Here is a 1,153,433-nt window from a genome sequence, read left to right on the forward strand (position 1 = left end):
CTCTAGGTGGTCACAAAGCACCAAGCTGATCTCCCTGTGCTAAGCGGCTGCTTCCCACTAGCTATCTATTTTACATTTGGTAGTGTATACATGTCCACGCCACTCTGTCACTTCGTCCCAGCTTAGCCTTCCCCCTCCCCGTGTCCTCAAGTCCATTCTCTATGTCTGCGTCTTTACTTCTGTCCTGTCCCTAGGTTCTTCAGAACCATGTTTTTGTTTTTGTTTTTAGATTCCATATATATGTGTTAGCATATGGTATTTGTTTTTCTTTCTGACTTACTTCACTCTATATGACAGATTCTAGATCAACTATGGCTAAGTAATATTCCACTGTATAGATGTGGCACATATATACAATGGAATATTACTCAGCCATAACTGATTTTTAAAAATAAACAATGAGATGGAAGCTTTTGAATACCAGGGAATGGAGTTCCATTAAAGGGATTTGTCAACTTATACTTTTCAGTACCTACTAAGGCAATTCAGGATACCATTCCACCATCTGCCTGTCTCAAATCTTTGAGCAAACACCAAGTAACTATGTTAGTCTAGGTTCTCTGAGAAGTAGATATCAAGGTGGGATTAAATGTACACAGAGTGTAATATAAGAAATAAGTGCCTATGTGAAAAAATAGAGAGGGAGTTGGAAAAGTCTGGGAGAAACTAAGGTGGAAGTCTGACTTCAGGTGAAGGAGAGAACCCACTTTTCTCCAGCCTGCCAGATACCACCCCCCACTCTGGAAATAGGAATATCTGGTTCTAGATCCCACTAATCTAGATCCCACTAACTCCACTCCGCTAATTAAAAGTTGTGTGACTGTGAACAAGTGACGCTTCTCTAAAACTTAGTTTGTTTGGCAGTTGAACAGGAATACTAAGAGTGTTCCCCTGCTAGAGCTGTGCTAGTAAATGAAATAATGACTACAATTCAGTGTTTGGCATATGCAAAACTTTCAATGAATACAGCTATTGCCACTATAGCTTGATTAGCTCACTTCTAGGTAAAAAGAAAATGGGTTCAAAATAGTATTTCTCTTTTGAGATGCAGCATAGGATAGTGAAAGGTGACATAAAGATATTTTAAAAACATGGGCCTTGGGCTTCCCTGGTGGCGCAGTGGTTGAGAACCTGCCTGCCAATGCAGGGGACATGGGTTCATGCCCTGGTCTGGGAAGATCCCACATGCCGCAGGGCAACTGGGCCCGTGAGCCACAACTACTGAGCCTGTGCGTCTGGAGCCTGTGCTCCGCAACAAGAGAGGCCGCGATAATGAGAGACCTGTGCACCGCAAGGAAGAGTAGCCCCCGCTCGCCGCAACTAGAGAAAGCCCTCGCACAGAAACGAAGACCCAACACAGCCAAAATAATTAATTAATTAATTAATTAATTAGAAAAAAAAAAATGAGCCTTACAATCCTAGAGACCAGAGTTTGAATCACATTTCAGCCCCTCAAAGCTTACCGACACATTGCAGTAAAATGTCTGAGACCTTCCTCATCTGTAAAATAAGGGTGATAGTAATATCTATAGCACATGGTTGTTACAAGGATTAAATGAGATAATAAATGTATTCAAAATGCCTACCCAGTGCCTAGCACTTAGTAAGAACTCAACAAATGTTAGTTATCAACAATTATTATTCTCTATTATATAATATGTAATATAATATACTTTGATGCCTGATGAGTTAAGAAGGGTCATCAAATTCAAAGCTAGGCACTACAATTATTACCCTCAAGGTTTTAATCATCCCTTTTAAAAATGTTTTTCAATCTCTTGTTGTTATTCGTCACTCATGTACTCAGGAGTCATATTTGGCATCCCCGCCAGTGACAATGTGACCATTGTAGGGCCTTTGTTCCTTCTGCTTAGATTTTGCTTCTAATCTGCTAGGTGCTTGGTAACTAGAGATTCAAATTTAACCCAATACTGTATAAAACAAGAATAAATATACTGTGATGAGAGTCTGGGAGATTTTCCTTATGGAGTGTTCAGCTTGCATTCCAAGACTTCAATGAGAAGCATGTTACCTTCCAAAGGCCATCTTCACATGCCTCCTGACTGCACTATTTCCCCATCAGAACTGAGTCTCAGGCAGGTTGCAGTTGCTAACTGCAGTCCTGTGTACATAAAAGATGCCAATAAATGGTCATTAATTGAATGAAATGGATTAAGCTGAAATTCAGTAACATTACACCCCTTCTTCCAGTGTAAGAGTGTTAGAGACTAAATGGTCTATAAATGTCCACATTGTTTTATTTCTATCAATCACTTCATATATCTGGTCATGTGCCTTTAGTAACTTTGATTTTCTACCTTTTATACCAACAGAAGAATGAAAACTGTGCTAGTCCTGGCACTTCCTCTGTGAGGACCCATTCCTGTGTCTGATTAGACAAGTACTGGCATATGAACCTGCCTTTAGTCACAGCAAACATTCAATATCTCTCTGCTTATTTGGCTTTAAAAAGTTTATGAAGTGTATGTCTGGGTATCCTCAGCACTTCATTTTCCTTCTTTTCCAAGTGGCATTTAATACTAAACAAAAACTGATCAGAGGTTTAGAATTATCCTTGGCCCACTGTGTTTCCATGGTTACGGGTCTGTGTTGTTCATCTTCCGAATTCAGCCTCAATGACTTACATTGCCTTTGTGACCCATGCTTATTAAATCTTGATTACTATGTTCTCTGTGTCGGCCTCTTACTTATACACTACAATTGCTTTTAAAGGAGGCAGTCTTCCCACATTGTGATTGAAGCACCTGAACACAAACAACGCTTTTTCAATATTTCTCACCTCTCATGACAAAATCCACACTAAAATAACTGGCCCCTTTTCAAGTTACTCTCTGAGGAAAGCAACATTTTTAAAAATCTCTTTTAACGATGTTATTCCTTCCCTATTTTCTCCAATGGATGATTAACCACCCATTGTTCTACTTTCTCACTTAGCAAAACTGTTTGTTTGTTTACCAGGGTAATGAATGGATTAATGTAAAACAGAAAACAATGAGATCGTGCTACCAAATTAGTAGAATATTACAACACTAATTAATAGAAAAATTTAAAAATAAAAATGTATTGATAATTCGACTCATTTGGAGTGCCTGCCATCTTTTGTATGTTTTAGAAAAATCTTAGATCAGAAATATAAGTAAAATAGAGAAAATTGAAGAAGATTGTCAAAGGAAGGTAATTGAAAAGCAGTCTGTGTCAGAATTAGGCACAGTTGCATACAGCAGTCGTTAACAAAAATAAGAAGAAAAATAATATCATCTTAAGGAAAATAGAAGTTTATGTTGCTCACAAAAGGATTCTAAAAGTAGGCAGTCCCTGGAAATGATAGCAGCTCCACGGCCATCAGAGACTTAGGCTTCTTTTACCTTGCTGCCTCAGAAGCCTTAGTGGGCTGATTTATGATCCAGTGTGGTTGCTGGAGCTCCAGCTCTCATATCCACATTCCAAGCAACAAGATGGGGAAAGGGGAGGACTCCTTGATACTCCACACATCATGTGGGCTTACAACGCTTTGGCCAGAACTTAGTTACCCGGTTACATGTAGTTGCAAAGGAGTCTGGGAAATGTAGTCTTTCAAATAGAAACAGTGGTCCCCAACCTTTTTGGCACCAGGGACCAGTTTGGTAGAAGACAATTCTTCCACGGATGGGGGTGAGGTGGGGGATGATTCAGGCAGTAATGCGAGCGATGAGCAGCAATGGGGAGCGGCAGATGAAGCTTCGCTTGCTCGCCCGCCACTTACCTCCTGCTGTGCGTCCTGGTTCCTAACAGGCTGAGGACCGGTACTGGTCCGCAGCCAAGAGGTTGGGGACCCCTGGACTACAAGGTAACCAGCTAAAAATCAAGATTCTGTTACTACAGAGGAAGAGGGAAATGGATACTGAGAGCAACTAGCAGTCTTTACCACAAATTCCAAATAATACAGCATTAAAAACATAAAGAATACAGTGGACAGTAGGCACTACTGACATAAATCATATTAACATAAGCTCTGTAGCACCACACACACACAAACGACTGCAAATTCCTTAAAACAAAAGAATATTTGAAAAATTAAATTTAAAACTTTTTCCCCTTCTCATCTCTCACAGTGTCACGGTATCCTTAGTAGACCATTGACAGTAAAGATAATTGATATTTATTGAGCATTTACTAAGTACTAGGCAATGAACTAAATTCTTCACATGGGCTTTTTTTAAACCCTCAAGCCAACCTTTTGATGTGGCTATAACTGTCTTCCCATTTTATAGGAAACAAATTTAAGGAGGTATGTAATTTGGCCAAAGTCACAGAACTATTAAGAGGGGAAGCCAAGACTTTAACCCAGTCAATCTGACCAGGGAATTCTGTTCTCATTACACTATGGCATTCTTCACTTACTGTTAGTTATCATTTGTCTCTTTTGCTACTTCTATTTACAATTCTTATTTCCCTTACCTTCTGCTTTTTACATCCAATTACCTTTTCCTGCTCATTTTCTAACCAACATTCAGTAAATAACCTAAACTTTCTGCTTAGAAGCAATCTGGGATGAGTTAGTGTGTTCACTGTCTAATCCAACCTCCATACTGCCTAATACAGTCCCTTGCAGAAAGAAGGAGACACTAAATAATTAGGGGCAGAGTAATACAAAGTAATGGATGATATACTTGTGAGTGGTTTCAGGCAAATGGTGAAGAAAGAAATAGATCATAAAGTGTGAACAGAAATAGAAAACAGAAATTGGGCAAGTCTACACCCTGGAGTTTTGCTTTAAAACATTAGGGGTTGAAAAAAGGCTATGAGGATTAGCAGGATTTTGTACAATTTTGATTCTGATTGTTTAGATTTTGTTTGTTTTGATTTTGTCACCTGGGAATATTGAGAATGTTTGAGGGTATAAAAAGCCTGAGAAGACAGAAAGATAATATTGGTAAGGGAGAGGACAAAATGTGAAAATAACTCCAAAGGAAGTGGGACAGGATGAGATGAAGGGGTAATGTGAGGAGCAGAGTCCCAGCAAGGAGAGAAAAATCCATTTCCCTGAAGGATAGAGACATAGGATCAATGAAAAATCTCCTTTACAAAGACTTGGTTAAGCGCTACTGTCAGTTGAGGAATCGAGAGTAGGAGGGGAAATTAGATAGGAAGGAGGGAAAATGTTGGTGTTGAGCCATGAAGTGACCCAAGACCTAGACATGGGAGCTTAGGCACAGAAAAATCGTCAAAGAACATTATTACAGATGGGCAAGTCAGGATGGTGGCAAGAGCAATACTGAAGGGCTGATGAAGAAGTCACCAGAGAAAAAGGAGCAAGTGAAATTGGATGAAAATAAAGGGTACTGAAAACCAACCCCAACTGGGGCAGGGTATCTGGAGGAAAAGACTGAGGTATGTCGGGGAGGTGAGAGATAAGTAGACTTTTCCTCTGATAAACATTCTCTAGTCAGGTCATTGCATTCCAAGGTAATTTAAAAAAATGTGCTATTTTAGCACATGACAACAGAAAAGGAAAAGAACATCCTGTACATATCTAATCTTTGAGGATATTCAAAGCAACAGCATATTGTTTATTATCATATTTCATAATCACAGAGCTACTGTACCCAACTGACATTTTTCTCAAGTACTCCTTTTATTTTCCTCACCACCTCTCCATTTGACTTCTGATACTGTTTACAAATTTATCCCTTTGGTGAAATGAAATCTTGGACTATTGCTCCATGAAATAATTAATGAAACAGTACATTCTCCAGACACAAGGCCAAACTGCCACCAGTGGCAACTTTTAGCTGTGTAAATGCAGATGCTAGATTTCTCCATGAAGAGACCCCTATGGTTTCAATACCATTATAGCATTCGTGTTGAATTATTTCCCCAACATGAGATGTACTTCCAATCCACATTCCTTCATCTGGTCCTCTTTGTTATAATGAGCAAAATATTCTCAAGAAGTTAGGAATAGCTTTAGAAAAGCTTAGAGTAGCATTAGCAAAAATCAAAAAGTCTTTCAAGAAAATATTCACTGGGCTTATTTTGGTCCCGCCACTGTTGTGGGCACTGGGGATACAGCAGTGCTCAAAACAAAGTTTTTGCAATCATGACGCTTACATTCTGGTGCAGAGAGCAGACTCTAAACAAATAATTTAGTACATGGTATATCAGTTGGGAAGAAATGCCATGAGAAAAAAGGGAGGAGGAGAGGATAAGACCAGTGACATAGGGCTAGGGAAGGAGAAAATGCAATCTTAAATAAAGGATAAAAGAAAGTCTCCTTGTGAAGGTGTATTTGAGCAAAGACCAGAAGGGATTGAGACAATAAACTAGATATCTGGGAGAAGAAGTTAAGTGAGACTGGGAATAATAATGAAAAGACCCCAAGAGACTCTGCAGTTGGAGCCTGCATAGTCAGAGAAATGATGGGGTTGGAGAAAGGAAGATCTTGTACGGTCTGGTAGACCATTATAATATGAGAAGCTATTGGAGGATTTCATGCAGAGGAGTAACACGGTAGGGCTTATACTTTTATGTTTATTTTTTTTAAACATCTTTATTGGAGGATAATTGCTTTACAATGGTGTGTTAGTTTCTGCTTTATAACATAGTGAATCAGCTATACGTATACATATATCCCCACATCCCCTCCCTCTTGCGTCTCCCTCCCTCCCACCCTCCCTATCCCACCCCTCTAAGTGGTCACAAAGCACCGAGCTGATCTCCCTGTGCTATGCAGCTGCTCCCCACTAGCTGTCTATTTTACATTTGGGAGTGTATCTCTGGACACTGTGTTGAGAATAAATAGTGGATGGCAACAGTGGAGTCCGATAGATGGTAGAAAGGCTACTGCAATATTCTCGAGGTCAGGAACAATGGCAGCTCGCTCCAGGATATTAGTAGCAGAGGTAATAAGAAGTGATAGGTTTTGAAAACCTGTATTTGTTAATGGATGGGATTTGGGATATGAAAGAAAGGAGTCAGCAGCGACTCCAATATTTTCGTCATGAGCAACTGAAAAGCTGGCATTGTCATTTGGAGCCATGGAGGTGACTGTAGGAGGAGCAGGCTTGTTGCTTCTCTATGGCTGTTGGATCTAGGAGGTTCAAAGATGATAAATTGGAACATAAGAAATGCCATTAATTCTTCCAGATGGCTGGATTGGCTAGAGGAATGAGGAGGGGGTTGAGGATCGTTTATCGCAGTCCAGGTAAACTGAATAGTCATCAAACCCAGACTCTTGAAGCAAAGGCCAATTCATTTTGCTCCAAAGAGCAAAGTAGGAGGGAGAGGCACCAGCCCGTATCTCCCGGTACCTGTCACTTGTGAGAGGTTCCTCTCTCACCCAGGGCGTCCTCCCTCAGGCTGGGAGATAGGGGGGTGGGGGGAGCAATGGCTATAAGGCTAATTGATCCTCTTGCCATGGGGTTTGATTAATGGTGAGGTCCAGCAACATTTTCATAGCAACAGTGGATGGGTAATAACCAAAACTTGGAACTGGCGCTTAAATTTTTATTGAAACAAGGATGATGCACAGGTCTTCGAGTAGGACTCAGGGTTTCTTATGATCTTTTTTTTCTCCTGCCTCAACCTCAGGAGTAAGAATCTGCACCATGCCAGGCCCGTTCACCATCATCCTCCATCCAAGGGTGTTCCATCTGTAGCAGGGGCTCACTTCTAATTTGTTTATTGATTCCCAAGAAAAATCCAATCATTATGGATAACTTTTTTTATTGGATCAACTAAATTCTCATACTCAATGAAGCAAAGTTAAATGATTCTCAAAACATTTGTTGCTGTGTAAAAGGTGTTATCAACTTTTCTTTATCTCAGATACTATATTACTACCATAAATATCTTTTTTTTTTTCCAGTTTTATATTTCCCCATTTTCTGAGGCAAAACAAAATTTTAAATGTCAAAAAAAAAAAAAAATCTCAGCCTTCATGTTCACTCTCTCTGTTCTGTTTCCTTTTTTCTCACCTTTACTCCAATTGCAGAGTATTATAAGGGAGAATTGTTGGGTCAAGCAAAAGCCTGAAGGCTCTGATCTGGATTTTGATTCCTCAGAAACCCTGTGTATGCTACCATGAGAATAAACCCTGTGTATGCTACCATGAGAATAATTTTTTGTTTATAAATTACTAAATGACCAGCTAGTTGACCTATGTCACACATTTTTATTCCTCATATGTCCAGAAAGGCACTTTCTCGTGTTTACCTAGATTCAAAGGAAAGAAATAAGCTGATGCATCATATCCAAAATAATAAATTACATCGTGAAAAACTGGGAAGGGATATTGAAACTGGCATGCTGTATGTTTTAACATAATGTCACTATCTTACATATACATGATAATATTTGAATTCATGTGAGTCTTTCTGTGCCCACTATCTTTCTCTGGAAGGAGATTAAAGGAAGATCTAAGAGACTAAGTTGAAAATATACATATATGTGAAAATGAGAGAGAATACAAATAAGTGAAAATGTAAGCAACAGACTAATCGTCAGAATATGTTATTTATTGGATACAGTCTCCACTGACTTATGTTCTACTTGCTTCGTTTTCTCTTTGTTAATAGAAATAGTATAGGATTTACAAGCAAACCAAAGATTGCAAATTACAGTTGGGAAATTTTGCCCTCAAAATTTTATTAGACATTGTATAAGTCTTTCTTTTACTAACCAGATAGAGGTTGAAAGGCTAGTTTGCATATCACTAGCATGCTCCTGGCTGGGCCCTTTGCTAACTGTAAGAATTGGCTAGCTCTGGTAGGGCCAGTCTCTCCCCAGCCAGAAAAGTTTTTCAAGATGTCAAAACATCATAATATACAGAAATTGTATTGTATAGAAATACTGTGTAAAATATACACAATATACACACAAAATAAATTCCTAAATCCATCAAATGAGAACGTCCCAGGAAGGGGAGGGAAGAGACAAACAAAATACTTTTTCTTGAGGTGAGCAAGTTAAAAAGCTTATGTGGCCTCTTAAGCATGATTTCTTCTTAACAGTAAAAAGAATTTTTAAATATCTAGAGGATCCCAGGAAAAACATAAAAGCCTTCTATCTCTTAAGCTCATTCCCCACATGGTTAAAACAAGACCAAGGAATTACATGCACCAAAACAAAAATAAAAACAAAAAAAGAAAGTCATTTGTTACAAGTAAATCTCATTTCATAAAACAGTAATTTGTGGTATGTCAACAAATGAGTATTCTCTAGATAAGTTGCATGTTAGAGCTTTTAACTTTCCTTTTTTTTTAACTTTCAATTATGAAGGTCTAAAATGAGCAAGGATACTACCATAACAAAAATAAGAAAAAATTTCAGATACTTAGGGTTACCCAAAATGCTGGGGTTTTTTGTTGTTGTGCAAACATATGTTTTCTTTCTCCTGGGTAAATAAATACCTAGGAATGAAATAGCCATATCATATGGTAGGTGTATGTTTAACTTTTAAAGAAACCACCTAACTGTTTTCCAAGTGTCCCAGCATTTCACATTTCCACCAATAATACAGACGAGCTCCAATTTCTCCATATCGTTGCCAGCACTGGATCTGGTCAGTCAGCTAAAGATGAAATCTTTCAGCTTTCATATGCCTGAAAAAGTATTTATCCGACCTGAATTTCTGAAAGATATTTTTGTGGTTATAGAATTTAAGGTTGAAAGTTTAAAATTTTTCTTTCAGTGTACTAAAATTTTGCCCCACTACCTTCTGGCTTTCATTGTTTCCTACAAGAAGTCTTCTATCATACTTATTTTTCTTCTGTATCTAATGCATCTTTGTTCTCTGGCTACTTATAAGATTTTCTCATTAGCATTGGTTTCAAGTAATTTTGTTATTATATGCTTTGGCATAATTTTCTTCATGTTTCTTGTGTTTGGAGTTTATCGAGATTCTTGGATCCGTAAGTTTATAATTTTCATGAATTTGGAAATTTTTCCGACCATTCTTTTTTTAAATAGATTTTTCTTTTAGAGGAGTTTTAGGTTTCACAGCAAAATTGAACGGAGAGCACAGAGAGTTCCCACATACCTCCTGTCACTCCCCCCCATCCCCCCACACACAGCTTCCCCCCCCCACCCCATCAACATCCTGCTCCAGAGTAATACATTTGTTACAATCGGTGAATCTACATTGACACATTATTGCCACCACCCAAAGTCCATAGGTTACATCAAGGTTGACTTCTGGTGATGTATATTCCCTGGGTTTTGCCAAATGTACAATGACATGTATCTACCATTACAGTATCATACGGAATAGTTTCATTGCCCTAAAAATCCTCCATACTCCCCCAACTCCTAATAACCACTGATCTTCCATAATTCTGCCTTTTTCAGAATATCATACAATTGGAATTATAGACTATGTAGGTTTTTCAAATTAATTTCTTTCACTTAGTAATATTCATTGAAGGTTCCTCGATTTATTTCATGACTTTATAGCTCATTTATTTTTAGCAGTGAATAATATTTCATTGTTTGGATGTATTATGCTTTATTTTTCTATTTTTCTACAGAGACTACCTTATTTTTTTGAAACATATCTTCAAATGTTTCTCTGTTCCTTCCCTTCTCCCCATCTCATCTCCTTCAGGGACTCCAGTTGCATATATATTAGGCTACTTGAAGCTGTTCTACAGCAGTGTTCTCTCTCTCTCTTCCTCTCTCTCTCTCTATCTCTCTCGCCCTCTCCCTCTCCCTGGCTTAGCTTTTTTTCTCTCTGAGTTTGGTTTCATATACATTCTATTGTTATTTCTTCAAGTTCACTGATCTCTTCATCTGCAGAGTCTAGTCTGTTATTTTTTCCAGCCTTACTGAGATATTATAAACATATACTTAAGTTTAAGGTGTACAACATGATGATTTGATACATGTATATACTGCAAAATGATTACCACAATAAGGTTAGTTAACACCTCCATCCCCTCACATAATTACCATTCTTTCTGTGGTGATAACATTTAAGATCTACTCTCTTAACAACTTTCAAGTATGTTAGATCCCCAGAACTTATCCATTCTATAGCTGGAATTTTATCTCCTATGACCAACATAACCCCATTTTCCTCACCCCTCAATCCCTGGCAACCACCATTTTATCCTTATTTCTATGAATTTGGCTTTTTTAGATTTCACATTTGTTATACTGTATTTGTCTTGCTCTGACTATTTCACCACTAGTGAAATCTTTAGCAACCAGGCTACCATACTGTGCCAGGGACAATCTGCGCCCTAAATAACCCTCGTATTGAGGTCCTCTTTGCCTGCTGGGATATGAGTTTGTCAGTCCAAACCCCACCTGATCACCTGTTTCTCAGACCACTCCTGGTATCACTTATGTTTGTTCAGACTTCCAAAAAGCAGACACCAAAATAGTATTAGATATGCAAGAGATTTATTGGAGAAATGTCTGTGAAAAAAAAAGAGGATGAAGCTGGAGAAGACAAAGATAGAATCCAGACTGAGATGAGACTTGACCTCTATGAGGGGGTGGAGGGAAGCAAGAGGGTCAGGTAGGAAGATTCCTGAGCTGCAGTGCAGTTTTAAGAAAGTCCTGGCCTGAATGAAGAGTGTCCTTGAGTCAAAGTCACAGTTGACGAGTCCCCCATCTCACAGGAATGAATCAGCATTATTCCTCCTTCTACCTCTGCCATGCTCAGTCACTAGGTGAGCCCAGCCCATGGGAAGCATGGCTCTTATTGCAAATGTGCTTGTGGATCCAGAAGCTTGGCTCACCAGTTACATTCCCAGCAGCAGGCAATCTGAGCAGCACATTTTCATAGCCATAGCCGACACAGCTCCTTGCTGACTAGTCTATGCAAATACTGCCCTCTAGAGTTCTGCGAAGCACAACCCCGAGACGTCTTTGTCTCCTAAATATCTACTGCGCAAACTCACCCCTGTCTTTAAATTCCAATATTCCCATCGTTTCCTCATTCTCAACTCATGGAACCCTGTTTCCCACCTCACTGAAAAAACACGCGTAAGAAAGGAACTTCTACATGTTATCACCACATGTATGCTTCTTTTCCTCCTGCTACTAGGGGAAAAAAATCCTTGCATGCAGCAAAGGCCAACTCCTCTACCTGACTGAGTCCTACCACCTCTTGCTTACTAAAGACAACGCTCCCGGAAGTTAGTTTCCTCCCTCTCTCTCTCTCCTGCATCATCAGTTTCCCCTCCTCTACTAGATCATTTGCACCATCCAAAAACATGCTGTTACTTATCTTTTAAAAATGTATGTATTTATGGGTAGGAAGGTTTGGGGAAAGGTGGCTGGACCTAGACTAGCAGGATAGTCACATGTGGTTTATCCTTGAGAAATGACTGTTTTCAAACTCCAGGGACATAGTCCCTGAAGAGCCTTTCTTGCCTCTACAAAGAGGGTTTAGGCAGCCCATGAACAACTCCAAATTCTGAGATGGGACAAAGACCAGGAGGTTTGAGAATGCTTGTCCTCTTTCTCTTCAATTCTTACTTTTTTCTTCATCATCTCTTTCTATCCTGCTGTTTGCACTTTCCCTGTTCTGTTTTTTTCCTATGCAAATGCTTTGGTGGTACAGAGGTATCCAAGTCATCCCTTGGATGCACACAGTGGGCACCACTGTGTGCACCCAGCACTGGCTGATGAGTTAGTGACCTTGTAGTTGAGAAACATACAGAAGGTAACCAAGCGAAGATTTCGCACAGCTTTTCCATAGCCAACCTCTCACTCCCCATCACCACATATTTTTAGTAAAGATTTATTCCAAAATCCCTCTTTTCAACATCTGAAAATTTTATTCTGCCCCAAAACTAGAACAAAGAAATTTTCATAGTAGGACATCATTTATTAAAAACAAAACCAAAGATCTCACTTCTTTTATATGTTGAGAAAGTCTCAGCTTGGGCCAAAGTTGGGCCTTCCATTGGAGACTGATACATCTATTTAAACTGGAGCTTCCTGAGGAGTGGCCACAGGGTAGCCTGTATGTACAAGGACCTGAGTCCTCCCCAGGCTAGAAGGAACCAGATATGACGTGTTTCAATCAACGATTTTCAAACTGAATCAAGCATCAAAATCACCTAGAAACCTGGTTAAAATTCAGATTGTTGGGTCTCACTCCCAGAATCTCTGATTCAGTAGGTGTGGGTAGGGCTCAAGAATTTGCATTTCTAACTACTCTCCAGGAGATGCTGATGCTGTTAATCCATAGGAATCACAGCTTTAGACACTGCAAGAGAGGAGTGTCTCTGAGGGTGGTGTTTATCATTCAATTGCCTTAACCCCACCCAACCTCATGGACTTGTGCTATGTCCTAGGGAGAGACACAAAGTAAACATCTCTGAGGCTCTGGAGTATGTTTGTGGCTTTATTTTTCCCCCCTCTAACTGAATATAACAGGAGAGGGGGAGTGTTATTCTCCTCCATGTTATCTCAGATCACCAGAGGCTCTGCACCTTGAGTGTTGAAACGTTCTAAGGCAGCAGGGCCAGTGCCTGGGAAGAGTGATGAGAACAGAGGCAGTGCTGAACAGAGTTCTGTCTGTCACCTGAATCACAGTTGTTTTGCTGTTGATGGTGGGGGTGGTCTTTAACTCCTTTTGGCCAGAATTTTGCCTAAGGCCTTTGGATGGCATCACTTTAGTATTAAATTATAGTTCTTGTATTTTCTACAATTTGCAATTTGCCAATTGACTGGGTACATGCTCCCAGGGTTTCAGTGATGCGTACATTCAATAAATTGGAGACTAAACAAATTAATGCTATGATTCTTATTTAAAGAATGAGATAAAAAGCAAGAAAAAAATGAACTTGCTTCAGGCTGCACAGGTTGATGGCAGAATTAAAAATAGAAGAGAGAATGAGTTTGGATGGTGTGCTTGGACCACATTAGTTACTATTAGATATTCTTTTCAAATGCTGACCCTTTGGGAGCCATTGCCACATGAAAAAGATCGATTCTGACTGTTACAGAATTCCAGTAACACAAGGAAGAAAATGTGTTTGGCTAACTGGGAAACATCTGATTCCACTATTTCTTGGTCAAATTTGGGATTGCTTTAACAAGGGTCAAAGGCAAAACTCCACGACAAGCCTGTGGGAAAAAGAGTTCTATTTTTCAGGAAAGGGAATTATAAAGGGGAAGGCAGGTAAACAAAGTGTGTTCTTCATTTTAAGGTGAGGATGAAATCATTTTTCCCACAACCTTCAAGGATGAATGCCATTTTCCTCCACAGAACAAATATATCCTGAAAAAATTAGACTAAGCACAGACTGAAAAGAAGCTTCCTGTGGATTACTTGGCTCATGACTCTGATCTGTTCCATTGTATCATCTCCTTCTCTGATTCTCACCCTCCTGCCTCCTCTTATAAAGACCTTTGTAATTACATTGGGCCCACCCAGGTTTCCCAGGATAATCTCCCCACTGAAGGTCCTTAATCACAACTGCACAGTCCCTTTTGCCACATACAGTAACATATTCACAGGTTTGGGGCATTAGGATGTCAATATTCTGGAAGGGGGACATTAATGATGTAAATAAACTATCACGTTATATTAACAATTGTTGAAGTCACATTGTTGAGTTCGTATTATACTAACTTGGGGTCCATTTGCCAGCCCCACTGGTCCAAACACTGATCAATAAATGCACATTCACAGCAGTGCAGATCATGGGAACCACTCTCCACAATGTCACATATGATGTATAAGAACTTATAATCACCATTTGTCTCATTCAATTTTGAAGCATTTGTTCAGATTAAATGCCCAAGCCAGAAGCTTTTCCCTAAAAAATTGTTAATTTGGGCACACTTATATTTTAGCATCTTTGTCAGTTTCAATTATTTGAATGACATAAGAGTATAATCACATGTGTGCATTTCTCTATTATGCTAGGAGGCTAGTTTTATGATTTTCAAGGCCCTTACACTTGTGATATAGTAGGACACATGGTCTGCTCTCCTTGTACTCATCATTCATTCAACAGCTATTTTCAAGTACCTACTAGGGGCTGTTGTGTTCTAGTTGCTGCATCAAGGGACCCCAGAGATTGCTCTGCAGGATTCACATGCCCACACAAGAAAAGAGCCAGCCTTTGAACTCCTAACCCCAGGGAACATCAACCAACAGTTAGGGACTCACTTTGTATGTCTCACATTCAAACTTTCACAAAGAGAATCTGGGTTATTCGATTGGTCACTATCATTATGGAGAGTGCCCCTGTGGAGTGCAGTAGAGCCAGGCCTTGAGGGTTCTCAGAATGAGGCAGTGAATACAGGAGGCAACATGCCTAGTGTGTCCAGGACAAAAGGCAGGTGTTAATGCTATTACTGCATATTTCACGTCACATGATTTCTTATCTTTCTCCCTTCTTATACCTGGATACATCTCAACCAATTCACCTTTTAATTGAAAACTAAAAGGTGCCATCTCCCTTTTAAAATTTCCTGATTCTTGCATTTTGTTGAGAATGCAGATCAGATGCGTTCTAATATTGTTTCCTAGTGTAATTTTTAAGTGTGGTTTACCTTTGCACCGTGAGTTCAGTGGTTTCTTGTTTTACTTTCAAGGATTCTATGACTTTCACTTTGTCTCCCTCATCAACTAGTAATTATCAGAATTATCCTCTCAATTTTGAAGGCACTAATTAAATATTTGGTGTCTATCTGGTATCGTTTTCCAGAACTAATTTCCTGAATTCATTTTCTGGTCTGCATATATAGCTCTGGGTTCCTAAATACTGAGATATTTAGAAGTAATGTGTAGTTTGTCCCTTGTCTAAAACAGCAATGAAAGTCTACAAAATCACAAGCATCCTGCTTATAGGGATCTTTTTGTCTCTGAGGCTTTCAATTACCATCTTCATATTCCAAGGTACCACACACCACCACGCATTCACTTCCACACCAGCGACATTGGATACTTGGAACTGTGGTCCCAGAATCGAGATAGAAAAAGGGCTTGCTTCAAGAGGGTGCTATTGTAGTTGTTTGGGCAACTGCACATCAAATTTGCCTCTAGTGAGATTACAAAGAATAGAAGGACTAAGGGTTAAGCTTCCAAGTTTCCTCAAACAGCTCAGAGTGTGAATACTGGGCTGCTTCCCCACAGACATGTGGCTGCTCAGCTCAGCCTCAGGGCCCACGGGGTGGAGCTCGGAGCAGCAGGAGCACAGACGGGGGACGGTGCAGCCCAGGCCAGGCTACACATCTGGACAGGGAAGCAGCTGCCAAGCGCCTATCCTCAGCAGGCGCCTGACAGACCAGCCCATTCCACATTCACTGGGGTCAGACTTGCTTGTGAGCCCTCATGAGACACTTCCAGAAATACCTAGTGGGGACTTTACAGAGGGCTACAATTTTACAGAGCCAGATTACAGCAGGGCCAGGGACATCGAAGTTACCATCAACAGCGATTACCTTTGTCTCCACAGGCTGGTTAGAGAAGGGAAAGCTCAAAGACAATAATACATAAACAAACAAACAAAGAGAGCAAGGCTTCAACGCTTCTCTATTCAGTAGACCCCATGTTTCAAAATGGTTTTACTAGTGGTAAGAGGGCCCTCTTTCAATTCATCTTGAGCAATGCGAGCGGTGACAAACAGAGCCTCGCCATATAAGGGGGGAAAAAAAATGGTGATGATAATGGAACAAGAACATTTCCCAAACATATATAAAGCAGGAGCTCAAGGTACAGGAGTCGGCAGAACAATAGCCAAGGAGGCCACACCTCAATTGTAGGGAGAGCACTGGGGGCACCGTGCAGCGATTTCTCTGAGGTGAGGAATTCAATGGGCAGTAAAGAAAGTGGCCCGTCTTGGATTGGGATACTTGAAGGTCTCAGCTTCCAGCAATTTCGTCGGTGGAATCTCAGAGCAAAGATTTTCTTTACTGTTTTTTCTATGTACTCAAACTTTGATTGTAGCATCCACGCCCAGCTGCTGTAGAAGCTGGGGACACGGGTTTCTGAAGTTGACATTGTTACAGCACTCAGTGAGCAGAAATGTTACCCAGGATGTGAATGGACAGTGAAGGATTTATCTATCCTGTGGTTCAAATTTTAGGTTGAAAGACTGAGGATATTCTATTAAAAAGATGGGGAAATAAGCTAAAGACACCTCAGGCAGATAAAGAAGAAATAAACAGCATGGTTATGAAATAGGGATGCTTTTTATGGGAATAATCAAATCACCTCAGGAGCAAGAATCCACATTCAAACATTTCCCTGCATCCAGGCCTGATAACAAACCAGCAAGCAAAGCATAAGCAAATCCTGCAGATAGGAAAATGGGAAAGTCAAAAATAAGCCCAGAAAAATGTGCATCCAGAGGGAGATATTTTCTTGTGTGAAACACTAGTGGGGCCAGGAATCTGGTCCCTACCTGGAAATTGTTGCAGAGATTCTGAGTCTGTGCCCAGGAAGTTTCTTTGGAATAGAAGGATGATAACCATCCAACTCTCCGTCTTCTTCATGATCATCTATATATGCTCAAGTTCTTGACAATAACTGCACAGAGCAGCTTAACTGCTGTAGTGCTGGGCACAGAGTGGGTGAGTTTCCAAAGGCTGTCACCAGTGGAAATGATTCTCACCAGCCTGGGTGTCTGCTGCTTCTGTCAACTGTGGTCATCGATGCTGTACAACTTTTGCTCCCACTTCCACCCTAGTTATGAATTTTGGTACTTCAGGATCGTCTGGGAATTTACTAACATTCTTTCATTCTGGTTGACCAGCTTGCTTGCTGTCTTCTACTGTGTCAAAGTCTCCTCCTTCAGCCACCCCACCTTCTGGCTGAAGTGGAGAATTGTGAGGTTGGTTCCTCGGCTGTTGCTGGGTTCTCTGCTGATTTCTTGTGTGTCTATCATCTTTGCAGCTGTTGGGCATTACAGCAAGATTCAATTAATCTCCAAGAGGCATTTCCCTAGAAACAGCACCACGACTGAGAGACTTGAGATATTCCTGTGGGATTTTTCCATGTGCCAGCAAGTGGTTGTGTTGATTATTCCTTTCCTCCTGTTCCTGGCCTCCACCGTCTTGCTCATGGCCTTATTATTCCAACACCTGAGGCAGATGAAAGATCATCACACCAGCCACTCCAACTCCAGCCTGGAAGCTCACTCTACTGCCCTGAGGTCTCTTGCCATCTTCCTCATTTTCTTCACCTCTTATTCTCTGACCCTACTAATCTCCATCTGGGGTGTCCTTTTTAATAAGGGGTCCTGGTTCTGGGCCTGGGAAGCTATCATCTATGCTCTAGTCTCTATTCATTTGACTTCACTGATGCTGAGCAGCCCTAAATTGAAAAGGGTTTTAAAGGTAAGGTATTGGGACCTAGAGGCTGCCTGAGGCACAGGGGACAAGAAGACCCCTGGGCAAATGGGTGTTTGCACTGATACAACTAATATCAATAACCTAACCGGCAGGACTCTTGACAATCCCCTGTGTGATAGTGACGCACCATAAATGCAAGCCTCACTCTCTTTCCCTACAGCCATCTATCTCCAAACAAGCAATCCCCTCTAATCTATGCCACTCCTTTCTTTTCCTTTCCACTGTCCCCAGGCTGGCCCCAACTTTCTCATGACATCTCCATCTCTCCTTAGTCCTCTCTACCTCTGAAATCTTTCTCCAAGTATATTCAACACAAGAGACCCAAAGTTACGGTATCTGCATTTTGTTTTTATTTGATCCATTCCATGACTGCCAATTCTTCATACTAATATGAATCCCTTCCCCACAAGAATTTATTGCCCACATCCTGAATGTTCTCCATGCTAAGCCCTTGATTTACTTTCCATATTTTAGTCAAGAAAAGATCTTGTATCTCTCTCTCCATTGCTTCTGTACTTTTATTCAGTAATATGATTTTCCTTATTTGTGTCTCTTCCAAATACTGTGCCTTTATGCTTTTAATATTCAAGTCAAATTTTAACTCTTCTTTTTCTTGCCAAGACATTACTTTCCCCAGAAAAGCAGATGACTTACCCAATCTAGGGTCATCCTGGAACCTCTTCAAATATTGGCAATTTAATTTGACCAACTGCACACAGTTTCCACTGGCTGGATTCTTGCCTCTTCATTGTAGCACAGGTCGGAATGGACTTTCTAGAAATAGTCCCAGATTGAGGCTTAGCTCACTTTCTTCCATACATAACCCAGATGTGAGCTGGGAACTCTTCTTTGTAAAATCTGAGTGACACTGGCTTAAGTTTTCTATAATTTTCTATTCTGTGCTCCCTGACAATCCAAAGTCCTTCCCAAATGGATAAGAATACAGGAACCACACAGGAATCAAATTAAAATCACGTACAGGACTTTCCTGTTCTTTAGAAGTCCTTTCAACCTCCCAATCCCACAGGTTTCTCTCATACTCTTTTCCTTATAGGGCTAAGTCCTACCTTATCCCCGTGGCATCTCTCTCCTTATTTCTCTCCTCTTCACCCTCACCCACTAGCAACAAAGTGTCTTAGTAATTGCCAACCTCTGGACCTTTGAGTCTCAGCTTCCATCTGCTCCAGGCACTTGTCAAGGTATTTTTCCTAAGGACAGCTTCATCTCTTAAAGCATTCTGATGCCAGAGTTTATGAATATAATTGTTTTCACCTTTTATATATATGGGGTATGTCTGATGAACTGAACTTCTGGTTCTGCCATGAGAAGGCTCAAACACCTCCTGAGGAAAAAACCATCCTACAGGAAAAAGAATGCAGGTATCTCAAGTTTTGACCACAAAAGAAAGCTTAGTCCTGGAAGGGAATGGAAATTCTGATCTGGTCTTGGGTCTATCACTCTGACTTGTCTCTCAATCAAGTCATCCCTTGAATTCATATTTGAAATTGAGGGTGTGAAATGTAAGTACAAACTGAAAAAACTTTTTCCAAAGACTCTGTTCCATTTGATATATCTCAGCAGCATTTCTACTGTTACATAGAAAGGGGAGTAAAGCGTATTTTCCCACTTCACAGTAGCACCCCATGCAGCCTTAGCATTTCCCAAGCTCCAATGGTTCAACTGGAGTAGAAGGTGGGACAGAGCCTGGTGAATGCAATAATGTCTGGGGAGCAGAGTCATAACCAGATGAAATGGGACTGGGTAAATAAAGGAAAATAAAACGTAGATATCAACCTTGTGTTATCTGACCAGATAATCCCAGGAATGCTTAGGAAGCTGGTGGGGTAGTAGGTTGCAAGAGTTTGGGAGCCTACCAGAATAGGTGAGACAAAAAAGCAACTGAAATTTGAATTATTGCTATTGGTCATTTGTATCCACATATTGCATGTTCTAAAAATCTCAGAAAGCTGAAAGAAACAGAAACTGTATTCCACACGTATGTGTAAATAGAGAAGAGAGACAAAAGAAAAACCTTCCCCCTCTGCTCCCAACTATCAAATATACAGATACTCTTCCAGAAGTTGTTAAATATGTGTAATACTCTCGCTGTCTTATTTTGAGTAAAGTGCAATGGAAAAGGTATCCAGGAAGGATATGCATGAGGTAGGGATGTTAGAGCCAGTGGAAGGTATCCAGAATTTAATAAAATAAAATGTAGAAACAGAAATAATAACTGCCTCATATCATTGTGGTATCTAATAGTTCACAAAGAGCTTCCACGTACATTTAATCATTTTCAACTGGACAAGTTAGGTCATGATCATCCAATCCTGGAAAACAGACCGACAAAAGTCATGTGAATTACCTAAGTTCATACTGTTTGTTAATACCAGACCTAAGAAGCAAAGGAAAAGGAAAGGAAACGAAGAGATAAATTTTAAAGGAGTGAAGAGTTTTTTTTGGTTTTTTTTTTTTTTTTTAGATTATACATCTTTTTTTATTAAAGTATGTTGATTCAATCTCAAGTGTTTTCAAATGGATGCCTTTGTGGCCCAGGAAATTGCCTTTTGGAACTTATGGCCTGCATAAGCAAAGTCAAATATGGTATTACACACTAGTGTAGGGAAAATAATTATTAAAATAGTGGTTATGCACTCACAAGTTTGTTGTAGGTAGACAGAATTATCAAAAACCCAGATGCTTATAAAAAAGCTTGCATTATTTAGAATTTCTTCCTTAGGAATCAAAGCAGTTGCTTTCTGGAACTACATTTTTCAGAACTGCTCAAAGCATCTCATCTAGATGAGTGTTTTTTAAAAATATATATAAAAAGTCTACCATGAGACTTCAAACATCACATATTTCACCTTTTATAGGCTTTTTATCATGTATCCCTTCCTTTAAAGTCCTTCAGAATAAAATAAACTCTCACATTCCATTAGAAAAAAATGGAAACATTCATGGTCTGAAAATTTTCTGCATTCCCCAAATCTTGGGTACTATGTGCAATTTCCTCATATACAAGTTTTGAAGAAACCCCTGATCATCTATTATTGAATATTCAGCTAATGGACATGCCATGGAAAGTTGACATTAAAAGTAGTAAACAGATTAAAATCTACTCCATAAAATAAAAATGTTCTAAGATTAGAAGTGAAAAGTTTTAATTTGGATTAAATTAAATTTGGTTAGGATTTAAAAGGAAGATACTTTAGAAAGAATAACAGAGATGTTTGGGCTAAGAACAAGGAAATTCTTTTGAGAGCTTGAGTTAGGTAGATATGAGATTCAGGCACCAAGGGCCTATATACCTGTATTATCCAACTTGTAAGCAGTCTACCCTATATAACTCTCATTATTCATAGCATTTATTGAGATGATCATTTGAATTTTATCTTTCATTCTATTCATGTGGTGTATCACATTTATTGATTTGTGTATGTTGAATCATCCTTGCATCCCAGGGATAAAGTCCTCTTGATCGTGGTGTATGAGTCATTTAATGTACTGATGAACTTGATTTGCTTGTATTTTGTTGAGGATTTTTACATCTATGTTTATCAGTATTCTTGTCTAGCTTTGGTATCAGGATAAGCTGGTTTCATAAAATTAATTTGAAAGTGTTCCCTCCTCTTCAATTTTTGGAAGAGTTCAAGAAGGATTATTGTTAATTCTTCTTTAAATGTTTGGTAAAATTCACTAGTAAAATCATCTGGTCTTGGGCTTTTTTTGTTAAGAGGTTTTTGATCACTGATTCAATCTTCTTAATCATTGTTGATCTGTTTATATTTTCTATTTCTTCATGATTCAGTCTTAGATACTTTTATGTTTCTAGGAATTTATCCATTTCTTCTAGGTTACCTAATTTTCGGCATGTAATTGTTCATAGTAGTCTCTTATGATCTATGTGTTTCTGTGGTGTCAGTTATGTCTCCTCTTTCATTTCTGATTTTATTTGTGTCTTCTTTTTTCCTCAGGTTTGTCAACTTTATCTTTTAAAAAGCAGCTAATAGTTTCACTGATCTTTTATCTTTCTAGTCTCTATTTCATTTATTTCCATGCTGATCTTTGTTATGATCTTCTTTCTGCTTACTTTGAGCTTAGTTTGTTCTTTTGTTTCTAGTTCTTTGAAGTGTAAAGTTATGTTGTTTATTTGACATCTTTCTCTTTTCTTAACATATACATTTATCACTATGAACTTCCCTTTACGAACTGCTGTTGCAGCATCCCATAGGTTTTGGTTATTGTGTTTTCATTTTCATTTATTTTGAGATATATTTAAATTTCTCTTTCGATCCCTTCTTTGACCCATTGGTTGTTCAGGAGTATGTTGTTTAGTTCCCTCATGCTTCTAAATTTTCCAGCTTTCCTCTTGTTTATTTATAGTTTCATACTATAAATCAAAAGGGAACTATTCGTAGAAACCTGTGGAATCTATAATACCCACAAGAGGTGGGAAATGATGATCTCTAGAACATGTTTGAAGGCAGAAGTTGGAGAAAAACTTGTTTCTTTGGAGCTCAGTCTATTCAATAAAATTTTTACAGGAGATGTAAAAGTCAATAAGATGTTAAATGTGCCTACATTTTCTCTGAGATTGCTTGTCAGGTACTGTGCATTACATTCTCCTTATAAATAGACCCTGAGATAAATTCCTTTCCCAGAAGGAACCAAACCAAAGGCCAAGGTAAAGGTTTAACCTCTGATGATCCTTAGTCTTCCTGCCACCACAAACTTCACAATTCCCTCTACTTGAATCCAGATAGAGTAGCCTTAAAGTTTGGACTTGATCACAATAACTTCCAGTGCCTGGTAAATCTTGAGCAGAACACTGAGTTCTGCTCTTTTTCCTGTTTTGGTGTTTTTGTTTATATTTTGTTAATGGTGTTACTGTTCTTGTGTTAATGGCCCACATTGTTCTTGTATTTGTATTGTAAACTATGGCAAGTTCTTTCCAAAATTGGTCTTGCTAAAGATAAAGAGCCAAAAGAGAGAGAAAGGCTACCAAGGATAATAGTATGAGTAGTATTGTAGCAAAAAAGCAATCATAACACACCTACAATTGTAAACCTTTTAAAAAAATTATCCAGACTTACTTTAATTCCAGAAATGCATATTAAAGGAGAGATTTTGGGGAACTCTTTCTTATAAAGCCTAGAGGAGCATCTACAGTATATTTTACAATCAGTATAAAATAACTTATTCCTGTGACTATTCATAATGTCAAAATGCTTCCTAATAAGAGGGGGAAAGGCATCTTCTTTGATTTTTCTAGACAGAGTTTTTAATAGAATCCTTGAGACTCATTCACCATCTTTTAGCCATGTCTCAAACTCCCCAGAGATTTAAGATGATGTTCTATATTTAATAAAACTTACAAAATTGATCCTAAGTGTGAATTGACTTTTTGCTAGTTTTGGTGGCAAACATACAGTTGTATTAACTATATTGCCATGCCAAGTTTCTTCAAATAATTTTTTTAGATAGAATATATCAAAAATGACAGGTCATACTGGTTAGAGATAAATCCTATATCATGACTGAAGTTTTTCTTTAAATTTTAAACTAAATACTAGATTTTTAAAAATTAACTTTTATTAAAATATGCTAGATGTAAGCAACTGAAACACAGCCAAGATACAGTCAAAATGACTGGGAATAATCACTTGCATTTGCAGGAAAAAATAGATCTTAAAATTTAAGTTTAAAATTAGAGGGAAGATAAGTTTCACAAGCCTTCATTCTTAAAGTCTAAAGATAGACTGTGTAGGTAGATATTTCTTGAGAATATTGGCAGACTGGTGTTGTCAGTATTTGATGGTTTGAATGAGATCCACTCCAAGAATTTGGAAATAAGACTGTCTTCTGAAGGGTAAATCAAGAAATCAACTTTTCTCCCTACCTCTGCTCTAAATGTAGTAACCTAAGAATTAATCAGAAAAAGGGTGGGTAGAATGTACTCCAATCAAATCTCAAGATGTATGTCTAGACAGACTCCAGACTGTAACATATTATACAGAAAGAGAGGTAAAACATGTCTTAAAATAAACTAATAAACACACACACAAAAAGGTAAGAAATTTGAATTTCATGATGTTCATCCAGGTCTGCCCATGGTAGGCGGATGTTTGGTCAACCAACTTGAAGCTTTCTAGTCCTACTGACAAGTCCTTCAAGCTATTATCTGAGAGGTTTGTCACAAGGTCATATAAATCCCTCCAGTTTTTGCTCTATATTCTCTCACTCACTCATTATGATTTGGCATTTCATGTTGATAGTCTATGACCATGCCTCTAAGTGGACATAAAAGGAAAATTCCTAGGTCCTAAAATGTGGGTACAAGTAAGAGGAGAATCCATGACATACATGAGTATAGCATGGCAAGACTTCAGGACAGTTCCTGGATATTAGGACAAGTGTCTGATACCCCACACTGACTGCTCTGCCACCTTTGCCACCACCCTGAGAGCATCCCCTGAGAAACAGAAGAGAGACTCTGCAAAGCTATTGTGCAGCTGATGTTATCATCATGTTTTTGATACTTGATAAATATTAACATATTGGTTTCTGTGAGGTTCATTTCTGCCATCTTCTTACTCAGTCCCAGTTTTCTTTACCCATACTTAAGATCATATATTATAGCTTGTGTTTAGGCAGAAATTTCCCTGACATCTTGACTGTTTAATTACCATGCATGCTTATGCCCACCTCAGTATCATTTGTCTTCATATCAGTTGCAGTAGTATGAGTCTGTTTTTCTTTTTTTTTTTTTAATTGAAGTATAGTTGACTTACAATGTTGTATTAGTTTCAGGTGTACAGCACAGTGTCTTATATATACACACACACACACACACACACACACACACACACACACACACATATACATATTGAGTGTAGTTCCCTGTTCTGTACAGTAGGTCTTTGTTGGTTATCTATTTTATATATTGTAGTGTGTATATGTTAAGCCCAACCTCCTAATTTATCGTTCCCCCCCTTTCCCCTTTGTTAACCGTAAGTTTGTTTTCTATGTCTGTCTCTGTCTGTTCTGTAAATAAGTTCAATTATATCTTTTTTTTTTTTTTTTAAGATTCCACATAAGTGATATCATATGACATCTGCCTTTCTCTGTCTGGCTTACTTCACTTAGTATGATAATCTCTAGGTCCATCCATGTTGTTGCAAATAGCATTATTTCATTCTTTTTAATGCCTGAGCAATATTCCATTGTATATATGTACCACAACTTCTTTATCCACTCATCTGTCAATGGACATTTAGGTTGCTTCCATGTCTTGTAAATAGTGCTGCTATGAACACTGGGGTGCATGTATCTTTTCAAATTACAGTTTTCTCCAGATATATGCCCAGAAGTGGGATTGCAGGATCATATGGTAACAGTATGAGTCCATTTCTGAAACTGACTACCTCAGAGAACTGACAGGGATGGGTCTCTGGACCCACAAAGTTAAGGAGCAGAACCTAGAATGTGGTAACCTCACTGAGATATTATTTTGAGAATAATCCTGCCATACTTAGATTTATTACTGTCACTGACTGGGTCACTGTTCTTAGTTGCAGGCAATGAAATCCACTCTAGATAGTTTGAGGAGGGAGGGATTTACTGCAAGTTTTTAGGCAGGATATAGTTTCAGGGAGCACTTCAAAAATAGAAACCATGCAACCAGAAGAAATGCCCAACCATACTACAGGGTTTTTCCTGCAGCAGCATCTGCCAATTGGCATCCAGGACGTTAGGGAACAGGCAACAGAACTTGTGTTACAGCTGCCCAAGAGGCTTGGACACCTCTGACCCAAGATTAAATCTTTTTTTTTTTTTTAATTTTTATTGGAGTAGAGTTGATTTACAATGTTGTGTTAGTTTCTGCTGTACAGCCAAGTGAATCAGTTATACATATCATTACAGAGTAATGAGTGGAGTTCCCTGTGCTGTACAGCAGGTCCTTATCAGTTATCTATTTTACATATGGCAGTATGTATATGTCAATCCCAGTCCCCCAATTTATCCCTCTCCCGCTTTCCCCCTGTGTGACTCTGGTGGGTGCCTCGGCTTGACTGAACCTGGATCACACAGAGAGTCCTGGCTACAAACAGTCTGGAAAAGGTCAAATTCAGTTTCCAGCCTTCACTGAAGGCTCACAGGAAGGGAACTAGAGGGGGAGCAGAGTGAGACAAAGTAGTCTCTTCACAACTTTCTCACGCAAATACCTACAATCTGTAATTTACAGGCCTCACACATCTATCGCCATTTTTCACTAATAAAAAATTAGGTAAGTATCACCAAAAATGTTTTCATACCTGGAATGGATAGAAAGTTTTCAAGCAATTGATGCCAGAAAAATATATCAAAAATAGAGAAGGATAATTAAATATGGCTACCTTGGCATTTGTTAAAATCAAGGGTCCCAAAATGTCAGGGCTGGTAGCACACATATGTGAAATACGTGTAAGACAATGGTAAGCTTGGCAATACATACTTACCCCCTCTCCATGTGGTTTGCATTCTATTTCAATGGGGGAAGAAAAACATCTTAAACTTAATGGCAGAAAAGGGGAAGAAGAGATTATTAGCTGTAGTAGATGGTCTTTATTTCCTTCCCTGATCCACTTTACCAAGACAGTGACTTATCTCCTAGCTGTTGTCAGTGTGGACTGCTAACAGCTCACAGGTGCTCCCTTCCGGAGAGAATTGCCAACAAGCAACAGAAACAGCCTCACTCAGAAGACTATTTCCAGCCCACAGATTGCAGCCTACAGCTAATTACTAAGTGATATGGAGCATGAAAGTCCAAGCCCCTTGGGCCAGACTCACTCTATGGCATAATTCATGTTCAAAACTCCCCCTGGGCTCCCACATCCTTACCTGGTTGAAGCTTTCCCCCCCTTGCCCTATCCAGCACCCGTCACTTGTTTTCTCCTCAAAACATTCCTTCAATACATCACTTGAACAAGAAGCTGCTCAAGTTTTGTATCCAGGGAATGAATATGAACTAAGAAACTAGCTAATTTCAATATTGTTACAGAAAAAACTAGAAAATGGTGAAGAAAAAAAATGACAAACAACGAATTAGTAAAGAGAAATATATGACACATAAACAGTACAAAAATATGGTAGATATATGTCAAACTCTAACATTAGAGAATATATTTTCTTAACTGTACATGTAACATGTTATGAAAATTGACTACATATAAAACCAAAAAAAGAAAAAGTCCATAAATACCAAAATGGAAATAATACTAACAGCATTATTTGACACAATGTAATAAACCTAGAAATTAATAATAAAAAATTTTTAGGGCTTCCCTGGTGGCGCAGTGGTTGAGAGTCTGCCTGCCAATGCAGGGGACACGGGTTCGAGCCCTGGTCTGGGAAGATCCCACATGCCGCGGAGCAACTAGGCCCGTGAGCCACAATTACTGGGCCTGCACGTCTGGAGCCTGTGCTCCACAACAAGAGAGGCCGCGATAGTGAGAGGCCCGCACACCGCAATGAAGACTGGCCCCCGCTTGCCGCAGCTGGGGGAAGCCCTTGCACAGAAACGAAGACCCAACACAGCCATAAATAAATAAATAAATAAAAATTAAAAAAAAAAATTTTAAAGGATCTTTTTACATAAAAATTGAAAAACATGCTAATAAAACAACTCTTGGGTCAACAGAAAACACAAATCAAGATTTCAAAAATGTATTAACAACCATGAAAATATAACATATCAAATCTATGTGATACAACTAAAGCAGTTTTAGTGTTAAGTGCCGATAGAAATACAAATACAAAAGGAAAATTAATTAAGCACCCAACTTACAAAGCTATAAAAGGAAAACAAAGGAAAGCCAGAGGAAATTAACAAGTATAAAAGCAAAAATTAATGGATTCAAAAAGAGAAAGAGTTAAACTAATAAAATCGAAAAGTGTCAGTTGAAAATTTTAACACAGTAGACAGATCACTAGCTAACTTAATCTAGAAACAAAAGGGAAAAGCAAAATTATACAAAATTATAAATGGCAAAAAAGAAATAACCACTAAAACAGAAGGACTTTTAAAAAAAAATCATGAGACTATTTTGCAAAATTCTAAGCAGTTTTAAAATATAGGTGAAATAAATCATTTTCTAGAATAATACAACAGGGACTACTAGTTTTCTCTTCCATATATAAGGAGCTTGAAAGTTGCCACTCTGTCCCAACAGCAAGTAAAAAGCTAAACAGCTAAACTGAACCCTGGCAAATATTACCTAGGCCAGATGATCAAGGCTAACCTCATCAATGATAAGTCATGTTGATAGCATGGGAGCTTGGTATGAAGTAATGAGAACAGCACTTTAACTCTGTGGTCTTCCTCCTAAAAATCTAGTTTAACCATGAGAAAAACATCAGATAGACAAGCCCAAATCCAGGGACAGTCTACAAAATATCCAACCAGTACTCCTGAAAACTGTCCAGTTTATCAAAAAGTTGGAGAAACTGTCACAGACCAGAGGCGGCTAAGGCAGCATAATGACTAAATGCAACATGACTTTGTGGGTAAGATCCTGGAACAGAAAAAGGACATTAAGGAAAATCTAGTGAAATCTGAATAAACTTCAGAAGTTAGTTAATAGTAATGTATCATCAATGTTAGAACCTTAATTCTGACAAGTGCACACATGTTCCCTATGTATCCTAATTAACAATCAGGGAAACCAGGTATTAGCACTCTTTGTTCCATCTTTGCAACTCTTTTGTAAATCTAAAAGTATTTTTAAATCAAAGTTTATTGTTAAAGAGCAATTAAAATTCCCTAATACTTATAACATTTTGGGTCATTTCTTTGTCTCTTGAGAATGATTTCATTATTCTTGTGTGTTTTGTAATTTTTTATTGAATGCCACGCATTTTGCATAGACTTGTAGAAGCTGAGGTAAATAATATTTGTGTCTAAAGACTGGCATGCCATTTCTTCTGTCAGGGTGTAAGTATGGTGGCTGGCATCTCTTCCTGCCTTGCTCTACATAGCTGATCCATTCCACACGTTCCTTCTCTTCTTGGAGGAGGTTGTCCCTCCATCAATTTAGATTATTCCGTTCCCTTGCGTCGTTAGTTCTCTGATGGATTCAGGGAAAGTTGTAATTTTGTCATTTATCCAGCTCTTTCTCATTGATAGATGGGAGCATGTTTTTTGGTTTTTTGTTTGTTTGTTTTTCAGCTTTCTACATTCTAGGAGTAAACAGAACTCCAGGGTTTTTTCTCAAGTCTGTGTACACTACAATCAAACATGCATGTAGGAGGAATGAAATTGAGCACAGTGATCAGAATAATATTTTTTAAGGCAAGAGATTCTGAATGTTTGACAAATCACAGACTTTAACATTGGAAGGAATGTATTAGAAGGCATCCACCCTAGTTTTAAAATCTTTTGAATCATGTCTTCTTTTGTTAAAATTAAATTTTCACTTCTCATATTTCCTCCAGGAGGAGATTGCTTCTAGTTAAAAATTACTATGTCTTCTGCATATCTCCATCAGTCAAAAAATACCTGTTGCAATTTTTTCAGCTGATATGAAAAGCATAGAAATAATTTTTTTATTTTACAAATAAAAATTATATTCTAATATTGAGAATGTTTTCAAATTGTGTACCCCTTTCCTGATTCTGGTTAAAAACACCATATGGAATCTTCCCCCTCCTCGGTTTGAAAATATTTTACTGTACCAAACACTCACCAAACAAATATTTTTCTTCTGTATATGTGCCTAGAGAGAGAAGTGTATTATACATCAAATTCTTTATACTGACACATTGGTATAGTAGACACAAGGATGGGGATCTATAAAATGGGCAGAGTGGGGGAGGTCAGGGCTATCCTTTTTTGCAAGGAAGTTAAAAGATGGGCTGTATAAAACTGGGCTGCCCCATCTAAGGACTCAGCGCATCTAAGCCAAACGTGGTTAAGCACCGAACAGCCAAAGAACTGAGGTGATGGAACAGATTCAAACCAAGCATCTCTATTCTTTTACCAGAGGCAGAAATCTATGAGAAGAATAAATCAGAAGCATCCACAATGTGATGCCTAAAGAACACAGCACCTCTTCTTTTTCTGTAATTCCTAAATGTTAAAGAAAAAAGCCTGTAATGTTGACAATTGATCAGGAAAATCTAACCTTGTAGCAATGTCCTCTAACCTTTCTTGATCTAAAAAATGACCTGGCTTCTTATTAAAAATAAAGATTTCTGGGAACCATTCCAGATTAACAAATCAGAATCTCTAGAAGAGGCTCCTCAGAACGTGCACTTTTAACTAAAGTTCATGGGATTCCTCAGATCAGAATTATTAGGGAAACGGTGTTACAATATACTCTCTTCACAATTTCTTACCCTAAACAGCATTTTTGTATTACTAGCTAATCACTTCTGATGATCAAGGCGTGATAATCCTCATGCTTAACACTAAAATATTAAATACTAGGAGCGCTTGTGTGCTTGTTAAATTATGATTTCCTTTCTGGAGGTATGAACAGAAGAAACTCAATACTGAATCCACCTTATAGTAAATTTTAGCGAGAAGCTGGCAGCAAACAAGTATTTTATTTATTTTTTGCCTGGATAATTTCCTTTAGAAAATTATTCAAGGATAAGAGATAACCTTTTTAAATTTTAATTTAAAATAACCTTTTCATTTTTAAATGAATTATTCCAATGCATGTAAAATTATATGAGCAGGAACAAATCAAAATTTATTCATGAACACATGACTGACACAGGGTAGAATCATCGCTGCAAACCTCTTGAGAGTACATCTCAGACTAAACCTACTTTGAGAAGCTCTTTGTGAAATATCCAGGGCTGTATACTTCAGTGGAAATGTATTTGTTTTACACAAAAGGGAGAGTTTCTAATGAGGACAACTTTGTCTTTTGTAGGAAAGACAAAAAGCATTGAGGCTTGGTTTTAATTTGGGGGAAAGGGATGAAAAGACTGCAGAGAGCTCTTTGAATTTTCCTGCAAACTACCTCTTGAGCTTTTATCGGTGACCCTTAGGCAGTGTTACTTAATGTTTGGCTCAAGACTATCTGAGTCAGAACTATTTGATGAAAGTGTTTAAAATGCTAATTCCTAGGCCTCTGCAGATTTACTGAATTAACATTTCAAGGATGGAACCCAGGAAGCTACATTTTTAAAAAAGTATTCCAAATGATTTAGAAGAACATTGAGGTTGGAAAATTAGTGCCCTGAAGCAGAGGTCAGCAAATCTTTTCTGGAAAAAATCCAAATACTAACTATTTTATTTTCTTTTTAAACCACTTTTTTTGAGGTGCGACTGACATGTAAAAAGTGGTACATGGGCTTCCCTGGTGGCGCAGTGGTTGAGAATCTGCCTGCCAATGCAGGGGACACTGGTTCAAGCCCTGGTCTGGGAAAATCCCACATGCCGCGGAGCAACTAGGCCCGTGCACCACAACTATTGAGCCTGCGCGTCTGGAGCCTGTGCTCCGCAACAGGAGGGGCCGCGACAGTGAGAGGCCCGCGCACCACGAGGAAGAGTGGTCCCCGCTTGCCGCAACTAGAGAAAGCCCTTGCACAGAAACGAAGACCCAACACAGCCAAAAATAAATAAAAATAAATTAATTAATTAAAAAATTTTTTAAAAGTGGTACATATTTAATGTATACAGCTCGGTTAGTTTGAGGGTAAGTATACACCCCTGAAATCATCACTACCATCAAGGACATAAACATATCCATATTCAACCTCCCAAAGTTTCCCCCGTCACCTTTATTATTATTATCATTGTTTTTGGGTGTGTGATAAGAACACAACATAAGATCGATCCTCACAGCAAATTCTGTGTATAAAACAGTATTGATAGCTTTAGGCACATCTTATTTACCTTGCTTAACTGAAACTTTGTACCTTTGACCATCACCTCCCCCATTTTCCTCTCCCCCTAGCTCCTGGCAACCACCTTTCTATTTTCTGCTTCCTGAGTTTGGTTATTTTAGATTTCACATGTAAATGAGACCATATAGTATTTGTCTTTCTGTGTCTGGCTTATTTCACTTAGCATAATGTCCCCGAGGTCTGTCCATGTTATCACAAATGTCAGGCTTTCCTTTTTTTTTTTTTAAGACTGAATAATATTTTATTGTAAGTATATAACACATTTCGTTTATCCATTCATCTGCAGACAGACACTTAGGTTGTTTCCATATCTTGGCTATTGTGAATAATGAACATGGGAGTGCAGATAATCTCTTCAAGATCCTAATTTCAATTCTTTTGTATAAATATCCAGAAGTGGGATTGCTGGATCATATAGTAGTTCTATTTTTTAATTTTTTGTGGAGACAATATAGTTTTAGAATGCATTTAGCTAGAGGGATAAACCAAACTATACTTTTATTCAGAATGTCTTTGTGTTGTCTACTTTTAAAAAAAATCTTAATAACTAATTGCATTTTTAATAAGAAAACTCAGAAATGCTAGGCATAATTAAGTGCCTCTTTTTCTTTTTGCTTATTTAGAAAATGACTATGACTTTTGTAGCTCTGGGGACAACGTATAATTCCCCCCATTGAAATCTTCACCAATAACTTTTTGGCTTAATGTCTTTTCACCTTATTCTTTTAACATTGTTAAATGAGAGACAGATTAATGTACTTTGATGTTTACAAAATTTATTTCATACCAAATTTCTATAATTTTCTAGATCCAATATCAAACTTTAGCATCAGCTTTATTTTTATTTCATAGTGAAAACTCACTATGTCCAAAAGGCATAAAGTTCTTTTCAAAGATAAACTTCCCTGCCAAAGGTATTCCTGGATACGGCAGGTTCCCAGCCATCATCTGTTTTCTTCCTGCCTTCACTATTCCCACACCCTAATCCCCGTATCCACCACGTGTACGTACACATGCTCAAACACACGCTCACACTGACGCGCTGTACATCCTCCCTTTTGCTACAAACACCTCAACACTGTTGTTTTGCCTATTTCCCAACAGAATGCTTGCATAGGAGAAAATGTGACTGATGATAACAGAGAAATAGAAGGAGAATGAAAAGGAATGGAGAAAATGTTGTTTGGGGGTAGCAATGAAATGAAGTAACTGCCTGAAAAAAAAGGGAGCTGCATATATATCTCTGTCTTCATGATCTTGAAATAATCTGACAACAGGTATCAGCTGATACAGAATTGGAGAGCTAGAAGAGAACTTTGAGTCCTCTAGTACAAAGCCCTTAGTCAGCAGATGAAGAAAAAAATAAATAAATAGGAGTAGACAGTAGGCGACTTGCCTCAGGAATTTAAGTAGTTGGTAAGGAGCCTAGAATTAGAAACTGTATCTTCCAGGTTTTCAACTGAGATGCTATTCTTTTCTATTCATACCTTCTGAACAGAACATACTCACCTTAACCACGTAAGGCAAGACTGACATTTTCAAACTCTCTCTTTCAGGATCGTTCTCATCACAGTAATAGTGGCAGGGTATTCCCCACTGCTCAGGATTATAAGGACCTAGTTCTTTCCAAATTGCACAAGGAACAGAACTAGGATTAGCTTATGCTGTTGAATCTGGGTTTATTGGATAGATATAAAGGAAGCAAATTAAATAGTAAATGGTATCAACTATCCCATAAAGAGGCTTCACAGAGCACTGGAATGTTAGTACAAAGCAATTTTTTCATTTTCAACCAGCAGCAGACATCCCTTGTTCCCTACTCCAGTGTTCTGATATGATGTTGGCTCAGTTAATCTCTATATTTGATGCTCTTGTTTTTACTAGTAATAGATTCCTTTTTCTGTGTGTGTGACTAACACAAATACCTTAGAAAAATGGCAGTCATCATTCAATATGGAAAACACATATAAGATAGAGCACTTGTGTGTGGCCATTTCAAAGGTCACAACTTAACCCAAAGATTTGGTTACTTTGGATCAGAAGCTCATCCCTACTTCAATCAGCTCTGGCCGTGGTGGTGAAGAATCCACCTGCCAATGCAGGGGACACGGGTTCGAGCCCTGCTCTGGGAAGATCCCACATGCCGCAGAGCAACTAAGTCCACGTGCCACAACTACTGAGCCCACGTGCCACAACTACTGAAGCCCGTGTGCCTAGAGCCCGTGCTCCGCAGCAAGAGAAGCCACTGCAATGAGAAGCCCGCGCACCGCAACGGAGAGTAGCCCCCTCTCGCCGCAACTAGAGAAAGCCCACGTGCAGCAACAAAGACCCAACGCAGCCAAAAATAAATAAATAAATAAATTTATTTTAAAAAAAAGATTCCTCACTAAGGCCATAGGTATAGCAGCACTATGGTTTCCAGAAGGGCTGTGGTACTGCAAACACTTCACGTGACCCAGTCTGTGCCGAAACCCAAACTTTGAAAAAATAAACATGCAAAATGAATTAATATATAGTATACATGTGTAACATGCATAAAGCAGTGAGATTTCTGGTTGAACCTGCATGTACACAGTAGTAACTCCTGAAACACATTAATGATGATGATGATGAAGGAGGAGGGGTGGGGGTGACAGCAGGGAATAAATCTATACAGACAAAGAGAAAGGGAGAGGAGAGAACAGAAAGATTTTGGAAGCTGGAAAGCAGATGTTTGGTAAGCGACTCAGCATTACTGGGAAAGCTGACTCCTAAACTGGTAATATGGAAAGCCAAGAAGCAAACCAATTTACACCACATAACCCATGAAAGAAATTAAGGCACCAGTCACCTTGGAAACGGGAGTGAAAGTGGAGTAAGAACAAGAGAGTCTGCTAAAGTCTATTGAAGAGAGCAATGGAATCCACAGTTCCTCTGCCGGCCCTGGCAAAGCCTGTAAGTTTATTCTCTAAAGAGGATCAAACAGGGGGTACCTGAAACAGGGGCCACTGGCATAGCCGAGATACTAAAAGCAGCCTTGTATCAGGACCCAGGATAAAGAACCGCAGGAGCCAAGTTTATACCTTCCAGGCAGGAGATTAGACACATTTTCCTGGGGAATTTGATGATGAGGGGTTCCCCAAACAAATGGCCCAGCTAGATCACCAAGTAGCGAACCCCCCATTCAACACACCCCAATCCTGTGCGCAGAGCTTCCCGTCAGTGTTTTAGTGCCATGTCCTTTCATACGATTGAATAGCATCTCCAGATATTTGAAAGATCTCTAAATATTTGAAGAAAGCTTCTAATAGGATAATCAGAGAAACAAGAACACAGGGAACAGTAACTTGGTGGGAACCAAAATTAAAAATGACTTTGTGGTGAACACACCCCTAATAAATCACAGCTCTTCGTGGCCATGCTCTTTGCAAGGATGTATTGCTCATTCTCACATCAGTGTTAAAGTTCATTTCTCCACCCCCTTGAATCTGGGCTGGCTTGTGATGTGCTTTGACCAATAGGCCAACGGTGGGGTGAGAGTATGTTTAGGAAGCCTAGAAGCCTCTGCTCTTGCCTTCTTAGAACTCAGGAACTGCCCAACCTACCCAGGGAATCATGAAAAACAGTGTATTGAATTGTTTTTTTAAACCACTAAGTCTGACGTGCTCACTTTAAGACTGCATGAGATTCATGGCATTACCTTTTTAAAAAGTATACTTTAGCAACAGCCAGGTCCTCTCCTCACCTTTCTCAAGGCAAGAGATAATGCCTAAAACTGGAAAAGAGAAAGAACGGCAAAATAGCATGTTACTTAGAAATGAAGGTTAGTATAAAAAAAATCCATTAAAACTTGAAAATTCTGCTTTTCCCAAAAAGCTTTGCAGAACACTTCTTCTCTTAAAGCCTTATGCATGCATAACTTAGATAAAAACTGAAACTATACTTCAAAATATAAAAGCCAAAGAAAAAAGATTAGGAAGAAAATGCACCAAAATATTCATGATGTTATTGGTTGTCTGAATGGTAGATTGCAAGTGATTTTTATTCTACATGCTATATATCTATTTTCCAAATATTCAAAAATGAGTACATATTGCTTATATAATCAGAAAGAAAAAAAGAACTTGGAGAGACAGAAAAAAAATAATAAAGGAAACATGGAGATGACCATATTTCATCCCCAGACTGTCCCATGCCCCATAGCCCTTCTTATTCTCTTTCAGTTCACTGAATGGTTTCCATCTCTTTCCTGCTCTCATACATGATGAGAAAACACAATCAGCTCTTCTAGACCAGTTCAACTCATTCTAGGTCCTCGGTTCCTCCTGAACACAAAGCTTCTCTGAAAAATAAACTGGCATGTATATTTTAGCTTTCTTTGATTTCTAACAATCCTCTGCATTTCCCCATAACATTTTTTTAGATGGCTTATTTATTTATCATTTAAATTTTTTATTGAAGAACAGTCGGGGCTTCCCTGGTGGCGCAGTGGTTGAGAGTCTGCCTGCCAATGCAGGGGACACTGGCTCGAGCCCTGGTCTGGGAAGATCCCACATGCCGCGGAGCAACTAGGCCCGTGAGCCACAATTACTGAGCCTGCACGTCTGGAGCCTGTGCTCCGCAACAAGAGAGGCCGTGATACTGAGAGGCCCGCACACCGCGATGAAGAGTGGCCCCTGCTTGCCACAACTAGAGAAAGCCCTCGCACAGAAACGAAGACCCAACGCAGCCATAAATAAATAAATAAATAAATAAATAAATAAATAAATAAAAAGACACTAGTCATATTAAAAAAAAAAAAAAGAATAGTCGACTTACAATGTTGTGTTAGTTTCTGGTATATAGCAAAGTGATTCAGTTTTATACCTATTATATATATATATATATCCTTTTTCATATTTTCATATTCTTTTCCATTATGGTTTATTACAGGATATTGAATATAGTTCCCTGTGCTATACAGTAGGACCTTGTTGTTTATCTATTTTATATATAGTAGTTTGTATCTGATAATCTCAAACTCCTAATTTATCCCTCCCCCACCCTGCATCCCCTTTGGTAACCATAAATTTGTTTTCTATGTCTGTGAGTCTGTGTCTGTTTTGTAAATAAGTTCATTTGTATCATTATTTTAGATTCCACATATAAGTGATATTATACAATATTTGTCTTTCTCTTTCTGACTTACTTCACTTAGTAGGATAATCTCTAGGTCCATCCATTTTGCTGCAAATGACATTATTCCATTCTTTTTTATGGCTGAGTAGTATTCCATAGTACGTATATATACCACAACTTCTTTACCATTTATCTGTTGATGGACATTTAGGTTGCTTCCATATCTTGGCTATTGTAAATAGTGCTGCTATGAACACTGGGGTGCATGTATCTTTTCAAATTATAGTTTTCTCCAAATATATGCCCAGGAGTGGGATTGCTGGATCATATCGCAACTCTATTTTTAGTTTTTTAAGGAACCTCCATGCTGTTTTCCATATGCTGCACCAACTTACATTCCCACCAACAGTGTAGGAGGGTTCCCTTTTCTCCACACCCTCTCCAGTATTTGTTACTTGTAGACTTTTTAATGATGGCCATTCTGACCTGTGAGAAGTGATACCTCACTGTAGTTTTGATTTGCATTTCTCTAATAATTAGTGATGTTAAGCATCTTTTCATGTACCTACTGGTCATCTGTATGTCTTCTTCTCCGTAACTTTTTGTCTCTACCCTATCCTACCCCCTAAGACTACTGGTTCTGTCTACCCATTCTATCCTCCCCTCCCCCATCAGGACATACAAACTCTGATCCTCATATCAATGATCTGATTAGCAGTTTAAACACTGATTCAACATATCTGTGTTGAATTACAATCCATTTTCCCAGTCTATTCTCCTCACAATCTGATCCAGTGTTGGCCAGAGGAGTAACAGAAGTTTCATGGTCTCTGGTTCCACTCCCTGTGAGCTCTTTCCAAGGGGAGCTGTGACACAATGTCTTCTGTCGGTCACCTTATAATAGCACAGACCAGGCTGTCTGCACTGTTGCCCAGGTTACCGGTTGATTTGCATGAGACACATATAATCTCCATGAATGGAAGGATCCTGCAGAGCTGATCATTTCAGGAGACAAACCATATAAGAAGGGTTTTTGTAGAGTGCTCATTCTTTCATTCTTAGAGGAAAAGCTAATTTCACAGCTAAAACATCGTGGAGACAGTGGAAGCCAGGAGGAAAGCACAGATAAGAATTTACCATTCACTAAAACATAAATATTTTATATGTGAAAACTGAGATTAACTTTCGCTCTGGTGTTTGGATTTTATTCTCCGGCTAGAATTTGTTTTTTCAAAGTGTAGCAGGAAGATTATAATACAACAGCATTTCCTAACATTGTCACTGTGCTGCACTCAACTTCGTGGCTCACCTCTTTAGATTTTGCTTCAGATTACACACAGAAGTCATTATTAATACTTCAGATATGTGCTTTATAAATTATGTTCAATATTTGTATTCTGAGTGGAAAGAAGTCTCCCTAGTCCTCTTTCCCCATCTACATGGGGGAGGGGTGGGATTGGAGAAAATGATTATAAACTAAAGGCAGGACCATGAATAAAGTATTCACCCATCTAAAAATATATATTTCAGTCATTTTGAATAAACAACTCTAAAAGCATGAAAAGGTCCTTGTGTTTACACGGAGTACAGCTTGTACTTATATGCAATGTAATGCCTCAGTATATAAACACTAGAAGTTGTGTTAATACCTACTAGGTATAGGTAATAATACCTAGTAGGTAATAATACCTACCTCCTTTGTGCTGAGGGCCTAGGAAGCTCTTTACTGTGTCAGGGAGAAATCATCCAAGGGGAAGGAAGGAAGGAAGGAAGGAAGGAAGGGAGGAAGGGAGGGAGGGAGGGAGGGAGGGAGGGAGGGAGGGAGGGAAGGAAAGGAGGGAAGGAGGAAGGATAGAATAAGGAAGGAACCCTACTTGTTTAAACTGGATTAACCAACTCGAAGCCACAGCTTAGATTAAGAAAAACATTTTTAGCTTACTATGAAGAGAGCAGGAGAAAGCAAACATAAGATGTCTGGTCACATCAAAAAGAGAATATTAAGTTCTGTCTTATGAAACTGTGAGCAATAACAATCTGTAATTGAGACTTTGTTTAAAGGTACTACAGAAAATAAAAAGACTGAAAAGAAAATTAAGTTTATATTATATCTCCCTGCGTCTGTGGACACAGCCTGCTGTGCATGGAGTAGTAGGGGGTACTGGAGTAGATGGGCACCAGTCACAGCATACTTGATTTTAGAGAGCTTTTGAAAGAGGACAATCTGTTTTTTTGTTGGTGTGTGTGTGTGTGTGTGCGCGCACGCCTGTGTGTGTTTTCTTAGGGTATACTGAAGTTTTTTAATTTTATAAAATAAAGAAAAAGAAGTCAGAGAGATAGAAAAATGAATGTGATAGAAACTAAAATACTAAAAGAAAATCTACAAAGAATGGAGATGGGAAAGATGCGTTGCTTACCAACTTCCATTCCAACTCTTCTGCCTACATTTTATCAGAACTTTTGGATCTCACTTTAAACACAAACTTTATGTTTTCCTGTAGCCCCATTCCAAATTTTCCTTCCCTTCCCTCCAACTTTCCATATCTATCCCTCCACGCTTCTTGATTCTCTTCACTTCTTTTCTCCCTTATCTTGTCTTTCTTCCTCCAGTTCCTATTTTTCTTCCCCTAATCACCAGAAATATGTGATGTACAAAACAATGGAAGGACCATTTTTAATGATGATGGAAAAATTTACACACACATACAGAACATTTGGGAGGTTAGTTCAATTCTGCTTCTCCTCTCCTCTGCAAAAGCAGGACAAAGAAGAAAAAAGTGGGGAAGGAGGTGAAGGAAGATGAGGAGGAGGAGGAAGAGGAAGGGGAGAGGGAAGAATAGGAAGGGAGAGGAAGGAGGAGGAGGAGGAGAAGGAGAAGGGAACTTCCACAAAAAATATCCAGTAACCTTTGGGGGCAATTGGACCCAAGCTTGAAGCACTAAAAAGTGATGAAGACAAAACGTGGGAGATCAACAGAGAAAAATAAGAGAGGGTGCCAATGAAGAGGGCAGAGATTAGGATTAGTGGTGAATACAAACAGGAAAATGTGTAAATTGGATTGTTAAAATATATATTCAATGCTTCGAGTGGTTAAAGCAAATACGATAATCCATTATAAAGGCTTTTGTTCTAATAGTATCAAATGGCATACCAATTATGAAGTGAAACTGTGGCTAAGGTACGTTGCTTTAAAAATATATTAGTAACACTTAAATGTACAGCATATATAAATTCTTATTACTGCCCACTCAAAACTATGAATAACTCAGTTTAATATGTAGCTGCTAGTTCAGACAAATGGTTTCAGCATATTTATTTAAATAATGAAAGACCTCATTAATTATGAAGGTTAGTGGTGGGATAGAAAGGCATTCAGATTGGTTTCTTTCTATGATATGTTCTTATAGGGGATGCTAAAATCCTCTAAGTTTAAGCAAAACTGAGATTTGCAGCCTGTTAGAACACCAAAAACTAAGGGCTGTAATACTGCTAAATATTTATTTGTACTCAATATAATACCATACTGTAAGACTTTATCTTTTTTTAAATTTGATGATTATACCCAACAGATTGTGTGATTGTTATATGTCCAATTATCTTGTGAAATTTTTAAAGAATAAATTTTCAGGTAAGTGGTAATATAACCGGGTAAATTTTTTTCATTAAATAAAACATACTTCAGGATACATAGAGAGGTTAGCAGTAAATTTAATTTTTATTAATAGGACAACTATGTTAGCATGAACTAATTCAATAATTTGTAAAGAGTAAATGTGTTTTAAATATATATTATCTAATTTAATTCAGTCAAAATTGCTGATCATCTACTGTTTGTTCAAGACCCTGTATTAGGCACTAAGGTAGACCAAATATTTTAGGTGAGAAACAAAAATACAAATAATTATAAAACCACATTTGCTTTTATGTAGTTCAACAGTACAGTGGGAGAAAAGATGTAGGAGAAATGAGAATAATAGGAGGAGGATCTGGAAAATCCTATGGATTAATGAGAATAATGCAGCACCTCCAGCAGATATCACAGGATTAGGAAGTTTCAAGAAGGTGAAAAACAAGAGCTAAGACCCAGAGGTAGGCATGCTTTTACTTTTGAAGCTTCTTCACTGTATCAAGTTGAAATCAGTCCCCCTGTGATTTCAACCCACTGGTATTTCTCCTGTCTCTGGGGTCACACACATTAAAACTATTCATTGTGCTAACAGAAAGCTTTTAATAATTACTGATTGTGTCTGAGTCTTCTGTAAGTAAAGACCTTCTGTTCCTTTTTAAATGACATTTTTAAAGTGTTTCTTAACTGTCAAAGTTTTGAATCACTTTATTATCTCCCTTGTTTTCTTCTACATAAGTTCTAGATTGATAATACTATTTCAAAAGTGTTGTCAAAAGTCTTTTTAATGGTGACAAAGAAAAACTGGATTGCAAGATCTCCTGCTCCCAAATGCAAGTTAAACAATAATCAAAAATGACAAATATATTACAATTAAAGAAAAAATAGAAAATTCTGGGGGTTTTGTATGTATCTCCTAACTCCCAATAAGTATTACTGAGTTTGTTCCAGAAAAAGTAAATTGATGAAATCCTAAGAATTCTCACTAATACGGTTAATGTGGAGAGAGATGTACTACAAAGTGAGTGGCAACAGAAGAAAGCTTTGAAAGTAGAAGCCACTATAATTGACATCAGGCTCTCAGAAGCTCAGGAGAGGCAGAAAATATTGTTAAGGAGCATACTGTCTAGGGGTTAATTCCAAAACAAGGGAACAATCTAAAGCCTGAAACCACTGTCTCTTGAAAATATAACATACCTTGGACTGGATAATGTACACTCTACAAAGACAGGAGTGGGTGATGAACAAAATACTAAACAAGAACTCAGCTCTCAAGTCCTGTGAAGAAGGCTCCAGCTCTCAGATATATTTCAAGTTTCAGAAAGGAGATAAAATACAGTTCCCAGTTTTCAAGCAGAGGATAAATCAGTCTTAGGTAAAGTGTTAAGGCTGCCAAAAAGAATCCAACCACTTTACATAAAAACACTGAGAATCTGGATAAAACTGCCCACATTAAATATGAGTAAGCTGAGGAAAAGAGGCAAAAAACAACCACAAAGAAAAAACAAGCAAAGATATTAGGGAGAGAATGAGGAGGAAGAGAGGATGAGAACAAAGCATGTAAAGACAGATGAAGAACCCTATATGGAAGAAAACATCATCCAAGGTAAAGAAAAGTCCCCAAAAGTGTTTTGAACCATAGAAAAATAAAACCTGAACAGTAATTCAATAAAACATAAACTCAAAAAGAAGATGATAAAGCAACTATATAAACAGCTTGAGAAACAACATTATTTCAGAACTAATCACTAACTTGGAATCAGCAAGGAACAAAACTGACATGGTTGAAAATCTATTAATTATGCAGAGGAAACGCTTGAGGTAATCCCAATAAATGCAGAAGATACAAAATGGATTAAAATAATTAGCTAAAACATAATACATATATTACATTAGTAAAAATAAAAACCTGAAGAATAATTTCCCTGAAATGAAAATGCAAGTACATAGATCAAATGGGTATGTTGTAATCTAAGAAAAATGAATGTAGGATTATCTATATAAATATGTCCTACTTAAATTGCTATACTTCAAAAATAGAGATTTCTTTATGTATGCATGGTGGCAGGAAGTATATGGGAGATCTCTTTACCTTCTTTTTAATTTTGCTACAAATCTAAAACTGCTCTAAAAAAAATAAAGTCTTAAAAAACGAGTTCTTCAGTTACTACACACACACACACACACACACACACACACACACTCAAAGTCACCATAAAGGGAAAAAAATTATTCAGTAACAAGTCAGTGAAGTTCTACAAAGTTCTGAAATAAGATATATATAATCACAAATTTTATGCTCAGCTTAACTGCCTGCCTTCAGGTATATGAAATTTTTTCCACATAATTTTCTATGAATCTATCCTTTCATAAATCCTTTAATCCTGAAGTCATCTTTTTTTCCTAGTTACCTGTGTACTGTTTGGAGTGATATTCACCTAAAGTTAAAATGGTGACTTCTGAGTTGTGAGTAAAGATAATTTTTTGCTTTTTTCTTTGTACTTCTCTGTATTCCTTGAATAGTTTTAAATTAGCATGTATCTTCAAATAAAGATCCCACCTGAGATCTGATCAATGATATGTAATTATTATCTACATCACTCCAGGCCCTATACTTCTAATAATGTGGCCTAGAATGACCTACCATTTTGAGGTTGTCGAATCACACTGTTCCTTCATTTTCAGCTAATGCTGCAAAGAGGGGACAGCCTAGAATCCATCAGCATCTCGCTGTCACTGCATAACCACCGTGATCTTCAGAGAGAAATGACCACTGCTTCACTTTTGCCTTTCAAACCTTGTACAGATTCATCCTTTGCCCAACTCTAACCATTGAACCCGTACAGTGAATGGAGATTCTGGGAAAAGTAGTTCCCACTTAACCAAGTTGATATGGTTTGTAAACCACCTCGTGAGTAGCCTACTGAGTCAATCAGAGGAAATAATGAACACTACAGTGAGAGAGTACAGAAGGCCGAATAATGGCCACCCAAGAATATCAGGTCTATTGGTAATTGCAATCATTGTTGCTTTTGTTGTGGTCATCCATGTACAATGCTTGGTGTCAGTCTATCTATCTCTTGTAAAAATAAAATACAGTGTGTGTGTGTGGGAAAAAAAAAAAAAAAAAAAAAAAAAAAGACACACAGGCAAAGGACATGAATAGATAGTTCACAAAAAAAGAATTACAAATGTCCATGAAACATATGAAAAGATGCTTGATTTTATTCACAAAAGAAATGCAATTTACAAATATACTAGAAAAAAAGTCTGAGAAACCATTTCACACATATCAGAGGGGCAAAATGCAAAAGTTGGCAACAACCTGGTTATCTAGTTAGTGGGTAAACAGCCTTATTCAGCTGCTGGCTGGTGGAAGTATGGAATGATATAACCCCCAAGCAAGGCATTTTCCCAGGAGTCACCAAAATTACAAGCCCTTATCCTGTGACTCAGCCATCCCACTTCTGGGAATTTATTCTATAGAAATACCTATACACATAAATATGAGGTATGTACAATATGGTCATTGCAGCATTGTTTATAACAGCAAGTTAATGGAAACAAGCTAAGTGTCCATCTGTAGAAGAATATTTAAGTAATCTACAGTCCACGCCCCTAACATAATGTTCTGCTGTCGTATGAAGGGATGTTGGAGGCGACACAGGAGGGTCTCCAGCATACACTAGGAGTGAAATAAGCAAGGTGTGAAATATTCACAACGCCACCTTTTGAGTAAGGACAGCAAAATACATATATGAATGTTTGCTTGCATCTGCTTACACAAAAGCTGGAAAGGTAAATAAGAAACTAACACAAGTGGTGAGGGGTCAGGGAGGAGTCGGGTAGAGGGCACAGAAGGGGGTGCAATGTTTTCAGTGTCTTCCTCTTTTAAGTTTTGAATTGTTTGAACACATTAGTTATCTAAAACAAACAATAAATAAAATTTAAAGAGGATTTAAGGTAAATCACCCAGTATTTTAAGTGTTTTAGAGTGAGAACTTTTCCATAATGTTTCGTCCGCCATATTGCCATAAGTGGAAGATCTCATTTACATTTGCAGGCAACAATGTCGAATTTGCTGGCTATTAAATGCGGACAGAAATAGAAAGAACTAATTGAAATAAACAATCCTCTAAGCTAAAAAAAAAAAAAAAAAAAAAAAAGAATATCAGGTCTAAATCCTTGGAACCTGCAAGTATTACCTGAGAAGGAAAAAGGGTCTTTGCCGTTGTGATTAAGGATCTTGACGTGGGGAGATTTTCCTGGCTTGTCCATTGGGCCCTAAATCTACTCATAAATGTCCATATAAGAGAAAGGGAGGGGGAGATTTGACACACACAGTAGAGGAGGAGGGAAAAGGAGGAAGGAGGCAGAGGCTGAAGTGACGCTGCCAGGGGTGAGGGAATGCTCGCGGCCGCCAGAAGCTAGAAGAGGCAAGGGAAAGATTCTCCCAGGAGCCTCCAGAAGGAGGACAGCCCTGCTGACACCCTGATTTCAGTTCAGTGGAACTCATTTCAGACCTCTGGCCTCCAGAACTCTGAGAGAATACATTTTTGGTCTTTTAAGCCACCAAATTTGTGGTCATTCGTTAAGCAGCCCCAAGAAAATAATACAGAGAGAAATGACTGCTGCTTCATTTTCGCCTTCCAAACCCTGCAGAAGTTCCTCTTTTGTCTGGCTCTAAACCGAAATGAGAGGAAAGGGGATTCTGGGAAAAACAGTTCCAACTTTACCAGGCTGATGTGGTTGGCACACCAACACATTCGCAGCCTGCTGAGCCAACCAGAGAGAGAATGTGTTATGAGGATTATAGTGAGAAACTAATAAGCAAGGAATGGGGCCAATTTTTATGTTTTATTTATTATGTGCCAGGTAACGTTCTAAGAATATTAATATTAATTCACTTAATTTCAACTATAAGGTAAGCATTATTTTTATCCAAATTTTACAGATTGGGCAACTGAGACACACAAAAGATCATACAATTAGTTAATGGTGGAGCCAGGATTTGAACGCAGGAAGACTGGCCTCATTCCACATTTTTAACATTTACACTACATACTAAAGAGAATACTTCATTCACTGGGCATCCTATTTATCTATTGCTGTGAAACAAATTACGGCAAAATTTAGCTGCTTAAAACAACCATCATTTTCTGTCATATCTCATGATTTTGTGGGTCACAAATCCAAGTGGGGCTCAGCTGGGGAATTCTCTCAATTTGTGGTTTTCAGCTGACAAATGAGCTGATCTGAGGAGTCCAAGCTGGCTTTACTCACAGGTCTGGCACTCACAGGGGTGGTGGGAAAGCTGAGCTCAGCTGGAGCCGTTGGCTTGGAGGCCCTACACGTGACCATTAGAGCCGGCAGGCTGAGGGTAGCCAAACTACTTAAGTGAAAACTCAAAGAGAGTGTTCCAAAAGAACCTAGTGGAAACTTCAAGGATTTTTATAACCTAATCTTAGAAATCCCCTCTGCTATATTCTCTCGGTCAAACAACTTGAAAAGGCCAGCCCAACTCAAGAGGAGGAGATTTAGACTCTACTTCTCAATGGAGGAGTAGCTAAGAATTTGAGACCATTCTTCATCTACTTTTATTTTAATCTACAGATACTGACTTGCCTAAAGTCCAGAACTAGTTCCTTGAACTTTATAGCTCGTAATTATCTTCATGCATTTCAGAATAAAACTGCTTTTAATGACCTATAAATATGAATTACCTCAACCATGAGTTAGGGGACCTAGTTTATAGTCCTCATTTAATAATTAAGTAATTTTGAGCAAATCACTTAAACACACCAAGTCTCAATTTTTTTCACCTATAAAGGAAGAATGTTGGGCTATTTTAATTGAGTCTTTTCTCTGGAAATCTTAAGATTGTTGCCTGGAGGGATGCTGTTGCTGAAGTCCTGGAGCAGTGTGTGGAGTGGGCACTGCTCTCCTTCCTGCCCATCTGGAGCAGCAAGGGGACTGTGTGTTGCCTGGGCCACGAGAGCATCTCTCGAGTAGGTGCCTGGGTCACTAGGTCACTAGGTCACTAGGTCACTAGGTCTGTTTCAGCTTTAAAACTATCATCTGTTATCTGGTACTTTTGATCATATCAAGCTGCATTCATTTAGGGATTACTTCAAAAAATCAGTGGATTAACACAATAAAAGTATATTTCTTACTCACAGTAAGTCCAATCAGCAGGGCCTGGGGGCAGGGGCTAATGTGCTCCATGAAGTCAGTCAGGAACATAGGCTCTTTACATACTATACTCCCACCATCTGTTAGGAACTCATACACCTCCACTGAGTTCTCCAAAGCCATTTGGCTGACAGAAGGAAAGAGAGAAAACAGGGAAAAATCACACAATAGCCCCTTCTGCACTAGCCTGAAAATGGCATATAACCCTTCTGCATTCCATTGGCTAGAACTCCATTGTATCCACTACACTTAAGAACTGGAAATAAGATCTATCTGTGAGGCCAGAAGAAAACGGAAATCGATAATGGTGAATACACAGCTGTCTGACACAGCTAGCTAATCTTTGAAGCAGGGATACACCATGGTGTTACGCAAATCCAGATGAATTCATCCAGCTGTATTTTAGTATGAAAAGAGAATGATTTTTTTCTAGTTTCCTGCCTAAGGGATACCTAATATCAAGTGCTAAATGACAACCTGAACAAATGAGACTCTACTTGTTTGATAAGCACTATGAAAAAAAAGACTTTTTTGTGTGAATGTAGAGGTTTGAATTACAACTAGAAACGTTCTTCAGCTGTACTATGGATGATGAAAATGCTTCAGAACATGCTAAAGTTCCTGTTAATGGCAAATTTATGCCAGTAAAATTATCAACCCTTTCTCCATGACCCAGCGCATAAGAGAATTCCTGTTGGGAAGCTCCTATAGCGTCTGCCCACACTGCACTTTGCTTTCATAGGCAGCACTCTTAAGCTGCCACTTCTGTAGGCAGCACATTTACACACCATTTCATCAGAAATGCATCATTGTGCGCTCACAGTTTTCAAACAAGAACCTCAAAGATTGCTCTGTAATCAGAAGCCATTCAAATTAAACAAATCTATATTTGCTTATAAAATGACCCACTCCCTTTTCATCTTGTTCTTTAGTGAAGCTTATTATTTTCATGTCCAAGGTTAAACATCCATTCGGGCCTAAACAGTTTGCTCCTGATGTTCATTTCAGATCTGGACCTCAGTGAGGTCACGATTTCACTCTTGGGATCACATATTGGTAAACTGAAGTTACTTTTTAAAAGTATTTAATGCTGGGGCTTCCCTGGTGGCGCAGTGGTTAAGAATCCGTCTGCCAATGCAGGGGACACGGGTTCGAGCCCTGGTCCGGGAAGATCCAACATGCCGCGGAGCAACAAAGCCCGTGTGCCACAACTACTGAGCCTGTGCTCTAGAGCCTGTGAGCCACAACTACTATTGAGGCCCGCGCGCCTAGAGCCCGTGCTCTGCAACAAGAGAAGCCACCGCAATGAGAAGCCTGCACACAACAATGAAGAGTAGCCCCCGCTCACCACAACTAGAGAAAAGCCCGCACACAGGAATGAAGACCCAACGCAGCCAAAAATAAATAATATAATAATTTTTAAAAAGTATCTAATGCCTAGCTCAAAAGCAAAAATATGAGATGATGTAACAAGTAGCAAGGACTTTGAGTCTTTGAGTAGTTGGCTGTCTTCTTATTTACTTTCAGAGCAAAGAGACTGACATAGAAAGAGAGAAACTATATTACATACTGGAATATACCTGATACCCCACCACCCAACGTTTTGTCTGATCATTGCTATATTTTATTTATTGATAAGAAACAGAATCAGAGAGCATTTTCTGAAGTGCAAGAATGACTGCACTTGATTGTACTCTTGAATGATTTTGTTTCATGCAGCATTCTATAAAATTTAGTCACATAGAGATAAAGATTTTCCCTTTTCAATTCTCTTTCAATTAATTATACCAAACAGAAAGTTTCAAGTTCTTGCTAGTGTGTCTTAAACATACCTCTAAATCTAACTGATCTCTTTTAATAAATAAGGATCAGGTCTCAGGTCCAGGGCCTTTGGTAGGTAATAATATTTTCCTATAATTTTTTTAATGCAGTTATTTTTGTAATTACCCTCTACTGACTCTAAGTCACACCAATTTCCATTTATATCAGTTATAAAAAGTCAATTTAAACAAAATGTTAAATAATTAATATTAAAAGTGGACATGAATATGGCAAGTATTATGAAGGTGGTACAAGAATGAATGAACTTTGGGAAACAGTGTATGGGGAAATTATGCAACATACATTCAACCATATCTATGGCTGTCACTGCCATAAATAACACGCAAAAAGAGGCAATACCATCAGAGGTCACTTTTTTTGTACTAAAGCTATTATATTTATACTTTGTATTGTTCTTCACAGGGGACATTCATTGCTAAGGAATAGTTATTTACACATGTAAAACCAGGTTGAATTATCTATGATATAAATTCAGCTGCTATTACTGGTCACCATATTAAAAGTGGCTCAGATAGGGTAGAGTTTCTTTCTTTCTCCTCTAACAGTCATATTGCAAGTAGTCCAGGAGGTTCCCATATTTCTTTTTGTTCCTCTTGCATCCCTGGAGCAGCTACAGGTGCAAAGATGCCTCACCACCCTGTCTACATCCCATGTAGCAGGATGAAGCAAGAGACCAAAAGAGGGAAAGCTCCTTTTCTTTAAGCTCTATATCATTGTAGAGACTAACTCATAATGGCCACATTTAAATATAAAGAAAGCTAGTTGGTTGGCCATATGGTTCACTGAAAATTCCATTCAGATAGAAGAAGAAGAAGAAGATGTTGATGGACAAATAGTCCGTTTAAAGATCCAAGGGATTTCTCAGGACAGAAAAGATGAAATTACATTCAGTACTATTTTATCAATGCAGCATTTTATAGTATTTTACTGTTCCATTTCATACCAAATTACATAGAAACTCCTTGGCCTAAAGTTCAAGACGCTTCACAGTTGTCTACAATATAAAAATATGGCATTAAGCTGCAAAAACTGTTTGAAATGGCAATAAGTTAGAGCTGCTTCTTTTTAAAAAACTATACAATGTGACTGACTTTATCTGGGTGAATCTGATAGTTAAGCAAGATGGGAATTTGAGCATTTAACAGCACATATATAGGATTTATTTCTTAAAGATAGTAACTGACACTAAAGCCTGGAAAGGTATTTTTATATTTTTAGCACTGCTAAACGACCAGCAGGTCACAGAAGGTAAACTTAAGACTCCCACAGAAGAGGCTGACATTGACAAATGAAAATGAGGTTAAACAGAATCTTTATAAAAATCCCTCTGGTAAAACTTCAGAAAAACTGAAGTTAAAGCCAGATGCTTCTGTTACCCAGCTCATCCAATTTAAGTCTACATGAGACTCTAAAAAGCTCGATTCTGAGACCTCATAGCAATTGCTCAAGGTTTGGGGAGCAGCAGGAGGCTTGGTTAGCATTTGCCAACACTGGGGAATTTTGTATGAGGCCCCAAAATCATATAACTTAATTTATGGGAAATCCCTAAAATCTGTCCTAGAGATAAGAATTAAATAATATTCATTATCATGATACCACCATTGGGAAAATAACTTCCAAACTCTCAATATCCTGGAAATAATTGTGACGTGTGATAAGCAGAAAGGTTAGCCAAATTCTCCAAAGAGCAGCATAGCTTTCATTTCAATATAAAAATGAACATAGCATGGAAACAATGTTTAATAAAATAGAGTTACATTATTTCTCATTGCTCAAATGGTATCTGAATATAAGAATGTACTTAAAATTGGTATAGTCACTATGGAAAACAGTAAGGAGGTGCCTCAAAAAATTAAAAATAGAACTACAATATGACCCAGCAATTTCATTTCTGGGTATTTTTCCAAAAAAGTAAAAATAAAAACAAGAACACTAATTCAAAAAGATATATGCATCCCTATGTTCACTGAGCATTATTTACAATAGTCAAGATATGGAAGCAACCCAAGTTCCCATCAATAAACCAATAGATAAAGAAGATGTAGTGCATATATTTCAATGGAATATTACTCAGCCAGAAAAAGGAGTAATATCTTGCCATTTGTAACAACATGGATGGATCTAGAGGGTATTATGCTAAATGAAATAAGTCAAATAGAGGAAGACAAATAAGATTTCACTTATGTGTAGAATCTAAAAAACAAAACAAATGAACAAACATAACAAAACAGAAATAGACTCATAGATACAGAGAACCAACTGTTGGTTGCTATAGGGGAGAGGGATGGAGAGATGAGTAAAATAGGTGAGGGAGATTAAGAAGTACAGACTTCAAGTTACAAAATAAATAAGTCACAGGCATGTAATGTACAACACAGGGAATATAGTCAATAATATTGTAATAACTTTGTGTGATGACAGACAGTAACCAGACTTATTGCGGTGATCATTTTGTAATGTATAAAAATTTCAAATCACTATGTTGTACACCTGAAACTAAAAGAATATTGTAAGTCAACTATACTTAAAAGATAACTAAGTACTAGGGATGTAATGTACAACTTGATGACTATAGCTAACACTGCTGTCTGACATATAGGAAAGCTGCTAAGAGAGTAAATTCTAAGAGATCTCATCACAAGGAGAATTTCTTTTTCCTTTTCTTGTTTTCTTTCCTTCCTTTTCATTGTATCTATATGAGAAGATGGAGGTTAGCTGAACCTATGTGGTAATCATTTCACAATATATGTAAATCAAACCATCATGTTGTAGACCTTAAACTTATACTGTGATATATATCAATTATTTCTCAGTAAAACTGGGGAAAAAAAGAATTCACTTATATATCAGGACAGAACATGTTCTCATTCAAATGTATGTGACTTAACACCATTTAACTTTCAAATGTAAAGAACTGTGTCTATCCATACTTAAAAGTAATGCTGAAAAGAAGATGTGGTACATATACACAATGGAATATTACTCAGTCATAAAAAAGAGCAAAATAATGCCATTTGCAGCAACATAGATGGACCTAGAGATTATCATACTAAGTGAAGTTAGTCAGACAGAGAAAGACAAATACCATATGCTATCACTTACATGTGGAATCTAAAATATGGGTACAAATGAACTTATTTACAAAACAGAAACAGACTCACAGATTTCAAAAACAAACTTCGGGTTACCAAAGGGGAAACGTGGTGGGGAGGGATAAATTAGGAGCTTGGGATTAACGTACACACCCTACTATATATAAAATAGACAACCAACAAGGACCTGCTGTATGGCACAGGAAACTCTACTCAATATTCTGTAATAACCTATATTGCAAAAGAATCTGAAAAAGAATGAATATATGTATATGTATAACTGAATCACTTTGAGGTACACCTATAACTAACACAACATTGTAAGTCAACTATACTCCAATAAAATTTAAAAAAAATAATAGTTTAACTGGTATGAGGTATAGCTCTGAACATAATTGCAGAGCAAGCAGAGCCTCCGTCTTCACTTCCAGCCTAGCTGTTCTGCAATTTCCTCTTCTTGCTGGTCTCTTCTGCTAATCTTTCAAGTTCCTGGTCTTCTTACATTCTTGTCTACTCTACCCCTTCCCAGCCTCTGACCTGCTCCATTCTAGTTTTGCTCTGAGAAGGATCTTCTAAATAATGGCAATAGTACATTACATTTTATATTCAACTTTGGAGAGAAAAGACCAACTATGGACAGGGTGGCCAGATATTTGTTTATGCTTCCATCCCTACCCTCTCCCATCAACAGTACCCTGGTTTCCCATGGAAGAATTAACTCCCACTCATTCCTGGTCATGCAGTTTGGTTTGGATAACCTCATCCCCAGCTCTAGGGGTGAGCCATGAGATCACCTCTTGTCATCTGGAATCCAGTGTCTACAGAAGCCAGGTTTTTAGTGAAAATAAATAGTATAACGACTGTGGGGTTGGTTGATTGCTTCTTTAAAAACTTGAAAAAGGAAAATGATGAGCTTAGAGCTTTAAATTCCCAGCTCAACGTCAAAGGAATGAACCAGAAAGCTTCCTTAGGTCCTATAGCTAAATGGTTGATATTTCTGAAAACAAACCCAAAGTCCAGTCCTGCAGGCAGCTAAATGATAATATGCATGGAATTCACAACCACAGATTCTCTTACGTTAAAGTTGAAGCATTAATTGGAAAAGAGTGAGAACCATGAAAATGGGAATGGGAGCAACTGGCTAGATTCTAGAGAAGCTGGGGACCATGAACCTCCAAATTCTGCTTTGCCACATTTGCCAGTGGAAGCAGCCCATTCTTGCTGTCTAAGGAGGTTCGACTCTCCTTGCCTAAAGAACCAGTAATGATCTTTCCAAGAGAGAAAATTTTAATCTTCTTCTTCTTGTTACTCCAGACCTATAATTATATTAAAATCCAGGATATCAGGCACCAAGTATGACCTGGGAGAATGTGGCATACACAATATTGCAAGACTTTGCCAATATACATTAACTAAAAGCTGGGGAATATTTATCATAATGCATTCTAAGGGGCTGGAATCTGGTAGAAGGAATGTAATATTGGATGAAGCCAAATATATTGATGCAGGAGGATTAAGCATAAATTTTGAATTTAATGCATTAACTAAAGTAACTTGAATTGGCTGGTTTGATTGCTTGGCTAAAATTTGGAATCATATATGGTTTATGCTAACTGGGGTTGAAAAATCAGAGCTAACCTAGCGTTAGGGTATCAAATGTTTAAGGAAATTGGAATGTTTTAGTGACTTTATCATCATCTGTCTTCTGATTATGTCCCTAGGGAAGCTCTGGAGGCTACCTCTTTTATAAAGGCTTTGAGAAGCACAGTAGGGCCTGGGAGCACCAGCATCCTGAAGGCCTCTGTAACAGCTATTCTCTGGAGGCCAGGAGTAACAGAGTGGCAAATGCTGCTATTAAAATAGATTCTCTGCATTCAGTGTGGTATACAAGTGTTGAACATGTGACTGTCTTTTTTCTCTATACTTGATAGAAAACATCAAGAATAGCTTGCTTTCAGCTCTCCATCACTGTTATACTTAGTTTGCAGGGACTTTGATACCCTATCTATCCCATAGCATATAATACTGATCTAATGTAATATTATCGCATTGATTGGACCTTTCTGGTAAACAGGAAGTAGAAACCTTTGTATGTCACATGAGGATCAGAGGGTAGGAAATATCCCCCAGGAAAATTCAGGGGTCTGACACCTCAGTGAAATTCATAGGAGTCCAATAGTCTGGGGCATGTTGAAATAGCCCTCCATGGTTAAAAGTCCTCTTCAGCTACTAAGAAAGGGGCTTATTGGCTTCTCCGTAATTTGGAGGCATCATATACTTTATTGGAGTGTACTGCTCCAAGTCATCTACTGAGAAACCAGAAAGGCTGCAAGTTTTAAGTGGGCCCAAAGCAAAAGATAGCTCACCAATAGTTCCAGGCTGCTGTGCAAGTTGCTCTGCCACTTGGGTCATACAACCCACCAGATCCCGATATGTTTGAAATGTCTGTAGCAGATAGGAGTGCTGTATGGAGTCTTTGGCCAGACCCTATAGGTAAAATACATCACAGACCTTTCAGATTTTAGGGCAAAGCTAAGTTATCATCTGCTGATAACTATTTTCCTTTTGAAAAACATCTTATGACCTACCAGTGAGGGTAAATGGAGACTGAATGCTTGATCATTGGCCCTCAAGTTGCCATATTTTCTAAGCTGCCCATGATGAAGGGGGAGTTGTCTGACCCCGAGCCAGAAAGTTGAATGTTGACAGCAACAACCTTCATCAGGAAAAGTAGTATAAGTGAGATGAGAATTAGGTAGGTCCCAAGACACAACAGCAAATGGCTCAGATTCCCATAACTCCTACTGGAGCTACATCTTCTTTTTTCTCTCATCCTGCACCAATATCTCATGGGAAGTTCACAACGACCAGTTAAATGATGAAGACAATATTCAGACGATTTTGCACAATATTCTGGCTCCACCCATCTGAAGAGTTGTAGCACTGCAGCCCCATTCCATGGGTAGCCCTGAAGGACAATGGTGAAAGGAGGTTCTCCCTGTTGGCAGAATTTAGAACAGTACTTCTGATTTTTCTTTTTGCCTGGAAAAAGAAATGTTTTAATGTGTGTGTCTACATTGATGTATAGGCAATGATAATGCTTTGGCTAGCTGTCAAAAATTTGGAAGAAACATAATTAGAAAATTGATGACAAGAAGGTCTGGGGATGAGACAGTGACCTCTCTGAATGAGCACAGAGTGTAAGGATATTTATATCACATGTAAATACACGCCAATGAGTAACTTCAGCTGAAAAGGAACTTAATGATCAAATGCAGCAGATAATTCATTACGTAGGTGTCAGTCAGCCTCTTTTGAAAACCACTCCATCCTTGGCAATGTGTTCACGCATAAAGAGGTCATGACAGCAGGAATAGAGGTTATGCTTTCACTCGGTATCATGGACTTCCAATCACCAAAGCCAATCTGTCTATACTACTTCTGAGTTCCCAGCCTGCCAACAGCAGAAACCAAGACTGATTCCCTGAAATAGCATAATTCCCTGGGAGATAAGTGGCACCACTCCCTTATGAAAAAGGAAGCATTTTGTTCTCACTGGAATAGACACCTATTCTGGATATGCATTTGCCTTCCCTACATGCAATGTTTTGATCAAAACACCATCCAAAGATTTACAGGGACTTCCCTGGTGTAAAGAATTGGACTTCCAATTGTAAAGAATCCGCCTTCCAATGCAGGAGACATGGGTTCAATCCCTGGTCTGGGAACTAAGATCCCACATGCCGCGGGGCCACTAAGCCCAAGCATCACAACTACTGAGCTCGCGCGCCTCAACTACAGAGCCCTCGTGTCACAAACTACAGAGCCCACGTGCCCTGGAGCCCATGCGCCACAACTAGAGAGAAGCCTGGGTGCCACCACGAAGAGCCCATGTGCTGCACCAAAAAGATCCCGCATGCCTCAACGAAGATCCCCCAGGCCGCAACTAAGACCTGACGCAGCCAAAAAAATAAAGGAAATAAACAAATAAAATAACAAAGATTTACGGAAAACTTATTCATCACTGTGGTATTCCGCACAGCACTGCTCCTGACCGAGGAACTCATTGTAGAGCAAACAATTTCATCAATGGCTTACGCTAATGGAATCCACTGAGTTGGCCTCATACTACAATGCAATGGCCTTCTGAAGACTCAGTTAGTTACAGTGCCACCTAGGGGACAAAACATTGTGCGCATGGCTAATATCCACCAGCATGAGGTAATGCTCTAAACGGCAATCAATATATGGTGATGATTTTCTTATAGCAAGGATTCCTGGGTCCAGGAATCACTATGTGGAAATGAGAATGGTTCCTCTCACTATTACCCTTAAGGATCCTCAGAAAAAGTTTTGCTTTTCATCACCACAACTTTGTAGTCTGATAGTTTAGTGGTCTTAGTTCACAAAATATGAGTGCTTCCACAAGGAGACACAACAATTGTTCCATTAAATTGGAAGGTAAGAGTGCCACCTGACCGTGTTAGACTACTTATACAGCTGAACCAACAGGCAACAAAGGTTACAGCTCCATCTGGAGTTATTAATCCTACCTGTTGAGGACAATTTGGGAGTCTTTTTGTTTGTTTGTTTGTTTTTTATACAACGCAACAGGTAAGGATGCAGGAGATCTTTAGGGTATGGGTCAGTTTCAATCATTCGAAAAGCATATACTAATACAGTTAGAAATGCAAAAGAATTAAAGAGGGTATTCCTTGAGAAAACTTAAGGAGAAAGGAAGCAGGAATAGGCAAGGAAAGCCTTCAGACCATAATTCAGATCTGATATCTGTGAGTAGAGACTGGTAAATCCAGCCTCTGACTGTGAGACAGCCTGAAAAAGTCCTGGTTAGTCCCATAAGGATCTTGAGCCAAAGGTTTCCCATAGAGAAGTCCCTTATTAGGCCAAATAGTCAGGCCCTAGTACCCGCAGGATGCTCAGTTATTGGCTGGGCGCTCCCTGAAAGAGCATGACCTCAGTCTGAACGCTGTAGCAGACCCTGAAGGTGCCACCACTGTCAGCTCGCTGCACTACTTTTGGCAGGGTGTCTCTTGAAGGAGATCAGAGTGGTGCACCCCCATAACTGACACAGTCCACCCATTATACTGTGCACACTCATTTCTTCATACACATTCAAGAGGAGATCTTCTATGGTTCTGGTGAGCCTCTCCCCTTGAGAGGAAATTTATTAGAGGGATGAACTGTAGCGCCCATCACTGAAGTTGGCCTTGGGTCTGCAGCTGGTACTCAATATCTTCTGTCCCCACTGTGTATTCTAAATTCTTTTCACTCTTCGCCATCACCTGGACAGTTCTCTTATTTACCTGGTGATATGACCTATACCTCCTTCCTAAGACTTTTGGGCCCCTGTTCGCATATGCTTTTCAGGCATAGATTGCTTCATTTGCCCATTTGTAATCCAAATGGCAGGAGACATCCAAGTGGAACACCTAAATTACATAATTATTCCTACCTGCCCCCACTGTGTAACTGCAGTCCTCCTTCCTCCTTCTTCCTTCTGATCAGGGTCAATTATCTGTGCTAAGATGTTAGCAACTCTTCTCTACTTGTCCATACACACAAGGAATCCAAAGTGATCAAGTGGTAGCCACGGTTATAGCTCAATGAGACCTTTGTTTTGTCTCATAGAAACAGTGAGCATCCTTTGGGGACCAGGACTTCTGACCTTGTAGAGCCCAGAGTTGGGATGGGAGGCAGAAAGTCTCCCAGCAGGTCACTGTGTTAGTAAGTGCAGCCAATCCTGCCTCTATCTCTTGGTTTCTAGACCTATGTGTTCATATTATTCAACTCCTATGCCAACAGGAGACAACCGGACCCCCCAAAAACTTTACAGTGTGTCAAGTTCCTTAATCTTCATAGGACTTACCTCCTACACTCTGGAGGGTATGTGTCTTATTAATGCTCCTGGCAAGCTAGCCCCTTCTTGCTCATTCTGTCCAACCAGCATGATGTCATCAATGTAACAGATCAATGTGCTATTTTATAGGATGTCCGGATGGTCCACATTTCTGCCTGGGAAGAGTTGGAGTCTCTCACATGGCCTCCACTGACACCACAGGAGGGGTAACCTCAATAGCAACGAGCAGTGGTGAAAGTCATTACTGTCCACTAGGCCTCCTCTAACACTATCCCAGGAAGAGATGCCTCTTTACTGCTGGGTGGTATGGAATCTATTTTCCCCATGAGGTCTTCACTGACACCTTGGGGTGGGAGGTCTCATTACTCCCAGTGGGAATAAAGGTCCTGGCTCCCTGCTTGGCCTTCTCTAACACTATCCCAGCAAGGGCATTGGAATGCCTCCTTACAGCCTGGCAATGGTAGAATTCTAGGCCTTTGCTGTTGTGAGAGTGGGGGGGGATGAAACCATAGCTTTTTTTTCCGTGGTGTTTAGTCAGAGTAGAACAGTTATTGTCTAAAACTTTTCTGTCTTGCTAGCATACCCCTTTCCTGGTCCTTTAACTAGAAGGAACAGGCTTTTGTTGGAGCTATTATTGTACGTGCCTGTTGGCATTTCCGGGTTGTGGATTCTTTAAGTTTGGGATACCTGGGGCAAATATAAAACCCAGAGAATTCACCACCATGTTATTCCTTGAGTACCAAGGTCCCTGGACAGTTGGCTTTCTCTCCACCTTTCAGAGTCTTCCTATGTTTATTTTACATATAAAGGTCAGGAATTTTTAGTTATTAGCTGAAGGAATAGAAAAAAAGCACATCTGCTCCATCTTCCTGGAAGAGGAAGTGCCGTTGGTGTCTTTTAAATTTTAGGTCTGATCGTAACACTCAATGCATTAAACTCTCCAATAACCTCCCTTAATATCTAGAGTAAAACCCAAAGTCCTGATAATGGCCAACTAGGTCCTATACGAATTAGCTACCTGTTTGCCTAATATTTTCCTCCTTACTCAGTCTCCAGTACCTAGAAGAGGACTGGCCCCAAATAGGTAATCAATAAATACTTTTTAATTAATGAATTGAGTAAGGTATCTCTTTTTAATACTGAAAACAATCAATCGAGCACCCACATGCCCAGAGAGACAAGTCTCTTGTGCCTCTTTGGGCCTGCATTCCTTGAATTATCCAAGAATCCAAGAGGCTTGCTCATTCCAAAGGGGCTGTAGTAGAAAGAATTATAAAAATGTCCCCCCGAGATTTCTTGCCCTAATGCCAGGGAATGTGAGTATGATAAAATATCAGGCCCATGAATACATCATGCTGCATGGCAGAAGGGACTTTGCCAATGTAATTAAGGCTACTAATTAGTTGACCTTAGGTTGTTAATTAGTTAATTGACCTCAAGACAGAAAGAGTGTTCTGGATTACCCAGCTGGGCCTAATGTAATTACATCAGCCCTTTAAAAGCAGAAGAGGAAGGCAAAGAGATGGGAAGCATGAGAAAGACTTGACATGCCATTACTGGTATGAAGATGGGGGGGGGGCCACATGAGAAAAAGGGTGAATTAAGGAGTTGAAAGAGCCCCCCTGGTCAATAGCTAGCAAAGAAACACGAACTCAGTCCTACAGCCGCAAGGCACTGAATTCTGCCAGCAACTCTAATGAGGCTGGAAGCAGATTCTTCCCCAGAACCTCCAGATGAGAGCCCAGCCTGGTCAACACCTAGATTTCTGTCTCTGAGACCCTGAGCAGAGAATCCACCCATGCTGCACTCAGACTTCTGACCTACAGTACAGTGAGCTAATAAATGGATATGGCTTAAACCTCTATATTTGTGGTGATTTGTTACACAGAAATAGAAAAACATATAGGGGCCATCCCTGTGTCCAAATGCCAAAAACCAGAGAAAGTGCTAGAGGAGCTAATTAGTTCCTTATTTCCTCTACACATATTAGTTTTCTGCTGCCATTGCTTCTGTTAATATGTTTACACTATTGCTGTTGAAAAAAACTCATCTTGCACGGTTAACACATCCTTGCCCACCACTGTGGTGAAGCATATGTTGTCCAGCTCTCAGAACAGTGTTATTATTCCTAAAGGAAGCTTGGGTTCACAAGCTTACCACTAAAGAATTACAACCAAAGATTGTACTTACTGGCTCAGTCGTTGCTTTTCAAAGAATGCTGCTTACACCACGGTGGCTTGGTCCAGGAGTCCTTGTAGCTGCAGCCATGACTGTGCTGGAATCAGCCTTCCTCAAGAACAGCCTAGGCCAGTGATAAGAAAATATTGGTCACACAGGAGGCAGAATGGTTTTGATTTGCCATCACACTTAAACATCGTTTAATATGAATGGCAAGTATTGAATTGTGTTCCCCCCGCCCTCCCCGAATCCATATGTTAGAGTCCTAATGATTGGTACCTCAGAATGTGACCTCCTTTGGAGATAGGGTCTTTCTAGAAGTAAGTTATGGTCATTAGGTTGGACCCCAATGCAATATGACTCGTGTCCCTTATTGTACTAGGCAAGGCCGGGGCGGGAACGCAGCCACTAGCTCGCGGCTGTTCCTGGGAGGTCTTTCTCTGGAGACCGTTATCGCGAGACTATTAGCGCGTGATCATTACCGCGAGACCGCGAGACCGCGAGACCGCGAGACCGCGAGACCGCGAGACCGCGAGACCTGCAGACCTGCAGACCATTAGCGAACAATTAACTCACAGTGTTCCTCGGGGCAGAGAGTGTGGAGAGAGGCAGGTGGCTGCCTTCTCCCCGGGGCCCTCCAGGCCCTCAGTGCTCAGGCCGGCGGGTGAGCTGGAGGGTCCGGGGACAGGCTAAGGGCTGTGTCCCGCAGGGCTCCAGAGCCCTCGCCACGGCCGCCCAGTGGCCGGGCCCAGGCCTTGGAGCAGCAGCATACTAATTCTTTACTAAGCTCTCTGAGGTTGCAAGGAAAAGACAAGCCAAGTTAGATGATGTTAGGTTATTATAAAGATACCCTAGAAAATAAAGAAGCATGGAAACCCATCACAGCAGCTATATTTATTCAGAAGTGCATCATGACATTGAGGTCCATGAAGAACCAGAACAAAGGCCCATTTTCACCCAGTATGTTTCAGACCGAGGCCTAGAAACCCACCTCCTATTGGGGCAGCCACCCATTAGTGAGACTATCCAATATGGAACACCCCAATTGGGCTGGATTTTGCAGCGAGCTATCTCAGTAGCAGATGACATACCGTTATGTCCATACCATATAAATTTACATTATGCAGGGCACCTAACCATGGCTGGATCCCTGGGTGCTGTATCTATTTCATTTTATGCACCTGGAATAAACCATGGTGTCTTAGATGCTCATTTCCTTACAAAGGGTCTGAAAGCTGTACTTGTCTACTATTCCTGTCTGGTATCACTGCTTCTGGAGGTAGGTGCTATCTGAATAACAAAACGTTGGTTCTCAAACATGAGTTTGTAATATTAACCTGTGATGTTTATTTAAAGTGTAGATGTCAATCCACAGTGCCTAGATGTTTTGACTGGATAGATCTAGAGGGAGACCAGTACGTCCATTTTTAAAAAACACCTTCAGTGTTTCTGATGAAGATAGTAGAGGATCACACTTTGAGGAATTCCATATAGAGAAAACCCAGGAATTGATGTTTTCTCAGTGTACTTTGCTTTGTCCAGAGTCACTTGAAGTTATTCAGAGTTTAATCTGGTCATATAATCTTGCACTAAGTTTCTTTAAAGTGTGACATTTCAGAATAGGGCCAAGATACCCATAGAATGAGAAGAGAGCTCCCAAGAGGGAAAAAAAAGGGTTTTAGATGTTACCTATCACATCAAAATTAGAAAAAAATCTGTGTCAGAAATGATTCTGTGCAAAGTGGCCATAATTCACAATCATCAGCGCCTCTACGCTGTTAGACGCCATTAGAATGGGGGCCATTAGAAGACTCCACCCAGCTGGACTTGGAAACTTGATGAGATTGTAGCCCAGTGACAGATGGTAGCAGGGAAAATAATGCAAAACACAACTCAATGATAGCTGGAAATGAGGGTGCATATTGAGAGGTAGCACACCATAATCTTTAACTAATGAGAAATTAAGTTCATTTAACTAAGCTTGTCTAAGCCCTCAGTATTAGGTTGTGTGAGATTTTAGGAAAAAAAACTTTGCCAGACAAGAATAGACCATTTCTTTAATAGAGAACTTAAACATAATCATTGGTCTTCTTATATTGATTGTTAGATATTTCCATTACCAAGCTTTCTTTGAAATACTTTTTAATTGATTACTTCTAGGTTTAATAGGTAAGTGTTTATAAAGTATCAGTGGGAAATTTTGCTGCTAGGTAGCAATGTAAAACTTATGAATCATTTGTTAGGAAGCAATAGAGGTGATCTCTCCTCTACATGTAACTCCTGAAAATATTATGGAAGATTTAATTAAAACTACATGATTCAGCATATAGGATTTGGAGAAGCAGTGTCTGTCAGCAAGAATGGGAAGATGGGCTCTGGAAAACAGATCAGAAAGGCTAAGCATGAAAGAAGCTAGGGTCGGTTAAGAGCTAAGACAGCACAAAGGACCCCAAAACAGTGGTTGAGAGAATACGTCATATTTCTCTCTTTCTCTTTTTTTCCCCCCAAGTTTATAATCCTAACAAACTCTTCTCTATCTGTTAAGCAGGGATAATAACAATATCTGTTTCACAGGACTGCTGCAAATCGTCAGTGAGTTAACACAGGTAAAGGACTTCGGACAGTGCCTGACCCATAGTAAGTTTCAAGTAGCTCTTGGCTCTTATTATTAACAGGAGATCCATGCTACTCTAAGACAGAGGGTTTAAATAATAAAACCTTCCCCATAAGCAAGCCAGATCCCTTCTTCTCTTTCAGTTTAAACTCATATTCTCTTATTCTGTCATTATGGCAATAGGGGCTAGCCGGACACTTTTCTCTGCATGATGACCCTTCACACTCTGAATGATTTCATGTAATCAGAAACATTTGTGGATGTAGAGCTCTTCAGGGAAAAGTGTGTCCCAATCTAATTTCACAAAGTAGTGTCAGGAAGGAAACAATCAATGAGGTTACTGCAAATCAAAGCACTTTAGGGAAACTCTTTTAATCCATCTTTAGGCCAGTAAAGCATGGAGAGAGAATCACTGATGTGCAAAAGATGTGTAAGAAAGGTGTTCTTACAGCTATATTTTTTACTATATGTTGAGCTAAAATTAAACGTGGGGAAAGGTCTAATCTTTTAAATCAAAATAATTTAGGGTCTGTTTCCGTATTAAGATATCAGAGTATTTGTTTTGAATCTTGGATTTTATAATACATGATTGTAGTTTTTTCTAATCTTGGTTTTAGTCTTCTGTTTTAAGTAACAACTTGAAGGCAGAGGACAACACTTACACATATTTAGATTCTCACAAACCCAGGAAATCTTCTACCTATTATAAGTGTTCATTAAACATCAGTCCTCTATGCGTCCATAGTAGTCAAATTAGAAATTTAGGAACTAACTTAATTATTTCTGAGCTGTTTATTGAAAATAATGGCAACTGGTGAACATCACACAGTAATATAAATGTCCCATAAATATGTTTCTTCAAACCATGAAGACAGATAGTAAATAATATGTAAACCACATTTTTTTTTAACATCTTTATTGGAGTATAATTGCTTTACATTGTTATGTTAGTTGCTGCTGTATAACAAAGTGAATCAGCTACACGTATACATATATCCCCATATCCCCTCCCTCTTGAGCCTAAAATATGGAACGCTTCACGAATTTGTGTGTCATCCTTGCGCAGGGGCCATGCTAATCTTCTCTGTATCGTTCCAGTTTTAGTATATGTGCTGCCAAAGTGTGCGCCACATTTTCTTTAATAGGCACTGAGAGTGCTCATGGGCCAGTTGGGGGATCCGTGGGCGAGGCTTCCCAGTGCCTCATGGGTGGGGTTCCTGGTGGAGTCCGTGATGCATTTAGTAGGACCCGAGTCCCTTTACTGCCCTCTTCGAGTCCTCTCTCTTCGCCTCCCTCTTCCCTCTAGTCCTGCAGCTCCTGACTCAGTACTCTGTAGGGGACGAGAGAGAAATGTGCCTCTTTGGCAACGTCCCACACAGGGGGGAAGCTAAGTTCTGACTCATGCACTCACTTTCCCTCATGGGAGAAATCACAGGCCAGAAAGTTCCCACTTGGCACTAAGCTGTGCCCCTTTTTTTGGGGGGGGGGGTGACACAGGTAAAGTTCCTCTTAACCTCTATAATGCATCCTGACTTGTATTGTTTGGCTCCAGTGGTGTGCTGAACTTCTCCACTGGAAACCTGGAAAAGAAAGGCTCTCTCATCCACGGGTGATTGTCTAAGACACTGTTCTCCCGGGACTCCCAAGCTGCAGCCAAGAGAGGCTGGAGCCGGTTCACAGGCCACTGCTGAGTCCGTAGACAAAGGCACTTTTGCCTGTGAATTGATGTCAAGTTGTTGTTGTTAAGATGGGGGATACGACAAAGGACGTCTTATTAGCGATGACGCTGAGGTCACCCTTGAACATATACTTAACTCATACAGATTCCTCCCTAATGGAGCAATGTGCTTTGTTCCCTGTGTTATATTGTCACATCACCTGTCTCCCTGGAATCAATACCAGCCTCAGGCCTTCCCAGACTTCTTTTCATTGTCATTGAGTTCTGAGGTCGTTTCATTAGACTACTCAAATCCCTGTAAGAAATAAATCAGAGCCTTTGACACTACAGACCCAGTGTTCTTTCTTTCAAGTAGTATCAGGATAAGTTTTACATATTAAACATTAATATGTGTAATTCTTCTGCTGTTTCCCACAACACAGAATTGAAAGATATATAACAAAAGAGAATCAGAATGTTTCAGGGTGATTTTTTTCCTAAGAAGTCTAGAATATTTAAAAAAAAATTTTTATCATTCATGTCTTCTCGCCCATATGTACTTGGGAAATGGTAAAAGTGCTGCAAATTACAGGAGATCATGTGATGTGAATCTAAATATTAGAATCCAATGAGTACAAACTGTGAACTATAACTTTGCAATACTCTTCCAGTAATTGTATGAGATTAAATGTTTCCCTTGCATTTTGAATTCTTTTTTTTTTTTTTTAATGAGCTTATTTATTTGTTTATTTTTATTTTTGGCTGTGTTGGGTCTTCGTTTCTGTGCGAGGGCTTTCTCCAGTTGTGGCAAGCGGGGGCCACTCTTCATCGCGGTGCGCGGACCTCTCACTATCGCCGCCTCTCTTGTTGCAGAGCACAGGCTCCAGACGCGCAGGCTCAGTAGTTGTGGCTCACGGGCCTAGTTGCTCCGCGGCATGTGGGATCTTCCCAGACCAGGGCTCGAACCCGTGTGCCCTGCATTGGCAGGCAGTTTCTCAACCGCTGCGCCACGAGGGAAGCCCCTTGAATTCTTTGAACTGTAAGGTTAATCTGTTATTTCATGTTCTATAGAATTTTACTTTGCTTTTGCTCATGTTTGTTTTCATCTTCTATGTTTATAGTTTAGGCAGTTCCTTACTGAATTGTCATCTGCAGGTGAGGTTGGTGAATAACTGCTGGTATCATTTAAACTGTGGACAATATATAAGCGCCCCAAATATTCCTTACTTACTGAACTTTCCACTCTTTTAAAATTAAAACATTTCATGTCCATTAATCTCCTATTAAAATTCAGATGTGATACTTGGAATAAATAATGTTTTAAGTCATTATCATTCACTAACACATCTTGTAATCAACTTAGTAAATATACATAGTTCATTGAATCTTAAGTAGATAAGTTTTATAAATAATTCAATTACTCTTTTCGTGGATTTATTATTTTTAGTGCTATCTATTTAAAAACTGTATTTTAACTTTTGACCAAATTAGAGCAGTTTAATATACAATTCCTGATAGGTTAATGAATACTTATTTCAGTGATAGACTTTTTTTTTTTAGTAAAATAAGAGATTGAGGTGAGGAGGCAGAGATATTAGCTTAAACTTCAGTGGTACTTACAATATAAGTGTAATATGAACTTAAGAAGTTTATAGGTCCAAGAATCAAACACTAAAACCTAAAATGGAAGTTTAATAAACTCTTTTCAACTGTTACAAATTAAAGAACAACTCTATAGAAAGGAAACGACTCACACACACACGACCAACAAATGTTAAAAATCTTCCAATAAATATTTAAAACTAAAGTGTACATTAAAATAATAATGTGATATCAGACGTTTTTACCTCTCAATTTGTCATACTTTAAAAGTTGATAACAACGATTGTACCGAGAAAAAAACAGGTAATCCCTTACATTGATGGAGGCAACGTTAATTGATACAGCCTTCTTGGCAATTGGATGAGAGGTACACAAACTTTCTGGCAATTAAAAGATACATACCAAATGTCTTGAAATACATGTTTATCAAGTCAGAAATACCTCTGCTAAAAAGTTGTTCTGAGAAAATAATGTATCTGCAAAAATTTAGCTGTATAATTAAAGGCTGTAAGTGTCCAATAATCTGAGTGAAGGAAGTAACTGTGTTTCTTAAATTATTGGCTAATCTTTTAAAATGATGTTCTAGAAACATGTTTATTGATGTAAAATTATTTAAAATTATTGCTTATGTGAAAACCCATTTCTTGAAAAGAATATAAATATCAATGCATGTAAATATATTCCCCAAATTACATACCTATGTGGTGGGAATTTGTGTAATATCTATATTTTTTACATTGGTTCATCTATATTTATAATTTTGTTCAGTGAATATGTACTTAAAGTTTTTTTAAGTAATCTAATAATTATTATATACAAATGGAATATGCCGTAAGTATATCATCCAAAAAAAGAAAACCTCCTTAAGCAGTGATCCTTTCTAATGAAGGAAAATCAGAAAATGTATCAGAAACTCTTCGAGCCATACACTCAGGACAATGTCCTCATCTCCGACAAATATTTTTCTTCACCCCAGTGGTAGAGCCCATAGCTGTATTTATAATGGCTAATGCTGGTGGTACGAAGTCCGTACATTTGTGCAAACAAAGCCACTCAGGGTCTCTTCCTCTTCTGGAACTGGAATTCATACTGATCCCAGAGCCAAAGGTAGAGAAAATAGGTTTACCGAGAGAGCTAGAAAGAAGGTGAAGAAAGAGTAGAGAAGATGGGAGACCATAGAGTACCAGAAAGACAAAAAGGACTAATCTTAGTTTCAGGCTGTTTTCTAAAGCTGACCAGGCCTGATTGTACTTCCTGTCCCAGGATTCCAGGAGAAACCTATATGGTCTGTTTTGTTCTTAACCAGTTTAAGTAAGTTTCTGTTATTTGCAAAGAAAAAGCATAGATTAAGAAATGGTCTATCACTTAAGAAAAAATAGAAATCACACCAACTATTTTAACAAGAGAATGTAATAGAAAAGAGTTGATTTAGATCCTGGAGAGCTGAAAAGACAAAAGAGAGAACACTGAAGTACGGTAGAGGAAGCTACCACCCCTAGGGCTGGGATAATAAAGAGAAGAGAGTGGGAATACTAGAAGAAATAGTTTGAGGACAGATTGCCTGGCTGGGGCTTGTAACTCAAAATCCTAGAGGATAGGTGTCAGGGAGCTGGGACTCAGATATGTGAGGAAAGGATACCAGCCAACTGGTGCTGGTCTCTCTGAGAAGACAAAATGAGACAGGTTTTTTAAATTTTGGGAGGAGAAGTGGAAACTAGAACCAACTGCTACTGTACCTACTGCCCAGGTGAAAAATCATTGCTCAGATGATGTTGACAGTCACAGGAAGCAAAACAGGAAAGAACATGTCCCTTTTTCCTTCTCCAGGCCTCCAGTCTTTCTTTAGAATTCTCTATTGTCAAAGTCTAACAGGGAGACAACTGGCAAAACAGAAACGTGATTTGCAGAGTCCCAGCCCTAGTAAGACAAGGCAGAATATAAAAGAGTCGGTTTGAAACAGAAAGAAAATGGCTTAATAACAAGTAAATATGGTAAAAGTAAATTTTATGTTACTTCTAAATTTTATGTTTATGCCAAATACACAGTCTAAAAATACTTTCAAAATGAATGAAAGCACTATAGAGAAATCGTAGGAACCACTCAGTAGATAAATGAACAAATTCAGGGGAAATTTGCTATTTTGGCAGCCTGTGTCCTACTAAAAAGTCTTTTAATTAGCTTTGTTTAGCCCTAAATATAATTTAGTTTGTGAATTTAGAAGCAATTTTGTATGTTTCAGTTGAACAAAAATGAAAAATTAAGTTGGTAACATTTTTGTTCAAACACATTGAATTTCAACAGTACCAAAATGAAATATAAGACCAGAAAGTCAAAAATAAATGGTAACTACGTGAGGTGATGGATATGTTAATTGGCTTGATTGTGGTAATCATTTCACAGTGTATGCATATAACAAAACATCCATTGTATTCCTTAGATACATGCAATTATTTGTTAAAAAAAACAGAAAAAATTAAATACTCCTAAATCTATTGAAGAAATTGAATCAATTATTTAATTATTTTTATAAAACAAAGAAAAGCACATTCTTCAAAAGCTTCACCAGAGAAAATTTCCATACATTTAGGTAAGAAATAATGCCAATTTTATTCTAAGAGCTTTTTATGCTTTTTTTTGGGGGGAGGGGCAGGCGGCCACACTGCGGTATGCAGGATCTTAGTTCCCCAACCAGGGATCGAACCCATGCCCCCTGCAGTGGAAGCATGGATTCTTAACCACTGGACTGCCAGGGAAGTCACCAATTTTAGATAAACTCTTTAAAAGAGTAGAAGAAGAGTAAATACTTCCCATTTCACTTTATGCCAACATAGATATTACAAGAAAGAGAAATTATAGACCACTCTCTTGCAAATATAGATGCAAAAATCCTTTTAAAAATTGTTAAATCAAATATAGGCATATATGAGAAGAATAAGGCATCATAACTAACTGGGGTTTATCCCAGGAGTGCAAAGTTGGGTAAACATTAAAAATTAATCAGTGTAATTTTCTACATTAATAGAATGAAAGAGAAAAGATGATCATTTTAAGAGGTGTCAAAAAGGTATCTGATAAAATTCAATACCTACTCATGATTTTAAAAAGCTCTTAGCATACTGGGACTAGAAAGGAATGTTCTTAATCTTATAATGGTTGTCTATGAAAAACCCATAGCTAACATTGTACTTGATGATGAAAGAGTAAATGCTTTCACCCTGAAGCCAGGAATAAGATTCAAATGCCCGCTCTCACCACGTCTATTCAACATTGTACTAGAGGTCCTGGCATGTGTAATAAGACAAGTAAAAGAAATAAAAGGTACAAAGGTCAAAAAAGAGAAAGCAAAACTTTATTTGCACATGACATGTGTGTGTATGTTTTTTTAATCCAGAAAAAATATACAGGAAAACTATTAGAACTAATAAATGGGTTTGGCAAAATTGCAGGATTAACAAGGTTAATACACAAAAATCAAGTTTTTTCTGTATACTGACAATAAATCAGTAGAAAGTAAAATATTAAATGAACATCATTTGCAACAGTATCAAATACCTAAAATTAAATCTAATAGAAAATACAAAAATTCTCTACAATGAAAATTTCAAAACTTTATTAAGAAAAATCAAGTAATTAAATATAGCATTCACCACATTTATAGTTTGGGAGCCTTAATATTTTTAGGACATCAGTTATCCCCAAATCAACCATGGTTTCAATGCAATCCTGACCAAAAATCCAGAAAGGTGTGTGAGTGTTTGTCAGAGTGTAAACTGGCAAGATGCTCCTAAGAGTTATATAAAAATTCAAAGAAACTTGAATAGACAAGACAAACTTGAAGAAAAACAAATTTGGAGGACTTAGACTATAATATTTTAACATTTATTATCATGCCACAATAATTAAAACTCTGGCATTGGTGCAAGGACAAATAAATGGAACAAGGGAATCAAATAGCCAAGGCACCACAGCAATTCAGTGGGAAATGAATAGCTTTTCAGGAAATGGTTCTGCAGTAATTGGATATCTGTATAAATTTTTTAAAGGACCTTGACTCCCTACTTCATACACTATACAAAAATTAAATTGAGATTTGTCAAGGGCAAATGTGAAAGGTAAATAAATAAAGCAAATAGAAAAAAATAGACAGTATCTTTAGTAAATATTTTGGGATAGGCAACTATTTCTTACACAGGACACAAAGAGCAGTAGCAATTAAAAATGGATTTGTTGGACTGCTTTAAAATTAAGAACTTGGCGATCATCAGAAGACACCATTATAGGATATGAAAACATTACTGGGAAATGATATTTGCAGTTTATATAACTGTCAGGGGCTTGTATCCAAGATATTTAAGAACTCAAACAAATCCATAAAAAAAAAAGACAGACAACCCAAGAAAATATTGAGCCATAAACTGAAACAGGCATTACAAAAAGAGGAAATGGAAATGGCTAATAAATGTATAAAAATGTGTTCAATTTTATTGCACTACCAACTCCATGAAAATGTCAACATGAAAAGAACAAAGATGACAAGGATGTGGAACAATTGGAACTGTCATACACTGCAGTAGACATTTACATTGATATTATCACTTTGAAAAATTGTTTGGCAATACCTACTAATGTGGAATTTACACACACGTTGTCAAGCTTCTATTCCTAGATATGTTCCCACAATGTTTTAAATGTTAATATGAAGAACATATACAAGAACATTCATAGCAATGCTGTTTTAATAGCCCTAAACTGGATAAATATAAATGTCTATTTGCAGTAAAATTGATAAATAAATTGTGGTATATTTTTTTAAAAGGAACACTACAGAGCAATGACAATGATCAAACTACAATTTCATGCAACAGCACAAATATACTGTTGAAAGAAAGAAGCCATAACCAAAAGAGAATATATGCTAAGATCCTATTCATAGAAAGTCAAACAACAGACAAAACTAACCAATTCTATTAAGTCAGGATACTGGTTGCCCTTAGAATGGGAAGAGGGGCTGGATGGGGCATAAAGAGGCCTCCTGAGGTGCTGGTAATGTGCAGGGTAAGTGGGTGTGTTCACTTTGTGAAAACACATTAAGCCACTCTTATGATTTGTGTATTTTTAAAATGTATGTTATAATCCAATCATATTTACATTAGCAAACCTGAATGGAAGGACTAAGTAGCTAATTAAACAGAAATGAGGAATAATGTGATAACTGGAAGACAGATCCAAAGAAATGTTGATAAAATCAGAAGAAAAAGATGAGGGATTAAAAGATGCAGGAGGTAGAATGACACGTGCTAATATATAAAAAATAGTATTCCAGAAGGATAGAATGGAGAGAATCAGGGAGAACTAACATTGGAAAAGGTAACGGTTAATCATTTACTAAAACTGATGAAAAACTAGAATGTTCAGTTTGAAGAATCACAAGAAATCCAAATGAGGATAAATAAAAACCAATACACACTAAAGTGTAGTGAAACACAAAATACCAACACACCACACATACACATATACTCAAAATTTAAGCAGCAAGAGAAAGAAAAATGATCTAAAAAAGGAATGACAATTATCCTGGAAGCCAGAAAACCGTGGAAAATATCTTCAATCTAGACTTGTATACTGCATGCCTGTACCCTAGATGAAAGTAAATCTGGATATGTGAATTTACTTGCTTCTTGGGAGGGCTTAATTTACAGTGTTGAAAATTACCAAAAAGTAAGAAGAATGTTCAAAGATGTTGGACAGCTCCATCTGATGAATATCCTCTAAATCCCATCCTTGGATTGCCCACCAACAGCATGCTAAGCATCCAAATATTAATTCTCTCACCCCAGAAGAAGAATGTTGCTTCAATAAAGGCAAAGCAAAATAAAATATGTTCATTTGCTCCCTAAAGGGGTTCAGAATGAGCCTCCCCATAAAGTGCCACATTGGCATGTGGAATATTTTGAGCTAAAGGCAACTGAGACCCCATGGGCTCAAGCGAAACTTCTGTTCCTCCCTTAACTACCTAGAAGAATTTAAATTGGGGGTCTTTCCCAGAATGAGAATTATTACCAGAGATAAATTTTATCTGAGTGACCCATCTGTATTTCAGGGCAAACATCAGATTACTATACATCTGCTCTTCTTATTGTCCTGTGAATTGCCTTCCTCCCCTTTGAAACCCTAGGCCCTTTTCCCATTCCTTGACTCAGGATAGCATACATCCCTCATTTAACTCTTCTGTCTTGAAATAAAATAATTTTTTTTTCCTGTTAATCTGTTTCATGTCAATTGATTATTAGACCAGCCAAAAGAACCTTTTAAGGGCAGAGGAAAATTCTTTCTCCCCTACACTCCCTGAAAAGGAACGATCCATAAATTTCATCAGTTACTGCATCCAACTCCAATTTCTATATTCCTAGGTCACATGCTCTCCTCCCCTGGATTACTCACAATGCTGGTTTTGTTTTTTAAATTTTTTTAAATTAAGATATAACTAACGTATAACATTATATTAGTTTCAGGTATACAACATAATTTATATTTGTATATATTGCATAATGAACAACGCAGTAAGTCTAGCTAGTATCCATCACCAGCCATAGTTACAATGCTGATTTGATATTCTATAATTTATCAGCTAAATTCTAAAAATAACCACCAGCCACAAACCCTATATAAAATACTAGACGAAGTGGGGGAAATAAAACTTGATTAATACTTTAAATACCATTTTCATTTCTACACATAATCACTAGACCATAGTTGGTGTAAATGACTTCCTTCCATCCTTCCACACTATTCATTCAGTATTTCCTTTGTCCTCAGCCACCTCAGCTCATTAACACTTTTTGACTGGCAAGGAGAACCAAACTTCATTCATTAGAGAAGTGAACGTGTGATGATCCTGCCTGGATGGATATGCTGTAGTGTTCCATTAATTCTAATGAATGTGATAGTACAAGAGGACACTAGGGGATCCCAGGGTTCCATCTTACTCCTTCCAGTCCTTATTGTTTACTTTTGTGCAAAATGCCTTCTGCTGCTTTTTAGTATCTTGAGAATAACTACCATTTGTTTGGCACTGCAGCTGGGAATCTTTGGGAAACTTGAGGCCAAAAATACATATACACACCCCAAATTATCTTTAGACAGCATAAATAATATGCCTTCTCCATCTATGTATTGCTATTTTTATAATGTGTACATGCATTGCTGATTAATAAAGTACAGTTTATTTCATTATTTCACACATTTAACTTTTATTGAGGGGATTCGGTCCATCTCATCACATGAACCAAGAGTAGGGGTGGAATGGGTGCCCCCAGGAAAAATTTATTCTGTTACCAGAAGAAAGGTCATACCTTTTGAGCAGGGAAAAGCAGCAAATAGTCACCACACGTTTTATTTTCAAAAAGCTATATAAGCATGGAAAAATGGGGATGAGAATCGAAGTTTTGAAAATTTGCTAATTCTTATCTCTTCCACTTGAAGCTCTGTATGCAAATACAATGAAGAAAATGACCACCATGATATAATAAAGTGTCAAAAATCTTAGATTTGGTCTTGCAATATCACAACAAAATTATTTAATATCGGGACTTCCCTGGTGGCACAGTGGTTAAGAATCTGCCTGCAATGCAGGGGACACGGGTTCGATCCCTGGTCCGGGAAGATCCCGCATGCCGCAAAGCAACTAAGCCTGTGTGCCACAACTACTGAGCCCACGTGCCACAACTACTGAAGCCCACGCGCCTAGAGCCCATGCTCCGCAACAAGAGAAGCCACCGCAATGAGAAGTCCGTGCACTGCAAAGAAGAGTAGCCCCCGCTCACCGCAACTAGAGAAAGCCTGTGCATAACAACAAAGACCCAACACAGCCAAAAATTTAAAAAAAAATAAAATAAAATTATTTAATATCTATGGACATGAGTTTTCTTGTTCTAAAAATGTGGGGGAAGGTCAGGGAGAGAAAGAATTGAATAAGATGAGCTCTAAAGTATCAAAAGCTCTATCACTACCAAAATTCTATGTTTCTTGATCTCTCAAGATTCTTGATTGGAAAAACCTCATTTTTCCTTTTTCTGTTTAAGAAATTGGTATTTTTAGTATGTCATGCTTCCCAATTATTATTCAGATATGCCATGGGAATAATCTTATTGTCTGGTATTAGGGTTTGAATGAAAACAGAGCTGCACTATCTAATGACAAATATATAACGAAAATTTTTTTATGGAAGTCTGGTTACATATTTTGTTGGGATTGTTTCTCTGATCTGACTAACACATGATTTGGATGCTTTTGCAAGAAAAGGATGGTGTGTTAGGAATAGATTAGAGCTCATCATTAACACGTGTTGCACTAACACAAGGTACAGAAATCATGCACTTGACTCCAGGAGAATAGTGCCAAACAAATTATAATTGTCATTTTTTCAGTGAACCCTAAACAGGATGCTATAGAATCCTGGATAGAAAGATAATAATCACTATCCTTTATTGAACATCTGCTATGTGACAGCTGTTTTGTATGTTTTCTGTAACACTCTATTATAAACCATATTGAAGTGTTGTATGTAGTGACCACCAGGTAAAATATATGTATGAGGAAATGATGAGATTAGGGCTCAAAGAGATTAATAACATAGGTAAACTCACAGATATGATAATTGGCAGACATGGATCCATTCTCAGGTCTCTTGGATTTTATGAGACCCTTGTTTTTTCCACTTTGAGACCATGACCTTTTGTAATCTCCAAAAAGGGAACGCTATGTTCCCTGTGAAACATCTCTGCCACATTTGAATCTCAGCAAATACACACCAAATGAGGGAAAGTTTATAAAAATGCAGAAATAATATTGAGGGGTTGTGGCTTTTTAAGAATTGTTATTTATTATCTGGTGGAGCATATGAAATCTTGACATGAAAAAAGAGCGAACTGGCTCTCATTTCTAAATCCATAAGTGCAGTTGATAGTGATCTTGTAGAAGCTGCCTTACTAGAATATCTAGCAGAAATATGACATTTGGTTACTAATTTTGGAGCTGTTTAAGGATAGCAGTTTAATTTCTCTTTGTTTTCCATGGTATCCAAAATAAATGATCTTATTTGGAGGAAGATGCCTCAGAAGCAAGAAGCACGACTAACTCGGCAGCTGGAAGTTTCTTACTCTTAAGAATGGTGATTGTTCCTTATTAAATCAATGGACACGAATCAGCAGAGCTGCCTCCAAAGGTAATTTTGGACGAATCAAACCCTAAGGGAACTAAGGCAAAGGTTTCATGTTAATCTGAGTATGCCTCGCAGTGCCAAAGGCAATAACAGAACCCACAGCAATGAACGTGTTAATAAAGTAGCTGGATGTACAAATTGGAAAAGAAAAGACGAATAAGTCATTAGTCCTAGTTCAACCTCAAGATTTTTTTCTATTCTGGATTTTCACAACAAAGTGATTATAGAAGCACAGGTAAATCTCAGGAGGTTGAATAAATGATTCACAAGCCAATTGGAATGTTTCCATTTTAGATATGGTCATTGTTTTGATAATGTCACTGATTGCTTAATTCTGCCGGTTTCTTTAACAGCAAAGGGAAATGGAAACCATTCCTGTAATTGCTAGTCCCCAGCTTAATACAGAAACCAGTTGAACTGGAATGAAAGCAATGCCAGCCTTTCAGTTAATGAGGTTTCTCAATCAATCAGCAATAGTTGCTGAGCGCCTGCTCCGGGAATACTACTCCAGGTAAACTCTGATTGTTACATTTTCTATGTAGAGCTACAACGAGTGCCTCTCAAAAACTTGGAAGAAGGGGAAATGAGTTTGCTTTAAGAGCCAAACTTTGAAATCAATGTATTAAGCAGCAATCAGCAAATTTGTCTCAAAGAGGCAAATGGCTCCCCTGGCTACTTGTAACCTGGTTGAATGACATAGCAAGGTATTTAAAAGAAGAATGTATTAATGAATGGAGAAATGAGTTTGCTGGCAGGGAGGTGGAGGAAGCAAAGTTAGGAAGTGAAAATCCAAGCATCTAGAGGAAAAGGAATCTGGCCAAAACAAGTCTGATGCAAATTAAACATTGGAATATTGTACCTCTAAGGACAAATACAAATTAAAAATAAGAGGCCTCATTCTTCCTGTTGTAAATAAGAGAACTTCTTCCTTCCTTCCTTTTTCTTAGGGTATTTACTCTACAAAGTCTGTAAGTTCTTTCTCTCCTCTTCAAAATGTAGAATTTTTCTAATTTTTAAAAAACTTAGATATAATTGACATATAACATTATAGTAGTTTCAGGTGTATAGCATAATTGTTTGATATTTGCATATACAGTCTACCGTCCATATCCACGGGTTCCACATTTCTGAGTAACGAAAATATTTGAAAAAACATTCCAGAAATTTCCAAAAAGCAAAACTTAAATTTGCCACACTCTGCCAACAATTTATGTATTTTCAATTATTTATAGAGCATTTACATTGTATTATGTATTATAAGTAATCTATAGGTGATTTAAAGTATACAGGAAGATGTGTGTAGGTTATATGCAAATACTATGCCATTTTATGTAAGGAACTTGAACATTCCTGGATTTTGCAATCCACAGAGTTCCTGGAACCAGTCCCCAGGATACCCAAGGACGACTGTATTGCAAAATTATCACCACAATAAGTCTAGGTAACATCCATCACCGTTCATAGTTACAAAATACATGTCTTTTTTCCCGAGTTTTATTGAGATATAATTACATACAGCACTCTATAAGTTTAAGGCATACAGCATAATGGTTTGACTTATACATACATTATGAAATAATTACCACAATAGGTTTAGTGAACATCTCTCATCTCATATAGATACATTAAAGCAATACAAAAGTTTTTATTTCCTTGTGGTGAGAACTCTTAAGATATACTCTCTTAATAATTTTCATTTACAATGTACAGCAGTGTTAATTATCTTTATCATATTATACATTACTCCCTAGTACTTATTTATCTTTTAACTGGAAGTTTGTATCTTTTGACTGCCTTCATCTAATTCCCCTTCCCCCCACATTCCCACCCACCCAGCCCCAGCTCTGGTAGCCACAAATCTGATCTCTTTTTCTATGTTTGTTTGTTTTTGAGGTATAATTGACCTACAGCACTATGTTAGTTCCTATTACACAGCATAGTGATTCGATATTTCTCTACATTTTGACAGGTATGATCATGGTCACTATGGTAAAGTCTAGTTGTCTTCTGTCATCATACCAAGATATTATATAATTATTGGCTGTATTTCCAACACTGTACACTTTTTCCCTGTGAATCATTTATTTTGTAACTGAAAGTTTGTACCTCTTAATCTCCCTCACCTATTTCTCTCCTCCCTCCACCCCCTCCCCTCTGGTAACCATCTGTTTGTTCTCTGTGTCTATTACTCTGTTTCTGTTTGGTTATGTTTGTTCATTTGTTTTTTAGATTCTACATATAAGTGAAATCATACAGTATTTATCTTTGTCTGTCTGACATTTCACCTAGCATAATACCCTCTAGCTCCATCCATGTTGTCATAAATGGCAAAATTTCATTCTTTCTATGGCTGAATAGTATTCCACTCTGTGTAGACACACACACACACATGTATTCATCTGTATGATAGGCACCATTCATCTATTGATGGGCACTTAGGTTGCTTCCGTATTTTGGCTACTGTAAGTAATGCTCAATGAACATAGGTGTACATATATCTTTTTGAATTAATGTTTTTATTTTTGTTGGATAAATACCCAGGAGGGGAATGGCTGGATCATATGGTAGTTCTAGTTTTAGTTTCTTGAGGACTCTCCACACTTTTTTTCATAATGGCTGCACCAATTTACATTCCCACCAACAGTGTACATGGGTTCCCTTTTCTCCACATCCTCAGCAACACTTTTTATTTGTTGTCTTTTTGATAATAGCCATTCTGACAGGTGTGAGGTGATATCACATTGTGGTTTTGGTTTGCATTTTCCTGATGATTAGAGATGTTGAGCATCTTTTCATGTACCTGTTGGCCATCTGTATGTCTTCTTTGGAAAAATGTCTATTCAGGTTCTCTGCCCATTTTTTAATTAGGTTGTTTGTTTTCTTTGATGTTGAATTGTATGAGTTCTTTGCATAATTTAGATATAAACACTTGTCAGATATATTGTTTCCAAATATCTTCTCCCATTCAGTAGGAGCCTTTTTCATTTTATTGACAGTTCCCTTTGCTGTGCAAAAAGCTTTTTCGTTTGATGTAGTCCCATTTGTTTACTTTTGCTTTTGCTTCCCTTACCTGAGGAGACATATCCAAAAAAATATTGCTAATATCAATATCAAAGAGCATACTGCCTATGTTTTCTCCTAGACGTTTTATGGTTTCAGGTCTTACATGTAAGTCTTTAATTCATTTTGAGTTTATTTTTGTATATGATTTGAGAAAATAATCCAGTTTGATTCTTTTGCATGTAGCTGTCTAGTTTCCCCAATACCATTTATTGAAGAGGCTGTGTTTTCCTCATTGTATATTCTTGTCTCCTTTGTCATAGATTAATTGCCTGTATAAGTGTGAGTTCATTTCTAGGCTCTCTGATCTGTTCTGTTGATCTGTGTGTCTGTTTCTGTGCCAGTACCATATTGCTTTGATTATTGTAGCTTTGTAGTATGGTTTGAAATCAGGGAGCATGATACCTCCTGTTTCGTTCTTCCCCCTTAAGATCGTTTTGGTTACTTGGGGTCTTCTGTGTTTCCATACAGATTTTAAAATTATGTGTTCTGGTTCTGTGAAAAATGCTATTGGTATTGTGATAGGGGTTGCACTGAATCTGTAGATTTCATTGGGTAGTATGGTCATTTTAACAATATAAATTCTTCCAATCTATGAACACGGTGAATCTTTCCATTTGTTTGTGTCATCTACAATTTCTTTCATCAATGTTTTATAGTTTTCCCAGTACAGGTCACCAGAACTACACGCTTTAGTGGTGTCCTCTCTGTGGGCTGCGTGGGCCCTTCTGTTGTGGTGGTCTGACTACTGTGTGAGATCTGGTAAGTGTTGTTGGCCCCTGGTCTGCTTTGTTGTCATGCAATGCCTTGTGTGAAGGCTGCCAGCCATTGGTGGGCAGAGTTGTGTCCTGGCACATCTGGCTGCATGGCCAGGGGAGTCTGAGTCCTGGTGCCAGCCCTCAGGTGAGTGGAGCCAGGTAATGAGGTGACTAGTATATAGCCCCAGGGTTTTCTGGGGCTACTGCTGGCCTGCTTGTGGGCAGAGCTCTTTCCTGGGGTGGCTGGCTATGGTGTCCGGGGTGACCCAGAGCTGGTGATATACCACTGGTGGTGGGGCCAGATCCTGAAATGGCTGACTGAGGGGCCCAGGGTGTCCCAGCGCTGGTGTTGGCCTGCTGTTGGGTGGGGCCAGGGCCCAGGGCGTCCTGGAGCGGTTCGCACCTACCAGTGAACGAGGCCACGTCCTGGGGCTAGTGCCAGTCCACTGATGGGAAGACCAGATCCTGGGGTTTCTGGCTGCAAGGGGAGGGGTTCCAGAGCTGGTGTCAACCCACTTGTCAGCAGTTTTGGGGCTCAGGGGGACCAAAGCCTAGTGTTGGCCTACTGATGGGCAACTGGTCCCAGGGTCTCTGGCTGTGGGGCCCTGGGGGGGTCCCAGTTTTGATATCAGCTAGCAGGTGGGTGAAGCCAAGATCCAGGGGATCCAAGGGCTAGTGCTGGCCCCTTGTTAGGCAGAACTGGGTCCAACGGCTAGCTGCAGGCAGCCCCAGGAGTCCTGGGGTTAATGCCAGCCCACTTTTGGGTGGTGCTGGGTGCTGGGTGCTGGGCCTTTTGGTGGGTGGGGCCAGGCCCCCAGGAAGCTATGGGCTCAGGGGGTCCTAGGGCAGCTGGCCTGCTGATGGGTGAGGCTGTGTCCCTGCCTAGCTAGCTGCCTGGCTTAGGGCATCCCAGGACTGGTGCCCACATGCTGGTAGGCAGGGCCAATCCTGGCACTAATAAGCTAGAGAAAGGATTTCAAAATGGTGCTTACCAGCTCCAGTGCCCTTGTGGTGGGATGAGCTCTCCAAACTAGCTATTGCCAGAGTCTGCATCCCCAGGGTGAGTTTCAATTGCCTCCTGCCTCTCCTGGAGGCTCTCCAAGATCAACAAGTGGGTCTGATCCATGTTCCTTTCGAAGTTCCTTTCATGGTTTCTGCCATGGGTCTCAGAGTGTGTGAGATTTTGTGTGTACCCTTTAAGAGTAGGGTCTCCATTTCCCACCACCCTCTTGCTCCCCTGAAAGTAAGTTCCACTGGCTTTCAAAGCCAAATGCTCTGGGGGCTCAAATTCCTGCTGCAGAACCCAATGTGGGCTTGGATTCCTTTATTCCTTGGGGAGAACCTCTATAATTGTAATTATTCTCCTGTTTATAGATAAGCTACCTGGTGGTATGGGTCTTGACTGTACTATGTCTTCACCCCTCCTACTCCATCTCGTGGTGGTCCCTTCTTTATATCTTTAGCTGTGGAAGATCCTTTCTGCTAGTCTTCAGATTGCTATCATGGATAGTTGCTCTGTAAATGGTTGCAATTTTGGTGTACCCATGGGAAGAGGTGAGCTCAGGGTCTTCTTGCTTCGCCATCTTGGCCACACCCCACCCCCCCCTACATAAGTCTTTTCAGAAGTTAAATTAGCCTCTTACCAGCTTAAAGACCCAAGAATGTCTTTCTCAAGGACCTGGGGATGATCTCTTGGAAATGTACTAATCAAGGAAGACATCACCCTATCTCCCAGTTTCTGTGGGAGAATCGTGGCCTAACTTCAGTGGGAGCCCCACTCCAAGTTGCCTAACTACCTCCTGCCATAAAGATGTAAGAAGACATAAGTTTATTTTTCTTTTGGATAAGGCCAATTAGCTAACACTGCCGGTCACCCCAATTACCAGGTGAACTGAGGATGAACTATGCGTGACAAATGGTGCTAAGTTATTTTACTTCTTAAGAACTTGTCACTGTACATCTTGAGAACAAGTATGTAATGGATTTTACCTGCTTGGCTATATAAAACAGTGAGTTTTGTTGTTTTTTTTTTTGTATTTGCATTCTCTTTAGCAGATTGTCTGTGATGTGCATCACATTGTTGATTAATGCTTATTCAATAGTAAAATTGTTTTCTTTCTCTTCTACCTTTGTGGTGAGGTTTACTGAGTCGGGAGGATTTTGTTTCTAATTATATTTTTCTGACACAAATCCCTTTGCTCTGATTCCATGCTCATTCCAAATTCTTGGTTATAAATGGTTTTCCCTAAAAAGTCTGAGTTTAGTGCCTTAAATAGGTGCAAGAATGTTGATTTGCAAGATTATTCTTCTCATTATAAAATAATAAGCATTTGATTATACACATCAGTCTCTATGAGTTTGATTATTGTCAGCACTCTCTAAAAGAAGAGTCCATTCTTAATACTCTATCAAGATTTTAGATTTGTAAATCTGAGACCCAACCTCAAATTCCTGATGAATTGCCAAGATTAATGCTATTCTGTGAGGACTTTTAACAAACAGCCAACAGGCCTTCCCTAGTGAATTCCTTTAGACATGCAAAATTTCTTCAGAAAGAAGCAGATATTAGATTGGAAAAAATTGTCTCCCTAGCAAAAATTGCTAAATGTTAAAATAAATGTTGTCTGTTCAGGTCTTGCTCTTGACTTAAAAGAGGTACCTATTAGGAAGGCTTCAAATTTGTTTCTGTGATAGCCAATTGAATTCATCAAAGCAGAAAGAAACAGGTATTCAATTCAGGAATTAAGAAAACGACAACAACATTATGTTACAGTGTCCCTATCCTAACATCTCTCACATACAGCTGTCTAGCCGATGGAGGACACCAAGCAACCCTCTTTATTTTGACCTTAGCATGAGGGTTCACTGCTTCCCATATACAACAGTGTAGAGATTTCATTTTTGTTCTTTAAGTCAACAACTCCACCATTTGGAGAACCTGATACTCTGATTTATAGAGATTATATTGTAGGTATCTCTGGAAATCTTTTTAGTTCTTGAAAATTATTGTTGAATATTTATATTCTTAGGAAGCATTGAAATAGAAACAATTTTCTGGGAAATTTCAAAATACCATTGATTATCTGGAGTTGACCTTTTACCTAGATAACATATCTGGATCCCTTTTCCTTTGCTTGAAGTTCTAATAACAAAGTCTAATTTCTATCTGCTCATTTTGTCATCCAACCTCTTAATATGCCAGCACATTTTCTCAGAGCAGTTCATCTTCAGTATATCAGCTTTTCTCTGGGCTATGTATAACCTAACACTATGGATGTATTTCACCAGGCTATACCCAGGCCGGACATCTGTAAATTGCTTAAGATATATAATCACTGAGATTTATGATCACTTGAAGTTTGAGGTACTTAATTTTGATTCTAGATAACCTTACTCTCCAGTTTTTCAGTCATTGTTTGTTTTCTAAGAAACCTTTTAGTTTTTGAGTCCCTGATTTTGAGGTTAGCTTGAATTTTGATTATGATACATTTTGGTGGTATGCCCTTGACTAAATTTTATTATTCAAAAGATGAATATTCAATTATTCACCTCAATCTCATCCAAAAACTAAAAATATTTATGAACATAGCAGCTGGTTACATTTTAATCTCATCCCTAGTTCCCATGTTTTGTAAGAAAAACAGTATTAGATGAGTAGGATACTAATCTGAAAGCCTTATTCCAACTTCAGTCTCAAAGTGTGTAAAACATATAATCATTGTCTGTCATACTCATCAAAAGTGAAGAACAACAAATGTAGAAAAAAATGGGCATTTGATAATGACAAGAATAATTAATTCATAGACTTTTTTCAAAATCTTCCAAATATTTTTTAATGGAAATTAGGCAGAGAGAATGAAGGGAAATAAATATTAAGAACTCAATTATATATTTCAAGATACAACTTAAACAGCACTTCTAAACCTAACTATCAATACATATATCACATGCACACATATATAGACATATACATGCGTATACACACAATATGATTTATCATTAATTTTCTGAATTCCCCATAATATTTTGTACTCCTCTTAGGATTGAGATCAATATCTGAAGTTTTCTACCTACAGTTTTTTTTTTAAAAGCCGTACTAATATTGTTTTTCACTTGTTCAAAAATGTCCTATTTCATCCTATGTTACACATAGTTGGTTACTAAGCCAGCTTTTTGCTTCACTATAAAATTTCATATCCCCACCTCCACTTCCAAACAAGCCCAGCCGATTTTTAGTTATTCTTCAAGTGTAAGAACTTGTAATAATGGCCTTAATCATCTATTTTGTATTACCCTTTTCAGTGCTAATCAAGCAAATTATATACAGAGAACATCATTCTTTCCGGTAAAATAAGATATTTACATTATTACATCATAAGAAACATGATTTCTTCAAAAAAAAGTATAATAAAACTTTATGATTTAAATAGGTAATTATATTTAGCAGTTAAAATGTCATTTCATTTCATATTGTTTTAGAGGGTGTTGAAATGCTATATTCAAACATCAAGACAGGAGGAGAAATTTGGGTTTAAACCGATAAACAGCAAGATTCTGACAAATAGCAAGGTTCACTAGCACTCAGTAGAACCTGACCTGCCATGAAAACTAAAATATCAAATTATTTTCTTCTCTTGTCTTAGTAAACCTGATTCTGAGTCACAAAGAATTCAGATAATCATGTCTGATTACCTCAGTTCTTTTCCAGGCTGGCTGAGTATAGTCAGAAAAAGTTCACTGAAATAAACAGGAGCACTGATGGTGTCTCTCTCGGGGCCGGGGCCTCTGGTTGGTCATGCCCAGTGCCAGGGAGTGTCATTCACATTCATAATTGCTCTGGACTTGTGTGTTTATCACCATAGTTGTCTGTCAGGTGGCTGTACTTGTCTCAAGGAAGAGAAGGTTTTCTCCTAATATGAACAGAAACACCATTCAGGCTGCGGCAAGGCTAGTCTCTGACTAAATACACACTGAAAAGTGGTAACACGATAAGCCAGAATCTCTATCTGATTACATTACAGCTTTGACCAAACTTGTATCCTTTGTGAAAATATGTGGAAATTCAAATGTAATATTTCCTTAGGAAAACTAGGGACTTTAATGAGGATACCCTATTCTGAAATAAAATAATAAAAATGATTAGCTTTTATGGTGTAAATATAAATAGAAATCTAATGAACATATTATTGGTTCCTCCCTGTTGCGGTCAATAGTTCTAGTTTATTTCATTTGAAAAATGCCTAAGAACTTTGGACATCATGATTTGAAGTGGAATATAATTAGGAAATATATTGGGAAAATGTTAATGAACTACATATTTAAAAATAATATAAGAAAGAAAATGAAAACAAAATTATAATGAGAAAAATAATGGTACATTAAAATACTTAAGACTATTACAGACAAGGAAGTAGTTGCCTATTAAATGTTATTAAAAATAATAATGTAGCAAATAGCATGCTCTTGAAAGCAATATGTTAATATAAAGCTAAGAGGGAAATAATTCCATGCATTAACACTTATGCTCTGGTTTAGAAAATACAAGGAAATAACACTTGTAATAAACTCCACAAAATAGGAGATCAAAAATTAATATGGAAGAACAGTTATAGGAGCTTGTAATAGAATCAAATAGATGGGGAAGAGACCTTGGATGACAGAAAACTAGTGGAAAACTGTCCCATGGTCAGGAGATCTTCAGGGAGCTCACAGCAAGAGGAGAGTAATAAAGACATCAGAATAAACCCAGAAGTAAGAAGAAAGGAAAGAGTGGGCAGAAAGAAAAAAGAGTAGCTCTCAAAGTGAGGAGGAAAATATTCCATGAGGCAGTAGGTATAATCTAGAATAAGAATAACATCTCCAAAGCCTAATGGCTTGGATTTTATCCCAGCTCTGCTATTCAACTAGCTATGTGACCTTGGGCAAGGTAGTAATCTCTCTAAGGATTAAATATGTATATGTGTGATTATTATGGTTTTTGTCATAATAATGTACAGTATTCCATCCATCCATCATGAATGTATATATATTGAGAGAGAGAGAGAGAGTTTTTATATATAGTGTATTATTGTGGAAAAAACCAATGGGAGAAAATTTAAATGTGGCAACCAGTTATAGTGGTCAAAAGAATTTTAATTTGAGCCTGCAAGTTCCTAGATATAGAAGAAACAGAACATCCTTCTTACCACACTATTAATAATATTATTAATTATGATTCCTTTTCATTGCTATACTGTGCAGAGAGGGAGCCGTTCAGAGCTCTCTGTTGACTATACCTACACTTTCCCTTCTTGGGAGCTAGCGTTTCCACCAATTTCCTCAAAATGTCACTAAATATTTAGTTTGTTATATTGATGGTTTTGTAGTTGACGATGGTTGCTTGTCCCTACCATGCGGCCCTTTTTCTCCCTTCCTAATAGAAGTTCATCTTTGATCATATGACTATTCCTTCTCACAGCTCAGGTACCTCAGGAGAAGCTGGCTTTTCCCCCAGCTCCAAGAGTTGGCCTGATTGGTCTAAGAATGCAGGTGAATTGTAATGTATAAAAACATCTAATCACTATGTTGTACACCTGAAACTAATATAATATTATAAGTCAATTATACTTCAGTGAAAGAAAACAATAAAGATGAATTCCAGTGATTGGTTCAGGGATCCAGGCTTAAGCCAATCAGAACATGGCATGTCTCTGGCTACAAGATTCAGTCGCAAATGGGTAGGTAAACAAATTCTGGCTAATTGGGAGAGCTTTGCTGAAGGCTTCTGGGGAAAAGAGGTCTTTGATATTTTAAGATGTCCCCCTGAATCCTTTCTACCTTTCCATGGTATGGAGAGAGGTGATGTGCTATAGCATTTTTGCTACCTTGCGGGGAGCAGCCTGAGGAAAACCCCAATACTCAGAGGAAGGCACAAGACAGGAAGCTGAAGAAACAGAACTAGCATTACTGAATTAAACAGACCTAAAGTCTGTTGGCCTCTGGACTCGCAGTCACATAAACCTATACATTTTCGTACTGTTTAAGCCAGTTTGAACTGAATTTTGAGATACTTGTGTTTTAATTGAGTATACATATCCAAAGAGCTTTTGTTCATTCTCCTATCAGGGTGCCCTTGATCCAGTTTGGTTAGCTTCATAAAATACTGTATTTTAGCCAGAAAGACTTTTAGCCGTAAAATCTTGAGGAATCTCCTGTTCAATCACAGTCCTACCGTAGCGGGGTTGGAGACTGTACCGAAAGATTCAAAACTTCTTAAAGACCATTCTCTTAGGAAAATCTTCCACTTGTTTGCACTAATTTGTCCTTTTTCTTTTTTTCCAGATTAACTACTGAAAACATTAGATTTATTTCTCATGCTTTCTTTTGCTAGTGTAGGTAAAGCTTGAATGTGGTACAACGCCAAGAGATGTACCCAGTGATTTTCACAAGTCCTTCATCTTTTAGATTTGTGTATGGCTAACATAGAATTTCCATTCAGAACTGTCATTCATAGGAAGCAAGGGGCTGAGAGATAAAACAGATGATTCTGACCTAAGACAGTTTTGTCTAAATTTAAAAATATGACAAATAAAAATTAAATTAAAATGAATACATTATGAAATTTATATTACTTTTTAAATGAATAGAGATGGTACATGTTGTATGTCATGTTAAATATTCTGAAATTCTTACCATTTGAATAATACAAAATAATATTTGAAATTAATGTATACTATAGGAAAAATAATTCAGAATTAATGTGTATTTTCGAGTCAGACTCATCATTTTTTTGTTTGTCTTTGATCTTCAAATCACTATCCTTTCAAAATGTATTTGATTTCCAATCCTTGTAAATACTACAGTCAGCCTTCGTATCGTGGGCTTCACATCTGCGAATTCAACCAAATGTGGATTGAAAATATTCGGGGGAAAATATTCCAGAAAATTCCAAAAATCAAAATTTGAATTTGCCACCCTCAGCAACTGTTTCCATAACATTTAAGTAGTATTTATAGTTATTTACATAGCACTTACATTGTAGTAGCTATTACAAGTAACCTAGAGATGATTTAAAGTATACATAGGTTATATGCAAATACTACACCATTTTATGTAAGGGACTTGAGCATGTATGGATTTTGGTATCATTGGTTGTCCTTGAACTAATCCCCCACAGATGCCGAAGAATGACTATACTCCTTTTCTTTTACTTTAGTGGGATTTTTTTCTTATTATTTGTTCACCAGTACTTAGTTAATTTACTCTCCAGAAATAAACTTTAGGGGAAAACATTAACAAATTCCAGACTACTAAGAATTTACTTAGTTGCTGTGCCACTGAACCATGGGTTTGATATTAGAACCAAAGGCTCTGCTTACTAGTAATCTTTTGCCTCTGTTTTATTTCTTGTTTCACGGGTGTCTGTTCACATCTTAAATATTATTTGCCACGAAAATCATTCACTGATGAATGCTGAGTTCAGATATTACCTCTTCTGGGAAGGCTGTATGGATTTCCCTATCACCACTCAGCCTTCCCCTCCTCTGTGCTCCCCTAGTGCTCTCTTCATACCTCTATTGACATTGCATTTACCAATTTTCTTTTATTTAATTTTTTATATAGCTGTCTCCTTCACTAATCTGTGCTATCTTTGACAGTAGACTCCTAGCTTTATAGAATTTTGGACCTCAATGCCTGCCACGAAAGCTGCCACAGGTGCAATCAATATATTTCTTGTACCCCTGATTACGTTTATGTCTTCTAAGGAATGTACCTAGTTTCTGTCATTCTACTTAAAGATTAGAGACAGTTACCTTTCACCTCCTCTGTAAATTGCAACTATCTGCAGTTCATAGTGGCTAAGAGACTGTGTTCTGGAGTAGACTATCTACATTCAAAATCCAGCTCAGCTGTTTACTAGCTGAACAACCTTGAAGAAGTTACTTAACATCTCCAAGTCTCAATTTCTGCAGCTGCAATGTTGATATAATAAGAGAAACTACTTCATGGGGGTTTGTACAAATTCAGTGAGAAAATTTATATCAAGGTCTTAGCAAAATGCTGGCTTATAACACATTTTCACCTTTATGTAGATGGCAATGCTTCTGGGTGTAACTTCAGCTGTTATTATTACTGTTGTTATTATTAGCTCCTTAAATTTTTTACTTCCAGTGTGATTAGATATTACATTTCCAATAATAATGGAATTTTGTTATGGGAAGGAAGGCTATGGACTTGTTAGCTTTGGAAATATTCCAGGTCATTTTACAGCTGAAAATTAACAGTATCAACAAGAAGCATTCATGCCAGGATTGTACTTTTATTGTTCACAGGCCGTCTGTTTGCAGGAAAGCAAGTTTTATATTTCCAGTTGGTCTTCAACCCATCATTTGAATTCCCTGGTGTCTATTTTCAGGGTATTAGCAAGTGGTTATATGATTACACAAACTCTAAAATTCAAATAAACAGTTGGCAGTGATAGGGAAAAAACGTTAATAGTATTTTGCTGTATATTCAAAATACTGCAAACTTCCCCATATTTCCATGCATGATATATCATTGTGGATAAGTCAGGATTGTGAAAGATTTAGAAAATTGATCTTTAACAAAAAATGCTGATTATTTAGTATTGTCCCACTAACTTTAATTTTTTCTTCCCAGTTCCAGCTCTGGAAAATTTGTGAGTGTGATGGAAATATGTGTAGGTGTATGTTTGTCAGAGGAAAATGTATTTATATAAATTGCAATGCTTCTAGATAAAAAGAAAATCCCCAGATATGCAGATCCCATTAGAATTCCAAAGAATCTCACTTGACTATGTTTATAGTTCTTTAGCATTAGACCTCTGAAATCAAGTTGAGAAAATTAAATTAGTTGGAACTTATAGAGACTGTCCTGTTAAAAAAGAAGCTTAACTGGGACTTTTGGTTGGACTACAGAAAAATTGAGTTTACTTTGGAAATGGACCCATAAACTCTACTCTGTTCTTTGTAAATGTCATATTTAGGAAAGAAAAAGCAAATGTAAGATCAACTTGCAGATTCAAGTGTGCCAATTGTGAGGGGATAGCAGCTAAAAACCAGCAACTGCCTCCTCAGAGATGCACTAAATTAGGTCTGAATTTCATGAGCTTTGGTAAGCACTTATACTGTACCCTGACTGGGGAGTACTTTCCCTGAATTCTGGAGACTGCATATGAAATACTTAATTCATTTTTTTTTTGTCAGTACTTCCAATTGCTTTAATGGGAGTACATGTACTACCGCTAGTATTTTATTTTTACACTCGAAAATTCTCACTCCTCCCCCAAATTAACACTTTTGTGTAATTAGCATTGCCTAAAATAATAGATCTTTTTTCAACATGGGAAGAAGAGGGGGATAAGGAGAGAGAGGGAAAGAAGAAGGGAAAGCAATGTCCATCTGTTCAGCTAAAAGTGGGGCGTAGAGATGAGGCAGGAGGAAGAATTCATAGACTCAGAAAATAGGATAAAAAAAATTTTATATTTGATTCTGTGACCCTCCATCTTCTGTGCAATGTTGATTTTTTAAGCACTAAAGAATTTTTTTCAAGTGTTCAGCAGTATTACTTTTTTTCTATTTTGTGATAAATTATCTGCCAATAAAATGTTAATTCTCTATAGGTCATTTCATCCCATGCCTTTTGGAAAACTTTTATTTTTAAAATCAACTTTATGGAGATATAATTTACAAACAATGAACTACCTACTAACTATAAAATTTTTGAGTTTTGACATATATATATATATATATATATATATATATATATATATATATATATATATATACCTGAGAAACTACTGCTACAAATCAAGATATGGACTGCTTTCATAACCCTCCAAATATTCCCCATGGCCCCATACAATTCATTTTGCTCTCTGCTCCTGGCTCCAGGCAACCATTGATCTGTCTTTTGTACTGATAGATTAGTTTGCAATTTCTAAAATTTTAATGAAATAGAATGATATGTACTTTTTGTGGCTGGCTTCTTTCACTCATCATGATATTTTTGAGGTTGATCCATGTTGCATGTATCAGTAGTTCATTCCTTTTTATGACTAAGGAGTATTCAATTATATCAATTTACCACTTTTTAAAAAATCCATTCACCTGCTGATGAACAGTTGGATAGCTTCCAGGTTTTAACTTTGTGAATAATGCTGATCTGAGCACTCATATACAAATCTTTGGGTGGACATAGGTTCTCATTCTTCTAGGGTAACAAAATACTTAGGAGTGGAATTGCTGGGTCATATGGTAATTATATGTCTAACTGTATTAGAAACGGCCAAATAATTTTTCAAAGTGGTTACACCATTTTACATTCCAATGAAGTGTAAGCTCCATGAGTTCCACATCCTCACCAAGCACTGGTATTGTTAGTCTTTTTAACTTTAATTCAAATGGGTATATAATACTATCTCACTGGGGTTTTAATCTGCATTTTCCTTAATGGCTAATGATGTAGAGCATCTTTTCATGTGCTCACTTGCCATTTGTATATCTTCTTCTGTGAAGTATCTGTTCAAATCTCTTGCCTATCTTTATGTTGGGTTATTTGACTTCTTATTAATGAGTTGTGCAAGTTCATTATATACTCTGGGAACAAGTCCTTTGCCAGATATGTGTGTTTTTGCTAAATTTTTTTCCAATCTGAAGCTTGCCTTCTCACTTTCTTAATAGTGTCTTTTTATGGAAAAAAATGGTTTTAATTTTAGTAAAAACCTATTTATCATTTTTTTCTTTTATGATTTACTTTTTTTTTTTGCATCTAATCTAAGAAATCGTTGCATAACTCAAGGTCAGAAAGATTTTCTCCTATTTTTCCTTCTAGAGATTTTATAGATTTAGCTTCTCTCTTAGGTCTACCATCAATGTGAGTTAATGTTTGTGTATGACAGGAGATGATGGTTGATATTTATTTTTTGTATGGGTATCCAGTTATTCTAGCACCATTTGTTGAAAAGATTATTTTTGTGCTACCTTTCCTATTCTGTCCAATGCTGATTTTCTAGTACTAGCCAAAGCTCATTTTTTAAAGTATTCAGCAATATTATTTTATACCCATTTTATAATAAGTATCATTATCTGCCAGTAAATGGTTGATACTCCATAGGGCATTTATCCTTTGTCTTTTGGGAATCTTTTTTTCAAAAATCAACTTTACTGAGGTATAGTTTACAAACAGCAGACTGTATCTTTTAGTGAATATCACTTTTGAAAGTGGGTCAGAAGTGAAATCAGCGATCTTTTGCTAGGTTCCATTGCTGGCTTCTCCCTAATTCTATCTAGTGAAAATTATGGATCATTTACCTGTGTCATGTACTGCATTAGGAAAGAGACAAGAATAAGAAACCATTTTCTAGAAGACTTCATTTTGGGAACTAGGAATAAAAGCATGTCACATAGGATCCAGTCACTGCTGTAATAAAGGTTAAGAAAAAAATATTGACAATCCCAGAGGAAAGAGGAGAAGTTAGAGAAAACTTCACAGAGGTGGTATAGCTTGAATTAGGTTATCTTTATTATAATTCCTTTTGCCTTCTTTTGAAAAAGAAACATTCATCACAGAAAATTTAGAAAATATAAATAAGGATATTTACCTCATTAATCTGGATTTTGGATGTTAGCAGTCTCATCTGGATCAGAAAGCTCAGAGATGAGGTGTGCCTTAAATAAAGAAGGGAAACCTGTATAGAGATCTTCCCTATAGAGGAGTCATTTATTGATATGGTTACTAAAGCTAGCTGCACCTAAGTGCAAACTGTTTGCCTTGAGCTAAACAAATGTGCTTCCTTGAAGAAAAGGAATGGATGCGAGAGGAAATGGGATAGCTGTAAGAGGCCTGGAGGTGGGATTCCATTAAATGAAAAGAGCCATATAGAAATAGCAGTGTCTATGTTCCCTAGCACTCACCGTTTGCTAAGCATCCTAAGTGCTTTACTGAATTCTCACAGCAACCTTAGGAAAGATTTACAAAGAGAGAAATTAAGGCAAGAAATGTTAAGGTCTCCGTGGTAGATTATTGTTCAAAAGTATTCACCCTCCCTTACCATCACTTCCCCATCTTACTGATCCTTGGTTTGGTCATGTGACTGGCTTTGGTCTCATGGTGGACAGAGTGTACTTCATTGTCCCTTTACTTAGACTTTGGGCCTGGCCATGTGATTTTCTTTAGCCAATGGGATGCTAACAGATATAACACCAGCAGAGGCTTGAAATATGCATGTGTGGAGGGCCTCTCCTCTTATGTCTCTGCCATCACTATGAGATGAACATGCCCTAGGATAGCCTACTGGTCCAAAGAGGATGAAAGACAGGTGGAATGGACTTGGAACCAACCTGTAATTTGGAGCACAGCCCAGCCTGGATCAGGCAACCCACAGATGGTGAGAGAGAATAGTTGATTGTTGTTTATTCCACTGAGTTTTATGGTGGTTTGTTATTCAGCCACCTAATTAAGTGGCAGAAAGAATTTGAACACTGACAATATGGGTACAGAGTCTGTATCATACTGCTACTTGTACAGGAAATAATGAGTTCTTTTCAAATGTCTAGGTAAAGATAATCAGTTGAAGGATGAAGCAAAGGTCTATAACTCAGGAGAAAGTAATGGGTTTGGAATTAAGAGAATATTTCATCAATTAAAGAATAAACCTTGGCAAATCATTTAATCTCTCTGTACTTTCCTTAAAAGACTATTGTGAAAAATAAAGTACTAGCTGTCAAAGCTCTTTAAAATGTTAAAAGTGTTATGGAAATTCTAGTTTTTCCTTTAAGTCTATTTTGTTTCCTTCTGTATCTCAGTGCCCGGTGTGTCATAGGTACTAAGTACATATTTGTTAAAATAAATTGAAGTGAATTATTTTCAAACAGTATTCTTAGTTCATAAATAACAAAAACACAAAGCATATTTATCATTAGGAAAGTAATTAATTTCTGTTCTTGACAAGAGTAGGAAAAAATGTCAAGGAAGCCCCTTCCTCTTACAGCAGTAGACTGGTATGGAATATACGGAGGATGCTCGTTTCTTATCTCTACTACCCAAATAATGGTACCCAGACTGATGTTCTGCAAATCCTAACACTAATGAGAATGTTGCTGCAGTCTTCTAACAGGATACTTTCTGCCCCAAAGAGTGTTTTGTTAGTGGGAAAATATTTGAATTTAATATTTGTTCTGCAGTTTAAAAAATTAAGTTTTATTTATAAAATACAGATAATTCAGAAAACAACCAAATGAGCTTGGGAATTCCAAAGTTAGGTCACTATGGTAGGAAGAAAATGTTCATTTGTCCTTTTTCCTTCTCTGTTTACTATAAAGCAAGATATAGCCAAATAAGATGTCTCCCTTTTAATACATTTTGCATTTAATTAATTTAGGATTCTGGCCAAGGTTATGGTTAGTTTGGGTTCAGGTTAGGGGGCAAGTTTGTTCCTCACATCAAATCACAGAGACATTAAAGGATTAGAGGTGTTATATAGGTTGTTCTACTTTTTATTATAACTTATCCCAAAACTTCTCCCATGATATCCTGAAAAAAATTTTGGTGGTGTAGATAAGGATTACATCAGCTCTAAACTTTCCTGTTAAAATATTAAATGGGAACATTTGAACAGTATTGCATCACCAATGTGAAACTGACTAACAGTCTGGAAGCAGTAAATTTTACTTAAGTATATTTCATTGTAGTGAGTGCTTCATCCTGTGACAGATATTCTCCAGTGAGGATTTTGGGTGAAGACTTTCTGTCCCAGCTAAAGTCTTTTAATAGCTACTCCTAATCCTGAACCAGTTCTGGCCTCCTGTTCACATGTGTTAGGAATGTAATTAAATCTATCAGTGTCATTGTTATATTAAGAGTTATAGACTAACCCTAGTATTGAAAGAAAGGAAGGAAAAGATCAATCTTCTCATTATTTTTGCTGCAGATTTTCATCATAATGATTTCTTTGTTTTATTTATTGTAAATCTATTGTATCTGTGCAAAGACCATATGTTTGCAATTCTTGACTTGGAAATGCCGGAAGATAAAGTAGGGAAATAAACTTCAGAAATACAAATATAACTGGTATCCTAGATTCCTTGACAGGATCCAGGGTATTAAAGCTGGTTTTACCCTACTCACAAAAGTTTATCTAACTTTATCGTCCCCACACTCCAGATGAAATAGATATTAAATAGGAAGAATTTAGCACTCTAGTAGGGTCTTAAATCTTTTAAAAGAGACAAAAAGGATTGAAATGCTCAAGATTTCATGGTATAAGAATGATACCAAGACAAAAATGTTACTTTTGAAATCTAAAATTCAAAAAAAAAATTCAATTAAAAGAATTTCTTAAGCCCAGTGTTGCACAAACTACAAGATTTGGGAAACCTTAACATCTTCCTCTCATTTTTGCCTAATATCTATTTGTTCAAGTTATTTCAGTTGTACCTCCTATATTTCTTTCCAATCACTTCCTTTCTAACATTTCCATCGCCCTCAACTATTTTGCCATTTTCTAATCTCAACCTGGATGATTTTTATTGTAAAAAATAAAATATGTGACTCTAACTCTGGTGCCTAACACCCATCATTGCTCTTAGGATAAAGGCCAGCACCTTTAGGAAGGTCTACAGAGCTATTTCCTGTCTGGCTTCAGTTCTCTGCATTCCGGCCACCCCGGCCTTCTTTCCAAGGTTTAGAACAAACCAAATTCCTCCTTGCCTCAGGATCTTCAAATATGTTCCTCCTTCTGCCTGAAATACTATATAATAAATATATGTGTTTATTACCTATGAATATATAAAGTCTTTCTTATTGAAATTATCAAACATACTCGTATTAATAACACATGTCTAATCCTATTTCGTCTGTGGTACCACCCACCTTACCTCCACCCCAGATAACTTTGAAGCAAATCCCAGGCATGTAATGAAAGACTCTTTCTAACTCACGCTTATCCTCAAGATCTCTGCTCAAGCGCCACCTGTTTCCCCCATCCCTCTGCCATCTAGGTCATACTGCCTGGTCATAGGGTCTCATTGTACCCAGTGCTTCTACTTTAAGAAATCATTTCAGTATGTAATTATATATTTATGTGTATGGTTTTTGTATTAGTGTCTATCTTCATCCTATACTTCATGTCCCGTGAGGGAGAAATGGTGTCTTTTTTGCCCATCATTCTACCTCCTCTACTTATCAGAGTGCCTGGCTCAGAGTGAATTCTTAATAAATATCCATGAATTAAGCTGTGGGGATTTTCATAATAGAACCCTGCCCATTGCTGCCTTCTTAGCGTTCTTCGTGGTCTTTTAATATCAAAAGATTTCCTGCATATAGCCCCTGGCCTGTGGTACCTTTAGTCTCTCCAAATAGAGACTTCTATCCTCTCTTTGATTTCTTCTGAAGCACTTGATCAGGTATTATTTTACCAACAGGTGCAGTTGGTCCTATTTTCAAAATGAATGTGCAGGCAAAACTTATAATTAATATTTATCTTCTCGATGTTTTTAATAATCATTAGCTATTTCTTTTACATCCTAATACTATTTTCTCCCCACTAAATACAAAACAACATTGTCATAGAAAGCAGTCTGTGGGAAGGTGCGATCAACATAAACGTTTATTATGTATCGTTGTATACCAACACTATGGTCAAGTGAATGGAAAAATATTTCAGTGAAAGGCTGATAGATTATCTTAATGAAAATGGTTTTCAACAGCATTACTTGATTTTAGTTTCTTAATTTTAATTTTTAATTTTAAATCACACAGATATAAGTTTGGCTGTATTTTATTTACATAAACCCCAATATTATTTAGAGTTTCTATTTCAGTATGAGAAAAAAATATATATTAAGAAAAATTAAGAAAGTTAAATTCTGGGAAATTTTTGAGAAGGTGAAAATGTCCCCACAAATCTGGTATCACATATTTCTTAGAGTTATTTTATAACTTTTTAAGATAGCAGTATATTTTGATATTTTGTTGACAGAAAATTTTAGCCTAAATATATAAGTTCTTAATAACTGGTCACTAGGTTTTGCTACTTTGCAATATAATGTTATATAGGATTCTGTTTATCACTACTTCATAATGACTACTAATCTAGTCAAAGTTTTCTGCAAAATTACAGCATCAGCTTGGATTAAGAGATGTAATGATTGGGACTTTCCTGGTGGCACAGTGGTTAAGACTCCGCACTCCCAGGGCAGGGGGCCCAGGCTTGATCCCTGGTCATGGAACTAGATCCCACATGCATGCCACAACTAAGAGTTCGCATACCACAACTAAGGAGCCGTCAAGTTGCATCTAAGGAGCCCGCAAGCCACAACTAAGGAGCCCATGAACCTCAACTAAGACCTGGCGCAACCAAATAAATAAATAAATAAATATTTAAAAAGAGAGAGATGTAATGATGGTGTAATTCAGAAGATTACACTGTTCAAAGGAAGAGAAAATTATGAGCAATTGCTAGGAAAGCAAATCTATAAAATTAAATATGTCCCCAAATCATAGCAGTAAATTTTTTATTTGAGATTTTCATGTGGTTATGTGATGAGGACTTGGTTCCTGTCTTGGGTACACCCATATGTTGGTATTATCAACCTTCATGACTCCATATATTTCCTTTCATGAACACATTTTCCCTGGTCACCTTGTCACCTCCACTGCAATGGCTTCTATTCCTTTGGCATAAGATTGTTCATCTTAAAAATAAAAGATCCTATAACCAATTTTAAGCACTCTATTAAATCTGTTTATAAGTGATAATTAAATGGGATATGAAATATTACTTCTCCTAACTGCATCTCCCTGAATCAGAAATACATTATATAATTAGCATGTCTTAAATTACTTTTCCCTCACTAGGTAAATAAACTTACTAGAGAAAATTATTGAGTTAATTCCTCTACAGTTCTTTAGCATTTGAAAGGAAGTGCTTAAATGCAATGTCATTTCTAATTTCCATCAAATTGGATGTTTCAAAGGACTTTTAAAGACTATTATTGACCTTGGTAGAAATTGATACTGTATATAATTCAACTGCTTCATTTGTCATACGTGGTATGTGCAAAGTGGCTATTATTCAGAAAATGTCAGTTGAAATGAGAATTTCAATTATTTTTTTCACCTATAGTTGGCAACTAAATCTGGGGCAAAGATGCTTTAATAATCTGTGATATATGAAAAATAAGTTATTCAAAGATTCTGATTATACTTATACTGACATCTTTACAGCATAAGACTTTTTAGAGATTAAACTCTAACCTAGTCTCTTAACCACATGTGTAATAGATATATTTTAACGTTCAAGTATCTGACCAAATTAAATTAAAGATACAGCACCATCTTATGGATATTTCTATATCTGTAAAATTTATAAATATAAAAATCTTTTTGAGTTTGGGAAGAGAAAAGCTTTATCAGTTAAAAAAAATATATAGGAGGAGAATATTTTACTGTAACAAGGAAAAATGTTGCAATATTGAATAACTTGAATGTGTATGTGTGCATGCATGTATGAATGTGTGTGTTTGTGATGGCAAGGTAAATAAAGAGATTTGTAATTTTTTCCCTTCAAAATTAAGAATTTGAAGAAGACAAATAAACAAAAGTTATTACAATACAAATTCATAACTTTGTGAAATAAGACATGTAGCTCAGAATACTGTCAGTCTCTAAATGACTCTGGGACATCACCGATTATCACCTGGCAAAGAAGTGTTCTTATAAGACATGAACCACACTTTCTAGAGAGTGATGAGAAATTTAGGTATGATAATAAACCTATTTAACTATCTGCTGATACTATAGAACTGGTAATCAAGTCTCCTTATATTTATCTAGCATTTAAATGTTTTCATAAGTGATTTATGCCCATTATTTTGTTCTGATTTTAGGTACAGATATTTTTGAATAAACACTTCTTAATAATCTTTCTTATTATTTTAATATAAAACACATAGCCAATTTAAGGAGATTATAGAAAAATTGATGAACAAAACTCCACAATTAATTATTAAGGTGTAGTTACATGGGTGTGGTTCATATCCTTCATGTTTAGCTAACTTTAGTTATATATAGACCTGAAGCTCTACATGATTTACCCAGTTTATATGGTGTAAAATTATCCCACTTCTAACCAAAGCACAGATTCAGTACTTCTTAACTTTTTAGTGTCTTGAACTCCATGATAAAAGCTTTGGAACCTCTCTTTTAAAAAAAGTCCATAGATACAATACATTTTGCACATAATTTTAGGGGCTTCTGGACTCCCTGGAGCTCATCCATGCTCTATGATTTTAAATAGTATTCTCCTTATTTTAACATTTATTTCCTTAGGATGTGATATTGACAAGTAAAAGCCGGGAGCTTTATCACAAAAATGCAAGGTCTTCTTGTGGTAGAAGTGATCCATAGTTTTTACACACACACACACACACACACACACACACACACTCCTATTTGGCTTTAACTCATGTTCTCCCACAACTAAATTATATTAAAAGACCAGTGTAAATAAAGGGGTTCTTATTAGTTTATTTTTATACAGATTTTATTTTCATGTTATTTACAGTGAGATGTAAAAATATGACATTGACTACAAACAATATAGAATTTTTGGCTTTATCCTCACAGCATACTACAGGTTCTAATAATGTCCTATTATGAATAGTTTTCTATATCATGTAGACTTGACTCTAAATTTCTAAATTTTGTTTCAAATGTAAACTTGTAACTGATTTAATAAAATTAAGTTATTCCTAGATGTCCATATTAATAGAAAAAATACAACATAAAGTTGAAAAATTCTAAGCATACCATATACATGTTTTTATGTTTACTTCTGAGATGTGGATAGGTATTTTATAGCTTAATAAGAAATCCAGGGATATTTAATAGATTTATAATAGTAGCATTATGTTTAAATGCAGATCCAAGACACTATATTAGATGTTAACCTAATTTTTCATGTTATCAAATGCAGAATTATCATAATGTAAAAATTATTTTATTGATACTCTAGAACAATCTTGGTAATTTAATAAGATGCTTTAAGTTGTAAGGGCAGATTCCATAAAAATTCATGAAAAATTTAGATATCTGATCATTTAAAACGGTAATGAAAATATTGCCACCACCTATACCTTTAACTGTAATACGATCCACGGGATGGATATATCTGCTCTACGTAGTGTAATACTTACTTTGTCCTTAAATTGGGAGGAAAGTAAAACAATGAATTAGCCCTGCCCCAATCGGCACCCCGCCCCCACCCCGAAGTCCCAGGAAGCGCAAGGGGGCTCTAGTCGCTGGGCTGCTCTGCGGACCACGTGCTGTGCTCCCACCTCCCGCTCCTTCGCAGCTGCCCCAGCTCAGGGCCAGGGCCACGTGGCGCCGCCCAGGGACCCCGGGTCATCCTGCATGTGGGAGGGGGTCCTCAGGAAGCAGGGGCCTGCGGGTCCCCAGGTGCGGTGGGGGAGGTGAGTGCCGTGCGGGCACTAGCTGGTGGGTCGGGCGAGGAGGCCACCATCTTCAGGGTGAGGGTTGTGCGGCAAGGCGCGGCCCTGGAGGAGGGAGAGGTGGCGGGGATCGGGGAGGAGTTGGGGCTGCTGGTGGAAGACATCATGCAAGTGGTGGAGGCGGGGGCGGAGGAGGAGCAGGAGGAGGTGCAGGCGGAGGAGCGGGAGGAGAAGCCCCAGCAGCAGGGGCAGGAAGAGCCAGGGCGGGGACCTGGCACCCACGACCCCCCGGCCCCTGCTGGAGGCGCTTGCGGCCCTGCAGTTAGAGCTGAGTGCTCTGAATGCCCAAGCCAGCAGGGCCTACACTTGGCTTAAGCGCATGATCGGTCAGAGGCGGAAGCCTCACTTGGATGGAAGAAGGGCCGTCATCTGGGGCATCCCTGGCTTCTGGGCCAGAGCCATCATGAACCAACCCCAGATGTCAGCCATGATCAGTGACCAAGATGAAGACATGCTTAGCTACATGATCAGTTTGGAGGTGCAGGAACTGGGCCATCCCAGGCACCGCTGCAAGTTGATGTTTTTCTTTCGGAACAACTCCTACTTCTGGAACGACATGATCATTAAGGAGTATCACCTTAGCATCGCTGGATATAGGGCGTCTCGTTCCACTCCAGTTCAGTGGTTCTGGGATTATGAACAAGGTGCCCCCAGCTGCAGCAGGACACCACCAGCCTTAACTTCCTCAACTGGTTGTCTGACCACAACTGCCCAGGGTCTAACAGGATTGCTGAGATCATCGGCGAGGGCCTATGGCCCAATCCCGTGCACTACTACCCCAGGGAGGAAGGCCCACCAGGACAGACCCAGAGATGAAGGCGCTGGGGGAGCTTCAGAGTTTGGCCAAATAGCACAAGAGGCAGGAGGCGTCTACAGATGCAGGGGACGGGTGGATGTATCTACCTACGTGGTTCTGGTGCCCAGGGGGGAAACGAGGAAAGGATGGCCAGTGAAGGTTCCAGAGAGCAGAGCCCCACGTGCCAGGAATGACGCCCAGAGAGACATAAACAAGTTAACAAGTGAAAAAAAAAAAAAAAGAATTAGTGATGCAATGGTAAAATTAGAGGCCTAACCTTGAAAACTAGGGATTCTCAAAATATGGTCCTCAAACCCCTGGTTGGGGGGGTTCCCTGAAACCCTATCAGGGAGGTCTGTGAGGTTGAAACTATTTTTATAGGAATACTAAGATCTTCTTTGTCTTCTTCACTGTGTTGATATTGCGTAGATGGTGCAGTAACAATGGTGGATTCATGCTGGAGCTTTAGCATGAATCAAGGCAACGGCACCAAAATCACTAGTAATCATTGTGTTCACAGGCACATACTCACAGAAAAAAATAAGCCAGATTCACTTATGAATATTTCTGATTAAGCAGTAAAAAATATTTATTTTTAAAAATCTCAACCCTTGGGTACACATTTAAAAAATAATGTGAAGTGAAATGGGAAGTATACATAAAACACTTCTGCTGCATAACGAAGTACAATGATTGGAGAACTGTCTGAGTTGCAAGCTGAACTATCTGCTTTTTCATAGAACACCATTTTTACTTGAGAGAGCAACTCGACAAACAAATTATAGTTACTCATACTTAGATATTTGGCAGACATTTTCTCAAACGTGAGTGAAGTGAGCTTGTCACTTTAAGGAAAACAACTGACAGTTTTGTTGTGCCAGTGATAAATTCAAGCTTTCAGGTGAAAATTAGAATTTTGTAAAACGTTATCTGCCAAAGTAAACGATAGTTTTCCAGTACTTAATGATTTTTTGATGAAATTATTGACAAATGTAATTTGTTGGATACTATATAATAAAATAAAATGTGTCAACTTTTGGACAATCTACATTACCCAATGAACCAGTGTTTTCCAAATGACCAATGAATGACATTATGAAATCATGAATCAGTAAAAGATCCATTCAAAGTTCAAGATAGACTAATGGATTTTTTAAAATCACAGAGTAAGAAAAATTTACTGATGTGGTTATAGATTCCACATTGCAACTAACCTTAAAGAAACTACCACTCATTGAGTTTTGGTTTAATATCAAAGAAGGATATCCATAATTATGTGAAAGGCTATTAAAATACTCCTTCCTTTTTCAACCACATGTCTATATAAGGTTGGATTTTCTTCATCTGTTATCAAACAAAACAATGTATTGCAACAGACTGAAGTAGAAGCAGATATGAGAATGTAGAAGCACATGAATTCTACTAAGCCAGACATTAAAGAGATTTGTATAGTGTAAAATAGTACAACTCTTCCCACTCAACTTTTTCTTTTGGAAATACAGGTTTTTTTTCATAAACATATATAACATGTTATATAGTAGGTTATTATTATTATTAAATGAATTAATAGTCATTTCTAAATTTCCTTAGTTTTATCTTTCTAATATTAGAAATGCTAATAAATATAACCCACATAACCAAGAGAACTTTGGGGTCCTTAATAAATTTTAAGAGGGTAAATAGGCCCCGAGAACAAGTGTGTTAATCACTGCTACAGACCAGGGTAATAGCAAATAATTAATAAAGACATATCTTCATTTTCCCCACTTAATATCATTTGACTATCCCTTATAATTTTCTCTGATAAAAACTCTATTTCAATTTAATTTCAGTTTACTTTTCTATTTCAGTTTAATTTTCTTGAGCATTATTGTTGAAATGGTCTAGTTTTTTTTTTTTTTTTTTTTTTAATAGGAGTAGAATTCTCATCTCTTGAGACATTGGTTGAATTCCTGGTCAATCAATGCAATGCTCTCTTTACAGTGTCCTAGTATAGTTCTTAATATAGACTAGGCACTCAATAAATGTTATTGACTGGCAGAACATGTGTTAAACAGCAAAGTCAATAAAAGTGCAAAACAACTGTGAAAGCTAGAGGGAAAAAACTCCATTTACTGCTTTATCCATTTATGAGCATAATTAGTAGATTTTAATCCATTCCCACAAAAAGCACTGTTTGTGTCTCTATTGCCATTTAAAACACAAACAAAAAGTGCAGTTTGTGTCTCTATTACCATTTAAAACACAAACAGGTTCTTGTAGGTTAAGTACCTTCTTCTCTAGGAGACCATAATTATCATCTCGTATATTGTACATCTTGAATTAAGGCAAGGCACTTTTCTCATGAAATTTTAGGCTCAGAGGTCACAGTATGCTTTCACCTTTCTTTACTCCCTGTACTTTACAACAAACTCATTTCCGTTACCTTCTCCAAATTTCTTACAAAATGGAAATTAAAAAATGGAACTGTAATCAATCATTTATGAATGCTGACAGATTGAATAGGAACAGAAGGAAAGTAGCTTCTTATTGTGGGTTCAAACCATCTTATAAAAATTATGAAATCTTTAAGGTTTTAATAAAACACCTTACATATTTGGGAGTTCTTTCAGGCTGGCTGTTTCAAGGAAAATAATTTAGAAATACAAATTATAAGCTATGTAAAAATCAATAAATAAATGCATTGAACCATTTACTAGTTTATCTACAATTTATTTCTATAGTTCTACAGTTAAAAGTGAGCTACATAATAAAACAATTACAATAACAATAAAATACTTGGCATTTACTGAGAATTTACTCTATACCAGACAATCTTTTAGTACTTGAATGCAGTATTTTATTTAATCTTCACAATAAACCTTTGACTGTATCTTGTGTGGGTATCAGTGTGGGTTACTCATTTTTCTGGTCAATTTGTGCTGATCATCTGCATATATTTTTACCCTTTATCTGTAAAAGGTGGGGTCACAGAATGATTCTTTCTAGGATTCAAATTCTAACTTGAGAGGCGAAAAAGAAAAAGCTGAGCAAAGTAAGGAGAGGGATTTAAATAAGGTTGCCAGGAGGATTATTGCCTCATAAGATATAAATACTCATCTTAAAGTTTCAAAAAATTGGTTTTTATCTTACTTTTGCAAATGCATACCCTTTTATTAGCTGGGCTTGTGAGTTGACATTTTTCTCATACATATTTGCAAAACTGGTCCTTCCATTTGACCTGAAAAAGATTCCTCTCTCTGTTGTTATATAATTTTAGCTATAACTACAAAAAATAATAGACTCCCAAAACACTTAAGGGATATTTTGTGAATGTTTTTCTCTATGACCACAAGAGCATATATTACCATAACTTCTTATTTTGCTCATGTTTGTTTCATATACGTCCCCTCAGCGACTAAATTCTACTGTTTCTATCTACTCAGAATAGTGCATAGCCTAGAGTGGGTGCCCCAAAAAGTGTCTGTTCAATGAAAGAATGATTTCATCTGTGACTTGAAAGAGTTAATACCTTCCTTTCCGGTCAAATGCGCAAATCAATTCTCAACCAGAAAACAGACCACCTATAGCTATTCAGGTCACACACCTGTTTCCTTAAATATCATTGCCAAAACACATTTTATATTCGATTTTATTATTGTGCATCCATCTTTCCCTAGCATTAGAGGTGTTTCATTAAAAAGCAGTATAACTTCGATTTGTTTTTATGCTCACCTTGACGAAAATAAAAATGAATCACTGAATAAATTCAAGTGTATTTTATGTATTTTTGAAATGGTACAAACCAATCATAGTCTTATGTTGGGCATCATTTACTCAATTATCCCAGAGCATCAGCTGAAGTTATAATTACCTGAAAAGGTAATATTTAAGGTAGAAATTTGGCAAGAACATTAGTATAAGCACAAAGTTGAAAATGTTAATTAATAATTATTAGGGCACAGTTAATGTTTAATGATCGGGTTTTCCTTTCAGATTCCTTTTCTTCAAACCATCTCTTTTTGGAGGAGAGGAAGGGAGGGTTCCTCAGAGACACATCATTGGCCCTCTTCTCAGTCTGAAACATGTTTTATGGACCTCATTATCCATATCTGTCTGTAGCTTCAACTACCACCAATATGCTGACGATTCCTTTACCCAGATGTGAGTTAACAGGTTTGCATTTCCAAATGGGTCTAGGAGCACTCTGATAAGCTCCTCAAAACTTGATGCTTCTCTATAGCTACATGTCCTCTAGAAGTTCATATTTCATCTGTTCTCAGTCAAGTTACCCTGTCCTGGGAATCATATTCTACCCTTGACCCTCTTCTTCAGCTCCTCGTACATGTTCTATTAATTCCTTTGTCCACCTCTTAAGCTTTCTTCCCCCCACTCCCACCCCTTGTCCCCATCTTAAATTCAAGCCCTCATTGTTTCTCTCCCAGATTTCCTTAGTAATCTCATTGGTATCTTGCATCTGGTTTCACTGCCCTTACATTGCTCCAGATTGACTCTTCAGAGTTATAGGTCACCTTATGTTGTACCTTACTTAAACCTTTAATGTGTATCCCCATTTTCTTCAGGACATAGTTTGAATTCCAAAGCGTGGCATACAAGGCCATGGACACCTGCCCACTGCCCTTCTGCTCAAGGCTGAATTTGACTCTGTTCTCTAGCCTCATCTTCCCCATCTTCATATGTAGCCTTTATTTCAGGCATGCCAAGTTTACTTGCAGTTCTCCAAATGTGGCAAACAATTTCATACCTTTGCAAATGTGGTTCCTCTGGCCTATAGTGCCCTCACCCAAACAGCTATGAATCATTCTTCAAAACATATGTCAAGCATCCTGGAAGCCTTCTCTTACTCTATCTTGAATAAGCTACTTTTTCTCTGTATAACCATTATCTCCCAGGTTATTAGACCGATCATCAGATTGCAATACCAATATTTATTTTGTTTGTTTTTAATAAGTGTTTTTCTCATCTTTCATTCTTTAACCTGTAATCTCCTAAAGGTCAGAGACTATATCTTGTTCTTCTAAATATACCCTGCATAGTTTTAACAATGTTAGTTTCTTAACCAATGTATGTTTAACTAATGAAATCCTTAAACATTCTCTTTGTTGTTTTGGATACTTCTTTAATTTATGCCCCTTAACCATTTTCATCTTTATAGACAAAACACTGTATATGTTATTCTACAAATTATTAGATGTTTTCCAGTGGGATTCCCAAGGCTTGGAGAATCTTTGATAGCCATTTTTTAATAGGAAGAGAATAATAAGCTATCACATCAAGCAATTTTAACTAATTAATAAAGGAAGCTGAAAAGATACCTTTCCTTGACAAGAAAAGGAAGGGCAATAAAGCTGCTGTATATAAATTATACTTTTATGTGCCTAGGAATTAAATTCTTATTTTAGGTATCAGTTTAATAAACATCATACATTTAATATACTGATTTATAATCAAACAAATTGTAATAGTAAAAGCTACTATTTGGAACTAGAGAGGATTCAGTGTGTTGCGTCCTTGTTCTATTAGTTGTTCCTTCTGTAGGAAAGAGGATTCCCTAAGTCTCAGGTTCCTTATCTGTACAATGGAACTAAAAATAAATGGGATAATGTATGTAAAGGGCTTAGTGCAGTACCGGGTAGAAAGCATGTAAATGGTAATCATCATCATTATCATCATCATCACTACCTGTCTCAAAAGGTTACTTTGGTGACATTATTCGACACATTTACAAAACTTTGCAAAATGTAGCGTGCTATGTATATAGCATTAGATACTATAACTTAAATGAATAAGCTTGTTATTTATGGTTTACCTTGCCAAAAAATTGAAAAATATTGCCTTTAAACACATCAGTTTTTGAGATTTGTGTTCCTTGGCAGTTGGAGATCAGCCAGCAGTCACGCCCTCAGTGAACACCTTTTATCACTGTGGGCACCGTTAAGGATTGATAAATAGGCAAGTTTCCCCAGGAGTAAATGCTTCTTTGTCTTTCTACATCTAGGGAGACTATGAGTAAATGGAGAAGAAAAGCCTCCCTCATGTGTACCTAACTGCGGAAGTGGCTTGAAAAAGCTACAGCTGCTATTTGGCCACGGGGTAGACGAGCTCAGAGCCGGTAGTTTTACCTGCCGGGTGATATTTGCACTGAGCTTCCATCGCCTCCCTGCCAGTTTGGCCACTGCACACTGCACCTTATGTTGAATGCACTATTTTCCCTATTTCCTCCTCTGTCCAGATTAAGAATACCGGAAAAAACACAGAAAGAAACTCCTAGGTGGTTCTGGCTTTGGGACTGAGAAATCTGCGCAGATAAGACAGGCTTCGGATGCAGCTACGAGACGCCCACTTGAGGCCGGAACCAATAGTGACCAAGTGTGTGTCCCAGGGCGCTGCGGGCTCGTCCAAACGCTAACAGTGCTGGACACCGGGCGTGTGCTCAAAAATTTGCTGCATGTCTACACTGCACAACCTGTCTTGAGTCAACCGCATCCCAACCCAGAACATAATCAAGCTATGTGTGAGCTGAAACAGAGTGCCATTTCGCAGATAGAAAACCGGTCTTACTCATGCATCTACAGGAATAAAGACAGTTTAAAAAGAAAGCCTCGTGTATTTTGTTTTGTTTTTGGTTTTCTTTTCAAGAATGTTCCTCTGACTTTTACAATTTGGACTGCAGCATAGCGTCAAACAGCAGCAGAGCAGAGCGAGAGACTTTTTAAAGTCTCTTTTCCACCTTATTTGGCGGTAAACGGCTCTGGCTCCACTTTTCCGTGCTGGGGTTCAACCCTGGGTATCAAATTCGGGTCGGAGACGCACGTTCTGGCTGTTCCGCTCACCCGGGGAGGTGGAGGGGACCAGCTCTCCTGCCCCCCGTTCGCCTGTGCCTCAGGAAGCTTGCGGGAGAAAAGGGGATAGGTGGTGGTGGTGGTGGTGGTGGTGTCACGGCAGTCCAAGCATCCCGGGTGGGCGCACACAGAGCCACTGCGCTCAACGCTCCGCATCTTTGCAAACTACGCGCCTGACACCCGGGCGCTCGGCCAGGGTCGCGGCGGCGGCGGCGCGCGCACGCGCACTCCGCGACCCCGCGCCCGCTCCTCAACCTTCCATTCCACGTGCTGCTTGTTGTAGGCGCCACAGGTTCCCCACCTGCGCCCGGGCGCTCGGGCGGCTCCGCCTCGGCCGGCGGACGTCGGAGGACTACGGGGCTGGCGGGGCCCGGGCCAGCCGAGCAGTTCACCAGGCGCTCGGGCTCACCCCCGACGCTAACTCCGCCTATTTAATCCCGGCGGCTTCCTCCCCCCCCGCCGCGCTCCCGGTCCTCCTCCCGGCTCCCGCCCGCCCCTTTCGCCCTGGTGGTAGGAAACACTCCTGGGTCTAACTCGACGTGTCCGGAAAGCCTCGGCCAGTTTCCCTTTCGTTCTGCGGCCGCTGCTGCCAGCCGCGCGGCTCCCGCAGACCCGCGGGCGCAGCGGCAGGGGGTGAGGCGCCTGGGGGCCGCGGGCCGAGCGGCGGGGTGCCCCGAGCACTATGCTGGACCCGTCTTCCAGCGAAGAGGAGTCGGACGAGGGGCTCGAAGAGGAGAGCCGTGATGTGCTAGTGGCGGCCGGCGGCTCGCAGCGAGCGCCGCCGGCCCCGGCTCGGGAAGGGCGGCGGGACGCGGCGGGGCGCGCGGGCGGCGGCGGCGGCGGCGCAGCCAGACCCGTGAGCCCGAGCCCCTCGGTGCTCAGCGAGGGGCGAGACGAGCCCGAACGGCCGCTGGACGAGGAGCAGGAGCGGAGGATCCGCCTGCAGCTCTACGTCTTCGTTGTGAGATGCATCGCGTACCCCTTCAACGCCAAGCAGCCCACCGACATGGCCCGGAGGCAGCAGAAGGTGAGTTGCCAGCAGGACCGGGCGTCTCCAGCCCCACTTCTTCCGCCCTGGGCTTTTCTCCCGGGAGAGCTCTGAGGCGCCTGCCCGCTGTCCTCCTGCAGGACACTGTATTTTTGTTAGTCTTGGAGGGCAAGGGAATCTTTGGAGGGAGGACGGTGCTTTAGCCCGCTGGGTATCAGGTTGCAAAAGACGCATCTTCTCCCCCGCGGTTGGCAGAAGCTATCAGCTTGGTCGGGACCGAGACCGACCCGACAGCCCGGCGGTGCGGCGGTTACACCCGGCAGGGTCGGCCCCGGCCGGGTTAGAACGCAGCTCCCATCAACTTTAATTTTGAAGGGTAGTGGTGCATTCCTGTCCGCTTGGCCCTCCTGGAGCTGGGCTTTACCATGGGTCTGAATGAGTGTGGAATCTGAACACTTCTGCTGGCTAGAGAGAAGTCTTTTCTGGGGAGAAGGTGTAGAAATGTTCCACGAAACAAAGCTAACTGGACAAGTTTTCCTGTACTGCTGTGTAACTAGGACATCACATCCTAAGGAGGGAAGGTGTGCAGCTTTGGTGAGTTGCTGTGGGTTAGTAATTACCGGTCTCGGCAGGCCTAAGGAAACACGCTATTGATGAAAAATAAAGGATTGGTTCATAACCACTTCATCACGAAAGCGCTTTTGTCCCCATCCCCAAAGAGCTAAAGACTTTCAGGTGAAATGTTTGCCAACTTTAGTTTTAAAACAAGACCCCAGGGTCTAATAGTCTGTAGCAGACAAAAGTGATGACTCAAAATTGCCCGAATTGGGTGAACGTTTTCAATAGAAACTAAGAAATCTTCTTAATAGAATGTTGAACCTAGACGATTCACCAGAAATCTGCACTAGCCTCCTTAGTTTGGGACAGGATGTGGAGACCCAGAGAGATTGTATTGTAATTTGTCCAAAGCATACCTAGTTGCACAGATATTTGTTAGTTTTCTGAACCATTATCTTCAGAATGTGAGGCATTTCTTAGAAATTTGGAGCACTTCTGAATTGACTTGTGAGAAGCTGGTATTTCAGAGTAAATGCAGTCTTCCCATCACCCTCCCACCCCCAATTACCCAACCTCTTAAAACAGGCCTAAACCAAGCAGCTGTTTTGAATTGCTCCCTGGGCGTACTTAGGGGATGATTCTCTACAGCTGGTGGCTAATTACACAGAGCCTTCAAATGCCTAACCCGCTAGGTAACTCAGTCCCAGAATGCTAGAGCTGGAAAAGACCTTGGGATCCAGGCAGGCCCTTCATTTTGGAGGAGAGGATTTCTGAGTAATATTTTCTATACCCTGACCAATTGGTATGATTGAAGCCACCATTTGTGAGGTCAGTTTCGAGTGCCCTGTGGAGTTTTTGTGAGCCTTCCATTCTGTTCCTAGGTGAGTACCACGCTGTGTCATCCTTTGCTTGCATTGGGTTGCATTGCAGTCACCCAGTGCCTCTTAACTCTGTAGGTCAAGACTTTCATCTTCAGTAGTCACTCTTAAACTAAGTAATTTTGTGTGTAGTATGTAGTCGTATAAGTTTATGAATATCATCCAGTTTCCAGTTTTAATATTCATATTGCATTTAAATTTATTTTCGGTGTGTTAAAGTATAAAAATAACGTTTGGTGAAACTAAGGCTATTCCTGTCTGGAATATGATCACCGAAGGTGCTTTTGCAAAGAGTCGCTGACTGGTAGCTGATTCTTACTGTGCATACTTGTTGCATTTTGTTAATGAAACAAACTCTCGCTTGTTCAAATAGTGCAGATTTCTCTGACTCCTGTTGTTTAAATAGAATGTTTCTCCAGAAATTATTTGAATAGGCACACAGGTGCATTCACAATACCACTGAGGAGACCACTGTTATAACCTCCTTCAGACATCACCCAAAATAATTCCAAACTGCAAAAAAGAAGCAAAACAGTGCGTATGTTCTGTGCAAAAATACTTAGACTGCTTGGAAATTTCTATTTTCTGAATATTGAGAGCATTAAATGTTGTGAGATGAAATTTTGTGAATTATTCTTATATTTTAAGGGGGAGGCCCCCAAACAACTTAAGTGTTTCCCTTATTCAAACTTATTCAAAAGGCCCCCCACTTTTTTTTTTTTTAACAAGTTGCTTGTTAAAGGGAGCTGGAGCAATTCTTGGCAGTCGGGTTTCCTCCCAGGACAAAATGAAATGGGAATTTAACTATATTCCTCCGAATTTGATGCACAAGCCAATAATTAATGACAAAAACTTTGTCTTGAATTATACAGTTGGGTTATATAAAAGAAGTAACAGGATAATTGAAAAATCACTAATCCATTGTATATTTTCTGTATCTTCAAGTAGACATCTAGTAAAAGGATTTAATAGCTTAAATTGTAATTGAAATGCATATTGCTGCTTACTCACGTCTAACTTTAAGAATTTAGAAACTCAGAAATTGAGATTTGAAAGGGTCCTCATCTTATAAATGAAGAAAATTAATCACAGGAAGATAAAAGCCTTATCCTGGCAGTCAAAGCCCTCTCACTATTAGGGTTGGTGGGTTTCTGTGAACCAACTGAGCTGCACTGTTTTTTGTTTTCCCACTTGGCTAAGATGGCCCACAAAGCTAGTAGGAGGTTGTATCCATGAGTAGAAAAAGCTTAATAGCATTAAACTCAGTTGACTAAAACATGTCTGTCTTTGCTTTTGGCTGGAAAATTTCAGCTTAGAAGAATAATGGTGGTGAGCTTATGCCAGTCTGATAACTTAAGGCTTTACAGAAAACTCTGGGAGGAGTGTAGACCAGACACTGACAAAGCCTTGTACCGTGTGGTCACACCACCTAAATGGTTCACACATGCTACCAATGTGGAGTAACAAACGGCCAATGGCAAAAATGACTTCAGTTGTGAATAATGCTTAAGCCTCTGATGCTTATTTACGTTGATTACCTTTGCACCATCAGTTAACAGTGATAATGATGACCCTTGGATGATTCTAGGTCATTGGTTAAAGGTGGGATCAGCGTTGAAACTAGGAAACAACAATGATGCAGATAAAGCTAATCAGTTGTTGCTTAATAAAGGCAATTTGTCTGTCCAACCTTTGGAAAACATTGAGACGCTAAAGGAAAAATAAAGTCCATGGTGGTTAGAAGGTAGGGAGAATCTGAGAAACGTAATGACTACCATAGAAGAGGTTAAGTATGTTCCATAGATGTGGGTTTACAGATTGCAGGTCTCAGTTTATAACTGTTTCAGGTGTGCATGACTTGAAGTGCTAACAGTTTTGGTTGGCCAGTCTCTAGGTTTCTAGTCAGTAGTTGCTTTGTTCATTATTTGTTTTATTAAATTTAGTAAGTCAGATGTTGAAGCCAACTATCTTAAACTAGAAATAATGAAGAGGGAATCAAAAAGACTAAAATGGTATCTAATAACTTAACATCTGATTCATCTACCCTTGTTCTTTGCATTTTTATGTGTCACTGTAATCTCACTAAACTGCCTTAAACCTGCTTATATAATCACTCCCACCACTTTGCATAATTTTCCACACTAAGTTTGAGAAATGTATACAAATAATGTGAAATTGCAGATGGTGGGGAAGTAATCTCCTTTGGTAAAACCGATCAGGAAGAGAGCACTGTGGGGAAATAGTATTGGGTGAAATAATACACAGTGGGTTCTACACTTGGCGCGTCTGAATGTTTATACTGCAGTAAAGTGGCCACTTTTATCTCTCTTTGGAAATGGCAGTACTTTCTGTAGCTTAAAAAAAAAAAAATCTTCTCACTGCTTAGGTGATCCCTGGGCTCAGAAAAAGACAATTTTATGAAAAAATGAGCTAGATTTACGAAGACCGGGAATCACTTACCTTATGCTAGGGGTCATTGTTCCTTAGTGCTATGTTGTGCCGTCTTTGGGGCCTAAGACAAGACTGTGGCCTGATGTATTCTCAGCATAGTGCATGATGTATGAGAACCTAGTAAATGCTTGTTGGATAGGAAGTGTCAGATTTAGTCCCAGTCTCGAAGAACTAGTGAGGTATAAGGTGGAGGAAAGAATATAAAGGCAAAGAGTCAACCTCTCTTCCCTGGAAATTAATGTTCCTAAACATGTTTTGAGACCACCAGGACTCACCCCACCCTCTGTAAAGAAAGCCATAAAAATGGTAATACCTGTTGGTATAGAACTAATGACTTCCAAGGGAAGACTTTTCCCAATGCCACAACCAAATCCGAGAGACAAGCAGTGTAGAAGCCCCACAGCATGCCTTGCTCTCTTGCTTGCAGGTTTCCAGGAGCTGTGGTGATAGTCTAAAAAGCCCACCCTCTCAGGGAGTTAGGATAATTCATGCTTTGCTCCTTGCGCTTTGGTACTTTATGGTGCAGAAGGGATGGGTTATGTTGTTTGCTGCTTTTAATAGGGAGTACATTGTCCTGTGGGGAGTGAGTTGGAAACCACACATTAGAGTGAAACCTCAGACTGGACTTTATCTCAGAGAAAAAAATGCTGCTTGTTTCAACTGATTCATCTATCCCTCCGCAGGGTGTCTTGAGACTGCGGCACTTAATTTGGTGGAATGAGTTGTGCTAATGAGAACTCAAATGGATTAGCGATATTGGAGTTCGCTTCTTTCAAAAATGAAATCAGCTGTGATTTTGGTGTACATTGACTGCTTATAAAGTGAAATAAAATATTGTAATTCTGTGTGTTCCCTCTTTTAAATGGAAGCAGTTCCCTTCATTTCTACCCTCACAAGATAAATGGCATAGTTTGTAAAGTCATTAAAGACCTTCAAAACAAAATTAAGAAACCCAATTGTCAGGCTGTTAAGTATGGGAATTCTGAATGGAAAATTCTACCAGTTATTGTTTTCTAGTGAGGCAGGCCTCTTTTGAGTTATTGTGCTACTTTTTATGCATTTCAAATTAGACCTTTCTTTGGGAAAGAGGGTGGGTTGCACAGTCGTGTGTTATTGCTGTTTCAGTTTTTAGGCCAGGAAAAAAACTCTAATGATTGTAAATAGAATATCATTGGAACAAATGACATTGTTCCAAAGCTTTAAGAGTAGTCAAGAATCTAATCATGGAACGGTCCCAAATCTGTAACATGTCACCTTAGGACCAGTGTTTAAGTTGCCTAAGGATTTGGATATGATTTCCTTTTTATAAAAAAAAAAAAAAAAAACCCTGGGATTCTTATCCTTAACTGCACATTAGAATCACCTGGAGAGCTTTTAAAAATTAGAGTGAAGTAAGAAGTAAGTCAGAAAGAGAAAAATATCGTGTGTTAACGCATATATGTAGAACCTAGAAAAATGGTACAGATGAACCGGTTTGTAAGGCAGAAATAGAGACACAGTTGTAGAGAACAAACGTATGGACACCAAGGGGGGGAAGTGGGGGGGGTGGTGGTGGGATGAATTGGGAGATTGGGATTGATATATATATATACTAATATGTATAAAATGGTTAAAAAGAACCTGCTGTTTAAAAAATCAAATAAAATTCAAAAATTCAAAAAAAAATCCCATTATCCAGGTTGTATCCCAGACTAATTAAACCAATCTCTGGGGTTAGAGTCGTAAAGCTTCCCAGGTGATACCAGTGTACATCAGACTTGATAATCCCTGTTTTAAAGGGAAACTACAGGAAAATGACTTACAGTTTATGGCTTAGTTTCACCTAGGCAAGGTGAAAGTATAATATTTGCAATAATGAGTGAGATTACTGAGTAATCAAACCCGTATTACATATTGAGGAAAAGGTAATAGGGGTGCTCTAGGCAAGGAACAAAAAACATCTAAATATTTTAGACTCTATTGAACCAATACAGTGGGAGGACAGTGCGTATTTAGACTTTTAAAAGGTCTTTAATTTGGTGATATGCTGGAGGCTATTGAACTACATTATCAGTTGTGTAATTTATTCATTACAAAACCACGGATAGATCACAGTGTTCGCAACGGGAAATATAGGAGGGTAAGCCTGAGTGTTTACCATTACAAAATGAACTGGAAAGGAGAATCTAGTGAAATCTCAAAGTTGGAGTTGACCCTGAGTAATGCCTAACTGAAGAGTGAATTTCACAGTGGTCTGGTCTTTACAAGATCATTAGCGGGTGGAATGTTTTTTCAGTGTGTGCAGTAGGAATGCATCTGGGTTTTTCAAAAAGTAAACCTTAGAAGTCATTCTCAAGTAATTGTTTTAAGTGAAGTAATTAAAAACTAAGGACTTACCTAAGAGTGTCTTTATTTTTATGCTATTTCCAAAACACTAATGTTAGGTTAAGCAGTAAGGAAAGCCTCTGTTTTCCTCGGATTGCATAATGGGTTAAGTCCTTGGTTTGTATTTGGGAGCCTTCTACTTTGTAGAGCATCATTGATGCTTTGCTTTGCTTCTTGAAATTTTATCACATCGCTTTGTAAACTTTATGGTTTGAATATTTTCATTTTATAACCTTCGAGTTAGTAGTGAATTTTTGTGATGAAAATGTTACTGGGGCAAAGGGTGTGAATAATTAAAAGGCTATCCTTCTCAGTCTGATAGCTGAGGTGGTATTTAATTTGCTCATTTCTGATTGCTTGGGAGGATGAATGTATATGATCTAATATCCTATTCCTACTTCTCTATTGAGATTTAGGTGTCACTTATTAATGTGTCCCCTTCCTCGCTATGCTGAAGGTAGCATTCCTTTGTGGAGGGTGTTTCTATAGTCTGCCTTTCTGCCTTTCATTTGGTTTTTTAAATATAATTCAGTTGATCTTAAAAACTTATTTCTTATTTATATTCTTGGATAATCAGTTTCCCATCTTGAATTAAAATTTGAATCAAGGAGTTGGCTTTTTTCCCCCAAATAGCTAAGCAATTCTTGAAGCCTAACTTTTGATTAAGCTCTACTTTCATTAGTAAGGTGTTAGACCAAATCATTTATATTCTTTCGTTCATTAATTCATTGATCAAATATTTATTGAGCCCCTAGTATGTGAGTTTAACCACAAAATGTTCTGAGACTAGAGAATAAAACAAGCAGAAAATTTCTCATGGGATAATGTTCAATGATGTATAGATTATTTGTATGTATTTCTCTTTATATCTGTTTCTAGGCTACCTATTCTGATTCATTAATCTACTACTTTTTCCTACTGCTAATACCATAATTATGATCTTATCATATTTTAATATCTGATGGAAATCACTCTTTGGCTTCAGAGGGCCTGGGCTTCATTATTTTCTATTCATTCACTGTGTGAGCAAGGCATTTCATGTCTCTGGGCCCTGGGTTTTTCATTTGTAAAATGCGGATATAATGACCTCATAGAATTCCTGTTCTGATGAAATGAAGTGATGCATATAAAGTGCTTAGTATAGTGCCTACTGCATGGATGTGTTCCAAATTAGGTGCTATCATTTTTAATTTAATCTTGTTTAGGAAACAATATTTTATTACATTCAGTCTTCTAGGAACATAGCATATCTCTTTAGTTAAGCTTCTTATGTCTTTGTGATGTTTTGCATTTTCATTATATAGAACCTTTGCATTTATAATTAAGGTTATTTTTAAGCATTTTATAATTTTTGTTTTTACTGTGACATCCTTCCCTGTTTTATTATGGATAAATGTAAAACTCTAATTTTTGTTACAGCTGGTTATATTACAGTACACTGCTGACTGAGTAAATAGTACTTTATTCTTCTAGATTTTCTAAGTAGGTGGTTGAATCATCTGCTGATAGTTATAACTTTTGTCTGGTCCAGTAGCTGTACCTCTTGTGTTTCACAGGGCAACTGTCCTAATACAATGTCCAGAAGAGTATGTGTACTTGTTGCCAATACCTTAGGCTTGGTCCAGGCTTTCCTGGGAATGCTTTTGGTATTCCACCAGTGAATATAGTGTTGGTTAGTATTTTAGGATAATTCTGTTTTTATTACATTAAGAGGATAAAATGTCAGGAATGGACTCTGAATGTTATCAGATTTCTTTTACACATCAATTGAGGTGCTTGACTAGTTTTACTTTACTGATGTGACAGATTTCTAGGTTCTTATTAAACCATATTTGCATTGCTAGGGGAACCCCTATTATACTTGAACTTTTGAAACAATTGACTTATGAAATGAACTACATCCAGAACCTATTTTTGATTTTTTCCTTTCCTTAGCCTATTAGATTTTTCTTCTTATTCCAGATTCAATTGTGATGATTGCATAATTTCAGAAAATTGGCCATTTCTAGATTTTTATGTATATTAACATAGAGTTGGGCATATTTCTCACTTATTTTCTTAATCTTTAATGTTAGTTTTAAGTCTTCAGATTTTAGCCTCCCTTAAAAAAAAAAAATTCATGGGAAGACCTTCAAGATTGTGGAGGAGTAAGACATGGAGATCACCTTCCTCCCCACAAATACATCAGAAATACATGTACCTGTGGAACAACTCCTACAGAACACCTACTGAACGCTGGCAGAAGACTACAGACCTCCCAAAAGGCAAGAAACTCCCCACGTACCTGGGTAGGGCAAAAGAAAAAAGAAAAAACAGAGACAATAGAATAGGGATGGGACCTGCACCTCTGGGAGGGAGCCGTGAAGGAGGAAAGGTTTCCACACACTAGGAAGCCCCTTCACTGGTGGAGACTGGGCGTCGGGGTTGGGGGGAACCTTTGGAGCCACGGAGGAGAGCGCAGCCACAGGGGTGCAGAGGGCAAAGCGGAGAGATTCCCGCACAGAGGATTGGTGCCGACCAGCACTCACCAGCCCGAGAGGCTTGTCTGCTCACCCGCCAGGGCGGGCGGGGGGCTGGGAGCTGAGGCTCGGGCTTCGGAGGTCAGATCCCCGGGAGAGGACTGGGATTGGCGGCGTGAACACAGCCTGAAGGGGGCTAGTGTGCCACGGCTAGCCGGGAGGGGGTCTGGGAAAAAGTCTGGACTTGCCTAAGAGGCAAGAGGCCATTGTTTTGGGTGCGTGAGGAGAGGGGATTCAGAGCACTGCCTAAACGAGCTCCAGAGACGGGCGTGAGCCACGGCTATCAGCACGGACCCCAGAGACAGGCATGAGACGCTAAGGCTGCTGCTGCCGCCACCAAGAATCCTGTGTGCGAGCACAGGTCACTCTCCACACCTCCCCTCCCAGGAGCCTGTGCAGCCCACCACTGCCAGGGTCCCGTGATCCAGGGACAACTTACCCAGGAGAACACACAGGGCGCCCCAGGCTGCTGCAATGTCACGCCGGCCTCTGCTGCCTCAGGGTCACCCTGCATCGTACCCCTCCCTCCCCCCGGCCTGAGTGAACCAGAGCCCCCGAATCAGCTGCTCCTTTAACCCCGTCCTGTCTGAGCGAAGAACAGATGCCCTCAGGCGACCTACATGTGGAGGTGGAGCCAAATCCAAAGCTGAACCTCGGGAGCTGTGCGAACAAAGAAGAGAAGGGGAAATCTCTCCCAGCAGCCTCAGGAGCAGTGGATTAAATCTCCACAATTAACTTGATGTACCTGCATCTGTGGAATACCTAGATAGACAACGAATCATCCCAAAATTGAGGCAGTGGACTTTGGGAGCAACTGTAGACTTGGGGATTGCTTTCTGCATCTAATTTGTTTTTGGTTTTTGTTTATTTTAGTTTAGTATTTAGTTTATTATCATTGGTAGATTTGTTTATTGATTTGGTTGCTCTCTTCCTTTTTTTAATATATAGATTATATATTTTTTCCTTTTTTCTCTTCTTGTGTGTATGTGTATGCTTCTTTGTGTGATTCTGTCTGTATAGCTTTACTTTTACCATTTGTCCTAGAGTTCTGTCTGTCCTTTTTTTTTTTTTTTAGTATAGTTTTTAGTGCTGGTTATCATTGGTGGATTTGTTTTTTGGTTTGGTTGCTCTCTTCTTTCTTTTATTACTTTTAAATTTTTTTAATTTTTATTTTTTAAAATTTTAATAACATTATTTTATTTATTTTTTTCTTTCTTTTTTTCTCCCTTTTCTTCTGAGCTTGACAGGGCTGACAGGGTGACTGACAGGGTCTTGATGCTCCGGCCAGGTGTCAGGCCTATGCCTCTGAGGTGGGAGAACTGAGTTTAGGACATTGGTCCACCAGAGACCTCTCAGGTCCACATAATATCAAATGGCTAGAGCTCTCCCAGAGCTCTCCATCTCAGTGCTAAGACCCAGCTCCACGACCAGCAAGCTACAGTGCTGGACACCCTATGCCAAACAACTAGCAAGACAGGAACACAACCCCACCCATTAGCCGAGAGGCTACCTAAAATCATAATAAGGTCACAGACACCCCAGAACACACCACTGAATGTGGACCTGCCCACCAGAAAGACAAGATCCAGCCTCATCCACCAGAACACAGGCACTAGTCCCCTCCACCAGGAAGCCTGCACAGCCACTGAACCAACCTTAGCCACTGGAGGCAGACACCAAAAACAACAGGAACTACGAACCTGCAGCCTGTGAAAAGGAGACCCCAAACACAGTAAGTTAAAGAAAAATGAGAAGACAGAGAAACACACAGCAGATGAAGGAGCAAGGTAAGAACCCACCAGACCAAACAAATGAAGAGGAAATAGGCAGTCTACCTGAAAAAGAATTCAGAATAATGATAGTAAAGATGATCCCAAATCTTGGAAATAGAATGAAGAAAATACAAGAAACGTTTAACAAGGACCTAGAAGAAGTAAAGAGCAAACAAACAATGATGAACAACACAATACATGAAACTCAGAATTCTCCAGAAGGAATCAATAGCAGAATAACTGAAGCAGAAGAACGGACAAGTGACCTGGAAGATAAAATAGTGGACATAACTACTGCAGAGCAGAATAAAGAAAAAAGAATGAAAAGAATTGAGGACATTCTCAGACCTCTGGGAAGACATTAAATGTACCAACATTCGGATTTTAGGGGTCCCAGAAGAAGAGAAAAAGATAGGGACTGAGAAAATATTGGAGGAGATTATAGTTGAAAACTTCCCTAATATGGGAAAGGAAATAGTCAATCAAGTCCAGGAAGCACAGAGAGTCCCATACAGGATAAATCCAAGGAGAAACACGCCAAGACACATATTAATCAAACTATCAAAAATTAAATACAAAGAAAAAATATTAAAAGCAGCAAGGGAAAAACAAATAACATACAAGGGAATCCCATAAGGTTAACAGCTAATCATTCAGCAGAAACTCTGCAAGCCAGAAGGGAGTGGTAGGACATATTTAAAGTGATAAAAAGGAAAAACCTACAACCAAGATCACTCTACCCAGCAAGGATCTCATTCAGATTTGATGGAGAAATTAAAACCTCTACAGACAAGCAAAAGCTAAGAGAATTCAGCACCACCAAACCAGTTTTACAACAAATGCTAAAGGAACTTCTTTAGGTAGGAAACACAAGAGAAGGAAAAGACCTACAGTAACAAACCCAAAACAATTAAGAAAATGGTAACAGCAACATACATATCAATAATTACCTTAAATGTAAATGGATTAAATGCTCCAACCAAAAGACATAGACTGGCTGAATGGATATAAAAACAAGACCCATATATATGCTGTCTACAGGAGACCCACTTCAGACCTAAAGGTCGGTGCTTTGTGACCACCTAGAGGGGTGGGATAAGGAGGGTGGGAGGGAGATGCAAGAGGGAGGAGATATGGGGATATATGTATATGTATATCTGATTCACTTTTTTATAAAGCAGGAACTAACACACCATTGTAAAGCAATTATACTCCAATAAAGATGTTTAAAAAAATTCATATCCCCAATTATTCTTGTTTTTACAACTATACACTTTAACTTTATAAATTCTATTTTTATAAATCATTAATTTGTTTTAAAGTTTGTTAAGCGGGCTGGGAGGCATAAGGGAGTACTTTCATTTGGCTTCTTAATTAGGATTACTTTCTGCTTTGCAGTAAGAATTAAAGTATACAAAGCTATGAATTTATCTCTAGATACAGTTTGGGAACAATTTGGGATCAGTTTGTTACATAATGAAATTTTATTTTTTGCCAAATCTGTTATTTCAGATCTTAGTTTTTCCTTGAGCCAGTACTTAGAAGAGTATGTAAAAATTTCAAGTGTTGAAGTTTTGTTTTCTTCTTAGTAGTAGATTTCTAATTTTATGCTGTCAGAGTGTGGTTCACTGAACTATTTCATTGTATGTAACTAGTATTTTTACATCACAAATTAGTATATACATGTTCTGACTTTAGGATTAAAGGTGTTATATCTAAATCAGCATTATTGTAGTAATCATTCCTATCTTGTCATCCTTATAGTGACTAAATTATCCAGCTATACTTATATGAACAGTTGACCCTTGAGCAGCATGGGTTTGAACTGTGCTCGGCCCACCTGTATGCACATCTTTTTCAATAGTAAGTACTGCAGTACTACCTGACTTATGGTTGGCCTATGCAGAACCTCAGATATGGAGGAACCGGGTAGTTGGAGTGCCAACTGTAAGTTATATGTGGATTTTCAACTGCGCCAAGGGTCAATGCCCCTAACCCCAGCATTGTTCAAGAGTCGACTGTATTTTTAATTTATCTTGCATTTCTAGAAGTATTCATGAATTTTGATTCCAGGTTCTTTATAAATATATACTTATGAGTCTTTATACTATTATCGGTGAAAAATAACTCCCTTTGACTCATAGTGTGTTGAATGATGATTCTACTTTGTCCAATTTTAACGCTGAAAATACTTTCTTTGGGGGAGTTTATCAGATATGTTGACAGGTATCCATAATACATCTACATCTATGCTCATATGTTCACCTATATACACTTATAAACGTGTAAGTATATATACACTGTCTGCATATGTATGTGTGTATGCACACATTTTGGGGTTATTTTGTATTGAAAATTATTACAACAGTTTTTGCCTAGTCTTTGCTTTTCTAAGAGTTTGAAACATTTTTAGTCTTCGCTGATATGATTAATCTTATTTTTCATTTTCAGTGTTTTGTTTCCTTTGCTCTTTGTTTTGTCTTTGCTGTATGGCATTTCTGCTCTCCCATTCTGGAGCCAGGGACAGGTAGAGTGACATGATATAAATCTTCCTTTGCCTTCCTCATGGTTGTGCTTACTGTTTTGATTCACTGGGCAGAGCACACTTGCTTTAAGATGCTGTGTCTCCAATTTTTTTCATGGATTTTGAAGTCAGTGGACATTCCTCTGGAAAGTAGGCTTTCGTTTTACCTTTAGTCTGCAGTGTTTAAAATTTTTATGGATCTGTATGAGCATGTTTTATTGGAAAATGGGAAAAATTAAATTCTGCCATGAAACCTGTATTCTTACTATTTTAACAAATTTAGGGAAATATATTCCAAATCTTATTTGAGATGAGAATCTTATTTTAATTTAGTTCTCTAGAAAAATATCTAAAACCCCAAATGCTGCTGTAGTCAAAAGGCTTACAAAATGCTGAATATCATCAGGAGCAATTCTGAAATATAACAAGAATACTCTACCCTACATATGTGAAGCTCTGGTTTTCTTAACCAGAAGGGTTGTATGTGTTCTCGAGCAGTGGTTAAGTAGGGAGACTGAGATAAAGCACATTCTTATTCTCCCATCTCTGCTTCAACTAGGGCCACTCTGCTTTTATTGGGTTAGCCAAAAAGTTCGTTCAGTTTTAAGTAAAATACATTTTTCATTTTCACCAAGAACTTTATTGAATGATGTATTCATCAACCAAACGAACTTTTTGGCCAACCCAATACATGTTAGAACAACATATCTAAAATGACAGAAGGGGAGGATGAACTGTCTAATTATGAAAAATTAATGTGATTCGAGTGTAAAATCCCATAAGAATTTCCAGAGTTTGATTACCACATCCTAGAATCCTAGGCTTTAGACTTTATTTTTCCTTTTTATTCCCTTACAGATATTTGAGATAAGTGATGTAGGGGATATACAATTTAATCCAGCACAAATCTAATAGGTGAGATGTTGAATTTGTGGTCCTTCAAATAAGTAGAGATCAAAGGACAGTTGTCTGGAGCTCAGGGGAGAGATTTGGGTACAAGTGGTAAATTTGAGAATTGTCATGTGGATTGTAATCAAAGCCATGGGTGTGACTGTGGTGGAAATAGAATCCAGCAAAGAGGAGGTTTTAATGACTTAGTATTAAATAACTTGAGGATTTAAAAGACAAGAGGGAAGATTGAACTGGCAAAGGAAATGGAGAAGGAACAGCCAGGTCTTTAAGAAGGAAGTTAGCATGGCCTTTGTCGCAGAAACTAAAAGAAGAGCCATTTCAATAGAAAGAGGTAGAAAATGATGTCAGGTGCTGAGAGGTCAAGTAAGATAAGGATTGAAAATGTTAATTGGATTTATCAATATGGAGATAACTGCAACCTTGCAACTCATAAGTTGAATTTCACAGCCTACTTTTTCAAATGTTGATATCTCAACTGCATGTGGTATGCTGAATTCAGCTTTTCTTACACCTGAACAGCTTGAGTTATAACACGGTGACTTTGCCACCCAACCAGTAAGCTTTAGTGCAGCTTTGTATAGACTGTTTTGTGGGGAACACTGTATAGATATAAATGTATATATATATACATGCATATGTATTTGTGCTTCTGTTTTATAAAAGTGAAATAAAAATTATTAGCGATAAACCTAGATTTCACATAGGGTGCATTTGAGACATAGATCACGAAGTATGCTACAACTAGCAGATCTGACATTAATTGGGTACTTATTAAGTTAAACTGTTCATTTCCATTTTGAACAAAACAATCTCAAAGAACTTGTGCAAATGCTGGGATACATAAATCAAAGTGGGATGAAACCAGGTTGGTAATATTTTTAGCTTGATGGTAATGTATCTCTCCTCCACTGTCCCCTTGCTGTTTGTTTCACTTTCCCACTTCCGGTGTTCTATCATGTTTATGGGAACCCTATCCGAGAAGAATGAGGTTCAGCCCTTTCTTGCCCTTTCTAAATTGCTGTCTCCTCATCTGTAAAATGACTCATACTTGCTTCAGTAAGATGCTGTGAAGATTATGTAAAATTTCTGAAAAGTAACTAGCACAGTGCCTGGCATGGAGTAAGTAGATCGAGAGTTTCCTTTATTTTCTCGTGATTTTCATGCAGGAAGGAACTTTCATTCCATAACGCATATTGCATTTAGTTGTCACATATTGAGGCAATATTTGAACAGATATTGTGTGCTGGGCAGTACTTTAGGCATCGAGAGTATACGTGTGGACAGGACAGCCCCCACTGAGGCTTGTATTCTAGTAGAGGAGACGGATAGTTAACATATATGCACATACATATTAAGGGTTAGCGACTGTGGGGAGGGGGGTCGGCCTTGGCAGCTATTTCAGGTAGGGTAGTCCGGGAAAGCCTCTCTGAGCAGCCGGTAGTGGTTGAGCAAAACTTGAATTAAGTGAAGGACTGAGCCACTGGATGGTGGGGTGAGGGGGAAGGGCACCCCCGATGGCATTAACTGCAAGTGCAAAGAGCCTTGTGGTGGAATAAAACGAGCTTGTCTTATGAAGAACAGCAATGAGGTCTAGGGTGGCTAGAGTGGGGTTGAGAGAGGGCGAGTAGGAAGTGATGAGTCTGGAGAGGTAGGCACGGGCTAGCTTAGGTAAGTTCTTTAGGCCATGGGAAGGTCAGACTTTAAGCGGGGTGGGGAGCTATTGAGTATTGAGCAGGTTCAAAAAGTGATCTGATTAAGATGCTAAAACAGTCTGTACCTGAGAAGATCCAGTGCCACTACGTGGCACAACTCCAGGGGCCACCATTTACGTGGAATTTAGGGCAACGCCTCAAGCATCGTCCAGCCTTGAGAATAGATTGTCAAGGCAAGAGTGGAAGCCGGAAGACCAATTGGGGGATTGTGGCAGTGGTTCCGGTTTGGAGAGGGTGGTAGCCTCAGGGGTAGTGTAGGATAGAGGTAGTATTTTCTCACTGTTTAAGTTTGTGAATATATTATAATGAACCATATGGTAATAGTGTTATTTTGAAGATGATAATGTGCTAAATCTATTTATGGTATTACATAAAACATATTCATGTGGTTAAAAATCGAAGCCTTGCAGAACTTGGAATAAAAAGCTGTCTCCTGTCCTGTTTCTCCCCAACCCCAGTTACATTTCCTGAGGGAACCCTTTTCACTCTTCACTATGTTTTTAATTCTTCCGGCGAATCCTTTGTACATTGAAATAAGATGCACAAACCACTTTTCGTCCTCGGTCCTCCTCAGACTCCAGCCACTGCTTCCTGTAGAAGGGGCAGGGTGGGGAGATCAAGCTCACACAAGCATCTGGCTCCTTTCTTCTACTTGGAATGTGGTTATTTACCATTATTAGTCTGCTAGTTGACCCCAATATGTTCTCCCCTCCTTACAAGCAACAGACTTTTTAGTTGGGAGCATGGCTACCTTTTCTCATCTTCTCCCCTTTTTTTTTGTTAACCGCGGGACTGGGTATGCTTGTCTGCAGAGAATGTGGGTCAAGAGCACAACCCAGGGGGACGTCGACTTTATTTCTCGCACATGAGAACAGGACTGGGTCTGTTCTCACGACGAATTGAACAGGTAATGTCTCTGTTCTTAAAGAATTCAAGAAGACAGGCTACAGGTGGCTGAGATTTTGCTGAGAAGAGCAGAAAGTGAGCCTTGCCAGACTAGGAGCAAGTATGTGGCAGACAAACTGTTGCCCCAGATTGTTCTCCTGATGGCTATTAACAATATGTAACAATCGGGGTCTGTTGTCTTTTCCAGCTTCTTGTGGCTGGATAGAGCTAAAAGACTAAGTTCAGGCAAGTGGGGTGTGAATGGAAGTGCCCTGTGCAAACCTTATGGGCCATTCCTTGAAAAGAGGAGCACATCATCCCTTTTCCCACTGGCTGGAATCCCCATGTCAGTCATTAGAGCAGCCATTCGGATGAGGACGGGTTGCTACCTGTTGAGGAGAGCAGAACAACATGTCTGAAGGAGCCCGGGGCCCTGATAGCCTTGCAGGGGAGAGCTGCCACGTGCTCAGATCTCAGAGAAATGAACTTCTGTCATGTTTATGCTAATTTTAAGTGATTTTAATTATAATCTGTTATATCCACGTCATACCTACACTTAGCTTTTTAATTTACGTAATATACTCACCCCTTTTATTTCTCAGTTTTTCCTCTATAGACCTTATAGTTGTACTGTTTCCGCTATTAGTGTTAATTACCTGATGCTGATTTCCCGTCCTCCTCTTTGCTAAGTTTCCAGCTCTAGCTTCCCTGGCAGCTATGGGGGGCATGTGTCGTACGTTCTGGTGTATGAGACAGGAGACAGTCATCTTGTGACTGAGGAAGATACTAAGGGACTTAGAGGTGCTGGGTCAGACACACTTGATTCTGAAACCATCGCCCGTCGCACCTGCATCCAGACATTTTTGTGAGGAAAATACCCTCCCAAGGTTGCTAATCTACTTTATGTTTAAGAATCATTAAGTAAGAATGATTCTTATGGTAAGAATCGTTAAGTTCTCTGCTCTTTGAGTAGTTGCTTCTAGAAATTCAAGACTATTTAATGGAGTTTACATCAAGACTATTTTTCACTGCAAACCCACACAATGTACTTGGTTGCATTTCTTAAAATTTTATTTTTCTTGGGGTCTTTTTTTTTCTTCTCTACCCATCTTGTCTCCCTTCATTGCTTCCTTAAGTTGTCCAAAATTATAAACCGGTGCCTATCAACGGGGATGGTAATAACCCCTAGCAGACATTTAAAAAAGTATGGGGTGTTTTTGGTTTTCTCGGTTGATTGGGGGCTTGCCACTGGTATTTAGTGGGTGGGATCCAGGGATTCTAGAAATCCTGGAATGCATGCTGTATTGTCCATCACACATGGCATTTGAATGCCCTGTTGGACATTTCTGTAGTTAAAGCCGGTTTATAATTATTGGAGCCTAGAGCATAACTCTTCATCTACAAAATGCAAAGTTTTTTTTGCATGGGTTTACTAAGTTATTTTTCTAGAACGACAGCTTCTGGGTAAATTGAAGGAAGATTGAACTTTGTCAGGAACTTTCCTGAGAATTGCTCACTATTTTGAAAAATGTCACCACCAGCACCAGTGATGCTTCTGATACTGTGTTACCAATACAAGTTGCTTGTGTCAGCCTTCATTTTCAGTTGTCACATTCTCCTTGATTTTATGGGCACATGTATAAAAACTTCTTAGCCCTCATTTCAAAATGTCAGCACTCTGTTTTTGACAACTTTCAGTTAAATATCGCCTAACTTCCCTTAAGTTCTGACTTCTTCATTATATAAGACTAGATGCATACATCCACTGTCTTGTAGACCAGCTACGCCTAAGCATTTACATACTAATATACATGTTATTTCAGTTACTTTGTTTCTGTTCCCATTAGGATGTTATATTTTTGAAAACGTCTGTGCAGATAATATACCTAGGGATAAATGTCATTGCTGCATAGCAAAAGGGTTATTGTTCTGTTTTTTTGCAATTATAGGGGGTTTATCAGTTAGGGCCCAGTAGGAGATAGCCTGTTACACTCCAAGGGACAGTTCACAAATGAGAGGGTCAGGCACGTTTAATGGGATGGTGAAGCGTTCTAAGAGCTGGCTACAGAGGGAAACCCTTACTACCCTTGCGCCTCCAAGAGCGGGAGGAGGGAGCTGTGGTCTGAACTGGGCGGGAGAAAGGCTGCCTGACAGAGGCTGTGGAGAGTCTAGTCACTGAGACTGTGCACGGCAGGGAGGGAGCGAAGGGCGTGACTCTGCTGGCTTTGTCTTCCTTCCCTCCGATTCCTCTGATGCTGGCCCTTCACCAGAAGGGAAACCCAGAGAGAAGCTGGAGAGCGGAAGTGCTTGCTGTTCTAAGTCATTAGTCCCCCAAGGCACAGAACAGGGTAGACAACAGGGGAAAAGTAGATCTGGAGGGCAAAGGGGAATAGCCAGCACAGGGGATGTCGTGTCTGATTAGGGTTGAGAGTCACTATTCCAAAGGATGGCATTCATCTCTCTCTCTACCTTTCCCCCCTCACGTAGCCTTGCTCAGGCGTAACTCTAACCTGAACTGGTGTTTGGACAGCAGGCTGAGGTGTCATTCTCCCTTCTTAGTTCTTTTGAGTTGGCAACACTTTTTTTTTTTCTTCTTGTTTGAACCTTTGCACATGCACCTTTGTAAGAAAGAGTGTGATAAATTTCCCAAATCCATGTAAGTCTGTAGTTATCTTTATTTTGGTAGAGAATGGGCTGGCCATAGACGTCTGGGTTGAAATCATTTTCCCTCAGACCTTTGAAGGCATTGCTTCACAAGTGTTGCTAATGAAAAGTTTGAAGTCTGGTGTCATTTTTATATGACCCATTTTTTTCCTGTCTCATATGCTTTTACTGTTCTTTATTTTTAGGGGGTTCTAAAATGTTACAACAATCCTTTTGGCTTTTAAAAAATTTTAAGAGCCAGAACAGTTTTTGTTGTGCTAGGCACTTACTTACACTCAATATGGCTGTAGGAGTGTGTCTTTCAGCTCTTGGAAATTCTTGTATTTTTGTGAACTTGAAATGGAGGGAGGCTGGGCAGTAAAGGGTGGTATTTGCTTTTCTTTAGGGTGAGACAGCTTCTTGAAATCATCCTACTGTCTTTATTAGAACATTTAAGGATCTTGGAACGTTCTATTTGGATGAATTTTCTAATCATAATCTTCAGGTTGATTGTCATTAACAAACAAGTGTTTTCCTTTCATCTGCCTCTTGGCTTTACTTTAGGAACACAGAGTAATGTAAAATTCAGGAGAATCAAAGGATATAACAGTGTATTCATATTATGTGCATATTCCCTATTATGTTATAATTTTCTATGACTTAGTTTTATGTTTGACTCCCCTGTGCATTAATGAAGCTATTAACTGGAATAAGACCCATAGATCCTAAAATGACCTTGATATGATGGAATATAAACATCTGGCTGGAGAAAGGAATTTCAAAAGAAAAGTGCTTGTTCAGCATTTTTGCCTCTAGGCATTAACCAGTAATGATAAAGGTAAGAATAAAATTAAAGGTTCTCATCTAATTAGTTATCCATCTCTTTTCAATCTGTGTGTGTGTGTGTGTGTGTGTGTGTATGTGTATGTATGACTCCTATGTCCATGAAATTTTATGAGTCTGTTGGGCTATTTAATGTAAAATAGTATAAACTTTCAATTAAATAAAACCCAGGTAAGTTGAATATTTTAAGCAGTTTTAGGAGGAAACAAATAAGGGAGTAATGAGGGGAATCAATTTGTGAGGTATGTGTTAAGGTCAGAGAGAGACCTGAATTCCATTAGTAACTCTTTGGCAAAAGTTACTTGATTCTTTTTAGTGCAAGGCCCTCAGGCCCTGCTCCCTGAGCATATCAATAGATAATGGCTTCAGTAGGTAGTACCCTCTGTGTCTTTCCCCCACCAAGAGTCAAGTGCCTGACAATGAGAACATTTTAACTTTTTACAAAGCAACTTCTTTTATTCTCATTAAAGACTGTTCTCTTCAGCAGTATTTGCTTAAATACTGCACTTTTGACTTGGGTTTTTTCTCACTGGGGACCTTTCTAGGCCCCCAATGTTTTCATTAATTTCAGAATTACGTATTGCTGTTCAGAGGCCTCACAACAGAATAGTCTGTACCTTCACAAAAATATATAGTCTAAAATGTCAACTATACATAATGTGCCTGAAATATTAATGTTTACCAGGTTCTGAGATGTTCTTCAGAGCATGAAGGTTAAAGAGGGATAAAATGCACGATGGCTTTTAAAAGAAATGAGACGGATTAAATGACATTTTTAAGTCTTTGAAGTTTGAGCTTATCTTATTTCTATTTCTGTATTTGCTCAGAGAATGTAAGCAATCTGCTTAAGGTCATTCAGTTTGTAAATGATGGCGTTTGAGTTCTAACTCAGATCTCTGTGCCTCCAAACCCTTGGATCTTTAATTCAGGTGCTTCCCGAGGTGTCTTTTTTTTTTTTTTCTTGCAAGATTAGGACTACTTTGTTTCTGGTATAAGAGCTCTTATTTAAAATTGTTTTATTAGATTATACTGAAGTCAGGAGTATGTGGGTATATTGCAGGACAAATCACGTGCCCCTAAAGCATTACTACCTACAATTAAAGCTGACAGAAGGTAACTTGAGTATTTTTGTGGTCTTCAGCAGTGGCTTTATAAAGGGAGTTAGTTGGGATTGTATGGGAAACTGTCTGAATAGGAAATCTTAAAATGTCAGGGCCTCATAATTGGAATTCTGAATTCTCAAACTGTAAAAGAGTCTGTCAAACTGCTAAGGAGGTTATTTATTTATTTTTAAAATTAATTAATTTATTATTTTTGGCTGTGTTGGGTCTTCGTTTCTGTGCGAGGGCTTTCTCTAATTGCGGCGAGTGGGGGCCACTCTTCATCGCGGTGCGCGGGCCTCTCACTATCGCGGCCTCTCTTGTTGCGGAGCACAGGCTCCAGACGCGCAGGCTCAGTAGTTGTGGCTCACGGGCCCAGTTGCTCCGCGGCATGTGGGATCTTCCCAGACTAGGGCTCGAACCTGTGTCTCCTGCATTGGCAGGCAGATTCTCAACCACTGCGCCACCAGGGAAGCCCCTAAGGAGGTTATTGATCTTGATCCCAGGTGCCTGCTCTTGGGGCACCTATGCTCAGGGCTTCTCATTCTGGATCTGGCTAGGGAAAGTTGTCATTTAAAATAGTTCAACCCAATTTTCTCTTTTACTATTTCAGTTTTTACTATCTTTTTCTCTATTACTCATCAATCTCCAGAATTCTTTATATTCTGAATATAGAAATAGTATGTGCTTATAATGAAGTCCAGAAACATAGAGAAATTGGAGGGAAGTACTTATGCTCTAACCAGAGGGTAACGACGGTGAGTGCTGAACAATTCATCCTTCTCGTTTCCATTTCTATCTTCCCCTGGTGATTATGCTATAAACACAATTTGGTATCTTGCCTTTTTTTTCCCCCCCCCACTTAGCACTGTATCCTGAAAATTTTCCTATTCAAAACACTCTTCCTGATACTTTTTAATGGTTGTATACTCTTTCCTCATATATACATATCATAACATTTATGCTCTGATGAGCATCTGAGTATGTCTTATGGGATGAGGGATGGATTTCACATTTCTAGGCTGAGTATAAAGAATGTGTACATATTGAGATTTGTAATATGTATTGAATAATTCTTGAACAAATGTACATACATATGCCTATGAATAGTTTGTAACAAATATACTTATCTCACTGTGTCCTTGCTAACTTTGAACATTGTCTTTAAGTTGGTTTTTTATTTTTTAACAGACATCTGGTCCTTACTATTGCTCCATAGCTAGACAGCTTGTATATTTGACACACATGGTATGTTGTTTTACTTTTTAAAATGCTAACTTTAGTTAAAATGCTAACTTTTCACGTGTTTTTTAGCTATCTTTGAGCCCCATACTGTGAAGGCTCTTGAAGCAGGCTAGGAGCCAAGAACTCGTGTTGGTGTGTCTGAAAAGCCTGTAAGTAGAGCTTTGTGTGTCTAAGAAGATTGGCGGCTTGGTGACAGGGAGAGGAGTTTGGTGGCATTTCAGTAGTGTAGGAGAGCATGAATGAAGGTGGTGAATGTAGAGATGATGGAGAAACAAGACAAGGGCTGTAAGAGATGTGTAAGAAATAGAATGAGAAGCAAACAGGGGCTGATTGAATGAGGAGGATGTAAAGATTATTCTTAGGATCTTGCTGATGCCATGTGTGGGATGAGGAACCATTACCAAGATGGGAAACATGAGAAAGATTTGGGTATATTCCAGTGAGCATTATGTGGGCTCTGAACAGAAAGCCTAATAGCTTAAACCACTGGGCTTTATTTATCTCACTTTACAAGATGCATTGGCTGGGATGGTGGCTCAGTGATGCCATCGTAATGCAGCCTTCTCCTGTTTGTAGCTGTTCCATCCCTGGCATGCAGCTTTTGCTTTCATGGTTGCAGCTACCTGCAGGTCAGGTATTTGTTCCAGGTAGAAGGAAAGGAGAAGGAGCTGTGGAGAGACTTTATTCTGGAATGCAGTGTCCCTCCCCACCTCGACTTCTTTCTGTACCTTATTGCCAAACTATAGCTGTAAATAAGGCTAGGATAGTAGTTTTTTCTTACTGGTCTCTGTGCTGGAGGAAAGCAAAGGAGAAAGGGATTTGGAATGAGAGTTAGTTAAGCCACTGACAATTTGGTAACAAGAGGGCAGAATATAAATATAAATTTTGGCCATGTTTGTAGAAGAAGCTTTTATGCAGTGGAAAATAGCATGTAGATTTCAGAAGTTCTCGGGATTTGAGGACAGATCTAGATGCAGTCTACATTTGCTTCATATTCAGTCTTGTAACTGAAGGACTTCAGATTCCTGTTTCTAGGTTTTTTTCTTCCTGAGGACCACACCCTGTACCTTCCAGCTATAAGGCCAGACTCCCCATGACATCCCATCATTTTGGTTCCATTTACTGTTACTTCATCAGGTGCCCTCAGAATTCTCTTGGGTGTGCTTATAGTGTCAATGGTGGAGTCCTTTGTCCATGTTTGGAATTTGAATTCCAGTCTGTAATTTATCAGATATGACAATAACCACATTTTTCAACCCCTCTCTATATACCTTTTCTTATCTGAAGAAATGGATTGTTAGGACTAAATAAATGTATCTACTAACTCACAGTCACTTCCCATGATTGTTCCCTTCCTGTCTCCCCCTCCACAATTTTGAAAAGAGGACTAGTGTCCAGGCAGAATACTGCTAAGGAATACTAGTAATGCCAATAAGGAAGTGATCCCTCCATGAAATTAGCAACCCCTTTTTCTAGCATCATGCTTGTTTTCCCATCAGTCTTCCTCTCTTGCAGATGGGGATCAAAGTCACATTTTAAAAAGCTTTCAGACTCCACCACAAACTACATCCCCTCCAGGGAGAAAGGCTTTTAAGTAATTCAAAGGTTTTATGGGTTATATTTTCATATATAACAAGTCAATAAACATTATCTAATTTTTTTAGATCTTATGTAAATATAGTGATGTCCCTTTTATATTATGATTTTCAAGGACATGATTCCCTTTTGAATTAAACCAAGTGGTGACTAACAGCTGTAGTGCTGAAGCCATTTTCTCTGTTCACGGAGGGTCTTCCTCGGGTTCAATTCAGCATCCCCTCATACCAAACAGTTATGCAACACAATATAATCTTAAGTGTCTTTCTGTAGAACTTGTTGCTCTCTGCACATACTCGAAGCCAAATTTTCTGCCGTGGTTGATGCATAACGTTTATCGCAGTGATAATAAGCGTTAGCCCTGAGGTTGCTCATGGGAGTTCTCAGCCCTTGCATGTGTGGAGCACGCCTTGTTCCAGCACAGCTAAGCACAGTGGTGGTGTGGGGTGTCTTGTTTGGCGATGTTCTATAGCAAACGTGAGTGGCATCGTTGTCTTGACGCCTTAATGGCTTGAACTTCTCTCCACTGACTTTTCTGTGGATACGTGTCCTCTTCTGACTTTCTAATTATTACATGCTGCGTGCAAGTACGGAGCTGGTGAAAGCAAGACCCTCGTTTCTGGAAGTTCCTAGAACATTGCTTAGGAGTGCCTGCAGCCTGGTTGTGTTGACTGCTAGCAGCAGGCTCTCCAGAAGGACGGGGATGGGGTTTTCTACAGGAGTTGTATGCCAGGAGGCATCTCTGGGGCTTTTGCCTTGGGCTGCAGAGAAAATGTTTGCAAAGCACTGCAGCTGGCACACAGTGCATGCCCTCCACCTCTTCTCCTCCCACCCTCCCCCCACCCCGTGTCCCCTTGTCTCCCGCCTCTCCCTTTTCTTCCTTCTCCCCTGCCATCCCTCCAACCTGATTTCCCTGGGAAGGATTTGATATGAATAGTGTGGATCATACAGGATGATATAGGCTATTGTCAAGGTTATAACACCATAGGAACATTCGTGTATCTTTCGATGTAGGAGTTTATTAGTCAGGATCTAGTCAGAAAAGCAACTATCACAAAGTGGTTTAATAGAGGGAATTGAATATAGGGAACTAATTATGAAGGTATTGGAGAGCCAGAGAGCAAGTGTGGATCTGTCATGCAATGCAGAGGTTCCCAACTTCAGGAAGCTGCTATCATCCCTTGGGCTAAAGGGATACAGGAAGGAATGGGTGTTTTCACAGCCAGGGAGGGGAGCTGCCTGGTGAGAGCAGAACCCAGGACGTAGGGCTGCCCACATAGGAGCTGGAATAATGAAGGAGATGTGGTGACCGCTGGAGGTGCCACCTGAAGTAGAGGAGGTAGGGGGAGAAATACCCTGAACTTCTCCCCCTTACGATGTCCATTCTCCTTCTAGACTCTCACCAGCCTAAGACACCAACAGCCAATCTGTCAAGGAAGCCTGAGCGCTGAAGTTTGTGGGGTTCAGTCATGTGAAGGGGAAAGCTGGGGAGTCTATGAGAGAGCAAACAGTCAGAGGACTGGCACAAAGGCCACGGCCTTTTCCTTAGGTGTGGTTGCAATGACCGTTGTCATGCCTTATTTTTCTAGCATAAGACACATCCCTATTGCACCTTCCATCATTTCCATTTTAGATTCTTTAATTCACAAAACTTAATTTGTGGGATTTCTTTTTTTTAAAATAAATTTATTTATTTATTTATTTGTTTATTTTTGGCTGCATTGGGTCTTCGTTGGTGCGCGCGGGCTTTCTCTAGTTGTGGCGAGCAGGGGCTACTCTTTGTTGCGGTGCGCAGGCTTCTCATTGTGGTGGCTTCTCTTGTTGTGGAGCATGGGCTCTAGGCACGTGGGCTTCAGTAGTTGTGGCACGTGGGCTCAATAGTTGTGCACGGGCTTAGTTGCTCTGCAGCATGTGGGATCTTCCCGGACCAGGGCTCGAACCCGTGTCCCCTGCATTGGCAGGCAGATTCTCAACCACTGCGTCACCAGGGAAGCCCCCTAATTTCTTATTGAGCTTTTTGGAGTGGAGATTGCAAAACAGTCTGCATGCAGGATTCTGCAGTAGCCTTCTAAACTTGTTTTCCAGCTTCCAGCCTTACCACTCACAACTCTTTACAAACAGTCAGAGATTCCTTTACAACACAGGTTAGATTGTTTCTCTGTTCAAGACCCGCAGTGGGTTCCATGCATTCCCAGTACAGGTGAGAGTCTTTCCAGGGGCCCTCGAGGCCCTGCGTGGTCTGCCCACCTCATCTCCTGCTCCTCCCCCTGGCACTTTCCCCACTAGCTAAACTCACCTCCTTGCTGTTCGTGGAGCATGTTCGCATGTTGCTACCTCTGCCCCTGTGTTCTTCCTGTTCCCTGAACCTTGAATGCTCTTCCTCCAGCTATCCTTCCCTCCTCTCCTTCACTCTTGCTTAATCATCAACTCAGCAAGGCTTTTCTTGACTTCCCTGTTTAAAATCGCCCCTTCTTTCTACTTATTCACAAGTTTCCTACTTTCCTTCCCTGTTTTACTTTTCCCTGTTGCACTGATCACCTCCTAATATACTATATAACATATTCATTATCCACCCCTTTCTCTGTAGTGTAAGCTCTGTGAGGGCAGGGACTGTTCTTGTCAGTTTTGTTCATAGAATGCCTGGCACACATGCTGTCATGGAATGAATAGCTAGAGCCTTCCTAGATTTTCTAGTTTTCTTTCATCTTTTTCAGTTATGTTAATTACACTTAATGTGACAGTAGTTTACCAACATTTTAATGAGTTTCTCCAAAGTGTTTAACTTAATTTAAAAGAAAAAAATAACCGCCTTTTCACTCACGTTTTGGAGGGAGTAAGGACTTCTGGATTCAAATTGCAGTCCTGACGCTTACTGGTTGTTTGATCTTGGACAGTGACTTGTGCCTCAGCTTCCTTGTCTGTATAGAGATGATGATAGTACCGTACCACATGGTTGTAAGTACTAAGGCGTAAAAAACTCTTTAGTCTACAGAGTCGATGCTCACTAAATCTTAACTATTGTAAGTCTGGTTTACATGCTGAGATGACCAGGAAAATGGACCCCTCAGATCTCCTTCTGTGGAGCGTAACTTGCTGATAGCCCAGCTGCTGCCCCTTTGCTTCCACCCTCACCGTGAAGTCGTGTTTTCTGCGGGCCTCTTCTAGCCAATGACTGGGCACAGAAGGGATAGTAAGGCAGGTACATTCTTCTGCGTTGTGGGACTGTGCTAGTGGGTGACTTTTGCTCGAGGACTCCCCATTGGCCTGGTTGAGTCTTTCTTGGACCCTTGTTATAAGTTCAGTCCTCTGTCCTTCCCCCTTCCATAGGTATCACACCTGTATCTTGTATGAGGATGCTCCCTTTCTCCTCCTGCTCCCTACTTGTTATGGACTAAATGTTTGTATCTCCCCAAAATTCATAAGTTGAAATCTTAACCCTCAAGGTGATGGTATTAGGAAGTGGGGCCTTTAGGAGGTGATTAGGTCATGAGGGTGGAGCCCTCATGAATGGGATTAGTGCACTTATAAAAGGGACCCCAGAGAGTTCTCACTGCTTTTTGCCATGTGAGGACACAGCAAGATGGCCATCTGTGAACCTGGAAGTAGGCTCTCATCACACTGAATCTACTTGTGCCTTGATCTTAGACTTCCCAGCCTCCAGAACTATGAGAAATAAATGTTTGTGGTTTGTCACCGAGTCTACGGTACTTGTGTTTATAGCAGCCTGAAGGTATTGAGACATTACCCTGATGTGTCTTTTGCATGTCTGACCTTATTTTAGTGTCTTCTTGGTGGACCCAAACTAATGCACATAATATTGAAATAACAAAAACAATTACAACAGTAAGTAAAACTGACATGGTTGAATTGAGAAATAAACACAACTATCTTTTTGTAGACAAACAGCTAGTCCTAGTAAGAGCAGAAGTGCTTGAGTGGCCAGTGAGAAGTCAGGTAGCTACGATATGCCCATGGCTAAGAATGTTGCCAAGGTGAATGGAGAGCATCTAGTAAGTGTCTTCACTGGCTATTGTTGGAGCACCTGACATTATTAGCTTTCTGAATTGAAAGCTCCTTGAAGGCAAAGGCTCAGTCAAATGCTGCTTTTACACCAGCCACAGCAGCTACCTCTAGCAGTAAACATAAAATGCTTTATAAAAACTTGGTAAATTGAATAGACATTCGTTAATCAACAGACTATTTTCACTTTGCCTGGGATGTGAGTAGGGAATAAAGATGCTGCTGGCAGCTGGGGAGGGCAGGCAGAGCTTGATGAGCTCTGGAGTTTATGAAATCTGAGACTTTTACCAGGGAACTTCCCTGGAAATCTATAGCAATGGCATTTCTGCTCTCTTGAATACAAATAGTCAAGCTGTAAGAATTCATCTATGCTGTAAATATGCTTTAAAAGAGGCTTGGTAAAATGCAAACTTAAACTGTTTTAGATGATTTTTGACTAAGCAGATTAAATGTAGTGAAAACAAGTTTTCCCCCAGATATTTTACAGATTGAGGAGAATCTCAGAATGCACTAATGTACTTTGTAAATAGAGCTTTTCAAAATTTTGATAAACACAAGCTAGATTTTGTGCTAATGACAAATAGTGGGCAACGAACACACTTATTAATCACTGATAGAAATGTGAATTTCTGCATTGTCTCTAGATAGCTTAGTAAGGGAGACTAAGTTTAGACTGAATTTCTTTCTTAGCCTTCAAATGAAAACTAGATGCAGAAGGCTGAAAGTTTTAATAATAATTCATTAACCTGCCTGGGACTTTGGAAAGCAGACTCTATGCTCTTGCATTGAAACTTTTAATAGAACATGAAAAGCTGTTCCAAGATGCTTCAGCAGAAGCATCTTTTTTCCTTGTGAAGTCCTCAGAAAGATAGTGTAGGGGAGGAAAAATAACTTTCCTTCTACCTTTCTAGGTTCTTGCTGAGACGTTCCAGACATCTGTCTGTAATAAAGGACAGATTAACAGGAGAAAAACAAATAGAAGTTTTAGTATCATATATACTTCCTATATAAATGGGAGAGACCCCGGAAAACTCCCTGAGTAACTCCCTGAAATGGCCCAAGCTGCCATCATAAATACCATTTCCAGCTAAAGACAAAAGATGTTCAGCGGGAGGGAAGCCAGTTATGGGAGGTTTTTAGGCAAAGCACAGTAAACAAGGGGATGGTTGTTACACAGATTTAAGTCACCTGCCTTATCCATTGATGAGTTTCTAGAAACTTGGTCCCCTCCTTCTTCCTGGAACAGAGAGGGAGACACCCTTGCAAATGGAGATTTCCCTTATAAAGGTAAATGTCTTTCCGAAGGGTAACTTCTACTTGGTTTTCAGAGATTCTGCTATCTCTGCTATTTCTTAAAAAAATCAGCTCAAGATAATCCTTATGCCAAAGAAGCATATCTTGGGGTGATATATTCTCCCCCTCAATAACTTTTGTGTGTAAATCTCCAGGTTTCCTAGATCTGTTTTCTTTGCCACCATCCACTGCTTCTGAGTTTGTTTGGTGTGAGTTGCTTGAAGCTGCTCGTTGCCTTGGTGTTGAAACTCGTGAGGGAAAAGTCAGAGCATCGCATTTTACACACCAAAGCAAAGTATCAAGATGACCCACTAACTTGGAAATATTTTAACTTGTGGTTGAGACAGGAAGGGGGCAGGGCACAGCCTTTAAAAGAATGACAGCCATTGAAGACACGACATGAACTGGTCAGAACCAACTACGTCCAAGGTGGCAGACGATTGACTGCCACTGGACCCTGAGCCTCAGTATATTCTCATTGTAATACATCAGCAAGCTAAATGACGTACCCACAGGTGCCATGACGGTTCCAAGGCTGACCGTAGAAGGTCAAAAAGTGGGCGGTTAATTCCTGGAAATCCCCAACCCTTCCCCAACATAGTTAGAATAATCCTCCCACTCATTAGCCTGTGAAATTATCCACCCCTACAAAAACTGACAACCCCTAGGCTGACACCTTTCGCCTTGCGAGATGGCTCACACTCTGCGGAGTGTATCTCCCTGAGTAAACCTTCTTTACTCTGGCTCGCTCTTGAATTCTTTCCTGCATGAAGCCAAGAACCCACACTTGGTGGCCGTCCCAGGGACTCCCCTGAGACCTGGGACGTGACCATCCTCTCACACCCCACTTTCTTCCCTGCAGCACAGTGACCTCAGAGTGAAACAAAATGCGGTGGGGGAATAAAGGGCACTAGCGGCATTGGTGTCTGTTGGAAGTGGCAGAGATTGATTCCTGCATCCGATCGTGAGCCTTGGCTCCTCCTCCGAGGAAAACACAGCATAGACCTGGCGCATGGTAGCCTGTAGACACAGGGTCTCCTCTCTCTGAGGTTGCACAGGTGTTTACCAGCTCGAGGGGAGACTTTTTTCCTTTTGCCTCCTTCCTTGTAAATTGAGGAGAGATTTCAGATTCCCTTGTCCTCTCTGTCCTGGCAGTGGCTTGGCATCTGTGGGCTCTGTCTAAGAAGGGGCTTGTCCTCCTGGAACTCAACCTCAGTGGGGACTTCTGTCTTAGTCATGCTAGCTACTGGGCTGGAGAGTAAAGGCTCTTATCAGGGGTGTCTATAAAAACAAGAGCTTAGCTATAGGCCAATACTGAGTATACTGATGAGATCATCTCATGGCAAATTATCCTGTAGCTGCTGTACAACAGTAGGTACCTTCTGTTCCCACCTAGTACTTCTGTCATTTAGGCACCTTTCAATCATTGGCATTAACCAGCACTTTAATACCTTTACCACTCACTGCAACTACTCCTGTTCCATGCCACGAACACTTTCTTTGCTTCCTTTCTATACTGGGAAGCAAACTTTGCTTCAAGGAGATTAAAGTTTAAGTAAGTAATATCTAAGAGCAATAACTGATAAGGCTGTCTGGGTTTGAATAGCAACTTTACTAATTTCTAGCAGTGTGAGCTGAAGCAAAATTACTTTCGAAAATGTTTTCCCATGTGTCAAATGGGCATAATAAGAATACTATCTTTCCTATAAGGCTGTTGTTAATGATTAAATGGAGAAGAAAAAAATCTGAGTTAAGTAGATACAGCAGGGGCTTAGTATGTGTTGGCTGTTTTTCAACAAACAAGTGGAATGTTGTAAGAACAGTAAATACAATAAAATGGGAAAAGATAGAGCTGTACACATAATTATTGAAGAAAGTAAAAGACCCATCAGAGTTTGAAAGGAGTTTATCACAGAAGCCTTCTGGTAGGAGGTGAGTGAACTAGATTAGAAGAGATGAATATGAGGAATAACGGAGAAGAGGGACTTAAATTCTGGTTTTGAGAACAGTGGTTCTCAAACTGTAGCATGCATTACACACCCGAAGAGTCCTTTAAAATGCACATTCCTGGGCCTACTCCAGGCATTGTGGGTCAGCAGATGTGGGATGGGGCACAGGAACTTTCATTTTAACAAGCACCCCAGTTATGGCTACTGGGCCCACTAAGCTACTTGTGGTAGGGGGTTGCTGCGAGGTCATGCATAGCCTGGCATACTGCTAGATGGGAGTGGATGCCAACTTTGAGGGTCTCCCCGTGAAGTGGGAGAGAGCTTTGGTTGACTTTGTCACACAATCAGCTGTATTAGGATTCCCCAGAGAGGTGGAACCAATTGGTTGTCGTATGTGCATGTGGGTATCTCTCTTGCTCTCTCTATATAAATATAGAGAGATTGAGAGGGAAGAGAAAAGATTAATTACAGGAAGGCTGACATGATTGAGGCCAGAAGTCCCACAGTTTGCCGTGTGAAACCCGGAGAGCCAGGCAAAGCTGGGGATGTAATTCAGTCTGAGTCCAAAGGCCTCAGAATTGAGGGCCCTAATAATGGTGTGAGTCTGAGTCTGAAAGTTCAAGAACCAAGAGCTCTGATGTCCGAAGGCAGGAAAAGGATGGATATCCCAGCACAAGCAAAAAGCACATTTGCTTTCTGCACCTTCTTTATTCTCTTTGGATCCTCAGTGGATTGGATGATGCCCACCAGCATTGGTGAGGACAGTCTTTGCCCCGTTTCCTGATTCAAATGCTCATCTCTTTGGGAAACACCCTCACAGACACACCCAGAAATAGTCTTCCTTGGCCCAGTCAAGTTGACACGTAAAATTAACCATCACATCAGCTTTAGTATTTTTTATGTTTTGTTTCCTGGAAGCTCATTTTTGACTGTGTTCAGCCTATGTGATCTTGCTTGTTCCTTACCAAGATGTAAGTCGTCACTGGTCTGCCTCTTCCTTTAATTTTTGGCTCTATATTCGGAGGGTTACCAACATAACCTGTTTCATAACTTATGTCACAATTCCTTTATTTCTATAATACTCATGCTGAATTTCTGAATATACATAGTTCATTTAAAAATTTCAGGTGGCATTTCAAACCCCTGATTTAGATTTCCTGTTAGACCCCTTTTGCATGTAACTAAACTCAGTTTACTTTTGAGATTTACAAAGCATACTCATCAGGATTCTCAAATTTATAAAATATTTACTGTAATTTTCTTGGTATTTAAGAGATTTATACCTTTTGCTTTGGCCTACAATTTAGTAAACAATCTTTTTAGCATAGGAAGCAATTTTTCTTCCACAGGGCTGTTAACTCAATTTTATATCTTTTTATTCCTTAGAGTAGGGATGAATAAACTTTGCTTACTAGATTTTATAGGACCTTTATCACTTAATATTTGAACACCCTCAGAGCTTTAATATGACTAAATGGAATATGTAAGATGCAGTGCTTACCATTTATTACCTTGCATTACAATAAATGTCCCAAAAACTTAATCATGAAATTCCTGCAGATAAACAGCTAGAACTCACCATATTTCCTTACTCCTGACTTTTTTAGAATAGGTATATGCTCGAGTTTTCTCCTTTGGTATTTTAACCACGGTGTTGATGTCCAATACTCAACTTTGTTTCCTTCTGTCTCTTCAAACGTTTGAATTTTTTTAAGCCTTTCTCCTTGAATAGACTCCTGGGTACCATGACTTTTCCTGAATAATAACTTGTGTAATATATGAGATCCTCCTGTGGGCTCTAGTCCCATAAAGTTCATTTCAGCAATTAATGTTTATTCCTGTGTCATAAGCAAAACCCCAAGCTTCGTTTAAAGTTGAAGATTCTCCCCTGTCCGTGAGGGCCTGCTTCAGGCTGAAGCCAGCAGTAGGGTGGCTGATGCCGTCGGCTCTTTCTCTCCCCGGCCGGCTGGCCTGATGTCTGACTCCCAAAGGGGAGAATAACTTACAAATAAAACATGAGGACTCTTCTGTTATTTAAACAAAAAAGGGGAGGGGGGTGGAATAAAGCATGGGACACCTTTGCAAGAGGGCTAATTTTTTTTTTTTTAATTAATTTATTTATTTATATTTTGGGTGTGTTGGGTCTTCGTTTCTGTGCGAGGGCTTTCTCCAGTTCCGGCGAGTGGGGACCACTCTTCATCGCGGTGCGCGGGCCTCTCACTATCGTGGCCTCTCCCGTTGCGGAGCACAGGCTTCAGACGCGCAGGCTCAGTAGTCGTGGCTCACGGGCCCAGCCGCTCCGCGGCATGTGGGATCTTCCCAGACCAGAGCTCGAACCCGTGTCCCCTGCATTAGCAGGCAGGTTCTCAACCACTGCGCCACCAGGGAAGCCCAAGAGGGCTAATTTTAATTGGGGTCCTTAGAAAAGGCACCAAGGAGATCAGTGGCATTTGAACTAGTTCATAAGACTTGAACAAAAGGGACAAGTTCAAAGGAGTGGTAGTGGTGGCAGGTAGGTTGGGAGGACTTTGTCCAATCTGGTGAGATTTGCAGCATAATAGACATTGTGTGTGTGTGGGGGTGTTGGAGAGGGGGGATAAAGTAAAGTTGGAAAGGTCAAACTGTGGATGTCCCCGAGTGCCATGCAAAGAAGTCGGGACTTTATGAAGATAATGCTTAGGTGTGACGTGCACTGCTTTACAACTGTCGAGAGGGCTGAGATGGAGCACAGTCTTTGAAGATATGTGATATGGGTTCCAGTGATCAACTCAAGTTTGACTGGCAATGTACCTCTTCTTCCCCATTCCTGAGATACGTGGTGAATGGAGGATATTTATCATATCAGTGGGGAAACAGTGAAAAGCCTTATCTTGAAGTTCAGATCTCTCAGCATTACTTTGATCTTGTGCCTGGTATGAGCTTACGGGATGATAAGCTAGAAAAAAATACATACATATATATATATATATATATATATATATATATACACACACACACACAGATGCATATATATATAGACTTGGCAACAAACAAGCCTTAGAATTAAAATGATTTTGTTAACATCTCTTGATTTAGATGCTTTTGCTTTAGGCCACGTCTATCTTTATATCCAAGCTTTGCTCAGTCTCTTAAAACTGCCATATGTGAATCTTCCCCCTTTTGTCTCTTAAACTCAAATATTGACCTTTCTAACCACATCATATTTCCCGGAAATCTTTTATTTGTGACTTTGGATAAACCTTTGATTGTATGCCTTATACCTGAGCCCCTGGCCACAAACTATGTAACTTAGGATACATCACTATAGATGTATACAAAAGAGGTATTTTCTACTTAATTTATTACCTTCCATCCTAGTATTTGAGTGCCAGTCTTCTAACATGCTTCCTATGCAGGATATCCAAGAATATTTTAAAATTCTTCTTATTCATATTGAGCATGCTTTGATTGTATCTGCATTATTATGGCATGTTCTTTGAGATGGGAACTCTTAGAAATAAATCACCCAAAGACATTCCTTCACTTTATCTATTAGAAATCAGGGATTTGTTAGGTTGAAATTAGTTTCCTTTATCTTTGAGTATCCCTTTTCGAGAAAAGGGCAAGCAGGGTATTTTTTCTAGCTTTAAAGCTATGAAAGTTTACCACTGATTTTAGATGAATTCTAATATGAATGTGAAATGCAAGTTGTGTCTGGATTGTGTTTCTACTCAACTAGTTCTCTTGTATTTGTGATACTTAACCCCAACTTGAAGGTTCAGCCTTGCCCCTCAAGCAGGGCTATTTCTGTCCCTAGTGGGGCCTCCATATAAGGAGCTGGAAGCAGAAAGCCATAGACTCAGCTTTGGATTGGGCTTGTGTTCAGTCCTGTTCTCATCTTGGTGCCCCAGTTGCCTGGAAACTGGGTTCCTGCCTTACTCATCTGTGATCACTTCTCTGCTGGGTATCCCAGTTTCCTTTCATAGACAACGTACTCACCTTGAATTCCTTGTTCGCCTTTTGGTAAGACCTCTTGGCTCATACCTTCCAACGTGCCTTCCACCTGGATCCTGTTTTCACTTTCAACTTCTGGCTTTTGAATGGTCCCCCTCCCCCACACCTGCCCTTTCATGCTGTAAACTCATCTTCCCACTTCAGATCTGCTGTTAGACCTAGGTCCTTTTTACTCTCTCTTCATTAACTGACCCTTTTTTCTTTCTCTTGTATTCTGATCCATGTGGAATTTCAAGTCAAGCCTTCCATAGTCTGTCATGTCAGATTGCTTAATTTTATGGCGAAATTACTTTTCCTTTGTCAGATGTCATTATCTGGCATGATAGCATAATTCCTCAAGGAAGTTAATTCTCTGTTAGGGATATAACTCATGCTTTGTTTGCTGTGCATCTAAAAATACTATCCTTTGTATAAGCACCAACTTTGTCTCCTTCAGTGTTTCCCTCTCCAAAAGGAAGACAACTTGTCTTATTATTTATTATCCGGAGACAACTTGTCTCATGATTTTAGACCAAGGTATGTATATATATACCAGGTCTGTAGCTCTTCTAAGAGTTTAGCCAAGGACACATTTGAAAGCCAGAGATGAAACTAAGACCACGTGTCCCAGCCCCCGCTAATCCTTGATTCATGTAGCCCTCTCTAGGAAGAATCTTTCAAAAAAAAAAAAAAAACAACTAAAGTTTTTGGAAATTACTTTCGGTTATTTGGTGCTAAAGCAAAACCCATTAAAGTGGGGTGGTGGGTAAGCCGATCATCTTCATTCCCTATCCTTTTGTCTTTTGCCTCCCAGGAAGCATCTCTGTAGCTACAGAAGCTATGACCCGATTCTCATGATAGCTTTCTTCTCCTGTGACTGAGAAGTGACTTTATTTGCCATGGGGCTATTGTAATTGCTGTTTGGAGGCTTAGGGGCCCTGGGATATAGGGAAATGATGAGAATTCTTCTTGAGCCATGAGAGTAGAAGGAAATAACTTTCAAATATGTGAATGACCAAAACCTAAATCTCCAAGGAAAGTAACTAAAAAGTAATGTTGGAGAACTAGTATGCAAACTTAACTATTTTTTAAAAAACATGCACTTAAAATCAAAATGAGGACACGGAATCACTTACAAAGTCCTTCAGGACCAGAGCTCCCTTTTTAAGTGTAAAATATGATTATGTAATCAGTGTGATGCCCTATCTATAGCATAAGGAAGTAAAAATAACTTCAGTAAAGTAATACCTACCAAAATTTAATTACTTGGGCACAACTACCCTGAAGATATCATTTAAAATGCATGCACTCATATTTAAATAAAATCACTGAGTGTGGCAATCACCAGTGCAGACTGATAGAAGTATGTGCGCCTTTTGATTCCAACGCCATGGCCAGCAACATGATTTTCCAAACTAGCAAACAACCATTGATAAATTCTCTAGTAAAACAGAATACTGTCTTTCCTGGGTTTGTATAGTGGTTGTATTTCTAAACTGTGTATTAAAACCATGCAAAAATACATTATTTATATAAACTCGACTTAGTGTTAGTCTCAAACTACATGTGGGTTTTCTATTATGTGGATTTCCTGGAGGATGTTTAAAGCCCAGGACTGTCCTTCATGTAGCAGATCATCTAGTATCACTAGCTCCTGCTCATATGATGCCAACTGTGCCCCTGGTCATTTGGACAACCACAAACAGCCCCATAGGTTTTCAAAATGACTCTCAGTGAGGGTGGGTCATGGCCACCTTAGAGACCCTCTACTTCTGTCTTTTGGCTGGTGGTGCTCACCTGTGGCGGAGCTGCCATGGGGCAGCAAAGAGGTGGGTGAGGATGACCCCTGTGATTCCCCCCCACCCCCCCAGAGAGCTTCCCTGAAGCCAGATGACTCAGAGGGCCTGTCACTCACACTTGTCTGCTTCTCTCAAGTAAGCATTGTGTTCTTGGAAATGGTAGAGAGTTCTGTTGTAGAAGTGTAAACTTGACCTTCAGTCGTTGACATTTGAGCTAAAATCTGGATAAGCTAGGTTATTTCTTGCATTAGAAGCACTCACTTCTAGTGAGTGTGAGGCAGTGACTTCTAGAAAGGAGGAAGAGGCTAGCATTTCCAGGACAGGGCACGTGTGTGTAACTCTTCATTCTTTTTTTTTTTTTTTTTTTTAAATTAATTAATTAATTAATTTATTTTTGGCTGTGTTGGATCTTCGTTTCTGTGCGAGGGCTTTCTCTAGTTGCGGCAAGCGGGGGCCACTCTTCATCGCGGTGCACGGGCCTCTCACTATCGCGGCCTCTCTTGTTGCGGAGCACAGGCTCCAGACGCGCAGGCTCAGTAGTTGTGGCTCACGGGCCCAGTTGCTCCGCGGCATGTGGGATCTTCCCAGACCAGGGCTCGAACCCGTGTCCCCTGCATTGGCAGGCAGATTCTCAACCACTGCGCCACCAGGGAAGCCCTAACTCTTCATTCTTATGCATGAATTGACTTACAACTAGATGACCACTGTAGATTGAGGCCGTTTTCGTTCTTTTTTTTCCTTTTTTCTTTTAAACACACACAATCACACTTACGGCACCCATGCGCTGGGGAAGTTCCTTCTCCAGCGCACGCTGGCTTTGACCGATAGGATTTTACCAAACAATCCAGTCACAGCTTGAGTTGATCCAGACCAGAAAAACTGCCCAGTTGATCCATAAAATTATGAGAAATAATATTTCTTGTTTAAAGCCCTTAAGTTTTAGAGCAATTTATAACACAACCAGAGCTGACTAGTACGTGAATCAATCCAGGCACGAACAGCAGAACCATCCAGCTGCCCATATTGTCAGTCCACAGAATTGTGAGCTGTTACAGGATTGTTTTTTAGCTACTGTTTTGAGGCAACTTGTAACACAGTAAAAGTTAATCGATACATGTCTGTTTACAATAGAAGCTTAGTTCTGACTCCCCTTCTATACCCAGTCTTCTTAGTTGCCATAACTATGGCCATCTCCCTAATCCCTGTCCCTTGAGGTATAAAATCTTACAGTTCCTTTCCTTCTCTTGCCATATGTGATACTTTTAGTAACATCTTTATAGTCTGTTGCTGCTTTCAGTTCCCATAAACAATAGGCCCTGTTTAGAGCTATCTGGCCAAGCATGACAACTGCACTACAGACTTTGTTACAGCTCACTATGTGACCACCATAATCACACGTGTAACTTCACAGTGGGGCTTTACTATGAGACAGATGTCATAGTGGAATGAATATTAAACTTAAAGTCAGAATACTGGAGTATAAACTCTGGCTAACTATTAGTTGTGACCATAAGAAGGTTCTCTAACCTCTTCAAAATCTGCATCTTCAGCTCTTTTCACATGTAGCTTATTTTCTATTTCAACTGTTGGCTTTATTCTCTTCATTTCCATAACGTTACTGTGTTTAACAACGCAGGCCTTTCTCTGCTTCTGTCTCCTCTTAACTTGCAGCTCCAGATTCATAGATAAAATTTGTAGTTTTGAGCAGGGTCCTTCCTGATTTATGCCAGGCTTGTGGCCGTTCATCATCTCTTTGATTCTGCCCAGTACTATATTCAGGAGATCAAGTTGGACTAAAAGTTCCCTGGTCAAGACTCTTTTAGCTGTGAGTAATAAAACCTACTTGAGGGAGCTAAGAAAAAAAGGGGTGGTTGATGTCATTAGAAGGCAAGTGTCTCGTAGTACTCAAGGGCACAGTAATCAGCCAGGCCCCTTGAAGGCCTTGACTTGGGAACTGGAAACTCTTACGAACAAAGACAGCCAGACTTTATTTTTCTGTCTGGGGCTGTACGACCTCTCCCCATTTGTCTCTGGTCTCATTCTTGGCACTGCAGTCTTGTACACTCAGTTTTTCATGTGTGTGACAATTATACAGCCTTGGACTTGACATGTTCTTACACTAGCTACCAAAGGACTTCCTAGAAAGAGTGGTTATGGATCCCTAGGAGAGAGCAAAACTCTGACCTAGCTTAGGGCAAGTGTGCTGAGAAGTGGTAGTAGGTTCACGTGTACACACGGGGTTGCCTCTGGCTGGGACAAAGAAATTCTCACAAGGACCTCTGATGAATAGGACAGACACCCCATGTACGTTGCATTTTTCTTCTGAATAGGCTGATTTTTGCCTCTCCTGCCCTCAATTTACGAGGCCAAAGTTAGCAATGGAATCTGTAGGGCTTGTGGGTGAAGAGAATGTTTTCTCAATATCTTCTCTCAGCCTTTGTTTATGCCTGATGGTAAACAATAGAACTCTCCTTGGATACCTACACTGTTGCAACCTGTCTTAGTGGTCCTGTAGAACACCCATGACTGCAGGTGGCAAGATTCTGGTAGCTGAACCAGGAAGAATGGTATCTGAAGTACTTCTGGCAAGAAGGGCTGCAAAATACCCTTCTATTTAGTAGCTCTCAGCCCTTCAGTTTAAGTTAGAAGGTGTGGTTCAAATGCTGAGATGTAGTCAGTGTGAGAAATGGATGTGGCTTCCTTCCTCTCCCACTCAAGGACAGGGCTGGAGAAGGAGATGGGCTTTTTCTCTGGCCCCATGGTTCACAACCATGGTTGCACTTTAGAGTCGTTTGATAAGCCTTTAAGATAAGCCCCATCCAGACCAAGCGAAACAGAACTCTGGAGCTTGGCCTGGGTATTGATTTTCTTTTCCGAGCTCTCTATATGATTCTAATGTCGGTCACAATGAGGGATAACTTCTCTATCCCCTTCTTGTTCCAGTTCTAGGCTGGCCCATTGTCCAGTCTTTTACGTTCTGGTAAGATTTGTGACTAATCTATGTACCTAAAATGTGCTGATTTTATGGAGAAAAAGGTTTTATTCATTTGTTAAGCAAGTACAAGAGATAAAACTTGGCAGATAAGTGGGAACTGGATGTGCAGAGCCTTTTGCAGGACTTTGGGCTTTTTTCTGTAAAATGAGATCTAGTGAAGGGTTTTATAGAGGGAAGTGTAGTAGGATCAGGTGAGTGCTTTTAGAAAGACTCTTCTGGGCAACCCTAAGGAGGATAGGTTAGAGGAAGGCAAGGTGAGTATCTGGGAAAGTCCTGGCAAAAACATGACAACCTGAACTAAGGTAGTAGCTGATTAGGTAAAGAGGTACTGTGTTGACAGGATCAGTGGCATTTGATCATGGATTGGATGAGTGTGAGGAAAAGGTAGGGATTTATGATGACTTCCGCCTTTTGAATTGAGTGGCGGTGGATGGTGGTGGATTTCCTCAAGATTGGGAATGCGGAAGTGTTAGGGTTGAGTTTAAGTGACTGTCATCCAGGCACTTTGATGGGACTCACTGGCTCTTGAGGTCTAGGCTGGTTCAGACTAAGGCCCTAGGAAGGGTCAGAAGGTAATAGTGTTGTAAGCAGAGGTTTTAAAGAAATTTTTATTTTACGTTGGAGTATAGTTGATTTACAGTGCTGTATTAGTTTTGGGTGTACAGCAAAGTGATTCAGTTATACAAATACACATATCTATTCCTTTTCAGATTCTTTTCCCATTTAGGTTATTACAGAATATTGAGTAGAGTTCCCTTGCTATACAGTAGGTCCTTGCTTATCTATTTTATATATAGTAGTGTGTATATGGCAATCCCAAACTCGTAATTTATCCTTCCCCACCACCTTTCCCCTTGGTAACCGTACGTTTAAGTCTGAGAGTCTGTTTGTTTCATAAATAAGTTCATTTGTATCATTTTTTTTTTTTTTTAGATTCCACATATAAGTGATAGCCTTTGGTATTTGTCTTTCTCCCACTTACTTCACTTAGTATATATGATACTCTAGGTTCATCTGTGTTGCTGCAAATAGCATTATTTCATTTTTAAGGCTGAGTAATATTCTGTTGTATATATGTACCACATCTTCTTTATCCATTACTCTGTCGATGGACATTTAGGTTGCTTCCATGTCCTGGCTATTGTAAATAGTGCTGCAATAAACATTGGGGGTGCATGTATCTTTACGAATTATGGTTTTCTCCAGATATATGCCCAGGAGTGGGATTACTGGATCATATGGTTAAAAAATAGTTAAATAAGGAACTTCCTGGAGGTCGCACCAGATTTCTTTCGTTTGCTCCTCCAGACCCACCTTCCACTCTTCTCCACCCTGCTCTATGCCCCAGGGGCTGACCTGTGTGGACTCTTGTCCGTTAGCTTCTGGTTGAGTTTGGCCCATGGGAACCTGGCAGAAGGTAGAGGAAGGAAAGAAGTCAAAGTATTGATTCCGTCTCCACTTTTTTTTTTTTTAATAAATTTATTTATTTATTTATATTTTATTTTTGGCTGTGTTGGGTCTTCGTTTCCGTGCGAGGGCTTTCTCCAGTTGCGGCAAGCGGGGGCCACTCTTCATCGCGGTGCGCGGGCCTCTCACTATCGCGGCCTCTCTTGTTGCGGAGCACAGGCTCCAGACGCGCAGGCTCAGTAGTTGTGGTGCACGGGCCCAGTTGCTCTGTGGCATGTGGGATCTTCCCAGACCAGGGCTCGAACCCGTGTCCCCTGCATTGGCAGGCAGATTCTCAACCACTGCACCACCAGGGAAGCCCCGTCTCCACTTTTAAGGTCACCTGGAGGAGGTTGTATTCCTTAGCCAGAACTCACTGGTCCCCACAAAGTAACCAACTGTACGACTGTTTCTTGGGTTGCAGAAACTGCTCCTTCACCTCTCCCTTCTCAGCCTAGGAGAGGTGACAGCTCAGCTGCTGCTCGTGCAGGCCAAGGTACCATCCCTTGGTGCCCTTATACCCACTCCTTATAAGTCACCCTTTTGGAAATAAACCCTCCTCATATTATCTCATTCTGAGTGTCCCATGTCTTTCCTCTTGGCCTTGACTGATATATTGGTCATGCTGGATAGTTTGCTTAGAGAGGAAGAAAATTCTGGGTACCATACTTAATAGGAATTAGACTCTTTAAATTTGGGTTTAGCTGACTCTGGCTGAAGTTCTTCAGTTCTTCCTTAGGATGGTTTTAGAAGGAATAGGTGGGAATCCAAGTCAGTTTTTCTTCGGCTCGTTTATGGTGTGCAGAGGTTAGTGTTTTTTTTTTTTTTTTTGCACAATCAGATCTTTGGATCTTCTCTATTGTGAGTGTTTTCTCCAGCTGCTTACAGCAAAACTTGAAGGAAATTAATATCCCTACAGAAACCTAATAAATACTCAATTTTCATTTCTACCTCTACTTTCTACCTCTACATTTCTACCTCTACTTATGGTAACTATAGCATGTTTTATGCTATAAGGTGTAGATTTAAATGGGAAGTTTTCTATGGTGGTATCTAGTTAATCAAGTAATTCTTCCCAACCCTTTAGTTTGATATCAAACTTATCATATTAAATTTCATATAATTAGATCTGCTTTTCTAATTTTATGGTAATAAACTTGGGTTTTAATGATTGTTACTTTGTAATAAATGTATCAAGTAGGGCTAAACTGCCTTGTCTCTTCCATGTTTCTCTTTTAGAGTATTAGGCAACGTTTATTCTTTCAAATTAAGTTTTGATTCATTTCATTAATTTTTACTGATAGTTGATTAATAGTCCAGAAAATACAAGAATTAACTGAAATAATTGACACTTTGGAATATTTAGCTTTTTCATAAAGGAACATGCATTCTTCATTTGAGTTATTTCTTACATTACAATAATGGTACATAATTTTGCTTATTACAAACCTACGAGATGTGCCCTGTTGGCCCTTTGACTTCATGTCTTAGGTATCTCTGCCTCTTTCCTTTGCTGGGAAGAGCAAAGGAAAGAGGCAGAGATACCTTTCCACTCACCACGGGCCTCTTTGTACTGCCTCCCACGTGTCAGTGCCTGAAATGCTCTTCCCCAGATATGTGCCTGGCTCCCTTCGTAACCTCCTTCAAGGTCTGGCTCAGGTGTGACCTTTTCTCTGAGACCAACCTAACCATTCTTTGCAAAATGGATTTGTTGATTTTTTTTTTTTTTTCCCCCAGATTTCCCTGTACATTATCAAGTTAGCTAATAGGGAAACTTGGGTTTGTGCTTGTCTCCTTTGGAAAAGGTAAACTGCAAAATCTGCAAGGTATCTCAGCTTGCCCTTCCTGTGGGCACTGAATTCTTGAATGTCTTTACCACGAAATCCGTTGGCGTCTTCTCAGTTGGTGGTTTCCTGCCCCTTTGTGGCTTCTTAAAACTGTCTCCTCACTAAATCTAGGTAATTCCACCCTACCCTAAGTTCCGTTCTTAATGCTTCGATGGCTCTTCTGTTTTTCTTTTTTAGCACTTTGGATTCTTCAGCTCTTTAGGGGAATTTCCCAAGGGTTAGACCTTGATTTTTCAGTTATCTGTTCAGTATTTTTATGTCAAATATCTCACCTCTTCCTATCATATTGCTGTCATCTCTGCTCTTCTAGGCCTATCTTGGGTGTTATCTTCAAGGGCACACTTTCCTGAATAGTTTATAAGTGTTTTTTAGCCAAACCTGTTTGTCAGGTTATTCTCTGCCTCCTGGATGTCTTTTTTTTTTTTTTTTTTCCCAACTGGTTTAAACCTTACCTGTTCTTTAAGAACCAGCTTAAATCTGTTTCCCATCTGAAATCTTCCCAGAGCACTCTAATCCGCTATTTCTTGAATTCTTACAGCAATTCTTAAATCATGTAAATTTAAGTCCATGAATTAATCAAGGACTTATTGTTAACTTGAACTATTCTTTAAAAAAAAAATCCTTATTGCTATTGAAGTAAATTTTTTAAGGGAAATGTCTTTAGGTACAAGTTAAATATTGAGAAGTGGAAATACTTTTAATATTTTGTTACTTAAAACCATTTTTTAAAATTTTAGTATTTAAACATAAAGCATGATACATATCAATTGTTCCTTGAATTCACAATAATTTAATTTTAGTGTGGTGGAAAATGGTCAATTTCAGTAGGAGTTAACACAGTGCAAAAACCAGATGACATTTTCATCTGTTAAATTAGCAAAGCTTTTGAATCCTGTAATGGCCTGTCATTTTGCTTTTAAAGTAGTATCTCATGATCACAAGTAGGTAAAATAAAAGTGTTATGGACAGAACAAAAGGCTGGAAGGAAATAAATGAAAATGTTACTAGTAGTTGTGCATGGGCAGTGAGGCTCTTTTTCCTTCCCTAGATTGTTTCCCCAATTTTTTGGTAGGAAATAGATGTCGAAGTACCATACTGCCATTCTGTAGTTAAAGAGGAGCTGTGTATTCACATAAGCTAAGGGAAACAAAAGTGAAGAGAAATGCATTATTTCACTATCATTAAACTGTTTTGTTTTTAGATAAAGACTTCATTTTTTTTTTTTTTTTTTTTTAGAGTAGTGTTAAGTTCACAGCAAAACTGAGGTGAGGGGAAGGTACAGAGATTTCCTGAATACCCTCTGCCCACACATATGCCTCACCATTAGAGTGGTACATTTGTTAACTGTGAACCTACATTGACACATAATCATCGCAAGCCCATAATTTACCATAGGGTTCCCTCTTGGTATTGTACATTCTATGGGTTTAGACAAATGTGTAGTGACATATCCACCATTACTGTATCACACTGAGTATCTTCATTGCCCAAATTGTCTTTTTAAAAATCCAGCAGTCATCCTCATTATCAAAAATGCTTAGTTTCATGGCAAAGGGGACTTTCGTGCTTTATGGTCTCAAATATATTATGGCAGTTTCCATACTGTACTGCGATTTCTTCTACAGTTTAGCCAGCCGTGGTTTTGAATTACTCTTACTATATATATATATAGCAGCTTTTTAACATCTGTTCTTTTACATATGTGGTGATTCCCTCACTTGTCTTTAAATGGCAGCTGGAACCAGACAATAATACTGCTGTCCACTCCCATGGATATGCTGGTAGATTTCTAGTAACACAGGCAGAAGAGGTCTATTTATGTTCCATCACCCCTTAATGCAGATGGAAGACTAGACTCAGGGAAATATGCACTTACATCTCCAAATGACTTCGTTACATTCGTGGTAGGATAAGATTAACTTATGGGTAAACAGGCTTTGACAATCTGTATGTCACATTTTTCTTGAGCAAGTGGTACAAGCAAAGGGCCACCTACAAGACCAGATTTCCATATGCTAGTGATTCAGGATTCTTTTGCAAGTTTACACTTTTCTTTAGTATTGCGTGTATGCATACTTATGTGATTTTTTTACACTCTTTTTATATTAGTTTATCGAACTGTTGTACTTACGACCATGATTTTGCAAATGGTGGCTTTGCCAGAGATTTTTAAGAAAGTGACTTGCTGATGTTTTTGAGGGAATTACATTATTTGTTTACATGTCGTCCTCCACTGGACTAGACTAGAATTCCATGAAAGACAGAACCGACATTTCATGTATATATTTTAACAGTGCTTGGCACATAGTGTAAGTACTTATTTTTGAATGACTTCAGAGTGAATGAAATACACATGTACATAAACAACCCTATACACTTACAGTGAAAGTATTTTATAGCATAGTTTGTTGCATTCGTAGTCTCTAACCAGAATGGAACCATTCTCTTATCTTTGGAGTGATGAAATACAGCTTATACTCTGATAGCATTTCCCTTTTTCTAGACACATTTTATTAGTTTTGAAAGGGAAAGGTTATCATTTATTACAAACTTCAGTCTATTTTATATTTGAGAGCTAAAGTGGTAATCCTAGTGTATGCTTTTCTTCTCTGTGGTGTCCTCTTATCAACATCTTTGTGCAGCACTCAGTAAAAAGGGATCTCCAATGTTTGGCAAAATTGCTTTAGTGTGACAGTGAGTTTCTTCACAAGTTCAGGCTTTGGCCTGTGCTGATGGAAAGTTTGGAGTGAAGTTTGTGATTGAAATTTTACTGGCAGCAATTCCAGGGACTTAATGTAAAACAACAACCGTCCCCATCCACACCACAGCAGGAACTGTTGAGGTATTGATACTTCCCCATTTGGGAATATAACTCCCAGATCTGAAGTCCTTTGAAAAAGGAGCTTTATTTGTATATATCCCATTGAAATACAAATGTGATCTTCAGTTACAGATTTTCATCAAAACTTAAGATACTGATGCTTTTGAAGACTGGAATGTTTGTTTTTCAGGTATGAATGACATAGTTACACTTCTATTTTACTGGGTGGGGGGACCCAAAATCACACCAGTAAGGCATCATCATATTTTTTTGCTTGAGGTGATGATGTAATATAGGTCTGAGTTGTTTAAATCTTACTTAATGGTGTAATATTGAACTTGGTTTCCCTTTTGCAGTCAGGAGAGGAGCCGAATAACAGCCCCAATTGATCCTACTCAAGGGGCGGGAAGGAGAGGGAGGAAGCCTACTTTCTACTTCTTATTAGGACATTGAGTTTTGCCTGGTACTTCCTCCAGCTTCTAAATTTCTCGTGGAGTAGATTAATAGAATGGCCCTCGAATGTTTAATTTCGCCATTAAAAAAAAAAAAACTTTCTAAAAACTTTCTGATGTTGGATTTTTCTTCCTATTTCCACTTAAATCTTCTGGTTTTTTCTTTTTTTTAAATACTGTTCAGTGAAAGTCCAGATTGCTTTCTTTTAATGATGACGTTTTAGAAGCACCTTCTTTTGAGTTTCATGGTTTTATAGCTGGAATTTATAAATGGAAAACATCAAATGACTTTTTAAAATTAAATACAGTAGAACGAAGTTATTTTATAGCTGAAGGGGGCTATTTAGTTATTGAACTTGGAACTATCTTTAACCTTCTGCTTTTGCTGTCTACAAATTGTTTGCCTTGTGATCTTTTAGCTTTTCTTGTTCTTTTTTCTGAATAACCTATTAAATAAAAATGGAAGATTCCCCAGTGTCCAGATGGAAATTTTTTTGCAGTTATTACAAATTGAAAAGTCAACTTATTGAAAAAATATCTATTAAGCCTGTTTTTTCTGTTTGTCCTCTGCTAATGCACTGTATATGGGAGCAGTTATACTTGTTTTTAGTTTGTTTTGGTACTTACTGCTTACTTATTTTTAAATAGTTGCATATTATTCTGGATTGTTATCTTTGCAGGCCTTTTGAAATCAGTGGGATTTGCATCCTTTGATTTTAGCAGCATCAGAATAAGAAAGTTTAACTGATTTCATGCTATTTCTGTAGCACTGTCGGTAAATGGAATGCTATTTATCCTTATTTCACTTAGAATAGAATCTTATAGACCTTATATTTACTTTACCTTTTTAAAAAGAATTTATTTATTTATTTATTTATGGCTGTGTTGGGTCTTCGTTTCTGTGCGAGGGCTTTCTCTAGTTGAGGCAAGCGGGGGCCACTCACTATCGCGGCCTCTCTTGCTGCGGAGCACAGGCTCCTGACGTGCAGGCTCAGTAGTTGTGGCTCACGGGCCTAGTTGCTCCGCGGCATGTAGGATCCCCCCAGACCAGGGCTCGAACCGTGTCCCCTGCATTAGCAGGCAGACTCTCAACCACTGCGCCACCAGGGAAGCCCCTACTTTACCTTTTTAATCTTGCAATAGACATGCTCCTTTGGTGATTTCCCAGGACTGGAGTGTCTCTGCAGCGTAGTGTTAGGTTAGGAGCCAGGGACTCTGAAGACAGACCGCCTGGATTTGAATGGTCATCTGCCTCTTACTAGCTGTGTGGCCTTGAGCAAGCTAGTTAAACTTTGTGTCTAAAGTATTCTCGCTTTGAAATAGGGATAATAGTTCCTATCTGTACTATTTTATACTATTGTGATCACTGCTATGAAGTATAATGGATAGTTATATAGTATGCCTTGTTTTATAAATTCATAAGTATTCTTTACTCTGTGTCACAGTTTTCACACATTTGAAAAGGTGGCTGTTCTTGTGCTATTTTGAGTGAGCTTGGCCTAAATGAATTATAATTATTTTATTGGCAACTTCTGAATTATAAAGCCATCTTTGAGGCCCCGTAGACGATTTCTGTTGTTGAAGATTTTTATAAACATAAGCTTTATCTTTTCTGCTGGGCTCATTGTTTTAAGACTTTCAAGTTATATATATATATTTTTTTTCCTTTTTTTAAAAAAGATTTATTTATTTATTTATTTTTGGCTGTGTTAGGTCTTCGTTTCTGTGCGAGGGCTTTCTCTAGTTGTGGCAAGCGGGGGCCACTCTTCATCGCGGTGCGCGGGCCTCTCACTATCGCGGCCTCTCTTGTTGCGGAGCACAGGCTCCAGACGCGCAGACTCAGCAGTTGTGGCTCACGGGCCCAGTTGCTCTGCGGCGTGTGGGATCTTCCCAGACCAGGGCTCGAACCCGTGTCCCCTGCATTAGCAGGCAGATTCTCAACCACTGCGCCACCAGGGAAGCCCCTCAAGTTATATTTTTAAAGTGGTTCTAAAATACATTTAATACATGAAATGACAAAAGCTGATTGGCTTGGGCTTCCCTGGTGGTGCACTGGTTAAGAATCTGCCTGCCAATGCAGGGGACACGGGTTCGAGTCCTGGTTCGGGAAGATCCCACATGCAGCAGAGCAGCTAAGCTCGTGCTCCACAACTACTGAGCCTGTGCTGTAGAGCCCTCAAGCCACAACTACTGAAGCCCGTGCTCCACAACAAGAGAAGCCACTGCAATGAGAAGCCCGCACACAGCAACGAAGACCCAATGCAGCCAAAAATAAATAAATAAAATAAATAAATTTATATTAAAAAAAAGCTGATGGCTTAAGGTTATTTATTAGTGAAGTAGACCATTTAAATAACTGAACAAATTTATAAGCTTTTCCTTCAAAACTTACATAATGTCTTCTTCACATAAGATATAAAAAATAGCTTATTCTGTCTACCAGTTTGACAATCATTCTTCATTCCATAGGATAGTTTAAAAAGTTGTTTTCAGTGTGGCTTTTGCATGCAGGGGTAGGAATCTGGGAGGCTCATTTCGTAATGCTGTTCACAAGATTTCTCTTGTCTTGAAAAACATTTGTCAACAAATTTGATGTAGTATCTCTTCCTTTAAAATGTGGAAGGAAGAAGATTTAAGCTTTGCTTTTGGATTTCCTGCTTCACGCTTGTGTTGAAGAAAAATAAAACACGTTAAAATTGATTAGTGCAAGTAGTATAAATTGCATACATAACCTTAAACTGTGGGTAAAATCAATCAGGTTGGAGAGAGTGGAGGACAGTGCTCTTTGACCAAGAGAATACCTAGGTGTTAACTACGCTGACCTCAGGCTGAGCCCTCAAGGTCGTAATGGCCCTGTTATTTCTTGAGGAAGGACACAATAACACCATTACCATATTTTTGCTGTTAAAATGGTGGTTTGGAGATGGACACTTAAAAACTATTTAAAACTTTTATACATTTTAGTTCCAGAAAAAATGGTGTAGGAGACAACCAAAGGAGAACTCTAAACTGTGATAAGGTGAGCAAGATTGGAACAGCAGAGTGGCAGGGTGTCTTGTGTCCCCGGCACCCAACAGAAGACCACCCACACTTAGCATTTCTTGACTTGCAGCCTGGAATATTTTCAAGTGCTAGTAGAACAGAACTATCAACTACAAGTTTTATGTTCAGGGAAACTATCCTTCAGGAAAGAAAGGGCAATAAAAAGCTTTTCAGATGAAGGAAAACAAAGAACTAGTTGCTTAACAGACTTTTGCTCAAAGATTGGCTAAAGTTCTTCAAACAGAAAGGAAATAATGTAAGCAGAAATCTTGATGCATCAGGAAGGAAGAAGAAACAGCATAAATGAGCGTGTACAAGAGACTAAGCTTGTTTTCATGACTTTAATAAATAATACTTGATTGAAACAAATCATAATATCAATATGCAAAACAATGATATTTATAAGTGGGGGAGGTAAAAGGATCTAAATGAAAGTGAGTTCTCCACACTTGAGGTGTTAAAATGGAATCAGTAAATTGTTATAATTCATATATATAATACCCACAGCATCTATTACAAAACTATACAGAGAGATACACCGAAATACTAAAGAAATCAAGGAGTTCTAAAAAAAAAAAAAAAAAAAGTTCAAGTAACCTGAAGGAAGAGAAACGGGATGAGATCCAGAGGAACGAAGAAAACAAATAGAAAACAAATAATAACATGAATAACATGGTAGACTTAAGCACTAACATATCAATTACTTTAAAATTAAGTTCTAAATGCACCGACCATTTGCAGAGATTGGCATAGTGGATAAAAAAAGAAAAAAAAAAACAATTATATTCTGCTTATGCGAAACTCACTTCAAATTCAGTACCAGTGGGTAAGTTGAAAGTAGAAGGATGGAAAAATTATACCCTGCTAACATTAATAAAAAATAATAGAAATGGCTATATCAATACCTGATGAGTTAGATTCCAGAATGGAAGAAAGTTATTAGTGATAAGAGGGTAAGTCCACCAGAAATATATCATGTGTACATACCAAACAACAGTGTGTACATACCAAACAAGTGTCTCACAATGTGTACATACCAAACAACAGTGTCTAAATGTGTACATACCAAATGTGTACATACCAAACAACAGTGTCTCACAATAAAGCAAAAATTGGTAGAACTGAAAGGAGAAAGAAATCTACAATTTCAGTTGGGAATGTAAACACCCCACTCTCAGCCATTGGTAGAACTACTAAACAGAAATCAACACAGTTATAGAAGATCTGAACAACACAATCCACCATTGAATGTTGAACTGTTTGCATCCTTGAAATTTACCCCACCTGATCATAGTACATACTTTCTATGTATTTCTGAATGCTATGTAATATTTTACGGATTTTTGTACCTGTAGTATAAATATTTTTTGTTCTTTGATATTGGCGTCAAGGTAATGCCAGCTTCATTTTAAAATGGGAAACATTCTCTTATTTTCTGGAAGAGATTGTATAGAACTGTGGTTAATTCTTCTCTAAACATTTGCTAGAATTCTCCGGTGAAACCATCTAGGCTGGGAGACTGCTTTTTTTTTTTTTTTTTTAACCTGTTCTTAAATACAAATTCAATTTCCTTGATAGTCATAGGGCTATTAAGATGATCTGTTTCATGTTGGGTGACTTGTGGCAGGTTGTGTTTTTTGATGAATTGGTGCTTTATTTTTGGTAAGCTGTCAAACTTACAAAGTTTTTCATAGTATTCCCTCATATTTTTAATGGCTGCAGACTCTCTAGTGATATCTTCTGTTTCATTCTTGACATTGGTAATTTGTCTTTTTTCACTTTATTATTGCTAGAAGTTTATCAATTTTATTTTTCTCCCAAGAATTAGCTTTTTTCATTGATTTTCTTTCTCTGTAGATTTCCTATTTTCAATTTTATTGTTTTTTTTTTTAAATTTTCATTTCCTTCTTACATTGAGTTAACTTTTTTCTAGGCTCTCGAAGTGAGAACTTAAGATTTTTAAAATCTATACATTTAGTTCTATAGCTTCTCTCAGCAATGGTTTAGCTATGTCCCTCAAATCTAGATATATTGTATGTTTTAATTCAGTTAGATGTTTTTTTAAAGTGTGTTGCATAGTTTTCAGATGTCTGGAGATTTTTGTGTCACCTTTGTTACTTATTTGTAGTTTGATTCTTTGTGGTCAGAGAACATATTCTGTATGATATAAATTCTTTTAAAGTTCTTGATGTTTGTTTTGTGGCCCACGATGTGTTCTATCTTAATGTGTGCTCTCATGACACTTGAAATGAATGGGTATTCTGCTGTTGGGTAGGGTGTTCACAGATCCTGTTAGTTGTTGGTGTTATTCTTTTATATCCTTGCCTATTTTGTGTTTTTGCTGTAGTAACTGTTGAGAGAGGAGTGTTGAAGTCTCCAACTGTAGATTTGTATATTACTTAGTTTTATGAGTTTTGCTTTACATATTTTGCAGCTCTGTTTTTTTGGTGCATACACATTTGGGTTGGCTATGTTGTCATAGTGGATTGACTCTTTATTATTATATAATGTCCCTCTCTGTCTCTAGTAATTTTCTTTGCTCTGATATTGATATCACTCCTGATTTCCTTTAATATTTGCCTGGTCTTTTTCCTTACATTTACTTTCAATTGCCTGTATAATTATATTTGAATTGAGTTTATTGTAAGCAGCATATAGTTGGATCATATTTTTTAATCTACTTTGCCAGTCTGTCTTTCATTGATATATTTAAACCACTTACATTCAATATAACCATTTATCTGTTAAGGCTTAAGTTTGCCATGTTTTGTTTTCTGTTATCTCATTTCATTTGTTTTCTTTGTCTTGCCTTTAATGTTTTTCAGAGTTCTGATTTATCTATAGTGAATATATCTTTGTATAGCTTTTTCTTTTTTTTTTGAGGTTGTTCTAGGTATCACCTAAATACACATAAATTATCACAATCTACTGGTATCATCCCTTTACCAGTTCATTTGAAGAATAGAAATCTTATCTTCCTTTAGGTGTTAATACTCTCTTTAAAATATTGTTTTAGATATTTCATTTAAACCACATGAGACATTTAGAAGCACGTGGGACAATGTTAAAATTTTTGCTTTAGACTTCAAACATAGTTTAGAAAACATACAAAAGAAAGCTTACTGTATTTACCCATATTTTAGTTTATTCTTTCTTGCTTCCTGATGTTCCACGGGTTTTTTTTCGTGGGGGGTGAGAGGGGTGTTCTTTTCTGTTTAGAAAACACTTAAGCCATTATCTTAGAGTAGGTTTGCTTGTGAAAAATTTTTCTAGCTTTTCTTTGAGAGTGCCTTGATTTCACCCTTTATTTCCTAAAGCTATTGTGCTGGCTGTGGGATTGTAGGCTGACAGTTTCTTTGTTTCAACACTTGAATAACATTGTGCCACTTCTGGCTTCCTTGTTTTCTGATAAGAAATCAATTTTTTTCTATAGGTAAGGTGCCATTTTTCTCAGCTGCTTTAAAAATTATTTTCTTAATGTTAGATTTCAGAATTCTAATTATGTTGTGTCTTGGCATGGGTTTCCCTGGGGTTATTCTGTTTGGGGTCTTCTCAGCTTCTTGAATCTGTAGATTTGTCTCATGGAAAATTTGGAGAGTTTTTAGCCATTATTTTTTTCAGTATTTTTTCAGACTCACCCTTGTTTCTCTTCCTCCTGTGACTCCAATGACATGAAAGTTAGATTGTTACCATCGCACGGGTCGCTGAGGCTGTGTTCATTTTTTTTTTTTTTCCAGTATTTCCTTTGTTGGTTTTCTAGTCTGTTTCCCAGCTCACAGATTCTTTCTCTGTCCACTCCATTCTGCCATTGAGCCCATACATTGAGTTTTAAACTTTGGTTATTATATATTTCATTTCTAAAATTTGTTTGTTTTTCCTTTATATCTTCTATTTCTGTGCTGAAACTTCCCATTTTTTTGAGGCTTTCTATTTTTTTCCATGGGTTTTAAATATATTCATAAATGTTCCTTGAAGTACTTTTATGATGGCTGCTTTAAAAATCTTTGTTAGATAAATCTAACATGTCATTTCAGTATTGGTGTCTGCTGATTGTCCCTTTTTAGTTTGAGATCTTCCTGGTTTTTGTTTATGATGAGTGATTTTTCTATTGAAACTTAGATATTTTTGTATCATGTTATGAGAGACTCTGGGTGTTGTTCAAATTTTGTTTTAACTGGCTGTTTCTGAAGCTGTTCTGGCAGGAGAGAGGGATACTGCCTCATTCCTGCCAGTGGAGATAGAAGTCCAGGTTCCTCACTCAGCCGCAGTTGACACGGAGGAGGGGGATCTTAATCACTGCTGGGTGTGGTGGGATTTCTGCCCTCCTTCTCCCTCACCACGGACCCATGGTGTTCCCACTGGATGATGGTAAAAGTCTGTAGTCTCCACTAGGCCTCCTCTGCCTCCACCTCTGAGGGGGAGGGGGCCGTCTTGCTGTTTGGGGGCTGAAGTGCAGGCCCCCCACATTGTCTCCGCTGACATACAAGGAGGGCATGCCATTGCTGCCCAGTGGGCATAACAATCTCCACTCCCTGCTTGGCCTTCTCGGGCAGCACCCAGGCAGGGGTACTAGGAGCCTTGTTAGTCTCAAGAGGGTAGAATTCTAGGGTTGCCTTTGTCCTTTGCTGGCACGAGGGGGGATAGTGGTAAAGGCTTTCTGTGGTGACTGGTGGAATAGAGTGGCTGTTGCCTAAATGTTTTCTTTTTTGTTAGGTTGCCCGTTTCCTGGTCCTTTGGCAACATAGAGAAGGCTTTTTTCGGGGCTTTTTTCCTTTTTTTTTTTGGCTTGGGCCTGTTGGTGTTTCTAGGTTTCCTACATCTTCATCTCCAAGTCAGGGATTATATGAGGTGGCAGATACAACCACCATGTCCTTCCTTGGTTCCCACAGCTTCTAGCCTGTCTACCTTTTTTCTCTTTGCCAGTCTTATGCTTGTTTTACATGATATCCAGTGTTTTCAGTGTACTTAACGACGCGAATAGTGAAAAGTATGTCTAGTCAGTCTTCCCAGAAGCAAAAGTACTGTACAGCATTTTTGAAATGACACAATTTTAGAAATCAAGGACAGATTAGTGTTTGTAAGGAGGTTAGGGACCAGGTGAGGGGTGGCAGGAAGGATATGGGTGGTATATAAAAGGGCAACTTGAAAAATCCTTATGGATTTTGTGTCTGTAGAGTGGATATAGGAACCTTAACAGGTGATAAAATTATATGCAACTTACTATGAGCACACAAGGAATACAGATAAAGCTGGCAAAACTAAATAAGATAGACGGGTTGTCTGTTACAACCCTGGTGGTGATATCATACTCTAGTTTTGCAAAATGTTTCCATTGAAGCAAACTGGCAAAGTGAACGTTAGATCTCTCCATATTGTTTCTTACAACTGTGTGATTCTGCACTTAACCTCGGCAAAAATTTTAATTAAAAATAAGTTAATGATTTAAAATAGAAATTTTGTTTCCAAAGCTTAAACTACATAGTAAGGCATAGTCACAGAAATCTTGTTTCCAACCCTGTGCCCTCTCTCTCTCTGTAGGTAACCATATTAATAGTTTGTTTTATCCTTCTGTTGTTTCTTTGGGAAACATTTTCTATTAATTTTGCAACCCCCCCCCCCCCCGGGTGCCCCCTCATGAAGAATGATGAAACATTATTCTGCACCATGCTTTTCATTTAGTGGTTTTTGTTGAGATCACTCTCCATATAGACTAGTCTCTGTAGGGAGCTCAGATCTTCATCAGTGCATTGCATGGATGAACCATAGTTTGTTTGCTCTTACAAGTAATGAGACAATATCCTTGTGCTTGAGTTATTTTGTATTCTTGCCAGTGTATTTTAGAATACACTAGAGACAGGATTTTTGGATTAAGTGTGAACATATTTGTAATTTTGCCAGAATTAATTCTAGAGAGGTTATAAAACATTTAATATCTGCTATGGCTGGACTGCCTTCCTCTTTATGCAATTACTGTGCTTTTTCTGGCTATTCTTGCTATTTATTTTTCCACCTTGAACTTTTAAATCAACCGTTAAAGGGCATCTTGACTGTTTAGTTTTTGGCTATTGGATTGCATCTACATTATTTTGTTTTATTTGTCAAAATTTAGTATATGAAAAAGATGGCATATCAAATCAGTGAGGAAGAGATAGACTTTAATAAATAGTGTTGGAACAACTGGATAGCCATATGGAAATATAAAATTAGATTTGTTCCTCACATAATACACAAGAATAAATTCCAAATTCAGAATAACTTCTAAATACTGAAAATGAAATAGTACAAGCACATAGGAGTGGTGAAAACGTTCCAATACAAGATTCAAACCCCAGAAATGGTTAAAAGAAGACATTAATACATTTACATGACCAAAGACATCATAAGCAAAGTCAAAATACTCAAACTAAGAATTTTTGCTACGTGTCAGACACAGAATAAGGACTAATCTTGATTTTTAAAGAGCTACTAACTGAAAAGAAAGGGAATAAAACCCATTAGAAAAAAAAAGACAAAAGAGAAAAGTGCAAATGGTCTTTAAACAGTTGCAAGTATATGTCATCCTTAATTAGAAGGGTCATTTCTTCACTATCAGAGGAGCAAAATTCAAAAGTTTAACATTTCTTTGCTGGCAAAGCTTTGAGAAAGACAGTACTCAAGGACATTGCCTGTGAGTTCAAATTCACCAGTCCTGGGCAAGAGTTGTTTCGGGGTGTGGTGAAGAGCATGGGCATCGTAACTAGATGGGCCTCAGCTCTGTGACCGTGCACAAACTTCTTATCCTCCCTAAGTGTTAGTCTTCTTGTCAATGAAGTGGGGATGGTAAAAAATATTTATCTTGGGTGGTTGCTGTGAGAGTTAAATGATACATGGAAACACTCAGTTTTTATCCCTGTTTCCTAACTTTTAGGTTAAACAGTGGGTATTAATCATTAAGGGACCAGGAAAGTTAAGAGTAATTCATTTAGCTGAAGAACAAGGAGCAAGAGGGTACTTCGAGGTTGAGATTCGGTAATTGCAAGCCAGTGCCTTTTGCCTGAGCATGTTACGTGCTCTGCTGAGGGAGGTCCAGCAGAACTCCCAGAGAGCTTTTTAAAAACATACAAGCACCACCACCTCCACCCTTAGTCTGATACTCACCTACTGGAGTAGGTGGTGAGGGACCTGGGTAGAAGAGGAGAAAGAGGAGAGTGGACCCAGGTGCATAATGGGAAAGACACTTTCCTAGAGGCCCAGCTCCAGAGTTAGGTCTCTTCCAGGTTATGCTTTAAGTTTCTGGAGTGGACTCGGCGGAGTCTCTGTTCCTTGCAACCAAAATAGCCCTTCTAATTGCAGGCAATCTCCATCCATATTCAGTTACAGAGCCCTGCTACTTAAAGACCATGGACATGCAGGACCAGTATCATCCAAGCTTGTTGGAAATTCAGAATTGCTAGCCCCACCACAAGCCTCCTGAATTGGAATCGGCATTTTAGCAAGATCTCCAGAAGATTATATGCATATTAGCTTCAGAAGCACTGTCTAATGGATACTTCTACAGTAAAGCTATCAGAAACTCTCTATCTAATTTAAATTTTTATTGCGTGACTTGGCTACCTTCTCATTCTCAGTATTGAGACACAGGTATATCAGAAATGATCTGTTAATCATATAATAGGCTAAGGTTGTGTTAAATACTGTATACACATTGTCATTTAATACTTCAAACTTAGGAGTTAGGTTCTAGTCTACCCATTTTGTGGAGGGGGGGAAACTGAGGTAAGGAGTTTTTTTCCCCCTAAAATGGAATGGCATTGTGCAAATAAGAAATTTGAGATGAGCATCAGATGTTTCTCTACTTCATAAGGATTGTATTTTTGGGGCACACACTCCTTGACATGAAATTTCTTAAATTTAAATTTTAACCTTTGTGAAAGTAGAACTTCATCTTTTCTTTCTGCTAGCAATAACTCAGTTAATTTCTAAGCAAAATAATTTCAATTGGAGCTGCTTTGAGAGTTAAAAGGAAACATTTTTCTATCAATGGCTACTAGTTTAGAGGTAATAACTGAAAGTTTTATAATCATGTGGGAACTCGTACAAGCTTATTTTGTATTAACCTCATCAAGGTCTAAGGATCCTCTGGAACAAACCATGAAATGTTGGGTAATCTTCATGATTAGCCATGCCTGTTTTTTTTTTCTTCACGTTTATTTGTTGTATTTCTCCACATTTCCACCCTCCTATACACTTCTTGCTTGAGCCCAAGACAGGGAATAACTTTTAGAATTGCATATTTTCATTGACTTCTAAATGAGGGTTAATGTTTTGATCTTTTGTTACAAATTGCAGTTTTCTGGGGTACAGCTTTGTGAAATTAGCTATTATCAGTTTTTCTGCATGTGAGGTCAAAGCATAATCATTTGAACACCTTTATTAGTTTGGGCATTACTCGGGACCTTGGGCACATTTCTTGCTAGAAGGGAATTAGCTAGCATTTTGGGTTAGTTAGGAGAGCATCTGCAGTAGGTGAGCTTTTGCAGATCGATGCAATTACAGTTTTGATTAGGGAAAGCAAACCATATGTTCTGTGTAGGATAACTTAATGAGCTGCAGGAGTAACATACTCAAACCACTTTCTTTATTGTAGTTGTGTCGCAAACTCTGTGCAGAACAGGCTCTTTATTTAGCCTCCTTTACGTCTTAACTGCGTCTTGGCTTGTGCCTATAAAACTGCTTCAATTTTTTTTTTCCCTTCGTGCTTTACAATTTGAGTTTTGAGCTTTGAGTAAATGCTCTGTGGGACTGACCTAGGAAGAATTTGCACCCAGCCTTTTACAGTACGCAGACCTTGAAACGAAAGTGTCTGAAGGAGGTTTTTGGTTAACCAAAATATGACAAACTTAGTAAAACGACAGTTCTATTTGATGGTTGACATAGTTTCTTGATTCACAGTAATTTCTTTTACTATAAAAATGTGTTTTTATTTTAGATTCCATATATATGTGTTAGCATACGGTATTTGTTTTTCTCTTTCTGACTTCCTTCACTCTGTATGACAGTCTAGGTCCATCCACCTCACTGCAAATAACTCAATTTTGTTTCTTTTTATGGCTGAGTAATATTCCGTTGTATATATGTGCCACATCTTCTTTATCCATTCATCTGTCGATGGACACTTAGGTTGCTTCCATGTCCTGGTTATTGTAAATAGAGCTGCAGTGAACATTGTGGTACATGACTCTTTTTGAATTATGGTTTTCTCAGGGTATATGCCCAGTAGTGGGATTGCTGGGTCATATGGTAGCTCTATTTTTAGTTTTTTAAGGAACCTCCATACTGTTCTCCATAGTAGCTGTATCACTTTACATTCCCACCAACAGTGCAAGAGGGTTCTGAATAACCTAGGGGCAGGACAGGAATAAAGACTTAGATGTAGAGAATGGACTTGAGGATATGGGGAAGGGGTGAGCTGGGACGAAGTGAGAGAGTGGCATGGACATATATACACTACCAAATGTAAAGTAGATAGCTAGTGGGAAGCAGCCACATAGCAGAGGGAGATCAGCTCGATGCTTTGTGTCCACCTAGAGGGGTGGGATAGGGAGGGTGGGAGGGAGACGCAAGAGGGAGGAGAAGTGGGGATAAATGTATATGTATAGCTGATTCACGTTGTTATACAGGAGAAACTAACACACCATTGTAAAGCAATTATACTCCAATAAAGATGTTAAAAACAAAACAAAACAAAATGTTGGCAATTTTCAAAACCATACAATAAAATAATAGATTCAATTTGTATTAGTATGTGTACATAGTAAATATTTTAGGCTTTGTGGGCCATGGTGTCTCTGTATCAGCGACTTTTGTGTTGTGCAAAAACATTCATAGTGCATGAAAGAATGGACATGGCAGTGTTCAATAAAGCTGTTTAGACTAAAATTTTAATTTCACATAATTCTGACATGTCATGAATAATATACTTCTGATTTTTAACCATTTATATGGGAGAATATCATTCTTAACTCACAGGACATGAAAAATGTTTGCTAACCCCCCCATATTACAGAGTTTATGGTTTTTACTGACACTGTTACAGTTATAGTTATGCAATTAAGATGGTTATTCGAGTATTCGTTTCAAAAAGTCTACCTTTGTTTCGGGCTTCACTGTGTTGAGAAGGTTTCATGTTATTTTGCTTATATGATCTGCTTAGTATATGTCTCCTTATTTCTGTTTAGGATTTTGCTAATCATGGTACTACCACCCCAAATATTCTCTGCTAGATTTTTTTCCCCAAAAATATTAGAAAGATATCAGTCGGGAGGCAGAGTAGCTTGGTGTAGTTAGACATTGAAGTCAGATTCCATATGCTAGCTGTGTGGTTTGTTTCCATTTACTTAACTTTTCCTCAGCCTCATCTTTTTTTTTTTTTTTTAAACATCTTTATTGGAGTATAATTGCTTTACAATGGTGTGTTAGTTTCTGCTTTATAACAAAGTGAATCAGTTATACATATACATATGTTCCCATATCTCTTCCCTCTTGCGTCTCCCTCCCTCCCACCCTCCCTATCCCACCCCTCTAGGTGGTCACAAAGCACCGAGCTGATCTCCCTGTGCTATGCGGCTGCTTCCCACTAGCTACCTATTTCACGTTTGGTAGTGTGTATATGTCCATGCCACTCTCTCACTTTGTCCCAGCTTACCCTTCCCCCTCCCCATATCCTCAAGTCCATTCTCTAGTAGGTCTATGTCTCCTCAGCCTCATCTTATTCAGCTTTACAACGGTAATTACATGACCAGCTTCACCCCCGTGTCCCTATACACACATTAATTATATTAATGTGATTTTATGAACAAACAAGCTGGGGGAAATGCAAATTAAAACAACCATGGAATCCCATTACACACCTATTAGAATAGCTAAAATTTAGAACACATGACAACGCCAGATGCTTGTGGAGGACGTGGAGCAGCGGGAACTCTCATTTGTTGCTAGTGGGAATATATAATGGTACAGCCACTTTGGAAGACAGTTTGGCAGTTTCTTACAAAACTAAACATACTCTTACCATACAGTTGAGCAGTTGTTCTCCTTGATATTTACCCAAAGTGGTTGAAACTTAAGTTCACACAGAAACTTGCATATGGATGTTTCTGGCAGCTGTATTCATAATTTCCAAAACTTGGAAGCAAGCAAGATGGCCTTAGTAGGTGAATGGGTAAATAAACTCTGGTACATCCAGACAATGGAATATTATTCAGTGCTAAAAAAGTGAAATACCAAGCTATGAGAAGACAAGATGGAACCTTAAATGCCTATTACTAAGTGAAAGAAGCCTATCTGAAAAGGCTTCTGTATGCTTCCAACCATGACGTTCTGTAAAAGGCAAAACTATGGAGAAAGTAAAAGGATCAGTGGTTGTCAGGGGTGAGGGGAGGGGAGAAAAATCAGTAGGCAGAGAGCAGGGGATTTTTAGGGCAGTGAAAAATCTCTATGATATCATAATGATACATGTCATTACACATTTGTCCAAACCCAGAGACAACACCAAGAGTGAACCCTAAGGTAATAATCACCCTGGACTTTGGGTGATTATGATGTGGCAGTATAGGTTTATCATTTGTAACAAATGTTACTGCTCTGGAGGATGTTGATACTGGTGCTGTACATATATTGGGAGTGGAGTATATGGAAGATCTCTGTACCTTCCCCTCAATCTTGTGAATCTAAAACTGCTCTAAAAATATTAATTAAAAGCTAGCATGGATAGGAAATACTACCTTTAAAACTTTGAGTCAGATCTCATTCTCCCTAGCTCCCATTTTTATGGGTCATATTCATTTTCAGCATTAATTTAAGGGAAGGTCTTTAAAAAAAAAAAAAAGGAAAGTTAATACATCTGTAACTTGAAACACTATTCCTTAAGTATTTCCTAATACCCACTCTCTTTTTTGTGCTATACTAAAAATGGTGTTACCAGTTAAAGCACGAAAAAGTAATTGAAACAAGGTTGTTCTTCAGAATTGTATGGTTTTTTAATTTTTATTTTTTTTAACATATTTATTGGAGTATAATTGCTTTACAAGGGTGTGTTAGTTTCTGCTGTATAACAAAGTGAATCAAAGACAAAAATTCACAGCAAAAGTCCACATTATGTCAGCTTTCTCATATTGAGAGCTCTGCTATGCCACTGTTGAATTTTTCCCAAGATTTTTTTCTTCCCCTCTCAAACTCTGCTTCCTTGGGCAGATTTGGCAATAGCTTTGTAAGTGATGTGGACATTATTGCCTACAATAATGAAAACCTACCAGGAATTTTTTTTATTTTTCATTTCCCCTTAGGCATACTTAGTCTTGTTTTCCCCCAGGCAGATCATTCTGAGTGTGCGAGTGTGTGTGCACATGTTACAAAGACAACAAAGTGAAACAAAGCTATACATATACATATATCCCCATATCTCCTCCCTCTTGTGTCTCCCTCCCACCCTCCCTATCCCACCCCTCCAGGTGGACACAAAGCCCTGAGCTGATCTCCCTGTGCTATGCGGCTGCTTCCCACTAGCTATCTATTTTACATTTGGTAGTGTATATATGTCCATGCCACTCTCTCACTTTGTCCCAGCTTACCCTTCCCCCTCCCCATGTCCTCAAGTCCATTCTTTACGTCTGCGTATTTTTTTTTCTCTTCTTTTTTTTTTAACCATCTTTATTGGAGTATAATTGCTTTACAATGGTGTGTTAGTTTCTGCTTTATAACAAAGTGAATCAGTTATACATATACATATGTTCCCATATCTCTTCCCTCTTGCGTCTCCCTCCCGACGTCTGCATCTTTATTCCTGTCCTGCCCCTAGGTTCTTTAGAACCATTTTTCTTTTGTTTTTTTTTTTGTTTAGATTCCATATATATGTGTTAGCACACGGTATTTGTTTTTCTCTTTCTGACTTACTTCACTCTGTATGACAAACTCTAGGTCCATTCACCTCACTACAAATAACTCAATTTCTTTTCTTTTCATGGCTGAGTAATATTCCATTGTATATACGTGCCACATCTTCTTTATCCATTCATTTGTCAGTGGACAGTTAAGTTGCTTCCATGTCCTGGCTATTGTAAATAGAGCTGCAGTGAACATTGTGGTACACGACTCTTTTTAAATTATGGTTTTCTCAGGGTATATGCCCAGTAGTGGAATTGCTGGGTCGTATGGTAGTTCTGTTTTTAGTTTTTTAAGGAACCTCCTTACTGTTCTCCGTAGTGGCTGCATCAATTTACATTCCCACCAGCAGTGCAGGAGGGTTCCCTTTTCTCCACACCCTCTCCAGCATTTATTGTTTGTAGATTTTTTGATGATGGCCATTCTGAAACTACCTCATTGTAGTTTCACAGCAAGATCCTTTTCGACCCACCTCCTAGAGAAATGTAAATAAAAACAAAAATAAACAAGTGGGACCTAATGAAACTTAAAAGCTTTTGCATAGCAAAGGAAAACATAAACAAGACGAAAAGACAACCCTCAGAATGGGAGAAGATATTTGCAAATGAAGCAACTGACAAAGGATTAATCTCCAAAATTTACAAGCAGCTCATGCAGCTCAATATCCAAAAAACAACCCAATCCAAAAATGGGCAGAAGACCTAAAGAGACATTTCTCCAAAGAAGATATACAGATTGCCAACAAACACATGAAAGGATGCTCAACATCACTAATCATTAGAGAAATGCAAATCGAATTTTATGGTTTTAGTGCAGTGATATTGTCAGAATGCCCCTTTGAGGCCTCCATGCATTTCCAGGCATTTACTTAAGTCCAGCTTTTTGATAAAATTTAGTTTTTAAGAGAATTTCTGCACCTTGATAAGGCGTAAGTAAGCAAGGTAATTTACAAGTGATGGTGCTTCAAACTGTTTTTTGACTAGAGAAGTATAAACACTCCATTTATGTTTAATAAATTGAAATGATGAGTTATATAATTTCACAATAACACTGGCAAAAAGACTTAAATGTAATCATTACAAATTAGCATAATTAAGCATTATAATTCTTATAGGCGTTATATAATTAAGTCTAAAAATTGGACTCGTATAGAAAATGAAAGTGTTTCATGATTTTGCTTTAAGTGTGTCTTTAAATTGGGAGTGGGAAGAATATAAAAATACATAAATGCAGGTACTGACTTACATCTTGCAGGGAGGGGCAAAAGGGACTTGGTACAGATAAAGACATAATTAGCTTGCATGTTTCTCTAAGATAGTAAATAACGTTGACTTTTAAAGTCTTTTCTGGCCTATGTTGCTTTGAAATCTATGTGGACAAAGAAGAATGGGCAGTGGTAGGTCCTTGCCCCTTGGTCCTTTTATCATAGCTTTTCCTGCTCCATTCCACATTGTATATAACCTCCCGAAGAATTTGAATCCTAGCTTTATGACAAACAGTACATTGAGAGCCAACTGAAAATAGGTTTTCAGTGTGCATTAACAAGCAATAGCATTGCCTCTGTAACTTCATAGTTAGGCACTATATCAATACTTAAAAAATGACTATAGTAATAGAACTAGGTTTTATTTTTAGCATCTAATTTACTGTAATACCTGGAAGGTAGTAAAGACTGAAATACTTACTGAATGAATAAATACTATGTGCTGGGTGCTGTGGAGAGATTCTGAAGGTAGGGCCAATGCCTTATTATAAAAATAACTCCTCACCCCTACCCATACAGTGTTTTAACTTGTAATTCCCATGTTAGAAAGTTCTTTTATTACTAGTTTTCTTTTTTGTTTTCTACAACATTTATCACCTAACAGACTTCTTGCTTTTAGCATCTGTTCTAGGTTTTACATCTATAGCTCACTAGAAGTAAATGCTACTTATGTTTTTTGAAGTTCTGTTTTGTATCAATGCCATGAAAATCCTTCAGAATAATGATTTTTCAACACATATAACCTCCATGCATATATCATTTCCATCTTATAGATGAAGAATTGATTTGCTTAAGAAACCACTGAGCAAGATACTGTTACAAGCAGAATATGTAGTCTTTTGGGACTTCAGTTTCTAAGTTCCTTGAAAGGAAGTATACAAGAGGGAAAGAAATCAGTGAAATCTCCAATTAACTGGGGACCAAGAATACTGGACTCTTAGGAGAGGAAAAAGTAACAGCATATGATTTAAATGACTGAGTAGGTAAATAAAAGATGAGTTTAGCACATTATCTCCCTAATCAGTAGTTAGTCCTGCTTATTAGCACAGTGTAACGTAATAAAATGTTCTTAGAAAAAATTATCTTGCTGTGTAAAAAGCCACTTAGTAATACACATTTAAGGTTTCTCCATGTCTTTTTATGGCTTGACAGTTCATATGTGGATATTTTAAAATACCATATTACAAAGCTGTTTTATACTAGGATGTGAAGGAGCATATTTTTATCTCAAAATATGCTATCTTTTTAATGTTGCAATTTTAGTTATTTAAAAACACTTTTTAACGATATGGAACAACATATTTAATATACATACAGAAAACCATATGAAACAAATATAGAGCTTAATGAGTTATTAAAAGCAAGTGTCCCTGTTTTGGTGACAAGGTGATGGGGCCTTGCCAGGTACCCAGAAACCAGCCAGTGTCCTCTCCTACTAAGAAGATAAGCAACTGTAGTCCTAAAGTTAAATTGGAATTATCAGTATGAACTTCCATATATATGTACACATATACATACCTATATATCTGTCTATATGAAATTAAAGGTAAGCCCATATTTTCTACTTTTTCCTCTTTCTACTGAAAATGCATAGAAACAATAACCTAGTAATAGTATGCCTAGTGCCAGGACTGAGGTCTTGAAATACTGCTTTCCATAAACTCATCCAGTATCTTAATGTTATTGACATGTAGAACATTATTGTGGCAAATGCTGGAGCTTCAGAGTGTCAGGTGGATAGTTTGCCTCTGTTCAGAGCTATCTGAATTTGGCTTGCTTTATCTTTATGATAAAAACTTCAGTTTGGATCTAAAAAGTTAGTTTGACATCTCAGTCTTAGTATGCCTTAAAGCGACACTTAACATATCTGCATGGGTCTGCTCTAATATCAAGGAAGTGGTTACAGGTATCTTGTCAGTTTAGTGGTACTTTAAGTGGCTTTTACCCAGTTTCTTAGTGTTGTACCACAGGACCTCATGGTCTTGATCAGTAAAGTTGTCATGGTGGTTAAGAGTAATTAAGTGCAGAGAATTCAACAGAATTGTACTGTAATTCTGCGAAGCGACGTTTTACTTTAATTCTAAATCAATAAAGGTACAAAACTACAGGAATGCTGAAGTTACAAAAATGTGAACTTAGAATGTGAGGGGGTTCCCAGTTCAAACAACACAACTGCACCATCACTGTGTATCAGAAGGCAGAAACCACAAAGTAATTTGAAGAAAAATTTAATAAAAAGGCAACTGTAACGGGATTACCCACAAAGGGGTAAAAAGAACTTGAAACAGTGTCTTCACTGGATGAGTGAGAGTACCTGAGAGATATGGGCCTCATTGTGTCTGTACTTTCCCAAGTTCATATGTGGAAATCTTCATCCGAAGGACCTCAGGATGTGACTACTTGGAGATAAGATCTTTAAAGAGGTGATTAAGGTAGAATGAGGCTGTTTGGCTGGGCTCAGATCCAATGTGACCAGTGTCCTGACAAAAGGAGATGAGGACATAGAGCCAGGGACGTGTACACACAGAGGAAAAACCATGTGAGGACACGGCGTGAGGCTGGCCATCTGTAAGGCAAGGAGGGAGGCCTGAGAAGAAACTGAACTTTCTGACACCTTGATCTGTGAACTTCTAGCTTCTGGAACTGAGAAAATGAATTTGGTGTTTAAGCCACCTAGGTTAAATTCTCCCTGTTTCCTATAAACTAACAGTCTGTAAAATTCTTTGGGAATCATTAAAAAAAAAAACAAACTTCCAGCTGACTTACTTTGGTTCTAATATTCCCCATCTTCAGATCATAGGCTAAGCTAACAGATTTCTAGACTTGAATGCAATTATGAATACCACAGAGGGAAGGATTACGTAGGTGGTAGGTTTGGCAAAAATCCTTAGTGCTAATCTAAGTAACTCATGGTTCGATCATTATTATGTTCACTGAGATTGCCATATTAGAGTATTTCAGGCTACTTTATGGTAAGCTGTGGGAGAAAGATAAAATCATTAGGGTCGCTAATGATGAGAGTCTAATGACAAGACTCTGGATGATCAATTTGTTTATCTAGACACATTAAGTTATTTAAGTCAGTGTTAAAGTAGCATTTATAAATCCACTAACTGTCCTTGCCAGTGTAGTGAAGTTACTAGAGAAGGAATTAATTGGGCCATAAATTCTAGATCCTGGCCTTTATTTCCCAATCAGAACATTGTTAGATGTGTCCTTTTTTAGTTTGGGTGCAGGAGAAGGGAAAAAATAACAGGTCAAACTATTTTTTATTGCCAGTTCTAAACAACTTTGTTTCAGTGTAGACCTGAGACCACCACAAAAATGATTCATTCATTCAAGAGAGAACACTAATATTCTACAGCCTCAGAAATAAGAAAACACTTATGTAGAATCAATTTTTACAGTTTTAATATAATTTTGTAAATTTACCTACATTACGAATAGCTTCTGACAGCACAAGTCTCAGACCTGGTGGCTCTGCCACAGCAAAAATATCCAAAAACCTGAAGATGCTAAGGTTAGTACCTTATATTGCTACTTTTAGAAGTGATCATGCAGCAAAGCTTTGCATTTCCAGAGCACTAATATAAATATTAATATAGTCAAAAAGGCATGACTCCTACTTCAGTGAGAAAGTACTGTTTTGTTGGAGAAGTCACTTTAAAAACTATATAAAACATCCATCAGGAGCTAGCGTCTTAGGTCAGTGTGCCTCCTTTTATCACCCTATTGAAGTTTAAGCACTGGTAGGAAATTAGTAGTGTCTGTGCACATTTTCTCCCTTTTCCTCTGTTGTTGGCGGAGGGGTTTCTTTGAGTTACAGGGCACACATTTCCTGGTAACTGCTGTGTGTTGTAATGTTATCACCGTCACTCTTGGCCTCTCACCAGCCCTTCATGGTTCTGAGAACCTCAGTTGTGGCTTCTCCTGATACTTGTCCTGGTTACCAATCTAATTGCTTGAATTATAACCGGGAAAGATGTTTATGTGTCATGTCAGGGTAAATAGAAGCACTACAACTTACCTTGCAAGCTAGTAAATATGGAGGGTTTTGATCTTTGCTTCCACTGTTGACTCATCTGGACCTAAACTATCTAAAATATAAAGGAAGTAAACAATAAGTATGAGAATTCTTTCATTGTTAAGCAAAGCACTCTGCTGGGTGGTAGCTTTGGGAATACAAGGAGGTGTACTGTGTGGCTTTTGCCCTCAAGGAACTTGTAGTTAATAATGGAAGATAAGACACAGCTAATATTAAATGGGTAACCTATTGCTAACAGTAGGTATAACACAGCTTGTGATGGATAAGAATGCTCCTTTCTAATCCCCGAAGTTTATTCATTGTTTCACATATGGTTCTAACAAACTCACTTACCTAATATCAGTGTATGATATTAATAATATCAAATAGGTGAGGATAAGAGATTCTATAGGCAGCAATAGTGATTAGAATGAAAAATGATGGTTGACTTCAAGGCAGGACCTAGAGAACTTAAAAATGTGTCAATCTAGAAAATCTAGGGAACAATCCAGGAACTCTAGGGAAACAGACCCTTTATGGTATATTGTGTCCTGAGGGCATCTCTATAATGATTTAGAGTAATAATTGCCATTCATAATAATTAAGAAGTTTAAGAAAGGGTTAAGTATTTTCTGCTTCATTGCCTTGGTACCATATACTCTGGTTATACCAAATTCCTTGGCATTTCCTTAGAATGCCATCGAAGAGAATATTCTATGAAAATAGTAAACTAAATGATCTTTTGTCTTTAAACACAACTCTCAGTGATTCTAAAATTGTCATTCACTTGCACAGTATTTCAGAGACACTAGATGTTTTATTTGATCAAAACTATTTTCCTAAAAGAGTAAAGGTAACTAGTACATAGTTTATACCTGTGGTTGTGAAAATCCAACATGATAGTCTTCCGTGGTTGTGAATACTTATATCTAAATCACAATTTATATAGATAGGTCTTGTTTTGGCTTCTAAGAAGTCACTTAAAAACAAGCTCACCAGTTTTCCCTTCTTTGAGGAACACTGATTATGCCGATGGCCTGGCACTGATGTGGGGAAAGGAAACTGCAGGGGTCAGGATTAAAGCTTTGCCCTAAACTTGTCCAAACAAACCAGAGTTGAGGTCCAGTCCCCTCTTCTGTCAGGGACCACAGAGGGAGGAGAATTGATGGCTGGGAATGAACGACCACAGTGGATTACCGTTCCCAGGCACTGACCCAAGTGTGGCTGTCAGTTACTGGAAGCAGTAAGCCTCAGTGCAAGCCTGGCAGTGGTTCCTTCCATTTAAGATGGGTTAAAAAAACACCAGTACAGGTGGGAAGTCAAAACTAGAAAGCCTAAGTATAAGAATTCTCACTTTAAGTAATCCATCCTCCAGCCCCACTTAAATTTGAGTATAAGTGTATACTAGAAAAACCAGGACTTCAGCGTGTCATTTTGGTTATTCTAAAGCAGCGGTCCCCAGCCTTTTTTGGCACCAGGGACCGGTTTCGTGGAAGACAATTTTTCTAAGGACAGGTGGCAGGGGCGGGGTGGGGGGCACGGCAGACGAAGCTTTGCTAACTTGCTGCTCACCTCCTGCTGTGCCGCCTGGTTCCTAACAGGCCACCGACCAGTACCGGTTCGCGGCCCGGGGATTAGGGACCCCTGTTCTAAAGAGTGTTTTGATAGCTGAGTTTGAACTGTATAATGCTCAGTTGCAAATTACTTGTTAACTAATTAAACCATTAAAGTTTTTATTTATTTATTTACTTATTTATTGAAATTAATTTATGTATTTATTTTTGGCTGCGTTGGGTCTTCGTTGCGGTGCGCGGGCTTCTCATTGCGGTGGCTTCTCTTGTTGCGGAACACAGGCTCTAGGCGCACGGGCTTCAGTAGCTGTGGCTCGCGGGGTCCAGAGCGCAGGCTCAGTAGTTGTAGCGCATGGGCTTGGTTGCTCCGTGGCATGTGGGATCTTCCCGGACCAGGGCGCGAACCCTTGTCTCCTGCATTGGCAGGTGGATTCTTAACCACTGCGCCACCAGGGAAGCCCCCATTAAAGTTTTAAGATGAATTGAGTGTCTAATTTTTCTCTTTGGTTGATGATGTCAGAGGCAAGAGAGACCAAGACACAAGATCACCATCTAGTGGTGAAAGGCTACTGTGAATTAGGGTTTGTGTCAGATTTTTGTACGTTTCCAATAGGAAACACTGTGGAAAATGACAAACTTTGTGCTACAGTGGTAGCAATCTAACATTCTTCTAGATCCAAAAATGAGAGATTCCGTAACAACAAAACCCTTTCTCCCCTGCTCTTCTTTGTACATGACCAGGGCGGGAATTCAGAGGTTTTGTTCTTGTTCCTACCTTGAAAGGGAAGAACTGTATCTTCCTGAATTGTGATTACCCTTTACAGAACAAATACTGGCAATATTTACTTTTTTTCACTTACAACTTGAAGTTTTTTAAAGCAGCAAGGTACAGGAGGATTAAGTGGATTTCTGTAAACAGCACCGAGCTCTGTGGTATAATTAAGCTCACTGGTGTAATTGTCTTTAAGATTTTTTCTTAGTTACATACATTGGGACAAGGGTAATAAGGGAGTTGGGAAGTAAAGAGGTCTGTTTCTTAAACATACATATTTACGCATACAGTAACACACCTATATTAGTTTTTTCTTGTTAAAAATCATGGTTACTTTAGAAAACATAAAAAAAAATTAAAATTAAAAATACAAAAAAACACTTAATGTTACTAACCTGAGGTTAGTTGTTGTAAGAACTGTGTGCATCCTTGTTCACATGAATTTGATTACAAAAATGGGATTTTGCTCTACATTCTGTTTTATATACTTTGACTAACAGTCATCCTTATTCACCAACATCATTTTAATGGTTGTATATTATTCCATTGTACACATGTGGAATTATTTAACCAACCACTTAGACATTGTGATAGTTGATAATAGTGCAAAATGAGACACTGTGTTTTGAGGAACATGCTCAAAATTTTTTTTTAAAGAACAGTAAGCGTGAATGTCAGGTATTATGCCAGTCCCTGGAGACGACAGGAGAGACACGATTGCTGTGCTGATGGAGCTTATGTTCTAATGGGAGTGCCAAACAGTAGGCAGGTGGATGGGATGACATGGTTATGGTTTGAGATACATAATGGGATAGACCTACACTGGGGGTTCCTGTGGGCACGTGTGCGTATCTACATTAGATAAAATCAGAAGGCATTTCTGAGCTGAGGTCCAATGAGTGAGAAGACTTGAGTTACAACATTTGAGACGAAGGGAGTGGGATGTGCAAAGACTGAGGCAGGGACGTACTCAGCTTGTTAGAGAAAGGGAAAGATCTTTTATCGTCTCTATTTTTTTCCTCTTTGAACATGAATTGTAGATTCAGTGTCAGTCTTAAAAAGCTGGGGTTTTTTTTTGTTGTTGTTGCATTTGTAGGGTAATTTGGGAGATATCTGACATATTCACAGTATAGATTCTTCCATAATAGAAACACAAATTTTCACTCCATATATTCAGGTTATTATTATGTCCTTCAAGAATTTCTTTAAAAGATGGATTTTTCCCATGTTGTGATAATTTTTAGACTTTTAAAGATTTTTTCTAGAGATTTAAAATATTTTTAGTTAATTGTATGTTTTATATTTGAATACTTACTGAAGTCTTGTTAATTACAGTAGTTTAAAAAAAAATTGATTCTCTTAGCTTTTACATGTAGACAGTTATACAGTTTCCAGTAAAGACAACTAAAATTTTTCTTCCTTTCCTATGTATATTTTTTGAATAGCATTTTCACTTTATTGCATTTACTTAGTGTCTAGTATGTGTCTTAATAGCAGCAGTGATAATAGATGTCCTTGTCTTTTTCCTGATCTAATGAGAGTATATCTAATATTTTACTATTAACTATTATGTGTGGGGTTTTATGCTAGATATACTTTGACACACTTTACTAAATGAAGAACCTACCTTGAATACTGTTCCTTGCTTGCTAGTATTTTTTGTTAGCAGAGGGTGATGAAATATCTGGATCAAATCTTTTCAGGCATTAACATTATCACATGGCTTTTGTCCTTTAATCTGCTAATGTAACAGATTATTAGGACATCTTTTCCATGTTGGACCACCTATGCATTCCTGGCATAAACCTTAGTGGATTTAGGCAGCATCATTATCATCTGGAAGCTTATTAGAAGTGCAGACTCTCAGGTCCCATCTGTGTCTACTGAAGCAGAATCTGAATGACTCCCAGATGAGTCCTATGAATGTTCAAGTTCCAAGAATCACTGCTCTGGAACTTGATCGGTGTTTGTAAAGGTTACATGGGTGTTTTGGGGGAAAAAAAGCATTATCTGTGAGGTAAAATTTTCTAATTTATTTTGACAAGTTGTTAGGTTGAACACTGCACTCTTTATTTTGATACTCCTGAGATGTGTTAAATTTCCAACGTGACTACATTTATCAAAATTTTTCTCATAAATAATATATTGTGAATCAAATATCTAGTAGGAATAAAACTAGTACTAGGACTCGATGTGTTCGCTTATTCATTTACTGAATGCATAATATTTCCTAGTTACTGACCTTGACAGTAGATAAAAACCTTCCGTGTAAATGCCATTTATGGACCACCATTTGCATATGATGTTGTATACCTCCCGGGATAACTGACTGACAGGGCTTACACTTCTTCTGATGAGGAGCTAGATGCAGCCTTTCTGAAGTCTTCCTAAAGCTTCTAAATGACACAACCAAGATGTCAACTCTCCTCCTGATTCTGTGGTTCAGTAACTTTTCTCCTACAATCAGCAAATGTGTTGACTGAAAGAGGTATGACTACGGTCAGGCTTTGAACCAAATCCTCCATAGGAGAAAGTGAACAGCTGACTATTCAAGTTTCAGTTTGTTAGTATATATTCACTAATTGGATGGTCAGTGTTAACATCTTCATCTCCTTGTCCAGACTCTTTTTGGCACTTACATAGATTTTGTCCTACAATTTGGTTCCATTTTTAATTCTTTAGGTTAATTATATATTGTATATTAATGAGCTGCACTCATTTATAACATGCTTCTCTCTTAATCTAAAAAAAGAATATTGTTTTGTGTTTGGTTTCTTGCATTATTTAGTTACCACATTTTACAGGTAAAACATCTCAAAGCTGGCATTTAAAGGGAAAGTGCAGTATTCTTGAATGGTAGGAATATAACAAATGTGAATCTAAGATTTTGTATATAAAGCCATTTATAATTTATGTACCCTGTGACTGTGTGAACATGTGAATAGCATTTTCACAATGGAAGACCACTTTTCTTTTAATAAATTTATTTATTTATTTTTGGCTGCATTGGGTCTTTGTTGCTGCACACGGGCTTTCTCTAGTTGTGGCGAGCGGGGGCTACTCTTCATTGTGGTGCACAGGCTTCTCATTGTGGTGGCTTCTCGTTGCGGAGCATGGGCTCTAGGCGCTCGGGCTTCAGTAGTTGTAGCATGCGGGCTCAGTAGTTGTGGCTTGCGGGCTCTAGAGTGCAGGCTCAGTAGTTGTGGCGCACGGGCTTAGTTGCTCTGCGGCCTGTGGGATCTTCCCGGACCAGGGCTCGAACCTGTGTCCTCTGCATTGGCAGGCGGATTCTTAACCACTGCACCACCAGGGAAGCCTGGAAGACCACTTTCTAAATGTGAGGTACACCTGGACAGGTGATGCATCTGTCCTCCTTGCCATGCATAGAGGCTGTCTTTTGATTGGATCACACCTAGCTGTCCACAGTAACTGTTAACAAATGCCTTCTGCAAAGGGAGATTTCTCCCCCTCCGCACTACCTGCCTTGGAAAAATTGAGTGGATCAGGCAAATTTGCATAAATAATCTTCTGTGAGCTCAGGAAGCCTTAAACATTCCACCCATAGTATAGTGCTTTTATTTTCCTCCTGGGACAGCACTTCATGAAGTAGAGTTTGTAATAAAACAGAAGTCTCTCTATAATTGAGTTTACACAAAAGGTCTGTGATGGAAGCAATGGTAAAGTTTCCTGTAGTGATTTCAATAAGATCTTTGTGAAGTTTTTAGTCAAAGATTCTTCTGTATTATTAAACATTGAGACTAAAATAAAATCAGGCTTTGTGAAGACTAATCTTTGGTTGGCTTTGCATTATTTGGGATAATAGAGGACATGTATATGGGTTGATGTAGACAAAGAAGCAATAAGCAAATATCCTCTAACTATTGATAGCTGTGTTTCCAGTTTAAATAAAAAAATTTATCATTGTTTCAACTAATACTTCACACTTTAGATAACTTAGTCTGTGGGGAAGTTGATATGCTTATTTTGGCTTTTCATCAACGAGGGTAGCGTTTTTACGGTGACCCAGGGCCTGGGTGAGCTGTAGCCCTGGGCAGGCAGTGATGGTTGGGTCAAGTAGGAAGACAGTGTGTTTGGGGAGTTCCGCAGCATTTTTTTTTTTTTTTCCTTGGTAATTGAAATAAGTAATTGGGGAAGGAAAGAGAACTCTTTGGTTAGAGCTTCTCCATGGTGTTAGAGTGGTTTTATAGACATACTTGAAGAAGGGGTTGTGAAAATGAGAATTCTGTGTTTGAGCTTCAAAGAATAATGTTCAAAGGGCAGGGGTTGGAGGGATGGACTGAGGAGTTTTAATCAATGGAAGTGGAAATGAGGGAAAATTTGTGAAATCATAAAGGCCTTGAGGGCTTTTTTTTTTAAAGGGAGGATTTTAGCGCATGTAACGGTATGGCTGAAAGGTACAGCTTTTTATATTTCTTCATTTGCACTCAGTATTCTTTGAAAAACAATCCAATAGGAATATAATAGTTTCTACATGAATTATATTAGAACTGCACAAATCCTCTCCGTGATGTATTGGACTAGAAGTTAACGTAAGCATGGTGCTGTTAGGTAAACAGTTGATCTTGAGAAACCAGATGCTTTGCTGTTAGTTGTTTCCTGGCCTGGAATGAGCCGTTTACATGTATTCACTCTGTTCGTGTTTAAAACAGAACATCTTGTAGCTGGTTCGCTTTCTTTGCTTTGCTTTGTAAAGAGAATAGACTGTTTGAAAGATCATCAAATCTAATTCACTTAAAATTCAAAATGCCATGCTGTTAAATACTTACGAGAATCTTAAGGGTGCTTCTTTTAAAGACTTGCATTTTTAATGAAGTTAGTTTAAAATGGTATATTTTTTATACACTAGCTTTTTTTTTTTTTTTTTTCCCAATGGTAGTATGTTACCAGAATAATCATCTCTGTTCACCAGAGGGTGTGCTTGAAAAGTACATTTTGCTTGGTATAGTATGTTGGTTTGATTGGCAGGAACTGAGTCTGCCTTTTGTTTTAGGTTTCTTCCTTTTTAGTATTCAACACAGAAAGCTAATGTGATATGTGGGAATTGGTCCATTGTTTACAGACTGACTTAGCCATTTGATTTAGTTACCTTTAAGGCATCAACATTAATATAAAATGTATTTTCTTTCCCAGTGATGATTTTGAGACAATTAGATGCATATAAATCATTTAATTTAATGACAGTTGAGATAAAGATGCATTTGTCATTTAATCAACCTATTTGGTAATCTTAATACTCATGCCTTTAACTTTGAACAAACATTTTAGGATTATAATTAGATCAAGTACATTTGGATTATAATTAGATTGAGTACATTTAAAAATATTTTAAAATTTACTCTGAAATTGAAAAACTTCCAAGATAGACTGTTTTTTTTTATAAAAATTCTTTCATCCTGTCTTGCTATCTTAGAAAAATTAAATAACAATGAAATAAAAATGTTTAAGTCAGTAAATCACAATTTATTTGTTAATGGCATCCTGTGTAGTCTTCAGATAGTTTGAAAAGCTGCTGTTAATCTAGCAGCTGCTATCAATTGCTATGCTGCTGCATTTCGCTATGTGCTCAGTTCAGCCTTTGCCCAGTTCAGAACAATCTCAAGTTTTAGTTCACATTCAGAGTCAAAGGAAATGACCCAAGGAAGACTAGAATGTTTGAAAGAAGAACCAAGAATAGTTAAGGTTTAAGAATTGATTTGTATGTGTGTGTGTGTGTGTGTGTGTGTGTGTGTGTGTGTCTCCAAAAAGAGCCTCATCTCGTCTCTGATTTCCCCAGTGTTTCTTTCTGTAGTATAAAGTCTAAAAGTTAGACAGTATTTGCTGCTTGAGAGAGAATTTCTTGTATAAGACAAGTTAAGAAGTTTAGCATCTGAACCTCATACATTACGGATTGGTCATTTGTATTCTTTCTTTCCCCATCGGCACAGTCTCATACAGCTTTGTATTTTGCTCTGGTCAGCATGGTCTACAGTGTTTAAGAAAATTCAGACATCTGGGAGAATTGATGTACCTGTATATACACTGTGGGCACACTGCATATTGAACTCTGAATTAAATTGCTTGCTTTCTTATTTTAGGTGCTACTATTTCCTTATGTACTTACTCATAGTTAATATTCCTAAATTTTTTAGTGTTAAGACTTGATGGCAAGGAAACGTTATAAAGACGGACTCTTGGGAGAGCTTGGCTCCACTAAAGGCTTGGATTATATGCCTGTGAATTTTCAAGTATTGGATCAATTAGGCAGAACTAGTCATGCATTTGAGTACCTGTAAGAGCCATCTTGAAACAAATTTCAGACCTGGGTGGTGTTCATGAGCTATAATTTGAAGAATGACTGAGGGATGTGAGTACTACATTTAGATACTTATTTTAAAAAACAATTTCCGATGGATTAAGTTGGATGTTTTATTCATAAGAGCTAGTTTATTGATCTTTATATGCCTTGGTATTTTAAAGTCTTATAGTTCCTCTTTTGAATTTATTTCTATACAGAGTCTTCATTTGCAGAAGTTAAGTTGGACAAAGAGGGGGGTAGTATTTTCTTGGGTTTTAAGAACTTTAATAAAGTCTGATTTGAGAGGGAACTCACCCCCGGTGGCAGTGGTGTTTTTCTGTTTTTAATCCACAACTTTATCATTGCAAAGTTAGATACAGTGACCTGTGTTTCTCTCCTCAAACCGGCCCACTACGCGAACATGTAGAATTTGTCTTCATTCAGCACTCTACCTTCAACTGTAGTTTATTTTTCCAAGAAAATGGATAAGTGCCATTTCTGTTTCCTGTGAACTGCTCTATGTTAAGGAAAATACTTCTTTACTTCCTTCCTAGCACTGCAGATATTTCCCCACACATTTTTGCCTTTTTAAGTGGTATTTTTGTTTTTGTCTTCATACACAAGTTTTAAAGTTTTATGTAGTCAAATTATCCATGTTTTCCTTTTGGCCTCTGGGTTTTATGTGCAAATAACTTTTAAAGGCATTTGTTGAATGTACACATTTATCTCTAGATATTTTTAGCCGTAAGCTAACTTCTTAAAGCATGTTGTTATGACAGTTTTGTTGCCGCGGGAGGGGAAGGATTTGTATTGATATCCTCTGGGTTTGAGGACTAAAGATGTTTTGACGAAATGGAGTTATTTGTAGTGAGGTGGATGGAGTTAGAGTCTGTCATACAGAGTGAAGTAAGTCAGAAAGAGAAAAACAAATACCGTATGCTAACACATATATATGGAATCTAAAAAAAAAAAAAAGGTCATGAAGAGCCTAGTGGCAAGATGGGAATAAAGACACAGACCTACTAGAGAATGGACTTGAGGATATGGGGAGGGGGAAGGGTGGGATGTGACAAAGTGAGAGAGTGGCGTGGACATATATACACTACCAAACGTAAAATAGATAGCTAGTGGGAAGCAACCGCACAGCACAGGGAGATCAGCTCTGTGCTTTGTGACCACCTAGAGGGGTGGGATAGGGAGGGTGGGAGGGAGGGAGATGTAAGAGGGAAGAGATATGGGAACATATGTATATGTATAACTGATTCACTTTGTTATAAAGCAGAAACTAACACCATTGTAAAGCAATTATACTCCAATAAAGATGTCTAAAAAAAAAAAAAAGATGTTTTGAGGTTAGGATGTAATGCTTCTAGTAAGTGGCTGAGCTTTTTGTATTCCTTAGCAGGTATGCCCTGAAAGACCCTTTTCCTTTTGAGTGTTTTCCGAAGTCAAGATAAAGTGGCTGAGGCAATTAAATGGGAGCTCTCGCTGCTAATTACTGGGGCTTTGGAGTCAGTGAACCAATGAGAGGCTAAACCTTCCTTGAAATGTTTGGGCCTTGGGGAAGTTGGGTAGTAGAGCAATAAGCCTTCCTTTCTGACAGGTAAGAAAGGGGTTATAAAAACACTAAGCCCTGAATACACTCTGGTGCTGCTGTAGTTGGCATTTCTTCCAGTCTGAATGATACACTAATAATAATGAAATCTACTCCTCCTCCACCTCCTCATCCTTCTCCCTCACACGGGATCCAGTGCAGCCAAGCTGAGGACCAAGAGAAACCATTATCATTGCCTCTGCCATCTGACACTTTCCATCTCTGAGGACATATGGATTCTGAGCTTCTGGGATCAAGAGTTGGAGAGGGCAAGTACTGTTTCCTCCTTTGTGGTCAATGTCTGATAGGAGCCAGGGTGTTCTGAGTGTTGAAACCAATAAGGGTTAGTGAAAGGGAAGTACTGAACTGTTTCTACTGCTGAAGCAGATAATTACTCAATCCTAGCGACTGGCTGAGGACCTATGTCCTGGGGAGGACAAGGCCACTTAAGCCTGATTGAACACAGGTGACAAAGTAGAGCCCTGTCATCTCAGGAGACTGGTTTTATTGCATAAGGCTTATGCTTGAGTCTAAACTCATCTTGAATCATGGAAAGGGCGGTTACCAGACGACTTCTTAAAAGTCTTGCTGTAGCCCAATCAGCCTAAGATCATCTGGGACAAAGCTGTAGTCCAACAAGATCACGTTTATTGACTCATTGCAGTGAGGGTGACCACACACCAGAGGAACCGTTCATTGGACTTCTCACCAATGAAAGGAAAATACAGAGTTGTTACAGGATTTTGGAGAAACAGCAAAGTTTCTGATTGTTTGAATTTAGAGAACTAAGCTTCTCCATGAGTAACAAAGCAGTAGACACTCAAAGGGGTTATCATGACACTTCACAGTAGCAGAATGTCCTTGAGAAGAGTATAGCTTCCTGTTTGACGCTGGTTCTGTCTGCGTCTGTTATTCCAGCCTGATGAATGGCTGGGCAGATTTTTCCTTTGAGTTAATATTTACTTCTCAGTCTCCTGTAGCATGCTGTGTCCTGTTGGGGACATTTATGTTATCTAGTCTTATACTATTTGTCAGGGACCCTTTTCTCTAATTTGATCATTTAAGTACTGCACAACTATCTCTCCAGTTTAAGCTGGTGTTGGACCTTGGGAGGTGTCTTGTTGTGAGGGTAGGGGATCAGATGTTTGGTAATACTTTGCCTCATTCCCTGAGCAACATGAGTTTTTGCCTGTGATTAAAGATACTGTGGAAGGTTGCCCTACCTGCTAGTGCCAGAAGATTTCCTGGAGTGCAGTTACTTCGCTAGGTTTGTATTTACTTCCCAGACACATAACTGGGAGCCTGCAATGAGCTGTGCAGTGTACTAGGCGCTTAAATTAATTACTAATGTGAATACAATGTTGATTCTCTTCTTCGAGGAGCCGGTCTCTACTGGGGGAGATGGATATGGAAGCAGATTGTTGCAGTGTACTGTGATTAGTATCAAAGATGAACCACCTGTACTGGGGACACAAAGCTGGTGGTGATTAATTGCCCATTTCCAAATGTCCATTCGAACTTTAATCTTCAGTCATCTGGAATTTGGGCTTCACATTGGAATGTATCTGGGCTCAAAGACGAGAGTTACTGTCAATTTACAGTGTGTGCGCCGTTCAGAAAGTTGTGTAATAACAAGTAAATAGCTGATAGGCCTCTGGTTTTTATAGTCCTTTCTGCTGTGCCTCCAAGGAAGTGTATGTACAAGTTCATGATACTTTATTCTGCTGTCAGATGCTGTCAAATGGCATGAAACACAGGTGACCAAACTTTCAGATCTTTTTTGAGGGTGCAGGCACCTTGTAAAACCCTCATGAAATGCAGGGAGTTGAGATATCTTGTCTCAAATCACTCGTCTGGGAAGAGCGTGACCTTTTCCTTGTGCTTAAAGTTTTATTCTTTGTGGAATGGCTTACCCAGAGACTACTTACACAAAGGAGTCAGGAATGATGGTTTCCAAATAGTCCTTCATATTCTTAGGGGGTTTAGTTCTTAAATATTAGACAGGGCCTACTTTCTCTAGCAATGGGGATGTAGCTTTGAGAAATATAAAGGCTTCATTATCCTGGAGCTTGGTTTCTAGTGGGGAGATGCTTAGGGCTGGGAGCATTGGGTCATAAGCCGGCTTCTGTTTGCCAGTGTGAGCTTTTATTTAAATCCCTTTGGGAAAAAAAATGGTGGGCAAAACAAGTTTGAAAACCACTTTTATAGAAGAAAAGAATGGAATCTGGTGATGCTTTATTGCCCTTTACTTTTCTTATAATGGAGAGAGCTCTGAAAGTAGTATTTGCAATCCTTTCTTGAATATGGGACTCACAATATTAGTAAAACCGCTCACATCTGAAAATTGGAAGGCAACATTATTCACAGAAGTTGTGCTATGTATTTCTTACCTAGTGGGTACCATGCACTCACTGTTAAATCTATGAATATCAAAACTTCTTGATAAATTCTTATAAGCAAAATTTCCCAAGATTGACAAATAATAGAAGAGATACAAGAGTGTCACTGCCCATTCACTCACCTCTGGCTGAACATCTTTGTTGTATAAACCTAATCTATAAATGTGCTGCTTATCTATTTGTCTAGATCTGTGTATCATGTTGACTTTGCTTCAGGCGTTATCAGTCCTTTCTCCCAGTCTCTTGACTGCTTAATCCTCCTCCCTTTTGAAATTTGCTGTTGGCATTCTAATGCTCATTATTAGCTGACTTACCATTTTCCCTCTCACCCACCACCCAGTGATGCTAATTTGCTGTGTACAGCAACAAAAACTGTATTTAGATGTTGACTATAGACATGGAAACATAAAAGATCAAAGTCGATCTGATCCCTCCTAAGAGGTATAGTTTGAAGATCTGTGTATGGTTTATTTCTTCTAGAACCTTGTTGCTTGGCTCTTCTGACCAACCCAGGAGGATCTAGAGGCAACTGGGTTAAGTGAGACCTTGTGCCAGGTGGGGACTTCAAGGAAGGGAAATAGTTCATGTGTTTGGGGGAGGGGGGCTTGCTGTAAATGGTGTGAACCTCGCTGGAAGAACAGTGTTGGAACCCCAGGATAAAGAGCTTTAAAGAGGCAGATCCTGGGGAAAACAACCTGGTCTCAGACATCCTGGCAGTAGGGGTATGAAGGTGTGCTGGATTTATTATTTGTAGACTTTTTGATGATGGCCATTCTGACTGGTGTGAGGTGAGACCTCGTTGTAGTTTTGATTTGCATTTCTCTGATAATTAGTGATGTCGAGCATCTTTTCATGAGCCTTTTGGACATCTGTATGTCGTCTTTGGAGAAATGTCTATGTATTGTAGATCTTCTGCCCATTTTATGATTGGGTCTTTTTTTTTGTTGATATTGAGCTGTATGAGCTGTTTATTTTGGAGATTAATCCCTTGTCGGTTGCAAATATCTTCTCCTATTCTTTGGGTTGTCTTTTCATTTTGCTTATGGTTTCCTTTGCTGTGTAAAAGCTTTTAAGTTTAATTAGGTCCCATTTGTTTATTTTTGTTTTTATTTCCATTACTCTAGCGACGGATCTAAAAAGATATTGCTGTGATTTATGTCAAAGAGTGTCCTGCCTATGTTTTTCTCTAGGAGTTTTATAGTATCCGGTCTTACATTTAGGTCTTTAATCCATTTTGAGTTTATTTTTGTGTATGGTGTTAGGGAGCATTCTAATTTCATTCTTTTACACGTAGCTGTCCAGTTTTCCCAGCACCACTTATTGAAGAGACTGTCTTTTCTCCATTGTATGTCCTTGCCTCCTTTGTCATAGATTAATTGACCATAGGAGCGTGAGTTTATTTCTGGGCTTTCTTTCCTGTGGAGGATGTGGAGAAAAGGGAACCCTCCTACACTGTTGGTGGGAATGTAAATTGGTACAGCCACTATGGAGAACAGTATGGAGGTTCCTTAAAAAAACTAAAAATAGAGCTACTGTATGATCCTGCAATCCCAATCCTGGGCACATATCCAGAGAAAATCATAATTCGAAAAGATACATGCACCGCAATGTTCATTGCACCATTATTTACAATAGCCAAGACATGGAAGCCACCTAAATGTCCATCGACAGATGAATGGATAAAGAAGATGTGTTATTTCTATATATATATATATATATATATATATATATATACATACACACACACACATACGTATATATGTATATACACACAATGGAATACTACTCATCCATAAAAAAGAATGAAATAATGCCATTTGCAGCAACATGGATGGACCTAGAGATGATCATAAGTCAGACAGAGAAAGACAAATACATGATTATCACTTATATGTGGAATCTAAAAAAAACATACAAATGAACTTGTTTACAACACAGGAACAGACTCACAGACGTAGAAAATAAACTTATGGTTACCCAAGGGGAAAGGTCGGGGGGAGGGATAAATTAGGAATTTGGGGGTAAAATGTACACACTACTATATATAATAGATAAACAGCAAGGACCTACTGTATAGCACAGGGAACTATACTCAAGATTTTGTAATAACCTATATGGGAAAAGAATCTGAAAAAGTATATACATATATACTGTGTATATATATATATATAAATGTGTATATATATATGTGTGTGTGTGTGTGTATATATATATATATATATATATATAAAATGTATAACAGAATCACTTTGCTGTGCACCTGAAACTAACACAACACTGTAAATCATCTATACTTCAATTAAAAAAAAAAGGGTGCTGGATATTTGACTCTCTGAAAATCCAAGAGGAAGCTGAATGGCTAGACTGAATCACCTGTGCTCCTGAGCCCAAGAGAGGACAGGTAGACCTGAGAACAAAGAGGCTTCCCTTTGCAGAGACAGCAACAGGCCGGAATGGGTGAGGTTCAGAACAGCATTAGGGCTTTAGTCTCTTAGCTTGACTTACCTGGGGAATTTACATAAGTACTGATGCCTGAGTACTTCCTTCAGTTCTCATTTTATAGGCCCTAGGCATTAGGAGTTTTAAACTTCCCACTACCCAGGTGAATCTAATGTGCAACATCAGACTGGAGCCAAGATAGCAGTCTACATAAAACCTGTAGCTGGAGAGAGGAAAATCAAAGCAAATGAAGTGAGGCAGAAACGTTGGAGGAGACATGTTAAACACTAGGGAGAAAAAAGTGTGCCTATGAAGATTTAATTGTGGCACCTAAAAAATCTTAAGCATGAATTCCCAATTAAAAAGTTTCTGTATAAAGGGGAGGAAGGTTGGTCATTGTTGAGACCTGATTTAGTGTCCTGGAAGATTAAGTGCAAAAAATATATCATAGAGCAAAAATATGAAAAGATAAGATAGAAATCATGAGGAGAAAAATGTGAGTTGGAGAGCAGATTTGAGACCTGAAATGAAAATAACTGGAGTTAGTGATGTGCGTAAAGGGCATAAATAGGAAAGGTGATAATTATACAATAGGAGACAATCTTTCTGACCTGAGCTAAAGAAAGAACTGGGCCTGCAAATTGAAAGGGCTCAGTAAGGTCTAGGCTCACCTGATGAGAAAGCTCCACAGTCTAGATATATTCTGGCAAAATTCTTCATTCTCTAACCATATAGATCCAAGAAGAAAAAAAAAATTAATTTTAAGAAAATGGTGGGAGGTGGGATCCGGCTGGCCTTGGTTTTCTCATCTGCCAGTAAGTCAGAAAGAGATGAGATGGGGGTATCCACACATTATATAGAGAAATGGACCTCAATCCAAGAATTTTACTTCCAGCCTACATCATTTACCTGCCTAGGTTGAAAGAAACATATTTGAGGCTATGCAGGAATTCAGAGCATCACCCACATACCCCATCTATGGACGGATGCTAACCAAATAGTAAATGAACTAGAACAGACTTCAAGATGGGAAAAGATAAAGAAGTATTCACAGTAAACCTTAACATTATTGGTTCATAGCTATTTAGACATTAAACCTAAATGGATGGAGATAGCTGTCTGGGGATTTGTAATTTAAGTGCAAAATAAGGACACAGTAAGCATCCCTAAAAATGTTAAAAGTAAACTTTATCAGACAGCCTAACTGTTGGAAGTGGTAAGCAGAGAAGAAGCATTCTAAAAAGATTTTAGGGAGGAGAGTGAGAGGAGAAATTTAAAAAAAATAATTATAGAAGAGTGAGCTTACTAGGGGATACAAGAGGGTAAATAGAGGGTCATAGTTGGAAAACTCAGTTTCTTAAGCAGAGTAGTTGTATTCTTGTTTTCAAAGAATAGTCATCTGATTATGAGAACAGGGAAAAGGAAGATGGCTACTAATGGAATGGAAGAGTGTAGCAGAATTTCTAAACTAATGAGGGGGAAAATAACTTGATCAGCCCCTCAAAAATAATGAAATGGAACAAAAATAGCAATACAAAATTACTAAAACACAAAGTAAGATGGAAGGAATAAAATGACTAAAATACCAGTCATTATATTAAGCATGAACAGATTAAATTATAAAATCAAAAGCCAGGTATGAAACTGGGTTAGAAAAGTAAACCCAGCTATATGCTGTGTTCATTGCTTTGCTGATAGTATGTTTATAAGAATGTTTGAAATACAGAGATGCATTAAAACGATACTAGGAAATGCAAAATATGTCAGTAGAGCAGTATTAATATTAAAGAAGGAGACTCTAGGACAAAGAGATATAGAGTGAAAATGTAAGTTTATCTTGAAGAGAAATTAAAAATGTAAATGCACCAAAAAAAAATCAGTTAAAACATAAAACAAAAAAAATAAAGATGTGAACAGAACAGAAAACTCATACACATAATTGATTACATTAGCACATTTGGTGCAGATGACCAAATACAAAAGGTAATATGAAAAGCATCTATTGATGGGTGGTAACTTCATCAGTCATTTCCAATGAAAACTAAGTAAAATAGGAATAGAAAGAAACTTAAAACCAATCTTCAAAATTTAGAATAAATAGTTGCTGCTAGTGTTGTTTCAATACCAACCAAGTTATCTAGTCATGCTATATTTAACATGTTCTTGAAGATTTTAGTAAATGTTAGTAGTAAAATAGCCTGCAAAGGCATTGAAAGAGAAGATTATCCCTAATACTAATAGATGTTATTTTTTACCTGGAAAACCCAAGAGTCTAGTTAAAAAAAAAAAAAAGACAATTTGATAAGGTTGCTAGATATAAAGTAAATGCACCAAAATCAGTAGCTTTTCTTTACACTAAACATCTAGAAATACAAATTTAATTTAGAAGAATGACAAAACTAAATTTAGTAGTAAAGTCAACAAGATAAACCTAAGACATGTGAGAAGAAAACTACAATTTTTCTGACATAAAATCAAATCCGAACAAGTAGATGGACATTTCTTGTCCTTAGATGGAAGGTTCAGTAACTTGTAAATATCAAGTCATTCAAAATACACAGAGTTAAAGACTTTTCATTTCAGATCCTATCCTGGTTTTTTTAATTGGATGGAATAATTATAAAGCTTATAGAGAAGAATAAGGGCTTGAGAATAGACAACTTATTGAGGAGGAAACTGGCTACTCAAGTTGAAATATTCTCTAAATCCAATACTATAAATTCATTATAATCAATATGGTATTAAGAATAGTTAAGTCAGTGGTACAAAGTGAAATCTAGAAATATATTTTAGCGAATTCAGCATATGATAGTGATAGTTCATTACAAAAACAGGAGAGGATAGATTATTGAATGGTACAGGCGTAGTTGAAGGAAATGTGAATTCTCTTGTGTATTAAAATAAAATAAAGCACAAAGGGGATAAGATATAATATAAAAAATAAAAGCCTAGAAGTAGAGGAGACCTCCTTAACCAAGAAAAGAAATACAGAAACTATAAAAGAACATTTGACTTCATGAAATCTCTTGATTAGCAGAGGATACCATAAACAACGTCAAAAGTCTCCCCCCCGGCAAATATGGTATAGATGATGAAGTATCTATAGCAATTCTATGGAGAAACTTCTTACTAAAAGACAAGGAAGACAACAGGATAATGGGTAAAGAAATGAATAGACACTTCAGAGAAGACCAAATTAAAATGAACACATTTATGAAAAGATGCAAATTAAAGTGGCAAACATGTTGCTTTCTATCACTGCTTTGTCTTTGTCTCTCATGGATGTGGCAGGAAGGGTAGTCTTTTTTTTTTTTTTTTTTTAATTATTTATTTATTTATTTATTTATTTATTTATTTATTTTTGGCTGTGTTGGGTCTTCGGTTCGTGCGAGGGCTTTCTCCAGTTGCGGCAAGCGGGGGCCACTCTTCATCGCGGTGCGGGGACCGCTCTTCATCGCGGTGCGCGGGCCTTTCTCTATCGCGGCCCCTCCCGTTGCGGGGCACAGGCTCCAGACGCGCAGGCTCAGCAATTGTGGCTCACGGGCCCAGCTGCTCCGTGGCATGTGGGATCTTCCCAGACCAGGGCTCGAACCCGTGTCCCCTGCATTAGCAGGCAGATTCTCAACCACTGCGCCACCAGGGAAGCCCCTGGAAGGGTAGTCTTATATATAAAACTTTTTAGAGTGATCTGTCAAAATCTATTAAAATTAAACGTACCTTTTAACTCAGCATTCCCACATATGAGAGTCTACCCGGTAGAGTAAAAGCACTGTTAAGTAAGGGTATATGCATAAGAATGGTTTTTGGTGTATTATTTATAATGTCATAAAGCTGAAAAGAATGTAAATGCTGTCAGAGGGGGAATGGGGGTATGAATTGTGGTGCAGCTGTATATCATGGACTGTTACGGAGCCCCTAAAAAATGGCTCAGAGCTAAACCAGATTACTTGGAGGAGGGGAGGTTTCCCTGGAGGTACAGTTGAATGAGAAATGCAGCCTACCAAAAACTATACAATTTCCCATTTTTGTAAAACCAAAACAATAACCATGATTTAAAATACCTCTGTGTGCATTTCATGTAGTTGTGTGCATATTTGTATCTGTAGTATGATGAGTGTAGGGTAAAATAGTCAAAGTTTTATCAGTTGTTCTCACTTGGGGGTGGGGTAGCATGCAGATGGTGTTCAGAGGTTGTTTATAAGTCAGTATATAAAGAGAAGTCTGGTGAAGCAGTAGTGTGGAATTAGGCAGAAAAGAAAAATAAAAATGATTGTGATATTCATGTATTTATGTAAAATTATGTAATGTATGAAGAAATAGATTAAAATTATCATAGTCTCTCTTTTGGACTTCTGATGTCAAGATAAGTTGAGCCTACACACTTCCCTCCTAAAAATGTTGAAAGGACCAACAAATACATAAAAATTAAAAAACTTGGCAGTAGTGCTAGAAAACATGGAAGAATGCCACCAAGTAGCCTGAGAAGTTGAGGAATTTGTAGCAGTTCTGCAGCAGACGGGATCAGATAGAGAGAAATGCTGACTGGCCCTTGAGTCAACACATGGAACAGATGGGACTGCCTAGCAAGTAACCAGTAAATGGATGGGTTTCACCCCAAACGCTTTAGTCAGTCTGTAGTTTCAGAGTAGCGGGGTATTGGAGCATCATGGGAAGGGGATGAGGTCGTGCATAGGGTGACAAAATGAAGGCTTTGGACACGTATCAACAAATTCTGCGCACGTGACTCCTGACTTTGCTTACTGAAGACTGTTGACAAAATAAATGGGAGATTTGCTGCAGTGGGCTTTGCTTTCCTTGACCCTCGAATCTTGAAGACCTTGAAGGACTAGTTACTGGAGCCAGGGGAGGGGAAGGGGAAAGACTTGACCAAGGAGTCTAGACTCGGTTGTATATTGTAGATGAGTGTCATTTAGGTTGTCCGGCAAATGCTCACCTTGGGCAGAGTGTAGTCCTACCCCTTCACTTAAGCTGGGCCTTTTGACGTGTTTTAGCCCATGGAGTATGTGTGGGTATAATGTGAGCAGAGGCTTGAAATGTGCTGTCGAGCTGGGGTTGGCCCCCTACGAGCTGCTGACCTCCACCATGGGAAGACTGTATCTTCTGCTCCTTGAACCTGGTCCCGGAATGAGACCAGTGGAACAGTCACCCTGGTCTACCTGCAGCCTGAGCAGAGCTGCTCCAGCTGAAGACCAGTGAGCGTAAGAATAAATGCTTATTGTGTGCACTGCGTCTATGGCTGGTTGTCACATAGCAGTAGCTGAATGAGACAGTTCCAACAGGCGGAAATTATTGTTGTTTTACAGGCCTGGGAACTATCAATATATGCTCATCTAACTTCAGTAGGAAAAAAAATTTTGAACTTGTAAAAGTACCCAAGTGAAAAAAAGAATCAGGGCTTCCCCGGTGGCGCAGTGGTTAGGAATCCGCCTGCCAATGCAGGGGACACGGGTTCGTGCCCTGGTCCGGGAAGATCCCACGTGCCGCGGAGCGGCTAGGCCCGTGAGCCACAACTACTGAGCCTGCGCGTCTGGAGCCTGTGCTCCGCAACGGGAGAGGCCCCGACAGTGAGAGGCCCGCGCACCGCGATGAAGAGTCGCCCCCACTCGCCGCAACTGGAGAAAGCCCTTGCACAGAAACGAAGACCCAACACAGCCAAAAATAAATAAATAAATAAATTTATTAAAAAAAAAAAAGAATCATAATGAGGCACAGGAAAGAAGTGGAATGGAAAAAGTAGCAGTGAACACTGAAACTAGTAAAACATGATTAAGTTTAAATAACCATTCATAAGAAGGTTGTGAATCTTAATGCAGTTAGGAAAAGAGTTTCAAAATGCATGGGCTGTCCTATTGGGAAGAACATCGGGAATTTAATGTCAATAAAGTTGATGTTGGCCTGGAAGAGAGATTAAAAGTTTGTTTACTGTTGTGTTTTATTAGGGGAAAACATCATATGTGGTGTTTAATTCTTTTTTTTAAATAAATTTATTTACTTTTTAATTTATATTTTTGGCTGCGTAGGGTCTTCGTTGCTGTGCGCGGGCTTTCTCTAGTTGCGGCGATGGGGGGCTACTCTTTGTTGCAGTCTGTAGGGCTCTCATTGCGGTGGCCTCTCATTTCAGAGCACGGGCGGGCTCTAGGTGCACGGGCTTCAGTAGTTGTGGCACGCGGGCTCAGTAGTTGTGGCTTGCAGGCTCTAGAGCTCAGGCTCAGTAGTTGTGGCGCACGGGCTTAGTTGCTCTGCGGCATGTGGGATCTTCCTGGACCAGGACTCGAACCCATGTCCCCTGCATTGGCAGGCAGCTTCTGAACCACTGTGCCACCAGGGAAACCCTATAGTGTTTAATTCTTGATGGTGATAAGCAAATATGGGTTCAAATATGCTAAATTAAAGGAAACCACTTGTGAGAAAGACATACAGTATTTAAAAAAAAGATACAGTATCTCTTTCTGGCACAGAGGGCTGGTTTGTTTCCTAACTGGGGTAATAGGTTGCCTCCCTCTGGGACAAAGTTTGGGTAGATGTGCTTAGTAGCACCTTTAAAAACAAAGAGAAAGTGGCATTCCCTCAACGCCACTGTTCTTCAGCTGTAACGCAAACCTACCGTGTGTGCAGCATCCCGCTGAGCCACTTTGCGTCACCCTTTGGGGCCTGGGGCCAAGGAGAACCCATGAAAACATGAAGCTAACGCTGCCGTCTGTGTTGTGCCTAATAATATCCTTTATCTTTGATCCAGGAGTCTCATGTCTTGCTCCAGTATCTGTAAAGCAGTGGCAGGCTAATTTGTTAGCTTGCAATTAAGTGAAATCTCACTCTTCACAGACATCATGCTGTACTGTTTGTTAAATTTTTTTCATATCACACCTGGATAAAAGGTACAGTATACCGAGAGCAAGAATAATTGTCCTAAAACTTTTATAATGCAAAACAGCGCAGTAACTGAAATACATAAAACTGAAACTTCTAGAAGTAGGTTATTTTGTATTTTAAGTCATAGTTGAGAGACTTCAACCAGTTCTTTCAAAATTTAACAACTAGTCAAATCTCCCAAAATTTATATTTGTCTCTTGCCCTCAAAAAGCTTGAGTGAGTATATATATTGAATACTTATCAATACATCTGCACTGTATTTAAAAAGTAATGTAAATTAAGTGCCCGTGAAACAGTTTAAAATATTAGATATAGTTGGTTTCAAAGAAAATTTCAATAAAAGAGTAGAAACAATTCAGTCTTTTTTTGCTTGCCTAAATCCATTTAACTTAGGAATTTGAAACAAATAAAAATTCTAACAGAAATTAAACATTCTTCTGAATCACTTGGGGATCAAAGAGGATATCAAACATGAAGTTAGACTGTGGAAATGATAAGAGACATGCTCTGTTGCAAAGGTTATGGTAAGTGGATAAACTATAGTTGGTAGAAGATCTCTACGATGAGGTCTCACCTCACACCAGTCAGAATGGCCATTATAAAAAAATCTAGAAACAATAAATACTGGAGAGGGTGTGGAGAAAAGGGAACCCTCTTGCACTGTTGGTGGGAATGTAAATTGATACAACCACTATGGAGAACAGTATGGAGGTTCCTTAAAAAACTAAAAATGGAACTACCATATGACCCAGCAATCCCACTACTGGGCATATACCCTGAGGAAACGATAATTCAAAAAGAGTCATGTACCACAATGCTCACTGCAGCTCTATTTACAATAGCCAGGACATGGAAGCAACCTAAGTGTCCATCGACAGATGAATGGATATAACCTATGCTTTTATTAAACAAAATGACCTGAAAATAAATGAATTCAGGTCTAGAAACCAGGGAGTCTGCACTAACTTTTCCTTGGAAATGGTTCTGATTCTTATTGCTAAATATAAGCCTGTGCTAACACATTGTTCCATTTTTGGAAAAGAAGAAAATATAGCTCTTTCACTTTGAAGGAAATAAATTGGCTTGAGATGACTTTTTTGTCAGTAAGTATGTTTCCAATGTGTATTTTTTTTCCAAAAAAAAATTTAGCAGGTTAATTTCTTATGTTCACAAAACAACTTTCAGTAACTCAAACCTACTGTTAGGGATGAATACTTATGTCGATATGCAGTGGTTGAAATTAAATGAAATTGAAAAGTTATGTTTTTCTCCTTTAAAATCTTAAAATGCTAACAAGACTTTAATTCAGTATCTGTGAACTACATTGATTTTTTCTGGCTGTTTCTGCTTTTTTACAGCCTATTACTAATAAAAAATTGACCTATAATATGCATAGTTTACACAAGACAGAAAACTAAGCAGACATAAGTTTATAATCTATATAGCATGCAGAGCAAACAGGGTTTCAGAAAATGTGAACGCTAAACATCAGAGCAAAACTGGTGGGATCTAGCTGTCTTCATTGCTTTAAAATGTAAAAAGTAATTTAAGGAAAGCTTCATAAGAAAAGTGGGATGAGAATTTGAAGTGCAGTCATAGAAAAATAGTTTGGTTTGCTACAAGTAGAAAAGAATGTTAAATGTTTTGTTTGCCAGTCTTTTGCTGACATTAAAGCAATGCCAGTAAAAGTAATACTTGTTCACTGTATAGCATTTAGCATGTGTCTAAACATATAAAAATGTTTTCCTAGCAGAAGCCTTTCCCAAACTTTTTGTCTGGATTCTGTTTGTTCTTTTTGTGTCCAAGGCACCCTCTTCATTCTTCTTTCATGGTTTAATGCACAGTAATAAAGTTCTGCGTTTATCTTTTCCTATTAACATAGATAGCCTTAAAGTTTAAGCAGTCTTCTTTTTTTTTTTTAATATTAGTGACTTAGTGCTGTCACTAATATCACTCAGTAAATGAGCATTGATTTTTGAATTATTGGGACTGATTTATTACAGAAGAGAAGTTGCATAAGTAGAATAAACCTGTGAGCCTAGGCCAACTAGCTTTTCAGAAATGCTCTGCCAGTTTTCATGCTCATGAAAAACGTTTGAAAGTTCCCATTCCACCAGGTCCTTTCCAGCATTGAACAACACAATTTTGAAGTTGTTAATCTAATCAATAAAATCTTATTGTTTAGTGTGCTTTTCATACTAGAGCAGTTGAACACTTAAAAGTTTTCATTCATATGAATTGTTCATGTCTTTTGTTCAGTGCTAATTCTAAAAGTTAACTTTTGCCCATTTCATATGGTGCAGTTTTCTTCCAGTTTGTTTGCTTTTTAGTTTTCCTTGGGATCTGTTTTGACATAGAAAATTTTGTACATTTAAAAGCATTGATTCTTATTTCCTTTGCTTGGCAAGTTCTTCCCTATCAAGAGCCTTGATTTTTATGTTTACTTTCTTATACCTTTTATGGTGTGAGTATCTTGTCTAGAGAGTCCAGTGTAGTTACTGGATTTCTATTAACTATGCATGCGGATTTGTGAAGAACTGACATCCAGCTTCCCATCCAGAAACATATGGTATGTTTCTCCAATTATTTAAGCTTTCCTTTAAATCTCTTAGTAAAAACTTGGGTTCTCTATATAGATCTTTGAACCTCGCATTTTTTTTTCCTATTTTAGTTTGATTAAATTTTCCAGTGGAATTTTCTATTACATTAAAAAATTACTTTTGCTATTCAGGAAGCTCCTTTTTTTTTTTTTTTTTTTTGGCAAGTTTCACTTCCATCCATTGGATTTCCTGAACTCCCTTATTTACTATTTAATTTAGCTATTCAATTAATTCAGGTTTTCAAGATGGAAAGTAGTATCAAAGTATATTCTTATGTTATGAGTGATATATATATATTTTAAAATTATTTATTTATTTATTTATATTTATTTTTGTCTGTGTTGGGTCTTCGTTTCTGTACGAGGGCTTTCTCCAGTTGCGGTGAGCGGGGGCCACTCTTCATCGCGGTGCGCGGGCCTCTCACTGTCGCGGCCTCTCTTGTGGAGCACAGGCTCCAGACGCGCAGGCTCAGTAGTTGTGGCTCACGGGCCCAGTTGCTCCGCGGCATGTGGGATCTTCCCAGACCAGGGCTCGAACCTGTGTCCCCTGCATTGGCAGACAGATTCTCAACCACTGCGCCACCAGGGAAGCCCATATTTTTTTGTTATGACTTTTAATGGGTAGTCTCAATTTTTCACAAAAGGAATACACTTTGGTTTGAGAGAAAGGTTGTAATGTGACTCCTAAGATTTATTTGTTTAATTAAAAAAATCAAGAATCCGTATTGAATTTGACAGTACCTTCTTAGCATGTGTTAAGATCACTTTATGGTTTCCAAAAGTTTGACCTATTGAAGTGACATATTAATAAAATTTATATCTTAAACCATTCTTGAAGTATGACCTAATATTCATGGATAACTATTTTACTGTATCTTTGAAATTGATTCACTTTTATTTTCCAGAATATAGAGTACAGGCATCTTTTTCTGGCATTTTCATGGACTACTCATGTTCCACATTCTGCTTGTTTTTCTGTTCTCATCTTTCCAAGTGGTTTCATGCTGTCACTCTAACTTAAGTCTAAACTCTTGTTTCTTTCAATCCTCCATATCAAGTGGATCAGCTCAGTACCAGTTCTACCCCTAAATAAGCAGAATTCCCCCCCCCCCCCCCGCCCGACCCCTCCTCCCAGAGCTCTGCTGGTCCTCACTGATCTTCACCTGGTTTATTGGAATGGCCTCCTGACTGGTCTTCCTATCTGCCTTTCTTCCATCTTTTCCTTGCTGTCAGACTGCATTTTTCCCCTGAAACATACACCTGATCACGTCAGCTCAATTTGTAAAGCCAGCTGGTCGTGTCCCACTGCCTTCACCGTGAAGCTAAAACTCTTTAGCTGGGCCATTTCTAACTTTGACGACCTTCAGGTTCCCACGGTTGCCCTTTTTCCAGCCTCACTGCATCACTTAATTCTACAGAAGCCTGATATGAGGTTCTCACAGCCTAGAATGATCTACTGCCTTGCTTGCCTGGCGAGTCCTGCAGCTTCCCGCCTAGGCCTGGAATCCGCTTCATCTTGGAAGTTTTTTACGATACCTCAGCTATTCACAGTACATTTAGACGTTCCTCCTCTCTTCTCCTGTTGTATCCTTCGCATTTGTATTCTACTTAATGCACAATATTTTAATTTTCTTGCCTCTTTCTCTACTGGGAACTTCTTGAGAGCAAGAGCTGGTGAGCCTTATTCATCTTATTTGTTGTGCCTGCTAAGTAATAGAGGCTCAGGTATTTACTGGGTGAGTGGGTGGATGGATGCAGTCTCCCCATAGCCTAGACTGTAGCAGGCCCTGGTCATTTCTTCCTCCCTGCTACCAGTGTCCTTTCTAAAAGATAAGTCTACTTCTTTTACAACAGCAAAGTAAATTCTTTCATTAAAGAATTTAACAACACCCACATGCTAAAGTACTTGAGGCAGTGTTTCGCCAGACTTTAACCATCCAAGGCTGTGGTTCTCAACACCTGGTGCAGGTAAGGATCTCCTGGGGAGCTTTGAAGAATCAATCTGATGTGTGGGCTCTGCCCCAGACCAATTACATTAATTCCTGGGGTTGGGCCTCAGCACAGATATTTTCAAAACTCCCTAATTCTAATGTGCAGAAAGAATATTCGCCCTGCCCACAACTTCAGAATTTCCAGCCTCTGCCACATTCAGTCCATGGCATGGGACCAGTGGCCCTGTGGGTTAGATACTGTGTGTGTGAGGATTCGCCTCTGAGGGGGTTGCTTTGTCACTTGCCAAAATGATTCACCTGATTCTCTTCCTTAAAGGTGAGCTTTTTAAAAAAAAAAAAAAAAATTTAGGGGGCCCTCTTAGTTTCTCATATTTTAAGTAAACCTTTTTCTATAACACTATTTTCTTTTCCCACTTAAGTTATTATATTCATTGCATGATCTGCATGATGTAAGGTAAGTTAGAGATGGGATAGAAAAGAAGGAAAAGAAATGAGCATCTCTTTGTGTGGCTGGCATCGTATGAACGGACTTGTTACCCGTGGCGTTCTCAGTAAGTGAGGCAAGGCACTCTGTGGGTTCAGAGTTATGCAGACAAACCTGAGTTCCACTTCCTGACTCATCAATTCTATGCCTCAGTTTTCTGATTTCTAAAACGGATACTAGTTTCCATTTCCTGGGTAGTCTTGTGGATTAAGAGAGTTAATTATGTAAGTGCTTAGAATACCTGACATATAGACGTGCTTAATAAATGTTAGCTCTAACAATAATTAGGACAATTATAATAATTTCACCCGCAAAACAGCCATTTGAGATTTCTGTTGCCATCCCTATTTTAGAAGAGGAATAAACAGCCTCTGATGTTAAATCACTTGTTCCAGGTTACCCAGTTAACAACTGTAAGATTCGGATCCACATCTGTCTCACTCTGAAGCCCACACCTTTTATGTTATACCATACTGTCCCTGAAAAAAGATGAGGGTATTGAAACCATTAGTATTTTGAAGTCTTTAATTAGGAAGTTTATAGTTTTATTTTTTCCAAGAGACCATTGAGGATATTGACTTCTGGCAGAGGGATTGATAGCGTTTCAAGAAAAACAGGCTCCATGTATAAAATAAGTTAGATGAGGAAGGGGCTTTTGTAGGGCAGAGAATTGGCAATGGTGAGGTATGAAGGATTTTGAATGAACAAAGTGATGGAGCCAAGGAATCGCACAGACGCTGTGGCCTGGAGATGTGAAGGAATCCTCAGAATTTTGCCCTTGCAAGCTGTGGATCCAAGGGCTACTTTCCCAAGGCATGGAGAGCTCTGCCGTGTTATGAATTTGGAGGCAACAGAAATGCTGCCAAAGCCCTGTCAAAGGGAGAGGATGAGATTTGGACTCTATAGTTTATAGCTATGAATTTTAAAACCACGTGTTGGCAGAAGAATAGAGCTAAGTGCCGTCTATCCAGTAATCATATAACTAAGCTGAATTGTCTGGAGGGCAGTGCTAATCAAAAAGCAGAAAGTCACATTAATGTCTCACTCAGTTACTTACTGAGGTCTCCAGCTCTTGTGGTATGTATCTCATTAAATGTAGACTCACCTTGACAGTACAGTTTGAATGGCAGCCTTGCTGTGATCTGGAAATATATACTTATGGCAGCTGTGACTTTTTTTTTGATATTGGCACTTAGCAGCATATGCTGTCTTTCAGGTTATCTACATTTTTTCCATCATAAGCTCTGTGTTTTGCAACTTGGTTGTTATTCCTCATTTGGGTTTTCTTTTTAGAATAAAATATATCTTCTATGCTCTTGTGACTTTATATGCACGAGATCTTTGGCCTATTCAGTACTGAAATACAAGACATAAAAGGGAAAATATTTGCTTATAAGTATAAACATATGGCTTCCAAAGGAACTGTTATTACTTATATAATTATCCACAATATGATTTTCTTCACATCTAAGCAGAAACTTTAAAAATAGCATACATTTTCTTTTTGCAAAACTGAAAACATTATTTTGTCCTCTTTAGGCATTTTGTTTTCAGCTCAAGCAATCGCAATTCTTTGTGACTGATATAGTTTTAAAGATCACTAGTGAATGTCCAGTGGGTTAACTAATGTGACATTTCTGAAACCTTTCAGGTTCCTCTTTTATTTGACCTTAGGATTAAGTAACCATCTACTGAGCTCCTATATTTGCTTTTAAAATATTTTAAATAATTATGGGAACAAAGTAGGAATTAAAAGAAAAAAATCCTGTTTTCCTGACAGTATGGTCTGTCTTAGATTTATAATGACTTTGTTGTATGTTTCAGATATGGGCAACTAAATGGCTCATGTTACCTTCACCCTCACTACTCAAGCACACTAGAGCCGTAAAGAGCAAATGAAGGTCATAACCCTGGATTTGGGCTTGCCAATATAAACTGTTTTCTATGACTAATATGTCAAATGCTTGTCTCACTCAGCCAAGTTGGCAATTACAGACACTGGAAGGTGCCTGCTTTAAGCCCTTCTTTATTAAGGGACAAGTTTGGCTTTAATTATCACATTTCCCTTTGCTAATTTGTGATTGACAGCTGGCTGCAGACTATAATAAAAGCTGTATATAAGGCCAGAAACTCATTTTAGCTATCTCTTCCACCCAATCTTTACCTATTTTCTAGATGTGTGAATAAAAAAGAATGCGAGCTTATTGTCTCCGCAGTGAAATAACAAAATGAGAGGCAACAGGTCAGTTACAGTACAACTATCAGAATTCCAGAAGCTTAACTTTGCAGTATAGATTATCTAAGTTCCATTATGAAATACTTCCTTCACCCTTTTTAACTATAGTCTCATGAATAGACTGAAAACCTGGGGGTTCTTCCAATCCGTGATAGCTTCCACTGTCATATTGTCCTAAAGGTACTTGGAGTTAGATTATTTGGAACGTCAGTAAGGGACTAATTTACAGTTACTAGAATTGTTGACACACCACACTGTCTCTAGGGGTAAGGCAGAAGGAATAAGAAAAAGGCACAAGGGGTGTACCAGCTGTGTAGAATTTAAGCCTCTGTTGGTCTAACTGCATGCCTTTGAATGTGTCTCTCAACTATTGACTTTTCCTTTTAGAAATAACCATACAGTAATCCCTCTCCAACTGGGAAGCTAAACTTTCTTGAAAAGCACCATGGGTGGCACAGCCATGGGCTCTGAGGAGATAGAGGGTTAGGGTAACACGACATTTAAAAACATAGACTTCGGAATCAAACAGACCTGAGTTTGGAATCCCGGCTCTATCATCTGTCTGCATGGGCAGTTGCCTTCACTTCTGAGTCCACATTTTCTTGTCTGTAAAATGGGGGTTATAACATCTTCCTCACAAGAGTCATGAAGATAAGATGAGAAAAATGTTTAGTGTGGAGACCTAGGAAACATTCAATCCAGGAAGATGTCTTAACTTTCTAGCAAAGAAGTTAAAATGACGTTAAGTGCATATTTAAACTCACTAAATAAAATTTCTAAAAGTGTCTGCTTGAAAACAGTCTATGTTTGATAAGCACTGAAAATCTGCTTTGGTAGGCAGCCTTTTCCTGACTCTTTTCTTACATTGCCTAGGGAATAATGATTTTTAATTAAGTAGTTAATAAGTACTATACATTTGTCTTTTATATTTGGCTTTTTTACTTTACATGTATTAGTTTACTTCATTATTATGTCAGTCCTGTGAAGTAGGTGCTATTATTATCTCCACTTTCCAGATATGAAAGGGAGCTGTAGAGCATATGAGAATGAGTTACTTTCCCGGTAGCTAGCAAATGGTGGAGCTGGGATTTAACTTCAGCTCCATCAATAGGGCCTGAGTTGTTCCCTGTCACTCCTTATCTTGTAAGCTAGGATATCATCTGCTGACTCACCTTCTGCCACATTTCTGTGTTCTGAAAAGCCATTTTAAAAGCTTTTAAATTGCCCTTACTTGCTTGAGATTTATTGTCTCTTGCACTGGCATATACCCTTGCTAACACTTTTTCTTGGGTGTTAGCAAGATAGCTTTTCAAAATTATCCTGGTGTTAAGGGACATGTTTTTCTTAGCTGAATCTGTCTGTATACTGAAAGGGAAAGGAATGAATAGTTCGCCTTGTTTCCCTACCCTGTGGTCCAATGAGCATGGTCTTCGGGACATGTAACAGTAATTATTGGCTTTGGCTTTGTTTGAGGAGAGTGAACCAAATGGCATATTGGTAAAATGATCAGTTACAAGAATATTCTTAAATCAGTGTAAGATATTTCTAAATTACAGCTGGCTAACCAGCACTCTTTTTGTATTCACATGACAGTGGTTCAAATAATTTTTAAAAATCTTCATATTGTTTATCTTTCACAAGAGATAAACAGGCGCCCAGAAAACAAACACCTGGGATTAGCTCCACCATCGTCCAGCTCTGTGGTTACCCTTGGAGACATCATCTGCCTGGAGTATGTCTTTCTCAGCTGTAAGACATAATAAAGGTTACCCTATAGGTTTGTTTGGCTGAGCAAATGGGTTTGCATTTCAGCAAGCAGAGCACATTCTGTGCTCTCGATTGACAGCTGCTCCTTCCACTATGAGAGTTTTTGTTATTTGATACCTTTCTTTACAGAGAGGACACGTTATATCCCAAACAAAGAGTATTTGCCCTTAGTTTTAGGGATATTATAGACAGCTTTATTTTTGAATAGACGTTGAAGTGGGTGCTGTAGGAAGATGGTCTGGTCACTAGCGATCCATGGCTTCCTAACGGCTGCTGCCCTCTCCCAGTGAGTAATTGGTCAGTCACTCATCTGCGCTTATCAGATACTTAGATCTTACATCTTCTGTGCACTGTGCTGGGTGCTGCCCGCCCTTCGCTGCCAGGGTTTGTTTATTTTTTACACAGGTCAGAAGTAAGCAGTGTAAGATGACCAGAATTCTTTGGCCATATTAATTGGTTGTCTTCCATAAGGAGGAAGAATTGTGTAGACTTTTAGCCTTGACCTTAAAAATCCTTGATTTAGAGATATTGAGGTTACTTGATACCATTCAAACTTGAGCCCTGACTTCTCACTGGAGTGGAATCCACCTGTGAGCCTTCTAAATCGTGATCTGGCCAAAGCAGTCTTTGGAGCGTATGAACTCTGTTACATGCCAGAATATGTAGCCTTCAGTTGGTGTAATCCATCAGTGTCAGATGAACCCCTCCATTTGGATTAACTTCATGAGAGAAAGAGTCAGGGAGTGACTCTGTAAGTCTCAGAAAGCCAGCGCACTTGGCCACCCATCTGCCCCAAGCTGAGTGGTGGTCGGAGGTGCAGAAGCAGTGAAGCCAGGTAGTGATGCCTAGACTGCAAGTGGTGCTTTTAGTTTAATAGACTCCAGGTTGTGTAGATGGGGGAGATAAGGCTTACAGAGGTGAAATTATTCCATGCAAACTATTTAACCAGTGAGCGGCATGCCTGCCTGGAATGCATCAGGTACATTGCCTTTTCTGGGCCTTGGTGTTTGGCGGTTTCCTCTACCTGGAATAGTCTTCCCGTTGATTTGAGTGACTCACTCTCTCACTTAGCTCTCCAGCTTAATCCTTAAAGAATTCTTCCTTCTGTCACCATTCTAAAATAGGACTCTTTCCTATCCCTCTGTATCCTTTGACCCTGCTTTATAACACTCAGCACCGTCTTCCATTGTGTTTTTTTTTTTTAATTTTATTTATTTATTTATTTATGGCTGTGTTGGGTCTTCGTTTCTGCGTGAGGGCTTTCTCTAGTTGCGGCAAGTGGGGGCCACTCTTCATCGCAGTGTGCGGGCCTCTCACTATCGCGGCCTCTCTTGTTGCGGAGCACAGGCTCCAGACGCGCAGGCTCAGTAGTTGTGGCTCACGGGCCTAGTTGCTCCGCGGCATGTGGGATCTTCCCAGACCAGGGCTCGAACCCGTGTCCCCTGCGTTGGCAGGCAGATTCTCAACCACTGCGCCACCAGGGAAGCCCTTCCATTGTGTTTTATACAAATATTATACGTATATACAGCCAGCCCTCTGAATCCAAGGATATGGAGGGCTGACTGAACTATATACCATTTTATATAAGGAACTTGAGCATCTGCAGATTTTGGTATCTGTGGGGTTCCTGGAACCAGTCCTCCACAGGTACCAAGGAACCACTGTATTTGTGTCGTTCCTGTCTCTCCATTTAGAATGTAAGCTCCACAATGGTAGACGATTTGTTCTTTTTACAATTTTATTCGCAATGCTTAGAAAATGCCTGACACATAGTAGGTGCTAAGTAAATATTACTTAAATTAATGAACAAACGTATTTGTTAATTAGACATTTATGTGATTACCAAGTGTTACGCGGGTTGCCGAGGATACAATTATAAGTAGGATACAGTTACTCTGATCAAGATCTTATTTTCTAGTGGAAGAGAGTCAAAACCAGGAAAACTTAGTGTGTTCTATTCTGTGGTAGGGATGTGAACAGGGTTCTGTGGGAACACCTAGGATAGGGTCTCCTGCCTTAGGGATCAGAGAAGGTATCCTGGAGAGGTGTGGAAACTTACCGAGTCTTAGAAGCAGCTGAGGAGAAGCAGCTTGAATGAAGCAAACGTGTGGGAAGGGTAATAGGGGAGGCAAACCAGGCAGAGGGAATTCTGAATGGAAGTGTCAGGAGAAGGAGAGCTCAGAACATTTTAGAAGTTATGTGCCTGAAGGAGTGGATCTTAAAGGTTTTCGGCCGAGTTGAATATATAAATTTTTAGATATACTGATGAAATAAATATATACTCATAATACTTACTTGGCTACACTAAATCCCATATCATATAAAACAATATATTGAAAATCCTGCTTTTCCTGCTTCAATAATTATCATTTATACCTTTAATGTGTATTTTCCACGTCAGTATTGTCATAAATAGAACCCCTTTGGTGTTTTCTAACAAAGTTCGCCAGAGCTTGTCATATTTACCTTGCTAGGGCCATTTGTGTATTCATTGAGTAATAAGCATTATAGAACAACTCCTTTATACCAGGCACAGTGAATAAAAATGGACAAAACCCCTTATTCTCAAGGATGGAGTTTACATTTTGCATCTTGGCGATACAGTGCTTTTTGAATATGGATACGGTGTTACAGTGTTATCTCCATCTACTTGCATAACATTAAGAACGATTTTTGTTCTTTCCTCTTCTGACAATTACTCATGCCCATATTTCTAAATAATGCCCATATACTGGTGTATTGATCAGTTTTAGCCATTATCTGCTGACTTCCTATTATCATGGTTTAGGATTTAGTGTTGTTATCCCACAGTTTCCTTTGCTTCCCTTCCTTCTCTTCATTATTCTCATAGAGTTGTGTTAAATTTTTTCTCAAATCACTATATTATTATGTATATGCAAATACTATTCAACTGGGAATTGTGTGGTATGATTATATTTCCTTTTCTTTCTCCTGAAGCTAACGGCGACTTGTTTGCTTAGGTTTCACTGTACCAATTGCAGATTTCCCCCCATGATCCAAAAGCCTCTCAACACAGCCCTCTGCAAGGTGGTCCATGTTCAGGAACACATCTTTTAACTCAGTTTTTGTGGTTTCATCTCTCTGGAGACCTCCATGTAACTAGCTGTACTGGTTGCTCTGTAGGCAGCCTCCTAGGTCTTCCTTCCTAAAACTTTTCCTTTGCTGCTATTCTAGATACTCCCTTTGCCTCTTCTCTGAGTTATTTTTCCTGTTACCTAGATTTCCTACCTTTTTCTTCGTCTTTCCTTTGTTAGGGAGGGACACATTCTCTCATGGCTTCATCAGATTAAAAAGAAGGTATGACAGCAAAGTGCACTGTGGTGACAACCCTTAACAAATCTGCCTTTTAACTCTCAGTGCTTCAGTTTGGGCAGGGTAGCCCTCTGGGGCTGGTGCATATCTCTCATCCTAAGATTTCCCCATCTTCTTAGTTGAAACTTCTGTTTCTACGACCTTGTCCTTCTCTTTCTCGGGAGAGTATCTCATATTGTTGAAGCACATCCTCCAAAAGCTTCCCCAGAGATGGTGTTGCATGGGAGGAATATTTTTAAAATTCTTGAACATTGAAAAATGTCCCTTTTACTCACCCACTCAGTTGATAGGATGACTGGGTAAAGAATTTTAAGTACAAATCAGTGTCCCCCCCAATTTTCGAAGCCATTGCTCAGTTGTCTTAGTTGCCAGTGAAGAGTCTGAAGCCATTCTAATTCTTCATCTGTTTATTACAGTGATGTGCTGGATTCATGTTTATTTTACCCTTTGTGCTGGGAACTCAACGTTAATCTGGAAATTCACAAGTTTGCTTTCTGGGAGATTTTCTTGAATTAAAAATGATCTGTTAATGATTTGCTTTTCAATTTGCTCTGTTCCTTTTTTGGATTTCCAATTAGCCTGATTGCCTAGCTCGTCCTCCAGTTTGTTTTCACTTTTGTATTCTGTACTCTTTTTTTTTTTTCTCTGCTTTCTGGGGGATTTCTTGAACTTTATCTTCCAACCTCACTATGGAGTACTTCATTTCTGCTGTCATATTTTTCAAGAGCATTTTTTGTTTGTTGAATATTTTTCATAGCTTTATGTTCTTTCATGTTATATCTTTTATTTTTTAGATAGTATTAGGGATAGATTTGTTACGGTCTTTCTGCATAGTCTGTTTCTTCCAAATTGCCTTTTTCTATTTGTTTTTATTTTCTTTTATATTAGAGGCTTTTCTCACCTCTCTGGCATTCCTTGGTTGAGTATATGTAATTATATATTATCCAAATATATATATGCATTTACAGATATTCACAACTGAGAATTGTTGTGCAATAATTATATTTCCTTTTTCCCGAAGCTAATGATGACTTGTTTGCTTAAGTATACAGTACTTAATAATACCTTGATATATACTGTTGATTAGTTAATTATACAGTTTCATAATTATACAGCATATATATATACCTGTAAATACCTACATATACAGTATGCATATACATACTGATTCTATTACATTCTCTGTATGAATTTAGTCACTGTACATATGTACCTATATTCATATATTTGCCAAATGTATACATATATACACACACAAATTAAACTTGTGACTGAAATTCTGAATTAGTTGGATAAAGATTCATATGAGCTATCTTCTGTTTTATATGCTCACTTAAGGAATTAATCGTATTTAGATTTTGATTTTTCATTTGCTACTAGCTTTAAACGCTTGCCATATAATTTGAATAGAATTAGACAAAGTAATACTAAAATCAAATCACAAAGATAAGTAGCTTTCTTCAGAAATGGTGACAATTGGATTAATAGCAAAGGTCTAGGCAAGAAGGAATTTTGCATTCCTTCAGTCTCATTTCTGAATAATCAGTTAATCCATTAAAATCATTAAAGTCCTCTATAAATCAGTTTAATGGCTGTGTAGTCTAATGAAATTAATCTCTTCTACAGAATTCAGAAGTTTCAAAAGGCTTTTTGCAATGAAACCCCAAATTTCTGAGAATTCAGAAGCAATACCCCTATCATTTTCCTTTAATTTACAATGTGATTTGCTTAATGAAATGTACCAAGGTAATAATTCTTTTCTATTTGTACTTTTGAAAAATTAGAAATGTAACTTTATTAAAATGGTATTTCATTTTCTTTTCTAACTTTTGCATTTCGATCCATCCTTTGTCTTGTGTTTTAATTCTGCTTTTTGTCCACTGACATCTGCTTTATCACTTACAGTGTATGCCTTTTAAATAAAATAACTTACTCAATAAGAACCCTAATTAATTATATCATTAGATCTTTATTTTCAGACAGTAACCAAACCTAAATAAGACAAGCTCCACATTGGTTTTGGCAGTGCCTCTGGAGACTACAGACTGTGATAATCCGTAGGGTGGGAAAATAGTGAATTTTTTGTCTTCATGGAAGTATGGTTTCCTCCTCTGGATTCCTGGATTCCTCAGCCTCCTATTTTTCCTTTAAAGTCTCCTGGATTTTTTTTTCCCCCTGAGATCAGTCCTTAGAAACTATTCTTAGTTTGTTAAGTAAAAATTTCCCTTCTAATCAAAAGCACTCTTTAAATGTATTAACCTTAGTGCCTTTTTTTTTTTTTCTTTCTGGCCATTCCCCCACCCCAACTCTGTTGATAAAGATTGGCTTAAGAAACATTGATGGTTAGTAGCTATCACTTTTTTTAATCCCAAAGGCTTTCATGGTAGAAAAAGAAATAATTGAACCCCTTTCTAATTCTGAAAGGTGGCTTAGCATCAGCTGTGAAGACTGCTTAGCAAAAGGTCAGTCAACATATGCAAATCCCACCTTCCTTTGAATTTACGAAGTTTTTGCCCCACGTCCCTGCATGTCTGATTTCATACGCTGTTTTAAGAATGATAGAGATGATTTGATACAATGTGCCTTTTAAAAAAGTGGCATAACTTACTATATTTTGAGTAGGAAATCTTTTTAAGAGACATAGGCACTAAAATTCATGTCATCTGTAGTCAAATCAGGCTCTTAATTTTAGTACTTGGGATACATCACAAAAATATTATTTTACAGCCCTTGTGCTTTACATCCAGTAGAAGAGGCTTTCAAAATCGGATGTGAGATGGCATTTACTGTTTCACCTCTGTGGTGATTAAAGTATGTAGGAAAATGTTTATGAGTCTTAATGTGAATGCTCAGAAAGATTTTTATTATATTTTACTTCATCCTCTAAAAAATTTGCTTCATTTGCAGCCTGACCCTTTCCTTCTGAGGTTGGGTGTATAACTCCAGAAGGAGTGAGAAATTCATTAATTTGAGAGCCGACAAACACTATAAAAATGAATAAGCCCTGGCTGTTTTCAAACAAAAGCAACTCCTAATTTCATGGATGTGGGGTGGTTATATGTGCACCTAAATGACTAAGATTATAATCCAAGTGTATAAACACTACAAGGAAGTTGTTAACAAAATATAAAGGGAAGCAAGCTTATCTTTTTTGGGTCCCATTTGCTTGTAATAATAGAGTTTAATGCTTCTCTGTTAGGAAAATATTCGGTTGTGAGTGTCCTCATGTCATGGTTTTTTTTAAACTTTAAATTTTGCATTTTAGGTAGGAGAAACAATTATTTTGGGAAATCGTGGCTATATTTGTGTGGTTATCTCATACTTCTGTCGATCTAAATTTTTCTCTGAATTATGTGAATATACTCAGGAAAATGGGCAGAGTAATGGGATCTGGCCTAGATAAGCCCTTTCTTAACTTTTTTTTTTTTGAATTTTATTTGTTTATTTTTATACAGCAGGTTCTTATTAGTTATGTTTTATACATATTAGTGTATGTATGTCAATCCCAATCTCCCAATTCATCCCACACCCGCCACCCCCTGCTTTCCCCCCTTGGTGTCCATACGTTTGTTCTCTACATCTGTGTCTCTATTTCTGCCCTGCAAAACAGTTCGTCTGTACCATTTTTCTAGATTCCACATATACGTGTTAATATATGATATTTGTTTTTCTCTTTCTGACTTACTTCACTCTGTATGAGAGTCTCTAGGTCCATCCACGTCTCTACAAATGACCCAATTTCGTTCCCTTTTATGGCTGAGTAATATTCCATTGTATATATGTGCCACATCTTCTTTATCCATTCGTCTGTCGATGGGCATTTAGGTTGCTCCCATCACCTGGCTATTGTAAATAGTGCTGCAATGAACATTGGGGTGCATGTGTCTTTTTGAATTATGGTTTTCTCAGGGTATATGCCCAGTAGTGGGATTGCTGGGTCATATGGTAATTCTATTTTTAGTTTTTAAAAGAACCTCCATACTGTTCTCCATAGTGGCTGTATCAGTTTACATTCCCACCAACAGTGCAAGAGGGTTCCCTTTTCTCCACACCATCCCCAGAATTTGTTGTTTGTAGGTTTTCTGATGATGCCCATTCTAACTGGTGTGAGGGGATACCTCACTGTAGTTCTGATTTGCATTTCTCTAATAATTAGTGATGTTGAGCAGCTTTTCATGTGCTTCTTGGACATCTGTATGTCTTCTTTGGAGAAATGTCTCTTCAGGTCTTCTTCCCATTTTTGGATTGGGTTGTTTGTTTTTTTAATATTGAGCTGCATGAGCTGTTTATATATTTTGGAGATTAATCCTTTGTCCGTTGATTCGTTTGCAAATATTTTCTCGCATTCTGAGGGTTGTCTTTTCATCTTGTTTATGGTTTCCTTTACTGTGCAAAAGCTTTGAAGTTTCATTAGGTCCCATTTGTTTATTTTTGTTTTGATTTCCATTACTCTAGGAGGTGAATCAAAAAAGATCTTGCTGTGATTTATGTCAAAGAGTGTTCTTCCTATGTTTTCCTCTAAGAGTTTTATAGTGTCCGGTCTTACAGTTAGGTCTCGATTCCATTTTGAGTTTATTTTTGTGTATGGTGTTAGGGAGTATTCTAATTTCATTCTTTTACATGTAGCTGTCCAGTTTTCCTAGCACCACTTATTGAAGAGACTGTCTTTTCTCCATTGTATATCTTTGCCTCCTTTGTCATAGATTAGTTGACCATAGGTGCATGGGTTTATCTCTGGGCTTTCTATCTTGTTCCATTGATCTATGTTTCTGTTTTTGTGCCAGTACCATATTGTCTTCATTACTGTAGCTTTGTAGTATAGTCTGAAGTCAGGGAGTCTGATTCCTCCAGCTCTGTTTTTTCCCCTCAAGACCGCTTTGGCTATTCGGGGTCTTCTCTGTCTCCATACAAATTTTAAGTTTTTTTCTTTCTAGTTCTGTAGAAAATGCCATTGGTAATTTGAATAGGGATTGCATTGAATCTGTAGATTGCTTCGGGTGGTATAGTCATTTTCACAGTATTGATTCTTCCAATCCAAGAACATGGTCTATCTCTCCATCTGTTTGTATCATCTTTAATTTCTTTCATCAGTGTCTTAGTTTTCTGCATACAGGTCTTTTGTCTCCCTAGGTAGGTTTATTCCTAGGTATTTTATTCTTTTTGTTGCAGTGGTAAATGGGAGTGTTTCCTTAATTTCTCTTTCAGATTTTTCATCATTAGTGTATAGGAATGCAAGAGATTTCTGGGCATTAATTTTGTATCCTGCAACTTTACCAAATTCATTGATTAGCTCTAGTAGTTTTCTGGTGGCATCTTATCTATGTATAGTATCATGTCATGTGCAAGCAGTGACAGTTTTACTTCTTCTTTTCAAATTTGGATTCCTTTTATTTCTTTTTCTTCTCTGATTGCCATGGCTAGGACTTCCAAAACTATGTTGAACAATAGTGGTGAGAGTGGACATCCTTGTCTTGTTCCTGATCTTAGAGGAAATGCTTTCAGTTTTTCACCATTGAGAATGATGTTTGCTGTGGGTTTGTCATATATGGCCTTTATTATGTTGAGGTAGGTTGCCTCTATGCCCACTTTCTGGAGAGTTTTTATCATAAATGGTTGAATTTTGTCAAAACTTTTTCTGCATCTATTGAGATGATCATATGGTTTTTATTCTTCAGTTTGTCAATATGGTGTATCACATTGATTGATTTACATATATTGAAGAATCCTTGCATCCCTGGGGTAAATCCCACTTGATCCTGGTGTACGATCCTTTTAATGTGTTGTTGGATTCTGATTGCTAGTATTTTGTTGAGGATTTTTACATCTATATTCATCAGTGATATTGGTCTGTAATTTTCTTTTTTTGTAGTGTCTTTGTCTGCTTTTGGTATCAGGATGATGGTGGCCTCACAGAATGAGTTTGGGAGTGTTCCTTCCTCTGCAATTTTTTGGAAGAGTTTGAGAAGGATGGGTGTTAGCTCTTCTCTAAATGTTTGGCAGAATTCACCTGTGAAGCCATTTGGTCCTGGATTTTGTTTGTTGGAAGATTTTTAAACAGTTTCAATTTTATTACTTTTGATTGGTCTGTTCATATTTTCTGTTTCTTCCTGGTTCAGTCTTGGAAGGTTATGCCTTTCTAAGAATTTGTCCATTTCTTCCAGGTTGTCCATTTTATTGGCATAGAGTTGCTTGTAGTAGTCTGTTAGGATGCTTTGTATTTCTGCATTGTCTGTTGTAACTTCTCCTTTTTCATTTCTAATTTTGTTGATTTGAGTCCTCTCCCTCTTTTTCTTGATGAGTCTGACTAATGGTTTATCAATTTTTTTTATCTTCTCAAAGAACCAGCTTTTTGTTTTATTGATCTTTGCTATTGTTTTCTTTGTTTCTATTTCATTTATTTCTGCTCTGATCTTTGTGATTTCTTTCCTTCTACTAACTTTGGGTTTTGTTTGTTTTTCTTTCTCTAGTTCCTTTAGGTGTAAGGTTTGATTGTTTATTTGAGATTTTTCTTGTTTCTTGAGGTAGGCTTGTATTGCTATAAACTTCCCTCTTAGAACTTCTTTTGCTGCATCCCATAGGTTTTGGATCATCGAGTTTTCATTGTAATTTGTCTCTAGGTATATTTTTTGATTTCCTCTTTGATTTCTTCAGTGATCTCTTGGTTATTTAGTAACATATTGTTTAGCCTCCATGTGTTTGTGTTTTTTATGTTCTTTTCCCCTGAAATTGATTTCTAATCTCATAGTGTTGTGGTAAGAAAAGATGCTTGATATGATTTCAGTTTTCTTTAAATTTTCCGAGGCTTGATTTGTGACCCAAGATGTGATCTATCCTGCAGAATGTTCTGTGTGCACTTGAGAAGAAAGTGTAATCTGCTGTTTTTGAATGGAATGTCCTATAAATATCAATTAAATCTATCTGGTCTATTGTGTTTTAAAGCTTTTGTTTCCTTATTAACTTTCTGTTTGGATGATCTGTCCATTGGTGTAAGTGAGGTGTTCAAGTCCCCCACTATTATTGTGTTACTGTCGATTTCCTCTTTTATAGCTGTTAGCAGTTGCCTTATGTATTGAGGTGATCCTGTGTTGGGTGCATGTATATTTATAATTTTTATATCTTCTTCTTGGATTGATCCCTTGATCATTATGTAGTGTCCTTCCTTGTCTCTTGTAACATTCTTTATTTTAAAGTCTATTTTATCTTATATGAGTATTGCTACTCCAGCTTTCTTTTGATTTCCATTTGCATGGAATGTCTTTTTCCATCCGCTCACTTTCAGCCTCTCTGTGTCCCTAGGTCTGAAGTGGGTCTCTTGTAGACAGCATATATATATGGGTCTTGTTTTTGTATCCATTCAGCAAGCCTGTGTCTTTTGGTTGGAGCATTTCACCCATTCACATTTAAGGTAATTATTGATATGTATGTTTCTGTTACCATTTTCTTAATTGTTTTGGGTTTGTTTTTGTAGGTTGTTTCCTTCTCTTGTGTTTCCCACTTAGCGAAGTTCCTTTAGCATTTGTTGTAGAGCTGGTTTGGTGGTGCTGAATTCTCTTAGCTTTTGCTTGTCTGTAAAGCTTTTGATTTCTCTGTCAAATCTGAATGAGATCCTTGCCAGGTAGAGTAATCTTGGTTGTAGGTTCTTCCCTTTCATCAGTTTAAATATGTCCTGCCACTCCCTTCTGGCTTGCAGAGTGTGCTGAAAATCAGCTTTAACCTTATGGGAGTTCCCTTGTATGTTATTTGTCGTTTTTCCCTTGTTGCTTTCAATAATTTTTCTTTGTCTTTAGTTTTTGTCACTTTGATTACTCTGTGTCTCGGTGTGTTTCTCCTTGGATTTATCCTGCCTGGGACTCTCTGTGCTTCCTGGAGTTGGATGGCTATTTCATTTCCCATGTTAGGGAAGTTTTTGACTATAATCTCTTCAAATATTTTCTTTGGTCCTTTGTCTCTTCTCCTTCTGAGACCCCTGTAATGTGAATGTTGTTGTGTTTTATGTTGTCCCAGAGGACTCTTAGACTGTCCTCATTTCTTTCCATTCTTTTTTCTTTATTCTGTTCCGCGGCAGTAATTTCCACCAGTCTCTCTTCCAGTTACTTATCGGTTCTGCCTCAGTTATTCTGCTATTGATTCCTTCTAGTGTATTTTTCATTTCAGTTATTGTATTGTTCATCTCTGTTTGTTTGTTCTTTAATTCTTCTAGGTGTTTGTTCTTTCATTCTTGTAGGTCTTTGTTAAACATTTCTTGCATGTTCTCGATCTTTGCCTCCGTTCTTTTTCTGAGGTCCTGGATCATCTTCACTATCATCATTCTGAATTCTTTTTCCGGAAGGTTGCCTACCTCCAGTTCATTTAGTTGTTTTTCTGGGGTTTTATCTTGTTCCTTCATCTGGTACTTAGCCCTCTGCCTTTTCATTTTGTCTGTCTTTCTGTGAATGTGGTTTTCGTTCCACAGGCTGCAGACTTGTAGTTTTCTTCCTTCTGCTGTCTACCCTCTGGTGGATGAGGCTATTTAAGAGGCTTGTGCAAGCTTCCTGATGGGAGGGACTGGTGGTGAATAGAGCTGGGTGTTGCTCTGGTGAGCAGAGCTCAGTAAAACTTTAATCCGCTTGACTGTTGATGGGTGGGGCTGAGTTCCCTCCCTGTTGGTTGTTTGGCCTGAGGTGACCCAGCACTGAAGGCTCCAGGCTCTTTGGCGGGGCTAATGGTGGACTCCAGGCAGAGTCATGCCAAGGAGTACTTCCTAGAACTTCTGCTGCCAGTGTCCTTGTCCCTGTGGTGAGCCACAGCCACCCACCGCCTCTGCAGGAGACCCTCCAACACTAGCAGGTAGGTCTGGTTCAGTCTCCTGTGGGCTCACTGCTCCTTCCCCGTGGGTCCTGGTGCACACACTACTTTGTGTGTGCCCTCCAAGAGTGGAGTCTCTGTTTTCCCCAGCCCTGTCGAAGTCCTGCAATCAAATCTCACTAGCCTTCAAATTCTGACTCTCTGGGAATTCCTCCTCCCGTTGCCAGACCCCCAGGTTGGGAAGCCTGTCGTGGGGCTCAGAACCTTCACTCCAGTGGGTGGACTTCTGTGGTATTACTGTTCTCCAGTTTGTGAGTCACCCACCCAGCGGTTATGGGATTTGATTTTATTGTGGTTGCTCCCCTCCTACCCTCTTACTGTGGCTTCTCTTTTGTCTTTGGATCTGGCGTATCTTTTTTGTGAGTTCCAGTGTCTTCCTGTTGATGATTGTTCAGCAGTTAGTTGTGATTCTGGTGCTCTCGCAAGAGGGAATGAGCGCATGTCCTTCTACTCCGCCATCTTGATCCAATCTCTCCATAAGCCTTTTCATAACTTTTAAAATGTTTTTCTGTTTCTGTAAACAGTATCATGTGGGTAATGGCTACTGTGAGTTTTTTTTTACTTCAGTTAATTATAATTTCTTTTTCTCCTAATCTGTAAGTATTTAATAGTTGCTACTTGTTTTTAAAACATTCAACTAGAGATTGAATCCAAAGAAGAGTGTTACTATAAGATGATTGTTCAGTACTTTCAAATTTCAGCCAATTTTTGGTGACAGGTATGTCAAGAATGTCTAGAATTGTAACAGAAATTACTACAGAGCATGTAGACCAGGAACAGGAATTCTGAGTTTGGACAGGTGGGCCACAACCAGAGGCATTACCATCCCCTTCCTGTGTTGCCACATAGAGGTCAGGGATGCCAGATGGTAGTCCAGAGAGCACTTTGAAAAATAATTGTTTAACTTATGTTAACAGAAGCTGAACAGCAGTGTTTCAAAACATTGCTCCTTGGCCATGTTTCAGAACTTTCCCACCAGTGTGCTGGAACACACTGAAAAGGGACATTTATAATACATACATATATATAAATATATAGAGAGAGGGAGAAAGGGGAAAGGGGGAGGGCTGCTTTGCAGCACAATTCCAGGAAGTACCGTTCACATTTATTCCATACAAAGGATGCTCCCCGGAGGTTTGGAATATGGCGATACTGTCTGTACTGCACTATGAGGCACAAAGTAGAGGGGATTGCGACACCGGAATTGGGTTTGAGGAAAGAATTCACGACTTGATAATATATGATTATGACATGGGAAAATATCTGTGTGTTTGGAAATTCAGTTACATATTAAAGGTATAAATATTTTGAAACCTAATCTTTTGTTAACAAATGTGCAGATTTCTTTTGTAATATGAATGAACTTTCTCATATCAAGATTTCAAAATGACTCTATAAGCATACATAGGTGCTGTTTTACAATGTTAGGATACAAATGATAACAGCAGCTGAACAGGGCTTAGTGACTTGGTTTAACCTCCCTTTCTGACTTTGAATTTTTATTTTGAATCCCTTAGCTGTGTCAGTATGTGTTAATATATATTTATGGAGTCCTTGTAATTTTCAGTTTGTTCATTCTGGTGCTGTCATGTCAATTAAGTTAGCCACCTTTTGAAGCCAGTAATAATCCAATAGCAGAGCTGCAAGGTGGAAATAAAGTATTAACAATTTTCTTAAAAAAACCTTTAGCTTATAAACTTTTTATTAAACTTTTTTGTACCATCAGTATGCTGCGGTAGGAAACAATAAATGATGCTCTGATCCTGTTTCTTCACATAAAAGCTGAAAACAGATGGGACAGTAGCAGCTTGGATTATATTATACTCACTATTTTGTTAACATAACTTAGTGTGGAATTCAGGCAAACTTCTTTAGGAAGCCTTCTTTGGAAGAAAACTATGTGTTAATTGCAATGTTTTCAGAATAAACTCTTGGTGTCAAAGCCTTTACATATTCCTGTCAGTGCAGAACATAAACATAGGCCCTGTTTGAATAATGTCTTATTGGTTTCCTGGTTTTCTTCTACCACACAGACTATCTCATCCTCAGTAGTTTGGATATTTCCCTACAAAACAAGTAGCGTTATTCCAAGCATTACTTTCCAGTGATTTAATTTTTTTTAAAAATAAAATATATATATATATTTAAATTTATTTATTTATTTATTTATTCATTTATTTATGGCTGTGTTGGATCTTCGTTTCTGTACGAGGGCTTCCTCTAGTTGCGGCGAGCGGGGGCCACTCTTCATTGCGGTGTGCGGGCCTCTCATTATCGCGGCCTCTCTTGTTGCAGAGCACAGGCTCCAGACACGCAGGCTCAGTAATTGTGGCTCACGGGCCTAGTTGCTCCGCGGCATGTGGGATCTTCCCAGACCAGGGCTCGAACCCGTGTCCCCTGAATTGGCAGGCAGATTCTCAACCACTGCGCCACCAGGGAAGCCCTAAAATATTTTTAACAGCTGGGGATTCATTAATATGCAATGGAAACTCTTTTGATTTAATAGTTTGAATTAGTGTTGTCTCTGTCATCTGATTTCTTTGTCTCTACTAAAAGTTTTGACAACTGACGCCTTTCCAGTATCCTTTGCTTTGTTGGTCCCATCTGCAAAACAATGTCCATAATATCACATAAGCTGATAAAGTAAGTGACTTTGCAGTGTATGTGAGAGATTTTGGTTTTAGCTCTTAATTGCATGACCTTGAGTTCTTGAGTTCAGTATGATACTCTTGTAACCTAACTCGTGAAACAATTGTCAAGCTATTTAAATTCGTAGTTTTTTAATATTTAAGATGGATGTATTATAGGAAGGTATCAGCCTGGTTTGCTTGGTACTTTTGCTCAAATTGATAATGTTTACATGAAATGAGACATTTTGTTTGCAGAAAATTGTTGGAATACACAAGTCTAGATTTTGTATCGTCCTCATATTGCCTAATTAGTGGCAAAACTTTATTTGTGACTGTCATCGGAAGACATTCTGGATTAAAAAGAAAAGTTGTGCATTTTAGTGGAAAGAGATCTGTAAAAATTAAATCATTTTAGATAAAAACTTCTGAAGGAGACTGAGCTGTTAGGAATTTAGAAACTTGATTTAAAAAAATTAAACCTGTTTTCTTAAGAATGTGTAAATAGAGACTTCAAAAAATTAAAAATAGCATTAGGAAATACTGAGGTATGAATTTGATCTAATTCAATAGTTAAAATTTAGAAATTCACATGATATAGATATTACAATCATGAGATTAAAAAATTGAAATATATATTTCAAAATTCTAAAGACCCTTTACTTAATCCTTTTAATTAAATTGCATTAATTATTTTAGAAGCAAACATTTTTCCAAGTTATCAAATTCCTTGGAGTCACTTTGTTTTTGTTTTATTAACCAATTGTAGATAAATTAATAGTTGATAAAATTCACACAGTCCTATTCAACTTACAAATACTAATATAAGAAGGTAATGACAATAACAAAATAATAATAGTGATAGTAGTAATGGTAACTTCTTTCTATGTTAGAAGGAAGAATTGTGAAAAGCAGAAGCAAATTAAATGGAATGAGAACTAAGTACTTCACATGTGTATGCTAAAAAAATGTTTTGATTATAAAGGAATTGTGACAAAACCTTTCCTACTGACAGATTTGGCCAGAGGTCAGGGAGAGATGAGATTTGTGTAGCCCTGCACCTCACTTGGTGGGGGCACTGATCTACATCAAGTTTTATTTGCCAAAATGACAATTACCTCATTAAGAAAGTTCATGGAGGGAGCTACTTAAATAATATTTAAATGTTATTCAATGGTTTTAAATTTTTGCATAGTGGTTAAAAATTAAACAAATTTTTTTTTTATTCATGACCTGCAGACATTGGTTGGAAAGCTCCTCCCTGTAAAATATTACCCCCAGTAGGTGGGTAGGGGAGTATATATGCCCGCAAGTACATGCAAGCATTTGCGTGTGTGTATATACACAACTGAGTGTGCTTTAAATTACTCATATTATTTTTGACAGCCATTGCTGTTGGCTAACGTGTACTATATTATAAACCAAGATCATAGGAAGGAAAAATTTTGCTTTCTTCAATCATAACTGTATTTGAACACTCCATTCAAAGTATCAGGTTATTCTACAAAGTATTCGAAAATTAGGATATTTTCCCCCAAAATATCACTAAACATTTATTTGAAGGTAGGCTTATTTCTTTGTCTTTCCCATCCCTATCACAGTACTTGGAATGTAGTAGGCTCTCAATAAATACTTGTTGAATTGCTCATTTGCTGAATATTTGAAGAAACGTTAAAAGCAACATAGCCTTTCTGAATAAAAGTTGAGACAGTGAATGCTTCATAAGTATGTAGCATAAAGTGCATCTTTTTCCTGGAAAAGTTCTTCGACTTAATTATACCCTATCAAATTTTATTTCAAAAACATGCTTATAAGATGTATTAATAAGAATCTAACTTATAGATACTAATTGAGTTTAGTGACAAGTAATCTCTTACCTGAGGACTACTGATGAACTTGCTGTACTACAGGACTATCCACTGGGTACTTTCTCCAGATGTCTCTCTTCCGAGAGTGGAAGTGCCAGTCTCAGCATACCAGGCACTCCCATTCATCTTCCCTCCTCCTCTTGCTTCCTTCCTTCCGCCAGCCATCCCTTCTCTTCTTCCTCCTCTTCCTTTTCCTCTACCTCCCTCGATTCCCGATCAGCAGGGAAATTTTTTATTTGATGTGCTGTACCCTTTTAGGAGCAGGTTGTGTCAGCTTAGTCAACTAATGTTAAGCTGCTTTTGTGTTGTAAAGGACTGATGGGTTTGCATACTAACCTGTCGAAGGAATCTTAACAAGGAAGGGGTCCTGGAAAGAGTACAATACCCCAAAGAGTTTGCCTACCAAAATGTCTGGCATTCTATAATGACAAAGGTAGGGTGTGTGACTAACATTTGGAAAATAAATCACAAAACTGTCACGTGGAAGCTTTTGAAATTGTAAAACCCATTTTTTTCACTTTACCTCATGTAATTTCTTGTGATATACTAATGATTTTGGTGCTAAATTATATTCGTGATTGTTAACATATTGCTCTATATTGATCCCTATATTGATGTTATAATTATTCACCTCCCCTTGTAGCCAAATTTCTCCATGATATCCAGGTACATTTCAGGAATTTGCAATACTCAGGACTTCGGAAAGCTTGTCCAAAAGTATAGAATGTGCTCTTCTTTGCTACAAAAAAAATTGGCGGTTGTTCTGTAACTTAGCAATTTAAATAGATATAGGATAAGTGGGGTTTGTTAACAGAATTTTTGTGAGAGAAATTAACTGAAAAGAAACTAACACTAGAATAATGTCTTCAGTATGAAAAATTTTCAGATCTGCTGTAGCACAAAATATTTAAGTTTTCTGTTCTGTATATTCACATCCTATAATATCTTTCAGTTTTTGGCATCTTGAATCCCTTTTGAGTTTTTTTGGACATCTGTTTTGTGAATTTAAGTTTTCTCCTACGAAATGGAGCTGATAGTATTTCTAAATATTAATGAATTAAGTAGCGACTCTCCTTTCAAGCTGGTTTGGCTTGGTGTCTCCCACTAGGTGGGCAGCAGGTGGAGTTGAACCAAAGGGACCCCTTGCACCAGTAGACAGGGTGTTAGGACCAAAATGCATATACCATGGCCAGAGTTACACAGCATTTCACTGTTTCACAAGCCTTTATTTATGCATATTTAGTATAGTGTAGGTTTCCTCTCTAGACCAGTGCTATACATGGGACCTCTGGTCAACAGTGAGTGGCACTGCAGTGGTCCTTCTCCACCTTTGTTGTATTTGGAGGTTTATTCTGTTTGTGTAGCCAGAGGCTTTCCATGTTTATTTGAATTGCTTTAATTTCTTAGGGTATGGCCAGGATATTAGGGTATTTTTAAAAAATAATAATAATAAAAGTTAAAATAAGAAAAAAGCTTGTGGGTTTAGTGTAAAGTCACCACTTTTTGTAAGATCCAGACAAGTGAAGGTTAGGTTGTTCCTAATTAGAAATTTGCTTCAGATGTAAGCATTTCTAGGTTTTCCTAGCAGACAAGATATAACATGTCAGAAGTACTTACGTCTTAAAATATGATTTATAATTATACTAAGCAGAAGATGAATCTGCTCTTATTTCTTTGTCATGAGTAAAAGCCTAATTTAATAATTGGTTTTAGTCCTATCCTGTGTATCATGTGTATCTGTCATTCCACTTCAGGTTGGTCAAAAATTAAAATTCTGGAGGTACAGCCAAGTATTATGGTGTGAAAATCTAAATCAATTCATTGATACCTCCCTACCCTTTGATTTAGTTGGGTGGATTTCTTTTAACTAACGAATACCAGACCCAGCAAATCCCCTAACCTAGCTGAACATCAGACCTCCAGGAACTTAAAAATTGAATAGCTTTCCGGGCCACTCTATTCAGAATTCAGAAGTAGTAGGTATAGGTAAGGTATTCGGTATGTACATTTTTGAAAAAGCTTTTCAAAGTTTGTGATTAGCCAGATTTGGGAAACTTGTTGGTTTTTTATTATAGAAAAATGATCAGACTTTCCTCTTCGTGGCATCTCATCTGTTTGCCTGGATTTAGTCTTACACAGCAGGTTGAGCTCTGCTGTGGAAATTTCCTTTGAGCTTCCTTTTCAGGCAGCACTGAAAAGATTAAGGAGTTGGACGTGACTGGGACTCTGAGACAGTATCAAGTCTGAAGAGGCAAAGATAAACTAGGCAGAAACAGACAGTGCAATGAATGAAAGAATGATGTTATCAAAGAGTTAGCCTGAAGGTCGAAAGCTATAATACAAATGAAATATAGGATGACGAGTTACATTTTAATCTTAGGTAAATAATGGATAATTTTTACTACAAGTATGTCCCAAATATTTCATGAAATACACTTAGAGTAAAAAGATCTCAAATTTTTAAAGTAAATATTTTATCATTACCTATTTATCTGAAATTGAAATTTAATGGGACATCCAGTATATAATTTGGCAGCCCTACTTTGGAAGTCCATTAGTGTGGAAGGAGGATATGGCATACTGCTTAGATGTGGCAGTGTACCACAAAACAGCCTTTCAGCTTAACTAGCCCCAGAAGCAGGCTTTATTTTAAAATACCTGTTTTTTAATCTAAAATGAAAATGCTACATTTTTATTGAAGTATACTTAATTTATAATATATTCAGGTGTGCAATGCAGTGATTCTAAGTTTTTAGACTTTATACTCCAGAAATTGGCTATATTCCCTGAGCTGTATAATATATTTCATTGAAGCTTATTTTACAAATAGTAGTTTGTACCTCTTAGTCCCCTACCCATCCTTCCCCTCTCCACTTTCCTCTCCCACTGGTAACCACTAGTTTTTTCTCTATATCTGTAAGTCTGTTTCTTTTTTGTTATATTCATTAGTTTTGTTTTTTAGATTCCACATATAAGTGATAACATACAGTATTTGTCTGACTTATTTCACTAGCATAATACTCTCTAGGCCTGCCCATGTTGTTGCAAATGGCAAAATTTCATTTTTATGGCTGAGTAGTATTCCATTGTATATATGCACCACATCTTCTTTATCCATTCCTCTGTCAATGGACATTTAGGTTGCTTCCATGTCTTAGCTGTTGTAAACAGCGCTGCAGTGAACACTGGGGTGCATGCGTCCTTTTGAGCCATGTTTTTTTCCATATGTATGCCTGGGAGTGGATTTGCTGGATCATATGGTAGCTCTAATTTTAGTTTCTTAAGGAACCTCCATACTGTTCTCTATAGTGGCTGTACCAATTTACCTTCCCACCAACAGTGTTGGAGTGTTCCCTTTTCTCCACACCCTCTCTAGCATTTATTATTTATAAACTTTTTGATGTTGGCTATTCTGACTGGTGTGAGATGATATCTCATTGTAGTTTTGATTTGCATTTCTATAATAGTTAGTGATGTTGAGCACCTTTTCATGTGTCTCTTGGCCATCTGTATGTCTTCTTTGGAGAAATGTCTATTTAGGTCTTCTGTCCGTCTTTTGATTGGGTTGTGTGTTTTTTTTTTTTTGATATTGAGCAGCATGAGCTGTTTATAAATTTTGGAGGTTAATCCCTTGTGGGTTGCATCATTTGCAAATATTTTCTCCCATTCTGAGGGTTGTCTTTTTGTTCATGGTTTCCTTTGCTGTGCAAAACCTTTTGAGTTTAATTAGGTCCCATTTAAAAAAATCTTCTTATTTCCATTACTCTAGGAGACAGATGCAAAAAGATATTGCTGCGATTTATGTCAGTGTTTTGCCTATGTTTTCCTCCAGGAGTTTTATAGTATCCATCTGGTTTTACATTTAGGTCTTTAATCCATTTTGAGTTTATTTTTGTGTATGGTGTTAAAGAATGTTCTAATTTTTTTTTTTTTTTTAACATGTGGCTGTCCAGTTTTTCCAGCACCATTTATTGAAGAGACTGTCTTTTCTCCATTGTATAGACTTGCCTCCTTTGTTGTAGATTAATTGACCATAGGTGCATGAGTTTATTTCTGGGCTTTCTATCCTGTTCCATTAACCTATATTTCTGTTTTTGTTCCAGTACCTTACTGTTTTGATGACTGTAGATTTGTAGTATAATCTGAAGTCAGGGTCCTCCAGCTCTGTTTTTCTTTCTCAAAATTGCTTTGGCTATTTGGGGTCTTTTGTGTCTCCATACAAATTTTAAGATTTTTTGTTCTACTTCTGTGAAAAATGCCATTGGTAATTTGATAAGGAGTGCATTGAATCTGTAGATTGCTTTGGGTAGCACAGTCATTTTCACAATATTGATTCTTCCAAAACAATATCATATATCTTTCCATCTGACTGTGTCATCTTTGATTTCTTTCATCAGCATCTTATAGTTTTCTGAGTACAGGTCTTTTGCCTCCTTAGGTAGGTTTATTTCTAGGTAGTTTATTCTTTCTTATGTGATGGTAAATGGGATTGTTTCTTTAATTTCTCTTTCTGATCTTTCATTGTTAGTGTAAGGCCAGTGTTGCCTTAATGACTTTCTGTCTGGATGATCAGTCCATTGATGTCAGTGGGGTGTTAAAGTCCCCTAGTATTATTGTGTTACTGTGGATTTCTCCCTTTTGTCTGTTAATATTTTCTTTATATATTTAGGTGGTCCTGTGTTGGGTGCATATATATTTATAATTATTATATTTTCTTCTTGGATTGATCCCTTAATCATTATGTAATGTCCTTCTTTGTCTCTTGTAACAGTCTTTGTTTTAAAGTCTATTTTGTTTGATATAAGTATTGCTACCCTGGCTTTCTTCTGATTTCCATTTGTATGGAATCCCTTTTTCCACCCCCTAACCTTCATTCTGCATGTGTCCTTAGATCTGAAGTGAGTCTCTTGTTAGCAGCATATGTGTCTTGCTTTTGTATTGATTCAGCCACTCTCTTTTGACTGGAGTATTTAATCCATTTACATTTAAAATGATTATTGATATGTATGTACTTACTGGCATTTGGTTAATTGTTTTGGGGTTGTTTTTGTAGTTCTTTTTTGTTCTTCTCCTTCTGTTCTCTTCCCTTGTGATTTGATGACCATCTTTAGTGTTTGGATCCTTTCTCTTTTTTTTTTTAAATTTATTTATTATTTATTTATTATTTATTTTTGGCTGTGTTGGGTCTTCGTTTCTGTGCCAGGGCTTTCTCCAGTTGCGGCAAGTGGGGGCCACTCTTCATCGCGGTGCGCGGGCCTCTCACTGTCGCGGCCTCTCTTGTTGCGGAGCACAGGCTCCAGACGCGCAGGCTCAGTAGTTGTGGCTTACGGGCCTAGTTGCTCCGTGGCATGTGGGATCTTCCCAGACCAGGGCTCGAACCCGTGTCCCCTGCATTGGCAGGCAGATTCTCAACCACTGTGCCACCAGGGAAGCCCCCTTTCTCTTTTTTGTGTATCTATGACAGAATTTTGGTTTTTGGTTAACATGAGGTTTATATATAGCAATCTATAGATATGTATCTCTTAATTTCAAATGTATTTTAACAACCCTCCATTTTAAATTCTCTTCCTTTCACAATTACTATTTTTGTTTACATCTGTTTTGTGTATGCCTTGATTGCTTATTATGGATATAGTGATTTTATTACTTTTTAAAAAAACTTTCCTGTGCTAGTATTGTACATAGTTGACTTACTACCTTTACTGCATATTTGCCTTTACTGGTGAGACTTTCCCTTTTGTAACTTTTATGTTTATAGTTTTGGCCTTTTCTTTTTCACCTACAGAAATCCTTTTAACATTCCTTGTGAAGCAGTTCAGGTGGTGCTGAACTCTTTTAGCTTTTGCTTGGCTGTATACTTTTGATCTCTCAATCAAATCTGAATGAGGGCCTTGCTGGGTAGAGTAATCTTGGTTTTAGGTTTTTCCTTTTCATCACTTTAAATATTTAGTGTCGATCCCTTCTGGCATGCAGAGTTTCTGCTGAAAAGTCAGTTGATAGCCTTATGGGGGGGGTTCTTTTTTAAATCTAATGTTGTTTTTCCCTTGCTACTTTTAATATTTTCTTTTTCTTTAATATTTGCTGTGTTAATTACAGTGCATTTTGGTGTGGCCCTCTTTGGGTTGATCCTGTTTGGGACTCTGTGCTTTGTTTCCTTTCCCAAGTTAGGGAAATTTTCAGCTATTATGTCTTTAAATATGTTCTCTGCCCCTTTCTCTCTTGCTTCTCCTTCTAGAACCCCTATAACCTGAATGTTGGAACATTTGATGTTGTCCTGGAGGTCTCCAATTGCCTTCGTCTTTTTTTTTTCCCTAGTTTTCTTTTTTTTTGGCTGCACCACATGGCATGTGGGATCTTAGTTCCCTGACCAGGGATCGAACTCATGCCCCCTGTATTGGAAGCACGGAGTCTCAACCACTGGACCGCCAGGAAAGTCCTGCCCTCATTTCTTTTTCCTTTTTCTTTTTTCTTTTATTCTGTTCAGCTTCAGTGATTTCCATGACTGTCCTGCAGCTCAGTGATCTATTCCTCTGTGTCACTTAGTTTACTGTTAATTCCATCTAGTGTATTTTCCATGTCACTTATTATATTCTTCATCTGTTTGGTTGTCCTTTATATTTTTCCTTTGTTAAAAAAAAAAATTCTAACTTTCTTGCCCTGCTCATCCAGTCTTCTTCTCCTGTCATCTTCGATCATCTTTACACCATTACCTTGAACTCTTTCTTGGGTAAATTGCTTATCTCCACCTCACTTAGTTCTTGTTCCTTCATTTGGAACTTGTTCCTCTGTTGCCTCATTTTGCCTAACTTGTTGTTTTTTATTTCTAGGTATCTGGTAAGTTAGTTACATTTCCCAACCTTGGAGAAGTAACGGTTTGTTGGAGACATCCTATGTATCCTAGCAGTGCATTCCCCTCTAGTCACTAGAGCTATATGCTCTAGGATTGCCCTCCAAGTGGGCTGTGTGGATCCTTTGGTTGTGACAGGCTGACTACTATGGGTGGTCTGGTAGGCATGGCCAGCTCCTGGTTTGGTTGGCTGCCAGCTCCTGCCTTCTTCTGAGGCTGCCAACTGCTGATTGGCGGGTTGGTTCATGAGGTGGCTGGCTGGGGAACCCTCGGGGTTCCTGGGGCTAGTGCTGGCTCACTGGAGGGCGGAGTTGGGGTCCAGGTGATCCTGAGGTTGGTACCTGCCCACTAGTGAGCAGAGCCATGTCCTGTGGTCTGGCTGCAGGGCCCAGATGTCCCAGAGCTGGTGTCGGACCACTGGTAGGTGGAGCCGCCCCCTAGTTGTTCTGTAAATGGTTGTAATTTTGGCGTGTCTGTGAGAGGAGGTGAGCTCAGGGTCCTTCTACTCTGCCATCCTTGAAACTCCCTCTACCTGTTTGTTTTTTATCTTGTTTATCACTTGAAAACTAGCTTCGTAAGTAGTAGAATAGACCCTCATTTTGTTTTTCTCTCTTAATCAGAAAATCATTATATATTCTCCTTATTTGACCTCACTTGGTGAACAAATGTGCTAAGCATTTGCCTTTATTTATCAGCAGTCTTCTGTACTTGAATTCAGAATTGGTTTTAGAATCCAAAAGTCTAAAGCAAGTATTTATATCATGCTAGTCTAGGTGTTCAGTTCTTTTAATGTTGCTCTTGAAGAGGATTTTTATCTGTTTAATCTTCACAAATCCTTGAGTTTGCCAACATATATGATGTCTTAGAGGTAGTATAACATTTTTTTGCTGGATAAATTTTGTAAAGTTAAAGAAGGAAATAAATACGAAATAATTTTCATTGTTAAGGGAGCAATGTGACCCTGGCATTTTTGTCCCTAAGTATGTAGATATAAATGCAGTAATCAATATGATTTAACTTATTTTGAAATTTTTAAAGTTGTTGCAGCTAAGATTTCTGTTCTAGGTAGAGGTAGAATTTTGTTATTTCTTAGGGAATTTGTGTTAGACATAAGGAGATATTAGTCTTGATATTTTGAGTGTGGTTTTCCAGTTCAGGCCTCCTTATTGGACAGGTCAGGACAGAACAGCAGTGCGTTGCCCACACAGTAGCCATCCTCTAGCTACTCTTCTTCCTTAACAGGCCTTTGGTTTTATTCAGATATATAGTCCGTATTTTTATACAGGAGTGGCTGGATTCTTCTTGCCTCTGGGTGACTTTTCATTGGTCAGTCATGATATTTCCTTTACTTTCCCTCAGTGGTTTCTTTAGGAATGGATGCATGAATCATTTCTGGCCAGTGACCTGTGGGGGAAGATCTGCTGGAGGGTGTGCTGTTTCTGGGAAAGTTTTCTCCTCCCTCTTTCCATTTTTCAGAATGAAAATATTTTCTTCAATCCTTGGTTATTGTTGTGAGGATGCTTTGCATAGAGTTAATATGGACGACTTTGGAGACAGTAAATCTGAGAACAAGCCAACATATGGAGGATATAGACTTACTGATAAGGCTTGGGCCCTTGGTGACTTCATCGAGTGACCAAGTTAACTGACTCTGGAACCCTCTTACCTTTGGACTTGTTGAGAAATGTGATAATCAGCCTTTTTATTGTTTAACAGACTATTTTGAGTTGGGGCTTCTGCAACTTTCAGTCAAATGCACCCTCACTAAATTAAAGGAGTAAGGTAGACTTAATGCTTTTCTTATTAGATTGTACCACTGTGTGTGTCAGAAGGATGGGTCCACAAAGATGGCAAGCTGAAAGTTCCTTACCTTCCTTCCTATTCTTCTGTTTTTCCTTTATAGCGAGACATTTCTCCTCCATGACATACCTACTTTAGAAAGAAAGTAAAAACTTCAAACACTTCTTTGGAAAGCAAATTTATATCATGTTTTCTTCTTTCAAAAGGAACTATTTCGAACTGCTTACTATCTACTGGAAAAGGCCGTTGTGTGGCTTGGAGCTGGTCAGTGTGTCTGAGCTTTTAGGCCAGCATGTGTCTACTGCTGAGCCTGTCTGAATTCCTTATAATGAATATAAAATCACTGTTTCTTGCAAATATGTTTTCAGCATACGGAACTTTGTCATGAAATACCAGATGGTTCTGAGGCACAAAGTTCTTCCTCCCTGAGAACAATATCATCTGCATAACAGAGCCACTCACACTGCAGCTCAACTGAGAAATCCTTTGCTTTTTCTGCAGGCCTCACCAAGTCTGGCCAGGAACTTATTATTTGGACAACACATAAGCTATCTTGGAATTCTTTTCTAAGACTGTTTGTTCCCTATTCCTCCCTCAATTATATCACTGCTAGTGTCTTTTGTCAATGGCTGTGACAGGATACATTCCCAGAAAAGCAGTAGTGAATGGTGATATTGTCTTCCACTCTGGATTTTCTTCACCAATAGATAAATTCACAATCAACAAACATTGTACTAAGTGGGGAAGGGGGATACAGAGATGACTGGCATTGCTGTTTAAGGGGTCTGTACCCTAGTAAGGAGAAAGCCACATTCAGCAAATGATAGATGAATGTATGAGGTGCAGAAGTGACAGAGAGGTTGGGATGACTTAATTTGGGGGGAGCTGAAGGAAGATGATTTCTAGGAGGTTTCATCTGAGTTATGTTCCTAAAGGATGAAAGGATATTCCAGGCAGGGGGAAGTGTTTGCAAAGGCTCAGTAATGTGGATGAGAATGAGATGATGTTTTGGAGGTAAATGGGAAGAAGGGGAGCTTTTACTTGCCTCTTCAGTCCGATCAAATCCCATGTCCCGCTTTCCTAGGCTCTGGTAGCCCCGTGTCTTTACCTGGGTATGGAGATGTGATTTGGGGAGTTCCAGAAGAAACCCCAAGGGTAGCCAGTGGCTAAGAGCATGCTGGTAGGTGTACCTGTCCCTGCCCCCAAATCGCATGAACTGGACCACTTTTAATTTCTCTGGGTCTTCGCTTCCTCCTATTTGAAACAAAAAATCCACCTTATAGGAAGTTTGAAATAATACTTGTAATGAGGTTAGAAATGTGCTTCTTATGTAGTAAGTTGTCAATTAGTATAACCTATTGGGTATTAGTATAAGCTACTGGGTATTAAATTACACATTAAATTTAGTCAAGGGGAAATTATATTGTCTCAAAAGGGCAGTTCCCTCATGATGTACCTTGACATAATTCACTAGTGTTATTTGTAGGAAACCATTGACTAGAGTTTGAAAGATGGCTCATGACGACAGACTCTTCTGACTTTGTAGGACTATAAGGTAGAAAAGCTTGTCCTGAACTATCTCCTATTCCTGCCTTTTTTCCATAGTAAACTTCCCAGACTACTTGGTTGAGGAAGGCTTATTGATTTTTGTCAGACCTTAATGGGGGAAGGAGTGACTTTTGGTTGTAGTAAGAAGTTCTCAGAGTAGCTCCTAAGGTTTGTTTCTCTTCGAAACTTCTACCCTGCCCCCGACTCCCAGCCCCCAGTTATCTCTGAATTGCTAGATTGCTAAGGCTGTTATTATTTTTGGTGATTGGTGTATTAGTCAGGGTTCTCTAGAGATAGAAGCCCAATAGGAGATTATATATATAAACATCATATAGGAATTGGCTCATGCAGTATGGAGGCCAAAAAGTCCCACAGTCTGCCCTCTGCAAGCTGGAGAAGCCAGGAAAGCTTGTGATATACTTCAGTCTGAGTCGAAAGGCCCCAAGAAGCAGGAGCTCTGATGTCCCCGGGCCAGAAAAGATTGACCTCCCAGCTCAAGGAAAGAGAGAGAATTTGCCATTCTTTAACCTTTTTTGTTGTATTCAGCTGTCAGTGAATTATGTGATGCCTGCCCACGTTGGTGAGGGTGGATCTCTTTACTCGGTCTACTGAATCAAATGCTAATCTCTTCTAGAAACACCATGATAGACACACTCAGAAATAACTTTTTACCAGCTTTCTGGGTATCCCCTTGTTCAGTCAAGTTGACACATAAAATTAACCATCACAATTGGTTTTGCTTTTGATGAGGTTATGTTATTAATGGGGACGATTAGAAGTTATTGTCATAGATCTGTTTCACTCTGGTGGGTGAAACAGATGCTAATGAAAAAGCAGGTTTGGGGAGGATAATCAGCAACAAGACTTGCCAGTTTTCTCTCTTACCTACCTATCGCCATGTTCAGGAATATGAGACAGTCCTGTTGAATAACTCCTCAGCACTTAGCTTGATTGTCTTTTGTAAGACTAGGCTGAATGAAGACTCAGTCATATAAGGACATGCCAATGGGATGGGGGCACGCAGGGTTGGGTAAAAAATGTGGGCTTGGATTCAGGAGAGACCTAGGTTAGGGTCCTAGTTCTATGAGCGAACTGATTTTGTATCTTAACCTCTCTGTTTTCTTATCCATAACATGGGACTAATAACACCTACTTCACTCTCTGACAGTGAAAAATGCTAGGCAAATACCTAGGTTTTGCATTTTGGCCTTTGTTCAGTTTCTCTTCAATCACTTATACCACAGACTTCGTCACAAGATTTATACTGTGGGGCCTGCTGCTGTGAGTGAGGCCACCCATGTTTTGCATGGTGCAGCGAGGCCTCGTTCACTTGTGTCTTCAAGGGGCATTTCACCATCTTGCACATTTCTCTATACTGGTGCTGTTCAATTGAAATATAGCGGGAGCCACATAGGTACTTCAGATTTTTCTAGTAGCAATATTAAAACATTATTAAAATGATAAAGGTCATGTTAATAATTTATTTTACCCCATGTATCCAAAACATTTTTTCAACATGTAACCACTATGCAAGTGTTAGTGAGATGTTTCATAATCTTCTTTTTCTTGTGTAGAGTATTTGAATCCAGTATGTGTTTCGACATAGAGCATGTGTTGACTTGGGCTAGCAACATTTCAAGTGCTCAGTAGCCACGTGTGGTTAATGGCTCCTAGATGGGACAACCCAGCTCTGGACAGTCTATTGTTGATTGTTCATCTGCATCCATCTTTTTTTTTTTTTAATTTAATTTAATTGATTTATTTTTTAGACAGCAGGTTCTTATTAGTTATCTGTTTTATACATATTAGCGTATATATGTCAATCCCCAAATCCCAATTCATCCCACCACCCCCCACCCCGACTTACCCCCTTTGGTGTCCATACATTTGTTCTCTACATCTGTGTCTCTATTTCTGCCTTGCAAACCTGTTCACTTGTACCATTTTTCTAGATTCCACATATATGTGTTAATATACAACATTTGTTTTTCTCTTTCTGACTTACTTCACTCTCTGTGACAGTCTCTAGACCCATCCACGTCTCTACGAATGACCCAATTTCGTTCCCTTTTATGGCTGAGTAATATTCCACTGTATATATGTACCACATCTTCTTTATCCATTCGTCTGTCGATGGGCATTTAGGTTGCTTCCATGACCTGGCTGTTGTAAATAGTGCTGCAATGACATTGGGGTGCATGTGTCTTTTTGAATTACGGTTTTCTCTGGGTATATGCCCAGTAGTGGGATTGCTGGGTCATATGGCAATTCTATTTTTAGTTTTTTAAGGAACCTCCGTACTGGTCTCCATAGTGGCTGTATCAATTTACATTCCCACCAACAGTGCAAGAGGGTTCCCTTTTCTCCACACCCTCTCCAGCATTTGTTGTTTGTAGATTTTCTGATGATGCCCATTCTAACTGGTGTGAGGTGATACCTCGTTGTAGTTTTGATTTGCATTTCTCTAATAATTAGTGATGTTGAGCAGCTTTTCATGTGCTTCTTGGACATCTGTATGTCTTCTTTGGAGAAATGTCTATTTAGGTCTTCTGCCCATTTCTGGATTGGGTTGTTTGTTTTTTTAATATTGAGCTGCATGAGCTGTTATGTATATTTTGGAGATTAATCCTTTGTTGATTCATTTGCAAATATTTTCTCCCATTCTGAGGGTTGTCTTTTCATCTTGTTTGTAGTTTCCTTTGCTGTGCAAAAGCTTTGAAGTTTCATTAGGTCCCATTTGTTATTTTGTTATTTTTGTTTTTATTTCTATTACTCTAGGAGGTGGATCAAAAAAATGGAGGCCATTTCATTTAGTTGTTTTTCTGGGGTGTTACCTTGTTCCTTCATCTGGTACATAGTCCTCTGCCTTTTCATTTTGTCTGTGTTTCTGTGAATGTGGTTTTTGTTCCACAGGCTGCAGGAATTGTAGTTCTTTTTGCTTCTGCTCTCTGCCCTCTGGTGGATGAGACTATCTGAGAGGCTTTTACCTGCATCCATGTTAAGATTCAGCATTGTCTGCTGCTTCTTTAGTTGTTGAAATAACATCACCGTGTGTTTCTTTTTAAGAATTTTTTTGATGTGGACCATTTTTAAAGTCTGTTGAATTTGTTACAGTATTGCTTCTGTGTTTTGTTTCTTTGGCCACGAGGCATGTGGGGTCTTAGCTCCCCAACCACGCATCAGACCCTCACCCCCTCCATTGGAAGGTGAAATCTCAACCATTGTACCGCCAGGAAAGTCCACACCACATGTTTCTGACAACAACCCTACTAAATGTGCATTATTAGTCTCCTCGTTGTCTAGGTGAACAACTTGAGGTTAAGTGACCCGTGGAAGACCCTACAAATTTTGGGTGGATCCTGGATACAGACAGTAGTCTTAAACCAGAGCCTGTGCTCTTACTCACTCTAATGCCCTGTTAGTCATATATAACCTTGTTAAATAATGAAATGAGTAAAGATATCTATGATAGGCTGTTTTCTCATCCACTGTAGTGGTTTGAGGCACTATTTTAGAATGGGATTAGTGCTGTGAGGTACAATCAAGTTCTTATCCTAAAGTTAGTTTTATTGTAGTGGGGGGACTTAAATAAGCAAATACATGCAGGAATTACACACCTCTTATTGAAAAAAAAAATGTGGCTGTGAGGGAAACAGAATAATATGGAGGTTGGAAAGAATATAGGCTTTAGATCAGGATACTGGTTGAGATTCTGCCCTTGTCACTTCCTAGATGTGACATTAGGTGAGATGCTTAACTTCCTCATTTGTGAAATGAGGATGAACTTTCTAGAAGATTTAGGGAGATTTAATGAGACATGCGTGAAATGTGCTCAGTACAATGCAGCAAGGAAATTCATAGAATCATGGATTTAACTTCCCTAGTTTCAGTGTTCACCAGGAGCTCCCCTCCCCCAAGCCAGTCCCCTGTAATGACTTGTAATTTTGCTGAGGCTTTAATTCAACTAGGAGGTCAGTGAGAGTGTGGATAGAAGTCACACTTAGCAGCTGGGCAAGCCTAGCCTGGGAGCCATTTGTCCACAGTGCAATGGGATTTTTCTGCTCTGTACTCATCATTTAGTATACCTTTTATTATAAAATATGTTAAAGCAGTATTTGCAAATTTGGGGCTTTCTAAAATTTCCCCTTTTCCATACTGTGGGACAATAGAACTCTGTCAAACAAACTTTATTTTTAGTCTACCTCAGGCACTTAGAATCTGGTGTTCCCTGTTCATTGGGGCAAGTTCACTGGATAAGGAGTTTTTCCATATAAGATAACATATGGAAAGAAGATTTTGTTTTAGAGTAAATTGAGATAAACCTACTAGCCAGGGATGGTAGTGCTGTGGCATTTTCTCCCTGACGGGGTATCTCATTGGGATTTCTATCAGTTAGGATTTGGTTCCGTCACATATGACCAGTGAGCCCAAGCCCCTCCCTCCCCCCCAAGAGTGATCTGTACCTGTAGATGCTTATCTCTCTCTCACATAAAGGAAGTTGGGAGGGAGGTGGCAGTCCGGTGTTGTAATGGCTGCTTCACATTTGGGAGAGTCTCAGGCTCTCATTTTGTTGCTTCACCATCTTCATGGGCCAAGCTGATATTCCCAGCTAGCACATCAAATTCCAGCCAGTGGCAAAAGAAGAAAGAGAAAGAGGCAAAAAGTGCTTGCTTTAGCTATTGTTTATGGTTTCCTGCAAGTCACATATACTTTTGCCTACATCTTGTTGGCTTTAACTTAGTCACTTGACCATGTCCACTGTCAAGTGAGGCTGGTATTTGTAGTCTTAGATGGGCATATTCACTGTCCCAAGTATCTGCACCTGTAGAAGAGAGTGAGAAATTATTTGGATAGGAAATTGTTAATAGCAGTGACTCCCACAGGGTATTATAACGTGTGAAATGGGCCAGAGGCTCTTTGTTGTTCTCTTCCGACGTGCAGTTTGGGGAGGTCTGTTTCAGAAAGGCTCTGATGATTTTGCCCCAGTGGTTTTATGCAGATCTTTCTGGTAGAGTGTCCATAGGAAGGGAAAAAGAAAACAATACCTATCCTATAGTCTTTTCCTGCTAATGTCTTTTGCTGTATCTCATTAACGGGTGTTAAAGTTATGCCTTTGTGCATTTCAGAGACCATCTGTGCCTGGAATAAATCCTTTTACGTCCTTGAGAAGTGCCTGTCTTTCTACTTTCTTTAAAGTATGTGCGCACACCGACACCCACCCTCCCGGAGGAGGTACGTACCCACTGGTCACCTGCCACTGTGCTATAGAGTCTGACCTTGGCCTCCTTCACTTACCAGGAGGTAATGCAGCCCCACCATGAGTGTTCCGACTCATGACGGGGCTGCAGGGCAAGGCAGGCTCTGCACAGCAGTGGTTGCCAGGTTCCTGAGTAGCATAATGGGTGGTCTTCTGCTGCAGTCAAGATCCAGGCATAAGGCTTCAGCTGATCATGACTTAGAATGAAAAGGCTAGGATATGATTTGAACAGGGACAAAAAACCCCTCCAAAAACAAAAAACACTCTAGGTTGCATAAGACATCTCTGAACTCAAGAAATTAAGCATTTTTTCTGAGGCCACTATTATTATGGGTAAATTATCACTGCCAGCCAAGATTTATGAAACTTAGCTTTTACTGTCAGTATTTGAAATGTTCTTTTTATAAGGTAAATCTCTTGGTGGTATTTAGATGTTTGCAAGGATATTTATGTTCTAGTTAAGGTTTTGCAATTTGGTTTCATATAAAAAGCTCTTCTTAAAATTCCCATTAGATAATTTCTGGTGGTCCGTTTTTTTACTTTTGAAAAATATTTTATTCATTCAATAGTAAATATACTAGGGTGAAGACAGTATATGGGCAAAACTAAAATATAGGCTGACTAATAAAACCAGCTGCCCTCCAAAATGTTAATTGGTTGTGTCAGACAGGAGGTATGCATATGACAGGTTTCCCTCTTGCTTAATCCTGAATTGATGAATATTTTTATAATGATCTGGATGAAGAATATGGATAGCGCATTATTATGTTAGTGGTATAACAAAACTAGGAGGGTTCTTTGGTCGTAGGGTGAAGGAATCAGAATTCTAAAGAAAAAAATGAATCACCTGGAACAATGGACCAAATAAATCTAGCCAGGATGGAAACATGGCTCAATGAAGCACATGTAAGAATGTTTTAGAATTTTTGTTGATCATAAGCACGATGTGAGTCAGTTGATGTGACTGCCAAGAAGAGTTAATTTGTTTTTAGTTTGAATTAATAGACATAGAGTACTTAGAATGTGAGAAGTGGCCCTCCCACTTGTCTCTGTGTTGGCCACATGATCCTAGGAGAATCATCTTCAGTCTGTTGAGTATATTTTGGAAGGGACATGGCTGTTGTAATGAGTTTCATGATGTTATAGCTTTCAAAGTACTTTCTTATATTTAGTTTTATGTAAATAAGTTTTATTTAACTGTGTAATGCTTTATTTATGGGCAAACTGGAGCGTACTCTTAGGATGCTGGGAGAACTGGTAAAGTTTATTCTAGGAAAGAGAAGACTCAAATAATCTAGTACTTGTCTCCAACTTCCTGAGTTGCTATGTTGAAGAAGCAAAGTAACGTTTAGTTTGTTTGGTCGTAGGTAGTATAGAACTAGGATTTATGGAAGGCATAAGGAAGCAGGTTTCAATCCTTTATAGTTGTCTAAAATTAAAGTAGGCTTCATTGCAAGGTATAAAGGTAGGGTGTGTATGTCTGTGTGTATTTTAGTTTTATGGAGACCGAGAGACCACTTGGTATGGATTTTGTAAAGATTAATGCATTGATTAGAATGTTGAATAGCATGATTATTATGGTTCTTTTCTGACTCTTTCTGTTTCTTTGAAATCCTCAACCTTGAAATGTTAAAAAAAAAAAAAAAAGGGGGGGGGGCGGTGTGGATATACAGTCAAGTTCAAATCTTATACCTGAAAGGAGAAATAAAAAAAAGTCAGTTGGTTTGTTCAGTCTTTCTGCAGGATGATCAGATTTAAACTATCTGCAATGAGTCATAATTGTTCTGAGTTTAAAAATGTGTAAAGTGGCTATTAAAGCTTAATTTAAATGTAAATTAAAATTTGAGTATGTAAGAAGGGTCCTGTGATTTAAAACTTAAAATGAATAAAGTGATATAGGTTGAAAGATCTTTTTCATCCTTATTTTCCATCTGTCCAGTGTCCAAGGCCATCCTTCTTCCATAGTTTGTCTGTGTTTGGAAGCAAATACATGTTCTGATTTTTGTCCCTTTTCTGTGGAAGTGGTGGCTTATTTTAAATACTGTTCTATACTGTTTCCTTCCCCGAGATATTTTGAGGACATTTTTACATCAGTACATAAGAGAACTTTGTCATACTATTTTATAAAGCTAATAGTATTACCACTGTTTGGATGTAGTATTATTTACTCCTTTATTTATGAAAAGTTAAGGTGGTCGGCATTTTTTGGTTTTGTTTTGTTTTTTGCTAATGTGGGGCTTGAGGGGTGGGAAGTGCTACTGTGCAGAGGTGAAATTGATTAGAGTTAACTGCAGTTTCCAGTCAAGCCTTCCCTTTCATGTTGCAAGCCTTTAAATATACTCCAGAGTTCCAACATATTTACATCAGACACATACTGCCGATGCAGTTGTTGTCTAGGGTGGGAGACAGATTTCTGGTGTTTCCTGCTCCACCATCTTCCCAGGATCCTTCCACTCTCAGGTAGACTTCATTCGGAAAAGAAAAATGTAAAGTAAGTTAGGCATGCTTTCATAGCTTGAGTCATTTCTCTGAGTGCATCTATGTTGTCTGTCTTTCTGTTGGCTTATAGGTTAGACTCTTGTCAATTTCTAGGATCTATATGTTTGAAAACTAGCTCTTTAGGGTATGAGTTGCAAGTATTTTTTTTTTTTTCTGGTACGTCTTTTTTTCCAATGATTTTATTTATGGTATGTTTTGCCATGCTAAATTTATTTATTTTTTAAAAAAAGGATATAATTGACATAACATTGTATAAGTTTAAGGAGTATAATGTGATGATTTGATACACATATATTGCAAAATGATTACTACAATACCAAATTTATTTTTAATGTTTAGGCAGCTAAATTTATGACCTGTAGATGTTGATTCATGCTTAAAAAGATCTTTCTAATGCCCGTGTTTAAAGGAATTCTCCCATTTCTTCTAATAACTTTACAGTTTGGTCTTTTTTACATGAGAAGTTTTAATTCATTTGGGCTGTAACCATGTGTTATGGTCCAATTTAATATTTTTCTCCATGGCTACCCAGTTATTCTAAGATCGATTGAAGAAACCATCTTTTACTACTGATTTGAGGTGCAATAAAGGTATTTTATAGTACACTTCTGGTTGTATTTGGATCTATTTTTTGGGTCTATTACATTGGTCTCTATCTGTTGATGTATAGCATAGTTTATTTTGATAATGCCAGTAGCTTTTAGGAAATTCTTTCTGACTGCTTTCCCACTGCTAGATTTTAAATTGCCTTTTTTCCTTCCTATCTCTTTTATGTGGAATTGTAGACCTTTTCTCTGTACTAATAAGAGTATCCATTTATTGACTGTTTGTATATCGTTATGATATGGCTGTCATTTTATGTCTTAAATGTAACTGCAGTAATTTTTATTCATAAAAAAGTTGAAGCCTGATACTTAGCCAGGTGCCTCTGGCATGTTTTGTGAACTACACCACCATTGTTAGAGTTTCCAAGAAGATGGTTTGTGCACATCTCCTTCTCTTGATTCATATGCATGAATTTTCCACACCATAATCACCAAAACATAACTCACTGACACAATGGCTAAACTTAAACACTGGCAAACTAGAAATTGCAAAGATTTAGAGGAGTTCTTAAAGAACAAAATGCCTCTGAAAGAAGAAAATTGAAGGAAGATATCCCTAGGTTCTAGTTTTTGAACAATATTTATTTTATTTATCGAATGAGGGAGTTGGGGCAGATGATCATTAAGGTCCCCTCCAGGTCATTGTCATTCCCCCGTGTACATTTCCATTTACATTATTTTACCTGGACAGTTGGTTTGCAAGTTGAAGCCCTTCTTGGCGGTTCCCAGGGCTTGGCAACTAGAGTGCTCTCAGCCATTTCATTCTCAGCAATTGCTGTCCTACTTCCATCTGGTCCCTTTTGTGAACCAAGTTTAGAGAGCTAAAGGCCTGGGCTTAATTTGCCTTGCTAGTACACATACACAAAAGGTTCCTGCTTTCATTCTCTTCATATTATAGAAATGGAGAGTGTAATATAGTGGTGACATTCCTGCTTTTCAGCTTCGTTTAGCTTTCCCTAAAATGAAGAAGATAACCTTACTAAAGAAATGGAATGGTCTTCTCTATCCACTGCTCGGGGCAAGGGTTTTTTTACACTGCAGCACGATAGGGCACTTCTTTATCAGTCTGTTACTACCAGCAGCAGTTTCTTTATAGGCTGTCTTGTTTATTAGACTCCTAAATCAAACCCGTGTTTTGAAAGAGCTTGTCTCATATTTGAATGGCATTTTAGTAAGCCTTTTGAACAGTTTTAAACTTACTTCACATCAGCCTTCTTTGGGAAGCCAAATCATACCAGTTTGTTTAGTCTTTCTAATCCTTTAATCATTTTATCCTCCGCATGTTTCCAAATGCTTCACATCTCTCTGTAGAATCCAGAACTGGGCTGAGTTCTTTAACAGTCTGATGAGGATGACTGAAATGGAAAGATCACTCCTTCCTGTTCCTTATATAGCTCAGGATTTGTTGTTTTATCTGCAAGACTACGCTCTGTCTCCAGTTAAGCGTTAAACAAATATGCTTCTGCTTGACCCGATGCACCCTGCCTCTAGTGAAGTGGATACCTCCGTAGTCGGTGCTGGCTTCGTGCGGGTGAACCTGTGCAGCCACGTGGCGCTCCTGCTTAGAAGGGGCCCGTGCTTGGTTTAATGCTCTTTTGCTGCTGTATTGAAATTAATGTTTTCAACGAGGAGCTCCTCGTTCTCGTTTTGTAGTGAGCCCTGCAAATGAAGTAGCTGCCTCTTCTTGTAGCTGATAACTAGAGGACATGGTTAGTAAGTCATGGTTGGTGTCTAACCCACCCTGCGTAACTGTGATGGGTAGACCCAGGGTGAACAAACCTGGTTGTGAACTTCCACTCTACTCCCTGAGTCACAGCCTTCCCCTAGCCTGCCTGCAGATGCGCTCACTGCCCCCCATCGCCTCTCTCTTCTCCTCCTTATCGTTCCTTTATCTCAGCTCAGGCACTGAGGTGTGTTTGTTCATGGAATCCAAGCTTTTGGCGTACAACAGATGTCTTTTCCAGAGGATTCTTTCTCTGGGTCCCTCTGTCTTTCTTGTCACCTTTTGTCCAGAGCTGATGGTTGTCCACTCACCTCCAAGAGTGCTTGTCCCTTCTGTTCTCTCTATTCAGGACAGCTGGCAGTTAGTTTCTCATTCGAATTTTAGATTTTTTTTTTTTTTTCCTGTCTCTACAAAGGGATTAGAGTGTAGTAATCACGGGAATTCTGTTTGGGGCAGAAATTTGGATTGCATTGCAATAGCAGGTATCGCAGAGTATGTGGGGCAGTGACTTACATTTTTTAAATGACCCGTAAGTTAATTCTAGGTATCAAATCTTAGATACAAGTAGCAAGTGTAACTTTTAAAAGTCATTATGTTTCATGGATTGGCTAGTTTTTGATCTGATTCCCTCTTTTTCTTGCAGCTTAACAAGCAGCAATTGCAGTTACTGAAAGAACGGTTCCAGGCCTTCCTCAATGGGGAAACCCAGATTGTAGCTGATGAAGCATTTTGCAATGCAGTTCGGAGTTACTATGAGGTAAGTTTGAAGAGTCTGATGCCATTTAAAAGACATTTTTAATGGCTTTCCCATTTTAAGAAGCTCACTGGTATGATAGGATGGCTGTGAGTTTGCCACCTTCCTTGAAAGCATTGTCAATTCTATTTTGCAATTTAAAAACTGATTCCACAGCCTGGTTTTGAGAGATAAACAGAATTGGAAATTGTTCACATCTTTTGAGGGAGAAGTAAGCTGTTTAGAAAAATCTTCTGGCAGTGATTGATATAGCTGAGTGTAGCTGTCTCTGGGTCCACATGTCTAATTTATCCTTTTTAATCAGGATTTCAATAGTAAATTGCTATCTTGTGCCATTCTGTTCACTAAACTTTATAATAATTAAGGCCAGTAACTAATTTCATGAGGAAAATTGAATTCTTTTCTTCCCGGGGAGATAATACTACAATACCACCTTTCTCTTTCTTCTGATTTGAGTTCGTGAGTCATCAGGAATTCTCTGTGGACTTCCTATGGGCACCAGTTTTCACACAGGGTCATTAACTGCTTCAGTGAGTGGCCAGTAGATGTTAAGAGAGTTCCCTTTTTTCTTGAGGACTTTTAAAGTCATTTGGTGCATGGATTCCTTCCACTGTGAAGATACTCTACGTCTCTCAGCTGAAGAACAACATACAAAGGTGTATTAGACTAGTACAAACTAAAAATGTAGAGATGCAGTGTGTCTGAAGTTTTCTGAGGCAGGGAAATATCTTTGCAAGAGTAACACAGTAACTGGATGTACAGATACTTGGTTGGATTAGTAATTAATTGATGGTGTGTATGCATCAGAAGTGGCTTAATGCAACCCGAGGGAGGTGTGTGTTACCCCGAGCCTAGGCCTGTCAAACAAGATGAAAGTATAGAAGTCTTACTCACCAGATGTGTGTGTGGCAAGAATCTAGCGGCAATAGTGGATGCTGTCTAACTGAACCTTGACTCAGAATATCTTTTTTTTTTTTTTTTAATTAATTTATTTATTTTTGTCTGCGTTGGGTCTTTGCTGTGCGTGGGCTTTCTCTAGTTGCAGCGAGCGGGGGCTACTCTTCGTTGCGGTGCGCGGGCTTCTCATTGCGGTGGCTTCACTTGTTGCGGAGCGCGGGCTCTAGGTGCGCGGGCTTCAGTAGTTGTGGCTCTTGGGCTTACTTGCTCTGCAGCATGTGGGATCTTCCCCGACCAGGGCTCAAACCTGTGTCCCCTGCATTGGCAGGCGGATTCTTAACCACTGCGCCACCATGGAAGCCCGACTCACAGTATCTTAACAAGTATAGGGTATTACATTTCATCTTGTAAAACTCAAAGCTTGAGTCTTTGAGTCAAAGTCTTGCAAGATGAAATCTTGCCCTGAATCTTAATAGATGAAATGTAAGGGCCTATACTTGCATCATGTAATAAAAGAAAAGCCAAACGTCTGTGTTCAGGAGGAAAGAAATGGGTTAAGTAATTTGTGTAAAAAGATGTAATTAAGCAAACTCATTTTTGGTTCAGTACTATGGTATTGTACATGTTAACATTAGGAAAAGAAACCGGGTGAGGGGGGCATGGGGGCTCTTTTGTACTACACGTGCCACTTTTGTGTAAACCTAAAATTACTCCAAAATAAATATATTCCAAAGTAGGTGTTTTTCATAAGGGTATTACAAAGAAGTAAAGCATAATATGTTGTTGTCAGTTTAGTAAAAGGCACACTTAAGCTGTGTTAATGAGAATATTTTTCCTGTAATAAAGGAGTATCACCATTGGTTTCTAAACGAGGATGGTGTGCTCTTCTGGGTACAAACTATAAATGAAAAGATGTGGATAAGTTTAGTGATAACAGGTTTGAAACATATCATAATATAGATCGCTTGAAGGGCCTAAAGACACATTAGGCTTGTGTTGTGTGTGGCCCCAAGGGTAAAACTAGAATTAATATGGAAACTGCAGTGGGGAAGATTTCAACCTAATGCTATTGGAGTTTGGTTGCGCTGCCCAGAGACAGAGTGGGCTGGAGAGTGCAGCATCCCTGGAGGCCAGATTCCCGCTCGCTTCACAATCGCTTGGGAAGCATTTTGCACAGAGGGGTCCCAGAGCTCTGCCCTGGCCTTACTGAATCAGAATTTCAGAATCTATATTTTTAAAAGCTTTCCAGGTGATTCGCTTACAACTGGTAGATCGCCGACCAATGGAATTAGATGATTGCTTGCTGGGATTGTTACAGAAAGAGATTAAGTACTGAAGAGTGTTCAGAATGGCAGCTGGGAAACGACGGTGGCTTATTAGAAAGTCAGGAAATGTGGCTTCACATTGAACTCAGATGCTTACCAAATACATAACAGACAAGTCATTGAACCTCTGTGAGCTTCAGTGTTTCTATTTATGTAATTGGTGGGTAGTAATGTTTAAGTATTGGGCTAGGTGATCCAGGGTTTTCTATTCTTTGGGTAGTATTTCCAGCAATTGTTGGCTTGTGAGACTGTAGCTAACTTGTCTTTGTGAAGTTCTCAAAGGGGTTAAGATTTATATTAATGTCTGTGGAGTCTGTATTCCTGATTTACATCTGGGGAGTTACCATTTCCCAGGTGGCACACATTCAGTACTCAAACTCTTGAATAGATAAGTAAATTTTGTTGGAAAAATAAGGTAAAAAATTGCTTCTCAATTTTTCCTACAAAAGTCTTTACCCTCTTTTTTAAAGGGTTATATTTTTGTCTACTTTGCTATGACTAACAATGCTGGTAGTCTCAAGTGAAGTAAGTAAGAAAGAGAAAGACAAATACCATATGATAATCACTTATATGTGGAATCTAAACTATGACACAAATGAACATAACTACGAAACAAAAACAGACTCACAGACATAGAGAACAGACTTGTCATTGCTAAGGGGAAGGTGGGTTGGAGGGAAGGACTGGGAGTCTGGGGTTAGCAGATGCAAACCATTATATATAGAATGGCTAAACAACAAGGTCCTACAGTATAGCACAGAGAGCTATATTCAATATCCTGTGATGGACCATAATGGGAAAGAATATGAAAAGAATGTATGTATAACTGAGTCACTTTGCTGTACAGCAGGAATTAAAACATTGTAAATCAACTATACTTCAATAAAATTTAAAAAACCTGCTGGTAGCCTCTACTATAATCACCTCTGTGGTATTTCTTACAGCTTACCAAATATATCTGTTTTTTCTTCTTCCAGTATCTTTGTGGTAAACAGTGAAAATATTACTACCCACAAATTACATAAATAGAAACTGAAGCTCACAGAGGTTTCAATGACTTGTCCACTGTTGTATATTTGGGAAGCATCTGAGTTCAGTGTGAATCCAGATTTTCTGACTTTCACGGTGCCATTTTGAATACACCTGTGAAACGTACTGTGCAAAACACTTCGAAAATGTTTTTATTCTTCAGAATAAACCTTTTAAACAGAATTACTCCCATCTTAGAGACAAAGTTAAGTGACTAGTGTCCAAAGCTGCATAGCTAATTAATAGCAGAGCCAAAACCTCACTCTTTCCACTAAAGCTTATTAAAACCAGATCTTGGGTTCTACCCAATACCTATTGAATCATAATTCCTTGGGATGGAGCATCTGAATTTTGAACTTGCACCTGGATGACTTTGGTTCAGTCTATATTTTGAGAAACATGTCGACCTAGATCTTAATGACTTCTTGAATGTATGTTCCATGAAGGAACCATTTCTGCCCTGGTTATCATCTTATTCCACAAATGTAGCAAGTATTTTGTGGCACACAAATGCTTTCAACAAAAGCTTGTTGACTAAGTGGATGAGTATTGGAGCACTTATTAATCTGCGTAAAATTGTATATTTTGGTTTTTTTCTCCATAATTTTTAAATTAAGGTATCACTTCAGTAGTGCCATGGAATTTCTTTCGATTATGATATCCATTTCACGGCTTTGTGCTTCCTCAAAGATGGCAGATGCTTCAGAAGCATGGTTGGGCTTTATGTTCTTTCTAACCTAGTATTCTATGATTTTATGATCTTTTTTGGCTTATGTATTTCAAGGTCTGCCTTTTCAGGGATGTTACATGTTGTTTCCTGTATACAGCTGTTTTCAACAATTAATCCATCAGTAGTGATTTTCCAATATATTAGATTTTTGGTAGCCTTTAGCTGTGATGGACATTTCTAACCATGGCGATATATGTATGTGTATGTGAATATATCCATATATGTGAAAAACCCTAGTAAACGTGTATCACCAATTAAATTGAAAATACATCTTTATACTTAGGGCTTACAAGTTCTCCAAAGTCTGTTTGCTATTAATTTTTTTAGCTTCATAAATGGTACTCCTTCAGTGATTTTATGAATAGTCTTTTCCATCTTGGTTGTATGTCTGTTTTATATAGACAATTAAGAATTATCTGTCTTTTTTAAGCTAAACTTTATTATTATTATTATTTTTTGGCCATGTGGCATGTGGGATCTTAGTTCCCCGACCAGAGATCGAACCCGCACCCCCTGCATTGAAAGCTTGGAATCTTAACCACTGGACCACCAGGGAAGTCCCTATCTGTCTCTTCTTAAACTGGTTGTACCTTTGGATATTTGGTTTACTTTACCTCTCTTTAATACCTGGGATCTTGGTGTGCTACTCAAGATATTTCTTTTTCTCCACAGTATTTGACCAAAAGCATTTCTTCAAAGTACGTTCATTATTTTAAAAAGTAAATAATTTCTTTCATCTAGGTCATGACAGGATTGAATCTTTCTGGGTTTTTAAAATGTGGTGCCTTCTTGGGTGTGTGTTCATATGTCTTTGTATATCTATATCTATGTCAGTATTAAATATTTACCGTGAATATTATTCAATATGTTATATATTGTAGAAGCATATACTGTGAAGATAATTTTTATATGACAATGCTACTTCTATCTCATTCATTTTTACAAGATAACTTTGGTTTAAATATTGGCCTATAAAATAATAATAATAAACAAGAAATCTGTTTTTGAAATTACATCAGTCTTTTTCCTCATGAAGTTAGCATAATTAGGGGAAAAAGAATGGACCCAAGTGCTAAACCACCTAACTAGGCAGACTTGATGGTACAGAAGAACCATAACAGGAAAAGAAGAAAGAAATGGTAGATAGCATACACAGCTATTGATACTAAATAAAAGTTAGCAGTTGCAATCTTGATAATTTCATGGTTGCTAATTGCTGTTAGATTCTGCAGTACCTTCATCTTTGTTTTTCTTTCATTGAAGTTTTCTTCTTCCCCTTCCCGCTCCCCCTGTCTGGAGGAAGACATAAAAATGGACAGTAGTCCTACAAGTATCTGCTATATCTTTCTAGCCATATCTTTTTTGCTTGTTCTGTTTTTCAATTTAGGAGACTTCAGCTGATTCTGTGGATGGGTAAACATAGGTTTATTGTAGTATGTTACTTTCCAAGTTGTCCTTCCCATCCGATATTGGCTTCTGTTCACAAAGTTCAGGTGGACTTCATCCAAATACAACCAATGGCAGTGTGATTTATAACAGATATGTGGAAAAGAAAATGGCCTTTTTTTGGAGATGTCCAAAAGACGGTATATAATTGCTTACTAGCTGCTTTCAGCGTAACAAACATTCAGGTTCTGTTATTGTGCAAAAAAATGGATGTTGGAGTCTTTCTTCCCCTTTTTGGTGGGTTGGCTTTGTTCACAACTTTTCGGAAAGGATGTGTATTTTTCTTATTACCTCCATTTGTTTATGTTCTCTTCTGGTTCCTGAGAATGGATGAGGTGAGAGTTAGAAGTTTTTAATCTTTAAAAATTATCAAAGAAGGACTAAAATAAATCTTGCCCCACCATCACCACCAAAACCACTTGCTTTTCAGATTTTCTACTTGTATAATGATACAAATGGGAATTCCTTCAATAAAGAAAAACTGCCTTCAGTGTGAATTTACAGATTTCATACTAAAGGAAAAATTACTCATTTTCATCTCAAAATATTGAGCTCCAATTTTCGCCCTTTTATTGCATACTTTTATTTAAAGTGCGTTATTCTGGGATTCAGAAGTTTTCTACTTTGATATTACTTTAAGAACACTTTAATAGAAGTATAGTATGACTGTTAGAGAGTTTTTAAAATATTAAAGAGGAAAAACTTCTGTAATCTGAAAACTGCTCTAAAAATAAAACATTAAAGAGGAAGTTAAATATCCCCTATAATTCCAACGCCTATAGACAACTGTAACAGTTTGGTGTTTCTCTTTTGTGTATATGAACTGGAATTATTTTAATTTTTTTACATATGTCATGAACATTCTTTAATATTAACTATTTTTCAAGAGTGTGGTTTTAAATAGCTGTGTAATAGACCATTGTCTGCCTGTATCTAAATTTTATTCAGTTTCCTTATTTTCAGACGCTTAAGTTTTCTCCATTCTTAACTGTTAAAGTAAGTGCTGAGATGATCATTTATATTCTTAAATAGGTTCATTTTTAAATTTCTGCAAGTGGTATTACTGTATGATAGAAGATAAACATCGTTTAAGCTCTTATAATACAGATTACCAAATTGTCCTCAAAAGTACTAAAATTTATGCTACCATAACAGTATATGAGAGTGTTATTTTTTTTCCCTTCACACTTGGTATTATCATAAAATAAATGCCAACTGATAGGTTCACTTGTTTTTATTTTACTGTTAGCGAAGTTCAACATTTCCATACTGGCCATTCATATTTCTTTCTTTCTGAGTTACCTGTTCATGCCCTTTGTCCATTTTTCCATTTGGATTTTGGATGTTCATCTTTTAAATACTGATTTATAAGTGTTCTTTATACACTAAGATGACTATTAACCCCTTTTTATGCTGCAATTATTTTCAGGGGTTTTTTTTGTTTTTTTTTTTGTTTTTTCATTTTGCAATTTTAAGTTTCCTTACCTCTGATACTCATTTATTTCCTGTTCTGATAGAATGAAAGACATATTCTCATTCCAAGTAGAGACTGCACCATGTTTTATTTCCTTTGAATTTTCTTTTCTTGTTCATAAGTTATTCGTGCCAGTGGTTTGCATCATACCTTTCCCTCCTCTCCTCATTCCAGCTACGACCCTTTTTGGATTAGTAGCTCTCTGAGTAGAGTATGTTGGTGTAACTCAGGTGTTTGCTGTGGGCCTGTTTCCCCACCCGTTGAAGGGGGAAGAGGATTTCTAAAGCTCCCTCCCTTTGTGCAAGCCTCTGAGAGTTAATTTGATTCTTTATATTGCTGTTTCTTCTTTTCCTTGCCCTATGTGCTCTCACAGCTCCCAAATGTAAAGAATAAAAAAAAGCATGGCTTGATACTATAGCTCTAGGACTAATCTCCAGGCCATGGTGTTTGAATTTTTATACACATTTATGTTGGAAAAAATCTATATATCTTCCTAGTCCAGAGCATCAGGAAACTTGACTTTAGCTGTCAGTTTCTTCCAGGGAAATTGGGAATGTCTGCCTCGGCTTCCCACTGCCAGCAATCAGTTTGGTATCATTCCTTTTCTTTTACCTACTTTCTTTCCCTGACATTATATCCTGACCTTTAATATTTATTTAAAAAATAAGTACAGTTGTTTAATGGTTGATTTGTGAAAACTGAGAGACTTTTAAGGCTTTTTTGATTTGTTTTATAAAATTAGCTTTTTTAGAATTAAAAGGCACCACCCAAGTGTTGTGTGTGTGTGTGTGTGTGTGTGTGTGTGCGCGCGCGCGCGCGCGCGCGTGCAAGCTAGAGGGAGAAGGGCTGGCAGATCTGCATTTAAATATTTTGATGTCAGTTTCTTGATAGCACTTTACTTTGGGATGGAAGGATTTACTGTTCGTATTCCAAGGGATGTTTGACCTGTCAGAATCTCTTAAACTTTGAAATAATACCATGGAAAAGGCCTATTTTTTCATAGTGAATTGATGATCACTAAGTAAACCAGGATTGGCATCCTGTGTCAGGAGGGTATGAAAAATGTCAGCATATTCATAGATGAAATCCAGTAACCAGTAATGAGAAGTGAGGTTTTAAATTTTCATTGAGCTCTGCAGATCACATGGTATTTGTTATTTTTGATATTAGCCATTTTCTTTCACATCACATTTTCTTAAATTCTAAGTATGGCATTTTAAATTAAGTATTCGAAGATAAAAGGGCTACAGATTTCCAATATCAAAAAAGCAAACAACCCAATCCAAAAATGGGCAGAAGACCTACATAGACATTTCTTCCAAGAAGATACACAGATTGCCAGCAGACACATGAAAGGATGTTCAACATCACTAATCATTAGAGAAATGCAAATCAAAACTACAATGAGGTATCACCTCACAACAGTCAGAATGACCATCATCAAAAAATCTAGAAACAATAAATGCTGGAGAGGGTGTGGAGAAAAGGGAACCCTCTTGCACTGTTGGTGGGAATGTAAATTGATACAGTCACTATGGAGAACAGTATGGAGGTTCCTTAAAAAACTAAAAATGGAACTACCGTTCTTTCCACTTTGACATGGTTTGTACATGCTTCTATTTTTAAAATTACAACAAATAATTGTAGAGAGGAAATTTTTCTTTCTCCAGTTGCCTTTAATCTCTACATGTTTTGATGAAGCAGTAAGTGATGATTTTCTGCTTTTGTGATGTTTTTGTCCCACTGGAATATATTTAATCCTTTATATACTGCTGAGATTGAGATTTTAGCTTGACTGCTAAATTCTGTGATCTAAAAGTTTCTGTCACATAGAGGAATTTAATTTCCTTCTTAGCTTACCTTCATTTCTTACAAAATCATGTGCACATCTATAGTGTAGCATGGACAGAAGGTGTTAAGCTAGTGATTACAAGTGGTTATGAAGGGTCCTTCAAAAGGTAAGATATTAAATATACTTAACTTTTGTTCCATGCATGTTGTGAGGAAAGGAGACCAGCCTTCCCTCTTTCTTCCTGTGCCGGTAGCCTTTGTTTTTTAAACTGGCTCCGTTTCATGCTGTAGTGCACTCACAGATGATAGGCGTGATGTGCACCTGGCCTTCTTTCCTTAGCAGGATAGCCAGAGAAGGTAGATGTTTCTAGCAAGCTAGGGAACAGAGAGGAGGGCTGCAGTAGGGGACTTGCAGCTTGCTCCCCTCCATGCAGAGCTCCACATACGAGTCAGGCTGGCCCCTTCTCGCTCCCAGCCCCTTGTCCCTTCTCTTGCATTTGCTTCCCTTTCCTCCTTTCCCTTCATCCTTCTCCCTGTCTTTGCAGAGCTCTCTGCACAGTCAGGCTGGCCCATCAGGGCCCTGTGAAGTGACCGGTGGTTGGAGGTTGTCTCCTCACACACTTGAATCCTGACTTGCCCATGGCTAGCAAGAATACAAAGGGAGTTGAGTCTATATAACTTTGAGAGATTTATATTTTGCCTTTTCCTTTACATGGCTCTTCCGAATTGTGTACATTTATAATGGCATAAGGTAGCAGTCCCTAAAAGTTTTATTATTGAAATAGTAAGTGGCCAGTGAGCATAACGGAAATGCAGCAGCATTGGGGAGAGCAGGATAGAGTCTGCCGTGACCTTAGATTGTTACCCTGTGGTTGAGAAACAGGTTCATTTCATTGCTTCCGTTCCCTGTTACACCAGACCAGCTGACAGAGTTCTTGGCTTCCCACAGTGTCTCTGAGAAGTAGTCCGCGGTCACTGTGTCAGCTTCTCTGCTCTACAGCGTTGTCTCCTTAAGTGTTGTATTGTGTCCGTTCCTTGCCAGCTCTTACACCTTTATGTCTGAGTCCATTCAGGCTGCTTTAACAAACCATCGGACTGGGTGACTTATAAGAAACAGAAATTTTGCAGTTCTGGATTCTGGGAAGTTCAAGATCATGGTTCTGGCAGAGTCAGTGTGGTGACTGGCAAGGACCTACTTCCTGGTTCATAGAAGGTACTATCCCACCGTGTCCTGACACGGCAGAAGGGCTCTGGAGCTCTGTGGAGTCTGTTTTTATAAGAGCTCTGACTCCATTCGTGAGGGCTCTACTCTCATGACTTAAGCACCTCCCGAAGACCTCACCTTCTGATCTCTCACATTGGGGGTTAGGATATCAGCCTATGAATTCTGGAAGTACACAAACATATTATAGCACCTGATTTCACTGAACTTCCTCATGCATACTTGACTGGTGAGTGATGGGGAGCAAATGTGATTACCTGAATATAATGTACACATCTTGCTTTTCATTACCCTGTGACCTGTTTAAAAGGTTCCTGCCACCCTTATCTACCCAGAGAACTCTCTCTGTCCTGAAAGACTGAGCTCCCCGGTTACATCTCTAGATAGCTTTCCCTGGTCCCCCAGCTTCCTCTCTCCTCCTCTCCCTCCCTCTTCCCCCACCCTCCTCTCTCCTTCTACACCCCCCTCCCTCCTCCTTCCTTCTTTTCCCCTCCCTCCCCTCCTTTCCTTCTCCCCTTACTCCCTCCCATGATTTTTCCGTGTCAAAAAATGTCTAGCTATGTAGGAATATAATGGAGAATGTTGATATAAAATGCTTTGAGTAGTCAGATTAAAAGGTAATGGTTGAATTGCTTAACGACGGTCACATAAACTACACATACAAAGTTTCTACTTAGCAAACTCTAAATATGTCTTTTTTTAAAGTAAAGAAGGCAGGATATACTATGTTGTGCTGAGATAATTAAGTAGTATTTCAGTATTTTCTGCCCGGTAATTTTACTATGTGGGGAAAATGATTATACCCTCTTCAGGGTACATTCTTAAATTTAAGGCCTATTAAGCCAAAAGATGGAAGGGTTGGAAAGACTGCAGTTGCTAAATGTTGTGTAAGATTTTCTCCAGTAGGGTGTTGTTTCCTCTCCCTAATCTTAAGCCACTTCTTTATTACTATTAACTTTTGGGTGTGAAAGTTATTACCTTTTCACTTCCAAGACATCTTCCAAGTGGAAAATCTAAGCAGTATTATCTGTAAGCTGTTTGTAGCCAATATTTATTGGGAGAAAAAGGCTCTGCTTTTTTAATGTTAATGTACCTTATTTTTGTAAAAAATTTTACATGGTCTTCTCCATTTAATATATTGTTTATTCAAAATTTTAAAAAATCTTGTCAACAAGAACTATTTATGGTCTGTTTTTTATGCCTTCCTACCTTCAATTTACACATTTTTGAAGTTGCCAGGCTATTCAGGCATTCTGCTACGTATCTGTCATTCTTGCTTGTTTGGTGGGACCAAACTGAGAAGAGGAGAAAACTTTGTAATTGGGTTCTGACAAGCCTATTTGGGAAATTAATGCAAAATGGTAAAAAGTGATAGGTAATGCCAAATATGAGAATAAGGTAGGATCAGTCATATCCTGAATTCAAAAGTATGAATATACAGAGTAGATAATATTGGGAAAGATTATTTATACTGCAAAGTGAGTCTTTGTTTTGCCTTTTAGTTAGTTATAAAGTTTCCTTAAGCTGCAAATTTTGTTGGCATATTGAAAATCAGATATGATACATGTGTTGCAGAGATTGTCAACATTTGAAGTGTTATTTTCTGTTGTAGTACAGTGAAAGGTATGTTCATATTCCAAGTAAAGACTAAACTCCATTTTACTTCCTTTGAGCACTAAGTGACTATAAATAGACTCACACTACTTCAAGTCAAGTTTCTGCCCCCAAATGAGTTTGCTGCAAACTTATGAAAAACAAAAAATTCTTAGGGGTTTTCATGTTGAATTGTGTGTAAAAGACTATGGCCCTTAGTAAAATCTAGGGGAACACAATCATATGTTTTTGTCAGTGTTCTGTTAGGACCAGGGCAGACTTGAAGCTTTGATGGTACCTTACTTAAGAGCAGAACATGTGGGACTTGACTTTAGAGCTTTGCACTGTGTTTCGTTTTTATAATTGTACAACTTGCTTTCTTTCTCTCACAGATTATGTTCATTTTTAAGCCTTATATGCTGGAGAATTTTGACCATGGCAGATGATTATAGCTGGTTTTGTCCATGGGAAAGCAGCCCTTGTTTTAAATGTAGGACCAGTACTACACTCCAGACCTTACTCAAAGGAGCATGAACTCAGTTTGAACTGCAGGTGGGCCATGCAGTTAGCCTTGGTACACAGGCCTGGAATGACACTGGTATTTTCCTAGGAATAGGTGTACGGAAGAGAATCTTTTCATATCCTTTAGGTGTAGGCGGAACCATATCTGTTGCTTTGAAATTGCAAGGAACAGAAATCCTGTGTGGCTTATAGAGGAGCGAAACTTGGATTCATGTGGCTTGTCCAGAGGCTCAAATCGCTCCCCACCAGTTTGGCTCAGGAAGGAGATACCTTCTCCAGGAGGAAGGGTTGTGAGCACTGACCAATCCTAACTAGAAGCAGTGGGCAGTCCAATAACGTTCACTCACTTAAGAGTAGTGTCCTGTCACTAGAGAGAACTCCCATGCCGTTCAGTACTGCAGAGATGTAAGGTTAAGAGGTTTGGAATATGGTGGAAGAGATCAAGAACCTCACATAAAACCTGAAAACAGGGGCAGTCATCCTTGTAAGGAAGGAAGCGCAGTCTCATGCTATTTCAGAGGAGATTGTGTGTATCGGTGGGTTCTTCCACCACCCAGACTTGGTAAATTCATAGTGCCAAAATTAGCCTCTTGATGGGAGTGTTTAGGTTCATAGGTCATGGATTCAGAACAATCCTGTGGACTGACTAGCATCTTGGCAAAGCTAAAAGCAAGGCTGTTTACCTTTTTAAACTTATACTCTTCAGTCTTTGCTGTAGTGTTTGCTGAATATACTGTTGTCTGAGATAACTGAACTATTGCTGTCTGAGCCTGGGAATTCACAAACTTACGAGAAGTGGAAAGAAACATGCTAAAAACAAACATAAAATAGAAATTTTAAAATAATAAAGAAACAATTACTTAAAGAATTAGTTACATGAGAAGACTTAATGAGACAAATGCAACCAAGATTGATGAAAACATGCACAAATAAATGCAATTAGGAATATAAAAATGAGATTTAAATAAAGATAGAATAATTTAAACATCGTAAAATTACTTTGAACAGTGTTATGCCATTAAATTATGAAACTTAAATGAAGTGATACTTTTGTTGAAAAACAAGATTGACCCAAGAAGAAATAGAAAACCTGAACTGTTGTCCATTAGGACAGTGAAGTGATCATCCAGACTATTCTACCAAAAGAGACTAAGCTCAAATAGTTTTACCGAACCTTTAAGGAAAGATAATTTCTAAGAACTGTCTCAGAAGTTAGAAGGAGAAAGCTTGTTTGAGGCTAGTATATCTTTGCAAATAACCAAATTGGGAAAATGTAAGAATAGAAAACTAAGGACCAGTCTCATTTTACATGGATGCAGAAACCCTTAATAAAATATTAAATTTCAGTGATATACATCAAGATGAAGTATGTCTTATCCTATGAATATGTGAATGATTCAATTTTAGAAAAACTATTAATATCACCTACCACATTAAGAGGTGAAAGAGAAAAATCATGTGATTACATTAATGTAACAGAAATGGCATTTAATAAAATTCAGTATCTTTTCAGGATGAACAAATCTATTCAAGATAAAAGAGCACTTCTAGAAACTTCTTAAACATCAGAAACGTACAGGAAATATCACTTAATGGGGAGTGAAGATTTTGAAGTTTTTGAAAAATCAGGAGTAAGACAAGGATGGCTGTCATCACTTACTATTACACACAGGCATACCTCCTTTTATTGTGCTTCACTTTATTGCTCTTTACAGATATTTACATTTTTATAAACTGAAGGTTTGTGGCAATCCTGTTTGGAGCAAGTCTTTTAGTGCCATTTTTCCAACATCTGTTGCTCACTTCGTGTCTCTGTCACATTTTTGTAATTCTTGTAATATCTCAGACTTTCATTATTACATTTGTTATGGTGGTCTGTGATCAGTGATCTTTGTTACAATTGTAATTGTCTTGGGTGCCACAAGTCATGACTGTATAAGATGGTGTGTGTGTTCTCACCGTTTCACCTACTGGCTGTTCCTGGTCTTTTTTTCCCTCTCCTTGGGCCTCCCTGTTCCCTGGGACACACCAATATTGAAATTAGGCCAATTAGTAACCATGCAGTGGTCTCTAAATAGTCAAGTGAAAGGAAGAGTTGCGCATCTCTCACTTTAAATCAAAAGCTACGTGTGATTAAGCTTAGTGAGGAAGGCAGGTTGAAAGCCACGGGAGGCCAAAAGCTGGGCTTCTTGCACCAGTTAGCTAAGTTGTGAATTCAAAGAAAAAGTTCTTGAAATAAAAAGTGCTACTACAGTGAATCACTCCTGCTTGTGAATGATAAGAAAGCAAAACAGGCTTGCTGCTGATAAGGAGAAAGTTTGAGTGGTATGGATAGAAGATCAAACTACCCACAACGTCCCCTTAAGCCAAAACCTAATCCAGAACAAAGCCCTAACTCTCTTCAATTCAATGAAGAGGTGAGGAAGTTGCAGAAGAAAAGTTTGAAGCTAGCAGAGGTTGGTTCATGAGGTTAAAGGAAAGAAGCCATCTCCATAACATAACAGTGCAAGCTGAAAGCAGCAAGTGCTGACGTAGCAGCTACAGCAGATTCATTCATTATCCTAGCTAGATACAGAGGATCTCGCTAAGATAATGAAAGTGGCTACAGTAAACAACAGATTTTCAATATAGACAAAACAGCCTTAAATCGGAAGATGTTGCAGTCTAGGACTTGCATAGCTGCAGAGGGGAGAAGTCAATGCCTGGCTTCAGAGAACAGGCTGGCTGTCTTGTTAGGGGCTAATGCGGCTGGTGACTTTCGGTTGAAGCTAATGTTCATTTACCGTTCTGAAAATCCTGGGTCGTTGAGAATGATGCTAAATCTACTCCGCCTGTGCTCCACAAATGGAACAACAAAGCCTGGATGACAGCACATCTGTTTACAACGTGGTTTACTGAATATTTCAAGCCTACTATTGAGAGCTACTGCTCAGAAAATTCCTTTCAAAATATTACTGCTCATTGACAATGTACCTGATCACCCAGGAGCTCTGAAGATGTACTGCAAAATGTTTTCATGCTTGCTGACACAACATCCATTCTTCAGCCCATGGATCAAGGAGTAAGTTTGACTTTCAAGTCTTACTATTTAATAAAAACATTTCATAAGGCTATAGCTGCCATAGATAGTGGTTCTTCTGAGAGAGCGGGGCAAAGCCAATTAGAAATCTTCTGGAAAGGATTCACCATTCTAGATGCCAGTAAGAACATTCGTAATTCATGGGAAGAGGTCAAAATATCAACATTAACTGGAATTGTTCTTTTTGTTTTTGTTTTTTTTGGAGTATAGTTGACTTACAGTTATTTCAGGAATTTGGAAGAAGTTGATTCCAACTCTCATGGATGATTTGGAAAGGTTCAGAATTTCAGAGGAGGAAGTAACTCAGACAGATGTGGTAGAAGTAGCAAGAGAACTAGAATTAGAAGTAGAGCCTGAAGATGTGATTGAATTGCTGCAGTCTCACGATCAAACTTTAATTGGTGAGGAGTTGCTTCTTATGGATGAGCAAAGAAAGTGTTTCTTGAGATGGAATCTACTCCTGCCGAAGCAGCTGTGAAGATTTTTGAAGTGACAACAAAGAATTTAGAATATTACATAAACGTCATTGAGAAAGCAGTGGGAAGGTTTGAGAGGACTGACTGCAACTTTGAAAGAAGTTCTATTGTGGGTAGAATGCTATCAAACAGCACTGCATGAGCCAGAGAAATCGTTTGAGAGAAAGAGTCGATTGATGTGGCAGACTTCATTTAAGAACTGGCCACAGCGACCTCAGTTGTCAGCGACAAACACCCTGATCAGTCAGCAGCAAAAGAAAACACATTGAGGAAGACCCTCCATCAGCAAAAAGACTGTAACTCGCTGAAGGCTCAGCCGATGGTTAGCATTTTTTAGCAATAAAGTGTTTTTAAATGAAGGTACATACATTTTCTGATGTAATGCTGCTGCACACTTACTAGGCTACAGTATACTGTAACCATAACCTGTATGCATTGGGAAACCCTCCAAAATTGGTATGACTCGCTTTATTGCGGTGATCTGGGACCAAACCCACAGTATCTCCAAGGTATGCCTGTATTGTAATGGAGTAAGAAAAAGAGCATCGTTAAACTTGTAATGGTAAAGTTATACCATCTGCAAATATGGAGAGTTTATTTTCTATGTAGACAATTTTAAGGGGACCTATAGAGAAACTAGAAAAAGTAATGACTTCAGGAAGATTATCTAGTTTTTACCCAGCAGACATACAGAAATCGGTAGCACTTTTATTTTTTTAACAAATAAAATATATGTTTTTAATGGGCTTCCCTGGTGGCGCAGTGGTTGAGAATCTGCCTGCCAATGCAGGGGACACGGGTTCGAGCCCTGGTCTGGGAAGAGCCCACATGCTGTGGAGCAACTAGGCCCGTGAGCCACAATTACTGAGCCTGCGCGTCTGGAGCCTGTGCTCCGCAACAAGAGAGGCCGCGACAGTGAGAGGCCCGCGCACCGCGATGAACAGTGGCCCCCACTTGCCGCAACTAGAGAAAGCCCTCGCACAGAAACGAAGACCCAACACAGCCATAAATAAATAAATAAATAATTAAAAATTAAAAACAAAAAACAAAATATATGTTTTTAAAACAAAATTACAATACTGAAAATAAAGTTTATCTTGCTTTTTCACTTACCAAGAGAATTTTCTTAGGTCGGTAGATAAACTTTATAAATTTAATTTTATAGAGAGATTATTTTATTTTGAAAATACATCATAATTTACTTAACTGTTCACATATTTTGGGCTAATTAGATTATTTCCATTTTCATTATTATAAATAACATTGAAATCAGCATCTATAAACAACCCTTTTTAATTCCTTAAGCTAGATCAGAGAGGTAGAATTTCTGGTTCAAAAAAAAACTTTTTGAAGTTTTTTTTTTTTTTTTAACATCTTTATTGGAGTATAACTGCTTTACAATGGTTTGTTAGTTTCTGCTGTATAACAGAGTGAATCAGCTATACGTATACATATATCCCCATATCCCCTCCCTCTTGCATCTCCCTCCCACCCTCCCTATCCCACCCCTTTAGGTGGACACAAAGCACCGAGCTGATCTCCCTGTGCTATGCAGCTGCTTTCCACTAGCTATTTATTTCACATTTGGTAGTGTATATATGTCCATGCTACTCTCACTTCGTCCCAGCTTACCCTTCCCCCTCCTCGTGTCCTCAAGTCTATCCTCTACGTCTGCGTCTTTATTCCTGTCCCACCCCTAGGTTCTTCAGAACCATTTTTGTTTTTGTTTTTGTTTTTAGATTCCATATATCTGGGTTAGCATATGGTATTTGTTTTTCTCTTTCTGACTTACTTCACTCTGTATGACAGTCTCTAGGTCCATCCATCTCACTACAAATAACTCAGTTTCGTTTCTTTTTATGGCTGAGGAATATTCCATTGTATATATGTGTCACATCTTCTTTATCCATTCATCTGTCGATGGACACTTAGGTTGCTTGCATGTCCTGGCTATTGAGATAGAGCTGCAGTGAACATTGTGGTACATGAATCGTTTTGAATTATGGTTTTCTCAGGGTGTATGCCCAATAGTGGGATTGCTGGGTCGTATGATAGTTCTATTTTTAGTTTTTTAAGGAATCTCCATACTGTTCTCCTGTATCAATTTACATTCCCACCAACAGTGCAAGAGGGTTCCCTTTTCTCCACACCCTCTCCAGCATTTGTTGTTTGTAAATTTTTTGATGATGGCCCTTCTGACTGGTGTGAGGTGATACCTCATTGTGGTTTTGATTTGCATTTCTCTAATGATTAATGACGTTGAGCATTCTTTCATGTGTTTGTTGGCAATCTGTATATCTTCTTTGGAGAACTGTCTATTTAGGTCTTCTGCCCATTTTTGGATTGGGTTGTTTGTTTTTTTGATATTGGAAATCTGTAGCACTTTTATTAAATAACAATAACTTACTAGAAGATGGCAGGAAAAATAATTCATTCTCAAAAGCATCAACACATAAAGTACCTCTTAAATACAAATCCCACCCTAATACTGCAAGGCCCCTGGGGAGAAATATTATAAAATATTACTGAAGAACATAAAAGAAATATATCATGTTTTTGAACGGGAAGAGTCAATTTCATAAAGATAGCATTTATCCTCAATTTCGTCAATAAGTCATTACAATTACAACCCCCTAACAGAGTTTTGCTTTACGTCACTTGATGATACTGAAATTTATATGGGAAAGCAGAAGGTCAGCAATAGCCAAGACTATATAGAAAAGGAGGAGGAGTGACAAGGGGCGATTTGCCCTACCAGCGTTCCAAGTTATTGTAATTGAGATAGACTGGTATTAGTAGAGGGGCAGGTCAGAAATAAACCCACACATGGATATAAACTTGATATGCTTTACAGGTGGCATTATACGTTTTTCGGAAAGTATCAATAGACTGATGAATAAACGTTGCTAGGATAATTGGCTACCCATATGGAATTAAAGATAATACTGGAGTCTCTCTTCGCATTGTGCACAAATATATTCTAAATATATTAAATACAGAAATGGGAAAAGCAAAAATTTAGAAGAAAACATGAGAACATGTAAAGAATAGAACAGGATTTTTTTTTAAAGCCGAAGAAAATACAAATGATATGAAAGATTGAAAAATTCTCCTAAACTAAAGCTGAAATATTTCATGATAAGCAAAACAAAGTGAGAAGATAATAAGACTGAGATGATATCACAATGCCTATAGTTAATATAGGCTTGATATCTAAAATGTATACAGAGCTCCTATATAACTGTGTGAAAAGGCAAACAATTCTTGAACAAATAAAGGATAAATAATTCAAAGAATAGGAAACCTGAATGGCCAACTGTTAGTTTCATGTAGCTGCTGTAACAAATTTCAGCAAACTGGGTGGCTTAAAACAAACCTATTCTCTCACAGTTTGTGAGGCCAAGCATCTGAAATCAAGGTGTAAGCAGGGCTGCACTCCCTCTGAAGGCGCTAGGGGAGGATCCTTTGAAGCCTCTTGCAGGTTTGGCTGTTGGCATTCTTTGACTTCCTTGCCTTAGGACCACATCACTCCGGTGCCTGCCTTTGTCTTTACATTGCCTCCTTCTCTTCTGCCTGCCAGATCTTCCCTGTGTCTCTTATCAGGACATTTGTCCTTGGATTTGGACCCAGCTGATAATCTAGGATGATCTTTTCATGTCAGGATCCTTAATTTCACCTGCAAAGACTTTTTCCAAATAACATGCACAGGCTCTAGGAATTTGACATGGACATATATTCTGGGGAGTCATCCCTGAACTTGGTACAGGGTAAAGAGATGGTTAACATCCCTTGTGATCAAGGATATTCAGAGTCAGATCCTGAAATACCATTTGTCTTCTTTCAGTTTTACAAGTTTGGAAACATTAAACTTGAATAAGGGGTATAGAGGGGTAAGTACTTCCGTGCTTCTGGCCAAAGTGTAAATCTTCGCAAACACTTTGGACAGTACTTTGGTGCTGTCTGTTTAGCTTGAAGATGCCTAGCACCTCCACCCTGTGACCTAGGAAGTGAACTTCCAGGAGTATACTCTAGAGAAATTCTAGCACAAGGAAACCTTATTCAGGAATGTCCACTGAAGCATTGTTCAAAATATAAAAAAAGTGAAAACAGCTCAAATATCCATCAACAGATGAGTGAATAAATATACAGTGTGACATATTCATAAGATAGAATGCTATAAACGAGTGAATCTCAAAAACAATGAGCAAGAGAGAAAAGTTGCAGAATGATTGGTACAGTTCTATTTATATAGAGTTTTATAACATGCAGCGTAAATTTTCTCTATTGGTTTTGAATACATGCACATGGAACTTTAATGGAATTAATGCCGTATCCTGGATAGGGTTTATCTCTGGGGATTCTGGAAGGATTATTGGTTTGGGGATTGGTGTATAAGGACCTTCAACTATATCTGTAATTTTCCTTAAAAAAAAAAAAAAAAAAGTCCTCCCCAGAACCTTAGAATGTGACTTTGTTTGGAAATAAGATTGATGCAGATGTAATTAGTTAAGCTAAGGTGAGGGTGAGTATCTAATCTAATCGGATGAGTATCCTCATATGGAGGAGACTGAGACACAGGGGAGAACACCCTGTGAAGATGAAGATGGAGGCAGATGTGCAGCGACTCATCTGCAAGCCAAGGGGCGCCGAGGATTTCTGGGAACCGCCAGAATGTAGTGCAGAAGCATGGAACAGATTCCCTGAGCCTGTGGTAGGATCCAGCCCTGCCGGCATCTTGAATTTTCGATTTCTTGTCTCTGGAACTGTGGGGAGGGGCGGGATGGGGGATCCCTGTCGTTTCAAGTCGTCCGGTTTGTTTGTTACAACAGCCCTAGGAACCGAATACATATCCAGAATATTCAGATTTTAAGTTGGATGATGAGCACTGGCGTGTTACAGTATTCTCTGTATTTTTCTTTTTTATATTGTGTCTTGAAAATATTTAGGAGCAAACAAACCCACACGAATCTGAATTTTTGTAATTAACCTTTCTGATGGAGTTAAAGAGTAAAATAGATGTGTGAGTAATTGGCAAAATGAGCAATGCTCTGTATATTACAGATGGAATCAGAGATGACACCTGTTACAAAACCCGAACAGTGTGTTTCCTAGGGTCAGTTAATGGTCTTAAATTAGAGTGGGGGACTAACTCAGCATTGAAAGAGCTGCTCTTGTCCAGTATCCACTATGGAAAATAAGTATGTCTGGACCTAGTTATAAAAACAAAAAACAAAGGTAATTGGGCTATGAGACATCAAACATTGGGGTAATATCCTGGTTCAGCTACTTAATAGGTTACTTGCTTAGCTTCAATTTTTTAATTTATAAAACAGAGATTCTCATAGTGTCTACTTCATTGCATTATTGTGGTTATCAAATGAGCTAGTACATAAAGTGCTAAACACCAAGCATTCAGTAAAGACTCAGATTGAAGCTTGCATTGTCAATAGTAATAGCATTGTAAGTTACTATAATTCAAATTATAAAAGTACTACACTTGAAATATCAGCTAGGGTAGTTTGTAAGGACACTGCACTAATCACCTTGGGAGTAGTTTTATTCCTGTGTATGGCAGTGGGTTTTGTTCTAGTTTGCTCCCAATCTGCGCCCCACACCTAGTAGTCCATTTTGCATATATGTATTTTTGTTGAGACATAAACATAAACCAAATTTTGTGTAGTTCAGTCTCTCCAGTTTACTATGGATTCTTTCTGTAATTGTGTCACCTATGGCCCTATGAATGAATGTTTGATTTGATTAAATTTTTGATGAGAGAAAAGTATTAAAGAAAAAAATTTACCAAAGAAATTAAAATGACATGTAGAAAATCAAGTTAAAAATTTAAGATATCTAGTCTAGAAACAATTCAAAAGTTGTAGAGAGGGTGGGAAGAGTAAATTCCATGTCCACTTTATATACTTGTAGGTTAAGAGACTGTCGCATGTATTTTTGGGTTAACTGTATGACTTTTCCTCTTGATTTATGTAGAATATCGGTCATTTAGTTTTCCTACCTGCATAATCTTTGTTAGTGTAATCTCGATCAAATGGACATTAGGACAACAGTAATTGAGTTCTAGGTCTTGCCCAGAACCTAGTGGATATTACAAACACTTTTGCTTTCTCACATGATAACCTTTTTGTCTTAAGTCTCAAATTAAACCTTGAGTCATTGGTGGCATAAATGTTCTTCTTGCAGTTTGACATGGATTACTAATATAACAATTACTTTGTGAAACAAGGCTCTTTTTCAATGTATTGAAAAATATTATGCCAGGAGAGCTAATCAAAAGCTTTACTTTGCTTTGCTCTTGTTTTCATGGGAGGTCTGTGGGTGTGAAGGAACAAAAAGGACCTGTTTTTTGAAGTTGGCATATAGATGAAGAAGATAATATTCATAATAAGCAAGCTGTATTATCATGCATCCTTTATGAATCATGAAATACTTTATCTAATGGGCAATCACTTACTGTTTAGCTGCAGATGTTAACAGGCATTTATGCAGTACATCAGTAGTTATGTATGTTATATATGGAAAAGTGATACTAAATGTTTTATGTCAATATAGAGACTTCCTTAGAATTAAAGGATTGAGAAAGTCCCTTAAAGACCCTGACATCACTCTTATCTAGTAAAATAAGTGAATAAGACTATAAAGATGATGATAGTGGTGGTAACATATATCGGTCTGTGTATGAGCCAAACAGTGTTCTAAATGCTTTAGATACCGTACATTTTTTTGCTTAATCCTCATAAGAGTTCTAAAAGTTTGGTACTGCTAATTTCCCCATTTTACAGGTAAAGAAACCAGGGCATGTAAGTTCAAGTAAGCTGCCCAAGGTTGCAGAGCTAGTGTGAATACAGGATTCAAACCCAGGCAGAATTAATTAAACCTGTGGAATTTAAATAATTCCTATTCCTGTTAAAACTAATGAGACCTACTGTGTGAAACATGATATGAAACAAAGATTTGTTTTTAAATATAGAAATTTAACAGCTCCATGAGCTTCATGAACCTGAGTCAAGGAAGCTTTGTGATCAGATGTACTGTTTGGCCTGCTTTATTGTAAACTGCATGAAACATACCAGTGACTGAGGTACCTTAGCTTAGGGTATCCGGACTGTGTGTGAATTAACTGCTCCATCTTAGGGCAGGATTTACCCTTTCCTACCGCTCTGCCATTTACTTCACATTACTTATTTATCACATCAGAGTTCTTGGGTGAGATACAACCTTGACCTCATCTTTGAATCCCCAGGTACACAGAAAGATTGATTCATGAATATAGAAAATTGGTTTTTTGACCACTGCTCTAGCCTCAGCACTGAGAACTGTGCACATAGTAGGTTCTTGATAAATATTTGCATGAATGAGTGAGAGAATAGTGTAGGTATTGAGTAGGTGGTTCTTGGATTGTCCTCCTGGAGCGTATGTGAAAAATAGGACATGCCAAGTTATTTGTGTCAGAGAATCACTTTTATTATGAAAAATCAAATAAGTAATTGATTTTACACAAATCAGTGTACTAAGCTCTATAGGAAGACAAAGGAATATAACAAAATCCTACCCCCCAAGAACTTATAATTGAGAATCAAAAAAGCCTTTATTAGAATGAAAAGTAAATTAACGTTGTTTCAACACCTGTGGAAAACTATCACCAGGTAGTATATAATTTCCTAAGAAAGGATGTGGGAAAATGAAGAATAGAGTTTTTTTTCTTAAAAATGTACATAGTACTTGATTTATTTTTATTTTAAAATGTATATATATGATATATACTGTTTTTACTCTAAAGTATAAGGACAAGTTTTTTTAATGATAAAAGATTAGAGACAGTTCATAGTAGAAAGAACATGATTTGTACCAGGTTAGTCAGATGGTTTCTAGGGGTTGCAGGATTTGAGTGTGTCTTGGGCTGGGAATAGAAGGCCTCATGGGTTGTTGAGAAAGTTAGTTGCTTTAACTGTTACTGCTCATATGATGATAGGGCTTTCTTTGAGGCACTGAAATGAACAAAATTATTCTGATACTTTTCTCTGGATAATGACTATTTGGTTTATGACTTGATACATATCTATATAGGTGTGTGTGTGTATATATATATGTATATAAATATCTTGATATATAAAAGATAAAGGAGCATTTTAAATTTTGTAGACTCTAGTTGCTTATATATTAGAAATAGTTGTTAGTTTATGGCTGTATGTTACTCAATTTTTATATCATTTTTCAGATACAGAGATGTGGACGGAATTCTTGACTTTTAGAGAGAAAATGTGAGACACATGGCCTCTGATCCTGTGATATTAAATAAACCTTTTTCTGGACAACTGCTGTCAAAGTAATTCTTAGCTGAGGGAAGACATGTCAAATCATTGCCTGTTCTATTTTTTTTAAATGGATGACTGTATAATGCAGAGGTTGCCAAAAGCTGCTGCTATGTTTTGATATTTTGAAGAATAAGTGCTTGAAAAGTCACACATTTGTTGAGGACCCTGAGCAAATTTTATTGTGCTGGAGACAAGGGGAGGAAACAGGATTTACAGAAATAAGATGACACTGCTCCTTCCAAGACATTCTAAATCAAACAAAAGTACAGCCAGACATATAAGCGTCTAACTACACTATATAATATATGGCAAAACTAAATGACTGTCAAATTGATAGAAAAAAAATAGGAGCACGTTGTTTTGACTGGGATGATTGCAAAAGGGAGATGGGGATCTGCCTTGAAGGATGAGAAAATATTATTAGGTGGAAAACAGGAAAGAGCCTTCATATAATTGGAAGGGGGAAAGGGCCCCTTTACTGAGCCCCTGCCCTGCTAGCCGTGTGCTTAGTGAATTACAAAGAGATGTGAAATAGGTCATCTGATACTCACCGCGTACCAGAGAGGCAAGCATTACTTCCCCATTTTACAAATGAGAAAACTGAGGCTCAGTGTGACTTACCGCACACAGCTAGCACGTGGCAGAGACTGGGTTTCATGGCAGGTCTGTCGCGCATAACTTTGTGCTTCAGTACAGTTTCTGCTAGTGTGATGACTCCATATTCCTGTTTTTTTCTTCTCTGCTGCCTCCCAGGAGGGATTAAATTACCTAGTAAATGAGTAAGGTTTTTTGACCTGTGAATCGGAAAAAAAAAGTAAGGGATCTAAGTGGGAAAATCTTCATCACCACTGCCCTGCTATTTCTGACTGCTAAGAGCTCACTCAGAGTTAACCGCCCTCCAGGGGACTGGTGTTAGGAAGACAAAGCTTATAAAAACCTTCAGTGACCCCGATTGTGGCTTAAGAAGGTCTAGAATCTAAGGGTTTTAGGACAACTTTGATATGACGGAGCTCCAAAAGTAGGCTCCGCATCCTCGGTGGTTCTTAACTACAGGAGCAAAATGGTCTGTTCAGAGAACAGGGTAAGTTCTGGTGGTTATTCAAAAGATTCTGCTTTTATTTATTTATTTTTTCCTTTTTTGAGTATATTGCCTTTTCTCCGCTCTTTCGAACAAAAATCCAGTCTAAATGATTGAGTTAATATTAAGATGTATTTTGTCCTGGGCTCAAAGAAAGATAACAATACCATCAGTTACCGTCCTTAATCTTTAATCTTGTGTTTGCTGAAGAATGTTCAGCTACTTTCTGTCCTCTTAATGCACAGGCTGTGGTGTGAGGTTTTTCCCCCATTACCTTCCAGACTACTAGTAATGTGTTTCTACTCTGTTGATTGCCGTTCTGTCTTCTAACTTGGCAGATTGAATGAGAAGAAAAAGTTGTTTTCAATTTAGTGTTAAAGTTTTGTAGACCTTGACTTGAATTCAGAATGTGGAAGAGAGTGTAATTTATGTAGTTTGATTTATACCCATTAAAGTTTAAGAGAATTTGGTCATATTCCAAGTGCTCATTTATCTTAGCATTCAAGTACAGCTGTAAGAAATTCAGTTTTATGAGTATTAAATCTGTGGAAGAATTAAAGGTTAAACTTATTATGTATATTTAACTATTGCTCTAACTAAAATGATCACCCTTATGAAGATAAAATTAAATAGATGCATTATTGCATGAGTAATATTACAGGTTAGAATTTGGAGGATAAGACACTATCAATTTAATTAACCTTCATTGAGAACTTAACGATGTGCTGGAAACTGAGTATTGAAAGAATAAGATTTAGTCCCAGACCTGGAGATTAATAGAGTAGATCATTTTGTAGGGGGAGCTATATCAGCTGCTGTATAAAAACTGAATATAAGGGCAGTATTCTTTTATAAACTACTTTTTAAAAGGTCAGTATCTGTCACTGCTCAAGAGCCTAGATAGGCTAAGCAACTGAGGTCTCAGCCGTACTGAGTCATGAATGTGTGGTCACCTCAGGATTATGGAGACATCTCTGCTCATCTTGGGTGCTTGCATATGTTTGCCCATCTGTAGGTTGACCTAGGGTAGCCTCAGCTGGGGCACCTGCGTCCTTCTCTGTCAGGCTGGCCTTATTTGTTGGAGGACGGTGGGGGCCCAAGAGTGAGGGGAGGAGTGCAAGGCCTCCTGAGGCTTAGGCTCGGAACTCGCACATCATCACCTCCGTGCCAGTCTGTTCACCAGCTTGAGTTATCAGGCCGTCCGAAATCAAGGGGTATAGAGGTAAATCCCACCTCCTGATGGAAGGACCTGCTAAGTCACATTGCAAAGGGCATCACTGGGAGAGAAGTAATTGGGCCATTTTGTAATTAGTGTTCCTACCGTAGGGACAGAGTTTTGTAAAAGGAACAAAGCCTGTCTAAGGTCTTATATAGTGACTGCTGCAATAGGAGCACAGGAAACTATAAGCCCTTTGAATTGAAGAAGCATACAGTTCAGGACTGATAACAGTAGAAAATGAGACTGGATTGAAGGAAAGAGGACCAGGTTGGAGAGGCTTATATTTGCATTTCTAGAAGCTTGGGTGTTACCCTTTGGATAGAGGGAGCCATCTAAAGTTTTAGGCAAATAGGAATGCCATTGTAAATTTCATTTTTTTTCTGTAGGTTGCTCTGGCAACAGTGAATTAAAGGTGAGCGAAACACTGATGGAAGATTAGATGCTGTTGCAAAACTCTAGATTGTGGAAAGATCATGAAGGCCAGACTAAAGCAGTGGAAAGTATTCAAGTGTGGTAAACCTGACCATGTTAATCATTCATTCAGACAAACTCCTTTGAGCCAGGTGCTGTGTTAGGTGTTTGAGAACCGTCAGTGAGAATTCCCCTTTTTTAATGTTGCAGAGGCTTCTTGGAGCTTTGGACTTCTGGAGCTCTTACACAAGTTACCCTTTCCTCATGCATCCCACTGTTAGGCGTGCTGATAAATAGAGAGGAATAGTAATCCTGGCTTACCTAGCGAAGAAATCGTGGCTAGTGATACGGTGATTTAAAATGTCTGTCTTGGCTATTTTTTCTTTCTAGTATACTTAGTTACCAGAGATTTTAGTGATACTGAAAGTTATTTTATTGGTTAATATAAAGAAGAATGAATAGGAGCCTGAGTAAATTTTGTGACTTTTACACATCTGTACCTGCCTCTAGTATAGTATGTGACTGTGAAAGTAATTTAAAGATTCATATATTAGTTTTTTAATTTCCTGTATTTCATTTTAGCATATTCAGAACACTTTCCTGGGTTCAGAAATATTAAGTGGAGAAAAGTGTATTTGTATGTGGAGAATAATTTTTTATTGCATATGTCTGGGAGAATATGTGGGAGTAGAGACTAATTTACGGGAGAAATTGAGAAGAAATTTTTATAAGGATTCACCAATTTGCAATCGAAGATAATAACATTTTAAAGTAAGTTATGCCTTTAAAAATCTTTAGAAATAAAGATATCTCTTTCAGAGAATATTTATCATTAGCATTACTTGCTATTTTGTTGTTCTCAGTAAACTAGAGTCAGTATTCTTTTCCTGTCAAATCCCATTATGATGCATTTAATTACTCACAGAAACGCTATACAGTTAGTTGTTTTCTCAAGATTAAATGCAAATCCAGTGTGTTTTGTGGATTCCTAGAGATCTCTAATAATATCATAGCCCTGGATACGGTGACTTGTGAGGTAATTTATTGAAGTCTCTTCAGTATTCCCTGCATTTAGAGATACAATTACAAAGTATTGCCCAGATAGTTTTTGGCTATTTTTCTTCTCAAAGTAGAGATTTCTGGACGTTTGAGCATTCTTAACAGAGGTTGATGAATAGCGAAGGGATAGAGATCAGCTGATTCCTCCCCCCACCCGCCAAGCTAATGAAAATGGTAACCTTCTTGAATTTTAATTAGAACCTAGAAGTTAAGATATATATATATATGGATGTACCTAATTGGTGTATAACTCTCTTCTTCTACCTAGATGATGACCCCTGAGAGCAGGGCCGTGCTGTGTCCCTGGTAACACAGGCTCCGGCTCATATCAGTACCTTGTGTGTAGTGAATATTATGTGTTTGTTGTGGCTGATGGTTATTTAAGTATCATTCCTTTGGGTAAACCTCAGGAGCTTTGTTTACCCACTCACCTTCCAGTTCATACCTGTTCCCTTTGGGGGCAGGGCACTGATTACCTTCATGTTCCCTCCGGCCATGTGCTCAGTCAGGGAAGCGGTTTTCCATAGCAGGATAAATCGTGGTTAACCTTAGCTGATCATGGTAATTCTACTCTGATTTCCAGGGGTTCCATTAAGCATGGGTCTCTAAAGCACTGCTAGCCAGAGAGACATTGAAGGAAGTCTAGTAGGTTTCTGGAAAAGAAAATTGCCTTGCTCTTATATAGAGAGATGGGAGAAGAAAAGTCTCTTTGTGCTTCTGAATGGGGTCTGCCTGGAACAGCAGTAGCCACCTTGGGGGATAATGAAATGAGCCTATATAAGAGAAAAATCAACATACTGTCCTTAAAGAGGCAGAGTGGCAAGGTGGAACAGGCAGGGGTTTTTGAATGTGATCAGCCAACCTTAGTATATTTCAGTCTCCTTTGGTTGAACCTGGCAAGTAGGCTAATGAAAACCTCTTTAATACTTGGCTGTTAAAAAGATAGAAAGTCTATATATTGAATAAATGATCTAAAAGTCACAGATTAGAGTAACATCAGTTATCCATTTTCCATTCCTCCTCCCACCCCCACTGCCCACTTCCCTCCTTTCCTGTTCAGACATCCTGGCCCCAGCACAGAAGACTCTTGGATATGGTCCTGATCAAATGGATGCAATTTTTAATCAGGCTTCATGGACTAATAGGCACTTGTGCTGGTGTCCACTGTTTCTATTTCAAAGAAAACAGGAAGCGGAGACTGGTTGAGGAATCCTCCTTGATGGATGTATTGCCAGTTATAAACTTTGTGATAGGAGCTCAGGCCTCATTTCTCAGGGACAAGTGAGTTTTGGGATGGTTCCTCCCTCCCAAAGCTATTATCGACATTTTGGGTCAGAAAATTACTTATTGCACAGGGCTGTTTCGTGCATTATAGAATATTTATCAGTATCCCTTACCTCTACCCACTAGATGCCAGTAGTACTCCCCCATTGTGACAATAAAAATGTCTCCAGAAATAGCCAACTATTTCTTGGGAGGCAAAAATATCCCCCACTTGAGAACCACTACGTTAGAGATAAAGGATTGTTTTTTATAGGTGCGTTTGTCCTAAGACTCAGGCAAAAGAGAGGGGGGAAGTTCTAACTGCCATTGCCTTAACCGCTTCCTCGTATGGTGAGAAGATACAATGAATTACTAAGTTTTTCAAACTGGTCTTTTCAACCATATGAAGAACCTTTAGATTTGAGATGTTTTGAGCTAACATATAGTTACTGCTTAAACTCCTTCAACCTTGAAAATCAGCAAACTAAAAGAGCAAAGTTAGGATTTAAAAACTAATGTAATTCTATCTTCAAATGTTAAATAATCGTATATTTAACAAACAGCCTCTGATATGATGATAACTGTCTTTGTGGTAAGGCTTCACTTTGCTAATAAATAAGCCAGGATTTCACATTCTGTTTGAACTTGGGAAAAGTCTACATGTAAAGACAGTTCAGATGTGAGCTGAAATGTTGCCTGCATAAAATTCTGTGCATGGGGCAAGTTGATTGGTTCCAATTTTATTTTTAACGGCAAATGTTAACTAAAATATTACAGACCAGGGAGTACAGTAATTCCTTTTGTGAAAATGACAGCATTCTTAACATGCCTCTGATTTAAATGTTGCTGTCTATTTCACACACAAGCAAACGGAGGCTGTCTTTTCTTTCTGCATCCCCAGGGCTTTATAGTATGCCTGGTACATGCATAGCATGTGCCCTGTGTATAGTAAACAATGTTTGAATGAGTGTTGCCAATCTGTTGATTCCTTGAGTGAAGTCAGGTGAAGATATAAAATAAACGCAAACAAGCATTAAAGCAACTTTAAAGCAGTAAAGAGTCTACAGTTTGCATCAACTAAGTAATGTAGTGACTTGTGATAGCTGCTGTGGTCATCCTTTGCTCTGCCCACTACTGCCCTTCCGGTTACCACGTATGTTAATTCAACCTTTACAGTAACTTGATTTGTCTGTCTCTACATCCTTACTGCTATTTCAGGAGTCCCAGCCACTGTCTTCTTTTGCCTAAAAGAAGACACTCATCAATTTATTCTCCTCTTCTTCCAATCCATTTTCCACTTCAGGAAGCCAAAGTGCACTTTTAAAAAAGTGAACATTTTGAAACACTTAAGTCACCTCCCCAGGTTGAAACCCTTCAGTGTGTTTCTCTGGTCCTTCGGACATAATCCAAAATCCTTAGTCTATGGTTCATGATCCTGAACCTCTGACTGCTGTTGGCCTTGCCTTCCCTCATCACCTTAACTTTTGCCTCTCTTGCTTTGCCAAACTCATGTTCCTTCAGATCCTGTAACTTGCCATGTTCCTTGCTATCTTAGGGTCTTGAAACTGCTGATTCCTCTGCCCGGAATCTTCTCAGCTCATACTTTGCTTGGATAATGCTGATGTATCTTTCCAGCCTCAGACTGACTATCACTTTCTTAGAGAGCAATGCTCTGGGCCTCTGGCCTCGAATCAAAGTTTGGGTCCCCTTTACATTTGTTCTTTCTTTTGATACTCTGTTTTCCTTTCAGAGCTCTTATCACAACTTGCAGTTACACATTTGTGTTTTTGTTTAAAATCTGCCCTCACCAGATAATCTCCACAAAGTAGGTGTATGTGTCTTCTCCAATATATGACCCATACTTAGTACTTGCCCAGCACATAGTATAGGTTCTTGGTAGTGATTTTAGTGAACAAAGTTGAATTCGCCTTGCAAGATGGCAATATATCAGACTAACAGTATAAGTTTATATTACATTACCCTCATGTTGAATCTTTAGGCCTGGGGTAAGCATTTAATGTTGGAAGAGAGAGGGAATGATTTGTTCCTGCTTCGCATAGAATGGCATATTGGGTAGCACAGAACCATAACTAAGAACTGGTGACCGAACAGGGACATAAACTCATACATGAATGATTTCTCCTTTGCCTTATAGATAGGAAAACAAGGAGTAAAAAGTGTTTCGGCAGCTTTTCAGCCTATCCAGAAGTAGAAAAGAAACTCAAAGTATTTAAAAAAATTATTTATTTTTTTGCTTTAGAGTTTATTCAGATTAGTACATATCATGAGTCATTGCTGCCTAGCTTTTTGGCCAATAGGATTTCAGTATGCACTGCACTAGTATAAACTCTTGGATTGGCTTAACTACCTCTGATGTCACAATTTCCCCATTAGGAAGTCACAATTTTCTTGAAATAACATTGTACTAATAACAAATCTTGTTATTCTGTTTCATTATGAGAAAGATAATCTACCAAAAATAAAAATGCTGGAAGGAGCAAGATATCTTTGATCCACGCAGACCTTTTCCATTTACGTGCTTTAATTATCTACTGCCAACACTTGAAGATAGCTTCTTTACTTTCTTTTACAACGGTTGTTATTTTTTTCTTCATGTTTGTCAGTTAATAGGCAAATGGAGGAATGAGCGTACTTAGAATTACTCCTTCAATTCACAGTTCTGTTTCATCTCGACTGTTGAGGCTTAGCATCTTTCTACTACTTAGCCTTCCTGACTCAAAAGGAAAAGCCATTTGGACAGCCCACCTGAATATAACGTTTCAGGTGGGAAATCAGATTATATCAGAATTAGGAGAGAGTGGAGTGTTCGGGAATCATTCTCCTCTGGAAAGAGTGTCTGGTGTGGTGGTACTTCCTGAAGGATGGAATCAGAACGCTTGTAATCCTATGACCAATTTCAGCAGGCCTGAGCGAGCAGACTCTTGGCTGGCCCTCATTGAACGGGGAGGCTGTACTTTCACACACAAAATCAACGTGGCAGCAGAGAAGGGAGCAAATGGGGTGATCATCTATAACTATCCAGGTACGGGCAACAAAGTATTTCCCATGTCTCACCAGGGAACGGAAAATATGGTCGCAGTGATGATAGGCAACCTGAAAGGCATGGAACTTTTGCACTTGATTCAGAAAGGATTCTATGTGACGATCATCATTGAAGTGGGGAGAATGCACATGCCCTGGCTGAGCCATTATGTCATGTCTCTGTTTACCTTTCTGGCTGCCACAGTGGCCTACCTGTTCCTGTACTGTGCCTGGAGACCTCGAGTGCGCAATTCTTCCACCAGGAGGCGAAGACAGATAAAGGCAGATGTGAAGAAAGCTATTGGGCAGCTTCAACTGCAAGTGCTCAAAGAAGGGGATAAGGAACTAGATCCAGATGAAAACAATTGTGTTGTTTGCTTTGACATATACAAGCCTCAAGATGTAGTACGTATTTTAACTTGCAAACATTTTTTCCATAAGGCATGCATTGACCCCTGGCTTTTAGCCCATAGGACATGCCCCATGTGCAAGTGTGACATTCTGAAAACTTAAGAAACCCGGAGAATCTCCTGAAGATGTAACTGAGTCTTACCAAAGATTACAGTTAAGATGAATTCTCTTTTAGCACTTTATGTAGAGAGAAAATTCAACTGCAGCTTGTCTATGCAAGTACTAAAGAGGGTGAAATTTGTGTGCTTTAAAAATAAAACTCCATATCGTGTGCATCTATTTGAACTTGCTGTTTTTCTAGTGTTTTGTTATACATTTTTGCCTTTATCTAAATAAGGACATTAGTATACATTAAAAGCAAATTAGCCTTGATTTTCAAATTACAATGATTGTGACATTGATGCCACAGAGAATTAGTCATAATATTTTAAAGTTTCTTTATACTAATTTTTATACTTTGCTTCCATATGTTTAATTTTTGATATCTAATAATACTTCTGTTCAGTAAACTTCATTATAGGTTTAGATCTTGATTTAATTTTCCGTGGTTAATTTTATTAATACCCAGAAAATCTGGTTGCCAAAGCTATTGACTGGGTAGGTAATGTGTTCCAAATAATTATTTTAGATGGTAGCACTTCTGGTTATGTATCTAAAAATATTTTAAATTACTATAGGCCTAATTTAGGGCAGCATTATAAAAAAAAAAAAAACAACAAATCACCTTTGTTTGCCAGAGCCCTTTAAATCCTAGCATAGTGAATCGGCTATGATTGCAAATTTTCCTTCTAGAATTGACTCTAGTAAATGCTCCTCTTAAGATGGTGGTATGTCTCTATTTGGGACATTTTGATAATATAGACCTAGAGCAGAACTGCAATTTTGTTCATTTGCCTTTCCAAATTGTATCTCTTGCCTTATTTTGCCTCTTCCTTTTTTCTGGTAGATAAACACCTGTATCTGTATAACAATGAGAGGCCTGAAGATGTGGGTTTTGTTGTTTTGATGAAAATCTCTCTGGATAATATGCTAAAGCATTGATGTCCAACTCAAATGGCAATTTGTGAGTCAACACACTGTGTGCCTCACTGTCTTTTTTAAAGAGTGGGTGTGTGGAAATCAGATTAATGGTCTTTGGGAAAGAAAATCGACCACTGTGAGCCCCGAAGGTGTCACATCAATGTTCTTTTCTTTTAATGCCACTTTTTGTTGGGCCTTTAGGGACCATTTCTCCTTCCTCTTTTCTACTTTGAGCTGTCATGTTGTTGACTGATATTTCATAAGAATACACTAGCCCCCGTAGTCCTGGTGAGACCCAACCTAAAGTGTCTCTTAGTACCCTATGCGTAGAGGTCAGAGACATTTATGTCCAAGGTCAAAATCCTTGGCTTTGGTTTCCTAGCTGGTGAATAAGAACCACTGAGAGATACCCCTGAGAAAGTGTATGGCAGTGCCAGTGACTGCCCGTATTTGTTAGTTCACATGTCATTCTTTGGCTTTGAAGTCATATTGTGCCATTGGCCGAAGTGTAGCAAGCATATAGGCAGAACTGACAGTGTATGCGGGGTCTTCCACCAACGACATTTGTTGATTTTGGCAAGCATTTTGTTAAAAGCATCTATGACCTTTAACCATCACTGCTGTCAGTGGTTAAATTTAAGTGAGGACCTTGAAGTTTTTCTTTTTAAAATCTATAGCTACATTTTTGTTCAAAGTAAATTGTGCTAAACTAATATTGCTATATATAATCTTTTCCCCTACACCCGTCCTCTTCCCTCAAAATATTGTGAGATTACTAACAGATGTCAAGGTCTGCAGAGAAGTGAGATTAGTCTTTTCTGTCTTTACTGCTGTCATCCCTACATATAATCAATGTAAGAGTGAGGGTAGTGGGCTTCCCTGATGGCGCAGTGGTTGAGAATCTATCTGCCAATGCAGGGGACATGGGTTCGAGCCCTGGTCTGGGAAGATCCCACATGCCGCGGAGCAGCTGGGCCCGTGAGCCACAACTACTGAGCCTGCGCGTCTGGAGCCTGTGCTCCGCAACAAGAGAGGCCGCGATAGTGAGAGGCCCGCGCATCGCGATGAAGAGTGGCCCCCGCTTGCCGCAACTAGAAAAAGCCCTCGCACAGAAATGAAGACCCAACACAGCCATAAATAAATAAATAATTAATTAATTAAAAAAAAAAAGTGAGGGTAGTGAGGCTGAAGTAGTTTAACGGGATGCCCTACTTTTTTTTTAATAGCTACTTTATTTATTTATTTTTAGCTGTGTTGGGTCTTCGTTTCGTGCGAGGGCTTTCTCTAGTTGCGGCAAGCGGGGGCCACTCTTCATCGCGGTGCGCGGGCCTCTCACTATCGCGGCCTCTCTTGTTGCGGAGCACAGGCTCCAGACGCGCAGGCTCAGTAGTTGTGGCTCACGGGCCTAGTTGCTCCGCGGCATGTGGGATCTTCCCAGACCAGGGCTCGAACCCGTGTCCCCTGCATTGACAGGCAGAGTCTCAACCACTGCGCCACCAGGGAAGCCCCCTACTTTTAAAAGTTAAATCAAAACCAAACCTGTCCAACAAATTTCTGAGCAAGCTTTATTAAATAAATTCAGTTCAAATATTTACGTGATAGATAAAAAATTTGCACTGTGACCAAATGTGAGTTAAAGACAGTGTTACTTACCACTTTTATCCCATATCTGGTTATAGTGCTAATTTTTAATTATCATTCATGGTTTTAAAACTTGCCATTTTGATACAGATATTTACTTCACTATGAAGGAAAGTGTTAATCGTATGGCCTTTCTTGCATATGCTTTCAGATTTTAAAATGCCTGCATTATATAATTTTTAATATTCTTCAGTTTAACGTGATACCAGGTAACATTACATGTAGTAGCTCAAGGATTGAATCCATCCTGTAACAACACTGAGGTTACCCATAACAACATTTGAAACAGGCCAGTAAGTGTACAGCATGCTCTAAGCTCTTACCTAATTGGCCGTGTTGTCTTTTATGTCATAATCATGCCACCCAACAGTAAGCAGTATGTAGAGTTACAGTAGTGAGACTGGGATTTTTTTTTTTTTTTTTCAATCTAAAGTTTTTCTCTTTCTCTCAAAAAAACATCTGAAACTCATAAGACATCTTTAAGAATTTCTTACAGAAACATGCTGGAAGACAGTGGAACTTGTTTTCACCCAGAAGATTTTTTTCATTTTAATATTTTCTGTTGATTGTCAGCAGATGTGGAAGCCACATCTTTTTGTTGGGTTAGTCCTTCAGTCACTAAGAGAGAGATGCGTCTACTCAAGATTGGCGCTCGGAGAAACCACACTGCCTCTTCCTGGCTCATGAAATTCAGTTTCCTTTGGCTGCTTAGCCAGCACTGTTGCAGAGCCAGCGCCGTTTGGACTGCTTACATGAACATATCATTTCATGTTGGGAATCGCATGTTGTCAGAGTTGGGGGAGACTGGAGTGTTTGGAAGAAGCTCTGCTCTGAAGAGAGTGGCGGGAGTTATCGTGCCTCCAGAGGGAAAAATGCAAAATGCATGTAAACCCAGTACCAGTTTCAGCAGATCGAAGAACTCGGAGACATGGCTCGCACTTGTTGAACGGGGAGGCTGTACCTTCACGCAGAAGATCAAGGTGGCCGTGGAGAAGGGAGCCAGCGGAGTGATCATCTATAACTTTCCAGGAACTGGCAATCAGGTTTTTCCCATGTCTCATCAGGCGTTTGAAGACATCGTTGTGGTGATGATTGGTAACTTGAAAGGCATGGAGGTTTTGCATTTAATTCAGAAGGGAGTTCACGTTACAGTCATGATTGAGGTGGGAAGAAAACACATCATCTGGATGAATCACTATTTTGTCTCTTTTGTGATCGTCACAACCGCTACACTAGCGTATTTCATCTTTTATCATATTAGAAGACTTTGGGTAGCAAGGATTCAGAACAGGAGATGGCAGCGGTTAACAACTGATCTCAGGAAAGCATGTGGCCAGCTTCAACTTCGGGTACTTAAAGAGGGGGACACGGAAGTATGTCCAAATGGAGATAGCTGTGTAGTTTGCTTTGAACTCTATAAGCCTAATGATACAGTTCGTATTCTGACTTGTAAACATTTTTTCCACCAGAACTGCATTGACCCCTGGATTCTAGCCCATGGGACATGCCCCATGTGCAAATGTGACATTCTTAAAGCTTTGGGGATTCAGGTGGATGTTGAAGATGGACCAGAATCTTTGCAAGTTCTAACGTTGAATGAATTGCCTGGTACCCTCTCACCTCGTGAAGAGGGCACAAATAATGAACTTCCTCCTGCAGGAAGGTCAAATAAAGTGACCCACGTGGAGGAGGAGAAGCACCCTACTTCTCAGAACGATGGCCCGTCTAATTCAGTAGCAGCAGACGTTCATCCTCTACCTTGACAGCATGACCTTTGAGGAAGTGGATTAAACCTGTCTGTGAAATCAGGTCCTAAGTACTAACAAGCAGTTTGTCTGAAGTGTGGTTTTTGTGTCTTTTTTTTTTTTTTTGTTACTTCGGTAGTTTTCTACATTCTTTGTCAAGTCTCGGAGACAGAAAAAAAGTAACTAGCAGGATTATTTTTCCCCATTTTTCACCTTTGCTAAATGTAACTTTTTGTCAGTGTGTGTTACTCCTGTGAGTATATGTGTTTATTTCTGTATGCACATGAATGTTAAACCAAGGGCGAACTTTGCTTTTTATTTTTTTGGCCGCAACGTGCAGCTTATGGGATCTTAGTTCCCCGACCAGGGATCGAACCCAGGCCCCCGCAGTGAAAGTGCCAGGTCTTAACCTCTGGACCGTCAGGGAATTCCCAACCAAGGACAAACTTTATTCCCTAAAAATTTTTTTTTTGTGTATATATATATATATATATATATATATATATATATATATATATATGGCTTTATTTTGGTAAGAGAATTGTTAACATATTTACACGTTCCTTATATTACAGAAACTATCAATGAAGTTTGAAAAACAAATTACCTTTTATATACTAGGAAGAATAAAATTTATCTTCTGATATTTATAGTACACTATACTAATTTTGAAGTCATTGTGCTGTGTTTTCTTCATTCTTAGCATGAAAATTTTGCTGTATAGAATTTTAGTGTTTTGACAAATAGTTCTGTTCAGCCATTAGTACATCTTATGTGATCTGCGTATATATAATGATAGAAATTTTAAAGGTAAAATACTAGCACTCCTTAAGTGAATAGGAGATATTTCAGTGCCCAGTATTGCTTATCATAATTGTTACATGTTCATAATGTATAGAAAGACTTAAATGAAGAATTCCTATATTTAGTAATAGTGTATTTATTTCCCATGTGTCCCAGCCTACTCCCTAGTTTATTTTTTGCAATTAGATAAGACACTTTAACTATGTCATATTATTTTGTAGATAAGTACCACAATGTAGAAGTTATTATGACATATTGGGATTGTTTGTTTTGTTCACTGTATTCCCAGGATGTAGCACAGTGCCAGACCCTCAAATATTTGAGTAAATGAATAATTATTATCTTTTAAATAATGTAACTATTATGTGTTAATCTGAAAAACTGGACAGTTTTATCCCAGTCATACAAAATAATGGGGACATAATCCTGAAAATTTTCATCCCAGATCGCTTTGAAAAAATAGAAAATTACAATTTTTAGCCCAGAATTCAGTATTACAATTTAGCATGTGTAATTTTAACAAAGGGCTTTGAACTCTCCAGGGCTGACACAGGGATTTGATTTCTTGTGCAACCCTAGAGAGAGCTTTATTAAGAGGAATTTCGTGAGTTGCTCAGTGCTAACAATACTGGAATCCAGAGACCGGCAGGAGGGCAGTAGTTGATTCTAACTGCAATGCCGAAGAAGACTATTTAAAGGAGGAAGGACATTCCTCGAAGGCCAGGGAGAACTGAGACGCAGCACAAACTAGGCAGATGGCCAGATGGGGGTGATGCCTTGCTTGGTACATACAGTCTTTTTTTTTTTTTTATACCCAGCCATGGAGAGGTGTTTCGATGAAATGAATCCCAAGAGCTGCTCTTTGAAGGACTTGCATAGCACCAAGGCTGCTGAAGGGTTTAGCAGGAACACTGTTTCACGTGTCTTTCTGAGTTTATCTTCAGAGTAGAGTCCTTTCCTGAAGGTCCACAGATCACGCTGAAGAGACAGGACACTGAGGACCCCATGGGAGCCACATCTGGTAGGATTCCTGAGCCAGAATAAGCTGTCGTTCTCAGACTGGCCACTGCTGGCATCTCTGCCACGAGGGGCTGGCAGCTTATAGGGGTGGCTAGACTGACTTTCTCTGGTTACCTGCTGGAATCATTGGAGCCCTGGAAATGAATGCATCTGGTAATGCTGGCAGTCCCCAAGCCCAGGGTTCTCAGGTTATTATAGTTCTGTGTACTTTCAGCAAATTCATGTGGGGTACATGTTCCGAGATAGACCTAACACTTGAGGAATTTGTTATTTGCTTTTCACACTGATGCCAACATTGTTCTTTCCATCCTTCCTCTGCACTCTCGTTGCTTTCTCCTTTCTTTTCTTTCCCTCCTTTTCCTCCACTTTGTTCATCATTGTCAATCTTAGACCTGACTTACCCTCATGTGTAAAAAATTCGCATGTAAAGTCTCTCGTTAATGTGAACATCAAACATTTAACACAGTGTGCTTGTGGTCTTGATTTGAGAATTTTCAACAGATGTTCTTTAAAGGATAGTTAGAATCTGTGTTTGAAATGGGGAAGGAAAGGTCACATCAGTGAACTTGGGAACTGTCATTGCTGAGTGCCTACCAAGTAGCAGGCAGTGGACTAAATTCTTTCCATAGCTGTTTCTTATGTCAGAACAAAACAGCAGTTTTAATCCTTGTCTTTAGAATGCTGTAAACAGATCAGTAAACCACTTTCACTCTGGGTTTAATAACTAGAACCTGGGAATAGCACTGCTATGTCAAATGTTAGGTATTATTCATTGTAATAGATTTTTACCCTATGTTGTGGGCTGCGCCGTTTTCTCTTGTACCTAGTAATGCAAATGTATTTTGCTGTAATGGCATGGGGCTATAATATGAATTATTTTGCCCCCAATACCAGTGTCATAATGGAGTTCCCTTGCATTTCTCCTTTGTATATATTTTTGCATTTCTCTGGTAATTGATTCCCCCTGCTCACCTCGCTAGGTAGGGGTTTGATACTCCTTATAAGAATTAAACTTTTTTCCTTATAACTGGGATAAATTGGATTTATTATCTACTGAAGTGAAAATGATTCTAAAGCACTTGACCACTGATTGGGCGATGCCGTAGGTGAATTTACCTATATAGTTCCTCGTATTATGTGACACTACACTGATCGTATACCTGTCTCTTGCTATAGAATTGTTATAACGCAGTTGTCCTGTAGAGATGTTGGTCAGCCATAATATTTACAATAATGTATTTCAAAGGATTTAGTGAGCCAGGATCTGGCATTTCTGATGGTATTTAAGCTTAGTATATACAGTTAAAGTGTTTTCTCCTTCTGCAAAACTCACTGGTTTTTGGAGCAGCATGCAGGAATCAAGTGGGAGAAAGGATCAGAATTTGAAGATGCATTGAAGTACAGAGGAAGCCTTCACACGGTGATACTGCGAAGGAGTCCATTTAATGGCAACTCCATGTTCCCGCTCCATCATTTACTGGGAGCCCTGGGTTTGTTTTTTTAGAATTTATTTGGTTTTGTACTTCATTTAAAAAAATGTTTAGTGCTTAGTAATGAAAAATAAGGATTATGGCTTATGACAATTACTGATACAGAAATATGTTAAGATACATACCTGGTTTCCTAAACTGTAAGAACTGTTTTTGGGGGGAGTGGGTAATGTACTTTAAGTTAGAGAGATGATCTGGTCCCTGGGCACAGGTGTTAAGAGTTATTCCACCACAATTTCTCCAAAAAACGTCCCTTTTTTAAATAGCTACACCACAGTTTATAACACCTCCCTCTGCAACTATGCTGTCATCTTTGTCAGACCTCCAAGATATGTGTTCTTTGATTTCAGCTGCTGATAGGAATTTTCTTCATCACTGTTGATAAGCAGGGTAACCCTGATCTGGAAACTTCCCTACGTCTGTAACATTCGTTGCTGCCATAGAAGTTCTGTCATCTTTGAAAACCTCCCAACTTACAGCGCCTCTTTCAGAATTCCTTCTCTGAATTCACTTGACCTCATTTCCACCACTTGCTCTTGGTTCTCATTCCAAGCCTAGTTTCCCTTAACCATCCTTTCCAAGCCCATCTCATCTTCTCCAACTTCAGCCTACAGCCAGTTGTAAGCCGTTTTAGTACTACTCTATCTATGAAGTGCTGCTGAATTCCTTGACTTCAAGACTTCTTTTCTGCAGTACCATTTGCCTACCCTGAGTCATCTCTACTGATTTCCACCAGATCTTTACTTCTATTTAAGAATCCTTTATTAATCTCAACTCTTTTTTTATATTCCCCAATAGAGCAGTACTTCTCAGCATTGGTTGCATGTCAGAATCTACCTGAAGGGCTTTGAAAATGCTCAGTGCCCTTGCTGCACCCAAGACTTCTGGGGTGGGGCCCAGGTACCTGGTACCCAGGTGTTTCCAATGTGCAGACAAGATTGAGAACCACTGCCATAGGGCTCTTCCAAAGAGTGTTTACATTAGTCAAGTTCTAGTTTTATCCTCTGATTCCTTCAGATTTACTTGTTTTCACTTTCCTGAAAAATATAGGTAAAAATCTAAATATCAAGTTATAAAGGGTTACATTTCATGGAGAGGAATTGTTAAAGGCTTCTGGGAGTATGAAGGAGTGGATTGCAACTGGAAAAGCAAGGAACACTTAAATAAGAAAATAACATTTGAAATGGAACTACTGGGTTGGGACGGAGGGCATTCTCATGGAGGGAACAGTGAATAACAGTGTTTTTTTTTTTTTTTTTTTTTTTAAGGATTTTCTTATTTATTTATTTATTTATTTATTTTTGGCTGTGTTGGGTCCTCGGTTCGTGCGAGGGCTCTCTCCAGTTGTGGCAAGCGGGGGCCACTCCCCATCGCGGTGCGGGGACCGCTCTTCATCGCGGTGCGCGGGCCCTTCTCCATCGCGGCCCCTCCCGTCGCGGGGCACAGGCTCCAGACGCGCAGGCTCAGCAACTGTGGCCCACGGGCCCAGCCGCTCCGTGGCATGTGGGATCCTCCCAGACCAGGGCTCGAACTCGTGTCCCCTGCATTAGCAGGCAGACTCTCAACCACTGCGCCACCAGGGAAGCCCAACAGTGTTTTTTTAAAGAAGTTTTGAGTGTCATGTAGAATTTTGGTTTAGGAAAATGAAGACCGGGAATTTTGCAGGTAGTTGCAATAATCCAGGAGTTGATAAGATGAAAATATGAATGAAAACAGTGGCAGGTGAATTGGGTGAGATGAATAGAAGGTGGGTCATGTCCAGGATAATGTTCTTTGATCTCATTTTCTGATAGGAGTTTTCTACTTCATTTCTTACTGACAGTCACAGTGGTTTCAAAACTTGCCTATACCTGTAGCTTTCATCTTCGGTTTAGCAACACATAGTGGATACAGAAGAGAAGGGTATGGGTCAGAAGGAGTTGAGAAAAAGAGTCAAGGATGACTCCTTGGTTTCTGACCTGGGCCAATAGGAGGTGATGATGTCCTTCATTGAGGTCGAAAATACAGTTAGATGAAGCAAGTTTAGGGTGGAAGGGAAGTTCAAATTTTTAGTATGCCGAATCTGAGGAACCCAAAGAACTTATAGGTGCTGTTCATTACACAGCTGAAAGTATAGGTCTGTGCTAATTAAATGAGATACTTGGAACAATATAGCAAAAGGCAATACTTAGTTGTTGTAATTTATTAACAAGACAATTCACATTAACTGTAATTTACTATTATGTGAAATTTAATGTTACTATTTTGGACCCGTATCTCCAATTACAAAGTTGTATGGCTTTTTCTCTCAAATGTGTAGCAGCCTGAGTGAGGCTGATGGCTGTGAAAGTGGCGATGAGGTAGTTGTGAAAATAGCAGCTACAATATACCAGGGTACCGTTACATGCACTTAACAGGTAGAAAGCCACTTAATCCTAACAGTAACTCTGAGGTAGATGTTATTAGTACCCCCATTCTTTAGATGAGGAAACTGAGACCCAGCCAGGCTAAGTAACTTGCCCAAAGTTAAACAGCCAGTATGTGGCAAAGCCTGTATCTGAACTTGGTCTGGTTCCACAGCTCCTGGTCTTAACCACTAGACTACAGGTAGCTTGAAAAGCTACTTTTTAAGTAAAGGAGAAAGTGTTTAGGTAAGTCTAGTGTTGAGGACTTTAAGGATGGGGCCTTGGAAGAAAAATCCCAGCTAGAGGCATTGAGAGTGCTAGCAGCAGGGTGGTTAAAGTGATAACTTGTGAGATCTCAAAATAAATAATTAGGAAAGAGGAGTGTGGGCAGGGGAGGGTGTGGGTAGGGTATGTCTGACTGAGTGAAGAAGGACACTTAGGCTCTAGGAAAGGATACTTCCATTTAGGAGGTACTGATTCTGGAATTGGTAGTTCTTTTGTGTAAAAACTTTAGTCAGAGGGGTTTTATAGAGCCTTCCTTTCCTCTGAAGTTGGAAAGGGGCAAAAAGTAATTTTTATAATTCTCTTAATAATGGCAGTTTGTTTTAAAAGTTCAGGCCTAGGAAGCACAGTTGCCTATTGAAAAGAACACCAAGCCTTTACATCAGGTGGCCTGCACATTCATATCCTTGCCCCGGGGCAGAGCATCTGGGAACAGTGATCCCCAGACCGGCAGCGTCAGCATCACCTGGACTTGCTGGAACTGCACATTCTTAGACCCCACCGCAGACCTGTGGAGTCAGGAACTCTGGAGGACCCAAAAGTCTGTTTTAACAAGTCTTCTAGCTGATTCTGCTGGACCTTCCAGTTTAAGAACCTCTTCTGTCGCAGAGGGTCAGTTCACTTTCACGGAAGGATGCATCATACAGTTGTAATCAGAAATAGCGTAAATGAAAATAATTGTGAATTTTAAAGCATGACACAAATAATAGTTGCTGTTAAGTTTTCTAGAGACACATGTAGGCATATTTCAGGTATCCAGCTGCTCTGATTTATGCATGGCTTGTGCATTAATGCTTGCTCCTTTTCTCTCCCAGCTCTGGTTTCTCTGCCACCGCTATCACATTGCCAAGGGAGTTGTGAGGAAATGAATAGATTTTAGATGGTTTATGAATTTCAAAGTAGAAAGATAGAAAAAAACCTGAGAAGCAGAAACAGCTTAGGGCAATCCATGCACTGGACTGAGTAGTCCGCACTGGAAAAGGATAGTGTTTAATACCACCTGTTCACTAAAGGTCTGAAAATAACATACTAAAACAGAGAGCTGTAGATGAAATTCAAAAAAGAATCATGTAAATTCCTCGGTTTGGATCCATAAAACCAGCTTCACAAATACTGGAGGGAGACTCAGTTTAGTATCTTTAACATTGTAGCTGAAAGTAAGTGCAAGAGGAGCACCATTGAGCATCTAAGCAGGCCATCTTAAGGTGTGTGGCCTTTCCTACTGCATTAATAGCAGCGTTGCTTCTGTAACTGGAATTGCTGTCCTTTTCTTCACATTAATGGTGCGATTTTACTTATGTGGCAAATTCACTGATGAATCATTTCATGCATTCATTCATTAAATATTGGTTTGCCCTGGAAATACAGGGGTGGATAAACCCAGTGCCCTCATGGAGCTTACTTTCTACTTTCTAGTGGAAAGAAATTATAAAAAAAAATAAATTTAATTTATTGGATAGTTATAAGTGCTGTGTAGAAAAACAAAACAGGATGGGAACTTGTCAGAGGCAGAGTTGCAGGTTTGTTTTTTTTGTTTGTTTGTTTGTTTTTAAAATTTATTTATTTATGGCTGTGTTGGGTCTTCATTTCTGTGCGAGGGCTTTTTCTAGTTGTGGCAAGTGGGGGCCACTCTTCATCACGGTGCGCGGGCCTCTCACTGTTGTGGCCTCTCTTGTTGCGGAGCACAGGCTCCAGACGCGCAAGCTCGGTAATTGTGGCTCACGGGCCCAGTTGCTCCGCGGCATGTGGGATCTTCCCAGACCAGGGCTCGAACCCGTGTCCCCTGCATTGGCAGGCAGACTCTCAACCACTGCGCCACCAGGGAAGCCCAGAGTTGCAGTTTTAAATAGAGAAGGCTTTGTCAAGAAGATGAACAACTGGACAAAGGCCTGAAAGGAGCGAGGGCCCTGTGCTAGAACACAGAGAAAAACTGGGGCATGTGCCAGGAGAGCCCTCACTCTTCTGATTGGTGAGGGGGCCCTGTCATCTGAGGAGTGTTTAACCTGGAAGGTTGAAGACAGTGTTAGCTGACTTGAACACCTGAAGAATGGCCTGGGGAGAATTTAGATGGTCTCTTCTCTTACAAGGGTTACAAGTAGGTAAGAGAGTGACAGCTAAAAGGAGAGTGTTGCCCCCTGTAAACAAAGAACTTTCAGGTAGTGGGTCCTGCCCATAGACAGGCCATTGCCCCCGAGAGCCAAGAGTTTCTCTTCCCTAAAGGAGTTTGGTGGTTTGGGTGTCGTTTTGATGGTGGTGGCAGTGGCGGTGGTGAGGGAATTCAAGCTCTGGAAGGGTGACTGGATTTATACCTTTGAAGTCTTGCACAATCCTGAAAATCACATGTTGAGATTAAAATCATTGTTATTCCACCCATAGTTGCCATCTGGTGGAAAAACAAATAACTGCAAGGTATCGTTCAACAGATATTTAGCGAGAGTCATTATATGCCAGGGAAATGTAGTTCAAAAGGTTTGGGGTTCATTTTTCTTTGACTTAACAGAATGTTTGCTTTTAAGATTGATTTACTTTCCAAAAATTCTTTTTTCATTTTGGAACTTTGTCTGCTTGTAGGCTCTTGGCTTATCAGGAGCAAATCACTCGCAATCCTCAAGATTCATGTTTTATAAACCTTCCATATCTGAAAGGACAGTAGCTCATTCTCTGGTATGCTGATAGTGTTGTGGAAAGTATAATTTGGTTTTTAGAAATATCTTCTCCCAATTTCTGTGTCAACGTTAGGACATCATCCATCTTCTCAAAAAAAAAAAAAAAAAAGTTTGAGATGATGTATCGGCAGCAAAGGACCTGTATTATTTTCAATCCATCGTGTATTATTTTGTAAAAACACAAGATCATGCATTTCACTCATTCTGAAATGTATAATGAAAATAATTTGGACTGAGGGAGGGGACGGATAGTTATGTGAAAGAAAAACTTGAGTAAAATATTATTTGTGGAATCTAGGTGGAAGGTAAATGTCGGAACAAAAGAGATCGTTTGCTGTGGGTTTTAGCTTAATGATTTCTTCACATTTGATAAAGGAATAGGATCAGTTAAGTCAGTGATTTTCAAACCACTACAGACTTTTTTCAGCTTTTCTGTATGTTTGGACATTTTCATAACAAAATGTTGGTACAAAATCATGTATTGGGATGTCATGGCAATGCCACGTCACTGCAAGTTTCTACAGACATACTCTCTGTACTTGTTGGGGGACAGGTAACAATCCATGGCATTGGTCCACGGATCACACTTCGCATAACTGATTAAAAGCTTATTTTACTGTATTATTTCATATAATACTCAAAACACTGTTTGAAAAAAGGGATATAATTCCTATTCCACCAGTGGCGAAACTGACTGAGAACAGTTGAGTCTCTCAGCTTGTGTCACACCTTGAACACTCAGGTCTGATTTCCTTCCAGGTTTTGGTACATTCTTTCCTCGTTGAGAGGAGAGCAGTGCAGCAGACGTGAGGGTGAGGTGAACTGCATTACGCAACCGGGGTTGGAATATTGTAAAGATGGCAACAGCCCATTTTCTTCTATACAATAAAGATAAATGATTTTAGGGATTTACTGAACATTAGGTAGTATAAGACTGTAAATGTAATATACATTTTAAAAATTTACTTTCTATATCATTATAATGAGGGCAAACCGCCCCCCCCCCCCAAAACAGACAAACAAAAAACCTCTTCATAGAATAGGCAGAACAAGGCAGCCCAACCCAGGAGCTTTCAGAGTTTTCTAAAATTTTCTATAATACCATGAAACATCGAATGAAACAGGGGAAGGGTAAGGGGATGGATTAGGAGGGGGTGATGCCTTCTTTCACTGTATGTATGCATATAGAAATTGACTTCACAAATTTACATTTATCATGGTCCCTTTTCCACTGTGAACATGATCTTTTTTTCCCATTAAGACTTTCAGTCTCTGCAGATTGGAAGCCCAGCTAGTGCTCAGTGATTGTGCTTCTCTGTTTATATTTGTGCTCGGAGTGAGTGGTTTGGTAAATTCTTCACTTTCTGGCTCTGTAGTTACAGGGTTAAGGAGAATTTGCCATCGGCTTAGGGAGATTTAAGCTAATCATTGAGTTGGAAGATATCTATAAAGGAAGACTAAAGGATCTGCTATGAGCTAATATTAGAAGAAAAAAGTTTTATAAAAACCTTGTAATATTGATGATGGGAAGAGCATGTGTATTTTTTTTCCCCCAAAAATAGTCTTATACTTCTCAAATCACATTTATGTTCATTTGGATGTAAACTTGCCTCAATTCCTACCTGCAGACAGTGCGAGAAGCCTTTGGTAGTTTAGGGGGTTTAGATTTGCTTTAAGGGCTTTAGAGTTGATATAAGGGATTTAGATAAGTTATAAGGCAGGGTCTTTTGTGAGCACCTGCTTCCTAGTTTACAGATAAAGGTCTAGACATATCACTTACCTATATGTTTTTTTAAAAGATTGCTATCAGTTTTAAGGTATGATTTCTTAACATTTGAAAAGGGAATGGGATTGGTTAACTCAGTGGTTTCTAAACCTTGGGAATTCATGGATAAAAAAAAAAACACCAATGTCAAATATAGCCTCTTATTTTTTTGCCAAGAAAGATCATTAACCACTACAACAAAAAAACTAACCCACAATCTATTGTTAATAACATTGTATTGCATAGAAGTGACTTGTACTTATGATTTCTACTGTTAAAATATGGAGGAAATTTAGCTTTATTAGAATTACTTTGTAATCTTTATGTTCATTTCTTTACATTGAATCAGTGAAAACCTCATTCCACACTGGTCAAAACTCCCCCCCTTTCGGATTTAATAACTTTCCAAAATCCATTATGACTATAAGGACCTCATTATTTTCTGTAAAATTTGAATATCGAATGATACCAGACCCTGCAGAGGCTTTAAAGGTGCAGTTCTAATGCAGTTCATGGTCTAAGCAGGGGAGAGATGCATTGATGCTGTACAGAATTTGCTTGCTTGAGGACAGGTATATTTCATACCTTCAGAGAGGACGGGAAGTGCTAAGAAGGCACAGGATGAAGACCTGGCATAAGCTGGGGAAAGCGTCACAAAGGAGCAGAGGATACCAGGAGTACATTCTACCTCCTCGTTCTCTTCATTCTATCGGCTCCTTGCTCTATCCCTCTCAGTTTAATGAGCCATAAGTTGATCAATCACCACACTTGATTGCATGGTCTGGGCTTAGATTTTCACTCCTTTACAATCTGGCTATGTGACCTCGGACAAGTGTCTTTACCTCTCTATGCTTTTGTTTCTTACCTTTAAAACAGATACTAACACCTACCTTATGTGTTTGAGGGTTAATATATATAAAGCCCCTAGAGTAAATTTTAGCTGTTTTCAAAATGCAGTCTTGATCATGTGACTCCCTGACAAATATTTGGATGGCATTCCCTGCTCTGGGGATAAAGACCAGATACCTTTCCAAGGCTTATAAAGCCTGTCCCTTCTCTCCAGTCTCTTCTCATACCTCTACAGCCTCATTCCCTTCACTGAAGCCCGCTGAGACCAGCTGTCTCCCACCCCACCACATGGTCCCTTGGTCTCCCCTCATTTCCCAACTGATTCCTCTTGGTCTTCATACCTCCATTCACCTCCTCAGGGAAGCCTCTGTGACCTCCTCAAATAGATTCAAAGTCTTGCTACAACCGCATAGCACAGGGAGATCAGCTCTGTGCTTTGTGACCACCTAGAGGGGTGGGATAGGGAGGGTGGGAGGGAGGGAGATGCAAGAGGGAAGAGATATGGGAACATATGTATATGTATAACTGATTCACTTTGTTATAAAGCAGAAACTAACACACCATTGTAAAGCAATTATACTCCAATAAAGATGTTAAAAAAAAAAAAAAAAAGTCTTGCTACAGACTCTTATGGTGCCAGAAATGCTCAGTAGTATACATCAAGCTGCAGTCATTTTAGTTCGTGTAGTTTGTTTCTTCCACTATAAGTTCTGTGAAGGCAGCAAACCCATGTCATTTTGCTCACCAGTAAATCCCCAGCACTGAGCACATTGCCCAGCAGGGAGTATGTTTTGATAAATATTTATGGAACAAGTGGATGAGGTACGGTAAGGGGGAGGAAGCTTGTAGAGAATGTCAAAGGCTAAACAAGCGGTTCCCTTTATTGGAAGAGAAAATATGTTCTCAGGAACAGTGGAAGAGAAGGCTGGAAAGGTAGGTTGAGGGAGACTTGGATGGGTGAAGAGACTGGCACAACAGGGTGCCAACAGGGAATAATCCATTGACTGGCTTTAGGCGTGAGAAGTGACCAATAGGAAATACTGGTATTTATGCTGGAAAACTGGGAATTATTTGATATCTAGTAAAATCAAATTCATCAGTGTTACAAAAAAATTGATCATGAATTGATAACACCTGAAAAATAGTTTAAGTAACTGTTTCTGGGCTTCCCTGGTGGTGCAGTGGTTGAGAATCTGCCTGCCAATGCAGGGGACACGGGTTCAAGCCCTGGTCTGGGACGATCCCACATGCCACGGAGCAACTAGGCCCGTGAGCCACAACTACTGAGCCTGCGCGTCTGGAGCCTGTGCTCTGCAACAAGAGAGGCTGCGATAATGAGAGGCCCGTGCACCGTGATGAAGAGTGGCCCCCGCTTGCCACAACTAGAGAAAGCCCTCGCACAGAAACGAAGACCCAGCACAGCCAAAATAAATAAATAAATAAATAAATAAATAAAAAATTAAACTTAAAAAAAAAAACTGTTTCTCCATGGGCCACATAGATTATTAGAATTATTAGACAATATTTTATTTGTCATTATTAAGGAGAAAAAGGCACCTCTTTGAAGTGGGGCTCTTGTACTTTCTCAGCGTTTTCCTGGCTGAACACACATTGGCAGCCTTCCCAGGAACCATCTCATAGATGACCACAATGATTTGGCAAGCAGATAATATTTTTCTCATCGTTATACAATCCTTTTGAGTCAAAGAAGCAATGCATGTTTCAGATCAAAAGCAGTTATGTGAACAATAAGTACTTTTGTAGAAAAGTGTATTTGAGGTTTTATTTGGACAGCTGAGCAGACTTACCCTCTGCAGACACAGCTGCTTGTTGTGGTATCACCACATTTCAATTTTGTTATTAGTTCACCATGACTTTAAGATATTCAGTAACTTCTTTGGTCTCTAAGCTGAGCAGGTGAATGGGAAGGGTGGCAGTTGGTGGTTCTCAGAGGGCCCTGTACAAGTTAAAGCCCAGTAAAATGTGGAGAAAGGTAGCATATGTGGTATATTATTTTTCTGATGTCTGGATCAGAACACCCCACCCTCACCCTGCCACGCCAGTTGTGTATTCAATTGCTTGTGTATTCAGTGGCCTTTTCACAAGGAGGTCACTGATTGGTAATTCCACATGTGTTGGCCAGCACCCAGCAAAATATATGGTGTGCAGGGGTGAACCCTTGGTAGGAGTGGGGTATAGTGGGGTGGAAGAGTGGGTAAGAGGAATAAAGAAATGTTGCTTTTGGATTCCAAAGGCAGGGATTCAGTCTCTGTTCTCCCAATAACTTTGTGATCTTGAGCTGGTCACTTCTCAGCCTGACCACTTCATCTGTAAAAGAGAATGATAATGGAGAAAGAGACAGGGTGATGATGAGGATGAAAGGAGATAATATATGAAGAGCTCTAGGGAGACAGAATATCTGCTCATTGGTGGGTGTGTGGATACACTAAGTTCCCGTGGCCGCTTCTGCACCAGGATGGCCCCCTGCTATGTGTTCCCCGGACAGAAGTTCATTGAGGATCCTGGGGCCTAGAGCGGAAAGCTGGCGTATGTGCACGCTCGGCTTGGAGAGCAGCATCTAGGACTAGCCTTTGCACGTGGTCACACTTTACCTGCCTTTAACTTGATAACTGTTCTTATGAAAGGACACAGGATTAAGATAGCTGATATCTAATGAGACTAAATCCATCATTGTTACAGTTTCATAACTGATAACATCTGAAAAATTTAAAACTGTCATTTCTGCAAGAACAGCACAGATGGAGAATTAGACAATATTATGTTTTTGGACAATAAACATCTTATTTTTCTCACAAAACTAGTTCTCTGTGGCATCACTCATTGTGCCTCCTTCCCTCTGAGATATCTTTCCCTCTCCCGTTCATATGGACAAGGTTCGTGTCCTATACTTTCTTCTGTAAGCATGTAGCTGAAACTCAGTAAACCGTACTGGTTAATTGTTTAAAGTATGCAGTTGCATGGAGGTGGAGATACAGTGGTGAATGAAACAGTCTTTGGCTTCATGGAGCTTACTGTCTAGTGAGTAAAAAGTAAGATGGTTGGGGCTTCCCTGGTGGCGCAGTGGTTGAGAATCTGCCTGCCAATGCAGGGCACACGGGTTCGAGCCCTGGTCTGGGAAGGTCCCACGTGCCGCGGAGCAACTGGGCCCATGAGCCACAACTACTGAGCCTGCGCATCTGGAGCCTGTGCTCCACAGCAAGAGAGGCCGCAACAGTGAGAGGCCCGCTCACCGCAATGAAGAGTGGTCCGCACTCGCCGCAACTAGAGAAAGCCCTCGCACAGAAACGAAGACCCAACACAGCCAAAAATAAATATAAATAAATAAATTAATTAATTTAAAAAAAGAAAAGTAAGACGGTAATAGAATTTGCAGTTAAGTATTACAGTTACAAAGTGACTTTAAAGGAAAAAGAAAGGGTGCTAGGATTGCATACAAACAACATAGGATATGGCTGATTCAAGGTGATTCAGGGAATCACTGAGGGTCAACTGAGCAGGGATCTGAATAGTTGCTAGGAGGTAAGTTGGTGGTGGTGAGATGGACAGTGTGAAATTTTTGAAGGAAGGATGGTGGAGGTCGGGGCATGGACATTCAGTGAGAGAGAGATTTGTGATGAAGCCAGAGTGATAGGTAGTTAGGAGCCAGTTGAAGTGTAGGGCCTCAGAGGCCTTGCTGATGACTTTTGGTGGAAAGTCAGCAAAGAATTTTTAAGCTGGAGAAGAATTTAAACGGCCAGATTTAAAAAAAAAAAAAAAAAAAGATTAACTTGATACCAGTGAAGAGGATAAGTTGGGGAAAATGAGAGTAGAGTGGCTATCAGGAAAATTTCTAAGGCAGGAAGACCATTTGAGAGGCTGTTGTTCTTAGCCAGTTGAGTCACAGTGAGGGGCAGGAACAGCTTCCGTGGAGTGTGAAGAAGTGAGGAAGGATTTCAGAGGAATTTCAGGGTGAGCAGGATCAGCTTAGTGACAAGGTTTAGTGACAAGTTGTATGTTGGGAAATAAACATGGAGGAGATGGTGGAGTTGAGAATGGTTTCCAGGTCTCTCCAGGAGGGAAATAGGTATTGATACTCATTGAAGCAGGTAAGCAGGAGGTCGAGCAAATAATGGGAGAAGTCATGAATCCCATTTGAAATTTGTTAGGTTTAGGGTGTCAGTGGGACGTGTCAGGAGAGCCGATGGGTGGTATTGGAGATGCAAGTCTGAAGCTGAAGTGAGATGAGGAAGGGTTGGTGGATCACCCTTTGTGATGGTGTTGGGATTGGGAACATGTGCAAAGTGGAGCACCTCAGACCTAACGATGGATGGGATGGAACCTTAGCGAGGACACAGGGAGGAACAGCCTGCTGATGATGGTAGACCTTCCTTTCTCCTCCACATCTAGGGCCAGGAGGGCTGTTCCTCATTCCTGCTTTCAGATCATTGCTCTTCCTCCCTCAGGCGAAATCTCTTTTGCCTTCTGGAGTGCATTCCTGTTCACTATTACCACTTACTACACTTTCAGTTTTTCGGTGTTTATCCATCTCCTGGTTCCTCTCCCATGGGCATCCGTATCTTAGGAAGCCTGTGATCCAGGTGCCTATCTAAATTCTCTTCTTTAGCCTTAGAGGATTCAGTGTCTATAGATAGTCATCACTTTTTTCAACAAACCTTCATTGAACTCTTACTCTAGGCAGGCACTGTGTTAGGCACTGGGTTCACTAGAAAACAAGACAAAGTCACTGCTCTGGTGGCTCTTATATTTTGGGGAGACATACAGTAAATACATATCTGGTAGTGCTGTGTGCTAACAAGAAAAACAGATCAAGATAAAAGGGTGTGATGATGAATAGGGGGAAGGGGTGGGGCTTCCTCTGAGGAAATGATGGTACTGACACCCACGTGAAGTAAGGGCGTAAACCATGTGGATATATGACGTGAATAGGATAGAATACAGTGTAAACCATGTATTATCTATTGCTGTGTAACAATTTATCCCGAAACATAGCAGTTTAAAACAGTAAATGCGTGTTATCTCACATGCATTTCTCAGGATTAGGAATCTTGAGAGAGGCTTAGCTGGATGTTTCTGCTCCGGGTCTCTCGTGAAGTTGCAATCAGGCTGTCTGCTGAGATCACACTCGTGGCTCAATTAGTCATGAATTTGCATTCCAGTCCATTCCCGTGGTTCTGGGCTGACCTCAGTTCATTGAGGGCTGTTAGACCGAGGGCTTCAGTACCTTGCGTCACAGCGACTTGCAGCCCCCGGGCATGTGATGGGAGAGCGCACTGCAGGCTTCCATAAACTAATCTCAGAAGTGACGTACCATCACTATTTTCTGTTATCCATACCTTAAGCTGCCTCTTTTTCCTGACTTGTCTCCCGCATTGTCTACATGTCGTTTCCCAGTTCAGCTTTTTGCCTTCCTCTCATTTCCCTTTTCATCCAAGCTTTCTAGAAGGACAGTTTATATTGAGTTGGCCGTTCATTTGGGTTTTTCCATAAGACGTTACGGAACATCTTATGTAACGTCTTATGGGAAAACCCAAACGAACTTTTTGGCCAACCCAATGTTTGCTGTCTTAACTTTATTACAACTTGTCCTTTTCTCCTTCTGCAGATCAGTTCCTACTCTTTACCACTCTACTATCTTCTCTGCCAAAGGTGACCAGATGGTGGTAGAGGCAATCAAATTTCTGCTGATTTGAGCTGATTTCCCTTGTGGTACTTGATTCTCTCTCTCTCAGGACTCTCTCCCCTCTTGATTGCTAATGTGTCGTATTTCTCCTTCTGCTTCTGACATTACCAGCCTCCCCTGGATCCAGTTTTTCTGCCAGCTTTGTAAATATAGGTATTTCATGGAGTTCTGTTCCTCACTCTGTTTTTACTATACTTGGTCTTCAAAGCTGACCTCTACCAAAACTAAACTAGTAATCCAGGACCATGCCCCCCATATACCCACCACCATTTACAAACAACACACACACACACACACACACGTTGTTCCACCTGTATTTTTTAATTATTTTTAGCTAGTGGAATCCAGACACCCCAGTAAAAACTGTGAATCATATTCTCCCTGCCTTTACACATTCTGTAACTCACCAGGATATGTTGATTGTCTCCCAGCTGTCTCTCCTCTGCCTCTCTCTCTTTAGCCCATGAGGTGCCCTAGATCAGGCCCTTACTGCTTTTCACCTGGTCTCCAGATAACTGATCCCAATCTCTGTTCTGGTCAGTTGTCATCTACCCTTGATGCTGCCACCGGTTACTTGTCTAAATCGTGCTTCTCAGTATGTCAGCACCGAGGTTACCTAGCCATCATCACCTCCTGACCCACCGGCAGAGCTCAGACTCCTTGCTTGGCACACGCTGCATTTGGCCATCTGGTCTCTGTTGGTCTGATTGGCACAACTTGTGTTCCATTCACCCTTATATTTGATGCTCCTGAAGTGTAAAAATTCTTACGTTTCCTTCAAAAGGTCATGCGATTTTATGCTTCATGCTTTTTCCCTCTTTTATTTTCCTGAAACGTATTTTCTTCTCCCTTTTCCCCTTACTCAACCCACAGGTCATTCAAATCACAGGTCCTTTGTCCTGTTCCCCTCTCCTCCCCAACCGTGCCCCCCAGATAACAGAGTTAATAACTTCCTTTTCTTTCCCCCCACCTTTGCATAGGTCTCTGTGATTGCTCCCGCCCTCTGTTTTACTGTGTATCCTGTCTCTCTCAGGCAGTGTGAGCTGTTTGAGGGCAGGGTCTTTGGCTTATTTGTCTTTATGTCTCCAACACCTAGCAGAATGCCTGACATGTTGTTACCACTTTGTAAATGTTGATTAAATAGCATGCAATTGGACTGAGTTAGTATGGCTTTAGGTATGGTTTTACAGAGGAAATTAAGTCTCCAAAAACCTAAGTTCATCAGCACCCTTGCTTCAAAAACAGTTCGGTTATTTGGTAGAATTTAGCACTGACAGACAGGAGAGGTTGAAAAAAATGAAATGCCTCCTAACTTAGAGTATTAGATATCAAGCAATTAAAAGGTTTTCTGAAGCCAATTGTAAGGCATTTATGTTGTGCTTTAAAAATATCTTGCCATTCCAGCTTTATACAATTACCAAATTTTTAAAAGTTGTTTCAATTTCAAATATTTTCTCTTAGATATAATGTCCCATGCAGCATTTCAGTATTTCTGTATCACGGTGCAATCTGGAGACAGAAACCACATGATAATTGATCAGGGAAAATTTGTTATAAACAATGAGGGGTTGGCTACAATGGGCAAGGGAAACTAAAGAATATAGGAGTAGCAGGTACAGGGAGCAGAGCACTCAAGGAAGGAGCAAACCTGGAAAAGGCTGGGGTCCAGACCTCATTGGAGAAGATGTGGTGTATCCTACCGGATGGCAGGCAAGTTCACTGCAGTGCCGCGCCGGTAGGACTCACGGGAGCCTGCCTTCTGCAGTGCTGCACTGCACAACTGCCCGGGAATCTGCCAGTGTGGGCGCGCCCTGCGAAGCCATCCTTGGGGTCTGAAGAGAAGCTGCCCCGGGGATTGGTGCCACGTGCCTCCAGGTATAAGAAGAGAACCGGGAACCAGGGCCCTTCCTCCTCCAATGTCCCTCCAGCACCCTCTAAAACTGTACCAGTGGCAAGGCCACAGGAAGACAGCCCTGGAAAGCAGTGGATTGACGACTGGCGCAGCCCGCCCCCTCTGACTACTGGGCCTCCGTACGTTCCCATTTAACAAGATACAGCTGTAACGGAAATTAGAAAAATTATGTCCGTATAACATTTATCTTGAAGTCTAGTGCCCAACAAGAGTAGTGCAATTAGATGAGGCTGAGAAAGAAGATGGAGAGAGACCCCTGTGTGTTTAGAGGTAGTTAAATAGCATTTTTAGATAAAATATTAAATATCTAAATTTTATTTTCCTTCATCTAAATAAATTAAAGACACTATTCTTATACTTGGGGCTTAAGAATTAGTTTTGGCTTAGAAACGTAAAAAATAAGAGTCTTTTTGACTGTAATTGAGCCACAGCTAGTAAAAAGAGAGGAAGCACTGTGTGTATATGTCATGCATCTTTGCCTAGTGTAAAATTCACCACTCCTAATTCAGTACGTTAGTTAACCAAAATATTCAAGAGTCAGAAATCCTCTCTGGCCATTGAGCAAAGATAGGAAACAATATTTTGTACGAATGGTCTGAAAAGAGGAGAAATTAAGTGGGGAAAAGGTTTGGGACCTGGTAGCTGAGATGCCAGTCACTGGGACAAATGAGGCTGCTTTGCACAGACCACACATGCTGTTTGCCCACATGCAGACAGACATGGTAGTAGCATTAGAGCAAATAGTGGGGTCATAATTTGGGAGTACCTCAGTATCATGAGTCAGTTCTTAGGGAAAAGATTGACATGAATTTTTGTTCCATAAGCCATAACAACAGATATAACTCATGGGGGCTGCATTAAATAGTCCTACAGGTTCTTTGGAAGAAGTTTTTGTTATTATAGGAAGAAAACAGGAATAAAATCAGTCTCATATGACCCATAGAGGATTCTTAGGAATATTGATGACAGAATAGATGTTTCATGAATCTTGGCTGATACTTGTTGATATTTGGGTCTGTGACTTAGAAGAAAGGAGAGATTCGAGGCCAAGTCTGATGTCCCTTGCACAGTATGACCTTATTACTTATTACCCATCTCTTCCTACCCATTTCAAAACTGTCTCTCTCCCTGGTTGTCATCGTTTGTGTTTTATTTCTTACTTGATATTAGTGGACAGCTAAAAGTTTTAGAGTTTGCTTTCTCATCATCGATTTTTCCCAGCTATGAGAAGTGTGTGAGGAGTTGGGGAGCTAGTGAAGTCAGGGGTAGGGACAGGTGTGTACCCCCAGCTGTGGAGTAGTTTTGATTAACAGTTATACCCGGAGGGTATTGACTTGGATACTAGACTTACCACACTTTTGGCCTTCAGATTTTCAAACAATAAGGGACCTTCTCCTTGCTGAAGAACTAACCAGAACTCCCAAGTACACATTGGGAAGTTGGGTTCATATCTCCAATTACCTTTTCAATCAACTCTTAAGGGTTTCAGTTGTAGAGATCCCCATGACCTTCAGGTGGGGAGCGTGTAGGTCAAGGTTGGATCATCTTACAAGTTCCTCAAGACTCATTATTTTCTCTCCTAAACATTTCAACATTTTAAGAGAGATGATTTGGAGCCTCCAGTTTGTCATTAGTTAGTGCATATTATGAAACATTTGAACCGTTGTGGAATGTTTGGTGTGATAACTCTTGGATTCCTAAAAGCAGTTGGTGTTAGTGTCCATGCCTAATTGTAAGTGGGTTTTTGTTCTCTTTTGTTTTTTGTTTTGTTTTCAGGTTTTTCTGAAGAGTGATCGAGTGGCCAGAATGGTTCAGAGTGGAGGGTGTTCTGCTAATGACTTCAGAGAGGTGTTTAAGAAAAACATAGAAAAACGTGTGCGGAGTTTGCCAGAAATTGATGGCTTGAGCAAAGAGACGGTGCTGAGCTCCTGGATAGCCAAATATGATGCCATTTGCAGGGGTGAAGAGGACTTGTGTAAACAGCCAAACAGAATGGCCCTAAGCGCTGTTTCTGAACTTATTCTGAGCAAGGAACAACTCTATGAAATGTTTCAGCAGATTTTGGGGATTAAAAAACTAGAACACCAGCTTCTTTATAATGCGTGTCAGGTAAGTGATCTTGATATTTCCTATTCCCCTGACTCACAGAATGAACACCAAGTCTTTACAAGCCTATGAAGATGTACTTTACTTTCTCTAATCACTTTGTTTGAAAAGGTGAGTGAAATCGAATTTTAATATGTCAAATAATGACATTTGGAAGAAGCTTTGAAAGAATTATTTGATAGGAGAAGAATATCTGTGCATTTTATTCAGTAAGTAATTGTTCCATGTGCCCTATTTTAGGACATCAGATTTGTACCTATTGGGTGTATGTGTGTGGGGCATGCCCTGAATAGTAAAGTGAAAATCGTCTCTTATCTGAAGAAGCTTGGCAATTTATAATAAACAGGTATTCCTCACTGCAGAATAATTTTTCATAAAGGTATGATACTCATCTTCAGAGTTTTATGGAAGTGACTGAAATTTCAAAATTTTTTTCTTTAACTCAGCCAGATAGAAATGAATTGAAGAAGATTGCTAAACTAGGTAATTTAGAGGTGACAGAGTAAATAATCTATTTTCTCTTCAGTTGTTATTTTAATCATACATATGAAAAACTGAATAAAATATCATGTTTGTTCCATGTCTTTCATCTTTAGATCCTATGATTTGTCTAAATGCATTCCTTCCTTAGTTGTATTTTGTTTGCTTATTTTAGAGCTATAAATTATTTAACTATGCCCTAATATACAATTTAAATTGACAAAATTCTGGCATTTTAAAATTCCTGTGTTCATTAAGAGTCACACTTCTATAATGTACATATGTTTACATTTATTTTAAATCTTTTTGCTAATCTACTTCTCAATTTCTGTATTCTATGTGTATCATTTACTTTGCATTACTAATTTGTGAATCATTTCCAATGAATAAATTAGCAGATTTAATTAATGGAAAAGCAATGTGGAACCTTAACCCTGTGAACAATTCATGCTTTCACTATAATTGTTTTTAGTGTATTATTAAACCAGGTGGTGGTTTTGATAATATTGGAGGATGACTGTACAGCCAAAATCTTCCATTGTAAAAGAAACACAACTGGGACTTTGTATTTTTAATGCAGCAGTAGCTCACTTGTATAGTTAAATATTGATGAACATAATTTATTAGTAAAATTCAGATTCAGACATTGAGTAGATGTTTACTGAGTATTCAAGCCAAAAACTTTGCTAGGTGTTGGGGAAACCAACCTTAACTAAATAAAATATTTGTTCTCTATGTGCTGAAGTCTTAATAGAGCAGGTAGACCTCTAAAATAAGTTATTACAAATGCAGTAGAATTTATCCTGAATGCTACAGGGTCATAACATAAATTCCTGTGGACCTACGAGTTTGTTTATTTACTCAAAATGTACTAAAATTAATCTTTTGTTTACTTTTAAAGATCACTTCTACAGTAAGGGTTTTGACCTCCTGGTTTCTGTCCTCTGTGATTTGGAACATACTGGGTTGGCCAAAAGGTTCATTCGATGTTTTCTGTCAGATGGCTCTAGTAGTGCTTAGTTGTCTTTAACTTCATTCAAAACAGTTTTGTTAGATTGTATTGTGACAGCTGTCATAGCAGCATGCATTTAAAAAAAAACTTATCAAAATTGGTGAATTTTTGTGTAGCCATTTTAATATTGAAGATGGAAGAAAAACACATTTTCGGCATATTATGCTTTATTATTTCAAGAAAGGTAAAAAAGCAACTAAAATGCAAAAAAAGATTTGTGGAGTGTATGGAGAAGGTGCTGTGATTGAATGTGTCAAAAGTGGTTTGCAAAGTTTTTTGCTGGGGATTTCTCGCTGGACGTTGCTCCACAGTCAGGTAGATCAGTTGAAGTTGATAGCGATCAAATCAAGACATTAATTGAGAACAATCAATGTTATACCACATGGGAGGTAGCCGACATACTCAAAATATCCAAATCAAGCGTTGAAAATCATTTACACCTGCTTGGGTATGTTCATTGCTTTGATGTTTGGGTTCCACATAAGCGAAAAAAACCTTCTTGACCATATGCCCGCATGCGAGTCTCTACTTAAACGTAACAAAAACATTTTGTTTTTAAAACAAATTGTGACGGGTGATGAAAAGTGGATACTGTACAATAATGTGGAACGGAAGAGATCGTGGGGCAAGCGAAGTGAACCACTACCAACCACACCAAAGGCTGGTCTTCTGTGTATATGGTGGGATTGGAAGGGAGTTCTCTATTATGAGCTCCTTCCAGCAAACCAAACGATTAATTCTCAACAAGTACTGCTCCCAATTAGACCAACTGAAAGTGGCACTCGACGAAAAGCATCCAGAAATAGTCAACAGAAAACACATAATCTTCCATCAGGATAATGCAAGACCACATGTTTCTTTGATGACCAGGCAAAAACTGTTACAGCTTGGCTGGGAAATTCTTTTTTTTTTTTTTAGATTTTTTTGATGTGGACCATTTTTAAAGTCTTTATTGAATTTGTTACAATATTACTTCTGTTTTATGTTTTGGTTTTTTGGCTTCAAGGCATGTGGGATCTTAGCTCCCCGACCAGGGATCGAACCCACACCCTCTGAATTGGAAGGCGGAGTCTTAACCACTGGACCATGAGGGAAGTCCCTTGGCTGGGATGTTCTGATTCCTCCACCATATTCACCAGACATTGCACCTTTGGATTTCCATTTATTTCGGTCTTTACAGGATTCTCTTAATGGAAAAAATTTCGATTCCCTGGAAGATTGTAAAAGGCATCTGGTACAGTTCTTTGCTCAAAAAGATAAAAGGTTTTGGGAAGATAGAATTATGAAGTTGCCTGAAAAATGGCAGAAGGTAGTGGAACAAAAACAGTGAATATGTTGTTCAATAAAGTTCTTGGTGAAAATGAAAAACATATCTTTTATTTTTACTTAAAAACCAAAAGAACCTTTTGGCCAACCCAATACTTCTAGTTCAAATCTCTATCTGTAATAATGGGTTTATTTTTACCTTCAGTTCTATCAGTATTTGCCTCATGTTTCTTGATGCTTTGTTAGGTTCATACACATTTAGCATTGTTATGTCTTTTTGTGGAATTAACCCCTTTATATAAAGTCCCTCTTTGTCCCTGATAATCTTTTTTTTTTTTTTTTGAAGTCTACTTTGTCTCAAACTAATATGGCTATTTCAGCTTTCTTTTGATTAGGGTTAGCATGGTGTATCTTTCTCCATCTGTTTATTTTTAACCTGTCTGATTCTTTGTTTAAAGTGGGTTTCTTGTAGACAGCACATATTACCTCTGGTTTTTGTTTTTGTTTTTGTTTTTAATCCAGTCTGGCAATTTCTGTCTTTTAATGGGTGTGTTTAGACCATTTGTATATAAAGTGATGTAGTTGGATCACATTCTGCAGTCTTTTTAAGTGTTGACTCTTTTTTGCATTTGTTCTTTGTCTCCCCTCCTTTTTCTGCCTTCTTTAATTTTAATTGAACATTTATATGATTCCATTTTATATTCTCTTTTGATGTACTACTTATCTTTTTAAAAAGTGTGTTTAGTAATTGCCCTAGGGCTTACAATATGTATTTTAAAATAATCTAAGCTTACCTTCAAATAACACCATAAGGCTTCAAGTGTAGTACAGCTCTCCCATAATAGAGAATTCTCAATTCCTTCCTCCCATCCCTTGTGAAATTTCTGTCATTCATTTCACCTATAATATGCTCTATTCACCAAACATATTGTTACTACTCTTGCTTTAAACAGATAATTTTTAGATCAATTAATAAGAAAAATAAAAGATATATATATGTGTGTGTGTGTGTGTGTGTGTGTGTATATATATATATATATATATATATATATATAATTTCACCTTCATTTATTCTTTCTCTGACACTTTTCTTTCTTCATGTAGATCCAAGTTTCTGACCTACATCATTTTCCTTATCTGAAAAACTTCTTTGAACATTTTTTGAAAGGCAGGACTACTGATAATGAACTCCCCCAGTTATTGTATATCTGATAAATTCTCTGTTTCTTCTTTATCTTTGAAGGATAATTTCATTAGATATAGAATTAGCTTTTTTTTCTCTTTTAACATTCTAAAGATTTCACTCCATTTTCTTGCTTGTGTGGTTTCTGATGAGTAGTCCGATCAAGCTCTTATCCTCGATTCTCTGTAAGATGTTTTATTTGTTTTTTTGTCCTCTGGCTTCCTTTAATAATTTCTCCTTGGCTTAGTTTTCTGCAGTTTAAATATGATATGCCTGGGTATGAGTTTTTTTGATATTCTCCTGCTCAGTATTTTCTGAGCTTCCTGAATTTAGGGGTTGGTGTGTGTCATTACATTTGGAAAATTCTCAGCCATTATTAATTCAAACGTTCCTTATATCCTATTCTCACCTTCTCCTGCCAGTATTTTAGTTATATTTGTTATGTCTAGTTATGTTACTCGCCACAGTTCTGGGATGTTCTTTTCGGTTTTTTGTTTGCTTTTTAGTTCTCTTTCTCTTTGCATTTCAGAGAGGGAAGTTTCGGCTGACCTTCAAGTGTCCTGATTCTTTCCTCAGAATCAGCAAGTCTGCTGATAAGCCCATCGAAGGCATTGTTCCTGTCTGTTAGTGTTTTTGATTTCTAGCATTTCCTTTGATTCTTTCTTAAGAGTTTCCACCTCCCTGCTTATATTATCCATCTGTTCTTGCCTGTTTTCAACTTTTTCCATTACAGCCCTTAATATATTATTAACGGTTACTTAAATTCCTTGTTAGTTAACTATGTCTGTGTGACATCTTAATCTGGTTTGGATGCATGATTTGTCTCCGCAGACTGTGTTCCTTTTTCTTTTTTTGGCTTTTGGCATGCTTTGTAACTTTTTGTTGAGAGCCAGGCATGTTGTATCAGGTAAGAGAAACTGTGGTATATTTACCTTTAGTGTGAGGATTTACGTTAATCTGACTGGGAGGTTGGCTGTGTTTAATGTTTGTTGTAGCCACAGGCACAAGAAGCTTCACATTCTTCTAGTGTCCTTGTCTTTTTCTCCTGTCTTGACTTTGGGCTTCCCTAAGTATTCCTCTTCAGAGAGTCTGTATCTGCGGCTCTTTAACCGCGATCGGCTGTTCTTCTGGAGCGATGCTGGTGTTGTGGTAAGGTGCCAGGGAGAAGGGAGTGTTCATTCTACCATTTGGTAAAGTCTCAGTCTTTCCGTGGGCCTGTGTCTCAGGGCTGTAACTTGCAGAAGTGTTTCTAACCTTTGTCCCCGAGTATTGTTTTCCTTCTCACCCACATCCCTTATTTCCTTCCCTGGCTAAAGCATCCCCCATTTGTTTCCTTGAAGCCTTGTCTCCTGTTCATGCTGGGTTTTTTGTTATTATTATTATTTTTCAAATAGACAAGACAGGAAGGCTGCAAAGGACTGCAGAGGGCAGCCTTCTCCTCCTCCAGCTGGAATAAGTTTTCAGCGTTTTCTTCTAACAAAGTCTTTTCCCCTTTGTTAGGGAGAAGACTCTGGGAGGTGTAACAGTGGCTCTTCTTCCCCTCTTCCTGCCGGGTTCACATGGGGAACCTTCTTGGATCCTTACCATGAGAACTTGGTGGGGTTACTGGAAGAAAGCCCAGGAAAGTGTGGAAGCCCCTTTATGATTACAACCCCAGGAGTTTCTCACTCTCTGCACTCAGCTTCCAGTAGTTTGTCCAAATTACTAGTCAAATAAGTGGTTCTATATTTCTGGCACCCACTGATTTCTGCTTTAAATGTAGTAACTCTCTGTTTTTCCTGTGTCTCCAGATATTGGGTTAGTGGTTTGCCCTGAAAGCTCAGTTCTCTCATAAGTGAAGAAAAGTCATTGATTTTCAGCTTGTCCAGCTGTTTATTGTGAAGACAGGAGGCATGACTTCTCCTAAGCTCTTTACGTATCTGAGCTGAAACTAGAGTTCTCTTCAGCTCTGAGATTTGAAAGAAAAGCTTAAAGATTTTTTGATTAACTTAAAGAAATTACAAAAATACTCATAAGTAAGGGAAGAGCTTTCCTTTGGAATAAGAATCATTTTACAGAAATTAAGAAAATGGATTGTTGAGAAAAATAGCTGAGGTTCTTTTTTTCCCCTCGAGGACCTGTCTATCTTGTTTGTTCTTTTGTTGTCTTTCAACAGAGTTTAAAAAAGAAAAGGCTATAGAAATCACAGAAGATAGCCTGCCCTTTACAGGGAAGGAATGGTGTGAGGAGAGGAATTAGTAGAGCAGGGGTCGGGGAAGCAGCTTGGTTTAAAGCTAGCCAAGCTGCGGGCACCTGGCTCCAGGTACATGTTGGTGGAATTTACTCCACTTTCCCTGTGTCTCAGGAAAGGCTTTGAGGCTCTTGCTCACTGTAAAATTCTTGCTTCTGTATTTATTTACCCTGTCTGGTCCCTTGTTTTTGCCAACAGTGTTCTCCTAGGAAATCTCAAAGATGTTTTGTTGCTTCAGGGTCAGAAGCTCAGGATAGGAAGCTGCTCTGCTGAGATGTGCAGATTGGCAACGGACAGACAGCCCTTGGGGACTCGGAAAGGAAAGGACGTGAATGAGGAGGGAGCAGTGCCAGGGCTGCCACCTGAAGCTGGCAGGAGCCTCACATGGTTTTGTAGCCCTTGTCCCAGAGCTGTAGGTTTAGCATCCAGAATGGAAAAACAGGAAGCCGTCTTCTGAAGAAGCATAGGTGTTTGTATTACTTCCAGTCAGAGCCAAGAACTTATTAATTTCAAAATTAAGGCATTTAAGAGTTTCCTTTAGGAAACTCTTAAAAGCACTAATTTAGAAGATAGCATGTATAACAATTAAGTTATGAAACCAGGGATAATTGAAAGAAAAATTATTTGCATATTATCAGAAAAACAAGTACAACCCACATATATCATGGATTAGTTCTTGTGCTATTGAAACTGCCTGTCAGATTTTGGATTCTTTGCTTTGAGAATATTGTGTTTGCATTGGTGCACATTCACAGAACAAAATACTAAGAAAAAAGATGAAAAAAAGAGCGCAAACTGTACATTCTACAATGAGTAACATAACAATACCAGAATCTGAAATTGCTAACCATCATTTACTTGAATCAGGATATTAAATTAACATGGGTGAAAGAAGCCCAGTCTGTCAGAAGAGAGTTTAATTTCAGAATAACTTGAAGGAAATGCAGTGAATTTCAAATAAATACAATCATACTTTTAGAGAAATGAAGTTAGTTGATATTAAAGCTATGTGTTTTATAGTCTTAAGAATAATTTTTATCTCACATATTTTTGAATTAAAATATTGTTACTTAAGTGGTACCAGTAATGAATCAGCTTTCCTTGAACAGAAATGAAATGTTTTTTAAAGATTATTTTAAAATATGACAAAGCGTGGTACACTATGTTTAAATCAGTTCATTAGCCCATTCTCTGTAATCATGTAGAGAATACAGATGGTAACATAGAAAGGAGATCTAGTTATTTGCTAGCTTTAATTTTTTTCAAAGGAAGCACTCTTGTAAATGCCACAGTGGCGTGGTAAGTCCCTGGCGCTACCTTCTTGAGGTTGAGGCGAATGCAGTATTGGGGAGAATTGTGTAATCTTCAGGTGTGTCATGAAGAGGGTTACCAGGATGAGAAGATGCTAAGTATTCTGTGGGGGGGGAGGGGTGAGCATGTGCTGATGCCGAGATGTGAAGCAGCCCCTGGCGTCTGGGGGGAGCTGCTAGTATAAGGAGGGCTGGGTTGGGGCTGTGGTTTGAGGTGACATTAGCACATGTGGGTGTGGCTCTTGTAGATTGCAGAGACACACAATCCTAAATGACCAGAGTCTGAGTAGTGGAATACATAGTACCGTATATACTGTCATTCTCCTCCTTCTACCTTTTAAGAGGACTGATTAACTGAATTTTACAGCCATCTAGATCCTAATCTTTTCTGCCGAAAGCAATCTTCATTAATCTTTCATAGTCTCCTTCCATTAACGGAAGAAAGTTTCACCCATGTTTACCCAAGAGTCAAAGCAAAGTTACCTGGAACCTTCCTCTCTAAATACCGCTCCCCCTGCCCTCACCAAATTCCTTATATTCTGAAGACTGTAAGAACTGTGTTAAGTAATATTACAGAACTGGTTGTGTGTTTGTAAGGAATAAGCAGGAATATTTATGAATGGTTAAAAAGTATAGTGTTCAGGTTTATGATTCCCTTCCCCTAGAAATCTCAAGCTTTGGAGATTAAGCACTTGAGGTCTAGGAATTTTTAAAAAAATCAACAGAGGCAGTTGCTGTGCTTCTTGCCCCTCTCACTGTGAAAGTCTTCCCCCGGAAGTGCAGGAACCATGAGGCATTCTGTTCTGAAGACCCCCTTTCACGGTGTGTAAAGGGAAAATAAGAGAGACATGTGAATCGCTCAGAGGAAATTGGTGTCTGCCTTTCACTGCTGTCATCTTTTTTCTCAACTAGTATCATGTGATTGATAATACATTTTAACATAATTTGTCTACTTTGGCAGAAATATAAAAGCACATTCTACAGAGACAGTTACATTTGATAACAAAAATCACTTGCAAATCAGAGAAATAAAGCTGAGGAAATGATTGTTAGCAAGGTATATCTTTCCTGTGAGTGTAATTTTAAATCTCAAAATGTTTGAGGGAAGTATTCAAGTGAATGTCATTAAATGGCAATGGTAATGTTTTAGGAAACAGCAAGGAGCAACTGAAGACCTTAAGACTGATTGGATCGTATAATACCTGACTTTTGAAATTCTGGAGTTAATAATTAGCTATAATATTTATATACATATTCACTTCTATTTTTTAAAATAAATGTATCATGATATATAATTGATGAATCTGATTTCAGTTAAATAAATTTGAATCTGATTAGTAATATTGAATCAGTTTCCTCTCTAAAAATTTTTATTTTTTAAAAATATCTTTATTGGAGTATAATTGCTGTACATTGGTGTGTTAGTTTCTGCTGTATAACAAAGTGAATCAGCTATACGTATACATATATCCCCATATCCCCTCCCTCTCACCCTCCCTATCCCACCCCTCCAGGTGGTCACAAAGCTGATCTCCCTGTGCTATGTGGCTGCTTCCCACTAGCTATCTATTTTACATTTGGTAGTGTATATATGTCCATGCCACTCTCTCACTTCGTCCCAGCTTACCCTTCCTCCTCCCTGTGTCCTCAAGTGCATTCTCTATGTCTGTGTCTTTATTCCTGCCCTGCCCCTAGGTTCTTCAGAACCTTTTTTTTTTTTAGATTCCATGTATAAGTGTTAGCGTACCATATTTGTTTTTCTCTTTCTGACTTACTTCACTCTGTATGACAGACTCTAGGTCCATCCACCTCACTACAGATAACTCAATTTTGTTTTTTTTTTTTTATGGCTGGTCATATTCCATTGTATATATGTGCCACATCTTCTTTATCCATTCATCTGTCGATGGACACTTAGGTTGCTTCCATGTCCTGGCTATTGTAAATAGTGCTGCAGTGAACATTGTGGTACATGACTCTTTTTGAATTATGGTTTTCTCAGGGTATATGCCCAGTAGCGGGATTGCTACGTCGTATGGCAGTTCTATTTTTAGTTTTTTGAGGAACCTCCATACTGTTCTCTATAGTGGCTGTATCAATTTACATTCCCACCAACAGTGCATGAGGGTTCCCTTTTCTCCACACCCTCTCCAGCATTTATTGTTTGTAGACTTTTTGATGATGGCCATTCTGACTGGTGTGAAGTGATACCTCATTGTAGTTTTGATTTGCATTTCTCTAGTGATTAGTGATGTTGAGCATCCTTTCATGTGTTTGTTGGCCATCTGTATGTCTTCTTTGGAGAAATGTCTATTTAGTTCTTCTGCCCATTTTTGGATTGGGTGTTTGTTTTTCTGATATTGAGCTGCATGAGCTGCTTGTATATTTTGGAGATTAATCCTTTGTCAGTTGCTTCGTTTGTAAACATTTTCTCCCATTCTGAGGGTTGTCTTTTCATGTTGTTTATGGTTTCCTTTGCTGTGCAAAAGCTTTTAAGTTTCATCAGGTCCCATTTGTTTATTTTTGTTTTTATTTCCATTTCTGTAAGAGGTGGGTCAAAAAGGATCTTGCTGTGATTTATGTCATAGAGTGTTCTCCCTGTGTTTTCCTCTAAGAGTTTTATAGTGTCTAGCCTTACATTTAGGTCTTTAATCCATAAAAATTGTTTGTATAATTGTGAATATAGCTGTATTATATTCTTAAATCAAGTTATAACCTTTATCAGTGTTGCTTCATTTGACTATGCATTATTATTATTTTTTTTTACCTTTGGCCTACGTGTAGAGGAACTACATAAAAATATTTCTAAGTAAGGTTTCTTCTAAAGATGTTTTAACTTATTTCTGCTTTCTCCCAAATCTCATCAGATAAAAATATAGGCTACAGTCAGATATTCCATGCATTTATTTTTAGACTTTTCTTCTTTACTTAGATCTAGCCTATAGAAATTAGGGTTTTATCCTGGCATGTCCACATTTTTTTTTTTTTTTTAATGATAAGAGAACACAAATCTTCAGAGATCAGGCATTTTTGTAATAGTAATGGAAGGGAAAAGTGTATTTGCCAATGCACTTTATGACCTGTTTTCATCTATTAATGAATAAAAGATTATATGAATCTACTGTTCCAACTATAATAATATGAATATTGTTCTTAGTTTTTCATAGTTGTTAATGAAAATATTCTATCAAAATTAAAATGAAATATATGTGATAAATATATTTTATACATTGAAAAATGCTTATTGAATACCTTCTAAAAATATCAGTTACTGGGTGAAGCAATGAAAATACAAAAATGACAAGATTTTATTCTTTCCTTTAAGGTGTTTGCATGTGGTCAGGAGACAGGTATGTAAATAAAATGTGATGAATGGTATACTTAATCAGTGTGTCTCTGAGGGTGTGTATAGGGCATAATGTAAGCACGTGGATGACAGTCTCTTAATTTGATACTGGATAGTTTGCGTGGATTTCTTTAATGCTCCACCCTGGCTCCACATTAGAATGACCTGAGGAGCTTTAAAAACCACTGGCTACCTGGGCCCCACGTCAGACTAAGTGAAACAGTCTTTGGATGTGGGGCCTAAGTGTCTATTTTTTAAAAGCTTCCTATGTGATGCTGAGGCTTAAGGACCCCTGGCCTGACAGTTCATCTGAGGTCTTCATGCCATGGTCATATCTAAGTATAGAGGAGGCTGGGAAACAGTCTAGCTCTGTGCCCAGAAGAAGAAATGATTTGGAAGTCTGGAGACTCAATCCTCTGTTGGAACTTTAACGAAGGTTCTAACAAGGACAATTCCTGAATTTTGGAAGATGCGTAGAAGTTCAGCGGACTGTAGGAAAACAACACTTACAAAGGCACGAGGAGAATGAAATGGCTTGGAATCTACGGGAGATTCATCGTGTGTTTTGGTGGAGTAGCAGATGAGGCTACAGAGTTAGGAAAGGACTTGAATGTTAAGGGCCTCACATGCTAGCTGGAAGGGCTTGGAACTCTCACGAGATAGGGAACACTGTTGTCTGTGAGACAAGGAATGACAGGAACAGGTTGGGGTTCTGGAAAGATCACTCTCTGTGGTCTAAAGAATGGATTGCATGTGGCCCATCCCCTGCCTCAGCCCACCTGTGGGCGTGGCCCAGCATTATTAAAAAAGAAGTGGAACAGGACCTGCATGTTAATGTTTTGAGTAGTCATGAGGCTCTGCTCCTTGCCCTACTGTGGTCCTGTTTTCCTGTGTTGCCTGTGAAGTTCCTAGACTACTGGATTTCACCTGGGTGTCTCTTCACATCCTCTTGGATCCGTGCCCTGTATTGTGCTTCGGAATTCCTCTGTGCTCCCACGCTTGGGAACTTTGGCCTGAGTCAGAACACTAGACCACCTACTTGCCTTAAAAGGGACATGATGAAAGCCCAGGAATTCAAGCAGAAAAAGGGATCAGCTGGAGTCTGTAGTTTAAGACATACCATTCTCTAGAACTATGAGTAACATCCACCCATTCCTCTCACTCACGTTTTATAGAAAAGATAGTATCCTTTGATGGCTGTCTCCCATTTACATTTCCAGCATTTATCTGATGCAGCATTTCTGTTAATTGTGGTCTGATGGGGCATCTCTGCTGAGGGTGTTCTTTCAATATAGCACCTACTCTGGTCAGCCACTGATCAAGGCTCTCCATATATTGTGGTCCCTCTTCTCATGGAGCAGTATTTTGGGGCAGGGGCATATGTGGCAGGGGGCGGAGGGAATCAAAAGGTCTGTTGTGTACCTGATGAAATAAGAATGTTAGATGTCCATGTGATGGCAGGTGGTAGCTGAATATACAAGTCTGAAATTCCAGTGAGAGGTCAGAGTTGGAGATAAAGATTTGGAAATCATATTGATAATGTTAGTATTTTAATTTAAGTCATGAGACATAATGAAATGATACTGGGAGAGTCTGGGGCTCAAGAAGAAAAAGGGCCCATGACAGAGAGGCCTGGGAATGCCAGGATTTAGAAGCTGCACAAAGGCAAAAGAGCCAGCGAGGAGGGAGGAAACCAGAAAGTGTGGTGTCAGGAAAGCCATGGGAAGACATTGCAAGGAGAGAGTTTACCTGTGCCACACAACAACGAAGTGACCCTTGAATCTGTTAAGTGGAAGCCACTGTTGGCTTTGGCAAGGGAGGACTTTATGGAGTGGTTGGGAGTGAACCTGATTGGAGTGGGTTAAGAGAAGAACCAAGAAAGTAAGAAAGTGGTGTTAATAGGAAAACTTCAGGGAATCAGCTAATATGAAGAATATTATATAGTCAAGAAATTCCTTCTATTTAGTATATCGAATCATTTTAGTTTAAAAAAAATTATTGAGCCCTTACCTTACTATGTGTCAGGCTCACAGTATCAGACTTGGTTCTTAATTGTTTATTGCTTTTGGACTTTTAGAAATGTATGGCCCACAAATCCCGATTTCTTCTGGTAGGTGGTCAGAACAACATTTTACAAAGCACTTTTAAAAAAAAGCAATTTGAAAGGGCTGAATAAAAAGGACTGTATGCTTACGAAGAGTATCCTGTGAATTTGACACTTTAAGATGATTATTGGGGTCATAATATCCTGAACCCTCTTTGTTTAAGACCAGAAAAAAGTATTTCTTTTTTCCATTTTCCCTAATTACCTTAGATAGAGCAGGTCCAATTGATCATTGTCTTAGTAAGATTTTACTTGTGTAATGGGTGGCAGTGATGATTCTAGTTATTTGTTACAAACTGATAGAAAGGCCTCTCTTGTTAAATGTTTTTAAATGATGTCATTTCCTGTTTGCAAAGTGTTTTCCCTTATTTGTTACAAACTGGTAGAAAGGCCTCTCTTGTTAAATGTTTTTAAATGATGTCATTTCCTGTTTGCAAAGTGTTTTCATGATTCTTATGTGAAGGTCTCCAGGTGAACGAGGCTGACATCTTGTTTTACGAAGCCTCATCAGAAGTTTGTGCACTCGCTATGTACATGGTATGGTACCAAGAGGAATAGTATTTGAAAAATATAGATAGGTTTGCTGCCCTGGTTTGTTTGAGAAATCGGATGCTATTAGGATTGTTGCATTGAAAAATACTGCAGTGATAAAAACACAGATTCACTATGCTTATTTTGAGTTTCCCTGTCTTTCAGCCTTTTCACGTAGGTCAGCTCTTCTTTCCACTCTACATCCATGGCAAACTGCTGAATCTGAAACTTCTCAAACTCAACAGGTTCAAAGTGCTATTTTTTTCTCATCTCAAACCTGCTTCTATTTATGTATGTTCAGCTTTCTGACTCATCACCAGGAGCCATTCGTGTTTATTGCCTTCCCAGTCCAAACAGTAATCTGGTACTGCTACTTTCTCCATTATATTGCAGTGTCTGCCCTTGTCTTCCACAACCATCTGCGTAGCTGGAAACTTCAGTACCTCTCATATGGAGCATGAGAGGAACCTCTCACCTGCTTCCTCCCTTCTAATCCTACATGTTTTTATTGCCAGATTAATATTATTGAAGCACCATCCTGTTCTCATCATGACCCAACTTTGAACAGGGAAAAAAAAATATGGCTCCTCTGTCAACAGAATGAAGTTCATAGCCCTTGGCTAGGCTTTCAACACCTGTGGCATTCAGCTTGGCCCCCACCTGCCTTTCTATGTTCTTTCCCATATTCTTCCCCATGTGACGATTCTTTACACACCCCTCTGTGCCAGGTGAGCCGAAGCACTCCCTGTTCCTCATCTACACCCTGTATTTTCTTGAATTTTAATTTTGTCTCACTTTATTCTCTTAACTTGGAATCCCCCTTCTCTGTTCTTAAAGAATCAAGAGAAATTCCTCCTCCACAAAGCCTGCTCTGCTCCTGCCTTCACTCATTTTTCTTAAGTATGGTGGGAGAGGGGGAAATCCGTGAGGAATGTATAATTCCCTAGCATACCCAAAAGCTTGTGATATTCTACTTTGTATTATAGATACTTATACATGCCTCTCTTATTGCATTGTAACAACTTGAACATAGGATAAATATTTAAATCCTTTTACTGTAAATTGTCCAGTAATATTTAACGTGTTTCCTGTAGTGGGCACTAATGGCAAGTGACTGACAGGATGAAAACTGAGGGTGAGGTGTCGTGAAGGAGTGGGAGGTGTGGTTACGTTGAACCCTGGGGTCAAACTATAGGATTCAGACCCTGGCCCTGCAGAGTATGAACTGTGTGACCTTGACCCTGGAAAACTGTTTAAACCTGTCTGTGCTTTAGATTTTTCATTACTAACCTTGGATGATGGTAAGAACTCTTCCATATGGTTGCTCTCAGGTTTAAATGTAATAATGTTTACAAACACTTAGAACGGTTCCTGACATACAGTGCTGTATAAATTTACCTCTTACTAGTCCTGATGAGGCTAAAGTTCTAATCTGCTCTGACAGAGTCCTCTAAAGTCGCTGATAGTGTCTGTGTTATTTTACTTAGTGCTAAAATCTCTCCGTTTCATCGTTATTAATGTGAATGTATATTCAATTATTTTATTGAGGGAAGTATAGTTAGTAAATAATTGCTTGAAAATGTTAGCTCATGACTTCTGTCTAGAAGATAAAATGTTAATACCAAATGGAATCCTAAGGGAAATTTCATGATGTGCAAAAATTTGCAAAGTTATGCCTACCGCTTTAGGCAATATGTATGCATAGTCTCCAGGCTATCGAAGTCCCCTGGCTTTTATATTTGAGGTTAAAGTTCTTACGTTCTTACTTTTGAACATTTTGATCCATTACTTAATATAGTTTAGTTCAGTTCACATAGGCTAATTTTTTTTTAATTAATTAATTAATTTATATTTGGCTGTGTTGGTTCTTCGTTTCTGTGCGAGGGCTTTCTCTAGTTGTGGCAAGTGGGGGCCACTCTTCATCGCGGTGCACGGGCCTCTCACTGTCGTGGCCTCTCGTTGCGGAGCACAGGCTCCAGATGCGCAGGCTCAGTAGTTGCAGCGCACAGGCTTAGCTGCTCCGCGGCATGTGGGATCCTCCCAGACCTGGGCTCGAACCCGTGTCCCGTGCATCGGCAGGCAGACTCTCAACCACTGCGCCACTAGGGAAGCCCCCACATAGGCTAATTTTATATCTCATTAACTCGTTCATCTTTTTCCTACTTTTAAGTAGTATTCAACGGGAAGTGTGGTTTGGGAAATGCAATTTTAAGACTCTCAGAACTGTTCTCCGAGAAGCTGCGGCAGAACTGCTCTTTCCGAGCCAGGTTTCTTATGCACAGTTTAGCAAGTAGACGTGAGAGTGATCTTTACACGCTCTGCCTTTAGCAGCCGAGCGCTCCCTGACTCAGACGTAACGGCATCCAAGCAATGTGTCGCCCTTGAGAATACGGGAATCACTTCACTCCCTTGTGCTCTTTGTGTTGACGAAATTGCAAAAAGAGTTTTAGTTACCTTGGAGTTGCTGGCTAATTGTCAGTGATCAGATAGCGGGGAGGAAGGACTTTTCTGTTTCTGTTTTTGAGGGAGGTTGCCTCATGGAAGATGGGTCAGTCTGGAGGGATGTTAGGGTCCAAAAACCTTTCAAATACAGGTGGAATTATTCCTTGCATTTACATTAAAACTGGGACTGGTTACGGGAATCCCACCATTGGAGATGGATTGGTTTAGGCCTCTTGTTAGGGTGGTAGGGTGAGCTAACAAGGGTCATATGTTGCGGTGTGAGGTAGGGGTCATAAATATCTGAGAAGTTGAATAATGAGAAGACTACTATGAAAGATATGTCATCAGATAGTACCTGCTTTGTTACCCAATAGATAGGCAGGTAGTCTTCTCAGAAGATTTGGAGATTGATCTGGACAATGAAGGTAGGTAAGAAAAGCATCCCAGGCAGGAGAAACACAAACAAGATATATGATGGGGGAAATGTAATATGTTTTGTATATAATGAGCAAACTAATTTGTATAAATAATGAAAATATCCAAGAGGTTAAAAAGTGAGATTGGTACGAAATAGGGTGGACCTGAAAACTAAGTTGAGATGTTTGGGTATCATTCTTTCTCATTCATATCCACTTATTTTCATTCACTTCCACCCATCCTTCCATCCCCCTGCCCTTTACTCCTCCTCCTCTTCTAAGATGTTAGCCTGATCAAGGGTAGTGAGAATCATGTGTAGAAACAGGGCAGCCATGAAGAAGAGTGGATTGTAAAAAAGGACACTTCAGTCTTAGCTGAGGCCATTGTTGGATGCCTGAAAGGAAAGACCTTGCCTTCAACTGGAGATAGAGAACTGGGACTCAGGAGAGAAGCCAGAGCTATGTGCTGAGTTATGACATTGTACTGTATGTTATGACATCATATACAACAGCAGACACTGTCTAGAACAGCCAAGGACCAACTGTGTGTGCTTATGGGCTGAGAGAATAAGGGGGGTCGGCACAGAAAACAGAACAGGAACAATCAGTAGGGTAGAGTTGCACTCTATCTTCACGATAAATAATTTGATTCAAGTGATGGTAGAAAATTAAATTTATTGATGAAGTAAATGAATTTGCTAATACTACAGCTTTTGATCAGGGTTTTTAGGCTATGTTGCAAAATCCATGCATATTTGGCACTGTCAAGTCAAACACTGGGCTATGAGAAAATTATAATGTTGGGTGGAGTGTTCTTTTGGAATTGGGGTTAGGTTTGTGCAAATTCCTTCTCATGATGTATTATCTCTAGATCACCAGATTTATAGATGATATAAACAGAATAACCAGCAAATGAATTAGTCTCAGGGAAATCACTATGTAACAGTGCAAATCCTAGTCTACTTGTATATTTCATACTAAAAGATAAAGGTGAATGTTATAAGAAAGTAACAGAATATAATTTGTTTGAAAAGAGATAATTGGACTGGGGACTCAGAAAAGAACTAATTTTTTTTCAGTGGAAGAAGGGCACAATTGACTAGGGTTAGCGCAAACAAAGGCATCATTATGGAAAAACACAGCTATTAATTCCCATTTTTAGTGATTGACAATATTAACGTGAAGACAATTATCCTGGTTCTAGAAAATAGATTAATCATAGAGGGCAATGATGCTAAACAGTGCTATGAAAAGTGCTTTTTAGAAGACTTTTTTTTTTCTTGAAGATATGAGCAAATTTAATGAATTTGAGTATTTGATGTTTGTAGTTTTTAAAGCATTAGAAGAATGATATCAGATGCTATAAAATGAAGCTGTTGGGTAAAACTTGGTAAGGTTGTTCTTATGCTGTTTAAAATTTTCTTACCTGTAGGATAGTTGGCCATCAGTGAAGTCTTTGGGTCTTCCCAAGGACTTCTGCAAAGGGAGATTTCTGAGACCTTCTCTTCTCAGAACTGTTTCCACAGAACTTGAGAGGACTGGGGCCCAGAGAGCCCAGGGTTTGAGATTTGCAAGTCAAGACTAATAGATGCGGCATCAGATCAGTATTTTCTCTATTTCTCAAAGTCCATTTTTAAATATTTCCATTTTAGCAAATTCATCCTGATACTATCAACCAGGAAAAACATCTCTTCCATCACTGACTTCCCACACTCCTTGATCAGTAGCTTTCTGGTGGCAATTCTGTTCTAAATACTGTTTTTACTGTTTTCTGTATGAAATGTGAACTCGTGGAAGGCCACTACTTCTGCAGCTACCAAAGAGCTTTCAGTAGTGCTTGCTGTACAGTAGGTGTAGAAAAAACATAGAGTTAGTAAAGTAATTGTGGGCCATTCAGTCAACATTGTTCAGAGCCTATGTCTTAGTGTCCTTTTATGAAGAATTTAACAAATCTTCGAAAGGGTAAGGTTGATGATATGTAGGCCTGAGGTGGCCATTTGTCATTGCTTATCTTTGAAAAGCCAGACAGCCTCTTCTAGAAGAAATGAATAGAGACTTCTATAAAGAAGATTCTCCTAGAGCCATGGTTCTTTACCTGTTTTGAGTTAACCACCCCTTTGGGTAAGCTATGAAATTCAAACAATTCCTCAAGGAGAAAAGTGCATATCTCTCCAAATTTTGCTCCCAACTTGAATGGTTCAGACTCCTGAAAGTCCAGGTTAAGAACTTTATAGCCAAGAGAATTCTGAATTTGGAAACAGCAATCCCTGTGTAATGAACAGGAGGAAAATAAAAGTACTGAATATTTGTCAAGACGTTGAAATATTTTGATAATTAAAGTGATAAAATGTTCTGTATAATAGATACTCAAGGCATTGCAGAGAATAAAGATACATTTGGGCATCTGTTATGGTCAGGGTTGAATGACCCTCTTTAAAAGACCTGGAAAATATTCTGTGCCAGGAAAGGATATCTGTGAGGTATAAGTAATCTATTGTCATATAAAGTGTTGTAATCAGGAATTTAAAGTAAAAGAAAATGAAATTAAAAGATGTCCTTGTGGAGTGAGGACTTGTCTCTGGCCTCTACCACCAACTCCACTGTCCCCAAATTATCCCCATTGTCTTTATCTCACAGCCCAAATCAGGCACTAGAAATGGATACATCACCAACATTTTAGCCTGATGTCCCACATCTATTAAACCATCCATTTGGGCTTTTTTCTACTTTTTTTTTTTTTTTTTTTGAGGGGAAGGAGGAGAGGAGGTAGTGTGCAAAACCAAGTTTTCAGAAAAGAAAAAAATATTTTCACCATAATGATGTATACAACTGTATTGGCAAAGTGAAATGCACTTCAAGGGGCTAGAGATACACTACACCACGCAAAAAAAGAGTCTTGGCCAAGGACTCAGAGTACCTGGATGTGGTCTGCCTTCAACTATGTGATTCTGGGTTTCACTGCATAACTCTAATTGGATTGGTTGTGGGCTGTGAAAGAAAGAGGTCAAAGGTGAGACCTAGGCTTTGGGCTTGAACAGATGGTAAATAGGTGTGCCATTTATATGACGTGGCATTACTCACGGAAGGAGTGATTGAGGTGGGGAGATGGAAATCAAAATTGCATTTGGCGCATGTTAAATGCAATGTGCCTTGTCTTCATGCAGGTTGAAATGGTAGGTAGGCAGTTGAAAATAACAGACTGGCCCTCTGGTGAGAGGTTGGAGCCATAAATACATACTTGGGAGTTATCAGTGAATAGATGCTGTTTATGGCCATGGGCTTCGAGGAAAGCACCTAGGCAGTGAATGTGTAGATTAAAGAGGTCTGTGGCCCCAATCCAGTGTTTATAAATGTTAATCTCTCGTGCATGGGAGCACATCTCCAATTTAATAATGGAAATTAAAAGAAAATCTATTTGCTTTATTAAATTTATTTTTAAACATTCTGAAAATGAGGTACGTTGTATAAAACTAACCAGCTGGGGATTGGGTGGAGGAGGTGGGTGTGGTGATAAAAGGGCAACATATGGTGTTAAAACTGTTCAGTGTCTTGACTGTGGTGACTGAATGAACCTAGACAGATAATAAATTGTGTAGAAGTCCATACAAATGAGTGTGCATAAAACTAAGGAAATTGGAATAAGATGGATGACTGTATCAATCAGTATTCTGGTTGTACATGATGGTCTAGTTTTGTAAGATGTTACCATTGAGGGAAACTGGGCAGTGTACAATGGATATCTCTCAATTATTTCTTACAACTGCATGTGAAACTGCAATTATCTCAATTGAGAAGTCAACCTTTAAGAAAGCATTCATAATCCTAAAGATGCTACCAGAAAACTACTAGAGCTAATCAATGAATTTGGTAAAGTAGCAGGATACAAAATTAATGCACAGAAATCTCTTGCATTCCTATACACTAATGATGAAAAATCTGAAAGTGAAATTAAGAAAACACTCCCATTTCCCATTGCAACAAAAAGAATAAAATATCTAGGAATAAACCTAACTAAGGAGACAAAAGACCTGTATGCAGAAAACTATAAGATACTGATGAAAGAAATTAAAGATGATACAAACAGATGGAGAGATATGCCATGTTCTTGGATTGGAATAATCAACATTGTGAAAATGACTATACTACCCAAAGCAATCTACAGATTCAATGCAATCCCTATCAAACTACCACTGGCATTTTTCACAGAACTAGAACAAAAAATTTCACAATTTGTATGGAAACACAAAAGACCCCGAATAGCCAAAGCAGTTTTGAGAAAGAAAAACAGAGCTGGAGGAATCAGGCTCCCTGACTTCAGACTATACTACAAAGATACAGTCATTAAGACAGTATGGTACTGGCACAAAAACAGAAATACAGATCAATGGAACAGGATAGAAAGCCCAGAGATAAACCCACGCACATATGGTCACCTTATCTTTGATAAAGGAGGCAAGAATATACAGTGGAGAAAAGACAGCCCCTTCAATAAGTGGTGCTGGGAAAACTGGACAGCTACATGTAAAAGAATGAAATTAGAACACTCCCTAACACCATACACAAAAATAAACTCAGAATGGATTAAAGACCTAAATGCAAGGCCAGACACTATCAAACTCTTAGAGGAAAACATAGGCAGAACACTCTATGACATAAATCACAGCAAGATCCTTTTTGACCCACCTCCTACAGAAATGGAAATAAAAACAAAAATAAACACATGGGACCTGATGAAACTTAAAAGCTTTTGCACAGCAAAGGAAACCATAAACAAGACAAAAAGACAACCCTCAGAATGGGGGAAAATATTTGCAAATGAAGCAACTGACAAAGGATTAATCTCTAAAATTTACAAGCAGCTCATGCAGCTCAATATCAGAAAAACAAACAACGCAATCCAAAAATGGGCAGAAGACGTAAATAGACATTTCTCCAGAGAAGATATACAGATTGCCAACAAACACATGACAGAATGCTGAACATCATTAATCATTAGAGAAATGCAAATCAAAACTACAATGAGATATCATCTCACAGCAGTGAGAATGGCCATCATCAAAAAATCTACAAACAGTAAATGCTGGAGAGGGTGTGGACAAAAGGGAACCCTCTTGCACTGTTGGTGGGAATGTAAATTGATAACAGCCACTATGGAGAACAGTATGGAGGTTCCTTAAAAAACTAAAAATAGAACTACCATATGACCCAGCAATCCCACTACTGGGCATATACCCTGAGAAAACCATAATTCAAAAAGAGTCATGTACCAAAATGTTCATTGCAGTTCTATTTACAATAGCCAGGACATGGAAGCAACCTAAGTGTCCATCGACAGATGAATGGATAAAGAAGATGTGGCACATATATACAATGGACTATTACTCAGCCATAAAAAGAAACGAAATTGAGTTATTTGTAGTGAGGTAGATGGACCTAGAATCTGTCATACAAAGTGAAGTAAGTCAGAAAGAGAAAAAGAAATACTGTATCCTAACACATGTATATGGAATCTAAAAAAAAAAAAAAAAAAAGGTTATGAAGAACCTAGGGGTAAGACGGAATAAAGACACAGACCTACTAGAGAATGGACTTGAGGACACGGGGAGGGGGAAGGGTAAGCTGGGAAGAAGTGAGAGAGTGGCATGGACATATATACACTACCAAATGTAAAACCAATAGCTAGTGGGAAGCAGCCGCATAGCACAGGGAGATCAGCTCGGTGCTTTGTGACCACCTAGAGGGGTGGGATAGGGAGGGTGGGAGGGAGTGAGACCCAAGAGGGAGGAGATATGGGGCTATATGTATATGTATCGCTGATTCACTTTGTTATAAAGCAGAAACTAACACACCATTGTAAAGCAATTATACTCCAATAAAGATGTTAAAAAAAAGAAAAGCATTCATAAAAATTATATAAACTTTCAACTGTGTTTGAGTTTGGTAATACTCAAAAGAAAACAAAACATATGGCACATGGAATGGTAAACTAAAATTCTTACTTATAGTTAACCAGCTGATTTACCTCCTTGAATTCTATCTAGCATTACATAAAACAAAGACAACCAATAAATGTTTGATTGGTTGTCTTTATTATATTAGCTTTTCCTCTTTTTTTGGTAAACATGTTTGGAAGTATGCTTTTCTAGTTTCACAAAAATGACACTGTAGTCATCAGTAACATTTCAGTCTCTGATTGCTATTAACAGTTTAGTACAGTAATGCTCTGCTTTTCTTTGTATTTTTTCAGACAAATGCAGTTAAGGCATTAATATTTTTTAAAAGTAGTAGAAAACTCTGAGAAAGAAAACACTTGCAGACCGCAGAAGTGACTCAAACAATTCCATTTAAAATTAAATAAGAACTGTTAATATGAAGATACAAATAGTTAAAGATGTTAAATAATATTTTGTGGTGAAATATGAAGGAGAATTTTTAAGGTTTTAAGATGTTAAATGCTATTTCTTGGAACTGTAACTCTTCACTGCAAGTAACCATTTTATTTTTATTTTTTGTGGAAAAATATTTATCAGCATTTAAGCAAAATGAGAAGATATCCCATATTACGTTTACTGTATTTGATGTATTGTAGTTAGTGTTCTTACACATAATTTTTGTTTTTAGGACCTTGATTTCAGTTACCTGGAATAGGCATTTATCACCTCTTTTTTTCCTTAATAATTTTGCTAGTTTTTAATGTAAGTCATTTTGATTTCAGACGCAGTGAAGAGAGACTTGTTTCTGTTTGATTTTGAATATGAATCAATTAGAATAAAAAGTGTATTTTTTTGAGATGACATAGCAACTCCTTTACAACAAGGATTTAGTTTAAGAAAATCTTGCCTATTTAAAAACTTGTTTTTAAATAAACTTGATGTTTTAAAATAAATTTGGAAACATATTTTTTGGAAAGGTGACCTTAGATCTGTCAAACAAACAGATAGATGGATTGATATAGATGGACAGGTAGACTTCCTTATGTCCCTCTTAACCTGTTTGTGATGGAGACAGACACAGTGACCTTTCCAAAGTCCTGCTTAAAACCTCTTGGTGAAATCCCGGTGCTATAGGAAGCAATTCCAAGCTCCCTAATTCGCCTGTGAAGAGTAGGCTTATAAGGTAGCCCCACCTCTCTCTCCAGCCCCATCTCTCATGAACCTTCCCTTCTCCCCCCTCTCCCCCCATTCCATTCCCCAAACCACTGTCTGCTCTCACCTCCAGACGTTTGGTGCCCTCTTACTGGAGCATCTACCTTTCTTCTTGACCCTTCGTATACATTCTGACACCACCATCCTACTGACCTGCTTTGCCCCTACTCATCTTTTTCAGAATTTTTCTTATTAAGGCTATTTTTTTTAAGTGTAACATGGTAAATTTGTAGTTCTTCAGCAAATGGACAAGTTAATCTGTATTCTCCTGGGTGTTTAATGTTGTACTCAGTACTAATCCAATTTTTAGATGGACTTTTACTAAAGTATGGTTGTATTGTGTGGTCTAGGCTTCTTAATGAGGGAAGTGGGAGAGGGGAAGGAATTAAAGAGAAACATTGGCCTTGTTCACATCTGTAACCCACCCAGTACAGCCCACACTGTGCATGGCTCATAGAACTGCCTCGATTTAAGAGGTCTTAATGAACTAATACAGGGAGATAGAAGGACTCATGAGGAAAAGTTAAAAGAAGTTATAGAAAAAGTTAAGGATTATGTCAGTGGAGAAGTTAAAGTAATATTCCATGTAGATGGAAATATCTTTAAAAATGAGGATAGCATGCTAAGCTTTCAATCAAATTTAGAACAAGGGAATGGAATTCTAATGTGCCGGTCTGTGAAAGGAGTTCTTGGCAGTATGAGCCTGTTGGTACTAGAATGAGGGGCATATGAAGGCTTAAATGGTAGAAAGTTATAGCAATCAGTCAAATAGTGCTTTGATAGTTTAGCACGAGTAAAAACTTTTTGTAAAAATGAAGGAAATATTTTTTGAAAGAGCAAGGAAAAAAATGAAACATTACTCAGTATCTCATTATCCAGAAATGCATTTTGGGAATTTGAAAGAACAAAACAAGAGATTTATCTATTTTGAACTATTTAGGACTGACCTTAATGAAGGCGGAAGGGTGGCCTGAATAAACTTAATGACAGCTTAATGCATCCTCAAGGAAACAAGGACTTCTTGGTTTAGCTTTGTTGTGGACAGTTTGGGCAAAGAATTATTATAATTAGATTTTTTTGGTAAGCTGAGCTATTAACCTTAGAGACTTATTACCTTTTTTTGTGAGCAAACCACAATGAAAAGTGCCCAAGAAATTTAATTAGACTATCCATCTAATTAAACAACTTTCTGTGTCCTCAGTAAGTAGTTGAGAGAATTTATAAAGTTTTTTCGGAGTCACTTTGTCTTTGCTTTAATCTGTAGGTCACTGCCATTAAGTAATCATGTATGTGTGATTTCTGTTTTATTTTTAAGTTGGATAATGCAGATGAACAAGCAGCCCAGATCAGAAGGGAACTTGATGGTCGTTTGCAATTGGCAGAGAAAATGGCAAAGGTAAATTGTTAACTTTGATATACTGTACCGCATTTCTTTCTGTACTTAGATTTCTGTGAGCTGAAAGAGTTTTGTATAGTTAAAGCCAGAATAATTTTACTTTCTCATCTCCATGCATACCTCTTAAGCCCAGGTACCTGAATGCATATTATCTAAAATGGAGCATATTAGCTATTTTACATATCCTTATATAAGATGTTTAAATTCAGTGATAACTTTTGTAGATTATTCTTAAAGCAATGCCTGAATTTCTCAAACTGCCAGACTTAGAAGAATTTTAATATTGCACTAAGTATAATATAATCAGAGAGAAAACCATCGTGCCTGCAAAATCATACAGTGTATTCCGAAGTATCTAGCACAGTGCTTGGCACACGGTGGTGTCAACTAATATTTGAATGGATGAAAAATATAATTTGAAGTTTCTAGTACAGAGTCTCGTAGGGCATATTGAATACAATATTTTATTTACTTTTATTTATACAATCATTGTGTGAACAGAAATAGATTTCAAACAAAAGCCACGAGTTTCTTTTTAATTCTGAGGACTCTTTGTCTAAATCATTCTCTAGTAAATTGATGCATTAACTTATTTCAGTGGTAAAAATAAAATTTTAGTCTCTTAAAATAGACTTGAGGTTATAATGCTGTTGATCTGAGAATAAGATTTTTTTCCTTTTGCTAAATGAAAAATTTGAGTATTTGATAGACTCTCCCTCTCCTTTTCTCCCTCCCTCCCTCTGTGTCTGTCTCTGTCTCTGTCCCTGTCCCTGTCTCTCTGAAGAATCCTCTCTATTGGGGATTTTTCTTCATTTTAAAAACTTTAGGCATAACATGTATATAGCAAAGTGCACAGATCTTAAGTTTACAGCTTGATGAACGTGTATACACCCTGTATTAACCACCACCCAAATCAAGACAGTGAACTTTTCCAGCACTTTAAGGAGATATATCCCATACTGCATTTGACTGTTGAAGTTATGTGTTTTTCAAAGAAAAATGTATTTATGAATATGTAAGTTTTAAGACTAGTACTGTGTTTATCTCAATGTGTATTAAATTTAAAAATAGCAAAGTTGTTGAGAAATGGAGATAAATAGAAATACATAGAAAATTGAGAGAAATTGGGTAACAGAGATGACCGTAAGTTGTGAGAACCAAGCCAAGGGCAGAGGGTGAAAAGACAACACACCTTGTTACCACCCTCTGAAGAGGTACTACATCATTCTAGAGATTCAGATGTGGAATTCGCAGGCTAGGAATCGAGTATTAGCTTGAGGCTTTTGGAAGCTTTAGAGAGAGAAGTGCATTCCCCCAAATCCTAACCTGAGTTGGAAGCTGTCTGTGTCTGGAAAGGCACTGCTTTTCTTGAAGCCCTGAGGCTAAGAGAGAATCCAGAGAGATGTGCCCGGCACTGTGGGCAGGACTCTGGACCTGTGATCAGCATTTCTCAGTTGCCTACTTGTATTTAGATTGTACCTGAGCTGTACACAGTGTCATAAGTTGAACTTCTTCAAGGGCCTGGCTGAATATGTGATAGTTGAGATGAATTTCTAGAGGGTTACAGAATAGGATGGAAAGCCTTGGGTGTGTTCCCGAGTTCATGTCTGTGGAGGAGAATGTGTGGTGTGTGTGTAACCTCTGGACTGAGTGAGAGGAGCAGGGTCAGTGCTGCACAAACAGCAGCTTCTCTTTGAGAGGACCTTGATGATTTCATCAGAAGTGTTGATAAAGTAGAAGAAGCGTGGATACAGCTTTCTGGTAACTGACTATACTGCTGAACTGAATGAATAAGCATTTTCAGAACTCTAATGAAAAACCGATGAACTCATAAAAGTGCTAACAAAAGATCAAGATGAAAAAAAAATTAATTACATGGGACTGAGTGACTGATGAGGATGATTATAATTTTTGTGACTTTCTGTTTGAATTTAAAAAAGAAAACAAAATCCCACAAGGACTCTCAGAGGCAAAAAATATACAAATCAATTTTCACTGCAAAGTAAAGGAGCTGTTAACAGTGGAGGATTACTGGACTGAATGTCAATATTATGACATAGTATGAGTGTGTTTCATGTTTGGTAATTGCAATCATTGTTGCTTTTGTTGTGGTCATCCATTTACAATGCTTGGTGTCAGTTTATCTCTTGTAAAAATAAAATACAGTGTGTGTGTGTGAAAAAAAAAAGAAAAAGCATGGAGAAGGAAGGAATTGAAGTTGATGGGATTGGAACAACAACAGCAGCAAAAAACCACCCCAAAATACAATGCCTTTCGGCAAATATATTGACATAGCAGATAAAGCATGTTTAATTGCCTTCTACTTCAGTTTCACCAAATTTAAGCCACCTTCATAAAATATAAGGCTAATTATAACTTGCTGACCTTGTTGTCTTAGATCTCTACAATAATCCTATGAACCCACAAGGGCAGATGATACAATGAATTTATTTTATAGACAAGGAGACTGAGGTTTAGGGAAGATTACTTAATAAATCAAAAGACCTCAAACGCTGGTCTTTGGACTCCAGAGCTTAGGTTTGCTCTCTTAGGCCCTGATACCTCTTCAATCTCATAAATCCAGAAGTGTGGTTTATTCATAGTTTATAGTTTGCAGTCAACTATTAGTAACACCTGTCACGCTTCACAACACAGTATAATAACACTGAAACCACAGGGCAGAAGTCTGTTTCAAGGGATGTGAACATTGACTTTAATATTTTAGCCAAGGCATAATTAGGAAGTAGTAGTAGAAAAAAATGTGAGTGGACTGGGCCAGAAAGACCCGTGGGCCAGATCCATGATTGCTGTTTCCTCGATATAGGCAACTTATTTAACCTTTTGGAGCCTGAATTTTTCTATTCATAAATTCAATGAATAAATATTTCTTGAACACCTATTAAGATTACCAGGCCCTATTTTAGGCACTTGGGATACATCCAGACAAATGTAGTTCTCTTAGTATAAAACCAGACAAAAATATTCCTGCCATGCCCTCAGGGAGCTTACATTTTATTTGGGAGAGACTTACAATAAGGAATAAACTTGCTGTGTAACTGAATTATGGAAAGTGATCATTTGCTACTTAGAAAATAAAGCAGAGAAGGTGGAATCAGGAATGCAGGAGGGAAGGAGAGTGTTGACAATTTCCAGTCAAGTGGTCGGGGTAGGCCAGTTCTTGGTAGTACTATCTTTCTAGTACATCAGGCTCAGAAACTTGGAGTCATCTTTGACTCCTTTTTGCCTCATGCCACATTTATCAGGAAATCCATTTGTATCTGTCTTCAAAGTATTTCCACGATCTGACAGTTGTCACCACGTTCATCCTACCACTCTGGTCCATGCTTCATCTACTGGAAAGTTAAGAACTCTTACAGTGACTAAATTTGAATAATGGAAATTTTATGGAGCAAATTTTTTTCAATGTATATAGTGTGTTAGGGCTGCTAATGGGCTAAGCTGTACAGAGGACTAAATTAGAACGTTGAAACTGTGGTTTATAGGAACAACTCACAGGTAAACTACAGAATAACCCAATTTCTGATGCTGTTCTAATTTAAAAGATCAAATTTAATATGTACATTTGTTGTACAGTTGGTTTTGTTTCCAAGAAAGAGGCAACATAAGCAGGCTAAATAAAATTTATGAAATACTATCGACAAACCTCAGAGCTTTAAGAGAGAGTTGTTGGGGTTTTTTTCCCCAGAGAGAAAAAGAAAATCTAGTGTAGTCTATTTCCTGAAAAGTTTGAAAATGCTGATGAAACAGTCAATTTGGGTGATTCCTGCCAATCTCCTCCTTGAAAAATGATAATGGTTGAAGTGTTTTTAATGAAAGCTAAGTAAGAATAGATTTTTTTTTCATGTGCTAATGCTAAGTTTTCCATTAAAAAACACCTTAAAAATTTGGAGAAAATAACTGGTACATCCAGACTTTCAAACATGTGATATATTTGCCTTTTGCTTTGCTAAAATATTTCTAAAAGGCAAAACTGTGACTGTTACACGAATATAAAATGAACAAACAATAATGATTGTACTCAGTGTATAATTAATGAGCAAACTAGTTAGATGTTAAAACTAGTCTAAGGGGCATTTGAAAAGTAGGTGTTTTTAGGCAAAGTTAAAATAAGATTCAAGTATTAGATATAAAAGTGGTTAAAAAAAAAACAGTGGTTAATTTCCAACAGGGATTTAAACTATAACCATTGGATTATTTTAGTCACCAGACACACATTATTTATATCTTTACCAGACAAAATTCTACAAAGTAACGTGTGACTTCACTTGTAAACAGGATCTTTAATCAATGTAAACAGTAAATTGAACTAGGTACATTTCCCCCACATGATCCTTGGATGGCCTTTGCTCACATATGACGTTGGAAGGACCTATTCCCTCACCTTTTTGCCTTATATCTGAGTTTTGGATGCTTTTTATGACAGCTTTTAAAATTAGTCCACAAATGTAAAAATGTTTTTATGCTTTATTTTATCTTTTTCCTTTTTTGCATGTATTGAAAAACTATCCAAAACATTATTCCCTCCATCCCCAAAGGAAACCAAGTTATTATATAACTGAGTACTTATGTGTTTTTTTCTGAGGATGCAAACTTACTGTGTGGGAATGTTGCTTCAAGCTATAGAGGAATATTAAAAGGATACTTAAGAACCTTCCTTGGGAAAGTTAATTATGGATGTAGATATTTAATCACTCTGTGATATAAATATGCAATTTTATTATTGATTATATGTAAATTATTTTAAAAGAAATATGTCAAGATTATATTGAGGGAAAAGAAAAACAAGTGGTCCAAGACTCTGGGACTGATTCATAAGGTGATGCCAGATGTTCCTTTCCAGCCCATGAACAAACTGGTGCAAGTGAGTCAGACCAGGTGCGGGTTGATGAACGCACTGTGGATGTATTCCATTCACCCTGGAGATGGGGATTTCTTAGGTTACAGTTTGAATGATGCCAAAGGAAACAGTAGTAAAGGCATTGATTTTTCTGGAGCCTTAGGCAGTCATTCATTTGAATGATGGCAGCTTTAGGCTGTCATCCCCCAGCCAGTTTTATACAGCTGTCATTACATTACATCGCATTTCCCATCATAAAGCTGTATGCCCTCTACCTTTCAGAGAGAAGACCTAAGTGCCAGGCTGTCAGAGGTTAAAGAAAGAGCCAAGAGTGTGAGGAAACCTCACTTGCTATTTGTGGGAATGTAAATGGGTATAACCTTCTCTAAGGGTAGTTTGGCAATAGCTGTTAATATCTATCTAAGTATCAGTACTTGGAATGTCCTTTTAACTGAGTGAAAGAAACAGAAGTCTGATTTCAGAGATCTGAGAACTGAATGGCAACACTCATGTAATTTGGGAAGAAAATTGAATCTCCTAAATTGATATTATTACTTTTTCATGTACAGCTTTTATCATAAATTTACCTTAGTCTTTAAACTTAAGTTTTTCTAAACCTTTACTAAAAAACTGAATTTATGGCAATAAGGGATCTTGATACATTTGTATGACATAAAAGTTAACTAATTTTAGAAGTATGGCCATACTGCTATGTAATAGTAAAGGTTTTTCAATTTGAATGCCTAACACATCTGTGGTATGAAAGAGGGATACTGTTAAAATGTTTGTTTCTTAACAGTCAGAGCAGTATATACTGAACATTCTTCTTATAGACCAGTTATTCCAAGTATTTCAAAGATATCAGTGGCTAATTAAGATTCATCTATACACTAAAACTTTTTACATGTATGTTTTTTAGAGTTGGTTTTTCCCTTAAATAAATACCATCTCAAAAATAAAGTTAATCTGAAAATGTATATCATGTTATTCATTTTTTATGATAATGATCCTCCGTAAGGTAGATAAGGTACAGTTAAATATAATCAAAACTGCCAAAGCCTGAGGCTTTCAAAGCGTAGAGACTGAAGTATCAGGTAAATGCATTATACTGAGCATCACAATTCCTAAGACAGTCAAGTATATATACATCATGTAATCTTTTACGATAAAATTGAAATATGACTTGTGTAACATTATTATTTTAAAAATTATTTTCAAGGAAAGAAAATTCCCCAGATTTATAGCAAAAGAGATGGAGAATATGTATATAGAAGAGTTGCGGTCTTCAGTGAATTTGCTAATGGCCAATTTGGAGAGTCTTCCAGTTTCGAAAGGTGGTCCAGAATTTAAATTACAAAAATTAAAGCGTTCACAGAATTCTGCCTTTTTGGACATAGGAGATGAGAATGAGATTCAGCTGTCAAAGTCCGACGTGGTGCTGTCATTCACCTTAGAGGTAAGTGGCTTTATCCCGTGTTTGCTTCTGGCAGCGTAAATGAGGCTACAGGGTCATTTCCGCTGACCTTGGTGGTAACATTTCAAATTTAAAGCAGTGTAATATATTTTGAAGAAGTTAAATTATTCTTCATTTGCTAGACAATCAGAGTGTGAATGCAAATTAACGCAAATTGTCCTTTAAACATAACAGTGGTGTTAGGGTTAAATAATAAAATAATACAAGTTTTGAGGCAAGTGTTCTTGGCGCCACCTAGGCTGGTGGAAATTTATTGGTAGAGTAAGCACTGAAACACGCTTGAGTGGAAATAGGATTTAAACACATAACTGAATTCTCTGTAATTTGGAAACTCCTTTCAAGCTTTTGGTTATTCTTGTTTTTCATCTGCTTTAACTACGAGATCATCTTTGTAGAATCAAATCGCATAAACCAGCTGTAATGTACAGTATTGGGTACTATAGATGATGAGAAGTAAAGACTTCTTCCTTTCTAGGACTTGCCGTTTCATTACAGGTACAGTAAATATCATTAAAAAGAAACGAGAATAAATGTTGTGCATTTAAAATTGTGTTCCCCAAGACTTCAGAGTTTCATCCCTTTTATACAAATCACTGGAAACCAAAGACATTGATCACTGACCCCTACTACTGCTCCCTGTGGATATTTTTCATGATGGCATTTCCTCACTGCTCAACTCTGTATATGGGCTGATCCATGTATATGTATATGGGTTTATACCCAACACCCACACATATGCTCGCAATATCCAGCTTAAATTTTTAGCCTCTCAAAAATTAAAGCTTGTAACTCCTTTCTTGCATTGTTATGTACTCTCTCTGCTAGGTCCCAGTACTGCTGTTTGAGTTTGCTCGTTGACAAAGCAAAATATGTGGAGTCTTAGGAGGTACAGCTTTAGATTTTTTTGTTGATACCTCTTACACTTGGCTTGCTTCGTTTATGGCAGAAAAAGCAAATGTCTGCTTCTGTTCTTTCCTCCACTTATTCAACTCTAAGAGAAATTCAAGCTTGAGGATAAGACAACTGCCTCTCTTTCTTCCCTTCCAGGCTAACATTTTCTTTGTAGGTTAATAGATTCAATTCAGTGTCAGGGTAGAAATAGGAGATTTTCTTCTGACTCCATACCCAGTTCAGGGATTAGCTAATAACTTTGCTAAGTGGCTTTGTTCCTGGGTTTCTTCTCAATCTCTTTAACCTCATAACCTCAGGATGTTTAATTTGAAACTACATAGTATCTCAGGTGTAGAATTTCCCAATCATTCCTGCGTCAGGTTTCCTGCCAACTAAAATGAAAAGTGCCAACTCTTTTTTTCTTAAGGTTTTGTACAAAACAAAATCAGTTATTTAATTACAGTCTAAATTTTTCTAACAAGAGTTTGGCATTTAAATTCATTAATAATAAATAATTTGGGAAGCAAATGATTTGTGTAATGTTTAAACTTACCATTATCTCTATAAGCATGAAGAACTGAAAACAGTTCAAAACACTTTCTCTTTTCTCTATTGTTTAAAAATCTTACACCATTGTTAAGTAATTAGCTTTTATGAATTCTCTTTCCCTTTTGAAAACAAAATTATGCTCATGAGTTAGTTTTTCGGTGAAACTATGAATTGTTATTCTGTGCTTCATTGCCAGTATGTTTAAACAGGGTTGTTCAGTTAGCAATAAAAGGGTGTTAGGAGGATGAAATGAGTTAAAACTTCATTTTGCCATGGTCTGAGAAGCTTCCATATTTTTACAATTGTTTTGACATCCTCTGTTACTAGGTCTATATAAGGCAGATATTTTCCTATCATGGCATAGTACAGATCTGTTCCATGTTGCCTACAGTATTTTAAAGAGGAGTTGTGTCTCACAACAAAATGAAGTCTCTTTCAGGGCAGACTACACAGTGCTTGTCTATGGGACACCTGAGGGAATGGACCAGGTACCTCCTCCAGCCCCAAGGCCTCTGACCTCAGTCTAGCTAAACTGAATAATTATCTCTCGCCAATTATCCAGGCCTCGCTCATCAGACACCAGATTTCAGCCTAAGAAAACTCTGAAGGGCAAGCAGTTAAGCCATTTTAAGGGTTTCACATTTCATCATCAGGCTTAGAGCTGGTCCAGCAGAGAAGGAGTTTTTCTAGGATCTGAAGTCTGAGTCAAATGAATAAGTGCAGATTTGAAACACTGCTAAAATTTTATCATTTCTTTAAAATTTCTACCCACTCCTCCCTTCTTGCACCACACCACCTAACATATAAATCAGTTATTTATTATATTTATTATTCATTATCTGGCTTTCTTTACTAGAATGTAAGCTTTAGGAAGTTAAAGTCTTTTTTTTTTCTCTTTTGTTTACTGAGGTATCCCAGGAGCCTAAAACAGTGCCAACAGCCTAAAACAGTTGACTCGATAATTGTTTATTGAATTAGGAACTTTGATGGTATCAAAACGCAGCAGTTAGCCTCACAAGATTACTCTTATGTCTCTTCATTTATGAAGCCTTCAGAGAGAATTATAAAGCAAGAGACAAGCTAACTCACAAAACACTAAGCCAAACAATGGTATGTTAAAATTTAATATTCAAGTAAGATTAGGAAAACGTTCATCCATGAAGTTATGAGTCTGTTGTAAGGGGAATGGTGTCAGTGGCATGAATGTAGTTGATGTTCACACTGAGTGTTTTAGGCTGGCAGACCCTGTGACCTCCTCTGTGTTTGGAGGTACGTGTGTGGTCCCCCTATTCACCATACTGCTCAGCTGCCTTTTCACACAACCCGCACATGCCTGAGTGCCATGTAACTCTGTGGGCGGACAATGCATTATTCAGAAGCGTGTTTATCTAGTTTCATATTTTGTACATGCCTCCCTTCTTTATGCTTCTAGAATAACTTTGTCTATTTTATCCTGATTACATCAGTTATCCAGAGATCTGGGAAGAAAAGACAGAACACAGATCAGTTTTATTTTCTGTAGTTTCATTATCAAGTTTTGCTGGCAATTAGTTGAAACAGTTACCTAAGATAACTTAGGTTAGTTGATGGTCCATGGAATTCTTAGCCGCCTTTATCATTAATGATTGAGACTAGTTGCACTTTTCAAATTCTTTTTGGAAGTCAGATCTGTAGAACTGTGTTTTATTTACTTATATGTGTGGATTCATAACAGAAGTTACATCTTTTGAAAGTGGCAATTCTGCAGGATAGAACATTCCCGGCACAGATGGGAGCATTGTTTTGAGGGACAAAAAACTGTTTCACAACTCGTATGTTTTAGGAGGTCCTGTTTATAGTAGCTTGTAGTAGAGGTAACAGAAATAGTGTTAAGCAGATGCTTCCTTTCTTCTCTCTTGCACTTTGGCTATTAAACACTCTACAGAAAGAGATGCAGGACAAACAGTCATATCCCATATAGGAACCAGTGCCGTCAAGATTTCTAGATTTATCTTGTGTACTCAATTCTGTTTCATGTTTAGTACTTCACCTAAACTTCCTTGAGTATTAGAGCAACTGTGAAAACTGTTACTATTATCTATTAATTCTCATAGTCTGTTGTCTGTTGTCTTCATTTTTATTCATATGTTGGTATGCATTTCAGTGTGACAAAATGACAAAAGCCTTGATTGAGGGAGGAAAATGGTTCTGAATTTGACCCGTATTTTTTCGTGATCAGTTTCCCATATGTTTTTATGAAAAAATGCAACAAAAATAGTAGGCATTTGTATTTACAAAAAAAGCTGTTGTACCAGAACTGAAAGGAAGAAAAGTTCTTTTAAGATGGTTTGTTCCTTTGAGACTTTTTGCCTTAACTTTCATATCAGAGCTCTATGAAGAGTGTAATGATTTTCATAATGTATTAAAAGATCAATAAATGACACATATGTTTTTAGTGGATATTTTGGTAGCTACATGGCATGAATGATGCTATTAATCTTGTTTATACATATACAACAGGAGATCAATACATGTGCATGTATAAAAAGGTCATTGAATATATTTTATTAATTTTGAGAATTTAGGAAACTTCATGATGCAAGTTTTGATTTAAAAAAACTATTATAAATGATATTCAGTAGTAGTCATATTTTATGTGTACATCCAGTAAGAATGTTAGTTTACCATATTTTAAGATTGGCAGTCTTTTATACAGACATAAAAAGCACACTTGAAAACTATGTTTCCCTTTCCCCCAGGAGTTACAAATATATAAGGTAATATCAGTCTTTCTACCCTTTTCCAGTAGACTGCATCAAATTGGTATATACCTTTAATGGATGGGGAAAATTGTTTTCCTTGTCAAGTTAATAGTAAGATATTCATTGCCAAGTTATATTTTCCATATTTTCATAAGGTAAACAGTGGCTCTGAAGAAAATTCTTTTATAAATGCTAGTAGTCATATAAAATAAGTGAATATAGAAATTTTCTGATGTCATGTATTGATGTCAGTGAATTGGTGTGATGGTGACAGTGTCTTCCAGTCACCTTATGTGGAATTCAACCTGTATCCTTTTAACACATTCACTGAATTTTCATTAATAATTCTGCTTTGCCTCATGCAGACCTGCCATAATTTTTTTTAAGGCTCTGAGTTTATATCTGACTTACTTCATTATGGCTCCTATTTAGAGACTTTAATCTTTCATAGCTGGCAGGAGATGCGTCTTCAGATACCAGACTTTCTCAAAATGTTATTTACCTTCCATAAATAAAGGTGGATTATAAAGAAGATAAAATACCATGATATTGCCAGATAATTTTATCAATTGGTCTTCCTAATTGTATGTAGTTCATACCGCTGTCTCTATTGCTAGTGTTGTCAGCTTGACGAATCAGTGAAACGTTTTTCTTATCTTTAGATTGTCATAATGGAAGTGCAAGGTTTGAAGTCAGTCGCTCCCAATCGAATTGTTTACTGTACAATGGAAGTGGAAGGAGGAGAAAAACTGCAGACGGATCAGGCCGAAGCCTCAAGGCCACAGTAAGCCAGTTGAAAAAAATGTGTTTTTCTTCCCTCTTGAAGACATGTGCTTTATCTCTTTGAAGAATCGTATGGTTTTACACTCTGAAACTGTTATTTGGCTAGCTTTGTCTCTACTGCGTTAGAATCAGTGTGTGCCTTTCTGGGTAATGAGGCTATAATTAGAGCTATGCAGAATCCCTGTGTAGCACAAACAGAAAATCCAACATGCAAATGTGAAGCTAATTATTGGGCAATTAAATGTTTGTAAGTCATTTGTAAGGAATGCATGTGTTGTTATGTATTATTTAAAAGGCAGTGCTTGATCCTATTTCAGTTACTAGAAATGTAATCTGCAGCTTTTCCATTTCTGTGTATTATAGCTCTGCGGTGGTGCTGAGGTAGATATGTTAGACAATGTCTTGGGATACTTTAGTGAGTAGGCTTGAGTTAGAGAACCAGTTAATGACTACCGTGCAGTAACTGGAGGTGCTAAAACTGTTCTTTGCTGGCAGTTTTATGTTTCATATTCTGAGGGTGAGTTTAATTAAGTCTGGAAGATGTTCTTTTTAACAGATTCAAACTTGGGAAACATCACAGTCTCTGGTAGAAATAACCAGGTGGGCCAGGGGAATTTAAATGAAAATTGCCTGGCCTTCATTTGCACACTGCCTTTCGATAACATTTTTTCTTCCATTTAAACTTTATTTAGAATTTCTTACAGGCCTTAGGATTTTTGCCTTATAATGGTGTCAATATGTGGATTCTTCATTCAGGAAACCTCCATCTCTGAGATTCTGGCTGAGCACTGGCTAGATAGAGATGAACGAGAAACTTTGATTTTCTTTAGGGCAGACAAAGTCTAAGGAGGTATACAGAGAATTAAGTGTAACGGGACAGATGTGCACAGAGTATTATGGGATTGAGAAGAAGCAAACTGAAACTTCTCACCCTGCCTTACAAAGCCCTACAGGTCTGCCCCTGACCAGCCTCTCATTACCTCTGGGACCTCACCTTGTCTCTCTGTTCCCCTGGTCAGTTACTATTCCGCCTCCCTGGACCTCATGAAGTTCCTATCAGCCTTCTCTCATCATTGCACTTGCTTTTCCCTCTGCCTGCAGTTGCTCTGCCTCTTACCTTTTTATAGCTGGATCCTTAGTATTGAGAAACTTAAACATCACTTGCTGAGAACAACCCCTTCCTTTAGACAACCCAATGCTAAGTGGATATTTTCTGGCTCATCACTTTATAACTTTTAGATGAATGGGTTCCTCGTCTGTGTATCTTGTACTGTTTCCCTTCCTCTGTCCTTCTGAATAGAGCTCTTGTCCTGTTGATCTTATATCTTAGCACCTAGTAGGTACTCAGTCAGAATTTACTAATTCACGGTGAAGTGAAAATAATGAGGATAAACAGCTCTTTCAGAGGTTAAAACCTCTCAAGAGGAGGCTTGAGAGGAGACAGAGAAACTGGGACCATTTCTAGCAAGGTACATGGAGTCAAGGGGGAGGGGTTTGGTGTCTGTTTTAAACATTAGCTGTTTTAGTATATTCACGGTGTTATGCAACCATCATCGATTTTAGAACATACCTGTCACCTCAGAGAGAAACTCTTTACCTGTTACGTATCAGCCTCAAATCACCTCAGCCCTAAGCAACTACTCATTGACTTTCTGTCTCTGTGGATTTGCCTGTTTGGGACATTTCATATAAAAGGAATCATATATATCGATAATATGTGCTCTTTTGTGACTGGCTTCTTTCACTTAGCATATTTTCAAGGTTCATCCATCTTGTGGCATGTGTCAGGACTTCATTCCTTTTTATGGCTGAATGATATTCCATTGTATGTATATACCACGTTTTGTTTATTCATCTAGGCTAATGAGACTTGGGTTGTTTCTACCTTTTGGCTACTGTGAATGATGCTGCAGTTAAGGCTGGTATACAAATACCCATCTGAGTACCTGTTTTCAGTTGTTTTGGGTATATAGCTAGGAGTGAAATTGCTGAATGATACGGTCATTCTATGTTCAGCTTTTTGATAATCCATCAAAATGCTTTTTCACAATGCACCATTTTACTTTCCCACCAGCAATGTATGTGAGTTAAATTTCTTCATATTCTCATCAATGCTTGTTGTTTGACTTTTAAAAAAATATATAAATATATAGCCATCCTAGTAAGAGTAAAGTGATATCTTGTGGTTTTGATTTGCTCTTCTCTAATGACTAATGATGTTGATCATCTTTTCATATGCTATAGAAGCCATTCATATATCTTCTTTAGAGAAAGAAATGTCTATTCAAGTTTTTTGCCTATTTTTTATTTGAGTTGTTTGCCTTTTGGTTGTTAAGTTGAAAGAACTATTTATATATTCTAGATACTAGACCCTTATCATATATATGATTTGCAAATGTTTTCTTCCATTCTGTGTATTATCTTTTCACTTTATTGATACTGTCTTTTGAAGCACAAAAGTTTTACAACTTTAAGTCCAGTTTACCTAGTTTTTGTTTGTTGCTGTGCTTTTGGTGTCATATCTAAGAATCCAGTGCCAAATCCAAGGTCACAAAGATTTACCCCCGTGTTTTCTCCTAACACTGTCATAATTTCAGCTCTTACGTTTAGGTGATTGACCCATTTTAATTTTTGTACATGGTATGATGTAGGGTGCAACTTCCTTCTTTTGTGTATGATAGTCCAGTTGTCCCAACAACATTTATTGAAGAAACTACTCCTTGTCCATTAAATGTTCCTGGTACCCTTCTGAAAATCATTTGATGATAGATACATGGGTTTATTTAGGGACTGTCAGTTTCATTTCATTGACATATCTATATGTCTATCCTTATGCTAGTACCACATTATCTTAATTACCATTGCTTAGTATTGAGTTTTAAGATCAGGTGTGTGAGTCTTCCAAATATGTTCTTTTTCAAGATTATTTTGGCTATTCTGGTTTTCCGTCTGAATTTTAGGATCACTTTGTCAATTTCTGCAAAAATTTTGTAAATATCACCAGCTTGGATTCTGATAGGAATTGTATTGAATCTGGGGTCAGTTTGGAGAGTATTGCCAACTTAACAATATTAAGTCTTCCTACCCAGGAACGTGGGATATCTTTCCGTGTATCTAAATCTTTAATTTCTTTCAACAATGTTTTGTAGTTTTCAAAGTATGTTTTTTACTTCTTTGGTTAAGTTTATTTCTAGTATTTTATTCTTTTTGATGCTATTATTAATGGAATTGTTCTTTTAAATTCACTTTTGGATTGTTCATTGCCAGTGTATAGAAATACAGTTGATTTTTTGTATATTAATTCCACATGCTGCACCCTTGCTGAACTTGTTTATTCTAATAGTACTTTTTTTTACTGGATTTCTTAGACTTCTTTCTATATAATACGTCATTTGCAAATAGTGATCGTTTTATTTCTTACTGTCCAATCTGAATGCTTTTTATTTCATTTTTTGCCTAATTGCCCTGACTAGCTCCTCCAGTACAATGTGAAATAGAAGTGGCAAGAAAAGACATCCTTGTATTCCTGATTTTAGAGGAAAAGTATAGGCTTTCGTTGTTAAACATGATGTTAGCTGTGCCTTTTTCATAGATGCCCCTTATCAGTTTGAGGAAATTCCTCTCTATTCGTAGTTTGAGTGGGTTTTTTTTTTCATGAAAGGGTGTTGGATTTTGTCAAATGTTTTCTCTGCATCTATTGAGATGACCGTATGGTATTTGCCTTTTATTCTATCAATATGGTACATTACATTATATGCTTTTTGGGGGAGGGGTGTTAAATCAACCTTGCATTCCTGGCATAATTGCCACTTGACCGTGATGTATATAATTATTTTTCTTACTGGATTATTTTCTCTAGTATTTTGTTGAGGATTTTTTAAATCTATATTCATAAGAGATTGGTCTGTAATATCCTTTTTTTGTTGGCATCTGTCTGATTTTTATATTGACCTCATAAAATTCTTCTACTTTTTGGAAGGGTATGAAGAATTGGTATTAATTATTTTTTACGTGTTTGGTAGAATTACCAGTGGAACCATCTGGGGATGGATTTTTCTTTGTGGGTATTTTCTGGTTACTAATCCGTATTACATAGTGAACCATAATAGCCCTGCTAGGTTGGGTTCTTGGTGAGAGCCCTCTTCCTGCCCTACAGATGGCTGCCTTCTTGCTGTGTCGTCACATGGTAGAGAGACAGATCTCATTTCTCTTCATCCCATAACAAGGACACCAATATTCTCATGGGTCTCCAGTCCCATGACCTCATCTGAGCCCACTTACCTCCCAAAGGCCCCGCCTCCAAATACCATCACATTGGGGATTAGGGCCTCAACATATTAATTGGGGGGGGGGGTGGTGATCACAAACACTACCCTACTCTAGTACTCTGTGAGTTCTCGAGGGAGTGCAAATGCCCTTAGAATCTCAATGCCATGATGTTTTCACAGAATCTTTTCTTAAAGTTTTACTGAGGTATAGTTTATATAGCATAAAATTCTTTTATTGAAATTTAGATGATTTTTAATAAATTTATACACTTGTGCACTATCATCACAATTCAGTTTCAAAACACATTATTTCACAAAGTTGCCTCATTCCCATTTGCAATCTTACTCAGTTCCAGGAAAACACTCGTATGCCTTCTAGCTCTGTAATTTTTTTTCTGAACATTTCATATAAATGATATGCAAAATGTAGTCTTTTGTATCTGGCTTTTTTTCACTTAGCATAATCTCTACAAAGTCTTTTACTTAATTGATACTTAAATATTTGGTCAATCAAATGAGTTAATTTTTATATAAATAGTTATTTTAACAATAATTTTTTCCAAAAATAGCAAAAGTTTTCACAGAATACGTCTCATTTTATTTCTAATAAACTCAGAATGTATTCATAAAGAGATGCTATAATAGGGAACATATACATGGATAATTTAAATGAATTAAAATACTTATGAGTTAGAGAGAAAATATTACAGTTAAGCCTCCAATACACTTTTGATTACTCTTTTCACAAGGAAATTTGGCTAAAATATCTTACCTGTTTCTTCACGAAGATTGAGTTAACTTTTAAAAAGAATTAAAAGATTTGTGTTTATCATTGTATCCCAGGGGCAGATTTCCTTAAAAATGTATCTCCTGAATGCTGACCAACTGCAGCTTTTCAGCAGTGTGGTCACTTTTATCTTGAACTCATCTTGCACAACAGGAAAGAGATTCATCTCCTCCATCATCATAGTGAATTATGCCTCGGACACGTTTTCTAAATCTTATTGCTTCAACAGTTTGTGCTTTATTGGAGATCAATTCATTCTTCTGTCTGATACTAATTAAAGTGCCTTATTTAGTCCATATTTCCAATAAATGTAATCAAGATTTCTAGCCATTGCCTATTTCATTCTTGTAATTCAGATTTCCTGCCGGCAATTAGGTGGAAAACAGCATGTGAGGTTGGTACATGACTTAGAATATGGAACCTGGGATCTAATAAAAGTGGTGTTTAGAGACAAGTTTGATTTGTGAAGCGTGGTAGTGAGGTCGTCTATTAAAGTTTTGTTTTTAATTTTGATTTTTTAATATAGGGAAGGGAATGTAGACAAGTGGTATTTTCAGTGGAGAAAATTCTATTACTTAACGAATTTTTAAGTCATCGTTTCATAGTCTCTCAGTCAACCAGGGAAAGTTTTGTTCTCTATGAATGAGGTACAGAAGCATTGTTGCTCCACTTTTATAGCTTTCTACCATTTCCAGACATTTCATTATTTCAGTTTTAGCCCATACCCTTAACGATACCAGCTGAAAGGAAGTGGAGGGGTAGTCAGACGACAGCTGAAGCTGAAAGGGGTAGGGAGTGATTTGTCATGGTCATGTAGTGGCCACCAATCTCCTGATACGTAGTGATCTTAAAGCACTTTCCCTGCAGATGATGAGCATCCTTTGAGTGCCTAAAAGCATAAAAGCTAATAATACCCTATGGAGGGCCAAGATAGACCTTGCTTCTGGGGAAGTAGAAGGAAGGAAATTCGTTGTTAAAAACAAATCAGGAACTTGGGGGAGCAGGGAATGGGGAGTTGCTATTTGAGGAGCTTAAAGTTTCAGTCAGGCAAGATGACTAAATTCTAGAGAGCTGCTGTGCAACATCACACCTATAGTTAACAATGCTGCATCATACTCTTAAAAATTCTTGAAGAGGGTAGATCGCATGTTAAATGTTCTTGCCACACACACAAAAAGATCCTGGGAAGCAGCACTGTGTTTTGCTATACCCTCTATCTCGTTCATCCCATAATGCTGTCTTTTTTTTTTTAATTAATTAATTAATTAATTAATTTATTTATTTATAGCTGTGTTGGGTCTTTGTTTCTGTGTGAGGGCTTTCTCCAGTTGTGGCAAGCGGGGGCCATTCTTCATCATGGTGCGCGGGCCTCTCACTATCGCAGCCTCTCTTGTTGCGGAGCACAGGCTCCAGACGCGCAGGCTCAGTAATTGTGGCTCACGGGCCTAGTTGCTCCGCGGCATGTGGGATCTTCCCAGACCAGGGCTCGAACCCGTGTCCCCTGCATTGGCAGGCGGATTCTCAACCACTGCGCCACCAGGGAAGCCCCATAATGCTGTCTTATTAAAGACCTTTGAAGGTTAATTGGTCTCTGTCCCCAACCCCTCTTCAAAGTAATAAAACAGAAAGGCAAGGAGCAGTAAGAAAAACTGATGAGTTGCATCATTAGAGAAATATATTTATGGTTTTTAGGATAGAACATTCTTCTACCTCATGAAAATGACGGGAAACACAGGCTTCAGTACCCGTTTCTGGAAACTTTAAATTCTGAACCATAATTGTAATAATCTGTCAAACTATTGAAAGAATACTGCCGCTATAAATGGAAAGCTTATCAGAATGACAAGCTACTAGGACAAGTGTTTAAGAGAGATTAAATACAGATTGCAAATAAACCAATAGAAAGGTAACTGTGCTTTTTAAAAACATAGTAGTTTTCATTTTAATTTACTAATGCCAGAATTAGTTTTGAAGTGTAATTCATTAGCCAGCTACTCTTGCTGATGAGAGAGAGAATACACTACATTTTTAAATGATCTATCAAAAAGTATGCCTGTTTTTAATGAATCAAAAGGAAAACACTCAAACAGCACACAAGTTTCATCTTTTATCATTTCCATCTTTAAAAATATGAGATTCCTTCCTCTTACATAAATTCACCAGAAATAAGATTTCTCTAAAACTCATACTACTGGTGCAGAAGAAAATGAGGCCTAAAGAGACAAACACTGGCCAAATACAGAAACTACATTCATTGAGAGTTTGTTTGCAAGTAAAGGAAGCTAATGCGTGGATCCTCATAATTCGTGGCATCTGAATTAGAGGGGAAAGTATGATCGATTAAGATTCCAGATGCTTGCTAAAAAACACTAATGGAAAACAGCAGTGAGAGAGCTTGGGAGAAAGTGTATAAAACTATGATTATCAACATCTCGAGGATGGATTTACAGCTTGTAAATAACTTCCCCTTATAATCCGTGACTTTTTTCCAGAGCAGTGTTTTGGAGTTGCTTTCATCATGATTTTATTTGATCTGTGTAGCCAATTTACTGCACGGGATAAATTTGGCCAAGTGTAAGTAGCAAAAAACTTAACTTCTCTTCTGGTACTGCTCTCAGATGTGCTCCAGGATCACCCTCTCCTGCCCTTGGGAGAGATCTTGGCAGAAACTATAGCTTTGCTGCCCATTTTCAGGTATTAAATAACATGTTCAGGTATTAAAATTTCAGACCACTTTAAGTCAGAACCTACCCATTTCAAAAGGGTAGGGTTTTCCTTTCCTTCCTCCCAGCTTTCCCAGAAACCTACCTAGGGGAAAGGGTACTGCTGTCTGTTCCTCACGTGCTTCTTGTTTTGCCTGCTCGTATGCTCTTTCTATCACTTTTGGGTAGGGTGGAGGTGGGGATGAGGGGAAGAGGTGAAGGGGCAAAATGTCTTTGTATGTAGGTACTCTTTGTAGGCCTCTCTTGGTTAGCAAATGCCTTCTGTCATGGGGAATGTACACATTTAACTTTTCTCTGGTGCACTTCCTTGGAGACACACCTCGTGCTGCCCGGAACTTCTGACATCACACCCTTCCGTCCTAGAACGATGCATCCTGTAGCTGCCTTCCTTCTGCTTCCCCTGAGCTACTGCTTTAATAATATCACCCACATATCCTCTTCCTGCTTGAATTTAACTTTCTTAGCAGATGGCTCAAGTAAATTGGAAGCTCCTTAAAGACAAAGGCTCTATATTATACCTCCTGGTTCCTGTCTAGCACCAGCCACAAGTAATATGGCTCACTGGTGGTCTATAATTAAAATTCTTTTCTCTACTATTTAGAGTATTAAAAAATACAGTCTCTCAGTCGGTGTCAGGCTGTGACACTTGAGCCAGTACCTACCCTGACTAACAGGATGTTTAGTTCTCATTCTCACACCCCAAGCTCCCATTTTTCTAGAAATTCCTTGGAAAGCATATTCACTTTAAAGGGCCATTTCTTCTGCTTCTGTGTGGTGACTTGAGGCTGAGATTCAGGATCTCTTCCAGATCCTTGCTATGCTGACTGCCCTGAGATGGGGGACCACCTGCGTAAACAAGACGACTTGCCAAGGGCTAGACAGGCACAAGTTCAGTTTTAATAGAATTGATATATGATTCCTGCAGTTCATAAGTACTCTCCCCTAAAGCCCGTCTTTCTAGGAAAGAACCTGCTAAATGCAAGTTCTCTCTCAAGCCACTTTCAGTCTCCCTTCCTTGACTTTACAAAAAAAGGTACACCTCTAACCCAGCGTGAGTCTTAACCACGCTGTGTTCGTTCTGGAGTGGAAAAAACCTCCACATCACCTTTCAAAAGGAAAAATTTTAATGTTCCTGTTAGTTTTGAGAAAGCAATTTACCAATGATGTAATAAATCCTCCTGTAAATTAGATGGCTTCTATTTCTCTGCTTTCAACAAAGCTGATGAAGGATTTATTCAAGTTTTCAACTGCTGAATGATGGAAAAATAGATTTTGCTTATCAATCACTGTATTATTTTGGGACAATCAAATAGGAAGGAAACAAATTGATAGACATTGCTATAATAATGTCCCATCTACTTATTTTCTTAGAGCTTAAGAACAGAAAGAATGAAATTCTGGGTTAAAATTGATGCTGAACTGTCTCAATGTTATCAATAGAATTAAGCTATGGTCACCCGTGGATATGTGTAGGCTTAAGCCTTTTTTAACTGAAAGTTTGTACCCTTTGATCAATATCTTTCCTTTTCCTCCACCCCCAAGGCTCTGGTAACCACCATTCTACTCTGTTATTATGAGTTTGACTTTTTTGTTTTAGATTCCACATATAAGTGAGATCATGCAATATTTGTCTTTCTGTGTCTGGCTTATTTCACTTAATGTAATGTCTTCCAAGTACTTCCATGCTGTTGCAAATGACAGGACTTCCTTCTTTTGTAAGGCTGTGTAATATTATATTGTATGCATATACATTTCCTTTCTACAGATGGATATTTAATTTGTTTCCCTATGCTGACTACTGCGAATAATACTGCAATGAACATAGGAGTACAGATGTCTCTTCCAGATGAGGATTTTATGTCCCTGAGTGTATACCCAGAACGGGGATTGCTGGATGGTTTGGTAGATCTACTTTTAATTTTTTGACAAACCTGAGTACTGTTCTCCATGGCAACTGCACCATTTTATATTCCTACCAACAGTGTTACCAGGGTTCCAATTTTTCCAAATCCTTACCAGCACTTGTTATCTTTTATTATTTAGATAATAGCCATCCTTACGTGTGTGATGTGACTTCTCATTGTGGTTTTGATTTACATTTCCCTGATAATTACTGATGTTGAGTATCTTTTCATATATCTGTTGGCCATTTGTATATCTTCTTTGGAGAAATCTCTATGTCCTTTGCCTATTTTCTAATTGGGTTTTTTGTTTGTTTGTTTGTTTGCTATTGAGTTGTATGAGTTCCTTATATATTTTGGATATAAACTCATTATCAGAGATACAGCTTGCAAATATTTTCTCCCATTGCATAGGTTGCCTTTTCACTCTGTTGATTGTTTCCTTTGCTGTGCGGACACTTTCTAATTTGATGTAGTCCTGCTTGGATATTTTTGCTTTTGTAGCTTGTGCGTTTAGTGTCATATCCAAGAAATCATTGCCTACACAAATGTCAAGGAGATTTTCCACTATATTTTCTTTTAGGAGTTTTATGGTTTTATGTCTTATGTTTAAGTCTTTAATCCATTTTAGTTGATTTTTGTGTGTGGTGTAAGATACACCATCTGCATATGGATATCCAGTTTTCCCAGCACCATTTATTGACGAGATCATGTCATGTGCCAACAGACAATTTTACTTTTTCCTTTGGGTTTGGATGCTTTTTATTCTTCTTGCCTAGTTGTTTTGGCCAGGACTTCCATTATTATGTTGGATAAAAGTGGTAAGTTTGGCACCCTTGTCTAATTCCTGAACTTAGAGGAAATCTTTCAGTTTTTTGCTGCTGAGTATGATACCTGTGGGCTTGTCATATACGACTATTATAATGTTGAGGTATATTCCAGAAGGAAATATATGTATTCCCTCCCTCTCTCTTCCTTACTCTCCACCCCCCATGTTGAGCCTTACGATCAGATTTTAAAAATATATAAAAAACATGGTCAGGCATTAAAATATAGTAGGCTAAAATTCTAAATTTGTGAGGGGTAAGTAGAATCAAAGTATAAGTTCAGGGCAAAAAATAGTGTCAAATTTCTGTTAAAGAGGAGTTGTACAGGTGTGTTTTTTTTTTTTAAATGGTTGATGGTGGAATCATTTTGCTATGATAAATTCCCTTGGATCCACTTAAGAATGATATCACTGTTTCAAATTAAATGTCAATGTTTCCAGCACACCAGAAATTATACCCTTTGCAACTCTTTAAATTTATATTTAAAATTTCTAGATGTCAATTTAAAAAATGTGTGAAGAGGGTACATAATTTTTCAAAATTATTTTAGGAAGTTTATGAGAAAAAGGTTGAAGGCCGCTTTTCTAGGACATGTAGTGTTTTGGTGCCAGACCAAGTCCTGTGGTCAAAAGACTTTACTGTTGCTGTGTTTCAGATGCAGACTGCTTAGCCCAGACAGTCAGAAGAAATGCCTTTATTCTTAGCTGCTCCTGTCCTTAAACCTAGAGTACCGACCAGCAGCCAAAGAGATATCTTTGGGGCTCACCCCCACTAGTGCACATCTTCACCCAGACCAGGTCAGCACCTGGTGGGGGGCAACGAAGGACCTATGTTCTCTTGAGACACGTGCACAGTAATCACTACTTAGAGCATTGCTGTGAAGAGAGAGTGGCAGTCGTACATGTAAAGGATTTTCCAGGATCCTCAGAACAGTCAAGGAATGAGAAGAATGATAATATTAATAAGTAGGAAAGACATTTTATGAAATCTGTATAGCATTTGGTGTGAGTTGGTAAAATAAGTTCATATTTTCAGAATATAAGCAGAATTTATAATATTCAAAAATAGAAAGAAATACATTAGAAATGAAATAAGTTGGAAAGGAAGTAAGATATTTTAAAATTCAGATTTCAAGATTTTAAAATGTTAATTTCAGGGTGATGATAGTGGATATGTAACATGGCTCGAAGCCAAAGAATGAGACAAATCAGAGGGTAAATCTCAACTTCACCCCAGATTACCCATGTTGTCATGTGTGTGTTTCCTCATTGGTAAAATAGGGACAGTAGTGCCTCTATCAAGGAGTATATTGTGAATTAATTGACATAATGTATGCAGGAACACTCGACCATGTTCTTCTGCTTTTACCTCTCCCCATATACTCACTAATTTTTGTTTTAGCCTTTGCTTTGTGTGCTGTGCTTGTTTTCAATTTTTTTAATCTTGTGTTCATTTTCTACTTTCTTTAAACCTTTTCTCGTAGCACCCTGCTTTAAAGTTGAGAATTTTCAGGAGGGGGCTCATAGTTGAAGAAAGATTCAATGCTGCTGACAACATGAAAGAACATTTTATGGAGTGAAATTTGCTTTTGTCTCCTGAGTCCCGTCTGAGATTTTTGGCTTGGGTGTTTTCGTTGTCATGCAATATTTATTTGGTAAGAACCCCATGACCATTTTTTTTTTAAGATTTGAGAGTTAGTTTCAATCAAAAGGAGGTCGTTTTCAACATGAATAATGCTCCAGTGTCAGTTTGAAGGGACAGCATTCTTCGGTTGTCATCTATTTACTATCAACATTGGTTTTGGTTCTCAGTTGATGTCATTGAAGATTCATATCTGCTCTGGTAAAATGCAGCTGTCAAAGGATCACTAGCTCTGAGCAGCAGAGTGTTTTGCCATTGTTGACAGTAACTTTGCAGCCGCGTCTCCCATGTTGGCACCGTGTTAATACATTATGTGCAGGGCACTCAACCGTGACCCGTGCTAGAGCTGTGGAACAGAAACGCAGCTGGGGACTCCCATTACAACTGACGTGTGCATCAGTAAAAGAAAGGAGAATCCTAAATTCAATGCAACTTATATAACTGGGATTGTTTCAGATATAGGGAAATCTAGAACAGTTGGTAAAAATATCCTGCAACCCTTTGCAGGCCCTCCCTGGAATGAAGGGAATACAGAAGGTAGTTTCTGCAAATCAGAATATTCAAATGGCCTTGGTGACTGGGAGATGCACGCAGAGTCAGGGTCAAAAATGCGGTATGGTCATGCCTCTGTACGTGAGAGCAGGGTGCTTCCCCTTGCCTTTCTCTGCCCAAGAAATGTGAATAATGTTCTGCCCAAGAAATGTGAATAATGTTCTGCCCAAGACCAGTTCAACTTGGTGCAGGTTTTGCACCCAGGTTGATCTCAGCACACTCTCTTTTTACGAGCACTTTTTACTTAAACATAGTATGATATAATACATAAACATAGTATAAATATATAAACATAATACCACATATAGTAATGTATTTTATTTTTTACGTTCATCCTAATGGCTGGTTATATATTCCTTCATAGGAAAACTCATTTTGGGGTAATATCCATAATATGTATGTTTATGTACATATACATTATTATATAGAGTTTTTTTAAGTTAGGTAACTGTATGAAATATAATTGCAGTAGTTGTAATGAGATCAATCAAGACTGACATTCTTTGCAAGTAAAAATTATTTTTTATTGTAAGAATACACACACAAAAAAACATGAGATCTCTCCCTTTAATAAATTTTTGAGGGCCCAATACAGTACTGTTGACTATAGGCAAAATGTCATACAGCTGATCTGTAGAATTTATACTGAACTGAAAATGTATACCTGTTGAACAGCAACTCCTTTTTCCCTTCCCTCCAGTCCCTGGCAACTACCATTCTACTCCCCGTTTCTATGTATTTGACCATGTTAGATAACTCATATAAGTGGAATCATGCACTATTTGTCCTTCTGTGACTTAGCTAATTTTACTTATAATGCCTTCAAGGTTCATCCATATTGCCACATATGGCAGGATTTCATTCTTTTTTAAGGTGGAATAATATTCCATTGTACATACATAAAACATCTTTATCCATTCATCCATTGATATACATTTAGGTTGTTCCATATCTTAACTATTGTGAATAATGCTGCAGTGAACATGGGAGTATATCTCTTTGAAATCCTGATTTCGGTTCTTTCATATATATATATATATATATATATATATATATATATATATATATATACACACACACACACACACACACACACCCACCCACCCACCCAGAAGTGGGATTGTGTTGGGTCATATAGTAATTCTGTTTTTAATTTTTTGAGGAACCTCCATACTGTTTTCCATAGCAACTGCACCATTTTTTATTCCCACCAGCAGTGTTCCAAGGGCTCCAATTTCTCCACATCCTCGCCAGCACTTGTTATCTTTTGTTTTTTTTTAGATGATAGCCATCCTAACAGGTGTGAGGTGATGTCTCATTGTGGTTTTGATTTGTATTTCCCTGATGATTACTGATGTTGAGCAAATTTTTATATACCTGTTGGCCACTTGTATACATTCCTTCAAGAAATGGCTGTTTATGTCCTTTGCCCATTTTATAATCAAGTTACTTCATTTCTTTCCTACTGAGTTGTATGAGTTCCTTATATGTTTTGGGTATTAATGCATTATCGGATATACTGTCTGCAAATATTTTCTTCCATTCCATAGGTTGCCTTTTCACTCTGTTGATTGTTTCCTTTGCTTTATAGGAGCTTTTTCAGTTTGATGTAGTCCTAGTTGGCTCTTTTTGCTTTGTTTTTTATACTTTTAGTCTCATATCCAATAAATCATTACCTAGACTAATGTCATGAAACTTCTTCCTATGTTTTCTTCTAGGAGCTGTTTAAATTCAGACCTTACATTTAAGTCCTTAATCCATTTTCACTTGATTTTTGTGTGTAGTGTAAGGTAAGGGTCCAGTTTTATTCTTCTGCATGTGATCCAGTTTCCCCAGCACTATTTGTTGAAGAGACTACCTTTTCTGCATTACGTATTCTTGACCCCCTTGTGGAAGATCAGTTGATCATACAATATATGTATGGGTTTATTTTTGTTCTTGCCATTCTGTTCCAGTGGTCTATATTTCTGTTTTTATGCCAGTACCATACTGTTTTTTTGTTTTTTTGTTTTTTTCATACTGTTTTAATTACTGTAGCTTTGTTATGTGTTTTGAAATCAAGATGTGATGCCTCCAGCTTTTTTCTTCTTTCTCAAGATTGCTTTGGCTATTCAAGGTCTTTTGTGGTTCCATTTGAATTTTAGGATTTTTTTCTATTTCTGTTCAGAAAAATGCCACTGGAATTTTGATAGGGATTGCATTGAATTTGTAGATTGCTTTGGGTAGTATGAACATTTTAACAATATTGATTCCTCCAACCCGTGACCATGGGATATCTTCCCATTTATTTGTGCTGTCTTTAAATTCTTTCATCAGTTTTATATCATTATCATTCTGTAAGTCTTTCACATCCTTGGTTAAGTTTATTCCTAAATATTTTGTTCTTCTTGACACTATTGTGAATGGGATTGTTTTCTTAATTTTTTCTGTGGGTAGTTGTTAGTGTACAGAAATGCAATTGGTTTTTGTGTATGTTGATAATGTATTCTGCAGATTTATTGAATTTATTAGTTATAACAGTTTTTTGTGTACTCTTTAGTGTTTTCTACATATAAGATAATGTCACCTGGATCATTTTACTTCTTCCCTTCCAATTTGTATGCTTTAAAAATTTTTTTTTCCTAATTGCTCTGGCTAGAATTTTCATTACTATGTTGTATAAAAGTGGTAAGAGTGGACAGCCTTGCCTTGTTTCTGATCTTAAAGGAAAAGTTTTCTATTTTTCACCATTGAGTATGGTATTAGCTGTCTGCTTGTCATATATGGTCTTTATTATATTGAGTAAATTCCTTTTGTACTTAGTCAATCTTTTATCATAAAAGGATGTTGAATTTTGTCAAACGTTTTTTCTTCCTCTGTTGCAATGATTATGTGATTTTTATCCTTCGTTCTATTAATATGCTGTGTCACATTGATTTGTATATGTCAAACCATTATTGCATCCTAGGAATAAATCACACTTGGTCATGGTGCATGATCCTTCTAACATCCTGTTGAATTTGTTTTGCTGGTATGTCGTGAGGACTTTTGTATCTGTGTACATCAGGGATATTTACCTGTAGTTTCTTTTCTTGTAGTGTCTTTGTCTGACTTTGGTATCTGGATAATGCTGGGCTTTTAAAATGAGCTTCAAAGTGTTCTCTTTAATTTTTTGGAAGAGTTTGAGAAGTGATTAGCATTAGTTCTTTAAAATTGTGGTATAATTCACCAGTGAATCCATCTGATTCTGGGCTTTTCTTTGTTGGGAGGTTTTTGATTACTAATTCAATCTCCTTGCCAGTTATAAGTCTGATCAGATTTTCTTTTTCTTTATGTATTGGTCTTGGTAAGTTGTATGTTTCTAGGAATTTATCCATTTCTTCTGGTTATCCAATTTGTTGCTATATAATTGTTCATGGTAGTTTCATTTGATTCTTTTTATTCCTGTGACATCAGTTGTAATGTCCCCTCTTTCATTTCTAATTTTGAGTCTCTCTTTATCCTACATAGTCTAACTAAAGATTCGTCAACTTAAGAAATCTCTGCTTAAACCACCTACATGACATTTTTTTCCCCTGCTAAGGCACTTTTATTCATGACAGTGACTCTCCTTATTAAATTTTACTTATGAGATATTTTGTCACCAATTTATTTAGTAAGATTAATTATAAGCTGATTATTTTAAAATTAATGTATTTTTAAAAATCATAATTTCTAAGCCCTTCTGTTTAGAAGGAAGTGGACACTTAAATAAATCTAAAGTATTGACAATTATCAGGTAACTTTTGCTGAATGAGACCCATTGTTCAAACGGTATTTTTTCTTCTTTCTGAAATTTGAAGAGAACTCTTTATGCATGGGAACCCTATGATCTAGAAGATGTGAGAGTTTTTCTTTTGTTTTAAAGAAAGAATAAGTCTTATGTAAATTTCAGGGCGTTTTTGTTTGTTTGTTTTGCACTTTCCATCTTCCCAATTAAAACTATCAGCTCTGGAAATTGGCATCAAAGATATTGACATCATATCATTTAAAGAGAGTTTTGAAAGTTGGGAAAAGAAGCCTATTCTAGAATTTCTCTTGTTCTCAGAAAAGACTTCATTGACTTAAGATGACCAAAGAAACCACAGTGACAGTAAGTTTGGCAAAAGAAATGTAAGTGAAGAATCAGTCAATTTTTAGACAAGTAACACTTTTGTTATCTTGGCACAAATTTCCTTATTACATAAAATGCAAGATGAATTTGGTTGGCAAAGATTTTATATCTTTGGCTTATAAAATAGCAAAATTTTACCTGAAGCAACTTTGTGAAATTCTCACTGTGTTGTAATGTTTAATTTTCCTCTTCTTGCCATAATATAGCTTTGCTGGCAGATGGCAACATTTGGATCATACTGAAATTGGCAAATTCTCATAAGAATCTTTAAAAATTTTAATATTTGCATGTGGAAAAAAAATCACAATTTTTACATAGCTCTGCCAGAGTGGCAAAGACAAATTCTTAGGCATTTTTCTTCTTTTCGTACCCTGTATTACAGTTAAATAGGATTGATGTCTAGGAAAAAAAAGTTAAACTATTTACTATGAATATAATCTTAGAGTTGTAAAAACATAACCTTTTATCTTCCATATTTAAAAACTGTGTTCCTAAAGTAACAACTTGTGTTTTTATTAAAATAATACCGGTAGCTGAAAGTCAACATTTCTATCAGGGTCAAACACCTTTTCCTGTAGGTTCCCTCTAAAAATTCAAAATGTTCTCATCCAATTACTTATTTTACAGAGGGGCAGTGTTTCAGGTTACCTCCTTCTCATGTTATTTCTCCGCAAATATTCCATTCTAGGTGAAAGCTCCAGAATGAACTTCTAGGGGACAGACTCGTTAGTTCTTTAGAAAATAAGACCCTTGGCAAGTTAGGAAAAAAACAGACATGTTTTTCTAAGTTTGGCTTCAAGCAAATTCAGGTCATAGCAGGAACTTGGTGGACCTCAGTATTTATTTGAGCCCCTTGCTTAAGTGTACATCCTACTTATAGTGGGACTAGAATGGTAAATGGCTTAGAGTAAGGGTCTTGATTTCTGCTGCAAACCCATTAAAATTGCAGAAGTAACTATTTCTGGAAGGCTCAGAGCAGGTTTATGAACTTAATATGATTAGTCACTTTTGTGATGAGACCTACTGACAGCTGGACCTGTTTCCCTCATCATCAGACAGATTAGTGATTACATTAAATTTTCATGATTAATATTTTCTTGGGCATATCTGTGAATGTTTCACGGCTTAGTTTTTCAGAGAAGGTCCCCAACCTAGCCAGTGACCTTTGCTGTTTTCCCTCAGTTGGTGGCATCTTTAGAAAGAGAAAGCTTGTTTACACCAAGCTGAGCTTGGCTTTGTTGCTTTGACTCCACAGGGCTGCTCTTTCTGCACACAAAGAGGCTAATTCCTTTATTTAGCTACTGCATGTGTTGTTTTGCTTTGTTTTCTTTCCATCATGTAGCTTGTGATGGCCTGGACAAAAAGTGTACGTCCGTTTTATAATGATCCTTTTCTTAAAAGCAATCCAAAGATGTAATACTCCAACAGCACATTCTTATAAAGTGATCAAAATTGTTCACAGTTTTATAGCACCACTTATGTAAAGTAAGATATATTACAAGGAGGATAATTAATTTGATGTGGGAATATTTATCCATATGGCATGGATGAGCAAGAATTTCACAGTAGAATATAATCACTCTCTTTTATTAGATAGGCAACAGATACAGTTTATTCTCTCTTACTTTAATAGGTGAGTAATTCATATTGTGTGTAGTATTGTTCATTCTGAAAGAAACTTTTATAATGGGCCAACCCCTGTGGTAGAATACAAAGAAAAAAACTTCCAAGTTGAGAAAGCTGTTACTAAAAGTAATTCTACAATCTAGAGTCTTCTTTTTAGTTATCCAGATTAATACTGGACAGCATATCCTTCTCTTGTCTGGATATCTTCAGTTGGGTATCTTGCAGACTCTGAAATTCAACATGTTCAGAATAGAAACAATTCTTTTTCACCTTTAACAGACTCCTGCTTTCTGTTTACCGTCTCAGTTTGTGGTACCTTTATATTATAGCGGTGGCCAAAGCAGAAATGTGGGCATTAATCATTTCTTTCTCTTTCTGATCCCCACATCTAAATCCTGTTGATTCTGCTTCTGTAATGTCCAGCAAATCTCACTCTCTTCCCACATCTTCATTGCCAACACCTCTGTTTGGGCCGTTGCTAACATTATTTCAGAAGCCTCTATTTGGTCTCCCTACCTCTGTTCTTTCCTTTACTTCAGTCCAATTTCTAAAATGCAAATCTGATTATGTCCTTTCCCTCAACATTTTTTAGTAATTTTCCTTTGCCCTCAGGGTGAAGTCCGGCCTGAAAGACTCTACATTTACCTGACTGCCACTTACCACTCCACCCCACCTCTTACGTCTTGCCAGCCACAGTGTTTCCAAGCAGGAGCGCTGTTGCATTTTTATGGGAGCAGTTTTCATCAGTGGAACTATCCCTTCTATCACGGATTAGTTAGCTTCCATAGCTTCTGCCCATATGCATTTTAAAGTGCCCCTAACAGGGGGAGGTACCATCCCTGGGGAGAGCCACTGTCTGTCCTCACCCATGGCCTGCCTACCTTTCATTCTGCACCTAGCTGCCTATCTTCTACTTTTCTTCCTTGAAGGTTCAGCTTAGGGTGCTCTGCTCTGTGAAGCTGTCCTGAACCCCTGTCCCCCACTTCCCTAAGGCAGCTTCCTTAACACCTATGTATAGTCTGGAACTCTGTGTTGTAATTGCCTCTGTGTGCTGCTCCCCCAAAACTGTGAGCCCCCTAAAGGCAGAGGCCAGGTCTTGTTCAGCCTTGTGTTCCCAGTATCTGGCTCAGTGACTGACCTCTATCTGATGAAGCATTTGACCTCAAATAATTGACAACAAAATTCTCTTGACTCTATTAAGCATCAGTGAGAGTAATTCATCCATAGGAAGGATACTTTTAACAAAAATAAGACATGCAAATAAAACTGACAGCCTTCTAGTATTCATGCATGAGAAAGTTAAACCTGAGTCTGAATGGACTTAAGAGCAACTGGGAGCCAGTTGTCACCTTAATTTCAACCCACTACACAGTGAAATACAATCTCCTGAGTGACAGTGTACAAATCACTTTCTGTGGCCCAGATCTTCACAAATTACAACTAACACAACACTGCTGTCCCATCTTGCATATCCAGAACGTTGGTGCAGTGACAAAAATGTTATATATAAATAAAATCTCCTCTGTAAATCAAATGGAATTTCTTGGAGAATATGCTCCTTAAATTTAAGCTGGAATTGTAAAGTTCTTTAAAGCTATTATAATATTCTAATTTTTTAAAGCATATATGGGTACTTTTCAAAAAGACATCTTTGTACCAAAGGTAGAATATTTTTATTTAACCAGATACACAACTGTGCTTGTTTTCACTTAAAAATTTTCCACCCACATTGTTTACTTCTAACTTTTGCATATGTAAATACAGATTAACAAAGCAGCAGCTAAAAATATATGCATATAGGTAATTAAGAAAAAGGAAGTTGCAGTTCCAAAATAATTAAATATCTAACCAGGCAACTAAATTCCACCTGGTTTGTAAATACATATGATTTTGGTGATCAGAGGACCCAGATATTTCATCTTCTAAAATCATATTATTCCCTTTAAAAGTGTTAAGAGTAAGCCAAACCTGGCTTTACACACAAGTTCTGTGTGCTTCCACTGAAACCGTGACAGATGTATTTTACTTGGTTAAATTGGAATATGATCCACAGTTTTGTGATTCTTCTTAAGTTATAAACATATCAGACATAGGATGTGATTGGTTAAGTTAGTGTTTTTGAGGTATTCAAAGGAAAATTGGAGACAAAGTCTTTTCTAATCTTTAGTGTTTGGTTTTTTTTTTTTAATTTATTTATTTTTTATTTTTAGAAATTCACGTTCTTATTTATTGATTGATTGATTGATTGATTACTGTGTTGGGTCTTCGTTTCTGTGCGAGGCTTTCTCCAGTTGCGGCGAGCGGGGGCCACTCTTCATCGCGGTGCGTGGGCCTCTCACTATCGTGGCCTCTCTTGTTGCGGAGCACAGGCTCCAGACGCGCAGGCTCAGCAATTTGGGGCTCACGGGCCCAGCTGCTCCGCGGCACGCGGGATCTTCCCAGACCAGGGCTCGAGCCTGTGTCCCCTGCATTGGCAGGCAGATTCTCAACCACTGCGCCACCAGGGAAGCCTCTAGTGTTTGGTTTTATAATATGTACAAATAGACTCTGCCTCAGTATTTCATTTTTATTTCAGGGGAAGACTTTAGTGAATAAATGCTCTATCAGATTCACCTCATAGAGAAAATTATGATTACTACTTAAGCAGTCAGGTAGCATTTAATTCTTGTGACATATTCTATACTAATTCTCTACTTAAGCAGGGCACAGGTGCAGTGATGATAGGATAAGAAATGTGTACCCAAAAAGACAAGTGGAAAAATACCACAAAATCATTTCGTTCAAGCACCAAAAAGAGCTTAAATAAATTTAAGCTCTTAAAAACTAAATGAAATGTTTATTGAATAAATTACTAAAACACACATGTTACTCATTAGCAAATTTTGCCTAAAGAAAGTTCCACATCTTCACAGTTGGCTAAGACAGAGATTGGGTAAGAAACGGACAGTAGTCTCAGGTAAACACTTAAAAAACGTACGTGTGTTGTTTATCAGCCGTGACAGTTCTGATACGTAGAAATTCACTTATTTGAGAATCTTTCTGAACCACTATAAATATATTAAAATTACTGGCAATATTATTTTAGTTAAACGTAATGTTATATTTTAAAATACAAAAGTGGCTTTCAGATTCAGAGGATTGCTCTTATTTAACAGCATCCCCTCACCTTGAGTTGGTTGCGTTATCTGTACAACTGTGTGTCTGTAAACATGAAATGTTTTCTGTATTTTTTGTATATATTAATGGAAGTCTGATCTAAAGCTCTGGTGCATGCAACTTGAGCAGTTGTCCGATGTGGCAGTAATTAAAGAAACTCAGCTCCTGATCTCAGTTCTCCTTCCATGTAAGTTGGCCCTGCACATCTGAGGGTTTCACATCCGCAGCTTCAACCAGCGGCACTCGGTCCGCATTTGGTAGAATCAGCGGATGTGGAACCCGCCAGATACCCAGGGCCGACTGTACCTATGACATTTTATATGAGGGGCTTGAGCATGCATGGATTTTGGTATCTGAGGGGGATACTGGAACCAATCTCCTGCAGATACCAAGAGACAACTATATAGCTCAGTAAAATATACTATCAGCCAAACTTGGTCATTCAACTGCTGTGAATCACTTCATAGTCCTTTGAGGACTGGTTAGAATAAAGTATATGGTGTCATTCATTCATTCATTCAACAAATAGTTATTGAGTTGCTCTGTGCTCAGTGCCACACAGGTACTGGGTTTGAAGTGATGACTAAAATCAGAAATGGCTAGTAAATAAAAATAAAATAAAAAATAAAAATTAAAAAAAAAAGAAATGGCTATTGCCAATGGTGCTTGAAGTCTAAAGCAGGGAGACACCCTGTTATGTGTACAGGAACACATAATTACAAACTGAGTTAACTGCTTTGAAGAAAAGGAATCTGATCCTAGCAAATATATGTGACACAGTAATGTTACTTACTTGGGGGATTGTCCAGTGCTGCAAATGGAGTTGGCTAGGGAAGTCTTTTTGAGAATGTAACCCTTGAGCTCTCAACAGAAGGACAAGTAGTAGTTAATCGGATGGTGGCAGAGGATCATGGGACAACTAGGAGTCTATACTAATGAAGGAACAGGCAAGTTCAGCTGCCCTATGGCAGGAACCTTCTGGATGGGCATAGACTGGGGTTACAGTGGTTGACATGAGGCCTGAGGCATAGCTAAGGGCCGGGTATGCCCAACCTTGAGAGCCATGGTAAGGATATTAATCTTCATTCTGGTGTCTTTGTTTCCTTACCTTAAATTTTTTCTTTTACCCTTTCCCATCTTCTACGGTAGAAACCTCAGTGTACTTCAGAGTTTTTGCTTCTGTTCGTAAACATAGACTTGCTTACTTAGTACTTCTCAGAGTGGTAGGATTTTTCTAGGGAAAATAAAAAGGAACTGCTTTCATATTCTGGAGTTTGGTGGGAAAGAACCATTTGTAAGGATAGCTCACGTGTAAAACAGCAGTATCTTCTTCTCTCATCATTGCCGGAAGCTAGTTAATCGTTCACGAGTAGTTACTCCAGCTCTGTAGCTGGATAAAGACCACCACAGATTTTCTAATCATGCTCCTCAGGTTACCTTAGCCCTGTTCTCCTGTACTCTTTTTCCTGGTTTATCGTTTTCTGATTTTCCCATCCGTAGTTGACTCTTCTGGGTTGCACCAGATCTGCATCATCTGCCCATTCCTTCCAGTGCCATGTGGTGCTCTGTGTGTACCACCACATCCCTACTACTTGATTTGGCCTGTTTCTTGACTCTGTCATTCTGGCCAGCTCACCTCTGTAGCCATTCTTTACATTTTACCATTATCTCCACCATTTGAAGGTAAGACTCTGTTGGTAACCATAGTAGCTCAAGGACAGAATGAATGAAGGAAAAAACAAAAAATGAAAACAAAAAATCCCAAGCCTCCCTCTGCACGTGCCAACCAAAACGGGGGAGAGGCCTGCCAGCTGGTTTTGAATCTTAAGAAATTCTTCTCTAGGCTAGATTTCCCACTGATATGTTGATGACAAAAGCTCCACCTAGACTATCAGGTTCTTAGCCTGACCAAGATAAGCACCAGCTTTGTACTGTTACAAAGTACTATAAGGACTGGCATTTTCATTTTATTTTGTTTCAGAATTTCCTCCAAGTGGAATCTGTAAAGATTTAATAAGGATTCTAGGAATTCCAAATATCTGTATCTTAGACTTGGATGCAACATTCCCCAAAGTGCTTCCTACCTCGAAATTGGGTACCATGACTGTGTAAAAATAACTGTGCCTTACTCTCACAGACTAAGGGGCACAGAAAGCCAAAACATGCATCAGCCGTATTTTCTGGAGCTAATTCAGCACTGATGGACTTCCCAGAAGTCAAAGAGCTATCAGCAAACACTGCATCCCCACCTAATATAGATAAAACCTGTGGTGTTTCAGGACCTGTCTTCTGTCCTACTTGATGTATTTACTGCTGCTTTCCTCTGAAAACAGAATGTACGATCACTCTCAGGGCTGCTTTCCCTTCAGAGAAACGGGTATGAGGAAGCAGTCAGGAATTGGTCACTTGGACCTCTATCCTGACATCAGGAGAATAGGGTGCTCTGGTGAATTGAGAACAGTCATTTATTTAGTATGCCCTTCTAATCTTCAAGACATTATGATAGGTGATTTCTTATTGATTTCATTTATTCTTCTGAATCCTTGTCAGGGAGGACTTACTACTATTCCTATTTTCTAGGTAGGAGAACGTATCCTCAAAAAGTTTGACATACATGATTTAACTCAGCTTTTCAAGCACAGTTCTCTTAGGCTACAAATTTTGTATTTTTTTTTTTTTTTTTTTACACATCATCATCTTCTCTCTTGAATATGTAATGTGTGCTTGTTATGTACAGAGCACAGTGGTGGTTGCAGTGAGGGGTCTAGCTGTTGTTGCTGAGACAAATCATAAACGTAGAAGGATAATGCAGTAGGTGGGAGACTTAGGTCTTAATGTGGAGGCCACTATGTACCTTTAATCTGTACTATATAGTATTTGTTTGTTTCACGCTTCTCCCTTTCCCACAAGCTAAGTCCCTGGATGCCGTAGTCTGTTTTCTTTCATCTTTGTATTTTAAACATTCATCCCTACAATGGTTACATACTAGGTGCTTATTAAATATCATTCTAGAGGTTGCACAAATGAGGCAAGAATTAAACTGTCGTTATTAAAATGCTTCCTCAAGTGCCAATTTGGTAAGCTATGGAGAAACATAAATCACTTTCGCTCCTTTAAAACCGTAACAGAGTTCCCGTTGTCTCATAAGAATCAAACATTTTTTCAAAAAAATCAATTTAAATGTCCTTAATTTTTAAAAGCATGTCTACGTTGTATTTACGTTCTAAAGTATCACAAAATTAAGTAGTCACCGGCCATCAGAAATCCCCAGCAAATGGGGATTTCTTTTCCTGAGTAACACAGGGTAGGTCTCATAAGATCTAGAAGCACCAAGTGCCAGCAGTGACTGTGTACTATGAAAATTACCAGATCCGGCTCCTTGACCAGATTCCTCCTGAGTCTTGCTGTGATGTCCTCCGGGCCGTGGACTGGCGTACAAGTACTCTACTGATGCTCTTGGGGCTGGTTTGGGCCCTACTATGTTTTGCGTGCTTTAGATCTGCTTGTTTCAGCTCCATACATCATGCTCTTGTTGAGTGCTTGCTGCTTTTGGCTGTCTTCTTAACCCCCTCAGGAATGGTCCTAGGTGACTCCTACCCTCTCTGGAATCTGAGATGTTGGTATAATTCAGAGACTTCTCCTATTGTTCCCAAACTACTCTGCACTTGGAAAATCTTTTTATTTCACATAAATAGTCATTTAGGAATGAAAAAAAAAGTAGTTTTATCTGCAGGGAGACCCTAGGAGGGATTTTTCTAGGAGAAAACAGCCTGTGTAGATGATTCAGTCTGCTGTTTCCCTTTCAACCCCCCTGCCCCCCACCCGATGTTACGGCTCGAAGACACAACCAAGAGTCTTTTACCTTTGGAGCAGCTAGAAACAGCTGAGGAGCATTTGCTTTCAAATGTTAAGTCATTAAGAATGGGATGCACTAACATTATATTACTTTAGCAATTCCAAGGCCTTCACATTAAAAAATATATAAAGCAAAATATTTTCTTGCCCATATTGTCTAGCCCCAAAGAACATTAACCCCTGCTTGAAATTCTATCAAATTAAAGAGTAATCATTGGAAGATCTGGTAAAGCAAGCACCAGCTGACCCTTGAACAACATGGGTTTTGAACTGCATGGGTCCACTTATACGTGAATTTTTTTCACTGGTAAATACTACAGTACTATGCCATCTGAGTTGGTTGAATCCACAGATGCGTGTATAGGGAGGGCTGACTATAAGTTATACTTGGATTTTCGACTATGCAGAGGGTCAGCACCCCAACCCCTGTGTTCAAGGGTCAACTGTACTAGTAACTGATGGACACTCCAACTTACTAATAACAATATGCTGTACTGATTAGTGATAATTATAACCTAGTATTTGGAAACAGTATAGTTTAAATTTCTTTTTATCTTTAAAGGATAATACATTAATTCTATGACATTTGAAAGTTTTTTTTTTTTAATTCCAGTTCATATAACACATCCACCTTTTATTTTCATGTCAAGAAAAACAGGAAAAAATCAGACTGATGCTCTCACATAAGCCTCAATGTTACGGGTATGAGAACAGTATGAACATACATTGGTAAATTTCTGTAGTGGTTTATGCAGTATGTTCTCATTTTTACACCATTGCATTTTATTATTTAAACCCTTTTCTAGGGATTTATATGTGTATAGTGGACTTTATGCTTTAAAGTTAAATTAATTTATCTTCTATATCAGTTATTTAGCCTGTTTTTCTAAATGTAAGTTCTTAAAAATCTTGATTTCCAGCTTATAAAAAGTTACTTTTTGGTGCTTTCTTGACCAAGTAAAATTGTAATGCAAGACGTGACAAATGGTTCTCTTTAAAATTAGATACTTCAAGCTAATGTCTCTGAACTACCTTGCTCTGAGGGAGAAAAAGAAAAATGCGTATGAGAGATTATATCTTCTGCCTTTTCTGAAACCCGATTTTGAGCTAACATGCTTGTTAGACTTGTTCAGAAGAAAATGGTTCAAATATAATGATTTCTGTACTCTGGATATGGAAGTTTAATGGCATTGAATAACTTCATAAATGAAATGCAGACTTTAGAGGAGAATTTTGTCCCATTATTCTTGAGGCTTTACCAATCTTGAGAGCAACAAAATGGAGCTGTCTCTTTGAAGGCAAAGGGAAACATCCAGTAGAGGGTAAGAGCCAGAATGAAGGTGAAGCCCATAGCGTTTTTCTTTCATTATGAAAGTGATCATTACCCACCCCGAGCCACCCCCAAATATCGTTCTACCTTAAATTGCAAGATACCATCCCAGGATTTCTTCATTGTCATGTTGAAGAAACAGATAACTTTGTATTGTCTTTTCATCATAATAAAAATGTTTTAGTGTGGTGTTTTTGAAAGCTCCTCCCAAAGCTTAGAGTGATAAAACTTAGTTACTTTAAAGGATATTTTTTATTTCTTCTATTAAGATTTGCATCATGTCAGCATTTAGACTGTAAATTGTCTTTAAAAGAAAGATTAAAGATAATGTGCAAAAATGGGTTAAGATCCAGACTACTGTCTCTCCTTTCCAGATTGGTCTTTTATTAATCCTCCTTTCTTTTCTCCCCCCCTCTACCCTCTTTCTCCATTGTTCTTCTCTTTTTCACCCCTAACTTTCTTTCTCCCCCATCTCTTTCTCTTCCTGTTTCTTTTTCTCTCCTTTGTCGTGTTTTGCTATTAGTTGATGTCTCTCTCTAGTTTCTGATATTGTCTGGATTTTAATGTTGCCTTTTTATGAAACTGATTAAAATCTTAATGTTCAAGTCTATCAGTTTTTTCCAGGTAGGTATCATTTTGCTTAGTAAAACTAAAGGAATACTACTGTGGATCATAATAGTAATGGTTAGCGTTCTCTATGCACTTTCTGTGAGACAGGTGCCGTGCCACTATGAGTGTTAATACGAATTGTCTGCATTTATACCTCAGGAGTTTTATGCAGGAAATGTTACTTAGTTATGACAGAGTTGCTTGCCTGGAGTCCCTTTGCGCATTGGAATTGGTGTTTGAGCCCACAAACTGTCTCTGGGACCTGCGCTCTTTAGCCCTGTCTCACTACCACTGTTACTCCATTGAGGCAAGGGCTCAGATACTGGTTTGGATTTTATTTTTTTTAGTCAGTCTGTTTTTCCCCACCCCCCCCCCCATCTTTATATGAAACTCTTTAGAACAATGTTGTGATACTGGTCATTAATTTCATTAAGGTGGTTGTATTTCACAGATAGCTATGCAGAATAATTCCTTTGGTTTTGTTGAAAGGATAGAGAAGTAGTATACTACGATGTCTTAAATGGAAATGTGATTTGTTGAATAAATGTTATCCTCATGGCCTAGGAAGTTATATCATAATTTTATTCATTACCACAGTATTGCCTTGGGCATGTTATTAACGTCTGCATTTCAATTTAAATATCTCAAATCGAAATTTCAAATACTTTTAAAGTATGTCAACTGTTATGACAATAAGGAAGACAACTTTTATAAACATTATTGATCACCTAACAAACTAATTCCACTAAATATATAGAAAATTGTTTTAAAATATACTCAGTATATTTTTAAGGGAAGAAATTTAAATCTCTACAGATTAACTATTAAAATTGAAGGGAAGGGGTGTTTGTCTGTAATAAAAGTTTGAAATTCCAGTAATCCTGGGTTTTGTATTACAATGCATTATTTTCAAATCTGGAGTTTTAATTACAATAGCTATTTGTGACAAATTTTATGTAATACATAGATAAATTTCTTAAGAATCAACCTTTTTATTTACTTAGGAAACCTTTAATATTTAAGAACATAAAAGATGTCTTGGAATTCTGTCCTTGATCTTTTGTTTTTAATATTGTTGTAAAAACAATTGAATATATAGAAAGACTTTTTTGTAGTATTTCTTGTAATAGTTAAAATTGGAAGCAACCTTAGGATCCATTCACAGAAGAGTGGTTGAATAAATGATGACATAGCTATACAAGGGGAATGCTTTACAAGTCTTAAAAATTGTGTAAATCCATGTACTGATGCATAAAGAATACGTAGTGTTATATGTAAGTACAAGTTATGGAACAACTTAAATTGTTAGAAATAAGTTAGAAATAAGTATGCACTTAGGTACACACACAAGCATATGGATACATATATGGACCTAGACTTGTAAGATACAGGTTCCCATTATCATGGAGTTTTAATGGGCACCTTTCACAAGCTCATTCATTGTCATAGCTTCTACCATCTCTATGTTAATAATTCTCAAATCCGTATCTTCATTTGCAGCTTTTTAGCAAAAGTCCAGACCTGAGTTTCCAGCAGCCTATTGCAATCAGTTAAAATTTTCAAATAAGTCCCTCTCATAGTTTTGACCATGGTAAATGACATCACCAGTCATCCAAATTCCCATGAAAATGTAGTTATCTTCACCATTCTTCCATTAATCTTTGGCTTAAGTCCATCAGTCTTGGATAAAACTCTGAAACACTTGGGCCCTGGGAAATGACTTAGAAATGTTGAACTTTTTAAATTTGAAGGTCTGTTCTTCCAAAAATGTCTTCTGTTTAAAAAGAGCTTTCCATGAAACTGTCTTATTACTTGCTCATATTAATCAAATGCTATATTATAAAGCATTTATACAGTGCTTAACAATTTTTAAAATGCTTTAAGTGTTTTCTTATTTAATTTATATTCATGTAATTAATAATCAGCCTATTTGTAATGCTTTTTAAATTAATCCCCATTTTAAATAATTCAATTAAAAATATAGTCCTGTGTATTTGTAACAGCGAGGTCTTGTATCTGCTTGGTATATTTTATACGTCATATTAATGTACCTATTTTACACACACATCTATTTCAGAGTGATTTTAGAATACTCATGGCCATGATGAGTGGGACAATGGCTGATAGAAATATACCAACAGATTCAGACAAGGGGTATAGGTTTCTTTATGTAAGTAAAGCATGCTAGAGCTCACCTGCATAAAGACAGCTGCACAAGCAGAGACAAAGCTGTTTGCCCTCAGTCAACCAGGCAAATTTCCCTGGCATCCAGTCCCCAAGAAGGCACATGTCTGTAGATGATAACTGTTTGAAACTCTTGTGGATACATACCATCAGGCCTTCCTCATGAACTCATTGCATCCCATTCTCAAGCATCTTATTCCTTCTTGGTCCTTGGAGCTTGTGAATAAGGCCCAACTACCTTGTCACCAAATATGAGTCATTGAAAATAACTCAAAACAATCCTGACTGTTCATCATGAATTGGGTGAATCCAAATCTAGTTTCTTGGGCAAATTCCCTATAGGACAACAGAAAGAGACCTCAGACCTATTTGAAATCAATTGCAGAAAACTTGGAAATGTTTTCTACCTTCCAAGAGAGTATCTAAGTCAGTGCTACCAAATATCTGATGTTTGGATGTTTATCAACCGAAACTTTTATTTAGGCAAAGATTGTTGGATGAATGTTGCATCATTTTAATCTTAAAATGCCTAAATTATGAAAATGATAACTTATCTATAGTTGGATTGTTTGGTTAAGTAATTGCAGCATGGAAGATCTTAAGAATTATATGTGATTCTTTAAAGACTGATCTCTACTTCTGTAGTTAGATCCTTATTTAATGTTTTTATTATAAAATTAGTGATGTATTTGAATTATGTCATTGATTTTTGATCATTTTAATAACTCAACTTTTGTAATAGAATTAAAGGTAATTTGGTGAAGACTTTATTTTAAAAAGCAGTCACTAGATTGGAAATAAGGCAAAACTATCATTTGAAAAAAAGGGTTTGTAAATTTCCTATATAACAGCAATAGTCAGACAGTATAAAGGAAATAGATTCCTTAGAATTGCAAAATAAGAAATACAATTGACCCTTGGACAACATGGGTTTGAACTGCATAGGTCCACTTACATGTGGATATTTTTCAACAGTAAATCCTACAGTACTGCACAGTAAGTGGTTGGTTGAATCTGCAGATGGAGAGGAGTTGCGGATACAGAGGTCAACTATAACTTATATGGGGATTAACCCCCATATTGTTCAAGGGTCAACTGTACTATGAAATGAGTTCAACAAGGAATGCGTGAGACCTACATAGAAGAAGAAAAAAAAGTCTTCACCAAGAAATATCAGAACAGATTTTAGTTAATGGAGACCTCCCTTTTTCTTGAATAGAAATATAATTTGAAAATGTCTATTTTTTTTTTTGTTCTAACAGATATCTTTTGAAGCTGTAATAATTAAAACAGAATAGCACAGCTCAGGAGCTCAGGAGATAGATATTTAGGACAGAAAATTCAAAACCAAACTCAAGTTTATGTAATAGTAAATATATTTGACTTCTAAACCAAATGAGATTGGGATAAAAGGAAAAGTGAAACTGAAATTTAATATCACTACTAAATTTCAGACAACTTGTAGATTTAAACAGTGGAAATGTGTGAAAGAAATATAGGTTAATATTCATATAATCTTTGGTTAAGAAGAAACTTTTAAAGTCGGATGTCAACATCAGAGACTATAAATCAAATTGATAGAATTAGCTACCTAATACTTTTAAACTATACATTTTTTAAATTTATGTTTTATTTAAAAAAAATTTTTATTGGAGTATAGTTGATTTACAATGTTGTGTTAGTTTCAGGTGTGCAGCAAAGTGAATAAGTTATACATTTATATGTATAGCCACTCTTTTTTAGATTCTTTTCCCATATAGGCCATTACAGAGTATTGAGTAGCGTTCCCTGTGCTATACAGTAGGTCCTTATTATGAGTTTTATATATAGTAGTGTATATATGTGAATCCCAATTTCAAAAAGTCATATATGAGTTAAATAGAAAATAACCAAGTGTGACAATATTTGCCATATGTATGGAAACAGTTAATGTCTATCTTACAAAGAGTTTTTAAAAATCACCAATTGATAGAAAGCCTACTAAGAGAGAAAAGGACAATGGTAATAAAAAGACAAGTCAGAAATGCAGATGACTAATAAAGAGAAAGTGCTAGACCTCAAAAGTAATTTAAAAGTACAATTTAGAGCCCTGTTCATTTCTGTATGATTTGGTTTATTGTTTATATTTGAGTTTATATGTCTGTCTCCCCTACTACTCTGAGTTCACTTAGTACAGGATCTGTTGTCTTGATTTTTTTTGAATGCCCACTACCTTTCCCAATACCAGTCACATAGTTGGTTAGATAAAACAATGAAGAGATAGATGATGGATGAAATAATTCTTTGAGTTACATATCCCTTTAATTCGTTACTGCTGGTTGTAATGAGGAATATAGATTGAGACTGCTTTTAAGTTCTTAGCTTCTGTAATCATGGTGCATTATGTGGTCACAATGAACAAGAATCTTGAGTTAAGGGATTTTAATGGTTTTTGACATAACTGTTTTACTGCTTATGGTTTTCAACATACTTTAAAACAAATATGCTATTAACTTCTGAGAATTCTTTCCGATCACAATATAAATCTAGTTCTCTAACTTCTCTGAGGCCATGGGAGGTATCTAGCTGTTAAGAATACAGGGCAAGGGTGGAGATATGTTGCAGAATATAATAATAAAAATGTTTACTGTCTATAATCTTCTGTTAGAATATGTTTCAAGAGGCTAGACTTTGGTTGCTGACACTAGAATATGTCTGGCACACACAAGGTACTCATCAATTTTTTTTGAATGAATAAAAGGCCCTGATTCAGTTTTGTGTCCCCTCTTTTGTTTTCTTTTTTTAATACATCATGCATGGTTGTACATCACCTTCATAACTGTCATAGGTAGCAGCAAAATATTCCATTGTGTGCCATATAATTTATCTAATCCTTCCCCTAATATTAGATATTTAAGTTGCTTGCTTTTGCTATTATACCTAATGCTATAGGGAATATGTTCCTGCTTATACTTTTTTATTGCACATGATTATTTTGTTAGGATAAATTCCTAGAAATAGCCTTACTGGATGAATAAATTGAACATATGTTTTGGCTCCTGATACAAATTTCCAGCATACTTTATTTTTTTTTTTATTTTTATTTTTTTTAAATATTTTATTTATTTATTTATTTATGGCTGTGTTGGGTCTTCGTCTCTGTGCGAGGGCTTTCTCCATTTGCGGCGAGTGGGGGCCACTCTTCATCGTGGTGCGCGGGCCTCTCACTATCATGGCCTCTCCTGTTGTGGAGCACAGGCTCCAGACGCGCAGGCTCAGTAATTGTGGCTCACGGGCCCAGTCGCTCCGCGGCATGTGGGATCTTCCCAGACCAGGGCTCGAACCCGTGTCCCCTGCATTGGCAGGCAGATTCTCAACCACTGCGCCACCAGGGAAGCCCCAGCATACTTTATTTATTAGCAAATACGTAATTAATGTCCGTTATTTCAGTTGTATATGAACTACCCTGTTTTCATAGCCACGAAGTCCTGCCGGTGCTTTGTAGATATTTTATTCATTGGAAGATTTGCACTGGAAGTCTTAATCCTCATAAATAATACATTCATAGATGTAGAAAAAGGCAATGCATTTTGAGTCAAAGCAAATTGACAGCAAGGGTAGTGTATTCTTTCATCACATAATACAGAGAAAATAGTATGATAACTGGTATTAATTCCTTAAAGTTTTTAAACATGCCAATTAAGTAGAAAACAAGGAAATATCATGGTGAATATTGAAGATAGGCCTATTATCTTTTTCCTTTCTTCCCTGACTTTTTTGGGAGGGAGATTTTTGTTTTTGTTTTTTTTTAAAGAAGTTTGAACACTAAGACCTTGAGCTCTTAGCGGTCTTCTCTCTCCTAGGGGCATTTGCTTTATTTTATTTTATTTTATTTTATTTATTTATTTATTTATTTATTTTTGGCTGTGTTGGGTCTTCGTTTCTGTGCGAGGGCTTTCTCTAGTTGCGGTGAGCGGGGGCCCCACTCTTCATCGTGGTGCGCGGGCCTCTCACTGTCGCGGCCTCTCTTGTTGCGGAGCACAGGCTCCAGACGCGCAGGCTCAGTAGTTGTGGCTCACGGGCCCCGCTGCTCCGCGGCATGTGGGATCTTCCCAGACCAGGGCTCGAACCCGTGTTCCCTGCATTTGCAGGCAGATTCTCAACCACTGAGCCACCAGGGAAGCCCAGACTTTGGTTTTTAATTCATTTGTTACAGAATTCATAAACATTTTTTAACTGTACATATCTTTTTAACTTAACTTTCAGAGGAGAAATTATCAAGGTGATGCCAGTTTGCTTGTATCCTAGAATGTTGGAATATATAAGGACTGTTAAGTGTCACCATATTTATATTCATGCACCCTTTAAAATTGCACATTTTTGTCAAATGTCTGTAAAAGCTTAGACCTCTAGCTGTTAGTTAGGATCTGCCAGTATCCCTGTGCCTCAGCTTCTCCCTGCCTGAAAGCATGTTGTTTAAACTTTCCTTATTTCACAGGAGTTGGCCATTAGCAATCCATACTCTACAGAGTTCCTGGACCTTGTTTGTAGGGAAATGTACTCTTGTGGATTGCCTATCAGGCCTATGATATTCATCTATTTCCTGCCTTCATTGGCATACTGGTTTTGAGAAAGGGTATCCTGGATTCCCTTCCAAGTTATAGATTACTAATGATTTCCCATAAATTTTCACTCTTTGTTTTCTAATAAATTACTGTCTCTACTTGGAATATATTGATTAGATTCCTTGTCTGACTTCTCTAAGCTTGTCTGTACCTTATCACCATTCCTAGCATAGTTTTAGTTCTCTAATTTTACAAAAGTCTGATGGTTGAAAAGTAATCATGACCTTGGGATTGTGAAAAAATAATAAACTGTTCATACTTAAAGGGCATGGTTACTACTGAACACTTTACATCACCAAAAAGGACACCAAAAGTTGACAAAAACACAAAGGGAAATTGACAAAAATTTCAATTTTGGTTGGAGACCTCGATACTTATACCTTGCTATATAAGGGATACCAAAAATCATCAAGGATAAAATAGATTTAAATAGCACAGTAGAGGAGGGACCTTCAAGATGGCGGAGGAGTAAGACGTGGAGATCACATTTATCCCCACAAGTACATCAAAAATACATCTATATGTGGAACAACTCCCACAGAACACCTACTGAACACTGGCAGAAGACCTCAGATTTCCCAAAAGGCAAGAAACTCCCCACGTATCTGGGTAGGGCAAAAGGAAAAAGAAATAACAGAGACAAAAGAATAGGGACGGGACCTGTACCTCTGGGAGGAGCTGTGAAGGAGGAAAAGTTTCCACACACTAGGAAGCCCCTTTGCTGGTGGAGACTGTGGGTGGCGGAGGCGGGGAGCTTCGGAGCCACGGAGGAGAGTGCAGCAACGGGTGCAGAGGGCAAAGTGGAGAGATTCCCGCACAGAGGATTGGTGCCGACCAGCACTCACCAGCCCGAGAGGCTTGTCTGCTCACCCGCCGGGGCGGGCGGGGGCTGGGAGCTGAGGCTCTGGCTTCCGAGGTCGGATCCCAGGGAGAGGACTGGGGTTGGCTGCGTGAACACAGCCTGAAGGGGCTAATGCGCCACAGCTAGCCGGGAGGGAGTCCGGGAAAAACTCTGGACCTGCCTAAAAGGCAAGAGACCATTGTTTCAGGGGTATGTGAGGAGAGGGGATTCCTTCCCTGTCTGCCCACAGAAGGCAGAACACCGCCTAAACGAGTTCCAGAGATGGGCGCGAGCCACAGCTATCAACTTGGACCCCAGAGATGGGCATGGAACGCTGACACTGCTGATGAAGCCACCAAGAAGCCTGTGTGCAAGCACAGGTCACTGTCCACACCCCCCTGGGAGCCTGTGCAGCCCGCCACTGCCAGGGTCCCCTGATCCAGGGACAACTTCCCTGGGAGAACACACGGCGTGCCTCAGGCTGTTGGAACGTCATGCCAGCCTCTGCTGCTGCAGGCTCTCCCCACATTCCAATTATAACTACCCCTCCCTCCCCTGGCCTGAGTGAGCCAGAGGCCCCTAATCAGCCGCTGCTTTAACCCTGTCCTGTCTGGGCAGGAACAGAAGCCTGAGGGCAACCTACATACAGAGGAGGGGCCAAAACCAAAGCTGAACCCCAGGAGCTGTGCGAACACAGAAGAGAAAGGGAAATCTCTCCCAGCAGCCTCAGGAGCAGCGGATTAAATCTCCACAGTCAACTTGATTTACCCTGCATATGTGGAATACCTGAATAGACAACGAATCATCTCAAATTGAGGAGGTGGACTTTGGGAGCAACTGCAGACCTGGGGATTGCTGTCTGCGACTTACTTGTTTCTGATTTTTATGTTCATCTTAGTATAGTTTTTAGCGCTTGTTATCATTGGTGGATTTGTTTGTTGGTTTGCTTGCTCTCTTTTTCTTTTATTATTTTTTATTTTTTAATACTTTCATTCTATTTCATTCTTTTATTATTATTATTATTTTCTTTCGTTTTTCTCCCTTTTGTTCTGAGCCGTGTGGCTAACAGGGTCTTGGTGCTCCAGCCTTGTGTCAGGCCTGAGCCTCTGAGGTGGAAGAGCTGAGTTCAGGACACTGGTCCACCAGAGACCTCCCGGCCCCACATAATATCAGTCGGCGAGAGCTCTCTCAGAGATCTCCATCTCAACGCTAAGACGCAGCTCCATCCAATGGCCAGCAAGCTCCATTGCTGGACACCCCATGCCAAACAACTAGCAGGACAGGAACACAACCCCACCCATTAGCAGAGAGGCTGCCTAAAATCATTCTAAGATCACAGACACCCCAAAACATACCACTAGACGCAGCCCTGCCCACCAGAACACAGGCACCAGTCCCATCCACCAGGAAGCCTACACAAGCCACTGAACCAAACTTACCCACTGGGGGCAGACACCAAAAACAACGGGAACTATGAACCTGCAGCCTGCGAAAAGGAGACCCCAAACACAGTAAGTTAAGCAAAATGAGAAGACAGAGAAATATGCAGCAGGTGAAGGAGCAAGGTAAAAACCCACCAGACAAACCAAATGAAGAGGAAATAGGCAGTCTACCTGAAAAAGAATTCAAAGTAATGATAGTAAAGATGATCCAAAATCTTGGAAATAAAATGGAGAAAGTACAAGAAATGTTTAACAGGGTCCTAGCAGAACTAAAGAGTAAACAAACAGTGATGAACAGCACAATAAATGAAATTAAAAATTCTCTAGAAGGAATCAATAGCAGAATAACTGAGGCAGAAGAAAGGGTAAGTGACCTGGAAGATAAAATAGTGGAAATAACTACCACAGAGCAGGATAAACAAAAAAGAATGAAAAGAATTGAGGACAGTCTCAGAGACCTCTGGGACAACATAAAAATGCATCAACATTCGAATTATAGGGGTCCCAGAAGAAGAAGAGAAAAAGAAAGGGACTGAGAAAATATTTGAAGAGATTATAGTTAAAAACTTCCCTAATATGGGAAAGGAAATAGTCAAGTCCAGGAAGTGCAGAGAGTCCCATATAGGAAAAATACAAGGGGAAACATGCCAAGACACATATTAACCAAACTATCATAAATTAAACACAAAGAAAACATATTAAAAGCAGCAAGGGAAAAGCAACAAATAACATGCAGGGGAATCCCCATAAGGTTAACAGCTGATCTTTCAGCAGAAACTCTGCAAGCCAGAAGGGAGTGGCAGGCATATTTAAAGTGATGAAAGGGAAAAACCTGCAACCAAGATTACTCTACCCAGCAAGGATCTCATTCAGATTTGACAGAGAAATTAAAACCTTTACAGACAAGCAAAGGTTAAGAGAATTCAGCACCACCAAACCAGCTTTACAACAAATGCTAAAGGAATTTCTCTAGGCAGGAAACACAAGAGAAGGAAAAGACCTCCAAAAACAAACCCAAAACAGTTCAGAAAATGGTAATAGGAACATACATATCAAGAATTACCTTAAATGTAAATGGATTAAATGCTCCAACCAAAAGACCTAGACTGGCTGAATGGATACGACGATAAGAACTGTATATATGCTGTCTACAAGAGACCCATTTCAGGCCTAGGGACACATACAGACTGAAAATGAGGGGATGGAAAAGATATTCCATGCAAATGGAAATCAAAAGAAAGCTGGAGTAGCAATTCTCACATCAGACAAAATAGACTTTAAAATAAAGACTATTACAAGAGACAAAGAAGGACACTACATAATGATCAAGGGATCAATCCAAGAAGAAGATGTAATAATTGTAAATAATTATGCACCCAACATAGGAGCACTTCAATACATAAGGCAAATGCTAACAGCCGTAAAAGGGGAAATCAACAGTAACACAATCATAGTAGGGGACTTTAACACCACACTTTCACATGGACAGATCATCCAAAATGAGAATAAATAAGGAAATACAAGCTTTAAATGACACATTAGACAAGATGGACTTAATTGATATTTATAGCACATTCCATCCAAAAACAACAGAATACACTTTCTTCTCAAGTGCTTATGGAATATTCTCCAGGATAGATCATATCTTGGGTCACAAATCAAGCCTTGGTAAATTTAAGAAAATTGAAATCATATCAAGTATCTTTTCCGACCACAATGCTGTGAGACTAGATATCAATTACAGGAAGAAAACTGTAAAAAATACAAACACATGGAGGCTAAACAATATGCTACTATATAACCAAGAGATCACTGAAGAAATCAAAGAGGAAATCAAAAAATACCTAGAAGCAAATGACAGTGAAAACATGATGACCCAAAACCTATGGAATGCAGCAAAAGCAGTTCTAAGAGGGAAGTTTATAGCAATACAGTCCTACCTCAAGAAACAAGAAACATCTCAAACAACCTAACCTTCCACTTAAAGCAATTAGAGAAAGAAGAACAAAAAAACCCCAAAGTTAGCAGAAAGAAAGAATTCATAAAGATCAGATCAGAAATAAATGAAAAAGAAATGAAGGAAACAATAGCAAAAGTCAATAAAACTAAAAGCTGGTTCTTGAGAAGGTAAACAAAATTGATACACCACTAGCCAAACTCATCAAGAAAAGAAGGGAGAAGACTCAAATCAACAGAATTAGAAATGGAAAAGGAGAAGTAACAACTGACACTGCAGAAATACAAAGGATCATGAGGGATTACTACAAGCAAGTATATGCCAATAAAATGGACAACATGGAAGAAATGGACAAATTCTTAGAAAAACACAACCTTCCAAGACTGAGCCAGGAATAGAAAATATGAACAGATCAATCACAAGCACTGAAATTGAAACTGTAATTAAAAGTCTTCCAACATACAAAAGGCCAGGACCAGATGGCTTCACAGGCAAATTCTATCAAACATTTAGTGAAGAGCTAACACCTATCCTTCTCAAACTCTTCCAAAATATAGTAGAGGGAGCAACACTCCCAAACTCATTCTATGAGGCCACCATCACCCTGATACCAAAACCAGATAAAGATTTCACAAGAAAAGAAAGCTACAGACCAATATCACTGTTGAACATAGTTGCAAAAATCCTCAACAAAATACTAGCAAACAAAATCCAACAGCACATTAAAAGGATCATACACCATGATCAAGTGGGGTTTATTCCAGGAATGCAAGGATTCTTCAATATACGCAAATCAATCAGTGTGATACACCATATTAACAAACTGAAGGATAAAAACCATATGATCATCTCAGTAAATGCAGAAAAAGCTTTTGGCAAAATTCAACACCCATTTATGATAAAAACTCTCCAGAAAGTAGGCATAGAGGGAGCTTACCTCAATATAATAAAGGCCATATATAACAAACCTAAGGCCAACATTGTCCTCAGTGGTAAAAAACTGAAACCATTTCCTCTAAGATCAGGAACAAGACAAGGATGCCCACTCTCACCACTGTTATTCACCATAGTTTTGGAAGTTTTAGCCACAGCAATCAGAGAAGAAAAACAAATAAATCCAAATCTGAAAAGAAGTAAAACTGTCACTGTTTGCAGGTGACATGATACTGTACATAGAGAATCCTAAAGATGCTACCAGAAAACTTCTAGAGCTAATCAATGAATTTGGTAAAGTAACAGGGTACAAAACTAATGCACAGAAATCTCTTGCATTCCTATACACTAATGATGAAAAATTTTAAAGCAAAATTAAGGAAACACTCCTATTTACCATTGCAACAAAAGGAATAAAATACCTAGGAATAAACCTAACTAGGGAGACAAAAGAGCTGTATGCAGAAAACTATAAGACACTGATGAAAGAAATTAAAAATGATAGAAACAGATGGAGAGGGATACTATGTTCTTGGGTTGGAAGAATCAACATTGTGAAAATGACTGTACTACCCAAAGCAATCTACAGATTCAAGGCAATCGCTATCAAACTACCAATGGCATTTTTCACAGAACTAGAATAAAAAATTTCGCCATTTGTATGGAAACACAAAAGACCCCGAATAGCCAAAGCAATCTTGAGAAAGAAAAACGGAGCTGTAGGAATCAGCCTACCAGACTTTAGACTATACTAAAATACTACAGTAATCAAGACAGTATGGTACTGGCACAAAAACAGAAATATAGATCAATGGAACAGGATAGAAAGCCCAGAGATAAACCCACACACCTATGGTCAACTAATCTATGACAAAGGAGGCAAGGATATACAATGGAGAAAAGACAGCCTCTTCAATAAGTGGTGCTGGGAAAACTGGACAGCTGCATTTAAAAGAATGAAATTAGAACACTCCCTAACACCATACACAAAAATAAGCTCAAAATGGATTAAAGACCTAAAAGTAAGGCCAGACACTATCAAACTCTTAGAGGAAAACATAGGCAGAACACTCTATGACATAAGTCACAGCAAGATCCATTTTGACCCACCTCCTAGAAAAATGGAAATAAAAATAAACAAATGGTTCCTAATGAAACTTCAAAGCTTTTGCACAGCAAAGGAAACCATAAACAAGGCGAAAAGATAACCCTCAGAATGGGAGAAAATATTTGCAAACGAAGCAACTGACAAAAGATTAATCTCCAAAATATACAAGCAGCTCATGCAGCTCAATATCAAAAAAACAAACAACCCAATCCAAAAATGGGCAGAAGATCTAAAAAGACATTTCTCCAAAGAAGATATACAGATTGCCAACAAACACATGAAAGGATTCTCAACATCACTAATCATTAGAGAAATGCAAATCAAAACTACAATGAGGTATCACCTCACACTGGTCAGAATGGCCATCATCAAAAAATCTACAAACAATAAATGCTGGAGAGGGTGTGGAGATAAGGGAACCCTCTTGCACTGTTGGTGGGAATGTAAATTGATACAGTCACTATGGAGAATAGTATGGGGGTTCCTTAAAAAACTAAAAATAGAACTACCATATGACCCAGCAGTCCCACTAGTGGACATATACCCTGAGAAAACCATAATTCAAAAAGTCATATACCACAATGTTCATTGCAGCACTATTTACAATAGCCAGGACATGGAAGCAACCTAAGTGTCCATCGACAGATGAATGGATAAAGAAGATGTGGCACATGTATAGAATGGAATATTGCTCTGCCATATAAAGAAACGAAATTGAGTTATTTGTAATGAGGTGGATGGACCTAGAGTCTGTCATACAGAGTGAAGTAAGTCAGAAACAGAAAAATACTGTATGCTATCACATGTATATGGAATCTAAAAAAAAACAAAACAAAAAAGGTTCTGATGAACCTAGGGGCAGGACAGGAATAAAGACGCAGATGTAGAGAATGGACTTGAGGACACAGGGAGGCGGAAGGGTAAGTTGGGATGAAATGAGAGAGTAGCATTGACATGTATACACTACCAAATGTAATATAGCTAGTGGGAAGCAGCTGCATTGCATGGGGAGATCAGCTTGGTGCTTTGTGACCACCTAGAGGGGTGCGATAGGGAGGGTGGGAGGGAGATGCAAGAGGGAGGGGATATGAGGATGTATGTATACATATACCTGACTCACTCTGTTATGCAGTGGAAACTAACACAACATTGCAAAGCAATTATACTCCAATAAAGATGTTAAAAAATAAAAAAATAACACAGTAACAACCTTGAGCTTATAGCCATATATACAACACTGTGCCCACAATGGAGAATACTTTTCAAGTACTCATGGAAAAGTTAAACTCACACATAGACATGCATACATACATGTTTTAGAATATAAAGCTAGTTTTAATTATTTCAAAAGATTACTGTCATGAAAGTTTTATTCTCTAATATGATTCACTAGAAGTAGAGCTTAAGAAAACTTCATTTAAAAATTTAAAAACACCTATAAACAGCTGATTAATAAAAATATTGTTAATTTATAGGATGTTGTACTTAAAGTGGTTAAGGGAAATTTATAGCCTTATATGCTTAACTAGAACAAAAGAAAGGCTTAAAATTAATGCCATGCATTCAAGTTAAAATTTTAAAAGAACAGCAGAATTAACACAAGATAAATTAGAATGGAATAACAGAGCAGGGTTTAATGAAATAGAAAACCAACATGCAATAGAGAGGGTCATCGATCGAAGTCAAACAATGATAAGTTGAAAAGAATAATAAAAGAGACAAACCTATTTCAAGGTTAAAAATGAAAGAAAAATATTAGGAATGAAAAGACATAACTACAGATGCTGTAGATTCAAAAGATAAGGGAATTTTTACAACTCTGTACAAATACTTTTGAAAAACTTAGATGAAATCAATATAGTCCAGAAAAATAGTAGTTATCAAAATTGGCTCGAAGAGAAAACCCTGAGTAGTTTTGTAACTATGACCAGTGAAGAAATAGAATCATTAGTAAATATCTTTCCACCAAGAAATACTGGGCCCAAACAGCTTAATAGGTGAGTTCCAAGAATAGATAATTCCCATTTTTTACAAACTCTTTCAGAGAACTGTAGCACTTTTCAACTCATTCAAATAAAGTTAGCATAACAAAGACAAGGGAAATACAAGAATGTAAATCTACAAGCCAGTCTCAATCGTGAATTTTGATACATAATATTAGCGTACTAAATCTATTTTTTTTTCTATTTTTTTTTTTTTGGACATGCCACTCAGCTTGCGGGGTCTTAGTTCCCCAACCAGGGATTGAATCCACACCCTGGGCAGTGAGAGCGCAGAGTCCTAACCATTGAACTGCCAGGGAATTCCCTGTGCTTTAAAATTTTTTTTTAAATAGAAGAAATTAGGATTATCTCTGAAAAGAAAATGGATTAATATAATCTGCAATGACTAATCATCTCAATAGATAGAGGAAAACATTTAATAAAATGTTAGAGTATCCATTTCTGGATGATAGAATCTATCTAGGATTTATCTATGTCCTTGATATATAGCGTTATCTGTGATATATCTCTGACTCTCCATGTAACATATTTATGATGTAGCAATGAGATGTTATATATATATATATATATATATATATATGACATATCTATGGTCTACCGGTGATGTCATATATAATAATATATATGTATGTTACACACATAAGTTCTGATGTATTTACACGTGTGTATATAATGAACTAGGAAAACAGAATTTTCTTTACCCATTAAAGACCAGTTACAAGAAACCTAGAGCAGTGGTCACACTCAGAGGTAAAATGCTGAAAATATTCCCTTTAAGAAGAAATTCTAGGGAATTATTAACAAAAAATCCAAAATCCTAGCTACTTTGGTGGTAGTGTGGAGTAGGGGCGAGAGGAAGATGTGACCACTGCAGACCTGAACAGAGCTCTTCTAATGTCCTGGTACATTTTTCATCTTAACCTGAGCTGTGGGAATGTTGATTTTCTTTTTATTATTATTTACATTGTATCTCACTTTTAGACAACTTATGTAGGATGTTCACTATAAAATGGTTTTAATGAGTAAATGAGAGATGTACCACAGTGAATAAAGACTGAAGAACAGTTGTTGAAGATGCTTGTTTGTCAAGGATCTGAGTGAGTAGGCAGTTTTCCGGAAGTTCATGCAATCATGGGTGAGCACAGCTCTTTACATGTATGATGTTATTTGTCTTATTGTATCCAACAAAGTGGAATTGGTAACACATTTCCCTTCCTTCAGGTAAAATGACAGGAGGATGAGGGTAAAAGACAAAACTCATCAAGTCCCTCAGTGATGGTTAATAGGGTCAGTCAATATTTTTCTCTTTGGAGAACTGCATATTGGAGTAGATTAGGAATTTCAAATAATCATATAAAACTGTAATAGTTTCAAAGGATTTTTGACAGAGGAGACAAAATATCATTGATTTAATACACAAAAGAATTTTTATGAAGAGAATTTAGTTTAAAAGATCAGCAAATTCTGTGGAAAACTATTAGGCTGTGTCTACATGACTACTAAAAATCATTGATTTCAGTTATAAGAAAATGTCTCCAAAAGTTACTTTTCCAAATTTAACCACATATTACTAAATAAAGAGAAGGGTATGTCATGGGCGTCAACTCCGGAGTTGTTATCCAGATCGCCTGACTGTATTCAAGGCTTAAGATTCCACACTCTAAATTAAGAATTGTTCTCTCCTTCCTTATTTTGGTTCTGAATCTATTTTTATTTTTATTCCTATTTTAGCTCTACTTTATCTCAGACCATCTTAATTCTATGAAATGGCAAAGAGATTCTTTGCTAATCAGTTTCTAGAAATCTAAAATAGAAATTAAGTTGCTTTCCATCCTGAATGAATCTCTCCCTTCCCTCTGAAGTATGACTTTAATTTCAAAAGAACAAACTGCATCTTGATGCAGGTTTCTTCAGTCATTGAAATGGCCTGTGCTTTTACTGTACATGTATCACAATGTTAAAAATTAAAACTGCTGTGATAGGAGAAGACATCATGATTATTTCGTTTTTGGTATACTTACCTCAGTTTTCTGTATTTCAGCTTTCTGAATAAGGTTTATAAAATAAAGTTTAGACAGTGCCATGAATGTGGTAAACTGTTTTTTTAAAATAAGAAATTGGTATTTTTATTTGGTTATTGATTTTTAACAGGAATCTTATCTCCTTAAATCTCTCTTTTTCTTCCTGTTACGTCTGTTTTTCTCAGTGGTATTTTCTTTACGCTGTGCTGAATATCAAGTCTGATCTCAGAATTATGAGAAACATTGATAAGATTTTTTAGTATCAGGTGTGTTCCATTTAAGTTTGTAAATAGACTAGAATGAGTTGGTATGTGGTAAAGATGAGATGCTATTAATTAAAAGATAAGCCAAAGAAACATGTTATTTTGTTACGATTTGAAAAGCCAAATATCGACAGGCTTACTTCATTCTTAGGAGAGTGTACTGGGAAATTAATGGCAAAACACTCCTATTTTTATGGTGCTTATTTCTTTCCTTTTGACAACTTTAAAAAATCATATAAAGTAAGGGACGAGATGATTATCTCCACTTTTAAGAATATAAATAAAATATCTAGTGAAGACTTTGTACGAAGAGATGGTATGAAATCTTCAGCATGCAAAAATAATTTCTGAGAAACTACCTCTTACACACTCAAACCGTTAACAGTTTTCCCCAGCCGTCCATAAAAATCGTGTCGTAATTTGTGTTTGAATTAATAAAATAGGTTCCAATAGCTATATCTATAATGCTTTACCTTTCTTTTTAAATTGAAGTATAGTTGGTTTACAGTGTTGTGTTAGTTTCAGGTGTACAGCACAGTGATTCAGTTATACATATATATATTCTTTAATGCTTTACCTTAACCTAAATTCTTACGGCACACTGTGTTTTGTACTCTAATGTGCTAATTTTTAGAACAGCTGAATAATTATTACAAGCTGTAAAGCTTATTGTTATTTTCTTTCTTGACTGTGCCATCTGTCAGAAACAAAAGCAAAGATAAAAATCTCAGTGAGCCATGGAAGATTCTCCATTGCTTCATGTGCCTTCTAAGGAAACACATCTACATGGAAAACAAAATTAATGCTGCATTTCAAAGAGAATCTTTGTTACTTCATTGCAGGTGGGGAACCCAAGGAGATTTTACCACTACTCATCCACGGCCTGTGGTCAAAGTAAAACTCTTCACGGAAAGCACTGGGGTCCTGGCCCTTGAAGATAAAGAACTGGGAAGGGTGAGTTATGGTCAGCCCCGTGTTTCCCAGGGAGCACAATTTTAACTTCTCTTGATTTAGAGTTAGGGTGGACCAGTATGCAGTGTGTAAACCATCTGTTCGTACGTTAATAATTTATTTGTAATTTCCCATGAGCCCAGCTTACAGCTCTGATTTACTAAACATAATTGCTGTAATGGAGAAAGTATTGTGATAGGCCTTGGGTGTTTAAGGGGAACACATAAGGTCATAGTCACTGACTGAGTCATTCTTGTCACACGTACTCCAGTGGCCAGTGAGTGAATGGTATAGGCCAACTTGTCTTTCTTGGTGAAAGGTAACCCTGATTCAAACATTTCTGTCCATGCGTTACAAGCATCTGCTTTATATTTGAAGTCATCTGCTCTTTCTGTTCGTTGTGATTAGATTGATTACAGAATATCTCTTAAGTGTATTTATCTCTTGTACCTCTCTCATTTTCCCTGTGAGAAGGTCTTCGCCACACACCTTTTAACCTAGAATTGTTTTTTTCCTATAGTCACCTCCTCATCCCTATAATATATTTATCCTCTAATCCAGGATCTCTCACCTATACTCAGCTTCTTCTGACATTACGGTAGATTTGTGATCTTAACACCTCTCTGTGTGAAAGATTATCTGCGGTTTTGTTCACGAGGTAGATGTGTTCCAGTGAGTAGACTATAAAGTTATCTTCTGTAATGTGGATCTATTTTACCCAGACCTGAGCACTGCTTTCGTATATATTTTCCAGAAAATAAAGCCTTAAGAAATCTTACTTGAAAATTTCTGGTAATGGTGGATAGCTGGTGTGATGTTAGGTGTTGAAGGATGCTAGGATTCGTGTGTACGTTGGATTTTTTTTCCCCCTAAAGTTGGGATTTCTATTCATTTCAAATCTTCCTCCTTTTCTGTATCCTTTACACCTTTGAAGTTTTTTCATTTCTAGGGATTTTGTGAATCGATACCCACACTCCAGAAATTGTGAGTCTGCATTCATATGCTAGATTTCCTCTTCTGCTTTCCTGTTATGTGTATTTCTTAATACCTAAGAGAGCTAAACCATAATGTTCGTTCATTCATGTGCTTACATATTTGTGCATTTATTATTTATTATTAACAAAGGTATACAGGTGGCATAATCTAAGAGAAGAACCCTGGAGACTGCATATGGTCTGATGGATTTGTGAATCAGGGTTTCTCATTTAAATTATTATTACATTCATTTACCTTGTTTCCTTATTGTAACTTTTTTACTGTGTAATAGCAGCCATTTTAAGTCTAATGCTATAACGTAATTTAAGGTATTTTTAATTTATTTTTCAGCTCTCTAGATAGATAGATATAGATATCTATATATATATAAAAGCAATTTTTAAATTATGTACATGAGTGGTATATTTTCCAATCAGTTGTATATCTGAGAAAGACCTCATGCTCCCTTGTTCCTGTGATACACGAAAGACAGTTTTTCTATCTGTATAAGAGTTTCTCAACCTCAGCACTATTGATGTTCTGAGTAGGATAATTCTTCGTTGTTAGGAACACTCCTGTGCATTTTATGATATTTGGTAGCATTCCTGACCAGTCAATATGTGCCAGTAGTCTCGTCCCCTCTTAAGTAAAGATGATAAGAAATGTCTCCAGACATTGCCAAGTGTCCCCTGGGAGCACCTCTGCTTGAGATCCATTGATCTATGCTAATGACCTCAGTAGGTTTCATGATTATAAATGTTTTTTTGGGTTAATGACTTCCAATTTTTAAATTAGTTTTCTTCCTTGGAGCTTCAGATTTGTATATCCAACTTGCCTACTTGGTATTTCTAATTGTGTATTAACAGATATCTCACACTAAATATTTTTGAAATAAGAACTTTTGATTAGCAACCCCATCGAGTCTTCCATAGGGGCCATTGTCAAGCCAGTGATCTCAGCATGCCCTTTTTTTCTTCTTCTTTGACTCTTAATACCCAATCTATTTGCAAGTTCTGTCAGCTTTTTCCTAAATTTATCCTGAGTATGTTCACACTTTAACATTTCCTCGACCATAATTCAAGACATCATTATTTCTCACTAATAATAGACAGCTTACGGCTTTCTCATTTGTCATCTCGTCCCTTCTGATCCAGCTTTCACACCTCAGCCACTATGATCTATTTAAAATTCAAAACAAAATCACATCATTCTGTCCTTAAAATCTTCCCTTGTCTTCTCAGTTATTTGGAACGAAGAATCAGACTCCTCATCATGGTGTCGTATATGCCCAAGAAGGGTTGTCAGGGTGGGACCCTGGACAAGCGGCGTCAGCAACACCTGGAAAATTGTTAGAAATGCAGGTTCTCAGGCCCAACTCCATCTGTTGGAACAGGAACTTGGGGGTGGGGTGCTGCCATCTGTTCTAACAAGGCCGCCTCATAATTTGGACACACACCAACAGTGAAGAACTCTGCTCTGCATGAACTGATCTCTCTCCAAATTCATCTCCTATTACACCCTCCTTGCTTACTATCATTCTTCCTTCAGGTTTGGCTTTCTTTCTGTTCCTCAAACATATCAGACTCATTCTTGGTTTACACTTTGGGTCTTTAGATGTGTTATAATCTGACCACATGTGCGCAATTAGAAGAAAATTAGAAGAGAACGGTGGTCATCGCTGGAGGGTAGAGCTACTGGTAATGTTTTCTGTATATTTACCTACTTTGATACTTAGAAACAGTAACAACATTTTAATTTGAAGAAAAAGGCCTTACATCATGTGAGCTCTGTAGTCTAAAATGATATAACTCTTGTATCCGGGGATCTTAGTTTAGTGAAGTTTTTTAATTAAAATTTTGTGTGATATTTGAAAGATAAGTCACACAGCCTTTAAAATAGATGTATAGCACAAGAAGATACACTAAATGGATATAACACAAGAAAACTGACAATAACAAAAGCTGACAAGGATTCAAATCAACAAACTGAATCTTTGCTGGCGGAAATGAAAAGTTGTACAGCCACTGTGGAATACAACTTGCCAGTTTCTTATAAAGTTAAACTTAGACTTACCATATAGCCCAGCAGCTGCCCTTCTAGGTATTTACCCAAGGGTATATACAGTTCATGTCCACACAAAACCTGCATGTGAATGTAACAGCTTTATTCATAATCGCAGAAAACTGGAAGCAGTAACATGTCCTTAAACAGAGTAAAGGATAAATTGTGGTACATCTATAGAGTGGAATACTATTCAGCAATAAAAAGAAATGAACTACTAATTCATGCAACAACATAGATGAAACTTAAATGCAAGTGAAAGAAGTCAGACCCAAAAGACTACATAATGTATGATTTGTTCTAAAAAAGGCAACATTATAGAAACAGAAAACAGATGAGTGTTTGCCATGGATTGCCCCAGGGAGGAAGTGGTTGGCTGAAAAGGGGTGTACAGGGATCTTTCAAGGTGAAGGAATTTTTCTGTGTGATACTGGGTATTGGATGTATGAATGTATGTATTTGCCTAAACACATAGAACTGTACATCCCAGGAGGAGATCAATCAAGATGGAGGAGTAAGAGAATGTGGAACTCACATGTGTTTGATAAACACATCAGAAATACACCTACATGTGGAACAGTTCTAACTGAAAACTATCTGGAAACTGGCAGAAGGACTCTTATACAACCAAGGCTGTAAGAAAGATACATATATAATCAAGTAGGAAGGGAAGAAATACGATCAGGTTGGGACTTGTGCTCCTGGAAGGGAACTTAGAGGAAAAGGGAGAATACGTGGCTGGACACCTGCCCTGGGGAATGAGCAGTGAGAGCCGCAGATTGGACACCCCAGTCCTGGGGTCCTGAACAGGGGAGATGAACCCCCTTGGCTGGTTGGAGGCTCTGGGAACAGGAGGGCTAACAGGAGGGCTCTGGGAACACTGGACTCGGCTTGTGGGCAGCACGAGCACACTGGCTTGCCCCCCCAAGGCAGGTGAAGAGAGGTCTGCTCTAGCAGCTGCCAGGTTTCCCAAGACACCGGATCTTGGGCAGCCGTGACTGGGGAGAGGACTCAACTGTGGGACACGGAGGCTACCAGGTACTGGGGCAGAGCCTGGGTGAGGTGGTGGCAGCCATTGTTGGCACTTACTTAAGCAGCCCATCAAAAGCAGCCCAGATCTCTATGGCAGCCACTCCACCGCAGCTCACCACCCCCATACATGCCCAGAGTCCATGTGGGTTCCCCCTGCCCTGCAGTATTGCTCCACCACTGGGCAAGGGTGGCAGAGGCTGGAGAGAGTGATCAGCTGTGAGGGACAAAGGGATTTGCACCTGAGGCTGTGTCTGAGCAGAGCGAGGGAAACTATTGTGGGTGCCTGCACAGGCAGCATGGCAGAGAAAGCTTGGACTTCTGTCTGAGGCAGACAGGAGCGGAGAGCCCCCAAGGGCCCCGTTTGCTTCAGCACTACCCCCTCTGGGGCAAGGGTCCCCAGTGCAGGGAGAGGGATAAACACATACTTAAAGGGAATAGAGCCAGCTCAGGCCTGACCCTCAGGGAGTCTGCTCCAGCAACTTGGGATCAGACCACTACCCCCAATAGGGTGTTGCTGGCCACTGAGCAGAGGGGAGGTCCTGCCTCACACCTGGCTCTAGCCCCTCCATCTCCAGCCCCACCCCCTACCAAGGTCATAGCTGCCAGAACACCCTGAGGAAAGATATGACTTGCATCCTCATCAAATCCAGCTCTCCTACCAAAGGCATTGGACACAGTCCATATGGGGACTCTCCCACATAAGAATACTCCTTCAAGACCACAATAGGTAACTGTTTCACCTAAATTCATAGAGGCAGAGACGTTAGAGGGATTGCTCTCAATTGAAAGAGCAAGAGAAAAGCCTCAACAATTTGCAGTTGAAACAAACAATTTGCCAGATAAAGAATTCAAAATATTGGTAATAAAAATGTTAACTAAATTAGGGAAAAGAATAGATATACACAGTGAAAATTTTAACAAGTTAAAAAATAGAAAGACCCAATCAGAAATGAAGTCAATACCTGAAATTTAAAAAAAAAAAAAACAACACAAGAAGGTATGAATAGCACACTGAGTGATACAGAAGAATGAGTAAGTGATCTGGAAGACAGAATAATGGAAATCACCCAATCAGAGCAGCAAAAAGAAAAACAAATTTTAAAAAATAAAAATAAGAGACCTCTGGGATAATTTTAAGCCCACCAATACTTGCATTATACGGGTCCCAGAATGGAGAAGAGAGAAGGGGATTGAAAATGTATTTGAGGAAACTATGGCTGAAAACTTTCCAAACCGGAGCAAGGAAACTAAATATCCAGGTATTAGAAACACAGAGGATTCCAAACATGATGACCTCAAACAGACCCACACCAAGATATATCATAATTAGAATGGCAAAAGATAAAGAATTATAAATGCAGCAAGAGAAAAAGAGTCAAATACAAGGGAATCCCCATAAGGCTATCAGCTGACTTCTCTGCAGAAACTTTGCAGGCCAAAAGGGAGTGACATTATATATTCAATATGCTGAAAGGGAAAAACTTGTAACCTAGGATACTCTACCCAGCAAGATTATCATTTAGAATAGAAAAGGAACTTCTCAGGCAAGCAGAAACTAAGAGTTCATCAGTACTAAACCTATCCTAAAAAAATGTTAAAGTGTCTTTAAGTGGAAAGATAGGAATCTATAGGAGAAGGAAAATCCCACTAGGAAAGGCAAATATATAGTAAAGACTGAGGATCAACCACTTACATAAGCCAGTACAAAGATTAAAAGACAAAAATTGTAAAAGCAACTATAACTACAATAAACTGTAAAGGGATACATGTGAAAATGTAAAATATGACATTAAAAATGGTGCGGAGGAGGGGAGTAAAAAATGTGGCTCTTTTAGAGTGTGTTTGAACTTAAAATGACTACTAGTTTAAAACAAGTAGATATATGAACCTCATAGTAACCACAAATTAAAAACCTACCAACTAAGAAAAAGGAGCACAACCATACTACTAAGGAAAATCAAACCACAATGGAAGAAACAAGAAGAAATGAACAGGGAAGAGCTATAAAAACAACAGAAAAACAAATAATAAAAGGCAATAGGGGCTTCCCTGGTGGCGCAGTGGTTGAGAATCTGCCTGCTAATGCAGGGGACACGGGTTCGAGCCCTGGTCTGGGAAGATCCCACGTGCCGCAGAGCGGCTGGGCCCGTGAGCCACAATTACTGAGCCTGCGTGTCTGGAGCCTGCGCTCCGCAACAAGAGGGGCCGCGATGGTGAGAGGCCCGCGCACCGTGATGAAGAGTGGCCCCCACTTGCCACAACTAGAGAAAGCCCTAGCACAGAAACGAAGACCCAACATAGCAATCAATCAATCAATCAATTAATCAATAAAAAAAAGGCAATAAGTAGATACCTATCAATAGCTATTTTAATTTTTTTTATTTTTTTTAAATTGTTTCATTTTTAAAATTTTTATTTATTTATTTATTTATTTATGGCTGTGTTGGGTCTTCGTTTCTGTGCGAGGGCTTTCTCTAGTTGCGACAAGTGGGGACCACTCTTCATCGCGGTGCGCGGGCCTCTCACTGTCGCGGCCTCTCTTGTTGCGGAGCACAGGCTCCAGACATGCAGGCTCAGTAATTGTGGCTCACGGGCCCAGCTGCTCTGTGGCATGTGGGATCTTCCCAGACCAGGGCTTGAACCCGTGTCCCCTGCATTGGCAGGCAGATTCTCAACCACTGTGCCACCAGGGAAACCCTCAATAGCTACTTTAAATGTCAGTGGACTAAGTACTCCAATCAAAAGACATAGGGTGGCTCTTTGGATAATACAAGAGACTCACTTCAGAGCTGAAGACACGCAGACAGAAAGTGAGGGAACAGAAAGAGATATTTCATGCAAATGGAAACAAAATGGGGGTAGCAATAGTCATATCAGACAAAATAGACTTTAAAACAAAGTCTTTAACAAACCACAAAGAAGGGCATTATATAATGATAAAGTGATCGACACAAGAGGAGAATATTACTCTCATTAACATATATGCACCCAATACAGGAGCACCTAAACATACAAAGCAAATACTAACACATAAAGGGAGACATTGACAGTAATACAATAATGATAAGGGATTTTAACATCCCACTGACATCAATGGACAGATCATCCAGACAGAAAATAAGGCAACAGTGGTTTTAAATGACACAATAAACCAGTTGGATATAGTAGATATTTACAGGACATTACATCCAAAAACAGAGTACACATTCTTTTCAAATGCACATGGAACATTCTCCAGGATAGATCATATGCTAGGCCACAAAACAAGTCTAAACAAATTTGAGAGGATGGAAATTATATCAAGCACTTTTTTGAACCACAATTGTATGAAACTAGAAGTCAATTATAGAAAACAAATGAGAAAAGAACAAAGACGTGCAGACTTAAACAACATGTTATTAAAAAACAATGGATTGGACTTCCCCGGTGGTGCAGTGGTTAAGAATCCACCTGCCAGTGCAGGGGACATGGGTTTGATCCCTGGTCCGGGAAGATCCCACATGCTGTGAAGCAACTAAGCCTGTGTGCCAAACTACTGAGCCTGCGCTCTAGAGCCTGTGTGCTGCAACTACTAAGCCTGCGTGCTGCAACTGTTGAAGCCCACACGCCTAGAGCCTGTGCTCAGCAACAAGAGAAGCCACTGCAATGAGAAGCCTGCGCGCCACAACAAACAGTAGCCCCTGCTCACCGCAACTAGAGAAAGCCTGCGCACATCAACAAAGACCCGATGCAGCCAAAAAAAAAAAAAAAAAGGTCAATGAAGAACTCAAAGAAGAAATTATATGTGAAATCTAAAAAATAAAACAAACGGGTATAGCAAAACAGAAACAAACTCATAGGAAACAAACCAGTGGTTACCAGCAATGAGAGGGAAGTGGGGAGGGGCAAGATAGGGGTATGGGATTAAGAGATACAAATTACTATGTATTGATATAAAATAGATAAGAAGGATATATAGCACAGGGAATTTTAGCTATTTTCTTGTAATAACTTAATGGAGTATAACCTGTAAAAATACTGAACCACTATGCTGTACACCTGAAACTAATTTAATATTGTAAATCAACCATACTTCAATAAACAAAAAGAACTGTACATCGTAAAGCATGTACTTTAATGTATGCAGATTAACACAGATGAACTTAGTTGTATTACAAGGTACAATATAACTGCACTGAAAGGAGTGGTGAGAAATGTACACCTAAGCGATATAAGAGAAAAACAGTAACCTGCAAACACTACCTTAACCAAGTAATGAAGATTAACACTACCATTGATGCCACACAGCTATCATGTACTCCTGATACGATGTTATGAGAACGGCACATTTCACCTCTGTGATATTCTGTCTGAAAACCCCAACTTAAACCCAGTTTAATTATGATGAAAATATCAGACAAAACCAGACTGGGGGACACTGTACAGGATAACTGGCTAGTATTTTTCTAGTCTGTCTAGGTATAAAAACAAGACTGAGAAACTGTCACACACAGATCAGAAGAGACTAAGGAGATGTGACAACTAAATGCGATGTGGTGTCTTGGATTGGGTCTTGGAATAGAAAAAGGACATTGATGGAAAAACCCATGGAATCCAAATAGAGTCTGGGGTTTAGTTAAGAGTAATGTAACAATGTATGTTTTATGGTTTTCGCAGAAGTACCATGGTATCATATGTTAATTATGGGAGAAACTCTGAGAGGTATACAGGAACTTTCAATAATATTTTTGCAACTTCTCTGCAAATTTTAAAAATTATTCCAGAATGTAAAGCTTAGTTTTAAAAAGATTTGTAATAAAGAAGGCTTTTCAGCATTTTTTTTTCAAAATGCTTCAGCTTATATTTTCTAAGAGACAAACATTTTCTTACATCAATTCCATTATTGCACCTAGGAAATTTAATGTTGATGAATATTAGTATGTGATATATAGTCAACATTCAGAGTCCCATAATTATCCTAGCATGTCTGTAAAAGCTGGACTTCCCCATCCCCCTATCCGGAATACAATTCAGGATCATATATTGGGTGGGTGGGGCGGGGGGGGGTTGTCTATGATGATGACATTTTTAACGAGTTTAATTTTGTAGAATGTTTTCCCTTCTGGGTTTGTCTTACTGTTTTTTCATGATTGGATTCAGCTAAACATTTTTGGGAAGAACCCTACATAGGTGATGTTTTGTGATTCCTGTAGCATCGTATCGGGAGTCATATAGTAGTAGATTTTCCTGGTATTAGTGAAGTTAATTAAGCTTGATACCATCAGTCTTTGTTTTCTGGAGCTGGAGATGTTGATCGACTCAGCTTGTACTCTCCCTATCCCAGGCCTGTAATCAGCACTGGTTCTTTTTAGTGATAATGGAATTTAGAAATCAACATTCTGTGTATCATCACTTACGGTTAAGGAATATATACCTTTTAAAAATCATGAGTTTACAGGTTCCCTGCAGCATCAATATGTTTACTTATTTTCTGTCTTGTAATACATACAAAATTGTTCCAGAAATACTGTACCAGTACCATAACCAACAAAGAACTTACCAAGTAATGGTCAGTATTTCTTTGTAGTTCTTTTTGTCCTTAGAATGTATCTCAGTAAGGATGTATGTGTGATTACTTCATTTAAAAGTAACCTAGTACAATAGAAGATAAAGCTTCTTATTTATATTCTAAATGGTAAAAATCACTGAAGATACTACAGGTTCAGTCATTATGGAGATTTCCTTCAACAGGTCTGTCATAATAATTCTCATCCAAGCAGCTCACTGAAGGATTTATTAGATCAGTTTTGCCATACTAAGTAAGGTTAACTCCACTGACTTTTTATTAAGCGTGATCTGGAGGCATTTACTCTCTGGATCTCTGACCCCTTGTCTGAAATACAAACTGTGTTGTCATTTCTAGTTCTCCTTTTCTATCATCATATTGATTTACTGGTTGCTTTACTGCTTACTATTCACAGATCCCATTTAATCCTCTTTGAAGGTGACAGTAACAGTCCGTATTTCGTTAAAGAGTGAGAAGCAGAGGTTAAGACCACTCAGTTAGCAACTGCGAGAGTCCTGATCTGAACTTCAGTTTTCTGACCCCAAAGTCTATGCCCTAAAACAATCATTAAATACTACGTTTGATAGGGTGAGGTAATGTGACTGTTTTACAAATGATGGTGTTGGTGTGGACCAATTTAATTTCATGACTTAAAGCAGGAACTGAATATTATTTAAGCTAAAGCCAATTCATGCATAGTCATTTTATATCATTTTATACAGTGATTTGAATCTTATTAGGGTACTGTCTGGCTGCTTTTATTACTTTCATTTGTGATGGTGCATCTCAACTGGATGTTCACATAAGAACTGCTTCGGGGAGTGTTTGAAAAGACTCAAGGTCTGGGCTCACACTTTTAGTTGGTTTAGGGTGAGCCCAGGAAAGAGAATTACAAGCACTTCTCAGGAACTGATAATGTGCATACAGGGCTGAGAGGCACTGGCACAAATAGTATCGCTGATACTAAGGTGCAGCCAGGGTTGAGAACATAAAAAAAAAAATCTATTGTAGCACATAGTTTTGTGAAATGATAGCTCAAATTTAAATAGGCATTAGGCAGTTAAAGGTTATGTTCTTTGGCAAATGCTTGGCATGCAGATTTTGTTTGTAGATGGCAGATGCAAATACCTATTTAGGGAAACGGAGGTGGCATATGGAGATTTTTCATCCAAGTTGGTGGCCAGCCCTCCACCGGGTGCTAAGGGAATACCTCGAGACAGAACAGGGAATTTTTCTTATTATGGGTATGTCCTAGCAGGTAAATAGTAGACCAGTTAAGCACCCAAACTTATACAGTTCATCATAATCAACTGTCCCCACAAAAATTTAAAAGCAGGGCTTTTGTAACATAGCCATATAAAAATCTAAATGATCCCACAAGACATCTATTTGTGAGCAATGCAGTTTCCATTGAGTCTTTCAGAATGAATTAATGTACTCCTGGGTACTATTTAACCTGCCAAATGGTGTTCTCGAGTCCAAAATGGATTTTTTTTTTTCTCTGCATTGGGTCTTCATTGCTGTGTGCAGGATTTCTCTAGTTGCGGCGAGCGGGGGCTACTCTTCGTTGCTATGCGCCGGCTCCTCATTGCGGTGGCTTCTCTTGTTGCAGAGCACAGGCTCTAGGAGCGCAGGCTTCAGTAGTTGTGGCACGCGGGCTCAGTAGTTGTGGTTTGTGGGCTCTAGAGCGCAGGTTCAGTAGTTGTGGTGCATGGGCTTAGTTGCTTCGCGGCGTGTGGGATCTTCCTGGACCAGGGCTCGAACCCGTGTCCCCTACATTGGCAGGCGGAGTCTTAACCACTGTGCCACCAGGGAAGTCCCCAAAATGGATTTTTGAAGTTTCTACCCAAATAACTTTTTAGTTTTAGAGTGTTGCTGTAAAGACATTCTTTCTGACAGTTGTTAGAAAAAGAACCTATTGTCTATTCATACACTCTAAGTTTGTGGCCTTGGTACCACACCATCAGTCTACACAGGAGGGTGCTGGTTCTTCGGCCTCCCTGAGGTTGGAGAAGTGTATAAATCCGAATCTATTTTCCTTTATGGTGCAGTGGAGCTAGAACATTATCCTTTTTTCTCATTTGATTGAATAATATTTCAATATCTGTACTTCTAGTAAACATTTCTTAATATGGAGATGTTCATAGCTAATAATTCAGAGTGACAATCATTATGCATGTTTTACAAATGTAAATATTGATATTATATGGAAATTTCAGGTACATTTTAAATACTAAGATAAATTAACCTTGCTCAATAGATTATTCCATTAAAATGTACTATTGTCTTTCAAGCATCTTGGTTAGGACCTATAGAGTTTAAAACATGTCTCTAATTGCCTGGTTTACAGGCAGTCGTCACAGAACTTATTTCAACATACAGAGTAATAGATCAGGAATAGACTACAGATGTTTTATTGACTAACAATTCTGACTTTTCAAAAATAATTATATAGTTAAATGCATACAAATCACTTTAGGCCTTCCCTTCACTCACACAAAATTTATATTTGAGGATTAAACTTTCCAGCATTATATAAATTTGATTCATCTACATATGAATCAAAAAAGCATTAGAGAAGCTGCTAGTGAAATCATAATCATAGGCATTTTACTTCAATTTGAAAGCAAAATTTAATGTCCAATTTCATTGAAAGAGCCGGTACTCAATGACTGCTATTTTAGCCAGCAAATTAATATCATTTGCTGCAAAATGGAATGGAAATTCATTTGCATTTCATATATGTCTAATTCACCTCCTCAAACAGAGTAGACTTTTATTTTTGTAGTTCTCACAAGTGGTATACCTTTTCTGAAACTAAAAATCACAGAAAATCTCTCCTTCCTCCTTTAGTCCTGTCATGTAGCCATTTGTCACAAGCCTTTGTTGTCATATCTCAGAAGCCATTCCAGTGGCAAGAAAGGGACCGCAGACAGGTGAAGGGCCAGAGATCATTCCTATATGGTGCAAAGTCTTTCTAGATATATTTTCTAGCAGCAGTTGGTTACGTCCGGGTCATTAATTACATGCTGTGAAGTGTTAGAAGAGAGGACTTACCATCCTGAGTCTGACTTGGAAAGGAGACTTTGATAACGTGCATCACTTGTTCCTCAGTGAGTCTCCCTCAGACCTTCTCGGAGGAGTTGGCTGGCATCCTCACTGTAGAGGTAGAGGAAAGCATTTTCTTACATTCTCACCACTAAAAGAGCAAGTTATAAATAGGCATCCTCCATGATGAGTCCATGTGGGTGATTATAGTAGCAGAAGTTGACATTTCAGTTTCCTCAGAAAAACAGAGGGCTGCCTCGGTCCCAAATAGAATGATTATTCAATGTACACACTGTACCAATTCCTTATTTGTAATAGGTTTGTAGTGTTACTTCATTATGGTTTTAATTTATACTTCTGTAACAGCTAGTACTAATCATGTTAACATCTTTCTGCATGCTTACTTTTCATTTGTACCTCTTCTTTGATGAAGAATCTGTTCAGACGTTTTTCCAGTTTTTAATTGGGTTACTTGTTTTCTTATTCTTAAGTTTGGAAAGACCATAATATATTGTTTACACATCTTTTATCAGGTTTATGATTTGTAAATATTTTTCTCCCAGAATTTGGCTTGTCTTTTCATTCTGTTAACAGTGTGTTTCAAAGAGCAGAAGTTTTTAATTTTGATGAAGTCCAATTTTTTTTCTTTTATGGCTTGTACTTTTCGTGCCATATGTAAGAAATCTGCATTGAATATGTAGATCAGTTTGGGAGTTGATCAACAAAGCTGAGTTTTCCGATCCATGAACACAGTATATCCCTCCATTTATTTAGGCCTTATTTCATTCCCCATAGTGATGTCTTAATAGTTTTCAATGATCAGGTCTTGCATTTCTTTTGCCAGATCTATCACTGAGTATTTCGTATTTTTGTTGCTATTTTAAATAGCATCATTTTGTTAGTTTTAATTTTTTTTTAGATATTGTTAGTATATTGAAATGTAATTGACTTTTCTATATTGATCTTACATCCTGCAACCTTGATAAACTTACTTACTAGTTCTACTGGTATCTTGGTAGATTGATTGTTTTTCCATAGACAATATTGTTGTCTACAAATAAAGACAATTTTACTTCTTCTTTCCAATCTAGATGTTTTTATTTATTTATTTTGGTTGTCTTATTTTGCTTATTAGAATGTCCAGTACAGTGTTGAATAGAAGTGGTGAAAGTGGACATCCTAGTCTTACTCTTGATCTTAAGGAAAAAACATTGTCTTTGAACATTAAGTATAACATTAGTTGTAGGTTTCTGGTAGATCCCCTTCATCAAATTGATAAAGTTCCTTCTGCTAATTTTTATTTAATCTATTTTGGCTCTAATCTTTATTGTTTCTTCTATTTACTTTGAGTTTAATGCATGGTACTTTTTCTATTAAAGCTGAAGCCAATGATTTGAGAAAAATCTGTTTTTTCTAATATAGACATTTAGTGCTCTAAGTGCCACCCTCCCTAAATATTGCCTTAGTGGCATCCCACAGATTTTTTATATTTTTTTCTCGTTTTCATCCTGTTCAAAATACTCTCTAAGTTTTATTTTGATTTCTTTGACCCATGGGTTATTAAAACTGTGTTAGTTTCCACATATGTGAGAGCTTTTTTGGAGTTCTCTATGTTATGAATTTCTAATTGCAGTCTATTGGGCTTAGAGAATATACTTTATATGACTTGGATCCTTTTTAAATTTATTGAGGCTTAGTTTATAGCCTATAATAGGGTCTATCCTGTGAATGTTCCACATTCACAGTTTAAAAGACTGCATATTCTTTCGTTCAGTAGAGTTTTATACATGTCAAATAGTTCAAGTTACTGTTATTTCCATATCCTTACTGATTTTTGTATCTACTTTCTAAAAAGCAATTTTTGAGAGACTGGTATTAACCTGAGTATAATTATGGATCTATTCTATCATTTTTTGCTGCTTGTATTTTGAAGATATGTTATTAGGTGCACAAATATTTAGGATTCCTATTTCCTCTTCATCAATTGACCACTTTGTCACTATGAAATAACTTCCTTACCCCTGGTAATATACTTTGGTTTAAAATCTTCTTTGTCTTAGCTATCCCAGCTTTCTTTTAACTAGTGTTAGCGTATTATATCTTTTTACATCCTTTAATCTATTTGTTTCATTACATTTAAAATATGTTGATTGAAGCAGCATATGATTGGGTCTTTATTTTTCATTCAAACTGACAATCTCTGCCTTTCAACCAGTATTTAAACTGTATTTTAATATGATTATTGATATGATTAAATCTGTCATTTAGCTGTTTTTTCTGTCTTATATGTTCTTTATTTCCTTTTTCCTCCATTTTTTTCCTCTTTTAGACTAATTGAATATTTTTTATGGTTCCATTTTTTTCTTCTTTGCTTATTATTGGTAACTGTTATTTTAAGTGTTGCTTATGTTTAGTCTAACTTCAAATGATATTATAACACTTCATGTGTAGTTTATGAGCCTTACAATATTATATCTCCATTTCCCATTGAAGGTAAGGCATAGGACATATTATTTCAGCAATAGCACCTGTCTAAGAGTTTCTGACATGCAATACATGTCCAGTTATTGTTGGAAGGATGAATGAACAAATGAACAATCTCCTGAAGTTTCAGTTTCATTTCTCCTTTGCAGAGTTATAGTAGACAGTAGAATGAGTCACTTTTGTTTGAACACCTGAGCTCCCTAACCAAGTGATAAGCTGAAACAGCAATTGTGGAATGATACATGGTTTGGATCCTATAGCAAGAGTGAGGTTCTAGGATGTTCAGCCCATCTCCTAGTTATAATATATAGAAGAAGCAGGTTGGAACATCCTGACATCCATTACTAACTTCTTCTTTTAGTTACTGCATTAAGAAGTCCCTGTGCATCTGGGAGCTATACAAAGCCTCTTAGGAATATCCACCTTTATTGTCTCTAGCACTGATACTGAAAAGCTAAGTACCTTTATTCCCTGCTAGTTTTTATTATATGTATTGTATGAGTCAAAAATAAAGTCTTTAGGTCAAAGGTCCAACGTTCAGATTAGTTGGTTGTTGAGCATCACAAACTGAAAAGTTTGAAACCTGCTTCCATAAGACGTTGATTCTGGTCTTGGCTCTGCCGTAATAGCCAAGAGGGCATGAACGAGTCACTGAACCTCTCTCCCTTGACCTTTATTCCCCACTACTTCCATCTTATCATATTTCTCTAAATTCATGCAGTTCTTTGGAGCATGTGAAAATGTAACACCAAGAATTCTTAACCTCCTACTCTCCTATCTTCCTTTCCTAGTCTTTAAAGGACTTCTGACTAGTTTGTATACCTATAGAATGACAAATTGGGAAGGTTTTCATGAATCTTATCATTTTGGCAAACTGTTAGGTTGTAATTATTAGACCTTGCTTTGATTTCTTTTTCAAATGAAGAATAATAATTCACGTTCACTCTTCAGGGTGGCAGTTGGTTTTTAATAAAAATACCAACACTTATCTGTAAATTAGTCAATTCCCAAACACTTTGCTATAATTGTCTTCAGTTTAAGGATTGCAGCTGAAGTAATCCAAGTTTAGGCATTAACATAACTTCCTCCTTTCCATCCTACCATCCTATGTATGGATTGACAGAAATAAAATTGATTTGGCTCTAAGAGTTCTTATAGTACTTAATAACCAAAGAGTGAGAACAAAGCTAAATTAGTTATTATAATGTATGTGAAATTATGAAGGGAATGTGTTGTGGAGGGTATGTAAAATTGAAATTGTCTATTGTTATCTTGAAGTAATTTCCCTTAGGTATTCATTTAACTTCAGTGTCAAGTTATTTACACAACAAGAGCAGTGCCTATCCATTAAGGGTGATGTGAGAATTAGTTTAAATTTCACAAAGCACTTTGAGGCACTGAGTTGAAAAGTTCTTTATAAATGCCAGGCATTATTATAACCAGACTAGTAAAAAGAAACACGATAAAGCTACTCATGCAGTGTCCTCTAATAGAAACTTTATTGGTAAGGAAATATAAAGGTTACTGCTATTCATAATTTATGGCTGAGGGGAATAGATCAAGAATAATAATGCTTTCCTGTCTAGATAAGTCTTAAAGACACAGATGTAGCTGTGATGGAATATATTGCTCCACTCAAGGAAAAGTATGAAATCGAGAACTTACAAGCAATAAAAGTGATATATGAAGATTAGTAAAGGCCAGTATCTTTGAGCCATGAAAAATATCTTGACAAATTTGACTATGCCTTTCAAAGTCTTTCTTGAAGACTGAAATAGAAGATGTAATCCTTGATCATTTGGGTATATGGAACTTGAAATTTGTTAGAAATATGTGCATGATGGTCTTCATTCTAGTAACCAAAATAATCTGTCTCATTATGAATCCTTTTCAATTTTTTCTTTTGTTTTATGGTAAGGAAAATGAAAACTTTAAGTTAACTAACACTTGGTGAGAGAGTTTTTTCAAAAGATTTCATACAAGCAGAATACCTCAGGAAAGTGAGAGAAATAATCACACCCAAAAACATCTTAAAGTAATCAGAGATAATGATAGAAATCTGTCTGTAAAAATCTTTGAATCACACAGGTAGCAGAAGAAATTTTTTAAAAGGTAAATTTAGTGTTTTTATAATCAAATCGCAGCTTTTATTGGCTGTGTATTGGTTTCCTATTGCAACTTTAACAAATTACCGAAAACTTAGTGGCTCAAAACAACACAAATTTATTATCTTACAGTTGTGCCGGTCAGAAGTCCACAGCGAATCTTGGTGGGCTCAAATTAAGGTGTTGGCAGGGTTGTGTTCCTTTCCAGAAGACCTGAAAGGGAGAATGCAGGTTGTTTTTTTTTTTACCTTTGCCAGCTTCTGGAGGCTGCCTGTGTTTGGCTCATGCATGGTCCTCTTCCATTTCCAAAGCCAGCAATGGCTGGTCCAGTGTTTCTCACATCACTTTGCTTCGTCACTCCTCTGCCTTCCTCTTCCACCTCCGAGAACCCTTGTGATTGCACTGGGCCCACCTGGATAATCTCCCTTTCTTAAGGCCCACTAATTAGTGACCTTAATTCCATCAGCTACCTCAGTTCCCCTTTGCCAGGTAAGTAACATAGTCACAGGTTCTGGGGATTCGGGCTCGGCATTTTTGGGGAGACTAATTATTCTACCCGTTACAGTCCAGAAATGGAAAGATGAGAGTTTCAGAAATTTTTAGAGACTGGCAAGTAAATGGCGTACCAATTCTGGCCTTTGCTACTGTCATTTTCTGTTATCAAGTTTTGGCGGTACTTTAGTTGGCAAGCCTTTTTCTCTTTTCACCTCAATGAAGTTATCAATTTTCGGTTTGCATTTTTATTTCTAATTTCTCTAAGCATCCACCCATCTATTCCAACAAACACTTGGTAAGTGTCTAGTTTAGGATGTGAAGCAACATGTATGGACCTAGACCATATTATCCTTAGTGAAATAAGTCAGACAGAAAAAGACAAATACTATATGATATCACTTGTATGTGGAATCTAAAAGAATAATGCAAATTAATGTATATGCAAAACAGAAACAGGCTTACAGATGTAGAAAACAAACCAGTGTTTGCCAAAGGGGAGAGGGGAGGAGGGAGGGACAAATTACGGGTATGGGATTAAGATACAACTATTATATATAAAATAGATAAGCAACAAGGATATACTGTATAGCACAGGGAATTATAGCCATTATCTTATAATAACCTATAATAGAATATAATCTGCAAAAATACTGAATCACTATGCTGTACATCTGAACCTAACACAATATTGTAAATCAACTATACTTCAATTTCAAAAACAAAAGAATGGCTTAATTAAAGATACTGGCTTAAATTACAGTAGCAGTCACAGGTGAATTACTCTAGGTATCACTATGAGCCCTTGCCCTCAAGGAGCATACTCTGCTAAATGCATTCCATGAGCCCCTTCATACCGTGGTTCATTATTAAGTAGTGATGCCAGAAAAGATTTAGGAAGAATTTACACACCTTGATGTTTGTTTTTATGCTCTCTCCAACCCCCATCATGCAAATAACAAAGCTTATAACCTCTATTTTTTTAACAAGCTAATGCCAAGTAAAAATATATAGTTCAGATAATACTTTCCTTTTTCTTCTTTTACTCATTTTTTTTAAAGGCTTTTCTTATTTAAAAAAAAAAAAAGAAAGTACTATATAGAAGGAAGGAAATGTGTAATTTCCTGTCAGGCCATCGGCACATTTTTAAGGGGTTGGGAGTTTGGTCAGTTCTGTACTGTAAATTCTAGGATTCTTTCCAGCTTTGAAAATAAAGGGAACTGGATTTAGCCTACAGACAATAAGGTTCACAGAAGACTTAATGCTAATCTTTCAGTATACAGGAGAGCCTTGTGTTGGTGAAAGTGAGCAGGTGTTCTTTGTTTCAACCAAGTAAGACAGGAAGCAATGACATTAAAGGAGAAATAATTTAGGCTAAGCAACCTCAGGTGTATTAAAACACTGAAAAATGTTACTAAGAAGGATGTATTGTAGATTTCTCTCAGAAAAGTCATCCAGTTCGTCTTCTCCATACAGTGAAAATACAGGGCTCTGACATTGGAGAAAATACATGCTAGTTATTAACATGTGCTAAATAAAAATTTATTGAAATGAAGTAAATTCAGTTGGTCCTTTCACTGTACATACTTTCTTAAGGTTCTAAGCTCTAAAGAAGGTGCTTAAAAGGTTCACAAGGCATAGTTGTCATGAATCTTTGCTAAACTGTAAAATTTGTCAGTTGAAAGAGAAAGATCGAAAAATGTCAACTGAACCCCAAAAGTCAAGGTTTCTCATAGAGATAGCTCTAGTTATCTGGAGTGATGATCCCTTGGACATTTCCTTAAAATACCCTATGCCTCAAGGACATCTGATTGTCAGCAAAAAAAAAAAAAAAATTTAATCACAAATTGAAACATTCCAGCTAAAAGCATTTTCAGTCCCTTCTTACTCTGTTTTAAAGATGTATTTCTAAGGCCATTTCATTTCTTAATTGGATGTTAGACACTTGACTACACATGACTCCTCTCCAGAATGTGTAGAGCTGGATAGACAGGGATTATCCTTTACTCAAGAGTATGACATTTTGATTATGTCATTCTCTTGTTTAGAAGCATCTTTCGATTACACGTTATGGGATAACATACAAACTCCTTAGCAAAACCTATGCTTTTACAGTCTATCCCCATTCTTCCTTTCTGATCTCACCTATCAGCACAACCTTCCCATTTCCTTACCCTCTTCAGTCTATGTGGCCATATCCTCACCACCCACCCCACCCCCGCCTTTGTACACAATCCCCCTTCCAGCCAAAATGATCTTGCTTATCTCGCCCCATCTTGTTCACTTAAGAATTAAGTGATGTCTTCCCCCATTCCTCTCATAGACTTTATCCCTCAAGCCATTATAGTCTGGCCTCACCTAAACTTTCTCTTGCTGAGATCTCTAGTGACCTCTCTGTTGTTAAACCAAACAGTAGCCTTTCCTTCCTTACCGTGCTTGACCTCTTGAGTGTCATTTGGCACCGACGGCCACTTCCTATTTCCCGAAACACTCTCTGCCTTGAATGTAGTGCATCCCACCCTTCTGGTTTTTCTTCTGTCTCCTTGGCCTCTGGTCTTGATTATAGAGTTCTCTTCCTTTTATTAACCCTTAAAAGTTACTGTTCCACAGGGCTCTCCCCTTACCTTTTGATAAGGTAGAGAATTGACATGGCAGAAAATGTCATGAACATTTGTATTGGGTGAAGTTCCTTTGGTGGCAAGCAATGGAAACTGACTGAGGACAGGTCCCTGGGAACAAAGAGCTGACCAGTCACGCTTGGGGAAGGGTTTGAGAAGCAAAAGTAGTGGTAAGAATGTCAGCATCAGGATTGTGTGCCTACTTTTTAAGGGTGGGTCAGTTCCAATGGCCTCATGTCTTTATCATTCCCTTCCCTGTGTCTTTTATTGTGTCTTGTGTATTGTATCTTACAATATCTTATAAATCTTATGTGTTCTTTTAGACTCCAAAATGAAGCAGTGATTCCTCTATGAAGTCTGTCCTGATTTCCTTTAAGAATTGTTGATTGCACCTATGTTTGAGCTAGATTCATACCAAAAATGTAGCTCTATTATTTTACTCAAAGACCATAGTGCAATTGCTGCAGTCATGTGGTCTTTTTTTTTCTTCCTCTGGACTAAGAGAGATATATGGGACAAGGCAGTGAATTCTTTACCTCACCCCAGAGCCTACCTAGCTCCCTCTCAGTTCTTCTAGATTGTTCCTCCCGGTTTTTAGGTTTTTAGTTTTGAAACAGTTTAGAAATTTAGAAAGTCGTGAATTCATAGGCCACAAAGTTCAAATAATGTAGTATATGTACAGATGCACATGGCTTGGCTTTAATTAAGGTATCTTAATAGAAGAAAAATAATGTAGAGGTGTCAGTTTGTACAAGTATATTTTAAGAGAAAGATCCTTCTGAACCCCATATTACTCTAGATATTATGTACATATGTATTTTTACACTTCATTTTAAGTTTTTTCTTCCTCTGTATTAAATCTGACAGAATTTTAAACAAAGCCTGAAAAAAACATTTTGTGTTTTCCATTACACTTTAGCAAAGATGGAAAGTAATGTTGACATTTTATTATGAAGAAGATACATTGGCTTTATATTTAAGATAAATCATAAAATGTGTTGTGTTATGCTAAATGACAAGGCATTTAAAGTGTTGGTGACCAAAATAAACTAAAAGACTAGAAGAAGCAGAAATACGTGTAGAAAAGTTAAGAAATGAATAGCAAAGAACAAGCTACTTTGCTAAATTCTGTAAGAAGCTAACTATTTTGTACAGAGCTATGATTTAACTTATGTGTGAACCTAAAACACAAGAAGAATCCTTAGTAAATTATGTCTCTTAAGTATTCTAATTATTGTACCATCAACATCAGACATCCCTCTCTGAACGTGAACTAAGTCCTGTTGAAGTAGAACTGTTTATCTGCTTATCGTGAAAGAAAATTCTTCAGGCACTTACTACCTGTGCAAGTCTTATGCAGCAAAACCCTGTGTTCATGTACTAGTTGGTATACTACTAAATGCTGTAACAAATGACAACATTTCAGTAATTTAAAACGATAGTGCCTGTATAACAGTTTATTATGGGTGTTCCTGATAGATGGGTAGATTTCCTCCGTGTGGTGATTCAGGGCTCTGGTTTCTTCCCTCTTATGGCTCTCTCATTTTGTAGATCATTGGAGTCCTCTCCATTTGGCTAGCAGATGAGTGAAGAAGACATACCTTCTTCACTTCTGTATCTTAATCATCATTCCCCAAAACGATTTACCACTTTTCTTCATATTCCATTAGCTACAACTTTCATACGCCCCTACTTAGATGCCAGGGGAGCTAGAAAATATGGCTGGCTAGCTGCTTCTTGGCACCAGTTCTATACTAGGGAAAGCATGAATCCCGGTGAACAGTTAGATGATCTGCCATAGCTCATCCCTATAGCCAAGGTAGCAACAATTCTGTTACCCTTCCAACTACCCATAGAATGCATTTACTTCAAGGGAAACAACCCAAAGCTTCATCTTGTCCTTACTTCCAGTTCAAAGCCCGGCATCTCAATCAGGTCCAGCTGTGGCTCTTTGCAGCCTGATGCCCAATGAACTAGGGTTCATGTTAACCGCCTGCTCTTCCATCTCCCCTCCCCACCCTGCTCAAGCACAAGTCCAATATATAGCAGTGGAGCAGGGGGCAGGAAAGCTACAATTAAGCCTCCCATTAGAAAAAAGGTGAAGTGGGAAATACAGAGCAATACGTGTCCAGTGAGAACAATGACATGCTGTCATGGCAGGCACTGTGAAGGCACCCTGCCTGACAGTGTTCAGGGTCTCTTGATTAGACCCTTATTATGCATCTGAAAAGAATTGTTTTGTCCTTTATTCTCCCTGGCCCTTTGGGCTCTACACATTTGGGTGCTTCTTCCTTGTCTGTTACCATCCATGGCTGAATCATGGAAAGGGGTGTGATCACTTTCTGCTTGTACAATTTGGGAACCTGGTAACAATTTAACAGAGTTTCTTCACCAGTACCATTTTTAGAAGTAATAGATTTCATATCTCTGGGCCTTCATTTGTTACATGTGGCAGTGTTTACGCCTTTATTAGAGTCTGTCCAGAAAAACAGAAAATTCCAGGTCATTCAAATGGAGGAAATTTAACACGGGGAGTTAGCTACATGTGTGATAGAACAGAGAAGCCAAACAAACGATGGTGAATAAACCCAGAGACTAACATTATTGGAAAACTGCTGCACACCCTAGGGATAGAAGGGCAAGAGAAAGAAGTTTTATTACCAGATATTATCTGAGTTTTTAGCTTTGATAAGAAGAAACTATCAGCTCCTTATGGAGTCATCCATATTCTTTCATCTTTCTGTGTCCCCATATAGTAAGCACTCAAATGTTTAATTGAACAGAGATAAGCAGTAAATCCTTCCACCGACTTCAGTTAGAGGTACCCATCAGAAAATTAAAATGTGGCAGAAATGATGGTGTTCAGTACTGAGATGATCCTTAATTGGGGATAAACTGCAATTAGTTATTTTGGGACCTTTTTTAGTAACCCATTATTGGCATTTAGAGAATGAGAAATTGTTGAAAGTTTTAATTTAAATATTCTCTTACTGTATATGACATTTAGAGTTTGGAACAATACCAATTTTCATATAAACATAGAAAGAAGAATTAAAAAGGAATAAAGTCTGTAGGTGGTTCATGCCAAATTTTTTTTAAAAGGATGGGGTAGGGAGAAATAGAAAAAGCTTTTCAGACTTGCTGGGGAATAGCAGTAAGAGCTACAGAGGATGTATAGCTCTGTCTTAGTCTTTGACTCTTCTTGTGGAATCACCTTCTAAGTTGAAAATGATATACCTTTGTCTGCTGGTTTGAGCCAGAAATTACTAACTTATTTTCCTTTACTATTGGTTAAGAAAGAATCTGTAAAATATTCCATTGGCTATTTCAGCAGTCAAAAAGAACTCTTTCTAGAATCTGATCATAATTTTTGAAAATATCACAAATGCCGTTTAATCTGCTCTTGGCTGAGCCTTTATATGCTTAAGTGTGTAGATATGCTGGACTGAACCTGGCTATGGATAAGTTTGAGAAAAGTCTCTAAATAGTAGATATATTTAACAACTTGGAAGTTGAGCCTATGACTATGTTGTTTTTCCTAGAGAGAGAAAGAGCCTTGCCTGAAGATTTCTTCGTGCATATTTTCACTTATACATGGAAATGAAGTGTTTTTTTTTTTTTGACGGAGCATGTCAAATTCAGTTGCCATGATGTGCTTTGAAAACGTTTAATCATACCTGAGCATGTTTATAGTTCTTTCATGTTCTTAGAAACTTAAAGCTTTTTTACTTTTTGCGTTGCTTTAAAATAAGAAATGGCTTAAAATATGATGTACTGCGTTTCATATCTTCATTTTATCGTTCAGAATATAATGCTCCCATTTAAAAATATTCATTAAGGCTTGAATATAGGCTGTGTCTAAGTAGTGTCATGACTGACTAAAAGGGGAAAATACTTTTTTTTTTTTAATCTACATGGTACGTAACATCTGAAGAGTAAGCTTTTCTTTCCTGTGTTGGCTCTGTGGAATGTGGGATTGTGAAATAACGACTTGATAATTTAGCAGTTTTATTAAAAATAATTACTTTATTTCAGTCATCATAATATCATCTTTATAGTTTTGGAAACATGTAGTCAGGAAAAAAATCCTTCTCTGATATTGATCTAGAGCAGAAAATGTGCAACGATCAGTCTTTTCCATCTCTAGTTGAGTTGATTTCCTTTAACACTTCTTTGCAATGAAAATATTAAAACATGAGGTATAATTTTGCTGCTTCAAATAATTGGTTTTGCTTTTTGAGCATGCTATTTGTAATTTCAAAGAATATTTCTTTCTGAACTTCTTTGCTCTGAGGAGTTTAGAGTGATCTTGAAATTATAGGTGTCTATTAAGTATTTTTCAACTGTCAATTCAACTGTAGCCACCGTGCTATTAATTCATTATGAAGTGACACAGGAAGAAAACTCGTTATGTGATAATATGAAAACACATATTTGTCAAAAAAAAAAAAAAGAAAATAAACCAGTCTGTATTGAAAACCCATCTGCTGTGGTGGGAGTGAAATGGTTTATTAGACACATTTGGGCATGACACCACCTTTTCAAACAGGAAAATGTATAGAAAAGTTTTCAGTTCTACTCCTTAGACATTCTGTATTATGTACCTAAATGTGTTATTTTTGTCCCTTACAGGTGATATTATACCCAACTTCTAATAGCTCCAAGTCAGCTGAGTTGCACCGAATGATCGTTCCAAAAAATAGCCAGGACTCTGATTTAAAAATCAAATTGGCAGTGCGAATGGATAAACCACCACATATGAAACATAGTGGGTGAGTGTACTTGAAGATGTTTTTCTCCTGAATTATTGGATTTCATTGTATCACTTTTGTCATTTTACTGAGAGCCAATATATCAGACATTCACATGGAGTTTTTCCTGCCAAATTACATTAATAGGTTAACTTAATTTTTTAAATCTGTAGACATCTTTATAGCTGAATACATGGGTATTAGTTAATATAACTGATTGCATGCTAACACACTATTGGTACTTGATTGTGTTGGTATTGCACATCACTTATATTGATAAAGAACAGTGATGTATGGAGATAATGTGTAAGATATATTTCAAAATACAATAATAGTTGAAACAAGCCTAGAATTCAGATCCCCAGAAATAGTTAAACCTACATAGACAACATTAAAGTTTAATGGTGGTCCAGATATAACCCAGGAGGCTGTACAAGTTTTGACGGGAGGGGTGTGAGTGCTCATTCCAATATGTGAGTGAGAAACTAGATCATTACCGGAGGAAACTGATGTTGGTGGATAACCAGAAGTGCAGGGACTGGCCCCTGGGGATTGCTGTGGGTCGGAGTCAACTTCATCTCCGAGATTCTTTTTCCCTTGTAGCTGATGAGGAAACAGGTCTGAACTCTTGAATCCAATTCAATGAGTTTTTTAAAACCCAGGTCTTTCTCAGATTAATACTTTAGGACTTGCTACAACCAAATTCTAGCATAGGGATGTTAGCCACTAGGAAAGAATGTGAAGACTTTTCTTACTAAGGAGGGAAGCAGTTGCTAAAGTGTCTCATCCCAAGTTTAGCAGCAAATCTAACAGTCTGTGCGCATTCCTGTACAGAGGGCCGTCTCTGCTGGCTTTGGAGCTGAGTCACTAGCACTGTGGCAGAGTTAACTGGTAAGTCCACAAGATAAGGATTCTTTAGATGACTGTTAGGGAAAACAAAGTTAGGCTCTGAGCAGGAGGCAGCCCAGATGTATCTCCTACAGCTGGGATGAGACTCTGAGGACCATATTGCTTCCTTGGTTTGGGTGGGCAGTGTGTATGCAGTGTCAGAACTAGTCTCACTTGGGGGAAGAAGACCTCAGCGGGTGGGCTCTTAGAAAGGGAACAATAATGTAGGTATCCCACAGTATGGCATCTTTAATGTAGTAATGTAGCGTCTAACTGTGACTCATGATGCAGATGGAGTTCCCGGGATTTAATACTTAGAGTTCTTTCTTCCCCCCTCCATCTACCTGCTCACTGTTGACTTATGCAGCAGACATGGATTGAGCACTTCCTCTGTGCCAACCAGAGCAAGCCTCAATGAGATACCATCCCAGGCCTGAAAGAACTGGCTAGCCGGGGATTCAGGCTTGTATACAAATAATGATAATACTGAGTGATAAGCGCTACAAGAGAGGAATGGGAACGGGTGGAAATAACACCTGATTCTAGCTGGAGTCAAAGAAAGTCTCACAAGACAATTGACTTTTGAGATGAAGCTTGAGGGATGAATCCAGCAGGTGGGCAGTGGGGAGGAAGGGCAATCCAGCCACCAGCCACATGGCATGGCGTATACATAGGCAGGAGATCTGGAAGGGCTGTTAGCCAACCATGACGATTTTGGTATAGCTGGAGAGTGCTTTAAGACTAGAGAGAGTACTACTGCTCTAAAGTGCTTAGAGACTAGTAGAAACTAGAGGGAGATAAAAAGGAACACGTTATGTTCCAAACATTGTAGTTATTTCCCTACTCTTTTGAACTCAGTCTCTTGATTAATAGCACAGCAAGAAATGGGAACCTATGCACTGTAACGCCAAGATGGCCCCTGATTTGCATGTGGGCAGCGCTGTGATGAATACCCTTAGAGCCTTCAGATTGACCCAAAAACCAGGACTGAATATGGAGTTGGGCACATAGCAAGTTCTGAAGCCTTCAGCTCCCGTGGAAAGAAAGCTCTGCTCTAATCCTTGGCATTTTCTTGCTCTAAAATGCTCCAGGGCAAGTGGTACAATCCAGCTGCTTTCTAAGACTTGATTTTTTTTTTTTTTTTTTGCTTTTTATAATCACTCCTTTACAACGAAGGAGAATTGGTTTGTATCTCATCTCAGAGACCTTTGACTAAATTAGGACCCCCAGAATGGTTCTGGACTTGACTTCTGCCCAAGACTATGGGTGAAAGAGATGACTAAAAAGACTATATCATAGTCTCTGAATTTAATCTGTAAAGCTCAAGAACTATCGTGACCTGCCTTTACGAAGATACTAGCAGGCATTGCCAGACATTTGGGTAACTGCAGTTTATGGTATGTAAAAGGAAGAAATTCTAGAGTTGAAAATACCTGTGATGTTGTTCTGCTGGTTGGTGTGTTATGGAGCATAATTAAGAATATCATATTTCCTAATAGTTATTCAAAAAAAGCTATGTAAGACCATTACTGAGTGTAATAATAATGATCAACCAGAATTTCAACATTGCTATAATATAAGCAATTTATCACTTTGGGCAGAGACCACAAGCACCTGTCTAGGTTTCTCAGTGCCTGTGTGGTAACAGTTTTAAATATTTTGAATATCACCCCTGTGTTTAGATGTATATGGGAAAACATGACATGACACACACATGACTATCCTAACCTTATACATCATTTTCTGTGGTGCTTCATAGATGGATTTTACTGAACTTAATCACATTTAAGAAGAGAAGGTCAACTAACCTTTTTCTTCCAAGTGCTCTGTCATATGCCAAAGCAGTGATATAATAGAATTAGTAGATTAATAGCATTTTGCTTTCAGGCTGGATTATATTTTGTTAATAATTCATCCTATAATGAATGATTAACAGATGAATAATGAATAATTGAAAAAGAGACAGTTAAAAAATTAATTTACCTTTAAAATATGGCAAACTCCTTTTATGGATAGAGTTGTCAAATGGATTAAACAATAAATTGGAGGGTTATGGATTTTTGTCCTCAGAGATCTTTTCAGAGCTAGAAATCCTTCAGGACTTTAGTCATAAAAAAACCTATTCTCTGTTTTAATAATGTGGGCAACAAGTATATCTCTCTTATGTGAACTATTTTAACATGTATTCTCCTTTATTCATTTATTATGTGTATATGACCCCTATATTATCTCTAAGTAAATATTTTTATTAATGTTATCTGTATTTTTGTGTGTTCCTGATTACACCGTAGGTTTCTTAGACCTGTTTAAACCCCTAGTACCTCCCACCATGTGTAAACAAGGATAGATATTAATATAAATAAAGACGAAATTGGTAATAGTGTGCTCCTTAGAGTTTTAAGGAAAAAGTAATGACAGTAACATGCATTCCTAAATTGAAGAACCTTAAAGGTTTAGAGCGATTTATAGGGGATAGGGTATAATTTAATGTAAAAAAATACCTAAAATAAATGAAGTAAATGGTGTTTGAACCTCAATTGTTGCATTTTAAAATGACCTTTTTTTTGAACCAGAAGGAAAAATATAACCAATCTAAAGCTCATGCTTCTGGTAATTAATCAGTCCATGACTATACGTTATAGATTTTTAATAGGACTGACTACATGCAAATGAAAATAGATATTTAATTTGGATAACATAAGCATAATGACGACTCATTCATTCAAAGCCAAACTAAACATTACTGTGTGACATCTAGCTAGTAAAAATTTGGGTTCATTTGTTCTTTGGGGGTATGTCATATAAACTAATTACATAAACTCTTATATAAATCTGTTAAATGAATTTCCAGCTAGGTTTTGAGTGGTTAAATAATTCACATTCAGCTTTAGGATTTATTTTCCTTCTTTTTTGGGTAGCTGGAAGACAGAAGTGTTCGTGAACAAATGGGCTATCCTTTAGCGTAGCCTAGTGGCTGAGAGGCAGTATTGACTTAAATCTCAGAACTACTATCGTCGTTTTTATTAAATCATGTTTTCCTAATTCAAATGTTATTTTCTCAGCCAAAAGAAAGGCAAAATAAAATGGGGCTAATAAAGCAAATGAGTATTATGACAAATCTACAACTGAAAAGGAGAAAGAAGAAAATTCAATTGTCACAAATATGTAGAAGCGTTATGACCGGGATCTATCTAGTCTGCATGAAGCTGATTACTTTTATAGTTAAAAGAAAGAAAGAAAAAGAAAACTTCATGAGTATATAACTATAGAAGAATTATTTCACAGTTAAAATCAGTAAGATAAAATTTTAGCCAAATCACTACCATATAAATCTCATAATTCTCTGTGTGTAAAGTCATGCTTGGCAGTTTGAACATTTATTGAATGAATAGATGTTTTGAAATACTTTGAGAGTATCATGTATAAAACTCCTTAATTTACATCATAAAGGTAGAAAAGACCCTGCGCCCATTGCTTGCTGCAGGGGCAAGACAGCATGTGAGCTTCCAGCAGGAAGAACAGGATAAGCCCCAAGCTGGCTGCATTATTGGTTTCGTGCGCTTCCCTGTAGAGAGGACCAGCCAGGCATTCAGGGTCTGCTGTGTGATGCCTACGGAAACTTTCAGTCATACTCTTAATGTTCAAGTGTGGCATTTGCTCCTAAAGTGAAATGACTGCACTCTAATAAAGTTGCATTATTTTGTTTATGACTTAGGGTTTATTATCTTCAAGTAGTTTAGGGGACAGTCTGAAGACCAAAAGGAGGAAAATCTTATTTTTGTCAAAGTGGCACTTACTTAGAGGGTCTGGACCTGCCAAAAAAAAAAAAAAAAGTCTGTTTTTTTCCCCAAGGAAAATTGATTCCTCATTTTAAATCGACCTTTTAGCATGACTTTTCTACATGTCCTTGTCTAAAATAACCATGTTTTGACATCTCTGCATTCCCAATTTATTACCTCATTCTGACTTACCCCAGTTTCATAGAAATCCCACTCCTATAGCCTTGCCAAAACTTCTGACAAAGTGTTTGCTAGTTTCTTAATAAATGATTGATTCTTTTTCTGAATACAGTTTTCAGGAGAGAAGTCTGTCTGTGGTACTTTATAAACATTGATTTAGTCATTGTAGAATGATAAAAATTTTCCAAATACCTTAATACTCATGTCATTTTATATATACTAATATAAATCATTAAGAGTTATGGTTTTCATTTTAATTAACTAGTGATTAATAAATTATATTATAATGTTAGAAACATTTTCAAACATAGCTTTAGTAATTATTAAACTAAATGTTTTAACTTGTTATACTCCTTTGCAAAAATTCTCTGATTTCTCCTGTGACAGATTAGTTTGTCTGTAACTTTAAGCTCAAACTGTGGCTTTCTGTTCAACACAGGATTTTTCTCTAGGAGGCTAACATCTTAACATATGTTATTTTCTTCTACTTTTTATGCATCAAATAACTATTCTCTTGCTTTTAGACACCCTTCAGTATCACATTTGGGCGTCTTAAACAAAGGTACTTTAGGTCAAATAATTAAGGGTAGCAGATGAGTTCCTTTTTTCTTTATTTTCTTTCAGAAACCACAGACCATATTCTTTGGTTATCTTAATTAATTTGGAGCACTTTTCAAAAAAGTATCGTGAAAACTATTTAGGAATACTGTACAATTTTATGAACAGTTAGTGCACATAATTATAATGGAATGGTTTCCTCTTCTTAATTGATGCCTTGCTGTAAAATTTTTGTACTATACACTTGACACAGTGGTACTTTTTATTCATTTGTGCATATCCAGAAGTTTGGAAATAGTAACACTGACTGTGTTAATAAAGCAAAAATCTTGGGTTGGTTAAAGGCCTGAGCATTGTGGAAGGTCAAGAAAAATTTGGACATTATTTGAAGCTATTTATTTTTAGTTCCTGTCTCTGATACTTGTAGCTGAATTCTGGCATAGATGGAGGGCAGTACTATAATAGTTTGAAGAGTAAGCACTAGTTTAAGAGCCAAGACGCTTGTATTTTGGCCCCAGTTCTGTCACTGACTTTGGCTAAGTCACTGCATCTGTTTTGGCCTCAGTTTCATCAATTACTGCAGGAGACAGTGGGCTAGAAAATTTGAATGGCTCCTTAGACCCCTGGGAAATTATAACTCAGTGAATCATTTCCTCCCTGACCTCGCCAGGTGCATATTTTACTCATTCCATAGAATGTCATCAGAGAGAGGGTGTAAGAGTTCAGGAAGAATAGAAGTGGTAAAAGCAAGGGCAACATGGAGGGATATGGCAGATTTGGGGGTTTATTTGAATCCTCTCAAGGCAAGGAAAGGAAGTATCACGACTGACTAGAAACATCAGGCTTCTGTTGTATAAGATTAATTTGAAAAATACACAATACAGAATTGTTTATACTCTGATGGTGTTAAACAAACGCATATGAAAATTCAGAAAGGATATACACTAGACATACTAAATAGAATACAACTATGGGTGAAATTGTTTTTGTTTTCCAAATTTTCTGTGATGTCATTATACTTATTTTATGATGAAAGAATGCAGTTTATTGAACTAAAAAAAAAAAAGGAAATAAGTTTTCTTTTCACTAAAAACAGTTAAATTTGTTTTACCAGAAATCTGATTGTTCGGGAGACGTTTGCGAGGATGCCTTCAGGAGAGCCTGGGAGGTGTCCTGCCCTTCCAATATTTAAGGGGACGGTGTCGTTTAGGAGTGTAAACTCTGGAGCCAGACTGCCTGCCTTCAAATTCTGGCTCCATCCCTTAGTAGCTAGGAGATCTTGGGCAAGTTATAAAACTTTCATAACTTTGCCTCAGTTTCCTCATCTGCAAAATTAAAATGTTGGTAGAACCTACCTCATAGAATTGTCTGGAGGAGCAATGTTTTAATGTGTATAATGTGCTTACAGGGGTGGCTGGCTAGCTCACAGTAATAATATATTTAGCTATTAATAAAACCCTAAGGCAGGTACATCCTTGAGTTGAGATCCTAGTAAAAGAAGGAAAAATATTAAATATTTAAAATATGAAGCAGACCAAAACACTTTAAGAAATAAGACATGATTTCCATTTCACCCGCCGCTTCTGACCCCCTGCTCTACTCCTCTCAGGCACTCAGGAGGGCTGCAGCTGGGCAGCAGGGGGCCTGGACTGGGAGACGTGGGCTCCAGCCAGCTCTGCTTTCAGGTAGCACTGAGTCCACAGTCGCGTGCCTCCTTGGTTTCTTCATCTTTAAACAACATACTGAACTCATTAAATGATCTTTAAGTTTCTTCCCGCTCTGAAATCTTTTAATTCTTTAAGTCTAAATTTAGGATTCCCTTAAGGAAAGAAAGATGGAAGTGTTTCTATTCCTGGGCAAGGTGGAAACAGTTAAGTGATTTTCAATCCACATTATTCTCTTTGAGGACATTTCCATAGACAGGAAGCAACGTGCAGAGTGACACAGAACACAGACTTTGAAGTTAAGACCTGGGTTCAAATTCTAGTCCTGTCATTTTTTATGCAAACTTGGTCAGGTCTTAACTTCTCATAGACTCACTTTTCTCCACAATGAAGTTGGATTGTCCTGAGCATGAAATGAGATATACTGATAAAGCATGTAAGCACAGTGCCTGTTCCATAGTAAATTCTCAGTTAACTAGTAACAATCATTAAAATAAACATTTAAAAAAATGATAATTCCTTAAACTATAATACAACCTTCTTCTGGTTTTAATCACATCATTTGACTTTATTTGGAAGAAAATGCTCAAAGACAGATGGGAAAATAGCAGTGCACAAATCCTCACTGGTTCCTTGAGAGTATAAAAGTTATATCCCCCATTAGGGCCTTCTGCTTAATTGTTAGGCTTTAATTTACATTTTTATTTGACAGCTGTTATGTCTGTAGGTGGTGGCGGTGGTTTGTTTCTCTTTGTGTGTGTGTGTTTGGCTGCTCACTTTATTTTGTCTACTCTATGTCCAAAGGAAGAAAAAGGAAAATACAGTTGATTCTTGAACAACACGGATTTGAACTGTACATGGCCACTTATACTGGGATGTTTTTCAGTAGTAAATACTGCAGTACTACACCATCAGCGGTTGGTTGAATCCAAGGATGCAGAGGAGCCGTGTATACGGAGAGCCAAAGTTATAGGAGGATTTTGGACTGAGTGGAGGTTCAGCACCCCAATCTCCACGTTGTTCAAGGGTCAACTGTATTGCCTAAGAGCTTACAACTGTGTCTGAGCAACTGACTTCAATGATTTATCTAAGAAATAAGCTCAAGTTCTAAGAAAGAACACCTGGAGATCATTTCATAGCAAGTGAGAAGAATCTGATAGAATTTCTCTCTTTATTTTAGTCCAGTGCAGTCTAACTTCTTTTAAAAATGGCATGTGCTCTCAAAGTGTATTATTTTAAATAACTGGTGTGGTGCCTTTTGTATGTTTAGTGCAATTGCTAGTTTAAATTTTCTTAAATCATTAGACAAGTATTACTTGACCTACATAGGTCTAAACAGTCTATCAGATCTTGCTATTTGTGGTATTAAAATTTGTTCTCTTTTCAATAAGTTGTTGATCTCAATTTGTATACACCAAATAAGTTAGTTTTCATTTCATCTCAGGTATTTTTTTTTTGTTTTTTTAGATTATTGTTGTATATGTGCTTTGTTTAAGGAGGCATTGGTAAGCCTGAATAGCTTATACAATACTTATTGAGTAAAAGACTTTTATTTTGTAGTTAGCATAGTACCCAAGACATTCAGGTAATTGAGTTGTCAATTATATATGCTGATATTTTATGAAAATAATCACTGGGAGTGATTGGTGTCTTTGAGATTAGAGTTCTAAAGCTGCATCTTGGACACTCTTAGCTGGCTCCTGGTAGAGGGCTGTAGCAGTTGCTGATGTTATTACAGAATACTCTTACTCCCCATCCACCCCCGCCTCACTTCTGCCAGTTTTCAGATCAAATACCATCTCTGCAGTGAGGCTCATCTTGACCACCCTGTATAGAACAGTGCTCTTCTTTCCTTGCTGCCAGCTCTCTTAACCTGCTTCATTCCTTAAACTCTTATTACCTGATATTATAGGTAGTGACTATTGCTTATAGACTGTCTCACCAACTAGAATGTTATCTCCATTTGGGTGGTTTGCTGTTATGTTAACTAGCTCCCCAACCAAATCTAATTTCTGTAAGATAAGTACCTTGCCTTATTCACTGCTATTTTTAAACCCAGTTTTTAGAAAATTGCCTACCACTTACCAGAAGCTAAATAAATATTTGTTGAATGAATGAAAGTTTTCTTTTCCAAAGAAAGAGGAGAATGCAGAACTTAATTTCACAGATCTTTTATATTCAAAGTTTTGGATTGGTTGTTTGGATATATTGGTTATAAACTTCAAATTATAATGCTGTCTGATTGGTACCACTGTAATATAAGTTTATTGGAGTGTGCTTCAAAACAGTATTGTCCCAGAAGAAGTGCAGGAAACTTCATTAGTCCACAGATTTCTATATGAAATCTAAAAGTTGTATTATGAAAAAAAAATGTATTCTTGTCTAAAAACTTTGTTATTCTCTATAGCGATGCTTTTTTTTTAAATGGCTTTTTGTCTAAACTATGATGGAGGAAGTAAATTTCTAATATCTATTACCTGCAAACATTTATATTTAGACTGTTCCTGTGATATGTGGTTGGAATGTAGGAGGAGGCTTTAGCAGCATTTTGTGTGGGTAGCATTATACCTCAGGGTTCGTATATAAGAATGACGTATCACGTAACCCATACTTATTAAGGGCAAAAAAGAACTAGGCTTGAGCTTTGTTCATACTATCTTTGTGGAATCAATAAGTCATTCACTTTCTTTCTCCTACAGCGCCTCCTGATTTGAAGTAGTCCCATTTATTAGAGAAGTTGTTCTGTCAGTTCTGTTTGGTGAACACTTTTACTCCATTTACATAAGCTCAAAAATACTTCATGAAAATATTATTCCCGACAACTGCCAAAGAAGAATGAAGAGAAACCAAAAAGGAGCCAGCACTTTGGTCATCAGTCAGATAGGAAGGGTCTTGGATACATTACATGGGAGAGGAGTCAAGGGGGACAAGCAAAAGAATGGGCTGATTGCTACCAAGATTTGTAAAGATTTCAAAGGGTCCAAACATGGCCCAAATCAGCAAGAAATGTAGGCACCTGAAGATTACATAAATTAGAAAGAATGAAACATGGCATCAGTGAAGGGCAACAGCACTAAAAGAATTTGACCAACGTATGTTGCAGCAAAGCTGGCCTCATTTGGAAGCCCCAAGCAAAAGGAGGAGTAAAATAGCTTAGGGGCATATGAGAGAGGTCCAAAGGGACGAAAATGAGTTGTTGGTGGGAAGTAGTGATGGATAAGGTAGTGTCTGGAAATACAGAGTTGATTAAAAAGAATCTCTTCAGAAGTAGTCCCAACGTGTCTAGTAGTGTACTTAATTCTGTAATTCTTTCTGTAAATAACACATGATCATAAGGAATATTTCCTAATCTTCTCTTTATGATCAGAGCTGGAGTTTAGCACGATTGGGTATTGGTGACAGGAGCTAACATCACAGCCACAGTTCCCCATCGAGACTGTGTTTGAAATGCCTGAAAATTGTTGTAAGCCCATGATCATGGGGAAGATAGCAAATGAACTTGTTTTAGTCAGATAGACGTGTGTTCTGATTATAAAAAGAATCATCACCACAATTTAAATGTTCATTAGTACCAGTGTTGGTGACATGAATGGAGAGCAAAGGGTTTGCAAGTATTAACATTTCTAATCATTCATCCTGGAATCGTTTATATCCTTAAGGGATAGTACGCTAGTATTAAATCAGAGGAAAAGCACATCTTATTTTCATAATTTTAAAAAAGGAATGTTTGTTGCCTTTATAAAACTATGAGTATCTTTTCGTGTCTTTGTTTATTTCTTATATCAGAACTTAGGAAAAATTTTTTTAGAATTTCTTTTGACAGTAGATTAGAAGGGCATAGCAATAGAACAAAAGTCAGAGAAAATTTGAATATCAGCTCTTTCCAGCTTTGTGAAATTGGGAGCCTTATCCTTTCTGCCGGTTAGATTGATCTTTACATTTGTCTTTAACCACTTCCTCTTCACCCATTGTAGTTAATACCTCTCTCTCTATAGTCTTTCCCAAAGATAAATCCATTCGTTCTGCCAACCCCAATTCAATCTCTATTCTAACAGCAACAACAACAAAAAACCGTTCACTGACTTTTGTACTGATTTTCGTGTTTCACCTGTTTTCCAACGCAGTCAGGAATTTAGGAATACTATTTAATATCGCTACTAAAAAAACTTCTAGTGCCTCCCCATTGCCTGTAGGATTAGATTTACATTTTTTAGCCTAGCATTCAAATTCTTCAAAAGCCTGTCCCCATCTAGTCTTTACAACTTTTTCTGCTTTCCATACCCAACACAAACCCCCAGCTTCAACCAAATCGATCAGTTCGTATACACTGAATATGCTTTTCCTAACACAACCCTATTATTTCCACTTTTTAATTAACAAACCCTGCCAGTCTGATACTAGGTTACACATTTTCTCACACTAGTACAGATGTACCAAGAAAGGTGGTTTGTTAATCTAACTTCCTCTTGAGCAGAAGCTCAGCTAACCCTCATCACTTCATCTCCATGCCCCTGGTTTTGAGGGAACTGCTGGAAATCACTCACATGTCCATTGGGATAAAATGAATAAATTTATAGAAAGGTTTAGCCATCAGATTGACTAAGTATATCGGAGAGAGCGATAGTGTTAGGTGTGTTTGTAGTGAAAGATGTGAGTAATTGATGAAATGTTTTAAGGCATAATGAAAGCTGCTAAAGGACAACGTAATACCACAGCAGTGCAGCTCTGTTGCAGTGGCTGGAGTGTACAACTGGGCTGTAGCCCCATTACCGTGCACTCCTGGCGTAAATTTCTTAACCGCCTCGTGCCTCAGTTCTTCACTTGTAAAGTGGAATAGTAATCACCTGTTTCACAGGGTTGCTGTGAGGGTTAAATGAGTTAGTATCACTAAAGTGCCTGGCACATAAATGTTCAGTACATTTTAGCTGTTTTCCGTAAACAATAATTAATTCAAACTATGATGTACAAATAAGTGCCATGTTTGTTCCTAATGACAGATTCTTTAAATTTTATAGGGCTTTACAATTTTCAGAAGTTTCACACATGTGAATGCCGTGTTTTAATTTTATGATATAGTATGATATAAAAATAATTCCTGTGACTGAGATTTTCCTATTACAGTAATAATATATATTTAATATAAAAAACTGGGATTATAAGAGAATCAACATAGAAGTCACCTCATAATAACAACTTTTAAAAAAAATCTTAGGTATAAGCACAACATTGTAAATCAACCATACTTCAATAAAATTTTTTTAAAAAATAAAGGAGGGGCTTCCCTGGTGGTGCAGTGGTTAAGAATCTGCCTGCCAATGCAGGGGACACGGGTTCGAGCCCTGGTCCGGGAAGTTCCCACATACCACGGAGCAACTAAGCCCGTGCGCCACAACTACTGAGCCTGCGCTCTAGAGCCCGCGAGCCACAACTGCTGAAGCCCGCGTGCCACAGCTACTGAAGCCTTTGTGTCTAGAGCCCGTGCTCCGCAACAAGAGAAGCCACTGCAATGAGAAGCCCGTGCAGCAAAACGAAGAGTAGCCCCCGCTTGCCACAACTAGAGAAAGCCCCCACACAGCAACAAAGACCCAACACAGCCAAAAATAAATAAATTAAAAAAAAAAAAAAAAAAAGGAACTGGAGAGAGAAAAGAATCTTAAGTATTTAAAAGTTAAAAATAAAAGTGCTTCTCTTTATTTTCTGACCCCACCAGCCATATCAGCAATTTTGTGCGTGCATCTTTGTTATGTTAATATATTCAATTTACAGTAATTTATTTTAATATTTATTTGTTTGGCTGCATTGGGTCTTCGCTGCGGCACGCGGGATCTTCGTTATGGCACTCTTCGCAGCGCGCAGGCTCTTCGCTGTGGTACGCGGGCTTCTCTCTAGTTGTGGCGTACGGGTTTTCTCTTCTCTTGTGGCGTGGGCTCTGTAGTTTGCGGCACGCGGGCTTAGTTGCCCCGCAGCATGTGGGATCTTAGTTCCCCGACCAGGGATGGAACCCGCGTCCCCTGCATTGGAAGGCGGATTCTTTACCACTGGACCGCCAGGGAAGTCCCTACAGTAATTTTTGATGTCTTATATTCCACCACTGATATTTTCTGCCACCATCAACCACTCTATGTATTTAATGTTCTGACTGTTAGAGTCATATCATGAATAAATGTGTTAAAAATTATTTCTTAATTAAAATTATCCCTACTACTTGCATTCCTACAAAATCAGTTGGCTTTTTTTTTTTAAATGTATTTATTTATTTATTTATTTATTTATTTATTTATTTATTTATTTATGGCTGTGTTGGGTCTTCGTTTCCGTGCGAGGGCTTTCTCTAGTTGCGGCAAGTGGGGGCCACTCTTCATCGCGGTGCGCGGGCCTCTCACTGTCGCGGCCTCTCTTGTTGCGGAGCACAGGCTCCAGACGCGCAGGCTCAGTAATTGTGGCTCACGGGCCTAGTTGCTCCGCGGCATGTGGGATCTTCCCAGACCAGGGCTCGAACCCATGTTCCCTGCATTGGCAGGCAGATTCTCAACCACTGCGCCACCAGGGAAGCCCAGTTGGCTTTAATAGGTTATGTAAAATGAAAAGTTGAACTTTGTGAGACAGAGCACAAGTTGCATTAATGATTGAAGGATAATGAGTGAAATGAAAAATTACTAGGCAAGGAGGAGAAAGTGTTTATCCTGCTACCGAATATTCAGTGAATGGATTATAGCTGCGATCTTGCCTTTAATGTTTCTTGTGGTAATTGTCAGGAAGAGGTATGAAGAATCGTGGGACCTTAATAATATGCCTTGCCATTTTAATTGCCGAGAGAAGCAAGAGAATCTAAATTGCCAGGAGACGTATTACTAATTAAAGTGTCATTCTACATTCATTTTGAAATAATTAGTTTGAATATCTGTAAGAGCTGAGATATAAATTTAGTTCCAAATTCAAGAGGATACCCATAGCAGACTTTGTTAAAGTGATCTGTGGTTGGGAAAGGTTAACAGTCATAAAATTTTAAATGTTACTTTAATTTGGTACAAGTTAATTTTTTATTGGATTGATTATGGAACTTGAACAGATAGAGTTTATAATACTTTAAAACTTAGTATGTTTTTAAAATTGTTACAACACTGAGTTCCTAAATTGTTTTCAGCTTTCTTGAGTATTGATGTTTTTTTTCATTTTTTTTGTTCCAGCATTTTTCACCATTTGGGAAAAATCTTCTTTAATAGATAATGATGTCAATATTATATGAATTACATGTTCTGTTAACACTCCGTGGCAACTTATAAATGTAGTCATATTCAATGGACTCTTAAAATTCTAGATTACATCTCAAAAACTTCTGGTTAAAATAAATTCACCTAAAAGGACATGTACTTGAGAAGAGTTTAAACAATTATGTGTTTCTCTAGAATTTGAGGCACAGAAATTCACATACTCATATTCCTCATGTCACACTGTCACCAGCTCTTCCTCTGTTTTACTTTTTAGCCCTTTCATCCCTGGTCCCATCTCTTACTCTGCTCCTACCTGCATAGGTGTCCATCCTGTATTGGACAGTGTATCTTTGAATGTTAGGTAACCTTATAGAATATGTTTTGTATGCGTATGTCTTTTAAGTTTATATATTTTGTGCTAAAGATATTCAACTTATGTTTTCATTAAACATTAAGTATTTAAGACCTATGTACATAATTATGCTTATATTATTCTAGGTCATTGCTTCTTGATACTATGTGCATTCCATAGTATTTATCACATTTTACCTATGCAGTCCTCTTATGATGACCACCCACCCGAACTGTCTCCAGTCCATCACCATACACAGTGCCCCCTTGATTGTCCTTGTTTATGTCCACTTGTAGGCCTACGTCGGAATTTCTCCAGCATATATAACCAAGAATCAGATATACACATACTTTTGTTGGTTTTAGCTGTTACAGATACCCTCTTGATCTGTTATCTGACGGATAACCTTGTTGAACAGAAATGCTTGGTAGTCAAATTCATCAATTTTCTTTCTGTGTATTTGTGCTTTTGGAGTCATTTTAAAAGTATCTTTTACCCCTAAGTCACAGAAATAATCCCCTTCATATTCTTCTTTTAGGTTTAAAGATTTATCTTATACTTTTATGTCTTTAACCCACATAGAGCTTCCTTTTGGAATGGTGTAATAAGAAGGGCCTCTAACTTTGTTTATTCAACAAGTCAGTTTTCCCACACTAATGTGTGGAAGGCAACCCATCCTTCCACCTTTACTTTTGTGGGACAGAAGCATAGTACTGATTGTAGTAAGCTGACTTGATCAATTCTCTTATTCTAACAATTTGTTTTGTTCTATTTTTTCTGTAGGTGATTGTGTCACCTGCAAATAATGGCAGTTTTTTTCTCTTAATTTGCTGTCTTTACTCTCTCTTTTTCTTGTCTTATACAATGGGCCTAGGCCTTGAATGCTATGTTATTTAGAAATGACAGCAGGCAAGCTTGCCTTTTCCCAGTTTTAGAATAACTAAATCTGTATTAGGGTTCGCCAGAGAAAAAGAACCAATAGGACGCACACACACATACGCATGTGTGTGTGCACTAAGAGACTTATCATAAGGAGTGGCTGTTGTGATTATGGAAGCTGGCAATTCCAAAACCTACAGAGCCAGTGGTCCAGTTCTAGTCCAAAGGCTAGAAGCTGCTGTAGAGCCAGGAACAGCCAATGTCCCAGTTTGGAAGGTTTCAGACAGGAATTGCCAGTGTTCCAGGTTGAAGGCTGTCAGACAGGAGAACTCTCTCTTACTCAGGGGAGGGTCAGCTTTTTGTTCTAGCCAGGTCTGCAACTAATTGGATGAGGTCCACCCACATTAGGGAGGGCAGTCTACTTTATTCAGTCTACTGATTTAAATGTTACTCTCATCCAAAAATATCCTCACAGAAACACCTAAAATAATGTTTGACCAAATATCTAGGCACCCCATGGCCCAGTCAAATTGGCATAAATTAACCATTGCAATATCTAAAATTTCTTTTATTAAGCACAATGATTGCTTTATGTTCTTGATATACAGCTTTACTAAATTGTTTATCAAACCATAAATTGTTCACCTTTATCAAATGCTTTCTGTGTGTCTATTAAGGTGGTAATATTATGTTTCTCCATTAAGTCATCAGTATAGTGATTTTCTTTGGTAGGTTTTCTGATGTTCAACCATCCTTATGTTCATGGAACACAATGTTTTATTATTGAAACTATTTAAAATTAAATGAAATTTAAATATTCTCATCAGTTTATCTGACTGCTAATGAGTTTGAGTAAATTTCCATTTGCTTTTTAACTAGTTGGGCTTCTCTTCTGTAATTCATATATTCATCTCCATTGCCAAATTTCTCATCTCTGTTTATAGGTGAAATTGGCCTACAATTTTTTTCTTTTAATGTTTTCATTTAGTTTTAATTTGGGGAATCAAAGTTATCTTAATCTCATTAAACCTCTTGGGCAGTTTTTTTCTCAATTTTTTTCTTTTTTTCTTTGTCCTTTTTATTAAAATAACTTGTATAAGAGGGATTTTCTGTCACTGGAAGTTTGTTAAAAACTTACCTTACAACATACCAACTAGAATGGCCAAATTCTGGAACACTGGCAACACCAAATGCTGGAAGGATGTGGAGCAATAGGGACTCTGATTCATTACTGTTGGGCATGCAAAATCGTACAGTTACTTTGGAACACAGTTTAGCAATTTCTCACAAAAATAAACATATTCATACCATATGATCCAGCAGTCATGCCCCTTGGTATTTACCCAAAGAAGTTGAAAACTATGTCTACACAAAAGCTGGACATGGATGTTTATAGCAGCTTTATTCATAATTACCAAAACTTGGAGGCAACCAATATGTCCTTCAGTAGGTGAGTGGATAAATAGTGGTACATCCAGCAACAGAATATTATTCTGTGCTAAAAAGAAATATCAAACTATGAAAAGACATGGAGGAACCTTAAATAAACTTAAGTGAAAGAAGTCAATCTGAAAAGGCTACATGCTGTATGATTCCAACTATATGACATTGTGGAAAGGCAATATTATGGAGACAATAAAAAGATCAGTGGTTGCCAAGAGGTGGAGGTAGGGAATGCACAAATAGGCAGAACACAGAGGATTTTTAGGGCAGTGAAAATACTCTGCATGATGCCATAATGATTAGTATATATGTATCATTACACATTTGTCCAAATACTTACAATGAACAATACCAAGAGTGAACCATGTCCTAAACTATGGACTCTGGGTGATTGTGATATGTCAATATAGGGTCATCAGTTGTAACAAATATACCACTCTGGTGTAAAATGTCAATATTGGGGAGAATTTGCTTGTATCGAGGCAGAGAGTCTAAGGAAATTTCCATACCTACCTTTTAATTTTTTCTGTGAGCCTAAAACTCTTCTTAAAAAATTAAATTAAAAAAACCTTATTTGAATATAAATATCTTAGTTGATTATATTTTTATGATATATTCTTAATTTCTTGCAACTCTGTGATATGTTTATAACTTATATATTTATATATCATTTGTATAATATGATTGATATCACTATTATATCAATTTACAGAGATTACTGAGGCATAAAGAGGTTAAGGAATTTGACCAAAGTCTTATAACTAGTAAGTGACCATGATTTAAACCCAATTTTGTCTCATTCCAGAGCTTGTTCTCTAAACCGTCAGACAACATTGCTTAAGAATACACAATACGTTTCTCAAGTGATCACCAGGTGTTCACAAAACTCAAATGCCACCACAGGCCAGGCAAGCCAAACAAAAGTGTGAAATGATTAAGTTTTAAGGTCAGAAAGAGGAGAATAGTCAGGGTTAGTGGAGTCAAGATAATATGCCCTACAAAAAGAAATTCAGAATCACTTTTTGTGTGGCTGGGCTTTCAGAGCATATCTGCAGCCCCATTTGGCCCATCAGGTCACCATGTTGCATCTCTTGGTTACAGGAATTATCCCTCACTATTCTTACCTTTGAATAATTGTTGAGGCTTTGCTAGTTGCCACATACTTAGAAATAGCATTTATTTATTTTCTTAATGAGTAAGGAACCTTAGACAGTCACATATTTTGAAAGTGATTTTAAGAGAATGAAAGGAATTAAAAATTAATGCACTTTTCTTTTTTTAAACCTCCTTCATATGTTCTTTTAAAATAATGAAGTCCCCATTGATGTACACTGCTATTATTCTGCCATCTAATCAGATGATCTTTTTCATTGTCTCCTCTGTGATTATCTGACATTAAGGTTTTAGAGGTATGGCCCTGCTAGTTATTGAATAACTAATTTGCAAACTCTCAGTATTAGGGTCTTGATTTAGGACATAATTCAGCATCAGTCTGGTATTTATTCATACTCTCAGAATTGTGTCACTCTATAAGCTTGGCATGGTGAATACCTTAATAAGTAAATTTTAAGCCTGTGTCTTTGTTGTAAATTATATTCAAAAAAGCAAATCTTTTAGCCAAGTGAATATATTTGGCCCCTCTATGTGGTTACTTTGCTAAAATACATTTAGATACCATGTTGAGAAGACTTTGTTGAAATAGGCTTTACGTGTTAAAAACTTCGAATATTGCTAGTTCAAGGAACTTACCTTAGTACAAAAGCAGATGATTTTGATTGTTTAAAATGTAATATTAGGAAACAAAATTGCTCATGTTAAAGTGCTCTAGAGTTTAGATAAAAATCAAAAACATCCCTTTAAAAGAATTCAGGTACAGTACATAGAATTTAGATCACCAAATATTCAGACTCCTAAATCGGTAGCAAATCAAGTAACACACAGGGCTGGAGATGTGAATATTATATAATGAAGATAATAAAGGAGTTGAATGTTATGTGCCTTGGGTGCATGTTAGTAGCTAATTCCAATATGAATGCTTTGCAATCACTTGCCGGTTGAGATGCGTGTGTTCAGCTAAATGGAAATCTTGGACGTTCTCTCATACACCCCATTATTTGTAATTGAACACCTGATTTCTATCATGCAACAAATTAACATCTGCACTGGATCTTTTCTGCATATGGATACAATGATTAGAATTTTGCAGATAGGCAGAGACTTGAAAACAAAAAGACAACATTGTGAAACACTTCCAGCCATAATTTTTGATTACATATTGAGAATCGTTTAATTATCTTACTCCATTTAATTAGCCCTTCTACTTAGGTCAATTGCTTTTTTTATTAACATGACATGTTAGCAGTTTGTTAATTGGCATGAAATAACATGAGACTTTTCAGGGTATTTTGTACGAGAAATACACGGGCCTAAGGAAGCCAGGGGAAATGCGAAGAGGTAAATGTATGCGTTAACTAATGCTAATGCCTTACAGCATGTACCATTGCCACCGAAGCCTGTGTTCCTTGGAACCCTTTGAATTTCTGTCCTTCCATTAGGCAGAATGAGTTTATGTGAGCAGTTTACGAAAATGTGAGACTGTGGATACACATTTGAAATAGACGTCACTTTTCTGAAATTGAGAATGATGAAAAGTGAAGAAAAGATGGAGATACACATGTATATAAATAAATGCTAATAGGTGGGAGGAAGGTAGGCAGAGAGATACATGCATGTAAGAAAATTAAGAAAAGGATTTAGTCAGTATCAAGCCTTTAACCCCAAGCCTCTTCACCAGTGTTTTATGTTAGAAATAATTTTAACCCATCTGCAGTATCCCTTTCGTGGCATTGACTAAGGTCCTTTAATTTATTGATTCCGTATATGCCCGCTGAAGTAAAAATATATATATAATTCAGCTGATAAGTTTTTAAATGAATTAGAGTGCTACAAAATGATATACAAATTGCTGTGGAGTGTACTGTAAAGATACTATTAATTACACCTAGGAAGAAAGATTGATTTTCTTCCTTAACAGTTCCTCCAGGGTTGTGGCACAAATAGCCGCATTGGGGAGGCAAGTGTTTAGCCAGAGCCCATTTAACCACCTTGCGTTATATTCGATCATTTAAGTACAGATATTTTCTTTCTAAACCCTAAATGAATGCTTGTTGCAATCGCATCACAACTTTGAGGAGCTATGTGATGGTGAGAATAAAGAGAATAGAATAATACTGGTTTCTCTTTTATTTCTTTATATTCTACTCGATTCTAAATAGGTTTTTGTGCTTACTTCACGCCAGCATAGAATTTAAGCACTAAAAGAGATTTGGGGATTACTTGACCCAACATTAGAGTTTTATAGATAAAACACTGAGGGAAAGAGTGGTAAGCCTTTCCAAAGTACGTGTGGGTGTTTATTCCATTAACCTGCCCTGAGTGTATCCTGGCAAATACAAAGATAAATTTACCTAACTCCCTCCCAGTGAGAATTGTTTTCCTTTCCCGTTAGTAACATTTTCATGCACTTGGGGGCACTATGATCAAATTTAAGAAGAAAAGGGAAAAATGTTATGTTGTTAGGTTTATTTCAGTTAGAAAAATTGTTCCTAATACTACTATAAGGAAACCTTAACTAATTATATACTTTTAGGTAAAATACCTTTTAAATATATACTCGAGGTGGCTGAAGTTTTTGTTCAAGCTTCAGAATAGGTATAGATTAACCAGTGGTTAACGTGTGTTGTCTGGACCAGGAGTATCAGCCTCCCCTGAGAACTTGTTAGAAATACAGATTCTCAGGCCAGCTGCAGTGGATCAGCTACTCAGGGCATGGGACCCAACAATGTGTTTTCACAAGCTCTCTGTGCATGATTTCGTTGCTTGCTAATAACACTTGAGAAGCACTGGATTAGAATAAGTGAATGTCGACATACTTTAAAAATTTCTAACTGTTAAAAATCATTAGGTTAAAAATTAACTTCTCAGATGTGCTTGAAATGTTGTGAAAATGTGTTTCTCAGGAAAGTTTTCTCCCCTACATTAACAATAAATGAGTCTAAATTTATTTTTTTGTTCATGATTATACAGCTGGGTCCATATGAATCACAACAGTTAGTTGATTAGTCACTTTCATCCCCCCTCTCAAAAAAGAAACCAGTTTTAATCATCTGTTTTATATTATGTAAATAAATAAGCCAATTAATGGAGTTTCTCAAATTTAACTCCTTGTGATAGTAACAAGACATGACCTAGATTTTAACATAATGCTGCTAACAGTATTACATCTTAATAGTATCTTTATATTTATTATATAAATATAATATATATATTGGGTCATTTGATCCTAATGATAACCCTTTAAGGCAATTAAGAACCAATCATTAGCTCTATTTACAGTTAAGAAAAACTGAGGCTCAACTGAGAACAGTTTCAGAATTCTTATCTAAGTGTGTTCCTCTGTCTCTGAGAGTTAGTGGAAACTACTGGGAGAGAATGCCTCTGCCCTTAAAAGAACAACTCCAAACCTCCAACGATTTGAGTCAGGTAGGAGAATCTTCTGGAAATACGGTGACTGGACTGTGAGGGTGGGACCGAGTTTTCCCTTCCTGGAGATATTCTCTCACATCCTTCCTCCGTCCTGTGCTAGACCTCAGACATGCCCTACCTGCATCTCATTCTCTTTCTCTCCCATGATAGACTTCCCTTCCTATTTCTCTTTGGTCAGCTAGAATAAGGTAGAGCTTTTGAGTCTTCATGCTAAGGGAGAACAAATAAGAAAGTAATCAAAGAGAATATAAGAAACTACCAGTAAAGCTTGCCATTATTCTGTAGATTCTGACCTGTTTATCTACCATCCTGGGATACTAGGGGATCTATCCAAAAAGCTGGCCTGAGTTAGATGGCATTTCATGCGGGTCCCCTGCTATTTTGCTCTTAGTCTTTTCTCCAAATGAAGACTCCTACATTAACGCCCAGCGCCAGGGAGCGGCCTCCTGTTTAAGTAAGTAAACCCCTCCCATTCACAACCAGTCCAGCAACTAGGACAGGATGTACCTCACCCAATGTACAAGGGGTGGTCTTGATATTCCTGTTCTGAGCTCAAGACCACCTTCTCCATATATGAGAGGTCAAACCTTAGGTGAAGAGAAGCATTTTATGTATATATCAGTAGAAGCTGGGACCTGTTCCCTCACAGTTAACTACAACTGTGAAGTGAATCTTGTAGCAAAGTCAGAAAGTATGTTCAGTGAGTGTTGCTAATTAAAACTTAAAGGTGGTCCTTAATATGTAGTTTCTATAGCGTTGAAAGTATCGGAAGTTGGTTATAAACTGTATGTTTCCTGTCGTTTGTAGCAATAACTATACCTACCTAATAGGATCGTTAATGAGTATTAATCAAGATAATATATGTAAAATACAAAGTACAATGCCTGGAATTCAGTAAATCTCAAAAAATGAAATGTAACCTGTTATAAAGAAAACAATGATGAAATGCATTGTGAATAGTTACCTGATACGAAGAATATCAACATAGGATGTGTGCTATGATGGGATATATTCTGATGTAATATTATAGTCTGTCATTTTACTCACTTTTTTTGGTTTTTGGTTTTTTTGATTTTTTTAAATTTCAGATTGATTCAAAAGGTTAACTTGAATGCTAGCAAAATAAGTCTAACTTATTTAAACCTTTTTAAATTTCAGACTTTATTGTTTAAAATTGCCTTGATGTTTACTAGAGTTCTGTATTTCTCTTTAGAGTTCATAAATACATTTTAATTTTATTTGATGATTAAGGATCATTTATTCACCTTTGGTCATCTGTCTGATTCTCTCTGGCTTATAGGTACTCCCATGGTAGTTTATCTTCACTATTCATCGTATTTTCTACCTTTTGTTAATGTTTATGGTGAGCATATCTTCCGTCCTAAAATGCACAAAGTAAATATAAATCAATTATCACTAAGGAGCAGCAACTCCAGGATATGTCTTATAGTCTCTGCAGTGAGGGTTTTTTTTTTTTTTTTGTCTATTTCCTCTAATTATAGAGAGAGGAAGGGGTAGGGCCTCTCATAAATTGAAAATTATTTGGATTCTTAACAATTACAATTACAGTGTAATTTATGTTAACTTTCTAATAATCCGTGCATCCCACTAAAAAGCAGATATATATGTGCCTGCAACTGAATCACATCCCACACCCAGAGATGCAATTATGATATGGACCTTCAAACAAGATTCTCATTTCTTTTGCTAGGAAAAAAAATATCCTGCCTTCTTAATTGAAAATGAACAGATCTTAAATTCTTCTGCTTTAGGTGGTGCCCTGATATGGAGAGAGGGGAAAAAAGCTATTTAGAGATCATTGTCATCTGTGTACTGATTTTTTTACACTCCATATTATTATGGTTGTGGTTATTTATTAAGAAAAATCCAGAGATACCTTCAGAATGGTTTCAGTTCTTTTCTGTGAAGTAATCTTGACATTATACAAATTCATCGGACAATTCTAGTCTTTGTCCCTAGCTGTATGACTAAATGGGAGAGAGCCTCTGCTTATATTCATTTTAAAATTAGGTGTTTGTATACTTTTTAAATAAATAGTAAAATGGTTGTATAATCTCCTTTCCTCCATCTGTGTTTCTCTCTCTTCCACATCTATTACTTTTGCTGGTAGATTAATAACTCTGTCAAATTAAGATGGGAATATTGACTTACTTGAACTAACGTATATTTGTGTTGTTTTGCGGAAGAATGTGCTGATTTCCTGTACTGACACATGCAAGAAAGAAAAGGACCAGATTTTGTTCCAGTGTTGCATTTTAGAGGGAAGTACCTCACAAGAATCTTTGGAAATGGTGTTAAAGTTGTCCTTTGACAAAAGTAGTAATATATTTCTCCAGTAGATGGTGCAAGCATTCCCCCCCAAAACATGAAGTGTTTTTATCTACTGAATGGAGAACTTGATAATAAAGGTGGCATTATTTAAGTAGTATTAAGTAATCTTCAAGACGTTTTCTTTTTTTTTAAATGTAAGAAAATGTTAGAAGGTGAAGTGGTAGTTCATTTTGGACATATCAAACTTGTCAAGACATTTTATCACATTAATACAGAAAAACTTTAATGTTTAGCACTATATGAATAATCAAAGATGTCACTAATGTTAGTTTTAACCAAAAATATCTGAGACTTGAAATTCTGAATATGTTTTGTTAAATGTCAAAGGTTTTTTTTTCTATTGACTATCTTGATTTCATTTTTCTTTGTATCCTGCATTCATAGGCAGAAGCATTGTCTATAGTTTAATAAGCAAGTAAGTAAATAAGTGGAATTCTTAAGCTTTAAGTTAAAGGAGAAAAAGAAACATCTTACAAGTGTAGCCCAATGAATCCCAACCTGATTGTACATAGCCCTCTTATTACTGTTACCTTTATTTTGTTATTCATTCTCCTCCAAATAAATAGATGCATGTGAGAGAGAAACTGAACATTGAAGTGTACTTTTTCATAGCAGTCTAGAGTTTTTTAGTAGGTTGATAGGTAGCAATTTCTTAAGAACCTAAGGAATTCAGTAGCTGGGTAAGATAATAATGTACTCTATAGAAATATTGCTTTTATCTGATGAATGAAAAGAACTAGGTGTTTTGTTGTAACTTGTGTGATATTATAGTTATACTTCATTGTAGGAAAATGTATACTTAAATTTTTGTGCCACTCTTCAAAAGTCTTTTTTTCGTAAATGGGAAAAGTTGAAAAATTCATTGCCACTCTCCCCAACCTTTTCCAAAGAGTCCTTTAAAAAGTTAGATTGAAATAGTTTTCAGTATATACTACTACTACTACTATCATAAAGATGATGATAATGATGATGCCTTCGTTTACATTGTGCTTTATAATTTCAAAGGCTCCTTTACACACATCATTTAACTAGATTTTTGTAATGACACTATCTGTTATAATCAGAACAAATATTGCTATTTCTATTTTACAGGTGAAAAATAGTGAAAGTCACACCAGGCACATAGCAGTTAAAAGTTAAAGAGACTTAAAATCATTCATTCGTTTACCCTCTCACTCTCTCTTTCTCTGTCATTCTTCTCTCTGTCTCTCATATTTTCACTCTTTCATCTCTATTTGGAAAAAGCTCTTATTCTGTGCCCCAATATTTGCTTCCATGTGGAGGAATATCCATGACAGTAATACTCCTGGCTTCTCTCTACCCCCTTTTTTTTTTCTTTTTTTTTGACGCATCTGATTAGTTAGCTTGAGAGCAGGGGCTGGGCATGCAGAGATCAGCCCTTTCCACTCCATTTGTCCCTGGAACACCTGTTCAAGCAACTGCTTGCCGCTGCTCCCTGCGTGAGTTTGTCAGGGGCGGGATCTCCACGTGGGCAGGCATGGCCTGACCAGCGCTCTCTGTCCCTGGAGTGGGGAAAGTATGTCTGATAATAATACTGAACCTCATAAGGGAGCCCACTTCTTACAGAAATAAGCCACATTCTTCAGTATTATTGTTATCACTAATAAGGTGATCTTTTAACTCTTGTTAACAACTCTTTGTCTTTAGCCAATTTGCTCGGAACTCAGGCAAAGAAAAGAGGTACTAAATTATTGGGCCTTCTCAAAAACTCAAACCATGTTTGTATATCATGAAAGTTAAAATATATATATGTGTGTGTGTGTGTGTATATATATATATATATATATATATATATACATACATACATACATTATATATATACATATATATATATATTAGCGGGAGTTAGAAATCTTTAGACATAGAATATATTCTATTGCATTTTAACTTAAAGGCCCCAGTGATACTGTGACCTTGGGGCTATTTTCAGCTGTGGTTCAAACTGTCTTGCCAGAAACCCTGGGAGTCCCTTTCGTGACTGATGGGCTTGTAGGTGAACTGGACTCCTGCACCTCAGTTCCTCCTTTCCCAGCAGCCACTTCATCTTTCCTCTGTGTTCTGAGCTTCTATATTAAGTTAAATATCAGGATAAAATTCTGCTGCTAAAACTTTGAATACTCCTGATTAGATAAATATGAAAATACCAACTTTATGGAAAATCCAAAGTCTGTCTAAGGCTTTTTCTTTTACATATATATATATTATATAAATTTTTGCTGAAGATTTACTTTCTTCATTATGTTCTTATAATCATTCCTAATGACAAGACAAGAAATAGTCATTTAGTCATTCCAAAAACGCTTACGGAATATCTGCTGTATAAAGTCACAGTGCTGAGACAGGGTGTTGAGTGGTGACTGATGTGGTCCTTACCCTCACGGACCTTACTGTGTTGTGTTGGAAATAGACATTCATCCAATGTGCCATGCCATACACCATGGCAGGGCTGTGGAAGGAATGTCCACATCTCACCAAACACATGTAAGAAGGGCGTATGACCTCATTAGGGATGTCAGGGAGGGCTTCTCTGAGAAAGTGATAGTTGAACTCTGAGGGATGGGAAGAAATTGGAAACATGAGAGGCGAGAACTAAATGAATTTAAATTGTTGGAAATGGATGGAACTGTAAGATATGTGGGACTGATGGGGTAAGACAGCCAACACACAAACAACCAGGGGAGCAGCGAGAACTCAGAGTATTGGTACAAAGGAGTACTTGGTGTCAAAAAAAAAAAAAAACAAAAAAGCCAAGAAAAGTATCAAAGGATCTCAGCACAGGAATGTTCCAGATATGAGCTGTCTTGGAAATGTCTGTGACCAACTAATAAGTCTAGAATTCAAGAGCAGGGTGTCAGAGAAAGATTAGCCAGAACAAGAGCAAAGCTGCGTCCTCAGCCTGGAGTATTGGGCAGCTTCTCAAAACAACCACTTAAGCTCAGAGGAACAGGGACTGAGACGCTGAGGCCAAGGTACAAGGTCGGAGCTGGCAGGACAGCAAGGGGATCTCACTGCTCAGTCCAAATCTTGACCCAGAACTCAGAGTTCTCCTTGATGGCAGCTAAGATTGGTCACAAAGCACAAAAGTGAAGTTCAAGTGATACCATTCAGGTAAAACAAGGCTGTTGCAGAATGCTGAGTGTCAGGAGGAATTCAAATACCTTTACAGATAACTCACATGAAGATAAGTTAAAGATGGACGTAGACAGTTTGTTTTCTAAATTTTCAGAGCCCTCCAAAAATGTCCTCATTAACTAAGACCAGAGAATAACATTATAGAAAAAGAGACCTTTCTGGAATCAAACATAATCTATGGCGATGATGATCCAAATTTTACAGAAGACTTTTTGTTTTCAAATATAAATGTTTATAGCTTCTAAGTAAAGCAATGTCAGAAGTGAAGAGGACTTTTAAAAAATATTTATTTGTTTGCCTATTTATTTTGGCTGCGCTGGGTCTTAGTTGCAACATGTGGGATTTTTTTTTTTTTTTAGTTGCAGCATGCAGGCTTCTTAGTTGCAGCATGCATGCGGGATCTAGTTCCCTGACCAGGGATCGAACCCGGGGCCCCTGCATCAGAAGCGCGGAGTCTTACCCACTGGACCACCAGGGAAGTCCTTGAAGAGGATATTTTTAATCATGATTAGGATATTAGTTAATTCTGAACAGAATGCAAAAACCAAGTTATATGGTTGTAGTGCTTAAAGACTCATTAGCAGTTATCTAGTCCAGCTAACTTCCCAGAGTGTGTGCTGGAGAACGTAACTCCTACATGGTCTTCTGTGAGAGAGAGTCTGTAATTTTGGAGACGCTGCCTGCACTATTCTCCCCCCTCCTGTCCTCACTCCTCAGCGTCTCATTTCCCAGGTCTATTACAGGCTCTTACTAGTCCTCACACACAGAACACTTAGCTTTGTTTAGCTCAATATCTCTCACATTTATTTGCCTGCCAAACCCGTTCTGTCTTTGTGTACTACTTCTTTCTATCCAGATGTCCTGAGACACACAGTGGAAAACACTGAATCCCAAATTATCTTCTCGATGATTTTCTTTTTAGAGTGTGCGCAGTTTATAAAATGGGCATTTCATGTACGTATTTCACTTGAATTTAGCCTAAATATGAAGCAGGTAGAACAGATATATCCACTTACGGAAGAGGAAACTGAGGCCTACAATATCTGTGTTAACTCAGGATTACCTATACTGTATATATAGTTTAAAAGTGTGTGACCATTTTGCATTGCTTTAGGAATTTTGTGCCCCAAAAGGGAAGGTATTTCCAATACCTTCCAATACCTTATAAATAATATGTACTATGATACATGCATAAAAGCCTTTGCTAAAACTTTTGTTTCCTTATTTCCAAACCATTTGCGTTTTCAGGGAGAAGAAAGCTTAATGGATTGTATCACAAAAATATCTAGGAGCGCCTAAGTAAATTATTTCATTTTCATCACCACGTGTGCCAGAGGTTTTTTGCTAAATGGTGAGGAGCTCCTTCCCTTTGGAATGTGTCATAGCCCCTAGAGAGTCACATCTTCATAGCGTCTACCCTCCACCCTTCTCCCAGGAGATGGAGGCATAGGCTTGACTCTAAGCAAGTTTGCCTGGTTGGGGTAGGTTACTCAGTACAGTCTTGTGACATTTTTTCCCTCTTATCCTCTTCTGAGACATTTTATAATCAACTTGGAAAGCTCACTAATTTTAACTTTTAACAAGGCAGTAAAGTTTCTGCACATGCAGAAAAGTAATATTATATTTCGAAGGACATTTAAACTGAGGAAAAACATGAAACCATGCCTACAAAGTATGCACTCTGTAGTAGAGTATATTAGAATGAGACCCTAACATATTTGTATAACTTTCTAAATATCGGCATTGGTAAGATCATGAACCATTAAAAAATATGTATTGGGGCACTTTTTCTGCTAATTGAGATATAAAAGGGTACTGATGATCAGTTATCAAAAAATATAGGAAAAACTGCCTTTATAACAAAAGACTTCTCTGTACAGTTTGATTTAGTTCCATGGTTTGGCTTGTGTTTAGTTGTTTAAAACTACTTTTTGTAGAACTGCTTATAGTGTAATTGACCCAGATCAGTTTTGTTTCTAGGTGGTAGTGCATTGCCATTTATATTAGAACACCTTCTTTAAGAGTGGTCACTTGTAGATCTTGATGTCTCAATCTGAGGGTGGAATAGGGCTTTATGGTCTTCTCATCTTGGCAGTTTGTCTATATTCATATTCTAGTTTGTGAATAGCAAGCCAATTTTTAAAAATATTTATTTATTTATTTGGTTGCGCTGGGTCTTAGTTGAGGCTCGAGGGCTCCTTAGCTGCAGCATGTGAACTCTTAGTTGCAGCATGCATGTGGGACCTAGTTCCCTGACCAGGGATTGAACCCGGGCCCCCTACATTGGGAGTGCAGAGTCTTAACCACTGCGCCACCAGGGAAGTCCCAGCAAGCCAGTTTTTAAAGGATAGCATTTATACCTTAGACTGTTAGACTTAATCTGAAAATGCTGATATGAGCTCAAGTTTAACTCCCATCTAGCTGAGATTAAACTAGCAGAAGATGAGACTTCTCAGAAAAAGGGTGGGGGGAGGCAGTTCATGTTACTGATTCTACAAAATGTGATACAGAAAATGAAGAGCTACATTTTATTCCTTTGCTGTTACAGGTCTCCTGCTGACATAGCACACGCATTTTAACTTCTTACTCAACAATAGGAGTTTCTGATTTTTCATTTTCATTCATCATTTCTTTCAAAATGTTCTGTGATTTTGTTTGGTGATGATCCTCTCCTTGCATCCTCACCTCTTGTTCTCTTTCCCATAAGAATTCAGGAAGTATATAAAAGCCAACTGGGAAGTATTTACTTCTAGGTTTCTTAATGCCCAGGTCACACTGCTGTTTTGAATCAGTTTCTTTTTCTCATCCATAGCTGAAAACAAAACCAAAAAAAAAAAAAAAAAAAAAAAAAAGGCTTAATCTTGTGGGGTTAAATAAAGGAAAGAATGTAGTGAAAGAAGGAAGATTCCTTTTATGCGGGGAAGCTGTGAGCACAGACTGTGCGGGGAATGACTGAAAGTGCCTGAGGGCATTTGGTCCCTATTGGTTTTCACATCAAATGCAGTGGTGCCCACGGATAGCCTGTATTGTTGTCAGTTAAATGGGATCATGAGTGTCTGAAAGGTGTTTGAGAATGAACCGAAAATCATTTTCACAAGTGGATGATTACTTCTGCCACATGTTAACCGAACTCTATCAGAATGGCCCAGATTTTTGAGCCTGCATTAATTGCTCTTTCAACCTTGACTGAGGTTTCTCTTTAAGAAAGCCCTTTCCAGGACTAAACTACTCTATATATTGATTTTTTTCTTTCTGTATTTTTCCTTGAAAAATGAAGGCTTATAGAAGAATAGGCTTTATCATTCAACATGTAGATTGATTGTTCCATTTCTTTGAATAAAAAGCTAGAGTCATAAGTGATCTGCCAAAAGTAATAGTCTTTTTTTTTTCAAGCACCGAATAATTCCCAGTTTCTGTATACAATTATGTTTTTCAAATATTCATTAGTGATGATTTTTCACCATAAAGTAAAACCATGAACTCCCACACCATGGACTCCGTGCAAATAAATCATCATATTCTCCTTTCTATTAGAACTGTATGCCGCCACTCTAATTGAAACTAAACTACAATATTTAGTAATATGTCTGGAGAATTTGTGTATGTTGAAGTGTTCTTTGAACAATCTTCAAGTTAGAAAGGTTTTAATAAGGTGCTTTTAAAACGTTTGGATAGATGAGTTCTTTATTTCATATTACCATTTTCTATTTCAAATATGGCATAGAGAATATTAGCTGTTTCTTTACTATACTAGAAAAATATAGGGTATATTGTAGTTTAGACATACTGTGTTACGAAGATGAGTTAAATCTCAGTTTTTAAAACTAATCAAAATGAGCTCTTGAAATTTCATTAACTTTTGTGACTATATATATTAGCAAATAATATATAACATTTATAGAAAATGGCTTAATTTATTAGTAAAACTAATTTCAGAGGTTTTTTTGGCTTAAAGGAAGGCAAATCACAGAATGTTATATGGGAATCTGTTTTTTTTTTAAAAAAATACTCAAAGGGGTACTGAATAAAAGACAAGCATTTAAAGTAGTTTTATTTTACAAGCATTGCAATGTGAACATGTGATGAAATGTAAATATCTACTTGAAAATTCAGCAAAAATAATATTTGCTTCATATTTTACTGATTTTTGTTTTGCTTGAAGATTATTTTTACCAAGCTTCATTTTACTCAATAAATATATTGAGACCATTTTTTTGGTAATAGAGTAATGTATGTTGTTAATGATCAACATATCTCTACAGAAAAGTTTTTATTCCTGTTGTCACAGAACATTCTGATGGATTTCATTAAGACTCTGCTTTTGTTTGTCCACAAATGAAAACTTTTAGAAGCAACTGTGGTATGTGTTCCAGTTGGCGTCTTAAGTTAACAGATAACTCTTTTAAGGATCACGTTGAGACCATAGAGATCGTATAATTTTTAAGTATTGAGATTCTCTAATGACCATATATAAATGTGATGTAGTAGATGAAAAATAATGACCCGTTTGCCTTGTTGATAGTAACTGTATTGACTTGAGGTTTGGCTATACCAAAACTTTTATTTTCTCTTTTTTTTTTTTTCTCTTTTCTTGACATTTTTCCTAACAGCCTGGTACATAAGCTATGTCCATACCATATTTTAAATATACAAGCAAAAATTCATAAAGTTCATTGTCTCTTAGCTTTGATATTTGAGGATAGAGCACGACCTAAGAATAGTTAGAAATAATACCAAAAAAAAAGTCGTAGGTGAGTGGAGCATTGATAACATGTTAGTTTGTTTTGTGCCTTGTTTCCTAGCTGATTCCTATGTTTCTTTGGGTGAAATAGTACTCTCCAGTAGAAACAGCCCTAGAAGAGGGATTAATACTTTAAGATTATTGCTGTATTTATACTGATTTATAAAACCAAATGCTTCAAGGCTTTACTCTTATGTGTTAAATCCGAGCTTTGTATCAGGGCTGCTAATTTCTTTGTTACCTAATCCCATGTAAGAAGAGAAGATTTTAAAGTTAAGCAGGCAATTTTTTGTTCAAAGGGAACAGCTTCTTAATACCTTACTTAAGTTGGGTGTATTGATGAAAGCAAACACTTTAAAATAGTATCTGAGCAGTTATTTTTAAATAACCCAAAATACTCTATAGTTACATGAGTATTGTGATGTATTGGAAATATTTCGATGGAAAAAGTGTTATATTGAGTATCAGTTTAGCATTGGAAATATGTGCTTTTGAACTGTGTTACATACAATAGAATATATCTTCTGTCCCCATTTAAATAATCTTGAATCAAATTTAACTCCGATTAGGGAATTTTTTTCCTGGAGTCATACTCTAATATAGAGTACTGGAGAATGTAATATGACTACGACTGAAAACTGCTGGTATGTGTTCCTTTTCCATCCATTTCTTTGTTGGTTTTTTTTTTTGGCCATGCCACCCGGCTTGTTGCATCTTAGTTCCCGGACCAGCGATCGAACCTGGGCCCCCTGCAGTGGAAGTTCAGAGTCCTAACCACTGGACCAGCAGGGAATTCACTCTATCCATTTCTTAGTAACTGAGATAATTTAACAAGGGTGAGAAAACATGTTTTGTTTAAAATCAGATTCTGTAGGTTGATGAAAATGAATCATGTTGAAAGCCCCACCAAAACTAAAACAAAAGACTTGCTTTTGGTTTGCTCTTTAAAACCTCTTTAAATAAGGTGACAAAAATTCACTCATTAGAGAATGTTGGTCTCATGCTGTGTGATAAATATTTATTTTATTGGGTAACATAAATTGTCACACAAAACCCAGTTAAATGTGTTTTCCCAGTTTGCCTGGTATTTGGCAGGTCTAATTTACATACTCTTAAAAAAAACTTTTTAAATTTGAGATAATCCTACAATTGAGAGGAAGCTAGTAATGACTCAGCAGGTTACTAAATATTCCGGGAGAATACAGTTGCATAGCAGACCGCACCCCCTTAACAACATTACTATACGAGCCAAGGTACTCTGTCTGTCCCAGATGACAAATGCACTTCTTGGATGATGTTCTCTACACCTTTATGGGGTAGAATCAGATTTCATAAAGCTTTAAAAAAATGAATTTTTCCAGAGTTCAGACAGCAAGAAAATAATATTAATAATAGATTTCTTAAATTCTAAACTATTTTTATAAAACAGAAATAAGTGGCAAGTAAATAACTCTCAAGGATTTGTTTAATCATCACTATTGCCATTGTATGTCAAATAGATTTGGTCCTACCAGGCGTACCTTCTCCTTTTACAGGACTATGCAGTTGTAATTGATGTTCATGGTAATGACCCCAAGATGTTTATAGGGTCCTTTTCTAAATCATTAAAGAATGATCAAATTGTATTTTATGACTATTTGAAGTCAACCTATTATATACAAATTCTTTAAAAATTCATTATAGATGAATATACATTCTCTCTATGTAGAATAACTCATTTTTCAGTAATCATTGCTGTGTAAGTATAATGAATGAATCTATTGCCTAGTGTAACATAATATGTTAAATGTAACTTTAGTGTATTTTTCTGAAATTAAAAAAAACTTATTGGATTTTTATCCATAAAAGAGATAATTTATAACCTAACACTCAACATTAAAAACAACAACAACAAAAAATGGAACTGAATTCAACAGCAGTGCTAGGCATAAAGATGAGTTAGGAGAGAATGCATCTTGAGTGATGAATTGGGCGATTGGGATTGACATGTATACAGTGATGTGTATAAAATTGATGACTAATAAAAAAAAATCCAACGCAGTCAAAAATAAAAATAAATAAAATAAATAAATTAAAAAACAAAAGAATGCATCTTGGTTTTTACAGATGCTTTCTAATAAATGGATTATCTGACTGTAACCAAATATTCAAATGATTTTAGATCCTTTTTCCTTACTTTCTTTACACTTTAATCGTCCCCTGATAAGACCACCCACCTACAAAGAATTTAGACTGCTGTAAATATCAGAACTTAAGAATAGCTTTGAAAACTGGAAAACCCATTTAACCATTAAAGTTTATAGGAATTTGCCACTGTACTCAAGATAAAGTGACAAAGATCCTCATCTTTGGTCTATAGATATTCAACTTAGTCATGTCAGAAATATTGTTTATGGAGCTCTAATGCCCACATCCTTCAGATCCTTAATAAAAGTGATTTTTTTCTAATGATAAAAGTAAGATGAGTTCTCATACATTGTTAATGACAATGCAAAATTGTACAGCCATGGAAAACAATTTGGCAGTTTCTTATAAAGTTAAACACACTTTCAGTGTAACTCAGTAATCCCAATCCTAGATAATTACCTAGGAGAAATGCAAACATGTGCCCACACAAAGACTTATATGTGAATGGCTATAGCAGCTTTATTTACGATAGCCAAAAAGGTGGAAACAACTCAAATGTCCACCAACTGGTAAAAGGATAAACACATTGAAGTCATACATTGAAATAAAAAGGAATGAACTCCTGAGACAGACAAAAGCTGAATCTCAAAAACTTTATACTGAGTGAAAGATGCCAGACACCCAAAGGCTACATACTGTATAATTCCACTTATATGACATCCTGGAAAACAAAAAACTATAAGGTCAGAAATCAGATCAGTGGTTGCAAAGCTGCGAATGTGAGGAGGAGATGGATCATAAAAAGGCATGAAGGAGCCTTTGGGTGGGGGGGTGGAAGTGTTCTATAAATTCATTGTGGTGGTGGTTACATTCCTTCTATTTCAAGTTTCATCCAATTATACACCTAAAATGGGTGAATTTTACTTTAGGTAATCTACCAGTAAACCTTACTTAAATGACAACAACAACAAAAAAATGGAAGACATGCTCAAGATAGGAATTGTGAAAATGGAGAAAGGCATGAAGAAGAAAATAAAATTTATCTTTAATCTCACCAGCCAGATACTCACTTCAGGTTTCCCATTTTGATACATCTTTCTGGATTTTTATCCCCATGCATACAGTATAAGTTCATGTGACAGCTTTTTTAAAACAATATTATTATAATTTTCCATATCATTCTTTTTGGCCTCACTCTTTTTTTTTTTTTAAAAACATCTTTATTGGAGTATAATTGCTTTACAATGGTGTGTTAGTTTCTGCTTTATAACAGAGTGAATCAGTTATACATATACATATGTCCCCATATCTCTTCCCTCTTGCGTTTCCCTCCCTCCCACCCTCCCTATCCCACCCCTCTAGGTGGTCGCAAAGCACCGAGCTGATCTCCCTGTGCTATGCGGCTGCTTCCCACTAGCTAGCTATTTTACGTTTGGTAGTGTATGTATGTCCATGCCACTCTCTCACTTTGTCCCAGCTTACCCTTCCCCCTCCCTGTGTCCTCAAGTCCATTCTCTAGTAGGTCTGTGTCTTTATTCCCGTCTTGCCCCTAGGTTCTTCAAAACTTTTTTTTTTTTTAATCCATATATGTGTGTTAGCATACGGTATTTGTTTTTCTCTGACTTACTTCACTCTGTATGACAGACTCTAGGTCCATCCACCTCACTACAAATAACTCAGTTTTGTTTCTTTTTATGGCTGAGTAATATTCCATTGTCTATATGTGCCACATCTTCTTTTTCCATTCATCTGTTGGTGGACACTTAGGTTGCTTCCATGTCCTGGCTATTGTAAATAGAGCTGCAATGAACATTTTGGTACATGACTCTTCTTGAATTATGGTTTTCTCAGGTTATATGCCCAGTAGTGGGATATGGGTCGTATGATAGTTCTATTTTTAGTTTTTTAACGAACCTCCATACTGTTCTCCATAGTGGCTGTATCAATTTACATTCCCACCAACAGTGCAAGAGGGTTCCCTTTTCTCCACACCCTCTCCAGCATTTACTGTTTGTAGATTTTTTGATGATGGCCATTCTGACTGGTGTGAGGTGATACCTCACTGTAGTTTTGATTTGCATTTCTCAATGATTAGTGATGTTGAGCATCCTTTCATGTGTTTGTTGGCAATCTGTATATCTTCTTTGGAGAATGTCTATTTAGGTCTTCTGCCCATTTTTGGATTGGGTTGTTTGTTTTTTTGATATTGAGCTGCATGAGCTGCTTGTATATTTTGGAGATTAATCCTTTGTCAGTTGCTTCATTTGCAAATATTTTCCCCCATTCTGAGGGTTGTCTTTTGGTCTTGTTTATGGTTTCCTTTGCTGTGCAAAAGCTTTTAAGTTTCATTAGGTCCCATGTGTTTATTTTTGTTTTTATTTCCATTTCTCTAGGAGGTGGGTCAAAAAGGATCTTGCTGTGATTTATGTCGTAGAGTGTTCTGCCTATGTATTCCTCTAAGAATTTGATAGTGTCTGGCCTTACATCTAGGTCTTTAATCCATTTTGAGTTTATTTTTGTGTATGTGTGTTAGGGAGTGTTCTAATTTCATACTTTTACATGTAGCTGTCCAGTTTTCCCAGCACCACTTACTGAAGAGGCTATCTTTTCTCCACTGTATATTCTTGCCTCCTTTATCAAAGATAAGGTGACCATATGTGTGTGGGTTTATCTCTGGGCTTTCTCTCCTGTTCCATTGATCTATATTTCTGTTTTTGTGCCAGTACCATACTGTCTTGATTACTGTAGCTTTGTAGTATAGTCTGAAGTCAGAGAGCCTGATTCCTCCAGCTCCATTTTTCTTTCTCAAGATTGCTTTGGCTATTCGGGGTCTTTTGTGTTTCCATACAAATTGTGAAATTTTTTGTTCTAGTTCTGTGAAAAATGCCAGTGGTAGTTTGATAGGGATTGCACTGAATCTGTAGATTGCTTTGGGTAGTAGAGTCATTTTCACAATGTTGATTCTTCCAATCCAAGAACATGGTATATCTCTCCTTCTATTTGTATCATCTTTAGTTTCTTTCATCAGTGTCTTATAATTTTCTGCATACAGGTCTTTTGTCTCCTTAGGTAGGTTTATTCCTAGATATTTTATTCTTTTTGTTGCAGTGGTAAATGAGAGTGTTTTCTTAATTTCATTTTCAGATTTTTCATCATTAGTGTATAGGAATGCCAGAGATTTCTGTGCATTAATTTTGTATCCTGCTACTTTACCAAATTCATTGATTAGCTCTGGTAGTTTTCTGGGAGCATCTTTAGGATTCTCTCTGTACAGTATCATATCATCTGGAAACAGTGACAGCTTTACTTCTTCTTTTCCGACTTGGATTCCTTTTATTTCTTTTTCTTCTCTGATTGCTGTGGCTAAAACTTCCAAAACTATGTTGAATAATAGTGGTGAGAGTGGGCAACCTTGTCTTGTTCCTGATCTTAGTGGAAATGGTTTCAGTTTTTCACCGGTGAGAACAATGTTGGCTATGGGTTTGTCATATATGGCCTTTATTATGTTGAGGTAAGTTCCCTCTATGCCAACTTTCTGGAGGGTTTTTTATCATAAATGGGTGTTGAATTTTGTCAAAAGCTTTCTCTGCGTCTATTGAGATGATCATATGGTTCTTCTCCTTCAATTTGTTAATATGGTGTATCACGTTGATTGATTTGCATATATTGAAGAATCCTTGCATTCATGGGATAAACCCCAGTTGATCATGATGTATGATCGTTTTAATGTGCTGCTGGATTCTGTTTGCTAGTATTTTGTTGAGGATTTTTGCATCTATGTTCATTAGTGATATTGGCTTGTAGTTTTCTTTCTTTGTGACATCTTTGTCTGGTTTTGGTATCAGGCTGATGGTGGCCTCGTAGAATGAGTTTGGGGGTGTTCCTCCCTCTGCTATATTTTGGAAGAGTTTGAGAAGGATAGGTGTTAGCTCTTCTCTAAATGTTTGATAGAATTCGCCTGTGAAGCCATCTGACCCTGGGCTTTTGTTTTTGGCATCACTCTTAATGGCAACCTAATCATTTTAACTGCTTGATTCTTAGATGGTTTTTGAGTTTTTGCTCTTAAACAACGTTGATGAACATCTTTTTTCTTCATTCTCCCCTCAATTTTAAATGTGTCTTTTATGCCAGGAATCTGCTTTTATACAGTGAAAAAGCAGCTAGATGGTGATATTGATGCCTGATTCCAGAACTCATGCTTATAGTGAAAAATCTCAGATTTGTTGAAGTTTCATGTGTTCTTATTTGGTATAGTTATCTTTTCTGATATCTTTTATTTATGTTCAGAAATTTTGTATGTAAAATTTTTGTCTGGCTAATATGAAAACTAAAGGGCAGGAACTATCATATTTTTCCTACATAGCATTTGTAACATTTCCTTTATGCAGAAATGTTTACTTTTGTTGAATGTAACTTTTTTCTTACATAGAGACTAAAACTCTTATGAGCAATTTCTTTCTAGAAATGTTTGATCAATTGTGACTTCTTCTGTATATATTCTGTTGAATTCTAGTGCAATAGTGCATAATACCTCAAGGCCCAACATTCAAATGCTTACCTTGGTTCCAGTCTTGAATTGTCTTTTATTCTAATAATATCTTTCAGTATACACGTGTAAATCCACCCACCCCTCTGCTTTCTGTCGTCACAGAAACCATACCTTTTCATTCCAAATGTGGTGAGGCATCATTTTTAATGAGGTTGCAGATGACAGTATTATCCCTTATGCAGAACCTTCACTGTCTGCAAGACTTACACTTGCTTGTGGTGTTGATGGTTTGTGTACCCCTATTCACTTTCACTTATGTCTGATCTAGTAGCCCAGTAGCATGCTAAGTGAGACACGTTGAAGAACCAGCCTGTGGTCACAGGCAGCGGTTATTCCAGATGCCCTCTTGGCTCCTCAGCAGCTATTTGGTGCACACCTTGCTAGTGAACTTGTACAGAGAGCATCTGTCGTGTCCACAGTGTATAGCTCCTGAGGTCATTGCTATTAACCCTGTAATAGGAGCTTGGGTGTGTGCCTTTCAGCAGAGGAAAATTACATAGGGAAGACAGAAAGAGAGCAACTAAACACCCATCACTGGGACCATAGAAGAGAAATTAGAGGCTAGAGCAAAGATGGGGCAAAGGGTTTCAAGGGGCCCTCAGGAGGAGATAGTGAACAGGTGAGAACAGTAGCGGTAGATATTTCTGATGGACTCTAAATGCATTCGCATTACATCCACAAGCGCAGACGATAGGTCATCAAGGGTATTCTGAGAACCAAATAGAAGTTCGCCAAACCCTTCAGCTAGCTGATGTGTCTGAGAGAAAGAAAATATATAATTAATTTGGGCAGTTTTGGGTGATGCTTTCCAGGCAAGAGCCTAGGATTTATGTTGACTTTTAGTAACCCCATGTTTGTTTGTATGTTTTTATTCAGAAAATTTAGAAATACAGGGAATAAAGAAGGCAACTCAAATCTTCCATAATCCCACCACTCAAAGGCACTATTACTAAAATTTTGGATTATCTATTTCGTATTTTTTTTTACAAATTTCAAATCACTAAGTATTTATGTATCAATAGTTTTGAATCTGCTCTTTTCCCATAACATTATGCAATGAGATTTTCTTTATGTTATTTTATCAAAAATATTTTTTCAGTGGCATAGTATTTCTATGCATTTTCCAGCATTTATTAAACATTCACCTACTGTTGGACGTTTAAGTAGTTACCTTTTTCATAATGTAAATAACGCTGTTCTAAGTATCCATGTAGCATACATCTTTGTGTGTGTATCTAATTATTTCCTTAATTCCATGATGAAGAGGTGGAGACCGTTTCTATATACTGCCATGTTATCCTGCAGGAAGGTGGTCTTATGTTACACTCCACTAGCAGTGAATAAGAAATCCCATCATTTCAGCACACCTTAGCTAATATCCCATATTTTTTTCAAAAGGGGGCAAAGAGTATGTTTGTTTTGTTTTACAAAAGAGAATTATTTTCATAAGACAGAAACTAAAAATTCAAGCTAAGGTTTCAGTTTTTAAAATTGAGAGAAAGTCTGAAGACTTTAAGCCCCTAAACAAACTATTAGCTATAGTCCTTTTTTTAAATCACTCAGAATTGTTTATAAATTAAGTTAGTTTGAATAGCCTCTGCAGTGTTAAACCTCCACATTAGCAAAAGGGATTGTGATAAAATATTGAAAAGTCTTACTTTAATTTAAAAATTAGCTCTCCATTTGTCATATTTTAAACTTCTAACAATGTTTTCCACTTTTGTAGGAGGTATGTGGTATAATTTTAAATAGCTCTCCATGACACACTCATACTTGATTAATTTTTAATTTCTTCTCTTTCCTCCTTGATACTGAAGCTTACATCTGTATATTCAGTAAGAACAAAAGTTCTCTTCTCCAATGATTGACGACTTGAATCATTTCAATTCAGGTTACTAATAGCAGTGCAAAGTTAAACAAAAGCCTTGGTTGAAACTGTGTTACATTATACAGTGTCGTCTTCATTATTATCTAAATTTCATAGTTAGGAAAATTTGCAGTAAGAAGCTTGCATAAGTCAGGCAAATCTCCGAATTATGGAGCTGGCAGGGACCTCAGAAATCATCACATCCAGTCCTTTCATTTGATAGTTGAGGAAATGGAAACTGAGATTGGTGCAGGCACATCTCGGGAACACTCAGCTGGGCAGCGACCCTTCACCATGGGTTCTGGACTCTGCAGCCAGTACCCTGCCAGGCCACACTCCTCAGCCCCAGTCACCTGCGAGCTGAAACATTTGGTACTATAGCCTCAATTTGTAGCCTTTGTCTCTCCTAAGAAATATGTGCAAGAATAAAACTCCTACTGCTTCTTTGATTATCCTTTCTAACTCCAACTTCGCTCAATTTGTGGGAAGAACTGACAATTGATAATCCACATAAATCAATTCCCTTTCAAAAAGCCTTAGAACAGGTTCAGTCATTTTGTAACACAGAAGCTGCGTGCTGTCACAGATTCCAAATGAACTAAACTTTGCCTTTAGCAGGCTTGTCGCAAGAATAAATACCTATGGAAGAAATACGATTACGTGGGACCACACCATTATTCATGTAAAGTATTCTTTTACTTGTTTTTCTTACCAGATATCTGTATGCCCTTGGACAGAAGGTCTGGAAAAGATGGAAAAAACGTTACTTTGTTCTTGTTCAGGTAAGTAGATTTTTTTCCTGTTACATAATCACTCTAAGCCCTTCTCAAATTTTGTGTGGGTTGTATCTATCAATATTCACTGTATCAGAAATTAAAACTGAGAAATTTAAAAAATATTTCAATTCATTTTAAAATAAAAGTGGTAAGTCCATTATATGCCAACGCAAATAACCTTTTTATTTAAAATAACTATTTTTCAGGCCAAACATTTTAGTGATATGAGTGGCATTATTTTATGCTTTTGTACCCCTCTTTAATGTTCTGGCTTAATAAAATAGAATGCAGCTGCATTTTCACATCAGCTTCTGCCTTCAATCTGTTGCAATCTCAGGTGAAATTTAGCCTCTGGAAAACTCCACTATGCGCTCTTGAGAGAGTAAGTGTGAAACAGGCAAAGATGTTTGAATATTGTTAGAAAAATGGTGTTGACTTCACAAGTCCCTGAAAGGATCTTGAAGAGCTCCAGGATCCCAAGAGCATACCTCGAGAGTCACTGCATTGTTCTGATAGTTCATGGATAAAACTTAGTACATAGAAACATGCATTTTTATAAAAATGTACCATATATATCACTTATTCACATGTACAGGTCTTTAAATTACCTTGACTGGTAGATTTGTTTGTGATAGGATTCTGAATGTAGACAGGTTATTGGAATGTACACTTCAGTTGACTCTTTTCAGTTTTGGTTTGGTTTTTGAATCATGGATGACCTTTGCTCATGGAATATACACATTTAGTTAAAGTTACATTAAAGAATAACTTTGAGTAATAGTCATTCCATTTCATGATAAATGCAAGCTGTTTTGTTCCCAGTGAATATTTACGAAAAGAGAAGCTCTCTTGGGATCCTTAACACAAAACAGTCTGTAAAATCTCATCGATTCCTATTCACACATTAAGTAGTTTAAATAGCCCAGATCAGATTAACATGGTGAAATTCCAAGGAAGGAGAATTATTTGCTGTCTTCCAGAAATAAAGCCGTCTATCAACTGCTAGATAAAATTATTTTATTGATGGGCCATAATAGCATGGTAACTTCATGAAAAGTATAACCTTTTCATCAAAAGTGCTTTTTTTCCCCTGGGTGAAGTGTGACTTTTTCTTATGTAAATAGAACCAATATTTGGTCAGCCAGTTTAATAAAAGATGCACACATGTGCGCACACACACTGACAATCTTTTGATATAAACCCCAAGCATTTGCTTTGAGAAAGGACTCCCTGTTGGGAGTTCTCAGTGATCTTCCTCCAAAAACCACACCTATAAGCCATCTTCTTTGGTTTCCAGGTTTAATTTCTTGACGTTGGCACAAGAATTGAAATGCATTTACCAGGCAGTTTGAGTGCAGATCTTTCTCCACTTATAGATGTCTCACCCACATCTAATTTGGCAAGTTTGTGTTAGTGACTTGTCTTTGTCAAAGCTTTCCAAGCATTCAACTGATTTTTTTGTAGGAAGTGCAGCTTCTTTTTCATAGTCATATGTCATTCATTTACATAGAATCTCATAAGTTCCCATCCCGTAAGTTCAATAGCTGATGTTATTGGCCTAAGCAAACCCTACTGACTCTTAGCAAGCATAGAGTTTAACTGGTGGAAATATGTATGAGAGCACATGAGAATGTCACCCAGTAACCACAGATGTTCAACATGTCATACCTTTTAGTCATTATGGTTTTTTTAGAGCAGTTTTAGGTTCACAACAATGTTTAAGGGAAGGTACAGAGATTTCCTGTATATCCTCTGTCCCCAGACATAGCCTCCTCCACTGTCAACATCACTCACCAGAGCGGTACATTTGTTACCAAGGATGAACCTACGTTGACACATCATCTGCATCAAAAGTCCGTAGTTTTTATTAGGGTTCACATTTGGTGTTGTACCTCTGTGTATTTGGACAAACATACTATTCATTATTGTAACATCATACAAAGCGTTTTCACTGCCTTGAAAATCCTCTGTGTTCTGCCTATTCATGTTCCCCCCCACCTTTGGCAATCCTTGATCTTTTTACCATAGTTTTGCCGTTTCCAGAAAGTCATAGAGTTGGAATCATGCAGTATGTAGCCTTTTCAGATTAGCTTCTTTCACTTACAAATTTGCATTTAAGACTTTTCCATGTTTTTTCGTAGCTCGAAAGCTCATTTCTTTTTAGCACTAAATAATATTCCATTGTCTGGATGAATCACAGTTTATTTATTCATCTGCTGAAGGACATCTTGGTTGCTTCCAAATTTTGGCAGTTATGAATTGAGCTGCTATACACGTTTGTGTGCAGGTTTTTGTGTAGACGTAACTTTCCAGCTCCTTTGGGTAAATGCCAAGGAGTGTGATTGCTGGATCATATTTGTTATTTTTTAAAGAATAAATCAGAGAATGTTTGTTGTGTAGAGATCCAGTGAAGTGACAGTAGGCTAAAAGAGTTTCTTATATACTGATTGTCTTAATATGAAAACTAGGCCTTAGTAGATCAGTTTTGAGAGGTCAAATGGACACCTCATGCTCCTGGCCAGGTAAAGTTCAAGGTAATCCTTTGCTCCTTACCTTATTTTCTGGCATATGATCACAAGAATCAAGTTATAAAACAACCACGTATACTTTATCACCCCATAAGAGAGTTTAGAAATGAAAGAAGGAAGTTGAATACTTTTGAGATCATTAATTGGTATGTCTTTTAGGAACATTAACCATGTCTTTGGAGAGCTAGAAAGTTCTCCACGTAACAAAAATATGTTTAACATTTTAAAGGCAAAATTCAGTTTAAACCAAAGGAGGTAAACCTCTATACCCCATAATTAAAATTTAGAAAAAACACCACCAAACTATCGTGAATTCGGATTTATTCTACCTGAGGTATCATCTTAAAATGTGAAGTCATATTTAAGCATTGTATCTTTACACAAATATATGTATGTACGTGTACTCACACAAAGAATCCCATGCCCAAGTGTTTTGAGATTTACATGCCAGTAGTCTGGCAAGTTTTTGAAGTTTTTTGTTTTTGTTTTTGTTTTTTTTTATAAAGAGGAGATGGTATCTTCTCTTTTAAAAAAATTTTTTTTTATAGCTACTTTATTTATTTATTTATTTATTTATTTTTGGCTGTGTTGGGTCTTCGGTTCGTGCGAGGGCTTTCTCTAGTTGCGGCAAGCGGGGGCCACTCTTCATCGCGGTGCGGGGACCGCTCTTCATCGCGGTGCGCGGGCCTTTCACTATCGCGGCCCCTCCCGTTGCGGGGCACAGGCTCCAGACGCGCAGGCTCAGTAGTTGTGGCTCACGGGCCCAGTTGCTCCGTGGCATGTGGGATCTTCCCAGACCAGGGCTTGAACCCGTGTCCCCTGCATTAGCAGGCAGATTCTCAACCACTGCGCCACCAGGGAAGCCCCTGAAGTTTTAAATACAATTGAATCTTCCTTTCAATTCCAAATGTAATGGGAAGACAAATTGAATGTACCCACTTCAAAATCAAGATGGGTATGTATGGAGATTGAGCAAGAAGGCCTCATTGGGAAGAACCAGGTAGTTTTATCAGTATTTTTAAAGCTAGCTCTCATTCTATTGGCAAATAGTTCGTAGATCTATACCTGCAGGCTGCACTATTAAAAGGTGAAGGAGTCATTTTCGGAGAGGACAGTATACCCCTGCTGTGTCTGCTGCCGCCATCGGCACAGTGGTGCTCCGGTGATAATGTGAATCTCATCACCACGTGTGAGTGTGTATTATATGAGTGATATAGCTGGAGATCTAGCCATCAGCCCAAGAATTTGTACTCATAAAAATTGATTGAGAGTCGGGTTTGGTCAGCTGCAAAGTCATTGTTCAAAGTGAACACTTGCAGAGCTGCTGAGGTGAAGAGACTTTTCAAAGACTCTTACATAAACATTTAAATCAGAGTTGAAAATGGGAAAATGAATTACTTATCAATGTGGGGTGTTTATTTAGCTTCTAAGTAAGATTAGTTTTGGACCCCATTTAGATTCTGAAGCCAGTATAGTTACAGTATTAAATAGATCTTTCACGTATTTAAGAGGCTGCATTTGTTCTTCATGAAGGTAAATTTTGGTTCAAGCCAAACTGAAAGAACAGTGATTTTGAGCAATATGTTTGAACTCTTACCAAAACTTACATGTGTTTGTATTAAACTTATATGTGTTTGTTATGCTTATTCAGTGTTTTAGTATTACATTTGGAGGATATCATTGGCGTAAAGTACTTATGACACTAATATGTTTTAGTTCATTATAATAAACCATTCAGTAGCTTTAAAATTCTATACTTGTATTTATGATTTAACCAAACTGAATTATTTCATAATTCTGTATTCAGCTAATGCCTATTCACAAAACTGTGTGCCCCCAGATATTGCATATTCTGTGGTAATATAAAAATTCCTGAAGCACTCACCTATTAATACAATTATTGCTATATTTAATCTAATATTTATTATGCAAATGTGGCAGGCATTTGTGGGAAACACTTTTGCTACATTATCTCTTTTACTCTTCAGAATAAGGTTTATTTGAGGGTAGGTATTATCCCCACTGTACAGATTAAATTGATGTACAAAGAGGTTATATAATTTGCCCAGAATTATACTGTTAGTAAGTGGTAGAGTCAAGTGATTAATCCAGTTCTGTCAGTCTCTAGAGGCTAAGCTCTTATTTCCTCTGTCACGGTGCCATGATCAAATTAATGCACACAACTACAACGGATCTGAAGACAAACAGATAAATGAATAAGCACTGTGGAGCATTCATTTCACGAAGTACAAAACCGTGTCACTACATTAAAGAAATGGCCAGTGACTGATGGCATAAAGAGTCCCATGCTCATGAAGGCCACTTACCGTATGACCTTACTGGAAACTGAAGAAGATAGACATCTATGTTGTTTTGGCCCTGTATCAGAGTGTTCACTGCTTGTTGTCGATGTGTCAGAATCATGACTTGAAGTTGCTGCAAACAACAGCAGGCTATCAAGACATAATGTTAATTACATATCAGCTGCATTGGCACAGGATATAAACAGTCAGCCATGCCACTGAGTGATCATTACATGCTGCAAACATACGATAACCACTCTGTTAGTGAGATGTCATCAAAATCTGCTCTAAACTTAAAGAAGTGGCTGCCCCAGCCTATTGATATCTGAAATATTCAGCACACCTGGAGAAGCACTGCAGCGGGCTACTGTCACAGTTCTGAGAATGCCACTACTGCAGGAAATTATATGGTCTAGGTTTAGTCTTAGGACGTAAGCTGATGTTTGCTTATAGTAATGCAAAGTGAATAAATATGCTGCTGTCAAATCAAGAAGGTCATAGGGTAGTGGCTCTGTGGCTTTATGTTTTAAACTGATTTAAAATTTACAGACCCAAGACATGCTCAGTATAGGATAAAATCAAACCATACACAAGTATTTATGGCAGCAAATGAAAGGCCCTCTTCAGCACCCCTACCAGCATGGCCACCTTATTCCAGTCTTCCCCCCAAATAGCCACATAGACCTTTTAAACTTGTTTCAGTCTAATCCAACCCTAATGGAATCATTCCATATATTGATACATTTGTTTTGTGAATTGTTTTGATCCTCTTATTTTTTTACTGGAGTATAATTGCTTTACGATATTGTGTTAGTTTCTGCTGTACAACGAAGTGAATCAGTTATACATATACATATATCCCCTCCCTCCCACCCCACGCCCTATCCCACCCACCTAGGTCATCACAGAGCACTGAGCTGAGCTTCCTGTGCTATACTGCAAGTTCCCACTAGCTGTCTGTTTTACACAAAGTAGTGTATTTATGTCAAACCTTATCTCCCAATTCATCCCACCCTCCCCTCCACCCCCTGTGTCCACACATCCGTTCTCTACATCTGCATCTTCTCTATTGCTGCCCTGCAAATAGGTTCATCTGTACCATTTTTCTAGATTCCACATATATGTGTTAGTATACGATATTTGTTTTTCTCTTTCTGACTTACTTCACTCTGTATGACAGACTCTATGTCCATCCACATCTCTACAAATGACCCAATTTCATTCCTTTTTATGGCTGCGTAATATTCCATTGTATATATGTACCACATCTTCTTTTAAAATATATCATAAAGTTACCATGTCAGTATTTAAAAATCTGTTTTATTCTTTTTAATGGACAATTGGATCCCATAGTGTAGATTAAGATAATTTATGTAACAATTTCCCTTTTTGAGACATTTAAGTTCCTTTTTTTTAATCAACAGATAATGCTGGAATCAATATACATGCATAATCTTTGGGTGTATGTGGGAGTATTCCTATAGAAATGAAATTGCTGGGCCAAAGGCATAGATACCTATAATGTGAAGTAAGATTTATAAAGCTCTAGCTGACGTATGAATGCTTAAATACTCACCAAAACTTTTTTTTTTTAATTTGTCTTTTTTTATAGTTAATGGTCATTATGTGTCAAGTTGCATGTATTATCTTTCAAAATGCACGTATGAAAGAAACTTGAAAATTCTTTTGGTTGTGGAGCTTATTTGGAACAAAATCTCAGAGGAAAAGAATTTTTTTAAGTTTCATTTTTAAGATAACTTTTGCTTTGTGATAATTGAGTTTTCCATAGCCAAAAAAAAGAACCAAAAACTAGAAAATGGCCATATTAATTTATACAATTTGCCTTTGGGCATTAACGAACTAATGCATTTACTCTTCAAAATGGTTCTAAAGTATCATTTACCTATGTCTCAAGAGCTAAAACTATAAAAGAAAGTAGAGTGGGAGTAGGGCTGAATTTGGTAAGGAGTATCTCATACAGATCAGGATATGATCACAATGCAAAAATTCCTCTTTTGCATATACCCTGTGTTCCCTTAAAATTTGTGTTGTTATTTTCATGTTTAGATTGCAAAGAAATGCCTATTTCTCTTCTTTGCTAGCTCATACCTATATGAAAGAGCAAAGGCCCTATGAATGAGGAATGTACAATATTGTGACAATATCCTTTATCTGAATTAAATTTTAATGGGCTTAATTTTTTTGTTTTATAAGACTCAACTTTAAAATGCTGTATGTGTATATCTTTATGTGTATGCATGCATTCATATGCATATATATCTTTACACATACATGTGTAGTGTTCCTGCCACATAATTAAGACTTGGTAAATGTAAGATAAATTAATATCTCACCTTTAATTTGGGTTCCTTCTCAAACCTCTATATGGAACATAAAATTGACTTATATTTGAGCATACTTGAACCAAAATGGTGGTGTCGTCTTTTATGACTCTTTTTTCATTGCCCCCATGTCAGTCAGAAAATACTGTTTTATCTATAGCCAGAACAGTATCCTGCTTGCATTCAATTCTTTCCATTTTCTCTGCTACTGTTCTAGTTGAAACCACTGTTATCTTCACATGGATTTTCACGATAGAATCCCAGCTGTTCTCTCTGCTTCTACTTTCTACCATTCTCTTTACAATCCATTCTTCACATTGCCAGAATAATCTATTTGAAGCATAACTCAGATTTTGCCAATTTTCTGTCTAAATCCCTCCATGACTTCCCATTACACTTAGAATAACCTCTGACTCTAACCTAGAGAAGGTTCTATATATTGTACATATTGTGGCCTCTGGCTTCCTCTTTGATGAGGCCCTGCCTGTCACTGAGCAGCACGTTGACTTGTAATGCCCTGTGCCCAGATTAATCGCAGTGCCAAGAACTGGAGTTTAGCACCTCCAAGTCACCAGCCCCCTCTCTCAAATATATGATAATACGAGTTTATTTCTAAAGTGTGATTTCTATGCAAATATGCCTTTGAATTAAGTCTCCCTACCTTTCTTCCACTCAGTTGTTGCTTGGCTACCCCTAAATGCATCTAAAGAAATTCTGAACATTTATTCTACTGCTTCTATTTTCCCTGTGACTGGCTTATTCTACCTACCCACTTAGGTATCAGGTCAAATGTCACCTTAAATAGGTCTTTTTTACCCACCCAATCTACAGTGACTCCCTGTCACATTACCCTGTTTTATATTTTTCAGAGCATTTTTCTCTAATCAAAGTTGTCATCCTTATATATCTATTTTTTAATTATCTCTTTACCCCTTCTAGAATATATGCTCCATAAAAATAAGGACCTTGTCTTTCTTATAATCTACTGTGAGTAGAAACTGCCGAAATATTTGTTCAATTAAAGAGTGTATGTGCATCAGTCTGAGCATTGTTTTAAAAAGACTGCCTTTCCTCTTTCTAATTTATACACTGATTGCTAAATCTTTTTTATGCCATTTGGTCAAGACAGTAAATATATATTTCCTTCCAATCCATCATGATCTTGAAGATCTATTCATTTTCCTTGATTAAATTAAGCTCTGGGATTTTTTTTTTTTTTTTTAAGTAACTCTAGCAGCACCTTTGGCCTCTGCCAAGAACATTTCCAGCTAAGGATTTTTAAGCCTTAATCTTTACTGAAATTAGATGGTGGCAGTTGCTAAGCTGCCAGCTGTTAACATGATCCCTGCGGTAGGAATACAACACACAAACCTGAATGCTGTGGTGTCTAAGAACTCACCGTTAGCAGTTACACGTGTGGACACAGACAGGTGTTAAACAGGTTGGCAATTGAAAATAAAATGGGAGGTTTCCCAGGCCAGATGCAGGTACCTCGTGGGACCTCAGCAACTCAGGTGCCCCATCAGAGGTAATGATGCCAAAACCTGATTTAGCGCTGTTCTCAGATTAAAGTCTGTTTATATCCCCCAATTCTCAACAAATCCATTCTTTATGGAGTTATTAAGAGTGGATTGGTTTAAGGATATTGAATGTTTATCATTGCTCTGTCTTTCCACTGAATGGATTTTCAATTGCAATTATAGTATATAAGCTTATAAGTAAGCTTAGGCATGAAAACAAATGCTAGATCAGAATAGGTCAGACCACCTGTTTCTATCTAACTTCCTGGTATGTGAAGATGGGGCAGAGCGGAGGCTGCAAGACTGCCTTCAGCTGGAAGCATGGGGAGCATGGCAAAGTCCTGGCCCCTGTAGCTTATCCTTCAGCAGCGTACATTAACTATTAGTGCCAACTGATACTGACAGTTCTTTTTGTTCAGAGTGCAACTCCTCCAGTTTACCCTCACTCTGGATACTGGCTAGCAAACCAGTAGCTACAAGGTGTTGACACTATTCGGAAGGATTCATTTGAATTTATACTACAGGTTCATTGTAGGGTTTGCCTCTGGAATGTGATTTAGCATGACCTTGCAAAAGAGATGGGCAAAAGTGAAGGCGCTTGGGGACATTAGAGGAATCAAAAGCATAAAACACAGCATCATTTTATGGAAGCGGAACCAGGAGCCAGTGAGTCAAAAGGAAAGTGTTCGTAGTTAGTTGCTTCCTGAGCCAGAGTATTCGAAAGCCAAATTGCACTTTTTTCAGTTGTCTCCTGGGTCCGATTTCCTAATTGTCAGTGACAGCTTTGTTGGTCATTGGTATTTTGTTACTCTTCCATCTGTACTCTTCATTAAAACTCTGGGCCCAATTATCTGTGATAGACTCCAGGACTGTTAGGTGACTTTTGAGATATTAGAGTAAACAAAATATTAAAAGAAGAACAAAATAATACATATTTAATACCATTTAAATTACCATGACTTTCAAAAGTAGGCGATCTCTCTAAAGCTGGAGGTTTTTTGGCCTTGGGTTTTTTTCTTGGTATCTCTAAAGATTTTGAAATTGGTACTTAAACATATCCATCATGTTAAGAGATAATTGTATTATTTAAAGGTAGCTAGAAATACAATACTTAAAGCATAAAACAGCAACTGAACCTGTACTTCAAGTTATATAAAGAAAAAAGCAACATTGATGTAAGCGTTTTACACTGACTGTAAAAAACAAGTAGCCTTTTGACGGGTAGTTTTTAAGGCTAGATCTTAAATAGCAAGCACATTTTTAGCATTTTAGGTGCGTTATGCATATCAAGTCTGGATTGTTTAATGTGTGACAACATGAACATGATTTATATAAAGAGCTTTAGAGATTAATCTTTATTGTTGTTTTAAGACAATAATTTTTTAAAATATACATTGAAATAAATATTCAAGATAATGTCCATTAGAAATGGAGGGACTAATATCTAAAACTACATTTAAAAGCATCTCCAATTTTTCTTCTCCCTCAGTTTCTTGTTCATTTACGTATTCATTCAACAGGTATCTTCAGTAACATAGTCACTGTCTTCTTAATGGAAAGAAACAACGCATGAGACTGGGGAGAAATAGAAAGATAAAGGGGGAGAGATCCAAGTGAGTCTGGAAAGCAGAAGGCTGAGGCGTGAAAGTCGACAGTCCTTAGTCATTCCCAGCATGGAAGCATACAGCCCCCAAATCGGGTCAATCCCCAAGTCAGTCAGGTGCCTTCACACCTGTTACAGAACAAACTGCATCTCTAACCCACAGTGAAATGACTCTAGGAAGACACAGAAGCATAGAGAGAAGGTTGATGGTTCCCTGACAGTTGGATTTGATTTATTGGGAGACCACTGCATAACAGGCAGGCATTGTGCTAGGTGCTCTACGTCAATATCTCCAGTTCTCTCAAAGCCCTGTATAACATGAGTTATTGTTGTCTCTGTTTTACAGAAAATCAAACTGAACTATACAGGGCTTGAAATAATTTGTCCAGAGTCTTGTCAAAGATAAGTTGGAAAGAATAAGGTTAAGCAGTTGAGGGGGATATGAAACTGTGACTTGGATTTGAAATGGCAGACTCATTTGTTAAACCTGGCTTATCCCCCTTCACTTCCGATTGAAATGCTTCCAATATTGAAATATGATTGTCTTCAGAGAGCCCTTTTCTGGCCACATTATCAAAAATAGACTCCCTTCAATGGCATACTCTTTACTCTGCTTTATTTTTCTTGAAAGCAATTCACCACCCAAAATTGTTGTAGGTATCTCCTTGTTTATTTGTAATTCAGTCTTCTCCACCTCACTATGTGAGATTGATTTTATTTTTCTAATTTTTTTTTTCTGATTCTGGTGCTGGGGACATTGTTGTATGCTCAAGGCCTAGAAAAATACACTGTAGAAATTCAATAAGTATTTGTTGAATGAATGAATAACAGGGGAAAAACGACCCATAAGAACATGGAAGAAGATAATAAAAATTGTAGATGTACATGAAACTACAGTCAGTTACTTACCATTCTGACTAGTAAGCAATGAAAGACTAATTCTCGTATTTCTAAAAGGTATCAAGGAAGGACCAGATGTGTCTTCCTAAAAAAAGACCAGTTAGGCAGGAGCAGTCACATCAGTCTTCAAACTGTTTTCCTAGTATGTCCCTTAAATTAATTTTTTTAAAAAAATTATTTATTTATTTATTTATTTATTTATTTATTCATGGCTGTGTTGGGTCTTCGTTTCTGTGCGAGGGCTTTCTCTAGTTGCGGCAAGTGGGGGCCACTCTTCATCGCGGTGCGCAGGCCTCTCACTGTCGCGGCCTCTCTTGTTGCGGAGCACAGGCTCCAGACGCGCAGGCTCAGTAATTGTGGCTCACGGGCTTAGTTGCTCCGCAGCATGTGGGTTCTTCCTAGACCAGGGCTCGAACCCGTGTCCCCTGCATTGGCAGGCAGATTCTCAACCACTGCACCACCAGGGAAGCCCTAAATTAATTTTTTTTACAACTATAGATCACTGTAAACTTTTTATCATAAATTTAAATAGTTGCAATGGATGCAGATTCTAAAATAAACATTAAATTAATCGTAAACATGCTCAATAGAATTTACATACTGTTGTGATTTTATATGCACCTGTAACCATTGCAAATTGTATATTATTAGCTTTTTCTCCTTGAATTCTTATTTCCATGGCTGTTCCCCAACAGAATTTTATTCTTAGAAAATAAGTGTTATGCATCAAAATTTTTTGATCACTCTATCACACTTCTCTGCAATTGAAAATGTCTACAAAATTGGAACTTAAAAAAAACTCCTATGTTGAAGTCCTAACCCCCGGTACCTCAGAATGTGACCTTATTTGAAAATAGTGTTGTTCTGTGTAATTAAGATGAGGTCATACCAGAGAAGGGTGTGCCCCTAATCCAGTATGACTGGCGTCCTTATTAAAAAGAGGGAGTTTGGGAGCAGATATGCACACAAGGAGAATGCCAAGTGAAGATGAAGGCAGAGATGGAGATGATGCTTCCACAAGCCAAGGAATGCCAAAAATTGCCAGCAACCCATGAGAAGTGTGGAGAGAGACAAGGAGCAGATTACCCTCACAACCCTCAGAAGGAACCAACCCTGCCAACACCTTAATGTTAAACTTCTAGCCTCCAGCACTGCAAGACAATAAATTTCTGTTGTTTAAGCCAAATAAAATAAAAATAAGATCCATAGAACAGAGATAGTAGACATAAAGAATAACACAGGAAGGCCAAAAAACCCCTTTCCCTAAAAAATCTTTGTCATTAGCTCTTTTTATCCTAAACACCCAGATTTATTTCCCCATGTCCCTCTGTTTGAACAAACCAAGTCAGTCAAACTACCTCACCTGAAGAAAAATAAAACAGTCAAAAGGAAGAACAAATAAAAACTCCTGTAACCAAAAGGCTTTAAGTATTAAAAATTTATTTTGTATTGAAGTATAATTGCAATTATAAGTAGCACACAGCTTATAAAAACTTACGTGACAGATTTTGAAAAACAATTATTAAAGTTAAATTTGATTGGAAATGCCTATCTTAATGAGCTGGACATGGCTGTCTTCCCAATTTATCTGTGAATGGCTATTTATAATGAGAAAGGGTTTCATGTTAATTCCTTTTTTGTTTATATAACTTTTGCAAGATGCAGGCATGGGGAAGCCTGGCTCACCTAAGTAAGTAGATGGAAACAGAACCTTTGTCACAGTAGTATTACTCAGTGTCTCAAAAAATTTTTTTTAATTCCTGAGTTAGATGCCCCAAACATATAGTGATATATCTTGTTACTTTTAATATTTGGTCATTTTATAACTGAATTAAGGCCTTCCACAATTTTGCTGTAAGCAAAAATTTATGAAAACCATCTAACTTTCAAAATACTTTGTTTTGCCTCTGAGTGCAAAGAACCATACAGTTGCAACAGGAAGAATTTCTATCAAAACCTCACTACATAAATGCCTGCTAGAGGATGGAAATTGGGTTGGAGAGAGCTGTTCGTTTCCACTTGCTCTCAAGCTAGAGATTGAAGAGGTGGATTCTGACAGTACTCCAGTGGGAGAATGCAAGGAATTAATGAGGATTTCCTATCATTTGGCAAATAGCAGACCTGGAAAATCTCTCTTTGTTCAGTGATAGATTTTTTAAAAGAGGTGGAGGAGAGGCTAATGGAGACCTATGAAGAGATTCTATAGTATTGAATTCAAATATATTGATTTTATGTTTTAAATTTTGAGAAACATGGACTCTATTGAAAAGTTTGTAAAAATGAGATGAGTTGGCTGAGATTAATAAAAGAGATCTGGTAGAAATCAGAAGACATTAAAACTAAAAACAGCAGCTAATTGATGTCCACGTTTTAGGCAGTGATGTACAGAATGAACACTGCATAAAACGAAGTCAGTTCTGTAGAAGACAAAGGAAAAGCTCTGAAAGTCTGAAATGAAAACTACTCACAATGGCAGATATTAAGGAAAGAAAGCAAATATACAATATAACAAAAATCTGTTTTTCTAAGTGTAAAGAGAAGAGGACAAAACAGATAAACAGCAAAAATAGCAATAAAAGTAAGAAATACTATAAAAGAGGAAACATTTTCTGATATTTAAAAGAAATTAAATACCTAGGAATAAACCTACCTAAGGAGACAAAAGACCTCCTGCATATAATTTTATGCAGAAAATTATAAGACACTGATGAAAGAAATTGAAGATGATACAGACAGATGGAGAGATATACCATGTTCTTGGATCAGAAGAATCAACATTGTGAAAATGACTCTACTACCCAAAGCAATCTACAGAGTCAGTGCACTCCCTATCAAGCTACCAATGGCATTTTTCACAGAACTAGAACAAAAAATATCACAATTTGAATGGAAGCACAGAAGACCCTGAATAGCCAAAGCAATCTTGAGAAAGAAAAACGGAGCTGGAGGAATCAGGCTTCCTGACTTCAGACTATATACAAAGCTACAGTCATCAAGACACTATGGTACTGGCACAAAAACAAATACAGATCAGTGGAACAGGATAGAAAGCCCAGAGATAAACCCATGCACTATGGTCACCTTATCTTTGATAAAGAAGGCAAGAATATACAATGGAGAAAAGACAACCTCTTCAATAAGTGCTGCTGGGAAAACTGGACAGCTACATGTAAAAGAATGAAATTAGAACACTTCCTAACACCATACACAAAGATAAACTCAAAATGGATTAAAGACCTAAATGTAAGGCCAGACACTATAAAACTCTTAGAGGAAAACCTAGAAAGAACACTCTATGACATAAATCATAGCAAGATCCTTTTTGACCCATCTCCTTGAGTAATAGAAATAAAAACAAAAATAAACAAATGGGATCTAATGAAACTTAAAAGCTTTTGCACAGCAAAGGAAACCATAAACAAGACGAAAAGACAACCCTTAGAGTAGGGGAAAATATTTGCAGACGAAGCAACTGACAAAGGATTAATCTCCAAAATATACAAGCAGCTCATGCAGCTCAATATCAATAAAACAAACAACCCAATCCAAAAATGGACAGAAGACCTAAATAGACATTTCTTCAGAGAAGATATACAGATTGCCAACAAACACATGAAAGGATGCTCAACATCCCTAATCATTAGAGAAATGCAAACCAAAACTACAATGAGGTATCACCTCACACCAGTCAGAATGGCCATCATCAAAAAATCTACAAACAGTAAATGCTGGAGAGGGTGTGGAGAAAAGGGAACCCTCTTGCACTGTTGGTGGGAATGTAAATTGATACAGCCACTATGGAGAACAGTATGGAGCTTCCTTAAACTAAAAATAGAACTACCATACAACCCAGCAATCCCACTACTGGGCACATACCCTGAGAAAACCATTATTTAAAAAGAGTCATGTACCACAGTGTTCACTGAAGCACTAATTACAATAGCCAGGACATGGAAGCCACCAAAGTGTCCGTCGGCAGATGAATGGATAAAGAAGATGTGGCGCGTATATACAATGGAATATTACTCAGCCATAGAAACAAAATTGAGCTATTTGTAGTGAGGTGGATGGACCTAGAGTCTGTCATACAGAGTGAAGTAAGTCAGAGAAAAACAAATACCGTATGCTAACACATATGTATGGAATCTAAAAGTGGTTCTGAAGAACCTAGGGGCAGGACAGGAATAAAGACGCAGGTGTAGATAATGGACTTGAGGACACGGGGAGGGGGAAAGGTAAGCTGGGACGAAGTGAGAGAGTGGCATGGACATATATACAGTACCAAATGTAAAATAGCTAGCTAGTGGGAAGCAACCGCATAGCACAGGGAGATCAGCTCTGTGCTTTGTGACCACCTAGAGGGGTGGGAAAGGGAGGGTGGGAGGGAGACGCAAGAGGGAGGGGATATGGGGATATATGTATACGTATAGCTGATTCACTTTGTTATACAGCAGAAACTAACAAACCGTTGTAAAGCAATTATACTCCAATAAGGATGTTAAAAAAAATAAAAAATAAAAGAAATTAGTCTGCAGATAAACAGGCTTCCCACATTTCAGGAAATGTAGTGAGAAGAGATTTTCATCTAAACATTTCTTTCAAAATATTTTTTCAGTTAAAGATGTGTGTGTTGCCTCGTATTTCCTTAACACTCAACTACTGAACTTAATAGAGTATATCTACAGAAAATTGATGGGAAATTGTGTGACTTGAGAAGTAGTATACATCCAAGAAGTTGTTCATGAATAAAAGCACTAGAAAATATTATAGTATGGGTGGAGATTCAGAAAAGATACAGTTCACCTTCCTGAAAATATTTAAAGTGGAGTTCCTGATATTTGAAAGGTGAATGAGTGTAGTATCTCAGAAATATCAAAATTAAAATATAAAAGAATTAAAGAGCATAATGATAAGATATAGCTAAATCTAAATTACTGTTAAAATATTTTGACTCAAAGAAAAACGTGAAAGATGATTCCTAAAATACGTTATAGGTATATGAAGTAATTAAGTAATTATAACAATATGTGAAAACTAAACTCCAGATTTTATGAAAGTTAATGAATGGAGAGATAAAAATAAGCTACGTTTTTCAAGTTCTATAAGACACAGTAAAAAATGATTTGTCTTTCAGTAAATAGAGAAAAGATGGGATCAGTGATGTCTTTGAAAACTTTTAAAGTAACTAGTACAGATTAAAAATAGGATGCCAAGGAAATTGTAGTAGCCATATTACAGAAGACAGCGATATATACGTATATATATGAATTTTTAGTATAAATGAGTTAAATGGACCTAGTAACTGATTCTCAGAGTGGGATAAAAATCAAAATCCGCCCTCCCTATCCCACCCCTCTAGGTGGTCACAAAGCACCGAGCTGATCTCCCTGTGCTATGCGGCTGGGAGGGTGGGAGGGAGGGAGACGCAAGAGGGAAGAGATATGGGAACATATGTATATGTATAACTGATTCACTTTGTTATAAAGCAGAAACTAACACACCATTGTAAAGCAATTATACTCCAATAAAGATGTTAAAAAATAAATAAATAAATAAAAATTAAATAAAATAAAAATCCGTATGTGAGCTATACCACAAACAAAAGGCCAAAACACAGAGAAAGTAGGATGACAGTATTAAATTCAGACCAAGTAAAATTTAAGAGAAGTATTAAATATATGAAAGGATTATAATTTTATATTGGTTAAAGATATAGTCAACATTACTGTAAAACAAATGATGGTGATTTATTGAATATGTACCTGAGAGAAGATAAATAATAAACAGATAATGCCTCAACTTGCTTGCTGTTCAACTCACTTTTCTCTCTCCCCGCTACCCTTAGTAGTCTTTGATTATAGATTCTTACAGATACCTAACTAAATATCTTATAGCTCTCTTAAATAGTAACTTTGCTAGAAATTAAGAGGCAATTGGCTTGTTGTTTGGGAATACAGTTTTTAAGTTTCACAATGTGAATTAGAATGTGGTATATCGGAAGGAGTACTTACTGGATTGAGGAGACTTGTGTTGTACTCTCAGGATGACCATCTCCTTCTGGGTGACCTCAGGAAAGTCAGTTTCCACATCCGTGAACTCTGGAGTTGAGATCACAACCTCAGGGGTCCATAACCCTCATCCCTCAATACCAGTATGTTTCAGAGGATAATCATATGTTTTCTTTTCAGTGAAGCTTAGCTCTGAGAGTAACTATTTGTCACTTAGTGAGACTTGAGTCCTCTAGGTATCACAGCCTCTAGTTTCCAAAGTATTAAAAATCCTCACCACATGATTGAAATCTGTAATTCTAGCAAATGTAACAATATTTTATTCCATTGGTGAATTTTTACTGATTAAGTAAATACCTTGTAGAATGTTAGGACAGTACTATCAAAAAGTAAATCTAGGGACTTTCCTGGTGGTGCAGTGGTTAAGAATCTGCCTGCCAATGCAAGGGTCACGGGTTTGAGCCCTGGTCCGGGAAGATCCCACATGCTGCAGAGCAACTAAGCCCATGCGCCACGACTACTGAGCCTGCATGCCACAACTTCTGAAGCTCGCGCACAGCAATGAAGACCCAACTCATCCAAAAAATTAATTAATTAATTAAAAAAAAAAAAGTAAATCTATAATGTTGAGAAGTACAATCCCATGTATTATTTTATAATATGTATCTGATACATGTGAGTAAGATCTGGGGTTTTGAATGAAATTATACATTTTATTATGTTCCATTACAATTTTAAAACTGCTTACTGTTTTTTTCTGATCAGTTTTCAGTTTACAGTACATTCTATTATTTTGGCCTTATTTTTTTCTCTAAGTAGAAATACATAAAATATAGAAAGATCTCTTTACTTTTATCAACCAGATATTTTTGAGAAGGTTAAGAATTTCTTTTTAATATGAATAGTCACTCCCTAACTAGTTCTTTCCCATATTATTTTTTGCTATATTGTCTGTTGTTTCGCTTTGTTTTTCCTGCATTTTCTTAGCATTTTGATGTCTTTATGACTGTGGTCACATCATCACAGCTATGTATCCTGAAGGAGTAAGATCTGGGTCCCCGTGGCCCTCACAGGTGTGCCCATCACATAATGGGTGCTCGAGACAGCCTATTTAGATGAAGGAATGAATTTGGCCTCACGTTTATTATTTTCTGAACATTTTAAGTGGAGTGTTCGACATTTAAAAAATCAAATATTATTTGTATGCCAAGTAGTGGAGGATCCATTTAAGTACACGTTGGGTAATTTGGGCTGCTGGATTATTAGTGTTATTTTTTTTTAACAAGGTAAGTATGTGATTTGTACTTTCAAATAGAATACATTTTCAAATGTGGCTTAATAGAATATCGAATTGAAATAAGTTGGATTTCGTGGAGAAATTAAAAGGCAGAGACTATATGCCAGACAGTGTAGGAGCCAGTGAGGCAAAAACAGGGGACAACACACAGGAAATGCAGTTAGAAAGGTAAAGGGAACAAGTTTGTCAGGGTCTTGGAAGGGGGAGTAGGGTTTTACTAGATAAAGAAATAGATGGAAAGTGGGATTTTAAAGGCGAAGGTGATATTTTCCTGCTTGGGAGTTCAGGTGAAGAAATGCATAGAAGTGGGCGAGTCTTGCCGGATAGTCTGTCTGGAGTAGCAGATGCAGTGGTGGCTTGTACTTCAGCCTAGTAATTGCTGGAGATTGTTGCTAACCCTTGCAAGGAAGGCAGACCTTCCTGTGCTTTCCTTCTCTCTCCCAGCGGGTTCCAGGTCGTTCCTGTGGTGATTTGTCAGGAGACTTTTAGTCACGTTTTGAAGACTCTCCAAAAGAATGAAATGGAAAACATGAATGATTTGCTTAATAAATATTTCTATTTTGTTAATAATTGATCACAAAATGATGACTTTGGAATAGTCTCTGGTGTCTAACAATTATGTTTTAATTATAAGACAAATTTGAACATATGTTTGGTTTTATATACTAACCATCATGGATTTTTTTTTTCCTGGAATGTGGTGAAAAGGACACGTATAGTCTCTCTCATGCATATAAAACTTAGACCTACTATTCAGAAACTCCATAAAACAAAATTAGAATCGAGAGTTAGTTAGCCAAAGGGTTTAAATTGGTGGTGTTGGCTAGTCGTAAAAATAATGCTAAGAATTCTTTTATGGCAAACATCTAGAAATGATATGATATAATACACATCTTTTTACATACGTAACTGTAAGAAGAAAGGAAAACCTCAGGGACCAAATAGTGAAGCTTGTGAGTTGACATTGTGACTGCCCTGGGGCTGGGGTATGGGACAAGGGATATTGATGTTGGTCTGTCAGGAGCTAGGGATTTTATTGTTCACTCCGAGAAAGAAGACATACCCTGAGGCATTCTCAAAGTGGGAATTTGGAACAGAGACTTTCTCATAAAGAACTTAAAAGAGTTAGATTTCAGGGAAATGGTAGACTAGAAGAAGCCTGCCCTCAGGCTGGTAAATTTCTGTTTGGCCTTAGGTTTGGAATGTGGAGTAAAATAGATGCCTGAGAATGTAACTGTTAGCCTTGACTCAGAAAGTGTTGAAGTTCTAATTTATTTCTCCAAATATAAGGGAAACACCCAAGTTAAGAAATTAACATAAAAAAATACTTCTGGATTGGTGATACATCTGAGGCATCTGGCATTAAAAAAAAAATTTTTTTTTTTTTTGGAGAAATGATCCCTTAACCTAGGCTTTATAAGAGATCTACAGATAAAACTGTGGTGAATATGAGCTCGTAATTTAAAATTATAGAATAATAAACTAATTATTTGCACCCCCCAAGAATTTCAGTAATAGAAATATCACATATATAAACTATAAAATAATTGTATTTAAGGCATTGAAATTTATAAGTGGGTTCCAAAGTATAAGAAAAGAACAAAACAACAACAGAAAACGTAACACTATGAAATAATGAACAAGCAGGTTTGGAAAGGGACTATGCACAACTACTAACTAAAAATGTAAAGCAGTCATTGAAATTACACCCTTATTGGACATGTTAAACAGTAGGTTAGACACATCTGAAGAGAAAGTTAGTGATGTAATTAATGATAGGGTATTAGTTATAATCTGAAGAAATAACTCAGAATTCAGCATACAGAAATGCAGAAACATGAAACATGTAAAGAGGTTAAAAGATGTGGAGGAAAGAATCCACAGTTTCAAGATACTTCTGATAGAATTGGAAGAAAAGGCAGTACACAGGAAAAATGGGACGGACTCAACCTTTGAAAAAATACTGAACAAGATTCTAAAATTGATACAAGTCATGCATTATCAGATATAAGAAATACAACAAATACTAACTACGATAAATATAAAAGTAGAAATTTTGCAGTGCAACTGCAGGACAGCAAAGATAAAGAGAACATTTAAGAGAAACCAGAGAGAAAAGGCAGATTAACTACAAGGGAACCACAACTGGATTTCCATCAGACTTTTCAACTTAGATATATAAGCCTTCTGACAATGGGGTAGTATCTTCAAAGTGCTGAAAGATTACTAGCCTAAAATACTATATATAACCAACTAAACCATCATTAATAAGTAAGGGAGAATTAAAGACATTTTAAAATAAAAAGAAAAACTGACTCAGCTTTTGGTAAAAGGAAGGAAGAAGGAAATTGAACTCAGAATGATGGAGTGTAATTCAAGAAATAATGGTCACAAAAAAAAAATGGGTAAATACAAGGGCAAGGGCCTCCCTCGTGGAGCAGTGGATAAGAATCTGCCTGCCAATGCAGGGGACACAGATTCCTTCCCTGGTCCGGGAAGATCCCACACGCCGTGGAGCAACTAAGCCCGTGAGCCACCACTACTGAGCCCACGTGCCTAGAGCCCGTGCTCCGCAACAGGAGAAGCCACCGCAATGAGAAGCCCGGCACCGCAGCGAAGAGTAACCCCTGCTCGCCGCAACTAGAGAAAGCCCACGGACAGCAACGAAGACCCAAGGCAGCCAAAAATAAATAAATAAAAATTTAAAAAAAAAGACAAGGGCAAATAAATATTGACTAGATAAGATAACATATTTGATAATGAATATTATCTGACTAAATGTTAATATTAGTATATTAATAATAGTACAGTAATATTTAGTAATATTACTAAAATAAGGTAGAATTAGCATATAATGAGCACTGATTTATAAGATGGGAGCTGGTGATAGAAGCAAAGCACTCAGTTTTCTACACTTAGGAGGAGATGAGTTAAAAGCAAAAGAAATATATATTTGGCCATCATCCCTATTCTAACACAGAGCTTCTAAAACCCTGAGAATTTCCTAAGTAATGAGAGTGATAAAGGTGTTATGTTGATGCAGTGACTTTGGGAAGCACCTTAGGCTGGTTGTCAGGAGAAACAACCACAGGAGTAGAGGCCTGGAACTTTCAGTCCCACCCACCCTGACCTCTAGGGCAGGGAGAGGGGTTGGTGGTTGAATAAATCTCCAATGATCAGTGATTTAATCAATCATGTCGATGTAATGAAGCTTCAAAAACCCAGAAGGAGGGGGTTCAAGAGAGCTTCCAGGTTGGTGAACACGTGGAGATCTGGGGAGAATGGAGTGCTGGGAGAGAGCTTGGACACTCCTCACTCTTTCTCCATACCTCGCCCCATGCATCTCTTCCATCTGGCCTTTCCTGAGTATATTCTTTTATAGTAAGCCTGTGATCTAGTGAGTAAATGGGTTTCTTGAGTTTTATGAGTCTCTCTAGCAAATTAATTGAACCCGAGGGGGTGTGCAGGGGAATACTGGGAACCTCTGATCTATAGCCAGTTGGTCAGAAGTACAGGTAACAACTTGGACTTGCAACTGGCCTCTGAAGTACAGGAGGGGGTCATGGGAACCTCCAGTCTGTAACTGGTTGACCAGAGCACAGGTAAACAACCTAGGCTTGCAACTGGCATCTCAAGTAGGGGGAGTGGGAGGGCAAGCTTTTCAGACTGAACCCTTCACCTGTGGAATCTGGTGCTATCTCCTGGCAGATAGTATCAGAACTGAGTTAAATTGTAGGGAAACCAGCTGGTGTCCCGAGCATTGTTTGGTGGTGGTGTAGAAACCACCCCTCCCCCTCTCCCCACACACAGGTTGGAACTAGGTCCAGGAACCTAAAAGAACTTACATGTAAAATAAAAGTTTTAAAGCATGAGTGGAAATAATAAACACAAAATTCAGCATAATGATTACCTCTGGGGAGAGAGAAAAGGAAATGGGTTTGAGTAGGTGTAATATGTAGGCATTAACTTTTTCTATCCAGAGGAGCCGGGGTCGGGGGTGGGGACTTAAAGCATATATATATATATATATATATATATATATATACACACACACACACACACACACATATATATATACACATACAAGAAGTTATGATTCAACAAAGCTGGATGGGGGGTATATACATGTTAATATATTATCATGTTTTTTATGCTTGAAATATTTCATAATTTTTTAAGATAACACTATGTTAAATCACTTTATGGAAGAATGGTGGGATTTTGGACTAAGTTAAGTAAGAGAATGAGTTGCTTTTTAGAATAAATAATGGAAGTATAATGTTACTGTTTACCACTTACCAACACCCCCTAAAAAAACACCCACAATCATACCTTTTTACACAAAGAAACTGAAGCTCCGATGGGAGCCAGTGGGTTTCATCTGTAAGCCTTAGGCGTATGCAGGTGAGAAAGTTAATTCATTGGCCATCTATAAGATATGGAAAGCAAAAAGAAAAGGAAATCTAAGAGTAGCAAGAACCACAAGTGTCTCAAGTTATTGGACTCGCTGTTCCCAAACAAAGCTTTGGGGTTTTTTCCAAAATAGAAAAAGTCTCATTATAAAGTAATTAATATTCTTTGAAAAAAAGACTTTAAACACTGAAAAAAATAACTTTAAATGACCTATAATTGTACTATCCAATAATAATCACTATTTATAGTTTCAGTATACATCCTTCTATTCATATGTATATAGAGTGTTTACCAAAAAAAGCACACTCTACATTTTTTAAATCCGCTCTTCATGTTATATCTTAGAAATAGTTTCATGTCCAGAAAAAAAAAAGTCATATTTCTTTCAGTGGCTGTATGGCATTATACTACTGTGTGGTTATACCATAATGTATTTAATCAAACCACTGTTGGTTTTTCCAGTTTTTTCTCATATGCAATGCTGCCGTGAACACACTGCACATGCATCTTTGAGTATTTGTCTGTTTCCTTGGGTAAGTTCCTGGAAGGAAATTGGCTGGATCAAGTGTTCATAATCCATAATAAGTCTTTTGGTATCAGTCAGTGTTCTCCAGAAAGGCCAGCAGGCTAGAAACTCAGGCAGGAGTTAATGCTGCAGTCTTGAGGCAGAATTTCCTCTTCTCCAAGTAACCTGTTTTTGCTCTTATCTACAAATCACCCCACATTGATATTAGTTCTTTGTTGAATATATATTTTGCATACACCTTTTTACTTTCTTTATGGTATCCTTTAATGAGGAGACGTTCTTAATTTTAGTGTTAGTTCGTGTAATCTATTTTTTTTCTTTCCTAATTAGTTCCTTCTTGAGTCCTCTTTAAGTAATCTTCATCTTCTGAAAGGTGTGCTTACGTTTCCTTAGTTTTAATTTCTGTTCAAAAGTGGGAAAGGGAACTCTCACTAAGCAAAGTGTTTTCCCTGGAATCCTGTGTTGTAGGAAATTTTGCAATTAGATATCAATCCACCAGACATCTTTTTCTCCTGCTCGGGGCAGCACCTCCCCCTCACTCTTTTGGGAGAACTTCTAAGAGCCTGCCCATTGTAGCATTCAATACTCTTTGCCACAGATGTGAGCTCTTGACCCAGACTGGGCTAACAGTAGTACTTTTGCCCCTTGGCCACAGTGAATGGTCCACATGTGGCCTTACACCTAAGCTGAGGCAATCAGAGAGGTGGCAGCAGAGCTGTTGGCAGCTATGGTTCTAGCCCAGTGAGACTTCACGATAAGAACTTGAAGCCAGTTGCTCAAGAGAAGCAGAGCAGAGAGACAGCAGATCTTGGCCATGTTGAGTCCCTGGCTGCCTAAATCCTTAACTCCACCCTGGACCTTCCTGGGGGGTTGGTTATGTGGCCCAATAAATTTCCAACATTTATTAAGATCTTTTTTACTTTGGTTAAGTCTTGAAATATGTGTGCTTGAAAATGCGGTTCCAAGATTGTATGTTTGAGATTGCTCATAATGTGTCTCATTCTTGGAGAGTCACAATGTGTATGAGCATATTAAAGGCCGTAAAGAACCTGCAGTAAAAGAAGCCTGTTTGTCTTTATTTAACCTGATGATTCCCAAACTTTTTTTTAATTGAAGTATAGTTGATGTACAATATTATGTAAGTTAGGGGTGTACAATATAGTGATTTACAGTTTTTAAAGGTTATACTCCATTTCTAGTTATTATAAAATATTGACTATCTTCCTGTGTTATACAATATAACCTTGTAGCTTATTTTATGTGTAGTAGTTTGTACCTCTTAATCCCCTACCCCTCCCCCCTTCTCTCTCCTCACTGGTAACCACTAGTTTGTTCTCTGTATCTGTGAGACTGCTTCTTTTTTTGTTATATTCATTAGTTTGTTGTATTTTTTAGATTCTACATGTAAATGATATCATACAGTGTTTGTCTTTCTCTGACTTATTTCACTTAGCATAATGCCCTCCAAGTCCATCCATATTGCTGCAAATGGCAAATTTTCATTCTTTATTATGGCTGAGTAGTATTCTATTGTGTATATAAACCACATCTTTGTCTGTTCATCTGTTGTTGGACACTTAGGTTGCTTCCATACCTTGGCAATTGTGAATAATGCTGCTAGGAGCATTAGGGTGCATGTATCTTTTTGAATTAGTGTGTTTTTGTGTGTGTGTATTTTTTTTCAGATATATACCCAGGAGTAGAATTGCTGGGTCATATGGTCATTCTATTTTTAGTTTTTTGAGGAACCTCCATACTGTTCTCCACAGTGGCTGCACCAATTTACATTCCCACCAACAGTGCACAAGGGTTCCCTTTTCTCCGCATCCTCTCCAACATTTTTGTTTGTGGTCATTTTGAAGATAGCCATTCTGACAGGTGTGAAGTGATATCTCACTGAGGTTTTGATTTGCATTTCCCTAATGATTAGCGATGTTGAGCATCTTTTCATGTGCCTGTTGGCTATCTGCATGTCCTCTTTGGAAAAATGTCTATTCAAGTGTGCTGCCCATTTTTTTAATCAGGCGGTTTGGCTTTCTTGATATTGAGTTGTATGAGCCGTTTATATGTTGGATATTAATCCCTTATCAGTCGTATCATTTGCAAATATTTTCTCCTGTTCAGTAGGTTGTCTTTTCATTTTGTAGATGGTTTCCTTTGCTGTGCAAAAGCTAATAAGTTTAATTAGGTCCCATTTGTTTATTTTTGCTTTTATTTCCTTTGCTTTAGGAAACAGATCCCAAAAAAATATCGCTGCAATTTATGTCAGAGTGTTCTGCTTATGTCTCCATCTAGAAGTTTTATGGTCCCAAACTTATTTTTAACACAACTATTTTTTTTATGGCTCTTCTATTAATAAATAGCTCATAGAATCTTGGCCAGCAGGTCATCAAACTGGGAAATGCTGGGTCATAGGCATGAAAGGCCTAACTGCAAGCTGATAAATGAAAGGTTCTTAATCTCTGAGCAAGGTTTTAAAAAATGCGAACATTTAATAATTTATATGCAAATCATATGTTATTTTTTTTTATTTTGGTCAGAGTCTTCTGATAAAGAAAAAACTAGAAGATAAATTTAATGTAACCAATATGTAAACTTTTTTTCTCATGCAGGTTAGCCAGTACACCTTTGCTATGTGCAGTTATAGAGAAAAAAAGTCTGAACCACAGGAATTAATGCAGCTTGAAGGATACACTGTGGATTACACAGATCCCCACCCAGGTAATTCTTAGTTGAATCACTTTCCCTGCCTCTCATGTATTCATGAAATTGTCATAAATATCCTGTGTCTATTCTCCATTTCAAACTCCATTCAGTGAATGGTACATATTCCATTTATATACCTAGACAAGATTTGATGGGATTTGACTTATATCTTTATGAGGCTATTTAGTTTTAGCCATAAGTCATCATCTCTGTTATCTCAGTACAAGGATGAAATATGTGAAAGTTACTGTTACGGGGAAATTATTATATGAGAAATATCAACAGTGCTTTCAGAAACTTCTTTACTGAAAAGCAAAAGGTACAAGAGACAGAAATAGGGAAAGAAATAGCTAATGAATAACTGTATATTATATTCTACTAATTTTCTCCCCAACATCACATTCTTGTACTTCTCTCCCTCCCTCCTAATATATTAATGCTGTGTATAGTACTGGACACTCAGTGTTTGAGATTAGTGAGTGAATAAGTGAATGAATGAATGAATATATGGAGATGAATGAAATTAATAAAGTGAGGTTAAGAAATATATAGATACTAATGAATGGATAAAGAAATTATTATAGATTAAAAATAGAAGTCAGTGATCACATTCACTGATCAATCACTTAAAATACAAAATATCTTCTCTATGAAAGAATTTTGCAAAAGTAAAATACCATGCAATGTAAGTATCATTTTTATCTTACCTGTATTTTTTTACTGCTCAACTGGTCATATATATCTCCTGCATATAGAATGAGGAATGTGCTGGCAGATAATGACTTTCTTCTCTGGCATGAAATATCAGACTTTGCTATGCATTCCTTTGGGGTAGGTTTGCACGTCTTGCAGAATGCTGCTTTGTTATGAACTGTTCCCTAAGCTAATTTTAATTTCCAAAGTGATATGGAAGTGTATAGCTTCACCTTATTGTTTTCCTTCAATTATTGGATTGTGGATTTGATCCTCAACTAAAAATGATTCAAGGCATTGAGCTCAAATAGCAAATCAGTTCTTTTCCATGAGACCATTTAATGAATGAGGTTAAAATCTGCCAATTGTGTACGTTTTTAACAATGTCTATTTTTTCCTCCACAGGGCTTCAGGGTGGTCAGATGTTCTTCAATGCTGTTAAAGAAGGAGACACTGTAATATTTGCAAGTGATGATGAACAGGATAGAATATTGTGGGTTCAAGCCATGTATAGGGCCACAGGTCAATCGTATAAACCCATTCCTGCAGTTCAAGCCCAGAAGCTGAATCCTAAAGAAGGAACACTCCATGCAGATGCTCAGCTTTGTAAGTTGTGTTGAAAAATAATTTGATTATCAATTAATAACCTTAATAAGATATAAAATTGCCTGAGTCAAATTTGTTCAGTATTATAGTTTACATCATTAACTGATTCCTAATTGAATGAGAATAGTTCATTTTAGTAGTCATAGAATCAGTTATCTAATTTTTCAGACAAACCTGGAATAAATGGTGCCTATGATTTCCAGTCATGAATTTGCCAAGCACTGGGTTGTCTCTGGGAATCTCAAGAGCATAAAAGAAAATTGATTTTAACTTAATGTAATTTTAACTTACGTGTTCTACTGAAATGGGAAAAGTATTGCAAAATCAAACTGGCATTAGATTCCAGAATACCAAAATGATGGACCATAACTTTCTAGAGTTGTTTCTAACAAACCAAAAGGATAATAGGCCTATTTTCTGTTGTAGGTCGGAAAAAAAAAAAAAGTCATCAAGGCAACTTTCTTTTTCTAGATACCTTTATATTCATGTCATTTTCTCACTGCTAATATAAATCATTAAGAACTAAATTTTTCATTTTAATTTACAAGTAATTAATAACAAATTATGTAATAATGATAGAAACATTTTCAAACGTAGCTTTAATAATCATTAAACCAAATGTTTTAACTTGTTCTACTCCTTTTTAAAACTTCTTTGGTTCCTTCTGTAATATAATAAATCAGTTGGTCTTTAACTGTAAGCTCAAATTGGAACTTTTCATTCAACACCCTTCTACTCTCAAGATTCTCCTCCAGGGGAGCAGCATTTTGACATGCATTATTTTCTTCTCTGTTCTCATACTTTTCATGCAGCAAATAACTGTTTGCTGTTCTTTTTAGACACCCGTTAGTATTACATTTAGACATCTTAAAGGCACTTTAGGCCAAATAAAGATGGAATATGAGCTCGACTCCAGATTCCTGCGTGCTTTAGGCTTCAGAGTGTACACCTTTAAACTTACCCCAATCCATCTTCAGGTGATAATGGCATTTCATACATAGTATATGCATCTCACAATTGTATACCTCCGTATCTCCCTTCCTGGCCCCTGCACGATTCTGGTCATCCATTTTACTTCTACAAATGTTGTAAATCCCACAATACATTGATATTATTATTATTATGCCTTAAACAGTCAATGACCTTTTAAAGAAATTTAAATAATAAGAGAAAATGTTGTATACTCAACCGGGTAGTTACCATTCCTAGCACTCTTTATTCTCTTATAGAGATATTTCACTTCTGAAAGGACTTCCTTTGACTTTTCTGTAGTGCTTTCAGCTTTTAGCTTTTTTCTATATGAAAATGTCATTATTTTACCTTCCTTTGGAAAGATGCTTTTCTTTCAGGACTTTAAAGACTTTTCTCCACTCTCTGCTAACTTGCTTTTCTTTCTCCTGATGAGAAATGTGCTATCATTTTTGTTTCTTCCTCTGTATATAATGTGGTTTTTTTCTCAAGCTGCTTTAAAGATTTTCTCTTAATCACTGGTTTTGAGCAATTTGATTATAATGTGCCTTGGTGTAGTTTTCTTCACAAAAATATTCTTGAGCTTTATTCTAAGACACGGTTAAATTACTTGAAAGAAGTGTGATTCTTTCAGGTTTTGCTTTTAAGTTTTGTTGGGTGGGACCACATAGCATCTAGTCTAGGATGAGTTGTCCCCAGTTCTGGACCACGACTATTCTTAAAGACCCCAACTGATGACCAGTGAAATTTGAGGTTTTATTTTCTGGCTGTTGGGAACAAGCACTGCTCCAGGCTCTGTGTGAGTCTGGGACATTGTCCCCTCTAATCCTTTAGGGTGGTTCTTTCCCCATCCTCATGTTGTTGCCTCCCTTGCGTGAGGTGGTCAGTATTCATTTGAATACGAAATGGGGCAGCGAGAGGGAACAGTAGTCTTTCCTGCAAACTCCAGCAGCCTTGGCCTTCCTGAACTGTCAGCTCCACCTTCTCAACTCAGGGAGACCACTGGCTCTCCCTGGGTTCTCCCTCCCTGAGCCACAGCTTTGAAAGTTTCTCCTGGCATTAACGTGGGGCAACTAAAAGGCTCATCTCATTTGTTTCTTAGGACTCACTCTCCTATGTTGCATGATGTCCAAAATTTTAAGAATGTTTTTTAAAATATTTTTTACATGAATTTTTAGTTGTTTCAGGGAGGAAGTTTAATCTGTTTTTAATGACACTGTCTTAATCAGAAGCAGAGTGATTGTTTTCTTTGTTAGAGCAGTGTTTCTCAATCTCAGCAAGACTATCATTTTGGGCCAGATAATTCTTTGTTTCAGGGGTTGAGGGGAGGGCTGTCCTGTGTATTATAGGATGTTTACCATCATCCCTGTCTCCTACCCACTAGATGCCGGTAGCACCCGACCGCACTGACCCACCCCCCCACCCCAGGTCTGATGACCAAAAATATCTCTAGACATTGTCAAATGTTCCAGGGGACAGGGGAAAAGGTGGGGAAGGTTTACCCCCATTTGAGAACTGCCGAATTACGGTGACTTGAAAATCATTTTTGTGAAAATGTTTCCCTCATTCACTTGTGTTCCAGTATTTTTTCTTTACATCTTGTGTGCAAGGAATACCCAAGGAGTGTGCCGATATCATAAAGGATATCAACCATCTTACACACAATGGCAAGAAAAGTGGATGGGAACCACTGCTCTAAAACATTAAAATCATGACTGCATGATACAGAATTAATGAGTAAAGGATCTAATAATCAGTTTATTCAGATAGCCATATAATTTCTTTCTAGCAAAACCTTTCTATTAGATAACAATGTGTTGTCAAAGCAGTGTTGATCAGGCTAAGTGGAACTGAATTTTCTAGCCCCTTGATAAACTTATTTTAAAAAAGCTAAATTTGTTCTAAAAAGCCAAACTGTTCCAGTCGCGTTAAGAGCTTTCTTGTATTCCAGGCTGTTAGTAAAGTTTTCTGTCAGAGCAGACCCTACTGTTTTACCTTTCTTTAAAAAAGAAAAAAAAAAAAAAAAACAAAGAAAGAAAAATGTGTTTCTACCTCATCCAAATGAGCTACTGACCATGACCTCTATCAGAGATGCCACTGGACTGCTCCAGAGACTAGTTTTGCCTTTCGTATTTTCCTCCCTTCCTTGACTTCTGTATTCTTTCTTTTTCTCTTTCTTGATCATCTCTTGGAAGAACAACTTTTAGAGTCATTAGTGGAAACTGAGAAAATAACATGAAATTAAAATGACTAGAAATAAATGTTTCTAAACATTTATTTAAATGTTTAAATATGTTTTTCATTTCTTTGCTGACCTATATAGCTGGTAAGGGTAAGTATTTTTATGATACTTTTTTGCTTCACTGTATTAAATTTTTTGTAATGATAGGATTTTTTTTAACATCTTTATTAGAGTATAACTGCTTTACAATGTTGTGTTAGTTTCTGCTGTATAACAAAGTGAATCACCTGTATGTATACATATATCCCCATATCCCCTCCCTCTTGTGTCTCCTTCCCACCCTCCCTATTCCGCCCCTCTAGGTGATCACAAAGCACCGAGCTGATCTCCCTGTGCTATGTGGCTGCTTCCCACTAGCTATCTATTTTACGTTTGGTAGTGTATATATGTACATGCTACTCTCTCACTTCGTCCCAGCTTACCCTTCCCCCTCCCTGTGTCCTCAAGTCCATTCTCTATGTCTGTGTTTTTATTCCTGTCCTGCCCCTAGGTTCATGAGAACCTTTTTTTTTTTAGATTCCATATATATGTGTTAGCATACAGTATTTGTTTTTCTCTTTCTGACTTACTTCACTTTGTATGACAGACTCTAGGTCCATCCATCTCACTACAAATAACTCAATTTTGTTGCTTTTTATGGCTGAGGAATATTCCATTGTATATATGTGCTACATCTTCTTTATCCATTCATCTGTCGATGGACACTTAGGTTGCTTCCATGTCCTGGCTATTGTTAATAGTGCTGCAGTGAACATTGTGGTACATGACTCTTTTTGAATTATGGTTTTCTCAGGGTATATGCCCAGTAGTGGGATTACTGGGTCCTATGGTAGCTCTATTTTTAGTTTTTCAGGAACCTCCATACTGTTCTCCAGAGCGGCTATATCAATTTACATTCCCACCAACAGTGCAAGAGGGTTCCCTTTTCTCCATACCCTCTCCAGCATTTGTTGTTTGTAGATTTTTTGATGATGGCCATTCTGACCAGTGTGAGGTGATACCTCACTGTAGTTTTGATTTGCATTTCTCTGATGATTAGTGATGTTGAGCATCCTTTCATGTGTTTGTTGGCAATCTGTATATCTTCTTTGAAGAAATGTCTGTTTAGGTCTTCTGCCCATTTTTGGATTGGGTTGTTTGTTTTTTTGATATTGAGCTGCATGAGCTGCTTGTATATTTTGGAGATTAATCCTTTGTCGGTTGCTTCATTTGCAGATATTTTCCCCCATTCTGAGGGTTGTCTTTTTGTCTTGTTTATGGTTTCCTTTGCTATGCAAAAGCTTTTAAGTTTTATGAGGTCCCATTTGTTTATTTTTGTTTTTATTTCCATTTCTGTAGGAGGTGGGTCAAAAAGGACCTTGCTGTGATTTATTTCATAGAGTGTTCTGCCTATGTTTTCCTCTAAGAGTTTTATAGTGTCTGGCCTTACTTCTAGGTCTTTAATCCATTCTGAGTTTATTTTTTTATATAGTGTTAGAGAGTGTTCTAATTTCATTCTTTTACATGTAGCTGTCCAGTTTTCCCAGCACCACTTTTTTTTTTTTAATAAATTTATGTATTTATTTATTTTTGGCTGTGTTGGGTCTTCATTTCTGTGCAAGGGCTTTCTCTAGTTGCGGCGAGCGGGGGCCACTCTCCATCACGGTGTGCGGGCCTCTCACTGTCCGGCCTCTCTTGTTGCGGAGCACAGGCTCCAGACGTGCAGGCTCAGTAGTTGTGGCTCACGGGCCCAGTTGCTCCACGGCATGTGGGATCTTCCCAGAGCAGGGCTCGAACCCGTGTCCCCTGCATTAGCAGGCAGATTCCCAACCACTGCGCCACCAGGGAAGCCCCCAGCACCACTTATTGAAGAGGCTGTCTTTTCTCCATTGTATATTCTCGCCTCCTTTATCAAAGATAAGGTGACCATATGTGCGTGGGTTTATCTCTGGGCTTTCTGTCCTGTTCCATTGATCTATATTTCTGTTTTTGTGCCAGTACCATACTGTCTTGATTACTGTAGCTTTGTAGTATAGTCTGAAGTCAGGGAGCCTGATTCCTCCAGCTCTGTTTTTCTTTCTCAAGATTGCTTTGGCTCTTTGGGGTCTTTTGTGTTTCCATACAAATTGTGAAATTTTTTGTTCTAGTTCTGTGAAAAATGCCAGTGGTAGTTTGATAGGGATTGCATTGACTCTGTAGATTGCTTTGGGTAGTATAGTCATTTTCACAGTGTTGATTCCTCCAGTTCAATAACATGGTATATCTCTCTATCTGTAATGTCTTTAATTTCTTTCATCAGTGTCTTATAGTTTTCTGCATACAGGTCTTTTGTCTCCTTAGGTTTATTCCTAGGTATTTTATTCTTTTTGTTGCAGTGGTAAATGGGAGTGTTTCCTTAATTTCTCTTTCAGATTTTTCATCATTAGTGTATAGGAATGCAAGAGATTTCTGTGCAGTAATTTTGTATCCCACTACTTTACCAAATTCATTGATTAGCTCTAGTAGTTTTCTGGTAGCATCTTTAGGATTCTTTATGTATAGTATCATGTCATCTGCAAACAGTGACAGTTTTACTTCTTCTTTTCTGATTTGGATCCCTTTTTTTCTTTTTCTTCTCTGATTGCTGTGGCTAAAACTTCCAAAACTATGTTGAATAATAGTGGTGAGAGTGCGCATCCTTGTCTTGTTCCTGATTTTAGAGGAAATCGTTTCAGGTTTTCACCATTGAGAATGATGTTGGCTGTGGGTTTGTCATATAATGATAGGATTTTTTTTTTTTTTTTATGTGGGATCTTCCCGGACCAGGGCTCGAACCCGTGTCCCCTGCATTAGCAGGTGGATTCTTAACCACTGCGCCACCAGGGAAGCCCATGATAGGATTTTTTAAAGTAATATCATGATCTTGTTTACAGTGTCATGATACTGCTTTCTAGGCAAACCTGGAATATTTACATTAACTTTACCATTTATGAAACAGAAATGTTTATTTTTGCCACAACAGGAAAGTAGAAACAAACTAATATCTGTCATTCATGTGGGCATAAAGGAAATGGCTATGAAGGTGTTAACAACAGCATGCAAAAAATTCTCTGTAATGTTTAGTATAGAAAAATGCTAAATTATATATGTGATGCTATTTTCACTCTGTTAAAAAAGATTTTTAAATATATGTAGAATGATACCTAAAATATTTACAGTGGATGCGTTTAATTGGAGGGATTGGTTGCTAATTCATTGCCTCTCTTGCCTGAATTTCTACAAATCATCTATGTTATAACTTTAAAAAGAAAAGCTCATTTTTAAAGCATACCAAATGGTTAGGGATAGTCAGAACAAAATTATAAATTTATGAAATCTAACTTATTAGGAGACAACCTTATTATCTTTTAAAAAGTATATATAATGGTGTGTATTTATAGATTTATCCAATAAGTGCATTGTTCTACATCCATATTTCTTTGACTTTCAAGATCTACAGAAATTCTAAGGAAAAGGGTGAATTGGAGTGAGGTTGGGGGGGAGTACTATTGAGTTTTTCTGCTTCAGTCTGCCTCTTGCCAGATGGATAGACGTTGTTTAGTTAAACTGTCCTTCTTTGCTGTCCCCAAACAAAATACTGTGCATGCACCTTTTTTTTTTTTCATTTTCCTCTCATACATATAATGTGTATGTTACATAATACAATACAACACAGTACTAGTTGACTTTCAATAATAAATCAGTGTCAAAAATGAACCAGAGTACTTACCTTCTTTTCAATTTTAGCCAAACTTTTAAAAAATTCTTAAATCAGACTGTAAACTTATTTAACTTTATAAGCTAATTCTCCTGATTGCTCTAGTAAGTTAAATTTCACCCTTCATCAGTAAAGTATATCCCACTTTATATTGAATATATTATTTCAAATAAATGTTGAATATCTGTGTACTTTGCCTATGATTATAGGTCTGTATGTGTTCGTTAAAATTGTCATCATATAAAAGTGTTATTTATTTGTTATTTGCTGCAGAAAGTAAGATGTGTAAATCCATATGTTCATTTTTAATCAATTAACCAAAACAAGCCAAGAAATTACTTGGGTCAATAATAGAGGCATGAACAGACCCCTCATGAATATATCTACCAACCTTTTCTGTTAGGTCTTCAGCATAAACCATATGTACGTGAACATACCAACAAGATAATCTGCATAAAATTTTAAAACATTAAACTTTTCCTATTGAAGGCTATATGGGTGCTCTAAAAAGAGAAGTGGTACTTCTCTGTGCCACTTTTAACTTGCTGTAAATTTTCAAGCTCAGTGAGAGTTGGTGCTAAAAGGAAAGTCTAATTGGGGTGAGTAGTGGTAAATGCAGCTACAGGCAAACTCTTAAACATAGGATAATTTTAAAACAAGTTATTGTATTTCAAAGGTTCATATGCTGCTTAGTTTAGCTCAAGGTTTTGCAGAGAAGGCAGGCTCTTAGCTAGCAGCACCGTCTTCTTAGTCCTTTTGGTACTGGAGTCCCAGGCCTGGGACCAAGCACCTGAGTGGTCTCAGAAGGCTGATAAATGGCCTCTTCTACAGTGCCGTCCTGTTCTTGCCCCTTCCTCCAACTCTCTTTTTCTTCCCCTTTCCCTTTTATATCCCTAATCTCTCACACCACCAGGAACAGCAAGAAAGAAAAAAAAAAGAAAGAAAGGAAGGGGAGGGAAGGGAAGGGGAGGAAAGAAAAAGAAAGGAAAGGAAAGAAAAGAAAAAAGCATGCAGCATCCTTAGAATTAGTTGCAAAGGAAGAGAAACATTTCAGTTAATTTTTACCCTTCTCACATTCTGATTTCTGACTTAGGTGCCCTTCCTGGGATTTGGGTTCCTGAGCACATAGGAGCTGGCTGTGCCCACCAAATAGCCCTCCCACCACAGTGGGACCTGCCAGCTTGCTAGTAGACCTCACATGGTTTTCTATGCTAGCTATTTGCAAGTCATTGTTAACTGTTTAAATTGATACCGTGAACCTGCTTATTATTCTTTTCTCTTGACTTCCAGTAGCTATTACCCTAATGAAAAACTTAAATTTTCAGGTCCCATTTGAATAAAGCCTCTATAATTTCTTAAATCTATAGCAAATAGTAATCCTTCTCAATTTGGGTTTTATTCCATCCACTTTTACCACACCTGGTGACAGTACTACTTAAAGACGCTAGAGCATGTATCCAACTGTTACCATAGAAACTCTCCACCAGTACCGTCATTTATCATGTCCAACATCTTTACTTAGTCCACAGGTTAATCATCACAATATATGACAGTTTTACAGTACATTGTTTTAGCTCTTATCTTGTTGGTTTCTTTTGATGATTTCCTTATATTGTTTCAGAAGACAAACTGAACTGAACTAAGTTGTCATTGAACATTTGATTAGTGCCATGAATAATTTTCCGTTTAAGACTCATCACCATAATTTTGTGTTATGATGAACATGAATTGAAGATGATCGAGTATAACTCAGTTTTAAAGCAAGTCTCCAAGCCTTGGATTTGGTTATGTAATTGATTGAAAGCATGTTTTCCATTTGACCCAGATGATAACTCTGTGTTACCCTCACAGTTAATAAAGACATGTTATGCCAAGAGAAAACTATATGAAAATATTCTTTTATAAAAATAAGACACTAGCTATTATAATGATAATTATTTTCCTATTTTACTTTAGTTCATGAGAGAATTTTATTTTTTATACAGCAGGTTCTTATTAGTTATCTATTATATACATATTAGCATATATATGTCAATCCCAATCTCCCAATTCATCCCACCACCACCAACCCCCACCCCCCTCCCCCCTCTTTCCCCCGCTTGGTGTCCTTATGTTTGTTCCATGAGAGAATTTTGAAATGAAAGGTTTCCCACACAGAGAGATCAAAACTGTTGCCTTTCTGGGCTTCCCTGGTGGCGCAGTGGTTGAGAATCTGCCTGCCAATGCAGGGGACATGGGTTCGAGCCCTGGTCTGGGAAGATCCCACATACCGCGGAGCAACTAAGCCCGTGAGCCACAACTACTGAGCCTGCGCATCTGGATATTGTGCTCCGCAATGGGAGGCTGCAACAGTGAGAGGCCCGCGCACCGCGATGAAGAGTGGCCCCCACTTGCCACAACTTGAGAAAGCCCACGCACAGAAACGAAGACCCAACACAGCCAAAAATAAATAATAAAATAATTAATTAATTAATTAATTAATTTAAAAAAAACATTAAAATTGACCTTTAAAAAAAAAACTGTTGCCTTTCTAATTTATTCATAAATTCATGGAAACTAATGGTAAAATAGGGCATGGTGAAGTTTATTTACATAAAATATTTTGAATTGTGCTGATCAGATGGCATAGAAAGTACATTTCACTTTCATAGAATTTACAGCCCTGAAGAGATTGTAGGTTGTTGTTGTTGTTTTTAATAAAAATTTTAGTGGGTTTGTTTGCCTGTATGTTTTTTCACCATCAATATACATTCTATGTTTGTGACTTAAATTGCTATCATAAATATTATTTTTATCAGTAATAGTATTTGCTAGAAAAGTACTTTTCCACTTATGTGTGTGATTTGGAAAGGTTTCTCACATTAAATAATATATGGTTTTGAGTTATATTTCATAAGGAAGATAATTCATAAAGTACCTTTATTTTTGAAAATATGATTTAATTATGGAAATGAACTATAGACTCAGTTTTTTTCAGAAACTTGTGTATCTTATTTAAAGACTGTATACCCATTATTTTAAAATAAGAATTTGCTTCTACAAACCTTTATAGTAAAAGGAGAATTATGGATTTTTTTCTCTGAAGTTTATTACATATCCTGTTGTCAACACATAAACCATTAATGGGTGTTATTTTTAACTTCTTGTTATAACCTTCTCTGGTGAAAGAAATAATGAATAAAATTCAGCAGATGTTTTATAAAACTAGTAATTTAATTTCATAAAGGTGATACTAAAAGATTTTTTTTACTCAAATAAATGGAGAGATGAAGATTCTAAGATAAATTCTTTAAAATACAAAATCTTCTGATTTTATCATATGTATGCCTTGCATTTGTCAATATTCTTCCTCCACATTTGATATTATTTCACATTATCATATACTTAACTTTATGTTAAAAGACTATCAGACATAAGAATAAAATACAGGAGAAGTTGGATTATCTCATTTCTCAGTTCAGGAAAAGCAGTTTAGTTTAGTGTTCATGCAACTAACACTAATTACCACATGTAATGTATTTAATCATTCAGATAAGTAATTACTAAATGCAGAAGAATACATATGCTACTTTCTCCATGAACCATAACTGTATACCTTACATCATTGGTGAATGGCCATTCATTGCTTGCTTGCTGCGTTCACCTCTTGATATCTGTCACTGACGTGAGATATAAATTAGTTTGTGTATCTTTTCTTTTTACATGTGATTCTGAAGACCCTTCAGCTTGAATTATATAGTTCTTCCGTCCACAAATATGGCTGAAAGTTGAACTTGACATGGATCAATATGATCTGGGCTAAATATCTAAATGTGACTGATTATGTTAGCATCATGTCCACAGATCAATACTGAGTTTTATTATGAGCCTGACTCTATAATTGGGTTTAATCAATAAGCTTTTGTCTGCTTTCCTTTGCAGTTTTAGGGTTGGACCATATAGGTTTTTAAAAACTGCATTTAGCTTACATTTAGGACTCTGCCTCTTGTGATGAGCAGCAATGACATCTATCCGTGAATTTTAAGGAACAGTGGAACCTCAGCTCTGCCACTGTGAGGAGAGCCCACTTTTATCTTGATAACTGATTGCTTGCCCAATATGCACGACATCTCTAACAGAGCTAATGTAGTAACACCCAGCACTCCTTTCGGGTGCTGTGTGGCTCTCTCTCTCTCTCTCTCCTTAGTAAATAACTCACATTGAAGACGTTGACAAAACATACCATTAATGAAAGCAATCATAAAAGCTTGCCTTTTGATAAACCCGCAGGGTCTATAGGCGTTGAAAGATGCAATCTGTAAAGAACAATAAATTTGGGCCTTTGATTGAAGTTCCATTTGGGACATTGTGCTTTGTCTGCATATTTGCACAAACATGATGCTCCCTTTTTCATGTCTCTCAAACTTGAAGCCTGAGAGCATTCATTGCCATTTCTCCATTAAAGTTGGTCCCATTAAAAGCTCCCTACAAAAAAAGACTGGAAGTGATCCAGCTGAAGCTAGTATGTTCATTTCTGCCCTAGTTTGCCATTTGGAAAGCAGGCTTCTAGCCATCGTTGTTGGGTTTTTTTTTTATAAATAGGCCCGGGTTCTTTTCCAGGCAGTTCCTGCAGTAAATGTATACTTCAAATGCATCAACTTTTCTTAAATTGGGGGAAAAAAGATTATTTCTGTGATGGATATTTGAAGTAGCTTTGAATGTGAATAGAATTTCCTTCATTCCAAATGATTGGCAGATTTTTCCCTGTCATTTTTATTTAGGCTCCAAAAAATGTTGCATTTTATGGTTATATGCTGAATTCGTGGCATCATATTTTATGTAATGGAAAGTAGTCATCTGTTATCATGAGACATGCATTTTGTGTTGTTCAAAAACCGCATTTGCCTATTATTAAACCAGAAAAATAAATGTATTGTACATGCCTTTCTCAATTTACAGATGCAGACCGTTTTCAGAAACATGGTATGGATGAGTTTATTTCTGCGAATCCCTGCAAGCTCGACCACGCCTTCCTTTTCAGAATACTCCAGAGGCAGACTTTGGATCACAGACTGAACGATTCCTATTCTTGCTTGGTTAGTACAAATCTGTCTATCTCGTCCCCTATAGGTTAGAGTGAAAGATTTTTAAAAGTGAGAAATACTTGTTATGAAGCGGCCTTTTATCCCTGACTCATTTAATAACTGTAGTTGGAGTTAGGGATAGAGGATTCCAATCGATTGCTTCCCAATTTGAAAATTATACACTTGAAGACCACTGCTGTACCACTCAATAGACAGGAGAATGGACTCGAGCAGATTCTGAACTGTGGTTTCTCAGCCCCTCCGGAGAAGGTGATATGAAAATAGAAGGCTTTACTAAAGATAAAAAACCTCTGTGATAGGATTTACTAACACCTGTACAGACATTTCAAGGTTTAAATTCTGCTCACCTAATGGTGGTACTATTCATGTCTCCCCTTTGTTCCTAGAAAGACAATCTAAGTGACAGGGAAAAGAAACAGTGCAATAAATAATACGATGACAGGGGCTGTATGTAACAGAGGAAAGCTTTAGTTTCATCTAACCCTCCAAAGATAATTTGAATTTCCTTAAAAAAAAAAAAAGACATTAAATGGAGTAGCTAAACTGCTACTTTGTGTTTAAACCAGCCAAAATTCGAGATACAAAGTATAATTTACATTTAGAAGGAATGCTTGACTCCTTAGAATGTGGGCATTAAACTATAGCCTAAAAATCGTTATGTACCTTTAAATCCAAGGATTTTTGTTCATGGCAGTTCCTCTGGAATTTCTCCAGCTGGAATATCCCTATTTCTATCACCACTTAGTCTGTTGGCTACTGAACATGGTAGCTGCATGCAGTAAAGTTACACTCTCTTTAAAATAAGATTTTAGACAGGATGTGCTCTCAGTTCATCAGAGATGTTTCAGTAGACAGGAAGAAATTAAACAATTTATTGCCATGATCACGCTGATGGTTCATTAATTCATTTATAGACTCTTTTTTAAGTACCTATTATTCAACATGTAATTGTGTAGCTTAAACCCAATCCAGCCCAGACTTTACAATTACATGGAGAGTAAAACAAGTCATCACAAAACCCTAATGTATCTTTCTGTGGACAAGCACACATAGACTGATCATCAATAGGAACACTTTCCTCTTGGATTCCACTCTGTGGGGTTAGTTCCTGAACTGTCAAAAGTCGTTTTCGTTATGTGGATGACCTCACGTGCCATGTGAAGTGTGAGGAGAACACTACAGTGTGTCTTCAACTGCACCTAGAGGGTAGGTGTGATTAGAAAGAGTGTTTGAGCGCAAGATGACCCTGGATGTAAATCATGGTCAGCAGCGGATTTGCACTGTCTTGAGCAATTCACTGATTACCTCTGAACTTTAGCTTCTGTATCTGTAACATGGAGTCATAGTAACTACTATGCATGATGGTTCTAAATATTAAATATATACATAGTATGTCTGGTACAGTGCCTATACTATCACCACAGTAAGTAGTATTCTGGTTTTCTTTTTTCTCCTCTTTTTATTTTTTATTGCAGTCTCATCTTTCTGTATCTCTCACTATTCTTTTTCTTCTCTTGCACAATTATGCTGCCCCCTTTGAAAACTCTCCATTCCCTCTTCTTTCTCTTTTTTATCTTAAATTAATCCATATAATCCACTGAAATATTTTATAAACCAGCTCTGCCTAACCTGGCCGTCTCTTGTTAGCCAACATACACACCCATCCTAACATCTCATTTCAAGAGAACCAGAAACTACTGCTGTAAAACATTAACTTTGTCGGGCTTCCCTGGTGGCGCAGTTGTTAAGAATCCACCTGCCAATGCAGGGGACATGATTTCGAGCCCTGGGCCGGGAAGATCCCACATGCCACGGAGCAACTAAGCCCGTGTGCCACAACTACTGAGCCTGCACTCTAGAGCCCGCGAGCCACAACTGCTGAGCCCACGTGCCACAACTACTGAAGCCCGCGCGCCTAGAGCAAGTGCTCTGCAACAAGAGAAGCCACCGCAATGAGAAGCCCGCGCACCGCAACAAAGAGTAGCCCCCGCTCGCCACAACTAGAGAAAGCCTGCACACAGCAACAAAGACCCAACGCAGCCAAAAATAAATAAATAAAATAAATAAATTTATTAAAAAAAAAAAAAAAACATTAACTTTGTTGTATTGGTCATAGAAAGACAATAGAATGAGAACAATATCCCAAATACTTAAACACCCAAATAGTACATGTTTACCACTGCTAGACTTACTGAAATTCTCTTAGTTCACTTTATAAAAATGCTTTTGGAAACTAGGCAATTTCAGTTATCATGTCTGCTTTACCATTCTCTTTTTAATTGATTCATATAGAGATTGAAGTTTTTTGTAATGTCATTCTTTGTGACTGACAGTTTAGATGCTGTGAATAAATTTGACTAATTGTGAGTGACAGTGGAGGAGAACAGGTTGCCCATGCCTCACTGTGGCAATAAAGACGGGATGGTTTCACGTTGTCAGTGGCCCAGATCAGTTCCAAAATCGATGACATTCGCTCTTTGGAAAACAATAGGAAACGTACTACTAATTTAAAAAATATTGTCAAAAGACACTGTAACGCAGCTTCTGCTTATAATGCCTAACAGTGCCTACAGAAAAGCAAATCCTGGTACAGAAAAAGAAAAAAAAAAAAAATATATATATATATATATTTCTGTTCTTCCTTTTGCAGGGGTGGTTTAGCCCTGGCCAAGTCTTTGTGCTGGATGAGTACTGTGCCCGTTATGGCGTGAGAGGCTGTTACAGACACCTCTGCTACCTTACAGAACTGATGGAGCATTCAGAAAACGGTGCTGTCATTGACCCAACCCTGCTTCATTACAGCTTTGCGTTCTGCGCCTCTCATGTGCATGGCAACAGGTATTTTTACTTGCAAACACACAGTGAAATGTGGAGGGGTGACTTGGGAAGAGAGAAAAATGCTATTATCACCTAGTAACAGATTTTAAATAGCAAACGCTTCTTACAAGAGGGAAAAAAAAAAACCCACAAAGGAAAAATGTACATCAATATGCTGGTGATTTAGGTGGGCTGCACTTTATGTTTCTTTTTGCCATTAAAGCCACTTGAAACAGGGAGAGAAGCTATGAGATTAGAAGTCGCCTTTTAGTTCTTATGTACCACCTAGTATTAGGGTCTGCCCAGCTTAAGTGTCATCTGTATTTCTGTCGTAATGCATGTGGATGTCTGGGTAGGGTTTGGCGACAGGTTTGTGTATACCTAATGATTCTTGCTTTTCCACTGTGGAACAAGTGTTCATGGATAAAGCGAGATAGATAATGGGGTTTATGTAGAGTCTCCTCCCAGCCCCTTCCCTAATCCATACTTGAGGGACAATTTTCCCCTTTTAGCACTCTTGAGCCAGTGACCTCACCTCTTGTTTTACCAAAAGGGCAAAATATCACCTAATGCAGGCCCCCGCAACTGTGCATCTCTGACCTTAAAAATCTCTCCACCTTGCTCCCTCTCTCCTCCCAGTCTTGTTCCAGGGAACCTTCGCTAGGTGGGGCTCCTCCCATAAAGGAGATACCCTTTATCTCATCCCCTTTGTACCTTGCCTCACCCGTTATTCCATCTCCCCCTCTTTATATTTCCTTTCTTCCCACAAGCCTAAGCTTCATCTAGCCGCACAACATAACAGAGCGGTAATACTTGCTGACTAGGTGAGGTAGGGCAAGTTTCTTCATCGAGTTCTGTCTCTATTTCCCCATCTGTAAGAAAGACATAAGATAGTATCTCTCTCAGAGATCATAAGTTGTGATAGGGATTAAACGCATTCGTGTATATCAAGCACTTAGAACAGTGCCTGGCTTGCGAGTGGTCAAAAAAATGTTAAGGGATAGTTTACATTGTCTTAAGTATTATTATCCCGTCAAGCTACCTTTCCATTGTTCTCTTTCTCTTCCCCACCAAACTCCTCTCACCATTTCCCCTGTTTGGCCCCCAGCTCCTCACTTGCCGGTGAGGCTGCTTGAAATGGATTGCCTTCTCCAGCTCCACCCTCCTTACTCTCATGGGAAAGTTGGCGCTGTGGAATATCCAAGACTCCGTGCTTCTGTAAATGCTGCTCATTTTCCCTGATGCAGCTATCTCAGCGCTCCTCTTTTTATTTTATTCTATTATCTTCATTTTTTTTTTGGCCATCTCTTTGCTAATAGTTTGTGTTTCTCCAGACCCCAAGTGTGGCATTTTCTCACGTCTGTTCTTGAACTTGCTCTCTTCTTTCTGAGAATTTTTTTCTACTTCAGTGAAAAATTCTGTGTTGGTGATCTTGCCACTTTCCACAGCTTCAACTGTGACCTCTCTTCATACAGATAATTCCAACCCAATTATTCTCCTAAGCTACAGATCTCTATCTACAACTGGCAGCTTGAATCTTCTACTGATGCCTTAAACTCTCCACATTTAAAACTAAATCCATCATCTCATGAAGCCAGCTCCTGTACCTCTCTGAGCTCCTAGCAGAGTGCCTGACAAGAAGTAACACTCAGGCACAAAGTAAGTGTTCAGTAAATACTTGATGAATGAATGAACGACTTTGTTATTTGTATTAATATCACTTCCAGTAATGGCCATTCATCTTTCATTTATCTTTTCCTTTTACCTCCTAGCCCCATTTTGCTGCCAATGTCAATATTGTCTTTACAGTACTCCTCAGATTTGTCTTTTAGCATTTCTGTTGTGCCTACCCTGATTCTGGCCTTTATTTTTTCTTGCTTATCTACCTTTATTCATCTCTCTACTGCTTTTTCCTCCCCACATTAGTCTAGCAGTCACCTTCAAAATTACAGGCTAACTTTTACCATACTCCTTTGCAAAAGCCTTCGGTGACTCTCATTTCATTAATAAATTAAAAATAAATTACACGTATCGGGTTTTTCCAATATCATCATGTTCTATCTACCTCGTTTGAAGTCCCGGTATTCTGCGCTCCATAATCTTTACCCAAGACAACCTGTTTATCCTCCCTGTAAGGTTTCTTTTTTCAAGTTTCTAAACAGTCAGATATCACAAAATTCCTCTAAGAAGACTTCTGTTAACTCAAGCAAACACTACAAACCTTGTACCTGTAGTTATAAACTTTATCATGTATACTTGTATGCACACACACACTCGCACACATGCACGCCTGCTTCTACTGCACTAGATCATATTTTAAAAGCAAAAACTACTTCTCATTCCCCTATTATCCTCTGTAAACCTTAACACCGTGCCTTGCATATTGTGGGTGTAGAATAAGTACTTGCTGAAGTCCCCACTGCTGCCTTTTCTCATCCTACAATAAAATAAGACTGATCCTAATCTCAGAATCTCTTCAGACTTTCACCTCATGATGGAACTCAGCCTTCCTTGGAAATTAGGGGAATGTTACAGAGTTTAGTCACTTTTCCTATTACCCCAAGCTAAACCCTCCACACTCAGCAAACTTTGGCGGGGTGGCGGGGGATGTTGGGTGAGATGGCAGGGCAAGCGGGGGACCGTGAGGATAACCAGATGGTAACCTTTGATAGTCAAAGTGAGGGGCTGTTGTACAATAGTAGACACTGTCTCGTATCTCTCCGGGCACTGTCTTAATTCCTCCTGACCAACGGATATCAAAAGCTCAGCCCCCCAGTGTTAGGCAGCACTCTGAAATGCAAGAGGATAAAAAGGTTACAGTGGAACAGACAAACCCAGAGAGCCCTGTATGATCAGATTATTTCAGTCATTAACACAGAAAGGTAAAATTAAATTGAGAACATTAAGTGGGAAATTCAACTTATGTGCCCCCAAAATGTATGTGTTTGAGGCATATTTTAATGGAAAGTTACTGAGGCCACTGGGAGCTGCTGCCACCACCTGGGAGGCAGCCTGATTTGAACCTGTGTGTTGCCGTAGTTACTTCTATTCTGTAAACTATTGTTTTCCTTATGATGGTACACTGTAAAATGCAATGTAAGGTATGTTTATACATTTGTGCATATATTATACTTAATATTACACATTAAATTCATTTTCCAGGTTAAAATATATACCTATGAAGGTATCTCTAGGTGGTGCTTTAGAATAGAAATTTGAGTCCGTCTCTGATTCAGCATTTAGGTCATATGTAACTTAAGAAAAAAAGAAAGGAAGGAGTATAGGTTTTAGGAAATTTGAACCTCAGTTAGGGTAGAAATATTCCAAGATAACCCAAAAGGCATAATGTTTCCTATAATGTTTAGAGTCTAACAGATGTCATTCAGAGATGTCGTGCTGTCTCGATGAAAGAATTAAAAGAGGCAAAAGATCTCTACTTGCAACTTGGCTCTGAAATTTGCAAGCTGACCCATGTTGGGCAAATTACTTAACATTTCTGAAATGGGCATTCTCATATGGAAAAGGGGAAATATTAAGGTGAAGGTCCTGGATAATTATAAAATACTCTATCAGTATTGATTAGTCATTATTCTGATATGTTTACCTTTGTCAGCCAGCTGCAAGCATGTAAACTGTAAGAGGAGGAAAAATGTGAAAAATAGGTAGTTGCTCAGTGGAAATATTTCAGCGTGTAAGTAATTATATTCTTAATTTCTTTGCTAATAGAATATTCTGGGTTTTAGCAACCTCCCCTTGTGAAAATAAGCTTCTCTCATCCTTGTCTGTGGCATCTGATATTTATACAGACTTCCATTAAAAATACTGTCAATGTCAAGTCTGACTTTTCTACAGTGTTTGCCGTAGTCTCTTGTTAAGATCATCTTTCCATCTGGCAAGACACACACTCAAAGAGTCGTTTTGCTCATTACCTGAACCGCCTCTGTCAAAAATTCAAAAGAAAAGAAGACTGCCTTTTGTTGTGGATGGACGCGAAGGACAGCAGTGCTGTCTGGATCTGAACCGTTTCCAGGAGCCCATCGTGTCACATGGCGCTGAGCGCGCTTAGGCGTGTGCCTTCCCTGCAGACACAGCGTCTCTGAATAGCACTCCGATTGTTTCAGGAGTAAAAGAATAGAGTTAAACAGAAAAGGTCTGGCTGGTACTAGGACCGAGGAAGAAAGAGAAAAGTGAGCCAAGGACAGAAACCGACCCACTCGTGCGGGATGCTAGCCACGTACGGCCGTGAAGAACACAGCCCGCACTCGGCGTTAGCGCCGCGGAGAACCGTCAGCGAGGAGAAAAGAGGCTTTCTGAGACGATGCCTGTAGGGCAAAGTTCCAGGTTGATGTGCGTGGTTAGACATCTTGGTTTTGTGAGTCAGGTTGAGGGTGGAGAAACTAAAGCAGCAGCACAAAATGGCTTTTATGTCCCTGTTTAATGTAAGGGATGCAGTGGGGTCGCTGACTCTTGCACGGTCTAGCGGGGCCGTCTCAGAGCTGCTACACACCCGGCAGAGGCCAGCTCAGCTGTGCGAGCTTTTGAGTACAGGGTACAGGGAGTACGACGTGACTATAGTTTGTATGGAAAGTAATCCCTACTTTCTGTGGATTCCAGATCATATCACAGAGTAACAGGCAACCTTCACGGGAATCAGTCAAATCATCATATCACAGTACCTCCGTCTTCAGAGATCATAACATTTCCTCTTACCTATCACTTCAGAAATCATGCCTCAACTTCCTGCCTCTCATTTTGGAGACAAGGGTGCATATTTTGAGTCCCATCATAGAAGACTGCATCAAATAGGCTCATCGAGAATTTTCATTACCAGTTCTTAATTCTAGTCTTTGATATATGACTTAGAGAAATTAAGTCTAGGTATCACACCCATTGTGAATCTAGAGACTCACTTCTGGGACAGGGGAGCAACCAGATAAAATGTCATTGCAAGGTGAAATTTACATGGCTGAAATTTACATGGCTAACCTGACAGATTTTATCCCAGGTGATATGTGCACAGAGGTGGAAGAGGTAAGTTACCAACGAGGGCCTTTTAAATTTACACTGAGGAACCGTTTTTGATTCTATCAGAAACCATAGTACAACCCAAATCCGCCTCAATCAAACTTTCGAACAGAAATATCTACCCCTGCTCAAGCTGGAATTCAATACTAAAGATAATTATGCTCTTTAAAATAAGGCAAAAAACAGAAAGTGAGCAATGTGGGTAGAGACTTACTAAGTTGGAAATAGCACGGAGCTAGGAGCACAACTGTCTTCCTGCCGAGGTTCCCCCACTTTTGAGCTCTTTCGTTTGGAGCAGTTGGTCCTGAGCCTCAGTTTCCCAACCTGTTCCTTGTGAGTAATATCATCGATGCTGCCTACCTGATGAGGTTCCTGAATAGGTCAAATAAGATTATGTAAGCACTTTGTAAATGATGAAAATATCATGTAAATATACCATACCATACATATGGTATGGTAGTTAAATAAGCTTTGGGGAATTGCTCTGTAAAAGACAGTGCAAAGGTGAACTTGATAGTGGTGTTATTGCAGCACAATTTACACAAGTCTCAAGCGGGAAGATGAGACTGGAAAAGCATTGAATAGGTGCCTCACTTCAACTACCACCCAAAAGCATTAGAAGGAGCCATGGGGAGGTTCTGGGATCACCCCCCTTCCATCCCAGCCCCTCGTGTTACTGGAAAGCATTGTGGGCCTAACGGCAGCAGCACAGACACAGCCGGAAGCAGGAGCCAAGTATCTCATCATCCAGAGTAAGTAAGTTGCCAGGCTGCAAGTTCGGGGGAACGGTTACTAAGGTCACCTAATCAATTTTCTCTCTTTTCCCTCCACACCATTCATGCACAGCAAACAACTCCTGGTTTTTTCTGAAACAGTGCACAAAAGAGCCTACTGAAGGTAAATCACTGAGGAAGAGATAAAGCAAAGGGATTTTTCAGTATGACTTTGAATATAGATCAAGTTAACAATGAACAGAAGCAAGAGCTACTTTTCTGGTGTAGCTTTTCTTAAGCTTGGGACCTTTAAAGCCTCTTAGCATCTAAAGTGTGGAAAGGAGTTTGGGGTCTTGCATTGGATCTCCATGTAGTTTTCCAACATACTAAAATTTTTAAAGAACATAGTATGTGATGCTTTTGCATAAAAACAATCAAACAAAACCCAAAAGCTATATATATACATCTGAGCCATTTACCATTACTGTTGCCAGTCAGTTTGGTACTTTTAGATCTGTGTTGATCTAAACAGGCACAAGATTGGCCTATTATTTTTCTTTCTCATACTGTTTTTGTCAGGATTTGGTATCCAAGGTATTGTAGCCATATAAAATGGGTTGGGGAGCTTTCCCACTTGTTCTGTTTAAGATTCGAAAGGTTTATCGGTAACCCATTTTTAAAATCATCTGGGAGAGGTACAAACCACTAGGTATAAAATAAACAGGATATAAGTATATAACGTATAACAGCAAGAATATAGCCAATATTTTATAATAACTTTAAATGGAGTATTATCCATAAAGACATCAAATCACTATATTGTACACCTGGAACTAGTATAATATTATAAATCAACTATACATCAATATAAATAAAGAAAGAAATATTTTTCCTATTCCAAAAAATAAAAGTTACATCAAAAAATAGGAAAACAAAACCATCTGGCCTTAGGGACCTATTTGTGAAAAGATTTTTCACCACTGCATCAGTTTATTTTATAGTTAAAGAACTATCAGGTTTTCCATTTATTTCCTGAGTAAATTTTGTCAGGTTATGATTTTCTGGGAAATAGTGCATTTCATCAAAGTTTTCAAATGCATTGATATTAAGTTATTCAAATTGTTCTTTTTATACTTTTTTTTCCAGCCTATAAATATCTTCCCTTTACGTTCTAATAGTGTTTATTTTTACCTTCTCTCTCTCTTTCCCCCCAATGCATCTTATGAGAAGTTTGTGAAATTTATTGGTCTTTCCAAAGAAGCAATTTTTGGCTTTGTTGAACTCTATTGCTTCTATGTTTTCCATTTCATTAATTTTTTGAAAAAATAAACTTTTTGATTTTAGAGTAATTTTAGATATACAGAAAAATTGCAAAGATGGTACAGAGAGTTTCGGTATTTCAGTTTAGTCTAATGTTACATACATAATGATGTCAGACATTCCTACAGCACATTTGTCAAAACTCGAAGACCAATATTGGCACATTACTCTTAACTAACCACGAGGCCTTATATGGATTTCACCAGTCCATTGGGGTTTTTTGTTGTTGTTGTTTCTTTTTTTTTAAATGTCCTTTTTTCTTTTCCAAGATCCAACTCAGGATAGCACATTACATTCAGTCCTCAAGTCTCTTCTGATCTGTGGCAGTTTCTCAGTCTCTCCTCCTTGTTTTTCATGACCTTGACAGTTTAGAGGAGTACTGGCCAAATATTTTGTCAAAGGTCCCTCAATTTGGGTTTCTCTGACGTTTTCACAATTAGACTGGGGCTACAGGTTTTTGAAGAAACGAAATACCCTCTCATCTCATTCTTTCTGGGAGCACATGATATCTACAAGACATAACTGGTTATGTTAACCTTGATCACTTAGTTAAGGTAGTGTTTGCCACCTTTTTCCACTGTAAAGATATTATTTTGCTGTCTCCATGTGCTATTTTTTGGGTGTAGGTCACTAAGTCCAACTCATACTCAAGAAGAGAGGGGAGTTAAACCCTAATTCCTGGAGGGAGGACTAGCTCCATATAGTAAATTGGAATTCTTCTGCAATGAAGATTTGTCTCTTGTCCCCTGTGTATTTAGTCAACCACTTGTTTATATCAATATGGATTCATGTATAGTTACTTTATACTTTGGGTTGTAATCCAATACTACTATGTTTTGTTGCTCAAATCGTTCCAGCTTTAGCCGTTGAGAGCTCTTTCAGACAGACTCCCTTTGATGTGTTTTTTTGAGCACTTTCTTACTCTCTGGTATTAAAACATGCTTGTAGTTCATATTGTTTTTTTCCCTGCCTCAGCCCTAGAATCAGTCATTTCTCCAAAGATCCCTGATACCTTTTCTTAGAGAACGGTATATAGAAACCAAGATCAGGATGATGGATATGCTCATTGCTATTGGGATGCCATTGCTTCCAGGCCCTCTGAGTGGACACAGCTAGGTGATATGTATGTATGTATATATACTAACCCATGAGTTCATACTGATGTCTCCGCCTCTAGTCCAATACCACAAAGCTCATATTAGCCACCCTCTCTTGCTTATTCGTAACTTCTCTCTTCAACAGTGAGAAATCTGGCTTCTACCATCCCATCCATTTACTTATTTGTTCAACCCCAGTATATATGTAAAGCAGTTTCAGAATTTGCCAACTAGAGTACGCTGTGTACAGGGCCTTTAGTTATTGGCCTTAGAGTTTCCAATAAAAAATGTTTTCCAAAGTTCAATATGACACCTTCTTTTTTCCCCCACTCTATTTAGTGAGGTTATGTCATACAATACAGTTAGAGTCACTTGCACAATATGCATTCCATCCTGGGATCCCTCAGCGTCCTGGTTGATATAGAATTTTTTTTTTTTCTTTAACCTTGTATACAGTAAAGTTCACTCTTTTTGCTATACAGTTCTTATAGTTCTGTGGGTTTTGACAAATGCAAAGAGTCATATATTCACCACCCTAGTGCTGGTTCTATCACCTTAAAAGTTCCCCTGTGTGCCCCCTTTTGTAGTCAACCATTTCATTAAATTTTGTCTTTGATTTTATTATTCCATCCTTCTACTTTCTTGGATTATTTTCTTTTTACCTTCCTAAATTGGCTGTTTAACTCATTACTAGTCATCTTTTCTTCTTTTCTAAAATAAGTATTTAAGGTTAAATTTCCACTAAGTACTGCTTTTGCTACATATATGCATTTTGATAATGTATTTGATTCAAATTCACTCTAAGTAATTCTAACTTTCCATTATAATTTCTTCTTAGACACAGGATTGTTTATAAGTATATTTTAGAATTTCTAGGAAAGTGAATTTTTTTTTTGGTTATATTCTTGAAAATTGATTTGTAACTTAATTTCTTTGTGTTCAGAGAATGTAATCTGTATGATACTGATTCTTCATAACTTGAGACTTCTTTATGTCCAGTTATGTGTTAGATATTGTAAATATTTCATGTCATTTGAAAAAATATGTATATTCTGTAGCTTGGTAGGGCAAGCAGGAATTTTGTGGTTCAAATCTTCTAAACTCTTACTGGTTTTTTGTCTGCTTGATCTGTGGGGTTATGACCAAGGTGAGTGGAAAGCTGCCACTGCAGTGGTGGTTTCTTCCTCTACTTCTGCAAATTTTTGCTTTGTATTTTGAGACTGTTTATTAGGTGTATTCAAGTTTAAAAATTATTAAATATTCTTGGCGAATGGAAATTATTATTATGATTTAGTGACCCTTTTCATAATTAATAATGCATTTTACATTAAAGTTTATTTAGATGGTTATTAACGTAGCCTTCTTTTGGCATTTGTCTGATATATGTTTATTCTTTTAGTCTTTCTGTATTCTTGTGTCTTATAAATAGCACACTAGATTCTGATTGAATTATCCAATATAACAATTTCTGTTTTTTAATTAGTTTAGTCCATTTACAATTATCATGTGTATTGATATAAGTAAATTCATTTCTACCATTTTATTTTGGGCTTTTTTGGCTCATGTCTCTAAGCTTTTTGTTTCTTTCTTGCCTCCTTTTTGTTTCACCCAGTTTATTTTCTTTTTTGCTCCTCATTTACATTTTTCACCTTTTGAGATTTTACCATGTATGTGACTAAAATTTTAAATCTTATGCTAATCAGCAAATTTTCCCTTCCTTCTGAAAAGTGCAGAGACCTTAGAACATTTCCCTCCAGTCACCCCCTTCCTGGCTTACATGCTTATGTTATCTGGTATTTTAACTATATCCTTATTTGTTTTTTGTTTTTTTTTTAATTTATTTATTTATTTTTGGCTGTGTTGGGTCTTCATTTCTATACGAGGGCTTCCCCCAGTTGCAGCAAGCGGGGGCCACTCTTCACCGCGGTGCGTGGGCCTCTCATTATCGCGGCCTCTCTTGTTGCGGAGCACAGGCTCCAGACGCGCAGGCTCAGTAATTGTGGCTCACGGGCTTAGTTGCTCCGCGGCATGTGGGATCTTCCCGGACCAGGGCTTGAACCCGTGTCCCCTGCATTGGCAGGCAGATTCTCAACCACTGCGCCACCATGGAAGCCCCCTTATTTGTTTTCTAATCTTACACATTAGACATTATTTTTATTATTTTATACTCAATACTTGCTTCAATTTAGAAATTACTTTTTTCCTAAAGTATATTCTTTGGAATTCCATATAATGGAATACCTATAGATAACGAATTTTGGAATTTCTTTGTTTCATTCACATTTTTGAAAGAAAATTTTGCTTGTTATACATTCTACACTGACCGTTATTTTCTCTCAGAACTTTGAAGATAGTACTCCATTTTCTTCTGACTTCCTGGGTTAAGAAGGCTTCATTGCCATTCTTTTGAGGGAGATTTGATTTAATAGTTTTAGGATTATTTTGTTCCTTTGTGTTTTGTGGGTTCACTGTTCAGTAATATGTGGATTTCTTTTTAAATAATTCTGTTTGGGAATTTTGTGGTTTTCTGATCCATGTGCGCTGATATTGGGTAAGTTCAAATTTCTTTGAATTTACCTTGATTGGGATATGAAGATCCATGTTTGTCATCAGTTCTGGAATATTGTAATCTCTTTAAATATTGTCTCTCCTCCAATCTTGCTCTCTCTTAAACTCCAATTACCCATATATTAGGCATTTTATCTTCTATATCTCTTAATGTCTCTAATATATATTCTATCTACTTATTTTTCCAGCTGCAGTCTATATAATATTTTTAGTTCTGTCTTCTACTTCAGGACTCAGCAGACTTTTTCTGTAAAGGGCCAGATAGTAAACATAATAAATATTTTGGACTTTGTGGGCTATATGATCTGTCACAACTACTTGACTCTTACTGTAGAGCAAAAGCAGCCAAATGGGCAGTATGTAAATGAATGAGTGTGGCTTGTGTTCTAAAACAGTTTGATTCACAAAGACAGGTGGTGGACTATCATTTACTGGCCCTTGCTCTACTTCCACATTTTTCTCTTCAGCTGTGACACCTGCTTTTTAACCTACTCACTGAATTGTTCATTTCAATTATTAATTTTTTTAATTCTAGAAATTCTCTTAGGTTCTTTTTAAAATCCATTTGGTCATTTCTGAGTAGCTCTCATTCCTTTCTTGGCTTTTGTTTCCTTTTTTGTTTCCTTAGACCTTTTATAATTAGTTATTTTGTATTCTGATCATTGCAATAACTAAAATTTCTAGGTGTTTATATCCATTGCTTCTGCTGATGTTTTTGCCATGGTCAACCGTTTGCTTATTCTGCTAGCAGTTTTTGTAGTAAGCACGTATACTTGGACTAATCTGTGGAAATTCTACAAGGCCAGGGTTGAGAATGCTTGCTTCCCAAAAGGATTTGCTCTTGCTTTTACTTGGTGATAGGAGGTGATACTGGAGCTGTTTTATTTTCCATCTTGGAGATTCCTCGATTGCACAGGTGGTACCCAGTTTAATGAGGTCAGGCAAGTGGTGCATATTCTCAAGAAAGACTCTTTTCACTCAGTCTATAGATGTTGTACAAACAGACAGATTTCCTTGGTTGTTTTCCTTTGCAAGGATATTGATTTTCTAGCCCATCCTTTCACTGATAGTATAGCCCATTCAAGCATCCCATTTTCTGCAGGCATCTCAGGTTTAGCAGCCCATGCAGATTAGGTCTCTGAGCCTGTGGTGCATTCCCTTGAACAACACAGCTACAGAACCTCCTTGGAATCGACATTTGCCCCTAAGGCAGCCCTGGTGTTCACATTCACCCCTACTTTGATTTCAGCTCCTAGTTCATTTTTATTTTCTTGCTCTTGGGAGAACTTTTTAACTTTCTTATAAGTACAACATAACATTTAACAGTGTATTTGCTATAATTTATTCAGTGTTTAGGAGTTTTGTAGTGAAGAGGGACTTTTGGAGTATCACATCCGTCTACTATAATAGGAGCAGAAATCACATGATAAAACTTGCATTTTGAGAAAAACATTTGGACATCTCAAAGGAGAACCTCCTGGGACTCTCTCCCTAACCCCTCTGCTTCAAGTGGCCCCTGGTTAACTGCTGCTCATCCACTGCATCTCAGCTTTAATATTCCCAAACTGAATCCTTACCTGAAATTCAAACTACATCAGAGCTTTGTACTTCCGCCCTTCTTAAATGTAATGTACACTTACTGTCTTAATTCTTCTTTTTTATGCCTTTCCCTATTATAAATTCTATTAGGGAAGGAGTCATTTCTGTTGTGCTTATATTGTATCCCCAGGACCTGGCCAGTACTCGATAAATGTTGAGTAAGTAAATGAATGACATTGGACCATATGTTTACAAATTTTATAGGTGACATGTTGGGGCACTTCATAAATAGATCTCACAATTACATGTTCTTCATGAATTAAATGCAGTGAGTTTTATGGCCCGTGGAAAGACCCCATGTAACCAGCAAGATTGTGCCGTTTTACAACATAGAAATTAATAAATTGAAACAATGAAATACCCTTTTTATATATATAAAATTGAAAATGATTATAACAAATGATAAAGACCACAGTTGATGACGTTAGAGGGAAATTAATAATTTCACACACAGTGGGTCAGAGTATAAGCTGGTAAGTGCTTTCTTAAGAAGCAGTTTTGTGATATGTATCAAATGCCTGAAAATGTCATCTCATTTGTCTTAGCTCAGGCTACCATAACAAAATACCATAGACTAGGTGGGTTAAACAACAGAAATTTATTTTCTAACAGTTCTGGAGACTAGAAGTCTGGGTGCCAGTGTGGTTGGGCTTTGAGGAGCACTCTTTTCCTAGCTTGTAGATGACTCCCTTCTCTCTGTGTTCTTACAGAAGAGAGAGAAAAAGATCTCACTCTTCCTCTTCTAACAAAGCCACCAATCCTGTCAGATTGGTGTCCTAGCCCTATGACCCCATTCCACCTTAAGTACTTCCTAAAAGCCCTGTCTCCAGACACAGTTATATTGGGGGTTGGAACTTCAACATACGAACTTTTAGGGAAATACAGTTTGATCCATAGTACCTTTTAACCTAACAATATACTTTCAGGAATTTATCCCAAGGAAACAATCAGAGATGGGTTAAAAATATTTAGTGTAAGATTGGTTATCGCAGCAGTGTTTATGGTAGGAAAAAGATGGAAAAAGTGTAAACTTCTACTAATAGAATATTGGATTAATATATTATGGTGCTAAAGACTGTCATACAGAGTGAAGTTAGTCACAGAGTCACTCTATATGATGTTGTATAGTATCGCTTATATGTGGAATCTAGAAAAATGGTACAGATGAACTTATTTGCAAAGCAGAAATAGAGACACAGATGTAGAGAACAAACATATGGATACCAAGGGGGGAAGTGGGGGTGGGATGAACTGGGAGATTGGGATTGACATATATACACTACTATGTATAAAATAGTTAACTAATGAGAACCTACTGTATAGCACAAGGAACTCTACTCAATGCTCTGTGGTGACCTAAATGGGAAGGAAATACAAAAAAGAGAGGATATATGTATACATATACATACTGTATACTGACTCACTTTGCTGTACAGCAGAAACTAACATAACATTGTAAAGCAGCTATACTCCAGTATAAATTTTTTAAAAAATACATGGTACATCCATACAATGAAATATCATTCTTCCATTAAAAAGCATATATTAGAATATTTAAATGATGTGAGAAAATGTTTATACTTCATTAAAAGAATCAAATTATACATTAGAATGTGCAATAAATGTATAGCTTTATAGAAAGAAGGCTGGATTATATTTACAAAATGGTATTACCAGTTATTTCTGATTGGGGCATTTAAGAAAACTTTTGTCTTTGTATTTTTCTGAATTCTCCTCCCAAATTATGATGTGTATATAGTTCTTTAATTTTTTAAAAAAGTTATTTTTAAAAATAATATTAGGTATTAGGCAGAGATGATACTTATATCAGAGAACACTTACCAACCTTAATTCTCTTTATTTTTAAAATCCTCTTGATATTTTATTTTTCTTGAGTTCTAGAATTTTGTGCAGTATTGATTTTAGTTGGTTCCAGGAGAGGACAGTTATGAGACACCTTGATACCTGTCCTTGACCTGTCTGTCCATCATTACTTCACCACAAAAACTAAGTCACAAGATCATGTATCTTCATATTGTCAGATTCCTGCCTTTTTTTTTTTTTTTTGTAGAAGTATCTAAAACCTCCAAAGAAAATAGAATACAGTCGGAAATTCAAATATGGAAAGGATCAGGAGGGAGGAGGGTTTGGAAAAAGAGAATATGATTTTTAAATTTCATTTCCGAGATATTTTCTCTTAGAAAATCTGTTTCTTCTATTTCAATGAATGTATAGGGGTAGAATTAATTTCTTCTTCTGGATATTTGAAAATTTCGGGGGAAGTAAAAGGACACTGATTATATATTATATGACCATCCAAATGATACATCATTTTGCTTGAAACAATAGGAGGTGTTATAGATTTGAGAACAAAAATGAGAGATTATTGTTTTCTCCCTTACCTTCCACCATTTCTTATTTTCTTGTGTGCTGTATCTTCCTCTTTTTTTTTTTTTTTATTCTGTTCACAAATGGATATTGGTGGGAAATACACGAAGTGCAAAGTGACTTTTACCTGCTGTGCTGTAGGCAGAATTGACAATTCAGAAATACCACCCTCTAGGTGTCTCTCCCCTTCTCACTCTCTCTGGAGGAAGCTAAGATGTCATACATTCCTCATCAGAGAGGGCAGGTGAAAAGAAGCCTATAAGAAACTCAAAAGCACCATGAACTTTGTCATTTGCCCACTCATTGCTTGCAAAATATCTTTTACCACAAACCACCAAACTGCCAGGACAAGCAAACCTACCTGAGGAGTTTGGGGAGGGAGGGAGTGTGAGGCGGGAAGGTAAAGGAAATCTCATCAATTTACAGGACTTTTCTATATGTTAACTCCTGGTGTATTTATTCAACCCACAAACTTCCCAAGCACTCTGTTCCAGGTGATATGTCCACTCCTAGAGATTATAAAGCGAAGGGCACATTTATCCTTCGGGTGTCTAGCAGCTGTCCCACTGATAAAAGTGATTAAGAAAATAACCATAGAAGATGTTATAGTTTTCATTGAGTAATAGAACAAATGCTCATCAGCACTAAATAGTGCTTTTTAAGTGGGAATTGTAGGGAGATACCATGACTAAATAATTCTCGGATGTGCTATTAAAACAAATTAAACCCATTTCTTTACTGCCAGCCTTCTCAGACCTCACTGTTGCACTAAGAACCTCCAACAAGGTCTCATGGTTCGTGGTGTTCAAAAAAAAAAAAAAAATACAGGGGGTGTTTCACCCTTTTTGTTGGAGTGTGTCACAGAACCATTACTCCTTAAAATATGTTGGCAGCCAGTAAATCGTCTTTACCTAAATTCACCCAGATGAAATGGATGTTAAACATGCCAGAATTAGTCTGTATTAGCCTTATGGGCCTCTGAAATGTTGTATGATACTGAAAAACACATGAACTGTCTACTGTCGAGCCAAGGGAAGTGAAGTTACTGGGTTCGTCCACATCAGAACATTTAGGCAGATCCCCTCCTTGATATTTTCTCTTCTGCTCAAATACCCAACTCTGCAACCCAGTTGTGTACTCTTCTCCTCAGATCTTTCTTGAAATACAGTGGAATCATCATTTCCCTTCATGGAAACTATTCTCTGAACTACCCCCAAAGCCATCAGAGATCACAGGAAATGGATGGGTAATACTGTGCATCCCTCTTGTTCCGGAGTTGTCTTTTCAGAGCATCTCCCTCACTTTAGAGCTTATGTTGTACTCATTACAGAAGGAACTGGTAATCATGGCAAGATGTCACCTATACAGAAACGATTCTGTTTGCTTTAAAATGCCTAATGTGCCAGATCGATGAATAGCACAAACTATAAAATCCCTTAGTTCATGGAGGAATTGAGTAAAATTAATTTGCACAGGCCTTAGTATGTATAGGAACTATTTTTTGGAGGAATCCGCCTTTCAAAAAAGGTGTTCTGGGACTTCCCTGGTGGCATGGTGGTTAAGAATCCGCCTGCCAATGCAGAGGACTGGAGTTCGATCCCTGGTCCAGGAAGATCCCACATGCCGCGGAGCAACTAAGCCCGTGCACCACAACTACAGAGCCTTTGCTCTAGATCCCGCAAGCCACAACTACTGAGCCCATGTGCTGCAACTACTGAAGCCCGTGTGCCTAGAGCCCGTGCTCCACAACAAGAGAAGCCACTGCAAGAAGCCCGTGCACCGCAACGAAGAGTAACCCCCTCTCACCACAACTAGAGAAAGCCTGCAAGCAGCAACGAAGACCCAACGCAGCCAAAAATAAATAAAATTAAAAAAAAAAAAAGAAGGTGTTCTCTGTGTGCGTGGGTGTGCGCATGTGCACTCATGTGATGGTTTCTGTGAAAACAGAATATGACCCATAGGCAGATGTAAGATCAGTCTATCAAGTATGAATCAGTGGCAGAAAGTTGTGTTGTATGATCCTGTTTTTTAAGAATCTTTCAAGTATAATTAACATAGACACAACTGCATGTGGTGTTCAATTGCTTATTATGTAATACCGGAAGGAAGTTCTGTGTCATAGCTCGTTTGACAGTATCTATAATTAAAAGAAGTGTACCTGCTTTATAACTTGTTCATATCTTAAACTTATTTCACAGAACACTCTATTTTTATTAAAATCATGTAACTTCTGTAACTACAGGCCTCAGGAAAAAATGAAAATGTTAACTCTTGGTACATGAACATACACTTCCTTCCCATTGGAACCACTTTAATGTAATAATATAATATAGGCATAGAGTTAAACCCCAGTTAACACTCAAATCAGAAAGCTGGTCTTCTTTGTTAGAATTTTAAATAACCACATTTTAACATCATCTTTTTATCAATGTCAAAGAGGCATTATTATTTTTGCTTTTATTATCTCAGGAAAACAATTCTATTCTTGAGATTTAAACCAATTCATTTCATTAATAATTAAAATGGCGGGTAAACACTAAAAATTTTCTGCTAAGTGTAAATACATGCTAATTTTTTGTTAGAGAGCTTTTTACCCAGAATTCTTAACTGTACTTCCTGTTCTAGCTTGCTTTTCAAAAAATTTTCTATTTTACCTACTGTTATATAATAAAAATATTCCAAACAATTCATGCCATATTAATACTAATAAGTAATAATATTATGTGATATTACTAATTCATGAATTCTTATAATCGTATATAACTGATACTTTTTATTCTATATAACACTAATTCATTTCTTTAGCATTTATATATTGAATATTAACTATATGCCAGCTACTGTTCTATGCACTAGGAGTACAGCACAAAGAGACAGACAATAAACAAATAAATATATCACATGTCAGACGATGGCAATATATACAATGGCAAGTAATAAAGAGGCCTGTGGAAATGGGAGATTACACTCTTACACCAGATGGTTAGAGATAACCTCGCTAATCCTGAGTCATGTCGGTAGAGATAAGAAGGAAGTGAGTGAGCAAGCCATGTGGGTGCATAGGGAAAGGCTCCTGGGCAGTGGAAGCTGCACATGCAAAGGCCCTGAGGCAGAGCATGCTTCCTATGTTTGAAGACTAGCTAGGAGACCAGCATGGCTAGAGTGGAGGACTTGCCATGAGGGGGCAGAGGAAATCAGAGTGGGCTTTGGCTTTTACAATGAGTGTTACCACTACAGGGATATGACTCACACTTGACAATGGCTCACAATAGCGTGTAGCCAACACTCTGACAAAGAAAAGACTGGAGGAGAGAGAGACCAAGGAGGCTACAGCCGTCCTCGGGGGAGAGCTGATGATGACCGGAACCAGGGGAGCAGCAGAAGTGGTCAAGGGTGGTCAAGTTCTGAATAGGTTTTGAACGTATAACTCTGACATATTAATTTATAAACTGAACTTATAAAACTATTATACTTTGAATCTCTGTTACCCTGAGTCTACTAGGCAAATGTGCATCAAATGTAACTGGTTGAAATATCTCTCAAGGATTCTGCAAGTACCTATGTCGTAATGCACGAAAGAGCAAATTTTAGGATTTCCTTTGTTAAGGTCTTTTTTAACTGAATCACTGATTCAGTGGTAGGTATTTTAAACTGTATTGGTATTTAAGCTCTCTGCCTTATACAAGTAACATAGAAAATGTGTGATGTGAGGAAGTGTATTTAAAATAGTTCCACCATTGTTGCTTCTCCAATATAGCTTCCATTTTTTATTAGGGATTTTTCGTATTGTTCTTGATTTTCTGTTAAAACACAGAGGAAAGACAATAAGGCATGGGCACTGAGAGCCTCTGATTTGGAATGTGAGAGACGTAGATTCAAGTCCAGGCTTCTGTCCTTACAAGCTGTGTGACCTTGGGGAAGTCACCTAACCTCCCTGAGGCTCAACAGCCTCCTCTCTTGGGGACTAGAGAAAGGATTGCTGTGGGCGTCCTATGTTGTTATACATATAAAACAGAACAGTACGAGGCACATTGATAATTGCTGTGTTTGTTTTAATAGCAACCATGACAAGAAGATATTGATGACAGAAGTATTTGCATTTACTAAGTATTTGCATTTTCTAGGAAGAATAATTTTAGAAGGAGCTGTTACTTTTAGGCTTGACTGCAGCAAAGTTGCCATTTAGCCTCAATAATTTAGATATAGAAGGCCACTTCATACACCTAATATAGTCTGGTATGCACATTAAAATAAGGATATGTGAATAAGGGCAAGTCCAAACTATAAAATGTATTTAACCTGTCAGATGTATACGTAATTTAGTAATAAGCTCAGTGAAGTGACGGCCCTTCACTGTGTATAACAGTCTTTATCTCCGTGAAAGTGACACGAGTGACATTCCCCCCCGACTGACTTTTCTCGCTCTTCATCGACTGAACCCCTGGCCTCATTCAGTCAGGTAGGCGATGTACCCCAGCGAAGTTTCATATGACCCACCAATGTACTCTGTCACTGTGGATTACAATCTCCTTTGACAGTTGAAACAAACAGTAAAATTCACTCCAATATAATTGTGTGGCATCTGTCAGAGTGCAAGGCCAAAGGACCATGTCAATCTTCAGAACAATAAAGAGAAGTTCTTTGCTCTTTTTCATCAAGTTTGCATAGGTGTATTTAGTGAATTGACCACTTGCAACTTTGTGGTATGGGATGTCTTGCTGTCTATGTAATAGCATAATGTAGTTATAGTTTTTTTCTGCCCAAATTCCCAAATTAATGATTTATATAGAACTATCCAATTCAACTTTTGTGATCATTGGCAATAGTTGTGCTTAGGTTACAGTCTGGGTTTTGTGCTATTAATTGCTTGGTAGGAATTGACTTTGAAGTAATAAGTGAAAAAAAATCCATTGTTAAATTATTCTGAAACATTGGGGTTAGTTCATAGTTCATTGCTCTAGAATTTAAAATCAGACTTTCTTTTTTCCTTCGTAAACGTTTTGAAAGACCAAATATTTTGCCCTTAGTTTTTCTGCAGTTAACATTCAAACTGCATTTTGATGGATCAGAATGAAATGTAATTGTAAGTAATATTTTCAAAGCATAAATTCAAGCAGGATGCAAGTTTCTGAAATAACAAATTATTTACTCTGTTTTAGAAAAAAATTCTCAGATTTAAATGATGCTTTTTTTTTGGGGAAAAATGATGCTTTGATATGAATAAAAGGTCTTTAAGCCAGTATGATTCAGGTATAACTTTAGAATTAATCGCTTTTATCCTAACTGACTAGTTTACAAGCATCAAAAATGCACACACACACACACGTATAGATGTCTAGGTAAAAAACAGTGGGAACAGCAAATAAAAATCTTGTTGGGAAAGTTATTTTAAATACCCATTTTTTTCATAATCCTCACTTGTACCTATTTTATACATAAACATTAAAAATTAGTAAGTTCAAATGATAAATCTTTGGAAATTAAAACAATCTTTAGAAAAATAAGTTAATTTGAGAAGATATGATTGGTGTTAAGAAATGCAAAAGATTCATTTTGTTGAAATATATAAATATTTAAAGTAAATGTGAAATTAATGTATCTCATTCTCTGTTTTAACAGACAGTGAAATTCATACATTCAAAATTTGAGATGACTGCTATACTACCAGATACTTAAATGGATATAGAATAAATTCTGAATCCCTATTAGATATATTTTATGTTTTCAATCCTAATCTTAGTAAAAGAAGACTTCTGTTCATTCTTTGTTGCTACTTTTTTTTTGGTTGTGTTGGGTCTTTGTTGCTGCACACGGACCTTCTCTAGTTGCGGCGAGCAGAGGCTCCTCTTTGTCGCGGTGCGCGGGCTTCTCGTTGCGGTGGCTTCTCTTGTTGCGGAGCAGGGGCTCTAGGCACACAGGCTTCAGTAACTGCAGCACACGGGCTCAGTAGTTGCGACTCGTGGGCCCTAGAGCACGTGGGCTTCAGTAGTTGCGGCTTGCAGGCTCTTGAGTGCAGGCTCAGTAGTTGTGGGTCACGGGCTTAGTTGCTCTGTGGCATGTGGGATCATCCCGGACCAGGGATCGAACCCGTGTCCCCTGCATTGGCAGGCGGATTCTTAACCACTTCACCACCAGGGAAGTCCCTGTTGCTACTTTTAAAGGTACTACTTTATTTATAAAGTTGATACTTTATTTCATAGGCATATTAGGTTAAGCACAAAAATCTTGAAACATAGGTGGTCTTTCTTCTCTGTATGTTTTTATTCAAGTATTCATGTTTCATTTATATTTAAACAAAAAAATAGAGCAGTAAACCACTGCATGAATCCAAAATGTCTGTTCCTTACAACCATTAAAATTAAATCTCCAGTTTCACATTAGCTTAATTTTTATTTGGAAGAGAAGGAGTTAAGACATTTTAGCTTACATTCAGTATATTTTTTATAATAATTGCATTCAGGATATTTAATTGGTCAAATGTTTGGTATCACTATAAAACACTTTTCACTGCCATTCTCAAGGACTAGTCATTGTTTTCTGTAGATCTGAAAAATATTTATTGTAATCCTTTACCTTGAAGGCTGTCTAAAAGAGGATAATTCTGTTCCATTCATTCCAGGTCAAAATATGAAGCAAATGGCTATAAATATCTCCAATAAATTTCCACTGTAGACACAAGTAGTATGTATACTGTGAACCAATATGCATTTTCCTTAATTATTTGGATTTTTCAGGGAAATAGAAAGATATAAAATTTATAAAAGTAAATGTTCAAGGGACTTCCCTGTTGGTCCAGTGGGTAAGACTCCACGCTCCCAGTGCAGGGCGCCCGGGTTCGATCCCCAGTCGGGGAACTAGATCCTGCATGCATGCCTCAACTAAATATCCTGCACACCACAACGAAGATCCCGTGTGCCGCAAATATGACCCAGTGCAGCCAAAATAAATAATAAATAAATAAATACTTTTAAAAAAAGGTAAATGTTCTATCACAATAAATTACTGACTCTCCTTTTTTTTCCCCCAGGCCTGATGGAATCGGAACTATTTCAATGGAAGAAAGAGAGAAGTTTGAGGAGATAAAGGAAAGACTGTCTTCCCTTTTAGAGAATCAGATAAGCCATTTCAGGTATATACTCCATTAGTACAAGTGTGTGTTTCTTTAATTCACTCAACCCTCTAATCCCCTACAAATGTTTATTATGTCTTTCTGCTACTGCTCAAGCACAATCGGTAGCTTCTCCTCCATTGCCTGCAGGGTATGATCCACGTTCCTAGGTCTGCGTTCTGCTTCTCAGCCTGCCTTCAGTTTGCACTACTCATTCAGTAGGCCCCGCCCCCTGCAGTATCCTTTCCGCTGGCCCTCTTGCTAGCCCTGTGCAGTTCTCAGCCTTGCATAGCCTCTTCCCCCAGCTCTGGAGGCTTTTCCTCCCTCTCACTGCATAGCCAGGCAAGGAGACTCTCAAGCCCCACCTTCACAGGCGAGACCTTTTCATTTATTCCAGCAGAGAGTGGAAAAGCTGAAGTCTTTTTAGCATTCATCATCTGTACTATGCCCTAGTCACCTATCATATAGTCCTTGGTTATCCTTTTATTTACATTCTGTGAGAACAAGGACCACAGTGCGTCTAGCACAGTTTCTTTGCCAAAAAAATTAAGTATTGATACTAAGAAGCATTTGCAGGGTGAAGGATAAATATCTTGATAATATTATTTTCCCCTGATTATAGTTAGCTTAATAGAACCTAATGGTTAAAAACAGAAATATACCTTTTTCTATCAGTCTCATTAGATCCTATAAAATGTTGCCATGTCAGTGTATTGCATCTTATAGCATATTTGTCATGTTGCAGGTATGTCATTTCATGTGAACTTACTGAAAAATAAATTCAGTTAATATTCCCCCTCAACAGTTTGAAAACACTGTTGTTTAACCATGTGAATAGAGTATGGCTGCTCTGGGCCTCAGTTTCCTTATTTGTAATATGAAAAGCTTAGACTCTGATTTTAAAATGATACTGAAGGAAAAAATTATCATAGGATATACTATCCATCTGTTTCTCTGCATTGGTGTTTTCATCTGGGGCTGGTACCACCACCTGAAGGTAAGTGAATGAGGGAGGATTTTCTTTGTCATGATAATTGGGCATAGGGGCAGTCATTTAGTGCTGGATTTAGAAATGCTATGCATGGAACAGTCTCACATTGGAGAACTGTTCTTCCCAAAAGGCCAATAAATTCATACTAGGAAACACATTTTCAGAGGATGTTTCTGCATTTGCTGTTAAGAGTATTGTCTTTTAGGTTGTGTAGAGACCCTTATATTTATTGTGTCTGTCATTTAATGAAAATCAATATATAATTTTCCTGTTTTTGACATTATTGAGACAGAGCTGATCATTCAGTTGACTATATACATCAGTAACTATAAGTCTCTATGGTTATTTGTAGTAGTGCTTTCATGTGCAAGTAACAAATCCTACCTCAAACTGGTTTAAACAAATAAATGGATATGTTCACTTACATGCAGGTCTCAGATAGGCTGGACTTTAAGACAGGCTGAATTTAGTAGCTGTAGCTCCATTTCTTTGTAATTCTCACACGGCTATTCTCCTTCATGGGATGGCTTTATCCCCAGATGGGTAACAAGACCACAGAATTCCTTGGCCTCACATCCATACATGCCAGAGTTGAAAGGGAAGGTAGTAGAGGCTGTCTCTTTCTGAGATTCTCTCTTAAGATGAAAAGTTTCCTTAGAAGATCCTAGCAAACCAGCCCTCATATTTCATTTGCCCTAGATAGGTCATAGGCCCAGTCCTGAACCAAACCCAGGGGCCAGAGGAAGCCCACGTACTAGATCCTCCGTCACTGACAAGCCATGGGACCGCCATGATCGAGTTAGCTTGGTGAGAGCCAGCCCACCAGCGGGTCCTGTCCCCCACAGTGCTTACAACTACACAGTCGAGGCAGGGAATGACAGTTGTCCACATCATTTATTGTATTAGTATTCTCTCTCTTATAGTTTTGTTTCTCTGTTTCTCTTAATAATGTCTGTAAAGATGTACACTAGAATTCTTTTTCGTTTTTATTTCTTTGATGTACTATAAAGAACTAAACTAAACTGGTCTAGACATTTTAGGCTGACTTTTATATTCCCTTTTGATATTTGTAGAGTTTGTATAAATTTTACCAGTTTTATTTTTCCTGAGTCCATAGAAAACTGGATAAGAGGAAATGGGATTAAAATAAAACAGAGGAAATTTTAGGTATCCATATAGGCAAATTTAGGAAAATGTTTAAATTGTCCATGAAGATCTTCCTAAGGATTCTACCAAATGATCTTCCTTAGGCACTTACATTAAAATTTAGAAAGAATGTAAATTACTTATCAACTCACACTAAAGAAGTAACCAGAGTACTATTAATAACTCTTGTATAGAAATTTATTTATTCAGGCCCAACTGTATTTCAGAAATGGATTTCAAAGATACAGGTAAAATAGTAAGGCAAACTAAATTAAACATAAATGAGGAACTTCTGGTTAAAGACAGCAGATTAAATGCATGTCTGTCTCAGTTTCCTCACAGAACCTAACCAAAACAACAGAACAGTATTTTTCAGAAGACATAAACCCACAAGGACAGCAAGAGTAAGAGGGAAAAAAATGGAAAAAATAAGTTAAAAATGTGGAAGTCAGATGGATGGATGGTATCTAATTTAGTCACCCAGGAAAAACTGGATCATGAACGGGCAATGGGGAATACAGAGAAGCAATCTGATTTATGTCATACAATCACCAAAACGTTTGGAATTGCCAGTTGTAAGCCCTCCTGGAAATTAAGAGTACAGGATGATTTGTTGTAAATCTGCTTAAGACACACTTAGATCCCCAGATCTCCTTTCCACCTCATCAGCCAGGCCACTGCCCCTGCCTTCCCCTGGAAGAGCACTGCTGGTTTATTCCCTGGAGAGGGTAAAATTACAGGGTACCTGGGCTGAGGTAGAGGAGGGGAGGAAACATCAGGCACAGTTGGAGTTCGGGATTACATAGAAACATGGGGATTAGATAAATGGTTATTCTGAAATCTGAGAATCACAGCCTTCTCCTTCCAACTCACACACTTGACACCGAAAATGCTGGCAGGCGGGCAGGCAGGCAGGCTTACACTTTCCATACATATTGTAAGTACCTTCCCCCACCCCGGGCTCTGACTAGCCCAAGAGAAAAGACCTAAAGCTGTGGAAAAGAAAGACTCCCACCGAAAATTCTTCAAGTAGATCAAATTGACAAAACACTGAGATATTTTAACATATTGAGAGAAGTTTTACCCACTTGGAATAGAGTTTGGAATTGTATTAGTTGTGTTAGAGCTTGGAATTGTATTAGATTAAGTACATAATAAAAAAAAGAAATTAAAACAACGACAAATATAGCAAAGTATTATAAACAAAATAGTGACACTAGAAAGTAATCATATTAGATACATTTCATTTATCTAGGACGTTTATGTAATTAATGTAGATACTGAATTTCGGTCTAACCCACAAAAGTGATGTAACTGCATTAAGGGTAGGAGGAACAGAAATTATGTCTAGGGTGGTGGAAAGTGGTCTTAAAAAAAAAAGCAACTTATGTCCAAGATGGAGTAATGGGATGATATTTACCCTGCCACCTGAAACAATTTTTTAAAGACAAAATATGTGGGAAAAAAATGCTTTTCAAGATATTAAACATAAGACAATAACAGTAATTCCTGAGAGATGGAAAACAGTGGATAAGCCCTTTAATTGCCCCAGCTTACTGACAGCACAGTGTTTCTAGATCATGGTCCAGGGAGGAGGAATCTGGGTGGATCCCCGTGGACACCCTGACTTGAGGAGACAGAGCTGAGAGTCCATGGAGGGTAAGGCAGCCAGAGTTTTCAACTCAAAGTTCTAAAGGAGAGAGCAAAGAGACCTACAAGTAATATTTGCTGAGGGTCCTCCTGGAGTCTTCAGCTAAGTATTGATCTGTGCATGGATGTGAGGAAACTATTCAAAGTTGGGCAAAGAACTATGTGAAAGGATTACAGGGGTTTCTTTACACAGGGCTAAGAGTAATTCCAGTTTTCAATATCTAGAGTGGAAACCTAATTCATGAGCATCAGGTAGAATACAGAAGGTTTTGCCTCAGTAGTGGAAAAAAATTAGCCCTAGAATAAACACTGTCATGGTCCCTCCTAATGAGGCTTAAAACCAAGATTCATATGAATCAAACTATTTTCAAGTAATTTAACTGCATTCCAGAACAAACTCAAGAATATTTAAAGAAATACAAAAGTGTTCAGCCTCCAAGAAGGTAAAATAACAATGTCTAGCATCCAGTCAAAAATTTCTAGGCATACAAAGAAGTAGTAAAATACGACCAATGAAAAGAATAAAAACAAGCAAAAGTGAAAATGACAGGGAAGATAGAATTAGTAAACAATAGTATCAAAATAATTATTATTACCACATGTCATATGTTTAACCTGTTAAGGGCATCATGGAAAACCTACAACTAACATCATACTTAATAGTAAAAAAGTAGGAAAGACTGAATGTTTTCCACCTACAGTCAAAAACAAGGCAAGGCTATCTACTCAAAAATCAATAATCAAGGTAGTGTAGTATAGAGAGTCCAGTAATAGACTCACATACATATGGTCAATTAATTTTCAACAAATGTACAGGTAATTTGCAAAATATACTTTATTCAACAAGTAGTGCTGGAACTATTGGATATCCAAATGTAAAATAAAAACCTGGATCCATACCTCACACCTGATCCAAAATTTAACTCAAGATGGATAGACATAGAAAACAGAAAATCTCTGTGTCCTTGGACTAAGCACAGATGCTTAAATAAAACACCAAAATCGTGATTCATAAATGGAAAAATATTACCTCGAACTTCATCAACATTAAGAATTTTTGATCTTCCAAAGACATTATAAGGGAATCTCAGAATGGGAGAAAATATTTTCACCATACATATCCCACAAAAGACTTCGATCTAGAATATATAAATTTATTTATTTATTTTTTGGCAACACTGCATAACTTGCAGGGTCTCAGGTCCCCGACCAGGGATTGAACCTGGGCCGCAGCAGTTAAAGCCCAGAATCCTAACCAATAGGCCACCAGGGAACTCCCTATAAATAACTCTTAAAACAATAAGAAATAAAACAGCCCAATATAAAGTTGTTTTGACAGATATTTCACTAAAGATATGTGATGGTGAAAAGGCATATGAAAAGATGCTCAACATCATTACTCTTTAGGGAAATATAAACTAAAGCCACAGTGATTGATAGGAATGGAAAATGGTACAACTCATTTTGTAAAATAATTTGCAGTTTTTAAAAATTTAAACACCTAACGTATGACCCAACTGTTCCACGCTTAGGTATTTCCCCAAGAGAAATGGAAGCATATATCCACACAAAGATTTTAATGTGAATATTTATACCAGCGTTATTCATAATAGCCCAAATATGAAGACAAGTCAGATGACCATCAACAGGAATGGATAAAAAATGTATTAGAGTACTTCTGAGAAACGAAAAGGGATACATTGCAATAGCATGAAAGAATATCAAAACAGCTATGCTGAGAGAAATCAGACCCAAAATAGTTCAATACTGTATGATTCCTCTTACATGAAATTATAGAAAATACAAACTAATCTAAATGACAGTAAATCAGTAGTTGCCTGGGCCCCACGAGTCGGGAGGAATCATTTGAGGGGCATGAATATATATATTGCCTTGATTGTAGTGATGGTTTCACAGGTGTATACATATGTCAAAACTTATCAAATTGTATACTTTAAATATGTGTAGTTCACTGTATGCCACTTACACCTCTAAATCTATTTTTTTTAAAAAGCTAAGAACTTCTCTTCCATAGTGGGAAGTTAGTAGGATAATATCTAAAACTGGAAAACTAAGAATTTGAAGTATTACCATGTAGGTTAGGGATATAACATTTAAATGCCAAAAGAATCAGCTAAAAGTTAAAAACATTTTTTTCTCGAGAAATTACTTGGGAAATGGGGGTAGAACTGACATAAAGGATTTACGTTTTTCATAAAAATCCCCTTAGGAAAAGTTTCCTTTCAGGCTATGTGCATATATAACTTTGATAAAAACAGATACTGTATTTAAAATTTTAATTTAAAATTCAAAGAAAACCAGTTTAATCATTGGACAGGTATATGCAGGCTCATTTATTTGTGTAATTAGTTGACTAAAGTGAAAATCAGCCTGACTTTGATTTATTCAGATTAGGTATTAAACTTGGTTGAATTTTATTTGTTAATTGAGTGTTTTTCACTTTGCTTAGCTATTACAGATCTATCAAAGTGGTAAAAACCCAAAATATTTATCCTGCAAGGCAGAACAAAATGATTCCCTTCTTTTAAAACTTGTTTTGTGAAGATTAATTAAGCTTCTGTGTAGTTATTTTCTGTATTTTATTGATTCAGGATTACTTGTACTCTGTAAATGTGTTGAATTATTTACACATCACGGGCAGCTAATGCTAATTCAGAGCATACCCAGTGGGACCTCAGAGCCCTGAAATGCTAAATGTAATCTGGGGATCAGTAACATTCCATTCATAAAATGTGTCACCCATAGGTTAATGGAAATAAACAATAGGAAAGACAATGGGTGGATTATGCAGAAACACTGAAAAGATTTAAGCAGGAGGAGGGGACTACAAGAACCCAATTTGTGTTTTATTTAAACGTGGATTAAGGTTTATGGTATACAGAATGACTAAAGCTACTTTACTAATTTGCTAATGCTCTAAAAAGCACCACTGTGCAGGAAAAACTCTTATCAAAATAAATTGGTCATGGTTTTTTATGTATGGGCGGGGGAGGTAGTAGGGGGGAGGAGGCATAGAGGCAAGATTAAGTGAAGGAAAATTTTAACAGTAAATGAAATGGTAAACAGTACTCTGAAGAAACATGTGAGTGGCTAGATTTATATGACACTTATTTGCATTTATCTGACGTGAATGGAAGTTTCACGAAACTAAAAGCTAAACCGAATATAAATTCAACTACTGCTTTGTGAGGAATCAATCTTCCTCTTTCTCTTTAAAATTAGGTCCAGTAAAGTTTCTCTTTAAAATTTGGTCCTGTAAAAGAACTTGAGCTTAAACTATATGTGCTTTTGAGGGAAACCTCTTCAAATTACAGTGTGGAAAAGAAGAATTTCTTTGTAATTTTGTCTTAGAAAATATGTCTACTTAGTCCTTGGATAATGGCAAAAGACATGGAAATAAGTAACCTTTTCAAGTTATTAGTTTGAAGATGTCTAAGAGCAAAATGGCAGTCCACGATGGCCCAGCTGCCTGTGTAGCACTTGATCTTGGGGCTGAGGCAGCGGTCAGGGAGGCTTTGCTGAACCTGGTTGAACAAGCGAGGCGCACCCGCAGGATGAAGTGGCCCTGACATTCTGTACTCTCTAAGTGGAAAGTGACCTGAAGGGGGACCTTCTTGTGAAGAGCAGTAAACCTGTCACCACCATGTGGCAGCTAACTTGTGAGGGGCCCACTCATCCTCCCAGCTCTAACCCTGATTTCAGAATACCTGCCCTCCAGTTGTTGGTGTGTATTAGGAATACATGGGACTAGAAATAACTTTGGATAAATGACTGCGGGCAGTAGAGCTGCAGAAGGTTTATGTTGGGGGATGGGGAGGTTGGAGAGCTAGACACCAGCAGAGACAGGCAAATGTAAGGACAAGGGGGGAGCCGGAACCTTGTTTCTCCTAGAAGTTATGTATGCAGTGTGTGTTTCCATCTTAAATCACACATAAATAAAGGAGGAAATGGGGGGAGTCATTTCATTTTATCATAGAGCTTGAATAACAACACCTTAAACAAGAAATTAGTAGGAAATGCATTTTAAGTTTCTCTTTACGTATAGGACCCTAGAGATTCCTTTTTGATTACTGTATTTTTGTACATGTATCATCGAAACTTGAGAACCTTTTTCATCACAGTTTATACCTTTACTGTTTAAGACATTTAAATCATGGGACTAAGTAAATTTCAGCATTTAAAACTTTCCTGCATGGGTTGATGCCCTTTTAACCACTTTTTACAAATGTTCTCCAATAACACCAAGTTATAGAAGAGGGAATTATTTAGCAGTCTTGGATATTAAATGTTTGACTTTTTTGTTCCTCCTTTTTTTTTTTTTCTTTTTTTCTTTTTTAAAGATACTGTTTTCCCTTTGGACGACCTGAAGGTGCACTGAAAGCTACACTTTCATTACTTGAAAGGGTATGTTTGAACATTACTTTGTAAGTACTATTTGCATTCTCAGTGGCTGTGTATTTTAGTGTTGAACTAGGCAGATGGTCCCATTCCTCATGAGTGTGATATCACCTGGGTCTGTTGCATTTCATCAGTCTCTCACTTTTTCTTGCTACATTCAAATTCTTCTATATCCTGCTTTTCCTCTCCAAAGCCTTTCTGAAGCCTACCACTGCCATCCTATGCTGAGTTAGGGTTAAAGTTATCTTCTTTTTGGTAGTATCCATTTTTCCCACCTCTTTTTTTCCCACCTCTTTTTTTCCCCTCCTTATTTCAGATAAGTACAGTTATCTGTTTTTCAGACTTTACAGTTGTCTTTTATTATCCCCCCGACTTATTTGTACTTCTGTCTGTCATATCCCTCATACCTATAAGAGTTTAACATTTAATATTCACAAACATATCATTTCTTTCATTCTAAGTTTATCTCAATTTATTTCAGTTCAATTTGTGTTACTTTGAAAGAATTCATGAATTACAGAAATTGATGGTTATAGAAGTCATGAAATTATAGAAATGTACAAAAAGTAAATAGCAAGTAAGGTGTTATACCCACGCTAAAAAATCATTTATTAATGAAAGTCTATTCTCCACTGCTGTTTTTGTGGCAGATTAGGTGTAAAGGGAGGGGGGTGGGAGGGAGGTCCAAGAGGGAGGTGATATATGTATACATAGAGCTGTTTCACGTCGTTGTACAGCAGAAACTAATACGACATTGTAAAGCAACTCTACCCCAAACTATACCCCAATAAAAAAAAAAGGGAAGTATCCTTTCACCTGTCTATAAAACTATTCACGTGCTAGTTGGAAGCTAACAACTTAAGTAATGTGAACAAGTTTTATTCCTTATCTGTATTAAAAAGAATATCTAGGGATCATCTCTATCTCTTGATTTGATTATTCCGGTCCTGATTTGCTGACTTTAAGCACTTGGCTCTTGTTGATTTTTCTGCCCAAGGAATTCCAGATAATATATTATTTATTCGCACCTCTGAAAAGCAAAAAGGGGAGACACTGTTCAGTGATTTAAGGATTTGGGAGAGGAGGGCTAGAACTGATGACTAAAGTGAGGTCTTTGGATTATAGATTGGTTTTATCTATATATCCCTGTCTTATCCTTGATTACTGTGAATTGTGTGATAGAAATATTATTGTCATAATTCTCTGTTTCATTAGCATTTTTATAATATTAAAAGCTGCATGTAACTCAGGCTTTTCAGAGTTTTCATTTCATCCTATCCATTAAGGTATCATCAATGAGATAAAAATCCTTAAAGGCAGCTTTCCTTTTTGGAACGGCATCCCATCCTGGGTACCTAGTACAGCCTCTCTATGTGCTGGTTTCCATGGCAGAGCTCCCATCCTCCCTCCAGCAGGGAAGAGTTAGTAACAGAAGAGATGCCCTCGTGCCCTGTACTGACAGGTGGCAGGATGAACAGTGACCTTTATTCCAGTTACAGTAACTAATCATGTCTCTTGCTGAATTGAAAGAGAAATGATAAGGGCTATTTCTTCATTTTCATGTCTCTGTACTTACTGAAATCTTAGAAAAATAAAATCTACATGTGAATTCTTGATACAAACGGTGTCTTGGAAGAACTTGGGGCAGAAGCATAAAACACAAATTGTGTGTCTCCCTTTTTGCACTTGCTAGCCCTTTATCTGCGCTTCTCCAGGAAAGGGGATTTAGTTTCCCCACACACACTTCAAATGAAGTGTCCAGCTCCTAGATACTGTGAAATATTGCATGATTTCAACCCTAGACTCACCTCTGTAATAGATATAGACATTCTAATTTTAACAGCTATTTCTGTCATTTGAAAGTTTGGCACCATGGGAAAGCTTAATAGTAAAATTAATCTTAAATTTAAATTTTAGTAATAATCACCTTAAAAATAATAGTGCCTGTTAATGCTTATATTTTTTTACTCTAAACAGAAGGATTTTTCTGGCAATAAAGAGTCTACTGTGCAGTTCTAATTAAAGTGCCAAATATATATCAGTGTGTTAAAGATTTTTAATGTGAAAATATGAAGAAAAATTTAATTTGATAGGGGAGGAAATTTGTAAGTGATAAAGTGTGCTGTTTTCAGAAGGAAACCTTGTCTGACAAAATGAAAATATGTCGTCAAGGATCACCAATGCTAGAATGATTGAATGAATTTGAGATTATAAAATCCATAGTGCCGAGGCTGATCGAAATAGAATGAAGTAACAAACCATGAAATGGATGTCTTCATGTTCTTTCAATATTTCTTTCAAAGTAAAAGACTAATAGGATAGTCAGAACACTTACAAAAGTATTGTCTTCTTTATGTTAAGATTTTGCTATACCTGTATATTGTAGAATTTGAATGTAAGCAAAGCACGGAAAGCCACATTAATTATATGGAAAATAGCGTTTGACTAATTGTATAATCAAAACTTACTGTGAGCAGTTTTATCACTAGGAAAGTTTTAAGGAAAATTATCAATGAGTCACTATAAAAGTACTTAAGTACATTATATTTTGAATTCTGGATACAATTGTATTTTCCATTTGCCAATATTAATACTTTTAAATGAAAAATCCAAAAACAATTTAGGAACCCAACAGAAAATAATCAGTTTTTTTTTTTTAATTTCAGAAAGTTTTCCTTGTGTTTTAACATTTGATACTCCATTCATTTCACTAAGACAAAGAAGCTCCCCCCTTCCCCAGCAGATCAAAATAACTAAAGTGTAATTAGTGAGAGTAGGGGTCTTGATTTTTATAAAGCCCGTAAATGATGCTTATTTTAATGGAATTTATGTTTTCATATATATTGCTCAGAAGATTTAAAGCTTTTAAATCAGGGATATGCAAGGTAAACTTTATTACAAAGTATCTCAAGGACTGTAATCCTCCTTTGAAACAGCTGCTCTAGTGGCGTTGTGGGTCCCTGGAGGAGAAGTGACAGTCACACTGAATGGTGGCTTGGGCAAGGGAGGTTTTGATGTGCATAAATGAGGCTTAGACAGGTGGAGCCAAGACTGGGAGAGATTACTTCCCGGCTGTGAAGTGCTGACTCATCACCTCCCCCAGTGTTACCTAGGACCCCTTCCTACCAATAGGTCTAGGGCAATTTGTGTACTTGTTTTTTAGTATGTTATGCCGTCTCTCTCTCTCTCTTTCTCTCTCTAGGTTTTAATGAAAGATATTGCCACTCCCATACCAGCAGAAGAGGTGAAAAAAGTGGTCAGAAAATGTCTTGAGAAAGCTGCCTTGATCAATTACACGAGACTCACAGAATATGCCAAGATAGAAGGTCAGTGCAGTGAGCAATTGCCGAAATGGCAGTGAGAGCCAACAGTGCCTATTAACTGCATTTTCTGTGAGAAGTCCTTTCCTTTCTTGAACAAACCTGTGCCATGGCAAAGGGAAATGTCTCATTAAAATCTCAGCTGGTGAACTGAAGAGCTTTTTCCTATTCATTGCCTTAATATGCCTCCTGGGACTCTGCTTGAATGAAAGACCCAGGATTCATGCTTAAGTTGTCCTTTGTTCTTATTTTGAGTTTTGAAGAAACCAAAACGTGTTTTCATGGGTTGTATTTTTTGACATTACAGTAAGTGTCTAACATTTAAACTATGGGCAGTGTATTCTCTCCTGATCAGTAACAGTGTAGTATTATTTAATTTTATTTTTGGCTCTGTAGCATCTCTCAGAGAAAGAGGAAACTTGTTGATTATCGTGAGGGCTGAAATAAACTGATAGAACTTCCTGCAACTTTTAATTGCTTACAATATATTGATGCATTTGTAAGATTAGATCTCTTGAGAGGACTGTGCATTTTTTCTCTTTCTTCAGGTTTTATTCATTAAGGATAATTATTCATTTTATTCATTTAAGGTTTAAGATAACTTAGAAATACATAGATTGAAATTTGTGGCAAAGTCACACAATCAGCTTTTATCTGACAATCCTTTGACTGATATAATTAAAAGTAATAGAAATGACCTCAGGTTCTTTAATTATCATAAAACTAGCTTGTGTAATACATGTAGCATTAACTTAGGGAGGAAAAAAGTTTATAGTGTTAATACTTATCTCTAAAAATAAAAAGTAAATCATCTGTTAGAAAAAATTTAGTAATTTTTAATATAAAATTGTATTTAATGAATTATAAATTTATTAATTAGTTGATACTATGATAGATTCATCAAAATTGGGACATTGAAAAAGATGATTATAATTGGCTGTGTTATATCCTTTTTTCTCTCCAAATCTGATCAAGCTTTCTAACAAGCACGTGATAACCAGCCTCCTGAGTGATTAACAAAAAAGCCATCCCATCACTATAGCAACCAATATTATATCATGAGAGTAACAACATGAAACCTCCTTAGATACCAGTTTAACATCATTAATTATGATATCATGTTGTGTTAAAGCAGAAGCAATGAATATTAGGTCATTTGGGGAAAGTGGAAGATAAACAGATTGGTTTTCACATTTTGAATACTCCTTCAAACAATTTTCATGTTTTGGGAATATTGGGTGTTGTGAACACGGATTGAAAGAATTGATATAAAAATAGACATATTAAAACCTTCCAAATCTGGCAAAGAGAAAAAAATTGTAGACAACCTGAGTAAACACAATATTGTTTTATCTAAATATTATGAATGCTGTCCAAAAAACTATGAGAATCCTTTTGGTCTTAACTATTTTAGTTATTTTTGACCATTACCTATCCAACAATACTGAAAAGATATGCAGTATATTTTTTGTTTTATCTCTGTATTTATTTTCTAGTTGTAGAATGCATTTTAATATGGACAAATGAAGAACTTTCTTTTACTTGTACACAGCCATGGGCTCCTCTCATTAATCAGCTAGATAAACACGTTAACAATAGTGATCAGAAAGGAATAGTTATTCTTCTGGATCACACACAAAAACAAGTCTGTGTTAGAGAAAAGCCTAAAAGAGTACCCAATGGAGAGTGAGCAGGGAACTCTCCCATCTCTTCCTTTCTGGAGTCACCCCCTCTCTTATCTCGAGTCCAGTGTGAGAACATTCTAGAAAAAGGATCCTAGAAATCTAGTCAGGTAAGACTGCTGAGCAGTCTCTTTTCAAAAAAAAATAAAATGCATACTTATTAGATAAGAAAAACTTTTATCCTTTTCCTTTTCTCCCTTCTCCCCCTTTTTTTTGTATCTTAAAAAATAAAGCGCTTTGTGTTTTATGCTCAGGCTCAGACCAAGAACAAAGTCGACTTTAAGTTAGAAATAGGAAATGGGCTACTCTTCTTTGCTTGATTGGTCTTTTACGTTACGTGAGTGAGCAACACGGGTAGAGTTTGTTTTTCTCCTAAATTCTCTTCTCTTATGTTTTAGGCCCAGCAGAAAAGGAAACAGGTAATTAATGTTTGTGCATGCATGTGCCATTATTTCTAATGTGGCGGTGTTGTGTTTTGATATGGATGAATAGCTCTTTCCTTTTCAGGGCTCCTGTTAGATCGCTTTGACTAAGATACTGAAAAGACTTTGATTTTATTGGAACTGTTGCTAATGCTTTGTAGGGAAAATACAGGCCATTTATCTCTGCAAAAGTTCAGCAATGTTTTTTTGATATGAATTCAAAGCAAAACACCTGAGGCTGTATTAATGTTATGCATTAGGTTTTAACCACGTACACTAATCTTATTTGGAAGCTGTTGCCAATATTTGAAGGACTCTTACAACTAGAAAAGAGGACCATCTTTCTTTTATCACTCTTGGAAGATAACCTGAGAGTAAAAATGCATAAACGCTATTAAGTAAAAAGTAAGCAGCTCTTAACTTTGAAAGTTGTTAATCATAGGAATGAGCAGAGGTTATAAAATCCCATTCTCAAGAAATTGCTAGGAAAGAGTTCTTCTCTGGGTCTCCTGAGTTTTTAAAGATTTTGTTACTTTTGTGTGTGTGCGAGCGCACGCCACTTCTCACAGTTGTAATTAATTTAATTAATGGGCCATTATGTATTCATCCTGTCCATCTCCGCTTCAGCCTCTTGCAGGCAGGGTCTCTACTGAACTTGTTCACTGTTGTATCTCCAGCACCCAGCGCTGTGCCCATGACACAAAGTAGGTACTTAGTAGTTGGAGAGAGACAAGAGGTCCATTAGTTAAGTTCCATTTGAAATCAGTGGCATGAGAGACAAGTGATGAACCTTTCTAATCCGAGTTTTCTCATCTTAGTCAAATTTTGCATGCAGTCTTATAGACAAGTTTGCTTGGGTTGTTTTTAACTGAAGTCTTCCATTAAGGATGCTATTTCTTTTTTCCAACCTTCACTTCTTTTCCAGTATTTGACCTCAGAATGTGTCAGGAACAAAACACTCAGAGCCAGGAAAAGGGGAAAGAACACACCTACAATGATTGCTGAAGTGCACTTCAGAAAAGATGAATTAGAAAAAAATATTACCATCCCCTCTTATGACAGCCCGCTGTGATAGCAGCAGTCCCGTGATCTTTAACAGACTTTTTCAAAACCTCGTATAGCATCTTATCTCCCACATTTCTGTGGTAAAAATAGTTTTTGTATAATTTTCAAACAAGAAGTCTAGGGTTGTTAGTGGTTTTCCCACTTGCCATAGAGTAAATAAGTCAGCCAGCTGGGACTGGAGTCAGGTGTCCTGATCCCCAACCTACAGAGACGACGCTCCTGCCCCTGTGAAATAGGAAGGGGTCACCACACGCCATGACGAGGATGGAGCGGAGGCAGTTGCCCTGCTTGTGACAGTTGCTGTCTGCTGTGTACAGCACTTCCAACCAGACGAAAGTCTTCCCTTCACTTGTGTTTAACACCGTACCATTGCTCAACTGTCTAGGCTGCAGACTCTGGGAAAAATACTTTTTAAAAGTCAAATGCTTGTATAGAAAAGAGAACAAAATCAGTATAGCCTCAGTAATTTAAGTGAATCGAAGGGAAAGCTAGCCTCCATTGAAGACTGTTCTGAAGTAACAGAAGAGAGGTTTTTAAGAAATGTAGTTATATTCCTTTAGTTGTATTTGGTTGCCAGTTAACAAGGTTACCTAGTGAATGTTCTTGGAGGTGCTTTTAAAAGTGAGTAAAAATGAGAGTATCAGTTGCATGTGTAAGAGCTTAAATGCTTGATAAGACTTTGAAACAGTACTCTCTTGAGCATTATAATCATCATCCTCAGTTAGTTTGTTCCACATAGAGAAGAGTACAATTTGGCTCAAGGTTTGTCATCATGTTGTCGTCTATTGACCTGCCTGTTGCTCCAGAGGTTTTTCATTTACACTGCTTCAGTAGTTCCTTAAACAACTCTTCAAAGACACAGACCTACTAGAGAATGGACTTGAGGATATGGGAAGGGGGAAGGATAAGATGTGACAAAGTGAGAGAGTGGCATGGACATATATACACTACCAAACGTAAAATAGATAGCCAGTGGGAAGCAACTGCATAGCACAGGGAGATCAGCTCTGTGCTTTGTGACCACCTAGAGGCGGGGGATAGGGAGGGTGGGAGGGAGGGAGATGCAACAGGGAAGAGATATGGGAACATATGTATATGTATAACTGATTCACTTTGTTATAAAGCAGAAACTAACACACCATTGTAAAGCAATTATACTCCAGTAAAGATGTTAGAAAATAAAATAAAATAAAATAAAAAACAAAACAAACAAACAAAAAACAGATATTTTACAGAAGAGGTAACTAAGACTTCAGAAAAAGGCGGTAACTGGCACAAGGTTGTGCTGCTATTAAAATTCAACAGACCTGAGATTCGCACCCATGTTCCTCAGACACCAGAGGGCTCTCCATGCTCTCCCCCTGGCTACCCTGCCTCCAAGGCTGTCTGATCCAAAGTCATGGCATTTTCTGATAAACCCCTCACACACATCACAAAAGCCAAGGGTTAATATTGGTAGGGTCTCTTTTTCCAAAAATAATATTTATTTAATAATAGGAGCAAACACTTACATGCCAGTCACTATTCTAAGCACTTTACATGTATCTGTTTATTCTTTACAACAAGCCTTTACAGTAAATACTACTATTATTATTCCTTTTTTAGTAACCCAAAGCAGAGAGGTTATTATCTACCAGCCAGTCTCTGGTCACATAGCTAGTAAGTGGGAGATTAGAACCCACTGTCTACCTATTAAGATATCTTCTTATTTTCCTATATGTTCCTTCCTCCCCATTCTTGGCAAGCTTGCATAGTTCAATTTACACTCAGTTAAAATTCACGGACATTTAAATAGGAGTCTGGAATAGTGCTGCACATAGAAATATGATGAAAGCCATATATGTAACAAAAAAAATTTGTAGTCACATTAAAGAGGTAAAAAGAAATAGGTGAAATTAATTTTATGCATATAGCTTATTTAACCCAATATACCCCAAATATCATTTTAAAATGTATTCAGTATACACAACTATTGAGATGTTTTACATTATTTTTTTCCTATGTCTTTGAAATCCAGTGGGCATCTCCCTCTCGCAGCACATCTCCATTAGAAGTAGCCCCATTTCAAGTACTCATCCACCACATGTGGCTAGTGGCTGCTGAATTGGACAACACAGGTGTCTGGTTGGAAGGCTAAGAGCTGAACTCCAGAAACTGACTCTCTTTATTTTCCCGGACACATGTTAAGTGTTGGGTGTTGAACGTGATTAAAATGTGCAGCCTCCCCCACCCCGAATGTCTCTTCCCTTTCCCTGCTTTATTTTTCTCCATAGCCCATTTGATCTGACACATAAGATAGTTCTTTCATCCAACTATTGTCCTACAATGTTAGCCCCACAAGGGCAGGGCTTATGTATTTCAAAACTGCTGTATCTCCAGTGCCAAGAAAAGTGCCTGGTGCGGTGTTACTCGATAAATACTTTATTGAATGAACGATTGAGTTAATGGCCCAGAGAGTGATCAGGCTGTTTACAGCAGAGAGAACATCTGTAAGCTGGCAGGCTGGCTTGCAGTAGATCATTCAAACCAATCACTGAACAATTAACAATATAGAGCAAACACTGACCGCTAAAAAATAACAAGGTTGGAAAAATGAAACCAGAATTTCATGCCCTTTATAATGGTGTAGGGTGGGAGTGAGGAGGCACTAACTCTGGATCACAGAAGCCAGAAGTTACAGACAGCAGCTGTATTGATAATAGTTAATAATCTAAACTGTTTCAGTTGTTTCTATAATGCAGCGCGTTGCTCAGTTTGACTCACGGTTCTTGTCCCCCCTTGGGAATTCTTCAGATTCTCCATTGGCAGCACAAATTTGCAGAGTAAAGGAATGTTACAGCTCTGTGATAGATGAAATGAAACAGATGACCTCTCTCTAAATGCCTTCTTTCCTTCTTGGGAATTATTCGCGTGTGTTTTATGAAAACAGATAGCCCATTTTAAGAACTTGAAACTTCTAGAAAGCGATTTTTTTTTTAATTTAAAGAAAAGTTTGAGGTTTACACTGTTGTGAAATCAGCTAGTTTTCTTCTTTGGTTTAATTTTATCCCTAACTTTTTATGTAATAGAAAGATCATTTTTTTTTATAAATTTATTTATTTTTTATTATTTTTAGCTGTGTTGGGTCTTCGTTTCTGTGCGAGGGCTTTCTCTAGTTGTGGTGAGCGGGGGCCACTCTTCATCGCGGTGCGTGGGCCTCTCACTGTCGCGACCTCTCTTGTTGCGGAGCACAGGCTCCAGACGTGCAGGCTCAGTAGTTGTGGCGCAAGGGCTTAGTTGCTCCGTGGCATGTGGGATCTTCCCAGACCAGGGCTTGAACCCGTGTCCCCTGCATCGGCAGGCAGATTCTCAACCACTGTGCCACCAGGGAAGCCCCAAGATCATTTTTATTTATAATCCAAGGTTCAAAATGATACTGAAACTTTATTTTTCTCATTGTGTTTTTCTTAAATCACATACCTTGTTGATGCAAATTAGCTGTTACTTTTAAAGAAGAACCCATTCTTTAATTCACGGAATTTTTTATGGACAAGAACAACTATAAAACATCTAATAACAGTCCCTGTCTTCTCCTGAAAACTACACAACATATTGTGACTTACCATAAAAGAGGAGGGAGACCACTCCTTAGAGCTTGCCTTGACATGAGATCTTTTACGTAAATTTGGTACCTAAGCTTCTTTTGAATCTCAAAACGTGGAGGTGCCCTAAACAAAAGGTAGCATGGAATGAACAGGCAGAGGCTTTGTGCAGTGATGATCTCTCTGGGCCCTCTGGTTGCCAGGTTCCCAGGTCTAACCCCCAGTGCTTTCATTTTCAAAGTCTCAGTTGAACAGGACAGAGATGCTTTCCCAGAGGGCCACGCTGCTTGCTTTCTTTGAGTAGAGAAGTTGCACTGTGGCCATCCTTACGTCATTAGGATGTGTTTGCCATCTGGGTGGCATTTTAATTTAGCACTTCATTGTCAGAGTGTAGCGATAAATAATAAATAAGTGAAATCTGTTCTACTGAAGGACATGTGTGTGCACAGAAATGAGTATATAAACTGCACAGTTGATGAAAATTCTTTTTGTTAATGAATAATTTCATATAATATTTCCAGGATAACTTAGCAGTGTACTCTCATAAAAGTTTTTTTTTTTTTTATAAATTTATTTATTTATTTTTTGGCGTGTTGGGTCTTCGTTGCTGTGCGCAGGCTTTCTCTAGTTGCGGTGAGCAGGGGCTACTCTTCGTTGCAGTGCGCGGGCTTCTCATTGTCGTGGCTTCTCTTGTTGCGGAGCATGGGCTCTAGGCGCGCAGGCTTCAGTAGTTGTGGCACGTGGGCTCAGTAGTTGTGGCTTGCGGGCTCTAGAGCGCAGGCTCAGTAGTTGTGGCACACGGGCTTAGTTGCTCCGTGGCATGTGGGATCTTCCCGGGCCAGGGCACGAACCTGTGTCCCTTGCATTGGCAGGCAGATTCTTAACCACTGCGCCACCAGGGAAGCCCCTCATAAAAGTTTTTTGAGCTTCCTTATAAATTTGATTCTAAATTTTTTGAGTATTATATGTTACCATGAATTCAGACTACAGTAGCTAAGTAATAGACCTGAAATTTTGCACTCCCATAAGCACTGACAACACTTTGCAGGAGGTAATTTGTATACTAAAGGAAACAGGGCCCTCACCTTAAAAATGATAAAACAAAATTAAAGAATTGAAGAATTTCTGTCCAGCCTATTTGGACAGTGTGGCTTGGACTCTGGGACTTAGGCCTGAAAGTAAAACCTCTGTGACCATTTCTGCTTCTGATGATTTCACCTGATGATTTAGGGACAAATTGATAGATACGATTTCCGGCTCTAAAACAAAGAGAATGACCTATTGTCTTTTTATTTAAAATATTTGCGAAAATCATATAAATCTGTAAAGTTTTTTTTTTATTAGTTTGTAAGGCAATATGTGTATATACAGTAAAAACTCATTGCTTGAGCTACCCTGATTTAGCATCTGTGATTACCTGGATAGGATCAAATTAAAATTTATTTTTGGGCTTCCCTGGTGGCGCAGTGGTTGAGAATCCACCTGCCAATGCAGGGGACACGGGTTCGAGCCCTGGATTGGGAAGATCCCACATGCCACGGAGCAACTAAGCCCTTGCGCCACAACTACTGAGCCTGCGCGTCTGGAGCTTGTGCTCCGCAACAAGAGAGGCCACGACAGTGAGAGGCCTGTGCACCGCGATGAAGAGTGGCCCCCGCTCGCCGTAACTAGAGAAAGCCCTCGCACAGCAATGAAGACCCAACACAGCCAAAAAATTAATAAATAAATAAATAAATGTAAAAAAAAACACACACACAAAAAACCCTCCCCCCCAAAAATTTATTTTTGCACTATATAGAGAGAAAAGCTGTGAGTATTTTTCAGAGGGTCAATGAACTATTTAAATTACCTAAGAAGATCATTGTTTTCTGATAACCATAAATTACTTTGATTCTATCACCGAGTATGATACAATTGAAATGCTAATTTTAAACTATTTTTATCAGCATGTTCTTGTCAATATATTGAATAAGATGTCTTTCACATCTCCTTGCCACACCATTAGCCTTATTCTATATAATGTATGTGCCAGAAAGTACTAAAACCATATTCTCTTTTAAGTACTACGTAAGTCATACAAATTCACTTTGGCTATTTCCACATCTGATCTGGATGAGGATTTCTAGTACGTTTGCCCCAACTTCTCTCCCACCAACTCGCTAGCCCCTCAAGATAAGAACCCCGCACTATATAATTTGTGTTCATGTCAATTAGTCAGCTCATGACAATGTTGACAGATTCATCCCCATGTATCCAAAGCTGGTTTGGAAACATAACAAGCAGGAGTTAACAGGGATTATTGATTAGAAGAGGCAAGTAAAGGCGTGATTTGCTTATGTCTGACAGAGCTTTCAAGCTCTGTGTGTACCTTCTGTCAGCTTAGGACAGAGGACAAGAGTGTGGTGCAGTTGCTCAGTAGCTCTCGGCATAACTCAGGTCACTAACCAACTAAATGAATAGTCAAATGAAGAGACGAGGTGCACCCTTGTACACCAGAGGCAGCCCGATGGCAGTGCTTTCAACACTCCTGGGACCTCTGCACCCACTGTTTACCCACAGCTTTAGTGACCAAAGGACGAGGGTTCTGTCAACTCCAAAGCATGGAGACATTTAAGGACACTTAGGTCTCTCTCCTCTAAAATTAGTTCTGGGTCTGCATTCCTCTAACATCCTTCCTGATTGATCTTCGTTTAATTCTGGAAAGCGTTAGTATGTGTTACTCTGTCTAAAACAACTGTTGGCCTTCTGTCCTGCTGCCCTCTGCTTTTGGCCTTCTGTCCCTTATATTGGGGTTAATATTACGAGTGCCGAATGATTTGCAATGCCATGAGGTCTTTTGTGACCCAAATGAGCAGAACTTCTCCTTGATCCACAGTCTCTTTGTCAATGAGTCATCCATCTTTTCTCTCCATTTTTATTTCATTCTATTTTGAGTGTGAATTACAATAGATAAGGACGATCTCAATCAGAGACAGTCGTAGCTAATTCCACACACAAAAAAATGAAAACTTGATTCAATCTTGAACAATGTTCTCTTTCCAGATCAGGCTATAATAGGAACTTGATCTTAAGTTTAAATGACACCTAAGTTGAAGGTTATTTAAGGACAGACACTTCCTTTCGATCTTGTAAAGTGCATAGTAAGCCTCAGCTTTCCAGCTCTGTACCTCCAAACTTCCTGTTATTTATACTCACCTGTGTCTTCTCTTCTGCATCATCAGGGGATGAGGTATCTTCCTCTTCAAGGCCAACTTGTGCACCTATCATACTGACCCCAATTCCACTTACCTCTTTCCGGATGTATTTTACTCCATTATATATCTCCTCTTTCTCCTGTGGCTTGTACCTCTGTCTTCTTTTACATATTTCCCTTCCATTTATAATCATGGTATCTCCCTAAATAATGCCTTATCCTGAGCTCTACGCCTCCTTTCAGCTGCCATCCAAAAAGCAGGCTATACTCTCACCTTCGTTTTACTCACCTTCACTCCACTTTGCCCAAAGAAGTTTGGCTTCCAGTCTCACAAATCTGTCTGGTGGGGAGTTAGTTACACTAGCCTGGAGCATGGCTGGTCAGAAGGAGAGTGGAAGGGAGGAAAACTTTTAAATTCTGCTCCTGCCTCCCCATTACATTGCCTTGAGATGTCCAACTCCTTATCTTTTGTCACTGGAATTGGTAGCAGTAGGTCAGGTGGTCAGTGTCTGTGGTATTATCAAAACAGGGCCTCAGCTGTGCTGCAGTGAGATGTTGATGAAAACAGGAAAGGGCTGAGCCACCCCCGCTCATCCCTTCACTCCTCTACATCCAAACCCTGTAGCCTGGTGAATTACAGGACTGTTGACCAAGTGCTGTTGCTTTGAATCTAACAAATTAATGGTGAATCCCTGTCCACAGGAGTTGCCTAATGACTTAGTAGGAAAAGGAAATTATCAGTGTTGGTTCTGTGTTGCCTGGAACTCTCTGCTCCAAAGCTTAAGCTTCTGTCTTTTCGAAGTCCCTGCAAAGGACACAAGGCTGCCCATCATCCCATTCTCTGTACCTCCAAATGATCATGAGCTCTCAAAGTAAAATTACTAGACTCCTAAGGAGTGCAGCTCTTAGTAAAGACAATAGGTGATATGTACCACCTGGAACTGATGGAGCAAGAATTTAAATTGAGCATAATACTCTCAAGGTGATACAGGAAGATGCTAGCTTGTCCCTTCTTGATGCAGGGACAAGAAGTCATGAAAAACCAAGTGGAAATATTGGGTATGAAAATAATATGGTTGTAAGAAAAACAGGATGCAGGATGAATATAGCTGAAGAACTTGTTAGTGACCTAGGAGATCAGAATGGGGGCTGCAGGAAAGAAGAAATAAGTAGACAATACAAAAGGAAAGCTAAGTGGTATGGAGAAGAGAAATAGAGTAAGACAGAATTCCATCAGACTGGTTAAGAAAAAGATGCAGATAAATATAGTATGAAAGAGAAAAAGTAACTAGAGACACAAAACAAAATAATAGAAGAGTATTGTGAACCAATACAAAATTGAAAGTCTCAAAAAACTGCGTATTGGTAAAGTCAGCACAAAAAACAAAACTCAAATAGGCCAATAAATTTTAAAGAAATTGAAATAGTTGTCAAAGATGTCCCATCCCCAAATTCCTAAACCCAGTTGTTTTAGGAGGTAAATTCTACCAAAGTTTTAAGGAACAAATAATTCCTATCCAAAATAGGTTCAATAAAATGGGAAGTGAGGGGAGTTCATTTCATGAAGCAAGTATAATCTTGATTCCCAAACCTGATAAAGACAATAGAATAAGAGAGAAATAGGGCTTCCCTGGTGGCACAGTGGTTAAGAATCCACCTGCCAATGCAGGGGACATGGGTTCAAGCCCTGGTCCGGGAAAATCCCACATGCCACGGAGCAACTAATCCCGCAAGCCACAACTACTGAGCCTGTGTGCCACAACTACTGAAGCCCACGCACCTAGAGCCTGTGCTCTGCAACAAGAGAAGCCACCGCAGTGAAAAGCCTGTGTGCCGCAGCGAAGCGTAGCCCCCACTCGCCGCAACTAGAGAAAGCCTGCGTGCAGCAACAAAGACCCAACGCAGCCAAAAATAAATAAATTTTTAAAAAAAGAATTATTATAGGTCCATTTCATTTAAGCATATATGCAAAATTCCTAGATATGATATTAGCTCACAAAATCCAACAGTGTATTTGTAAAATAATATATCAAAATCAGTGGGGTTTGTTCCAAGAATATAAAAGTGATTCAACATAAAAAAACTAAAAAAACTTAAAGATCACATGATCTCAATAGATATTTTTAAAAGGGTGAAACAGTTTAACACTTAGCCATAAAAAAAAAAAAATAGACTGTTAGCCTAGATAGACTTCCTTAGCTTTATAAAATCCATATAGGAAAAGACCTACAGTGAATATTTAATGAAGAAAGTTTAAAGGCATTCTCTAGGATTAGGAACAAGACAAGTACATACACTTTCATTTTTCACAGTACTGAGAGTCTCAGACTCTACATAAAAGAAACGAAAAAAAGGTGAATTAAAAGAATGGAAAGAGAGGAGATAAAACCATCATTGTTTGCAGATGAAATGATCATCTCCTTAGAATATTCTACAGGATCTAGATAGAGCCTACTAGATACAAAAGTTCAGTAAGGTTGTAAAGTCAACCTGTTAAAATCAATAGCCTTTCTCTACAACAGAGGTCCTCAAACTTTTTAGTTTCAGGACCCATCACACTCTTAAAAATTAACACAGATCCCAAAGAGCTTTTGTTTATGTAGGTTATATCTACCAATATTTACCATACTAGAAATAAATTTATAAAATGTTATTGTTTAAAAATAAATATAAACCCATTACTTGTCAACATAAAACATTTTTATGAAAAGAAAAAATTTCCAAAACAAACAAAAAACTATGTAGTGAGAAGTATACAGTGTTTTACCTTTTCGTACATCTCTTTAATGGCTTCCCTAATAGAAAACAGCTAGATTCTCATACCTGCTTCTGCATTCAGTCTACTGCAATATATTATTTTGGTTAAGACACGAAAAACAAATCTGGGCTTATATGTAGTTGAAAAGGGAGGAATATTTTAGAAAACTTTTCAGATAATTGTGGGTTTTCTTCTTTGATATTACACCAAAACTCAGCAAGTGGAAGTTTGTTACAGTTTAATTGAAATGTGAAGTCTGAAAGCACATCAATGAACTGTTCATGCTATTACATTAAATTCCACTGGTTTATCATGTATTTTGAATAGATCTTTCACCATGCATAATTTTTAACATTATGTATTGATTATTTGAAAAATATGCAGTGAATTGCGATCTTCTTAATGTTAACAAATATTATGTAATATCAAAAAATCACCCTTGTGAATATCACCCCGACTCATCAGAAGAGTCTTAAAGTATTAGGAAGCTGTCAAGCTCCTGACAGATACAAGTTTTCTAAAATTCTACTTTTCCTTAAAAGCTCCCATTTTATCATTGGCAACAAATACTATCTATTGTTTCCTTAAAGTGAGAGGTTTACTTCATTTTTCAGAAAGTGTCTACCAAATTTCCAAGTCTGAATAACCATACTTGTCAGTAGTCGAATGGTTCTCTGTGAAAGAAAACAAAAAGCAATTAGCTCAGCCCTGGACTCAAACAATCACACAAACAATTTTCCTCGAGATAGTCATCGTACTTCAGTACACAAAAGTGCTTTATGCAAACTTCTCATTTTGTCACAGATGATACTTTTTTAAATGTATACTCAAGCGTAGAGAGTCAATGAAATTAATAATTTTTTACTCTTTCCTCAAGGACATTCTTATGTAAAACTAGCTGTTTTTCTTGAGTGAATGGTGATAAAGAATACATGATGAGTATAATTTAGCACCATAACCTTGATTCATGCTGAGGTAACAGTTTTACTCACTATTGCTTTTGCATCATTACTGTAAATGTCAACAGAATTTAAAAGGCAAAACATTTTATTATGAAAGTACTTTTGACTATGCAGGCCCCCAAAAGGTCTTAGGGATCCACAGTGGTCCATGGACCACACTCAGAAACACTATTCTGCACCATCATTCAACTAGATAGATAGGTAGATAAATAGATAGATAAGGTACCTTTCATAGTAACCACCAAACTATAAGGCATCCAGGAGTTAACTTAGCCAGATTATACAAAACTTCCTAGACCTCTATAAAAAAAATTTTGAAATTCAAATAAAGATCACAGAGAGTGATGTAAATAGATGTAGAGACAGTTCATGCCCTTAAGAGAGATGACTTAATAATATATAAACTCTCCCCCCAAATTAATCTATAAAATCACTGCAATGTCCATCAGAATTCCAGGGTTTTTTTTTTAATTTGATAAAGTTACTTCAAAATTTAAGTAAAAGAATAAAGGATACTGGAAAACTGTATCACCTTAAGGAAAAAATAAAACAGTATGGAGACTTGCCTTGCCAGATACTAAGACAAATTACAAAACCATCACCAAAGCCCAGGATCAGGCAGATACTCCGAAGAGGAATATAGAGACAGAGTCATGTATAAATGGGAGACTGATATGCTTCGTTGAGAATAAAGTGGGACCACAAATCAGTATGGAAGAATGGGCTGTTTCAGAGATGTTAGAAAGAAGGGCTCACTAAATGGATTAAAATAAACTGAAGCCCTCTCTGATAAAAACGTGGTCTCCAGAGAGACCTCAAAGTATTGAAGAAAACATCTATCACTATAAATGCATCATTACTCTTTAATGTAACTATCTTCAACTAATATTTTTACCTTTTCACATCCTCAGTTTTCTAAGTTTCCAATTTACTTACTTCATTTTCTACATAGAATTGTCAACCAACCATCTATGCTTGAAAAAAATACTTCACACTCTGAAATGAAAGCTCCATGAACCACATTGACTCTCAAAGTTTCAGAAGAAGATGTAAAATAATGAGGTAAATGCACAAGATAATGTATCAGGAGTACTTAATTAAGTATATCCCAGATTCCTCAGGATCTGGAAAAATTATATTCTTCCAAAAGCTTCTCTTGGGTGAACATTTGCCTTCTGTAAAAATTCTTAGAACATAAGCACCTCCTGAGAAAACCAAACGTTTATGTAATATCTCTTTCAGTTTGTTCCTTACTGAGAACTATTCCCTCGGCCATGATCTGTAACACTCTGAGCAGCTCTTGCTAGAATCTTATCTCCTTCCTCTGAAGATGCATGGAAATCTCATTACAAGTGTTCAACACCTGTTCCCTAAAAGGTCTCAGAAATGATGTCAGGTTATTCAGCTCACTTGACAGTGTGTCATGTATTTTTTGTGTTTTTGTTTTATTTTTACTTTTATATGGAATGTGATTTACAGATAAATGCAGCCTTGAAATAGCAAGCTTTCCTCCTTTCATGAGCAATTCTGTAGAATTTATCATTCTCTAAATCCAGGGTTTGAAACCAACTGATTGATGACCCTCTTATTTATTTACTAACACATGTCAACAGGTAACCAAGTGACATGCAGCAGTGTGGCTTCTGCAGCACCTTGTTAATCCGAGTAGTTTAGATGTATTAAAAAGTCTTTTCACTTGGACAAAACGAGAGTAATGCAAACTGACAGATTTCACCTCTTTATTTCTCAACAGAGTTTGTAAGTACTCAAAGCCTAGACAGATGACTAGTTTGGGAAATTAGGGAGATTTCTTGTAGACCACAGCGAAGTGGTCGTAGAGCTTCAAGCACTCAATATAAAGACCTAATTGAAGAATTTGTAGTGCTGGATTTTTTTCAAAAGGGAAACCTATAAAATATCCCTGAGGCATCATCAGTGCATATACACACACATTCACGGTGGCAGGCAGACCCACGATGTTAAAACCAACCATAGAAATACTCAGGATGTCACCAAGCCCAACCCTACTCTCTACACTTGGTCTTTACACTTGTCCAGCTAGGAGACTTTCTCCAAATCTTGGCATCAAATACTTTATCACCATTAATGCATGAGCTGGCGGCTCTAACAGATCTTGATTATGTGTCAAAGGAAACAAAGACATACGTACAGACGTCAAGATCTTTTGACTAATTTCTTAGCACCCAAGGCTACAAATCTTCAAATTATCTCTTTCATACTGTGGTTGCTGTGTCTGGGAAACTTCTCATTTCTTCTCCTTCAGCTTGCCTCCCAGCTGGCAAGCCTCTGGAGTGCCTTTCACCTTAACCATTGCTCACTCCTGAACAAACCGTCTTCACCCCCATTGCCTCACTGGATCCTGCTTGCCTAACCCACACTGTTCACAGGCAGACTTTCTCCTTGAGGATGGAGAAAAGAGTATAAGGGGCAGAAGTATAAGTGTGGAGGTGTGAAGGTATTCCCTTTATGTGGGAATGTAACAAATGACCATGGAAAGGCTGCTTGTTTCAGGTAAATGTAATTAGAAGACAAGAAGGTCTAGGCATGAAATTTAAGATGCTATAGGCTTTAATTATATGATAATTTACTATTGGCATAGCATAATTGAGATTATTCTGATGGTTTTCAATTTCTGAATCTGAATTATATTGGGGAGAAGTAAATACGGTATATATATATATATATATGAAGAGCAATAAACCAGGGAAGGGACCATTTCTCAGTTTCAGCTGCTGAATGTAATCTGTGTATGTGAAATACAGATATAGCTATCATGGCTAAAGACCAGTCTTTAGAAAAGCCCCTGTTATGCAACTAGCTGACAAAACTGCCAGTGGAAGAAAATTTCTGCTGTCATTAGAATCCTACCACATAGTTCTAGCCAGAGCTAACCAGAGCAAAGTAAATATGCATGTGAAAATTTTTTTCTCTTTCAAGCCTTCATAGACTCTGCAGTCAGATGCAGATATTTTCTTCCTGTGAGATCTTAGATCTTCTGGTTTCACAGATTTAAGGAGAGCTAGAATCTCAACAGCTAAAAGGACTAAGTTAAAACTTTAATAAAACTCAAACAAAGGTGTCTGTTTTTCCAATCTTGTTTTTTTTTTTTTTTTTTTTCTTTTTTGGCCGCACTGCACGACATCTCAGTTCCCCGACCAGGGATTGAACCCGGGCCATGGCAGTGAAAGCCCAGAATCTTAACCGTGAGGCCACCAGGGAACCCCCCTATTTCTCCACTCCTATAAATCACATAATTATAAAAGCCTGTGACAAATGTTAAACCAAATAATATTAAATTGTGTGTGTGTATCCTAATAATCCTCTCTCTGTAATTCCATCACCATCATGCCTTTAAGATCTTAAGAGGCGACGATGCCTCCATATTCCTCCTCAAGGAAGGTTCACAAAGTGTCACTGCCATTTACCTCCAGCGGTATCTGACTTCGTATGGCCTGTCACTCATGGATCACCATGGGCTGTTGGCTTATGGAGATTTGCTCAGTTTGCATCCAGTTTGACTGCCATTGCCATTGCCTCTGGTCCAGTGTCCAATTCTCCTTTGCTCTGTAGCTGACCATTTCCTTAAAAATGAACTTATTGATGCGAAAGATAATCCAGGTAAAGCAGCTAATGTGACTGTGACTGCAGGACAGTTATTCGAAAGCACTGTATCATTAGCATGGTTAATTCCAAGGAGATATTAACTGCAACTGTTGGTTTAAATGACAGGGTCATTAAACAAGTTGGCCCCAAAGGGAGCCTTGGAATTAGGAGGCCACAGACCTATTGTTTTCAAACATCTGTGGCCATTGGTATTCTCATGGATTTTAAACATCCGTAGGCAGGCCGTAACATCGTAGATTATTTTCATTCATCTAAGGACTGTCCAATTATGTACCTCATCCTATCTGGGATAACATTACTGAAGATGTGTTCCGATTCTACACAAAAGTCACCTTTTCCCTAAAATGAAGTTTATGTAAAGATATAGCTTGATTTGGGGTAGGTAAAGGAGGAAATAATCTGAAGGTTAAACAGGTCATCTTTGTTTTTCATAAACACTAGTAGTTCTCAAAGTGCATTGCCCAAACCAGCACCATCAGCATCTCCTGGGAACTGCGAGTTCTTTGACCCCACGCGAGACCTTCTGAATCTAAAAACTCTAGGGGTAGTGCTGTCAATCGGTGTTTTAACAAGCCCTCCATGTGATTCTGGTGCATGATGAAGTTGCGAACTACAGACCTATACTGAAAATACCCCATTCATTGATTAGAGTGATGTATTATGCCTGGCACTCATAGAACCATAATAGGTTGCAGTCAGACAAGCCAAGAGAGAGTCAGTGATACACCATCCTTTTGCATCAGTTGACAGTACCAAGTCTTGGGGTGTCAGATACTGGGCAAGTATAGGTCAGGTTGGAGAAGTGGGGTTTAGATTTAGATACCGCCTCTCTCCTGGATTCTGAGGTGGTCTTCTTAGCCAGCAAGTTATATACTATTCCCTCTAGGGGACTACGTCGAGGGAGATTCCCCCCCCCCCGCCCCCCAACCTGGAATCATCTAACCTAGTCACAAGCTCTAAAAGTGGCAGACAGGTGGGAGGGAGAGGGGTTGTTTTGCTTAATGGGAAAGTGTTTGATCTCCTGCCCTCCTTCCCTCTTGGGTTGAAAAGGCCCATGAGTATTGAGATCTGGCAGGGGTAGGACTCCCAAGGGCCTAGCTGTACTAGACTCTGGTACTGTATCACTCACCACAGGTTGCTATGCCTGGAGCTAAAGGATGGGTCAGAAAAATCTCAATAGAATTTACACTTTCCAACTGAGTCCTCAGTCTGGGTCATGGGAAGAGGGAGAACACTGATCCCAGACAAGAATTAAGGTTTAAATTAGGACAGACTAGGGAGCCAGTAGAAATTCCCTGAGCCAGCTGGGCTGGCCTAAAGGGGTGTATGAATGGAAAAAGGCATTTAAGATGGAGGTGGCAGCTCAGATGGAACCATTTCTGAGCTCTCTAATTGGTACAAATCATGTATGTGCCCATAGCAGTGTGCAACGTGTGTGCGTAATGTGGTATTGCCCTATGTTTTTGTAAGAGGGTGAGGTGGATGGTGGGAGCAGTCACTGTCTATTTTGGTGGAGAAGGGGCACAAGGAAATAGAGGGGTCCATGCCACCATTTCTCATCGGGGTCTGTGGGTAGATAAGTTTTTCTGACCAGCAGTCCACAGAGAGGGTCCTTGCTACTGAATGACCTTTAGGGTTTCAGGTAGAAGAACTCAGGTGTTGTACCCTTGGCCCAACTTCCTTGTTTAGTTAAACCTCACAAGGCAAAGCCTCACTACTTGGGTCTCCACAGTGTCCCGTGCAGATGCTTCCATGTTGCTGATCTCCTTACTCCTTCCAAACTGTAGGCCTTCCTTTAACTCCTTTCTCTAGAAAGTAGTCATTTCCCCATTTTCTCCCCCTCTTTCCTCTTCTTTATTTTCCTTTTTTTCCCCAGGACCTGCAGATCTCCCCAGAGTCTTTTCTTCAGGCATACAAGTTTCTTACCTCAGTTACCTCCTGAATGTCAGGGCTTTCTCCCCATTCATCTGATTTTTGTCCTTTAGAGGGAGGGAGTTCTTTGTCTTCAGATGGGAGGAGGAAAAAGATGGGAGACTTCAATGTCAGACTGCTGCTTTCTCTGATCTAATGTTCCTGAACTCAAACACCCACCCACTAAAAGGATAATTTGATTCTGAAGAACTCCATATATTACACATGAGCAATTTAAAGCCCTCTTTTTGATATATCTTTGATCCTATTTCTTGCAAGCTAGTAACTCTTTTCTTGCATATTGAATGCATTTAATTCACTCTTTATCAGAGCTTTATTATAGAACTTCCTCATATTGACCAAAAATGCATGGGATGCAGCTCTATCCTCTACTTTATAAACTGGTTAGGGAAAGAGATACATAAATTGTTTGAAGGCAGAAATACTGTTTTGTTCATCATTTTATCCCCTCAGTTATTAGTACAGTACCTTACATGCAATATATGTTTGTTGAATCAAATTCAGGGCCCCAAAATCTGGGGATGTTGAAGAACCAGCAAGAAATCTTAGCAGAAAGGAGGAGATATGGGGATGTATGTATATGTATAGCTGATTCACTTTGTTATAAAGCAGAAACTAACACACCATTGTAAAGCAATTATACTCCAATAAAGATGTTTAAAAAAAAAAAGGAAATCTTAGCACATATATAGGAATTATATGTTGGTGCACTCTAGCTGTTATCATGACCTAGATGCAGAGGAGAGTAGACAAGGCAGTACTGCAGTGGGATTATTGCCATAGCCCTTCAATCCAACACCATCTTGAATTCTAGTCCTTGTTTAGCTGCAAGTACAGATACAATCAGTCTGTTAAAAGTTAAGGTCAAATACATTTCAAATTTCTATGTATCTTATATGGAGAAAAATGGACTGAAATGATTTTACTGGTCTTCTCCCCATATCCCCTTACAACCTTCACAGTGAGCATCATAGTGTATCCAATGTGACAGGCAGTGGCAGGAAAGGAGGCAGCCAAGGAGAGAATGCTGAGAGTATGCACCCTCTTTGAAGCAGGGGAGCAGAGTTAAAGCCTGCTAACACACAATGGTCAGGCTGTCTTCTTACATTTCCCCACCTCCGACTTTTTTTTCCAGTGAGATCTCTTCTTAAATGTACAGATGAGCATAATTAAAAGGAGTTGCTTTGAGGAGCCAAGAAGTGTTGCCATAGAAAAGTAAAAGTGTTCCAGAATGAAGAAATATCCTAGCCAAGAGCAATACATTGAAATTCATCAAGAAACCTTGCTACTTTGGGTATATTTGTTTTAAATGCCACTATTTGAAATGTGTTACCAACTATCAGCAACTTGGCGTGAAGCTTGAAGAATATAGAGGCATCTGTAATGCTGTAGAAATGTTGCAAAAAGAGGGAGAGTGGACATTTTAAGGGGGAATTCTCAAATATTCACAGTGCTCAGAATTTTAATGGAGCTATTGATAACCTTGTTATCTAGTAGAGTTCTAGCTACAAAATGCATTAAACTTCTTGGCTGTAGTCAAATGAGTGGCAGCCAGAGATGGCATACATAGTGTACTTGATAAACATGCTGTTTATTTAAAGTATTAGAGTGGTCATTATGTTCAAGTACAAAGTTTTGATCCTCTCAGTAAATTTAATCTAGAAAGAATAAAGTGTTTCAGACTGTTTTTAAGTTTCAGTAGAGCACAGGGTACTCTGTGAGTTTTTCCTTAAGAGAGTGTCAAATGTAAAAGCTGGACTTGATATATTCACACATAAACAGAAATAAGTTTTCAGGTTGCTTCCTTGATTCTTTCCCATTATTGCCTACTTGTGGCTAAGGATATGGTGACTTTATAAACTCAAACTTTCAGCTATTTCAGAAGTTTACATTGAACATATATATTCAGTTGAGTGTGTGTATGTGTGTGTATGTTAATCCTATTCAGGGAATTTGAAAATGGAAAAGAATTCAAGTCACTGTATTATCACTGTTTTAACCTCTCCAAGACACTTTTCCCTAATCTGGAAATGGGGCTCCTGATTCCCTAACTTTCAGAATGGTTTTAGGGGTACAGTAAATAATGTACTAAAGTATGTAGGAAAAATAAGTTTCTCTTCTGTGATCAAAACAATTACATTTTGTTGCCTTTCCCTTTCCTCATGAAGTTGAAATGATATAATCCAACATAGGTAAAGCCCAAAATGTATAGGAAGCATAGACTCTGTTAGCTAGAAGGAATCTTAGAGCATATATGGTTCAATGATTCTTACCATTTGTTTGGCTCATGGACTACTTTGAGAATCTGAAAGTTATGATCCTTCACTCCCCCAAAAATGCCTCTATACATAAAAATTAGCATATAATTTTAAGGGGTTCAAGGACTCCCTAAAACCTATTCCTAACCCCTAGGGTTAAGAATCCTCAACTTAATTCAACACCCTCAATCTAAAGGTGGAGGGACTTCCCTGGTGGCACAGTGGTTAACAATCCGCCTGCCAATGCAGGGGACACGGGTTCGATCCCTGGTCTGGGAAGATCCCACATGCCACAGAGCAACTAAGTTTGTGCTCCACAACTACTGAGCCTGCACTCTAGAGCCCACGAGCCGCAACTACTAAGCCCGTGTGTGACAACCACTGAAGCCCCTGCTCCTAGAGCCCGTGCTCCGCAACAAGAGAAGCCACTGCAATGAAGAGTAGCTCCCGCTCGCCACAACTAGAGAAAGCCCATGCGCAGCAACAAAGACCCAATGCAGCCAAAAAAACACAAAAACCAAAAAGTCTAAAGATGGAAAAATTAAAGAATATAAGTGATACGCTCTTGAGAATTAAAAATTATTTTGAAAACTCTTCCCCAAAAGTCTCTAATAATTTAAGAACACAGCTTTCATCAATTATTTGAGCAGTGTCCTTGGACTACAGCTGTATTTCACTGGTGGACTTGCTGTCTCGTCCACCCTTGGTTTGTGAGTGACAGAAGAGCTATTTGCAATCCCACACAAAGTGAAATGAAATAATTTGGGTATTGATTCTATTTTTAACATGCCCTTTCCCAAAGATTATACTACCACATTCTCAGTAAACGTTCATGAAGTACCTGTCATGGTCCAAAGCCTATTCAAGATAGTGAGAGCACAAGATCATGAGACCCAGTTTCTGACTGATCTGCGCCTGGTCTAGTAACAGCTCATGAGCTGGTAATAGGGGAACCCAGAGGGAGGAGCGACTCATCCAGCCCCAGAACTTGGAGAAGGTCCTACATTTAAGGTAGCATTAAAGCTGTGTCTTGAATGATGACTAGGAGTTTTCCAGGCAAAGGATCCAGGTATCCTAACTCCCTGTGCATGCAGATTTTACAATGCGCCACTTTCCTTTTAGTTTAGAATAATTTGCTTACTTTAAATTTTATGTGCATGGTAATTAGGTGGGGTGGCCCATCGAAGACCCATTTGGTAGTTTCATCAACCACACATCTTCATTCTTTGAGCCATGCAATCTCCAAACCTTAAGGTCATTGTCCTCTCTGACCTGCAATTTCTAGTCACTCACAAAGGCTTGCAAATCCTTTCTTCAAAGCGTCCCTTCTACCTTTCTCTTCTTTTCTGTTCCCATTACCGTCTTCCCATAGTTCTCCATACACTAGACCTGGTCCCCACCAGTCCTTCCTTGTACTGCACAACCACAAATACGTTTTCCCAAAATTAATTTATTCCGAAGCCCGGCAAAGAAACGGTTGCTCCAGGTTACCAGATAGGATATAGTTACTGAGTCTATTTATTTTCTTACTTAAAGCCTGCCACGATCCAACCTCAGGCTCCTCACCCATCATTTCCCAGAACTTTTTTACTCCAGCCAGGCAAGTGCAGGGTAGAGATGCTAAGAGCCCACACCAAGTCAGGTCTCACCTTTACCACATGTTAGCTGTTGCATTTCATCTCTCCAAGCTTGTTTCCTCATCTACGACTTATATGAATAACTAACCAAACGGCTTAAAGCTGTTAGGAAAGTTAGTGTGATGACACATGGGAAGAGCCTGGTGCTGGGTCTGACACGTAATTGGCTCTCAATAAATGGTGACGTTTGTAGCCACCTTCGTCATCACCTTCCTCTGAAATGCACCACATCTCTGACATGCAAGCACTTCTAGAAACCCTTCCTCCTCTTACCCAGGTCATTTGCTTCTCCTTTAGGACCTGCTTCAGGTTCTGCTTATCTTCCCACTGATATCCACCCCCCTAAATACACCTGCTCCCAGCAGTCTCTCCTACCATCCCCTGCCTCCCCTCTGTTTGCTTTACACTGTTTCCAAACTTTGAAGTTTCCTCACTGCAATAGCGAGAGCTGCCCCCAAGCGGAGCAGACTGTCGTGCAAAGTCACAAGCCTCCTTGACTTCACCCTCGTTTGAGGATGTTGAAGTGATCATGAAACTGAGGGGAGGTTGGGTAGTGGATGTCTAAGGATCCCAGCAGTAGTGATTTTTTGGAGTCTGAGTGGTGTAAGAGCAGGGACATGTCTTCTACTTCCTCGTAGTTCCCACAGCTAAGATTATTGTAGGCACACTCAACTCTGTTGTGTTTGGTGGACTGTTTTCCTGAAGAATCATCCTACTCTTTGATCCGTGACAGATGAGCAGTGGCTTTAATCCTGCAGGGGAGTTTGGGAGGATGTGTATCAGGGTTGGAGGATGGGAAACCCCACGTGCATCACACTGTGACCCATAGTGAGCTTATAAAAAGTGTTTAATGAACAAGCACCAATCATAGGCTGTTTCACTGAATCATTGTATGTCCCTTGGGAACAAATTAAGAGCAAATGGAAGTCTTCCAAAGTTAAGGCTGAAGTTATAAGGAGATGTAGAGGGAATAGATCTCTTGCCCAGCCCCTGCCAAAAAAAAAAAAACAAAACTCCTTAGGTTCCACAGAAAAAGCTCTTTATCTAAACATTTTATTTCTCTTCCTTACGATCTCCATACAGGGGCAAAGAGAGAGTCCAGAAATGTTTATCTTTAGTATCCTTACTGGAAACTCTATTCCTCACATTTTTGAAACAGTTTCATTACACAGGGCACCTCTAATTTTTGCCAGTTCGTTTTATCTCTGAAATCAACTGCTTTGCCTTCTCTGTTGCTGGATTTCAGCTGCACTTAATCTCATTGTGGCCTGGCCTTTTTATACCAGTTTGCTGTAATGCTGAGAGAACCTTCAGCTTCAAAGAATGGCTCTTCACCCCTCCCCAGTTGGAGGGGAGGAAATCAGTTAATTGCAGCCTGTCAGAGTTGTTTTAGGTGACTTTGTACTTCTTCCATTTAAGATCAACATGAACCTTAGACATTTCAGGCTGGAAATTTAAATAGCAACAGAAAAGCCTGCGTTTCGCTAATGCCAGGAATGACTCATCTGGTGAGAATGGTATTGTATTGATAATACAATACAGAGAGAAGGAAAAGACTGTGGTATCTGCCTTTCTTTGTATTTCTGACCTTGAGGAGAATTATAACTTGTTTGTTGCAGAAGTTGAGCATCTCATGTGCTGATGCACCTGTTAGTTCTAATATGTTAAATGGCAAAGCACTTGCAGTTTCCCATGATTGCTTTGTGGGTGAAATATTTTCTGCAATCTGGTGAACTGATTTTTTTTTAAAGACTGTATTCATTTGTATTTCTTGTCTCTCTTATTTCTCAAAAATATGCTTTCTCATTCTATTTCAACACCCTGGTCTCATCATTAACATCTTAGAATCTGCTTGGCTTTTTATTTTCAAGGTAACATTATTATGATTTGTTTTTAACGCAGAGACCATGAACCAGGCGACTCCTGCTAGGAAGCTGGAAGAGGTTCTTCATCTAGCAGAGCTCTGCATAGAAGTCTTACAGCAGAATGAAGAGCATCATGCAGAGGTGATGGCTTGTTTTTTTTGTTTTTTGTTTTTGGCTTGTTTTAACTGTCACATAAAGCGTCACATTATGCTTTACCATAGTGGGAACAGCACTGAAGAAGTGGCTTTTGATACACATCTGGCCATTTATCTACAGAAAACTGAGAACATGTGTGCATCTCCTGGAAATATAACTCCTATATGTTACAAAGGAATTGTATATGTATATAATTTAGTATCTGTTCCTGACAACTGTCTTCCTGTGAGGAACATGGGAAAACTTATGGGATCTGCCTAAGGTGTACAACTAGTTAAGAAGCAGAGCTGGAACACGAACCCCCATCTTGTGATGCCAGATCACTTGCTTTTCCCCCTGTGCCCTGATTGCTTTAGTTTAGAAATGTAAGTTAATCAATGTTCAAAAGGAAACGTAGTGATAAACTATAGGACACCAAAATTGAATAGAAGACGTTCAGAACTGTATGATTGATAACTCCAGTCTTTCACTTTTACCATCAAACTTTTCTTTAAATTTTCACTAAACCTTCATTTTTAATAAATTTTTAAAAGTTCTAGTGCTAATTATATACTGACATTCACTAAAAATATAGAATGGTATTTCATCAGGCAAACTGCTTATTCTGAGACTTAAAAGTGTCATTCTTTCTAATAGCCATGAGTTTATTTTAAAAAACAAGAGTTTTCTGACTGAATCAGGTAGGGAAAATGTGTAGGATTAAATACATGTAATAAATTTCAGTGCCCTAACAGTGCTTTTATTCTTGAGGAAGCACGTGAAATGAGTAAGTATGAAAAAGACAAGATACAGAAGAATTTATAGAATATTTATGTTTAATGAAGCCTTGTTCTCAAAAATATAAGAAACTACAGGAAGTACGTTTTAAGCAAATTCTCAGAAAAGAATATTCATGAAACCTTGCTATAGATAACTAAGATTTATTGTATCTGGTTATAAATATGATCATTCAAAACATCTGCTTTTAGCTCAGACTGTGGAATCTAGCTTTTACCTTGCATCTGTCATGTGTGAACTTGTTATGGATATTTTATTTTAAACTGAAGAAACAGCTGCTTCAGTAATTTGAAGTGAATTCCCAGGAGGAGCTTTTCTAGGCTAATACTACCGCTATGTTACAATGAAAATGATTATATGATAAAATGTATGTATGTGTTGTCTTTTGTCTTTTGTTAAAAGGCATTATCATCAGAGTATTAGACCTTTTTGAATTAAAAAAAAATTTCTGATTGGGTATCCAATTTCATCTAAACAGGTACATCTAGTATTCCTATACATTTCCCAAAAATTACATTTAATTTTCCTGCACTAATAAGGAAAATAATAACTCTCCTGTCTTTTAAATGTAATTAGCATTATATACTCCCTGCAACCACTACATGCTTGTTAAAGTACAATGTATCCAAACACAATTAAAATGTAAATATTACTTATTTTCTAATCCACAAAAATACAGTTGACTTTTTTGAACAGGGATAATCAAAACTCATAAATGTAACTCAACTATATGCCAAAATATAGAAGTGTTATGATGACCTCTTTTTAAAATGCTTTGTAACACTATGACATGTCTTCATTTCACAATGCTTCCAAATTCTTGGGATTCTTCAGGGAAGAGAGGTGAGTAAAATTGTTTTCACCATTTTTCTAGCATGGAATAACTCTTTTATGTGAAGATAAGATAGAAACACCCTCTGGTTACACTTTTAAAGCCACCTTAGTCCCTCTCCTTGGAATTAACGACTGTATTTCTTTAAATGGGCAACTCTTTGTTGTACTGTTTCCGTGAATGTGTCTTATTAGTAATTGCATGCATAATTATTGCTGGCCATCTAAGTACAGGCCAGCTGAGAGGATTTTGTCAGTTTGGTTTTGGTTTTATCTTCTAGTGTTTTTTTTTGGACTTTTTCTTTTTTTAACCAGGAGATCCAGCTTTTCCTTTGAACAATATTGGGGGGTGAATTGATCTGATTCCAAAGTCGTTTCCACAGTGAATTGATGGACTGCATTGTACACTGATCTTGATTTTGCTGAATGTCCAGGCTAGACTTGACTGCACAAAAGAGGACCCGGCCCGGCTCCCTTGGTGAAGGTTAATGCGTCTGCCTCAGAGACCTTCAAGTGGCCGTGTGTCAGCACCTCTCGTTTCCCTTCTCCTTCCCTCCGCAGGGGCGGTTCACTTCACAAGGCCAAGAGGTTGTTTCTGTCCTTCAGCAATTTCTCAGTTAAGCAGGCTTCACGTCCTTCAGATCTTTGACAGTAACTTGCTCATAAGACAGTCCTCCCTTCTCTCTGAAGGCCTCTCCACCTCTCCCCTCAGGCTTCTCTTCTGAATTTCTGTGTTTTCTTTTGAGAAAGACAGTTTAAGCTCCTTCCCAGAAAATCTTGAAGGACGTCTTCTACATTCCCGTGATGAGACTGTGTCTGACCAGAAACTTAGACAAACTGATCCGACAGCTGTCCATCCAAGGCCGCTCACTCTGACAAAGGCGGCAAGTCCCAGATGCCGACTAGAAAGCCTTAGGCTCTCACCAGCGCACCCCCTCCAGACACACGCACCGCTTTCCTGCTAAGAAAGCTTGCCAGTTGCACAGCTGGTCAGTGACGGCGTGAAGACGCAGGCCAACTCCAGACTCCACACTTTCCAGGGGACCTCACTGCTATTGCTTGGTTTCAGTAGAATGGCAGGTATGGGTGCCTTGTCCTAGTTCTGCCGGCAGGTTTGACACTGAGCATCGTAGCAGGGATATAAGTGCAGAGAGGAGGATGACGGTGCAAGCCTGGAGATGTCCCTTCTGTTCTGTCAGGCTCTTCTCCTGGCATATCTTGGGACTCTGCTCTGGGGATGGAGGGCTGGAAATATCCCTCAGTGAAGGGCCAGAGAGAGAGGCAACATGATCGATATGAGCACAGCTCAGGTTGTTACTTTGTGATTTATTGTTGCAGCAGAATCTTAATTGAAGGTCCCTAAGATATTTTAAATATGATATTGTCCACCATATCAGTGACACCGTAGGCCAGGGGGATGTCTGGCAGTAATTCGGTATTTGCAACTTAGCTCTCGGTTCACTGTCAGTGGTTGATGCATCCTGCCCTGCAGCTGGCTGGGTTCCAGGCTGCTCCAGCAGCAGAGTCAGGGCAGGGAGAGGAGTTCAGTATGGACACACATATTTGTGCGTGTGGTCATTCACATGAACATCGGTGTGTGGACCAGATTATGCATCTGGATGGGTTCTAACATAAAGAGAATGGATGTTTGATTTTTTAATTTTTTTCCATTGTGTTCACTTCCTCATATCCTTATTCCTCTCTACTACCATGCACATCTAAGGACCATCTTAAAGTGTAGTTATACAAAACTTGATCATAGACAAGATCTGTTTACTATCTACTACTAACTAAATTGCACTCATCTCAACAGTTGAGTTCATCTTAATTGCATAGTATTTATATCTGGATAGCCAGTGAGATAAATCGACATTTTTTTTTTTTTAGGACGGGTTTAGGGTTAGGTTAGCCTGTGGTCCAACAAATGTTCCTCTTTTTGGAAGAAGATGACCAGTAAGTGGCTTTCATACAACTAAGCTACAGGGGCAGAATTCAATTTGCAGCAGTGACTCTCAAACGAAACTGCATCGGCAAAAATATCCTACCAGAAATGTTTGTTAGTCACTCACTGACTTATAAATGTATAATATTAAGAGTAGCACTTTACCCCAACATGTTTTGAAGCATTTTCAGTTCTTCATCCCACTTGGTTATTTCAATATTTATATTCATCTATGAACACAATTGGGAAAGATTTTCGTGAATCAAGAGTGCAGAAAACTTATGATTCGTTTGGCAGTAGTTTAGGTGTCACCCAGTTTAGTTTAGTCCATTCTGCTGGCTCTTCAAAAGCACTTAAATATTTCTAGAATATGACCCCTTAGCATTATGTTGCTCTATGTGTATGCTGGGGGTTGTGGTGATACCCTAGACACTGGACCGTCTCCAGGGCTTTTAGGATCATCTACAAAATACAGGATTGCAAGCTGATCTTTTCTTGGGGGGAAAAAAGCACGTAATACATTCCAAAATCAGACGTGCTATTTTTGCTCATTTATGCAGCCATATTTTTTGTGGTGTTTTAAATTATGAAATGTTTGCTATATTTTGAGGGTAAAAGTAATCAGAAGCCTAAGACCTCAAAGAAATTCGAAGGTATATAAAGAAATCAGACCGTTAAAAGATGCTCTGGCAAGAAAAAAATCAGAGGACATTAACACTGGTCTGATCTGCAAAACTAGGCCGACAGACAGGCCCTGTGCCATGTGTAGTTAATTAAGAAGAGGCTGTATGTGTAAGAGCTTGGTCTCTACTCTCCAGCTGACCTGGATTCAAATTATTGCTCTGTTACCTACCAACTTTATGACTTTGGGCAAGTTCTTTAATCTCTGAGTTTGCTAACCTATAAGATAAGGATAATTATACCATCTACCTGAAAGGAATAAGTAAGATAATGTATAAAAAGCCTCTCGAATAGTACAGTAAACCCCCTACATATGAACCTTCAAGTTGCTAACTTTCAAAGATGCGAACATACGTTCTCATGTCCAATCACGTAAGTTAGTTCACCTGCCTGGTGTACATTGTCACGTGTGTGCATCCTCTACAGGTGGTTGTGCTTTTGTGTACTTTAGTGTACACAACTGTATAGAGTACAGTAGTACAGTATCTTTATTTCAAGCTAGATCTACAAGAGGACAACTTCACCTCCTCCTTGCAGCACAAGGAGCTTACCAATAAAGACCTGATGGAATTGGAGGCCCAGAGAAAGGACGAAGAGAGACAAGAGGAAGAAGTAACTCAAGAATGAAGAGATTCACGATGCAGGAAATGGCAAGGGGATTTTCTTTATTTGAGGAGGCACTGTTAGTTTTTGAGGCACGGGACCTGAATGTAGAACAGTACATGAAGGTTGCAGCAGCCATTCAGAATGCAATCCAGTGCTACCATGTCATCTATGATGAGAAGAAGCGAGCTACTACCTAGACATCACTGGATCTTTTTTTCAAGAGGGTAGATAGAATTGGATCCAGCAAGGAACCAGAACCTGTGCCATCAGCGTCGGGCGTGAGTGAAATTGCAGGTTGCTCTCCGTCTCCTATTGCTGATGACCCTTCAGCTCTACCATCTCCCGCCTCCTCTCCCTCCTCCAGTCAGTAACTCTTCCTGCCTGTTCACTTGATGCCAGCCCCTGTATGCCAGCTGTTGTACTGTACTACTGTACTTTTCAAGGTACTGTACTGTAAGATTAAAAATGTTTATTTTTTGTTTATTTGTTTTTTATGTATTATTTGTGTGAAAAGTATTATAAACCTATTACAGTACAGTACTATATAGCCGATTGTGTTAGTTGGGTACCTAGGCTAACTTTGTTGGACTTAGCAAACAAATTGGACTTACAAACGCACTCTTGCAATGGAACTCATTTGTATGTAGGAGACTTACTGTACCTGGCACATAGAAACTATTCCATTCATGTTGGATATCATTATTTTTAAAATATCTAAAGTCACATTATAAGATTTGTGTGAATTTTGACTCATTGTTATGTTACTGATAATGATTCGTTTTTTTAATTTTGTACAGCAAGAGATTTTCATATTCCTTGACTTTTCCAAACAGCCCTGGAGGAGGCTGGTACAAGTATTGTTATTACCAATTTGCAGATGAGGAAATGGAAATCCACCCAGGGAACTGATTTGCCCACGATCACTTAAATCTCACCAAGTTCAAAAGCTCAGTACTCTGCTTCCAGTTTCAGGGATAGTCTTACCTGCCACTATTTTCAACTACTCTGAGTAAACAGACACGGCTTTCAAAGTATTGTCACCCTGCCACAAATATTGTTCGCACTGTACAAGATTTATTTATTGTTAGAACTTTGATAGAAATAGTATGGCTAAAGGATTACAATCAAGTTTTGTTTTGTATTTCCCTCTTAATCAAGTTAAACATTGCCTTCTGCCTGTGCTGTCTCATTTACACTAATTAGTGGCTTAGCTTTAGAGCCAAGATCACTCTAACCTAGATAATCGTGACTTTTGATTGGTGCCCTACAGATGGGTGTGTTTCTGAGAAGGGTTTTCTCCTCCCTGGTGGAGCCCCTCATGCCGTGGAGCGCCTCCCAGGAAGTGGCGCTCTAGGAAGGAAATTATATAGCCTCTCCTCTTACTACCAACCCGGGGTGCGAGGACTGCCACCCAGAGGGATGGCAAAAAGCAGGAGGGGACAGGTGAGATAACTGACCCTGTGTTCTCAAGGTAATAACCTGCAACCCTTGCTTTTCGTTTTCAAAGACAGTGGTTCCTTAAAGCTTTCTCTGGTCATCATTAGAACAATAAGCATTCGTCACAGGTTGGCTTACGTTCATTAGGAATAACATCATCAGAGATACAATTTGAAACATAAATATATACTTCTGCAAAACATAACAAAAATTTCCAGTTGATAGCAAAGTCTCGCCAACCTGAAGCTGATTTTTTTAAAGAAGATTATCTTCCATCGTGTTCCATTCCCCTACTGCGACTCTTAAAAAGAGCTTTGGAAATTTTTCTCAGAGTCTTGATACAATCTTGACCTAACGTGGCTGTTACTGTCTTAATTTTAACCTTTCGCAAAGGTATTGGTTGTGAACTGGAAGTGAGACTTTGAAAATGTCTCTCTTTGTGGTGCTGCATTTTCAGTAGCATTTCTATCCTGCTCTACTCAGAGGGAGGAATCTCGGATTCTTCTTGTCTATGTCACCAACCCAGCTCTAAAAGACAGGAGCAAGGTATATGCAATGAAATTGTGTATGCTATTTTATTTTTTTCCTTTTATATTATTGTCATATACCCATTCTATTAGAAATTTAAACAAAAAGTATTCAAATATAATATTTTCAAAGAGCAATAGCTTGGTTTACATAGAACATACCACTTCCAGCAGGTTTTCACATTCAGATGTTTATACAGCAAAGTCGAAGTTATATGCTTTGAGCCAACCATTAAAAATGTTCCTACCTCTGTAGTCTGTGATCTGTACTACACCACTCTTTTTTCTAGCCAGTGTTTTCTTCAGTTTCCATCTGCTAATTAGTTACACGGTAATGTTTTTTATAAACATATTGAACATTATTATTGTGACAGAAGTTTTTAAGAAAATACTCAATATGTCAATATTTTATAATCCACCTTTTTTTGGTTTGTGGTTTGACTCTTTTTGTTATAATCTAATTTACACTGGAGGGAATTGAATGGAGTTGTGCAACCACAAATCTCACATGTTCTTAGAAAGTTCTTGAAAGTAAGTATGGACTTCTCTGAGTATATAGTATGATTAAACATTTATTAAAAGTTACTTTTAATTGGAAGAATAACAAAAACATCTGTATCACAGAAATGTGTGTACTTTGTAGTTATTTGGTTACAAAATTATAACGCTTATCAAAATTAAATGAAAATAAGGGGGAAAAGACCTGAGAGACATTTCACTAAAAACAGTATAAAGAGAGCCCTAAAACATATGTAAAATGTTAAACTCATCAAAATTAGACAAATGCAAATTAAAACAAAACTGAGATACAATAGCCAGAGAAGTCCACATTATTTTTTTGAGTGTGATAAGAACACTTAACATAAGATACACCCTCTAAGCAAAATGTTAGGCATACAATACAGTGTTGTTAACCATAGGCACTGCAGTGTATGTGGACCTCTAGGATGTGTTCATCTTCTATAACTGAATCTTTGTACCCTTTCACTAATACCTCCCTTTTTCTCTCTTTCCCCAGACATTCTACTCTCTGCTTCTATGAAATTGACTATTTTAGATTCCTCATATAAGTGGGATCATACAGTATTTGTCCTTCTGTGTCTGGCTTATTATACTTAACATAATATCCTCCAGGTTCAACCATGTTGCCACAAATGGCATGATCCCCTTCTTTTTTCAGGCTGAAAAATATCCCATTGTATATAAACATCATATTTTATTTTCCATTCATTCATTTGTGGACATTTAGGTTGCTTCTGTGTCTTAGCTATTGTGACTAATACTGCATTGACCGTGGTAGAATATGTATCTCTTTGAGATCCTTATTTCAGTTCCTTTAGATATATACCCAGAAGTGGAATTGATGGGTCATATGATAGTTCTATTTTTAATTTTTTGAGGAACCTTCAACTGTTTTCCATAGTGACTGCACCAATTTACATTCCTACCAACAGTGTACAAGGGTTCTCTCCTCTACATCCTCAACAAAACTCACCTTTTGTTTTGTTTTTTTTAATAATAGCCATTCTGACAGGTGTGAGGTGATATCTCATTGTGGTTTTGATTTGCATTTGAAAATCAAATGATGGTTAGTGATGTTGAGGACCTTTTCATATACCTGTTGGCCATTTGTTAGTCTTCTTTGGAGAAATGTCTGTTTGGTCACATGTCCATCTTTTAATCAGGTTATTTCTTTTTTTGCTTTGAGTTTTAGGAGTGTATTATATATTTTGGATACTAACCCTTTATCCAGTATATGGCTTACAAATATTTTCTCCCATTCCTTTGTTGATTGTTTTCTTTACTGTGCATTAGCTTTTTAGTTTGATGATTTGCCTGTTTTTGCTTATGTTGTCTGTGCTTTTGGTGTCATATCTAAGAAATCGTTGCCAAGGCAAAGTTAAGAAGCTTTCTCTCTGTATTTTCTCCCAGGAGTTTCACAGTTTCATGTCTTAAGTTTAAATATTTAATGCGTTTTGAGTTGATTTTTGTATATGGTGTAAAACAAGGGTCCAGTTTAATTCTTTTGCTTGTGGATATCCAGTTTTCCCAGCACCATTTATTGAAGGGACTGTCCTTTCCTCGTTGTATATTCTTGTCACCCTTGTTGAAGATTAGTTGATCATATATGTGTGGGTTTATTTCTGGGATCACTATTCTGTTTCATTAGTCTAGGTGTCTGTTTTGATGCCAGTGCCAGATTGATTTAATTACCACAGCTTAGAATGTACACATTTTGATATCAGCAAGTGTGATGCCTTCAGCTTTGTTCTTCTTAAGATTACTTTAGCTATCTGGGCTCTTTCGTGGTTCCATATGAGTTTTAGGGTTATTTTTTCTATTCCTATAAAAAAAAGTTCAATGGAATTTTGATAGGATTTGTGTTGAATCTGTAAGATTGTTTTGCGTAGTATGGACATTTTAACAATATGAATTCTTCCAATCCATGACACCGGATATCTTTCCATTTATTTGTGACTACTTTAATTTCTTTCATCATTGTTTTATATTTACAGTTTACAAGTCTTTCAGCTGTTTGGTTAAGTTTACTTCTAAGAATTTTTACTCTTTTTAATACTATTGTAAATGAGACTGTTTCTTTTTCAGATCGTGTGTAGAAATGCAACTGATTTTTGTATGTTGATTTTATATCCTGCATCTCTGCTGAATTTGTCCATTAGTTCCAACAATTTTTATAGAGTATTTAGGTTTTTCTACGTACAAGATCACATTATCTGCAAAGATAATTTTACCCTTCCACTTTGCATACCATTTATTTCCTTTTCTTGCCTGATTGCTCTGGCAAGGATTTCCATTACCGTGTTGAAAAAAAAGTGATGAGGGGGGCATCCTTGCTATATTCTGGATTTTAAAGGGAAAGTTTTCAGTTTTTCAGCACTGAATATGATGTTAGCTGTGGGCTTCTCACATATGGCCTTTGTTGTGTTGAGGTAAGTTCCCTCTATACCTAATTTGTAAGAATTTTTATCATAAAAGGATGTTGAATTTTGTCAAATTTTTTTCTGCATCTACTGAGATGATCGATCATGTGATTTTTATCCTTCTCTCTGTTAATTTGGTGTATCACATTGACTGATTTGTGTGTGTTGAACCAACTTTACATCCCAGGGATAAATCCCACTTGGTCACAGTGTGTGGTCCTTTTAATATGCTGTTGAAATTGATGTGCTAGTATTTTGTTGATAATTTTCGCATCCATGTTTATCAAGGATATTGGCCTATATTTTTCTTTGCGTATGGTGTCTTTTTCTGCCTTAGATATCAGGGTGATACTCTCCTCATAAAATGAGTTTAGAAATGTTCCCCCTTCTATTATTTGAAAGAGTTTAAGAAGACTTGGTTTTAATTCTTCTTTAAACGTTTGATAGAATTAACCTGTAATGCTATCTGTTCCTAGGCTTTTCTTCTTTGGAGGTTGTTGATTACTGATTCAAATTCCTTACTTGTTTTTGGTTTGTTCAAGTTTTCTGTTTCTTCTTGATTCAGTCTTGATAGATTATATGTTTCTAGGAATTTATCCTTTTCTTCTAGGTTGTCTAATTTGTTGATGTATAATTGTTCATTATAGTCTCTTATGATTCTTTTTTTTTTAAATTTATTTATTTATTATTATTTTTTGGCTGTGTGTTGGGTCTTCGTTTCTGTGCGAGGGCTTTCTCCAGTTGCGGCAAGCGGGGGCCACTCTTCATCGCGGTGCGCTGGCCTCTCACTATCGCGGCCTCTCTTGTTGCGGAGCACAGGCTCCAGACGCGCAGGCTCAGTAGTTGTGGCTCACGGGCCTACTTGCTCCGTGGCATGTGGGATCTTCCCAGACCAGGGCCCGAACCCGTGTCCCCTGCATTGGCAGGCAGATTCTCAACCACTGCGCCACCAGGGAAGCCCCTCTTATGATTCTTTTTTCTTTCCTGTGGCATCAGTTGAAATGTCTCCCTTCCATTTAAATGATTTTATTTATTTGAGTCTTCTTTGTTTTTTTTCTTTTTAATCTAACTAAAGTTTTTTCATCTTTTCTAAAAAACAGCTCTTAGTTTCCTTGATTTTTTCTATTGTTTTTCTACTTTCTGTTTCACTTATTTATACTCTAACCTTTATTATTGCCTTTCTTTTTCTAACTTTGAGCTTAGTTCTTCTTTTTCTGGTTCTTTGAGGTGTAATGTTACATTGTTTATTTGAGATTTATTTTTTCTTTTTTAATGTAGGTGTTCATTGCTATAAACTTCCTTCTTAGTACTGCTTTCACTGCATCCCATAACTTTTGGTACGTTATGTTTTTTGTTTGTCTCAAGATATTTTCTACTTTCTTTTTGCTTTCATCTTTGATCCGATGTTTGTTCAAGAGTATCTTGTTTAGTCTCCATGTTTTTGTGATTTTTTCTCTTTTTCTTTTGTTATTCATTTCAAGCTTTTTTCTACTGTTGTTGGAAAAGATACTGGGGATGATTTCAATCTTCTTAAATTTGTAAAACTGTTTTTGTGACCTAGCATGTGATCTTTCCAAGAGAATGTTTCATGAGTACTTGAGAAGAATGTATAGCCTACTGCTGTTGTATGGAATGATCTGTATGTGTCTGTTTGGCCCATTTGGTGTTGTTCAAGTCTGCTGTTTCCTAATTCCTGTCTGGGTGATCTCTCCATTATTCAAAGTACAGTATTGAAGTCTCCTATTGTAATTGTGTTGCCATCTATTTCTCCCTACAGAGTCAATGTTTGGATTACATGTTTAGGTGCTCTGATGTTTGGATGCTTATATATTTATAATTGTCCTAGCTTCCTGGTGAATTGACCCTTTCCCATTATGTGATAACCTTCTTTATTTCTTTTGGCAGTTTTTAACATATACTGTAGTTTGTTTGATATAAGTATAGACACCCCTGCTCACTTTTGGTTATCATTTGCATGGAATATCTTTTTCTACCCCTTCACTTTCAGCCTATGTGTATCCTTAAATCTAAAATGAGTTTCTCATAGATAGCAAGCATATAGTTGTATCTTGTTGTTTTACCCATTCAGCCACTCTGTGTCTTTTGATTGAAGATTTTAATCCATTTACATTTAAATTAATTACTGATAGGTAAAGCTGACCTCTCAACTGGACTTCAGAGCTTTTAACCATCTATTTTAAACTTATAACTCCAATCACATACAAAACCCTGCACTTGGACTTCCTACACATACTTTATGTTATTCATGTCAAATTTTACCTCTTCTGTTCTATATATCCAGTAACAAATTTTTGTGGTTAAAGTTATTATTACTACTTTTCTCTTTTAGATTTTATACTAGCATTAAAAGTTATTTATGCACCACCATTACAGCATTACAGTATTATTTGTCTACATATTTACCTTTACCAGTGAGATTTATACTTTCGTATACATTTGTGTTGCATTTAGCATCCTTTTGTTTCAACTTGAATTTTCTTTCACACTTTTTGTAAGGCAGGTCTAGTGGTGACAAACTTCCTCACTTTTAGTTTGTCCGGGAAAGTCTTTATCTTGCCTTCATTTTTAAAGGACAGTTTTGCTGTGTATAGTATTCTTGGCAGTTTTTTTCTTTAGCTCTTTGAATATATCTTACCACTCCCTCCAACCCTCTAAGGTTTCTACTGAGAAATCTGCAAATAGCCTTATTCTTGTATATGATGAGTCACTTTTCTCTTGCTGCTTTCAAAATCCTCTCTCTGTCTTTAATTTTTGACATTTTAGTTATAATGTGTCTCAGAGTAGACCTCTTTTGGTCAACCCATTTGGGATATTTTGGGCTTCATCAATCTGTATGTCCATTTCTTTCAGATTTGGGAAGTTTTCAGCCATTATTTCTTTAAATGAATTTCCTGACCCTTTCTCTTTCTCTTCTCTTTCTGGAACTCCAGAAATATGTATTTGATAATACATATCAAATTGGTTCACTTGAAGATGTACCACAAATCTCATAAGCTTTCTTCACTCCTTTTCATTCTTTCTTTTTGTTCCTCTGACTAGATAATTTCAAATTACTTCTTTTCAAGTTCATTGATTCTTTCTTCCACTTGATCAAGTCTACTGTTGAAGCTGTCCTTTAAATTTTTTGGTTATTGTGTTCTTCAGCTCCAGAATATTTATTTGGTTCATTTTATGGTTCTGTTTGTTGAACTCCTCATTTTTTTCATATATTATTTTCCTGATTTCATTTAGTTGTCTGTCTTTGTTCTCTTGTAGCTCACTGAACTTTTTTAAAAGAATTTTTGAATGTTTTTAGGCAATTTATAGATCTCCATTTCTTTGGGATTGTCTATGGGAGCTTTATTTTGTTCTTTTGTTTGGTGTCCTATTTCTAGATTCTTCATGATCTGGTAATCTTACATTGGTGTTGTGCATTTGAAGAAACTGTCTCTTCTTCCTTTCTTTACAGACTGACTTCAGCAGGGAAAGCCTTCACCAGTCAGCCCAGCCAGATATTCCAGGTGGTCTGGTTGGTAGGATCCATAGGCGGGCTGGCTGGTGGGCCTGCTGCCAGGTTACATGGCAGGCCACATTATTTTTGAGAACCTCCTAAAAAGTAAATACTCTTTTCACCCATCTAAACAGCAGAGATTTTTTTAAGTGATTATTGTTACTAACTAAATGGCATTAAAAAAATGCCTAGCTGAATATAAAGTAATAAACAGGACATACACAGCCTTGCCCCTGTGGGGTTTACAGTCTAATTTAAGAGGCGGACATTAAAATATTTGTATGTGTGGTCATGTACACAGTACTAAGTCCTGTAAAATGAAAATACTTGGTAGCAGAGAGACTATCTAGAGGACATAATTTACACTGGAGGGTCAGGAAATCCCTCTCTATGAAAGTGCGTTTTAGCTTTAGACCTTAGATTCATAAAAATGTACTACAAATAAAATGTAATCTTTTTTAGATGGGAAATAATTGTGTAGATATGTGTATTTAAATAGTAAACAAATTTGACATTGATAAATAAAATATGAAATCTAATGTAGAATTAAAATGTAAAATGACATTTATTGCTTTATTTTTTAAAACACATTTTTGATTTAGAATATTTGAAAAATACGTAAAACAAAACAAAAATTTCTTGTAACTTATAATTTATACATAACTACTATGAATGTTTTGGTGTATTTATTTCCAATTCTTTCTTCTGTGACTAGAAATATTAAAACATTTGGTATCATACTCTACAATCGTGTCCTACAATTTCACTTTTAATGACATATTTTTACAGTATTTGTGTAGGTTTCTAACAGGTAATGTATGTTTACATTATTTCTTTATTTGTTTACAGGCGTTTGCCTGGTGGCCTGATTTATTGGCAGAGCATGCAGAGAAATTCTGGGCTTTATTCACAGTGGATATGGATACCGCACTGGAAGCACAACCACAAGACTCCTGGGACAGTTTTCCTCTTTTCCAGCTGCTTAATAATTTCCTCAGAAATGACGGTAAGCACTTGCATTTTCTTTAGTGTAGAAATGGGGAGGAGGGGAGAACTTTGTGTGTGTGAGTCTGGATTTACGGAGCTCTAGCAGTCACCCCACAAGAATCAACACGGGTAACGTTAACATTTGCTCAGTCTCCCCAGGTATATCCCACCTGGGTCTGGGCGAGACCAGCAACACTCTCACATTGCTCCACTGGCCTCTAAAGTTGCTCTCATTCCTACCCTCCTGCTTCATCAGGCACTGACTACCTAGGCACCTTCTCAGTGTACCTGTGAATCAGAAAATCTTCAAAGGTTAACATTTCTAAAGTACCTGAGAATTTAAGATCTCTGAAAGACACCTTAGAAACTTATTACTCTAGACATCATGCCATGTTACTTAGAAACTTATTATTCTAGACATCATGCCATGTTAAGGCTTCTACTAATACACACTGTGCTAATATTGTTGGCCTGAAGAGATTCGGTTCTACAGATGATAGGAATATTGCCCTGCGGTATTGCTTGCTGTCTCAGTATTTAGAAATTGAAGAGAATGTAAAGGTTCTCTGTTGAGATATTTTTTTCCAATGCAGTAGTAACTTTTATAATTATTCTGGTACATGGTCTTCTAGCAGCCAGTATAAACCTAGTTTTTCGTCAGGATTTTTGGAGGCATTTCTTAGCATACAGATTCCTGTGGGCCTTTCCTTTGATGATTCTTTTTGAAGTTTCCCTTCAACTCAGGTTTGGTTTCTACTGACAGCCTTTTGCTTCAACACTTGCAGTGGTCTTGGGGTCACTAATTCCCTACTGTATTACACTACTCTCAATATAAACCAGGTTGAACTCTGCCTCTTTCTAACCTCTGGTTCTGACTTGTTCTGCCTGATCCATGGAATGGCCTTCTTTTGTTGCGTAAGTTCTTCTCCCAGCCATTATTCCCAGTCATTTAACTCTTTCTCATGTGATAGCATTTTCATGCCCATCACCATTTTTATCACCTTCCTCTAAGAAGGTCTCACTCCAGTTTTCAATATTGCTCTGGAGTGTGGTGCTAAGAAGTACACAGTGCCCACAATGTTACCTGGGTAACCCAGGCCCCAAGGAGAGCTGCCTGCCTTCTGCCCTATCTTCCTGCAGCCCACGGCTGCCCTCTCTCCCTGGAGCTTAGTCACACTGGTGATACAGTTCACACTTGCTGTCTTTTAAAACTCCAGATCTCTTTGCTTCTCTCTTTGCAGGATATCACTACTCTGTGTTTGCAGGTTTAAATTTAAATCTTTTTTCTTGACATTTATCTTTGTTTTCTTAAAAATTACTCTCTTGATTTTGTTCATCACCCTAGTCCATCATTCCTTACCTTCCTTTGGTTATTCATCCCTTTGAGTCTATGATAAAACTGTAACTGTTTTACTGGGAAAAAACAGCTACATAGATATGAAATTGTGTGTAATATTGGACTGCCCATGGACATCTGGATTTGGAACACCAGGGTAAGAACCTTTGTTATACTAATTAATAACATGTTATACTAAGTATGTAAGAGAGAGAGGCATCATATTATACTAATTAATAACATGGGCTTTGGTGCCAGACAGATTCACATCTGTCTCTGCTGCTCACTACTTGACCTTTGACAATAGCTTAACCTCGGTAAACTTTAGGTTCTTCATCTATAAAAGAAAGAAATAATAGTACCTACAGTGTATTGGTCGTGAGGATTAAAGAAGGTAATAGCTCATGTATAATGAATGCTAAATAAATATTATAGATATTAATCAGTTACAATTTCAGTCTTGATTTTTTTAGCCATCTTATTCATTCTCTTATCCAATTTCATTTCCAAAAGGTCTTATTAAAAAGCCAAAGAACTAAGCTACAATTCCTAGTTCAGGTTCAACAACAATGTCTGCTCTCAGGAGTTGCTATACCCACAGTTATCCGTATGTGAATCGTTTATTCCGCAAATTGTCCTCAGACAGCTTTTACATTCCAGTTTGGTTCCCTCCTGCCAGCTAGCAGACCTCAAATGACCTTCTTCTTTCCCAGTCTCTTATCATCATTTTTTTTTCTGCTAAGAAATTACAAATGAGGTTTAATATTTTCTTACGACAAATATATATCAATAAACTTACTGCCAAAAATAAATACATGTACAATATTATACATTTAGTCCCTAAATGAGAATAAATAAACATAGGATTATTTCTAACATTGCTCTTCTCCACTTGCATGAAAACACCAGAATTGACCATATTTAGATTTATTTGGGGGTTTGTTCAAAGATGAAGGTATTTATTAATATTCTCAGTGAAATAGTAAAGATGATGAATCATTTAACTTATTCAATATATTAGAATTTATTTATAAAGAAAATAAATATGCTGTAGATTTCTTAGAAATTTTCTTGGGGAACCTCTACTATAATGCCAATGAATTAACATCTTTTAAAATTTATTTATAAGAAGAGCTCTTACATTCAAGTGTAATTTTATGAGTCATATCAAAAAGAACACTAAAAAGAGAATAACAGAAATGTGATTTTTAGCCAAATATTTAATTCAAAAGAATATCACATTCCTCTCCTGTTTTAAACCATTTTTATAAAATTGGCTACTATTAAATGCGTAAAGTATTGTGTTATGTCATTTTGGTATACATTACTCAATCACACAGAAGCATTGATTAATGATTTCTTTTGAATGTTATCAATTTGGGGGGGTAAGTCTAGATCTAGGCTTTGATTTTGCAGTGATTAACATATTTTAGAAAACATCAATTATTTCAGAGAAAAACAGCTCCCCTATGTAGTGAGGTAAATAGAAAAGTTCTCCAGTGCCGTAATTTCCTTTTGGTACTGGGAGAACGGTGTGGTCTGGGGAATTGAAATAGAATGCAGTAACTTTCAACTCAAACTCACAAGTTACTATCCAAAGCCAAGACCACTTAGTAATATCTCAGTAGTTGGTAAGACATAATTTTTTTTTGCTATTAATATCACCCTTGATAATAATGAAGAATATTGTTAATAATTATGTTTGTTTCATTAAATTCCTGAAATATTCAGATGGTGATTTAGTGAATTCAATTCAAATGTTAAATGTCAACCTATAGCTGCCCCCAAATTGTCCTTTTGGAAAGCTTATAGGAAACCATAAAACTTCTGTCCTTTTACCACCACCTCCCAAAGAAAGATTCTTACATCACTGCCACGGCCTGACAGTTTTTACCGTATTGACCCAACTAGAGGTATAATCCAAATTCTAATTAATTTAAACCTTAACTAGCCAAGGGTAAAATAGGAACAGATTGCTCCAAAATGTCCAGTCTTGTTAAGGGAGATAATTTGCTGGATAACAGTGCTTACTCTTACCCCACACGTGGCATACCACTACTTATATAGAGATTTTAAATGGTTGTGATTTATTACTAATAATGTCACATATTTATGTCTGCTTTTCCAAAATAAAAATTACACATCTCTAACAGAAATATTAGTTAGAATTTGTGCTTTATTTGTGCCTTGAAAACTTTATAGCTGAGTTGTTTTGGGGTTTTTTTTTAATGAACAATTTAGATGTTCCTGCTGGATGTTTACCATCTTTATTTTGTTAAAATATTTATGCTTTGATATTTAAAAATAAGTGTTTATCTTTAGGGGAGCGGAGAGGATCTTAGACAAACGTCTTCATTTTTCAGCTGAATAAACTAAACCCCTAGGAGGCGAGGTGCCTGGGCTGGGGCTTGCTGGCAGGAAACCAAGGCAGCGGCAAGTTGGAGCCTGAACACTTGGTCTCCAGCCCACCTCAGTCTACAGTCACAAATGCAGATTCTGGGAGCATTTATAAAGTAAGATAATATTTTTAAAGAAGATAGGAGATTCCTTGAACTTTTATTTTTACCTCATGAAATGTTTATAAGGGCCTTGAATTATGGGGGCAAAGGAAGCAGGTTGGTTAAAGGGTGCAGAAAGGACCAGATAAAGTATTGTCTTAGCATGTACCTTAAAAAAATCCATGATGAGATTTCCAGGGACTGAACTAATTAGAGGAGGAAAGAGATTCAAGACAGTGAATTCGGTTGCTATTTTAAGGAGGGAAGAAAGAACTGTGTCTGGGGTAGGTGTGTTTCCTTACAGTTGGGCGTGATTAGGGAAAGTCTTAGCCTTAAGGATCCTTGGAGATGAAATGTGGTTTTCCTCGAGGGAAGAGTACCAGCTGCACCACAATTTTAGCAACTGTCCCCAGTCTCCCGCCCCTCACAGGCTCACCCATTGACTCCCAGAGAAGGACTGATGAAGAAAACAAACTCCGGCTCCCTCATTTCTGTCCAAAAAAGACTGAACTCCCGCTTACCTCTCCACCCTTCCTCCATACATCCTAATCCACTCCCCACAACTAAAGTCTTAATTAGATGGGTAATCACTTTAAATGGTATCTCAGGAAACAGTTTTGAAAAACAAATGTATTAAAATTAGGGAAAATAAATGTTTTCATAATGAAGCAATTAGCATGATAGTTGAATGATCCTGAATGACTATGAAGCTGGTACAAATAGATTCTACCCTTGCGTGCTATTTTCCACAATTGTCCTGTCCTGTCAATAATCCGTATGGCAAGTGACTGCTTCTGACAAATGAAAGCCATCTACAAATGGCACAAATCATCTCTTTCAGTACTACCGAAAGGCAAACTCTTGGAGCTAGTCACCTTTTAATCTGTGGATATGCTAGCAAGTGGCAAATGACCATTCTGTTGGGAACTGATTCCCAGCTGAAAAATACCACGGTGCTTCTTCCTTAATTAACAGCCTTTTCACATTGCTAGCACATTAAAGCCATCCTGAAGAACACCCGTGCTTATATAATCAATGTCACCGCGTCTCTACCTAAACGAATAATAAATGTTCAGGCTCTACACTAAGTGAAAACCTATTCTCCAAGACTTTCACCTTCATAAAGATGGGCTCATAAAAATCGAAAAAAGAAAAATTGGAATGTGGTCTCATGAGGATAAAAAGGCTAGTGTTAATAATTAACAAGGAGAGTGAAGTGGAGTCAAATTAGCCATAATAGAGCCCAGAGTGACTGGCAAAGTCACCTCTCATTATCAAAAAACTCATTAAGAAATGAAGAGGTGGAAATCCTGCTGGGTTATTCTCACACTTCGGCTGTATCAGAGATTACTTTTCAGATTTCTTTCAAATGAAGAACTGTTAGGTCACCATATTGTATATTAGGTTAATTTTCAGGCTTTGAAATATGGAGGGCTGGCACCTGTGTGTCATTCTACCTCAAGAGCTTAAATGAGCTCACAAATTGGTGTTTACAGTTATATCTGTATATACATCTACTAGGAATAATGCAGAAAGGTTTATGACTTCTAGATTATAGCAGCGCTGTGTGCCAGGTTAGCTTTATAGCTCTTTTACAAATGATGAAATGACCACTAAAACTCGAAAATGTATTTAACTCCAATCCCAAGAGCTGATTGAATTCAAAATTGTGTCAGAACTTGTTTTACCGACTAATACAGTAAAAGAAATGAAAAATCAAGGAGTCACTAGCTTTTTTTAAAATTGAATGCTGCAGTACTGCTCTAGTATCTTTTTACTACATGTAGACATTTTAAAATTTTAATCTGTATATTTTCTTAGAAATTAGTGCCTTAGAGAAAATAATCTAAAATGCTCTAACAGTGTTCTTCACTGTAGATTTGCAGAAACTTCTTTAACTCCTGAAGGCCACGAACATCAGGAACCCCGCACTTGAGGGCTATTGATCATGTTACAGCCGTACTCCGTTGTTTCCATTACCGGGACGGTATTGTGGGACATAACCCCAAAGATCAGAAGGTTGTATTAACTGGAGTAAAATTACAGACTTTTCCATTTGGCTTTAATACTAGTCTCATAAAATCCAGCATGAGAATTGCTAGACCACGAGACTTCGCTTATTTTTGCCCTAAGCCTTGCTTAATGTTTATATTGATTTTTTCCTGAATTAATTCTGCAAGAAATGGGGGCTGAATGCCTACAATTTACCAAATCCCAGTCACCTTACAGATACATGGGTAAAAAACAATTCCTGCCCTTGAAAAGCATATAATCTAGTGGAGGATATGGGCATATATGCAGTACTAACTATAATGCAACAGATTGTAAAACTGTAATTCAGTTATGTGTACTGTGTGCTATGACATTTTTAATTATAGTTTTAAACTTGGTTTTGTTTGATTTGGATTTGTTGCCCCCCCAAATAATAAACATTATAACATCAGTGCTCTCATTCCTTGTTACCTCCTATCTCTAGATAGATAGGTAGATAGATAGATAGATAGATAGATAGGTATTTTTTAACAAGTGCCCTGAGAGGAAAGGAAGAGTTGGGTGTGGTTTTAGGAGGTTATCATTCCAGTATAGTATAAATTAAATATTACCAAACTATGTAAAATTGTTTATCAAATTTTTAGTTAAAAGGACAATAAAACCTGAAGAGTCTTCTATTTTACTTAAACCTCAGCAGGATGCTCTCAGAGTTTCCTTTAGGGGGTGGATTTATTCAATAAACAGATATTTATTGAGTGCCTGCTTAATGTGCCAGATTCTTGGCTGGGCGCTATTCCTAGATCTGAGTGGGGAGGAAGTTTGGTTTGGTTTGTGTGTGTGTGTGTTTTCTTTTTACATAACGCTGTTCTAGGCTGCAGTCCTCCGGGCTTTTCTCCTGAAGCCCGTAGTCATATTTCCTGTGCTGGGGATCCCATTATATGTATTTGTCAACATAGAGAGTGACCTGTTAATTTTATATCTTAGTCCATGGTGCTTGCATTGTTAAGGATTGATACAGTTTGTAGTCCCTTGAATAATTGTTGTTTTGTGGCAAAATCTATTGTTTTTATTGTGGTTCTTGTGTTTGGGTATTTTTTGTGTTTTTTTGCTGGTCATAAATTACTCATTCCCTTCTGAAATGCCTAATTAGAATTAGAATTTTAGGGGGGAAATTCATTCTTCCTAGTAATCCACTAATGCTGACTAATTAGAAGGAGGAAGGCACGATATAAAATTGGATTATATGGTCTCAGGAGTCAACAGCGTATTTTTACCCTAAACACAGTATGTGAACTCTTTTATCTGCTTATCCTTAATTTATCCAGTGGTTATTGTCTCAGTAATCGTTATTAATTGGATTGTAGTTTAAATTCTGTGTTGAAATCTTACTTTTAAAAGCCTATGACAAGTACTTTTGTAAATGTAAGACTCTTTTGGGTCTGTAAATAATCAACACTAATTTATTAATTATTGGGATGCTCAAAATAACTGGGTACATCTGCACCCCTAGTTTACCTTTTATTTAAGCCTCGTGCTTTCTTTTTGCCATTTCTAATTGTACTGTTGGGCTTGATGTCATTGATGCTTCACTATTTTCTGACAAGGTGATATTTGGAGACATAGAATAGAATCTTTTAGAAAAAAATATTTTTATCAACCAAGTAGATGCTAGTCCTCCACTTATGTTCTCGTAACCACTATTTGAGACTCCTCCTGAGCAGTTCTTTCTACTTCCACACCTCTGGTATAATGTCAGAAGCGTTCTTGGATGAGGCCACATTGAGAACTTGCCTCTTCCAATGAGCTGTTGCAATGGGAGCCTTGTAAAGGCTTGATTTGGACAGGTGGCAGCCCCAAATCCTAATCTATCCTTATTAAACCATATGGAGAAGATAGAAGTACTCATTCAGATGCCTGGGGCTACATATTAACATGGCTTTTGACAGTGTCTGATAGGAATGGGATGCAAACTGGCATATGGGCAACTGAGAAAAGGAGCATACATTTACATACACAAGTATAGTGTCGTCTGTATTCCAGGAGTCTTGCCTTTTGAAACCGGATTCTCTCTTTTCTTTCTTTCCCTTTCTGTGTGTATTTTCTCTTCATTTCTTCTAATTTTTCCTCTTCCTCTTTCTCCCCTCCATCCTTCCTCGCCTTTCCTGAATCTGATTACCAAAGAAATACTACCAATTGCCAATTTTCTAAAACTTTTGAACATGGGTTTATAATTTGATTTATTTTAATGAAAAGGAAAACTCTGCTGAAACGTAAGCAAACTTTTGGCCAGAATTCAACATTTGTGACCATTCTTAGGAAATACAGGAAATCTCCATTTTCTCCTATTTCTGGAGGATGTAATAGTTTGCTATCAAGTCATGACTGAACAGAGAAAATCCTCCCTTTGGTACATTCATTAAAATAAGAGACATAGAATTCCCTGGTGATCCAGTGGTTAGGATTCCAGGCTTTCACTGACGGGACCCTGATTTGATCCCTGGTCAGGGAACTAAGATCCCACAAGCCACGAAACCCGGCATGGCTGAAAGAAGAAGAATAATAATAAAATAAGAGACATAAAATAGACAACATTCATATCCAGTAGAATTTTCAGCATTATGATCTTGGACATATGGGTCTAAAAATAGGATTTCTCATAAAAATATTTAGTACTATATATTTTATATAAAATATGAAGAGATACACAGGCCTCAAACGTTCTTATACAGAATAATAATGTAGTAACTATGTAGTAATCTTAATAGTGTATACAGGCAGTCATTCATTCAACAAACGTTTGAACACTTGCTCTGAGCCAGGGACTTTGTTGGATACTAAGAATACAGACATAGTCCCTTCTCCAAGGACCTTGCACCCTCATAGGAAGAAAGAGATATGTCAACGACTACAGAAGTATAACGTGGACTACAGTAGAAACCTGTGCAGGGTGGAGAATAAACATGGGAAACCAGTAATTAGGGAAAGGGACAGCAGAATGAAGCATTTCAAGGAAGACTTGGAGGGGAAAGTGTATACTTGAACTGAACCATGAAAATCATTATGGCTGGACCACAGGAAGTAGGGGGGTCAGGCAAACGAAATGAGCCAGAGAGGTCATATTAAGACACCTCATAGGGACTTCCCTGGTGGTCCAGTGGTAAAGAATCCACCTTACAATGCAGGGGACGTGGGTTTGATCCCTGGTCAGGGAACTAAGATCCCACATGCTACGGGGCAACTAAGCCCGCGCGCCACAACTACTGAGCTCGCGCGCCTCAGCTAGAGCCTGCGTGCTGCAAACTACAGAGCCCACACGCTCTGGAACCCACACGCCACAACTACAGAGCCCACGCGCCCTGGAGCCTGTGCGCTACAACTAGAGAAGAGAAAACCCGCACGCTGCAACGAAAGATCCTGCATGCCTCCATGAAGATCCCGCATGCCGCAACTGACCCGATTCAGCCAAAAATAAATAAATAAATAATAAATAAATCTTTAAAAAAAAAAAAAAAAAAAGACATCTCATAGATGGCTTTCATTCCATGCTAAGGCTTTTGAAGTTTTTCTTGAGGATCCATTAAAGAATTATAATCTTTAGGAGGTACATTATTTGTTTTATATTTTAGCAAGCCCCTCTGCTTGAGATTTTAAGAGGATGAATGGGCAGAAGGAAAATTAGGAGCCTAAGACCAGTTAGGAGATTATTGCATTAGCCAAGGCAGGAGACGAGAAGGCTGGAACTAGGACAACAGCAGTGGTGATGAAGAGAGGGATGAGAAGTGTTAGATAATAAGGATATAAAATATGCAGGTTTTGACTACTGATTGGAGGTAGGAAGTGAAGGAAAGACCTCTGGCACAACTTCCAGGTTGCTGGTATAATGATCAGGTGGACAATCCCTATTTTCACTCCTAGGATGAGAATAGGAGAAGAGAAGTAGGCTTATTTAACAAGATAATGAATTCGGTGCTTATCAAGGATATCCAAAAAGAGAGCTCTTGCTAGAAATACATTTGAGTCAACTGCTACTTAGTCTTAGAATCGTTATAACATTTAATAATAACTGAGTGTGATTCTCCTTATGTGCTTCTTCATCTTAAGAAAGTAAGTACGGCTTAATAGCCAACATACCTAATCTCTAAATGTATAATAAAGTAGCACTTGAACTGCTCAGGTAGAATGCTCATTTGCAGAGGTAATGATTTGTTAACATTAGCATGTGTTTTGGCTTTGGTGTACTTAAAAATAATGACAGTATTTAACAGTACCTATCAAGATGCAGAGCCTAAGGTTCTTTATACTTTTTATTAGTAAGCCATATAAATTAAGGCTTAGGCACACAGTTTAGCTGTATAGCAATGTAAAATTATCCAGCTTTCAATGCGTATTATAAGCACATTGAATATTTTCACAGTGTTAGTTCGCTTTTTTTTTGAAATATAGTTGATGTATAATATTATATAAGTTACAGGTGTACAATATAGTGATTCACAATTTGTAAAGGTTATACTCCATTTATAGTTATTGTAAAATATTGGCTATATTCCTTGTGTTGTACAGTATATCCTTGGAGCTTATTTTATACCTAATAGTTTATACCCCTTAGTCCCCTTCCCCCTTCCCACTGGCTCTTTTTTGTTTTATTCACTGGTTTATTATATTTTTTATATTCCACTTATAAGTGATATTATACAGTATTTGTCTTTCTCTGTCTGACTTATCTCCCTTCGCATAATGCCTTCCAAGTCCATCCATGTTACTGCAGATGGTAAAATTTCTTTTCTTTCTTTTTTTAATGGCTGAGTAGTATTCCATTGTATACGTATACCACATCTTCTTTCTCCATTCATCTGTTGATGGACACTTAGGTTGCTTCCGTATCTTGGCAATTGTAAATAATGCTGCTATGAACATTGGGGTGCATGTATCTTTTTGAATTAGTGTTCTTGTTTTTTTGGATATATACACAGGAGTGAAATTGCTGAAAGACCCCAAATATCCAAAATAATCTTGAGAAAGAGCAGAGCTGGAGGAATCATGTTCCCTGAGTTTAGTTTACTTTTCAGTTCATTGAATATAATCGTTTTGGTAACCTTTTCACTTTTTCATGTTGTAACTGAGTTTTTAAAAATTCTAATTCCAAAACATATAATTCATCTAAGATATGGTGTAGCGTGTTTGTCATTTGCAAGCCTTTTTTTTTTTTAAATCTAGAAGAGTTTGCTACATTTCTACATCTTAAAAGTCTACGTCTTAAAAGTTGCTAATGTGATGATGGTAGGTGGAACAGATGTATGAATGAATAGATAGACAGATAATAGCTTACAGTAACTAAAATTGAAGGAGGATAGTATTATAATCTATGGAAGTTAAGAGGGGGCTCTGGTATCAAATCCTTGTTCTGCTGTCTAATGACTAAATGACTTGGCCAAGTGTCCTAAATTATCTGTGCCTCAATTTCCTTGTGGATAAGATTGAAAAAAATAATAGTGCTTCCCTCACAGGGTTTTTCTGATGATTAAATGAGAATGCATATAAAGGACTTAGTACAGTGTTTGACACTCCAAAAATGCTCATGATGAGGAGGAGGAGATGGAGGAAGGTTCTGAAGTAGAGATCCAATAAATTCAGTTTGGGAACCACAGTGATTTAGATGAATAAAAGTACTTCATCCTTAATGTTTAGTATCCCTATTTAAGTGACATTTGGTAAAAGGAACTGAATTACATGATCTGTAGTACCTTCTAGCTTTATGACTGAATCTCTAGGAATAAATAAAGCTCCTTTCGTGCTAATGAAAACATCATTAATATTAGTCTCCTCAATAAGACATTTATCATTAAATATGATTATCATTCTCACTTTAATGGGAAATCTTTTAGCATATAGATAAGCCAGAAAAGATTATTTTACTACAAAAAAAAGCTAAAATATATCGGAGATAGAAAAAAAAAGTATTTCCTTCTGTACTTAGAATAACTTCCTACTCCACTTTCACGTGTCTGTAGTTTTCCAGCCTCTAACAAATTTTAGAATCACTAAATTAAAGTAATATATAGTGAGCATTTTCATATTTGTGCCACCATGGTGAGCGTCACATTCTTTGCCCAAGTTTTAAAATACTACTTAGGTTTTTGAGGTATATTTGTCTTGAGGAAGATTATGTGGAAATTGGCATACTTAGCTGAATATTTTATGAAGACAGTACTATTAAAGTGTGCTGGTAATTAAATTTAGTAACTATGAGCATATACAGCTATTCAAATTCATAGAAGTGTTGAGATATAATTGACATATAACATTGTGTAAGTTCAAGGTGTGCACTGTAGTGATTTGACATACTTAACATATATCAAAGTTTAATGCAATAAGGTTAGTTGACAGATCCTTCACTTCACATGCCTACAATATTTTTGGGGGGCAGTGGTAAGAACATTTGAGATCTAATCTCTTGACCATGTTCAAGTATGTAGTATGCTATTGTTAACCATATTCATCATGCTGGGAAAAAGGAAAAGTGAATGGGATTACTGAGAGGCTTTTCCCCATCTCGCACCTCGGCCGTTCTCATCCAGGCCACCACCACCACCACCACCATCATCATCTTTTAGCCAGTCTGTTGCAGAAAAGAACTGAGTACTACCCTCCTTCTCTGCTTTCACCCTTCACCACGTACTCTATTTCCACACAGTAGCCAGAGAGACCCATATCAAGTCACTCCTCTCTTAGTAATAATAAAAATAATAATGTGTCCCATTGCCCCAGTAAAATCCATCCTTTTCACAATGTCCTACCATCTAGACATCACCTTGGACTATTCTTCCCCCTCCCTCACTCAACTTCTGCCACACTGGCTTTCTCGTTTTTCTAGAAACACACCAACTCATTCCTTTCTTAAAACATTGGTGCTAGCCGTCCCCTATACCTGGAAACCTTCCCTCTAAATCTTCCACAGAGGGCTCCCCTATCATTTCGGCTCAATTAAAATACCATCTCTTAAGAAATACCTTTCCTAACCACAGAGTATATTTTTAAATGAACACGTTTTCACTTTGAAGGTTATTAGAAGAAATCACAACTGGGTTTAGGATGTTCGCTTGAGAAATATGTACCGTCATCTAAAAAATTACAAATTCTTTGTTGACAGTTACTTAGCATTACTTAGTATTTTCCTAAAGATTCTCTATCCTTTCATGGTGCAACTTAGACACATACTGTGTTAGTTCGGGCTACAACAATAGAATACCATAGACTGTGTGGCTTATAAATAACAGAAATTTATTTCTTACAGTTCTGGAGGCTGGGAAGTCTAAGATCAAAGCACTAGCAGATTCAGTGTCTGGGGAGAGCTAGATTTCCTGGGTCACAGACAACCGTCTTCTCACTGTATCTTCACAGGGTGAAAGGGTCAAGGGAATGTCTCTGGGGTCTCTTTGATAAGGATCCTAATCCTGTTCTTGAGGGCTCTGCCCTAGACTTGATCACCTCCCAAAGATCCCATCTCCTAATTCCATCATACTGGGAGTTAGGATTTCAACATATGAATTTGGGAGAGACACATTCAGTCTACAGCACTGACCTGTGTTCTAATAAAACTATGACCTGTGCATAGAAAGCAGCCATCTTTTAGTGGAGGTAAGTGCATCTTGTCCAGCAGTCCTGTCCTAGTAGCGCAAATTCTTAGACTTCTGCAACGGCTTCTGGTTGGATGTCCTATATCACAATTCAGTGAAGACTAATGGGCAACTAAAAAACTGCATGTGATATGCTGACTTTTTAAATACCCATGTGAAAAAGTAAATGCCTAAGAAGAAAATCCACAAATAACTAAAAAGTTCATGAAGCAGAATAGACATTCCCAAGGCCACAGTCACCCTCCTGCTGAATTAAACTAGTGTATCTCTTAGAAGCAAACTTATCTCTTAGAATTGAACAGGTTTAGCTCTTCTGTGACACACAGCATACCACAGGTATTCTAACTCTGTTTAATTGCTGTATTTACACGTGTCAAGACCTTCAGGGAATTTGGCAGTTCCCTTGAATCTCCAGCAAGTGGTCAAATGCCTCGGGTGCTAAACCTCTTAGAAAATAAAACCATACCACCTGGCAGGAACATTTTATAGAGATATAATCTATCTGTGGTTTTGACAGCCATATACAGGAGGTCAATTGTACTTCTTGATCAATTTTCATGACACGATATCCAATATGAGGAGCCAGACCTCTGTATTTTATTGGTTCTGTGTCAGACTCTTTCCAGAAAAGTTTTTCATCCATATTTTCCAGATGCCTGATATTATCCCTCTGACAAACACTGTTTCTGCTTGACTATTTCAGCACTTCTATGTAATGGAAAATTTCATAAACACTTGCAAGAAATCTTTGTGCCCTTGGTTGTCCGCTACGTGGATCTCATGGAGTCCTCCATCGCCCAGTCAATTCACAGAGGTTTTGAGCAAGAGACATGGCAGCCTGTCAAGTAGGTATCTTGCCTAGTGTCCACAGAGCCCCTGTCTCTTCTGTCCTGACCTTATGACTTTACGCGTGGCCATCTGTAGTTATTGCTTATGGTGGTCCCTTCCCACGTTGTTTGTTTCTTTACAGGAATATCGCCAACAGTCTTCCCAATGTAGCTCTTCCAAAAGTTCCAAGTCTGCCTCTTAATCTTCCACAGATTCCTAGCTTTTCTACTCCTTCGTGGATGGCTTCTTTATATGAGTCCACGTGTGTATCCCTCATTTATTTCCTGGTGGTGTGTTAGCTGGTGCATGGCCTGGGCTGTATTCTGTGCAGATGTGTTTAGATTGCATGGCATTTATCATCATTGGTTGAGGAATACTATGTTTGGTTTTATTTGTTTTGAGTTTTTGAAGCTATTAAGCTAAGCTTAGCATATCAATGATTAATAATATAGGTGTTTTTAAAAAACTCACTGGTTTGATGTCATTCATACGTAATCTGTGGGGCAAGGGTCATTTTGTGACCCAGGTTGTAGACTCTAGTCTAAGTGGTATAACCAGAGTTCTCCATATTCAGACAAGCAGTGTGGGTAACGGTAGGTATGTATGTCCAGGATCCTTAGTTGGCTCCAGCTTTGTTACTGCCACTTGATTTATCTTGTATATGTAGAAAAACCTTTGTAAGAACAGTTTCAAGAACGTAATCTTTTTCTGCTTTAATCTTAGTCTCACCTTTAAAGAAACAATAATGCAGGTTGCAGAGAACGGGTTGTCCTTTGTTTCTCAGTACCAACAAGTTCTTCTTTTGTCCTTTCATATATCATTTGATGCACCTTGTTATTTTTAAGTAATCTTTATATCATTACAAACCATATTTATTAACTCCACATTGTGATGAGCCTACCTATTGCAGATTCAATAACCAAGAGTCATTCAAGTGAAAAGGACATGGGCTTTGAAATCGATCAGCCCCACATTTAGATCCTAGCTTATTCATCGTTAAGTCTTCCTTTGCCTCAGTTTCCTCAACTCTAGAATGGTTATGACACCTAACTTAAAGACGTTTTTTGTGAGGATTTTTTAAAAAAACTGTGAAATGTGCCTGGCACAGTGTAGGGTCTCGATAGGTGATAACCACTCCTATTCTACATTATGATTGTTATTACTATAATTATTATTACATTATCCTCAATCATCATTATTACTCATAACTGTATGGTTTTCAAAAGTATGAGCCTCACAGCAATCAAATGAACTCAATAACAGCCTATGCTTTGCACAAGGTCTCTCATGAAGTCAGCTAGAAAGAATAATAATTATAAGAAGAAAATTAGCTACCATTTATGGAGAATTTGTTGTATAAAGTGCCAAATTCTTTATCTCGGTTAAGCTTTGTAACAACCCTGTGAGGTAAATGTCACTTTCCCTATTTTACAGTTAAGGAAACTAAGTCACAAAGAAGTCAAAAGGCAAAACTTACCAGTGTCTCACAGTAAGCAAATGACAAAGACAAGATTTGAACCCAGGTTTGCTTGACTCCAAAGCTCTCACTCCGATTATTAATATATTTTGCTTCAAGAGAATATACTGATTAAAAACTTGTCCAACATCCAAAACCTATACCATCACCACATGTCAAATCTATTCCCAGTCTAATCTGCATATAATCAAAAAAAGAGAGAGAAACAAAGACCAAGGAAGAGAATGATAACTTGCAAAATAGTTTGGCAGTTTTTCTCCAAATTAAACATCAACACTATACTCATAATAATTATTAAGATATTAGGTTACATGTGAATCTTTTTCTTACAAGCAAGTGGTTTGGGCTTTACAAGTGGTGTCTGTGTGTCCTCAGTTATCTAGGAAGTGTAGTGAACCTTTCTAAGTTTATGATTTTTTTTTTGTACTTCTTTACATGGTTTTCTAATTTAACTCCTCTTCATCCTCATTTCCCATCTGTTTAACATCCTTGATTTTAATGAAGAACACTATTTTGGGCACTGCCTTGTGAAATTTAGTGGGGTTTTTTTTGTAATTACTCTATTAGCTTTGAGATATATGTGAGCCCTAAATCTCATTATTAGGAGCCCCTTGTTAAAAATAACCTGTCTCAGGACAGGAATGTCCTGTCTTTATAAAAAATTGTGACTTTGTAAATAAAGTGCTTCTACTTTCATCATTCTGGGCAAATAAAAAAATACGTTTTACAAGTTAGTTACCATTATCTTTACTTGCCAAGGTTATCAACACTAGGCTTTGTGTCAAGGTGGCCAGAATTACTGATAATGTTCTGATGTCATTGCAAAGTTTTTTTTAACTTTTCTTATAAAGCATTAAATAGCAAGAAAAAAATCCCATTTCACATATATAAGGAGTTAAAAATGCAACTACTGATAAAGTAAAGAGAAGTAATACTAAACTATCCATGAGTCTGAAGATACATCTCTACATACTAATGTGTAAATCACCTTAAGAGGGGCTCCTCCAAATCTCTCGCTGTATATAAAATCTTCATTCTGGGTTTTTTCGCTCTAGAAGTGAATGCCAGTCAAGTAAGTTTACTGCTGGCATTTTGAGAAAATTATCTCAGACTCCATTTTTCACGTTTGAATTCTTTAATCTGTTACTAATACTTTTAGGGATAGGTCACTGATTAGAAATAATTTTGAAATGAAAAAGCTCTGAATAAATTGCAGGTTATACATGCCAGCTTGAGAGAAAACCTGTTTACATTTTTTCATCTATTTAATTATAACAAACTCTTGTTATCTTAATTACATTCCCAATTAAGCACATGTATCATTCAGAATCTTACCATAACATCAAAGAACAGAAAAAACATATATCCATATTCTCTATAAAGATTTAATTGTCACATATGATGAGAAAGTCCATTTTTAATAGAATTCTACCTTTACTATTTGGGGGTTTGTTTTAATGGTGGCTTTTGTTGCTGTTGTTTTGTTGTGCTGTTACTTATATTTCTCCAAAATAAAAAATTATAAGAAGTAGATTTGCTTCTTTGACAATTATATTCAATTGCTCTTAAAACATAGTTCCTCTAGTTACTAAATTGTACACTACAGATGTACAGGAGGATTTTGCTTCAGGATTTTTTTCTCTTATTTTTTATTATATAAATGGCAAAATGGAGAATTGACTATAGTGTTTCTCAAACATTTTTTACAGCAATGTCAGCATGGTATGTCTGGTTCTTTTGTTTAATGATACATTTGGGGCACTGAATATTAAGGTTTGGAGATATTAAGCGAGGGAAGTGCTATGGGTAATGTTCACTGCTTTGCTGTGATCGTTCCCTTGAGAATTTAACTCTGAGGACATCTTGGCTAGACGAGGAGATCATGAGGAATTACTGGCAAAACGGGAGGAGGAAAGCACAGTAGATTGGTGATGGAGCGAAGATGCTGGGCGCTGCGGGGCAGAAATAAGCTTTTAATTAGCCAGAGCAGGAGGTGATTGTTTTTACGCTGGCTAATTAAGATATATTTAGCTAAACAATGTGGTTATTTAAAAGAATTTTCTTTTTTATAAAATTTTTCCACCATGCCCTTGTGATAAGTTAGTTTATTTCATTTTAATATTTTTCTTTTACAAACCTAAAATATAAATTTTAGGTTAGTATATGTTAGAACGTTGGAAAGCTAAGCAGAAATGAATCATACAGCAGTTTTTGTTTTTTTTTCTTCTTTTGTTCTCTTTTACAATTAAGTTTCAGTATACATAGGAATATTTTATTTTCAAATCATGTATTTTCCTCTTAGGCTGTATACTTGCTTAATGAAAAGTAATAATATTATCCTTTACTCAAATATGATATACTCTGACACAAATTACCTTCTCACATGGTGTGAAAATATGGTCCCTAGAGTAACGTTACCATAGTAGTGAATGCATAGCAGACCTCGGATCCATGGTGAGATAGATGGAAGGACCTGAAATACATGACGGTGCTCCCACTTGAGAGCACCTTGAACATCTTTTCTCTGTTAGACCGCACCTGGTACTAAGTTAGGTTTGATTATGAACGGGAAAAGGCACAAAGCATTTCAAAATAAAAGTAAGATTTGCTTCCCTACCCAGCCTGTTACTTCATTCCCAGTACCTGTTTCACCTTTACCTGTAACTGAGAAATTTAAGGCCCTGAAAGCTACATACCTATAGATAGACAGAAGCCATCGTGATGACAGAGACGCATATGCATGAGTTAAAGAAAGCTGCTAGTTGCTGTCATATGAATTTTCTTGCATAAAACATACTTTTCTGAATTTCTAGGAGGAAATGTGTATTTTATCTTTATCCTAGAGATTGGTAAAGAACAATTTAACATGTTTGTTCCTATGTATATAATTTAATTTCCTTAGTAAAGAATCATTATTCATTTTACCCCTTTTTAATGAAACCCTACTACTATATTTCTATTTTGTTCTCCTTGCCTTGCCTTATTCATTAAGAAGAAGTGAAAGGGGAAAATTAGAAGGTTGAACAAAGAAAATATTGATCACTAGGGGTTTTACATAGTATTTTTTCACTGATGGCAAGTGATACAGAAAAGAAGAAACAATGTATTGATGGCAAGTGATACAGAAAAGAAGAAACAATGTATTGGTGACCCACGCAGCTAACAGTGGAAGTTCACAATGTTCTTCATTTTTCCTTTTTCTTCTAGCAATGGCTCAGCAACATCAGAAGACCTTTTTTGGAAACTTGACGCACTGCAAATGTTTGTGTTTGATCTTCACTGGCCAGAACAAGAATTTGCCCATCACTTAGAGCAAAGACTTAAACTAATGGCCAGTGATATGATAGAGGCCTGTGTCAAAAGGTAGACATGTATTTTCAAGTTGCTGCTTACTCTGCCAACTCCCAAAATACCACTTTTCACCAAGTATCTGCTGTATAATTGTCACAAGGAAGGTTTCAACATGTACCACTTTTCCAAAATTTCAAGGACATTAGGTCCTTTGACCTGAATTCTGGGGACCCATGTAATTGATAAAATTGGCCTGCTACTTTTTCTCGGGTCTCCTAACCATTACCCTCATCAGTAGCACCTATACTGTATTAATCCTTTCTGTTGTACTTATTATCTCTCTGGGAATACTGTGCTTTAAATTCCCGTTCCTTTTCTTTAATACTTTTTACAAAATCAGCATTGCATCCCAATTAGCATTGTTTTCCCCATTGCCCTTGTTCACAATATGTGCAAGAACAGTGAGGGCAGCACACGGGAATAACAACTTCTGGTTGGAGCAATTGAATAATCCTGAATTCTTTAAAGCGAGAAAAATCCTGTCTTTAGAATAATGTTTAATGGCTTTGTAAAGCAAGGCCATGAATTAGATTATTTAATGTTTAAAAAAAATCATGTTCGTCATCTGTGATTCTGATGTATCAAATCTATGGATATTCTTTGGATACTTTAGCAAAACCATTTCCAAACTACCTGTTATGCAGTTTCTTTAAAAAACCTAAATGCAACTTCAGGTATTTGAAAGAGAAACTAAATGACATAAAAGAATTACACATTCTCCATTGCACACTGATTATGGTGTTTTAGTGTTTTCTAGACTTGTCCTTTTTTTGATGTGGTAAACACTCACACAGAGGATTTGTTCTACTTTAACATAGAGAAGCAGGTGATTTTTCTACTTGGATATTCATTCAGACAGTTAGCGCAACTATGAAGTTTTTCCATTAAAAGTACACACTAGATGTAACGAATAGCTTCATTTGGGTAGAAATATTGTCTGAGCAACTGCAAAAGCTATGTTTAATATAAAATACCACAGTCTGATCTTTCATACAAGACACCTGAAAAGAAGAGCATCCTACCTCCTAGCTCCCAGGCAATGCCACACCCCATATATGCATGTTTTAAATTAGCATCTTGTAGTTTTGATTTCGCTTTTACAAAACAGGTGGGACATATATCAGAATTTCTTACTCTGAATTCTTGTTTTAATGAATAGAACAAGAACTGCATTCGAACTCAAGCTGCAGAAGGCAAGCAAAACAACTGACTTGCGCATCCCAGCCTCTGTGTGTACAATGTTTAATGTATTAGTTGATGCCAAAAAGCAAAGCACCAAACTCTGTGCCCTGGATGGAGGACAGGAGGTAAGTCGACTGCATGTCCCATGTGGAAATGCAGCACTGGGTGCCCTGGTGGAGGAGGATGCTGTTTCCAGAAGTCTCTCACTTGACTAGATTAAAAAGATCAAGTTCCCCCATACAAGTGTTTGATCTTTTTTTTTTTTTTTAATTTATTTATTTTTTATTTAATTTATTTTTTGGCTGCATTGGGTTTTCGTTGCTGCGCACGGGCTTCCTCTAGTTGCGGCGAGCAGGGACTACTCTTCATTGTGGTTCATGGGCTTCCCATTGTGGTGGCTTCTCCTGCTGCGGAGCATGGGCTGTAGGCACGTGGGCTTCAGTAGTTGTGGCACGTGGGCTCAGTAGTTGTGGCACATGGACTCAGTAGTCATGGCTCGCGGGCTCAATAGTTGTGGCTCGCGGGCTCTAGAGTGCAGGCTCAGCAGCTGTGGCACACGGGCTTAGTTGATCCGCGGCATGTGGGATCTTCCCGGGCCAGGGCTCGAACCCGTGTCCCCTGCATCAGCAGGCAGACTGTTAACCACTGTGCCACCAGGGAAGTCCCTGATCTTTACTATAATAATGGAATGCCCCTTTATCCTTTGCTCTTGTCAATTTCTTCTTTTTAATATAAAGACTGCCCAAAATTTTACAAGTGGCCATTGAATTTCAGATATACCTTTTAACGGCTTAGGTGTTGTGTATTTACATAAACCTTGCTTTTCACAAGCAAATGAGAAAGCTAGAAAGCTACTTACGTTGTTTATACAAATATAGAGTATCCAGAGTTTGCTTACAAAAAAACAGGCCACAGAAAATAGCACATGAAATATTTTATTTACACAAAAGTTTCCATTTCTTTTCTGTATTTAAGGATTAGGCTTTGCTTTTTTCAATAAATACCCCATTGTTTCAATTTGATTTCTATTTTGTTTGATTCTATACTCAGAAATACAGTTTATTTTACCCCATGATTTATTTTTGTTGAGAGTGGTGACTGGGTGAAATGGATCTCTTTTTCTTAGATTATCTGTTTAAGTTGATGTTTTATTGCATCTTTTCCCATGGTAATTACTTTTTCATCATTTCTTTATTTTTCCCTTATGTTCTCCTTCATCGTCTTTTCTTTTCCCCCCATGGCATGATCCAGTTTGGTAGTCAGTGGGTAAGTTTCTTTTTTTAAAAAAAAGCACATTTTCATTATTATTTTTGTATGTGTACATTTTTTATTTTCATCTTTTCAAATTAAAATAATATAATTAATTCCATTTTCAGGTTTTTGGTTTCTGTGTATAACACTACATAGCAATACCCAATGACTCAGTAAAACACATGTAGATACTTATACCTTAAATAGTGTCAAGGGGAATGTTTCTTCCCTGTTAAGCTGCAGAATCAACAAACTACTTTTAAACTTTTAAAGATAAGATTATTTAAAACTAAATGAATTCACCCTCCTTTAAATTCTAAATAAATTCAGAAGCAGAGTGTTTGTTAACATTTTCAAGATGCATATATCTGTAGTATATACTTTCATTAATACTAGAAGAATTTAGAGTTTGGGGCTTTAGATGACATATAGCATATATGAGGGTAACCTCTAAATTTGAGGGCCAGGAGGCAACTCTTAAGGTCACTTCATACAGAAGAACCCAGATGTGGATTTCAGTGAGGGACATGCCCACCATGATAACAGCCTTTCCTCCCACTCATGGTGTGGGATGTAACCATCATCAGAGGCAGGGAAGAGGCAGGCCTGTGTCAGGAGCCTTCTTCCTCCCTGACACAAGGTTTTCTTGAGGTACTACCCAGAACCTCAGGAGGAACACAGTTTGAAAACCTTTTAGAAATAAACAAATGAGACCTAATGAAACTTAAAAGCTTTTGCACAGCAAAGGAAACCATAAACAAGATGAAAAGACAACCCTCAGTATGGGAGAAAATATTTGCAAATGAAGCAACTGACAAAGGATTACTCTCCAAAATATACAAACAGCTCATGCAGCTCAATATCTGAAAAACAAACAACCCAATCAAAATATGGGCAGAAGACCTAAATAGACATTTCTCCAAAGAAGACATACAGATTGCCAACAAACATATGAAAAAATGCTCAACATCACTAGTCATTAGAGAAATGCAAATCAAAACTACAATGAGGTATCACCTCACACCAGTCAGAATGGCCATCATCAAAAAATCTACAAACAATAAATGCTGGAGAGGGTGTGGAGAAAAGGGAACCCTCATGCATTGTTGGTGGGAATGTAAATTGATACAGCCACTATGGAGAACAGTATGGAGGTTCCTTAAAAAAACTAAAAATAGAGCTACCTAACCACCCAGCAATCCCACTACTGGGCATATACCCAGGGAAAACCATAATTCAAAAAGAGTCATGTACCCCAGTGTTCATTGCAGCACTGTTTACAGTAGCCAGGACATGGAAGCAACCTAAATGTCCATCAACAGAGGAATGGATAAAGAAGATGTGGTACATATATACAATGGAATATTACTCAACCATAAAAAGGAACAAAATTGGGTCATTTGTAGAGACATGGATGGACCTAGAGACAGTCACACAGAGTGAAGTAAGTCAGAAAGAGAAAAACAAATATCATATATTAACACATATATGTGGAATCTGAAAAAATGGTTATAGACGATCTTATTTACAAAGCAGAAATAGAGACACAGACGTAGGGAACAAACGTATGGATACCAAGGGGGAAGTGGGGGGTGGTGGTGGTGGGATTAATTGGGAGATTGGGATTGATGTATATACACTATTGATACTATGTATAAAATAGGTAACTAATGACCTAAATGAGAAGGAAAATAGATAACTAATGACTTAAATGAGAAGGAAATCCAAAAAAGCGGGGATGTATATATACATATAGCTGATTCACTTTGCTATACAGTATAAACTGACACAGTATTGTAAAGCAGCTATACTCCAATAAAAATTTTAAAAAAATCCTTCTCCAGAAGGATTCATGGATTATGGATTTCTCACTGATTTTTAATGCACCCAAAGTTCATTGTTCTGTAGTGTTCAGGTATTCAGTGAACACAAGTTGCTGAACCACTTTGTTTCTTGATCAAACCAGTCATCTTTAAAAAAAAAAAAAATAGAACTATATCTTAATCATGTTCTTATCAAAAAATTACATCTAATGAGACAATAAAATCTAAAATCTTCAAAAAAAAGAAAACCTTTTATACCTACAGGATTGACTAAATAAATAAATAAATATTTTTTAATAGGTCAAATGCTTTTGTGCTCTACAAATATGTTAAATCTTACACGTCTTACAGTTGACACCTGGGAATCAAATTGAGAACCAGCTCTTCACTGGGCTAACAATTCTCATCCAAGCAGAAAGGCTTAAGTAACTGCTAAGAGGATGAGAAGGCCCACTATTTGTGAATTTCATACTTTTTAACCCAGAGATAAACATTAGCTATTTGGCCATAACTTATGTGTGTGTACACGTCTTTCATTCTTTGAGCAATTCAGGGGGAAAAGATGTGTTTCTAATACCACAGCATACAACCATACAGACACATTAAGTAGCTGATATGTGTTATAGAGTGTTCAGTAATTATTCTCTGATCTCTTATGATGTGATTTATTATCTCTAATTACCTGAATGAGTAGGCAGCTGGCTTGGCTATCAATGGCTCATAACCACCTTCTCTTGGTTTTCTATAGCCAGATGTAAGCCTTTGATTGTCTGCTTGGGAATATTGCCTTAGGTCTCTTTATACACACATCCATTTCTCATCAGGTTGATAGAATCATTTTGCCTCTTCCATTAATACTGAATTTATCCTTTTGTTCTTATTTTTACATACACTGCAGTACCTGATACTGATAGGCACGTAATAAATATTTGTTGAATGAGCAGACTGATTTTTTTTGTCACTGCTTTAAAAATATTACCCCCATTAAAAAAAAAAAAAGTCCTCCTCTGTAAGAAACAACTCACTCTAGGACTCTGAAAGAAAAACAGGCACAAATGACAAAACATTGTTGCATTGTCAAATGATTCTTTACATTAATAGGTGGATGGTTTTGAAGAGTAATCTGCTATTGTGCATTATGTCTGCACCTGTACCTTCTCACCAGAGACGATTAGTTTCCCACAACTTTCACACAATTAATATAGTTCAAAATGTGCAGGTGTAAAACTCATTAACAACCCTGAAAAGTGGTAAACAAGAATTTCAATGCAAAAGAAGTATTTTATACTTTGCTTTTAATCTCCAGGAAATATATGCACATAATTGCACAGGCTTTTCCTCCCTGTACGTGTTTGAGACAAGTTTTGGAATTATTGCAAAGTGGTGAATACATTACATACAGAGGTGAGCCAATGGACCCCATTGTATAGCAAGCAACAAATAAAGTTTTTGAAAAAACTAGATTATTACACAATTTGGAACCTTATAAAAATATATACCACACTGGTAAACCTAGCAGATTTTTTTTTTTTTTTTCTAAATTTAAGGGAATTACCTCTCCACAGTCTCTAGTAACTTTGTTATATCGTCATTGCTGGGATAAAACCTTCCCAACTCCTTACCCACAGTGAAGCCTCTTCTGGGCTCCTAAATTATGATCCTGTTTTCATACGTGGCACACAATGATGCAAGCACTCTGGGCCACAGCCCAGAACAGCATTTAATGGAGTGATTAGTGAGTGAATGATCTGCTCTTGTGACAGCTGTGTGTAATGAGTCAGCAGTCTCAGGCCAGGCCCTCAGGGACAGATGTGGGGATCAGAAAACCACCAGTGTTTAGAAATCCTCATTATCCATTCCTGCAGAAAAGCAGATGACTGCGTGGGCCTTAGGCAGTCATATGCTCTCAGAACCACTGTACCTCATGGTCCATCCATTGAAGATGAAAGCACATTAATGGAGCTACTTGGGGGCCCCTACTTATGTGGGATTTGTTCTCAATTGCAGTAAAATACTTCCGTTGCCAGAACAATCCAATACAATAGAAGGACCAAAATCTTTTAAGAATGCTGGATTGCACTGGCATTTGATTAGTCTTCGTTTCTTGCGTGTTTCCTCATGAGAACAGTCAGGTGAAATGAGAATATTTACCCACATATAGGGGGGCAAGGATTTCAGACCTGTACCTGATCTGAATTCCCTGGGCTCCATGAAGTAAAAATTCCTCAACGGTCATCTTAATCTAAGTTCGGAGTCATCTACTGGAGAAGCAAGGCACCAATGGTTTACTTTTGAGGGCAGATGTGGGGAGAATTAGTCTAAGAATGGTCTGGAAATTACCAAAACCCTGGTCTGTAGAATCATTGATCCAACTTGAAATATCCTGTTAGGAATTTTATTTATAGGCTTTTATGGTTGCCGAGAAAAAGTTTGCAAGTTTTTAACAAAAATTTGGTCTGCTAATCTAAATGAAAAACCTATCAATTTTAGCTTAGGAAATGTAAATGTCTCCAGATAAATTCTGTTCTTACCTGTTTTGATGTCTTTGTATGTGTTTGTATTTGTCTTTGGAAGCTATCTGGATCTCCTAATGAATAACCTTTTCTAGCTAACTATCTATTATCTATATGTGGCATTTCTGGACTATTCTCTTTGCAGAATATGTATGTAAACTATAAATTCTCAGGCCACCTCCCCATTTCCACCCACAGTGCTCCTAGACCACCTCTACCAACTGTGCAGCTAGAGCAGACTCTGGAAGTTCCCAACAGCTTTCAGATTTAGAATTAGTGTAAGTCAGAGCTAATCAGATAAATTTACAGTAGCAAAATCTCGTATTAAAAAAATCTAGCAACCCTTATACTATTTGGGTTTGCCCCCTGGGTAACGCATTTAAGATGTACAGTATATTTTCTTTCTTCCTTTTTGACTTTCTCTCTCTCTCTCTCTCCTTCCCTCCATCTCTGCTTTTGGCTAGATTAGATATGAAAGAAAACAGCAGTCAAAAGGTGTGTATTATAGGAGAATTTGATGGCTCCTAGAGTCTGTGGCTTTCCCTGCCTTTCGATAAAAAGGATATAAATGGCCTCTTTAGTGGCTCAACTCTTGACTTTAAGAATTGCCAAAAAAAAAAAAAAAGAATTGCCAAAATCGGTCCAATCCAAAAGTTTAACATGCATAAGCTCTACTATTTTATATCCAATAGCCTTCTGATGGCATTTCATTATTTTTGAGTTAAAAATAAAGTTTATGGCAAAGGGAGATAAACATGGAGGAGAAGGCATATTTAAGAAGATGGAACTGTTTGGAGGTTCGGGCGCCTCAACCCCTGAATGTTCTGTAGCCCTTTCCGTGTAAGAGGGATGAGAGAAGCTTGAAGCCCGTCTCCTGTATCCCTTTCTTATTCTACCCCAAAGAGGAACCTCAGTCTGCTATTTTAGCTCCTCCTGCTACACAGACAGGAATTTGGAGAGAGAAGGATTTGAAAAGAGAGTGTGCACGGAGGGAGAGCTGCTGAGCTCATTTGCATAAGCTCCTCCACTGCCGAGTCATTGGAACAGTTTCAGCTGGTGGGGGCCAGGGGGAGTGATGATTTTGTACCTGTATCTGGGGGGGGGGGGTGCTTCCTGGACATCTCAACTACCAGCCAGGTTTTTCAGGCTCTTCCTCTTCTACCTTGCTTTTCTTTGTTTTCTTCCCTTTTCCTTCTCTTCAAGCTGTTCTGAAAGCAAAAGTGTCAGTACTACAGCAGTAAGAAGTCCCCCATCTAGGTTTCTGTTCTGTTTGTCCTTTGGGGAGCGCAAATTTGAGGATCAGTAAGGCTTTACGTGAGATGGACGCTTAGTATTTTGTTTCACTGAGTGGAATGCATGCCTAGAAATTTCCTTGTTCATATATGTGTGCTTAATTTTAGACCACTTGTCAACACACACATGCATACATACACACAAGCAGGAAAAGAAAATAATTCACATGCTCCAAAATTATGCTTCCTTTCTTCATTATTTGTGCAGGTAAATGATGGCTTGTAACTGTCAGAGCCTGTGGGGAGACCTCATTCCTGCGTATTCCAACGCAGACCTAAGTTGATGTTTTGTTCTGTGTGGAAACTTTGAGACATGTTTTCAGAAGAAAAAATAGCTTTCAAAAACTTACATCTTTGGAAACCATTCACCCAGCAGCTGTTAAGTTGGTCTAATGTTTATACTGACCTGAGTACTTTTACTCTATGCATTATGTTAGCTGTTCCAAGAAGCCTTGAACCATCAAGATAGGGTTAGTCTTTACAAGTCACATTCTCGTGAAGTGTGCCTTCACACGCTGTCAAAGCTCGAAGCTCCTGCTAGCTTAAGAAGGGAACTCTCTAGTATTCTCTAAAGAAAGCAAAAAAAGAGTCTTTCAGGTTTATTTTAAATACATCTTTTTTGCATTTACTTAAAGACGTCTTTTTCAGAGGAAGCAGTAATAAAACTATGGGGAGTGAGTGCCGTTTCATTATACCTTTTATGGCCTATTAATTTGTTACCATCTATCACCTTTGTTGATGAAATTTTAATTTTGCCCTTGCTTGAGCATATTGTAAGAATTGTATAAACTGCGGCTCCCTGTGCTGACAAAAAGGTCCTTTCAGTGTGAACAACTGGGAGCTCATTTTATTTCTAGAGCACATTTAAAATAACTTATGAATGAGAGTTGTCAGACATGAAATGCTGTATTAATTAAATCTTTTTCCAGTCCTTTTGCTTCTCCAGCTAAACCAACCCTTTAGAAAAATACACGGCCACCTTAATTATAGAGAAGAAGACAAAAAGTATCCTTCACATTCCTCCGCCTGAATAAGAATAAGAACTCAATTCATCTATATAATAACCCCATTAGCTGCTTAACTCAACAGAGCACATGGGAAAATTTTCAAACCCCACAATGTAAAAACTGTTGATTGGGTGGATCGTTTTCAAGGTTTTGTTCTTCTAATGTGCAAAATGGTCATTTTGTATAAATCTGATATGTCATAACTAGTAGCTTTGAAACATTTATGACTTATGACAAAAGTTTTGTGTCCACATCAACTAATGCATCATTGTCTTTTAATATCTAGCAGCAGTACCATTCAAAAATAGATGATTTGATTGACAACACTGTAAAAGAAATCATTTCACTTCTAGTTTCAAAGGTAAGGTATTTTTTATTTACCTTTTTAAATCAAATTAAATAATTTTCAACTGAGAATTTTTAGAAATATCTGTCTTAGGTTTCTAAATACCTAATTGAGAAATAGCTTTAAAGACAGACGCAAGAAAAGTTCAAATTTTAAGAAAAGTTATGAGCAAATTATGAACACCTGGTCAGTAACTTTTGGTTTTGCATTTATAATTAATTTTGGCTTTTCTTGCAATTATTGTCCTTCTAAAAATAACTCTATCTTCCAGTAATACCTTATTCTCTCTCATTCATGTTCTCTTATTGTTTGCCTCCAGGGATGAGTTGAGTCATCATCAGTTCTTGAATTTAGCCTATTTTTTTGTGGTGACAGCACTGGGACTCTAGGACTGGTCTCACAGGCGGACAGAGAAGGCTGGCAGAGTGGTGTCTGAGGTTCTCCACTCCCAGAGGTCTCCCACGATTTCCTATTTGAGGCTTCAGATATCTTTGACAAAAGCTATGGCCTTTAGTTGTATAAGTAGAGATGAAGTATAAGTGAGTGTTCCATTGAATGATTAGGTGATTTAAAATCCCGCTAAGGTGGAACAGACTGCCATAGATGACATTGGAGATCAGGGTCTGATAGGAAAAGAGATGAACAACCGGAGAGCACGGGGAGATGAAAGAGGGTAAGGAGAGAGGATGGATTTCTCCCAAAGAGGCACTTTCATAAGAGCGGATGCTGGATCAAAGAGCCCTAGACCAGGCTTCATAAAACAATTGGAAGAATGTACAAAAAGCAAAGGAAAAGCCACCCTCAATTCAATAAACAGAGAAAGGACATGTTGTTTAGAAAAGAAAGAAATAGAGATGCCCAATAAGCATGAAGACTGTTAAGCCTCAATAGTTTAAGGAATACCAATAAAACTAAAATTTATATAATATTTTTATAGCAAATTAGCATAGATGTTTTTAAGCTATCACCCAGTTTTAGAAAAGGTGAAGTGGGACACTCACATTTTCTATTTATGGGAGTATAAGTGGCTACAACCTTTCTAGAAGATAGTTTGGAGCTATATCAAGTACATTAATACCCGTTCACCTAAAATTCTTTCTGCGTTTTTTTTTCTTACTACTCAGAGATGCACAAAATTTATATACATTGATAGATGTCACATTATTTCTAATGAAAAAAAATGGAATCAACTTTAACATGAGGGCAATGGTAAAGTAAATTATGGGACATCTGTATTAAGAAAGTTTGCTTTCAAAGACTATAACGTTAAAGGAAAATTCCATAATATAGTGGTAAGTGGGAAAAAAGCTGAATATTTAGAAATATAAACTATGATCTGAATTGTCATCACATAGAGAAAAGACAGATAAACACCACAGTACCAACAGAGCTTTTATCTGGGTGGTGGGATTATAGTTGATTCGGGGGTGGTGGGGTTCAAATTGTTTTGTGCTTCCTAATTCTCTGGTAGCAGGTCTTGAGGTAGAAAAAAAGTCGCAGAGAAAGGGGATTTTAGAACTGCACCACCTCCCCAGTTTGTTCTTGCCCCCCAGCTTCTACCCCAGCACTGAACACCTACACTTACAACACAAATTCACCAGCAGGGGGAAAGGGGAAGGGTTAAGAGGAAAACCATCTGGGAGGTAGAGAAAGAGGTGGATCACTGGAGAATGAAGCTCCTACAGGAAGAACCATGAGATTCCCGCCCTCCCAGGAACCCAGCCCAGCAGCTTACAGCCCGCAGAACAGACATAGTTAACCCTGCACCTTTATTGTCGGCGAGCCATCCAGGGAAATTTTATCCAGGTAGAGCCTCCCCATCAGCACAGCTCTCCTATGGAAGTTGTCTTTTGCAAGAAGGGTGCATAAAGAGAGCCACTAAATTGCAAGCATGCAGTTGATAAAGGGTTAAATAGGCAACAAGGCTAAAAGGCTACAACTAGTTTTGGTTTGGGGCGAAGGGGAGGAAGGGTTGCAGAAAAGGCAGGAAGGTCTATACATCATTTCTGCATTTGTTTCTGGCAAAGTAAAAAACTTAAATTCTTCTATATCAAATGCATCTGGTTAATTGAAAAAATAGTATATTTGAGTCAAGCTGGGAAATGGTGTCCTAGAGATCAGCACTATGAAATAGAACTCTCTGTGATGATAGAAATGTCTATCCTTCACCATCCAGTATGGTAACTAGTAGCCACATGTGGTTGTGGAACACTTGAGATGTGGCTAGTGCAACTGAGGGATTGAAATTTTGATTTTACTTAATTGTAATTAATTTTAACTTATATAGCCTAATGTAACTAGCTATTATATTTAGAAATCAGGTCTACATTATAGTTTTTCTCTCTGGATCCTTTCTCCTGCAGTCAAATGGCACTTTTTAATAATCTTTAGTTGAAAAGTATAAAATAAATTAATTTGATAGTTTTTTTTTTTTTTTTTTTTTTTTTTATGGCTGTGTTGGGTCCTCGTTTCTGTGTGAGGGCCCTCTCCAGCTGCGGCAAGCGGGGACTGCTCTTCATCGCGGTGCGTGGGCCTCTCACTATCGCGGCCTCTCTTGTTGCGGAGCACAGGCTCCAGACGCGCAGGCTCAGCAATTGTGGCTCACGGGCCCAGTCGCTCTGCAGCATGCGGGATCCTCCCAGACCAGGGCTCGAACCCGTGTCCCATGCATTGGCAGGCAGACCCTCAACCACTGCGCCACCAGGGAAGCCCCAATTTGATAGTTTTGACAACCGTCTTAAGCTTCCATCGAAGATGACAATAAATGGTGCATTTTATTTCATTAAGCAAAGATGAATAGGATTCTGCAATACAATCCTTAAATGTTAGCACGCCAAAAAATTGCCTGAGAGCTTTTTAAAATACAGATACCTTAGCCCTGCTTTCCAGAAGTTTTGGAAGAAGGGCAGGAATGTGCATGTTTAACTAGTCACCATGGGGATTTTGATGTAGGAGTTCCTGCACCAGACTTGGAGAACCACTGCTCTGATGACCCTCCACTTAGATGGACATGCAAACTACCTTAAAACTTCAGTATATTTAAAAACAAGACAACCCCTTAGATAGTATGTTCCCATTTGTCTTCACCAAAGAAGAAATGATTTTTTTAAAGGAGGTATTTATGGAGTACCTACTGTGAAGCAGCCACTGTACATATGTTATTTAATTCAAACTACATAGCACCTATGGAATGGGCGGACTTACCCTATTTCACAGAGAGGAATGTAATCTTCAAAGTAGTATAGTAAACTAATCAGAGTCACACACCTAATAAGTGCAAGAGTTGGGATTCAAACCTTTGAGTTTCAGATACCTAATCCAATGCACTTGCTGATTCCAGATGTCCAGGAAATCAGTAAAAAGCAAAAGACTAAAAATTAAAATATGTAACTTCTACATTAACTGTCTTTATTCTGGCAAATTCTAAGAGCTGTGTCCTAGACATTTTTATAGCATATTAATTAATTCAATATAAAGTAGATGCATAAAATAGTGAATTCCTTGTATCCCAAATGTTTCTGCCCATATTTTAATTCTTCTGTGCATATTGAGAAATATGTTTGCTACATTCTTTTCATCTCTTCTCTTCAGTTCTACTTCTGCATCCTCCTTTTATCCATATGTCTTCACAAATATTTTGAGAATGATCCAGGGCTCTTAATCACATGTAACACTCAGCAGGATGTGTCCCACCTGCACACACATTTCCCATGCCTAGAAAAGATCTTGGCTTTCCATCTTTATGTTCTCTCTCCACCTAGCAGCTAAATGGTGGGATTCTTGGGTTTCCATCTTTAGTCTTTTTTGAACTCATTCCATATATATCTGTGACTTTCACTCTTCTGGTTTAACTATATGCTGATGATTTTGAACTCTGTACCTGAGAGGTAGTATGGAATCATGGTTAAAAGCCCAACTACAGGCCTGAGGAGTTTAATGTCTTCATCATTAGAGCAATGAGAAGTCACTGAAGGGTTGGAGAGGCAGGGAGTAGGGGTATAGAGTTAATCATATTTGCATTGTAAGACAATTCATTTGATTGCCCACAGCAAACAGATTGAGAGGGAGTAGTAAGGAGGCTGTAACATTGGTCTCTGTTGGACTAGTCCAAAGACATTTAAGATAATACAATGGGCAGGGTGCCATAGACTGAATGTTTGTGTCCCCCCAAAATTCATATGTTGAAACCTAATCCCTAATGTGATGGTATTTGGTGGTGGGACCTTTGGGAGGTGATGAGGTCATGAGGTTAGAGCCATCATAAATGGGATTAGTGGCCTTATAAAAAACACCCCACAGGAGTTGAGTGTCCTGTGAGGAGCTTCAGTGCACATCCCGAGCTGAGGTGTCGGCTCAGCCGTTTCACCTGGAGCTCTGGTCTGAAGGCCAGGGGCAAGGCTTCTGCATGGGGCCCATTATGAGCAAGTGAAACAGACTAAGCACAAAGAGAAAAAAGGTGGATGGGCTAGGCCTGAAGTGAGAGTGCCAGATTTATGTCCTTTCCAGAAGAAATGTGGATCCTCAAGCAACAGGAGCTGTGTGGCTGACAGGGTCTTCGTGCTCCAGCCAGGTGTCAGGCCTGAGCCTCTGAGGTGGGAGAGCCGAGTTCAGGACATTGGACCACCAGAGACCTCCCGGCCCCACATAATATCAATCAGCAATAGCGCTCCCAGAGATCTCCATCTCAACGCTAAGACCCAGCTCCACTCAACGACCAGCAAGCTCCAGTGCTGGACACCCCATGCCAAACAACTAGCAAGACAGGAACACAATCCCACCCATTAGCAGAGAGACTGCCTAAAATCATAATAAGTTCACAGATACCCCAAAACACACCACCAGACGTGGTCCTGCCCACCAGAAAGACAAGATCCAACTTCATCCACCAGAACACAGGCATCAGTCCCCTCCACCACGAAGCCTACACAACCCACTGAACCAACCTTACCCACTGGGGACAGACACCAAAAGCAACGGGAATTATTAACCTGCAGCCTGCGAAAAGGAGACCTCAAACACAGTAAGTTAAGCAAAATGAGAAGACAGAGAAATATGCAGTAGATGAAGGAGCAAGGTAAAAATCCACCAGACCAAACAAATGAAGAGAAAATAGGCGGTCTACCTGAAAAAGAATTCAGAGTAGTGATAGTAAAGATGATCCAAAATCTTGGAAATAGAATGGAGAAAATACAGGAAATATTTAACAAGGACCTAGAAGAACTGAAGAGCAAACAAACTGATGAACAACACAAAAAATGAAATTAAAAATTCTCTACAAGGAATCAGTAGCAGAATAACTGAGACAGAAGAACGGATAAGTGACCTGGAAGATAAAATAGTGGAAATAACTACTGCAGAGCAGACTAAAGAATAAAGAATGAAAAGAATTGAGGACAGTCTCAAAGACCTCTGGGACAACATTAAACGCACCAACATTCGAATTATAGGGGTCCCAGAAGAAGAAGAGAAAAAGAAAGGGACTGAGAAAATATTTGAAGAGATTATAATTGAAGACTTCCCTAATATGGGAAAGGAAATAGTCAATCAAGTCAAGGAAGCACAGAGAGTCCCATACAGGATAAATCCAAGGAGAAACATGCCAAGACACATATTAATCAAACTATCAAAAATTAAATACAAAGAAAATATTAAAAGCAGCAAGGGAAAAACAAATAACATACAAGGGAATCCCATAAGGTTAACAGCTAATCATTCAGCAGAAACTCTGCAAGCCAGAAGGGAGTGGCAGGATATATTTGAAGTGATGAAAAGGAAAAGCCTATAACCAAGATCACTCTACCCAGCAAGGATCTCATTCAGATTTGATGGAGAAATTAAAACCTCTACAGACAAGCAAAAGCTAAGAGAATTCAGCACCACCAAACCAGCTTTACAACAAAAGCTAAAGGAACTTCTCTAGGCAGGAAACACAAGAGAAGGAAAAGACCTACAAAAACAAACCCAAAACAATTAAGAAAATGGTAATAGGAACATACATGTCAATAATTACCTTAAATACAAATGGATTAAATGCTCCAACCAAAAGACATAGACTGGCTGAATGGATACCAAAACAAGACCCATATATATGCTGTCTACAACAGACCCACTTCAGACCTAGGGACACATACAGACAGAAAGTGAGGGAATGGAAAAAGATATTCCATGCAAATGGAAATCAAAAGAAAGCTGGAGTAGCAATTCTCATATCAGACAAAATAGACTTTAAAATAAAGACTATTACAAGAGACAAAGACGGACACTACATAATAATCAAGGGATCAATCCAAGAAGAAGATATAGCAATTGTAAATATTTATGCACCCAACATAGGAGCACCTCAGTACATAAGGCAAATGATAACAGCCGTAAAAGGGGAAATTGCCAGTAACACAATCATAGTAGGGGACTTTAACACCCCACTTTCACCAATGGACAGATCATCCAAAATGAAAATAAATAAGGAAACACAAGCTTTAAATGACACATTAAACCAGATGGACTTAATTGATATTTATAGGGCATTCATTCCAAAAACAACAGAATACACTTTCATCTCAAGTGCTCATGGAACATTCTCCAGGATAGATCATATCTAGGGTCACAAATCAAGCCTTGGTAAATTTAAGAAACTTGAAATCGTATCAAGTATCTTTTCCGACCACAATGCTATGAGACTAGATATCAATTACAGAAAAAAAACTGGAAAAATACAAATACATGGAGGCTAAACAATATGCTACAAAATAACCAAGAGATCACTGAAGAAATCAAAGAGGAAATCAAGAAGTACCTAGAAACAAATGACAATGAAAATACGACGACCCAGAACCTATGGGATGCAGCAAAAGCAGTTCTAGGAGGGAAGTTTATAGCAAAACAATCCTACCTCAAGAAAAAAGAAAAATGTCAAATAAACAACCTAACCTTACACCTAAAGCAATTAGAGAAAGAAGAACAAAAAAAACCAAAGTTAGCAGAAGGAAAGAAATCATAAAGAGCAGATCAGAAATAAATGAAAAAGAAATGAAGGAAACAATAGCAAAGATCAATAAAACTAAAAGCTGGTTCTTTGAGAAGATAAACAAAATTGATAAACCATTAGCCAGACTCGTCACGAAAAAAAAGGGAGAAGATACAAATCACCAGAATTAGAAATGAAAAAGGAGAAGTAACAACTGACACTGCAGAAATACAAAGGATCATGAGATATTATAACAAGCAACTATATGCCAATAAAATGGACAACCTGGAAGAAATGGACAATTCTTAGAAAAACACAACCTTCTGAGACTGAACCAGGAAGAAATAGAAAATATAAGCAGACTGATCACAAGTACCGAAATTGATACTGTGATTAAAAATCTTCCAACAAACCAAAGCCCAGGACCAGATGGCTTCCCAGGCGAATTCTATCAAACATTTAGAGAAGAGCTTACACCTATCCTTCTCAAACTCTTCCAAAATATAGCAGAGGGAGGAACACTCCCAAACTCATTCTATGAGGCCACCATCACCCTGATACCAAAACCAGACAAAGATGTCACAAGAAAAGAAAACTGCAGGCCAATATCACTGATGAACTTAGATGCAAAAATCCACTACAAAATACTAGCAAACAGAATCCAAAAGCACGTTAAAAGGACCATACACCATGATCAAGTGAGGTTTATCCCAGGAATGCAAGGATTCTTCAATATACGCAAATCAATCAATGTGATACACCATATTAACAAACTGAAGGATAAAAACCATATGATCATCTCAACAGATGCAGAAAAAGCTTTCAACAAAATTCAACACCAATTTATGATAAAAACCATCAAGAAAGTAGGCATAGAGGGAACTTACCTCAACATAATAAAGGCCATATATGACAAACCCACAGCCAACATCATTCTCAATGGTGAAAAACTGAAACCATCTCCACTAAGATCAGGAACAAGACAAGGTTGCCCACTCTTACCGCTGTTATTCAACATAGTGTTGGAAGTTTTAGCCACAGCAATCAGAGAAGAAAAAGAAATAAAAGGAATCCAAATCAGAAAAGAAGAACTAAAGCTGTCACTGTTTGCAGATGACATGATACTATACATAGAGAATCCTAAAGATGCTACCAGAAAACTCCTAGAGCTAATCAATGAATTTGGTAAAGTAGCACGATACAAAATTAATGCACAGAAATCTCTTGCATTCCTATACACTAATGATGAAAAATCTGAAAGAGAAATTATGGAAACACTCCCATTTACCATTGCAACTCAAAGAACAAAATACCTAGAAATAAACCTACCTAAGGAGACAAAAGACCTGTATGCAGAAAACTATAAGACACTGATGAAAGAAATTAAAGATGATACAGACAGATGGAGAGATATACCATGTTCTTGGATCAGAAGAATCAACATTGTGAAAATGACTCTACTACCCAAAGCAATCTACAGAGTCAATGCAATCTCTATCAAACTACCACTGGCATTTTTCACAGAACTAGAACAAAAAATTTCACAATTTGTATGGAAATGCAAAAGACCCCGAATAGCCAAAGCAATCTTGAGAAAGAAAAACGGAGCTGGAGGAATCAGGCTCCCTGACTTCAGACTATACTACAAAGCTACAGTAATCAAGACAGTATGGTACTGGCACAAAAACAGAAATATAGATCAATGGAACAGGATAGAAAGCCCAGAGATAAACCCATGTACATATGGTCACCTTATCTTTGATAAAGGAGGCAAGAATATACAATGGAGAAAAGACAGCCTCTTCAATAAATGGTGCTGGGAAAACTGGACAGCTACATGTAAAAGAATGAAATTAGAACACTCCCTAACACCATATACAAAAATAAACTCAAAATGGATTAAAGACCTAAACGTAAGGCCAGAAAGTATAAAACTCTTAGAGGAAAACATAGGAAGAACACTCTATGACATAAATCACAGCAAGATCCTTTTTGACCCACCTCCTACAGAAATGAAAATAAAAACAAAAATAAACAAATGGAATCTAATGAAACTTAAAAGCTTTTGCACAGCAAAGGAAACCCTAAAGAAGATGAAAAGACAACCCTCAGAGTGGGAGAAAATATTTTCAAATGAAGCAACTGACAAAGGATTAATCTCCAAAACATACAAACAGCTCATGCAGCTCAACATCAAAAAAAAAAAAAAAAACCCAATCCAAAAATGGGCAGAAGACCTAAATAGACATTCCTCCAAAGAAGATATACAGATTACCAACAAACACATGAAAGGACACTCAACATCACTAATCATTAGAGAAATGCAAATCAAAACTACAATGAGGTATCACCTCACACCGGTCAGAATGGCCATCATCAAAAAATCTACAAACAATAAATGCTGGAGAGGTTGTGAGAAAAGGGAACCCTCTTGCACTGTTGGTGGGAATGTAAATTGATACAGCCACTATGGAGAACAGTATGGAGGTTCCTTAGAAAACTAAAAATAGAACTACCAGACGACTCAGCAATCCCACTATTGGGCATATACCCTGAGAAAATCATAATTCAAAAAGAGTCATGTACCACAATGTTCAATGGAGCACTATTTACAATAGCCAGGACATGGAAGCAACCTAAGTGTCCATCAACAGATGAATGGATAAAGGAGATGTGGCACATATATACAATGGAAAATTACTCAGCCATGAAAAGAAATGAAATTAAGTTATTTGTAGTGAGGTGGATGGACCTAGAGTCTGTCATACAGAGTGAAGTAAGTCAGAAAGAGAAAAGCAAATACCATATGCTAACACATATATATGGAATCTAAAAAAAAAAAAAAAAAAGTTCTGAAGAACCTAGGGACAGGACCGGAATAAAGATGCAGATGTAGAGAAAGGACTTGAGGACACAGGGAAGAGGAAGGGTAATCTGGGACAAAGTGAGAGAGTAGCATGGACATATATACACTACCAAATGTAAAATAGATAGCTATTGGGAAGCAGCCCCATAGCACAAGGAGATCAGCTCAGTGCTTTGTGATCACCTAGAGAGGTGGGATAGGGAGGGTGGGAGGGAGACACAAGAGGGAAGGGGTATGAGGATATATGTATACATATAGCTGATAAACTTTGTTATAAATAACACCCCACAGAGCTCCCTAGTCCCTTCTGCCATGTGAAAATACAGCCAGAAGATATCACCTATGAACCAGCAGTTGGGTCCTCACCAGACATTAAATCTGCCAGCACCTTGACTATGGCCTTCTCAGCCTCCAGAGTGTGAGAAGTTACTGTGGTGTATAAGCCACCCAGTCTATGGCATTCTGTTATAGCAGCCTGAGCAGACTAAGACAAGGGGTTAGTAATGGGGAGAGAAGGGAAGACGTTGACAATTACTTCTAGGTTTATAGCCTGCAGCAGGAGATGGATGTTGTGCCGTTCAGTGATGCAGGGTGCCCTGGAAGAGGGACAGATTTGGAGGGAACAACCCACGTCAGTATTGGACATGGGGGAATTGAGCTGCCTCTGAGATACCTGAAGGAGGAGATAGCAAGGGGACATTCAGATATTTAGGTATTTGGAGCTGGAGTTCACAGGAAGGATATGGGATCAAAATACCAATGGGATTATAAGATTTCAGCCATTGAACATGATTCTATCAGTGGCTGTTGTTCTCAGGCATGTATGTTATAAGTGGAACTCCTGTGGAAGACATGGAGAAATGAAATGGAAGAAATAAAAACCATTTTAAAGAAAGCAAAAACCAAAACAAAAAAGAAGCTTCTAGCCAGAAAAGGGCTCAGATAATTTTTACCAAGAAAAAAAAATGAAGGCAAGAACATTAACTCTTGCCAAGGAAAGGATACAAGAAATGCTATATTTATTGCTGCCTTATATTAGAATTAATTCAGTCAGATAAACTGGGGGAGGTTCAGGAGAACTGGACTCCATTCCTGTTTCTTCACGTTACCAGCTGGGTCTCCTTGCATGACTCAGTTTCCGCATTAAAAAAAGCGGGCATACTGGATGAGAAGAAAACCTACAGCCTTTTCTCAGTCTAAAGCAAAAATTCTGGGGACTTCCCTGGAGGTCCAGTGGTTAAGACTTCGCCTTCCAGTGAAGGGGGTTTGGGTTCGATCCCTGGTCGGGGAACTAAGATTCCACATGCCTTGTGGCCAAAAAACCAAAATATGAAACAGAAGCAATATTGTAACAAATCCAATAAGGACTTTAAAAATGGTCCACATCAAAAAATAAATAAATAAAGCAAAGATCCTTTTATATGTTTGTGTATGGAGGCTTCCCGGGACCCGCATCTTTTCTCCCCAGGCTCTGAAGTCCCATAGCACACACGATGCTAGAGTTGGAAGAGAACCCTGAGATTGTCTAGCAGAGACTTTTCAAACATTTCTGTAATGTTTATAAGACATATTTCTATATACTTTTATGATATTTATGAGATATACTTAATGTCTTCAAATATATCTTAGGTAGCACCCCAGATACAACACTGGTGGAAGCAAAGCTGTTCTGATTGAGGAGGGGAAGCAGGCCAGAGCCTACCTGTGTAGCCCCATCTCCCAAGGCAGGCCTGATCCACCCAGAGTCCAGTCTCCTTGTTCACAGATGAGGAAACAAAGGCCCACAGTTTTACAGTGGCTGGTGGAGGGGCCAGGACTTGACCCTGTAGCCCTAAGCCTGTCATCTTTGCACAACAGCACACAGAACTCAGCAAGATCAGAGAGGAAAAGAATGGGAGCTTCACTGCCCAGTCTTCTCATGTCCCCTTTATATGTCCAAGCTCTGTGGATATTTCCTTCGATATTTGTTACATGCAGGCATACACACTGTGGGACCAGCTTGGGCAGGCAATCGTGTGGGACAGCTGTGAGTCAGGTAGATGAGAGTGGAATTCATTGTGTGAACATAAGGATGCTAAAGAAACACTGGGAAGGCTGTGGGAAAGAACTGGTTGGAGGAAATGGTCAACAGAGCAAAGAGTGAGAAAGTGATCACTCTCACGGTGCACTCCAGTAACAGGGGCTCAGTAAATTCTGGGTATGAATTAAAAGACCATAGCAGTATATTCAACTTCCTGAATTCTCAATTATTGCACAAAGGGATTTAGGAAAGAGTATATACTTTTCCACTAAGTACATATATAGATATATAGGTATGTAGGTGTAAATACATATACATACACACAACACCTATTCTTTTTAATAACCTAGAATATTTTCCCCTGAAAATATTTCCCCTGAATTTCTTTTAAGAGGGACAGAGGACAAATCTGACCTGACTGTCTAGATGATGCAATGAAAATATCTCCTCCACCACCACCAATTCAGTCTGATTAAGTTAACTTGGTTAAATTTACTTGTTTGGATCAAGACAATGTATTCAGAAGACAAGTGTTCAAACCCAAGAATGTGCTTGAAAGGAATAACATGCACCGTTGTTAGGAGTCATTAGAAGAAAAGAAATACAAACTAACATAATTCAGTCTGTTTGGGAGACAAGGGAGAAAGGAGCAATGAGAGAAATGTGGAGACCTCACCAACATCCGGGCTAGGTGTGCTGTTTCGGAAGTTGTCTGAGATACTGTGCAGAACAAGGCATGTTGTATAAATACGTGCTGTCAGATCCTGTCCATCCTCAACACCGATGTGGATAATCTGGAAGGACCTTTTTGGAGTCATTTGGAACAAAGGTTCAAAGAGGACGTGGATTCACAGTGGGAGAAACAAGGATTATATTCCGTTGTATCATAACATTAACATTCCAGTTCAGGGAAGGAAACCTGCTTTCTTCCAATCCATGACATTCTGGTTCCAGGTGGATTTTTAACAGTACTAGTCAGTCCTGATTGTACCAAACAAAAATAAAACATCTGATAGATATCTCCAGCCCTATTTATCCAACCCCCCCCTCCAAAATACACCTAGTTTTTCATGATTAGTCTTGTTTATGGATGCATCTTTTTTCTGTGGAAGATTTAATAACTTGCAGTGTAAATGATGCAAATATTCCTTGTTTACTACCTGAAATTTCACAGTTGAAAAAAGTAAGAACTGCGTGTTTTGAACCCACCAATCTACAGCTGAATTGTTCCTATCACTTCTCAGAATTTGTTGTTCTACTTTCCATACATGTAGGAAAATGAATCCTATACCCTGTTAAAATCCAGCAGGAAATTTAAACCAACATGCCTTGTGGCATACTTCATGTTTCACTCTACCAGTCATTTCAATGTACCTTCATCTTTCATTTCCCTGAGAGTGTACATAATGAGGCAAAGTTGGTAATGACCCAGACAGACTTTGGGCGCTAAATATTATTCAAACAAACCCAGTAAATGACATCCTCAATAAAAAGCAGGGAAACAAAAGAATTACAGGGTTTCATTCCAACCTGACACCCTCAGGAGAACAGAGAGCGCAAGGCAAGCCTGTAAGTATTTATATACTCCCTGAGCTGTACAGAGAAAGTTCACAGGAAGCAGTTAAAGACACAGCAACTAAACCCAGCATTTCAATGGATTTCTTTGGAATCTTGCTGTTTTATACAATTAAAAGCCAGATGGAAACTACATCATTATTAGTCAATCTTGTTAAGAGATTTTGGGTTTTAAGGTAGCCTTGACAGAAATCTTACAAAGAAAACCTTCCTGCGGGAACTGTATAGCTCACGTGGTTGGTCCCAGAGATGCAGTCGCTGCTCACTGCCATGTAAGCACTTAGAGTCCCTGCTGTATTGGGCCTCCCCAGGGACCATTTGGGGTAGGGAGGATCCCAGGGAGAGGCTCTGCACTCTTGTTAAAATGGAGGCCAAGAATGCTGTGACGTGCATGCAGCAGACCAGCGGTGCACACACTGGACGTAGTGGGATGTAACCTGGTGCTGCTTCACACTCTGAAGACAAGACGAGCCAGACAGGCCGTCAGATGCCACAGTGGGGCAACTTCTGCCCTAAGGTCATCTGCTAATGGGCTTCCCCACGTGTTGTTTTAGCCACTCTATTTCTGCTATCCTGCTGCTCAGCTCCTGTGCCGCCATGCAGATGAGGCTTACCCAGTATCCGCCAACGGAAGTCAGTTTCAGTTACACTGTTTGTCCCTCATCACTTCCTGCCTTGTGTCATGACCAACTGTGTACATGTCTGTCTCTCCTACTAGTTTGTGCATTCCTGGAGGGAAGGGTCTAAGACTCATATTTTTTTTTTTGTATTTCCCATATTAGGTGCTCAATAAGAAGAAGAAAATAGCATTTATTGAGCACTTATTATATGCCAGGCACATTAGTTATGTCATATCATTTAATGCTTACAACTCTGTAGTGTGATGGCAAAGAACACGGGCTTTGGAGCCAGACCACCTGTGTCCAAAGCCTCCCTCCTCTACTGTCAGCCGCATGACCTTGAAACAGATGGGATTCCGACATGGGTCTTCTGACTTAAAGCATCAACTCTATCCTGCCTCCATAGATATCATTTCATTGAATTAGACCCATTCGCTGGTAACCAAATTCATTATTTCTCCTTATCACTAAACAATCCCAAGGCTACCCCCGTTAACTTGTGACTTAACGTGTAGGTTTTTAGACATATAATGGCTAGTGATTTAGCTCATCATACCAATAATATTCATGCTTTACATCTCTTAGTGTGTTGCCATTTTCACAGTCCCTTCACCTAAATCATCTCTGCTGATTTTCACACCATCCTTATTGTGGGCAGGGCAGTGACACTTTCCCCGTTTTACTGATGAGTACACTGAAGCTAGAGAAGCTGAATGTCCAGACTGTTGTCTCACAGCCAGAGAGTGGCAGAGCTTCAACTCAAGCTAAGATCTTCTAAATCCATCCACAGGGTCTGCTTCTACTTTGCCTAGTCCCTCAGCATCACTCACCTGTGTAAACAAGTACTCACTTGAAGGCACCAAGAACCAGGTGCTATGCTAGAGCCTTCAGTGGTTCACGTTGTCTGGTAACCATAGCAATTGTCGCTCTCCTCGTGGCAAATGAGATCACCCATCACACACTGGCTTTCAAGATTTGAGTTATAAGAGATGAGGCATTTTCCGCAGAGGGCCATTAAGTTTGGAATTCCCTTCCCCTGGTCATAGCCCTGGAGTATAGGTCTTCTGGGTCTTTGCCAACCACAACAAGTTGAGTTAGCCAGCTGTGACTGGTAAGAAATCTTAATGGGCAGGAGGAAAGTGCTAAATTGACTTTTAGTTGTGAGCAATTTGTAATTTTATGTTTTTTTGCTATTTGTATGCCCTAGGATAACTAACCAACCATACATAGTTCTCATTCTTTAAAAATAAAATTTTAGTCAGCAGTTCACATGAACTTGTTTCTGTGTTCTTACATCATGTCGCAAATGATGTGATGGAGAAACCTGTAGGGAAGTTTTTGTTTCTTTTGCATAAACTATTTTGCAGTAATTGACCAGCCATAGAGAAAAGATTATCTCCCGTGCACTCTCAGCGAGTTCTCTGCTCACCAGAGACCAATAAGCTGTGTCCCTAGAACTATTATCACTTTGTTGAAGAAACTGCTATGTGAACAAAAACCAGCCTTCATTAATTTCCCTTTTTGTATTTAAAAAACCTTGTCAGTATTTTCCCTTTGGGAAGGTATAATTTGTCAATAGTGCATATTATTTTGCTTCTAAAGAGGAAAGATGTAGGGCAGTAGATCCTTATTAATATCTCTTATTTATCTTCATGCCAGATCTTAATGTTTCTGCTCAATGAAATAAAATTCTCCACATTTTTAAGTACATTACAGTATATATGTCTTAACTCTCATTTCATAGAAATATAAAATTTTAGAAATGTAAAACTCTTAAGACAATTTTAATTCCATACCCGTCCCACCAACACAAACACACCATTGACTGATGGGGGAACCGGTGCACTTGGTTGGCTGGAGCCCACATAGCAGTCGGTCAGTGACAGAATCAGGATTTATATTCTCAATCTGGTGCTCTTTTCATTGTACTCTGCAGTGTGTGTACCTGTTTGAGCTCCCCAACTACTTTGTAAGCTTCTGAAAGCAGGGATGATCCTTACATGTCCCAATTGGAACTGCTTGGTTAATACTCCTTAGCTGATGTATCATACTTCATTTCAATGTTACAAGGGCCCCAAATGTTACACCTTTTCATTATCTGTTCTTTGTCATTCAACCTCTTCTGTAGATAGAAAAAGTTGGGGAATGGTCGAGTGATATATGATAGAAAGGAATTTGATGAAGCTTGACCATGGTTGCTCGAAACATCTCTATATTTTTTTTTTATTGAGGTGTCATTGACATACAACATTATGTTGGTTGCAGATGTACAACATAATGATTTGATATCTGTATAAATTGCAAAATGATCACCAAAATAAGTCCATCCCCATACATAGTTACAACATTTTTTCTTGTGATGAGGACTTATAAACATCTATATTGGAGTTGAAAATTATATTAAGGAAGAGTCAGAGGGATTTAAAGTTATTTACTAATGGTTTAAGTTATCTCACACGTAGTAACCAGACTCCTATTACACATTGTTCTTTTATCTTAAAAAAATGTGCGTATTTTTTCTAGCAATGTAAAAGGACTTTAGAGTTCATCTTCAAAATGAGATTTTGTCATTGTGTCAGTTTATACATTTCAGATTTTTGTGCCATGGGAGAAGTTGGTCCAAGAATTGTTTGCCCCGTTATTTGTTTGTATGCCCAATACTATCCTAAATACTCACTATAAACTGTATTCTAGTTTGTTTCAGTGTTGGAAGGGGTGTTGTCTAAGCTGTCAAGATATGACGAAGGCACTTTCTTTTCATCCATTCTGTCATTCACTGTGAGTATTTTGAATGAGTTCTCCTCTGCTGTCTTTTGACTGCTGTCACAGTACTTATCAAACAGTTAAGAAAATAATTCTCATAATTATCTCTTTTCCACTTAAGGTGAAAGCAGCCGCAAAATATGTTGATGTTCCAGTAAGTATTTTTTTATCTGCTTTGTAAAATTATAAATAAGTCTTTAAAAAAAATAATTATGGTTCACCACGGGTTTATTTCAAATCTTTAACCCAGTATCATTCCCTCAGGGAGCAGTTTATTTTTCTTAAGCAAGCACTAACCCTCATAACAAGGCCTGGCAAGGTTATTTCAGTGTACCTTTTCCGTTGTAACTTGGGGAGGTCAATTCATCATGAGAACATATCAGCTCAGTGGCAGCTGTAGGATGGGGGAGAAAATGACTCACATTACTTATAGGAAAAGGTTCACTCTCCTTCCCTTTCCATGAAAGCTCTAACAGGTTTCTTATAGGAGTTAAAGTAACAATGAAGATGAACCAGTTGAATCAAAGAACTAGTTTTCTGAATACAAAAGTGTTATAAATAAATCAATATTCACTTAGTTAAACATTTGGTTTTTCACAGAATTCTTGGGAAATAATGCGTGACCTGTATATTTGTTCAAGAATTAAGATACCATGAGAGGAAAGTATGAAACCTACTTAGCTACAATGAAAAAAATTCATGTGATAAATATAATCAACAAGTTAGTACAGCATTTGTAAGTTGATAGTCATTAACAAATTAGCTTTTGCCTTAAATTCTGTTATCACATATATATGATCAAGGCCTAAGATGTTCTGTTTAATCATGTGTTTTGGCACATGTATCAATTTTCAAAGAATTAGAGCACAATGGGAAAAAACTTAAAATTTAAAACTAAATGGAATATGTCATCTCATTTTTGATTAAGGCTGTACTTGAATAACATCACCATCTCTAGATCATCATTATGAATGTTAGTGGTTTGAGAGCTGACAAGCTTTGTATATCAGTTGTAGGTGGCTCTTATTTTTGAAATGCATAACTGCATTTTATACTATGGACTAGACAGTCTCCAGATTTATTGCTGCTATAGTTATTATAAATGAACATTTCAAATGTAAAGGCCGTGGACTTTCCTGCCTTTGCCTGGGGTTTCTTCAGAGTAGTTTTTTGTTTGTTTGTTTGTTTTTAGTTTTACAGATGATTCCAAAAGAAGTCTTGGCATACTCCTTGTCTTGTACCTAGAACCAGAAAGTCAGTACTGGGCAATAAGCAGAAATAATCACATGTGTATGGTCCTGCAAAAGAACAGCATGAAAGGGAGAAAGGGAGAATTAAGGGGGAATAGTTTATACTTGCTGTATAAAAAAGGAAAAGACAAGTACTCATGGGAACACATGAACTTTATTGGAATTCCTAACAAATACTTTATAATATAGATTTTTGTTTTTAATTTTGAATTACAAATTTTTGTTTTTAATTTTAAATAGGACACCATAATTATTTCTGTTCTTAGAGCTTTTGAAATTCTTAATTTGACTGTGTACTAGATCTGTTAGAGCCCATAGAGCTTCAGCATTGAAAGACACAGAAGGTGGTTCATTCACTCTCCTTCTCCATGCAGAAGCCCCCTCTCCTGATATCCCTCACAAAGATTCAGTCAAGCTCTTTTAATTTTTTCAGTGATTGCAGGCTCACCATAAGACAGCCTCCTATTATGTAGAATGAGTTGAAATTCTGTACCTCTGTGAATTCTGTCTTGGTTCTAATCCCTTTTCTGCATGATAGCCCTTTAAATATTTGTTGATAATTATCATACATCCTCTTCCCAAGAGATATGGTGGCTATTCAAAGGGATATATTATCTGAGGAATTCTTATTTTCTATATTAAACATCCTTAACTTCTTCACTGAATTCACTAATTAAATACCTATTTAACACATACTAAGTGCTAGACTCTGGGTATGTAAGATGAAAATATATATGTCCTGCCCACAAGCTGTTCAGTGTCTAGGAATAAAAGAGATAGGGAAATAGACATATCATGAAAACAGCTGTAACAATTGTACCCAGACTCTTTATCATACCAATCACTCTCTAGATGAATTCCAGCTTACCAATTTCACTATTAAATCAAGTTGCCACACAGAGCAAAGCATACTAAACCATAGATATGGTCTGGCCATGGCAGATTGCTATAGGAAGAGTTTCTCCCTTAGATCCAGATATTACACCTCTATTATTGATGTCTGTAAACATTAACTTCAAAAGCTATGAGGTGCTGTTGGCTTTTACTGTTTTTTTTTTGTCTGTTTGTTTTTTTATGCTAAAACTCCAGCAAGTTACCTCTTTGAAGCAGTCTTTTAAGGAGAACCTTATGAGAAAAAAAACAACAACACTGGCTCACCTTTCACAGAAATTAACTCAAAACTGATCAAAAACCTACCTGTAAAATGCAAACTACAATATAAAACTTCTAGAAGAAAACATAGAGAAAATATTTATGCCCTTAAGTTTGGTGATAAGTTTTTAGATACAACACCAAAAACATCCATGAAAGAAAAGCATTGTAAGTTGGACTTAATAATTGACTGCTCTGCACTGTTAAGGGAATGAAAAGACAAGCCACAGACATATATTTGATCAAGGACTTGTATCTAAAATGTACGAAGAACTCTTAATACTCAACAATAAGAAAACAAACAGCCCAATTAAAAAATGGGCCAAAGATCAGAACAGACACTGCAGTGAAGACATACAGGTATCAAATAGGCAAATGAAAAGATGCTCAACATCATTTGTCATTAGAGAAATGAAAATTAAAACAATAAGATACTAGTACACACCTATTAGCATGGCTTAAATTTAAAAACTGACAGCAGCAAAATGTTGACAAGGATGCAGAGCAATAGGGACTCTCATTCATTGCCGGTGGAAATACAAAATGGTACAGCCATTTTGGAAGACCATTTCGCAGTTTCTTACAAAGCTACATATAGTTTTTAGCAACCCACCAATTGCACTCCTAGGTATTTATCCAACTGATTTGAAAACGTATGTCCACAACCAAAACCTGCACACAAGTGTTCATAGCAACTTTATTCATATTCAAGAATTGGAAGCAACCAAAATGTCTTTCAGTCAGTGAATGCATAAACAAGCTGTGGTATATCCATACAATTGGAGTACTAGTCAGCAAAAAAAAAAAAAAAGAAGAAGAAGAAGAAAAATTAGCTATCGGGTGACACGAAGACATAGATGAATCTTAAAGCCGTATTGCTGAGTGAAAGAAGCCAGTCTGAGAAGGCTACATACTGTATGATATCATTTATATCACATTCTAAAAGGGAAAACGACACGTAAACTATAAATAAACTGTATAAAGATTACAAACAGATGAATGGTTACCATAAGTTCAAGGTCAGGGAGACTTGAATAGGTGAAGCCAAGGGAACTTTTTGGAGCAGTGAGACTATTCCATGTAATACTGTAATGATAGATATAAAACACTATGCTTTTGTCAAGTCCTAACTTTATAGCACAAAAATTGAACCTGAATATTTGAAAAAAATTTTTAAATCAATTAGGATATCGTGGGATCCTAGGATGGAGACTGTGATAAAATAATGTAAACTCTATTGCAAATGTATGGAATAACCTCATTAAAAAAAGATGAAGGCAAAAAGTGCTGATCTGAGTCACTTTTGAAATGAGTGGCATCTGTAAAAATAAAGGAAAAGGAACTGTACATAAGCATTGTACTCTTGTTGTACAATTCAGAAACCACTCTACATGTATAATGGAATTGAACAATTAAGTAAAGGATGGTGGTTGGTGGGAGCCAGGTTTCTCATGGAGTGAGATGTTGAAGACAAACAAGAGGAAGAGGCTAGAATTATCCCTGTGGTAATGGATTGGAGTTGGAGCCATCAATGTGAACTTGTCTCCAGCTTAATATAGATAGAGCTGGTTGCATATAGAAATAGTTTTAGATATATGTATATGCGTGGGTTAGTATATACACATATATTTCCTTGGTTTGTTAGCTGAGAGAGCCTAGAAGCAGTGATATCCCAGTAGCTACAAGCACACTTAGTGCCCAGATCGTGGTCTCTAATCTCCAATAAAATGAACCAGGATTCCTTGAAGAAATGGCTGACACTAGGACTGGGGCAGGAAACACAAGATGAACCTGGAGCATCTTATATATGTGTGAGAGAAAGTAAGGAAGTGTTTAGCAAGAAAAACCCACAATGATAGGAGATATGTTAAAGGGACCCAGGAGACCCCTGAGAGAGCTCCCAATGGCCTGAGCTAGAGTAAGTTGAGCAACCAAATAAATTAGGTAGTATTAGCTTATAACACAAAGTATAAAATATATATCTGTTAGTCCATACTGACATAAGTAAATGATTGACTGAATAAATAAATGGGGGAAGGACTTCCGTGGTGGTCCAGTGGTTAAGAGTCGGTGCTTCCAATGCAGGCGGCACAGTTTCGATCCCTAGTCAGCGAACTAAGATCCTACATGCGGCACTGCCAGAAAAAAAAGAAATGGAAAAGATAAATCTCCCAAGCAGAAGAATTCCAAATAAATAATGTAGATACTTTACTTCCAAGGAGACAGTATAACTCCCTACTGCTTAAGGCTGTGCATAGCGACTCCCTTCCAAAGAGCACAGTATGAAAAGGAGGGTGAGGAGAATGGATTTATCAGGGAGAAACCTGACAATATTACCTCAGCCAGTTTATTGAGGTCAACATCAACAGTGATAAATTATATAGATAATATTTACTATTGATAAATATTCTGTGGTCTCCTTCCAGAAGCCTATAACTCCAGTCTAATCAGGGGAAAAACAACAGACACATCCCAATAAAGGGACAGTCTACAGAATATCTGACCAGTACTCAAATTGTCAAGATCATCAAAAAGAAGGAAAGTCTTAGAAATTGACAGGAAGAGGTTGAGGAGACATAATGACTAATTAAATGTAATGAGGTCTTCTGGACAGGATCATGGAACATAAGAAGGACATTAGGTAAAAACTAAAGAAATATGAATAAAATATAGACTTTAGTTCATAATGTATCATGATTTGTTCATTAATTGTAACAAATATACCATACTAATGTAAGATATTAATAATAGGGGAAACTTGGTGGGGAGTAAATGGGAATTCTCCATACAATCTTCACAATTTTTCTGTAAATCTGAAATTATTCTAAAATTAAAAAAAATTAAAAGGCAGTGGACTAGGATTTAATACCTGAGGTTTGATTCCTCTTATGCTGCTCTATGCCCTTGGATTAACTGTGTGACCCTGAGCATTACTTCACTGCAGTGGCCTCAGTTTAGTTATCTATAAAATGGATAAATAAGTTATATAAACTGCATTAGTCCCTCTAACTGTGATATTCTATCATTCTGTGAATTCTAGATCTCTGTCCTATTCCATCCAAGAAACAACAGAGCCCATAAATGTCACTTAGAAGATGATAGTAAGGTAAAGAGCTAGAAAAAAATTCTTTAGAGAAACAAACAATATCATCTAGCAAATAATCTCATTTTTGAAATTTTGAAAAAGCAAAAACTAAAAAATACATTTTATGAAATGAAGTGTTAGAAATATAAAATTATCTATGATATCAAGTGGCATTCCTAACACAAAAGAGAAGGAGGAATTCATGATCCCAGTACATACTTGATTGTCAGATATTCCATATAATTATAGCACAGCTGAAGATGTATAAGAGTCAATGACAAATGGGAGAAAATATTTGCAAATGAAGCAACTGACAAAGGATTAATCTCCAAAATATACAAGCAGCTCATGCAGCTCAATATCAAAAAAACAAACAACCCAATCCAAAAATGGGCAGAAGACCTAAATAGACATTTCTCCAAAGAAGATATACAGATTGCCAACAAACACATGAAAGGATGCTCAACATCACTAATCATTAGAGAAATGCAAATCAAAACCACAATGAGGTATCACCTCACACCAGTCAGAATGGCCATCATCAAAAAATCTACAAACAATAAATGCTGGAGAGGGTGTGGAGAAAAGGCAACCCTCTTGCACTGTTGGTGGGAATGTAAATTGATACAGCCACTATGCAGAACAGTACGGAGGTTCCTTAAAAAGCTAAAAGTAGAACTACCATACGACCCAGCAATCCTACTACTGGGCATATACCCTGAGAAAAGCATAATTCAAAAAGAGTCATGTACTACAATGTTCATTGCAGCACTATTTACAATAACCAGGACATGGAAGCAACCTAAGTGTCCGTCGACAGATGAATGGATAAAGAAGATGTGGCACATATATACAATGGACTATTACTCAGCCATAAAAAGAAACGAAACTGAGTTATTTGTAGTGAGGTGGATGGACCTAGAGTCTGTCATACAGAGTGAAGTAAGTCAGAAAGAGAAAAGCAAATACCATATGCTAACACATATATATGGAGTCTAAAAAACAAAAAAAATGGTTCTGAAGAACCTAGGGGCAGGACAGGAATAAAGACGCAGACATAGAGAATGGACTTGAGGACACGGGGAGGGGGAAGGGTAAGCTGGAACAAAGTGAGAGAGTGGCATGGACATATATACACTACCAAATGTAAAATAGATAGCTAGTGGGAAGCAGCTGCATAGCACAGGGAGATCAGCTCGGTGCTTTGTGTCCACCTAGAGGGCTGGGATAGGGAGGGTGGGAGGGAGACGCAAGAGGGAAGAGATATGGGGATATATGTATATGTATAGCTGATTCACTTTGTTTTACAGCAGAAACTAACACACCATTGTAAAGCAATTATGCTCCAATAAAGATGTTTAAAAAAAGAGTCAATAACAGAAAATGATTCAAATCAAGTCATTTAAATATAACATGTTATGAGCATAGTCTTATGTATCTTTGTAATCTGTACTTTCATGACACTTCTTTATGAAAGAAAAAATATCATACATAAGAGAAAAATCATCAGTATGTTCCTGAACAGAAGTGAATTTCATTATCTCCTGCTTCTTAGCGAAGAAGCTAGTAGCCGCCCTCTCCCCACCCCCGTGATATCTTTCTAATCAAGGTGATAAACTGTGACCTTCGGATGGTTTGGTAGATTTTTTTCTTGGTTAAACAACCCTATTCTGCAGAGGAGTTCCTGTTGTAGTTGCACAGTTCAAGGCTCCATCATAGAACCTTGGAATGTTCATGGTGGCAAAACCCTTAGACATACAAGAAAAGCAAGACCTCGAGGGGGTGAATCTGTTCCCCCTGCTCAACAGTAACTTAGGTGAAGGGAACTCAGACCTGAGAGAGGGGAAAGGAGAATGGCTGTAGTAGATGTAGGACCAGCGTGAAAACATTCACTTAAGCTTTACAGACGTGAACACTAGGCCCAAACCAAAAATTCAGTAGATTTAAAGTAAAATATTAAAACTAACCACCCCCAAAAAATATTGCCTCCCTATAAGGTACAGAGGATATAGATGATAGCAATGTATGTTAAAAAGTTGTATGAAAAATTAAGTGAGACCATAATGTAAAGTAGCTGCTTAAAAAAAAACAAACAAACAAACAAAAACAAACACGAGGTAGCACAACAGAGAAGTTACAAACCCAAACTCAGGAGCCAGACTGCTTGGGTTTGAACCCTTGCTCCATCACTTTTACTCAGTATCTGTATGACCTTGGGCATCAGTTTCTTTCTTTTTTTTTTTCACAGCTTTATTGAGGTATAATTGATATATTTAAAACTGCACATATTTAATGTCCATAATTAGATGAGTTTGGACATAGGCATATACCCGTGTGGACATCAATTACTTTATCAAATGGAGATAGAATTATACCACTTCTAGGCTTGTTGTAAATATGTTAAGCACTTTTCAGGATTCCTGGAATGAAATTAGTGATCAATAAATGTTAGTTGTCATCATACATTATTACTGATTATAATAAATCTAGTGTCCAGATTCTAAAAAATAATCATTCTGCTCTATACTATCTTGTTCACATCTGTGTTGTTGTGGGAAAATCCATCTGTAGTCTTTTAAAAACGACATATACTTTTTACTTTACCTCCTTTTGAAGAAAGCAGCCAGCATAGTTAAGGGGATCTGGAAATAATGGCTTATAAAGAAAAAAAGGGAAATTGGAATATTATCCTTGAGAGAGGAAAACCCTAAGAGACAAGAGAGTCCTGTTTAATACATGGAGTTCCCATTTAAAGAAGCCTCAGTCTGTATCAATCAAGATAGAACTAGGATCAGTGACTAAAAACTAGTGGGAGACAACTGAAATCAGGGTATTAAGAAAAAAACAAAAGAAATTAAAATTCTTTACAAGGGTGATAGGCCCTAGTAGTAGTTACTCCACTGTTTGCCAGAGGTGGTACTGAAGATTCTGCATTACGTAGGAAATAAGACCACATGACATTTACCATTTAAAAGGACATTTAAAAGCACTTTCCAACCCTGATTCTGAAATTTTGTTCTATAGCTTGTTTAAGTTACAGGGCATTTTGCTGTGGGTGTGTATGTGTACAATGCCTATTGAAAGTTGTCCTGTTAACATTATTACACACATTACATGTGATCTCTGTGCTAGACAGTGAGGGGACACAGCTAAAGAGACCTGGAGGACACAATAAGGGCTACTGTGACGAAGAACACGGAAACTCCCCACTGATTGGCTGCTTAGTGCTGGTGTCTGATCCTGGTTGTCTGCCCTGAGAAGATGGAGAGGGCTTATCTTTCTCTTGCCTTCATTACTAATTCTCTCAAATGTTCTCTCTTTGTTATGACACTTGCACAGATTTCTAACCTTCCAGCTCCCCACAATGTGGCTTGAATTTAGCTCTATACTGTGCAGGCTTGGTGTACAGTCCAGGATCTCAGTTCAAGTCCCACCTTTGCCCCCTACTGGCAATCTGACCCATGGGCTTCCCTTTTCCCACCTATGCAATGAGGATAATGGTGTAATCACTGTGCTGTCTCCTTCACTAGGTTCTTAGGAGGATTCGATGAGCATATTAACGTGAAAGTGCTTTGTAAATGTAAAGCACTATTAATATGAATGGGATTGTTATTGCTTCTCCCTGGAATTGCTCCCTGCCCCCATCATTGCTCTGCAGTTTCCACCCCCTGCTTCAGAACGTGACCATTTTCCAAAAGAAAAACCATTTGTTTTCCACAGTGTAAAAAATATTAGATTGCTTTTCATTTATTTTCCTTTTATTTTAGAATATCAAGCACCTTGCGTATGTCAATGGTGACTTTTAAAAGTACAGCCAGTCAGTTCAGTAACAGTGGTGTTTTCCCTCCTTCCTTTGTTTTGATATTGTTTATTACTTAGATGAGGCCACCTGAATACTCAGTGCTTTATGTCAGAATGAGAGCCAGGCAGAACGTGGGGAACGGAGTGCCTGCCCACTGGGACATATTCACACCAGGACCAGATTGAGAGTCTCACCATTACAGGAGCAGGGGAGGTTGCCTTTTGTGCTTCCTAGAAGAGTACTTTGCTTCTCTCATCTTTATTTCTTTGGGTTTTTGTCTGTCTGGGTCTTCTCATAGAAGGTAAATCCATGAACTGCCTCTGGACCCTGACCTTCTAACATCCTCAGGTCTCCTTTAAGCCAAAATCTGCAGTGTTCCAAATTGGGACTGAGTAACTCAATCCCAGTCAATCTAAATTTTAAAAGCTAAATGAGAAAATACCCACAGCATTTTAATTTCACTTCTTCAAGTCCTCAGTGTAGTTTCTATAGTTAACATTGTAGCAACTGTAGATAGATGAGGGAAAGGTTACTGAACAGTATTGTAAACTGGGAGATTTAATACCTTCATCATCATCATAATTATTACTCCTGAAAATAACAGTATAAAGCTAGTGTGTTGCATACATGTTAGCACTTTCCGTGTCTGGTGCTCTTGTATCAGCAGCTATCCCTCAAAACTCTGAGACATTAGTGATTTTTATAGATCAGAAATAGCAAGAGAGATACTATATGCTTATGGTCTCAAATGGGAAAGCCATAGTAAGATGAAAATCAAGCCAATAAATCTCAGTTGAAAATCAACCTGCCTCTTTTCCTTGAGTATTTCAGGCTATTATCTTAAACTATTATTCAGTGTCCCTTTTAATATTTAAAATAACCTCCTCTTTGGAAGGTTTTCCCCAGTGATACAACAAAAATGTTTGAACATACTGATGCTTAAATCGATGAACACATTATGTCACTATTTAGAAGGAATAGTGTGAAGCATTTGTGTGAATTTTAAGAATGAAAACAAAATGACTACATAAATTATAGGAGCATTAATTATAGCAGATTCTGATATAAGATATTCTGATAGCATTGTGGTAGGAATATGCTTTTTACTGACTGTGCTTACAGGGAGCAGACAGAAGTATCCAGGGTAAGAACTCTGGAGTCATAGAACCTTCTCCCTTAGAATGTGGGACTGAGTGAAATTACATACTTAAAACACATATGTTACATGCTCCAAGTCTGAAAGATATTTTTCAAATGGATGTGGATGCCATTATCTTTCATTCAGAATTTTCTGCATCCTAATTTGGAGTCAAAATGCATAACACTGTAAATTAATGGAATTTTGAATAGTGCTACATTTAACAAAGGGAAAGGTGACTCTGGCCACTGCCTTGCAATAATAGTTGGGAGTTTTTCTAAAGAACAATGAGAATTTTTTTGTTCATTGTTTTAAAACAATGACAAACCATTGTTAGATAAACCATTATTAGAAAATCTTGAAATTTTTATATTCTTGTGACTTTTTCATTGTTTAAATTTCTTCCCCCCTTTCCCCTTTTTTATGAATTAGTCCTCTTCCTGGGCTTATATAATATTTAAGTTAGAATAAATCTAATTTGAAGTCTTTAGTTCTGTTCATTTCCTTTTGCTTTTCTATGTGGATACAATATAAATATTCTACTTTGTAGGAAATTTAGTAAATATATTTAGTAAATATATTTAGTAAATATATTTAGTAAATATATTTTTTACAACATAATCATCATAGCTGTACTCAAAACCTTCTTCTATCTTAAATACTTGAGAACTTATGTCTTACTTAAACTGCTCCAAATGCTTTTGAGCTTAATTTTAAGAACATTTTCACTCAAATAAAAAATATAGAAATTGCTGCATAAATGCCAAAGTAATAAGGAATATATTAAACAATAAAAGAAAAAATATGTTGTTGGTAACAGTACCTGGAAAGTTGTGTGTTTGTAGAATTTTGTCCTGTGTTCCCTGATGATCAATCATAGACTGTTCCTGAATCTGAAATGCCAGAGTTGAAATTAATACTGTTCCTATCACAGTTTCAGATTGAAGAGACCTACTAGTGTTTTAAATCTTACAAGATCCATTTTTTTCAAATGGTAATAATGACCAGGTGCAGGTATTTCATTTACGAAGCATGCAGATTGTCATAAATAATGATATCACAGTTCCACTCCTGATTGTTTCTTCAAAGCAAGCTTTTCTAGGTTATGAGAAGTGCGCTTTCAAATTAAGTCAATTAAACTGTAGCTTCTATTAATCTTTGAGACTGGAATAGTATATTTAAAAATTTGTCTCCTTGTTAAATAGACACCATGACAGTGTTTGCATAGTGTATTGTTAACCTCCCGTGGAAGGTTAAACGGCTTCTTCTGTATCTAAATCTGTAGCTGTGAAAAATGTCTGCAGCATTGCACCCACCCACCCATGAATGGGGAAAGTGAAGACTTGCACCTGTGGGATTAGGTGTAGCAGCAGGAAGTAAGAGCATTTGCAGCGTATAATTAACAAGGAATTTTTTTCTTTTCTTTTTTTTTTTAAACGGCATTTTCATCTCACTGGGTTAACCAGTGATTAGCGCTCGAAAAAAATTTGCTGGAGTCTGCATCCTTACTTAAACTTATTCCCTCGCTGGTGTATTCTATTATGCAGCCAAAGTCAGAGGAACTCACCTTACCATACTCCATTCCCATCCATATTTATTGATTTCTTTATGCTCATGGGGGAATGTTTTTAGATATTTGTATCCTTTTACTATAACTTCGTTAGCCAAATTCTGTTCTTTTCTGAATCAAATTAGAAGTAATCCAGGAAGCCTTATTTTGATATAGAGATTACTACCCTAAGAAACAAGATGGAGAAGTTAGTGCTTGGTGAACTGAGGATCTCAAAGTTGTTTTTTTTTTTTTAACATCTTTATTGGAGTATAATTGCTTTACAATGGTGTGTTAGTTTCTGCTTTATAACAAAGTGAATCAGTTATACATATACATATGTTCCCATATCTCTTCCCTCTTGCATCTCCCTCCCTCCCACCCTCCCTCTCCCACCCCTCTAGGCGGTCACAAAGCACCGAGCTGATCTCCCTGTGCTATGCGGCTGCTTCCCACTAGCTATCTATTTTACATTTGATAGTGTATATATGTCCATGCCACTCTCTCACTTCGTCCCAGCTTACCCTTCCCCCCACCCCGTGTCCTCAATCCCATTCTCTACGTCTGCATGATCTCAAAGTTTTAAATGGGAGAATGAAAAACAACATTTACTCTCTCTTAGTGGTATTGAATACCTAATGTGCTCGCTATGTGGTTTTTAATTGTTATTTTCTCGTTCATTAAGAAAACTATAATTACAAATATAGAAAAGATTTCTAAATGTAGCTCTCCAGGGCTTCCCTGGTGGCGCAGTGGTTGAGAATCTGCCTGCCAATGCAGGGGACACGGGTTCGAGCCCTGGTCTGGGAAGATCCCACATGCCGCGGAGCGACTGGGCCCGTGAGCCACAATTACTGAGCCTGCGCGTCTGGAGCCTGTGCTCCGCAACAAGAGAGGCCGCGATAGTGAGAGGCCTGCGCGCCACGATGAAGAATGGCCCCCACTTGCCGCAACTGGAGAAAGCCCTCACACAGAAACGAAGACCCAACACAGCCATAAATAAATAAATAAATAAAATATTAAAAAAAAAAAAAAAACTAATAGATATTAAAAAAAAAAAAAAAAAAAATGTAGCTCTCCAGAGCAAAATATCCTTGATGAAAATTCACCCAGATCTACAGTTGTTGAAGTTCAACAGGCTGCTCCTCTGATAAGGCTGGAGACGCCCACTTGCGCCAGAACGTGGAGCCGTATTCTACCTGGCGATGCACTCACATGCATGCTTTTCATTTACACACCAGCAAACAAAAACTTAACTGAGTGTGTTCAGTGTTTTGCTTTTTTAACTAAACTTTATTTCCTAATAAGATAACACGTAATAATGGAATGAGACGCAGTGACTTCCAAAATATGTAGATTTTACTGCCATAAAACAGTCTTTGCACAAAGGAGCACTGAGCCAGCGATAATGTCTTCTATCCAAACACATTTGTACTGTAAGTAGAAACTGTTTAAAAGGAAAATTACATCTTTTTCAGCAATTTATCAGAGATAATTACCCTTCATACACCAAAGGAAGGATAAAGTGTTTTAAAGAACTATAGTTCTAATTGGTAAATGTCACCAGCTGTTGCAGTTATTATTACTTGTGTGTATTCTTTTAATGATTATCGTCTCATGCCACAAGCCACATGAAAATATATTCACTAGGTGTGAAATTCCCGTATGTCACAGTTTCAAGAATATGTAAACAGCTCAAAGATAAAGGAAGAAATAATGCTAATGAGGAATGTAAGAATTGTAGGTTTTGTTTTCTAGGCAAGTGGATCTTAATTTGCCAAAGGGGAGAAAATGTAATTTCAAAAAAAGAAAAAGACAACACTTAATTTGTTGAAATAAACTTGTAATTGAGCTTTACTTCACACCCTCAACCAGGGTTGTGATTTTCTTAGAGAGCCGTAGAACTGTCTCAGCTTACAGATTTCAGTATTATATCCCTTGGGTCTGCCAAAGGGAATAGCACTGAGTTTTCTTTTAGGCTTAAACTGTAAAGTATTTGTTAGTTTTAGATGGCAAAAGATAAATTCTTCCTGGACAGTGTTTCATGATGTCTAACGTTATCTTAAAAGTGATCAAGGAAACGGGAAAAAAATTACCTTCGGGTCTGTGGCAAGTGTTTAAAGCCATCATTCTCCATTTCTCCTGGCTGTAACTCAGTTTCCAGTGAGTCTGATGGGTCCAGTGATTGATTAGTTTAAACTTCTAAGCGTACTCTTCTTTTGAAAGGCAGAGATAAAAATGGGGTAGCGGTGGGGAAAAATGGTGGAGGAGGCAAGCCTCTCATGTGTTGATTCTTAACTCTCAGTTCCTCTGGGCGGTGCCCAGCTGCCTTGGTATTATATATATCACAGCATTTTGTTTCTAGGCACCTGACTGAAACTCAGATGTGGAGCTGACTTGTTATCATGTATAGAAAGTCGTTCTCCTGTCATTTTCATTCTGTGGCAGTATCCTTTCTGAATGTTCTCACTTTCAGTGTCTTGACAAATTTGAGAGGCACGGAGAGAAATCCTTATCTCATGGGCTAGTTGTCTTCAACTGTTAATAGTAGTTAGTAATCTTGTACAAATTACCCTGCCTTTTCACTGGAAAAACTTACATATAACACCCCTCGCCCCCAAAAAAGAAAATAACCTAGGCTTCTCTTGAGTATCCTTGTAATTATTTAAACTTTCAATCATTGCTTATGAAAATTATGTAGAAAAATAGTGAAGGCATGAATTTGGTAAGTTGTCTCCATTAAGTTTGGAATATATTTCCTACATTGTATATGGATGCTCTGGAAGGAAAGATCAGTGAAGACATTTATATAAATAGTTGTTTCGGATTATAGCTAGTCACGAATTTTGTTATATCAGGGTTATGTTTGAAAGGATCCTTCAGTCCATGTGGTATAAATTTCCCTTTAGGCTAAATATAAGAGATAAATATATAAGAACTTTCTGTGATTTTCATTGCCCAGAAATGACTTTGTTACCAAAAAATCAAATTAATTTTTATTAATGAGATATGCCCAATGTCTATACTGTGCACTTGTTAAGAGATGGGCAGTTTTATCATTGTATCAATACATAAAATATAATCCCCTCCCGAAAAAAGAAGTGATAAGAACTTTGTCCTTCATTTAAGGAAAAGGCACTACTACTGTCCTAGCATCTCTCAGATGTATATCTTGTCTTTCCTGCAGTAGTAATAGTTAAATGATTCATATCCTCTTTCACCTGGTTTCCTTACATTATTTACTTTTACAAAGAATCCATTGATGGAGTTTATAAGTGCATCCTATAGATACGAAATTATGCATGACTGGCATTGACTTATTCGGGCATCAGTTCTACCATTTCATCGTTATTGTTGTCCTATTCTAATTAAATGAATTACTCAGTACAGACTATGAATCAACCCCAGGTATAGAGTATACAGATCATCTACTCCAGCTATGTGAAACTAAAAGGAGAACTAAAGATAAATTTAGAAGGAAAACTCTTTAGGAGCCATTCAGGTTTTTGTCCCTCCCTGGTGCTGATTCTGTAGACTCTGTAGCAAGGAGGAATTCTATTAACTGCCTTATCTTGTCTAATATTAGAAGACACCAAATGTTGAGTAACTTTGGAAAGTTATCTAATCCACACCTTTGGCTCTTCATAGGAGACTAGTTCATCAATATTCTTATTGCATTTCTAAAATAATATAAATCCTTGAGGTAGTATTGATAAATATGGATGAGTAGAAGCAATGGATAACCCACAAAATTTTGATTTGCATTTCACTTTGTAATGCATTAAATGTTTTTTGTTCAATATCTTCCTAATAAGAAAATTTATTTTTTATTCCTTGACCACCCATAGTAGTTGAGGAAGGCAAACCAAGGAAAGCTAACATTTTAAAAAATATATATGGATAAACCAGCCAGAAATGATGAAAAGGAAATTGAACTTACAATTAGGAAATGATTATTGCATGTGGGAATTTTTTTGAAAAATGTATTCATTTATATTGCTTGGCATATTGACCTAGCAAGGTAGCCATTTAAAAAAAAAAAAAGAGTATCTACTAGCTTACAACCACATATTTCTAATCATCTTAATAATGATGAGTAACTACGACCTCAAGTTATAGACCTCAATAATAAACTTTTATTTACTTTAATTATGGAATTTGAAGGTGTCCATTGTTGATTTGATCTTAAGCATATTTTTCTACTGTAACTTTTGAAATGACAGAAGGAATGATTCTCTAGGATGGTGATTAAATAACATTCTCACAATCAAGGCCTGATATTGTTTTATTCCCTGTGCTTTTTCCTCACAACAGAAACCAGGAATGGATCTGGCAGACACCTATATTATGTTTGTTCGGCAAAACCAGGATATTCTTCGAGAAAAGGTCAATGAGGAAATGTATATAGAGAAGTTGTTTGATGTAAGTAACTACCCTTGCAAATCATGCTGGCTTTGTAGATGTACTGTGAAGGAAAAAGTTACACTTTGATGGTATGTCTGCAAAGCAGACTCTCTTTTTTTATTTCTTTTTCTTCTACGCAGCTAATATAGTTGATCATTTTATTTCTTCGACTGCTGACAGAAGCCTTAACTGGCTTTTTGCTATACTTGAAAACTGTCACTATTAGAGTAAGAGTCTCAAAATCCTTTTAAGGTTAATTTTAGCAAGCAAGATGATATCCGGTTTACCGTTGTGTATAGTTTACGTCACTTGCCTTTGCAGCAGTCCATAAACAGAATCAGACTGTAATGGATTTGGCCCCTACTATAAAAGTTTTTCTTAAGTCAATATAATATTCTTCATTTAAACAAAGAAATAAGCTGCAATAAAGGCAGATATCTGCCACTGTACTGTTAGTGTGCATTTTCATCTTGCTTTCCAGTACTGATGTTTGCTAGCAGATAGAATACTGCTCTGGTCTCATGAAGGTCTTCACTGAGGCATGGCAGCTCCTAGAACAGGGAGGTTGTGGTTTTAGATGCCCTGATCCGCAAGTTTCATTCACTGAGTACCTGTAAAAGAGACTAAGAGAGCAGTCCATTTCAATAACAATGTTGTCACTCATTTGTAATTATTCAGCAGTCACTTCAAAGGAAATGGTACTTTGATTGTGACATAACTTTGCATAATTCACTACCAGTGCTGATTCTGAAATGTAATATTTGCTTTGAACTGTATTTATTTATGTACATCTTCTCTGCATTTTAGAAATACTTTTCTGGCAGTTTCATTTAATTATGCAAGTTACTGCAAATGTTTTCATAACAGCAATTCACGGGCTTCATGGTGACACTTCAGCTGTGGCAGTTACAGAAGGTCCTGCTACGTCATCATCTCCACCATGGTCTGTCATGTCAGTGTTTGCTGTTTGTCAGATTGGGTGGTCAAAATGAGCCTTATCTTTCATATTTTATGTTTCTAGCCTCTACCCAGGCTGTTTTACAATAAAAGTATCATCTGTTTTAATAAGCTAAGTGTTAATATGTGTGAAAAGAATGATTTCCTAAAAGCTTTGATGCCCTGCAGGGGTAGAAAAATTATCATCCATCCAGCTGGCTCCTTTACAAAATACTGAAACCATATTAGCAACTTCTGCTTCCACTTGGTATTGCTCTGAATTTACAAGCATATGTTTCACTTCCAAATTCTCTTTTACTTTTTTTGCTTATGTGGTAACTTTCAAAAATGTTGAACAGAAAAGAAAAGTTGAGTTGATGTTATTCCCATTATGTTTCTTCTTGGTATAGCTAAAGCACATCTTCTGTGGTGAAAAAATGGTAGAGTCATTCTGGAAATAGGCCACCGTGTGTGTGTGTGTGTGTGTGTGTGTGTGTGTGTGTGTTTCTTAACATCTTCAATTTTTTGTCTGGGCGACCTATTTACTACAAAGCTTGCCATCCGATTGTAACAGAGGTAGAATTTCTTTTCTTTTCTTTTTTTATAAATTTATTTACTTATTTATTTATTTTTGTCTGCGTTGGGTCTTCGTTGCTGCGCGCGGGCTTTCTCTAGTTGCGGTGACCTGGGGCTACTCTTCATTGCAGTGCGCAGGCTTCTCATTGCGGTGGCCTTTGTTGCGGAGCACGAGCTCTAGGCGTGTGGGCTTCAGTAGTTGTTGCATGTGAGCTCAGTAGTTGTGGCTTGCGGGCTGTAGAGCGCAGGCTCAGTAGTTGTGGTGCACGGGCTTAGTTGCTCCGCGGCATGTGGGATCTTCCTGGACCAGGGCTCGAACCCGTGTCCCCTGCATTGGCAGGCGGATTCTTAACCACTGCACCACCAAGGAAGTCCCAGAATTTCTTTCTTCATAAAGATATTTCCTACTTAAACTCCCCTTCATTCACCAAACTTCTTTTGAAGACTTTTTGTATGGCAGCAATAACAAACAGAGCTAACTAAAGTGGATGCCAGGAGGCCAACATTAAAATGATGTGGTAGTTTGATTGTCCTGGTGATAGGTATATACTTTCAACGCCTAAGCATCAGACATGGCTGTGAGTTTGCTTCTAAAAGGAACCCTTGACAAGCAACCATTCTGTTTTGGTTGTGAAGGTTTTGTCATTCTGTGTATCCCCAGTAGAACATTGGACTTGTTATTTGTAAAATAGTTATAGTGTCCTTAAACATTCTAATATTTTTAAGTTGCACATTTTTATTACTGTAATTAAAAATAAAAAGTAAACTGTAATTCTATTGATATGTCACCAAGAATAACATATGAAGGGGTACCGAGAGCCCCTAATTAGCCAAGACTGAATTTGCCTCAATTACAGTTAATAAATGAGAGGTTATCAAGTATGTGTTGAAAGGTAAAGTAGAATGTGTATCTTAAGCAACAGATCATTACTGAGAGACGTTATATAATTATTGGAAATCCACTTGGCTGGAGCTTAAAATAATATTGTTAGGTGTCAGAAACAGTTGAAAGTAATGACCCTATAAATCCTGTTAGCAACCTTAGTCTATTACAGATAAAAGACTGAACAGTTTTATTCAGGCATCATGACAAACTTTTGCTCTTCCAATTCGCTTCCTGAGTAAGTAAGGAAATGGAGCCTCCCACCTTCAGATGCAGAAGAAAATGTGAACACACACACTCACACGCCTGCGTGCAGACGCGTGCACACTCACTGCAGTGAGTCAATACTTTGTGGTTTTAACCCACTCAGACGACAGTACAGGGCCTGCAGTTTCTGGTCATGAATTATGAGAGCTTAACTCCTTACAAAAGATATGCTTTTTATCCAGATGAAGTTCGCTTCGTTCTAGAACACATAGCAGTATTTCTATATGAAACAATTATTCTGCAAAACACCCATCCTGCCACCAACACCAACACTTTAAGAAAGAACACATGTGTTTTACTAACGAATTTTTTCCCGCATGATGCCTCACGCATGAAAAAAACTGCTGAAAATTCTGTGAAACTGGCCCTGAGAGTAGTAATTAATTACTTGTGGTGTTCCTGGCCTCAGAAACTTTTTGATCAATTACGCATCTTACTAGTTCCTGACACGTGTGGCTAAATACCTTAGGGTTCTGTTTAAATAATTGTACCAGGGACTAAGGTCAAAAAAATGACCATTGCCCTGGACTTGCGTCCATTGTTTTGGGGATGCACCTGCAAAGGAGAATGATACCTTTTACCGTTGTCCATGTGCAGCACCCCACCCAGCCATACACCATGACTCTGCTTCCTGAGCATTCTTCACTGCTATGATTATTGTTCTAGCCCCTATGGAAGTTTTTTTATTTCTTCAGTGTGTTAAAGAGGGGGATGACTAAAATCTGTATTATCTGAAAGACCATAGGTAGGATAATCTTAGACGTTTACATCAAATCTTGAAATATTAAAACTAAAAGTATCATTTGAAGATCAAAACAGTTAATATTAGGATAAATATCAAGACATTCTGCTTTACTCCATAAGTGGTTAAACTTATAAAACACTTTCTGCTTAAAACAGAAATAATTTCAAAAAAGTGTAAGTAAATGATGGCAGATCCCCTGTTTAATGGAAGGTACTAAGTTTGATTAAGGTACATCCCTAATCTTTTCAAAGTGTCAAAATAATTATAATAGCCTTACCTGTCACCGCTACTATTCGCAGGGCACCTCCATGTACCAGGAAATGTGCTAGATACTTGACCTATATCATTTCTAACCTTCTGGGTAGATGCCATCACCCCCATTTCAGCCTTATTTTCAGGTTAAGGAATCTCCCACCCAGAGACAATAAAGGACTTGTTAAGTGCTAAATCGGACTTTGAAATTGTGTCTCTCTAGTTTCAAAGTCCACGTTATGTCTAACATACTTCAGACTTACAAAATTTGAAGTGGTAAAACAGTGTTTGTAGGAAGAGGACTAGACCAGGAATCCAGAAACCTCAGTTCCAGCCACTGTTCTGCCATTAACTGGATGAGTGAGCTTCAAGAAGTTATGTCACCTGTTTGAGACTCAGTATAGGTAGTACATATAAACTGAAGAAGCTAGTCTAGAACTCCAGATGGTTTCTGAAATCCCTTCCAGATTATAAACCAACAAATTAAATTAGTTTTAATTTTAGCAGTGGCGCCAAAAGTTACTGGGTTGGTTGCATGCTGAGTCTTGCACCCCGGAGTAGCAATCAATTCTTAAGTTTTTTTGTGATGGCCAGGTGAAAGCAATAAGCAGTAGCAATTACAGTAGATAAGTAGAAAATAGATTCTATATAAAGACTATCATTTGACATTCTGTACAGCTACCACCATGGTTCTGAACCCTACATTTAGAAAAATGGTTGGAACTCATATATTCTGTATTCATGTTAAGTCTTTCTGAGTGACCAGAATATCTTAAACAGAGGCTGTCTTTGCCTATCAAGTGGTCATTGGTGGTACACAAGCTGTTTAAAATCTATATGTTAATATAAATAGTCCCTGCGTTGCACAACATATTCTTGTAGCTTATATTGTACAACATGGGGAATATAGCCAATATTTTATAACTATAAATGGAGTATAACCTTTAAATATTGTGAATCACTGTATTGTATATCTGTAACTTATATAATATTGTATAGCAACTATACTTAAATTTAAAAAAAGAAAAATTATACACACTTATTACCATTATGTTTTGAATTTAGCCAAAGGAAAAAATATGCATGTTAAATCTACTTTTTCAATTTAAAAAAAAAATGTGTCTTATCTGGGTAAGAGAAATCTAAAGGAAGTTCTGTAGCAGAAGAGAATATGGATTCACCAAAAGAAGGTGTTCTGCTTTGCAGGCCATCTCCCTTACCCCAGTGTATAAAACATCATTGTCAGTAGCTGTTTAAAAAATTTTATCAAATCAAAACCATCTACAACTTGTCTGATCCCAATATAAAAGCATGGCAATGATTTTCTAATTCTTAAGTTCCATTTTTAATGCCTACTATGATGTTTCTTCCCATGCTCTCAAGTTTCAGCAAACACAGTGAGAGCCCCAAGTGCCCATGGGTCAGGAGAGAGGCTGGGCAACTTCCCTGAGAGCTTTGGATCTCTGGGTCGGAAAGTGGTGTTGTTTCAGAAATCAAAACTGACACCATGGTAATCGCCACGAGAGCATCCTCTGTGGTCACTTCCTAATGTCCAAGAATATTACAATGCTGAGGCCCGTAGGGGTCGACTGAAGTGCATCCTGCTGTCCAGAAGAGACACTCAGCCTACCTACCTCTCTAAACCTTTGTGCATTTATAGGGCATTGCCCGTCTTGTGTCCCTTTGAAACAATTTTGATTTAGCTCTCGTGTTGCTGAAGACACATCAGGGTGCAGTATTTAATTGGTAAATCATGCAGATTAAACATTCTCTTGTGTTATAAACTGATTAAATATCTAATTGTTGAGGAGTTTCATCTCAATGAGATTTTTTTTTAAATCGTGTTGTGATATCTTCTAAAATTAAAAGTAATTCTTTAAATGATAATTAATCAGTGATACTCATCTGAATAGTGTTTTATGAAGGATTAATTTCTTAGGACTTTCCTTGAAAAGAATTCTTTTCAGTAAAGAAACTCTAAATTAAACATTTTAAGTAAAATCGACCTAAACTATGTCAGTGAGTTCAGTAGCCATTTTAAGATATGGTAAGAAAAAAAAATGAAACTATTGCAAGTGAATATGCTTTTCAAAATAAAACTAATTTTGCACTTCTATGCTCTTGTTTGTCTCTGGACTCCCAAATAAGAAAAAGGGGGGAAATGCTCAGAACTTTTGAGTTTACTGTTTCACACCAATGCCCAAATTTTTGATTTGAGAATTTATTCATCCTCAGTAAGATTGACACTACTATTCTTAACTTATTTAAAAATTAAATGTACCATGTTGGTTTCCCAAGAATACATGACATCAATAGGACATAGGTAAGAATGGCTGCTAGATAGTAGGATATATTTAGAACTGACAATCTACTTTTTCAGTCATATTCCTTGGATGAATTTCTTTGTGTATGTCATCAACCTCATTATTAGAAATGCAGTCTGGAACCCGTTAAGATCCGTTAAGAAGACTTCTTTGCCTTCTTGCATTTCTTATCATTCCATGATATTATAGATATATTCTCTTATATGTGAATGTCGATTTAAAAATAGCACTTTTCCTCTTTTCAATGATCTTTCACTTTCAAATGATGAGCAAGTTGTTATATACCTGCCTAAATCAGTATAGATTCCCGTTACAGAGTATTTTCTTTTTGGTTTTGTCCCTATGTAAAAAGAAGTCAAATATAAAGCATTAACTTTGGCACGTTATGCCCAATCATGATTTCCCTATCAACACTCAAAATTAAATGTTACCATCACTCTCATGTCATTCCATTATTTTCCTTTTCCATCACTAGAAAAGATGGATGATAGAAGCTCAGTGATGTACTCGAGACTATTTGAGATCATTTATTTCTACCCACTGTTAGGTCGTGTACCCTGGGCCACACCGTGCACTAAAGGTAGATAAGAAGTTTAACTATCTGTTTCTTACTTGTGTTATAGGACCAGCATCTCACATCTCCTACATTTGAACAATGTCTTATTTAGCTGCTTTAACACATTGTTTTCCAGGTGGTGTTTTTTATTTTCATTATATATATTCCTGCTTTGTTTTACCCACAGTATTTGGACTCCCATTGAAGTTGTTTGACGTCTTTTAAGACAGTTGTAGTCAGACTTGTTCTGTATATGGTCATGTCTGCCTTAATAAATGCCATACAGAGCTTGCTCCTTAGCTGTTTTTTTTTTTCCCCCTCAAAGTTTGTTTCTCTTCAAAACCTCTGCTCTCAAATTACAGCTGTCTCGTTCATTTTGGTTAATAATCCTTATTTTCATGTTATCATTTGTAGGCGTAAGGATTTATGAAAGGATCTACTTTTGATGTATGGTGTGTGCCAAAATACCTTTGGCAAGTCCAGACGCGGCTCTGCGGCCAAAGGCCCTCATTTGAATCTAAGCTGTTGGTGAATTAAGACCTGAGAAACTTGAGATATGCATGCCTAATTGCCTAAAAGAAACTCAACAAGAAAATGTATTGTAGCTTGTTGATCTTATTTCTTTAATAATTCAAAAGGATCTTCCAGAAATATGTGGACTTCTTCCTTAGATTCTTGAAATGTGATCACGGGACGCAATTGTCATTTGGCACTTGCCCAGAAATACACGTCTTTGCGTGAGGCACCTGGACATATGTGGCAGGTCTGGTAGAATCAGCTAATTAACAACACAGGCTTAAACAGGCACCTCATCTGGCAGTGCAGTTAGTTGCCTGATGGTGCTCAGCGGGATCGGGTAGTGCTTTTTATTTTTCTATCCTAATGGTCTGCTGCCCACCTAATTTTGCCTTATTGTCAGTCACTACTTACCGCAGCTTGGGGCCCTCCCAGGAGGCTAAATTATTATCAAAGGATTAGGGAGATGTAGCCTTGCAGCTCTGACATTTCTGATTACTTGTCTACGCCCGAACACTAATTAGCTGTGACTAATTAAGAAAAATGTTCCTGCCATAGAAAACCATTTAAAAGAACTGAGAAGTAGAAAAGCAATTCAAAAGCTGAGCAGTGCTCAGATTTGCTGATGCTCTTTAGATTTCCACCAGAGCCTTAACTCACCTTTAATTGTGCTCAGAATTTAAAAAAAAACAAAAAAAACACCTCACGTGTGAACTGATCTGAGGTTTTTGTTTGAATAGGAAAAAAAAAAAAATTGTGGTTGATCACCTAAAATCTCTTAGCAATGGTAAAACTCTCTCTGATGAATGGAAAATGTCAAAACTTGCATTTTCATCGAGAAATTTTTCTTAACACTGAACGCATAAATATGCATTTGCTTTCATTCACCCAAGCCGGTAACAGTGACTTAATAGTCATGGAAGAAATTAGAATATTCTCCCTCCTGATTTTATCAGAGATAGTTGAAATAATTACAAGCAACATGTTGAGCATTTCAAAAGTTATTTAGTATTGATTTCATGCTGCCTTCACATGTAATAGGGTCTGAAAACTCTGACTTCTCCACACAGAGCCTGGCTTTTCCTCGGTGGTTTGCATGCTTGCACTGCATCTGGCAACCAGTGACTTATTAATGAAAATACCCAGGACTCCCCTGAGACCAGCATCTCTTTCAGTTGACCAGGGTGATGTTTTCATGGAAATGATAGCTACCGTTCTTCTCTTCAAACCTAACTTCATAAGCAAATGACACATGGTTTTAAAGCCATTTTCTGTGGTAGCCTTTTGAACTCCTCCTCCGTCAGACACTCCCTCTGCAAGCTTTCCACGCAGCCCCATCTACATGGTCAGTGCCATTCACAAGTGGACACAGCAATGGCAGCCAGATTGCCACTATTGACTACGTCCAACCAAAAAAAAAAAAAAAAATCCGTGTAAGGAAACGGCTGTTGTAGTAAACCAACATCATTGTGGCAAAACCATGTGTTTATTGAATGCATTGAAAGGAAGCTCTATAAAAGAACAATTTTCACAGGTACTTATAAAATACCTAAACTCCAGAGAGCCCTCAAGTTCTTGATCTCAGCCCAGCCCTAATTAAGAGACCGTCTAAATTTTGCTCTCTTAATATGGGCAAAATGTTTTGTTTGAAATGAAGCAAGTTCTAACCCCTACGTCACCAAAATTCTTCATGCTGTTTTTAAAACCCATTTCCCTTTTTCCTCTCAGTGGAGAACAAAAAGCAGGTAGCCAGCATCTCTAGGGAATAATCCTTCCTATATATAAAGACTGTTATTAAGGCGCCTGTCATACTTGTCTACTCCAGGATAAATAATCCCTATTTGCTAAACTTCTCTTCATAGGCCCCTTTTCTAGCCCTTTAATCATCTTTGTGGCTGTCCTTTGAAACTTCTCAAAATGTTCTCGGTCATGCTTAGGGTTTAGAGTCAGGAATAGGATGCAGTATTTGAATGTGGCTGAACAAGATTTTTTTCAAGGCATATTCCTATTTATGCATTCTCATGGATAACTTTCCCATACTTTTGCTCTACTGATCCTTATAAATTTGGTCCCATATACTCCCCATATTTCTTGTTGACTTTCCTCTTACTTACTGCCTATATTATACAGATAAAAATGTATATGTTTATTGATGTAAGATGGTCATTCATTTGACGTTTTGGATGCATAAGATCTAGAAAACAAATCCAATTCATCCTTCAAATAGGATGTGCAAGGAATGGTGGTGAATGTTGGGATTAAAAGGTTAGGCCTTGGGATTTCCCTGATGGTCCAGTGGTTAAGACTCTGCACTTCCACTGCAGGGGGCACTGGTTCAATCCCTAGTTGGGAAACTAAGATCCCACATGCTGTGCGGCCAAAAAAAGAAAAAAAAAGGTTAGGCATTAGTTTTCTCCCACATAGTTGGGTATCTCTGTCACAATGACTCGGTAGGATTTTAATTAAAATAGGAAATCAAAACCCCTCTTATTATTTATTCATACAACCAGTATTTATTTTCTAGAGGCCACACACTGCTAGAGGCTGAGAATACAGTGTTAGATAAGATACACCAAGTTCCTGCCCTAAGGGAGCTTACATTCTTACGGCCAAGTGGGTCTTCTGAAAAAGTTGTTAATTTCTACATTAAAATGTTTCATATTTTCATCTATTGAATAGACATTAATAGATTTTTTCCAAATGCATGTACTATGGAGAATTAAAATTTAGTACCCTTTCAAAATAGATGATAGTGATTATCTAAATATGACGTTTATTTATTTCTCTCTGTTGCAAGTGGATGATTGGAAACTTGCCAGAATTTAGGGCCAATGCAAGGGTTGTACCTAGCTCTAGTGCCTGCAATATCAAATGCCGTGACAGTACAACAAGGGCACGCTCTCCCCCTCTACCCTCCATGGGTTCTTTGCTCAAAAGCCAGGCTTATAACCAGCTCCCAGGAGAGCTCTCATATTGCCTCAGACTCAAGTCAATAGTGCCACACCAGTGATGTTTCTCACTCTTTTTTTTTTTTTAACACCTCTCACAAAACCAACAAGCATTGAAAGCACCCAGGACATGTCACTTCTTGGCGTAAATGCACAGGCAGCGCTGCCAGCCCTACACCAGAGATGCCCCACAGCCTCAGATGCCCCCCAGGAATAGCTACCAACACCCCTGAGCATATGCTGGAGGGGCAGCTCACTGCATGCGTGACAGACTCTTGAGGGCCAATCCAGGAGCTTGAGCACATCAACCTCTGAGCACATAATGTTATCGTATCTTTGTGTATAAGAGTATATATGTGGACACTCACATATGTACATAGACATGGGGGTTTGTTAGTTTGCAGTACTTTCTCCTTTACTTAATTCATCACTTAAAACGAAGTTAGACTGTCACATTTTCAGTCCTATGTTAAATTTCTTTAGCCAGATGCAGTTGTTTACTTTTTGATGATGTCTACAACTTTAGCATGCATTAAATTATGTTGCTATTAATGAAGCATGTAATTCAAGTCAACAGTTCCTCTGGCTCTGATATTCTTTTATCTTTTTTCTGTTGAAAAGCTGCCCTGCCACTATTATATACGTAACAGTTTATATTTCCAAATATTTAAAAGCATTCAGTCCTTCAACAGATATGTAATGCATGTCATGTGCCAGACATTCTGCTAAGGGCGCAAGATATCAATAAAAAGACTTGGTTTCTGCCTTATGGATACTCACAGCCTGGTGAGGCAGACATAGGGCACATTGTGCAGTATTTTTATAGACACCTGTACAGAGTTCTAGGAGCAGGAAATACAGGAGCATCTAAGTCTGCCTGGTAAGAGATAGTGTTGGCTTCATAGCAGAAATGATAGTTGAACTGAGTCTTAAAGGTCAACGTGAATCTGGCCAATGAAACGTACATGGGAATAAAAGTCCAGACAGAGGGATTGGCATGCCCAAAAACCATAGATATAGAGAAACCCAACATCTAGCAGATCAGCAGGTCATTCAGGTCCTGTGGGAGTGCACCATGAGTCAGAGACCGGAAGGTTGCTATTTATCCCAGTCCTTACAACACTCTGGAAAAGGGACTTAGGAATAATTGTTCCCTATTTTTTATGAGGAAACTGAAGCAGAAAGACTTGCTAACCATTAATTCTCAGACCTAGGTTTTATCTCAAACTTGTACCATTTAATAGTCTAATTTATTTTTATCCAGACCCTACATTATTGATTTAAATGCAATATCGACCAAACTTTTATATATAGTACTTAAGATGAGTCATTCAACCAGATGAACAGGTTATATGCCCAAATAAATCATTAATAGTCTATGTCTGCACCCCAGACTGGTGCACACACCGTTATAACTGGGTTGACCACCAGTTCAACCAAACCATTGATTAGTCAAAAGATTAGCCAAACCAGTATGCGTTCCATCATTTGTCAATAAGTAGGCGAGAGGGGGAACAACTGATGATCTGAAATTTTCACTTTGTAATCACTAATCTTTTTAGCACCAGGGAAAGAACCACAGAATAAATTTACAAAGGCACTTGCCTACTTGATGATAATGAATATGAAGAATAGTATTGATTTTAATGCTCTTTGTCTAGTGTGAGAATAGGTAGGCTAGTTTAATAATATTACTTTCAGGATATTTTGGAAGACAGGAATTTTGGGGTTAATGAAATAGTAGTGAGTGGAAAAGAGCTTTTGCAACCCCCAATTTGTGGAACTTAACCCTATTATGTAACATCCTATTTTATAACTGAAGAGGATTGAATGCATCTTGGAAGTGTCTTGGTTATTATATTCATGCATTTTTTAAAAGAAAAGGAATGGGGAAAAAAAAGTACTGAACTTCAAGAGCAGGAAAGATTTTTCAGCATTCAACAAGCATTTATTAGGTACCTACTATATGCCAAACCTCCCATGTTAGTACTTTTTACATTTTCCCTTTCTTAACAGACATCATGGTGCTCATGAACTCTCCTTTGCAGACTTCCTCATAGAGATAAGAAATGAAAATCTCCCTGAATGTGAGTTTATTGAATATGGAGGGAAAAAGGCATGAATCAAGTTATTCTTTGTTCTGTATTTTAAAAAAAGAAGATGAGGAAAACTGCACATATAGATCGAGTCCCCTCATGAATGAACTAAGGATCTTCATTCCACATTGCTTTGTTTTGTTGCAGTGAAAAAAAAATTCTTCCCAGTATTCCTAAGCATTAGGGTATATGGCACTTTAAAACAACTTAAGAAGGAAACACGTGGGAAATGCATAGCACAAGAACCATTTGGTTGGTTACCCTAACAGAGTGTGGTTCTTCCAAAAATTGATTACATTATGTAATTACATTATCAGGTGTACAAATACCTTTGGAAATGCAGATTACAGTAACTTGCAAGAAAATGTGATGGACTTCTTTGAAACAACAAGCATCTCCTGTATTACTTCACAATCCTGTGTTATGATAACTATCAGGAACCACCAGGAATGGTAGAGTTGTTTTCTTAGTTGTTTGCTACAAGCATCAAACTACTCTTAAAAAATCAGAGACTTCATTGATGGAACAGACAGTTTCATAGAAGGAAATGGAATAACCTAGTCGTCATGAGCACAGACTCTGGAGCATAGATATAAGATGAATCTTAACCTTGCCACTTATATAAACTTAAGTAAATTGCTTAATCTAAACTCAGTTTTCTACCTACGTGAGCTCAGTTTCCATGCAAAATAGGAATAATAACCACTTCATCAAGGTTGTTTTAAGAATCAAATGAAAATTTAACGGATGCACTTGAACTTCCCATGGAGGATTTTTTAAAAACATCAGATGCCTTTATAATCAGAGTATTATTATTATATAATATATAATATAATATATTGTATATAACTGTTTGTTATAAAATCATAAGAATACTTCACAGTTCTTAATAAGTTTCATTTATTCCTCATTATACTTTATTGTTTCACTTTTATAATATGTCTGTACTTCATTTAAAGGCCAAAATGAATCAATTTAAAACAAAATAACAGGTAATAGAAACTTCTGGAGTCCTAGACTTGAACATTTGGATGAAAAAAGCTATATTTAAGTAGCATTAAAAAAAACAATTTGGCTTTTCCCTTCTTTTAGGAGAATCACAAGCTATATTGCTTCTAATCATGCCCCTTCCTTTGACAGTCAAATCTAATCTCATAGTATTTCTGGAGAGCATAAAAATCTTATTTTAAAGCTAGTTCATATAACCTGTCCTTCATATCACAGATGAGGAAACTGAGGCATAGAGAAAGCAAGTGACAGGCTCAGTCAAGCAAATAGTCACATCACAGGGGCCGGCACTGCGGCCCCTGCAGCTTCTGTGTCGATGTTCTTCTCTGGTGTGTTCACGGCCAGCCCTCAGCCTCCATGTCCAGATGCAAGTCTCTGTTTCCCTCTTCCTGCGTGCCTCCGGGGCTAGCTGGTTGATAGATGTAGGTTGGGGTGAACACTTCCTGTATTCTTAACCTAATAGACTGGTTTCAGTTTTCCTTAAATATAGCCTTTAATCCTATTCCAAGCCAACACAAAATTCACACTTAAAACTTTCAAAATGCTTGTGTTTTGAGCGTCTGTTTTGTAGAACCAAATATAATCATTTCAGTGGGTTACCTTGAATAGAGGGTGGAAATGTTGGTATTATTATATCAAATGTACTGTTAATATAGATCTGCATTTTAATGCCTAGAAATGGGAAGTGACCACGAATTTAGTTATATTAAACAGATGTACTATTGACAAAAGGAACACTCCATGTATAAAGAAACATTTCTATTTACTTTTTAATGTACTGGTGAAACTGTAGGGCATTAACAGTTCTAAATAATTTGTTGCCCTCTAAAGCCACGAAATGATCCTAAAGGAGGCTTTATATTTATCAAGCTTTTCAAAACTATTATTCTTTTATCCAATTCAACTTAACATTTAAAAGGCACATATTTCCTAAGATGAGATTTTCTAGATGGTATTTCATTTCAACACGGTGACTTGACTCTGGTAAAACTATCAGCTTCTCTTGAAATAAATGAAGAAATGCACACATACTGTGGAAACGTAGCCATTTCATATCTGGGGGCACTAAAAAGTGTTGGGTTTTTTTTTTTTTTTTTTTTTTCTCGTTCACCTATTGAGACGAGCCTAGCTGGAGAAGAATGAAAATATATCAGCTAGTTGTACCAAGTTCATAATCAATAAAAAGCTAAACACTTAAGCAGAAAATGTATCACAGATTTGTTCCCCAGCAAAGCAACTATTTTTACCCTGCCATCACCATCAGAAGCCACATTCTGACAGAAATCATTTGCTTGAAGCAGCCGCAATATATGAACCCTATGTGGTCCTGTGATTCAGATTTAGGAATATCAGCCCCGGAAGGTCTGAAAGACATTGTGCATTAGTATGTATTGAGACCTCATTCCAGGTGGCAAGCAGCTGGACTTTTTAAAAAAATAAAACTTCCAAAATAAAGGCGAAGCGCCTGTTTCCAGGCAATGAGTGTTATATTTAACTGAATCCTCCTCAAAATGTTATAAATTAGGCAGCAAAGGGAGCCGTGCATATTTAATATATTTGTTTTGTATTTCCACTAGTCAACAGAATAATGAAATTCCTTAACTACTTCTCTTTAACTTGCATGAAGAAAGCACGGTATGTTGCTAAATCTCTTTTCACCAGCACTGCCGAGAAACAACTTTAATCCTTGTTAGAAAATTGCCGAGTCTGGGCCTGACAAAGAGCTCATGCTTGTTCCATTGTTAGTGCTCCCAGGCACCGAGAGCAGAGCCCTTTACAGCTGCGTGGATCCCGCCCGGCTCAGCTGCACTATTTAGGAGAGGAGGTTTGTCAATTTCTATTGACAATGGAGAGAGTTTTTCAGGGCCTGTAGCAGTGCTGACACAGTTGGGGATCAATGCCAGCCATTCAGAATGCACCCTCTTTCATTGCTTTCGTTTGTTAATTCAAGACTAAAGGTCCACTGAGGGGGTTCAGGGTGTTTAAGAAAGCTGATGAACTGTTTAAGAAAGCTGATGAACTGCAAGCGTTTATAGCCCTGGTGTGGCAATTTCCATAGTCAGTGGCAACTCCTGGCACTGAGGGAGCTGTGTCCTTGTTGACCCTCTTGTTATTAAAAATGCACAAGTGCTGCGCTTCTCAATATTTCAACACTCTTTCATTGTCAATACCACCTTCTGAGCCCTTCAGCTTGTTGCTTGCTCTAAAGATCTTCTTAGATTGGGTTTGAAAACTTCACCTTAAACACTAGATTAGACTGATGTTCTGTTTTCCGTGCTCCTGTTGATTTGTTGAACCTTCCCAGGGCTGGAAAGCAAGTAGCAGCTTGATGGGGAGACGGGCTGCTAATATGATTTACCAGTCTACAGTCATGCACAATAAGTGTGAATAAATACAGGGGTCTCACAGAGTCAACCCTAGCCTTTCCTTTTCTTTTCTTTTTGCTTTAAAAGAGATATCTCAAGAAAATGAAGTGAGTAAGGCATGCCCTTACAGGAGTTGAATGAACCACAAAAAAGAAAAAAAAAAAAAAAATTTTGTTAAAGTGGTAGGCTGCTGGCATGGATTGATGGAGAGAAAAAGTGTAGAATATACACTAACTGCTTTATTCTTAAGTAGACCAAGCAAGGAATAAAGCAGTAGTGCCATACCCACGACTTGAGTGCAAGCTCCAGCGCCCCTTCGTTGTCATCCCCTGAAAGGAAAAGTGAATAGTCAAACAAGTTGCTTTATAAAATTAACTTTTCCAAAATGAAAGCACATTTTCTAACAGTCACACTTCACTGCACATTCACCCCTTTCAAATTTTTTTTTCTGTGCTTTGGAGGGTGGTTTGGTTTGCTTTGGTTTGGTGGGGTGGGGGGAATGACGCTAGCTTACCTTTGACTTTTTTCTCAAGATGAAAAAAATGGAATCTGTGGTCCTCCACCCAGAAGAACATACCCATTCCAGCACCAGAAATAGGAAAATGCTAGTGATTTCTGTTTGGTGGTTTTGTCTGTTTGGTGTATGTGTGTGTGTGTGTGTGTGTGTGTGTGTGTGTGTCACCATATATAAGAAAGAAGCAGTCCTAGTAAGGTTTTTTGTTTGTTAGCTTATTCTTCATAGCAACATAAACTCTAAGCTAAGCTATTGATTTCTCTTCATCATTTGCTTGATTTAGCTGAAATTCTTCAAAATGCTTTGACTTTGGAACCAAAAAATATGCATGATTAGCAGATGGAATAATTTTTCTTATAGAATGTTCCTTGTAGAATAATTTGTTTGCCTTTAAAGTAAGATAATGATGAAGTAGCTTAAGCACTTTATTAACATTAGTTCTTTTTCTCTGTTTCTATAGTTAACTTTAGATCATTTTATTTCCAAATTATTCTTCTTTAAAATTATAATTTTGGCATTGTGTTAAAGAAATTATATTAATAATAAATTTCTGTTATGTTAGATGTCCTTTCAATTATCACTTGTTCATAAGTATCACTCATATGTAATGGAAAAATGAAGTTACATTAATTTTAAATTACCTAAGGATTTTTTAAGAACATAAGATGCATATGGAGTAATTTTAAGAAAGTATTTTCATTTACCTCAGATTCATGCAACTTACCATATATATAGTAACTTTACAGTCTAACAGCCCGATTAACTTGTATGTTATAAACTTTGTACAATATATCGTATTTTGTGCCCCCAACTAAAAAAAAAATTATTCCTTGAAGAAGCACTATAATTTAAGAGTCATAACCATTATGACTACATTTTAGTTTTCAAGTTACTTGGAGGGTGGGCTGGGAGTGAGGGTGTTAATTCAGTATACTCATATTCAATATCACCAATACCTATGAGTATTTACCTGCATTAAAATAGAACTCAAGTAGTTGAGGCTATAACTTGAAATAAGGAAGTATAGAATTTAAATATCAGATACTAATCTATTAAGATTTAAGGGCTTCCCTGGTGGCGCAGTGGTTGAGAGTCTGCCTGCTAATGCAGGGGACACGGGTTCGAGCCCTGGTCTGGGAAGATCCCACATGCCGCGGAGCGGCTGGGCCCGTGAGCCACAGCTGCTGAGCCTGCGCGTCTGGAGCCTGTGCCCCGCAACGGGAGGGGCCGCGATAGTGAAAGGCCCGCGCACCGCGATGAAGAGCGGTCCCCGCACCGCAATGAAGAGTGGCCCCCGCTTGCCGCAACTGGAGAAAGCCCTCGCACGAACCGAAGACCCAACACAGCCAAAAATAAATAAATAAATAAATAAAGTAGGGGAAAAAAAAATTAAAAAAAAAAAAAAAAGATTTAATATGTCAGCTGAAGTACTGAATTTTTTAAGAATTTAGGAGTATCTCATTTTATAAAACTTATTTCTGATACTTTTACATGTCCTGAAAATTAGGAAAGTAATCATTAGGAAAAAGCAAAACTGGGTACATGAATAATATTTTTTTTAAACAACCATAGCCCATCTCACATTTTAAAAACTTGAATGTTCATTCATCCATTCAGTATCACAGTATTCAGTAAATCAGTTATTCATTTTCATTAGCTTATCTCATTTTATGCATGTGTGTCCAGTAGGCCAACAAATTAATAGAAATAAGTCTGATGAAATGTTAAACTAATTCATTTTTATATTATGCTTAAACTACCATTCCTTATACTAGATTTTATTAGAACAATGTTAGTAAATACAAGTCCAGGTGAATTTCAGACTTACTTGAATCACTTGAGATTTCTTTTAGAAATTTGTATTTACTGCTTTATTATGGAAGAAAAATATCTTTTAAGATTTTTTTCTGTGTTTGAATACCTAAGAACATATGCACATACATATGTGATCTGTAGTGTCACTGTGTGTACACAAGCAAGGCACAAAATACCTTCTCTTTCAAAAACTCTTTTGTCATTTCCTAAATGCTGCGTGGACATTGATATTTCTCACAGTTATCTGAATGAGTAGCATTATTACATTATTTTCTTACAGTATTACCTAAACCTGGCTCTGGCGTGTAAGTACTGAATCCCTTAAAATGCCATCACTAATGGCAGATTGCCCTTTTTTGAAAATAGGAACAAAATTTCTTCTTTTACTATACTCACAGGCATTATATAGGAGCAGGAAAGTACATTAGAGAAGAATTTCAATTTTCCCACCAAGAAAGTTGTAAGAAACAGAGAGAAAATATGAACCTTCCAAAAGCACTTGCAAAATGAAACAGATTGTTTTCTTTTATAATTTGGTCAACTGACATCTGTTTTTGTGATTCTTATAAGACACAAGAATTTCATCCTGATAATGTTCCTTCCTAAGATCTGAAATCTGTATTTTAGGTGGTTTTAGACCATCTTGGCAAATACTTAACAACCGATAGTAGATAAAGGTGTGACTGGGGATTAGAGGTTAGTAAGCTGTGGATGTTTTTTGCCATCCCTCCTTTAAAATGCTATTTCTGGGTATTGCCTACGTGCATGATGGCATCTACTCTGATTTTTATATAACGTACAGGCTAATGGGAAATTTCCCTTTGAAAATAATTTACCTGTTTTTTTCCTGCTGCTTGGCAGTCCATTCAGTTCCATAACACGTATTTAGTACCCATTGTTACCTACAAATTACAAAGCAGGCCGCTAGGCTGCAAATGCAAAAACACTGTTTCCCATGAATATGTTACAGCTAAAAGACTGTAATGTTAATTCGTGTAAAGAACAGCCTAGGTCAACTTAGCAGATTTTCTAGCAAAACATACAATTCTGTTAACAGGAAATTATAGCATTATTGACTTCAAGTGCTGATCTATGGTCATTTCAGAGTGTTTCATTACCCCCTCATTACCGAATCTGTTAAATGAATACTGCAGAGGTTGTTTTCTTTTCTGTTTTCCTCCCCCCGCCCCCATCCTTCTTTCCAGCAATGGTACAGCAGTTCCATGAAAGTCATTTGTGTGTGGTTGGCTGATAGATTAGACCTTCAGCTTCATATTTACCAACTGAAGACACTAATCAAGATTGTGAAGGTAAACAAAATGTGTTTAGATGTGAATTGCCCAGCAAGCTATAAAGAATAATGGCAAGATACTGACATATAAGAAAATCGTATTTAATATACCTGAGTGGATGTAAGTACTTTAAAAACATCACTTTCAGCAATGATGTCCTGCTGTTTATTCCATTTTCAGTTAGATTACTAAATAAACATAAATTTATCATTTTTGCATTAATAACTTAAAAGTATTTTGTTATCAAGTAATCATATTTGAAGATAATATATACATAAAGCCCCTAGCACATTTACCTGAATGTAGTAGGTCCACAGTAATTTTGTATTAATTGTCTGAGGTATAGAAATGTTTTCTCCTAATATATTTCCTTCATATTTATTCATATATTATTATGAGGACTTTTGAATTATATTTGCCCCTAGGATAAGGAGAGTATCCTTTATTTTGTTATATCCTGATATGAAAGTAAAACATTGTCACTGCCTGAATTCTTTTGGAAACATGCCCCTTCTTATATGTAAGAGCTGATCAGTATGAGTGTCGGGGACAATGCATAACCACTAACAGATGTTATATCAGTTCAATGAGGCCACTTTGACTTCTGCTTTTCAAGAGAAAATGTAATCACGTGCATGTTATATTGAGTGAGTAGGGGCTTTAAAGTAATATATTATTCCACATGATTTTTCACACCTTACAAATTCGAGTGGAAATACAAAATTTACCACAGGTATAACTTTTTCTTAAAATTGAGACAAATTCTACATTATGGCAAAAAACATAACTCTAAGCTCTTGTGAATCAGCTGTTCCTTTAAATAAGTGACTTTTACTTCCATTCTAGTACCATTTATCAAATGGTATATGTATACCATTTATGTATTTATATATATGTGTGTGTGCCTATATATGTGTATATGTATATTTGCACATACATATATATGTATATGTGTGTATTTGTGGGTATGTGTGTATATGTACGCACACACACATACACAGTGGTTCTCACAGTGTCATTCCTGATATAACATTATCAGCATCACCTGGGAACTTGTTAGACATGCAAATTCTTCGGCTCCACACCAGACTCACTAAGTCAGAGCGTCTGAGAGTGGGTCCTGGCCATCTGTACATGAACAAGCCCTCCAGAGGATTCTGATAGAGATAAAGGTTGAGAAGAACCACTGTGTCACATCATTAAAAGTTTTATCCACATTAAAATATTTTCCACCATTCTCTTGGTTCCTGCAGTTTCGTTAGAATATGAATTCTTTTGTGCCACAGACACATAGGTTATAGAAAGATCCACCAAGAGGAAAGTTCTGTTCTAAAGTCAGAAATCGGCAAATCTACTGGAACATAGAACCAGACCTACAATGTCACAGTAATAGCAATCATGATTAGTCATAAATAACAAGTAAAATTAGTCACCCACTAATTTTAACACACTAAAACACTACATTTCAATCGACAGACTACCTTTGATCTAGAACACTTTTTACCAGGTGTCATTTATTTTACAAAGAAACTGAAAACACATTATGATACGTTCATGTTTGCTTTAGTTCCTCCTTGGTTTCTTCCTTGTTTCTATAAATGTCACTTGGAGAGCTTTCAACTGAAGTTTGTTTTTCGTAAAAGAGAATCAGAATAATCTGTGTTTACCTTCTAAATATGTGTACATGTTAAGATTGCAGTCTATTCTGTGACTGATATTGGGATTAGCTTGTTCCCCTTAGGATCAGCCATATTTTCAAGCTAATGTCTACTTGTGTTCAGGATGTCAGAAATTACATACTCGGCTGATTGGTATTAGCTGATAGATTGGTAAGCTCTTTCTTTGTTTTTAGAATAAGAATCTCCATTTTTTATTAGCCCATCATCTGTTTATTTCAAAGTTATTCCTCTTCTCGTATTCACAGTCATAACAGTTCAAGCACCAGTGACTATTTTAGCAGAAAAAATGATTAATAATTTTGTTAATTATAGTGTGACATTTCCATTGTATTCTAAGCCAGTCAGTTTATCTTATTTTAATATAGTCTTCATTATGGCTACCAACAGTCAAGACTGATTAATAGGAAATTAAATTTCATGTATATGTTTGACTTTCCATGTTTTGTTTGTCGCAAGCAGGTCCCCAAACTCAGCCAATACTTTCTTGGGCTGGTACATTTAATCAACTCATAGGGCTTTATTTAATAATTAAAAGTGATTATTTTCACGATGAAAATTAGGATGAATTAATTTCAGTGTTCTGATTGGTTTTTTTCTACTTTGAATATAAACAGACTTTAACCAATTTCGTACATAGATTCATCACTCTTCGGAGCCTATATGGCTATGCTTATAATGCTCATTTTCCAGTGAATTTAAGCAGCTGTTAAACAGCACGTGTATAGAATCGTGCAGGCCCCGAGTAGGCTTTCCTTCCATCCACATCACTTAGACTGGACCTGCCTGTCACAGCAGAGTAGCGCATTCTACTCGGGAGCCGAGCCGAGAGCCACTGGACCCCGGCAGCCTAGTCCTTCGAAGCATTGTCATTCTTCTGTGCCCACGGAGACCCAGGTGCCATCAAGATGGATACGATAGCCAACTTTGCCCCACAAAGACACTCAGACGCCAGTTGGTTCATTGACGTTGCTCACTAAGAAGAGACAAATTGCAGTAAGATTTTCACACAAGATTTAGGACTAAGAAATTAACAAAGTTTAAACATGAGAATGGTTTATTTGGGGAAGGGAAAAATAGAATCCTCAAATAATCAAAATGGCTGCTGGATTTCTGTTCTCCCTAGAGGCCATTTGACATTTAAAAGCGGTTAACATAAATGAGCTGCCTCTTTTACTAGGAGAAAAGACGACAAGTGAGCAGCACCCTGCGGCAGGCACTTGTCTTAAGTAAGAGCCCAGCAGACCTTCTTGGCAACCACAGAGGATCTCTAAGTGTCAGTAACATGTTATGAATTCTAAAAAGAGAGAAAGAGAGAGATTGCAAGGGTACCTGCCCTGCAGTGCCCCTAACTGCTTATCGCTTACTAATAAAGTAAGGAAGCAGAGTCTTAAGTTTATACAAATTAGAAAGCCTTTAAGGCTGCAAATCCACAATACAACTCTGTCCTGGCCAACTTACTGATACTTAAGCTAAGTCTAAGGAAAGTCATTCCAATAAAATAAGAAAGTGGGACTCACAAACTTGGTATATAATTGTCAGTGGAACACTAATACTTTATTTCAGATGTATTATCTGTAGATGAATATTTTGTGTGCTTGATATATTTTTAATCTAACTGTCAGAGTGTTAGAGGCTTGAACAGAAACCTCTATGGTAGTAATACCATGCATACTAGTTACCAGATTTTTCCAGACAAAATTTACCTTACAGAGTTACTTCATGGGTTCTGATGCAAGTTACCATATGTTTTGGTGTGAAAGTATCACCTTAGTAATAATAAGCTTTAATGGTTTAGAAAGAGAATATGAGGATGGTGGGATTTATGTGTCTTAATACAAAATATTAAAATCAAATTAAAAGGACTACCCTGGTGACACAGTGGTTAAGAATCCGTCTGCCAGTGCACGGGACACGGGTTCAAGCCCTGGTCCGGGAAGATCTCACGTGCCGCGGAGCAACTAAGCCCATGCGCCACAACTACTGAGCCCACGTGCCACAACTACAGAAGCCTGTGTGCCTAGAGCCTGTGCTCCACAACGAGAGAAGCCACTGCAACGAGAAGCCCGTACACCGCATCAAAGAGTAGCCCCCGTTCACCATAACTAGAGAAAGCCCACACGTAGCACCAAGACCCAACGCAGCCATAAATAGATAAATAAATAAATAATCAAATTTAAATAGTTTGGGTCATTTAAGAAAAAAAACACTAAATTTTTCTTGCTGTTGAGATACTGACCTCAGATACAGTATAGTGTTCCTCACCATTCAGTTTATTTTTTGGACATGAGGTGGGCTTTATTTATGCATTTTATTTATAACAAGTGAATATCACTTCTGAAACTTGAATGGTACCATGGGGCATAAGTCAGATGATACAAGACAGGAAGATAAAATGTGAAAACACCAATGGCACCACTACCTTGTAATGGTTCTGTTCCTTCCCAGAAGTCTGTTTGTAGACCAGGTGTGTATATCCAGGGGATTAAGATGCCATCCATCAGCACTTCCTACCTCAGGTGAATAAGCACCTTCAGCTGAGCTGTTTGAATATTATATTTTCCTTCTAACTGTGTTGAGTGAAATCAGGCATCCCTTAATGTTAATTTTCAGCTATTGGAGTTGTAATTTTGGGCTGGGAAGTACAACATTCCTTTTTTTATTTGACTTCTTTCATCTGTTAAGTGCAAACCCCCAAAAAAGTGACTGTTAGCAATCATTTAGAACAAAAAAGGAGCACATTGATATGTATTGATACTTTGGGCCAGTCCATTGACATCTGGCTGTTTAGTATTCTAAATCTAACATAGGACAGTTAAAAAAAAAAACTTTAAAGATATTTAGCATTTTAATGGCCTTAGAAGTGCCTCTACAGAATGAGCTATCTTCATTTGTGCTTTGTTTCCCCATTAACTCTAGACTTTTTCTACAACTTTAAAAATCAATAATAAAATCCCAGCCTTGTTTAGTCATCAAAAACTCATGTGTGAAGAAAGTCTCACTTCAGGAGAAAAATAAAATAAGGAAAGTTTTATAGGTTACATATCTTAAGAGCCACAGAAATCAGAGTTTTGTTGTTATTCTTGTTGTTTTTAAGAATCACTATATAAACAATAACATGATATTTGCTCTATTTTTGACACGTAATACACCAAATAATAATTTACTGTTTCACACCAAAAAAAGTAAATATGATTTATTAGCCCATCAATGGAAGTTTAACGCCAGAATTTAACACTTCACATTCCAAGGCAATTTCAGAAGGGCAAAATTCATACAGACATTTAGGTGTACACAAATTTTTACCCAGTGTGCATATAAATAAACTTTATAATTCACAAATGTTGAAAATGCAAACTTGTTTTAGTGTTAATAGGATTAATCCTCTTCCCTCCGCACACCTCCCCCAAAAACCTAATGCATTTTATAAAATGCAACGTATTTTTCAATACTAAAATAAAGCCTCCTCAATTGAAAAACTAAGAATTCCTTCATATTGAAAATGTACATAAGTACATATCATTTTACCTTTGTTACAGGTTATTCAAATAGTAAATTCTGTGCAATTAGTAATATTTGGGGGAAAAAAAGCTCATTTGTCATCTGACAGTCACAACATTTTGATCTACTCAGAGTGATTCTAGTTTGAATAGCACTATCAAAAGTCTCATTTCATTTGCTCCCCAGCACCTACACCAACAGGATGACTGGCCTGGGCAGCTACAATCCGAATCCATTAGTGAATTGTCCAAGATCATTTCTGAAATGCCAACTGAGTATATATACATTTAGACATACACAAATACATCCAGACATATAATCCGTAAGGGATCTAAGCAAATTCTCTCTCCTTCCTCCAGAAAACCTATAGGGACTTCCGATTGCAGGGTGTGTTGGAAGTCACCCTGAACAGTAAGACCTATGACACCCTGCACAGACGTTTAACAGTAGAGGAGGCTACAGCTTCTGTTTCGGAAGGAGGAGGACTTCAGGGCATCACGATGAAAGACAGTGACGAAGAAGAAGAAGGCTAATAAAATGCAGCTCTGCAGAAGGAAGGAGGACCTTGACATTGTTTATTTTGTACCTGTCCTTGTAATGACATTGATTGTTTGGACCAAATATAAATGCTTGTATTTCACTCTACATTTTAAAAAGTTAACCTGAAGCAGAGTTAAAAGAGAAAATGCCAAGTATTTTTTTGAAGAAGATCAGCCTTTTTTGTGTAGCTTGATCTAAAATGATCTTTGGCACTGTGATTGGAACATGAATTTTTTTTTTTTTAAAGAAGATTCGACTTTTTTTTCTGTAATTACGTCAAAGTCATGTCGCTTGTGTGAAGTGAAATATGTATTTCTCATGATACAACATTGTGAGAATAAGCCACTTCTCATCATTGTGCCGGCTCTATTGTACGTACCCTTGTTAAAATGGTGTGTACTTGACAGTTTATCATTTATGTGCAAGGTTTGTTTCCTAGTTAATTTATCATTGTTGTGATGTGTGTTAAGACTTTAACCTTGGTTCTTAGTACTCTGAATTGGTCTTCCTGGGCTTAAAGGATCGCCAAACCCAAATATAGACTAGATTATCCAATGGGCTTGTGTCTTGTTCCATTCTGAACATTTTTTCCTTCAAGTATAAAAAATCCCAAAGTGTGGGGTAGTAAGTGTGCTGTCGTCAAAATACCATATTCTCCTACTACTAAGTGTAACAGCTTGCAGGCAATAAAAGTCCACTTGGTCCTAACCACTTATGTACTTATTAACTTGTATAAATTAAATACAGTAAAATATGTTTGCAGTATTATAACCATCTCAACAATTTGGCTCTGTGTTTTTATTGTGTTTGTTTACAGTCAAATGAGTAAAAGATATTAACACTACTTTCCATCTAGTAGGCACTCACACTTGTTAAAAGAACTAGTTAAATATGAGAGCATATTTCCATAGCAAAGCTGATGTTGGCTACATACTCATAGATTGTGTATTATTAGTTAACATTAGCAATTAGTGTTAATAATGAGTAATACTAGAAATGCTAGTAATGTTAACTAGCAATTGACATATTAACAGTTTTTCTTCCCCCAAAGTATTTTCTGGCTACAATTTTAAATTGTAATTTATCTTTGAATTTTAAGTCTTGTATTTTTTTCAAAAATATGCCAGCATTCATTCATAAGTAGTTTTTAAATGAAGTGAGTTAATGCAGAATAAGTGAAGGTATGCCTGAATTTGTGTAAACATAAGTTCTGAAGCTTTGGAAGTGAAACAACTTCTTGGCCCTCCAAATTTATTCTGGTGCCTGACCTAGACTAGCCCACAAAAACCTATTTAATCCACAGTTATTATATAATATTGTTTGGGCTCAATTCTGGGTCCTAGGGGTAAGAGACCCTGTGCTACAAGATAAACATGAATGGAAATTTCTTCTCCTTTCCTGGATTAGAGACCCACTCTACCAGCTCAGTATTGTTGAAAGGCAGTTTGTCTTGGAATGCTTGTCCTTCCCTTTCTTCTCCACCCTCATGCCAATACTATCCTTTCTCAAGCCCTCAGGTGTCTAGTCAGGCTACCCTCAAGTCCCCAGTGGTACCCTCCCCAAGTTGGCTCTGCACAGCTCAAATTGCTCTCTACTTGGAACTTACCCACCCTTCTTTTCCTTTATACCGAATGTCTATTTCGTTGTTGATACAGCTTATCTCAGAGTAACTGGCCCATCTTGTCCTAAGGTATGAATAACTGATCAGCCATATATAACCCTTAGCCATATATATATATATATATATATATATATATATATATATATATATATTTTTTTTTTTTTAAAGGAAATATCTAGCTGATAGAATTTGGAAATAAAGGGGAAAGTGTGTGTTACAGGGGAAAGTACTTGGGGCCAGCAGGGTCTCCCTGCTGACCTGACCTATTTAACCTGCCCACTGGCCCTCTTTGCTGGTCAGCCTCTTGTAGCTTCTCTCCAGATTTGGGTATTCTCTGCTGCTTGCCTTGGACACCCAGATTTCTAAAACCTTCCACCCCCACTCCAGCCTCCAGTGGCTTGCAGGGAGAGGACAGTAGCAATCAAGGGCAGGTAGTGGAGATGCTCACAGCTTTTTTAGGACGGTGTGGACTAACCTTTGAGCCACAGAGGGGTGTATGGAGAGAAATTTATAAAGTCACCCTGAAAAAGAATGAAAAGTTAGTTTGGGGCTTTTGCCCAGAAATGCTCTTCAACATAACTGCAGATTGCTTGAAATGACTTCATAATTGTTCATCGGTATGTATAGCTATGAGAGTGAATGCCCAAGCATCTGTCTATTAAAGGACACCAAGTGTTCTTTAAAACAAGACAAAACAAAACAAAAACTTTTTTAAAAGAATGTAATTGAAAACCTAACAAATGTACAATTTTTGAAAGGAAAATCATTTTTAACTTCAAAGAAATAGCTCTACTCTCCTAAACGGTCTTGGGGAAGGGGAAAGACCAAAAAAAAAAAAAAAAAAAAAGCATTCTTTGGCCAGTTTGGTGAATGTTGCAGGAGAAAATAACTAATACAGTCTAATGTCCAGCCGGAATGAGTTTGTTAAAGAACACACCTAGAGGGAAAGTTTCTCCAAGCTCTTGTTGGAGAAAAATAATAATAATGCCTTTTTCCCGTAAAGGGAAAGAACCACACTGAGCTTAACGTAAACCTCCCAGCTCCAGCTGTGGGTCGTTCTTGTATTCACGGATTTTTCCACTTGAATTCCCCTTAGTTCTTGTTCATTGTCCCTCGCTCTGGAGAAAGGATTTCCTGCTACTTTTGCAGTAAGCGCCCATGCAAAGTGTCTCGGGGCTCCCCCCGCGCCCACAGGGTCACAGCCGGCCTGGTCCCGCGGCGATCGTGGGTGAGGGGGTCCGTGAGCTCCGGGAAGGTGCCCTTGGTGGGAAAGCGGCCCCTCCGCCGTCGCCATTCCTGGACCGCGAAACCCCTCCCCGCTGCCGCGCAGCGGCCTCCCGAGAGGGGCGCGCCCCGAGCCACCCCGCGAAAGCCCGGGGTCTTCCGAGCCCCTCCCGCCACGCCTTTGGTAGAAGGACCCATGGAAGAAATTAGAGCAAGAGCTCGATCGCTTTCATTTCTTACTCCCAACACAGAAAATGGAAATTTCCCGGTCCGGGTCCCTAAAGGGAGGTGACAAATCGATGTTCCCCGAGAGTTGTTCACGCGCCGCTGGCTGGGCAGCTACGCGGCCGGAGAGCGACCGAGTCGGGCCCCGCGCGCTCCGCGCTCGCCCTTCACCGCAACCCCGGCCCCGCCCGCAGCCCTCCACCCGTCCCAGCCCCGCGGGGTTTGTGCGGAATTCCGGGGCCTCGTTTGGGGGGATTCGGGAGGATGGGGCTCAACCCGCCTTTACACTGAGTCCCCATCCCCTCCCCGGTACTGTGCAGGGAGACGCCGTGGGCGTGGGTCTCCTTTTCCCTTCAAGTCCAGATCGCTGGACCCGCAGGAACATTAGGGAAAGGCCGGCGGCTCGTTTGGCCCCGGAATTTAGCTGCAGATGGAGTCAAGCCCAGGGGCCTGGGCAGCAGGCCAGAGGCAAAGAGCAGTTGCGACCCCGCAGCAGCGACGGCTCCAGAGCGCTTCACCCCAACCCCGGGAGCCCAGGGCGAGGCTTCCTTCCTCCCCACCCCTCTCCGCCTCCCGCCGCGTGGGCTGGTAGGTGCGGGGCAGATGTGCCTTCAGCTGCCCTTCTCTGTAACGTTGAAGTCTGATACTTTAAGGGGCCAGAGGCGAGTGCAAGGCTGTGAGCGCAAAGCTCTTAGTCTGGGTTCTAGAAGTCACGGTGACGGTCAGCCACAGCCTCTATCCAGGCGCAATACGTGATCGTTTTAAGGGAGAAGGAGGCACTAGACTGTGAGTGTGTACAGCCGAGAGAAAGGAAGTAAGACAAGAATTCGATGTGTTTCCCAAGTTGAAAAAGACCCCGATTTAAAGATCTACCCAGAAACGTGTGCACGTGACACAGCTTGGGAAACCGTAAGGAGCCAGGGCCTTAGAGCCAGGAAAGCCTGGGTTTGAGGACCAACGGCTACCCGTCTTCCCCGCGTCCGAGCTCTGCGTCCTTGGGCAAGTTATGTAACCTCTCTGTGAAGCGGGCGCTCAATAACGAAGGTGATGCGTATAAGTTGTGGCCATTGTTGACTCTTTCTTCATGTAGGGGTGGATTCGAAAGAAATTGTGGGAGGCCTGCCCCTGCCAACATACACCACCACTCGCACCGCCCAGTTCTCGCCGGTTTGGCACAGGGTCACAGTCATCTCGGCAGATCTTCGGCTCCGTCCCTGGCGTGTCCGTGGACTGGCTAGAACTGTCCAGTTTCAGGGTTATTTATACAGCCAGCCTAGTGGGAGGAGAGGAGACCGGGAGGGGCAAGTCGACGGTCTCCCAAAAGGGCCAGTATTCCGAGAGCAGCCCCTGGAGCTGCAGTTAGGTAGGAGAGGAGGCGGCTGGAGACGTGTCTTTGGGTCCACATGAGGATATTGTTCGTCGGTCAGGGCCTCCGAAACCGGAAGGTTATGATCGGGGTGGGGGGGGGTGTCGGACCACAAGCGAGGAATCCCAGGCCTGTGCCTGTGCCCAATAGGTTGAGTTCAAGAGAATTTCAAGGGCAAACTGGTGTTCATTAGTGTTTTCCCAGATTTAAGGAGGCCTTAAATGGCGTCCTGCGTCTCAGCCCAGAGATGCGCACAGGGCACGGGGAAATGCGAAGCGGCCCCGGGAGTGAGGCGGAGGAGACCGAAGGCCGCCCCGGCGCGCCCCAAGGTGACCTCAGCCGTGGCAACAGAGTAAAAAACGGCAGGCTCTGAGGACGACAGCTAGCACGCTCCGTGCTCCGGAGTGTTGAACTGACCGCCCTTCGAAGCCGTCGGGGAAACGCCAATGGCGTCGAGACCCAGCGCGGGGCCAAGGGCGCGCCCAGGGTCACACGCCAGGATGTCCGTGGCGAGGGAGGTGCGAGCCCAGGTGATGCTGGGGCCAGGCACGCGGTGGCCTTGAGGAGGGAGAAACTGATCACTCACCAAAGGGAAAGATATCGCGCCCTGCTTTGTGCCAGGACTAGAGCTCCTTTTTTAACTGGAGAGATGTTCCCCATCCCCATCATTCATTTAAGATAGCCTGCTTGCAGCTTCCTGAGTTCCAGACCTAAGAAACAGGATTTCATGCCCCACGCCGACCCTCCCACTCCGGAATGCCACGTTGCCTTTAATCTCCCCTACTTTGCAACTTTACACTGCGGGCGGCTGTATCTGTGTGCTTATTTGCAGTGCGATTAAAAAAAATAAATCAGGGCTTCCCTGGTGGTGCAGTGGTTAAGAATCCGCCTGCCAATGCAGGGGACACGGGGAGCAACTAAGCCCGTGGGCCACAACTACTGAGCCTGCGCTCTAGAGCCCGCGAGCCACAACTACTGAAGCCCGCGTGCCACAACTTCTGAAGCCCACGTGCCTAGAGTCCGTGCTCCGCAGCAAGAGAAGCCACTGCAATGAGACGCCCGCGCACCGCAACGAAGAGTAGCCCCCGCTCGCCGCAACTAGAGAAAGCCCGCGCGCAACAACGAAGACCCAAGGCAGCCAAAATAAATAAATTTATTTTTAATAAATAAATAAATCAGCCAATAAGCATAGTCTAGAGTTGTCTGAAATCTCCTTTCACGTGGTCCATCCCTAGGATCAGTGGTTCTCTGGTCTGAGAGGAAGTGAAGAGTTGATTTCAAACAAGAACCATCAGGCAGAGTAGATACTCTTTCCTGGCCCCTGGCACAGGCTTGTTTATGGAGCTCCTACACATAATATGTACCTTTGCAAAAATTGAAAGCGGTGTGTCAAATTATTTCTTTTTCTACTTTAAGTCAATTCTGGTTTGCCTTTTAACACTGCCTCCTTCCTGACACCCAACTGGTAACACCTCTCTTGGGTGTGATTGACAGAAAGAAAACTTTAAATGCTGAAGTTTGTCGTTTAGGGTACTTTCTTAAAATGCCAAGGAAGCAAAACTAATTGTAACCTTGGAAGGAGATTTTGCTAGGGAGGTAGAAAACGTTTCATTAAAGAGGGTTACATTAGTAAAAGGTCAGAACCCAATAGGACTGGATTTCAAAACGTAGAAAGTGAAATATGGAAATGCCAGGATAGCAGCAGATTGTGTCAGGGGAGGGCTTTTGTTAGGTGTCCCTGACCTACACACATACCCCAAAGCTGGGTAATAATTTTTTTAAACACACCACAAAGTTGCTGTATTGAAGACGCTCATTCACTGTCACTCATTCAAACTGCCCAGTTTTTTGTTACATTGGGTGATTGCTTGGTGTGTTCTTTCATATAATCATGATAGTCTATCAGGAAGTTGATTAATTTTAGAAATAACAGCTTCGAAAGAGAAGCTTTAATCAAATTGGGATTTTTGAAAAGCTTTTGTGAAAGGGTAATTCACAAATCTACAGAAGAAATTGTCCCCTGGGGAACTCAAGACTGGACGTGGGAGAGCAGGCCCCCAAGGATAAGGGAAGTCCTCAAGGTTGTGAAAAATAATTTAGCAAATGTGATTTTTTAATCTGTGTTTTAACATTTCCATGTATATAACCAGAAAGCAAATCACTCAGCAGAAGTGTTGTTTTTAAATACAGTTGTCTGAAAAATATTTGGGAAAATTTTATAGCTTAATTTTTTAACAAGGTGATGGATAGCTTTTCACATGTAAAGTAGTTTTAGTTTTAAATCTCCTTTCAATCTCAAAGCCTCCCAAGAATGAAGTGGGCTTTGATTTAGTCCCATTTTACAGAAAAACAAGGCAAAGGGGAACTGCCACCATCCGTTCGGGTTAACAAGGAGTCCACTGGCTGGGTGGCCCACACCAGGCTGGCACTCCCTGGCTAGCAGGCTAAAGCAGGACAGGAAACTGGCATCATTTATTTCAGCCCTCAAAATTCCTGGGACACATCGGTGGTAGGAGTACTTAATGAAAAAGAAGTTTCTTAGAAGGGAGGAAACTTTCTCAATTTCAATGGATAATTGAAGAAACAAGTTTTAAAAGGATAGAAGGGTACAAAGAGGAGAAAAGAGGATTATTATTTACCCTTTATGGGGCAGCAATTGCAGGGGGGGGAGTGGTTAGTGAAGGCAGAATTCACTGCATACTTGAAAAAGTAGATGATTTCTCCTCTTAAGTTCCTGCCCATACAGGTTTAACTAAAAGCTCTAGAAATTAATTTAAAATAACTGCAAACTACTGATGGGTTGGACTGAATGAGAGAGAATATGGCCAATTTTGCACATAGGTTTTGGAGAGAAGAGGGAGGCTGGAATAGCAGTAAGATGCAGAAAGGCAGAGATGGGAGAAGAAAGGCCTTTCCTCTTTCCAGTGACCACCACGTCCGCCACTAAGCAAGAGGGGAGGGCTCCACTGCTCACCCGCAGATGGACCGGATGCCAGATGCCCTTGGCCGAGGCACAGCACGAGACCAAGGGCACCTGCACTGCTGCAGCCTTCCCGCTAAAATAAGAGGACGCTGGGATCCCACAAACCTTGCCCTTGGATTTCCCCATGCCCGGTGTTCCACGGGGAATCATTAAGAAAATGGCTCCAGCAGGGCTCCCGAATTTGAATTTATTAGTGGTATCTGAGTTCAAATGCAGAAGGAACAAAACAAAACAAAAATACTAGTCCAAAAGGCAAGACAGCAATCACGTGTATTTTGTAGCTGCCACGTCTTACTTTTTGATCTTACATTTGAGTTGGCCAGCTGGAGCCCAGTTGACAGCAGGGCCTCTCAGTAGATGTTGTGGCCTTCACTTATCTAGGGAAATAATGAATTGGAATGTCCTATTAATATTAAAGGGTAATGAATTTGCTTTTCAAATAAAAGGTCCATGTTAGCCAAATCAAAGGGGAACAGATCCTTTGGAAAGTGAGGGACCCCAATTACCATCATGCCCACTGCCTTTTGAACACAGCATATGCTCTCAATTTTTAAAACTCTTTTGCCGTCAGTAAGAAATCTAAATCAGAGTCACTAAAGCCAATTTCTCTGTCTCTCTCCCTTTTTTTCCTCCCTGTCTGCCTCTCCTTTCAACACTGTTGTGAAAGTTCAGTTACTCTCCGTCATGAGTAAAAAGCTCGGGGAATCAGCTACTATGCCAACGCCGGGAACATATCCAGGCCCATGGTGCGAATAATGGAACATGTGCTGTCGAATTCATATTTTTGTCCTTTAGGTTTACATCCACGCCCTTGTATTATGTAAATTTCTGAAAAGCTGTGAATCACAGGGTTAGATCGAGGAGGGTCTCCCCCTCCTCCACTTGCAACTGGAACCGACCCCATTCAGTCTTTGAATGATTCACAGCCTCGTTTCTTCCTCGCGCTTTTTTCCCCGGACCCAGCTTTCCTTCCCACCCTCCACCCCGCGGGTCGGCAGGGAAACAGAGCCGCCAACCCGGGCCCCGGGAGCCGCGGCTGGGGCAGCGTTCGTGACATCAGGCGGCCGGCCCTGGAGGTCACCGCGGGCCGCCGGACGCTGTTCCCCTGTAGTCAGCGTTCACACGGACTCGGGCCGCTTAGCTTCGCGGTATTTCCAGCACTCTCTTCCTCTGTGAGACTGATGGGAAACTCTGAGGGCAGCAGACCCACTGCTGGTGAAATTCAAAGAATCAACTGAACTTAAAGAGGAGACGGTGGGAAGAGAAAAAGAAAAATGACTTCCCAATTACTTCAAACAAAGAAGGCAATGATTTAACCTAACACTGTAAAAGTCAGATTCCTTAACGACGGATCAAGCCTCATCTTGGGATCTCCTCGGCGTGGATGTTACAGCTCAACTCTTGAAACAGGGTCAACGCCTGTAGGATCTGGTCCGAGAGAGACCTTAGGGAGGGAGGCGGGGGGGGGGGGGGGGCGGGGATCGCAGAAGAGCGTCCAGCCCCCCTGAGAAAAAGGGGCCGGCCAGTGGCTGAGCGATTCCTCCCCTTCGGGACTGGGGAGGCCTGCTGGAGGTGGCCGCGGGGGCACTGTGCTCTGGGGACAGCCGTCCCATCTCCTCCTTTGAAGGGGGGAAAAAAAGGGATTGACAGGGAGAGCTCAGGAACCCGAATAAAGGACAAATTGGAGGATGGGCCGAGAGGCGAAGGTAGAAGGAAAATGTCTTAAAACAGGAGAATCTAGTTAGAAAACTCTGTCTCATTCCCCAGGACCTTCAGAAGACACCAACTAATTGTAAGGACAAGCGAAACGGCTCTGAAAGGAGGATTCGCGGGGTTGGGGGGTGAGGAGTGGGCACGAACATACGGTACGGGAATGGACGTGACAGGTTTGGGGAGAACACAGGGGTGCACCCCCTTCGCCCCCATTTAAAATTGGCTTAAGAAAGTGTTTGCTGGGAAACTCAAAATGACAGGCAAAACTAGTCAAAAAGATGCTCTAGTTCCTTCTTGGGCGTGCCACAGCGTCAGGCCTGTTTTCTTTCACCTGACATCTAGATTAAATGACCCTTCAGTTACGCTCTGAGTCGTCAAAGCAAGTCTATTAGCGAGTGTTCTGTTCAAAAACTTTTCAAACAGAAGTTCTCTGCCATCTGTTACTGGGTCTTTAAACCCGATCCGGCAGCCCCTCCCCCCTCCCGAAACTCTTTGGAGATTCTGGAGACTCCCCCCTTTCTCGCGGCCTAGGGGAGGGGAGGGAGAGGGAACCGCGGGGGTGCGCGTGGAGGGGGAGGAGCGCGATCGAGCCCCGAAGGGGCCGGGGAGCCCGCGGGGTCGGTGGCGGTCCCCGAGGCCCGAGGTCAGAGGGACCGGGTCGGCGACCGCGCGATGCTGGCGGACCCGGCACCCCGGAGGCCTCGCCGGGGCCCGGAGCCCAGCTGGACGCGCACCGCACCGCGCGGCGGGCGGGAAGGGGAGGTCGGGCTAGCCGAGGGGCGCCCCAGGTCCCAGTCCCCTCCAGGCGCCAGGAGCCATCGCCCCCCGGGCCCCTCCAAGGCCACCGCACAGAGCCAGGTCGCCCTAGGCCTTGCCAACGTCATTTTTCCTGTTTGGGACTCGGGAGCAAGAGCCAATGAGTAGAGAGCCCGGCCGGGGAGAGTGGGTCAGCTTTTCGGTTTCCCTTCGGGCTTCTGCCACCTGGCTCAGCGCGGGCCAGCGCTTCGGGAGTGAGGAGGGCGCCCCAGCTCCCACGCCGACGGCCGGACGCAGTCTCCCTCGGAGGCCAGGGCAGGGGGCGCCGAGGCCGCCGCTGTGATGGAGGCCCAGGCGGCCGAGGCAGAGGGTCGGCGCGGGGCGCTGCGACGGCCGGGGTCCGGGAGGTAACTGAATTTATAAACGGCTGTCAGATTTCTCGCCCAAAGATTTTGATTTACCTCGATTGCTTCTCCATTTCTCTAAGCTCATTCTTTGCTCTGTGTTATTTGAATGGCCACTGTCAACTTTTATTTCGTGAGAGATGAGAAAGTTTGAAAACAACATTAAAACCGCTCTAAATCTCGTGGGTAGTCTCAAGGAAAGAGCAGCGCTGTGTTAAATATAGTTTTTATTTTGACCACAAAATGACTTTGAAAAAACTATCTGGGGACTGCGGCAAAATGCTAATCGGCCAATTGCATGACGAGCTATCAGTGCAGGGCAAGAGAGCATACTTGGGGCACCCTCTTCTAATTGTCTACTTCCCGGGTTCCAATAACACCGTTGTAAATTGCAAGCAAAACTTTGCTGGGTTTTGTCGCTTGACTTCTGGGCAGCTCCTCGAATAACTTGGAGAAATTGGGTTGCTTGTTTATAGACTTCTTTTTCCGTCAAATCCAGCCCTGAGTCGGAGCCTGGCAGTCTGGAGGGAAAACATCTCACAGGCCTGTGGGAACGGGTGAGAAAAAGCCCAGCATTAGTGGAGGGGCAGAAACAAACCCAGGGCAGGTGATCGGAGTCTGTAATGCCTGCCAGCTCATTACCAGCTCTCACCTTTGGGGCTCTTCATTTACTTTCACAAACTGACTTAATATGCAAATGCTGTTTTGAGGAGAATAATTTCACTAGGTTTAAGGGAAATCCTAGTATGAAAGAAATAGTAACAACAAAGACCTAGAGATAAACAAGCCATATTCCCACCTCTCCTACCCCCAAAGAAAAGAGGGCTCTGCGAGTTAACTGATGCCTCCTATAGTCCTAGCCTGTGATACTTACTGCCTTTCACGCGCTATATGAAATTAGCAAGAATTCTTTATTTGCTAACTAACTAAAAGCAAAAGCAGTAGCCTTAAATATGAACTTGTGGCCCATGTATTTGTTAATGTACTGGAAAGTTAGTTCTCACTGTGTATTCAGTAATTAATCAGAGGAACTCAACAAGACTCTTTCCTTGAACCTTGCAGACCCTTCCTATTTGTCCTAGTCCATCACCCGCCTCCATCACACACAAGAAATAACAAAAGACCAGTCGGAGATAAAGACTGAGCAAAACTGTAGAAGAATTTAGGAATGTTTTTCCTCCTCTAGAAGGAAGGTACGTTGCCCTTGGTGCTATTTATTAAATAGGAAAAAGTGTGGATGAATCTGAATGCCTGGGAAAGGGGAGTCATCATCATCATAATCTTCTCTCCCTTTTTTTAACTTGCAGTAGTTAATAAGAAGCAAAAGGAAAGCTGGATTGTTGCTTTTGAAAAAGAGGCCGGGGTGGTAGATGTTGTTGGAAAGGCCTGAAAACCTTAAAAGCGTGACCAGGGATGAATTAGTGCACTTGGCAGAAGGCTGAATAATTCCCAGTCCATTTTTTATTTTTAAAATAGTCAACAGTATTTGATGACATTAAAGAGAAGAGATTAAAAACTGTGGATTATTTGGCAATTGATGGTTCTATTATATTGTCTTTTATTGCAGACTGCGATAATCATGACCAGAAACTTCATTTCCTTATGACAGGGATGTAAATCAAAAGCATGTGAAAATTATGCAAGTTCTTGAAAAATATCAAGAACATAGTTTAGGAAGCATTGAGATCAAAATCAGTTTCCCCAGGAAAAAGAGAACTTTAAATTACTTTAGCGGAGTAGAACTTCTTTCTTATTTTCTCAGAAAGTCTTAACTCAGAGTTTGTTTCCTGGTCTCTTTGTACCAAAGGTTTTTCTGCTTCCCTTAGGACATCTCATGCAGGATAAACCAAACATTAAAACTCACCTTCCCCAAGGATTTAAAGTAGTAGAGCAAATGAATACTGGCTTTCCAAGGCTGGGAAGGGGAGGGAACTTAATCATCAGTTCTGATGAGAAAAAGGGGGGATTATAGGATTCTCCAAGAAAATCCAAAGAAACTATAACTGAGTTTCTATTTTGCCATTAACAAAACAAACAAGTCTCCTTTGCATTCTTTTAATAAATAATTTTAAAGTGTTGAACTGTTTTAGAAGCTTCTAAATTTGTCAGATAAGCTCTGCTTTCATTGGTGGTACTTTTGTTGTTGTTATTTTTCAAATGTATTTGGAAAAAACCCCAAAGTACTGGATAGATTTGTTAATAAAATGGAAGACTTTGCTGAATACATTGTGCATTTTGTTTAAGACAATCCTTACTTAATAGAGATTTTTAAAAATTAACATATAGGTTAGGTTTTAAATGGAAAACACTCATCAACAAATGTTGGAATAACAAGACCTGGATTTATAAAGAACCTCTTCAGTCTTTAGGATTAGGAAGCGCGGCACTAGTAAAGGAAGGGTATAATTGCTACTTTGCGATATTTGTGTTACTCAAATGACACTATACTTTCAAACAACACTTGTCAAAAAGGCAAATCCCAAAAAGACCAGTGGAAAGCAAACTACTGAAATATTAGCCATACAAAACACGTATACCCCTTAGCCAATAATTTTCCTTTTTAGTTCACTGTCCAACGAAGGAGAAATTTACCGAGGCCAAACCAAGGCTCTTTTGCCGTTAAGGAGGAGGAAGTGGGGGAGGGGAAGAGGAGGGAGGGACACGCGACGAACGTAAAACAAACTGGTGGCAGTCAAGAAGGCAGGTAACGCTCCGGAAGCGGGTGAGTTGTACATGTCAGCTGGGCGCTGCAAAGCTTTCCAGAGTCGGGCAGTTTCGTGCTTCTTTGCTTTTTCCTTTAAACCTGGCCCTGCCTCGGAGGAGGGCAGCAGGAGGGGGATTCTTCGATGCTGGGAAGCGGCAGGTAGGAAAGGAAACCTGATCCGCCCCCAAAAGGCAGCAATTAAAGTCTTAACCGCGACCCATCTGTGGCGGGACCCGCCCCCACTTTCCCCTAGCAAAGCTGTCCGGCGCTCTTTGTCTGAGCAGGGGAGAAGAGGAGACAGGTTCTGCGGCCCCAGCAGCAAACGGAAAGAAAATTTCCAGCCTGGGAGCACCCTGGGCGACTGCGCCTGGGCCTCAAACCGCCCCAAAGCGCCGCTGGGGGTGTGGCGCCTCTTCCTGGACCCGGGCCCCGCGCTCTGCGCTCGCCTCATTCTGCACTTCTCTACCGCTGCATCTGTCCTCCAAGCCCGACGCCACCTCCAGACCTGAAACCAGGCACTTGCAGGCTTGGTTGCTAAGGCCGGTCGCACCCGGACCTTTCCCCCACCTGGCCCTTTGGCTGCCTTCAACTTCCAAGCGGACTCGCGCCTCCTCCCCCATTTCCCCAGCAATTGGGTTTCCTCGCCACCCATCCGGCTGCTCTGCTTCGCGGTTGGGCATCGGGCGCGCTCCCAGCCCAGACTCTCTCGGTTTCCACCCTTCTTGGCCCGCCGGGCGGGGGCGGGGCAGACCCCCCAGGAAAAGCCAGAGAGAGTGGTCCCTGGCCTGTGCTGGGCAATGGGGTAGGGAAGAGGGACTATTTTGAGGTCGATTTCCTCCGTTTGGGGTCCAGCTTTGCATCTGGTGTGTAATTTGGTCAGCGGCTCAACAATCCCAGGGTTTCTAGTCCGCTTGCATCCAGCCTCCCACTGCCGACCGTTTCCACCGCTCCTGCTGGAAGAGGACGCCCACACCCGCTTGGCCCGATGTCTGGCGCCCGTCACCACCCGTTCTACAAGCACCCACTCGGGGTAACTCACCAGGTAGATGGCACCCTGGGCTGCTGCGGGCGGCCACTCACAGGGGCGGGCAGGCCGCAAGGCCCGGAGCTGGCATCTCTATGCTCTTCCTCTGCCTCCTGGCGCGGTCTCCCGGTTACCGCGTCCTCCCGGTGTAGCGGCTAGGGCACGCCCAGCGCTAGCACACCTGGCCCCAGGGCTAAGCTCCGCACGATTGCAGGCTTGCCAAGGGGAGCGACGAGGACGGTGCGCGCTGCTGCTCGCGGCGCGCTCCGGGCGGCGCCCGCCTAAGCTATGCGAACCCGCGCTGCCGGAGTCGCTGCCACCGGAGCCTTCTGGGAACATTCCTTTCTCTCTACAGCTCCAACCCGGGAGTTTTGGCCCAGGCGCCAGACCCGGAGGGCGCCTTGATGGGGGGCGTTGCGGGTCCTAGTCTCCGCGCGCTCTCTGGGAGGCGAAAGCGCGGCTGAGGCCGCGACAGGCGTGCAGGCAGCTCGCGGTGCTCGTCGCCCCCGAGCGCGCACACACCCTGGCTGCCGCCCGCGCTGCTTTGAGGAGGCGTGCGGACACCAGCAGTCGGGAGGATGGGGGAGGGAATCAGTAGGTTGCTTCCCTCCTCTGCCCAACATTCAGGATTTTAAATGCTCCGAGAGAGCTCTAGCTGAGCGCAAGTACTGAAAGAAAGACTCTCTTTCCGGGCTCTCAATGGAAACGCCAAAAAGCGCGCGCGTGTGTTTGGTGGGTGTGGGGGAGGGTGTCTAGTCCTAGCCGAGGTTTCTTTTGGTGTGACACCCGCTTATTCCTTGCAATTCCTCCTCAACTTTGTGGATGGAGCGTGTCTTTCCCAAGCTTAGGTCACGGCATCGCGCTTACCAAACCACAAACACAAAACAAGCCTCCCAAGGCCTTTAATTCTCAGGGGCTTTGCGGGGAGGCCAGTTACCTGCTGGCGTCTTCCAAATGGTCCAGACTCGGTTCAGGCCACGGAGACTTCGGGATTCCAGGAGCCCTCAGCCCCAGGCCCTAGAGGAAGAAAGAGGACTGCGGAGGAGGCAGCGGGGCTCCGACCCGGGCCCACCTCGGGCCCGGCGGAACCATGCCGGGAAGGCTCGGATTTCTCCTGCCGGAGGCTTCCTGGCCGCGGCTTTCTAGAGCCTGGCGTTTGATAAATATAGCCTGGTGTTTGCCCCTGAATTCGAGTCTGTTTCCTTATTTAGCCCTTGTACAATGATTTTAGATGATGTCATTTAGAGCTAAACGAGAAAATTGATCTCAGATTTGCTTGGCCTCTAAAGCCCGGTTAAGCAGATTGAGAGTTAAAAAGACAGGAAAAAGCAAAGGGGGGGGGCGCGCGGAGGGTAGCAAAGTGTCCACCGGCGAGTGTGTGCGCGGAGGCGACGGTCCGCCGCGCCTGGGAGAGCGCCCCCGCCTCTTCTGGGCGGCGGAACCTCACTCACCAATGAAAAGTAGTCACTGACTGCAGAGGAAAAAAAAAAAAAGTTTTCCTGTTGAGTGTTGGAAGCGAATTGAGCAATTATCTAGTTTACCTTCTCCTCTTGGAAGTTAACGATTGGCGAGATCTTGGCTGCGTTATTGACACAACACTTTCTATTGATAGAAATAAGTAGTGATTGTCCCCGAGTCATTGGTGCGCCAAGAACTCTGCGATGGGCTGGCAGGAGTCCATTGGGCTGGGCAGGCAGGTTCGGCTGGTGATTCTGGGGAGGAGGAGGAGGAGGCTGCCGGTGGTGATGGTGCCCGTCCCCCTCTCCGCAGGTCTGTGACAAGCAGGGAACAAGGCAACGACGGCGCAGCGCGGCCCCGGCTGACGGACGCTGGAGACTCAGACATGGACAGTAGCTGCCACGACGCGACTGCCAAAATGTTAGCGACCGCTCCGGCCCGGGGCAGCATGATGAACACCTCCAAACCCTTGGCTTTCTCCATCGAAAGAATCATGGCACGCACCCCCGAGCCCAAAGCCCTGCCCGTCCCCCACTTCCTGCAGGGAGCCGTGCCCAAGGGGGACCCCAAGCACTCTCTGCATCTTAACTCGTCGATCCCCTGCATGATCCCCTTCGTGCCCGTGGCGTACGACACGAGCCCCAAGGCGGGAATGACGGGCTCGGAGCCGCGGAAGGCGAGTCTGGAGGCTCCGGCTGCGCCTGCGGAAGCGCCCGCGGCGCCCGCGTTCAGCTGCAGCGACCTGCTCAACTGCGCGCTGAGTCTCAAGGGCGACCTGGCCCGCGACGCGCTCCCGCTGCAGCAGTACAAGCTGGTAAGGCCGCGGGTGGTCAACCATTCTTCCTTCCACGCCATGGGAGCCCTGTGCTACCTGAATCGAGGCGACGGCCCGTGCCACCCGGCGGCCGGCGTTAACATCCACCCGGTGGCCTCCTACTTCCTCAGTTCCCCTTTGCACCCGCAGCCAAAAACGTATTTAGCCGAAAGGAATAAACTGGTGGTCCCGGCGGTGGAGAAGTACCCCTCGGGAGTAGCTTTCAAAGACTTGTCCCAGGCTCAGCTGCAGCATTACATGAAAGAAAGCGCCCAGCTCCTGTCGGAAAAAATAGCGTTCAAAACCTCTGACTTCAGCCGAGGCGCTCCTCATACCAAGCCCAAAGTTTTTACTTGCGAAGTGTGTGGAAAGGCAAGTACTGTGTAAGGGGTGGGGGGTGGCCTGCCTGCCTGCCTGCCTGCCTGCCTTCCTTCCTTCCTTCCTTTCTTCCTTCCTTCCTTCTTCCCTTCCTCCCTTCCTTCCTTCCTTCCTCCCTTCCTCCCTCCCTTCCTTCCTCCCTCCCTTCCTCTCTTCCTTCCTCCCTTCCTTCCTCCCTCCCTCCCTTCCTCCCTTCCTCCCTTCCTTCCTTCCTCCCTTCCTTCCTTCCTTCCTCCCTTCCTCCCTCCCTTCCTCCCTTCCTTCCTTCTTTCCTCCCTTCCTCCCTCCCTTCCTCCCTTCCTTCCTTCCTTCCTCCCTTCCTTCCTTCCTTCCTTCCTTCCTTCCTTCCTCCCTTCCTCCCTTCCTTCTTTCCACATTTGATTTTATTTTGTAATTATTTGTATACACTTGTTATAACGTTGTCACCTCCCTCCCCTCCCTCTGCCTGGTTTCATCTCCAAGTGCTTGTTGAGCTAACCTGTTGTACTTGTGTTTAAGGTCTTTAACGCGCACTATAACTTAACCCGTCACATGCCAGTGCACACAGGAGCCAGACCCTTCGTTTGCAAAGTTTGTGGAAAGGGCTTCCGGCAAGCCAGCACCCTGTGCAGGCACAAGATCATTCACACCCAGGTGTGTTCGGCTATCTCAATTTCACCTGGTTTATTTCTGAACGGTTTGTTTTTTTTAAATGGCCGATAAACTCTTACTCTGTAGCGTAAGGTTTGTTTAAAATGTGCCGGCTGGAAGAGGGGGAAATGCCAGGTATTGTTTGCCTTTGTTCTGCTTAAAAGCATGAGGGAGAGCATTACAGTGTTTTTGAGTTTTTAAGACTCCACTGAATAGCAAAATAACTTGTCTGCTTTTTCTCCTTTCCGCTTAGGAAAAACCTCATAAATGTAACCAGTGTGGCAAAGCATTTAATAGAAGTTCTACTTTAAACACGCATACCCGAATACACGCAGGCTACAAACCATTTGTGTGTGAATTCTGTGGCAAAGGATTTCATCAAAAAGGTATCGAACCCAGGAGGCGTTGTCTTTCAGAGTAGTCTTACCGAAAGCCCTCAACTTTGGGGGGTAGTTCAGAAAACGATTTGTTAAGTGAAGCTAGTTACCAGCGCATGTGTTGCCATTCCAACCTCCTATCCTCAAGTGCGATGAGTACTAGAGAAAGGTATGGCTCATATAGAGAGGGGGCATTTCTCTTTAACCGCTTGTTCTCGTTTTTATAGAATTGGATTAATAACTGTTGCATTAAAACGTGGAGGGTACGACCTCACTGTTGATGTTTAAAAATAAATTTGGGGAGTGAAGTGCAGGCGGGCAGCATAGAACTGCACCGGCCCTCCGAGCTGTGGCCCCTATTCTCTCGACTCGTTGTCCTTCAATCGTCTGCTCCTCCCGTTCCAACCTCTCTTTTCAGATCCAAGTCCCTGTCATTTGTCTGTTTCAGGGAATTACAAAAACCACAAGTTGACCCACAGCGGGGAGAAGCAGTTCAAGTGCAATATCTGCAGCAAGGCTTTCCACCAGATTTACAACCTCACCTTCCACATGCACACCCACAATGACAAGAAGCCCTTCACCTGCCCCACGTGCGGCAAGGGCTTCTGCAGGAACTTTGACCTCAAGAAGCACGTCCGCAAGCTGCACGACAGCGGCCTGGGGCTGCCCCGCACCTCTGCTGTGGAGCCGGGAGCGGACCCGTCCCCCCCTCTGCAGCAGCCGTCGCCCGCGCCGCTGCCGCCGCTGCCGCCCCCTGGGCCCCTGCAGCCTGGGTTCCCCCCGGGCCACCAGTGATCAAGGCCGAAGTCCCTTCCTAGCCCCAGCCGGGGTCCCCACTACTGAGACAGCGGCGGAATAGAGCTGGACCTCTCTACCCAAGCTCACCTGTAGAACCCAGGGCATGTTGGTCCTTACACATTAGCGCCAACCAGAAGCCTCTGCATTCCCCGGCCTTTCGCCTCTTGCATGCACCTGCTAAATGGTTTTGTGTATTATATTCTATGTAGGCACTAACAATTATGAGAAAATTTGGGAGTTTGTTTTCTGATTTTTTTTTTAATTTGCAAAGACTTTTCATCTCGGGTGGAGAGATCGTGTTTGTTTTGTTTTGTTTTTTAAAAACAAATATCTGCTGTATTTATTGAGATCTGTATTATCCTACCCGGGAAAGCTGCACCATTTTAATTTTATTACTGTATATATTTCCATTGTGTTGATTCTGTGGTCTCAAGATGCCTGCCGATTGTTTATTACCATTTCCTCTTTCCCTGAGGTTAAAAAAAAACAAAAACAAAAAACCCCCATTCTGTGTGTATGTTATATATACACGCATAGATATGTGTGCCTGTAAAGGCACATTCCACATTCATCAGCACACACTCACATACAAACACATACACATTAGATAAGGATGGTTCATTATGGATAAATTTGAATTTTGGTTTTGATTCTTGCACGTGAAAATTGATTCACTGACTGTTGGAAATAAATCCTTGGAACATGCTTATTTAATCAACAACCTTCAGGGCTCTGTTCATATTATTCAGCTAGGGATCACTGATTCTGAGCCCCTCAGCCTTCTTTCTTCCTTTTTAAAAAGTTCAACCCTGGGTTAGTATCACCCAATGTTTCATCTGAAAAATTCACCAAGAGCAAATAATAGTCTCTCCAAATAGTTACAACTTTGGTAAAGTAATGAAATTCGATAAGTTCAGAGACAGAAGATGTGGAACTTTCTAACAGAAGCACGTCTTTGTCCTGGACCATCTGATATATTTGTAGTGCAAAGTTAAGTGGGAACAACATATCTATAGGAGCTGTGTGTAATCTACGTCCCCACACACACGTTACAATGATATCATGTAGACGGGGGTCTTACTGTTCGCATCCTGAAGGCACACACTGACTTGTACATAGCTGGCAAAGGGAGTCTGCATGTTTTTATGTGTGTGTATATGTTTATAGACGAATATACTTCCATTCAAGGAGGAAAAATGGATGAAAACCAAACCGTGGCGGGTGCCAGGTCCTTGAAATGCTTCAAGTGTTAATCAGCATCTCCGCTGTGAGCTCGGGCTCTGGTGTTTTCTAACTGCAAGTCTCTCCTGTTTTCTTGCCAAAACAGTGAAACAACTGCTAAAGACTTTAATTAAGAGGGGTAATTAGTTCAGATTTATCAAAGCCGGGTTGTTATACTATTAGCTGCTCAGTAGAAGCTGCCAGACAAGCTCCCAGCCCAGCCCAGCCACCCTGCTGCAGCGGGGCCACATCCGGGGAGAGAGGCTGGGGGGAGTGGGCCGCAGGGGTCCCCGCAGCCCCGCCTGCCTCGGGGGTGCGTCTCGGCCCCTCCCTCGGCCTCGAGCTCCCGCCGGGCCTGGCCGCTGCGGAGAATCCACCGCGGATCCGCACCGCCGGCGCAGGATCCCCTCCCCCCATCCCCCCGGGGCGGCCTCGCCGGCTCTCCGAGCGCCTCGACGGTCGCAAGAGAGGCGTGGGGAACGCGTTTAAATTTGCTCTCCTGCCTCACTTTTGTACGTCTTGGGGGGGGCGGGCGCTCAGGGAAATGCGGAGCCAGGAGGCGACAGGCGGGACGAAGGGGAGATGGGTAGGGGGCACCGCCGGGGCGAGGCGGCGATTTCCTTGGCAACCAGAGCCCGCATTTCCAGGTGGGGGAAGGATTGACCGCTCCGGGCGCCGAGAGCCGACGACCCGAGGGCCTCCTCGGCGGCCCGAGTCCGAGAGGTGATAGACACCCTGGGTGAGGCGACCGCCGGCGAGCGGGTGAGCGGGCCCCACGGGACATCGCGGCCACTCTCGGGTTGGGGGACCCCAAGATCCTGGGCACGGAGCTGGACCGGAGGGGTCCCGAGAACAGGGAATTCCTGATTCCACGCGCAGGCGTCGGGTCCAGACTTCCCAGCTCTTGCCCCAGAACGCAAGCCCTCGGGCACTGGGACTTTTAAGTCCCAATCCAGCAATCAGTAGATCGAATCCCTACCTTTCTCTTTTCCTGACTTCCCCATACCCCACCTTATCCTTTGCTGAGACTAGATCCGTGTTAGATTTGACTTCAGAAAGAGATAGTTTTGAAATTCCATAGTTGGGTGAATTCTGAATCTTCGAGGCTGGCAGAAGTGCCATTTCTCCTGAATATCACAGCCAAGTGGAAGAATCCTGTTCCAGGTGCTTGTCGAATTCCCTCACAGCTGCCTGTGCCCCAGGGAGCCTGGCGGAAATGGCTGGTAGCTTATGGGTGGCCACCTTTTCGAGGTGACTTAGTCGGATCTTGAAAGCGTTTGTTCTCTTTGAGTAAACAGAATGAGGTCAGGGGTAACTATAAAGGGCAGAAAATGGCTTTTGTCTCTTGAATTTATTCTCCATAAGTATTTGAACTTATTCTCAAAACCCCAGGATGTAATTCTCCCAGACTTTCAAGGTGACACAATTTCACTGGTGGAAAAGAAAATGAACATTGTTGAGGAAAATTACTAAGCCATAAAATACTTACAGTTAGGAAGTACTTATATGTGGTACTCCCACCTTTTAGCCTCTGCCAGTGTGCTTTGACATATTGAACAAGAAGTCTGCTATGGAAGGATAGAATTGGCCTGTTGGGGGAGGTGGGAGCATATAGGGGACCTGTTATTGTAATCTGGAATGACTTTGCGCAGGTCTGATTTGGGATGGGGCAACAGTTCCAGAGAAGGCAGGCAAAGGAAACAGTTGTCTGTCTGGTCACAGGTTTGAGTAGCCTGAAGTAGTGGTGATTAAGTAGGAGAAGCCAAAAGGAAATCCTCTAAAATAAGCACTCAGGAGAACTACTTGTCAGGAGGTGAATTATCGATGAACTTTGATTTATGACAAAGCTGTTAGAGCTCACTAAACATCAAGGAGAATCTCCTTAAAGATAGGATGAGCTTAGAGATTAGTTGGAGTGGCGGTGACTGGGAGGGGGGTGTTAAAAATTGATGAAGAGGGATACTTAGCTAATAGTCAGTGGAAGACCTTACAATTCTCCCACCTCCAACAAATGTGAAAAGGTGCCCCTTCACTATCTAACCTGTATGTTTGTATTTGTGTGTGCTTATATAAATGTTTATGTTCATTCATGAAATAGGCACCCCAATTGTATGAATAGCAAATTGGCTCATCCCCATACACCTTCTCTTTAATTGAAGTTAGCCAGCAAATTCTCTCATGTTTAGGAAGGAAGAGTGGCCAGTGTTCAGATCATCTGCAGAGGGAAATGTTTTATCTCCAGCTGTCTGTTGGAGTTAACTTTTGGTACAGAGGAAGGTGGCCTATCAGACTGCAGGAACCAGTTTTAGAAAGTTATTGCCCTGGGGCCTTGTGTTTTGTTCAGTTTTGGAAATCAGAATATAGAATGGAATTAATAACATAAGTAGTTAATTCCTACCGATTTTATTTTAACCCAGATCCCAAATTCTGATTTCTAATAGTCTCTTCCCAAAGGATATAATATGTTCGACTTTAAAAAAATTTAGTTTGAGAACAAGTTATTATCATGCAAGATTAGGAGTGAAGTGTCAATTTTTCAATAGTAAATGAAAGCATTTTTAGGGGCCTCATCAAAGCAGTTACTTGTTCATGAAGTCTGAAGCTTAGTGAGCCTCTCATAGAACTTTGCTCCTTTCCAAATGTGGAAAAAATGAACCCACAAGGTGCAATGGAATCATGAGTCCCAGAACTGTGCACACTGTTTGATAGATGCCCCTTATGTTAGTGGCAGGTAACAATGTCAGGCATCATAATTTTGTTAGATTTGGTGACAGCTCAAAGCAGTGGTTAAATTATGACTGTAATGGGATGTTTTGTCTTTGCAAAATATTCACCCCCAAATATACAATATAAAATACAAATGATCTCAAATTCAAAATTAGGGTTTATTTCTTACAGAAATTTTTTTGGTCACTTTATAAACACTTTTAATGGGTAGAACCTTTATTACACATAAAGTTTATGATTTTAAGCGATCATGATCATGACTTACTGTTACCAAACAGTACATTTTTAAAAGTATAAAAATTAAAGACAAACCTAAATCTCAGTGGATAAGAATATGAAGTTGTTGCCTGGCCCTGAAAAACATTGCCTTTTTGCTATGTTTTTGCCAAAAACACATATTACTTTCACACAAGAAATTATATGTTTCCATTAGGTTAATTAAAAACCAAAAAATAAATCATATTTATAAGTATAATAAGATACCTTATTATAAATTTCATTGTTTCTAGAAGTCAGTGCATATGTCCATTCCAGCGCCAGGCAGACTAGCTAAAAACAAAGCTATATTAATCTACACACTGGTCATTTGTATTCTCTTGGTGTTGAAGCAATTGGCAGTTCAAACCAGGATAGGTTACTCACTCCAGGCAATAGAGAAGAGAAAGCTTGGTGTTTAAATGACCCTGACAGGAAAATCTACCTCTGCTATTATATTATTTCTGCTTGTATTGTGACATGTTGCCCATAATGAACTTTGAAGAAAAGTCAAAATCCATCATGCACTTGAATGGGTACAAAGTTATCACAAATAACTGTGTATGTTTTCTGTTCAAGTTCGAGGTATTGGTGTCAAATGAAGTCATGTTGCTATTGGTTGTATGGAGATCAAGTTACTAAATAAAGATGAAATAAAATTCTGTCAGTACAAGTCTCCAGGGCTAATATTTTGCTGTCAAACAAATGTTGCTCATGGGTACAAAGGTGTGGGAGTGGGGAGAGAAAGCATCACGTACCAGTTCCTAACTGGAGCTAGAAATCTATACTCACATGAAGAACAGATCTTCAGTTTGATTTAACTCTCTTCTTCTTGATAACAATAATATACTTTTTTTACGTGTGAGAAATCTGAAAGTTCAGACCAATGCGGAGCCCTTGAATCATAGTAACAAATATAGTAATGTCTTTTGATAGCTCACCATAGAAAGGTAATTTTTCAGTTAAATGTGAACCAAATCTGGAGTTGGTGAAACATTCTACACCTGTAAATTGTTTACACAAATTTCCGAATAAGATTTGCATTTTTAAAAATTTCAGCTAAAACCAAAGTTTGGAACAAACCTCTGTGGAACAAACAACCCAGTTTCTTCAACAAACAGTAGTAAGGGAGAGTGGCGGAGGGAGAGCTAGAAAAAGAGAAGAGAGTGGAGGGGGAGTGGGCAGGGGGAGGGAAAGAGAGGAGGAAGGGGACCAGGACAGCAGAACAAGAGAACCTACCAGTTGAAAGAGATTTTAAAGACAGTTGCTATGTTTTTAACACAGCTATTTATTTTAACAGTTGCTAAAAACAGTTGCCATTAATAATCAATTGCTACATGTAAATCTTATTTCAATCCCAAGTCAATAAAATAAACTATAAAAATGAAAGTCATTTATGACATCTGAGACTACTGGAAATTTGAACACTGACTAGGTGTTTAATAAAATTAAGGAATTATGTTTACTTTTTAAGATATGAAAAAAGCATTGTGATTTTGTTAAAAAATAGTTCTTTTAGAGCTATGTATTCAACTATTTAAGGGTGAAGTTATAAGATACCTGGAATTTGCTTAAAAATAATACAGGAGAAGGGAAGGGGTGTAAGTACAGATCAATACAATTGGCCATGAATTAATCATTGTTGAAGCTGGGTGATGGTAAACAAGATTATATTATACATTCTGAATACTTGGATTCAATTTAAATTTTCACTTAAAAATATTTTACAGTAAGTTGTATCATATCAGAAAACATTTCCCCCCTAAACATTCATAATCCTATCACCATAAAGCATTAATTGCATTGTTTATACTGTTCTTTTTAGTTTGATTCCAGGACTAATCCCATTACAATATAGAGCTTTAAACCTTTTGTAGAATTAAATAATTCTACAATGAAACAATTAAATAATTTTCAGTTTATGTAAAAGAATGTAAAGGAAGAGAATCAGTGAAACTGTTACTCTCTTGAGAAGCAAAATGTTGAGGATAAAAGACAATTGAAAATTTATATTGGTTAGGATATTTCAAATAGTGAGAAGAAACATATATATGCACGGGTTAATTGAAAGGCAATACTTAAAAGGGAGAGATTACCTCATCATTGTATAGTCACTCCAAGTCCCAAGAAAACCAGAACTAAAACTCAGTATTCATTCATTATTTCATTGATTCATTCAAAGTGCAAGGCGCCAGCTTAGGTGCAGGGTATGCAATAGGAATTAACACCCATATTTTTTAATCTTCCTGGAATTCACATTCTATCATTCTATCATGGAAAACAGAGTGTTATGCATGGGATCAATAGATTTCCCTTTCACTAAGACTGATGTGGTTTTCATGGATGAATGACCTCCTAGCCAATACTAGAATCGAATGCAGAGCCTCTGGCATGGTACTATGGGACAAGATGACCAGCTGGTGATACGCTGATTACATTGGACTCCTTCCGCATGGAGGACATCATGTTGTCTTTGCTGGAAGAGATATATATTCTGTACAGTAAGTCCCCTACATACGAACCTTCACGTTTCAAACTTTCAAAGTTGCAAACGTGCGTTTGCATGTCCAATCACATAAGTTAGTTCACGTGTCTGGCTGTACATTGTCACGTACATTGTCACGTGTGTGCATCCTCTACAAGTGGTTGTGCTTTTGTGTACTTTACTGTACAGTACTGTATAGGGTACAGTAGTACAGTATCTATATTTCAAGCCCAGGATGTCCGGAAGCAAGCATAAAAGCAGTGGTATATAGCTGATTGTGTTAGTTGGGTACCTAGGCTAACTTTGTTGGATTTATGAACAAATTGGACTTACAAACATGCTCTCAGATCGGAACTCGTTCGTATGTAGGGCACTTAATCTGTATCGATTTGTCTTTCTTGTACACAGTGTTTTTGCCAGCACTTGCGTCTATGGATTCTCTAAATTCCTCATTTACTTTCATACTACATGAATTTTTCAGACTAAGAAATTTTACAGTAAGAAAATGGAGCTACTAAGTATACAGTGAGTATACAGAAGGTATTTACAATGCCTAGAATAGCTAAAACATTCAACACATATAATTTGTGTTATCCCACATACATCCAATATATATAAAGAAATTTATAAAACAAAAAGAAATGACAAAACAAAACTAATTGAAAAACAGGTAAAAACTTGATAAGGAATTACAGAGAAGGAAATCAAACTGCTCATATACATGTAAAAAGATGCTTAACCTTCTTAGTAATCATCAAAATACAAAATATCACCACAGTGAGATCCACTTTCATACCCAACCAATTGGACAAATTAAAATTCTTACAATAGCAAAGGTGGTGAATACATAAAGCATCCAAGACGTCTATACCCTCTTGATAGCAAAGGAATCTGTAATAACTTTAGAAATCACTTTAGAAAACATTTTGGCATTAGCTAGTGATTTGTCTATACATACACTATTTCTATCAGCTAGAAATCCCTCTATTAGCTACATAACTTAGAGAGTCTTTCACACACAGTTACCAGAGACATATAGGTACCGGGGTACAAGATTTCAAAATAACACTGTTATAATTATAAAAACCTGGGAAAAACTCAAATGTCTATTAACAGGAAAATAATAAATTGTGGTATACTTATACAATGTAATAGTATATAGCAGTGAATATAAATGGATTACTGTTATATGCAAAATCATAGATAAATCTCAGGAACATAATTTGAGTAAAAATGTGGGTCATTGAAGAATGCACACTATGTGAATCCATTAAAAAGTTAAAAATATATCAATAAGGCCAATAAATGAAGAAAAAATTTTAGAATAGTGGTTACCTATAAGCAGGAAATAAGCCAATGAGATTGAAGGGGACACAGGAGGCTTTGATGTTAATAGTGGTAGTCTTTTTATTAAACTAGCCTGTGTGTATACAGATGTTTGTTGTGTGATTATTCCTAATAGAATTTATAACTATTATTTTTTATCTGATTAAATTTAATAAAAAAAATTAGACCACTACATTTTAGAACCTTTAGGATACATCTAAATCAGAGGAAAATTCATATCCTTAAATATTTATAGTAATAATCTGGAAAGAATGAAGAGAAATGTATTAAGCACTTAACTCATGAAGTTATAAAAAGAACAAAAAATGTTTAGGGAAGCAGAAGGAAATATAGAAATGATAAAATTGATCATTAAAAAATTAAGTAACAGAAAAACAAGATAACTAATAAATTAGACCATGCTGTTTTTTTAGAAAAATGATAAATCATAGCATTAAACAGAACTGGGGCAGCTGAGTAGTCATTGAGAAAAACAAATACGGTTCATACTGCCTACCTTAACCAATGAAAATTGCAAAAGGACAAAAATTTAGATGAAAAGTGTATAACCATAAAAGTCATAGAAGAAATTATGGCATATTTTTTAATACTCACATAATAAGGATAACCTTCTAAGTATGGCAACAAAACTAGAATACATTAAATAGATGTCGATAAACCAACCTCATAAAAATGAAAAAAATCATGCATATCTAAAAAAAACTAAGCAAAGTCAAAAGAAAAATGACAAACTGGGGAAAATATTTGCAACTTAAAAAACATAGTGCAAATATCCTTACTGTATGAGAAGAGTTCCTTACACATTTGTTATGAAAAGGATGCACCTTACAAATGTTTATAGAAATAGTTCTTAAAAAAGAAAGTACAAATGTTTGTTAAACGTCAGAAGATGTTCAACCTCACTTGTGTTAAGAGAATTGTAGATCGAAACTTCAATGAAGCAATTTTCACCTATCTGATTAGCAAAGATTTAGCACATTTTGATGGTGAGGTTTTGTGGGAACAGGCACTCAGTCATTGCTGGTGGTGTTTTAAATTGATACAATATCAGTGGAGGGCAATTTAGCAATATCATTCAAATTACTGGTTGCAAATCCCCTTTGACACCACAATTCTATTCCTAGGAATTGATCTGATATGTGGGAAATACTTACTCTATAATTTATTTCAGCATAATTTGTAATAATAAAGACTGGAAACAACCTGTATATCCATGTCTAGGGCTAGGTTAAATTCATTGCATTATGTTCATATAATAGAAACCATGCAATCACCAAAAAATGAGAAAGGGCTTTAGAATGTGGGTAGAATTTTACAAAGTTAAACAACAACAACAACAACAAGGTTTTAAAGCAGTGTAGCAGTGTACTATCACTGTGAGAAGAAATATGCCTTCTGCTTGTATATGCATGTAATCTTCCTGGCAGGATGTGCAAGAAACAGGTAATTTTGGTTACCCAGTCAGAGAACTGGCTGACTGGAAGGGTGGGAAAATGGAGGGATGTGGGAGGAGAGATTTTACTGTGTATCCTTTTGAACCAAAACAGTACTATATACTCTTTTGAATTGTGAGTCCCTGTAATTGTGTTCCAGACTGTTACTAGCCTATCTATTAGTCATTTTCCTTTCTTCCATGTTGGAAGAGACCTAATTTGGTTCAGGTGTTCGCATTCTGACTTGTAACTCAGATGTATTTTCCTTAATTTATGCCTATCATTGTGTTTTGTTTTCTATGTCAGAGGTTTGTTGAGAGTGGGCAGTGGTGTATTGGTAAATATCTAACAACTGGTTCGTTTTTTAAAAAAGTCCTGATTTGGAGCATTCAACAATTTCTCTAGTGTGAATACTCCCTCTCTTGTGAATTCAAGCTCCAACGTGACATCAACTGTTTCACAAAATTCCTGAAAATTTAACAATTGACTCTTGCAAGCCACAATGAGCCAGCTCTAACATACCACTCTTCCTGCCAATGAGAAATGAGGGAAATTCTTCTGAGTATTATTTGGGGAAAGGCTTCATTGCTCATAAAAAGAGACTCAGAAGAATAAAACAATTTTTTTTCTGGGCCTCTTCCACCAGCTTTTTATTATGAGACAATGTTTAGCAAAGATAAAGGATTTTTGCAGTAAACACATATGTGTATCACCAAGATTCCACTGCTAACATTTTGCTGTATTTGGTTTATCACATATCTATCCATCTATAATTCCATCAATCCATCTTATTTCTTTTTTTTTTTTCTGTTTCACTTTTCTGTTTAATTCTACACTGTCTTGCCATTTCTTTTTTTTTTTTCACACACACACACTGTATTTTATTTTTACAAGAGATAAATAGACTGACACCAAGCATTGTACATGGAGGACCACAACAAAAGCAACAATGATTGCAATTACCAAACATGAAACACACTCATACTATGTCATAATATTGACATTCAGTCCAGTAATCCTCCACTGTAACAGCTCCTTTACTTTGCAGTGAAAATTGATTTGTATATTCTTTGCCTCTGAGTCCTTGTGGGATTTTTATTTTTTTAATTCAGAAAGAAAGTCACAAAAATTATACTCATCCTCATCAGTTCACTCAGTTCCATGTAATTAATTTTTTTTTCCATCTTGATCTTTTGTTAGCACTTTTATGAGTTCATCAGTTTTTCATTAGAGTTCTGAAAATGCTTATTCATTCAGTTCAGCAGTACAGTCAGTTACCAGAAACCTGTACTTGTCAGAGTCTTTTCCATGAATTTCTTGAAGATGAAACCCTTTTATAGGAACATATTTGCAAAATCATCAGAGTACACCCAGAACTGTCTGTAAATGACAGAAGACTTAAAAATGACCACGGTTAAAGATTTGATGAAAGTTCATAATAATGCAGTTGACAAGAAAATTAGTTATTTCTGAGATATACATTTTAAAGTAATAACTAGGATTATTATTTATAACATTATACCAGAACATATAAGATTTTTAGAAATTTCATGTAATGTCTGAAACATTTATATTAACATATTTCCATACAAATACAAATATAAGATTTTTAGAAATTTCATGTAATGTCTGAAACATTTATATTAACATATTTCCATACAAATAACCCAATGAAAGTTTAGTATTAGTTGTTTTGTTTGTTTTTTTATACTGCAGGTTCTTATTAGGCATCAATTTTATACACATCAGTGTATACATGTCAATCCCAATCGCCCAATTCAGCACACCACCATCCCCACCTCACCGCAGTTTTCCCCCCTTGGTGTCCATATGTCCATTCTCTACATCTGTGTCTCAACTTCTGCCCTGCAAACTGGCTCATCTGTACCATTTTTCTAGGTTCCACATACATGCATTAATAAACGATATTTGTTTTTCTCTTTCTGACTTACTTCACTCTGTATGACAGTCTCTAGATCCATCCACGTCTCAACAAATGACTCAATTTCGTTCCTTTTTATGGCTGAGTAATATTCCATTGTATATATGTACCACATCTTCTTTATCCATTCGTCTGTTGATGGGCATTTAGGTTGCTTCCATGACCTGGCTATTGTAAATAGTGCTGCAATGAACATTCGGGTGCATGTGTCTTTTTGAATTACGGTTTTCTCTGGGTATATGCCCAGTAGTGGGATTGCTGGGTCATATGGTAATTCTATTTTTAGTTTTTTAAGGAACCTCCATATTGTTCTCCATAGTGGCTGTATCAATTTACATTCCCACCAACAGTGCAAGAGGGTTCCCTTTTCTCCACACCCTCTCCAACATTTGTTGTTTGTAGATTTTCTGATGATGCCCATTCTAACAGGAGTGAGGTGATACCTCATTGTAGTTTTGATTTGCATTTCTCTAATAATTAGTGATGTTGAGCATCTTTTCATGTGCTTCGTGGCCGTCTGTGTGTCTTCTTTGGAGAAATGTCTATTTAGGTCTTCTGCCCATTTTTGGATTGGGGTGTTTGTTTCTTTGATATTGAGCTGAATGAGCTGTTTATATATTTTGGAGATTAATCCTTTGTCCGTTGATTCATTTGCAAATATTTTCTCCCATTCTGAGGGTTGTCTTTTCGTCTTGTTTATGGTTTCCTTTGCTGTGCAAAAGCTTTTAAGTTTCAGTAGGTCCCACTTGTTTATTTTTGTTTTTATTTCCATTACTCTAGGAGGTGGATCAAAAAAGATCTTGCTGTGATTTATGTCAAAGAGTGTTCTTCCTATGTTTTCCTCTAAGAGTTTTATAGTGTCCAGTCTTATATTTAGGTCTCTAATCCATTTTGAGTTTATTTTTGTGTATGGTGTTAGGGAGTATTCTAATTTCATTCTTTTACATGTAGCTGTCCAGTTTTCCCAGCACCACTTATTGAAGAGACTGTCTTTTCTCCATTGTATATCTTTGCCTCCTTTGTCATAGATTAGTTGACCATAGGTGCGTGGGTTAATCTCTGGGCTTTCTATCTTGTTCCATTGATCTATGTTTCTGTTTTTGTGCCAGTACCATATTGTCTTGATTACTGTAGCTTTGTAGTATAGTCTGAAGTCAGGGAGTCTGATTCCTCCAGCCCCATTTTTTCCCCTCAAGACTGCTTTGGCTATTCGGGGTCTTTTGTGTCTCCATACAAATTTTAAGATGATTTGTTCTAGCTCCGTAAAAAATGCCATTGGTAATTTGATAGGGATTGCATTGAATCTGTAGATTGCTTTGGGTAGTATACTCATTTTCACAATGTTGATTCTTCCAATCCAAGAACATGGTATATCTCTCCATCTGTTGGTATCATCTTTAATTTCTTTCATCAGTGTCTTATAGTTTTCTGCATACAGGTCTTTTGTCTCCCTAGGTAGGTTTATTCCTAGGTATTTTATTCTTTTTGTTGCAATGGTAAATGGGAGTGTTTCCATAATTTCTCTTTCAGATTTTTCATCATTAGTGTATAGGAATGCAAGAGATTTCTGTGCATTAATTTTGTATCCTGAAACTTTACCATATTCATTAATTAGCTCTAGCAGTTTTCTGGTGGCAGTTTTAGGATTCTCTATGTATAGTATCATGTCATCCGCAAACAGTGACAGTTTTACTTCTTCTTTTCCAATTTGTATTCCTTTTATTTCTTTTTCTTCTCTGATTGCCGTGGCTAGGACTTCCAGAACTATGTTGAATAATAGTGGTGAGAGTGGACATCCTTGTCTCGTTCCTGATCTTAGAGGAAATGCTTTCAGTTTTTCACCATTGAGAATGATGTTTGCTGTGGGTTTGTCATATATGGCCTTTATTATGTTGAGGTAGGTTCCCTCTATGCCCACTTTCTGGAGAGTTTTTATCAGAAATGGGTGTTGAATTTTGTCAAAAGCTTTTTCTGCATCTATTGAGATGATCATATGGTTTTTCTTCTTCAATTTGTTAATATGGTGTATCACATTGATTGATTTGCATATATTGAAGAATCCTTGCATCCCTGGGATAAATCCCACTTGATCGTGGTGTATGATCCTTTTAATGTGTTGTTGGATTCTGTTTGCTAGTATTTTGTTGAGGATTTTTGCATCTATATTCATCAGTGATATTGGTCTGTAATTTTCTTTTTTTGTAGTGTCTTTGTCTGGTTTTGGTATCAGGGTGATGGTGGCCTCATAGAATGAGTTTGGGAGTGTTCCTTCCTCTGCAATTTTTTGGAAGAGTTTGAGAAGGATGGGTGTTAGCTCTTCTCTAAATGTTTTATAGAATTCACCTGTAAAGCCATCTGGTCCTGGACTTTTGTTTGTTGGAAGATTTTTTTTTTTTTTTAATTATTTTTATTTATTTATTTATGGCTGTATTGGGTCTTCGTTTCTGTGCGAGGGCTTTCTCTAGTTGTGGCAAGTGGGGGCCACTCTTCATCGCGGTGCGCGGGCCTCTCACTATCGCGGCCTCTCCCGTTGCGGAGCACAGGCTCCAGACGCGCAGGCTCAGCAATTGTGGCTCACGGGCCCAGTTGCTCCGCGGCACGCGGGATCTTCCCAGACCAGGGCTCGAACCCGTGTGCCCTGCATTAGCAGGCAGATTCTCAACCACTGCGCCACCAGAGAAGCCCTGTTGGAAGATTTTTAATCACAGTTTCAATTTCATTACTTGTGATTGGTCTGTTCATATTTTCTGTTTCTTCCTGGTTCAGTCTTGGAAGGTTATACCTTTCTAAGAATTTGTCCATTTCTTCCAGGTTGTCCATTTTATTGGCATAAAGTTGCTTGTAGTAGTCTCTTAGGATGCTTTGTATTTCTGCAGTGTCTGTTGTAACTTCTCCTTTTTCATTTCTGATTTTATTGATTTGAGTCCTCTCCCTCTTTTTCTTGATGAGTCTGGCTAATGGCTTATCAATTTTGTGTATCTTCTCAAAGAACCAACTTTTAGTTTTATTGATCTTTGCTATTGTTTTCTTTGTTTCTACTTCATTTATTTCTGCTCTGATCTTTATGATTTCTTTCCTTCTGCTAACTTTGGGTTTTGTTTGTTCTTCTTTCTCTAGTTTCTTTAGGTGTAAGGTTAGATTGTTTATTTGAGATTTTTCTTGTTTCTTTAGGTAGGCTTGTATAGCTATAAACTTCCCTCTTAGAACCGCTTTTGCTGCATCCCATAGGTTTTGGGTCGTCGTGTTTTCATTGTCATTTGTCTCTAGGTATTTTTTTATTTCCTGTTTGATTTCTTCAGTGATCTCTTGGTTATTTAGTAACGTATTGTTTAGCCTCCATGTGTTTGTCTTTTTTACGTTTTTTTCCCTGTAATTCATTTCTAATCTCATAGCGTTGTGGTCAGAAAAGATGCTTGATATGATTTCAATTTTCTTCAATTTACTGAGGCTTGATTTGTGACCCAAGATGTGATCTATCCTGGAGAATGTTCCGTGTGCACTTGAGAAGAACGTGTAATCTGCTGTTTTTGGATGGAATGTCCTATAAATATCAATTAAATCTATCTGGTCTATTGTGTCATTTAAAGCTTCTGTTTCCTTATTTATTTTCATTTTGGATGATCTGTCCATTGGTGTAAGTGAGGTGTTAAAGTCCCCCACTATTATTGTGTTACTGTTGATTTCCTCTTTTATAGCTGTTAGCAGTTGCCTTATGTATTGAGGTGCTCCTATGTTGGGTGCATATATATTTATAATTGTTATATCTTCTTCTTGGATTGATCCCTGGATCATTATGTAGTGTCCTTCCTTGTCTCTTGTAACATTCTTTATTTTAAAGTCTATTTTATCTGATATGAGTATAGCTACTCCAGCTTTCTTTTGATTTCCATTTGCATGGAATATCTTTTTCCATCCCCTCACTTTCAGTCTGTATGTGTCCCTAGGTCTAAAGTGGGTCTCTTGTAGACACCATATATATGGGTCTTGTTTTTGTATCCATTCAGTCAGTCTATGTCTTTTGGTTGGGGCATTTAATCCATTCACGTTTAAGGTAATTATCGATATGTATGTTCCTATGACCATTTTCTTTTTTTTTTAAAGGATTTTCTTATTTATTTATTTATTTATTTATTTTTGGCTGTGTTGGGTCTTCGGTTCATGCGAGGGCTTTCTCCAGTTGCGGCAAGCGGGGGCCACTCTTCATCGCGGTGCGGGGACCGCTCATCATCGCGGTGCGCGGGCCTTTCTCTATCGCAGCCCCTCCCGTCGCGGGGCACAGGCTCCAGACGCGCAGGCTCAGCAATTGTGGCTCACGGGCCCAGCTGCTCCGCGGCATGTGGGATCTTCCCAGACCAGGGCTCGAACCCGTGTCCCCTGCATTAGCAGGCAGATTCTCAACCACTGCGCCACCAGGGAAGCCCTGACCATTTTCTTAATTGTTTTGTTTTTGTTTTTGTAGGTCCTTTTCTTCTCTTGTGTTTCCCACTTAGAGAAGTTCCTTTAGCATTTGTTGTAGAGCTGGTTTGGTGGTGCTGAATTCTCTTAGCTTTTGCTTGTCTGTAAAGCTTTTGATTTCTCCATCAAATCTAAATGAGATCCTTGCCGGGTAGAGTAATCTTGGTTGTAGGTTCTTCCCTTTCATCACTTTAAGTATATCATGCCACTCCCTTCTGGCTTGCAGAGTTTCTGCTGAGAAATCAGCTGTTAACCTTATGGGAGTTCCCTTGTATGTTATTTGTCGTTTTTCCCTTGCTGCTTTCAGTAATTTTTCTTTGTCTTTAATTTTTGCCACTTTGATTACTATGTGTCTCAGCGTGTTTCTCCTTGGGTTTATTCTGTATGGGACTCTCTGCGCTTCCTGGACTTGGGTGGCTATTTCCTTTCCCATGTTAGGGAAGTTTTCGACTATAATCTCTTCAAATATTTTCTCTGGTCCTTTCTCTCTCTCTTCCCCTTCTGGGACCCCTATAATGTGAATGTTGTTGCGTTTAATGTTGTCCCAGAGGTCTCTTAGGCTGTCTTCATTTCTTTTCATTCTTTTTTCTTTAGTCTGTTCCGCAGCAGTGAATTCCACCATTCTGTCTTCTAGGTCACTTATCCGTTCTTCTGCCTCAGTTATTCTGCTATTGATTCATTCTAGTGTAGTTTTCATTTCAGTTATTGTATTGGTCATCTCTGTTTGTTTGTTCTTTAATTCTTCTAGGTCTTTGTTAATCATTTCTTGCATCTTCTCAATCTTTGCCTCCATTCTTATTCCGAGGTCCTGGATCATCTTCACTATCATTATCCTCAATTCTTTTTCTGGAAGGTTGCCTATCTCCACTTCATTTAGTTGTTTTTCTGGGGTTTTTTTCTTGTTCCTTCATCTGGTACATAGCCCTCTGCCTTTTCATCTTCTCTATCTTTCTGTAACTGTGGTTTTTGGTCCACAGGCTGCAGGATTGTAGTTTTTCTTGCTTCTGCTGTCTGCCCTCTGGTGGTTGAGGCTATCTAAGAGGCTTGATGGGAGGCTCTGGTGGTGGGTAGAGCTGACTGTTGCTGTGGTGGTCAGAGCTCAGTAAAACCTTAATCCACTTGACTGTTGATGGGTGGGGCTGGGTTCCCTCCCCGTTGGTTGTTTTGCCTGAGGCAACCCAACACTGGAGCCTACCCGTGCTCTTTGATGGGGTTAATGGCAGACTCTGGGAGGGCTCACGCCAAGGAGAACTTCCCAGGACCTCTGCTGCCAGTGTCCTTATCCCCATGGTGAAACAGAGTCACCACTCGCCTCTGCAGGAGACCCCCCAACACCAGCAGGTAGGTCTGGTTCAGTCTCTCCCAGGGTCACTGCTCCTTCCCCTGGGTCCCGATGCACACATTACTTTGTGTGTGCCCTCCAAGAGTGGGGTCTCTGTTTCCCCCAGTCCTGTCACAGTCCTGCAATCAATTCCCACTAGACTTCAAAGTCTGATTCTCTAGGAATTCCTCCTCCCGTTGCCGGACCCCCAGGTTGGGAAGCCTGGCGTGGGGCTCAGAACCTTCACTCCAGTGGGTGGACTTCTGTGGTATAAGTGTTCGCCAGTCTGTGAGTCACCCACCCAGCAGTTATGGGATTTGATTTTACTCTGATTGCGCCCCTCCTACCGTCTCACTGTGGCTTCTCCTCTGTCCTTGGACGTGGGGTATCCTCCTTGGTGAGGTCCAGGGTCTTCCTGTCAATGATTGTCCAGCAGCCAGTTGTGATTCTGGTGCTCTCGCAAGAGGGAGTGAGAGCACGTCCTTCTACTCCGCCATCTTGGTTAATCCTCTTCATCTTATTTCTTAATGCACTTCAAAGTAAATTATAGACATCCCTACCCTTCTCACTATAATTCAGACATGTAATATTAACTAGAGGTCATTATATGTTTATAATTTTTTCTTTTGAAGTAAAATTTTCAAATGAGATGTAAAAATCTTAAGTGATAAATGCATACACTCGTGTAACCCAAATCCCTATCAACATACATTGCCATCATTCCAGAAATTTCCCTCATTCCCCGTCTGAGTCAACACTACCTCTTCCCCCAAGAGGCTACAACTGTTCTGGTTTTTTTTTCTATCATAGATTAATTTTACCTATTCTAGACTTTTATATAAATAGAATCATACATCTGTGTACTCCTTTGTGTAAGACTCTTTGCATTCAGCGTAGGGTTTTTGAGATTCATTCATGTCCTTGCATGCATCAGTAGTTTCTTCCTTTTTAATTACGTGATAGTATTTCATTATATGAATATATCAGAGCTGTGCATTCATCTATGAATGGACATCTGAGATTTTTCCAGTTTTCAACTATTTTTAGTAAAGCTGCTATGAACATTTTATACAAGTCTTTTTGTGGAAACTTGTCTTTATTTCTCTTGAGTAACCACCTAGAGGTAGGATTGTTGGGTTAGAGGGAAAGTGTATGTTTAATTTTATAAGAAAGTTTTCCTGGGTGGTTGTAATATATTACACTCTACAAAAAAATATATGCAAGTCTCTGTTACTCCAAATTTGGCATTGTGGTGGGTATACAGTGGTATTTCATTTCCTTGATGACTAATAATGTTGAGCACTTTTTCATGTGTTTATTAGCATTTCATACATTCTTTTTGTGAAGTATTTATTGAAATATTTTACCTATTTATTTAATTGAGGTGCTTTTCTTTATATTATTAATTTGTAGGAGTTATTTACACAACCTACATACCAGCTCTTTATCAGAAATATATTTTGCAAATATTTTCTCCCAGTCTGCAGCTTCCATACACATTTTCTTAATAGTGACTTTGGATAAGCAGTTTTAATTTTGATGAAATTTAATTTATTAATCTTTTTCTTTTACTCATTCTCTGTAGGAAACTTACTATTACTCCAAAGTCACTAAGAATTTCTCCTGTTTTCCTTTAAAATTATTATTGTTTTAGCTATTGTGTTTAGGTCCATAATCTATTTTGATTTAATTTTGGACTATGATATGAAGTAAGGGTTGAGAATCATGTCTTTTGCATATACATATCCAGTTTTCCCATAACTATTTGTCAAAATACTATTATTTTTCTCATTGGATTTCTTTGGTGCCTTTGTTGAGAATATAACAGCTGTATAACTGAGGATCTATTTCCGGAGTTGGTATGCTGTTTCATTAGTTTATATGTCTATCTTTATTCTAGTAGTATCTAATAGTATCTTGATTACTATAGCTTTATAGTACATCTTTATTATTACTTTTCAAAGATTGCTTTCAATATTTTAGACAGTTTGGATTTCTATACATATTTGAGAATCAGCTTGTCGTGTTTGATACAAAATCCTCCTGGAATTATGATTATAATTGTGCTGAATAAACTTAGTGAGAATTGACACAGTAGCAATATTGTCTTCTACTCCATGAATATGATTTATCTCTTCATTTATTTAGACATTCTTTAATTTCTCTGAGACACGTTTTATAGTTTTCTGTGTAGAGGTCTAACACATATTTTGTTGAATTTATTCCTAAATATTTTTTGATCCTACTGTAGATTGAATTATATTTAAATTTAATTTTCTAATCATTTACTTCTAGTTTATAAAAACACAGTGAAGTACATTCACCTCATATGCTGTGACCTTGCTAAATTTATTAGTTTGTGTAGTTGTTTAGTAGATTCCTTAATTTTCTAAGTAAATAATCATGTTATCTGCAAATAAAAACAGTTTTTCTTCTTCCTTTCCATCCTTATGACTTTTATTTCTTTTCCCTTGCCTTATTACAATGACCATCATCATCTTTTGGATATCTTAGTGTTTTTATTTGTTGCCTAGAACTTTAGTAACCACCTTGTAACCACGAGGAGAGATAACTTGAAAAGGATATGCTGAAGATGGTACAGCATAAATCTGTAAGGAACCTACATCTTTAGTGATATCATCAAACTGCTGAATTAATTACCTATTACAAATTTACTTCTAGACTTCTAGTGATGGGAGGTATAAATCATTTTAACACAAAGCTTAAAAATCAGGGTGTTTCTCCTGCATAGGACTTTCTAAGACCTGGAGAGCATTATTAAATTTGTAATTTTGCATTATTTTGCATGAAGAGAGCCTCAAAGATTGTATTAGACTTCAGGTCTCATAATGCCTGAATCTGCCCAAGATACTCCCATTGTTTAAGCCATTTTGAGTCATGATTTCTGTTATTTGGAGCTAAGAACATCCTAAAAAATAAAAAAGAAGATATGGCATTTGTGTTCTTCAGCATCTTCTAAGACAAAATAAATTCTGCCCTTTGTTTTTCCCTCCTTTGTCAGAGCTTATCTCAAGTCTGGGACCACCTGCCTGACAGCATTATCATATTTACTTTCTGAATTAGAAAGTGGGACCTCCCAGAATTCCAGAGTGTCAACCTCTCTCCTTAAGAAAATGAGAGTGCAACAGAGGAATGGATAAAGAAGATGTGGTACATATATACAATGGAATATTACTCAGCCATAAAAAAGAACAAAATAATGTCATTTGCAGCAACATGGATGGACCTAGAGATCGTCATACTGAGTGAAGTAAGTCAGACAGAGAAAGACAAATATTGTATGATATCGCTTATATGTGGAATCTAAAAAAAGGGTACAGGTGAACTTAATTAAAAAACAGGAGGCACAGATGTAGAAAACAAACTTAATGGTTACCAGGAAGTAAGGTGGAGGAGGGATAAATTGAGAGATTGGGTGTATTGAGTGTATACACACTACTATATATAAAATAGATAACTAATAAGGATCTATGGTATATGTGTAAAGCACAGGAAAGTCTACTCAATACTCTATAATGGCCTATATGGAAAAGAATCTAAAAAAGTGTCAATATAAATATGTATATGTATAACTGATTCACTTTGCTGTATACCTGAAACTAACACAACATTGTAAATCAACTGTACTCCAAAAAAAATTTTTTTAAAGAAAAAGAAAATGAGAGCGGTCCTATGTACTCTTCAAGATTTGTAGAAACAACCCACAGAACTGGATCTGTGGATCTGAAAAGAAAAGGAATTTATTGAGTGGGAATTATTTGGCTCACAGACCCAATTGCTCACAATTTGGATTCCAGAGATTTGAACTGAACTCAGAAGCAAAGGGAGGCAAGGCATAGCCAAGGTCCTGCCTAGGATGCTGCCACAAGCACCACTGCACTGGACACGTGACTCCGTCACAGCCATGGGTCCTAGTGCTGATAGCGCAGAACAATGAGTCCTGGCCAGAAATACCACGTTGGCCTCTCAGAGAATGGTGTTTGGATGTTTACTCCACTCATCCGCCTGAGCTTCCCCAGATTAGGGATTCAAGGCTCATCAAAAAGCCTTCAAAAATGAGTTACAAAAGATCTTTTCTTTCTTCCCTCACAACGACATTCTATACAGGCTGGTAAAGTAGGTTGAAGAGTAGCATTTAAAGGAGGACCCTTGTGATGAAACACAATGTTTTTTTTCTACTTGGCTACCTGAAATGCCCTGAATTTTCATTTAATTTAGCAGGAAGCACATTCCAAGAAAGGTTTCTTTAGGGACATTAGAAATTACTCTCTTTGTTCCAGGAAGAATTTAAAACAGATTACTGAAATACATACATATAATAAGAAAATAAAGTTTAAATTAACAAATGAGAAGGCAGGAAAGAAAATCAAGCCTGGATTAGGTTTAGTGCATGGAACGGTGCTGCCGGATCTTGTTGGTTTACTGGCACTGAGACACCAATTTTGTTTTACGCTTTCAAAAAGCAAACATGAAAAGGGAGAAATCATCAGTGGTGTGATTGACTGTACCTATAAAAAGATTTGCTGGGAAGAAATATAACTATGCTGGTAGTGAGACACGGTAGCAATTTCCACAGGTAGGTCTTCCTAGAGAGAAGACATTGAGAGGATGCAGTGAATTTCATCCTAAAAAATGTCTTTATAGTAAGCACTAAACTCTTGAAAATTGTTTTGTATAGCTTAGCTCAGCCTGGGCTATTGGCAAAATGTCCAAGTACAACTGAGGGGCCTAGCAGTTTGACTCAGGAATGTAATTCTCCAGTTTTTTCTAAACATAGAGATTCTGCAGGTATAGTTAGACTGTATTTCAGGTACTTTTTCATGAATGTTGTGTTTCCCCTAATGGAGATTTTAAAAACTTTGAGCATCAGTGAATTAAGGTAATAGAACCTGTAATGTATATTGCTAACTAAATCAATGAACAATGTTTTAAAAATCAGTAGAGATGGAAGATAGGATTAAAATCCTATTATGGGGCTTCCCTGGTGATGTAGTGGTTGGGAGTCTGCCTGTCAATGCAGGGGACACGGGTTCGAGCCCTGGTCCAGGAAGATCCCACATGCCATGGAGCGACTAGGCCCGTGCGCCACAGCTGCTGAGCCTGCACTCTAGAGCCCATGGGCCATAGCTACTGGGCCCGCATGCCACAACTGCTGAAGCCCGTGCGCCTAGAGCCCATGCTCCACAACAGGAGAGGCCACTGCAATGAGAGGCCCGCGTACTGCAGCGAGGAGTGGTCCACGCTCGCCAGAACTAGAGAAATTCCTGCGCGCAGCAGCGAAGACCCAACACAGCCAAAAATAAAAATAAGTAAAATAAATAAAATTTTAAAAATCCTATTATGAAAATTGAGGAATTAGGCTAGGTAATGTGCTGGAATAGATTGCTACACCACAATACCATAGACGAGGCCCAAGGGATACCTTTATACAGGGCCAAGAGTCCTGTAAGACATTAATATCGACTCTGCTCTTACCTGCAATGAATCGTCAAATCGAATTTTCTATGTTATAGTACAGGGCTGCAATGAATTTAGCCTGCAGAAATTTTAAGGCAGTTGTAACCAAATACTCATCTCAAAAAAAAAAAAAAACCTCAAGCTATCCTGTAACATATAACGTTGAGCCATGTAACTTTACTCATTGATGAAATTTCCAAGATAAACTGGTTGTAAATATATAGCCAAGCAGGACAGAAAATTGATTATACTGTTAGTTTGGGCGGCAGGGGGGTGGGGTGGGGGTGGAGAGACTGTTCTTGCAAATTGTAACAATTATTACCGTATGAGGGAGGGAAAACAAATCCTTATTTTACCAGTTAAACTGTCGTTTTGCTGCGGAGCGGGACTTCTGAACTCCTTACCCCCACATTCTGGGAGATTCAAACAATTTTTTTTTTGTCATTCTTAAGATCTTTCTCCAATGGGTCAAAGGTGAAATAATTACACCTAAAACGTCCACCGCATCCTCTCTCATTGGCTCCATAATCTCCACACTGGTGTTCTCTAAGCCTCTTCAACACGAAGACAAACACGATAACACACCAGTACAGGGGTTCCTCAAAAAATTAAAAACAGAACTACCATACGATCCAGCAATCCCACTTCTGGGTATATATCTAAAGGAAATGCAATTACTATCTCAAAAAAATATTTGCACTCCTATGTTCATTGCCACATTATTCACAATAGCCAAGATATGGAAACAATCTAAGTGTCCATCAATGAATGAATGGATAAAGAAGATGTTATATATATATATTTATATCACAGAATGGAATATTACTCAGCCCTAAAAGAAGGAAATTCTGTCATTTGCAACAGCATGGATGAAACTGGAGGACAATATGCTAAGTGAAATAAACCAGTCAAGGAACGACAAATACTGTATAGTATCATTTATATGTGGAATCTAAAAAAAAAGTTGAACTCATAGTAACAGAGAGGAGAATGGTGGTTACCAAGGGCTATAAAGTGGGTGGAAAAGGGAAATGTTGGTCAAAGGGTACAAACTTTCAGTTATGAGATGAATAAATTCTGCAGACATAACGTATAGCATGATGATTATAGCTAATAATAATGTATCACATGCTTGAAATTTGCTAAGTGAGTAGATCTCAAGTGTTCTCACCACACACAAAAACAGTAACTACATAAGGTGATGGATATGTGGATTAGCTTGATTGTGGAGATCATTTCACGATGTATACGTTTATCAAAACATCACGTTGTACAGCCTAAATGTATATAATTTTATTTGTCAATCATACCTCAGCAAAGCTGGGGGAAAAAGAAGCTCAGACTCATAGTCAATGAAGGACATCGCCAATGCTTTTGAGAAAGAGCCGGTTCCTCAGAGGTGGATGAACAATAGGAAGTTTCTAATTTCAACCTTTCAAAAGCAGCCAAGTAGTCTCTCACCATCCGTTTATTTGTGACACTAAACAACAGACACAACGTGCTTTGTGGGGGTCCAGGATAGGGGGAGTACAGAGGGTGACACCCCTCAAGGCTTCCTTCAGGTCTGCTTAAAATCTTAGCCTTAAGACCATTCAATCCTGCTGTCCTGTCACGCCTCACCCCCTGCCATAGTCAAAATGCAAGTCTCCCTGGTCAATTTTGCACTTACACAAAGTCATCGTCATCTTTCAAGCCATTCCTCAATTCCATCGCCAGCTGCTCTTCAATACGCTTCTCGGAGACCTCCTTCTTTTTCATCCAGGTCATTGCCATTCTCACAGCCTCGCCACCTTCCCTAGTTAGACTGCACTTTACCGTGCATGACGTCCACCATCCGCTTGCCCGCATTTCCAGCGTCCTAGTCTCCTTCTATTTCTACTGCGCCCCGGCTTCAAGCCTCAACCTTGAATCAATTCATATACCTGTTTTCTCTCTTATTACACAGTTTGCTAAAGTGCTGCTGGAGAAAACCACAAAACTGAGTGGATTTATGCCACTATATACGCCTGGTTTCAATCTCAGCGGGGGAGTTCTACCTCCCTTAAGGCAAAGTGTCTACATAAATTATTTGGAATTTTTCTGCACGAGAGATTTTTTTCCCCATTTGTTTATTTATTTAATCATTTATATATATCAGTATGGACTGATGGATGTTTATTTTATACTTTGAGTTATAATAAAATACTACTTTATTGTTTTGCTCAAATTGTTCCAGCTTTGGCCATTGAGAACTCTGTCAGTTGGCTCCTGTGTCCCTTTGACACATAATCCCAGCATTGTCAGTGTGTGTGTGTGTGTGTGCGTGTGTGTGTGTGTACGTGTATATGTGAGTGTTTGAGTACTTCCTCACATGCTGGCACTGCAAGATGTTCTAGGCTCACCCTATACATTTCTTGCCCTAGTCCTGGAATCAACCATTTTCCTAAGGATCTCTCATTCTTTTTTTTGGAGAATGCTATAAGAAATCAAGATCTAGGGGACTTCCCTGGTGGTCCAGTGGTTAAGACTTCGCCTTCCAGTGCCCGGTGTGTGGGTTTGATCCCTGGTCAGGGAGTTAAGACCCCACATGCCTCGCGGCCAAAAAACCAAAACATAAACCAGAAGCAATATTGTAACAAATTCAGTAAAGACTTTAAAAATGGTCCACATCAAAAGAAATTTTTAAAAAAAGAAATCAAGATCTAGGCATTAGATGTGCTCTTTGCTACTAAGCTGTCATTGCTTCTAGGCCCTCTAAGCTGTCAGAGCAGGGATAGGTGTGTGTATACTAACTGGTGTATATATATGTACTTATAAATATTTCTATAAGTATTTATATTAAGCTAAACATGAATTCATATTGATGTCTCTAATTTGAGTCAAAATCAGCCTGGATCTTTCTAGCCCTCCCTTCTTTCTTATCTATAATTTCTCACTCCAACAGTGAGAAATCTGGTTCCCACCATCCACTTTCCATTTATTTATTTGTTCATGTATAGTGGGTTCTGAATTGGTAACCTGTACACTCATGGGAAAAGGTTTCATCAGCTGGAGTACAGTGCCTGTGTACAGTTCTTGTGTCATACCATGTCCACTTATTTCCAACATTACTTAAGTTAGCATTTTGTATCCCATCCCACCCCATTCAGTGAGGTTGATGTTGTATCATATATTTGTAATACAGTTAGATCCTCCTGACAGTCTGCTTTCCTTCCTGGGATTCCAAGATCTTCTGAGTGACATTTTAAAATTTGCACACATTAAGGTTTACTCCTTGTGCTATAAACTTTCATGGTTTTGACAAATGCATGGTATCATATATCCACCATTATAGTACCATGCAGAATTATTTCACTACCCCCCAGAATCTCCTGTGCCTCATGTATGCAACCCCCTTTTCCCTTGAGCCCCTGGCAAACATTTATTGGTTTTCAGGCTTTGGACACAAACTATCTCTCCACTTACTTAGATTTCTTTCATCAATGTTTTATAGTTTTCCACATATATTCTGTATAAATTATGCTAGATATATACCAAAGTATATATTTTGGTGTTATTGTAAATAACATTAAAAAAATTCAGATTACAGGGGACTTCCCTGACGGTCCAGTGGTTAAGACTCCACACTTCCACTGTAGGTTCGATCCCTGGTCGGGGGACTAAGACCGTGCAGGCTGCATGGTGCGGCCACAAAAAAAAAAAAAAAAAAAAAATTCAGGTTACAATTATTCATTACTGGTATATAAAAAATTTTTTCCTTTTGCTCATTGACCTTGTATCCTGCCACCTTGCTATATCAGCCTTTTAGTTCCAAAAGTTCTTTGTAGATTTTCGGGTGAATTCTATATTAAAAAAATCATGCCATCTGTCACTAAAGGTAGTGTTATGTCTTCTTTTCTGATCTGTATGCCTTTAAAAAAAATTTATTTTATTTTATTTATTTTTGGCTGCGTTGGGTCTTCATTGCTGTGCACGGGCTTTCTCTAGTTGTGGCGAGCAGGGGCTACTCTTCGTTGCAGTACACAGGCTTCTCATTGTGGTGGCTTCTCTTGTTGCGGAGCATGGGGTCTAGGCGCGCAGGCTTCAGTAGCTGTGGCACACGGGCTTAGTTGCTCCGTGGAATGTGGGATCTTCCTGGACCAAGGCTGGAACCTGTGTTCCCTGCATTGGCAGGCAGATTCTTACCACTGCGACACCAGGGAAGTCCCAATCTGTATGCCTTTTTATTTCTTTTTCTTGTCTTCGTACATTAGCTAGAACTTCTAGAACAATGTTGAAGAACAATGTGGTAAAACAGAACATCCTTGCCTTGATCACAATTTTAGGGGTAAAGCATGCAGTTGCTCACCATTAAACTTGATGTTAGCTATAGATTTATTGAAGATAGTACTTGTCAAGTTCAGGAAGCTCTCCTTTGTTCCTAGTTTGCTGAGGGTTTTTATCACTGATGAGAGTTGGATACTGTCAAATGCTCCTTCTGCATTAATTGTTATGATCATATGATTTTTCTCTTTTAGGCTATTGATATGGTGGATTACATTAATTGATTTTTAAAAATTTATTTATTTATTTTAAAATTTATTTTAGTTTTGACTGTGTTGGGTCTTCGTTGCTGCATGCAGGCTTTCTCTAGTTGCGGCAAGCAGGGGCTGCCCTTTGTTGTGGTGCGCGGGCTTCTCATTGCGGTGGCTTCTTTTGTGGAGCAGGGGCTCTCAGCACGCGGGCTTCGGTAGTTGTGGCACATGGGCTCAGTAGTTGTGGCTCGCGGGCTCTAGAGCCCAGGCTCAGTAGTTGTGGCGCACGGGCTTAGTTGCTCCGCGGCATGTGGGATCTTCCCGGACCAGGGCTCGAACCTGTGTCCCCTGCATTGGCAGGTGAATTCTTAACCACTGCACCACCAGGGAAGCCCCATTAATTGATTTTTGAATGTTGAATTAGCCTTAGATCCTCGGAATAAGTCCCTCTTGGCTGTGGTGTATAATTCTTTCTATCCATTTTTGGATTATGCAAATATGAATAAAAATGACTCCTGCCTTAAAGGATGTTATAGTCAATTAGGAGGAAATAAACAGGTACCCCCTTAACTATAATCCACGGTGGAGCACAGCAAGTATTCTAAAAGAGGGGGAAATCTTACAGGTTTTTAAGGCAGGGAAAGGTCATATCTGGTTTGGAGGAGTTAGGAGACACTGCTATGTAAAACGTGGCTAATGTAGAAACAGAATTTGAGAACTGGGAGAAGCCTTTGGACCATCTAATTCAAACACTTTCCTTTTCTTATAAATGAGGTAGTGCACAGTGTCCCTAAATTAGGAGGTGGAATCTGATCTCACTTACCCCATCCTTATGTCAGTAAGCTTTCCTCTACCTCACACAGCCACCCACTTAAATAGGTAACAAAAATCTTGACTTTTAAGTCACCTATTTAGAAAATAATCATGGCTGTTCCTTTGAATTTCCTCATTCCTTTAATAAAAAGAAAACTGGAGGCAGTAGGTGGGTATGGAATTGCCTAATTCTGCAATTGAGTAACTCCATCGTGTTCTTGTGCCTCACACCCTTAAAGCCAAACAAAGAAAACATAATCCCCATCTGCTACAATCTGTAGCTCCCCTGCTCCTCCCTGAGGGAGGTGATTCCCTGGCTGATGCAGCCATTCCTGTATGTTCTCTGCACGGACTTGTCTTTAACATGTAAGTTATTTCTTTTTGCTAGACTTGGGCCAAGTTTTTCCCACAAAAATTTACGGAGAAAGTTAAGTTGAAGTCCACCTTTGTTTATTCTTTGCAATTTAAAGAGGTAAAATTCACTTTGCCCTAAGGATATTTTAAATAAGGAATTTATAACGGCTTGTTCCAAGAAATGTAGATTTTTAAAGGCTGTTCAAAATGAAAACAGCCTCTATCTTAGTTGCTTTATAGTATTGCTGAAAATGGGGTTCTTTCCGTCAGAGCCATGTGCAGTAGTGGATGGATATTTCTACTCATCTCATATAGAGAATTAATTTTCCTGAAATAATAATGATAATAATGAAGATGATAATGATGATAATGATAATGTGACAATGATAATGTCTAATATTTATACTTCATCTTACAATGTGTCCAGTACTTTATAGAGATGATTCTGTTTAACCCTCTCAACCACCACATGAATTAGGAATTGTTAATATCACCCCCCTTTTGGAGAGGCGGTACCTTGGCCTCAGATAAGTAACTTGCCCAAGGTGGCAGAGTTAGGAAGTAGCCAAGCCAATATTTTAGCTGTGGTAGGTCTGACACAAGTCCTTCTGTCTTCATTACGGTGCTCTAATGGTCTATTGCCACTTATGGCTATCCCTTATTAGCCGAAGTCCTTGGATAGCACCCATTCCGTACATACCCACACACACACACACACACACACACACACTCACCCCAGTGGCCTCTGCGGCTTCCAATTATCCAGACATTAAAATTCCTCCACAAAGTGCCTCCTCTACAACCACTTTCCCACGTGAGCCCTTCAATCCAACCAAAGGAGTCACTTCATCTTCTCCCTTTGCGTGAAGTCTCACCTTTGCTCAAGCAGCTCCCTTCAGCTGCAATGCCCACTCCCACCTCCTCACCGCCTGTCTGCATTCCAGCTGGGTCAGCTCAAAAGAAAACTTCCCAAGGATGGAGAGAAGCTAGGCAGTGGGTGGCTGAGCCCAAGGTGAAATAAAATAATGTTTTCTTTTATTGATTTACTGATGTTTGTCTTTTCATTTCCGGAGAGCCTCAGTTGTACGCAAAAATGTTAATAGGAGTTGAAGGTCTCGTATTCATAGAGTTCCAATCTATTCTGCAAATAAAAAGCAGTGAAAATGATTCAGATGTGAATAATTCCCCCAAACCTTTGCTTATTGAGATGGATCGGAGATAATTACCAGGTTGGAGAATGTGCATCCACACAATTTTCTAGTCTCGCAAACATAATTTTCTTTAGAATGAATAGAAAATATTTGCTCTTTTAAAAGCTGTTGTGAACGGTGGAACTGCGTTCTTTCTGTCTCTGCAGCAATGTGGCTGCACCACCCACTGCTGCTACTCCTCAGAGCGAGGGATGATCTCTGTCCCCACCCTGGCCTGTCCCGCGCTGTGGGTCTCAGCATGTGTTAAACTCTCATCTGTAGTCATCTCAGTGCGGTGATCTGTACGTTCTGTTGGTCACCATGTCCACTAGGAAGAAGGCAGTGTGATCACAGTCGTTTGGGTGTTTGTCATTTCTTCTTGCAAGACGACTTCATGTTCATATGCAAGTTGGGAGGATCAGGATAACCTGTCACATCTCAGGCATTTATTTAACCACTTAACTTTTCGAATTTAGCTGAGAGTAGGAGGACATTTTCATTGGAGTTGCTCTGAAAAGGGGGTAGAATGAACGCTTTTTGTCTGTGAGCCTTCAGAACCATCTGGAATACACGTGAGATTCATTTTCTGCCATTGTCTCTCCAAACCATCAGGCTGTTGTTCCAGGTGTGTGAAGTGCCTGTATGGCTTAGGTTTAATACTTGATTTTCATTATGCCCAACAGCTTGGTCCTTTATTCTATAAGGGATGTTTTTTCAATACTGCAGGAGATTTCTTTATGTCCAACCAAACGAGTCGTTACAAACAGCTCAACTGGTGTAAGGCCTCAGGTAGGCTTAAGGGACCCACAAGAACAAGGTTGATGTGTAGGCACAGGGGGTATTCAAATGTGGCACTATATTAAAGGCATTTTGAATTTCTCTGTTCTGGTTTTCTAGGAAAACAAACACCCCTCTTCCTGAAACTAAACAAGAGATGCCAGGGTTCCTTGAAACTATGTTGGAAAAAGAAGAAGCAAGGCATGTATGAGATACACAGTAAAGTAAACGAGGATGTTGTGGAAGAGGAGAGAGGAAATAAAGAAAAAAATGTTTTAATGTTTTTTGAGGAAAAGAGAAGAAAAAAAGGTGATGTCTATAGATGAATTTCCAGAAATGGATCTTTAAGATAGAAAAAATTCAGTAAACAAAATGAATGAACATAGCTACATATGACAATACGGGTGAATTTTAGGAATATAATTTTAAATGAAAAGTCTCTGGAGATTACATCTTGCATGATACCTTTAAATAATCCTTTTCATTATGAAATATAATACAGTAAAATTGGATTAAGAGACCCTTTTTTATAAATTTAAAAACGACCAAACAAAAGTATATGCTATTAAGAAATAGAGTTAAGTGTAATACAATTATATCAAAAGGAAAGCAAGACAACATGAACTCAAGTTCCAAGGTGAGAGGCAGGGGGATAGGGTGGGTGAGGCTCTCACGTGAATGTTATTGTCACATGACATCCTCACCCAAGGAGGACTGTTTGGATCCCAAGGAGGATCATATTGTCATCGTTTAAATTTTCTCTTGGATGGTGATTTCACAATTGTTTATTATGTTATTCAAACCAACAAATGAAAAATAAACAAATAAAAGAGAGCCTTTTATATATCGATGATGGAAGCCTGTTCTGAATTTAGGATTATGGTTAGTGCAGTTCTGTGCACCTGATGTCCAGTAAAAAAAAATGTGACAAAGGAAAGGAGGAAAGAGATACATATTTTGCCCTTTGAGTAACATACTCTAATCATGGCTGTTCCTGTACTGTAGTATGTGTCTTTTCCCCCAGTACCGGACATTAATTACCCACTTTGGCTTTATATATATTTATATATAGATAGATAGAGCTCTAGAGAACTCTCAATTCCACCAGCAAGCATTAGCCTGTTGGGAGCTACACTCCCCTTGCTGCAGAAAAGTAGTGAGAAACTAATTTGTTCTCACATGTTCCAGGCAAAAGCGCCCTCTGCTTTCAGGTAGTGGTGTGGCAGTCCAAGTCTATATTCTGGTATAGCTCTAGCCAAGGTGTATGTCTCCACCATCAGAAATAAGAGAACTAAAAAAACAAGTATCAAAATTGATAACTTGAATTTCCAAGCAGAAATAACATCCCTCCATGCCTCCCACAAACTTTCTAAATGTAGAGATGTTAATCCTGATTTATTTCACTGGTTCTTTTTATTCATTGTTTGCAAGTTGGGTTTCCTGGGAAACAGGCTGAATTGGAGATAATTGAGATGTGTTTTTGGGCATAACCTCTATAAAGACTTGAGGGAAGCAGGACTGGGCAGAGGGAGAAGTTGGACTGTAGTGCAGTCTCAGAGAAGCCTGACCCGACCGCACAGTGTGCTATGAAGCTGGGATAATTCTTCAGACATGTCCCGAACCGAGGTGAGGGGGCTAAGCCTTTGAACACCCCTTCCCCAGGGGCAGCCCACATCCAAGACTGCCTTTGGGGAGGATTTTCCTGTCACTATTATCTTTCAGACACCTCCTCTCCCTCTGAGTGAGGAGAGAGTGAAACTGCAGCCAATTTTTGTCTTGCACATATATATATACTGAGCCAACTCACCTGTGAATGCAGCTTGGCCTTTTTTCACCTCTGTCCTCTGGGCCCAAGGTAGCACTCCCTTCAGGTGTGAGCTGAGCAGGAGGCATCATTGCAATACTAACGTATGTCACTGGAGTCTGGGCTCATGCAGCTTGCTGTGCCTCTTTGTCTTGCTCAGGACCGATCTTCAATGTACCACTTCCATCTTATTATGGCTAATTCTCTGCTGCAGATGCCATGGTCTTACTCCAGAACTTTACTTGTCTAATGTTATGATTCTCCTACAGGAACTTGCCATAAATCCACGCAACATCTTTTGCAACACAGATTCCTTTAATATCATAGGGTCTGCTGGTTTACACAGCCCAAGTGACAGGGCTACTTGCCCCACAGCCTAATCCTGCCCCAGAGCCCTTTACTTCTCTGGATCTCATTAAAATCTGTCAACCTTCCATGTCACTCAGTAAGTGGGTTGAAGCAGTATTTGCAAGTGTGAAATGTGCTGTCTCCAGAACCTAATATGTGATAATCCTGGCATACCTCAGACCATTAAAATTCTGAAAAGTTTTTTACTGATGTGGTTGACTTCTGAGTCTTCATCAGGTTTATTTGAAACCCTCTGGAACACAGGTACTTTACCAAAGGCTTCAACATACTAGCTTCTTTTGCTCATCTGTTTCAATTAGCACAATAACACTGGTATCGCGGCCAATGTTATGTCACAAGGGATGTCCAGATGGTCTATACCTCTTTTAGGAAACTTTGCAAACAATTCTCCAAGGAGGTTATACTAATTTTTCACTCCCACTGGCACCAAATGGGAGGATCAATTGCTCCACATCCTTATCTGGTACTGGCATACTTTTTGACTTTTATCCACTCTAACAGGTGTGAAATGGTACCCCACTGTGGTTTTAATTTGCATTTTCCTAATGATTAATGATTTTGAGCATCTTTACATATGATATCAGCTATACTTATATTTTCTCTTATTAAGTGTCTGTTCAAGTCTTTTGCCCATTAAAAAATAGGGTTGTTTTTCCGTTTATTGTTGTTTTGTAGTAGTTATTAAAAAATATATTGCAGCCATGAGTTCTTTTTCTTTTTTTTTTTTAAATCTCTATGGACTTTTATTTATTTATTTATTTATTTATTTTTGGCTGTGTTGGGTCTTCGTTTCTGTGCGAGGGCTTTCTCCAGTTGCAGCGAGTGGGGGCCACTCTTCATCACGGTGCGCGGGCCTCTCACTGTCGCGGCCTCTCCCGTTGCGGAGCACAGGCTCCAGATGCGCAGGCTCAGTAGTTGTGGCTCACGGGCTTAGTTGCTCCACGGCATGTGGGATCTTCCCAGACCAGGGCTCGAACCCATGTCCCCTGCATTGGCAGGCAGATTCTTAACCACTGCGCCACCAGGGAAGCCCCATGAGTTCTTTTTTAAGCATATACTGTGAATATTTTCCCCAATCTGTGGGCTGACTATTCATTTCTTTTAAAAAAAAAAAAAAAACAAAGCAGTTTTTTTTTTTTTTAATTTTATTTATTTATTTATTTATTTTTGGCTGTGTTGGGTCTTCGTTTCTGTGCGAGGGCTTTCTCTAGTTGTGGCAAGCGGGGTCCACTCTTCATCGCGGTGCGCAGGCCTCTCACTATCGCGGCCTCTCTTGTTGCGGAGCACAGGCTCCAGACGCGCAGGCTCAGTAGTTGTGGCTCACGGGCTCCGCGGCATGTGGGATCTTCCCAGACCAGGGCTTGAACCCGTGTCCCCTGCATGGGCAGGCAGATTCTCAACTACTGTGCCACCAGGGAAGCCCTATTCATTTCTGAAGGTGCCTCTGATGAGCAGAACTTTTTCTTTTAATAAAATCTAAATTATCTTTTTTTCTTACATGATTAATGTTTTTTGTGATGTAAAAAAAACTTTTCCTATCACAAAGTCATGAAGATATATGCCTATATTTTCTGCTAAAACGTTATGGATCTAGCTTTTACATTTAGGTCTATGGTCTAGCTCGAATTAATTTTTGTGTATAGTTGCACAAGGTTAGAGGTCTGGTTTTTTCCGTATGTTTTCCCAGTTCTGGAGTCATTTGTTAAGAAGACTTTCCTTTTCCCATTGAATTGACCATATGTGTGTTGATCTATTTCTGGACTCTATTCTGTTTCATTGATCTATTCATTGATGCTTAGGCCAATTCAATGTTTAATAAATGTCTTATTTTTGTAGCTATAAAGACTTTAAGTCAGGCAGAGAAAGTCCTTTACTTTGTCCTTCTTTTTCAATATTGCTTTGGATATTCTAGGTCCTTTTTATTTTCATATACATTTTAGAATCAGCTTGTACATTTCTGTAAAAATCCTTCCTGGAATTTTTACTGGGATTGCACTGCATTTGGAGAGATGGGAAATATTTATGATATTGAATCTTTTAATCCATGAATGGGGTATGTCTTTTCATTTGTATATGTTTTCTTTAGTTTCTTTCAGCAATGCTTTGTAGTTTCCAATGTTGATGTATTATGTATCATTTGTTGGATTTATTCCTAGTTATACGGTGTTTATGATGGACTTAAAAATTATATTTTTTAAAAGGTTATTTTACAGTGTTTTGGATTACAACTGATTTTTGCATACTGACTTTGTATTCAACCAAATTAATAAATTCATTAGTACTATTATTTTTATTAGTAGTATTATTTATTAGTATTTTATTTTATTAGTGGTTTTATTAGTACATTGGGAGAGATTTAATTATTTTTTCTATGTGTATTTGCATGTTGTTTGAGAATAGTGATGATTATGCTTCTTCCTTTCTAATAAGTCTCTTATATTTCTTTTTCTTGCCTTGTAACATTGGCTAGGACTTATATTACAAAGCTGACTGGAAGAAGTGAGACCGGACTTCCTTGCAATGTTCCCAATATTAGTGAAAAAGAGTTTAGTGTTTCACATTATGTATAACGTTAGATATAGTATTTCATGGATGTCCTTTATCAAAAGGAAATTTCCTTCTTTTTATAGTGTGCTTAATAGTTTTAATCATTAACACATTTTTTCCATCTACTAAGATGTCAAATACTTTCTCTCCGTCTATTAAGATGATAATATGATTTTCTCCTTTATGTTGTTAATAAGGTGAATTACATAGATTGATAGAAAAATGTTAAGCCAATCTTAAATTTTTGAGTTAAATCCCACATGATCATGTGGTATTATCCTATATATGCACTGCTGAATTTGATTTGCTAAAAATTTGTTAAGATTATTTTTTGCCCATGTTCCCAAAGGATATTATCCTGTAGCTTTTATACCTTGTTAATGTCCTTTCAGGTCTAACCTGTTAAACTGATTTAAGAAGTGTTCCCTTCTCTTCTATTTTCTGAAATATCAATAGTTTGTGTGAGATTAGAATTATTTTTTCCTTAAATGTTTAATAGAATTCACTGGTGAAGCTATCTGGGCCTGCAGTTGTTTGTTACAATATTTTGGTTACAAATACACTTTCCTTAATAGATAGAAGGATACTTGATTTTTTGATTTCTCTTCTGTCCATTTTGGAAAGTTGTATTTTTCAAGGTATTTGTTCTTTTCCTTTATTTGCCAAATTTGTTGGCATTGAAGTTGTTCATAACATTCATTTATTATTGTTTTAATATTTGTAGCATCTGTAGTGTGGTCCCCTTCTACATTGATATTAGTAATTTGTCTCTTCTGTTTTTTTGATTAGTCTTGCTAGAGGATTATAAATTCAATTGAACTTTTCAACTTTTGAAAAATTTTGTTGATTTTTCTCTATTGTTTGCCTATTTGCTGTTATATTGATTTCCATTCTTTTTATTGTTTCTTTTCTTCCATTCTTTTGGATTTTATTTGCTCTACTTAAAAAATAACTTCTTATGGTGGAAGCTTAAATAATTTATTTTACACTTTCTTTTCTAATATAGGCATTTAGACCAGTACATTTTTCTCAAAACACTACTTTTTTTGCTCTATCTCACAAATTTTGATATGCTAATATTTCATTATCTTTTCATGATCTTTCAGTATAAACATTTTCCAATTTTTTGGTAATTTTTTCTCATTTGACTCATGGGTTATTTAGAAGTGTGTTGCTATATTTCCAAATATTAGGGATTTTCTAGATGCCTTGTTTTTACTAATCTAAAACCATCACGGTTAGAGGACATACTTTGCTTTATTTTTATCATTTTAAATTATTGACTTGTTTTATGGTCCAGTATGTCATTTATCTTGGCAATTGTTCTTATGCACAAAGTTATGAAACTTTGTGGTTTTCTCTCAATGTTAATTAAAGTTGGTTGATAATGTCATTCAAACGTTCTATATCTTTAGTGATTGGGTGGGGTTACCTTTTCTACCAAATATTGAGAAAAACCTGTTAAAATCTCTAACAACAGTGTGGATTTGTCTACTTTTCCCCCCTCATTTTACTATGTGTATTTTATTCCCACCTGCTTTGCTGCCTTATTGTTAATGAAGTGAGAACGTCTTAAGTATCCTATTTTATCTCCTAGATTATGTTTTAAGCTATATCTCTGTTTGTTTTATCTCATCACAATGTGCCTTCAAATAATATTCTATTGGGCTTCCCTGGTGGCGCAGTGGTTGAGAATCTGCCTGCTAATGCAGGAGACACGGGTTCGAGCCCTGGTCTGGGAAGATCCCACATGCCACGGAGCAGCTGGGCCCGTGAGCCACAGCTGCTGAGCCTGCGCGTCTGGAGCCTGTGCCCCGCAACGGGAGGGGCCGCGATAGTGAAAGGCCCGCGCACCGCGATGAAGAGCGGTCCCCGCACCGCGATGAAGAGTGGCCCCCACTTGCCGCAACTAAAGAAAGCCCTCGCACGAACCGAAGACCCAGCACAGCCAAAAATAAATAAATAAATTAATTAATTAATTAAATAAATTTAAAAAAAAAAGTTAATATTTAAAAAAAATAAATAAATAATATTCTATTATCTCATGAAAAAGTGTAATAATCTTAAAACAAGTGCTTTTATTGCTTCTCCTGACACCTGTTCTCTTATTCTTTTATATTTTACTTCTGTATATTCTATAACCCCTACATTATCAATGTTATTGTTTTTGTTTTTCATAATCAATAGTCTTTTAAATAAATTATATACATATATATATATATATATATATATATATATATATGGTTTTTTTTTCCCTTCCTCATATCCAATGTTCCATTTGACAGTCTTTTTCTTCAGCCTGAGAAACTTCTTTTAGTGTTTCTGAAGGTCTTCTGGAGACAAAATCTCTCAGGTTGTCACTAATGAGAATATCCTTATTTCATCTTCACTTTTTAAAAATAAATAAATTTATTTATTTATTTATTTTTGGCTGCGTTGGGTATTTGTTGCTGCGCGCAGGCTTTCTCCAGCTGCAGCGAGCCGGGGATACTCTTTGTTGCAGTGCGTGGACTTATTGGGGTGGCTTCTCTCGTCGCCGAGCATGGGCTCAGCAGTTGTGGCTCGCAGGCTCTAGAGCGCAGGCTCAGCAGTGTGGCGCACGGGCCTAGTTGCTCCGCGGCATGCGGGATCCTCCCAGACCAGGGCCCGAACCCGTGTCCCCTGAATTGGCAGGCGGACTCCCAACCACTGCGCCAGCAGGGAAGTCCCCATCTTCATTTTTGAAGGACAATTTTGCTGGAAAAGGGATTCTAGGTTAGGAATTTTTTTCTTACAGCATTTTAAAGTATTTTTTTTCATCGTCTTTTTGCCTATTCCACTAGCTTTTTTGTTGTTTCTGATGAGAAGTGAGCCATAATCCATACCGGTTTTCCTCTGTATATGATGTGGTTTTTTCTTCTGGCTGCTTTTTCAGATCTTCTCTTTGTCTCTGTTTTTCAGCAGTTTGACTGTGTTACACGTGTGTGTGTGTGTGTGTGTGTGTGTGTGTGTGTGTGCGCTCTACTCCGCTTGTGGTTCACTGAGCTGCTTGCGTCCCTGAATTGATATATTTTATGATTTGGGGAAAAATTACCATTATCTCTGAACATTTCTTCCATTCCATTTTCTTACTCTCTTTCTGGCACTCCATTTATATGTATATTAGACTCCTGGGTATTGTTCCAGACATGTAAGATGTTCTGTTTCATTTTTCACCTTTTTTTCTCTTTGCATTTCAATGCGAATAATTTTTATTGACTTATTTCAAGTTTACTTATTTTTCCTCTGCAGTACCCAGTGTACTGTTAAGGCTATCGCTTGAATTATTTTTTAAAAATTTTAATTAAATTTATTTTTATTGAAGCATAGTTGATGAACATTTCTTGAATTCTTAATTTTGATTTCATATTTTTCATTTCTAGCAATTTTATTTAACTTCTATTTACAGTTTCCATCTCTCTTCTAAAATTCTCCATCTATTTATACATGTATACGTGTTGTCCATCTTTTACACTACCTCTTTTTAACATTTATCATAATTACTTTAAAATCACTATCTTATAATGATGCGGTATTTTCTGCTATATCTTTTAATCTGCTTCTATTCATGGTTTTCCTCTCTTGGCTGCAGATGGTTTTTTCTTGCTTCTTTCTGTGTCTTACACAGTTTGATTGTATGGCTAGACATTACATGTAAGAGAATAATAGAGATTGAAGTACGTAATATGATGATTTTTTTTCTGGCAGGCTACTGGTATGGGACACTAAGGTAATCTAATCTATAATTGAACTGAGTCCCAACTTTGTTGCACCTTTAGTTAAATTCGATTCACCTCTGGTTTAAATATTTTGGGGGAAACATCAGGACTTTTCTTCAGTAGTGCTTGGTTTTTGAGCTGTGCCCAAATTTGCCAGAGATCCGGAGATCTTTGTGCTCCAAAGCTTAGTTACCAGCTTGTTGGGTTGGTGGAGAGCACTTCAGGGGGTATTTCTCTTGGCTCTCCCGCACCTTAACCAGTCTTTTGTGTGTCTTCCCTCTGCACTCCGTGAAAACCTGTAGGAAGTTTGAGTAGGCACAGACTCCCTCTTGGCTTGGGCTTCTCAGGGTTCCAATCCCCAGTTGCTGCTTCCAGAAGCTTGTTAAAGGTCAGTTGGTTTCCCCTTACCACTACCAAGGATGCATTCCTCGTCTTCCCACTGCCTTGCAAGAGATGGAAGCCTCTCATCACTTTATGTTTTTCAGTTTACTTTGGTTTCTTTGTGTCCTCAGCTCTCTGGTTGTTAAATAAAGCCATGATTTAATGTTTATTTTTTTGCGGGAAGGTTAGCTTTTTCAGCTTGTTGACAATAGGGTTGGAACAATAGTCTCTTGTTACTTTCTGTATTCTAACTGCAAGTGGAAGTCCCTTGCTTTTTGTTCGCTATCTCAGCGAGAGTAAGGGAAGATTCAGAAGTTTCCACCTGGTCTTCTTCACTGCAGGTGCTCTTATCCCACATGTCAAGGAATTATTGTGTTAATTCTGCCCAAGTACTAAGTATTCAATATGTACATTGAGGCACTGGGTAAGTCCTTGATCGAAGTGGGTCCAGTGGACCTACCATGAGTCAAATCTAGGCCAGAACACCATTTATTACTTGGTTCCCATATGTTTCCACTCTAGCAATTGGGCTTTAATGGCACTTCGAGTCCCTGAATATCAATTTCAACCCAGACCATTTGTCCAAGAGTCCTAGAAAAAAACAAAACAACAAAACATCAAACCAAACTGTACATTCCCTCTCCCCAGTAAGCAATTACCCAAGTAACTAACTATAGGACCCTTTGGGGAAGGATTGGAAGAATTATTATGAAGTATACTTGCCAGAATTTGCAAGGCTCTTTCTCACAGCACTTCTCTCTCTGGGCTACATTATTCTCTAACTCTTTAAAATGACAATAAAATGGAAAATTGCAGGACACCAAGACACAGAACATACTAAAGAGCTTTTCAATCCATTTATTTCCTGTCAAATAGAATTCTAAGCAATACTGAGATGTTTCACTGCTCCTTCCGGTTTTTTGCCTGAAGGTGGGATTCTGCAATTATTGAAAGATTCTGGCCCATGAGATGACGTTATCTTCTCAGGATTGGGGATGGACTACAGGAGGTTCTTGAAACTTCCAACTTAGTCTCTGATGTGTTGAAGTGCTATCTCCTGAAGGAGTGATTATGACCCCCTTTTGTTAACTTTCTCTGGGATGCCAAATTCCAGCAAATGCTTTATGTAACCTGGAATCTAGTCATCACTCATTTTTTCTTGATAATTTCTATTAAACAGAATGCTAGAGGGAAAGTTTCTCCCTATTGTCCAGAAGAAACACAAAGAGTAGGTTTGCATAATTTCTAAACAAAGAGGGACTTGTAATAAGAAATTTGCAAATATTATATGTTCTCTTCCCTTCTTGCAATATATGTCCTATCTTCTGGGAAAAGAGCCCACAGAGAGCAATGGACCCTAGTCCAGTCCCAATCTATTAATTCCATCTCCTCATTCCGTGAGTAGAATGTAGTTATATATTGCTTATTAACAAATATTCATTGAGTGCCTACAATCACCATGCATTGTTCCAAATGTTGGAAATACTTCTGTTAAAAGAGACAAAAGTCCCTGATTTCATGGAGATTACATTCTAGTGAGAAGAGATAGTAAAAAAAATAAGTTAATATGTGAAATGGTGTTAAGTCTTATGGAGAAAAATAAAGGAAGGATGAGAGAGAGGGTTTCTGGGTTGGAGTTGGTAGTGGTTGTAATTTTAACTAAGTTAGGAGAGGCCTCTTTAAAAAGGTGACATTAAAGGTTCTCTGTGGGAGGATATCAAAGAATCTGAAAGCCCAAAGAAGGGAATTTTTCTGAGCATCTCCCACAACACCTAAGTTAGCAGCAAATTGGCACCAAAATCCAGGTATTAGAATCCTCTGTTCCTTCCTTTTTCCATTATGTGACACTGTTAGAAGGACTCATAAGGGATTCACTGAAGCACTATATCAAGCAATGCAGTGTAGCTGTGAGCTGTTGGCAAACAGGAGTGGCAAACAAATTAGCCTAACGAGTCCTTATTGATTACCCACTGTTCAGAGAAGATCACCGGTTCCCTAGGGATCACAGAGGAATACACACTGGATTTCCTGCTTCCAAGAAGCTGACAACATGGGGTGGGGCTGGGGGCAAAGCACAAACAAATAAAGCAAATGTTTTGAGGATACAATCTGAAGAGTGCAGACGCCGAACTACACCTAGGGATGCTCTTAGAGCAGTGTCATTTGCCAAAATTCAGATGACTTTCTTCACAGGCTTGCTGTGAAGAGAGAAAATTCTGCTCCCTCATCTTCTTTTCAGCCTCGCTCATGCACATGGATCATCATGCTGTCAACTGCATAATCTAATAAGAAGGATGGCAATATCTTGTCTTTTGTTAGCTGGCTGAAACCCAAAGGCTGCGATTACTGAACACAGAAGGGCAGACAGATGCAAGTTTCACGCTGTCCTGTAATTGCAAAGTAGGCTTCTCTTTGAGAGTCCTTTCCAGAACAGCATCTATTACCCGTGGTTAAGTTGGGATGGTACACTCTAAAGTAATATGGAATAGACCTACTGGTGAAATTTAATCGTTACCAATTAGATCTAGCAGGAGAATTTATATCAGATGCCATGACTTATCTAATTGAACTACAGAAGTAAAGCTGTCATTATACTCAGGAGAGAAAGTACTTGTTTAAGATGCCAGTTTTTACACTGCATGAAAAAATCGTGGCTAGAGACCAGGCATTATATTGCCCCCCTATGCTGTGTACCATGGTGAGGAAAATAACAAACAGGCAACTGGAAAGGTGTTAAAAAATAGGTCTTGTCAAAATCAGAAAAATTCAAAAAGTCTAAGATATATCTACTTTGTAGCAAACCAAGCTATTTACTTGATCAAGCAAGTCCATTAAGGAAATATTCAGCCAAACCAGCTATTTGTCCTTGCACTGTCGTAAAAGCCTATAATTAAAATGTTCTGGTATTTGCCTTGATATCTTGAAAAGTCTCAGTTTAAAAAAAAAACTACATTGCTTTGACTTTACTTTCTCCCATCAGTTTAAAAATATATGTATAGGGGCTTCCCTGGTGGCGCAGTGGTTGAGAGCCTGCCTGCTAATGCAGGAGACGCAGGTTCGGGCCCTGGCCTGGGAGGATCCCACGTGCCGCGGAGCGGCTGGGCCCGTGAGCCACAGTTGCTGAGCCTGCGCGTCTGGAGCCTGTGCTCCGCAGAGGGAGAGGCCGCGATGGTGAGAGGCCTGCGCAGCGCGATGAAGAGTGGCCCCCACTTGCCGCAGCTGGAGAAGGCCCTCGCACAGAAACGAAGACCCAGCACAGCCAAAAATAAATAAATAAATTAATTAATTAATTAAAAGCTATAAAAAAATATATATATCTGTATATATATACAACAGTTCAAGTTTTATTACACGTTTAAATAGTTCCCCTTTCATCCTGTTTAATAGGGATTATCAAAAGAAAAAGAGTACAGGTTGTGGGCTTCCCTGGTGGCGCAGTGGTTAAGAATCTGCTGGCCAATGCAGGGGAAACAGGTTTGAGCCCTGGTCTGGGAAGATCCCACATGCCGCAGAGCAACTAAGCCCATGCACCACAACTACTGAGCCCGAGTGCCGCAACTACTAAAGCCCATGTGCTTAGAGCCTGTGCTCTGCAACAAGAGAAGCCACTGCAATGAGAAGCCTGCGCACTGCAACGAAGAGTAGCCCCCGCTCGCTGCAACTAGAGAAAGCCCATGAGCAGCAACAAAGACCCAATGCAGCCAAAAAAAAAAAAAAAAAGAGTACGGGTACATGAAGCATTTGCTGGAACCTAAAGAACCTAATATTTGGGGTTTTGTGCTTCATTCCATCCCAGATTTTGTGTTCATCTTTGCAATTAACATAAAATGAACTCTATGGGCTCTCCTACTGAATACATACACACACACACATACACACACACACACACACACATACACGATATCCAATTTTTCCCCATATCACACATTTCCTAATTGGGAGACATTTGTGGTCTACTAGGTTTTCCTGTTATTACAGTGTTACTAAAGCTGGCCTTTTGGAGTGTGAATTAATGAACTACTTAATAGTAGTAGTTAAAACTAGTTAAACAGTAGTTAAAAGTCTTTTAAATACTTAGAAGTGTCAATTAAAATTAGGAACAGTACTGTTGGATTTTTATTGGAAACTTCATTTAAATTGTTTCAAGATAATCTACAACAGGTCTCAGAAAAAGCAGAATCCCCTGTGAAAAGGGATTGTCTATGCTTCATGGAATCAGGTACCATCCAAAGATCTGGTTTACTTTAGTTCTCTATAGGCCTAGAATTTATAGGTAATCAGAAAGGTCAATCCCATCTTTCCTAAGGTTGTCTTAATGAACCACGGTGAACTGGAATAAAAAGTTCTTTCAGCCTCTTCCCTTGAGTCACTCTCTCTACCGAGAGAGTAGAGGGAGATGACCTGGTCACCAAGCCAGGGGCTGATTAGAAGTAGAAGTAGAAGTAGGCCGTGTTGTAATTCACAAGTTGTAACCAACAAGTTCAGCTGTGGCATGTCACCGGTAGAGAATATGGTATGAATTGGAAAAAAAAAACTGTTGAGTATGGGGGTGGTGGTGTGCAAGCTGTGAATTGATTGGAAGAAGACATCAAAATTATTGCCCAAGATGGTTGGCGATTGCCTAGCAACCCTCTCTGGCCCTTATTGCCCCCTCACCCAAATATCATCTAGAAGGGACAATATTGTAAGCATAAGACAGGGCCTATGGGATCACAGCAATGAAAGAAACTTTAAAGGCTCTGGAGGATAAGTGGTGGGTTTAAAGTAATCCAAAGCACCCAGCTGAGGCTTGAAAGAAATGGTACTGTACTTGTTTGAGGAAATACATGTGAAGGGCTGAGAGGCTGAGCCATGGTCAGGAGGGATATGAAGGAACATCCATGAGAGGGAGATACTGGAACAGGGGGAGTTTTAGTTTCTGATGGCAATAACTAAGTGTTGTTATTTGTATTTTCTCTGAATGAAACCTATTGTGTTCCTAATGACTTGTGATCGTAACGATAGCAGGAAAATTGGGCAAGCTCTTTCTATCCCATACTTTAGATCTTTCTGGGATGGCGGGGTAAAGGTGGAGATAGAAAAAAGTTTTCAAAGGCTAGCAAAGTAATCATCCCACAAAGCTAATTACTTTGGGGGCTTGCAGACCACATTTGTGTGGTTGTTATAGGTTTCGGGTCCCATAAGCCACGGGAGAAGTGTCATCACCAGCACTATGAGTGAAAAGGTGACTTTGGCAGATAGAGAGAGCTTCATGTGTTTTTCATCACTAATTCTCTCACAGAATGTGCTATTTTACCAGCATCATGACATGGTTTAGTTCAAGAAATAGGCCTTTGAAAACTGTTTTTACTTTTATTACTTATAAGATGCAACAGGGGAAATTGTCCAGATGGAAGAGTAACAGGGAACAATCTTGATCATATTGTGGGTCTCCTTTCCACACTCATACCCACTCAAAGCAGCACTTTGGTTAAGGTCATGAGTGGGTGTTTGTTGGGGGAAAAAGAAAAGTGAAAAAAGCAGATAGGCGTTATGGAAAAGATTAGAGGCCTAGGATACAGAAGACAGAGTGTGTATGAGGTAATAATTGCCAATGTTTACTAAGCACTTATCTGGCAGGTGCTGTTCTAAGTGTTTTACATATAGTAACATTTAATATTTGTAACAGCACTATAATGTCTGTTTTCCATATAACAAAACAGGCACAGAGAGGTTACCTAACTCATCCATCACCACAGAGCTAAGTGTGGTAAATTGCAGAGTCAGGATTAGATGCCAGGAAAGTCTGGTTTCCAAGTCCAGGCTCTTAGCCACTACACTACACTGCTACAAAGCAGCAAGGTGCAGATGTGGGGTGAGAGGGCTAAGGCAGTGGATATATACTAGGAGGAGGACAATGGGGGATGTGTCAGATTATCTATCTATCTAATGTATAGATTATTCTAGAAACATGGCTTGTGTTGGCTCATACTTTTCAGATCCTTCTGTTCAAGGCATCCTTGTGCCAGCAATGCTAAGATTATATTGAAGGATAGAAGTTTGTGTGTGTAGTGTTTCAAATAGCACCTTCACATCCAATTTCCTGAAATGTCCTTTCAACAGTTTGCAATGAAAGAAGTAAACTTCACTTAAAAAGAATGTATTATACAGAATATATATCTAAGAAACTTGAATTTATTTAAAAATTTTTGTTGGTGCTCAATTTGCTTATGAAAAACATTATTCCATGTAAGTAGCGTTCTCAAGAATTGAAACTTCTCCATTAAGTGCTAAGGATTTCACATGGTACCAGGTTTTAAAGGTTTTTGAAAGACCACCTAAAAGCACCAATGACACAACTTATTCTGCCTGTGTGTTCAGAATTATAAAAAAGCTTTTGACAATATCGTCAATATGCTGACATTATTGTTAAAGGTCCTTAACCTTATTATGGAGCAGTTGAACAATACTTGTTTGTTTGTCCCAGAATCATGTGGGAAAGATTGTTGGGTTTCAAGGTTTTCAGGTGCTTTTTTTCTTTTCTTTTTTTTAAACCAAAAGTGATGTTGGCAAAGACAAAGAGTACAGTGACAAAAGCTACTGGTAACAGCAGAGATGAGTTCTCATACTATCCTTCATAGTGTTAAGAGTCTCTAGCTGTGGGTAGTTTTCTCATATACTTATTATTTTTAAGCGAAGTACTTGCATAAAATCGCTTTTTTCCCCCCTTTGGAATTCACTTCCCTTTCAGAGGTTGTAAAATAACCTGTTATATGAACTTACAATGGATATTTCAATAGTGTTTCACATTGCCTCACGTGAGATCCACATGGGTTTAATCAAGGGCGTTGGGAGGGTTAATGTGCTATCACATCCCTGGGTGTGACTGGACTCACAGCCACTACGTTTTTGAAAATGTAACATTCTGATTCACCTCCCCGCTTTAGTCTTTGCTTTCTCAAAAAAATATTTAGAAACGTATAAAGAAGACAAAAATGTTACTGACCCTCCCAAGTCAGTACCCAACAAGGGTCCTCCTGCCCGGTGCCCCTCTCTCCAATAGGAGACCAAAGTTGGTTCAGGAGCGAAGCAAAGCTTTATTCTTTGATCAAAGAATGGAGAAGGGCGAGCTCAGCTGGAGCGCACGCTGTCCAGCTCTTGTAGCTCATGGGCGGGGCTGGTTTGAGGGTTCACATCAGCGGGGAGGGAGAAGGGGCCGAGTTCTCGCCGGTGGGGGGCAGGTGCAGCATGCTGTTCACGGATCCAGATCGCATGCACCTGGCCCGCTGCCCACCGTCCTGAATTGCAGCGTTGTGTGCAATGCTTCAGCGCATAGCCTGCCCAGCTAAGGTGTTTCGCACTAGGAACTCTGGTCTGAAGCACCGGGTTGGAGGCCTGTGCATGCAGCAGACACCCTTTGAGCAAGTGAAATGAGACTAAGCACAAAGGAAAAGAGCAAAACAAAGTTAGACTTCATTTTATTATCCAGATTCTATTTTTATTTCCTGGGAATTGTTAATGGGCTTTGCTAGTGAGAAAAATGGTATAGTTGCACCATCAAAATACTTCTAGTTGAACTTTTTAATTAACTTTTTAATTAACTTTTTAATTAAAAAAATTAAAGTACCACATTCACATGATTAGGAAGTTGCAACAGAGGTCTAAATGTAATAAGAGGTCTAAATGTAATGTAATGTAAAAAAAAAAAAAGCAATGTAAACAGAGGTCTAAATGTAATAGCATTGGTAATGTTTGTGTTTTTAAGATCGTGATTCACAGGGATTCATTTCATTGTTATGCTTCATAACATATGTTTCATTTATTCTTTTGGATGCATGATGATTTTTAACCCTCCCTCCACATAAATTAACAACAACAAAAATAGAAAGATTGAAAGGAAGAAAAAAAATCTCTTCCCTCCCAAGGCACTTGCCTTAAAGGGAACTACTATTTTGATAATTTCTACTTTAATTTTCCCAGAAAATGTTCTAAGCATATAAAAATACATGCTTTAAAAATTCTTTTTTTGGACTGTAGTTAAGACAGCATAGGGCTGCTAGGCAACCAGGCTCTAGAGCCAGAAAACTGGGGTGGAATCCTGTCTCCTCTGATGACTAGTTCTGTGACTTTGAATAAATTATTTAATCTCTTCATGCTTCAGTTCCTTCATCTGTAAAATGGGGCTAATAAGCCTCAGAGGTTGTTTTTAGGATTGAATGTGCTATTTATGTTACATACTTTCCTGATCTAACACTCAGCAAATGTGAACTGTAATTATTATTTATGCAAAACAGATATTTATTTTTTCAGCTTTACAGAGGCTGGATTGACAAAAGTGTAATATATTGAAAGTATAAAACATGATAACTTGATATATGTATACATTGTGAAAGGATTCTCCCCATTGAGTTAATTAACACATCCACTGCCTCACATAGTTACCTTCTGAGATTTTTTGGGTGAAAACATTTAAGTTCTACTCTCTTAGCAAATTTCAGTTATATAATACAGTGTAATCAAGTATATCACTATGTTATACATTGGATCCTCATTCATTGTACTGCTGAAAGTTGGCACCCTTTTTACCATCTTATCCCTAGTTCCCCTACCCCCCAACCCCTAGCAACTACTTTTCTATTCTTTATTTCTCTGAATTTGACTTTTTTTTTTCTTTCTTTCTTTCTTTTTTTTTTAGATTTCACAAATAAGCAATAACACACAGTGTTTGCCTTTCTCTCCCTGGCTTATTTCACTTAGCATAAGGCCCTTCTAGTTCATCCATGTCCAATTATGCATCCAGTTCCAATGTGTGGCGTTTTTTCCCACACCAAGCAATTCTCAGACATCAGTCAGGTGTCCTAGTATTCAACTAAATTCTAACAATAGCTACCTGGAGGTAGCGTCAAATTCCATAGCTTTAGGGCTCACTCCTAGAAGACTGCACCCACTCCTCCCCCCAACCTCCAACCACTTAAGATGCCAACTGCAAGTCCAAATTGTCACTTGTGTTTCTGATTGACTGACTATAGATTAGAAGTTCCAATGACCCACGGCTCAGGTTCCATTAATCTGCTAGAGTGGCTCACACAGCTCAGAGAAACATTTTACTTACTAGATTACCTGTTTTGTACAAAAGGATATAACTCAGGATCAGCCATATAGAAGAGATGCTTAGGGCAAGGAAGGGGGAAAGGATCTGGAGCTTCCATGTGTTCTCTGAGTGTATCACTCTCTCCAAATCCCCACAGATTCACCAACCGGAAAGCTCTCCAAACCCTGTCCTTTTGGGTTTTTACGGAAACCTCATTACAGAGACATTGGTGATTAATTCAACCTTCATCCTCTCCCCTCCCAAAGATCATGGATGTGGGGCTGAAAGCTCTAACTCTCCAATCACGTGGCTGGCTCCCCTGGCAACCAGCTTTCCAAAAGCCACCTCATTAGTATAACAAAAGACACTTATGTTGCTCTCATCTCAGGAACCTCCAAGGGTTTTAGGAGCTCTGTGCTTGGAATGGGGATAAAGACTATATATATATATATATATATACACACTTTTTAAAATATATATATATATATATATATATACACTTTATATATATATATATATATATATATATATATATATATATATATATATATATACTTTTTTTTGCCGCAAGGCATGCAGATCTTAGTTCCCCAACCAGGGATTGAACCCATGTCCCCTGCATTGGGAGCACAGAGTCCCAACCACTGGACCGCCAGGGAAGTTCCCAAATAAATATTTCTTATAAATCACGTCACACCATGTTGTCGCAAATGAAAGTATTTATTTTTTATGACTGAATATCTTTCATTGTAAATACATGCCATATTTTCTTGATCCATTCATTCATTAACGGACACAGATTATTTCCATTCCTTGACTATTGTGATTAATGCTGCCAGTGAATATGGACATACAGATCTCTTTGGGAAAGTGCTTTTTATTATATTTAATAAAATTCAAAATGAATTGTTAATCCCCAATCCAGACAAAGATCTTGGCCCATCTTAATTCAGATCAATGCTGCCTTAGATTTATGTACGATCACAATTTTTCTCTTCATTTCTTTTTGCATTCACACCTTCTTTCTGGACTTGTCTTGCTCTTCCTGAAGTACATCTTAAGAAGTTTCTTAGTGGGGCTCTATTGTTATGTGCTCAGTTTTTCTTTATCTTCCCACAAAAACAACACCAGGCCCAAACATATATTAAAGAAAATTTTTGTTCTTAAAAGATAGTTTTGATGACTTTATAATTCTAGTTGTTAGTTGTTTTTTTTTTCAATGACCTCTAAATATATTATTTTACTGTTCTCTAGCAACAATGGACACTAGCATAGTTGCTTTTGATCTATTAGTCCTTTCTCTCCAGCTGTTTTACAAATGTAAAGTTTTAAATTGAAAAATGTTTGCTTCAATCCTTTTGTTCTCCAATTTCATTACAATATTTCTATAAGTGAATTTTTATATATTATGCTTTGGTTTTAATGTTTCTTGAAAATGGATGATATCTTTTATCAGGTCTGGAAAATTGTTAGGCATTACTTCTTCATATTTTGACTTTTCTCCATTCTCCCTATTGCCTCTTTCTTAGACTCCAATTAGACCATCTTATTGAACTTTCTCATCTCTTAAATTTCTTGTCCTATTTTCCATATTCCTGTCTCTTTGTGTTGCACTATTGTAAATTTTTTCTTTTTTTATTGAAGTATAATTGGTTTACAGTGTTGTGTTAGTTTCAGGTATACAGCAAAGTGATTCAGTTTTATATATATGTATATATATACATGTTTTTTTAGATTCTTTTCCCTTATAGATTATTACAAGATATTGCATATAGTATAGTTCCCTGTGCTATACAGTAGGTCTTTGGCATAAGGGTAATTTTTAAGCTCTCTGTTTTGGTTCTTCAATTTGCTTTCAACTGCATTTAACAAGCTGTTAACCTATCCACTGAGGTGGTATTACTGGTAGTAGTAAATGTAAGTTACTGTTAATATTCTAATTCTTGCATTAGGTGGTGAATTTCCAAATGTCCGTTATGTTTTTAAGATGAAATAAAGTAAAAAAGGCCATTCTTGGGCAAATGATTCTAATGTGCCATGATTAACGGGTCATGATTAAATAAATTCTGTGCACCATATTTCCAATACAAATAAAAAAAATTTTTCAAATCATCTCAGAAGCTTAAAATAGTTTTTCCTAATTCAAAAAATTCTATTTTTTATTTTTAAGTGTTTTCTATCTAGTAATTTTATATTATGTATCTTAATTTCAACATCTAAAGCCCCAGTCTTCTGAATCTGTTATTTGTTTTTAATGCTATTTGTTACTCATATGACTTATAACTAAAAGAAAAAAGACTGATAAATCAGACCACATTAAAATCAATAATTTTATTTATTAAAAAAGTCATTAAGAAATTAAAAGTAAAGATTTAGAGGGAAGGAAGTTTTTTGCATTCATGTGTCTGATTCAAGATACATCCAGAGTATAAAAAAATCAGCCACCTACAAATCAAAAAGATAATGACAAACCATTAGATAATTGGGCACAGAACTCGAACAGGTACTTCACAAAAGAGAGTTTCCACTACTATATACAAAATAGATAAACAACAAGGACCTACTGTATAGCACAGAGAACTATATTCAATATCTTATAATAACCTATAGTGGAAAAGAATCTGAAAAAGAATATATATATATATATATATATATATATATATATATATATATATATCTGAATCACTTTGCTGTACACCTGAAACTAACACAACATTGTAAATCAACTATACTTCAATTAAAAAAAAAAAGTTGAATGCCACCTCACCATACACACCATCAATTTATACTTCCACAGATATATCAACCTTGGAATATTATTTTCCTTATCACTGATATCAAGAATGTCAATCACTTAAAATTGAATGTTAGCTCTTTTCTCTCTCAATTTCCACTTCCATAAAATTTTTATGGAAATTTCATTTCTCTTTATGAGTTACCATTCACTATAATTTACTTGCAAGTGCTTTTTATTGTCTGGATGTTATGAAAATATGAAAGAGTAACTATTGTAATACCTATGATACGGTGTTTCTCTTTTCTCTTACCTGATGATTTCCAGGCAGCAGGTTTGGCTTTTTGTTTGGTTTTGGGTCACTTTTCAATAAATTTCCATGCCTATGAAAAACATTAAAGAAATAAAGGGGCAAAAAAGAGAGGGGTTCCAAATGGTCAATAAGCCTATAATAAGGTGTTTAACATCATTACAATTCAGAGAAATTAAAATTAAAATTAAATATCATTACACACCTGACACATGGCTAAAATGAAAAAGACAGGTAGTACCAAGTGTTAGCAAGCATGTGGAATTCCCATACATGGCTGCTGAGAGTGTAAATTGTTGCAACCTCTTTGGAAAAATTTGGCAGTATCTACTGAAAATAAACTTGTGCATGCGCTATGACCCAGAAATTCCACTCCCAACAGAAATTACACCCAACATGGACTTATATACTACCAAATGTGAAATAGATAGCTAGTGGGAAGCAGCTGCATAGCACAGGGAGATCAGCTCAGTGCTTTGTGACCACCTAGAGGGGTGGGATAGGGAGAGTGGAAGGGAGACGCAAGAGGGAGGAGATATGGGGATATATGTATATGTATAGCTGATTCACTTCGTTATAAAGCAGAAACTAACACACCATTGTAAAGCAATTATACTCCAATAAAGATGTTTAAAAAATTTTAAAAAAGAAAAAGAAAAAGAAAAAGAAATGTATACATATATGCACTAAAAAGCATGTACAGAGAATCTTCATTGTATTATAGCATTATCCTATACTATCATTATGTTAGGAATCTTCATAATAGCATTAACTCAATATAATAGTTCCAAGAATCCATCAACATTAGAATGGAAAAGTAAACTGTGGTACATCCATACAACAGGGCAATGAAAATGAAGTACTGTGACACATACAACAACATGGATTAATCTCAATAATGTTGAAAGGCAAGAAGCCAGACACAAGAATACATGTGGTATATTCCATTTATATAAAGTTGAAGAATGGGCAAAACTAATCTATGGTGTTAGAAGTCAGAACACTGATTAACTTTGAAAAGGGAGTAGAGACTGGGAGAAAGAACAGAGGAATGGGCTTTTGAAATACTGGTAATGTTCTATTTCTTGATTTGGTTACCTTGTGTGTTTAAGTGGTACATATATACAATGGAATATTACTCAGCCATAAAAAGGAACAAAATTGGGTCATTTGCAGAGATGTGGGTGGACCTAGAGACTGTCATACAGAGTGAAGCAAGTCAGAAAGAGAAAAACAAATGTCATATATTAAAACGCATATATGTAGAATCTAGAAAAATGGTATAGATGATCTTATTTGCAAAGCAGAAATAGAGACACAGACATAGAGATCAAACATGTGGATACCAAGGGGGAAAGGGGGGGGGGGTGGTGGGATGAATTGGGAGATTTGGATTTACATATATACACTATTGATACTATGTATAAAATAGATAACTAATGAGAACCTAATGTATAGCACAGGGAACTCTACCCAGTGCTCTGTGGTGACCTAATGCGGAGGAAATCCAAAAAAGGGGGGATATATGTATACGTATAGCTGATTCATTTTGCTGTACAGTAGAAACTAACACAACATTGTAAAGCAACTATACTCCAATAAAAGTTAATTTAAAAAATTATTGAGCAATGTACTTATTACTTGTGGACTTTACTATATGTATTCATTCATCTTCAGTAAAAAATTTACTTGTAAAAACAACCTGTATGTTCTCTATTCTAGAGTTAGATGCTAACTTACATAATTTTTTTTCAATTTTTAAGATGGCTCAAATTGGCCTTTGTGGGGTATATTCCATATAACATCAAGTGTTTGTCAAGAAGTGTACTAAACATTTTGCATTCGCTATCTTATTAAATCTCAATAATCCTGTAAGTTAGAAATTACATCCCTTAGGTATATGAAGAATTAAACTCAGAGAAACTAAGTTTTTTGCCCAAGATCACAGAACTAGTAGTATAGCTATACTCTCCTACCCTGACAATATTTAAAGCTACAAGTTAATTTTAGAGCAGAAACAGTTTTCAAATTGGAGGCTTAGGCATGGAAGACATAGTTAAATCATTTAACCTAGGTGCCTTTACTTACTAGCTATAGTATAAATTATCTTTGACAAGCAGAGCAGTGCCACTATCTTTTTTCCTGAGTTTTTGAGTTCCTGTGAATAGAGGGAAAAGTCATAAACAACCACTATTAATACTAAATATTTCCTTTGAACATGTTCACCTGAATTGCTTTCTAAATAAAATGCTTGGAAAATTAACATTCATCTTTCTGTATCTGTTGTTGACCAAAGAATTCCAACCAATCACTGGACGTCTGAGGCTGTGATAAATACTTGCTACTGTTTGTCTTTTGATAGCTTATACAGGGAGGCAAACTACCTAACACTCCAAAGGGTTACTACTATGAAACATATTGTCTGACATTACATTAAATAGCTTGAAAATACCATAACCATTGATGCAAGGTTGTTGTTAAAGTATCTTAGAATCAATGAAAGAAATTAATAAATAGAAAACCCAGTCCTAAAAGAGATCTTCTTATGGTTTTCTAGTTAAGAAAAAATAAATTAACACTCTCAGCAGGAGTGAAAGCAGTAGATTGTGTGGGATTCTCTTGAAAATGAAGACTTCACTCCCAATGTTAATTTAATTTGCATACACTTCTAGGGAAGTCATTTATCACCTTACTATGCATATACCTTGAATAATATTTATACTTCTATATAAGCATTTAATAAAATATACTTCTATCTCTGGACCACCAATTCAGAATCGGTTAATAAAGACAACAATTGAAGGAAAATTTCGATAAGAATTGAGTATAACCCCTTCACATACCTTAGGGACATTAGTGTTATGATCAAAGACTGATAACAAGGAAGTTCTGGTTGTATTTATCCACTTCTTGTGCTATTTGTGACACCCTGAGCATCAATTCTTTGATTCACATAATGCAAGTCACCAGTATGCTGACTCAATTTTCAGTAGTCATGAGTTTGGGGAGCTCAGGTAACAAAAAGAAGACTAAAGCTGATTTGCCTTACAGAATCTGAGCTATATTATTGACGTCAACGTGAACTAGGGTATAAGTATGGATAGCTTAGCTTCCGAATGGATGTGCTGGGCAAATAATTATATCAGAAAGTGAGAACCACTCCACCATCTTACCGTTGACTGTTGCACCCCTAACCCGGACTTGCTGTTGGGAGACCCCTTCTTTCTTGCCCTCTTCATGCCTCTGTGAGCTCTCAGCTCTGTGTTGCTCCTTGCTGAGAGGACAGAAGAGTCCAGTCTTTACTAGACATCTTAGTGTTTTGGTTTCCTCACTTGTGTAAATTAAGTCCTTCTGTCCTTGCCCTGATATCCTGAATAATAATAGATCAGACTACTAAAATCACTTCAGTCTTTCATTAAGAAAATGTGAAGACCAAATATTTGAAGACCAGAGGGGTTGCAGATGTTTACTAGATAAAGAAACAGCAGAAAAAAGAAAAAAGGCTGTGACTCTGCTGCCAGCAGAACAGTGTAACAGTTAAGAGGGACTTGGACTCTGGGGGTTCAAGCCCCCATACCTCCGCTCACTACCAGTGAGACTGGGAAACTACTTAACCTCTTGAATCCTCAGTGTTTTTGCCCATGAAGTAAGAATAACACTTAATTCCTAGGGGGGGATGTAAGGATGAGAAGCAATCCTATAACTACAATGCTTATTAATTATAATATTTATATAAGTATAATTATGTTATATATTATAATATAATATATACCATTATAAATATATTTAATAATTAATATATATGTTACATTTTATATAATGTATTATTATATTTTATATTTATATAAGTATATGTAAGTATAATTATAGTAATTATTTTCATTTCAATTATAATGCCTAGCACATTTAAAATACCCACATTTAAAGTTGAACACCTTTAAGTCTGTTTAGCAGCCCACTCCCCCTTCATCTGGGAAGCACATGATTGGAGCACGTGATTTGAACACAGCCAATCAGAATGTCTGAACCCCAGTCACCGTGATTAGCCTAGTAGGCTGGGCAAGGGACTGAGTTGAGTCAGTTACTCGAGATCTTTTTTATCCCTCCTTATCAATATAGTAGTTGCTTACTATAGCTTTTATCATTACTAAGTTTACTTAATATATGCCATAATGATAAGTAATTAGTCCACATGTTTATAGAAAATTCTGGTAAATAATAATGAAGTAGCTTACGACATTGTATATGTTAAAGGGGGAAAGAATGGGAAGGTAAGTCCAGTAGTAAAGTGAACATTAGTTTCTAATGTTTCTATGATCCCATATATTTCCTTTCTATTCCTTAAGCTGGTTGGAGTAAGAGCTCTGTCACTCACATTCAGAAGAGTCCTGACTAATATTAAGAAATAATTGGAGTCTTCCATGTCCAGAGACGTTGTTCAGTGGGCTCTGGGAGCAGCGCCCAGGGCAGCTTAACCGTAAGAGCTTTGTGAAATTGAGCTGAGGCCAGAGTTGGGTCCTTAATAAAACCATAACACTCTGGTCAGTTGGGGCAAATCAAATTTTGGGGGTGATTCTAACAACTTTTACAAGTCAGATAAATCTCAAATGCCTGGATGATAGGATAATTGATAGTAGAGCTAAGACGTTGCAACCTCTTCCCAGCACCCCTGCTCTTGCTGCAGACCTCCGCTCGCAAGGCAAATTGTCCTCTTTGATCAGAGAATTCATCATTTTGTTTAGAGTCCCTTGGTGTTCCTGACAGAAGCTTTAAAATTCTGCCTCAATTAACTAGAACATACTGTTTCACAGCTACTTAATTTTAAATCTCATTAATATTTTGCATTTATTACCTGAAACTTTAAACAAAAATATAAATTCTAACTCTAGTTTTAAAAAATTTAGTCATAAAACAGTTTGAACTGATGAGCTGATTGACTTACATGAAGAATTTTAAATCTCCTGAATTTTCTTTCTGTCCAATTTTACCCAGCGGTGATCGTCTTCATCCAATCAGCCTTCGGTAGTTGATTATGTAAACCAAGCTTCCAGAAAATCTGATGTCCTAATGATAATGAGACTGGTCAGTGACATTTAATTATGTCTTTATCTTTTATCTAGTTTTCTGTCATCCCTTCCCCATCCCCTCACTGCCATTGGTCATCCCAATAGCTGGTCCATTCATGTTTTGTCTCTAGGGCAGAAAATTGCCTGTATTAGAAAATGCTTTAAGTAGCCATGGGCTCTGGGCTCCCAGCTGCCATTTGAGTAAATAATGCTTTTTTAATAAAAAGATCACGCAAGTTGAAGGTCACATTATAACGATTTACTTTAGTCTTTAATATGATCAGCCATCAGAGATGGAGTTAGCAGTGAGATTTGGATAAGAAAGATTCACAATTCTGATTTTCATCTGTGCTCCTTGGCAACACTTCCTGAGAACAGTGTGAACGAAATTCCAAGACTAAATAGCCAATGGCATAATACACTTTCCAGCACGCTGAGAAACAGAGAGTGAAGAAAATTAAATCTCCAAAGGTTTCCCATGAAAGATTTCATAAATTATTTTCTAGTACAAAAATGAGGTTGAAAATAGCTCTCATAACATTTTTTATACTTGTACCAGGTTTAAAACTATGACAAAAATCCAAAACCATGTGGGCATTGATACATAATATACTTAAATATGAATGAATAGAATTTTAATTATAACTAAATGTATTGAATACTTACTATTTGGCAGGCACAGGACTGAGTGCTGAGTGCAGGAGTTAGCTCATTTAATTCTCACGGTATCCCCAAAGCAATAGTTATTGTAAGGTCCATTTTACAGATGAGAAACTGAGGCTTATGGGTTAAGGAACTTGCCGGGACCTGCCTAGTGCAAGGGCTTCAGGGCAGTTTTGTTGGCTTCAGAGCCTGGACAGTATTGACAGTGCTGTTCCATGGAAACCTTAATTTATTTGCTTTTTTTCTCTCTAGATACCCTTATGTTTATTACTTCCCATGAAACACAAGTAAAAAAAAAAACTTGTTCAGTATGCACACATTTATTTTTTTTGTATTATTTTGAAATCATTATAGTGTATTAGGGTCCTCCAGAGAAACAGAACAAATTGGAGATATATGTATATATATCTCCAGGACATGTATATATATATATCTAGAACAATGTGGGGTTAGGGGCACCAATGCCCCCATGCAGTAAAAAACCCGTGTATAACTTTATAGTCAGCCCTCCATATCTGCGGTTCTGCTTCTAAGGATTCACCCAAACACAGATCCTATAGTGCTGGAGTACATATTTATTGAAAAAAATCTCCTTATGAGTGGACCTATGCAGTTCAAACCTGTGATGTTCAAGGGTCAGCTGTATATGGATATGCGTATAAATTTACATATGTATCTCTCTCTCTCTGATTTCTTATTAAAAAAAAAGGCTCATGTGATTATGGAGGGTGAGAAGTCCTCCAACCTGCTGTCTGCAAGCTGGAGACCCAGGAAAGTCAGTGATATCATCTGAGAACCAGAGGGCCCATAGTGTAAGTCCCAGTGAGGACAGGGGAATACTGGTATCCCAGCTCAAGTAGTCAGGCAGAGAGAGTGAATTGCCCCCTTCCCTGCTTTTTTGTTCTATTCAGACCCTCAGTGAAATGGATGATGCCCACACACTGGGAAGGACAATTTACTAAGTCCACTGCTTCAAATGCTAATCGCATTCAGAAACAACCCACAGACACACCCAGAAATCATGTTTAATCTGGGCATTCTGGGTCTCAGTCAATTTAACACATAAAATTAACCATTTCATAGAGATACACAGCAATTTGTCACTCCACCCACCACACACACACCAAGTACATAGGGAGGTGGTTACACTCTTCACCCAGCCTCTGCCAGTGGTAGCGTCTTGTGTAACTGTAGTACACTGTCCAAACCAGGAAATTGACATTGGTACATTCCACGTAGTCTATTCTGATTCTGTCAGTTTTTTAAGCACTCTTTGTTCACCATAGTTTTTTATAAGTTTGTGATGCCTTCCATTAAATGGAAGTCCTCAATTTTGTCTAGTTAAATATTTCAGCCTTTTTTTAAAGTAGCTCTTACTTTTATGACTTGCTTACAAAGACTTTCTCCACCAATAAGTTATGAAAATATCTTTTAATATTTTATTTTTTAAAAATTTTTACTGGAGTATAGTTGCTTTACAATTTGTGTTAGTTTATACTGTACAGCAAACTGAATCAGCTATACATATACATATATCCCCTCTTTCTTGGATTTCCTTCTCATTTAAGTCACCACAGAGCAGAGTTCCCTGTGCTATATAGTAGGTTCTCATTAGTTATTTATTTTATACATAGTATCAATAGTGTATATGTGTTAATCCCAATCTCCCAATTCATCCCACCCTGCCCCCTTTCCCCCTTGGTATCCATATTTTTGTTCTCTACGTCTGTGTCTCTGCTTCTGCTTTGTAAATAAGATAGTCTATTCCCGTTTTTTCAGATTCCACATATATGTGTTAATATACGATATTTGTTTTTCTCTTTCTGACTTCACTCTGTATGACAGTCTCTAGGTCCATCTGTGTCTCTACAAATGACCCAATTTCGTTCCTTTATAATATTCCATTCTATATATGTACCACATATTCTTTATCCATTCCTCTGTTGATGGACATTTAGGTTGCTTCCATGCCCTGGCTATTGTAAATAGTGCTGCAGTGAATATAGGGATGAATGTGTTTTTTTGAATTACGGTGTTCTCTGGGTACATGCCCAGCAGTGTGATTGCTGGGTCATATGATAGTTCTATTTTTAGTTTTTTAAGGAATCTCCATACTGTTCTCCATAGTGGCTGTATCAATTTACATTCCCACCAAAAATGCATGAGGGTTCCCTTTTCTCCACACCCTCTCCAGCATTTACTGTTTGTAGATTTTTTGATGATGGCCATTCTGATTGGTGTGAGGTGATACCTCATTGTACTTTTGATTTGCATTTCTTTAATAATTAGTGATGTTGAGCATCTTTCCATGTGTTTGTTGGCCATCTGAATGTCTTCTTTGGAGAAATGTCTATTTAGGTCTTCTGCCCATTTTTTGACTGGGTTGTTTTTTTGATATTGAGCTGCATGAGCTGTTTGTATATTTTGGAGATTAATCCTTTGTCAGTTGCTTCATTTGCAAATATTTTCTCCTATTCTGAGGGTTGTCTTTTCGTTTTGTTTATGGTTTCCCTTGCTGTGCAAAAGCTTTTAAATTTCATGAGGTCCCATTTGTTTATTTTTGTTTTTATTCTCATTACTGTGGGAGGTGGGTCAAAAAGGATTTTGCTACAATTTATGTCAAAGAGTGTCCTGCCTATGTTATCTTTTAATGTTTTCTTTTGTTATTTTTTTTTAGAATTTACTTTTTGTATAGTGTGAGCAGAATCTAATTTAATTTTCCCCCCAAATGTATAGCCAGTATAAATATCATACTTTAACAAGGAAATGCTACTGATGGCAGCTTACAGAGCATGAATGGCTTAAGTCCATCATGGTCCTGTGCAGTTCCCTAACCCACGTGCTTCTGGAGACCATGCAGGTATCACAACTGTGTGATGAAGTCAGCGGTAAGTCAATAAAAATTGGTTTATACAATAAACAGGTGATTAATGTCTCTCCTAAAAGCATTCCATTTTAATTTTTTAACATCCATTTAAATTTTTTAACATAACTTTCTGTCCAAACACACCTGTGGCCTCTAAATGTCCACTTCGGGTCTGGTGCAGAGAATGCGGTAGAATCAAAAATCTCTCCAAGCTTCACCATGTATTAACTTTAAGACTATGAGCAAATTACTTAATCTCTCAGAAGTTCAATTTCCTCATTCTGTAAAAGAAATAACAATACTTCCCCACAGGGTTGGACTAATTATTACATGCAATAATATGCATAAAATACTATATATGGTGCCTTGTAAATGATCTTTGCTCAATAAATATTAATGGAATTTAAACAGTAACTTATTTAGGGAGGGAAATATTGTATCTTTTGATCTATATAGAGTCCTCCCACCTTTTTTTAGCAAAAAAAAGAGAAAATACTTTTTATTGTTTGAATTTCACATTTTTTTTGTTTTGGTGGACACGGTGATGTCACCATCTTTTTTTTTTTTTTTTTTAAACATCTTTATTGAAGTATAATTGCCTTACAATAGTGTGTTAGCTTCTGCTTTATAACAAAGTGAATCAGTTATACATATACAATATGTCCCCATTTCTCTTCCCTCTTGCATCTCCCTCCCTCCCACCCTCCCCATCCCACCCCTCTAGGTGGTCACAAAGCACCGAGCTGATCTCCCTGTGCTGTGCGGCTGCTTCCCACTAGTTATCTATTTTACATTTGGTAGTGTATATATGTCCATGACACTCTCTTACCCTGTCACATCTCACCCCACCCCCTCCCCATATCCTCAAGTCCATTCTCTAGTAGGTCTGTGTCTTTATTCCCGTCTTGCCACTAGGTTCTTCATGGCCTTTTTTTTTTTTTTTTTCCCTTAGATTCCGTATATATGTGTTAGCATACTGTATTTGTTTTTCTCTTTCTGACTTACTTCACTCTGTATGACAGACTCTAACTCCATCCACCTCATTACAAATACCTCCATTTCATTTCTTTTTATGGCTGAGTAATATTCCATTGTGTATATGTGCCACATCTTCTTTATCCATTCATCCGATGATGGACACTTAGGTTGCTTCCATGTCCTGGCTATTGTAAATAGAGCTGCAATGAACATTTTGGTACATGACTCTTTTTGACCTATGGTTTTCTCAGGGTATATGCCCAGTAGTGGGATTGCTGGGTCGTATGGTAGTTCTATTTGTAGTTTTTTAAGGAACCTCCATACTGTTCTCCATAGTGGCTGTATCAATTTACATTCCCACCAACAGTGCAAGAGTATTCCCTTTCCTCCACACCCTCTCCAGCATTTATTGTTTCTAGATTTTTTGATGATGGCCATTCTGACCGGTGTGAGATGATATCTCATTGTAGTTTTGATTTGCATTTCTCTAATGATTAATGATGTTGAGCATTCTTTCATGTGTCTGTACGCCATCTGTATATCTTCTTTGGAGAAATGTCTATTTAGATCTTCTGCCCATTTTTGGATTGGGTTGTTCGTTTTTTTGTTATTGAGCTGCATGAGCTGCTTGTAAATCTTGGAGATTAATCCTTTGTCAGTTGCTTCATTTGCAAATATTTTCTCCCATTCTGAGGGTTGTCTTTTGGTCTTGTTTATGGTTTCCTTTGCTGTGCAAAAGCTTTTAAGTTTCATTAGGTCCCATTTGTTTATTTGTGTTCTTATTTCCATTTCTCTGGGAGCTGGGTCAAAAAGAATCTTGCTGTGATGTATGTCATAGAGTGTTCTGCCTATGTTTTCCTCTAAGAGTTTGATAGTGTCTGCCCTTACACTTAGGTCTTTAATCCATTTTGAGTTTATTTTTGAGCATGGTGTCAGGGAGTGTTCTAATTTCATACTTTTACATGTTCCTGTCCAATTTTCCCAGCACCACTTATTGAAGAGGCTGTCTTTTCTCCACTGTATATGCTTGCCTCCTTTATCAAAGATAAGTTGACCATATGTGTGTGGGTTTATCTCTGGGCTTTCTATCCTGTTCCATTGATCTATATTTCTGTTTTTGTGCCAGTACCAAACTGTCTTGATTACTGAAGCTTTGTAATATAGTCTGAAGTCAGGGAGCCTGATTCCCCCAGCTCCATTTTTCGTTCTCAAGATTGCTTTGGCTATTCGGGGTCTTTTGTGTTTCCATACAAATTGTGAAATTTTTTGTTCTAGTTCTGTGAAAAATGCCAGTGGTAGTTTGATAGGGATTGCATCGAATCTGTAAATTGCTTTGGGAAGTAGAGTCATTTTCACAATGTTGATTCTTCCAATCCAGGAACATGGTATATCTCTCCATCTATTTGTATCATCTTTAATTTCTTTCATCAGTGTCTTATAATTTTCTGCATACAGGTCTTTTGTCTCCTTAGGTAGGTTTATTCCTAGATATTTTATTCTTTTTGTTGCAATGGTAAATGGGAGTGTTTTCTTAATTTCACTTTCAGATTTTTCGTCATTAGTGTATAGAAATGCAAGAGATTTCTGTGCATTAATTTTGTATCCTGCTACTTTACCAAATTCATTGATTAGCTCTAGGAGTTTTCTGGTAGCATCTTTAGGATTCTCTATGTATAGTATCATGTCATCTGCAAATAGTGACAGCTTTACTTCTTCTTTTCCGATTTGGATTCCTTTTATTTCTTTGTCTTCTCTGATTGCTGTGGCTAGGACTTCCAGAACTATGTTGAATAATAGTGGTGAGAGTGGGCAACCTTGTCTTGTTCCTGATCTTAGTGGAAATGGTTTCAGTTTTTCACCATTGAGGACAATGTTGGCTGTGGGTTTGTCATATATGGCCTTTATTATGTTGAGGAAAGTTCCCTCTATGCCTACTTTCTGCAGGGCTTTTATCATAAATGGGTGTTGAATTTTGTCGAAAGCTTTCTCTGCATCTATTGAAATGATCATATGGTTTTTCTCCTTCAATTTGTTAATATGGTGTATCACATTGATTGATTTGCGTATACTGAAGAATCCTTGCATTCCTGGGATAAACCCCACTTGATCATGGTGTATGATCCTTTTAATGTGCTGTTGGATGTCACCATCTTTTGATAAAGGCCCCTTTTAACCCATTGTATTCAGGCAGCTAGAAACTTTGTAAATAAAAATTTATTTACGGGCTCTCATGTATAGCACTGTTTTGAATACTGTCTGGGGAATACAAATAATTATCAGATGTAGTCCTTGTTCTTGATAAGCTTACAGTCTGATTAGGACACAGACACTGTAGAGTAAAGACCTTTTTTTTCCCCATCCAACACCTCTTCTTACTCTGTGAGGACTTGACCACCCCACTCTCAATTCACGTGTTGGATTGGGGTTTACCTAGAAGTAGGCATATATGTCCCAGGCCTGGCCTTTTGGAGAGTTTCACTTTCCAACTACTGTGATTGCTTCAAATCTGGGTTTCGGACCCAAGTCAGTTAACAGAATTCTGAGATTTTTGCTAGAGCTATTGCAAAAGAAAATCTTTGAATGAATAGTTATGCTAGCAAAATTTAAGCCTGAAGCTGCCCATGGGTCATCTCACAAAAAAAAACAAACAACAAAAAATGCCTGAGAAGAAAGCCAGTGTAGAAGGTAGCAAAATTGAGACACGAAAGGAAGAGACAAGGTTGATACTATCATTGGAGCCTCTGAATTCAGCTTTGTCTGTGTGTTCATCCCTTGAACTTCCTAGTTACCTTTTTGGTTTATGCTAGTTTAAGCTTTGTTTTTATTAATTGCAAGAGTTGTGACCATATAGGAATAAAATACAGATATGAAAAACATGCAAGGAAGCTTACAAAGCAAACTAAACTATCAATCATTTTCTTGGGAAATCTGAAACTCCATTTCTCTTTCTAGGCATAACTGTTCCAAGTTTGGTTCATCAAACTAGGGAGGAGTTTGGGGAGGAGATCATAGGCATTGGTACAATTTTTGAAAGTATCCTTAGAAATTGAGGTTCCATTGACTCTAAATGATAATGGAACTCAAGGTTCAATGTAGAGGAATTTTATTTCTTATGACTAGCTTGTACCATGTATCCTACAGTTTCAGCATATTTCCTTGTGGGAGAAGTACTGAAATGGACTTAACAAAAATAGGGAGACAGAGAATTCATTTAGGTGTAAGGACTGAGACTTAGTTGGGTAATGTATGGCAGGAAGCGTCCTGGAGTAGGACTGGCCTACAGAAGGAGCTTTCTTCTGCTGCTCCTGTTGCTTCCTCCCTTTCACTGGGAATATCTTTGGGGCAAATCTGGAAATCTCTGCCTGCCCAACAGATCTCCTGCCACAGAGCTCAGCAACTCTTGCTTCAAGAAACGACATCTTTACATTAAGACAATTACATTAAGACCTATAATTGTGTTTACTTTTTATTTTATTTTTTATATTATGGTCATGACATTTTATTTTATTTTATTTGGTCGTACTGCGCATCATGTGGGATCTTAGTTCCTTGACAAGGGATCAAACTCGGGCCCCCTGCAGTGGAAGTGTGCAGTCTTAACCACTGGACTGCCAGGGAAGTCCCTATAATTGTGCTTAAAATGGACACTAGAATCCATAAACCAAGGGCATTTTTGTCCTTGAGATCAGTTAATAAAACTTTCCAGCCAAGAAGTAAGGCACAGAACTGGCAAGTTCTAATCCAAGTAAAGTACAGTAGAAGGGGCGATGGAATGTGGAATGTGGAGGAGGACCAGTCATGGCAGCATCTGGCTTCCTGGGACTATGCAAGAGGTGTGCGAGAACAAGGGCATCAAGAACCTGGCTGATCTAGGCTTGAGTTGTGGCCCTATTGCTTACCTTGGCAGTTCCTAGGCGCTCAGTATCCTCCTCCTTAAGGGGGGTAATAAAAATACCTACCTCAAATGATGTTAAGAACATTTGATAAGGTATGGGCCACAGATCACGGAGCATGAGCGTATGCATTGATGTTCAATGTATATTAGCTGTTATCATGTCATCTTCATCACCACTGTTGTTGATTGGTTTTATTACAATAGGAAAGATAGATGCTTTAAGGAAAGCAGCACGACTCACTTCCCAGGTTTGCTTCAGGCAGGTATGTTCTGTTAGAGCAACGCTGTCCATTGGAGACCTGATGGGGGCTGGGTAAGAAACGTAAAAGCTATGTGTGCTCTGGACCTCAGTAATTCTAGAAGAATTAGAAGAGAGAATCCTACCACAGGGAAACAAATGTCTGCTATCGAAAAGAGTTCCATACAATGCAATGGAATTAGCAGCCTTATTCTTTTTTCCTTATCACTATAAGCACATACTGGATTATAAATATCAACAATATCTGAGTGCTTTATCAGATCCAAATAAATGAATGTTTCTATCGTTAGCAGTTTTCTTCTTTCCTTGAATCACAAATGCTGCAATTAACAGAGCATCTCACTGTGAACACTGTATGTGCTTAATCACATTCTGTGGGTCTCTATAGTCCCCAAACACCCAGACAAAATATAAAACATCCAGTCCATGGTTTATTAACAAAACCCAAGTATCAGGAGACCTGGAAGCATTGACGTGTGGTTCTGTGGAGTCAGAATATTTAGATGCCAGGGTGGAGATTTCCCCTCTCTTGTTGCTTAGAAAACAGCACAAACCCAACCAGGGTCCAGACCCTGAGTCCCAGAGAATCCACTTAGCTTCTATATTCAGATGGTTTTCAACAGAATTCTTTATATTTGTATCAAAGTGCAGCATAGGAAAATGAACACAGGTTTGGAGTCATGCAGACTTGGGTTTGACTTTATTTTATGCACTTACTAAACATGTGAGGTCTTATCATGGCTCTTTGAACTCATTTGTCTCATCTGCAAGGTGGAGATGATCATCTGTGCTGTGGCCAGGGGAGGTGAGCGTCATATCAAGGCACTGTGATCTCTATGTAGAACCCTAGGAGAACTGGGGGGAGGAGGCGCTTTTCCTCACAGGAAAGGGTAGACTAGGGGAGTGGCAACTAGGAGAATCAAGTATTAGTAAAAAAATTGTTTTGAAAATGACCCCAATGTTTCTATATCAAGTATTGTTAAATAAATCATGGCAGAGCCATTCGATATACTATTGAATTGTGGTACAGCTATTTAAAAGAGTGAGGTAGGTCTAGATATATTGACATGGAAAATTGTCCAAAAATATAAGGTTAAGCCAATAAAGTAATTTGCAAAAAAATATTATATTATGATCCCATCTGTATTAAAAAATATCCATCAAACTGTCAATAGTAATTTTTTACTAGGAAGAGAAGGTTACTCGGGAATATCACTGTCTATAATACTGATTTTAGAAATGATGGACTTTATCACATTGGACATGTATAATTTTTGATATAAGGAAATATAAAGATTCACCTTAAAAATTGCAACCTTTCCAATCAATGAAGAAGAAAAAGCCATTGGAGAATTTTAAGCAGCAAAGTAATATTTCACATTTAAAAGGATCATTATGTTGACAGTAGATTGTAAGAGGGAAGACAGTGACAGCATGACCAGTCGTGAGTTTATAGAAATAATTGAGGCAAGAAATGGTAGTGTCTTGGAACCAGGGTTACAGGAGAAGGAGTAGGGTGATGTGAGTGGGTCTTTGTCTTGGTCTGTTCAGGCTGCTATAATAAACTACTGCACACTGGGTGGCTTGTAAACCGCAGAGATTTATTGCTCATGGTTCTGGAGACTGGAAGTCCAAGATCATAGTGCCAGTCTGGTAGGGTTCTGGCAAAGGTCCTCTCTGGGTTGCACACTTCTCACTGTATCCTCACGTGGCAGAAGGGGTTAGGGAGCTCTGTGGGGTTTTTTGATTGTTTTGTAAAAGCACTGATCCCATTCATGAGGGCTGCATCTTCATGACTTAAGCACATCCATAAGGCCCCACCTCCTAATATCATCACAGTGGCTGTTAGGATTTCAACATAAGAATTTTAGGGGGACACAAACATTCAGACCATAACAGACCTGTATATGTTTTGAAGGTAGAGAAAATAGAGTTTGGTAATGAATTGAATCTGCAGTATGAGAAAAATAGAGGCGTCAAGGATAATTCCAAGTATTTCTGGTCTGAGCAACTGGACGGAAGGAATTGTCCCACGAAAGTTTTCTCTTGCCTTCCATGCACTATCTTTTTCTGGTTTTCCTCCTTCTCCTGTGCATATTTTTTTCTTGGTGGTATGTGGGCTTCTGGTTACGATGCCCAACGAGTCAGTATATAAAGTACATTTATTCCCCTGGGTTTCTTGAGATACAATTGACGTATAACACTGTGGAAGTTTAAGGTGTAAAACATGATTTGATATATGTATATATTGCAACATGATTAAAGTACAATTTTGGATCAGATGTGTAAATTACCATCAGAGGGAAGAGGAAAGAAGAAGCACCAGACAAGAACATCTTGAAGGTTCACTCCCTTTAAGAGAAAGTCACTTTGATAGGGAAATCAAAGGATGACTTCACAGACCACAGCAAGACTGAGAAAACCCACCAAGGGAATGAAACACTGGAGTGAACTCTTAGAGCAGATAGTTCAGGAAAATAGGTGGTTATCATAAGCTTTGGATAGTCTCCAACTTGAATTCATGTGGCTGGAGCATATTTGCATTACTTTCTGTCTTTGTACTGCGAGTTTGTTAAAGTTTATTGTGACTTATGTATTTGAACAGTTTTCCTTTGGATTAATCTAATTTCAAGGTTAAACATTCATTGGTGTTGTTACACACAATTTACTTTGAGTCAGCACTTTTGAATTGTAATGCTCATTTATACACATATTTTGTTTCTTCACTTACAAACATTTGGTGCAGAAATGTTAGTTTTTAGCATTGACTTGAGGATTAGGATGTGATTTTACCTGATTGAAGTATTTTGTTCTTGATTAACTCCTGTAACTTAAATATTTACTTTACTGCTGTGCACTAGTCTCAATTTCAATTGAAAAATCAACTTTAAAAGATAAAATCTGGTGCCGTCCAGTGGTGAAATTGTGAATTGCCGCATAAGAGCAATTGTGAGGAGAATTTCACGTTGAAACTGTAAACTAGTTCCTTATTATACCCTACAATTCACAGAGACACCAATAACTATAAAAGAAAAATGGCGTTAAGTTTGGAATTACATTTAACTACAACATGATGTAATATAGAAAAAATATTGAATTAAGAGAAGGGAGACAAATGTTCTGGAGTTGCTTCATTTATAAAATGGGACTATGTTGCCTACATTATGTCTGAGAGCTGGAAAACGTATATATATATATATATATATTTTTTTTTTAAATTAACTAATTTATTTATTTTCGTCTGCATTGGGTCTTTGTTGCTGTGCGTGGGCTTTCTCTAGTTGCGGCGAGCGGGGGCTACTCTTCGTTGAAGTGCATGGGCTTCTCATTGCCGTGGCTTCTCCTGTTGCGGAGCACGGGCTCTAGAGCACAGGCTCAGTAGTTGTGGCGTGCAGGCTCAGCTGCTCCGCGGCATGTGGGATCTTCCCGGACCAGGGCTCGAACCCATGTCCCCTGCATTAGCAGGCAGATTCTTAACCACTGCGCCATCAGGGAAGTCCCAAAACGTATATTTTTTAAAGATCTAAATTGCAAATACATATTATACTTTGGCATCAACTGCATTAGACAAATAAGATTTTTATATTACACTATGTTAAATGAAATCTTTATATTTGTGTATTTGGAAAAAATTTTTTAATGTTTTGTTCAAGTTACAAGAGCCTTGCAAAAGTCTGAAATTTTCAGTTGTTCACAGGAAAAATATGAGACCCATCTCTCCAGGGGCCAAAATGAAGAGTGAAAATCCTCACTGTGTAGGAAACTCTCTGCCTGCTGACAAATGCATTTTGTTCAAGTACCAGGAAGTTCTTGGTCATCCAGGTTGAGGAACAGCCATATGTATTAAAAACACTTTTTTTGAATGAGACGACCTGGTTAGGACTTGTATTATAGGTTCAGCTGTTGAAAGACATTCAGTAATAACAGTGGTTTGAATAAGGTAGAGATACAGATCTCTCTCATGTTAAAGTCTGAGTAGGCAATTTAGAACTGTGTAGCTATAGTTCTACAATCATCCAGGACCCTGACTCCTTCTATCTGTGGCCTTGAACATGCAGGTTCCATCTCATAATCTCTGATGGCAAACGAGGCAAACGGGTAGAGAATTCTCAGTACTAGTTTTATGTTTCAAGTCTTACTCTGTTGCAGAGTCCCTTTTCTATGGAAAGTTCTGTTCCTGATGGAATATCTGGTACAAAAATAATATCAATATACTCTTCTATGAATGGAACATACACCAATAACATGAACTACCATTTTACAGATTTGTTTTTACATACATCCTCACATTTTCAATTGTTAGCTATCTTTAAATAACTCGATTACATTTAAATGGCTAAAACTTTGTTTTTATCATTTGAAGATCTCAGGCAGAGGTCATTTTATTGTTGGAGAGACTCTTCAGAAACCATAACCTTCTCTACTATGGCCAACACCTAGGATATTCTGGGGTGTCTGGAAGTTCTATATCCTCCTAAAGGGATTCTTTTCACCACTCACCTTTCCTCTTTACACATTCTTGTATACCAGGTACCCTGGACTGTTGCAAAGCCAGTTGTATCGGGAACCTCAGAATCTTGATGAAATCCAGTTTGACCATGAAGTTGTCTAAATGTCATCTTTGTGCTCCATGTAGGATTTACTTACAGGGTCATGCTTCCCAATTTTACAAGCAAGCTGACTCGTGGATTACTTAGAACATTTTCAATCTGGGGGCCCTCAACCATAGGCCTGCCTGTCCAAGTTCTGTAACTCTAGCTCTAGCTCTGGGCAATAACCTCACATAGAGAAAGGTGACTGATAAAATGGGTGAGGGTAGGTCTCTGAAAACTGAAGGGGGGCTGGTGAAGAGTCACTGCTGGTGACCTATGAGTCCAGGAGTCCTCTTAGTGAGTTAAAAAATAGGAATTTAGTAATATCTTTAAAAAACACCTGCTAGAGCCTATACTTTCTTTGTATCTCAGATATCTACTTTTGGAGCCAAAAGTTTTTTTTTTTTCTGTTATAGTAATTAAAATGAATCCCAGTAGGGAGAAGTATTGAATATTTGCATAAAATTGGGCAGATTCTTTAAGAAGTCTCAAAGGAATCCCTTAATACAGTGTGCAGGATGTGTATCCCACTGGGGTGCTATTAAATGATGCTGCATGTTAGGGGAACACCTACCCCCACTCCTCATGTTTTCTTAGAAGGAAGGGCATTTCCTTCTCACTCCCAAGGAGGAAAAGGTTCAAGAGGGACCTTTGCTCTCTTCTTCCTCTGAGAAGAGGATTGACTTACCTGACCAGTGGGTTTTAAAGAAGAATATGCGTCATCCAATTTGGAGTTGAATATGCTTGGCTCTGCCCCTTCACATTCTCTCCTTTTCAGATCTGCTTGTGCAAAAAAGAGTTGTGTCCAGGTCCTCTGTCCACAGGGCAGCATACTGAAACAGACTCTGTCCTTCACTTATGTCTGCTTAAGCTCCAGTGATTCTACCACATTTTTCTAGTCCTGTCACACTCCTACTCTTGTTGATTAATACTTCATTCTTCTCTTTTCTTATCAAACTTCCAACCCTTCCCTCCCCAAACCACATTATCAGCTGATGATCCTGCTTCTTTCTTTGCTGAGAAAATAGAAGTAATTACCAACGGATTTCCACAGGACCCCACTACCTAATCTACTAAAGCATCGTACCTAAACCCGTGTGACTCTCTTCTACCCCTTGAAGGAGATGAACAGCCTATGTTCCCATCTGAGGCCAATCTCTCCTCTTGTGTCCTGGATTCCATTTCTTTCTCACCTTCCCAAGGGTATTGCTCTAGCAATTCTCCCCTTCTCTCTTGATAATTAATCTGTATGGTTCTACTTGATTATTCACATTAGCATATAACATGCTATAATATTTCTCATCTAAAAAAGTTTCCCTGGATCCCATATCTCCCACCTGCTTCCACCATTTCTCTGCTCCCCTTGACGGCAAAATTTTTCAGAAAGGTAGTGAAACTGAGCAGGACGCTCTGGGTCCCTCCTGAGTACCAAAGCCTTCCTGTGCCCTCCATTTCTTGTTTGTAGGAAAAGGCTTCAGCCTTCTAGACCTTCCCTGAGTTCCAAAGGTCAGGTTCAAACAGTTACTAATTAGAGAAGAGAGGGAATGCAGAAAAAAAGGAGGAACAGTCAAGAAACAATAGTGCAGAGACAAAGCAGGGTCCTAGTTCCTCCTCAGGGGATATACCTTAACAATATATCTTTGAGTTCCTTTGCAGGAACTAAGGCCCCCACCCAGGTGGAGGATGGTAACTTCATGGTGAGCACAAGATTCCTGGAGCACCGCCCTGTTACCTCACCACCAAGCAATCAGAAGAAAGTCACACACCCTGCAGCCCTCGCCTCAGATTTTGCCTATAAAAACAATTTCCTGAAAACCATTGGAGAATTCATGTTTCTGGAGCATGAGCTGCCCATTCTCCTTGCATGGCCCTTCAATAGACCTTTCTCTGCTCCAAATTCTGACGTGCGGTTTGTTTGGCCTCACTGTGTATCAGGCACATGAACTTACCTTTAACAGCCTTTTCAGTCTGCACTTCCCCTCCTCCCATTTTCTCATGAATCTGCTCAAGTCAGGCGTTTATCCCCATCACTCTACTTAAAGTTGTTCCACTCAAAGTCAGAAATGACCTCTCCTATTCCTAAATCCAGTGGTATATTTAAGTCCTCATCTCTCTCCATCTATCAGAAGCATTTACCACTACTTTCTCTACCTTACTGGTTGCGTCTTCTTAGTTTCCTTTGGTGGATCCTCTTCATTTTTCCAACTCTTTTTCCTCTATCATTTTCCCATTCCCAGATTGCTTTTCTTCTCCTTCTACATTCACTCCCTAGGTGATTTTATCCATTTCCATGGCTTAAGTTATCTATAGTACTTAAATATTAAGTACTTAAATTTGGGATGACTTCCAGATTTTTATCTTCAGTCAAACCCTCCCACCTGGGGGCTTCTCACCATCTTAGACTTGTAAATCCAGGTCCTCACCTGACACCTCCATCTAGATGTCTAGTAGGCATTTCAAAATAGCATCATTATAAACATATTCTTGACTCTCTCCCTTAGATCTGTTCAATCTCAGTCTTCTCCTTCATAGTAATTGGCAGCTCCATTCTTCTAAATTTCTGAGGCCAAAACTTTGGAATCATTCTTGATCCCTCTCTTTCTCTTGTACTCTAAGTTCAATATGTCAGAAAATTCTGTTGGTTTTATTGTTGAAATGTATTGTATCAGGATTCAATTAGAGAAGCAGAACCCTACAAGATCTATATCTATATCTAAAAAGGATTTGCTGCAGGGATTTGTCCTTATAGAACAATTGTGGAGCTCGTTAAGCTGTTTCTATGAAGTCACTGTCATTATATTTGATACTGGATCTTGAAGTTCACAGCTCAGGCAGTCAGGATGGGAAAATCTACATCTATATTGATATATAGATTTATTTATAAATAACTATATACATATTTATGGATATATTTATAGGTGTCTATATCTATATACAGATGGATATATATGTATACCCTTCTGCTCTCATATCTTTCACAAGACTCATTCGGACTCTCACTAATCAAAAACTTACACAAAAAAGAATTCTGAAAAATGTTGTTCAAGGGCTTCCCTGGTGGTGCAGTGGTTAAGAATCCACCTGCCAATGCAGGAGACATGGGTTTGAGCCCTGGTCTGGGAAGATCGCACATGCCGCGGAGCAACTAAGCCCATGCACCACAACTACTGAGCCTGCGCTCTAGAGCCACAACTACTGAGCCCGTGTGCCACAACTACTGAAGCCTGTGCACCTAGAGCCTGTGCTCCGCAGCAAGAGAAGCCACCACAATGAAAAGCCCGCACATTGCAACAAAGAGTAGCTCCCACTCGCCACAACTAGAGAAAGCCCGCATGCACCAACAAAGACCCGATGCAGCCAAAAATAAATAAATTCATTTAAAAAAAAAATGTTGTTCAACCTAGCCAAATTGACAAGCCACCACAGTCCAATCCTTGTTTACTTGGCATGCATTCATGTTTCTTAAACCAAAGTTAGTCTCAAATTATGACGGTAAGCAAGTCATACTTCCATCTCACTTGCTGCAACTCTATCAAATATAGCTGAAAAACCGTCTAAGCCTTTCCCCAGGAGAGGTTACATCTCTTTTTTGTCTTTGGGTATTCCTCCTTCTCCCATCCGATTTATGCTCTCTTTTTGATAACCCGATAAATACTTAGCTATCTACTATTAATACAACCTATATTAGATAATAAAGGATGAAAGAGGTAAGAAAACAAAAATGTTCATATAAAAATAAGTAAAACCACTCATAAGTATTGCATTCCTCATATCTGCAACAGGTCACATGGTTGTAGCTAATATTTATAATGACATCCTTTCACTACCCCTTCTATATTTCCTTTGCCCCGAGGATTTACCTCAACTGGTCATGACCCTTTGCCTGGTGAAGTGACCCTAAGCTTCATTCCTGAGGGGTCTGAGCCATTAGAAGTTCTGCTTGAATTAATTGTTGCCATTTTCCATGGACTTTACTCACAGGATATGACAGTAATAAGAGGTGTCCCAGGGATCGTTCCTCTCATTATGTACTTGCAACCTCAATTTCCCCCTTTTCACTCAGGATGAATCAACCCCTAGCAGTACAGTCATTGCTTCTTCTGCCTGCTCCCAGTACCATGGATCCATTGTTGTGCCCATAGAGAGTAAGTTTATTTATTTATTTTTTATTGGGATAGCATTGGTTTATAACATTATATAAGTTTCATGTGTTCAACATTGTATTGCTACTTCTGTACACACTACAGTATTCTCACCATGAAAAATTTAGTTTTGTGAAATGAAATTCACAATTTATGGCAAGACAAGAAAAATTTAAACAAAAAAAAATGTCTCTGCCTTTTGGCCTCCTCTCTCCCCTCTACTGTGCATTGTGTATCTGCATTATGCATCGACCAAACATCCCCCATTGGCAGAAATACCTGCTCAACCATAAAGAACAACCTTCTTCTAGCATCAACAAGACAACTCCTTAAAAGATAACATTCCTTCTTGATCTTGTAAGGAGTCATGATGACCCACCACTTTGTACTTACAGATCTGAGATTGTGTAAACTGTCAAAAATACATCATTTAAAGTTCAGCTGTCTCAAAAAACTTAAATAACTGTGCCTTGACTTCTAATGAGTGGGACAGTTCTCAGAGTTTTCTGAGAGCTGTTTCTGGGTTATAATCACCAATTTGGCTTGAATAAAATTTCTCATTTCTTTCTTAGATTGACTGATTAATTTGTTATTGACAGTTTCCGTCCTTTGACCAATTAGAGGGTCAAAGTTTAATACAGTGACAAAGTGTTAGGAAATCTATTGAGGCTGAACATTTAAGCCACATCTTCCTTCTACCTTTTATCAATAATAAAGATTATGCTTTGATCTCTGTCAGATTCTTGCATCTATTGGGGTATGGAAGAGCGGAGTGCTATTTACTGGCTCTCTAAAACCACAATCACAGGGTCCAGAAAATTGAAATAAAAATATTTCATTTAAAAAATTATACCCAATCAAGCCAGTATAGATGTTTAGGGAGCTGTCCTTTCAGGACTTAAGCTGAGCTCATTGAAATTCTGAGTTTACAGGACTCTGTTTGCACATACCTGTGTTCTATATGGGGGTCCAGTTGGACCCTTACGAAGATATCACTGCTGAACACTAGGAATCTTGAACCCCCAAGGTTGCCAGAACTTAAGTTCCAGTTGCCAGAACTCAATTTCCTCATGATTGATAGATATAGTCTTTCCTAATTTTATTTCATTGCTAAGGTTTTCTGGTTTCACACAGTGTAAGTGGGGTTGTCCCTGAAGTATGTTGTGCACAGTGAAAAGGTGATTGGTTAAAAAAAAAAAAAAGTACAGCAACAGCAGTCCTTTGAATTCAGCCTGTAAAGTGTTTATTATATCTGGAATATTTTGTTATATTTTTTTCCAGGTATGCACGCTCTTTCTGCTTTCAGAATACTTTGACAGTTGTAACCAGAGAAAAGGAAAAGGTGGAAGTTTTAAAATAAAATTGCGTTTATAAAGCATTTGTATCACAATATAATGAATCTCCTTTAAAGTCACTTATCACCTGCATTGTTCAAAAGCAACTGCATGTTCTATTTGCTAATAACAAGCTATACAATGGAAGAAAAAAAAAAAAGATCACCTAATCCAATCTAAATTCCTTTCCAAGAGAATCAATCAGTGGTGTTGCTTAGAAAATGGAATAAAAAGCATTGTTCACCTTGTAGCCGTTATTGCATATTCACTGCTGAGGCTTCTGGTTTGGTTGCCTTTGAGGGACTTTTCTTTGAAAATGTGAAAATCAAGGTAACAGTTTATTTTCAGACTTTTGTTACTATGGAGGTATTCATTCTCTTGGAACACAATGCAAAGGCAACAAATAGAATTATTGGAGGCATAAACGGATATGAACTTGTGACCCCCTCCACTGAAGCTAGAACAAGTCTCTTTCCTAACCTTTCTCAATAGATCGTCTGAAACGGATCTGTGAGAATATGGGGAGGTAGCTGAGGGAGTCCCTTAAGCAAAGTCTGGGGGAGCTAAACCAGGACCCTACTGCCTGTTAATGCTCACACAGGGTTTCAGCCTAGGGAGTGGGGAGGCAGAGAAACAAAAAAAGTGAAAGGTTTGGGTGTTTAGCGTGGCACTGTTGATATGACTAGAGCTCAGCCATTGCGTCTTTAGGAAATTCAAGTGAATGTCTAAGCCCCAGTTTTGGTCATTTTCTATGTCCTTTGGATCAGGCAACAAATGAGACACGTCATAAATGAAAGCCTGGTGGCTCTCATTTAGTGACTGTCTCCTAAACAATTCAGACAGCATCTCGTTCTTGCCTTCTAACTAACCGCCTGTTATTTCGTCATCGACTCCTGGTCCTTGGCTCGCAATACCAATCTCACTACAAATCTTAGGTCTTATCTCCACTCCATACTTCCCAGGAGGCTTGAAGTGAGTCCTTCTGGCCTTCCTTTTTTTCCACGCCATACTCATACCTCTCCGTAGGAGGGAGAGTTGCAAGCCTGACTCAGTGGAGTCGAAGTCACTGTACTAAATCAATGCCGTTTAGTGGCACAGTCTCTTGGCTTTCTGACATGCTGTTGGATTTAAACAAAAGTTAGATAAATTGGACAGTGTCTTCACAACAAGCAGAAGACTGGGTAGATGCAGTAGGCCTGCCCCTTCTAATCTTTGTTGCTGGTTGGGTTAGTGATTAGACGTGTGCTCCGCGCAGTATCCCACCCTCTACCTGCCCTTCCCTCCCGTAAGATCTCCAGAGTAAGAGATCTCCCTTCAACTTAAAACTTAACTGTATCTTCTTATCCATCTTTTACCATTGAGATATAGGGTACTTGCCCTGGTGTTAATAAAACTGGCAATAAATTCTTGCTTATCTATTTGATTTTTGATAATATAATCTCTCATCAGGCAGTCCCAGAAGGGAGGAGAGGCAAGTTACAGGAACTAAAATGTCACTGAGAACCCTCCAGTTTACCTTTCACCACTTTTTCCTCCCTATCTAGTTCAGTCTAATTGTTCTTGTGCCTCCTGCTCAGGCCTGTATCTCCTTGAAACTTCCTCCTGACAACACCTCTCCCCTTCCTTTCAACTGATATTCTGTTGTCAACAAACTCAGAAATACTCCAAACAATCCCTTTATCTCCCTTCTCAACCAAATCCCAACTTTTGTCTGATGAAAGCACAGTTATATTTTACAGTACCCCAAGTGGAGACCATTTTCACCCTTTATATCACAGGATAAGGAAAAAGGAGTATTAAGTTATGATTATCATTCCCTCTGACCACCTCCAGCAGCAGTTTGCAACCCCTCAGTTTTAAACAGCAATTCCAATTGTTAATGATTTTCAGACTAGGGCACAGGGAGGAATCATGGGTACAAGAGGTGGGTAAAAAGTTGATATTGTGGAATAATATGCTAAGTTAGGAGAAAAGAGGGATAAAGACACATGTGAACGGCACTCTGCTTAAGAGTGAAACTGGGGGCTTCCCTGGTGGCGCAATGGTTAAGAATCTGCCTGCCAATGCAGGGGACACAGGTTCAGGCCCTGGTCCAGGAAGATCCCACATGCCGTGGAGCAACTAAGCCTGCGTGCCGCAACTACTGAGCCTGCGCTCTAGAGCCTACGAGCCACGACCACTAAGCCTGCATGCCGCAACTACCGAAGCCTGCGTGCCTAGAGCCTGAGCTCCGCAGCAAGAGAAGCCACCACGATGAGAAGGCTGCACACTGCGATGAAGAGTAGCCCCCACTCGCCGCAACTAGAGAAGGCCCATGTGCAGCAACGAAGACCCAATGCAGCCAAAAAATAAATTAATTAAATAAATTTTTTAAAAAAAGAGTGAAACTGGTCCATGAACACAGGGTGTCTTTCCATTTATTTGTGCTTTAAAATTTTTTTTCAGAGTGCTTTGTAGTTTTCAGTATACAAGTCTTTTGCCTCCTTGGTTAAGCTTATTCCCAAGTATTTTATTCTTCTTTTTTTAATGATAAGATTTCACTTTTATTTTTATTATTATTTTTTAATATGCGAGAGTTATCTTTAAAATCTTTGATTCCACCTTACTGATTTAAAACATTTTTTATTGATATATAATTGACATATAACATATATTTTTAAAATTTATTTATTTTATTATTTTTTATTTATTTACTTTTCGGCTGCGTTGGGTCTTCGTTGCTGCACGCGGGCTTTTCTCTGGTTGCGGCGAGTGGGGGCTACTCTTTGTTGTGGTGCATGGGCTTCTCATTGAGGTGGCCTCTCTCGTTGCGGAGCACGGGCTCCAGGCGCTCGGGCTTCAGTAGTTGTGGCACATAGGCTCAGTAGTTGTGGCTCACGGGCTCCAGAGCACAAGCTCATCAGTTGTGGCGCATGGTCCCAGCTGCTCTGTGGCATGTGGGATCTTCCCAGACCAGGACCCAAACCCGTGCCCCCGGCATTGGCAGGCAGACTCCCAACCACTGCACCACCAGGGAAGCCCACATTTTTTTATAAATTTATTTATTTTTATTTTTGGCTGCATTGGGTCTTCGTTGCTGAGTGCCCGCTTTCTCTAGTTGCAGTGAGTGGGTGCTACTCTTCGTTGCAGTGCGCAGTCTTCTCATTGCGGTGGCTTCTCTTGTTGCACAGCATGGGCCCTAGGTGAACGAACTTCAGTAACTGTGGCACGTGAGCTCAGTAGTTCTGGCTCTCGGGCTCTAGAGTGCAGGCTCAGTAGTTGTGGCGCATGGGCTTAGTTGCTCCGCGGATTGTGGGATCTTCCTGGACCAGGGCTCAAACCCGTGCCCCCTGCATTGGCAGGTGGATTCTTAACCACTGCGCCACCAGGGAAGCTCAGTTGATTTATTTTTGACAAAGATGCAAAGGCAATTTAATGTTGAAAGGGGAACCTTTCAACAAACCATGCTGGAACAATTAGACAACCATAAGCAAAAAAAAAAAAAGAACCTTGACATAACTTCACACCTATGCAAAAATTAATTTAAATGGATCATAAATCTAAATGTAAAACTTAAAATCATACAAATTTTTAGAAGTAAACCTAGGAAAAATCTTTAGGACCTGGGGTTAAACAAAGAGTTCTGGACAAGGCATCAAAAGCACAGTCATCAAAAGAAAAATATTAATACATTAGACTTCATAAAAATTAAAACCTTTTCCTCTGTGGTAGACACTTTTCAGAGAATAAAAAAGAGAATTTACAGATTGAAAGAAAATATTTGCATTCCAGATGTTCTACAAAGGACCTATATCCAGAATATATAAGATATCTCAAAACTCAAGAGAAAGAAAACAAACAATCCAATTAAAAATGTGGGAATACTTGAAAAGACACTTCGCTAACACAGGTTATGTGGACAACAAATAAGCAAATAGTCACATGAAAAGTTATCCAACATCATTAGCCACTAGGAAAACACAAATTAATGCCACATTTTTAATACCACGACTGTGTATCTATCAGAATATCTAAAATTAAGATAAGTAAACATACCAAGTCCTGATGATGATGCAGAATAACTGGAACTCTTTTGGACTCCTGGTGGTAGTAAAACATGGTAGAGCCACTCTGGAAAACAGATTGTCAGTTTCTTTTCTTTTCTTTTTTTTTTTTGGCCACGTCACACGGCATGTAGGATCTTAGCTCCCTGACCAGGGATCAAACCTGTGTCCCCTACTTTGGAAGTGCTGAGTCTTAACCACTGGACTGCCAGGGAAGTCTCGTTTGACAGTTTCTTATAAAGTTAAACTTCCTAAAACCTAGTAATCCCACTCTTAGGTAATAAAATGAAAACACAGCAACCTGTACACAAATATTTACAGCTCTATTCATAATTGCCAAGAGTCGAAAAAACCCAAATGTCCTTTAGTGAGTGAATGGATGCACTGTGGTACATTGACACTGTGGAATATTATGCAACGATAAGAAGGAATGAACTATTGATACACACTACAACTTAGATGGTTTCTGAAGACATTATGCTGAGTGGAAGAAGCTAATCTCAACATTATAGACAGTATGATTACACTTTTATGTCATTCTTGAAAAGACAGAACTATAGCAACAGAGAACAAATCAGTGATTGCCTGGGGTTAGACACGGGAGCAGGATGTTACTACAAAGGATGTTATCAACATAAGGGAGTTTTAGGGATGATATAACTGTCCTGTATCTTAATTGTGGTGGTGGTTACATGAATCTGTACATGGGTTAAAATTCATAGAACTGTATTAAAAAAGGTAACTTTTACTGTATGTTTATTTAAAAATCAAGTCATGATTATATGTTCTTATTTTTATTTTTTCCTTTTCAGTCAGATGAAAGACCCAGTGATCTTATTTTACTTGCTGACAAATTTCTCAAAGGAATGTTGGACACCAGAACTTCTCAAACTAGTTTATTCAGGGAAACAGTTCCAGGAGAAATTAATAGTTTTGATGGGAAAAAACTTTCCCAACTCAAATAGGTTTATTTCCTTTTTTGTTATAACAAGGTATTTCCTAGTTCTTTAATGTGCTATTGTTTATTGTGAAGTTCTGAGAGGATAACTTACGGCACAACATTACCCAAGCTTCTAGGACTAGAAGATCTATTGTTCTGGAAGTACTGATTAACATCTAACTAAGATTCCAGTTATCTTAGTCAGTTTGGGTCGCTATATCAAAATACCGTAGACTGGGTGACTTAAACAACAGAAATTTATTCTTCATAGTTCTGGAGGCTGAGAAGTCCAAGATCAAGATTCCAGCAGATTCAATTCCTGGTGAGATTCCTGGAGTGTAGAAAGCCTCCTTCTTGCTGTGTCCTCACGTGGCATTTCCTTGATGTGCTCTCCTGGAGAGAGAAAGAAATCTCTCTCTTTCTTCCTCTTTTCCTAAGGGCACTAATTCCATGGGGGGGGGGTCCTACCCTCATGACCTAATCTAAGTATAATTACCTCTCAAAAGCCACACCCCCAAATATTATCATACTGGGGGCTTGGGCTTCAATATATGAAATTTGGTGGGGACACAAACATTTAGCCTATAATGCTGTTTTTCTTTGGACCACAATTTGGGAACAGCTTCTGCCCACTTTTTTGGAAATCATCTTTATTGAAGTTTAATTTACAAATGATAAAACTTGTTGATTTTAAGTATACATCTCAATGAGTTTTTACAGATGTATACACTCATACAACTACAACCAAAATCAAGACATAAAACATTTCCATCAACTCAAAAAATTTCTTGGTGTCCTTTTAGATTATTTTTTCCCACAATTTGTTTTTTCCCTCCCTTTGTTTTATTAATTATCTCTTTATTATATTGTTATTTTTTTTAGTGGTTTAGTGGTAGCACTATTATTTTAGTGCTCTAGAGTTTACCACACACATTTTCAACTTAATACAGTTTTCCTTCAAATGATATTATGCTACTTCACATACAATGTAATAAATGTAAGAATCCTATAATAGTATATTTCCATCCCTCCTCATATTTTCACAATTGTTGTCATACATTTTATGTCCACATTTATTATAAATTCTATAATACATTGCTATTCTTTTTGCTTTAAACAGTCAAGTACCTTCTAAAGAAAGTTAAAAGTTAAAAAATTTTTTGTTTTATTTATTTTTTTAAGAAATTTACTTTTTTTATTTATTTGTTTTTGGCTGCATTGGGTCTTCATTGCTGCATGGGGGCTTTCTCTAGTTGCAGCGAACAGGGGGCTGCCTTTTGTTGAGGTGTGCAGGCTTCTCACTGAGATGGCTTCTCTTGTTGCAGAGCACGGGCTCTAGGCGTGCAGGCTTCAGTAGTTGTGGCACGTGGGCTCAGTAGTTGTGGCTCACAGGCTCTAGAGTGCAGGCTCAGTAGTTGTGGCATACAGGCTTAGTTGCTCCGCAGCTTGTGAGATCTTCCCAGACCAGGGCTTGAACCCGTGTCCCCTGCATTGGCAAGCGGATTCTTAACCACTGTGCCACCAGGGAAGCCCTAGAAAAAAATGTTTATATTTACCCTCACATTTGCCATTTTCGGTTTTCTTCATTTATTTAGGACTTCTTTTAATATTTCTCATAAGGCAGAACTGCTGGTGACAAATTCCCTTAGTTCTTGTTTGCCTGAAAATGGTTTTATTTCCCCTTTGTCTTTGAATGATTTTATTGTCAGGGGAGGGCTGAGTATATAATTGTATTCTGATAGTTTTGTTGGTTTGTTTCGGTACTTCATTGGTATTTGTGGCAGCCATTAACCCACCAGTCTATTCACCTGTCTGGGGGTTATGCTCTTTGGCCCTGGTTCCCCCATGACAGTTCATGCAAGATGACAAGATCCATGTTGAGCCAGGGTGGGAGCAGCCCTGGCTTAGAAACCCCATGTTCCACATGAGCCCATCTCTTCTAACAACTTCTTAGCCATCTCTTCCAGAGTGCTTGCAAATCACTGCACTCATTGAACACCAAAATTATGGCTTCTCACCAGGTGTGTATATTCATACCTAGAACTCTCAGTCCAGGGGCCGTCTTTCAAGCAGAGTTTGTTGTGTTGCTTAGTATCAACATGACATTTCACTGTATCACATTTCCAAAAGTTTACAAATTATCAAATTTTCATGCAACATAAAACAGGTTTAAAACCATCTACCCACATCCACATTCTCCTTGAAGCTCCTTCTTCTCTCGAAGTCCCCTGTGTCACACTCTCCTGGCGCACTCTCTTCTCATGCCTTGCTCTCGTCTTCCCCTTCCATGTAGGCTTTTACAAGGCTGTGTCCTCTCTTTTTTTGCTGTCTATGCCTACAGATACCAAATCCTATCTACAACCTTAACTTTTCTAACTCTAGTCATTAATTCCTAGGTTCCTACTATACATTGTCATTTAGATATCTTGCCAGAACATTGCATTCAATTCATCTAACCCAACACCTCAACTCTGCCTACTACTGTATTAGTCACTATCCTGCCATTCTCCTATTTCCAGTTCTGCCATTTCTCTCTCTTCCGTTTTCCAGGCATCTTCAATGTTCTATTGATTCTACCTCTGTACTATTTTTCTCATCAAGATAGGTCTTCCTTTTCATGTCTATGTACTTTTCTTCTGCTTCTGAAGTGCTCCAGGTAGTCTCATGACTACACCCATGCTGGTAGTCATGAGAACAGAAAAAATATCTCTTCAACTGTCTATGCTTTGATTTGGAAACTTCTTCAGGCCTGCTCTTATTTTTCTTACTTCAAACTTTCTCTTGTCTTGGATCCTACTGGTTTCGGATCATACTCTGTCCCTTTTTTCTTCTCTACTACTCCAACATGTGCTCCCCAGGGTTCTCTACCATCTACACAGTCAGACTCTAGTCCCATGCCCATAATTTTATAACTAGGTGATTTATGATAGGTATCAACATACCCCAAAAGAGTTCCAGAAAACTATTTATCGTCACTAGGTTACTTCATCACATGCTTTAACAATAAAAATTCTGTCAGTTAACTCTGAACATTCACCAAGGAGGGGAAGGAAAGGAGGTGTAACTAGTAGCCTGGCATTGAAACCGAGTCCTCCTAAAACCGAGTTCCTCTGCCGAGTTTATAATTAACGTCTCTATCCAAATGTTATTCCCTTTCTTGCCTAACAAACACCTGAACACCTGTTCCCCTCAAGACTGAGGATTATCAAAGAAAAGGGGGATTGAAACCGAGCTGGACCCTGTGGGACCCTCCGAGGTAAAAAAAACCTTTCCATGTCCCCCATTTTTAGTTTGCAAGAAAAAGGCTTCAGCCTCCCAGACCTTCCCTGATTTCGAAAGAATAGAGTTACTAATTAGGAAAGGGAGAAAATGCAGAAACAAAGGAGGAAGAGTCAAGAAACAATAGTGTACACAAAGCAGCCCTCACCCCCAATTTTGCCTATAAAAACACTTCTCCAAAAACCAGTGGAGAGTTTGGGGTATTTTGAGCATGAGCTGCCCATTTTCCTTGCTTGGCCCTGCAGTAAAGCTTTCTCTGCTCCAAACTCTGATGTTTAGGTTTGTTCGGCCTCACTCTGTTGGACAAACGAACTTGCATTTGGTAACAGTTGATGTTGCAGTACATGCATACCATCTGCTAGGGATTGAATTGTGTCCCCCTCAAAATTTATGAGTTGAGGCCCTTAACCTCTAGTACCTCAGATGTGATTGAATCTAAAGATAGGGACTTCAAAGAGGTAATTATGTTAAAATGAGCTTGTGAGGTGGGCTCTAATCCAGTTTAACTGGTGTCCTTATAAAAAGAGGAGATTAGGACTTCTCTGGTGGAGCAGTGGTTAAGAATCCGCGTGCCAATGCAGGGGACACGGGTTCGAGCCCTGGTCCAGAAAGATTCCACATGCCAAGGAGCAACTAAGCCCGTGCACCACAATGACTGAGCCTGCGCTCTAGAGCCCACGAACCACAACTACTGAGCGGGCGTGCCACAACTACTAAAGCCCGTGGGCCTAGAGCCCGTGCTCCGCAACAAGAGAAGCCATCGCAATGAGAAGCCCGGGCACCGCAAAGAAGAGCAGCCCCTGCTCGCCGCAACTAGAGAGAGCCCCCGTGCAGCAACGAAGATCCAATGCAGCCAAAAATAAATAAATCTTTAAAAAAAAAAAAGAAAGAGGAGATTAGGACATACAGAAAGATACCAAGGATATGCTTGCACAGAGGAAAGGCTACATGAGGACACAGCGAGAAGTTGGCCATCTGCAAGCCAAGGAAAGAGGCCTCAGGAGAAACCAAATCTGCTGACATTTGGACCTTGGATTTGCAGCCCCTAGAAAATTAATTTCTGCTTAGTATATCCAGTCTGTGGTATTTTGTTTTGGAAGCCCTAGCAAACTAGTACAACATCAATAAAGGCAGTGGAATGCATTCATTGTGCAAGCTGTAAACTAGTATAATACTAAGATGAGACTCCAAGTGAAACAGTAGATCCTGGACAAATTTGATAATCATAATGAATAGGGAAAAAAGGAAATTCCTTTTCTCCACTTTCATCTCTTTTTTCCCCATTTATAGAGCTAATAATACACATAATAATTAGGTCATGCTAATGTTGTTTTAAATATACATATATTGGAATAAATCTGTTTATCTTTGTAGCAGCAGCAGTAGCCTGAACACAAGCCACCTCTTTCCTGCTTCCCCTCCCTCACTTACAATGGACAGTTGTGGGGAACAGTAGTAGGTGTTGCTGGTGAGAGGCTCTAAGAGAGATGCAGGAGATGAAGCTTTTTGCCCACTCTTCCTCAAATTTTTCTTTGGCTCTGTGAGATGGATATGAATGGGTGGGAATAAATCCATCCTGGCTGGGTGATGGGAATCCTCTGCAATCCCTTAACATGGTTATTAAAGCTTTAAAGTCAGCTGTGTGAGAAGCTGGCAGCCAAGAGCTAAAACATATCTTGGAATGGCTTGTCCCATCTTTTATTTCTGAACTATCACAATCAGACCTCTGAATTTTAATCCAATGATGTTTCTTCTCCTTCTCCTCCTCCCCCTCCCCACTCCTCCTTCTATTTTGACAAGAGCTGCAGATATTCCTTCTGGTGGGGATGTCAGATTTGGTGGGGGTGAAGGACTAGGGAAAAGTCCCATGAGCAGTGAGTATCTTTATTCTATTTTACACACATCTCATCTTGATTATGTTCATTTAGGCAAAATAAAAGAGTTGGTTTGCTTTTACCCACTTTCTCCAACCACTTTGCTGGTCCCCAATCTCCTTCCCAAACATTTCATCTCTTCACAATTTTATATTTGATATGCCCTAAGTATGACCCAAACTGTTACTTCATCTGAGCTTTTTCCATCCACCCCCCTCCCTTTTGCCTCTTAGAACTTTAATTTTACTTTCATTTGTGTACTACTGGTAATCTTCAAACACCTCTGCTCTTTTCCCACATTTTTCTCCAAAGGTCCTTGTTGACAACTAATAATATTTCTATTTGTCCATCTATAAATAAGTCCTTCAGGATGTTCCAAACACAGCTTCTTCTCCACCCCTGACCCTGGATCTACCCATTTCTTTCACTTCAGACAGCATGAAGTCTACAGCCTTGGAAATAAATAGATCATCTTGTATAGATAGACTATATTTTCTATTGATTTTGAAGATGAGAGAAATAAGGTACCCAGAATCAGAGAGGCTGCCACCCATAGAAGATAAAAGCTTTCATGCTTCAGGGCCATTTGTAGCAGGCAAGTTCTATGACAGGAAATTGTACAGAAAAGCAGTCACCTTACTAAAACAAAACAAAACAAAACAAAAACCACACTAGTCCTGGTTCAAATTCCAAAATTATTTTTTTCTGAGAAGAATCATAGCATAGTGGTTAAGAGCATGAGCTTTGGAATCCACCAGGGAATTGACCTAAGTTTAGCTTCTCAGCAGGGATCTGAGTGTCTTCACTTAACTTTTCTGAGCCTCAGTTTTCTCAAATAGATTGCAACTACTATTAATATCTACCCCATGTGATACTGCATGGCCTGCATGAGATATTATAGGTTTAGCATTTTTCACAGTATCTGGCATATAGGTGTTCAAACATGGTACTTTTCTTATTATCATTGTATTACCATATAATTACCTCATTGTTTGTATTTTAACCCTGTATACATTTATACTTTTAAATTTCTTTCTTGTGTCAACAAAAACATCAATTGGTCAATCTAAGAAAGAAGAGGAAAATTTTATTCGAGCCGAATTGAGGATTATATCCTGGGAACAGCCTCTCAGAAAGCTCTGAGAACTGTCCTGTCCATTAGAAGTCAAGGCACAGTTATATAAATTTTTTTGAGACAGAGAGCTGAACTTTAAATGATGTATTTTTGACAGTTTACACAATCCCAGGTCTGTAAGTACAAAGTGGTGGGTCGTTGTGACCCTTTACAAGATCAAGAAAGAATGTTATCTTTTAAGGAGTTGTCTTGTTGATGCTAGAAGAAGGTTGTTCTTTATGGTTGAGCAGGTATTTCTGCCCATGGGGGAGGTTTGGTTGATGCATAATGCAGATACACAGTGCACAGCAGAGGGGAGAGAGTAGGCCAAAGGACAGAGAAAATTTTTTATGTTTAAATTTTTCTTGTCTTGCCATAAAATACGAATTTTATTTCTCTCTTAAGACTTTCTAAAATATACATTATATTCTTAGATTCTGACCTATACTTTCACCACTTTTATTTCACTGCTCTCTGTTGTTCATACTTCTTTTTTTTCATGGAAATCTTTAAGGTTATGGTTTTCATGTTTTTTAGGATCTTTGCAGCATATTTTTCACTGATACTCTCTAGAAATCATTTAGGAACTCATTGATTTCCTGTAAGAATCCAATATTTGTGTTTACATAAATAGCTTTCCTACATTTCTGCTTTAAATACATCGTCACAAGAATCAGTGTTCTCCATGGAATGAAAGTAACGTAAGCCAATCATCAAAATATTGTTAGGAATACTATGCCAAGAGCTAAAGTAAAAGAACTCAAGTCCCTAGAAGTTTATATTGGGATATTTCTACAAATCTACATATTCTCCATTACGTCTGAGTCTGGAGAAGCAGGTCCTGTGGTTAATCAAAGTCCACATTTGATTATCCAGATAAAATCTTCTCAGTGGAAATGGTGGTTCTTCAGCCAGGGTGCTGAGTCTCAGTAAGATCTTATCTTGGTGATTCTTTAGCTCCTCCAATCACTTATCCTTCTCCTTTCCAAACATTACTCTTCCTAAGCTCTCTACTTCCCACTTCTCCACTCCATTTCAAGGCTAAGTATAATCAGCGCTGTTAAACTGAATTTCCATCCATCAGTAGCAGAGCTCTATAAGTTCTCCAACTGAAACACATTAGCATCCGTAAATATTCCTTAGTGTTTACATTACACTGTATTTTAACATTATTTACATGGATAACCCACACCTATCATTCCCATTTTTACAAGCCATCATAACAGGTCACAAAAATTCAACAAAGAGAAGAATGTCAGTTCCAAGGACCGTTACTATTATAAGGCTAAGAGTTGAATATTCGTTAGTGCCAGGAGATTTAAAAAAAGTCCAGATATGCTCTGGTAATTTTGTTTGCTCTAAATGACATTAGCAAACATGTAGAGTATTATTGAAGAATATTTCTAGTTATAATTATATCAAATATAATTTATAATAAATTATTTCTAAAACTGATAAATTCCATTGTAACAAAATTGCATCAGCAAGTTATTCAAACTCATTAAACCTCAGAAGGAAAATATAATCAAAGTAAAATAATTATAAGGCATGTTGGCATTTGCCAAGTAATCTTTCCATTGAGAAGTAGATTTAGATAGTGGTGTCCCAGGCCTCTAGAACAAGAGAGTCTTACATACACATGTTCATTTAGCCTTTTATGTTAATTGATTTAGAGGGATAAATATTGATATGTTTGCTCTGTAAAGAAGATTTTAAAACCTTCTCAACCTTAAGTGTTATAATTCAGGAGTTATAACTTAAAAAACAAGTTGTTTTTTAAAAGATGTCAGTGTGACCAGGTATGCTGATTATTATCTGAGTGCTACATCACATCCACCCTCCAGGTTTCTAACTTGTTCTGTGCCACACCCAGGAGGCTGACTTCTATGGATTGCAACCCTAGGGTTTGCCCTAAGATTTCCTGTTGAGTTGGGTTGATGAGATACTCTGGCCAAAGTTTGGAGTATGGGAAGAAAAATATGCCAAGGGACTCTGAGTGAGCTATCTTTTTTCCTGCTGTGACTCTGGCTGATACTGGTCTCAGAAGTGATCCTCAAAATGGGATGCTTAAGTTGTGATGCTCACGTATTTGAATGCATAGATACCCTCCTTGTTGGGAGGAAATGGGATGTAATAATATCACATTACTCAGATTATCATTAAAGGTGGCATGTGATGGAGTTAGAGGGAGAGAACAAAGTAGTGAGGGATCAAATAGTCTTTCACTTAGTTGCTATGGCAACCATGGGGTGGATTGAGGAATGGACTGGACACTCTACTCTGGAGAGTGTGCATAAAAGATAAACCTAAAGCCTAGAATTCCCAGTTCAAAACACTAGTCAATGGAAAACTCCAATAGCTCAATAAATCAGAAACACCAAGGACTCAGATTTTGCAGGCAAGAATGTTTAGGTAACCCCACTAGATAAAGAATTCCGTTCAGCCAAGATGCTGGTAGAGAGTAAGGGAATGAGTGCTAAAACATGGAAGCTACTGTTATCCGTTTAGATCTTGTAACCAACGAAAGAAAGCTTTGCAGCAGTTTTCAATTAATTGTTTCCCCCCTTTCCTTCTTACATTTTATGAAGAGTGCTAATGGTGGCTAACATCACAGTTTAGATTCCAGTGGTGGGAAGTATGACAGAACTGACATCACTCAACAATGGCGCTATGACTGATGATATTTTGTGTTTCTCCTGTATGGGGGTCACAAGTTCCTCATCTAGGCAAAGGTCAAGAGTAAAAGCTGAGTAGCAAAAGGAATGGACTGTATAGGTTATTCTCTGTTTGCATACCCCCACCTCATACTTTGATCCATACCATGCCCTTTACCTTCTGTGCGTCAGACACTGACCTCTATGGATTACATTACCAGACTGCCCTTGCCCTTTGGCTTCCAGCTGGGTTTGGCCAAAGGGAGACAGCGGCAGGGTATTGGTGGATGAAAGGAGAAGCATGTTGGGTTATTTATTCCCTCTGCACCCTTACATTTGCTTGGCCACGGTTTTGGCAGTGGCTGTGTTCTATAGTTAGAGCTTCTGTCCTTCAGTTCCTCTTCTATGGCTCCAAACTTCTTCTAGGCTCTGGAAACACTATTTCCCATTCTTGTGCCTTCAGTTGTGAGGTAGCAATGATTTCCCACTCTTGCTGATCCCTGAGTGTTTCACCAAGACTTGCCCATGCCGTTTTCATGGAACTCTCTCAGTTACAGCCTTTGTGTTTGCCATTTCTTTTTTGCTAGTACATTGATACACCATGGAAGGAAGGACACATTGAGAGGGACTAGGTAAGGACAGCCATTGGCAGTGGGATGAAGCTACAAGTAGTGGAGAAAATGCAGCTAGGAAGGCAGAGCAGGGAGTACAGAGAATATGGGCACAGATAACGGTATTCTAGATGAGCTATCAGCATTACAGAGTCATAGCAAGGAGTAGTGGTGTGAATTGATAGGAATGAAGGGTAAGGGAGCCACGAATCCAAGAGAAGGTAGTCTTTGGGAGAACCTGCTAGCCAAGTGGACAAAATAAGGGAATCAGGATTTGCAGGTGTCAGGGTTTCAGACACCAGAATTTTCATCTCTCTTTGGGACTTGGCAAGTGTACAGAAAAGCTTCAGTCTTGATGACTCAGTTCCTGAACAGATTATCAAACACTGGTTCATTTACTTCATATAGTAGTTTGTTTGTTCATCCACTCACCAAATGTGTATTGAACTCCTTTTATACTGTAGGTCCTGAGTTGGATACCAAGGATATAAATGTGAATAAGATCTATTATCTGACTTCATGGGGATCACAACTTACTAGGAGCTGAAGACATGTGTGAACGTAATTGTAGTACATGGTTACTAAACATCTTTACCTCGGTATATGCTGCAGGTGCCTCAAATATGCATGAAACTTTACTCATTATCTTCTAAAAAGCACAACACTCCTCCACTCCGCATTTCACGACCAGCATTGCTACCACCTTGTCTCAGGGAAACATGATGTGGCTCTTTTTAATTAAGGCATTCATTTATCCCTTGGTCCATTGGAGTTGATCATTCTTTTTTTTTTTTTTAATTTATTTTGTATACATACTTTTTTTCTTTTTATAAATTTATTTATTTATTTAATTTATTTTGGCTGCATTGGGTCTTCGTTGCTGTGCGCGAGTTTTCTCTAGTTGCAGCAAGCAGGAGCTACTCCTCTTTGCGGTGTGCAGGCTTCTCATTGCAGTGGCTTCTCTTGTTGTGGAGCACGGGCTCTAGGCGCGTGAGCTTCAGTAGTTGTGGCACGAGGGCTTCAGTAGTTGCAGCATGCAGGCTCAGTAGTTGTGGCGCATGGGCTTAGTTGTTCCGCAGCATGTGGGATCTTCCTGGCCCAGGGCTTGAACCTGTGTCCCCTGCACTGCACCACCAGGGAAGGGAAGCCCTGTATACATTCTTACTAGAGCATTTTCTTACTTGTAAATCTGATGAACAGCCAAGGTTGAGCACTGCTGCAGTAGATATAAATTCATCTTAAACTGAGATCAAAATTGATCCTTAAAGAACGGAGTGAGCTGTATCTCGTGGGGTGTGTGTGTGTGTGTTTGTGTGTGTCCCGGAAGGGGAAGAGTCCAGTATTTCTTGCTAAGTGTATTTATGGAGCTGGTGGTCCTTGTTGGAGATGTCAAAGACACAGTGTGACTAGTTGTTCAGCCAATGATTCTCAGGAGGACATTATTTGCTAGAGTCTCCACATTCAAGCTCCCTCATTGTTATCAGCAATTTGGGTTCTTAGAGACTGATTCATGCAGGTTGAACTCAAAAGCCAAAATGTCAATTTATTATTAATATTTGATAAGAAATTCATGTCGCTGCTTGACAGTACATTCTGTCCTGGGCAGGGAAATCTCTGTTACAGCTGGACACAACCCTCTCTGCAGAATTGGATGTAGCATAAACAGTTTTCAGCTTTGACCCCTCCCTTACCTGAGTCCTGTGAGTGCTGGGTGTGACTGGGAACTGTAGAGTATTCTAGGTAGAGAGGGGAAGCCAGAATTGCAACCAAGAAGTATTTCTATGTAAACATTTTTAGTAAATTGCCTAAAGAGATCTCAGAAGAATGGGACCTGAATTTTCAAGCCTCTAATAATCCATCATGAATTCTTTTCTTAGTATAAATAAGAATTTATTCTTGTACTTAATTTTGAATTTATAATTTTGTCTTTTTTATTGAAGGAAGTCCAACAGATGATATCTCGGGCTCCCCCAAATCTGGATCTTCTCCTGTCTCTCTAACACAGGGATATGGACACTGCTGGCCTGAGCAGAGGATTCTCCTTCATGGGTAAGATTCTGTTCACCTTTTTTTTAGATTCCATGCATCTCACAGCTCTGGGGTTACCATATCATTGCTTCAGGCAGAAAACAAGCAATTAAGTTACAGTTTGTGTACATTATTGTATCCCATAGAGATCTTGAGAGGACAACAGGATCTTCTGAAAGAGACCTGGAAAATTCCTTAGTATCTTCAGCGATTCATTAAAAAACAATTTCTAAAGTTGGCCGCTCTTCTCTCCATTTTGGTGCTGGTTATCTGTTTCACCTGAGGGTGATACTTTTCTGACTTTTTTCTCACATTGTCAGATTAGTGTGCCCAGTGTACCATGTATAATAATAACAATAATACCATTTGCAAGATAGTATTCACCAATTCTCTGATATGCTTTTTATCAGTCTACCTAATGAAGAAGCATGGGTTACAGAAGACTTGTCAGAGATGAAGTGATTAAAAATGTTTGTTTCCACCATTCTCTTTTCATATAGGCATTTTTGTAAATGAAATACTCTTGCTAAATGAGTCTGTAGAAACTGCAGGTATAAGGGTGTTTCTCCAAAATCCATAGGCATAGGTCTTTTAAAAGTAGAATCAACCAGCTTCAGTTGTACCTGTATTTCAAATTGATTTTAGAGCTCACAGTGAAGCTGTAGCTCAGCTTCATTTTCTCTAGACCTTTAGAGCAAACAATGTTTGGAAGATCAATCTAAAGAAGAGATCTTGACTTTAAATTCCTGCCTATGCAGTTATGGTATAGTTCTACCTTCTTTATTCATTGCGTGATTTTATTTTGTTTTGTGTCCTAAGACAGTGATACATGAGCAATCACCACAACATTGGGGGACAATCTAGCTCTTTGGTGAATTAAGGCTGTTCCTAAGGGCTTCCATAACAAAGTGCCAATGACTGGGGGGCTTAGAACAACAGAAATGTATTGTTTCATAGTTCTGGAGGCCAGAAGTCCGATATCAATGTGTTGGCAGGGCCATGGTCCCTCCGTAGGTGCTACGGGGAGAATCCTTCCTTGCTTCTTCAAGTTCCTGGTGGCTTCTGGGATTCCTTGGCTTGTGGCAGCATAACTCCATCTTTGCTTCTGTCTTGGGCTTCTTCCCTTCACGTTTCCTTTTCTTTTAAAGACACTTAACAATGAGTTTAATCCCACCTGAAACAAATATGATCTCAACTTGATTCTTTCCTTCGTTATATCTGCAAAGACTCTACCTCCAAATAAGGTCACATTTCAAGGTTCTGTGTGGACATGAATTTTGGGGGGACATCATTCAATCCATTACAAAGGCCACTGAATTCCATTAGGTGGTAGGAACACAGTTGCCTTCCTGACAAGGGAGATGGTATTTCGCTGTTGTGGGCTCAGCAGATGACACAGCCAGCCTTCCTCCAGCCATGGACTTTCACGGCAGTTAGGACGCTGAGAAGAAGCCGAGGATGTCAGCAGGCAAGGCAGCCTGTGCCCAAGAAAGAGAGGGGAAGAAGCAGAAGTGGTTTCTAGCAGGAAAAGATTTCTTGAACTTAATTCCTTCTTAAAATTCAACAGAGGTGTTCTAAGATGTGGGTGTTATTCCCCAAACCTTTGACATATTTGTCCTTTCTGAAACCCTTTTGTGTCCTCTGTGGCACTCATCCTCCTGTCTCCTTCTCATGAGACTTGCGTGCAGTGAGTAAACTTTGCTGTAATCCTTCTCCTGCTGGCCTCTCACCTTCCACTCACTTCATTCTTTATCCTTGTTTTCTCCACTCTTCTTCATTTTATTCTTTCTTTCAGTTGCCTGTTTCATCCATGGTCTAAATCTATTACTTTCACAAAATTGCACAGATCCCTCAGGGCCTAGTGGGCGTAGGGCGGGCAGGGGACACCTGAGATTCCAAAGACAGAGCACAAGTCTTGGACTCCTAAGAGTTTATTCATTGCTGTGGTGTTTGTCTCAACACATCTTTGGCATTGTTGGCATTTAGCTTCTTAGGGTAGGGAAAGTGTTTATTTAAACTGTGTTTATAAAACAGCTAACAAATATTTGGAGTTAACCTGTGTATATAGGCCCAGGCAGTACTCTCTTTACTGAGTAAATTCTTGTCTTTCAGGCTTTTGCCTTTGTTTTGTTTTAGGGGGTTGGGTGTCGTTCAATAGTGATAAATAATAATGCCAGACAAGCCTGTGCCTGTCATGGGCAATGTCCATATTATTACACCATTCAATGAGAACATCTTCCTTTGATGTTCTTTCTCTCTTCCTTTCCAATTTTATTACGTTTGTTTCCGAGGAGCTATACAGATGGCAGTGATGATGAGAGTCAGTTGAATGTCAGGGATACTTTCTCTACTTGACTTCCTGCTTCCTGATGTGACCTTGTCTATGCTGAGATTATTTTTCCTAGCTGCTACTTCTTACACTGCAAAAAACAATTTTTATATTCTTTTCTCCTTCCTATCTCTATAGTGAGATGACAATAGTAAAAGATTGGTTTCGTTCAGTCCCTAACCCAGACTAGAACCAGAGTGAGAAAGTCCTGACTCTCCTACCTCCTCATCCTGGCCTGCTGGCTGTCTCCAGCTCAATTACACTTGCAATTACTCCAGAAAAACTACACTTGTATTTTATTTTTGCTTTAAATACTTCCTCCCTCCTTTCTCCAATCTTTTCTCAGTCCTTTAAGACATCTTCTCTTTTGAGATTTTCATTCAAATGAGGCTGAGAGGAGGAACACTGGATTTTCTTCCTCAATCTGAATATATTAGATCCATTATTGGTCAGGGAGATATATTCCACAATTTGCATCCTCCAGTTGTGCTTGTATTATCATGGCATATAATTGTCACTCAATCTATCAAAGAGATGTGTAACTGAAAATTTACAAGTCCTGGTAGACTTACAATAACAGTTACTAAGCAGGTGATGATGGACAGCAAACCTGTCCAGTGAGTTATGCTTGCATAAGTAACTCTCGAGGGAGGCCATGGACGCTTGGGGACTTTGTGAAACCAACAAATGTTGACCCTGGAAATGCCAGGGGGCTTGGGATTTTCTTAAAATTTTTTTTCAGGAAGGCTCCCTAAGGACTGGTAATGGTAGAGGAGGTGAACTAAAAATTAGTTTTCTCTGCTTCTTTCTTCTAAGGGTGGGGGGAAAATACAATCCCCCAGGACATCACTATCTCCACCCAGAACCTGTTTGCAGGAATTGTGATTTTTCTGTGGGTGGTTCCTGCTCTTATCTTACCTAATCAGATTTTTAAATTCCTTGAAGGTAAAGAAGGTATGTTTCATTCCCAAGATAATTTAGGAGTTAGGCAACAATAGTAATTGTCATTTAGAAAGTTTTCTTTCCTAAACTACTTCTTATGTTATACAACATATGACTTTGTACTTCCTGTCTGTAAGAAAGTTCTATTTATAATAATCAAATATTTTATTAGGGTGGGCTGATATAGGTGATATTGTGAAATTTGCTGTTCATGTGAGAGATATAAAGTCTTGAGAGATCAAGAGAACAAAAGTCCACCTCTTGGGACTTCCCTGGTGGTGCAGTGGTTAAGAATCTCCCTGCCAACACAGGGGACACAGGTTCGATCCCTGGTCCAGGAAGATCCCACATGCCGTGGAGCAAGTAAGCTCATGCGCCACAACTCCTGAGCCTGCGCTCTAGATCCCACGAGCCACAACTACTGAGCCCACGTGCTGCAACTACTGAAGCCCGTGCGCCTAGAGCCCGTGCTCTGCAACAGGAGAAGCCACCGCAATGAGAAGCCCGCGCACCGCAACGGAGAGTAGCCCCTGCTCACTGCAACTAGAGAAAGCCCGTGTGCAGCAACGAAGACCCAACGCAGCCAAAAATTAAAATAATTAATTAATTAATTAATTAATTTAAAAAATAGAACAAATGTCCACCTCTTTTCTCTTTATGGCAAAGTTCACTTAAGATTAAAAATGGGTTCTGCATACAAAGAAAGGGGAAGGGAGGAGGAGACAGAGTAAAACAGTAAACCCCAATAATAGCTCACATATACTGAGAATGTGCGTCACTTAGTCTTCTTGAGAACATTATGATGTTTGCCAATGTCCTGGTGAGGGAAAATGACTTACTAGGGAGTTGGCAAAGGAGGGATTAAGTCTAGGTCTGGCTCACTCCAATGCTCACATGCCTGACTACTACCCTCATGGCCTCTCAGGAAGAACAAAACCAAAGTAAGGAACAACGAGGGAAGAGAGAAAGCCAAAGAATATGGGAGAAAGAGAGGCAGCTTGAGTGGCCTAGAATCAACTTTCCAATTTCAGGAGTATTGACTCAGCACCCCACAGAGGTGGAAGAAGAATTCTCCTATATTGAAGGAGTCTGAGGGGTTGACTGCCAAAGTTGACTGTGGAAGCACTTGGGGTGTATCCAAGACTTGTTTTTCTTGCATCTGTTGTCTCTTTTCATTGTGAAGACATTTCTGAGAACTGTCACGCTTATTACAACAACTGTCACTACGATGAATAACATTTGAATTCCCCATTTTAAGGAACAGGTTTTCTCTTGTGCATATTTTGCAAAATTCTTGAACACCATAAGCATTTGAGCGGTAGTTTGGAATTCAGAGGAAGGATTCTTTTTGCCAGGTTAATGTTTCATTGGCAGGTCAGAAGTGCATGGGATTTCAAAATAAAGCAAGAGAGAGGCTAACAGAGCATCACAGTCTCTTGGTGGAGTCACCATAATCCAGGACCCTTTCCTGGCTTTGCCCATTAAAGGATGTAATTTTGATAGTTTTCCTATGAGTGTTCAACCATTTGCAGGGTAATTCACAGTGACCAATCATTCATTTAAACAAGCATTTGCTGAATACCTTTTGTGCTGAATACGTTCCTTTGAACCTTGTAGAACTTCTGCCCCTTTCTGTACCTGCTCTGTCCTTGAGGGACTGACCTTTATGGACTGTCCCAACCCTCAGGCTTTCCTTGGGTTCAATTTGTAGAAGGCACTAGCAGGAGAGGGGAGGGCAGGAGAGGGAAGTCGGGTTATTCATTCCATAGGCGGGGCGTCTGCAAACTGTGACCCTCGATCCAAATCTAGCCTGCCATTTATTTCTATAAATAAAGTGTTATTGGCACACAGCCATGCCCATCCATTTAAGTATTGTCTATGGCTGCTTTCACTCTCCAAATGTCAGAGTTGGGTAACTGTGACACAGACGTAATGGTCTGCAAAGTCTAAAATATTAATTTTCTGTCCTTTACAGAATAAAGTTTATTGACCTCTGCCTTAGGTAACTCCCTCTCTGAGCAGGGTTATTGATTCCTTAGGCAACTCCATGCCTGTCAAAAGCCACCACTGTCAAGTGGCTCTCCTATGGCTTCAGCTACACCACAGCTAGAGCTCTTCCTGAGTTCTGGTAACTGACTCTTCCCCTGGCCCTATCAAGGCCTACAGGTATTCTCACTATTGCTAGTCCTGGGGCGCGTCACCATCTTTTGTTGCCCGCCTTTATCCCTGTACCCACTCTCTTAATGTCTCCTAATTTACCCCGTTGGAATTACAGAGAACCACAGAGAAGTAAACAGCGTAAGATTTTGGGAAAATGAAGAATAATTGCCTGTTTCTTTAGCTAAACACTTGGCAGAGCACTTTGGCCATCATCTTGCTTTATCCTCATAATGACCCCATGAAGTAGTTCCTATTATTTTCCTATTAGCAGGTAAGGAAACCAAGACCTTTTTGAAAACTGAGTAACTTGTCCATGATTTCTACCTTGAGGGGGAAAAGTAAGGATTCTGATCCAGGCTCTTAATCCTTAGGAGATAACAAAGCACAGACTGTGGTTCACTGTTCTTTTCAGGCTGGGGCTGCTGTCGAAATAAAGCTGAGATGGCTGATTTTGGCCATATCTTGAAGGAACTCACATATTGTGTGAAAGACTTTGGGCTAAATAGTCTAGGCATGACACGCTAAACAGATGTGTGTATGTCCTGGAAAAAAGTTTTGAGTTCACGACCATCACACTTGTTTAGCGATATGCACTTTTCAAAGTGTTTTCACAGCCTCATAACAAGCCTGTGAAGCCAGATGACAGTTCTTAGAACAGTTTTAGAGTCCAGCAAACTGAGACTGAGACTGAGATGTAAATGTACTGTATCCACATCCAATGAATATTAAGAATCCATGCATATGTGACAAAGTCCAATGTTCTTTAAAAGTTCTGGCTAAATAGCCCTAGAGGGTCAGGGGGAAATGCATTTTGTGAAGACTAGCCTCAGCACTAGAAGCTGAAAAAACCCTTGAAGTCCATCTGTGGTCTTCCTAGGGAATCAATGGCCAGAGGGTAATATTCCCTTCTGTTTTTGTAACTTTCTCCAACACACACTTTTCTCATACTGCCACAGATGTGTTTAACTATTAAATGCTCATGTCAACGATCTTGAACCTAGAACATTTTAATAAACTCCACTCATATCTCCAATTACAGAGAAAATTAGAAGCTTCTCTGGAAGCTGGGGTTTTCCTCTGTATCTTTAGCTTTACACATCCCCAATCATATTCCTAATCACTCCTCTAAAGCCTTCCCTTCTTGCTATGTTTTACTGCACTGTTCTTGATATCACCAACTTCCTAATCACCACTTAGCCAAGCCTGAAACACCAAATTTGTTTCAGTTCTTCCTCTAGCCTGTTAGCCTTACCGGTGGTGTTGACTCTGTCCTTTTAAATCCCTTTACTATCACTTTTACTCAACCCCCTTCTATACACTATCTAGACCATATTCCCTTAAGTGCACGACTCTGATCATCTCATTGACTTGAGCAAAAAGCCTCTGGGGCTACACACTATTCATAAAAATGAAAATTCATTATTCAAATTAGTAAATTCATTCATGAAAATTAATATTCATTGGATGTGGATACACCACACTTAATTTCTCAGTCTCAGTTTGCTGGACTCTAAAATGGCCTTAAGAACTGTCATCTGGCTTCACAGTCTTGTTATGAGGCTGTGAAAATGCTTTGAGAAGTGTATATCGCTAAGCAAGCGTGATATATATGAAACGGAAACTTTTTTCCCAGGAGATACACGCATCTGTTGAGCGTGTAATGTCCGGACTATTTTCGTCCTTCTCCGTCTCCGCCTGTCTCCCGCTATGGACAGTTACAAACTTGGTCAATAACAGTCCTGGAAGGACGTGACGCCCCCAGCTAAGGACGTAGGTCAGAGATCTAAAAGGCAGAAGGATTTTCGGGGAGGAGCAGGGGCAGGGCATGACCTAGCACCTGGCAGCGCCGCCGATTGGTGGAGGAGAAGGTTGTTCCCTCAGGGCGGGCGCTGATTGGCTGCGGAGGAAGAGGCATGACTTCCGAAGAAGTTGAGCAAACACCTCCTCCTCAAGGGCCCCATCCCAATTTCTGCTGGGAATTCGGATCCTTCTCTGCCCGGACCCGGGAGCGCCGAGGCGGTGGGGACCGGACGAGGTGAGCGGGGGGAGGGTGCCCGGAGGGGGCTGAGCAGATGGGCGGTGGGCTCCGCCTGTGAGAAGAATTTGCAGATCGCCGGCGGGGCTCTGCCAGTCCGCCGGGCGGTGCGGGCGAGCTCTGCCTCCTCCTCCCCGCGCCGCTGGGCACCCGGGAGCTCTGCGGACTCCGGCCTTTGCCGGACGAGCGTACGGAAGAGGGTGGCGAGCGTTTGGGCCTCCTCGCCAGGCCTCCCCGCCTAGCGTTTCTCTGCACTCGAGGGCTGGGAGGTGGGGCGCAGCGGGCGCGGCTCCGGAGTTTCTGTATAGGAAGGAGAAGGGATGGGATGGCAATTCGGATTTCTTTTTTGGCAAGGGCTGAGCTGGGGAGCGGTTGCTGGGGAGTAAAGCGTTGGTATTGAAGCTGTAGAGCAAACCCTCTGTTAATTCTTGGACTGTGTGCTTATTTAGATAGGCAGCTGTGGGAGGTGGTTGACGGAGGGGGGGCCCCCCCGGGACCCCCCCGGTCCCCCCCGTCCCCCCTCCCCGATTTCTTTCGGCGCAGTTACTGGTTGACCTTTTCAGCCCTGGCCTGCTTCACCAAATTCGGATCACAAACTTCCCCACCCTGCCCGTGTGGGGCAGGCCGTTCTCTCTGAGATGGAGACCCCCCCCCCCCCGCCCCCGGAAGCTGCGGCTCCCAGTCCGTCCTCCAACAGAGGCGGGAGAAGTGAGGAAGTTGGATGCCTTGGATGTCAGCGTCATCTGAACTGCAGAGACCCCGCAGGGGCTGTGCGGGCCAATGTGAGCGTTTGCGCGGGGAGGGGGCGCGGTTAGAAGCAGTTACCTACCCTGTTTAATTCAGTGGGGCTAAATGGCCCGACTACTTCTGGAAGAAATATGCTTTTTAGGCACTGATTTTAGGAGAGCGGGAGTGGGTGTGGTGAGAGGGAGAGAGTGTGTTTAGTCACTCGAACAAAGATGAACATTTTTTGATATTGTGGGTCGTCAGCTATCGGAATGCGGAAAAGACGTAGTTGTGATTACGTCGACCTAGCTATGCACAGGACCGAACCATCACTGACTTTGACACGTGGCTTTCATATACTTTATATTGGAAGAAAAAAAAAAACAAGAAACCCATGGCACTTGGTGTGGACGTTTCTGTGTGTGTGTGTTTTGTAACTTGAGCTCCCCCCCCTTTTTTTTTTTTGCTATAAAGATGAGTGAACCTAGGGCCACACTACCTTCTAGCCATGTAACCTAGTGGCCGTTCTGCAAAATGAGCTAGGACGACAAAGGTTAAGCCAATGTCCCCAAGTGACTTTCCCACTCTCCAGAAAATCATATTTGTTATCAGTCTCACTTGTTAGTGGTGACAGCGTCATCAGAATTTTGATTTATTTGTAATTGAAAATTTTCCCCCTTTACTAACTAATCCTCTATTTAATCATCAGCAGACTTTGGTTCAGGATTTTGGAAATGATCGTTGGTGTGTAACCAACACCAATTTAACAAAAAAGTTTTCATTTTTCCAAATATTCTTTTTCTAATTTTCTCATAGAGATAACATTACAAACAGTGGCAATTTTCTTTGATGAGGCCACAAAAAAATTCTATGGAATTCATGGAATCACAGAAATGCTGTACATTTGGAATGGGAAATAACCAACAACATTATTACCGTGCTCATAGAATTAAGATGCAACCAATTCTAAGATGCATCCCCATTTAGGGGATGCTAAAATGTGAAAAACCATGTTTTAAATTTGATGAAATACAGTATTAAAATGATAACTTATTTTTCTTGAACACTCATGCCTAAAGGGTGAAGGTAAAGAGAAGGCTTACTGGGCTTCTAAAAAAATAAGAAGGGGGAGGGATTAATACGGAGCCATTGTGAAGGCCTTCCCACAGTGTGACCCAGAGTATGGGAAAGTGGTGTCTTCTGTCAGTGGTGATGGTTGTGCTCACCTTTTTTTAAAATAAATTTATTTATTACTTTATTTTTGGCTGCATTGGGTCTTCGTTGCTGCACGCGGGCTTTCTCTAGTTGTGGCGAGCGGGGGCTACTCTTTGTTGTGATGGACAGGCTTCTCATTGTGGTGGCTTCTCTTGTTGCAGAGCATGGGCTCTAGGGCACTTGGGCTTCGGTAGTTGTGGCACGCAGGCTCAGTAGTTGTGGCGCGTGGGCTTAGTTGCTCCACGGCATGTGGGATCTTCCCGGACCAGAGCTTGAACCCGTGTCTCCTGCATTGGCAGGCGGATTCTTAACCACTGCGCCACTAGGGAAGCCCCTGTGCTCACCTTTGAGGAGTGGGCAGGCTTGTAACCTCTTTCTTAACACTTACTGAGTGTTTATGGCATGCAAGGCAGTGCTCAGCACTTTATGCCTATTAGCGCAAATAAACTTCACAATAGCCCTAAAAGGTAGATATTAGTATGATTCCCATTTTGCCGATGAGGCACAGACAGGTTAAGTTACTCACCGAGGTCATAGAGTAAGTGGGAAGCTGAGGAACCCAGGCCATTTGTGGAGGAGAGGAGTCAGAATTCCTTTGAGGTACCCCCTCCTGTTTTAAGCTCTGGGCTCCTGGTCACTGCAGTTAATCCAGGCAATTTAAGTGAATATCCTGTCTTCCTCCATAGTGTTTTTGGTATTTTTGTTTCCCTGCTTACTGTACTTTAGCTGGATCTTCATGAGTCAGAGTGCCTATTTATGTTCTAAAATTCTAATGCTTTTGTAATCCACAGTGCCTGGTCGCTACTATCCTTAATAGAATCAGTATGTTAGAGCTGAAAAGGACTTTAGTATTATATTCCAGTCTGGATTAGGAAACTGAAGTCAGGTAAGGAGCCCCATATCTAGTTATACGTCTCAGCAACCAGGTCTGGATTTTGCTACCATTTTTATTTGCATTTCAAAATATTCATTGGTCTATGAGATCTCAGCAAGAAATTAGATCTTTTGTGGGGCATTGCTGGGGGAATGGGAGATATGAGTCCCTGTTCTTATTCATCAGTCTATTTTGTTTTCTCTGCTACATTGGTCTTTATGACATTCATTTAAATTTGCTCATTTATTTCTTCATTCTTTCGCAAAACATTTGAGTTCTCCTATGGGGCAGTCACTGGGAATACAGAGATGAGGAAAACACAATTCATTTCTTCCAAGAATTTAGAGTTTAACAAAGAGACAGACAAATAAGCAGATAAACATTTTGGATCAGACTCCAATTCAGAACTAACTTTGCATTCCACCTCAGTGAAGCTACATTTGTGGACTAGAGACCAGGAGACTCAAGAGGTCTTATGTCTTTGGATGACTGAGTAGCTTATAGGCTTGAGAACATATGAATATTCTTAGACCAGATTACTTAGCACTAATAAACACTCCCCAAGTCTACTTGTTTTTACTTCTAGCTAATTATTTTGTAAGGAGTTTAATATTAAAAGAATATAGCTGTGCAACAGGAAATAAAAGTATGGACGACAGTGTTGCGGCATGCCCAAGCCCAGTTTTAGCAAACCTTGGATCTGGGAGGTATTTGGATTAGTTCCAGGCCATCACTGGGTGTTCTATTAATCTGGAACTGTTTTGGACCTCTCCAGGATTATTACGGTCTGGATGCCAAATATGTAGTGTAGGCCAAGACTCATGGCCGTGCAGCTGCCTACCCTTATTTATAGTACCAGGGCTTCCTGGGAAACCATGGCTTTTTAAATACACTTGCATTTTTTGAATAAACTGGAAGTGTGGATATAAATCATTTGCATTTCTCACTCATTATTTATTTTAGTCAACTCAAGGCTACTCCATCCTTAGTGTCTCAATATTTAACCAAGATGTATGCCTGATTATTTGCAAATAACTTGGCATTGAGAAATCTCCCCATGTGATTGGATGGTTTTAGTGTGAGTCACTGAATTATGTTCTAGTGGAATTATTTCAAAGATCTAAAATATAAGGACGAAGAGCACATCTCTGACTTTGGGGACTGAAGATAGATGATTTGGCCTTAAAATTTCTTTAATAATGAATTCGTAATCCTTTTTACATGTCTCAGTGGAAGCAACAGAAATGAGAAGGGGCCAAGCCTAACACTTTTTCGTACTTAAGCTCTTGTATTTGCTTGCACATTGTTCTGGCTTTGGTAGGTGGTTTGTAGGTTTAAAAAGTTTTCTGTTTAGGTTGATAGTATGGAAAGGATTGAAGAGACTTAAAGGATTTTTGAACATTTGATGGAAGGATAAAAAGCTCTCTGTACATCTCAGCTTTCTTCATCCACCTACCACGCTAACCTGTGAAAACCAGCACAAATCAAGTACACTGTTTTCTGGCATAAGTACTACCTGAACAATAACAGATAAATGTAACCTAATCCAGTTACATTGAAAAGTTATACCAACCAAAAAGCAGACTGTTTTATTATGATTCATCCATAGATGCTTGGAAAATGCTGTTTATGAATCATGGGAAATCCCATATTTATATGGGGCACGCTACCTTCATTTGTATTATCTGGTTTTAGATTATCTTTTGTCCCATCCATTCTGACTCTAATATTCAGCTATAATTAGTGATGGATAAGTCACCAACAGATACTGATTGAGGTCATTTAATCAGATAAAATTGTTTCATCCTGCTCCTGTTGGATCTCATGAAAATGAACGGGGGACTGGATTGCTGCTTCTTCACAAGAACCTAACATCATGCTATGCATACCTTAAGTAACCCCAAATTTACTTTTAATTAAAGAAAGAAAATCAAAACACTTCTCCCATAATCAATGGGCAAATTATAGCTCATCAAGGAAATGTCTGGCTTTTATTATATTTTTATTAAAATATTAGAAAAATATTCATTCTAGAAACAAATGACTAGCTACTACTATATTAATCTATGTAATTGTACAGAAAAACCAGTCTGTTTGTCATTTAAAAGGACCTTCCTAACTACATAAGAGGTCCTCTACCATTGAAGGTGGCTTTTCCTCAAATATAATCTTTCATAAATTCACCTCACAAAATCTTTTGTTCCTTCATGTTATTTAGGGTGATGATGTACACAGTGACCGTGGTTTATTTCATGGTCACTGAAAGAAAACAGTGGGTTATGTAGGGAGTGCCAAGCTCTGTCTGTCTCTCTGTCTATCTATCTATCTATCTATCTTCTATCTTTTTCTCTAGTGACCATTTTTTTCCTCATTTCTCTTGAAAACGTTAGAAAATACCAAGAACAATTAAGCATATTCCTCCTCCCACTCCAATTCTCATGTGTGCATTACAAAGGTAGGTAATCTGCACAATAGGTAAATTAAAATAAATTCTTAAGTCTTCCCCCCATTAAAAAATGGGAAAGAGGTAAGGTGATATCATATAGTATGTTCTCCTATTGTTGGACTCCATCCACTAATTGTCCGCCTATCTCAGTGCATCTGTGCAATTCACTGCAATATTCCTATGACTTTTAGGGACATTTCAAATTCCTGATCAATCCTAGGTATGTGAAAAGGTATACCGTAGTGCTATTCTTGTTTTACAAAAACATAGAGAAGAATCTTTTTAAATTTTATTTTAATGCCATTTGAAACATTGGCCCTTCATGTGTTGAAGGGAAGACTGCTTAGAAATTGTCAGGGAAAGGGTCTTGTTCTCCAACCCTGACTGTGTGACACTTCTCTTTCTCCCCTTATTTCTCACCTCCTCTTCCTCCTCCTTATTTTTCCTCTTTCCTTTCCTTCTCCTTTCCTTCTCTTGCTTTTCCACATTCTCCTTGCTCATGCCAGAGGCTGTTATCAGCACGCAGCCCTGTTAAGTAACCTCACTTGAGCCAGTAAATCAGTCCGGAGTCTTACTGCCTTGCTTCCACTTGAAGGCATTGCCAGAAATATACATGACATTTACGTCCCGATATTCTTGGAAAAGCCCATAAAATACAGGGCAGGGAAGTCCAGAATAACCCACCTGGGCATTTCCATGAAATGTCAGACACCTGCAGTGCCACACCTCAGAGTAATTCAGAAATTCTCACTGTTACATATTTCTTGATGACCTGAGAATGAAATGAATGGTGGTCCCAGAAAGTTCTATGCTGAGACCAAGTTTCAAGGTTCAAGCAAGTACTAACATAATCAGACCTGCTATAATCATCTTTTTTCTAAGCACCCAGAAACTTAGAATTTACCTTGGCAGGGACTCAGGAAGGACTTTTGGTGACACATAGAAAGGGGTTGATGGAGGCGCCCCATGCTGTGGGAGAACTAATCATATGCCATATGGATCTGATTTATTTCTTTTTTTTTTTTTTTTTTTTTATTTTTTTTAAACTTTTTTTTTTTCTTATTTATTTATTTATTTATTTATTTATTTATTTATTTATTTATTTTTGGCTGTGTTGGGTCTTCGGTTCCTGCGAGGGCTTTCTCCAGTTGCGGCAAGCGGGGGCCACTCTTCATCGCGGTGCGGGGACCGCTCTTCATCGCGGTGCGCGGGCCTTTCTCTATCGCGGCCCCTCCCGTCGCGGGGCACAGGCTCCAGACGCGCAGGCTCAGCAATTGTGGCTCACGGGCCCAGCTGCTCCGTGGCATGTGGGATCTTCCCAGACCAGGGCTCGAACCCGTGTCCCCTGCATTAGCAGGCAGATTCTCAACCACTGCGCCACCAGGGAAGCCCCTGATTTATTTCTGAATTGAGCTGGCAGGAGTAACATGTGTCAGGTGTCCGAGGTGTGGATCTGCAGGCTTCGGCGAAGAAGAGAAAATCCTGAGTGTTGGATATTAACCTAGGGATTCTGCTTCTGCTTAAAAGCAACAGCTCTAGTTGGATTTCACTTCTGTTTCTTCATCTGTAAAATGGGGCTAATAATAGTATCTACTTAATAAGATTTTCTCAAGGAGGAAATGAAATAATGTCTGTAAAGTGCCCAGCATAGTGCTTGGCATATAATGTTAAATCAATGGTAACTATTGTTCTATGTCTTTAAAAACAAAGTGTCAGGGATTGTGATTCAAGAATTCCCTACAAAAAGTGAAAGTGAAAGTAGCTTCCCAAATAAAACGCAGAAGGCCAGCCTCTGCCTGCTACTTTCCTTTCCTAGGTCCCGAGGAAGGTCTGCCTCTGCAAACGTGTATGTGTGTATTACATGAGTGTGTGTGTTTATGTCTCTCCTCCCACGCTGTACCCCGGACTCCAGGCAAAGGAGGTGTGGAGGAGGAGAAGGAGGAGGAGGAGGAGGAGGGAGTGTTGCTGAGAAAAGGGAAGTTGTGGTTATAAATCAAGCTTGGGCTGAGGAGGGAGACTGAATTATTTGGATATGTTTCCTAATCTTTGTGCCAAGAACTGCTACTAAGTATAGAGGATTAGGGTCACTTGGTCAACTATGGTATGTGAGATGCAGCCCCTGCTGGGAAGATGGGACCGTTTCTGGGCTTCTCAGTGTGTTTAGAAAGCTCATTGGTCTTTGGAATTGATTTCATTTACAAACATAGGGATTCAAGTTCTATGGGACGTTGCAGATTTTCCTTTGGCTTGGGGGAGAATAAATGTTATGGGCTTGGGCTTGGATTTGGGCTTAGCATAGTCTCTTTTAAAAATGAAACTATATAAGTAAACCAAAAAGTTAGATAAAGTATATAACAGACTTTTACTGAAATGTCGATCATCCGTATTTTGGCCTGAGTAAGAGTTTGCCTGGACTCATGATCGGCATGTTCATTTGCTGTGTGCAGTGTTTTCTCTCCCTGCCCCTTTTCTTCCTAAAGCCTTCTTAGCTGGACTCTTTGCTGTTTGCTTTATTCTTTTAGTCTGTGTTGTGAGTTATCCTACAAGTTTTCTATCTAGGGTGATAAGTAGTTTGCCCCCAGGAAATAGTACTTGTACATTCCATTGTTGGACAAAACTTCCCTGTCTATAAGGTGGGTCTGATTTAGAGATTGTAGTCTGATGTGACAGAAATGTGTTCCATAAGAATTGTGCTATATGCTAGGGAATTTCTAGAAGATGTAAAATCATTTAGTCTCTATATTTTGATGCCAACCTTAAACATAGAAAACTAAGGTTCAGCATCCAAATGACCAGCAAATTATCGTCTGAAATGACTTCTGACTACTAAATTTATGTAACCATTTGAAGAGACACAGAATACTGTTTGATACTTGTGCTTTAAAATTTTCTGTAAAATTTATTCTGTGCTGACACATAGTAAGCCTCTTGTAAATATTTCTTAATTGAATTAATGAATAGAGTTACACAATCTGGAATAGCAGAAAACTGAGACAGGTGTGGGTTTAATATAATAGCAGGGGGAGGTGGTCTGGTAGAGGAAACTCTGGAAAGGGGAAGAGCATGGCTTTTTTTTTTTTTTTTGGCTGCGTTGGGTCTTCGTTGCTGTGCGCGGGCTTCCTCTAGTTGCTGTGAGCGTGGGCTACTCTGTTGCGGTGCACGGGCTTCTCATTGCGGTGGCTTCTCTTGTTGCGGAGCACGGGCTCTAGACGCGTGGGCTTCAGTAGTTGTAGCACGCGGGCTCAGTGGTTGTGGCTCACGGGCTCTAGAGTGCAGGCTCAGTAGTTGTGGTGCATGGGCCTAGTTGCTCCGCGACATGTGGGATCTTCCTGGACCAGGGCTCGAACCCGTGTCCCCTGCATTGGCAGGCGGATTCTTAACCACTGCGCCACCAGGGAAGCCTGGAAAGAGAATGTTTAGAGCAACAACAGGGTCAGTGAAGCGAGGCTGGGGTTGTCAGGTGCTTCTTCAGCTTCTAACACCTGTGGTGAAAAACATGTTTGTTTGTTTGTTTTGTTTTCTTAAATTTCCAATCTGCCAGGACCAATGCTTTTATAAAATTCGATACCAATGAATTACTAGAAAAATGATCCTGTCATATAAAGGTTTCTAAGTGCTTACTTTCTATTTCTGTACATATCTCATTGTGGACCAGTACAAAGCAGTTCACTGACTGACAACAGGCTGTAAAACACACTTTGAGTAGAACTAGTTTAGGAAATGGTCAGAGATGAAACTCGAAAGAGGTTGGAGCTAGATTGTCAAGGATCTTGTACATTATGAAAGGATTCTAAACTTTATATCATCAAAATTGGCATAAATTATCTTCCTGTATTTGCATTGTAGATTAACTTGCTTAAAACTTTTGTGCTGAATGTGTGTTTGATAAAACATACATTAAAAAAAAAATGACTTCAGCTTAGCAGATATTGATTAGTGTCCCATAAGTTGCTTGGGACATTTTTTTTTTTTTTTTTTTTTGGAAGTAACTTCGTTCGTAGAAGTTTGGGTTTGTTTGGGTAAAGGAACAGCATCCAAAGGACCAGCAAATTATCATCATATCATCCAGGTTTTCCCTCTCCCTTCTTCATCTTGAATCTGTTATCACCTGAGTTGGTTGGATTTTACAGCAGATTTCTCAGGAGACCAGAACTGACCTGTGAGCCTTCTTGCCTTTCGTTGTCCTGCTCTAACAATTTCTTTCCAGTCACCAGGTTTCAAGATGCTGCGAGTACCTAGGACTAAGCTGGGCAGGCTGGGCCTCAACCTCTCCAGGCTTCACTACAAGGCGGTGATGGCGTTGAGGCGGGAGGATGTGAACGCGTGGGAGAGGCGGGCTCCGCTGGCTCCCCGGCACATTAAAGGGATCACCAATCTGGGCTACAAGGTCTTAATACAGCCTTCCAATCGGCGGGCCATTCACGATAAGGTAAATAGTTCCAACTTTTAAAAATAGGTGGGGGGCTTCCCTGGTGGCGCAGTGGTTGAGAGTCTGCCTCCTAATGCAGGGCACACGGGTTCGAGCCCTGGTCTGGGAAGATCCCACATGCCCCAGAGCAGCTGGGCCCGTGAGCCACAACTACTGAGCCTGCGCGTCTGGAGCCTGTGCTCCGCAACAAGAGAGGCCGCGATAGTGAGAGGCCCGCGCATCGCAATGAAGAGTGGCCCCCGCTCGCCGCAACTAGAGAAAGCCCTCGCACAGAAACGAAGACTCAACACAGCCATAAATAAATAAATAAGATAAATTAAAAACAAAAACAAAAACAAACAAAAAAAAATAGGTGGGACTGAAATGACCCTGCGTATGAAAAATAGGGAGCATCTGAGTGAAAATAAAATGTTTGCTAGTGTCGCTTAAAGACCACGTGACAATATTTCTTGACTTCGGTTATAATGAGATTATATAGTTATGAGATTTCTAGTTAGAATCCTTTCTTGAGCCCAGAATTTAGCCAATAAGTGTTATTTTCGCCCCATCCCATGCTTTCTTCCAGCTGAGGGATAAAAGCATTGCTTTTAGGAGATGATGTCCTTCAGTCATTCTCTCCTTCATGTGTGACCCTGGTTCTAGGACTGGAAAGACAAATGGCTGCAGGAAATGCTTCACTGAGTAGAGTTTGTTCATGAGTGTTTACCTTGCCAGCCGCCAGGTGAAGCCCCTCCTATTCATCATTCCGTTCATTCTTCACAATAATCTTATGACACAGGTTTGACTTTTATTTTTATTTTAGATACATGCACGTGTTTTTTCTTTCCTGAGCCATTTGAAAATATGCTGCAGACAATGCCACTTTATTTCTAAATGCTTCAGTATACATTTCCTAGGAATAAATCATCTTCCTACGTAACCATTGTATCATTTTCACACCTAAGAAATTAATAATTCCACAATATCATCTCACATCTCACATTTCAGATTCCCCATTGTCTCAAATGTCTTTTATGGTTTTTATTTTAATCAAGGCTTAATTAAGGTTCATTGTATTCATTATTATGTATCTTTAGTTCTTTTAATCTAGAACAGTACGGGGCTTATTGTTAACTAGGCTTATTGTGGTGATCATTTTGCACTATGTACAAGTGTCGAATCATTTAGGTGTACACCTGAAACTAATATAATGTTAATTATACCTCAATAAGAGAATATTGAATGGAATTTAATATTTCTTAGAAGAATTTTTTTTTTGGCCTTTGGAATACATCCCACAAAGAATATTCAGAGTGCTGTGTTCAAAGATATCTGAATTAGTTTTTCTCTGTGGTTACATGTCAATGTGATATCCAGTTGGATTTATTTTTGTTTCTATTACATTTTAATATTTGCTTTAAATCCTTTTTGATTTAATTTTATTTTTCAAATAAGTTAAACATTTACAAGCTTCAAAGATTAAAACTGTATAAAAAGATGCAACACAGAGAAGTCTTGCTCTCATCTTAATCCCTTACATCCCATTCCCACCCACCGTATAGGTACTGTTTTCATTATTATTTCTGATCTATCATTCCTATGCTACTTCTTGCAAAAATAAGCATATGTGTATGTGTGTGTATGTATGTGTTTTCTTATTTTCCCTTCAATCTTATACAGAACATTGTGTACTGTATATACTCTTTTGCACCTTGCTTTGTTCTACGGTATATCCTGGAAATCACTTCATGTCAGTTCATAGAGATCAGCTTCATTCTATTTAATGGCTGCTATAATTACTCCATTATTTATCATGATTTATTTAACCAGTCTACTATAACTGGGCAAATAGATTGTTCAGAGAAACCAGGTATGAACCATATGTTCATTCTTTTACTTTCTTTCCTATTCATTTGTACTTTCCTTTGAAGTAGATTCCTAACTAGATTTATCTTCATTTTTTTTTTCTTAAATTTATTTATTTTTGGCTGCATTGGGTCTTTGTTGCTGCGTGCTGGCTTTCTCTAGTTGTGGCGAGTGGGGGCTACTCTTTGTTGCGGTGCGTGGGCTTCTCATTGCCGTGGCTTCTCTTGTTGTGGAGTGTGAGCTCTAGACCGTAGGCTTAGTAGTTGTGGCATGTGGGCTCAGCAGCTGTGGCTCACGGGCTCTAGAGCGCAGGCTCAGTAGTTGTGGCTCATGGGCTTAGTTGCTCTGCGGCATGTGGGATATTCCCGGACCAGGGCTCAAACCCGTGCCCACTGCATTGGCAGGCGGATTCTTAACCACCGCAACACCAGGGAAGCCCTATCTTCATTTTATTCAACTGCCACCTAAGATGCTTTAAAAATTCTGCCTGGATCATGCTACCCCTTTATTTAAAAATCTGAAGTGATTGTCTATTGCCTCCATGTACTAGCTCTGAAATCTCAGTTTAATGTGTAAGACTCAGGTTTCCCATTGATAAAATAAGGATAATAATAGTACCTACCTCATGGGAGTTTTGAGAATTAAATAATTCACCCAAAGGGCTTAGCAAAGCACATAGTAATTTATTAATAAATATCAATGATTATTTTTATTTTTATCCAATAAAGCTCATATTCACCATGATAATATTCAGTCTACTTTTCTAAATTGATTCACTTATTATGCCCTAAACATTTCCTTATTTTCCCTTCTCCATATTTGTATATATTCGTTCAATACCTCTTACTGATATTACCACCTTGTATTTCCCATCTCCATCCCTCCAAATCCTACCCAGCCTTTTAGATTAATTTAAATTTCCACATTTCCTTGACCATCTCACCTGGGAGTTATCTCAATATCCATTAAATTAATATATCACTTAGATTATGCTACTCATAATGTTCTTTTGAATTCAGCCTCATGCACTGTGCCTCTGACTTCTTTTTGCAATATTTTGTGAGCTCCTTTACAGGAGAGATCTTGTCTCTGTTTCTTTGTGTCCTATCCCATCTCTAGCACAGTCCATGGAACAGAGTAGGGAAGTAATAAATACTAACTGAACAACAAAAAAAAAAAAAGAAAAGAAAATATTGCAGATACGTCTTTCCTTTAAAAGTATACCTGAGTAATAAATTACTATTTAGCATTTAATGTTTCAGGGCATTGTTGGTACAAAATATACATTTCACATGTATATTTAAATCACATGTGCTAGCGGTTATGGTCAAACTATTAACTGTTCTTAGATTAAAGTATGTGCTGAATTTTCTAATTTTTTGTTTTTGGTACAAAAGTCAAACATGTTAGATTGATCTTCAGCCAACAAGTAAGAATATTAGAAGTAGTTTTTCTATTATTTGTTCCTTATATTTTTTTCCTTCAAAAGGTTGTGACTTTAACTGCTACATTTATTTATTAAAGAAAATATGAATACAACAAATCAGGAGAATAACTTTTAATCAAAATTACATTCCCAGGAATATGTCAAAGCTGGTGGCATTCTCCAGGAGGATATTTCTGAAGCTTGTTTAATTTTGGGAGTTAAAAGACCCCCAGAGGAAAGATTAATGCCTAAGAAGACCTATGCATTCTTCTCCCACACCATAAAGGCTCAGGAGGCCAATATGGGTTTGTTGGATGAGATCCTAAAACAGGTAATTAGTGGCCAATATTCACAAATGTTAACATAGAAACATATTTTTTTTTAACTTTTAACTGTCAAGTGGAGTTTTAGTTTTCTTTCAGCATCTGGAAAATACATCATGTATTCACCTCAGTAGGAGAGGTGATCTGCTGTTAGTGCTTGAATAGTTCTGCTGCTCTTTGGGCTGCTCTGCTGGGCAAGTTTGGAGTTTGTGATAAGAGGAACCAAACACATTTCATTCCTTTGTATTCTGAAATGGGAAGAATGATAGAAGCATTTGCTCCAAATGATTATTAAGTTATAAGGTTAATATATTCAAATAAGGTTAAGTTCAAATATTAGCAAGTAGAATTTTAGAGCTAAAAGGAACCTCAGGGATCATAAAACTTACCACCCTAATTTTTCAAATGGAGCCCAGAGAGGTGAAGTGACTTGACTGAGGCTGCACAGCTCTGTAGTACCAGAACTGTACTGGAAACTATTTTTACATTTATTAACAATCATAAGGAAAAGAAACTTTTTTTGAGATATAAATACTGTGGAAGGACTATCATCTATTTAAAATACAGAGTATTCACTCAACAAATATTTACCAAGTGCCTACAATGTGTCTGACACTGATCACTGCAATGAACATAGCTTACATTCTAGTGCAAGGAGACGCTAGAATAAATAAACAACACCTCATATGTCGCTTGGCGATATGTGTAATGGAGTTAAATATAATACAGAAGAAAAAAAGGAGTGCTGGGCGCTGGAGGAGGTGATAACGCTACTTGAAATAGGATGATCAGGGAGTGCCTCATTGCAATATTGGCATTGAGCAAAAATTTGAAAGAGGCAAAAGATCAAGCCATATCCATCTGGGAAAAGCCTTCCAACCTGAGAGAATAGTAGTGCAAAAGCCTGACAGACAGTCTTTTTGAATGGAGGACTAGAGTTAATCATATTCTAAAATGCTTATTCTGCCTGCTCTGTAAATAAAAGTTGGAGGCGGGAGAAGGAGAGCAAAATTGATAAGAAGATTGTTAGTCTAGACTAGTCCAGATGCTAGGCTACAAATGATGTTGAGGGCGGCGGGAGTGGAGGTCGTGACACATGGACAAATCTTGGATGTATTTTAGAGGTCTGATCCTACAGGATCCATGGATGAAATGAATGTGGACTATGAGGGAAAGAGAGGAGTCAGAGATGACTCCAAGATTTTGGTTTGAGTAACTTAAAGGAGTTGCCTTAGATTGACATGATGCTACTGCATGAGGAGCAGGCTTGGATGGGAGGATCAAGATTTGAGCTTAGGGCCTGTCGAGTTTAATTTGCCCATTAGATGTGTAAGGGAAGATGCTGAGTGGGCCATTGGATGTCTCCAGATACACATTTTTCAGTTGTCAGAGACTAGATGGTATCTAAAGCTGTGAGACTGGATGAGGGTAAGGAGTGAGTGTAGATGGAGAAGTCCAAGGTCTAAGTCCTGGGGTAAGGATGTTAGAGCATTAGAAACTAGACTTGAATCTGACCATAGGTAGAGGACAGGAGAGTTTCACAAACAGTAAAAGTAATGGAGGAAAATGTATTTTACATAAGCGTATAGAATACATTCCTACTCATTTCAGATTCACTAAACAGACACTGTAGTTAATTTACAGTGTTTCATAAGAACCAATTCAAAAAGTAATTCAAGGAAAGAGTATTATAAGAAGAATGTTTCACTTTCAGTAGATAAAACACCTCAAAAAGTACTTTAGAGGGCTTCCCTGGTGGCGCAGTGGTTGGGAGTCCGCCTGCCGATGCAGGGGACACGGGTTCGAGCCCTGGTCTGGGAGGATCCCACGTGCCGCGGAGCGGCTAGGCCCGTGAGCCATGATTGCTGAGCCTGCGCGTCTGGAGCCTGTGCTCCGCAACAAAAGAGGCCGCGATAGTGGGAGGCCCGCGCACCGCGATGAAGAGTGGCCCCCGCTTGCCACAACTAGAGAAAGCCCTCGCACAGAAACGAAGACCCAACACAGCCATAAATAAATAAATAAATAATTTAAAAAAAAAAAAAAAGTACTTTAGAAACATTTTTCTTTTTGGTTATATGAAGTTTCATTCATTTTGAGAAAATTAATGAAAACAGACCCAGCAGGGCTGCTTTTGGGCAACATTTTGTAACAAATTACTTGGAGTTGGATTAATATTAAATATTCTTAAGTCCAAGCACATGGAAAATATTATATCATCTTTGAGGAAATAGACTATTTAAAACATTCTATAATTCCAATGTGTCAGCAGTTTTGAAACATGAATTAATAGGACATTTCCAAGAGAGAGGGAAGATTCCCAAGGAAAGAGGAAGGACAAGATTTTAGTGAAGGTGAGGAAGTGAAGAACAGGCAGCTTGTGCTACTTTTAAAATAAAGTTTGCTTGTGAAAGGCTAGAGAGAGAAAAAAAAGAGAGAGACAGAGAAACAGAGAGATACTAAGAGAGACAGAAGGAGAGAGAGAAAGAGAGAGAGAGAGAGAATGAGATAGATTTGTGTGTATGGACTTGAGAGGGAGTATAGTTGTTATTTTTAAAGTAGAAGAGAGACCTGGGTGTATTTAGAATGGCTGAGGGAAAGGAACACTGTAAAGAAGGAAGAAAGAAAAGAAAGAAAAAGTTTGAGAGGTCTTGGAGGACATAGAATAAAGCTGGCAACTAGCTCACAGGGATTAGTCTCAGGAAAGACTTGTTTTTTTTGAGACTAGAGGGAAGGATGTGAAGATGAGTGGGGGCAGTATGTGGATATATTTGTCAATGGTGCTGGGCTAAAAGTGAAAAGAAATCATGCCTTTGTTATATCATTGCCTACCATCAAGGGGTGTTAGCACCCTGCTAGGACCATTCTTTCATCTCTCATCACAAACCTACCCTTGGTTTGTGACCCAGCATTTTCTAAATATTTCATGGTGCACCTAGCAAGTCAAGATATATTTTATGAGGGAATACTGGGAAATAATCACTTGCTCATATATGTGTTGTACTCATTCAAATTAAGCTGGATGGGTCTGGTTGAGAAATTTTTTATTGTTTCTTCAGGAGATCCGACTTATTGATTATGAGAAAATGGTGGATCATAGAGGAATACGGGTAGTGGCGTTTGGACAGTGGGCAGGTGTGGCAGGTAGGTATGCCAGGGTTGTTACATCACCGATTTTCTAAACTTGCCTGGGGAGTAACTGTGTTTTCTCTTTTCTGTGGCAAGGGGTTGGGAGTGTTCATTTCCACCAATAAAAATAAGCATGGGGGTGTGACTAAGGGTGATGGATATCAGGGGAATAAAATGAAATCATTAAACTATATTTATTACAAAAATTAAGAAAAAGAGAGCAGGGAGAAGGACAGTCTAGCAAGGGTACAAGCTGGAGTCTGGGGAAAAACAGCACTTGATTTTTGTCCCAGTTAGTACTTTGAACCATCTTTGGTTGAGAAACACCACACGTTATAACTCTATATCAGATTAGACTACTTGAAGGTGTGTAATTGTCAGAATAAGTAGACAGAAAATTTGTAGGGATAGAGGACTCAAAACACTATCAACCTCCCTGACATCAGTGAAAGTTCTTGAGCACCCAGCACTCCACCCAGCAACTTGCAGAATCGAATACACATTCCTTTCATGTGGAACGTTCATCCAGATGGTCCATATGCTAGGTCACAAAACAATTTGTAATAAATTTGAAAGGTCTGAAATCATAGAGTATGTGCTCTGACTATAATAAAATTGATTTTGGAATTATAATACAAAGATACATAGAAAATTTCCAAATATTTGGAAGATAAACAATGTATTTTTGAATAACCCATGAGTCCAGAAGACATCACAGGAAAAATTAGAAAATATTTTGAATGGAATGAAAATTTAAAACACAGCACACCAGAATTTGTGGAATGCAGGTAAAGTGGTGCTTAGAAGGAAATTTATAGCATTTAAAGCTTTTATTAGAAAAGAAGAAAGTTCTTAAATTAGTAATCTAAACTTCCATCAGAGGAAGCTAGAAAATGAAGAATAAATTAACCCAAAGCAAATAGAAGGAAGGAAATAATATTGATAAGAGGGAACATCAATTAAATTAAAACAGGAAAATAATAGAGAAAATCAAAAGCCAGTTCTTTTTTTAAAAGAATAATCAATAAAATTGATAAACCTCCAGTTACATTGATTTTTTAAAAAAGAGAGAAACCACTTTTTACCAGTATTAGGAATACAAGAGGAATCGTCACTATATATGTCACAGATATTAAAAATGATAAGAAGATATTATGAATAAGCCATTAACTTTGACGTTGACAAAATAGACACATCCTTGAAAGACACATGCTAAGTTTCTGCTCTGTGAAGGACATCCAGATTGAGAAATCCGTAAGGTGGTTGGTTGGGTCTTGAAATAAAATACCTGCGTTAGAGATACAGATTTGGAGTCATCATCATACAGAGAGTACTTGAAATTTAGGAATGGATGAGATTAGCTAAGGGAAAAATGTAGAGATTGAAGAGAATAGAGCCTGGGACAGAATCCTGAGGGTGACAAATATTAAGCAAAGGGCAAGGGGCACTAATATAAAAGGAATGGGCATGGGAAGAGTAGCCTGCAGAAATGTAGGGTGAAAATGTTCAAGCCAGGCAAGCTGAGGGAAGAGAGTCCCAACAAAGAGGGGCTCTCCATTGCCAGATACCTCTGACAAGTAAGTTAAGATCTGAAAAGTGTCCACTGAGTTTAGCTGTGTAGGTCACTGAAATGATGGGGGGAGGGGTCATAGGGTCAATGGTGACTTCATTTTTGCTTATTCATTTGTTTTTGGTATGAGAGAAATGGAGGCGTGTTTAAATGTTGATAAGGATGAACCAATAGAGAGGGATAGAGAGAGGACATAATTCAAGAGTAAATTCCTGAGAGAGACAGGAAGGGGTGGGATCTGGAGCAAAGGTGGAGAGATTAACCTTAGAGAAAAAAAGGGGCGCTCTTTCCGTTTCAGCAGGATTGGATGTGGAGGGGGCAGTTCGGGGTGCAGCTGGCTTAACACTTTCGATGGCAGAAAGTTGAGGGGGTGGAGAAGATGACTACTGGGGCCCCTTCCAAATCTGAGATGCTGTGGTCGGTGCTTCCTCAGAGCACAGAGCAGATTGGAGAACAGGTAGAGAGAACAGCTTCAACTCCTTCCAACTAATGGTCTGTCTGTTGGTCTGATTTTGCAACAGGGATGATCAACATTTTACACGGAATGGGTTTAAGGCTCCTTGCTTTGGGACATCACACACCTTTTATGGTGAGATGTTTATTGTGTCTATTTTTTTTTGTAAACGCGTGTCACATTTTAAGAATAGAAACACATCTCAGGTGGTCGACTAATGTGGCCCATGTGTGCTTGCTTGCAGCACATTGGCATGGCTCATAACTACAGGAACAGCAGTCAGGCTGTGCAAGCTGTCCGAGATGCTGGCTACGAAATATCTCTGGGTTTGATGCCAAAGTCAATAGGGCCCTTAACATTTGTGTTCACAGGGACTGGTAATGTATCTAAGGTAAGTTCCAACTGTCTTCTTTCTGTAAAGCAGTCTGAAACTCTGACACTAACCCAAAGGATGTGGGCATTTTGTGTGCATTTCAGAGCCCTGCTTTTCCATGACTGGGCATTCTGTTCTTGGTACTTTTCTTACCTATGTACTTTTCCCATAGTAAAGTGCAGTACTGGTCCAAACTTAGTGTCTTTGCTTTGAGTTGATTCCAAGCTGTCAGAGGCTTTGAATGGTTTTTCTTCTTTTCTTTTTTTCTTTTTAGAGGGATAACTCCTTGTTGCATAAAGGTCTATTCTTAGGGTGCTCTATTCTACCTCCATCACTGAGATATCCCCAAATTTGGAAGTGACCCCAGGATGTAAATTTTACAAGATTTGGAGTTTTGCCAAAAGAGGTTAAGAAGCTTAATTCAAGACTATTGTTACTTTCTTCCTTCTGGGGTAGTTTCGAGAATGTATTTTTGATCCCCTAGAGAAACTTGTAATTGCAAAATAGATCTTTCTTCAGTGAAAATATTTTACAAACAGGACATCACTATTTATATTATACTGTGAGATAGCCGTCTGATATAAGTAGGAAATATAGTTTCCCCACTTGAAATAATTTCTGCAATCGAGCAAAAATTAAATAGAAATATCTTTAATCGTACTGTCAGTTCTAAACCTCCTTGTTTCTATGCTGAATAACTTTAAGTAAAAAAATTAAAGCCCCTTCCAATGAGTGGTGTTTAAATGGGAATAAAAGTTGGTTTGCAGGCTGCATACAAGAGGCTCATCTGTGCTTCCGTGTTGTGGTCCCAGTTGCAGGGCAGGGCAAGTTGAGCTATAAAATTGTGGGGAAAATGAGTTGGAAACTTTGCAGGAAAACGTGTTGGCTCTTTTCTGATTGATTTTTAGATTTTGACTCATGCATTGTTTGCAGGGAGCCCAAGAAATCTTCAATGAATTACCTTGTGAATATGTGGAGCCGCATGAATTAAAAGAAGTTTCCCAAAATGGAGGTAGGGAGGGCGGGGAGGGCGAGTGTATGTATCTCTTACTGTTTTTAACAGTTTCAGTGTTATAATATTTTATCACCATAAACCTTTATCATTTGTGACCCACTTTACTAATTTCTTTCTCCTCTGCAAGACCTGAGAAAAGTGTACGGGACAGTGTTAAGTCGCCATCATCATCTCGTCAGGAAAACAGATGGTATATATGATCCTGTAGAGTATGACAAATATCCTGAGCGCTACATAAGCCGTTTTAATACTGATGTGAGTATCGTACCTAGCTTTGGAGTTGGTTGCTCATGATACACTATAGTTAGGCTGTTTTTAAGGAGAGAGATTGTGATTGTGTACATTGGTTTTCAGTTCTCCATATTGACTTGTTGTGAGTCCTTTGGGTATTATGAGTAGTCCTTAGGTGTTGTTGGCTTTTCTTGGTGTTTGGAGTGGCCTTTGCTTCGTGGCTTTGGTGGTTTCTATGGGTATGCCCATTGCTTCACTGACTCTGTTTCTCCTTCAGGTCTGCATGTGCCCAATTGCTCTAAACCATTTCCTGTGGGTTACTGTTTTCTGTATTTACCCTGAATTAGTTAGTACTGTTGAGAAACCACAGTGTCTATGAGAGTTGCTCTCAACATAGTTCTATCCCTTCTATGGCCACAAATTGCAATCAACCTCAGCCAGCCATCTTGGAATACATGCCATTGATTACAGGGGACAAGAGTGAAACAGTATGGCTATAGAAGACCCATCTCCACTGTACAAAAGTTACTTCCAATTCAAATCCTTCTGCTGGGGACACACTGGTCTCATAAGAAGGATAATATATTTGTGTGTTTTGTGGTCATTGGTCATGCAACAGTCCTCCTCAAAATAAACCAACAAAAAAATGCATGCATCTAATTGTGAAAAGGAATGTTTTCAATAATTTTAAATGTATTTGAACAATATAACATTTTAAGATTCTGGTATGAAATTTAGTGTTATAGCATGTAGAGCATATTATAGAAGAAGAACTCTTTACCTGTGGCTTGAGAATGCTTGAGATGCTTGAGAAACAGGAATCATAAAATTAGTTTCAAATTGAAAAATTTTGAATCTAGTACGTTTCCATCCCTTCTCTTCCCCAATCACAGAAATATTGGTGATTGGATGCATCCCAGAACTTATAATGACCTAGTTACCATGTATGCATGCATGTAGCACATTTGCCCATGGAGCTTACAGATGTTATCTGATTTAATCTTCACAGCATTCCTTTGAGGAATGGGGTATGCATTATCCCCATCTGGCAGGTAAGGAAAACAGAGCCCAGAGAAGTTAAGGTAGCATGCTTTAGATCACATGCTACTAGAGGCTGAGCTGGAAATGGAGCACTTGGTCACTTGAACTTCTGTTATTTCCTTTTTCTTGGCTATGCAAGGCATTATAGAACACAAATATTCATGTATTTATATTCATATATTTTTCTATAATGAGGTAATTCTCCACTGAAATCTGGGTGGGTATTTATTGTCTTTGCTTCGAAAGGTGACCACTGGCTTGGCAAATAACAAAGTCAATTAGAAATAACGTTAAATTATTTCTCATGAACTTTACTGATAGCTCTCTTTCAGCACACTGCTTTGAAAAAGGCTATTTCCTATATCACTCACCTTGGAATTTGCTTTACAGATTGCACCCTATACAACTTGTTTAATTAATGGAATCTACTGGGAACAAAACACCCCCCGCCTACTAACCCGCCAAGATGCTCAGAGTCTCCTGGCCCCAGGCAAGTCCTCAGCTGCTGGTGTTGAAGGCTGCCCTGCATTGCCGCACAAGTAAGGACTTCAGCAATGATGGCAGTTTTCAGCAGCAAGGCCCACTGTGAGGGTATCACACATAGGGGACCCACATAGCACAGGACTTGACTATTAATAACCAGTTGTCTGCCTTATCTTATTTAATCTCTTGGAAATTTTTTTTTTTAATTTTATTTATTTATTTATTTATTTATGGCTGAGTTGGGTCTTCGTTTCTGTGCGAGGGCTTTCTCCAGTTGCGGCGAGCGGGGGCCACTCTTCATCGCGGTGCGCGGGCCTCTCACTATCGCGGCCTCTCTTGTTGCGGAGCACAGGCTCCAAACGCGCAGGCTCAGTAATTGTGGCTCACGGGCCTAGTTGCTCCGCGGCATGTGGGATCTTCCCAGACCAGGTCTCGAACCCGTGTCCCCTGCATTGGCAGGCAGATTCTCAACCACTGCGCCATCAGGGAAGCCCACTTGGAAATATTTGACAGTTAACCTTCCCTCCTTTTTTTTTCTTTTAATCAAAGTATAGTTGATTTACAATGTTGTTAGTTTCAGGTGTACAGCAAAGTGATTTAGTTATATATATATGTATAAGGTGACATCCCAAAAGTTAGAAAAAGTGTTCTGGGCTTAACTGTGTTAAGTGATCAGCTGGACTCGATGATAACATGTTCGGGATAACTGAGATTGCAAGGTTTCTTTTTCCTTTTTTTTTTTTTTGCTCTAGGGAGCAAGTTTATTTTTTTTATTGAGGTATAGTTGATTTGCAATGCCGTGTTAGTTTCAGGTGTACAGCACAGTGATTTAGTTACATATATATATATACATATTTTCCTTTTTCAGATTCTTTTCCATTATAGGTTATTATAAGATATTGAATATAGTTTCCTGTGCTATACAGTAGGTCCTCATTTTTTATCCATTTTATATATAGTAGTGTGTATCTGTTAATCCCAAACTCCTCATTTATCCCTCCCTCCCCCACTTTGCGCTTTGGTAACCATATGTTTGTTTTCTGTGTTTGTGAGTCTATTTCCTTCCCTCCTTCTTGAAATTCTCTTCTCTTATGTGACTCCCCACGTAGCTAAAAAGTAAGCTCCTTAGAGAGGTCTTCTCTTGCTTCTCCATTCCCATCACTCTTCAGTCTGTTACTATATTTTTCCCTGAAATTCATGTGTTTATGATTTTTATTTTCCTGTGTTTATGATTTTTCCTGCCTTACTAGAACTTAACTAGAACTTAATCTCCTTAAGGATAGGGGCCCTATTTGTTTTGGCCACAGGTACCCAGTACGTTGTTTGACATATAATGTTCATTCAAATAATTACTAAATGTTGAATGAATTAGTTAATAAATAAATATTTGTGGAACACCTGGTCTGCCTGGCACTCTGCTAAGCTGAGAGATAAAGAAAAAATGTGGTTGCTACCCTCAGGCATGTAGCTGGCATCAATTAAATTCCAAAGGAATGCTAGGAGCAATCAATATCGCAAGAGTTTAGAAGAAAGTGGGAGCATGGGCTCGGCAAAGTCTCTAGGGAGGAGCGAGGAGAACAAGGATTTCAAGTGATAGGACTGGTGCTTGATAAATATGGAGCCAGCAAAGCACAGTTTAAGACAGTGAGTGGGACAGTGCAGCCCTAGTATAGGGTTTATATGGGCAAGTGGAAATTACAGATTGGGCAGGAAAATTGTGGTCAACCTCAAAAGGATTTCGAATCCTGGGCTGAGACTTTTATTCATAATTCCAGAGATTTCTATGTAATAACACATAAAATTATGTATTACTAAGCAGGGTGGAGGTAGTGTAGTCGAACCTCCTAAGTTATTTAAAGTTGGCTAACTAGCTTAACTTTAGGCTGTTGTCAATGATTTCTCTAGGGAAGGGGTTTTTTTTCATTTTTATTGGAGTATAGTTGATTTACAATGTTGTGTTGTTTCTGCTGTACAGCAAAGTGAACCAGTTATACATATATGTATATATCCACTCTTTTTTAGTTTTAGTATTTATTTATTTAGGCTGCACTGGGTCTTATTTGCGGCATGTGGACTTCTTAGTTGTGACATGCATGCGGATCTAGTTCCCCGACCAAGGATCGATCCTGGGCCCCCTGCATTGGGAGTGTGGAGTCTTACCCACTGAGCCACCAGGGACTTCCCTATCCACTCTTTTTAAGATTCTTTTCCCATAGAGGCCATTACAGAGTATTGAGTAGAGTTCCCTCTGCTATGCAATAGACCTTATTAGTTATCTATTTTATATATAGTAGTATGTATAAGGAGGGGTTTTTTTTTTTTTACTTTTATCTCTTTTCCTTTCTTGTCTTCCTCCATCCTCCTCTGCCTCTTCCTCTTCCTCTTTTTTCTTTTTGCTTGTGGAGACTAAAACTCCTATTAGGAAGATTCTCTGTATCCCAAAAGAACGGTTTCCTGAACAGGTGAGCTGTAGGAAAAAGAGCTAAGGAGCCTAGGAAATATTTGGCATCTACACTGAAAATTGTTCAGGCACCTTTCATTTTTACTCATTTTTAATTCTGTTGGAGACTTCAGAGATCCATGTTCACATCTAAGTATTGATGTTATTTACAGACTTGTGGCAATATGTGACATTTCAGCCGACACCGGAGGATCTATTGAGTTTATGACTGAGTGTACGACAATAGAGCATCCCTTCTGCATGTATGATGCAGATCAGCATATTATTCATGACAGGTGAGTTTGCTAAAGCTGTTAGATGGGGAGAGATACATAATAATGCATCATTTACTTCCTTTGATATACTACTCTAAAATACTCAATATTTCACAGCTTTATGAAGGCTATGCAAATTTCCAGAGATATGCTCTAGCATATTAAAAAATTTGGTAGAAAAACCACATTCAGATTTGAGCACTTAAATACACACACACACATACTACATTTCAATGGGTTGCGAAGAAGGGAAAAGTTTTGTTTGAAAAGTCTTGTTTATTTTCCTATATACGGTGGTAGAAGATTACAAATGATTATGAAGTGTAAATAACGGAGTAGACATCTGGGAAAGTTAGAGCTTACACATAAATTTTGTCCATCCGAATAAAGCATGTTGCTTCTCCTAGTGTCGAAGGCTCTGGGATTCTGATGTGCTCCATTGACAATTTGCCGGCACAGCTTCCAATTGAATCTACCGAATACTTTGGAGACATGCTTTACCCTTATGTAGAAGAAATGGTAAGCAGACTGGTAGCAACACCTCTGTGGCTTTAAATAGGACTTTGGAGTGATCTGATGAATGTTCTGGTCTCCTGTATCTAAGAAATCTGTTGTAAAATGAAATGCCAGCGCTTCCCCGAAGTACTTCCTGACACTCTTATCTTACATATTCTGCATAATTGTTTCATGGGAAATATGTAACTGCCTTCATGCTTCATTACAATTGCATTTGCCTCTCATTATGCATACTTTATTAAGAATGTTCATGACATGTGAGATAAGATTTACTTTATTTTTACTTTTTTTCTGCTTTCTAGGTCAATTCATATTTTGGGGCATTCTTAGTATACTGTGATTAATAGATTGGAAAAATCAGAAATACAGAAAATTTTGTTGGATTTTAGGCACTCATGCTTGGTTAAATGACAGCCTATGTTCTGGTCATGTATTATTATTATTATTTTTTTTTTAACATTTTAATTGGAGTATAATTGCTTTACAATGGTTGTTAGTTTCTGCTGTATAACAAAGTGAATCAGGTATACATATACATATATCCCCATATCTCCTCCCTCTTGGGTCTCCCTTCCACCCTCCCTATCCCACCCCTCTAGGTGGACATAAAGCACCGATCTGATCTCCCTGTGCTATGTGGCTGCTTCCCACTAGCTATCTATGTACATTTGGTAGTGTATATATGTCCATGCCACTCTCTCACTTCGTCCCAGCTTACCTTTCCCCCTCCGCGTGTGCTCAAGTCCATTCCCTACGTCTGCGTCTTTATTCCCGTCCTGCCCCTAGGTTCTTCAGAAACATTTTTTTTTTTTTTTTAGATTCCACACATATGTGTTAGCATACGATATTTGCTTTTCTCTTTCTGACTTACTTCACTCTGTATGACACACTCTATGTCCATCCACCTCACTACAAATAACTCTGTTCCGTTCCTTTTTATGGCTAAGTAATATTCCATTGTATATAAGTGCCACATCTTCTTTATCCATTCATCTGTCGATGGACACTTAGGTTGCTTCCATGTCCTGGCTATTGTAAATAGAGCTGCAGTGAACATTGTGGTACATGGCTCTTTTTGAATTATGGTTTTCTCAGGGTATATACCCAGTAGTGGGATTGCTGGATTGTATGGTAGTTCTATTTTTAGTTTTTTAGGGAACCTCCACATACTGTTCTCCATAGTGGCTGTATCAATTTACACTCCCACCAACAGTGCAAGAAGGAGGGTTCCCTTTTCTCCACACCCTCTCCAGCATTTATTGTTTGTAGATTTTTTGATGATGGCCATTCTGACTGGTGTGAGGTGATACCTCATTGTAGTTTTGATTTGCATTTCTCTAATGACTAGTGATGTTGAGCATCCTTTCATATGTTTGTTGGCAATCTGTATATCTTCTTTGGAGAAATGTCTATTTAGGTCTTCTGCCCATTTTTGGATTGGGTTGTTTGTTTTTTTCATATTGAGCTGCATGAGCTGCTTGTAAATTCTGGAGATTAATCCTTTGTCAGTTGCTTTATTTGCAAATATTTTCTCCCATTCCGAGGGTTGTCTTTTCGCCTTGTTTATGGTTTCCGTTGCTGTGCAAAAGCTTTTAAGTTTCATTAGATCCCATTTGTTTATTTTTGTTTTATTTCTCTAGGAGGTGGGTCAAAAAGGATCTTGCAGTGATTTATGTCATTGAGTGTTCTACCTATGTTTTCCTCTAAGAGTTTTATAGTGTCTGGCCTTACATTTAGGTCTTTAATCCATTTTGAGTTTATTTTTGTGTGTGGTGTTAGGGAGTGTTCTAATTTCAGTCTTTTATGTGTAGCTGTCCAGTTTTCCCAGCATCATTTATTGAAGAAGTTGTCTTTTCTCCATTGTATATTCTTGCCTACTTTATCAAAGATAAGGTGACCATATGTGCATGGGTTTATCTCTGGGCTTTCTACCCTGTTCCATTGATCTATATTTCTGTTTTTGTGCCAGTATCATACTGTCTTGATTACTGTAGCTTTGTAGTAGAGTCTGAAGTCCGGGAGCCTGATTCCTCCAGCTCCGTTTTTCTTTCTCAAGATTGCTTTGGCTATTCGGGGTCTTTTGTGTTTCCATATAAATTGTGAGATTTTTTGTTCTAGTTCTGTGAAAAATGCCATTGGTAGTTTGATAGGGATTGCATTGAATCTGTAGATTGCTTTGGGTAGTATAGTCATTTTCACAATGTTTGATTCTTCCAATCCAAGAGCATGGTATATCTCTCCATCTGTTGGTATCATCTTTAATTTCTTTCATCAGTGTCTTATAGTTTTCTGCATACAGGTCTTTTGTCTCCTTACATAGGTTTATTCCTAGGTATTTTATTCTTTTTGTTGCAATGGTAAATGGGAGTGTTTCCTTAATTTCTCTTTCTTATTTTTCATCATTAGTGTATAGGAATGCAAGAGATTTCTGGGCATTAATTTTGTATCCTGCTACTTTACCAAATTCATTGATTAGCTCTAGTAGTTTTCTGGTGGCATCTTTAGGATTCTCTATGTATAGTATCATGTCATCTGCAAACACTGACAGTTTTACTTTTCTTTTCCAATTTGGATTCCTTTTATTTCTTTTTCTTCTCTGATTGCTGTGGCTAAGACTTCCAAAACTATGTTGAATAATAGTGGTGAGAGTGGACAACCTTGTCTTGCTCCTGATCTTAGTGGAAATGGTTTCAGTTTTTCACCATTGAGAACCATGTTGGCTGTGGGTTTGTCATATATAGCCTTTATTATGTTGAGGTAAGTTCCCTCTATGCCTACTTTCTGGAGAGTTTTTATCATAAATGGGTGCTGAATTTTGTCAAAAGCTTTTTCTGCATGTACTGATCATATGGTTTTTCTCCTTCAATTTGTTAATATGGTGTATCACATTGATTGATTTGCTTATATTGAAGAATCCTTCCATTTCTGGGATAAATCCCACTTGATCATGGTGTATGATCCTTTTAATGTGCTGGTGGATTCTGTTTGCTAGTATTTTGTTGAGGATTTTTGCATCTATGTTCATCAGTGATATTGGCCTGTAGTTTTCTTTCTTTGTGACATCTTTGGTTTTGGTATCAGGGTGATGGTGGCCTCGCAGAATGAGTCTGGGAGTGTCCCTCCCTCTGCTATATTTTGGAAGAGTTTGAGAAGGAGAGGTGTTAGCTCTTCTCTAAATGTTTGATAGAGTTCGCCTGTGAAGCCATCTGGTCCTGGGCTTTTGTTTGTTGGAAGATTTTTAATCACAGTCTTAATTTCAGTACTTGTGATTGGTCTGTTTATATTTTCTATTTCTTCCTGGTTCAGTCTTGGAAGGTTGTGCTTTTCTAAGAATTTGTCCATTTCTTCCAGGTTGTCCATTTTATTGGCATATAGTTGTTTGTAGGAATCTCTCATGATCCTTTGTATTTCTGCAGTGTCAGTTGTTACTTCTCCTTTTTCATTTCTAATTCTGTTGATTTGAGTCTTCTCCCTTGTTTTGTTGATGAGTCTGGCTAATGGTTTATCAATTTTGTTTATCTTCTCAAAGAACCAGCTTTTAGTTTTATTGATCTTTGCTATCGTTTCCTTCATTTCTTTTTCATTTATTTCTAATCTGATCTTTATGAGTTTCCTTCTGCTAACTTTGGGGTTTTTTTGTTCTTCTTTTTCTAATTGCTTTAGGTATAAGGTTAGGTTATTTATTTGAGATGTTTCTTGTTTCTTGAGGTAGGATTGTATTGCTATAAACTTCCCTCTTAGAACTGCTTTTGCTGCATCCCATAGGTTTTGGGTCATTGTGTTTTCATTGTCATTTGTTTCTAGGTATTTTTCCATTTCCTCTTTGATTTCTTCAGTGATCTCTTGGTTTTTAAGTAGTGTGTTGTTTAAGCTCCATGTGTTTGTATTTCTTACAGGTTTTTTCCTGTAATTGATATCTAGTCTCATAGCATTGTGGGCAGAAAACATACTTGATACGACTTCAATTTTCTTAAATTTACCAAGACTTGGGGAGGGAGGGGTACGGAATGAGGGGTGAGCCTGCGGTGGCAGAGGCCAGCATGACGTTGCAACAGCCTGAGTCATGCCGTGTGTTCTCCTGGGGAAGTTGTCCCTGGATCACGGGACCCTGGCAGTGGCGGGCTACACAGGCTCCCGGGAGGGACGGTGTGAGTAGTGACCTGTGCTTGCACACAGGCTTCTTGGTGGTTGCAGCGGCAGCCTTAGCCTTTCATGCCCGTCTCTGGTGTCCGCGCTGATAGCCATGGCTTCCATCCATCTCTGCAGCTCGTTTAGGCCGTGCTCTGAATCCCCTCTCCTTGTGCATCCCGAAACAATGGTCTTTTGCCTCTTAGGCAGTTCCAGACTTTTTCCCGGACTCCCTCCTGATTAGCTGTGGCGCACTAGCCCCCTTCAGGCTGTGTTCACGCCACCAACCCCAGTCCTCTCCCTGGGATCTGACCTCCAAAACCCGAGCCTCAGCTCCCAGCCCCCACCTGTCCTGGCGGGTGAGCAGACAAGCCTCTCGGGCTGGTGAGTGCTGATCGGCACGGATCCTCTGTGCGGGAATCTCTCCGCTTTGCCCTCTGCAGCCCTGTTGCTGTGCTCTCCTCCGTGGCTCTGAAGCTTCTCCCCTGCCCACCCCTTGTCTCCACCAGTGAAGGGTCTTCCTAGTGTGTGGACACCTTTCCTCCTTCACGGCTCCCTCCCACTGGTGCAGGCCCCGTCCCTATTCTTTTGTCTCTGTGTTTTCTTTTTTCTTTTGCCCTACCCAGGTACATGGGAAGTTTCTTGCCTTTTGGGAAGTCTGAGGTCTTCTGCCAGCATTCAGTAGGTGTTTTGTAGGAGTTGTTCCACATGTAGATGTATTTTTTATGTATTTGTGGGGAGGAAGGTGAGCTCCACATCTTACTCCTCTTATCTTGAAGGTCCCCTGGTCATGTATTATTTACTGTGATCAGCGACTGACTGCTGAAATACTGTGTTAATCTAAATTCCATTTTCTTTGTCAGAGAAAAGCTTTCTTATTTCAGTATTTATCCTAAGCATTCATACCCATCCTGCTTTATTTCTACTGCTAATGGCTGTCTGCCTCAGGCAGTGGTTCCAAAGGTATGAAGAGTAGCTCTTGTCCTTTTCATCCATGGTTTCACTCAGGAGCTCTCATACTAAAATGGGGCAATAGGTAGTGTGGTATGAATAAGTGCAACTTCCAGCCCATTTTCTTCTTTTCTTTCACAAACTATTCTATTTTGACCCTTTGTTTTTCCTCCTGGAATATGTCAGCAGGGAGATGTAACAGGCTTTAGAAAATGCTGGTGGCAGGCATTATCATGGTTGGAAACAATATTATATAGCACTTAGTATGTTCCAGACAGTGTTCAAATTACTTTATATATTTTAATTTATAAATACTCACGACCACCCTTTCAGGTAGGTACCATTATCAACCCATTGTACTGATTAGAAAACTGAGACACTAAGAAGTTAAGGCTGAGAAAGCTTGCTGATGCAGTACTGGATCTGCAGTGTGTCTGGAATTGGTGCTGAGGGATTAAAGTAGCCTGAGAAAGAGAGTATAAATGCCAGGTTTTACTGGAGACATCACTTGCTTTATGGCCTTGAGCCGGGCACTCACTTCCTTTCTGAGCCTCAGATGTTTCACCTGTAAAGTAAGGTGGTTTTAATATATAATCTTAATGGTCCCTCTAGTTCTAACATTCTGTAATTGTAAATGTTTAAGTGGTGAAAAGCATGTGTATATTAAAAAAGTAATAATAAATTTACCTAGATGTTTACTATCTTCAGTGATGTTCATTCATTTCCCTCTGGTATCATTTCCTGGAAGAATTAATAACTTCCTTTAGCCCTTTACTTGAATTTTTATTTCGGATATTCTCTTTTCAGTTCTAAAATTTCCATTTGGTTTTTTTTTTTTTCTCTTTCTCTCCTGAGAATTTCTATCTTTTTATTTATTATGAGTGTAGTTTCCTTTATCACATGGAGCACAGTTGTAAAAGCCACTTTACAGTCTACCTCATATTTCCAAAATTCTGGGTAAACTTGGGCTTGAAATATATTGATTGTCTTTTCCCTTGAGAATGGATCATGTCATAGTTTTCTCGTTTTCTTAAGCTGAAAAATTTCGGAGAACATCCTGGATGAGGTGAAGAGTCATGCTGTGGAGATTCTGGATTGTTACATTTCTCTGAAAAGTGTTGATTTTGTTTGGTTTATTTGGCTTTTTTTAGCAGGCAATTAACTTGGCTAGACTTAAACTGAAAACTCTGTCTCACCTGAGACAGGTAGCTCAAGTAAAATTGTTCAGCTCTTTCATCTTTATCTGGATTGCTTGTAATTTGACCTGCACATGCTCAGTCCTTCCAGACTTGGACCAGAGCTTACATGGAAGTTGGGCTTCACTTTATCTGAATCTGTCCTTTCTGGCATTTTCCACTCACACTCCAGAGGCTGTGGTGCTGTGGGTTTCAACCCTGTTTCCTCAGATCAGAAAGTCAGTGAGCTTGCTGCAGGTTTTTGGCTCCTCACACCACGTGGCCCCTCCTCAGGGCAATGCCAAAAGAACAGCAAGCTCAGCTATGGCACTGGTTATTTCTTTGGAGTTTTGACACTCTCCCCAAACCGCCTGCTATTCTTCATTCTCTGAAGCCCTCACATAGTTACTTTTGTTTGTATTTTGTCCAGAGTTTATAGTTGTTATGTGTAGGAGGGATGGTCTGTTAGAACTTAGTCCCTACCTAAAAGAGAACTCCCCAGTCATAATACATTAATTAAATCAGCTTGACTCCAGCAGAGCTTTGGAATAGCTAGAAGAGCTACCGGTGAGCCTTTGGCTTTAATTCATCTTTTGAATCTTACAAGTATGCGTTTCAGTGCAGCTCTTACCTCATTAGGCCAAAATATGGAAAATGTTGCATGCTAATTTGCCTTTGTGAATGGATTTGACTGTTATTTCTTGAAATGTCTTTTTGTTTGGCTGCTCTAAAATCATTTACCATTCTAAGAAGCTGTTACTAGCCATTTTCAAGTCACAAATTATTATGTTTCAAAACTTCAATTACAAGTTTCTTTCTTTTAATTAATTTATTTATTTGTTTTTGGCTGCACTGGGTCTTTTGTTGCTGCATGCTGGCTTTCTCTAGTTGCATTGAGGGGGGCTACTCTTCGTTGTGGTGCGCGGGCTTCTCACTGCGGTGGCTTCTCTTGTTGTGGAACACGGGGTCTAGACGTGTGGGCTTCAGTAGTTGTGGCATGTGGGCTCAGTAGTTGTGGCTCACGGGCTCTAGAGTGCAGGCTCAGTAGTTGTGGCCCATGGGCTTAGTTATTCCACGGCATGTGGGATTTTCCCAGACCAGGGCTTGAACCCGTGTCCCCTGCATTGGCAGGTGGATTCTTAACCACTGTGCCACCAGGGAAGCCCTACAAGTTTATTTCTTTTGGACCTTAGAACACAGTTTTTCGTTCTAATTTGTCCTTAATCAAAATTGCCATTCATTCAGTACAGTTGATCTCATACAGATGTTAGGAGAAAAGCAAGCCAATTCAATGAAATCCTTAGTAAACTGTGTTTGAGCATTAGCCCATGTAACTGATGAGGGATAAGTAAAATTTAAATAAAATTTTTCTTAAAGAAGAAAATATAATATTTTTACATTTATAATAGTTTAAAATATTAAAGTATCACAGATAAGTGATATGTAAGTATACAGCATGGTAAATTATCACAAAGACACCCATGTGAACACTACATGGGTAAAAAAGAGAACAAGGTTAACATCCCAGAAACCCCCTTGTGCCTCTCCCAGCACCGTTCCCACTGTCCTTCTGAAAGGTACCTACTACCTTGACTAAAAACTACGGATTAGTTTTGCCTTTTTGGGGAAAATTTTATTTTTTGAACATTAATCAGAGTTTAAACTCACTTCTGATAATTACAATGAACTTTTGGGTCTGTTTATGTTCTTCATTTTACTTTTTCTTGGTTTTCAGTCAATTCTTATCACTTAATATGCCTGTTTTTTTTTTTTTAATTTATTTATTTATTATTTTTGGCTGTGTTGGGTCTTTGTTTCTGTGCGAGGGCTTTCTCCAGTTCTGGCGAGCAGCGGCCACTCTTCATCGCGGTGCGCGGGCCTCTCACTATCGCGGCCTCTCTTGTTGCGGAGCACAGGCTCCAGACGCGCAGGCTCAGTAATTGTGGCTCATGGGCCCAGTTGCTCTGCGGCATGTGGGATCTTCCCAGACCAGGGCTCGAACCCGTGTCCCCTGCATTGGCAGGCAGATTCTTAACCACTGCGCCACCAGGGAAGCCCAATATGCCTGTTTAGTTTTGATTGAATGTTGGATATTGTGTATATAAAATTTTAGAGATGATTTGAGGCTCTGGATGTTGTGTATTTTTTTCAGAGAAGATTTCCTTTGTTTCTGGCAGGGGGATAGGCTAGGAAAAAAGTCACCTCAATTCATGATTCAAAGGTGGGCTTTGGTCCTTTGGAAGCCGATGTTTTTCAATTTACCATTTATTTAGAATATAGTCTTTCAGGATCCCAAATGAAAATCTGGCCTTTATTAGGATCCCCTTCAACAGAACTTAAACTCCAGTTTTTGTCACCCTATTCTTTAAGGTCAGCCAAAAGCTCTTCTCAGTTTCTCTCTGCTTAACATCCCAGCCATTGCTTCCACATTGGTGACTACATCTAAGAAATGTGCTTAGATGTCTGTTGACAAAGCCAACTTCCCTAAATTGTCACAGCTTCTTCCTCTTATATGTCACTAAGGTCTTCCAAACAGTGTGGTGGGATTCTCTTGGAGACATCTATCTCAGCCTATCTTTGAGCACTGGACATTTTTGAAAACTGATGAGTGTCTGTATGTAGTTTTAATCATATGTGTATCTGCTTACCACTAAAAAATTAAGTATATTTTCTATATTCTTTTCTGATAACGGTATGGGAGCTATACTTAAAGTACCTCGGCGATATTGTGGGTTTAGTTTTGGACCACTGCAATAAAGTGAATATCACAATAAAGTGAGTCACACAAATTTTTTGATTTCCCAGTGCATATACACGTTATGTTTAAACTATGCTGTAGTCTATTAAGTGTGCAATAGCATTAAGTCTAAGGAAAATGTACATACCTTAATTAAGAAATACAATATTGTATATCAACTCTACTTCAATTAAAAAAATACTTTATTGCTGAAATATGTTAACCATCATCTGAGCCTTCGGTGCGTCATTATCTTTTTGCAATAGTAACATTAAAGATCACTGATCACAGATCAGCTTAACAAAAATAATAATAATGAAAAATATTGAAATATTGGGAGAGTTACCAAAATGTGACACAGAGACATGAAGTGAGCAAATGCTTTTGGAATAATGGTACTGATAGACTTGCCCGACACAGGGTTGCCACAAACCTTCAATTTGCAAAAAATAAAATTAAAAAAGAAAAATCAGTATCTGTAAACCACAGTAAACTGAACACAATAGAACAAGGTATGCCTGTATATGCACTGTCCTATTTCCCACAGATTTTCCTTTTTGACTTGAGGTCCCTATGGACCCTGTAGCATTGAAGGGCACAGGATATCATTTTGAACCAATATGGAAGTTTTGTTTCAGTTGAATTCAATAGATATTTCTTGTCTGTTGGAACAAGGCACACATATAAGTGAAGAGAATTAAAACACAGTTTCTGACCTGTAGGAGCATGAGATCCAGGAAGGGGATAAGAGGAGTGTGCAGCTCTGCCGTAAGATGGAATGTGGCAGCCATCAGAAAGATGCTAATGATGTTGTGGAGGGAGACGATCTGCCCTGTTGGGAAAGCCAGGGAAGGTGACACTTGAGCTGGCTCTTGGTAGATGTATAGGATCTGTTCATTTGCATAGGTGTGGTAGGCATCCTGTGTGATGGAGACGGGAGCAAAGGTGGGAGTAATTTAACGTAAGCTTTCTGTACGTTGTCTGGTCTGGTGGACTTAAGGTAAATATGTTGGTTCCATGTTAAAAGGGTCTTAACACCAGGATAAATAGCTTGAAATTAATTTAGAAAAGACTGATGAGGGACTTCCCTGGTGCGTAGTGGTTAGGAATCCGCCTGCCAGTGAAGGGGACACAAGTTCCAGCCCCCGTCCGGGAAGATCCCACATGCCACGGAGCAACTAATCCTGTGGGCCACAACTACTGAGCCTGCGCTCTAGAGCCTGTGAGCCACAACTACTGAGCCCGCCTGCCACAACTACTGAAGCCTGCACACCAAGAGCCTGTGCTCCGCAACAAGAGAAGCCACCGCAATGAGAAACCCACGTAGCCCCCGCTCGCTGCGACTAGAGAAATCCCGAGGGCAGCAACTAAGACCCAACACAGCCAAAAATAAATAAGTAAATAAAATAAATTTATTTAAAAAAAAAAAAAAGAGTGATGAGCCTCAAAGGTGTTATATGTGAAAGTGACAAGACATACCACATGTTCCAGGAGGCTTGTGCTTGCAGTTTTGTAGTGGTTGAATTCTAGCAAGGGAGACAGTTAAATGCAGTAATCAAACAGTCTTTTGTTGTCTTTTATGTTTGCCTTTCTTTAGGTGGACTCAAGACAATTATTAGGGACTTCCCTGGTGGTCCAGTGGTTAAGTTCCGAGCTTCCACTACAGGGGGCACAGGTTCTATCCCTGGTTGGGGAACTAAGATCCCGCATGCCGTGTAGCATGGCCAAAAAAAAAAAAAAAACGAAATGAGGATTGGCATCTCTGAGGACTGCAGTTCAAGACAATTATTAGTTTCCTTGGGGGAAAAAAATCCATTGAACTTTAAGTAATTATTGCATGTATCCACTAAGGTATTTATTGAATATTTACCATTTCATAATGTAGTAGGCATACAGCAAGATGCCAAATGCAGTTCCTACTTTCCAGGTCTGCTTGGGGGCAGCTTTTGGTAAAGGCTTTACAGAGGAGGCAATTCTTCAGCTGCCTCTTGGAGGCCAAAGAGGAGGAGTTCCAGGTAGAGGAATAGCATGTGAGGCATCGACATGGTGTGCACAGAGGCAGGTGAGGGCGTGATGCAGATACGCAGCCCCACGCTGTTAGCAGGACTGAAGTGTTGGGTGTGAGACCAATGGGAGGGTTGAGACAAGAGAGGCAGAGCCAGACTGTAGAGGAGCCTGAGACTAACTTGAAGGCAACGGAAAGCTACTGGATTATTTTAAATAGGCACAGGAGAAATAATCAGATTTGTGCTGTAGACTGGAGATAAATGGAGGAAAGAGAGGTGGGAAGTAGTTCCCATGGTCCCAGTAAGGCCTAAATAAAGCTGTGGAATTAGAGATAAAAAGCAAAGAGAGAGTGAAAAGATACACAAGAGTTCAGCCGTTCAACCATATACTGAGTGAGGTGTGAACTCATTTCATTGTCTACTTACTAATGGCTCCTGGCTTGTAGACAGGTTTGGTAGGTGGAGAAGTCAGCTTGAGAAGGAAATATTCCAAAGGTGCCTGGGAGAAACAAGCAGTGGGGAGACCCCAGGTGTGTCCATTTCATCAGTTTCCCAAAGAATGCCCTGGCTTTGCCATTATCCCATCAATAGAGAGCCTAGGTGTCTTATGTTTTAGATACATGGAAGTAGTTTTACGTGTATTTTAATACAGTAAACGAATACTGTCCTGCCAGCATCTGGTAGGTACATTTTACACTTTCTTAGTTGGATGAGTGCTCTGGACCTTAACCTATGGATAAAGAAGGAATGATTGTCTCATTGGCCATCAGAAGCAATCATACTGACTTAGATGACCTTTACCCTTTGGCAGTCCATTCAAGGACTCTATACCTTGGAAGAAAAGAGGAGGACTGGGATGCTGGGATATTAACATGAGAGATGTGGCTTTTGTTGTTGGCCATCGGACTCATTCTTGCCAGATAATGGGAAGAGCGTGAATGACTTTTTTTTTTTTTTTTTAATTTATTTTTGGCTGTGTTGGATCTTTGTTGCTGCACACAGGCTTTCTCTAGTTGCGGCGAGTGGGGGCTACTCTTCGTTGCGGTGCGCGGGCTTCTCACTGCGGTGGCTTCTCTTGTTGCGGAGCACGGGCTCTAGGCACACGGGCTTCAGTAGTTGTGGCACGTGGGCTCAGTAGTTGTGGCTTGCAGGCTCTAGAGCGCAGGCTCAGTAGTTGTGGCACACGAGCTTAGTTGCTCCGCAGCATGTGGGATCTTCCCGGACCAGGGATCGAACCTGTGTCCCCTGCATTGGCAGGCGGATTCTCAACCACTGCGCCACCGGGGAAGCCCATGAATGACTTTTTGAGTCTACTAGGTCAAGTCATTTTCCTTGACACATTTGAAATGCTGATATGCCTATACATAGAACTAATACTGACCTGAGGGAGACTCTCTATTGTAGGTTTGGTGGCTCTTTTGTCTGGAAGACCCGTTCTCTACTTCTAATAGAACAGCCTGAACCTTTGGCAAGGGGTAGAGTTCCTCAGAGTGAGGACTATGGTTATAAAGCGTGTGATGATATTTACCAGCATGCTCAACATGACACATTTAACTGGTGGGGAAGCATAAGTTTTTTGTGCTTCCAGTAAGCAAACATGATTAAATGTTGGTTTTAGAGTTGGAAATTGTACTGAAATAACATGTTTTAGGGGGGGCAGAATTCATTGCTTATAGAAAACTTCTTTTACCAATTATTTATACAATTCAGTGATTTTCCAAAAAACTGTTTTCTAAACTAATTTTTTTTTCCTTTGACTAATATTTTAATATGGATAAAATAGCAAGAAGCCTTCTTTGCAATATCATTTCTCTTTTTCCAATCTCATTTCCTTTTCAGATATTATCAGACGCGACACAGCCTCTTGAAAGTCAGAATTTTTCTCCTGTGGTGCGAGATGTAAGTTATGAAAAGAATTTCTTTTCATGAATGTCTTTTTCCACCACTGTCCTTGCTCCTTGCCCCTTTCCTTTTTCTCTTCCTGCCTTTCTCTGTTACTCTCTCTTTTCTCTATTAGTCATGAGCCCATGTTTGTGGGACTAAATGTGGTGACTAAAGAAATGTCTTGTATCGTATATATTCAGGCAGTGATTACATCCAACGGCACATTGTCTAATAAGTATAAATATATCCAGAAACTCCGGGAGAGCAGGTAAGCATCATTCACATCCTCTTGTTTAATACATTTATTCTTATCTTGGATCTCATGAGTACTTTTTTTAATGCTTCCATGTGAGTTTGTGATGCTAGGATTATGCAATATGTAATTGAAAAAAATGTCTGTAAATAATAGGAAATTCAAACAAAGCGACTGCCTGGAACCAGTGTGAATTATTTTCCCTTGAACAGTATTGTAGCATCATTCTGGCTTTCTGTTATCCATGTAGACTTGGGTGTAAGTAAGCAAAACTCCAAAAGCTCTGTCTTTGTTCTTTCTCCAGCATTTTGCATATTGTAATGTCTCAGCTATTCTCTCAAAGGAAAATGAGCTTGCTAACCCTTTCTGTGGTGCTTTCAGGCTGATTTTTAGTTGAGGATTTGGACTCTCTTTTGTTTAGGATAATACTTGGCAAAGTGGGCTTTTGGTTAGAAATTAAGAAAAGTAGTGAAGAAAGAAAATCGTGAGAGGTCAGTTTTCCCTGGGGATTCTTACTAGGAGGAAAGTGTCAGGAAGTAATGTGGCAAACCTACTGGAGAGAACAGTTCTCTTAGGAAGATACTTAGCTAAGGCCCTGGTTTCTATAATTGGTTTTACTACTCAAAGTTTGGAAACATTGATATTTCTTTGGAATGTTCTGGTCTCCAACTGATTGCACTTGATCCGTGTTTATATCTGCTCCACTGGTCTATTCACATTAAAAAAAATAACCCATGCACTGAATTCTCAGGAGAAGCCAGAGTGGGAAAATTAAAAACAAACAAACAAACTGCCTGATCTTCTTTCTCAGTTTTTCCACCTATAAGAAGTAAATAAGAGATATGACCAGGTCAAGTACTACTGTTACGCCTTTTCCAAATGTGTTTGTTAGCTTACAGTAATTTTTTGTGTGTCAGTGAAATATTCTGGCATCATACAAGAGTGTATAATTTGTTTTTTAAAAAAGCAACTAGTTCTATAACTCCATAGGAGAGTGTCATATAGGGGAAACTGCATATATTTGTTTTTCATAGTTCTGTGTATCTTTGATTTTTCATCATCAGATGATCTCTTTCTTACATTACTAATCCCAATGATGTGTCTACCATGACCAGTCGCTCTTTACACACCATATTTCACGTAGTGGCAGGTCTGCTGGCCCCAACTGCTAGGACTCCCTGCCCTCCTTCCCAGGTAGAACCTTGTGCCAAGAGACTGAAAATGAAGACTGCATTTTGGAAGGAAATTGGAGTTATCTTGAATCCCTGCCTTGTTCTTTTGTTCTCTTCGTTCCTTAGCACAATGATTATTAACCTGGAGCGCTTTGGGGTTGCTGATGGCGTGGATGGTATTAAAATCTAGGAGCGAGTTCTTAAAAATGTATTTTGAACAGTTTATTTTTTGGACATCAAAATAATGTGTTTCAATTACACAAAGTACAGAAAGTGCTGTTAGAGAGGATCTGTAATAGTGTTTCTTTCTGGGAGGTGAAATGGGATGGGGGTGGAAGTTAAAGGAGTCCTCCCTTCATCAGTAATATGAGTGCTGGGGGTGAAGAGGGGGCAGGAACATTCTATATTTAAATTTATTTTTATTCACTTATAATTAATGAAATGAAGTGAAGTTAAATAAAGGTTAAAGTTTGAGAGACATCCTGGCCTAAAAGATTCCAGCAACAGAGCTTTCTGCTTAAGTCCCTGTCACCAAGCCATTTCCATGGTTTTATAATGTTATCTGGGACTCTGATTCAAAAGACTTTTAATGAGGATCTTCCATCTTTAAGGCAAAACGCAGTGAGCAATAGTGGGTTTATAAAGACAGCTAAGACTCATTCACTGTCTTGGAGGTCAGAGTTTGCAGGAAAGACAAAGAGTTAGCTGTCAGGAAGGCACAAATTCCAACAACAGAAAAATTCAAGAATTAAAGTTCTGCCTAGTGACTCATCTTATGTAGGTTTCTACATTTAACCCATGGCATTTGTGATTTCAAAATTATGGTTTTAACTGTTTTCAAGTGACCCTGAAGATAAGTCACAAGACAGTGTCTAATATGATAATAATCTCCTCCTCAGATCGTTGTCTTCTCGGATTGTTGTGAGGAGTAAATAAGGTTCTGATGTAAGGCCCCCAGCATGATTTTGAATCATGTCCCCCGGAAGGATAAAGTGTGACACCAAGTTACTCAGTTGTGGGTAGCCAGGCACTGGTCCAGCATCTGCACCTAACTAGTGGTATAGGGAACTCATACACCTCAAAAATCTGTTGTTCATCATACAAGATCTAAAATAATGAAAAATGTTGGTACTGGGAACTCCTGTTGAGGTTCTTACTATAAGAAGTGTGGGAAAAAAATATTGCTTCACAGTCTAAGTTTTAGTTTGGTTTGGGGACAGCAACATTTTGTTATTTGAAACATTTTTTTGTTAAAGTTCCCCCCCCCCCCCTTTTATTTATAGGGAACGTGTTCAGTCACTTTCAGTGGGCACCAAGAAAAAGGTCTTGGTTCTTGGATCTGGTTACGTATCTGAGCCGGTGTTGGAATACCTGTCGAGGGATGACAATATAGAAATAACAGTAGGTAAATAAGCCCCAATTTTTAAAGAAGAGGAAGTAAAATTGATTTCAAAACATGGCTACTCTGTGAATTTTAGATGACTATCTTGTTTCTAAACTTTGAAAAATTATTTTTGGAGATGTTAAAATGTGTTTTACTCTCTGACTAGTGAAAGGAAATCTAAAGATTGGACTTTTTAATTCTTGAATAGGTTCTGACATGAAGAATCAAATCGAACAGTTAGGCAAGAAATATAATATTAATCCTGTTAACCTGTACGTTGGTAAACAAGAAGTGAAGTTGAGCTCCTTGGTGGCAACGCAGGATCTTGTCATCAGGTTAGTAAATAGTAAGAAATGATTGCCATACATTTTGTTGTTGTTGCTGTTACTTCTCTTTCCTTATTTTTTCTCCTCTCCACTCTTCTCTTCTCCCTTCCTCTCCCCTGTCCTCCCTTCCCCCTTCTCCCCTCTTCTCTTCTCTCAGTAAACTTTTAAACTCACGTGTGCATCCAGGAAAGTGCACAAATCGTAAGTTTGTAGTTCAAAGAATTTTCACAAAGTGAACACATGGTGTAACCATCATCCACATCAGAAACAGAATATAATAGTATCCAAGAAGTGCTGCTTGTGCCCCTTTTTATTACCAGCCCCATCCTTCAAGGGTAAGCACTGTCCTGGCTTCTAACACAGAGATTAGTTTCTGCTAGTTTTCAATTTGTACAGTCGGAATCTTTCAGTATGTCCTCATTTGTGGCTGCCTTCTTTCTTCAGCATTGTGATTGTGAGAGTCATTTGTGTTGTTGTCTGTAATTGTAGTTTATTCTCTTTACTGTGTAATATTCCATTATGCGAATATACTATTATTATCCATTTGACTGCTGATGAATGTTTAGGTTGTTTCCAAAATTTGGCTATTATGAATAGTGCTGCCATGAACAATTTAGTATTTGTCTTTTGGTTACCATATACACACATTTCTGTTGGGTATTTACCTAGAAGTGGAATTGCTGGGTCATGAGGCACTAATGACTTATATTTTGGTGGCTATTTTTTCCTTTAGACTTATAAAGCTTAAATGAAAGTGAGTAGATTCTCTAGCCCTATGACCATTTTTAGCCTTAGCAGAGGAACATATCTTGAAATATATCATTCATTACTATCTAATACAAATGCAGATCTAACTTCTAGATACAGGGTACAAAATGAAGGCTAGATACTTCATTTTGAAAATACCAAAGTGATAAGAATAAGCCATTTATTCTTAGAATATAATTTTTCCAAGATGGAAGGAAGAAAGTTAACCTGCTTTCATAATTAGATGACTTTCATAGTTAGATCAGATTCAAATGATATCTCTGGAGGAAGTTCTGTGATTTCCTCCTTAAAAAGGGGGGGGGGGCTTCCCTGGTGGTGCAGTGGTTAAGAATCTGCCTGCTAATGCAGGGGACACGGGTTCGAGCCCTGGTCTGGGAAGATCCCACATGCCGCGGAGCAACTAGGCCCGTGAGTCACAACTACTGAGCCTGCGCGTCTGGAGCCTGTGCTCCGCAACAAGAGAGGCCGCGATAGTGAGAGGCCCGCACACCGCGATGAAGAGTGGCCCCCGCTTGCCGCAACTAGAGAAAGCCCTAGCACAGAAACGAAGACCCAACATAGCAATCAATCAATCAATCAATCAATCAATAAGTCTTAAAAAAAAAAAAAGAGGGGGGTTGGAAAACAGACACAAAGAAAGGTAATTCTAAGTGGGAACTTTTGCATTATCTCTTAGTATAGACTCACTTTGGGCACTTAAAAACATTATTCAATTTATAAAAATTTAATGTGCATTAATTATTTTTCAGCAAAAATTTATCAATAACCAATAGATCTTGTCTGTCAGGTTATAATTATGAAAGTAAGTCCTTATTCAAAACTGAAAATTCTAGCTTACTGAATAAAACAAAGAGAATTTGTTTTGCCACACATAGGTACCTAAACATAACATTGTTTTTTGATTAAAAAAAGAAAAGAACATAACAAAACACATTTTGAACAAAATCAGAAGCAAAATATGACAAGATAATGGACACGATAATAATCTATTAACAGGTGTAAAATTTAGAATTCCGTGACTTGGTGACCTTCAATAAGATTTAGCATGAGCAAAATCTGTTTTATATTTCACTTTTCTCAGTTGGTTGAGTTTCTGTGGTGAATAGTGGAAATGCTGTTAAACATTCCTATAGTGTTTCTTAAATAGCTTTTCATTTTTTAAGTTGGAGAAAGAATGTTTTGATGTAAACACAGTGTTAGGGACTATCAAAGTAAAATGAGTGAAGAATATGTTTCACAAAAATTTTATAATATGTCAAATTCTCATGGTTTTAATTTGCAGTTCTGGTTTTTAATGATTTAATGCAAAGTAGGAATTGAGTTTGATAAATTACTTAGAAAATTAGATGTGTATTTTGTGTGTGTTTTCCCAAGTGGCATTTCAAACTATTTGGATTAATTACGTCCTCTTGAGTAGTTGCTATATTACATACACAATGAATTATGAACTCTAATCCCTTTGTCTAAAATAGGCACCATCAATCAAAGTTCTATTATTCTAGTTCTCAGCATATTATTATGCTGGATAGGTTAGTGCTGATAATGCCCAAATTTAAAAATATTATTAGATCTGGATAAAATTTTTATCAGGCAGGTTTTCAAAGTGGAGAATGTGACAAAAAATCCCCACTAACCTTTAAGATGATGCCACTGAACATTTTCTATTAATACTTTTCCAACTAAGAGTTTTGCAAGTATTTCGTTCATTGGCTTTTAAAGGGCTACCATATTTAGTAATAATTATTTTTGATTAAAAAAGCCAAAAAACAGAGATCAAGGGCTTTCATATTGTTACTGGCAAAATATGTACCCAATTTTATTCTGCATGATAATAAATCTAAGTAACAATACTCTGTTCTATTAACCTGAGGAGGAATAAGTGCCTGAGAGATGGTTTTATTGTTTAGTTTTATGTGAAATAGAGAAAATATGAAATAAACAGGAGGAATTTAACAAGTACAGTGATATACTGTAATAATGTTTATAAGTTTGTATTTATATTTTCATTGGTACTGTGTAGATTGCTTTGCCAAATAGGCAGTAAGCTAGTAGAACTTAAATATTACTATGTGATTGACAGGATGCTTTTTATTTCTTGGATAGAATCTGAATATACTCATTTATATGTAAATTTATGGAAATTCATTTTTTTGTGATTGTGTAGTCCCAGCACCAAAGTAAAACACCAGAGCCAGATTCTTAGAAGACCCAAAGTTGAGTTTTGAGTACAGTTTCAGTTTTTGCTCACCATATAGACATTTAGCTGTTTTCATAGCTTTTACACCTAACAATACCATTGAAACTTATTTCTTCCCCTGGCCTTTCCTAGACTCTACTCTTTAATGTAACATATGGGTCACTTTGACTTAGTTTAACGATAGCCATTTGGGAAATGTGGAGGTAAAAAGAATAGCAACCTTACCTTTTACTAGGGGACCCAAGACAGAAAATCATAGAAATATAAGGATGAGTAGAATAAAGTCCATTAGATGTTACAAAGGGATAGCTGAGTGCATACAGAGGAAGATCTGGATTTGGGGGAATCTGGGAAAGCTTCTTGGAGGAGTTACCTTTTCAGACATTTCTTTAAGGAAGGTATGATCTGGACGGGGGTGGGTGGGTGAGGGACTACTTCAAGTGGAAGACACGGTGAGAGTAAAGGTTCACAAATGGAAGAGTAAAGACTGTGAGTGGAGAATTACAATAGCTTCTGTGGTCCCCATATATGGTTTATGAAGGAGAGGCAAGGAGGAAAAATAGAAAGGTTAAGTGAAGGTCATATTGTGGAGAGTTTTAAATATGATAACAGGATGAATTTATTCTGTAGTCTTCAAGGAGTCATTGATCATCTCTGAGAGAATAATCAGTGTGATGTCTTCACTTTAGTGCAGTTCAAGGTACATTGGAGGGACGGTTGGAAAAGAAAGTTTCTGACTAGTTTCTCCTGTTTTTAAGCTTGTTGCCTTATGTATTGCATCCTCTTGTGGCCAAGGCATGCATTGCAAGCAAGGTCAACATGATCACTGCAAGCTACATCACCCCGGTGCTAAAAGAATTAGAAAAGAGGTAAGTTTCAGTAGGTTTTCAACAAAGTAGCTCCATGGAATTGTTTTTATTTTCTATCCAAATTTTCCTTCCTTCTCTTTCCACCTCTTTCAGTGTGGAAGATGCTGGCATCACAATCATTGGCGAATTGGGACTGGACCCTGGTCTTGATCATATGTTGGCAATGGAAACGATAGATAAGGCCAAAGAAGTGGGAGCCACGGTGAGCCCAAATGACACCCAAAGGTCCATTTGGGAAAATATTAAGAGGTCCAGATTTTTGTGTACAGAAATAATCTTTCTATAATTCTGATTAAAGAAACTACAGTATTCTTTTTTTAAAGGTTATACTCCATTTATAATTATTTTAAAATGTTGGTTATATTCCCTGTGTTGGATATATTCCTTGTAGCTTATTTTATGCATAATAGCTTGTACCTCTTAATCCTCTACCCCTCCTCCCTTCCCTCTCCTCATTGGTAACCACCAGTTTGTTCTCTATATCTGTGAGTCTGCTTCTTTTTTGTTGTATTTACTAGTTTGTTGTATTTTTTAGATTCCACATATAAGTGATATCATACAGTATTTGCCTCTCTCTGTCTGCTTATTTCACTTAGCATAGTACCCTACAAGTCCATCCATGTTGTTGCAAATGGAAAAATTTCATTCTTTTTTATGGCTGAATAGTATTCCATTGTATATATGTACCACATCTTCTTTATCCATTCATCTGTTAATGGGCACTTAGGTTGCTTCCATATCTTGGCAATTGTAAATAATGCTGCTATGAACATTGGGGTGCATGTATCTTTTCAAATTAGTGTTTTTGTTTTTTTCAGATATATACCCAGGAGTGGGATTGCTGGGTCATGTGGTAGTTCTATTTTTAGTTTTTTGAGAAACCTCTGTGCTGTTTTTCACAGTGGCTGCACCAATTTACATTCCCACCAATAGTGTATGAAGGTTCCCTTTTCTCCACATCCTCACCAACATTTGTTATTTGTGTTCTTATTGATGACAGCCACTCTGACATGTGTGAGGTGATATCTCACTGTGGTTTTGATTTGCATTTCCCTGATGATTAACAATGTTGAGCATCTTTTCATGTGCCTGTTGGCCATCTGCATTTCTTCTTTGGAAAAATGTCTATTCAGGTCTTCTGCCCATTCTTTAATCAGGTTGTTTGTTTTTTTGATGTTAAGTTATATGAGCTATTTTTATATTGTGAATATTAACCCCTTATCAGTCATATCATTTGCAAATATTTTCTCCCATTCAGTAGATTGTCTTTTTGCTTTGTGGATGGTTTCCTTTGCTGTGCAAAAGCTTTTAAGTTTAATTAGGTCCCATTTGTTTATTTTTGCTTTTATTTCCTTTGCTTTGGGAGACAGATCCAAAAAAACATTGCTGCAGTTTGTGTCAAAGAGTGTTCTGCCTATGTTTTCCTTTAGGAGTTTCATGGTTTCTGGTGTTACATTTAGGGTCTTTAGTCTATTTTGAGAAGAAACTGCTATATTCTAACTCATACTTTGACTAGAAATTTCAAGTAAAATTTTGAAACTGCAGAAATATTTGTATGGTAAAAAAAAAAGTCCAAGCCTTAACAATAGATTTTTAGAGAAATAGATGCTACTATAATATATATTTTGGTTTGATAAAAGATTTTAGACTGCCTTGGAGATTCTATAATAAGGTTTGACTTTTAAAAGTGGGAAAAATTCTTTGTAATATTATCAACCTGTTGGTATATAAAGTATCTTTTACACATAAGAAAGAACTATTGGACATGAAAATGTGATGACTCAGATTAAACCTAACCTAACATAATATATATATAACCTAAAACAGGTTTTTTATATATATATATACACACACACACATATGTAATGTATATAATCAAATATAGAATCAAATTAATTAAATTATATATCATATCAAGTAATAATATTTTATATTAATCACATATTAATTAATACTAATAATTATACATATATAATCAAATTATAATGAAGTATATAATCTGAATTAAAAGTCAGGAGGCACTGACCAAGCAGAATTGAACTAATAGTTGGATTTTTAACAGAGCAAAATGTTAGCCACAATCTCTAGATGATTAAAAAATATATATACATATATAAACACACATATATATATATATAAATATAACTGACTTAATCAAATGGTGTTTGGCTTTAAGGATCTATTTTTGAAAGCCTCTGTAACTTTAAGAAAGGAGAAACTGTAACAGGTTTACCTTATTTGTGTCATTGTACTCAATTAATTACTTGGATAGATTAGGATAGATTATTCTCCGTAACTAATTGTTAATTTCCCTAATTTATTGATACTTTATTTTACAGATTGAATCTTATGTTTCCTACTGCGGTGGCCTTCCAGCCCCTGAACATTCAGACAATCCTCTGAGATACAAATTTAGCTGGAGTCCAGTGGGAGTTTTGATGAACATAATGCAGCCCGCCACCTACCTGCTCAATGGAAAGGTGAAGGCCCATCATCAAAGCTTTAGAGATACAAACCTGCAATAACTGCCTAAGAAAGTCCACACACTTTCTCCCCGATACCAAGGCCCTTTAATGCTGGCTGTGCTGCTTGCCCTCTGTTCTCTCCTCCTGCACTGTTTCCCAGTGTGTGTTTTCTGTTCCATTCCGTGTGGTCTCCTCATGGTTCCCAGCAAAGCCCAGGCTCATTCTTTCCTCTTCGCCCTATTGCAAGTTGTTTCTGCTGTTGAAACACTCACTTCTTAACTTCTCTGCATGCATAACTACTGGTCATCTTGCAGTTTATTTCAGCCTGACAAACATTTACTGAGTCCCTACTATGTGCTAGACTTGGGCCAAGGCACTAAAGGTCGTCATGCTGAATGAAGTTTCTGATCTCAGAGAACTCACAACTAGAATGGGGGTGGCTCTCGGAATGGAAGGTGTGATGGGTCAAGGAAGGAAACTAAGATTTCTTCCCAGCTGCTGTGTGGCAGAACGTAAGAGCGCTCTGAGTTTAGTACCATTTTCATCATTTTACTCTAAGGAAACTGTGGCGCAAAGAGAATGTTCACAGTCATGCAGCTGGGATTCAAACCCAGATCTAACTAACTGTAAAGCCTTTTTTTCCCCTCTTTTACCAGATCGCTTCATGGCAGGAAAGGCAGACAGTAGAATAAATAGGTATAATTCAATGAGAGACGTTCCAAAGTATGCTAAAGTGCCACAGTGATGCAGAAGAGAGGCCAATTGACTTTTTTTTTTTTTAATTTATTTATTTATTTATTTATTTATTTTTGGCTGTGTTGGGTCTTCGTTTCTCTGCGAGGGCTTTCTCCAGTTGCGGCGAGTGGGGACCACTCTTCATCGCGGTGCGCGGGCCTCTCACTATCGCGGCCTCTCTTGTTGCAGAGCACAGGCTCCAGACGCGCAGGCTCAGTAGTTGTGGCTCACGGGCCTAGTTGCTCCGCGGCATGTGGGATCTTCCCAGACCAGGGCTCGAACCCGTGTCCTCTGCATTAGCAGGCAGATTCTCAACCACTGCACCACCAGGGAAGCCCGGCCAATTGACTTTTGACTTGACCTTGGTGAGGAGGTTGGGGAGAGGAAAATGAACAGGGAAGAGAAGATGTGCTCAGCCTCGAGGGATAAGAAGGTGCCAGCCTGGCAGAGTCACTGCCGCTCATGGCTGTGCTGGGCAGTGTCCAAATCACATCTGTCTGCTTTCACAGTTTATGCTCTTAACTGTAAGGGGAGACTCACATTTAGGAACAAACATAACTAGACCAAGGGTTCCTCTTTATATTTTGTGCCCGAAGCACCTTACTCACCTCACCATAGTCCCAGCTCTGCAGGGAGTGATGAATTACTTGATCAGATGTGGGTCTTAAAAAAGATTATTCTGGCAGCAGTATTATAAGTTCTCAGTGTATCTGTGATCTAAATGTATTTCGTGTAAAAACAGGAGTCAATTGAAAGAATTTCTTAAGGTGAATGTCACTGTCAGCCATTGACTTCTGTACCTGTAAGCGCGGCTCACAGCCTTGGCTGAACACTGGAATCACCAAGGCACTTTAAAAAATCCTGATGTCTGGGCCTCATCCCCAGAGATTCTGATTTGCTTGGGCTTGGGGATCTTTAAAAACTTCCCAAATGGTTCTAATGTGCAGCTGAATTTGAGATGGACTGATTTAGTGACCAGAGGACCACAGCTGCACTGAACACACTACTGGACAAGCAAGACACTTGACCTTGATTCTGGAAAGACACCTTCACACGTTTCAGGATATGAAACAGGACCCTTGAGTTCCGGTCCAAGTGCTGACATCCCTCAGTGTCACCAAAGGCCAGGCAATCTAGTTCTCCAATTCTAAGAATCATGAAGGTTTGGGTCTCAGTCTCAGGTTCTACCAGGCACACGTCCTTTTCTGTGGCACTGCCGATCTCCTCTTCAGCTGCCCCTCCTACCTTCTGCGGTCATGGAACAGAGACTGGCCTATGTTTGGTATAAACTCACATGTGAATGCAGGAAGAATTCTTGCTTCAGTTGGGCAAATTGCTTATTCTCAGGAGGCCGTATAAAAGATAAATATGATAACAAGGAGAAGGTCAGTGGAGTGCAATGTGTGCAACAGAAAGAGCACGGAACCTGATACTAGTGTGTCTGGCTTGGTCCTCTAGCTCTGCCATTGCTGGCTGGGTGGCACTAGAACAATCATTTCATCTCTCTGAGCTTTGGGCTCCTTGCCTGAAGATAAGCATAATCACACCAGCCTTGCAGGGTTCTTGCAGTAGGGCTCAGTGAGGTCATATAGATTACAATCTGCTAAACAGCAGATCATCAGGCATGTCCTAAGTCCCTAGCAACTATTAGCTGCATAAAGAAATTAATGGTGGTAGGAGCTCAGGAAAAGCAAGAGGTTATTTTCAGGCAGCAAAAGTTGTATTTGTTGAATTTGAAGTTTTTTGCTTTTATCCTGAACTCCTTTTGTAAAAGAGGAGTGCTTTTTGCATCTCCCTGACACTGTGGAGGACACCAAGAGAAAACACGATGCTTTTCTTTTCTTTGCTAAAATCATACTTTTTTCAAGGTCTCCTCTTGTGGATGCAGCTCTTCCTGACCACTCCAGCCCCTGTTCACTATTCTTTTGTCTGAACTCCCACACTTCGGTTGTCTGTGTCTAACATTTTTTCCGGATGCTGTATTATTCACTCAGTAATTCAAGTGTGTCAGTCTGTCTCCTAACCCAGATTGTTAAACATCTCAAAACCTCTCTTTTCCCTCCATCGCCTCTGTCACCATCACCCTCCACCGTGGAGCAGGCCTTATGTAATACACAGAATCATCATGGGGGAGCCAGGTGACTTCTCTGGCTTCTGCTTTAAGTTGAAACCTTAAACTTTTCCAGCAACTCAGGCAGTGGCCTAGGAATTAGGATGTATCTCATTGGAAATAACTGCAAGGATGTAGGACAATGAGATCTACCTCTGGTACTATTGCTAACTTCTAACTTCTAATCCTGTTTCTAATGCATCTGATTTCCTTCCACATGTTTGGAGACAGTGACTGTGTCTTCTCTGAGTTCTGTTCCCTCCATGGGTGGTGGGACATTGGTGACACCTGGGGGTGACGTGGCAGACCTTCGCCATCATCTCCTTCAGCCTCCTATCCCAAGCCACTCCCAAGCTAAACAAATACACTGAGGATCGTGCTTGCTCTGCAAACACAGCTTTGAGATAGGTTTTCTGGCTCCCTTCCTATTGCCTGCGCCTCCCTTGACTGCAGCACCCAGCCTTCCCTTTGTAGCTGCTGCTGTCTATTGCCTGCAGCCATTCTTTTTTTTTTTTAATTTATTTATTTTATTTATTATTTTTGGCTGTGTTGGGTCTTCGTTGCTGCACGTGGGCTTTCTCTAGTTGCGGCAAGCAGGGGCTACTCTTTGTTGCGGTGCACGGGCTTCTCATTGCAGTGGCTTCTCTTGTTGCGGAGCATGGGCTCTAGGTGCGCGGGCTTCAGTAGTTGTGGCTCGCGGGCTATAGAGCGCAGGCTCAGTAGTTGTGGCTCACGGGCCTAGTTGCTCCATGGCATGTGGGATCTTCCCAGACCAGGGCTCGAACCAGTGTCCCCTGCATTGGCAGGCGGATTCTTAACCACTGCGCCATCAGGGAAGCCCACCTGCAGCCATTCTTAACTCAGTTTTCAGGTGCATCACTGGTGGCATGATCAGGAATGCTGTACCCAGTCAATTAATATCCTTTTCAAACTACTGATCCACAGATGAGCACAGTTAAGGGGACGGTATGGTATAGTAGAAAGAACACGGACATTGGAGTCAAATAGACCTGGGTTTAAATCTGCCCCTGGGTGACTCTCTCAGCCTCAGTTTTCACCTCTGAAAAGTGGGTTATTGCGTGGATTAAAGGGAATGTATAGAAGGCACCTGGCACACAGTGGGCCCGCATAAATGCTTGTCTGTATATTGCCTGTGTTAAATGTCTTGTTGGTTTAGTAATCCAGCTTATTGTCAGTGGTTCTCAGTGGTCGGGGGACGTGTGGGTGTGGGCGCACGTGTGGGGAAGAGTCACACTTAGAGCAGTCTGCACCAGCAGCGAGTAATGAGCTACTGTTTCTGCTGGGAGTGGGTCTTGGATATAATCATTGTTGAGTCAGAAAAAAATGCATATTCTCTGCCAAATGGATAAATATGTCTCTCTTTCTTATCTAAGTCATATAGGACAGGGCTTATTAATGAATCCTGTGATAGGACACTAGAAATACAACTCTGAATTGATATCAAATGACCCAGTAATTTGGGGGTCAAGTTGCTTCAGCAGCCGTCAGTCTCTAAATGGATCATTACCATTCAGCTTATACTTCCCTGTTTTCTTTACAAGGATCTCATGATGGACTTAGGAACCAGCTGATTTATTTCTGATTAGTACAGTGCTGGAATATAGTGGTCTTTATTGAATTTTTCTTTAAAAATCCCTAACCTGCAAACAAGTAAACCAAACTTTAGAATTGCCATAGGTTGTAGAAGAGAGATAGATGGGAAGACCCTAAAAGTAAACATTTGCCTTTTTATTAGACTTTTAAAAAAAATTTAAAATCCTGATGGAAGAAATTTGTTTTAAAGAAAAAGTACAGAAATGGCTCTTCAGGAAATGTTTACTGTGAAGTTCAGAAGAGTTTGACAAGAAACTTAAGTGAAAAGCATTCCTCACTTCCTTCTGATTCTCACTCTTGGGATTTTTGATGGTCCTTGGTGCTCTTTAAAGTGAGCCTTTGACTGAGGAGACCCCTCCAGGCGTGACTCTGTGGTCAGCACTGCCCGTTTCCTTCTGGGGCTTCAGCTATACACACACATACCTTTCCATTTTCCCTTTCATACCACGACATACGCAGAACTTCCCTACAAATAAACCCTGTGAACCATTAAGTTTAGCCGAAGACTCCTCTGAGCAAATTACTCACGACTCCACCAGAAGGTACGTCACCAGCTCCCTTGTGCAGTGTTGTTTCGTGCAGCCTTTAGATGTGGTCAGAGATTGTTTCCAGTGGTGCAAGCAGGACAAAGTCTAGTTCCACCAGGATTCTCAGCCCTGATTTTATTACTCCAGAATGTTTTCCGTGATCTCAAGGATGATCATCAACCTCACAAACTGAAAGAAAAATTTAGCCCTTTAATCAAAATTAACGGAAAAAAATGCTTCACTGCATTTTGATTGTGTGTGATGGGGGTAGAGATGTAGGAACGAGGATTACTGAGAAATCAGAAGAGCTTGGGAATCGGTGACATACCTTCTCAGAGGCAGTAAGATCAGGAGGTAGCATTTTTTTTTTTGAGTTTCACTGTATGTTCATTGCATTGCCCTTCTTGTGAGAGGGCATCTCCCCCACTCCATTTCCCAACATGCACACGTCGGTTGATTGGTCCAGGCTGTGAGCGCTTTGTTGTGGCTCTACTGCAGCTCCTGGGTCTTGGTAGACATTAAGTAAAGGCTTGTTCAGTGAACAAAGGATTGCACGGAGGCAGGAGTTGAATCTTATTCATCACTGTCCTTATTCCCAGGTGTGATCCTGGTACACACATAGCAGGTGGTCCTTAAATACTAGCTGTGTGAATGGGTGTGCAAGACTGATGCCTGATGCAGCTAGCATTCAAGAAGGGGGACGGGAGTGAAGAGGAAGAACAGAGTGAGAATATGGCCATTGCTGTTTGAGCACAGAAGCCACTTTGAGTATCTGTTGCTTATAGCGTATTGTTTATTTAAAACCAAAGCAAAACTCTAGTGAGACATAATCCAGTGCCATCTCATCCAGGGGCGAGGAAAAATCAGAAACAAGATCTGAGTTAAAAACGAAATGCTTTAAGTCAGATTTTAAAGCTTGGGAGAACAATGGCCTTGTGTATTATGATATTAGTAGAACAGCTTGAATATGGGATGTTGATTAGCGTAGTTTCATTAAAAAATTTTTTTCAAATCCCCTATTGCTTTCTTGTAAAACCTGGATTTCTTTCTTATGAAAATAATGCAGGTAAATCCAAAGAGGAATACACACTGTCTTAACCCCATGTGTGCCTTTTCAATGTTCCTCAGGTTGTGAATGTGGTAGGGGGTGTCTCCTTTCTGGATTCGGTTACTCCTATGGATTATTTCCCTGGATTAAATTTGGAAAGTTATCCTAACAGAGACAGTACCAAATATGCTGAGATTTATGGCATTCCGTCTGCTCACACTTTATTACGGGGGACGCTGAGGTACAAGGTAAGTGGCTCTATTTGAGATGATCATGTTGCCTGTTTTGATATAAGTGATGTGAACACTGAATTTTTCTTCATAATTGAAATAATTAAGATGATAAACCAGACTGGCACCCCTATGCTTACTATTTACAATAACCAAGATAAGGAAGCAAGCTAAGTGCCCATCAATAGACGAATGGATAAAGAAGATGTGTTGTATACATACAAACACACACACACACACACACACACACACACACACACGCAGTGGAATATCACTCAGTTGTAAAAAAGAATGAACTCTTGTCATTTGCAACAACATGGATGGACCTGGAGGGTGTTACGCTAAATGAAATAAGTCAGAGAAAGACAAATACCATATGATTTCACTTATATGTGGAATTTAAAAACAAAATAAATGAACAAATGTTAAAAAAAAAAAGTCACAGATACACAGAATAAACAGGTAGCTTCCAGAGGGAAGGGGAAATAAGTGAAGGCTATTAAGAGGTACAAATTTCCAGTTACAAAATGAATGAGTCACAGGTATGAAACGTAGTCAATAATAATGTAGTATCGTTGTATGGTGACAGATGGTAATTGACTTATCATGGTGATCATTTTGTAATGTATAAAAAACAAAAAAAACCAAACCAGATTGGCATCTGTTTTCTCAGGGCTCTTTTCTTTCTTTCTTTTTTTTTTACTCTATATGTAAATATTTGACTTAAAAATTGGGAGTTTTTTTTTAACATCTTTATTGGAGTATAATTGCTTTACAATGGCGTGTTAGTTTCTGCTGTATAACAAAGTGAATCAGCTATACACATACACACATCCCCATATCCCCTCCCTCTTGCGTCTCCCTCCCACCCTCGCTATCCCACTGCTCTAGGTGGTCACAGAGCCCCGAGCTGCTCTCCCCTTAGGGCTCTTTTGATTGACTGTTTCAGGAGACAACTCAAAGTGGCTGGGGCAAAAAGGGAATTTTTGACTCATGAGAAGGGGGGGGCAGGTGAAGGGTCAGCTTCAGGTGTACTGAGGTTTGAGGGTTGTGACCTCACTGGCACGTAGTAGTTTCTCTTCACCTCTCAGCTCTTCCTTCAAGCATTGGCTGCGTCCCCTGTTTCACAGGGATGGCAAGATGGTAGCATCCTCTTAGGTTCAAATCCAGTGAGAAAGAAAAAGTACGTCTTCACAGCCAGAAGTAGAGTTTTTGTCTCATTAGCCCCTGAGGTCAGTGCAACAAAAGGTGCCAATCGGCTTTGGCCCCTGTTTTATGTCGCCAGTGCTGACGATGTAGTCAGTGTCACTTTCCCCAAAGTGAATCTGAAATGTTTTTACCACAAAATGGGGTGTCGCTACTAGGACCATAAATACGCATGTCCAGTACACATTTTTTAAAATTTTTTTATTTTTTACTTTTTTTTTTTTTTTTAAATAAATTTATTTATTTTATTTATTTATTTTTGGCTGTGTTGGGTCTTCATTGCTGTGTGCGGGCTTTCTCCAGTTGCGGCGAGCGGGGGCCACTCTTCATTGCGGTGCGCAGGCTTCTCATTGCGGTGGCTTCTCTTGTTGTGGAGCACGGGCTCTAGGCGCATGGGCTTCAGTAGTTGTGGCACTTGGGCTCAGTAGTTGTGGCTCACAGGCTCTAGAGCGCAGGCTCAGTAGCTGTGGCGCACGAGCTTAGTTGCTCTGCGGCATGTGGGATCTTCCCGGACCAGGGCTCGAACCCGTGTCCCCTGCATTGGCAGGCGGATTCTTAACCACTGCGCCACCAGGGAAGCCCTATTTTTTACTTTTTAATGTGAGAAACCTTCTTTAGTCACAAACCAGGTCATGTTTTGTAAAACAATGTCAGTCCCTATACATAATATTTGCTGGTGCCTTCAAATTTGGCATTAGAGAAATTAATGCCTCCTAAACCATGTGTAAAGAAAACACTGGTATATTTTTTAAAGGCTATTTTTGAACAATATTACTTGCATAAATGAAAATCTTTCATACTAGTTGATCTTGGTTCTAAATAAAATAAGTCCTTTATACTCCTGAACACCAGGGAACGGCAGTGAACATAATGTAAGATTTGCAGTGAGTGAATCTGAATAGTTCATAGGATAAATGAGTAGTATAATGGGGTATCTCCTTATATTCTCTTCTCCTCAAAAACGCATAGAAGTGCAGTTCCTTGTTCTTGTCATCAAGGAAAAGCATGAAAATTCTCTCCCCCGCCAACTCTTTTTGGTGCAAGAAGCACCAGAGAAGCAGGGGATGGATTTCTGCTGATGGGGTCTGGGGAGGAAGTATGCTTTTAACCACAAGAGGGGGATAGGTAGCAGGGAGATATAAAAGACCCCCTAAAATAGGGCTTCTGCTACTGTGGGAGCTCCATCATTCCAAGTGCAAAGTCCTTACATGGGTCAGCGAGAGGCTTGTTGAGAGAATTTCAGATCTGGAATGAAACTTAAGAGGTCCTCTGGTACAGTGATATCATTCTGCAGAAGAGGAAACTAGGGCTTAAGTGAAGTGACTTACATCAATTATTACTAAAGCAAATTGTCTTTAAGTTTCTCTTGTTGGTATCTTTTTTGTTTGAACGACAAAGTTTTTGGTTTTCAATTCTGTCATTTGGAGCATTTCTGCACTTTGGAAAATGTCATAGCTGTCCTTGAAGCCTGAGGGTTCAAAAAATGCAACGCAACATTTCCAAGCCAAATACCATCACATACTAACAATGAGCACTGTGAACATGGCAACTCACCTCCCTGTTCCGGGCCTTTTCCAACCATCATTCAGGATTAAAGAACTAGGAAGGATAAATTACCACATAATCATAATCTATAAAAATACTGGCCTAGAGCACACTAAAAAACTCTCAATAAATAAATATTGGGCAGTTGCTTATGAAAGTCAGTAAAGATGTACTCTTTTTTTTAAAAATTTTATTTATTTATTTATTTTTATACAGCAGGTTCCTATTAGTTATCTATTTTATACATATTAGTGTATATATGTCAATCTCAATCTCTCAGTTCATCCCCCCTAACCCCCCGCTTTCCCCCCTTGGTGTCCATACGTTTGTTCTCTACATTTGTCTCTATTTCTGCCTTGCAAACCAGTTCATCTGTACCATTTTTCTAGATTCTACGTATATGCGTTAATACACGATATTTGTTTTTCTCTTTCTGACTTACTTCACTCTGTATGACAGTCTCTAGGTCCATCCACATCTCTACAAATGACCCAATTTTGTTCCTTTTTATGGCTGAGTAATATTCCATTGTATATATGTACCACATCTTCTTTATCCATTCGTCTGTCAATGGGCATTTAGGTTGCTTCCATGACCTGGCTATCGTAAATAGTGCTGCAATAAACATTGGGGTGCATGTGTCTTTTCTCTGGGTATATGCCCAGGAGTGGGATTGCTGGGTCATATGGTAATTCTATTTTTAGTTTTAGTAAAGATGTACTCTTCAGAAATCATGTCCATACTTTCAAGACTGCTTTTTACAAACCACACAGAGTCCAACAGATGACAAAGGTTCAGGTCAGGATACAATTTGATAGAAAAATGACTCTTAACGTGATATTTCTACAAAGGAATACCACTAATGTTGAGTTGCTCATGTCTCAGTTTCACAGGCAATACCTAAAGAGATCCAAAATGTTTTTAGCCATGGCAGCGTCATTGCAATGAGTGTTCCTGTCCTAAGGTAACCCCTCTTGAAAGGGACAACACTCATTAGGGTGTATTAGTTCTGGAATTTTCCCCTTGTAAACCAACTGCACTGCTTTGTAGTCAGGCCTCCGGGGCATCTGTACATGGCACTGCTTGAGGAGTGACGCTCTCCCTGCGACCAGTTCTGTTCCTCGTCCATGTCTGGTGGTTCAGGAAGTTCAGGGCCCCGATGTCTGACACAGAGGGTACTTGGGATTTCAGTCTGGCCACACACCTTCCTCAGAACACAGGTTTATTCTCAGGATGACTTCTAGCAAGCGATTCTGGTTTCCGGTCTGGTTGAAAAAAGTGAAAATGGAATGTCTGTGCCCAGTTCTTAAAGGCTCGTTTCCCTGTGATAAAGCGGTGATGACTCCCCTTCCGTCCTCGCTCACGGGAGAGGTACATTGCACACTCATCCGGTCCAGAAGGTTCGTAATAGTGATAAGGTACTCAAGGGTGATTGGGATCCCTGCAGTGAGGCTTGGGGCCCCATGCCATAAACATTGGTCCTGTCGCAGAGCTCCAGGGCAATCGTCCTTGGGAACCAGCCAGTGCTGAGGCAAGTGTTGGAGATCTTCCTTGTCCGCCACGCCAAGGTCTCCGTGCAGTGGCCGCGGTCGCGCGGGGGCCTCGGGGCGCGGCCGGGGGCTGCTCTCTGCGGACCGCCGCGCGCTGCCGGTCGCCGCTGCCCGCTGCCGCTGCGGGGGCCGCTCCTTCTGGCCGCCGAGGCTGCTGTACACGAGCGACAAGCTGGTGCACGTGCTGATGAGCGCAAAACACACTGCCAGCCCCCCGGGCGCGCCAGGGTCTTCATGTTGGGCACCTCTTTTGTGCGGAATCCTCAGGCACACGCGTCTGGGACCACTTTTTCTTGGAGGGTTTCCATCGTGGGTGGTGGGGCGGAGGCGGCTCTGATTTTTGCCCAGCGGCCAACCACGCCTGACTCACCAGGGAAGCCGCCCCGGGACCCAGGAAGCGCCGCTGTTGCAGAGATTCCAGCACACGTTTTGTAATCACAAAAGAGTAGTTACAAGTGTGACCAGATTAAGACAATCAGTGTAATTGTTTCCTAGGGTGGTTATAATAAATTACTACAAACTGAAAACAACAGAAATTTATCCTCTCACCATCCAGGAGGTCACAGTCTGAAATCAAAGTGTGGGCAGGGCAAGCCTTCTGGAGGCGTCGAGGGAGAAACTGTCCCTTGCCACTCTTGCCTCACTTCTGGTGGTTGCTGGCAATTGTTGATGTTCTTTAACTTGTAGACGTACTGGTCCCATCTCATTGTCTCCATCCTCATACCACCTTGTCTTTATATCACTGTGTCCTCTCCTCTTCTTATCAGGACACCAGTCACTGGATTTAGGACCCTAAATATAGGTCGCTTCATACTGAGATCCTTAACTAATTGTATTTGCAAAGATCCACATAAGGTCATACTCTGAGGTTCTGAGTGGCCATGAGTTATGAGGGATACACTACTCAACCCACTACAACCAGCGTACCTAAAATACATAGATCTCTAAAAATTAGAGACCTGATTTCAGATCTCGATGCGCTGTGAGATTCCGTGGTACCTGTGCTCTCATGAATGTGATGTCCTCATTGTCTAGGAATTAAATGAATTGTCAGTGATAACATCCTAAGGAGATCGAGGAACCATGGATGCTTCACAAGCCTTCAAACCCAGCAGAAATTCTAGTGTGAATTGCAGCCATAGTGTCCCCAGATCTGGCAGATTCTTGATTCTGTTTTTTTTTTTTTCCCCCAGGGGTTTTAGGAGTTAGGATTTTCCAATAGATTTAGGCTCCTGCCAAACATATAGACCCAGAAATAGAGGATTTTAAGAGATTTAAGAATTAACTAAAGCTCTCAAGAATGTGCACGGATGAGAGCCACAGAACCCCAGAGGATGGAAGATGTCACAGAGTTCATGTCCTGAGCAGTGTCAGCAACCCTTCAGTAACCTGAATATTCTTTCCAGTGGTAGAGATGAGACCCTGTCACCCAAGTATGACAGGGAGACCTTGACTTCTCTCCTGCACCTGCCTGTCACCTGAGTCCTTCCAGACCCAGCTTGTATCACCTTGCAGGATCTTTCTTATTTCCTCTCCTTGACTCCCCTCCCCGACATCTACGTGAGTTCCCCTCCTCGTGCTCGCCTAGCTCGGCATTTACCTCTGTCGTAGCACCTGTGATAGCCCAGTGTATCGTGGTCCTCAGTGGTCGTGGTTTTGCTCACTATGTGCCAGGCCTTATTTGTTGGACTTATCTGACCCTTCTCCTGGACTGTAGTTTCTTCATGGGTAGGGACTGCATTTTTTGTCTCTATGGGCTCAGCCCCTAGCACAAGTCTCACACATGGCAGCAGTTTGCTAAGTACTTACTGATAAATGAGTACACATAATAAATTCATTTCTAGAGGTCACCATAAAATTATTTCTGAGATGAAGAAATAGCTGAGAAATGTCTCAGTATTTGAGATCTTGGAAGAAAGGATCCCCAGCATTCATCACATCCTAGACGCAGGCTAGGGGTATTGCTTTTTTGCTTCTCCTCTTTGAAGTATATTTACATTGGGTTAGAGCAAATGAATTTTAATACTTTAATTAGTAACTTTGAACAGTTTGAGTAATACAGCCGTTCAGACATGTGAGAATTCACACATTAAATTGTGAAATATCCAGTGGCAACAGGAACTATTTTATATCTTAATAATTTTACTGCTTCCTGAAATAATTTCCTGCCCTTCCTCTCTTCTTCTTCTTCTTCTTCTCCTCCCCCCACCTGCTGTCTCTCAACTGCAGTGGCTATAAAGCTCCTTATTTTGGCTTTCCCATTCCCCCCTCCCTCCCTGCCCCCAACGTGATTTGCTCACAGGAGAACAGACATTATGATCTTCCTTCACTTCATCTTCATTCAGAATCTATTCATCCAGTCATTTGTTCTCTTTCAGCATATTGGAATGATGGATAATGGGGTGAGGACATGGGGATAAAGGACACACATACACATACTTTCTATGCCTGCAGTTCAGCAGCTGAATAGACAATTAATTACAGTTTGTGTTAAGTGCCATCGTAGAGGTATGTACAAAATGCTACAGGAATACAGAGAAGAAGGGAGTGCCCACTCACCTAGGGGGCTCAGTATGTGTGCTGAGCTGGGTCTTAAGAGAAAAGTAAACATTTCATAGATGAGAAAGAGGGGTTACCATGTTCCAAGCATGGGAGCAGCGTGCACCAAGCCCCAGGTCTCTGGAAGAGCACAGCAGCTTGTTTGGAGGATGGTGAGTGGTGGAGAAGATGATTAGTGAGTCAGGCTGGAGGGGTATATTGTGATGGGTTCTACATAATGTGCCAAGAACCTCGGCCTGTCCTGTAGAGAATGAAGGACATGTGAGGAATTTTTATCAGAGTGATGGCATTTTAGAAATACCTCTCTAACGCCTACCTTTTTCCCTTGCTCCTTATATACGTTAGGATAACGGCTCTTAATCAGTAGAATGGATTATCTTCGTTGGGAGATATTCTTACAAGCTCCTTCCATTATAAGAGAGAGAACAACTATTCTATTAAATACAATTCTGCTGACCTGAGCATGTAACACAAGATGAAATTTTCCCTTATGCTGTCAGAAAATACCACTCGCACATTACCCAGAAACAAAAGTAAAGACCCAAGTTTTGCAAGGGCTCTTGTGTAAACCAGTGGAACTGTTGTGACACTACTGATTTCGGTTTGAACCCGAGGGTGGCTGCATCAATACTAGCAATACAAATGGCTATTTTCAGCCTCTTTTCTAAATGAATTACAAAAATAGATCCTTATTTTCAAAAAATTAAAAAAAATTTTTTTCTTTGAAGGCACATTTTTATATATTGCTTAATAACTCTTGTTACAGGGATATGCCAAAGCCTTGAATGGATTTGTAAAATTGGGTCTTATAAACAGAGATGCATTTCCTGCCCTTCGACCTGATGCCAATCCGCTCAGCTGGGTGAGTGACTCCGGAATTATACATTGTCTGCTGCCCTTCAGAAATGCCTTCTGAAATGGTCAGGTTTGAACGTGGGTTTGGACCAGCAAAGAACCCATTCTGTGGCTTATGTGCAGGAAGTTAAGTCCTAGCCCCAAAGCCCCCCTTTCCAAACTTCATTGTTTGGGGAGGATGGAGAGGACACAGACGCTGACTCTCGGGACCTGTTTCCTGCAGCAACTTCTACCACTTGATCTCTCCCTCAGCCCTGAGCAGAGACGGGCTCGCTCTCTGCACTGTGCTCTGGGCTCTGCCGCTTGTCTAAGTGGTGGACCCATGACAGGAGTTAAGCTTGGGGCTCCTGAAACTGAGAAAGCAGGAGAGCTCCCGGTGGTATCGCAGAACTAGATTCCCAGCGCCCGAATCCCATTAGTTCTTTTATTTGACCATTTGTAACCATGAGTAATCTGAGTTTTTAATTACTGAGTTTATGCCCATGTCTGTGTTGTATTAAAATCTAGAGCTTCCACTAACTGCCAGGAATTAACTTGTTACCAGCTGGTCATTCAACTTAAATTAATGTGCCCATATTCCAATGCTAGAAATGCTAGAAATTTATCACAAAGAGAAAAGAATCAATACTGCTAATCCCAGTAAGTGTCCCAAAGAAACTTGGGTATTCTGGTTAGCCAGTTGTTTTTAAATTCAGTTCTTTTGTGTATCTGAGAGTCTTTTCAATCTAAGTTTCAGATTTCATAAATTTATTTGTTGGACAGGAGTGAATAAATATCCATAGTGAATCTGATATTGAGGCAGTTTGATTGGGAAGGTTGGTACAGGCATTCTTGCGGCTGGTCCCCTTGTCTTGGTAGCTACAGTCTAGAACAGGGGCTGGCAAACTTTTTTTTTGGTAAAAGACCAGATTGTAGATTTTTTAGGCTTTTATGGGTCATGTGGTCTCTGTCAGGCTACTCAGTTCAGACAGCTCATAAACAAATGAACATGGCTATGTTCCAATAAAACTTTTTATTTACAAAACCAGGTGGTGAGCTCAATTTGGCCTGCGAACTAGTTTGTTGATCCTTAATCTAGAGCATAACTTTTTCCTTGGGAGCCTGGAAAAAGTCTTATTTAGAAATTAGAAAAAGCTATGACCACTGTTTAAGTGCTCTTCCTTCGAGATTTTATTATCTGCACAATCTTCCTCATTTCCTGAACCTACAAAAGAACTCTGGTTGCTACTAGCAACCACAGCAATAAGCCCCTTCCACTCTATCCTGGGCAAAATTGACTTCTGGACGGTGAGGGATAATGAGGGATAAGGTGATGGAGAGGACCTGCAAAGGTAGGCAATGTGATGGTAAATATGGTATCACCTTTTTGGTATTGATTTGGTGTTATGACTGTTTTATTGCTGAAATATCATTTTGAAATACCATGCATTTATTGATGTGTGGGTGTGCATTTGTGTGTATGCACATGTGTGTGCCACAATTTACTATTTCTAATTATTTCTAATTTAAAATTTGAGGTTCTTTTGAGGTCCAATGTCTTAATAGGATAATTTCTCAACTCATTTTTTACTTTATTTGGAACTTAGAATTTGTATCTTTGTTTTTCTAACCAGAAAGAACTCCTCTGTGATCTAGTGGGAATTTCATCCTCCTCCAAGTGTGATGTGCTTAAGGAAGCTGTCTTTAAGAAACTAGAAGGAGACAATACCCAGCTGGAGGCTGTTGAATGGTAGGTACCCACCAGTCAACCTAGAGCAAAATACTGGATCAATGATTACTTAGTGCTTTCTAGTCAAAGAAAAGTCAAGATAGAAGCAAACATTTTACACTGTTTTTGATTAATTTGCTGCTCTAATGTTGGCCTGTTGTAGAGAGATTACCACGTACCCTGTTCATGTGGGGATAAAAAGTAGATAAAGCGAGAAATTCAATGGCAATTATAACTTGGGAAATACTTATTTTTGAGCAGCTTCACTACTCAGTTCCTGAGAAAGGTGGGATATTTTTTTCTCTCCTGTAGGACATTCTCCCAGTCTTCCTTTAACTACTTTAAAACACTTATTCATGTGGCTGTGGCCCATTCTGCTGGTATCCTTCATGTGGGAGAACTAACCTGTAAATTAATCTCATGAAAAGCTTTGCAACAGTGTGTACTTACAATGTGTCAGGTCTAGCTCCAGGCAACACTCGTGGGAGAGTCTGGGGATGATTCTAAAGGTTAAAACATTACTCTCATTATTACTGTTTTACAATAACTTGAGAGTCCTATAACGTGAACTGTCATCTTGTGATTCTGCCCTTTCAAGGCAAAATCCAGTGAGCGTTCCCTTCTGCTTCCCAACTGAGCATATGTATAGGACTTGAACTAATGCAGCCGTCTCTCGTGCTTCTCAGGTTGGGCTTACTTGGGGATGAACAAGTCCCTCAGGCAGAGTCTCTCGTGGATGCACTCTCCAAGCATTTGGCCGTGAAGCTTTCCTATGGTAGGCCGTGGGCTATTGGCTAAACATCCCAGCAGAGGAATCGTAAGAACCAGTGAATTAGACCGAAGGGTGGGAGCCACACAGTGGGAATGGGGAAGGAACACTTGGACTATTTTTCCAGAGGGGAGACTAAGAGAACTATTAAGTAAGAGTGAACTTGGGTAATATGGCAAAGGAAAAAATCATTAGTTTTACTTTTAATTTTTGACACATTCAGGAAATGCTGAAGGAGCGTTTTGGGGAGAAGCAGGGATGGCCTCTACGGCAGTACCCTCGTGTCTGTAACCGGGTTATAGTGGTTCCCACCTGGACAGATGAACCTGGTTAGAGTTATCATTTCCTTGAGTTTTTAATTTGGTCTTTGGGCTAAAAAGCAGTGTACATAATTGTGTAAGGATATGCATAATGGGAAGGGAAACGAGGGCAGAAGGGCAGGAGCAGGGGAATGAAATACGATACTGGAGTTGTAATGATAGCGACATTTTAAACTGTATGTTTATTTATTTTAAGGCCCTGGAGAGAAAGATATGATTGTGATGAGAGACAACTTTGGAATCAGACATCCTTCTGGACATTTAGAAAATAAAACTATTGATCTTGTGGTTTACGGGGATGTCAATGGTTTTTCAGCTATGGCTAAAACTGTGGGGTTACCCACTGCTATGGCAGCCAAGATGTTACTTGATGGTAAGTTCTTTCATTGGGGGACCAAGTCCGTCTCCATATTATCTCCAAGTCATTCAGGGCCTGGATATCAAATAATTAGTCTTGAGTATGACACTGGCTTTCACTAAAAGTGAGCCAGTTCAGAAGATCTAAGGGCTGGCTGACTGGGAGATCACCTTGTGATGAGTAAAAAAACCTTGGCTTTGGAGTTAGACCTGATTTCTGTCCCAGCTCAGTCGCAAGATGACTGAGTGATGGGTTGCAAGTTACTTAGCATCTCTGAGTCAGAGTTCCTTCACCTTTAAAGTGGGGATTGTCATGACTAATTCATAGGGTTGTTGTGACACTAAAGTGAAATAATACATAAAGCTCCTACCACATAGAAGGGTCCCCAGGGAATGTTAACTGCCTTCTTTTCTTTCCTTATTTTTTGTATTTTGGGGGTAACACTGAAATAGCAGAGGGTATTCATTTCCAGATCTTCAGAAATATAGGCTACGTTTTATTAATCCTCATGTCTCAACGTATTATCAATACTCAATATATATTTTGAACTAAATGAATTCAAATTTCAACCCTCCACTCTCCCCTTAAGATGATGTTTGCTTTCAATAAGCATTATCTCTGAATGTAACACCCCATTTGGCCCCTGTGAAGGTGTGAGGAGAGTAAAAAACACCAAAACATATAAATGGGAAATAATGGGAAAAAAATCTACAGTATCATATTAGCTAATATCAAATTAAACCACCTACTTAGTTATTGAGGAACCAGAGTGAAGAAGTGATGAGGGATGAGGGCATCATAGTCTTTAAGGAAAGTGCCCAGACTTACTCTTTCAGCCACCCTAACAGATGCCAGTGCCCAAATAACCAGACTGGTTTTAATTTCATTCTGTTGGTGTTATGCTTTTTAAAAAATGACATCAGCAAATAAAGCAGACCAGTTACGTTGACTTTACTTTCTTACTAGACTTTATTCTCTGATTTGGTAGTTAATGCAGTTAAGTGTATAAATTCAGACTCTGTCCCTAAGTCCAGCTGTGCTTTCAATTAACCGCTTTTTCTTACAGTGTTGATTAAGTAATAATTTTTAAAAAATATTTATTTATGTATTTATTTTGGCTGCGCCGGGTCTTAGTTGCGGCACATGGGATCTTCACTGCAGCATGTGGGCTCTTAGTTGTGGCATGTGGACTTCTTAGTTGCAGCATGCGAACTACTAGTTGCGGCATGCATGTGGGATCTAGCTCCCTGACCAGGGATCGAACCCAGGTCCCCTGAATGGAGAACGCGGAGTCTTACCACTGGACCACCAGGGAAGTCCCAAAGTAATAATTTAGTAGGGGACATTTAAGCTGCTATTTTGAAAAATCCCTAGGTCTCCAACAATTTGTTGACTCAAAGTTTACTGCTGTATGGAGACTTTTGCTGTAGAAGTTAACCTTTCATACCACCTTTAAAATGGTAACTACAAATTTATTTTCTTCTAGGTGAAATTCAAGCTAAAGGCCTGATGGGGCCCTTTTCAAAGGAGATCTATGGACCAATATTGGAGCGAATTAAAGCAGAAGGCATTATGTATACTACACAGAGCACAATCACACCATAATTGAGAATTATATTTTGTTTTTATCTTCCCAGCCAACACAGCTCTGAACTTTTATGCAACAAACATGCTTGCTAATGTGATATTTTAAAACATAAAGCATGATATGTTTTGATTAAGTCAATACAATGGTGTTTTTGAAATATAAATCTCTATTTTAATATGAAAACATTTGGAACAAGAGATGCCGGTAATTACCAGGGAACTTGAATAATTCTATCATGTATTTTTTCATGTGTATGTAAAAGTGATAATGATTGTACTACTTGTTAATTTATTATGCAACTTTTTTCTTACAAGAATATATTTTCTGATAATTAGCAGATGAAGTTTTATCTTTTTAGTAAGAAAAAAATTTCTTCATGCAGCTTTATTTTTCTTTTGCTTTTATTTTTCAAACTGATTCAGTTGGATGCTTTTAGATTACCAAAGCTTTGCAATAATACTATTTTATGCCTTTTTGTAAAATTATGATTCATCTAGAAAGTGACATTTCTTATAGCTTTCTTTTAATGTTTGGAAAAGGAAATAGGTAAGACTAAATCAAAATCCACATGATCACCTCATTAGGCACAGGAAAAGCATTCAACAAATCCAACACGCTTTTATGATAAAAACACTCAACAAACTAGGAATAGAAGGGAATTCTTCAACCTGATAAAGGGCATCTATGAAAAACCCATAGCTAGTATCATAGTTAATGATGAAAGACTGAAGGATTCCCCCCTAAAATCAGAAACAAGACAAGGATGTATACTCTTGCCATTTCTATTCACCTTGTACTGGAGGGTATAGCTGGGGCAATTAGGCAAGAAAATGAAATAAAAGACATCCAGATTAGAAAGGAAGATGTAAAACTATCTCTAATGTTATACAAAGAAAATTCAAAAGAATACTCTAATAAAACATTAGAACTAATACATGAGTTCAGCGAAGTTGCATGATACAGGATTAATATTCAAAAATTGATTGTATTTGTATACAATATCAATGAATGAAGCAAAAGTAATATTAAGAAAACAATTCTAAGAAAAAGTGTAAAATAGGAATAGATTGAGAGTCCAGAAATAACTCTCATATTTACAGTCAATTGACTTTTGAAAAAGGTGCTAGGACAATTCAATTGAGGAAAATAATCTTTTCATCAAATTGTGCTGAAACAACTGGATATCCACATACAAAAGAATAAAGTTGGACTCCCTACCTCACAGCACATATAAAAATTATCTCAAAATGGACCAAATACCTAAATATGAGAGCAAACACTATAAAACTTTTAGATGAAATCATAGGTGTAAATCTTTATGACCTTGGATTAGGCAGTGCTTTCTTAAATAAATGACAACAAAAGCACAAGCAGTGAAAGAAAAAAAATAGATAAATTGGGTATCATCATGATTAAAAACTTCTGTGCTTCCAAGAATACCTCAAGAAGGCAAAAGACAACCCACAGAATGAGAGAAAATGTTTGCAAATCATATACCAAGTGAGAGAAGAACTTGTACTTAGAATAGGTAAAGAACTACTATATTCAAGAAAAAGTCAAAGAGCCCAGTTAAAAAAAAACGGACAAAGGATCGGAATTAACAGTTCTCCAAAGAAGATATACAAAAGGCCAATAAGCACATGAAAAGATGCTTAACATACATTAGCTATCAGGGAAATACAAATCAAGCCTACAATGAGATACCACTTCAAAGTCACCAGGATAGCTATTGTGAAAAAATAATAACAAGTGCTGGTGAAGATGTGGAGAAATTGGAACCCTCATAAACTGCAGGTGGAAATATAAAATGGTACAACTGCTTGGAAAAACAGTTTGGCAGTTCCTCAAATGGTTAAACATAGAGTTACCATATGATCTCCAGTAATTCCACTCTTTGGTATTAGAGAAATGAAAATATGTCCACACAACAACTTGTAAACAGATGTTCATAGCAGCATTATTCATAACAGCCAGAAATCAAAACAAGATGTAAAACTATCTCTATTTCTGCCCATCAAATAATAAATGAATAAACAAAATGTGGCATATCCATACAATGGAATATTATTTGGCAATTAAAAAGAGATTAAGTACAGATACATGCTACAACATGGATAAACATTAAGTGAAAGAAGCCAGGCATGAAAAGCCACATATTGTATGATTTCATTTGTTTGAAATGTCCAGAATAGTCAAATCTCTATATGGAGAAAGTAGATTAGTGGTTGCCTAGGGCTGGGGGGTTTGGGGGCAAGTGGGAGTGACTGCTAATGAGTTTGGGGGTTTTTGGGGGGAGATGAAAACGTTGTAGAGTTGATTGTGGTAGGAGGTGCAACTCTGTGAATATACTAAAAATCACTGAATTGTGCACTTTGTGTGAATTGCATGCTGTGTGAATTATGTATCAAGATGTACAAATAAAACTTTTTTTCTCCTTGGAGGAAAGAAATGTTTCTGTTTAGGGATATAACTTAAAATTTCTGAGGGGTTGTGCTCATATTCTGGCATAGGAAACTAATTCTGCCACCGAAATAAGCAGGTATTATATGTGGGACATATGGCAGTTGAGAAAGCATCTATGCTATTGGAAAAGGATCAAAGTTGATTACGACCTGGTCCCGCCTGCCAAAAATATCAATAATGGAGATCAATAATCTATTAACAAGTAAAGACATAACTGTTATGGCAGTTTTTTGTTTTTTGTTTTTAACCACAACATTGATTTTAACATAATCAATTAGGAAATAACACTTGTGTCACATTGATTCCACCCCCGGTCTGGATGAGCACCCAGATGGCATGGGAACTAGGGAACTAGCACCTTGGGTAGGAGAAGGAACCCACTGAGATAATATAATAACTAGTTTGGGCTTTAACTGAGTGATAAAGGGGGTATGATTGAAGGGGGGTGTCTAACGTTAGTGCTAGAAAAGGAAATGTCAGTAAGCTTGAGTAAAGATATACAGAGTGAAACACTGCATTGGCTCTCAGTAACAAGTTTTCTACCAGAAATTTCAATAGTAAAGGTGGTGGTGGTAGGATCTGGGTATGGATGGGTAGATTATACTGTACTTAGAAGCATATGGCCCCTGAGCTACAGTTTGTGAATCCCTGGTGTAACCAGTTTGGTAGACAATGCTCACATCTTCCGGGTCTTTCTGCCTTTTTTTGGCTTCCTCCAGATAATACTGATATTTATATTTCCAGCTTTCCTCATCCTAGACTCATGAGACACTTAGAAGTTTCTCTGAGAAGCAGTGTGATTGGTTCTACAACATACTAGCTGTTTCCTTTTCCATAAACTGAGGACAACAGTAATTCACAGCATGGTTATAAAGTTTCTGAGAGAATGTAAGAGAAAAGCCTGAAACCTAGTAGATGTTCAAAAACGCTAGTTTTTTATTCTGCAATAACTCTTTTGCAATAACATTTTTGTTTGAAGTTTATGTTAAAGATAATGCAATTTTACCTTTGAGGTTTTTTCAATCTTTTGGATACACTTGGAAGACTCCTCAGGATCCATGCTTCTCAAAGAAGCCATTGAGATATCTGCTCCATAAGGAGAATTGTAAAGTGATTGTAGGGAAGAAAGGGCGAAAATTATCATCTGGCCAGGCTTCTGACTTTACAGAAGAGAAAATATGCCTCACAAAGTTAAATGAAGTGAATAAGAAGTGTTCTGGTTACTCTCACGGTGGAACCAGCTACATCAAAATGTAATGGCGTAAAACTACAGTTATCTATTTGTCAAGCTGCAATTTGGGCATGGCTCAGTGGGAACAGCTTGTCTGTGTCCCCCACAGTCTCACTTGGCTGGGAGATGGGGGATCCACTTAAAGACAGCTTGTTCCCATGCTTGCAAGTTGGTTCTAGCTCAGGTGGGGCAGTGGACCAGGACCTTGGTTTCTTTCCACATGTATCTTCCATGCGTGGGTTTGTCAAAGGATAGTGGTGCTCTTCTAAGAGTGAACATCCAAGGGAATCAGGCAGATGCTGTGTTGCCTTTTATGACTTAACCTCAGAAATCACGTAGCATCACTTTCATTGTAGTCACAAGTCCATCCAGATTCAAGGCAAGGGACCATAGATCCACCTGTCACTGGGATAAGTTTCAACGAGTCACATGTGGGCTGAAAGCTGTTGTTGAGCTATTTTTGGAAAATACAATCTGCCACAGGAAGGCACCCCAGAAGGAGAGTGGCATGTAGGTGGATTCTGTGAATATACAGTAAATGACCCCAGTTATCAATTTTTCCTCATTGGCCTTAGTTATTTTCTAACCATTTCAATTTTTTTCTCCAGGTGGTTCTTTGAACATTTTTATGTATCTTGGGAGATTAGAACTAGACATACTGTATAAACAAAATGTGGAATGTTTTTCATTTACTCTCTGAAAAGCCCAAGAAATGTGCTTTTAACTTCCTGAGTCCTTTAAAACACTTACCTGAAGTAAAGGTGCTATAAGAGACTTCTCTAATAGTTTTCATTAGGAACCTTAACGCTATAGTTTTCAATACACACCTTCATTAAACAAGTTAGCAGCGAGGAAAAAATTACTTGCATCGGTTCATTTCTCCATGTGGATAATTCAGAACTAAAGCAACTCCCCTAGGATTGAAGCAAGAAAATAGGAATCTGAGAAAGTCATGTCCAAAGCTTCAGAGGAAAGGATTACAAATTAGCATATTCGGGAAGTTTTTCAAAGGTCAGGCTGTGTGTCTTGAGCTGCTTAGAATGTGTCCCAGGTGACAGGCTGATTAGGAGTTTGTTATTGTGTACGTAACATGAAGTTTCAATCTCACACAGTTTTTCTTACTCCCACTTCCAAATCTTATTTTTTCTTTTTAAAAATGATTACCTTAAAAAACTTGTTAACTTTTATGCCAAGGATGTCCAGATTTTTTATATATATGTAAATTTATATATTTATTTTTTAAATTTTTGGCTGCGTTGGGTCTTCGTTGCTGCACGCGGGCTTTCTCTAGTTGCGGCGAGCAGGGGCCACTCTTCATTGCAGTGCCCGGGCTTCTCATTGTGGTGGCTTCTCTTGTTGCAGAGCACAGGCTCTAGGCGCGCGGGCTCAGTAGTTGTAGCACATGGACTCAGTAGTTGTGGTCCACGGGCTTAGTTGCTTCGCAGCATGTGGGATCTTCCCGGACCAGGGCTCGAACCCGTGTCCCCTGTGTTGGCAGGCGGATTCTTAACCACTGCGCCACCAAGGAAGTCCCGGATGTCCGGATTTTTAAAACCAGTGTAGTGTGTTTCATTTATATGCCTTAACATTTAATACCACCTACTCTAACACACCAATATTGTACTAATGAGGAGGAACCCTCTAACATACAAGAATATTTTGCAATTAGCCAGTGAGTGGATGATAATCAATCATGATTTATAATAATAAAAGTGTTTTTGTTTATCTTGACAAATGTGTATATTTTTCCCACTTTCCCTAAAAAGTTCATTTTAATTCAATAAATGCTTAGTATTTCTGATTCTATGTGCTATTTATGAATGGAATTCAATTCTAAGAAACTAAAATGTAGCTGCTTATAAAGGGTTATTTTCTAAGTTTTTTCTATTAAAGTCATTTTAGATGCTAACAAATTAGGGGCTTTCAGATGAGAAATGTGAAAATTAAGTAAGGGTCCTATGGTGTAATATTGAGTAGAACATGCACATATTAAATATTTGTATTAATTTGATATGAAGATGCAGCTGCCATAAATTCTCAGGTAGTATCAGACTGAGAACTATGATGGACTATATATAGTTCCGATGCATTTAGCTAAATAGATGGATCATGCTTGTCTTTAATACCTCTCTGCAGATTGCAGAACCGCTCTACGTGATTTAACATTGGAGATAAAGTCTGTATAGAACACCATTTTTCAATTGGGCTAATTTACAAAGGTGCTACAGAAAAAGAAAATGGGTCAAAATTGATACATTTGTTATATGTTGAGGAACACTACCAATAGAGTGGCAGGTTTCCCAGGATCATTAAAGAGCTTTTTTGTCCTAGGTAAAACAAAACAAAACAACCCCAATTCATTCATTAATTCACTCCTTATTCATTCATTTATCTAAAATGCAGTGAGTGTTTTTAATGTGCCCAGTCCTGTTCTAGGTGTGGAAATACAGAGGTTTACAAGAGCCAAAGCTCCTCTCCTCATGGAGCTTAGATACTAATGGGGTGGGGGGGTGGGGGACAGACAACAAATATAAAATATGTCAGGAAGCAAAATGCGCTCCGGAGAAAAAGCAGGGTAAGGAGATGGGAGGTGTACAACTCTTGGAAAGCCAAAGGGTATTAAGACACATAAAAATATTCATACAATCTTCTCGCCAACTGGCACTTATAGGAATTGGTACTAAGGAAACATCCTAAATATGGTAAAAGGCTTTTACATAAAGAAATGTTTACCATAGTTTTGTAGTTTAGGAAGAATCTGAAAAGAGCCTAAACAGCTGACATCACGAAAATGATCACAAGAGCCCCGGTACATCATGAGGGCAGGTTCCTCCACCCTGGTACTACCGACATGCTGTGCTGTACGATTCTTCGTAGCGAGGGCTGTCCTGTGCATTTTGGAACGTTTAGCAGCATTTCTAGCTTCTGCCCAGTAAGTGCCAGCAGCACATCCCCTTCAGATGCGAAAACCAAAAATGTCTCCAGACACTGCCAAATGTCCCCTGGGGCGCAATACTATCACTGTTTGAAAACCACTATACAAGATAGAATATTATACAGTAACAATAATAGTTTTATAAATTATGTGTAATAAAAATGCCTATGTAACAACATGAAAGGCAGCATAAAAATATATTCATAACAAGGCCACAATTATGTAATAAAACAATGTGTGGATAAAAGCTGTGAATGCAATAAAACTATATGAAACTTTGGTAAAGGATGTAAATAATTGGGTAAGACTTATGAGGCTTACTTACGAGGCTTCATTTCTTTTCACTTCTCATAATTGATTATTGTCTCAGAGTTAAGCTTCATAAGATGAGGAAAGATTGCTATATCTGACAGGATTGTCTTTTTTATTGGTTTCAGGGTACTTTTATCAGAATTTGTCTATAAAATACTTGATTATCATACCTGCACTTGCAACATTACTTTCTCTTGGAAGAGACTCTACAAGGTACCTCACTAATAAAAAAACCATGAAGGAAAAAAAATTTTTATATCCCTTCAAAGGCCACTTGTTCCTGGGACAAAGGCAAATGGAAAAATAGAAAAAATAATCGTGACATGGACTCCTTGTTCAGATTAGACTTTGTGGGTCATGGGGAAACAAAACTGTAAAACAAGAGGACTAGGAGACAAGGCTAGAAAAGCAACCAAAGAATCAAAATTAACCTTCTGGCCTTCCTCCCTGGGAGGGTGAGAAGGAAGCATGTTAATTTTTTTATACCCTGTAGGTCAGTACTTATCAATATTTTGTGATTTGTGACACTATTTGTTGGAATTATTTTCTATTTCATAACTTTTCATGACTATTGCTTTAAAAGGAAAGCTAAAAAAGTAGAAACAACTTATAAATTTTGATTCTATTTTAAGGGTTTGGTGAAATTTTCCTGATATTGCTTGAGGAAACTGGAGGCTCTCTGAATTGTTGTTGCTAAAAGGACCAGTGGTTCTCAAACTTTAACTTGCATTAGATTGCTGAGTTCCAACCTCAGAGTTTCTGATATTTTAGATCTGGGATGGAAATCCAGGATTTGCATTTCTAACAAGTTCCTGGGTTTTTCTGATGCTGCTGGTCTGGGAACCATACTCTGAGAACCACTGGTTTCAACAAAACTTTTCCTGGCCTCTCGCTTTAGGCACTGACCTGGGCGTTCTTGGGGACTGGTGCCTCCTTTCCAGGCAGTGTTCTAAAACACTCCTGGCTGAGGCAGGCGACTGCTTCCAGTATCAGAGCAGGCTTGTTACCCATGATTCCCTGTTTTCCTGCCCTTCACCTCCACATAGCTCTTAAATCCTGACAATAGGATTGTCACCTAGGACGTCTTACCTTTTTCCACTCTGGGAGTTAGGACCTCCTGGTCCTTGTCCATTCACCCACTTGGCTCCCAGACCAGCTTAGCTTCTCCCTGGCTGGCAAATCTGCCTGCTTCTAACTCCCAGCTTGGTTCTAAACCAGTTTCCCAACATTTCTTGGTACATCATGCCCTCAGCTTCTGAGTAACATTTTCATAGCTCCCCTAAACCAAAGGAAATACATAATGGTTCTGTTTATTAAGTAGTTAGAGCCAAATAATTTAATAGTAGTCATTGTGTAGTGTCAGTACACATTGCTGTGTTATCCTCAAAAATGTTCAATTTTGTGAGTTTCCTGTGTGCCTTAAGGCACAGTTTGGGAATCAGCTCTATACACTGTCCCATCCCATCAACCTTCTTTCATGTCCATAATCTCAGAGGGAATATGTCCACAATTTTCTGCTACACATGCCTCAGCACTCCACAAGCAAACACAAATTGATGGCAATATTTATATTTATTTTTGCAATGTCTTGGATAAAAACCATTTAAACAATGTCAGGTAAGGTGTTATTCTCATAAAAACATCTTCTTTCAGAACAAATGTATTTTTATTTTCCATAAAAGTTAAAATTACATGCTAAAACAGAGTTAATCACAACACAAAACAATATCAGAAGACTCACAGAGTAAGACCAGATGATGAGTTGCAACATTAAACTAAACAACTACACAGAACTAGAAAACTGACTCAGTAGTAAAATATAAAAATCTACAATTATAAATATAAATTTGGTCCATGGAGATGCTAGAGCAGTATTTACAGTAAGTATCAGATTATTTCTACTTTAGGTGAATACTGTGGTTGTAAAATGTTGAATATCATAGGGAACAGAGTGTTTTATTTACAGTAGACTATATTAAAAGTTATATTTCTAGCAAACCTGATGATTGCTACAAATACAGCTAAAAATTTGACACTAAAAACAAACATGTTTTCTGTAGTTGGGAATTCCTAATATCTATAAATTGAAATTCTCTGTTAAAATCAATATGAAAAAAAGATACCACAATTCCATTCTTAGAAATACGGTAAATTTCAATCATTTTAGTTTAAACACAGTAAGTGAATCACAAGAAGTTTTGCAAAAAGGCACACATTGTTAATGATGTAAACTTGGCAGCAGAATCCTATGTCACGATAGTTACTGTCAGGTGACGTGAAGTAAACACATAACAGAAGAACTGGACTAATTTTCCTGTCTAATTTTAGGAAGAGGAAAGCAATGCCCAGATGTGGACTCTTCTCACCCTTTTCCATGTTAAACTAAAGACTCTAAGCTCTCGGCTATATTTCCATCAGGCAACGTTGCGCCATTACTGTCCAGAGAGGTGGACGGATTCTCTTCCTGCCTCGTGCTCACAAGGCTGAGGACTGCTTTGTAGAGAAATTGATACTGCTCCTGGAGAACAGAGAACGGGAGGTCAGAAACAGGAAGCTCACTGAGGACATACGTTTGTAAAAAGAAGCAAGGTTTTTAGTCACCCTTTGCCACTGTCATAGAAAGGCATTGTGTTAAGGGCTCTGTTATAATCAGCAGAGGTACACCATCCATGTTAATGTCTCTTTCTGATTAAATTTAAAGTGGCTCTATAATTAGCCAACATTCATTGACCTAGAACACTGGCCCACTACATTTGCCAATGGTAAACACTCCATGCTTATTCATTTACTTCATGGAATCAGAAGGTGATGTGATAAGGTTCTGATACTGATTTATCAACTTGTGTGTAAACCCTTTGGCACTAGGCTCCTGTAACCCACTACGTTACTCATTTTCCTTTCTCCTTTTGTTACAAAATCTGTTGGGTTTGTCTATTTATGAAGAGGTCTCAGGACTGCACTGTTAGGCCAGGAACTCATGAGGAATGCAGGCCTTTCACAAGACCCACTGTTTACCAAGTATGCTTCACACTCTACCAGCCCGACGGGTCTTATGTCCTGCCTGGTGAGAAGGAGGGTGTGTGCCTGTGTACCCTGCTGTGGTCTCACGGTAGAGACACACAGAAGAATAAAGTAATTGTTCTCTTACAGACGCCAACTTGGGGATGGTGAGGTGGGGGAAGGTAGTTGCAGAGAACACGAGCAAGTGGCTGTCTCCGTAGTAGAAAATCAATAGGACCACACACCTCATTAAATGCATTTGTGAAACTTGGGTATAAGTTTAGTCCGCCGAAAGCAATTTCATACAAGACAAGCTTAACACAACTCAACTCTCCTGAATGAGACTTTCAATAAGGGCTCTTCCGAAGTGCATGTGCACAAGGGTTACCTTACTCTCTGGCCAGCTGGTCTGGGCTAGAGCTTTGAAGATGGACTCTTTATAAGGCCCTTACACATATCCAGACCAGGAAGCTGGAGGTGAGCCTATGACTTCTGCATCCACCTAAGCTTCTCCCACTGGGGCATTTGCACAAAGTTCCCTATTGTCTTTCTAGCCCTTGTTTCTATAATAAAAAAACTTCCAAATTATTCTCAGAGTTGAGACTTATCTTTCCAGATGTGCTATGCTCTTTCTTGATTGTACGAGTGTCTCTCTCTCTCTCTCTCTTTTTAAAACTACCCCCAGAATTAGCTACTTCTTAAGTTCAGAAAATGAATTTGGCTTGAGAAAAAGGTGAACAGCTGAAGTCTATCTTCTGACTCTTCTTTGAGGCTATGTAGACCCCTAACCCCGGGAAAATAACTATTTATTTTGTTGGATAAATCAGATTAGTTGGTGCTTCTACTGAGGATATTTTTCAGAATTACAATAAGCCTTCCAAAAAGGCACACAATGATATTTAAAAATTTTGATCCATCAATTTTCTGGAAAATAAACTTTAAATGTTTATTGTTCCAGTTCTATGGATTGCAAACTGAACACAATTCAGCTTGAAAACTACATGCTAATACTATCAATGTGATCTTTTTTGATACAGGACAAAACGATTTTGGTAGCCTCTAGAAAGTAACTTGTGCTCTAATGAGAAAAGTTTGGTTCGCTGCTTTATTACTTACAATGTCAGCAAAGACTCCTGGCCTCATCAAATTGATCATCTTGGCTACCTGGTAAACATCCACTGAATTTTCTTTTTCTAGTTGGTGCATGAGGGTTGTCAGAGCACAGAAAGTTCCTGCTGTCACTCCTCCATGCCTGGAAACAAATGGAAGGGACAAAGACTCCATTCAGATGCATCAAATGTTCACATTTGGAACTCACAGAGCACATGGCCTTGATAATTCTGCAGTAAGAACACTGAAATTTTTAATAAATTGTCTCATTACTTTATAGTGCATGGAACTGTGGTTTACTTCTAATCACTGGGGAGTGTTCATGATATTAGTAATGAGACACTTTATAGAAGTTCAATATTTGGTGATACATTTCTTATTTTTATACTATGGAAGGGGTTGGCAGTAAATCAAAATGATCTGACTGAGGTTATAATATATATTATGTAATATTATCATATGCATCATATATAATATGTATTGATATATAACATGATTCCAGCATATGCATTTTTTATTTGTTCACAACTGAAACTTGGAAAGATCTATTGGATAAAAATTCCTGTTTCTGGTAAATAAAAAATATATCAATTTTACTCCTATCCCAGGAAGGCAATGGCTGAGAGATGCTTCGCTGGGTAGCACCTGAAAATTCAGGTTCTAAAACACTGACTCATTCACACAAAGTGTTCTTAGTGTAGAATGCAACAGCAGTTGCTTGTGATCATGCACACATTTTCTGCCTCCAACAGGAGCTCCCAGAGAAGCGGAAAAAAACCCCAAAACTATTCTGTGTTAACCCTGTCCATGAGAAGCAGATAATCCACCCTGGCTGAACAATTCACGATTGGTCCAAAGTATTAGGTCAGTACAAAGACAACAGAAATATACATACACACAGAGAACGTCAGGTGTGAATTGATTTAAAGTGTGGAACTTACTCATCATGAACAATCATGGGCCCATCCCTGGTGGCAGCTTCTTCTTTGATAATACTTATAAGTTCAAAAGTTTTACTAATGGGGCTATCTGGATTTGGCCATTTGGGACACTGAAAATGCCGCACTTCAAGTACATAATCATCCTATAAGAAGAGATAAAAATTACTGTTTTAGAAAGTGTCATACTGGTTGGTGCGTAGAGGAGTTGAGGTAAATCAGGAATTACAGGAAGGCAATAAAACCAAAAAACACGCTGAGTGAGCAGCAGTAGTTGCAGCCTGTCCTCCATCGTGGAAGGGAGAAACTGCCGCGACACCACATTTGCCATGTACAGAGGTGATCTCTTTTTTATTCAGAAATAAACCTTGTCGGTGGGCTTATCTTGCCAATCAAATCATGAACAAAGATGTATCTGTGCCGATAAATTTAAACTTACAAAAAGAAATCTTCAGTTTTAAAATTTGTTTTAAAAATAGCATAGACTTCTTCCTTTAAAAATTGTGGGGCTTCCCTGGTGGCACAGTGGTTGAGAATCCGCCTGCCAATGCAGGGGACACGGGTTCGAGCCCTGGTCTGGGAAGATCCCACATGCCGTGGAGCAACTGGGCCCGTGAGCCACAACTACTGAGCCTGCGCGTCTGGAGCCTGTGCTCCACAACAAGAGAGGCCACGACAGTGAGAGGCCCGCGCACCGCGATGAAGAGTGGCCCCCACTTGCCGCAACTAGAGAAAGCCCTCGCACAGAAACGAAGACCCAACACAGCCAAAAATAAATAATAAATAAAAATTAAAAAAAAAAAAAATTGTGAATCACTATATCGTACACCTGTAACTTATATAATATTGTACATCAACTATACTTAAATTTAAAAAAAAGAAAAAAGAAAAAAATAGCATAGACTTCTTCAAATACCAGCATTACCCAGGTTTAACTAAGGGAAGAACAAGATTGCTTGACACGGTGTGGGAAATGCTGGTACGGAGGATGGAGACATGGTTTCCACTGCAGTCCCAGTTCTGATCTTTGCTTATTAAGTGACCAAACCAGGTCGTGTGACTTTAAATCTCTTAAACCTCTGATCCCCAGTTTCCCAAAGTGGCTTATACATATACAGAAATTTGATTTATGACTGAACTGGTATTGTTGATCTATAAATGATGCTGGAACAATGGTTATTCACACAAAAATAATAAAATTGGACCCTTGACTCACAAAATATAAAACATCAGTTTCAGGCAGAACTATAAAACATTTAGAAAACAATGTATTTGCATTATCAATTTTATAAGTTTTGGTCAAATATTCTAGCGAATACTCAGTCTTCTTATGTACCCTATATGTTTTACCAGTTTCAGAATTAGGGTAAAGTGAAACATTTAAACCATCTAAAACATGATTTATTTTTTTTCTGATTGAGGAAGTCCTCTGAATTTTACATGCTTTACTCATCATTATTAGCATCTTTCAGTCTTTCACAGGAGCTGTGCAATAATTTATGAACTGTGTTGTAATCATAGAAATAGTTATTGACAAAGAATTCAAATTGGTGCCTTGTAGATAATCAGGAGTCTAGTAAAACAACCCTAGTTCATTGCACTGCATGTTTTCAAAACAGTTCTTCACTTAACAACCCTCTGTACATCAGTAGAGAGTAGTGAGCTTTTTTTGGTAGGTAATATTTTTCCCATTTTACTTAGGGGAATACAAGGTAAGGACTTGCCTTAAAACATGAGAATTAGGATTAATGAAATTATTTTTTGACTCTCTTTATTTTCAACTTAACTTCCATCAGCAACTGCTTTGGAGTAAAAGAGAAATCTTTGACTTCCTGTGTGTGTAGAAGTCAGGGATGGTAGAGTTTAGTGATGGCTAATTGTTTAATGATTCTATAAGATTTTGAAAATGAAAATGACAAGTAAGGTAAAATTTATTATTTGGGTAATCTGTCTCAATTTGTAAGAAATCAGATTCCTTCTTTTTATTTCTAGGAGAGATTCTTAAATTGGCATATATTTAACATGTGCTTAAGATGAAAAGCTTGTCATTTAAACTAAGTCCATACCTGGGTAGCTTCTAAGATAAAATCTTGCATTATAAGTTTTTCTTCGTTAGACAGACATTTGTGTTCTTCAGCCATAAGAGTGACCTTAAAACTCTCACAATTTATAGGCTCATCCTTATTTGGCCAGTAAACAAATTCATCTTCTGCCTGGAGGATTAAAAACCAAAGAAGATTCTAGATTTTAATAAAATGTTTAAGTCAGACTGTGAAACGAAATTAACTGGTTGCCATAGACAATTCAACTCAAATTTTTCTTTGAATCTCAAAATTTACTCTTAAAATATCCTAACAAGTTTTGTTTAAAAAAATGTAAATAGAAACACGTGGACTGACTTCCTTCATGATTACAATTCTAATTTCCTTAAGCAGCGTAATAAATACTTAAGTTAATTTCAACCTACTTTTATTTAAAACTGTCATTCAACAATTTCAGACCTGGGATATTGCATCCAAACAAGGTCCAATAACAGACAAGGTGCAACTTCAATATTAGTTTATTGGTTGAAAAAAATACATTCTTTGTATGCTGGACTTCTGGTGGTTGTGTCTTGATACCTACCCTGTAAAGAACATGCCAAGAATGACCTGAGGGACTTACCATGTTTTGACCATCTGGAAGCATAACGACCAGCTGGGCGTTATGGTCCCATATCATCCTCCAGAAATCCTTGATGGTATGGAGAAGGGGATGCTGGGTGATGATGAATTCATTGCTCTGATAATAACCCTACAAAACCAAAGAGAAGATAGAAAGAGCCTTGGCATATGACTTTAAACGTTCAAAAAACATTTATAGATTAATGGTTACTGTCTTTTTATTTGTAGGTTGTGTCTATAAATAATAATGTGATTATTATAGCCAATGTTACAGACACCTCCTATATGCCAGGTAGAGCGCTAAACATTTTCTTCCTTTATTCCTCACAGTAGTACTATGAGAAAGGGAATGTGATCTTCATTTTATAGGCGATCAAACTGAAGCTTAAGAAATTAAGTGCTGTGCCCAAGCTTACCCAGCTATCACCTCTAGGAGGAGACAACAAAAATGGCTTCTGGACTATGTCTCTTACACTAGATAGAACGGAAACGTAGAGATTTTCTATTTCTTACTTTTCACAAGTCCCAATGGCAGAGCGCTAAATTTCACACCTACTGGCAACCGGATACCTTTACACCCTGGCTGCCACTACAGGAGAGGAGCCGGGGGGCACCTTGCAAATGTTGCTGCAGAAACCTGAAAGCTGGTGCCACTGGATTAATCATGATTTCCACGTCACTGCTTACCAAAATCATGGCTCAGTTAGCCCCTTCTGCAATGGAATCTCTCAGATCGCATTCTTATCTCCCACGGGCTCATTTGGAGTGTGGAAGATTTTCATTTTTTATTTTTTAAGCTTTATCTTCATTTATTCATCAAGTAGAATTCTACTCAATTGACTTTGTTTTGGTTACAATCTTGTTTGAGAAGCAGAAAACTTTTAAGTTCATATATTCGGATTTGAATGAACAGGTTGTACATAATTAAATGTTTTTCTGGTTAATTGTAGATTCTTTGGATGGGAAGAGACCTTGAAAGGGCCTCTAGTTTATCCTGCGACTTCAGTCAATATCCCACTTAAGTCATTCCAGGTAGATAAATATTCATCCTATTTTGTAAATCTTCAGACTTAATGTGGCAAGCTTTGTAGGTAATATTTTCCAATTTTCCAACATTTAATTATTTTCTTGACAAGAACAGTCTGTCTTCTATCTAACCAGCACACAATGCAATATTTATATTTGTTCTCTTAACCCATTCTCGATCTTTGAGTAAAAATATCTGCTTCCTGAAACTTGGAAAGATCTATTGGATAAAATGCCCTCTCTGCTCAGCCAGGGTGGATTATCTGCTTCTCATGGACAGGGTTAACACAGAATAGTTTTGGGTTTTTTTTCCGCTTCTCTGGGAGCTCCTGTTGAAGGCAGAAAATGTGTGCACGATCACAAGCATCTGCTGTTGCATTCTACACTAAGAACACTTTGTGTGAATGAGTCAGTGTTTTAGAACCTGAATTTTCAGGTGCTAACCAGTGAGGCGTCTCTCAGCCATTGGCTTCCTGGGATAGGAGTAAAATTGATATTTTAAAATAGGGGTATTAAGATGCCCCTATTTTAAGTGTGGCATGCTTTTAGATGCCACCGCCACACATCTCCCTGTTTCGTGCATGGATATACCTTAGTATTTTCTAGATAAACAGAACAGTGATTTTGGCACGGGGATTAGGACCCTTTCATCTGAAGGCAAACTCTGTGATTGATTGACCTAAAATGGAAATGAAGGTCACACAACAGCTACTAAAGCACTCATCCCTCTGATAGTAGATCTAAATGCAGAAAGAAAGTATTGTATCTTTAGAAATCCAAGTCCCCAAATGAGCCCGGTTTGCAGGGTGAGAACCACGCTGCAAACCTGGAGTGGTAATGTGAACGAGACTGGACTTTGCTAAAGCTGGTGTACCCCGGGTCTGCAGGGAATCTGCTTTGGTGAATGAAATGGAGCTGCTTAGATGGGCGAGTGGATGTTTTGTATCTACTCATGGTGAGTTTGGTTCCCACATCTACTCGTTGTCTTGATTAAGGGTTCTCCAGTCCCAGCACACATAAAAACATCAAGGAATGCTGTGATTCTATTGCTGCTGTGGGCTGTGAGCCTGCAGTCATCAGATACGACTCATGTCCACCTGTGGTGCTTCCCGTATCTGACAGTCACTGCTTTGGGCAGCCCACTCTGGTTTTGATTCTGATAACACAAGCTGCAGCAGTCTCCCCAGGGGCTCTCTGACTTACCATGATGTAGGAGGCATTGATGTAGTCTGTGCCTTCCCCACTCAGGGATGAAATGCCAACCCTGGATCTTTCCACTGGGAATACAGAACATTCATCATAAACAAGTAAGCTCTTAGCACTGTATCTCCTCCCCGCCCCTGCAAATGCCAAAACATAGCTGCATTTTGCAAGTTGAGTGTGTTTGACTTTTAAGCTAGTTTTTCTATGTATTTTGCACTTCTAGACGAAGACTTCAAGGTTTAAGAGTCTTTGTTAAGTTATGTTATCTGGCATGATTAGAAAAATATGAGTGTATTGTTTTTGTTCCAAGATGTACAAATATTGTCAAATTATCTACAAGGCTTCTATTATTTAAAAAGTTGGGGGTTTTTTTCTTCCAAAATTCCACATAGCTTACCAGGGATGATGGAAGACGTTCTGTTCTTTTCTCTGTTGCATTGCTTTAGGGCTGTAGAATAGTCACTCTGTTGTATATTTGATTGACTCAGGAGCTGAGAAAGGGTGTCAAGGAAAAATACAGATTATTTCATTTAAGCCTCTCAAATAAACACACACACACACACACACACACACACTCTCTCTCTCTCTCTCTCATATACACAGGAGACTCAACAAAGATAAGATACTGAATATAAATATATCTGACTTATTTTCCAAGAATTCCTTGAATTAAACTTGTTCTGGGGGACTCCCTGGTACATCTATGTTCTATATTCTATACCAGGAGGGTTGGAATAAGCAGGGAACACTTGATGTCTAGTTTGACTTTCAGCATTAGGAGCCTTCCTCTATGGTGTGGGCCTTCCATTTTCTCTACCTAAATCTCACACTGCAGCTGGGAGATAAATTGCATGTGAGTGTGTATGTATGTGTGTGTGTGTACATATATATGCATATAGTTGGATTTTATTCATTATTTTAGTACTCAATCACACGAACTATCTACTTGCTATTTATCTATTCTCCAGTTAGTGAATGTTTGGGTTATTTCCAATGTTTTGCTATTTCAAACTTTGTAGCAATGAATATCCCTTGTATATTTCTTAATGTGCACACATGTGAGGGTTTCTATAAAGAATTAGGAGTCACTGGTGTTTAATTTTTGACAGGCTAACAGATGAAAAAAGTATATCCTGGTTTTGATGTGCATTTCCTTACTTATTGTGAAATTGTTGATTTTAGTTACTTCTTCTTTGATGATTGCCTTTTCATATTTCTACTTCATTGTCATTTACTAATTTGTAGGGGGTTTTGACTATTAAATGTAAATTTACAGGGGCTTCCCTGGTGGCGCAGTGGTTGAGAATCTGCCTGCTAATGCAGGGGACACGGGTTCGAGCCCTGGTCTGGGAAGATCCCACATGCCACGGAGCAACTGGGCCCGTGAGCCACAATTGCTGAGCCTGCGCGTCTGGAGCCTGTGCCCCGCAACGGGAGGGGCCGCGATAGAGAAAGGCCCGCGCACCGCGATGAAGAGCGGTCCCCGCACCGCGATGAAGAGTGGCCCCCGCTTGCCGCAACTGGAGAAAGCCCTCGCACGAACCGAAGACCCAATACAGACAAAAATAATAAACAAATAAATAAATAAATAAATAAAAGAAAATCCTTTAAAAAAAAAAAAAAAATGTAAATTTACAGTCTGCTAAGAAAGTTGCAAATGCCTTTGTTCTCTTTAATCACACAGACATTTACAGCCAATTCAGTTTTTCCTTAAGATTTCTGTAATTTAACATTTTAATTTAAGAAGTCCCTCTCTACCCTGAAGTCCTCAAGAGATATTTTCCAATATTTTCTTATAATAGTTAGAAAAATTTGTTTTCATCTTTAGGTATTTAATCCATCTTGAATAATTTCAGTGTTTGAGGTGCGGTAGGGACCTAACTGTACTTGTTTCTACATGGAGATTGTCCTAATATCATTCATTGATTAATCCATCTTTCCTCACCAATTTGTAATGTCATATCTGTCATATAACAATTTCCATACACACATGGTTCCTCTGGTTCATATGTCTGTTTTTCAATATTAATTATTATATTTGCATAAAAATTATTATATTTGCATAAAAGTCTTTCATATACAGTACAACAAATTTCTATTCTTTATTTTTCAGTATTGTTTTAGTGTTTTCAATTCTTTACTTTTTTTTTTTAAATAAATTTTTATTTATTTATTTTTGGCTGCATTGGGTCTTCGTTCCGGTGCACAGGCTTCTCATTGCGGTGGCTTCTCTTGTTGCAGAGCATGGGCTCTAGGCACATGGGCTTCAGTAGTTGTGGCACTCGGGCTCAGTAGTTGTGGCTCATGGGCTGTAGAGCGCAGGCTCAGTAGTTGTGGCCCACAGGCTTAGTTGCTCAGCGGCATGTGGGATCTTCCTGGACCAGGGCTCGAACCTGTGTCCCCTGCATTGGCAGGTGGATTCTTAACCACTGCGCCACCAGGAAAGTCCTGATTCTTTACTTTTCAATGTTGAGGTGGGTTTCTGATAAATATTTGTTGGATAAATAGACATGCAATTCATTTCAAGGACATTTTTCTATGGGTAAACTTGAATAAATACCTTTTCTTATAGGACAGTATACACACACCCCCTCCAAATTTCCCTAGTTAGGATGTTAACAGGAAACAGAGTCAAATGTCTCTGTTTTTAATTAGATTCTGATCTCATAATTGATATTTCCATTTTGATCCTGAATTATCCAGTATAAGTGATATCAATTCTTTTATTAATTTAATTGTGTAGGGGGTAAATCATATTTAAATAAGAAAATGGGTAATAGATGTATATTTTTAACTTAGAAAAAAGCCATCCTAGCAACATCATGTTAATGCTTTATATTTATTATCTGTTTCTGGAAGCTGTACTGTGCACTTTTTCTTCCTTAAAGTGTTCCTTTATGACTCACATAAGCTTGGCTGAATAAAACATTTATGCTTTCCTGTCTGCAAGTTCTAAGTTCAGCTTCCACCCCTCATCTGTCTCTTACTCCTCCCAAAGCACAAAAGGTGCTGAATGAGAAGGTAAAAAGTCAGAGGGAACTCATGACTACATCTTCTATGTTGTAAGCTGTGGAAAAGAAAAAGAAAAAACTTCAATCTGGAGGTTTGTTAACTCTCCTGGGTTTTTCCAGGGCCTTCTGAATTCTTCCTAGACATTCCTTCTTCAGAAATTGGCCCTGTTTCTCTAGCAACCCTGAGAAGTAAGAGATTAGTATAGAAATAATGGGGAACAAAATAACATAGCCTTCATTCCTCTGGAAGATGACAGCTCTGCAAATCCCCCTATCTCCGCAGGCAGGTCTGGTAACAACTGCTTTCTGAATTCTTTGCTGAGTGGTTTCTGGAAGTCAGAGAGCTAAGCTGTGAGAGGTAGAACACTGAACAAAGCATGCTCCCCTGTCTAGCTGACTGCCTCGTGACAGGGTGGGTGGGAGAAACTGGGGTTGAAGAAGCTATTCTTGTGGGGTGGCCTATTCTAGTCTGGGGGGCTTCAAGTGAGACCGACTCTTCCAAAAAGCAGCACAAACAGCCTGAGCCACGGCACTCGTGGTTAAGTGGTCTGGTTTTCTCAAAGTGAGAAGAGCACTTACACCGTCTGTGTTAGAAGTTCTGCCTGTTCCTTCTGTTCTGTTCTGTGCCCTCATTTCCTGGACCACGTCTGCATTTCTAGGGTTTCTGAGAACTTTCCCTCTCGCTACTCAAAATTAAGGTTCTTGAACTTTGCCAAGTGGCTTTGTGGCCTGTTGTAAAGGACACAACAAAGCCACTGGGCCAACAGGGCACTCAGCCTGTCCACACGGCTTTGTCCACTCAAATGAGGAGATGCAGGAACATTCCAACCTGTGGTGACACCCAAGAGAGGGGCTTCCGAGAGAACTCACCTTGAATTGTTTGTCTAGCTTTGTTTTGCCTGTTGGTCCAGGAATGAGGAGCCCGTTAACATAGGCGTGGATGTGGCTGTCCGGGACCTCTGTTTCTTTACTAAGTATTGCCTCGACCAGCGCGTCATGAATGAAGACATACTGTTCCTGGCAAAGCAATGACAAACAGGGATATCACCTCAGGTTTTCCTTATATGTATTGAGGTACAAAAGTAGTATCTTCCACTGATGGACAAAAAGCGTTTTACAAAATGGAAGGGAGGACCCACAGAGATTGCTTACCAGTCCTGGCAGGAAGTCAGATGGAGGAAAAGGTGGTCATCCAGAAACAATACAACTCTTTCCATCCCTCACCTCTTTATTTCTTGTGCATTGGTGTTTAGGGAAGGAGATCGCTGGAAGATTTGGGGAGGCAAAGCAATGCCCTCTCTGCTCATCCTTCAAACCTGAGACCCTCTTCCACATTTTGCACTGACTTCTCTACTTCTGATGGGTCTTCCCCTTCTGCCCATTCCAATTCTCCTTTTAGCCGGTCATATATAATTTAGCACAATTATCTATACAGTTTTTAATAGTTATCTTCTATTTCATGTATGGGACTCGTCCCTCGTCTTATCTGACTCGAATGTCATTTCCTTGATGGAATGAAGTTTGGTTGGTTTGGTTTGGAAGCCCACTCAGTCATATGTTTCTTATTGCTTTCAAGCTGCCATACATAGCTTTCAATTTAAATCCATTTTTATTTAGAAATAGTGAAAATAAAATACAGGTATGCAGAGTTTGTCCCGTGTCATATATGGGTAAATGATCTGGGCTTAAAAAAGGGGATCATTTGAGCATAATTCATACTATTTAAATATGAGAATGAATCCATTCATTCATTACATGCAGGAAAATCTTGAGGATTCTGCAAGAGGAGATGAGGGTTGACTGATCCACTTACTCTTTTTCTGAATCTTGCCTGTGACCAGTGTCATTTTAAAGATATTCCCCATTTAGTCATAGAATAGACAAAATTTAGCTGGTCCATCCATGACTTATGTGCAAGTACCTGGTGTTATAGTTTGAATTGTGCACGCCTCCCGCCCCCGCAGAAGATATGCTGAAACCCTAACCTTCCAGTACCTCAGAATGGTGACCTTATTTGTACATAGAGTCGATGCAGATGTAGTTAGTTAAGATGAGGTAGGGACTGGTGTCCTTATAAGAAGAGGGAAATTTGGACACAGACACGGACACAGAGGGAAGACAGGCGTGTGAAGAAGGAGGCAGTTAGGCTGCCAAATCCAGGGAAATATGAGGCTATCAGAAGCTTGAAGAGACAGGGAAGGATCCTTCCCTAGAGGAGTCGGAGGGAGCATGGCCTTGCCTACCCCTTGATTTTGGACTTCTATCCTCCAGAAGTAGGGGACAACACGTTTCTGTTGTTTTAGGCCACCCGGTTTGTAGCACTTTATTACAGGGAGTCCCATGGGACTAACGCACCTGGTAATACAAACTCTGGTCTATCCAGCATTTTAGGGACATTTCCAACCCTTAGATAAAGGAAATTATCCTTTTTATCATACCTCGGTTTGCACCAAGTAATTTCTTTGTGAACGAATGTGTTTTAAAAAGCCGAATATGTTGACGGTTCCTTCATGTTGAATTTGCTGCAGCATACTGTCTAGCACGATATATGTGCCTGTTCTTCCAACACCAGCACTGAAGAGCACACAGAGAAAGAGACTTCAATTCAACACAAAATACATCTGAGGATTGGTCACTCCTGGCTGTCTTGTAAATTAATATCCTTCTCCAAGCAAATGAGCCACTTAGTAATTCAGCAGTCCAAGACACTAAGCAGCTTAGGAGTTAAGCATAATGCTTCAAATAGCAAACAAAGTTTTCTTTTTTCTTTCTTGCTTACAGGTCAAACTCCAAAGCAATCTGATTATTCCTGTTGGAGATTTTTTATGTTCAATTACAGTTATTATTCGTTATACATTATACAGTGGAAATATTATGTATCAGAGTATAGCAAATAGACATTTAATTTGAGAAGAATGAAAGCATCGGCCTCACCAGACTCTGAAAAGACAAGGTCTCTGGGTCTGTATTGTCAGGTAAACATGTTTGTAAAGGTTTCCGCGTTAATGGAAAAAAAGAGTTTGCGAAGGCTTTCAGCTGAAAATATCATTTCAGTGAGATGGTGAGGAATAAAGAATAACTTCAGTCATTTCTAAAGGGCCATTATCTAACGACTTCTTCAAAGCCTCTACTGGAGGGACAGAATTCAGAGACAGGGATTCTTTTCAAATGCTCTGACAAGTAGGAAGTACTACAGTGAAGAATTAGCACCCGCTCTGCACAAGGCTCTGGGCCTTTTCCATTCGCTAGGAAACAATCCCTGACCTTCACAGCTATTTTTCCTGCATCTTCCTGTTTCCCTCAGCTTATCGTCAGGCTCACAGATAAAAAACTCAAGATAGGTCTCTCAAACTTTGAGGATAACTCCTGAGATAGGTAATTAGAATGTGTGAGATACTCTGCATATCAAAGGAAAACAGTTGTTTCTGTAAAAACACAGACGCTGCTTTGACAAAAATACTCCACATAGAAATGAATTTGACTTTTGTGGTCATAAAGCTTGGCACAGAAGTCAGCACGCAGTAAACAGTAACTGCTATTTTTTGTTTTAACTGAAAAATATTAAATTAAAGCCTCTAACACATTTTTCTCTTTCTCTGAAATATCATTATTTCTATTCACTCACCCAGTCTTGGAAATTAAAGTACGTGGGCAACGATGAATTGATTACACGTTCAACAGGATATATTAGACAGAACTCAGGAAAATGAGAACGGGGTTTTGACCCCAAACTGTTTAAAAACAACTTAAAATATTTTGCAAAATTCCCCATACTTTGTGCACTTTGGTTTTTCTAATGTAAACCTGGCATATTAAGTCTACAATAGACTATTAACTCCTAGGAACAGGGGTTGTGTCTTAAGCATTTTTATCCCACGACATTATGTTTTAATAAATGCTTGTTTAATGACAAAACGTTGTTCTGCCTGCTTCACGCAGTTAATAAGCTGAAATCCAGTTAACCAATCAAATAGAATATTATACATCATAGAAATACCTGGTGCTTTGAAATATTCAGCAATCCAATTCTGAGTCTGGCATACTCACTTCCCAGTAACCAACGTTTCATGCCCCTCAGCTTGTGAAATCATTCCCACTTTGGCAAAGCCTTTGTTCCACTGATTCCCTTTTTGTTAGCATAAGCAGTTCTATGGGTGTGGAAACCCGGCGCTGAGACTCACCTGCAATGGACAACAACAGGCCCTACTGCGTGGCGCTTGGCACGGGATGCCTTTCTCACAAAGGTCAGTACGGGCAGCGAGTACTCTGGCACTCCCATGTCAGGCCACTGAGTGTAGTGGTACTGGGTGACCATGCGCCCACTGGGTCTTCCTTTCTGGGAACCCTGGAAGAGACCAGACAGCTAATCAGCTAAGTATAGGAACATGTACCCACGGGGTCCTTAAACATCATCTCTGGATTCATAGCTTGATGTTGGTGGTTCATAACGAAGCTAAAAAAGTACACTGTCATTTGTGATGGTTAATTTTATGTGTCAACTTGGCTAGGCTAGGGTGGCCAGTAGTTTGGTCAAACACCTGTCACACCAGATGTTACTGTCAAGGTATTTTTTAGATGTGATTGACATTGAAATCAGTAAGACTTCCAGTAAGCTGGATTATGCTCCATAATGTCAGTTGAAGGCCTTAAGAGAGAAGACTGAGGTTTCCTGAAGAGGAAGGTATTCTCCTAAAGAATGCAACGTAGAAATCTTGCCTGAATTTCCAGCCTGGAGTCAATTCTTAAAACAACCTCTCTCTCTTTAAATAAATAAATAAATATATGTGTGTGTGTGTGTATATATATATATATATATATATACATACATACATACACATACACACACACATACATATATATCTACATACAGATATATGTTTTTCTAAGGAACCCTGACTTATAACTTGCTCTTTTTCTTTTCCTCCCCTTTTTCAGTCTCCACTATTTTCAGTTGGATGTGCAGTTATCACATGGGGCAGGGACTTTTGTTCCTGTATCACTGCAACCATTGGCACCATGACCAATGTGGTGCTAAAGCCACATCTGGCATTAAGAGACTTGGAAGAAACTTTTGGGATTGAGGTGTAGCTGTGATAAGAACTCTTAATGCCTTTAATTATTTGTATTTTTACCCTGTTTCGGTTATACCACCTGTTTTCTTAAAAAAGGATTGAGATGTATTACTCAATTGATGATAGCCATCATTTGTGGGCTCACCTTTTTGATCTTTGTGTTTCTTAGAGTAAAAGTCCTCACAGTGTAATATGCAAGCATTTGAACACTCTTTTGAGTGACCAGAAAGTTCCCATACTCTTCATTCCCATCAGCAGGCCAGTACTGGTCACATTTTCTCTGCAAAAGAGAAAGTCAAGATGCTCTTTTCATATTTCAAATGCTTAGTATAAGTCATCCCTGAAATCAGTAAAGATTTGATACCGTGACTCCCTCATTCTTCTAAACATGTTCTTTCCGTTCTAAGTGATTGCAGATTTGTTGTAGAGGAGAGCAGAGAGAGAATTACAGGGCTGAAAGAGACTTGAGATGATCAGATTCAAACTCGCCCCTTTCAGATGAGGAAAGTGAGGCCAGATGTACTGAGTTGCTATAAAGCCAGGACTAGAATCCAGCTCCCATGAGTTAAAATCTACTTCACTCTGCATCGCTTTTCAATGAACCTCATTTGCTTTTTCTTACGGAATGAAGAATGCATTTAAATAGCAGGTAGCTTGAGTTACAGTGAAACTTTTTGACCTTTAACAGTTTCCCTTTAGCTGTCATACTTACTTGAAAGGAATCCTGATTAGCTTCCCTGACTTTTGCTGCTTCCTAATGCTGACTCTATCAAAAGCAACTTAAAGCATTTCTAACCACTATCTTGGGGATGGCATAATAGATGACCTTCATACCCTTCCTTTCTCCACAAGGTTTGTTATCATGACAATAACTTCCACATTATGCTCCCATATCATTCTCCAGAAATCTTCAGCTGTAGATTTCAGTGGGCCTTGGGCAGCAATGTAAGCTTTTGGTCTGTTGTAGCCCTGAAGAAACAAATGACAAATGTTTCTTACTAACAAATTTGTATGCCATTTTTAGCTGTTCAGTTCCTAAGATCAGGAGATTTTTGCTATAAAAGAAAACCATAAAAAAAAAAACTTCCAAAGCTAGAGAAACTTACTAGTACTAGCAAAGACAGCAACTCTTCTTTAGTTATAATTTTTGTAAAAAAAAGAGTTCTTTTTGCACTGACACAACCACTATTCTCTGCACCTCTAGTCTAAGTGCATTTAATCCAAGTCTGTTTACTATGCTTAACATCTGGTGCTTAATTGTGCTGCTTTGAAATATGTTTGAGGCATTAGGGCTCAGTTGTCTATAATAGTCAGGAAACCTTTGGTGTTTTCTCCTTACCCTCTCCTTGGTGGCACTGAGCAATGCTAATCATTAATAGCTAGCCTTCACTTATTACCCACTGTTGGCCAAGATAGTTTACAAACATTAACCTTAACCCTTAATTTATATGCAAAATGGAAGCATCATCCCTGATTTGGAGATAGGAAACTGAAGTTCAGAGGAGTTAAGTGGCTTTCCGAGCTTTCACAGTTAGCCAATGGCAGAGCTGGGATTCAAAACCAGTTCTAACTCCAAAGCTCATATTCAATCTGACATACACACTTCCTGCTATGGAAGCCTGAAGTGGTTGCTTACAGCAAACCTACCGTATACTTATATTTGGTACTCACGTCTTTGAATTAACTGTTCCAAACAGCATAAACCTGAAGGCAGCTAGACTGCAAGGTCAGTGTCAGGAAAATAACTGAGTTCCATTGGCATTCAACTGACCACAGGAAAAAACCCAGTAAGTTAGTCAGTGGTCTACAGTCCCTGGAGATCTCCAGTAAGTTTCACAAAGCTGGGTATCCTGAGAAGGGCCCAAGATTATAAAGGCTGGTAACTGGTTTAGAAATCATGTGTTTGCCTTTTAGCCAGTACTACCCTGAGAATTTTTCAGTCAAAATTTGTCTGTCAGCTGCTATCTACATAGTAATGTGCTAGGAGCTATGGGACATTCCAAATAAGCGCTGATCCTACCCCTCTTATTTAAGGAGCTATAAAACTATCAGAATATATACATCCTACCTTGAATGTAATTTCTCAGCCTGAATTCCCTCTCTCACCCAGGAGATAAACCAAGTACAATAGCTTGAATGCCGTTCAATCTGAAAACCTTTCGCTACGGGATCTCTTACTACTAATTTGTATATTTTATTATCTTTCATGTAATACTTATTACTATTCTATGTACAATACCATGGTATAATAAATTCATAGTTGAACATAATTTTCATAAAATTTCAGTTGAAACATGCTTACATCAACATAATTGGCATTGATGTAATCAGTCAGTTTGCCATCCTTTTCAGCAAGTTGTGCAAGCTTAACCCTACTATGATCATCTGTAATAAAAAAAAGAAAATATTTCACTATAGCATGAACTTCTTTTCAGCATAAAGTTCATTAATATTTACATAATAATTTATCAAATACAATTAAAATCAGTGCAAACATCATTTACTTTAGTCAGCTTTTGGTGGATACAGAGATGACAAAAATAAAGATAAATACAACAAAATCCTCTTTCAAGGTTTCCAATGTGGAAGGTGAGAATGGACATATACACAGAGAGGAATGTTCCGGTGTCAAGAGAGAGGTGCAGAGTCCTAGAGGGACATGAAGACAGAAACTGTATTGGTTTGGGATGAAAATAAACCTTTTCATAGAGGTTGAATCCTGAAGTTGGCATCTTAGATGGGTTTCTAAAGGTGGATACTGGGGCTGTGAACACTGCAGAGCCAGTGAAGGGGAGAGAAGAGTGACGGGGGTGTTGGAAAGCTCAGGAAGGATGGCAGCATGCATGTTCTGAACAGGAGGCTGATGGCAGAAGAAGAAGTAGAGAAGGAAGCAGAAGGGGTCTAGAAAGTTTCCGTGAATGGTTAGAGCAAACAGCTCTTTCAAGGGAAGACCTCAAAGAGGAACTATTGCAAAGGGAGGCAGGGCAACGACTGCCCCAGAACAGAGGACACGGATCCTGTACTGTCAGTAAAGAGGGGATGAAAACCGTGGTAACTTATACATGGTGCACAGTCATAATTAAATGTGTTGAAATGAGGCATTTGGGATTAAATTCAGTTCTACAGAGAAACTATATTTGGAGGAACTGCATAATAAGGAAAGTGTCACTAGAAGGACACTTGGTGATTTCACTGGGCAGACTATTGTTTTTTCAAGGATGAAGAAATGAATACAGACCAAACTATGACAAGTTAAAGAGACGTTCTGGGATAATAATACTTTGGTGACATCAGCAGCTCGCCAAGATGCAGGAAATGTAGGCAGAAATAGATGTGTGGCCATGGAAAGATGGGTTTGGATGCCAGGCTACTTTTGCATTTTGGTTTTCGGATTTTCAGAAGGGTATTACTGGGTAAGTTTTCCGGGTTGCTTTTCTTCATCTCAAAGTAGGACTGTTATTACCTCTATCTTGCCAGGTTATTTCAGGGATGGAATGAAATGACGAATTCACAGTGCCAGGCACATAGTAGGTGTTCAACAAATGTTAACCTCTATCTGCTTCTTAATTAGCTGGTGGGTATTTTCTATTTAGCTTGTAGAGAGAATGGTCTAACAACCACTTCACCCTGTCCAAGAAGCAACTGAGTTTTTATGTGTAGCAGAATAGCTGCTTCTGTTGAGAAAGACAAACATGAAGCAGAACTTTCTATCAAAATGGAAAGACTGGTGTAGACGTTGTGGGAAAAAAAGACAGCATCCATGCAAACTACTTAGAACTGTGATCGTAAAAATTCCCATTCCAGAAACTAGAATGGAACCAGAATTTAAATAACCAAGCTGGTAATGCCATGTTCACGTGAATCTAGGAAGGCCCACTGAATATATAAGAAAGGATATAAGTTGAAGTTTTGGGGAAGAATGAAGATGAACTTCAAGAAATGGAGGGGGCTATAAAGGAAAATAAAAGGGAACAGATGTAAATAAGAGGTGCTGCAATAAGACAGAAGAAACATGCTAATTTCATACAAAAAAATAGGTAAACTTGTCCTAAAGAAAAGAGCCAGAAAGCTGCTCATGGAGGAGAAAAAGAGAGGTCAGCTAAGGTAGTAAAGGGAGAGAAGAAATAAAAAGAATGAATCCAATTAACCCTTTATCAGACCCCAGGGGAGAATGGCAAGAGAGGAGGGAAAAGGGTAGAAGGAAAAAATAGAGTCTAAAGAAAATCCCATTTCATTAGTAAATTCACATCAAGTAGGGGGATCTCAAGTGAAAATAGGACTATGGAATATAAATAATGACAGAAAACCATAAGAACAGATTTACAGGCCATGGGGTCTGAAGAAAGGATTGGATTAAAATATGAGTTTATTTTGTTCAAAAGAAACAGATGTCATTAATTGCAGAATGTATTTAAACTGGAGTGGTAAAGCACTCCGTATTATCTAACGCAAGTCTCATCCCCTGATACAAAGGTCCTGAAACAGCTACACTGAGGTCTGCTGTCAGAGGACTTCAGGACATTGAACTAAAAGCACCACAACGACAATGACAACAAGTCAGAGTTGAGTGAAGGATATACTTACAGGCAACAATATTTATGTATCGGTTCTTGTGCTTATTGTCAGGGTGATTGGAGCTGTCTGCTGTGATACCTAAATCAACAGTACAGCTCTGCACCTCCTGTAAAGAAATTGTACGCATAACGTTTTAACACACATCCTTTCAAACAAAGTGCCTTAAAATATACTACAGAAGACAAAACAAACAAAACAATCTATCCAAAAAAATTTTTTTATATGTTACAACTATTTCTTGGCTAAAAGAAAATGCAGTGAAATAATGCCTTACCTGGTAAAACTCTTTCAGTGTCTAATGAGGGAATGAATGCCAAAAAAGTAAAGAAATCAAATTCCACAGCACACGACAAATGAGAAAAGAAAGTGTTCATATTAGGTTTACAATGGAAAACCATGATCATGCAATAAATACATTTGTCAAATACTAACAAAACAGAATGTTTCAAACAGTTGCATGCAAATCAAAACTTCTAACAGTTTGGAACCTTAACATTATGTAAAAGGAAAAAAATAACACTTTTAAAAGGGGACAGTGGTATAATAATATGATGAATTTTAAAAATGCTGATGAGAAAAACCACATACTTGATAACACATTTTAACATACTAGTCAGATTTACTAATATTCAAATATAATTGTATTTGATCATGATAGAACTATTTAAAACTGAATTAGTAGTACATTTTTTTGTTTGTTTATTTTGAGTAATTTTAAAGAGTAAACAGTTTCCTTTTAGGTGGTCTGTAGAGCTGTCAAAACATTAGAAATCTCCTGAAATTTTTTTTTATCATATATACTATGTCGTTTGAAACAAAATTTAGATAGTACTACTTTCTACATATTTAATTAGTAGAGCTCTCCATTTCTCTTTTAAAATGAATTAAAATTCTTCCCAGGGATGTCTTCTATCTAAATATATTAGTTTGGAATTTACAATTATTTAGTACATATTAAGATAATAACATGAAAGCTTTATAATTTTTGAGAACGTATATAACTTAAATATAAATCTGATTCATCAGCAAAATGGCTCAGCCTTTCACTAAACAAGCTTTTAAGGCCTCTTCTGGAGCAAGTCATTCTGACTCTAGATTTAAAAACAATTTAATATATGAACCACTGAAAAGGTGTAGCATTATTAGTTATTAAGCTAACTACTAAGTTAATGAAAAGTTTTCATCAATCAGACTGTGAGTTAAAAGCAATGGAATTAAGAAAATACTTTTTGAGTAAAAATGTGAGGTTATTTTATTAATTTAATCATTATGAACTGCTTAATAATATTCAAAATGATTTTATAGTTGTGAAAACTGTGAATCTGCCTTTGTATATATGCTTATCAGCAACTTTTACAATAAACTGTCTATTTTTCCTTATGGCTTTTAACATCTGGAAGATTAGACACACCCTTAGCATTTTCTCCCTTTTGCAACTATGATTTTGTTTGATGGATGCCTGATAGTTTCTACAAGTTAATACTGCACCACCCAGTAACCTCTATTATGGTAGGAAGAAATAATTTGATGTTTTAAAAATATAATTCTTTATATTATTCCACTTTACTTAGTAGTCACTTCACACTGCTTTCTTATTCAATGTAGCTATGACTTAGACTTCTTTTAAGATTAAATTAGCTGATTTCTACTGTTTTTAATTTAGTGAAAACATATATTTCATTTCTCTTTCCTTTGGTTTCTTAAAGCTTTCTGATCTCTGGGATTTTGCTTCCATAAATACGTTCTTGTTGATCTGATTCGTGGGGAGCAGTTTCTGCGTGTATTAGGGACGGTGGTATATCCTCTGGTCAGGATCAGACCTCAAAGGGCTTCAAAGAGGGAGGTCAACTGAGCACTTGGGGCTGAGGTGAGGAGGCAAAAGCAATGTGATGCTTCCTGAAGGGGAGAGGCTGGGGAGGGGGTGGGGATCCCTCAATTTCTAGAATGGAAAGGACATGAGTGTTAGGTTTGAATCCCAACCCTGTTATTTATTAGTTGCTAATTAACTTCTGTGGAAGTTGATTTCATCAGCAATATGAATAGAAATAAAAACAAATAACTTCCAGAGTTGGGTGAAGGTTGAATGTAGAAGCACCTAGTACAATGATCGGCATATTAGGGAGTGCTCAATAAGAATAACTTTGTGTTTTGTGGTTATTATTGTTAACTGTTGGTTTCTGGCACCCTATTTTGAAAAAGCTCCTTAACTGACAGTTCAGTGGGCCATGATAAATTTGCAGTAAATTTCTCTGCCCCTACCATCTAAGAGTGTTTTACAGAATAATACTAGAAAAATTTTCAGTGATTGTGAAGTTCAAATGTTTTTTAGAAATGCATATTTTCTTCAGAAGATGGGGTTTTACCTTGTATAATATTTATTATGTCTTGTATAATAAGTGCTTCTGCATTTACACTGTTGTAATCCTTACATTAAGAGCTTGTATGTACTTTGGCTGAAAATTATGAAATTTACTAGTTTACTATAATTTATATAATTTAGGAAATTAAAAGGAATCAGTGTTACCAATTCAGATTAAAAAAAGAATACTAGAGCTCTGATTTTATGGGAGAGAATTAACAATGTTTTTGTTTTTTCCACTATTACAACTTGAATTTTAAAATGGAAAACCAATTTTCTAAATTGTATGATAACCATAACACATATCCTAAACACATAATTGATTATGGAACTAATAATCTTGCTAGAAGTGAAAATGGTTTCAATGTCAAGAAATAGCCTATTGCTGAATTTTAAAAATTTACTATTTTCCATATTATTTAAAATAGACATATTAAAATCATACCTCAAATTCTTCAGTAAACCCACTACTTGCATGTAAGTCTGCAACATGCTTTGGAAAGTGCTTTACTGGAATTGCTCCAACATCATCTAAGTGAATAAAAAAAAATCAGGTTGGAAAGGATAATTCAACAGAAATAAATGTGCCTCTCATTTATAGAGATTTATAAAGAGCCCTCTTCTAAAACAACTTCAAAGTTCACTTATTCCTATAATCCCGGCTGAATCTATGTTCAAAGAAACATTCAGCAACAATTACCAATTTTCTCTATATTTACTTTCAATCATAACCTGCATTTTAGAATTCTGATTTGATCAGGAATCTCTTTTCCTTTCATACTCTAAAGAGAAACTTAATTTTCAATGTTAAGTTATAAATAATACCACAGCCTCACTTCTTATCAACGGAATGCATCTCTTTATGGATAACTTTCTTTAACATGAGTGGGAGTTGCCTGCAAATTCTGGGAAAAAAATGCAGAAATAATATATTTTCAATTTTACCCTGGACTAAACATAATATATAGTGCAATTTCAGTTTTATAAAATTGTACAGTTTAATGCCTCTCCATTAAATAGTCAGATGTTTACATTTGAAAACATTTTTTCCTTCTTTCTATAAATAATAGAAAACATTTATATGCAGACTATTCATTAAGGATAATGTCAAAAACCTTTGGGACTTTTAATCTGTAAAATTTCAAGAATTCTAACTTGAAAATATGCTCTGTAAACAAAGTCATTGGATCTGTTAACTAATTGTGAAGGGGCCAAATTATTTTACCTGGTTCTGTTTTTTTCTTTTTTTTTCCTAGAAAGACTTTCTTAGATTAAACATATTACTAGTTCACAGTGTGCAATTTCACAATTTCCTTCCTCTGACAAGGAAACATCAAACACATTTCACTAGAACCAGTTATTTACATCAACAGATGTTCAGCATCTAGGCCATTTAATATTTTTAAGCTTCAGTTACCAAGAATTTGTTGATTTAAAAAAAATTAGAATCCATCTGTTCTCTTTTAGATGAGTATACCTGAATACTAAAATTGAATTAGCGAGTTAACCTTAAGAAACACTAGACAAAGGTGTAATTCCACCTTCACACCTACAGAAGGATCTTGCCTAGAAGTAGCTTTTATAATTAGACAAGAAAACAGAAATAATTTGTCACATTTAAATCGTTAGTTCTCCTGGTAAAGCTTCGTCAAAACCACGGATATTATCCTGCACAGCTAACCTCTTTCCACAAGCAAACTGACTACTTCTCATTTGCCATCACGTCTTTTGGTAATTCTTTTACGAATTGGTCTGCAAGTAAAAGGAGGAGATGCCCTTGATCACCATTCTTCTAAGAAGTAGAACAGGGGATTCTGGATTTCCTGGACAACCTGATTTTGGATTATCTTATTTATTGTTAATAATAAACTGTGTTGGACTTTGGATAATGGTATGGCTAATTTGCATACCCATGCTGACAGGATATGTAGAAGAGGTATGTTTGAAAGTGAAGGGAACTAAACACAACAGATAACCAAGAGCAACTGGTCTCAAAATTCTAAATATGTTAATGAGAAATTGTGCTGTATTAAAAGAAATAGAAAGAATTTTAATATAAACTAGAAAAACAAAACAGTGGTGGTTAAAGACAGAATTGATAGAGTTGATAAAAGAGGTAAAAGAGCAAAACACTTCTTATTCCTATGCCTGTTGCAAATTACAAGGAAAATGCTTCTCTTCTTTATTTTTGTTTTTTAAATCATGAGACTTCAGAAGATAACTTCATGTAGAAGTTGAGCCTCAAGCAATAACATATGGCATCTCAGACAATTTAAAAATAGGCTTCTGTACAAAGATGTAGAGTGGAATGTTTCCATTTGCTTTCCCTGGTTTGGTGACTCTCCGTGTCCTTGTCTTGTCCTCTGTCCTCCGTTCTGCTTCCTTAATTCGCACATTTCTAGAAAACTTTTTTTTTTTTATTGTTACCACTTTTCATTCTGAAATGTTATAAAATGTTAATTCAGTCAGTGTCTGTGACCTTATTTACAGTGTGAACTCTAGGGTCAGTAAGGGTCTTAAAATGACCCTGGTTAATTCTTGAATATTGTTAACTAGGTAAGTTCTGATAAAACAGTTGATGTTTTCCCAGGGATACAGCTGACATTTTTACTTAAAGTATTTCCAGCAACCACACATTCTTTGTGCTCATGTTTTTCTTCTACCCTCACCATTTTAAAATTTCTCTTTTTCCCGTAATGTAGTTAAGAAACCTTTTTGCACATACACTCAGATAATCAGAAGGGAACTAAACTTTATCCTTATTTCTGTGGGTTTTGTCCTGTCCATCCTTACTGCAATGATTTAGTCTGACTTTTGTTGTTTAGGATTCCATTGAAGGAATGCAAATGACTGAAAGTCAGCATTATTCCTTACTGATATTTTATTGCTATAAATATTTATGTTCTTTAACATATAACATCTGAACAACTATAAATTATTTTGCCACATCACCTGTATGGTTAAGACTGTTCAAAACATTCTTTTTATTAATTAATTACTTTAAAAAAATTAATTAACTAATTTATTTATTGGCTGTGTTGGGTCTTCGTTGCTGTACACGGGCTTTCTCTAGTTGTGGTGAGCCAGGGCTACTCTTCATTGAGGTGCGTGGGCTTCTCATTGCGGTGGCTTCTCTTGTGCAGCATGGGTTCTAGGCACGCAGGCTTCAGTAGTTGTGGCATGTGGGCTCAGTAGTTGTGGCTCACGGGCTCTAGAGCACAGGCTCAGCAGTTGTGGCGCACGGGCTTAGTTGCTCCGAGGCATGTGGGATCTTCCTGGACCAGGGCTCGAACCCATGTCCCCTGCATTGGCAGGTGGATTCTTAACCATTGCGCCACCAGGGAAGTCCCAAGAATGTTCAGAATTAACAAGAACAAGTTATAAACCTGAATGCCTGATACATAATATTTTGGGCAACACAAACATTTACTAATCTACATTACAGCCATTTGCAAAGTACTCCAATAAGGAAGAACCTTCCAACATCACGCTTTTCATTTAACATCTACCAGCTACTCAGGGTCACACTTTAAGCTATTACCTGAAATTGGAAAGATAGGTGTTGGAGGTGTGGATATTACTCGAGGGGATGTACTGTCCTCTAAGTAAAAGTGTGCAGTCTGGAAACATTTCCTGAAAAGAAAAGAAAGCAATTTATACTACTAGCTGGCATGGTCAGCAAGACAACTTCTGAGATGCTTAAAGATTATGACAGAGATCTCCAGAATTAAAACATAAGTGGAAATCATCTACTTATCACCTACTTTTACAAAACACAGTTATTAGAGAATTTTATAGCCTCCAAATTTATCTCAGCTTTACCTGTACCAGATGAAGAAGAGTGAGCAGATATCAGACATGGTATAAGCAGAGATGACACTTGAACTTGGCAGTTGGTGCCAAGGAGTAGGACACCTCCATGCCCTAGTTACTCTTCCACTGTTGCCGTATACCAGGATGTCCTGCCATCTTGGACAGGACCAGAGTGGAAAAGAAAGCCTGTCCAAAGCTATTTTCACTCAATATTTAAGGGACCATGCCGTTCTGAGGATATTCAGCTGCTAGCAAAAGGCAGCAAGCTGTGACCATGTAGAAATGAAATTCTACTGTGGTAACATTTTGATGAAAAAAGAAGGCAGCTTTATATTATAAGTATGATAATGCAATAATAACAAAACGAAGTGAGGAAATAGTGAGCATATAACCAAAAACAGGGGTGATTTTCTCTCCAACAGATGCTAGCCTTGATGAGAGTTTTGAGAATGAATATATTTGGAATCAACGACAACCATGACCTAAAATGTCACCTGAATCTATTTTCATTCAGATAATAAGAGTAACATCTCACTACAAACAATTGAGAAGAGCAAAGAACCAACTGCTGCTGTAAACTAATGCAAACTATCCTTAATTTAAAAAAATTTTAAATTAATACTGCTAATGACACTCTTTGATGTGGGTCATTTAATTTATTTGAAGCATTACTCATGAGTGGTTAAGTTTAAATGGAAAGAGCTGTTTGAGTGAAAATGCCATCTCATTTTCCATTTAAAAGATCCAAGCAACAGGATATTTATCCTAATGAGCTTTAACATAACATTTGTTCTTACATGACACACTTCAATTTGTGATATTTTTTTCAATAATCATTTTCCTGCATAGAATTCTTCAGTGGCTTCCCACTGGAATTAGAATGATATTCCATTATTTCAGCAAGGGCTGTAAGACCCTCTACCACCTGGTCCCCTCACACCCCAGAGGTTTCACCTCCTACAACTCCTTCCTGCACCCACTAGGCTCTAGCCCACCGGTCCTTTCTTTCTCCCTCTAAGAAACCCTACCAGGATCATCTCAGGGGGCCCTGGTTCTGGATGTCCCCTCTGGCCACTTGCCTCTTTCCCATCATTTATGCATTGGCTAAAATGCCACATCCTCTGAGAGTCCTTCTCTGACCACCTGAGCTAAGAGTACCAGCCCTGCCAGCCAAGTCACTATTCTTCCCCCTTTTGTTTGCTTTGTGGCACTTATCACTATCTGAAATACTTTATTTATATATTTGTTTATTCATGTTTCATAATTTTAGTTGGTCCTCCCTCACCAGAATGTAAGCCCCCAAAGGGCAAGGTACTTTGTCTTAAGGCATTGTTAGTCCTCAGTGCTAAGAATAATGTCTGGCATGTTGTAGGTGCCCTGAAAGATTTGCTCAATGAATTCACTGCTATAATTATGAATAGTACAAAATTATATAATGTCACAAGCCAAAAAAAAAAAAATTCAAAGGTGACGATATGCATAGCAAAAAACTAGCCCTCTGCTGTGATGGTATAACCTTTAATAATCAAGCCTGTGAGACCATAGATAACTGACAGAACACAGGAATGTCTTCAACAGAGAAGAGGTGATGTAGGAAGAAGAAGAGTGGAGGTAGAATCAACTGCAATGTGGGGTCAAAGGGATCCTGAGCGAGGCTCATATCCTGGAAAGTGGAAAGAGCATGGCAGACTAATGAGAAATGGGAAAGATGAGGTCACAGGTCTCATGATAAAGAAACCATCCTACTGAAAGTCCACATTTGAGCAGAATTGACACCAGACTGGAGCAGGAACTACAGGGAAAGCGTGGCTAACCTGTGTAACCACAGATGCAGTATTTTCTGACACACTGATATGAAAACACTGGATTTGATACACCTGCTTTTAAGATCACTGAATTAAAACCTCCTTGATTCCTCTAAAATATGGTTACACAAGCCAGTTGAAAGGGTTTCTATTTATTTTTCAATGAATCTTAAAGTTGTAAAACACCTTAAGGGACCTAGTGCAATATCACAGCTGATACAAGAGTCCCTTCCCTAGCATCTCTGACATATTAAAAAGACCCAGTTTGAATACCTTCAGTGACAAGGAGCTTACTTCTTTATGAACCATCTTTAGTTACTAGACATTTCTTGCACTAACTCAAAACTCATTCCCTTGTAAGTATCTCCAAATGGTACCCAAAGAGGAGACCCTCCTGTTCCAATGTTATGCCTCCTACTGTTGATATTTTTTTTGTATCGAGCCCCAAATCGATCTCCCTGTTACTTTGACGTATTGGCTCTCGTTCTGTGCCTTACAGAATTTTAGATTATAGTACCCCAAATCTTTTAATACCTAAACCCTACCTATCTGTGGTCCAAACCTTTTTTGACTTCTCCCCTTGAAGTTTATATCCAATAACACAAACATGTTGTAGATCATTGAACATGTCTTTTCCTGCTCTAACTCAGTATTTCTCCTCCCTGCTTTAAACATGGTTCTCCTTCTGACCAAAATGCCTCAGTCACTAATGTGCCATGCAAACACTTCCTTTTTAAAGACAACTCAGTGGCTTCTTCTCTGTGAAACAGCCTCTCATTTCCTAAGCAGACTCTTGCACTCCAGTTTCTGTTTCTACTGTACCCAACGCAAATCTCCATTCACACTCACCTGAAGACTGCTTTGAAAAGTATGCTTAATTAATCCAAGGATGACCTTCACTTCCTGGACATTATTCTCCATTATTTTATTTTAAATATTTTAATTAATTGGTGGTTATAGTATTTTACAGTCTATTTGTTTTGTGCTTTTATCCTCATTATGTTTTTTTTTTTTAAAGATGGGGCCATACCTTTTGATTTATGTAGACTCAATTTTTAATACAATGTCAGGAGTACAATAGGTATTAAGTGTTGAATGATTAGATGGATTTCCAGTAGTAAGTAAATTCCACCAACCATAAAGTATTCGGCTGCATCCTAGACTCTCTTGCCTACCTGAGCCTCAAATGAGATTAACCTAAAATTTCAAAACATTTGGGAGGGAGAGGTGGAATACATAGCTAGAGAAAAATGAATGGATAGACGGATGGATGGATGGATAGAGGATGTGTCTGAGAGAATGGGAAGAAGGTAGCATCTCTTAGAATGGGAAAAGGTAAATTAAAACATATTAGTATAGTGGTTTAACATGTTGCTAATATTCATCGTAGTATCTGGGTATATACCAGCTCTATACTTTTGAGCTATGTAATCAAACATTTGTTGGTTTTAGAAAATAAGTGGTCTTGTAATGTTACTTGCATTAATAAGTAACAAAAGAATCTTATAAATCATACCAATAATCTTAAAAGTGGGAAAAATTAAAATTAAAATAGTACAGGATAAATTCTGGATGAAGATCATCCGTACATGGCTTAGGTACACTGTATAGTACAGTCTTACCTAGGAAGTGACATTCCACTTAAAAGGCAGCATGGTACTGGGAGGCCTCCGTTCTGGGTTGGCAGTGACCCATAAATTTAAATTTAAGATCAAGAGAGAATTCATATTGCTTCTCTTCCCACTCTCCCCAGCCAGAACAAGTGTGTCTACGGAGAGTTCTGTTCTATATAGCTTTTGATGGAGTGCTGTTTTGTTGAATATAGCCTTGGTATTTTTCAGATTCTAGCTATTAAAAAAGCTCTCCAAAATTTACCCTTTGTTGTCTTCAAAAATAACTTTTTGAAAATATTCCTTCTGGAAGTAATTTCGTGTTTTAAAAGTTACGATTTGGCTCACATAAATTATACCTTAAAACATCTGGAAAATAATTTCAAGGCATATTATTTAATGTATGACAAGATTCAATATCTATGGTCCATCCGTTCTGTATCAGCAGTGAATGTCTTCATGTCTATGTGCTAAGTGTTGATAACTATGTCTCCTGCTAATTATCACTCAGCCATGAGGAAAAAAGTGATGACTGTTTTAAACTTATAGACATAGGTCCTATCAATCAATGTTAATCTGATTATTTAGTTTACACCTTTTCATCACAGTATTTAAAATTAAAAGCTAGAAATGTGTAATTATGATTCCATTTTTTTGGATCCTTATACAAATATGAAACAACATTCATCATGCTGTATTCATCACAGAGACCCTAAGGAAAGTCTGACTGCAATCTTAAAGATGATCTTTCCCCCCAAATGGTAAAAAGAGGAAAGTTTCATTCCTAGATGGGTAAGGCCCAAGGCCATATAGCAAATGTCAGGAAGAACTGGGAAAGGGATCCAGATTTATCATCTCTGATTTGTTCTGTCTTCCTGCTACGACATGCTTCTTCTCAAGGTTTACACAAAACATGAGAGATCGAGTTAGATAAATTAGACAAAAGAGAGGATTTATTATACCACTTTGCGATTATGTTTTCTTCTAAAGAATTAGGTCAGAAAAGTGTTTTTAATATATAAACTGGAAAAACGTATAAGGACCATACACCTATTAGGACTCTTGTTGGTAACGCCATTAGATTTTTAAACCTTTCTACAGGCTGTAGTTTCCACAAAGGTCGAAAATGTTTCCATGTTGGATAGTGAAATCATACTGCTCACAAATGCAGCTACACTGGAATTTGAATAATTCACACAAACCTTGAAGAATGCACTAACATTGTCATTTTGTAATTCAGCAAATAATACCCCTGGTGTATTCGTGTTACTGATCTAAAAAGTTGTATTTGGAAGTGAATCAACTTCAAATGGTTGTGAGTTGGACAGATATGTGAAATTTGTAAATGGGTAAGTAAGACTAACAAATCTTATCAGGACATTTGATAGTTAGATACAAAATATATACATAAAACACTAAGAGTGCTCATATTTTAAACTAACACTCTGTACTCAAGTTACATAAGACCCTGCCTAGAATGCCCTTCTCCTTTAGCTCCTCTTTCTGAATCCTATTCAGCTCAAGCCTGACATTTTACATTTACCCTGCCCATTCTGGCTTATCAAGATCCCTTTTTCTCTGACCTCTCTTAGCATCAGAGATTTCAGTTGCCATGCATACACTTTTGTGTAATTTTTTATAAATTTTGCATGGAAAATTCTTTCTCCTCAATAAGCATAAATTTCTTGACAGTGGTGATTCTCATTCATTCATTCATTCCTTCTTTTATACTTTCCCATAGTAGTTCACAGAGTACTAGGCACATGGGAAACAGTCAATAAACATACTAAATATTTTTGAATAAACTGAGAGAATATATTTTGGAATAACACAAAGAGTGGTGATATGAACTTACAGACAGGTTGCTAAAAAAAAAGAAATTGATTATAAATCTTCTGAACAAAATTCTCTTTTAAAACAAAAGTATAAAGGACTAAGCTATAGCCTTTCTTAGTTTACAGATATGATTCCTTATATCATCATAAAGTCCTTGTTTTCCAACAGACACAGTTATAACAGTTATACTGATTTACATTGTGTCCCTAGTAAACTTATTACTTTGCAGTGTGTTCTGCTTGCTGTAGGATGGGAAGCTTACAGTGGGTACAATTTTCCTTGTCCTTTAAAGGTTTCAACAGATTATTGATAAGAATGAAGCTATATCTCATCCTCAAGGCAAATTATAATGAATTTAAAAATCCCATCCATCTTAATATAGTCATTTACTTTATTTTCAAATTATATTTAGATTTTAATGCTTAATTTTTATTTTTGTGTATGGGTTACCATTTTTTGTATTAGTATGCAATTGATATGTATCTTGTACAAAATCCGCTGCTATAAAAGTATATTTCACTATATCAAAAACTATGTTTTCTAAAATAATAACTTTTAAAGTTATAACAGCTGGAGCATTTAACTGAGAAGCTTAGATTTATATTAAATGCTATGATAACGTTTGAATGCTAATTAAATTAATATGAAAGTGCAACTGTCAAAATACTGTATTAAATATTAACTGAAGCCAAAGTTCCTCCATTTCGCCTTTAATTGTTTGACAGAAGTATGAAGAACAGTCAAATCTTTTATTATTATGTCTTTGGATTCACAAATTCACCTTACTCATAGTTACCTGGATAAATTAATGGTAGCTCTCAAGTAAAGGGAATTTTGCATATGCTTTGAAAAGCATTCAGGTAAAACACAGGCAAAATCTGAGCTTTATGAAATGCATATCCAAAATAAACACTCAACTTACCTCCAGTAGATGAGAATACCCACAAGAACCACTAGACAGATAAAAGTCAGGGCTGACACGATCACAAGGGGTATAACTGCCTTCTTCTCGGCTTCCAACCCCTCAGCTAGACCAATACGAGACTCATGGCTACTATTACTGGCCTCTGTAGTCGGAGAAAATTGAGAAAGTTGATATTTAAGCTTAAGGAAAAGCACAACATTTTTCAACCGAATAACTGCAATCTTCATTGCTGTTTGCTTACCTTTAAAATTTCGGCTCTATGAGACAACCAATGTCTATGATCATAAGCTAATTTAAGTAACACAAAGCTTAAAAAGTAAGGCAGGCTATCCAGTTGCAAAATAAGTGAGTCATGGGAATGAAATATACAGTGTGGGGAATTCAGTCAATAACTATGTAATATCTTTGTATGGTGACAGATCGTAAGTAGACTTATTGTGGTGATCAATTTGAAATGTACAGAAATATCAAATCACTATGTTGTGTAACAGGGACTAACATAGTGTTATAGATCAATTATACTTCAAAAACAAACTAATAAACTCACAAAAAAAGAGAAAAATAAAGTAAGCCAGCCTATCAGAGCTGAAGAACTATAATATCCCAACAAAGACTGGCGCCCTGGAAGAGATGCCATGGCAAGAAGTACAACATTGCCTTGAAAAGCTTATTAAAAGGGAAATGAAAATATTAAAATAAGAAAACTATTCAGTTTTTAAATAAAATGATCAAGAAAAACAGTGCTACTTACTGAATCACCACATATAATCTTGATTTCCCAAAATTAATTGTAATGGAAATATTTTTAATCCCACAGTTAGGTAAATAATTAGGAGCAACTAATAATTTCATGAAGAGAGACTCTTAGGATAACCCTCCTTACATTAGGATAACCCTTCAATCCAGCAAACTGTTTAACATTTAAACGTAGGTTGCTTTTAAGATGTTATTTTGAATGCCCTTCTTACCAACTGTTTTTCTTTACCAAAAATAAAAATACTATTGCATGTAAATTGAAGGAATGCACAGATCTAAGAAATTCTTTTTAAATATGCAAGTGTAAATTATGAAAAAGTCTAAATTCTGTCCTTTGGTTAATTTTAAAAGATGGCAAATAACTATTTTTGTGACCAGTCAGGTACATTATTATTCTAGCATATTCAAAATCACTGCAACTGAAGCTATCATTCTAAGTTGTTAAAAAAAATCTTCAGAACTGCAGGGTGTCAGTGGCCAGTCACAATTCTTCCCTTTTACTTTGAGGTGTGTGCAGTGTGAAACCAAGATGACTGAACATTAGAACCATTCTACCAGGATGATATGCTGACACTGCTACAAAGTAACAGCCCTTATCCTGTCTACCTGTAGAACTTCTGGAATAACTAAGTTTAAGCTCCTCATCAGAGTCTACATTGCCTCCTATACATTTGGTATGTTTGGTGCTTTTATATCAAGTATCTTACTCTTAGTGATATGAGACAACAACAATCTATTTAATTGAAAATATTATCAATTTAGTTGAAAATATTTGAGAATAAATTTGAGAGTCACAAATTCATAAATATAGCATTGAAATATATCTAACTGGAGAGAACTTAAGAGTTAAAATGACAGCTTCCTTCTGTAAGGAGAGATGATGCAGAAAGGGTCAAGAATTTAATCCACTCATATAGGAAATGCATCTATAAGTGACAAACAAATGTCCCAAGATGTTTGTTTTCATAACTATGGAAGGATTTTCTAGAAAAAAGCAGAATTCAAAGTTGTGACTAGAAATAATAAAGCTGTATAAAAAGTGGGAATATTGTAAGTCAACTGATCCCTGAGCTGTAGTTAACGTTCTTGTGAGAGAAGGCTGAACTTTACCTTTTATTATGTTAATCATATGCTCTGGTCATTACATATTGTAGGGAGACTCATCTAGAAGCCTAAATAATCTGACGGTGAATGTACCGGTATTTTTTTAAGAAAATTAGGAAAGCATCTTGCTTTATACACAATTGTCTTTACATTGTTTCTATTGTAATTATTGTTACCTAAGTAGAAAGTTTGTGGTTAACAAAGGAAATAAGCCACTTAGCAAAGTCCCTGGTACCTAGAAATTACAAATGGAGGTTAGTATTATTGTCTATTTCAGTCATACTTGAAGTGTGTCCCCCAGAATAGTGGCATCGGCATCACCTGGAACTTGCTAGAAATGCACGTTTTCGGCCCCTCTCCAACCATCCCAAATCTACTGAATCAGAAACTCTGCGGGTAAGACCCAGCAATCTGTGTTTTAACAAGTCCTCTGGGTGATTCTGATCCACATTAAAGTTTGAGAACCAATGATGTACATTAACTTACATACAAAGTGAGGTTATATAATTATACTGGTCTTCAATGACCACAAATATTCACTGCAGTATGTATATAGGTGTATGTGTATATATATATGTATCTAGATACATCCATATCTCATTTATATTGATGTATGTGCATACATATATATGAGATATGTCTGATCAAATATGTGATACATATGTAAGATATATAACACATAAAATATATAACAAATTACCACATATATATCATACACTCTATATACATGCATTATACACACACATGCACACACACAGAGTCCTGTATATAGACTTTTCTCATAAGTTCTCTGGGATGTCTGATTTTAAAACAAACCTTTTAATTAGGGAGTTAGAATGATAAATCCATGGTAATTACATATAATGAAACTTAGATATTTTATATAAGATCAGATACCACATGAAAGTAGATAATCCACTGGCTGCTTTGTATATACTATAATGAGGAACAACTAGTTATACTGATTTTTATATTCATTAGTTGACACTAAATATCTTTTTGGATATGGCTCTGTAGTGTATATGAGTTACCTAAATGATATGACAAAAATGCGCTAATAGACCATTAGAAAAAAAGAACTAAGATTAATATTTTAAAATTCACTTTGAGAATAAAACAGTAGAATTTTGGTATTACAAATTAAGCATTATACGTATTTTATTGTTCTCAATCATGAAAACGTAGTCCCTAAGAGACAGACACCAATGACACATGTTTCCAGTCTCAGTTTTTTATTAACTCCCTATGTGACCTAGATCAAGTAATCTAGTATCTTTGGGACTCAGTTTATGCAATCATAAATTGCAGATACTAATATCTGCCTTATCTATATTACTTTGATAAGCATGTCTTGTAAATTATTCTACATTCTAGAAGTAGGTAATAAAATGATAAGTTTCAGAATTAGTCTATATGCATTTGATAAAGAGGCATATTCAGTTATTGGATAAGACAGACTACATATGATTTTTTTACAGATATGTTTTAAAAATAGGCAAGAATTTCCCCCTAATCCTGTATGATCTTATTTACTTCATTAATTATGTTACTTGCTACTGTTAGATGTTATATTTGTATTTTCTCCTCATCAGTGGGAGAACATACTCAAATTAAATAAATCTAGTTAGTGCACTGAAGAGAAATTGCTAAGTTTTAGTCAATAATTTAAGGTTTGGCATTTTACAGTACATATAGTCTTTCCATAACAGCATAATCTAGCAAGAACATACAGATGATGTCACTACCTAAAAAGAAAGAAAAATGGATGGATTCCTGATTTTTTTTTCTAAATAAATCTAATAAAAATTAAAAAAACACAAGAACTATATTTGAAGCCAGATAACAATTCATATACATGGCAACACTAATGAAATATGGTGATTCATGAATTCCTTACTCATTTTCACATAACAGAATGTAAGTGTTTAAACTGGAACAAAGTGTTAAACAGGTATCAAGTCAGAATGTAGAAAAACTTCTCTATCAAAGTGTACAAACTTTTAATTGCTGCTGCACTGAAGGAAAAGTAGATAACTAATTCAAGGGACGGAAATAACAAAGAGGAAAACTATACTAATGAGATTGTTGTCTATGTTCTGGATTTTAAATATCTACTTTTATGCAATAAGAGTGCAAGATTTACTTTAGCCTATCTTTTGACCTACTGTTAAGATTTAAATATTTTCATTGTTGATTTAAAAAATGCCTTAAAATGTAATAAAAGCAAATTATAAAACTCTTATGATCAATGCAATGAAATTATCTAGTATTTCATATTCTTAATGGTTTTGAATTTCCCCTTTTCTCCCCCAGTGGCATCTAAAGCAAACATCTGTATTTTATATGCTGCAAGTAATCTGCTAGAAGAAACATCTGGCTGATAAATTAATTTGCATAAAATACATTAACAAATGAAATGCATTTCTACAGAAAATGTTCTAGTGTTGTACATCTTGTCATACAATACCTATACATACTATGCATATTAATGGCCATTATTTAACTTCTTAGAAAGGTGTATAACAGCAAGTATAAAGTAGAATGTATTTTGTTAGTTCACACTGCCCTCTTTAGGCAACATTAAGGTAATCAAACAAAGACAATTTTTAAAAATTAAAATCTTAAAAAAAAATCTTACCATTAACTCTCAGAACTTAGCAATAGAACATTTTTTAGAGCCCCCAAGCCGATGTGGATGTGCAATTATCTAATTCCTTTCCACTGGGTGGGTCAGAGAGAGGTGGTACATATATCGTATTATTATGAGTTTATAATTCGTTTTATAATTCAACAGAATTAGTTGACAACTTATTTTAGAATATGAGTAAACATTAAAATTAAAATCATCTAAAACACACTCCAATCTATCATTTAAAAAGCAGTGTACTGAAAATGTATTATGCACACAATAATTGGTCTCACATGTAATAGGTATCTTGCAGAATACGAAAAATTGACAATAAAAATCACCTTATCTATTTTGGAGAGTGTTAACTTAAGGATCAAAACACGTTGAGTATGCATTTGAAATAATGAATAAAATCATACTTTAAAAACTGTAAATTGATTTGTGAATATCTTGATTTTTAAAAAATGATGGCCATTTTACCAAATTTCTCTTCCCATGATTTTTCTATTTTTTGAGGCAGAAGGCCACCACACCTCAATCTATCCCTTGGATCCATAACTAACCTGCCTCTGAAATGTTGAATACTTCTGAGTGCCTGCTAGTAACAGGCGGTGTCGAGGACTGTGGGGATCCAGGAGTTATTTCTGAGTCACCTGCTTCCAGGACCCCATCACCATCTTTTTCATTAATATCTGGAAAACTGAAATCTGTGGAAGTCTCGTTATCATTAAGGCTATCTGAGGTACCTTGCCCTGATCCACTCTCTTCATCACTTGTAGGAACTGCCCAAGCTTTAGATTCTGGGCTGAAAGGAAGCAGGGCATTACCAGTCTGAATGTCATTTTCCTGTTTTCCATCATTGCGCTTGTGGGGTGGCACATGTGTTGGTGGTGATTTATCAGGACTTCTGTCCATATCAGTCTGACTGTCTGATATTACACCTGTGACTTTATTTCCTTCTTCAGAATTCTCAGACAGTGAGTATGAGACTGGGTTATTCTGATCCACAAGACTGTTTTCCTGGGTGTCTGAATCATTCATTACCTTTTCCTGTGATTCTCTATAGGAGGAGCATGACATACACTTATTTATGGCTAAGCCATCTCTATCTCTGCCATCATAATCATCATCATCGTAATCATCAGTATCACCACCATCACCACCACCCACTAAATCAGCATCAGATCTGGCACTTTGAGTCAGCTCAGAAGTTGTTCTAGAAGGAAACAGCAACTTGGTTGTGGTTACAGAGCGATCTTTGTTGGGAGAAATAACTGAAATGGAAACATACGCGTTTCCTAAAGGGACAGAATGATCAGCAGTTACAACTGTATCAGAAACAACTGTTGGGATACCAGCCAATACCTCATCAGACATAGAACCCTTGGCAGAGGTGAAGACTTCATCAGAGTAAACAAGCTTATTTATAAGCGTATCTGGTGGTGCGTCAACTGATAAAACAGGAGTAGCAAATGCATGCCTTCCTTCTGGGGGGGCGACCTGGTTAAGCTCCAAATTGGCAGTTTGGAATGACTCATCATTACTGTGCAATGACGGTACCGCTTGCTGGGAACTTTCGCTTTTAAGCAAAACTGGTTCAAAATATTTCTCACTTGCGTAAGAAATGGTTAAACCTTGAAGTGAAGCAGCGTGCATATTAGAAGTAGGCGATACATCAGAGACTGGTACAGATGTAGCGTGCAGCGTGTTTTCCCTTGAAGTGGAATTTGATGCCATGAGATGCAATATTGTAGAACTAATGTGATCAACCTTGGGGGTTTCAACCAATATTGGATCACTAGGCACAGCTGGAAGAGCAGTTTTAAGCAACGTGTCAACATCAGAAGCCTGAAAGGAAGGTTGCAGCAATACTTCAGTATTAAAAGAAGCTGAGGGCTCATGAAATAAGAGCTGAGTTGAAGGAGATAACATTTCACTAGAAGCAGGGTCAGAGGATGCTGGCTCTGAGTTTGCACTAAGCACAGGTTTAAGCGAAGTATCACCAAATGCTTGAGATACAGCGTGTGAAGACTGAACTGGAAAGTTATTTTCTGGAACTTGACTAATCTCATGAGCAAAAACCTTAGTAGCAGTAAAAGCAAGAAGCCCTGGGAGGATGCCCTTTGTGCTAGAAGCGCAAACAGGGGATTCTTGTAAAGACGCATTCAATTTATTTACATTATCATACAGGTCGGGCATGACTGTGCTTTCAGAAGGGTAAATCAGCTCACTGAAAGAAGAAATGTGTGGTTCCGTCTCATTTCCATGTATTGTGTCACTTTTAGAAAGCAGCTTGTTATTATCCCCAAACATAGATGTAAATTCAGCTACAGAAACAGGTGAAGACACGTTAAGGGCTGTCAGACCATCTGTGTCAGATAAAAGAAATTCACTATCAGAGGAGGCTCCAGACCACTCCCCATCACCAGAGAGGCCATGAGGAGGCTGCAGCAACGGTGCGCTTGGGGTTACTAAGGGAGACTCAGGCATCGGTACGTGGTTAGGGCTGCCAGGTAAGGAACCCTGAACAGACTCATGCACAGGTACTGCAGAACTGTAAGAAACACTGAAGAGGTATTGGGAGCCCTCATCATTAGTTAAGGCATAAGAAGGTTCAGGCCCTGAAGAACGTGCATGCATCATGACATCACTGCTGGACGGTTCAGCTTGAGAAAACATAAGCGTTTTATAAAGCACACCAGGTTCACTACCACCGAATTCCAAGGTCTCTGAGGCAGCATGAGTAGTGGTCTGACGGGACACCACATCAGAATATGGAGCAAGGCTGGGCTCTAACAGCAAATCACCCCCAGCCACCGGCAGAGAAGCATGCAGGGACACCTTATCACTCTCAAGAGCTGAAGTAACTTGTGGAAGGATTTGAGAAGCATGGTGAAACAATTCACTACCGAAGGAAGCAGAGGAAAATGGAAGCAAAGGCGCATCATCATAGGAAGACAGGATGGATTCAAATGACACACCGACACTGGGAAATACAGGCGTAGCATGCAAGGCCGAATCACTACTTGAAGCAGCAGGGGTAGTGTTGAGGATCTGATTGTCAAGCAACAAAGGGGTGACTAGAGGAAAGACTTCACTACTGTAGGAAGGTTGGAGAGGTGTCTCACCATTGTATACTGGTTGAGTTGTCTGCGGGTGTACCAGGTTGACGGTGGGGACCGAATCATGTTGTCCAGAGGATGGAGTAAAAGCATGAGGTGTTACCTCAGTTGGGAAGTAAGCAAAGGTAGAATAATGTGGCATTTCCACATCTGTGACCAAGGGACCCTGTGACACCAGTGGGCCTGGAGGAGAGGACTCAGTTGTCTTCTCAGATTCGTCAATATCCATCTCAGTGTAATTAGTCTGGAGAAAGCTCCCTCTACCTGATCCAGCATCGGGCAGTGTTGTCACATCTGTAGTACTAGGAAACCACACATTTCCATCAACGGAAGGATCCTTTAGAGATTCTTCCGAACCTGAGGAGGCTGAATCTTCTGAAGCATTTCTCGTCGATTCTGGTATAAGGACATCGTATGTGACCGCCTCTGGGATTTCTGAAGAAAACACGTAGCCATGGGATATGCTCTCAGAAACGAGTGGCACAGCGGAAGTTGCAGGACTGGAGCCTGAAGAATCATCGGCTTCCGTACTGAGCTTGAAATTGGTCAATAAACTCTCTTCCCCACTGATATCAGTAGATACCTCTTGAGATTCCGTTACAGAAATTGTATTTGAATATTCCACAGTCCCAGACAAGTTCATCTGTGGAAATCTGAGAACAGTTTTAGAGCCATCACTTAAAGAGGCTGAAGTGCCTGCCGGAGTGAGAGATGGTAGCTGGGTCGCAGTCTGTGAAGTCAAAGGAACATCTTTTTCTGGGTCTAATTCAGTGACTGGTTGGGAAGTGGAATCTAAGGGTGTGTTGGGAATATCACCCTTTCCAGAGAATTCGCTTCCTCTTGCTGGGGACCGGTTAGTCTTGGCCTCATTGTATTTCGTCGCTACTTGGTTGTAGTTTGTTGTGGTAGGAATCTGGGGTTCCTTTCTCCTGATTTGGTTTGTGGTAATGTCTCTACCAGGATTCACAACAGTGTCTTCTTCAGTGTTCTTTCCCTCTTCTTCCTCCTTTGAAAAACAAATAAGATTTAATGGGACATAAGGAAATAAGAGAAAAATGAAATCTTAATAATATCTTATACTGCACTATGTTGTGAATCTTCACTTGTGGGATTTTGGGAACTTCTCATAAAGCACCACCCCGTAGAAGCCATGACTCTATCCTATAACCATTATTATCCACCCTTGAGGGAGAGTAACTAAACTTAATGAAAACATCTTATTTATGGCTACTTTATTTTATTTTTATTTTATTTTATTTTATTTGATGAAAGAAAGTAAATTAATAAATACCACAACTTTGAAAAGAAGACACATTGTAGTGGTATTTACTTACTGAGAGTGTTATTTAACACAGTATTTATTTTCTTGTGTTTATATTTCTCTGTTCAGTTCATCTGGCAACAAGCTAAACAGCAATTAGCTTCTTGTATTGTGAAATGGCAATGAAACAACTTACTTCAAAGACAAAAGTAGCTGTATATTCAGAATATTTCATTGTATATATTAAGGATAAATCACAATTTTTAAGCCATCATAAGAGGAAGGTTTGGGACTGGAAGAGGTTTTTCATTTTGTTTATTATTTTGTTTTAAATACTTTTCCCTGAGAATTTCATCATAGATGGAGGCAGACATTTTAAAGACAACTTGTCAAAATATGGTTCTAGTACTGGTCATTAAATTTCGTGTTTCCTTTAGAAACACTATTCAGGTGACCCAGTCTTTCATGAACACTTATTCACTATAATGGCCCAGGAGTTACCTGGCTAGAGGTCAACCAAAACCCGTGCTTTCTTTTTTTTTTAAACTGTGCATTTAATAAAACATCTAATCATATGTTTAGAAAACTAAATTGCCAAACGTATCAAGATACGATATTTTTTGTCCACATGGGACATGATCTTGTAAGTTTGTTAGCACTGCCATCTATTAGACCTCTTAAGGCCATGTGCCTTAAAAAAAGAAAAAAGCTACCGAGTACAAATTAGTCAGTGAGAACGTGACCAATATTAGTAGAAAGAATCTGAACCTTTAACCACGTGTGCTCATGAGCTTTTGTCTCATACACACGGAAAGAGGCACTGTATGAAACACAAGCTTTCAAGCTTAATGTCTGCATCATTATCCAGAGGTTAATTATTTAGTTGGTTTTAAGTATTTTTTTAAATTTTAAGGCACATGTGACAACCCTGAGAAGTGAGTCATTAAAAATGGATATTCTCTTAGATTCCCCAGATACATTTCCTCACTGTGGTATTTCTTGATAAAATTTTGCATTCTGTTTGATGCCTTGTTCACAAGGACAACCAGGAGATTTTACCAAATAATTTCCTGAATAAATATTCCCCTAATCTTCAAGCCCAAAAACTTCATGTAAAAGGAAATAAGAATCGTTTGCCTTGACTTGCTCTTGGTGAAAGATACTCTTCTTTCCTTAGAAGTTCTCACAAACATTTGTTTTATAATCTGATCCAGAGTTTCTCTGAGGATCAATGTTAAACTTAGCAATATGGAGTTTCTGAACTCTTCCTCATTTTTGCAAATCTGGATATTTGCCTAGTTTTCTGGTATCACTCCACACTCTTACCCTTTATCAAGACATTCAAACTTTTTTTCTGCTCTATTCAAATCTCCATTTCCTTCTCTCCTCATTCTCAACAGACGGCTTTCCTGGTTATAGAGAAAGTAGAAGCCACTAGACAAAAACACACCTCTTCCTAATGTTAAAACATCAAAAACCGGGACCAACAAAATCCACCCCTGCCCCTCTCATCCTGTTGTAACTGAAGAGATGTTCCCCTTCCTTTCTATTTCCTACATTTGTGTTCTAATCCATTCTCTATCATCTTCTCGGGAACTGAATACAACTATTTCCCTCTATTTTGTATTTTAAATTTTTTGCTTTCTTGAATGGATCATTCTCATCAGCTTAAACTCAGATCTCTATTTAAAAGGAACATAAAGAAAAATCTCTAATCAACGTCTAGTATTCATTTTACCTCTCCCCTTCTCTTCACAGTAAAGTTCCCAAAACACATGTCATCTATCTTCTCTATATGATCTGACAATTTCTATCAAATCCCACAATAACATTGCTTCTCTTCCTCTTTTCTTAGATTCCCACACAAACCTCCTTTATCATCCTCCTATCACAAGCTATGTAGATGTCTATAAAACTGTTCTTAAAACATAATGCCACTCACCTTTTCTTCTATTCGATCTTTTGGAAAAAAAACTATACACACATTAAACACACATATCCCTTTCATTGCTTTCTTTTCTAGCAGATTTTAGACTGTGAGGTTCAGATACCTCTTAGAATCTGATGAAAGTAATGGACCTTTCATTAATCCCACCCAACTAAGTCTTGTACATCTCTATGAGGTCATATTATCTCATGTCAACATTTCAAGAAGAATATATGATTCATGTTCTATGATTACTTTATACATATCTGAAACCACAAATATTTTAATGGACACTGTTTCCTATAACTTCTTATGGAGTTATTGTGAATCTCTCTTTCACTATGGTTTTGATCTGGATCACACCTGTTATCCTTCACAACTTCTATTAAAATTTTTTTATTGTAAAGCCTTGATTGTGCTGGAGATACTTTGTCTTTCAAAGTCATGCATTCCTATTGGAAGAGAATTTGAGGAACATCTCCCAAAATATTCATTTCCATATTCAACCTTAGAACCATCACCGATACATTCCAGATGTTTGCCAACCTCTATCATTCATTCCTGCATGAATCGATGAAAGTGAATAGTGTTATGAACTGTGTTTGTGTCCCCCCTAAATTCACATGTTGAAACCCTACACCCCAAAAGTGATGGTCTTAGGAGGTGGGGCCTTTGGGAGGTCATTAGTATTAGATGAGGTCATAAGGCGGAACCCTCATGAATGGGATTAGTGCCCTTATATTAAGAGTCATGAAAGATTGCTTCTTCTACTCTGCTCTCCACCATGTGAAGACACAACAAGAAGTCTGTAGTCAGCAATCCAGAAGGGGCTCTCATCAGAACCCGGCAGTGCTGGTGCCCGGATCTCAGACTCCCAGGTTCCAGAACTGTGAGAAATAAATGTTTGCTGTTTATAAGCCACTTAGTTCATGGTATTTTGTTATAGCAGCCCAAACTGACTAAGACGCAAACCAATGATTGTAAAGATAATTTCTTTTTCTTGCCTTTGACTTGATTCTGGTAATCATTTCTAGGTATATTTATATCCACATGCATGTGCACATGTGTGTGCATGCAAATACACACAGACACACAGAGGTATCCTTAGCTGAGTTCTGTGAACTCTTGATGAAATGCGGACTGGTCATTTTGGTAAAATAGTCCTTTGTAAGAGAGAACTGCCATAAGATAAATAAATTATTGAGGTAATTATATCTGTGAAAACACAACTTACTTGCTATTTATTACGAGATAGTAGAATTAGTTTTCACAAGTTACCAGCTCATACACACATATGTACTTATGGACAAATTCATACTATCATTAACAACAGAACCTGGCTTTAACATCTAGTCTCAGTTATAATGAATAGCACATTTGGGCTTAGGATGAAATATTGAATATAAGCACAAACAGTCATTTTCTCTCTATTTCAAAAATTAAGACACTGTTAAAGTTTATAAATATCCTTAGATGCCCATTTACTTAAAGGACCTTGTGTTAACAACAGACATTTATAATATAAGTAGTCCAAACAAAAATAATCAAATTAAATGGGCAAAAGAATATATACAATTTATACTTTGACTCATATTTATTACCAATCTGTCAATCATTGGTTAAGTTAGTTAAAAATAAGCTGTACCAATATTAAGGATTGCTTAAATATTATTTTAGTCTTTTAGAAACATTTGAACATGAAAAAATTCCAATTTGTGGCTATAGTTCACAGCTATCATTATTTTTAAAGTTCACTGTTTTTCTAATTATCAACAAACCTTTTCTATCTCTTTTTAAAAATTATATCAATTAAAGTGTCTTCTAACTTCTTCATAAAAAAATCATGTATATTAATTACATGTCTATCTACAAAGCTCAGCAACTAATCCCACAAACAATGAATAATGCAACATGAACTTTTTATTAATGCAACATCTGAAACCTAACCGGTAATTCAAACCAGACTTTTTAATTTTAAAGCACTTGAATAAAAAGTAGCTATGATACCTTAATTATTTCTTCAGTTCCAATTAATTCAGGAAAGAGGTCAAGTTCTACAAAATTGAAAACAAAATTATTAACATTTTTATTCAACTATTTCAGCCTTATGGGTCAACCGTTGGATGGAAAGAGGGAAAAGGGGAAAAAAAGACTGTTAGTTTGGAAAATACAGAATTGCCCAAAATAAAAATTTTGAATTTCAGTTTTCAAGACTACTGAATGTTACATAACACAACACTACATAAAAGTACAGGAAACTGCACTCAAAACCTTCATCTCTATCCTCCAACTCCAACTCCCTTCCCTATTCTCAACCTAACTGTGATTGAAGCTAAGAAGGGAGAAGGGGACAGTGAGGCTGATATTACTGGGTGTAAAGAAACCCAAGTAATTTTTCATCAGTGTAGACTTACTTTCATTCTTAGCTGATAAAAGCTTTCATTCTTGCTGATAAAAGCATAGTTGGGAAAATGCTAGGGGAGAATTGACGGATTTATTTTCTTATTCAACTACTTATTCCTCAAGGTCCACTTCTGACTGAAGATCAAGTAGGTCTTTTTATTCTTCAGATTTGGGCTCATTCGTATTTGTACACAGGGTACTGCACCAGGTAAAAGGAAGAATGTTTTCCAGCAGGTCCAGCCTGGATTGGCAGCAGGAAGGACTGACTGGGGTTAGCCCCACACCTTCTTCCCAGGGATACTCAACTAATGCCATCTATGCGAGGAATATAATGACCAGGATCATTTAAGTCTGATTTTCCCAACTGGCTAGAATCAGCGTATTTCTAGTCCTTGGCTATCTCAATCCTAAAACAAGACCTGTCAGTAAATGTTAGGAAAGATAAGGAGCTGGTTCCCTCTCTCCAACAAGGAATGTAGCCCCACTGCCAAATTACTGAGGAGCTCGAGGACCACTTTTCCTCACTCTTCATCCAAGCTGCATCAGGAAGATGGGAGACAGGGTAACTGGGAGGGCTTGAGCATTATTACAAAGATGTCCTTCTTATGCCTATTATTTTAGAGAATCTCATTCCATCTCCAAAGTTTATGCTCTTCATTATCCTAAAGCTGCTTATATTCTATTTTTTATGCCTCTATAGATCCTCAAAGGAAATGCATAGTCTATAGAATTTTCAAAGGCATAACTGAACTAACATTAAATATTTATCAAATCCAGGCCTGTTTTACAATATAGACTTTCTTGAGTTTATTTTTATGATAAAATTTCTAGGTATTAAGAAATGTAAAACTATAAAATATAGTTATGTGCCTGAATTCTATTTAGATAAGAACTCAAGTAAAACATAGAAGTAAGCAAGCCCAGGCCCCATGAAGATTTAGATAAAATAAATACTCTTGACTATTTATTTTAAAGTTACTTACCCTGAATAATTTTCGATGCTATAAAAATGAAAATATTCATGGGAAACAATCATAGTCTTAAATCTTAACTCTCAATTATTATTTTTTTCTTGTTAAAAGAAGGAATTTGAAAACTTTCATTTGGATCGTGAGTGTTCTCCTTTTTCTATTTTTGTCTCTGTGAAACCCTTTCCCACCCTGTTTTTCATGCTCTTTATTCTTTATATTTTTAAATTAAAGTGATTTCAATAGTCTGAAACTGTGTCTCTATAAGCTCCAAGGAAACCAAGATATGTGAATTTTAAAATCGGTTGCAACTAAACTGTGAGAGAGAAATAAAAACAACCTTTAATATGATTTTCTAAAAACTACAATTAGAGAAGTTCATGCATGTAAAAATCTCCCATTTCAGCATGTGAACAATACATAATTTTATTGAAAATGTTTTTATATGGAGTCACTCCTTTTCGTGTACTTTTAAAATACTTTAACATTAATAAGGGCAAATCATAATCAAATGCTTGTTAAGTGATATGTATATTATACAGTAGATTTTTCTCTGTTAAGAGGCTACCGAAAAACATCTCAGCGAGAGTCCATTCTCTTCAACGTTCTTACAGAAGTGTTGTTATAAACTGGTCTAACTTCACCTAACTTTATACTTTTAATGAGCAAAGGTAATTCTCTTATTTATTGTCAGGGTTGGGGTGGGGTGTATATAATTATTACATTGAGGACTGATTTTCTTTTCTTTCAGTACTCTCTGTGTGTATTGCATTTGATTAATTTTTATCGTTTGACCAGAGCATAACTTAACTGTATAGATTATGTTTCCTATTAAGTTAAAATACATAATTCTACTCAATCATGTCCTCTAACGAGTATCAGGATCAGTGAGTTCTACTCTAACTGGCTTTGCTGTTTACCGCAATAAGAAGTAAGAAGTTTCCTTTGGGCCCCTTCAGGCTCTAGGGGCAGAACCTATGGGTCCAAGCAGCCCTTTGATCCTTCTTTATTTCATAGCACACTCATGGGTGAATACCCAAGTATGGGTGCCTTCGTGTTGGTACGTAAAAACCCACTTTGAAGGATCTTCATTTTGGTTTCCTACTAGACTCAGATCATTTGAACTGACCGAAATTCTGGGGTTGCCCAGGAACACGTTAATAGCCCTGCCCAAAATAATCTAGAAGTCTTTTGCTGAGCCTCTTCAGAACAATTTTGAAATAAAATAATTTTGAAAGGTGGTTTCTATCTCCCTGGAGAATCCGAGCCATACTCCTGGGTCTGAGAGCTCATAGCACTCAAGGTCTAGCGCTGCTGATTGGCACAAGGTCTCAGAATGGGTACACTTTGGCCTGCTGTTTTCTTGCAAATAATAACTAATGTTTTAGTGGCCACTGGTCTGACTCAGGCACTGACTCAGCCACATATATTAAACAGTTCAAAAATTATATTGGTTTACAGAATCTTTTCGCTTCATCAAAAGAGACTCCATGAAGGATACAAAAAGTCCAGTAGTGAAGATTGTCAATATATTTTTTTGACTGAACACTTAAAATTCACATTTATGTGATAAAAGAACAAAACCTATTGGTTCGTTCTGGTTTTGTTTTGAGGCACATGCAATGTGCGATCTTCTAAAAGAGCATGTTAGTCACACATTAACACGCCATAACACAAAAAAGCAACACTGATGTAGGTTGGCAAGCAAGGCTTATTTAATTGTTTGAAGGTTTTAAGCCAAGTTTCATAGTGCAAAAAGGCAAAAGCAATGTAAACTGCAATCTCTTTAAAGTGTAATTTTAAAATATCATTATATAATAACTCCTGTAGTGTAGTATGGTACAGGCTGAATAAGGATAATATATAGTGATTTAACAAAGACAATTGTTATACAAATGAAAAGCACACAAAACAGGAAAATGTGTTGATCTAATTCACCATGCATTTAAATTTAACACATACAATTATCAAGGCCCTAAAACATGTACTTAAATAATGTCCTCTATAACTATATCATAATTCGATCTACATTATAGAAACGAGCATAATTATTTTAGTTACAACCAAAAAAAAAAGAAAAATTTCTAAAAAAGTTTTTAAAAAGAATATCCATTTTGTTTAACCTTAAAAAGATTTCCTCGACAAATTTAAATTGTTTCTGAACATGAGTTTATGCATTTATCTTAAAATAGAGATTTATAATAAATTTAATGGACACTAATTTATGGTGATACTGTTGTACATAACAACAAATGTAATTAAAATGCACAAGTGATAAATTAATCAAATTAGCCAAAGTTAAATGCACAATTTGGAAGATTGAGTTTTCCTTCACAGATATTGATTAGAATATTTAAAATCTGTGACTGAAGGAATGAGGGCAATTATAAGTGATCTCCTTCATTCCTTTTAAACAAAAGCAACAAACAGTACAGTATTTAGGAAACAGCTTATCCAAAATAATAGAATAATTCAATAGCGTACATTACAATGTTACTAAGGTAATGAAACAACATGATTAACAGGATGAAATGGTACTAATAAAAACCATGAAATAAGTAGCAAACTCAAAAGCCACTTACATCTATATTAGCCACATAAAACATAAAATTTACACATCTTGTCGGTACTATCACACTAAACCACAGGACAGTACTGCTGTCAAGACTTTTACTGTGATATATTTACCATAGAAACAATCTTTAAGGTAATGTAATTTCAATAATGAACTGAAAATATATGGGCTGAAATGCCATTGTAGTCTTCACAATCAGAAAGAATGAGTTCTAAGAAAGTACTAATATTTTCTTTATAAAAATAGGAAGAGCCCAAACTTTGGGTAAATTGGTTTTTGCCAAAGGACTTTTTGGTAGAAATAACTAAAGAATAAACTAAGTTTTTAACCCTTGGCTTTTAAGAGTAATATCATAGTAAAATATCAAATCAAATACCATCTTTTACCAAAACATGTACAAAATGCTCTAAGGGACTGGGATATCCATGGAGATTAAATGATGTGTCCAAGCTAGCACCTCATTAGTTCAATGGTGTCCCGATCCTTTGAACAAATAGAAATTAAGTTATAATATGTATTATTTTGTACAAATGGTGTAAGTGCTACAAATGATACAAGTACGTTATACTTTGTGCCAGTATAGACTCAGTCTAAAAGGATCACTCAGAAATCACTTCTGTAGAAAATAGACATTTGATCTGTTTTTCCATATGCAATAAGCTTCTCTCTCAAAAATAAAAAACAAAAAAATTCAGAAAGTCTAAACTTTTACCATAGTGGCTACAGTAAGAAAGTGTACAACATAAATAGCTAAAATTATTTTTTGTAAACTCCTGGGAAATTGTTTTATGTTCAGAAATTAGAGTGGTATAATCAAACCAAGATAGTAAAGTTAAGTGAATGTATTCAATATAATTCATATCCTAAAATACACAATAGTATTAGAGGAGATTTTTATATACCACATTTAAACAATTCACATATGATGTTGGCCAACATGGTCAATGGTGCACTGCTACAGATGTCATTTTGGGCGTGGATCAATATGGGGAACTTTGGTGAAGGATGACATTCAATGGAGGGGCATGATATGGTACAGTGAAACCACGGTCAGTTAATTTGATACTCACCTTTCAATAAGACTTAGAGCTCACATTCCATTAAAAAAAAACCCGATTTTGAAAAATAATGCTAAATAAAAGCAATAGGAAAGATGGTTATACCCAGGACATGAGGCAGATCATAAGAAATATTATTAAATAATGATTTTGCCATCATGAAAGTAGTAATATTCATTAGCCATCAATGCTCTAACTTGGGAAATATCTTGGCAAGTTTTGTAGCCTGTGGTTTGGAAGGATCCATAATCTAACATCGAATGCTCTGACATATATTCTTTAACTTAAAAGTTCAACTAATGAGAACAACTATGATGAGGTAATCAATGAATGAGCTTGTAATAGATTAAAGCCCTGCTATGGCATATAGACCACAAAGGCAAATCAACAGACAAGAGTTTTCCTTCCATATGTAAAAGTGAAATATGCTACAATTAATATCACTTGTAAACATAGCCATTAAAAACTTGTGAAAATTTCAGTGAGTAGCCTCATGATAGGGATGACCAAAGAATATTTACATTTATGTATGTATGTATGTATGTATGTTTGCATATATTTATGAACATGCATGTGCATGATGTGTATGTGTATATATATATGCATACACATATATGTACATATATAATTCCATTCTATCACTTTAAAAATGCTTATACTAACAAAAGGAAGGCTTTAATTTAGTTATGTAAATTTGGAAATTGTCAAATTATGATGGTCAGCACTTCATTCAATTATTGCATATGCCTTGAGATCAAAGATTTTCCTGTAATACTTAGAGAAGATGCATGCAAATGAAATACAATTAGAAACAACTTTTTTGTTTGCTTTTATGGAATAATACTGGCAAATCTAAGAGGAAAGCTCCCCCTCCCCCACCAAATTATAAAAAGTGGATTAAAATATCTAAGATAAACTTTTGAGATGCTTTGTATAGATATTTCAAAGTACCTCACATGATCCTTGAATCACGTATATACTTACTACAAAATGCTTTGGGGGCTGAAAGAGGAAATAAACACAAATGAAACCAACTCTTTATTTTCCAAAATCAAAGTCTTTATATTTACTTAGCTATTTTCATTTGGTGGCCAGTACAGACATTATCATAGGTTTTGCTGTTCTTATTTTACAAATAGAAAACTTCAATATTAAGAATAAATTTACTTATTGTGCTGCACCATATCTGCTGAATGAAAAATGAGTTCCATGTTTTACAAAATTACCTGATGATCCAGACTAAAAAGGAAATCATTTTGCCTTTTGGCCAAAAGAATATAAAGTCAGAAGAAAGCATCAATGCATTCAGAAATTAAACTAGCCTCGTTTATTTAGATAAGGCATATCAGGGGGTCACTTACCAGGGTCATCGGAAGGCATGTCCACAATCAGCTGGTCGCTGTATTTTCCATATAAGCCATTAGTGCATATGGCTACTATTTGAAGAACATAACTCATATTGGGTAGTAAATTATTAAGAATAGCACCCTAAAAGAAAGGTGGTAGTAATTATACAAATGTATTATTCTCATAGGAGTACTAACATACTAGACATCGGTACTTAGAAAAGATTTTCACATTTGTCAATAGAAAAATTTATATTTTATTAACCTGAGAAAAAATTCTATGCAATGCTGTTAAGTTGAACTTGTGATATTTGTGAATTAGGGAGATACTGGAAAACTACACTTTTTTTTTCTTTTTACAAATCAGGTCTAGTATTAAAAAATTTCGTATTTTAAATATTTATTTAAAATTTCTATGTAAATAGAAGTATTATCTTCTTCACATCATTATGAAGTGAAAAATAGTATATTCTCATAAATTCCACAACTTTCTCAATTCATAGTGTCTTTGTTCTAGACATCTGAATTAAAAAGTTGTTACAAATCTCATTATTTTGTTTACATGATATTCAACACCAGGTTTTGTTTAAATGCAGGTTCCTAGGGCTTGAGTGACACCCCAGTGAGTCTCTGTATTCAGAGTTCAATGTCTTGGACCTATACTGGGGGCTTTCTTGAGGGGTTTTCTCAGCTATACCCCAACACCTCCCTACCAGGGCAAAGTTTAATACTGAGATGTTCAGGTCACAGAAGGAATCTGTACTTTATTTTCTTTAATTCTTGTGCATGGGTGGGGAGCAAGAGGACGTGGATCCTTTCCTAAGGATTACCTGCCTCATGTCCCAGAAGTTCTATCTCAATTGACTTCACATCTGTTACTTGGAAATTTGATGCAAAGAAAAGGACTTTCAAGACGCCTACTCTATTCCCTACTCTATTTCCCTTGTGCTGCTTCAGTATGATGGGGAAACAACATACGACGGTATCGGAGCACTGACATTCCAGGCCCAATTCTTTCCCCAACGGTGAGAGCATAAAGTATTTAACTGTTCTTTGAGTCCTTTTCTTTGTAAAGAGAGGCTGCACTAGATGATCTCCAGTTCTAAGTCTTCCATAAGTGTCTACTCTACAATGTTGCTGTTGGCAAAGTTGTGGTCTCCATGTAATTCAAAACATTAGTAAGAACCTAGTTTCAACCACTGTAAGTTCTGACATAGTTAAAATAGCTTCTGTGCCCCCTTCACCCCACTAGAGAGCTTCATACAAAGTCTAAAGTCACGAAAGGCAACAATATACAATCATTTTAAGTTCTTACCCTAAAAATTAAACTACAATACACGAAACAACTGATTTTATAGTTACCAAGTCTTGATAGCCATCTGTCAAAAACTCATGCTTGGTTTGGTCTTCTCCCTCTAACTGCTGGTACAGAACTGCGAACTTCTCAATCATGGTATCATAAACTACTCGAGGTCTCTCCCACGTAACAAGAAGGCTGGTATAATTCTCTGGGTCAGCTTGAACATTTTCTGGTTCTGAACTACAAACTTCAGAGAAAAAGAAAGTACAGTTATTGATACAACTGTCACCCTCTAGGATTTCAACAAATGAAACATATTCTATGAACATTTTTGTTGTATTTTAATAAAGGGTAAAAAGTTACACTTTCCCACTGTGGCACTTTTGTTCATGCCATTTCCTGTATCTGAGATACTTCTTCCTTCCTTCTGTGAATGAAAAATATTGCCTGCCGTATCAGTAAACAAAGGATGTTGCAGCCATCAAGCCATTACATTACAGCTGCCCCGACAGTGCACCCTGAGGAAACTCAGGATGACAATGTACAGGAAACTGACCCCAGATAGCTGAGGTGCATATCAAAGGAATGATTTCAGTGAGCCCAGACTCGTGCATCTTCCGATACATAGAAAAATGCTAAATTCCTTAACTTGAGATAGCTGGTTTTCTTTAATTAACGGTAGGTAATCTTTTGATGTTCTGACTACCTGGTCCTTGTTGCAAAAACTCCTATATATCCTGGCTCCCCCTTTGCCTCTTCGGAGCAGTCCCTCAGAGTGATCTGAGAGACCTGTCTCCTGGGCTTGAAGTGCTCAGAATGTCTGCCGAATAAAACATAACGCTCAACTTTTAGGTTGTGCATTTTTTTTCAGTCGACACCTCCTATCTCTATCTGTTGACGTCTGATCTTCCCACTCAGGAAATGTCTTGATCAAGTGCAACCTTCTCTGTTATGCACGCTTTGATCTCTGCTGAAGTGATCTCTGTCATTTTCAATTGTCTGTTTTGTTTTACCACTGTTAGTTCATTGCATGATTGCCTGTTCTATTATATATATTTTTTCCGAATGGGTCTTAACTCCTTTAGTAGATTATAAACATAAGAACCAGAGCTTCATATTTCTGTATTGCCCAGAACACTGTCTTGAATATATCTGGCATACTGATTCATTTTCAAAAATAAAGGAACAAAGGATATCTTCAAGTTTATGGTGTCTTTATTACACTTGTTGGGTACCTGACAAATATGCTTAGCTCAGGATGAGGAGAATTTCAATGATAAAAGATGGTCTATTATCAGACGTTTTATTGTTTGAAAATCCTTAAAATAATTAAAAATTCCCTATCACAGAAAACCAGAGAAGAACAACTAAAACTATTATTTCAATATTTTTCAGACCTGCTGACAAAAATCCCACTTTGGCATCATAAATAGATTAAGCAATTAATTTCAGGGAATTAGAAGATTTGTTTGTCTCAGCTGAAAAAATATATTGAAACTCATTCAGGGACTTCTTAAAATGAATTGAAGCCCATGCTGGGAATCATGCCAAAAATGTAGTCCCATCAGAAAGAATACTCTGATACTTTCTGAAATACATTCATAATGTGATAATTTGGACTAACTGTGAGGATAAAAATTACAAAATTCATGATACTGTGCTAATAAAGCAAAGTAATGAATATAATCTCTTCATAGGCCAGAGAGATTTGCAAAAGAGAGGGAGAGAAAGGTCTCTAAGGCCAAAGATTATGTAGGGTGGGGTGTTCCTTTGGGAATAAGAGGACAATTCCTCCGTTATCAAAAAACACGAATTCAGAATAAGAAAAAGTATTCTAATTCAGGTCTAGACTCCATCATCGTTACTCTATCTAGTGACAATTCTATTAGTGTCCGCCAGATGGCAGAAGACCACCAAATCATCTCAGAAGTGAGCTGCTAACATAAACTATACAGGTGGAGGAACAGGATTGCCTCAGCCTAGATTCTGATGAATCCCAAGTCTGTTTTTAAAAGACGGAAAGTGATTCTGGACAATATCATTTGCAGATTTTGTTCAAAAATCACTCCCACTTTGTACAGAGTGAGAATGGTTTAAAGTGAACTATCTCTTCCTCAAAGATGAAACTATCTTAAAATGCATCAGAGTTTTATGCATGTACACAAAACATAAAACTCTGAGAAACTGAGAAAAACATAAAATTATTAGCTGCAAAATACCCAAAGGACTACTTCCTAAATAGTGCAAGCAATTTTGGTCAGACGTCTATGTTTATCTTGCCTTAATAGTAGAAATCAGTGGGTACTTCATCAGCATTAATATAAAGTAGGACTCTGAAAAGAAATCCACATTTCCTTGCCACCAGGCTTTTATTCCTTTGCTTTCTTCTTTATACTTCTGTAAAAGCTTATTAGTAATTTGTTTGTTTAAATTTACATTGTAATTAGAAATTTATTTTTAAAACACTCCTTTTGCTTATCAATAATCATAGCTTAGTAATATGTTATAAAGCTGCCACTGAATCTTATCTTTAGATGCTGAAATACAGAATTTTATGGAAAAAAAGATATATACTTTAGAATGTATTCAAGAGAAGGACCAGTACTTCTGTATATAGTCTATGACCTTGCCAAAGGGTTGCCCTTCTATAAGGTAGGACAGGATCTTTTAAATAACAATCTAGTTAATTTTATATACACTACTTGGTGTTCAGACATAAAGCTGCGTAATGACTATGGAATAAGTTATTAATTGGCACTAAATTTTCTAAGTTTTCATTATATTTTGTATTGAAAATAGTTATCTTATTAGAAGGACATACACTGCATAAAGCGCATTATCTGGATTGAAAATCAAGAAGTGTCTTCCAGATCAACAGATATTCAGACACTAAATACAAGCTACCAATAAATGTAATAAAATAGTAACAAACATATAATTTCCTTGATTATGGGGAGTTCAGAACTACAATATGTTGAGGTCCCATTTCCTTCCTTAGGAATGAATCGCATGCCCTGGTTCCTTTCTACAAGCTACATGTGATCTGGATCACAGTGACTGATCCTTTAAGGAACACTGGCCAAGAAGGAGAATCGGGTTTCTGCAAGCTTGTGGCTGTGAGCCAGGCTGTGACAAATCTGGAGTCCACGTCGAGTCACATAGAATACAAGTAAGCGCTTCAGTTCACATGCAAGGGATCCTCACATATAAAGAATGAGAATGTGGTCTCCATTTTAAGGGATTGGTAAGTGCTCTTACTTAAAAACTTATTTTTTTTTAATTTTATTTTTAAATTTTATTTATTTATTTATTTATTTATTTATGGCTGTGTTGGGTCTTCGTTTCTGTGCGAGGGCTTTCTCTAGTTGCGGCAAGTGGGGGCCACTCTTCATCACGGTGCGCGGGCCTCTCACTATCGTGGCCTCTCTTGTTGCGGACCACAGGCTCCAGACGCGCAGGCTCAGTAGTTGTGGCTCACGGGCCTAGTTGCTCCGCGGCATGTGGGATCTTCCCAGACCAGGGCTCGAACCCGCGTCCCCTGCATTAGCAGGCAGATTCTCGACCACTGTGCCACCAGGGAAGCCCCAAAACCTTATTTTTAACATTCATTCTCATCTACTTGGTTCCAGGTACTCTTGGACATACAAATAAAGATGGCGCCATCCCTGCCTATAGGAAACTCACTCCTCTAATCCTTAAATTTAGTAAGGCATTAAATGTAATGGGTGCTTTTAGTTTCCAAATCCTAGACTCCATTTACAGAGGAATGCAAAATAAACTTAAAAATTCTGCCATTTAGACCAAATTAGGTTGTGCTTTTCAAAAGTACACGTTTTTATCACTAAAAGTTGTAAAAGCGTCACAAATGTAGCTCACACGAAGTCCTTTACCTTCTCATCACTTAAATGAATGGATATGGAGAGTGAATACCTCCTACATAGGAATGCGTATGCCTTGCAGAGCAAGTTGCAAAAGATTAATAGGCAAAGCGCTGAGTGTCATGAGGAAAAAGCAAAAAAAGTGGGAAAAGAAAAGGAAATAAAGGAAGGAAAAGCACAAAGGAGGAGAACATGACAACTCTTTTCCCTATGACATGTCTCGTGATCACGAAAGTCAGTGCCAATGGTCGAGGGGAGGAGATAGGAGTTTCCTTCTGCCTTTGCTGTTCTATATGCCCACCCTGGGAGAAGGGACACATGCCCTAAGGGAGAAGGCCCAGTCTCACCTCCACGGATTATGAGTAAAAATGTAGATGGAAGTGAAAAGACAGCGTGGTGATTCTTGGGGAGTGGCAGAGAAAATGTCACTAGGTTTTTACCCAGTATTTCCCATTGTTTGAGGTTTGGTACGGTTTAACACAGCCCATGGCAAAAGTACTTCTGTGAATGCACACTGATAAATCCACCACATCCTTGCTTGAGGTTTATGAGCCTCATTTTAAAAAGTATTGAGACAGGTAGTTTGATGACTACCACGTGAGGAACTTGAAGACTGACAGACTCAGAAGACAATCAATATTAAGGTTGTGATTTCCCCTCACGGAGTAGCAGATCTTAATAAAACGAATGTAAAGATCGCCACAAATGTTAAAAATAACTAGAAATGATCTGTCACTGCTTTGCACTTCTCAATGATTATATGCCATTCCCTTTAGATAAATAACCAAAAGAAATTTTTCGAATTCTACCTAATTCAGTCAATCTTCTCTAGGAACACACAGCAACTTCGTCAACAGTTCAATTTGTAACATATAATCTTCCAAGAAGTAAATAATCTCCATGTCACTTTTCTGCAGATAGTTAGAGCACAGAGTTAATGTACATGTGACCTTAATGAATGCTATTTACAACTACTGACCTTCAAGAAGGTAGGTCTACTGATGCATAATGCATCATGACATTTTTCAGGAAATTACAGAAAATTTCTCATAGCTCAAGTACAACATTAAGCTATGAAGACACTCTTTTCATGCTACCCTGCCTTGAAAAGCATTTTATATTTTATGGTTTTTTTAAAAAAAGTTTGCATTAAATAATATTACAATGCTAGCAAATGAGATTTAAAGTGCATTTATAATTCTACTTAACAAACAAAAGCCTTAAACATGGAAAACTTGAATAGCACGCCATACTTGTGAGAGCTTGCCCCCTTCTATATATACAAATATATAAATGCATACACACACATATATACATGAGTGTATACATACACACAAACACATACACTACAGTAATAGGAGCTATGGGTCTGGAGCATATTATGTTCAAGGGAATGGACTGCTTTGCAAACTTTAGTTCACTGAAACCTCACAACAACCCTACAAGGTGGCCATTTTGAACTCACATTTTATAGGTGAAGAAACTGAGCTCAGAGAAATTAAATAACTTGACAATTTTTATATAACGAATAAGTATTTGCACTGCGGTTTGAAACCAGAGGTCGACTGGGCTTTGAAAGCCCCAGCTCTTTCCTACTGTGCTTCAGGAGGGCCCTGCTTCTATGTGGAGAGCCTTGCTAGTGGGATAAGAGGGCAGCATCTGTTGCCTGGAAGGCAGGGGACAAAGCTGGACTTCACCTCCTCTGCACGCACGTGATGTTTGTATGGTTACTGACACATATTTCTCATTAACTAAGAGACAGCTTTTACTAACTCCTTCAAGATCAGATGGTTCCATTAAATTTTGTGATTCTTAGAAGAGCCACCGCCCATTCCATGAAGCCAAAAATAAATGCCTTTTAATAAATGGCAACGCTACGTAAAAATGCAAAAATAGAGGACTGAAGTTCTGGTAAAATATGGATTCACTCACAAACATTGAGTGCGTTTTCCTATGAATGCAAAAATGAATAAGGCTTGATTTCTACCCTCAAGAAGTTTGCATGGATGTGCAGAACTCTCATGGTTTTTGCAATTACTTGTAATGTATTGATATTTTGCAAAATGTTTTTCTACAATGCATTTACCAAGAGCAGAATTCTAACACTTTTCATGCCACCTCTTACTTTTCTCTTGGTCAAAATGAGGATGTTCGATATTTATAATAGCAAAATATATACATATAATCTGAATGTCCCAAACTGAGAAACTGATTTAATAAGTTGCTATGACTATACAATGGAATAGTACATAAAATTAAGAATGTGATTAATGATATATTTACATCATTAAGTAAAGCAAAATCAATAAACAGATAAGTGTGGTACAGCCTGATTTTTGTGAGATATAATAATATAGTTTTAATTTAAGAGATAGACCTAGAAGGATATTCCTCAAAATCCTCATAGCAGTTATCTCTGGGTAATGACAGTATAAGGCTTTTTTATTTTCTTCTGTGTGCTTATCTATATTTTCTCCTTTTTTACAATGCTCATGTAATAAAAACATTTTCAGATTAAATTTAATAAAGATTAAATCCTGAAAATAAATGCAATCCTCAATTCTTATTTTCAAATTCAGTTCGAGAAAGTAGAAGGGCGATAGTGTATCCATTAAGGGAAAAAAAAATCACAGGAATATGCACATGGAAAATACGTGCTTGGTGATTGCAAATACTCATAATGGAAAATGCAAGAATTCAATTGTTCTAGTTTTTGAAAAGAGCCAATACTATTTTTTAAAAAGTTTCATGTCATTAAAGTCATCAGCTTTTATTATAAAATTATGTAAGCATAAATTACGTTCCCTTATAAAGCATAGTGGAGAGAGCTTTGAAAGTCTTTAGAATTAGGGAGACCTGGGTTCAAATACTGACTCCAGCCTTTTACAGTTCCATGAACTTGGGTGAGCTACTTAATATCAGCTTCCCAAACTATAAAATGAGGAAAATACGGCCAATGCTTGGTTGAACACACTGGTCTATTACTGTTTTTGTTATTATTATTTTTAGCCTTCATCACTTAACTGTGAAAAACAACAATGATCTACATTAAAACGGAACTACATAAGGGTTTACACGTTAAGCGATGCAAGAGGCACCCATTGAGCATAGCCTGCCATATTTTTATTATATATGCAAATGGATTTTTTCAGTCATTTGGTGACTATCTGATGAATGAGAGCTTTACTTTAGCCCAGCAAAGGAGGTAAAGTGATAAAAGACTTAGTTACTTCCTTCTTGGAGCTCAGATGGTGGTGGGGGACAGATACGTAAACAGACAATATCATAAATGGCAACTGCTAGGAAGTGTGGTTGCCCAGCACATAGGAGCTCCTGGGCACATTGCACACCTCCAGACGAGCATCATTCATCTTGTACCCTATGGGCACGGCACCTTCACGAGGGCACAGTCCTGTGCCCCCGGGCCAGAGCCAGGCTTGGTAGGGGTGGAGGTAGAGTCAGAGTTGGCTCCCCAGTGGAGGCAATGGTCTACCTGAGTCTTGAAGAACAAGGAGGAGACCAGCAGGGAAGAACATGCAACCTGGGAGAGTGTGGTCTGCCCTCTTCAGGGACTTCACAGAGGTCAGGATGAGGGAAGGAAGCTGGCCAGGGAGGGGTAAGCACTAAGGCCAGTAAGTGCTGAATAGGACCTACCATGTAATGACAAACTGTTTGGATTTTATTCTAAAAGCAATGGGAGCCACTGAAGGGTTTTAATAAAATATAATTAATAAAAGTACATGACCAAAAAATCGTATTTATTTACTTTGTGATTTGGTCATTTGCATTTCGGTAAAGGAAATGGGTAAATCTGTTTCTTTTTTCTAATCAACTGTGTATTATTTACCAGACAGGAAGTATTAGTATTTACTATTTTTGGTAGAAACATAATTAAATTTCCTCACTTTGGGGCAATTTAATTTGAAACAATGTCACATTAAATGCAGCTATTCATCACTGTTGTCTTGTGCTCTGTTGTTATTGTTGTTGTTAAAGGATAAACAATTCCCACAAATATCACATTGAAACAATAAAAGCATGCTGTTTTAATGCCCAACCTTCAAAAGCAGACGATTACTGAATTAATATTATACACGGCCAAAAATTCATTGCAGGACGGGGATCAAAGAAGACCGTGTACTTGGAAAGGTTTTCAGTCCCCAAAGCAAAGGCCACTTCAACTCTTTCTTTCATGAACCAGTGCACCCTCAGCGTGAACTGAAAAGAACAAGTCAGTAGATGCAACTGATTGTGTCCTCTGGACACTTTCAAAGGCTTCTGACTGCTGTGTCAGCTTCAAAAGACTCCAGAGACTTTCCCTCCTCTCCATCGCCTGGGCTTGACAAGGACAAACTTCTTTTCTTTCAAAGAAAGAAACTGGGGGAAAGACTCCCTTTTTATTCATTAATAATTCAGTGCCTTTGGTTTCAATCCTTACTAGGTACTAGGCTTCTCTGGGAGCTGCCAACACAAGGATGAGTACTTATTTAAAACCCAAATCACACATCAAGACTCAGGTCAAATGTGGTTCTCCCACGGAGATTCCCTAGTCATCGCAACCAGAAGTGATCTCCCCAAGCTCTGAACACCTCATGCCTATTCATCCCTCTCTTATAGCTGTTAGCTCAGGCAAATGACACAAAGAATGTGGAGGTGTGTATGTGACTTTGCCACCTATTACTATGTATTTTAGAAAAATTACTTTCCTTACTGAATCTCAGTGTCTCTTGTCTGCAAAACGGGGTTATTCAGGTTGGAAAGAACAGATATTTTTAATTGCCATTTTAAAAAATGGCAACTGAGATTCAGAGAAGTTAAAGTGTTTACCTAAAGCTACAAGGCTATAAGCAAAATATTCCCCAAAATCAAAGCCTTGTATATTTTCCACTATACCACAATTACCTCCTACAAAATTATATTTCAATACACACCTGCTTCATGAATCTCTTCCTTTCCAGTATATGAGGAAAACACCTGCCTGGAGAACTTGTACTGTTGTTCTCGAAAATTATTTTGTAAGTAGTCCATCAGCATGACATAACCAGACTGTTGCATTGTAAGAACTTCACAAAAAACAGCCAGCTGGAAAGAAGATAATTTAACATATAATAACACATAATTTAACTGTGTATCTGCTTCAAAGGCATATCGGCAAATGCTGTAAAACAGATATTCTCTAGTAAAGCTTAGAAAATAATTCTTTCAAAATTGCTTCAAATTACTTCATTTGTTTGAATTTCTAAGATTACCTGGCTTTCAGAGATGCTAACTGTATCTTTAAAAACAACCCAATCAACGGTGTCTGTGCAGGGAGGAGATGTCAGGGAGCCATTGTAAGTGTAATACTTGTCAGTTGAGTTTGGCAGAAGGTTCAGCAATGTGAACGGATCCAACACAGCCTGTTTCCCTACAAAGGAATCACACACATCTCAGCTGAAATCCCAGCAGTGGAACTTAGCTGCTCAAAGTCCCTATGAAACAAAGACATATGCTTTGGTATGTATTTAATCAGAACTGAAATTTTAAGAACATTTTAGATTTATTTCAAAAATGGTGATAAAACAGGCATACTCTAAATTTTCTTGCATATATCCCTCCATAGTGCTAAGTGCTTTATCATTACATGGGCAAGATGCTGGAGAGATTATTTTTACATATGAAAGATATTCAGAAATCATATGGCCATCTGAATAGATACAGTAAAACCATTTGATAGGATTTAATACCAATTTGTGGAAAAGAAAAACAAAACCTTATTCTGATGAAGATTATCTTCAAAAATCTATAATAAACATCATATTTAAAAATGATTTATTGAAAGTTTTTCCCTTAGTGATAAAGAATGAGACAAGGAATCCTTCTACAATACCACCATTTTTATCTAACATTGAACTGGAGGACTGGGACCATTTATTTACTTTATTTATTTACAATAATATAAGAAAAAGAAAAAAAGAGTCGTGAAGATTGGGCAGGAAAAAATGATGTCATCATAATTTTCAAATAACCTAATTGAGCTTGTGAGATATTGAAAATAATTTACAAACTATTAGAACTAATAAGTGTGTTTAGCAAAGTCACTGCATGCAACACCAATATATAAAACTTAATTGTACTTCTATTTACTGGTAACAAACAATAGAAAATGAAATTTCAAACAATATAACATGATAGCAACAAATATCAAATACAAGTAAATCTAACAAGTGATGTGTAAAACATCTACACTGAAAATTTAAAAACTTTGAGAGAATTAGATAAAACCTTAAAATGGTGGGAAATATCACGTTAATGGGAAGATTCAGTATTGTGAAGATGTTAATTTTCCCCAAGTTGTTTTATGGAGTCAATGACATCTTAATCAAAATTCCAGATGGGTTGGTGTTGGGGTGTGTGTGTGTGTGTTTGTGTGTGTATTAATTGACATTCTATTTTTAAAATTGAAATGGAACCGCAAAAAAAGTTAAGACAATCTTGAGCAATAACAAAGGTAGGGATACCAAGTAGGAAGACCTACTATATAAGGCCATAGAAATCATGATAGAGAGATATTTATGCAAAGATGGAGAACTATGGAAGAAAATAAAGAGTCCAGACACACACATATATGGTTACTTGATTTATGACAGAAAAATTACTATGTAATGAATGATTAACCTTTTCAATACGCACTGCTGTGTCAATTGGATATCCTTATGGAAAAACATGAATCTTTATTCCCTACCTCACACCATAAGCACAAATCAGTTCTAAATAGAGTGTGGATCTAGATGTGAACAGACTAATAAGGCTTTTAGAGGAAAACATAGAAAATTATCTCCATAACGTTAGGGTAGGTTGAGATTTCTTAAATAGCATGCAAAAAGTGTTATTCACAAAGGGAAAAATGATGTACATGATACTCAAGATCTATTTATCAATAGGCACCATTAAGAGAGTAAAAAGGCAGGACAAAGAGTAGAAAATATATTTCAGATTTTATATATATAATAAAAATATTGATTTATTCCTGCTATATGTACAAAGATATATAACTTGTATCGAGAATACAGAATTCCTACAAAAAATTGGTAGACCTTTCCTAAGTGTTCCATCTAGCCTTAGAACTTTGAAACAACCCAGCTAAATCTGTCTCCTTGAAGAGTCCCATTTTTGATCTTGCATCTTTCCAACAGCACTTACCAATGGCATGCCTTGGCCATTTTGTTCTTTGTGTACCAGTCCTCACTCATATGGGCAGCAATCTGCTTACCAGTGAGATCTGTGCTTAACTTATTTTAACTTATCTGTATTTAACTACCCAGTCCAGTACATGTCCTCTGCTCTGTCTTGTAGATTTAGGTCATTAAGAAATAGTCCCTGACGCCAATTTAATCTAGCTTAAGTGAGATGGTACAGTACAGAGTAGCAGTATACGAATTATCTGGGGAGCACTAAAAAAAAAAAATCAATGTCCCAGACCCCACCCTAAGCTGTTTTAATTTAAATCTCTAGTAGTGGGACCTGAGCATCTATATTTATTTTTAGGCTATAATTTTAGGTACGTCTACATTTTTAAAAAAACCGTCCCCAGGTGATTCAAACATGCAGCCAGAGTTGAAAACCTTAAGTAAAGCCTTTGCAAGATTTTAGTCTTCTTGAACCCCATATTCCTCATAACAAAATGAAATAACTGGACCGGATGATTTTTTTTTTTTAACATCTTTACTGGAGTATAATTGCTTTACAATGTTGTGTTACTTTCTGCTGTATAACAAAGTGCATCAGCTATACATATACATATATCCCCATATCCCCTCCCTCTTGCGTCTCCCTCCCACCCTCCCTATCCCACCCCTCTAGGTGGTCACAAAGCACCGAGCTGATCTCCCTGTACTATGCGACTGCTTCCCAATAGCTATCTATTTTACATTTTGGACCAGATGGTCTTAATAGTGTATTACAGCTCTAAATGAAATGAAGATTGGACATATCCAGAAAGCCTCAAGGAAAAAAATTATTTCCATTTAAAAGTTAGTTATTGAATGTTACTTTTTTCTGCAATACAGAAACTTCTTCAGGAAGAAAGAAGCCTGCTAATAAAGTTATAGATAACTGCTTCCTGTCTGTGTTTAAGACTAAATCTTAGAAGTAAAAACCTATTGACAGAATTGATAGTGTCATGTAGATACAACCTAAATCGTTTTAATCCATTAGAAAATTCAAGTTACATTAGGTTTAATGGGTTAATTAGTAACTTCTAAAAGTATGTCTTCCTCTCCTCCAATGTCAAGACAAGATTATTTAGAATTCAGACTCAGATTCAAGTTCTCAGAAACTAAGGAAACTATTTTGAATACGTGAATATTTTTCCATTTTCAGATTTATGTTTTTGATATCTAGAAAATCTGTGATTAAATAACCTCTTTTTTAATCACCAATGGACTACAATTCTTCCTTTTTCTGATGAAAAAACTTATCTTACAAATGTTCCGTGGAAATGTGGACCTAGAGAATACTAATTAAGTAAGGAGCCAGAAATTGACTCACTGCTAAATTAGTTGGGAAATTAAACAACACCAGGAGACCTAGAAGCCAGAAAAGGAAAAACAGAAGATTTGAATAGGGATGGTGAAATAGATAATTTTCGTGAAATTGGAGAAGAAATTAAAGGGGAAATAATTAAGAGCAAGGGAAAGAATCAGAAGAAAGTTTTCAATTCCTCCTTCCCTCATCCCAGTATAGAATCCATTCTTCCTTCCTCTGCACTACAATACCACTTATCTAGTCTCTGTTATGGACACGTTAACTATTTTGTACCTTATTTTTTTTGTTATTTGCGTACACGTCCTAAGTTTCTTTCTGCTATCACAAGACTTTACAATTACAGTAGTATTTTCCAATTGCACCATCATCTTATGAGAAAAGTGGACTAAGGTGGGTTTTTTGTGGCTTGCAGAAACATGCACCTCATCTGAATAACCTCACTATTGCTAACATAAGAGAGAGTCACGCCTGAGCCAACACTGCTCTATTTGTGATCAGTCATTCACTCAGTGATCCTCTTCCTTTGAACATGAATTAATGGTTAACAAACCAATCAGATCCTCCTTTGTGGGAGGCTGATAGTAGGAGGTGGAAAGATGAGGAGGGTGAGAGACAAGGAGATAAAGACAAAGACCATGGTCAGGCCCAGTGCAAGGAAAGAACCATTAAATACTTAAAACCAACTCTTATCACTTAGGACAATGAGACTTAGGATGGGGCCACGTCAACACTGCCATATAAACAACGGAATATGACTCAGCCATAAAAAGAAACGAAATTGAGTTATTTGTAATGAGGTGGATGGAGTTAGAGTCTGTCATACAGAGTGAAGTAAGTCAGAAAGAGAAAAACAAATACAGTATGCTAACACATATATATGGAATCTAAGGAAAAAAAAAAAAAAGGTCATGAAGAACCTAGTGGCAAGACAGGAATAAAGACACAGACCTACTAGAGAATGGACTTGAGGATATGGGGAGGGGGAGGGGTAAGCTGGGACAAAGTTAGAGAGTGGCATGGACATATATACACTACCAAACGTAAAATAGCTAGCTAATGGGAAGCAGCCGCATAGCACAGGGAGATCAGCTCGGTGCTTTGTGACCACCTGGAGGGGTGGGATGGGGAGGGTGGGAGGGAGGGAGATGCAAGAGGGAAGAGATATGGGAACATATGTATATGTATAACTGATTCACTTTGTTATAAAGCAGAAACTAACACACCAGTGTAAAGCAATTATACTCCAATAAAGATATTAAAAAAAAAAAAGAGCTTTACAGCAAAAAAAAAAAAAAAAAAAAAAAAAGGATTTTTCAATATACAAATTCCTGGCCTGCATTTGTGATTAGGAAAGCACCACAAATCATTCTGATGAGAACTCCCGTTTGAGAATCACTGATGATTTACCTGGGGTGTGTCTCCTTCTTGCAACTTGAAGGATTTCGACTAACAGTTTTTCCTTTTGTGGGCTCTGCCTGGGGAATATTAATGCATTATCTCTGATTGCTGCAACCGCACCCCCTCTCTCACCACTCCACATGAGAGCAAGGTCTAACATGGAGTAGGTGTGATGGAAGGAAGGAAAAGAAAAAAAGGTAAGAAAGAGGGAAGGAAAGAGAAATGGGTTTGTCTCTTAGAGAGAAATATAGGAAATGAGCGACCAGCCCACACTGTAACAAGGCAGACTTTATAATCTGAATGATGGTGAACAGTGTTGATTTTTTGTGTCACTCACATTATATGGAGAATATGTGGCAGGATTTTAGCTGCATATTCTCCATATAATGTGAGTTTAGCTGCAGTTCCTGAGTCACTGTCTAAAGACGAGCACTGCCTTCAAGTTTCCAGCAGCAATGGCTGGCAGCCAATGTTGGGAAGCCTACCGTTTATGGGGCACCAGGGGATTTTTCTAGACTCTGAAATAGGACTAAATTTAATCCAAGAACTCTCAAACATTTAACTTTGGAAGGACTTAACTTATTTAGTTTGGACAGATCATATCTCACAACCACTCAAATCAAATTGACAGGTGTTTCATATGTGCTCTGAAACATGTAACTAATATAAATCTCTACAATATATTAGAACAAACTTTTTGGACAGACAGGTTCTAAATCCTGGCTCTACCACTTACCAACTGTATGGGCTTAGGTGTCCTTGCTGAGTACATGGAAATATTAAGTATCTAGTAGATGGGCTGATAGGCATGGAGGATTTTATTTTTTGGTAAAAGAGGAGAGAAGAAGTTGGTGCATGGGTAGAGAGAGAGAGAAGATAGATAGAGGGCAGACTAGTATGTGCTTCCAGCCAGCCCAGGAGACCATTTGTTCTGCTTCTGAATTAAGAGCCAGGACAGAGGCAGAATGCTGTTAGGGAACCCATATCCTCAGGGAGGGTACTAGGTGACAGCAGGCTCTGATGAAGCATCCCGCTCAATGGCTTATAGACAGTAGATATTAAAAAGAAACTTTAGTCCAAGAACATGAGCAAATTGGTTCTTAAGCTCATACTACACCTTCCTAGAGACCCCCAGAAACAACTGAAGAGGCCTCAAGAGAGTGGCCAAAGTGCCACAGTTGCACAAATCAGAACTAACAACCAGTGTTAGTATCACTTTTGTGGTCGCCACAGGCTGGTGCAAGGCCTGGGAACATTCAGGTTCATATTTTACATCATTTTAAGTTTAGGAATTCAAACTAGCTGCCTTCTTGCAGTCTGCATAGACTCCACTTTCTGACTAAATGAGGGAAAAATTAAGTGTGGCTTGTGGCATTCAATGTTGAATTCTGCAATCTAGGTGGATGGAGGGAGATAACTAACAGCTTTATGCTGTTTGATTGCACCTTTCAAAAAAAAAAAGAGAAAGCTGCACTGCAGGAGCTCACATATGCCTGACTTCTGAAAAGTTTGGTCAATTCAAGTTCTCACATATAATTGACAAAGATGAATCAACCCTAGGCCAGATTTCTGCTTTCAAGAAAAGGATCTATGTGAGTTGTGTTTCTGATTTCAAATTTTGCAGCTTCCCGGAGAGGAATAATCCTCCTTTATTGATAACTCAGGACAACATTAATACTCTGCTTAATAAAAATAAAACAACAATAACAACAGGTTTGCTGTCTCTTGCCAATGTTGTCAAAAGCATTTGCTGTGACAAATTACAAGATCCGTGAGATAGCAGGCAGAACAATATAAAAGTATAGTGAACCTTGTTCTGTGTAAGCATTCACCTTCCAAAAATCTTATCTCATCATATTGGTAAAGCAAAGGACTTATCAAGGAAACCACCAGGGAATACATTTGAACTTGAGTAACAATTCCCTTTTCACTTTAAAATAAAATTTTTATAAATTTAACTGGTTTCAGATTATAGAGTCTTTTACAGATGTACAATGCAGAGACAGAATAAAAATACGTTTAAATGCATAATGTGATTAGATTATTTTCAATAAAAGAATTAGAAAACTTCCAACTTCCTACTTACATTAACGTTTTATGATTTTATGCGACAAAAATTTCTGATAAATTGTTCTTTAGTGAGAAACGTATAAATTGTCAAGTGTAAGATGTGAGAGATTGCTCCTCTTTACAAATGTCTGCCCTTCTTCCTTGGAACAAGTGATTCTTATAACATTGTAAAAATTCATATGCATCCAAAGTAAATCTGGAAGAAAGACATTTCTCCAAATAGCTTACCGAAACGACTAACACTCTCAACTCCATCAATAATTGCTTTGTAATCCAAATTTTCTTCTATTCCAACCTGTGAAAGAAGAATGATGCTCTAAAAATTGCATAAAATATTTGACTAATTATTCAATAAAATGTAAAGATTAGTAAATTCTATTTTAAGTATTCAAAAGTGATGTCCTAAATGCACTTTTTTTTTCACAGAAAGTTAAGAATAAACCAAACAAAAACCAGATAATTTTCAAATTTTCCATTAAGAAAAGGACATTTTAAAATGTTACAATTCACAGTTTCTGCTGTATCATGCTGATGCTTTGCAAATAAGCAAATCTTGTAGTGTATGAGTGCACAGATTTGCTCCAGCTGGAAGTGACATACCCAATTGACAGATACAAGAGTCCCCTTTTAAACATACCAGCCAAGAGGTTGTTCTCTTTGAAAATGAGCACCAGTTATCATTCCACTTATGAGCCCTTCTATTTGTTAAAAAGTATGTTTTGATATTCCCCATGATTGAAAAGTTAGTGCTAAATCTCTGTATAATGATTACCTCAAATAAAATGGATAAAGCTCTTAACTTCCCTTTTCCTTTAACGGCTTCCTCAAAACTTGAAAATCGGTCCGCATCAAAGCAGTAGATTTGCATCTATAAATGTAACAAAGATGGCTTTATTACATACAAAGACTTCACAAAAAAGTCAGCAAAAGGACTATAAAATAATTTATCAGTTCATTAAATTCTATTTGAAAAATTCTATAAACTATATAATTCTATATTTTGTGAATTTTCAAAATATTTTATCAATTACATGTATACACAACTATCACTTATCCTTCAATGAAGAAAGAAATACAAAGTTGGACAGATCTAGCTCTGAAATTACCACTTTGTGATTACCAGGGGACACTGAATAATTTACTAGAGCAACTATCAAATGTAATAAATTATCAAATGTTATTTTCACTATTTTGATGGAATTCTTTCAAATATGGTTTCATTCTTTCCTGAATGGACATGCCTCTCTTGATGGTCTGAGCTACCAGTTTTGGACATTATTGTATTGTGCTCTACTAATAGTGAAACTCTCAAGAACTCTCTGCTTCTACCTCAAAAATACCAAAGGAGTCATAAATTCCGTATTTTAAGTCTCTCCCCCCTGGTGCGAGGCTATCCCTTGTTCTTTTCTACTTCAGTCCACACATCTATCTATAACAGCCTCCACTCTCACTTACAAGCTGGTGCTCCTAGTGTCGTGGGCTTGGAAATTTGGTAACTCAGGTAGTTTAGACATATAATCAAGGGAAGAGCAGAAAGTCTGAAAAGATTAATGTGTGGTTAGGGCTATGGATCAGAGAAATAGCAGGTGTGAAGCAGAGGAAGGCAGTGGTTCCTGCCTTGGGTGGTCACCAAAACCTTTTCAGAGAGAGGATATCCAAGTTGACCCCGGAAGCATAAGTGGCTTTAAAGCTGACAGATGAAAAAGCAGAAGAGATGAATGTGTGTTCAGGTCAGAGGGACCGGCTAGGAAAAGGCCTACAGGCAAGGAAGTATGAGAAGTGTGGGAAATGGAAAGTAGTTTGTTAGAAGTTCAGTTGAGCACACGTGAGAGGAGAAGAGAGATATGAGGCTGGAGAAGTAGGCAGGGGACACACAGGCAGTCCCAGCAGTTTGGGCTGGAGGGCAATAGAAGTCCTTGATGGGAAGGGGGCAGGGCTGGGGAGAAGCTGGGAGAGCAGAAGGGATTAAGACTGGAGAGAAACTAGCTGCAGGGACTTAGATACTCAAGTAAGAGACAAAGGTGGTTTGAACCTTTTTCTGACCTCCCACATGATTTAGGGGCAGAACTAAGGAGCCGATTATAGGATGTGAGAGGCCAGAAAGAAACAGCAGGTCAAGCACACCCCCCAGTTTCCCTGCTTGCACAATTACGTGAAGAGTGTTTTGAAAAACAAACAAGACGGAATTCCCTGGCGGTCCAATGGTTAGGATTCCGGGCTTTCACTGCCGTGGGCCCAGGTTCAATCCCTGGTCAGGGAACCAAGATCCCGCTAAGCCACGTGGCGCGGCCAAAAAAATAAAAATAAATAAAATAAATAAATAAAATAAAAACCATGAATGTTTTAAAAAAAAATAAAAAGCAAACAACAAACAAATGACATCTCTGAGAGACAACTTGAGGGGCTTTTAAATAAGAAAAATACATGAGGTTTAGTACACAGATTCTATATAATTTATTTTGCTGAATCACAGCTTTTGTTATTGTTAGAGTTTTTCTTGATTTTCACCTTTGTTCTAAGTAGTACTGTGAGAGAGCTAGACTCTCAGAAGTGAGAATGTTATGTGTTTAATGAGTTGACTTTCATATTTTTAACAAACCAAATTTGATAAATATGCTTTTCTTTAAGGATATTTAAAAAATTATGTCATAAACTTGAATGTGCTTATCCACATTAAAATATTTTTGATCCTTTATGAAATAACTAATTTATCTTATTTTTATTCTCAATAACTATTTTGGATTATAAAAGTAATACAGATTTATTACAGGTAATATTGAAAATATGGCAACTTTAAAGGAGAAAAGAAAAGGCACCTATAATCCCTATAATCCCATCACCCAGAGAAAATCACTATTAATGTTTTCTTGGTTTCCTTCAATTATATTTACAATAGCAATAATTCAATCTTTCATTTAATCCTCATAATAACTTTACAGAGATGTGCTACTACTATTATGTCAATTTCACAGACCAGAAACAGAAGCTTAGGGAAATTAAATAATTTTAACAATGTCATGTCATATAGCTACTAACTAGATGGTGAAGCCAGTATTCAAGCCTCGTCCATTTGACTCAGACTGTACTCTCAGCCACTAATTAGTTTCATGTTTTACAAAATTTGGAATAATAATACTGTGTATACGGGTTCAAGCCCTGGTCGGGGAAGATCCCACATGCCACGGAGCTACTAAGCCCGTGCGCCACAATTACTGAGCCTGCGCTCTACAGCCCACGAGCCACAACTACTGAAGCCCTCGCGCCTAGAGCCCATGCTCCACAATAAGAGAAGCCACCGCAATGAGAAGCCTGCATACCACAACGAAGAGTAGCCCCCGCTCGCCGCAACTAGAGAAAGCCCGCGCGCAGCAAGACCCAATGCAGCCAAAAATAAATAAATAATTAATTAATTAAAAAAAAAATACTGTGTATACTATTTTACATTCCACTTTTTAAAAGCACTTATGATGAACTTTTTTTGTGTAAATCATTGAAAAACATGATTTTTACAAGATCTATAATAATCTATCATAATGTATTTAATCATTTCCTTTTGTTTCAATTTTTATTATTGTAAATAAGTCTTTGCACATAAATTTTTGAGTATGTCCTTAATTATTCTTCAGACTAAATTGCTACAAACTGAAATGTGAATATTGAGAATAAAACATTTCAAGTTCTTGATAAAAACAAGTGAACTGCTTCCCAGAAAGTCTACCAATTTATACTTTCTCCAGACATGTATGAAAGTGTTTACATATTTCACTGCACACACACTATTTATTATAATTATATTTATTTTGCCAATTTTAAATCTGAAAATTTTCTCATTTTAAGTTGAAGCTTTTTGATTCTCCAGTATGTTGATAAAATTTTCCCCTTTTATTCCTACTGGGCTATGGAAAGAATTTCATTCATTCACTCATCAGTATTTATTGATCATCTATAATGTGACACTCTGCATTACCAGGACGTGGAAAATCAAATATGGGTCTTATTGAGTTTAGGCTAGTGAGGAAGGCAGATATTAACCAAGTAAACAAAATATAGCTGTATGAATTATAAAGTTGATTACAAATGAATCAAATTGTATGCTAAGTAAAATCCCAATGATTTAGAAAGTGAAATAGTAACTAGTGGAACTATTGACTTACCTCCAGTGGAAATTTTTGTCCTTCTAAACTATGTTCTGATCCATCAGATGACATATTGCATTTTCCCCAGTGAAAAGTTATCTTGCTTGCTTTGAACACCGTTTCTGAAACTCCTCCACTGAGACGGTAGTCATTAGTGAGATTAATTTCCACTTAAAAAAAACAATAAAATTGCATCTAAGTTTCTGAGAATCAAAATTGCAAATTTAACTAAATTTTCATCTATTAAAGTACATTAATAAAATCATTTATTTGATAAATTTTAAAAAAAGTTACCATTTTGGAAGCTGAGCTTTGTAACTCTGCATAGTATACTTAATGTATCCTATTGCCACAAACGTAAAATAAACCTAAGACCTTAACTGCTATACAGCACTAAAAGCAGGAGACAGGCAGTCCACCTGCCCTGTCTGTTTGGTGTTCCACGATTTGTTTGTTTGGTGTCCAAAGCCCTGCTCCCCTAACGCATCAGATGGTAGTGAGGGGACAGTTAAAGGGAGAAGAGACAGAGGCATGGAAAGAGGAAGTCTTTTCCTGGGGGTACCCCCAACCTTCTCAAGGTCAGCCTGTTTCTACTCTTTAACAGGCTGCTGCTTTTGTCCCATCTCCTTATGCCTCCAGGCATCACTCCAGGCTTCATCAAGCTTCAGAACTTCTGTCCTAGACTGTGGCAAGGAAGGCAGGAGACCCATTCCTATTGAAGGGGTTTAAGCCATCTCATGTTTGAACCCTCGGTTGCAAGTCTCAGAAACTTAAACTCTCCTATTTCAGTTCCGTAGCAGATACTATCTGACTGTACTTTAGGAGTCATCTGGAGATTAATGATTCTCTGGAGACCCTAATGCAAGATTTCAATGTCTCTCAATCAGATTTAAATAGTCTTTGTTCTATCATGCAGAAACCACTGTTGGCATTAGGAACAGAATCCAACACGTTGGCCAGTATAAAGTCTGCCAAATAAAACATAATTCTTAACTTTTAGGCTGTGCTTTTTTTTTCAGTGGACACCAGCCAGCTAGAGATATAAACTTTCATGAATAATAACAATAGCAACAAACACAATAACAATAATGGTCAACATTTATCACTTACGACATGCCATGCATTACACTACTTTACATGTATTAAATATCTGATCCTCACACAACCCTAGGAAGAAGATACCATTACAATCCCTATTTAACAGATAAGGAAATTGAGTCACAGAGAGATGAAGTAACTTGCTCAAGGTTCCACACTGTGCTTTAAATGGCCAGTAGTGAACCTAAAAAGTGTGGCTCTAAAGATCAAGTGCTTTACCACATTCTCCTAAGAAAAATAAAGCAGAGATTACATGCTTCACTGCTTTGTAACATCCTTTAAAACTGGTAATTAAAATGTCAAGATTTGGGACAATATACTATTATGTATTAAATTAATAATATATTATAACATGTAATAACTTTTCAAATTATTCATTCAGCAAATACTTACTGAGTGCTTATTATTTATCAGGCACTGATGTTGAAAATTCCTACCCTCATGGGACTTAAATTACCACATTCAAATAATTATATTACCAAAATATGGAAAATAGAGAAAAATACCACGAATGATAAAACCACCCCAACATAGCTACTATTATAGTGAATATTTTTTCTAATCTTTTTCCTATATTTGTTTTTACATAACTTCCTGATATACATACGATTTCATTTAACATATAGGATCAGAATAACAATACTGTTCACTTTTGTAAACTATTTTGTCTATCTGTTGTTTACTGGAATTTTTTATGGTATTATATTTTGCATACTAAGAAAAAAAACTTAGTGCTTCCTAAGGATGGTATATAATTTTAAACTTTCTAATAGAAGGGCTAGTAATTTCTTAAAATTCAGTTATAGTAGATTGCTTTTTTCACATCCAAATATTGAATATAGCACAAGGCTGAGCAGACAAGATCAAATAAAATGCCCAAGAAAAAGAAATCCTGATTGACTAAGTGATTAACCAGTGATGGAGTTATTAAATTACAATAGCTATATATTATGTTATCTTTATCAGCCTTCCAGTGGAGGTATCTTTATTGTTATATTACTGGAGAACATGATATTATGACTTTGGTCATTTAATTTTTTGTACACATTTTCAGAAGGTCTAAACTTCCAATTTTCTATTTGACTTCTTCTACTTATAGTTTCTATCCAGTTCAGAATACATCATTCAAAGGAAAATAACCTGAACATACTCTAGGTCTGATAAACATATTAACATCAGAAACAAAATATAAATATTTTACCTGTTTTCCCAGTGTTATGAATGAATGTGTTTTCCAAAGATGTTTTATCCCAACCCTGAAATTTAAGTTTCTTAAGATTCACATTTACTTGTGTAAGATCTTCATCAATATTGATAGGAGATTGTTTGGGGCTATTACATGTTGGATATTTCTTGCCCCAATTTTTTTGATTCAATGCTCCTAGGGGAAAAAAAGGTAAGAAGTTAGTTTTTAAATTACCATGCAAAAGCTAAATTTTATATTTATAAAGTAGTTAACATGTTACATAAAAATAGACACAATAGTAGGGAAAATTGGGACATCTTTAAATCAATTCTTAAAATAATTACAGTTGGCCCTCTGTATTCACAGGCTTCACTTCTGCAGATTCAACCAATCTCAGAGCAAAAACATTTGGGAAAAATAATTCCAGAATGTTCCATAAAGGAAACTTGAATTTGCCAAGCGCTGGCAACTATTTACGTAGCATTTACGTTGTATATACAACTATTTACATAGCATTTACATTGCATATACAACTATCTACATAGCATTTACATTGTATTAGGTATTATAAATAATCTAGAGATAATTTGAAGAATATGGGAGGATGTTTGTAGGTTATATGCAAATACTACACCATTTTATATAAAGAACTTGAGCATCACAGATTTTGGTATCCGAGGGAATCCTGGAACCAATCCTTCTCCAATACTGAGAAACAACTGTATGCCTAGATTTAGATTCTGGGTTTTAATATGATACATTATAAGAAGATGCTTATAGAACAAGGGCAGGGTTCAACAGTGGCCTTGTTTAGCCATCACGCTCTTCCAAATAATCAGAAAACCTACTTGTTCTATCAGATAGTTAGTCTTAGCTCAGGGTTCCAGATTGAAGCATGTCCAGATGAGAGGAGTTAAGTTCTGACTTCTTTAGTACTCTCCACGGGGATGGGGTTGGGGGAGGCCCCTTTAGACTTTCTCTTATCCCTGCATTGAACGATTTGGTTTAATTTCCATCTGCTCAGGGCTTATTTATAAAAATGTAATCACCAGGCTCTCCTTGAAATATCTCCTTCCTTCCCCTCTCCCCCTTTTTTTTCCTGGTTATAAAACCTAACTGATTTTATGGTTTAACAATAGAAAAAATAAAACAGGGCTTTCTCTAAAGATTTTTGCTTACAGTGAAGTGAATTTTCTTCTGTTCCACAGAAAGAATAGTCCTCTAAACACAAATTGCCCTATGTTGCCTTTATTTCACCACTACCTGAAACCACAAACCATCTCTCATAACTTATTTCACTGGACATTAACTTAGCTAAGCACCCAAGCAGTGCTAACAATGGGTATGTTTTATTTAATGTTCATCTATTAAAATATATGCAATGTTGTGGGTCCAAGTCTCAACCTTTTCTCTGGCTAAACTCTAGCATTTCTGCCGCCATTCCATGAAAGAGCAGGTAGCCGCACCGTTTTCAGCTTCTATCCTTTCAAATGCTTTTCTTTCAGAACATGAGTATGGGTAAGGCCAAGATTTCACATGGTTGATGTTCAGAGAAATTATAAGAAAACATACACTCCGTACAACTCTAGTCTATGCCATCTTCTTTTTGTGATAAGGGAATCAGTGAGGATCGACTTACATGCAAGCTCTCATAATGTGATAAAGCTAATTTTGCATAATTGAACCCAGGAAAGAAATAATAATTAGTCGCACCATGAAACTGCCTATATAGCCAGGGAAAATTTGGTAATTCATCTCCTAGTGAGGCATCCACCAGAATCAATAATAGGTGCTAAAAACTTATTTTATTTTAAAATCTAGCTCTCTTTTTAGAGAGCGCTTGAATACAATATGCTTGAAATATGCAGAGTGATGCACATTTTGGCTTCTGGGAACAGCTTTAACAATTTGAGTAATAATACATTAATTTCGCTGTAAAGAACACTGGCGTGGGGACAAGAAAACACTGCTTGTTTTACTAGTGTCAGTGCAAGAGAAGCAGAGAAAGAAATTGCAGTACGAATCAATAAAGCTCTTTTTATTGCTTACATTTTTTCAAACAGTACAATAAATTCTGAGCACACTTAGGAAGAGTCTCATAGTTGTGGTGCATAGAAACACAAAGTTTTAAGTCTCTAGAGCACTGAATATGATTTATAACCTGTTTTGTCCACAGCATTTAGTGCTCATCTCTACTTGGATTCTAACTTAGCGTATCCACAACTGAACACTGGATTTCAGCCCTACAAGTGCCTCCTATGATCACTGCCATCCCCTAAACACAGAAGTCATCCTGGTGCCTCTGTTTCCTCCTCAGCAAGGCCTTTTGCGTCTACCTTCAAAATATGTCCTTAATCAGATCATTTCTCATCTCCACTGTTAGCACCCTTAGCTCAAGCCATCATCATCGCTGGCCTGTAAGTCTTGCTGTTCCACATGCAGCAACACCATCACCTAGGAGACTGTCAGGAGAGTCAGGCCTCCACTGTAGCCTTACCAAGTCAGAATCTACAATTTAACCCAATCCCCAGGAGATTCACACACATGTTAAATTTTGAGAAGCAATGGCTTAGACATCTCCAGCGCCTTCTAATTAGTCTCCAGCTTCTTCTCTTGCCCCTTTCACAATTTTGTTCCCCACTTACCTGGTAGGCAGGATTCCAAGATGACCCCCCAGATTCCCACACCCAGTTGTACACACCCTGTACAATCTCCTCCACTTGAGGGTGGGCAGGACCTCTGAATATGATGGGATAGTCATTTCCTTGATTAGGTGACACTGGACAACAAAGGTGATGGGGGTGATTATGTCATGTTATAGAAGGTTCTGTCTCGGCAAATTGGAAAAAGAGAGAGAGAGATTCAAAGTGTGAGAGATTCTCCTGCTGGCTTTGAAGAAGTAAGCTGCCAGGCTGTGCGAGGGGTGCACGGCTAGGAACTGAGAGTGGCCCCTGGCATCTGAGAGGGCTTCCCCAGCCCCATCCTGGCAGGCTGACGGACAGCAAAATCAACGAATAAACCAATCACAAAGAGGCAAATACTGTATGATTCCATTTAGATGAGTTAGCTGAAGTAGTCAAATGCATAGGGAGAGAGATAGCAGAATGGTGGTTGCCGGGAGATGAGGGGAGGAGGGAAAGGGGAGTTGGTTCATGGGTATAGGATTTCTGATTTGCAAGATGAGAAATTTCTGGAGATCTGTTTCACAACGATGTGAGTATACTTAACCCTACTGAACTGTACACGTAAAAAGGGTTAAGATGAAAAATTTTATGTGATGAGTTTTTTTTTTTATCACAATAGAAAAAATGGTTAAGGTGCTAAAAACAAACAAACAAACAAACAACTGGGGACCTGGACCTCAATCTTGGAACCACAAGGAAGTGAATTCTGCCAACAACCTGCACAAGCTTGGAACGGGACCCTGGGCTGCAAATGAGAACACAGCCCAGCTGGCACCTTGATGTTAGATGTGTGAGACCCTGAGCAGAGAATCTGGCTAAGTAGGCCCTCCTCTCTGACTCATGACCCATGTCTAATGTGAGATAAGAAATATGGGTTGTTTTAAGCCACTAAATCTGTAGTAATTTGTTGTGTGGCATAAGAAAACGAATGCAATCTGTAGTTAAAGTCATCTTTTAAAGCACCTATCAGATTGCATGTAACCCCTTGGCTCAGGTCCTTCCAATACCGTTTCATCTTAGAATAAAATATAGACTATTTCTCAGGGCTGACAGATCCTATATGATGTCACCACTCATATCCACTCTGATCTCACTTCCTACCACTCTGTGGTGATCACTCTATTCTAGCCACACTGGCTTCTTTTCTGTTCCTTAAGCATGCAAAGCCTTGAAGCTTACCACTTCCACTTGCTGCTACTCTTTCTGGAATCTTCTGCTTCAATTGTCTGCAAGGCTTGCTCCAATCAGGTCTCTGCTTAAATGCATCTGTATAAAATACACGTCCCTCCCTCAGTCATTCTCAATCACCTCTCCTTACTTTATTTTTCTCCTCCTAAGATACTACTTATGTTTATTTATTTATTGTTTCCACACTCTAGTGTGTAGAAAAAAAGCCTGGCACATAATAGGTATTCAATAAACATTTGTTGAATGACTGAAACAGACAAAAAATGATGATGTCTTTCATTTTATGAGTCTGAGCTCACAGGGGTCTAACATAGGATGAAAACAAGAAAAAAGAAAGAAGGAAAACTGACTGACTAAAGAACCATTTCTAAACTCAACTGCAGATCACATCTGACTGTTTGTTATATGGCAATCTTGTTGAGTAGTCCCCACTAAACTTCTGCTGAAGGATATAAAGAAAGATCTCGTGTCCAAATTGTATGTTGTCTGACCTTGTACAACACAATGATCCTGAGTCACTGGATCTCTGAAGTGTATGAGTGTAGACTCAGTTTAAAATACCTACTAGATCATGATGTCAAGTATGGTATAGGTTCAGGAAGCCTCCTTAATTTCTGTGATTAACAGACAAAATAGAAGAACCAGAATAGGCAAAAGGAAATTGTTTAGTGAAAAGGCTGTAAAACAGAAGAAGTCCAAAAAAATAAGACCAATGTTCTTTTTGCAGTGAACTCTGAAAACAGGATGTTTCAAATCATCGTAAGTAGAGACCCAGGGAAAGTAAATTAATAAAGTGTTAAGATTGCACACAAGGATGAAACATAAATCAAAGAAGCATTAAATATACTTTAGCTGTTTTTAATAATGAACCATTAGGTTAACCTTACGCTTAAACATTATTTTTGAAATTCCCAAGTTAATGTTTTTAATTTTGCAGTTGGAGACCTCAATCCATGTCGTAATAAAAACCACGATGACATACCCAAGAGTGCAGGTGTACAGAATTCATTAGAACTATATTGTATCACTTGAGTGTTATTAACAAATGTTGTGAAGGAAGAAATTAGGATATGCATTGTAGTTGCAGCAGAAGATTATCAGGGTGATTTACCCATCAGGAGGACTGCAGAGTACTAAACGTCAGCTCTAGAGAATTAAAATAAATTATTCATTCACGTATTCATTCATTCTTTCATCCATTTATTGACTCACCTGAATTAGTACCACTCCTATAAATTTTCCTGTGCTCACCTGTATTGGAGCACTTCACAGACTGTATGCTGTTTGTCAACTTAGCTATCACATCTGTATCTTACTGCCAAACTCTGTGTCTGGCACATAGTAGAAACAAATTAAATCTTTGGAAAATAGGTTTTGTACACCAAGTGAATGTATTCAATATTTACATCCTGTGCACTCTCGATTCCAAGCAGAATGGAAAGTGATTGTAGGCTCTGTAGGAGATGTGCATGAGTTCAAGTTTGTTTGCTTGCTTGTTTATTCTTGCATCCCAGAAGGTTGGGGGCACGTTCAAGAAAAAGTAGACAAATGCCTAAAGGAGTACACGGGATGAAAGAAGGTAAACGTGGATATGAAAGCACACAATGCAGGCCTTGAGAGATGGGTAGAATCTTGACAGGCAGAGGAGAACTGAGAGCATGTCTGGTTGAGCGATGAGCCTGAGCAAACTCATGTGGCAGAAAAGTGCGGGCAGTGCTCAGAGAGAAGCGAGCAGTCCAGCTCGGCCCTGTGAGCGGACTTCTACAGAGGGAGATGGAAAGGCAGACCGTGATCAGACATATGTGGGGAGGCCAGTGGGAGGCACTGAGGCTTTGGAAGGCTAAGGAGCTTACTGCTGCCTTATCAGAGAGGTTGAGCTGGCAGGAATGCAGGATGAGCAGGGAGAGGGAGGCTGCATAATTAGTGGACATTTCCCTTGGCATCTTCTATTTGTCTTCATCTGATTTGTACATAATCCCTGTGCAATGGACTGAATGTTCATGTCCCTCCAAAATTCGTATCTTAGAATCCTAATCCCCAATGTGATGCCATTTGGTGGTGGGGCCTTTAGGAGGTGACTAGGTCATAAGGGCTCTGACTAACACAAAGGATTAATGCCTTTATGAAAGAGATGCCAGAGAGATCCCTCGCCCCTTCTGAAATGTGAGGTTACAGTGAAAAAATAATGGTCTAGGAAGCAGCCCTCACTAGATACAAAATCTGCTGGTGCCTTGATCTTGGACTTCCAGTCTTCAGAACTGTGAGAAATAAACTTCCGTTGTTTATAAGCCACTAGTCTATGGTATTTTGTTATAGCAGCCTGAATGGCTAAGGTACCTTGTATTTATTTGAACTCCAATATGTCTGTTTCTTATTTGTATCGTAATTCCAGAACCTTTCTTAGAACCTGGCACTTAAGGATTAAATAAACATTTCCTGAATGAATAAATACTTCAATAAAATATCTACAGTTACCTACACTTCAATATCTTTGTACTACACACCTTCTAAATAGGAACACATTTTAAAAAACATTCTGTGTAGGGAAGTATTTATTACTCCACCAGTCTCTAACATAAAGATATCAACTGAGGAAAACTAAAGTTTAAAATAAAGAAGGAATGCGTAAAAAAAAAAATACCAATGAAGATTTTTAATATTTGAAGAAAAAATTGAGAAAATGATGAAAATGAAAGTCAAAGAAAAAAATCATTCTTCCTCTCCCTTCTTTGCATGATTCCTGTTGAGTCTTACCTTCCAATATCAGAAAAATGGATAAAATAATTATAATACAGTATAAGGTATTCAGCAGACATCCACTGAAAATTCATTTAAATATGATTTTAAAATCCCAATATTTATTTCTTTTCAAGGTTATCATAAGTTACTGATATCTAACAAGCTTTGAATAACAGTAGACTTAGAACTGATTCTTTAAAGACCAAGATATCGTTAAGAAAAATACATACTGCTTTTAATCTTAATGAATTTCTTGTCTAGTCCAGGTTTTGATGTAAGAAAATGTTTGTGTCTCTACACATTCACATATAAAAATATTATTATTATTAAGAGGCAAAAATAAATGTAATACTGGAATGTAGACTGTAGTAATGATTGTGGCATTAATTGCAAGTAATTGCTTTGAATAAACTCCGCTCAAGATTCCATATACCATAAATCAAAGCTTTATAAATTACTCTGGACTTGCTTTATATGTGCTAACAAATATACCAAAAGCCAAAATTTATAAGTCACTGAAATAGCATAAAGCTATCAGCAGTGAAATGTCTTGGATTCAAATTTCAGTTTATTCAAATACAAAACTGAAACAAATCAGTGTTATTTTCAATAAAAGTATAGCATATAACTTAGTACTCCAGCAAACCGTATACATATACTTAAGTATACACTTTTCGGATAAGGCAATCAGCTGCTTGAGAAAGGGAGCTCCCTCAAAGATTGGAAAATAAACCCCTGAAGTACGAATAACAGTCATTGAGTGATTTTATGTCACACCAGTAAGTGTCATCACATAATGTGAAAGCAAAGGAAGACAGATGTCTGAGGTAACTTTCTAGGTTGAGAACAAGAATGAGGATGTATTTTTACACGCACAAATCAGTGTGCCTGCTTCTGGTTTTGGTTAAACAGAGGTTCTAGGAGCGAGAGAGAGCAAAGCAGTTGGTGAATATAGATAATGGTTGCTATTAAAACTGCGCTGAAAGTAGATCAAATGCAAACAATTCCAGCACGAGAAGCTGTTTAGTCAAGACTGCATTTTCCTTTATTATCTGTCCTAATGGGACACTCACATCAGGGCAGCAGAAAATCTTTGCAAGCCTGGTAGATATATCCAATTGACAGAGGGTTACAAATGTCAGGGAAGGTAGTTATCAATTGATTCAGGAAAATACTAGCACAGAACTTCCTCAAGCACTATGATATTGAAGAATATTATTAATTGAAGTTCAGTATTAATATATAGAGAGAGCGATCAGACACTTACTTCAAAGTTCCTGTTTAAAATCTTATGACTTGGGGTTTCCCTGGTGGCGCAGTAGTTGGGAGTCCGCCTGCCAGTGCAGGGGACGTGGGTTCGAGCCCTGGTCCGGGAAGATCCCTCACGCCGCAGAGCAACTGGGCCCGTGCGCCACAACTACTGAGCCTGTGCTCTAGAGCCCGCGAGCCACAACTGCTGAAGCCGGCTCGCCTGGAGCCTGTGCTCCACAGCAAGGGGGGCTGCCGCGGTGAGAGGCCCACGCACCACAGCAGGGAGAGGCCCCCCACTTGCTGCAGCTGGAGAGGGCCTGCGTGCAGCGGCGAAGACCCAACGCAGCCAAAAAAAATAAATTAATTAAATAAATTTTTTAAAAAAACGTTAAAAAAAAATTATGACTTTTTCAAGTTGGAAAAATCCAAGGTAAACAAATAAAAACCTTAGAAAAACAATAACAATAAAAATTACTGCTCTATAATGCAATAAACAACTTAAGTTTTTACAGACCACGGGGAAAACAAAAATAAAAACACAAGATGAAGATCTAAGGACACCGACATAGTAAAAAACTATTACTCTGAAGATAAGTAATTACAACCTGATAATATGCGGTGGGTACAAATGAAATCAATGAGCAGAACAAGTAGACTGGTACTCCTAATGGTTCACAATTAACCAGTGCTTTAATCAGAAAATGAAATGAATCCTATAGAGAAGTATAGAAGAATTGAATCAAGGCAGGGAATTTTGGGGTACAAACTAACACAATAGAATTGAAGACTAAAAGTAGAACGTCATTTCAAAGGACTTAGGACTGTTCAAATGATTTTTATTTGAAAGTGAGAAAGGGATATAGGCAAAGGATGACTCCCAAGATCCTGACTGGAGTATACCTGGGAGTATCATGGTACCTGTTATGTTGATAGAGAGAATGGATAGAAAGAAAGACTTTGCATCTGGCTTTGAACCTACAGACTGAGATGTCCATGGAGGTTCAATTTGCAGTGCAACAGAGAACAGTGACAGTGGTGGTGACAGTGACACCACCATCATATCTGCACCCAAAGCTTATAGCCCACATACTTATTATCAGTATGAGGCATAACAGAGGCTCTGTTTCCTACCTTTGCTGGGAGGACCAGGGATTCAGAGTTGAAGACTGAGACACAGATATAACTGAGATCTTTCTATTGGTAATAGGACTTCTGATAATTTTCCTACAGTGTTGTTTATTGTTTCGGTTAAAGAACACGCTGCCTATAAGACCAAAGTTTCTGGTTTAATTCCTAAATAGAACTATCAGTTCCTCCTTTCTTGATATGCTTATCACAAAATATTGTAAAATCAGATCACCTAGATGCATTCTACTGGTCACACGCAAGGACTAACAAGGAAGCTGTGAGTGAGTATCACAAATCCATTGCTGCAGCTAAGAATACTAAGTTTTATATTATCTTCAGATCCCATCAAAATTTAATTCCGTTAAATACAGCTTTTACGTGTTCATTTATTCATTCCTTCATCAAATATTTATGGAGTGCCTAGTGTGAATCAAAATAAAAGTCTAGTACAAAAGGACCTAGAGACTGTCACACAGAGTGAAGTAAGTCAGAAAGAGAAAAACAAATACCGTATGCTAACACATTTATATGGAATCTAAAAAAGAAAAAAAGGTTCTGAAGAACCTAGGGGCAAGACGAGAATAAAGATGCATACCTACTAGAGAATGGATTGAGGATACGGGGAGGGGGAAGGTTAAGTTGGGACAAAGTGAAAGAGTGGCATGGACATATATACACTACCAAACGTAAAATAGATAGCTAGTGGGAAGCACATAGCACAGGGAGATCAGCTCGGGGCTTTGTGACCACCTAGAGGGGTGGGATAGGGAGGGTGGGAGGGAGGGAGATGCAAGAGGGAAGAGATATGGGGACATATGTATATGTATAACTGATTCACTTTGTTATAAAGCAGAAACTAACACACCATTGTAAAGCAATTATACTCCAATAAAGATGTAAAAAAAAAAACGATTCAAAGACAAATAAAACAGCATCCCTCATCAAGGAACGCAGGCTCTAGTGAGGACCTCAAGATATAGCAACTGTTAATTATAATACAGTCTACTAAGGATAAAAGCAGAGATATGCATGGAATATTTCAGGGACATAAAAGAGTTGTATCTAATCCAGATGGGACAAGAGATAAAGAAGGCTTCCTGAATGACAAGATGCCTGAGATAGGTCTGCAATGATGGGCAAGTATTACCAAATTAAAGGTGGGGAAGATATCTAGGGCTGAAAGTACCCAAGAAGAGAGAAAGGCATGAGCACAGAAGAGAGAAAGAATGGTTATCTGAGAAGAACAGCCGGAAGTTTTATGTGCTGATACGTAAAAGGCAAGGCAGAGAGGAGAGAGGAATGGGTAGGGGTGAGCGGACGCTGAGGCTCTGAATGCCACGACAAAGGGTTTGAACTTTTCTAGGAGGCTATTGAAGGGATTTAAGTTGCAGGTGGCAGAGTCATATTTAAGTTTCATGCAGGTAACTACGGTTACTGAGTTGAGGAGGACAAAACTGATTTTAGGTCAGTTAAAAGTTTGAGCAACAGTTTAGCTGAAGAATAGTAAGGATCGAAACTAGGGGAGAGAGAAGCAGGGAGAAAGAGGGAGAGAGGGATTTGAGAAAAAGGAAAAAACTCAGGGCCAGGGAGTTGATTAGCAGTAGGAGTTAGCAAGAAGGGGTAGTGAACGGTTGCTTTAATGACTCTGGCTTGGGTGGCTGAGGATGGCAGTGCTAGCAGTCAAGAGGCAAGAGTTTCTATTCCCCCAGGGGACTGCTTGCCAAGTCATTCTCTCCCATGGCATCCGCCATGGCCACTGTGCAACCAGGCATTAGTTTCAGGGGAGGGAGAGCCACGGTTTTCTACGGTCTACACTACAGACTTGATAATCCCGGGGAATAGCATGAAGATGGCCTAACTGAACTCTTCTGTGGGTCAGAGCTCTGCCATGGATGTCACTAAAGTGACACCATTGATTCCAGGCCCTCACAGAGCATGGTGGTTGGTTTCAGGGAACTAAAATCACATTAAAATTTTAGACTGGGCTTCCCTGGTGGCGCAGTGGTTGGGAATCCGCTTGCCAATGCAGGGGACATGGGTTCGAGCCCTGGTCCGGGAAGATCCCACATGCCGCAGAGCACCTAGGCCCATGAGCCACAACTACTGAGCCCACATGCCGCAGAGCCCCTAGGCCCATGAGCCACAACTACTGAGCCCACATGCCACAACTGCTGAGCCCGCACGCCTAGAGCTGGTGCTCTACAACAAGAGAAGCCACCGCAATGAGAAGCCCGTGCACCGCAACGAAGAGTAGCCCCCGCTCGCCGCAACTAGAGAAAGCCTGCGCAAAGCAACGAAGACCCAACTCAGCCAAAAAAAAAAAAAAAAAATTTTAGACTGATGATTCCATACATGAGAAATTTATCTTCACCTTACTCCCTTTGTTTGCAAAGTGCCAATAAAACATTGGTCTCACCAAGAGCAACATAAAGAATAATTTAATGGTAGCAGATTCTTTAAACATGTATATTGCTGAATATTAATAAACATTATGTGACATCAGTGATCATTCTGATTGCTCTTTATAACAAAATACAACCAGAAATGTTTCTTAAAATAATAGAAAGGGTTAGAATTGAAAAAAAAAATCCCCCAAAGAATTGAAGGTCTGTTTGCCTTTTGCATAAATCTACCTTTGCTCAGTCTTGCTGTTATATCACGGTCCTTCCAAACAAGGTAAATGTTCTATAGACAGACACTCATATGGTTATTACTTGAGGGAAATAATGATAACGAAAATTTATTTTATCACGAACAATTTGAAATAAACTGTCCAATGAAAGCTAACAGAACCTGTGAAATATAAAAGAAATAGATGATGAAACATTATTACCCAAATTTAAAGCCTAAAATGAGAAAATAAAAAGTGTTTAAGTGATAATGAAACCAAATTTCTACTTAAAGATAGTAAATTTAATGCTTGGTTTAAAAAATCTTAAAGTTGACTCATGAATTATAATAAATTGTTTTAATGTTGCAACAAACAGCTTGTGAGAACCACATAGTCCATTGCTGCATCTCTAGCCTTTCTGCTTTCTGAATCTCCACTTATTTTTTAATTAGTCTCAAGTCAGGAAACTCCTGAAAACAGACAAGTCTGAACACTGGTTCTTTCATTTTCTTTCTAGTTTATTTTTTGTGATGTTTAAATGTAAGAGTTTTTGAACATGAGTAATTCCAGTATGTGACAATTTATAAATCAGATAAAATGAGGCGGTAATCAATTTACACTACAAAGAGATTTAGTGCAATAGTCCATTAAACTAGCAAGTGCCTCTACTCTTTATGAATATACATAAAAGGCTAAAGGCTTTAAGCTAAAATGGCTAGAGGCTTTAAACTCAAATGTTACAAGCCTCTGCCAAAGGACTATCAATCCCAAATAAAGAAAAAATATTAAAATTGTCATGCAAGTCAATTATATTTGATTTTTAATAAATCGATTCTTCAAGGCTTTATCATGTATGCAAAATAAGGATACATTTGCATGGATTCAAAGGTGTCTTAACTTGTGTCTACCTTGTGTCCAGATCAGTGAAAGTTTCTGTAACAGTCTTTTCAGTAACTATAGCTATAAGTAGGTTCTCTTTTTGGACGAGCAGGTTCCCTGCCCCTGCATGATTAAACAAAGATGGTGTGACAGGAAGCTGGGGCAAAGGAAGCGAAGCAGGCAGAGAAGGAGACCCCTTGAGTAGTTACAGAAAGCTTGGAGAGAGTTTAGGACTTCCACAGGTGGCAGAACTTGAGGGGATGAAGCAGCAAGGCTGGCTTTTAAGCCAACATAGCTGGATCTTTGAAAAGTTGGGAGGCCCCAGCTGACATCTGTTTTAGACATCTTCAACTAATTAATACTGAAGAATGCCAAAATTAAGAACAAGGTAAAAGTCAACAATGCATGTGCAGAAGAGCAAATCCCTCTGTTTGCTCTGGTTTAGTTAATGTGGTATCCATGCCTTTGCATACACCATTAACAAATAATAACCACCACATTTCTAAAAGGTGTTCAAGACAGTCAAATTAGGAAAACCCTTCAAATAAGTCACTCATTTTCACTGCCCCTAAACAAACTTTAAAAAATTATGCTAATAATACCAAAAGGTATTGCAAACAAAGTATTTTTTTTTCTTCATTGGTAGATAGCTGAGGTTGTAATCATCTCAACTCCAAGAAGTCAGTGTTATCTTTTGTTTAAGAAATCTATCCCAAATGTTGGGAGTTTCAAAGAAGCTGACCCTAGACCATATCTCTGTAAAGATCGACATATTGGCTTAGCACAAAATATTTATTTTCAACGAATTCACTGTGATTCTGTTTGGTAGATCTCTAGAACAACAAATGGAGAAAATGTTCCAAATCTAAGATGTAATTCCATCATAACTCATTATGGTTTTCATTGAATCGCTTGGATTTTATAATCTTCTAAGTCACAAATATATTTTATGAATTAGTCTTCTGATTTCATGTTCAAAGAGCACATGTCAATGACCTGGATGGGTAACTGGAAAGTGAACGCTGGCCACAAACATGTTATGTTTCTAAATCCAACTTCGACTTTCTGATCTATTCTCTGGGCTTATAGGGGTCTACTACTGGTTGTCTCCGTTACTATTTTTTTTTTTTTTGGCAACACTTCTAGATCTGAAAACACAAATATAAGTTTTTCTTCAGTGAGTCTAGGGTCCAGAAGGAGAAGACATATGGATAAACAAATCAGTGCAATGAGAATTAAAGGTAATTTAATAAAGACATGTTTACATGGTCAATTCCCTGGGGTGATATGATTGGTTTTGAAATGTAGAAAGCTGAGTACCTGTTCACTAAGACAGGATTACTCCTGCTTTCTAGCCTAAGCCAGATTACTAGTTCCCTTGAAACTAGAGAAGAAAATGGGGTTTTGGTATTTAATTGCAACTCTGCTGTCTGGGATCTTACTTTGCTTCTTCACCTATATCTGGTATTGGGGTTCTATGCTGTGCTCTGCCAAGTCTGACTCTCCTGGCTTCTGACTATAGCTTATCCATCATAGAATCTTAGGAATGGGAAAACCCACCCTGGTTCAATTATCCAATCATTGCTTGAATCCTCTATACAACACTCTTAATAATAGGTTTTTCTGCCTAGGCTTAAATATCTCTGATGTTAGAGTCTATTTATCTCTCCCAGCATAGCTTATTCCAATTTTGGATTGTTTTCAATGTTAGAAAGTCATTTCCTCTTTCAAAATAAGTTCCTCTCTAAAAGTAATTTCTCTCCAAATTTTATCTACTTGGGGTCATATGAAATGTTTAGTTATTTTTCCTCAGGATGTCCCTCTAAATATATTAATACTGATACTGTAGTCTCCTGAGCCTTACCTTTTTCATGATAGGGTCACACTTGCTTCATATATATCAAGACTCTTTACCAACCAGAGGGTCTTCTTCCAGAGTCTCTACTTTGTCTACATTCTTTGTAAAGCCTGGCATCTATAGCAGGGCACAACATTCTTTAAGCAATGAAATATGGAAATATAGATGAGTTTTCTAAGCTATAAAAGATAACTAAAACTTTATCATGATAATAACAACAGTAATTTACATTTGTATGGTGCTTTCTTTGGGAAATAGCATGAGAATAATGTTGGAAGCATGGGTTCTGAAGTCAGACTTCCTGGGTGAAAATCGTGTCCTCACCACTATCAGATGACTAATTTTATAGGTAGGACTCTTCACCTCTTTGTTCCTCACTATTACCACTTGAAAATATGGTTCATATTAGGATGAGCCTCACAGAATTAAGTACTATGAGGAGTAAATGAGCTAGTACAGGGAAAACCATCAGCACAGTGTTTAACACAAAATAACGGGTTACGTACTCTCTTCATTTTATTACCACACTTCACTCTTTTTCTCAGTCACACTACTCTTTTTTTTGTCTCAGTGCCTTTGCACTTACTGTGCCCTTGCTTGAAAAGCTGACCCGCCTCCTCTTCACTGGCTGTCTTCTCTTCCTTCATATCTCAGCTGAAATGTCCCCCTCTTGGAAAGGCCCTTCCACTTCTGCTAAACTATTGCCTATCACATCACTCTGTTTATTCTTTTGACAATACTTCTCACACTCTGCCATTATCTTGTTTAGTTATTTGTTTTTCTTTCCCTAATAGAATGGAAGCTTAATCAGAGCAAGTACCTTATCTGGTCTGTCAACTGTTATATTTACAGAGACTAGTAGTGAATAAATAAATTAATGAGTATCACCTACAATTATTCTTGTTATTGTATTTATTAGCATTTATCATTTCTCTTAGTTCTCATGAGTGCTCTCTGAAGCAGGCAGATCAATGAATTCACATTTTTGGAATAACTAAAATGTATAGCAATATGTATTTCACAAATGTAAGGGGAAACAGGGCCACTAAAATTAATAAATCCACTAAAACTCTCCAAACATTTCTAAGCAGCTGCAGAGAATTCAGTTCAGTGGCGCATGAAACTCCATTTCATGTGCCCCAGTTTGTCATATTAGGAAATTTCAATATGTGTATTAAAAGGAAACACTTATTTAGGACCCAGAATGGTAATGTTACCATGACAGATCTATTTAGTTTAGTCTGGATTTCGCCTCGCAAACAAAATTCTAATAGAGGCTAAGTAACAGAATCTTAAAGAGTTACAAAACAAATTTTCACTGCAACATCCTACTTTCATTTATTTCAGTTAGAATTCCTGGCAGACTTGAACAAAGGGACGCTCACATGAAATGATGTATTTCCAAGGGCCCTGTATTATTTTCTAACCCAAATTATTTCTAACAAAAATCGTTAAACTCGATGTAGAATTACCAATTGAATTTTCAGTTAAAACTAGAGGTAATTCAGTAGTTGAAACTAGTGTAATCACATATCTGCTCTGGTGGGCGTATATGTGTGGGCTCTGTGATATTATCTTTCCCTTTTTTTCTATTAAACAATTAAAATTTGCATGTATTCTCAATGTAAAGAGCAACACATACAGCTATAGAGTAAAATAGTAAAAGACTCCATATTAAGCTTCTTCACCTTTTATTCCTCTTTTAAAAAGTTGTCTTGTTAACTAGTTGGTGTATACAGTTATCCCCCAGTATCCACGGGGGATTGATTCCAGGACCTCCTGGAATACTGAAACTGATGGATGCTTAAGTCCCTTACATAAAATGATGTAATATTTGCATATAACCAATGCACATCCTCCCATACATTTAAAATCGTATCTAGATTACTCATGATACTGAATACAATGTAAATGTCATGTAAACAGTTGTTAGTACAATGTAAATGCTATGTAAATAGTTGCCAGCACCTGGGCAAATCCAAGTTTTGCTTTTTGGAACTTTTTGGAATTTGTTTTCTGAATATTTTCAATCTATGGTTGGTTGAATCCAACATTCATATGTGACATTCTCCTTGTATCAATAGGTCTCTGATTCCCTGTGCCAGGCCATCATCTGAGTGGATGCCTTCTTCATCTCAATTAACACCTGACACTCTGCCTTGGTAAGTCCGCCTTTGGTTGACCATTCCACTGGCACAAATATTTATTTTGCTTGGCCTCTCCTAATGGCTTTAAGACTGAAACATTCAGGAAGAAATGAAATGAAAGGGAAATGAAGGGAAGAGGAAGAAGAGAGGAAGCGCTCCAGTTCTTTGTCTATGCATTTGCATTTGTACGTATGTGCATATATCTGGAATCATTTTTCTTCTTATCTTTCTACATAAATGAGAATCATGTTACACATGTGGGTATGACTTTCTTGTTGTCTCTAAACAATAATGTCTTGGAGGTCATTCAATATCAATGTATCTAATTCTGCCACACTTTAAAAAGTGGCTGGATGATATTCCACAGCATGGATGTACTATAACTTATTTACACACACACATACTTGCATGCACACACACACACACACACACACGTATAGCTATTCACTCTCCTATTCCTGGACAATAAGGTTGATTCCAATTTTCTTTATTACAACCAAAGCTTCAATTAACATATTTGTACACCTATGTTCTTAATCTCACTATAGAAATCTCATCCTATTAAAACAGAGTGACAAATTTTAAAGAAACTATAATGCAGTCATAACTTCTTTGATTTATGGCTTCTAGAAAGCTGTTAAAGCATGAAATAACAAGCAAAATGTTCTTTTCTAATGAAAATAAAACTATTCTTTTATCTGCTGTGATTTGAAGGACATAAAAAGGCTTGCTGACCAAAATTATCTCCCTTACAAACTGACACAGTGCCTGCAGTTTTCATGAAATTATTCTTTTGAGGATACAACCTATAAAGGCAGTGTGATAGGTAAACATGGTCCCTGAGAGGGCTCCTGTGAACTCATTTATTCCTATTACTGTCTCGGAGTGCAGTTCATTAGATCAGGAAAACAATATTTGAGAACAAGTACTTAGAGATGAAGTTGTCAAGGACAGACAGCTACACGTTAGACTTCAGATGAAAGGTTGATAAATAGAAGAGAAAATGACTGGAAAGTTCCTAAGAATGGGGTGCTACCTGAAAGGCAGGTCCTCTTGAGAAAAAAAAAGATGGCGCTCAGGGTAGTGGTTGGAGTTACGTGGGCGATGGCTGAGAACCAGGGCTGCTTGGGAGAAATCATGCCCAAGGAGCAGTTTCAGAGACCCACTTTGAGTCAAAGCACGCCTGCTCCACAGTCTCTTAGGGAATGGAGAAAAATCACAAGTTTGAAATTTTATTTATTTATTTGAGAATGAGAAATACATTAAAAAAAATTTTATTGGAGTATAGTTGCTTTATAATGTTGTGTTAGTTTCTGCTGCACAGCAAAGCGAATCAGTCATACATATACAAAAGTTGCACTTTGCTTTCATTGGTTAACCATAACTGGTTTATTTTTTAAATGATCATTCTTCTATTTTAACAGCTTTGTTATATAAAAATAAGAAATTATGAAATCAAAGAGAATAAGTACAGTTGACTAACCATGGATAAAATATAATTATAATCTGGTATTCTTTAGTAATGTTACTTGAATGAAAACTTCACATTATCAGTTTTGTTAGTGCAGTGCAATCATAAGTCATTTTAGAAACATTAGGGTGTTAATCCCAATATAATATATTAAGAATGTGTCATACATCATATCATATACATTATATAATATACAAGCAGATGTCATACATCATATATATATGATATATAAGCAGTTGTGTTAAGTAATATTTAATGAGTGCTGTGATATCATTCTGTTGAGATCTGAAAGTAATACAAGATTTTTAATTAGATGAAATTATGCCCTTGGCAAGGCAATTCTGTTAAGTAACTCTAAATACGTTTAAAAGTAGAGACATCTCCATTCTTGAAAAATAATTTTACTTAAATTTTATCTCTTCTTTTTACAAGAAAAATTGTACAGAAAAATATTAATCATTATGTGCTCTTATAAAATCCAACACCCTTTAAGAATGACTTAACCAAGGCAACCAGGCTATCACAGTTGTAGGGCAAAAATAAAAGCATCGTTTTACTCTAAATTCCATCAGCTAATGAGGGGTGGGGTGAGAATCAGTAAGTAACAAAGTTAGCAAGACACAGGCAGGTAAGAGGCAAGGAACTGACCTGTGTGTCAGATTATAGGGACTGAGGCAGACATACAAGGAGACTAGGGTTAGCAATGATGAACATCTAAAAAACGGAATGAGGTTTAAGCAGGTTAGACTAGGCTCTTCACAATCAAAGTAAGGGGATCATGTTTCCTTGGCAGGCTGGCAACAGACTCTTAAAGGAGTAGAAGGCCAAGCCAGTATATGTATCCAGAGCGCTGGTAAGTGGTAAGTGAGGTATGCAAGATGGGCCTGCTGTGCTGATGCTGAGGGCTGAGACTGCAGGCGGAAGGTTTGGGAACCCTTCAAGAATAATGCCATCTGTTCCACTAGGTCCCTTTAGTCTTTCAGTGGCCCCTTATCCCCCAAAGTTGATTTGGCTTGTAAAGATAAACCTGATTCTCCCATTTCTCAGAGGTCCTAGGAGTTCTAGATGGGAAATACTGAGTTATCTACTAGGACCTGGGGACTCTTTTGTCTTGAAGAACCTGAGTCCTACAGACTACCACTCAGGGTTAATCCCCATTTTACTCTGCTGGGTTAAGGTGGTCTTTCAGTGTGTAACCATTTTACTATATCCCAACTCTACTAAGAGAATACCCTTAAACCTTGGGGACAGCACCATTTCTAAAGGAGACTCTGTGGAACTTTTCTGTACCTTGTTATGTTCAGTCTCTTTTCCAAGAAATGATTGCGAGCCATGGCAACTGATTTTAGGATTAGTGTAGAACACTAATTAGTGTAGAAACAGCTCCTACATTCCACAGGCTCCCAGGATGGAGGCTTTGAATTCCCTGTCAGACTCATATTCTCTCTCATCATGTCCTTCGGGGTATAGGCCTTAGAGTCCAGAAGAAGTTCCATTAGAACTACTATGACAGGGGCCATCACTACACACAGGAATATGGGGGTTGGGGATTGAAAGCATCCTCACATTGCTGAACAGTGGCTCTTCACTGTTGAATAGTTCCTTGGGTATTTCTAGGTAAACACTAGGTCCTTTCCCCATTTCTGTGACTAGGATGAAAAGTCTTATTTCAAATTCAGGACCTTCAACAAGCACTGCCCACTCATAATCAGACTGGAGTCCGAGTGTTCCTCCGGCTTCTCTGTCACTAATGACCTAGATTCCTGATCAACATCTAATAGTACATGCACGGTGGGTGGGATGCAGAACTTTTTTTTTTTTTTTTTTTAAACATCTTTATTGAAGTATAATTGCCTTACAATAGTGTGTTAGCTTCTGCTTTATAACAAAGTGAATCAGTTATACATATACAATATGTTCCCATTTCTCTTCCCTCTTGCATCTCCCTCCCTCCCACCCTCCCCATCCCACCCCTCTAGGTGGTCACAAAGCACCGAGCTGATCTCCCTGTGCTGTGCGGCTGCTTCCCACTAGTTATCTATTTTACATTTGGTAGTGTATATATGTCCATGACACTCTCTTACCCTGTCACATCTCACCCCACCCCCTCCCCATATCCTCAAGTCCATTCTCTAGTAGGTCTGTGTCTTTATTCCCGTCTTGCCACTAGGTTCTTCATGGCCTTTTTTTTTTTTTTTCCCTTAGATTCCGTATATATGTGTTAGCATACTGTATTTGTTTTTCTCTTTCTGACTTACTTCACTCTGTATGACAGACTCTAACTCCATCCACCTCATTACAAATACCTCCATTTCATTTCTTTTTATGGCTGAGTAATATTCCATTGTATATATGTGCCACATCTTCTTCATCCATTCATCTGTCGATGGACATTTAGGTTGCTTCCATGTCCTGGCTATTGTAAATAGAGCTGCAATGAACATTTTGGTACATGACTCTTTTTGACCTATGGTTTTCTCAGGGTATATGCCCAGTAGTGGGATTGCTGGGTCATATGGTAGTTCTATTTGTAGTTTTTTTTTTTTTTTTTTTAAAGATTTATTTTTTTTTTTATTGATTAATTGATTGATTGATTGATTGCTATGTTGGGTCTTCGTTTCTGTGCTAGGGCTTTCTCTAGTTGTGGCAAGCGGGGGCCACTCTTCATCACGGTGCGCAGGCCTCTCACTGTCACGGCCTCTCTTGTTGCAGAGCACAGGCTCCAGACGCGCAGGCTCAGTAATTGTGGCTCACGGGCCCAGCCGCTCTGCGGCATGTGGGATCTTCCCAGACCAGGGCTCGAACCCGTGTCCCCTGCATTAGCAGGCAGATTCTCAACCACTGCGCCACCAGGGAAGCCCCTATTTGTAGTTTTTTAAGGAACCTCCATACTGTTCTCCATAGTGGCTGTATCAATTTACATTCCCACCAACAGTGCAAGAGTGTTCCCTTTCCTCCACACCCTCTCCAGCATTTATTGTTTCTAGATTTTTTGATGATGGCCATTCTGACTGGTGTGAGATGATATCTCATTGTAGTTTTGATTTGCATTTCTCTAATGATTAATGATGTTGAGCATTCTTTCATGTGTCTGTAGGCCATCTGTATATCTTCTTTGGAGAAATGTCTATTTAGATCTTCTGCCCATTTTTGGATTGGGTTGTTCGTTTTTTTGTTATTGAGCTGCATGAGCTGCTTGTAAATCTTGGAGATTAATCCTTTGTCAGTTGCTTCATTTGCAAATATTTTCTCCCATTCTGAGGGTTGTCTTTTGGTCTTGTTTATGGTTTCCTTTGCTGTGCAAAAGCTTTTCAGTTTCATTAGGTCCCATTTGTTTATTTGTGTTCTTATTTCCATTTCTCTGGGAGCTGGGTCAAAAAGAATCTTGCTGTGATGTATGTCATAGAGTGTTCTGCCTATGTTTTCCTCTAAGAGTTTGATAGTGTCTGCCCTTACACTTAGGTCTTTAATCCATTTTGAGTTTATTTTTGAGCATGGTGTCAGGGAGTGTTCTAATTTCATACTTTTACATGTTCCTGTCCAATTTTCCCAGCACCACTTATTGAAGAGGCTGTCTTTTCTCCACTGTATATGCTTGCCTCCTTTATCAAAGATAAGTTGACCATATGTGTGTGGGTTTATCTCTGGGCTTTCTATCCTGTTCCATTGATCTATATTTCTGTTTTTGTGCCAGTACCAAACTGTCTTGATTACTGAAGCTTTGTAATATAGTCTGAAGTCAGGGAGCCTGATTCCCCCAGCTCCATTTTTCGTTCTCAAGATGGCTTTGGCTATTCAGAACTTTTAATGAGTGAAGGAGATGGCATAATCAGCGCATGGTCCCTACTGAATTCTATTCTGAAGGTACTTGCCTAGGCTTAATGATAAGAATTTGACCAAAATGACAAGCTGCTTCTTCCAAACTTTTGAGAAAATGACCCTGTCACTAAGTCTAACATTCTTCTCAGGGTTCTGGAGAAGAAGGTGTCTTTAACCTCGGAGGGATATTCCATGGCTAACAGGGAGAGAGAATTTCTTCTCCCTGCAATGGACATGGATTGAGATGTTATGCTTGACACACTGCCACCAGGGTGTGGATGAAGGGAGGTCCAGAACGCAAAGGAGGAGTAGATATGGCTAGTTGCAGATATCAGTAAGAACTAGGTTGTGTTCAGTAGTTTTTTAGGAGTTCCCAACACTGACCATGTCGTTACTAGGCAGGGCTTAATTGGGACTTTTCATATCACCTGGAGGTATACTGTGAATCCTCCCAAGCCAAAGGGCAAAACTGAGTCAAAAGGAAATTAAAAAAAATTTTTCCCCAAACTTTCAGTTTAAAAAATTTATCAAAAATTAATATTTACTTAAAATAAGACAATGTCTTGGCCTTACAAATTTTGTAGTTATTTATTTACTTGAATAAATATAATCCCTATAATTTTGGAAAGTCTCCAGAGGATAATAAACTAAAATGACTGTACTCAGTGTTCATGACCATACTTATGCAGCATAACTTAACAGGTCACTAGGAGTCATTTCCTTTACCTACAGATGTTTGTTTTCTGTTGCCAGATAAGAAGTGCTCATTTAAAAGGTGTTGAATGAATGAATAAGTGAATGAAGTGATTATCCAACAAGTTCAGGCTCTATCATCCACTGTAAGATTTTCAAATAAGTTTTCTACTAGAATAATGAGATCTGACAGATGCTTTTTTTCTCAATTTCTACATACAGCTATTAAAACTTTCAAAAATATCCCCCAGGGTGAGAGACTAAATTCCAAGCAAAATGCAGCCCAGTGATGGAAAATATGATTTGTATGTGTAGTAGTAAAATAATTTATCCTGTGGAGTTGACATTAGTGACTTGAAAAGTGACAAATACATGAGTTACTTAACTCCAAACAGCTACTGAAGAAAGGAATGAATAACAATGTTTACTTAAAAAAAAAAAGCCGGGAAAATTTCAATCCTATTTTTCAACTTGTGAAGGTAGCACTAAATTACATTACCAACAGCCAAAAAATTTAGGAGGAAATTGTTATTAACAGTAATAGTTTAGGAGAACTGCAAGACTGGAATTTGGAAACTAAAAAGAAAAGAAAAAAGAATCAAGGAACTAATAATACCATTTGGATAGCATTAGAACCCAGGCTCTTTTGGAACCAGGTCAATAAAAAATGATTCTTGAAAGGTTATGAAAAAGAACTTTCCTTGGCAATTGCTAGAGATAAATGTGTCTAGAGTAATTCAAGGTAAAGGTAGCTTACAGCCAGACTCACTAGTGAGGGATTCCCACTGGACTCACCCAGGCCAAGAACTTCCTGATGTACGTAATGATGCCCTACCTAAATCAACAAATTAATGGAAGTTGTGTTAAAAACTGTTCAAAAGTTTACCTTCTCTCTTTACTGATGCAGATAGCAGGTTTTGAAAATAACATTTACAATGTTATTATATGTTAAATAGAAGCAATAATAATATTTTTTCATGTCAATATACTACATCCAGAGAACTAAAGCACTTCCATGTGGGTAAATGTATTCACACATATGCTTTCTCTTTTTTACTCTATCATTCATTCATTCCCCAAATTAAGGCAATGTAAGTAGAGACTGATCTAGATTCTGGACACTGCAAGATGAGGTTCCCCAGACTAACAGCAGCAGAATCATCTGAAAAGTGTTAGGTATTAAATTTACGGCCTCCACCTCAGATTTACTGAATCAGAAATTCTGGAAGTCAGACCCAGCAATCCTACTTTAGTAAGATTTATTTAGTAATACTTAGGTAATTCTGATGCACGCTAAAGTTTAGGAAACGCTGATTTAGATTATAAGCTCTCTATTTAATGCTCTTGTTAAGCTTTATCATTATACTTGCTCCTTTGGTAAATTCATTTTCAAATAAGGAGCAAAATATAAAAGCTTAGGAAAAATCCAATTAAGAAAATGGAATTCTTGGGCTTCCCTGGTGGCGCAGTGGTTGAGAATCTGCCTGCCAATGCAGGGGACATGGGTTCGAGCCCTGGTCTGGGAAGATCCCACATGCCGCGGAGCAACTAGGCCCGTGAGCCACAATTACTGAGCCTGCGCTCTTTAACAAGAGAGGCCGCAATAGTGAGAGGCCCGCGCACCGCGATGAAGAGTGGCCCCCACTTGCTGCAACTAGAGAAAGCCCTCGCACAGAAACGAAGACCCAACACAGCCATAAATAAATAAAATAAATAAATTAAATTAAAAAAAAAAAGAAAATGGAATTCCATACTAATCCAGTATTTTATTATTTTTTAATGTTATTTAAATGCGAAGGAATTTCATATAGTCACAAAAGTTATTTTTAGTTGATGGATCATCACATACTGTGACCAAAAATACACTAATCAACTGTGATAATTCAGCATGAACCTTAACATTATTAAACATATAATAACTTTTCAGTGATAACCTATAACATACAACCCTCCCAAGATGTGTGAATTTCAACGTCTTGTAATCTATTCTAACATAGTCCAAATATGGTGAAAAACTTGTGTTTGTGTGTGTGTGTGTATATACACACACACACACACACACACACACATTATATATATATAATTGACAAAGTTTAATAGTTATCTCACCAATAGCTGCTTGCTGTTGAATTGCTTAACATTAGGAAATTGGAAGGTGACGAGACTATTTAATGCCAAATATTAATTAGCATCAGATAAATATAGTTCCTTAGATCTCTGTGGTGTCTAATCTATATAAACATCTTGCAGTGATAACCCATAAATGATTAAACAAAGGTCAGACACATTAGAGGAATTTGCATCATAAGCCCGAACTTAATTTTCTACTCAATTTACTTTTAAAAATGTTGATGGGATAAAAAAAAGTCAATAAGACTTGGACTTTAAATCAAACCTTCTTCCTTGTGCTGAAGAAGCATAAAAAAGCAATCTCAATTACCATAAATGAAAGGCATAGAACAGTTATTATAGTTTACCAAAACATGTACTTTGGGGGGGTAAAGGATCATAATTAAAAGTCACAGAATCTTCTCCCCAAATCTACTCTGAAGCCACATAAACATATCCCGAACTGGCTTTCCTCACTATCTCCACAGAAATTAAAGATGTAACTATTCTGCTAAAAGGAAACAATAGACGCTGCACTCTGAAGATGAACTGTTGTCCTTTCAAAAGAGAATGAACTCTTTCATGTCAATAGAGGCTCACTTAGAAAATGGGGAATTGGAATGGGGGATCCTTTGATCTACAGGTCAGCAACACTGTCGATCAATGTGCAAAAGAACGTGAGCTCCAGTAGGGTGACTTCTCTAAAGCACATTCTGAGAGCATATCAAGGCTACAGGTTCCCTGCATAATTGTTCTGACTTTTTAAAAAACTATACTTTCTGGTAAATGATGTAGAAAATGTGACTGAGCTGGCAGTGATTCAGACAGTCAACTATGGGAAATTGATTCTCACTGAGCTAGGATAACGATCCCGATTGTGAAACGAATGCAGAGTGAATATACTGCACTACAAGAGAGAAGAAAATCAAGTTGTGTGAGACTTTAAGTGCGCTCAATGGAATCCTGGTTAGATCAAGTCTGGGTGAAATGCAAGTGTATAATGATACGGCCATCTTTCTAAGAGAACAGTATACATTTCCACACTAATTACAATTTATTACCTACTCTTTAAGGATATAGATGACTACTATAGTATTTTCAACTTTATTGATCAGTAAAGAAGTTCACCTGCTACAGCCAAGTAGGAAGAGACCCAGATACGAGGCCCTCAGATACATAAACCATTAGATCATTATATGAAGTGAGGAAATACGCAGAAGCAGAAGACTTTCTGTGACGCAAAACAACTCGTTAATCACACATAGGATAAAAATTAATTTAAATAAATTTATATTATATTAAATAGACGTTTAAGCCCGGTTTGGTTATAAAACAAATATATATCTAGTGTAGACAAGCTAGAAGATATGGACAAGCAGAGACGAAAATAAAAGGCACCCACAATTCCACTTTTCAATAAAAAGACACATGCATAAAGCAAAAAGACCATACCAAACACGATGGCTTTGGAACCAGCATTTTTTATATCTACACGATAATTTAAAAATCTAACAGCTTTGTGTTGTAACCCACATCGCTGAAACAAATGACTGAGATGTGGCCATAAGGAGTCTCAGGAAGAGCCCTGGGAGTCAAGACCCAGGTTCAAGTTTCCAGTCTGCTGCTCAGCTTGTGACTCTGGGCAAGTGACTTCATCTCTCTCTCTCCATTTGTAAAATGAAAACACTATCATGTCTCAGCTTTATTCATTCATGGCATAAATACTTGCAGGGTACATATCATGTGCCACACTATGCGAAAGGAAAGATGAATAAAACACGGGACCTGCCACGTCCTTGTGTTATGTGCAACAAAGACGAGGGCACAGGGATCTGCACTGGCCTGGGGGCAGCAGGAATCAGGAAGGCCTCACTTCTTAAAGGAGGCGCAGAGGTTTGGAATTCTGGCAAAACAGTGAAGAATGATTAGAATCAGAGAGACCTGGTTTTGAAAATGCTGGCAGAGCAGAAGGCAGGGGGAAAGATAATTATGGGGGGCGGAACAGGATAGGTGGGCTGAAACGAACCACGAAAGTCACTCTATGCCACACTAAAGAGTCCATTTTTCATTTTGTAAGTGATGGGGAGCAACCGAAGGGATTCAAACAGGAGAATAATATAATCACATCTGTACTTTAGAAAGAGAACAGTGTGATGGATATTAACCTGGTACAAAACAAGTCCTGAGTATTACGGAAAATGGATCTGACTTTAATACCTTTATTGAGCACTTTATATGTACTGGGCACTGTTCTAAGTGCTATGAATATACTGACTCATTTAATCATTGCTGCGCCCTTGGAGGTAGGTACCATTATTAGCTCTTTTGACAGATGAGGAAATAAAAGAGGCAGAGCCTATGAAGCCCACTCTGAAGCTAGGCAGTCAGATAGTCTGACCCCAGACCCTGTTACTTATCAGACAAAATGGCAAAGGAAACCCCACTAAAACCTGCTTCCTTAGACTATGACGAGGTTCATCATCTTTATCTCAGCTTGAACTCCCTGTGAAGTCATGCGACATGGTTAGTCCCGTCTCCTTGACACCCTCTCTCGTTTGGATTCTGTAAAACCCTCTCCCTCCCCCTGCCTTCCTAACATCCCCCTCTTTTGGTCTCTTTCACTAGTTCCAGTTCCCTTAGTTTACTAACTAAAACAGTGATGAAAAATCATGCCTAACATCCCTTAGTACAAATAGGTCAATAACTAAAAATTTAAGTTATTGCCCATCAAAGTATGCTATAAATTTTATTATCTAGAATTTTGGATAGGATAGCAGTTAAACCAGAATTAATTCATGGGTCCCTAAGAATGTTCTCATCACATTCTTAGTTTTCTGTCCAGAGAGGAAGAGTACTAGAGAGGCTGGGGCGTAGCGATTTCGATTTCTCTTTCACCCACAGCTTAGCACGGCCACTCTCCTTGCCTGGAACAATCTTTCACCCATGTTGGCTTAGTTAGCTCCTACTTATGCTTTATCTCAATTTAAAGTCCCTTTCTCTCGCTCTCGGGAGCCTCCCCTGAACCCCTTAAGCTATGTAGGTGCCACAGACCTGGGTCACCACAGTCTACTACTGGGGCATTTGTCACACTTTGTAATCTGTCATTGGCACGTGATTGCTTTGCATCCCCGGAACCTGGGAAAGTGTCTGGCTCGTGTTATACATCCAGTAAGTATTGGTTCATTAAACTAATGATCTCAAAACTTTAAATTTCGCTTTGTCGAGGAGTATATAATAACATGCAGGTAGAAGGCAAGTCAAGAAGTGATAAGAACTCAACTCCTTCACATTCTAACACAGATTAACTGAACCTCAGAATCTCCTCAAGGATATATGGGGCGCTATAGGCATGGGTGCAACTTTGGGGCTTTTAGAAAAGAAAACTCTATGTTATTTATGAAAAAAGTGCTGCAAGCAGCTCTTACTTCATAGAGATACTCATGAAATATGAAAGGAAACACACATGTAAAAAAGCTAGATTAGCCGTTAGTAGCTTAGAGATAATACAGTTCGGCATGTGCCAACTTTTGAATGTGCTTTGATGCTGATTCTGGGTGGCTCTGCTATTGTTTCAATTTCCAGGTGGCAAAGGGCTATAAAATACAGCTTTTCTTGTTTTCCAATTCTTTAAGATTTATAGCTATTTTCTATAAATTCCAGCTATCATATACATTTCTATATAAATTTATTTAAATTTTACATATATATTTAAGATATTTACATAAATATATCTATAGGTAAATATGTATAAATACAATACATTTATATTATATTTATATTGTGCTTATACATACTTATATTCATAAACATCAATACATTTATATATTTATACATAAATCTGCACTTACATATAAATCATATATATATATGATTTTTCTTAAATGAACGTGTGTTTTTTTTTTTTTTTTTTTAATAAATTTATTTATTTATTTATTTTTGCTGTGTTGGGTCTTCGTTTCTGTGCGAGGGCTTTCTCCAGTTGTGGCGAGCGGGGGCCACGCTTCATTGCGGTGCGCGGGCCTCTCACTATCGTGGCCTCTCTTGTTGGGGAGCACAGGCTCCAGACACGCAGGCTCAGCAGTTGTGGCTCACGGGCCCAGTCGCTCCGTGGCATGTGGGATCTTCCCAGACCAGGGCTCGAACCCGTGTCCCCTGCATTGGCAGGCAGATTCCCAACCACTGCGCCACCAGGGAAGCCCATGTGTTATTTTTATAATGAGAAATAAGTGATTTTCATTTTGGGGGAAACCATATACCAGACCGTTACTCTTGATACTCATCAAGATAATGGCTCATTGACTTTGTCACTGGGGGAAATGACAGGAGCAGAGAAATGATCAGAAAGGCATCTACAGTCTTATCACACTTGGTCTCCTCAGCCCGGGTACGGTCTCCGCTTTCTCAAAAAGTTGTCATCAAAAATTAATCTGGGGCTTCCCTCATGGCACAGTGGTTGAGAATCTGCCTGCCAATGTAGGGGACACGGGTTCGAGCCCTGGTCTGGAAGGATCCCACATGCCACGGAGCAACTGGGCCTGTGAGCCACAATTGCTGAGCCTGCGCGTCTGGAGCCTGTGCTCCGCAACAAGAGAGGCCGCGATAGTGAGAGGCCCGCGCACCGCGATGAAGAGTGGCCCCCGCTCGCCGCAACTAGAGAAAGCCCTCACACAGAAACGGAGACCCAACACAGCCAAAAATAAAAAAAAATTAAAAAAAAAAATTAATCTGTTAAATTAGAGCTGGATAGCATCTTCTAAGGGACTAAAGTTTAGCCTAGGTAGACAAGAATCTGATTTTAAGTTCAAGGTTGCTGCTCCTCCCTAGAGACTGTCAATCACCTCCCTGGCTATGGGCAGCTGCTGGATGGGACTGGACGCCTGCACTTCGGCTGGCTTGCCTGTGAGTCTGCCTGGGAACCCCCAGGGTGGTCTTCTCATTTCGGGCTCTTTGAGAAGGAGCCCACAGTGGAGTTGCTTGAGCTCTTTGTTTCCAGGACAGGGCATACAGGCATTTAAGAGTGAGGGGGCCTCTGGGTGGGGAGCAGCCCCGCAAACAGCCGGGAGCATCACAGGGAACCTGGAAGCTGGTCCCACTGACGCCAGGCTCCACTCTGCACTCAACCTCTGCTGCCAGGTTTCTTCCTCAGTCACGCTAATTATTTCTCAGGGGCTCCCGACTGCCTCTCTCAGTCCTGGCTTCCTTCAAGCCCACCTCCCTAGGTTATTAGATACTACTCCGAATCTACCTCTAAATAGGGTTCAAGTTCGCTTCCCTCCCCATGGAACCCTAGGTATATACAGTTTGAGGAATGAATCTGGGCAGCTGTTAAGTGTCCCAGAATATTCTGTGGTGGTTAAGATGGTCCCTGCACAGTCTATAACAGTTTGGAGGCTGGTTTGCCAGAAGCCACAAAGAACCTCTAAGATCCTCTGCATTCCAGCCAAGAAAAGTCCTAGCTCTGGCCCAAAGCATCTCTTACCTGAACAAAACATACTACATGGTTATAACAGAGACCTGTATTCATAGGTAGCAGGATAGAGAGATAGCCATATACATTCAATATACATTCAATGGATAAAGGGGAAGAAAATCAGTCCTAAACATATCTGAATATATTTCAAAATAATTTTTTGTATCAATAATTCTCTGCTTCAGTTAATAAGAAATATTTCTGAATAGAAGAAATGAGTCATTTACATATTCTTCATCTTTTTGCTCTTTGAAAATCCTTGGTTTAAAGAGTCAGAGTTACCACACAGAAAACAGGAAACTAGGTAAATAAGCCTTGCACTCAGCCTTTACTGATTCATAAAATAAGAAGGTGACATAGGTCAACTTAAAATAACTGCAATGGTATTTTGCCTAAATGTTGAAAATATTTACATGAATTCTGTGTGATTACACAAACTGTGGTCTGATCTTAGATTTTTTTTTTTAATTAATCATGTAATATTCTCTCTCAGTGTTTTTTTTTTTTTTTTTTTTTTTTTGCTGAAAGATGAATTTTATGAACCAGGGCACTTCAGAGTAAACACAGAAAGTGAGATAAAGGAGGTCCAGAAAAGGGAGGGAGAACAGTACACCCAGCCACTAAGCCCAGACATTTGAGCACAGACAGAAGGAGAAACAGCCAGATGTTCTCATCTTGAGCTGCTAAGGGACTTGTCCAATCCATTCAAGACTACCAAGTATAGTCAGCAGGGGTGGTTATGAGGCTGGCCTAGAGAATCTGTGCAATTTTAACTTTACTCACAGGGGAATACTACTGGCATATTGTTTTACTCTTAGATACATTCAGCAATGATTATTTAATTGTAATGCTAATCTGTAGCCACACCTTTATTTTTTCAGTTCTATACTAAAGTGATAGTTGCAGAAAAATAAATTCTAAGTTTTAGATTACTTAACTGAACCTATTCAGCCTTTACAATGAGGCATGCTCTACTCATCACATTTAGCATAGGGAAAGTTTGCTCAGTCATACATTTTAGCTAAACTTTAAAAAATGTACAATGACAGGAAATACCTGTCTATAATATGCATTTAAACAAACCCTTCTAATCCTCTTGTGAGATTATCAGATACACCCTGACTTGTTTAATCTGTTTGGGCTCAAGTTAAGACACTGTCATAATTATCACTTGGATTTGTAGCATAATTGCTCAAAGAGATTTCCTACAACAATGTGGAACACTGATTTGATTCATGCACAATCAGGTAGGGCATTGTTAAAAACTATTTACTGAAAGAAAACTGAAATACAGAGCAGTTAAACAGCCTGGTCAGTCTGAATGTTAGTGATGACCAGACAGCCTGACTCTACATGCCCTCGTGCTCTGATTAGATGTCTGTGGCATCCTCTCATTGCAGCTTAGCAGGGACCCTACATTCTTACTGGTGAAAATGCAAAGCTGTGGTCCTTTTCCAACTACCTTGTCCTTCTTAGCTAAAACTAAGAGAAGCAAGTTGAAAACCTTTTGTTTCAATATAGGTGTTTAAACAACTAGCGAAATACGAATAGCATACAATAAGATGTGACAGTCTCCTGCCTCCTATGGCCCTCCATAGTCCCGTTCTTCAGGGGTAACCACTGACAACAGGGTGGTGTGTGTCTTTCCAGGCCTCTCTTCTATGCCCATATAAACATATAATATTTTACAAAAATGAGGTAATTCTATACATGGAGTTCTAGAACTTGCCTTTTCACTCAAGTTGGAAATGAGAAATGAACAGTCTGTTTAAGATAAGGAGTGATGATTCAGAGGAAAACATAATATGTTAAAAATGTTTTCAGATTCTAGATGTAAAGAGAGGGCTGGATGAGCCAGAAATCAGTCATTATTCAAGGTAGATTTAAATTTTCTTTCTGAGTTACCTTTGGCCTACTTTCTCCTAGGTTAAGAGAAGTAAAATTACTAAACCTAACTATGGTCCAAAAATAAATGCCAAACATCAAACCAGACAATACACAACCTTATATTATGGTTCTTTTGTTTTCCATAAGTAGCATCTTCTAGTCTATATATGTGTTGGAAATACTGTTTAGACAGGATACTCTATTTAAGGAAGCAGAAATCAATTCAGCATTCAGAGACTTCCTCCTTCTGAGGTATTCAGTCAAGTGTCTAATTGTGACTCCTGTGTGGTCTTTCTAACTTGTACCCGATGCAACCCTTTAACTAAAACTTTAAAGGTGTCTGGGTTTAAGAACACTTGAGAATATATCAATACAAAATTTTCAATTTCAAGTTGTCTTAAGGTATGGTGAAAAAGAACCAACAGAATATTTTTTTTTAATTTCCAGGAAATAAAGACTACATTTCAATAGTGACTACTTCTAGGAACGGAGCAGTGAAAGTCCATTCATTTCTGATGATCTCATCATTGCTTGAAGGTGAAAAGGTCTAACAACTCAAACAGAAGGAAGATCTTAATCTCATGTGATCATTATGGGCTATGTGTTCATGATATTAAAAAAAAAAAAAAAGACCAAATGACTTAGTTTTTTTTTTTTTCATTGAATTGTCTTTGTTCAGGCATTGTTATAGAAAATTTAAGGTTAACAGAAAGAAACCTTATGTGAAACCTTCAGAAGAAACCTTTATGAAACCCTTACATGAAATGAAGTTACTAAGGAAAGAACTGGATTTTAGTGCTGACATTCCCAGATTTACAATTCATTCTTTCATTGCAGAGTGACAAACGAACTTTGCTCACCTTCTTGTAATAACTTTAAAAATGGGACTGGTGACTATATTTACCAACCCTGCCATTTCTCAACATAATTATAGAATATATCCTGAATAGAAAAGTTGTTTATGACCTATGTTAAAAAAAACACAGCTGAAAGAGTAATACCTTCTCCTCCCCTTCCACCCTCTATTTCTCCATCCATTTGGTAGCCAGCAGGGATTTTTATTGTTCCTTCACATAGTACAATTGTGTAATCTTTCTTAAACAACCTTAGCTTAAATGATTCCATTTAAATCATGTTTCATGTGCCATATGATATTTTTAAATGGCTTATGGTGAAGCAATGAGCTCTCTTACAGACTGATGTTATGATGTTCTTAGTAATTTTTATGAATAGAATTCTATACATACAAACATTCAAGGGTAGGTCTTTTCTTCTGAGATTGCAGCTAATCTGACAAGTAGCTCAACAAGATAAGCTGCTGTGAACAAAACTAGGACTATGTGTGGTCAAAACCAATTTACTTCAGCCATTCATCAATTACTTAAATTTAAGAATCTTAAAATTAATTTATCCTGAAATTTTACACAGTTAGCACATATAGTTTTTCATTTTCCAGGTGGAATAATAATCATAGAAATTGAGAAGACTACCAACCTTTATCTACATTTGAGGTAATATACTTAATAGTGAATAATCCACATTTAAAATGCTTGGCTTTGGTGTGATTTGCTTGGGAGAGATATGTTGATTTAGATAAAGGCTTTAGTTTGTTTTCTTTTTGACGCTCTAGGAATTCAGACAAAATAATCAATCCACACTCAGCTTGAGCTAAGCAGCTATAAAATGTCCTCAGCTGAAACTCTTTCTAATCTCTTCCTAGGATCCTCTGGTAAGCTTCCACCCTCAACCTCAACTCTGGAACATTCCCTTTTGAGACCTACCACCCCTCCTCCCGTAGCAAATGACACTTTTTAATGAATCTATCCCTTTGATCACCAGACTGTCTCTTAAAGGAGCTAATGCCAATAGGCCTTAAGTTATGACCAGGATGATGCAACTGGATTATAAAACAAAGAAGTGTGCATTGTTTATGCATAGATCCATCCATGAAAGCCTGGCCACTCTTCAGGTGCCACGTCTACATGCAATTAGCCCATTAAAAGGAAGAGCTCTGTGGCTGCCTCCTAAGATAACAATATATGCATGGTGGTATTTGCCAGAAGCTACTGGTAAAACTGCCATCTTCTTGTCTTCTCCTGCCCTGAGGAGGCACCTTCAGGAACCTCAAGGACCTCAGGCTGCTGGAAACAGGCAGCATTACCCCTCATACACCTGCCCTTGCTTGGGGTGATGAGAAATGTAACCCTCTCTCTCCCTAGGCTACAGGTCCTCCATTTTCTGATTCTAGGTTTAGGGAGAATGAAGGATGCATTAAAGCTTGTTTTTCCTTTGAAAATATGAGTTCTCTGTTTAAAAGTTCATCAGTTAAAGTAAAATAACCTGCTTTTAGTTCCACCTCAAACTAGGAAGGTAGATGGTAACAAAACTAAACCAGCTGATTTTTATTCTATGAACATCTTTATGTATCAAGTTTTCTACAACAGTTATATATTATTTCTTTGTTCTTGTTTAAGGATTGTTTTATTGTTAATATTTATAGCTCTAGTATTATTTTAATAAGGTCAGACTAAAGGAAAGTATTTTTTCTCTTATGTTTACATCCTTAAATACTTAAAAAATACCTTAAATATAATATAAAGATACTTAAAAGATACCTTTTACTCAAAATAACTTAGTTTAAAATCCTTACGTTGTATGTTATGTATATAATAGAGAAAAATTGGTCCAGCACCTGGAATTAAATCCAGAGAAACTAAGACACAAATTTATTCAAGTAGAATGTAACACACACTTTTACTGAAAACAAAAGTGAAATTGTTTAGGGTAAATAAATGGATTGTTCATTTTTTTATAGTACTTACTCAGGTGTACCATTCTTATTCACTTAACCATTACTTCAGGTAGTATTTATTTACCATATGTCCTCCCAAAATCCTAACCTAAACCCTGTTATTTGGGGTAATTTAAGAAATTAAGTAATTAGATAAAAGCAAATTAAAAATGGAATTTTACTTTTTGTCAAACAAGTTGATCAGATTTTTAAAATTAGTGTGAGTAAAAATGTGGGGAAATGGATAAATTAACACAATTTTCTAAAATTTGACCATATTTATTTGACCATATATATTAATATTAAAAACAGTAGGCACTTTGATCCAACAACTCTCTTTTTGTTAAAGTCCATTTTTTTCTGAAAAAAAATTGCTCAAGTAAATAGAATTTGAGGATGTTCATTACATTAAGTACATAAGAGCAAAACATAAACAAAATTTTTAAAAAAGAATAATTACTTTAAATAATTAAAAATGGACTAGAGTTATGGAGAATCTTTGTTTTTATATATTTCTCAAGATTAAAAAAATTAAAAATAATAAGGCAGAATTCGTTAGATACATAGTTCATAATTATAAATGGGTAAATTAAGAGCAAGTCTTTCTATACAATATCATACAGAACAACCACATGCCCATCTGCACAGTAATCCACAGGCTAGATATGCCTTAATTTGTTCAATTTTTCCTGCTTTGATGGATATCTTGATTATTTTCCATGTTCTAATTTAACTTATTTCATAGAAAAGGTGATACAAATGACTAATACAAATTAAAATCCTGACTTCAACAGTAATCAAACAGAACAAATTAAGACAAAATGTCATTTTTTAAACATGTCAAATTGGTGAAGATTTTCAAAATGACAGTCATTAAATCCTGATTTATTCAGCGGGGTAGTCACTTACTTATACTATATGTAAGCATATATATGCTCTCTAGAAAGCAATTAGGTCATGTGTATCAAGAATTTTGAAAGCATTTATTTTCTTCTACTCAATAATGGTATACCAAGGATTCTCTAATAAAAAAATGATAAAAATATAGACATATCTATTCATCTATTTGCCACCATTTCTTTAAACAGTGAATAGCTTGAATTGGATGATTAAAAATGAAACATTTATTCAATGGACTATTAAGTACGAGGATCAACAGGAATTGTCACTGCTCAAAACTAATTTCCAGAATAAATTGGATGCAAAACTCTATGTAAAAAATATATAAACATAATATAATAAAAACTGGCCTGAAAAGAATATACCAAATTTTCTAGTGGATGTACCTGGTGGGAGTAAAAAGTGATTTTTATGTTCTTCTTTGTGTTTGAATTTTTTTTTTTTTAAGTTTCTACTTTTAAAGTAAGAATAAAAAAAGAAAGAAAATGCATGCCTTGCTACAAAATTCATCATGCTTCTGCCCTTCATCTATAAAATAAAGTCCAAACTGGCTAGGCTCTTGTTGAAGCCCTTTTAATTTCATCCCGACTTATCAACCCAATCTTATTTCTAATGAGTACCCAACTCTACTACTCAGCTTTATCTCAGATGGTCATAAGGCATGTCATGTTCCCTCTAGGTTCCATCCAGGCTCATCTGATCAAGCCTAGAGCTTCTCTTCTTTCCTAAGGTTTCTGATCAGGATTTCTGGATGTAACTATTTTAAGCCAACTTCAGCTACACATGATGCTCAAAGCCACGTCTGGTAATCATACAAAATCACGTTAGACCCTGATTCCAATTAACTCAGCACAGTAATTCAAAAGGAAACCCCTTTTGAAAGCAAGATTCCCATCAATATTTGTTAATATTGATCATAACAACAACTGTGATCATAACATTTATTGAGAATTTTCTATTTACAAGGAGGCTCTGTGCCAACTCCATTTATCTCATTTAACGCTCAGAAAAACCCTCTATTTCACAGATGAAAAAACTGAACCTCAATTAGGTTATGCATTTTTCCCAAGGAGACATAGCTAGTGTGGATCTGAGATTCAAATCTAGCTCTGTCTGAGATCAATATACTCTACACTACCAACTTGCTAATGGAAAATCACTAGAAATCATTTTGCATATGATATATTTTTAGTGATTAATTGCATACCCATGTAGCTTAGTTAAAATGATGTGTGGAGCTACAAAGTTTTCTTTTACATATAAAAACAGATACAAAAACAATAAAAATTTCTGTTGAATTTCATTATATTCTAATATATTTACCTGTATAGGACCAGCCAATCTCTTCAACAAGTTTTCTCTGTTGTCTGTAGTATCCATAAGCCCAATCTACAACCAAGAAAAACCAATTGATCAATGCATAGAAAAATATATGTGTGCAAATTTAAAAAAATATAAGATGCCCAAAGCATCATTCATACCATAAATGGTCCTTGACTACTCTCTTCTATGTCACCTTCCCAATGTCTCCTCCCAATTCCAACTGCCACCATTATAGACTCCACTGTCCATGCTCTGGTAATTAGTGTGAGTTTTAGCAGGGCACATTTACAAACTGCTAAAGTTCAGACAGAGACAAAGAAAATATTCTGTGAAAAGCAGGAGCAACCCAGAGGGTTTAATCCCAAAGTGAGACTGGGGTCAGAAAGGACAGCTTGTCCTATCTTCAGACTTTTCTTACCATCCCCTAAGTTGAATACTTGAAATCCTATAGATTAGAGATACTTTTAAGGTTACAACCCAAGTTTTATCTGTAAATGCTTCTAGGAGATCCAGAGGTTACCACGTTTTCAAAATTTACTTCCCTACCATGCAAAACAAAATTAGCTGCCTTGAAGAAATGGAAATTTAAATGTGTGTGTGTATGTTGGCTGGGAGAAAGGTTGTATTAGACGGTGTAGGTGAATTTGTGTCTTGGAGGAACAGAGATTCCTGATGAGGTAATACGGTGGGAAGCTTGGAGTACCATAAAAGCAGTGGATGCCTCATGACCTAGAGATAGAGGCTCTACATCTTGAACACGGGACAAGGGGTACAGAAAAGAAAATGGATGGAAGCCAAAGTCTCACTCTACACAATTCAAAATTTTGCCTGGAGTCATTCCTGTACCCAAGAAGCAGGGATGTTATGATTCGTCCTCCTCCTTCCCGTGCCATCGTGCTATTGTCCCCTTTATCCCAGCCTGTGTTAACCCTCGTACCCCACTTCAGCTACACTGTGGGCAAAATAAATCTTTGTGAACTAGGTTTGGAACCTGATCAGTGTTGACAAAACTATTTCTGTAGAAAAGGCTACAGGAGTTCCCTGGTGGCCTAGTGGTTAGAAATCCCGGCTTTCACTGCTGTGGCCCGAGTTCAGTCCCTGCTTGGGAACTGAGATCCTGCAAGCTGCATGACGTGGCCAAAAAAAAAAGAAAAAAGAAAGAGAAGAAAAGGCTACAAATAGCTAGTTTACAAATGAGCGTGTGGAACATTACTTATTCATAAATTGGGGTTCTGTCAATATAGCTCTCATTTGAATGTGAGGATTTATTTATACCATACCATACCATATACATATATACATATTATATAGATAGATAGATAGATAGATCTTTCTCATCAGCTGGGAAGACAGACTCTATTTCCTCTTATTCCCTCTACACAGGTGTGTTTTTCTTTATTGACAGCTCCCAATTTCAAGGAGGCAAATATCTCAAGGACATTTCAGAAATTATTTTTCTCTCCCACGTTATATACAATCTGATTAGTAGAACATGGTAATACATACTAAAATACTTTATAAAAACTTAAAAGCAGGCCAGCTTCCAGAAATACACATTCTGAATCCACAGATTATTCAAAACCAAAACCTAGCTTGGAGAAAACAAAAAAAATTGTTTTAAAAATTTCACTACCCATAAATATAGGTAAATATTCTACTGGCCGTGGAGCACACTTCAACAAATATTTGTTTTTATAACAGCTTTACTGAAATGTGATTTACACATTTTACAATTCACCCATGAAATTTAATGGCATTTAGTATATTCACAGAGTTGTGCAATCATCACTACAAACAATTTTAGAACATCTTCATTACCCCAAAAAGAAACCCCATACCCTTTAGCTGCCACCCCCTACCTCATCTCTACCTTCACTAAACTACTTTATAGATTTGGATATTCTAGATATTTCTAAAAACAGGACCACACAATACATGGCCTTTTGTGACTAGCTTCCTTAACTTTGCATAATTAACGTTTCCAAGGTTTATCCATGTTGTAGGATATATCAGTACTTCATTCCTTTTTATTGTCTAATAGTACTCTATTGTACGGTGACCAAGATGGCCTTAAAGTTCCCCTCAGCTTGACTAAACTTTAGACAGACTACTTCCTAGCTCTAGGCTCTTGACCTCCCTTTTCTTCCAGCATTCAGTTAAGAAAACTTATAAATTTTCTCTCTATTCCTTTAAGATGTAAATCTTTTTTATTAGCCACATGCCAATTTTACAACTAGGACTGTACTTCTCAAGAATATGGGAATTGTCTCTCTGAAACGTAACCATTGAAGGAAATAAGCACCCTTATCTCCCATTTTCTGTGGGAGGGTAGGAGCCTAACTTCCAGTGAGGTGTCTTGCTCCAAGTTGCAAAAACTACCTCCTGTCATAATTATATGAGCTTATTTTTCCTTTGAATAGAGACAATTAGCAAATGCAGATGGCCTATGACGTCCTCTCATGTCTTGCATTACTTTTACACTGCGGCTCAACCTAGCTCGTAAAAAACCTTACCCCCTCTGCCTCATCAGAGTTGAGCTTAGACTTGATTCTGCCTTCTCTCCCCTACTGCAATAGCCGTGAAGAAAGTTTTCCTTGCCTGTTTAATTTTGTATGCTGTAATTTTTGTTTTGACGCTGGCTATGCCACATTTCTTTTATCCATTCATCAACTGAGGGATACTTGGGTTGTATCCTCTTTGGGGCTATCATGAATAATGCCGCTTTGAATATTCATGCATATATTTGCTTTTCTACTTAAAAAATAATCATTAGGTTCATAATTTATTTTTAAAATAGAGTTGTACCATAAAATGGTAGTCATTTAAGGTTAAATTCTGGGGACAAGTGTTTTTTCATGATCAAGGAATATATACAATTAGGGCCTCAAAGGTCATTTGATCCAGACTTTAACAGACTACAAAAAAATAATTCTTGTTTTAGAGATAAGGTAATTTTTCCCAAGGAAACGTAAGTGGTTTGTACAGGCAGAAAGTGACAAAAACGGAAACAATAATCCATGGCTTCTGCCTCGTACTCACTAAGTCTTCCACAATATCAAGGATTCCTAACAATCCTGAGCTATTGGTTACTCTCTTAAGTGCTCTGCCTGAGTAGGAACCTCTTCAAGAGAAACAAAGTAAAACAAAACAATACACTGGGGTTGAACTTTACCAGCAGGAATTACTTAGACAAATAAATTACAGAGAATTGGGACTTCCCTGGGGTCTAGTTATTAAGATTTCGCCTTCCAATGCAGGGGGTGAGGGTTCGATCTCTGGTCCGGGAGCTAAGATCCCACATGCCATGGGGGCCAAAAAAACAAAACATAAGAAAAACGGAAGCAATAGTGTAACAAATTCAACACAGATTTTAAAAATGGTCCACATCAAAAAAAAAAAAAATTATAGAGAATTGACTGTATACCTAATCTGACCTGACCATCAGTTGGAATTTTCCTCTGAAACTTTGCACTGACCACAGGGAAAAGATTTTTGTCATCTTTTATGTTTTGAATATAAATATTTTTAAAATGTAAAGACATTTTTGTCACATAAGTGCATTTTGATGATTTCAGAAGATCATATACCACACAAAACCTACATTGAACAAGTATTCTGTTGAAACAGATAAAACAGTAAGCTCTTGTTTTAATGATTCAGGCTAAAGGATGACAGCAAAATTTATCAGCAGATTTAGCTCTCCTTGTAGGGCTTTATTGTTATACAATCAGCATTTGTGCTTGGTTTTTAATTACTTACGTTAAGAAAGCTTTTTTCAATACAAGATTCCCAGGTGTTGGTAGCTCTCTTCAGTTTCTTTTTGTATTGTTCCCTTAATTATTACTTCAAATAATCCGTTACACATTCATATGCTAATTTCATAGTCCTTGGGCGTGAGAGAGTACCCCACTTTTAAAATTCTACTTAGAGATCTGATAGATGAGATGTGATAGCTCCAATGAACAAGAAAAAAAGAATCTAGGTTCACTTTTTTTGTTGCATTATATTCTTTGAAAACCAGTAAATCCTATATAAAGTAGAATCTATCAAAGTGCTTACACATTTTAAAATCAATTAAAATAATGAAGTATAGAATTTTTTTGTTTCTGTGGATTTTAGTTTCTTTAGTTTTTATATTTTGTTTCTCTCTGTTCAAAAGTATTTTCCAGGTCTGCTTTGGTGTGAGTGTTTTGTAGGGATAAAACTAAGAAATAAATTTCAGGAATGAATTGTACACATGATACACAATAAGAACATATACATCAGTATACCTTTTTAAAAGGTAACTCTAAAATTTGTCCTGAAAAATTATTCTTCATGAAGTGGCTACCAAAGTTGAGAGAAATTTGGTTTATACTATTTTAGGTAACCTTAAATGTCTCTGTTTCAATCTATTCCATCCTGTACTTACCTTGAGCACCTACTTATTTGCAAACATGTATATGCCACATATTCCTTTATTTTTCTTTACACTCAAATGGAAACCAAAGTTTTGATAACCACCACATGGATGATGTAGATAAATTTAGCATTTTTTGCTCATGCTTTTTAAACCAAAAAAAAAAAATCATGTTGCTCATTTTCCACTAAAAATATCATTATAAATATTTTGAATTATACAAATGCCTCTGATTTTGCCCTAAATGCCTAAAGAAAGTCTCTGCTTTATGTTGATCAACAATTCATCACCTGTATTCTACCATATAATCTAGCAGCAGTGCTCTGACAAAATACACACATACACACACACACACACACACAAACACACACACACACACACACACATATTTTAATGCTATTAAGAGGTCAAATATATGACAGAGAAGAAATAGAGTGGTCCTCAGAAAAAGAAACTTCAGGTAGAAAATAGCCACAGTTATAAATTTGAAGACTGGGATCCTAAAACTAGATTTCTCAAAGTAGACTTTTCCAAGATAAATGATACTTGCATATTTCACATCCTTTAAAAATATCACTAAGGAAATTCAGAGGAGGGGAAAAGGAAGTCAGTTGATGGAAGAAATCTGGAAAGGCAGAGAAGAAGGAGTAGAATTATAGATGAATCTTTAAAGCCTTTGAGTATAGACTTTGATTGAGGGAAGATTTGGGGAGAAGGTCTAAAATGTCTCAGGTAGAGGAAGGGCATTGGGCAAATCATGGAACCAAAGAATTGGGAAGCCAGCTGGGCTCTCCTATAGGGTCTGTGTAGGTCACTAGGGATTTACTAGGGACTTGGTTATGGCTCTCCATGATACAAGGGTCACATCAATTTTCACTTTTTGTTTTCATCCTATTCTCTCCTCTTATCTAGATTTCTTTTAAAAGCGAGAAAGAGATAATCTGCTGAGCTGACTTAAAAAGTGTTGAATACATTTTGTATACTGAGCATATTTTAAAGAGAAATAGTAAATAAATAAACCCACAAACAAACAAATATTTCTAATTGAAGTGAAAGAGGTGGCGGGGAGTGGGAGAAGAAAGGTAAGTGGCTGGTGACCACTTAGAGAAGAACCTGGAAAACCCTGGAAACAGACTAGAATTATCAGAGTGATTATTACCATCCCCTAAATCATTTGACAGTCAGACATGCATAAGGCTGAAGTGGCAGTGATAAAAAAGGTTGATGGTTACAGTAGTCATAACTATCAATGACTGAAACAAAATAATAGCAGTCACCTCTCAGAGAAGAAAAAAATAAAATCAGAAATGAGTTCCTTTAAGGAGAGAATCAGCTTTTGATTAATGAACACCTGTGAACACATCATCTGGCTACAAAAGTCCTTTATTTCTTCAGATACTCTATTGTAAATATCTTTGTTTGATAAGAAAGCTGAGTTTATGACCCAAGTGATCTAAACCAAAACCTTGATTAGCCAACTGAGGCAAACTTTCCAAGTAAAATGAAATCTGCCCATGAGTATAGTATAGAGTCTATAATATCATAATATCATACATGGCAGGTTTTATCTGTGCATTTTCCTGTCATTCAGTGTTTGCTGTCAAATTGTGTTAGCACATACCCCATCTTTACCTATCTGGAATATAAACTTGTATCCAGTATATATGCAGAGACATTTGTGAAACATAATTTAGTTAATTATGGTAATTCAGATGTAACTTTAAAAAACACACATATATTATTTTCCCCCAAACCATTTGTCTTCCAATTTCAACTGCTTTCCAGGGTTAGAAAAAAACTGCTTTCCAGGGTTAGAAAAAAAAACCCTCTGCAGAGGTTTAAAAATACAAGTACTTTTTACAATTTCAAAACTTAAATTGCAACTTATCACCAAATAGGAGGGCACATGAATTCGTACAGTTAAAGATAGGAATTCTGGAAAAATGAGTTATTAGAGTACAGGTGACCTCTTTATTTAATGATAAGGTTAAAGAGATGAAAAAGTAGATCCTTGAGGCACTATACTAAAAAAAATCGAATGGTAAAACTGTAAAAGGAGATGGAAAGATTGAACATAATGGATAAGGTAAAGAACAGAGGGAGCCATTTCTTCCATATGCTTGCTTTGGTAGTCAGACATCCAATGAAATACATATTTCTCATAGGACTTAGGGAAGAGTTTGGAGGTGAACAATTAGATCTTATTGTTCCTTAGACACTGAGGACTGTGTATGCTTTCCCAGAGAGAGTTTGTACCTTGACAATATGTCTACCAAACCTATTCAATGAAAGCTCAAAATATTCACAGGCTTGTCTTGGAAAGTCACCAGAGTATTTTCTTACACTTAGATAAACGTGTTTAATCTAATGTGATTTATCTACATTTATAAAGTTGAGGTATTTACTGTTGAAAACATGTTCATAATTTTATCTTTACCACATAAGTAATAATACCTGTTTCAAATAGCTTAAAAAAATAAAGATAAGCAAAAATAATTTTAAAAATCACCTATAATCCCATCTCCTACAGAAACTAGTATTTACAATTTCGTGCATGTGTATGTTTTTCTAGGCATTATACTATGCAATATAATAATTTTATACTTTACATTAATTGAATTACACTATTTCATTATTTGGTGACTTGCTTTTTCTACATAATAATAAATCACTTCCCAAGTAATAAATATGGTTTTATAGCACCATAATAGTTCACCTGAAGCATTCTTCTACTCTTTGGATATTAAAATAAAAAGTTGTTTTAGCTTTGGAAAATTTATTCCTTGGGCTTAAATGACATGAGTGATGAAATTAAGCTACTTTGAACTTTCTGTATAAAATAAAATCTTTAGGAAATTAACTGCCACTTTTTTTCCCCTGTCAATCTTCTTCTACAAAATCAAGAAGACACTAAAATGGAAGAAACTCATTGTTATTGTACAGTGCTACAAACATTATAGCTACCTTGTTTCCATAACTAACAGTGAATTTATTCTGCCTTAAGAGAAAAACTCAATTGTTGATGGAACAGTGATAATGGGAGCAGAGACAGAAATAACATCTGTAAAAATAACTAATAGAAGAAGCTAAAAATAATATTAAAAGTGGGAAAAGAACCAAATCTGTATAAGAAAAGCATATGAAAGTGGGAAGAAAGCATGGAATTCATCAAATTACAAAATATAATGTTACTATACTTGTGTTATGTATTATTATATTATTATGCCATTATATACTTTCATATTATTATCTGTACAATAATAATGTGTTATTATTCAACAATCTAAATAATGGTTCTGTTGTGAAGTCTTATGCCCGTGCGCTCTTACTGAAATCAGGTGTAGAGCAAGAACGCCTGCTATGTTGCCTTAGGATTAGGATTGGTCGGGAAATTCTGGACAATTGACATCTTAAAATAGCTAAGTAGAGAACACAATGGGATTCCATTCACATCTACCATGAAAAGCATAAAACACCAAAAATTGCATAAAGAGATGAACTATTATTAATATAAAAAATGTGAATAAATTAAGAGACCTACTACATTGTTAAATGGGAACATTGAATTTGGGTAAATTATCAGCTGTTTCCATATTAATAAATGTTCAGGTCTCAATGGGGTATTTTTAACTGACAAATTATTCTAAAGTTCATTTAGAAATATAAAGGGAAAATAATAATTGATAAGAAAAAGGGAGAAATAATGGGGGCTTGGTTAACCAGTTACTAAAAGATAAATTGACAGGCTGATCAATAGAACAAAGCATATGGCACTAAAATTGGACTCAGTATAGATACAAGTTTAATTCATGATAAAGAAACATCAGATAAGAAAAGTATGAAAGTTCAACCTATATTGGGAACACTGGTTTTTTGGAAAAAGAAGTTAAATCACACTTCACACATAGACCAAAATACATTTCAAGTGGATTAAAGAATGATTAAAAAAGGTTATATAAAAACTATTAAAAAAAGGAAGTGAATATTTAATTTATTATAAGATGGGGAAGGCCTTTCTATGCAGGAAAAAATAAATCATAAAGAAATAGTCACAGCTTTGATTGCATAACATTCAAAACTTGTACAGAAAAATGTTTAGCGAAATGCAAATTACAAATATTAAGCTATTGGTAACTGCTAAAACACATTGAACAAATATAACGATATATTTCAAACATATAGAATTCTTACAAATCAATAAAGGCAAATATATGAACAGAGAAGTTTTTAAAATGCAAAAATAATAAAGCTATAAAGAACTATTAGACTTCAGTAGGTATAAAAGAAACAGAAATTAAAATAACACTGAGATATCATTTTTCCGGCTATAAAATTGTCAAAGGTATATTATTTTAATTTTTTAAATATTCAATGATGCCCAAAATATCTTAAGATGTTCTTTTATGTACAGGTGGAAGTATGAACTAGTATAAACTTTATGGAAAGTAAGCTGGCAAGCGTTAACAAGATTCTTAAAATACTTCATGTTCTTTGAGACAGTAATTCCATTCCAAGGAATATATTTTAAAAGATTAACAGAGATGAGAACAAAGTGCCATGTACCAAGATGTTTACAGCACTGAAACTAACAGTGAACAATTGGAAAATATGTTTATGTTCAAAAAGTGGGGGAAATTTAAATGTTCATAATGTGAAATGATGTGAATCCATTAAAATTAAGTTTCAAAAAAATTTATTGACGTGAAGAAATGTACATGGTATAAAACATTGTCAAGTTATGATGCAATTTTGAGAATATCACATAATATTCAGAAATGTAAATTTCTTCATGCGTTGCCATTGGGAGTGATTTTTACTTTTTTATATGTTCTTATGCTTTCCATGTATTTTATGAGTTTGTATGAGTGAACATTTTAAAAATTTAAAGTGTATATGCACTTCTGAAACAGTATCTCTGATTCTACAGCCAAATAGGTTAGAGACAAGTATATAACTATGCTTTGAAGACTGGGTAAAAAAAAGCTTGAAACCCATTTTTCACTTCTTATTTTGGATTTTACAATAAAATCTTCTCCTTACTCACAAGAGCCTGCATGCATTAGCTAGCGTTAACCGCATGTTTAAGTTAAGTTTAGGAAATCATAGCCAAGTCTACACATGGCAAGCAATCTGAGCACTTCAGCTACCAAGAAAACTAAAAACAAGAGCCATAGCAAAATAGCAATGCAGTAACTCACAGATCATCTTATTGGCCATAATGATCACGTTGACTGGATCATTTATTTTTGGGTAGACCTTGAAACAGCCTTATTTTAATTTGTGTCTTACTTCTAATAATACCTTTCGCTTAGATAAAATTATGTCCATAAGAATCTATCCATTAAGTGGGAAAATCTGGCAACTTGGAGATGGCAATCTCTTCAGAAATAGGTGTGGATCATATGTTAAAACTTCTGCCAGTGTGTTGACTGATTCACCATGTAGTTATGTCTGGGAAAGGCAGAAAGATTTTCTTGACTTCTTTCCAGAATATTGACTAAAAATTCATTTTTGTCATGTTTTTCATTTTTTACTTTTTTCTAGAAAAATGGAAAGCTTTTATTCATAAGAAGCATATTCATTATAATAAAAGACAAATATTTTCAATGGATTTTTAATGATTGAAAATATTTTTGATATTATAATGATTTAAAATATTTTTGTCAATATATTTTATAAACTTAGTAAGCCACATTAAGTCTGCTTAGGCTTGGGCAATATTTCAAAAAGAAACCACAGTGAGCACACTGTAGACCTACCTAATTTAAACTATAAACATATATCAATATTTTGTGCCTCTTTTCACTAATTCTTAGGGTTAGAAATATAGACTTTCCCTTTGAGTCCTGACCTTGGAAGAGTCACATGTCTTTGCTTGTATTTCTACAATTGTAAAATAGAAAAAGGTATCTCCTGCTTATTAACAAGGATGCTACAACAAAAGATATGGCATATATTAAACCATTTTGAGTTCTTTGTAAAAAATGTGTTTTCAACTCACATCATTTCCTGAATTTATTTTTCAAGTATTTAGTTTTTCCTTTCAATAGTGAAGCAAAAAAAAAAAAAAAAAAAGTGACATATCATGAGCACAGCATGATAGCATGTGCTTGTTCAGTCACAAAATTATTCATTTGTCTACTGTTGCTGTTTGATTTTTAGCCTAAAGTATTCTTTAGTCTTAAAGATAAGTATGGACACAGTGCAGATGGAAAATACAAAACCCTGTATTCAAATGTTGAACTGAGTCCCACAAGAACAATGTGAACACTGAAAAACATAATATTTAATTTTAATTAAACTTAAAGGGGCTATCCTTATCTAATTTCCTAGCTATATTCCAAAATGAATATATTTTAAAAAGCAGGATTTTTAGAACATTCATGCTTTCTTTGTTTCAGAAGGACTTAAGGGGGTTTAAGATCATTATTTATTTAAAAGTTCCCATTGTTTACATTTTAAAGAAGTTCCTCATTTTAGAGCCGCTTTCCCCACTAGCAATTTTAAAGAATTAAATGCTTTGATGACATCCTTAATTAGTTGGCTTTCAATTGTTAACAAGCACCTACCAATATTATTCACTGATTTTGCTCTTAATTGTATAAAAATGATTACATCTATTGCTTTATTGGTACAGATGTTTCATTGCCACCGGGGTACCAAGAGATAATTATCATTCATCATCTTATCTTGCTCTGTTATAAAATGTATTTGAAGTAAGTGGAAACTGCTCAAACCTTATTGGCTCAATTGATTGGAACAGTCCAGAGATGCTCCATCCGGCTAGCAGAATCGTTTTATTTGATTTCCTCTGCCTGATACTTTTATGCATCCCGCCTCCCCAGCTCTATTCCCTCCCACGATGCCTCTACTCTTTGCAAAGCACCCCAGTTGTACTCTCTTATCTTTCTACTGTAGCTGCATACATTCTCCATGGAACTTGGTGGCTCCAAAATGCTCACTCTGTGAACCCACATCAGTTCCATCATCAGTCACAACACACTTATCTTCCAGTCTTGCATTGGTGTCTGATCCTGACCAAAGACAGCAGTGGGTCTTACTGGCCCACTGTTGCAAAAGTTTTTCCTAACTTCTGCCTGAAACTTGAAAGCTCTCTGCAGTGGCAGATGCTCAAAGATGCTCATTAGGTTGCCTAGATAAGCCAGGTTTATTGCACTCAGAGGAAGAGTACCTAAAAAGCATTCCTGTTCGGTACATAATTAATAGCCTTAGAGAATAGTGCTCATTAGTTACTTTTTACACACAATCACAAACGGTTGGCCAGGGGTTGGATATATTTATTTTGGAATAGTTAACTCAGTGGGAACAAATATGTTTTCTCTCCAGGTTTATCGTTCTGTTTGCGAGGATATCAAGAGACTGAACAAGTTAATGCAGTGTTTTCAACCTGGATTGCAACCAGGATTCTGCTGGCATTTTCCCCTTGAGTTACTGGGCCACTGGGACACCTCAAGATAATTAACATATCCCTGCAGTGTCTAATATGACAGTGGTGATGGTTAAATGAAAAAGAGCACCTTACAGCAGACCAAGGGTAGCATCTTTGAAACTCAAGGGAAAAGAAAAGGTGTTTTTTTATGAAAGGATTTAGGCCTTGTGCTTTATATATAATATATCATGAAGACATAAGATATTGAGATAGAACTTGTGTTTTCCTTAATATCTTTTTAAACGTCTAAGTGACTTCACGCTTTTCTGAAGTTTATGCTTTTCCCACTGATTTCATTAATGGCAAATATTTTTGGTGGAAAATGTTTAACTGATAATCTATCATACGTCTAGCCAAAACCATGTTGATTTAACCTTGGAAATACAACCTCATAATACCCATTTGGTGCTCAAATAAATGCTATTTTATTGATGTTTTGAGTTCTACAATAAAAGAACAAAGGAGTGACTGAACAGATCTATGATTAAAAGAAATGCTAAAATCAGCCCTCCAAGTATACTCTTAAATATAAAAATAGTGAACTTTAGATTAAAAATAATGCTCTTCTCTTTTCCCATATTTATTCTTTAAATGGTCATACTGACTGAACAGAGATTATAGGACGAAAAGGCAAGGGCTAGATGCTTAGAGATGTTATGTCTTTATATTTAGCACTAAGATCTCACTAAAAGAGTTCATATTCATGTTATATGGTTTACAGCTACTTGCCTCCTACAGTGGCTCAACTTCTCCAGTCAAGGGTGCTGCTCACAAAAAAAGGAAAGCTAATTTTGATTTGTGATACTTTGAAAGGCTGTGTATCATAATGGGAAGAGACTGGAACTAGAGACGGAGATGACGGAGACAGAAGAGCTAGGAATGTAAATCCTGGCTTTTAAACTTCCAGTTGTAGACCTTTAGGAGACTCCTTTGCCCCCTCAGAGCCTCAGTTCCTCTATTTGAAAAATAAGTCCCTCCTATACTGGTGAGGGGTTTTGGGGTCCAATGAATTAATTCATTTGAATGTGTTTATAAACACAAGCAATTATGCTTTCATCTGGGAAGAAAACTGAAGCTGATTTACACATTCTTTTATAGAATGAACAGTGGTTATTTAATGCATTGTGTAGGACAGGAACTTTCTCTATCCATTCTGTTATGTTCCATGTGAGACATTACCCAATTAATATTGCTTAAAATGCCTGTTGGATTGCTTACTAGCTCTCTGGGCGAGTCAATGTTTCTTTCTAAGTTTCAATTCCCATTATCTACAGAGTGGGTATAACAATCACTATCAACACATGCTTAGGATAAAGCACACATAGCTATTAGTCTATAAATATATATATCACATTTAGAGTTTCATCCTGCTATTGTTTTTTTTCAAACTTCAGCAATTTCGCTGATTCTTTATCTTCTTTGCAAAACAACAAACTTAATATGCCAACAAATGGGGAGTGGCAAGTCATTTTACATGAAGATATTTTCAGAAATACATCCACTGAATTTCAATACAAGGAGAAGTACACATTTTCGACCTATATTTTATAGTCAGTTTTACTCAATAACATACTTAATCTAATTGAAAAGATCCAGAGGAGAACTAGGCTATCAATAATATACAAATTTTAATTTAATTTAACTGAAATTGATTCATTTAAAAAGCTGAATAGCTACAGAAATAGCTTCAAAGTCAATGAGTACATAGAATTCCCTTATATTACATTAGCAATATCCAAAGTTCAGATTTTGGCATCTTCAACATACACGAAACTATCATGAATCCAGATGAAAGTAAGTCACAAAAAGTATGCCACAGTAATGGACCTAATATAGACAACTGGGTCTAATGTAAAGAAGAAAATCTGAGGCAAGAAATTCAAATACCATCAAAAAGTTTCAGTAGATAGTTGAGGAAGTTGACCAAACCACCGTTAAAAATCAGAAAGACAACCTCAAAAATAGTAATGAACTATTAATGATGTGAAAAAGGGCTCTCATTCTTCAATAGTGTTTTAAAAAATTATTTCTGATAAGAATACTGATATAACATTTAAAAAGCTAAATTATATGAAAAATATTTTCAATAAGGTAGAAAAACCCATTTATATTTTTTAGATTTCATCAAAATACTGGGGAGATTTTAAAATAAATAATTTGTGCTTCAAAGGATGTATTTTAGTTACTTAAAAAATTCAGTTCTGCGGAATGCCCTTGCAACACAATGGTGCCAAATGGAATGTTCGAGTAGAATTCATTTAACAGTCAGTGGCTTCACATTAAACTCCATGCACTAGGGATGCACAATGTAAAACAGGGCCTCTTCAAGGAGGTCACAAACTAGAAGCATAATGCCTCAAGTGCTTTAACATGTCATTCAAGGTCACTGGCAAGCTAAGAAAATACTAACTACTGAAATACACATTATTTTAAACTACCTTTTTTTTAACCCCAGGAAAAATATCTTACAGAAACTGACAACCCTTTTAATTTTAACTGATATCTATGTACCTCCAACTAACTGAGATGTTTTGCTTCATGTAATCTTTAAATGAAAGGAATGTTTCTTGTGAGGGTAGAATTCCCAGAATCCTCTCTGGTGTCAGAGTGAGGAGCATTGCTAGACTTTTCCCAAGAAGATCCCAGCTAGAACCTTAAGGCTCTGCACTCACTTTCTACCTGAACACCCCTAGGCAGTACAGTAGCTGGGGGACGCACTCTTTCCCCCTGAGCAGGGATAGCCTGCTGATTTGGGGTGGTGTTCCATGCCCGGGGAGTAGGTGGTAATGCCATGCCCTGCCATGGCTTTCCCGTCTCACACAGAGCCCCTGTCAGTCAGCAAGAGCAGGCGTGCAGTATATTGAGATGCCCTGGTGAGGCTTGCTTATCTATCGCTCCTCAGAGGGAGACAGCCCACCCCCATCTCCCTGGCATGTCCAACAAGAATTAATGTAGTTTCATCAGCCTCTTGTACAATGCCGTCCTTAATTCCCAGTCCACCACATTATTTATGGGAAACCTAGCAGTGCTTTTGGATATAACCAGAAAACCCTGGAACGTTTTCATCTGTAAAACCAGCCTGGCACATAAGTGAATAAATGAATGAAAGATATAAACCTCATGCTGTGTTCCGCTCCATACTCAGGAGAGGTATAGCAAGTATCCACTAAAAACTCTTCAAGAAGAAAAAGCACTGAGGATTTTATTCCATGGTCTTCAACAATCTTTTATGTTCTGATTTTAATCGTATTTTTCATTTTGTTCTTTAAAATACCAGTGACCACTAAGGACATTTCAGAAAAAAAAGATTAATAGATGATTTACGATTTTAATGAACTTGATTCTTCGCATTCAAGGCACATCTTGAGGATTTTTCACAAAAACAATTGATCCTTTTCATGGCTTAATGCCACTGTAACTTCCTGCACACAGCCAGCAGATTGCCATGGACACACATTTGATGCCTTTCACACTCTCTAGTCGCCAGGAGTTTACATTTGGATACAAGAAGAGTGAGCAGTGGGATATTTTCTATGCATGAAGCTTACTTAGGACCTGAAACAATATGCACTTCTTATGTAAGTGACGATACAAATCACTACCAGAAATTTATAGTATGCTAAAAAATTTTCTACACAAATAAAAAAAGTCATGCTTTAAAAATTCAGATAACATCAAGCAACCACACACCGATGATTTAAGACAGTGGTAAACACATATGCTTTCACAGAGGTGTAACAAACCACAGCTAAGAAAAGCAATGCCAGGTTTTTGCTTCTCTGTAAATAGGTGCCATATATAGAGGTAAAGAGGATAAGTATGCAACTTAAAAAATATAGTCAGTGGAGTTGGATAATTCCAGGCAACAGTTCCAGTTTTCCCCAGAAACTAAGTTGGATTATTTTTGCCTGAACTTTATGAATGATTTCCTGAATTGTTTATTTAATCTGTCTGTGTAAGTACATTAGGAATTCTTTTGGTTAAATATTAAATAATTTGAAATTCCTCTCAATCTTATTCTATTGTACTGACAGTACTCAATTAAAAAGAAATGAGAGAAAACTTTCTCCCATATCAGTCGTCTAAGATAAGAGAATCGTCCCAATCTCTTTGTAAGCAACCCCAAGGTAAACTTTCATTTTACACACTATCGGTTAGTTGGTTGATGATATTTATAAAATTAGCACAGGTTAAATGTAGCATCATTTTATCAAATACATACTTGCTAAATAAATGAATTAATTCAAAGATTGTAAACATGAAATGTAAAAACATCTAGAGATATGCCAAATTTGGGGTACCACATAAGAGCTGAACAGATGAATATCGGACACACCTGTCACCCACTAGAGGCACCACAGCACGAAGGGTGGGAAGCCCCGCCCTGCCACCCTCCAGCAACTCCCTCCCCAGAGCCTTTGCTCAGCATTTCCCTGCCTGGATATCTCTCCTCATTCCCTTCTCTGCCTCCTTACCACGCTCAGTCCTTCTCATCCTTCATGTGATATCCTAACACCACTTCTTCAAAGAAGTCCTTTCCATTATGACTCTTACATATTCTTTCTCACAAGTATAACTGAGTATTTAGTTGTGTAATAATTTTTTGATATTTGTTTACTATGCGAGGCTCCGAACTCCTTGAGAATTGGAAATGTGTCTATCTTGTTCTGCTGTGTACTCAGCACTAACCTAGGCACACCGTAGGTATTCAATGAGTATTCACTGAGTGAATAAACTACAAATTTAGGATTTAAAATCTCAGAGGACTCTTCCCTGCCACGTTCAATTTATTTACCCTTCTCTGGTAATCAACATTTTCCAGACCGGTGATTGTGCTAAATCTCTGCATTTATTGTTAGGAGCTGACTCAACATTCTGCCACTGCCAAGAAAACAGAAGCCACTGCACAGGAAGATTTGCAAGTCCCCTCCGCTCCACCTTTTAATCACCTTTTATCTTCACTCATAGACCTCTTTCAACCCTTGTGTCTCATATAGAAAGTGTTTCCACATGTTCCGCTCCTCTGACCTCCTCCAGGATTTCTTGAGGTTCAATTCCTCTCTCTACATTGGATTGTGTTCTTAGGCTCTTGTAACTCACTCAAGCCTGCTAACCTAAAACTTCCCCTTTCTTTGACCCATCTTTACCAAATGCACTAAGCGTTTGTGCATCCATACATTCTTCTACGTATGGCAGCTGTCATTCTCCTTCAGTGAATATAGGCTTGTCTGACTCCCTTCTGTCCGGGGTTCATTTTATCTTCATCTTTATTTTTTATTCTTTTTTTTTTTTTTTAATTTATTTATTTATTTATTTTTGGCTGTGTTGGGTCTTCGTTTCTGTGCGAGGGCTTCCTCTAGTTGCGGCGAGCGGGGGCCACTCCTCATCACGGTGCGCGGGCCTCTCACTATCGCGGCCTCTCGTTGCGGAGCACAGGCTCCAGACACGCAGGCTCAGTAGTTGTGGCTCACGGGCTCAGTTGCTCCGCGGCACGTGGGATCCTCCCAGACCAGGGCTCGAACCCGTGTCCCCTGCATTGGCAGGCAGACTCTCAACCACTGCACCACCAGGGAAGCCCTTTTTATTCTTTTTTAACATCTTTATTGGAGTATAATTGCTTTACAGTGGTGTATTAGTTTCTGCTTTATAACAAAGTGAATCAGCTATACATATACATATATCTCCATATCTCCTCCCTCTTGCATCTCCCTCCCACCCCTCTAGGTGGTCACAAAGCACCAAGCTGCTCTCCCTGTGCTATGTGGCTGCTTCCCACTAGCTATCTATTTTACATTTGGTAGTGTATATATGTCCATGCCACTCTCTCACTTCGTACCAGCTTACCCTTCCCCCTCCCCGTGTCCTCAAGTCCACTCTCTATGTCTGCGTCTTTGATCCTGCCCTGCCCCTAGGTTCTTCAGAACCTTTTTTTTTTTTTTTTAGATTCCATATATATGTGTTAGCATATGGTATTTGTTTTTCTCTTTCTGACTTACTTCACTCTGTATGACAGTCTCTAGGTCCATCCACCTCACTACAAATAACTCAATTTCGTTTCTTTTTATGGCTGAGTAATAATCCATTGTATATATGTGCCACATCTTCTTTATCCATTCATCTGTTGATGGACACTTAGGTTGCTTCCATGTCCTGGCTATTGTAAACAGAGCTGCAATGAACACTGTGGTACATGACTCTTTTTGAATTATGGTTTTCTCACGGCATATGCCCAGTAGTGGGATTGCTGGGTCATATGGTAGTTCTATTTTTAGTTTTTTAAGGAACCTCCATGCTGTTCTCCATAGTGGCTGTATCAATTTACATTCCCACCAACAGTGCAAGAGGGTTCCCTTTTCTCCACACCCTCTCCAGCATTTACTGTTTGTAGATTTTTTGATGATGGCCATTCTGACTGGTGTGAGGTGATACCTCATTGTAGTTTTGATTTGCATTTCTCTAATGATTAATGATGTTGAGCATCCTTTCATGTGTTTGTTGGCAATCTGTATATCTTCTTTGGAGAACTGTCTATTTAGGTCTTCTGCCCATTTTTGGATTGGGTTGTTTGTTTTTTTGATATTGAGCTGCATGAGCTGCTTGTAAATTTTGGAGATTAATCCTTTGTCAGCTGCTGCATTTGCAAATATTTTCTCCCATTCTGAGGGTTGTCTTTTCATCTCGTTTATGGTTTCCTTTGCTGTGCAAAAGCTTTTAAGTTTCATTAGGTCCCATTTGTTTATTTTTGTTTTTATTTCCATTTCTCTAGGAGGTGGGTCAAAAAGGATCTTGCTGTGATTTATGTCATAGAGTGTTCTGCCTATGTTTTCTTCTAAGAGCTTTATAGTGTCTGGCCTTAAATTTAGGTCTTTAATCCATTTTGAGTTTATTTTTGTGTATGGTGTTAGGGAGTATTCTAATTTCATTCTTTTACATGTAGCTGTCCCAGGGTTCATTTTAAAAGCAGAAACCAGTAAATCCTTAGATCCTCTCTAGTACAAGGCACAGAATAAGTGCTCAATACATATTTAACACAAAAATGAATAAAAAGGGTCAATAAATACAGGGTGATACAAGACAGTGCTAAACACATTATCAACTTTATAAAAATCTTTTGTTCTGGTTTTCCATACTTGACTGCTCTAAAACAACAGTGGATAAGGAAACAATATTGATAATGAAATGCAAACTTTGCCTTGTCATTATTTTCATATAAGATGGATACAGCTAAAAACAAATATATGAAATATATTTCAAACTCTCTCCTGAATGGCTTTTTAAAAAATCTAATACTTCTATCAATTACTAGATTTTTAATTATACATTAGCCCTTTATGGGTAAAAGAATCTGAGTTTTCATACTACTGGAAAATATTTCATCATAATTTTCTATTTTGAATACAACATGGAAGCTGATGTTTCCTTTTTCATAACAACTCGACTTTTATGAACAACTCCTGAATAGAACTTTAATGAATTTAAATTAAATTCTTAATTCTTAAATTAGAATATTTCATAGACAAGACAGTGATGGTTTGAGTCTGGGTGGAGACAAGGTAAGTGGAGAGAAATGCCATTTTAAAAGAATCTTGTTTTCATGCTATGAATGCAAAATTTTCTATTATCTCTCTAAATATATTAATTACATATTTAATAAAATTTCACTCAACTTTCTGCTTTGTCTCAGTTTCTTCCAAGTTTCTTTTTTATGCCTATTTATTTGTTTGTTTTGATCACTGTCATGCTGGAGACTTTGCTTTAATATCTGGTCATCCTCAACTGACCCTTCTTATTTATGAGTAACACACAAAAATACAGAGCAGATGTATTTAGTGAGTGGAGTTTGTCAAATGATGTGCTTCACTATAGGGTGATAATAAGATAAATTTTTCATTGTAGAGTTCCAAATACTCAGATCCGTTTTCTACATGCTTTTGGCATTCTGGGACCAGGACACAGGAATGCATCTGAAGGCCTCACATCTGACACTCAGACTGTCTGCTAATTCCCTTATTTTTACCCCCACGATTCATCCTTATCTCTGCTATGCCTGGGTCTCTAAGGCAAGATGTAAAGGACAAGATGAAAGTTTAATTTGAAAATAGAAGAGCAAGCAAATTGATTCAAAAATAACCTTAGCACACATACACGATATATACATAGAACAATCAGATACGTCACAACAATACTAAAGCCTAAACATGTCTGCAGATACCCAGCAAATCCTAAATAAATTTCCATGAAATCCTCAGGTACCAATGAATATTCTATGAAAAATTTAACACTATAGATTTTTTTTTCCACGTACAAAAATAATTCGCTCTGTATTTGCAGTTTGCCAATTCTTATCCAAGATATCTGACATTTATTTCAAAAAGATTAGTAGCGATACCACTGCAGTGTCATACATGATGTTATTCTAGCCTGAAAACTGCTTACTGGGAACATTTTTAGGTTCTAAATGGTTATTTGGTGACCTATTTTAAAACCACAATTCATTCAAGTTTCTAATTTTTAAGAGGAGGATACCTAAAGTGTGGTTACTTGTAAGTAAAGGACAGTAGGGATACAGAGAAAATCATTACAGAGGTATAAGATCCATTCCAGAGCACAGGAGCTGTAAGACTGGAGAGTACCAACATCTGAAGCCCCACAGGAAGGCTGGGTAAAAAATAAATATGATGCAGAAACTAAAATACAACACAGACAAAAAGAAACATAAATGTTGGATGCATCAGCATTCTTAAAAGGAAGATAAAAAACAGAATACTAACTAAGAAATACAGATGTTGTGCAGTTGATACTCTTTTCTAACACAACTGAAGCACACATTTGATAAAATTTGCTATTTCTGATGCACAAATTCAGCTGTTGAAGTAGTTGAACTAGATAGACATGCAGTTGAATACCAGGGGGCTAAACATATAAGGTTGTGATTACATTGTCAGATAATAACTAGCTAACCAACAATACATTTCACCAAAACGCTGAAGAAAAATTACTCATAATTGTTTTATAGGCAAATGATTAACCATTCTTAATTTAAAACGTGGTGTCTGTCCTCTTCCTCTACACTTATTTGACAACAGTTGACACATTTGGTTAGAGCTTGACGTGACCAAGAGCAAAGTCATTGGTTCAATTCTCACATCAGCTATTAATGTCTCCCTGTTCTGTACTTGAAGATTGAATATCCAAATTTGGTTATCATTTTGTGATTGGGCAGACACATGAGTAGATGAATCCATTTAAACTAAGAACATATAATCTTCAAATGATGACTCAGTTTTATTTCATTACATATTTGAAAAAGAAAAGTACATGACATTTAATTACCTTTAATCTTGTGAAGTTTATAGGTTGAAAAGTTAATATATTTGAGATAAATTAGATTGTGACAATGTGCTAATTGATATATTTTTAAAACAGCTTGACCTCAGGCCTTTCCACAGATTTTAATGTATAAACACTCAAAATCATGAGAGAATTGAGGCTATATTCTAATCACTTAAATACTCTCTTAAACCTATGATTAAAAAAAAAAAAAAGCACGTGAAAAGTTAGACAGATATTGAGATCCCTCTTTAATGTATGGTCCTGGTCCATCACCAACAAAATGTAAAAACATTCAGCATCTACATGCCTCCTAATAAAATTATGGGAGACTTCAAGTTTTCATTCATAAAGTGTCTGTTCTTAGTTGTCCAGCCAGATATAATAATGGAAAATAAATGCCTTGGAGTTATTTTCCACATTTAATTCATTTTGAACACATGTAAGCTGTTTCTTATGATGTGTAGTTCTTTAGTACAACAAACAAGATTTTTAAGAAACATGCCACTCTGTTTAAAAATTATTTTTAGACCTGTCACTGTACATTTAATAATGGCAAAATAGTATCATTCCAGTTTTTATTGATGTGATATTTGTAAATAAAATTGTATAACCTGTTTTATTCTTACTTTCATCCTTTTGTTGAATAGTCACATTATTAATTATCAGTGAAATTGAACCCCTGTGAATAGTGCTTATTTAGGTAATATTTAGATAAAATATTCACAAATAAGAGACTTATTTAAGTTTTAAATTCTAATGTCTGCACTACAGCATTAAAATTGGGAAACCATTTTTGGGAAAATCTCTCTGCAAACATAATACAGAAGTATGCCATTACATCAAATTGTCATCTTAAAAATGTGGAAACAATATTCTCTATGCATACTGAATATAACTCAAGTTTAACTTCCAAAAGTATGGATCATATACTTCATTTTTTAATAGTGAGTAAAACCTGCAAATTCGCTACTTTTATTGATATCAGGAAATGAAGAAAATGCAAGCTACTCTCTCAATGATGTCCAGCCAGTGAATGTCTTTGATGTGCTTTGACAAGTGTAGTCAAAACCCTCTGCTACTTCCCATGCCCCACCCAACACCTCCCCTTGAAACGGAGGGAAAAAGCCAACCACCTAAAACACCTTCAAACCAAACTCATTTTTTGAAAACTCGATACTAGGTCAGGCATCCAACAAACAATAACAATGTTCAACTGAACTATAATTCTCTGTAAGCCAAGAAGCTTCATTTGAACTATGGAAGCCCACCTCATGACACTGTACCTAAAATATTGAACTAAATTTCAGACTGCTGAGATAGAGACTGGATTGAACAAAATGGACAACAGTTTAATAAAAAAATAAAATTCCTTTTATTTAACCTCCAGTGCATTAGTAAGAAGACAATCCACTTAATTTTATAAGTAAACTGCTATTAAGTATAAAAATAACCATGTTGTACATCAGGGAATGATTAATATTCATCCACATGCTGTCTTAAATCTGAAATTTATGTTTTGAATCCAAAGGTTCACAAGATAGAAAACATTCCAGATGTAATCTTTCAAGCTCTGATATAGTATTTAGTCAATCACAGACCCTGTGCTTTTAGAATAACTGCTTCCTTTAAATAGAGGAAGAGCCTTTTTTAAACTGCTATTACCAGGCTGACTTCTAAGACCAGAGATTCATCAATAGATGTTTACTAAAAAAATGTACCACTGAAACATTACAGTGAGGATAAGAGTATTATCATATAGACAGAGAACCATAACTTTTTTTTGTGGTGTCTTATGTAGCCAAGGTCCTTGTGCCCTTTGTGTAGCAGAGGCAATTGAAATAGGAAGGAAACCACTTACACTATGATCAGCACCTCTTGTAAATCTGGCTAAAAATCTAGGAGAGGGATTCAACAGGGTGATGGAAAGAGAATAAAAGGGAGAGGTAGTGATAAAATAATTAGGAGAACTACCAGAAAAATAATGCAGATTTACTTGTGGTAGGACCACATAGAAAAGGTAATGTATTTTCAAAACAGTTCTTAATGTGAATTCATATCACAGATCCTTGTTTTTCTTCACACTTTGTGTGTGTGTGTGTGTGTGTGTGTGTGTGTGTGTGTGTGTATAAAGACTAGAACAAAGAAATCGCCGCATACATTGAATATATTTATTTGTAACTCTCAGCAAAACCTTAGATTTAAATCTTATGGCTGTCAATTTTCACTTCTTTTTTTTTTTTAATTTTATTTATTTTTGGCTGCATTGGGTCTTTGTTGCTGCGTGCAGGCTTTCCCTAGTTGCGGCGAGCAGGGGCTACTATTTGTTGCGGTGCAGATCACGGGCTCTAGGTGTGCGGGCTTCAGTAGTTGTGGCACACAGGCTCAGTAGTTGTGGCTCTCCGGCTCTAGAGCGCAGGCTCAGTAGTTGTGGCGCACAGGCTTAGTTGCTCCGCAGCATGTGGGATCTTCCTGAACCAGGGCTCGAACCCGTGTCCCCTGCATTGGCAGGCAGATTCTTAACCACTGCACCACCAGGGAAGTCCAATTTCCACTTCTTGCAGAAAGCCCAGAACTTCCTGAATGATTATCATGGCTTAATCCCATATTTACATGACTTTGTTGTAGACTTAAGTCAGGGAGTTGGGAGAAGCACCCTTACCATAGGGCACTGTATGGGGCAGATGTCCTTGATAAGTCACCCTACGTCTTGTCTCTCTCGTCCAGGACTCTCCTCACAAAGGCTAGGAAGTACTGTGAGGGATGCCAGGGTGATGGCTGACTGTGGTAGGATTTGTTCTCTTCGTAAGTCCTGGGGAGGGTGCTGCCTCCAATTGTCGGAGGTTTTCCATAGAACATGGAACTCTTAGGTACTTTGGTTTTCATCCCAAGACAAATATCAGCAATTCCAAGGCAAAAGGAAAAGTCCTCCTCCTCATCATATTGCAGAATTAAATTATCTATAATTTCTTTGGTTAAATTAACATGTAAAGCATATCCTGAGGTTCAAATCAGTAAAAGAACATTAAGAGTTTTAAAGGTAGAGATAGATCTACATAAATATAGTTCATTAAAAATCTTTAAATACACTGAATAACTTTAGTAAATAGCAAAAATGAACATTTTTTGAATCTGCCAAAGTCAAAGTAAGAAATCACCTATAATTATTAGGTCCATATAAAAACTGAACTATGATAGATTATGTATGTAGTTACTTTTCCAGGTAATTGAGCAAAATTGTGCTTGCATTTATTAAAGTATCACTGACATAAAAGTTATATTTCTATCCAGAGTCAAATTCTCATTATTTTTAGAAACCAAACCATAAATTCTGGAAAGTACAGAAGTTATTCTTTCAAATTCTAGAAACTCTGGAAACTATCCTTTCAAACTTATTGTACAAAATTATCTGAGTGTCTTCTGATTATAGGCCCATTCAAATTTTATTAATAAAGAATTAAAATACATTTCCTGCTTCATGGGAATGGTGACACAGAGCTAAGACTATTTATTGTGTCAAAATGGAATAATCAAAATGTTAAAACTCAAAATAATTATTATATCAATTATGGTCATCTAAGAACATGAAATCAGCACATGAAGAAAAATACGATACACAGCTGATGTTCTCTAAATATTAGTTAAAAAAATGAATGAATATATGATAAATGAAATAAGCAGAAGAAATTAAATTCAAGGATTTGCTAAAAGTTAATCTGAATATATATAGGACTGTGTCTAAATCACAAAAAAACAGTAGGTGTTTGGACCTTAAGAGTTTGAAAAAAGAAAAAAAAATGAAATTCAAGGGAAAGACCTCCTTTGAATATAAATTACTTTTTTCTATGTTATTCTGCTAAATAAGTATGCCTTGGAGCTTTCACTGACAGATCTCCAAATACTTTCCCATTGTGGTTGGGCAGGTGTTTAGCAAGAATGTGTGCTGATCTTCCACTTCTTCCGGAGTAGGGGACAAGGGGATTGGAGGGCCAAGGGAGGGTAAGCCGTTTTTCAGGTATCCCACTCAAGAGGCTGATAGCCAGTTGAGGGCACCCCACCCAGAAGGAAGAGATTGTGGGGTGGATCTCTGGTGGTGGCGAGGTCTGAGATGGGCAGAAGACGACAGTCTGGAGCCAGGTCTCCCTCGTCAGGGATCTGTGCCTTGGGGAATGTGTCTGGGGCTCACGCAAAGAGAACAACCATGTGCCCCCAAAGAGACTGAGCTTTTGGACCCTCCCACGGAGGGTACTATCAGAGGGTGAGCAATGACCAGAGTAAGCTCTTCTTTTACTTTCCTGCATGACTCTCAAATGAGAGGAGTGTTTAAGAGGGAGGAGGGAAGGAGCCAAATGGCAGACTAAGTTTCTACACTGCAAGCTCCTAAGGCCTGAGCTAAGGGATGGGTAAAAGATGAGGTCTAAATTGTCTGAGATTGATTTTTTAAACAGAACTGGACTTTTAAAAACCAAGAGCGACCAAAAAGTTGCAGAATCTGCCAAGGATGCCATTCCATGATGAAAAAGCGGAATTTGACCTCACCTGACTGGACACTGACTGAGTCAGTGCTCCTCAATAGTTGTAATTTTACTCAAAAATGAACAACAGGACCCTTGTTTTTCTTTCACTTGCCTTAAAATCTAGTAATCTTTAACTATGCAAAGCAGAGAAATCAAGTGCTTTAACAACAGAAGTCTATAATAAAATTAGACTCTACCATTTATCATTGTTAAGAAATGAACATGACAGTAGCTTTTTAAATAAATAAATTATATTGTTATTGATAAGTTGCAACTAGAGAATTCCCAGTGAATTCATACCTAGCAGGAAAAATATGCATTTTTATCAAATTAAATAAATTAATTTTTGCAATCAACATACAATACAGTATATGATACTTAGCCACAAAGAGCAGTTGCCTGATGTTAACTACGGGATGCTGTAGTAATTAGCACTGCATTAGCACCAAGCCTGTACAACAGCAGTATCCTATGGGGGCAAGGGACAGGACAGGCTTGTTCTCCTCCGTGTTGCCACAACTCAGCCAGCACCTGGCACATAATAAGTGCTCTGTATTGAGTGAATGTTAGAGCATTCAAGATACGGAATTTGTGGTAGGCAGCTGTCACCTCTGGTTTTTCTTTCTCCTACGTTAATAAGGAAGTTTGCTGATTTTCTACATTTTTCTACATAGCTACAGAATCCTGAGGAAATACAGAAAACAATATTCTAAGGTTTTTGCTTCATGTGGGCATAAAAGAAGAATATTACAAATAAACCTTCAGAAGTGAACGAGATAAAGAAATTAATAATAACCTTTTTATGATACTGGATTATAATAGGTAAAAGAAAATTCTGGATAACAAATACTGGAACTAAAGAATCTTTTGTGCTCTGGTATGCATTTATGGAATAACTCCTAAAATCACTTAAGTAAATAGAGTCAAAGGCTAAATAATCAAAATTTTCTAAGAACATTCTCCTGCAATAAAATGTCAAAGACTAATAATAATTAAATTCTGGTTTGACTTGTGAAATATTTCCTTCATCAAATTTTAGAATATACTAACCTATAAAATCATTTTTTGGTAACTATATAATTCCATAATATTCACTGAATCTTTTTTTAAAGTGATCTATGTTTTTTTCTTATATCCTGGAATAAATATACAGAAAAAATTTTAAGGCCTCATTGTTCTGTTTCCCCAACTAACCATTTTAACAAAACACATCTTTTTTGCAATAATATTTACCTAAATTTAACTTTTATTACGTTACTCAGGAACTTTATAGTACATTGCCTGAGTCCTATTTTTAGTTTTATTTTCTCACTTTGAGTAGGTTGTGAATATGAAAATGAGATTACTGGCACACATGTCTTTGCCTGAATTATGGAAGGGACTTCTTAAAATATTGCCCTCTGCTACTACTTTCATTCTCAAGAAAGAGACACCATTAATCAGAATCTAAGGGCATTCACGGTGGTAAATACCAGAAACAGAGACTTGGGTACACACATAGGGGCAAATACTACTGAGATCTTCCCTTTTCTTTGGGCTCAGACACTTTAATGAAAGTTATTCTACTTACCAAGTATATGACATTGGGCAAATTTTTTGACCTCTCCATACTGCATTTCATTTGTAAAGTGGATGTAACAAACCTTATGGGGTTGTTGTTAGAGCTAAATTACATGAAAAAGAGACAACACTTATCAGTGCTTAGGACACAGGTCATGTACAAGAAACAGTGGTCATCATGCCCCATACAGACTTTACAGGTAGGGATTTCACCATCTTCATTTTGTACCCAAACACCGATCACAGTGCCTATCAAAACTTACACAAACAACTTCTGGCTCCAGGTACATCCTACGTCTTCGACAAATGTAAAGATTTAAAGCAGACAGAGAGAGGTATTTGAGTGAATTGGGGCAATGTGACTTACTCTAATTTATATCCCAGAATGAACCAATACAGCAAGGTTATTTGGTTGTTTTTTTTCTACAAAGAGATACAGGCCCTCAAGATCTTTTTGCCTATTCAACAACACTTATATGATCTATGGTAAGCTAGCCTTTGGCATCAAAGAGGTCACAGACTAGAATGGGAGAAGAAATGTATAAACAATTACCATACAATGGATGCAGGCAATGACAGAGACACCAGAACAATCTGGTTTCATGGAAGAGAGAGTGGCCCTCTGGAGCAGTAAGAAAGGCATCAGAGATAAGGTGATGCTTGTATTCTGTCCTGAAGGGTGAGAGGCCTCTCCTGGGTTGACGGGCGTCCTAAGTTGCCAGGGCTTTGACCTTGGCTCATAGTTATAACTATGTCCTTGGCATCTAGTTTCAGTTCACCCTTTCTATTTAGCCCCTCTGTGGTCATGTTTCTTACTTCTTTCCAGCTCCCAAACTTGACCTCTCCATCCTGAAAACCAAAAATGATTCTTGACACCTGTATCTCAGGTTTCAATACCTGCTCTGTGCCCTGTTCTGCCTCAGTCAACGGCTGACTCAACTCTGCTCAGACTTTGGTCATGGGAGTATCTACTGACTGGGTCAGAATATTCTTCAGGAAATGGATCTGGGTCTCTTCCAAGAGCAACGAAGGCCCCAACACTTGCCCAGTGAGAACACAGTTATCGCTTCTACTACCCAACTAGATCCTGAGTTACAAATGATAATTCCAGAATTTGCCTGTACTTTAAAAACTCTCTGTTATCCGAGACCCCAAGCTTGGTCTTCAACAATCTATAAAGGCACCCTCAATCTGTACACTCCATGCAACCCTGCCTCAGGGGACCTAGCAAGCTCCAGCTGAAAGCTGCCCCAAAGTCCCAGCCTGGCCTGCACAGGCTGTAGAGCCTTCCAATCAGATCTGGTCCTGGCACAGGCCTGAGGTCTGGTCTCCTGTCCACAGCCACCCACCCTGTCCGAGCCTCAGCTCTAACTTTCAAGAGGTCCAGGATCCACGCTTTCTCAGGAGGGAGAGAGTCTGAAAGAAACTAGGTAAAATTCCTAAATGATCATTCTGTTAAATGAAATCTGAGCTTTCAGTAACTTTAAAGATAAAAAAAAAAAAAACCTTCTGATAACATAAAAAACAAGATATGAACTTGTACAGATGGCAGAATTTGTCTTTCATATATTCAGAGTGTTACATGAAAAAATATTAAGAATATAATGAAGGGAGAAAGATGCAGAAAATGTATTTGAGAGATTTGGAAATCATATATGAATACATCTCCAAGGATTAGAAGTTAGAGACATTTTGAGTCATAGCTGAAAATAAATTAATCGATTTGAATTGGGACGTGAATGGCAATGCCTAGTAGGATTGGCAAAGAAGAGGAAGTAAATAGAGACAGGCTCCCATAACTTTTGTTTCAGTCCAGTATGAGCTGTTAGTACTTTTGGAGCTAAGAAATTTTTAATATCCTGGGACTTTAATGCTAAGACAAGCTGAGACAGAGAGAGAGAGAGAGAAGAAAACGATGGTACGTTTTTAATTTAGGAAAGTTTTAAATATAGCAATAATCTGAGTCTTTATGATAATAAATAAACAGAAGCATTAGATAGAATTTGCTGGGTTCTCTATGTAGTGTCACCTCATATCAATTCCTCATGCACTCCCATCATTAACTATTCTGTTTTATGCCTTCTTTTACTTCTCACAAACACACTCTGCGTTAGTTTTCCCCTGAAGTTAATCAACCTGAACTGCTTACTAAGAGCTCCCCTGCACTCTTTGGTAGCTTACAAGTATAGGAAAAACTTCTCTTTGTAGCAAGATGTACTTATTGTTAGGGTGGCATCCACCTTGTTCTGCTGTCTAAATCAGCAAAGCATTCAGCAGCACTTCTTGGGCAGAATTCTCAGTTTACTCACATTCAAGATTATTCCTTCATCTATTCAAAGTGTAGTAATATAAATGAATTTTCCACTATCCTTGCAGGAAACAACAGCACTGTTTGTTTTTTTGTAAATCAGTAGGGGTTGACAGCCAACTTCAGCTTCTCATGCTCTAGAAGTACTATTTGAATATAACAGATGATACCTATTATGTTTATACTATAGTTACCCAAAACAGCAGATGAAAGACTTCCAAGAAATTCTTTTAATAGCAGAGACACCTTCTGAATTGCATGCTACAACACTGTTTTTGGACTGGGGAAATATCTATGTCCTACTTCTTTTGGATTCTTTTATACTGCCACCATACATAGAACATGAGAAAGACTATCCAATTTTTTTTTTTCCATTTATTTATTTTTGGCTGCGTTGGTTCTTTGTTGCATGGGCTTTCTCTAGTTGCAGCGAGCGGGGGCTACTCTTCGTTGTGGTGCACAGGCTTCTCATTGCGGTGACTTCTCTTGTTGTGGAGCACGGGCTCTAGGCACGTGGGCTTCAGTAGTTGTGGCACACGGGCTCAGTAGTTGTGACTCGCGGGCTCTAGAGCACAGGCTCAGGAGTTGTGGCTCATGGGTTTAGTTGCTCCCTGGCATGTGGGATCTTCCCAGACCAGGGCTCGAACCCATGTGCCCTGCACTGGCAGGTGGATTCTTAACCACTGCGCCACCAGGGAAGCCCTGACCATCCAATTCTTCCATGGTTAGAAGAGATCTTCCCGGAAGAGAATTCAGTGAGTGTGGTGAGATTTACGAAGGCTGTACATATTCTTGGATATCTTCAAAGGCTTATATGGTTTATTGTTTCAGCACCAGAAGGGGTCATACCTCTCGCTATACATTTTCAGGTTATCACTTTCTGCTACGACAGCTTGAACTATACCACCAATGGATGTGACTTCCCTACTTTACTGGGAAAAATTCCTCTTCTTCTTCTCTTTCCTCCTCCACCACTTCCTCCTCCTCTTTGCCATCTTCTTTACTTAAACTAGGTCAGCCAATAGACCATTATGACATCATCAGTTTTTAGAGAAAATAATGAGTGCTCAAAAACCCTAGTTAAACGACTGAATGAGAATGAATACAGGAAACGGATAACTGCATTATATACCATCATGCTCCTTGGTATTTCCGGCTACCACAATCACTTAGTGTTTCTTGATCACCTGCTCTCTTTGCCTATGGAGAGTAAATGTATCCACTGCATGCTGCTTTGGGAGAGACGCACAGAAAGTTGCTGTGCACAGGAAGACCATGGCTCAGGTTTCCTTCTTAGTGGGGAAAGTGAAGAGGACTTTCCAGCTGGTGAAAGGGAAGCCTCTGGCACTGCTGGTGGGAATGTAAGTTGATAACAGCCACTATGGAGAACAGTATGGAGGTTCCTTAAAAAACTACAAATAGAACTACCATACGACCCAGCAATCCCACTCCTGGGCATAGACCCTGAGAAAACCATAATTCAAAAAGAGTCATGTACCACAATGCTCACTGCAGCTCTATTTACAATAGCCAGGACATGGAAGCAACCTAAGTGTCCATCGACAGATGAATGGATAAAGAAGATGTGGCACATATATACAATGGAATATTACTCAGCCATAAAAAGAAATGAAATTGAGTTATTTGTAGGGAGGTGGATGGACCTAGAGACTGTCATACAGAGTGAAGTAAGTCAGAAAGAGAAAAACAAATACCGTATGCTAACATATATATTTGGAATCTAAAAAACAAAAAGAAATGGTTCTGAAGAACCTAAGGGCAGTACAGGAATAAAGACACAGACGTAGAGAATGGACTTGAGGACATGGGGAGGGGGAAGGGTAAGCTGGGACGAAGTGAGAGAGTGGCATGGACATATATACACTACCACATGTAAAATAGGTAGCTAGTGGGAAGCAGCCACATAGCACAGGGAGATCAGCTCGGTGCTTTGTGACCACCTAGAGGGGTGGGATAGGGAGGGTGGGAGGGAGGGAGATGCAAGAGGGAGGAGTTATGGGGATATATGTATACTACAGCTGATTTACTTTGTTATAAAGCAGAAACTACACACCATTGTAAAGCAATTATACTCCAATAAAGATGTTAAAAAAAAAAAAAGTTTGAGGATAATGCCATCTTCCTCCCCATGTTATTGTTCAGAAAACCAAGCTAGCAGATGGCTCCTAAAGGGAAAAAATGAAACCAAAATTGTCATGTCCTTTAAGTAATGAAGGAGTATAGTAGTTTAAGAAACCAAATAGAGGCTGATAAAATCAGATTGTAAACCACTCAGGAGGCTCATAGTGAGAATGTGCTCAAGGGCAAGGGGAAGGGATTAAGGATTAGGGAAAAGTTTGCCACAGGCTAAATTTGCAAAGAGAAAGGTGATCCTGGACCTTGAATTATTACCATCTTTATTTTGGGACAAATCCCAAATGCCTTATCAGAAAGATTGGATTGTTTTCTTAAAAGTCACTGCACGAAATTTATATCTATATCTATTTGTATTTATAGATATAGACACACATACACATGAGAAATGCTTGGAGAATTCTGAAATATATCAGGCAGAATGAGTTGCCCTTTAAATGGTGAAATAGAAAAGCCAAATTTAAAACTTGTGAAAGAATCATGTTAAGTACTACGGTTACAAATACATAGTTTTAATGTATTTAATTATTTTGACTATGGAGAGAAAACTGATACATTCTGTAGGTCTAATGTCTCAACCAATGAGAAGTCTGTGTCCTTTTCTTTTACCAGGCAGGCGCTGCATTTTGAAGAAACCAAGATATTGCTCCACTCCCAGCACCTCTGCCTTTTTTTTTTCTAGCCATTAAATATGTCAATTCTGGCCGAAAAAAGTTGCCTTGGGTGAAATGTTCCACTCTTTTCTCAGTAACACTCAATGCCGTAATATTAAAAAGCAGAGCCCATGTATTTTGTAAGAAAAAAGGTTGTGACCAAATAATTTTATGTCCATCCAGGTTGTCTTTCCCATGTGAAGAAGAAAAAGACTTTTAATTTGTCTTGATACAGAAAATGGGTCACTTAAGTATGCTTTAAGCAATTACTTCAAGGAGTAACCCAGCCAAGAATGATAAAATTCTGGTATAACACAACATACTATAAACTCTAAAGCATAAAAAGTTATCCATATATATCTTAAACAGCTGGTTGCTGAACTAATTATGAATCTCCAAAGAAAAATGTAAAAAATAATAACAATAACAATGTTCTCTATTTAAAATAACAAATCTTGGCGCAAGGGGAGGAGGGAAATAGGTGAGGAAGATTAAGCGGTACAAACTTCCAATTACAAAATAAATGAGTCAGAGGCATGAAATGTACAGCATGGGGAATATTTTCAATAATTATGTAATATCTTTGTATAGTGACAGATAGTAACTAGATTTATCATGATGATCATTTTGATAGAGAAGTATCGAATCACTGTGTTATATACCAGAAATTAACATACTGTCAATTATATTTCATAAACAACCAAACAAATGAACTCACAGAAAAAGAGGTCAGATTTGTGGTTACCGGAAGGGGGTAGTTGGGGGAACAGGGAATTGGAGGAAGGCAGTCAAAAGGTACAAACTTCCAGTTATAAGACAAATAAGCACTAGGGATGTAATGTACAACATGATAAATTGAATTTACGCTGCTGTACTGTATTTATGAAAGTTGTTAAGAGGGTAAATCCTGAGAGTTCTCATCACAAGGGAAAAATATGTTTATCTATTTCTTTAATTCTACATCTTATATGAGATGACGGATGCTCAGTAAATTTACTGTCGTCATCATTTCATGATGTATGTAAGTCAAATCACTGTGCTGTACACCTTAAACTTATGCAGTGCTGCATCTCAATTATCTCTCGATACAACTGGAAGAAAAAAAAAAAATAACCAATCTGTATTTGCAATACCAAGTAACTGGAGAAGCTGGAGGAAGCTGGTTGGTGGACGGTAATGCATTTCATGTCTGCTGTAGTGAAGGACTCAAAGACACAGCTTCCTTCTCAACAATTAGAGAGAAAAGAAAGCTTTAAAGCATTCTATTAGTTAATGATAAGAAAAATCAGAAACATGGCCAAAAAATAAATAAATGCAAAGACTAGACCGTGCATAAAGCAAAAACCAGAGAGTATGTAAAACAGCTAGGATGCATATTTATGAAATCATAAAACAAGATGAAGGAAAGATGTTGAAAAAATACGCTGATTTCAGATGCCAAAAATTGACTATACAATGTTTCAAGGATCATTTAATGAAGAGTTACATGAAATGTCAAAATTAAAAGGACAGCTTAAGATAGTCATGGCAATGCAAACTAAGGAAAGACATAAACTAGAATTCAAAGAAAATCAAACTAAAAATGCAAAAAGGGGGTTGTTTTATTTATTCATTCATTCAAGAAATATTTACTGAGGACCAGCTATGTGTCAATCAGTGTGCTGGGGACTAGGCTAGAGAGTGAACATGCACACAAACCCACATAGGGCTTATTTCTAATGGGGAGAGTCAGAAATCACATAATTTAAAAGTACATGTAAGTGATAAGCATAATGAGAAAATTGGGAGATGAAGGGCATTTGGGGGTGGGAGGTGGTTACAATTTCACAATGGTGTGTCCAGGAAAGTCCTCAGTAAAAAGGTAACACTAAGCAAAACCAAAGGAGGTAAGGTGGTGGGTCATAAAGAGTTATAAAAGAAGGGCATTTCAAACAGAGGGAATGGCAAGAACACAGTGTGGAGGAGAATGTGCGAGGAATAGCAGCGCACGGAGGTCAGTGAGGCTAGAACAGAAGGAACAGGGGAAGTGAGGGCCAGAGGAGGCAATTAGAGAAGTAATAGGAGGCCAGATCATTCAGGGCTTGAGGATAACTGTAGTGATTTTGCTTTTCATTCTGCGAGAAACAGGAATTTGGGGGAATGACATGATCTGACTTGTATTTGCACAAATGAGTTGGGAAGCTGGCGCAATAATCCAAGTAAGAGATGACGAAGGCTTGAATGGATGGTGGCAGTGGTTGGAGATGAAAAGAAAAGATAATCCAGGAGAAGTTTGCTGAGAAGTCGAATGCAGGTTGTGAGAGAGAAGGAAGAATCAAAGATGACTTCAAGATTTTTGGCCTGAGCAACTGGAGGGGTGAAGTTGTCATTTACTGAGATGAAGAAAGTGCAAGTTAGGAACTGAAGTGGGAGCAAGAGCGGGACACATCAAGTTGGAGAGATGTATTAAATATATAAGTGGGCAGTTGGGTATACAACTCTGGAGTTCAGGTAAGAGTTCTGGTTTAGACCTATAAATTTGGGAGTCACCCGGGTAGAGAATATAGGGATGAGATAGGCAAGTAGCGTAGCCAGAAAAAAGAAGCATCCCAAGGAATGAGTCTTGAAGACTCCAGTTTTTAGAGGTTGGATATGTAAACGAACCATCAAATGTGATTGAGATCACCAGTGAAGTAGGTGGTCAATGAGATATCCAAGCGTGGTGTTACAGAAGTCAAGTGAACAAAGCTTCACCAGAAAGACAAAGTGGTAACTGTCAAAAGCTGCTTGGAGGCCAACAAAATGAGGGCCAAGACCACTGACTATTAGAGGTAGCAATGTTGAGGGTGCTAGTATAATTGATGAGGACAGTTTTGTTTTGAGTGGTGGAAACGGAATCCTGTTTAGAGTGGGTTCAGGAGTAAACGGGAGGAGAGCAAATGGAGATGGAAACACTTTACAAAGGTTTAGCTGGATGGAAGAAGTGGGACAGAAGCCAAGAGGCATTTTTTTAATGGCAGAGCTAACAGCATGCTAAGAAACACCCATCATTTGAACCACATTTACTGATTAATTTGTATTATCATATGTGAAGCTAACAATTTGAAAGAAAACACCAATGATTTAATTATGAATGGATAGAATGCCAGAAACAAAATTCTGCTGCTAAAAATGTGACCTTTAGCTGTAAGCATTTGCACAGAGCCTTGCTTCAGGATGGAAGTTCTTCCAAATCACTCAGAGAACTCTTATCTACATTTTCTAATATCATATTGCCCCTTCTGCTTTTGCACAGAAGATAACTTCTTATCAAAAGCTTCTGAAGTCACAGTAAGCTTTTCCCAAAACACAGACTACTCTTTATGACTAATATTGCCTCCAAAGAACCATAACCATAATGGCTGAATTTTGTGCGAGGATTCTCATACCGAACGTTTAACTCAGGTCTCATTTTAAATAACTAAAATAATTAAAGCCTCTTTAAACAACAGGATGGAAATAGTGCATCCCTTAAAAATTAATGTTAAATCCATACAATTCTTCTCTGTGCTCAGAATTTTAAAAATTCAACAAATTAATTCACTCCTTATATAATTGTGTTTTAAAACCTGATTTTTCCAAAGTAAGTCTCACAGGAGCCTTAATCATTGCTTACAGCTATTTGTCAGTTCTTCATCAGATCAAATACTGCTGCTTCCAGCTATTATATAATAATAGTTTTTTAAACTTCTAATAACCTAGTTAATATTCTATCAAGCATCACTATTTATTTAAACAAGTCCTCTGTTTTTTTCAGTGTCTTTTAATTAAACATCTGAATATTGTAATTATTTTCCTCAGACATTGTTTTCTCTTAATTTTGTATTTCTTAAATTTTAATGATTACATTTTATCCTGGACACAGTAAAACATACATTTTGAAATAATCTCTTAAATCATCTATTATTCAATGTTAGTACAATTCACCCTAAGTTAAAACTAACTGTTTTTCAGTATAAGTGATTATGTATCTTAGTGGGTCCTTTGTCCTACTCTAACCAGGATAAGTTTTCCTCAATTAGATTTTCTTATCATTGCTGTTTGCAATTGGGAAGTTAAAGAACTCTGCAAATAATTTCTATGTGCCTGTTAGCCTCATACATATTTAAACTATTTTTATTGAGCAGAACACTAACTTCTATAGTATTTCACTAAACATTTGCCCCATCTCGACAGACTTTTGTTTTTAGCAATCTGTTTTTTTTCATAATCTCTTTGTGTTTCCATGTCTTCTTGCGGACTCTCCAGCTATGTCGTAAACAAGGTCAGCAGCCCAAAGAAAAGATACTCTGATTCTTGTCACAAAATGTAGTTTTAGAATGTCCCTCATAGCCCCTCGAGCAGGGCCAGGCATAATTCTGCTATTCTCACATTTTTAAAGACTTTCAGGTATCAAGAATACTGGCTTTTCTTTTCCAAGAAAAATAGCTTTAACTCTACAAATCTAAAACTTAGGCTGCTCAAAAATTTTAAAGCACTGGAGCCATGACAAAATGTTGACAATACAGCTATTGACAGCAACAGGTAACCAGTGGCTGTAAAATATACAGTGTTTTCTCCATGCTTGAATCAAACAGGATCTCACATATCTCAGATCTTGTTCTTGGTTTAAAAAAAAAAAAAAAAAAAAAGATAAAAAGAACTGAGGGAAATGCTTTTGGCTGAAACTGCCTGGGGTGTTGGAGGGATGAGAAGGTGTTAGCAAGAGGGATCCGGTATCTTTTTGTTTCATGAAAACCCTAGCTTGACAGGAAATACAGGGAAAACTTAGCCATAGAAATGGTGTATCCGCTGTGCAGGCCAATAAGTAGATTCTCCCACTGCTACTTAGAATAAAGAAACTTATAGTTCTCTTTCTGTCCTGTTTCTGGCCACAGTCATCTTTTTTCCCTTTTTCTGCATTCACTATTGTACTCTATTCCAATCACTTAATTTTCTTTCTTAAAAGTCTGAATGCCAAGAGTAAAAAGCCCTTAGGAAGTTGTCCATGATCGTTTGCCAATTCAGTTCAAAATCTATATAGACTCTTGGACCTGTTAAAACGAGAATGTGATTTGATTGACCTACTTTTAGTTTAGTTTTTTTTTTTTTTTAAATAAGAGGGATTGAGTGAATTTGAGAGTGAATTGAATTCTAATTCTGAATGCTGGGAATGTGATCCCAAGTTTCTTACCCTGCCGAGGAGTGCACTGAATGAGTTGAGGTGGTGGCAATATTTCCATTTGACTAGACAGATTCTGTTGTATTTTCTGTTTTTAGAGTGACTGCTTTGGAAGGAATTTCACTCAATGACTTATGCCATAAGTATTTACTGAGCACCTACTATACAGGCCAGGGGTCTTTAGAGTCTTGAGACCAGACTCCTTCAAGGGAGGGAGCTATGGAAACAACTGAAATACAGTATGAGTGACGTATCCCCCTGTCTGGCTGAGAACAGTAATGTGTCAGAGAAGGCTTCACAGCGGAGATGAAAGATAACTAGGAATGCAAGGGGGCACAAGTCACCAAAGAAAAAGGAAAAACATAAGCCAAAATGAAGGAGAACAGGTGAGGAAGTTCAGGACAAGCTGGACAGGGAGCCTGAGTTCAGGTTTTGAAGCACCTTGCATGCCCTGGTAAGGACATCATATGACATCAGGAGTTACATGAACCTATGGGTCCTTCCCAAAAAGGAGTAGGAGTGACTCAAAATTTGATCTATTATTTCCTCAATGGTTTCCAGTGATGGAGACCCTCATTCCTGTATTGTGTTTCATCACTGAAGTCAGATTCAGGAGAATTTCTTTCTGAGAATTACAGAAACACAGTCTGTTCAAAGGAAAATCTTTCTCCTAAGATGCAAGTCCCTACAAGCATGCCAGTATCCATTCTACAAACTTGCAAAAGGCCTTTTTAACATTGGCCTTCAACAAAGCAATGATTTATGTCAAGTAAGTAATGACTATAGTGTGCTTATTGAACTGTATACATTTTGGCAAGAGAGCAGGTTGGTGAGGATCTCCTAAATTAATAGGAGATGCATTTGTTGCTATTTTCATGGCTCATGTGTGTGTGTGTGTGTGTGTGTGCGCGTGCCTGAGAGAGAGAGATTTAATATAGTGGAACTTTCCAGATGTGTTTTGATCAACGAATATGTGTTTGGGATTCATAAGTGATGGAGCAAGAACATATGCAATATGCAAAAAACTTTTCATTCTTTATTATTGAATACCATATAAGAATCTTGAGAAGTTTAATCAGTGGCAACTTAAACTCCAGGCTACAAGTCCTAAGTGAGATTATGTGAACATATTTTCTCATTGGCACTTGCATAGTCTGGCATATGTAGCAGAATGTAGCAGAATGCAATAAACAAGCATAATTACTTCCACACAGAAAAGTCTATATCAATCTTTTCTTGATGACCTACTTTCAGTGAGTTTTCTCCAGTAATGCAATCACCCAAACAAATCTCCAGCAGACTGTGTACTACAGTGTCAAAGCCTCACATTGAAAAAAGTCAGCACTCCCCATGTATTTAAAAGGGAAAACTCACTACGTGGAAGTACATGTTCTCTGCCAGTATTCAGAGAAGACCCAACCCATCTCACAGTGAAAGGGTTTATATGCCGTTATCATTAGCAGAGAGATTATTTGGCTAAATGTTTTCTTATCTTCACTTGCCTGAATGCCATTGTGTCTAATATAACTTAATCTCTCATCATGTTTGTAAAAACTAACAGTTGTTTTATTTTTTCAAATAGACACTGTAAAATTCTAATTTTAAAATGTGGAGATGTGGGGGGCGAGGAGAGGGGGGAGAGGAGAAACCAGCCACCTTGAAAAGCTCCCACCAGTAGAGAACCGGAATGCTTTCATACGGATGTTTAATTGTTTTGGAAGGGGGTGGAGGGGTTGGTGTAAAATTCTGAATACATTATTGAGGAACAAAGAAGCGTCTTGTGTGTTCTTGACTTCTGCCAAGAATACTAAATAGCTAAAATATAATGAAAAGTTAGGAAGAAAATAAGTTGCAATCACAGGCAAGAGAGAAGCATTATGGGATATTCTCTTGTGAGACAGATGATGCCCAGATTGTGCTGTACTGTAAAGGATTTAAGGGCAATATGTACTAGCCATACTGGCTAATTAAAAATGATTTCATTCTTTGTGCTTCTTTCCAGGAATCCGTTTTGCAGATAGCATTGCTATCTATGTCCAAAATTCTTGCCCCATTCTGATAGACTTTTAGCCAAGAATCATATGCATATCAACTCATTCTTCGAAATTTTAGCACCAAGAGTTTACCTTTGTCACAAAATAGCAGCTGCCACCACCAAAAATTTAGCCTCAAATTGGGACAGACTTAACTATGGAAATTATGTGACATTTTCTTAGCAGTAAGTACGTGTTAAACAGAACATACAAGAAGAGTGTTTTAACCTGCACATTTTGTCCATATATTTTGCTACTTACACTATCATTTTGAATGTGGTAGGGTAGAATATTGAAGGGGACACAAACGATGCTTAAATTACTGAATGAAACAGTGAACACTCCATGTTCAAAAAGAAGAACTGCTGCTCATATGCTCACAGAGACATTTTTTAAATGAATTCACATCTTTATTTTGTCTCTTTTTTTATGACTTTCCACAGATTTAAAATCTGATTTATACAATCTAACATGTATTTCATTATTCTCTATTCTGGTATGCTCCCACCAGGGTTCATTTTATATCTGTAACGAGATTAACTCCTCAAAGAGAAAAACTATTAAAGTCAAGCACAGTGATAAGCACACAGTGGCTGTTCAATGAGGACCTGGTGAAATGAGTTCCATTGATCTCAACCGGACTCAACCCCTCTGGCAAAGAACAGCACTGTATTCAGGTCACAGGAAAAGGCAGACCTTCTTCCTCTCCTTTCTTTATGCTGGAGGCAGGAAAAGTCAGGCTGAAAATATCCAGGACAATTCCCATCATTAAACTTAATGATTTTCCCATAGGATGTAATCTTTTAATGCTCAAAATAAGGCAATATCAGTTTTGAGAAGCAGGAATACATGAATATATATATATATGTATACTTATTTATTTATTGTGTATATATATGCATATCTACACAATATATAATATATGCATATTACATATATTTATATATAAAGTACTTATATAAATATATTTTCTATATATGCATATTACATGTTATTTTCCCACTCTGAAAACCATCGAAGGAAACTTGACCATAACCAAGTATTGCTCATGAAGAATTCATTCAGTCATACTTCTTAAATACAAAAGTCTTGCATCCAACTCATATAGCATAATATAGCTATGTTTCTTCATTACACAAGAAAATATGCTTACATTTCTACCCTTGACAGCTGCCACTTTATCCCTTTCTGAAACTTAATGATTCATTAATTTACAACTTTGTGCATCCTTAATGTATCGTAAGAGACAAACAGATAAAATCCTATTGTATTTTTCATGAATTAAAAGAAAAAGCTTGCTAAAATCAATTTTAAAACAAATTCTGGGAAGCCTATTCTTTGGATCATCTTCCATTGCACTGTTTTTATGTAAAACACAAGCTGCAAGCAACATACAAAGATATTAGCTTATGTGGTAGGAATATGATAGCCTTCAAGCAATCTGAAATCATGGATATTAAGAAAGCCTACTTATTGGCAGACAGCTGACTGAAATGTCCAATATACCTGTGCTCATTTTAAAAAGGACAAATACAAGGGTTTTCAAGGTGAATGAAGTAAAGAGTTTTGATAAGACTTGATAAAATTAACCTGACACTGTGAATATACTCAAATCCTTCCTATCCTTAAGAAAACAAAAAAGCTTTTTTTAAGAGTTGTGACTATGATCTCTACTAAAATCGATAAAGATAGATCATTTTAAGCAGCCCCATTTCTTCTTATTACTTCTCAAAGCACTGAGTTAATCAATTCAGAGGAAATGTTTACTGTCAATTCCTATGTCTTGAGGTAACAAATTTGGAGTTCTACCATTCAATACATAAGCAGTCTTCATGCTACCTTCCTCTATTTCTCTCTCTTCTTTTCTTCCCTTCTAATTATCAAATTCTGTATGTATTTGCTGCCTCCACTTTTCCTTCCTGGATATTTCTCTGACTCTATACGGTCCTTGCTACATCTTCACCTTCCGAGGGAGGACGTTCCCTTGAGGACCACCAATGACTCACTCTCCAGAGAATGGCACCAAGTTCTAGCAATTATACCAATTACACTTATATCATATGAGGCAATGTATTTGAAAATACTTTTAAACATTAAAGTACTATTTAAAGAGGATGGTATTATTATACCTCCAAATGATCTATCAAATTTCCACTTTGACACAGTGTAATAGCCTTTTAACTGAGCTTCCTGATTCTCAGTCTCACTCTGCTCCAATCCATCCTACACTCTGATATACTGGAGTTACCTTCTTAAAGTAAAGAGATCTACTCGAGTCATTCCACCGCTCAAAACCCTCCACTAGCTCCCCATAATATACTGGATAAATTCCAAACTCCAAACCCTTCAATTAGCCATTGGAAATCCTACCTACTATTTGAAACTTTTCCACTAATACAAACCCCTCCTAATTTTTTTCTTCCCTCTAAACACCACATTCTCAATCTTATTCCTTGCTTCTATGTATGCCATCTTTTTTGCCCCTAATACCCTTCCCCTCAACAGAGGCCCTTGAAGACCTGCCCTCCTCCATCCAGGGTCTCCATCCAACCCATCTCCTCTTAGAAATGTTCCCAGAGGTGAATTTAGCCTACTCACAACTCACGCTTTCATATTCTGCAAACTCTGCCATGTATGAGAGCTACTTATGTATGGATCTTTCTCTATTGCAAAGGCTTAGCAGACCACTAGAGGAATATTCTCTCTAGGAGAATATTTATCACAAACAAGGTGCTCAGTAAAGAGTCAGTGAATTGTGTGCTTGTGTTCTCACCATTTAATGATTAAGAATATTAAATTAGTTGTTTGGGCCATCTAAAAAAGTTCTTTGTTAACTTTTAAGCGGAACTATTAGTGCTTTTCAAATACAGTAAAAACAAATAGCCGACACCTGGTCAATAATGAAAATGTAATTTTAAAAACACACACACAAAATAAATTGCTGAAATGAAAAAATACAGCTAAATCTTGTATCTACTACATAACAGAAAATAATAACTATGACTAGAACAAATTATGCATGGAAAAAGAAAATAAACAAGACAAGGGAACAGTAAGAATATGTATCGTTGACAAAACGAAAGATATTATGTGCCCATGTCCTGATAAATGCACCTGTGTCTCCCATCTCAGAGTGGTTCAGTAATCCTCCCATCTGCTGATAGACTTGAATCTTTGGACCAACTCCAAGACTGTCTGGCCTCCTGAAGTTCCTCTGGCTTTCAAAGACTATGAGGTCAACCATTATAGTCCATACTCCTCCTTCTAGGGTTACTCTGAAACTGAAACTGCCTTAAGAAGAGGAGAGAGGGATGGGACGTTTTCCAGGGCCTTTGTCCTGTGGTACTAGCTTTGTTTGAGAATGGCATGAAACTTGCCAATATATCTACCTTAAGAAAAATGAACTAAGATTAGTAGTATCACAAGGTTGACCTAGATCTGTCGTTTTAAATGCTGGCTGTACTCTGTAATCACCTGGGGAGTTTTAAGAAAATGTTCACGTCTGGGGCCCACACCCACACATGTACTTGATCCAGGGTAGGGCCCAGACATCGGTATGTTTTAAAAGTTCCCCTGTTATATAGTCAGCTCAGGCTGCTATAAAAGCAATACCATAGACTGGTTGGCTTAAACATTTATTCTCACAGTTTTAGAGACTAAGAAGTCCAAGATCCAGGGGCTAGCAGATTTGGTTCCTGGAGAAAGCGCTCTTCCTGGCTTACAGACATCTGCCTTCTCTCTGTGTTTTCACATCAGAAAAGAAAGAAACAGAGTTCTGGTCTCTCTTTCTCTTCTTCTAAGGACATTAATCCCATCAAGGGGATTCCACTTTCATGATTTCATCTAAAACTAATTACTTCCCCAAGGTCCCACCTCTAAGTACCATCACATTGGGGATTAGGACTTCAACATAGGAATGTTGGGGGGATACATTCAACCTACAACACTAGATAATTTCAAAGTGCAGCCAGGATTGAGAACCACTGACCGAGATCAATGGTTATCAACCTAATTTCACACTGAAACAAACATGACAAGGGTATCACGTGTGCAAAACACACCAGTGGGCAGACCAAGATTCTGCACAATTCTGTGTGCCAGGTGAGATGCCATCCTTATTACCCTATTGAAGAAAATGTGTCAGAATGCAAGGGCAAAAACGTCATTACAGAAATATTTTTAATCTGATGACCAGGTGACTGAAAACTTTGAGAAAATCCGGAAAGTTCCTTGTATCTGGCCAGCATTTTGTTATTCCAAGCACACAAACAGGACTCTGGTGGTGACCAGGATCTCTGCAAAAAGAGGTCATTTTAACCAGCAACATTTTCTTTTATTCCTACTCAAGGTACTGAGTTAACCAGTTCAGAGGAAAGGTCTAGTATCAAGACCCACCTTTAAGTAAATATGTTAGAGCTCTAGACATCAAGAAATAAGCAGTTAGTCAGTGACAGTGAAAGAACAGAAAAATTATGGAGTAGATGGGGAAGGCAGAGAAAAAGAAGGATAGAATGATGCTCCAAGAATAGAAAGGTACCTGTGGACATTGTTATGAATATTTTAACAGAAAATCCTTCTTTCTTACTAATTAATAAATTATTCTTTCCAAATGTATAAAGACTATATTTCCAAGGAATTTGTAAAAAATTTATCTTTTGTCAATGTGTACATAAATTAATGCATGCTTATTGAATGAAACCAGGAAGTTCACATTAACCAGGACTCTGAATAATCACATTTACTCTAATATCTGCATAAGTATCAGAAGCAAAAAAAAAGATAATCTGCCCATTTTAACACATTCAAATTTTTAGGCAGAAAGATATGTTAACACATACTTTTTAAATTATGTTAACTACAAAGCTCCCCAAATTATATTAACACATCAAAAATATTTTAAAATAATGGTATCAAATAGTGTCAATCTTCTTCCTATCATAATCTTCATCACAATCTTCTTCCTATCATAATCTTCATCACAATGCTGAGCAATTTTGAATTTTTTTTAAATCTTAAACTCGTGATTAAAGGAAGTGAGGTGAAAAGGAAATAGAAACCAATAAAAGAAAGGAAGGTGAGTGAGAAGAAAATAAAGCAAAGATCCTAATCGAAGAGCAAATCTTGTTTCTGTTTTTAACTCCTGTGAAAATTTCTAACTCATCCCCTGCCCTGTTCCATCTGAATTTAACTAAATTCAAATATTTGCTGAACATCCGCTATGTGCAGGGCTGAGCCACATGCAGTACCTCATCTCTGAGATTAATGATAAAACTTCAGGCAAATTCCAAAAGCATGAATATCCACATAATGTAACTGCACTTCCTGTCATTTATCTGCTTTCCAGAACTGACTTGGGCCACTACCTCTTATGGCCAGCTTGACTACAGAGCACTTAATCCAACATGATGGCTTTTGATTGACTAAAAATACTGCCTTCGTGGTATCAAGATACTTCATTTATCATTACTGACCATCTCCCACACCCACTGCCCTCTTCTCCCTAACAGGGAAGCATGCTTGCATGTGCACGTGCACTTATATACACACATACACACTGGCTTAATGCCCTGCCCCCGGGACATATCCAAGCTTCATGGCTGCCAACTCATCTAGAATTAAATGTTCACTCAAAACTGCTCCTGCCACTACACATGCAGTAGCTATCATGGGGACTATATTTTTCATGCACAGATAGGATCTAGGTGATGCTTAGGTGCATTTCTGGGAGAATCAAAGAAAGCAAAGGTCTGGTGCCAGAAGTGGCATTAAAGATGGATGGCTTGGGCTTCCCTGGTGGCGCAGTGGTTGAGAGTCTGCCTACCAATGCAGGGGACACGGGTTCGAGCCCTGGTCTGGGAGGATCCCACATGCCGCGGAGCAACTAGGCCCGTGAGCCACAGCTACTGAGCCTGCGCGTCTGGAGCCTGTGCCCCGCAACAAGAGAGGCTGCGATAGTGAGAGGCCCGCGCACCGCGATGAAGAGTGGCCCCCGCTCGCCGCAACTAGAGAAAGCCCTCACACAGAAACGAAGACCCAACACAGCCATAAATAAATAAATAAATAAATAAATAAATAAATAATAAAAAAAAAAGATGGATGGCTAGAGGTCAATGGTGAACTAACTCTCGAATTGAGATTAGAATCAAAAGAAGGAAAGGCCAGAATAAACTGGCTGATCGCAACAGCAAAAACCTACTGCTATCTAAGAAGCTTCACAGTACTGTATTAAAGATTTATTAATCACCTACTATAGGTGCTAAGTCCAAGAATGCTAAGTCCAAGGTTGAATGAAATACATACAGTCTTTGCCCTCAAGGAGCTCATCTAACTGGGGAGAGAGACAGAGACATTGCAAAGCAACACAGTGAATGCTAGAACAGGTACAGAAAATGAGTTGTGGGAGCTCTCACTCCTGGACCAGCAGCTAATCTCATCCATTCAACCCCAGTCTCTAAAGGCCATGAAGTGGCCATTTAACTTTCTTCATCTATTGCTGCTCTACCTCAGGCCACCAGAACGTCTCTGTGATCTCTGCATGGCTGACACAACACAGGCCAAAAATAACCAACATACATCGATACTTCAAATAATTTTAATGACTCTAGGAGTCTTTTTAGTTGAGTTGACTTCTCATCAATACTATCAATCAATACTTTATCAGCTTTTGATCCTACAACAGCACTTTTTAATAGACTTTCTGCAGTGATATAAATGTTCTATGTGTGCACTGCCCCATGCAGCAGCCACTAGTCACATGTGCCGACTGAGCACTTGAAATATGGCTGGTGTGGATGAGGAATGGAATCAATGTATTAAATAAATCTGAAATTAAATAGCCACATATGCCTGGTGGCCGCGGCACTGCGCAGCACAGCTCTAAAATGTAAGGGTTTTAAGACTGTGCCATATGATCAAATAATTTTTCTCTTAATTCCTATACACACGTTATACATGCCTCTGAAGAATTAAAAACACAGATAAAAACTGGTTTCCTTCTGTAACCTGGGGTTGCTGCCAGGAATTACTCCCAACAAGACACTAAAAGTTAAAGCACAAGTGGTTGAGAATCTGCCTGCCAATGCAGGGGACACGGGTTCGAGCCCTGGTCTGGGAAGATCCCACATGCCGCAGAGCGACTGGGCCCGTGAGCCACAACTGCTGAGCCTGCGCGTCTGGAGCCTGTGCCCCGCAACAAGAGAGGCCGCGACAGTGAAAGGCCCGCGCACCGCGATGAAGAGTGGCCCCCGCTTGCCACAACTAGAGAAAGCTCTCGCACTGAAACGAAGACCCAACACAGACATAAATAAATAAATAATAAATAAATTAAAAAAAAAAAAAAAGTTAAAGCACAATCGAAACGTACATATGTCATGTTTAAATTGGTTCTGACTTTTACCAATGGCCTTCTTGATGAAGTGGGAAACATTTAAAAATATTTAAAAGTTAAGATATTTAACACATTAAGAGGTATTTGGGAAAGACTGTCATTTTCAACTAGTTCTAAAAGAAGAAAACATCTTCAAAGTGAGATTTAAAGGAGGTTTCAATGTGGGGATTGATTCAGATCAGCTGGAATGTAGGTATCATGAGTATTAGGACTCTGTATGTTGATGCACTGCTTAATTATTAGTGCCTAGCAGATGCTGCGCACTTAGGAAACCTGTAAGGGAAGAGTAGTTTAAATAGTACGGATGGGAACATTCTATATCTGGATCATGGTGGTTGTTACCTGACTATATGTATTTGTCAAAACTTTCCAGATGGTACACTAGAAAAGATAAATTATGCCTTAATTTTTTTAAAAAAGAAAAGGGGGGAAAAAGTAATATGGGAGCACATGGGAAAAAATCATGAATGGATATCTGCAAGAAAGCAAATGGGAACGTGAAATGCAGCATCACATCTCATGTGAAACGAGCTAGTATATTCCAAACAGCAAATTCATCTCCCAGGAATGAAAGGAGGAAAAGGCTCAGGCTTGAGAGTCAGAAGGAACATATAGACTGAAACAGGCTGTGCGATGTTAGGTAAGTCGTCTAACTTCTCTGTGCCTCAGTTCCCTCTGCTGAAACATGTGTAAAATGAAACACCTATCTGAAACAGTTTTGGGGAGAATGAAATGAGAAAATGTACATAAAATGTCCAGCAGTGGGTCTGCACCTGGCAAGCACTGAGTAGATGGTAAATGGAAACAAAACACAAGCTAATCTTAATCAAGGCCTTCCTCTGAGGTCCTCTGGTCCTGAATGAGGGGGGGGTTCCATTTCCATGCTACAGTCTAAACAGTTGGCAAGTGAGTGGTCAAGCAACGCTGCCGGGTTAGACAAAACTCAAATCTCCTTGGAGCCAGGGGAATGAGGAAATGCAGAGCATGCTTCCAGAAAAACCTGAATTTTTGCCAGAAGCAAAATTCCCACAAGAAAATTTCAGCAAGTTCCCAAATGTCTCATGCAGACATGACAGCATAAATGAATTCATCAATGAAATGATTTATCCTGGCAAACTTCCCTGAGTGGAAGCAGCTAGAGTCTACATAAAAAGGAGAGAGAGACGAAATAAAGAAAATTCCTATTCTGCAAATCAAAAGTAATTAATTTTCTGAATGGAGACTAGTTATTATTTGGGGGGAAAAGGCATGAATATTTTCTATTCCTGGTTACAATTTGTCTTTGGAAGGTAAACAGACCAAGCTGAGAGTCACAACATACTGGATTCTACTGATTCCGTACTCAAGATAAATTAAGCAATTAATTCTTGCAGAGGAATTGGGTATAATTTGTAGTTAATGTGTCCTTTAAAGCAATAATACATGACTTAAAAGTTCAGAATTTGATTCATTACAAATTTAACAGTAATATTTAAACATATTAGTTCAGCGTACCTTGCATGACTGTAACTCAATTCAAAGATTGTGAAATTGACATATACACTAATATGTATAAAATGGAGAACTAATAAGAACCTGCTTATAAAAAAGTAAATAAAATAAAATTCAAAAATTCAAAAAAAAAAAAAAAGATCCTGAATTCTCATTAGTTGAAAGAAACTATTCCTCCTTAAAAGCTCTTAAAACACCTACCTCTCCTCTATGACTCATATTTAAGCCTCCTTACAGGAAGCCACTGCAGATTTTCCCATTACCTGTTCAGTGGGTCACAATTAAATAATAACTAGAGTTATACAGTCATTACATTAGTTCTCCACCTAGTAGAAAACCTCTCAATTATTTTAGAGAGGGTTCAAATTCTCTTGGAGTCATCTTTATTTTCTGCCTCTCTGATTAAGAATCTCCTTCAGCTGAATAACATTAAATGTTGTGTTCCTCATGTGATTTTTATAATTAATATTAAGTCAGGTATCAGAAATCAAGTCCATGATAAAAACTTGTTAATAATCTGGAAACTTTACTGACATTTAAATGTCAAACTAGCTCAGCAGTTGTCAAAATGTGGGCCTAGACCAGCAGCATCTGCATATCCTGGGAATTTGTTAGACACTGAGATCCTCAGCCCCACCCCAGAACTACTGAATCAAAACTCTTCAGGGTGGACCCCACAATCTGTGCTTTAACAAGCCTTCCTGGTGCCTCTGACGTATCCTAAAGTTTAAGAACTGTGATCTAGCTAATTCTGGCAAAAACATTTGAGGCCTCAGGCTAATCTTGATATGATGATCCAAATGGATGAACTCACAGATAGATTTAACCACCTCCCCCAAAAAACCCATAATGTTCCTCTTTAGTTTCTAGTGATCCCTAGCAGTAATGTGGAAAGGAAGAATTTGTTTCACTCCAAATAATCGAATGAGGATTTTTGTGTTTGGAGAGTTACTTGAAAGAAGCAATTGGTCCCTATGTCCAGTTCAAAATCATCAGGACATTTTGGACACAAAAAGTGATAAGGTCATTATGACATTGCTAACGATGAACACCTTAGTGAATTCTACACCTTGTTTCTGGATAATGGTAAGGATGGCAGCCTAACATTCAAATTGTATCAGAGCTGTCACCCTGCACACTAAGTCTCAGTGGGCGGACCTTTCCTGAGCATCCATTATATGTGCCAGCTCAACTCACTGGCTCCAAAGACACTGAGAATGAGTAGTAAACACATTCACAAATACAACAGTAGATGTTGAGAGTAAAATAATTGAAGTGGAGACTGAATTTTTCATTGGTAGATAATGTGCCTCAGTTTTTCAAAATGTCCTATCTGAGATCAGGTATTCATTCCATCTGAGGTAGTCAAGGCCCCTAGGTCAGTCTGCAGGCAACAAAGTAAAAGGCCAACTGTGTTAAAATGGGAAGGGATACAAAAGTATTCACCTGCCAGTCTCAAAAAACCCACATTCTGAGTTCTAATACAAGCTCACATTCAATATCATCACATAAACTTGCGATACTCTTAAACAATTCATTTAATCCTTTCCAGTTAAATGTTACATCATCAAAACATTAAAGAAAATGTCCAATAAACTGAAATCTATAAACCCCAAGCAACAGGCTACTAACAATGCTTTACTGAGAAAAGCCTTTGCAAAACATGGTGTATTGAAATGGAATAGCATTCCGCCCAAAAGGAATGAAGTACTGATACATGCTACAACATGGATGAATCTTGAAAACATTATGCTACGTGAATGAAGCCAGACACCAGAGGCTACGTATCATACAATTCTATTTATATAAATGCTCAGAATAGACACATCTATAGAAAAAGAAAGTAGACTAGTGATTGCCAGGGCTAAGGTCAGAGAGAATGAGGAATGACTGTTCATGGAGTTTCTTTTGGGGGTGATTAAAATGTCCTATCATTAGATAGTGGTGATGGTTGCACAACTTTGTGAATATACTAAAACCCACCGAACTGAACAATTTAAAAAGATGAATTGTATGCCATGAAAATTATATCTTAATTTTAAAACTTCACAATATACTCAGGGAATGTGGTTTAGGTGGCATGCAAATCAGTATCCTCTGGTTTATTTTTATACTACAGTGAGATTTTCTTTAAATAATAATCTAAGTACCAAGAGGACCTGGCTTTGTTATTAAAACAGATCTATAACAGAAACATAAATTCAACAGGTATGTATTTGATGACCACAGTACTTTTAAAAAATGTCTTCCCCTCTCCAGAATCAATTTAGTTTTAGAGAAAACCAGGACCAGATTCCTCGCAAGTCGTAAATGTCAACCGTGTGCATCATACCACCCCTGAGCACTTTCATAAAGCTTTTAGAATTTAAATTATGTGCATATATCTGGCAGGCTACTGGCAATTATCACCATATAGCAATGCAATGCCCATTAGTTACAACACAGAAATGATTTCTTTTTGTAAGGTTACTGTGCCAAAAGCAGCACCATCTACTGGAGAAAAATATACGTTAATATCTACTTTATTATGAACAATCTATTAGGATCCTCTAACTGTAAAGAGTATAAAATATGTGTGCTCACAAATGGAGGTACATTTTCTAACTTTCGGGTTAATGGCTCCAAACCTGTTGTATGCCATCGTAATAGAACATCTTCATGAAGGAAAAAAATACATTTCTTTAATAGAATACAAAAATCCAGTCTTACAATCCTTCCAGAAAATGCCCGGAACACTTGAATCTGCATCCCAGGTAAAGATTCTAACTGGCTCTTTCAGAAGACAGTTTCAGTATTAAATGTGTAACCTGGAAGGTGGTGGGTAAAAGATGAATCCTTGAATACCTATATCAACCTGCAGCTCTCCTCTGACTTTGGCAGCAGGGGCAGAATGTTGACAGAAATTTTGATTGAAACTTTTTTTTTTAAGTAACTGCCCAGACTTGAATGTGACTAAATTAAAAGTACTGAAAACACTGAAAAGTCAGGTTGGTGCCTGTTCCTGTTACTACCTTTCGGGCGTGTGTGTGTGTGTGTGTGTGTGTGTGTGTGTGTGTGTGTGTGTGTGTGTGTGTGTGTGTGTGTGTGTGTGTGTGTTAATTCGCATCAGACACGTGTATTCCTCATTCAAGCCCATAAATATCCGTAGCATGAACTAAACAGCAAGAATGCGATACAATACGTAGCCCCGCACCAAGAGTGTATTTATCTTTTTATGGATATCTAAAAGGCTCTTTTCCACACTTTGCAAAGAGGAGGAGAAGAGCTGCGAGGACAAGAGGCGTGACGGGCAAGCCCCCCTCTCCTGGCCGCGGGAGCAGCATCCCCGCGGGCAGGTGAACTGTGGCGGAGGTGCGAGGTGGGAAGGGGGCGCGTTCTCGTCGTGCCGCCGCGACACGGTGGGCTCCCCAGTCCGCCGTCCCTCTTGCCTCCTTGCTAGATGGCGGCGCGGCAGCAAGTACCGAATGCTCTGAAATCCCCCCACCCGTGTCCCAAACGATCCCACAGGGGAAACCCCGCCGAGGTCTTAACACTCACCCAGGCGGCAAACACAGAGGAGCTGAATACAGGCGAGAAAGAGCTTTAGGATTCGCATTTCCAGACGGTCCGGGGGCTCCCACCGCGCGGCTCCTTGGCGTGTCTGGATGGAGAGGGAGGGGACGCGAAGGAAATGTTCTCTCCTCCAGTGTATAGACTGGTGCGAGGCTGTGTGTGTGTGTGTGTGTGTGTGTGTGTGTGTGCGCGCGCGAGCGCGCGCGAGAGTGTGTGTGTGTGTGTGTGAGAGAGAGAGAGAGAAGGACAGAAATAACCTAGGGGAGGACGCGTGGTGCTCGCGGGCCCGGGAGCCGCTAGCCGAGGCGCATGTCGGGCGGGCGGGACTCGGTTTCCCAGACCGGCGGCGGTCGCGGTCTGAGCTCTCGGAGCGCCACGGCGCCTGTGTGCCGGGTGCGCGCTCGGGCCGGGCCGTGCGCGCCGCGGTGCGGCGGGGGCGCGGGCGGGGGCGCCGCGCGGCGGCGGCGCCGCGCGCGGGGGGTGGAGGGGCGCGGCTGCCGTTCGGGGGCCGGGTCCTGGGGTAGCGATTCACAGAGCGACACCCCCTCCCCCCTGGCCCCTGCTAGTAGCTTCGCTGCCCCGGAGTTTGTGGAACCCGCTGGGGTTTAGAATCTTCGTGGAGAAAATGTCTCTTCATTAAGACTCCTTCATCCCTTTGGAAGAGGAGGCCCGACCCCCATTGTTCCGCACAGCCAGAGATTGACCTTTGGGGTTCACCCCTGGAAATGTTTTTCATTTGATTGTTTCCTTGCCCGCATATGCTAAGTGGGTACAACCAGGAAGTGGTGGAGTCGCCTGGGTAACCTGGGTTCCCATTTCCACTTTCTTTCCATTTTCCAAAGCACCAGAGTAGTTCCAGACTACATTTCCTTCAGGGCAGTTGACTGCCAATAATCTCTGGCCCTGATTGTGACCAGTCAGACCCTGCCCCTGCCCCAGACTCCAATCAAATAGTCCTGCTGTGCACAGCTGCCGGGAGGAACTTTCAACTCTGCCGTGGTCCTTCCGGACGCACTGAACTACCCAAGTGCCTCCTTGCACAGAGTCGCAAGGGACGGTTTTTTAATCGCTCGATTGCAGGATATACAAAAGAGATATAACACATGCCTTGTGCTGCCTCAGAGCTGGAAATGTCACGTTGTACGTGCTTGTTTCTATGTGCTTTCTATTTGTATACTTATATAAGACCCCGTTTGTCGCCTTTCAGGAGTCCACTCTAAGGCACAGAAAGTCAAGTTCTGGAATTATCCCTGTATTCTCAGCAATCATTTGATGTAGGTTATCTGTACAGTGTGTACTCCTGTGTCCTGTACTTGTCTCAAAAATAGTATTTTAGCTTTAAATTTTTAAAGAAAGCTTATCACATACAAAATTGGGTTCTGAATGTATTTTGAGTGTTACTACCAGTTCTCCCTAATATCCACAGCCTCTGAACACTAAGTTAGATATGCAGAGCTAATGATGCAATTTGCTGTTGCTTCAGAAATTGATTACAGTCGTGTAATAAATTTCAAATCTATATAGAATGTTTATTCAGGAATACATATAAATATTAAGAAAGTGACCCTGGATCTTATTCTTCCTGTGAATAAAAATAGAAATGCTGCAATTTTTATAAGAATTATGATCTTTATAAGATTGATGATTGCTCATGTGAGTTTCCACTTCAGAAGAAACATTTTGCTTGCATAGCAAGAAGTGTATATATAAACTAGGAATGCACTGAAAGGTCAGAGAAAGTGTTTAATACGGACTAGAGTAGGCCGAGAAGTTTTCCTAGAGATGTGTAGTTAATCCAGAAGGACTGGCTGGAAAACAATTGATGTAAGGGGGTGGAGACAAGAATGAAAGAAGCAGATGTTTCGTGCTATAAACACTACATGAATTAAATTTGAGCAGATTGAGTGGGGTCAGACCCTGGGAACTTTGATTTCCTAGTGGAGGAGCTTGTACCTGAAATACTAAGCAAGAGGTAACCACAAAAGACGCTTCCAAGAACTTCATCTGTTTAGAAGCTAGGTAGGTTTGCTCAGGGGCATGTATGGTGTTCTAGGAGGTCTCGATTATCAAATCTACCTCACTAGACTGCCAGAATAACCCAACAGTAACAAAATTTACCCTAACTCCCCTCTTACTTGGCCCCAAAGTCACACCACTAGTCACTTTTTTGAGTTAGATCCTGAAACAATGGCACTGTTGAAATAAAAGTTACTCTGATAAAAAGGGCAGGTAGATCTTGTGGTTTCTGCTAATCCCATTCTCACAGTTAAAAGTACTGTCATTTACCTGGGAAGGTACAAAAGCCACCTTGAGAGAGTAGTCAAGTTGCTGCTGAGGTTTGTATGGGGAGCAGGATGGAAACCAGTTCTACATGACTGAGTGATAGCAAAGACCAAATCAGTGGATCTAATAGTTCTGAGGAGGGCAATGGAATAGGAGGCTTAGGAGGTTCATCTATCTCTATTTCTATTGGTTCTTTAAAATTCATCCTTGACATTCACTCATTCATTCAACACATTTCTACTGCGTATCCATTATGTATCATGCATTGCTTTAGGTGATGACCATCCAAGTATGAATTACTCTATTCCTACCATAAAGGGATTCAGTATCAGATAGGAGAGGAAGACATAACCACTACAAAATGCCATTGTAGAGGATTGCCATATAAAATACAGGATGCCCAAGTTAAATTTGAATTTTAGATTAAACGGTGAATAATTTTTAGTACAAAATAATGTTAGTGCATTATAATACTAAATTTAATGAATTAAAATGAATTAATTAATGAATAATTTTTAATATAGTAAATAATTTTTTTTAGTACAAAGTAACTTTTAATGTACTCCCATGCAATGTTTGGGACTTACTTCTATTTTTAAAAGTTCATTGTTTACCTGAAACTCAAATTTAACTGGATGTCCTGTATTTTTATTTGCTAAATCTGACCATCTCCCTTTTGTGTGTCTGGGAATTGTCTGATGTCAGGGCTAGTCATTTGTGGTTGTGAAATGTCCACGGTTTCCCATGTGTCCTTACTCGGCAAATTATTTCCAAAGTGTTCCTAACATGAATAAAGATAGAGGCAGATGGTGGAAGGGGGATGTTTTATCTGCAGAATCTGTTTGACTCGTAAATTCAGTGGAAGGGCTAGGAAACTACAGAATATTGTAGAGTCACTGAATAAAACATGGAATTAAAGGGGAAGTAAAATATCTGTACTTCTTATACTATCACAGTAATACGTTGTTCCCGTTTGGCTCACATACATTATTGCTTATTTTTATCCATTGTCACTGACAAATGTATTTGAGCAGAAATCATTAGGTTGGATCAATTATTTACACTTTGAAAAATTATTTTTTAGAAGTAAAATACTTCTTAGTTGTCAGTAGTATTAAGATAATTGTTAGTTGTACTAAGACAAATGTGTTCTCTAGAATGGAAGAGGCGATTCTTCTTCTACATTGTGCTGGTTATAAGCTAATGACTGATATTTCAACAGCTACACATGCCGATCCCTTTTCCCCACCCCAAGACCATCTCTATTATAAAACATAATAGAATAATCATATTTTTCTTTTCCCCTGACAACCGTGATCTGAACTCCATTATTCAAAAAGTTCCAAAGGAATGTATCCTCAAATTTGTATGGCATTAAAGAGATCCACATGGCCAAATTTAGGTTTATTGCTACTTTCATTTCCTCACCATTTAAAGGTGAAAACGCATTTCTCCCTGTTTTTTCAGAGACAAGCATGGGATTTAAAGTGTTCCTACAAGCTTAATTTAAAATCAATATTTACCTGCTCTCTAGGACTTTGAAAAATGTCCAGGATAGTGTTAGACTAGAAAGCAAGTGTGTAAAACAAATTCTACAAAGCAGAGAATCAGCATTGGACTGGGTCATTGGAATGAGCTATTCTATCTCAAATGCATAAACATTCCTGATAAATGGTCACTTGGCTGTTTCTTGCCTATCTCCAGTCAAAAATAATATACAGCCACTCTAGAAGATCCATTATACTTTTGACAATATTAAAAATCATTATGTTCACCTTTATTTTTAGCCAAAATATTATCTCTCTATAACGGCCATCCATTTGATTTTAGGACCAGAACAAATCTCATCCCTTGTAGAAAGAACTGCTTTTCTCTAATCCCAGATAATGAGCTTTCCCTTTTCTGGCTAAATGCTCATTCTTCCAAGCTTGATTTGAACCCCCTGACTCTTCTGGAGCCAATGGTCCATCATTTCTTTGAATCTCTCCCTCCTGATTTATTCTTCTCACTAGGCTATTAAAATATTTTTCCATTAAAAAAATCTTTTCTTGACCACATGTCTCATTATAATTATAGTACCAGGTGTGTCTTCCTTCATAATCTTCTTGTTTAAGAATAGACTATAATCATTATCTCCACTTCCTTACCTCCCATTTCTCTCAAACCACTGACACTAGGTTTCTGCCTTCCTTATTCCATTTATAGAGGTCTTTAAACGGTGTAAAAATCACATTCTAATGGTCTTGCAAGTACATAGTACCCGAAACTAAAAACTCATCATTCTTCCTAAGCTAGCACTTTCTAGAGTCCACAAAACTTTAGAAGTTTCCTTGACCTCTCCTTCTTCACCACCCCCATCTAATCAGTCACCAAGTCCTACAGCTTCCTCTTAAATTCCATCCTGTCTCTACCATGATTTCTTTACATAATCAATGGGCCTGGCATATATTCTGTACTTAATTAATGTTTAAATATATGAACTAATTTATCGAAAAAGGGCTGCTGTCAGACCAGTACTACCAGCTACTTCTCTTGCCTGCTGATAACAAGGTTCCAGAGAGCTCTGTGATGTTTCCCTGTCAGTTCCTAGATACTAATTTAGATCCTCAGACTCAGGAGGTATCCCATCTCTCTTGACTTACTGGCTGGCTTTTTTGATTACAGACGTAGACAGCTCCTGACATATTTGCCTTAACTTAGAACTTACTTGGTGGTTTTTGTTCTTCAGCTGACAGCACGGCTAGCAGGCCTAGAACCCCTCCCGTGCATTCCCAGCCTACTATGATCTTCTCTCCCCTTCCTGCACAATTAACCACTCCTCCACTGATTCCATTCAAGCAGAGAACAGGCTGGGCCTGAGAACTTCAAACTTTCCCTATTGTTTCCAGCGGCAGTATTTGGCCATTAGTTAATTTAAAATTTTGAGAGTTAAGAAACATCTGTATTTCTGGGCTGTAACAAAACCTTGACATTTGCCATTGGCCATTCTCTCTAAGTCTCTTCTTTTACTTACATTATTTCTAGACAGCTTCTCCTGTTCCCTAAAGTAGGAATAAAAGCTGAGGAGGCCCAAAGCCCTGGAGGATTCTCTCATTAATTTCATGAGAAATAATATGACTCAAACAGATAATATAATTGAGAAGCTGATATAAATCAAAGTTCTAGAAAACTAATTAATGATCATCGCTTTACTGTATCTCTCATCATAATAGTGATTGTAGACACATGTACAGGGCAACTATTAGGTACCAAGCATTGTTCTAAAGATGTAGTATATAATTGTCTAATCCTCCAGCAAATCTATGATGTGCATAGCTTTACCATCTTCTCAGTCTCATGGGAAAACTGAGGCAAAATGATTTGTCCAGTCACACAGATTGTAAATGACAGACTTTGGGTGTGAACCCATATATCTAATTATAATGTACACTGCCTCTCCCTGAAGACACTTAAGAGATTGTATACCAATTAATCCCTAACCAAACTCAGTCCAGGTGCCTTACATAGTTGGAAATGTGTTCCTACTTTACTTTCCTGATACATAGTACACTTTACAAGCTTATCCCATGTCAAATGTCAGTAGCATGAACAGTGTGTGAAGTGGGAAATAAATACCAACCCAGGAATTCAAATGTGCTGCCTGCCCAAATAAGATTATTATTATCCTGAGAATAATACTGGCTTGTGTTTCTCTTCAGTTACCTAAGTAGATATATTTTGGAACAAACAAACCCCTAGCAGGATTTGGGAAATCAGTATAGTTGAGCTGAAGCTGACATCAAGATGGAGAACAGAGGGATGCCATTAAGACCCTTGTTTTCTTCCCTGAATCCTCCAGCACCTGGTGAATTTCCAAAATCTTATCAAGAAAACAGCATATGACAGTAGTAATATTTATCCTTTATTGACTTGACTATCAACTCTATGCCAAATATTTTTGCATCTGTTATGTTTAATCACTCCCAAACTCCAAATTAGATATATCATTTCTCCATTTCGCAGATGTTTCCCAAGGCTGAAATAGCATTACTCAGGGTCAAAGAACTTGTGTCGGTAGAATTGGAATTAAAAACCAAGTTTCCCTGATTTCAGTGTGTATGCTCTTCCCATAAACATACCTTGAATTTAGTCAGCCAGAGGGAGGCATCCCTCTCAAGCAGCAGTAGCTTGGTACTTACCATATCCCCTAGTGAGAGCACCACAGTTCAAACTGAATTGACAAGATTCCTGCTTGCTTTATATTCCAATGAAACTGGTTCTTCATAGCATTTATGCCTGTCTATCTTTGTATAGGTACACTTGACAAATTAAAATTTGAAGGCCAATGAAGCATGTTTAGTAACATGAAGAAATGCCTAATGATATGGGTAAATTAAAAGAACAAAAACCAAAATGGGGAAATACACAATGAAAAGTGAGTATACAAGGATGGGCTAGGGTATACTGCAGTTAACAAAGAAAATTAAAAGATCTGGGACTTGACCAGACAAAAAGTTTATTTATTGATCACTGGAAGCCAGTTTAGCTGCCTTGAATATGGTTGTTCAGGAATCCAGGCTGCTTTGAGCTTTTGGCACCTCCTTCTCAACATGCGTTTTCACAATTTCAAGGAAAGAGGGTGCTCGGGGGTCTTGCACTGTCAACGGAAATATTTCCACACAGATATGACATATATCACTTCTCTTCCAACCCACTGGTTTTCCAAAGTGCCTAGAAGGAATGAATTGGGTAAATAATAGATGAAATAGAGAAATGAATATGGGTAAATAATAGATATGTCTTCTATACAGAGTGAAAACGAGAGAGAGAGAGAGAAGGAGATAAATAGATGAATAGAGAAGTGAATATGGGTAAATAATAGATATGTCTTCTGCACAGAGTCAAAACAAGAGAGAGAGAGAGAAGGAGAGTATAAAATAAAAGGATATAAAGAAACTCAAAATCAATAGGGCACACTGTTTCATGACTGCATAATGGTCTGATAATTGTTTTGCTATCTTTCTTAGGTTCTGAATGTTAAAAATTATTCTAAAGTCTTTCAGAGAAAAATACCTATGTAAATCTCCACTGTCAGAGTTGGAGCAGCTCACAGAATTGTTAACCCACACCTTCCATCAATCTTTGGGGTGTTGCCCCAACCCAGAAAGCTTCTGTAGAAGGTTGAGGAGGGTGGATGGATAAGGGTGAAGCGGCTGACTATGACAGCAAGGCAAATAGCTTGTATTACAAAAGAAAATCACTTCTCTGAATCTTTCCTACCTTTTTTTTTTTACCTTTGAAAGGAAAAATGTTGATTACATTTATATACTTTAAGATCATGAAGGTATGAACTCATTTCTTGTGGTTATAATAGCACTAGTCATTCCAGCACTGCTTAGAAAATGAAAAATGATTTTACCACTTTTAACTTGAGCCATATTTCCTTCATTTTACAGTAAGAATATAGTTTTTAAAAGAACTATTGCTGGAAATAAGTAAAAGGCTGGAGGAAAGAACATGGTCCTTCAGCTCAACTGAGGGACATCGTGTTCCTGTCTGTTACACTCCTCAGAGCTAATGTAATCTGTTACATACAAATCGAATGGGCTTTCCAGATTTTCACATACCTGTAACAGGTTATTGAATAATATAGACTCTAGAGGTAAAAATATGAGCTTACATTTTTTTTTCACTAACTGTCCTTAATAATTACTATGCTGTAAACTGCTTTTCCCATCTCTTATTGCATCTTGGTTAGAGTCTATTCATTTTTCAGGCACTTTTGTCTATTAAAACTCTATACTCGGGGCTTCCCTGGTGGTGCAGTAGTTAAGAATCCGCCTGCCAATGCAGGGGACATGGGTTCGTGCCCTGGTCTGGGAAGATCCCACATACCGCGGAGCAGCTAAGCCTGTGCACCACAACTACTGAGCCTGCGCTCTACAGCCAGTGAGCCACAATTACTGAGCCCAAGTGCCACAACTACTGAAGCCCGCACGCCTAGAGCCTGTGCTCCGCAACAAAAGAAGCCACTGCAATGAGAAGCCTGCGCACCGCAACAAAGAGTAGCCCTCACTCTCTGCAACTAGAGAACAGCCCGCGCGCAGCAATGAAGACCCAACGCAGCCAAAAATAAATAAATAAAATAAATAAAAATTCTAAAAAACCCCACAAACTCAACACTCAAGTCTACAACATCAATATTGTATGGATTCAAAGCTCTTCTTCTTCTCCAGGGATAGATAGACTCAAGCAGCTTGGTGGTGGTGCATTCTTCTTACAGGATTTTCACTCCTAAATCCTCTAAGAGCTCTGACTCCTCAGGGCTTGGGATAGAGCTATCAGAGAAAAGTGGCAAATATCGCCTCACTTATCAGTATGATGACACAATCCTCTTCTTATTTTTCTTACCACTTCTCTGACTATCATTGATTGGCTGTCAGTGCCTTTCGGAGGGTATTCAAAGACTAACTCTTGATCTTTGGGCAAATATATGGATGGTTTGGAACTTCTCCACTACAAAGTTTTCTGATGTGCATGATCCAGTCCTGGACTATGTCATGTTGCATGGCAAAGGGGAATTAAAGTTGCAGAGGTTGCCTATCAGCCTCCAGAGGAAGTAAATTTCGGTTGTTCATAAGTCACCCACTCTATGGTATTTCTGTTATAGCCATTTGAACAGACTACAGCACCTTCTAATTTTTATTTTCTCTCCTACCTTTTTGTCTTTGCTTCCTGGAAGACTTTTCGCAACTCTTCCAACACATCTATTGAGTTTATTGTTTCTCTTACCATATTTTTAATTTTCAAGAGCTCTTTTTGGTCACTAAATGTACTTTAAGAGCAGTATCTTGTTCTTATTCCATGAATGCTGCATTTTACCATCTATTTTACACTCTTCAGAGACTAAAAGCTCCTTTCTCTACCCAAGGAAGAAAAATAAATGTCCAATCAGTAATGAACAACACCATAGAGATTTCAGTACAACATTAACATTTGGGGGGGGGGGGAGATAATGACATGGAATATTCTAAAGTCCATACAATCTAATTTTCTAAGGATTCTCATTGTAGAGAGATCTCAGAGCAACTATGCTCATATGGGATATACGGCACAAGTAGTTTCTCCTTTCCCCCAAAAATAAGACTAAAGAAGCTAAAATTTACATGAGAAATCAACAGCTTAGGTGATCATGATAATAATAATGGTGAAGTTTAACACTTTTTCAGAATAGGAAAGAAATTTAGAAATTCTTTTATATTTCAATATAACTGAGATTACTCAGAGATCTAATATAAGCAGTTACTTACTTAAATGACTAAATTACTGAGTAATCTATCTAGTTAGTATGAAAACCAGAACTAAAACTCAAATATATTGATACTTAGTCCTCTTTCTACAACACCAGGCAGCCAATTCTATTATTTACGATTTCTTTTTTTTTTTTTTAAAGGGAACGCTATTTATTTATTTATTTATTTAGGCTGTGTTGGGTGGGTCTTCGTTTCTGTGCGCAGGCTTTCTCCACTTGCGGCGAGCGGGGGCCACTCTTCATCGCGGTGCACGGGCCTCTCACTGTCGCGGCCTCTCTTGTTGCGGAGCACAGGCTCCAGATGCGCAGGCTCAGTAGTTGTGGCTCACGGGCCCAGGTGCTCCACGGCATGTGGGATCTTCCCAGACCAGAGCTCGAACCCATGTCCCCTGCATTGGCAGGCAAATTCTCAACCAGTGCGCCACCGGGAAAGCCCACGATTTCTTTTTCTGATAGGACTTTAGAATATGTGGTCATTGGCAAACATTCTATTATTAAAATAATAATAAATATTTTCTCCAGAACACGTTTCTAGAAATTATGCTTCCTTAAAATATCCACTGATCCTATACGTTGTGCCTCCTTGGCTCCTCTCCACCTAATTGTTAAAATTATGCTAGGGCTTCCCTGGTGGCGCAGTGGTTGAGAATCTGCCTGCCAATGCAGGGGACACGGGTTCGAGCCCTGGTCTGGGAAGATCCCACATGCCACGGAGCAGCTGGGCCCGTGAGCCACAGCTGCTGAGCCTGCGCGTCTGGAGCCTGTGCCCCGCAACGGGAGGGGCCGCGATAGTGAAAGGCCCGCGCACCGCGATGAAGAGCGGTCCCCGCACCGCGATGAAGAGTGGCCCCCACTTGCCGTAACCAGAGAAAGCCCTCGCACGAACCGAAGACCCAACACAGCCAAAAATAAATAAATAAATAAATAAAGTAGCTATAAAAAAATTAAAAAAAAAAAAATTATGCTAGATAAAATCAACTGTTGATTTCCTAACAGTAGTAACAGATTCTATGGATTATCTCCCTCAACATGTATTCCAATCCCTTTTAGCATGCAGAGACTGGAAAGCCAAAAACAACTACATTTCTCAGACTCACTTGAAGCTAGAATTCCACCCAGCAGATGACGTAGGGGAGACCTATTTGGAAGTAAGTGCAGTTAGGCATGGGGAACCCCCTTTTTTCACTGGTGCAAATAGCAGTAGAGGTGGCCTAATTCTGGGTCTGGCAGCTGTTTTGGAAGTTCCTCATTCTACAGATTGCTTATTGAATCAGAGGCAGCATATTTTTGTACTTTACAATCTAATTGTCATAATTATCATGTAGTATTTGCATGCTATTCCATTTAATATCCAAATCATAACCTTATTGAATGTTTTTCCTATTATGGATTTTTTACTGATGGCTTCCAACTTTTACTACTATAAATAATATTGCAGTGGAAGTCCGAATGCATAAAGTTGTGTCCTTTAAACTTTTTTTCTCCTAAGTATAAATAGAAATGAGATTATGAGTTGAAAGTCATACTCACTTTTATATGATCTTATTATGAAGATATGCCTGAAAAGGGGCCTTTTCTGGACAGAGGGCAGAAAAATGGATGTATGAACAAACTGGGAGAATTGCTAAGTCATCCTCTGAGACCAGGGAGCAATCGTTTTGTCCTGATTTCCTCTGCAGACCTACAGGCTGAGAAGATTCCTCTTTATGGAATCATGCCAATCAAAAGTAGGTGCAGGAAGGACAGCAGAAGTTTAGGGAACCCTCTCTTTGGATGGAGTAAAAGTGAAGAATAGAACTTCAGCCTGGCTTCTATGCAGCCCCCAAGAACGGAAATTAGGATATACAAACATAGTTACTGGATAACCTTTATAGAACTATAAAAATGAGAAATTTCCCCTTGTTTTAAATTGTTAAGCTTTATCAATTTTCCTTAGTAATTTTCAGTAAAATAATTAGTAAGGATGCATTTATGATTGGGAGCACAAGAGAGGAAGGAAGCAAGTGACTATGTTATTCATCAGAACCCCGTGGGAGGAGCACAACTTATTGTAGGGTGCTTAGTGAGGTGAGCTGGCTGGGCCCTTCTTATGTGTGAGCCTGGGTTCTAATGCCGCGGTCAAGATGTGTCTGGAGATGGAAAGCTCTCTTATATGAACAGCCAAAGACCACAATGGTGTCTAAGTGGTATACCCAATAGGACTTAAAATCAGTTAACAATATTTTCTTTCTTTGTTCACACTAGTGTTCTTAACTGAATGGTTGAGTTATTTTATGTCTGTCTTCATTTTGTTCTTGGCAGAACAAAAATGTCTAAAATAATATTTAGCATTGGGAACATAAGTAAACACAATCATAATATATATCTCTAACCCAGTTAACACAAGAAGGCCTAGCAGTGGATAAAAACCTATCAGATTGAGAAAGAAATGTTTCCATAGGCACTGTCAACTCAGTTAAAAGTACTTATTAACCACCTGCTTTGTACATTGACACCATGGGGATGCGGGGTGTTCGTAGGTACCAAGAAGCATGAGAAATGTCTGTCCCTGATCTTGAGAAACTGTCAGGATTCAATTTAATGAATACTGGTTGATACTAGACAGTCGGACATTAGGTGAAACATATATATGTATACACGTTACATTTTGTTCTCTGTAAATATAGTAGAAAAATGAAGTCTTTAGTGCAAACATGCACACATACAAGCAACCGAGTCTCCTCTTAAGCTATAATTCTTATAATGCTCTTGTGTAATATATTTTTTAGAAGTGACTGTTGGATATACCCAAGAATGTACTCTTTATTATGGAAATGATTTTTGATTAAGGATTATGGGCCCTGGGCTTCCCTGGTGGCACAGTGGTTAATAATTCTCCTGCCAATGCAGGGGACAGGGGTCCGAGCCCTGGTCCGGGAAGATCCCACATGCCACGGAGCAACTAAGCCCGTGTGCCACAACTACTGAGCCTGAGCTCTGGAGCCAGCGAGCCACAACTACTGAGCCCACATGCCACAACTACTGAAGCCCACATGCCTAGAGCACATGCTCTGCAACAAGAGAAGCCACTGCAATGAGAAGACCACCCACCGCAACGAAGAGTAGCCCCCGCTCGCCTCAACTAGAGAAAGACAGCACAGCTACAAAGACACAGTACAGTCAAAAATAAAATAAATAAATTTATTACAAAAAAAAAAAAAAAGAAAAAAGAGCCATGGGCCCTCTACTATCCTGTCTGATGTGTTGATTTTTCAAGCTGTCATTCAGGATGGGTGAGTTGAAAAGTACAATGAGGCAACTCATTGTGGGTGAACAAGAACAAACTTAAATGTGTGTTGAAATGATTTTGGGGCAAATTTCACAATGTTAATTGTACTTCAAAGCAATCTCTCTTGTGAGTCAAATCTAACCAAAAAAATTGAATGTCATCCAGTTATTATATAAAACAAATGTAAACTAGACCACAATATAGTACTATGGCATCGGGCAATACTGTACTTCAAAGCAATCTCTCTTGTGAGTCAAAGCTAACCAAAAAAATTGAATGTCATCCAGTTATTATATAAAACAAATGTAAACTAGATCACAATATAGTACTATGACATAGGGCAATATTGCATAAAGTAAGTATACACATCTTTTGGATAAGTTAGACTATGTTATATAACACAAATATATAAGTTAGACTATGTTACATAAATCATAAATGATTATCATATCATTATCTTTCATAAATATGGGAAATTTGGCAAAATAGGTAATAATCTTGTAATATCAAATGAATTAAATATTCATTTAATCTTATAAGTGAAGATAGGTCCATGTTTTTAAAATATATTTTCCTTACATGAGATATAAAATAAATGTTATGCACTTTCATCATATATGTGGAGGAAACAATGATATTGTTTAAAATTTGGTTTTTATGCATGTCAGTATATTTTATACAGATAAAGCGAGAAACCTCATATGGTAAGATTATTTTTATAAAAGAACTGTTATTTTGTTTAACAAAAATTTATATGGGAAATTATCAATTAACTGTGCCAATCTGCTATTTATTAAAATTTTTAATTTTAGAATTGTCTAAACTATCCACTGAAAATAGGCCCATCTGGTAAATAATAGTATTCCTTTAATTCATTGTACTGTTTTTTCCGACAAATATAAAGTGCTTTTAAGCTATCCTTAATATAATAGGTTTATCATGTAATGATTCATTTTTTAAGCAATGATATGAATTAAAAACAATACTTGGCTTGAGCAGAAATTGCATTGCATCCAAAATTAATTATCCCTAAAGTAAAGTTTCCAATTTATTTTTGTATTTGTTATTATTGAGGCTTTAATTACTTAGAATTAGAATGAAATGAACAAAACTAAGCTTTAGTGGAATTATCCTATGCTGAATGTGCATTTTGTGGCTTGTGTCAATTATGATTTATTATACTGGCTTACTTTCGCTTTTGAGAAAAACTGAAGAACATGCCAAAGATGGCAATAAATAAGTGCGGATTTATTGTGGGCAATCACTGCAGTTTCAAAAGTTTTTACACCTTCTGTATCAGCCTACACAATATCTCACAAAATGAGAAAATAAGTCATTATGCCATAATTTAGTGGTATTTCATGCCTTTAAAAACAAAATTTGTACTTACGTGATAGTTTTATTACTAAAGTAAAAATAACAGACTCTTAAAATTATTATAATATAGAGTGAAGAGAGAGACATTGTTTATGATTTTATACACAGACCAAAGGAAATGTAAATTATCCCCTGAGACTAGGAGCAATTGTTTTGTCATGATTTCTTCATAGACCTACAGGCTGAAAATTCCTCTTCATGGAGTGACAACAATTGAAATTAGGGGCAGGAGAGGTGGTGGAAATTTGGGGGACTCTCCTTTTGAATGGAGTTAAAGTGGAGAAAAATTTCTGAAATGTTTTGTGAAAGAAGAGATCAAGTTCTGAAATGTTCTGTAAAAATAGCTTACTGGGCTTCCCTGGTGGCGCAGTGGTTGAGAACCTGCCTGCCAATGCAGGGGACACGGGTTCGAGCCCTGGTCTGGGAAGATCCCACATGCCGCGGAGCAACTAGGCCCGTGAGCCACACTACTGAGCCTGCGCATCTGGAGCCTGTGCTCCACAACAAGAGAGGCCGCGATAGTGAGAGGCCCGCGCACCGCGATGAAGAGTGGCCCCTGCTTGCCACAACTAGAGAAAGCCCTCACACAGAAACGAAGACCCAACACAGCCAAAAATAAATAAATAAATTAATTAATTAAAAAAAAAATAGCTTACTGTCTGTATTAGCTATCTATTGCTGCATAACAATTTAACCCAAAGCTTAACAGCTTAAGGCAAGTAACATAATTATCTCACACAATTTCTTAGGATTAAGAATCCAGGTGCAGCTTTACTGGGTGTTTCTGGCTCAGGGTCACACATGAGATCACAGTCAAGCTGTTGGCTGGTGCTCCAGTCTCTGAAGACTTGAGTGAGTCTAGCAGATCTGTTTCCAAGCTCATTCACACAGCGGTTGGCAGGAAGCTTCAGTTTTTCACCATGCGCTGCTCATGACATCCAGTGCAAGTGATCCAGGATGGAGGCTGCAGGGTTTTATAAACTACCCTCAGAGGGGCACACCTTCACTCCCACTGTAGTCTACTGGTCACACAGACCAGCTGTGGTGCAATGTGGGATGTGACTACACAAGGATGTGAATACTAGGAGCTAAAACTCATTGGGAGTCATCTGGGAAAGTGGCTACCACACCATCCTTTGTTCAGTAATTTTTTACACATTCATTCATTTGTAAACATTCATTAAGCCCCCATTATGTGCCAGAAACTGTGTTAGATCCTGAAGATACAGCAACCAAAATAGACATAGTTCCTACTCACAGAGACAAAGAAGTACCAGATATTTAGAGTGATTAAAGCTATGTTAAGGAAGGCCATAGGCTACATCACAGGCTCCCATAGTACCTCGTATTTCCCCAACATGGTTCTGGTGCTTGTTTGACTTCATGTGTGTAGGGAACATTACCACACTAACTAATAATATACTTCCTCTTCTCTGATAATCTTCATTTACATTCCACCTTACTACCCACTCCATGCAGACCATGGAATTTTTCTTTATCTAAAGCCTCCTCCCTTCCAAAAGAACTAATTTAAATAATATTTTCTTTTATTTTTATTATTTTTTTCATGTGGACCATTTTTAAAGTCTTTATTGAATTTATTACAATATTGCTTCTGTTTTTATGTTTTGGTTTTCTGGCCATGAGGCATATGGGATCTTAGCTCCCCAACCAGGGATTGAACCCATACCCCCGGCACTGGAAGGCAAAGTCCCAACCACTGGACCACCAGGGAAGTCCCAAATAATCCGTTATTTAATCACAATTGATAGTCCCAACTTTCTTATTTAACTAATTGTATTAGGATTGTGCTTCAACGCTATTAAGACTTTTAGTCCACTTATCCCCATACTTTATTCACATCTGTCAGACTTCTCCTGTCTTGTCTCCCCTCCCTATCCTCTTAGTCTCTACAATCCATCATTTTAAGTTTCCTGTTGCCAATATCCCAGATTCACTTCCCCTTGCTTTGCAAAACTTCCAGCTAGGAAGTTATCTGATTATCTGATTTCTTTATGCCTTTAGGTGACAGCTAGAGCACTGCAAGAAAATTCAAAGCAGGGTAAACGGGTTTTACTATAAATTTTAATCATCAAACTCAGATGTATCCCACGTATGTCAGAAACCTGATCTCATTTTCCAAGTCAGCTTGTTTTTCCACTATATACCACAATGATTCATTTCTCTTCCACTTTCCTTAAGTATCTGGCCCATCTCCACCTTAACACCTTCAACTCTCAGCAGAAAAGTTCCAAAGAGGAAATAGATGCCACCATCTGGAGCTGCCTCAAATTCCCTCCACTACATTTCCAAACATAATTCTAGTTACACCCATTCTGTCTTCCATCTCTCTTCATTTAGTGAAGGAAATGCACTGCCCTGTTTCCATCAAAGACTAATGCCGCTACGTGCACATGGATCACATCCTCAGTCTAGGGTCACACACACATCAATGATCACACACATCATTTCTCATCTAGCTTTTTTGTTTCTTCCACCAGATGCTCTTTCTGACATGTTCTGAATGACAAATTATAAATTTGTATCTCTATCCTGACATCTCCTCTGCCTTCCAAAAGCCTGTTTTAACTACCCACCTGGGTGTCCCGTAGATATGTCACACAGAGCTTCTGATCTTATTCCCTATACCCTCTCCTCCTCCATTATTCCTCATTTAAGTATATGGATCTACCATCTACCTAGTTGCTCACTCCAAAAGACCGAGAGTCTTTTTTGAGACTTCTCTCCTCCTTAGCCCCTAAATCCCATTAACCTACCCCCAATATATGTTAAATGTATTCTAACCGTCTCTATTAATACCATGCTAAGTAATTTCTCACTGACTGCTACAATAGCTTTTTACTTGCTTTCCACATTCATTATTTTCCTCCTTAAATGATTCTCTGAAAACTAAGATTTAAATAAGATTGTGGAAGCCTTCTACTTTCAGTTATGATAGAAAAACTGGAACCAGACTTACTCTCTTGCCATAAATGCATACTAGTCAAAATATAGAAAGCAATTGTTTTTAGATATTGAACAATACATAACACAATACTGTGACCCCTGACATAAGGACAACAAACTAGGTTAGGCCTACCGTAATCCTGGTTTTGTGTCTAGAAACATATTCTGGACCACAGTGTAGGAGAGGAGCATGGCGATCCTGTTGAGTTGGAGATCACAGTTTTACGAGGCTGAGTGGCCAGAATCTTGGGGGAAAATTATAGGAGAGAGGGGAGCTCTTAAGAGAAAGAGCTCTAGAAATCTGAGTAAGAGTTTACTCGAATCTGTGGGTTAGAACCAATGAGCCTGGGCAAAAAGAATAAGAGAGCTATAAGCTGAAAACTTCCAGAGCTTCCCCATGGCCGGTAGACATTCAAGTTCAATGATACAGAGCTGAGATACCTCGAATATTTGTAGTATTCAGTAGAGACTCCAAAAGTCATATTTTACTAGTAATGTTAACCTATCCCCCAAATAAATGCTGCTCTAAACTCACTCTAGTGAAGTAAGAAACAAATCTCACTAATGGAAAGTGCAATGTGTAATGTGAGTATATAACAAAGCTGCCTAACCTCATTTGAGGGAACTAGAAAGGCTTTCCTGGGACATGATTTAAGCTGAAATTTAAATGCTGAGTTAGAGTTAGCAAGTTGAAGAGGTAGGAGGACAACTGGACATTCCAGCACACGCAAAGGCTTGGAGGCAAAGAGGACTCAGGTGAATTTAAGAACAGAAAGGACAGCATGTCTAGAACATGGGGAGTGATGGGAAGGTGATCCATACTGACACTAGGGAGACTGGCAATGGCTACAGAATTTAGGGTCTCAGAAACAATATTATGGAGTTTATTATTTCATACTGTGCCCTAGTTGCTTCTCTTACTCTTTGGGTGCTAGTGACTCCAGACAACTTCTCCCAGGAATCATGAATGAGACAAAGGAAGAGAGAGAGACAGGACAAAGGGGATATGGAAGAAAGAGGGAAGAAAGCACAAAGGCTGTGGGAGCAGCTTAGACATGGAGGAAATGTTAAGAAGGAAAAAAATAGGCTCTCACTATATTTCATAATTTTTAAATAATAATAATAATTAAGAGAAAATTAATTGTGACTGGAATATCAAATAAATGAAGGACAATAAATTTTGGCACAAAGAGTGATCTTTCTTAATTTGGTCACATGAACTAAATATTTAAGATGAAAATGATAGAAAGTCATTAAGTAGAAATTGCATGTTGGCACTGATAAGTCATCATCAGGGAGTACCAAGAAAGAGGTTATACGTTTTCTCTCTTCAAAATATTTTCTCTAACAGAAAATATTACAGTTTGTCAATGTCACAAACAATAGAAGTGGGACTTATGCTTTACAATGTACACAGCCAACTTTATGTTCAACACTTCTGGCATGTTTCTTACCATCTTATTTTCCCCAACTGTAAAATTATGTGAACAGGGTAGGTGATGGTGGCAAAGAAGTAACCATGTCCATTTTGGAGATTTGAGTTTGAGGTGTCTGAAAGGGACTGGAATATGTGAAAAGGCAAACACTCTTTTGGGATAGATTGAAAACAATATTGTAAAGATGTCTTATTTCCCCAGATTATCATAAATTGTTATGAGACAAAAAAAAAAAAAAAAAAGAACTGTGTTTGGAAACTAGACAAGCCAAATTCTAACATTCATATGAAAAAAAAAGTTGTTTAGGAATAACCAAAAAAAAAAAAAATCTGAAAAAGAAGAAGAATGAAAATGAATTAACCTTACCAATTAACCTTACCAGTTTACAATTAAATGTATTATAAAGCTACATTAATTCAATAATTTTGGTACTGACATAAGAATAGATAGATCAATGGAATGGAATTAGAAATTCAGAAATAGACTAAATACATACAGGAATTCAACACATAATGAAAACGGCATTTCTACTCAGTGGTTAGTTATCCAGTACAAGAAATTAAATTCTTGGCAGTGGCAACCACTAGCACCAATGTCCAAATGGTGGCGGCAGCCCCCAGGGATGGCTGCTGCCAGTGTCCATGTCCCCAGGGTAAGCCCCAGTCGCCCCCGCCCCTCGCCCGCCTCTCCAGGAGACTCTCGAAGACCAGCAGGTCACACCTAACACTAAGAGGCTATATAAATACAATCCTCTTCTGCTCCAGAAGTAGAAGAAAAGTGAATACTGAAGAACAAAATAACTGCCACAACCAAGCCTCTCAAGATAAATGCCACCAAACCTTTCCATGCTACCCAGAAAGGAGATCAAAAGGCATTGTTCTGGATTCCCGTAATAACTTAAAGGGGAACTTTCACAAAGCCCTGAGCCCTTGATGCCCTGCAAATAAAGGAGCAGGATGTCCTCACGTTTCTCGCAGCAGGAACCCACTTAGGTGGCACCAACTTTGATTTTCACATGGAACAATCATCTACAAAAGGAAAAGCGATGGCATCTACCTCATAAATCTCAAGAGAACGGAGGAGAGGCTTCTGGCAGCTTGTCGTGTGACACAGTCTCTCCTCGGCGCCATGCGGACATCGCCATCATCCCGGAACAACAACAAGGCAGCTCACTCGCGGGTCCGCCGTGGCAGACGCTGCCCCGGGGAAGTTCCGCGCATGCCCGGCACCGGCTCCCGGGACCGAGGTCAGCCGGATCTCTACTTCCGCTGAGAAGCTGACGAGTCAGAAAAGGAAGAGCAGGGCGCTGCTGGAAAGGCTGTGACCAAGGAGGAATTTCAGGGTGCTCCAGCTCCCAAACTTCCTGCTACTCCACCCCCGAGGTCACGTCTGAAGGTGCACGTGCCCTCTGTGCCCACCCAGCAGTTCCCTCCTGAAGACGGAGCTTCAGCCCGGCCGCCATGGACACATCTGGAGACCCCATCGCTCTGGCCTCGGAACGGGTAGGAACAACAACTGAGTGGTGTTAAGCTGTTCTCTCACAGACTCTAAACACAAAATGGAAATAAGGTTGACAGAAAATAATTTCTTTAAAACCAACCTACAAACAAACGAAAAAGAAATGTAATTCTCGGTTGACTAATGTTTACAAGCAAAAAAATTACAGCATAGAAGTATTAGATGAAATGATAATATAATTATTTTGTGATTTTGGAAATCAAGATCCAGAAACCTAGAATCTACCCAGTGAAGCTAAGTACATTTCATATTAATATTGTTAGTTAATTGTTATGGTTAATAAGTATCAGAAAAACAAGATGGGAGAAATATTCACAACTCATGTAACATTCTAAGAGTTATTTTAAAAATATATACAGACCTTATTTAAATCAATAAGAAGAAACTAAGAACTCAATAGAATATTGGGCAAAGGATGTAAACAGGTTTAGTCCAAGCTCTAAAGCCCAAGTGGCCCAGTGGACCGGAGTTGTGGGCCAGAAGCCAAGGGAAAAATCGTTTGGATGGAATCAAATTCTGCCCTAGATCAAGCATAGCGAGGGGTGAGGCGAGGCCACTGGGCATTCATTTAGGATGTCACTGTTGACCTTTGACCCAGAAGTTTGGATGGGCTTCCCTGGTGGCACAGTGGTTAAGAATCCGCTTGCCAATGCAGGGGACACGGGTTCGAGCCCTGGTCCGGGAAGATCCAACATGCCGCAGAGCAGCTAAGCCCGAGCGCCACAACTACTGAGCCTGTGCTCTAGAGCCCACGAGCCACAACTACTGAGCCCGCACGCCACATCTATTGAAGCCTGTGCGCCTAGAGCCCAGGCTCTGCAACAAGAGAAGCCATGACAATGATAAGCCCCTGCACCACAATGAAGGGTAGCCTCCCTCGCTGCAACTAGAGAAAGCCTACGTGCAGCAACGAAGACCTAACACAGCCGACAATAAAAATAAATAAAATAAATAAATTTATAAAAAAAAAAGTTTGGATGGAGCGTTGGGGAGTAGAGCAGGATTCCAGTGTGCTGATGAGCGTAGCAGAGTTACAGAGGAGGTGGCAGGGGTGTGGATGACTGTCAACAGTTTCAGAAACATCAGGAAGGAAGGAAAGAGCGGGAGACAAGAGGGAGGCATGGTTACTAGAAGGTTTGGGGTTTTTAATTTTTTTAGGACAGGAATAATTAAGCATTTTTGCAGATTGAACAGAAGGAGTCACTGGAGAAATTTCTGAAAAGAATGTATAATTAATAAAGCAAGAATCTGGAGGAGAGGAATAGAAAAACCTTTGAGTTTTAGATAAAGATGAAGATGCTATAACTTTAAAGCTCCCATTATAAGTTAGAGACTAGCAAATCCATGCTTTAACCTAAAGAGATACAACTAAATAAATGCTCCTGCTGTGTTCCCACAGCACCCCCTCCCCATGGGTTCCCCTCTTTCCCCTTTATCCCTGTGACTGTTTCCAAGCCTGTCTCCCCAGCCCCCTGCATCCCCTATCCAGGGGAGGGCCTGAATGTTTGAGAAATGGATGAGAATCTTCAATATGGCTCAAGCCCTTAGCATCTGCCCAGCTTAGGAGGCCAGGTTTTATAAGTAAATGAAGTTTTAAAGGCTCTGGGAGGAGTCAACCAAAATGATGCCGTTTGGGAAAATAGAAACTATGTAAGATTAAAAAAAAATTCTAAAAGACAACCCCGTCACTCCTCCTCCCCCCAATAACCAACAATGAAATAAGGGAGAAATAAGTGAGAAAACAAGGAAATCAGCCTTCAATTTCAGAAAGTTAGTGAAGTCAAATGTTTGGTCCCTCAGGAAATATTTTCCAGATTATTAAAACCATCCCCCTCTATCCCCGTGAGAGGGTTCCTCCTCTTCTTTAGCAGAAGTCTTATAAAGATAATTGCTACAACTTTCCACATGTGATTTCATAACTCCGGAGTCAGTTTAAAGAAGTCTTATGGATCCCATTTATTCTTCAGTTGTATTATTGATTTTTCTGATGGAAAAATAGGCTCAGGAGACACATGAGAGGTGGATATTTGATGACTTATAGTTATCTGTGGTAGTGGATTTGTTGTAACTTTTTATTGCTTTTATTATTATTTTTTCTTGTCTTGGAGTGAAATGGATGGGGAACCAGAGTTGAGCTGAGCAGGCCTCTTTTTCATTCTGCTGTTTGTTAGTGGGTGCACGTGTGTGCACACATGGGTGTGTGTATGCATCCAGAGGACAGGTTTGATTACTTCTTGCTACCACATTTCTCAAACCAGCCCTTTACTTTCTGAATTTCTGATGTAAGACAGTTGATCAGCGTTAAAATATAGAGTTAGCAAAAGCACAATAATAAGAACTATTAGACCCACTTAAAATTGAATTGTAGTCATAAAAGGCTGACAAGATCCCGTTGAAAAAGGCAACATGATAAAGAAACATGAGAAATAATGAAAAAAAGTGGAAAGCCTGGAAATTCACTTAAAATAAGAAAAAATCGCACTGTAATCAGTGAGGGTTGTTTGAAAGTAACTGCAATCCAGATCAGATCCAATGAAACCTTGGATGCGTCAAGTTCTAAAATGTTTGATATGGTGCATACTTTTATTACCCATTGAAGAAAAATGCCCTATTGTAAACAAACAAGATTTAATTGAATTATAAATAATAATGTTTTCAGTGCTTGATTTTATTTTTTGTTAACTGATTTTACCTTTTCCCTAATATTAACATTTTGAAACTTAAAAACTTTGTTCTCTGTCAATAAATCCATAATCAGTGCTAGATTTTCACACACACAAAAATCATCATATGGTAAGTAATGAACCATTTTAGAAACAGTATGAGTAAAATTTTGAAAACTAAAAAAGTACAAAGTTGAACTCAGGAAAGACAGGTAAATTTCAGGCTCCTGCCCCCATCCCCAGCCAAAAAGGGAGAGAAATCAAAGCAAAGCAATAAACAGGTGCTGATAGCAACATGGCTTGTGGGATTTAGAATGCAAAAGGCTAGAGTTTTAATGATCACGTGGGGAAAAGAGGGCTGGGAAGAAGGTGAGCAGGGAGTGAGAATTAATTATTCTCTAAAGCCCACAGTCTCTAAACACAGCCCCTACTATCTCAACCCTGTATCCAGGAGGAACCTAGTACCTATTAGAGTGATTATTCATTATATTATGTAAGATAAAGCAGTGACAAATATTAAATAAATATTTTCTTTCCAGAGGAGAGGAAAGTAGTTCAATTATATGGTCTTCACAGCAAGGGTAGATCTCAATGTAAGGCCATATTTACCCCATGAAAAAAATGATAAAGTGCTTTCTTCCTTCTTCCTTCTCTTCCTCCCTCCCACCCTTCCTCGTTCCCTTCCTTCCTTCCTTCCTTCCATCCATCCATCCTTCCTTCCATTTTTTCATTCTTTCCTTCTTTTTCAGAATAGTACATATCCCTGGTTGAGGATTATAACCCAAACTTAATTCCTGTGTGGCACAAGCTTGAACATAATTAATGATTAAAGTCAAAGGTGAAGATAGTGATGTTATATATTTAGCAACTTAAGGTACAGCAGGAGTGATCCCAGTAGAAGATTAGAAATCAGAAGGAAATTAATATTGAAAACAGGACTTAAGAAAACCCTGGTATATGGACATTTCCATAACTCAGGTTCTTTGAGATTCTCTCTCTCTCTCCCGCTCCCTCTCTCTGTCTCTCTGTCTCTCTCTCTCTCTCTCTCACACACACACACACACACACACACACACACACACACACTTTTTATTCTTACAGTTAAAAACTACACACAACAGAAGAAAACAAACTACTATAGATTATAGTACTATGCATTATAGGGAGGTTTCTATGACTCCACTCAGTAAGAAAACCCTCTGTCTGCCCGGCAGAGTAGGATCCTATATATACCATAACCACTTATGGAGGCTTAAGGATGGGTGGGGGAGGAGGGGGAGGGGCGAGGTGGGCACGGTCTAGAGATATATCTATAAACATAGGCCAGAGCAAAATGGGAGTATTCTCTGGAAAACTGGCTAGACTTGTGGATGGTTCTATTGTGCTACAGTCATATGACACTGCAGTGATGGTCACAATGATCAGTGAAACAAAATCTTCACACTCTCTCTTCATACCTTTGGTGGTTGACAATAGACAAACAGCTACTGCAGCACGTGGAATTCTCACATACTCTTAGAAGAGATGTTGGTTCCTCTGAAAAAGAAATGGTTACAAACTAATCATCAGGGAAATTAAAATCAAAACCAGGATATATCCCCACACATTTGTTAGAATGGCTACCATCAAGAAGATAAGAGAAAATAGGTGCTGGTGAGGACATAGTAAAAAGGGAATGTTTATACACTGTTGGTGGGAATGTAAATTAGTCCAACCACTACAGAACATGATATGGAGGTTCCTCAAAACATTAGAAATAGATCTACCATATGACCTAGAATTTCCACTTCTGGGTATATACCCAAAGGAAATAAAAACAGGATGTCAATGAGATATATACACAATTATGTTTATTGAAGCATTATTCGTAATGGACAAGATATGTAAACTACACAAATGCCCATCAGTGGATGAATGGATAAGAAGTGTGGTACATATACACAGTGTAATATTTTTTAGCCATGAGAAAAGAAGACATCTTTCCACTTGTGACAACATGGATGGACCTTGAGCACATTATGCTAAGTGAGATAAGTCAGGTAGAAGAAGACAAGTACTGTATGATATCACTTATATGTGGAACCTAAAAAAGTGAAAGCTGTAAAAAACAGAGTAAAATGGTGGTTACTAGAGGAAGGAGGTGGGGGACAAGAGTGAAGGTGTTTAAGGGCACAAACTTGTAGCAAGTAGCAAATAAGCCATAAGGATCAGTATAACGACATGGACAATAACATTGTACTATAGGAAAAAAAGAAATGGTTACAAGTGAATAATAGATTGGTCAATTAAACATCTCTTTCCAGCTGACTAGTTTTATGAAACACAGTTGCTTTGTAATATTTTGCAGTAGAGGATGTTGTAGCAACCTGGTGTTGTAGCAAACAGTGGAGCTTTTGTAGTTCTCTTGTTACGTGATATTTCTTGGGATGAGTATTGCTGAAGTCATATCATTAGAAGTAATTGATGGAGAATGCATTAACATAATATATACACCCCAAAAATATCTTCTCTTACTTTACATTTGCTGGATGCTGAAGCACCAAAAAGTTGGATTGTTAAAGTTGGAAGTGTCTGCAAACAATGTAGTACATCAGGATTCCTCCCGTAACAGTAAAGTGGTAATGAAGTTCACCCAACAAAATAGTCCAGGCCATATAGCAATGAGTAAAGGAAATATTGTCAGATAAGCCAGACATTATTTACTGCTTTCTGATTGTGAAATACAGTCATACAATCACCTTGGAAAGATAATTTCATTTCAATTTTTAACATTTAAAAATTTCCAGAGATAAAGCTATCAGCAAGATAATATTAGATACTGAAGACAACTAAAAGAAAAATTTCTATATGTCATTACACATGAACAGAATCCTTCAATACCATTTTACAGGAGGTTTTCAGTGTATTATTTTGAACAACTACTAAAGGTATGGTGGCTGAGATATGACTGCACTTAGGTATATAAATTGTAAGGTTGATATGTTTAAAACTGTTCATGGATCAGTACTATTTTAAAGACAACGGTTGCTGGCACTTGGATGGTCACATTTTATTCATTAGAATTCTCTGTGAAGTCTGATTTTATTACAATAGCTATAAATGGTGATAAAAGGTACAAGTTTTATGTTGTGCTACGGGGTTCCTACTTACACAACTAATGAAAATGACTAAGTCATTCATATAAATAGAGGAGAACTTGGACATGGTGCTCTGACAGATAAAGCTTTATATACAATTATTCACAAAGATTTTGTTTTCAATGAAGAATCACACTTGAGTTCCTTGAATCAAATGTGTTATCATCTATAAAAGTGCTCTCCAGTAGAACTCTCTGTGATGACTAAAATATTCTATATCTGTGTTGTCCAGTATGGTAGCTACCAGCCATATGTGGCTCCTGAGCTCTTGAAATGCGGCTAGCATATCCGAGAAACTGACTTTTTAGTTTAATTTATTTATGTTTAAATCTGAATTTAAATGGCCACACGTGACTAATGACTACATTATAGGACAGTGCAAGTCTACAGCATTGACCTATACTGGACGTAAAGAATTAGTGAATGCAGGGGTTCCAACTTCATCTTCTCTTGCAGGTGTGGCAATGTGATTAATTAATCACAAAACAATGGTAAGAAGGGTAAAATAGATGATCATTTGTTGATAGAATTAATGGGATTTGAAGATTAAAATGGTGATTTTAATCTTCAATTAGTTGATTTCAATAAGGGAGTAGCTGTAATGCATCCCAACATTAAATTTCCAGGGACACCAGTAAAATTTTAATGGAAGCCATTCAACAAGCCTCAATAGTAAAGAAGATATAGCAGGTAATGAGCAAACAATTCAAAGCCTTGAGCATCTAGAAAATAAAACAGACCTCTTGGAGAAACTGTACAGATTCTGTTATCAAGGATGATCTGACTTCCTTGGACTGGAAAAAATATATAATTTTTAAAACCTCAGGTAAAAAAGGGAGTAACTATTCATCAGTCTAGTGAAGAGACATTTTCTTTATTTGCATGAAGTGAGAGACTTCATTCCTAATATCTTTAAAGATAATTAGAGGCTGCAATTATCTGAAGGAATTTACATTAACACAGTAACTGACATCGAAAACACCAGAGTAATGATAAAGCTGTATCCATGCATGATTGTTGTATTACTTCACACTATCCAGCCTGGCCAATCATAGTTTAAGTATCTCATTGTCCTACAATTAGAAATTGGCCAAGAAATCCAGGTTAAAAAATTTGGATGTTGTCTGGCTGGTGAAAGAATGAAGCATTATTATAAAGTAATTCGGTTTTCTGCTGTAAGTCCTGTCAAAACCCTAAATGATAAAAGTATAGGCATATAAGAGGCATTTCCTTAGTTATTATTTAATTCTTCTTCCCCATAATTTCTTAAATAATTATAGGGTAGAATTCACCACACCAACAAAGACAGCAACATTTCAGGAGTATGTTCTAGTGTATGAATTTATATATAAAATAAATATATACTAATATTTTATTAAAAGTGAAATAGAGGGAAAAACAATAATAGAAACGAAATGAAGGACCTAGGCAGTATGAAAATAGAACAGAAATATTTGAAATATAGCAATGAATTTCTACTGGAAAATATATCTGAGGAAATTTCTGAGAAATTAACACAGAACTAAAAGGATGAAAAAATATGAAAGGCTAAGATGAAGATAGGTTACAGATTTTCTTGGAAATGATGCATGCTCATCTAGAGTACAAGTTTTTTTTAACATCTTTATTGGAGTATAATTGCTTTACAGTGGTGTATTAGTTTCTGCTTTATAACAAAGTGAATCAGCTATACATATACATATATCCCCATATCTCCTCCCTCTTCTGTCTCCCTCCCACCCTCCCTATCCCACCCCTCTAGGTGGTCACAAAGCACCGAGCTGATCTCCCTGTACTATGTGGCTGCTTCCCACTAGCTATCTATTTTACATTTGGTAGTATATATAAGTCCATGCCACTCTTTCACTTCGTACCAGCTTACCCTTCCCCGTGTCCTCAAGTCCATTCTCTATGTCCGCGTCTTTATTCCTGTCCTGCCCCTAGGTTCTTCAGAACCATTTTTTTTCTTTTTTAGATTCCATATATATGTGTTAGCATACAGTATTTGTTTTTCTCTTTCTGACTTACTTCACTCTGTATGACAGACTCTAGGTCCATCCACCTCAAATAACTCAATTTCGTTTCTTTTTATGGCTGAGTAATATTCCATTGTATATATGTGCCACCTCTTCTTTATCCATTCATCTGTCGATAGACCCTTAGGTTGCTTCCATGTCCTGGCTATTGTAAATAGAGGTGCAATGAACACTGTGGTACATGACTCTTTTTGAATTATGGTTTTCTCAGGGTATATGCCCAGTAGTGGGCTTGCTGGGTCGTATGGTAGTTCTATTTTTAGTTTTTTAAGGAACCTCCATACTGTTCTCCATAGTGGCTGTATCAATTTACATTCCCACCAACAGTGCAAGAGGGTTCCCTTTTCTCCACACCCTCTCCAGCATTTATTGTTTGTAGATTTTTTGATGATGGCCATTCTGACTGGTGTGAGGTGATACCTCATTGCAATTTTGATTTGCATTTCTCTAATGATTAGTGATGTTGAGCATTCTTTCATGTGTTTGTTGGCAGTCTGTATATCTTCTTTGGAGAAATGTCTATTTAGGTCTTCTGCCCATTTTTGGATTGGGTTGTTTGTTTTTTTGATATTGAGCTTCATGAGCTGCTTGTAAATTTTGGAGATTAATCTTTTATCAGTTGCTTGATTTGCAAATATTTCCTCCCATTCTGAGGGTTGTATTTTTGTTTTGTTTATGGTTTCCTTTGCTGTGCAAAAGCTTTTAAGTTTCATTAGGTCCCATTTGTTTATTTTTGTTTTATTTCCATTTCTCTAGGAGGTGGGTCAAAAAGGATCTTGCTGTGATTTATGTCACAGAGTGTTCTGCCTATGTTTTCCTCTAAGGGTTTGATAGTGTCTGGCCTTACATTTAGGTCTTTAATCCATCTTGAGTTTATTTTTGTGTATGGTGTTAGGGAGTGTTCTAATTTCATTCTTTTGCATGTAGCTGTCCAGTTTTCCCAGCACCACTTATTGAAGAGGCTGTCTTTTCTCCATTGTATATTCTTGCCTCCTTTATCAAAGATAAGGTAACCATATGTGTGTGGGTTTATCTCTGGGCTTTCTATCCTGTTCCATTGATCTATATTTCTGTTTTTGTGTCAGTACCATACTGTCTTGATGACTGTAGCTTTGTAGTATAGTCTGAAGTGAGGGAGCCTGATTCCTCCAGCTCCGTTTTTCTTTCTCGGGGTTGCTTTGGCTATTCAGGGTCTTTTGTGGTTCCATACAAATTTTGAAATTTTTTGTTCTAGTTCTGTGAAAAATGCCATTGGTAATTTGATAGAGATTGCATTGAATCTGTAGATTGCTTTGGGTAGTATAGTCATTTTCACAATGTTGATTCTTCCAATCCAAGAACATGGTATATCTCTTCATCTGTTTGTATCATATTTTATTTCTTTCATCAGTGTCTTATAGTTTTCTGCATACAGGTCTTTTGTCTCCTTAGGTAGGTTTATTCCTAGGTATTTTATTCTTTTTGTTGCAATGGTAAATGGGAGTGTTTCCTTAATTTCTCTTTCTGATTTTTCATCATTAGTGTATAGGAATGCAAGAGATTTCTGTGCATTAATTTTGTATCCTGCTGCTTTACCAAATTCATTGATTAGCTCTAGTAGTTTTCTGGTAGCATCTTTAGGATTCTCTATGTATAGTATCATGTCATCTGCAAACAGTGACAGCTTTAGTTCTTCTTTTCTGATTTGGATTCCTTTTATTTCTTTTTCTTCTCTGATTGCTGTGGCTAAAACTTCCAAAACTATGTTGAATAATAGTGGTGAGAGTGGACAACTTTGTCTTGTTCCTGATCTTAGACGAAATGGTTTCTGTTTTTCACCACTGAGAACAATGTTGGCTGTGGGTTTGTCATATACGGCCTTTATTATGTTGAGGTAGGTTCCCTCTATGCTTACTTTCTGGAGAGTTTTTATCATAAATGGGTGCTGAATTTTGTCAAAAGCTTTTTCTGCATCTAGTGAGATGATCATATGGTTTTTCTCCTTCAATTTGTTAATATGGTTTATCACATTGATTGATTTGTGTATATTGAAGAATCCTTGCATTCCTGGGATAAATCCCACTTGATCATGGTGTATGATCCTTTCAGTGTGCTGTTGGATTCTGTTTGCTAGTATTTTGTTGAGGATTTTTGCATCTATGTTCATCAGTGATATTGGCCTGTAGTTTTCTTTCTTTGTGACATCTTTGTCTGGTTTTGGTATCAGGGTGATGGTGGCCTCGTAGAATGAGTTTGGGAGTGTTCCTCCCTCTGCTATATTTTGGAAGAGTTTGAGAAGGATAGGTGTTAGGTCTTCTCTAAATGTTTGATAGAATTCGCCTGTGAAGCCATCTGGTCCTGGGCTTGTGTTTGTTGGAAGATTTTTAAGCACAGTTTGATAGAATTCACCACTATACAATTTTTAAGCTGCAGTTCAGAAGAAAAAAATGAAATGAATCAACATTTTCAAACAAGGAGGAGTTAACTAAATTTATTGTGTCAATCATTTCACGATGAGTCAAACCTTTATGCTGTACCCCTGAAACTCATACAGTGATGTATGTCAATTATATCTCAATAAAACTGGAAAAAAACAGAAGAAGGAATAAGCTACTATGAACAAGAATCAGTAGAAAAAATAAACAGCAAATCTAGACCCTCAGGGACCTAGATATAGTAACAATCAGAAATGGATTATAAAATAACTTATGAATAAAAGTTTAAGGAAGTTAAAATATAAAGCCACCAAAATAAGCAAACAATAAGATTTAAAATACCAAAGTAAATCTGAAGAACAAAGTAAATCAGAAATTCAAAAAAATTCACTGAAACTGAAAGATAGATCTAAAGAGATTGTAAGAATTCAGCAAAGAGACACAAAGAGAAGGAAAAAAGAAAAGACAAGTTAGGATATAGGAAGGCTAGAATGAGAAAGAGTAGCATACACCTAATCAGAGTTCTGAAAGGATAAAAATGCAAGAATGGGAAGAAGTAATATTTGAAGAGATAGCAGTTGAGAATTCCCAAAATTGAGGAAGGACATGAATTCTAAGGTTCAGAAAGCATTTCAGACCCCAGAACAATAAATAAAAATAATTCCAATTAAAAATTCCAATTCAATATGTATTAGCTGACTTTGAAACTCCAAAGATAAGAGATTTAAAAAAAAAAAAAAAAAAACCTAGAGAGGAAAGGTAACTTACCTATAATGCAATGGTCAGTTAGATTCACTGCAGGTGTCTCAGAAGCAACAATTAAAACCAGAAGATAGGGCTTCCCTGGTGGCGCAGTGGTTGAGAGTCTGCCTGCTAATGCAGGGGACGCGGGTTCGAGCCCTGGTCTGGGAAGATCCCACATGCCGCGGAGCGGCTGGGCCCGTGAGCCACAATTGCTGAGCCTGCGCGTCTGGAGCCTGTGCCCCGTGACGGGAAGGGGCCGCGATAGAGAAAGGCCCGCGCACCGCGATGAAGAGCGGTCCCCGCACCGCGATGAAGAGTGGCCCCCGCTTGCCGCAACTGGAGAAAGCCCTCGCACGAACCGAAGACCCAACACAGCCAAAAATAATAAATAAATAAATAAATAAATAAATAAGAAAATCCTTTAAAAAAAAAAAAAAAAAAACCAGAAGATAATAAAGTACTATCTTAATAAGGCTTGGAGAAAAGAACTATCAACTGAGAATTATATACTTGGCAAATTATCTCTCAAGATGAGAAAGAATTCTTCAAACAAAAACAGATTATTACAACTACACACACTTAAGATGAAATGTTACAGAAAAAAGATTTAAAAAATCTATCTCAAACTAAATCAGAGATACAAATAGGAATAAAAAGATTAGAAATTTAAAAACACGTGGGTTATCCACAAGTTATCGACCACAATAATGTCTAATTTGTGGGGTTAATAAACAACTGGATAAAACTTGTTTCTGGACAAAGTGTTACACTAGAAAGGAATTGTGTATAGTCATTGAAGCTCTATATGTTAAGTGTATGTTAAGAAGAAGGTAGGCACTGATTATTTTTGACTTTGTAAATTAAACGTGCATTTTTTTTTTTAGAATACCAATTCAGAGTAAAAATAGAGTATGTAACATTCAAGTTAGTAATGTAGGCAAAAAATGCAATTAAAAAATGCCACTAGAAGGCAAGGAAACAGGAAAGAAATGAAGGTTGAATATATCAGTACAAATACATGTAAATGGATTAAGCTTCGCTTCACTCCTACACACAGAGCTGAAAGATAGAGACTGCTGGGTCGTAGGTTGCCTACAGAAGATACATATAAAGCATAAAGACAGAAAGTTGAATATACTTTTCAAGATGACCATGTAAATTCAGATATTTTCCTTTTTTTTCTCCTACAAACCATTCAAAAGCAATAAAGAGGGCTTCCCTGGTGGCGCAGTGGTTGAGAGTCTGCCTGCCAATGCAGGGGACACGGGTTCGAGCCCTGGTCTGGGAAGATCCCACATGCCGCGGAGTGACTAGGCCCGTGAGCCACAGTTACTGAGCCTGCGCGTCTGGAGCCTGTGCTCCGCAACAAGAGAGGCCAATAGTGAAAGGCCCGCGCACCGCGATGAAGAGTGGCCCCCACTTGCCACAACTAGAGAAAGCCCTCGCACAGAAACGAAGACCCAACACAGCCATAAATAAATAAATAAATAAAATTAAAAAAAAAAAAAGCAATAAAGAGAATAAAAGCTAAAAATACAAATGCCAGAGTATTTTTTGTAAAATTTGGCAGTAACGAAAATCTTAAACCCCCAGAGTGGTGAGAGTACTGGCCAAACAGTAGCCAGAAGAGTAGAAAGCAGGACCTCACATCTGCCAAGCTCAGAAAGTGGTAAAGAACACATCCTGTCCTAAATCCTTTGTCTGCAGCAATTGAAATGTGCTACACGAACTATTTTATGACCTTTCTTTGATTTGATTTTCTTCCAAGATGGAGGAGTCAAGGCTAAATCAGGAACCACATAATGAAGAAGCCTCTTCTCTAGGAAGCAGAGTGGCCTCTCTAGCTGCAGTGGGAAAGCCAGTATTATAAAAATCCTACATTGTTGTCCATGTCCATTGGGGGTCATAAAGAAAACTTTTGCTAACCTGAAACACTTCCCTTCCCTTCCCTCAAAAATGTGAGGTCTTTTGTTTAGAAATTATTAAAAATTTTAAGATGGTGACAGCAGAGCATTAAATTAAGTACAGAGCCCTCTGTGCAAAGGACCTTGTACAAGTGCACAGGGTGTGTGTCCACGAAGCCTGTTTCAATGGAATTCTCTTTCCCAGAAAAAAACTTGCCTCCTTAAAATATGAGATAAGGAAGAATCAGAAGAGGGTTTAATTGGAGATACTACAAGAAAATAGAAGGGAAGAGGAAAACAAATTCACAAAAGCAAAACACCAGAAAACGTTGCCATGAAACACTGGGAAATTGTCAAACTTTCACCATGAAAAATAGAAAACATTAAAAAAAAAGAGAGAGAACTTACTGAAGCATTTGCCTCTTTGCAGAAGAGTACTGAAAGAAATGAGACATCAGATGATGAGAACTGAATTGGCAGAATGCATGAAAACAGTAAAATAAGACACCATGTGAATCAGTGGTTCTCAAGCGTGGCCATATATTAGAACCACCTGTGGAACTCTTAAGTCATACCAGTGCCCCAAACCTGTGCCCATAGATTTTTCTTTAATTGTTCTGGGCTGGAGCCTGCTCAATGGTATGTTTTAAAATCTTCACAGATCATTGAATGGGCAGCCAGTATTTATAACCACACACAACCAAATGAAAAATTAGAAGGCAGGGAAGGAGATGATATAACAAAAAAATTAGGAGGCAAAGGAGAGAGAAAATGGGAGATGGTATAAATGCAGCAATTTCCCTATTTTTACTAGCTGAAGATAAAAATATAAGACTGTTAAATCAATTAGTATAGGTATAACTATATTTTTCAGCACAAATGGAAATAAAGATATTAGATATTAGAGGTAACTAAAATCAGGTAGAGAAAGAAATGAGTTCAGATAAAATGGATTAGTATTTTTAGAAGGAAATTTAGAAATGTATTGACCAAAAATAAAAAAGATAAATTTAATATATAAGTTATAAAGGTAACCAGTAGTACGGAATATAACACTTCTCAATTTTCAGAAGAAACATACATCAAAAACAAAGAAAACAAAGTGAATAATTTTTTAAGATATACAAACAGAAGATATCAAATAATTTAATAAGACTAAGACTATTCATATCTGTCATATTGATAAATGTAAATTGTTTTAATTCACCTATTAAAATAAAAATAATTGCTCTTTTGATCACATAGAAAGCCCCAACTCTATTTTATACATATATGTACATATATATACACATATATATGTATATATATATATACATATATATGTATATATATATATATATATAAAGTGATTTAAGAAATTAAAATTGAAAGGATGCGTAAAGAAAAACTAGGCAACTACAAACAAAATGAAAATAAAGATTTTTCAATAACAGACAAAAGTTAATGGAGGTGGGAATATATTTAAAATGTGCACAATTTATCTGAAGAATTATAAAAACTATTCAGAGACTTACATATCCGGAATGTCTAGAATATTTGAACAAATGGAAATGTTCTACTATGTTCTAGACTATAAAGATACAATTCATAAAGATGCTCATTTTCCCTGAGTAAATAGATAACTTAAATAATAAGATACTAATAAAAAATACCAAAAGGTCTCTGTTCACTCATGGTAAATGGAACCTCCAGATCTGCCCATTGTAGCTACTGGTCACATATACACTCTCTTTGCCCCCACCCCTAAACCCCAAGGATAAAATATAGTCAAAGATCCAATATTTAAAAATACAGACCTTTAATGAAGCCACTATTATCTGAAAAAAAAGTAAAGCATAGAAGACTAAATAACGATCAACATTGGATAACAAGTTTGCTTGTTTACCTCCACCTCATAGAGTAGGACAGCTAGGGCATTTTATGACACTCTTTTACTGAGGTTGGGTCAGGTTTCTAAAAACAAGTAAAAATACTAAGATAATTTAGAATTTTAAAAAGTAGGTAAATAGGTAAATTAATAGCTTGACATTATTTTGTATGCTAGATTATAAAATTTATATTTGTGTGAGGACTTAGAAATCAATAGACTTTACTGTCAAAGGACTGAAGGAAAAAATTAAAGAAAATGATTATAATGTTTCATTTTATATATTGTATTCTTTGATTTTTATGCAAAAATGTTTAGCATAATTTTAATTTTTTTTTCATTTGTTGGGTTTACACTGGTTTTCCTTATTATTTATGTTGTCTGTTTTAGTCATTTTTCTGTGTACACATTTATTCAGACATTTGCAGAGAGTATTTTTATTCTCATGGAGTAGGGATAGTAAGAGAAAAAACAACTATTTCTCTCCTCACAACACTTACAACCCTAACCACTTTGAGTTAGTGCAGACCCCACAGGTTAAGGGCTCAGTCTCACAAATTGGCCCCCACTTCGGGTGACAATCAAAAGTCCAGGCCTCCAGTATTTCTGACTTTCTTCTGGCTATAAATCAAGGGTTTCCACAATGCCCCCTTTGGGTTTGATAATTTGCTAGAACAGTTCACAGAACTCTGAAAAGTACTTTACTTACTATTACCCATTTATTAAGGGATGCAACTCAGGAGCAAGCACACGGAAGGGGTGCATAGAGCAAGGTATGGGGAAGGGGTGCATAGAGCAAGGTATGGGGAAGGGGCGCATAGAGCAAGGTATGGGGAAGGGGCGCATAGAGCAAGGTATGGGGAAGGGGCAGGAGCTCTGTGTCCTCTCCCCAACGAGCCACTGTCCCATGTGTTCACCAACCCAGAAGCTCTTTGAACCCCTTCATTTAGGATTTTTATGGAGTTTCCATTACAAAGGAATGATTTGATCAAATCATTGCCCACTGGTGATTAAGTCAATCTCCAGGCCCTTTCCTTTCCCTAGAGGTAAGTACGAGTTGGGGCTGGAAGTTCCAGCTCTCTAATCACGTTGTTTGTTCCTCTGGCAGCTAGTCTCCCAGCTCCAGGAGTCACCTCATTAGCATAAATAGGGGTGGATCAAGAGGGGCTTATTATAAATAACAAAAGATGCCTCTCTCACCCTTATCACTCAGGAAAGTCCAAGGGTTTTAGGAGCTCTGTGCCAGGAACAAGAGGCAGAGACCAAATATATATTTCTTATTATATCAAATATAGTTAAAAAATAAATAAAAGAAGGTATGCCTTGTATATTAAAGGAACATATAAATTAATGGCAGAGGATGGGATAGTTAGAGAATGGAGACAACAAACATGAAACTATTGACAACAATTTAGAATCCAGAAGGAACTTACTCTTCCATTTAGATTAAAATGCACATGCGTTAGAATTTATACATCATTTTTAATTTATTTACTTTAAAAACACATTTAATACAGTCTTTACAGAATATGCTAAACTTTTTTTCTTAGATTAAAAAAATTAATTAGTAAATTTGACTTCCTTTTTCCAGTACCTAAAATGCAATCTGTTAGTTTGTAGGTGGAACTTATTATTTTATTGTGTCATACTCTGACCAACTGTTAATTTATATTAAACCAGGTATATTTATATAAAAAGAGCAAATTATCTTAAAAATGATCAGAAATATTCCCTATTCCTTCCAATGAAATTCCATCCTAGTGCTTTCTGTTAATTGCCCCTGGCTTTGTATAGGACAACAGATGGACTCCATGGCTGAAAGGAAAAATTCATGCATTCTAAAGGAGAGTTTAGCAGAAATTCTCAAAGAAAAAAAGGCATAAAAAGGAGTATTTGAAGGCAAAATCATATGCAATTTATACATTATTCTCTGTAGGCCAGACATAAATATTTTTAAAGTACGTAGATAGAAATACTGGTTTCCCTCGCTACACCTAAGTAGTACGTTCCTATGAAAACTTTCATAAGCTGAAAAGGTATAAAGTGAAGAAGCAATTACCTCAGGACACACTTTGCTAACAGATGCACAAAATAAATCACAGATGCTCACAGACAGAGTTCAAAGCTTATGGCTCCTTGACGCTGAGATGCTGCCCAGTGTAGGTCCTGGGGAAGGAGCTTGGCGAGGCCACTCTCACTGCTTGGGGTGCGCTGCCTCTATAAGAGCTTGATTGCAAAACAAATACTAATGCTATTTTCATTTTTCTCCATTTTTCATAAAAATGAAAATCCTCCTTGGATTTCTTTTTGTTAGCTAAAACAAGCACTAATGTAGGTCTTTCATAAAAACGAAATGGAATAAAGTGAACTTTTGAAAAATGGGGAATACCTGTAAATACTTTACAAAACACTTGATAATAGTAGGGAAAGACAATTTTTAAATTTATAACTTATCTATAGTTCCATGCTTTTTAACTGCATCATATTCTCTTTGTTCTTAGGTTTGATATTCTGTTAAAAAAAAACGTATTTGTTGAGCTGCATATTTTTCTCAAGGTTCTTGTTCTATGTTTGAGGAAAAAGGCCCCCCTAGTGCAACCTAACACTTTTGTATTAAAGGATGACTAATTACGTCCTTCTTCTCTTGTTCACACTTTTCGCTAGTCGGATGAAATGTTTTGCAAATTTAGAACATATGCACCATCTGGCTTTGGTGTACATAATTCACACAGTGAAAGGCAGTGTAGTTACATGACTAAAAGGAGCCAATTTGAATCCAGAGAGACCTTCTTTTGTCCTAGGCTGTGTGAATATGGACTAATTATTTACCATCTCTGGTTTTCAGTTTCCTCATCTATAAAGTGAAGACAACCATACCTACGGAGCTGTGATATAGATAAAATGACATAAGTATAGAAAGTTGTTGGCTTAAAAACACTACATACATCTTTTAGAATTGAACAGTCACGAGTAATTGGCTAAATTTTTACCTATGTATAAAGAAAATGTAATCATTAAACAAAATCCGTCCTTTCGAAAAGAGAATTTTTTCCCTAGTTTAATATCTTTTATGAACTGGTAGCAGCTCATACAGTGATGATTAGAGGAGCAAGTGTTGTGGGACACAAAGAAGGGGGATGTCAGTTTGATTTTGGAGACAATAAAAAGGCCTGAGGAAATATAGAGATGTTTCAACTAAGAAAGAAAAATAATTTGAAAAATTTACTTAATATACCAAATATTTGATGATGTGGACACCAAATCAATACAAAGGCCATGCAATCATCCATTTTGGCTGCCTATCTATCTATCTATCTATCTAAAATTTTAGGCCCTGCCCCAGCCTCAGGACAGTTCTCCTGGTTCTGGAGGCTCTGGGCAGGCTCCTGGAACTCATAGAAATCCTGCCAGCCCTCATCTGCCACTGTTGCCACTCCGACTCCATTTAAACTGTAGAATCCAGAAATAGAATCCAGAAAGCTCTCTAATGAGATTAAGAAAGCATGAGTCCAATGTTCAGATAATTTTATAGTTTTGTGTGTTACTTTTTTTTTTTTTTTTTTGGCCATGCTGCAGGGCTTTGCAGGGTTCCCTGACCAGGGATTGAACCTGGGCCACAGCAGTGAAAGCGCTGAGCCCTAACCACTGGACTGCCAGGGAATTCCCTGGTAGGGTTACTCTTGGTCTCTCTCCTGGAATAGAAGCCACCCTGAAGAGGGAGTTGACAGCCGTGGTCGTTTCTCAAAAGTTTCTGCTTTTATTCAGACAAGGAGCACTCCAAGAAGGCTTGTTTCCTGCATCTGTTGAATCTCAAGTATTTCTTCAGCTTAAATTGTCTTTATACTAACCATGGGGTTAAAGGGAATGTTTCCATACAATGAATTCTATTCCTGTTTTGAGATGTACTTGTGATCCCAGGCCCCCAAATCCCAGATCTGGGGGTCTGGGAAAGTCGATGATCATGTCCATCACCTCAGTTATTAAGGACCCTTCTTTCCTGAGGATTATAGCAGTACTGCCTATGTTGAGGGTCATATTTTGGGTGACCAATGACTCTGCCTAATATGATCCTTACATATTCTCCCAGCAGAAATGTCTCATAGGCTCCGTAAAACATACAAACTGGGCCAGGCAAAAGAAAGAAAAGTGATTTGCTCAGAATTTGCAGCTATATTGACTATTAGCTATAGCTATATAGATCAGCACTATCTAATAGATACACAATGTGAGGCCCATATAGAATTTCAAATTTTCTAGTAGCCACATATTTTAAAAGTAAAAATAAACAAGTAAAATTCATTTTAATAGTGTATTTTATTTAATACAACATATCTAAAATATCATTTCAACATGTAACATATATAAATACCTTATTGAGATATATTAATTCTTTTTTCATATGACATCTTCAAACTCAGGTGTGTATTTTATATTCATATTGCAAGTCAGCTCAGAACAGCCACAGTTCAGCTGCTGATTGGTCTCTTGTGGCTTGTGCCTACCATATTGGACAGTAGAAGGGCATGCGATTAATCTGACTTAAGGAAAAATGTGGTTACACAGGGAAAGATATTCTCATTCTAGAATTCATGATTAAATTTTTATTTTATTTTTCATTGACGTATAGTTGATTTACAGTGTTTCACGTGTACAGCAAAGTGATTCAGTTATTTAAGGAATATGTAATCAAGCACACAATAAGGAATGAGTAATCTAGCACACAATATTTCACCTCTTTAAGATTCAAAATATGACCAGCTAGAGATCCATAACATTAGGATCAAAGGTCAAATATCAATGTAATTTCCAATTGAAATTGATCAAAAAGGAAAATTCATATCCTAGACCTGAGAAGACTCAAGAAAGGCGCATAGCTGTCTTTCAATATCTGAAGGAGTCTCAGAAGACAACCAACATGAATTAATGCTCTTTGTTCAAAGGAAACTAATATTTTAAATGTATATTGAGAACTCCTCTGTTGTCATTTGAATCTGACGGCAGAATCTCATTTCTGCTGAGAACTGGCTTCCTATATTTCCATCCTGAGGAGAAGCTTCAATGTACCCAATTCCCTCATTCTGCAATTATAAGTCTTGTGTCTCAGCCTCCTTCTGGAAAGAGCCCCCCACCTAAATGTTAGGAAGTCATTAAGAATTCATCTCCATTCAGTCTTACGAATTTCTGCCAAGATTGCTAACAGAGTGCCAAACAGCCCTTAGTTGCTTGCAGATCGGGGCTGAGCTGAGCAAGCAGGCTTACACTGAATCTTTATTTCCCGTTCTGAGTGATCTGACTTCCTATCAGATTTAATTTTGATGGCTTCTATTGGTTTTATTAGTGAAAACAGTGGGAAAAATGAATAATAACATATGAAAAAAGTCTACAGTGGAATCACATTACTAACATGGATATTTCATTCCTTAATAGCTGTCCTGGGCACAATTTGCAACTCCCTGTCAGCTGGGTATTGAATTGTTCAATAAATACATGTCTCTCTTTTGTGAAGTTAGCTTACTCTACTTCTTTTTTTTTTTTTGTAATTGTCTTCAACATCAACATAAATATGGAAGCATATAACATATGGTAGTTTTATTTCTTCATCAATATGAAGATGTGTGATATCAGAGAGAGAAAAATTGAACAGTTTGTGTGTCAGCACAATATAGACAATTGATTGCTATTAAGATATACTAGGGGATAGTTTTTATTATAAGCAATCTCTGTGTTTTCCAGGGTTTTGAAGAATTGTATCTATGACCATGTATTATTCAAAATATAACCATGATATCCTCCGCTCTGCTTTATAAAAATCAAATCATTACTGTCAAGCAGTGTTTGCCCTGTGAGTTTATCAAGCCACGTATACCTAATGATAGTTGACCTAAAGGAGTGACAGTGCACTTTATAAAGCTGTTTAGAGTAAAAAATATACAGTTTACTACAAGTGATTACCTGATCTCCTTTTACTTCCTATAAAGTCGCAGCATAAAAGTAGCTTGAATAAATGCCAGAGGTGCGTAGTTTGAGATGACATATACCAAAAATTTTTACTTTTTTTTTTTTTTTTAAGTTTTAATTTATTGATTGATTGATTGCTTGACTGCTATGTTGGGTCTTCGTTTCTGTGCTAGGGCTTTCTCTAGTTGCGGCAAGCGGGGGCCACTCTTCATCGCGGTGCGCGGGCCTCTCACTATCGTGGCCTCTCTTGTTGCGGAGCACAGGCTCCAGACGCGCAGGCTCAGTAGTTGTGGCTCACGGGTCTAGTTGCTCCGTGGCATGTGGGATCCTCCCAGACCAGGGCGCGAACCCGTGTCCCCTGCATTGGCAGGCAGATTCTCAACCACTGCACCACCAGGGAAGCCCAAAATTTTTACTTTTGAGGACTGCAAAAAGTAATGACTATGGAGATGTCTTTTATATTAGGAGAATATCTTTCATTGAGCACTTATATGCTTCTTTTGAATAGTCCCTTTCATCTTATATGTCAAAATAAAAGAAATGAAATATACCTCTCTACCATATCAGACCCCAGAAATTGGATATTAAGTGGCATATATATACATACACATATATATATATACACACATACACACACACACACTCTAGAATATACTAGTGATTTTAAAAATGGAACAACTGGTTTAAAGTTGCACTTTTCTTGCGGTTCTTTACAAAAGAGAAAAAATAAGTCATTGGATAAAAAATACAAAGCCATTTAAAACACTCTAAAAATGGAAACAAAGCCATATATGTATATGTGTATATATTAAAGGAAAAATCTATGCATGTATTATATATACATATATATAATACATAATACCTCCTCTCCTTTAAAGTGGCATAAATGATGCATCACCAGCCAAGCTGGGCACTTCATGTCTTGTAAGGTCACTTTTCATGCAGATTACTCGGAAGATTACTGTTTGCTTCTCTTGTGTGACTTCCATGAAGTCATCATTCAGTAAGCCTGGCTTCCTGGCAAACAACGGAACATTCAGCTTATATGTGGGGAAAGAGACATCTCCAATGAGAAGGGAGGGCAGGGAGTGGGAAAAGTGGCAAGTCTGGCACAAAGGAGCAAAGAACAGTGATTCATAAGGAGGGTGGGAGAGCCAGGCCTGCCACAGTATAGATTCCACAACTGGCACTTACTTGGCGGATGAGCCACTGGGGCACTGACCTTGGCAGCTTTACAGAGATAACCTTTATGTGAAGAGGAACTGTTCTTCAACAATATCTCCCATATGCTTGCCACGAATTTTTTTTCCCCTAAGAGAAAGGGGGCAAGGCATGGAAAAGCATATTGGATTTTTTCATTCCCCATTTACCCTTTGTTGCAGAGGCAACAACGTTCATGGTTCATTGTGGAAAATTTCCTATATGCCCTGTGTGTTCTTCATCGTCCTTAAGGACATGTAAAGGACAGTTAATTAGAGGACACAACAACAGTGGCTTTCATTAGTTCACTGCATTTTCCTTTTAATTCAGGGCCATACAATAGCTAGTCCTCACTAGTAACCTTTTGTATGGGTAATTCTTTTAGTCCATCTCATTCCCAGTGGGGCAGTCTCTACCTAGAATGTTGCCTTCTGTCCTAGTGTCCCCTTCTTTCACCCACAGACCACGTTATAAAAGTGGCTGTGATGGTGGCCCTCTTGCTTCCATTTATGTGACTATTAGTCGCCTGTAATTTGTTTTTCTTAGTACTCATGTACAGACAATCAGAGGTGCCAAAGTATAGGGTACCTTGTGTTTGAGAAAAAGAAAGCTCTTGCTTAAGAGAGTTGGAGGGAATTTTATACTCTCACAGTTAGAAGCATGAATTCAGTGGGAGAAAACAAAAAAGAATATCTAACCTTGTCTTTTGATGAATATAGAAATACCAGGAACTGTCTCCATACTGTAAAAAAAGGTATATTTGAAGAGTTTACATGCCTGTGCATGCATAGTAGGCTGAGACTGGTAGTAAGCCCATTCAGAAATTTCAAGTCATAGCTCCTTCGGGAATAATGTGCTATTGTGCCTGCTAGCTCCAGGCCAGAAAGGGCTTTTTCCCTTATAGCTGGCGTCAGGCTTCGTGATGAATCACTTGCCTCTTGATATTTATGCTCTTCTTATTTTGTTGATTACTGGCCATGATTGATGGCTCCACGCAACTGATAAAAGCAGAAAATAGCTGCTCTAGAGTAAAACAACAGGAAGAAAAAGGCCATACTATACTTCTGCCTGAGGTTTGCAGCTAAGCTAGTCAGTTATGCTTGCCCAAGAATGGGAATTTAATTTCCTATTTTGTCCCTCAGATATTATAGTCTTTACTCATAATGACCAGATCATGCTGTAAATAAAGAAAAATAGTGTCTTCTAAACTAGCAAATACTTTTAAGCTAGACTGAATATGGCTCCATTTTGAAAGGGTGTTTTGGATTATAAAAACAGTATCATCTTACATGTTACTTTCTATATATTGGTACTGCATTATGTACTTTTTAGTATTTATCATAATTCTAATTGATCAGCTACTTATTAGTCATTTGTTTATTGACAGTCTTACATGCTAAACTAAGCCTCAAGAGAATAGGGACAAATCCATCTTGGTCATTACTTATACCCATCACCTACACATATGAGGTGTTCAATAAACATTTTAAATCATTGGATGAATAACTAATATAAAGATGTATAATGTAGGGTCTCACTATATTATGTACTTTGTTATGAAAAATCAGCCAAATGTATACATTCCTATGAAAATACAAGGAAGAGGTAAGAGTAACAAGATAGGATGTGATATAGAAGTTTGTGGCGGGGGGCATTTACTTTTTTGACTCAGGAGAGATTAGAGCAGGTTACAAGGCAAGGATGGTGTTTGAAGTAGGACTTGAAAACAGAAGAGCAATGGAAAGTTTGAGGGGCTGAGAAGCATCAAAGATATTTGGGTAGAACAGATTGAAGCAGAGGGCTGATTTATGGGAGTTGTTGGAAATCATGCTGAAAAAGACAGATTAGGATCAGTTTGTTAAAAGGTTTTTGTAACGAACTGGAGGATTTAGTTTCCATTTAGTCAGAAAGGGTGTCAGCGAGGCTTTTCAGCGAGTACCATGACCAGAGTGAGGCACTGGGAAGACTAATCTGAGAGCAATGGGAATGATTTGTTTGCAGTGTGAAGAAGGAACTAAGGAGTCGCATTAGAATGCTATCATTATTGTCTAGAAAGTGGTGAAGGAGGAGCACTTGAACTTGGGAGAGTGATGACTTGGAGGTTATCAACATCAGTTAACAAGCCAGTCATGGCACTGTTACCAAAAATATGAAAAAACAAACGATGAAAAAGTTTGGATGACAAGATGAATTTAGTCCTAATCATGTTAGGTTAGAGGCACTGATCGGCCATGTTTAGAAAGTTTGACAATGCAACTGGAACTTCAGAGTTTAAAATCTTAGTGGTAGAGCAGTGCAGGATAATGGAGAATACCAACATGAGGAGCAGTGGATGGATTAAGCGGATTGGAGGTGAAGGTCATTGGGTCATCGGAGGTAAAAAGGTGAGGTTCTTTAGTGGCAAGTAGTCTGGGGGTAAAGGATGAGCCAGAAGAGAAGACAGATACAAGAGAATTACTTGTTTCCCAGCTCCTGGGATCTGCTTCTAGCTGTTTATCTAGAACTATGATGGGGACTACGAATGAAATATAATAGCACTAAATACTTAACTGAGCCTTCACTATGTGCCAGGCACGGTCATAGGCTCTGAAGGGATAGAAAGAAGTATAATTCATAACTTCCTCTCATAAGAGGTTTATAACGTAGCCAGCAAGATGTCATTTATTTAATTACTAATTATTCACAAGTGTGAAGTAAGCCCCTATGTTGTACTAGGTATAGCTACTCTTCTCTCCACTCAGAAGTCTCTCGTCCAGGCTAGATATTTCAATTCTTTCTACTACTTTTAAAAACATGCTGGCAAACCCTTTTTCCTACTCCTATTCTCCCTTTAATTTATCAACATTGCCCTTAAAGTGTGCTATCAGAAGAACTGTGCGCAGAGGTAAGCTGATCTGCAAAAGTTGGAGTGTGGCCATTATTTCACAATGGTAGAATTCCCTGGATCAGGGTGTTATCTTTCTATTAATGCGAAAGCAAAGACTGCTCTTTTTTTTTGCCATTTTATGAAAATAATATAACATTTTATTATATAAGCAATTTATATTCATTGTAGAAAAATTAGGAATTAGAGATAAGTGGAAAAAAAGAAGGAAAAGATAAAAAGGAATTCCACACTCCCAAACTCCAGTTTTTCCACATGGAATGGTCACTTCTCCATTTAACTCAGTTATTTGTTAACTTCTGTGTCCAGCAGCTACATGACTGCAGGACTGTTTCCACTCCTTCCTGAGATTCCTGGGTGGCTCCTCCTACTGTGCCTTCTTAGTCCATGAGCTGCGACTGTGCCTTCCTTTTCACTTTGCCCCAGGTCTTAGATCTGACCCCTCCTCTCAGATCTAGGCTGCTGCCCTGTGGGCACTGACCTACTGCTTAGAGCTCACTGATGTTGCAGGGTCATTTCCCTGCATTGAAGAAACTGCCTACAACCCTTTCCTAGGGTCCCATGGCAGTTGCTCTGTCTTCATCAGAGTTTGGCACTGCTGCCACTCTTCTCTAGAATTTCAGTGGATTTCTTGTATACATCACATGCTACCCACATGGCTCTCAGGGTCATATGGTGATGCCCGAGCCATGAGAAAATGTTCTTAATGGAAACTGGCTGTACTCATTGCCATTACACAGGAAACCTCGGTGCCTGATACATGACTCCATTTGTCATTTCTAATTAATGCCAACTGAAACCTAAATCACCTTCTGGGAGACACTGACCTTGGGTTTTTCCTCTGATCACTTTCTTGCCTCAGGGTCTTCCCATTACACTTTGCCTCCACTCCCAGGAAAGCTGCTAGAGGCGTGGGCTCTGACGACCACGTTGATATTTCTGTCTCCCTTATTGGAGAATGTCCACCTCATTGGAGGTCCAGGTGACTCTCTCTCCCTTACTGGTGGGTGGGGCCAGTCACAGGGTACATCAGCATCCTTGATAGTGAGCTCAGAACTATAGTAAACTCTAGATTTATTGTCAGTTCACTCCACCATATCATCACAATACTCAGAGACATAAGAACCTGAAAACCCCATTCAGATAGGAATTATCAGGTAAAAAAGCTGAACATTCTGGAAAACCAGAGAAACTGATCCCAGGTAGAGCTGTGTACAAGGACTCAAATGATAGCTTCAGGACCTGGATTCTCTCCGAACATCTGAGCTCTGTTTCCTATCGTTTCCACCTTCAGACACTCTCTCATACCAGTGGAAACATGGCTACTGTATAGGTTGAACCAACACCCTCCCAGCCTCAAATTCAAGGAAAAAGAAGCCCTCCTAGCTTCCATCAGAAAGTTAATATTAGGCTCAAATCACTCCTTTGACAATTCCTGAATTGATCATTATTGTAGGAGAATGAAAGTTACTGATTAATGTAGGCTGGGTCACATGCCAACTCCTAGAGCTGGGGATAGGGGTGGCCCCAGAAGAAACTAGGTCACTTTTGCCAAAAAAAAAATGAGAAATGGATGCTTAATTGCTCAAATCAAACACATATCTACCACAACTTCTACCTGCCATTGTTCCGTGGCATACTGGTGAAAATACCATGGAGTGGGATATTGTCAGTCTATACCTGGAAAGGTGCCCCATGTACATACACCTGGAATCCTGAGACAACCTGTAATAGACACATTTTTATTTATCAATGTTGAGCTCATACTAGGTACTGTCTTGTAAAATGGTTTTTATTGTTTTATTTAAGGGGTATATCATGACCATCTTTTCATATGTGTGTGTATATATATATATATATATATAAAATTATATATAAACACTTTTTCGGTTTTATAAGAATCTGTTGAAAAGATTGTCACCATTTATTCAACTGTACCCTTTCCTTATTGTTTAACATTTGTTTTCTTTTAATTTTAAGTAATTATAAATAGCTCAGCAATAAATATTTGTGTAGCTGATACTTAGGAACATATTCTTTATTGCCTCCTTAAAATGAACTACTAGAAGTGGAAATTTGTGACTAGGGTATACAATTTTTTAAGGCTCTTGTTACATATTGATAATATGGTGTTATTCTCTCTCTCTCTCTCATACACACACATACGTGCACGCACACACATTCATACTACACTGTTAGTTCATACTAAATTTGAGATCACTATTGCTTTTTCACACATATAAACTGCTGCTAAATTAAGTATTCTCATTTGAGTACAAAAGCAATCTATAAGCCTCAATTTCTTAAGACTTTATTTCAAATCCTGTTTCTGCACTATGTCCAATCCAGGTTTGTGTTATCTGTAAATTACATTAGCAGGCCTTCAATATCTTCATCCAAGTCTCTGGTAAAAAGTCTGAACTGTGCAAAGCCAAGGTCTTGTTGCAGTCTACTAAAGTCTCCTTACATGTCGACATCAAATTACTAGAACTTTAGAATCTTTGAATTTAGAGTAGGAAATCAGCTCAGAATAAAATAGCTCAAGTGCTTATTTTTTTTTAACCAATTAGGAAACAGACCCAAAGAAATTTACTAATATTTACAAGGTCACACAGGTAGAATGATAAAGATACATACTGTTATTGTTGTTCATATTTAATTCCACTCTCTTTTTCCTCCCTACTTGCCACTTGTTTTATCCAAAATTATATCATTGGAGGATTCATTACACACATCACTGAAATCAAGAAAATTATATCAGTAACATTTTCCCCTTAACCCATTAGCAGAAATGAAGTCAATGTGACATGCCTTGTTTTTTAGTGTTCCATTTATTAATTCAACCTATATTTTCTCACTGTGCTAAGGAAAGTATATATACTCCCCTTCGTAGCTTGAAGATCATTCTCCCTTGTGAACATTGGAAACAAAATTAATTGGTTGGGATCTTGGTGCCCAACACCTTTTCACTTGAGGAGGCAGGAAACTGTGTCATGGAGAAATAAAATGACCTGCCAAAGAGTAATATTGAGTCAGTTGCCTTTTCTTTGTCATCTGTGAACATTACATCATACAGCCTGAGACCATTTCTCTTTCTTTTTAATTGGAACGCATCTTTAAAGTTCTTTATATTGTGTATAGAATACTTGAGCTTCATCTTGTTCAGTAAGGGCTTTAGTCTTCCTGATACTACTCATACAAGTTCACGTTAATCTTCTGGCTTAGTCTTGGTCATGTCCCCACATTCCACAGCTTGTCCTAGTCCCTTTTAGAAGGTGTCTTTAGTTGCCTCCTTCCTTACAATTTTAGAGCATTTTCAATGATTACTTACTTAAGATTCTTTCCCTCCAGCCCATTCCAGCTTGCCCCTATTATCACAAAGCCCATCCCTTTAAAATGGCATGTTTTTGCCCTAAGCTTTTAAAATATCTTTTCTGAAACTTAAGTAGAACCTTTCATTCCCACACCTTACTGTTACTTGGTAGTAATTGCTGTTACCAAGTCTTGTGTAGCACTGTAGCTTCTACCCAAATTGTTGCCATTTCCACATTGTCAGTTTGTCCTTCAGTGATGATTAAGATTAGGTAGAGAGTCTTTCTTCCTCTGAGTGGACTACAGTTGTCTGGAGGATCCTTTTCCATGTCCAGTGTTTCCCAGCACTGACTGTGATGGGGTGTGTAAGTCTGTCTAAGTCCGCAGTTCAGTATTGCAAATCCCGCCTGGCTGCTGACATAACACACATTCTCCACAATCTGATTTATTGGTAATAAAGATGGTGTATCTATATATTTTTCCCTTTCTATTTGTGTTGTCTGTCTAGCTCTTCTCTCTGTTAGTTCAGGCAGGGAAAAATGGATGTTAATGCTTGAGTTCCACCAAACCCAACACCTGGGAACCATGTCTGGAAACACTGAATACAACTCCAATGCCTGTGGCAAAAGCATGTTAGCCTCCCACTACGAAGTTCCTTAAAGATAGCTCTGAGGGACCGTGTGGCAGTAAAATGAGGAAAGTTCTGTTTGATGGAGAGAAGAGGAAAAGAAGCTAGCAAAAGAAATAGAAAAAGAAGATATAGATGGAAAGTGAGAGATGATACAGGAACTTACAGATATAGAAATCACACAAGTTCCCCAAATAGCTTCAGATGTGTTATATATTGTGCATGTAGTGATTTTGATGGTAAAAATAAGAGAGATCAAAAGGTAGCCAGAAAGGCTATTAGGAGGATAAACGCTCTAATCTTTTTTTTTTTAAAGATTTTTTTTTTTTGATGTGGACCATTTTTAAAGTCTTTATTGAATTTGTTACAATATTGCTTCTGTTTTATGTTTTGGTTTTTTGGCCACAAGGCATGTGGGATCTTAGCTCCCTGACCAGGGATTGAACCTGCACCCCCTGCGTTGGAAGGTGAAGACTTAACCTCTGGACCTCCAGGGAAGTCCCTAATCTTTTTTTTAAGATAAAGGATATTGAAAGAAAGAGTCCTTGAAAGAGGCTGAAACTGTTAGAAAGGAAGTATTTCTGTGTGTGTGTGGAGAGAGAGAGAGAGAGAGAAAGGGGAGAATCTTATATCAATGTTTCATAAAGTAATTTTAAAATTCAGATTCTTCAATAAGCTCAAGGATCTGTATCTTAATACCTGGTGATTTCTAAGCACACTAAATATTAAGAACTATTATCTAAGCACATAGAAAAGGGATGGAATTTAGTGTTTACTGGCAAGAGATTAGCTTTAGATAAGAGGTAAATCTCCTCTGACACTAGTTGGAATGATGTGAAGATAGAAATATGTTTAGTATATGGTAAAGTAAAAACGGTATATAAAAAGAAAGGCAAGAAAACTGTGTTACGTAATGTTGCATGGTTTTTCACTTCTATTATTCGTTTAAGGAGAGGAATAATTTTCTCTGTGTATTAGTCTATGTGCTGGGTACTTTACTTTTGTTCTGTGACTTAATCTTCAACAGTCACTCTATATAGTAGACATGATTATCTCTCTTTTTTTCTTAAAAACACTAAGGCTCATAGAAATTGAGTAACATGTCAGGATGACACATCCAGGTACTGGTAGAATCAGGGTGTGGTCTCAGGTGAATCTGTCTCCAAATCTCCAGCTTCTTTAGCATAGGGTAAGGGTTATCAAATTTTTTCTGTAAAAGGCCATGGAGTAAAGATTTAAAGTTTTGTGGACAGCTACTCAGCTCTGCCACTGAGTGCAAAAGCAGCCACAGATAATAAATGTAAATTGTAGGCATAGCCGGTTCCAGAAAAGCTTCATTTGTGGACACTGAAATTTGAATTTCATGTAATTTGCATTTATAACAAAATATTTTTCTTCTTTTGATATTTTTTTCAACCATTTAAAAATGTAGAAACCATCTCCACCTTGCGGGCTGTACAAAAACAGATGGTGGGCCAGATTTGGCCCACGAGCCATAGTTTGGCTTGTCAGCTCCTGGCCTAGGGCTCTGGCTATCAAATTCATGCTCTCCACAGCATCCTTCCAGATGTAGGAACTGAGATTATCCAATCAGAGTAAAAACTAGTGTTTCTACCAGTATGAAGTAAAAGTTTGAAATAATCATTGTTTTTCAGAGGAAAAACATAATTCTCCGTTAGTTTCTATATAATTTTGCATCTTTCGATCTTGGACCAAAAAAGGAAAAAGCGGACTATAATGGGGATTATGTTGCCTATCATCTATTTGTTTTTCCAGATTTATTTTCCATACTGCTCTGAGACCGAGGAGGCTGGTCTGAATGGATTCCTCCTTATTCTCTGGTTTTGGTTGGGGTTGGTCAACTGGGAGCACCAGTAGGGAATGAAAGGGAAGGAGGAAAGTCCAGTTAGGGTCTTTCTTCATCTGCTCCCTCCCTAAAAGGTCCATGTAGGTGGGATGTTGACTCTAAGGTTTCGGGTCCTTTTCAAGCATCCCTCTTTGCAGGTTCCAGGAAACACTCTCTTCTTCTCTACTTCCAGTCTAGAAGGAGTGCCTGTGTCCTGCGCTACTAGCCCTGGGGTGCTGCACTATCCCTCAGATTTTTCCACATCTTTCTCACACCTTTGTCTCCAGTCCTTTTATTGATCTCTTCCCATGTTACACAGTTTGATTGTGCCCTGTTCCTTGTGAGGACCCTGTCTAATACAAAGAATGTGGTTGCTTGTAGCAATATCTGTTTAAGAGGCTTCTGCAGAGTGTCTCATCCTCTCATCCTCTGCAGGAAAAAAAAAAAAAAAACAACATTCTTTCCTTTGTGCCCACACTGTACCCTGTAATATATTTTTAACAGCTTTACTGAAGTTTAATTGACATACAATAAACTGCACATATTTAAAGTGCCCATTTTAATAAGTTTTGATATATATGTGTACCCATGAAATCAACACCAGAATCAGGATAATGAGTATATTCATCACACCTAAAATTTCCTTGTGCCCTTTTGTGATCTCTCCCTATTGCCCTACCTCCTCCGTTTGGCCCCATCCCCAAGCAATCACTGATCTACTTTCTGTTGTTAAAGATTAATTTACACTTTTAAGAATTATATATACCTGGAGAATCATTTCAGTAAAAACTCCGGTTTTTTTTGGTCTGGCCTCTTTCTCTTGGCATAATTATTTCTTCTAATATATTCAGTTATTATATTACTAAGTGTTTATTGCCTGTACATGCCAGCATACCTATTTGCCTCTGTTTAGACTTCAAGTTCTTCAAGGTATGCTACACTTGTCATTGTATCCCTAGAACCTAGCACAGTACTTGACATAGAAAAGATACTCAGTAATTATGGAAGGAAGGAAAGAAGGGAAGTGTGGGATGGCAAGTAGCCTCCATCCCCTGAGAGCTAATTGCTTCTCTAGCCATGAAATTTCTTAAGTACCTCTGTGGACAGTGTTTAATGATCTGTTTGCAGTTGAGGGCTGTCAATAGGACTGGCCCTCAGTCAGGATATGAAGCAGATGAATTTCTTGCTCTTTTACATGGGATCTATTGTCCTGCACCTCATCCTTCCTTCCTCTCATCTCCTCTGCAGGATCCAGAAATCCACCTGCCTGATGTATATAAATGATGCACCAATTTCTCACCACCCAGGCCAGCAGAGGAGCGAGGAGGGGTGGAGAGGGGATTCCGGGGGAGGAGTGATAAGGTTAGACAGCGTGGGATTCCAGAGCTGAAGCAGAAATAGTCTTGCATGTGTGCGTGGGGTAAGGGTGTAGATCACATACTCCCATACAGGTACTTCCCCGAGAGAAATGAACAGGAAATGTACATTCATAGTTTCTTTCTCTATCATTTTGGGCTAAATCTGTGGAGTCTGAAGGACTGTGGTAGCCTTTATTGAGAGCTAAATAGTATGATGCCTTCCCTTTAGGTTTCTGAACTACGAGACAACGAGATTGATTCCGCAGGAAAGCACAGGCCTTGAGAAATCAGCTTTGGCTTCAGGCTACAGTGAGTACACGAATTGGTTTGGTTAATGGGCTGAAAATCCTGTGATAGAACCCTCTCGCCTCTTTCAGATCCATGATGTCTATAGATCTTAGCCCATTTAAGTTTGGTGTAGCCTGGAAAAGTCCTCCTCCTCTATGTTCTCTTCTCCCATGGGTTTATTAACATCTATTAAAATCGTGTCTTTATTCTGGGACAGAGATGGACAATAAGAGTCCTATAGGATTAAAAAAGGTAAGAAATTCCACTGCCTCTTCCATCTCCTCTAGATGCTCTGTGGTCTTCTGTCTTCAGCCCTTTAACAGAGTTGAGACTGATTATATACACTTTAGTGTGACCAAGTTCTATAGATAAGCCCAAGTTTGCTGAGCCAGCAGCCAGCTAACTCCCAGGGGATCCTGGTGCTGAAGGAATATGAGTAACTGAAATCCCAGGCTATAGATTTCAAGAGTGTTGCCTCCAATTCTTGACAATTGCATAGATATAACAATTTATATAAGAACTAAATAGATTTGTGGGTTACCCTGTAAACTTAACCACCATGTATAACACGTTGTAGAAATTTTCTTCTATTCCTGCTTTGTTAAGAGATTTCTTTAAAAATCAGGAATGGATAGTGCCTTTTTTCGAATGCTTTTTCTGAGTCCTATCGAGATGATCATATTATTTTCTCTTTTGGTTGTCGATATGGGGAATAATGTTGATGGATTTTTGAACGTTAAATCAACCTTACATTTCTGGAATAAACTCCACTTGGTCATCACGTATTATCCTTATTTTTTGTTTTATCTGATTTTTTATTATTTTGCTGAGGATTTTTTCAGCTATGTTCATGAGGGATACCTTCTGTGATTTCTCTTCTGTTATGTTTTTGTCTGGTTTTGGTATCAGAGTAATGCTGGCCTCATTTAGAAGAGTTGGGAAGCATTCACTCATTATCAATTTTCTGGAAGAGTTTATGTAGAATGGTAATTCTTCCTTCAATGTTTGGGAAAATTCACCAGTGAAGCCATCTGTGCCGGAGTTTTCTTTGTGGGAAGGTTTGTAACAACAAACTCAATTTCTTTGATAGCCGTAGAGAGGCTACTCAGAATATCCAAGCTTATTTTCGAGTGATCTTTGTTAGTTTGTGTCTTTCAAGTTATCTCTCCACTTTATCCAAGTTGTTGAACTTATTGGTATAAACTTGTCTATCCTTACTATCCTTTTAATATCTTTAGAATCTGCAGTGATGTCATTTCTCTCCTTCCCAATGTTGATAATTCGTGTTATCTCACGTTTTTCCCTTATAAGTCTGGCTAGAAGTTTATCAATTTTATTAAAGTTCTCAAAAAACCAGCTCTTGGGCTTCCCTGGTGGCGCAGTGGTTAAGAATCTGCCTGCCAGTGTAGAGGACACGGGTTCGAGCCCTGGTCTGGGAAGATCCCACATGCCGCGGAGCAACTAGGCCCGTGAGCCACAGTTACTGAGCCTGCGCGTCTGGAGCCTGTGCTCTGCAACAAAAGAGGCCGCGATAATGAGAGGCCCGCGCACCGCGATGAAGAGTGGCCGCCACTTGCCACAACTACAGAAAGCCCTCGCACAGAAACGAAGACCCAACACAGCCAAAAATAAATAAATAAAATAAATAAACCCAAAAGTTTAAAAAAAAAAAAAAAAAAGAAAAGCCATGGACTCTTTGTTTAAAAAAAAACAAACAAACCAGCTCTTGATATCACTGATATTCTCTATTACTTTTTTCCCGATTTTATTAACATATACACTGACATTTATTATTTCCTTCCTTTGGCTTACCCTGTTTAACTTGCTCCTCCGTTCTAGTTTTTTAAATTGGAAGCTGAGGTCTTTGATTTAAGACCTTTTCACTTTTCTAATATAGACAGTTAGTACTATAAATTTTCTTCTAAGTTCTGCTTTAGAGGAAGCCCACAAATTATTTTTTGGGGGGGGGCCTTCAAGTTTTTATTGATCACAACTTATTTTTTCGTTCATCTGCAGAAAATAATTTTTGAATGCCTCCTAGTTAGCTGTCACTGCCCTAGACACTTTCATAGGCCTTTCATCCTCATCCTCACAACAGCTCTGTGAGGTAGGAATTGGCCCCATTTTACAGATTTCATAACAGGTAGGAGATTATTGCTTCAAATACTTCTATTTGGCACATGTTTTCATGGACTAGAGGTTCTTATTGAGTCATTTGGTCAAGAGCTCTCACTGGTCAGGGGTTCCTATAGGTTGCTCTAAGATTCAAAGAATCAAACTACTAGAATTTTCCTGCGACAGGAGTGATGGGGTCGGTGGGATAAGAGTGAAGGAAGTAGAGTCAGTAGTCTCTCCCTTTGTAGCACTATTTGAGTTTGCTTTGGTCACGTGTGCACAGCGTGGGGAGGGGACAGTGGGAGAGGAGGGAAAGTGATTATAAGTCTTCTCGCTTCTTCAGGATGAGCTTCCTCACAAGCGCTGTAATCTGGGACCCGATCTCCTCCACCGACAGGGTTGGGTCCCAAGCACCCTACCACCTTTCCAACTGGGGCCACTAGGTACTTACAGAGGTTGCCGGTGGGCTCCTTCCCAGAAGTCTGGGTCAGGTACTTGAAGGCAGGGTGGGCACCAGTGCCGGTGACTGCGATCTTGCTAAACATGGGGAAAGAGACACTGTAGGTGCGGCGGGCAAAGCTCTCCATCTCCTTTTAATGTCAGGCGCCTGTTGGCCAAATTGGCCAAACTGGTTGCAGAGGAACGCAAGCACGTTGAAGTGATGGGACCGCAGGTCCCGCTGTAGCTGCTGCAGGGCCCGGTGGTGCTGATCTGTAAAGCCTCACTAGCTAGCCATGTTCACCACCAGGGACACAGAGCCGCGGTGCTTCTCCAGCGACACCGTCTTGCCCCGGATGCTGACCGCCTTGAAGTCGTAGAAGTCCTGGTCCCACTGTGCGCAGGCGGCAGCCGCCAGTATCAGCCACGCCGCAGCCAGTGCCGCCACCTGACTCGCTCCCGAGCAGGCAGCGTGGCAAGGGCAAAGGCAGGGCGCGGCTCGCAAATTTTAATATGTTGTATTTTTGTTTTAATCAGATCAAAATTTCTAATTTCTCTTTTGATTTCTTGTGACCCATAGGTTATATCGAGGTTTGTTATTTACTTTCCAAATATTTGGAGATTTTTTCCCAAATATTTCTATTATGGAATACTTATTTCCTGCTACTGTGGTCAGAAAACATACTTGTATGATTTGAATTTTTTGAATTTATTGAAACATTTAGTATGACTTGGAATATGGTCTACCTTGGAAGTGTAATGTGTGCATGAAGATAAGAATTTTGTATTCTGTTGCTGGGTATAATGTTCTATAAATGTGAATTATGCCAGTTGGTTAATAATGATGTTCAAATTTACTATATCCTTATTGATCTTTTCTCTACTTGTTCTATCAATTATTGAAAGATATTGAACTCTTCTACTGTTGTGGTATTTCTCATTGTAGTTTTGTCAGTTTTCATTTCATGTAGTTTGAAGTTCTCTTATGTGTTTAAATGTCTAGGATTATTATGTCCTCTTGATGAATTGACCTATTTATCATTAGGAAATGACCTTCTTTATATCTGATAGTATTCTTTGTTCTGAAATCTACTTTTTCTGATATTGATATAAAGATTTCAGCTTTCTTTTGATCGCTGTTGGTGTCTCTTTTACCATCCTCATACCTGTAACCTATTTGTGTCTTTATATTTGAAGTGAATTTCTTATGGGCAGCATATTGTTGTGTCTTGTTTATTTATCCAGCTGGAAAACCTCTGCCTATTAATTGGGGTGTTTAGACCATTTACATATTTTGTGTTTGTTCATATGGTTTGGTTTAAAGCTATCATTTTGCTGCTTAACTTCTATTTCTCCCACCAGTTCTTTACTCCCTTTTCCAAAATTTTCTGGCTTCTTTGGGATTAACTGAACACTTTTAGTGATTTAATTTTAATTCATTTGTTGGCTGAATGGCTGTAAATCTTTGTTCTGCTATTTTAGTGGATGCTTTAAAGATTATAGTATACATCTTTAGCTCATTACACTCTCCCTTCAAATGATGTTATACCATTTAATCAATAGTATACTAACTTTATAGTGTGCTTCCATTTCTTCTGTGCCAGCCTTTGAACTAACATGGACATACATTTTACTTTTACATTTATTATAAACCCCATGATACATGGTTTCTACTTTTGTTTAAACAATTAGTATCTTTTTTTTTTGAATTTTTGAATTTTATTTTATTTATTTTTTTATACAGCAGTCTCTTATTAGTTATCTATTTTATACATATTAGTGTATATATATCAATCCCAGTCTCCCAATTCATCCCATCACCACCACCCCCGCCACTCTCCCCCCTTGGTTTCCATACGTTTGTTCTCTATATCTGTGTCTCTATTTCTGCCTTGCAAATTGGTTCATCTGTACCATTTTTCTAGGTTCCACATATATGCGTTAATATATGATATTTGCTTTTCTCTTTCTGACTTACTTCACTCTGTATGACAGTCTCTAGATCCATCCACGTCTCTACAAATGACCCCATTTCATTCCTTTTTATGGCTGAGTAATATTCCATTGTATATATGTACCACATCTTCTTTATCCATTCGTCTGTCGATGGGCATTTAGGTTGCTTCCATGACCTGGCTATTGTAAATAGTGCTGCAATGAACATTGGGGTGCATGTGTCTTTTTGAATTATGGTTTTCTCTGGGTATACGCCCAGTAGTGGGATTGCTGGGTCATATGGTAATTCTATTTTTAGTTTTTTAAGGAACCTCCATACTGTTCTCCATAGTGGCTGTATCAATTTACATTCCCACCAACAGTGCAGGAGTGTTCCCTTTTCTCCACACCCTCTCCAGCATTTTTTGTTTGTAGATTTTCTGATGATGCCCATTCTAACTGGTGTGAGGGGATACCTCACTGTAGTTTTGATTTGCATTTCTCTAATAATTAGTGATGTTGAGCAGCTTTTCATGTGCTTCTCGGCCACCTGTATGTCTTCTTTGGAGAAATGTCTATTTAGGTCTTCTGCCCATTTTTTGATTGGGTTGCTTGTTTTTTCAATATTGAGCTGCATGAGCTGTTTGTATATTTTGGAGATTAATCCTTTGTCCATTGATTCATTTGCAAATATTTTCTCCCTAAACAATTAGTATCTTTTATTTATTTATTTATTTATTTATTTATTTATTTATTTATTTAGGACTGTGTTGGGTCTTCGTTTCTGTGCGAGGGCTTTCTCTAGTTGTGGCGAGCGGGGGCCACTCTTCATCGGGGTGCACGGGCCTGTCACTGTCGGGCCCTCTCTTGTTGCAGGGCACAGGCTCCAGACGTGCAGGCTCAGTAGTTGTTGCTCACGGGCCCAGTTGCTCCGCGGCATGTGAGATCTTCCCAAACCAGGGCTCGAACCCGTGTCCCCCGCATTGGCAGGCAGATTCTCAACCACTGCGCCACCAGGGAAGCCCCCAATAATTAGTATCTTTTAAAGAGCTTTACATAATAGCACAAAGCTCCTTCATGTTTTACCCATGTAGTTACGTATTTTCTGGTGGTCTTCATTCCTTGTGTGGATCAGATTTCCTTCTGGCATCATTTTGTTCAGCCTGAAGGTCTTTCTTTAACATGTCTTGGAGTGCAGGTGTGTGATGAATTCTTTCAACCTCTGTATATCTGAAAGTCTTTATTTTGCCTTTGTTCTTGAAAGATATGTTCTAAGTTTTTTCTTTCAGTGTAATAAAGGTATTGCTCTACTATCTTTTCTCTTGCGTTGTTTCTGGTGACAAATTCGATGTCATCCTTATCTTTGTTCCTCTTATATAGTGTGCCATTTTTTCTTTGACTGCTTTTAAGTTTTTTTGTTTGTTTGTTTCTCACAGGTTTTGAGCCATTTAATTACAGTGTGACTTGAGGTAGTTTTCTTCATGCATATCATACCTCAGATTTATTGAGGTATGATATGCAATTATAATTTTCATCAAATTTGGAATGTTTTTAAGCATTATATCTTCAAAAATTATTCAGTCCCATCCTCCAACCCCTCTCCTTCTGTGACTCCAATTACATGTGTATTAGGCTGCTTAAAACTGCCCCACAGCTCACTGATGCTTTTCCACTTCTTTTTTGATTCCCTTTGCTCTATGTATTTCATTTCTGATAGATTCTGTTGCCATGTTTTCAGTATATTAATTTTTCTTTTTGCCATTTATTCCATCTAGTGTTTTTATTTTAGTCTCTAGAATTTTTATTAAGGTCTTTAAATTTGTAAAATACCTTCCATGTCTCTACATACGTTTTTGAATACATGGACTACAGTTTAATTGTTTTAGTGTTCCTGTTTGATAATTCTAACATATGTATTGGTTCTGGGTTGGTCCTACTCAATTGAATTACTTCTTCTTTACGAGTCATATTTTCTTGCTTCTTTGCATGTCTGATAATTTTTGATTGACATTGTGAATTTCACCAGGCATTGTGAATTTTACTCTGTTGGGTACAGTTTATGTCTATTTTTATAAATATTATTGAGCTTTGTTCTGTGATGTAGTTACATTTCTTAAGAAATTGATTATTTCAGGTGTTACTTTGAAGATTTGTTAGGTACCAGAGCAGTGCTTATTTTTAAGCTAATCATTTTCCATTACTGAGGTAAAAAAAACTTGTGTGTACTCTACTACTGTCCCTCAGTTTTTGAGAGTTATTCAGTTTGGGTGCTGGCAACAGGCACCATTCCCTGCCTTGTGTGAGCATTGGGCATTGTTACCCTTAATTATTTTGGGTGGTTCTTTCCCAAGCCTCATGTAGTTTCCTAAGTGCATGCATGGTTCAGTACACAGGTGAATACTTACAGGGGTGACTTACAGAACTTCAAGTATTATGATATTCTCTCTGTGTGCAATTTCTCCTTTTGCTACTCTTTCCTGAGAACTCCAGATGCTTTTGTCTCTTCGGAGTGTCAGTTCCATCTTCTCAGCTCAGGGAGTCTCCAATCTGCACCTGGTTTCTTCCTTCCTGCACTATGCTCTGCAAACTCTCTCATGACAGTCATAGGGCTTGTCTCTTTGTTTCCCATCTCTTAGTGATCACTGTCTTTTGTTGCCTGATGTCAGTGGCTTGCAAGTCATTGTCTTGTATATTTTCAGGTTTTTGTTGTTTCAGATAGGAGGATAGATCTTGTCCCTGTTTCTCCATCTTGGGTGGAAGCAGAAGTCTATAACTTTTTAAAAAGGGAAAATATATTAACAATTTCAAACAACTGACTAGGGATCAATTTTGAAGCATCAACTGTTTTTAAGTCAGGTATTGGCTGTATAATCATCTCTTTCATTCAGAATTAGAAAAAATAAGAAAACTAAGATAACTTTCACTGTATTGTGCAATAAGAATTGTTTATAATGAGACCCTAAGATACCTAAAATAAGCTGAAATATCTTTTTTTTAAATACATATTTATTTAATTTATTTATTTACTTGTTTTTGGCTGCGTCGGGTCTTTGTTGCCACGGACAGGCTTTTCTCTAGTTGTGGCGAGCAAGGGCTACTCTTTGTTGTGGTGCGCGGGCTTCTTATTGCAGTGGCTTCTCTTGTTGCGGAGCAAGGGCTCTAGGTGCGTGGGCTTCAGTAGTTGTGGCACGTGGGCTTCAGTAGTTGTGGCTCACGGGCTCTAGAGTGCAGGCTCAGTAGTTGTGGTGCACAGGCTTAGTTGCTCTGTGGCATGTGGGATCTTCGTGGACCAGGGCGCGAACCCGTGTCCTCTTCATTGGCAGGCGGATTCTCAACCACTGCGCCACCAGGGAAGCCCTGAAATATCTTTTGAGACATCAAAAACATGTTAGACTATTTTGGCAGAGTTTTACAGTTCCAAATTATCTTGCATTCTAATAAATAGCTCTTATGTATATGGTAAGTCTCACGTAAAGATAATACTTGTATCATTTTTCAGCTATTTAGGATAAAGTCCAGGACTGATTGTCCTAAAGGTCTTAATCATTTTATACTGTTTTCTAACAAGTTTATTTTCTCTTCACTCTCTGCCTCTCCTGAGTGGTTTTTATTAGCATTGATGGTGAAAGTAAAGATCATAGTATTGAGTTTTAGGTTTCCAGTTTCTTGCCTTTTTTCTTTCTTAGACTTTTTTGCTAGAGTATATTTTTAATGTACTACTTCTTTCTAAATGTTTTTCTAAAATATTAATAAATATTATGCTACAATGTTAATATCAGTATGCAAAGAGATATTTTGTGTTTGGAAACTATAAGGTAGTTTATTAAATGGTATTCATTTTTACAAGATTCTATACATGCTTATATATGTGTGTATATATATATATATTTTACACCTCTCTATAGGAAGAGTCGTTATGTTGCTAAGCAACAATGACTGAATAGCTATAGATACATAGAATCCCTGGTGGACATTAGTTTTTGCCTGTATTTTAGCTTTTGAAGGCAAGATAAAGTTTCCTCTTTAATAAAAGCAGCTTGTAGCAACAACATAAGTAAGTCAAGGAGAGATGCAGAGAAATTAGTAACATAAATATCTAAAACAACCAAATTTACCGTTCAAAATATAAGACAAATGTTTATGTGGCCTTCTACATAAGTCAGTGATGGGCAATCCATAGCCGCCCTGTGCAAAGAGACAGCCATTGATTGAATTTTAAGGTGAATATTTAGGCTACTGTCTCCGTGTTGCTACTTTGCAAATATGCTCATCGATTAACATTCATCACTAAACACGATGACAACGTTCTCTCTGATGATCTTTCATTCTTTTGGAAGTAAGTAATCTAAATTGTAAAAAATGCGTATTGTCTCCTTGTGGAGTGCTGTAAGGGTATATGCATTTTGGATAAGTGAAAAGAAATTAATCATCTTAACATTTTAATTTCTTTTGTAGATTAGTGTTTATGCAAAAATAGTTGCCTACTATTGACACTTGTGATTTTACTTAATACCGCGGATACCACCTAATCATCCAAACCTAATTGTGTACTGTACAATTTCATTTTTAAGTTCTGCAATTTCTGCCCTTGTGAACAATGTTAAGTCTAACCCATTCAGATGTTTGAGGATATGTCACTGCTAGCCACATTTTCCTTAAATGCTTTTTATTTTTAAAAAATTTTACATGTTTTTTATACAATTTTAAAAGTTACTTTCCATTTACAGTTATTATAAAATATTGGCTATATTCCCGTGTAGTATAATACATCCTTGAGCCTACCTTATACCCAATAGTCACACTTTTTAAATTCTTATGTCAGTAGTCCACCAAAGAAGTGGAAAAGCTACGTAGACAGTGATAGCTTTTGTCATTCAATGCCATTTTTGTCATTCAATTATAACACCATATAGTAAGTTATATGTCAAGTCTAAACTTAATGAATTACAGAAGGACACTTACAAGATTTAAGAACAGTGTAGGAACTGCTCTATGGCTTAATTTAACCCTCTAGGTTGATTTTATTTGATTCCAAAAATACTCTCAAGGGGCACTATTCTGAGTACCGTCAGCAACTCCAAAGAAACGCAAGCCATGATTTCTATCCTCAAGGAGTTTATAGTCTATTTGATGAGATGAGACATGTCTAACTTACCACCATTTTTGAAAATTCAGATTTCAGTACAAATTCTTGATCAGGACTCTAGAAAAAGTGTCAGATAAGATTTATGTCTTCTTTTCACCCTTACTGCAAACAACACACACACACACACACTTCTTGGATGCTTTCTGCAAAACAAAAACAACATGCAAGCAAACATCAAACAAACACTTTTGCAACAGTTTCATTTAGACAGTGAATAGCATGCGTAGTAGAGAAAGTCGAAGCTATTGTAATTTTTGTGTGTTTTGAGAGGAAAAACTTTGGACTATCGGGAATATCAATGAACCATGATGATAGCTGGCAAATATCAAAGGTTTCTGCAGACTGATATAGAGGCTATTATGCAGTGGGTAAGTTGTTTAGGAGAGAAAGTCAGTTCAAATGTTGACCTGTGCATCTTCCATGACCTTTGAGACCCAGGGAGAGAAATATCTTGGACAAAGTACATAGAAAAACAACACCTAACTTCAATATTGTAACTTTTAAGAAAAAACTTCTTTCTGTAGAAAAAAGAGAAATCTATGACAAAATTGCTAAGGTAGGCTACAAGCTTGGAATATTTTTTTTTTTGGCCTTGCTATGCAGCATGTGGGATCTTAGTTCCCCGACTAGGGATCAAACCTGTGCCCCCTGCAGTGGAAGCGTGGAGGCTTAACCACTGGACTGCCAGGGAAGTCCCCAGGATATATTTTTGGGTCCAAACTCTGGAACATATTTAGGATGAGTAAGTGGTACTGCTTGACTTAAGGCACTACTAAAAGCTATGTTTTGTTTTTAGAGGTTGTTTGTTATCACATTAGGAGAAAAAACTCTTGAACTCTGGCTGGAGAGTATTGCAGAATTGAGAAGTGGCAATGCTTGTTGGGTGTGTTTGGGGAGCTTGAGTCATGCAGTTTTATGTTTTTTGTTTTTTTTTTTTTCAAACATCTTTATTGAAGTATAATGCCTTACAATAGTGTGTTAGCATCTGCTTTATAACAAAGTGAATCTGTTATACATATACAATATGTTCCCATTTCTCTTCCCTCTTGCATCTCCCTCCCTCCCACCCTCCCCATCCCACCCCTCTAGGTGGTCACAAAGCACCGAGCTGATCTCCCTGTGCTATGCGGCTGCTTCCCACTAGCTATCTATTTTACATTTGGTAGTGTATATATGTCCATGACACTCTCTTACCCTGTCACATCTCACCCCACCCCCTCCCCATATCCTCAAGTCCATTCTCTAGTAGGTCTGTGTCTTTATTCCCGTCTTGCCACTAGGTTCTTCATGGCCTTTTTTTTTTTTTTTTCCCTTAGATTCCATATATATGTGTTAGCATACTGTATTTGTTTTTCTCTTTCTGACTTACTTCACTCTGTATGACAGACTCTAACTCCATCCACCTCATTACAAATACCTCCATTTCATTTCTTTTTATGGCTGAGTAATATTCCATTGTATATATGTGCCACATCTTCTTTATCCATTCATCTGTCGATGGACATTTAGGTTGCTTCCATGTCCTGGCTATTGTAAATAGAGCTGCAATGAACATTTTGGTACATGACTCTTTTTGACCTATGGTTTTCTCAGGGTATATGCCCAGTAGTGGGATTGCTGGGTCGTATGGTAGTTCTATCTTTAGTTTTTTAAGGAACCTCCATACTGTTCTCCATAGTGGCTGTATCAATTTACATTCCCACCAACAGTGCAAGAGTGTTCCCTTTCCTCCACACCCTCTCCAGCATTTATTGTTTCTAGATTTTTTGATGATGGCCATTCTGACCGGTGTGAGATGATATCTCATTGTAGTTTTGATTTGCATTTCTCTAATGATTAATGATGTTGAGCATTCTTTCATGTGTCTGTAGGCCATCTGTATATCTTCTTTGGAGAAATGTCTATTTAGATCTTCTGCCCATTTTTGGATTGGGTTGTTCGTTTTTTTTGTTATTGAGCTGCATGAGCTGCTTGTAAATCTTGGAGATTAATCCTTTGTCAGTTGCTTCATTTGCAAATATTTTCTCCCATTCTGAGGGTTGTCTTTTGGTCTTGTTTATGGTTTCCTTTGCTGTGCAAAAGCTTTTCAGTTTCATTAGGTCCCATTTGTTTATTTGTGTTCTTATTTCCATTTCTCTGGGAGCTGGGTCAAAAAGAATCTTGCTGTGATGTATGTCATAGAGTGTTCTGCCTATGTTTTCCTCTAAGAGTTTGATAGTGTCTGCCCTTACACTTAGGTCTTTAATCCATTTTGAGTTTATTTTTGTGCATGGTGTCAGGGAGTGTTCTAATTTCATACTTTTACATGTTCCTGTCCAATTTTCCCAGCACCACTTATTGAAGAGGCTGTCTTTTCTCCACTGTATATGCTTGCCTCCTTTATCAAAGATAAGTTGACCATATGTGTGTGGGTTTATCTCTGGGCTTTCTATCCTGTTCCATTGATCTATATTTCTGTTTTTGTGCCAATACCAAACTGTCTTGATTACTGAAGCTTTGTAATATAGTCTGAAGTCAGGGAGCCTGATTCCCCCAGCTCCATTTTTCATTCTCAAGATTGCTTTGGCTATTCGGGGTCTTTTGTGTTTCCATACAAATTGTGAAATTTTTTGTTCTAGTTCTGTGAAAAATGCCAGTGGTAGTTTGATAGGGATTGCATTGAATCTGTAGATTGCTTTGGGTAGTAGAGACATTTTCACAATGTTGATTCTTCCAATCCAGGAACATGGTATATCTCTCCATCTATTTGTATCATCTTTAATTTCTTTCATCAGTGTCTTATAATTTTCTGCATACAGGTCTTTTGTCTCCTTAGGTAGGTTTATTCCTAGATATTTTATTCTTTTTGTTGCAATGGTAAATGGGAGTGTTTTCTTAATTTCACTTTCAGATTTTTCGTCATTAGTGTATAGAAATGCAAGAGATTTCTGTGCATTAATTTTGTATCCTGCTACTTTACCAAATTCATTGATTAGCTCTAGGAGTTTTCTGGTAGCATCTTTAGGATTCTCTATGTATAGTATCATGTCATCTGCAAATAGTGACAGCTTTACTTCTTCTTTTCCGATTTGGATTCCTTTTATTTCTTTGTCTTCTCTGATTGCTGTGGCTAGGACTTCCAGAACTATGTTGAATAATAGTGGTGAGAGTGGGCAACCTTGTCTTGTTCCTGATCTTAGTGGAAATGGTTTCAGTTTTTCACCCTTGAGGACAATGTTGACTGTCGGTTTGTCATATATGGCCTTTATTATGTTGAGGAAAGTTCCCTCTATGCCTACTTTCTGCAGGGCTTTTATCATAAATGGGTGTTGAATTTTGTCAAAAGCTTTCTCTGCATCGATTGAGATGATCATATGGTTTTTCTCCTTCAATTTGTTAATATGGTGTATCACATTGATTGATTTGCGTATATTGAAGAATCCTTGCATTCCTGGGATAAACCCCACTTGATCATGGTGTATGATCCTTTTAATGTGCTGTTGGATTCTGTTTGCTAGTATTTTGTTGAGGATTTTTGCATCTATGTTCATCAGTGATATTGGCCTGTAGTTTTCTTTCTTTGTGACATCTTTGTCTGGTTTTGGTATCAGGGTGATGGTGGCCTCGTAGAATGAGTTTGGGAGTGTTCCTCCCTCTGCAATATTTTGGAAGAGTTTGAGAAGGATAGGTGTTAGCTCTTCTCTAAATGTTTGATAGAATTCGCCTGTGAAGCCATCTGGTCCTGGGCTTTTGTTTGTTGGAAGGTTTTTAATCACAGTTTCAATTTCAGTGCTTGTGATTGGTCTGTTCATATTTTCTATTTCTTCCTGGTTCAGTCTCGGCAGTTTGTGCATTTCTAAGAATCTGTCCATTTCTTCCAGGTTGTCCATTTTATTGGCATAGAGTTGCTTGTAGTAATCTCTCATGATCCTTTGTATTTCTGCAGTGTCAGTGGTTACTTCTCCTTTTTCATTTCTAATTCTATTGATCTGAGTCTTCTCCCTTTTTCTCTTGATGAGTCTGGCTAATGGTTTATCAATTTTGTTTATCTTCTCAAAGAACCAGCTTTTAGTTTCATTGATTTTTGCTATTGTTTCCTTCATTTCTTTTTCATTTATTTCTGACCTGATCTTTATAATTTCTTTCCTTCTGCTGGCTTTGGGGTTTTTTTGTTCTTCTTTCTCTAATTGCTTTAGGTGCAAGGTTAGGTTGTTTATTCGAGATGTTTCCTGTTTCTTGAGGTAGGCTTGTATTGCTATAAACTTCCCTCTTAGCACTGCTTTTGCTGTGTCCCATAGGTTTTGGGTCGTCGTGTCTCCATTGTCATTTGTTTCTAGGTATTTTTTGATTTCCCCTTTGATTTCTTCAGTAATCACTTCGTTATTAAGTAATGTATTGTGTAGCCTCCATGTGTTTGTATTTTTTACAGATCTTTTCCTGTAATTGATATCTAGTCTCATAGCGTTGTGGTCGGAAAAGATACTTGATACGATTTCAATTTTCTTAAATTTACCAAGGCTTGATTTGTGACCCAAGATATGATCTATCCTGGAGAATGTTCCATGAGCACTTGAGAAAAATGTGTATTATGTTGTTTTTGGGTGGAATGTCCTATAAATATCAATTAAGTCCATCTTGTTTAATGTATCATTTAAAGCTTGTGTTTCCTTATTTATTTTCATTTTGGATGATCTGTCCATTGGTGAAAGTGGGGTGTTAAAGTCCCCTACTATGATTGTGTTGCTGTCAATTTCCCCTTTCATGGCTGTTAGTATTTGCCTTATGTATTGAGGTGCTCCTATGTTGGGTGCATAAATATTTACAATTGTTATACCTTCCTCTTGGATCGATCCCTTGATCATTATATAGTGTCCTTCTTTGTCTCTTGTAATAGTCTTTATTTTAAAGTCTATTTTGTCTGATATGAGAATTGCTACTCCAGCTTTCTTTTGATTTCCATTTGCATGGAATATCTTTTTCCATCCCCTCACTTTCAGTCTGTATGTGTCCCTAGGTCTGAAGTGGGTCTCTTGTAGACAGCATATGTATGGGTCTTGTTTTTGTATCCATTCAGCCAGCCTGTGTCTTTTGGTGGGAGCATTTAATCCATTTACATTCAAGGTAATTATCGATATGTATGTTCCTATTCCCATTTTCTTAAATGTATTGGGTTTGTTATTGTAGGTGTTTTCCTTCTCTTGTGTTTCTTGCCTAGAGAATTTCCTTTAGCATTTGTTGTAAAGCTGGCTTGGTGGTGCTGAACTCTCTCAGCTTTTGCTTGTCTGTAAAGGTTTTAATTTCTCCATCGAATCTGAATGAGATCCTTGCTGGGTAGAGTAATCTTGGTTGTAGGTTTTTCTCCTTCATGACTTTAAGTATATCCTGCCACTCCCTTCTGGCTTGCAGAGTTTCTGCTGAGAGATCAGATGTTAACCTTATGGGGATTCCCTTGTGTGTTATTTGTTTTTTTTCCCTTGCTGCCTTTAATATGTTTTCCTTATATTTAATTTTTGACAGTTTGATTAATATGTGTCTTGGCGTGTTCCTCCTTGGGTTTATCCTGTATGGGACTCTCTGTGCTTCCAGGACTTGATTAACTATTTCCTTTCCCATATTAGGGAAGTTTTCAACTATAATCTCTTCAAAAATTTTCTCAGTCCCTTTCTTTTTCTCTTCTTCTTCTGGTACCCCTATAATTCGAATGTTGGCACGTTTAATGTTGTCCCAGAGGTCCCTGAGACTGTCCTCAGTTCTTTTCATTCTTTTTTCTTTATCCTGCTCTGTAGTAGTTATTTCCACCATTTTATCTTCCAGGTCACTTATCCTTTCTTCTGCCTCAGTTATTCTACTATTGATCCCATCTAGAGTATTTTTAATTTCATTTATTGTGTTTTTCATCATTGCTTGGTTCCTCTTTAGTTCTTCTACATCCTTGTTAAATGTTTCTTGCATTTTGTCTATTCTATTTCCAAGATTTTGGATCATCCTTACTATCATTATTCTGAATTCTTTTTCAGGTAGACTACCTATTTCCTCTTCATTTGTTAAGTCCAGTGTGTTTTGAGCCTGCTCCTTCATCTGCTGTGTGTTTTTCTGTCGTCTCATTTTGCCTATCTTACTGTGTTTGGGGTCTCCTTTTCACAGGCTGCAGGTTCGTAGTTCCCGTTGTTTTTGGTATCTGTCCCCAGCGGCTAAGGTTGGTTCAGTGGGTTGTGTAGGCTTCCTGGTGGAGGGAACTAGTGCCTGAGTTCTGGTGGATGAGGCTAGATCTTGTCTTTCTGGTGGGCACGTCCACGTCTGGTGGTGTATTTTGTGGTGTCTGTGGCCTTATTATGATTTTAGGCAGCCTCTCTGCCAATGGATGGGGTTGTGTTCCTGTCTAGCTAGTTGTTTGGCATAGGATGTCCAGCACTGTAGCTTGCTGGTCGTCGAGTGAAGCTGGGTCTTGATGTTGAGATGGAGATCTCTGGGAGATTTTTGCCGTTTGGTATTACGTGGAGCTGGGAGGTCTCTTGTGGACCAGTGTTCTGAAGTTGGCTCTCCCACCTCAGAGGCACGGCCCTGATGCCTGGCTGGAGCACCAAGAGCCTTTCGTCCACACGGCTCAGAGTAAAAGGGAGAAAAAATAGAAAGAAAGAAAGAAAGAGGCTATAATATAGTGAAGTAAAATAAAGCTATTGTAAAGCAAAGCTATACAGACAAAATCTCACCCAGAAGCATATACATATACACTCACAAAAAAAAGGAAAAGGGGAAAAATTAATATCTCCTGCTCCCAGAGTCCCCCTCCTGAATTTGGGATGATTCGTTGTCTATTCAGGTATTCAGCAGATGCAGGCACATCAAGTTGTCTGTGGAGCTTTAATCCGCTGCTTCTGAGGCTGCTGGGAGAGATTTCCCCTTCTCTTCCCTGTTCGCACAGCTCCTGGGGTTCAGCTTTGGATTTGGACCCGCCTCTGCGTGTAGGTCGCCTGAGGGCGTCTGTTCCCCGCCCAGACAGGACGGGGTTAAAGGAGCAGCTGCTTCGGGGGCTCTGGCTCACTCAGGCCGGGGGGGAGGGAGGGGTACAGAGGAGGCGGGGCGAGCCTGCGGCGTCAGAGGCCGGCGTGACGTTGCACCAGCTCGAGGCGCGCAGTGCGTTCTCCCGGGGATGTTGTCCCCGGATCCCGGGACCCTGGCAGTGGCGGGCTGCACAGGCTCCCGGGAGGGGAGGTGTGGAGAGTGACCTGTGCTCACACACAGGCTTTTTGGAGGCGGCAGCAGCAGCCCCAGCGTCTCACGCCCGTCTCTGGGGTCCGCGCTGATCGCCGTGGCTTGCACCCTTCTCTGGAGTTCGTTTAGGCGGCGCTCTGAATCCCCTCTCCTTGCGCGCAGCGAAACAAAGAGGCAAGAAAAAGTCTCTTGCCTCTTCGGCAGCTGCAGACCTTTTCCCGGTCTCCCTCCCGGCTAGCTATGGTGCGCCAACCCCTTCAGGCTGTGTTCACGCCGCCAGCCCCAGTCCTCTCCCTGCGATCCGACCGCAGCCCGAGCCTCAGCTCCCAGCCCCGCCCGCCCTGGCGGGGGAGCATACAAGCCTCTCGGGCTGGTGAGCGCCGCTCGGCGCCGAGCCTCTGTGCGGGAGTCTCTCCGATTTTCCCTCTGCGCCCCTGTTGCTGTGGGATCCGCGCTGATAGCCGCGGCTCGCGCCCTTCTCTGGAGTTCGTTTAGGCGGCGCTCTGAATCCCCTCTCCTTGCCCGCCGCGAAACAAAGAGGCAAGAAAAAGTCTCTTGCCTCTTCGGCAGCTGCAGACTTTTTCCCCGGACTCCCTCCCGGCTAGCTGTGGTGCGCTAACCCCTTCAGGCTGTGTTCACGCTGCCAGCCCCAGTCCTCTCCCTGCGATCCGACCGCAGCCCGAGCCTCAGCTCCCAGCCCTGCCCGCCCCGGCGGGGGAGCAGACAAGCCTCTCGGGCTGGTGAGTGCTGCTCGGCGCCGAGCCTCTGTGCGGGAACCTCTCCGCTTTGCCCTCCGCACCTCTGTGGCTGCGCTCTCCTCCGTGGCTCTGAAGCTTCCCCCCTCCGCCTCCCGCAGTCTCCACCCGCGAAGGGGCTCCTAGTGCGTGGAAACCTTTCCTCCTTCACGGCTCCCTCCCACTGGTGCAGGTGCCGTCCCTATTCTTTTGTCTCTGTTATTTCTTTTTTCTTTTGCTCTACCCAAGTACGGGGGGAGTTTCTTGCCTTTTTGGAGGTCGGACGTTTTCTGCCAGCGTTCAGTGGGTGTTCTGTAGGAGCAGTTCCACGTGTAGGTGTATTTCTACTGTATCTGTGGGAAGGAATGTGATCTCCGCGTCTTACTCTTCCGCCATCTTCTCTATCATCCCCTCCACAGTTTTATGTTTTAAACATTGATAAGCCTTTTATCACCATGTGTGAGAACTTCTGGCAATTGGACCCTGAAGTTGGAATCATGGAGAAAGATGAGCAATTTCATGGCACGTTGCTAACTATAGTTCAAAAGGAGGACGCAAATGACTGCAGATAACTGTAGTCTGTAAATGATACTCCAGAAATTGGTGACTGTAACAGTGATTCTCAAACTGTGTTGCAGAGAACCTTAGGGCTCTGAGAAGGCATCTTAGGTGCTTCCTGGTTCTGATGGTTGGGGGTAGAAAGGGTTTCAGTCCCGCTGATTTTACTCTAATTAGAAGGCTATACCTTTATATGTTTTATATATGGGGATTCTGTGAAAGCTTTCATTTCAAAAGAAGTTTTGACCTTTCCTGGAATAAATCTGAGAATTGTTCTTTCAGAATTAGAGCATCAGAATAAGCGCTTGAGTTAATTTCTAATTAATAGAATTATTATGAACCGTGAAGCCCTTTTGTATCACCCAGTAGTGGCTGACACAAAAGAAGACAAGAAATCATTAGAATGTAGATAAGTAACTGTATTTTGAATTGAAAAGTTAAAGGAAATTGCTCCATTATTCTGTGAATTTAAGATAATTCTTGAATACCAGGTACAGAATTTTTGAGTCTCAGGATTGAACTTTACCAGTGTGTGAGGTAGACAAGGATAAGATCACCCTTATTTCCTGCTGGCTTTTACCAGTTTAAATGTGTATGTCAAAATGTTTCTGGGTCACCAGTTGGTCACTTTCTAGTTGCTCATATAAAACGCTGTATGAACAGCCTGAAGATTCTTGGCCTGCTCAAAACACCTGATTGTGTTTGGGAATATACTGATGACAAAAAGAGGGAGACTAAATCCAGAGAAGACATCATATGCCTGATATAATCTCACCTGAAGTCTGTTTAAATGGGATAGGCACAAAACATAGTGTTACCCAATCACAGGCCATAGCGTAGGGCCACACTCTGTAAAGTGCCAGTCCATGATGAAGTAGAAAGCTTGCATGGGAATGCAAGTCAACTCACTAGATCCTTCATTGAGAAGGTCTTCATGTGGAAGAAAAATGTCAGAGGAACTAGATAGTGTGCTTAGTGATGGCAGCAGACTGAATGCTTATGTTCCCCCCAAATTCATATGTTGAAATCCTAACTCCCAAGGTGATGGTATTAGGAGGTGGGGCCTTTGGGGTGATGTCATGAGGGAAGAGCCCTCATGAGTAGAATTGGTGCTCTTTTAAAAGAGACCCAAGAAAACTCCTTTGCCTCTTTAGTCATGTGAGGTTACAGCAAGAAGACAACTGTCTAGAAGTGGGCTCTCACCAGGCACTGAATCTCCCACATCTTGATCTTCGACTTCCAACCTCTAGAATTGTGAGAAATAAATTTCTATTGTTTATAAGCTACCCAGTCTATGGTATTTTGCTATAGCAGCTGTCAGGGAGGAAGAAATTTTCTTGTACCCTTCTAGGTTCTTCTGGCTGGCCTAAAAATTAAATTGGCATGAAACAGCTTCACAGGAGAAAAATCAAACAAATGTTTAATAATACATATACATGGGAGAGACCCAGGAAAGCTGAGTAACTCACCAAAATGGCCGAAACCTTCACCTTAACATACCATCTTCAGTTATAGACAAAAGATGTTGAGGGTAGTAGTTTGGGATCTCAAAGGGGAGGAAGTCAACTGACCTAGAGAAGGAAAAGCAAATGTTTGGTAAACAGATGTTTGCTAGGCTATGCAGAGACAATGGGACACAGAGGAGCTTTAACTGATTTTGCTAGGCTTCTTCCTGTCCACACAGGACAGCTCCTGTCCTGGAACAGGCCCTCTGTCTACACTCTTCAGGCAATTAGGAGGAAGATCCACGTTGATTCCTGAGTCTTTGGGGCCTTGATTGTTTTCAGCACAAAATAATTTGCATGCCAAAGAGACATTTTGGGGTGGGAGAATTTTGCTCCCCTTCGTCCCCAAGTGGATTAAGACAGTGACATCGATGATTTACATTCTGACACAAGCTCCTTGTTGCATTACATACTGGTGACAGAACAGTTCACATTCAGGAAGCTGGTCTACAGACTGCATTTTGAATAGTACTTATGTAAAAAATCCTTTAGAAACTATCTCTGACACGAGTTATCCACGGATCTGGATATTAAGACTTCAACAATGACCTTATCAGCAATATTGAAGAGGGAAGAGTTTCTTCTCCATAAATGCTATGAGGGTAGAAGCTCTAGGAAAAAAATCAGGTTGCAGTGGTAGAGGTGATATATAACTGGATGAACATGCCTGGTATGCGTCAGAGCCCACTTAGTTGTCAAGTACCTGCTGGCATAGGAGAGAGTGTGACAAAATGAAGAGGTTAAAGTGCCGGACATCACACACTGTATTTATGTTAAAGTTTTAGAGATTTAATTAGGGGACTAGGTAAAGGGGGACTGCGTGGCATGATAGTTATGTGTGGGAGTGTGGTGCTATACTGCTTGGGTTAGAAAACTAGTGACCACATTTCCCAGCTGTGAAAATTCAGATTAATATAACCTCACTAAGCTTCAGTTTTATTAACTATAAAACAGGAGCAATGATAATCATACCTACCTAATAGAGTAAGGATGAAATAAAATATTCATGTAGAGCACTCAGCATATAACACACTAAATACATGTTCGCTATTGTAATTCTTTGTACCAAACTATTTTCTATAGTACTTGACCAAGCACTAAAATAAACCATAGATATTCTTTTTTTTTTTTTTAAATTAATTACTTATTTATTTAGTTGCACCGGGTCTTAGTTGTGGCATGCGGGATCTAGTTCCCTGACCAGGGATTGAACCTGGGCCCCCTGCACTGGCAGCCTGGAGTCTCAACCACTGGACCACCAGGGAAGTCCCTAGATATTCTTAAGTATTATTAAATGAATAGGAAGAAAATGTATGCTGTGGAGGAAAGGATCACACCAAACTTCAAAGTTTATGTCATGGAAGGATATACATTTATTAAAGGTGATAAAATTCTGTACCTAGGTTTGGTAAGCTGAAGATGGCAGAGAAGCAAACCAATGTGTTTCAGACTCAGTGAATCCTGAAGATTTCCGGAAACAAATATAGGTTCTTCCTTTGAAATTTTCTGCTTGACCATGCAGGAGTCACCTGGTAAGAATCACTTACAGGTCACTCATCTAAATCCACTCCTGGATGCTTTTCTAAAGGTTGCAATTTCAGGAAAATAGTCTATTTATTCATAATAACAACTTCTTCTGTATTAGAAGAGACTCTTACTTTAGATGCTAGTAAAACAGGACTCACTGAAAGAGACAAAGAGTATATAATGTCATGCAAGTCAAGAGGTTATACCATGGAAAAAGTATCCTTAAACATAAATCCCATGACATCAGAGCCATGCTTGGTATCTCTCGGAGGACTCTTATTCATTGGCCTAGCATGAGATGAATAATTGCTGAACCACTAAAAAGGAAAATACCAACAATATTAACTAACTTTTGCTTGTTTCCATTGGGAGGAGTCTAATTGGAACCAGCCTTAGGCAGATACAGCAGGTGCACTGAGGTCCTGACTGCCACTCCTACACCCACAAAGAGAAAAATGGTGCCCTCTTCCCACCATTCAGGTAGTCCCAAGACTAGGTCTGGTGAAGAAGGACTAGTGCTCAGAGAGATCAGCTCTTGGAGGAAGTACTTGAAAACCAGGGTGTCAGCAACATCAGAATGACACAGAAGCCTCACCTGGATCCAAGCCCTAGCCATGTCCTAATGCTGGGAGAGGGGCAGACTGCTATAGACTGGAGAGGGTGTCATCACGTATCACCATGTCTATCTCACTACCTTTTTATTTTGACTTATCATGTGACCATCGTTCCTTCAATAGTGTATTTTACACTGCTCACTCTAATAACTTTTCACTGTGGTCTTAACTAGTGCTGTTAAAAAGGCATCACTTTGAGAGAGTGTGCTCTCGGGAAGACTCGCTCTCTCGTTTTATTCCAGACTCTGCCTACGTGTCACATCTTCGAGGACTTCCCCGGCCACCCTCTTTAAATAAGATGCCCCCCACCTCCTTACTCGCTCTAAATCCTCTTCCAACTTTCTATTTCTTCTTAAAATTTTGTCAGTACCCTGTGTTATTTCTGGTCTGTCTATACAGCTCAAGTCAGCTCCTAGAAAGTACCAGTTCTCCAAAACAAAGATTTATGGCTTCAAGATCCAGCGCTTTTAAATCTTTTGTGAACTATGTTTCTTCTTCAAATGTGTTTCTTCTATGAACTGTGCCTCTTCCTCAGATATATCTCTATAATTATTCCTCTTACTACCTCCTGTAGCAGATGCCTTGCTATAAATGGGGTCAGAGGAGGCTTGGAAGGGAGACTGCGTGAGTTTCTATGTCAAGCTCCATAGCTGCTCCTAGTGTTTAAGGGTTTAAGGTTTCTACCACCATTTATAAAGAGCTGCTATATCCAGTTACATAATATTTAGAGGCGCGTGTCTTCTAAATCCGGTTCTAGAGCTACTGACAGAAAAGGGTGTGCAAGTGTTGGGCTGGGAGCTGGTTGCTTTCTTCAACTAAAATTGTCCAAATGGCACTTCCTGATGAGTCACGGAGAGTCTATGGACTCCCATGTCATTACCAAGGTTACTGAAGCTCTCTGCTCTCCGAGCACATTTTCAACAGGGCTGGTTCTATAAAGAAACAGGCAAGGCAGCTATTTTGTTTAATGTGAGGGCCCTCAAAAGGCTAGCCTGAATACAAATTTTATTCATATTTACTTGATTTAAAATTCCTACCATAGTCACCTTCTAGAGATACACATCTCCTAAATAAATAAAGATTTTTTTTTTTTTTCTCTAAACACTAGAGTTACAAATTACCTACCTGACACATTACAGGGGCTAGTCACCCGATCAATATTTCATTACGTTTCTTTAATCAGGAGAATTAAATAAAATATTGTATGTAGAACACTCAGCACTTAGAAGGTGCTGAAAGAATAGCAGCTTTCATTACAGAGAAAAAAACAGATTGAATAAATGATTATTATAAACCTAATAATAACCTCTTTATGATGTTGTTCCTCAAATTCTATGTAATTGTTATGAGAACCAGAAACATTGCTGCCACGTGTGCTCTTGCAGACCCAAGATCTTTTAAAAAGAAGCCCAGGTGGTTTTCTCTTTATCATTTCTAATTCTGAACTATTCACACCAAAATGTAAATGATTAATATCAAATCAGTCTTCAATACGGAGAAGAGAACACCAAAATGCCAGGTAACTTATAGGAGACAGGTGTGCAGCAATAAAAGCAATGCTGATTTCTTCTTGTGTCAGTCTGACAGGCTTTATTTCCCTTTCCTTTTGACTTAGCCTCATGTTCTTCAGTCACTGAGGGCCCTGTCCACTGACTCAGTAAACTCTAGATTTCCTGAATGCTAACATTTCCTCAGATGCTTGCCAAATGAAGACTCCAATTTACTTCTAATGTCAGGAGACACTTCAATTTCCTCATCACTATTACCATTTCTCTCCGTGCTACTTATTTTCTCAAGTGAAGACACAGTAGAATAAGGAAAGCAAATGCTTGAACAATCTCTCCTATGATTTGTGAGATATCAATAGGGGATTTGATTTTCCTTTTGGCTTTTGCAGACTTGGGGCAACAACATTTATCCATGGGTTCTAACCTTTCTGTAACTATGACGTTGATGCCCAGTGGGCTCCCCTTATGTAGACTTTGTGACCAAAAGTATTAACAAACATATGCCATTCATAACACTCTGATTAGAGAAGGAAAAACAGTCTCATTTCCTATGACAGACAAGATCCAGTTTCCTCTGGAAAATCACCAAAGCAGACCTCCTTCATCAAACCTACTGGTTCGGGACTTCCCTGGTGGCACAGTAGTTAAGAATCCGCCTGCCAGTGCAGGGGACACGGGTTCGAGCCCTGGTCCGGGAAGATCCCACATGCTGCAGAGCAACTAAGCCCATGCGCCACAACTACTGAGCCTGCGCTCTAGAGCCTGCGAGCCACAACTACTGAGCCCGCGTGCCACAACCACTGAAGCTCACGCACCTAGAGCCCGTGCTCCACGACAAGAGAAGCCACCGCAATGAGAAACCCACGCACCACAACAAAGAGTAGCCCCTGCTCGCCGCAACTAGAGAAAGCCCGCGTGCAGCAACGAAGACCCAATGCAACCAAAAATAAATAAATAAAAATAAAATAAAATAAAAATTTTTTTTAAAAATTGGAAAACCCCATTAAAACAAAACAAAACAAAACAAAACAAAATCCTACTGGTGCCACACGCTCTTTAGAGTTCCAGCCAGGAGCTAGGAGGCCAGGTTCTTTTCATCTCAAGCTCTTGCCCCTGGGCAATCACTCAACCTCTGAGACTTGGTTTCCTCAGCTGTAAAATGAATATGATATTTACATTAGCTACTTTACCAATTGTTATGGAAATCAACTAAGATAATATATGACCTTTTATGGAACAAGGTGTGTCAGATAATCTACTGAGCACTGAGAGTACAACAATGAATAAAGTATAGTCCTCTCCCTCAGCCGGGAGTCAGACAAATAAATAATGGCTGCTCATCATAATAAGTACTATATGAAGATACAACAGAAACCCATTTACCCATTAGGTTCGAACTGATAGAGGATTGGTTATCAAAAAAGTGAATCTAAGTAGAATATCATATGAGTGATACACATATAACTTTAATGTACCCATATAAATATACATATATTGGTAAATCTTTTAATATTCCACATAATTCCTTTGAGTAGGGGTCTACTGATTGAAATTGTGACTTCACTTTCTTCCATAAACCATACCTATATGACAGTCTGTATAATACCCAGTAATTACAGTTTTCTTAAAGCAGAATGAGAGCTTAAAGTCACTTGGGGACTTCCCTAATGGTGCAGTGGTTAAGAATCCGCCTGCCAATGCAGGGGACACAGGTTCAAGCCCTGGTTCGGGAAGATCCCACATGCCATGGAGCAACTAAGCCCATGCGCCATAACTACTGAGCCTGTGCTCTAGAGCCTGCAAGCCACAACTACTGAAGCCTGTGCACCTAGAGCCCATGCTCCACAACAAGAGAAGCCACTGCAATGAGAAGCCTGTGCACCGCAAGGAAGAGTAGCTAGCCCCTGCTCGCCTCAACTAGAGAAAGCCCGTGCACAGTAACAAAGACCCAACCCAGCCAAAAATAAATGAATAAATTAAATAAATTTTTTAAAAAAGTCACTTGGAAAACAAACTTATAAGACATTTATAGAATCTGTTATTTTTTTACGATTTTTTTCCCCTTAATCTTTTATTATTGTCTAACCCATATCTCACTCAATAGAAATTTTGCTTAGAGGCGTGCCCACAAGGTAACTTGGTTTTCATTTCATTCATATCGTGTTGGCTTACATATTAAATAAATAATGAAAGTATTAAATACAAATGACATAGAAGGTGGAACAAATCAACTGCTCCTTGGTAAACATAGAGCTCACTGGCAGGGGGAGACGGGCACAGCGCACTGGAGAGATATTACCTGTCAGGAGCTTTGAGCAGGCATGGACAACGGTCCATGTGCTTTCATGGGGAGTGGGAAGGGTGATGGTGAATTCAGCATGCTGCTGCATTTGTTCAGTAAAGATTGGCTAGAAGACCTTTACCCTATGTACAAAGTGCTTGGAGAGCAGAGTGGAGCTACTGAATATTTCTGCTTGGATTTGGTCTGAGATAGACACCCTAGAGAACATGTCATTTGCCTCCAGATCTTAAACGAGTTCAACAGGTTAAAGAAAAAGCTCAGTTGAGGAGTTGGCAAAAGGCAAGAGGGCTTTCACAGTGAGGAAACAGTATATGGAAACCAGAGAGGGAAGAACCATGGAAATACATTTCAGCCACACTTTCCTAATGCCCACTTAGGAAATGTGGACAAAGAATAGGGTGCCTGAAATGAAGTGAACAGATAGCATGATTTTAATCGCTATGTTCAATTTTTCAATGAGTCTACACTATTCACCCCGGAACATCTAAGCTCTCCGAACATTCAGCTCATTTTCACGTCACCTTGCTAAAATTTCTGAATAGGTTCATCCACTAAACCTCCTGACGTTGATGAGAAAGGAGGGAGGTCAAGATGAACATCAATATGGGCACCTTCCTAGCCTGTAGGACCCAGGGAGACTTCATCACTAGTAGACTGAGAAGATCAGTGGGGTGTTTGTACCCAGGGAAAGTGCAAGCTTCCACCGGTCAACCTGCTGAGAAATTATGATCACAAAAAAGGTGTTGCATAACACCTTGTAAAGTTAGAAGGTTGACCTTTACCCACCAAGCCTTCCTTTAGGGATCACTCATTACCTAACTTAAACCTTACTCCTTTTCCAATATGGGCTAAAATGTCACCTATCCATGGACAGTGTTTCCTGAACTCTATCCCACTGCCCCTTAGTCTGATAACATTACTCATCCCTTTGCTCGCCCATGCATATCTCTTAAACCTCTGTAAGAGCACTTATTTCATCCTGCCTTAAGCCAAGGGATGTTGGATGCATATCTGTATCTGGTAAGGAATTGTGAACTTCCTGGACACTGGATTTGTTCTTTCAAGACACTATTTCCCCCAACAGCACCTTCCACAGTGTAGTCAGTAGTTTCACAGTAAGTACTTATTTGCTCAACTGAAGAAATGAAGATACGAATAAGAGGTCTTGATAGCCTGGAAGAGAAGTACAGTTGCATTTATGAAACATGCTCCTAGAAATGATGGCAAGAGTTGGGAAGAATAAAGAATTTGGGAGAGGTCTAGTGTTCAGGTACAAGGAGATTAGAGGTCTGGAAAATAGGATCTTTGAGAAAAGGTCAGAGGAACTGGGATGGGTTAGCATGGCAGTGAGAAAATTTAAGGGAGTAATAAGAGGCTTTAATTATGTACATTAAATAGCTAAGCAAAGGAATATCCCCAGCTGCTGTCTTCTGGCTCTGCTGAGGATAAAACCAAGAGGAACACAATATAGTTTTGTCTGATTTTCTTTCACATATTACTTAACATCAGGGTCTTTTCTTTGTCCACAATGTTTTTGTGTAACTGTAGAAACAAAGTAAGCAATGAGACTCTACTGGCCTAATCTACTCTATTAGGATTTTATTAGGCTTGTATGTGAACATACAGACTGGTCAATGTGTGGGACATTGTCCATGTGCCTGAAATTCCTTTAAACACTAGTGCGTGTTGATATCGCCCTTCAAGGCTCTCTCTGAGTGCCATTACCTGGCCTGTTTTATGTGCAGGGTCCCACCAGTCTCTCAAGGATATGTGCTCTATGTGTAAATGTGTCTAATATGGCCATGAGGAGGCTGGGCCCCGGGGTGGAGGTACTCTGTCCTGATGATACTTTATGTTGGCGCTGATTTAGATGAGGAAAAGAGAAATCCAATGGAGTATCGCACAATTATCCAGGATGTGATGAAAGAACCCTGAGAACTTTCTCTTCCTATCAGAATGAGAAGGAGAGTGGGGAAGCAGATGTGGTCACTCTTCCTTAGCTGTTCAGTCAGCCTGCACTGGTACCCATAGAACTAGACGTTCCTGGAAAAATCACTTAGACCATAATGGGAAAGTTATTTTTCACATGAGTATTAATTCTGTCTTAAGAAGTGATAACTGCTGTTAAAACAGAGGGGGATCCAGGCTTATTTGTGTGGTTGCATGTTTGTGTGTGCGCGTGAACTGCATATTTATTTGTTGTTGTCAGAAGACAAAGCCTCATAGCTGCAAAAGAGACAGACTGACCCCAGAGCTAGCCAGTGCAGAAGGAAATCATTTGCATAAATACTTTTCCCTTCCCTGGGGCAGATCTGCAGCTCATCACTAAGGAGCTGTAGTGCGGAGGATGAGGAGAGGGAGAGAGGATTATTTCTTTCACTTCCTCAGTAGGTTGACCTCACTTTTCCCTTGAATAAGTGAGTCTGTGGTGGTGCATTCATGCTTTTCCACAACCCGAGTTGTACAGAGAACCACAGCTATTTTCAGTAGAATCAGACCCCAGCTGAGCAGCATTTTGCCCTTTTACTTTTTTCCCAGAAGTGAAAAATACAAAACGATCTGGCACTAGACATTAAAAACAAATACACTTCTCCAATTCTTGTTTTCCTCTCACAAGCGTATTAAGGATAATAACAATAACGACGCATTACTTCTCCCCTCACTTGAGACTCACTGAAGCACACCATTTACCATCAGCATGATTTACAGATCACTTTGGTTTCTTGGATGGCAATTAAAATTAACATTCTGGTAATTATTCCTTTTTAATGACAGCGCTATCTTTTTAGATGAGAATCTCAACAATAACCAAAAAACAAATCAAAACAAACAAACACACAAACCCTCCAAACACCCTGGACTGATTAAATTAAAAAAGAAAACGAGCAGTGAGTCCTTCTTGATTCAATCTGAGTTTTCAAAATGATGAACAGTAGTCATGAATGTTTTAAGGTTCACTCGAATGAATATTTTATCAACTTTGAATGCATCCACAAATTTCTCTTTTATTTTTGCCTTTTAAAAATAGTAAAACTGAAACTGTCTTGCCAAGATTTAAAGGGATATTAGTTCTCTCCTCACATATTCTGTCTGGCTTTGCGAGAGTGGCCCATTGTGCCCAAAGACAACAGTTTCTTTGCAGTGCTGAATCTTAGACACTAAAGACAGCCTCTCTTCAATGGGGTTACTACAGGGGAAAAAAGAAAATTGCACTGCATCATAGCAGGGACAATCTAATCCTCTTTGCTGGTACATCTGCTCTGGCAGTTTTGCTCTGCAAATCAAAAGGCATCCCATCAATTAAAGTTCCTCTTCCTTTCATTTTTATTCAGCTTGTGAAATGTGACCAGTATTCACCCAAAAAAAAAAAAGTTTCAGTCCACTTTGGTCACAAATATCCACCCCAAGGGTGTGCACTTTGATTTGTTGTCTGGTTTCCGCTGACTGTTCTTCCTCATTTTTTTTTTTTTTTTATTTTATTTTAAGAAGGAGCCCTTCTCCTTTGGCAGAGTGCAGTATATTCAGAGAGCTTTACAAAACAAAGCTTTCAGCTCTGAGTCAGCAACAAACTCATCTTTGTTCGCATGGTTCTATTAAGGAAAGAAGGCCAATTTTCTGCAGGTTTCTATGGCTGGCTTCACAAAGGCATCTCTCTGTGTGCAAGCTCTCTGGCAGGAACAGCCGACTCTGAGATCATCGTTTTCCGTAATGACCAGCTGCAATGATCGGAGAAAGAAAATCATAAACTGGTTTATAGAGTGGTTTTCCTAAGGAGCCTGAAACATAGATTCATTCACTGGGAGACACGAAATAAAGGCAGCTCATTGGTTGCATTCACATATACAGCCCAAGGCCTCCTCCACATTTTCCTTTATCTCCAGACACACTTTGATTGGATATTCATGTCATTTGTTTTGAGGAGGAAGTGAAGCTCATTTGCATTTCCTTGGGTTTCCCAGGAAATTCCCAGGAATTCTTATCCTTCATTTGATGGTGTTTTCATGTGTTTGGGATCACATTAAATTATAATCTCACAGTGTTTCCAGGTACTGAACTTTTGTCTACCCCTATAGCTAGAGCACTGTTAAGATCTCCAGTTGGCCCACAGGGAGATGGCTTAAGACTTCTAGGACATATGGCAAACATTCAGAATAAACAAAATAGTCTTAGACTCCTGAAGTAAGGTTTTTCAAAAACATCAGCATAACCCTACTTGTCATGAGGTTTAACAGATAGAGTTTGCAGACATGCAGCTGTGTAGAGCAATCTATGCTAGTGCTGCTTCCTTAAAAGTGTTCTAGGATAGTCCTATACATATTTGGATTTAAAAGAAAATTTCCAGATTAAAAAAATTTTAGTGGAGAATTCTGGTCTTAACAAAATGAAACTTCTTTTAACTGTAAGACTTAGAATCTTAAATATGCTAATGCACGTCGTCATTTTCTAAGAAAAATGCCTTCCCCCCGACCCTAGTCCACACAGGAACATCTGCTTAAACTAGTACTTTAAAGATCTCACTTTGGGGGAAGTGCTGACCAAATCCAATGGGATGATTAACAACCAAAGCCTTCCAAAGCTTAGGCTATCCTGGATGAAGTTTGCAAGAGGAACTTCCGACTTTGTTTTATTTTTTAATTTTTTTATTATTTTAATTAATTAATTAATTTTCATTTTTGGCTGCGTTGGATCTTCGTTGCTGCACGAGGGCTTTCTCTAGTTGTGGCGAGCGGGGGCTACTCTTCATTGTGGTGCACGGGCTTCTCATTGTGGTGGCTTCTCTTGTTGAGGAGCACGGGCTCTAGGCGCGAGGGCTTCAGTAGTTGTGGCATGTGGGCTCAGTAGTTGTGGCTTGCGGGCTGTAGAGAGCAGGCTCAGTAGTTGTGGCGCACGGGCTTGGTTGCTCTGCGGCATGTGGGATCTTCCTGGACCAGGGCCCGAACCCGTGTCCCCTGCATTGGCAGGCGGAGTCTTAACCACTGCGCCACTAGGGAAGTCCCAGACATTTGTTTTAATATGAGTATATCAAATATTTATAGTCAGATGTTATCTAAAACTAGCTATTCAGAAATCAATTACAGTGTGAAATGAGAGAGCACTATACCTTTTTTCCCTCCAAATGCTGTCTTTTTACAGGTAGAGCCTTAGGAGATGTCTATTGGTTGTATGACTCTCACTTCCCAGGCTTTATGGCATAGAAAAAGAGCCATAATGAAATTCAAAAGAGAAGCTGGGGCTGCGTAAGTACATGGAAACCTAGCAGGTACCATGTCATTCCTTCACAATTCATGGCTACCAATAAAAGATTCCAGAAAACATATTATTGCCATATTTAAGTATGATATGTTTTTTGTCGTTATATAAGAACTGCTACCAAAGACTTTTTTCATTCTTCTTTTTAATTGTTTCAAACAAGAAATATTTATGGAGTGCTTACTTTGTACCAGGTACATTGTAAATTAGGCAGACATGATCCTTGCTCTCCTGGAACATACTAGCTAGAAAAGAGAAAGGAGAAACACCATGCTTTATAATTTCTAGTCATGTGATGATTTGTTCATTTTTCAGAAAGGATTTCTGTGCATTTAGAACTGTGTGGGTAGGGCAAAACTTACTGATATTTTGAAAGAATAATGCTGAAATAATGTTGGATTCATCCTGAAATTTGCCTGACTCGGAGGGCTCATCCTCATAAGGCATCAGACCTATACTTTGTTGTTGCAAACACCTTGCATTTAGCATGACTGTATTTTGGGCAGAAATTCATGATGGATAAGGATGTGTCTTCCGAATTACTTGCCCAGCACTCCTGAGCAACTGTTTCTGTTTTTCAGTGACTGATGAGTCACAGTTCAGAGGAGATAGAATCAGAGTGTCAACTGTAAAAAAACGGAGGTGAATTCTACCTTGGAATCCCTGATACAAGTCTAAACTTATCTCAGGTTGGAAAATAAATCCTCAAGGCACATATCTCAGTACTTGATATACTACAACACATAAAGGATTTTTCTGCACTCTTGAAGCAAGTTGGGACTTGGTTAAAGGGTGTTTTTCTTATGAAAGAAGGAAAGATAATGGCTGAACTATGGAACAAGACAGTGATAGAGAAGGTGTGATAAAATGGTTCTAAGTTATAAGACTTGCAAAAGTCATAATCTACATGAATTAAACATAGCCACCTCATAGGGAAACATATTACCTAATTGAGTAGTGTAAATTTTAAGTCAAGGAAACATGACTTAGAATGTATATAATCTTGGATTCTAGCTCCTGAGTATATGTACTTTCTTCATCTTTTTCTACTGTTTTAGTAAATAAACCAGTCATTTGTATAATTTCTACTGCAATTTTTCTCTTTGCTCTTTTTCTGTATATTTGTCTCTTTTTTTGTATCCAGATGAGTCTAGTCAATTTAACTTTAGCTATTTATTCAATAAATATTTAACTGCCTACTATTGACTAAGCACTAAGGATTAAATGTTAAAAAAGAAAAGGATGCTTTTGTATGATGTTACTTGAAAAACCATTGTTTCCATATATAACTACATAAAACCATTATATATATATATAAAAAATGATATACATTTTGTATGATGTATTATATCAGGTAGAGACTGTTTCTCCTCTTTAACTTGTATGCCTTTATTCCACCCACATACTATATATTAAGTGATAGCAAGTACTTAAGGCACGCAAATGGCTTTTCCTCCCTCACTCACCACTCTCATTACATTTCTGCAGAAGCTGCCCTGTCAGTTGTTTGAAGGATTTTAAATGGACCAAAAATAAACATCACTATAAAAATGTGAGATCCTTTCTATCATTGCCAACAAATACTCTTTGAAATCAACTAAGTAGTACACCTTTTAATTACTGAAAGAGGAAACACTTTTAAAATGTTAAAGCTTGAGGCAATTTACTCATTCTGCTTACCTAAATTGACATCTTGAGCAAGTTGCAGATTCATTCGTTCATTCACTTCTATGTTATGTGTGTGATATGTTTGTGTGTGAGAGAGGAAGAGAGAGTATCTAGTACTTGTCAAGAATTGTCTAGAACCTGGGTGTACAGCAGTAAATAAAACAGATAAAGGTGCCTGCCTTTGTGGAGCTTAATTCTAACAGAGGGAAAGCTATTTGATAAAAGGCCAGGTAGTGCTATTTTAGAAAAGTGCTATGAAGAAAACTGAAGGAGTGTAAGGGCAGAGAGGACAATAGACCGGAAGCGTTTGATGTGGTGAAGGAGGATGGCCTCTCTGATGAGGCCACACTTGAGATAAGACTTCAGTAAAGTCTGGGGCCAAGACTTTTAGCTATCTGGGGAAGAGCATTCCAGAAAGAAGGACCTATAAGGCAGAAGCATGCCAGTTGTGGTTGAGTAACAGAAAGGCAGCCCACAGGAGCAAATAGAGGAGGGAGGGAGTGGTAGGAGATGCATTAACTAAACTAGGAGGCAGCTCGCACCTAGCATGGGACAAGGTGCAAAAGCAAACGGAGGCCCACTATGATTCAATGTCTGAATATTTAAAAGTTACAAATCAAGCTAACATACTCTTAAATAAAAAATGTTCTCTCTCCATTCTTTAACCTTTATAACACCCAGGAGGCCAGGTTTAAATGTGAAATTCTCGGACTCATGATTCCAGGTTGGTGAATAATCAGGGCCTCTGGTCCCTGGTCTGCCCCCTTTGCTTTCCACCTTCAGCTCCATTCTATATTGTTAGAGATTATACATATATATGGACATCCCAAACCATTTTGTCCAAGCTCTGCATTCACCCCTGCCAACACCTGCCTCTTGGTTACCTCTTGGGTCTAGGGTGTGCACAGCTGCAGCGAAGCCTGTCCTTAGAGAGATTCTTCATATGGAAGAATAGATTGCAGCCCTGGAAGCAGGCTTGCAGACCTCTGGGCAGGAAATTCTGGGCCTCTGGAGAACCAGGGCATGTTCTATAAGTGAGCTGTATACTCCAGTTGTGCATACTTCAGTGACTTGCAGACGCCTCATCTGGTGGCAGGTGAGTGGGGGCAACTGGTGATGCAGCTGGGGAGAGGTGAAAACTGGGCCCTGAAAAGTACTTGCTCCAGCCTGGGTTCTAAGAAGGGTACCAGCTGGCTTTGTAGGTCTTGGTAAGGATTTGGCTCTTAATGTAACAAAGCTGGGAAGACACTGAAGTGTTTCAATTTGCATTTTCAAAGTCTCACTCTGCTTGCTGTGTGGAGAGTAGCCTGGAGTAGAATAAGAATGAAAGCTGGGAGCCCAGTTAAGAGGCTGTTGTAGAGTTTTAGACAAGAAATGGTCATTGCTATGGGTTCCTGATTAGTTACTGATAAACATTAGTTACTGATAAACAAAATACGCTCACACTCTTAAAAACCCTTGGAGATTCTAGAAAACATTCTTCTTTGGGAGGAGAGCAAAAGTGAGAACTGAAAGCTTCTATTACCCACACAGTTTACCATCTACATTAGCGTGTCTTTATTATTCAGCTGTTTTCTCTAACACAATTTTACTATTACACTATTTTTATCAACATGACTTTATTATTTCAGGAAACTCTTGCCCAGAAAGGTAGAAATTGCAAATAAGTTTATTATTTGCTCCAGGGGCTACCAGAAAAAAAAGTAGAATGCACATCAGACTGTTCAACTTTCTTACTCTTTAAGACTGAAACCTTCCTCTAGAAAACCTCACCTTGCCATGTTCATCAATTCTAATCTATTATATCACGATCCTCACACAATCTCAATAAAGTTCTCTGCATTGGAAGACTGTCTTAAACAAGTCTCAGAATCTCATAAATCTCCCTCCTTAGAAAGACTGCCAAAGTAGTATTCTCCTTTATCTCATGAGGAATAAATTCAGCTTTGTCTCATCAATAGTTTAATTTGGTGATATTTGTAGTGAAGCTGTTACCGAGTCCAAGCTCGCTCGGAGACGAGGTTTTGAGGCAAGGAAGACGACTTTATTCGGAAAGCCGGCAGACCGAGAAGATGGCGACTAGTGACTCTGAAAAACCATCTAATCAGGGTCGGGACGCCAGTTTCTTTTATAGAATCAGAGGGAGAGAGGCGGTGAGCAAGTAAAGTAAAAAGGCAGAATAGAGAGGGAGAGGCGGTGAGGAAGTAAAGTAAAAGGGCCATCGGTCTTGCAAAACATCTCCTGGAATGAGCAGCCTCGGTGAGGGCATCTGTCAGTTTTGTCTTTCTTGCAGCCATCCACAGGAAGGTAGGGTCAGATTGTGCCTCTGTGAGCTGAACAGCAGAGGGGCAGGGTTCCCCGAGGCAGGCCATTATGTATGATTATAATAACAAAAGCGACGAAAAGCAAAGGTTAAAGTCAAAGAAACAGATCCAACGTCCAGTCCGATTTAGCTCTTTCCTGTTACAAAGCATCTTGGAGGCCCGTTGAGATCTGATCAAGATCTCACACTTCTGCAGCCCAAGACCACCCATCTGGAAATAGAGCACTTCTCTGAAAGTCCTTGAGCTTTCAACTCAGGGGTATTGCTTTGGGTCCAACCTCCTATTTCTTTTTCTTTTCCTGTGGCTCCCCAAATACTGACTTTATTTGTCTTCTAGGAATAATAAGCCTTTTAAAGGAAATCTTTGGTTATCTAATTAGATTTGTAAACCTCCTGTTCTTGCTGGAAATCTGCCTTATTACTGTGATATTGTGATATATTGTGATATATAAGAAATATATATTTGGTTATTCAGATATATTGCTTGTCTTAATTTAATTTTTATTTTATATTAGAGTATAGTTGATTTACAATTCAGATGTATTTCTTATATATATATTTGGTCTTTATCCACAGTTTCTGGCTCACAGCTCCCCAAACCCTTGGAATTTTCTGAGCTATGAGCAATGGGAGCATCTGTTATACTATCTGTTCTCTTGTCCTCAGTTGCTGAAAACACCTCAGAGCCATAAAGGTGAAATAAGTGTCTTGTCATTCATAACAAGTGCCTTTCCACCATAACTGGGTTTATGTTAATGAGGTGACTTTTGGAAAGCACCTAAGTGTGGGGACTGACCCAGGGGAACCAATCAAGAAAAGGGGGTTGGAAATTTAAGTCGCACACCCTCCTGATTTCCAGTGAGGGGAGAGGGGGTTAGAAGTTGAATCAATCACCAATGGCTAGTGATATAATCAGTCATGTCTATGTAATGAAGTCTTCATAAAAACCCCAAATGAGGGGGTTTGGAGAGCTTCCAAGCTGGGGAGCCGGAATGCTTCCAAGTGCCACAGTACTGGACCCCAAACTCTATGAGGACAGAAGCTCCTTTGTTTGGTACCTCACCTTATGTATCTCTTCATCTGGTTGTGATTTATATCCTTTAATATCCTTTGTAATATCCTTATAATAAAAAAATAATGTTGGAAAAACTGGATATCTATATGCAGAAGAATTAAACTGGATTCTTACCTTGCACCATACACAAAAATAACTCAAAATAGATCAAAGACTTAGACATAAGACCTGAAACTATAAAACTCCTAGAAGAAAACTTACAGAAAAAGCCTTTTGACATTCGTTTTGGCAATAATTTCTTGGATAGAACACTAAAAGCAAAGGCAAAAAAAGCAAAAATTGACAAGTGGGATTATATCCAAATACAAAGCTTCTTCACAGCAAAAGAAATAATCAACAATGTGAAAAGGCAATTACAGAATGGAAAAAATATTTGCAACCCATATATCTGATAAGGAGTTGATATCCAAAATATATAAGAAACTCCTACAACGCAATAGCAAAAAAACAAAGAATTCAATTTAAAAATGACCAAAGGACTTGAATAGAGATTCCTCTAAAGAAGACGTACAAAGGGTCGACAGATATATGTAAAAGGAAATTTCGATGTGATCAAAACTGTTCATTTGAGAAACATCTTAGAATGAAAAGGGAACAAAATTCCAAGTATCAAACTGTCTGCATTTTTTATTGATATACAAATTCACCCAAAAGAAATTAAGTTTCCATAATTGCTTCCTTAAGAGATTAATTGGTCAAAGCAAAAGAGGACTGGGAAAAACTTAAAACTATCTCTCATTTATTTCCCTTTAAATCAAAACACACACCTCAAGGTCTTTATCCTACTATTCCTCTTCCTCCATCCTATTCTCCTCAATCTCCTTCTCACCCTATTTGTTCCTCTAGTCTGTTCTCCTTCCCTTCTATTCAGCCAGAAACCTTCCCAAACTCAATTACTTCTTAAAGTTAAACCGCCCTCAGAATAGAAGAATTCCTTGAGGTTGGTTTTAAGCTCCAGTCTTCCTCTGAGTTGAGAGCCATTGCCAAAGACTTTCCAAAGTCCATATAGGACAAAAACAAAACAAAACAAAACCAAAAGAACCTTATAGAGACATTTAGAATTGTTTTAGGAATTTATAATTCAGGGGCTCCAGATCTATACCAATTAGTTCATATATTAGTGGGAACATTAGATGGAAGAGGCAAAATGGAAAGCGTCTGACGGTGACTTAAAAGGGCCCAAATTTCATAAGAAATCAGAGAGATTTAGAAAAGCTATAGATGTTAGACAAGGTCTTTTGAAGGTTCCACAAAAATCTTTTCTGTGAAAATGAATGGATTCTATTCCAGGCCTGTAAGCAAAGGAAAGATGAGTTCAGAGACTTTATTTTTTTTTCTCAGTCATCTTTTTTTTTTTTTTAATATAACTTAAAAAAAATTAATTAATTTATTTCTGGCTGCGTTGGGTCTTTGTTGCTGTACATGGGCTCTGTCTAGTTGCAGCAAGCGGGGGTTACTCTTCGTTGTGGTGTGTGGGCTTCTCATTGTGGTGGCTTCTCTTGTTGCGGAGCACAGGCTCTAGGTGTGGGATTCAGTAGTTGTGACACGCGGGCTCAGTAGTTGTGGTGCACAAGCTTAGTTGCTCCACAGGATGTGGGATCTTCCCGGACCAGGGATCAAACCCATGTCCCCTGCCTTGGCAGGTGGATTCTTAACCATTGTGCCACCAGGGAAGTCCCGGTGAGTTCAGAGACTTTAGGGAAAGGCTCTTACACACCCTTAGACAGCATTCAAGATTAGCTCCTGAAACAGGAGTAACCTTGGTCCTCTCTTCACTTTTTAGAAGTGCCCTTAAGCCAGAAATAAAGGATTTAGAATATAAGCAAAAAATAGAGTGGGAAATAGCCCCATTGTCGGATCTCCAGTACTTTGCTGGACATTTTGAAAAAGCCTTTGAACAAAAGCAGAATAAGAATTAAAATAAATTGATGACCTTACAGATAAATAGTCAGAGGCTCCTACCTCAGTCATAAACACCAGAGGAGAGAGTCTTGTGATAAAGATATTTAAACAGATAGATACAGCAAACAGAAAAGATGTTGTAAAAAGAATTTTCTGGTTATAGCTAAGAAATTAAAGGCAAAAATGAAGCAAGTGATCAATGAAGGTACTCTGAGGAGCAATCATGCACTTAATTTCCTTTACTTTTACGAGGAGAAATTTCTTTACATATTGAAGAACAGTCTTAAAATTTTTTGATTGATATAGGCTTATGGTAGCTGGAGTAATATTCCCACCAAGATGGTCATACTTTGGTCCTCTGTCATTTTATGTTACATGGCAAATAAGGATTTTGGAGATTATGGGGTAAGGACTTTGAGATGTGGAAGTTATTCTGGATTATCTGGGTGGGCTTGATATAATTACAGAAAATTTGAAAAACAGAACTTTCTCTGGATGGAAGCAGAAGAGATATAACACAGAAAGAAGTTCAGAGAAATTTGAAGCATGTTAAGGACACTAGAATTCAAATTAGCAAAACTTTAAGAGACTCTCAAACTTCTAAGGCTTAAGGTATTGCAACTGAGATCAACTCCTGGGATTCAATGACTCTCCCCCTATCTTTAATAACAGGGTGACCCATATATATATTTCTAAATATCACATGCAATTCTGGACTCTATCTAAGAGTCCAGACTCTTAGCAGACTGCTTAGACTCTGGACTCTAAGCAGATATGGTCAAATATTGCAGGTAATTAGGGGAATAATATATTATATCAAGAAGTTTGTTCAGCCTGTTCTCATATTCTTTCTAAACAACCCTTGAATGACCTAAAATCTGAGACCAGGTCTTCTAGAAAGAATCCTTCAGGCATTGTTCACAACTAGAACAGCTGTAAAATTCCAAGAGGTTGATACTTGGATTCATATCTTTCAAATAAAGAGGTACAAAATATTCTTGAATCACTGGAAGATGGTCCTTAGCCGAGATCTCAAGATGAGGATTCTCTGGATCTCTCCAGAAGCAGACAGTATTCTGAAGGAGATTGTTTCATCTCAAGATCTTTGGACTGAGCAGATGACTAATTGATGTATCTACATCTATCTCTGTATCTATAGATAGCTTCCACCAAACATCCACAGAATAAGACTGTGGATTGTAATGCTTTAATCTCATTATTTTGTTCTTTATTTTTCTAGACATTTTATTTATTCTTTTGCTGGACTATCTTTAACTATGTTTTTTAAGAACCCTATTCCTAATTTTAATGTTTGCTTCCTTAGTCACTCCATTGTATGGATCTCATGAATGACTTCAATTTACTAGCAAACTAAAGCATGCAACTAAAGTAACAGAAAGTACACGTTCCTTTGGGAGCCCCCCAGCTTCCCTTGGTACCAATTCCTTATACTAAATCCATTGGTTTCCTGGGTAATTGTATTTGACTGTTAACTAACATTGTATATAGAGAACCCCACAACAGACCAGGCAATGAGAAATCTGAAACCCCATATCATATTGTACTTAGAAAAGGAGGTTCCTGTCTCCACTGAAACAACATTCAGTGATCTTTTGTTGGGCCTCACTTCTGAAACTGAGCTTACACAAAAATAGAACTGAGAAGAAGATCATGGTACAAATGGTATATATTTGAAGGCCAACTAACTTTCAAAGATCTAAGAAAGAAACAGTTTTTCTTCTGACTTAGATCTGCTTAAGGATCTTGATACTGCAAACTTCATTGCCTGGTACTGAACCTTTCTTGACAAGTGGTGCCAAACTTTACAACACTATTTGACAGTCCATTAGGGTAGATTGTCCAAAAACAGATTACTGACTGGCTTCCAATGACTGGTATTGGATTTGTGTACAAAGGACCACTGATTTCTACCTGCCAACTGGGCAGGGACTTGTTATATTGGTAATCTGATTCCTATCTTCAAGATAGTCTGCATCACCCAGGGACCATTTTGGCCCATCCGTTTTTCCTTTTAGAAAAAGTTCACCATGTGCGTTAGAATAGGCCTGGGGAGTAGGAAGAAACCTACATGCCACGGTTCACAAACTAACAAAAGAGCTAGAAAGTGCCTGCTAGAGAAGTGTCATTTGAGAAATTCATGAAATTGGACAGGTGCTGGTTCAGAACAGAGCCTCTTTAGATGTAATATTGGCTGCTTAAAAGGAGTATGTGCTGTTTCAGGGGAAGAATTGTGTGCACATTCTTGCAGACTTCTTTTGTATCTTTAATATTACCCAAAAGATTTGGGAGGGAACAAACCATAAGATGATCAGTTTGGCTAATAAACCTCTATTTGGTATGTTGGCTCTTTGGTTTGAGGATGAGATCTATTCTGACTAATTTGGACACATTGATTCCTGGCTGACAAGTGAATTGCAAACTCTAATCATAATTCTTCCCTCAGTATTTGTCTGGTTGCAGTGTTCAGATATGTGATCTCCAGGTCTTTGAACATTGCTAAGTAGCCACTGGAGCACTGAATGATCCAACAAATGACTATCCAACAAAAGGAATAGGAAAACCTGACACTTGTGGAGGTTAAAACAACCATTTCTGGATACATGATACACTATCATGACAACTCATGTGATGACAATTTGGATGGATCACATCACCAGATGTTAATGGACCTCTCACAGCCCAGGCTGAAGAATTACCACATGGCAGGACAGTGAGAACTGAAACCCTCTACGTGCGTTCTGCTTATGGTCTGTATAAGCATGACTTTTATTATTTGGCCGTCTTCATTAACATGACTTTATTGCTCTTCATCAATATGAATTTAACATTCTAGAAAACTCTTGTCTAGAAAAAGAGAAGATGAAAATAATTTTGTTTGTTCCATGGACTTTCTTAAAAACCCATTTAAGTAAACACCAAACTGTTCAACCGTTCAGTAGAGAGCATCAAACAACTGTTAGTTCCCTAAACTCTTTGAAACTCATGCTTCTAAATCCTCACCTTGCTGTGTCCATCAGTCCTAAATTATAATGATCTATACCAATCTCAATCAAGCCATGCATTGAATATACACCTTAAACCAGACTCCCAATCTTCACAAATACCTTGATTTTGTCATTTCTTTCTGAGATGCTATTAAAACTCCCTCAAGATTGTATTCTCTCTTTTTTTTTAATTAATTTTATTTATTTATTTGGCTGCGCCGGGTCTTAGCTGCGCATGTGGGATCTAGTTCCCTGACCAGGGATCGAACCCGGGCACCCTGTATTCGGAGCGCAGAGTCTCAGCCACTGGACCACCAGTGAGCCCCTGTGTTCTCCTCTACTATGGTAAGAATACACTCAAACTTTATGGTATCCACAGGAGAGCTATATTTATGTGTACATCTATACATTCTTTTTTTTTTTTTAGCCGTATTAGTGGGCTTTATGTTATCTCACTTTGATTTTAATTTGCACTTTTCTGACAGCTGTTGATATTGAGACCCTTTTCATGTACTTATGAAAACCTGTATCAGTGCAAATTATAAGAGAAAACCCTAACAATTTATAACAAGTAGTCATAATGATGATTAAAATCAACAGTAATATAGAATTAAAGACAAAGGAAGAATAGCAGCAAATGAACCCTGTAATTTACCAAAAGCTACACTGAAGTACACTAACAGTAGTGTACAATTCTACTAGAAAATTTCAGGAATTTCAACTATCTGAAGGGATGTGCCCAGTAGGGCTTTACAACATTGTGAAGCATCGCATGGCAGCCAGACTTCATAACAGAATGCTACATTAAAGCCCTTAGGAAATTCTTCTGACAGTAACTTTGGTTTATAAACAGCAGCTATTAATGACCTTTTATAGCTCACTTAATAGGTTTCTGTATAGTGAGGAGGACCTTCACAGTAGTCCTTGGATCACACTTTGAATATCACTGATCTAAGCATTGGTTCCCACACTGGGATATTTTCTCAAAGAGCAGATTTATTGATATGATTTCCATACCTGTATATTAATAAAGTAGAATCCCAAAATGCTCACCTTGGAAAAAAAAGTCCTAAGTTGTCCAATAACAATATATGTTTAGAAGGTGTTAGCTATTTGTATCCTATATGTACTACAAAGAATGACATGCTTTTATATATTTAGGGGGTTTATTCAAAAAGTGGTACACGCGATGAAGAGCGGTCCCCGCACCGCGATGAAGAGTGGCCCCCGCTTGCCGCAACTGGAGAAAGCCCTCGCACGAACCGAAGACCCAACACAGCCAAAAATAAATAAATAAATAAATAAATAAATAAATAAAATCAAGTAAAACTTTAAAAAAAAAAAAAAAAGTGGTACAAAGAAAATAATAATAAGTGTATTATCAGTTATTATGTACAGGTTCCTACTATCTAACAGATAGTAAGGGGTTGATCCATCCAGAAACATACCACAATGTACCTGCTAAAGTGTGCATTATTCTCTTGGGAGGCTAGTTTTTCTAGCACGTTTAGTTGCTAAATGATTAGCAATATATTTGCATAAGAGAAATTTTTTACCTCATTAAACAATTTCCTTAACAGTGCTGCAAGTTCTACAGCTTGACCTCTAACAAAGACAGTGGGGTATTGTTTTAAATTTTCTTTAGAATTATTAAAATTGAGGCAAACTAAATTTTTGCTTAAAAGAAAACGTATTAGAATAAACTATAACAAAAGTACCCAGTAGTTTCTTAATGAGCTTCAATAAAGTTGTCTGAAGTGAACTGTCAAAGATACTTTCAGGAACTAGAAATAAACCCATAGAGGCCAAACTCCCAGTCTGAGTCTCTGCCCCAGTTAGTGTTCTTAAACCTGATATAAAATATCAAAGCAAAATTTATTTTCATTATCCTTAGGAGATAATCCCCAATAGTAGCCAGAATTGCTATTTGTAGCTCACTGAGAATTCAAGATATCCCAGTTAATAGTGTGTTTAAAAGTTCTATTTATGACCAGAAAATAAACTTACGGTCTAAAACATTTTGTAAATTTATAGATGCAAAGGCAATGTAGTTTTTTTGTGAGACTGAGGTATTTTATAAGCTGCTCTATGGTTTTCTAGATGGAGGATATAGGAAAACGTTTTGTTTTGCTTTACTATCTGAAATATCTTTTGGAAAGGTTTTTCTTTTGGCTTCAGTTGTTGGCTTGGCTTGTCCACTGTACCACAGGTGCCCCCAGAGCCTGAGGGTCTGTCCAAGAACTTAGCACTCTGGAGAGGATGTGGCTCTGAATGTCATGCTGATGTTGAACATGGAGAAGCTCAAGAAAAGAAAGAAGGCAGACAAAAGGTTGAAACCCTTGGATGTTAGTCTGGATGATACAGACTGAAACTGGGAGAACAAAAATGAGGGCTGCATAGTTGTCATGCTGATCTCTGCATGATAGGGGATAAGAGAGAATGGTGATAGCTTTGTAGAGATGTGTATCCAATAGTCCCTGGACACCATGTTCTGCATCCTAAATATTGTCTTGTTTAATAAAGATGATGATCACATCATAGGAAACCCAGAAAAGGCCAGAAGCTTAATTGGAGAAGGCCAAGACTAGGATAGAAGAAACCATGTAAAAGAGTATTAAAGTTTTTTTTTTTGTTCATTTGTTTGTTTTAACTATACAGAAGTAAATTTCCCACGCAGCTTATGAATTAAAGCTTCAGGGTACCTCCCCTGGTGAGTGCGAGATTTCTGGGAGTTACTGTGAGTTTTAAATGGAGGAGAGAATCCAGGTTGCTATCAGGAAGCATTTCTCTGTTGGTATCTCTGGTAAATGGCTCAAGAAATCTCTGAAGTAAAGGACCTTGAATCTGCAGTAGTTTTGGTGGTTGATTTTCTTATTCTAAATAAATCATCACTTTTGTACCTCATGTTGTCTTTGCTCCTGTGTTTCTTTCTGAAGTGTCTCCCAATATTGTATAAGCTTCAGGTCCAACAAAATCTGGATCAGCCCTTGATTTTGTAGTTTGTATACAACTTCAAACAGGCAGCTGGACTCTTTCTTGACACTTTAGAAACATGTATCCTGTGAACAGATGATTTATGAAACATCTGTAGTGTTTGCTATTCATGTCTGAGTGATCTCCTTAAAAGGACCCATCTCAGAGACAAGGTCACGAACCGAGGAGAGGATCTCTAACATGAGACTGCCTTCTAACAGTTTTGGTTGCACAAATGCTGTTATTTAGTCTTCTTCTAATACGTAGTCATTAAGAGATGGAAAAACCTGGTCATCATATATATTATGTATGAAAAATGAAACACCACGTAACAGGCAGCAGCTGGAGCCATTTGGGTCATTGACACATGTAGTACATTACTATTAAATATGGAGAGTAATTTTTAATGCTTCTGAAAGCAAGAAGTTCATGTCCTTTTGTACTTTGGCAACATTTTTAACGATATAAAATGTATTTTCTCTAACAGAGGATACATACAATAGGATAACAAAAAATTCCCCTACTTGCGGAGTTCATTTATTCAAGCTTTCAGCACCTAGTAGGTACTCATATTTGTTGAATGAAGGAATTCTTTCAACTCTCAGATAATGACTCCTAGATATAAAGGGTATATATTTAAATGACCCAGTGATCATCAAACTTCAAAAAGTGCTTGTTTATGGATGGGAAAATAGTTTTTGAGGAGCTTTTCAAATTACTGAGTGTATTTTTATTTTAACATATATATCTTTTCATTGCTAGCTACTGGCATAGTTGCTGACATGTGGTAGATGCTCAATAAATGTTTGTTGAATTCATGAATGAACTGGACATATTTAGGGTTAGTTCATTCATCGGAAATTATACGTAGTTTGTATACATTTAGGTTGACAGTTTATTTGAAAAATGATATGGGATTGTCAGCAATATATGGAAGCTATCGCTGATGACTACTATGCATGAGACCCTCAAGGAAAATCCAAAAATAGGTTAGATGAGAAGTAGGAAAATTTTGTAGTCTTAGACTGGCAACCCTGCAGTAATTAAATGGCCAAAGATAGTAAGGAGGGCCAGTAATAATCATGGGCCAGTAAAAAGGACAAAGGAAGAAATGTGAGGTTGTGAAAAAAACACATAAAGGGGATAATTAAGATATATGTGGGAAGTTATGGTTTACTTGATGAAGCTAAAACAATGGTATGTTGAAGAGTAATGAGATGTTTGTTTAGAAAATATGGGGATTGTGGGCCCCATTGATGAAGGGCCTTAGATGCCAGCCTCAGGAACTTTGATGAGAGGTCAAAGGCAAGAGAAAGTGATTCTAAGAGACTGGCATCATAAAGGTAGTGTTTGAGGAAGATAATTCTGGCAGCAGTGTGCAGGATAGAATGATAGGCTTGGAGGCTAGAGATCTAGCAGATAACTGGGGGCTTCACAGTAATCCCGGTAAGAAGATAAAGTTCTGCTCTTGGGAGGTTTCCAGAGAAAGGAAGAGGAAAACACAGATGCACAAAGTGGGGCAGGGACAGTGTTTGATTGACTAGGGGGAGACTAGTGTTTGATTGACTCAGGGTGCCAGTTAAATAGTAGGGTCATTTGTCTGGGTTTAAGACTTATTTACATTTCAGATGTTGTAGACTTCATGAGACATGCCCTCTGCATAGATGATGGAAAAAGGATGAAACACTGAGATATAAGTTGTAAACTTTAGGAATTACCAACCTAAATATGGTGGCTGAAACTGCAAGAATGGATAAACATAGAAAATATACAGAAAGAAGAGAACAAAATATCAAAGTAAGCAGTGTGAGTCAAGAATAGGGAAGGAGATGGGCAAGAGGGAAACTGTAGCCGAGGAAATAGGAATATCATGTCTTAAGAGAAGAAGGAAGATTTCAAGGAAACAGTGACCAGTTGGACCAACTGTAGTCAAGTAGACTGAAAACACATTTGGAGATGTGAAAGCTTAGGGAGGAAATTAATTCATCTGAGGGCAGAGGAGGGAGAAAGAAATTATTTTCCTTCTTTTAAAAAGAACTTTTTCATAATTACCCTGAAAAATATGAGGATGGACGTTGTATTACCAATGTTTTCAAAAAGATTAATACAAATTTTAATATAAAGGGTTATACAGTGATGTACAGACTTGATTCAGTATTGCTGCTGAGGACTTCCCTGGTCACACAGTGGTTAAGAATCCGCCTGTCAATGCCAGGGATATGGGTTCAATCCCTGGTCCGGAAAGATCCCACACGCTGCGGAGCAACTAAGCCTGTGCGCCGCAACTACTGAGCCTGCGCTCTAGAGCCCGAGAGCCACAACTACTGAGCCCACGTGCCACAACTACTGAAACCTGCGCACCTAGAGCCAGTACTCTGCAACAAGAGAAGCCACGACAATGAGAAGCCCACGCACCGCAACGAAGAGTAGCCCCTACTCACTGCAAGAAGAGAAAGCCTGTGTGCAGCAACGAAGACCCAATGCAGCCAAAAATATAAATAAATAAATAAATAAATAAATTTATTTAAAAAATAATTAAAAAAGAGAGTAATTGGAAGCTTTCCTTACTAGATAGTAAAACAGAAGTTTCTAAAGAATTTTTTAAAAAACTGATAAAAAAATATTGCTGCTGAAAGCTATGAAGTGAAAAAACTAGATGATTTTTAATCCTCACTGCTGAAGATAAGCAGTTAAAACCAACTCCTAAATGGAAGAATTAGATAATACTTTTTTTTTAAAAGAGAGATTGCTTTTATTTTATTTTTTAAACTTATTTATTTTATTTATTTATTTTTGGCCGTGTTGGGTCTTTTGTTGCTGCCTGAGGGCTTTCTCTAGTTGCGGCGAGTGGGGTCTACTCTTCGTTGCGGTGCACAGGCTTCTCCTTGCAGTGGCTTCTCTTGTGGAGCACAGGCTCTAGATTAGCAGGCTTCAGTAGTTGTGGCACACAGGCTCAGCAGTTGTGCCTCACGGGCTCTAGGGCGCAGGCTCAGTAGTTGTGGCACATGGGCTTAGTTGCTCCGCAGCATGTGGGATCTTCCTGGACCAGGGCTTGAACCTGTGTCCCCAGCATTAGCAGGCGGATTCTTAACCACTGCGCCACCTGGGAAGTCCCTAGATATACTTTTAACTTTAGGGTAAATGAGTCATTTTTTAAGAGTTCTTTGCTGGACTATTCTTAGTGACTTGATACAGAGGCTCGTGGATATGCTTCTGTTCTCTTGCTTAGTTTTCAAAGCACTGGAAATAGAAAGTAGTAAAGAATTTAACCTTGTGGAAAACATTAAAAAAATGCTTATTCCTAAGCTCACTCAAAATATGTGAGAGATGTGAAAACAAGTCAAAAGTTGAAGTTAGAAGGAAATTGAGACTTGCACTCCTGGCTCTGTGACTGTGATATTTACAAAGGAAGTAAAACAAAAATGGACTTCTGTTTTAAAAGATAAAGGTCTATATGTATTTGATAACAAACAGTAAATTATATTTAAGCACATTTTTGTGATACATGGTAAAACATGAGTTCCTATTAAACTGACTATATGTGGTCAGTTTTCCTACCCAAGCTTATTGATAATGTAAGGCTAACAAGGCTGAAAGTTATTTGCAGTTAATTCTTTGCAGTACTATTGTCAAATGTGTATGCAGTGGTGCTCAATGCTTATATAGGTAACTGGTTTATTAGGCAGGTTCATCCTGGTTGGGTATTAATTATGAAATAATTTTATTTTTTTCCAGTTGCTACTTTCAACCATGCTCTGTTAAATCACTGTTTCCAGTACTCTTAAAATTATCTTAGATTGTTTCCATAACTTTTCATCCATTCCAAGACATTAAAAAATTGATTCCATTCTAGAATGACATAAGTTCAGCTACATGCTAGATTAGCATACTTCCTCTCTGTGTCTTGTGCTTGTTTAAAGGTCTGAGGAGATTGCACTGTGGAGTTATGTGTGTGGGTCCTGTTCTTTCATTTCTTCTCCCTTTCTAATTCTGTCCCCTCCTTTTCTGGGTTTACCTTTCTCCTCTTACAGCAGAGCATGGGAAGAGAAATATGAGATAGGCCAAATGTTTACACCTGCGTTCCAAAGCTGGCTTTCTTACCTGGGATGAGAGCATGAATTATTAAAAGAGTTCTACTCAGGTTCCTACTCTAGGATACCTCCCATACTCTCTTGTTGGTATAGTCTTGCTGTCCATGATATTAGTAACGCAGCTCAAGCCTGGATATCCTGCCTGCAGTTTCTATCTGGATAGATAGTGGGAGTGCAGACTGCTCCAATAGAGCTTCTTTACTACTGTCTTTCACCAATTCAACTGTTTTAACCAAACAGACACAGAAGGCATATCCCCAATCCTGTTGCCCAAGGGAAATTATATGCAGTTTCTCCTTTTTGCAGATAACCCCAAATTCAAAAGGATTCTCTTCACTTGGCTTGTGGTGGCTGAAGGGATGGAATCATCTTTTCCCTTTTGCCTTTCAGGCAATTGATGGCGATAGCTCCCCACCCACTGTAGCTAGCTCCCTAGATCCTTAATCATCACCTGTTGGCTTCTCTTTATTAACTGTCCACATCCTTGTACAATGTTCTTTTATTAATCTCTCTTCAATAACCTATTAGAGGGCTTCCCTGGTGGCACAGTGGTTAAGAATCCGCCTGCCAATGCAGGGGACACGGGTTCGAGCCCTGGTCCGGGAAGATCCCACATGCCACAGAGCAACTAAGCCCATGCACTACAACTACTGAGCCTGTGCTCTGGAACCTGCGAGCCACAACTACTGTAGCCCGTGTGCCGTGAGCCCGTGCTCCACAAGAGAAGTCACTGCAATGAGAAGCCCGTGCACCACAACAAAGAGTAGCCCCCGCTCGCCACAACTAGAGAAAGCCCAGGTGCAGCAATGAAGACCCAACACAGCCAAAAATAAATAAATAAATAAATTTATATATAAAAATAAAATAACCGATTAGAATACGCCTTGTGTGTCCTGTCATGATTCTGACTGAAATGAATGATAAACACAGTCTCTACAACTGCATACCATAAATATTTTAAGGTGAAAATGTGAGTTACACATATTATCTTATGAGCTATTAATATCCAAATACAACTAGAGAGAGAGACAGAGAACTTTGGAATATGCTAATTTGAATTAAAATCTCAGCTCTGACATACATAAACTCATTTGTAAAGTAAATATATACATACCTACTTCATGAAGTTGTTGTGAAGATTCATAAAGGTGAAGATTCAATGAGATAAAGGAATCACCCACCCCCGTAGGTCGTATTCAATAAATATTCATTCAGGGACTTCCCTGGTGGTCCAGTGGTTAAGACTTCGCCTTCCAATGCAGTGGGTGCAGGTTCGATCCTTGGTCAGGGAGCTAAGATCCCACATGCCTCGCGACCAAAAAACCAAAACATAAAACAGAAGCAATATTGTAACAAATTCAATAAAGACTTCAAAAAACAAATAAATATTTATTCCACATCTACTTGATGTCAGGCACTAAGTTCTTTCTATACTGTAAAATGTTTTATAAATACAAGTTAATGTAATTCTTAATCTGATATAGGAGAAAATCTTGAAGCCATGAAAACATCCTTCTTTGTGTGGAATGAGGAAGACCAGACTGGAGAAAGTATAACTGGCTCTTTCTAGTGTCCTTCATTTGATTCTCTTACTGTAATATCAGTGTCATCACAGATATCCAGTTTTCACCCTCTAGTAATGAAATTTAACAAAGCAATATGTTTTAAAAAATTGAAATTGCCTGGGAATTATTTTATATATGAGAGCAACAAAAGTGAGGAAAAAAGTATCAAAACAATCCAGTGTAGAATACTCTTAAAATGCCACTATTAATAAGTGAACATACAGCAATTGTATTGAGTCCGCTTAATATAAAAATTTTAAAGTAAATTTCAAATAGTAAATTTGTCATTAATATTTGAATATATTTTATTTCAAAAAACTTTGATTAAAGAAGAATATTGTACCGAGCATTAGGAAGTTTGGGATTTGGATCTGCCATGGACTGGCTATTGACCTTGGACAATAATTTAACTCTTTAACTCTTTGAGGTGTTACTTCTAGTTCTATGGTTCAATTAAAATATTTTTGACATATAAATTTATAAATAATATATTTAATATTCCCCAAATCACTAATTCAATACAGTTAAGAAAAATGTGTTAAGACTCCGATGATGTGAAAAGCACTATGCTGAGTACCCCTGTGGGGAGATAACAGAATAAAGAAGATATAGTCCTGACCTCGGTGAGTTAAGAGGGAGTAAAATGTCAATGCCAATAAGAACTAAATAAATTCGGTAACTGAGATTAATAAAGTATTTAATGAAAATGCCAGAAGGAGCCTTTTTTTCCTATTTGAGGGAGGAAATGACACTGCAGAGTAGACAGCTTTTATAAATCAGTAATTTTAGCTGAAAATTGTCTTAAAAAGAAATCTTGCATTAAAAAACAGTTCCTCAAAACTATTTGCATCGTTTTTGTGGGGATGAAAAGAAAGTATTAAATTTCAAAATTACTGAAAAATTTTGCTATCTAGTAAAAATGAATATTTGTTTTTCTTTTAATAGATTTTGGTCTAATGCCTGACAAGGGCATTAACTAACTAAAATAGTGCTTTAGAGTCAACACCAAAGTGGAGGCTTCTGTTTTTCCTATTCAACATTTCATAAAGGATCCTAGCTCTGCACAAATACAGGGGAAAACACAGTTTCTACATAGTCACCTGATAAGTTTGGTGATATGCCAAGATCTGAAATGATAATACTACTACTACTAATAATAAACTTTTAAAAATCCTCAAATATTACTGTGCCTCTGCGATAAGACTCTAAGCATACATTATAACCGCTGATATCAGGGGTTCTGTATTCAAATACGTGACCTATAACCATCTGTATTCTTATACATTCAAATATGTGATGAAATTTCAGTGTTTGGAAATTTTTTAATTCCAGAAGAGAAGATGATCCTTTAACTATAGGAATTCTTTAAAGCTCCATTTATATGGGTCAAGAGTATGATGTGACTGTATGATACATATATTTATAAATTAATCTCTTGGAGTTGCAGCTCAGTTTTGTTATTACCAGTGTTTCTAAAATCACAGATATATTTATTCTGTATCTTGAATTAAATTATAATTGTACCAGGAAAGCTACCTACTTGAAAGAAATATGTGAAGTACCCTTGTGTAAAGTGAATAATAATATATAATTTAATTTTGAATAAGTACATATTTTATACATTGCTTTTTGCTTAAAACAAGGGAACACTTGCATGGTCATTAAATTTAAGGGTGTTAAAAAGCTCTGATAAGGAGTTTCTCCTTTGACATATATGCCTGGGCAAAAGTGGTAGTGGGGTGTGTGTATGTGCACGCGTGTGTGTGTGTGTGTGTGTGTTTTGGAGGGGCAGTAGTTAACAGCCTTCCCTTCTTCCATCTGGGAAAGAACATATGGGTATTGCCAGCTCATCTTGTCTCCCTCTCCTGCCCTCTAAAAAGAGAAGAGTGCAAGTGCATTCTCTTGAGTAAAGCTGTTGTAGAGAATGGCTAATTGCATTCCTCCAGAAGGATGAGCAGGTAGAGGGAAATGTGATGTGCTGGGAGCATAGCATGCGAGAGGCTCAGGGTGAAGAGGAGAGAAATGATCTAGGGAAATAGATCATAGAAAAGAGTGAATTCTTTTGTGCTAAGTTTGTGAGAGAAATCTAGGCGTTTCAAGGTGTTAAAAAAAAGAGGATTCTAGTTAGCATTGCCACAAACTCCATGCTGCATGGCATAAATGTTTTTAAAATATGCAAGTAATGATTGGAGTTTGTGTTTGGGCTACGTTGTACTAAATCACGTGGGTCATGGTGACAACTGTTATCTATGTAAGACATATTCCTTTATAATAAGGGGGAAAAAGTTATTCAAAGTACATGGTACACAGTAGTCACTCTATAAATGTTAGCAATTACTATCAAGAATTCTCTTCAAGGAGACAAACATACAAGCTGCAGGGTACCTGTAAAAAGTATCTCTGAAAAAAGATTATTTCATTTCCTTTATAACAAACACTACTTAAGCCAAAAAACAAACTTTTTGTATTTTCTGATCTGCTTGATTTCCTATTATTTCAAGTAGCATTCTGTACAATAATATTCCAGCACAATAAGATAATTTGGGGGAACTCATGGAATTTGCTAAATTACAATTTGGTCTAAAGCAAACTCATATACATTTCCACTCTTTAAAAAAAAAACATAATTATTAATTTTCTTTAGAATATATTTTCCCTTCCTGTGAAAGACCTAAACTATTTAAATTATGAAAACTACACAGGTATAAGACATTTATAAAATTCAATGTTGCAGAAAATGTGGGGAAATTTGCACACTGTTGGGAATATAAATTAGAGGATTTGAATGATGTATAACAAAAGCTTTAAAATGGTGCAAATCTTTTGCATAACAATCAAATTCTAGAAATTTATCTTAAGGAAATAATTAAGCATGAACTTAGAGATTCTCCTACAAGATGTTCTGTATTTATTACTTATAAGAAAAAATTATGGTAAGAAACAAGTAACAGATTAATAAATGTATCAAAAATATGTGTATATAAGTATATATATATATATATATATATACACAATAGAATTCAGCCATTAAAAAGTATATTATAGGTAATTTTGGTATTTTTTATGTATGTAACTAACACATGAATAATTTCCATGTAAGTGTTTAAATGGCATATAAATAGAGTAAAAATTTAAAGGTCTAGATTGCTATTTCCAGTAATTGTGTTCTAGATAGTTATGGCCAACCCTCCCACTAGAGGCATCTGTGAAGCTGACAAAAAAATGTTTTAAAGAGCTTAAAAGTATGAAAACATTAACAAGATGGTAAGGATTTATAGAACCAATTTTCAATATAGTTCCAATAAAGAAAGAATAAAAAACTCAATGTGCTGACATTAGGTAATTTCCAAGTTCGAGTTCCATACTGAGAAAAAATATCCTCCAAAATGGAGGCATGAAAAAGACAATTTCAAGAGAAGTTCTAAAAATCTACTTTGGGCAGAGGAAAAATTATCCCAGATGGAAGTCAGAAGTCTAAGAAGGAAAGAAAACAACAGTAATGGTAAATACATTACATATATAACTGAAGATTAACTGTACGTAAAAATAATGATGATCTGAAGGTTCTTAAAATAGAACTAAAATAAATTTAAAAATAGCAAGTTGAGAGGGGAATAAAAGGGAATTGCTGTAAGGAATTTGTCCAAGGAATTTGTAAAAGTATTGATTAATGTTAAACTATTTTATAAGTTAGGAATGCATATATGAATTTTTAGACTATTAACTAAAAGAACAGGAATTGCATATATAAATTCCAAAAAGAGAATACATTTAAATATTAAAAATTTATTTTAAAAGAATATGTAAACATGAGAAAAACAAATTGAAAAAACTGCGATAAATGGAAAACACAAAATAAGTGAGTAGACTTAAAGTCACACAATATACACCACATCAAATGGAAGAAGACTGAATGCTCCAGTTAAAAGATTAATGCTGTCTGACTGTATATTAAAAAAAATACAAATATTAAGTTAAATCATATTAAATTGCCAATAATTTTTGACCACAGGCATTGTAATTTCATATGATTCAAGCTAATAATGTTATTTGGAAGAGACAAATATAAAACATTAGGATAGAGAAACATTGAAGCTAAAGAAATGGAAAAAATACCTGTGCAAACACTAACCAAAATAAAGTTGATTTATCTATGTTAATATCAGACAAAATAGAATGAAAAACAGAAAGCATTAGCAGAGATAAAGACGATCAATTAATAATGATCAAAGTTGCATTTCAGTAAGATATCACAATTTGTAATTTGTAAGCATCTAAATACAGTAGCCTCAAACTACAGAAAACAAATAATGAACAACAATACAAAAAGAAATCGACAAATCCACAATCACAATAAGGTAGTTTAAAATGAATTTCTCAGTGATTAAAGACAAGTAAAGAAAAAATCAGTAAAGAATTCTTGTGCTTAAATCTTCTGATTTGAGCAATAGAATTAGCAAATAAACTAAGGGATGGATATAGAACATTGTATTCAGCAACTTCTATATAAGCACTAGTGGTAAAAATGGAAGAAAGGGTTAATGAACTTGAAAGAGATCAATAGATATTATTCAATTTAAAAAACAAAGTTAAAAAGAAACAGCTGGCACGTAAAACTGGAAATAACCCCAAAGAATATACAAATAGTAGAACACAGAATATACTATAAATGTAGAATATACAAGTAGTCATATCATATATTAGTAAAAGAAAACTCCAGTAGGATATTTACCAAGGAGTTAATAGATTATCAATAGGTAATAAATATTGTTTCTTTTTCCTTTCTTCTTCTATATTGTCAAATTCTCCCTAAATATTTAATTTTTATAAATAAAAAACTTATTTTTCATCCATCAAAATAAGGGAAAAATATTCTAATAATTAAAACAAGGCACTATTTTTCCAAGTGTGAGGCAGAGATAATCTGTACAAGAATCATCATAGTTTTCTATTTTAAAAAGGTTATCAGGCACTATGCCAGACCTGTAATCAGAATATTTGGAGAGTGTGCCTGGGAATCTGCAGGTTAATATTTTAGCATTCAAGTTAGAGACCATTGAAATAGAAGGAAAGTGGTGATGGTTTAATACAGGAAAGGTAGCAATAATCTCAATGATTGACAGTTATAATAAATGCAAGATAGATTTCCTTCTCTTTAATCCACTGATATGGCAGGATGAGTCAATTGTGGATAGAGAATCTATTATTTTGCTGTCATATTCACAGAGCATTAGAGCTTGGTTCTGTGATTTGAGAAACAGGACCCCTGAATGGAATTAATTTTGACATTCACAAATACTGGTGATGCTTTACCTTACATACTTCTGAAGTCATGATTTCAAAAGGTTATTTTGTTGTTATTTCAAGCATAAAGGACTAGACATTTGAATGATCAAATCCTTAACTGCACTCAATTTAGATATACCTATATATTCCTGCATATACCTAGCTAAAGACGAAATATACTTTTGAGTGGGTTGGGGGAATGGTAGTATGAACAGAGGCTCTAAGGAATAGGCACTAAATAAATTATGTTTCCAAATCTGAAAAAAAAAAAAAAACAAGAAAGCTCAGCAATTTGATAAATGTCTATGAAGTTAGGTTTCCTTTCATCCCCAGTAAGGAAATTTACTCAAAGTCCAAATGGCTAATAGCTTTTATTTTGCCAGAATTTTATATAATTCAGGTGAATAGAGTCAGACAGACTCAAGTATAGGAGATGAGACCACACACAACGCGGTTTCGCAGAGATAGTGTTTAAGAACATTAGTTCTGGAATCAGACCTGGGTTCAATTTTAGCTCCTACTTTTACTATCTATATAATACTGTGCATGTTAGTTAACATTTCTAAGCCTCAGTTACTTATCTGTAAAATGGAGCTTGTATTATTGAGCTCAAAAACATGTTTACTATCTAGCAGAGTGTCTGGTAAATAGTAAATGTTCAATGAATTATTTCTAATATCAGTAATTTTTAGCACATCTGTATTATCAGGGTTCTCCAGAGAACCAGTATGAACCTACAGAGGTATAGATACAGATATAGATACAGATAGATATATATCTATGAAATATATAGATATGTGTGAGTGTGTATGGAGAGAGAAGAAAGAGAGAGAGATTTATTGTAGGAACTGGGTCATGCTATGATAGAGGCTGAGAAGTCCCACAATCTGCTGTTTAAGGCTGGAGAAACAGGAAAGCCAGTAGTGTAATTTAGTCTAAGTCCATGAGCATTGATGTCCAAAGGCAGGAGAAAATGGATGTCCAGCTCAAGCAGAGAGCAAATTCACCCTTCCTGTACCCTTTTGTTCTATTCAGGCCCACAACAGATTGGATGATGCCCACTGGCATCGGTGAGAATGATCTTTACTCAGTCTACCAATTCAAATTCTAATCTTTTTTGGAAACACCCTCATGGATGCACCCAGAAATAATGTTTACTAACTATCTCGGCATCCGTTAGCCCATTCAAGTAAACACATAAAATTAACAGTCACAAATTCATATTCCCATTTTCCTTGTAATGAAAGTGCATTTATGTCTGTGTCAGTTTTTCTTAAATATCTGTCTTAAAGGCTTATTTGTCAGAACTCTTAAGAGTTCTGTATATGTTGGAAGAAATATTTTGATAAGCAGCTTGGGGTGATGGCATGAGATCTTTAAGGGATGTTTCTGAGAAACCTCTTGTCTTTCCCCAGAATTCTATCCCAATATCAATCACTTTTACCCTCTTCTGTTAATTTCTCTAGCCATACAAGCTCCGTCTTTTTTCCTTTGCAAGCCTCTCCTCCACATCTCCTCTCTTGGCATGTGACTTTACTTGTGAAGTGAAATTTGGCTTTCTTTTGGCTTCTGTAAGTTTTATTTTCATGCTCATTACCAAATTTGACAAAGGTTTGTTCTTGGATTACACTCCCTTTGGAAGATCTGGAAGGATTAAAAAGTTTTAAATAATTCTCCTGTCACATGTGGTATATATATAATATACATATTAATATGTTCATCTACATATATAATTATATAATCCACCCACTATACATATACACTCACTTGGCCTTACAGGCATGGAATTAAGATAGGTAAATTTAAGAGGAATCTGTAAGGTGAGACATTGCTTTGAGAACCCTGATAGAGCCCCTTGATAACAGCAACCCACGGGAGGAAAAAGATGTCATCAAAATAACAACAATAGTCTGTAAAAACTTACCCTTTTTGCTCCAGTTTTCCTTTCTACCATACTTTATTGTCTGAAGTTTAGTAGCTTACATTAAAGTTGATTCTGCTGGTTAACTGTGAGAAAGTAAAACAAATCAATCAGGATTTTCTTCCCCATTGAAAATGACATGAGATGGCATCACTAAACAGGAACACTTCAAAGATCCATACGGTTGATGAATTAATGAAGAAGCATAATTACTACCACAGTCAAAATGTGGCTGTTTATTGTTCAGCCCATACATGCAAATCATGACACTTGTGACTATCAATTGCTGCCAACTGCAAAGGAATGACAAGGTTTTATTAATGTCAGCATCTCTCTATCAGTGAGATGTATTACAAATAATAACATGAACAACGTCCTTCAGGAATTCAAAATGCCCCTTTCCTCTTGCCCTCTTTGCAGGTTCTAGAAAGGCCATTCTGGGGAGGACATGAGGCACTAAGTATAAGGACACAGAGAGAAGGAGCCTCAGAATGTGGAGGTGTGGATGTGCAGGTGGGATTGACAAAACATACCTACTTCATTCTCCCTGGGATAAGCCCTACCCAAGAATGTACAAAAATCATGATTCCTTGGGAGGAATTAGGCCTTCTCAAGGCTGTTGTCAAGAAAATGTATCCCCAGCTCAATTTCCAAGGCCTTAGCCACCATAGCAGGGTTGTAAAGAACCGTGGGGCAAAACCCATGGGAGACTACCTCTTGTTATCAATGCCTTTGCTGCTGGTGTTCCTTTTATCACACCTCTTCCTGTAACACAGTATCCACTAAACAGTACACTCATAGTTTCTTCAAGTGTGCAACTAATCCTTATTAAAAACTGAGGGAGTTTAGGTTTGTTAACCAGGCAGGTTTATGACATTAATTGCTCTTTGTCTATTCATGTGTGTCTCAAACGTGCTCCTGTTGCATCTGATGGCCTCTGGAATCCTTTCTGAATACCTCTTCTCAGTCCTGCTCATTATGACTTGCCTATTCTCCATTTCAATCCTTTACTACAGATACCCTTGTCATGGTCCTGCAGTCTCCTGGGACAAGGATTTGGATTTCAGTCCCTCTTTACTCAACAACAGAGGTCAGCAGAATCTACTGAATCTAGTCCTGAGCTCTACATTTCTTAATGTTTCCCTGGCCTGAACCTGCTATGTTGATTACACATCCTGCTCTCTCTAGAGTTCATGCTTTTTTGTGTGACTTGTATAACAATCCTTGAATCTTGCCTCATAGATGTACAACTATGAGACCGAAGGAAACAATGTCTTAAGCCTCAATTTCTGCATCTATTTAGCATAAAGTGATGGTACTGTTGTCTTCTTACTCACAGGGTTGTTAGGAAGCTAAAGTTAAATATGCATGAAAGAATTTGATAAATGAGAAAACACTGTACAAATACAAGGAGCATTCTGATGGGCTGGTTCCTAGACGTCCTTAGATTCCTTCTGCTCAAAGAGGCAGTTCTACACACAAAAGAAACAATGTCTATGGATCCATTATTCTATTACTAGGATGTGCAATAAAAACTTAAAGTGAAGCCTATATAAAAATTTCTGGTTATTATATTTTAGCAGATTTTAGCCATTTCCATTCTAGAAAAAATTTCTCCTTTCAAACAAGGAACTATTTTTTGTTGGTGGAGTCATGAGCAATGAGAAAAAGAGTGGAATTTGTAAAAAAAGGGGAAAGCTGAGAATGAGGATGTGGACATGGTGATACTATGATTCTGTTCCGTTGCCTCTTTAACTGAGTCCCGTCCCTGGAAGGTGATAGGCTGCCTGGGGTTCACACTTGATGGGAATCATTGTGTCAGGGATCACAGTCTCATGCAAGTGTATGTAATTTCCCCCTCCCACTTCTCTCCCAGGGCTTAAATATTAAATTTTGCTGAAACTACTACTATACTTCAGGACTGGATTAAGCCACTATTTCTTCATTCCCGTTTCCTTGCTGAAAAATCTGGGACACAATTCATGCTTCCATTATTGCCTGATGGAAGAGTTGAAGCTCCCTGGGTCTTCTCTGAAAAATGCTGTGGCTAATGTTCTACAAATGTTTGCCTTGAGTCAAACATAGAACTTATGTAGAATTACATGTGGGCTAGTGGTGAGCATTGCTTTTATGAGATAAGGAATCACTTAATATAATTCTCATTTTACTTTAATGCTTGGGATTAGTTTATCCCAGCAATAACACTTGACTCTGAAGGAGCAGTGGTAGAAATGCAAATAAATGGCCCCAAAATGTAATGTTTTGACCTCTAGGAAATTCATGCAAGAGTAGGAAATTATATTCAGAATCAAACATTTCCTTAAGCAGCTATATTATCATAATGTTTTAAAAAATTTTAAACTTACTTTTACTTTGAAATGGGCTATGCAGCAGTATTCCTTAAATACACATTCAGTGCAGCTTATGATTTAGAAGTTTTTATTTTTAAAAGAGCAAGAATCCATTGAACACATTGGCAATGGAAATCGATGGTAGGTTTCTCATCACAGTGACATTAGTTACTTTAATAAATTCAGTGGAAAAAAATCAATAAAATATGACATGATTTTTCTACATTATATGTTATTCCTTCTTTTACTCAGACCCTTGCATTGACTCTTACTATCTTTAGGACATTAAGAAAATTATTAATTTCTCCACATCTTAGTTTCCTTATCTGTTGAATGAGGTGGTTTAGAAGATCAAATAATTTAATGTACATAGTAAATATTTCATAAATGTCAGCCATTATGATTATTGAAGACAAGTAACTTTTACATAAAATCTCATGTCTTAGATAGGATAATTCTGTGTTTTAAGACAACATAAATGTCAGTGCAAATAATTCTATTTTTATAATCATTATTAGAATGTTTTACTTTTGCCAAATATAATATACTTTTCAATTTGAAACTATATTTCCTATTGTCTTTAGTTGTAAATCCCTTGGTGTTAAAAGTATAACTAATCAATGTATTTTGAATGCCTGCTATGAATCACGTACTTTCTAAGTCTTTTTGGGAGATTTAAACATAAAAAACACCATCACTTCCCTTAAACCACTTAGAATTTGTTGGCAGAGATAGGTATATTAACAAGCAATTTTAGTATAAAGCAGAGTGGGGAAAATGCTTTAAGAGAAACATAGATCAAAATGTTCAAGAAAATAAATGAGATATAGATTATACTGTTAGAATATGTAAAAATGTCAGATATTAGTAGAATTTTGGTTCAGGAAGAACATTTCAGGCAGAGGAAAAGATGAAAGCAAAGTCATTGACACATAAATCTGCATAGCACCTGCAGGAAATAAACATTACGCATTTGACCCTGAATCATGAGGTAGGAATGTGATAAACTTCCAAAGATTGGGACATATCTCGAGACTGGTCAAGTCCAGATGTGAAAGGATGAGGGCAGGAATAATATGCTCATGGCAGCAGTGGGAATGGAGAGGTGGGGGCAGGTAAGGGGAACTTTGTAGAGGCAGAAGTAGTAGGGCTTCATAACTAATTGGATGTGAAGATAAAAGAGAAGGAGATAAAGATCACCCTGATTTTCTAGCCTTATATGCCTGAAATAACGATGCCGTTACTAAGAAAGGGACAAAGGAGGTTTGGCGTATCTGGTGATACCATGTCAGCTTTAGCCACGTTAAGCTTAAAAAATACTCATGGGATTTTTTGGTGAAGACATCTGAGAGTAGAAAACCTGGGTGTGGTGTTCAGGACAGTGTTCAGTCTTCAGTGATTTGGGGGTAATCAACATAGTAATGATAGTGATGATTTAAGAATAAATGAATTAAAGTCCATCAATAATTCCAGCAACCTATGCTGTAGATAAACTAATTTTGAAAATTGGTTTAATTCTTAAAGTAAGTCATATTATTATTTCAGTTTCTGCTTAATGATTCATGAGTTCTTATTTTCTTCTGTGTGTTTTATTTGTAGTCCATGATTTTTAACTTTTTATTTGTCTCCTTCTGTCTCTCATCCCTCTCCCTTCATTCCGTCACGCTAAATTTCTTTGTTCTTTGTGATTCCTTTTGACTTTCATCTTCTAATGTAATAAGAAATGAATTTCTCATTCTTGGACTGTTAGTCCCTGACATTCTGTATGACTCACTAAAATGTTTTGAGCGGCTATGAAAATATGGAAATATTTTCCATATTTTTGAATAATGCCTCCAGAAACGCACAATCTACTATCCCAGCCAAACTTAGACTGAGGAGATTTTTCTGTTTCTGGGTAAGGAGAACCTAGCTTTTCTCCTTAGAGATAACAGATATTCAACATTCATTGTGTACTATGTTTCAGGTACTAAGGGTTTAAGCTGAATAGCACACAGTCACCTTCTGTAAGCAGCTCACAGTGTAATGGGCTTCCATGACAGAATTTGCTTAAAACTTTTTTCTTCCCCAGAGCCCTCATTTCAGACATTGGTGTTTGCTAATCCATTCTATGCAAATGCATTTAATTCCATAATTAAAATTGTTTTTAATTTTTCACCTGCGGCTTGTTGCTTGTTTGGTTAGATTATTCTTGAAAAGGATGACCATACTTTATGTTTTAAATGACCCAGCAAGTATAACCTTATACAACTCAAAGATCATGAAAATGACCAACATATAGAAATGTAAAATTCTTGAAAATTTTATTCTTATATCTTTTTGTCTTAGCCACAGTATTTCTGGAGTTTCTTCTTTGTACCTGATAGTAAATATTTAGTGGCTTTGTGTTTGATAATCTAAACCATCATTTAAAATCATTGTACTGGAATTTGAGAAAGCGAAAGAAAATCCTGGCTTCTCTGCACTTTTGAAATCTTTACCAGAAATACAGTAGGTGTGCAGAAAAACAGCTTTTACTTTATTCAAAAAATCAATGTGAAATATGCAGACTTAGAGCTTTTTGTTTTACTTCTGCTCTTGTGGGTCCTGGAGGCAAAGATACAGTGGTGCTTTTTGTGATAGACAGAAAGTGGTATCTGGGAACACAGATTCCCTCCAGGGTGAAGTGCTCAGGCCCTCACATTTGAACTTGGCCATGTGCACCCTAAGATTCTTTTCTCACTTAGAGTCTCTCCCTTGCAGTTCCCAGTGGTAGGGAGTAGTGAGTCAGGCATTACCCCCTCACCTGATTTTTAAAAGTGTAAGGATTTAAAATATTGCATTTAATTTATAACTGTTATATTAAAAATCTTGGTTTGTTTGCTTTCTTTGATTTCCCTTTTAAATCCTTTGGATTTGAGGATAGCCACAAAGAAAATGAGCAGAATGAAAAATTATGAGAAACTATAATAGTTTGTAACTTTCATTAAAATACATAAAACTTGAGAATTGCAAACTATGCTATGAAATGATACTTGGGAAGAAAATCACTTTTCACATTGGGGTACTAACCCCTGCTGCTAGAACACTTTGTTATTAGTAGTTGGTTTTAGCAAAGTTGCTGTGTTGTTTCTCTACCCATCTTACAAAGACCTCAGCCTTTTTCTGGTCCTCTCCAAGACAACAAGCTTTTGCTTGGCTATAAAATTTGAGAATGGATTTGTGGATGCTGGCTAGATTATAACTGGTTTTTCATTTTTTTCCTAGCTTGCTACATGTTCCTCTCCATTACTAATTGATAAAATATTATTCCCTGTCATTTTGAACTTGAATTCGATTGTACTTTGATGGGATGTATACTAAATAATTTTAATTAGAACGTCAAGGTGGTGTATTTGAGAGAGAACAGGATTTAAAGCCAGTAGACCTAGTTTCCAGTTCCATCGACTCCATTTGCTGTCTGTTATGACCTTGAACACATATTTTAAACTTTCTGAATATCAATTATCTTCTTAAAAATATGAATTATAATGATTATTCTCCTACTTCCCTCATAGAATTATTGAGTGGATCAAAAGAAAATGTATGTGAATGTGTTAGTAACCATATGGAAATTCTTCTTAATAGTGAATTTAAAAGAATACTTTCGACTATATTCAGTTGGGGATCTGAACTGGAGCTCACATTTAATTGTACATTATTCATTAAAAAAATGGTAAGAAGAAAAGAAATTAACTAATGTAATGATAAAAGTACAGAGGAAAGTTTTCAGCTCAAAATAGGATTTTTAAGGACTTTACCACATTAATTTCTACTTATTTATGCATAATAAATTTCTAAATCAAAATAATGCTGCATATATTTTCATACATCTGTTTTTAGCATAAGAAACCTAAACAAGAGCAGAAGAAAGCTTAATTTAGGACATTAAAAACCTGGTCCTTTGTTTGCTTGTTTGTGGTTTGTTAATTTTGTTTGTTGGCCATTTGGTTCATTGTTCTCTGACTTATCACCAAAAAGATTCGAGAGAGAAAAAGAAGTTAATTTTTGAAATGTTTCCATTTGGGATGAAAATAACAGTGAATTAAAGGTAAATGTAAAAGAATTGTAAAGATCTCCATTTCCTTATCTGTAAAAATGATTAGTCCTTCCAGAAATTCCATTAACTTAGCGTTTCATGACTGTGGTCCCTGGAACACTGATGAAAATGGTTTAGAATATTTGTTTAAATTGTACTTTGCTCAGACTTATTGAATCACAATCTTTGGAGGTGGTGGCAAGAAGAATACCAGCATCTTTCATTAAAGGCAAGCTTTCCTTCTTTTTAAAGGTTGAATGATACCTCATTGTATGTACATACCACATTTTCTTTGTCCATGCATCTGTCGACGGACACATATAGTGCTGCTGTACTAACATAGTGCCTCTAGTTAACAATATTGTGTTGTGCATTTAAAATTTCTCAGAAGGGTAGATCTCACGTTAAACACCCTTACCACAAAACATAAAAAACAAAAATATACAAGTAAACTTTTTTATTGTAGTATAATTGCTTTACAATGTTGTGTTAGTTTCTGCTGTACAACGAAGTGAATCAGCTATATGTATACATATATCCCCTTCCTCTTGGACCTCCCTCCTCCACCCCACCCCCCATCCCACCCATCTAGGTCATCAGAGAGCACCAGAGCTGAGCTCCCTGTGCTATATAGCAGGTTCCCACTAGCTATCTATTTTACACATGGTAGTGTATTTATGTCAAACCTAATCTCCCAATTCATCCCACCCTCCCCTTCTCCCCTTCCCTCCCTGTGTCCACATGTCCATTCGAAAGGGCACAAGTAAACTTTTGAAAGTGATGGATATCTATTAATCAATTGCAGTGATGGTTTCACTGGTGTATGCCTATGTCCCAAACACATCACATTACATATATTAGATATGTATGGGGTTTTGTAGGTCAATTATACCCCAATAAAACTTTTAAAAAGCCCAGCATCTGCAATATAAACAAGTATGGTGAATGAGTCTTCAGCACATTAAAATTTTCAGATCACTACATTGGTCTATAAATCTGTGCAAGCAAGTATGTGTGTATGTGCCCCATTTTTATTCCCATGCTCGTGCAACCTGGAAGAGTGCTAATGGATGGTTGTGGGCAGGACATATTATTAATTTAATGCTTTTAGGACATGAATTATATTTAATGTTTCATAATTTTAACTGATGAATTTAAAATTAAGTCAGTTAATGCTAACAAAGAAGGTATGTTATGAATTAATCTTTGTTTTAATATGTTAACTATTTGCATTTGAGCACACGATAATTGGGCAAGCTCCACATAGATTGCAACTTTGTGAAATGATCACCACAATCAAGCTAACATACTATTTTCTCACATAGTTACCATTTTCTTCCTTCCTTTCTTTCTTTCTTTCTTTCTTTCTTTCTTTCTTTCTTTCTTTCTTTCTTTCTTTCTTAAACTTAAAGACTTACTTTTTAAAGAGCAGTTTTAGGTTTCACAGCAAAATTTAGAGGAAGGTATAGGGTTTTCCTATATATCCCCTGCTTCCACACATGTGTAACCTCCCCCATTATCAACATTCCCCCACCAGAGTGGTACATTTGTTACAATTGATGAGTCTACATTGACACATCATAATTACTCAAAGTCTGTAATTTACTTTAGCGTTCACTCTTGGTGTTGTACACGCTATGGGTTTGAACAAATGTATAGTGACATGTATCCATTATTATAGTATCACGCAGAGTATTTTCCCTGCCCTAAAAATCTTCAGTGCTCTGCCTACTCATCAACCCCCCCAACCCCATCCCCAAACCCCTGGCAACTACTGATCTTTTTACTGTCTTCATAGTTCTTCCTTTTCCAGAATGCCATATAGTTGGAATCATACAGTATGTAGACTTTTCAGATTGGCTTCTTTTACTTACTAACAGGCATTTAAGATTCTTCTATGTCTTTTCCCAAGTTGATAGCTCATGATATATACATTGATACACGCATACATTGTGAAATGATCACGACAATCAAGGTAATTAACATATCCATCACTTCAAATAGTTACTATCCTCCCTCTCTTCTTTCTTCCCTCCCTCCCGCCCTCCCTCCTTTCTTTTTTTCTTTCTTTCTTTGGTGAGAACAGTTTGGATCTACTTTCTTAACAAATTTCAAGTATACAATACAGTATCATTAACTATGGTCACCGCGTTGCACGTTAGATCTCCAGCATGTATTTATTTGGCATAACTGAAAGATCCAACTTCAGTCTTTTGCATGTGGCTATCTAATTTCCTCAGTACTGTTTATTGAAGGGATTATTCATTCCCAGTTGAATGATCTTGGCACCCTTCTCAAAATCAATTGGCCATAGATGTATGGGTTTGTCATGTGGAGAGGCATGGGCTGACTCTTGTTTCTTGGAGTTAAAGATCATAGAAGAAGGGCATCACATTTGGCTGGCCCAGGCACTGTTGGACACTTTACAGCCAAATGGAGTCCAAGGTGTGGGACTCTTCTACAAAGTCGCAGTGTCCCTCCTCAGTCAATTCCTGAAGCAGGACTGAGGCCACGTGTGAGCCCCATTCTGTACGCCAACTGGCATTTTCTCAAAGCTATCTCAGAAACTGAGATTTGACAGATGGCATTCTTCGAAGCTGCTGGGGTCATCCAACAAAAGGAGAAATGTTGTCAAGTGAAACTGTAGATTTTGCTGGAATTTTTTGATTATTGATTCAATCTTTTTACTTTTTATAGGTCTTTTCAGATTTTCTATTTCTTTTTATGTCAATTTTGGCAATTTGTATGTTTCTAGGAATTTTTCCATTTCATCTAGGTTATCTATTTTTTTAATGAGCAGTTGTTCATACCATTCTCTTACAAACCGTTCTGTTTCCGTAGGGCTGTGGTAAAGTCTTCACTTTCACTTCTGATTTCAGTTATTTGCATGCTTGCTTTTTTTCCTAGTCTAGCTAAAGACGTGTCAATTTTGTTGATCTTTTCAGAGAACCAAACTTTGGTTTTGTCAATTTCATCTATTGATTTTCTGTTTGATATTTCATTTATCTCTGCTCTAATCTGTATTATTTCCTTTCTTCTGCTACTTTTGGGTTTAGTTAACCCTTTCTAATCCCTTACAGTTTAAAGTTAGGTTGTTGATTTGAGATCTTTCTTCTCTTTTAATTTTCAGGTATTACTTTCATTCTGAGCACTGCTTTCACTGCATCCATAAGTTTCTGTAGGTTGCATTTTCCTTTGTGGAGGAAGGCAGGAAGAAAGAGTATGAATTCATCTTGGAATATGTTGAGTTGAGGTACCTGTGAGACAGGTACTGATTAAGGAAATGTATTTGTACCTGGAATTCAGGAAAAAGGTGGACTTCAAATACAGATTTGGGAATAGTTCACATATAGTTAGAAGTCATATAGGTGGAGAATAATTAAACCCATGTCAGTGGTGGAGAGGTGGAAAGTATACACAAAAAGGGAAAAGTCTCTCAGGAATGCCAATATTTGAAAATTGGTTAGGAAGACGCCAGCAGAAGAGGCTGAGAAGCAGATGGTAAAGAACTGGGAGTGGGGATGGGAGCAAAAAAATAGTGTTTCAAGAAAGAAGTGGAACATTGTAATAAAAGATGCGAAGATGCTGAAATGTTGAGAGATAGGAAGAGTGAAAAGTACCTTCAGGATCTGATGACCTGGGATAAATGGCAGTCTTAGAGGGTACAGTGGAGGGATGTGACCAGATTGGATGGTTAGAGATATGGGGGTAGACACTGGTTTCAGAGGTTTAAAGGACAGAAGAGGCATAAGGTGGCAGCTGAATAGTAACATAAGGTTGAAGGAAAGGTTTTTTTTCATGGAGTGACTTCAAAAAGTTTAAACGTTGATAGGAAGAAGCAATATAAAGGGAGACGAAGAGGTTTAAGGGGAAAAGGGATAATCAATATCCTGTCATTCCTAAAAAACGATAAATTATTTATTGCCTTGAAGGGTGGTTTTTTTTTTAATTTATTTTTATTTGTTTATTTTTTTTGGCTGCGTTGGGTCTTCGTTGCTGTGCGCAGGCTTTCTCTAGTTGTGGCGAGCGGGGGCTACTCTTCATTGTGGTGCATGGGCTTCTCATTGTGGTGGCTTCTCTTGTGGAGCGCGGGCTCTAGGTGCATGGGCTTCAGTAGTTGGAGCACGAGGGCTCAGTAATTGTGGTGCATAGGCTTAGTTGCTCCGTGGCATGTGGGATCTTCCAGGACCAGGGCTTGAACCCGTGTCCCTTGCATTGGCAGGCGGATTCTCAACCACTGCGCCACCAGGGAAGTCCCTGGGTGGTTTGTTTTTTTAAGCATACACGTCATTTCTTCAGCTAAGTATTAGTTCTTTGGTGATAGGTCATTCTCCTATTTGGATTTCCATGCTCTCAATCCCCAAATTCACCCCCTGCCACACACACACATACACACACACTGCAGACACACACACATTCCCTAGTGGTGATGGTACCTAACTGATACTTGATAAATATTTGCTTGTCACTGATAGTTCAAAATAGTTAAAGGTTAGTGACCTAGAAAAGGCATTTCTCAGCAACTCTGCCAATAGCTTTCTTCTCTATTGTAACAGAAAACGATAAACCATGTCCTCATTCTCTCATTAGCATTCAGCAGCAATAGATGAATACTAAATCCTCACTGAATCATTTAGCTTCAAATATTTACCCTTTGATGTACAAGTAAGGCATGGCTGGAAAACACCATGTACTGAATCTGTTCTTAGAAGGTATCCTTTTAGTGTATTTAACACTTTAAATGCCAGAAGAAACCCTGAGAAACAGAATAAAAAGCTTCAAAGAAAGTTTCAATTTCCTGTGATGAATTTACACCTATCCTCCCTAGCCCTCCCCTTGCTCCATCTCCACTTTACACTTGCGATTGAAAACCTAACTGAGGAGTCCTGGGCCACTATCTTTGTTCTTCATCCTGGGCTCGGATATTAATGGTCAAGAGGTTTGTATTATATATTTTTTTAACTCCAACTATATTTTTAAGACCCTACAATTTCCTGAGCACTAGGGATTCACCAAGGAGGCATCGATAGAGGCGTTGAATTGGTAGGAAGAACGTTGAACCAAAACAGATCCAGGTTCAAATCCTGCCTCTGCCATTTAAAAATTCCCACTTGCACAAGAGACTTAACTGAGCCTCCAGGTCCTTGTTTTTAAAGCAAAGTTGGGTTTACTTACCAAGCTCCTTAACTATTGTCAGGATTAAAAATAAATGGCCTGGCGCCCTGTGAGCCCACAATGAATGGTTGCATTTTACTGGAGTAATGAGCACAGTTTCTTTCGTCTTGTTCCTACCTTCACCTTCAGCAGGAAAATTTTGTGATTTCAGTTCCTTCTCTCTCCTAGATTTCTTGTTTGGGCCAATTTATGCTCAAACCTGTGATGTGTGGAGGGGGAGGTCCTGGATCATTTTTCTTGTTCCTACGTCTGGTGATAAATGGAACACATGATTGAGATTCACTGACTATAATTATGGCAACTTTACTTGGCAGCTGAGCTTCTTCTGCTCTTTTATGTCTTAGAAAGTGACATTTATTAATATTTAACTTTTGTTTATGTGCCTATCTAGTGGTGTGTGCTGTACAGATAATGCAAAAATGTCCACTCTTTGGGCTTCAGGAGCTAAAACGATGGACAGCTCTAGTCACGCCCTTGTAGGGTAAAAAGTAGAGAGCAGTTGTGTGCGGGCAGGGGTGCCACTCTCTGACCCAGTGTGCTTTCTATCCCAGGTCTATATATACTCTCAGTCTGTTTCATGTGCGCATTCAAGATTCCAAGAGCTCTGCAGGAGAGCATTTGGTCAGCACACAGTGCAGCGTGATGGCCTGCAGGGTCTCTTCCAGGCTGCAAACATAAGGGGCAGATGTCAGGTTAAGTTTTCTCCCACCTGTGACTCCTAAGGGACATAGCTCTACTGGGCTGTGGGTGAGGGATTCTGCCAGGATCCCAGAATCAGGCAGTCTCCACAAAGCAACTGAACAGAAGGTAGAGAAGACAGGAGTCAGAGTTGAGGACTCTGGGGGACTTAGAGACAAGCCTGACTCCTTACAGCCTGGCTGTGGAAACGGGCCAAGAGCTAGTGAGAGCTCGTCGCTTAGCAACAGGACACCAGATAATAAAGGGGAGCTGGAGGCTTTTTAGTTTCCCAGACTGCAGGTAATTTTTCTAGGGGGAGTCTGGAAAGCATGTTCTTATATCTTTTTCTTTTCTGGAGTCTAGCATTTGTTCGGCCTGTCCATTAGGCAACAGAATATGTAGTTAGTGAGCCCTCCCCGTATGCAGTGAGATCTGGGGGTTCTGTCCCTTCAGCAGTGTGAGCACAGATAGTACATTTAAAATCGAAAGCTCAGGGGTAAGTGCGTGAGTGCCACTTAGCGCAAAGTAGCAGCAGCCGCGGCATATATTTCTGAATAAGAAGGCAGATGGAAAGTAGCAGCTGTGATAAGAGAGTGGTAAATAAAACGTCAGCTGAAGTTCTTAAAAGAAATATCTTATCAAAGAGTGATGGCGTCTTCTACTTAGGAAATATTTGTAATTCCTAGGTTTCCTTGTCCTGTGAATAACAAGCTGTCGAAAACCAGGTTATGAGAACTGCAGTGAAAAATACGAGTTAGCTGTGCTCTTCTAGCCTAAGGAGGCAAATAGGTACCAGTCTGTGATCGGTAAGAAAATTGAGAGCAAGCACTTAAATGTTTTTAGCAATTCGACAGAGTAACTGTATGTCTGTTGAATCTAATATTTTAAAAAACCAAGCCTTACATTTTTATGTGTTTTTGCTTTATTTTATAGTAATTCATTTTTACTGTATTAAAATAAAAGAATTAGTCCTCTATGGATTAAAAATTAAAATCAAACAGAAAAAATCTGGCCCTTAGACACAGATAGTTTGAGAAGCACTGCTCTAGACCAGGGGTCAACGTGGTTTTTATTTATTTATTTATTTATTTATAGCTGTGTTGGGTCTTCGTTTCTGTGCGAGGGCTTTCTCCAGTTGCGGCAAGCGGGGGCCACTCTTCATCGCGGTGCGCGGGCCTCTCACTATCGCAGCCTCTCTTGTGGCGGAGCACAGGCTCCAGACGCGCAGGCTCAGCAGTTGTGGCTCACGGGCCTAGTTGCTCCGCGGCATGTGGGATCCTCCCAGACCAGGGCTCGAACCCGTGTCCCCTGCATTGGCAGGCAGATTCTCAACCACTGCGCCACCAGGGAAGCCCAACATGCTTTTTAAATAAAGGTCCGGGTACTAAATATTTTAGGATTTGTGGACTGTACGGTTTCGATTGCCACTAGTATCTCAGCTGTTAAAGGGCAGAAGCAGCCATAGACAATACATAAATGAATGGATATAATCACGGTCCCATAAAAATTTATTTATATAGACAAAGAATAGAAGATTTTGATTAAGCACTTATGGGGTAAACCCTGAGATGCTACATTTCTGGCAGTCTCTCAGATGATGCTATGCTTCTGGTTCATGGTCCCATTCTGGGAGGCAAGCCTTGATAAAAGGATTCGGAAGGTGAACGTCAAAAGACACGGGGAAACGCCTCTGCCACTTACGAGTGGAGTAACTGTGCAGGAAGTTATTTATCTTCCAAACCTTAGTTTTCTCATCTGAAAAAGGGAGGTGATAATTTTACCGTATTTAATTTCCATGAAGTTTAAATAAAATTAAGTATGTTAAAAAGTTTTATAAAAATATGCAAAAAATAATGCTAAAAGTTGTAATGTAGATGTACAGTGCTGCATTGCCCTTACTTTTCTTTAAACTACTTTAGTTTAAACTATGTAAAGATATGTACGCAAGTTGACGTTGATCTACATAGGGAAGTTCGTTTTTACTTGAAGTACCTCAATCACAAACACACACTATGTCTGTGGTTAGTTAGCATCTGTAGGACCTTGATTGTGAGTCCACATCACAGAGGCGGCTATGAGAGGCATCTCAAAAAATCCTGTGTAAGTATGCATTAGACACTGTTAACACTGGTGTTAAAAACCCAGTATTTATTGTGAAAATGAGTGCAGTTCAATAAATGGCTAAAAAGACCGCAGGTATGAACAAAGTACATGCAATGAATCAGCCAGTCCGGCAATCTAGCACCTTAGAGTTGACCTTTAAGCACAGAAGACCTTCCAGTCTTATCCTTTATGCTACAGAACTCAGTTCGGTCCAACCAGAAATTTCAATAAGAATGCAGTCAGAACAGTGTTGGCATTTTTTCACTGAAAGGATTTTCCTTGCCAGGATTTGTCAGAGTCCCTGAAAGGACAAGAACTGGGACTTCACCGTGCCTACACAACAGGCTCTATGACAGTTTTTGTGTCTACTGGCTAGTAAATATTTGTGTAAGAGGCAAGATGCAGTATAAGACATACTTTCCATTGCCTAGTAGTGAGGTTGTAGGAGGGGAGACACATAGCTCCATCCACTTCTAATTTCTCAAACCTAGCGGTGTGAATGGCCAGATTGGCTTCAGACAGTTTGCCACATCTGATGTCATCATCGTTTTTACAGCACATGACCCTGCTAAAGATTATTATTTTCCTTTTTCCTCACCTTCTAAAGGAAGGTGCAATGAAGACATCTTGGATTTACTGAGAGAAGCTGTCCCCACGTGGAGGAGAAGGGCATCTTGAGTCACTGAAGACAGCTGTGTTCAAAAGGTGGCAACTGGTCCTTTTGTCTACAACATGGACTTGTAATGGGACCCTTGGTATGCAGAAACGGTGACAGAAAACAACTTTATCTAGAATGGAATGGGGTATGGTTTTCCAGGCTTTAAAACAGAAAAACTGGCAGATCTGAGAAAGAGAGAACCCTTGGGGAAATAGAAATGAGATTCAGGATCCGAAAGTGGAAAGCAGCTAAGTTGATTCTGATATAGTGTTCTCAGGGCCAGGGGTCACCTCTGGATATGGCTGTAAGAAAACCTTTCTTATATTTGTAGTAGGAAGCAAGTCCAAGCAACCTTAACCTTGGAGACAAGGTGACCTTTAAAGACTAAACGAGGCATATGGTGTGTTTTAAAACTCTTCTGGGCACTTGAAAGCCCTTAGTAGGAATCTCCATTCAGGGACAGGGAGGTAAGGGTTCTGGGTGGATGCATTGTTGGGCTCAACAGCTTTCTTGAGTTAGATGGTAACCTGAGAGTGACTGTGTAGGACCTGAAAATGAGGGCTAAGAACTGCAAACTTGGGAGCTCAACTGGGGAGTCCTCTAAGCTAACTCGGACTAGGAGAATGAGATCCTCCATCAGAAAGATCCGCAGTGTCCTGGGACAGATCAGCACCACCAGAGCAGCACCAGTTCTCAAGAGTGACACCATGTGGCAGTGAGAAGAAAAGCAGCCTTGACTGAAGTCTCCAGTGTTCTCCTGGCTTGGATGTTAAAGTTGGATTGACTCCTTCCTTTCAACTACATCAGCTGCATGACACTTGATAATTCATGGAGAAGACATAGCCATGAAAAGTGAGATGCCTGATAATAAGGGAATGGGATCTTATGTCGCTGACTAGAAAATAAGAGATGTTTTCATACAAGTCTCTCTCATTTGTGAAAGAGTTCATGGATTTGTTGTAGGAATGAAATAAAATGACCAGTGTATAGATTTCTTGAAAAAAACAAAATAAAATAATATTATTAATCAAAGGTATCATAGGTAGTACATATTACAATTATTATCATAGTCTGCCAATTTGATGTCAGATAAAGTAAATGTCCTAGGCAACTGTTGTCCTTCTTGCTTTACTTTGTGCTTTTTAAATTTTCATATCTAGATGACCATCATTGGTTGACTTGTGTCCCCCAAAAGATATGTTCAAGTCCTAACCCCCAGTACTTGCAAATGTGACTTTATTTAGAAAAAGGATTCCAGCAGATGTAATCAAGTTAAGATGAGGTCAAGTTAAGTGGGCCCTAATCCAATATGACTGATGTCCTTATGAGAAAGGAGAGACACAGAGAGAAGCACACACAGGGGAATTCTGTGTGATGCTGGAGGCAAAGATTGGAGTTATGCTGCCATGAGTCAAGGGATGCTGGTGCTCCCAGGAGACAGAAGAAGCAAAAAAGCACCTTCCTCTAGAGGAGTCTGAGGAAGCATGGTCCTGCCAACAATTCCAGAACTGTGAGAGAATACATTTCTGTTACTTTAAACCACCAAGTTTGTGGTGCTTTGTTATAGCAGCCCTAGAAAATTAATACAAAGCCTAATAAATTGAAAAATGGAGAATTTTCTTATCACTTAGACAGAATGGTGTCAAAAAACCCAGACAAGGTACTGATAAGTGTAAAAATATAAAGACCTTCACCTGTATCTTGAGGTTGACAAATGAGCTTAATCAAGGCTGGAATCTCTTTGTAGAAGGTGTATTTGGCAGCTTACAGGACAGTTAAAGGAGCCCAACAGATGGGACTTTTTTCAGGCCTTTGAGGAGAATGGAAATGGAACATTGTTCCATTTCCACCTTCCTCAAGACTTCCTGCCCTTCCCCTTCTCCTGCCTTTTCCCCGTCTTTCCTCTTCCCCCTTGACCCAGTAACCTCTGCAAAGGTTTCTCCACTTTAAAATATCTTTAGTAGAGTACTGAAATAAGAAAGCTAGTTTAAAAACCTTGCTAGCTAAAAGATGACCAACAATTTCCTAGAAAGCTGTCCTGAAACCCTTCTCACCTTGGGAACTGAAGTGTAAGCAAAGAAATTCCCCAAGACCCAAGTGATAACCTAAGACTTCAGCCAATAGGCTAAATCCCCTGTTGTTTCTCAAAGTTAGTTGGCGAATATACTAGACAGTTGGTTTCTTTCCCTGAGGAAGCACCTAGTTCCGAGCCTGGATGCATTTAGAAGAAAGGGAGTAGAATAACAGGTGTATCAGTGACCAACTTGTTCATCCCGAGAATTGGGACATGTCAAGGAAGGGAACATGGAGTCTTCTGGAAAGAAACATAAACTCCCCACCCCCCTTCACCCCCATGCACACACCCCTCACAGAGCTTCTCAGGAGTGACAGGGGACTCTCCAAGGGAGAGGAAAACTGATATACAAGCTCTGAGGCTTGAGATGGAAACACCAGCAGGGGAATCTTCTGAGTTAGTTTCCAAGAAACACAAAGCCAGTGAAATTTTGGCGTTTTATTTTCTTTCCTTGAGAATAATGACTCCTGAGAAGAGTCTGAGCAATAAAATAATGAGAGAAGGAAGAACTTACTGATGGCTAACCTGTCATTGGACTCCTGTATCTTAACAACAAAAGAAAATTATTATAATGCCTGGATTGTCATTAATCCATGTCTGTTCAGTGATTAATTAGAACAGATTCTAGCTCTGTGATGTAAAACCGTAAAATGGGCATATTCTTATTTGGGGCCTTGGAGTTATGAACTGACGTAAGCCAATGTGGCCATTCACAACTGTGAGATATCAGAAGAACCTAAGCTTAGAGGTAGAGAAGTCTCTAGGTGTCCTCTTCCACACCTTCACAATCAGGAGCAATGCCAAATCAAAGCAAGTGTCAGAACAAGTCTAGCTGCCACAGAGCAAACATTTGTGAGCAAGCCGGCCCCCAAACATGAGCTACACTTGTCTTTCCACTCCAGGGAAGTTCCAATTCTCTGTCCTTTTATGCACACTCAACTATTTTTCATGAAACGTTCATTCAATACAGAATGTGATACTATTCTAGAAGCAGTATTCAGCTAGACTTTTAGTCAGAAGTCAGGTCCTGGATACTTGAGTGAGATTTGTAGTATCCTTAAGTGATGAGATCCAGCACTAAATTGAAATCCTTTATCCCAGGGATTTATATAATCTGCACAAGGGAGGTGCGTGTACAATATTTCTAGACAGTTATCAGATCTTAGACATCATTTATTTTACCAATTAAAGCTTACTCCTGACATCCTTTATGCAGTTAAGAACCCCTTTAGTAAAGACTTGGATATGGAATACTGAAACTTTTAGAAGCTGCCTCTGGAATCTGATCAGAGCTTTTCAGTTATTAACAAACCATCCTTAAAGTAAGTATATCTGATTAGAGTACTAAAAATATTTGCTAACTTATCCTATCTCCCATCCCCAAGGGTTACATAAGTTAACTTACATACATCACATTATTCAAAATACATTTAGAGAATTTAACATCTAGCCTTCTTGTTCCACCAGATGTTCATTTTCCTTTGAGTTATTAAAACCTGCTCTGCAATTTTTATTCACACAAAAGAATAAATAATAATAGCTTTGAATATGTGCATGGGGGAGGAGATAGAAATGGAAACCTTGTGTTTTTTAATTTTTTTTAAGGATATTTATTTATTTATTTATTTACGGCTGCGTTGGGTCTTCGTTGCTGTGTGTGGGGCTCTCCCAGTTGCGTCGAGCGGGGGCTACTCTTCCTTGCAGTGCTCGGCCTTCTCATTGCGGTGGCTTCTCTTGTTGCAGAGCACGGGCTTTAGGCACGTGGGCTTCAGTAGTTGTGACACATGGGCTCAGTAGTTGTGGCTCGCGGGCTCTAGAGCACAGGCTCAGTAGTTGTGGTGCACGGGCTTAGCTGCTCCCTGGCATGTGGGATCTTCCCGGACCAGAGCTCGAACCCGTGTCCCCTGCATTGGCAGGCGGATTCTTAACTACTGTGCTGCCAGGGAAGTCCCTGGAAACCTTTTTTATTTTAAAATATTATTTTAAAAATAGAACTGATCCTACAAAATCAGTTCCTTTATGTCACTTAGCACCCTCCCCTGCCACCCTCAGTCAGTTAATCAGCTGTCTGAACCAGGATGCTGATAGCCAAAGGGGGAAGAGAAACATGTATCATCTTAAGACACCTCTCTTTAAGTTTGGTGCTGACGTTTAAAAATTAAGTGATTAATTAATGAGACTGAGTGATGAGACTGAGCCATCACAAGCAGTGACCACTGCTATATCTCACCAGGTAATATTTACCTTGTTGAACTTATTGAAGACCAGAGACTGGTTCTTAGCCTAAGAGGTTCAGAATTTGAGTTTGCCAGTGTTTTAGAACTGATTGGATTTGGGGACGCCCACTCATGCTAATTAAGCAACCAAGTGACATATACAGACTGGAAATGTTTAATTCACAATGAAAACAACAACTGCCAAGTGGACCTAATACTAACATTCATTTGACCAATATATTTTCTCCCTGTGTGCAAGCCACTGGGGAAATCAAATGATCAAGCTTGCAACTGAGCAAGGAATCAAAAGAGAAGGGCTTGGTTATATGATAGGAATATTTTATACCATTGAGCTCTGCCAAGATTTCCATTATAGGTACAGACCTGCTAAGGGTACTACTTCCTCATGTTGATTCAACAGGTAGCCTTATGCCCCATCCCCAGCTTGGATGGGAAATGAATTTTGTCTCTGAAAATCTCCTTTTTTTATGCTTTCATGGCTAGAACGCTTCCTTCGACAAAACACATCCCCTCTATAAAGATGAAAGCACCTTCAGTCTGGTTAAAATAAAGACTGGTGGTTCTTGGAGCCTAGGGACTTTGCATATCTGTTTTGAGCTGTTAGTCAATTTTATGGTTCAACTCACACGGCAACTTTATTTCTAGCAGAATGAATTATTGTAGGCATATCTTGTTCCTCCATTCACCACATATAGCTAACGATTATTCTTCTAATCAACACAAAAGTAAAGCACAGAAGTCTTGTGTTATTAGAAGTGAAATTTTAGGACACTAGCATTTATTAATTTATTTATTTATTTATTTTTGGCTGTGTTGGGTCTTCGTTTCTGTGCGAGGGCTTTCTCTAGTTGTGGCAAGCGGGGGCCACTCTTCATCGCGCTGCGCAGGCCTCTCACCATCGCGGCCTCTCCCGCTGCGGAGCACAGGCTCCAGACGCGCAGGCTCAGCAACTGTGGCTCACGGGCCCAGCCGCTCCGCGGCATGTGGGATCTTCCCAGGCCAGGGCCCGAACCTGCGTCTCCTGCATTAGCAGGCAGGTTCTCAACCACTGCGCCACCAGGGAAGCCCAGGACACTAGCATTTAGAATAGTGATTTGTATAGGCATTGGTAAATATCTGTTGAGTTAATAAGTTAGTAAATGCCACTCATATTAGCTCTGGAAAGAACTTTAAAAAGTGGTGAAATAAAGGCAGGGGCGTCTTCTGATAACCAAGATAACTTGGCACTGCCATCAAAAGCTTGGAGCCAGGCGTTCAGTCCACACTTGCTGTTCTGAGTGAGTTTCCTTGCTGTCAGAGGGAAGGAATCACATCCAACAACTGGATATGAATCAGCCAGTAAGTCATGGGGAACCTAAAACCATGTGGAATGTTTCCAACAGCCTCAGTCCTGTTCTGCAGGAAGAAATGCTTTGCCTCACCCCTCTCCCCCTGTACCCCAGCACTGAGATTCCACACGTTTGTTCTCTCTCAACAGGAATAAATAAAACAGCAATCCAGGGTTAATGAGGGGGAGGCATCATGACAAGAGATAAAAGGGGGAGAAAATGTACTGGAAAGAGCTTTGAAAATTAATTAGCAAAGAAAGGTAAATCGTTTTGTTAAATTCCAGAGCTGTAAGTAACCTACTTTTGAAATCATGTGTGCATTCGGAAAACTTCTGTTAAATCACTTTTATTCGACTGTGCTCTGATTATTTGCTTTTCCTTTGAAATATGATCTCCTCTTTAGAGGTTTTAGCCTACTTAAAAACTTTACATTTTCAAGATGCGTTATGATACCACGTTCTGCTTTGCTTTACTTTGTTTCAAGAAAGAACCATGGTAAAAAAGGAACAAATCATTTTTTATTGTTTTGTTTCTGTACTCCGTTTTGTTTTTGTATATGCTTTCTTCTTTATCAAGATCATGCTTGCCCAAGATAAAAGTTTTTCTATTTCTTTTCTTTTTTTTTTTTTTTTGGTAATCAAGAGTCAGTTATTTTGAGGCTAGCTGGGGTTACCTGGAGTTATACATTAATAACAAAATTTAAAATATTATAAAAATTAACAGCTCTCTAGAGAAAGGAAAAGGGATAGCTTTCTCAATTTCAAAGTAAGCCAGTGGGATATTTATAAAGGTGTATCTTATCATTGGTCTCTCTAGCTTTAATCGTTTCAGTGCCTACCCAGGTGGTTCCGAATCAAAATCACTTTCCTGCTTGCCTTTCCAGCCTCACCTGTCACCGTTCCTCACCCCTGCTCCCTTTCTGTGCTCAAGCTATACTGAAAACTTGCAACTGCCAGAACGTGCCACCCTTTCTCTCCCCTTCTAGCCCATGTACCTGTTGTTCCTGTCACCTGTGATGCTAATGCCTCCTCACACTACCTCCCACGCACCTGGTTAAACACTACTCTCTTTTCAACACTTACCTGACAGGACTCTGTCAACCATGGTGCCATCACTTAGGACTGAAATGGCCTGTGCGTTCTATCCTCCAGAAACACTTGTTGGATGAAATCGTAAAATGAATGAATAAATGAGTACTTCATTCATCCTTTTTTTTTTTTTTTTTTTTTGGCTGTGTTGGGTCCTCGCTTCTGTGCGACGGCTCTCCCCAGCTGCGGCAAGCGGGGGCCACCCTTCATCGCGGTGCGCGGGCCTCTCACCATCGCGGCCTCTCTTGTTGCGGAGCACAGGCTCCAGACGCGCAGGCTCAGTAGTTGTGGCGCACGGGCCCAGTTGCTCCGCGGCATGTGGGATCTTCCCAGACCAGGGCTCGAACCCGTGTCCCCCGCATTAGCAGGCAGATTCTCAACCACTGCGCCACCAGGGAAGCCCCAATTAATCCTATTTTTTAATGGATAGGACTAGAAGTTTCTTCTCAGCCCTTCTGCTTCACAAATTTTACTCTTGCCGTCCATGTTGTTGGCACCAGTAATTTCCTTATAAATTTTTAGAATGTTGCCGCTCTGTAAATATCATTTACATAGAATTATGCTCTTAAATTCAGGGATCCTTAAATTCCTTCTTTGTAAACATAACTTTTAAGCATTCGTTCATTCACTTATTCATCAACTGTTTAAGAAAGCTCTTACATAGCCCAGTGATTCAATGGTGATTTTTCAGAGCAATATTTAGGGAATGTCTTGTCCCCACAGTCCCTTTCTTTTCTTTCCTCTTATTTTTTGAGTTACTTCATATTGGGACTCATCCAGTACATTAAAAAATATCAGAAAGAGAAAAAATTGTATGTATCAATTTCACCACTTATTTTCTCTGGTGACACGTGTTCTAAGGAGAATGCACTATATTGCCTTTGGGAGAGGTGTGGGGGATAGAGAGAATATGAGAAAGAGATTATTTATAGTTGGTATATGGCCACCACCAGAAAATTTAAATAAGTATTGAATGAACTCCCCTTTTGGCTAGTTACCCTATATTTTGAAATTTGAATCTTGATCTACAATGTTAAAAAATATTATCAGGTTTGTTTGGCTTTTAAAACAAAAATTCCTGTTGCAAACCATTTTCTTTTGATTAAAACTTAAAATAAGGCCTTCCCTGGTGGCGCAGTGGTTGAGAGTCTGTCTGCTAATGCAGGGGACGCGGGTTCGAGCCCTGGTCTGGGAAGATCCCGCATGCCGCGGAGCGGCTGGGCCCGTGGGCCACAGCTACTGAGCCTGCGCGTCTGGAGCCTGTGCCCCGCAACGGGAGGGGCCGCGATGGTGAAAGGCCCGCGCACCGCGATGAAGAGCGGTCCCCGCACCGCGATGAGGTGTGGCCCCCACTTGCCGCAACTAGAGAAAGCCCTCGCACGAACCGAAGACCCAACACAGCCAAAAATAAATAAATAAATAAATAAAGTAGCTATAAAATTAAAAAAAAAAAAAAAAAACTTAAAATAATGCTTTAGATATATATATGTTCATAAAGCATACTTTCATTACATAAAGCATATGTGTGTGTGTGTGTATATATATATATTATATATAGTAATCTGTGCCATCTAAAAACTGATTCAAAAGTGAGAGAGTGCATGGACTTATATACACTACCAAATGTAAAATAGATAGCTAGTGCAAAGCAACCACATGGCACAGGGAGATCAGCTCGATGCTTTGTGTCCACCTAGAGGGGTGGGATAGGTAGGGTGGGAGGGAGATGCAAGAGGGAAGAGCTATGGGAATATATGTATATGTATGGCTGATTCACTTTGTTACACAGCAGAAACTAACACACCATTGTAAAGCAATTATACTCCAATAAAGATGTTAAAAAAAAAGTGAGTTACCATATTTCTTCAATTCTGAGGTCCCATTTTGAATAGAGAGGGAAAAATACTACCTTGTTTAATAAATACACTGATTGCAAGACATACTGTGAAAGGAAAATCAAAATGGAGTCAGTATTGGTAGGAGCTAAAATGGAGCTAGGAGGCCATTGAGGAAATATGACTTATGCACGTCTCAGCCGGGATGGAACCCACAATGTTCCAGAATCAGCCTATCTATTTATCAGACCCTTACCTTAAAATAACTCACAACAGCCTATCCCTTAAGGACAAATATTTACTTTCTTGAGTCAGGATCAATCATAATTCTTGCCAGACAATTTTAACAACCTTGTGGCTTTTGCCTTTATAAGGTCCTGACTCATTCTCTTCCCCAGAATGCTCTTTTGGTTTTATCCAAATCTGTGTCTCCTGAATTGCAGTTCCTAAGACTCCAAATAAACTCTTTTCTTATTTGCAGCCTTCTGCGTTTTCTTGCTCGACAGTATACCAGTTTTAGAACAGTAAAAGCATAAAAATGAGGATTTTGAAATCAAAGATAGAGTATGTATTTTTTTATTCTGCCAGAAACCAAGCTTGATTATGTAGTCCTTGTTATACAAGTATATTCTACATTTTTCCATTTAAATGTGTAGAATGGACACAGAGTTTCAGCTGGTTTCTAAACATGACTAAATGAAAATCTTGCTTTCTCTACAATGAAGAAACAGCAGTATTTCAGATGTCTCTTGTCAAAGTTGTAATGGTTTTCTGTCTGCGTCTATGTGTACAGGTTGCACTGCCTCTTGGCTAAGCATTTCAGCACTGGTATTTTGCTGTCACTCCATCATTTGACTATGCGATATTTTCTTTTGTCTTTAGTCTCATCCAGAGGTGTGCCAAAGCCCAAGCATAATTCCAGAATGGAACAAAAGTATTATTGGGGGCTGAGTGTTATTATTTAAAGCATCATGTTGATCTAAAGTATGGCTTATTCTCATTTCTGCCATTCATTTTATGTAATCAACAGTTAATCAAATTAGGGTTTTGTCATTACCATAGTCCAGTGTTTTTCAAAGTGTGGGCTAAGGATCACCTGCACCAGAGGCTCCTGGGTTCTGGCAGACATAGTAATTCCTGGACCCCACCTTTGACCTCCTGTGCTTGAATATCAGAGGCTGGGCTTCTGGAATTTGTATTTTTAACAAGTTCTCCAAGAGACTTTTATGCACCCTGAAGTTTGAGAATTCTGCATAGTGCAGCATGCACTCAGGAGCTAGACTGTCTGGGTTTGAATCCCTGTTAAAAGCAGAGTGACCTCAGACAAATGATCTACACTGGGCCTCAGCTTACTCCTCTGAAAAATAAGACAATGTTAGTGCCTTCCTCATAAGGATCTTTTGAGGATTAAATGAGTGAATATTTGTTCAGCACCTAAAACAGTGTTTAGCATGTAATAAACACCATATAAGTGTCTTCCTAAATCTGTAGAAACCAGGGACAAATAACAGATGTTTATTTAACAGATATTTAGCAAACGCCCACTATGCATTGGGCGCTGGTCCCAGTCTGCAAAGTGCTTGCATTCTACTGGAGGGATTTCGTGCCAGCACTCACGCACTCTGCATGTGTATGTGCTAAGACCTTCAGTAGAGATCACATGATTAATCCTTATGTTCCTAAGAGGTAGGTAATGTTTTCTCCTCTTATTGCAGATGACTAAACTGAATCACAAAGAGGTTAAGTAATTTGGCAAAGTTTGGATAACTACTAAGTGATGGCGTTGGTAATGAACATGGGCAGCTGGACTCCAGTACATGTTCTTTTAACTTTGATATCCTGACAGGGATGTACTCTATTAAAAGGAATGCTCAAGTGACCAAGCCTGAGTTGGCTCTTGGATGAATGATGATATATCTGGAGGAGAGACAAGAACTGGGATACAAAGGTTTCACTTCCCAGTAGGTATGGGTGGGGTTGGCTCTTGCCCCTTCCTTGGGGATTTGGCTCAGATGCTATTGTATTCACAGAAAGTGAAGAGTCTCAAAAATTATATTTTTAATAGACACAAGTTTAATTCAGAGTTCAATCTTGTTTAAACTCTATTCGCTGGATACTCAAACAACCTGATTGTTCCAAATAGCTATGTTAACCTATTTAAGTCTATAATCGGTGTCGCCTGGTGGTCAAGTTGATCAGCAGGCTTTTTGGGGTTGGGCTCTAAGATGGTTTTCTTTCTATTGAAAGGAGAAAGTTATTTAAGGTGTGGTATCCATGATTTACATGAAACCTCTCTCTAGGTGTGGAAAGACTTTCATGCCTACTCCCTTTCAGTTTTTGGATGTGTGGTTAGAGGTCATGATTATGGATCAAGACTGGGGATTATTCAAGTTCTAGTGTGCCATTTGTTTACATGGGCATGAGTTTCATGATTATAGACAAGAAGAGATTTTGTGAAGTAATTCACCCCTTCGTTTCCAAACAGAACCCTTCCCTTCATAACTACATTGGAAATGATTAGGTGAGAAAGGAGGAGTGGATCTTTAGTAAAACTTCTGGAGTATGGTAGTTGGAGAGGAAGGTGCTTAAAAACCAAACTGGGCCAAGTAGACAAGAAGACTGGAATTTCTATTTGCTATTTGATATAGGGATTAAAGTATACATTCAGCAATTTTCAAATTTCTTTTAGTATGAATTGTACTAAGTTTAAAAATTCATAAAATAAACAGAGTTTTTTGGCCCTACTGCCCACAGTCTTTACTGCTCCATTTTATTGCTTCCTCAAGAGTGTTTGTTGCCTTGTGGACATGTAGACAAAGCATCATCAAATTTGCAAATTTTTAAAGGGGTTTCAGAAATCTGGATTTCTGAACTGTGAAATCCTCTGAATTTTAAATTTGCCCATTTTATTTTAAACATTGGGTGGGTGGGACAAAACACATTTGCATGCTAGATACAGCCCACTGATCAACAGTGTATTGCCTCTGCTTTAGTCTTCCTATAATTTATTCAAGATGAACACTTTTTATAAAGCAGATATCGTTTTTACTGCTAAATATGTTCTCCCTCTATGCTCTCTATTTTATTTTTCAAATAAATGAAAATTCACTAAACTCTTCAATGACTCCTCAATGCCCAGAGTCAAATCAAAATTCCTTTAATGAAATTCGAGATCTATTTCCTGCTCCATGTTCCACTGCTACCTGTGTGTGTGATGGTCTTTTCACCAGGTTGCTCTTTCCCTCTCTGTCCTACTGATGAACTCCTACCCATTATCAACATCAGCTGGAATGTTGCCTGCTGGGCGGAAACTTCTAAGTGAATCATATGGTGGTTATACAATTAACCAGAATGATGTGCAGGAGAAAAAACCTGAATATAAACTATTTTTATAATTTATATCTACTAACCTGGTTTGACTCATTTTCGATATTTTAAAAATCAGTTCAGTAAATACGTACTGAGTCCTTCCTGTATGCCAGTCACTCTGCTAGGCACTGGAATTATGAGGATTGAAAAAATGGTCTGTCTCTGTATTCACCTTGCTCACAGCCTAGAACTGACATGCCATCAAGCAATTGGAATGCAGCATTAAAAATGCTTTATTGGATTTTGTTAGAAGATGCCAAAGGAGAATAGAAAGAATAAAGGCCCTAGGAGCACTCTCCAGAGGAGATACATGAGATGAAATGGAAGGAAGAGAAGAAACTTTACATGGGGCAGGCAGAAGGAAACCATTTCAGGCAGAAGGGAGAGGAATTTCAAGCAGAGGGATTAATATGTTTATATAAGAAGGCCTGGTAAATTCAGAGAATGGCATGTTGCTTCCTAGAATTATAAATTCATAACAGTGTTTAGGTGACTACTAGCATTGGGTTATCACTGTTACCCCGTGCTATAGTTTATATGGAACTTGGCTATGAAATCATTTTCCTGAGGCTTCCTGGGATGAGCTATGAGACTTCTAGTGGAAGCCCTTAATGACTCAATAGATAAATAATGCTTTTCAGGTCCCTGGGCCACAACCAAATTGAGGAACCATCTCCACGTACCCGAAGTCTTACGTTAGAACGAGAATGTATCTTTGTTTACAAGTTCTCTCTTGACCAATTCCTTGGCTCAAACTATGAAAATTTCCACCCCAGCCTCCCTGAATCCTGCTGGATCAAACTTCAATATTTCCTTCAGAAATTTTAAATAAATTCAATGAATTTTCAGTACAGATAATTTGTGGAACTGAGATCCTTGTTTGATGTTTGCTTCTTTTGCAATATTTCAACTTAAAATCATTAAATTAATAATGATCCCTGGTCACTTCATCTCTAAGAATCTCGTTATAATATTATATGGCTTGTGATTAGGTATGTGAAATACCCCAGACATTAAAAACAGCCCCTATGAATGAGTTTTTTCACCTTATAAAAAAATAAGCATCTTCCCTCCTGTTCTCCTTAAACAATAGAATGTCTGAGAATATTGCTGTAAAGTACAAAACTTTTGAATAATAAGATTGTGGGATTATATATGATTAAAAAAATGAAAACTAGGACTGGCTTTTAGTAACCAAGATTACAAGCAGCAAAAGCCTTGAATTTGCTTAGTTCTCAAAAGATGCGGTTTTACCAGGAAAGCAAATCTTCTTGGGGCACATTGAGTCAGCACATGAAAAGGCAGTGAGCCATGCTGTTGTAACTCATAGTTTCGTCCCCATTAAACTCCCTTTAGAAATTAGGTCAAGCACGAGCATAGGCAGTATAAGGTACGAGATGTCCTTGAATGATAGTTGGGATAATAGTTGATGATGTGTTACCACGTCCACCTTTGCTTCTCTTCACCTTCCTTCTTTTCATATAGTTTTTTCTCCACTGAGGTACCTTAGGCTTTCCAGTAGAGTCAGAGGCATTAATTCACTCTAATGGTCAACTTGAATTAATTCTCCCCTGCTACACAATCTTATAAACCATTGAACTCAGGGACCATGTTACAGTGCCTGCCTATCTATGTTTTTAGTATCTAGCAGAGGGCCTGCCTTACACTTAATAACTCAACAAATATATGTTAAACATGAATGAGATAGGTTGTACACCTTAAACTTATACAATGTTGTATGTTAATTATATCTCAATAGAACTGGAAAAATATGAATAAAAATGCTTTTATTATACACTTAACAAATATTTGAAATATTGAAATACTGACTGGGCTCTGCTTGTGCTTTTTTTTTAAGTAATTATAGTTGAAAATTTATACATTTAACTCAGACAGTATCAAAATATATATATATATCTTAAAATGTTCTATAGCTGATTTCAAGTTTCTCATGGGCCACAATCTGAAGTAGGGATGAGGTGGGGGAATAGAGACAACTTACTAAATAAAAGAAATGCAGTCTTTTCCAGGTTACACCATCCCTTTTTGTGGAAGGTATAAGTACTCTGTATTTCATACTTTCTTCCATCTCTTCCTTTTCAAGGGGGCCTCCGGATAAAGAAGCAAGTTAGGTTTTAAGTGTCTTCTTGAAGTAGAGACAGGACTTCACATTGGTGAGCTTTCAGGTATCACAGCCTCTGATGTTGAAGTCCGTGGTAATAAAATATTGGCAAGGCTCCCAGGTTGTTTAGCCATCTCCTCTGCTGCCTCAGCCCTACCTCTGCTTTCACTGCGCCATGGACCACTCTACAGCTAGGATGAAATTCTCATTCAGTGCATTTATTTCAGGCATCTCATCATCTAGCCACCATTTTTATTCTAAGACTGCCTCATTTTGGTTTCCTATGAGAAATCTTCTAGCCTGAACAAGGAAGTTGGATTGAAACTTTCCTGTAATTGCCCTTTTTTGGAAATTAATCATCGCTTTTCCATTCACAGTTGAGGATTGAATCTTGGGAGTGCACGTGAGGGGAGTAGTTTGGAATTTAGTGTCTGACCTCTTGTCTCACAATCTGTTCCCTTTCCCTCTTCTTCCTCTAGGACCAGAAAAAACTTTCTTTTCTTTCTCATTATTGTATGTCAGGGACGTCCACCAATGTCATATCCTGTTTCTTATGGAGGTGGCATCAAGGGAACGTGATTTATAGAAAGGAATAAAAGCACATTGATTTAATATTTTCCAAGTATTATCTTCATTTTATCCAAGAGAAAGCTAAAGCTCAAAGAGGTTAAAGTAACTTGATTGCAAAGGAGCAGAGCTTAGATTCAAAGCCCCTCTGTAAGCCCTAATGGTGGCACGATGCAATTTGAAGTTTTCTAGTGTTTTAATTCAAAGTTAGCAGCTTCTTATTTCTCTTGGCAAGCTTTATCACCAGATATTGCTTCTTATCAAATTAAAAACATAATTTGTTAGCACTTCTCCAACCTCATATAATGTTCAGCACATGAGACCAGAAGCAATTGCCCTAATTAATTAATTTGACAAAACAGTTTATGTGTGAAAATGAATTAATGATCAGGTGAAATTAAAATCTAAATTAGGGAAGCACATCTTTCACTTTTCACTCATGGTGTGAAGACTTTCTTCAGTTGAGTATTATCCCTGATATAAAAAATAATTGCATAACTATAATTAGCAAAATTCCTTCCATTTGATTCTAAAGAAAAGCAAAGAAACACTTTTCCATTTAAAACCATGGATCCAGGAGAATAATGAACTAGGATCCATATTGTTTAATAAAACAATGACTTTAGGTTTTTAAAATAGAAAAATATATATAAAATTCATTTTTAAAAACAAATTTTAGAACATGACTTTTCAATACATACTATAGATATGCAACAGTTAGATTTTCCCTCCACATATTGCTCCAGCCCGGTGTTACAAATAAGGTCCCCAAAAAGAATGTCTCTGGCTCTATCACCACCATGTCCAAGGACATACCAATTTTGTCTTTAAATTAATTCTACATATCCAATTTCACATGTCCTCCACCAACCAGTCATCTGGGTGACTCCATTGCACTTGCTACTTTCTTGGTGGTAGTCCCTGTCAAGGCTACCCATGTCTACCAAGCTCTGCTCTCCCTGTTGGTCTTTGTAAAGATACCCCTCTGCTGGGAATGCCAATGGATATGTGAGCCAAGACCCGCCAGTGCCTGATGTTTCAGAGATTTATGCTTGGTCTCATGAAGCTTGCCACGTCTCATGAAGCTTGCCATTTGTCAGACAGCCTATTCAACTGGCATCAATGATGCTGACACCCTGATCTCAAGACACCATTGAGCTTTTATTAAAACCACGCTTTTTAGCTATTACATTTTTAATACAAACTTTTTAATGTAAAGCTTATGAGAGCTTAGCCAAGGGATGGGTTGAAAACAGACAACATACTAGGCAAAGAACTATCCCTTTCCTACAATACTTACCTTATTGTCCCCTATCCAAATGTACCTCATCTCTTTCTTTTCTGGGTCGAGTACTTTCCTAGCAACCTTTTCATTTCTTTTTGCAAAAATAGCTGGAGTGAGAATATCTTAGGCTTCAATAAGATCTCTGCAGCCTTTCTTCCTGACCTTCTACTTACGTTTACAACTGCTTACTGGGTATTCCTTTTAGATATCTCACATCTTTCTTGTATTCCAACTTTCTGAACTGAATTCATCACCTCCCCTGATCTCCCATCTGGGTTTCCAGTCTCATGAAATAGGACTACCTTTCATCCTGTTACCTGTATCAGAAGCCTGGGCATTTCCTGCATATTCTCCCTCAGTCTTACCACCACCATGTCCACTTCTTCACAAATCTTATTCTTCGCCTAAATATCTCTTAAATCCATCCACTTGTTTTCATTTCCAGCATCTTATGTCAGGGCATCACCTCTTGTCTGTGTTCCTGCAATAGCCTCCTAGTGTCCTCCCCACACTTTTTCTTCCCCTCCCCTTCACTATGCTCCCTACATTGTGAGGTCAAAATAATCTATCTGAAAATGCAGCATGATCATCAATTCCTTGCTTAAAGCCTTTAAATTTCTTCTTATTGTTCTTAGTCTCAACCTGGTCCGGCCATAATGACCTCTTTTCCCTCTTGAAACTGCCATGTTCTCTCTCATCTCCAGGCCTTTCCAAATACTGCTCCCCCTGCATGGAATGACATTATTAAATATTTGTTGAATGAATGACCAAATGAGTAATATTTCCCCAAGGCAGAGTACATTAAAGACGCATCAATAAGCAGATTCCTTGAATCTATTTATCTTCAACTGAACAATTTTACTACATTTTAAAATGTTTACTGTTTTACAAACTGAAAGTAGCATTTAAATTGACATTTCAACAGGCATATTGCAGACTCGTTTTGAGGTTCTGGCAGAATCATTCTACAAATTCTTTTTTTTTTTTAATTTTATTTATTTTTTTATATAGCAGGTTCTTATTAGTTATCCATTTTATATGTATTAGTACATATATGTCAATCCCAATCTCCCAATTCATCCCACCACCACCACCCCTGCCACTTTCCCCCCTTGGTGTCCATACATTTGTTCTCCACATCTGTGACTCTATTTCTGCCCTGCAAACTGGTTCACCTGTACCGTTTTTCTCGGTTCCACATATATGTGTTAATATACGATATTTGTTTTTCTCTTTCTGACTTACTACACTCTGTATGACAGTCTCTAGATCCATCCATGTCTCTACAAATGACCCAATTTCGTTCCTTTTTATGGCTGAGTAATATTCCATTGTGTATATGTACCACATCTTCTTTATCCATTCTTCTGTCGATGGGCATTTAGGTTGCTTCCATGACCTGGCTATTGTAAATAGTGCTGCAATGAACATTGGGGTGCATGTGTCTTTTTGAATTATGGTTTCCTCTGGGTATACGCCCAGTAGTGGGATTGCTGGGTCATATGGTAATTCTATTTTTAGTTTTTTAAGGAACCTCCATACTGTTCTCCATAGTGGCTGTATTAATTTACATTCCCACCAACAGTGCAAGAGGGTTCCCTTTTCTCCACACCTTCTCCAGCATTTGTTGTTTGTAGATTTTCTGATGATGCCCATTCTAACTGGTGTGAGGTGATACCTCATTGTAGATTTGATTTGCATTTCTCTAATAATTAGTATTGTTGAGCATCTTTTCATGTGCTTCTTGGCCATCTGTATGTCTTCTTTGGAGAAATGTCTGTTTAGGTCTTCTGCCCATTTATTGATTGGATTGTTTGTTTTTTTAATATTGAGCTGCATGAGTTGTTTATATATTTGGGAGATTAATCCTTTGTCCATTGATTCGTTTGCAAATATTTCTCCCATTCTGATTCCTTCTAGTGTATTTTTCATTTCAGTTACTGTATTGTTCATCTCTGTTTGTTTGTTCTTTAATTCTTCTAGGTGTTTGTTAAACATTTCTTGCATCTTCTCGATCTTTGCCTCCATTCTTTTTCCGAGGTCCTGGAGCATCTTCGCTATCATTATTCTGAATTCTTTTTGTGGAGGGTTGTCTATCTCCACTTCATTTAGTTGTTTTTCTGGGGTTTTATCTTGTTCCTTCATCTGGTACAAAGTCCTCTGCCTTTTCATTTTGTCTATCTTTCTGTGAATGTGGTTTTCCTTTCACAGGCTGCCAGATTGTAGCTCTTCTTGCTTCTGCTGTCTGTCCTCTGGTGGATGAGGGTGTCCTGTTCAACAAATTCTATTGCTTGGATTACAGTATGGTCCTCTTCTATCTGGGATTATCATCCTCTTTGACTTGGGTGACATCATGAAGATATAGCCAGTGCCTACGGCAGGATGAGTAGTATAGAACAGTGAGGGAATCACTTGACATCTTTCAGCTGGCCAAATCCTTCAATTCAAACCTGGCATACAGTAGAGTGACAGATGTCACTGTCAGATTGCTGTAACATCCCTGATGTGACCTACAACTAGATGCCCCTATTTTGTTTCAAAAAGGCTAAGTTATCTTTACAAGTTTGGACAGTGAATAAGAGAAAATAATTTTATGACTCAGCAAGACCAATGACATGCAATCCACCTAGAAACAGACCCAGCAACCTCATCATTCATGAGAGCATCTGGCTGCCATCTACAGGATGCTGGGTACATGCCAACTTTGATAATTACATTCAGCTTGCCCACCTTTCCTCATTACTTCTGTTGGATGACACACATTCAGTTCTGTTCAAAAGGTGCTATGCATGATTGCTAGTAAATTCTACAAGGCAACTGTCTCACTCTAGAAACTGTAGCATTTTATGGGAAAATGAAGTAAAATAATTGCACAATAAATCCAGAACAGTGGCTTAAAAATGGCAAATTATGAGATAATAAAATTGTTAATTATATTGCTCAGGAAAATTTAAATATGCTAACTGGCATTGCCTTCCTAGTTTATTAAAGAAGAAAATATTTGTTTTTACCTAATCTGACATTTCAATTTGGTTTTATGGTAATTAGATATAAGATCACTGTGATACTAGACACACAGGCACACACACATAGAAGAGGTTTTGTTTGGTGTGAGTTGGATCTCATAAAGTTTATAAGTTAAAAAACAGACAAGTATTACTTGTACTAGTGTATAACAATAATTATGAAGCAGCAGAAGCCCTTTTTGTCTGCATTTCCCTACGTTTTCTATATTTACAGGTCTTGCATAGTTCTTTTTGGTGGGGGTGCTTTAGTATTTTAATTAAAATGTTGATAAATTTATACATGTTGACATTCAAAGTGTTTCTCTCATATACTGCTTCTAGGAGTACAAATTGGTAGGAATAAAATGAAAAGATGCTTTTTCTTGCATAGTTTTGTTAAGTCTGACTTGTTTTTTGAAATAATTTCTTTGTCCATAGTTCAGATATTTTTAAAAAGTAGTAAAATTTTCCATGCTATTCTGAAAATTTTTGAAAGTGGAAGAATATTCTATAGTCAGCTGCTGTTTCAAAAGAATCTACTATTCAAGGAAGGGGAAACTTAGGAAAGTATGCTGAAGATTAATAATAGCCAACACTTCCATACACTTCACCATGTGCAGGGAAATGATCTATGTGATTTGACTATATACAGCAATTCAATCTTCATATTAACTCAGTTAGGTGGGTACTTATAATATTCCTATTTTACAAATGAAGGAGTTGAATCACAAGTAAGTAAGTTTCCCAAGGTTGTGGACTAGTGAATGGGAGAGCCAGGATTCAAACCCAGAGAGTCTGGCTCTAGAGTTCATGCTTTTAACCACCATGCCCGACTGCCTGCCACTGAAAACACCACAAGAAGCAATTCTTCTTTACAAAACGAGTTAAACATCTCCAGTGAGCTGAATTTGATATCAGAACATTGAGAATGTTCCTTGAGAAGCATCATTAACTCCAGAAATGAGATGGGGGTAGAGTTGGCCCACTAAAGTCTCTCTCTTCCAGTAAACTTTATCTCTAATAAATTAGAGGAGCACTAACAGATCAGTACAACCTGCCCACTTGAACTAATTATAAAATAACATGATTTGCATATATAACCATATAATCCACTTATAGAAAAATCTTGGGTTATTTGGCAGCTCAGTTGAACAGGCACTCATTTGGAGCTTACTATGAGCAAGGTAATATGCTAAGTGCTAGGAAAAATGGATCAAGTCTAATCCCACTCTTTCAGGGCCTCATAAGCTACTGAAGACACAAGGAATGTACATGATTATCTCTAATGAAAGTTATTCTGTGATAAGTATTAAAAGAGGAGTAAAATAAACATGCAAAGGGAGAACCAAGAGGAAACTTAGGTGGGAGGTGGTGAGTTGGCCATCAGGGAAGTGGTAGCAGGCAGTAGACTTTTGGGCTAAGGTTATCAGAATGAAACTTAC

At 38.2% G+C, this 1,153,433-nt stretch overlaps 8 protein-coding genes, 2 non-coding genes and 1 pseudogene across 31 annotated transcripts; 7 read left to right on the forward strand and 4 right to left on the reverse strand.

The window, feature by feature from the left end:
* The first annotated feature begins 17,434 nt into the window (after positions 1-17,434).
* Positions 17,435-18,339, forward strand: TAS2R16 (taste 2 receptor member 16). The gene is given in 2 exon segments (XM_007177228.2): positions 17,435-17,473; positions 17,476-18,339. Coding segments are annotated over 2 exon segments (903 nt in total).
* A 1,275-nt stretch (positions 18,340-19,614) lies between these two features.
* Positions 19,615-100,364, forward strand: LOC103009788 (testis-specific Y-encoded protein 1-like). Its single transcript, XM_057549642.1, is given in 4 exon segments — positions 19,615-19,703; positions 99,392-99,738; positions 99,770-100,195; positions 100,198-100,364. Coding segments are annotated over 4 exon segments (1,029 nt in total).
* On the reverse strand, positions 63,763-63,869 carry LOC114237054 (U6 spliceosomal RNA). Its single transcript, XR_003622851.1, has one exon. It is a non-coding gene; the product is annotated as a U6 spliceosomal RNA (small nuclear RNA).
* A 7,128-nt stretch (positions 100,365-107,492) lies between the features above and the next one.
* Positions 107,493-652,869, forward strand: CADPS2 (calcium dependent secretion activator 2). 14 transcript variants are annotated; one of them, XM_057549843.1, is made up of 30 exons: positions 107,501-108,213; positions 244,612-244,725; positions 302,175-302,507; positions 327,285-327,365; positions 333,443-333,679; positions 338,541-338,662; positions 384,267-384,378; positions 409,368-409,507; positions 450,490-450,556; positions 476,603-476,711; positions 477,795-477,995; positions 489,860-489,996; positions 492,656-492,843; positions 514,560-514,661; positions 522,789-522,852; positions 526,049-526,172; positions 528,247-528,267; positions 551,204-551,307; positions 565,426-565,582; positions 579,727-579,868; positions 579,994-580,113; positions 584,536-584,691; positions 585,839-585,986; positions 587,113-587,127; positions 594,037-594,108; positions 610,833-610,916; positions 611,023-611,055; positions 627,192-627,299; positions 646,289-646,393; positions 651,912-652,869. In XM_057549843.1, the coding sequence occupies exons 1-30, from the start codon at positions 107,869-107,871 to the stop codon at positions 652,083-652,085; spliced, it is 3,915 nt and encodes a 1,304-aa protein (XP_057405826.1). In that variant the 5' UTR covers positions 107,501-107,868; the 3' UTR covers positions 652,086-652,869. The 14 variants fall into 14 exon arrangements, with proteins under 14 accessions (XP_057405831.1, XP_057405835.1, XP_057405832.1 ...); XM_057549842.1 differs by having other exon boundaries at positions 107,502-108,213; positions 594,034-594,108; XM_057549848.1 differs by lacking the exons at positions 646,289-646,393; positions 651,912-652,869 and adding an exon at positions 628,149-628,711 and having other exon boundaries at positions 107,493-108,213; positions 594,034-594,108.
* RNF148 (ring finger protein 148) lies at positions 276,307-277,221 on the forward strand. The gene has a single exon (XM_007177229.2). The coding sequence runs from the start codon at positions 276,310-276,312 to the stop codon at positions 277,219-277,221; it is 912 nt and encodes a 303-aa protein (XP_007177291.2). The 5' UTR covers positions 276,307-276,309.
* On the forward strand, positions 280,410-281,543 carry RNF133 (ring finger protein 133). Its single transcript, XM_007177261.2, has one exon. It carries the CDS (start codon positions 280,410-280,412, stop codon positions 281,541-281,543), a length of 1,134 nt encoding a protein of 377 aa, XP_007177323.2.
* Positions 436,896-436,968, reverse strand: TRNAR-UCU (transfer RNA arginine (anticodon UCU)). The gene has a single exon. It is a non-coding gene; the product is annotated as a tRNA-Arg (tRNA).
* A 15,086-nt stretch (positions 652,870-667,955) lies between the features above and the next one.
* On the forward strand, positions 667,956-670,564 carry FEZF1 (FEZ family zinc finger 1). Of its 2 annotated transcripts, XM_028165242.2 has the most exons (5): positions 667,956-668,384; positions 668,535-668,756; positions 669,261-669,395; positions 669,646-669,778; positions 670,218-670,564. In XM_028165242.2, exons 1-5 carry the CDS (start codon positions 667,956-667,958, stop codon positions 670,562-670,564), a joined length of 1,266 nt encoding a protein of 421 aa, XP_028021043.2. The 2 variants fall into 2 exon arrangements, with proteins under 2 accessions (XP_028021043.2, XP_007177303.2); XM_007177241.2 differs by having other exon boundaries at positions 667,956-668,756.
* Positions 670,565-769,500: 98,936 nt separating this feature from the next.
* On the forward strand, positions 769,501-837,899 carry AASS (aminoadipate-semialdehyde synthase). Of its 5 annotated transcripts, none has more exons than XM_007177242.2 (24): positions 769,501-769,614; positions 779,083-779,304; positions 782,730-782,906; positions 785,955-786,039; positions 788,116-788,183; positions 788,293-788,439; positions 789,355-789,433; positions 789,564-789,691; positions 791,099-791,247; positions 793,805-793,927; positions 794,314-794,425; positions 807,259-807,318; positions 807,504-807,571; positions 810,012-810,133; positions 810,321-810,447; positions 814,162-814,272; positions 814,366-814,474; positions 816,612-816,752; positions 822,852-823,019; positions 830,628-830,723; positions 832,330-832,445; positions 833,111-833,199; positions 833,710-833,886; positions 835,358-837,899. In XM_007177242.2, exons 2-24 carry the CDS (start codon positions 779,098-779,100, stop codon positions 835,474-835,476), a joined length of 2,778 nt encoding a protein of 925 aa, XP_007177304.2. In that variant the 5' UTR covers positions 769,501-769,614; positions 779,083-779,097; the 3' UTR covers positions 835,477-837,899. The 5 variants fall into 5 exon arrangements, with proteins under 5 accessions (XP_007177304.2, XP_007177305.2, XP_007177306.2 ...); XM_007177243.2 differs by having other exon boundaries at positions 769,509-769,614; positions 779,090-779,304; XM_057549916.1 differs by lacking the exon at positions 769,501-769,614 and adding an exon at positions 770,257-770,396.
* Positions 837,900-843,953: 6,054 nt separating this feature from the next.
* Positions 843,954-1,009,416, reverse strand: PTPRZ1 (protein tyrosine phosphatase receptor type Z1). Of its 4 annotated transcripts, none has more exons than XM_007177247.2 (30): positions 1,009,034-1,009,416; positions 957,036-957,101; positions 920,103-920,282; positions 917,822-917,973; positions 914,440-914,535; positions 913,896-913,962; positions 906,923-907,080; positions 906,605-906,755; positions 897,858-898,042; positions 896,511-896,637; positions 890,153-890,199; positions 884,964-885,963; positions 877,344-877,488; positions 870,899-870,990; positions 867,803-867,888; positions 865,273-865,293; positions 865,008-865,104; positions 862,726-862,808; positions 861,258-861,392; positions 860,569-860,703; positions 859,533-859,696; positions 857,790-857,925; positions 856,222-856,368; positions 852,738-852,831; positions 852,341-852,414; positions 850,113-850,241; positions 849,515-849,661; positions 847,452-847,594; positions 846,517-846,652; positions 843,954-844,918 (listed from the first exon to the last, which is right to left on the reverse strand). In XM_007177247.2, exons 1-30 carry the CDS (start codon positions 1,009,089-1,009,091, stop codon positions 844,778-844,780), a joined length of 4,392 nt encoding a protein of 1,463 aa, XP_007177309.2. In that variant the 5' UTR covers positions 1,009,092-1,009,416; the 3' UTR covers positions 843,954-844,777. The 4 variants fall into 4 exon arrangements, with proteins under 4 accessions (XP_007177309.2, XP_007177307.2, XP_007177310.2 ...); XM_007177245.2 differs by having other exon boundaries at positions 882,399-885,963; XM_007177248.2 differs by lacking the exon at positions 865,273-865,293.
* A 54,445-nt stretch (positions 1,009,417-1,063,861) lies between these two features.
* LOC103010083 (glutathione peroxidase 7-like) lies at positions 1,063,862-1,139,824 on the reverse strand (annotated as a pseudogene).
* Between the last annotated feature and the right edge of the window lie 13,609 nt (positions 1,139,825-1,153,433).

The sequence above is a fragment of the Balaenoptera acutorostrata genome, chromosome 7 (genome assembly GCF_949987535.1).
Source record: "Balaenoptera acutorostrata chromosome 7, mBalAcu1.1, whole genome shotgun sequence".
Classification (NCBI taxonomy): Eukaryota; Metazoa; Chordata; class Mammalia; order Artiodactyla; family Balaenopteridae; genus Balaenoptera; species Balaenoptera acutorostrata.

Excerpts from the sequence above, each read along its gene's own strand:
- RNF133 (XM_007177261.2), top strand. The coding sequence starts at position 280,410 with ATGCGTCTACTCAAGATTGGCGCTCGGAGAAACCACACTGCCTCTTCC.
- FEZF1 (XM_007177241.2), top strand. The coding sequence starts at position 667,956 with ATGGACAGTAGCTGCCACGACGCGACTGCCAAAATGTTAGCGACCGCT. Across the intron at positions 668,757-669,260 it reads CTTGCGAAGTGTGTGGAAAG|GTCTTTAACGCGCACTATAA; the intron begins GCAAGTACTGTG and ends CTTGTGTTTAAG. Across the intron at positions 669,779-670,217 it reads CAAAGGATTTCATCAAAAAG|GGAATTACAAAAACCACAAG; the intron begins GTATCGAACCCA and ends TGTCTGTTTCAG.
- PTPRZ1 (XM_007177245.2), bottom strand. The coding sequence starts at position 1,009,091 with ATGCGAATCCTAAAGCTCTTTCTCGCCTGTATTCAGCTCCTCTGTGTT. Across the intron at positions 870,991-877,343 it reads GGTATTCTCATCTACTGGAG|GAAATGTTTCCAGACTGCAC; the intron begins GTAAGTTGAGTG and ends TTTTCTTTTCAG. Across the intron at positions 857,926-859,532 it reads CCTGTTGTTGTCCATTGCAG|TGCTGGTGTTGGAAGAACAG; the intron begins GTGAGTCTCAGC and ends TGTGCTCTTCAG.
- AASS (XM_007177242.2), top strand. The coding sequence starts at position 779,098 with ATGCTGCGAGTACCTAGGACTAAGCTGGGCAGGCTGGGCCTCAACCTC. Across the intron at positions 789,692-791,098 it reads TAAGCCGTTTTAATACTGAT|ATTGCACCCTATACAACTTG; the intron begins GTGAGTATCGTA and ends TTTGCTTTACAG. Across the intron at positions 810,134-810,320 it reads CAATATAGAAATAACAGTAG|GTTCTGACATGAAGAATCAA; the intron begins GTAAATAAGCCC and ends ATTCTTGAATAG.
- RNF148 (XM_007177229.2), top strand. The coding sequence starts at position 276,310 with ATGAGCGTACTTAGAATTACTCCTTCAATTCACAGTTCTGTTTCATCT.
- CADPS2 (XM_057549842.1), top strand. The coding sequence starts at position 107,869 with ATGCTGGACCCGTCTTCCAGCGAAGAGGAGTCGGACGAGGGGCTCGAA. Across the intron at positions 108,214-244,611 it reads TGGCCCGGAGGCAGCAGAAG|CTTAACAAGCAGCAATTGCA; the intron begins GTGAGTTGCCAG and ends TTTTTCTTGCAG. Across the intron at positions 514,662-522,788 it reads AATCAGATAAGCCATTTCAG|ATACTGTTTTCCCTTTGGAC; the intron begins GTATATACTCCA and ends TCTTTTTTAAAG.